Source organism: Triturus cristatus, chromosome 2_1, assembly GCF_964204655.1.
Source record: "Triturus cristatus chromosome 2_1, aTriCri1.1, whole genome shotgun sequence".
Classification (NCBI taxonomy): domain Eukaryota; kingdom Metazoa; phylum Chordata; class Amphibia; order Caudata; family Salamandridae; genus Triturus; species Triturus cristatus.
In genome coordinates this window covers 799,424,854-800,578,286 of record NC_140581.1, presented here as the reverse complement: position 1 = coordinate 800,578,286, position 1,153,433 = coordinate 799,424,854, and the positions used below count along the sequence as shown (strand labels likewise).

The window sequence follows — 1,153,433 nt, the reverse complement described above, 5'->3', positions numbered from 1 at the left end:
TCGTAACAGAACTCTTTGGCAAATCTTGCGAGTGACGAAGGTGGCATTGGTCTTTGTTTGCTCCTTGGAAAAAGTAAAACATTTCCTCACCACTGAAGAAAAACGTTGTTGGTGTGGTGCCTTCTGCAAAACATTTTCTTCAGATTCGGTAAATATTTTAAAGCGGCAACATTTACAGTTTTTGTAAGTTAAACTTATAAAATTTTGTTAGCTGTATGCATTTTATATATCTGTGATTTGTTTCTTGTGGTATTTTGTTGAGAATACCATGTTGGTGTTTTTTTAACAATCTTTCTTATTTTCCAGGTCTGTCGTCGACATCCATTGTCCCCACAGTAGTGTTCCGCCTTGTTGTTTTTTGTTATTGTTGTTACATTTTGTTCATTAGTTTATTGTTCATATATATGTTAATAAAAAAATAAAGTTTGAAAATAGTTTTTCGTTTATATATTTCTTATTTTTGGTTGTTCTCTTAACTGCTGTGTGACTCTTTCTTGTTCTTATTACTGTTATTTGATGGAGTCCACCATGGTGTTAAATTTTGGGGCACTTATCGCTGGAATACTGGTGATATCTGCAGTTTGCACCAGCTTCTGAATAGTGTGTTAGATTTATCTCAACTTTACTTCCGTTAAAGTGCTGATAATGAAATGGAGAGCAGCCGTTCCCGTGCAAAAAGACATGAGGTGCACATTTCCGATTTATTCTAAATACTAAAATCCTGTATTGACTTGCACTGAGGTATTGGCTGCACTTACAGTGTACACACAAAATCTATTAAGAAATCTCATTGTATTTATATTGATTGGGAATAGTGCGTCAGGTGCTGGATCTTGATGAGATACACTGCTCAGTTCGTATATTGTTCTGCACACTAAAAAAATCACATCACAACTTTCACACCATCCTCCTGCATGCACAACAGGCGTGTGCTAGTCTGGGGTTCACAGGTCAGTGCAGGGGTGTGCCTATCCGGCAAGGGGAACGGGGTGTCTCGGACATGTCCGTGTACAGGAAGTACGGTAAGTGTGTCTCTGTGTTCTGGTGTGGCCTGCTACAAGAGCCGCAGCAGTTGATGTTGTAAACTGGCATGCACCACCTCCAAACCGCACTGTGATGGTGTAGTTGGAATGTAGCAGGACATGTGCAAATAGGCATTACAATGGTGTGCCGTACGAGTGCACGAGATACAACAGCGCACCGTACAAAAGTGTGGGGGCTCGTGGGAGGGAGGTGCAGCCGTTTGGCAACATAACACACAGTGAACTCGACCATGTGCCACATGCTGGGCATCTCATCCATGATGACCACGGTCGCAAACATCTCACAACACCAACGACTGCCCTTTGTACACATCCTGTATGAATGCAGTGTGGTTTTCACTTCTATGTTCGTTCAGTGGTGTGATGTTGGTGGGTTGTGTGACTTGTGCTGCTTGTTGGGATGTTTCATTTTGGCCATTGTTACTCTATATGTGTGTTGTACTTAATTGTGCATGTGTGCCATTCTGCCCATCTCCCCCCTCCCCCACTCCTTGCTTCTTCCTCTTCCTATTGCTGTTGTGTCTATAATTTTGTTGCTGCACACATAAATACATGTAAAGAATAAATTAGAATAGTTCCTTGATTCTTTTAGGTTTCAAAACTTCTCTATTGGTTTCTTTTTAATTTTCCATATGAACCGTTTTTTTAATATGCAACAACACATAGAAGTCAGAAGTGCAACGTATTCTATCAACACACTTTCTAGAACATTTTACAACACGTGCAGGTTAAAAGTTCATCAATTTTTTAACGATATTTTTTTGTAACATTTTCTTGAATATTTAACGACACGTGCAGCTTAAAAGTTGACGATTGTTTTAAGTTCGAACAGTGCCTTCCAAATGCAAGTAGCAGGTGTGGTTGATCTGAGCAAATTTTATCCTTTGATACGTACTCCACGTTGAAACTGCTTTTTCTTAACCAATCACAAAGATGCTTTTCCACAAAACTAATGTGCATCCTACTTTTAAAAAAGAATGCTTTTCATGATATCTTCAGAGATAAGTTATAGATAGGAATTAGCATTTAAAAAAACCTTTGAAATTCACTGAAAAAAACCATAGGTTTCATGCACGTTATAGCTAGGAATTGGCATTTAAAAAACCTTTGAAATTCACTGGAAAAACCAAAGGTTTCAGGGGCGTTATAGTTAGGAATTGGCATTTAAAAAACCTTAGAAATTCACTGAAAAAACCATAGGTTTCAGGGGCGTTATAGTTAGCTGGACATTTCCCTCGTACAAAACCCTAGAAATTCCCCTGTTATAGTTAGTTCAGCTAACTATAACTCGCGCCCCCGCAATGCACTGCTGATGACGTCACATATTACATCACTCATGACATGGTCAGTGACATCACTCATGACATCACTGATGACATCTCAAATTACATCACTGATGACATCACTGATGACGTCATCCAGTGACTGTGTGTTTCTGTAAAGTTTAAATATATTTTATATATTTATAGTGAATGAACTCGTGCCCCCGCAATGCACTGCTGATGACGTCACATATTACATCACTCATGACATGGTCAGTGACATCACTGATGACATCACTGATGACATCTGACATCACTGATGACATCTGACATCACTGATGACATCATCCATGTGATAATTTCATGCATCTTCTCACACCCTAATATAACTTTTGATACACCCACTCTAAATTACAGGCTGCCGTTCTCAAAACCATACACACTCCAACATCAATAACTACATACCCACTCACTGATTCTTAGGTCTACACACACATCCACTCAGTCACCTGTACAGTCACTCAAACTTACGGTCACTCAGTACAGGACTATCATATACACTCATACACCTATATAGACACTCACACACCGCCACTCATCCATAGAGGTACTCACACACCTAGTCAGTCATGCAAATAATTAATCACAATCCCATTTACTCACCTATACAGTTATACACACACCAGCTTACTTACTCATACAAATACAAGCACATTCGTACGTTCTTATACAATCACTGATACAAGCACACACTCATCCATACAGCTACTCTCATAATCACACACTCTCACTTATAGCCATGTATATACTCTAACATACATATATACTGCCTTTCACATATGTAGTTACTCACACATGTACCACTGAGATATACATTCACTAACTAACACACCCATACACACACTCACCCACCCATACAGTCCATCACAGATGCACTCTTGAAACCATGCACCCAGTGAATCACCCACTCACACATCTATGCACAGAGTCACACACACCCCACCCACACAAACACTCAGGCACCCATACAGATACTCAGACAACCAATCAATAACTCATATAGACACTCATGTAGCTATTCACAAACCCATGCAGCTGCTTACACACCAACAGACAGACGGATACAGACATTCACACAGTTTAGTCACTAACCCATGCATTCAGTAAGATACGTTTAATCACTCACTTATAGAGTCAGTCACGCACCTACTAAATCATCCATTCAGACACTTATACACCCACTCATTCTTCAATAAGCCTTTCCATATATATATTAAACATATTTAAACTTTACAGAAATACACAGTCACTAGATGATGTCATCAGTGATGTCATCAGTGATGTTATTTGCGATGTCATGAGTGATGTCATCAGTGATGCCACTGACCATGTCATGAGTGATGTAATATGTGACGTCATCAGCAGTGCATTGCGGGGGCGCGAGTTATAGTTAGCTGAACTAAACTATAACAGGGGAATTTCTCTGGTTTTGTACGAGTGAAATGTCCAACTAACTATAACTTTCCCTAAAACCTATGGTTTTTTCAGTGAATTTCTGAGTTTTTTTAAATGCTAATTTCTAACTATAACGTGCCTGAAACCTATGGTTTTTTCAGTGAATTTCAAAGGTTTTTTAAATGCTAGTTTCTAACTATGCCTACAGAGGTAGGACATGTGATGAAAGAAGAAACAACGCGCAGAAAGAAAAAAAGAAATGCAGAAAGAAGCAGAAGAAGTCCACAAAGACGAAGAAAAGTGCAAGAAGAAGAAGAGATGTGCAGAAAGAACCAACAGAGGAGCATAAAGTCCTCCTGCGCCCATAATTTATTCAGACGGGTACTGGTGGTAACTGACTCTGACTAACCAGGCCTAGAGCCAGTGCTATGCTAAAAGACACTTAGAATACAGGGAAAACACCTACATACACTATGGAACACTACGCGATTAGCATGACCTCCTCTGTAAGTCCCTAGTACATAATAGGGCAGGGGAATTAAAACTACCTCTTAAAATGTGCCACGGGGCGCGTTTGCACACTGGTGAAGGGAGGGGGGGGGCCTGAGGATACATGTGTGCAAGCATGCACTGTGGCCATTTTAAGTTGGGGGATAAAGTCCCCTTGAATCCTGAGGGTCCCTGGGGTCCAACTAGCCCACCAGGTACCTCCAGTAATCGCCACAGAGCTGCGTTGCAGAGAGGTGTAAAAAGGGGCATGGCCTGGACCACCTCTCTGCAACGCAGCGCAGTGGCGCTTACTGGAAGCACCTGGTGGGCTAGTTGGCCCCCATGGGCTCTCAGGATTGAAGGGGAATTAATTCCCTAACTTAAAACATGCCACAGGGCATGTTTGCACACGTCACCTCAGGCTCCGCACCCTCCCTTCACCACTGTGCAAACGCACTCTGTGGCACGTTTTGAGTTGGGGGATAAAGTCCCCTTGAATCCTGAGAGTCCCTGAAGTCCAACTATCCCACGAGGTACCTCCAGTAAGTGTCACAGAGCTGCGTTGCAGAAAGGAGTGAAAAGGGGCGTGGCCTCTGAACACCTCTCTGCAACGCAACTCCCTGGCGCATACTGGAGGTACCTGGTGGGTTAGTTGGCCCCCAGGGACCCTCAGTATTCAACTCGCCAGGGAGCGTGTTTGCACAGTGGTGAAGGAAGGGGGCGGGCCTGAGGTGACATGTGTGTAAACATGCCCTGTGGTGTGTTTTAAGTTGGGGAATTAATTCCTCTTCAATACTGAGGGTCCCTGGGGGCCAACTAGCCCTCCAAGTACCTCCAGTATGCGCCAGGGAGCTGCATTGCAGAGAGGTGTTCAGAGGCGATGCCCCTTTTTACACCAATCTGCAACGCAGCTCTGTGGCACTTACTGGAGGTACCTGGTGGGCTAGTTGGCCCCTAGGGACCCTCAGGATTGAAGAGGAATTAATTCCCCAACTTAAAACGCGCCTGTTAGACCTGGCATCTTTGGCATGGTTTCCCCTGACTGTTTGCCTCTACCCCCTGTATTTTTGACGCTGTGCTGGATTTCGTTTTTGCTGGTTTAGATACTTTGGGCACTTTGTCACTGCTGATCAGTGTCAAAGTGCAAGTGCTACCTAGGTAAATTGTTATTGTAATTGGTTATCCATGATTGGCATATTTGTGTTACCAGGAAGTCCCTAGTAAAGTGCATCAAGTGTTCCAGGGCTGGTGATTCAAATGCTACTAGTGGGCCTGCAGCACTGATTGTGCCACCCACATGAGTAGCCCTAAAATGGTGTCTCAGGCCTGCAACTGCGGTGCCTGGGTGCAGTTGCTAACTGCCATGCTGCCCTGACCAGTGTCCACACTGGCCAGGCCTAACCCTTCCCTTTCTATACACATTAGACACCCCTATGGAAGGCCCTAGGTACCCCCTGGGCAGGGTGCAGTGTATGTGAAAGGTAGAGCATGTACTAGTGTGGGTGACATGCTCTGGTAGTGAATTACATCCATTTTCGTTTTTCACTATTGCAAGGCTACCTGTTCTCCATAGGCCAGAATGGGCAGTTTGATTATTACATCTTATAATCCTAAACTGACTCAGGGAACATGGTAGAAATTCGGGTTTAGTATGCCTTAACTCAGAATGATAAAATACATCTTTTAGTGAAGTTGGTATTAACATTTTGTGTTTGAAAATAACACTTTTATAAAGTAGGTATTTTCTTGTCTAACCATCCAAACCTGCCTTTGCTAGGCTGTGTTTTCCTTGTTTGGAGTTTGAGTGACAGGGGCTGGGAAATTCCAGGGGGCTGGGGCATTCCCAGAGACAGGGTGAGCCAGCACAGGGCTGAATAGAGAGATCTACATCTAGACGGGAGGGAGGAGTTGCACCTGGGACCTGATGTCTCTGCCCTGCACTGTGAAAGGAGAGAAGGAATCATGTCAACAAAGTGCTCCAGGGCTGTGCTTTCCCTCCACAATGCTGGCTCCACCTGATGTGGGGCTTCTGATGTTTCTGCCCTGCACTGTGAAAGGAAATAAGGAGTCATGTAAACAGAGTGCTCCAGAACTGGTTTGGACTGGGCAAAGGCCCCTCTGCCCTCAGAGGACAAAGGATTTTGGGGTATAAAAATTGGGACCCTGATCCCAACAATTTAGTAGGGGTGGGCGGAATTTGCGTAATCGCGTTACGCAAATCTCCGCGAAACGGTAAAAAATCTCCGCGAACATGCAGAAATTCCGCGAACACGCGGAATTGCTTGTTCGCGATACTTTTTGCCTGTTCGCGATCGCTGTTTGCGTGCTCGGGGTGAAATATCTCGCGAACACGCATATTGAGAACGCGAACAAGCAAAAAATTTCGCGAACTCGCGGAACGCAGATTTTTGGACAATTTCGCGTTCTCCGCGGAACGCGAAATTACCCAAATTCCGCAAATTCCGCGAACGGAACGAAATTTGCCGCCCAGGCCTACAATTTAGATCATCCTGGAATCAAGAAGGAACCTCTGCCAAGTAGAAAGCTGAAAGACTGAAGAAGAAGGACTGACCTGCTGTAAGGCTGACCTGCAGTTGCTTTGCTGCCAAGGAGAGGGGAAGGACTTTGCTCGGTGCTGTGTCCCCTGGCTTGAATGTAATCACCAAGGGCCTGAGTAGAGCTGGCCTCCTGTTAAGAAGTCCCAGGAACAAAATGACTTCACCCCCAGCTTCCCCCTGAACTCTGCTGTGTGAGTTCTGCCCTTCCTAGAGTGCTTGATCCAATTGTGGGGCCTCTGGAAGTTGTGCCTGCTGTTGGGAAGCTGACCAAGAGAAAAGAAGTAAAAGATCTGCAACTTTTTCACGCACCGATGGCTTAGTGAGAAAATTTCTGTCGCCATGAAGATCGCCGCAGCGCCTGTCGCTGCTGCAACATCAACGCCGCGTTCGTCTTCAGAACGCATCGCCCCCGGAGCGGGAAGATTCCCGTCGCAGAATCTGCCGTCGCTGGTGAGATCGTCGCACCGCTCGTTAGTGGATCGCATTTCGTCGCTGCGAACATCGTCACAGAGCCATCGAAGATTGTCGCATTGGGCCTTTGCGAGTAAAATTCTACCAGAGAAGCTACGCCTTGGAATCCATGCAGATATCGCCTCACTCCCCAAACAGATCGCATCACCAGGTACTGTTGGCTAAAATCAACGCTAATGTGGATTATTTTGTCGCTAAGCTAAGAATTCTTTTGAAACCATATTCTTGATCTGTGTATGTTGGATTTTTGTTGTTTTGGTCTTGTGTAGTTTATATAAAAGTACTTTATTTATCTAAACTGGTGTGGAGTCCATTTGTGTTGTTTTCACTGTGTTACTGTGAGTGTTGGTACAAATACTTTACACATTGCCTTTGATAAGCCTGTCTGCTCGTGCCAAGCTACCAAGGGGGTGAGCAGGGGTTATCTAAAGAGTGAATCCCCTTTACCCTGACTAGAAGCAAGGGTCCCTATTTGGACAGTGGTACCTACCTCTGCCAACTAGAGACCCCAGATCTAACAGCGCCACAGGGCGTGTTTGCACACGTCACCTCAGGCCCCACCCCCTCCCTTCATCACTGTGCAAACGCTCCCTGTGGCACATTTTAAGTTGGGGGATGAAGTCCCCTTGAATCCTGAGGTTCCCTGGGGTCCAAGTATCCCACCAGGTACCTTCAGTAAGTGCCACAGAGCTGCGTTGCAGAGAGGTGTAAAAAGCGGCGTGGCCTCTGAACACCTCTCTGCAGCGCAGCTCCCTGGCGCATACTGGAGGTTCCTGGTGGGCTAGTTGGCCCCCAGGGACCCACAGTATTCAAGGGGAATTAGTTCCCCATCTTACAACGTGCCAAGGGGCGCGTTTGCAGAGTGCTGCAGGGAGGTGGCCGGGCCTCCGACGCGATGCCGGTCTTTTTTTTTTAATTATTTTTTTTAAGAAGGGGGGCTGTTTGGGCCCCTTTCCTTTCCTATTTTATTGGCCCTGGGGACCCCATCCCCCAGGGCCTGACCCCTATTTATTTTTTTATTTTAAGAAATTGGAAGGGGGCCGCATGGCCCCCCTCTCGAGGCCATATTCTGTCCCGGGGACCCCATCCCCCAGGGCATGGCCGTGATTTTTTTAATTTAAATTATTGGAGGAGGGCTGTGTGGCCCCCCTCCTTAGGCCATTTATGGCCCCGAAGACCCCATCCCCTGTGGCCGGCCATTCTGTTTTTTTTCTTTTCTTTTTTTTATAATGGGGGAGTGGGGCCGTGTGGCCCTACTCCCGGGCCACTAATGGCCCTGGGGACCCCATCATCCAGGGCCTGGCCTTTCGCTGGGGACGGTGAGGGGGGTCCCGCCGGCTCCACGCCTCCTGCGGGAGCCGGCATTGCTTTTCCACACGGGGAGCTGCTAAGATGCAGCTCCCCATGTGGAAAACCAATGTGGTTTGGATTTTGAAAGCGGGAGCAGCTTTCCTGCTCTCGCTTTCAAAACCCAAACCAGAGTTTGCAATGACAGGGCGGGAGCCACAAGGCTCCCACCTTGTCATTGTAAACAGCAGTGTCCCGGTGGTGGGCACCCCGGGACACTACAGGAGCTGGCCCTGGGGGGTGTCGGTCCCCAGGGCCATCATTGGCTCCAGGAGGGGGGCTGCTCGGCCCCCCTCCCAATGTTAGCAAAGCTCCGGGGAGGTGGTGGTCCCCGGGGCTCGGGGGTCCGTAACAGACCCCCACATTTTGCATACTTAGTGCCCTGGGGAGGTGGTGGTCCCCAGGGCATGTTGGGGGCTCGGGCCCCCCACACATGTAGTTTTATTTTACTAAAAAGAAGCCCCGGGGTGGCGGTCCCCGGGGCTGTAGGGGGCCTTGGAGGCCCCCCACCCATTTAGAAATCAAGCCCCGGGGGTGGCGGTCCCCAGGGCTGCAGGGGGGGCTGTGTGCACCCAGAAATGTTTTAAGAAAGCCCCGGGGGGTCGCGATCCCCAGGGCTGCGGGGATCCCCCGGCCCCCGCAACTTTATTTTTGAGATGCCCCCGGTACTTGGCCCACCCGGGGGCTAATTAATAACGAAGTGCGGGAGCCTGCGCTTTGTTTTTTAATTTTCGCGGCTAGATCCGCGGATCCACCGCACATCCCGCAATTTTTTTTTTAAATGCTTTTTTTGGTCCTGGGGGTCTTTGTGGGACCCCCTAAGCAGGTCTAGGGGGTCAGGGTGTTTTTACCCTGCCCTCTTTTCTAATTTTGCGCCTTTGTTTTTCACTTTTCTTGTGCCTCAGTTCTACTAAGGCACAAAATGGCTGCCAACACTTCCTGGTTAGAAGTGTTGACAGCCAATCAGAATGCAGCTCGTGATCGGGAGGGTGCGCAGATCCTCCATGCCTCTAAATATCAAAACTTTTTTTTTATTTTCTCGATAACTACTGAACTGATTTACACCATTTTCGCTTTCTGAGCCAAGCAGTACCTTTTTTTCCAAATTAGGGATAAATCCGTTTAGTAGTTTCGGTTGTATCTTTGCATAAAGTTTCCTATGGGAAATTGATTTTTTTACTCTTATTTTTTAAATTTCTCACCAACTACTGAACGGATTTACACCATTTTAAAAAAAAAAGGTCTCTTTCTGAACCAAGGGCTACCTTTCTGCAAAATTTGGTGTAATTCCGTTCAGCAGTTCGGGCTGTAGTCGTGTCTAAAGTTTCCTATGGGAAATAACATGGAGAAAACGCGTTTTGGGACCCCCCTTTTTACTCAGCCCCCACTTGGCGAATCACTCCAAATCTTTCAGGATAGGAGCTGACCGCAGCGAGACCAAAGTTTTGAAAATTTGGTGAAGATTCATCAACCGGCGCCAAAGTTATTGGGAAAAGTAAAAACGCTTTTTGAATAGAAACAAGGTGCTAACTATAACTACCTACTGGCAACCGCCAGTAGGTAATATATATATATATATATATATATATATATATATATATATATATATATATATATATATACACACATATATTATCTACTAGCGGTCGCCAGTAGATAGTTATAGTTAGGACCTATTTTCCATAGGAAATCCGCAACATTCTATTGGGAATATCTTTGGCGCCGGTTGATGAATCTTCGCGAAATTTTCCAAACTTTTGGCCAGCTCCGCTCCTACCCTGAAAGTTTCATGGTGATTCGTTAAGCGGGGGCCGAGAAAAAAGGGGGGTTCCAAAACGCGTTTTCCACATGCAATTTCCCATAGGACCTGTTGTCGCAGCTACAGCCCGAACTGCTGAACGGAATTACACCAAATTTGGCAAGGAGGTAGTCCTCAGTTCAGACTCGTGCCTTTTGCTTAAATGGTGTAAATCCGTTCAGTAGTTCCTGAGAAAATTAGAGTTAAAAGTTAGTGATATCTATGGCCGGGGAGGGTCCGCGGATCCTCCCCGCACCCTCCCCGAACCCTCCCGAGCACGAGCTGAATGCTAATTGGCTGCCAGCACTCTGAATCAGGAAGTGTTGGCAGCCATCCTGTGCCTCGGTAGAACCGAGGCACAAGAAAACACAAAAACAAAGGCGCAAAACGCGACAAGGGGGCAGGGTAGAAACACCCTGACCCCCTAGGCCTGCTCAGGGGGTCCCACAAGGACAATTTTTTTAAATCGGCGAGATTCGCGCACCCAGCGCGAATTTCGGCCGAAAATTTTAAAAAAAGAAGCGCGGGACTCCCGCGCTTGTTTGGTAATTGGCCCCCGGGGGGGCAAATCCCAGGGGCAGAAATAAAAAAGTGTGGGGGGGTCCCAATCCCTCCCACACTGCCCCGGGGACCGCCACCCCCTGGGGCTCAGAGATACTATATGGGGGGCTCACGGCCCCCCCAGCCCCAGGGACCACCACCCCCCAGGGCTTATAGAAAAAGGGTGGGGGGCTTGCAGCCACCCCAGCCCCGGTGTCCGCTGCCCCCCGGGGCTTGAAAGTATTTGCGATGGGGAGGCTCTCAGGCCCCCCCAGCCCCGGGGACTGCCATCCCTGGGGCAACTTGGCGGTGTGGGAGGGGGGCCACGCGGACCCCCTCCTGGAGCCAATGATGGCCCTGGGGACTGCCACCCCCAGGGCCGGCTCCTGCAGTGTCCCGGGGTGCCCACCCCTGGGACACTGCTGTTTGCAATGACACCCTGTCATTGCAAACTGCTTTGCTTCATAGCTGATTGCTTTTCCACATGGGGAGCAGCATGTTAGCTGCTCCCCATGTCGAAAAGCAATGCCGGCAGAAAAGATCGGGATCGGGTCGGAGGCCACGCCCCCTCCTTACACCACTCGGCAAACGCACCCCCTGGCGCGTTTGCAGAGGGGGAACTAATTCCCCTTGAATACTGGGGGTCCCTGAGGGCCAACTAGCCCACCACGAACCTCCAGTATGCGCCAAGGGGCTGCGTTACAGAGAGGTGTAATGAGGCCACACCCCTTTTTACACCTCTCTGCAACGCAGCTCCGTGGCGCTTACTGGAGGTACCTGGTGGCCTAGTTGGCCGCTAGGGGACCTCAGAATTCAAGGGGACTTAATCCCCCAACTTAAAATGCACCACAGGGCGCGTTTGCACAGTGGTGAAGGTAGGGGGCGGGGCCTGAGGTGAGATCTGTGCAAACACGCCCTGTGGCGCGTTTTAAGTTGGGGAATTCATTCCTCTTCAATCGAGAGGTCCCCTAGGGGTCAACTAGCCCACCAGGTACCTCCAGTAAGCACCACGGAGCTGCGTTGCAGAGTGTTTTAAAAAGGGGCGTGGCCTCTGAACACCTCTCTGCAATGCAGCTCCCTGGAGCATACTGGAGGTACCTGGTGGGCAAGTTGGCCGCCAGGGGACCTCAGGATTCAAGGGGACTTAATCCCCCAACTTAAAACACGCCACAGGGCACGTTTGCACAGTGGTGAAGGTAGGGGGCGGGGCCTGAGGTGATATGTGTGCAAACACACCCTGTGGCGTGTTTTAATTTAGGGAATTAATTCCTCTTCAATCCAGAGGTTCCCTAGGGGCCAACTAGCCCACCAGGTACCTCCAGGAAGCGCCACGGAGCTGCGTTGCAGAGTATTGTAAAAAGGGGCATGGCCTCTGAACACTGCTCTGCAACGCAGCTCCCTGACGCATACTGGAGGTACCTGGTGGGCTAGTTGGCCCCCAGGGGACCGCAGGATTGAATAGGAATTAATTCCCCAACTTAAAACGCGCCACAGGGCGTGTTTGCACACGTCACCTCAGGCCCCGCCCCCTTCCTTTACCATTGTACAAATATTCCTCTAAAATCAGCAGAACTACGAATTCCGATTTACTCACCTGTTATCAGGAGAGAACTCAGGGCTGCATCTTTTAGCCCAGCACTGACCCTGAAAAATAATTCTAAGCGTACTGACCAGTAACTTGTATTTCCTTCCATAGGAATCCATTGTGTGGATTTCAGCAGAAAATTTTCTAAGTGTCCATTTTTGAAACGTACAAATATTACTCTAAAATCAGCCGAACTACGAATTCCGATTTACTCACCTGTAATCAGGAGAGAACCCAGTGCTGCATCTTTTAGCCCAGCACTGACCCTGAAAAGTAATTCTAAGCTTACTTACCAGTAACTTGTATTTCCTTCCATAGGAATCCATTGTGTGGTTTTCAGCAGAAAAGTTTCTAAGTGTCCATTTTTGTAACGTACAAATATTCCTCTAAAATCAGCCGAACAACGAATTCAGATTTACTCACCTGTAATCAGGAGAAGACCCAGTGCTGCATCTTTTAGCCCAGCACTGATCCTGAAAAGTAATTCTAAGCGTACTTACCAGTAACTTGTATTTCCTTTCATAGGAATCCATTGTGTGGTTTTCAGCAGAAAATTTTCTAAGTGTCAATTTTGAAATGTACAAATATTCCTCTAAAATCAGCCGAACTACGAATTCCGATCTACTCACCTGTTATCAGGAGAGAACCCAGGGCTGCATCTTTTAGCCCAGCACTGACCCTGAAGAGTAATTCTAAGAGTACTTACCAGTAACTTGTATTTCCTTCCATAGGATCCATTGTGTGGTTTTCACCAGAAAATTTTCAAAGTGTCCATTTTTGAAACGTAGAAATATTCCTCAAAAATCAGCCGAACTACGAATTCCGATTTACTCACCTGTTATCAGGAGAGAACCCAGGGCTGCTTCTTTTAGCCAAGCTGTGACCCGGAAGAGTAATTCTAAGCGTACTTACCAGTAACTTGTATTTCCTTCCATAGGAATCCATTGTGTAGTTTTCACCAGAAAAGTTTCTGTGTCTATTTTCACAAACTAAAAATATTCCTAAAAAATCGTCTGTATGACTTAAACACATTCTTTCAACTGTTTACAAGAGGTTGGCCAGTGCTGGATCCAGGATCCACCACTGAGTAAGAAAAAGTATTGATAACACTACTTACCTGCTAAGTGAATTTTCTGCCATAGGGTAACATTGGTGATTCTATGTGAAAAAATTTCTAAGTGTCAACTTTTAAAATACAATAATATTCCTTAAAAATAACTACTGTAACCAAAGCGCTTTTACTCAACTGTTTACAGGAGATGTCCAAGGACTGAATCTAGGATCCAGTCCTGTGGTTAGAAAAGTAATCCATAAAGTAACTAATTGCATTTCACTAGAAATTCACATTGAGCTCAATGTTGCTTTGTGTTTGAAATTGTGTTGCCCATTTCAACAACTGTAACTACTGTACTTAAAAGTCTGTTGCCTATTTGCCAAGTATTTAAACTAAAGTAATTCATCCTGAGAAAGTATATTTTGTATTGTAATGTATAATGTAATTATAATGTAATTAAAAAATATATATCTAAAAATAAATAGTTAAAAAAATATAGTAAATGAGTATCAAAAAAATCAGTATAAAATTAATACATTAAAAATTGTCATTTACAAAACCTTTGAAATTCACTGAAAAAAAAATAGATTTCAGGCCTGATATAGTTAGGAATAAGCATTTAAAAAACCTGAAAAATTCACTGAAAAAAAACATAGGTTTCAGGGACATTATAGTTAGGAATTAGCATTTAAAAAAATCTTAGAAATTCACTGAAAAAACCATAGGTTTCAGGGATGTTATAGTTAGTTGGACATTTGACTCGCAAAACCAGAGAAATTCTCCTGTTATAGTTGGTTGAGCTAACTATTACTCGCGCCCCCGCAATGCATTGCTGATGACGTCACATATTACATCACTCATGACATGGTCAGTGACATCACTGATGACATCACTGATGACATCATCCAGTGAATGTGTGTTTCTGTAAAGTTTAAATATGTTTCATAAATATATACGTGCCAAGGTGTATTGAAGAATGAATGAGTGTATAAGACTCGGGATGGATGATTAAGTAGGTGTATGACTAACTGTATAAGTGACTAATTAATTGTGTCTTGCTTAATGCATGTGTTAGCGACTGATATAGACATTCACACAGTTTAGGTTGTTAGTTGGTGTGTAAGCAGTTCCATGCTTTGGTTAGCAACTAAATGAGGATCTATATGAGCTATTTATTGCTTGTCTGAGTACCTGTATGAGTACCTGAGTGTCAGCATGGGTGGGTGGGGGGGTGACTCTCTGCATAGATGTGTGAGTGGCTAATTCACTAGGAATCTGTGTTCAAGTCTGTATCTGTGAAGGTCTATATGGCTGAGTGAGTGTGTGTATGAGTGTCTCTGTGAGTGAATGGATGCCTCAGTGGTACATGTGAGTAACTCCATATGTGAAAGGCTGTATATATGAGTGTTGGACTATATAAATGACTATATGTGAAAATGAGTGATTGTGAGAGTGTCTGTATGTATCAGTGTGTCCTTGTATTAGTTATTGTATTAGAGTGTAAGTATGTGTTAGTATATGTTTAAATAAGGGACGTGGTATGTGTATAACTGTACAGGTGAGTAAATGAAAGTGTTATTGATTATTTCCATTACTGACTAGGTGTGTGAATAACTCTAAGAATGAGAGGTAGTGTGTGAGTGTCTGTATAGATATGTGACTGGATATGATAATGCTGTATTGATGGCTGACTGTATGTATGAGTGAGTGTATAGGTGAATGAATGGATGTGTGTAGACCTACAAATTAGAGAGTGGATATGCACTAACTGGTATTGGTGTGTTCACGGTTTCGAAATTTATAGTCTGTATTTTAGACTGGGTGTATCAAGTGTTATATTAGGGTCTGATCAGGTGCATCTGATTTTCACGTGGATTATGTCATCAGTGATGTCATTTGAGATGTCATGAGTGATGTCACTGACCATGTCATGAGTGATGTAATATGGGACGTCATCAGCAGTTCATTGCGGGGGCGCGAGTTGTAGTTAGCTCAACTGACTATAACAGGCGAATTTCTATGGTTTTATATGAGTCAAATGCCCAACTAACTATAACATCCCTGAAACCTATGGTTTTTTCAGTGAATTTCTAAGGTTTTTTAAATGCTAATTTCTAACTATAACGTGCCTGAAACCTATGTTTTTTTCAGTGAATTTCAAAGGATTTTTAAATGCTAATTTCTAACTATAACGTGCCTGAAATCTATAACGTGTAACGTTCATTAAGCCTATTTTTATTCTGTGTTTTTTTAATTATCATCCCATTCTCAACTTGGTGAAAACTGCAAATCTCACCACTCTTCCATCAATACCTTACACCAACAAAATCGCCACAAACAAGAGCCACATCTAACACTAATGAAATGCACAGTAGGTGTTCCCATGCAAAAACCCCCACATAAACACCACTTCCCCATATTTTCAATGACCAGCCAAATCTGCAATGCGATCCAAAAAGCAGGCGATAAGCCGAGTTAGCAGTAACAAATTAACATCAACCTTTAACTGGTGTAAGGAGGCCGACTATCTACTCCGTTATTTCGACCCAACTCACAGCCACATCTAAAGACCAACACATGATACAGCTACTGATCATGCAGCTCCGACACCCAACAACGGCACAACACCCAGCCCCACCACCACCAGAACCTCCCCCCTGAACCACCCCCCCTACTACCACAGAGGCAGCACAAAACAGAACAATGGACCTTCTCAAAACACTATGCCCCTCAGCCACACAATAGCTGAATGTTGGGAGATGAGCAACCAACTATATATGAAGGAGGCAAGTCACCCATCACTGATAAAGCACACAATGCCAAGTGTAATACTCATGTGCTGCAGAGACCTCACTGTGCAAAGCACAAACCTCTACATGTGGAGATATACTATTGATACTTGTAGTGTAGTGAACAGTGGACGCAACCATGTTACCTCAGTCAGTGGGGAAGATCTCGGTCATGTAGCTGTGTTGTCCCCCCTGGAAGCGGAAGCGGAGTGACCTGCTCCAATGTACGCCACTCCCGCATAGGAGTATGAATAAATAGACCAGTGCCTATGTGTGGTTCACTTGTGGGAAGACCAGCGAGTCTGTCAGAACGGCAGCCCTCACCCTGGCACGTGGCAGCCGCAATAACCACGGTCCACCTCGACACAGGGCCCCTGCGTACCCAGCGGCACAGCACCGCAGACTTATGTCTGTACCGACTACTGCCTTCGATCTACACTACAGACAGCACGGCTCACAATTCAGATGTAGGTGCAATTGCAGATATCGCAGTCCAGTTCGCAAGACACGTTGCTCCCAGTGCGGCCCACCCAGACCACGCATCATCGCAGGGTGCGCAAACGCTGTGCGCTTCAGGTACTACTAGCTCACTGCACCATAAGTCATCGCCACGTGGCCTTATCAACGCAGAATTTATTAGACATAACACATTGCTCCCAGTGTGGCCTGCCAGGACCACGTCTCATCGCAGGGTGCGCACACGCTGAGTACTCCAGGTGCCACTAACTGTGCAGCTCAACTCAACACCATGTGGCTGTGCGCCCATCCTGACCACTGCCTCCGCCCTACACTGGAGTTACATTGTTCACAATTCAACATTAGTAGTGATGCAAATTGTGTAAGAGACTATAATGCGTTAAGAAGACCAAATGATCCCAGTCTGTGCAGCTCAAGTCAACGTCACCTGCCTGTGGGCCTTTGCTGACCGCTGCCTCTGGCCGATACTATGGAAGACTGGCGACACGTGGTGCTAACTAACCCTGTTCAACACAAGCCGATCCCACATGTGTAACTGTGTCCTGAGTCCTCAATGTCAGCGACCACAGCACCAGATTGCCTTCGATCACCGAGGGGTATTTCCATATGGAAGACCGGCGACACGTGGTGCCACTGAACATGTACTACGCAAGGTTTGTTTGGGTCACCAACGTATGCACATGGCTGTGGACCCTAGCTCACCGTTACCTCTGCCCTACACTGTGGGCGACCAGCGACAAATGGTACCACTAACCGTCTTCAACACAAGCCGATCCCACATGAGGAACTGTATCCAGAGTTCTGAATGGCAGTGACCCCAACTTGCCAGCGACCACAGCACCAGACTCCCTTCGATTAGTGTGGCGTATTTGCATATCGAAGTCATCAATGTGGAAAGTATTGCCAGCGAAAAGATAACGCAAAAGATACATTTTACACAAACTGTCAATTTCCCTTTCCACGTCCAGTAATTTCCAAAGGAAGAGTGAACAGTTTTATGTCAGCAAGGAGACATACCATCACTCGAAGTTAACCCAAAAATACATATAATTTAAAAAGAACAGAAGCATCGAAGTACAATAATGATTACAATCATCAGGTACTGCCTCTACCTTTAGCACGCTGTTACGAGCGCTTTGCTCGCCCTGTATTTTAACTGTTGTTTTATTGTTTTTTGGCTTTTATTGTCACTCCGTCTTAGCAGGACCTGGGTAAAGATCCCCCCCTCCCTCTTACCGCATGTAATTTGTTTGAAACACCGTCACTTGGCGGGTCCGGGTTCCGTGGGTGGTCCGGGGCTGCTGCTTTAGGCGCCATCTTGCTTTGGGCTTTAATATCTGTTTGCGGGCGCCATCTTGGAGCGTATTGACGCTCGCTCGGCTCAAAGGAACGCCTATTTAAGGCGGACTCGGTATCTGGACTCTGGTCAGGTACTGCCTCTACCTTTAGCACGCTGTTACGAGTGCTTTGCTCGCCCTGTATTTTAACTGTTGTTTTATTGTTTTTTGGCTTTTATTGTCACTCCGTCTTAGCAGGACCTGGGTAAAGATCCCCCCCTCCCTCTTACCGCATGTAATTTGTTTGAAACACCGTCACTTGGCGGGGCCGGGTTCCGTGGGTGGTCCGGGGCTGCTGCTTTAGGCGCCATCTTGCTTTGGGCTTTAATATCTGTTTGCGGGCGCCATCTTGGAGCGTATTGACGCTCGCTCGGCTCAAAGGAACGCCTATTTAAGGCGGACTCGGTATCTGGACTCTGGTCAGGTACTGCCTCTACCTTTAGCACGCTGTTACGAGCGCTTTGCTCGCCCTGTATTTTAACTGTTGTTTTATTGTTTTTTGGCTTTTATTGTCACTCCGTCTTAGCAGGACCTGGGTAAAGATCCCCCCCTCCCTCTTACCGCATGTAATTTGTTTGAAACACCGTCACTTGGCGGGTCCGGGTTCCGTGGGTGGTCCGGGGCTGCTGCTTTAGGCGCCATCTTGCTTTGGGCTTTAATATCTGTTTGCGGGCGCCATCTTGGAGCGTATTGACTCTCGCTCGGCTCAAAGGAACGCCTATTTAAGGCGGACTCGGTATCTGGACTCTGGTCAGGTACTGCCTCTACCTTTAGCACGCTGTTACGAGCGCTTTGCTCGCCCTGTATTTTAACTGTTGTTTTATTGTTTTTTGGCTTTTATTGTCACTCCGTCTTAGCAGGACCTGGGTAAAGATCCCCCCTCCCTCTTACCGCATGTAATTTGTTTGAAACACCGTCACTTGGCGGGTCCGGGTTCCGTGGGTGGTCCGGGGCTGCTGCTTTAGGCGCCATCTTGCTTTGGGCTTTAATATCTGTTTGCGGGCGCCATCTTGGAGCGTATTGACGCTCGCTCGGCTCAAAGGAACGCCTATTTAAGGCGGACTCGGTATCTGGACTCTGGTCAGGTACTGCCTCTACCTTTAGCACGCTGTTACGAGCGCTTTGCTCGCCCTGTATTTTAACTGTTGTTTTATTGTTTTTTGGCTTTTATTGTCACTCCGTCTTAGCAGGACCTGGGTAAAGATCCCCCCCTCCCTCTTACCGCATGTAATTTGTTTGAAACACCGTCACTTGGCGGGTCCGGGTTCCGTGGGTGGTCCGGGGCTGCTGCTTTAGGCGCCATCTTGCTTTGGGCTTTAATATCTGTTTGCGGGCGCCATCTTGGAGCGTATTGACGCTCGCTCGGCTCAAAGGAACGCCTATTTAAAGTCATCCTTTCCCGCGCAGCGGGTACGCGCAGTGGGACGCCGTCGCTTAGCCGGAGTCGTGCCTGAGTCCTGCCCGTCTGCGCCCGTCCACGCTAAGGGCACGCAGGGCGCAGCGGGGTTCTTGAGAATTGGTCTCGGGTTCGGCTCTCGCTACCATGCTGGTGTATTCTGGCGACACTTTGCGGGGTATTGGTCGTTCAATTGTGAGTTGTACCCTTCCCCCTATACACCCACTAGTAGGCCCCTTTCACTGGGCGTGTGGTAGGTGGTCTTTAGATTCCCCTACCCTGAGCGCACACGAATATTCTACGGTTGCCCCCAGTAAGATCCGTGCCGAGCATTCCCTTCGCATCTTCAGCCTGAATGCCAGGTCTCTGGTGCTGCATTATCAGGCCGTGTTTGACCTGATACAGGAAGAGGCTCCGGACATCGTAGCCTCACCGAGACGTGGTTGAAGGATGACGATGTGGCCATTATCAACTTGGCATTTCCCTCTGATTTTTCGGTTTTCACCCTTAACCGATCTACTAGGGGAGGGGGTATTGCGCTGGCCTTGCGACCTGGCCTCACTGGCAGCTGGTCTGGTCTGACCATTCCGGGATGTGAAAGTGCGGTGTTTAAGATCTCGGTCACCCCACATTTTACACTCTCGGGGATGGTGGTTTATCGCCCCCCTGGGAGTGATGTGGCGTTTAGAGCGGCCTTCCCCGACGTGGTTAGTTCCTTGGTGGTAGGTTGTTCTAATTTCTCGATTTTGGGTGACCTCAACTTACATCTTGAGAACCTTACCTCCCCCTCGGTTAGCGGTATTCTTGCCGACCTGGAGGCCCTTCAACTGGTGCAAATGGTTCGTCAGTCTACCCATTCAGGCGGCCACACCTTAGATCCTTTTTTCACCAATTTGGCAGACGCGGTTGTCTCCGCCGTTACACCTCTTGGCTGGACAGACCACTCTTTGGTTACCATCTGCACCCCTTTGCCAGGAATGGTTATTGTTCCCCCGGCAAAGCTGGTTACAAGGCGGCAATGGAGTAAATTACGGCTGGAGGACTTACATCGTGTCCTCGCCGAGGAGCCTTTAGAACCTGCGATGCTGGTTGATTCAGGTTACGAGAAGTTCTGCTCCTGGATCTCCAAGGCGCTTGACGCCCTTATCCCTATTGCCGCTTGTAAAGTCAGCTCCAGGGACTCCAGTCCGTGGTACAATGGTGCCTTACGTACTCTCAAGGGTGGGTGTAGGCGAGCAGAGAGGGCTTGGCGGAAGGCGTACGATAGCGGGAAGAAAGCTTTTTATCTCGCCTCCGTCAAAGCTTACCATCGGGCTGTTTGCCAAGCTCGGGCAGCTTACTACGCTACTGAATTTGGCAACAGCTCCAACCCCTCTAAAACCATCTTTAAAGTGATGAAGGGCCTTTTGGCAAAGTGTGCCTGTATCACGACGACTGGTTCCACCTCTCACTGTGAGGCTCTTGCTCGATTTTTCCTGGAAAAGGTCGAAAACATTTATCGGACGTTCCCTTGTACAGGGCCTCCGGCAGAGCCTCCGATCAACATCTATGGTGGTACCACCTTGCACGTGCTGCCCCCGCTGACATCAGAGGGGTTTGACCTCCTGGCCCTGCAGGTCAAATCAGGGTCCCCCGCTGATCCCCTTACTGCGACTCTTTTTAGAGAGCAGTCGTTTGTGGGACGGGCCGTGGTTCACTCCCTGATTAACATCTCGTTGGAATCAAGCACGGTACCCGCTAGCTGGAAGCGGGCAGTGGTTTCTCCCATCTTGAAGAAGCCGTCCCTGGATCCAGAGAAACCTGAAAACTATAGGCCCATCTCCTTACTTCCGTGGCCGACTAAAGTGTTGGAGGCCCATGTCAACAAAGTTCTTTCTGCCCACCTTATCCATGCTAACATCTTGGATCCCACCCAGAATGGGTTCCGTGCTGGACACAGCACGGAGACCGCCCTCCTCTCCATGGCTGAACATCTTCGCACGGTGATGGATGCGGGACAGACAGCAGCGCTCGTCTTATTGGACTTGAGCGCCGCGTTTGATACTGTTTCGCATCCTATCCTGTTGCATCGCCTGGAGGAGATTGGGCTGGGTGGACCTGCCCTCCAGTGGTTCCGGTCTTTTCTAGACGATCGTTTCTTTAGCGTTGCCGTTCCACCGTTCCAGTCCCAATTCCATCCTTTGAAGCAGGGGGTGCCGCAAGGATCCTCGCTGAGCCCCACGTTGTTTAATCTCTACGTGAGACCGCTGGCTGAGGTCGTCAAGCAATGGGGCATGATTATGGTCTCATATGCTGACGACACTCAGCTAGCGGTTACGATCAGCGGGGATGCCGACCGGGATGCCCCCAGGTTTCAGAGTGGACTTAGGGCGGTGGCGAGCTGGATGAGGAACAACTGTCTCCAGCTCAACGCCAAGAAAACAGAGATCATGATCGTAGGTAAGAGATCGGAGCTATGGGGGGACAGGTGGTGGCCTGTGGAGCTGGGGCCGGCCCCCCTTCCGGTTACGGAATTAAAGAACTTAGGAGTTTGGATGGACCCCTCCCTCAGCTACGTTGGCCACACGAAGAAAATCGCGGCCTGTTGCTTTGGTATCTTACGGTCGCTTCGCCCTGTTTTGAAGTTCTTTGACCATCGCACCAGGCAGCTGATTGTCCAGGCGACAGTGTTATCTCGCCTGGACTATGCCAGCTCTCTTCTGGTAGGGTCCAATGTGGCTGAGGTCACCCGCCTCCAACGTGTTCAGAACTCTGCAGCGAGAGCTATTGTTGGCCTACCCCGTTCTTGTTCTGCCTCCAGCACATTGAGCTCACTGCACTGGCTGCCTATCCGGGCCAGAATTCAGTTCAAAGTGCTGTGCATGGCGTTCAAGATTCTGAGGGGGGTAGGCCCTTCTATTCTTGCGGATCTTTTGTCCTGGTATGTGCCTACTCGGCCCCTGAGATCCTTGGGTCAGGCACTCACTGTGATTCCCCGATTCAGGCTGTGTCGGGCTGGTGGCCGTTCTTTCCGGGTCAGAGCAGCCGAGCTCTGGAACTCCCTTCCTGTAGAGTTGCGCCTGCTAGATGATCTTTTAGTTTTTCGCAAGGCCTTAAAAACCTTTTTGTTTTAATAAATTCTCTTTCCTTTTTTCTGTTGTGTTGCTTGTGGTGTTGCATTTTTACCTGCCGTGCGCCTGGACGCCCCTTTGCTGGGGCAGCAGTGCGCATTACAAATGTATGTAACATAACATAACATAACATAGCATAACATAACATAACATAACATAACAATACGGAGATTTTGAAGATGTGAAATGCAAATATGAACATACAATATGATGCACATAACTCAATTGCTGTTTCTCACTGTCACGTCATATATTACCAACTCTGAGAAGACAGAATTGAAAGAAATTTCACAGGAGAAGACACTTAGGAAAAAAATGTACAGCTTCAGCTTGAAGATACTTTCACATCGAGAAATTAGATCCTACCAATGTTCGGATCGATAGACATCTGCAAGTTTATATTCAAAGTCAACAGGAACCATCTGGATAAGTCATTATAAAATTCAAACTAGGAATGTAGATGTACTACCACTAACCCTGTTCAACACAAGTCGATCCCAGATGTGTAACGGTGTCCTGAGTCCTGAATGGCAGTCACCCCAAGTCTGTGGCAGTGACCACAGCACCACACTCCCTTCGATCACTGAGGCATATTTCGATATGCAAGGACAGCGACACATGGTCCCACTAACCCTCTTTAATGCAAGCCGATCCCACATGTGTAACTGTGTCCTGAATGGCAGTGACCCCAAGTCCTTGGCAGCAACCACAGCAGCAAACTCTCTTTGATCAGTTAGACATATTTCCATATGCAGTGACCCAAAACTTCATGGCAGCGACCACACCACCACACTCCCTTCGATTAGTGAGGAGTATTTTCATATTGAAGGCTGGCGACAAGTGGTGCCACTAAACATGCAGTACGCAGGCCGGTGAGGCCACCAACATATGCACGTGGTTGTGGGCCCTTGCTCACCACTACTTCTGGCCTACACTATGATCAGCAGGCACATTGCTCCCAGTGCGGCCTATCCACACCAAGCATCATCACAGCCTCATACAGTCTCAATACTTCTAGTGCCACTAACTCTCTTTAACAGAAGCCGATCCCACATGTGTAACTGTGTCCTTAGTCCTGAATGGCAGTGACCCCAAGTCTGAGGCAGCAACCACACAACATACTCCCTTTGATTTGTGAGGCATATTTCGATATGCAAGGCCGCCGACACGTAGTCCCACTAACCCCAACTTCGTGGCAGCGACCACAGCACCAGACTCCCTTCAGTCTTATTTGTTGTTCTTTTCTTTAAATAAATTTTTTATATGTAAATCTATACATGTCTAAGACTCTTCTTTGTCCAACCGCACAGGGACACTGCCGGGCCCAAGAAGGTTGTTGGGGGTATGATGGTAATGTGGGAAGAGGGTGCGTTACCTGCTGATGTGGGGAGAGGCAGAGACAAAGGGGTATCTATCACAGAAAGAACTCTGATATGTTTTCACAAATCCCTCGGACAAATGCCAGCTGACTGACTGAATAACAAAATGATTTTTCAATCCTTATGTAGTGTGAGTTATAAAAAGTTCACAACCAGGCTCGCAGAGAGACAGCTGCGGCCCGTCCACTCCACTCACAGACGCAGTATTACGAGCTGTCCGTACCATTGTAGCTATCCCTGCCCTGTTCCGTCGTACGCCACACCACCCAGATTAATTCCCACCATGGCCCCACATACTTACCTGTCGCAGGAGTACTCGCTGTTCCTGTGCCGGTCAGTGGTCTAGTTCTCCACATCTCCCACCTCCCTGAGGGCAGCTTTACCCACACACCACACCCGTCCGACACATGCGTCACAGGCCATGTAACCACGCAAATATAATAGACCGACAATGTCACATCCTTTATTGCCGGTGCTGACTAGATGCCGGATGCTCCACGTGTCTCAACCATAAAGAGTCTTTCAAAACTTGTGCAGAAGGTTACTTGCACCCTAATCTGTATAGCCCTCAGGGACCTACCACCCCCTTGGCGGGACCTTCAGATGCACAGGGTTAGTTCCACCCGAAGCTCATATGGCCATCAGGGGCCTACCACCACATGGCACGAACTTAACTTCCACAGGCTTAGCGGCCCCAAAAGCTGATGTGGTCTCAGGACTCAGCGACATGTGTGAGATCTGCCTGGCCGTGGAGAAGATGATGTGGTCTCCGCCATTCATGACTCAGGACTCTGCGACATCTGTGCGATCCGCCAAGCACCTGATGTGGTCTCCGCCATTCATTATTCAGGACTCAGAGACATATCTGGGATGAGTTTTGATGGGTACATGGAGTGCCCACTGCTGCAAACTCCGGTGGCACCAGGTAATTATTTGCTCATGAATGCGCAGGGGCAGCAGTGTGTCTGTGTCTGTCTGTCTGTCTGTCTGTCTGTCTGTCTGTCTGTCTGTCTGTCTCTCTCTCTCTCTCTCTCTCTTCCTTCTTTTCCTTCTTTTCCTTCTATCTCTCTAACTCTCTCTCTTCCTTCTCCCTTTCTCACTCCCTTTCTTTCCTTCCCTCTCTTTTTCTCTCTGGCTTTTCTTTTCCTTCTCTTTTTCTCTATGTCTCTCTCCTTTGATATGCGCATTACACACGTCCTTATTTTGTGCTTTATTTTCCAGGCTCTGTCGTCCACATCCATGGGCCCCACAGCAGTGTTCCACCTTGTTATTTTGTATTTTTTTTTATAAATGTTGTTTATTACTTTATCGTTGATATATGTTAATAAAAAAATAAAGTTTGAAAAAAAAATTAATAACGTTTCTGGTTGTTTTGTTAACTGCTGTGTAACTCTTTCTTGTTCTTATTACTGTTATTTGATGAAGTCCACCATGGTCTTAAATTTTGGAGGACTTATCGCGGGAATACTGGTGATGTCTGCAGTTTCCACCAACTTCTGAATAGTGTGTTAGATTTATCTCAACTTTACTTCCATTAAAGTACTGATAATGAAATGCAGACTAGCCGTTCCAGTGCAAAAAGACACGAGGTGCACCTTTGCAATTTATTCTAAATACTAAAATCCTGTATTGAATTGCACTGACGAAGTGGCTGCACTCTCAGTGTACACACAAAATCATTTACGAATCCTCATTGTATTTATATTGATTGGGAATCGGGCTTCAGGTGCTGGATCTTGATGAGATACACTGCCCAGTTCGTATATAGTCTTGCCCATGCAAAATATCACATCACAACTTTCACACCAACTGCAATGCGAAACAAATTCCGGCGATAAGCCGCGTTAGCACCAGGAATTTTACACCTGATTTCTGATGGTGTTAAGCAGGACGACTACCTGCACCATGAAAGAGAACACAGCCAAGAGCCACACCAGAACACCCACAGGTGCCATAGAATAAATGAGCATGATACAGGGATACCCATGAGGGCCACATGACTCTTCGGAACAACTCCGGGACCGCCAACGCCACCAAAACCCGCATCTGAGCAAGTGTGTCCCTCTGGTCATTGTGTTATCATGATAGGCACCAGCCCTGCAACATCACAGTGTGCTATCACCTCAGCGTTGGCAGTGAGCCTGGACATGTAGCTGCGCACGCATCCTCCTGCATGCACAACCGGAGTGTGCTGGTCCGGAGTACACAGGTCAGCGCAGGGGTGTGCCTATCCGACAATGGGAAGGGGGTGTCTCGGACATCTCCGTGTACAGGAAGTGTGGTAAGTGTGTCAAACGGCACTGTGATGGTGTAGTTGAAATGCAGCAGCACATGCGCAAATAGGCATTACAATGGTGTGCCGTACTAGTGCACGAGATACAACAGAGCACCGTACAAAAGTGTGGGAGCTCGTGGGAGGGAGGAGCAGCTGTTTGTAACGTAACAGACAGTGAACTCGCCCATGTGCCACGTACTGGGCATCTCGTCCATGATGACCACGGACGCAGACATCCCACAACACCAACGACCGGCCTTTGTACACATCCTCTATGAATGCAGCGTGGTTTTCACTTCAATGCTCGTTCACTGTTGTGATGTTGGCGAGTTGTGTGACTTGTGCTCCTTGTTGGTGTGTTTCATTTTGTCCATTGTTTGTCTGTACTTGTGCTATACTTAATTGTGCATGTATGCCATTCTGCCCATTTCCCCCCGTCCCCCCACTCCCTGCTTCTTCCTCTTCCTGGTGCTGTTCTGTCTATAATTGTGTTGCTCCACACATAAATACATGTAAAGAACAAATTAGAATAGTTCCTTGATTCTTTAAGGTTTCAAAACTTCTCTCTCTTGGTTTCTTTTTAATTTTCCATATAAACAGTTTTTTAAAATATTCAACAACACATAGAAGTCAGAAGTGCAACGTATTCTATCAACACACTTTCTAGAACATTCTACAACACGTGCAGGTTAAAAGTTCATCAATCTTTTTAAACGTAACCATATTTTTTTGCAACATTTTCTCGAAGATTTAACGGCACATGCAGGTTAAAAGTTCACGATTGTTTTAAGTTTGAACAGTGCCTTCCAAATGCAAGTAGCAGGTGTGGTTGAGTTGACAACTTTTATCCTATGACAGGTACTCCACGTTGAAACTGCTTTTTCTTAACCAATCACAAAGATGCTTTTCCACAAAACGAATGTGCACCCTACTTTTAAAAAAGAATGCTTGTTGTCTTCCAATCACGTATCGTTTTGTATGGCAATAAAAAGTAGTTCCCCATCTTTAAACATGTCTCTTATTCTACCAAGGAACTGCATGAGCTACAGACATCTTTCCATACCTTCCAGCCATACCTTCAAAATGCTAGTGTGGATCGTAGGACATAGCTATATTTTCTGGTGCAAGAGGTATGCAGAACAGAGACGTATTGACTTAGACCTAGGTTTACAAAATGTGGACATTAAATGGTTTGCATAGAGAGGATTGAAGTGGCACCAATTGTTGCCTTTGGTTAAAACCTGTTTGCATCTCCAACACCCTGACCTCATGATTGTGCACTGTGGTGGAAACGACCTAGGCACATTGACTGGGGTAGGTTTGGAAATGCTTATGAAGGACACCTTTGGACAATTTATATTACTTTTCCTTCAAACTGTCTTTGTATATTCCAATATATGCCAAAGACATAAGTGGAAATGGTGAAAAAATGTTGTCCTCAGATTGAAAAATCGAGGAAGAAACTCAACAAAGCTGTGTCTGCATACCTCAGAGACCACAAAATGGGGTCCATCTACAACAACAACATACGTTTTGATATGGCTGATATCTACAGAAGTGATGGAGTACACTTCACAGATCACCGAAATCGAGTTTTCCTGAATAACTTGAAGCTGTGCATCCGCACTTATATGTAGCTCCAACTAATCAACACAAGGGTTCTTTTTAGAGCCACCCTATAACTGACAACTTAGGCCCGCTATTTCAGGGCCAGGTAACGGAAACTCTTGGACCCTCGCCAAAATTTATTCTCCACACAGCTGTGGCGCAGCGGCCAGACGATCAGACTTTGCAGCACAGAGCTCTTGCTTTGATCACCACCTCTACTCCCCCATAGGGGTGAGTAGTTTGCGCTTTACAAATACCGTATTGATTTACCTTTGCACTCCCTGTACACCACCACCTAAGCACCATATACAAGTTGGACAAGTGTGGCACAGCGCCCAGAGCACATGACTTCACAGCATAGCAAACACAGGCTCGCGGTTTCATACTCGAGTCCAGCAGCAGCTCAATTTAGCAGCATAACACTCTAGGCAATACCTCACTTAATTTCCGTACCCAGCACTTTCAGACCAGTAGGGGTCAGTAGTTCACCGGCTTTACCCCGAGTCTGTCAGCAGCTCAGCTTACGTCCCCAGCGCCATCAGACCCATAGGATTGAGTTGTTTGCACTTTACAAATACCAAATTGATTTGATACGCGCAAATTTACCTTCGCACTCCCTGTATAACACCCCCTAATCACCATACACAAGTTACAATGTTTGAAACAAAAGTTCCTCCGAGTAGGTATAACTACATACTGACATTACTTGAACAGATGTGGCACAACGGCCATAGCACATGACTTCACAGCATATGACACACTGTTTGGACTCACGCTTTCATCCCCGAGTCCGGCAGCAGCTCAGCCTAGCACCATGAGACTGTACACAATACCTCACATATTTTCCGTACCCCAGGACATTCAGACCAGTACGGGTCAGTAGTTCGTCCTAGTAGGTATAAACACATGCTGACACTACTTCCACAGGTGTAGTGCAGCGGCCACGGCACATGACTTCACAGCATAAGACACACAATTTGGGCTCACGCTTTAATCCACGACTCCCGCACCAGCTCACCTTAGCAGCATCAGACTCTAGGCAATACCTCACTTAATTTCCGTAGCCCAGCACTTTCACACTTCTAGGGGTGAATACTTCGCTTCACACACCGTCTATAGAACAGCCTAAACACCCCACAGAGGTTACAGTGTTCCTTCCCTCCTCTTTCCGACTTTTTTCTCCCTTTTTTCCCCTTACTTGCTTCGATGGAATCAGAAAATGGCAGCCAACACTTCCTAGTTGCAACTGCTCGCAGCGCTCACAACCAATAAGCAGCAAGCTCGTGCTCGTAACCCCTCAGGCAATCAGATGGCAGAATTCCCAAATATCGATATCTGTAAATTTTGATATTTCTTAAAAACTACTGAACGGATTTACACCAAATAAACAAAAGCATGCTTTCTAGACCAATACCCTTCTCCCTGTAAAATTTGGGGCAATTCCATTCACCCGTTCGACCTGTAGACTTGTCTAAAGTTTCCTATGGAATTTAACATGGAGAAAACACGTTTTGGGACCCCCCTTGACGAATCACCCCCATATAGGAGCTAATATGAACAAAGAATTAGTTTGGAAAATTTCATGAAGATTCATCAAATGACGGCAAAGTTATAAGCAAAACAAAAAATGCTCTTCCTAAGGAAACTTGGCCCTAACTATAACTACCTACTGGCGACCGCCAGTAAGTATATATATATATATTCACTGAAAAAACCATAGGTTTCAGGAGCGTTATTGTTAGCTGGACTTTTCACTCGTACAAAACCATTGAAATTCCCCCGTTATAGTTAGTTCAGTTAACTATAACTCGCGCGCCCGCAATGCACTGCTGATGATGTCACATATTACATCACTCATGACATGGTCAGTGACATCACTCATGACATCACTGATGATATCTCAAATGACATCACTGATGACATCACTGATGACATCATCCAGTGAATATGTGTTTTTCTGAAAATTACATGTTTTATATATGTATATCTCAAGGTCGATGGAAGAATAAATGGGTATATAAGTGTCTAAATGGATGATTTGTTTTTGAAAAATTGATTGTATAACTGACTGATTAAGTATACCTTAGTGAATACATGGCTTAGTGAGTAATGTTTAAATATGTAAATATCTGTATCAGTCTCTCACTTTGTGTATAAGTGGCTGCATGGGTTGGTGAGTAGCTACATGAGTGTCTATATAGGTTATTAGTTGGTTTTTTGAGTATCAGTATGAGTGTCTGAGTGTCTGTATGGTTCGGTGGCGGGTATTACATAGTGCATAGGTGCATGAATGAGTGACTCACTGTTTGTATGTGTTGAAGACAGCATGTGTGCAGGACTGTATGGGTGGATGAGTGTGTGCATGGGTGTGTTAGTGAGTGAATGACTGTCTCAATAGTGTCTTTATGAGTAACTACATATGTTTTAAACTGGTATATGTGACTATTGGTGGCTATAAGTGAGTATATGTGAGAGTGAGAGATTCAAAGAGTTCCTGTATGAATAAGTATGTGTTTCTATAAGTGATTGTTTAAAAGACTAAGTATGTGTAAGTTTCTGTAGAAGTAAGTGAGGTGGTGTGTGTATAACTGTATATGCAAGTAAATGGATGTTTGATTCTTTATTAGCATGAGTGACTATGTGTGTGAGTAACTCTATGGATGAGTGGCATTGTGTAACAGGATGTATAGGTGTATGAGTACATATGATGAGTGAGTACATGTGTGAATGACTGTATAGGATTGTTGGTGAATGAGTGGATGTGTATGTTTATCTTAGAATTACTGAATAGGTTGTTGTAACTGGTATTGGTATGTCCATTGTTTTGAAAATGTTAGTTTCTGTTTTTGAATGTGTGTATCAAAGGTTATATTAGGATGATGTCATTAGTGATGTCATCAGTGATGTCATTTGAGATGTCATCAGTGATGTCATGAGTGATGTCACTGACCATGTCATCAGTGATGTAATATGTGATGTCATCAGCAGTGCATTGCGGGCGCGCGAGTTATAGTTAGCTGAACTAACTATAACGGGGGAATTGCAATGGTTTTGTACGAGTGAAAAGTCCAGCTAACTATAACGCCCCTGAAACCTATGGTTTTTTCAGTGAATTTCTAAGGTTTTTTAAATGCTAATTCCTAACTATAACGTGCCTGAAACCTATGTTTTTTTCAGTGAATTTCAAAGGTTTTTTAAATGCTAATTTCTAACAATGCCTACAGAGATAGGACATGTGAAGAAAGAAGAAAAAACGCACAGAAAGAAAAAAAAGAAATGCAGAAAGAAGCAACAGAAGTCCTCAAAGATGAAGAAAAGTGCAGGAAGAAGGATAACGTGCAGAAAGAACAAACAGAAGAGCAGAAAGAAGCCTTGTTGCAAAATCATCCTGTACCCTCAACTTTTTCAGACGGATACTGGTGGTAACTGAGTCTGACTAACCAGTCCTAGAGCCAGTGCTATGTTAAAAGACACTCAGAATACAGTGAAAACACCTAAATACATTAGGGAACACTATGCGTTGGGGTCCCCCTGTGATTAGCATGACCTCCTCTGTAAGCCTCTAGTATATAATTGGGCAGAGGATTAAAACTACCTCTTAAAATGCGCCACAGGACGTGTTTGCACACATCACCTCAGGCCCCGTCCCCTCCCTTCCCCACTGTGTAAACATGCCCTGTGGCCATTTTAAGTTGGGAGTTTAAGTCCCCTTGAATCCTGAGGGTCCCTAGGGTCCAACTAGACCACTAGGTACCTCCAGTAAGCGCCACAGAGCTGCGTTGCAGAGAGATGTAAAAAGGGGCACAGCCTAGACCACCTCTTTGCACGGCAGCGCATTGGCGCTTACTGGAAGCACCTGGTGGGCTAGTTGGCCCCCAGGGTCCCTCAGGATTGAAGGGGAATTATTTCCCCAACTTAAAACGCGCCACTGGGCTTGTTCGCACACGTTAACTTAGGCGCTGTCCCCTCCCTTCACCACTGTGTAAACACACCCTGTGGCCGTTTTTAGTTGGGAGATTAATTTCATTTGAATCCTGAGGGTCCCTAGGGTCCAACTAGCCCACTAGGTACCTCCAGTAAGCGCCACAGAGCTACGTTGCAGAGAGGTGTAAAAAGTGGCACGGCCTGGACCACCTCTCTGCAACGCAGCTCAGTGGCGCTTACTGGAAGCACCTGGTGGGCTAGTTAGCCCCCAGGGGCCCTCAGGATTGAAGTGGAATTATTTCCCTAACTTAAAACGCGCCTTAGGGCGTGTTTGCACACAGCACCTCAGGCCCCGTCCCCTCCCTTCCCCACTGTGTAAACACGCCCTGTGGCCATTTTTTAAGTTGGGAGATTAAGTCCCCTTGAATCCAGTAAGCGCCATTGCAGAGAGGTGTAAAAAGGGACACAGCCTGCACCACCTCTCTGCAACGCAGAGCAGTGGCGATTACTGGAAGCACCTGGTGGGCTAGTTGAAAGGGAATTATTTCCCCAACTTACAACGTGCCACAGTGCGTGTTTGCACACGTCACCTCAGGCCCCGTCCCCTCCCTTCACCACTATGTAAACGCGCCCTGTGGCTGTTCTAAGTTTAGAGATTAAGTCCCCTTGAATCCTAAGGGTCCCTAGGGTCAAACTAGCCCACTAGGTACCTCCAGTAAGCGCCACAGAGCTGCGTTGCATAGAGGTGTAAAAAGGGGCGTGGCCTCAGAACACCTGTGTGCAACACAGCTCCCTGGCGCATACTGAAGATACCGGTTAGGCTAGTTGGCCCTCAGGGACCCTCAGTATTGAAGGGGATTTATTTCCCCAACTTACAACTGGCCAGGGGGTGTGTTTGCAGAGTGCTGCAAAGAGGGGGCGTGGCATCCGGCGCGATGCTGGTCTTTTATTTATTTTATTTTTTAAGAAGGAGGGCTGTGTGGCCCCCCTTCTTTTCTAATTTATTGGCCATGGGGACCCCATCCCCTAGGGCCTGCACCCTAATTTCTTTTGTTGAAAAAAATTAATTTGGCCCTCCCAAGGCCTTAATCGGCCCCGGGGGCCCCAACCACCGGGTCATGGCCTTATTCTTTTTTTAATTCTTTAGGAGGGGGTCTGCATTGCGCCCCTCCTCAGGCCACTTGTGGCACCGGGGACCCCATTTCCCGGGGCCTGCCTTTGTTTTTGTTTTTTTTTTTTTAATATATATTTATAGAAACACCTAGGAAATGCTGGACAAACCGTATGTACCTATCACCATGACGATTTGCGTGATATTCATTAAAAGGCAACTATGCATACACGTGGAATATATTTACACCGCTAGTGAAGCTCTGACATGTCTGACACCCTACCGTGCCTAATCCCGGCACCCACGCCAGTGGGTACTCTCCAAGTAGACACCCTTGTCGTTTATTTATACAAACATGGGTAGCTATTGACGGGCACATTTAATACACATGCACACCAAGCCATTCAAAGGAGATTCGACAAAAATTCGACCAAAACTATGTAAGAAACCCCCCTCACGGTTAATAAAACACACATCCACCATCGGATGTGTAATACTTTTTATTTTACTCTCTGGAAATGAGACGAACCTCACTTGAGAGTCACAGCTTGCTCCTGGCTGAGCCCAATGCTGTGTTACACCCACCAGTGCCCGCCGAGTGCCACACACCTCTGTGTTGTATTCCACCAGCTAGTGCGTATGCTATGACACTCTCTAGCCCATGTGCACTGTAACACCACCCCGTGAATATTTCATGCCACACTTGCCTTCGCACGGGTTATATTGCCCCATCTAACATGCCTTCCTCTATGCCTATGTTATAACGCACAGCGCTATGCCATACATATTACAATCTGGGATCCATATCTTTATCACAGTGCATATGCAACATTACACTCCCCAGCACATATTTTATATTACAACTTTAGAGACTAGTTAGGTTACACAACACTGCCCTGTGCATATTACACTCCAAGGCGCATATCGCATAGCACGCGCTAGTGCCTGTGCTATCTGGTGCTCTCCAATGAATCTGTCATTGCGCACAATGTATTGCATATTATATTTCACGCCCTGGTTCATCTTATATCACACTTTTTGGTGCATAGTTTATACCATACACTATATCTAGTTTTCATTTTCAATCGTGCTCTCAGGACTATGTTCTATATAACACTGCGTCCACCAACCCTTTTCACGGGCATTACATTTTGTGATGGGGGTGGAGGGTCAGGGGGTGTTTCTGCCAAGTGAGCCCGGAGTCACAGTCACAAATGTCCTCTTCTTCCTGAATAAAAGTGAGATTATGCTGCATACTTGTTCATATTTTAAGTAGTTCGCACAGACACACATTTTAAAAACAATAAAGTTCCTAATACCCACCTTCTCTGAACAGTTAGCTTGCTGCCCCATCCACCTCCTCCCTATCCTCTGTTGTCTGAATCCATGGACTAGCCTCCTCCCTCCTGCCATGCATGGTCTGATGTGCTGCCACTGCCCTCCATTTCGCATGATGTACCAGTCCTTCATTGCCCAATTCTATGGCCCATCATTGACCTCCTGCTTAGCCTCTGTGCTTAGCTTGCTGCCCCTATTCTCCTTCCCCCTGCCCTCTGATGTCTTTGTGCATGCCCCTGCTCCATCCTTTTTGCCCACCATGTTCCATGGACCTGCCACTCCTATCTACTCTGAGTGTTCTGTTGAGCTGCCACTCCCCTCCCACGTGCCTTGCATTGTCAGATGACTGTAACCTGTCCCTGCCACCTCCACCCTGCCTGTCCACATGCCATGCCCCTATCCCCTTCCTCCTGTCCTCCATGGTCCATTTTACTGCCACACCCTTCTGCCCTCCCTGGTCTGTTGTGCTGCAACTGCTCCTCCTGCCTGCCCCGCGCGGTCTGTTGTGAGGCCCCCTTCCCCTGAACTCTCTTGTCTGTGCCCAGCTCCTGACCCTCCCTTTTATCCTCCATGGCCCTTTGTGCATGCCCCTGCACCCTCCTTCTTGCCCATCATAGCCATTGTGCTGCCACTAACCCTCCCGCTTGCCATGCATGGTCTTCTGTGCTGCCATGGCTCCTTCCACCTTCCCTGTGTGGTCAGTTAGCTGCCCTTGACCCCCTCCCACCTTCCCTCCATGGTCTGTGTGTATGCCATCATCGTCTCATTGTTGCTCTCCATGGTGTGTCTTGTTTCTAGTGCCCATCCTGCCTGACCTAAATGGTCATCTTGCTGCTCCTGCCCTGCCCCCTTGCCCCCAGCCCTCTGTTTCCATGTGCAGACCCCTATTCCCTCCCTCCTGGCTTGTCTGTTCCATTGTAATGCCCCTGATCCGTCCCTCCTGCCCTTTATGGTCTGTTATGCTGCAGCTTTCTCTCCTGTCTGTCCATTATGGTCAGCTAGCTACCATTGCCTCTTTCCCCTCTGTTCTTTGTTGTCCATGTGCATGGTCCTGTCCCCTTCCTATTGCTTTCTATGGATTGTTGTGCTGCACTCCCGTCCCGCATGCCCTGTGTGGTGTATTGTGCTGCTGCAAACCCTGATGCCTGCCCTGTAGGGTCAGTTTGGTGCACCTCTCCATGTCCCTCCTGTCCTCTGTTATCCGAGTCCTCCTGCCTACCATGATCCAATGTACCATACTTGCGAACATTTTGAACTTGGTAAGAGGGAGCTTTTGAAAAAAAACTGGGGTATTGATTTTCCCCTTTGAGTTACATTGAAAAAGAGGAGATTGTAGACAGGAGACAGATCAAATAAAGCCCATTTGAGCTTAAAAACATTGGACGTTTCCTGGCTGAAACGGGTCTGTTGGAATGTATGGTTGTACTAACACTGCCTCTTCCTTCTGCCCACAATGGTCTATTATATTGCCACAGCCTCTCTTGCCAGTCCTGTATTATTGGTTTGTTTCCCCTGCCCCCGTTTCCACTGCCCTCCATAGTCCATTGTGCTGCCACTGCCCTTCCTGCCTGCCCAGTGTGGTCAAATTGTTGCCTCTGCACTCTCCTACCTGCCTTCAATTTTCAGAGTCCGTGCCCCTGGCCTCTGCCTCTCAACAAGTATCTCAATGAACAACTAGATTGCTATCATTCTATATTTATTACAAAAGTGTGGAACGCCTGACGTCATCTTGATGTAATCAAAACTGTAATACCTAGAGCATTTCCTTTAGAAATTACATATATGAGAGGGTCTTATTTGCATCAAAATTATGGTTAGTGCTCTAAATAACTAAAATGAGGACACATTTTCTGAGTTTTCAAATAGCGACAAAGAACTTTTAAATTATTTGTAATCTTTATGTTTTTTTATCCAGTTGACCACTTGATTAAATGTTGCACCTAGGGGAGAGGATGTGGTGTTACTTCCAGAGCTGCAGACTTTGCAACTGGGGAACCAGGTTGGAGTCTCTGCTTCAGCTCAACATTCTGTCATTCTGGTCAAATCACTTAATCTCCCCAGGTCTACAACCAAAATGAATTTGATCTTGTGTGATGTAACCAATGCTCATGTAAAGCACTCCAATACCTGACAAGTCTGCACTATATAAAACTGCAAATACACAAAAAATAAGTGTTTTGCACACTTCTGTCATTGGGCTACATGTGGGCTACATCTGGGTGATATCAGTGCTGCATTTGGGCTCTTTTGTCTCTGGTGGCCATCTTGGGAGATTTATTTGTTATGAAGTTTACTAATTTCCTCATTTACTGCAGTCTCCTCAGTAGGAAATGCTTTCAGTTTTTTACTTTGATTCCATCAAGAAGGTATTCAGATATGTCACACATTTGCCATAATTTCTGAATGTTAGCACTCTAGTTGCTCATTAGATCACTGTAGTAAAGCTACTGCTCACCACGGACGTCTGCTGCTGGTATTACAAGTGCATGTTTCAGTCTGCATATCAGGATTTGAGAAGTCACTCAAAATGTGCCCTAATTTTTCTTTTTTCAGCACTAATCATAATTTCTATGACAAAATGAACCACCTCATTGTGTTCCTTTTTAAATTAAATGTTTTAAGTGTTACCAGTTTATTCCAATCAAGATGGCTTCAGGTGTGCCATACTTTTGTCATAAGTAAGACTGTTAGCGCTCTAGTTGTTCGTTAGAACACTCTGGGATATTCTATCATTGGGCTATACTTGGGCTACATCTGGGTGATATTTGGGCTACATTTGGGCTCTTTTGTCTCTGGTGGCCATTTTGGGAGACTTATTTGTTATGAAGTTTCCTAATTTCCTCATTTACTACAGTCTCCTCAGTAGGAAATACTTTCAGTTTTTTACTTTGATTCCAACAAGAAGGTATTCAGATGTGTCACACATTTGCCATAAATTCAGAATGTTAGCACTCTAGTTGCTTATTAGATCACTGTAGTAAAGTTACTGCTCACCAGGGAAGTCTGTTGCTGGTATTGAAAGTGCATGTTTCAGTCTGCATGTCAGAGTTTTTTAATGAAAAAGAAGAGGATTTGAGAAGTCACTCAAAATGTGCCCTAATTTTTCTTTCTGCAGCACTAATCATACTTTCTATGGCAAAATGAATCCCCTCATTTTGTTCCTTTTTTAATTACATTTTTTAAGAGTTACCACTTTATTATAATCAAGATGGCTTCAGATGTGCAATATGCTTGTCATAAGTAGGACTGTTAGCGCTCTAGTTGTTCTTTTGAACACTCTGGGAAGCTGCAGTAGAACAAAAAGTAATCAACTGACAGTCTCTGCCCTTGCTGGATGTACATGTTTTACTGAGAATGTCAGACTTCATTCTCACATGACTGAGAAAGATAATGTGAATTTACAGAAAATATGCTCTCAGTTTAGCTTATAGATCACCTTCCAAACGTCTGTGGGAAAAGCATGAGAAAATAGTTTTCTCTCAAACATGATTCATGATATCATAGCAGAAGGCTTTTTCACATGGTAAAATCACCTTAGAACACACCACAATTCCTAAAATGAGTATGGTACCATCAACAAATGATTTATAATGTAACTAAAGTCTTAAAACCTTCTATTAACTGCAATTCTTTTTAATGAGGTGCTATCATGTATATTGGTCCCAAGATGGCTGCCAACACTTCTTGGATGAAGTACTAACAGCCAATCAGATCTCACGATGAGATGTGTGGTTAGGCTCCTCCCAGATATATCTATCTATTTAAGTCTAATTTTCTCAGGAACTACTGAACGGATTTACACCATTTAATCAAAAGGCACGTATCTGAACTGAGGACTACCTCTTTGCCAAATTTGGTGTATTTTCGTTCAGCAGTTCGGGCTGTAGCTGCTTCAACATGTCCTATGGGAAAATGCATGGGGAAAATGCGTTTTGGGACCCCACTTTTTTCTCGGCCCCTGCTTGACGAATCACTGTGAAATTTTAAGGATAGGAGCGGACCGGAGCTGGCCAAAAGTTTGGAAAATTTCGCGAAGATTTGTCAATCGGCGCCAACGTTATTCCAAAGAGAATGTTGCGGATTTCCTATGGAAAATAGGTCCTAACTATAACTACCTGCTGGTGACTGCCAGTAGGTTATATATATATATATATATATATATATATATATATATATATATATATATATATATATATATATATATATATATATATATATATGTTATTTTAAAATGTAATAATCTTAATATAAACATTCTATTATATTTGACACGTTTATTAAAAATAAAATTAATTAAACATAACTTTTAATTATATATACTTATCAAAAACAAAACTGCTACTGTGTTTTTTATTTGTTTCAAGATGTATTTATAAAATAAATTATAACACTTATAATATTTAATTAATTATTAAATATTTATTTTGCAGAGCTAATATTTTGTAACCCCTTATTTTATTAGTTCTGGGTTAAAGAAAATTAGTTTAAATAGTTTTGTAATTATATTTTACATTCAAATATTGTTAATATATATATATATTTTTTATATATTTTTTATTTTAAGAAAACGATATTCCTGGGCTCGTTCACGAGGGAGAGGTGATGAACACAGATCCGTGTCTGGTCATGTGACACTCAAAAGGGGGTACGCGGACGTTTGGCGATGAGGCTATCTGACCACATTGATAAAGAGGATTGGCTAAGCTTAAGTAACAAGAGCCAATAGTTGCCAAAGGATGTTGGAGAAAATAAATCTTGCGATGATTAGTTAAACAACCCCCTTTCTTCTAGTTCTTTTTCTAGAGTTTAACGGCCTAAGTAGCTCACAAAGAAAGCATCCATATATACATATTTTAAGAGTATTGAGGAATGTTCACTTTCGGCCTCACATTAGAGTGCATGTTTTCTGTTTCCGTTTATTTTTCACTTTCTTGTACGATGAAACTGTTCTATTCTTAAAACCCAGCTTTATGGTCTACCAGCAAATAATGATACGGTGCAGCATTGCCATCTAGCGGCTATAAGACTTTCCGCATGGAAATCTAAAATGAGTGAGACATAGTAAAGACAGAGAAATGAGTGACTATAATTTACAAACAACTTAAAATAATAATTACATTTTAAAGTATTTTACCCGCTTATATTTTTAATAATTAACTTTTGAAGCCCATTTGATAGAAATGCTAAGTTAAAAAATGTTTCCTGGCAAACTTGCCAAGATTACTGAAGTATTCGTTTCTGGTAAATCAACTGATAAAATTAGGTACAAGGAATTGAATGAAGTAATATATTTCTAAATATGTGGGTATGGAGACTAGTAAAATATATATTTTTACTTACTTTGTTAAAGATGAAGGTTGTTCATGGTCAAAACATAAGCAAACAATCAGCAACATTGTTACACTACAAATCGTGGAAACAGCTTAATGGAAAATACAAAAGATGGAGGCATGAGTAGAACTACAAAAAAGTACAATTTTATAAACTAGCTTTACATTTTAGTCGTGAACAATTTTGTCACAATTGTTTTCTTACGTTGATTGCATCGTTCGATTTATCAGAGCCAATTCATAACGACTTGGTAAAAACAAGACCCCTCCTAGCACGAGATAGATTATGTTTATGTATTTTTGTGTATATTACATGTATATTACCGAGAACATAGTCATAAAACAACAGAGTGGAATACCGTGTCAAAAGCAAGAACACAGTGAATGAGTGATTGGATGGGTAGCTGGTTTCTGTGAGCGAGTCTTCAATTCTTTCCTAAATTGCAGCAGAGTTGTGGCAGCCATTATGAATGCAGGCATCTTGATCAAGGTCTTCGTTATATGGAGACACATGTCTGTTACCTGGTGCGCCCCCTCCCCTCCTTTACACTTCGTTGCCACCAGTCTGATGTGTCGCAGCTGCTGTGTGCTGAGCACTACTAGATGGTTGCAGCGCTGGTCATGATGATTTTGCAAATGATGAAGCTGGTTTTGAAGATGGTGAGAGCTGGCATGGGGGGGGGCAGTGGAGTTCCATCAGGAAGGGGATGAATTAAATATATTTCTTCAGGCCCTGGATAACGTGCTGAAAATTCATTCGTTAACTGATGATGAGATGAGATGAGATGATGAGAAAATAAATCTGAATATACAGCAGCCTTGTGTCTCCATGGAATTATTCCTAGAAGAAAATAATATGAAATAAATGAACAATCTACTGAAGAATTTGGATGAAAAGTGGCATGTTGTTAGTGGACCCATTCAACATGCGCTTTACCTAAATGGGTTTTGTTATCATTGATAGGCGTTTGGAAATGAACCATAAACACATTAGCACAAAAAGCTTGAATCTATGCCGTGCATGGGTCAGTTCCTTTTAACAAGTTTAGTGATTAGATTGGGTTAATGGTGTACGGAATTGGACCCAACTTTAACCTCCTTAATTATGGACACGTACATGGGAAATGTTGAGAAACAGGAGCCCTTCTCCTTCTTTACAATTGCATGTTACCTGCCTCAAAGGATCATTGCCATTTGATGGTCACCGCCACCACGCGCGTCTTCCAACCAGTGTAGGCCTTTTCAGACCCAGCCTTGCACCTCCTCGAGGTTCCTGTCTCGCCCTCCCTGCACCCATCTATTTCCCCTCTCTTACACGCGTTCTCTCCCTGTCATTCTCACTCTCGCACCTGTTTTCTACTCTCTCACCACTATTGTGCCCTTTTCTCTTTAGGGCCTCTCTTTTGTGTCTTCGGCACTCTTTTACTACTTTCCTGTACCTTTGTGCCCTTCTCACATTAGTGCCTTTTGTGTTTTCTGCTCTCTTGTACCACTTTCCTCCACTTTTGCCCCCATCTATCTATATTGCTTCGTTCTCCTTTTGGCCTCTCTCCACTTCAGTGCAGTTTCTCTTTGTGCCTTTTTCCATTTCATTCGTCTTTCTTTTTGTGCAGGTTCTCTTTTCAGTCTCTTCTGCTTTTGTTCAGTTTTTTCTTTCAGTTCTTTCCCTCGCTTAAGGCCCCCTCAGCCCCCCTACCTCCTCCCCTTCCCACCTCCCCTGCTGCTTACCTGCTTCCTGTGTCACCTTCCTGCCTCTTCTTTGTGCTCCTGGAAGCTACTCCCGCGCACTCTCATGCTCTCCCCTCCCAGGACCCACTTAATGTCTGTTGTTGCAAGAGTGTGCAGCACAAATGCCAATGCCATGCCAAAGGCAAGCCCGTCTGCACCTGTTTATGCCTGGACAGAGTCCAGCGGCATGAACCCTGGTCCGATCAGTCCCCACCTCTACACCACAGCGATCCTCCGCTTGTTCTATGCAGGTCATCGTTCGATGCAGCATCCCACACCACAGTAGGCCCCTCTCACATGCACCCACTGCTGCTTCTCCTGCATCAGTACACCCACACACATCTCCTGTACACCAACATTTCTCTGTCCACTCGGGCAAATGGCTCACAGCAGACCATTCTGCAGCACACATAGAAAGAGGAATATGCCTGCCAGGATTGTTTTTGTGCAGGAAGGTGTCACTTCCTGCACAACAACAATTTTGCATGCAACGCAGTCACCCTTGCAAGGGTGCCTGCGTTGGTACTAGGCAGTCAATAGGGCGCAAGTGCAGGGGAAAGGACAGGAATGCACTGTGTTGCCTTAAATACAGTGCATTCTTGCCCTTTTCTTGTCATGAAGCGCAGCAAGTTGACTTGCTGCACTGCACCTCATGACTTACCCATAAATAGGCTCCTATGTTTCTTTGAAGGTGGCTATGAAGAATTTCAATGGTCAAAGGCCACTTCTCTGAAACCCAACAGTGACTCTTCACTGGCCACAGTGTTGCCACTAATGTCAGAGGCTCCCGTGATTTCTTGAACACATGTCCCCTTTTGGCCTAACTGTTTGCGAGAATTCAGCCTCTAGCATTAACGGGATCTTGTCTGAGATATTGTGAGAGGCTCCAGTCTTTGTGGCCATCTTGGATTGCAACCTTGATTTTCTTGAGTAGTCCTCTGAAGAAGCAGAATTTACTGAAGTTTCTGTTGGCGGTTCAGTATTTCAAGAAAAGCCCAGACCAACAGTGCTTTGTCTGAAGAGTGGAAAGTCCTGTTAGACAAAAGAGGTTAGTCAGTAGTCCAGCTACATAGCAAGCAAATCTACAGGGAAGATAATCTGTCGAGCAGAAGCATAAACAAGATACTTTGCACTTCTGAGATTTTCTTGTGAACAATTTTCGATAGTTTTAAAAAAGACAAAGGCCAAGACTTGATATATACATTATGCATCCAGAGTTTTGAGAGAAGTATGACCACAATTTGAAAGAAAGTGAATTAATTCTAAAAGGAATCATTCCTGGAAAGTTTCAATAGTGAGGAGAATCACAGCTCCTTTAACGAAGACAAATTCAAGTTTGTCAAGAATTTTGAGGTAACCGTCTTTTCTGAAGATACAAGCTAATGGCATCTAAAAGAAAAGTTTAAAATCCGTCAATAAAACTTGTCAAATACTTTTATGTTTTGACGTTCATCTTCTAATCGTGCTCTTTTTTCCTAAAAAGAAATATAGAATAATTAGGGTTACTTTAGAAGCCACAAAAAGTTTTAAAACAGGTGTTTGTGACAGAGATGACAGACAACCCAGAGGTATGAGGGAACAGAGATACAGAGTGAAATTTCGATCTAAAGAGAATACGCAATTTGAATTTTTGTTGTCATTATTTCCAGGATGCCACTCGTTTGGTGCAAGTTGACCATAGGCAACTTGCACCAAATATAGAAGAACTTCCCCTGCTTTGTCTCCCATTCTCCTAAACTGAGCTCATTGCCTCTATGTAATATGCACAATCCAAAGGCAGTGGGCAAAGAAAGGAAGAGTCGAATTCCACTTTGCTCAGGTTAGTGCTTGCACCTCAGATTAGACGTGCTTGGTGACTACTTTGCCCATCCTGGCACTGGCAAAGCTGGCAAGGTGCTGATCATCCTTTGTCCTTGTGTGTAGGTGGATGGAGTAAGATATTGCACTAACAGGTTCCAGGCTGTGCAGCCGCAACTCCGCCTTGTTGGAATGAGGTTGGAGGGAAGAACGCTGGAAGAGTGATGGACGAGTGAAAGACAGGTATCACTTTGGTATGAAAGATGGACAAGTATGAAGAACCACTACTTCCGGGTACAAGAGTGTCTATGGTGGCCAGACCGGCATGGCCTGTAGTGCACCAACCGTACGTGCTGGATTAATCACCACTAAGAAGGCAGTGCATAGAGTCAGAAGACAACATGGGGCAACTCTGCATCGGTTTGAATGGGGATACCAGAAGGAGCATTAATACGAGATTCTAATCCCACTGACAAGCAATGAAAGTAACGGTAGGAAACAAATAAAGCAAACCTTCTGCAAAACGTGCCCTTGAGGGCTACTTAACAGAGAACGCTGTTTGGGTAAAGACGTAGCCTTTATGGTAGCCACTGCTATGACTCGCTGAGCAAGGCACAGTGTAAAGTGTGGAATATCAGCGTGGCTGAAATGAGTTCAGACCTTTCAAATCGCAAACTGAACAAACTTGTTTCAGTAATCAGTAAAAATGGATTTTGTGGCTGGTTCCTCGCCAGCCTGGATGATGTTTGCAATGTCAGGCACTTCGCGGAACGACTGTAGTTAGCACCTCTAAACCTGCACCCCTGTGGCTGCAGCATCTGAAGATCGGGATGAAGGACCCAACCACTCTAGGAGAACAGGTTCAGCCTCAGGAAGAGAGGGCTGCAGGGCAAGCACGAGCTACTAGGCTTAAACACCGGGGTTGAGGTTGTCTGCCTCTGAGGTCCTGGCGTCAATACTGCTATCGCTCTGAAAGGCGGGCCGACTACAACCCCTTCAGTACTTGACTCCGAGCGGTAGTGATGGTGACAATCTCAGGCTTCGAGGAGGGTAGGGTGGGGGTGATCGAACTTCAAGCACTCATCGGTATAGTAGCTGATAGTCTAACCCAGCGCTTGGTTTTCAAGAAGATACTTTTTATGCACACAAGATCTCAATACTATGCATACAGATGTGAGCATGATGCAATTTAGCATCATGGCGCTTAGACTGGTTTAGCGCCTCCCCTGCTACTGATCCCAGTTCTTCCTGCTTTATGATCCTGATGGTTCTCACCCCGGGTTGGGTATTTAGTGTGATGGGGCTCCTGTGCAGATTACCCCATTATCTAGCCTAAGCACAGTCTTAAACAGCTCTCAACCGCGTGTCCCTCACAGTACGTGATCGGAGCTGGCCCATCTTTGGTAGCTGCTCGCGCCTCGGGGGCTGCAGTCTCCTTCCGCCTCCTCAGCAGTCACGTCTGGCACTGGGGCTGTGGATAGGGGTAGCTGCGTAGGAAATAACTGGATTCTCTTCACAGCTGGTGAGGTTGGCTTCCCTGAAGCCCTGTTCAGGCTGCTCAGGTCCGCATCAGTGCAGCCTATCATAGCTAGGCTCGAGCAGACGTGGAGGCCTCTCACAAGCCTCTCAGGTCTAATGTTGGGCCAAGGCCTCAGGCATGCAGCGGTCTTGGTCATGCTGTGACGCAGGCAGGTGCAGTGGCATCCACAATTCAGGCACAGCAGCTCAAGTCACACCACAATCTTTAACAGCTCAGGGAAAGCAGCAATGATCACACTGCACTTCTCGGTTCAGTCAGACTAAGTGATCTTCATGATTACCACCAGGAACTACAAAGGAGAAGGTGACCCTTGACTCTTCTAGGCAGGCCGCTCCCCACGCCGCACAGCACCACCCGTGTGCCCGTGCCCCAGCACAGCTGCCGCTGCTGACTGACTGAGTTCGAGGCCCTCCTCCACCCGCAGGCTACAACCTGTGCCTCATCCCTGGTGGCCAGTGGTAGGCCAAAGATTTGCTCTTGCTCCTTGTATCATGCTTACTTGCTTTGTCTTTTTCATTCCTCCTTCCTCTCGTGCCATAGCTGTGCCCTCTTGCCTTTTGTGCCCTCTTGCCCCGTAATCTGCTGATCTGTGCATTATCTAAATTTTTTATTCCTCGTGCCATTACTGTGCCTTTTGCCTGTTCTTTTTTCCGCCTTTTTGCCTTCTGTACCCTTCGCCGTTCCTCACTCCTGCTTCCCGCCGACCCGTTTCCCCACCGCTGCGCCCCCTGCGGCCCTGCCCCCCGCTCTTCCATTCGCCTGCTCCCACCTCCCAGCTGCTCCTCCCTCCCCTTCTTATGGCGGCCGCTGTGCAGCCGCGCGCAGCGGGCACGCCTCTGGCGTGCCGCTGGCATGCCTAAGGCAAGCCAGTCTGTGCCCGCCCAGCGCCAGAACCCCTGGCCCCCGCGAACGCCACAACGCCCGTCTCTGCTACGACTCCAGCTCTCTCCACGCACTCAATGCCTGACGATCACGCACCTGCTGCCTGGCCACCCCGAAGCGCACCCAAGGACCCTTCTCCTACCGGAAATGCAGCTACACCAGCATCCGGCCCGCCAACCCTCCGACCAGGAAAGAACCCAACAACCTCAGATGCATTCTTCTCAACACCCGCTCCTCACGCAAACACGCCGTTGAACCCTGAGACCTACTCGACTCAACCTCCCTAGACGTCGCCTTCCTGACAGAGACCTGGCTGAACCCCTCCTCGGCACCCGACATCACTATAGCCATCCTGGAAGACTACAAGATCACCCGCAGGGACCGCACCAACTGAGTAGGAGGAGGAGGAATCGCCATCGTCCACAGGAACACTCTCAGAGTCTCGACCAACACCGACGACACCCTCAGCACAGCCGAACACCTGCACTTCCAGATTCACACTGACCCCAACATCACCCTCAGAGGAACCCTCGTCTACAGACCCCCTGGACTCCGGCCACAGTTCAGCGATTCCATCGCTGACGTCGTCAGCACACACGCCCTCGCTTCTATGGACTACATCCTCCTCGGGGACCTGAACTTCCACCTCGAGAACAACAACGACACCAACTCCACCACCCCGATCGACAACCTCGCCAACCTCGGACTGAGACAACTCGTCACAACACCCACCCACTCTGCCGGCCACACGCTTGACCCCATCTTCTCCGCAAGCCCCCACGTCTCCTTCAACCACACCACCGAACTCCACTAGACTGACCATCGCTGCATCCACTTCACCTTCCGGAAACCCAATACGCACCACCGCACCCAACAGATCCCTTGCTGCTGCTGGAGCAAAGTCACCGAAGACCAGCTAACCACCACCCTTGCCCGGCACCCACCCGCCGACCCCGATACCGCCGCCCACAACCTCAGACAGTGGATCGACGACTGTGCCAACACCCTCGCCCCGTTCAAGAAACCCTCCAACAGCCACACCAGCAAGAAAGCCAGTTGGTTCACTGAAGACCTCCAGGCCTCCAAGCAAACCTGCTGAAAGCTAGAGAAGAACTGGAACCGTGAACGAACACCGGACAGCTACGCAGACCACAAGAACGCCACCCGCGGACACCATCACCTCATCAGATCCACCAAAAGGATCTTCTTCAAAGACCGCCTAGACAACAACGCACACAACAGCAAAGAGGTCTTCAACATCGTGAAGGAAATCTCCAACCCCAGCTCCAAAACCAACGACATCCCACCCTCGCAAGACCTGTGAGACTCACTTCTTCCATCGCAAGCTTGCTGACATCCATGACAGCTTCAATGCCACAACTGCCCGGACAACCACGGAGACCCCTGTCCCCAAGACCACCATCCGCACCGACCTCCTGCTCTCTTGGACTATCAAACGACGGCAACACCATCAAAATCATGAATACCATCCACTCCGGATCCCTGTCAGACCCATGCCCACACCACATCTTCAACAAAGCCAGCACTACCATCGCACCCCATCTCCGGAAAGCCATTAACATTTCTTTCAAGACAGCAACCTTCCTGGAGAGCTGGAAGCAGGCCGAGATCAACGCCTTACTCAAGAAACCCAAGGCGGACCCCAAGGACCTCAAGAACTTCTGGCCCATCTCCCTGCTCCCATTCCCGGCGAAGGTCATCGAGAAGACCGTCAACAAACAACTGACCCGCTACCTCGAGGAGAACAGCATTCTGGACCCGTTCCAGTCCGGGCTCCGCAGCAACCACAGCACCGAAACTGCCATAATCGCCACCACCGATGACATCAGGGCCCTGCTAGACAATGGAGAGACCACAGCCCTCATTCTCCTGGACCTGTCAGCCGCCTTCGACATGGTCTGCCACCGCACACTACGCACATGCCTCCACGACGCCGTGATCCAAAACAAGGCCCTGGACTCGACCACCTCCTTCCTCTCCGGCAGAACACAGAGCGTCCGCCTCCCCTCTTCCGCCCCAAAGTGACCGAGATCATCTGCGGCGTACCCCAGGGCTCATCCCACAGCCCAACGCTGTTTAACATCTACATGGCACCGCTCGCCCACGTCGCCCGACTGCATTGCAGCGTTGTGATCGGCTTAAGGGAGCCTGTGTGCTTCGTGCTTCCGTTCTGACCGGAGGAGATGGAGAGAGACAATGGCAGAGATACACAGTTAAAAGGTAAGTGTATTTTTTTCTCTCCCCCCTTACGGCCCCGCCACCCCCGATCCGTGCTAGGCACTGCTGGGTGAATCTTCTGTCTGCATTTTCATAACCGGATTGCATTTCTTTGCGAGGACCTCTTTAGGCTGTGATCCCTCACAGCAAGGTAGTGTCCAGCCAGGAGTACCCACAGGAGAGGCACAAAAAGCACCAGTGTCATCAGCCACAATGAAGAGTCATCAGGAGAGCAAAAAAAGGCTAGCCTCACTTAAGGGGTTTTAGTTACCTTGTGCGCAGAGACTGCAGTCCCAACCTGCACCCCTACCATCTAACAAACAAAAGTGCTACAAGAGGACTAATCAGCAGCTCCTTTCAACATAAGGACTAACAGAATTTTTAACGGAGCCTTGTCATCTTTTTCCCCACTTCAGTATCTAGGTCTCCTCACTCTGGCTTCAGGAATGTCAGCAATATACTTCCATCATGTGGGAAAACATCCATGCACATGGCTCGGCTTGGCGTATTTAGAATGGATCCCACAGGTCTCCATTACTCAGATTCATTCATACACACCATGCATGTACCACAAGGAGTACAGATATAAAACATATACAACATACACTCAGGATGTTAGCGCTAGCATATTGTTTAGTGCATGGAATTAGCACTGTAAGCAAGTGGACCAGTAGGCCTCAACTACAGTGACACAAAAAAAGGTGGGGGTCATAATTAGGGATTCACATACCATGAGACACTGCCACCAATGCTCCATATGTTAAACACATGACAATGGAAGGAGCCCACTGTCTACATAGAACTATTTAGAGAGAAGTTTGTTTCAAATAACTGTGTGGCAGGGCTTTGGCATGATAATAATGAATATTACATAAAACAGGGCTGATTGCATGTAAACACAACTGCCTTTCACATTAGTAAACTTTTGTAATTTGTGCCTAGAAAAGTGAACTAACTGTTTTAACTGTAAAACTAATGAGTGTGTGCTTGACTGTCATGTTTTCAGTTTAAAAACTCAAGGTATTCTGACACCATTTAAGCTAACAAAAACTGAGAAGGAAAACTTTCCCCTTCTCTGATACATGCTTTGTAACTGTAGCTGGAAGAGAAGATGACACAGGAAAGATCTATATTGGAGGGAATAAGGAAAACGTAGCATTAGCTTCTGTGGCTTTCGTATGCTTTTGTACAGTTATTGTTCGCACCTTTTTGCAATAAAACAGGAGCAGAGCATAAGTGACCCTTCCTTGCTCCATAACACATTATTAAGAAGAACGTTATATAAGATACCAGTGCAAGGTGTGTTTAGACATATGGACCGGTTGTTGAGGGGAGAGGCTGAAGGGCTGAATTCCAAATGCTGACCCGATGACAGCACATGGTACTCAGAGAAACTATGCTTAGACTGGCATAGTAAAAACTTAGCAAACAAAAACAGACCTATAAGTGCATGGCTTGCATTTTTGGAAGGGAGCAAAACTAACAATTTAAGGATTTGTGTGCTGACTTATGATCAGGGCTCTTACATTTTCTCTGATCTGTATATTATCTGCTGATTTTAGGATAATTATAATTATTCTGATACACATGCCTTGCAAACAAATACTGGAACATAAAAGTTAATATGAAATAAAATTGTGGGTTATTGGAGTATGAGGTTTAGTCCTTTTTGGGGCTAAGGGAATCTACTGTTTGACCCCAAAAAATATAGGTGTGACTATGCCCTGGCACCCAACATGAGGCCAAGCCCCTGAAGACCGGAGACCACTGTAAATAATATGCACACACTCCCAACCAGACAAGTCCTGAGGTATTTTACGATCCTTCTCAGTGGCAGGAGAGATCTCCCCTTGTCCAATTGAGGTTTTATGAGAGGTTAAAAGATAAAAAGGATCTGTCGCAATAGCAAGAACCAATTTGTGAGCCGGTCTATACAATTGGCATAGAAATGAAGGAGGTAAAATTGGTGACAGTAGATAAACCAGACGTGTGCCCCACCTTTACTGCCCATTCAAGAAAGTACGGGGATTCCCATTGGCTGGAGGCAAATTCACAATGTTGATAAAAAAAGACCCTATATTTACAATTTAATTATTCTATTTATGGATTGAAATAGAAGATGCAGCAGGGCTGATCACAAATTATGCAATAATAGATCCTTCACTATAGGAAAATGGGTTATTAGCTGTGGAGGATGTGATTCTTATCTCAAGCAATAAGTCAAAAATCTGGTCAGGTTCAAATCAATACACAACTTTAATAAAATAATTAAATAAAAACTGTAATCAATCCTTGGTAGCTAAGGCACAGAGTAGACATGTAAAGTATTTTTAAGTACTTAAACAATTGAAAAGTCATAGCGCAGCAGAGTAAAAATCCCAAAACCAACTTAAAGTATAAGAAGAAAAATTATAAAAATTGATTAAAATAAAGGATCCAGAGAAATCTGTTTTTATAATTTTAGAGTATAGGCAAAAAGAAAAAGTAAAGTGTAAATCCGAAGTTAGGGTTCTTGTTTGACCAAGGTGCAATTTCAGGCTGATACACCAAGCAGATCTTTGTGGTGAAAGATTTCTGACTTGCTCTCTGAAATGGAAATCCCCCAGAGAACAAGGTTGCAAGCTATATCCAACAAAGTCCTCTCATATTTAGTTATCCACTGGATGAGATTGTACTGAAGCTTTTAGTTTTGGCAGGAAAAGCAGTGAATGGGAAAAAATCTAAACCTGTGCCTGCCAAAGTCCTCTCTTCTTTCAGACACTTTTTGAGCCTTTGCCAGTTAAGAGTTCTATCATGGGACTTTGCTACAGGTCAGCTGGCCCCTCCAGAAAAAGGGCCTTGTTGTTCACCTGCAGCTACCTTGGGGCATCCAACTGACCCTCATAGTCCAGGTCTCAGTCCTGGGTACAAGTGGAAGCAGGTCCAGCCCATCAGGTCTCCACACAGATCATAGAAGGTCAGGTCCACTTCTGTTATTCCACAGGCCCAAAATGTGTTCTGCTGAGCAGAAGGTGACGTGGCACTTTTGTAGTATTTACAAGCCAGTGGGTAAAGTGACTCACAGATACTCCCTAACCAATGAGAAAAAGGTTTCCATGAGACAATCTTCTCACCTTGCAGCAAATCCTGTTTGCCTTATTGCAAGCTATCCCACAGTACATTATTCTGGGTCAAATCCAACATTACAAAACCATTTTGCCCATGGAGGTGTCTGTATCCCAACCAGGGGCATGTCTAAGGAAATGAGAAGTCAGTCCCCTCCTGCCCAACCAAACCAAACTGGTTCTAGTATTAGCTCCCCCTGGGCTGGTACAAAGTTGTCTGCACTGTATCCTGGAATCAAAGAGTTTCTCTTTACAGAGTCTCTCTACATACTTAACTATGAATCAGCAAGTCTCACCCAAGTCCATGTCAAGTTAATGAAGTTCCTGAACTCCTATCCAACTGTCCATGCTGAGCTGAAATTAGTCACATACCTTACACCCAGGCCTCCCTACCAAAAAGGCCTGCGCAATTGTTTCTGCTGTGGGAAACTTTTTTACATCTCATTAAGGGGGATTCACTGACAAGGACCAGTTGCCAGCAGGCTAATGCCAATTAGCTACTAGAGCTTTAGGCAGGCAAAGAATACCTATTTGAAGTTACTTTTCCAGTACATGTATCAAAAGTTCCACTTCACCATTGAAAGGGATTTAAAATACATAATAAAAACAGTAAATGAGTCACTTTTGCAGCTTATCCCAAACCAAAACATTAGTTTTTCGCATGGGATTAGTTACAGCCCTTTACAGTAAAAATAGTGTTTGAGCCCCAGTCACTGTTAGAACATGCAAAAATAATATTTTTCTTCCACTTTTAAATACTAGGCACCCTACCTCGTGTGCCACAAGGTCTACTTAAGGGTGACATTTAATTATTAAGAGGAAGGTTCCAACCTCTAAAAAGGAGTTCTTTTGAAATGTTTACCTATAGGTTTAAAAGCTGCAGCTGTCAGGCTACATATGTAGGTCTTAAGCCATGTTTTTCCTTGTCAGCCTATTTTATAGCATAATGTGCTGAGTCCACAGGCTAAATTTAACTATCCACACCATTAGTTTAATTTCCTAGCATACGTTCCAAGACCCTTACTGAAAATACATGACAGTTGGAGATTATTCAATTTTACCATGTTTTAGGGGTTGGAGCACATACACTGGGGACTGGGCAACAGTGCCCCAATGTGCAGAGTTCGAAAACAGCAATGCCACAGAAAAAAATGGGGGTGATCATACCAAAAGAGGGACTGTTTTCACTATTTTTATGATCCATATATTTTTATTGAGATGCCTTTAGCTTACATAGAACACATTATCATGTTCTAAGGGAGGATACCACATGTAATGCAGATCCTAAAAACACTACCAGGGCAAAAATAGCCTGCACTAGCCACATATACACCAAACCCAGATATAGATCAACTTCCCAAAGAAGAGACTAGAGACGTGTTGACAGAACTAATAAAACAAAAATTTACAATTAAGACAACTTATGTACTACAGCAGCGCGGCACTGAAGACAGAAGAATCGTTGAGACACCTACTCAACATAAGCAACAGCTATTAAGCCACACATTATAAATGCAATAGTGGGGCATTGCCTCACTAAATTAAATTTAATTGTGTTTTGATTACCTAGGATAACAAATCATCTAGAAGAAAAAGTTGCTCACTGTTGGTAAATATTGTTCTGGTGGATACTCTATCTGCAGATTCCTCACCTTCTGAATCTCACTAGAAGCTAGATTGGATTCAGAGGAAACTTGCAATAACTCTCCTGCACTGGTAGGTGGTGCTGGGTACATCTCGGAGCCAGATTAGACACTTGTGGCGCCACTGGAGCCATATAGCTCCACCCAAGCGCTCAGGGCAATTACTTGTCTATTTTTTCAGAGTCCTCTGAGGCAGAGACAGGAACAGCATCTGATCAATTTGGTTGTGTGGAAAATGGAGGGCTTAAAACTTTGGAAAATGTTTGTTCAAGTTATTGGCGAAGAGGCCTCCCTTAGGGGTACCCCTTAGGGTGAAGATGTCTTGAACCGCCTTTGGGTGGAGACATCACTCATAGTCAGCAAGAAGATGTCAACTCAGGATGTTAGCTCTGATATTCAGAGACCCTGTCAGATGGTTGCTGACCAGACTGATCCCACCCACCCCTTAGTCCCAGAGCTTACCAAATAAGGAGATAAGTCCCCACACTTCCCTGCATGCTGGCATACAGCATCATAGTTATGCTAACTGCCAAATGATATCCCAAATGCCTGGGGAGGAAGGAAAGCTCACAATGATATTAGGTCCAGTACTGCTCCTCTGAACAGAAGGGACTGGAAGGACTCTAGATGTAGCTTGGGCAGGTTGACGGAAGAGCCCAAGTTGATCAGCAGGGATGCTGGGGTATTTTAAGTAGTGCAACACCAGCTGCGGTGAGCCTGCCTTGAGCAGCCAATCATCGAGGTATTGGTACATTGAGTTTGTCAACATTCACAGATGTGTGGCATCCACCATCATCACCTTGGTGAAGACCTGAGGTGCAGATATCAATCCAAACCGAAGACTGTGAACTCGGAGTGGGTGGAACACAATTTGCATGTACCTACAGTAAAATTGCATGTGGGGTATGTGAAAATACATATTCTGCAAGTCAAGGGACATCATCTAGTCTTCTTGTTCCAGGGACAAAAGTACCTGAGCGATGGACAGCCACTTGAATGTTTCTTCAAAAGGTAAAAGTTCAAGAGCCTGAGGTCTAGGACCAGATACAGAGTGCTATCTTTTGGGGAACCAGAAGGTACAGCTTCCCTTCTTCATTTTCTGCTCTGGCACCAAGTGCACTGCAAAGTTTTGCAACGGGGCCGCCACCATCTCCTGCAGAGCCTAAAGGTTATATCTGACTAAAGTTACTGAGGTGCAGGGATCGATGGTTGAGCCTGTTGGAAGGGAAGCAAACAGTGTCTTTCTAGTATCAGTAACACCCACAATTGTAATAGCACTTAAGGCCTGAAGAAATTAAGACAACCTCCGACCATCTAGCTCCATAAGTTTCTTTAAGGGGAAACTAAAGCAATTTTTCCAATGTTGCTGGGGAGGACAGAGGTTTGCTGGGCCTGTCTACACTTAGGCTTGCCACAGCCTTTTGATTGCCTAAGAAATTGGTTAAGCTGTTGGACAGAATGTGGGGCTGGACCTGATGAAAAGGAAGTCCCCTGGAATAGTCTTCAGATACTGCCTGTGAAAGCCAAGGGCTGGAGAGGTCAAGCTTAAATATAGGGCACCTGCTCTTTTGGTCTTAAAACGGTCCATGAAAAGGAATTACGATTAGGAGGGCTTGAGCATTGCCTGAAAAGCCAGTGGAACATAGCCAGGCATGTTTACGTAGTGCAACAGAGGACCTCAGGACCTTGACCACATGTGCAGGCCTGGCCTAAGGTTCTGCAGGGAATCATCCTGATTCTTCCTGGCCATATCTGCAAAGTTGCACTTCGGATGTTCGGGCAGACTTGTGTAGCATTTTCCCCAGCCCTGCAGCATATAAATAGATTATGTCCCACACAGGAGCAGGGGTTGAACTTGCCTTTGTTCTCCAACATTCATTCATGCACTGTACCTTACGTGATACTTCCCAGAACCACACTCTAACACCTCTCTAGCTTATCACATAGGTCCTGTTCAGAGTAGAACCTCCAGTGTCCTAGTGCATACAGCATCAGTATGCTAGATTTCCACCTTTGTTAAATAAAAAGTGGCAGGCATCATTTGACCCTGGCCATGCCTAGAAAGGATCGGAGCACGGTAACATCTAGGGGGGAAGGGGATGGGGGGCAAGTGGATGACATTGCTTGCACCTTATCAGGAGTCATTCCCCCATCAGAGAATATGTGCCCAAAAAACATATATTTGGTTTTGTGAAATTCACATTCGCTGCATTCAGAGACCTGCATCAGCAAGCAACTGGTACACTTGAGTGAGGACTTTGTCGTGCTCTTTCTGGGTTCTCCCAAAGACCAGTATGTCATCACTCTAATTGAAAGCATATGTAACAGGTTGGATTACACTGAGAATAACATCCTGAAATATCTCAGTAGCCAAACATATTCCAAAACTCAATATCTTGTATCTGAACAAACCAATATGAGTGAAAAAGTGGTAATATATCAGCAGTTCTCTTCTAACTCGAGTTGGTGATACCCTTTGTTTAGGTCATGACAGGAAAAGACTTTAGCTCCATTCAGTTTGAAGGATGATGTCTGCTATATGGGGACCAGGGTGCCTCTCCCTCTCAATGGCTGTTTCTCTGGCACATATGTGCATCACTCACTACAATCCTTTTTGGGAACCACTACTATGGGCAAAACCCATGACATGGGGCCTGTGGAACGTTCTATGATGTCATGTTTCAAAACTGTTGCCAACTCTTTCTCTATAGCTTCTTGCAAATGAAAAGCGACTATGGTGCGGCTGGGCAACAGGATGACCATTGTCGTTGATATGAATTTGTACTTTAATTTTCTTGAATTTTCCCAAGCCATGAAACAACTACGGAAATTGGCTTGTGATATCCGGCTGAGCGCACAGGTTGTAGTTGAGGGAATAATAACCCCATATCAGCCGCTGTGGCAAAACTGAGCAAGCATGCACTCAACGAAATGAAAATCCACATTGGAGACATAGTTTTGTCTTCTTCAGCGATGTCGATTTACGTGCATCTGTTTTGCGCTTGTGCTTGTTTTTCGTGGTCCACGTTGAAACATTGTGTGCTGTCCCTGCTTCCATGTCAGCAGCTTGTTCTGCTTGTTCCTTGACACTCGCAGACATCAGCATTTTCTCTGGACTGAGTGTCTCTCTCAATATGCGCTTTCTAAAAGAATCTAAAAGGCAGCCATTGTTGACTCTAAGGCGCATGTCTTCCTTATCGGTAAAGACAAAGAACGTATATGCTTAATAAGTGCATCAAGTCTTTCTAGAAACTCATCTATTGTTTCACAAGACTGTTGTTGTGCTTTGTTAAAAATATACCTTTCATAATCAACATCTAGCATTGGATTGAACTTGGATTCCAGCGCTTCTTTCACCTTTCGGTAAGATGTTGCGTCTGTTGAGTCTGTAAAACTTTCTTTAGCGCTTCTTTCATTCCATCACCTGCAAGATTTTTTAGATATTTGATGATTTTCTTATCATCTTCCTCTTTTAGCACATCTATGAAGTAATCGAATGTTTCAAACCATGCAGTCCACCTGGCACCAATGTTCTTGGATGTGCCGAATGGAGGTGGTGGCTTCAAGAACACGGCTGCATTGTATTTCGCACTCCCTTCTGCTGCCATTGTGTTAGCACGTCATTCAACTGATTTCGCTGTGCAAGGTGGCTCCGACAACTTCTGCATGCATTAGCCGTGTGCAGAAGCATGTGTTGCAGTGTGTTTTAATTGCTTGTGAATGTGAGTACACCGTCTGTTTCTTGAACCTTGTTGGTGTAGTTATTTTCTTGCTTTGTCTAAATAGTTGCTTTATGTTTGGTCGCAGCGTCTCTGCTGCCAGCTTCACAGGCGGTATTGGCAGTTGTTTATAAATATGCACCTTTGGTGGGCTTTCGATTGCTGCTGCAGCCGTGTATGGCATGGAGCAGGGCTTAAACTCCACGTGTGCCGGTCGCAGGCTGCTTTGCAATGATTTAGGACACATGCAGCACGTACAAGCAGTTTGCTGCACAGTTGCAAACTCTCAGAAGGAGCAGTCTTGTTTAGCTTTGGCACGTATTCCCTACTCGTTGCCAGTTGTAGCGTGTTCCCCAGCCCTGGAGCATGCAAATAGATTATGACACACAGAAGCTGCGGTTGAACATGTCTTTATTCTCCAACTTTCATGCACGTACTGCAGTTTACATCATACTTTTCTGAACCACGCCCTAACACCTCCCACACAAATCATGTGGAACCTGTTCAGAGTCGACCTAGAACCACAAGGGTCCTAGTGCGCTCAGCATCAATATGCTACAACTTGGAACCGACAGACCAGCCGCCTCCCACAGCACATGTGTATACCTGACAAAGAACCACGTCACTTGTATTTATCTCAGGGACAGGCTTCTGGCTGAGAATTTCTTTTTGTCCATTTCTTCCAGCTTTTTTGACTTACTATCTGTGCTTGCAATGGGAAATATTCCTTGTTTTGCTTAGTGCAAGAAGAAGGTGCCAGGCCTATAACATTGGCAAGTCATTCTATTAACTGCTGGGACAGACATAGACGTGCTCTATGCTGCTTTGATAGACTCCAAGAGAGATTCATTAAAAGGCAGGAGTGGTTCAGTCACCACCAAAGCCAGTTCAAGATTGTCAGTTAAAATGCTTGATTTGATTTCCACCATTGGAAGTGGCAGTTACAGCACCTCTTCCTCCCCCAGGACTGCTTTAAAAGAAGCAACCTCTGAGTGTGCTGGTCTCAAAGGACATTCCATATCCACGTCCTGGGATGAGACGTTTTAGAGTGCCAAATAGTCTGCAGGGACCAATCAGCAGGTGGAAGCAAATTGACTGCCTCACTGCTATCCTGTTCACGAGGAACTATCTGAGGCAATTGGATTGGATGAAATTCTGATCCTAAAAGGCTGTCCATTGTCAGCTGGTATTCTTTACACCATGCAGGACCAGACTAGATACGTTCTCTGTGCCAGGCCTCTTCTGGTGCCTTCTGAACCCCATTATAATTGATTCAGACTGCAGGGAATGGTCCTGAGCAGGAGTCGGAGGCAATGGCAGAGGTAGGGTCACCTTAGCAAAACCGCAGCATTTCATGTCATGTAGGAATTGTATTGGGTCAGCACCTGGAACTGGAAATTCTAGATCAGCCAGGAAGTATGCCGGAGGTGGCGCTGGGACTGATGTTGCTGATAGACCCATGACCAGAACAGAAGTCGGATCTGGGTCACAGCCAGTGGTGGGGTCACTGGCGTAACGAAAGCTGAGGGGGCTCACCTGCAAGGTACACGGAGGGCCCCAATTCCGGATTTAATCTGGAGCTCTAATGCTCTAGTACTGGGCGGAGGGGGCCCCCTGCAGCTCGGGGGCCCCCCCGCACTGTGGGCAATGCGGGGGCCTGTGTTACGCCCCTGGGTGGGGTCAGTGGAGATTCTTCTTCTAGTGTGATGTCGAAAAGCTCCAGCTTACTGGACTCCACTGTAGGTAGGAGCACGGAAGGGTCCTCTTACCTCTTGAGCAGGAGTCTGCATTCCTTCTTGTGCACTTATGTGCCCTTTTCTTTCTGTGAGGATTTTAAAGAGGGAGAAGAAAGTGAGCTCAAATCCGACTTTGATCACAAAAAGGCAACGAGCCCACTGTTCGTCGTGTGAGCCATGAACGTCTTCCACTATATGATGGCTTTTGTGTTCATTCGGCTACACTTGTCACAACACTGAGTCTTGCTTTAGGCCAAAACACCAATGGAAGACATTTGTCCATGGCAGGAGTGGCAGGGCTTAAATTCTGATTTTTTTAGTGTACGACATTCTAAAGCATTGCAAAATATCAATTATAAGATTTGAAAAATGTGTAGATCCTAAAAAAATAATTGAAAGCAGGTTCGTATCTGCATCCAAGGAGACCCAAAAAAAGGAACTGGCATCAGGACTCGGGGTGGCGCTAAATGTTTCAAGATGGGGCCAGCATCACCTACCGATGCAGGAAAGCTATTGCAAGTTTTTTTGGCTCAAAAGGAGAGGATACTGCAGGTGAAAGTACCTATTAGAAGTGGTGTGTGCTCATTCTACCCTGCAGGGCAAACACTGGATATGAACATGTACCTCCCAGTGTGAGTAGTACTGCATTAACAGCAGTACAAGTCGTAGGGGAGTATATTTAAAGGAAGTATATTTACCCCAGATTGTCTGTTAGGATTATGTCTTTATGGGAAGACACACAATCAGCATAAAGACACACTAACCCTCTTAATACCCGGATTAGAAAATGAAACCCATCAGAAAGAAAAGAAATAGGAGACACAATCATTTCAAGGGGAGAGTGTGGAAATCCAGAGTGTGTTTAGGAAAACGTAAACACAATACTATTCTAGAGATGAAGAACATGAAAGGTATACCTTAAGAGATAGGAGGGGAAATAAGACTGCATAGATATCAATCAACTGATGAGGATTATTCTCATTCTTCGGAGAATCATGGAGATAAGAGACCAGATTCGAGTAAAGGGGCCCATTCTTCCCAAGGACCGAACAAAGGGCAGAGCTATCAGCAGAGGAAAGGGGGAGGCTGGGCATTGGGACCGCCTAAACAACACTTTCAAAAGAAGAAAGTATTCTCTACCAGAAGACCGGATGCCACCCAGAAAAATGGTCCTGTTGAAGAGCAGCAAGTGAACAGAAGCTGTTCTAGACAGTGCGGCAGAAATACCACAATAGCCCACCTGAAGCTCAGTTCCAGCTTGAATCCTGAATGTGGACAAGACAAAGGGCCAGATGCACGACCATTTTTTGCAGTCGCAAACGTGGAATTAGCCCGTATGCGACTACAAAAGTGGTCTGCCCCATGTACAAACCCTATTTTGCGAGTCGGTAACCTATTACTGACTCACAGAATAAGGTTTGCGACTCGCTATTTTGACGGAACGTGCCATGGGCGTCCCTTCCTATTGGCGAGTCGTACTTCAATGTACAATATTTTTGCAACCGCAATTGCAGTCGCAAAACACTCGCAGAAGCTGTGCAAGACATTTGTGAGGGTTCAGGATCTAAAATAAAGCATACACATGCAAGATGCATTAGGGGACTCATCTGCACAAAGTGCAGATTTAAGTGCCCTCCTCAAAGGCTTGTAGAAGCTAATGTTTCAAATAATAGTATCAGACTCTTCATTTTGTGTTCAAGGGTACTCTGTAGATTTAAAAAATTGGGAATGCAATGGTTACAAAAAACAACGAGGGAAGACAATAAGAGCTAAAGAGCTCTGGGCATGGATTGCTGGCTTACAAAGACATCCTCTCTTGGTGGACTTTCAGCAAATGCTGGTCCACAAGACTGAAGGATTGCGCTCTAAAGACAATTCTGCCGCTAATCAAGATGCAAAAGCTGCTGTGCGGATGCGCATAGTAGCAGTTGGTACCCAGTTGCAAACTAAGATCGATCCAAAAGTATTCTCAGCAGTCTAATCATCAGACAAACAAGAAGCCTCGCCTATTGGCTTTCTAGGAGAAGGGCGAATGCTTCCTGGGACAATCCCCAAAAATAAATACAAATATTGGTGGTGGTAGATTCTGGTACACGTTTTTATTTAGGTGTAGCCACCGCACTAAAACAGGGCTTGCTGTATTTCGTTGGTACCAAATGTCAGAGAACTGATGGCAGAAGAATTGAGAAGCCTGTGCCAGTACAAGTAACATGGATGGTGATATTACGACTGGCACTGACAGGAAGTGTCAGGTGTCCATCGAGTCAGTGAAACTGTTATCATATGGTTCATCCCAAACAGCTGACCAGGGTTGCTTCCAAAGTTATCGCGAACTGTTCTATTGACAATAACATCCCAAAAAGTATTAAAAATGTCTCATTTATTACTATTTCTAAATGAAGACAATCAGGTTAGAGCACATCACAAACAAGCACTGAACTGAAAATGCAGTAGCAACACTTTTACCTCCACTGGCATTACGTTTAGAAATTACTGAAAAGTTACAACCTCTAAGCTACAGATAGTCACATGTTTCTGATTTAAATATGTGAGACTTCTACTGTCAATTTATCTACAGAAGAGCCAAATGTATAGGTTTCAAATAACCCTAGCCCAGAATAAAGCATATGGATAGAATTAGACATATTATGGAAGTCTCCCTGTACTTATGTCTGAATAGTTTTGACACTGATCTCATTTCTGATTTGGGTAAGGATGACGGTGTTCTTCGTAAAGATCTGCATGATGACTGTGGTCCATGACCTGAGGATTCCCATCTAATAAGAAGGAAGCTGAGCAAGCAGGAAGGATGAGCAGTCAACTAGTAGTTCGAGGTAACCACACAGCCACCCCACTGCAAGATGGTGTTTATTGGGAGGACTTAGTGAAACAAATCCTGGGTCCAGAAGAGACTGCTCAAGAGCTACACACTTTCTGTTTGAACCCAGAAGACATCTTATCTCCAGGGCCATTTACCGGGGACTGGGATAGGAACACTATAAATAAAAAAAAATTGATTTCAGATCTAAAGTCCCATGCTTCCATGTCTCACACAATGAACAACTACAGACTTATGCAGTTTGGTTTTTACCCATATTTCAGACCAGTTTTGACCCCATCACATTTCTACGAGGACAACTACACAAACCTGGCTCGTCGCTTTCTAGATCAAAGATGAGTTATTCACTTCCATTTCTAGATTAATGTACTGGATAGGGGTACATTTGAATTTAATAGGGGGAATTAGGGTTGGCAAATTCAGGGATCAGACACATTATTTCCTGCATGTTACTTTCCTAGAGATTACATATTTCTAAATGTTGCTATACAACAATACAGGTGTTTTGATTTGTTAGCGTTAGAAAAAGTTATTTTCCTTACCTAACAGTCTTTTTGGCGGATCCTCCACCTACAGATTTTTCACCACTTGAATATTTAAGGCATCAGACTGAATCTGGAAACTTCTGACATAGCCCTCCTGCAATAGTCTGTCGGAAATAAAGTAACAATTGTGTCACTGGAACCAGATTCTGTGTGTGTTTAACCATTGCCTTTCGTAGTGGAGAAGAGATCAGATATCATCCGTTGTAGTAGCACAGTGAAGCATCTAGCTGCATATCCTATTAACAAGCCTATGAATTTCCTTCAAAAAGGGGCGGGGGCTGGTTTGGTGAAGAATTTGCAGGTAGATGGAGTATCAACCAGAAGAAAATAAGTTCCTTACTTGTAACTGTGGTTCTCCATTATAGGTATCTTTCATAGATTCACATGCTTGAATCATTCCCCATCATAGAAGTTCGAGTCCCACGTTATATAGAAAGAAGTAATTCAATAAATCTTCATTGAAGATAATGCAAAAGACATTCATTTAAATAGTTTATAAGTGTCCTTAGAAAAGGAATAAAGTTCAGCCAATACTGAAGAAAGAGGGTTACCGAAGGTAAGTAACTTTTTCTTCTGAGGGTTACTTATATTGTTATTCCTAACTTTGCCAATAGATTTTATATCACTACCCACAACAGGAAGACGATATCAAAAGAATGGAGTATTGGGGATTGGTCAACCCTTCTCACCTCTGACTTCACACAATAGTGCTTGGCAATGGTATGACGGGAAGCATATGTTGCTTTCTGCAGATCGCGAGCATAGGAACACCTCTAGCGAAGGCCGCAATGGAAGATTTCCCCCTGGTGAAATCAGCTCTGTATCCATGTAGCACATAGCTGATCTTGATACATGGCACTACTCAGCAGGATAAGGTCTTTTTCTGGACTGTCTTGTCTTTTTTGCTTTCCATATACCCTGTGAAGAGCTTTCCAATAGGCCTGTTCTCCTTAGCGCTGTCAATATAATAAACAACTGGTATCCAGCTGGTGAAAGCACCCCTCCTCTTTTGTTGGATGAAGGGGGAAATACAAGGGTGGGCAGACTGATTGATTCACCTACATGAATCAGGGTCACCACCTTGAGCATGAAAGTTGCTTTGGCTGTAACAAGATTGTCCATAAAAAAAAAAAAAGTACACCGAAAGTGAAAGCTCAGAGCCGGCAGCTCACTGATGCACCTTGACGGAGTAACAAAACAAGACATGACCCTGTCTCTGCCAGCGGGAGGACAAGGACAGCCAGCAAATCCTCTGACTCAGAAGTAGGGCGAGGTGGAATAGCGCTTGCATGGTATGCGTCTCTTGCTCCCTCTGAAAGTCTAAGGTCAGAGTCTGTCCATTATGCGTCATGTCTGACATCCTAGTACTGCTGGCAGTCATCAGCAAGAATCCCTGTGCACTGATCTTCCCCAAGACGATACTGAGCCTCCACCTTCTTAACTGAGACTTAACTTGGGTCAACAGGAACTCCTAGGAAGGTTTAGATGGTGGGAGTTGAAGTCAGTGTCAGCACTAGAGTAACTGCTATTAGTCCCAGCGTCACAACATGATACAGCGCTAGTAGAGGGACAAATGAATCAAATCAAGGCATGAGAAAGCGCAGTGCCAAAGGTGAACCCACTGGTGAGCCCAAAGGGTGTCTCATATGATTCTGTATGGCCAGATGGCACTCCAGAGGGGACTGCCAACTCCCTAAACATGTCCAAGAGCTTGGAGGAAGAACAGAGAAGGTCACAAGTGGAAGATATTGACCTGGAGCCATGATACCCACTAACTCCCGAGCAAGGAGACAATTGAGAAGGTTGATGTGTAGACTTATCTTTTGACCTCAACCCCCCTCTGGAAGAATCAGATAGAGGGGCACTTGGTGGCGCGCGACCAATTTGGCCGCACTGCGGTGAGGCTCTGGCTGCCCAGCGGCAATATCCTGGAAAATATCCTGCCCTGAATGAATGAAGTGACACGGAACCATACCGAACACTCGCGACTCTCTACGCAACCCATTGCTGCCAAAAATAGCGGAACACGAAGCCCCGCAGCTGTGCTGGAACCCGCCGAACTGGTGACCTGGGATCGCCGATGGGTGCTGCTGGACGCCCTACCGGATTCTACTAGCACCTGAGCCCCCGGTGCCTACGTGGGAACTGGACAGCACCAGAGGCGTGCATCGGCACCCAAGTAAGATTGCGGATTTCACCCGCTTCCCGGCACAACAAATGCGGTGCGGAGGGGTCAGGTGGGAGGCGTTGGGAAGACTAATGCTGCACTGGCCTGCAGCCGCCCCAACAGCCGCGGCCATCTTGGGTACTGCTGTGATGCCCAAAAACAACGGCAGAGCGCGCAGCCTCCAGCGCTAAGATTTGGCTGGGTGGTTGCTGAGCGTTGATGCAGACGGTTCCTGCACAACATGTTCCCAGCATTATCTGAAGACTCTCTCACTTACTGAGGCCACAACAACTAGAAACAGCCATCTGTACAATATAGTGTCTCCTGCTTTGCCATTATATACTTAGCCCATGTAAAGTGGCACCGAGTGCACACGCAGAGTGGGGGTATCCTATACGGAGTTGACCTGCGACGGCTGACACGTGCTAAGGAACTTTCACAATTGTAGCCCAGAGGATGCACATGTGACTTGGTGCCTGCAGAAGAGCATATTGTACCCAAAGCTTGCATGACCACTTTAAGCTAAGCTACAACGTGCACATTCTCTAACAACTGGGTGCTGCCACGCGACTGCATGAAGTGAATCAAATGCAGTGACGAGATCTCTCTGCATTAGAGGACCTTTGTTAAATAACTAATCTGCAGACCTGTTGTCACTCTGGGAGGTTAGATCTCTCTCTGACCCTCCTCTCCGAGACGCACTGAATTAAAAATCACCTAGGCCGGCACGATCAACATCTCGACATGAACACAGAAACTTTGCATTGTACCCACCATGGGGAAAACGGACGGCAAGCAATTAAAACTGCCCTTCGAAGCTCACAAAAATATCACGCGCTCTTGCGCAGATGACCCAGATAATGTTTGCGCAGAGTGTATTCAAGTCCCAGAGACCTCCCGGGAAGATGATGTTAACGCCCTCTTGCTTGCAATGCAACACAGCCTCAAAATGGATTCCATGAACACTCATATGTACTCCATTGTCCATAAATTACACAAGCATGAAGAGAGGATAGCAGAGGCAGAGAAACGCATTTCGGACACGAAGACAACACAACTCGAATGTAAAAGCACATTGCTCAAATGGATAAGGTCCTAAAGGTAATTACCGCCAAACATGAGGACTTAGAAGCCCGCAGTAGGCATAATAATGTACACATTATTGGATTTCCAGAAAGTACCAATACTGGTAAGATGGAGGACTTCGTTGAACACCTACTGCTCGGGACCTTCGGTGCCGAGGCCTTCTCGCAACACTGACCATAGAAAGAGCGCACCGCTCCTTGGGCCCCAGGCCTCCTCCGGGAAGTCACCCGCGCCCGATCATTGGCCGCTTCCTCAATTTTCGGGACCGCGATGTGGCTTTGAAGCTGGCCTGAGAGAAACATCCTCTGAATTTTGAGGGCAATGACTTCACAATCTACCCTGACTTCATTCCCGTAGTACAAGAGGCAAGAAGAAAATTTGTTCCAGGGAAGCTGAAATTACACAAAGCACAAATTGACTATGCACTACTATATCCAGTATGCTTGCGCATTACGCATCAGGCATCAGGGCAAACAACATTTCTTTACTAATGCACAACAGGTGGAGGACTTCCTTACGCGAGTTAAAAGACAGAATTCTCCTCATGCGTCACAAGACACTCCGTCCAGATCGACATCTCCGGCACCGGAATGAGATGAGAGGCTCAAATCTCTCGGATCGGTCATGGGATTGTGCTGTCTGTACTCTTTACCCACTCTTATGGACAATGGGATTGCCAATACATTTCAAGCTTAACTGCCTTTCTGATGAGCACCCAACATGCAATGAGCTTGGACAACATTGATACGATCCTGCATTCAGATAAGTGGATTCGGTGACAGGGAGGCGGAGGGAGAAGAAAAAATATTGTAATGAGTGGGACTATGTTGGGCTACCCTCTTTCCCCACTCCGGACTAAGTCTGGTTTATTCCATCATCTGGTGGGAAGAGAAAACCTTATGTGCCCCCTATTGTACCTCCAAGGGCGTTCTCCACATAACTTGGGACTTCAACAGTTGTAAGAATCGTTATATTGTATGGGAGGCGGGTGGGCGAATAGATACCAGTATGATTGGGTTGCTGTTGTGGGTGGGGGAGGGACTGGAAATGTTATCTCATAGTTTCGTAAGATATAATTAGAGATGGTTAGTTATGTTCATACATGCACAGTGCACTTTAGGCAGTAGAAACTCTACATATTTTGTTAGCACTCATATGATACTTCCCCTGTGCCTCAAGATGCTGAAATTCAGAAAAAAAGAAAAGAAAAAAAGAAAAAGAATCAGATAGCCTTTTGTATTGCTTTTTGTAATTTTTCCCAGTTTCCTAAGGGGACCTTGATGATGGCGAGTAGTGGGAAACGACCCGGATTTTGTTCCTGTCCTCGATCATTGTTTTCTATGATGGCTATTTCTAGCCTGGGCCACACTACTTGATCTCTGTGGGATTCATGTCACATGAAGCTGACTAGTGCCTGGAACCCAGACAACTAACAGTCATCATGTGGATCAGTGGTGAGCATCTGGTCTTCACCTATGGCAGGTTTGAACTCTGACTTCTTTAGTACATACAAGTCCCTAGCTGTACAAAAAGTAGATTTTGGAGAGCAAAAATCACCTCATTTGAAGAGAGAAGCTACAGGCCTGCGCTGAAAGGTGTGGAAAAAATGTAATATTGAGGAAGGAGCTATTTTGCTCCAGTGACATCACTGGAACTCCATGTTTGGTATTGCGATTAATCCAGCGTCACCTATTGGCATGGGTGAGATATGTCTGTTTCAGGATCCTTTCTGGCTCCTCGGATATGCAAGAGGTGAGGAATCTGCAGATAGAAGATAGAAGTATCCAACAAAATTATTAATTCCATTGATGCCTAGACAGGATTATTCACACTTTCTGAGGTAGGGTGGGGAAAAGAATTGACCAGTGAGGAGATGCATGAATTGATTGCTAACCATACATTTAGGAGAGTAACCTCTGAGTAAAAAAAAAAGGTGTATTCGGAATTAATGAATGAATTAATGTTGTTGCCAAAGGATTCACAGGACCACTTGCTAATAAAGTGGATCCTAGTTATGCTAATATTTCTATTAACACCTATAGTATCAGTACAGTATACCAACATTAGGGTACTTATCATTAATTAGACACCATCATGTAAATATGGTTCATTTTAAAATGAATGGGAATATTTTTCTTGAAGGTCCAACACAAAAAAGTGAGGTTTGAAATAGGAGTTCCCTGGCCCTAGTGCAGAAAACTGCTGGTTTTGAAAGAAAGGCAGCGAGAAAAAATAGGGACAGAGACACTGAGAATATTCGAGGGCACGCAAGTTATTAGATGGTGATATAAGAAAATAGAGAGGGAAAATATAGTTACTGAACAAATGATGTTAGACCTGTAAACCTCAGGATGGTCTTCCCCAAACGTTTTGCCTTCACCTTCCTATTTTAGTTTTTGTTGAATCTAAGACTCTGTGCACTTTATCACTTTTAACCAGTGCTAAAGTGCTTCTGCTCTCTCCCTAAAACATGGTAAAATTGGCTTACACCCGATTGGCATATTTAATCTGCAGAGTACATTGTAACTGAAAGGTTGGACATGCACACTTAAGGTTTACATGCCCTGGTAGTGAAAAACTCCTAAATGTGTTCTTCCCTATTGTGAGGCCTACCTCTCCCATAATATCGCTTTGCCTTTTTACCTGTACTAAGTGCTAATGTTTGCTTGGGAACGGGCGAACAATTGTGTTTGGTGTCTGACAAATTGTAATTAAAAATACTCTTTAATGATAAAGTCAGATTTTAAGTTACAACTTTGAAAATGCCACTTTTAGAAAGTTGGCATTTACCTGCCCTAACCATTTGGTGCCTGTAGCCTGTGCCGGGCTCACATGACTGGGTGTAATTGGCAGTTGGACTTTGTTTATTCCCTCCAGACAGCCACAAAGTAGAGGGATTATATGTGGCTGAACGGGCCATCAACTGGCAGGATTGGGGGGGAGGAGCCGGGCACAGCCCAACCTGCAAATGAATAGGCTCTGCTCTGCCCACATTGTAAACCCGGCATTGTTCCTGCAAGCAGCTTGGAGCCAAGGCAGGGGAAGCAGGAAACTTCAAACACTTCAAACGGATTTCTCTAGAAACTTCTCCTACTTCATAAGAGGCACCAGGTAAAATAACCAGACCCTCAGACCCACTCTTCAGTTCACTTTCTGGACCTGTGAAAGAACTCTTAGAGGACTGCTTGCTGCAGTGGCCTACTGTGTACTGCAGTGGACTGCTTTGCTGCAACTTTAAGGACTGCTTTGCTTCATTAAAGCCTGCCTTGAAGCCGCAGAGGCCTACCCTGCTGTTTGAGCCCTGTTCTACAGCTGAATTCAGGACTATCAGAGTGACTCTAAAGGCTAGTTGGCTGGCTTCCTGATTAGAGCCTCAAGGACAGAAAATGCTCCAACCATGTTGAACCTGCACCTAGACCCAACCTGAGTGAGTCCTGAACTTCCAAGTGGTGACCCACCAGTCCTGGACCCTTGGTGATGATGCTAAATGTGCCCAGATAGGCAAAATCTAAATGTTGGGAACATTTTTGGCTAAAAAGTGATCTGAGAGGAGACCGGGACCAACCTGCTCATCCATCCACCAAAGGTGCATCACCGTTTGGCCTGACTTTGTGCACCCCATGCTACATTCTTCTCCACAGCAGCAAAGCCTGTTCAGGGGTCGTTCGGCAAAGGGGTATCAGACCTCGTGGAAGTCTTGCCGGCTACAGCCTCTTCCCACTGGAGATTTTTGACTTCCAAAAAAGAGAACAAGTCTAAGCGCAGATATCTTCACTGCAACTTTGTCCAGCGGCACCCTGATGGCTAGATGTCTGCGGTTGGTGCTTTGATCTTTTAGGTACTAGCTTTTACCTTAAACTTTAAAAGAATTAAAAACTCCTGTTGGCTAATTGGATTTTTGTGGTTTTGGTGTTAAATAATTTATCAAAATGTACTCTATTTTTTAAATTAGTGTGGGATTTTTCGTGTATTGTGTTCTCACTTTGTTACTGTTTGTGTGCTGCATAAATATTATACACAATTTGACACCAGTTGATCTTTTTTTTACATTCTCCTTAGTTTTCCATGGGCTTTCTCCTTTTTTTAAATTCAAGTGTTCTACCTCCCTTTTTATTACTATAGAGATGGAGCTGCTCCACTTCGACAAACTCACCAGGGCAGAGTTCCTTAGGCTCTGCAAAGACAGGTGGCTGAAAGTAAGCAAGAAGGCTACGAAGTTAGATCTCGAGGCAGCCCTCAGAGCCTACGAGGAAGTATAAAGGTTGCAGGCCACTCCAGAAGGAGATGTTGAGGAAGAGTAAGCACACTTGGATTTTAATGGGGAGGAGGACCCAAACTTGGGTCCTGAGCAGAAGGAAAAGCATGAGTCACCCCCAGAGGATGACCGGATTGGGGCAGAAAGGAGTCTGTCTGCCTGAGGTCTGCCCGACAGAGAACGGGGCTTAAACTGCAGTTAGCCAAAGTAAGGTTGTGAACAGAGAACAGAATTGGTGGCAGCATTACCCTAGTGTCCACTGGAGAAAATAGTCCACATCCCAAAATATGTGTTTCCTAACTTTATTGTAGGAGATGGCAGACAACTGATTTTAGGCCTATGAGTTTTCCCTAGAGAGGCACCAGGTCTCTAAGGAATATTGCAGGGCCATCCTCTGGAGGCATATTCCTAATGAAGGATGCCCAGTTAGCCCTAGGGAAAAGGGACAGGATGAAGTATCCTCTGATGAAAGAGGCCCTGACCAGGAAATCTGGGTTCACCCTAGGGAGATATAGGCCAAAGGGACAGCGAGAAGCAGACCTGGGTGGATTGTGTCGATCATTTTTGCAGGGCATTGGATGGTTGGGTGAAGGGCGGTGAAGTAAGTAATACAAGGGGCTGTTCCGTTTGACTGCTAGAGAGCACATGGTCAGTCTTTGTGTTACAGAACTGTACCATCACATAGCGGATAGCAAGCTCTCTGACCTTAGGGAGCTTGCTAAGGAGACAGACCACTGGATCAGCACCAGGCTCCACAAGAAGAAATCTGGGGGACTCCCAAAAGTGTGGTCGGGGTTCCCACCAGAAAGGAGGGGGGGTTACGAAGAGGAGGGATTTCTCTCAAGGCCCCCATAAAGGTTCTCAGAGGAAAGGGTCCCAGTCACAATGTGACCAGAAGATGGGAATTGTTGACAAGAACACTGGTAATTTGTCCTCAAGTGTACTGAGTGTCAAGTGTCATCTGGTGTTATCAGAGGAGGTGATACTGAATACATTCCACCAGGTTGCTTTTAGCAGAAAACCGTTAGAGCATCTACACTGTCGTTCGGATTCCCTTTGAATAAAAGGTTCGCTTAGGGTACCTGTGAGCCCTGCCATGCCCGTGGACTGTTTGCTTGGGAATGACCTGGAGCCTGGAAGGAAGTGTAACTTAGGCCAGTGTATAGCTAGCTGTGCATATTGTGTCCCTCCCACATGGCAACCATATTGGATCATAGCTAACTCCTTCAATAGAGTTGTACCCCCCTGATGTTCCAAAGCTGCTACAGTTTGTGATGACATATTGTGAATGTGTTGGCTTGACTTTCTTTCTGTTTCACCTTCAATTACGGTCACTCCTCTGTAATTGTATGATTGTCCACGCGACTGCTCTAGATCAGTGTTTGATGGCCCTTATGTATCGAACAATTATATAAGACACATGCTTTTCCTATGCTCTAGCTGTATGAATCTTGCATTTACTGAAATGTACTGTATGTTCTTTAGGAAAATTCAATAAATATTTTTTTTTTTCAAAGTGCAACTTAAGCCACATCTGGAAATGGCGGGGTTACCTAAGTGGGTCTGTGTGACCACAAAGTGAATAGCCGCCTAGGAGGGGAGTCAAGGAAGCCTGGAAGAATGGGCCAGGCAGTTGCTATAAAAGAGAAGGGCATGGGAAACTAGACCCTGAAATTTCCATGGTACAGGTGGATGGGGCAATAGAGGAGGTGGCCCAGAGCCTACCAGGGAGGACATTGCCTCCCTTGGAGACCTGCCAGAACTTGCTTGATGGCAATTAGAGGGTTGGCCCACCAAGGAGACGTTTTGTAAGGCACAGAATGAGTGCTCAACCCCAGAGATCATGAGGCATCAAGCTGAAGCCCAGGCAGCTGGTGATACCTCTCGAGATCATCACTTTTGTTGGGAGAATGAGTTCCTGTATATTGAGGCTGGGGCAACACATGTGCTGGTGGTCCCCCAATGCTACAGGCCTTCCTACTGGGTCTTGGGCTCAGTAAAGTCCCCTGGCAGGACATCTGGGGCAGGAAAAGATATTTGCTATGCGTGTCTCCCACTTCTGTTGTCCCAGAATGTGGATAGCCTCAAACACTTTGTGCAGGACCTGTTTCACCTGTCAGGCCAGTGAGAAAATAATGAAGAACAAAAGGCTCCCCTGAATCCCTTACCTGGTAATGGCACCACCTATAAAAGACTGGGTATCAACATTTTTGGACCCTTGGACCCCAAAACTGCCTTAGGCAACAGACTTTTCCTGGATCTGGTGAAGCATGCCACTAGGTACCCAGAGGCAATCCCCCGGAGGTCTGTGGCTGCACCTGCAGTGGCTAGATCCCTGATGGGGATTTTCACTAAAGTAGGGTTCCCTAAAGGAGTGGTGCCTCACAGGATCACTAACTTCATGTCAGCTTATGTGAAGTCCATGTAGCAGGAGAGTGAGGTAAACCTACAAGATCTTCTTTTTCTATCATCCCCAATCCAATGGGCTTGTTGAAAGGTTCAACAAGACCCTAAAAGGCATGATAATGGGCCTGCCTGAGCCCATGAGGCAGACGTGGAACATCCTCTTACCATGCCTACTTTTTGCCTACTTGCAGGTGCCACAGAAGGGCATTGGGTTTAGCCGATTTTAACTACTTTTTAGACACCATGTTAGAGGACATCTCAGTCAGTCTGTCAAGAAGGGGTGAGACACTCATTTGTTGCTGCAGCACTTTTTGCCCTAAGTGGAGTGGGCATGCCTAGACATGGGGCCCTTGCTCGCTGTGCCACTGGATTCAAGCTAACCTTTCTGATGAGCAGTGACATGCCCCAAAACCGGTCCCAGGATGATTGTTTCCAATCCAGGGATGAGCCAACTTGCAGTTCGGGATGGACTGTTCCCATGAGGAGCAAGGTCAAGACTGATTTGCATATGGCTGATACCAAACTGGGGTGGCGTAGTGGACAAAAGAACAATGGATTTAACCCAGATCTCTTGACCGGGGAGAATGTTTGATTTATTTAGCAATCCATCCACCATTTGTTGTCCCAGCACTTTTAAAAAGTTGAAATTTTCCTACCCTAACCTTTTGGTGCCTGCAGCCTGTTCCTGGGTCACATGACTGAATGTAGTTAGCAGTTGGAGTTTGTTAAATCATCCCAGACAGCCACACAATAGAGAGACTAGGTATGTTTGGATGGTCCATCATCTGGTAGGATAGGTTGTGCTCTACCTTTACACAAAGGACTTGCATTCCCTGTCTTGTTCATGCATGCAGCAACTTCTAGAAACTTCCCCTACTTCAAAGGAGGCACCAGGTATAAAAATAAGACCCTCAGACCCACTCTTCAATTCACTTGACTTGACTGCTGTGTACTTCAGAGGAATGCTTTGCTGCCTTAAGCCTGCGTTGAACCCTAAGAAGCCTGCCCTGCTGTTTGAGCCCTGTTCTCCTGCTGAACCCAAGGTGGTGGTGCTAAAAGTGCCCAGATAGCTGAAATCAAAAACTGAACCGAGAGAAGACTGGGACCAACGTGCTCGTCTATCCACCCAAGTTGCATAGCCGGTCGGCCTGAGATTGCGGCAACTTCCATTATGTTCTTCTCTGCAGCAGCAAATACTGTTCAGCTGTACTCTGCCACAGGGGTTTCTGGCCTCATGAAACTCTTGTCTGCTACAGACTCTAGCCTTGTCCCGCTGGAGATTGTTGACTTTCAAAAAAGTGACTTTGTCTGAACAAAGAAATCTTCACTGCTACTTCGTCCAGTGGCTCCCGACAGCAACGCTCCTTTCTCGGACACTGCCTGCAGCCTTGGCCCACTGCACGTCTACCTTAACACTTTGCTTGAAATTTCTTCCAAAGGCAAGCACTGACCGGGCCCAACCACGTTTTGTATACGTCTCGTGTTCCATTGCAGTTAGCCATATTTTTTTACTTTGACCTAGTCTCATACAACTAGATATATTTTAGGTGCTACTTTCACCTTAAACTTTACAAATTCATATCTTCGGCGGTACTAATTGAATTATTTTCACTTTGATAAAATAATTTATACAAATTTACTCTAGTTTTCTAAATTGGTTGGGATTTTCCCTGTGTGGTGTTTTCACTTTGTTACTGTTTGTGTGCTGCATAAATACTTCACACATTGGCTCTAAGTTAAGACTGGCTGCTTTTGTGCTGTGGTTCACCCTGATGGGGATTGTGGCTGTTGCTTGAGCAGGGTTAAGATGCTACACAACCGACAGCCTAATTTCTCACAAATGACATTTGCGTTTAAGATCATAAAGGAAAACTTAGCTATAAACATGAGCAAGAGCAATATAATGCTATATTTTAATTGCAATCTTCTCTACAGGTGTTAAAATGAAACAAAGTGCCTTGGAAGTTAGTTAACGATGACTATTATGAATTAAACAAACATGAAATGTTAAGTAAATGTGACTTAAATTACACTTCTGGCTCTGTACAAGGATTTGAAGTAGCACCATTTACTGTGAAACTAAGAGGTTGATATATGGGTTTGTTACAATACTGATCAATGTTGTACATTTTGAAGCTTGCTTCCTGAAAAAAGGTACAGGAGTGCACAAGATTGGAGAATTCATTTGTCGTTTCTCATGTTCATTATTCCTGAAAAACTGCATTTTCTTTTCATTGTTTGTAAAAAGAACAACCAATTTATCTTAATGCAAAAACTTGTTCTAGTGCACTAGGACCTTTTCTCAAAATAAGCAGATTACCTTTTATGATTCAATATAATAAAACCAGGTTGAATGATGTGTACACTGAAGGAGTCTCCAAGACCAGAAATAGATGAGACCCACAACTAAATGCTGTGAATAGATGTTATATTCACTGTTACAAAGAACAGTGACTGTGCACCTTTGGGCAGACACTAACTAGTCCTTGTATGTAAAAAACAACAACAAATTAGCTAGCATAGTTTCATAATTGAGATAGGACATAATATTAGAATCCGCAAATGAGCATAATACAACATGGGTTTTACTTAGCGCAACATGAATAACACAGCTTTTGCAAACAGCTTATCCTGCAGCTTTTATTGAATGCTCAGAAACTGTTTTTCTTGCTTCAAGCATACCACAGCTAATTTTCCACATTAAAGGAACTAATACATTGAATTAAACATTAGAAATAGCTTCACAAAACTAGGCTGTCCAACATGTTGTTTTGGGGATTTTGAATTGCCACCAATTATGATAGCGAGGGTAGTTGCACTTGCTGTGCTTACTACTGAAAATAATACATGCGCTCAGAAGAATGAATAAGGCGCTCACGATGTAAATTGAGGATCAAATGAAAAAGGGTTAAGGACAACCCACAAGCACAAAAGTACCAGATGAAGTACACCAGAAACGTAAAAGACTGTTGTGTATTAGAGCATTTCTGACTTGAGAGTTCTTGCTCCAAAGAAGTGCATCAGGAATGACACTTGATCCACTTATTTACTGAAGGGTAGCAACAGGAAGAAAATAATGTTCTAAAGCACTGTTCAGTCTATGAAACACCCAGGGAGCATTCCAGTTTCAGTTTTAGAGTCATAGCCAATTACACAACATTTGCAATACACTGCACTATACTAGCGAAATTATAGTTGTCAAACTTTTCAGTCTGGTTAAAAATGGGTCAAATCATCATCAACCATGTGTGGTAGGGCATTTGTGTAATAATTCATGTTAAAAGCTAGACAGGCCTGAATGTATATAAATGTGGCTCAATGAATATTAGAGAATGTGTGTAACACTCCTAGAACCCAGAAAATTGAGCAAACTGCTAGAATGGTAATATTAATGAGTGTCTGCTCGAATGCCTTGTTCTGAGTTTATAAACTCCATATTTTCAGACACCATTCACACTAACAAGACCGAGAAGGAAAATGTTCTACTTCTTTGATACACATGTAACCGTGGTTGCGAGGGAAGATGACCCTGTAGAGGTCCATCGTCAAGGAAAGACAGGGGGGCCGATTCACAGAACTAGCTTGAGACAAAATCCTAAACTTACTATTGGTATTCAAAGAAGGCATTTAGTAGTAGTAAAGTTAGGATTTTGACTTAAGACAGACTTAAGACAGACTTAAGACAAAATCCTAACTTATTTCTGTCCTAAGTCTGTCTTAAGTGAAACTTAAGACAAATTCCTACCTTTACTACTACTAAATGCCTTCTGTGAATACCAAAAGTAGTAAGTTTAGGATTTTGTCTTAAGTTAGTTCTGTGAATCGGGCCCAGAAAAATTAGAATTACATTCTGTACCTGCCAACTGCTTCTGCAAAGATGGATTGTTTGCACTTTTTGTAGTAAAGCAGTAGCCCAGCATAAGTGACCCCTCTTAGCTCCATAAATAACATCATTAGTGATAGTGATTGCTGAATTCTATTCTTACCGTCACTTTATGATGTTCTATTCCTTATTAATAGGCAACTTCCAATGGTGTTCAGCTGCTATCTCAACTGCTATCTCGATTAACAATGAAGTAACATTGAGCAGGTAGCAGTTCTGAGAAACAACATAAATGATAAACACAAGAACTAACCACCATAATTAAAAAGGGTAGAAAACACAGCTGGTTTCTATAAAATCAGTTATGGCTTCTGGTCCAATCTGGCATTGGTACAAACCAAAGTATTTCCATTTTTTCAGGTTTAAACTTCAAAACTTTTCTAACAAAAACAATTTTGTACACAAGTTTCTCGAGGCGTGGCTTGGCCACGCTGTAACTGAGCTCTGACACAACCGGAGCATAACCCCGTATCTGGCCAGTAATCCCTAAGAGTAACTGAATACGAGGCAGCAGAATCCCCCGTGGCATATTCGAGAAGCTGGCGGACCCGTAGTGTCTCCTCTCCGGATAACGCTGCCCCCTGGCTGCCAGCCTCTCTGGCTGGCCGGCCCTAGCACCCACGCTGGGTTGTCAGAGTTACAAGCACCAATATGATGGATATGATGGTGAAACCCAAGGGTCCAGGAGTCCACCAGTCAAACAAGATAGACAGTTATGCAATACCAAAACCCCCTCAATTGGAAGAAGGTGATGGGGCAGAGGAACCATCCTTGGGAGCCATAATGGCAGCCATATGAGATTTAAAGGGCACACTAGAACCAAAAATAGACACAGTGACCTTAGAAGTTACCCTAATCAGAACAGACATGTCAAAGCTGAGAGAGAAAGAGACTGAAATGCAAGATCACCCAATTCCAAGCCACTACAAAAAGTCCCAGGTACAAACGCTAACCCAACGAAACCACGACCATGGTGGCCAAACACGAAGACCAGGAAGGGGGAGCAAGGAGGAACAGATTTCACCCTGCTTGTACAAAGGCAAAGAAGAAGCTTTGAGTCAGTAAAATAACAGGAACTCCGCGAGCGTAATATTAAATACATGATGCTGTTCCCTGCAAAACTCAGAATTATGGAAAATGGTAAATCATGGCACTTCACCTTCCCGGACGAGGTATGGGAGTGGGTGGAGGGGGGCAGGTCCCAGTCGAGGGAACCCAGATCGCAACAAAAGGAGTGGAGAGCATTCAGACCAGGAGCAATCCGGCGAACTAGTGGCAACGGAGCCAGTAACGGATAGTCAGAAAACAACCTATAGACCCAGATGACCTATAGAAGGACTGTTGAAGCACTATAGTGCCATCAACGGTAACATTTTGAGAATGTATGCAATTTATAAGGAGAGAGGGGGACAGCTGTCAGAGAAGCATGGCATAGAAACTTCTCCACCGAACTGCTAATTAAAGGGGTGGGGCGAATTGACTCTCGGGTGTGGCCGAGCACCCCTATTAGGGTTTGAAGTAGGTTATCGGTAGGGTGACAGGCACTCTGCAAGTAGCCCAGTTGGGGTATGTTCTGCCTATTTAGCAGGGCAGCAGGGAGGGGGATTTAAGTTGGGGTAAATTGTTTTGTTATCAGAGTTTTTGCTCACCAGTTAAACGCTCAGGGGTGGATCAAGACACAAACGTCATCCAAATACTACAGAGTCAGAGAGAGCACTGGGAGATGGAGAGGGAAGAGAAGGTGGGCGGAGAACTCAAGACACAATGGTGAATCGTGATACCGCTCAAAAATTGGTAAAGATATGGTCTTGGAATGCCAACGGCCTCAACAATGGGTTAAAACGGGCGACAGTGTTGCACTTCATCAAACGACACTCTCCCGATATTGTCCTGATACAAGAGACCCATCTCATGGGGAACCACTGTAAAGCTCTGAATAGATTTGGCTACACTCTGCTAACACACTCGGGGTACACATCAGGGTCCAGGGGTACCGGTATATGGGGCAAGAAATCCCTCCCCTTCATCCAACTTAAAACATGGACTGACCCTTCAGGTAGATTTAAGTGGCTTTTGGGAGGGGAAGAGACCGAATCTCTGTTCAATACATGCCCCCGGTCTTCAATCAGCTACTCTAGATGTGGTGGGCCCGCTACTATTAGAATTGCTCGAAGGCCGGTGGGTAATTGGGGGTGATTTGAATGACATTGTCTCTGTCGAATTGGATGTCCTGGGGGAACGGCAATGGGAAGACGAACAGGCCTGCTGAAAGAATTCGTCCACAACATGAGTCTCAGTGACATATGGAGACACCAACATCCATATTTTAAGCAATATACATATAGCACCACCTCACATAAAAGTCTCTCTAGGCTAGACTACATACTAACACAGACGCACAGCCTTGGGGAGTTCCATAGAGAAACACACATAGCACAAGGGGTATCAGATTACTCCCCAGTGGAGGTGGTATTGGAGGACCCCCGGAGGGACCAGACCTTACCCCCCAAAGAAAATCGACCCCTGGCATCTCAGAGACCCGAAAATCAAACTAGTCATTAGAAATGGCTCAGTAGCTTCGGCATGGACGCTCTGGGAAGCTTCCAAAGTGGTAATTAGAGGCCAGACTCAGGCACAAATTTGGGCTACAATGAAAGAACAAAAGCTGCAATGTCTCGCCCTGTAGGCTGCCATTTCCAAGCTAGAAACCCGAGTTGTGGTAAAAGAGGAGAAGGACGTAGACCTGAGACACCAATTAGATCTTCGACAGAGAGTTGTGGGATATGGAAGAACATAGGGCCAGGTAAGGGTAACAACACTGACTTTATGAAGTGGGACACAAAGCAAATAGACTTCTACCCTGCTCAGACAAAAGGAGAACTGACCACAACTGGATACCAAGCATAATAGACGATACAGACCGGAGCTATGAAACAGGCAGTCAGGTAGCTGAAGCATTTGCGTACTACGAGTCCCTATACTCCTCCCTGTCCAGGAAGTCAGAGACAGAATGCAGAGTTCCTCCGTGACATTCATCTGCCAATGTTACCTACAGAAGACTGCAATGCTGGTGGAGTACTTGTCGGTGGAGGAAATTAAAGAGGCGACTCAATTGTTGCAAACAGGGAAGGCGGTGGGGTCTAACAGCCTACTGGTAGAGTTATTTAAATGCACACTCGACCAAACAGCGGCCATCTCCTCAACATGCTTACTTAGGCCAAGGAGGAGGGGGTACTCCCTCATGACCAAAGAACGGCAGTGATCGTAACAATACCCAAGGAAGGCAAACCCCGACGAAGTGTGGGTCGTATTGACAATTTCACTATTAAACTACGAGGCCACAGTACGGGCCAAAGCCCTATCAATCTGGCTCCGTAAAGTCATAACTTCCCTCATCCACCCAGATCAAGCAGGGTTTATGCCCCCTAAAAGCACAAGGCTTAATCTGCACCGGCTGTTTGGGGTCCTCCACATAACGTCCGGACAAACAACGGATCCAGTGGCGCTGTTATCATTGGATACCAGAATGGCTTTTGATGGTTTAAAATGAAATTTCCTTTTTGCAGTTCTGAGACGTTTGGGCCTTGGATCCAAATGTATTACATGGGGAAAGCTCCCTTACCATAAACCATTGGCCACGTTGCGAGTCAATGCCATGGTGTCACAAGAATTCGAGCTGCAGGAAGGGACAAGACAAGGTTGTCCACTGTCCCCTCACCTGTTTGCCCTGGCCATGGACCTATTGGCCATATGGGTACGGCAAGACTCCCTGATTTGGGGGTATCCCTGTGGCGGGATGAATGGGAGGAACGCATCTCCTCCTATGCAGACAACGTTCTGCTATATGTCAGAAGACCAAGGCAATCAATAGACAGAATACTGCAGATCTTCTGGATTTACAGAAACTATTATGGTTACCGTATTAACTGTGACAAATCACTGCTATTTCCATTGGTATGGGCCACACCAGCTCTCACCTCCAGATGTAAGGTACCTGTAGAGACATCTTGCTTTAAATACCTGGGCATACACATAACTAGGAGCCCATAAGCATTCTATCGGAAAACACAGTTAGCAAGATTCTCATTAGGCGCCAAATGCTGGTGCTCTCTCCCTTTCACATTAATGGGCCATGCGGCGCTATTCAAGATGATGACACTCCCATGGCTATTATATACAATTCAGAACACACCCTATGAGATGAGATCCTCAAGCTATTTCGAACTGAGGGCACTCCTATGGAATGGGTGCATGCCGCGAATAGCCCTAAGTAAATTACAAAAAATAAGTTTACGAAGGGGGACTGGCTATACCAGATATTAGGGCCTACTACTGGGCTTTTCAGATGGTGTGCATCAATGACTGGTTTTCACTGACATATCAGAACCAGCATACCGAGTAGACAGAGCAGCAATGGGACCTGGGGGTTATCACTCCCCGCTATACAACAAAGCGAAAATCGAGAGGCCTACCACTTCACAGACAAACAGTGTTATGGGCGTGACGGGCAACTACTAAGTTCCTAGGGTGGGAAGGGAAACTAACTGGAATTACCCCATTCTGGTATAGTGACCAACTTGCAGGAGTAGGCCAACTTGGTGACTTCAAAAAGTGGAAGCTGCTGGGCCTATACAGTCTGGGGGACGTCTGGAGAGGACAGGTGTATATCACATTTACAACGCTACAGCAGGAATATGAAATGGGACAAGGGGAGTGGCTCAGATATATCCAATTGGAACATGCCCTAAGACATTATATACGCAAAGGAATTGTCCTGGAGGACGCATCCCCGTTAGAAGACAGACTGCTTACCGACCCTCTGACAGAAAAGGCAATCTCACCAATATACAAAGAAATCCTCAACAACTCCCCCGACCCGCTCATGACACTAAAGACCGCCTGGGAGGGTGACATAGGCTATTTAGATGATGAAGAATGGTCGGAGGCCCTGCAGTGCCCTTGGGAGGTAGTGATCCGAGCCAGATTTTGCTTGATCCTGTTAAAAGTCCTACACAGAGTTTACTACCCCAGGCCGCTGCTACATAGACTGGGCCAGGCAGAGAGTGGGCTTTGCCAGAGAGGCTGCGGATAGGAGGGGGCCTTCCTGCATATGCCCAGAATACAAAGATATTGGACTGAAATAGGGGAAATTATGGCCAGGGTGGTGGGAGCAGGGGTCCCGCTGGAACCCAAATGTTTCCTATTAATGATCTCAGGAGACGAAGAATGGCCTAGATACACAAGACTATTGTTGACACTGGCGGCAGAGGTCATCCAGGGCAACATCACAAAGCACTGGGGAGCAGTCCAACCCCCCTCCCCAAGGTATCAGACTGGAAAATAGTCCTAGATTGGTGTCAACAAGCAGGGCACACTATCAGTCTAAGAGGTACCCCTGGCAATGGGAGAAAGTATGGGGTCCCTGGTGGGCATTCCAAGGTTTGTAGGGAACGGGGTGGGGGGGGGATATTAACTATGTTTTCAGCCAGTACATTGTTCACGGCCCTCTCCCGTAAATAAACATGAGTCAGATATTTGAAATGTACAATGTATCTACCAAGTTGTTAACTGAGCACAAAACAAAAAGAGTTTAAAAAAAAAAAGTGTTATCAGTCTCAAATCTGCCTTCAATGGAATCTCAAGACATCTACTTAAGGAAAAATTCTCTAAATGGTCTATCCCTTTGTTAACATAGAAGGCTATTCAAAGTGTGTGCACTGACGTTGGTCAGAATAAATATTAGAAGGCAGGGTGAGGTACCCTCAAAAATACACAACACAAACCGTCTCAAAGAGGGATGTATATTGGCCCCCACCTTGTTCAACCTTTCCACAACCGGCCCTATATGTGCCCTGAATACAAAAAAAATCAACAAAAAATCGAGGACCCCAAGTTAGCTCACTCCATCTGCCCATATTACAATATGCAGATGATACCCTTCTAATAAGCAAAACTCAGATCAGTCCACAAAGATTACTCGATTAATTGGGATATCATTGTTTCAAAAATAAACTGGAAGTCATTCTGGAAGATTATGAATTTAGGACTGAAAATTTAAAAGCAAGGTGAATGATTTAGCAACAAAAAGGGTTGAATTATATAAATACTTGGGCAAAATGTTTGACCACTAGATCTCATTTTGTTGCAGAGATTCTGCTCATGAACATAACTATGCTTGCGACTATAGAACACTAGTATGTATGGACTGAGTCACCATACCACCTCAGTATCTAAAGAGTCCAACTGGCTATAATACCTAACAGACGAGTTAATTCCCTTTGGTAACGATGTATCTGGTAGAGACACAATCTAGCCGCAGATTCCTTAACTTAGAATTTCCCCAGACGTCAGACTGGATCCAGAAAACTTTCCGCAGCACCACCTCTACGCACCGGGGGCGGCGCCGCATGGCCCCGCCCTGACGTCATCCACGGACGTGACATCAGCGGAGCCATATATGCCCCTCCCGGCACGCTAACGCCAGTTTTCGTTGGAGAAACTTTTCCGCACCACAACACGGAGCCACCACTAAAAACTGTGAGATTATGTGAACTGTGCAAAAAATATGAAAAGCAAAAGAATTCGAATGATAAAAAATAGCACCATAAAGGACAGTGCCAGGCACTGTAGAGTGAAAGTAGTGAAGGGCAGAGCACCGCTCTGAGAATCAACGCTGCACAAGCGAAGGCTAAACCTCCCCCGGCGGTAGAGGATGATGTGAAAAAGCATCATGGCAGATAATAGAAAGTCTGTAACTACAATATATAATCATGAAGGACAACAACTCCGGAACACATGAGCAAGGACAATCTACCACAGGACAGCACCAGAAAGGAACGTGGCATCCCCAGTAATAGACCCATAGACAGAGGCAGAGCCAATAGACTGAAGGGGAGGTAAGAGACCCCAACGCGATTGAGAAGGGGATAGCTGGGGGTGGGGAAACATGTGTAGATCCCACACTGGACAACACAGCTCGTAGGGATGCCAAAGGCACATGACACAGGAGCACACCTCCCAATTAGGAGAATGGGCGGAGCAGCGCAAGCAAAACGGAATGAAGCATTCTGTGTATTAGTGAAGAGAAAGATGCCACCCCGCAGAAAGACCAGCCACCTGGAGGGAGGCGAATGCAGGAAGCCCAACCTCAAAAGGTCTCCGCAGAATGGGGAGGACGGGTGGGCGTTAAGAAATCTGCGGCTAGACTGTGTCTCTACCAGATACATTGTTACCGAAGGGAAGTAACTCGTCCATCCGATAAGGAATCTGCGGCTAGATGTCTCTAACTTAGAATAGATACCAAAGCCATACCCATAGAGGAGGCGGGCCTGTGACTGAACCCACCAAGTTCCCGAGAGAACTTAGCAGTCAGCAAGGTGAGAAAACACAGTGGGGACGGCAAGCCAGCACAGTCATACCCCGCCCATGAAGCTCTGAAAGAGCGGAAAACAATGGGAGGCAAAGGCACCACAAGCCGTTAACCCCTTCGATGCGCGTGACGGAGTGGTCCCGTCACGCGCGTCGGTCGCGCTGTGCGGGTGACGGAACCACTCCATCACGGCCCCGCCCGCGCAAGAACCCTTCAGATCAGCGCGGTAATCCGCGCCGCGCTGAAGGGGTTAAAGAACAGCTCGAAAACACCCATATGTATAGCAGGTTGAGAGAAAGCATGCATAAACCCATTAATGTCGGTGCAGAAGTGAGAGTTCATGGCTTCCTAAAGAAGAGGAATGAGCCTGGGGTCCTCTGGATCCTCAGGATTAGATGTGTGGACTGAAGTAAAACCCAGAGAAATGACTAACTGGTATGAATACTAGCCCAGTATGCACAACAGTGGAAAAAGCGCTGTCGAACCCACACCAGTCAAGATACGTGTGTCAGCATTGGCAGGATGCCGACCCCTGGCCAGGAAGTGCCGGTAGTACCAGAAACACAAGACACTCCAGCACGCAACTGCTCCTTCACAAGACATGTGAGAGGGCGGACGGCAAGAATCATAAGTACCCAAAACAGGACTACAGTAAGAGTGATAGACATGTGGAAGACAGGAACACACATAGCATTCTGTGTGGAAGGAAGAACCACATGAAGCATAGAAAATAAACTCCTGTAGGGTGGCGTGAGCGCTCATAGTTGAAGGTTGCATCAGAAGGTAGGCAACTGGCAAAAAGGGGGGGTATCTTGCAAGCTGGACACCCACAGAAGAGCTCATAGGATGAGCAAATAGGGGTGAAGACCACGGGCACCACAGGAAGAAACGTTGTCTGCGTGACTCTGCTGTGTGAGAGCAGAAACAGATTAAGAAAATATACGTGTAAAACAACGTTTAATCTGATCAAATACTAGAGAACGCGAAAAGTACCAACAGTCATACGGAAGCAGAAGTGGACAGGACCATGTCCAGAGACGCAAGCGACATCAACCATCTGCCCGGGAGAAGCCACGGTCCCACGCTAGACAGATGAGGAGATGGAGCCCAGGCACGATAGTTGAAATAGTGAGGACCGACCCAGTGGCCCAGGGACCAGAGAAATGAGTATCCTGAAGAGAACACTCCCCTTGAGAGTGTTCACGATGCAAAACGATGATAGTACATCATCCGTGAAAGAACAGTTCCTGAAATGAACAGAACAAGGGCCCCTAGAGGCAGTGCTCGGCAAAAGAAAGCAACCATCAGAGGAGCTCTATGATGCGGAAAAAAGGGGGGCCTTGTTAGGGCAGACGAAGCATAGGCTGCCTGGTACGGAACCCATACTGAGGCAAAGAATATACTACAGGCAACTGGAGCCTACTGTAACCAAAAGTGCAATAGAGCGATACTAACGTCAGGATCGCAGAACATCAGAGAAGAGGGACAGCCTGACCCAGAGAAGGATGTCTGTTAGGAAGACTCCATAGGAGCGTACCAAGGCTAAGGTAACCACCGAATAGCCAGCAAGTACCCCACATAGGGTACATTTTAACCCCTGCGCAGGGAGCCCTTGTGTGCAAAGTACACATTCAGAGGGCTGAAATGAAAATAGAACCAGTGTGGGGCCGTTCTGAAGACATACTGGAATGGCGGAACAACTGCCAACATTATCGGGGTACTATGCCTAGAACATCTTTGAAAACCAAAACAACAAGGCAACATGGCCTATGCAGAAGTATAAGGATGTTATAATGGCAAAAAGTTGATATTTATGGTAGTCCCGACGTGAGGCGGGACACCGCTGAATCTGTGTGGCTGTCGAAAAGTTCCACGCCATTGAAAGGTAGATCTCTAAGAGCATCCCGAACATTGTCTGGGAAACGACTGTCGCGCATCAATGCATGGCGGCGCAAAGCTACAGATCGAGGAAGAGCTCTACCCATAGAGTCAGAGGCATCAAGGGAAGAGGTGAGGGAAAACTGCGCCATTCCCCTACCCTCATGAAGAAGACGATGTCATTCTGGCTGTTGTCCTTCAGGAAGAGAAGGCAGAAGGGTCTCGACCAAGTCCCAATGGGCAAAGGAAGCGCGCGGGAACACGCAAGACGTATTCAATGCGCGGATGCTCGCACTGGCAAAAAGATGGCGACCACATGCGTCCAAGCACCTAGACTCCCTGGTGGGAGGAAACAACGGCAAAGCGGAGGAAGCTGCAAGTCAAAAGCCGCCTGAACAACCAGACCCTGAGCCCTAGGGTGATGGGACAGGCACAGTGGATCACCCGGGGCAGGACGGTGTCTGCGAGCAATGGCCCGATCATCAGGGTCACCAATTGAGGGCTTCGCCTACATACCAAGTAGGATGTCAAATAAAAACCCCCAAGGGCTAACAAAGGCTCCACCTCAATAGGCTCCATGTGGAGAAGATCCAGTAAAGGATTAGAAGGCAAGGAAACCACCGGGGGCTGAAAGCGAAGAATAGCTGGCACCCTGTGAATAGCTCCTGCGTAGGCAGCACTAGCATCAGTCGCCATTCTGGGAGGCGAAATCAAACCGTCAGTAGGAGAGGGTTGAAGACTAATCCGCCCGCTAGACAGTAGAAGTGGAGGAGCCTGAGGGAGGTCTGAAGGCCACGCAACACTAGGTACCTGCACCATGGGGCACAGAAACGACCTCACATCCGGTGAGTCCAATGGGACGTCAGCCTTTTGCAAATGAGGAAGCATAGGCACCGGCGTCGACCGACGCCACGTGGGAGTCGCATCAACATCAGAGGACTCCAGAGTATTATCCTCATACAAAGGTGGAAGCGTGAACATTGGTACCAGTGTCGACCGATGCCGAGTGGGAGTCGAATCGACGTCGACGACCCTCAGAGGGGACTCGACCGGGCACCGCCTGACGGCGATTCCACCGCGATAGGCTGAGAGGAACGACGCAGACAGGGCGTCGAGCTCGACGCCGCCTCTGACGTCAGCGCAGTAATCCGCGTAAGGCTGTGCAGTGACCGGGCGGGAGGGCTGGACGGCCGACTGGGAGGGTCCTCTGGGCCGTGTCCCGTAGGCATCGAGTCGACTCCGGAACTGGAGTAGATGCACACAGCAAGCACAGAGGACGAATCCGCCGGCGAGAATCCGACATGAGTGCCTTCCACCTCTTTGGGACCTGAAGGCGCACCAGGGAGAGGGGGTGACCCAAAGAAAGATTGGAGGGCCTTTGAATAAGCCTCCATGTGGGTCCTCGCCCCTCCAACTCCCGGAAAGGGAGGGTATGCAGGAGATGACTGCTGGACGCCCGTGTCTGGCAAGGAGCGAGAGGAATGGGCCCCAGTGTCACGCGTATGGGCAGAAGATCTCCGCGACTTACGCTTGTGCTTACCCGCCTCAGAACGACATCCGCGGGAACGACCTCGGGAACGGGCCTGATCCCAAGAGGGAGAACGTGGACGTGAAGGTGCCGGACCAGACAGCTGTGTGGCCAGCAATTTCATACGACGGTCTGGCAAGGACTTGAATTTCGTGTGTTGACAGGTGTCGCACTCTTTGGAGTCGTGGTGCACTCCAAGGCACCACATACAGACGGCGTGCAGGTCCGTGACAGACATCTGGCGCGCACAGGACTCACACGCCTTAAAGCCTGAAAGCATTGCACACTGTTCTGTCACGCCGAAGCTGTCGAAAAGGCCGAAACAAAACAGGCCAAGGAACCGCTGGTTTTCCAGGAACCACATTAGGACGCGGAAAAGAAAACTGACGTCAGCGTGCCGGGAGGGGCTTATATGGCTCTGCTGACATCATGTCCATGGACGACCTCAGGGAGAAGCCATGCAGCGCCGCCCCCGGCGCTCAGAGGTGCTGCTGTGGAAAGTTTTCCGGATCCAGTCCGACGCCTGGGGATATTCTAAGTTAAGGAATCTGCGGCTAGATGTCTATCAGATTTTCCCTCCTAACCTGTTCCAGAGAGACAAGTGATTTGGAACCCAGAACATAACCCTCTCAGGGATCGCGGTAACAGGACACACTCTTTTGCTCTTTCACTCGTACTTTCCCACAGTAAGATGAAAAATTAGACAACGGAAGTTCACAATGTGTATTTAAACTATTGTGCTCCAAGATGCAATATTAGTGCCACAATCTGAAAACAAACACATATCAATAATGTCATTAGCATGGTTAATAAACCATATAGAATAAAGAGTTCTGTCATATTTTCTGACAGATCTGCCCAAACCCTCCCATACTACTGAAGCTAAGTGGTTATACAATATAGATCTATAGAAGTTTAGTGGTGGACCCCGTACCTTAGCATACATACATGGATGTTCTACATCTTAGCTGATGCAGCACTCTCGTCTCAGGACTTTCGCTCTGTGTGTCCGTTATTTTCCAGACCCCAGACCCCTGTTCCTAGTTATATGACAAAATATGTGCATTCAAAAAAGTAGCTGCATCCTTTTTTTAAGTCTAGGTTCTAGTGTCTGACCAGAGAGAATAACAAGGGGCAATGTTGTTTGACCTTGCCTAAGCTGCTCAGACTAAATCCCAGGAAAAGAATAAAATGAAAAAATATATGGTGGTTTTGTGTGAAAATACAATGTGGCACAAAAGCAAGAGTGATATGTAGTAATGTGTGCAAAACCAAAGCGGTCCACAACATGCATGATTAGGCTAACATAAGGAAAAAGACAATGGGTCATGTGAGAAACACATGACAGTTTCTGGAGCATAATGCCTCCCAGAAAACAGAAGCCAATTGCTTGATTTAAGCATTCTTACATACTCTTACATGATTTTGTTTATGTGGACCGTTGGTCCTCAAACATTACATATATTTGTTAAAATACATCTAAAATTACACATCCTTAAATACATTACAACGCATCTTAAAACACACATTATTATAAAAAACCCCATCAATTATATCAGGATAAGTATTAAAAACTCATTAAAATAAAGAAAGAAAAAATGCCTTAACTCTTTGCATAAATTTCCCAATGGCAACAGCAATATCTAAATGGCTCATTTCAGTCACCAAAATTACTGCCTGTGTCCTATTTTTTATCTTATATTTTATAAATATCGGTCTTAGAAACATAATTTGAATATCAAGAAACTACTGGCAATCCATTAAAATATGTAGCAGGTCACATGAGGAGCCCAAAGTGCAAATAGAACTTCCCGTCTTATCGATCATTCAGCGTTTTACCACTTTGTTTACATAACAAGGGTTCACCCCAATTCTTACCCTTAAAACCTCTCTTCGTAAATGACAATCGGGTAACCTGTCAATGTAGGGGAAGCATTGTTCGTTTTTCCATGAAGCAGTCATAAAATGTACTGAGATTTTGTTCGTAAGGTAGTCTTGGTCCTGTACCTGTGATATTTCTTTCCCCTGTGTCCTAAGTACCTTCTTGTCAATATTAATCATGTAGGTAAAGGGGCACAATTTAACCTTCATCAGGCAACACAGCTTTGTCATGATAGCTCTAGTCTCTCTCGCCCATTTTAATTAGCTATTCTGAACTTCGTTTTTACACCATTGTGATATTTTGGAGTTCTCACCTACTCCTAGGCGTTGTCAGAAACTAAGTAGGGCCATACCGGCAAAAATACTCCATGAGGTCAGTCCCAATTCAAGATTTAAGCATTCGAATCATTATACTCTGAACTACAAGCTTCTTCCTTAGAACCCTTCTTCAAAATAATCAAGAGTTAGAACAAGCTTTAACTTATTATCAGGCTGCCTTATCAAGTGACACTGCTCCATTCTTGAACAGTACAATTGCAAACATTTATAGGAACCTTTTCTGCCACCCATCAATTGCCTCACAAACGTCAGAGTATTCTGAAATTAGTGCAATGAAACCACCTTATAACAAGAAAACGGTTTGTTACATGAATGCATAAAATGAAAAATCTGAATATTAGTACAGCCCCTTAAAAAATAAATGGCGTGACTTGAATGAGATAACTCATTAAAATCTTTGCAATCTGAAGACCTTAAGAATTCCTTTGTCAACCCTACGCAGTCAAAATAAACTGAAAACTGATGCAATATCGATTCGGGGTGGTCTTATCAAAGGACAGTAATTTACTGTGGAAGCTGAAAGACCCTGACCTTGGTTGTAGATTCTATTGATAAAATCGAGAATTAGTTTTACATCTGCTATGTACATGCTCCGATTTTAAATAGGATAGAATTTATTTTGTCACCAAAACTTGATTCTACGCTTAGATGGTTCCAATATTCAGCTGCAGGTTTATTATATTTTCAACCACAATAAAAAATATCAAAAATGGATATTCTACCAGAATACATTTTGATGTATTTGAAATAATATATATATTTCTGTTTTCAGAAAAAGTCTAATTCGTGGGATTTTATTTATGTTAGAACCGGCGGTCTCTAGTTGGCAGAGGTATACACTTCTGACAAATAGGGACCTACCAACTCTAGTCAGGGCAAGGGGATTACACACTCAGATAACCCCTGCTACCCCCTTGGTAGCTTGGCAGAGCAGACAGGCTTATCTCAGAGGCAGTGTGTTAAGCATTTATGACCACATAGAGTAATAAAGTGAATACACTACAAATGGACACAACACAGGAGTTATTATAAAAATAGTATTTTTATATAAGGCTTAGCACAAGACCAAATAACGACAAAAATATACCACAATCTTAATAAATACTCTTTGGAAGGAAAAATAATAGTTCAGGTAAAGTTTCTTCTTAGGAAATAGTTCTTTAGCAACAAAAGTAAGTATTCTTCTGAAACACAGATCTTGGCAACAATGTAACCCCCACAGGAGTCACACGACGTCGAGTTTACGATATTCCCAAGGTTCGGCGTCGACCGCGAGGAGCGCTACGTCGAGCCTGAAGTTGCAACAGAACCCACAAACACAGTACCTTTGGGAATGAAGAAAACGATGATCCACAGTGTCGAGATGTCGGCGTCGAGGTCGGCGTCGATCGTGCCTCGGATTCGGGTCGATCCACAGCGGCGTCGAGAGGTGTCGGGCCGGAGCAGCGCTCACAGCGTCGAGAAGGGCGTCGAGTCGATGCGATCAGCAGCGGCGTCGAGACGGGGTCGCTTAGAGCTGGAGCCGATACTCACTACTCACTGGCATTGATACCGGCGTCAAGACGGGGTCACTGGGAGCTGGAGCCGATACGCACTACTCCTGGCGTCGCTACTGGCGTCGATCGGGCCCGGCGGCCGGCATCGAAGTCTCGGAACACTGGAGCCGTTACTCACGATGTCGAGCTGGATTCGGCGGCGTCGGCGATGTCGAGACTGCAAATTTCCCCTGTGCACTGGAAATAACACTTTCCAGCAACCAGCAATTCAGTAGAGGGTGAAGTCCTTTGGCCCTGTGACTTCAACAGGAGGCTGGCACTCTTCCAGCCCTTGGAGATTTTCTGGCAAGCTTTTGAGAGTACACACCAAGTTCCTCTCTCCTTGTTCCTTGGCAAAAATAAAGAAGCAGCTTCAGGTTCCCCCCAGCAAACAGCACACCGGCAGAAGCGGGAGGCAAGTCCTTGGATCAGCAGGCTTCTTGTCCTTGGTAGAGGTTTCCTTGTCAGAAGTGATCTCAGTTCTTGGTTCGGGGGTCCTTCATACCCCTTTTCTGCTTTGTTCCCTTTGTCCAAGCAGGGAAATTCCCCCCATCCTGGGTTTGTTGTGGGTGTTGCCAGGCAGAGGCACCTGGCCTATTCACTGAGCAGGGCAGGGTCCTCAGCCGCCCAGCAGGAGGCGGAGCCAGTATTATCACTGGCAGGAGCAGGGCTATCAGTCGCCCGGCAGGAGGTGGAGCCAGCATTGTGTCAGGCACGGCAGGCTATCAGGGACTACTCTTCCCCCACTCCAAGTGTAGATGCCTCATTCACCCCACACTGACTCACTCAGACCTCTGGAGCCACCTAGCCCCTGACGAACACACACCAAACCAGCAGAGACCGGTGGAAAGTTGGACAAGAAAATAGCCACTTTCTAAAAGGGCTATTTTCAAACACAGAATTTAAAAACCATCCATCCTAAAGGGTGTGTTATTAAATTCTGAGTTCAGGGATACTAAACTCGACCTGCTACCATGCTCCCTGAGTCAGATAGATTATAATGGCGTTAATAATCAGTCTGCCCATTCTGGCCTATTGGAGGCAGGTAGCCCTTCAATAGTGAAAAACGAAAATGGCTGTAATTCACTATTAGGTCATGCCACACACATCAGGGCATGACCTACCTTTTACCCACAATGCACCCAGCCCTAGGGCCTACCATAGAGGTGTCTGAAATGTGGCAAAGTGAAGGTTTTAGAGACTGGCAAGTAGGTTTCCTTGCCAAGTCGACATGGCAGTCAGCGACTGCACACAGGCTCTGCGATGGCAGGCCTGAGACACATTTTACACGCTGCTTCTGTGGGTGGCACAACCAGTGCTGCAAGCCCACCAGCAGCAGTTAACTTACACGCCCTTGGCACACGCAGTGCACTAGACTAGGGTCTGAACAGTAAGTCAACCAAGCCAATCATGGTAACACCAATCAATGTAACAATTTAACATAGGGAGCACTTGCACTGTGGCACTGATCAGCAGTGGCACAGTGCCCAAAGCAATATTCCAGCAAAAACATCGTAAACAGAGGAGGCAAACGGAAAAAAATGGAAGAGCGACTCATGCCAATGATGCCAGGTCTAACACGTGTCCCCTCCAGCTGAAATGTGGGGAGAACTACCCTTCACCCAGGGAGTCCTCATCACTAAGGCGGAAAAATCTGGACAGACCATCAGCATTGGCGTGATCTGTACCAGGGCGGTGTTCCACCGTAAAGTCCATCCCCTGTAGGGAAATGGACCACCTCAACAGTTTTGGGTTTTCACCCCTCATCTGCATTAACCATCTGAGGGGCCTGTGGTCTGTCTGAACCCGGAAGTGAGTCCCAAACAGGTAGGGTCTTAGCTTCTTCAGCGCCCAGACCACAGCCAATGCCTCACGTTCTATCGCACTCCACCTCTGTTCCCTGGGAAGTAACCTCCGGCTGATGAAGGCTACAGGTAAGTCTCGGCCCTCTTCATTCATCTGTGCTAGAACAGCCCCCACACCATGCTCTGAAGCGTCTGTCTGGACAATGAACTCTTTTGAAAAGTCGGGCGCCTGGAGGAACGGTGCTGTACACATTGCAGTTTTCAGGGTGTCAAAGGCTTTCTGACAGGCGTCAGTCCAGATCACAAGTCTCGGCTGCTTCCTGGAAGTCCGCGAGGTCAAGGGGTGCACAATGTTGCCATACCCCTTGACAAACCTCCTGTAGTAACCCGTGAGACCCAAGAAGGCTCTCACCTGAGTCTGGGTTTTGGGCGGTTCCCAAGCCAGGATGGTATCTATCTTGGGTTGCAGGGGGGCCACTTTGCCGCTCCCTACTTGGTGGCCCAAGTACACCACTGAACCCTGCCCAATCTGGCACTTACTGGCCTTGATTGTGAGGCCTGCTCTGCGCAGGGCCAACAACACTTCCTGGAGGTGGCGCAAGTGTTCCTCCCAGCCGGCGCTGAACACTGCTATGTCGTCCAGGTAGGCGGCACTGAAATCCTCCAGTCCAGCCAATACCTGGTTGACCAACCTCTGGAATGTGGCAGGGGCATTCTTCATCCCAAAGGGCATAACCCGGAACTGGTAGTGCCCATCTGGTGTGGAGAATGCAGACCTCTCTTTTGCCCCATCGGTAAAGGCGATCTGCCAGTACCCAGACATTAGATCAAACGTACTAAGGTACCGGGCAGCCCCCAACCGATCTATGAGCTCATCAGCTCTGGGGATGGGGTGAGCGTCAGTCTTGGTGACCGAATTGAGTCCTCGGTAATCCACACAGAACGGAAGTTCTGGTGAAGCACCAGGCGCTGCAGCCTTTGGGACCAAGACCACTGGGCTGGCCCAAGGACTGCTAGAGGACTCAACCACCCCCAAGGCAAACATCCTGGAGACCTCTTCCTTGATGTATGCTCTGAGCTTGTCAGTCACCCTGTAGGCCTTGTGCCTCACAGGAGTACTGTCCCCGGTGTCCACATCGTGGACACACCACTGAGTGACACCAGGGATTAAGGAGAACAGATCAGGGAATTGTCCCAGCAGATGGCGACAATGTTGCTGCTGCTCAAGGGTCAGTGTGTCAGAGAGGACAACACCATCCACTGACCCATCTTGCTCTTTTGCACACAGGAGGTCAGGAAGAGGCTCACTCTCCTCCTCCATTCCAGCATCTGTGGCTAGGAGCATGCCCACTTCGGACCTTTCTAAGTGGGGCTTTAACCGGTTGACATGCAGGACCCTCAAGGGGTTCCTGGGAGACTTCAAGTCCACCAAGTAGGTGACATCGCTCTTTTTCTCCACAACCTCAAATGGTCCAGTCCACCTGTCCTTGAGCGCACAAGGTTCTACAGGGGCCATGACCCAAACTTTCTGACCAGGTTGAAGCTCAACCAGAGTGGCATTCTGGTCGTACCATCGCTTCATCTCTTCCTGGCTGGCCTCCAGATTTGCCTGAGCAAGATCTCTGAAGCGCCGAGTCTGGTTCCTAAAGGCCAGCATGTAACTGTATACATCCTGGGGAGGTTTCCTGGGAGATTGCTCCCAGCCTTCTTTGACCAGACTCAAAGGTCCTCTTACCGGGTGTCCATACAAAAGTTCAAAGGGACTGAACCCAAGAGACTTTTGTGGCACCTCACGGTAAGCAAACAGCAGGCATGGTAAGAGGACGTCCCATTTACGCCTCATTGGTTCTTCAAGACCCATAATAATTCCTTTTAGGGTCCGGTTGAATCTCTCAACCAGCCAATTACCTTGAGGGTGGTAATGAGTGGTAAACTTGTAGGTTACCCCACACTCCTTCCACAGAGACTTCATATAATTAGAAATGAAGTTGGTGCCCCGGTCTGACACCACCTCTCTGGGGAACCCCATGCGGGAGAAAACACCCATCAGTGCCCGTCCCACCACGGGGGACGTCACTGTGCGGAGAGGGATGGCTTCCGGGTACCGTGTGGCATGGTCCACTAAGACCAGGATAAACCTGTTGCCCATGGCTGTCTTGGGGTCCAGTGGCCCCACAATGTCAATCCCCACTCGCTCAATGGGGGTACTGACTACGGGAAAAGGTTGGAGGGGAGCCTTCTGCTTCCACCCACTTTTCCCACTTGCCTGGCAAGTTTGGCATGTACTACAATGGATGTCTGAATCCTTTCTCATCTGGGGCCAATACAAATGGGTGACACGCCTGTCATAGGTCTTGTCCTGCCCCAGATGTCCAGCTAACGGAACGTCATGAGCCAACCCCAGTAGGAAGGCTCTGAAGCGCTGGGGTACCACCAGCACACGGGCTGACCCAGGCTCAGTAGCCTTAGGCTCGCTATACAGGAGGTCGTTCTCCCAATGAATCCAATGTGATCCTGACTGATCACCTGTCGTTTGGGCTGAGGCCTGCTGCCTCACACCCACAAGAGAAGGGCACACTTTCTGTTCAGCACAAAATTCCTCCCTGGAGGGACCACCATCCTGCTGCCAATGGGTCAGCTCGGGCAGGTTTCCCAGTTCAGCCACTTGTTCCCCTGTAGGTTCCTGGGCATCCCCCTGAGGGTCTGCTCCCTCCTGGACCGTGGGAACGATGGGGGACGGTTTCCCGCGCCCCCTGCCTCTTCTCTTCCTGGTTGGGTCCTGGGCCATACTTTCAGGCTCCGGGACCCCATCAACACCCTTACTAGCTGACATGGACCGGGTGGTCGCACACACCCACTCCGGCAGACCCAAAATTTCCAGATGCGCTTTTCGCTCCACCTTAGCCCAAGGGGAGTCCTCCAAATCATTGCCCAGGAGACAATCAACAGGCATGGCAGGCCTCACAGCAACCTGAAGAGTACCTGAGACCCCCCCCCCACTCAAAAGGAACTTGAGCTACCTCACACTTACTCTGTGAGTTGTCGGCAGCTACAACGGGGTAGAATGCATGAGGGACCACCTGCTCTCTGGACACCAAGTGACACTTGACCGCTGTCACACTTGCTCCGGTGTCTCTGAGAGCTTCCACCCTATGGCCATTAATGGTCACCCACTGCCTATATTTCTTAGTGTTACTAGGCAGAGGGGTTGGAAGGACCATTTCCACGTCTCCTAAAGAGACCAGGGACATTTCTGCGGGACCCCACCCACCGGGGGCACCCATCTCCCTCCCTCCCAGGGCTACATTCACTACCTGACGGGGGGGTGCACGCGGCGGTGCATTCGAATCCTTCATGGGACACTGGGGATCATAATAACGGTGTCCCACCTGCTTACAAACGTAGCAGGTCATTGGGCCCCTGGGAACAGGTTTACCTGTCGGGACCTCTGGCTTCTTTACAGGGGGAGGCTGGGAACCCTTCCCTTGGGGATTACTTTGGGGCCCTTTCTGAAACTCCCTCGGTTTACCCCTGTCCCCCCCACTCTTCTGCTGGGGACCCTGCCCACCTTTGGCTGAGTCTCCCACTGGACCCTTGTGGACCCTGGTACTGACCCAGCGGTCCGCCTCCTCAGCAAGTTTTCTAGGGTTAGATATCTTGCTATCAATAAGGTGCTAGCGTAGCTCTGGAAAACAGTTATTAGACAAGTGCTCCCATGCAAACAAATCATAAAGAGCATCATAACTATCCACCATGCTACCCTTTACCCAACCATCCATGGCTCTGCAAAAGAAGGACATATATTCAACCCACGTAGTACCAGGCAACTTCTTACATTCTCTAAAGGTTTGTCGGTACTTTTCTGGAGTTAAGCCATACCTCAACATTAAAGCATCTTTCATATGAGTATAAGACATCCTATCCTCAGCAGGCATGTCCAACAAGGTATCTCTCCCTTCATTGACAAAGCGACCCCACAACCCCGCTCCCCAATCTTTCTCAGGGACCCGGTGGGCCAACAATGCTAACTCATATGCTTTAAACCACTGACCAATATCCTCATTTCTACTGTAATCTTTTATCACATCTTTGGGAAAATAAAACCTACTTTCTGCAGGCACAGATGGAGTGCTGCCACCAGAGGGATTCAACTCTAAACTCTTAGTTTTAAGCTCCATCTCCCTCACCATCTTCTCACGTTCAAACGCTAATTTCTCTCTTTCAAAATCTAATCTTTTGCTCTCCATTTCAGCTTCCCTTTTGCTTCTTACATTCTCTAATTCCAACTGCCCTCCTAATTTAAGTTTTGCCACCTCTAACTTGTATTCCCTCTCCTTCTCCCTGTCTTCCAACTCTTCAGGAGAAACGCTCTTAGAGGAAACACTGCTGCCGGGAGATGACACGTGCCCATTCATGTCCTCTTCCTCTTCCTCTTCCGGTACCACCCCCGGATCAGAGGGATCTCTGGCCTCTAACCAGGCCTTCAGTGCTTTAAGGAAGTCGTCTCTCACTCTGAGACCTGTGGTAGGAACTTTAAACTGCTTGCAAAATTGCTCTAGCTCCTTTTTCTTGTACTTATTTATCAATTTTTTATCAAATTCCCCCACAACACTCTCAGCAGGTGCAGCAGCTCCGGCATCCTCCATGGTCAAAACTGGCAGTGTTTAAAAAAATAAGCTCCAGGAAAGCGGAGAACAAAAATGGAATATCCTACCAAAACAGATTGTGGCTGCGCTATGGTCTGCTTTCACTATGTAGCGTACACTAATCACTGCACATGAGTCATAAATGCAAAGTTCAATCCTCACCGCTGACCACCAATGTTAGAACCGGCTGTCTCTAGTTGGCAGAGGTATACACTTCTGACAAATAGGGACCTACCAACTCTAGTCAGGGCAAGGGGATTACACACTCAGATAACCCCTGCTACCCCCTTGGTAGCTTGGCAGAGCAGACAGGCTTATCTCAGAGGCAGTGTGTTAAGCATTTATGACCACATAGAGTAATAAAGTGAATACACTACAAATGGACACAACACAGGAGTTATTATAAAAATAGTATTTTTATATAAGGCTTAGCACAAGACCAAATACCGAACAAAAATATACCACAATCTTAATAAATACTCTTTGGAAGGAAAAATAATAGTTCAGGTAAAGTTTCTTCTTAGCAAATAGTTCTTTAGCAACAAAAGTAAGTATTCTTCTGAAACACAGTTCTTGGCAACAATGTAACCCCCACAGGAGTCACACGACGTCGAGTTTACGATATTCCCAAGGTTCGGCGTCGACCACGAGGAGCGCTACGTCGAGCCTGAAGTTGCAACAGAACCCACAAACACAGTACCTTTGGGAATGAAGAAAACGATGATCCACAGTGTCGAGATGTCGGCGTCGAGGTCGGCGTCGATCGTGCCTCGGATTCGGGTCGATCCACAGCGGCGTCGAGAGGTGTCGGGCCGGAGCAGCGCTCACGGCGTCGAGTCGATGCGATCAGCAGCGGCGTCGAGACGGGGTCGCTTAGAGCTGGAGCCGATACTCACTACTCACTGGCGTCGATACCGGCGTCAAGACGGGGTCACTGGGAGCTGGAGCCGATACTCACTACTCCTGGCGACGCTACTGGCGTCGATTGGGCCCGGCGGCCGGCGGCGAAGGCTCGGAACACTGGAGCCGTTACTCACGATGTCGAGCTGGATTCGGCGGCGTCGGCGACGTCGAGACTGCAGATTTCCCCTGTGCACTGGAAATAACACTTTCCAGCAACCAGCAATTCAGTAGAGGGTGAAGTCCTTTGGCCCTGTGACTTCAACAGGAGGCTGGCACTCTTCCAGCCCTTGGAGATTTTCTAGCAAGCTTTTGAGAGTACACACCAAGTTCCTCTCTCCTTGTTCCTTGGCAAAAATAAAGAAGCAGCTTCAGGTTCCCCCCAGCAAACAGCACACTGGCAGAAGGGGGAGGCAAGTCCTTGGATCAGCAGGCTTCTTGTCCTTGGTAGAGGTTTCCTTGTCAGAAGTGATCTCAGTTCTTGGTTCAGGGGTCCTTCTCTTATACCCCTTTTCTGCTTTGTTCCCTTTGTCCAAGCAGGGAAATTCCCCCCATCCTGGGTTTGTTGTGGGTGTTGCCAGGCAGAGGCACCTGGCCTATTCACTGAGCAGGGCAGGGTCCTCAGCTGCCCGGCAGGAGGTGGAGCCAGCATTGTGTCAGGCAGGGCAGGCTGTCAGGGACTACTCTTCCCCCACTCTAAGTGTAGATGCCTCATTCACCCCACACTGACTCACTCAGACCTCTGGAGCCACCCAGCCCCTGACACACACACCAAACCAGCAGAGACCGGTGGAAAGTTAGACAAGAAAATAGCCACTTTCTAAAAGGGCTATTTTCAAACACAGAATTTAAAAACCATCCATCCTAAAGGGTGTGTTATTAAATTCTGTGTTCAGGGATACTAAACTCGACCTGCTACCATGCTCCCTGAGTCAGATAGATTATAATGGAGTTAATAATCAGTCTGCCCATTCTGGCCTATTGGAGGCAGGTAGCCCTTCAATAGTGAAAAACGAAAATGGCTGTAATTCACTATTAGGTCATGCCACACACATCAGGTCATGACCTACCTTTTACCCACAATGCACCCAGCCCTAGGGCCTACCATAGAGGTGTCTGAAATGTGGCAAAGTGAAGGTTTTAGAGACTGGCAAGTAGGTTTCCTTGCCAAGTCGACATGGCAGTCAGGGACTGCACACAGGCTCTGCGATGGCAGGCCTGAGACACATTTTACACGCTGCTTCTGTGGGTGGCACAACCAGTGCTGCAAGCCCACCAGCAGCAGTTAACTTACACGCCCTTGGCACACGCAGTGCACTAGACTAGGGTCTGAACAGTAAGTCAACCAAGCCAATCATGGTAACACCAATCAATGTAACAATTTAACATAGGGAGCACTTGCACTGTGGCACTGATCAGCAGTGGCACAGTGCCCAAAGCAATATTCCAGCAAAAACATCGTAAACAGAGGAGGCAAACGGAAAAAAATGGAGGAGAGACTCATGCCAATGATGCCAGGTCTAACAATTTACTACTGCAAAGATCTTGTAATAATTGAACAATAAATCAAGTTACTTTACTTTAAATTTACTTTAGTAATAAAGGTAATGGTGAAGGAGCAGTCTTTGATACGTGTACCAGTTGGTAATGGATGATGCTGATGGGATGAATTCCATCCAACTGCTAATCTAATGACAGCATAAAATATGCAAGGGAACCATACATGGCAAGACAGTAAAAGCTTAGTAAACTAACAAAGCCACAGAAGTTGGATGACAACATTAGGGTAAGGAACAGACTAACAAGTTAAGGATGTGTGGTTAAATATGATGAGGTCTTATCTATCAATCGCTCTGATCTGTATATTATATGCCAAGCCTTTTATTGTAATGTGATTTACAGACAAATATGATGGTAAAAGACCAACCATTATGTGTGTACTGATTTGGGGTCTGGTATTCCCTTTATTAGAGATACTCAGACACATTTTAATGACTTCTCACACATCATCTGACAAGGAGAAAAATCTAAGCATAAAGGAATGGATTGTAGGCTCCAAATGGTCTTGACAGCAGGACCATTTCCTCAAGGAAGATGGCATCTCTTTTCTATTGTGTTTTTTTTGTGGATTTATCAAGAGAGCGTCCCTTATTGAGGGGGACTTACCTGAAGTAGAAGAGGAATGCTTCGATGTATCCCTTCGGTCCTTACAAACAATTGATTAGCCTCCCACATCCTAAAGTCCTATGGCTGCGTCAGTAAACACGAATTTTGAGCGGTGACATGTATGGCGCAAAGGCAGTACCTACACATGCAACAAGGCAATCTTCTTTCATCATTTGCAACAGGATTATACTATGAATTTGAGGTAGCGATATTTGAGCTAACTGCTGTCAAAAATGGAGGAACTTTACCAGTACAGTGCCAATAAGAGATGTGAGCCAGAGTCGATGAGGCATAGAAAAACAGAACTACAGGCACACTGCCGGTGGACACCACTAATACTATGATCTTGTCCCATCTTAGCATTGCGTTTGAGGCTGCATGTTGTGTCTTGCCAAGAGGATATTGAAAAGGTGAGGAATCTGCAGGATTAAGTAACCATCACAAATATATCAGCTATTACGTGTCCATTAGCCTGGCTTCAGCTCCTGCGGAGTGATGGAGAAAGCACTGGTAAACATAGAAGACAAATGAATGTGTGACAGATGCAGGGCAGTTGGGGCTCTAATTACATTGCACCTATTGGCTACATTGGATCATGAGGATCAACTACTCGTGTTGAATCAGTTAGAGGGGGTTGTAACAATTTTAGGAAAGGCTAATAACTCAATAACATTGTAACTGACAGAGAACATCGGAATGATGAAGGCAATAATACTGTGAATAAAGGACTTCAGCGTGCTGCCAAATGATTTTCTGCTAGCAATAGGGATGGAAATGAGGACTGGGCGATGTCCATTTAGGACTATGTCATATACATTTATTGCTCAACGATTTAGACCATGCGGAGTCTGAATGATGCCAAAGTAAGTTTTGAACTTGCAAACAGATAAGCCAAGAAAACTATCACTTGCTGCTCTCTGTCCTTGGCGTCCCAACCAATTCCTCGAGGAAGGTAAAAACCAGAGTCTCTGGTCCAATTCGAAAGCAATCTACCAATGTTTAAAGATTCTAGAGGATGTTTATGATCATCTTTTTCGGTTGTGAATTTGGTAAAAAACACAGTGTTAGTTGATGGTTATTTGCCATTCACACTTAACCCCTTCAGCGCGGCGCGGATTACAGCGCTGTGCTGAGGGTTCTATTGAGCGGGCGGGGCCATGACAGAGCAGTTCCGTCATGCGCACAGCGCAACCGACGCGCATGATGGAACCGCTCCGTCATGCGCATCGAAGGCGTTAACTAACCAAAATGTATTGGTCCAGGTCATAGAAATTACTCTTTAACATAACGGACTAGCAGATTGCACTTTCTGCTCTCTTTTCATGCCACTTCGTTTTTCAGGGTCTAAAGCAGGTCTCGATATTAAGTAAAAAAGACATTTTGACTGGAAAATCCATTGAGATAAAACTTGTTAGATTAAAAAAAATAATGCAATTGCCACAAACTTCATTATATTCAAAGGAATCATACAAAATTTAGAGAAACGGTAAATGCCTTTCACTGGTAGGTGCAGAGGCCATTATTAAATGTAAACCACATGCACTGTTCGCAAACACCACAAAATCAGAAAATTATTTTTATTTGCCAATTTATTATGAACCATGAAGCTTATCAACTTAAAAACCAACAGCATATTACAAAACGTTGGTTATTTTTGTTCAAGGCATAACATGTCTCAAAATAGATTTCTTGGTAAAAAAAACTTTTCTGTCAATACATAATCCTTTATAAAAAAAAGTTGTATATACCTCTTTCTGTCATGAACCTTGTTACATTAATAAATACAAGATTTACACAGCACCCCGTCAGGAAAATTGATGTTCCTTACAAATATCTACAGATATTTCTTACATAAAAAACACTTAAAGCAGTACTCTGTTATGTTTTTTCTTTTACTGGCCTAGTAGCTCGTCAGCAATATACATAGAAATGACAGATCTTAATAAAATAATCTATATTTTAAATTAACAGGACACTTCCTAAAACAATGAGCTCATAAAAAAAGTATCTTGCTTTTGTTGTTGGCTACGTTAATTTGTTAAAAAAAAATGAAATGCACTGTCTGATATGAAGGATATATATGATTTACTAGAAATGTTTACCAAATAGGAATTAAGGCGGTTGCAAATAGGGAGATACCCTGATTTGTATGGCAGTAAAGAAACCGAAAAATATAGCAAATGGAGATACAGGCCGAGAAACCCGAAGGCAAACTCAATTTGTACCAATGTAACTAGTCACTTAAATTAGGAATGTACATAGTGAATGGAAGTGTGTAGTGATAAATAAGTATTTAGCAAGAGGCCCCAGTTGAACAGAGCAGAACAAGGATGCTCTGAATGCCCTTGTATTGTGCACCACTTCAGGCCAGAATCTGATGCGTGCTGACCTTCATTTGCAGTTGACGTTTTTCATAATTCATTTGATCAGCCAATACACTAGTACATGGTAATACCTAGGCCCTGCATTGAAAGTACTAGGCGCTTTATTTGGGATTGATATCTGTTAATCTTTATTAGGAATAATAGGTTGACCTGAGCAAAGTTCCCTCCCATTCGATCTCTCTCACGACAAATCAACATCTCCCTGTAATTCAGGAGTTCATTAAGAGCATAATCGGAAGGAAGGAAGGTAAACCTCGGTATCTGGAGCCGGTAATCGGACTACAAACAAACTGATCGCGTTGCCTATTGTACCTTGTAAATTGTAACTCTCTCCTTCAGCCGCCGCATTATCAGGTACACAGTGGAACATCAAGGTTTAAGGGTAACAGTTATGAATGTATTTCAAAGAAATACAAGCCTCAAACCTTTACACTGTTTTCATGTACCGACGCGGAAAGAAGACGGAGCTAACAAGAATTTAATAAGCTAGTTACTCCTCCACCTGTGAGCTTTGGTACATTCTGTGGGCTCGGCCACGGGTCTCAGGCCAGCAGACGCTTTGACAGTCCCTCTTTGAAACCATCCAAGTCCTCATACACTGCTGTCCTGCAGCAGTGGCTCTATGTCCTCGTCACTGCTTCGCTCTGGAATGGCAGCGGACGTGTTGCTGGTGCTAGTGCTGTGCTTCCTGGCCGTGTTGCTTTTGGATGAATGTGAGCGGGTGCCATGTTCAGGGATAAATAAGGCCACTAGGAAAGCCAGAAGAACTGAGCATGCCCCGAACAGGAAAGGAGGCCCGGGGATAATAGAGCGCTGCAAGAGAAACAAAAGTTTATTAACAAGGGGGAACAAGCAGGCAGAATCTACAAGTACTTTTCAGGCATAGGCTGCTGATACCATCAGACACATTAGGCCAAAGAATGTTTGTTTGATTATCTGCTATGAGTTTGACCCAACAAAAAACATGGCAACGGCATCAAGAACATACTAACAAAAAACAAAGTTAGAATTCATAATAAATAAATAAAAATACCATACATCAGCAGGTTGCAGCTCTAATTTTTCTCGATTTGCCTCTACCCCATACCATTTTGAAGACTTAAACTCACGTTATGTTTGATGGAGAGCAGAAAGATATAATATCTGACAAGGTGGAATAGGTCTGTAACACCACAGGGTAATCTAAAATAAAAAAATCATGCCTGGTTCCCCAGTGTCTAGAAAGATATGTAAAACTTTTGGTATATTAAAATGTGTAATATTCTAAATAGGATAAAATACCTCTACTGTACATAGTATGGATATTACAAGTGGCCAAAGAGTTTCATGCCCACTCTCTCTGGAATTTCCACAAAGTTTCAAAAACCTGGCTTTTCACTAAAATCTAATTTTATTCTCTCAGTTCCTTCCTCCTTTAGTGCAGAGACAATTGTCCGCGCTCTATAAAAATCTAAGCAAATCGAGGAAAGAGGACGAAGGCAGAGTTCTTGTATTTCGTCTTAGAACTCCGATGTAGCTTTAATATCCGTATAGTGCACAGCAGAAAATATTCTACTCTGTATAATCCGTGCTTCCCCAGCACTCGTCCCACAAACTGTTTAAAATCTTGGTGTCACATCCCACAAACTGTTAAAAATCTTGGAGTCTTTCTACTTTATATGAAAATGGTAGCATCGTCGTAGACATGTGGTGCAAAATTAAACACCCCATAATAGGAAGTAATTTACTACAAAAACATATAAGAAGGTGTTTAATGGATTTGATTACGTTTTTCTGAATCAGAAGCAACATGCAGCGTGATTATTCTTGCCTCATTAACTATATGTAAAAAATAAACATGTTGTTTATGTAAATAAGAGTTAATTTTTAGGTAGCAGGCATTATGACATCACAACTCAACTGTAATTAGTTGTTACAATTGAGAAGATGGGTCATTTCATTATTACAGGTGACTAGCCACTTCAATGCGGTGGACGAACTCTTCACACCCATCACAATAATGCAGCAATGCACTGGACGTGAACAGTATGTCCATCCAGGGGTGAGATGGGGTTAACGCAGATGGGAGGCATGAGGAGTGACTGTTTGTATTAGAAATGTGGGAATGCTGGGTGGTGAGAATTGTGTTTATCCCTGCAGATTCTGGAACTTTGCCTCAATGAAATGAGGAAACTGCATATTCTTTGCCAACGTGTCAGAGTATACCCAGCGGACTCCATTCACGTCACACCCCTCTGGCCTCCCCAGGGATTCTGCTTTTCAGTAATGTCTGGGTTTAGTAGGTTTACCTCAGTGGCGGCCAAGTCTGGGCCTAAACACCGCAGTTACTGACCGCCAAAATGGATCAGTGTTTATGATGAAAAAAAAAATTCTCCACGTTAAGTTTTTGAGCCTATCCTGCCATGGGTCAAAGACCTACCCACACAAGTAAGGTATGTTTTTATTAGGAAAAGTGTGAGCACATAGAATGATAGAACAATTGTTATTATCAACTGCAATGAAATATTGTTAAAAGCTGCAACTCAGTTGCCGGCTATGGGTATCTCCTATTTTTTCACAAACAATATGAATCTGCAACCAGTTGGGTTTAATGGATAAAATGGTACATCACTTTTACTTGTATAAATCGACCAGCAGGGCACAAAATTACTGATGAAAACAAGGTCAACCATGGCTATATTTTTCTACTAATTTCTATTATTCAATTCAACTATTAGTTTCTTTGGGGAAACCATGAGTGGTCTACATATAAGGACCCATTTGCTGAAGCTTTGTGGGTTCTCCAAGGCTTTCACACCCATTTCCAACACAAACTGCAAGTAGGGTAAAAACTATTTAAAAAAATAACAAATATCAACCACTTAACAAAATTGCTTGTTCCTGAAAGCTGGGAAGATGATGATTTTAGCAGAACAAACCTTTCTAGAAAAAACAAAAACCACCCAAAATGTTGCTTTTTTTGGTTATACTTTCAGTTCCCTCCAGGGGAATCCACAAGCCGTAGGGAACTATAGAATCCCCAACAAGTGGGCAAAACAGACACAAATTTGGCCTGGACACCTTCTGAGGAAAAAAAACATATGAAGTACCCCAAACGTTTATATATTTTTTTTAAAAGGCGCAGTAGTTGGTGGGACGGCTGAGGGGGATGAGCAGCCTCAGCAGCTAAGGGGCTAGAGAAGTCACAACTCAACTATAATATATGGGATAAAGTACCTCCTGTTGTACATTATAAGAGCATTGCAGGTCATTGAGAAGTTCCATGACCATATAGAGAAATGAAGCCGAAAGTTATGGAACTCCGAGGTGACTTATCCTTATTATGTGCGGCATAGGGTATATATGTACTCTCTTCTAATACATGGTAATATCACCACCTTTCCCACAAACCACTTAAATCCTTCATACATAGCGCTTTCATATTAAATAGAGCGCATGCTTGCAAACATGAAGAATTTAAATAGAATCTCTAGCGCAAAATGAAACACATAAAAAACTGTTCGATATTTGCTGCAAGAAGATATTAGAATCAGTTTAATACAAGTCAGTTTTCCTTTTTTTTAAAGGCGTAGTTGCAAGGAATGTGATGAAAAATGAAAAAAAGATTCTACCTATTCTATAATTACCTAAGAAGTGCAAAAATTAACATGTTGGCAAAAATATCTCCTTTCTGATTGTCACTGTACAGCTAGAAAGAGAGCAGGAGAAAAGAAAGAAAATGCAGGTTTCTTTTTTGCCCTATATACAACTGCTTTAACTATGCAGTCTGGCCTGACCTGCTTTTTCCCCTCGGTTGCTGGCAGTGGCAGAAGGGCTTGTGACATCAGAACTCTACTGTAATAAGTTATTACAGTTGAGTTCTGACATTGCTTTATAATTGGCAACTGGGTCTATCACAAGTCGCAGATCATAAATATTAGGGAGAAGCCTTTAAACAGGGATCCCGTGTATTATACGGTAGCTAAAGGCAATTTTATTTTATATTGGGATTGTAGGCTTACACGATATTATGCTTTATTATATTATTACATATTTTATATGGGATAAAGTACTCCCTGCTGTACAGCACAAGGTTATTATAAGTCACCGAGGAGTTTTGCAACCAATTAGAGCAACGAGGTAGCAGGCAGAGTTCCTAATAAAGACATGGAACTCGGAGGTGACTTGCGATATCCTTCTACAATATGTCAGGGGTACTTTCTTCCTTATAATACTTTCTTTTACCACCTCTTTTCACACAAATAGCTTAAATCCTTAGTGTGTTGCTTCCTTCATATGAAAGAGTGATGATTGCACATGTAAAGAACTTTAGGTAAAATTCTAGTGAAAAATTAAATGCATCAAGAAGCATTTAGATAATTGTTTTAAAAAGATATTAGGTTCAGTTGAATAAGTTATTACAGTTGAGGGGCTACCACAATGTATTACAGGCGAATAGTTGCGTCACTCGTGGACTGTCATAAGGAAATTAGACACAGGCTTTTATACAGAACTTTACAGGTTCCTGTGTCCTAAATTATATATACACACATTACTATTACAGCGTTAATGATAGCGAATCAGTAGTTTAGGGAAGGTGATCAAAATTAGATTTTTTTTTAAATGTATGCATCTATTTTGAAATGAAATCACGATTTTAAATACGTAGCTATTGTTAAACTACAGTTTGCATTGAAAATATTTTAATATACTAATAATTCTGGTGCTGCTTGATGAAACTACACAAAATTTGGCAATTGGTATGGTCAACTTAGTTTTGTTGAGTAAAGCTTCAGAACAACCCACTGTATCAATTATGTGTTTTTGCACCTATTTTGCATCTGTTAATTTTGCGCTCTATATTTTGCATGTACAATTCCAACCACATAAAAACAAACTGATTGCAAGTACCTGAACAAAACAAATGCATATGAAATGTGCACCTCATTCCTAAACGGTGGTAGTACTAAAATAGAGCAGATACCGTTTGCACTTGTTTTAATGCTACCACCCAAGTCTAATGGCTCTGACTAAATAGTATAAGAAAATATAGTGAAAAGGTTAAAAACAGAAGACGTGGTGAAAAGTTTGAATGTAAATAAATACATATCAGGAAAGAAATGACTATGGCACCAAGATGGCGGACGCGGCAGTGTCCGAGTGAGATGGATTGTAGCCCTCTCCAGGACTCCCCCCCCCCCCCCCTCCCTGTGATAACACGGATGAAATGCGGATCGCCCGGCTTACCTGCTGCCTCCCGCCTGTTTCAGGATGATTGTGTGGTCGCAAGCAGGGCGGCGAAAAAACGGCAAAAGATACTGTCACGGACAAACCCGACTGAAGCGAAGCGGTTCATGAAAACCGTGAATGGAGCTGAATCGGCCGGAGCTGAATCGGCCGGAGCTGCAGCGGCCGGAGCTGCGGCTCAGTTCCTGTTGTCTCTCCGACCGTGTTGTGATCCGGTCCTGCCGCCTCCCGCCTGTGTCAGGATTATCATGAGGTTGTAAGCAGGGTGGTTCGGTGAGGGCGGCGTAAAAAACGGCATAGACACTTTCATGGAAAGAACCCAAAGTTGATAGAAGCAAAGCGAAGCGGCTCGTGAAAACCGTGAGCGGAGTTGAGGCGGCCGGAGCTGCGGCTCAGTTCTGTCCACCTGCTGTCTTTCTGACCGTGTTGTGATCCGGTCTGGAAGAATGGTGGTATGGAGTGAGCGTCTTTGACGGCAAACAAAAACGCTATGGATGGAATAGAGTTCTGACTTACTTGTTGCTTGTTTTGATCTACAGCGTTGAAGGCTGAGCGGAGTGTAGCGGATCGAAGCGGACTGAAGCGAAACGTGAGTGAAACTGGGAGCAGAGACTGGGGGGGCTGCAGGACCGCTGGCAATCTTGCGGCGCCTATTGTTCTCCGTGGTCAGTAGCGTGGGCTGGGGGAAGGGGTTATGTTGTGGCTGGTACAGCTGCTTGATACCTCTCCCCTTAGACGCCGTTTGTTTGCTGGTGTCGGCTTCCTCCGTCTTGGCATTGGCGCTGGCGTTAGTAGGCGCAGCATTGAACTCGAGACTGGTCTCCGGTCCCCTGGAGAAGAGACTAGTTGCACGCTGAGGCGTCTCTGGGCTACGGAAACCCGGGACAGGACTAACGAATCCTTAACTATGAGGCCCAAAAATGTTAATTTCAGTGCTCCTAAAAGACCAAAGATGCTCGCAGCTGCTGCCGCTTCCGTAACCGCGATTATTACTCCAAATGCAGAACAAATACCTCCCAATCAGGATTTGGCTGGTGTACTCTCATCATTACAGGAAAGCTCTCGCTCTACTAGTGAATCCGGCCTCAAAGGGCTATCTGACGCCCTGCCCAATCAGGGGCCGGTGGTGCTGTCTGGATCAGGCTCAAGAATTGCAGTGGCGGGGATTTTTAAGAAAAAGAAGCAGGTCACCAGCACTAATATAAATGGGAGTCAAAGTCAGACCCTGCTGACACCGATGAGCAAGAGCCAGGGCAAGGGAACACCTGTTAGTATGCTAGACACAGCAAAAATGGCAGCAAGTGGCACAGCGGTTCGCCCTACTTCATCCTCGCTTAGCGATCCTACAAATCCTAGGGTAGGAAGTAATGTCGAGCCACTGTTTAATAAGTCCCATGACCTTGCTGGCCTAATGACTGTGGAAATTGGTGATCTGGCTGCTGATAATCATCCCATTATAGCAGAAACCGCCATAGAGGTGGACTCCTGTGGCTCTGGGGCCAAATTCTACTCTATGTCAGATGTTTCAGTTGTGTAAGAAGGGGAAAGTTTGGATCTTGATTAGGCGGATGACAGAAGCGGTACGAGTTCCGTCCCAATCGAGGAGGAGTTGAGTACATCACTACAAGAAGGGGGAGGCACGGTACGAAAGGTGCAAGACTTGCCTCGCCCTGCTGATTTCTTGCTGGGGCAAGTGACAACTAATGATGGATCACCAAGTTTAGACTCTTATACTGACCCCCATTTAGCACGACAAGCCACGCTACAAAGCAACACCACTGTAGACCCAAATTTTATCTTGGAAGAATCTGATAATGCGGTGACACTATCGACAATATATCATGCCATTATGTCACATAGAGAGGAGACAAAGGCTGAGAGTCTCCGGGTTCAGGGGGCAGTACGCAAACTACAAAATACGGTGCGGCGCGTGGCTAAATCTTGCTCGGAGCTATCAGCCAGAATAGGAGAAGCTGAATTTAGAATCTCTTCATTAGAGGATGTGATGGTAGTTCAGAAGGCTGATGTGTCAGCCCCTCAATCAACACATAATGACATAAACTCGAAGCTAATTGACATTGAAAACAGGTCAAGAAGAAATAACCTGCGTGTACTTGGTGTCCCCGAGGGGTTGGAAGGGAATGACATTCAGCAATTTATGATCGAACTATTAATGGAGGCTTTTCCTGATTTAACTAATTGGAAATGGGAGCTTGAGCTGCAGAGGGTTAATAGATTACCCTTTCAGATAAGGGCAGGTTCTAGATGGGTAGCGACTAAGCCTAGGGCACTCTTGATCTGTCTTAATAACTTCTTACTGCGTGAGCATCTATATGACCTAGCTCGCCCCAATCGTAAGCGGAGAGCTAAAGGGTGTGAGTTTTTCATGAGTCCTGACTATTGTCAGACAACAGTACAGCTTAGATGGCATTTGCGCCAATTAATTCCACCTCTGCAAGCGAAAGGGGCACAAGCCTATTTACTAAACCCGGCTAAGCTTAAAGTCATAGTTAAGGATAAAACGTCATTCTTCACCTCTGAGCTAGCTACGAAGGAATTTTTGGGGACACTGTAATGGTCAGTGAGTTTAGCAAAAGTAGTTCTATATTTACGCAGTCAGATAGGGAGGTAGGGGAGCGGGAGGGTGCTTTATCCTCTCTCTCCATCAATAATAGGGACTAGTCAGTCCTTTGGTCCTCTTTGGGTGGGTTCATAGGGGGGTGCGGGGGATAGGGGTTGCAGTGGGGAAGGGGGGTGGGGGGAGGGTATGGGACAAGGAACATGGGCAATATAGCGGCACAACGGTGGGACCAGTAAAGGCTCAAGACATGTTTTGGTTCGGTAAGCTGCTCTTACGAATAACTTTTTTGGGAGAGTCTCTGGAGAAAGCAAGTTTTAAGCATGTTATTATTTGGAGTCGAGATTCAATTGGCCTGACAACCTTGATAAAGCTAGATTTGATTAAAGATGGGTACATTTGCTATCTGTTCATGGAATGTGTGTGGGCTGAATAACAGGAATAAAAGAGAGATGATAGCTCAGATACTTAAAACAATGAGGGTAGAAGTTCTATGTATTCAGGAAACGCATATAGCATGGAATAATAGGGCCTGTCCTAAAGATCTTGGCTTAGAGCTAGTTTGTTGTACTCGACAAGGGTCAAACACAAGGGGTGTTGCAATTTTAAAAAAATATGGATGGGGTGAGTGTAACCGTATTAAGATTGATCAATTCGGTCGGTTGGCCATTATTGAGGTGATGATAGATGGTCTTCTTTTTACTTTGTGCTCGATATATGGGCCTAACGCTGACGACCCTGAAATGTTGAAAGACATCAGTATTGAACTGGCTTTATGGCCCTCCCCTATAATCCTGTGTGGAGACCTCAATTTACATTTGCAAGGAGATGAGAATATTAGTAGCAACATGAAATATAAAGGGAAAAAGACAAAAGGTTTTCAAGGCCACCAAGGGTCTTCTTAATGATTTCGGTTTAGTTGATGTCTGGTGGTTGAAAAGACCTAACGACCCCGGGTACACTTTTTTCTCTGCCCCTCATCAGAAACATGTCCGACTATTTTTTTTTTTTTTTACTTCTTTAGAATTGTTGTCTAATGCTCAGATCAACATCCAACCAAAAATAATATCTGATCATAACCCTATTATTATGGAATTAGAGGTAGACACAATGTTTAGACCTTTTAAAAAAACTTGGACATTTGAGCGACGGTTATTGCTTGACCCTCTTTATCAGGATCAAATGTCTAAATGGATAGTTGAGTTTTTCTAATTTAATCGCGGATCTGCCTCAAATGGTATGATTTGGGATGCCTTTAAGGCTGGGGTGCGGGGGCAGACCCTTAGTTATTTGATTAACAAACAACATAGAATAACGTTAGAACAAGACAAGCAGTTGAATAAACTGAGAGCTCTAGAAGTCCAGTTTATGACGGCCCTTATCACTACTCAGAATTATGAGCAGCTAGCAAAAGATCTGTCCGTTCAGAAAATGAAGGTGCATCAAAATTATGCTACTGCTGTAGCGGCCCAAATTGCAGTTCATCGGTCAGATCTATATGTACCTCTATCACATTATTTCTGGGCTAACAAAACTACAAACGGAACAATGGTAATTTGCACAAAGGTGGAATCATATGAGAGCAACACCAATCCACTTAAGTCCCTCTACGTGAATACCCTGTCCTACTGGAAGGACGTCTATCAGCTAGTAAAATCTCTATGAATTCAGCTGGAAGATCATAGAAGGCAAGTAATAAACTCTCTAGTTCCAAGCTATTGGCAGTGTCCAGATTGGGGTGGAGCAGTTTGCTTTCAAGACATATCTACAGTAGATTCAAATTCAATGGCATCCTGGCCCAGGCGAGTGCAATCAAAAGAACGCAGACCTTCCACAAGTCTTTCAGCTTCAGAATCCTTGATCGCAACGGGCAAGCAAGAATAGCATAATACAATGCAAACATGAATGTATTGAAAACATCTGTGGAAATATCAAAGCATTTCTGAGAGATTCCTCCTTCTGAAGCTCCAGGGAGCAAAGAAGATAGCATTTATTGTTGTGACTGGTAAAAAAACAGCTCAAACAATTTAGACTCGGCTCCTATGAAGTTACTATTTGTGGTTTACAGAACCCAGTTGGTCAGGAGGTTAACACAAGATTCTCTGTACCCAACAGATGAGCAGCAGATTGCCCAATTTTCTGGTCAACCGCCTAATTTCAAATACACACATCTTCCTTGCATTTCTGTAGCAACCCCACACATCTCTGCTTGTTCCGACAGAACATTGCATTTGTGTTGTACATTAGGATCTGGACCTTCACAGTGCACACCAGAGGTAGAAAAAAAGCATTTAGAGCAAATTCTATCACTCAAAGCCAGATGACTGATATGCAGGTTTGAGTCATTCCTGGATCAAAGGCCATTTATTGACCGATTCCACAGATGACCACTTAACCTCTGACGAGATGCATCTGTAGCTAATGACCACTGATGAAGCACAGATCTGAACAGATAACCCACTGCTGTATTGGAGCTACCTGCCCACCACAGCAGAGACTGGGGTACAGGACAATGAAGTGTCACAACATTATTTAGACTTTCAACATACTGATTCCATTGCATCCACAGCACTGCATTAGTCTCATTCAAAGACAAGACAAAGGAATAAGGAAAATTCAAGACACCATATGATCTAACAGATGAAACAAAGACCTAGCAAGCTGATGTCAAGAACATCTGAACTCAGTGACCATTGAAAAGATCTGAATAGACCGGTTCCAATGAGGGAAAGCTCTGAGCTGAAGAGTGTCAATAATTGGCCCTATAAACTGAAGATGCTGACAAGATACGAGAGAAAATATTTTTGCCCTGAGGGAAGTCCCCAAGTATTGCAAAAGCACAATTATATTTGTGTGGTTCTGATGAAGAAATGTCTGAGAATGAGAGCTGAGTTGCCACTCCTCCATAAAAGGGTAAAATAAATTGCCCTAGAGATGCAGAAATGCTATATCGCTGCTGACACGATTACTAAATAAGGCTGTGACTTTGTCAGGTGATTTGCACTTAACATTTTTTTTAAGAGTGCCCACCATGTCTGTTGCAACAGTCAGATATTTCTACATGGCTGACACCTAACAACCCTGAAACAAAGAGTGAGACGCTGTCTTTTGGGACCCTTGGTTCCAAAGTCTCCAAAATAACAGAGTTAGATGTCTGAGGATTCCCCATCGGGATCTTTAGTTTGGTAGCTTCTCCGACTAGTACATCATGAAATATTGTAATATCATCCACTGGAGATTCTCAATTTTGAAACAAGTGACGAGATGTGTATATGAAGTTAGCATGTCAGAATACTGTTCAGTTGAAAGATCAAGCAAAGTGGATCAGTATCATGAGACAGGTGACATGAAGAAATGTTCTCAGGCAAAGTGCAGGGGTTTTCTATTTTCTGGGCTGATCTCTCTTTAGCTGTGGCTGAGAGTGTCTGGTATCTAATTCCTATATTGATTCATGGTACTCCTCCATTTCATTATTCACAACAATATTAATAGAAAGAATAACAAAACAGAAGGCATTACTTAGTCAAAAGACTAGAATTAAATAATGCACATTATAAGCGCATACTTACTGCATCACCAGGATCCTGCATGGCAGTGGTCTTTTCTGTATTCAGGGCCAGAGGTGGGTCATTCAGCTCCACATGGAAGAGGAAGAATACAAATCCGTACAGAGCAGGCCCGAGGCCATTACACAATCCTCGAATTCCTGTAACAATTCCCTGGACAACACCTGTGGGGAAGAAAAAAAACACTCACCAAAACAAGCAAACTTATTGTTTCGGTGTATTACATGGGCAGTGTCTGCAAGTCACACAATCTGTTGAATAACAATAACCAATTATTACAGTAACAAAATTAACTTCTAAGGCCAGTCTTGGGCAGCAATGCATGTTTTTCTGATGCCCTACAGAAGGATGAACCACTTAACTTTATTAATGATGGGCTTTGAAGTATATATTTTATCTGCAGAGATCTGACTTTTCATACCAGCATGGCATAAGAAAGCAATCTATATGTCAAAAAACGTTTTGAGGCAGACTGGAACAGACGTGATGACTCTAGTAGGTATTCGTAGTAACATACCCAACACCTCTCAGTTCTTTAACTATGTTCCACCTTAATGGGGCAGGAACACTCAGGTATCAAAAGTGGTAGCTAAGAACTCGTACAGGAACAACAAACAGTTTCCATTTGAGTGATAATTAACCAGGCCAAGTAACATTTTTCGAATGGATACGATTTCATTTGTAGATACCCTTTTTCTTGAAGGAAGTCCCAATACATTGCAATGAGGGTCCTCTGATTTTTTTGATTTTCTTTTACAGAAAATAGGTAACTAAAATAATACTGCTGATATTCTACTGGATTAGTATATAAATACCAGCAAGATTTTAGAAACTACGCAGAGAAAACCAAGAAATAAATGTGTGATATAAGTTTGTTACAAGTTTCTGTATTTCCTTTAGTTATGACCACTGCATTTGTCATGATTCTAATCTGCTCTGTCCTCCTGCCTGGAATGGAATATGGAATGTATAAGAGTGGACTGTTATAACTTGTCAGGCAGCAGAGTGAAAGGGGCTTTTTTCCCTGGAATAAACTTGGAGTTATCCCTTTCCTGTTTGGGCTTCTTTCTTCTATATGCTGCACTTCACACAATGTTATATGGAATCAGCAGCTAGGCTGTGTGGGAAGCGAGGCCACAGACCTGATCTGAGCTGCAACTGACCTCACATGCCGCTCAAACAGAATGACCCAGAAATAAAATGTGTTTTTATGAAGGGTAACCTTTATTAGCTTTGTTTGAGCAGAGATACTACACCCAGAGAAATATTTGTGTTGCTGCACATAAACAGAAGAAAAACGTACAGGGTAGATTAAAGAGAGAGGGGGGGGGGGAATTATTTTACTCTATTTTACACACAAAACACATATCTGCTTTACTGATAAAACTTGGTAAAGAGAAATTATTTTCTCTTCAGACCATCTAATTTATTCTGTATAGGGAAGTGGGTGCGTACTATACTTTCAGGTAGCCGACTTACAACCAGGTTTTTTCTTAACAATGAAGTAATACCTCTTGTTGAAGTAGCGTTAGGCACACAAAACATTTGATGACCTTTTGATGACACAGTAAGATACACAATACAATCAACAATCGATCTGGAAACAGACTGTTCCGAAGTGGATAAACATGTGCAAACAGGCTCATAATCACAACCAACTTCTTGGACTTTTAAATGTCCTTTGTTTTATCTAGCTAAAACTTTAAGCACTCTCTTAACATCTAATGAAGGAAGAGACCTTTCTGCTGGAGTGGAAGAATTCTGAAAGAATACTGGAAGTGATATGGACTGATTAAAATTCAAGTCCCGCCCACTTTCAGAAGGGAACTTGAATGTGCACTCATGACAACTGTATCCTTCTAGAATATAGTGTAGGATTTACTGCAGCTTAAAGTCTGCATCTCCCTAAATCTGCATGCAGGTGCGATTGCAACCAGGAAAGTGGCATTCCACTAAACATGTGAAAGTAAAGCCTTATGAACTCGCTCAAATGGAGAAACTCATGAGTTATGAGACGACCAAATTAAAGAGAGGGCCTCTTGATGGTTGCAAGAATTTCAAAATCTATTCTAGGAAGTCCTTAATACTGGGACTTTGAAAAAAGAGGCTTGAGAATGGCATTTTCTTTAATCTATGATGGCTGCAAGATGTAGCTTTATGAATTAAAGCTTATTTATTTTTCTGCAGTTGTATATAGCGCAAACTCGATCTGAAGGTATAGTGCGCTAAACATGAGCTACAGTTGCATTACATTCATTTTTAGGCACGGGGAGGTTAAGTGAATTGCCTTGAATCAAAGAATGTTTGATCCTCCCGCTAGGTCCCTCTAGCCGTTAAGCCACATCCTTCATCACAAACCTGGTCAAGTAGAACAAATAAGGCAGTATCACTTCTTCCTGGCATTTCATTGTGTCAATGTTTTACCAAGTGCACCAAATGCAGAACACTTTTCAATTAAAACCGTAAGATGTCACAGTGGATGGGCATTTAACTTCTCAAAGAATATCCCCACTATCTGGGTGAAGACCCAAAAGTCCATATTGGATGCCGCCAGGAGCAAAACTATGAAGCACAATGTTAGTGGACTGGGATGCAATATCTGTCCATTTAACTTGTGACTAATGTCCAGTATGCATGGCAGTCTCCTGAGTGGAAGTTCTGACCGATTAAGAAGATCTGGAAAGCACCAGTCTTGGTATTTATAGGGTGATGAAAATCATTTTGGTCTTGGAATAAGTCTGTTTGACAATGAGTGTGGGAGTCAAGAGAATCAGAGGAAATGCATAAAGAAATTTTCCTGATCAGTTTATCAAATACGCATTTCCCTTTGACCCTGGGTGAGTGAGTACCTGGAGGCAAAGTTAGGCATTTCTTGTTTTCAGCATTTGTGAAGGAATCTAGCTGAAAAAAAAAAAACATTCTAAGAAGATGACTTCTAAAACGTTGTTGTTTAGAACCCTTTTCTTATTCTTCTGAAAACGTCTGCTGGGTGTGGTTGCCTCTGCATTTTGCTCCGAAATATATATAGCAGTAATTTGAAGACTCTTGCGTAAGTGTAATTTCTTAATTGCCGGTACCTCCAGAAGAAAGAACTCTATATCTAGTATTACATCACAGTTGTATTGCCCGTCTGAAGGAGAGAATTTCTCTTAAAAGCTGGGAGAAAAGACTTGAGCGCGAGGTGGACTTCTATACGTCCCAGAAGATATGTTGTGGGCCATCTCTTTCTGGGGTCATGTACCTTGACACAGGAAATGATCCACATGTGCACGGTGTATGGACAGAGAAGAATCCATCATCAATATCTGAGTGGGTACAATCTGGTAGAAAGGGACCTCCTTCAAAGAATGTCTGGATTGCACGACCACTGAAACAGGATTGCTGCCGGAGTGAGATTCACCATATTCTCCAACTTGCCTAAGAATTGGGACCACTGGTCTTTGAGACACTGCAGGATAGTTCTTATGTGAAGAAGGGCACTGGGAACCTGAGATATGCATGGCACATACACACCTTGACTGAGAGGAGGCTTGTCTGGGTGTCGGGAGCACCAGCTTCAGAATTTATTTTCAGGCATTTCAGGTGGAAAGCGGGTAGTCAAAATGAAATGTTCTAGCGCTTTGAGCATCCTGATCCATACAATAGAAGAACTGAACTGGAGTCTGAATAGATCTGGCATGATTGATCTGCAATTCAGAGAGTTGGCAAGCATCTACCCTCAGGTTGTAATAAAGCTGGGATTGTGGAGGAAGAGCTTTTAGCAATCAATCATCTAGATGAAGATCCCATCCACCTCAAATGCACCACCGCCACCACAACTTTATCCCAGACAGGAGGTTTTTCTATTGAAAGTTTTTTACCCACCAGGAATCTTTAAGGTTTTGCGGTAATTGGGATATCACAATAGGCATCCTAAAGGTCCAAAACATCCATTTAGTCTTCTCAGCTGAGTTAAGGCTAAGCCTCGTAGAAGCATAGCATAATAAACTTATCTTTCTTTATCCATATGTTGGTTAACTTGAGGTTAAAACAATCAAAATCCACTGTTCTTTATAGGAAAAGGGAACATTCTACCCATCTAACTTTTGCAACAGAATGCCCACTCTTCATGTAGTCGTTCTTGATGGAAATGATTCACCTTTTTACACACAGGGAGAAACTGCAAATACATTAGAATATGAAAACAAAGTAACTAACCTTGTTGATCAGGCTCAGCATTTCGAGATACAAGAGCACTAACAGCTGGGAAAGTAATGCTCGACATGGAAGCTACCGCTCCTGCCGCCCACATCATCCTATTCAGAAAAAGCAAAAATATTACGTATTCCTTAGTATCCACATGGAAGAATGAACCATGGACATAGTTATAAGAACACTTGAAAATGCACATATTTACAGAACCGTTAAATTGAAACAGCAAGCAACACTCTACACCCCAACAAACACAGCATATGGGTATAAAACTGTTGCATCATTACCTTAGCGGATATTGTTTTTAGACACACTTAACATGATTGTTTCATAGGTCTGAAGAACAAGAAATACAGGTAATATGATATGTACTTACTCAGTTTTAATGTTCAGTTAGGGTAACAGAATCAAACTTTAAAGTTTTGATGAGTTTCCTAGGGTACTTCACACACACCGCTCTCAGTATCTGTCGATACGTCCCAAAGCTGCTCACTTAATTATGTGGAAACTCATTTTTAGGTTTGGCTTTACAGTGATGCTGTCTACAAGACATACTATTACAAATTCTAACAAATATACATAGAGTGGACTGTAGGACCAGAGGAGACTTCTTCTTACTTCCTGCTACTGGCAGTTTGGTGCATCATTCCACCTCCTAGAAAGTGCTTCCACTGGAATACGGGGATACTACTTTTCTTGGAAAATATACACATTCATATGTCGTAAATCAGCAGCATGCTCTTTGCATTTTGGGCAATATGTTTTGAAAGATTACTGATTCAGAGCCCATTTAGAGATGAGTTCTGGAGTATAGTACAACATAAATCTAAACCTAAACTGCTGCAATTTCAAATTCACTGATGTTACCGCAGTTTCTATAGTTTCCAAGGATTCATGTACTTCCTCTTTAGTTATGGTGGTTTCAAAGGTCCAGCTTAGCTTCAGGGCAATCTGTACACCATCATCACTTGCAGTTGTTAAACATATCTGATATAATTTACCAATATGCCCTCGTCCTGAAATCTGGAAAATTGCGGATAACACCTCAGATGGATTAGGCATCTGTGTTATGCCCAAACTCCGAATATAGTAATCCCTTATTTGTACGTACTTAAAAAATGTATTCTGTGAGAGCTCGTATTCTTCCTTCAGAGCAACAAACAACCGGAACCCTTGTCTATCATACAGCTGACCCAACTGTGCAAAGCCCTTGCTTTGCCACCTTCTCCCAGCAGAGTCGTGAAATATATCTGGTAGTATGGGGTTCCCCTATAGAATAGTATATACATGCATCTCTGGTATTGAATATGCTTTACAAATATTGTGCCATATCCTCACAACATCTCTAACTACCTCAAACTGTGTCTAGCCCGCAGGCCTATTGATATGATAACCAAACCGTGCCAATACCTGGTTCCTTTAGTAAACTTTGAATTCTGCCAGCAAAAGCGGCCCAAAAATATAATTTAAAATCTGGAAGCTTAAAGCCGCCTTGTTTATATGGCAGCTTAATATACCAGAGGGCTCTCCTTACACGCCGATAGCTCGAAATAAAACTATCTATAATTCCGTCTAAGTGTTTAAAAAACGACAGCGGCCCCCTTAATGGAATCGTACGATATAGATATAGAAACTTCGGAAGTATACTCATTTTAATAACGTTGCGATTATCTCGTCTACTTGACTACAAACAGACACCTAGATACGTTGCTGTTCTTGTAACCCCCAATGCCGCTGGGACCGTATCATGTTGGTAATTTATAATTGTCTGTGTCTTATTTAGATTTAATTTATAGCCTGAAAAGGACCCAAAACGCTGAGCTTCCAGTGTAATCTCAGCGATAGCGTCTTCTGGTCTGGTGGAAAAGACTGCTATATCATCTAGACACTGGAAAAATGCTGACGCTAGATAACAGATGTTTTATAAAAGGCTCAATGTAAAGAGCAAACAGTAACGGGGATAGGAGACACCCCTGTCGTGTGCCCCTTTGAACCGCAAAAAGGGGTGAGGATAGATAATTAAGCTTGATGGAAGCAGTCAGGTTACAATAGAGATTCTGGACTGCCGAGATAAACCTTTGCGCAAGACCAAATGCGGTCATTGTTGTCCATAGGGATCCCCAAACGGACCGGTCAAAGGCCTTCTCGGCGTCCAGCATCATTATACCAATGTGTTGATTTAATTGACTAGAGACATCGAATGCAGCGATAGCTGTATTGATATGAGCCGCCGTATCTCTGACAGGGACGAAGCCATGTTGTTGCTCCGAGACGAATACATGGATAACCGGAGCCAGCCGAGAGGCTAAAATATTTGAAACAATTTTAGCATCAGCCTTATCAATGATATAGGCCAATAAGAGCCCATCTTATCTGCAGGTTTCCCCTTTTTAGGAAACACTATAATGTTAGTAATATTCCAAGATAGCGGGCCATTTGCTCCTGCATAATTTCATTACACAGCGCAAGAAAAACCGGATCTAACACGTCTTTGAAAATGTTATAAAATTCCAATGGAATTGTATCTGCTCCATCAGCCTTGCCGGTGGGCAGTGCAGTAATCGCTTCCTCGATTTCCACCAGATCAAAATCTCTTTGCAGGGGCTCAGAAAGGAGTGGATACAAAATGGGCAACCCACTCTCCTGGATGTAGTCAATGGCAGACTGCTGGGATAAATGGAGTTGAATTTCCATACAAGTCAGCATAAAATAGCCTAAGCTGTTCCACTATGTCTGCCCATCCAGTATAGTCTCGGCCATCTGTCCCTTGAATTTGCTTAACACAAGATCTAGCCCTAGAGTCAGCTATCTGGTTAGCCAACAACCGTCATTTGTTTATAATGTGTCCAAAGCTGTGCTAAATTTGGATTGATGTTAATCAAGTTCTCTCAAACATGGTTGGTTATGACATTCAGATGACAGAGAAGGAAATAGTATTGGAGATTGTGCAAGAATCAGGGTTGCCTTTTGTTTAATTTGTTTAAATTGTAACTGTTTGTGCTCGTCTGTGCATTGCTCGGGTTTGGATTCAGAATACACGCCCTACTATTAGGGAATTTTGGGCTCCGTTTAGGGAAATTTATGAACTGGAGCTGGCGTTAGCTAAAGCCAGAGGCCCACGATCAATGTTCAAATTTAAACGAGTGTGGTCTGGTGTCCAGTGGGATTGAATTTGTGTGAAATACTCCTAGCCTACTTCATTTGAGACCTCCCCCACCTGGAGTTCTGACAATAACTGTCATTAAACATTTAAATAAGTTATGCACCAAACAGTCAAACATTTCCTACCCGAAGCAAAAAATAATGATTTGAGGGTACGGGGGAGGGATTTGAGTTTGTTGGTGACCTACTTAAGATTAACATGTTCTTACCAACAGATTGAAGGTCAAATAAAGCACTAAATAAATCACTAAGTTAACAAACAGTCAAGACGGGGTTTAAAAATTGTGCATTTAAGCGAAGGTGAGAAAATATACACAACAAATGTATTGCCCCACCTGAAAGTAGATTAGGTAGTAATACAAGCCGGTGTAACCTTGTTCCTTTTTATGACAGTGTGTTTAGTGTGTTCAACGTTCTTCGAGAACAAACAGTAAGAGTATACACTCCAATTAAAGGACAAGTTCTGCATGTCCTATTAGTATGACCCCTTTCTTGATCCTTGAGGGGATGCTAAAAATGCAGGTACCTTCCAAATGCAGCATATATGAACAAGTTACTTACCTTCGGTAACGCTAATCTGGTAGAGACTCGATCTAGCCACAGATTACTTACCTTAAAATTTTCCCCAGGCGTTAGACTGGATCTGGAAATTTTTCTTGAGCGGTACCCCTGCGTGCCAGTAGGTCGCGTTACTTGGCTCTGCGTGGCGTTGTCGTCCACATCAGAAGTGATGTGCGCTATGCCTGTATAGGTGCCATCCCAGCGCCCAGTGAGTTACTTTTCGCGACTTTCCACGCCAGAGGCGCGGGGCTACGAAGCACACTGACCACTGTGTGAAAAACTAGGGTTCTGAAAGGGGAAAACCCTGTCCCTAGAAATCCGTTCACAGAGTGGGGAAGATGGGTGGGTCATTAAAGACTCTGTGGCAAGATAGAGTCTCTAACAGATAAGGCATTACTGAAGGAAAGTAACTTGCTCAGCTGAGAGAGACTTCTAGCTGCAGATTTCTTACCTTATAATAGATACCGAAGCCACAACTCCCTGGAGGTGAGTCTGCGGACCAATTTCAAATGAGAAATCCTGCAGGACCGAAACGTTCAAAATGCCCATCCCTACGGACCTGACTGTCCAGACAGTAGTGTTTGGTAAGCTTGTGAAGGGAAACCCACGTTACTCCTGGCAGATGTCCAGGACTGGAAATCCATGAGCTAACACATTGGTTGAAACTTTAGCTCTGGTGGAATGAGCATGCAAACCTTCGGGGGTTGCTTCTTAGCCAATGTGCAGCAGATTTTAATAAAGAGCACGATCCATCGTCAGATGGTTCTCTTCTGTACAGTCTGTTCTTTCTTCGGTCCAACATTCCCTACGAAGAGTTGGTTGCCCACCAGGAACTCTAATGTGCAGTCAAAGTAGAAAACAATGATCTTTTTGGGTCTGGACTATAAATTCGCTCCTCTTCTTTGAAGGGATGAGGAAGAGCATAAAAGTAGGCAGAGTGATGGTTTGGCCTACATGAAACAGAAGCCCTCGTACAAACCACTAGTTTGTCTGGGTAGATGGTCAGGTAAGGATGCTTGGATGACAAATCCAGAAGCACACTGATCCGGGCAGAAGGTATAGCCACTAGGAAGCCGTCTAGATAATAAGGAGCCTGACAGGACAGTTATGTAAGGGCTCAAACAGAGCGCAAATCAGAAACGTCCGAAGTAGATTAAGGTCCAACTGAGGGAAAATGAAAGGAAATGGGAGAAACACATGTTGAAAACCTTTTAAAAACCTATGTACAAAGGCAATTGGGAAAAGGAAAGGTTGGTCAGGCAACCGTAGAAAAGCAGATAAGGCAGAAGGATATCCCTTAACTGTGCCCGGAGCAGAGCCCTGCAGGACAAGGGAAAGAACAAACAGGAGAATCTGAGAAAGGGGAGCAGAAAGAGGGTCAACTTGTTTCTCTGCACACCATACCACAAACTTGCCACAAAGGTAGGCGTATACCGTCTTGGCAGAGGGAAGTCTGGCTGCTAGAATAACATTGCAGACTTTGGGCGGAAATGTTGAAAGATGTTAATTGTCATCACTCAATCTCCATGCAACAAGGCAGAGCATTGACCGGTTCGGGTGGAGAACTCTCCTGCTGCTACGACAGAAGATCCTCTTGAAGGGGCACCCTGATTCGAGGACCAATGGCTATGCTCAAAAGCTCAGGATACCAGACTCTCATTGCTCAATCCGGCGCTACAAAGATGAGTTGGGCCCAATTGTTCCTAACCTTCTTGAGAACTCTAGAGTGGTATGGGCAGAAAGGCATAAAGGTGGCCTGAGCTTCTCTCAAGACAAAAAGCACCTCCGAGCTGAACTGCTGACATTGCAAATTCTTGTCAGTGCCAAACAAATCTAGCCAAGGCTCTTCCCACTGTTGAAAAAGACACTGCACCACTTCCGGATGGAGAAGCCATTCGTGATCCACGAGGCATCTGCAGCTGAGTTTGTCGGCTCTGGTGTTCAGAGAGCTTGCCAGATGTTGAACCACCAGGGATATGCCCTGCTGTTCCAGCCAGATCCAGAGATGCAGGGCCTCTTGACAAAGGGTCCAGGACCCCACCCCCACCGTTTGTTGCAGTACCACGCAACTGTGGTGTTGTCTGTTAACACCTGCACTAGCCTTCCCTTGATGGAGGGTAGAAAGGCTTTCAATGCCAAACTGATCATTCAGCACTCCAACTGGTTGATATGGAATCCGGATTATGCTGGAGACCCGAGTCCCCTAAACTCCACCTCTCCCAAATTGCCACCAAATCCCAGGAGTGTCGCATCTGTCGCTACTGTCAGATCTGGTTGGGGAAGCGAGAGGGGTCTGCCTCTGGCCCCAACGCGGTTCATTAACCACCACTGCAGATCTTTTGCAGTTCCCTCCGAGATTTGGACCATGTCAGAGAGATCACCCTGATGCTGCACTTACTGGAACTTCAGTTCCCACTGCAGAGCCCGCATATGACAACGGGCATGTGTCACCAGCAGGATGCATGAGGTCCGAGGCCCAGCAGTCTCAGAGTCAGTCTCACCGAAATCCAGGATAGAGGCTGGAACATTGGTATCATAGCCTAAATATATCCTGTACTCGCTATTTGAGAGGACAGGCCGAAACTGCACAGTGCTCAGAACAGCTCCAATGAAAGGGAGTGTCTGAAAGGGAGTGACGTGGGACTTTGGCATGTTGCTAGTGAACCCCAGGGTAAGCAGAAGGTCCGCCATCCTCTGGCGGTGGGAGACAACAGTCTGGGGCGAGCCAGCATTCAACAGCCAGTTGTCGAGATGGGGGAATCTGGCACCCCTGATCTCTGCAGCTGAGCTGCAACCGCAGCCATCACCTTGGTGAATATCCGCGGGACACTGGTGAGGCCAAGGGGGAGCACAGGGAACTGAAAGTGCTTGTGACCCACCTTGAGCCACAGGTAATCCTTGTGGGCAGGCAGAATGGGAATATGGAAATATGTGTCCTGCAAGTCCAACACAACCATCCAGTCTCCTGGGTCCATGCAAGGTAGGACCTGAGCAAGAGTGAGCATTTTGAACTTCTTCTTGAGGAAAAAGTTGAGAGGGCAGGTCGAGGATAAGACAAAGGCATCCATCCTTCTTGGGCACCAGAAAGTAGTGTAAATATCAACCATGACCCACTTCTGGCATTGGCACTGTGTCTATAGCTCCTTTGGCCAAAAGAGCCCTCATTTCCTCGTAGAGAAGGGATAGGTGGTCCTCTGTCAGCCTGTCATAAGTTCGGTGGCATGGAAGGATAGGCAGTCTTGAAGGAGAGGGAACAGCCCCTTCGGACAATTTGCAAAACCGACCTGTTTGATGTTATAGACTGCCAGTGGGGCAGTGTTGGACTTGGCCCTTTTTGTAGGATCATCCCAGGACTTTTTGCCTTCCTCCTTTATTTTTCTGACCTGTTGGTGGTGGTGGTTTTATGAACCTGCACACTTTACCACTGCTGATCAGTGGTAAAGTGCATATGCTCTCCCTGTAAATTGTTATGGATTGGTGTTTCCATGATTGGCTATTTGATTTACTAGTCAGACCCTAGTACAGTGCACATGTGTGCCCAGGGCCTGTAAATCAAATACTGCTAGTGGGCTTGCAGCACTGATTGTGCCACCTACAGAAACAGCCTGTAAAATGTAACTCTGGCCTGCCATTGCATAGCCTGTGGGCAGTCTAATACTGCCATGTCGACTTGGCAAGTGCAAACAAAGAACCTCTTTCTAGACCTATATTTCTTTAGAATTGCATCTTTTAGTGAGGGGGATTTTTAGATTCTGTGTTTGAAAATACCACGTTTAGAAAGTAGGTATTTTCTTGCTTAGCCATCCAGTATGCCTCTGCTAGGTTTGTGTATTGCATGTCGCTTGAGGGGCTGGGGAGGAACAGTGGCTCCAGAGAGCCTGATGAGTCAGGGCTGGGCTGAATAGGCCTGGTCTGCATTTGGAGCGGTGGGTGGAGTAGCACCTGTTATGTTAATAATATTTTTAAAGCGCAGCGGTTACCCGAGGGTGTTCTGGTGCTAATTATTTATTCTGAAGGCAAGAACAGGGAGGGAAAACAGGTTTATTCAGCAAAAGGACAGGTTTTTAAGCCCTTCAGGAAGGCTAAAAGATCAATTTCTTAGGTGAAAAGGGAAGGGCATTCCAGGCCTTAGCCGCACAAACGTCAAATCTTCTGCCACCCCACAGAACTTTTTTTGTGTGCGGCACTGAGACCAACTTGGCACCAAGTGAGCAAAGTGTCCTTTTCGGTGTATACCACTGGAACAGCCATTTTAAAAAGTCTGGACCTGTACATTGAAGAGCTTTGAAAACCACACAGAGCGATTTAAAGCGCACTCGACGCCTTACAGGGAGCCAGGGCAATTTCTTTATTTCCTTGGAGATGGGAAAAAACTTGGATGTGCCAGTGAAGAGTCTAGTGGCTGTATTTTGTAGCAGCTGGAGTTTGTTCATACATTTTTGTTGGATATTCAAATACAGGCTATTGCAATAGTCCTGCCTCGACAATACCAGTGCTGTGACCACTGTTTGCCAGCTATCTGGGGGTAGGAATGGCAATACTTTCCTGACTGTTCTAAGCACATAGGCTGTTGATGCCACTGGGTTTACTTGATCCCCAAAGGCAAGTCTCTCATCGACTATTACTCCCAAATTCTTTACCTTCTTAGAATGTTGCGGGAGAGAGCCCTTCGCGTCAGGCCACCAACTCAGTGTCCAAAAGTTGGTTTCCTTTCCAGACAATAAAACTTCAGTTTTGCCCGAATTGAGCTTTAGACAGTTCTCGGTCATCCATCTCCCAACTGATTCCATACAGGCTTGGAAGTGTTTATCCGTACCCATCTCCTTGCCAGGTATCAGAGACACCACAATTTGGGTGTCATCAGCATACGAAGTGAGACCAAACCCAAATGCTCTAATAAAGGGGCCAAGGATGAAACGTACACATTTAAAAGGGTCGGACTCAGGGAGGACCCCTGTGGGACCCCACAGGGTAATGACAAAGGTTTGTACTGGTAGTCACCCAGAGCAACAATTTGTCCTCTGTCGGATAGAAAAGATCTTAACAGATCCCAGGCTTTGGAATGGATCCCACATTCCTTTAAACGGTCCATCAAGATATCATGATGGCCCGTATCAAAGGCCGCGGACAGATCCAGTAGGATCAGGGCCGCCCTGCCACCCTGATCCACGGCCTCTCTGATCTCCTCTGTGGCCTTAATGAGAGTGGACTCTGTATTATGTTCTCCTCTAAAGCCATACTGGGAGGGATCCAAGGCTTGTGTCGCATCTAAGAAGGCACTAAGTTGTGTGCTCATGAGTTTTTTCAACCAAGGTAGCTGGAAGCGGAAGACGCGAAATCGGGCAAACATTATTAGGGTCCTTGGGGTCCAAGCTCGGCTTCTTTAGAAGAGCATTATAGAGGCCAATTTCCAACATGTCGGGAAGAGCCCTGTTTCAAACATGCCGTTAAAAATAGACGACCATGATGAAGCAATCGGACACGGGACCAATTTGGACACCGCTACTGGGCATGGATCAAAGGGTGATCTTGATTTGACTGCCCTGAGGGGAGTTGGAGGCAAGATGGCGGCTGTGATGTGGGCTGTGTAAGCAGCTCCTTTCCCCGGCTCCGCGTTTTTGGAGAAAAGGAGAAAATATGTCGACGGAGGGTTGAATTCTCGACGAATCTTCCATCTCTAAGATCGAGAGCACTTATGCGAGTACTTATTATATCAAAGGAACTCACCAACCTGCAAAATTCGGAGACAGTGGCGACTTCAGCGGTTTTGGATATCAGCGGCGTGTCCGATCCGGGCGCTCCACTACGGAGATTGCTGATTGCCCGGCTGGTGTTGAACGCTGAACGCAGCTGCAACGGATGCTGCTTGACGCTCTCGATGTGTTCCGGTCCCGCAAACACTTCATTCTGTGGCGTTTCCTAGGATTCGTGGCGGGAAGTCGGCTCTTGGTTCCCCATGGGAGAGAGAGCAGGAGCAGCGCTTTGCAAGGAGGTGGGAGAATGCCGCAGAAAATACAGAAACCGCAAACAAAAGTCCAGACGCGTAGTGTAAAGGTAAAGCCGTCTGTGGGTGAGAGACTGCCTATAGTTAAAAATGCTGTAACTGAACCTTCACTTACAAAAGTACATGAACTTACGGACAGTACTGACGGTGTGGGTTACGTTTCGGGAGATCAGACCAGCATAAGTACATCTATACCTGTACCTCAGTGTTCTTTAAAACAAAACGCTCTACCATTCCATGGTTTTTTTGATAAAAAAATATCTAAGCATACTGCAACAGTATCTTCAACGATTGTTATTACGGAGGCTGCAGTTATGAACAGTAACAATGTTGCCATGGGTGGCGGGACATCTGAGGCCACAGACTCAACAGTAACAAGTTTGAATCCCAGGGCCCGGGACGCTCAGAGTTTTATGGCAGATGAAGGCCAAGTCGATTTGCTGCAGGATATTACGTCCAGTGAGTCCTCTGCTGCCATAAAAGCTAATCACATGGTGGAAAGCTCCAAGACCCAAGAGGTTCTGGAAAACTTTTATTCTCTGTCAGATCACTCATCTGACGAAAGTTTAAGTGAAAGAAAAGATTGGGCGGAGAATACGGAAGAAAACAGTCCTTCGGATGAAGGAGAAGATGACGATGAAGATGAAGAGGCTGGTCAATCTTTTTTAGTCTCACCCATGATAGCATGGCTACCTTGAAGAAACGTAAGAAGAGGAGCGTTCATAATATCGCGTCTAATAAACATAATCTTAAAAACGCTGAGAATACTGTTCCTGTTTCTCTTGTTGAAAAGGGTTTGGATGGTCAGACCGGGGCTGTAAGCACAGAGAGGTCTGCTACCATTCCAGATATGAACTCTTTGATGGAAACACCTCCTGAGATTACCTTGTCGACCATCTATGACACTATGATGGCTCATCGGGCGGAAACTAAATTAGAAAATCTTCGTACTCAGGCTTCCTGTATAAAATTAAAAAACACGGTTCGTCGTGCAATCAAACTTTCCTCTAAAACAGCGGATAGAGTGACAGAAGCTGAGGCCCGCATCTTAGTATTAGAAGAAGAGATGAAATCCCAGAAGCAAGAACTTGAAGTTGTCAAAGGCCTTAAGGATGACCTTTCCTATAAACTGTCAGATCTCGGAAATCAGGCTCGTAGGAATAATTTGCGTTTCCTCGGAATTCCAGAAAAGAAAGAGGGAAACGACGCTAGGCAGTTTGTGATTGGACTTTTAAATGAGGCCTTTCCGGATCTAAAGGAGTGGGACTGGTCAAAAGAGATCCAAAGAGCTCACCGCTTTCCTTTTTCTATTAGAAAGCCACGGCAGGGTGAAGTTGAGTATCCTCGGGCAATCCTGGTCAGCTTTAATAACTTCTTGGCGAGAGAGGACATTTCAACTCTAGCTAGACCAGATAAAAAAGCAACTGCTAAAGGATGTTCTTTCTTTGTACGGCCGGACTTTTGTCAGGCAACTGTGACCCAGCGGTGGCATCTCAGGCAGCTAATTCCAGATTTTCAGAAAAAGGGAGCCATTGTTTATTTGCAGAACCCGGCCAAATTAAAGATTTTGTGGAAAGGCCAAACTAAATTTTTTTTCTCAGAGATCAAGGCCAAAGAATATTTGGGTACTCTCTAATCTAAAGCTCTTTTATCTAATATAAGGGCTTTTATTTGTTTCACTTTGTGAAGACTTATTCTCTTAAGAGAACAGTACTTTTGATGTTTTACCTTTTCCTTTTTTTCTTTTTTTTTTCTTCATTGTTCAATTGACGCGGAGTTCGGTGAACGCAGTGCCTCTTCTAGCAGGAACTGAGAGTTCCTGAGTCTCAGGTGGTGGGGGGGGGGGGGGGGGGGGGAGGGGGTTGGGCCGAAGGTCTTGTATCTGGGGGTGGGGGGGGTTTCGGTGGTGGGTTTTGGGGTGTAAAGCAGCAAGAATGGTTGACCTAGGTATTAGAAATACACAAAAAACTAAATTTTATGAGCAGAAATGTACTAATAATTTTTTGTTAGGAATACAAAATGGGGAGAAAATTAAAATTTGTTCGTTAAACATTAATGGCTTGAATGATTATAGGAAGATCGGGGTCCTACGATATTTGATTCACCTGTTGAATATTCATATTCTTTGTCTTCAAGAGACACATATTTCTTGGGCTAAGAGGGATTTGTTAAAAAGACTGGGTCTTGAGCTTTTAGTTTGTTCTAAACAAATGGGAACTACAAGAGGAATAGCTGTCCTTATAAAAAAAGGGATTGGGAAGTGTAGTAAAACGTTAGGTGACAAATGGGGCAGATGGGGAATTGCGCAGATTTTTATAGATAGGGTAGAAGTGACAGTTTGTTCATTATATGGTCCTAACCTAGACGATAAAGAAATCTTTAATCTCATCAATTATGAATTAGCGAATTGGAATCAACCTTTAATTATATGTGGTGACTTTAACATCAACATCGCAGCGAACTGTAATATAAGAGATATCAGGAATTATCAAGGACGGAAGATTCAATCTTATAGGGCCCTCAGGAACTTAGTTTTGGGGAATGGTCTGATTGATGTTTGGAACAAGCTTAGACCAACAGAACCAGGTTTTACTTATTTTTCTGCACCGCATCGTAAATTTGTTCGCTTAGATTATTTTTTTATTTCTCCTAAGGTTTTTGATGATTTAAGCATAGAGGTTTTACCACAAATTATTTCTGACCATAACCCTATTGTTCTAAAACTTTCAATCCCTTCTTTTGAGCATTACAACAAGAGACAATGGTCATTTCAAAGAAACCTACTGCTAGACCAGGATTACTTATCCCATATGGACGGGATTATTAAAGAATTTTTTGTTAATAATAATGGATCTACATCGATACAGGTAGTTTGGGATACTTTCAAATCGGTTATCAGAGGCGAGACTTTGAGTTTTTCATAACATCGCTTAAAGAAAAAACAAGCTGAATTTATGGCTGCCTTGGATAAAATTACCTCTGCAGAAGTAAACTTAGCTTCCTGTATTGGAAGCGGTATTGGTATTCAAGAAGCTCAGAAATCTGTATCTGTGGAACGTTCGACTGTCTATTCTTTTTTGGCTGAACAGGTAGCGATAAAATATAAGTTATTTAAAAAAGACTGTTATGAACTAAGTGAACAGACGGGTAGGACTTTAGCTCAAAGGCTGAAACAAAAAGCAGCCATCACGGAAATTCTCAAAATAATAGACCAAAATGGCGTAGTTCAGGAGTCTACTGCTGGCATATTAGGGGCATTTCGGGATTTTTACCAATCCTTATACAATAAGTCGAATGATGGTACCAGTATAAGGAATGATGTGTTTAATTATTTTTCAAGTTTAGATAGTCCCTCTTCTCTTACTACTGAACAATGTACAACACTATCTGCCCCTATAACTTGGGAAGAGGTAGAGGAATCGATACTGGGTTTGGCTATTGGCAAAGCGATGGGTCCGGACCATATCCCTCTAGAATTTTACCGTACCTTCCGTAACACTTTGAAACTTGAATTATTAAAAATTTTCCAAGAAGCTTTCTCAGGTAGATCTCCTCCTTCATGGTCATTAGCAACTATAGTTGTATTTAAAAAAAAAAGGTAAAGATGCTCTGGATTTAGGGTCGTATAGACCAATTTCCCTACTAACCTCTGATAGCAAGATTTTTTCCAAGATATTAGCAAACCGACTGAAAGATTTTATGCCTAATTTAGTCACAAAAATTCAACATGGTTTTATTAAAAATAGAGATACAACGGACCATATAAGAAGAATCATTACCCTCCTAGACTGGGCTCAGGCTTCGAGATCCCCGGTCGGTGTGGCACTATTGGACGCTGAAAAGGCATTCGATAGGGTTGACTGGGGATTTCTCTGGTCTGTCCTAGCCTGGAAGGGATTCCCAAGTGGATATATAGCAGCCTTGAAAGCCTTATATACTGACCCTAAGGCAAGCATACGAATTGCTTCGGATATTTCTACAATATTTTCAATAAAGAGGGGGACAAGGCAGGGTTGTCCCTGCTCCCCCCTGCTATTTGCATTATATATAGAACCATATTTACAAAACAGTTTGCGAGATGGCAATATTCCCCCAGTGACGATCCACCAAATTGAGTATAAAATTCTGGCCTATGCCGATGATGTTGCGATAGTGACCTCCGACATTAATCGAGCTTTTCCTAAGATTATAGAAACAGCTACTGAATTTGGATCTTATTCTGGTTATAAATTAAATATTTCAAAAACACAGATTCACTCAGCTGCTGGCGGACCAATTGGTTTGCCATTATCTAAGACGGCTCTGTATTTAGGCGTGATTTTGTCACCTAAAGTAGAAGATATTGTCGGGCTTAATCTTGACCCTGTACTTGTCTCTACGAATAGGTCCCTCGAGAGGTTAGATAATTTACACCTTTCTTTGTATGGTCGTGCTAATGTCGTTAAGATGCTTTTCTTTCCTACATTTCTTTATTTTTTTCGGACTATACCATTACTTTTCCCTTCCAGTTTTTTTATTAAATTAGATAGGATAACGTCTAGATTTTTATGGGGATATAAAAGAGCAAGGAAGTCTTTTATTAGTTGTACTCTACCCCCGCTTCGAGGTGGTTGGGGAATCCCAAACTTTCGTTTATACTATATGGCGATATCACTTAGACTAATGAGCAGTTTAATTTTTGAGGGGATATTTCTGGATGACTTTTTATATCCTTCAATTTACACAATGATTCTTGGTAGTCAAGCACAAAGATGTTTGGTCCGTTTTTTAGAACCAAGTTACTATAAGAAGACAAGGTTTAAAATAATGGAAACGGCCTTCCAACTATGGAAAATATGCAAACGAAGACTCCATTTAGATAGTAACTTTAACTTTTATACGCCCTTACTTGACAACCCATCGCTGCCACCAATATTTTCTGATTATATCATGCAGCGCTGGCAAAATTGTAATATTTGTCAGCTTGGGGATCTTTTTCCAAATGAACAATTTATAACATTTTCTCATCTTCAACAATTGTATAATTTACCTAAAGCAGACTTTTTTAAATACCTTCAAATACGCAGCTTCCTAAATTCAAAAAATTTAGTGAATTCTAACAAAATTAAGAAACATGAGGTACTAGAATGCTGTTTGAAACAAAATAGAATTGGGGTGATATATAAGGCAATGATTAAAGGCTTAGAAGACAATCTTGTATCTTATAATGCAAAATGGCAAAAAGAGATGGGTATTGAAAATATAGACGTATTGGATACCTTAGTACTGTCTGAACAAGTTTTAATTAACGGATCTCTAAAGAGTCAGAGCTTTATGAGTACTTTTGATTTATATTATACTCCTGCCAAGTTATTAAAATGGAAAGGGAATGCTGGAGACAAGTGTAATTGTTGTGGATGTGTAGGTGCAAATTCTATTCACATGTTCTTCTTATGTCCTAAATTATTTCAATTTATGTCTGAAGTTCAAGCGTTTCTAAATCAAATAACGAATATTCCCTTAGTACTGTCTGCTGATCTCATAATACTTGGCATCCAATCTAATCCAGTTCGGCTGTACACACGTGCTGAAGAGGGTTTTCTATTCATATCAATGTCTATCTTCAGATATTGTATCACCTCGCACTGGCTTGATGTTGATCCCCCTTTATTCTCTCAATGGCAAACTAAATTGTTAAATGTGTATCAACTAGAGAATGCTGTGTATCGTTTAAAGGGGACGAAAAAGAGGAATTTTGGCTCTAGACTATGGGCTCCAATCTACGACTGGTTACAATGCTAAAATATAATTTGTAATTAACCTGATTTTCCTGTTATGTTGTATTTAAAAAAAAACTGTCTTAATCAATTAATTGACTATTTATGCTCTTGTATAACCCAATGGACAATACTGTGTTTGGTCAACTCTTACTTGCTGCTGTGAAAATCAATAAAAAAAAAAAAAAAAAAAAAAAAGATTTGACTGCCCTGAGAAGCCCATGAACATTGTCAGGGGATACTGGCATACATTTATCAAACGTAGCAGTGCAAACCCTTGTGGACTTGAGTTTTCCCTTGCCATATTCAACAAGGCAGCACTGGACCCACTAAAAACTACTTTAGTCAGGAAGAACTTAGCGATATCTTCACACAGTTCCTGAAATTATTGAACTTTGGCAGGGCTTGGAGCAGCCAAGCTAGAGACAGTTCTAAATAGTTCTTTTACCGAGTTTTTCGGTAGATCAATACGGGCAACATAGAACTTTTGTTTAGCTGAGAAGAGGAGTTGTTTATATTTCTGCAGGCCGATTTTATAAAGCTTTTTATCTGTTTCTTTATAACCATTCCGCCAACTTCGCTCTAGCCGTTAGCAAATTAGTTTGTGATTATTCAGGTCTTCTGTAAACCATGGGGTTGTGATCCTTTGGGAAAGAGAATTTTTTCAGGGGCTAATTTATCACAGGCTTTCTCCAGCCATTTTGTGTAAACAGTGGTGGCCTCTTCCACTCCCACCGGTACCTGGCCGGCTGTGGAGGTGAGAAGCTCCAGCATAGCAGTACCCTCAATTTTATTCCAGGCTCTGGTTACTATTTGTGTAGCGTTGGTGCAAAGGCCCTCTTCCAATAGGTCTCCCAGTGAATCTAAAAAGGTTTTTCTAGCTCCTGGTGGCCTCACATGCTGCAGACGGGGCAGGCTGAAATGCTGCTCTTATCGAGCTGTGGTAGATCAATGCCAGTCCCCCCCCCCCCCTTCCTGAGAGGCCTATTTAGAGTGTAGCATAAAAATCCTGGTGGGTGGCTATCACTATGTCTGGACCAGAGGAATCATCAGTCCATGCCTCCGTAATAAAAGCCAACTTTATATCCCACTCTTCAATGAGCCTTGCACATTCCATACTATGCTTAACCAATAATGATCTCGCATTAAGCAAAACACATTTAATTACTTGTATATCGTTCCTGGCAGACCCTGTCCTTTTATCCACCATAGCTGAAGTGGGCTGATGTAGTACCTTGGGTAGGGTCATTTTACAGTTAGGACATACCGCTGGACGCGGCGCAGGTAGTGAGTTGAAGGAGAGGCAGATGCATTCCCTACCCTTATCCGCCCCCTTAAGTTCTAACAGGGTTTTTTTAGTATAGGTGCGGATGGGAGGCTTATCTGACCTACAGCAACCAGGGGTCCTGGCACTGAGCACGACCCGATCGCAGAAGAGCGCAAACGGGCTTGCCTTTGGCACGCTGGCGGCGAGCCCTCAGCGCGCGTCTGCTGCACGCTCGTGCCTGCATCTGACTTTAAGTCCAGGTCAGGGAAAAGCCTAGACTGCTGACCTGCATATCCCCAAGATGGCGGCCCTGCCTGGCTCCACGAGTCCGAGTTAGTGTGATCCCCCGCCTTCAGAGCACAGTGAGCAGCAGCAGTTGTATTAAAACAGGTAATTATTAAAACACATCAGTTTAAAATAACGCAGTTTAAAATGCCAGGAGCAAAATGTGCAAGATACGCGGTTGAGCAAAATAACGCTAGAGTGTCTCGATGTTCTCCCGACTCAAACCTCAGGAGAAATAATGCACCTGAATAGGGCTGTGACTGCCTTCCACAATGATTGCTCCACCCCGCTGTGGTGTGTCTGGAGCCAGGGCTCACACAGCAGTGGTTGTGCACTTGCAAAGTGCCCCAAAAAACTGGTTTTGGCTGGGTACAGAACTCTCTGCGTTCAGAGAACAAAGAATTTTGGGTATAAAAAGAGGGACCCAGACCCCAGACTTCTAGATCACTTCTGGGAAATCAAGAGGAGCCTTTGCCAAGGACAAGCTGAGGAGGAATACTGCCCATGTGCTGTTTGCTGTCTGGGGTTGGCTTGCAGTGGCTACTTCCTGCCAAGGAAAGGAGAAAAGGAACTTTGCTGTTTTCTGCGTCCCCTGCTTGAGGAAGATCTCCAAGGGCTTGAAACTAAGCTTGCCTCCTGTTCTGAAGTCTCAGGGACACAACGACTTCACCACCAGCTCCCCTGAACTTCCTTGCTGGGAGTTCTGACCTGCAAAGAGGTGCCTGCTGTTGTTTTGGACCTCTAGAGACTGCTTTAGCTGGGAGCTGGAAGTATCCACGCATCGTCCCGGATCGTCGCATCGCATCTAGGCGCCAAGGTTGTCGCATTGTTGGGGGCCACAGTAAGAAACCGATGCATCACCTCCCCACGCAGTAAGAAACAGACGCATCACCTCCTCTCCGGTAAGGAACCAACGCAACCCCTCCCCTGCGCAGCAGTAAGGAACAGACACATCAACTCCCCCAGAGCAAGGAACCGAGGCATCACCTTCCTGGAGCGTAAGAAACCAAAGCATCACCTTCCCTGTGGCCCGTTTTGTTTGCTTGCGTGATGCATCCCAGATACTTTGTGTGAAAAGTGTCGCATCTGCAATTTGCTTTGAAGTGAACTATTTCTACCATCTGAAACTCATACTTTTATTACTGTATTGTGAATTTTTGTCATTTGGTCTTATTTTTCTAAACTGATGTGGTGTCCATTTGTAGTGTATTCACTGTGTTACTATATGTGTTCACAAATGCTTTACACACTGCCTCTGAGATAAGCATGTCTGCTCATGCCAAGCTACTAAGGGGGTGAGCAGGGATTATTTTAGAAGTGTATCCCCCTTACCCTGACTAGAAGCAAGGGTACCTATTTGGACAAAGGTAACTACCTTTGACAACTAGAGACCCCCATTTCTAACAGGCAGGTGATGGCAAAGTCTGCCGCCTACTGATTGCCCGTGATGGTAAACAGGCTAACTAGGAGGGTTTGGAGACTGAAGCTGCTGGGGGGGATTGAGTGACCTGACCACTGGCCACCTGACCCACAGGCTGGTAGGTACCGCAGCCACGGCCACACAGAGGCTGGAGAGCCTGTGCGCAGTGGTTGCTGGGCGGGTAAGGACACAGTTTTACTCCCCTTCTGTGGCGCCTAAAGTAGCAAAAGAGTGACGAGGGGCAATGGAAAGTCCCAAGGACCTGGCTGTACCCCTGCTGTCCTTAAAGTGCTCCAGCGCAGAATCTGACTCGTCCCCGATTAGACGGGAGCCATCAAAGGGCATGTCCATGAGTGACATCTGTCAAATTGCAGAAAAACCAGTAGTCCTCACCTAGGTGTGGCGACAAAGAGCCACTTGCGGCAAAGCCGTTTTGCCTAGTGAGCCGCTTTTCCTAGTGGGGTCTCTTCAACATCTAAGGACGAACTTAGTTCATCCCTCTCTTCGACAACAGCCTGGGAGATCATTGCCCAGACCTCCTCCGGGACCGTTGGCAGCTCCGGCGCAACTGAATCCCAAAGGGCATGGGAGTAGCGGCGCAAAATGCATTCGGTATTCACTGTCTGCAATGCCAGGCTGGTGGAAGACATTATTTTCTCTTCAATTCCATATCCTGAAGTGGGCTTGGGAATGCGCCAGGATTTACATGTGAAATGGAGGCTTGGATAACGAAGCCCTCCAGGGTAGGGTGTTATGTAAAACATTTGGGGGTCCTGTAGCATCGGGTAGTAGAACGTCCATGCAAAATAGGAGTAAGACGCATGTAGTAGTAATAACTCTAAGGTTTATTCCAGTACAGCTGAGTACATCCAGAGATCAGCAGCTCATCCAGTATAACTGACACTCAGTTAGAATCACACTCATACACTAACATTCCTAATACAGATGTAGGTTCTATTCCTACCCACGAGCCCACTTAAAGTGATACAACATCACTACACATCTCCCTTCTTAATAATACTTTGTATTCACAAAAATACATTTACAAAACTCACTCACACATAGTTACAAAAATCATAACAACACAATTTACAAAAATACACTACTTACAAATAACGAAACCATCAAGTTTCCGGGGAGTAGTGATACACCTACCAAACCTGCTTACCCTACTCCCAGTTGCACAATCCTTGAAAGGCTCTTTACACTGTGCTGCTACATCACCACTTTTACCCAGAACTTGACCATCCTTCAGCACACTCCCTTCCAAGGTTTTCCCACCAATAACATCCCCCTCATCAGAGACAACTTCAGCTGCTCCATTTTGCTCCATCTGAGAACCCAAAGGTTCCGTGGACTGCGTACTCACACCCAGATCTATATCCCCAAGTCTTTCATTACCTTCTCCTACAGACGGGAAAACATCCATCCACCAATATGCCCTTCCTTCCTCTGAAATATTATTTTTTCCTTTACTTTGGTCAAGTGACAAAGCAATACGGCTCATATGATGGACACTACCATCATCAAGTTGCACTGTGTTCCTCATAACTTTTGTAACAGTCTTAGGTTCTGAAAATCTGGGTTGTAATTTGCTAGATTTTCTTGCAATTTTGACCCTTACCCATTGTCCAACCTGAACACACGGTTCTTTTGTACCGTGTTTGTTATCAAAATATGATTTATTCTTCCCTTGTGAAGCCTTCATAGCTTCTTTTACACGTTCAACATCCCAATCATACTTTCTACTCCTCCCAATCCACCCAGGATTAATTTTACAATATGGAAATCTCCCCCGCATTATCCCAAAAGGACTCTCCCCAATAGTGTCATGTGGGGTGATTCTGTATGACCAGACTAACCTGTCCAATTCATCATCCCAATTCTTATTACCTTTCTTCGCCAATTGCAAAACACCTTTCAAAACCCTGTTAACTCTTTCTACCACTGAATTACCTCTAGGGTGATATAAAGCTGTAAACCGTTGCTGAACACCAGTACTCTCCATAAATTTTCTCATCAAATCAGACTTGAATTGAACACCATTGTCTGTAAGGATGCGTGCAGGAAAACCCTCTCTAAGAAAGCATCTTTGTAAGAAACTAATAACTGTTTCAGTGTTCACCTTCATCACCACTTCAACCTCAATCCACCTGGAAAACATGTCCACAAGCACAACTAAGTACTTGGTAACCCCATCTTGCCATTCCACGGGACCCATAATGTCTAAAGCGACTTCCTCCCAAGGCAAATCTGGGCATGACAACGAAGACATTGGGGGATTGAGTGTTCTCTGTGCTTTATCCGAAGATTCACAACTGATGCACTCCCTTACAAACCGTTCAATTTCCAAATCAATTCTTGGCCACCAATATAACGCCTTAATGTTCCTTTTGGTGCGAGAAACGCCAGGGTGACCTTCATGCCCAATCACGATAATTTTGCTTCTCATACCATACGGAGGTATAACTTTTCCTCCTCTACATACAAATTCCCCATCAAGGCTTAATTCGTCGCGCACCTCCCAAAAAGCTCTCAGTGCCACATCCTTTTTGCATTCACTAGACCACCCTTGGATGACTCTATTTCTGACAATTTCCAGCGTTTTGTCATTGTTACACTCCAAGTGCCAATCATCTCTACGCAACCCTGTTGTATCATCAAATACACCAGCGACAGAGAATTCACTCCAAGGATCAAGGTCAATTTCTTTCATAGGTAACGGGAGTCTACTTAAGAAATCTGCAATGATATTCTTTGCACCCGGTACATATTTCACCTCATATACGAAATCTTGGAGTCGCATAGACATCCTTGCGATTCTCGCTGAGGCCCTAGACAAACCCTCTGTCGTCAATAGCTTCATCAACGGTTTATGGTCGGAGCGCAACAAGAATTTCTTACCCCATATGAACTTTCTAAAGTGCTCCATAGCCCAGACACAGGCTAAGGCTTCGCGTTCTATCACAGAGTACTTCTCCTCTGTGGGAGAAAGCGAACGAGACGCAAATGCTATAATTACTTCTTTACCATCATTCCCAACTTGGGACAAAACTCCCCCAAGACCAGTACCGCTAGCATCCGTCGTGACCACAGAAAACGCCTGTGGATCAAAACCCTGCAATGTGGGAGCATGAGCAATTGCTTCTCTAATGGTGACAAAAGCGCTCTGACACGCAGGCGTCCAATCAAATGTAACCTTGTTCTTTAACAAATTTCGCATTTCATATGTTTTCTTTGCGAAATTGTAAACAAATTTGGAATAAAATTCCGCCAACCCAAGAAAAGAACGAAGTTCGTCCTTTGACTTAGGTGGGGGTGCATTGAGAATCGCATCCACCAAACTACATTTGGGCTTTATACCTGCACAACTAATCTCATGGCCTAAATATGTGACTGACTTCTCAGCAAACTTACACTTACTGCCTTCAGCCAGCAACCCATTGTCACGGAGAATGGACAACACCTCCCTTAAAATCATGTCGTGGTGTGCTCTATCCTTCCCCATGATTAAGATGTCATCTTGGAAGACAGCTACTTCTTGTATGTGATTAAAAAGGTTGGTCATGAGCCTCTGAAATACTGCAGCGGCTGATGCCAGCCCGAACGGCATGCGCTTGAATCTGTAACACCCAAAAGGGGTGCAAAAAGTGGTAAGGTGCCTGCTGCTCTTTTCCAAGACGACTTGATGATAGGCTGCTGACAAGTCCAATGTGGAAAACCACTTTGCATTTCTCGTTACAGACAGCATTTCATCAATCCTTGGCAGGGGAAACTGGTCAACTAGTATGTTATCATTTAGATATCTCAAATCAACGCATAAACGGGCTTTACCATTCGATTTGCGTGCTACGACTAAGGGAGAAACCCATTCCGCAGCTTCTACTGTTTCAATGACATTATTTTCCAACATTTTCTGTAATTCTCCTTTCACCTCATCCCTCACAATAAAAGGGATATTCCTAGCTTTGTGGATTTTGGGAATAGCTCCCTCTTTTAAATGGATACGATGGGTAAACCCTTTCAACTTGCCCATGGTACCTGTGAATACCTCTGGAAACTCTTGTACGACCCACTTCTTAGTGTCCTCCCCATCACATGAGACTAAAACTTGTTCCTTGCTATTAGGATTCAGGATGATATGTAACGACTTCTGATCTTTCCATCCCAGCACTGGTGGACCTTCTTTAGCTACATATAGTTTGCCCACTGCTTCTCTCTCTTTGAACCTGAAAACTAACGTTCTAAAACCTAACATGTCTATTCTGTCCCCTGTGAAACTCTCAGCAGAGACATCATTGGGTTCTAACCACTCCCCAATTTTACCCACAAACATGTTGTTCCATACATCTCGTGGGATTATGGTGAATGGAGATCCCGAATCAGCAGCAAGTTGTACTACTATGCCCCCTAAAGAGATCATGCATAACGGCTTGGACGATGAATTACCAGTTATATTCAGTACTACTTTCTTTTTTTGGATGCAATTCACTTGAATATCTGCATCACTAGCAGTCGAAGAACTATCATCCTCCTCTTCTTGAACATATTTCACTTTACTATTCGTGTTCATTTTTTTTTTCCTTCTGCAAACTCTAGAGAAATGACCAACTAGACCGCACTCTAAGCACTTAGCCAATTTTGCCGGACATTTCTCAAAACCTGCAGAGTGAGAATAACTTCCACATCTATAGCAAATCAAACTCCCTGACCTTCTGTTATCCACATAGTCCGTTTTTTTTTTTGTAGATACATCAGATTTACCTTTATCAAACCGTGAGTTGGTGTTATTTCTGTACACCTTTTTCTTATCACTAACTTTACCCACAACCTCAATAGTGGTCGTTTTATCATTCGAAAGCGTGGCTTTCGCACATCTCTCTGAAAGTTCTCCTTTCTTAACTATGGCAACGATGTCCTTGAGACAACTCTCTCCTTCTATCCACAATTTGTCTTGTAAAGACTTATTCTTGGTGTACATTACCACCTGGTCACGGATAAACTCATCATGCAGTTGAGCAAATCTGCACTTGCTCGCTAACTTCCTTAGCGCGGACACATATTCCTCAATAGTCTCTAGTTTGTCTTGTTTCCTGTGGAAAAAAGCATGCCTAGTTACAGCAATACATACAGAAGGGGAAAAATAATCATCCAAATCTAATATGGCCGATTTGAAAACATCTGTATCCCCCTCTGATCTTTCCACCTTAACCTTTTCATTAAAAATCCGTAAGCCTTCGGGACCTAATGAATACAATAGCATCCTTTTCTTCCTTTCCGGAGAGAATGTTCCGCTAATGTCCTCTAAATTCGCAATGTAGTTGATGAAGTACTCTTTCCACACTAACCATGTTACCACTGGATCACCAGGCGTAGGTAAAAATTCTTTTGGTGAATTAATGTGTGGTTTCGCAAACATTCCATCGCCAGACGCGGCATTTCTTGTATCCGAGGATGATGAAGAAGTGTCAGACGGCATTTTTTATTGAAAGGTAAACAAGAAAAACCAGAAAAAAAACAGACTGTAAATTAATGAAGATACAAAAACACGAGTTCCGAACTGTTCCTCTGGTATTTCCAGACAGAAAGTGAACACCACATCCAGTTGTTGCTACTGTACTAAATAGCTCACCACTTCAAGAAACTCCCTGGTGTACTCAGCCAAAACGAAATAAAGAGAAAAAAAATGAGCTGCTTGAATGTCAAACACTATAATTTAACCTTCTTTGTGTTCAAGAGGACTATTTCGTTACTATTTGCCTGAAATTCACATGAATTTGGCCCCACCTGCTCACCTCGAAATGCTAACGAACCAAATCTCCTGTGAAAATGAGTCCTTGATCTGAGCGCACACTGCGTCGTGTCGCGAGGCGTAACTATGGCAACCAAATCGACGGTGTCCTGCGAGTGTTTAGCACGTACGTGATGACGTGCGCCTTGTTGGTACCACGTGACAGTGCGAAGACGAACCAACGTACGTGATGACGTGCGCTTTGCTGGGCCCACGTGACGGTGCGATGACGATCCAACGCGAGGAAATGGACTCGCGGAGCACTCCAACGATAATGCTTACATTCAAATGTGAGTTGACTTCTTGATATTTTCAAAAGTTCAAAATTTGTCGAAATAGTTCACCGCAGAATGCGAGGTGGTGAGGGCCTTAAATCCAGGCAAAACTAAACTCCAGCGTACACTTTCCCAAAACGAGATGCAAGAGACCCAAACAAATGATTGTTCGGTCCGCTTCGTTTATCAGGAACATCCAGTAAATTAAATCCAGGATAAGTCCGATATCAGCGCTTCCTCGATTTCTCTTCGTAGAAGATGCCGTAGTTTACACTCTTAATGCCAAAAGTGTGTTTCTTAAAAAAAATAAGCAGATCCCAGAACGTCGCCAAAATTGTGTAGCATCGGGTAGTAGAACGTCCATGCAAAATAGGAGTAAGACGCATGTAGTAGTAATAACTCTAAGGTTTATTCCAGTACAGCTGAGTACATCCAGAGATCAGCAGCTCATCCAGTATAACTGACACTCAGTTAGAATCACACTCATACACTAACATTCCTAATACAGATGTAGGTTCTATTCCTACCCACGAGCCCACTTAAAGTGATACAACATCACTACAGGTCCCCTGGAGCTGTGCGGTGGTGGCAGGCAATTATTCTGTTCACAGGAGCCCCTGTGTTGGGTTTGGACTCTGTTCTAAGCAGGGCATCAGTTAATAGCTTTGATGAATGGGAGAAGCGATTTGGAAGGGGACACTCCAGGCTGAAGCACTTACGTAAAGACATTAGTCTTGACTGCAACCGAGGGAAGACTAACACCCAGGACCTCTGATGCCATCTGCAGCACTATAGCGAATGAAGCTCCTTCCTCTGTAGCTACGGTAGGGGGGAGAAACCATGCCAGTATCCGAAAAAGTGTCCAGTCCACTTGCTTCACCCAGAGCCTCACACCAGTCCAGATGTCAAAAGACTGGTATTCTTCAGTGTCCAGTGACCCCTCCCATTCTTCTCTGAGACCTAACCCATAGGTATTGGGCTCAGGTTGCGGCGTGGAAGGCATGGCTCCAGTTGCAGCCCAAGTCGGATGACGCTACTCCAGCTCTGTGTCTGAGTTGGGGATATGAATGAGCCCGCTGGTGGGCACCGGGAGCATGGACCTCGGGACCAGAGCAGGTCCACATGGTACGACCAGGGCCAATCAGAATCCATCTGTGGATCTCTGGGGCCTGATTGGCTCTTGAGCTGCCGGCATGGAACCAGAAGGGGCCCCTCCTGAACCCATGGGGCCCTATGGCATGTCGGAGGGAATGGGTTGCCCAAAAATGAGGTGCATAGCCTCATAAAACTCTCTTAACTCTGTAACGTTCGTTCTGGCTCCCGGAAACTAAGGTAGGCGCAGAGCCGGCATAGGCGCTGGCTCAACTGCAGAATCCAGCCTCGAGGGATGTTCCATCGTCTTGTCGGCTGACTGAGGACAGACTTCTTTTTCTTGAGGAGGGACTTACCGAATTGATCTGACGACTTTGAGTGTGACAAACTCCTCAGACTGCGCAACCTCTCTTGAGACCTTTCCTCGACTGGGATCTTGCTCGTCGCACGTCGAGCTGCTAGGAGTTGAGGGATTGCTCCCTTAAGGCCTTCGGGTGCATGGCGCAGCAATCAGAGCAGCCCTCCGGGTCGTGGTTGTGCTCAAGGCACCAGAGGCACAGATGGTGCGGTTCCAACATAGACATTGAGAGGGGACAGGCCCCGCAGGGCTTGAAGCCAACCTCCCTGGATGACATAACCTGGCAAACCAGGAGGAAAAATCTCAAAATGTTGAAAAAAGGTAGTAAAAAATGGACTAAGGGTAGTTCTTTCCAGATGAGCGCTCACTGGCTTGGAAAGAGAAGAACTTACTTCAGCACGCCGAGGTGGGGCCTATATTGGCACAGCACACGTCACTTCCGGTGCAGCACAGGGGTATTACTCTGGAAAAGTTTCCAAATCCATTCAGACGCATGGGGATAATTCTACGGTAAAGAATCTGCAGCTACAAGCCTCTAGACTAGCTTGCTCAAAAAATCTAAGATCGGTCTTTTAGATGAACTGGGTTATCAAATTATGTAGCTGTCATAGCTGCTGGCCAAGTACCTAGCTCTTGCCAGATGTTCCTGGTGTGCATATATGGTGCAAAACCTGGACAACCCTGTATCAGGTGGTACTATTTCTCTTCTTGCCTAAGCAACATATCTGTAGCATGTTACATCAAAGTTCTATGGATACTCCTTTCTGCCATTTTTCCTCAAGAACGGAGCACAACTTATCTTGGTGTACGACGCAAATGATGGGGAATCTGCAGTGATGGAAAATATGGGGCCATTGCCATGAAGGGAACTATTTTAGCAGCTCTTTATCCAAAACTGAAGGACAGAACAGAATTTCTTTTTATTTTTTTATTTAGTTATAAAAAAAAATATTATTAGAAATTTGTTGTCAACACAGCTGTTTGCCTACAACCTGGGGACGGCAGCGAGTATTGTGTTATTGTGTGATTGCTTTGTTGAGGGAACACAGCTCTTTTGCCTACAACCCAACGGGCCAGCAGCAATGTACAACATGTAGATGCCGTTATTCTCCTGTTCCGGTTGTTACACTCTTACAGCTTATGCCATGGTTCTATGTTTCATAAATCTTACTCTAACAACTACCCCCCCTCCCACCCTCCCACCCCACCTGCTCTACCCTGATGTATGCAACGGCACTCTATTTGTCGTATAGTGTATGCGGCCAACACGCCCCATCCATACTTCCCCTTCTCTCTATTACGCTGCTCTTCGAATCAACCTCCTCCTTATCCCCTCTCTTCTAACGTCAGCCCTACTGGTTTGGTGGTGGCCCCTAATGCACGGCGTGATCTACCATTCGCAGCCGCTTTGTTTCTTAGAAGATCTGACCCCCCCCTGCTCCCAGCCAGGATTCAAATGGTTTCCAGATGTCCACCGGCCGGGATCTGATAAGCATTAGCTCCCAGTAAGTAGAAAGCTGGTCTTTACAATAAACTACCACATTCAACCATGCAGCCACTGTAGGGGGGCCCTGTTTCTTCCAGTGGACTGCCACCTGCCTCTTGGCCAGCAATAGCAACATGGCCGTAAGCTTTCTGGAGCTCTTAGGCACTTCGGATACAAAGCCCAACAGTACCGTCAGTGGAGTGGCCCGTATCTGATTATTTGTGATTTGTTTAACACGCTCGATGACGTCCTCCCAGAATCTCGTTATCGGAACGCAGTCCCATGCCAAATGTGAAAAAGTGGCGCTCGGAGCCCCACATCTCCAACATCTTGCATCTGATTGAATGCCCATGCGACGCAGCTGCGAAGGCGTACCATAGAGCCTGTGTAGAAAATTAAAATGTATTAGCCGAAGTCTATAATTAGGTGATAGTTATTTCAGCTGTGAGCAGCAGTATTGCCATGGTTTGTCCATAATGACAAGGTTCAAGTCTCCCTCCCATTCCGCCCTAGATGTGCACGCAATAACCGGCGATTCTTTTTGCGTGATGCTGTAGATACGCGTGATCAGTTTGCGAGGAGATGGATTCGCCAGTACATTTTCTAACGCAGGTAGGGCAGTAGGCGCCTCGGGAAAGGACATATATCGAGCGCAACAGCGGCCCTAAGCTGATAATACAGCAGCGCGTCTGATGCCATGGGTGCACGCGTATTGCACATCTGTTGTAGCGTTATGAATGTGTCATCTGGATGTAGATCGGCACCCTTCTCTAACGCATGTGTCTTGGCCTGTGATGGAATCGCTTTGTCCATTAGGGGAGTGATCAAAGGGTTACCCCCTAGTGGCATAGAGGGAGTGTACAGTTCTCTAAGTTGAGCCTTCTTTGCTATCCCTCTCCAGGCCCACCTCATGGTTTCTACCGTGTCTATTTCTAAGTGTGGTCTTTTGTAGGGCTGATAGAGTGCCGTGTTCAGCGGAACAGAAGCCACTCTGTTAATTTCTATCGCCACGTGTGGTTGGAAGGGCGTTGGGTGCTGCCAGAAATGTAAGTATTGCGCCTGGGCGCTATAGGCATAGAACTCGAAGTCTGGAGCCCCCAGTCCCCCTTGAGTAAATGGTAGTGTCAGTAGCTTCCATGACGCTCTGAGCTGCTTTCCCGCTCACACCAGTTCTAGAATGTGTAATCTTAACTTCCGGAAGAAGTGTGTTTTAAGCGGCATTGGTATGTTTACAAATAGGTATAGAAGTTTGGGTAAGATTACCATTTTTATGATTGCTATCTGACCCATCAACGACAACGATAACTGTTTCCATTTCTTCACTTTGCTTTCAATCCAATCTACCACTGTGCCGTAATTAGCCAGCCATATTTCGTGGAGTGATCTGCTTACCCGTATTCCCAGGTATTTAACTTCCCCGCTCGCCCACTGTATGGGGAATTCCGTGTCCACCTGAGTAGTGTCATCAGTGAGCGAAAATATCACGAATTTAGACCAGTTTACCTGGATTCCTGTAAGCCCACCATAGCGGACTATCTCACGCATCACTTCTACGAAGTTCTCTTTGGGGTTTGTTAGATATATTATCATATCATCTGCTCACATTGAGATTAATAGCCCTCTGGAAGTGAACCCTATGCTTCTGTGCGTATGATGCTGGCGGAGCCTGGCCGCCAATGGCTCTGTTGCAATGGTGAACAGCAGTGGCGACAGTGGACAGCCCTGTCTTGTCCCCCTTGTTATTGCGAAAGGCTCAGATATTTGCCCGTTTATCCTGACTCGTGCCATCGGATTCGTATAAAGCAACTGGATTTGTTTGAGGAACAAAGGGCTAAACCCCATGCGGGCCAGCAGGACAAAGAGAAACCTCCATTCCAAAGAATCGAACACCTTAGTGGCATCCAGCATTGCAGCAATCGCTTGCACATGAGGGGCCAGATAATGCAGAAGTCCGAAAAGCGTTCAAGTTATGGACGGTGGAGCGGCCAGGTATAAAACCAGACTGGTCTGGCAATGCTATCTGCAGCAACATTGGTTGTAGCCTGTTAGCTATGAGTTTGGCGTAGATCTTGGCATCTACATTTATTAATGAAAGTGGGCGGTAGGAATCAGGTGCCGCGGGGTCTTTTTCGGGTTTCAACAGCGCGACTATAGTAGCCTCCCGCAGCGTGGGGGGGGGAGGGGATGCCCAGGACCCGTAATTCACTTTGGGCGGAGCCCTTTTGAATATGGCGCCACTCGCTTAGGTGCTTTGCATGTTAGCAGTCTCCAGCACCTGCATGACCGAAGCACTGTTGTGCACTCTTTATATCAGCATGCAGCAGCAGCGTTGAAGACCTCCCCCAGGCAGGACGATTCTTTCTTATATCGGCGCCTGTTGGACCAGGCCTCGTGGCGTGGTCCTTACCCCCGTGGATTGTGCCCGTTCCCCGCCCCGGCCTTCACGGGCCCCCCTTCCAAACTGCAACGAGACCCCTCATCCCGAGCCGCACGAGGTCGCATACCCCTCGGGGCTCCGCCATCTTGTTGGCATCCACGTGACTCTGTGCGCCAGCCGGCGTGACCCCGCTCAACCCGGCCTCGGCCCCAGCGAAGCCCCGACATCGAGGCACCAAGAACTGGCCAGGGGGTGCCCCATGAACCATTCACCGCCCCCGGCGGAGGACAGTATCGATGAGACCCCCAACTGTCCTCCCATCCCTAGGTGTGATCGCCCTGCAACTCTCTTGGGCCTGGCGCCTCTCCTGCTGGGCGTCTGGCCACCTCCACCCGGCCTCTCCGCCCCCCCGGGCGCAAGGGTCCGGACATCAAAGGGCTCCAGACCTATATCTGGGGCGACCCCGCCACAGATCGGCAGTTGTATCCCGGAGTCGAGAGCCCTGCTGATCGAATCGCGGCCGACCCTACGGAGAAGAACTCTTGCTTGAACTACCACGAGCCCTGCAGACTGCGTCGCGGCTCCTTCTTGTAGAAACCTTGAAGCTCCCCGGAACATCGGGGCCCTGCTGACGCTGTCGCGGCCCAACCTCGCTGAAACCTCCCTCGGAGCCCTGCTGACGACGTCGCGGCTCGACCCCTCCGAGATCCGGAGGTCCTCCAGCTTGAGGATAAGAACTGGGCCCCAGGTACCCTCGTACCAAGCTCCTGCCAAAGACTGTCCCGCTACCCCTACCCTTCCAAAGAGACACTGAGACTTTTGGTGGATCCCTCGATCCCTTTCGTGTAAATATTGATTCCGTAACCTTTAAGTGCTGATAAAGAATTGCTCGTCTTGAGACAACCTCCTTGAGTCCTGTGTGGTGGTGTTACTGTGCTAGTACGTTATAGGGGAAGGATCTCTCAGGAGGCTTCTCTGCAGCGCTCGGCTACTTCGTGCAGTGTGAGGGCCCCCCCCTGGTGGTCTCGCCGACTCCTCGGGGTCCGCCTTCCAACATTTGGTGGCAGCGATGGGATCCGAGCCGAACGCAGTACGTACCAGCCAGTACCCACTAGCTACCCATCCAGTCAAACAGTAATCATGAGCAACCAGGAGAATAACGCGACCATTGAGTTCCAGCTCGAACGGTTGGAGGAATATACGCACAAGGAATTAAAACAGTTCTGCAAGGACAAAGGCATTGCAACCACCGGCCTAGGTACCAAAGAGGAGATGCAGAAAGCCCTGAGGACCTGGCTGGAGGCCGAGGCAGGCCACTCCCAGGAAGAAGGTCCCTTGCCCCTGACTGAGGCCACAACAACCGCACTGACTCCGGCAACCGGAGGGAGAAAGAGCCTAGAAACCGGCCTCTCCGAAGAAGAAATACGAGAGCGGGAGACGGTCCGGAACCACGAACTAGAACTCGCACGACTGCGGCTGGACGGCGAACTCCACCTGGCGGAAAAGAAACTGGCCCTAGAGCAGCTACGGCTTCAAGAGGAGATAGAAGAAAAGAGACGGCACCGAGAGTTGGAGGAAAAAAAACTGACCCTTGAGCACGAGCGAAGTCTCAAAGAGCTCGAAATCAAGGCCAAGAACGGGGGGACCAACACCCCCAGTACTAGAGACACCCTACCGCCTACCGAGGCCAAGGTACATATCCCGAAAGAGGTCGTCAAGGAGTACTATAAGAATGACGACATTCAACAATGGTTCAAGGCCTACGAGGTGGCCATGACCTCTCATCGGGTGCCCCGAAAGGACTGGGGCGCCGGCCTGTGGGGGCGGTTCCTGAGTGAGGGTCGAGACACACTGCTCCAGCTGCCGGAGGAGGTGATGACCTCCTACGACCACATGAAGGAGGCCCTGCTCACCCGCTACGGGCTAACCGCGGAAATTTACCGCCAGCGGTTCAGAGACTGCAAAAAGATCCCGGGTACCACCTGGGTGGAATATGTGGACTTTTTCAGCCGGGCCCTAGAAGGATGGATCAAGGGTAGCAAAGTCACCACCTACGGGCAGCTGGTCGACCTCATCGTGTGGGAACATCTCTCCAACAATTGCTTCGTGGAGCTGAGGCAACACCTCCTCGACAGCAAGATGACCGACCCACGAAAACTCGCCGTCGAGGCCGATCGATGGGTCAACTCCCGAGTCCCCCGGAACTCAATGGGGGAGTACCAGAGGAACCCCTCCGGACCCCCCCGCCAACGCGGTGGAGGGGGAGGGCCGAACAGGAACCGGGACCCCCCCGCCGGGGCCCCCAGGAGCCCCCCTCGAGGGCCACCGAAGCAACACCTCTCCCCGAGCCTAGCCCGAAGGGGGGCGACCCCGGCCAGACCCGGACCACGGCCACCAGTAACATGCTACGGCTGCCAACAAACCGGACACTATGCCAGCGACCCGGTCTGCCCCCTGAACCGAAGAAGCGGGGCCGGCGGGCCCCCGCCCCGACAGCTGGCGGCCGCCGCCCTGGGAGAGGGAGAAGAGGAAGAAGAAACCCTCGACCGAGGGACCACCGAATGGGAGCCGGCAGCCATGTCCCTGGTCTGCCTGGGTAGCCGAGAAATGGTGCCCTGCACCCCCATCCCAAGCAACACCCAGAAGTACAGGCAGCAGGTCACCGTCAATGGACAATGGGCCGAAGCCCTTCGTGACACCGGCGCCAGCGTCACCGCTGTCCGCTGCCACCTGGTGACCCCCGAACAGATCCTACCCAATGTGCTGTGCCCCGTCCGGACGGCCGACAACAGCGAAAGCCTGTGCCAGATGGCCCTGGTCCCCTTCGAGTGGGGAGGGGTGACCGGCCTGCTAAAGGTGACGGTCCGCGACGACGCACCCGTAGACTGCCTCCTGGGGAACGACTTGGAGAGTTCCCCCTGGGCTCAAGTAGAGCGACGAGAGCACCTCCGAATGCTGGGACTATCAGAATGGGCCTGCGCCATCACCCGGTCCATGACTGCCCCGGCCCCACGCTCATCCTTGGCCCCCGGTGCCGCCCAGCCCGAGGGGCTCGCACCACCCCCCGCCGGCGGCGAGGGGGAGGCGGACACCGACCCTGGGCCTAGTGAATCCTCCCCCGAGGAGATTGCTTCCCCGTGCGCCCTACCAGAACTTGCACAATGGCGACACGAGGGGGGCCCCACCCGGGAGCAGTTCCAGCAAGAGCAGCGGTCCTGTCCCTCTCTCGAAGGGGTCCGACAACAAGCGTCCGCACAACTCAACGGGGACCAGACCGGCACCCACTGGGTCTACTGGGCCGAGGGCCTGTTGTACAGTGAGCAAAAAGTGGCAGAACTCGGGGCCAGCCGCGTGTTGGTGGTCCCCCTCCGCTTCCGGGAGTTCCTGCTTAACCTGGCACATGACGTGCCCCTCGCCGGACACTTGGGGCAAGACAAAACTTACAGCCGTCTAGTGACCCACTTCTACTGGCCCCGGATGCGGAGAGACGTGGACCACCACTGCCGGTCCTGCCAGACCTGCCAAGCCAGCGGGAAGACGGGGGGTCGGGTCAAGGCCCCCCTCCAGCCCTTTCCAGCCGTCAGCACCCCGTTCGAACGGGTCGGGATCGACATCGTGGGGCCCCTGGACCCCCAGACCGCCCTGGGCCACCGCTTCATCCTGGTCCTCGTGGACCACGCCACCAGGTACCCGGAGGCGGTCCCGCTAAGAACTATAACGGCCCGTGGTAGGCCGGGCCTTGATGGGGATCTTCTCCCGAGTGGGATTTCCCCGCGAAGTGGTGAGCGACAGGGGCACGAACTTCATTTCCAAATACATGCGGTCCCTGTGGCAGCAGTGCGGGGTCACGTACAAATTCACAACCCCCTATCACCCTCAGGGGAACGGACTGGTTGAGCGGTTCAACAGAACCTTAAAGGGAATGATCCAGGGCCTGGAAGAGCCCCTAAGGCGGAGATGGGATGTCCTGCTGCCGTGCCTCCTGTTTGCCTATCGGGAGGTCCCGCAGAAGTCCCTGGGGTTCAGCCCGTTTGAACTATTGTACGGACATCCGGTCCGCGGACCGCTCAGCCTGGTCAAGGAGGGCTGGGAGACGAAGCTCCAAGGCGCCCCTCCTGACGTCTACCGATACCTCCTGACCCTCCGAAACCAGACCCACAAGTTCCGAGCCATGGCCGAAGCCAACCTCGAGGCCAGCCAGGAGAACATGAAGCGGTGGTACGATCGGAACTCCTCCACCATCGAATTCGAGCCAGGCCAGAGAGTCTGGGTCATGGCCCCGGTTGAACCCGGCGCCCTCCAGGACAAGTGGACCGGGCCCTTCAAGGTGGTGGAGAAGAAAAGCCCCGTCACCTACCTAGTCGACCTGGAGTCCCCCCGGAACCCCCTCCGGGTTCTACATGCTAACAGGCTCAAACCCCACTTTGCCCGGACCGAACTGAGCCTGCTACTGGCGACCGACGAGGGGGGCGAGGACGACTCCGAGCCCCTGCCCGACCTCTTGCAGTCCAACGTCCATGACGGATCCATCAAAGGTGTCCAACTTGCCTCTTCCCTGACCCCGGAACAGCGTGACGACTGTCAACAACTGCTGCAGGACTACGCAGCCCTCTTCTCCCTCACCCCGGGGGTGACCCACTGGTGCGTCCACGACGTCGACACCGGGGAGAGCCCCCCCGTGCGACACCGAGCCTACAGGGTACCCGACCGAGTGCGGGCATGCATCCAGGCCGAAGTAGCAAAGATGCTGGCCCTGGGGGTCATCGAACCCTCCGACAACCCGTGGGCCAGCCCTGTCGTCCTGGTACCAAAGGCCGCAGCCCCCGGCCACCCCCCGGAGTTACGATTCTGCGTAGACTACCGAGCCCTGAATGCAGTGACCAAGACGGACGCCCATCCTATACCCCGGGCCGACGAACTCATCGACCGCTTAGGGGCCGCCCGCTACCTGAGCACGCTGGACCTCACCGCCGGGTACTGGCAGATCCAGCTCACCCCCGGCGCCCGAGAAAGATCCGCCTTTTCTACCCCGGATGGGCATTACCACTTTCGGGTGTTGCCCTTCGGAATGAAGAACGCCCCGGCCACTTTCCAGAGACTGGTAAACAAGGTTTTGGCCGGGCTCGAGGCCTTCAGCGCGGCCTACTTAGATGACATTGCCGTGTACAGCAACCACTGGGCGGAGCACCTCCTTCACCTCAAAGCCGTCCTGGCCGCCCTCCAGCGGGCCGGGCTCACGATCAAGGCCAGCAAATGCCAGATCGGCCAGGGATCAGTGACCTACCTGGGCCATCAAGTGGGAAGCGGGCAGGTGGCCCCTCTCCAGCCAAAAATCGATGCCATCCAGGCCTGGGAACCCCCCACTACCCAGACAGCTGTCCGGGCTTTCCTGGGCCTCACCGGATACTACCGGCGGTTCATCCGGGACTATGGGAGCATTGTTGGCCCCCTCACAGAGCTCACGTCCAAGAAACAGCCCAAGAAGGTGCACTGGACACCCCGCTGCCAAGCAGCCTTCGAAACCCTCAAGACAGCGATGTGCACTGCCCCTGTGCTGCAGGCCCCTGACTACAGTAAGGAGTTCGTGGTGCAGACAGACGCCTCCGAGTATGGGATCGGGGCCGTCCTGTCCCAGGCCGATGAAAAGGGGCTCGACCGACCAGTGGCCTTTATCAGCCGACGGCTACTGCCCCGGGAGCAGCGATGGAGCACCATCGAGCGTGAAGCCTTCGCTGTAGTGTGGGCCCTTAAGAAGCTCCGGCCCTATCTCTTCGGTACCCACTTCCGGGTCCAGACCGACCACCGGCCCCTGCGGTGGTTAATGCAAATGCGGGGCGAGAACCCCAAGCTGCTGCGGTGGTCCATCTCGCTGCAAGGGATGGACTTTGCTGTTGAACACCGGCCCGGCAATGACCACGCCAACGCCAACGCCGACGGCCTGTCCCGCTTCTTCCGCCTTGACGAGGAGAATCCCCAAGGAGATGGGTGACTCTCCATGCCTTCGGCTGGGGGGGGGGGGGGACGCCTGTTGGACCCGGCCTCGTGGCGTGGTCCTTACCCCCGTGGATTGTGCCCGTTCCCCGCCCCGGCCTTCACGGGCCCCCCTTCCAAACTGCACCGAGACCCATCATCCCGAGCCGCACGAGGTCGCATACCCCTCGGGGCTCCGCCATCTTGTTGGCATCCACGTGACTCTGTGCGCCAGCCGGCGCGACCCCGCTCAACCCGGCCTCGGCCCCAGCAAAGCCCCGACATCGAGGCACCAAGAACTGGCCAGGGGGTGCCCCATGAACCATTCACCGCCCCCGGCGGAGGACAGTATCGATGAGACCCCCAACTGTCCTCCCATCCCTAGGTGTGATCGCCCTGCAACTCTCTTGGGCCTGGTGCCTCTCCTGCTGGGCATCTGGCCACCTCCACCCGGCCTCTCCGCCCCCCCGGGCGCAAGGGTCCGGACATCAAAGGGCTCCAGACCTATATCTGGGGCGACCCCTCCACAGATCGGCAGTTGTATCCCGGAGTCGAGAGCCCTGCTGATCGAATCGCGGCCGACCCTACGGAGAAGAACTCTTGCTTGAACTACCACGAGCCCTGCAGACTGCGTCGCGGCTCCTTCTTGTAGAAACCTTGAAGCTCCCCGGATCATCGGGGCCCTGCTGACGCTGTCGCGGCCCAACCTCGCTGAAACCTCCCTCGGAGCCCTGCTGACGACGTCGCGGCTCGAGCTGAGCAGAAACCATCTTGAGAGCCCTGCTGACCTGATCGCGGCTCTCCACGAACTGAACACCAGAGCCCTGCTGACGCCGTCGCGGCTCGACCCCTCCGAGATCCGGAGGTCCTCCAGCTTGAGGATAAGAACTGGGCCCCAGGTACCCTCGTACCAAGCTCCTGCCAAAGACTGTCCCGCTACCCCTACCCTTCCAAAGAGACACTGAGACTTTTGGTGGATCCCTCGATCCCTTTCGTGTAAATATTGATTCCGTAACCTTTAAGTGCTGATAAAGAATTGCACGTCTTGAGACAACCTCCTTGAGTCCTGTGTGGTGGTGTTACTGTGCTAGTACGTTATAGGGGAAGGATCTCTCAGGAGGCTTCTCTGCAGCGCTCGGCTACTTCGTGCAGTGTGAGGGCCCCCCCTTGGTGGTCTCGCCGACTCCTGGGGGTTCGCCTTCCAACAGCGCCGCCAGCACACTCCGATTGCCTCAGGCCATTCAGCAAGGTCCCGACGGTGCAGCAGGCCGCACGCCTCCCACCGCCGCTCGGGGCTCCCATCAGCCGCTCCCGCTTGCAGCGATCTCACCTTGGTGCAGGCGCCGGGTCCGCCAACGGCAGTCCGCGGCCCGATCCAGCTGACTAAAGCGCCGTCAATTATGCACCCTCCTCCGTTGATCGGGACCTCCCCGGGCAGACTGCAATCGAGGCCCCGGCCGCGAGCCCGAAGGCGCCGGAAGGCCGCGCCATCGTCCTCTACGCCTCCCGCTCAATATGGCGGGTTTTCGCTCCTCTGCGCCTCCGATTCACTCACGGGTCAGTCCTCCCATGACAAGCTCTCTCTCCTGGGGCAGTATTAGCGGATATTTTACGGATTAATAGTTCTCAGCCGGCAGAGCCGCTCTAGTGCGCGGCCATGTCGCAGCTCGGCGAAGCCACGCCCCAAGGACAGAACAGATTAAATGGTAAAGTCAGAGGTTTATTTGTGAGTTTGGTTAAGAATTAATAAGTTGGACAAGTGTTTCCACCTACAACCTTCTTTTTATCCGTGCCAGATGCATCACAAGTGTACATGATACCATTAGATTTCCCAGTACCAAATTCCTGGGGTGATGCAATGTCCATAAATGTGCAAACTAATTCTTACAAGGCATGCAATCATGCATGCTTTGTCTGATGTTTAGAATGAGACTGATGAACTCTTTGAAAAAGTGCTTGAACGGATTTACTCAAAATTATAATTTCACTTTGTGTCTTCAGTCAGTCAGACTCGACTGCTAGAAACCGAGCATGTTTAAACACGCGTCTTGGATAGACCCTAGTGCCGTCAACGTTTGGAGCAGTGGAGTTCTCACAATGTCAGGATGCTAAATGATTACAGCGCCTTTCACCGTTTACAATTGGCAAGTCAAACTGTGCCGCCGCTAAAGTCTATCCAAGACGTGTTTCAACGCGCACGGTTTCAAGCAGTCGAGTCTGACTGACTGAAGACACAAAGTGAAATTATAATTTCCAACAATTGGATTAAAGGTCCACACACATTTTTCGGATTGCGTATTTCCTCAGAACTTTTACTTGCAAAATCAACTTTGATACAATCCCAGGATAAAGGGCCCTCTCTCTACATAAGAAGGTTGTTGTTCTGAAGATCGTCTTTTAGATGCATAACGTTAGACAACAGAAACGGCAACCAACATACCCACTTTCTTCGATAATAACTTTTAATGTAATTCTTTGCCTAATGTGCAGGAATAATTTTTTGTCTGCAATAGACATCAGAAAGAGGTATTGTACTTTAGTGATATGTTGATGTTTTTTATTTGGAAAATTGTGAAAGCTGTCACTTTTGTTTCTGTAAAGACTGTATTGTACCCTTGAAATCCATGAATATGATCATACATTTTCTATTTATAAAGAATACATCCGTTTGGTGTAATCAAAGATGGGTAAATCATATACAAACTATTTACATTTATATATGGGAATCCACTTTTTGGGATTCACAAATGTTATTTTTAATTGTTTCTATATAGTTAAGTACATTCCCTTGTAGGTACCTGTACCAGTTAATAAATACTAAATAGCGATGGCACTAAATTGTCCACAGGCAGTGTCGGTTATGATTAACATGCAGCAGATTATAGCACTGGAAATGAACTGGCTTTTGTTAGCAATCTCTTCTCTCTTTCAGTATGTTTACTGAAGATGTTGACAAAGTTCTTCCATCTCTTCCGTCTAGAAGCAGTTGCACTAGCTATCGAAAGAATGAGTGCTGGCATTGTGCCAGAAGGAGGTCGCACTCCTTGTCACTGTTTTCCTGCTATGCCTAGCCACTTGCACTTCTCGTGTGGAAGAGGGTCTGTTGTGGTACCCTGGGTAATGGTCGTATCGACAACCAAGGAAGTGTTATACAGTCTGTTTTAACAGGGCCTTAAAAACAGTCTACTCCTTTTTTAGAGGCTGTGTTTTAAGCATGGGTAAATACTGACAAGATCTTTGTTTTGGACACTGATTCAATGTGTGAGTGATTGTCTTATTACAGAACCATGTTTACACTATACTGCGTAGCTGCCCTCTGGATCATGGCATGATGAGCAAATGTTTCATCCAGAGGAGACGAAATAGGGCTTTGCTGTAAAGGTCCCTCATTGTCTGGCTTTACCATGCCCTTAACAAAACAACAAAAAAAATCTTCACTAGATCATTCAGATCCAAACAACTAGACCTATTTCACTACTACCTTATTTATCCAAACATACTAAGAAAACTATCTCACCAGAAAGAATTTAGACATGGCAAAGTAATAAGCTGGTGGGTTACCTCTACCATAAATAAACTAGGAATGATGGTGAATGAAGGCAATGAAGGAATCCTATTACCCTTGGACCTCTCCACTGCCTTCAACACCTTCAACCATGCTATCCTGCTACATCCCCTTTCCTCCTTACCAACTGGAGGCACTGTTCTAATGTGGATATCAGCTTTTCTCACTAGAAGATCCCAAACAATTTAGCTAAGCCAATATTGTATTGGGGAAAATAAGTTGCTCAGAGGAGTACCGCAGGGAGCTATAATCCCTTCACTGCTATTTAATCTTTGGTTACCCTCCCAAAAGCCTCCCTAATGCACAAATGTAAGGTGGCAACCTACTTTTATGTTGACAACACTCAACTTGTCTATCAACCGCTTGGCAACTTCTCTGAGTCTCCACCAGATTTCCCATAAGTCCTTGAAACAACCCAAAACTGGATGCAGAGAAACTTTCTGAAATGGATTTCATGCAAAACATAAATTCAGTCCATCTATACTAACTTCAATAAATTGAATCAATCACTTTGGCATGATACTTTAGGCCCATGTCTTGAACCAGTATCCTCGGCATAGAATCTTGGAATCACCCTGGACATGAAAAAACTGATGTTCTATTATTCTATTCACAAAAAGTGATTGCAAATGATGTACAGACTTTTGGTGAATGAAATAGTATCTTGCAAACAGGCCTCAGTATTAATAGGTCGGTTCCCAGAACATCCTGCCCAAACAGGCTACGATTTGTGAACTCCCTGTGACTGTCTGCCATTACAGGGATGGTGGCCAGCAAGGGACAGCAGACCATCATCCCTATGGCTGCATTCCAAAAGGGGAAAACTTTTATTTTTTAAGAGCCTGTGTTCACTAAAGGTATCAGTGCTGCTTACGAAAAATAAATCAGGTGTAGTATGCAGTGGTTATATGGACCACTACCTTTTCTCAGCGAAGTCATCAAGCTGATACTGAAAGAGGAAGCCAGCGACCCCATCTCATTTGTGAATCAGCAACCACCCCAACTTGGGGGCTTATAACTCAATGGTTTGCAATTGGGATTTCAGTCATAAACCATAGATACATTCTGTTACAAATTGGAAATAGGAGGGGGATGCCCCTTTCACTACCCAATCCTATTTGTCATTTGGAAAGGGCTTCTGTACATGAAGAAACCCCTTTTGCTGTCCCAAACCTGTGATTGTGGCAATCACAGGGTTTACAACCACAAATGGGCTTTGTAAATGAGACCCTAAGTACTGTTTTGAACCTCAGTTATCTGCTGTAACCAAATCTTGCATTTTTCATTTTAAATAACTGAAAAGTATTTTCCTCTTTTAATCTTTTTCACACAGAATGACAGCTGACAATGCTTTCATTCAGTCTCCGGTAGATAATGGCAATGCTGCCTATCTTGGCCTACTTAAGAAAACTTATACTGTCTTTGTACCCATAGGGGCCCTGCTGAGGGACCCCAAAGTCGGATTCCAACAGCCTTTCTGTGTCGGAAAGGCCAGCACAGAAAGGCTGTAGGAATCAGCCATCGTAATCCCTCGGATGGAAAGAGCCACCCTTGGGATTACTGACCCCTTTCCGAATGGCAGACCACATCATAATGGGTCGGTCGGAAAGGAATCCAAACGGGACATTTCAATGCTGTTGGAACGGCTGCAACCAACAGTCAGAGCCGTTTACAACCACAAACAAATTAACAAAAACGGGTGTAAGATAGTTTTACTAATTAAAAAAAGAGGCAGATCAGTGATATGGTGACACTCCTTCTTGTAAAGAGTTTTATTTACATAGCTCAAACTTTTTACCTGTTGAAACCTGAAAAGTTGCTTTCGGGCTCAAAAGTGTCTACGTATTGCAAAACAAAATAGTAAGGTCTGTCCAACTGTAGCTGTGTGCTTACCAATGCTGGGATCCAAAGCCGTACCAGGCCAGCTGGAGCATTTGAAACCCAAGGCCAAGGAGGACAGTGTTCTTGCTCCCAATCGATCTCATCAGGATACTGAGAAACACAGTCTGCGAACAGCAGGAAAGATGGGAAATCATTTTAAACTGTAAAATCACATCCAGGTACAACTTCAATGACGCACATAACACTTGCTGCATCAAGTTGTTATGTAGGATTCTGAAAACTGACTTGCACACGGCTACGTATCTTTAAACCAAGTTATACATTGAATTTAAGCGAAGACAAACTACTAAGTCAAAGGCATTCATTGGGACCAAACTACAAGTTTAAGTGCTCATGTCCCACCCTGCGTCTTTTTACAACTCGTTCAATTGCATTAAAATGCCCCACATTTTGTCAGTTGTGGACTGCATCCTGTGGAGCAGCTCCTGCTGCAGGATCTAAGATATCTTCGTCCTGGCCTTGATCCCTGTCAATCCATGTCCACCAGTGATCACTGACCACCTCGTTCTGTGGAGTTATCACAGGCATGCCACTGCTTGGCTTGATTTTGTGCCTCACAGCATGGCGTAGTCAAGCCTCCAGATTTGCAGAGATGAGAATAGAAGCCTAATCAAAACAGACATAAATACCACTAATAGATTGCCAATGGAATTCAAACTTCGCTACTTAGCTTGACTGCCTTAAACAGAAATGTCAGTCATAACCTTTCACCATTTAGACACAGGGAATCGGCTGTAGCAACCACCTTGATAGGCATATGTGTCTCTAAAGAGGAAAATCTTTTGAATGCAGTATCAACTCAGGAACATTGGACAACAACAAGGAAAAAACAAGATATTATTTCTTAGACTAAAAAAAAAATCTCCAGTGGAACACAAACTTAATTCCAGGGTCTCTGATATTAACCACCCATTATATATTTGACTATGACCTAGACAAAGATCATTGGCCGCTTTGCAGCTGCTTAACCACTGCTCACCACAGCTTTTTACCTTAATTCCGAAATTTTTGAAATACTGTATTAGCAGCAGAAGAGGAACAGAGATATGCAGGACTGCTTAGGTCTAATAAAATAGGATTTAGCAATGGTTATAATAGCCATTTTGCTCAGGACCATCTACATTACTTAAAACCATTCTTTTAAATATTTGAAAGAGTAATCTAGAGAAAAAAATTCAATAGTGATCACATTTCCCTCCTTCTAATACAAGTGTTTGGCAAGAAATACTGGAAAAGGAAAGGTTTATTAAGCTTACAAATGAATGTACAAATTCGCAAATTAATTTAGTGCACTCACAAACACAGAAGAGCAATTTGGAAGCATTCCTAAAGAAGATGCGGGCCTAGGGATGGTGGACATAGTATCTTGGAATGTATTTAGATTTGTACATAGGTTAGAGTAGATAAATTACAATTTTCAAAATGCAATTCTATTTCATTATTCCATGAGAAGAGTTTCCCTGACTCTAGATGGATTCAGTTATTTTTCTGGCAATATCTGGCCAGATGAGTCACGTCATGGGGGCTTGACCTTTCTAGTTAGCCCCCAGTTAAGCAGTGTGACCTTTAAAGTGGATTTAAAACTAAAATATATAATGGAAGTAAAAGTGAATTTGCAAGACAGTATTAAAGTGCAAAACATTGTTGGGAATTTATATTTTAAGCATGACAGATTCAAAATGGATCCATCAAAGAAATCTGAAAAAGCACTAATAATATTAAAGAACAGTACTTTGGAACACCATTACTATCTAATGGGGATATGAACACTAGAATGCCCGACCAGTATGTGAATAGGACTAATATTAATAAGATGACAGAGGTAAGTGGGATTCATTCTGTAACCTCAAACATATTTATGAAATAGAAGCTTCATCAAAGAAACCCAGTTATATTGTAATGGTTCAGAGCATCTCAACAATGTGTTGGTAATGGTCACACACACGGTGATAGGCCAGCATGGCTCACAATATTTTAGAAGAAATTTATCTTGTCCTATTGGTTACTTCATGATTGATAATTGGGCCTTTGCTAAGTACTGCAAGGAAGATCGTGAACACCTTTTAGAGAACATCACTATTGATAAACATGCAATAATCAAGCAGAAGACAGTTCTGTTTGCTGTAATGAATTATATAGCTCGAAGGGAAAAATAAACTATGTGGGTACGACTGGAATACTGCCCTAGATGAGCTCTGAGTATTTTAATTTAAACAGAGGAAACAAAATACATAATTACCTGCAAAATGTACAAATTATAATAAATAAATAATGTAGTACTGCTTAGTTTTAAACTTGGAACAAATGTCAACTATTTGTTTTACTCACAGAGTTAACTGTACTATACTTAGAAATATATTTTATGAATATTCGGATGGTATGGATGAAATTAAAATATTTTATTATTACAGGCATGCATAAAAATATATAGAACCATTATTAGGGGGAAACAAATAGCTAGAAAGAACACCTGGACTCTGATTGAGAGAATTACAGAAGCTAAAGATATAAAATAATTTTTATGGCAACAGGGGAAAAGACTGAGGAAGAAAACATGGCTATATCACTGTATTGGGAGACGGGAAAATATATTGCTTCACTGTTTGCATCTGCAGACTCAACTGAAATGAACTGCAAGGGTTACTTCTAAGGTATAGATCTTCTCCAAAAATGTAATTTAGATACGTATGTAGCATAATAAACTTGTCCAGTTCTAGCTGAGCCCGTGGTACTGATCAGCTACCCAACATGGTCATTAACATGGGCACACATTTATTTACCCCTTTCTTTATGTAGAGAAATAGGGATTATTTCTCAAACACCGAATGGTTCAATGACCAGGTCAATTTATAAGAGGGGTGATGGAAGTAATACCAGCTCATATCAACTTTTATCTCTGCTTGTTTCTTCAGCAAAACATTTTAGCAAAATGATATATTGCAGGAATTAGAGGAATGGGTGTGTGAATGTGCCCTAATTCCAATTAGCTATATAATGGAAGGAAAATAATGGTCCCAGGTTTATACACTAAGTGTTCCTTGACCTAAATAGCATAAACGTCTATGTTAGACCTGGCACCTTGCTGTGGGTCTCCCTTCCATTTTTTGCTGTTCCCTCATGTGTTTTTGCTGGTTATAGATGCTTTGGGCACTGTGCCACTGCTGTCCAGTGTCACAGTGCAAGTGCTCCCTATGGTAAATTGATGTATGCATTAGTGATTCCATGATTGGTTGGTTTGGTTTACTTGTCAGACCCTAGCACAGCGCACTTAGTGTGCCCAGGGCTTGTAAACCAAATGCTGCTGGTGGGCTTGCAGCACTGGTTGTGCCACCCACAGAAGCAGCCTGTAAAAGTGTGTCTCAGGTCTGCCATTGCAGAACCTGTGTGCAGTCTGGTACTGCCATGTTGACTGGGCATGTGTACCCACTTGCCAGTCCCTAAACCTTCCCTTTTCTGCATATTAGTAACCCCTATGGTAGTCCCAAGGGCAGGGTGCATTGTAAGTATAAGGTATGACATGCCCCGATGTGTGGCATGTCCTAATAGGGAATTACAGCCATTTTCGTTTTTCACTAGTGAAGGCTACCTGCTCTCCATAGGCCAGAATGGGCAGTTTGATTATTACATCTTATGATCCTAACTGACCCAGGGAACATGGTAGAAATTCGACTTTAGTATGCCTGAACTAAGAATGATAAAATACATCTTTTAGGAAAGTTGGTTTTAACATTCTGTGTTTGAAAATACCACTTTTAGAAAGTAGGTATTTTCTTGTCTAACCATCCAAGCCTGCCTCTGCTAGGTTGCGTATTACTTGTCCGGAGATTGAGTGACAGGGGCTGGGGGATTCCAGGAGGCAGGGTGAGTCAGCACAGGGCTGAATAGAGAGATCTGCATGCAGATGGGTTGAATAGGGCTGTGCCTTCCCTCCACAATGCTGGCTCCACCTCCTGTGGTGTGTCTCTACCCTGCACTGTGAAAGGAAAGAAGGAGTCATGTCAACAAAGTGCTCCAGGACTGACCTGAACTGGTTTGGACTAGGCGAAGACCTCTCTGCCTTCAGAGAACAAAGAGAAACTGTATAAAAGGGGGACCAAGAACTATAGATCACTTTTGGCAAATAAGAAGAAACCTTTGCTGAGGAGAGGAACCAGAGAGACTGAGGAGAGACTATCCCTAAACGTGAGGGATTGGCCTGCAGTGGTTGCCTGACTGCCAAAGAGAGGATAAAGGAACTTTGTATGTACTTAATTCAACTTGTGAAGGATCTCCAAGGGCTTGAGAGAGAGCTTGCCTCCTGCAAAAGTCTCAGGGAAAACAGACTTTAACCACCAGTTTCCCAAGAGTTCTTTGGAAGTGCCTGCAGTTGTGTTGGGCTTTCTGAGGGACTGCGTGTCGCAAGGAGCTGGAAGCGCAACTCAAGAAAAAGAAGTGTGTCGCCGCCGCAGCCGTCGCATCACTGAAGAAGGGTGTCGCCGCTGCAGTTGCCGCATCGCAGAAGCGTCTTGCATCACCGAAGCGTGTCGCCACCACAGCCGCTGTCGTCGCATCACTGAAGAAGGGTGTCACCGCTGAAGCCGTCGCATCGCATCGCCGAAGCATCCTGCATCACCGGAGAAGTGTGTCGCCGCCGCATCACTGAAGAAGGGTGTCGCCGCTGCAGCTGTCGCATCGCCGAAGCGTCTTGCATCACTGGAGAAGCGTGTCATAGGGCCTGTCGCGGCTCAGAAGAATCGTTGACTCGCCGCACGGCCGTCGGGCGTGCACGCAGCGTGTCACATCAAGAAGAAGACGCCATCTTTGTTTCATCGCACCGGATCTTCATCGCATCACGGCGCTGAGGGTCGCACCGCCACGGAAGCGCAGTAGGAAACCGACGCATCACCGTTCCTGCATGTAAGGAACATACGCATCACCTTCCCTGCAACACTTTCGTTGTATAGCGTTACGCATCCAAAGATACATTGAACTCAAAGTGTCGCATTTTAACATCTAAAGAGAACTAAGCTCATTCTACCATTTTAAGTACAGTATTGTGGGTTTTTGTAGTTTGTGGTCTTGTGATAAGGCTATATAAAGAATACTTCTTTTTATACTACGTGTGTGGTGTCCATCTGTAGTGTTGTCACTGGGTTACTGTATGTGTTCACAAATGTTTTACTCTGCCTCGGAGATAAGCCTGTCTGCTCGTGCCAAGCTACCAAAGGGGTGAGCAAGTTTTTTTTTTTTTTTTTAGGAGTGTAACCCCTTACCCTGACCAGACGCAAGGGTCCCTATTTGGACAAAGGTACCTACCTCTGCCAACTAGAAACCCCCAAATTTAACAGTCTACAATGGAGAGTAATATATATGTCAGTTGTGCTGACTTTTGTGCTGCTTTTAATACACTGATTGTTTGGTCTTTGAAGAAATCTACAGGGCCTGTGCATTTCAAAAGGCGTCCTGGCCTTGTTAAAATCTTGTACACGGATCCTTGGACCAAGATACAAATAGGTGAAAGAGGCCAGCTCACTGATATTAGTACTGTTAATTGTATGAAACAGGGCTGGGTCTTGAAACCCCTATTTGCTTTGTTTTTTCCAACCACCTTAAGACTTTGGCTGCAGGAGGAGTATTCCAGATGAAAGAAAGAGAATGGCATGGTAATTTTCTTCTGTATGCCGATTATTTACTTATAAACATTACACACCAGCCAGACTGTAGCGCCAGCTAAATATCCTATCTGAAAACTACAATCTGAATAAACATGTTATCAGCACTCATAAACCTCAAATACAACCATTACCCATCAGACACTAAATTATATCTGGTGGTTAAAAGATAGTAGACTGGCTAGGGCAGAGACTTACCAATATTTAAGAATTGTGTTAAAGTTCATGCCGCCACTTAGACTCTGATGAAAGCTTTTGCTCAAATGTTTGTACCTACATTATTAAATGGAACGCAAGCCCTCACCCTAGAAAAGCAAATAGACTTTAAAAGCACGGAAAACAAGAGTCTAATAAAAGGGTTATAAATGTCTCAGGCAGCAGGTTTGTAAGAGCTCAGCAAGGAGATGAGACTCAACTCCAATAATATAGAAACTGAGGCTTTAAAAGTTAAATTTGAAATAGGACTGACCAGAGAAGAAATTAGTTACTTATCTTTAACTTCAGTTCTCCCACACCGATATCTTTTATATATTCACATGCTTGAATTATTGCCAGTCGTCGGGCTGGGAATCCCCTGGTACATTAAAATAGTAGCATACAGTGTTAAATTGCCATATGCCTGAAACAACATTGAACATTTAGTAGCCTATCCACCTCATGTAAAAGCACCTGCACTTTAGTCAATGAGGTGGAAGCTTAAGCTCCCCTGCCCCCCTCCCCTAGAGGCTGCCATAGCTTAAATTTCATAGCACAAGTGTGAAAATATTATAGGATGAGCCTCTGACCAGGCTGATGAAAGGGTCACATGTTAATAAATAAAAGACCATCAAGGAGTAGAGCGCCTCTTGACCCTTGTTAGCTTGTTAGTCGCCTCTCCTCACTATTTTTAATCAAGTAGGGATCCACCTAGAATAAAATTTGCTCTTAGGATTCCCCACTTGTTTTATTTTCACTATTTCAGAACATCTACACGCCCACTAGGTCCCTTACACCCACAGCACCCATACGGCAGGAACAGAAGATCTCTGGCAAAGAGCCCCTTTATGGGTGCCCGTCGGGTATTGCAGCGCCGACCCGACGAGGAGCAGACCCACATGATGAAGCATGACACCTAGCTTGCTGGGTGTGTGAGGGCCTTAGTTCCGAAAGGAGGATTCCTCCTCCTCTTTGGGTGCATGGGACACTACCTGCATGTAGAGGAACTGTGTACCTCTTTTTTGCATATAACTTTGATAGGGCTAGTACGCCGGACCTCTTGAAAAAGCACTTTGTCCTTCTCTCTCTTTTTGTAATAATAAATAAAAGATATCAATGTTTGATAAATGAAGTTACAGGTAAGTAACTAACTTCTTTCCCAACATTGGAACTTTTACACATTCACATGCTTGAATCAGATTAGCAAACAGTATACGCAATACTTAACAAAAGTGGGAAGAAGGCTCATCTTTCCCAAAACAGGCTTCACATGACTGCTTGTCACACTGCTGTATCAGCTTCTGTATCCACATCACTAGGCAGTAGTGCTTTGTGAGTGTGTGATGGCTTTTCCAGGTAGCTGCCCAGCAGATGTCTTACAAGGGCACCCCAGCACAGTGTGCAGCAGTTGATGCCATGCTGCTGGTGGAACATGCCTTCACTCGTTCCTGGAGCCTAGGCATGACAGAAGGGAAAAAAGGCCGAGAGCTAACAAGCTATCCTCAACTTGAATAGGGGATGACCTGGTCTTGGCTGTCCAAAAGACACAACTAGCCTGGAGTACATATGTGCTTTGTATTATCTATGTAAAACCTCAGACATCTACGCAGATCTAATTAATGTAACCATCTTTCCACTGACGTTTATGGATTTTGGAAGACTGAATGGTTAATTCAAATGAAAGTCAGTAGGAACCTTTGATATAAACCTTAGGTTCGTTCTCAAGAATACTTTGTCCGTTGTGGACCTAAGGAGAGGTTCCTAGATGCTGAAAGCATGAATCTCTCCCACTTTCCTATCAGATGTTAAAGGTAGAAAAAGTGCTGTCTTCAGAGAGCCAAATTTCAAATGTGTCTTATGTTTTGGTTCAAAAGGAGGAGCATCAACTGACTGAGGACAGTATTCATTTCCCATGGATCTGGTTGAAATCAAAGTGGTGGAAATGATCTTAAACTGTTATTTGATTCTTTGGGAGAATAGAGATGATGTTGACTGCCCAGTTCTCCTAAATCGGGAAATTGCAGCCAAATGGGCCCTGACTGAAAAGTATTTAAGTGCAGTGTTCACATGATTAAACAAATATGGAAGTATTTGATGAGGTTTTCTCAGTGGATGAAGACCATACACAGAAACATTTCCACTTGGCGTTATAGGTCTTGAAATTAAATGAAAAGTGAGGCTTATATAGCACGTCTGTCACTCCTAATGGAGTCTCCTGGCGCTGTGAATGACAAGGATCAGTTGTGTAGATTGGGACCTAAATTAGGTCCAGGCGGAAGGCATCAGGTTTTCGAAAGATCCATGTCTCTAAAGCCTTTCTAAACTGCCCCTCCTGTTCAATTACTCTGAGTTCCTTTGGCATGCAATTCCAGGCCTTTGCTCCCAGAACCGTGGCTGATTTCCCACCTCTAATTGTTAATTTGAAACCAGGCACTTTGAGCAAGCTTGCAGCGCTAGATCTTAGAGTTCTTGCAGTAGTGCATGGTTTAAATCTTGCTGAAAGATATACCGGGCCCAGGTGGGTTCCAGATCTCGAGCCTGTGCCCAAATATTTCTATATCCTTGTGATAGATCCAAATAACATCCTCTAGTTCGCAAGGTACCAAGCTGTCAAGTTCAGACATTTGGGATCCTCATGGAGAATCTCTATGTGGTGTCTAGAATGAATCCTGGGATGCATTTTTATAGGAATGGCTTAAAAAGCTGATAACTGTAGTAATTTGCTGTACCAATAATGGTGTGGCCACGCCAGAGCACAGAGGATCAGAGTGCAATGATCTATCGTTGCCTTCTTCAACACCCGGGAGTCAGGGAAAACAAAGGAAATGTGTAAGCAAAGATTTTGGACCAAATGATCGAAAGGGATTCAGCTGGATGTCAAAACCTGCTGTCAAAGCACTGGCATTTGCTGTTTTCTGGAGTGGTGAAGAAAACGAATGTGGATTGACACCACTATTAAAATATGTAATCCACCTGGTCCTGATCTAGTACCCATTTGTGACAATCCAACAGTTGTAGATAGAGTGAATCCACCTGATCATTCTGGCAGGCTGGTAGATGTTCCACTGCTATGTCAATTTCATGAAAAAGGCCTAATTCCTCAGCAGATGAGCTTCTTTGGAAAGGGATCAGGAATGTGCTCCTTCTTCTTTGGCTATGTAGAACATAGATGCTGTGTTGTCTGTTCTGACTAGAAGTTAACTGATAGTCTAGGAAGGTTGAGAAATGGTGGAGGGTAGTGCCTTCTTAGTTAGTCCACGTCAGTGGAGAATCAACTTCAAAAACTTAGTTCCAACTGAAGATGATTGTAATGTTTTTATTGCTAGTAGACAATGCAAATATAAATTGCGAAAGAAAAAGCAAATAAGCCGACACGTGTTTCGCCCATGTGGCCCATTGGCCTTGGGCTTTTTCAAGGCTAAAATGGTTTACCGATCACAAAATAAAGATAAGAGAGGTGCAAAATTGGGTGAAAAAAGTGAAGAAGCAAGAGAAAGACAAAATATGGTGGATTTACCAAAAAAGATCAAAAAATGTCAAAGTGAGGGATAGAGAGAGAGAGATGGAGGGAAGAGGAACCCAGGGGTAAAGGGAAGTAAAAAGGAAAACATGTTGGGAAGGAAAGGAGAGAAACGATAGGGGAGAGACGATAGTTCAAAGGGGGAGAGAAGAGATCAAAAGAGCTTATTAGTGGTGACATTTCGTTTTCATATAAAACAGCATATAGCAGATAAATATGTACATAGATGACATGATATCAATACAAATGTGATATTGGGTGTTTTGACACATTACTCTTATGATAGAATCATAACACTAGTAACACTTTCCTAGGCGCAACAATATGAACAGGGCAGAACCAACAATACTATTGTAGTTATATCTAAGATTAGTAGGGTCTTAGGCTGAAAAAGAAAAGAGTAAGTCATAAAAAGAAAAAATGTGTAATAGTTTCAGAAGGCAATTGGTAAGGTGAGATAAACGTCGATGGGCGCATAGCCTGCAGATTCATCAAGAAAAAATATATAATATCACCAGGAAAAAATCAAACATTTAGTGCTGACACCAGAGACGAGAATTAAAGGAAAGGAAGATTTGCAGGCGAAATGAGGGGAAGATTCATAGGGACAATCAAATAAAGCAAGGTATCCCATTAGTTATACAAGTGAAAAAAGAAGAAGAAAGGCTGCTTACCGGTTTTCAGTAAAGAGCAAGGTCTGCCTAAATGGAAGAGCAAATGGTTCAAAGGGTCACTCACAAGATCGAGATTTTAATAGTTGTCTCTATTAAAGATGGGCCAGACGAGGGCTTAGTATTAAGGGCGCAGGGACGCTTTAGAAGCCAGAACATCGTGTTATCCAAAGGCTATGTGAGCGTAAGAAAACAAAGGTGGATAGTCTAGGAAGGAACTGAACGCTTGTAGGCCTAGACGTATGGCCCGAAGTTTTAGCTAACTGATATGAAGTGTCTTCTCCACAGTGACCAAAGGCCTCTGGTTAAAAGTTCCTGCAGAGAGCTCCCATCCATCCATGAAGGCATACGTGATAATGATCATCAAGTACAGGTAGAAAAAAAAAGTCCTACATTCAGATTTGCTGGATGCATGCTCCACATCAATGCTTATTTGAGCCGCCTTGTGATCTTGACTATATCTTCCCAAGATCCTCCAACCTGCCTCCATTGTGAATCTAACTCTTATTGGACTGGTCTCATATGAAGTCTACAAATCGGGACAAGGCCTATACAAGATGCCATTGGATACAACTGGGTCTTGCATTGTCCCACTTTGATGGAGTATCTTGTTGATATAGTCCATGCCAGAATCTGCAACTGTTTTGCCCTTTTCTATGATGTCAAAGCATTTCCCAAATCAGTATCGAGTAATGCACCCAAGAACTAGATTTTTTTCTGGGGTTTTAAGGATGATTGTTCCCTGTTCAACACAAGGCTGAGTATCTGGAAGAGACTAGTGCAAGCAGTCGTAGAACTCCTTGCCTCTTCCTTTGATGGCGCCTTGACAAACCAATCGTCAAAGTATGGGAATATATGATGAAAAGCAACTACTGCAGAAAGACATTCGATAAATATTTGAGGCGTTGACTTGAGGTTCAACTGTAATGCTTTGAATTTGATAATGTTGTCACCCTACCAAGAATCAAAGGTACTTTCTGTGTCTTTGGTGAACTAGACTATAGAAATATGCCTCCAAACAATCCATAAAGCTCAAAATCCCCATACTGCATCATCAGGAGGAAGAGCAATCATTCAGAACAATTGTTTCTTCAGAAATGTGTTTAGTTGACTAAGATCCAGGACTGGTCGCTGTTGACCCCTTCTTCTGAGTAGGAAAACTTAGTTAGCCTGGAGCCATGGCCAGGAAGGCAGGGCACGTGTGACCTTCAAAAGGATGTTTTTAGAAGCTTGTCCCCACTTCTAAGGCACAGCTGTTGGGACTGCGAACAGGCCCGTTATCACCGAGACCATGCTGCTCGCACAGAAAACCAGAGTAAGCCGCCACCAGCCTATCTTTTCAAACTACAGCATTGACCGATTGCGGTGAGACCACCAACGCAAAACTCTAGCCTGCCCTTTGCGCCATGCCGACAGCCTCCAGTGCTTTGCTCTTTGCGGCCATCTCCAGCGGGAACGGGAAGCTTTGCCTACAACCTGAGAAGGTTAACCTTCAGCGGGACTAGCCTGGGACTTCATTCGACCTATGCTCCATCGTGGTCAACCTGAACATTTGACTTTGACCTGGTCCAGCGCGACAAGATAGCAGTGATTAGCACTTTGTGCTTTTAGGCTCTATTTTACACTTTTTTCTTAAAACTTCATAACTCCGGTTTTGGTCTTGTTTTATGAATTAAATTCTGCTCTATTTTCTTACCTGGTGTGGGATCTTTTGACGTATTGTTTTCAGTCTTTTACTGTTTGAAGTTTTGCACAAATACTTAACACATCATCTCTAAGTTACGTCTGACTGCTCTGTGCCAAGCTTCCAGAGGGTGAGCAAAGGTTAATTTGGGGTTTGCTTGGGCCTTATGCGGACTAGGATTGCAGTTACTGCTTGACCAGGGCTTACACCCCAGTTAACTAATAACCCATTTTATTACACATAAGAATGCACTAACGTAACCTCTCCCAGACATGCTCCTAGAATCAAGAGCCCCCAGTTTTTGAGGCCTATTTGGATGAGAAATGAAGATCCACATAGTTTTCAATTATTAAGACCTTAAACTAGAAACCCCACAACATGGATCAGATGGATTATCTGTTGTCATGACAGAGGTAGGGAACAGCTCACATCTCCACAAGAAAGTCATTTATATATGGAATCTGCCCCTCCAAATTCTCTTTAAGTCTCCCTACAGGCTAAAGAGGTGGTCAGATGCCGATTAAAGAGGCACCTGAGTATACAGGCATAGTCCATCTTCACACCCCCAGCGTATCGCTACCCAGATATAATCAAGGCACGGAGGTGCTGACTGGTCCATTAGAGCAACTCCTGATTTTCTTTTACAAGGACCCACGGCGGGATGGAAAATAAGCATACATATTTTTTCAATCAGAGCATTTTTTTGTGGGTTTGGTAATACCTGATAGATCACACTTTAGCAGAAGGCTAAATTAAAAGGAATTTCTCTACACTTGTCTGCAGAGCAGGAGCAAAAGCACTGGTTGATGTACATTTCCCATTCCTTATATCGTTCTTGCAGATTATAAAAGTGAAATATTTTATGTTATTAAAACAAAAGAAAAATAACTTACCTGAGCCAATATAGAAAGAATTCCTATCACAGCTATGAATGCAGCAATAGTAGTAGGATTAAAATTAATGACCTGCAACAAAAAATAATCCAACTTTACTAGATTTAAGATATGCACAGGACAACAAGTTATATTCACCAAAAATAGACTTTAAACATCAAGTTATTGAATCGGAGCATCTGGAGAATAAATGAATCCTTTTTTAACAAGCCATTCACATAATTCATGCTCACAACACTGTCTCAAAACTAATTTGACAATTAATACCACTTATAAACCGGTATAAATATAGGATACTTCTCATTTGTTTTGCAGTCTGTATAATGAGAGATGTTTCATGCAACTGCAATGGAAATTACCATGACATTCAATTTGAATTTGTTTTACATTCTAAATATGAGAAAAGGAGTGTTTGTACCTAGTGCTGTCTTTAAATTGACATCTTTGTCTAGTCCATTTTAATATGTTGATTTGATATTATAAAAAGAGCTCATGTGATATTTTTACAATTCTCCAGGAAGTATATTCAAACATCCAATACATTATTACCGCACAAACAAGAAAATGTTACTTGCCTCAAAGTATTGTTCAAGTCCAGCTTATATAAATTGACATGCCAAATGGGATATTCAGCAACTTATGAGAGTCGTTTTGGGTCACTCAAAACTGCCTTTTTACGGTATAAAGGTTAATTAAACAAGACCACTAAAAGGTCTTTTAACAGTATAGGCATTCATTTTACTATTTTTGTGAGAGGAGGAAACAAATGACAAATACATCATTGTAAGAAGGTCAAGGAACTTTACAGAAATTACACTAATTTAGCCGAGGCTAGGAGAGTATTTGTCACCATCCTTGCCATAAAGCATGCCGCCAGTGTAATAAAACATACTTCTCTGCAACGCTGTTATGTTCCTCATTATGGCAAGTCTTGAATATGTTCTACCAGGTGCGTGGCAAACTTTATTGGCACTGGAATGGAGCATTTAGTACAGCAAAACAATCTGAAAAGCCTGAGTGCATCCCCTTCAAAAGATCCCTTCTAGGTTGTGCACGCATCAGACATGTTTCTACAGAAGACAGAGCCCAGATCCAAGTTTCTTCACTATGTCCTCCAATGAGGTGTATCAGATCAACTTCTCCTCTAAGACAATAGATCAGGGAGACTGTGGGGTAGAGGAAAGCAAATTTCAGTACTAGGTATTTAAGTCATTATTGTCAGCTGCAAGAATCTCTTCTACATGACATGCATGAAGACTGTCAAGTATAATATACTCATAAGCCAAGAGGGCAGACTATGATCAGCTATGGCTATGTATGTTTACCAATCCTAGCAAAGCTGGGCTCCAGATTTTATACTGATGCCCAAATCTTAGTTCTTAAAAGGGAAGGGGAGGACAACGTCTGAAATTCACTGAATTTCCAAGTAGACATAATTGCTGAAATGGTAAAAATTTGCCAAAATTATAAATACTTAAAGGAACAAAAATGAAGGGGCTCAAAAGATATGCACACCAACAATGCTAGCACTAAATTTACAGCCCATTCCAATACTGTAAAAGTAGTGAGTGTTAATCCATTTTCTAAACCTTTAAAAAACCTAGTAATCGCAACTAACTAAACAAAAGCAAAATCAGGCAAAATATTGCAAAGAAATGCAATTAAAGAACCCTTCATCAGATTATTAATAATGTTATTCTTTGATAATGAAATTGTAACTTGAGGATTACGAATAGTTACAGGAGCAACACCTTTAGAAAATTGGAGCGGCACCAAGCTGCTAAAATCCTTCCTCTGCTAGAAAACCTGGTTCTAGTAGAAAGGCCTAATAAAGCTTTCAACAATTTATCAGACAAATTGGATGAAAAAAACTGCCATTCCCCTAACTCAGAAGGATTAATCCCAGTGGAAACTGGAACAGAAGTCTGCAATTAAGAAGCAACACATCCAGATACTAAGGTCACCTGGTCCAAGCATTTGCAATAAGAAGAATAAGTGCCCAGTAATGCAGAGTCATCTGTACCACTCTCTGAAGCAGAATATGGTGAAAAGGTGCAACGGCGAGGAAATGTTGAGACCATCCCCTAATGACTTGACAAAAGAAAACTTTAGAAAATAACACTTGCTGTAATTTCTGTTTCTGCTCATAGTACACAGATGCACATTGGGAATACCTCAACAAAGAAAAAGATGGTCTACTACTCCTAATGAAATTCAATTTGGGATTTCTGCAGGACATTGTGCTGAGGGAATTCACCATCCAAAATCTTTGGCCCTGCATGGTAAACTGCTGATTCTTCTGTATATGAATGAGACTCAAAGTTTAAACGCCTTCTGCACAAACAGGCAGACCCCACACCATGTTCTGTTTGAATAAGCAAGATTTCAGGTGTTGTAAATTAATACTTGAAATTTGATCTTGTGCATCATAGGTAAAACAATTATAGCCAAGTTGATCACGGTCAGTTGCAGCTCATTCATGTGGATCCCCAACATGGTATGATGTCGGTTCACAGGCAAGCCTGCCAAATGAACACCCCACTCCCCCAAACCCAGAAACAATGTGTCTGCCAGTGCTGTTAACTAGTATTGATGAGGTCTGGGGGGGGGGGGATAACCCATGTATGTGGTTGCCTGGTCCAACCACCCCTCAGAGAATTAAGAATCATCTCAGGTACTAACATGAAGTCTTTCAGGTTGCCATCAATTTCGTTTGACTTACTCTTCAGGTACCTCTGAAGTGGACACATCATGAGTGCTCATGATGGAGCTCTCAACAGCCAGTCATTTAAGAAGAGAAAGATGAAGAACAGAACAAGAGAGCACACAATATTACCAAATTACTTCTTATCTTTCTTTGTGATACTAACAGCAATAATGGACTTTTGAAACCTATGCAAATGTGAAAGAAGATCCCCAGGCCTAGACAGATGACATATTTCAAAGATGCACAAGTACTACTGAAAGGCCATATAATGGTTAACGAAATTATAATTATTCAGGAGGAAAAATAAACTTGTCATGAAACTGCACACCTCAACAGCAAACATGTTTTTACCAAGGTTTCTCAAGTACATCCAAGGCCAAATGGGGAAACAACTTAAGGTCAAGCAAACACTTTTTCATAGTCATCCCTCATTGCCCAACAAATGAAAAATATTTATGGGCGAAAGCCGCAGCACAAGTGTTTTCAAACCGGATAACATGGGAATGATTTACAGAAACTCTGCATTTTAGCCTTTGTAAAACAAAAAAAACTTTTAAAAAAAGTGTTTAGAAAAATGTGTGTTAATATACATGTGTGTATATATATATATATATATATATTCACTGAAAAAACCATAGGTTTCACACATGTTATAGTTAGCGGAAATTTTACTGATAAAAAGCCAATGAAATTCCCCCGTTATAGTTAGTGCAGGCAACTATAACTCACGCGACCGCAATCCTCTGCTGATGCTAATACTGTATTTAGACACTTATTTGCCCATGTCTTCTTCCATACATTTTTAGCTATACATATATTACAAATATTTTTTTTTCATAAAGACACATATGTCATCAGCAGAAGATTGCGGTCGCGTGAGTTATAGTTGCCTGCACTAACTATAACGGGGGAATTTCATTGGCTTTTTATCAGTAAAATTTCCGCTAACTATAACATGTGTGAAACCTATGGTTTTTTCAGTGAATTTGCAAGGTTTTTTAAATGCTAATTCCTAACTATAACGTGTGTGAAACCTATGGTTTTTTCAGTGAATTTGTACGGTTTTTTAAATGCTAAGTTACTTTACGCCATTCGTGGCGTGCGCGCCCACTTAACGCAGTTCGTTCCGTGCGCGCACGGTGCGCTTCGCGCACCGTGCACGCACAGTGAGCACCGCGTGCTCACTAGCGTAGCGTGCCCACGTTACGCTAGATGGGCCATGTACGCACGATGCGCTTCGCGCACCGTGCGCACATGGAGGACATATGATGCACTTCGTTTTGAAAGGTACTATTTTAATTTTTCGTATATATTATAAGCCATGCGCAAATGGTGCCCTTCGGGCACCATTTGCACACGGGGTGGAGAGAGTGTGGATAATTTTTTTTTTAATAATTTTTTTGGGGGATATTTTAGTTTATCTCCAGTGTAATAAGCAATGCACAATTGCTGCCCTTCGGGCACCAATTGCACACGGGGAGGAGAAAGTGTGGATAATTTTTTTTTTTTTAAATTATTTACCGTACGCGTACGGTAAGCGTAATCGGCGAAAATAACCGAAAAAATAAAAATTCCGTTTTTGGCCTTGGGGGATCTTTGGGGACTCCCTCAACATGGCTATGTGTGTGGGAGCTGTCTAAACAGCCCCTTTACATGTTTTTGGGCTTTATATTTTAAAAATCACTCTCAGTGCGAGAGAGAAAATGGCGGCCGCCTCTTCATGGTTTCGGCCGATTCGAATGTTTACTAAGATCTAAGAGCCAATCAGAATCGCGCTCGCGCACGCCACCGTACGCGTACGGTAAGCGTACCGTAAGCGCACCGTAAGCTGGCTCAGATATATATATTGATTTAAAGGCTATTTTCTCAGAATCTACTGAACAGATTTACACCAAACCTACAAAAGGCACTTCCTTGACCTGAGGACTACCTCTCTGCCAAATTTCTAGTAATTCTGTTCAGCCGTTCGGGCTGTAGCCCTGTCTAAAGGTCCTATGGAAAAATGCATGGGAAAAACGCGTTTTGGGACCCCCCTTTTATCTCAGCCCCCGCTTGACGAATCCCCCCAAGACTTTCAGGGTAGGAGCGGAGCGTAGCGCCCCACCTATTTTGAAAAATTCGCGAGGATTCGTCGACCGGCGCCAAAGTTATTCAAAATAGAATGTTGCGGATTTCCTATGGAAACGTGGTCCTAACTATAACTACCTACTGGCGACCGCCAGTAGGTAATACACACATACATATACATATATATATACACACACATACATATACATATATATATATATATATATAGCTCCGCTACGGTTTTCAAGCAGAAAGGGCCAGCACTCTCATTGGGATTAAATCCAATTAGGATTTATTTTGTGCAGAAAAATAAACAAAACAGACGCGTTTCAGCCGTAGCTTTCGTCAGTGTCGGCTAGCGTCTCAGAAGCGAAAGTTAATATTGACAAAGTGCAACCAAACAAAGGACGGACTATACATGAAAATTCATCAGCGCCATATTGGAATGTGCAAATCAACATAAATATAATTCATTCATATTTTAAATCATTATATACAGTTCATTACTATCCCATTTCATGATTTAAGTATTTGATATACTAATTGATAATTCCACTAATTCGAAGGAGACCATTATTCTGCTCTACTCTTCTTAATATTCTGTAAAAATTGCACATTTAGTCAACTGTTAACACTATGAGTAATGACTCGAAATTATTTAGCCCTGAATGGGCTTGTATTGTATTATATATATTATTTTTAGTCCTTCAATTTGTGCCAAGATATTAAAGAGTGCTGTTCTAATTAATTATTCTCATAAATGAGTTATCAGCTCCTCTCCAGCATTTAGCCCATTAGGAAACTTGGTCTGGAGTTCAATAATATATCTCAACTCCAGACGTCGTAGCCTCTTCTCTCTGTCTCCACCCCTGATTTCATTGGGGACGCAATCTAGACAGAAAAACTGTAAAAGTGTTCTATTGCTGTTATGGTGACTGGCAAAGTGACAGGCTACAGGATAATTCTCATGCTTATTAGCAATGGCCCTTTGATGTTCAAGCACGCGCATCTTCACTGCATTTACTGTACTGCCCACGTAGCGATAGCTACATGGGCATTCCAGACAGTAAACTACATGTGTCGTGGTGCATGTCATGAATTTAGAAATCTTTTTACATGACCGGCACCCAGGGATCTGATACGTAATGGGTTCTTTTGCTAGAACTGCATGCTTTGCATTTCCCACATGGGAATGAACCATGAAGGTTCCGCAAACCTGCACCTGCTATTGGTTTTGGGAGATGACTCTGTACCAAATAATCTTTAATAGATCTTGATTTTCTGAAAAATATTTTGGGATAATCCGGGAGTTCTCTCCCCACCACGCTATCAGACTTTAAAATCTTCCAATTTTTGCACAGTATTGTTCTTATTTTACTGGCTGCCGATGAATAACTGGTGATCAATCTCAGATTCCCTGTGTCCTCTCCTGATTTACATGTGTGTGTATCTTTAAGTAATGTCTGTCTTTCTTTTCCTTCAACCTTCTCTTTAGCCAACTGCAGAGTTTTCTGTGAATAACCTCTAGATTTAAAGCGTTTGATGCTATCACTGGCAGCTTTCTCATAATATACAGTTTGTGAGCTATTCCTTTTGATTCGGAGTAATTCCCCATAGGGGATACTCTTTATAAGGGTTGCTGGATGGCTACTATGTCCATGTAAGACAGAGTTTCCAGCCGTGATTTTACGATGAACGGCTGTTTGGATGACAGAGCTGACGAAAACCCTTAAATCTAAGAAATTCACTTCGCTAGTACTCATCTCACTAGTGAATTTCAAATTCAATTCATTGTCGTTAAGGGCAGAGATAGATTGTTCAGCTGATGTTGTGGACCCTCTCCAAATAATGAAGAGATCGTCAATATATCTCCGCCAGCAGATCACTCTTGCTATCCACTCATTCTTCTCATCTGCCCAGGCCACCTGCTTCACCCACGTATGCAGTGGGGTCCAGCAGGTTACTATACCCAATTGATACGGAGCCTTGTGCTTTCTGCCAACAGAGGAAGAAATACAGCACTGCCACATCCGTTAACTGACAGAGAAACCTACTAAGGTGATTGAATTTTTAAACATGAATGTGGCAACCGCTATGATATAAACTTACCTGATGAAAGAACTCGGAGTACCAAGATGCACTTGGCAGACACGCCCACTTGGAGAGACTAGAAAATTGTGACTCCGAGCCTTTGCGGAGGTATGCTGCTCCATGTTTCATCCCACACCTGTGATCAAGAGCGCGGGACGCTCGAAACGCGTAAGGACTTCGAATTGGGCAGATGAATTTCAAAGCAGTGATTGATGCAGACAGTGCTGCCTAGCAGAAAGAAATCTACACACAAGACGTGTGGCTCACCAAGTCTGGTGTTCTAGTGTTGATATATAAAATATATATATATATATATATATATATATATATATATATATATATATATATTCATTTTCCGATTTCTCCTTCTGTCTCCCCACGCCCCAGGCAGGCAGGTCGTTCGATGTATATATTACCTACTGGCGGTCGCCAGTAGGTAGTTCTAGTTAGGACCACGTTTCCATAGGAAATCCGCAACATTCTATTTTGAATAACTTTGGCGCCGGTCGACGAATCCTCGCGAATTTTTCAAAATAGGTGGGGCGCTACGCTCCGCTCCTACCCTGAAAGTCTCGGGGGGATTCGTCAAGCGGGGGCTGAGATAAAAGGGGGGTCCCAAAACACGTTTTTCCCATGCATTTTTCCATAGGACCTTTAGACAGGGCTACAGCCCGAACGGCTGAACAGAATTACTAGAAATTTGGCAGAGAGGTAGTCCTCAGGTCAAGGAAGTGCCTTTTGTAGGTTTGGTGTAAATCTGTTCAGTAGATTCTGAGAAAATAGCCTTTAAATCAATATATATATCTGAGCCAGCTTACGGTGCGCTTACGGTACGCTTACCGTACGCGTACGGTGGCGTGCGCGATTCTGATTGGCTCTTAGATCTAAGTAAACATTCAAATCGGCCGAAACCAGGAAGCGACGGCCGCCATTTTCTCTCTCGCACTGAGAGTGATTTTTAAAATATAAAGCCCAAAAACATGTAAAGGGGCTGTTTAGACAGCTCCCACACACATAGCCATGTTGAGGGAGTCCCCAAAGATCCCCCAAGGCCAAAAACGGAATTTTTATTTTTTCGGTAATTTCGCCGATTACGCTTACCGTACGCGTACGGTAAAAAATTATATAAAAAAAATAAATATCCACACTCTCTCCACCCCGTGTGCAATTGGTGCCCTAAGGGCACCAATTGTGCATGGCTTATTTAACCTGAGATACACTAAAATATTTTTAAAAAAAATAATAAAAAAAAAATTATCCACACTCTCTCCACCCCGTGTGCAAATGGTGCCCGAAGGGCACCATTTGTGCATGGCTTATAAAATATACGAAAAATTAAAATATTACCTTTCAAAACGAAGTGCATCATATGTCCTCCATGTGCGCACGGTGCGCGAAGCACATCGTGCGTACATGGCCCATCTAGCGTAACGTGGGCACGCGGTGCGCGTAGCGCACCGCGTGCCCACTGTGCGTGCACGGCACGAACTGCGTAAAGTGGGCGCGCGGTGCGCGAAGCGCACCGCGTGCTCACTGTGCGCGCACGGAACGAACTGCGTTAAGTGGGCGCGCACGCCACGAATGGCGTAAAATAACTTAGCATTTAAAAAACCGTACAAATTCACTGAAAAAACCATAGGTTTCACACACGTTATAGTTAGGAATTAGCATTTAAAAAACCTTGCAAATTCACTGAAAAAATCATAGGTTTCACACATGTTATAGTTAGCGGAAATGTTACTGATAAAAAACCAATGAAATTCCCCCGTTATAGTTAGTGCAGGCAACTATAACTCACGCGACCGCAATCTTCTGCTGATGACATATGTGTCTTTATGAAAAAAAAATATTTGTAATATATGTATAGCTAAAAATGTATGGAAGAAGACATGGGCAAATAAGTGTCTAAATACAGTATTAGCATCAGCAGAGGATTGCGGTCGCGTGAGTTATAGTTGCCTGCACTAACTATAACGGGGGAATTTCATTGGTTTTTTATCAGTAAAATTTCCGCTAACTATAACACGTGTGAAACCTATGGTTTTTTCAGTGAATATATATATATATATATATATATATATATATATTCACTGAAAAACCATTGGTTTCAGGGACGTTATAGTTAGTTGCACATTTCACTCGAACAAAACCATAGAAATTCGGCCGTTATAGTTAGTTGAGCTAACTATAACTCACGACCCCGCAATGCACTGCTGATGACGTCACATATTACATCATTCATGACATGAATTGTTTTATATCACTTTTTGCTTTACTACAATGATCAAATTCATCTTGCAAGTCCAAAGGAACACTGAATGGCAGTCTACACTGCGGCCAGCAGAGCTCACAGTTCGAATTCAATCTGGATTCATTAATTTCAGAGTCCAGTAGGAAACTAACTATAACGTCCCCGAAACCTACACATTTCGACAATGTATTCCATACATATTTCATCTTTTGTTACCTACACTGCGGTCACCAGAGCTCACAATATATATTGAGACATGATTTATTAATTGCAGACAGAATTGTACTCTATGTCCTCGGATTTTGTCAAGAGGAAGTGACAAAATTCCTCGATGTCTGTGCTGACTACTGCCTTCCATCTACATTGCGGACTGCAGGGCTCACAATTCAGATCGAGTCACAATTGCAGATGACGCAGTCCAGTAGGCAAGAGACATGGCTCCCAGTGCGGCCCGCCTGGACCACGCATCATCGCCGCCTGCGCACACTCTGAATGCTTCGAATGCCCTTATCTCAATGCAGCACAACTCATGGACCCTTTATGATACAATCTTTTGTGTATTATTTCACATCTGGTGCCCCTACAGCACAAATCTGTGCCCCTTTATGATTGAATCTCTGTGTCTGATCCAATGATTACTGTTGTACTTGTTGCCAACACCAACCATTCCCGGAGGGCTGGCTTACACTTACCCCATGCGCATCCAGCACAGACGTCACTGGACATGTGACCCTGGTAATAAAAAGGAGTCGAGCACACATGCCCGTACCCAGTTCCACTATCTATCTGTGTCCATGTGTTCATTATGTATGCAACATGCTGCCCCTGGGCCTTACCACATTACATTGCGCTCTGGACAGCGTATGCAACCAACTTACCTTTGACAGTGGGAGAAAACTTTGGTTATGTAACTTTGTCTAGGTCATTGTACAAGTAAGTACATAGAGACTGGATGATTAGAGTACTGCAAGGAGAGTGTATAGTGAATTTATAAGTGCGTGGGGATTGGCGAAGTGATTGTATAAGTACATATGTTGGCGCAGCCTAACTCCGACAACGAGCTTGCCTCTAATTTACTGCCCTCCATGTCCCAAAAACTGAAATTTGGACTTTGCATGGCTCTGTATTGCTACAGCTGCAATACTCCACTGAATGTGCAATAAACATTCACATCCACACAGATGTGTCATGTCCACCATCTTTCTTGTGTGGAACTATGGATCAATGTAAGAGCAGTGATTCACCTTACCTTCCATGTTGGCCATGTTGTGGGACTTGGCTCACAGAGTGACACATTGACGCTTGCGACCCGGGTGACGACAGCACTACAAGAACACGCGCATGCCAGTGTTGCCAGATTTTTTAAGCATTCTCGAGCCTGAAGCTAACCAAAAAGTAGCCCAATATTGCTACTTTAAGGAAGGAGGGGCAGGGACATAGTCAAACAGGCGGTGAATGAATTGGATGTTGCAGCAGGCTGACAAGTAAATATTTGTCTAATAAAGCGCTTTAACATACTAGTTTGCTGGAGCGCTGTATACATATTTTGAATCTACCAACCAGCACAAACCAAAATTTTACCGAAAAACCAGGAAAATTATAGCCCAATAGTGCGCGATCTAGCCCAATCTGGCAACAGTGCCGCATCAGTTGATTCCTCATACAGCTCACGATGGAGCCACACCCATAGCTCCGGAGTCATTCTTCACAGCCTCACACAGGACTGGCATATGCCAGGCCAGCCCACTCTGCTTACGCTTACAGGGGAGGACAACAACGCTACATGGCCCAGATATTCATTGTAGTGATCTGCTGGTCACAGGTCTAGTTGTCACTATGCCACAGCCACTCCCTCACGGCTGGTATACACCCACACCACACCCATTCAGCACAGGCGTCACCAGACATGAGACCCAACCGATAAAAAAGACTGGGCGCACGCGCTCTATGCCATTTTAGAGTTGCTCCCACTGCATGTTATGTTATTTGCTTTTGTAAGGCGCACAGCTAGCCAAGGGTTTCCCAGCGCCACCTGAATGTACCCATGAAGGGTAAATAAGACCTATTGATTGAATAACTAGGTTTTTAAAGTTCCGCGAAAATGAGCAAGACTGGTCTCATTCCTCAGTAATAGAGGGAGAGAATTCCACAAGGTGGGGCCCAAGTATGAAAAAGAGCGACCACCAACCCTGGCCAGTCTATGCCTCGGGACCGAACTGTGATGGCCCGTCCCTGTGGTCCGGACATCTCATGTATCCTTGAGCTATCGAACAGGGGGGCCTACCGCCACGTGCGTGGCCTTACTGGTCACTGAGTTAGTGGCACTGCAAGGACTGAGCGGGTGTGCAACCTGCGATGATGATAGATGCACTAGTATGTCCTCTTCCATGGAAAAATCAAGGCGCAGCACCAAATGTAAGGCTTGTAGGCTTGCGGAGCACGGCAGCATGACGTGGAGTGCGCCCTGTCCGCGAAAAGGTGAGCAGGGATGCCTGGGTGCGCAGCGGTGGGCAAATTCGTCTGGGCGGCGGGAGTGGATGGGGTGCAGCAGCCTGGATGCACAAAGGCGGCACAGCGATTTAGGCGTACGAAGTCATATATAATCTGCCATTACTAATTCTGTACTATGTTTCAGATGTGGGAGCTTGAGGTCTCCACTAGGTCCCGGCATGTGGTTGGAGACACAGTGGTGGCGTAAAGGTGAGCTGTAAGGATTTTGTCCACAGTATGGGCACTCACTGTCCCTCTGCACCTCTTCCTTTCTCTCCTTCACACTCTTTCTCTCTCTCTTCCTCTCACACTATTTCTCTTTCTCTCTCTCTTCCTCTCTCTCACTGTTTCTCTCTCTTCATCTCTCTCACTCTTTCTCGGTCTTCCTCTCACTCTCTTTCTTTTTCTCTCTCTCTATCTCTCTTTCGCTCTCCATTGATGAACGCATGACGCACAATCTTATCTTGCTTTTTATCTAACATGTTGTGATTCAGGAACCAACGTTCTCCCCCCCCCCCCCCCAAACCACCACAGCTGACCGCGTGTAGAACCTGCGATGATGCGTGGCCATCCTGACAACGCCTGAGAAAGTTGCTTAGGCACATGGTGAACCCTCTTACACACGCGCCGGAGGCGGAAGGTGAGCAGAGAAGCTTCTTTCCGCAGCTGCGGGCAGTCACCTCTGGGCAGTGGGAGTGGATAGTGTGCAGCAGCCTGGGCGCACAAGAGCGCACAGACACCTCCGAGCAGTGGGAGTGGATGGGCTGCAGCAGCCTGAATGCTCATTGGCGAAAACAGAGAATTAGGCGTGTGCAGTTGTATGTACTCTGCAATTACTAATTCATTACTATCTTTCAGATGACTAAACTTGAGGGTGCACTATGTCCCGGCACGTGGTTGGAGACACACCGGTGGCACAAAGGTGAGTTGTGAAGATTTTCTCCAGTGTCAACACTCCCTCTCCCATTCTTTCTTTCTCTCTCTTACTCTCTCACTCTCTCTTTCTGTCTTCCACTCTCACTCTTTCTCTGTCTTCCTCTCTCTCTCTTTCTCTCTCTCTGTCTTCCTCTCTCACTCTTTCTCTCTCTCACTCTCTCTCTCTCGGTCTTCCTCTCTCTCACTCTTTCTCTGTCCTCCTCTCTCTCACTCTCTCTCTTTCTCTGTCTTCCTCTCTCTCTCTCTCTCTCTCTCCCTCTCACACACAGTTTCTCTCTTCCTTGTGTCTCTCTTTCTCTCTCTCACTCTTTTTTCTTTCTTTGTCTTCCTCTCTCTCTCTCACTCTTTCCTTGTTTCTCAGTCTCTCCCTCTTTCTCTCTTTTTCTCCTTTGCTGGACGCATGACGCACCATCTTATCTTTTTTTTTGTCTTGCAGGCTGTGATTCACAAATGGTCCAGCGATGACACAACATGGCTGTACATAGTTTTATTTGTTGTTGTTTTGTTTTAATAAAATGTTTTATATGTAAATCCATACATGACTAAGATTCATATTTGTCCACCCTCATCTTCTTATTAATAATTAATATTACCCAAGCTTTTTACATTCCAGATTCCCTAACGTGACTGTCACATTTGTTTGTGGGGGGTGAGGGGGGATGGCGGACAAGGAGCTCCTGCTGGGGATGTCGGAGCAGTGCTGGGTGTCCGACCTGCATGATCGTTGCCTCCATTGCATCTGTTCTCAGAGACTTACGAGCCGGCGGGCTGGCTCGTAGATGAAGAGCTGCTAGCCGACTGGCAGGCTCATAGAGGGAGAACCGCAGCCTGTCAGTTTGCAGAGGGAGAGCTGCGGGCCAGCTCGCAGAGGACACCTGCGGGCCGACTGGTATAGGGAAAGGTGCGGGCCATCCGCTTTCAAAGGGATAGCTGCGGAACAGTGATGTGGGGAGAGGAACCGTGAAGAGCGTATCGCGCAGAGAGAGGCCTGCAATATATTTCCAGTATTGGCGTCACAGATACAACTGCGGGCCCGAGAACTCGCACCCGAAGAGCTGTGAGCCGACAAGGGTTTCGCAGAGGGAGACTTGCGGGCCCAAGAATGCTGTTGGAGGTATGCTGTTGATGGGGGAAAAGGGTGCGTTACCAACTGATGTAGAGAGACGCAGCGTGAAAGAGGTATCTCGCACAGACAGAGCTCCGGTATATTACATTTCCCCCGGGACCTTTCTTTTATATTTTCACTCGATGCAAGGCACAAGATGGCGGCTAACACTTCCTGGTTTGAAGTGTTATCAGCCAATCAGAGAACACTTCCTGGTCTGAAGTGTTAACAGCCAATCAGAGGCAAGCTCGTGCTCGGGAGTTAGGCACCGTCCAGATATATATATCTTTTTTTCCTTTAATATCTCAAAAATTACTGAACGGATTTACATCATTTCAACAAAAGCACGCTTTCTGGACCAAGACCTTTCTCCCTGCCAAATATGGCATAATTTCGTTTAGCAGTTTGACCTTTAGCCTTGTCTAAAGTTTCCTATGGAAAATACATTGAGAAAACATTTTTTCGGACCCCTCTTTTTTATCAGCCGCCCCTTGACCAATCACCCTGTAATATGTCTTTGCAGCTGGATGGCTCCGGTCATGGGTGCAAATATCTCGCAATGAACTTGCTTTCAATCAACAACCAACCTTGTACATCCTCAATAAACCCCTAAACTTTCAAGATAGGAGCTGATCAAATAACTGAAACTTTTTGGAAAATTTAGTAAAGATTCATCAGACGACGCCAAAGTTATAAGCACATGGAGGGCTCCAGGAGGGGGGCCGCGCAACCCCCCCTCCCAACAGGAGTGAAACCCTGGGTCTGCGGGGACCCCAGAGGGCCCCGCAGCCCCAGCGAGCACAAGCTATTATTTTTTAAGAAATGCCCCCGGGACCTAGCCCACCCCGGGGTCTCATTAAAATAAAACACGGGAACCCGCAACCCCAGCGGGAATTGCGCCGATATGTATATATATTTTTTTGTAATGCTTTCTTTGGCCCTTAGGGTCCTTCTGGGACCCCCTGAGCAGGCCTAGGAGGTCAGGGTGTTTCTACCCTGCCCCCTTCTCTTGTTTTATACCTTTGTTTCTCTGTTTTCTGGTGACTCGCTTCTACTGAGTCACAAGATGGCTGCCAAAACTTCCTGGTTTGGAGTGTTGACAGCCAATCACAGTGAAGCTCGTGCACGGAACGTAGGCTCCGCCCAGATATTGAAACTTTTATTTTTCTAATTTATCAGCAACTACTGAACGGATTTACACCATGTAAAAGAAAAGTCGCTTTCTGATCCAAGCACTACATTTTTGCTAAATTTGGGGTAATTCCGTTCAGTAGTTTCGGCTCTAGCCTTGCACAAAGTTTCCTATGGGAAATTGATTTTTTGACTCTTATTCTTTGAATTTCTCAAAAACGACTGAACGGATTTACGCCATTTCAAAAAAAGGTCGCTTTCTGAACCAAGCTCTACCTGTCTGCCAAATTAGGGGTAATTCCGTTCAGCAGTTCAGGCTGTAGCTCGTCGCAAAATTACCTATGATAATAAACATGGGGAAAACGCGTTTTGGGACCTCCTTTTTTCTCAGCCCCCGATTGACGAATCACCTCCAAACTTTCAGGATAGGAGCTGACCTGGATAGACTTTTTATTGGAGAATTTCGCGACGATTCGTCAGACGCCGCCAAAGTTATTAGCAATTCAAAAATGCGTTTCCTATGGAAACTAGGTTGTAACTATAACTACCTACTGGCGACCGCCAGTAAGTAATACACACACACACACACACATAATAATGGTGCAGACGCCACCATAAGTTATTAAAGAGCTTTACATGAGAACCAGTTACATCACACTCCATCATATTCTTTTTTTTTTCTCTCAAAAGGCAGGGGAGATTAAGTCATTTACCCAGAATCACAGGATCTTGAGTCATTGTAGAGACTCAAAAGCTCTGGCCATAACACTGTCTATCTATGCTTCAATCCGGTCTGTAAAGTGTCACGCCCTCTCAACAGTACTCGCTTAAGGTCAGACAACCTTCGTAATCCTGATACACAAAGAAAATAGTGGCACTCCAGAGCAGTTTCCAAGATTTATTCCATCAATATCACAGTAAGAAAAGGGCAGCCAATGTGTTGCGACTTTGCAGTCTGGTTCACAGTCGTGAACAAGGCTGAAGTCGAAACGCATTGGATGGTGTTTTCTAACCGTGATATTGATTAAATAAATCTTGGAATCTACTCTGGAATGCTACTATTGACTGTCTGTATGTCTGTCTGTGTGTCTCTCTCTCTCTCTATATATATATATATATATATATATATATATATATATATATATATATATATATAAATATAAATATATAATATATAATATATATATAGAGATGTATAAGATGTATATAAATAGGGTATAATGCTCTGTAAAAGAAAATCATGTTAGAACAGTTAAGAACACTAAGGATTTTAAATACAGATGAAGCAAACATGAAAACTTTTTTTGGACTTTTATTTTCATTTTACCCACCTGTTTCAAATAGAGAAAAAAACTTGAATACTGGCCAGCCTCCGGCAAGTAGGAAAGGAACACTGTGATACAGATCAGAAGGACTGTTGAATCTTTCCCAACCCTTTTTAAAGACTGATGGATAAATGAAAGAAAGCACCAAAAGTTAGCATATTACTACACGCATAACAAAATAATGTGAACAAAAGCACAGCAAATAAACTTTGTACTGATTCTTGTAATGCTAGTCCCCTCACTCACTTATTGTTCTAAGAGACATCTGCCAGTCTGAAAAGGTAAGTAACAAAGAAACAAGATTGGGCACCTGTAATGTCCCATGTGTGCACATTATTCATTTTGCTTGGTTACCATAGTGCCATGGCACATTTGAGCTCTTTTTTAATTCTTTTCTTCTCATTAATACTCACGCTGCACAGCATGGGCAAAATCACTGGTGATTCCAATATGGAGAAAGTCCATCAAAAAGTGTAAGTTTAACTGGCAAATGGGAAATAATTAATCCATCCTTTTGACCCCCATGCTTCTGGCTTTTTCAATAATCGAAGAAGCATAAATAGTGAAGCAAATCCTGTCAGGATACCCAATGTAGCAGTAACTATATTAAGAAAGCAGCAAGTCACACACATAATCACAGGTTAGTGTTTGGGTCTAGTTCATTTATTTTGCAAGAAGTTATTTTTTTAGATAACTGTACAGACACCACATCCAAAAGTAACAATGGAAGTCACAAAGGAAAGTTCAAAGCAGTGGTTACAAAAGGATAAAATACAATTGTTTACAATACACTAGGTCACAGTGAAAAAAAAGGCGTTTTTTTACTACAGGGCATTTCATTACAGAGCACACTCAGTCTGATTCAGCCGGTGAATCACTATTAAAAAACGGAATCAAGATATGCATGTCATATGCTATATGCATCCCCAAGACCATACAAGATCACATCAGATCAATGAATCAGGATTTATAAAGCGCAGTTAATCACCCATAAGGGTATCCAGATGCTTGCAGACCCTGGAGGCTTATTCTAACAACCAGGTCTTGAGGGCCATTCGGAATTCCTGAAGTGACATGATGGTCCGAAGGTGCATGGGGCGACTGTTCCAGGTTTTTGCTGTGATGTGGGAGAAGAAGCGGCCTCCACTCCTGCTTCGGTACATCCGGAGAGTATGGTCAAGTGAAAGGGAGGCAGAGTGTAGTCTTCTCAATGGCTGGCGGAAGTTCAGGTGGTAGTTAATGTAAGCAGGTCCTTGGTTGTGTAGAGCCGTGTGTGTGTGTGGGTCAGCAGCTTGAACTGGCATCTCTTCTGAACGGGGAGTCGGTGGAGTTTCTAGAGGTGGAGGGTCATATGGGTTTGTCAGCAAGGGCCGAGGATGACTCTGGCTGCAGCGTTCTGTATGGCTTGAAATCTCTGTAGAAGGTGTGCAGCGATTCCTACGTAGATGGCATTACCGTACTCCAGTCAGCAGAAGATGAGGGCTTGTGTCACAGTACGTCTCGTGTGTAGGGGTAGCTACTTGAAGATCTTGCGTAGCATATGCAGAGTAAGGACGCAGGCAGACGAGATGGCGTTGATCTGTGATTTTATGGTGAGCTTGTTGTCAATGTTGATTCTAAGGTTTATGGCATGGTTGAAAGGAGTGGGTGCGGGTCCTAGGTCAGATGGCCACCAGGAGTCGTTCCATGCGTTGCTGCTGTTGCCAACGACCAGTACTTCCATCCTGTCAATGTTCCGCAGCAGATAGTGTTTCTTCATACAGTCGGCAACGTTTGTCATGCATCTGTGGAAGTTGGTTCTGGCGGTGGCAGGGTCGTCAGAGAGTGAGAGGATGAGTTGGGTGTCGTATGCGTAGGAAATAATGTTGAGATCGTGGGATCTGACTTGAAGGCACAAGGAATTAGTTCTAATAACATCCAGTCTCCCACTTCCAAGGACAGCACCCTCTATATGACTCCTTTGGCTAAAGCAGCCTGGTCCTCCTGGTGCTTAATGGACAGATGTTTCTCCAAAAGCTGCTCTGATGTAGGTGGCAGGTGTTGCGGACTGAAAAGGAATGGCAAAGCATAGCCCTATTTGACAAATTGATGAACTCACCTGTAAGATGTAATGCTCTGCCACACTTGAAGTAAGTGTCAGACCTGGATTCGTACCAGATAGGTGTGTACCGCTAAGGGTACACTAAAGAGGTTTTGCCAGAGAGGCGGGGACTGAGAAGTACGTGCCACTGATGGACTGGTGATTGTCGAACTCAAAAGGGCTGGGTGGTCTGTGGTGTGGGTGGCGGGTTCTGATGTTAACGATATACTAGGTCGTTGATATATCCCAGAAAAGGGCAACTGTCGGGGGGGGGGGGGACTGCTGCACTGGTGCCGAAAGTCTAAAGGAGTATGCCATGACTCGTCTCACTATAAAAACAATCCAGGGCCTAGTCTGCCCTGTTGCCATACAGGCAGGAAGTGCTGAAGGGTATGTCAATTAGGGACTCCTGGAAGTCCCAGGAGAAGCCTGTGGATTTCATGCATGAGTAGTGCTGCAGCAACATGCTTGTCAAAATAGCTTTTCCTGGACAACCAGAGGTATCTAGGCCACAGAGGATGACCAATTTGACCGCATTCCAGCCATCCTGAATGGTTTGGGTCAACGAAGCCCGTAGGTCTTCGGGGTCTGCTGGTAAGATCTCACATACCTTGTCCCAGACTGGATGGGAGTAACTTCTTAGAGGGCAGCTGGCACTGAACGACCAATGCAAACATTATCTTCCCAACATCTCCATATATTTGGACTCCGGTCTATGGCAGCATGTAACCTGGCGATTGACAGGAGGGCAAGAACATGTATTGGGTGAAGTACTAAACCTACTGGCATCTTCATCCATGCAGATCCATGTGCTACTTGTCCTCATGATACAGTGGGGCAAAATTTTCCCCGTTACCTCCACTGTCATCACCCTAGGACTAACCTTTGTCAGAGTCCAAGGCAAAACATTGCTGCAGTGTCTGAGCGAGAATGGATGGTATTGAAATAGAGTCGGAGGATTGAGAATTGACTGTACGGCATCAGGAAGCGGCCTTGGCCGAAACGAATTCAGCTTGGAGATGGATACCACAATAGAAATGTATTCACCTCTGGTGGCATCAATGCTGGTGTCGACGTCTAAGAGACTGGAGCAGATTGTGAGACTGGAGCTGAAGTTGGCACAGAGGTCAATGTGGAACCCAAAGAGGGTTCAAGGGGCACAGTCGTCCCCAAAACGCATGCCAGAGAGAACTGCAACTGTGCCAAAGGTGCAAGCGTAGCCTCTCTAAAGTCTTCGACCTGCTGCAAAATCGTCAGAACCGATTCATTGCTGGAACGGGAGTGATAAAAGAAGGCATCCTCGTGCCTTCTCTGGTGATCAAGAGTGGTGGGAAGGGGCTGAGTCCTCTTGAGCATCTTGTTTTTACTTCTTGGACTTATCCTAGGGAATGACCTGTTCTGCTGCACATTGGAAGAACATAGAGTGAAAGAAATCTCTTCAAGGACTGAAGAAAAAGAGAAATTTAGCTCTAGCTCTGTATTTGAAGGCACAGAAAGAAAGAAACTGCTGTAGTGCACATGGGTGGTGCTTATTTGATGCTTCGCTCAATCTGTGGTTAGATAGCATCTATCAGAAATGCATGCACACTTTCTCTACCACTGCATTGCTAGGTCTGCTTGCTCCATCAAGAGAATAGAAATAGGCAAAAAAGTCAACATTAAATCTAAACAGCAAAGAAACATGATGGAGGACCAATTTTCATAAATAGCTAGGAAAGAAAGGGAGATGCCGACTGGCCCAAATTTAATGCAGGAACAAAAGGAATGGATACCACAGACATCACAGTCTTGCCATATCTCAGAGGTGATGTTGTAGAGTGAAGGGTGTAAGCTTCAGCCCGCAGCCCGTTCCCAGGATATTCACAGAGTATGAAAGATCACGTTGGCGGTTGCCATTCTTGGAAATGATGCTCAGCAGCTTCAGAAAGAGGTGGATAGTGAAAGAGAGAGAGTGAAAGGTAAGTTGTATGGACCGGGAAATCAATAAAAATTGGATCTGGTCTAGATGATGTTGGAAAGCACATAGGTCCTCCTCAGGCACAGTTCTTGTGTGATGTTCTACTCCACTTTCTGCAGCAGTAACTTTTTAAATGAGCGATAGCCTTTAAGTTCAGCTGGCACTGGTGAGCCTAGAAGTTTCCTTAGCAGAATCAAAAAAAACACAAGAATCGATCCATGGCTCCTCAAAACTTTTCTTTTCAGCTGGTGGACATATGGGTACATTTTTGGTTTAAGTCTTGCTTTAAATGCCACTCTGACTGTTGAGTTGTTTTTGCCCCTTACTCTCCCATAGGACCATTCCAGATAAATGCAACATTCTGGATTGATTATCTTCTGACAGTTGTACCGCACTAAAGAATATAATTATGAATATTAGACTTTTTCCAACCACGGAAGGGACAGTTTACCAAGACAGAACAGCTGTCGAAACAAACTTTCAGAAGAAAGTTACATATTAGTTACAACCAAATAATTTTTTGAGCATCAAAAGTTATTTTAGTGAAGTGAAAAAACCCAGTGGTTGAGTGATCAGTTGTATTTTTTAAATAAGGTTACCTGTAACTACAGTTTATGGTCGCAAGCACTGATTTCTTTCATAGATTCACATGGTTGAAAAAATCCTCTTTTCAAGCTCAGAGTTCCACAGTGTCCTTTACATCAATTTCAACAGTTTTCCTCTGGATCCAAGTGAACCTGTCACCGCAAGCTCCAGTTTCCCGCATAAAACAAGTTCATGATTTAAAAAAAAATTCTGAAAAAGACTTCCCTAGGTACACCATGGCTACAGCCCTGGATATTAACAGGGATACTGTTCCTACTATTTTGGATAGGTTTAGTGACTGTCTTTGCCTTGATCGTGACTGGACACTATCTCCCAGAACACTCTGCAGTATCAAATGTGAACTTGATGCTGAAACCTCATACGTCATCTCATTGTGAACAAAGAGACCTGTCCTATGTGAACATTACAGCGGTTCTAGTTCCTGACGGAATAGTGTGGAACAGGGTTTCATATGATGTATTTGGTCCCACAGAAGTACCAACGGTATTTAAAGTTTCTTTAAATCATATTATCACCTCAAGTACAATCACGATTGTGATTTTGATATTGTGATTAATATGTTGTCTGACTTAGAAATGTCTGCAGCATTTTCAACAAATGAAAAATTTGCTCACTCTTCTGATTTCAACGATAAGTTATCAACACTATGGTCATCATTTTTTGCACAAAACGAGCGCACCACAATGTTTTCGCATACAACCAATGGGAACATTGCCCAACACCACCGAAAGGTAGTTCAAAAACATTTGTACTAAAGATTGCTTATTTTTCTGTATTTAATACATCATATCCACACGCATTTATTATATGCTTGCACCTTCATCTGCAAAGAAAAGTATGCTTACTAACACAAAACAGATATATTCTGTGTTCTTTATTGCCCAACTGTCTGAACAGGGTTTCGGCTTATGGAAAGACACTACAGACAGTAAAACAGTCTGGAGGACTAAAGAATGGCAGATTCAGGGAACCAAGGCACTATTGAGAGCATGCCTCATACCTCAACAAATGATTTTCCTGAACAACACTGTGCAACACACTTCCTCTCTTGGGTTAGCCAAGATTAAGGACTTGAACACCTCACATTCCCTCGCGTTCACACTTAAAGGATTGGCAAAATTACACAGAAAACGGGGAGGGTACACTAGATGACATGACTCAGGGCATCTCATACAATTCAACAAACTCCAATTGGAAGGGATAGTTAGTTTGGCCTATCGACGCAAACAGATGTCTGTCAAGATACAAGGGTACCGCCAAAGGGTTTAGTATCCATAGGCTTGACTTACGCTATGTACAACGAGAACATACAGAGGTGGTAACATCATACAGTGGTGGGACGTTATGCCTAGATTGGCAAAGAACCTTGACACTGTCCCAGGTGAAACAACACTTGTCCTTACTGTCAAATGATATGGATCTCAAGGATTTTTTACTAGGTTCCCGAAAGCTCATCAGAAACGCTTCTTATATGCCAAATATAATGACATTTGGAAAATAACTCAAAAGGAAGCTGCGGAGAGATTGCGTGAAATTGACAGAGTTAACTTGGAAAAAGCATTGGCTGTGGTTGACAATGGCATGACCACATTAACATCCAGAATTTACACACTGGGCAACATTGTATCTTCTGCTACGGATATAATGAAACAGGATCTGTCCATCTTACAACACGGACAATCACACCTACGTTCTATTGCGTTATTAAGCTAGACGCTACCATCCCTGCACTCTGGCCATGTGCGCTGCAGATATATCAACAGTACGTCTCTGTTCTCTGCATAAAATTTGACTTAAAAGCAGATAACAACGGCACAAAGGGATGCAAAATATACAACACTGCGCATTGAAAAGTTAGACAAATTACCTTTTACTATGGCAGAGTCACCGTACACAGAATGGTTAATTCATGGCTGTTGGAATTGGCCCTTTTTGCAGGGTCATCCTGAACGTTTTGCCTTCCTCCTGTTTTTTTTTCTTCGGACCTGGTGGGGTGGTTTTAGGACTCTGGGCACTTTATCACTGCTGTCTAGCGTTAAAGTGCATGTGCTCTCTATGGTAAACTTGGTAAGATTGGTCTACACCTGTTTGGCGTATTTAATTTACCCATCAGTCCCTTATTAAGTGGTATCTCAAATACCCCGGCCACACACCAAAGTAGCCTTTCAAGCCTGTCTCAGGCCTCTCCCATTGCAGGGCCTGCACGTGCAGTTTACTGCTGCTGTGACGCGGCACTTAAAGTGGGTGCCACGTCTGTGACTCTCCTTTTACTACATATCAGTCACCCCTAAGGTAGGCCCCATCTAGCCCTATGGGCAGGGTGTGGTTTAGGTAAAAGGTAGGACATGTGCCTTAACTGTGTGGCATGTCCTGGTAGTGACTAACAGCCTATTTGGTTTCTCACTACAGTGAGGCTGCCCTCTAATAGGGGTGCATTGGTGTTTCCCTGATATGTGTTTCAGTGGTAATTCCTGACATGAGAGGAGTGGCGTGATCAGGTTTGGTATGTTTGGAATAGTAGTGATAAATGCTGCATAGTGTTGTTGGCAGATTTATTAGCACTATTTTAGAAATGCCACTTTTATAAGTGGGCATTTCTGTGTGCTATGTGTCTTTGTGCCTGCCTGTTGTGTATTGCATGTCTGGTTCTGGATGACAGGGGCTGGGGAGGTTCTAGAGGGGCTGGGATAGTCAGCACTAGGCTGAATAGGCCGATTTGCATTTGGAGTAGTGGGAGGAGTAACACCTGAACCTGAATAGGGCTGTGCCTGCCTTCCACAATGCTGGCTCCGCCCAACTGTGGTGTGTCTGGGGCCAGAGCCTACACTAACAATGGGGACCGTTGTGCACTTGATAAGTGCCCCCCAGAACTGATTTGGACTAGTTCCAAGGCCCTGTGCCAGGGCAGAACAAAGACATTATGACATATAAATATTGGGACTGTTATTCCATGTCAATGGAACTTCTGGAACCTGGGAGAGCTTACTGCGTGGACTGCAGTGTACCAGGATGAACCGCCGCTGGGGGGCTGATCTGCTGCCCTGCTTGGCAGCTGAATGGACTGCTGTTGAGACCCAGTGTGCTGGCCTGCCTGTGCCAGCTCTACCCATGGCAGATTCCTGGATTAAAGTGCTGCCAGCTCCCTGGTTGTGCCTTGAAGTGGGAGACAGGCGGAGTGCTTAATTTTCTTCTTATGCCCTGGACCGGGGCTTGGAACCCTGCAGGATTTCTTCCCCGGTGTGCTTGAGCCCCTGGCGCGGGCTTGTATTGCAGAAGCGCTGGTGAAGTACAGCCTCTCTCCCCTGCAAGCGGAGAGGAAGTGGGTGGAGTGCTGCCTATTTTTCCTTTCTGCCCTGTGGTTCTTGAGGAAGCACTTGCTGGTGCGCCTTCCCCGAGCGAAGTGGGCACTCTTTGATCCTGGGTGCCTGAGGCTGGGAACTCAAGCCGCTGGAGACTTCGCTCTGTGGAAACTGAAGTCAGGCAGCGTATGCCTGGTTGCAGGTGGGGCTCCCGTAAGGAAGGGGCGAGCCCCGGGTGTGTTCTGAGCCTGATGGTGGGCAGGGCGCCATGCTAATCCAGTTTGAACCCAGCCAATGCAAATAAGTCTTGACCCTGCACCCAATGGCAACAGTCCAGCCCAAACTGCCAGGCAAAAGAAAGATGGATTGAATCCAGATCCTTGTGACTGGTGGTGAATGTTTATGGGAACAAGGGAACCCAATTATAGTTGTCGGGGACCTTGGGTATTGGTATGTTGAAAACACAAATGTCCCCGACAGGGAGAATACATAGTAAGTAAGAATATAGACTCTGAATCAGTGCTATATTAAGGCTGTCCAGCCGGACAGGTGTATTTTAAGAATTCTTCAAATTCGAGGCATACAATAAAGTGGGACACAATCCTGCGTCCAACGCAATAAATATAACACAGAAACAAAAACAAAGGCTCAGGCAGGACACAGAGCTTGTATGCTATACAGAAGGTAAAACAAACAAAAATGAATGACAACACTGTTACACAAATAGCAAATGGAGTTGTGTTTGCGATGTAGAGTGAGTCGATGACGTTTTGATCTGGTAAGGGAAATACTGGGATCATCATCAGGACATAGTATTACATGCCTGAGAAGTGAATGCCGTGCGGTGTGCACATGGACAAGTGGACAAATGAATGAGCTTGGATTTCCTTAGAGTATGGGTTCGCCAGGAGCGCAGAACTGAGCGTGATACGATGAAGACATTACAGTTCGTTCAAGATCAAATTAATTAAAGGGAAGAGTAGCTGGACCACGATGGCAAGTCCAGAGTGGGAACCAGCTAGGCTGGAGACAAGGCAGTACAATTACCTTGTTGCTTGGAGGTGTCGTTCGATACATTGTTCAGCATTCAGTCCATCAATTGTTTCTTTTGCATATGTCTTGACGGCAAGCATCTTGCCACAGTACCCAGTTTCAATGTTAAATGGGAAAATTACCTTCACACCTTTTTACTATGCTTTATAGAGCTACCACTTGGGTAGTCCCTTTAACGGGAGGAGAGTGCTGAGGTAGATGGTCAAGTTACTCCATGACCCTCGTAATGTCCGGAAGCTGCTTCCTTGAGTCTCTCCTGCAGGCCATGCTTCAACCTGTCCTTCAGAGTCCTCCTGGACATTGTCTAAAAAAAGGTCTCAGTATTCAGGGTGATGATCCTCTAATAGCTATACAATGTCAAGGTCATAGGGGTCTGACTGGGTTATTTCTTGCCACGGGCAGAACACTTTACAAACTGTGAGGGCATTCTGACTGGAAAATGAAAGATTTCAGCCGGAACACCGGTGAAAACGGTTCCTACACCTACAGGACACTGAATAAGGAGTTATAAACTAGTGTTTCAAAACAAATGTTTTAAAAAAAAAAATTAAAAAGCAGAACTCACTGCTCCAGGATCTTCTTGACAGAAAATGAACTAACTTAACTGTCACCTCTGGTGCCTGATGGGACACTGGAGGAAGGGTGAGGTAGCCTACCTACGACCACAAGCCTGTATTCCCTCAATTTCTTACTTAAAACATATATCAGTATAACGGCATCTTATAATGAATCTGCCTCGACATACACACTTACTGGACAAAATAAGGACGTGCTGTATATTGAGAATATGAAAAACAATTTCTATGCCAATTGGCATTTTAAGGAAGAAAATGTAAATCTCATTAGCTCCATTTTCATGCTTGTAGTGGTTACCTTAATAGGAGCCAATGTTATGTGCATGGAATTCACTTACTATAAGTGTCTCTAAACCAGGACGGTGAGTAACTAAAGAGAAAAAGTCTCTAGTGTTCAAATAGGAAGCATTTCAGATGTCTGGACTGCTTCAGTGAAGCGTTGAACTTTACAGCAGAAGTTCTCAATAAATCAACAAATTATGAACAAAGAAGTTCTCAATAAATCAACAAATTGTGAACAATCATTCAGAGTAAACTCCTTGGATGGAAAATGTATTTTGTCAACAAGAAACATCACTGAGTGGAAGTACAGTAGTGGACACAAGTGGAAGGCAGCACGGATACCTTACTAATAAATGTGAAGTCCCGAGGCAGCTCTGACTCGGGACAGGGTCCCTCTGAGGCACTGTTTTGAAAGAAGAACAATTCTTGTACCTAGTCTTATGCCGAGATAGGTTTATGAGCCTTAGAACGTAGCCTGCAAAAATAACTTTAACTGACTTTCCCTGATACATTGAAGCAGTGTTTATGTGCTGAGACGTCAGTAGGCATGCAGTACTGGCATCAACAGCCCATCCATACCTGACATTTTGCCAACACATTGGGATGTACAGATTAAAATGTTTTCTTAGACCTTAAAGCAAGGCTTGAGGAAAAAACATTCAATAGTGAAAGTGAGCAAACAGCAGATGGTGTGAATTGACAGAAAAAAAAGCTATTTGAATAAATGCCCCCTCCGAATTGAAAAACTGTACAAAAAAGGGCCTTCTTTCATAACTCGGGGGTGGGGTGGTGGTGGGAGGTGGCCCGCGGGGGAAGAACTCTAGTGAAATGGTTGCACTAGGACTGCTGACATCTCCAACTCAGAACTAAGCTCACTGTAGCAACACAAGTTAACAGACTAGAAAAATCTAAGCAGCACCAGTTGTTTTATAACTCGTCTCATTTGATTAAAAGAAATTCCCCAAAACTAAAAGAAAGGAAGATTAAAACGGGTTTTATTTTACTCATTTGTTTTATTTTCATTGTTTAAGGTCCAGTCTGAATGCCAGGTGTTGTTATAAGGATATACATCTAGAGTGGAAGTGAAGTATGGGGGTAGGAGGGAGTAAAATGCACTCTTTGTGTAAACGTTTAAATGGCACAGGAGAGTCATTGCAAGAGTGGTCATTAATGGTCTAAGCACTGCATCTTATGGTATGCAATTCAACAAATATATTTCTGACAAATAGTAATGAATAGGATTCTAAATGATCCTTACCGCAAAGGGGTCTGCTTGCTCCCACGAAATAGGTGCACCCCAAGAAGCAGGTCGTATCTTCTCAGGAAGAGATTCTGGAACTGCAAGCAATATGAAGCAGATGTCCAACAGAGCTACAACGGTTGCCACAAGTACCACCATGCTGTTACCATAGCTTTCAGAAAGATAAGCTCCTATTGCAGGACTAGTTACCAAACTAGCTGCAAACGTTGCAGACACCTTTCAGGAAAAAATAAGTGATTAAAAGTTACAACTAAAATGATTTTTCTCTCCCCAAGACTTCAATTGTAATACATAAAAAAAGAAAATCTACAAAAAGAAATGTAAACATGTAATGTCAGCCTCAATTTACTTTCTGCATAAAGATAAAAGTATATATATATATGTATGTGTGTACACACACACTTATTATTTTTTCACATATTTTAGAAACAATGCATCACATCAAGAAAAACACACATACACGGACACACAGACACACACACAGACACACACACGCAGACACACACGCAGACACACACACACAAAGACAGACACACACACACACACGCGCCATCCATCCATCCATCCAAAGTCGTGTTTATTCTTTTTTCATAGATTATAGAAACAATGCGGACAAGACATAACATCGAAGAAAAATATTGCTCTTTGCACCCCATTAAAGATAGGTATGTCGAGCAAAAGTGGTTGCTAAACGGCTTCGAAAGAGCCCAACACTTCTAAAAGAGGTGCAAACAGTTGTGCCATTGCTAAAATGCTTTACAACTGTAAGTGCCGTAATGTTGTAGGTGGTGGTGCTGTTTTGTTCAATAAGTTGCAAGAGTCAGTATGGCAGCTCCCAGCCTAGCCCTGAGTCACTATCTTCTCTCTACCCTTTATAATTCTTGCTATTTACATTTTTCTTGTTATTCACTCTCCTTTTTTTCATTCACACACCGTAGAATCACTTTTTATTTTATTTATATATTTGTATCACAAACAGGAACACACCAATGCCCGAATTGACAGTGGGACTACTAGGATGGTTTTTTGATGGTCCGCTTTATAGGACATGAATGCTGGGTGCCTTATCAATAGTACATTACTTTGAATATTATATATTATATACATCGGCACAAATGAATAGCTGGGTACATTACCCGTCATTCACAGGCTAATCATGTGTTTAGTGATTTGATTGTAATTTATGAATTTGTAAAAATGACCATCACAAATGGATCGAAACAGGCATGGCACGATTGGAGAACACGTTGCTGCATTCACAATGTACTTTTCCGTTTTTAGTCCTAAGGTGTAGCGAATATGCAACAATGAAATGTTATTGGGTGACCATTTACGTGCACCCAAAAAAAACGGCATTTGCCTTACGCAAAACTTTATCAACACAGAATACCCTCTGTATAACGACCGATTTATTGGGTGTAATTGTAGGAGATTGTATTTCTTATACACATGTATTCGATATACTTGTTTTCCTTTAATTATGAAGAAACTTTGTGCATTGTGATTTTAACTGTTTTTCTAAAAGTGCCGATATATCGATAGTATTTTCTCACTGTCTATAAACCATAACCCCTATTTCTAAGGGTAATTGGGCATAGGTCATTCACTTGACAAAGGCTTCGCCGAAACGCGTCGTACTGTTTGGTTTTTGAGACAATAAATCTTTATTGGACTCGTCCTTTGGTGTGCCGCTGGAAGTTATTCTTTACTCCTGAATGACTACTTCCTTGTGAAAATATATATGTATGTGTGTACACACACACTTATTATTTTTTCACAGATTTTAGAAACAATGCATCACATCAAGAAAAACACACATACACGGACACACAGACACACACACAGAGACACACACACGCAGACACACACACGCAGACGCAAAGACACACACACACAAAGACACAAACAGACACACACTCACACACACACACGCGCCATCCATCCATCCAAAGTCGTGTTTATTCTTTTTTCATAGATTATAGTAACAATGCGGACAAGACATTACATCCAAGAAAAATATTGCTCTTTGCACCCCATTAAAGATAGGTATGTCGAGCAAAAGTGGTTGCTATACGGCTTCGAAAGAGCCCCACACTTCTGAAAGAGGTGCAGACAGTTGTGCCATAGCTAAAATGCTTTACAACTGTAAGTACCGTAATGTAGTAGGTGGTGGTTCTGTTTTGTTCAATAAGGTGCAAGAGTCAGTATGGCAGCTCCCAGGCAATTTTATAATATAGTTTGGTCAACTTTTGTTTGATAAGTAAGAGCAGAGGGCCTCAGACCCAGGATAATGGAGGGAAAGCCTGCCTGGAGAGGGTAGACCAAAATAGTTTTCATAGCAGCAAGCACTTTAGCCCAATATATCCTAATTATCAGACACTCCCACCAAATCTGATTAAGGTACCTCCTTAGTCCTCAGCCCCTCCAGCATAATTTGTTTGTGTGCGGGTGAAATTTTACGTGATTTGATTAGGTACATTTACCAGTCAAACACTACCTGCTAGGTAAATGTCTGCATATATCTCACCAGATAGTGTCCCACAGAAAGTCAGTCATATCTTTCCTAAGAAACGATGCCAGTCATGATTTATATAGATGTAGCTGTGGTGACACAGCTTGTAAATAAATGTTGTATAATGTGGTATTTCAGCCTATGGAATCCATTAGTGTTTGTACACATTTCTCGGACATAGGTTGGTGCAAGACCCTATGTCTCTTGTTATCGTCAACATGGAATTCTTGCTTACAGGCTTCAAAAGACAGAACTTCTTGACTGCTAAAAAGAGCTGATGTATTCAAGTAATCCCCCATTCTCTATTTGTCAAAAGGCCCAGGCCAAAAAGGATTGATTGAAGGGGACAGGAGTGAGGAAGAAGGAAGAACAATATGTCCAGTTTGCTTATAAACTATATCCCACACTTATAAAGTGGTTCTCATAGGAGGGCTTAAGTAGGCATTAGGGGGCCTGTCTACTTTTGGCTTCCACTTGAGTACCCAAATTGCACGCCCAACTATCATCTGATCCATGGGTATCCAGTGTTTATCTGCGGCTCTGAGTGACCAATCGCCTATAACCCCACTTTAGGCTGTCCAGTAATATAATAAGAATTCTGAAAGAGCCAAGCCACCTTCTAGTTTGAGAAGCCTCGACATAGTGAATCCTGATCCCACTCTGAGCTCCAAAAGCAGATAAACTGCAATGTTAAGGTTCTAAGTTCAGAGAAGAATTATTGAGGATACCAATACTGGGAGAGCCTGGAACAGATATAAACATCTGGGGACTACATGCATTTTATTAGTATTAATTCTGCCCGGCCAACACAAGAAAAGTGCAGACCATCTCTTGAAATCCTTGAGTAAAGCCAGCAGTGGTTGTGGATAATTAGCCTTAAATAAATGGGGTGAAAAGTGATATAGTTGCCTAAATATTTTATTTGCCTCTCTGCTGAAAAGAAAAGTTTGAATTTAATTTAGTTACCTCTCCCTGGGGTAATGTCAAATTTAGTATCTCTGATTTACTAATATTTATTTTAAAGTTGGCTACCGCTTTGTCTTCTGACTGTCAGAGTAGCTTTCTTCATATAGGCAGTAGGAGAGGTCAGTAATAGGGAAGCATCATTGGCTAACAATGTTACTGGTTCATTGGTAAAAGGTATGTCTGTTTCTGCTCCAATCTTTGACACAAATGGTTTGATTCTCAATGCAAACATTGAACGTTGAAGAAGTTAGGGTAAAAGAGAACAAATCTTTCTGGGGTATAGTAGCTCATGGCAATGCCATGCTGTTTTCTAACTCGATTATCACCTGCAACCAGAGATATGGGTGGAACATTTTAAGAGGGAATACGCAGCCAAGACGGTCTACAGGTCCAGAGCCACAACAGCAGGGTCTGCCCCACGTGAACAGAAAGTCACTCCACTGGCCTTCGCACTTAAAGATATTCTAGTGGCAATAAAGGTGATTCCCACCCTTAAAAAACCTGGTCCTGACTCTGGCCCTGGGGACCAGTTTTTATCAGAACCTCTTATTTGGGGCACTTACCTTTACCTGCTATTCCGATTTATCTTGGAAGGAGGCCCGTTACCCAGATCTTGGCCGGATGTCTACATTGTGCCGATATTAAAAAAGGGTAACAAAGACGATCCCATCAATTACAGGTCAATCAGCCTAATCGACACCTCATCAGAAGTTATTTTGTCGCCTTACTTTGGTAGAATTGTTGGAGTAGGCCCATGCAAAATGCATACTTTCAGAACTGCAAGCAGGCTTCAGAAATAACATCAGTACAGTACAAATCAAATGTTGAGATTTTGTAGCATCTATTGGAAAACACTAGCTAGGGGTCACCTGTGTATGTTTTTGTTGATTTGAGATAAGCATTTGACTCAATCCTTAGGGTTAAGCCATGGGAGGTCCTGAAGCAGATGAAGGTCCCTGACAATTTTAATTAAATTACACGCTTCGAACAGTGCACGGGTAAGATACAGAAGCAAAGGCGAGCTTTTGTCCCTTGACAAACATTCAGGCCAGTTTGAGCAGATCCTACAGGCTATCCTGGACACAAAAAACACCCTGAAATCCAAAATAGACCCGGTCTGAACTGGTCTACTCTGCACAGATTATTGGCGGCTTGTGGGGAGGGTAGACGACAGTGTCTGTCCTGATTTCGATGCATCACGCGCTGCAGAAGCAACAGTCACAGATCCAGGGGATGAGGGCTGATATCACTTCCTTGTAGCAGAAGGTGGAGGATGCAATAATTTACACTTTGTGGGTTTTTCAGGAGCACTCCAAAGGCCCAAATATGGAACTTTTCTTTGAAAAGTGGTTGATGGATACAGTATTGGGTGGTAGGGTATTGAAATTCTTTTCGATTTAACATATTCACAGCCTGCTGTGGCCCGTGATGGTGAAGTTAATCAACTATGGAGACAGAGATTTGCTTCTCCAACTATTCCAGATAAAAAGGCCACTGGCAGTTTGAGGGCAGCGTCATCACTGCATACCTGGATTTTACAGTGGTGGTGTGGTGGCACTGTAATGACTATACAGCCATGATGGCTCAATTACAGAGGTTAGGAGGGAAGTATACTCTCTTGTTTCTAGCTAAATTTATGGCAATTGATGGGGAATCCACTCTTTTTATTCCAACTCCCGAGGGTGCCTGAACCTGGTGTCACGTCTGACTGTTGGAGCGGCCGGCACGAAGGCTCCGAAGAGTGGCTGACACCACGGTTGAATCAATGACATTCTAGGAGATCGTGGAACAGGCCCTCATTCCAGCAGGTAACTAAGGAATGTGCACAAGTGGTGGAGGAAGTGCAGCAGCAAACTTGCAACCCCTTTAAGGCCCTGTGATCGGATTTAACCTCAGACATCGGCTAGGACACTTGTGGCACTGTTGTTTCAGCCAGTGATGGCCTCCATGGTCAGGCCCCGATACCACAGCTGGCAGATGACCTGCTCTAATGGGACTTTTCCTTTCCTGGGTGGTAAGCCCTGTGTATGACTTTGTGGGCCGGTCAAACTTTTTGTGGTATTTCTTTTTGAGGTGGAGGGGACTGGAAAGGAGGCAGGCACCTGGAGATCAGAGGACCGGGCACGATTGACTGTTGCCTCCCATGCCACATCATGTGAAATAGTTCTCTGATTCACACAAACTTATTTTGTTCATATACTCACTTTATTAGTGGCTGTTGCATGGTTAAAAACAAAAAAGCCACCACAAGTCCAATTTACTTCCTGCACTGTATCAGAGTTGGACATGGCACCACAGCTATAATTTACCCATTCTAAAATACCCCTCAATGAAAATGTATAAAAAACTGACAAAAAGCAAATAAGCGGATTAAAGACATGTCAGAATTTTACCAGTATAAAAAAAGGAGACTATTGGGACACTTTAAAGATGGGAACAGCAAGGACCAAGGCTATTCATCTTAAGACTGAATGTGGGATACGTGCTAAGCTTCAGATAACCCTCAAATTAAAACTCTGCCAGTTATCAGGTAATTAATGGTGAATAAAACTACACAAAATAATGCAACACTGTAGAAATAGCACCCCCGAAAATATTAAGTATGTTTTGATGCCAGAGGCTCTTGAGTTCCCTGTGGGTGGCCTTACATATACAATTCTATGCCAGGACCAGAGGCATGGACTATGCTTTCTTTCTTCGCTTTATAAATCACAGCAGCCCTGTTCAACAGCAACACAAACTATCATTCTATTCAAACATAGAAGGAAGAATAAAACCATCAGCCAATGGGAATACTGAGAGTCCAATATTAGTCATTCTTTTATTATTAAATCCGTTCTTTCTTCGCTGCTCCACAGCTACAAGAGAAGTGCCTCCCTTCTCCAGAGTTTTATACAGTTAAATGCACAGTGTTTTCGAATTGTAAATTACTTGCTTCTTTTTTCCAGACAGTAGGGGGGCCATGGGACCGGTGTTTTACTTACTTGCAGGCCGCTTAGCATGGTGATAGGGTGCTCCCATTAAAGTTTTCACGCACCATAGAGGCGCGCAACAGACTTCCCTGACGGTGCACAATACTCCATTTCAATCAGAGAAGTGTGACTGCACCAAGAGCTTTGCCCCGTGGCACCTGGGGCGAGACGTCCTAGCTGGGGTCTGAATGGGATGCTGTATCAGTCTACATATCAGGGCATGGAATCAGGCAGCATTAAAACAAGTAATTTCACTCTGGCGCCCCAGCAGGGGTATGTATTGGGAACGCAGTAATCAGAACCTGCATATATACCGGAGAGTCATGATGCAAAAGCCCAAGAAATTAAAAGGGCATATTGACCCATGCCTCAGAACCATCACTGGTTCCTCTACTCGCTGTACCCCAGCTCCACATTGCATCCTTAGTCTGTCTGTACAAACCTAATCCAACCTTAGCAGGGTGACAGTGCAACATACAGAGTTCGACTAGATGAAGGAGGAAACAAACACTCCCTATCTTCCATTTGACAATGAATTCTGCGACGCAGTAGACGCGCCAATCCATCATGCCGTCCTCTCTGCAATCGCTCCCCTGAAGTGCAAACTAATGCAACTAGCCCACTGCTACCCAGAGTCACTTATCTTGATGGATCCTCCGTCAGGCCCATGAAATCCCTCGCAGCTGGCAGGGGTTCCCAGATAATAAAAATCTGAAGGGGAGAGGGGGGGGGGGGGGGGGGGGGGGAGTATAACTCCCACGAGAAATCGGCCTGAGGCCCAGGCCCATCTACGATACAGCATCGGTCTTTAGACGCAAGGACACATACCCTCCCCATCAGATATGCTGGATCCAGAAGTCCTGATGTACCCACTTTTCATCAGAATGGTCCTCGTCGAAGAAGGTAGCAGGCAGGTTAAGGAAACCCTTATAGTAGTAATGCCCGCATCTCTCACTCGATGGTAAGGTAGCTCTGACCGCAGAACTAGATGCCAGAATCGCCCCTTTCTTAGGAAAGACCATTTGAGATCCCAAGAAAGGCAGTGACCGCTCATGGAGATCTAGCCAGGATAAACTGTTGGATATTACAGGCCCGCACACAGGAGTGCAAACAGTCTGGTTCTCTCAGTTCTCCTGAAATCTTGTCTGGAGCGGCACAACGCGCAATCCTCTTCTTAGGGAATGCCAACAGTGCCTTGTTCACTGAACGCAGATGATTTCTCCTTATCAAGGTGGACCCCAAGTTGAGAGATCTAGAGTCCTCAGAGGTGGCGTCCATTGCCCAAGGAGGACTGTTCGAGGACCCCTTATTTAAAAAAAAAAATGAGGGAAGTTATTCTCCACCTTTACTTTTCTGGAAAAAGCTCAGGCTTTAATGAAACACATTTTTGCTCCCCAGGTTTCCTTCGGGTCAGCCGTTGTAGAGGGCACACAGCCGGCCGCTTCCTTTCAACAGCCCTTTCTAAAGACCAAGGCCCCAGAGTCAGTCAATGGCAGGACCACTCGAAGTTTAGAGATTTCTAACCCTCCAAAGGATCACACTATCGAGAAGGCAGAGGAGGACCTCGATGAAGCTAGAACTGCACTAGTTATGGTAAGTGTTCTCCCTAACTAAAAGTGGGAGGGTGACTGGCTTAATTTGTACACAATTGGGAACATATCACATCAGACACCTGGTTCCTAAATACAATACGATGCTTCCACATAGAATTCTTTGGGACACATATACAAAGAGAGTTCCCTTGACCCTCTCCTTTTAGAAAGAAGATTCCATCCTGATATCTCGGGAAATGGATGAACTGCTCAATAAAGATGCTATAACTCCTTCTACCCTTCCCACAAAGAGTAATCTCTTCCTGGTGAAAAAAAGTGATGCAGGCCAACACCCTGTCATCAAACTGCGACAGTTCAACGAGTGGCTGGTATATCACCAATTCAAGATGAAGGGAGTTCACTTCCTGAGGGACATTCTAAAGCCATCTGATTGGATGGGCCGTCTAGACTTGAAGGATGCGTATCTCACAATCCCCACCATTGCTCCACATCACAGATTCCTACAGTTCGTGTAGGCAGAACAGCTGTATGAGTTCACCTACTTGTCCTTCGCCTATCGTCCACACCTTGGTGCTTCTCAAGGTGCTACGTCCATCCATGGATACCCTGCCTGACCAAGGGATTTGCTGGATAGTCTACTTGTACAACACCCTCTTACTAGACCAATGTCCGAAGAAACTACAAGAACACCTCCAAACTACCATGCACCTCTTTACATGCCAGAGGTTTGTCATGAATGTGAATAAATCACTTCTGGCCACAGCACAAAGAACGACCTTTCTGGGTTTTGTTCTAGATTTCCTACAAAAACCATGCTGAGCCTATCGGCAGAGAAGATCACAAAGATCAGGCAGTAAATACGCAAGACTATCATAGAAACAGACCTCACTGAGGCAAACAGCTAGAGTGGTAGGACTCATTACTTCGTCCTGTCAGGAAAACTTTCCGGGCCCACTCCACTACAGGGCTCTTCAGCGCATGAAAGCTCACCACTTATACAGGGGTACGACGTATTCGGAAAACGTTCCATTGACCCAGGATGCAAAGAAAGAGCTGAGATGGTGACTCATGCACAAGGAAGTGTGGAAAGGGAGCAGATTCTTCGGTCACAACCCGAACATGGGTTATAGAATCGGACGACAACAGAAGTGGCAGGGGCACCCGTTGCTGCGAGTTATCCACAGCAGAGAAATGATCTGCTGAAGGACAATAGTTATATAACTCTCCTGAACTCCTAGCGGGCTCGTTTGCAGTGATTTTCTGGACCACAAAGAGAGTGCAGTCGAGCGTGTTACAGAAGATGGACAATTTGTCAGTGGTGCCGTGTATATTAACCACCTCAGCGGGACACAATCAGAAGCCCTTTCGGAGATGGCCAAAAGCTTCTGCCACTTCTGCCTAGACAACATCATCTTGGTCATGAGGAACACCTTCTCGGTATGACCCACAAAGTGGAGGTTGGAATTCCAGACACTTCCAGGACATGAGCCTGTGGAAATTGAATCTGACAATCTTCCAAGTTGTACAGAAAAGATGGGGCCTGTTCTCTGTGGATCTATTTGAATCAATGTTGGATCACCAACTGGAGAGTTTCTTCAGCTGGAGGGCGGACCTCCATGAAGAGGTGCCTGGAATGGAGTCTCGAGAGTCTGTACCCAGTTCTCAAATGATCATCAGACAATCAGGTAAGGAGACCGGTTGTGGAATTAGTAGTGATAACACCGAATTGGATGTCTTCCGTTTGGTATCCACTTCCGATATAAGTTTCTTCGATTCTCCATTGCTTCTCCCTCCTAGTTCCGAATCCCATTCTGGACCCCTAGGTAAACCCACATCACCTACTGTTGAGCGGACAGCTATATCTCATGGGGTGGAGGATTACAGAGAACAATGCAATGTATCGGGTCTTTAAAAGTAAGCTCACTGTCTCTTCTCAAAGGCATGGGCAGACAGGACAACTAAGATATGGGTCCGCCTAGTCAAAATGGCTGGGCTGGTGTATCCAGAGGAACATGGATCCCTTGGGATCTAACGCTGTTCAGATCCTGAATTTGTCATCTTTAGCGTCAAAGGGTTTGCTTAGAGATCTGTGAACAACTTTTGGCTGACCATTTAGGCAGGACACCCTCCGATTGAGGGGTCTCTGGTAGGGAACATCCGCAAATAAGAAAACCGATGAAGCATGCACCTGTCCCTTCCTCCTTTAACGAGGTAGTCAGTCCTTTGGGACATGAAAGACATTCTTAATCTCTCCTGGTCATGGAAATGCAATAAATATCATTTTCAGAAAGAACTTTCAGGTAAGTTGGCCATGCTGATGTGTCTCATATCCTGCAGGAGAGTATACGATGTCAAAGCACTGGATATTACAGGTAGGTTGCTCACTCCGGATAGGGTTACATTCCATGAGTCTAGATGTACAGAGGGCAATTCAAGGCTGATTTATTATCCAGCCCTTAATTACCATCCCAAACTATGTGTGGTGAGATGTATTAAAGCATATGAAGATATCACTGAGGAGCTTCGGACCTTTGGAGAATGCCACCCCCTCATTACACTCTAAAAATCATTTTATGCGGTCTCATCCCCTAGTATAGCAAGATGGGTTAGATGGGTGATGCAAGAGGCTGGCATTGACATTTCCTTGTTAGGAGCACATTACTCTAAAGGGCGCCATGGCCTCAAAAGCTTTTGCTCTATGAGTTCAATTGGGGGACATTCTGAACGCTGGAGGGAACTGTAAACTGTTCTAATGGTTATTGTACTATAGGAAAATGTAGTCTCACTTAAGATGTTCTCTATTCCTTCAAAAGGAAGTGAGTTGACCAAACAGGAATAACATGCAGGAAGGACTGGATCTTTGTCGCACAAAGAAAGTGGGGGCATGACTATTGTTGGACTCCCAGTATTCCCACTGGTTGATGGTTTTCTTCTTCCTTCTCCTAAGTTTGATAGGGAAGTATTTTCTGTTGATGTTGGACAAGGCTGCTGTGATAATAAAGTGAAGAAAGAAAGCATAATCCTTATCGCCGCGTCCTTAATAGAATTTAAACTTTCCGTTACGAAAGCCAGGAAATTGTGTATTTTCCTCCTGAGCACCTTGCCTTTCAGCGAGCCACCTCTTTAGATAATAGCACAATTCTGTTTTAATTGTACTCCCTTAGACATACAACTCTTCATATGAGCTGTCCGCCATTTATCAAACCTGTTTCATGGAAAGAGCTATTGTTTTTCAAGTAATTTAATTGCCAACATATGAAGAATACTGCTTGCTATAAAATCCTTACCAGTCCATATGCAGTGCTCCGCTCATGCTCTTGTGTAATGTCAGCTACATATGCGAATATTACAGAGAATGTTACAGAAAATATCCCAGAAACAGAAATCATTGCGAAATACCACCTGAAAAGCAAAAAGACGACATTAAGTACCAAATAGTTATTTGCTAATACTGTAATAACACTCTACAAGGCATACTTGGAAGTGATTGCAAATAGTGTTTTACAGATAAGATTAAGGCAAATCTGGTGATTTGAGTCATGCCACTAAACCTCAGGGCTGAATGGGGGGCTGCACTTTTTGACTGAGTTCGAACTGATGATGGAAAGGACAGTGAAAGTGGGGATCCAAGTGAAGCAAGCTCTTCAAATACAGTAAAATGTTTAACAATTAATACCCCATACTTTGGTCAAGCATCACCAGCAAATGAGGTTCAAGTTGATGATAGTCCTTTAACAATAATTTATGGCTCAAGCAATGGTAACAAGCCTCGGTTATCCACTCCAAATTACGGATATGAATTTTGACATGGAACATATCTCCACACTGTTGAATTAAAATTTAGATATGGTCCAGGAGCAAACTGTTTGAATGATTGGAGAAAACAGTCCAAATCGTGTGTCCTGCTTTTATTTGATGCTCCAAGCCATACCACATCTGGGTCAGTATCACAAACAATTATAAGTGATTGTATTAGCAAAGCAGAATCAAGCAAACTATAATATGATAATGAAAATCAAATACCAGGTCCAAGCATCATTGGCCAATTGCTGCTGTCAATCTTCCTCATTAGAGTTACTCTAACATCCATTGTGACAGCGCTGGGGTAGCAGTCATCCAAGATAGATGAGCAGATTAGAGGATCTGGGGAATATTGCCAAATCAGTTGCTAACTTGAGTAAGATTGCCTGAGGTATTAGTCCTGCAGTATTAGATTTAAGCATGAGTAAAAGCAGAAGAAACAGAGGAAGGCCAACATAAAGTTGCTGTCAATCGTGTTGTAGAAACATTAGCTCTTCACAACTCAGTTATTCAAACTCAGCCTACTGAGCACTGTTTACGTCAGGAGGCTCTAACTTCAATTCCAAGACTGACTGAAGTTTAATTACCCCATGCTTAATCTAGCAATATATATATATATATGATTAGGTGAAGAAAAATAAACTACCTGCATGTATTGAAGATCATTTCTCTGCTGTGTTTGATAGCTCTTAGAATAGCAAGGGAATTACAGCCAAATGAGCAAACATCTTCCCAGTTAAGAAAGAGCAGTGTCATCAGCCGACTCGAGTAGGGCAACAACACTTAGTAATTGTAAGCATATTAATTGTCAACGAAGTAGCAGAGGAACTAGAAAAGGCACTACGTTTTACAAAGGTTAATATTTAAACAGAGGACTACACAGGATAATTCTTAACAAATAGGATAAATAAAACTCTTGACAGATAGGGAACCAGGTGAGGCAAACTATGGAGCCTGCACATGCTGCATTCCAATTTGCAATTGAATCAGAAACTGAAACTAATGAGCCTAACATAAGCAGTCGCATAAGCTTAGTAATAGTAAGAGGCCTTGACCAAGTAACGACTGAAGATTCAAGCAGCCAGCATGATCACATATACTCTTGTTAGATAATGTGGTAAACAGATTGAGTGGTCCATCTGTTTTCATACAAATGACAAACCTACAGTAGTAAGGTAGTTTTTACAAGAGTGAACACTATTGATACCAAGTATTATATTGATAATATCTAAGAACTAAGGAGGCAGACAATCGCCCTTACAAGGATGTGTAGGAAGATGGCTCTGTAGATACTATACCAAAGTGAGGTATAGTGTGCAGAGAGTCCAGTTGAACCCCAAAGGTAGGCAGAGGTAAAGTTAAATAGCACCTCACTCTCTATTTGAGGCAGTGTGGTCGAGCAGTAAGGCAGTATGAGAGGACAGTGTTAAGCATTTGTTGTACACACTCAGTCAGCAAATGAATTCACACACTCAAAGACTGAACTTCAGACCAATTGTTTTTGTATAAAAATAATGTTTTAGTTATTTTATTTTCTGGAACCAAGCAAGCCTGGCACAGGTAAGCAGTAAATACTTTACAGTAGTAATGCAGTTTAAATTGTAATGGTATATGCACTTTGTTTTGAGTCACAGTATTGGTGCAAAGAAATGTAATGCTTTGTAAATACAGTACATAGACTTTAATGGGCGTTTCAGTAAAATACCGGGGATTCATTTTAGATTACTTTACTTACTCAGTGTAGTATACCTGGATATTACACTGGGACTCTTCCTGTAAACAGGTTAGCAAAAGTGTTGTTAAACAGTACAATTTTAGACAATTTCTTTAGGTATTCAAACTCCACACTTAGAAACATTTCCAAGAAAAACAGTCAATGTTATCCTATGGAGGAAAATAGTGTTATCGGTTTTAAGGAAAGTATTTGGTAGTGGGAGATGAGGTTCTGGGGGTAGACTCAGGGGTCCCCCCAGGGTCAAGGATGTACTCTTGTTACACCCTCAGCGGCACTAGGGCGGTTGGGTGCAGAGGCCCAATGTTATCCAATGGGGAATAGGGGGCCTCCGGTTGGTGGCTGCTGACAGGCAGGCCACTTGGTTGTGGGAGAAAAGCTCCTGGACTTTAGCTTTTGTGCTCTATCATCTAGTTTCTTTTTGCATACAGTGATATATGCTGTGAGTGGGGACAGATGAGAAGGCTCCCTACCATTCCAGAACTCTGGCAACAGGACCAGAATAAAAGACGTTTTACTGTACCAGGGAAAAGAAGCAGCCTTGCCACTAAGTTCATTTACCTTCCTTAGGGTTATATGGACCGCTGGTTCAAGGCCAGAGAGTGTGGCCTCCAGAGTAGCGGGGAGAAGCTTAGAAGCCCACTGAAGGTGCTCAGTACCGCATCCAGTGATCAAGACATGGTACGTCCTAATTCTTCTTTCTGTTGACGCACTCCAAAGCCTATTAAGGGATCGGTGCACCATGACTCTGCACGCAAGTCAGTGGGTTACAGTCAGACTTACCAATGCACAGGCATGCAGCCCAAGGACGAGACACAGAGGCTAAGAGGGCCAGCTGCTGTAAACAGCCGATGGCAAGATCTTCATTGCTTAAACCAAACCAAAAGCTACCCAAGACAAGCGAAGTAGAAGGTGGAGACAATTACAGCGTAAAATAATATTAAAAAGGTGGAAAGAATTAGAGCATAAAAATATATGTAAAGGGCACCATTATCTGGTCTCTGTACCCAATAGGGAATTTGCTTAGTGTGTCAGAAACGGATCCTTGACCACATGTTCTGGCATAACAAAGGAACTGGTGATGGACTGAAGAGAATGAAGTGTACAGAATGACGCACATACGTGTGCACGGTTTCAGCAAGCAAAACTATGCATCAAACAGCCTTAGAATCAGATTCCAGTCCCAACACAAGGTGGCAGACATGCTGTGAATGGAAAAGAGGATGTAAAGGTAGGACAGGGTGTTGCTGCTGACACGATACACTATTACGCCTACGAAGCAACTTGATTTACGGTAAACTTTCCAATCAACTACTAACAGAAATGGTGCATCCCATACATTAAAAAGAAACAAAATGGACCTAAGCAAATGCCAAATTTTACGAAATACGCACCGCACAGAGACATTTTTCATTTAGGATTTAATTTCATGCGCATTTATGTGTTGCTACAGGCCAGATATTTGAACCTTTTAAAAGAAAGGCCAAAGTATTACTACTTCTTCTCTACTGCCACACTGTAAAATATTCAATGTGGAATGCCAAGTAAAACAAGAGCTCGGTTTTGTAATGAACAAATTCTTTCCCTTTTATTAGTTTGCTGCTCTGTGTCATACGGAGAGTCTGCCCCGCCTCTTAACTGGTCACAAGACAAATGTGGTCTGCGGGTCTTACCAAGGATTTATGGTCATTAGCGGGATTGGGAAACACGTGAAGAAAACTGTAACGAGAAGAAAGGACTTTCTTCCCCACACGTCGGACAGGGCACCTATCAACGGGGCACTCATGAAAGATAAAAAGCCCTATGGAGAAAAGGAAAAAGACACAGTTGTAATATTTAAACATACACCAAAACAGGAATGCATTTGTCTCATTAGTAGTATAAGGCTGTAATTCTCCGCAGTTGCAGCTTTCATTTTTAAAACTGGGAAAAATAGTGGGACAGACAGAGGTCTAAATTATTAGAAACAGTTCCTGCCACGTTAACTTTGTGGTCTGACGCTTCTTAAAACAGAATTAAAAAATATGTTTTTGGAACCAATAGGACCTACTGTGTAAACTAAATAAAACAAACACTTTAAATAAGACAATAAAAATGTGCATGGTTATTGTAAGAGGGAAGCACAATGTTATAAATGTTGGTCTGGCACATACCCCTTCACTGACAAGTGGAACTCTCGGTTGTCACCTGCTCCTGCGCTCTGTTCCTACAATTGCAAACAGTACGCAGAAGTAGGTTCCAGCTGAGCCGCATATTCATGGCCTGCAGAACGAAAAACTCCATTGGCTTGGTACGTCTTCATCCACCGTCATCAGATATAAAGCTAGCCAATGATTGTGGATTGCTGTTGAGCCGTAGCAAACATTCTAAATGCACTTCTACCTTGTCAAAAATAATGTTCCTGCATACAGTAGTAACAAAAACGTACAGTTTCAAAATATCTTCTAAACTTTCCAAAATAAATGTAGGTTTGTTAAGGTCTTGAATTGTAGGCTTAGTGGGAGCATGCCCTATAACAATTAACTGAATGTATTTGAGCACCGATTATTATATGAATTTAATTTGACCCAGGTTTTCATCCTTCAGTGACACAATTTTCTCTATAAACACTAGACATCCACTGGAATCCAGAGACTGGTTTCAAGTCTTTCCTATCCATAACATTACTGTTTCTCTTTTATTTGGGTCAGTGGTGCTTTCTCACTACTCGTGTACAGTTCCTTTTTTTAAGTCTTGCCAACTCAATGCATTTGCTGTTTCTTGGAAGACCTTCTGCTGTCTTACAGGGGGCGGAGAGGCTGCTCATTGCTTGCCACTGGCTGGTTTCATGTTTCACTTTCATTTGCCGGCTTCTTATTTCTCAGCTTCCATAGTCTTCCTTCCTCTTTGTATGTTGGTCCCTTCACTGGAGCATGAAGGCATTACTTTTTCCTTTGACAGCTTGCTTTCTCTGGCGATTTTTTTTTCTGTTTATGTACGGTACAGCACTGAGTTTTTCAGCTGTCTCCCTTGTGTACTTCTCCCCCATCTATGTTTGTCCCCAATCTGTCTTGACCAGCATTTGCTGTCCTTGTGTTTCACCATTTGCTTACCCAACCCCTCCCGCTCCCTCTAGGTTGTCTGTATGCTTGCCCTCAACACCCCTGCCCACCCTACATTATCTGTGTGCTTGCTCCAGCCCTTTCCCACCCACTCCCTGTTGTCGATGTGCTTCTCCATCCCATCTCACCTGTCCTCTCCCCCATCCATGTTCTTCTCTTCCACCCACCCTCTGTGATGCCTCATCTCCAACCCACTCCCCTGTTTTTGGGGGGGGTGGGGGGGGGGGGAAGCAGGCGAATGGCCTTCGCCAAGACAGAGGGAGAGAGCTCAGGAGGGAAGAACATGGATGGGGGGGGGGGGGGGGGGGGGGGGCAAACAGGCAAAAGGTGATCGGGGAATCACATAGCAAAAAAACGCCAAAACCAATAGCTCTATAGTTTTCATGGGCTAGACTATTGGCTTTGCCAGTTTTTGCTTAACTGAGTTATCAAAATCACTGTATTTGTATCCAGTACGTCACATCACAGAACAACACATTTACTACCATTTCCTACAAAGTGGATGACGTACAGGTCTGAATCATTACAGTCGCTTTTAGTTTCATTGTTGTCAAAAACAGCATGGCATGTATAATAACTTAACACTACAAAGTTGAGCGACATATACAATTTTTTTTTTTTTTAACAATGAAGATCTAGGAGGTAACATCATGACTGACGAATACATGGCCTATTTAAGAGATCAGAGGTGCATCAAAAGGAGAGAAGAAAGGGAACAAGGTTACACAGGGTTAATAAGAAGCCTGGGAAATGACATAACGGCCAGGTGACAAAGACAAGGGTTCATCCCGTCTACGCAGGACTTAGAAAGTACACTTATAAGTCATTAGTAAATCCTTTTGGAGAGCAGATGAAGGAGAAGTAACATTGTCAGAATTCCTTTTTATAGAGTGTTTCAATAATGCTTTAGTGGTGGCATTAAGTGGAAAAAAGTATCTAAAGGACGAATGTTGGCCTACTTGTGATTCAAAGTATGCATCTCCAATGGAAATACAATCAAAACCACAAATGTCAGAAAGCCCCTATGGAAAAATGAAAATGTTTGTTATCAATGCAGCTTCTACCGGACCATAAACGTAGGCCAGCAGTAAAGCTGTTAGTATTTCAGCTGCATGATGAATGCTGATTTACTCTTGCAATCAATTGTGAAAACTTAATTCGCACCCTATGAACCCAATCTACAATAAATATGCAATAGTCCTAGATGATAATGATGATTTGATACACCTTACATGTTTCTCAACACCCGAAGCCAAGGCATACCTTAGGAGCAGGGGAAGTCTACACCTAGGGCGACCCGAAAGTAGCACAGAAAGGATAGTGTACTAAGTGTGGCTTAAGGTTATGCTTTACTTGATGTTCATAGTTTTCGAAAGAATACAAAAAATTTGCAAAGTTAATTTTTTAAGATAATCATGCAGCTGGATGAGTGGGCAGCTGTAAGCCAAAATCTACACAAAGCATTCCATAGATGTAGAAAATATGAGTATGGACTAGACACACAGTTTCTAGTCACACACTGCTAGTAAGTGGTGTCAAAGGATAGAAGCTCTCCAGCTCGGACTTCAAAGACTTGTTTGGCGTGATGGATGAATTAATATGATCATTGAGCCATTTAGTGATATCATGAATGTCTACAACAGTGTTGCCATTGGTAATTCAACTGAAAATATCGTAGTTGAACTCATAAATTATGTCACCAATGAATTCACATGAGATGTCATCAGTGATGTCAGTTGTGCAGTCATAGGAAATATATGATACAGGCACGAGTTATGGATTGCGTAGCACAACCTAAAAAGCAAATTTCAGTGTTTTTTTGGGGGGGGAGGGAGGGTTGCTCAGAATGATATAACTTCACTTTAACTGTTTTCCTTCGAAGAAAAAGAAAGGGAAGGAGAAAGAGAGAGCGAGCGCAAGAGAGTGTGTATGTGTCATAAAAATCAATGGTATAAAATCCTGTAATTCACAGGAGTGATAGGAAATCTGTAAAATAGGTTTCATATTTTGCAGAAGTTATATCATTTAAATGAAATAACGATTTAATCTAATGGGATTCCTGATTTAAGCCTGATTTCATGCCCTGCAGCTAACTTACGTCAAAGCATGAGTGCATGTTAAGATAAAAGCCCAAAACCACTCTGCTGAGTTTAAGTTTACCATAGTTTTGTAAACATTCTAATCATAAAAGGTAAAACAACCCGAATATTCTGATTGCTATAGGAGCACATTGTAGCTCAACTTAGTACTAAACAGCTTCAATAACATGTCCTTTCACCAGATAGAATGAGCTTAAGAGTACAAGGCATGTTTCTCCTAAAATTTCACATATTTATGATATATTTAAGAATCTTTTATTTACCCAAGGGCTATTAAACAGTTCAGTACATTATTTTATCTAATGTTTTAAATAAATATTTCTCAGTTTGAAAAAAAGAGATCTGGTGAAGTGCAAACATTCAGCCTCATAATTTAAGTCACAAGAACCCTGCCATGGGAATAAAGGACCTTATTACACCCATTATATATCTTTTTTTCTCTCTCTCTCTCCGTGAAAATAGATGTGGCACATTAATACATGGTATTCAGAGCAACTGTACTTAGAAATACATTCACACATTTATTACTACAGTGCAAGGATCAAATGTGAGTTTAGAACCAAAGTGCAGCAATATGGATATGACAAAAACACTTTTTACTGCCTTACAGATCGCATGTAACAAATAATTTACACAGGAAAACAACTCTCCTAATAGTCATGACATTCCATCAGCCTTGCCCTCACTCATTTGGTTAAATACCTTTTATTAAAACAGATATGCTGGAAGAACCACCATGTAAGATACCAGATGTGCAGAGTATATTATACTAATTATTACCATTGTTGTTCGACAGGAGGGGCATCATAGTGACTTACTTACTACTTCACCAATTGATTCAGAGACTCCCCACATTCAACAAACCCTAATAAATAGCATGGAACACTCTTCACAACTACAAACATACTTATACACACACATATACACACACGTCTGTGTGTGTGAATATATATATATATATATATATATATATATATATATATATATACACGCAGATTTAAGACTTACGTATATTTATGTTATGGGCATGAAGGCCCCCTTGAAGCACAAATCCTCTGTCTGCTCGTCTGGAGTACATATCTGTGAAACAATGTTCTACCAGAACATTGTTTTGTGTGTGAAAATGATTCAAGCTTATGTAGAATAAAAATGTATGCAAAACATTTACTATTAGGGGCGGTGCTGCAAGGAATGCAGTGAACCAAGAGTTCAGCTTACTGACAAGGTTCCAAAAAAAGCTAGCCAAATGTAACACTTTGAGGCTACCTATAATGCTTCCCAATTACACGCAGAAACCTGAAAACGAGAATGGTTATTTTTTGCTTTCAAAATTAATGTGCATATAAAAACTTTCATCTTGAAAAAAAGTGTTTTCCCAAACTGTTGCACAACGTTAAAGAACATTTCTCTGAGGCATCGTTTAGTAAAATGTGTCAAATGCATGCCAATATTTAACAACAATTGGAGGAGGAACAGTGTAAACTCATTATGGACGACATGAGAATATGTTAGTCCAATTCTTAAAGAAGATACAAAAGTGCATCCGAAGATACACGTCTTTAAATTGGTGCAGATTTAAGACTTTCAGGAATAAATAAAATCAAGTACACCTGTAAACCATACTCTTAGCAGGAGTTTGTGAATAACATCTTCACATAAGCAAATATACATGGTCACAGGTTCAAATTCAGGTGGGTCTACTTCGCCTTTCATTCTTCTGAGGTTGATAACATGAGTACCATTCAGTTGGGTGACACACATCTGCCATTTCAACACCAAAGACCCTAGGGTGAACATGCACTTGAACATTTCATATTATATTGTTAATTGGAAAAACCTACTGAGCAAATGCAAATTCACTTTTTCTACACATGTGCCTTGTAAAGTGTTCTACTCCTGCCCTTGTCAGGAGTAAATTTACAACCTTTTCTACTGAGGGAAGACTCGAGAGGAGTTGGACAATACCGTTCTACATGCAAATTTATGAGTGTGCATTGAATTACTGAATTCCAAACCAGGAACAACAGCTGTCCACCTTCTTCCAACGCCATACGTGGATGTGCAGAAAGGTTGGAAAATCGGAGCCTCGCTTGAATCCAAATCCAGATGTAATGTGAGCATAATCAGAGAGGCTGTTATAGGATTTCTAATATAATTAAAATGATGCGATAATTGGTCATCTCACTTTATGCCACAGAAAGGGACAAGTGTTTTTTTTCTAAGGGGACAAGTAGATTCCTTAAGTATTGCTTGAGCAAGTAGAGGTTTTATAAAATTTCTCAGCTCGGATTAGCCCGGTTTGAGCAAAGGTGCTGAATAATGTTCCAAAGTCCAGTTTTAAAACAAACGCTTGCAAGTATTTACAAGCAAAACTCTGGGTAAACCTTCCAGTATGTCGTGCAGTGGTTTATTTATTTTCACTTAAAAAAAAAGCAATTTCTACACATAATGTGCCCACTATAAGTGATCATACACAACCATACCTCTTGTGTATGACTTTCACACATACATTTAGAAATATGAACGTGTTCTAACGGTCAGAGCTGCTGACTTTGTTTCTGGGGAACCAGGATAGAGTCCTGGCATTGGCTCAACATCCTTTGATTCTGGACACATTTCTTAATCTCCTCTGCTTATAATGAAATTAATCTGACCTTGTGTAATGTAATCTGGTACTAAGGTAAAGTGCTCCAATTCCCTTGGGCCCTATTCGGGCTTCATAAAAAAAACTGCAAAATAATTACATGGGATTCGTTTTCACATAAAAATGAATATGAGGCCTTGACCACACTGTCCTGCAGAAGGGGTTTCTCAAATGTGCCAACATTACTGGTATCAACAGCAAGTTTGTTTAGAAGCCATGCGATTTTACTGAACAGATATCACAGGTCAGCACCTCCTCTCTAAAAAGTGTCCCAGCTCCAGAATCAAGTGCAGTTAATCAGCTGCCTTTTCTATGAGCAAATGAATATCTTGGCCACAGTCTGACATCGTGCAGCGTTGTCACGGTTATCACATTTACAAACAATTGCAATTATTACATAAAAAAATCGCCCTGGCCGTTTTTCCATTAAAGCTAGAGTGGTTGCGAAATTTTGTTGGGAAAACTGGGTCACGGTTCTAAAAATATTTGGGCAGCACTGTTATGGAGCATCTCTCAGTATCCTCGGACATGCCGGATAGATTTCGTGATTCATGCAAGATCTGACATAACGTCAAAAAACAAATTCTGGGATATTTTTTCTAAAAGAAAAAACTGTACACAGATAGTCATAGCTCGGATTGCATGTTCTTAGTGCCGCTTTATGACATAACTGAAATGAAACAAAATCTTCAGTCGCAATAGTGGACTTTCTGCTTCGCGGACAAATGGTTTAGGATCCAGAACAGTTTAAGTGTTTAACTATATTTAATCTCGAAAAAGTTGAAGGGGTCTTCCCAATAGCGTGATTAAGAATGGAAGACTGCCTAAAAACCTCTCTTGATAACTGGGTTAAACAGAGAAAATTATTCACTAAAGGTGTCAATTGTGGATCGAGAAGATCTGCATAAGGAGAGGCACTTTAAAATGTTGCCCCCTTTTTTTGCTGCAAAGAAACATATATTGTAGAAAGATACTGCATGAAAACAGAACTAGAAAACAAGCATTGGCATAGCCAATAGGTCTCGCCTTTGGGACATTATAAGTGTTTACCATGCAACAGTTGATGTTGCACCAAGGATATTGTGCTGCCTAATTAAATACTTATAAGGTCCCAAAGGCGAGACCTATTGGCTATGCCAATGCTTGTTTTAATTACTCTTACATTTTATTTCCATGTGCCTTTTTCCATCACACCTTCATAAACATTCATCTACAAAGGAGTGATACAGTGTCTAAACTTACCAACAGAGGCACTGCTATTCAGCATCAGTGCAGAACCACATCAGCATCACTTCAGCAAAACAACTCAGCATCGCTGCTCACTCCACTACACCTAAGCACCACCACTTTAGTATCACTAAGCATCATAGCTTAAAAACATTGCCAAAGCCAATAGCTCTGGCTGAACACTTATAAGTTCACAAAGGCGAGACTATTGGCTATGCCAATGCTTGTTTATTTTTTACCTGCCCGGTTCGGGTGTCATTTTAAGGTTCGCAATTTATTAAAATGATCTTGAAAGGTGTTGAGTTTGTTATTTGCTGTTTGTGGCGTTGGGTGATGTTTTCTCCCATTCTGCTCGATGTGGTCCCTGGGCACTCTGTGCCACCAAGGGACAATTCTATTACATACAGTATGTGTTTAGGCGGCCATGTACTTTTGAGGCCTGTGCTACAGATTTGGAATTGCTTTTACCTGCTCCTCTTCGTGGATTATTCCTGTATTAGCTACAAGGCACAATGGTTAGGTGCTAGGCTGATGATTCCTGACTTACACTTTGTTGGTTATAGAATATGCCCTCCGTGTCCACATAGGTGCACTCTTCTCTGGGTAAGTATAACTCAGGTGAACAGGAATATATAATCCGCATTGGTAAAACCAATCAGTCTGGTTATTTTAAAGGACAAAGTGCTTGTCCATTGATTGGTGAGTTTGTGTGTCTATTGTGTGTTTGCGTGATTGGGTGAATATGAGAATAAGTCAGTGGTTGGGGCATGAGTGAGTGAGTGGATGGATGAATGAGTAAGTGACATGGCTATGTAACTGCATGCATGAATGTTTGAGTAATGAGAGCAAAGATGAATGGGAGACTAGATGAAAGGGTGAGTACATGACTGGACGCAAAGAAGTTACAGCGATCTTAGAGGCTGAACCTTTGTAATGCAGCAGTGAACTGAGAGGCTACACAGGCCCAATCTGAAATGTCACTGTGTCTGGCCATATTGTCTGTCTGTAGCTCAGTTACTCTACACGAACCATAGACCTCACTGAATACTTAACAGAATTGTTCTAACAAAGTGCCCATCTCTGAATACAACACAGAAGTCTGCCAACAGAATTGGGAGATTACTGAAATATAGTGTAACACAGAACCATATTTACAAAATATGGCCTTCTGCTACTTTCTTCACCTGCAATGGAGCGGAAACAGGCTGCCTAGCATGCACCGTGTAGCAGAGGTGTTTGCATTTTCTTATTCTTATCCCCTTCCAATATAAAATACTATTCCCAAACAACTTTTAAAACATTGGATGTATGCTGTACAGTGAAGCAAACATGCAATTTGGGATCTGCTTGGAGGCATCCATCTATTTCTTCAAATTTGTGCCTGCTTCAAGGTGGCATTTTATAAATGCAAAGCCTGGTCTGACAATTTTAGTAGGTAGAGCTTTGTCTCAAAAAAATCATTAGTGCTTCCGCTGCAAAGCAGCACAAAGCATAGAAATACAGTAATCTAGCAGAAAACAAAGATTTGTGCTGAAAAGTAAATCCTCTTTCAAGACTTTTGCGCCACTTTGGGTCACTGCTTGAGTTTATAGTAATGAAAAGTCTTGATAAATCGCCTGTATGTCTAAAATACATTGAGTAAATGTGTATTATTCACATTTCCAGTAGCACCTTTAAATACCAAAGAGTGTAGCTGCATCTGTAAGCCAGTGATCCATGAACACCCTCTGTCTTATGCCACAAGCTACAGGTTATAAATGTCAAATTGCACAGAGGCTGACATTTGAACTCCTTATTATTAAAATGTATGTCCTAAACTTTTATAGGGCCACTGTTTGCCAGGCTGCATTCTGGTAGGTATGGCTTCTTCAAATAAATTAACCATTTAGTACCAGTTCCCTATGAATTTTACACTGCTGCCCAGTTGTTACATATAACATACAGAAGGGTGCTGAATGAGAAAAAGAAATCACATGGGCTGAACGTGTACATTCAGGTCTTATTTTAAACAATAATACAGTGGTGCAAGAGCACTGAAAGGAAATATCTACATAAATCATTGTTAGAACATTTAATCTTTAGAAACTGTCACTGAGCCATTCCACCACTTTTGTAATAGAACATGGGTCATTCAGTGTCCCAAGAATCCTTTCTCTTCCTTTGGCCATTTTTTCGAAATCGGAGGCAGGACAACTACTTGTGGTTTGACTGTAATGCTATTAAAAGCGCAATTAGGGACAGCGACGTATCAAACAATAGTGGGCGTTTCATTTACAGGGGTTTTAATTGCAGATTTCCATAGTGACATTTTGTAATCAAAATCGACATAGCTTTTTTACAGTCTGCACCACTGAAGAGTAGTTCTTCCTTCTTTTTCTACTTTTATATTCATCGTTTTGGCTTGTAAAAAGATTATTATTAGAACTAGAAGATGTGTACCTATAAACGAGATTTGTAGTAATTGTGTCTAATTATCACAAAGCGGATATTTAAAAAAGCCACTAGGTGGAGATGCGAGCATAGAAACACAAACAAAGCGAATTTTAAAACACCCGTGCATGCAGGGTCTGATGAAAAAGGAAAGAAGCCAGGTTGTGAAAAGGGGGAAAAACATGAAGTTCTTCCATATTAGTCGCACTCGTTGAATAAAGTGGAAAGAGTAGACCGAGCTCATGTAAACGAAGAGGCAAGGAAAACATGTGTAAATGTGAAGCGCAGTGTGGAAAGGAAATATACAGACATAGGGTACGTAAAGCACCATTCTATCTAAACAAGCAGGAAGGCAGCAAGACGGCAGGGAGGAGGCGGGAGCGAGGAGGCAACAGATGGCTTAATGAGCCATGACAAGAGAGGAAAGCCAGATGGCGCCTCTGCTCGTAACCTCGTGCGTAACCGCAAGCTTTAGGCCACAAGCAAAAGCGTGTGGTAGCATTTCTGAAGCCCACTTACTAAAAGTCTCGCCAGAGTAGCGCATGCGCTGGCTCAGACGAGACCTAAAAAGAACGGACATGTGCAACAGACCACTAAATGGCGATAATTTCCAACAAATATTTCCCAGTACGTTAAAATTTCTCACTAACATGGTTTTCGGTTTTTGCCAAATTCATCTATATTCAAACAATTCATGGATGTAAATTAACTCTGGCAACCATTTAGAAAGGCAACTGATATTGAGGTGCCTTTGTAAATTAAGAAACAAATATGACTGTAACGATAACCAGACTGCAGATACCCCAAAACTATTTTGCTGTTTGTTTCTTCTAAATAGTTGCTTAAAATGGTACAGTGGGAATTGTAGGTATAAAGGCTGTGATTTTTACCATAGGCCAGATGTGACATGATAATACATTGTTATATTTCGACTTTTAAAGGATTAAATGCATAAAGAGTACGGGCTACAATTACAATTAAGAAAATAAAACTCGACATCAAAAAGTAGGCCAGAGGTTGAGGACAATGTAGTGGTGAGTCAATGTAGTAGCGGTAAAACATATGAAACTTACCTGTACGATTTACTGAGAGGAATATATATATATATATATCTTTACTATGCCGGACAGAACGCAAACAATCCAACCCATGTATCTTTGTTTTGAAGCACTCGATGCTATCGCACCTCATAAAATCTATCATCATTAAACATTGGAGGATCATCTAGACTGAGCCAGATCTTCAACACTTGTTTCCACCACGCCCCATTTTTACAAATGCAACTATCACATAATTTGAAGTAATTACTTTCGAAAACACAAGAACAACAACAAGTGAAGAGAGTTTACACAGGTATGAAAAATGCAGGAACTGCGTACACTGCAATAAGGTGATGGTTGAAAGCTTGTTTGTAAATCCCACTAAAGGCACGAAAATTAAATTGCAACACTCAAGTATGTGTGATACGTCCAACGTTATATATGCTTTAAAGTGCCCATGTGGAAAAATGTATGTGGGCAAAACAGAAAGAAAAGTTAAAGTGCAAGTGGGTGAAGATAAGAGTAACATCAGAACTCAATCTACAAAATCAACGGTTGCCACCCACTGGAAGGATGCAAGACACAACATTGCACAACTTCAATTCACTATTTTGGAAGCGTTGATACCTAGACAAGGAACTGATCCTCAAAGATCTTTAGCAGGAGCTGAGTTTTTTGGGATAAAAAAACTACAAGCCTTGCAACCCCAAGGGTTGAATGATAGACTTGAATATAATTGCTTCTTGTGACTGTAATTGATGTTCACTGAGCTACTGCAGCATTTGTATTTTGTGAAGTTCATTTTGTTTATTAATTAAATCAATGACATTTTTACTGTTGCGTTGAATATTGCCATCTGAAACTGTTCACTGTATTTCCAGATTAATGAAGATAGATGTGTGGGCTTATCACATGGGGTATAATCACAGTTTTTAAGGCTGTTTTCACAGATTGAGTCTCTCAGTATTTTTGCATAAATAATGTCTGAGTACATTAACAGTTGCTTATAACGTCATCCATATCCTTTTGTCTTTGGATGAGATTAGTTTATAAGCAATGCAACTAGGCACTCGCACTTAATGTGATTCACTAGCAACTTTATTGACAACTGTTCGTTCGGGTTCGCAACCTTAGGGATTGCACACAAGTTAGATTTGTGCCTATTTTAATGACTTGGCATAGCGTGGCTCACTCAAATCACATTGTGTTTGACATCACATAGCATTTTCATATTTTCATTTTTCCACCGTTGATCATTTCAGCTCACTTAGATAAACATAGTACGACATGTTTTGTAGCTTTAAGAAACGATGAGCTACTACGGGTTTAAATGTGCACATCATTTCCGCCTGTCATTCAGTTTCCGCTGTTCGTTTTTTCTAGGGGTGGGCGGAATTTGCGTAGTCGCGCTACGCAAATATCCGCGAAATGGTTAAAAATCTCCGCGAACACGCAGAAATTCCGCGAACACGCGGAATTGCTTGTTCGCGATGCTTTTATCCTGTTCGCGATGCTGTTTGCGAGCTCGGGGGGAAATATCTCGCGAACACGCATTTTGAGATCGCGAGCAAGCAAAAAATTTCGCGAAGCCGCGGAAAGCAGAATTTTGGGCAATTACGCGTTCTCCGTGGAACGCGAAATTCCCCAAATTCCGCGAGCGGAACGGAATTTGCCGTCCAGGCCTAGTGTTTTCACGGTCGGCGGCATTTCGGTAAGCCACAGCCTTGTTATTATTATTTTCCTTTTCGAAGCATGCAATCACATTCAGTTCATTAATTGATGTGCGTATTTACAGACATGATGGGTGACTATTACTGATGCCCTTTTTTAGTGCCATTTTTAAGCAGTGCACTTAAGCGTGGCATACTTACTTGAACATGTAGAAACGGGACGATGGTGTCTCGCACAACTCGTTTTAATAATTCATTACACTTTTTTATCAGTTTTAGCACTGTTTGGCACGTAATTGTATAGCGAGCACTATACGCACTTTGAGGTGGTGTTGTGGACAAGGAAGCAGACACTTCTCTTAGACAGACAAACACGCACGCAAGTGATATACAGTGAAGCGGTGAAGGTGACATTAACTTGGATTTTGTTTGATGTTCAAAACTATGGACTGCTAGTTTAGCCCCCTGCTCCTTTTGACGAAGGGTCTCGTTTTTGACCCGAAATGCATTGGGTTGCTGATCATGTCATGAAGAATTATGCTTGATGAAATATATCATTGTGGAAGTTAACCATGCGCTTATGAAGGAATGACTACGACTAAAAATTCCTTTGGAAACAAGCGAATGATCTTGCATTAAAATGTATTAACTGGATTACAATTTGACATAAATAAGCAATAACAATTCACATTGTTATTGGATTTGTGCTCCCGCCAGTGGGAAAGTTGATCCTCCCACAGACTTGCTTACTATAATCTACCAGTTGCCTCTGAACTAGGCATCAAGCGTGGACGCACATTGTATCACGATTAGCTTGTTTAATTTTGGTTTATTAGACTGTTTAAGTGAGAGTGCACATTGGCAACATTGATTGACCTTCTATAAATTTACCTTCATCAGCTCCACACACAGTACAACCTAATCCCGGATTAATATAATAATTCTTTCGTCCCATTTCAAAGCTACTAATTGTATATCTGAACATAGCTATTGGAATATACTCGTGGTACTGTCTTGCATGCAATGCATTATGGGTAGGGTGGACTTACCATATCTTCTGCAGGGTGCAGTACCATATGTGACCAAAAGAGGTCCCATTGGACCTCTTTTGGCCACATATGATACTGCACCCTGCAATGTGGGTAGGAAAAAACATTAGCATTTATAATGCCAATGACTCAAACTCCAACATATGCAAGACCAATTACATTTCAAAAGCAATAGGTCTCGCATTTGTTAGAGCTGTTGGTGTTAAAAATGACAATGTTTTTTACTTTTGCTTTTTTATACCATTGGCAATAGTGCTATACAAATTTAATAACTCTACTGCAAACAGAAAAACAGAAGTAAATAACATTGTTATTTTCAACGACAACAGCTCTAACGAACAAATGATAAGAAATATTGCATTGCTGATGCTTCTTCTTTCCCTACAGCAGATTTACAGAAATGCTGCGGTACTCCTTATGCAGTTGCTTCAGTCACTTTCACCTCATCAGGAGGTGTGTGGCAGGGTTATCCATGGCACGGTTATTCGGCCTCTGGATGGCGTCTGGAACTCGTGCATCATGTCTTTTGGAACCGGCCTAACTTTCATGGTCAGTGTGCCTGCTCCAATTACTCCTGCTTGGTCATAGAGCAGCACGTGCATCCCTCTAATTACCGGTCCCTGCCACCTGGAGTCTGAACGTCCCAGAGAAAGCAGTCTGTACTGGGCATACTGCTTCGTTATTTGAGTACAGGACACCTACACAACCGACTTTGTGTATAACGGCTGAAGTCCCTTAAGATCCAGCGGGCGTGTGGTGTCCCTAGAGTGTGAACCTCATAACTTGAGCCTGGAGATAGATAGATAGATAGATAGATAGATAGATAGATAGATAGATAGATAGATAGATAGATAGATAGATAGATAGATAGATAGATAGATAGATAGATAGATAGATAGATAGATAGATAGATAGATAGATAGATAGATAGATAGATAGATAGATAGATAGATAGATAGATAGATAGATAGATAGATAGATAGATAGATAGATAGATAGATAGATAGATAGATAGATAGATAGATAGATAGATAGATAGATAGATAGATAGATAGATAGATAGATAGATAGATAGATAGATAGATAGATAGATAGATAGATAGATAGATAGATAGATAGATAGATAGATAGATAGATAGATAGATAGATAGATAGATAGATAGATAGATAGATAGATAGATAGATAGATAGATAGATAGATAGATAGATAGATAGATAGATAGATAGATAGATAGATAGATAGATAGATAGATAGATAGATAGATAGATAGATAGATAGATAGATAGATAGATAGATAGATAGATAGATAGATAGATAGATAGATAGATAGATAGATAGATAGATAGATAGATAGATACAGACACATATAAAAACACACATCACGCACACACACGAAGCCCCAGCCCCATACCCTGCCCTCGCTATGCAAAGGGTGGAGGGCTAGAGGAGTCTTACATGGAAGAGGAGTATATTTCCTACTTCTCGATCACAGATTATTTTTACGAGGCAGCTAATACCTTTATATATAAAGATGTCTGTCGCCATGGCGCACTTTGAGCAGAAACTGTTAAATATGGCACAGAAGTACTTTGAACTCCTCCCCTGGCTCTTTGGTCCCTCAACCGCAGGGGCAGTCTGGCGCAGGACCCTCAAAACCTAATGCAAAACGCGAAAGCAAACAAGGGTAGACCTGCACACCTTTGATAGGCTCAAGAGAGCTTTCCTAACCCATACTACTACACTAGGTGCAGACCAGTCTTCCGCCCCAAATTTTGGGGGTCCTGGCAATACTCACCCAGTCGATGTAGGCTCTACCCCACCCATTCCCACGCTCCCCTGGATGGGGATGACTCGCAAGGGGATTCTGATGGTGACTGCAGGGTGGACAAGACCATGGTGTCCTACATTGATGCACACCTGCCGCACACTACTACACCCCAAGGGCAAGGCGCCTCTACCACAGGGTTTGATTTGCTTGACCTAGAGCATATTTTGTACCCCGCTCCTCGGAGTGGACCCAATCTGAGAAGGTAGCCATATATGTGTCAGGGCAACTGTGAAACACCCTTTATAAAGAGATCCAAAACTGCTTCAGGGCAAAATGTCCCCATCCGTCGATGCACGGCAAAGAGGTGCTTGCACCCGAGATTGACGGATGCCCTCATCTAAGACTGGACGTATGACAGGGGGTACGCCTTTTCTTCCTCCATGATAATGCGAATCTCTGCACAAGTCTGGAGAAAACAGGTGGACCTGGTAGTGGTGACCCCAATATGGAGATCTCAAGTTTAGTATCCAGTTCTGATGAAACTTTCATGGGACTCTCTAATCTCTCTATCCCTTTTTCTGGATCTTCTCAGGAACCAGTCAGAGAAACCTCATCACCCGGTTCTGGAGGGTACATTGCAACTCAAGGTGTGGAGAATTACAGGGAACAATGGAAAGTCCCAGACCTTTTCGAGAAAGCTACGGACCTACTCTCTAGACCCTGGACCGAAGGGACCATCAAATGATAAGTCTCCTGGGTTGAGATGGGGACAGAGTGGGGCACATCTTCAACTTCTTAGCCTCTGTGGCCTCGAAGAGTATGGCGTATAGTTCAATTAATATCTGAAGGGCAGCGATCTCTGTGGGTCATGTTCAACAGGAGGACACCCAGTCAGGGAACATCCTTTGGTTAGGAAACTCCTTAGGGGCCCACGTCTGTCTCTTCCATAAGAACCAAGGTATTCGTCTTGTGGGATATTAATAAGGTACGTAATCTTTTCCTCTCAAGGCCGGGTAATAAGTGCCTCTCCAGGAAAGAACAATTAGCAAAACTGACTACACTGCTATGGTATTTACCACAGACAGGGTTACTTTCCACATATCTAGATGTAATTTTGCATTGTGTACTACCCTTACTTTCAGGATGCACCTAGATTATGAGTGGTGAGATTGTATTAAAGCATACAAAAGTATGACAGAGGAACTACACCCCTTGAGTCAATAGACAGCTTTTTTGTGCCACCCGCAAACCCCACAGGGCAGTCCCATCCCCACGATTGCCAGGTGGGTGACATGGGTTATGTAGGAGGCCAGCATAGACACAAAGATTCTTGGTGCACACTGGGACAGGAGCGATGCCATCTAAGGATATTTACCTCAGTATGCGTTTGGAGGACATCCTCAATGCAGCTAATTAGTCATTGGATTCGACCTAATTTAAACCAGTCACAAATATAGCTACTTTGGTAGTTAATAAGCTTTAAATAAGCATAATCCTCCTCGACCTGATATAGAATGAAAAGTTTCAAATGCCATCGTAACGGAAAGTTTAAATTCTATTAGGGCCTCGGAGGCAAGGATTAGCCCGCCCTCTGGCAAAGAACCACTAGCCCGCACATGGGGAGAGTGGGCAAACAACAAAGGGCGAACTGAAGGACAAATTAAGTATTCATTTTTCCAGAATGCGCTTCATATCATATCTGTGTATTAATGCCTGTTTTTTACGTATATGGTGATGGAGAATGCGTATTACATTTTTCCTTCCAAAAGGGTATATAGAGAATAATTAATCTCCTCTTTCAACAGGAAATGAATCCTCCAAACAAGACTAAGCAAGTGAGTGGCTGACTAGAGTCACATAAGGAGGTGCCTGAACCCGGCTACTGTCGCAGGAAGAAAGAGGAGTCAGAAGCATCAACAGGGGACTTTGAAGGAGATCCCTGTATGCTATGCTAACTGGATGAACTGTTATGTTATTCCCAAGTGTTCATGGGAAATAAAGTTCTATTAACGTTTGTTAGAAATTGGGTTTCTGGTTGGCAGAGGTATGCACGGTGTCCAAGCAGGAACCACAATCCTAGGTGGGGTACGTAAGATACACACTAAAAGTTAAACTGTGTTCACCCTCTGGTAGCTTGGCACAGAGCACTCAGGCTAAACTTAAAAGGCAATGTGTAAAGTATTTTTGAGACACAGACACACACACAGACACACAAACACACACACACAGAGACAGACAAGACACACACAGATTTAGAAAAATAGACAAGAATTTTATAAATAAATTAAGACTACAACGACAAAAATCCAATACATAGAATAAGTTGAGATATGATTTTTTTAAAGAGTAAAAAGAGTTCTTGCACTTAGAAGCAATAAGTGCCAATGAGTATATCTGGCCATGCTACACCAGGGCAAAGTCAACAGTTTAGGCCTACTGCAATGAAGCGCAGGCTGGGCACAATAGCCACGCAGCCCCAGTGTACAGAGTACATTGATCCTGGTTGCAACAGAGAGAACGGTGGGGTGCAAATGTGTTGCACTGATGTCGAGCCCACAGTTGAGGTGATGCGACTTTTTTCCCCATACAGTGATGGTAATGTATCGGTTCCCTAGACAAAGTGCTGAGCTGATATGCGTTGGTTCTGAAAGCAGGCACAAAGTTTGGGGGAAGACCACCCTAAGGCTGACAGGTCCAACAGTTTCTTTGAAATGGCTGCTGGAAAAAAATGTGAAGAAAGAAAGCATAATCCTCACCTCACTGTGCTTAGTAGAATTGAAACTTTGTCACGAAAGTTTGGACATTTTGCATTGTATAAGCACGATAATGGTGAGAAATGCTGTAACACGCGACCTGCCCAGAGAGTAAAATGACTTACATAATTTCACATACATTCAATGGGTTGTGAAATTGTAATACATGGTGAACAGCTTAAGCAATAGACTTAGGCAAATCTTCAAAAATGAATATGTCTAACAGCCCTTCAGGGTGACTGAAGCAAATGTGCCTTGAGGATCCTGATCTGATGGCTTTTACTTTTTCAACATTCTCAGTGTCGTAATTTTAGTGGTAGCTGGAAAAAGAAACTTCTCTTCAGCCAGCTAGGTAAGACAACTACCAAGGACACAAAGAACGCTACTAAAAACTCTAGGTTATAACGTCTATTACTGAAACTGTGGGTTCGGGGTGCCTCCACTTGGATATTCAATTTGGCAGCTCTATTTAGCAAGAAATTTGGAAATGTTCTATAGTCTACTGGCGAAGATTGCAAGAAAGGTGTAGCCGGCAAAACTGGAATCTAAGATGAATAAGAGTCAGAAGAGTGTTGTCTTGATGATGACAGAACGATGGGAGGTGCTCTTTTCCTTTTCTATCCCTTTGGTGTAGATTGTGGAAAAGCATGAGGCTGGAAAGATGACAGAATCAGTAAAGAGAGCTATAGTTACACAGGCATTTTCCTGATGGGTGACACAGACTGTACTGTTCAATACCATGATTGGTCTTGTGGAAAGTTTAAATGTGAATGAGGGGAGCCTCTGCTGGGGTCACCATACTTGGCATCACCGGTGATAAAGAAAATACTGGAGCCTCAAAGGAACGGTATCCAGATGTAGTTTTAGAGATTTCAGAAGCAGATAAATATTTCGACATCAATCTCATTGCCAGTGAGGCCCTCAATATAAATCTGAACAGTCTTGAAGGTATACTCTTAACGAACGAGTTACTTACCTTCGGTAATGATGTATCTGGTAGAGACAGTCTAGCCGCAAATTCCGTAACTTAGAATATCCCCAGGCGTGAGACTAGATCAGGAGAATCTTCAGCAGTACCTCTGCACGCCGGGGGACGGAGTCGCATGGCTCCGTCCGGACGTTGTCCACGGATATGATGTCAATGGAGCCATACAAGTCCCTCCCAACGCGCTGACGTCAGTTTTCTACTGTGAAGCTTTTCTGAGCCACAAGGCGGAGCCACTACCAAAACCATGAGAGTGTGGGGAACAGTGTGCTAAAAAAGATCAACAATCTCTGAAACAACAATGACATGAAATCATAGAATGATGAGAAACATCACCATGTATATCAGTGAAAGAGTACTTTATACTGTAATGGACTGAAGGGGAAGAGCAGAGTACTCGCCCGTAGAAACAGTGTTGCAGAAGCGAAGAGCCATGCCCTCCTATGAGGCAAAACAGCATTGGAGATGAATGACATGGCGAACGATAGGCAGTTTACAATCACAGAATGCAACTGTAATGGACAACAGAACTGGAACAACATGTCTCACTGTAATTGACCACAGTTCTGCAGCAACAGAGAATGTGCAATCATACACCCTATAAATGACCGATTGATTGTAGCACAGTCAAATAGACCCTAAACTAATTGACTGCAACATAGTCAAGGAGACCCCAAGTAATGGTTAAAAAATAGAAGACGGTGGAAGGGAGGGTATAATAACATGATCAACCCCACACTGGAGGAACCAGGGTGGAGGAGCGTGGAAGGACATTGAACCCACCACCCACTTACGAGAATGGGTGGAGAAGCAACAGATAAAACAGCACGAGACATCCTACCCCGGAGGGAGGTGAAACAGACCATTCCGCAGGATGACAAAGGCCACCTGTAAGGAGGCAAGTGGGTAGAATCCACCCTGAAAAAGCCCTAGCAGAGCAGGGGGGATGGCTGGGCGTTAAGGAATCTGCGTCTAGACTGTGTCTCTACCAGATACATCGTTACCGAAGGTAAGCAACTTATTTATCTGATTGAGACATCTACCCGCAGATTCCTTAACTTAGAATAGATATCAAAGATATAACCAATTGGAGGAGGGTCTGCGACTGAAAACCACCACGTTCCAAAGAGAACTCATCTGTCAATAACACTGACAGCAATGCCAGCGTGGCTGACACCAGACCCATTAAGCTCTGTAAGGGAGCATTAACAAGGGGAGGCAAAGGCACCACAATCCGTCAGAGAACGGTAAGAGACCTCTCTCGCCCAGACAGGGAGGAAAGGGAAGCACATAACCAGAATGGCCAGTGCATAATGGAAGAAAGCCCTAAAACCTCTACAAGAAGAAGTTAAACAGAGCACAAGTCCCATGGATCTGCAAGAGACAAAGTCCCATCAAAGGAACAATACAGTATGACAGAGTCAGAGCATACAAACGGAGCATGCACAACAGTGGATGTCAACAATGACATGTGAAGGGACAGATGTCATCATGCAGAAATATACAGAACCAGGACTACCAGGAGATACACGTATGGGGGTGAAAGGGATACACATAAGCAGACAGTGTGGACCGTGAGAACTACACCACACATATGCAAAATCCCAATGAAATGTAGCATCAACAGCATGCATGCGTCAGCAGAAAGAGACGGGCGCATCACCAGGTACTCAACTGGCCAACCGTACCCAGAGGTACAATGGTTAATGGATACTGGCCAGGCCGGGCACACACATAAGGCTCGCTCCCAGGAGAGGGAGGAGGAGATGGGGGGGGGGGTGGTAAGAGAGGGAGAAGGAGATGGGGTGGGGGAGAGAGAGATGGGAAGAGGGAGAGGGAGAGAGAAAGACGGGATCTGGGACAGAAACCCCAGAGACCACAGCCAGGAAAAACCTAGTATGCCTGCCTTCTCGCTGTGTGGATATTCCATGACATATATACATATAGACCTATACATATATATATATATATATTCACTGAAAAAACCATAGGTTTCACACATGTTATAGTTAGCTGTACATTTTACTGATAAAAAACCAATGAAATTCCCCCGTTATAGTTACTGTAGGCAACTATAACTCACGCGACCGTAATCCTCTGCTGATGCTAATACTGTATTTAGACACTTATTTGCCCATGTCTTCTTCCATTAAATTTTAGCTATACATATATTACAAATATTTTTTTTTCATAAAGACACATATGTCATCAGCAGAGGATTACGGTCGCGTGAGTTATAGTTGCCTACAGTAACTATAACGGGGGAATTTCATTGGTTTTTTATCAGTAAAATGTACAGCTAACTATAACATGTGTGAAACCTATGGTTTTTTCAGTGAATTTGCAAGGTTTTTTAAATGCTAATTCCTAACTATAACGTGTGTGAAACCTATGGTTTTTTCAGTGAATTTGTACGGTTTTTTAAATGCTAAGTTACTTTGCGCCATTCGTGGCGTGCGTGCCCACTTAACGCAGTTCGTTCCGTGCGCGCACGGTGCGCGCACATTGAGCACGCGGTGCGCTTCGCGCACCGCGCGCCCACTTTACGCAGTTAGTGCCGTGCACGCACGGTGGGCACGCGGTGCGCTATGCGCACCGCGTGCCCACGTTACGCTAGATGGGCCATGTACACACGATGCGCTTCGCGCACCGTGCGCACATGGAGGACATATTATGCGCTTCCTTGTGATAGGTAATCTGTTGAAATTTTTTGGGGAAATGCTGTGCTCTTATATGCCATGCACAGATGGTGGCCTTCGGCCTCCATTTGCACACGGGGTGGAGAGAGTGTGGATTTTTTAAAAAGCGTACGGTAAGCGTAATCGGCTAAATTTTCGAAAAATAAAAAATTACCGTTTTTTGCCTTGGGGGATCTTTGAAGTCTCAACTAACATGGTTATGTGCATGGGCGCTGTCTAAACAGCCCTTTTATATGTTTTTGGCATTTGTTTATCAGCTCCCCCCTCAGAGTGCGAGAGAGAAAATGGCGGCCGCCGCTTCCTGGTTTCGACCGATTCGAATGTTTACTAAGATCTAAGGGCCAATCAGAATCGCGCTCGCGCACGCGCACGCCACCGTACGGTAAGCGCACCGTAAGCGCACCGTAAGCTGGCTCAGATATATATATTGATTTAAAGGCTATTTTCTCAGAATCTACTGAACAGATTTACACCAAACCTACAAAAGGCACTTCCTTGACCTCAGGACTACCTCTCTGCCAAATTTCAAGTAATTCTGTTCAGCCGTTCGGGCTGTAGCTGTGTCTAAAGGTCCTATGGAAAAATGCATGGGAAAAACGCGTTTTGGGACCCCCCTTTTATCTCAGCCCCCGCTTGACGAATCCCCCCGAGACTTTCAGGGTAGGAGCGGAGCGTAGCGCCCCACCTATTTTGAAAAATCCGCGAGGATTCCTCGACCGGCGCAAAAGTTATTCAAAATAGAATGTTGCGGATTTCCTATGGAAACGTGGTCCTAACTATAACTACCTACTGGCGACCGCCAGTAGGTAATGAAAATATAGTTATTGAAAGACAAGGGGAACTCGAAGAGCACGCCCTACATAATATAGGAGGCCGCACAATTGGCACCAAAGGCACCGATGTGAACCAGAACAGGATATTACACATGTCAGGACACTTCAAAAGCAACATTATCAGCCCTGTCGGGGAAGGAACCCTGGTCTCCCGCGTGACAGGCGGAGATATTGAGCACCACACTAACTATGAACTATGTTAGTATTACACATACATAGAAGTCAGAAAAAATATGATATATATCACGTGACCAAGGCCTGTGACGGGCTGAATCGCGTAATGGCGGCGATGGTGTTTTTTATATTTAAATAAATCATCTGGATTCTTCACCGCATTTTGGGTCGGCTTCCGTTTTTTTGAGGACATTTCTTCAATTCTGAAACGGAGTTTTGTTTTATATATATATATATATATATATATATATATATATATATATATTATATATATACTGCTCCTGCTTGACCGTTGATTGGGAAGCACTCGAACACCACCAAGGCTCCAAGAAAAGCCCTAATTCAAGGTATGGAAACGCTGCACTGCGATCCTTTAACAGTCATTGCGCCACTGCCGACGCGTTTCGATTGCTCTTCTTCAAAGGCGTGTGGTCGAATGAAATGCACAGCCCGGTCACTGTCTTTCCCCTTTCTTTAATAGCACGCCCCTTGATGGGCTACTCTGTATGAGAAGTGCTGAGGATTCTGGGAGTGATATATATATATATATATATATATATATATTTTTTTTCTTTCAAATAGCTCCACGTTGATCCACAAGTTTCAACAAAAGGATACGGCACCACTCCAGAGGTACAGAATAAAGATTATTCATTTATTTAGCACACCCACGGTGCATTACAGGATAAATATATACATACAGATACTGCAGGAATGGCAATAAGTATCCTGAGGAAGAATACTTCCATTGAGAACATCAGCAGGGGCCAGGAACAGCGGTACTTGAGCCCCCGCACGGCAAAGAGAAGAGGGACTAGAGCCCCTGCCTGGAAAGTACATAGGGAAAAAGGGCACAAGGCAATGTGCAGCAGTGACGTGTCTGGCATAGACTCTACTGCCCATAAGCAAAAACCAGACAGGATCTGAGCCACGAGAGAAGACCTAAGCACGTCCCAACACCAGAGAATGAAGAGGAGACAATACCACAAAAATAGAACGCAGCCAAGACAGTGGTGCAAGGCGTACCGCAGGCACACAGTGACTGTGAACATACCCAGTGCGTACTCACATATTGTGTCCGCATAGAACACAGAAAAAAACCACTCAGGAGTGGAAAAGGACAACATGCCCACAAGGGGCCCTTGCTCACGTCTCAGACAGCCAATGTAGGCAAAAAGAGCACCGCAAAAAGATGAAGAACACGCCGAGGTGAGCCAGGTGTGGCACAAACCCAACAATACTCTGGAGCAATCTGCCACCATAGAGGCAGAAGAGTGCCGCAGACCAACTGTAGAACACAACTCATAAGCTCTAGGAGAGAGCTACGCCAATCTTGTGGGTCTCACCGGAGGGGACATCCTACAACAGTAGGAAAAGCGACGAAGTGAGAAGCCTACAGTATGAACTATAGGACAAGCCCCCAGAGGGACAGAGATAACCATCCTAAGAAGACTCCGCGGGAGCCAAAGCTTCCTGTGCAAGGAAGAGCGGCTATACAATAGCCAACGAATACCCCACATAGGGTATTTTTATCCCTGTAAAAAGCCAGGGACACCTCATGAGACTAGCTCGTAGACAGAGGACTCAAAAAGAAATGCAGAAACAGCTGACTAGCTGTACCAAATAAGGACAAAAACGGCTGATTATCCGTACAGTCCGTCCGTGCAATAATGTCTTGAACCTGTAAACGGATACCAGAAAAAACAGTGACAATACTGCAACCAAAGTAAAAGTCCGCAACAAGGACTAAAAACCACAGGATTTATGGGAACCCAGACAATGGACATTGGACCGCTGAGTCAGCATGTCTGTCAAAAAGGGAGACCCCATCAAAGGGCAAATGCTGAAGACGCTCCTGATCATTCGCAGGAAAACAGCCATCGCGCAGCCAGGCATGGTGACGCATAGCAACTGACCTGGCCATAGTCTGACCCACAGAGTCAGTGGTGCCCATGGCTGACCTAATGGAAAACTGTGGCAGTTCACGGCCATCATGAAACAGACGATCCAGGTCAGCCCGAGGGCCTTCCGGTAGAGATGGAAGGAGACGCTCGATCGAGTCCCAAAGAGCAAAAGTAGCCCGTGCAAACACGCACGACATGTTCAACGATCGAAGGGCCGAGCTGGTGGACGCAAAGGCATGGCCGCAACACAAAACTCCAACCAGCGAGACTCCTTAGTGGGAGGAAGTAACGGAGATGGGGAGGAAGGAAGCGAGACAGAGGCTGCCTGGACTACCAGCCCTTGAGCCCTAGGATGGAGGGACAACCAGACAGGGTCATCTGGAGCCGGGAAATGACGATGTACAATAGCATGACCCACACGGTCTCCCAATGAGGGTCTCGCCCAAGTTCCAAGAAGAATGTCTTATAACGACCAACCAAAAGGCAGCAAGGGATCCACCTCCACGTCGCCCATGGTAGATTAGATCCAACAAGGGCTCAGAAGGCAGAGAGACTGAGGGAGGCTACATCTGTAAGATATCCGCAGCTTTGCGAATCGCTCTCGTAAATACTGCACTAGCCTCCATGGCCACTGTAGGTGGCGACAATAAGCAATCTGTAGGGCACGGTTGTAGGCTAACCCGTCCACCAAAAGGCAGTGGCTCTGCAGCCCGAGGACGGCCAAAAGCCTGCCAGTGCCCCATAGTAAACTGCTCTGAAGAGCATCGAAACAATCCTGGGGGTGGTGAACCCTCAGGGGCCTCATCCTCCCCCAACAGAGGAACAGCAGGTGACGGCACCGGCAGCCACCGACATCGAGACGGCGTCGCATCGACGTCGGCGACCACCTACGAGGACTCGTCTGCGTCAGGCCGGCTTCAACTCTGCCTCCACCGAGATGGAAAACTGAGATGAGGAACGGCATCGACTCTGAGTCGAGTTACGGGCTGCAGTCGCATCCGGCGCCAGCGCAGGGAGCCCCACAGGGCTGTGCGGTGGTTCCACAGTAGGGCCAGACATCTGACTGGGATGACCCTCCGGGCCTTGTACCGACGTCACAGCGACACCGGAACCGGTGTAGGGGTACTCGATCGGTGCCGAGGACGAACCCGCCGGCGACTTCCCGATCTGAGCACCCACCCCCTCTGTGGGGCCCAAAGGCACACCAGGGAGAGGAGGTGACCCAAAGATGGCATGTAATGCCCGAGAATAGGCTTCCATCTGGGATCTAGTCACCCCTACACCAGGAAATGGTGGGTAGGTGGCCGGTGTCTGATGAAGACTGGGACCAGCGGGTCCCCGCGTCAAGATTATGGGAGGTCGACTACCTTTGTGACTACTTCCTGTGCTTACCCACGTCAGGTTAGCGACGTCCGCGGGAACGACTGTGACCTGTCCTGAACAGACGCCCCAGCTCAAGATGGAGACCGGCGATGCAAGGACTGCGAATGCGACATCAGGCAGACAGCAACTTCATCCAACGTTCATGCAGGGACTTTGGCTTCAGATGCCGGCAGGCATCGCACTCCTCTGAGTCGTGGTGCTCTCCCAAACACCACATGCAGATCTCATGTGCATCCGTCACCAACATCTGCAGCATACAGTTCTCACATGCTTTGAAGCCGTTAGGCATCGCGCTAAAAGGAGTCGATAAGGCCGGAAAACAAAAACAGGCGAGCGGAACCGCTTCTCCTGGATCCGGGTTGGGACACAGAAAAGAAGGAAACTGACGTGTGCGCGCCGGGACGGACTTATATGGCTCCATTGACCTCATATCCATGGATGACATCAGGATGGAGACATGCGACGCCGTCCCCGGGCGCGCAGAGGCACTGCTGAAGATTCTCTGGATCCAGTCCGATGCCTGGGGATAATAATCTAAGTTAAGGAATTTGGGGCTAGATGTCTCTATCAGATTGGATAAAGATCAAAATTCTCCATGTGAAGGTCAATGGAGACGGCCTTAACGTCACTGGTGGTGACACCGGGCAGCCCATAATCTGAAGGCACCTTTTGTCTCATTGCCAAACTCACTATGTTCGCTTCCAACAGGGAATGTAATGTGTTGGTTCAGAACCATATCTAAACATCGAACAGTGTTGTTGGGTCTGGTTGCGTGCATGCATCAATGGCACTTTTGCCTTTTTCTCACTCGCTGAGAGTTCCTGTGTAAAAAGTGCACAGATGCAGTGCCTCTTTGCCCTGTGCCTCATCTTCCTTTTCTCCTACACCTCTACGGTCCTCCAAAGTTCCCATGAGACAAATCCCTTCTCAATCCTTCAGTGTTCTTTTTGTCTCATTTTATTTTTTTAAATAAACTAAAGTATTTTAGTATTTTTACCAAATGTGTGGAGGGCAGACAGACCATAAACACAGAATGAGGGTGAGAGGCACTCCTGCCAAAAGAGAGACACTTCTCAAATAAAGAAGGCATTTGTGAAGGAAGAGAAATCCCTTCTGAGAGGTGGAAAAAGAAGTGAACATCTTGACAGATGCTTAAAAGTTAAATGGCAGTGGAATATGAAATCTGAGAAGCAAGCCTAAAACAATAGTGTGTGAATGAACAGCCCTAAAGTGTTCTGAGATCCAATCAATAAGAGCCTAAAAAACATGACTGTGAAGCAAACTGAAAGTACAGAGCATACTAGGAGATGAAAACAGAGGCTCCTTAAAGAAGCTGTGTGTGTCTTTATCCTTATGCACTCTTGACCTAGAAGGCACCAGTTGTTTTACATGTTTTCTTCCGTAATGTAAGGGTTTACAGTTTCCTACTGCTGAGGGACACATTTTTCAGCTAGGTGCTGTGATGTAGTCTCTTCTTAAAATTTCTAATTCCAAAGAGAATAATTCAGTAAAGGTGGACCTGCTTTTGATTGTGAACATGACACTTCTGTTTGCAAAAATGAAGTGTTTGCCTCTAGCTGAAGATGTACTCCTACTACATAAATTAACATAAGTATTGCGGAGTCCCCACACAGTGCTGTGAGTCCCCACACAGTGCTGTGAATAACTATCAGTGTGGATCTTATGATGCAGTAAACCATGTTAGATTTGGTCTGAAAAATGTTAATGCGATAGCCCTTCTGTAAAGCAGTAATAGCATAGCCGAAAAAATAGTATCCATGATATTTGCCTGCAGTAGGTCACAAATGCAGATAAAGCCTGCTTGGTCTTAATATGGCTGTTAACAGAGGACGAAGGATTTCTGCGACATCATCTTAAAAGGTGAGCCTTCTCAGATGCTAAAGCATTTGCAGCGGTGATATTTCACCAGTGAGTCTTTTGGCACTAGAAATGCCAGAGGACAAAACGAAATAGGGTAGAAGACCAAAGAAAGCACTTATACCACAGAGGAGTCTTTACCACTGTATAGAAAAATGTAGTGCTACTAACTTGCTCCACAGCTATAGAACAATCGTGCAAAACACTGGTAATAGCAAAAAAGGCTTTTCTACCAGAGGCTCGAAAATGCCATCTTTCCAGCATTGAGGCACTAACCTTGCGTTAATGCTGACAGGACAGCCAGGGGCAAGAATCCCACGGTTGATACTGGTCCGGTGTTCTAAGGAGACCCACGATTTAAGAATGGTCAACAATGAGCTGACCTACCGCTCTCTAATAGCAGGTAAAGACTTTTCTGAACTCAATCCCTTACAAGCAGGCTGACTGGAAAGGTGAACAACTAGGGTCAAATGGTGTTATGAATTACCTGTATATTTTCAACAAATTATGAAGCCAGCCTGTTGCATAGATCCTGTGATGGGGATAAAGTTTGTTGTTACTACAATCATCATTAGGGCACTAACCCCTTTAACACCCTCCTCGCAGATTTGGAAACTTGAGTGATGTCACTGCTAAAGAGACAGGCCTCAGTCTGAGAAAGGAATAGTTTGTATCTATGCTGAGAGGATTAGGCAAGCAAAGCATCCACGGCGTAACAAAGACGCAAAAAGCATTCACCCCGCTGGCCCTCAGCCTCTTGTCTTGACAGTCAGCCTGGTAATGTTGATAAAGGTCGAGGCTAATGACTTTGGGTCGTCCATAACGTTGGGAGTGCTCCACAATCCAACAAATATGGCTACGGCTTCCAGAGAGGTCAGTTTATTCAATGGCTGGATGACATCTGAATTGCCCAAGAAATTGCCTCTTGCAAGTCTCTCCGATACTCGTATGTTAAAGTTCATTTGTCTAGACCAGGGGGAAGACATAGCATGCTCTAAACAAATTAGCAGTGGCAAAGATTAGATTAATGAGATATTACAACCTGTGGGTGCATCAGTTAATTCTTGCCTGAATCCAAAAAGTGGGAAATACAGAGATTCAACAAGATCTTGACCACTCAAAGGTCTTCAGACGGCAGGTTGGAATCCCCTAAAAACATAACGTGAGGTTTCAACAATGAGTTCCCCTGCACCAAATTCACAAAGATATCAGAGCCAATAGTGGGGAGGTGGGTGGAGAGCAGACGAGGACTAAATGAACGCTGCAGGAATGGGAGGTCTAAAGACTAGCCACCGGAAAGTCTTCTAATTAGGCCTCAGTTGTATGTTTTTTTGGAAAGTTTAAAGTGAGATTTAACAATAATCCAAATCTGATCCTCTATGCTTGAGTGCAAATCACAGAGAAGAATGGCATATCTTTCCAGGACAGCTATGGCAACACCTTGATCAGTAACCAAGATTCTGTCAAATGGGAAGATTACATGTGTTTTCCGACAACATGGCATTAAAAAACTTTGGTTTCACATGACTGTCGTTCAATCTTCCGGAGTGTGTGCTCATCTGGAAACCCATTTTCAGGCAGCAAAGAAATGGCACCATCGAGAGCTTGTTTCCACTAACTTAACAGTTGTCAGAATAGCACAATGTAAGCCATGGCAAATGGATAAAGGAAGTCTCTGAACCATAGTTGACCATCCGGAAAGGTCCTGTCTATTCTTCTGGTTTAATAAACTGTGCTCTACCAACACAAAACAGTAGGGATAGTATGCTGGTTGATGAAGCAACTAACGCAACATATCAAGACACTCTGACCGCACCATTATATGTAATGTGGAGCTCTTATCTAGTTCTGCATGGTACCTACACCACATAGTCAGACTAATTGTTTCCTTGCAAAGTGTTCACACTAACAACACAATATGCTCAATGAAAAGTAAAGATAATGAGATAAAGTAACCATACTGACTATTTCAGCTATAGCTAACATATCAACGGAGCACTTAAATGGAAGGGTTTCATATTGATCTATCACACACACCTTACATTCACCAATATCTGTATCTTACACCAATATCTGGTGAATTACAAAATAACTTGCCTTACACTCTATAAAAAATGCATGCCTCTCCCACAGCCTGAATTTGCGGCAGTCTCTACTACAGTGCACTGATCTTGTGACATCTGCAGTAGGAATCTCTACTTTCTTTCACTGATGACATCACAAGATCAGCAGCAACGGGCTTCCATGTGTTGAAGCTACAAAAAATTCAAGTATAATCACGCCCAGGACCGATGGACCACTGAGCATTTGGAACCCAGAGCTAAGGAGAGATGGACACCTCGCCAGAGCCAGAAAGAGGCGGACACCGTGCCAGTCAGGAAGAGGTGGGCAAAAGGCCTAGGAAAAAAAAGAGAAGAAAAGACAAAGGCATTAATTCGGTTATGTGCTAGATCACACAGCAGAAACGGCAAAACTTAAGTTAGTAGTTTCTTACTTACTAAAATGAACCCTGTAATCAGCTCTTATTACCATACCCTATACCACTCCTCCTTGGGGTAGCTCGACAGTGAGAAACGGGGCACGTTGAGCTATTCAAAATTAGATTCTCCTTGCAACTTGCTACACACGCGTCCATAATTCGTGAGATCTAAAAAGGTACAGCTAAAAATACAGTTTAAAAAACGATTGCAACACAATGCCTCAAAAACGGTCTCTAGAAATCAAAAGCAGGTGACAAAATAAAATAAATAAAAAGCCATTAGTGGGGCGGTGGTAAACCAGGATGCTGGCCTTCCGGTCCCAGAAAACGTAAAAAATAGCGCAGTTATATTAATGAAACATAACCTTCTTCGCAAACACCAAGTGCAGGAAGCGTCCAAATTGTTCTGCCCGCAACATCTTTTACTGTAACTCCGTAATGCTGCTATTCTCCAAAGTCATATTTTTACATTATTTTGTGTTATTGCCTTTTGCTAGCTATGACAGGCAGCCAATTTAATGTGCTCAAAGTGAATTGGGCCTTTCCTTTGAAAAAAGAAGAGCAGAGATTCGGGGGCGGGTGGTGGTGGTGAGAAGAAAGAGGGGTGCAGCTGAGGGATAGAGTTGTTTTCCTTTTTTATTATTTAAACACCTATGACGAGGCTACGCTGAAGCAGTTTCTCGTCCAAAATACGAAATCACAAGTAGAATTATATAGAAGACAGGCCCGTTTTGCCTCCTTATTTGTGCTGTGTTTAATAAATTCTTATGAAATACTCCTGGAAAGAAAAATATCCCGATATTCTAAATAGTTGAATCAGACTTGCAGAGAGCAGCCCCGGAATACAATAATGCAACTACTATGGAAATTAAAAACTGGAACATAAGGTTGATATTAAAAAAAATGAATTGCAAACACTAGACCACCAAATATTGCATCTTCAGTCAGTCAGTTGCATCTAATCCTACAGATTAAATATTGATGCACTCATAGCTAAAGGAAAACACAGGGTGTCAAACACATCCGACTAAAGTCACAGGGAAACAACATTGATGTTTTTAGCACTTTAAATGAACTTGTTTATAACGACGGAAAGGAAATCAGAAAACATAAGATGACCGTCACATATGACGCAATGCTATGTGTGGGGGGGGATAAAGGAAATACCTATCCATTAAACTAAATCCCCACATTTCAATATATTCTTTCTACTAACACGTGTACACCTTCAACCAAACTTTATAGGATACACAAACTTCGGCCGTTCTGTACAAAAGTTGCAGCTTTAACAAATCTAAAGCTTACAGGAAAGCAGACTGTCATTTTCAAAGGTTTAACACAATTTTCGTAATGCCACTAAAAGCTTGCCATTTTTCATTTTTAGAAAATAGTTTTAAAAATAAACCAATGGAATATATGTGCTGTCGATATTTTTTTTTGTAACATCAATTTACAAAACAAAGTGGCATATCTTGGGTTGGGTCAACTTTTAATCTTCTAACTTGCTGGGACAAATACACATTGCTTAAAAGAGAATTAAAATTGCTAAAAATACGCCTACCCATTATCATGAATGATTCTTGAATGTGAATAGATATTGAATGTTCGAGAGTAAGTGACATTTACATGTGCATGTTATACAATGCATACATTATGTAAATTCTACATATATATACATATACATACACACAAAATGTTCGTGCCTGCTAAAAAAAAATAATGTTACATTTTTTGCATGTTTACAATATATTGCACAATGAGTATAGAATGGCATAAACTGTCTTAGTTGCATTTTTGAAATTGTCCTTAATAATTTTAACAGTTTACTGTTAATGTTATCCTCAATATGATGCTCCAATGTAGGCTTTAAAAATCTTTAACAGCTAAGGCAATTCTGGGGAACAGTGTTTGGCATTGCAATAGGTCTTCACTGTGTTTACATATTATAACAGTTGATTTTTTCTTCTGCGCGCCCCCAAACAGCAAAATAAATAAATGCCAAAACGCATGGCATTGCATATCAAGACGGCAATCGAATTTTTAAATGCTATTGATCTGTACATTACAAACAATTGAATGGTTTCCATAAAAGACCAACTGCACAAGAAGTACTCTACAGTGACTCACAGCTTCCCACCCCAAAAAGACTAGTTAGCCAATCAAAATGAGCAAAACTAACAAGAGTGTACCTCAAATATTTATTAGAACCATTACATCTGTTAAACAAAATTGCTTCAAAAGAGTAGACCAAAGTTACAACATTGAAGCAAAGAGAAACCATTAACTAGAAGCAGTGATAGGTAAGCCTACTAAACAAGCAGTGGTGGTAAAGGGTGAAGAAATCTGGTAGATGACCAATTGAGAAATTTAACACTGAGGTTTTCCCAGATCAATATTATTTAGGGTCCAGATCTTTTTCTGGGGAACCCAAATGACGATACCATAACTCACTCAAATGAAAACGCTGGAGGTCCACAGCAACCAGTGCCTCAGGTAATAAGTATGTATGTACAGCCCACTTGTCTCTCCACGTATACAAAGTTACAATAAAGAGATCTTATGACACAACAATTAATATCTTAATATACAGATAGATATATGTATAACAGAAACTGAAAGTTAAAAATGTATACTTTAAATAATACTCAACAAGAGATTTGGCAATATAAGAATATAGTAACAAAACCATGAGGCACAGCTTTACAAAATAAATTACGGCTATTAAGTTCTAATGTTTGTGATGCATTAATTTTTCCAAGGTTCCAATGTTCAAAAAGCTCTGAACACCAATGCAGTGACATCTAGATTAAACAAGGTTTGTGAACCACAGCTATTTGTAATTAGGATTCTCTAATAAAGGAAAGATACCACTTTCCCACCAAAACTGCTTACTTTGCAGCAAGTCTGTAGAATTTACTGTTCCCAACACTAATGTTCACAGACTTCTAAAACAACAAAGAAACAACCAAAATTAGGCAAATGTGTTACTCTAGATTAGCACCTGCATTTTTCTAGCCTTGGACATGGGGGGTCAGATAGGATAGAAAAATAAAACTAAACGCACTGAACCTCGACAACTGTTGCCATTCCAGTAGGCAAATCAGGATCAACAAAATGCCATACAAGGCTCTTACTTGGCTAGACAACAAGGTGCTAGATCATAACAAGCAGCAGGGTCAGTTTGGATAAGTAAATAAGAAAAGGCACTGAGAGAGGGCGCATGATCATCTGGCAAAATCAATATAAACAAGCAGTGGCAAAGCCAATAGGTTGTGCACACGGAAGAGCTATTGGCTTTGGCAAGGTTTTGTACAGTCATGTTGTTCAGCAGAGCAACTGCAGTGTGGCTGAAATTTTAATTTAAGCAACTGCCTATTTCAAAGGCATCCATCACAGACCAGAAAATAAAGGCAGATGTGAATTGAACAAAATACAGCAAGGGTGTTGTACAATCCTCTGTACACAGAAATATAAACACTGGCTGACTGCTTTGAGGATTAGCTGATAGAACAAGCGTTTAGAAGAATGCTCGACCGTTCGTCCTCCCCTGCATCAAGCTCAGAGCCGGGGTTGCGCCTGTCTAGCACGGGGTTGGGTGGGCTGGAGAACAGGCTCTCAAAAGCCATGGCTGCTGCAGGCCGACCGCGGTCTGGGGGACACAGATTAGAAAAAACAAATGGAAATGCTCTTTTTTTGGTACCGTCAGAGCTTGGGAAGCAGTGATGTATATATACCATGACATGGTGCAGTACAGGTGGCTCAATTACTTTGAAAGCATCAAGCACTCTAAAATTGCACTGGCAGCCATGTTCGAGGCTCGGTATTGGCTCAAAAACCTATGAAACTGAGTGAATCACCTAATCGCCCGGTGAAAAAATGAATCATGTTAAGTGCTCCAATACCTTCAGGTCCAGTTTGCACTAGACGGGAAACAAGCACTAGGAACAAGGGGGAGTGGGAAGAGCTGCAATGCCTCAAGCACTCCGCAGAAACCTAAAAAAACAGCATAGCAAATTAAATTTTAAAAAAACAGTGCCGCGGAGGTAGGTGGGGCGGGCATGGAGTGACATGGGAGGGGGTTAGAGGGAGGAATGCTGCATTAAAATGCAAAACGCTTTAGGCGCTGAAGCTGAACACAGGCAAACAGTAAGAAGTGCAGAAAACAAAGATAAAAATAGCCCAAAACATGAAGAGATAAACAACCACTGCATAAATATACAGTACATGGTCCCTGCTCTGCTAGAGAAAAAAAAGACAAAGAGGAAGGATACACCAATAGCAAGCAAGCATTTTGGAAGGACAATCCACGTAACAAAATAAAAAGCAATGGGCAGGATGTAAGCCCACAAAGTGCATACAACAGGTTTTAAAGAGCTAGCGCAAGAGCTGTTGAGGCGCGACCTAAGAAAATTTCAATAAATTATGTCATTTTACATGTCAGGAGTGATGTCGTACATGAGGTCATAAGCAGTGCATGATGGGGAAGCATATGAGTTATGGTTAGTTTGGTTAACCATAAGTGAAGAATCCGTGGCTTTAAGGTTTGCAAACATAACAGTACGTCAACTGTGTTTTTTTAGTGGTTTCTTTTTTAAAAAACATAAATGAAGGTCTTGTAAGGAAAGCTAACCATAAATTTACTTTAACCTTTGTGATTTTCTTAGTTACTTTATGGGATTATTTTGATCATATAGAACATCCAACTGCTCAGGACAGTCAAGTTATTTACCTTCAGTAACGCCTTATCTGGTGTGGACATGATCTAGCCGCAGATTCCTTACCTTTGAACTTCCAGGCATCAGGCTAGATCTGGAACATTTTTCTCAGCAGTACCCCTGCAAGTTGGTAGATGGCGTCGGTCGTGTTCGTTGGCATCGTGACACCCGTGTCGTCAATATTACCACCACTCGGGCACGCTAACGTCAGTACTTTTAACGACTTTTCACGCCATAAGTGCGAAGCCATGAAGTGACTGGCCATGGTGTGTTAAAATTTGAACAACTCGGGCCCAGATGGTGAACGTACCCGACACCTAAAACCTTTTCTGCAGTGCGGGGAGGATGGGTGGGTCAGTAAGTAACTTGTCCATCTGATAGAGACATCTAGCTGCAGATTCCTTACCTTTGAACAGATACCCAAGCAATACCAGCCCCGGAGGAGGAGACTGCAGAATGGCTTAGACCAGAAAATCCTGTAAAACAGAGCAACCAAACCGGCCTTCTCTGCAGACCTGAGAATCCAGGCGGTAGTGTCTGGCGAACGTGTGCTGAAGATGCCCATGTGGCAGCTTGGAATATGTCAGAGATGGGAACACCACGCTGGAGGGCCGTGGTGGCCACTTTTGCCCTGGTGGAATGGGCCCTTCATGGGGATCCTTCTTCGCTAAGGCATAACACATTTTTAATATAGAGGATGACCCATTGGGATATAGTCCTCTTCTGGACAGCACAGCCTTTCTTTGCACCCACGTATCCAATAAGGATTTGGTCATCCATACGGAACTCTTTGGTTCAATCAAGGTAGAATGATAACACTCTTTTTGCGTCCAGACAAAGGAGATATTCCTCTTCCTTGGAAGGATGCGGGGGTGCATAGAAGGTGGGAAGAGCAACAGACTGTCCTAGATGGAAGGGTGTAACCACCTTAGGCAGAAAGGATGTCCTAGTCCGGAGTACTAGCTTGTCCGGAAAGGTCATCAGGCAAGGAGGCTGAGAGGAGAGCGCCTGAAGCTCACTCACTCTCCTAGCAGAGATTATGGCCACCAAAAAAGCTGTCTTGATGGTGAGCGACCGCAGAGGACAGGTATGCAGTGACTCAAATGGTGCGCACATCAGGAAAGTGAGCACCAAATTAAGGTCCCACTGAGGCATGATGAAGGGAGAAGGAGGAAACAAATGGGTTAACCCCTTCAAAAACCTCTGCACTAAAGGAGATTTGAACACAGAGGGCTGATCAGGCAGCCGAAGAAAAGAAGAAAGGGCCGAAAGGTAGCCTTTCAAAGTGCCCAGAGTAGAGCTCAGCTGGGCCAAAGAAAGTATAAACAGAAGGACTTGAAATAAGGGAGCAGATAAGGGGTCGATAGACCGGTCTGTACAATATTTGCACAATTTGTTCCATCGGCAGGCGTATATTTGGTGGGGGACGCCTGGCTGCCAAGATAACCTAGAAGACTAGAGAGGTACGGTGTTCCTAGGTGGCAAGTTGACCACCCGGTGAGTACTCAGTTGTGGGGAGGTGGGCAATACCTCCTTTCGGAACTATGACCCTCACACACCCAGCAAGCTAGGTGTCATGCTTCATCATATGGGTCTTCTCCTTGTAGAGCCGGCGCTGCAATGCTCGACGGGCACCCATAAAGGGGCTCTTTATAAGAGATCTTTTGTTCCTTGCCGTATAGGTGCCGTGGGTGTGAGGGGCCTAGTGAGATGTAGATGTGGTGTATAGGTTAAAACAGGTAAGGGAATCCTCTATAATTATTTTTATTCTGGAGAGGTCACAACCTCATTAAAAAAGTAAAAAAGATATAGGAGGGCGACTATTTTGTTTTAATCTGACAAAAATTACGCTCTACCCCTTAGTTGTCAAGATAACCTAACAGACTTCCGGAGGGAGGTCAAAAGCTGTCAACTGTCACCGCTCAATCTCCACGAAAGGAGGCAGAGAGTGGACAGGTTTGTGTGGTGAAACCTCCCCTGCTGCTGTGACAGAAGATTCTACTGAAGAGGCAGCCTGACTGGAGGATCAGTGCTCATGTCTAGAAGCTCGAGATACCAAACTTTCCGTGCCCAGTCCGGAGTCACAAGAATAACTTGTGCCTGGTCGCTCCTGATCCTCTTGAGCACTCTGGGTAAGAGTGGTATGGGCGGAAAGGCTATACACCTGAGCTCCACTCGCAATGAAAAGCATTGCCGAGCGAATGCCTGCTTGGAAACTCCATTGCGCAAAACAGCTGACATTGCGCATTCTTTTTGGAGACAAATAGATCTAACCAAGGCTCTCCGCACCGCTGAAAGAGAGCTTGTGCCACCTCCGGATGGAGATGCCATTTGTGATCTGCAAGGCACCATCGGCTGAGCTTGTCCGCCATGGTGTTCTGAGAACTGGCCAGGTGTTGTACCACCAGGGAATTGCTCTGATGTTCCAGCCAAGTCCAGAGACGCAGGGCCTCTTGACAAAGGGTCCAGGACCCCACTCCACCCAGTTTGTTTCAGTACCACATGGCGGTAGTGTTGTCCGTGAACACCTGTACGAGCCTTCCCTTTACTGATGGCAAAAAGATTTTCAGTGCCAGCCGGATCACCCAAAGCTCCAACAGGTTGATATGGAGACTGGCTTCCGCCGGAGACAAGTGTCCTCTGATCTCCCCTCCCCCAGATGGCCAGCCCATGCCAGAAGGGACACATCCGTCACTACTGTGAGCTCTGAGTGGGGAATGAAGAGGGTTCTGCCCTTGAACCAATCGCGGTTCGTTAGTCACCACTGCAGATCATTCGCATGGCCCCCTGAAATCTGAACCAGGTCGGTGAGATTTCCCCGATGCTGCATCCATTGGAACTTCTGGTCCCACTACAGAGCCCGCATGTGCCACCGTGCATGGGTCACTAGCAGGAGGCTATGAGGCCCAACAGCCTCAGAGTCAGTCAGTCTCACCGGGATCCAAGATAGAGGCTGAAACATCGGTATCATCGGTATCATAGCCTGAACTGCTTAGACTATCAGGAGGATAGGCCTGAAACTGCACTGTGTCCAGAACTGACCCAATGAAAAGGAGCGTCTGAGAGGGAGTCAGGTGTGACTTTGGCACGTTGATAGTGAACCCCAGAGAATAGAGGAGGTTCGCCGTAGCCTAGAGTCAACTGCCTGGGCCGATGCCGCCTTCAACAACCAGTTGTCAAGACAGGGGAAGACTGGAATCCCTGATGTCCGCAGATGGGCTACGACCACCCCCATCACCTTTGTGAACACCCGAGGGGCGCTGGTGAGGCCAAAGGGGAGCACCTCAAGTTGAAAGTGTTTGTGACACACCATGAACCGCAGGTAGCAACTATGGGCCGGTAGGATGGGAAATATAAATAGGCATCCTGCAAGTCCGGCGCTACCATCCAGTCTCCTGGGTTCAAGGCAGAAAGGCCTGAGCAAGAGTGAGCATCTTGAATTTCTACTTCTTGAGGAAGTAATTGAGGGCTCTGAGGTCTAGGATAGGACAAAGGCCTCTGTCCTTCTTTGGGACCAGGAAGTAGCGGGAATAGCAACCACTGCCTACTTCGGGCCTGGGAAACCTCTCTATAGCTCCCTTGGCCAAGAGAGTTGAGACTTCTTCGTGGAGCAAGGCAAGGTGATCCTCCGTCAGCAGAATGTACACGGCAGGCATAGATGGAGGGGTACTCTAGAAGGGGAGGGAGTAGCCCCTTAAGACTATTTGCAACACCCACCTGTCCAATGTAATGTTTGCCAGTGGTGGAGATGCCACCGACAGGCCGAGAGTGATCATGAGGGATAGCCCTAGGAAGGTTTTGCGGTGGCGGAGGGGATGGTGGCCTGGCCCGACTTCTGGTTTCCCGATCCACAAGTCTGGGGTTAACCGCGTCCACAGCCCCGCAGAGGTTGCTGAACTTGCGGGCCCTCTGGCCTGGATAGGGTTGGCGCGGCTGATAGCCCCTTCCATAGCCACGAATGGAGCAAAAATTGGATGAAGCCCTGGGGACGGTAGTGAGGCCCAAAGACTTGGCCTTAGCCTGCGAGTCTTTAAAGCGCTCAAGGGCAGCATCTGCCTTGGCTCTGAAGAGACGGAAGCCATCAAAGGGCTTGTCCATGAAGTTAGACTGGACATTCCCCGAAAAACTAGACTCTCTCAGCCAGGTGTGGTGATGAACTAACACCGTCCTGAAAATCGCTCAAACCAGCGAGTCCGTCGTCTCCAAGTCACATCTGATGGCGAACTTAGCTGCGTCCCTCCCGTCTGATATAGCTTTGGAGAGTAGAGCCTGGTCCTCCTCCGAGACTCTGGGCATCACCTGCGATACCTTATACCATATGGAATGGAAATAATGGCCCAAGAGACATGCAGTGTTCCCCTACCTCAATGCTCGGCTGGCAGAAAAAAAAAATTCTTACTGAAGTTTCCCAGCCTCTTGGATTCCCTGTCTAGTGGTGCGGAAGGGAATGCGCCACGAGAAGTGGAAGCTTGAACCACCAAGCTTTGGGGGGTGGGGTGGGTGGTGAGGAAAAGTGGGTCGCACGGTGCAGAACGATGGCGGCGGGCAATCGTCCTATTCACAGGAGCCCCTGTGCTGGGTTTGGACCATCTCCTCAGAAGGACGTCTGTCAAGGTCTCATTGAAATGCAGTAGGAGTTCCGAACTCAAGACCTCAGACTGCAGGACCTCTGTCAAGACGTTCCTCTTGACCGCCACTGTAGGAAGCTGCAGGTTAAGGTCCACAGCAGCCCTATGCACCACCATGGCAAAATATGCTCCCTCCACTGGAGTCACCCAATTCCTCATACCAGTCCAGATCTTTTTGTTGCAGGATTTCTAAGGGATCCTGCTCCCCCTTCCAATCCTCTTCCTCCATCCCTAACCCTTTAGAATAGGGCAGAGAGGATGGCATGGAGCCGTATGGCTTCGTCGGCACCAGTCTCAGCTTCAGCGGACACCTGACCTGCTCCGATGTCATAGGGAATGAGGATCAGGGAGGCACCGCCGATGGGCGCCGGCAATGCAGAGGACCTCGGTGCCGGACGCAATGCCGGGTGGGAAAGGTCGCTGTGGAAGTGCGGCATGGGAACAACAGGGGCCCCTCCATCTCCAGAGCCAGCGGAGCCCGAAGCCGGGCCTGCATGGTCAGGCCGCTCAAATATGGCGCACATGGCATCATAAATTCTTTCATTTGGGCCGGGGTCACTCCCGGCCCAAGAAAGGAAGGGAAACGCGGAGCCGACTCAGGCTCCTGTTCCGCGGAACGGAGGCTCGAAAGCAGAGGTTCCTCTGCCGCGTCGCAGGACGGGCGGGGTGATGTCGAAGCACACTTCAACTTCTTGTGCTGTTTGTGGTGCCTCTAACTTGACTTCGATGAAGAGGATTCCGATTCACCGGAGCAGTGCTTGAAACTTCCTCTCGACCGAGACCTGGGCCGGGATTGAGACCGACAAGGCGACCTTCGCAGTGCAGGACGCTCAGCTGCAAGAAGCTTTAGGGACTGCTCCCTCAAAGCCTTCGGCACCATGGCCCAGCAATTCGAACGCGACTTGGAGTTGTGGTTGCGCTCCAGGCACCAAAGACAGAGCAAATGGGGGTTTATGACAGACATGGCAAGAGGACAGGTGCCACACAGCTTGAACCCCTAAGTCTTCTTGCTTGACATGATATACCTACACACCAATGAAGTCGACAAAAAGTCTGGGAAAAACTGCAGGGGGTAGCTCACTTCAATGGATTGGCACTGATGGCGCGGAAAGAAAAGAACAGACATTAGCCCGCCGAAGTGGCGGTTATATAGAAAACGCAGACGTCACCATGACGACTAACACGGGTCGACGATGTCATGCAGAGTCGACCGATGTCATGCGGAATCGACTGACAACATCTACTGGCGTGCAGGGGTACTGATGAGAAAAGTCTTCCGGATCCAGCCTGACGCCTAGAAGTTCAAAGGTAAGGAATCTGCAGACAGATGTCTCTATCAGATATCTATCTTACTATTTACAGGCTAACTGACCAAACCTTTGGGCACACTCAATGGGGACTAGGTGCAGACTCTGGCATCAAGCAATACTCTGTGCCCAAACTGCCTCAGGCAGACAAACCTCACAGTGCAGAGATTCTGGTCATGTGCTCCAGCCCTGTGCCAAACCAGATGCAGGCAGCTAAATCCCTGGTGCACACAAGTTTCATTCATTTAATCATTCATTTTATTTTTTAGGTTCTTAAATAAAGCCTTAAAAAGGTTTTGTACCTTTTATCACAATCTTTAACATCTGAAATGTTTATTTTCCAACAGATGATTTTAACTTTTTTGTGCAACTTTTTTGTTTTGTTTTCAATTTCCTGTAATGGAATTGTAAACTTGTAAAATTGTCTTACTTGAGCAGGGGTCACTCTGGCTCCCAGAAAAGGTGGGAGGCTCAGTCCGACCCTTCCAGCACGCTTTCGAGCCCCGGAGGGTCAGAAGAGGCTCCATCAGGTTCTGTGCCGGCCGCTCCAGCCTCGGCTCTAACGAGCCCACGTGGATCTGATAATGGATCTGGACCGGCGTTGGTCGTTCCACAGGGACTTCCCCTGAAGCTGATGGCCCCCACTGGCAGCACCAGCCCCATTTACATCCACAAATCCAACACAAACCCGGAACGGCGTTGTTTAACACCGATTTTGGCACTGACAGGACTCATGCATACTAGGTTGGTGGCCGAGCCTTATTCTGAAGGGCAAGGAAGAATGTGAGGGGTCACTTGACCCTTTAGAATACAAGTTAGAAGGCCATAAAATTGACTGGTGCAAGGAACTCAGGGATGCCAGAGGTCTGGATACATCCCAAAATACTGGTATGATTTCTTCCCATACCGTGGCTACAGAGGAGGTAGCATCTTATTCAATGGTAGGGAAGAGGGCAGCCCAGGCCCTGGATCTCGAGTTGCCCTCAGTGACAGTCTGGACTAACATCTCGACAGAAGTGCTACAACTGGGAGCTTCCTCTACTGAACCCTTGTTCCCTTTTAATGAAGCACTGACAGATGTCCTACTGGGGACCTGGTCCAAGTCCAGCACAAGGGCTCCTTTGAACAGGTCAATTGCCCACCATCTCTGCCCGCACCTGGGGACCCGTAATTACTCACCCAACACTTCACCCCTGTGAGCTTGGTGGTCCAAGCCTCTACATCCCATGGTGCATTCCCTGCCGAATCCCCAGACAGGAAATACCAGAGGCTGGAAAGTTTTGGTAAGAAGATGTTTTTCCACCCACCTTGAACACCGCATGCTTATTTGGCTGCTACTCTCACACTCTGTGGAACATTGCTGACACAGGTACCGGAGGAGGCCCGGGCCGCTCTCTCCCAAGCAGTCACAGACGGGAGAGATGAAGTGATGTTCACCATTAGGTGTGGTTTGGATATGACCGACTCGTTGGGCAGAAGGATTTCGACGACGGGGGCTTTTGGATGTCACAGCTGGCTAAAAACATCTGGCTTTGCAAGGGATGTCCACGCTTCCCTCATGGATATGCCCTTTGATGACAACTGTCTCTTTGGAGATAAAGCAGACTCGGCGCTGGAGCGCTTTAAGGACTCTCGGGCTATGACCAAGTCCTTGTGCCTCTCAGTTGCTCCGCTTCAAACCCAGTCTTCTTATCACTCCTTTTGTGGCTACAGAAGGGGCTTTCCTTCGCACCAGCTTTATTCCAGCCACCACCCCACACAAGCTTCCCAAACTGTGCAAGGCTGAGGACGCGGTTCATTCCAACCCCGTGAGTCAGGTAGCCAAAGGTCTGTCACAACGACCAACCCCCCTGTAGGCGCAGCCTCTAGGCCCTTCTAAATGTGAAAATTAACTGCCATCAGCGCACCGAGGTGGTGCCTTTGTAGGTGACCCAGAACTCACGCCTGGCGCCGATCTACGCACCCTACCAGCACGCAGGGATGCTGCTCGTTCAAAAATCTACCGGATCCAGTCTAATGCCTGGGAAAGTCAAAGGTTAAAAATCTGTGGCTAGAGCTTGCCTCTACCAGATAATGCATTACTTAAGGTAAATAACTTGTCATTTAACAAGAAGCTAAGATGGAACCCACCTATAAGTAACATCTTTAACCACATAATAACGTTCAAGAGAATCTCTTACAGAACAGTGGCATCTTAAGTTTATGAAGGACTATGGCTTGTTTAAAAATTACAGAGCGGCTACATGTAAATGGTGTAGCGGGAACAAAGCTGCAAATTCTACATATAACAAGCACTGCCAAAGCCAATACATTTGATGAACTTTAAAAATAGAGGAAGTGCTTCTTCATTGATAGGCAATGTATGTGTGATTTTTCAAATCTGTGAATAGGTAAATACCAGAGTAAATCCTAAGATAAGCACTCATTTTTCCATCCACGCACTCCCTTATCAATTTCTCACTCACCTATCTATACAACCACAACATTTCCAATTAATGAAGGTGCACTTTCAGATTTAAAAACAAAACCTGGACATTTTTCTGTGCAAAGCGAAATGTACTGGGAAGCTGTTGATGTTTGACACATTGAGGCAACAACTACAAGTCCTCTAAGGAGGTGTTTAGAGGAGAAGTGTGTGGGGGGAGTGGGGTGCTACCATCAGAATATTTGGGGCGATGCAGTGATGGTGTCTAGGATAATGGGAGGCAAAATACCATAATACTACTCCTCTAAATAGCAATGTTCATCAGAACACTCTCCATAACCTGTGTAAAGAGGGGCGTGTTCACTCCTCTCTCCAAACAAGTTTGACAGCACAGAAAACCCCATTGCAGGGTGTGAGCACTATGTGCCAAAAACTAGGATTGCAGCTACATTAATACCTCATGTAGGTGCTCCTGTCACCTCTTTTTCTTTCTGTTTCCTGGATGTTTAGTGAATAAGCAGTGCCAAGGGATATAGGTTTCTGATCTGGAGTAGGGGGGGTTGGGAAAAGTAAGCCTTTCCAAGTAATTAGATGGTCCAACCAGGATGCCAACCTGTGACATGAAATGCAGTTTCAATCCTTTAAGGACATTCAAGAGTCTTGTTGAAATGTTGCTTTTCAAACTAAATGAAACATGTCATAGTCTGTTTCATATAGGTCTAAACTGTTAGTTGTAAAATTAAGAAATTCAGGTGTGCTACCTATATTTTGAACCACTCTCTCTCAACACTAGTGATTTACTTTAAAAATAAAACTAATGATTGCTGAACAGTTTTTAACCTGTGTTTGATGACCTACAAATGCATATGAAACAACTAATTGGGCCAGGCACTTACTTATTGTCATGAATTAGTGTACCAGTGGGGCACTCGCTGTTTAGAAGGATGTGCCAGCATCAGAAAAGTTAGACGTCTGCCTAATAACAGGGACTAAACCAGGGGGGAGGAGTGGGAGGTATTTTCCTATGTACATCACAGAAAGTGTGACAGTGGCATGGATATACCTTCAATGAGAGGAAAGAAAGAAAACAACCACACCCCTAAGAAAGACTGACAAAGTACTGCTAATATGGTGTCAAGCTCCAAGAGCATATCAAATCATGCTGACAGGGGGAGATATATATATATATATATATATATATATATATATATTTCCATCCTGACAGCATACTAACCCTGGGCGTAGTTCGCAAACTGCGTAGTGCACTGTGCAAGATGCTGTACGCACAGATTGCACATTGCGGCCAAGCATCCGGCACTGTGCGATCAGTGCAAACTGCATCTTGCACAGTGCAAGCGGTCGTTTTCTGCCGCTCGAGTAGATTTCTACTCGAGCAGCAGCTTTCTCAACGCGGACTGGTAGTTTCTCATCGCGAGCGGTCGCGAGCTTACGCGACCACTCGCAATGAGAAACCTGACCTCCCCACGTTGAGAAGCTCGCTGGGAGGTTTATTTTCCACGCTCGCTATCGGCAACTTGATGTTGCTGTTCGCGAATGAGGAAAAAGTCTCGCCGGGATGTCATTTTGCTTGCTCACGGTCGCCAACTAGACGTTGAGGACCGCGAGCAAGCAAAAAATGACCACTGCACTATGCTACGCGTGTTTGCACTGTGCTACGTGCAATTCGCATAGTGCGAAGTAGCGCAAACTTCGCGAGCGTAGCGTAGTGCTTTGCCCAGGCTTACAGCATACACAAACAGGCCCAGACTCCATGAGTAATTGGCATAGAAGGTATTTATTACAACATGGACCCAGACGCGTTTCGGCATTTCCCCATAGTGTTATGTAAAATACTAATGACCTGGTCATCTTAGTGTGTCCGTTATGTGTGGATAGTAACTGATGGACATAGACGTTCTCACCCTTCCTGATTCAAGATTGCACACGATCGATATGGTGCTCAGGAAGCGGAACTACCGTTATGGTTGCCATGGGTTCGTATATTCGCATTCATAAAAAGGTAATGTCTCCATAGTCAATATAGGCTCCCCTCCTAATTAAGCTCTCCTGTTTTGGTATCAGTTAGTACTGCGCTTCCTAAAATAGAGAGCGTAAACAAAACGCCATGAGATGCAAAGGCGTAGGAAGTGTAACGGTAAACATGTACAGTTGTACAAGTTGCTGGGTTGGGCCCCAGTAGGCGTACCAACGGGTGTGAAAGGTGTCCTTGCCCCATTAGAGTCCCACAAAATTCAGAGAGTCAAAAGTGTTTAGGGAAAAGTGCAAAATTACAACTAAAATAAAAATAAGAGAGAACCTAACGCTGTGAGGAATGGATCAGTTGCGTGGCATTACAGGCATTGGTTTATAAATGTACATTTAGCGCTTCATCAGAATTCATCCCTTGTGGAGTTTTGGAGTTGAGGAGAATAATATATCTTGACTCCAATCTCCTTAAGGCCAATTGTCTGTTACCTCCCCTCAGGATTTTTGGAACAGTGTTGATGACAAAATAGGAGCCGTCTTGGGCTTTCCCTGTACGGCATGAGTTGATATGCCTAGCAACCGGGTAGGATTGGTCACTGTTAGAGATGGCCATCAGATGCTGCAGAATGCGGACATGCTCAGGGTGGATGGTGCTCCCTACATAGTGTCTGTTGAAAGTGCACTGCAGGACATACACAGCAAAGTCTGTTTTGCAGTCGTAACTACCTCGTATTTCATAGGGTGTTTGTCTGAAAGGCACAAGTACTGTTTTTGTATTGGCTTCATGTCTACACGCTTTGCATCTACTGCATTTAGTAAATCCCTTTGGTGATTGTAACCAGTTAGGTGTTCTGACAATAGTTGGCGCATTACGCACTAATTCCGGGCGCCTGGATTTAGCTCTTCTGAAGCTGATTGAGGGAACTTTTGCGCAGGTGGGGCCCAAAACCGGGTCATTACGTACGGCACCCCAGTGTCTGTATAGTATGATACGCAGTGAAGCATGATAGGCATTAAAACCTGTGATTAATCTAGGAGTGTCTGTTTTAGTTGTCATAGTTTGAGTCTTGCTTTTGTTGTTAAATAGCAGATCTTCTCTCGTCAGTTTTTCACTCCTAGCCCTTGCCTTTACTTGGGTTTCTGTTTTATAATCCCTTCTTTGTAGTCTGTGAAAGAGGTAATCGGTAGATTTTTTTAAGCTCTCCTCCGTGCTACAGTTGCGCTTCATTCTTAAGCACTCTGCATAGGGGATACCCTCCTTTACACTATTGTGATGGAAACTGTTGGCATGCAGGATAGCATTTCCTGCAGTAGGCTTTCTGCATGTTCTGGATTGTAAGCTGTTGTTTTGTACGTATATCTCTAACTCCAGAAACTGTATGCAGTCTGTACCGGTGTGACTAGTGAATGATAAATTCAGGTTGTTATTATTAAGCTCACGTGCAAAAGATTCTGCGCTTTCCTGTGTACCATGCCATAAGACAAATATGTCATCAATATACACACACACACACACTGTGTCTGCCACTGCTACTCCTCCACTGTGCATAAGACTATAAGCCAGCTGAAGAAAAGTGGAACAACAGATCATAGCAGAGAGCAGGCTTACTCCACAGATGGGGATCTCGACTTTGTACGGGTGCAGTTTCCACATTTCCCAAGAAGGTGCTGGCTGATCTGTGACTCAGTATGTGACAGATGCAGCTTATCATCAGCCTCAATGCACCAAAGCCACCACAAACAGTAGTGTGCAGGCAGTCTTCCCAAAAGCGGAGTCATAACTAATGAAGCGAAAGGCCTTCCATTACAAACACTAAACGGCTGTTCTGTAGGCAGAACGCAACTGAGAATGAAACGCTGAATTGGGGTTGACCTATTGCTCAAACAATGATGTCAATTGAGCTTGTAGAGCAGTCACACTATCCTATAAGACGTGAACGCTAGCTCAAACCATTTTAGTATGATTCTTTTTTTTTTCTCAAGAAAACATAACGCTGGTGAGACAGCTAAAACGGTCTCTGGACTTGAACTGAAAAGGCACAGGATCTTCATACATTTAACACTACAAAATGCAGTGAATAGGAGGACAGCATTTCCATTATATCATACACCACTCAAACTACAGCACCTTAAGGGTTTCCTCAAGAAACTAAATTCTTCAAAGGCAACATCATAATTATCATCCTGGGGATCCAGACAGTGATCGTTCATGGAGAAAAGGCTAACGACAACTACAGATCAGCTTACCTTAACACCTTGAATGAGGCCATTCATTAAAAAGGTATGTTGAGGAAAGGTTTCATGTAAAACCTAAAAAAGAAAAAGAAAAATAGGTTAGACTCATGAAAACAGAAATCCTAATGAGTCAGCCTCCATGAACTTGAACACAGCACCTAGCTATGCCTTTATGTCCCCTCTAGTGTCTGATAGAAGAGGATATCAGAAGGAGAATAGTAACTAAAAGGCATGATTCGTATTATGGATTATCAAGCCACTCCAGCATCACTATACCAGCCACGTGCACATACTGTACAATTGAACAAAGAAATGTTGTTGTTGGGACGGTAAAAAGGAACAATCCTCCATATTTTAGGTAAGCCTGGACGAAGCACTACGCTACGCTCGCGTAGTTTGAGAAGTTCGCGCTACTTCGCACTACGCGAACTGCACGTAGCACAGTGCGAACACGCGTAGCGTAGTGTTGCGTAGTGCTGCGGTCAGTTTTTGCTTGCTCGCGGTCCTCAACGTCAAGTTGGCGACCGCGAGCAAGCAAAATGACATCCCGGCGAGACTTTTTCCTTGTTCGCGATCAGCAACTTCAAGTTGGCGATCGCAAGCATGGAAAATAAACCTACCGGCGAGATTCCCAACGCGAGGAGGTCAGGTTTCTCATTGCGAGTGGTCGCGTATGCTCGCGACCGCTCGCGATGAGAAACTACCAGTTCGCGTTGAGAAAGCTGAAGCTCGAGTAAAAATCTACTCGAGCAGCAGAAAACTACAGCTCGCACTGTGCAAGATGCCATTTTCAATGATTGCACAGTGCCGGTTGCTTGTCCGCACTGTGCAATCATTGAAAACGACATCTGGCACAGTGCAAACAAGGTACTACGCAGTTTGCGAAGTGCTACGCGTAGCTCGCGTAGTGCGAACTTCACTTTGCGTAGCTTCGCGAAGTGCTACTTCGCGAACTACGCCGAGGCCTAATTTTAGGTCAACACATTATGAAGTCGAACATAATTAACAAATAAACAGGGCTGCTTGATGCGAGAACAGCCCAGAACACAAAGCAGTGGTTAACCAATGGCGTGCACTCACAGGCTTCTCAGAGAAGTAGGGTGGGGCTGCTAAACTCAGAGCTCAACAAACAGAAAAAAAGATGCTCATTCCAGTGATTACGCTCATCTTTGTAAGAAAGAAAGTACTTTAATCACACAGTTACACTAAATACTACACACTTCAATGAACACACACAAGTCAGCAACTCTGGGATCTAGCTCATGAAGGTGCAAAACCCTACCTCCACCCCTTGTTCCTTCCCAGGCATTCTTCTCGGGTTCTGTCTGTCAGGATAAATCAGGAGGAATGTGAATCAAGCTCAGGAGCACTTTTGGTGGCCTATCGTTAACATTTTTGTTCCCGCTTTATTTTATCCCGTTCTCAAAATAGGCATACTCTCACACGTCCTTTACACTGCGCCACACAGCCACAGTTACTCTTCTGAGCATTCGAACGAGCAACGGAGGATCGGAAAATCCTTGTAAAAGTTCGCCAAAGCCAGTTGTGGGCGACATTCAGCAGTGTGTCTGCCCAGTCTCCCCTTTCGAGGTCACAGCAGAGGGTTCTATGCTGTGTCAGTCTTAATGCTGAGGTCCCACATAGCAGGTGCAGACAACAGGTTTGGTCATCGAGAGCTCTGAAATGTCGCATTCCTGAAGGGTTGCAGTTCTGACTGGACTGAAGGTAGGTGCTGTCAATGGGGTCCTCAACAGTCGTCAGTTGCAGCCCCAGTCCAAGCATAATGTATTCAGCAGATGTAGCTCTGACCGGCATTCTGTGTCACACAATTCCAGCCCGACTGGGACTTGGCAATGACGCAATTATGATGGTGCTATTCATGACAGGTAACAGGAGTGAGTGTCTGGGGGGGCCAACAGGCCCCCAGAGTCCCTCCAGATCGCTTGTGCAGTATCTTTCCTCTTGATCGCCACCCAGCCAACGAGGGTGCCCTAGATCTTGCTTTTTCTTTTCACATTCTCATTTTACATGGCCAGGCAGACTTCTTCATTACTCTCAGCAGGAAGGCAGTTTTCTAGGAACTTCAGGGCAGGTACACAGCTCTTCCAGCTAGAAATCCAAACTTCAGATGATGTTCCCTCACCTTCAGGAGACTGGTAGCCATGTAAACCTTTGCCATGGTTGCACAGCAATCCTTCAGGTACTCTATGGAGTGCTCCCCTCTTTTGACATAAAGGGCTTGGAACTGGAAAAAGGTGGGGTGTTTATGGTACCACTTTTATACACAACATCTAGACAGGGGATGTGACTCCATGAATCCACTGTCTGAAACTATAGAACCGGCTTGGGGTAGTTCTTCTTTCAAGAGTCATTTGTTCTCCAGAAGTCTTTGTGAGTGTGATGCTTCTCACAGGAGGTAGTGATGTGGCTGTCTCCATCCTGGAGCGTGGGTCTCTTGCTTACTTTGCCACTGGATTCAAACTAGCCTGGCTGATGAGGGGTGAAACCCCCAAACCGGTCACAGGATGCTTGTTTCCGGTCCAGGAAGGACCTGGCCTGGCAGATCGATCGGGCTGGACTGTTCCCATGAGGAACAGGATCAAGACTGATTTGCATATGGCTGGGTCCAAACTGGGCTGGCTTAGTGAACAGCAGAACGATGATGGTTTATACCCAGAACTGAGACTGGGGGTGAGAGTCTGAACATTTTTAGCACTCCGTCCATCATCGTATTGTGTTTGCTCCATCAAGAGCACCCATAACAGAGAAACAAAAGCAATGTTAAGTTTCAGCACCAGGTGTCAATAGTCCCAATAAAGGAGTAATCAGGGAAAGACAAAAGGGCAGGCACACCTTGAGACTACCTCGCCTTTCATAACAGAGGATGCAGGACCACATCTCATCCCTACCATCCAATAGAAGGCCATGCTCAGAAAAACTAACTAATCACCAGGTCATTGCTAACTAAAAGATTGTCCAAATTTCCGAAGGCAGCCCGGTAAATAATCCTTATTTCAGTGTCTGGCTCTTCTTCCTCCAGCTACAGGAATGCAAATACACTTCCAATGACTGGGAGCACAATTATCACTGTGCACTGGTACTAGGCCCGTCCAGGGGTATCCAAATCAGATCTTAGTGACCTCCATCACACTCGCTCACACACCATGCATTAGTTACACTTTCTACACATACAAACACGCTTAACATACAATGGGATGTCACAAGGGTTTTTCCATGCATGCAGAAGCAGAACTATACACAGGTGAACCAGTAGACCTCAATCAGAGAGACCCACATAAAAGGTTTTGTCACACTATTACTCCTCTATAGCACAGTATGCTGCCTCCACTGCTCTATGCACTATTGTCATGGCAGGGACAGTAGTGACCTATCAGTACTGATGGCACACATGAGTTGTCCTTGTATGGTACTGGACAGGTTCAGACCCTCTCTAATTAGAGACATGCATATGTCTCTGCACACACATATAGGTTTGTGCAACGACAAGGTGAAATAACAGGTCAGAATACCAGATATAAACACAAAGTTGGGCACTGAGTACAATGTAAAGGACATTCTTGTTCCAACATAGTTATACACAAGTTCAAGAACATCAATATATCAATGATCCAGTTGCAAGATCTCATGCATTAATTCAGATCTTGACATGCCAAACACCCATTTAGACCTACCACCTTTTCCTCTAAGAAAGGCAGAATTCTATAACACAATGCTGTATCTTATAAAAGAATATTCTAGTAGTGGAGGTCAGTCTAAACAGACAACTAAATTTACAAGTCTTCATGAAACTAAAACAGAGCCGCTAAGAAGAAATCACAAAATATATTAAAGAACTAAAGAAAGCAGGTAAACATAGATTTCCACTGCTGTGCAAATAACGTTTTTTACTCGAAAATGTATATTACTCAAAATCTTGCAAACAAAGTTTCCTTCCTTATGAAAACTTGCTCCAAATGGTTACTCAATTTAGTAGTAGTAGTAGTAGTAGTAGTATAAGTAGTAGTGATATATAATAATAGTTGTAGCAGAGCCGGAGTGTATGTCGACATAAAACACAATGCTTTTGATTCCTAAAGTCACTCTTCCTGTAGGTTTATTTGGTGGCCTTCATTAAATTCAGACTTTTTCAGCTTGAAAATCTTCAACCATGCTCCAGTGTATCAATGTGGTGTTAAGAACTCTTTGAAATAGTGTGTCCAAATTCCGCTGAAGACAGACCAAAAAGATGCTTGCCATTTTTTAACCCTCTCATGCCTGCTAAGCAGGCATTGCTTAAACATGATGTGAAAAAGTCTCAAAGGTACAAACTGAATAAGACAAAAGCCTTCAGAGCAATTAAGAATGATACAGACCCAGGCCCAAGAGGTCAAGGTATTTTCAAACAAGGCCTGTCATGATAGGTCATACCTATGTGGAAGCAGATTCTACCACTAATAATACTGCACTTGAATTAATACTAGAGAAATGCAATTTTTGTGTTTAATTTACCCTAACTTTAAGCATTCCTAAATAGGTCTAGAAAACATTAATAAAAATTCATGGTTTGTACTTTGAATCCTGTCTTATGTGAATTTTTCTTTGCGAAATCTCTTGGTTTACATAAAATTGTGTTAGGGCTCTCTTCCGTAAAGAATCCACATAGCACGGATCAATCAACGGGACCTTTTTGATGTGAAAAGAGGCAACAGTTTTTGGTAGCAGAGCATGGTTCCAATAGTTAGACTGTTTTGAAATTAGCTGGTTAATCAAACTTGATGATTACAGTGCGTTAGAAATGGGGGTCTCTAGTTAGCAGATGTTTGCACACTGTCCAAGTAGCAACTTTTATTCTAGTCAGGATAAGGAGATCACACAGCTAAGATAACCCCTGCTCACTCTCTTGGTAGTTTGGCATGAGCAGTCAGGCTTATATCAGAGGCAATGTGCAAAGCATTTGTACAAACACACACAGTAACCCAGTGAAAACGCTACAAAATGACACCACACCAGTTTAGCAAAATAACCAATATTTATCTGAATAAAACAAGACCAAAACGCCAAACATCCAACATACACAAGTATATATATCACTGGTAAAAGGTTCACAACAGGTCAGTTAATGGAAATCTATGTATGCGTCCCTTTTATCATAAAGTACCTGGATGCGTCAAAATCAAAGACTAAAATGGGCACAAGGGAGATGTGGCGCCGGAAAACCAAGCGATGTGTCAATTCCTCACTCTCACGGGAGGCGGAGTCGTTGCCTTACTCCCAGGGGAGGTGATGCGTCAATTCCCTGCTTCAGCACAGGGGAGGTGGAGCATCGATTCCTTACTGTCAAGGGAGGTGGAGCATCGATTCCTTACTGCAAGAGGAGGGGACATGTCGATCTCCGGACACGTGGCCTAGGTTACTTATTGCTGGGCTACGTCAATGAAGAACTTGGCGCACAGGTACGATGTATCGACAATCCAGACGCGCTGGGTCGGTGCGGCGGTGGCGGAACAGGAGTTATGTTGATTTCCCAGCTGCGAAGCAGGTGATGCATCGAATTTTGAGCCACGCAGCCTGTGCAGCGTCGAAGTCAGAGCGGGCACCACAGACTCGGCGACACAGTGCCCTGTTGAACTTTTAGCTGCAAGGCTGGCCCTGCGTCGATTGTTTGGCCGCGACGATGTGTTGGTTTTTCAACTGCACGGCAGTGCTGCATCAGGAAAAACAGGCGCAGAGAGTCGATGCGTGGATTTTCTTGGTTCTGTAGCAGCAAGATCACCTCCAAGGGCCTAGAACTGGAATTGGCACCACTTGGCAGGTCAGAACTTCCAGCAGAGGAGTTAAGGAACGGCAGATGAAGTATTTGATGGCCCTGAGACTTCTTAACAGGAGACAAGCACACACAAGCCCTTGGAGAACCTTGGGATCAGGATGTTGAAACCTACTCCAGTCTTTCTACTGCCCAAGACAGGAGTAGCAAGCAGCAGGTCAAAACAGCAAAGCACATATCAAAGTGATAGTCCCTCAAGGCAGCTTCTCCAGCTATTCTTCTTGGCAGAATGTCCTCTTAATCCAGAAGTTTTCTGATTGTAGGGTGTCAGAGGTCCAATACATTTACCTCTCTCTCACTTTGAAAAAAGCAATCTTCAAAGGAAAGTCTTTGTGGTGCACAGGGCGCTGCCCTTCAATGACCTGGCTCCAAACACACTAAGGTGGAGGGGGTGGGGGAAACAGCTGTGGGTAAAGACAGGCACAACCCTATTAAGGAGTCAGTGACATCTCTTCCCGCCACTGTAGCTCAGGAAGACCCATTAGCCTGGTGAGGGGCCATCAGAATATGATAGGCACAACTCAGCTACCTTTGTGTGACTGTCTAGAGTGAATGCACAAACAGCCTAACTGTCTCCCTCCCTCAGATGTGAATTCCACAAGCAGGCAGAAGCACAGAATGGTAAAGCCAGAAAATGCTCACTTTGTAAAAGTGGCATTTTCAAACACGCAATTTAAAAATCAACTTCACTAAAAGATATATTTTCAAATTGTGAATTCAGGGACCCCATACTCCAACACTTTGTACTACCTTCTAAATACACTGCACCCGGACATAAAGCTAACTTGGGCTTACCTTAGGGATGCCTTACATGTAGTAAATGGGGAGGCTTGGACCGGGCAAGTGTGGCACTTGCAAAGTTGACATGGCAGTTTAAAACTGCACACACGGGTAAAGCAGTGGTAGGTCTGAGACATGGGTACAGGATAACTCATATGGGTGGCACAATCAGTGCTGCAGACTCACTACTAGGATTTTGAAGTAAACGTCCTGGGCACACACAGTGCACTTTACTAGGGTCTTACCAGGAAATCAAATATGAAAATCATGGATAACCAATCACAATTTACACAGGGGGCACTTGCACTTTAACACTGATCAGCAGTAGTAAAGTGCCCAGAGTTCTAAACATAAAATGAAGCACACAGTCAAAACAGGAAGTCAGAAGCAAAAAAGACAGCGGAAAACACACCATAGATGCCAAGTCTAACAGTGCAATTCTGCAACTTGAATTTGCGCCTTCCTAAATATTATTGTTATGAAATCCTTAATATTTTACCAAGTCCCAGTTACAGAGTATTATGATGTGCTGATTCAAACGGGAAGTTGCTGGAACTGCATTTCTTGAGTATGAATAGGGCTTTGTGAAGTGAGTTGTTTTACACATGGCTTGTGGATTGTTATGCGGTGTGACTGAGTTAGAACTGTTTCGTCACAAGATGAATTTAGTCATGTTAATGGTTTTGTGTTTAATGCAGCGCTTGCACATCAATCTCATTGAAGTTGAAATTTGCATTGTATTGTAACTGGTTTATATGAACTGATGAAACTGTTTTGAAAGCTGTTTATTGAAATTTTGTGTTTTAGATGGTTATGGATTTTAGGTTACCAGATTCAAAGTAATCCAAGAATTCAAAATAAAAATATGTAGGTTGTCTGCTGAAGGCAAGCGTCTTCATGTCAAGAATTTAAACGTTAGTGTCCTACAGGTCGTCGATGGTCGAGATGAGTTTGACTTAATCAAAATTGAGATGTTAGTTTCTTTGTGCAAGGAAAATAGACGCACAAACTGAAAGGTAGATTTATTATAATTAATTGCTATTGGATATTTGATTGTGTTGTTTAACCTAAATGGAAAGAAAACGGGTGTAGCTTTGAGACTCTGCAGCTGCTGCATGTGTGGAAGATAAAGTTTCTCCGGAAGGCTCACCTTGTAGAGTATGCACTACAAGGTGTACAAGACGGTGCATATGTTCATGTGTCATAGACGAGGTCTGAACATCAGACATTTACAAAGAATTTTCCAAAGCTTAGAAATGAATATGACAAGTGGAATAAAGAGGCAGAAAGAATTGTGACGATTTAAAAGGTTCTTCTGAATATGTTGTTTGAGATTATCATTCCCAAAGACTTGTGATTAGAGTGCAAGACAGTTGCAAGTTGGCAAGATAAAGAATCTTTAAGGATTTCTGCTCATAATGAATGGTCCATCACCTTTTGTGATGGATAAATATAAATTGGTGATTAAACAATTGAAGACTATAGTGGCACAGAAAGCAACACATCAGTTATAGCGCCGGGACACTCTTGGGAGCAGCCGTGCGCTCTATAAATACCCAGTAACATTAACATTAACAGTTGAAGATTATGAGGGTGACTCAGGAGCCTAAAGAATCAGTCCAGAGGGAGGAGCCTAGCGCGCAACCAAGATGGCCGCATAGGCTTACGGCTCTCGAGGGCCTCCGCAACCTCCCACATCTATCCTGACTAAATCCTGCTAAATTTGACGGGCTTTTGCTGATGCATTTGCGCTGAGGTGCCACCCGTTTTCAGAATTCTGATCGGACGCCGGGAACCCGAATGGTTGCCCTCCGAAGTTTGCGGCCTGCTATTGCCTAGGTCCCGGTCTCGAGTTGGTGAGGTGCCCGGGTACGAAGTGAACAACATCGGCATGCTGGGCTTGACCTGCCCCGTGCCCCGCACTTTCACTTTCGTTTTCAAGTCTGTTTTTTGAGATCGGCTGAGGGACCCTGGTGTTTCAGAGGAGCGCGGACAGCGGAGTGTCTGGCCTGATCTTCGGACTATACACGGACTTCCTGTCTGCGATTGCAGTGTCTGCTTAAATTAGCCAACTGGTCCCTGTCCCTGGCGCTGGCGGGTGCCGGCCTTGGTGGCCTCCGGACGATGGCGGCGAGACTCGAAGGAGACAAGTCGAAACCCAAGTCAACCCGGAGGGGATCCTATGCTCAGGCCAACAACATGGACCGCTATGCGCAGCTAAAGGGATCCCCCGCTGGCCTGCATAAATCGCCTGAGCGGTCTAAAGAGCTTGTGGGCCCAGCGTCAGAATTTACCCTGCAGGACGTCATGGGCGCCATTGAGGAGATGAAGGCTGCTGTGGATCAGCGATTTGATACCCTGGCACATAAGTTGGACGCGGTCCTGATCGATGTGAATTTGGTCAGGGCAGACCTGTCCAAAACAAACGAGCGGGTCGACTCCTTGTCTCAAGCGGCGTCGAGCCTAACTGTGGACGTGGCCGCCCTGCAGACGGAGGTCCGTAGGTTGCGGCTCGCCAGTGACCAGACGGATCGTCGACTTGAGGATTCGGAAAGCAGGGCTAGACGGAACAATGTCCGTATCATCGGAGTGCCGGAAAGATCGGAGGAATCTGCTGCTGATCTTTTTGTGGAGGATCTGGTGATCAATCGTCTCGCGCCCAAGGGATTGAGCAAGTTCTTTGCGGTGGAGCGGGCCCACAGGATTCCGGGTGGTGCGCCCAAAGTGGGTGCTCCTCCGCGGCCTATAATCGCCCGACTTTTTAACTTTCGGGATAGAGATGCTATCCTTCAGGCGTCGAGGGTGGCTGGGCCGCTGAAGTTTGAGAACTCCAATGTCAGCTTTTATCCGGACTTCACGCAAGCGGTCCAGAAACAGCGGCTGGGATTTTTGGGTGTCAAACGGCGCCTGAGGGACATGGAGCTGAAATATGCAATGCTATTCCCGGCGAGGTTGCGGGTTGAGTTCCAGGGTCGTTCCCACTTTTTTGACCGACCGGAGGCGGCTGGTGACTGGTTGGATGCCCTACCGCGGGGACAGGATCGAGACGGTCGGACGGAGGAGAGCGGACGGGATGTGGTGGAGCAGGACTAGAACTTGGTTCCTGGCAATGGACTAGACTGGCATTTTTTGCACCTTGGCTCAATTGCACTCTAATCCGGCATTCCATGCCCTTCAAATGTCTGGGGGTTGTGGGGAGCTTATTGGGGTCTTTTCCTCCTTCTGGGGTTCTTTTGTGGTATATGTTAGGGCGACAGGCACACTGCAAGTTGGGGGGGCTGCTCGGGGTCAAGCAGGGGTGCAGGGAGGGGGGAGTTGTGGTTTTGGGACTGTGGGGGAGGGGGGTTGTTGGGGATGGTTGTTTTTTCGTTTTGCAGGGCAATGTGAAGGTTTTTGCTGATTTCTCCGGGTTGTGCTCTCCGGGATGTGGGTATCATGTGCGGGAGTGGGATGGGGGGTAGGGGATTGCGAATCCTTTCGTGGAATGTGAATGGTCTGGGGGACAGGATCAAGCGCGGGGTAGTGTTGCAGTTCTTGAAGCGGATCTCGCCCGACATCGTTTTCCTGCAGGAGACACATTTGGTTGGGAACTCCTTCCAGGCCCTAAATAGGAGGGGCTATCGCCTTGCCGCTCATTCTGGTTTCGCTTCTGGCTCTAGGGAAGTGGGCATCTTGGTTAGGACCTCCCTCCCATTGGCAGTGGACGAGGTGCTTCACGATGATAGGGGGCGATATGTGGCGCTGGTGGGGAGATGGGAGGGCAGAACCATTTCGCTTGTGGCTGTGTATGTGCCCCCGGGGTTGCAGACGGCTACATTTGCTGACTTGGGGCGTTTGGTCCTGGGGCTCCCTGGGGGGGTTTTGGTGTTGGGTGGAGACTTTAATGCCGTGGTCTCTGGATTGGAGGACCGTCACCTCCCCCAGGGATCTCCCTAGGGCTCAGGCCTGGTTGGGGGTGTTTTTGGACACTTTGGGACTTGTAGATTGCTGGAGATTGATGCACCCGGGACAAGCGCAATATACCTTTCACTCGGGGGCCCATGGGAGTCTCTCGAGACTGGACTATATGCTCATGCCGGCGACCCAAGCTGGAATGATTGGGGAGGTGTGTCATGTAGCCCGAAGTATTTCTGACCATTCCCCTATATGGTTGCAATTGAGGGTTGACCCTGGGACAGAGTGAAGAATGGCACCGATTAGCCCCTGGTATCTTCGTAACCCTAAGATCCGCGCGGAGCTGGTCAAGTCCACTGATCACTACTTCACTGATAATGTGGGGTCGGTGTCGTCGGCCGTCTCCCTATGGGAGGCTTATAAAGTGGTGGTCAGGGGGCAGGCCTTGTCCCTTATCTCTCATACTAAGAGGTGCGAGAGAGCTGAGGTGGTTCGCCTGGAGGCTGAAATAGCTGAAATGGAGGAGGACTTGGAGCGTGGAGTTACTGATGAGAAATTGCATGTTCTCAGCCTCAAGCAGTTAGATTATAGGGCGCTAGTCACGGAAGCTGCTAAAGGGAAGTATAGAGAGCAGCAAGGGCGACTGTATGATGTGGGGGATAAGGCCGGAAAGTTGATTGCCTGGTTGGATAAGAAGGAGAGAGCGAGCAGGGTGGTGCCCGTTGTGGAGAGAATGGATGGAGTGCGTGTGACTGACCCTGTGGAGATTGTTGACTGCTTCGCGGATCACTTCCGCGGGATATACGCTCCGGTTTCTGTGCGTTCGGAGGATTCTCATCTGTTGCTCAGAGACATCGCACTGCCAACCTTATCGGAGGCGGATGCAATATTGATCGAGGCAAAGTTGTCGTCAGATGAGATCGCTTTGGCCATTCGCTCGATCGCGTCTGGTAAGGCGGTGGGTCCTAATGGTCTTCCCATTGAATTATATATGCTGCGTCCTGATAATATAGCGCCGTATCTTCGAGACATGTTTTTGGCGGCACGTGCGGCGGGCTTCCTCCCCCCTGACCAACGCCTCGCCACCATAGTGGTGATACACAAAGAAGGGAAGCCGCGAGACCGCTGCGCCTCCTATAGGCCCATTTCGCTGTTGAACGCAGAACCCAAAATTCTGGCTAAGGTGTTGGCTAACCGACTGGTTCGGGTCGTGGGCGACTTGATTCATCAGGATCAGTCCGGTTTTATACCCCATCGGAATACCGCCCTAAATTTGAGGCGGTTGCACGGTGTGCTTGCTAGAGCCGAATTTATACGGGAGCCGGCCATCTTGGCATCTTTAGATGCTACTATGGCGTTCGACACCTTGGAGTGGCCATATATTTGGGCCGTTTTGGCGAAATTTGGGTTCGGCCCTGAGTTTATTGGTTGGGTAAAATTACTATACGCTGACCCACTGGCTCAGGTGGTGGTGAATGGTAGGGTGTCGGCTCCTTTCGCACTGGGGAGAGGTGCGCGACAGGGATGTCCGCTATCACCCCTTCTCTTTGCGCTTTCTTTGGAGCCTCTCGCCGCCTGGTTGCTTTGGGAGCCGTCGTTGCGAGGCATTAGATGGACGCCGGAGTTCGACGACCGTGTCTCCCTTTACGCGGACGACATCCTTCTGTATCTCACTTCCCCCCGACAGTCACTAATGGTATTGGTGGACGTATTGAATTCCTTTGGCCGCAACTCCGGCCTGGTCATCAACTGGGCCAAATCGTGCGTCTACGTCCTCTCGGGGGACGCCCCCCTCCTGCCGCAAGAATGCCCGGTTCAGATTGCTACCCTGGGGTTCAAATATTTGGGAATCTTTATCTCACTGGATCCCGCGGTCCGCTATGAGCGAAACCTTCTCCCTCCCCTCCAGCGACTGAAGGCCGACGTCGCAAGATGGCGACGACTTCCGCTTTCGCCGCTTGGACGGGCAGCATTGTTTAAAATGATGTCGCTGCCTCGCTTTTTGTACGCTTTGCAAAATACTCTTGATGTCGTGCCGGCCCGCTATTTCCGGGAGGTTGAGGGTCTTCAGCGCCAACTGTTTTGGGACGGGCGGCCGCGGATTGCTCTCGCCAAGTTGACGCTCCCTTGGTACGATGGGGGGGTCGCCCTCCCCGATATTAAATGATACTACTGGGCGTCTCAGTTGGCGGCGGTGAACCACGGGATATATGGTCCTGCCTTAAACCCGGCGTTCGAGATGGATAAATTCCTGCTCCCGGGTGGGGATTATAATAGGGCGCTGTACTCGGTGACCCCGGACACGCGGCTGACGAGACCCACGCGGGTGGCGGTGCGTGTGTGGAACGCGGCGAATGCTGCGATGGGATGGAGGGATCGCTTGACTCGGGCGACGCCGCTGTATGCCTCTGGGCGGTTGGGCTGTTTGTGGAGATCGAAAGGCTTTGAGAAATGGGACATGATTGGTATATGTAAGGTGGGTGATCTTTGGGTGAAGGGAGCTTTCAAAACGTTTGAAATGCTTAAAATGGAATATAAATTAAACGATAGAGAGTGCTTCCGGTATGCTCAAGTCCACCATGCGCTGTGTTCGGTTTTTCCGGACGCTGCTGCCATCCCCGAGTATTCCCCACTGGAGGATAGAGTGTTGGATGGCTACGTGCCCGACAGCACTATTTCTCTGATTTATAAGAAACTCACCAACGATCGTGCGGACTTGCTGCTCCGTCTGAGGGAGGCATGGACGGGCGATGGCTTAGAGCTGGATGATGAGGACTGGGTGTCGGCGGTGGCCTCCCCGAAGGAGGTGGCGATCCCGGCTCGCTTACGGTTTGTTCAGCTGAAGATCCTTCATAGAGTGTATGTCATGGGGCCCGGTTTGCTGCGTATGGGTTATTCGATGGATGGACTGTGTAAGCGTGGATGTGGCCTACCGGGCACCTTTCTTCATATCTTGTGGGAATGTTCGGAGGTTGTGCGATTTTGGAACGATGTCCACACTGTTATGGAGGAGGTCACGCGCGTGGCCCTGTTGCCAGAGGCTAGGAGGTGTTTGTTGAATGTTTGGGAACCGAATGATTGTACTGCGGCACAGACGCAGTGGGTGACCTTGGGGTGCATGGTGGCTAAGCGTAATATTGCGCAGTTATGGGGCTCCCCGAGGCCGCCCACGGTTGAGGTATGGAAGGAGAATATGGACTGGTGTATGTTTAGGGAAAAGACGGTGTATGTGGCGAGAGGTAAGCCAGGGAAATGGAGAAGGGTATGGGGTCCGTGGAATGTATATCGAGGCCGTATCTGCACCCCGCCTTTGCCATTAGAGGTCGATATTGCTTTGACCCCCTAGCCGCGCATCCTGCGGGAGGGTGTGAGGTGTGTTCCACGTTTTGTTTTCCCATTGCCCCCCCTTCACCGCTTCCGGACCAGAATCGCTTTGGACACTTTATGTTATTCCCCGCCCTGGGAAGAGCACGCTGCTATCTCGGACTCTCATTGCCTTGAGTGTGTTTTATATTTAATAAAAAATGAAACTGTTGTTTTACGCTGCTCCTGGCCTATGGCCATGGCCTGTTATAGGTGCTTACGGACTGCCGGGTGCTTTGCCTCTGGTTCATTTGAATGTATGGCGTTACACTGCGGGCCCTCGGGCTCTATAGCGGCCGGCCCTGGTGGTTGTAGGCCCTTGTATGTCTTTTATTGTGTGCTAACGGTTTCTAATAAAAATATATCCAAAAAAAAAAAAAAAAAGAATCAGTCCATGCACATTATGAACGATTACTGCAAATATCTAGACAGTACAGCAGAGTCGATGCCACAAAAGAAGGTGTCAGTGAATTCTTTGAACTTTCATTTTGAATTTGTGTCCAGGAATCAGTTCCAATAATCAGCAGAGTGTAAGATATCTTGAAATGCAAGATCTCTAAATAAGAATTTGAAGTATGGGAAGTATTGTGGTGATTTGTTTTGTGAAAAGGAGAGAACGATTACAGAAGAAAAAGCTTATGGTGGCTAAAATGAAGTATTTTTAGAAAGGTGGCTGGAAAGTTTCACCATTACAAAGAAATGATTTAAATTTACACAAAATAGGGTCAACGTTCCTCAAGGCAAAGGTTGAGGTTTTGTCAAGGATTCAAAGGAGCCTATGGCAAATATCAATATGCTGAAAAATATTACACGTTGCTATTTTGTGGAAAAATTGGGAATTGGAAACGGGAATGTAGGTCTAATCCATATAGATAGCAGAATGAGTTGCAAATGGTTCTTCAAATGGAAAGGAACATAAATAACATGGCACAGAAGGGGTCAGTAGCACAATACCAACTGGTCTCAATGCATTCAGCCCAAACAATGAAGTTTAATATGCATAACATAATGCAGAATTTTCAACAAAATCGTGGTATTCAGCAATTCCAGTCCGTGATGAGAATTATTTTTCCACAAAACGCATCCACACTCTGTTCTTACTGGACTGATTGAAATGCAGGCACAACGACTGTGCCTGAGGAGGGAGGAGGATTGCATGCTTGAGCAGTCCTAGAGGTAGACCAGATTGGTCCATGTGTAGATGGGGAGGTGAATGGCCATCCAGTATTATGTTTGATTGCAGCATGTACTACCCACTACATGGTTAAACCGATAGACTTCCCCCAACCTACCCATCTTGGTAAATGAAGTGTCAGTTGTAGGCATTAGTAACAAGCAGATCACTAATAAGGCGTCAGCAAATGCTTCTGTAAAAGATTGGATGTATAGAAAATGATCACAAGTACATAATTTGTGATGAGTCCAGTTAATTTTTTGGGCCATGACCTTTCGTATAGGATGAATTGCTTAATTTATAGTACACTGAATGGTGTAGCAATCCAGGTGCAGGATGAAGACTTAAACTTCCAGTTAAAATCATGAGAGTAGAGAATGAGTTTGTTTCCAGTTCACACAAAAGTTGACTTCCTTTTTGATGCACAGTGAAAGAGGAGTTTTAGGATTTCAAAGGAAAAGAAAATGGATATATTAAAGTGCAGAGGCCATACAGAACAACGTGAAACCTAATGCAGGGTTTGCTCGTAACATTCAGTATAAGTTTACTCATTAAGCAGAGGAGAGAATGGCACCTGCCCCTATACAATGACTGAGCAAAGCATTTTCAAAGATGTGCTAGAAACTCCTTACAACTGCCCGAACATGGGAATTAATTAATAAAGAAGAGTATAAAGTGGAGAACAGTGCAGGAACTTCCAAAATCTATTTATATCGTTGTCCTATGTTGTCCCAAGGTACTGAATCCTGCTGTCATTTTGTTCCAAATCTCTGCTGACGTGCTCACTATCGTAGACTTAAGTCAATCACTTTTCTTCGTGAGAATTGCTGGTAACTCTTTGCGTTCAGATTTTTTTTTAAGTAATGTTCAGGTGTTGAATTCCACAGGAGTATATGTACAGACTAGCAAATGTCTCTTAAAATTCTGAAGAAAGATCCAGAGAGTCTGCAACTTCACTGTAACCCAGGCCCGGGGCAGCATATTGACAACCTGATGGTCGCATCCAAAACGAAAGAGGATTGCAGGCTTGACTCCATTGCATTACTAAACCACCTTGCAGACATGGGCATAAAGTATCCATCTGTACAAGAAGAGAGGGGGGACCAGGAGCTTGTTGTGGTCCAGTGTCTATGCTCCGTATATCATCTGTATTAATCAAAAGGAGACACTGTTCCAAAATGAGGATAAGGAAATGAGAAAGACTCAAAAAGATTAGAGGAGACTAAAGTCCTAGGCTATTATTGGACCCAGAAATTAGAGGGGGAAGCATAACTTAATTTCTCTTGTTGCCCTCACACGCCCCGAAGGATGTCATGCTTCATCATTGGGCGTTTTGCTCCTCGTCGGGCCGGCGCTGCAATGCCCTACGGGTCCCCCGGAGGGTCACTTTAGCAGAGATCTTTTCAGAGAAAACGCCGTATGGTGCATGTGGGTGTGTGGTCTGGGTCCTAATAAAGACAAGTGGTGATGTGAGTGTGTCAGTGACGTGATAAGTTAAAAATGTCTAAGGGTTGCTAGTAGAGTGAGTTTTTAATATAAGTGGCACCCTTGACACGCTAAAAAACCCGTAGGTTAGGTGTTACCTTAATGGTAATAATGTTCCATCAGGTGACTAAAATGTGGTCGACATGTTTCGCGCCCCAATGGCCCAAAGCGGATCCGTCGCGCTTCCTCAGGACCGACTAAGAGTTGTGAACTGTGAAAGTGGACTGGGGGGTACTACCCACAGTCTATATCCGGGCGTGCAGGTATAAATGACCCTGCTCTCTGTGTCAGAGTAAAGGATGCTCCTGGATAAAGGCCTAGGTAAACACAAAGAAAAGAAAAAGAAAAAGAACATCCTGAATTTTAAAATGTTCATCTGTCCAACAACTAGGCGTGAAATTAGAAAGGAGTACATGATTCCGAGTAACCCAAGGGTGTCTCCTCCACTCGTGGGTGATGGCGTTATGAGGTCTCAACGATAGGCCAACGGGCGCTTCAACCAGGGTTGGAAGCCTGGAATGAAGACCTCCCGTCGCCGATCGGAGTCACCCAATAGTCCACCCATTGAACGTGGTAGGATTAGTGACAGATGTACCAGTCATCACTAGACGTAGGGTTATTGCGATTAATTATCCAATCGTATTTGAGCCAGTCCACCAAACACTACACACCACTCACCTAGAAATGGGGAGAATGATGCTCCATAGATTAGGGGACGAGCGTACACACCTTCATGTGCTATAAAAACAAAAGGAATCTACTTGTGAGTCCTAGCTAGTAAAGAGCCTGCCAGGTCTGAGTCGCCGTTTAATACACGACCCCAGTTCCCCTTAGATCAGCTACTTACAGTTTAGCTCCGGCGTGGCCTTTTATACACCTACCCCAGCCGTCCTCCTATCTGGAAAGGAATTGTAGGCTGCTCAAGGGTCCATTTGTAGTCCCGGGGCGGGCGTTTCAGGGCGGTCCCCATCTCCGGTCCACAATGGGAAACAGGTGTGTATTGGGCGTAGCATTGAATACTGCGCATGTGTGGGAAACAGACAGACAGTCTCCGCGCGTGCGCGTTGGAATGAAGCCTCCGTCTTAAAGTTTATAGAAGACGTCTGTGGCGCGCATGCGCAATGGCGTGTGTTCCCTGTTATCTCAAAGAACTGTTACATAGACAGTGTAAAGTCTAAGTATAGGAAACTAATGAGATCTAATCAAACTCTCTCCCTATGAGACATGTAGTCTAGGTGTGAGGAATCCACTTTATGAACACGTGTGTATTCCCCGAGTGGCTCGTCGTTGGAGAATACATCGTGGGCGCATGTGTGTGTCCAGTCACAGACTGCTAAAATCCCACCTTGTTAAGATGAGGGAGCCATGGGGGCAGAGGAGTCCCAGGTGGGGGGGGTTGTGTGTGTTGATGTTGGTTATTGGGGTTTGGGGTGTAGTGTCTACCAGAAAGAGACTCACCCGGATGCCAAAGATCTGGATCATCCCAATAAGTGACTAATTGCCCGGTTGGCCACAACACTTGATGGAGTTGGGGGTTACGTCTACTGTTTACTACTCACTCTGCAGGACCCGCAGGAACAACAACCGCCAGGCATTAGGGATAGGATCAAGGAAACCGATAACATCATTACATGTGTTACCACCTTTACCCCACATGCGCCCATGATGTATTCTCCAACGACGAGCCACTCGGGGAATACACACGTGTTCATAAAGTGGATTCCTCACACCTAGACTACATGTCTCATAGGGAGAGAGTTTGATTAGATCTCATTAGTTTCCTATACTTAGACTTTACACTGTCTATGTAACAGTTCTTTGAGATAACAGGGAACACACGCCATTGCGCATGCGCGCCACAGACGTCTTCTATAAACTTTAAGACGGAGGCTTCATTCCAACGCGCACGCGCGGAGACTGTCTGTTTCCCACACATGCGCAGTATTCAATGCTACGCCCAATACACACCTGTTTCCCACTGTGGACCGGAGACGGGGACCGCCCTGAAACGCCCGCCCCGGGACTACAAATGGACCCTTGAGCAGTCTACAATTCCTTTCCAGATAGGAGGACGGCTGGGGTAGGTGTATAAGAGGCCACGCCAGAGCTAAACTGTAAGTAGCTGATCTAAGGGGAACTGGGGTCGTGTATTAAACGGCGACTCAGACCTGGCAGGCTCTTTACTAGCTAGGACTCACAAGTAGATTCCTTTTGTTTTTATAGCACATGAAGGTGTGTACGCTCGTCCCCTAATCTATGGAGCATCATTCTCCCCATTTCTAGGTGAGTGGTGTGTAGTGTTTGGTGGACTGGCTCAAATACGATTGGATAATTAATCGCAATAACCCTACGTCTAGTGATGACTGGTACATCTGTCACTAATCCTACCACGTTCAATGGGTGGACTATTGGGTGACTCCGATCGGCGACGGGAGGTCTTCATTCCAGGCTTCCAACCCTGGTTGAAGCGCCCGTTGGCCTATCGTTGAGACCTCATAACGCCATCACCCACGAGTGGAGGAGACACCCTTGGGTTACTTGGAATCATGAACTCCTTTCTAATTTCACGTCTAGTTGTTGGACAGATGAACATTTTAAAATTCAGGATGTTCTTTTTCTTTTCTTTGTGTTTACCTAGGCCTTTATCCAGGAGCATCCTTTACTCTGACACAGAGAGCAGGGTCATTTATACCTGCACGCCCGGATATAGACTGTGGGTAGTACCCCCCAGTCCACTTTCACAACTCTTAGTCGGTCCTGAGGAAGCGCCACGGATCCGTTTTGGGCCATTGGGGCGCGAAACATGTCGACCACATTTTAGTCACCTGATGGAACATTATTACCATTAAGGTAACACCTAACCTACGGGTTTTTTAGCGTGTCAAGGGTGCCACTTATATTAAAAACTGACTCTACTAGCAACCCTTAGACATTTTTAACTTATCACGTCACTGACACACTCACATCACCACTTGTCTTTATTAGGACCCAGACCACACACCCACATGCACCATACGGCGTTTTCTCTGAAAAGATCTCCGCTAAAGTTACCCTCCGGGGGACCCGTCGGGCATTGCAGCGCCGGCCCGACGAGGAGCAAAACGCCCAATGATGAAGCATGACATCCTTCGGGGTGTGTGAGGGCAACAAGAGAAATTAAGTTATGCTTCCCCCTCTAATTTCTGGGTCCAATAATAGCCTAGGACTTTAGTCTCCTCTAATCTTTTTGAGTCTTTCTTATTTCCTTATCCTCATTTTGGAACAGTGTCTCCTTTTGATTAATACATAAAGTATCCATGCCAAAATTGCAGTACTGTCAGAACTAAGTTATTTAGGTCAAAATTGAGAAAAGGGCGGGAGGAAGGAGTCTGCAGAACACACCTTTACAATTCTAAAAATAAATCGACCAACAATTTAAAAGAAAGTGAGGATGTTTTTGGCAATAGTGGACTACTGTAGTCAGTGGATTTAAAACTTTTCCCCATTTCCAAAACCTTCTAAAGGCTTCCTCATAGTGATGCAAGTGATCCAGTTTCCTAGGACAATGAACAAAATGAATGCCATGACTGGGCTGGAGAACCAAAAACAGCCCTGGAAAATGCTAAAACCTGCCTTTCCCCTAATCTCTTCATTTTTTAGCTCTTTGACCTCATCCATCCACTATTTGTCTCGCCTTTTTTCTTCTCTCTCGGTCTTAACTCCCTATTCCACTGCCCTCCCTCCCCGTCGCTTTAAGCTCCTAGACTGTTGCAGTTAATCTCTGGGAGCTGGGAAAAGTGACAACTGCATCAGCAGTGACAGTAGGCTTTCAACACCAGCCTTCAATGTCTCAGACAACAGGGAAAATGCATGATAGAACAGAAGGCCAATCCAGCCCGAAGAATGCCTTCCTACAGCTCAGACAGTCTCTGTTCTGCACCTGCTCTTGCAATGCCTAATTTAAAAAATATTTGTATTTATTCTAGCATGAGAGAATGGTGCTCAGTTCCAGTACTTACTCAGCCACAGGGAGGAGACAAGAGACCTGTGGCATACTTTGCAGCTATATTAGACCCCTGCACTTCCGAGCTTGCTGTTCATTGCTGCTACCTGTTTTTCAATGCAGCAGACTGAAGAGATGACGATTGGTCATAAAATTGTTAGTCCCTCATTAAGTTGTGATTTAGCCGACTTTTACCCAGACTCAGCATCTGACAAACAGGCGCCCAAAGCATAAGCAAACCATCTTTGTTGCTGAAAATATTTCAATCATACTTTGTAATAACCTGAATACCGCTACACTCTTGCTAGTGCCTGATAGGAAGATTGCAATGATGGAGTCAATGACGGTATCAACTTAAAGAATTGTGTACCAAACCAAGACCAGACATTCAAGATGTACCACTTGAACTGGCCGATCTGATTTTGTTTGCAGATGATTTTGTCGGAGAGATCATCAATACATTTTAGGAGCAGCCTATGTAGTTTGCATAGTGACATATTGTGCTGAAACATCTGCAGAAGTAGTGGAATGGCAATTACAAGAGCATGCTGCATAACCGATTGTTGTGTGTTATAAGCTACACAAATAACCAATATGGTTTTAGAGTGGTCCATGACTGTGTCTAGCAATAGTCACAAAGGAGTTTAATATCCTATGGCACTCCAATTATGGGCCAAAATGTTTAGACTTGTTCAATGCACTTAATTTACCTAAGCAAATTTCAGTTGTTAAATGTACAGAACAGAGCACAGGAAATTACATGGTTACACATGGAAAACAAAATGTTGATAGAGATGCGTAATACTGTGCTCCTGTTTCCTATATATTGTTATCAAATGGAGAAATCAATTTTGAATAAGAAAATGTGAATTGTTTCTTGGCTATAACAGAGGAAACATCAGAAGTGTTGAAAACTGTAAAATGTTGTGCAAGACAATGGAAGTAAAAGGGGTTTGCAGCGGGTTGTGCAACAGATGAAAATGGCATTTCAACGTCAACAGATAATAGATTTTTTTTACCAAGTTGTTTTCTTTGAGTCAAATGACTAGATGTTTGCATGGATATTCTCATGATGGACGTGACGCATAGTGTACATTTTCAAAAAATGCTGGTTTAATCATCATTTTAGAACTGCAGCTAAAGAGGCTTGTCAAGGTTGTGTTACTTGTCAACAAATGAATATCGGCAAAAAGACTGCTAGGACTAAACTGTTCTGACTAAGTCATATTGGTCTGTCCGAGGGACAGTATACTAGATTTCAAATTATGCTGAAATGCTTAAGTGCAATGGATTGTGTTATTTTCTGGGGATTGTTTGTCTTTTCTCTAGGGGAGTAGAGGAATATCCAACTAAGAGATGCGATACCCTGATTGTAGCTAAGTTCTTTTGGAGGGATTTGAACCCTAGATTTGGTATGCCGACTACTTTGGAATCAAATGAGAATTTCCTTTAATACTGAGTAAATGAGAATTCTGTAGTCCGCACTGAAAATTGATCAGACATTTCTTTGCAGTTACCTACCAGAAGTATCTTGAATTGTGGAGTGTGCCAATGGTACTCTCAAATCAAAGTTGTATAAATTCTGTAACCCAACATCCCTGAAGTAGATAAACGTCTTGCCTTTGGCTCCAATGAGTATAAGAAGTACCCTCTAATAAAGTGACAGTTCTCTCCTCTCCTGAGATCCTTGGGGGGAGGGGGAGAATAACAAGAGCTCCTGTTTCTTCTTTGCTGCATTTGTAAACATTTGCTGACCTTGTATTGTACTACTACTATGTTTGCCTGGTGTTGTACACTTTATCTCTCAAAAGATGAAGTCGAACAGACCTTCATCAAGTGAGGAGCCATGCCATGACCTGGTACCAAGTGTCTGGGTTGGGTCATGGAGAAGAAGCATGTGAGGAATGGCTGCCTAGATACAAGGTGGCACAGAACCCACTAAGCCATCCTTGTGACGAATACTGCTGTGAAATGTGCAGGATTGCCACAGTGGATCCACTTACACTAAGAGCGAAGACTGCAGTTAAAGAAGTGGTTACATTAACCTCTTATTCACAGTAACAAACTCGAGTTTACCACTTGGATCTGATGGAGCAAGGGTTCATATAAAAAGAAACTTGCTCGTATGCAGTCCTCTTGAATAACTTGTAACATTATAATCAACCTGTTTGTGAGTATTAATTGTGCATTACACTTCACATATTGTATCTAGGGGAAGCTTTTCTATGTGCTCTACTAACAAGTAACCAGAGTGTCTCTAAAATGGCTGCCGAAAATGCAGGAACTCTTCTGCGCATGCGTCTACTACATCTACGTAGTATGACGTCTCCTGTCGCTTGGTGGGAAACCTTTGCAGCTGTGCAATGGCTTTTAACATGGCTGCTAGAAACCCTCGCATTAATGCACATGCTGTGCTGAAACTAACCTATGCAAGTTTTACTAAGCCATTAATGCAAAAGATATATTAAGTAAATGGGGATAGTGCAGAAGTAAGTGGTATACAGTGAATTCATTTAATTTTGTATTCTAACATGTTCTTCTCGGACTATTAATAGCTCGTATTTGGGCCTTGGAGGGTGACCGATGTCCCTGTTCCTTTGCGACAACTACGCATGCGTGTCATCTTCTTGTCCGGAGACCAATGAAATCATTGAATGGCTGCCAAACTCGAAGCCCAGCTAGCACATGGGAAGATCAACTTCTGACCCTACGAGAGGAAGGAGCTGAAACATTGTACTACAGATTTATCGACCCACATATGAAATGCTTGTGGGAATAAAGCTCGGAGGCGAGCTGCGAGGCTCTGTCTCCTTTCGCCTTCTCTCTCGACTTGCGCCTGAGGCCCAACTTCGCTACCACCCCTTTTAAATGAAAATAGAAAAAAAACACCGGCCTCGTGGGTGCTTCTCAATCCCTGCGAAGATCACTGCACTCATCGCTGCGAGGTCGGCCGAGGCAAAGCCGCAACCAGCCGCTGGGCCAGTGCTGCAACCCCGTCCAAACCGCCATGACCAGGACTCTGGGAATCTCCCTGCGAGTAGCGCAGGCCAGCTCTACATGCCCCACAGGTACAGAGACTACTCCGCAGTAAATCAACCCTGTGCTGCCCTAGACCACGGTCTGTGTGGGAGAGACACAAACCATCACCGGTTTATGATTCACCGCATTATTCTACTCCCCCCGCACTAATCTGACAATCCCGGAGTACACATGACCTCTTTTCCTGGCAGCGGAGTGTGAGCATTATGTCCAACGCCCGGTGGAGCTGCTCTGTTCAGCTAATGAGGAGATTGGCCTTGGTTCACCCCCTGACCGTCACCTACCCAGCCGGACCTTGGGCACAGTTCCTCCCCTTCTCCCTGTCTTGCCCACCCCTCGCCTCATTGTCTCACAGTCTGGCCCATCCCTCCCTGTAACGTTCTGTCGTTCTCGGCACACTCACTGTGTGGATAAGGGTCCCAGGATGCCTGACCCCAACATGGCCGACAATGGTGACTCTTTCCCCCTTGCTGAACTTTTACTTACTCAACCCTTCCAGGACTGGGACTGACCTCAAGAGGACGTCTGGAATTCTTTCGGACCATGGCTTCCCCCCGCACTATTCTGACAATCACTGAGTACACTTGACCTCTATCCTGTCAGCGGAGTCTGAGCATTAGGTCCGACGCCCGGTGGAGCTGCTTTGTTCAGTTAATGAGGAGATTGGCCTTGGTCCACCCCCTGGCCGTCACCAGCCCTGCCGGACCTTGGGAACAGTTTTTCCCCTTCTCCCTGTCTCGCCCACCCCTCCCCTCATCGTATTTCTGCCGTTCTGCTTTTTCCTTGTCTCCTTTCTATCTTACTTCCTGACCGATGCCCGTTGGAGCCTCCTTGAGAGCTATTGGGGAGACTGGCTTTGGATTACCTCCCTGGCTGTCACCTGCCCATGCGGTCTTGGGGATGATTTTCCCTCTGTCTCTTATTCCATCTTCCCCCTCGTCCTCTACCTTCTAACTCCCCCTTCCCTCTCTACCTGTCTCTAGTTCTCTCCCGTTAATGTGTCTCATACATTTAATGTAACTTGTACCTGTTATTATTGTTGCTACTTTGTTGACCTTATGTAAAGCGCTCTGATACCTATGGGTCTAGCCAGCGCTATATAAAACTTTTTACATAAATAAATAAAATATATAAAATAAAATAAATAAAGCTTGTGGGTATTAAAATTAAGGGGCGGGGAATTAGACAGTAGAACTAAAGAAAATTATTACACTTGGTATGGTGTGATGTCCACACCCCACTGCTTGGCCCAATCAAATTGAGGGTGCACATAGAATTGAAACATTTGGGGGTGGATCATACACCCAAATTGGTTTAACAGAGGTAAGGTTTTAGATAGTTAGACACACTTGACACTTGATGCCGAGATGCCGATGCTATGCTGAGATGCTGCCAGATTTTGCTGCAATCTGATTGAAGAATCCAACACTAGGGAAAATCGCGGAATAACCGAGGAGGCACATCTAGGAAGGGGGATGAGCCCAAGTCGGAGAGAGTAGCACCAGAGAGGGGTGTAACGCTGGCGTTACACTAGAAGAGTGCACCTTCCCGGTCCTGAACCTGTCCTGAATACTTGATACTCTGATGTCTAGGTCCTCACACCATTCTAGGTAAATATAGCTCTGTGGGGTTATGCTCCGTACTTGCTCTGTTCTTTTTCTCTCCTCAGGTACTGTCATCATAAAGATTCTAGCCAATGTTGATCTTAAGCCAACTGTATTTTCTTTCCTCGTGGAGAATTTTGGTGTATCTGCAAGTATTCTGATTTGACTCACAAAAATTATTAATTCAGATAAACCTTTAAAACTCCTTCTGAGTCTGTGGTTCTTTTTATAAAAGTTAAACGTGTATTATTATTATTTCCTCCCTATTCTAATCTACTACTAGATCTTTCGAATGAGCATTTACTTAGGAGACAGGAATGGTAAGAATACTGGTGTAAAGGTTCTCTTAGGTAAACAAAATTGATGACCAGCGGATATTTGCTAGCTCCTTGAATGAATGAATGCTTATGAGCCCAAAATGAGTTTTGTGAGCATGTATGTATAGAGCTGGTAAACTCCGCTGCATCAGATCTAAGGGAGGGAGAGTGAGGGAGGAAGGAGAATATCAAGGAGCAGAAGTACACAGTACACAACAGCAACCTAACCAAAGTCAGTCAGCATGAGTGCAGATAAAAGTGCGAGTTTCAAAAATCCTTAGAGAAGATCAAGCTGTTCCAATCGAATACTGCACAGATCAAGTGGCAGGCGAAGATGCAGCAGTTGTCATAAGTTGGCCTTAAGATTAGAGTTGGCCCCAAGACGGTTTTACAGAGAGCATGAGAGGGAAATGAAAAGAGGTCAGAAGACCAACAAGAATAACTGTACAGAGCAAAAAGTAGTCAGCACTTGAGGAGACCTAACTGGCTGAGATTGTGCCAGAACATAGAGACACTGACTTGACAAACTATCACTTCATTTTTAAAGAACCACTGTGAACTTGTGAAAAGAAGCTGGAGAAATCAACACCAATACATTTTTGATGGAGAACTGAAGATTTATTTTTGGGGGTTTTGCAACTTTTTAACTTTGTACCTTGCCTTATGAATCCAGTAAGAGACAGAACGTTTTCTTGAACTGAGTGTCTTATTGACATTTTGGAGTTTTGATTTTGTGCCATATTTAGAAGCTTAGACTTTTTATTGTTTAGTCATTTTTTACAGTCCTTTTTGTATACTCTGGAGTTATGTTATACAATAAACTGAGCTATTTTGTTTTGAAGATATGTTTCATAATATTTTTTTAATAACATTCCTAAGCATTCTTGTAAGTATTCACTTTTCAGTTGGATATGCCCCACCTAAATCTGAAATTGAATCCTATATATTGGTACCAATAATTTGAGGGATAAGAAGGGTGATTATAAAGTATCTATTAATGAATATTACTGAATTTAACGAGAATATGTATGCTATCTTGTTGAATGAGTATTTGGCAATAATGAATGTTTCAAACTGTTATGTTTGCATGTACATTCTGGTTTCGGTTTCAGAGGGGGTGACCCACAATCCACTGCTCTTCTCCTATGCCTTGTCCTGCAGGATATCAACACTGATTCTTCGTGATCAAGGTTACCTTAAAAGTAACAATGCAGAAGCAGACATTTCATTAAAAAAACGTAATATAGGAACTTAGGTTCCATTGCAGATAATAGAAGGGTAATTACACCTATTAGCGTATAAGTGGCGAGAAGAAAGTGTGCGAGCTGAGTGATGTTGAAGGCAATTTTATTAGAACATGTAATGAGAGAAGAGTCAAAATTAGTAGAACTTTGGATGAGGCGAGAGGGATTGAGTTGCAGATTGAGGCTGGAGAGAGATTCAAATGTTCAAAGACGCATCTTAGACTTAAAATTGAGCAAGAGTGAAAAGGAGTTGGCTGAGAAATCTGATAGTTTGGAGTCATATGAAATGGTTAGTGAGAGTAAATGTAGCTATAATTGTATGGTTGAGGATGAATTTTTAAAGGGCGAAGAACCTATATATAGAGGGGTTTATTAGGTTTGTGGCAAAATGGCATATTTCAACCTACCACAAAATTAGGTGGGGAGTTGCTGTCTTGCTTTAGTATTTCCTAGAGTGAACCATGTGAATGAAATGAGTGACAATGGTCTTAAAGGAGTGAAACACTCTCTCGGCTAGTGCTTATGGATATGTTTGGTGTGTTGATTTCTCCTTTTGGTATAGCTTTGAATGATATGAAGATTCAGAAGTTGCGGATTTAATAATTGCTTTGAGCATTATGTTCTTATAAAACAGATGAGAGTTGGATATTCTTCTTGTAAAAGAAGGCGGTGTGTTGAAATTGAGGCAATGTTGTGAGTTTGTTCCTCAGAATAGTGGGCTTATGAATCAATACGTCAATAATATTACTAATGTTTTGCATGAGGCAAAGGTTCTTGAACAGAGGTGCATGGGAAATGGTTAGTGTGATCTGAGATGGAATTTTAAAGGTTGGCAAAAGGTTTGGTGATTTGGGTGGTTGTATGTTAAAGATAGTATTAACATCACTAATTATTATCATATTGTTGATAGCAGGTTTAATATTTAATTTAAGGTTCTTCAGAGTAATATTTTGTAGACAAGGGTTTAATTGAAGGTCTAAGAGAAGAAATGACAACTGGTAAGAAAAAGAAAAGGAGTGAATGTGAGATGGAAGACATCAGGGCCAGGCTCTTTGATGAGATGAGTGAAAAAGAATTCACAATGGAAAAAGCAACGTGTAAATTATGAAATTGTTTAGTAGTGTGGCTTTGTAATGATGATCATCATCTGAGGGAGAAGCTGTATAAGAAGATTCCACAACTAATATTGCGCTTTAATGAATTCTATAAAAACATAAATACAGTGTTTTCACTGTGTTTACTACATGGGGGCTTTATGCTTTCCTAAATAGGCCAATACCTGTTTTCAAAACTTGTACTTTAATATGCGTGGGAGGTGCAGTGTCTTATGTTGCCTTTCCCTGCCAGTGCCAATGAGCCTCAAATGTGACAGTCATTAATATAATAACTGTACGAGATTCAGTTAGCTCTATGGTCTTGCTTGCACTAGAACAGTTTCAAAATGTGTTCTTTTCGGTTCATGCAGTTCCGGGAGAGGACTGATTTACAACTGTATACAATTGAAGGCACCTCCTTTGACCACACCGAGGTGTTGTTTACATTTTTGAATGTGCTTCTGTTTTCTGGTGTGAAAAGCTTCAGAAGACAGCACTAATGAGAAGGAAATAAGCAAAACCACTTACTGTGAGCATGGGAGTTGTCAAGAGGCCCCAGGCAAAGAACTCCAGGAAGATGACAACTACTGCATGATACACACTTGGCCGTCCAATTCCTTGCGGCTAAGGAGAGAGTAAAAATGAAAGATGGTAAAAATTAAAACATTCAAAATGACTTTGGTTCTTGAACAATGGATCTTGTCAATAGTATAATGTTTCTGGGACTAAAAGCATACAGAGTTTCGGTGTATAGGGCAACTACTATTAACAAAGTACCTCCAAAAAATATCAATAAAATAGCGGTAAAAAACAAGCTCAAATTTGAAACAATGTATCTAGTTTGCCAAACGTTAAGTGTACTACTAACAGTAAGTGTATCAATTACGGACAAACCGTTCGGAAATAAATGCTATAAAATGTACCTTGTAAACACTAAAGAACTTTGATATTGGCCACTTAGGACTATGGTCACAAACAACCCCTTAATACAACAAACTCTATGCTTCTCTGCTTTATAGTTCGTCAGTATGTGTGTTATGGCGCCAGAAAGAGAAATAAGTGGCCTACTTTCATCGTTTTCAGCGCTTACACCATAAATTGAACATAACTTTTAAAGTAGGTCCCTTCCATACATTTCTGGTTGCTGCGGTATACTTTGCAACCATCCTTGGATAGCATTTTCTATTTTTTATCTTGCTATCATTAATTTAGTTTTAAATTCTTGAACAATGAATTTTGGCTTAAGTATCAGCCTTGGAAATATTTGAGAACCACTTCTCGGCTGTTTAAATGTTACAGGCATTGGTTCATTTATATGGCCTCATGGATTATCAAATCTGTTGCTTTGCATCCTTGTCCACACAGAGGTTGTGGTGTGGTCGCTTTCCCCTCAATTAGTCCCTGAAAATACTTTAGATGAAGGACAGTAAGGAATATTGCAATGGAACTACAGAACCATGTGGGCCGACAACAACAAAAAAATAATTCTGTTCCAAAAATCTGAAACCTTTGTAGTTCAAGGCCATCGATTTGGACTTTTAAACCGTTAAATGCATGAAACAATCAGATTTATTTTAAGATTGAATTTGTGGCTCCAAAATGAATTCTGAAATCGAACAGTACAGACAGAAAAAAATTGTTTACTAAGAATGTGTCCCTCTGTTATTCAATAGGTACAATTATTTTTATACTACCCAAATAACAATTGTAATGCAGCTTTAATTAAACAATACAATAAAAAAGCGTAGCAGATGTAAGGGAAGGGGCAGTTATGCATGTCAGAATAGGATCAGTTTCAGGAGCAATAATTCTCAAAATCAAGCCTTAGGAAAAAACTACTCGTTTTGATGGTTGAGTTTCTTGTCTTCGAAAAAAATGCAGTAACTAGTCCATATGAGACCATGCAAAATTTTAATTGTAAAGTATTCTGCAATATACCAAGCAACATCAATAGGAAGCACAAAGGGGGAATAAGAGAAATGAGAAACACAGGTAGGTTAGGCTACACACCAAAACCTAAGAAAGTGGTCAAAAACTTGGTATTTCTTATTGATGATGCCTTGTCCCTGCGAGAACAAGTAACTAGGGTTCGAGGGATTTGTTTTGGGCTGCTACATTTCCTTCAGAAATTATTCCAATGGACTTCAGTAGTATGGGGAAGAAATAGTCCAGGACTTAATTATGAGCAGGCTGGATTATGGAAATGCAATATGTGTGGGCATGGCTGAGTACTTGTTCACATGGCTACAGACTATTCAGAACACAGTTTCAAACCTTACTTTTAATAAAAGCAATAGGAGCTCAGCATCGCCCTGCCTTAACCATCTTCACTGGCATCAGTCCGCACACAAGCTATTTTCAAATTAATGTGCCATAGCGACAGAGCACTTTACGGAAACGGACCAATGTTATTGCTGAACAGAGTCAATTTTCGCAAACCTGTACAGAACCTTAAGTCAGCCAATAAGGCTGTAATATTTTGCAGAAGAATCAAAAAGTCTTGGATGTGTGCACTTTGAAAACCTTTTGGCTTCCACTCATTAGAACAAGCTCCCCCACAATCTATGTGCTGTATCAGATCTGGTGACATTATGATAGAAATTGATACAGGATTATACCCACTTTAGGTTCACACAAACAACTGGTAATGATAAGGTCTAGCGCCGGGCTATACCTTTGGGGTGGAGTTGTGCGCTCTATAAGTACCTAAAAATGATTGTGCATAAATAAAGCAACTTTTAGGAGACATTGGGTTAACAGTAAGAGTTTCTCACTGAGCTGAAAACCCAAAGCTGAACGTTTCAGGTCAAGAGTTTGAATCCATTGAACGGAGAGAGACGTGTAATGAAGGCTTTCTTCCTTATTGTGAATGCTCGGATAGCACATAACTGGTTTTAAATATCAGGACCAGGCTTGTTTAGCAACTGACTCGGGACTGGGGGAGCACCCAGACACAAAAGAGCGGGAGCAACTTGCATGACCTTACAGAAATTTCGGAAAGCATTACATTTGGTCTGCAAGTAACTGCCTTTTAGGACGAGACGTTGCTCTGCAAGGCATGCTCTATTGACGTATAGAATAGAAGCTCCGCCCATTTTCCACCCATCTTTCCAATTGGCTCCTGTTACTGTCCTTTGCAAATCGCCGCTTTTGATTGATAAATAGGCTTAGTAGTCCCTCCTTGGTACTGCCTTGCCTGCATTTGTAACCTCTCATAAGGACTGGACTTTTTACTTGTGTTGTTAAATGATCTGCTTCATCTAGTCTGTGAGCACTATTTTCTTTAATGACCCGCGACGTGCTTTCCTACAAGGCAGCATGCCGCCCGCTTTTTATATTTTTAATAGTAATGGCTGCAGGTCAGTTTTAACTATAGCGGTCACTCTTATTTATGCATTTAATTTGCAGCGTGGTCCACTTTGACTATAGCCGACGCACTTTCTTATTTATAAAATTTTCCCGCGCGGCCGCTTTAACTTTAGCTGCCGCACTACAGAACCTTTGTTTATTTATTTTTAATTTTTGGGTGAAAGAGACCCATAACTGCGATTTCCCTTTAATGTTGGCAGCGTCCCATCTTTAGACACTGCTCACTGTAACCTAAATACAGCGAGCAGCGTCTAAAGAAAGGGGTGCAGCCACCATTAAAGGGGTCTCGAATTTGCAAGAATTTGAGCTATTGGCATTATAAATAACAATGCCTTTTATATGTGTGTTGGTTTCAAAAACAAGTAAATAAAAGGCATTGTCATTTACAATGCCAATAGCTTAAACTCTCACAAATAGAGACCTATTGCATTGAAAAAGCTTGTAATTCACGGTGCCTCTATAAATGTTTGAATCGTTTTCTTGCAACAGCTTCTCAGTATGAGTGCTCCCAGCTTGATTCAAGTGCTGGACTGAGCCCCTGAGCAGTCACCAGAGAGGCGCTGTGTGCGTCTGCGGGTGCGAAATCAACACATCAAGGGCACGAGTCGGGGGTACACGTGCATGGACGTCCACCCACTTTTTTCACAGGGTGACCGCTGTCCACCCTGCCAAGAATTTGGGCCCCCCTGAATAATGTCCTGAACTCGTCCCGGTGTAATTTCCAAACACCAGGACACTTAGCAGCGCCTGCATGTTGTCTGCTTTCCTTCTGCAACAAGCAATAACGTGCATGCAGTGACAGGGCGGGGCTTTCTTATTTAAGACTCCTGCTGGGCCCATAACAAAAGCCGAATTTGAGGAGTCATCAGGCCTCCTTTTGAGTCTCTTGGCTGGAAGCAGCCAGAAGCCTCACACCTGATGCAAATGAAGCAGATGGGAAACAAAGGCACACACCTTGTTAGCACTTCACACATACTTAAGAGAAGTAGCTATTCACTTTGTTTAGTCCCTGTTTAGGAGAAATGCATGCACTGTAAGAATATCAGATGTGTTGAACTTTCCCAGTATTTACAACAAAACAAATTGCATTTATATAGAGCTTACTTCCCCTGAGGAGGCGTTGAAATAATTTAAGTACCACAATTCTTGTATAGCCCTACTCATTCCAATGCAGGGTGTCAGAGCGCATTATATCAACACGTGCATATTACATGTACAATAAATTATATGTTTGTAAATTAATGTACATGATGTATTACATAAAACTGGGGGATTGGAAGGTGTAGAATTCACATATCATCTTCCATAGCTCACTGTGCTATTATCGTCGTAATGCGCTCAAACATACACATGATAGACCTGCTAAACATATATGTGGCGGCTTTAGCTCTGATGTCACTTCTTGTGATGCCACTCCGCTTAAAGTCGTGGCTTGTGATGCCCCTTTATATGATGTCAATTCCAGTGATGCCATGTGTGATGTCGTGCGCCGTGATGTCACTTGCATACTGCCCAACTAGGTTAGTCCCCCCACTTCTTTCTTTAGGGCTTGTGCCCTGAACACATCCTTTATTTCTCTCTTTCAACTGTTGCCGAGTGTTACTCCGTAACACATCTTAACGATTTTGAAGTTACAGCCACCCATCAAAAACGACTCTCAGCTAGTGGCAGCATGTTTGTGGATATTCACTAGGTTACCAGAAGTGGGTTTCCACCCGGACGCCCCACTCGAGAGTTCGCGAACATGAGCACCCGTCGCCTAAAGCCAGCCCTGAGCACGCGCTCTGTGCATGGCACGCCGATTCATGGCGCAGCAATGTGCATTCACCATGAGAGGTAGCACTGGACAGTGCACCAAAAGCGTGGTAGCTCCTCCGCGTCCTCTTTCATGATGCCTCGGTGCGCTTTTGCTGGTTTTTCTGCTTGTGATTGGCTGACATAGTATTCTGCCTTTTTTGGTCATTCATTAAAAACTACATGCAACTAATATAGAAGAGTATCTTGTGCAGTTCAAACAAAGCATATTATTCACAATTAACGACGAATTGCCTACAACTAAAAGAAAAGCGTTATTTACTACTACCAGGGAGATCTTCGTATTCAGGAAACTTTATTACATCAAATGTTTCAAACAAGCATTTCTATGCAATAGGTCTTGCATTTGCGAAAGTTTGAGCTATTGGCATTGTGAAGGACAATGCCTTTTTTTATGTGTTGGCTGTTAAAACAGATAAATAAAAGGCATTGTCATTTACAATGCCAATAGCTTAAAGTCTCGGAAATGCGCGACCTACTGCATTCCAAATGCTTGTTACTATAGCCTGTCAGCTCTGCTTGCCCTATGACTGCTCTCAGGTTAGAATTTGGTTTTCGAAGTAGTTGGGTACAGGGTCTTGCAGGGATCGTGCGATGGGTTGTAAACCTGGTAAAGGGTGATCCGGGTACTCTAAGATTTTTAATTCAGAAAGAAATATTAGATAATTTAAAAGAGCAGTCATTAATTCTTAAATATTTTAGGACTGCGGTTGACTTGCTGCAACTGGATGAGTCTCTGCTCTTCACCCTATTGTCATATCAATTAAGGGGCACTTTGAAACAGGCCACTTGGGAATTAAGTTTCACAAGGGATAGGGAAGTTCGCATTTTAAAGAGGGGTATCCACCCGGCCATAGACTCCTGCGTGATAAATAAAGTACAGGCTTATATTTCCTGGAACCTGCCCCATGGAGTGCGCCGTTTTGGGCTATTACTGAGGCAGAGTATGCTCCCTTTAAATACTGTACTGTCTAAATGGTATGATTCTTCCCCGATTTATAATGTGTGTAATAATACCATTCAGGATGTTAATCATGTGCTATTTATTTGCCCAGATTTGATATTGTGTCGGCGTAAATGGATCAGACCAATCTGTTTACAATTATCTATTCTCCCGGCCTCTGCATTAATTGATTCTATTTATAAACCACCAAATGAAATGTTTTGTCATAGGATTTAAAAAAATGTAAAGTGTTTTTTAAATTTGTATTAACGCTCATTATATGAAGGGAGCAATTATTAACTTTGGTTTTAACCTGATGTTATACAGTATTGAGGGCATAAAGGATATTTTAATTATTTCCAAGCTCATAAAATATTCAAATGATTTGCATTTTGAGATTTTTAACTGTCGACCTTCGCTTATGATTGTATAAACTATGTTGCACAATTTTTTTTTATATGTTGTTGGCCTTTCAGTTTATGTGGATCTCTTTGGAGTTCCAAGACCATAAATAAATAAACTTGAACTTGTTATTATAGTTTTGCGCACGGAAAGTTGGCAACAGCACTAAACATGACTTGCCTTTTACGCTTTGGCCGATGTTTCACCTTCGACATTTGTCGATCATTTTGTAGAAGAAAGTAAACAAGCCTCGAAAGTACCGGTTCTTCCCTTAGGCGAGGCTACTTAGTTTCAGGAATAAGTGTCCCTTATTGTGCTTCTCTGCTGGTTTCTCTATGCATTAACATCGTAAGCTGCGTACGGAACTGAAAAATGTAAACAGGCAACAGCACTCCTATATTTCTGCAACACGTCTCGTATGTGACGTTCTTGTAACTGGTTTACCCTTCAGCTAGTCTAACACGTGTGGATATCAAAACAAGTTGTAATTGCTATACGTTTCCCAGTCAGTTTGTGGCTATGAAAGTAAGGAGGATAAGTTGATTATAAACAGGCTCTCATCTCTCTCACAGGCTTGCTTCTCTCACAAAACAGAGCACTTGCACGTCCCTTCACACACTAGCAGTTAGTTACACAGTAGCAGAGCACTCGCACCCCCCGGCCCAGATTAGCAGTCACACGTCACACTAATGCACTCTCACATGCGAAGGGAGCAAATAACACGCACACCCATTTGATCACCTTTCGCACAGTCAAAGCATTCGTACTCCTCACAAACTGACAAATAACGCAAAAATTCTAAGTCACCTCATGGACAAGAAGTCATATACTACCTACAGCACTCATACCCTCACAGATAAGCAGTCTCCTTCTACCAGCAGCACTCTAACACACCTCGCACGTTAAGAGACTTGCACTGACTGCAACACTATAAAACCCTTCAGACTGATGGTCACAAACAACAGAGAATACTTAAACATCTCAAGTACTTTTACAAACTAACATTCACAACCTACTCCTCAACACTCTCGCACCTAAAAAATTAGCAGTCCCATGCTGCCTGAATAACTTCCAACCACAAGCTCCGCCAGCACCCGAACCTCAAACCCAGGTGACTAGCACCAATGGCATTTATAACGGATGCACGTCGGCCATCTTGCAACACTTCCGGCCATGCAGGAGTCTTCATGCATGTGTTTGGCAAAAAACACTGGCAAAGTCAATAGCTCTGAAATGTACAAAAAAGTGATGGATGCAATGCTTGAATTATTCTCCGTCACTCTGAAGTACCTGGGCTGCATCCCACAGCATTATTATTTTGCACACCATGCCACCTCAGTTTGGATATAGCCATATGCAATTCAGTCTTGGCCCTGCTCTAACAGTAATAACCCAGCCCAAACTGGTATGTCAGGTTCTCTTCAAACCATAACACAAGCAACCCATGACAGATTTCGCCCAGATTGGGGTTCGTTAGTCGGGTGCAGATTTTTTTACAGTGGAACATTGAGCAAGAGTGCCACATTACCAGAGGCTGATATAAATTCAATCATTCATTAAATCACTTTAGTGTATACTTCAAAGCCAATAGCTCTCTATTTTAGAGCCAAGACCTATTGACTTTGCCAATGTTTTTTTAATTTTTCTAATTACAATCTAGAAAATCCAAGCCTGGAATGAAAGGCTAACAGGCAGGGCAAAAAAAACACAGAGCGTGATGTGTGGCAGAAGAGTCTTGGCTTCAAGCTAAGATGTGAAGCAAAGACATAAATGAAATATCTATTTTAATAATTGGCTCTCTAGGAACTCAGGAAAAATAATCCCGAACCATCTAGCATTCTTCTACTGAACCATCTTGCAGGCTCCGAAGGAAAGACGACGACAAAAGCGGAGCTTATTGGGTCTATACAGACGATTGTTGAGCAGACTAAATCATCATTGGCAAGCCCTGGGGGGAAAGGTAAGTATCCTGAGCAGACCTGTTGAGTCAGGCAACCTGGAGCAGTAAGGAGTAGTATGTCACCTACGTGGCTCTGTTTAAACAATATTCTTGATATGGGTGCACCTAGTGTGGCTCTCGGGCATTTAAATGAGCAGCGATGGTGCCCAGTTTCTCCTAGACATGGTGGATCCCCCTCAAACATCTAGAGTGATTAAATGGGGCATTGTCAAGCGGGAGAAAACAATTGACACTTTTTAAAAACCTCCAGTGGAAGAAATGATCGGCATAATCAAAAAGGCCCCTCAAACGTGGTCATCAAACAAAACGAGAAGGCAAGTGGAACAGATTATCGCTTCCTACTCCTGAATACACAACATTAATAACACAGGAAGTGTAAATAAGGGTGATAAATGAGGGCTGCACCTGACCCAATACACAGGATTGCCTTGAGGAAACAGACAGTTGAATAAGAGTTGAATTCTAGAGTCAAGATCATCCTAGAGAGCTAAATCGCCCCAAATGAAAGGCTGCAGCATAAACAAACATACTGAGGAGTCAGATACCAAGCTGTGGTCATGATGGAGCAGACTGAACTAATTGCAATTCTCCTCCCCATTCACCAAATATTGAACCTCCACGAAGATATAAGGCATATGGACTGAGAAGAGGAGAGAAAATGATGTGGCAACTGAGGAGACAAAATGTGGCATTCAGGCCCCCTTTGACATGGAGATGCGTGAAATCAACAAAGGCTCAATAATGCAGATTAGCATGAAGTCTACACTCTGTAGCACTCAAATGAATAAACTTTTTATGAGGCTTCAACAGTCAATCCAACAAAACTGACCAGACTTGAGCTGCTGCAAAGAGGCACAAAGAATAGAATGGAGAAACTCACTCAACCAGGCCCACAGAGAGAGAGACAACACTCACAAAAAAAAAATCAAATCAGTGATCCTCAGGGTGAAAAACAAAACTGCAAAATATCCTCTAGGCAATACATACACCAGGAGTATTCCAAGAAACTAAAATAGGCACTGTAAGAGTTTATATATCAAGTAATTAGCACATAAATTGCCCCTGTGACTAAGAGAAAAGTAGAGGAACTATAGAAGGAAGTACAAATATCCGAGAAGCGAGTGGCAGGACTGATCATTAAGACTGATCCCACAGAAGTTCCAGCAGAGCACTGCAGAGGTCCATCGAGAAGATGTAACATATTAATATTCGACTTACACAAAGGACATGAGGGCTTCTAAAGTAGATTTTCTGTTAACTTGACTGCTGAAAGAGGTGGAGGTGAAATAACTCTCTCCTGTATTCATGGAAAAGAGAGTGCATGGAACCCATGCAAGGTGCCCCCTCATATCCCCTTCTCACAGGAGGAGCACAACCCATTACATATAAGCCGTTAAAAAGTTCCCGAACTTAGCCTGGCACCTCGAGGGGTTCAGTCAAAGCAGCTTGGGAGAGTATCCATTAGAAAATATATTTTCAGGCAATACACAAGTGGCGCAAACAAATGTGAATGCTTTGGGAACGTCAAGTAGGCATTAACGGCAGCCCAAAATGAGAAATGTAGTCTTGCTCCCTATTAGCTGAAAGTACCTCATAACAATAGAATGTTTTTACTCGAGGCCCCAGGGAAGCCTGAGGAGCATCTGGACATGCAAGATCAATCAGGAGAGCAGAGGAAATCCAAGGAGCAATGAAGAGAATGTAGAGCAGGGGGAAATTATAACTGAGCAAGACCCACACCTATCCCTAAGGAAATACGCTGTTATCCTTCGGCAACCTGAAAGAGGCGACTCTTCATAATCTTAGGAGACTGGAACAAGGTTAGAGAGAAAAGCGAAAACCTTGTTAAAAACTGCAACATTAAGAGAGATTCTGAGATACTGAATATGATCACGTGACCCAGACAACATGGTTCTTGAAATAAGAAAGGAGGGGAAAATTCAGTTCTCAGTAGCTCGTGCCTGAAAAAGAAATGCAGGAAAACAGCCAGTACTATATTATCTCAAGAGTACTAATTGGAGTTCCCGAGTTACATTTTGTAATGAATAGTTCGTAGCCATTAAAACGAATGGGGTGAAAAGCACTACAACATTGAAGCAAGGAGAGTTGGGCCAAGTTGAAGGCGAACAAGTGACTAATACCTCTGAAAAATTACAGTTAGAATCTGGAGGCAAGTAGAAGGGGACAGTGCGAGAGGGAAGAGCAGAGCACCCGCATTAAGATATACGAGATTTTGGACGATCAGAGGTTCTGATGAGCAGAAGGAAACATAGAAATACATGCCAAAGGGCATAATTTGGAGCAAATAACTTAATGTAACAACTTGCAGGTTTAAAAATGTTAAGGAACTGGAAAATGAAACTAAGAATGTGAAAAGACACAAAACAACCTTTTACTGTTACAGGAAATACATATTAGGAGAGACCACAGTAGGATTCTCAGAATGTACATGTATAAACAGTCACTCTTACTGGTCTTCACGAGGAAGATCATAGCAAAAGTGGTATAAGACTCTTCAATAGACAATCATCAAGACATGGACTGCAATGTTGAAGTGTTTCAAGGGAGAGTCAGACACTTCTACTCGAAACACAAGAGGTTCTCCTGTTTCTTGAAAGCGATTTTCACTAAATAATGCATCCCTGTTTGAACAGATTCACAAGGGTAAGATGACTAAAGTATCCCACCAAATTAGGTTTCTTTCAGCGGGATTCAGTGAAACACAGAAACACTTAAAGGGCATTATCCAGGAATAGGGTATATTAGTTCTTCCAGCACCAATCATCTAATTTCGATCAAAGACATATCAGATCTTTTATTGGAGGTTAAATTGTTCTGAATAATACTGGCACAGTATCTTCCACGGGGAATCTTATATCTCTCCCAGTTATTCAGATATTCTTCACTGTGAAAAGTAAACGGCACACGCAAAAGGAACTGAGGGAACTAAATGCCTTTCACCTTAAGTGTCCACATATCTATAAACAATGACAGGCACAAACATTATTTGATAGTAATAATCGGTGAACAGTATTTAATTTAAGTGCAAGGCATGTATAACACTGAGAGGTAAGGCCATCTCACTCGCTACGGTGATACAAATGAGACTTACAGAAATAGCATAGACAGAAGGTGTCCTACTTACTTTGGAGACAAACTATTTCAGAGACCTTTCAGAAAGAACACTAAAATTAAATCTAATTAAAGATTCTGCAGGAAGAACTTCGACCAGGGACTCTTATATCACACACTATTATTCATGCATTCTAGTCTAAGGTGAGTGACAGCTTTGCCTGGCTAGATAAAAGAGTACAGGGGGCAAAACACTTCCAACAACTGCTCATGGGCAAACTTTATCGGGAGCTTTACATAACACGGCAGGACGTTTAGAAGAAAGCTTACAAACTGATAGTTGACTGCTTGAAGAGAAGTGTGTAAGAGAAGACAAGGCACATAGTAGATGATACAAATATTGGAAATAGCACTGTCGCAGCCAAATGTAGCCAATACAACATTTAGGCCTAAACAGACTCCCACTGCCATTCTGCAACAAAATGGACTAACACATCTTGATTGGACTCATCGGCAATCACTTTAACAAACAAGATTAAGAAATAATTTAATTTTCATCTTAAACATAATGAATTCAACATAGAACATTTATATATGAAGATTGGAAAGCATTTACAAACAGGATGAGTAAGTATCCTTTAATTTTACAAAAAGGAAGAGTAGCCTTTATTTCTACCAACCATTCATTTGAAGCAAAGATGCTCTGAAACCAAAAATTATTTTTCCTAAAATCTTACACTCTTTGTTCGAATTGTTAGAATCCTAAATGTATCCTATGTCTACATAGCTTGTTCTACCAGACACTGAAAATTAAACACAACCAGATTTAAATAAAAGCATTAGAACGAACAAACAAAATAAACTAGTAATATAATACGTGGGTGCTCACTTTACAACAAAATAAAGAAAACTATTAGCAGGCCTCTTACATCTTCCCAAATCTTCCATTACAGAGAGATACAGAATAACATCAGCAATGCAATCCCGGTTAGCACACTAGCAATGATCAAATGATAATAATCTCCACAAGAGTTGACATCGCCCGCAGCTCTCGACCATTTTCTGGGTTGCAAAGGAGCGATGTTCAGCCAGACTGCTGTTCTTCAAGAGGCATAGAGAGAGAAATGAAGGCTCCATGAATTCCTCAGGTAAGACACACAGCCAAATCACATCAGAATGTAGGATCTACTTTACACTTTTCTGGAGTATCGTCTGGCTTATAAGAAATATCTCCATAAGCCTAGGATGCATAAAGTGGTCCTCTCCGCTTCTAAGGGCTTACATGCAAACCACAATCAAGTTATGTTATTGAACATAAAGCCTAAATGATACCTAGTTATATTAACGTTTTTCATATAAAGACACAGCAGAATGAGTGTCTCACAAGGGTCCGTAGTTCCACCCTACAACTCATGGAAAATAACATCTATCAAAATGAGATATTACTCTAAATTCTGTCAGATCGTCCTCCGTAGGCTGCAATTATCCAAAACGTCTTCTTGTAAAGAAAGACAAGTGAAAAGTAAACTCCAGAATATGAAAGAGAGAGAAATAGGAGCAATGCACGCTCGGGAGCTTAAAGGTATGCAAAACATCATCAGAGAAAAGGCCTGATGCAGGATGAGCAAGAGCAGGCATATCTAGGTGGGTATGGAGTGCATTTGTATTTGCTATGCAAGCTACCAAAAGGCTGGCATCAAATAAACATGTATTCATTAGCACAATACGGAACAAAGGGCAGTGATAGATTGGCTGGTGTAGGAAAGATGAGCATGTTTCTGCGACTTGCAGGTCTCTGATGTATATGCATGCCCAGTTTCATATCTGTAGTTGCTGATCTTTACTGAGCAGATAAACTTTCAGGCTTCCTTCTTTACTGGTCACCTTATGTACATGTCTGCCACTTAGGGGAGGAATGGCAGGAGCATTTATAGCACTGGGAAGAAGAATCCAAAGAGAGCAGTACCTGACGTTCATGGATTCAGGCCTAGCAAATTAAGACATATGGCTTCACTGGTGCAATATTCATTCTGCGTCAAGTTAGGTCTAGCCTAAACGTTCCTTCTTGCTTTACTGACCTGCTTCAGCTTCAATTTCAACCTCAACAACCTATTTACTTTTTGAATGACTGCTGCCACAATTTCTTAACAGTTTCCTAACAGTTTTCTATTACACAAGGCATCTTCTCAGGAGTTATCAAAACAGGCCAGATCCTCCCACTCATGAGGAAACCTACACTGGACCCCAATGACCTGGCCAACTACTGGTCCATCACTCACCAACCCATCCTTGGCGAGATCATCGTGCCGCCTGTATAAATAACTTTAAGATAACAACAATGCTGACCATCTCCTGCACAACTGCCAAACTATCTTCAGATCACAGAGCAGCACGGACCCCACAATTTTATACATTTTTTTTCAGGTATCGGAGCGCTTTAGATGAGCACCAGTTGCGTTACATGAGGACACTTTATTTTTTTTTGTTTGGCACGGGGAGATTAAGTGATTGACCCAGAATCACAGGATGTGGAGTGTCGTTGCCGAGACTCAAACCAGGTTCCCCAGATTTGAGGTTGACCGCCCTAGCCCTCAGGCTACATCCTCTCCCCATCATTCATAACTCCATCAAGACCACAGATGAAGGTGAGTCCTGTGTCCTGATATAGCTAAACCTCTCACCTGCCTGACAGTCAACCATGGCCTTCACCAATTCTCCTCTTACTCCTACCTTTTCAATTGAAACCAATTTATTTGCAAGGGCACCTCCAGGTCCCAAAAGATCCCCATCACCTTCAGAGTAGCACAGAGTTCTAGTTGGCTCCGGTCATCTTCAAACGCTATAAGAAATGCCCCTTTTGGGATCTACACACAGATAACTGCATCAAAATTACCAATCAGCCAACAATACCAATTCTACTAAAAAGACTCTTCCACTCCACACTACCAACACCTCAAAGACTGCTTGCATCTCACCTAGACCGAATTCCTGTTATTTGGCAAAAATCAAGGAGCAGGAAATAATGTAAATCTGGCTCATTGGGTTGTGTGATGGAACAACGTTTGCCTCAAAAACGCATGCCTGAACCATGTGGTCTCAACCATGACCACGTCTTTACCATGCATTCCTTTACCATGCATTCCTTTACCACGCAATTTGGTGGTAAAGACATGGTTGGTAAAGGGCCATGTGTAATAAAGATCACACACCTGCCCCGGGCCTGAAAACTTTGTCCTTCCTGCGGTTTATTTTATCAATCCCCGCTCTATAAACTACCCGACTCCCTATTCTGAGCTCTAAAACCCAACCTCTAACCCCAAAAAACTACTCCGACCCAGAATCCCGCACTGAGCTCTTAAAACTTCCCCATAGCCTTTAAAACTGCCCCATTATCCCCCCGCCCAGCCTTAAAATTCGGCCCCTAAAAATTACTCTGACCCCAGACCCTTTCCCTGAGCCCAAAAACCAGGCACACCCCCTAAAATCTACCCCACCTCCCTCCGGCTCCAGCCCAACTTACCCAGCCATGTCCTGGTCTGTTCTTCCTGTCGCATCCTTTCGGTTACTCTCCCATCCGCTGAGACAGCTAGAATGCAGACTTCCGTAACCAAGCATATGCGTGGTTAAGCCAAGAATTGTTCAGCTTGTGGGAAACGGCACGCGTGTTTAAGGCCGCATTGTTAAGGCTGTTTCCCGGCTCATTGGCATGCGCCTTGACTACTTTGAACACTAACTTTTTAGATTCACCTTAGAAACCAACCGCACTCTCAAGACACACATTATCAGAAAACAAAAACTGTTTGGTACCAGCTCTCTCTTCTACAGAAAGAGAAGCGGTTTCTTTATGAAAGCAATCTTAGAATTACTGTTGAACTCCACTTACTCTAGCATGTGGATAGTGGTAATGCCCTGCACCTTTGCCTCCCAGACTCCACACCCCACTTAAAGACATCATGCATACAGCAGCACATCTCATCCAGGGACTAAGGAAATATAATCACATCACCCCCATTCTGATGGCAAGTCATTGGTTTCTTCAAAAGCAGCTGTTTCATTTACCATCATGACCACCACAGCCACATAACTAGCCAACAAGCTATTCATCACTGGTGGCTCTCAGCACACCTGCAGCCAGGACACCATCAGAATGGAGATTAAGAAGTGTAAAAACATAGAAAGAAAAAAAAAAATCAAGGCATCAGCCTTTTCAATCCGTGCACTCAAGATCTGAAACAATATCCCTCTATTTATATGGACCACCACAACGCAGCTCCAACATAGGTCTTATCCAAAGGGAACATTTAATATTTACTCGACAGTTACCGGGTGCTCCATCCCTTTGGATTTGAGAGCCCCTTTTCCTTGATTAAATTTAAGGCACACCATGATCTTACCTGACTGTAATTCCATCATCTGCCCATTTCTACTTTTTTGGCCTTTGTGGCAAGACTCCCTCCTCGCCACTTGACTTGGCAACACTCCTAGAATTTCCATACCTTCATGTATTGTAACTGAGTCTACTGATAATGGCACTGTGACCTAATACCCATTTTATAGTTTCATGTTGCTCATTTTCAGTGTTAGCAATTCATCCCATAAATTCCCTATCTGCATAGAATTGCCTGCTGCAGGGACACCTTGGATTTACCGACCCTATATTTTTGCTGGTTGTAGAACTCTTTGCACTTTACCCCTGCTAACTAGTGATAAAGTGCCTGTGCTCCCTCTTTCAACATGCTGAAACTAACATACCCCTGACTGGTATATTTAACTTACATGCAACTCCCTAGTGCATGGCACAATGGGTACCCAAAGCCTGAAAGGTAAATGTTACTAGTGGACTGCAGCATCCATTGTGCCATCCACCCACTACAGTGCAAACATGACTGCTGGTCTACAATTTGTGTCCTGGCTGTTACCAATTTAAACAGCAATTTTGACCTGTCAAAACCTTTCTTTTGAATATTTATACATCACACCTACAGAGGTCACATTGCTCACAAGGCAGTGTGCATAGTATCTGAAAATAGCACATGTAGGAATTTAATGTTGAACATGCCATTTCAGTGAAAAACCCCAAAAGCAAGGCTGGCTGTTCCACAGGATAACACTGTGTTATATGATTATCTTAAATAATGTTAATTTCAGTTATAAAACAGTGAGTAAAGTAAACATCTTTTTTATAGTTATTAATAATTTCAATAGTTATTAAAAATCCGGATTAGTGAAGTTGGATCGTTGATAAATATGAAGGGAAAAGGTAGTTTTAGAAAGTTACTTTTTCTCTGCCTAAATCCTCTGTAAGTCCATATGCATGTGTTCTCCACTTCTGGCAACCAGTAATTAGCACTTAAAGAGTGTGAAAACTGCACCAAGAGTGAAGAACAAAGGTGGGCTTATGGGGAGGTGGGGTTGTTCCCGTGATAGGATGACAAGTGACGTCGGGTCCAGGTACTGGATTAACTTCAAAGAGGCTGCTTCTCGATGTGGATACGGAAAGACCTGATTATTAGAGGGCTAATATGGGCTGAGTAATGGGAGGACCGCATTTCGCTGTATGCCGACGAGATCTTACTACACCTGGCATCGCCGGCGGCCTCCCTGAATAGAGTACTGCACATCTTCATAGTCTTTGGGGAGTTTTCCAGCTATACTATTAACTGGTCTAAATCAGTTCTCTATTTCCTCAGTGGAAAATCGCCTACCTTACCCAGTGAGTTCACGATTGCCGAAGTCACAACAGGATTTAAATACCTGGGGATCCATGGGTCCAAAGACCCGATGATTTTTGACAACCAGAATCTCCTCCCTCTGTTGCAGAGACTCAGGAGCGATGTCTTACATTGGAAGATGCTTCCACTGTCCCTGTTGGGGCGTGCAGCCCTACATAAAATGATGCCCCTTCCACGTTTTCTCTACGCCTTGCAGAACACGCCACACTCAGTGAAACTAGAATATTTCAAATCTATTGACTGCGCTCTGAGAGAACTCCTATGGGAGGGGAAGCAACCCTGGATATCAATTCTTAAGCTCACGAGAGGCTGGTATGATGGGGGTACAGCCCTCCCAGACATAAGAAGATATTGCTGGGCGGCACAACTCACCGCAGTAAACCAATGCACGTACGGCCAGCAGGGCGATCCTGGATTTAATATGGATAGGTGGCTACTTCCTGGCGGAGTTTTTAAGGGCACACTGTATGCTAATTCCTCCAAATTGAAGCGGACTGGGCCAACTGGACATGCCGTTCAGGTTGGAGGGCTGCCACGAGGAGTCTGGGCTGGAAATATACAGTCACACTGGCCATCCCACTCGGGGATGCAGCACAACTAGGCAACCTAAGATTCACTAAAGGCTTTGATCGGTGAGACTTAATAGGTATTTCCGCAGTCGGGGACCTATGGAGGGCGGGGAGGGGTAATTTCCTTTGCCCAAATGAAGGAAAAATAAGAACTAGCTGATACAGAACGATTCAGATACTTACAGATTAGACGTGTGCTACAGGCAGCAATACCTAGGGGAGAGACCCCACCAGAGTCGTCCCCGCTAGAGGACAGGATACTAGATAGACATCTTCCCGAGAAGGCAATTTCGCTAATCTACAAAAAGCTTGTTAACAACATGCCTGAACCCCTCCTCCGTCTCAGAACCAAATGGGATCATGACGTAGTGGGACTGGATGACGAGGAATGGCTTGAGGCTCTCGCCTCTCCTTGGGAAATAGCAATTTCTTCCAGGCTTAGGCTCGTACAGCTTAAGATACTGCATAGAGGGGGGCGTGGTTTGGACGCCGAGCAAGATTGCCGCCTGACCTCGGAGCTCCGCTGCGCCGGACCTTACTTAATTCACGGAGTTCTTCCAGCCGTTTCAGCGCATTTCCGCTGGTTTCAGCGATCGGAACATCGTCTCCTGCCAATGTGACTGCCAGGCTCAACTTTTTTGGTGAAAATGCCCCGTTTTTCGGCACATTCTGTGAGCCCCTCAGCGCGACCGCCATTTTGAGACTAGTGCGACGCTCGCGCGAGGCTGGTATGTGCGTTCTTCTTCTCCTCATGTGAACATTGGTCAATCCTTAATGGCTCTTCCTTTGCTTTTTGCTGCTCCTGCCTCAATGTAAATCGTGCTTCTCTCCATGTTTATACAGAAGCGTCCTAGCCCATTCGTTTCTTTTAAGCGGCAGTTACCTCATGAGTCCTCGGTCAATGCAGTATTTTTTATTAACCGTTGGGGACTCGTCAGGAATAGTTTTTCTCTTTTTACCCTCCACAATTGACCTGGCATTGTTCCTGATGCTCTTTGCTCTGTGGGTTTATGCTGCAGGATGTGTTGGACCACTGCCTACTACTACTATTACGATTGACAGCTCTTGAGGCTAGGTTAAATGGGCTTATTTCTACCTGTCAACTGCTAAATTATCATCTACATGCCCCAGTTGCCCTCAGGTCACCTTGATATTTTTTACAGGAGGATTTCGTCGTCGGTTGGGGCACAATGATATACCGGGAGAATGGTTGCCTCAGGGTGCTGTTTTATTGGTTTTCGCTGGTCTCCACGCTTCTTCATTGAACACTATTGAACATTATTGAACATTTCTGAACATTTTTGGACTATCCTGGATCTCTGGTTTTTGGAACTCGCTGTTCCGGTAGATTTTGCTTTTCCTCATTTTATTTTTTGCACGTTTAGGTCTTTATGGGCAAATGATGTAATCCAAAGTTAGTTTTTGTGCCCTCGAAGGCCTCTCCTCCGCCCTCCTCTTCCTCCCTTCACCAGCGGATCACTCTTCTCCTACAGATCAAATGGCGGCAGCGGCTCCCAACCGTTCCTCTCCACCACAACCTGCTGTAAACAAAGCTTCTCCTGTTACTACATCATCTAAACGCTTGAAGCAGGACTCCCCTCCTCCTGATAAGCCGCCATCTCCTATATCTATGGAGCTATTGCTGGAGGAGATTCGCGCTTTGCGCCCGTTTGTGGAGGAGACCAACACGAAGATGCAGCTTTTTGAAGCAAAATGGGCAACTATGGATACCCGTGTATCCTCCATGGAACAACAGGTTACGGAGATTCATACTAACTCTCAACCCATTTCCTCACTGGAGAAGACTGTCCTCACACTTCAACAACATACTGAGGACTTGGAAAACAGAAATAGGAGGAACAACCTGCGTATTTATGGTCTGCCGGAATCTTTGGAGGGAGATGATCCTGTTGCATTTTTCTCTTCTTTTCTTCTGAAGCTTTTTGACATTCCTGCCACCACTTCTCTAAGCATCCAGAGAGCCCACAGACTTGGCCCCCGCTCTTCGACTTCAACTAAACCACGAGGTGTCATAATCCTTTTTTTGAAGTTTACTGATCTCCTTCTGGTCCTCTCTTCAGCTTGATCTAAACGCCAAGTTTCCTGGATGGGCCAGAGGGTATTTCTATCTCAAGATGTCTCTAATGCTACTGCTGCAAGAAGGAAAGAGTTTTTGAATCTTCGGGCTCCTCTAAGCTCTCTGGGTGCGAGGTATGGTTTATTCCATCCTTGTCTTTTCAAGGTGACTCATCAAAATCATACCTGGACTTTTCAAGACCCTGCTGAACTTAAAAACTTCATTCATATCCAAACTAATGCTGGCATGGATACTTCCAATTCTGCTAATGGCTGATTATTCACTTTCTCTCTTTTCTTCCAGGTTTTCCGAATGATATTCTTGTAATGATATCTGTTTGTCACTTTTGTTGTTGTTCTTAACGGTTTTTGGATTGTGACTTCTTCCTTATGTATCTTGTATCTCTATATTGTTTTGTACAACTGTCTGAATAATGGTTTGCATTATCTTCTCTTCTTACCTAGATTGACTGGTGTATTCCTCTTCATCCCACATGGTGCGTCTTACCTACCTTCCATCCTGGTGCAGCTTGTTCTCCTGGTCTGGGAGGTCATTCTTGTTGAATCCTTCCACTACCCCAATATCTTCTCTTTTCCCCCCGTCAGGTATGTCTCTCTCAGTCGTCCTTTTTGGATATGTACTGTCTTTTCTCATACTTTCTTTCTCTTGCCCTTCCCCTTCTTTCCTTTTTCTTTCGCTCCCCTTGTTATTTATTTTTATCTCTCCTCTATTTGACCTATTGTTTTATCTCTTTTCTTATTCCCTTTCTCTTTCGCTTCCCTTATTATCTATTTATATCTTTTCTCTGCTTGTACTATTACTATATCTTTTTTCTTATTCCCTTTTAACCGTACCTTTTGCTTTTCTTTTTTTTCGTCCTTTCCTCTCATGTATTTATTGGCACTTCTTTCTTATTTCCTGTTGTTATGGCTTTTTTTCTGTGTTCATAATTTTACTGTTTTTGCCTTCAAAGTTATTTCATGGAATGTAAAAGGATTTATTAACCCAATTAAGAGACAGAGAATCCTTTCCCACCTAGCTTCTTATAACCCAGATTTAGTCCTTTTACAGGAGACCCATCTTACTGAAGCTGAATCGCTTAAGTTGAAAAGAGGCTGGGTGGGTACGGTTTTGTTTTCTCCCTCTTCTAATAAAAAAAATGGTGTTGCTATTTTATGTCACAAAAAACTAAAATGTAAGGTTGTCTCCCAAGAGACTGACACTGAAGGTCGATGGGTATTAGTTAAGTTATTAATCAATTCTGTAGCTTTAACTGTTCTTAATGTTTATGGCCCTACTCACCCTGATTGTAATTTTTGGCCTTTAATTACCTCGAAATGTTTTCAGCATAGAGATACCATGTTTATTTTAGGAGGGGGTTGTAATCAGATTGTTGATCCGTTTCTTGATCGCAAATCTTCTGTTCGTTTTACTCCTCACAAATCACACAAACAATTTCTTGACACCATTTCACAGTCGCATCTCATTGATTCATGGAGACTTTTACACCCGGATACCCTTGATTACTCCTTTTTATCTCCTCCTCATGCCTCTCTTTCCCGCCTTGATTATATCTTTCTTTCTCAACCCCTTTCTCAGAACCTCTTATCCTCTTCTATCGAACCCATAGTTATTTCTGACCATGCCCCTATTGTCCCGTCCCTCGATCTTCTTCCTGCACCTCCTAAGTCCTCTCGCTGACGATTTAATAATTCTCTTCTTACGGACCCTCTTTTCTCTTCTTCCTTTCTCTCCTTTGCTAAGGAATTCTTCTTACTTAACTCTGATCCCTCTCTGGCTCCTCATGTTATCTGGGACTCTTTTAAAGCAACCGCACGTGGTTTTGTTATTGATTTCGTTTCTAAAAAAAAGAAGCACTTCCTTAATAAACAGGAAGGCTTGTTGGCTCATATTAAATCTTTAGAGCATAAATTCTATACTTCATCTAACAATTCTGTTTTGCCAGATCTTATACGTGCTAAACTTGATTTTAATAAAACCACTACTTATAATGCCTCTTCAGTTTTGCTTCGGAGTAGTGCTCGTTACTATGGGGGTCGCAATAAGTCGGATAAGCTTTTAGCTAACTATCTTAAAACCCGTAAGGAGCGCACCTCTATAGACTCTTCAGATAACCTACTTCTCCATAAGGAACAGGACATTCTTACCCAATTCCAACTTTTCTATCAGTCCCTTTATACACCCGAATCTCCTCCTTCCGCTTCACCTCTTCAATCCTATTTTGAAACGCTCCCTGCCACCTCCACCTCCAATTTTTCCTGATCTTGAGCATGACCTTTCTATTACTGAACTTGATAGCGCCTTAAGGACTCTTACTAAAGGTAAAGCACCGGGCCCTGACGGCTTCTCTGTTGAATTTTACATGCATTTCTCTGACCTTTTGCTCCCTAAACTTCTATCACTTTTTCAATCCTTCTTTCTTTCCGGTTCTGCGGCTGGCACTTTTCATGAAGCTACGATCTGCCTTATCCCCAAGGAAGGTCGTGACCCTCAACTCTGTAAAAACTACCGTCCGATATCTTTAGTCAACGTGGACTATAAATTAGTTGCCAAACTCCTTGCTCTACGTTTGGACCCGCTTATGCCCCACCTTATTGGTAAGGAACAGTGCGGTTTTGTTAAGGGTAGACTCACTTCGGACAATTTTCGTCTTTTCCTCAATGTTTTAAATAAAGTCGCATATCTTCCCATTCCTCTTGCTGCTATTTCTGTTGATGCTGAGAAAGCATTTGATAGAGTGGATTGGTCCTTTCTGTTTGCTGCTTTGCGCTGGCATGGCTTTGGCTCTAAATTTATCTCCCTTATCTCTTTACTTTATTCGGCCCCCAAACCATCTGTTCTAGTCAACGGTCATATATCCTCGTATTTTCCTCTCCAGCGTGGTGTCCGTCAAGGTTGTCCTTTATCCCCACCTCTTTTTGTTCTCGCCCTTGAGCCATTTCTGACGTCTATTCGGAACAATGCATCTATTTCCGGTTTTCAGTATGGCAAGACACATTTGAAACTCTCTGCATATGCTGATGACATTCTTTTATTTATTTCTGCCCCGAACAATCTATTCCAGCTCTATTAATTGAGTTTGATTCCTTTTCACAGGTCTCTGGATATAAGATCAACTCTGACAAAACTGAGATTCTTCCTCTTACAAAATTCTGTTTCCCCCATCAGTTTTCCTCTACTGGCTTTGCATGGAATTCCTCTAAAATTAAATATCTCGGTATATGGTTTTCTAATTCCATCTCCTCATCCATTCAATTGAATATGTCTATAGCTCTCTCCCGTATTGATAAATTATTATCCTCTTGGAATCCTCTTTATCTTTCGTGGTGGGGTCGGCTTGATTCGATTAAGATGATGATATCCCCTATCCTCATATACATTTTTTCCATGCTTCCCGCACACATTCCGGATATTCACTTTAAACGCATTGACTCCTGTCTTTCTAAATTTCTATGGAAGAATAAAAAGTCCAGGGTTGCTTTAACCACTCTTTGAAAACCGAAATCGAATGGTGGAGTCAATTTCCCAGATTTTCGTCTCTATCATAAAGCTTTCTCTTTACGTCAAGCCTCTTCTCCTTTTGATCCTCTTTGGCTTTCTATTGAACGCTCGCTACTCTCCCTGTTTTCTCTCCTTGAAACCATACATTTCTCTGCCAAGAGTTCGTCCACTTCTCTTCCTTTATTCAGATATACCTCCTCCCTTCTAAATTCTTTGGTCCGTTCTACTCCTATTACTCGTGAATCATTTTTAGAAACCCCTATTTGGTATAATTTGCTTATCCTCCTAAACAATAGACCTATTTATTGGTCTTCTTGGAGAACAAAGGGTCTCGTATGGGTTAAACAGCTCTTTGATGGGTTTCTTCCATGCTCATTTCCTCGGTTTCGTCTCTTATTTCATTGTCCTCAATCTTTCTGGCACAAGTTCACTGTTCTTATGACTCTTATTCTCGACGTTTACTATTCCCTACCTTCGTCGTCATCTCCTATCTCCCAACCTCCTCTCCTTCAAATTTTGCTCACTCTCCCCAAAGCCTCTCTTATTTATAAATTATTCTCGTCCCCTTCTCCGAGCCGCTCTAAATCTAAGTTGGAACGTGCTTGGGAATTAGATCTAGGGTGTGACTGGTCGGTTGCTCTTTGGGATAAAATTTGGTCCAGATCTTTCAAAACTTCCCGCTCTGCCTCCCTGGCTCAATCTTTGTTTTTTCTATACCACAGATTATATCTCTCCCCAGTTTCTATTTCTCGCTTTTCCCCTACTCATGACGCTAATTGTTGGACATGCGGATCCTCTGATGCTGACCTTCTTCACCTTTTCTTTCTCTGCCCTCCTGTTGTTAATCTGTGGGGTGAGGTTTGGTCTTATGTTTCTCGTCTATTCTCTATCTCTGTTCCCTACTCTATTCCTCTTCTTTTCTTAGGCAGCCTTTCTGATTCTTTAGATATCCCCTCAGACTGTTCTGGTCTATTAGACCTTATGCTTGCTCTGGCATTTCAACACATAGCTTTTAACTGGAAATCTCTCAATAATCTATCCATAAAATGCTGGTGGAACTCTCTTTGTCAGCACCATAGGCTTGATGTGCGCTTTGCTGCCTCCTCCACTCCCTCTCTTAATAGAGATTTGTTTTGGTTGCCCCTCACAACATACCTTGATCGCATGGTTTCGAAGCGCACTTCACATTTATCCTCTGAGAATTTCAAACCTCCATGAGTGATTTTTTTGCTCTGTTCTCCTTTTCATATCTCTTATATTGCTTATCTTCCTGCACTCAACTGATAATCTATTTCTGATTTTCTTATCTGTTTGTTCTATTTGCCATTTTTGCTCCCTACCTCTCTTATAATGTCTCCTTTTCTTCCTTTCCTCTGTTCTCTTTCTTCCTCCTTCTTTTTCTTTTTTCTTTCCCTCCCGTCTTACCTCTAAAATCTTAAAAAGTGCTTTTTGTTCTATCTATAAAATGTTTTTTTGGTCTATCTACTAGATGGTATTGGCCTATTGTACCTTTAACTCAGCATTGTTAATATCATTTGTATTGGTCAATGTCTCTTTGTTTTGCTTTTTCATAACTTTATCAATAAAGCATTTCAAACTGAAAAAAAAAAAAAGATACTGCATAGAACATACTTTTCAGGGCCGACACTGGTGAGGATTGTCCATAGGACTGACTCAGATTGTATAAAGAGGTGTGGGCAAGATGGCAAGTTCATACACATGCTCTGGGAATGTCCAGGAATATTGGGCGAGGGTGACGATTTGTATGAAATGGGCGTCACGACCGATTGCAATATAAAATTTGGGGTCCCACTGATTTAAAAACCATCCGTGGGGATGATGATCGCCAAGCAAACATTTTGCAAGGTTGAGGGGGGCACAGGAACTGCCATCCTTGAGACTGTGGGAAAATGATATGGACCATTGTATATTCAATGAAAAGACAGTATATGTATTAAAAGGGCTGCCCCAACAAGTGAACTCAAAAATGGAACAAATGGAACAGTTACAGAGAGATCTGTGAACCGCCTTTGGCTAGACAAAGGCATGATTTAGAGGAGTATGCTCCCATTTAGACAGACGGTGCAATGTTTTACACTTGTTGGTGAATTGTGTACTTAGGGGGAACAGTGTTGATGGATGTACCGCGGACAGGCATGCGTGTACATTGTTTTTACATGTGATACCTTGTTTTTAATGAAAATAAACTAGGTTGCCTCTGTCACAGGCAATTGTTAGTGGACACCTGGGCAGGACCTTTCTTTGCCTTCCCCACCCAACAAGAGTCCAATCACAGTGGACATTTTTGACATTACAATATCATATCCTGCTTCACAGGTCTGGTTGGCTTTACATATAACATTAGGATGCACAAGGAAACAGAATGCTAATTCACATCTATCCACTGTCTGGCTGCTAAAAAAAACACTGCTTTGTGTGTATACACACACACACACACACACCTACCTACCACACCAATGTTTAGTGTAGCTGAAGACTTCTGCCATTTTGTAAATGGCTTAAGTGGGTAGTGTTGGCCTTGGGAAATGTTACCCAATTGGCAAGGATCCGCTCAGCAGTCATTCCCACCCACTAGCTCATGCCAGGTATAAATGTGGAAAGTGCAGGCATCCTCTTCAGAACACTCCTGGACCTGTGGAAGTTCAGCAGAGGACTGAACCTTCTGTCACAGACCTGAGAAGAACCTAGAAAATCGGACATGCTCTCCTTCTTTTACACAGGACAAAGAAGGGGACTCCAAGGGTCCTAAGGCTGACCTCCTGTTTAAGGTACTAGGACACGAGAAGCTACAAGACGCCTTTTCCTGCAGCTGCCCAGTGGCAACTGTATCTGCACTGGACCCTGCTATTTGGCCTCTGCCTCATACCCTGTGAGTCTCTAAGTGCTTAACTTGAGGTTCTGGGGGGCTATAGAACTGTAATCGTGTGCTAGATTGTGACTTAAAGGACTAAAGTCAGATGGTAAAATGCTTGACCAGGATGATGGTATGTGTACATGACCTGTGCTCCATTGCTGCCAGCATCAAATTGAGCCTAGGTCCCAGTCTACGGTGACCATTAACTAGCATTGGCGCTGTCCTTCTTGGCGACATTCCTATTTACAACTTTAAAAAATCATAACTTCTGTTACCCTAATTTGATTTTTGTTATTTTGTTAATTACATTTTACTCCTATTTGTTCTAATTCAGGTTGTGATTTTTATTCTTTTTTATTTTTATTTTATTACTGTTTTGGTACTGCATGAATACTTTACAAATTGCTCTAATTTAAGCCTGTCTACTCTGTGCCATAGGACTACTTTCAGAGCTCGGGCATTCTTGACGGTGTAGCAAGTAAGCAGATGCGTGTCAGGAACATTTGAATAGGATGGTGGCATTCGCCATATCAAGTGAACAGAGTAGTGTAATCAGTGTAAGCTTAAAGCTGTATTTTCGGTAATCAGCAGTCAGTGGCAAGGTACTTGAAATCGCGTTTACAATCTGAAAATACTTTCAGATTATAACCTGCAACACGAGGACACCAACACAGACGACTTTTATACTGTACTCACAGTACTGATGTGAGCCACATATTTATTTAACAACTATCAGGTGGCTGTTTTACAAATTTACCTGCACAACCAGTTTTGGGACATATAACAAGAACACTTCTCGGTACAGTGCAGCATTTGCGCGTTTTCTGACGGCAGGATAGAGAGAAAACAGACCCCGTTGACATTTTAGGACAAAAAATACTTCACACATATAAAGAACCCGGTGATTCGTAGTGTTATAGTAAAAGCAGAACTTGAAAATGGGCATGCGTTCCTTCATGTACTTCTTTTTGGAATAATTTAAAGATGGACAGATATGTGTTACATTCCAAATCTGCAGCAAACATGCTCGCTCGCTAGTTAATCCGTTGCCAGCAGCGAACGAGGGAAATTAACAAATGGCTCAAAGTCTAAAAGAACGTCTGAGATACTAAGAGTTCGCAAGGCTCACAATAACTAGCGTTTTTCTACAATGCTCTATTTATTAGCCACACGCTGACGGTACAGTACACACTCCTCCCGATCTTCCCGTTTGTTCACGGTCAAAATCTCGCCCGAGTGAGGGCCCAACAGCTGACGCAGCTTCAACAAGCAGCAAAGGATTCTAGGTCAAGGCATCCCTATCCTCAGAGACAGCTCCGCATTGCGCTAACAAGAGACATATAATACAAAGGGTTTTCTCCAAGGACTCCTGCAACCAGCCGTGCTCTGAAAAGAAAAGAACTCAATAGCACACAGAGATCCATGGCTCAGTTAGCAAGACTGCAATAAAGAAATGTCTAGCTGCGCACACCCATGCAATGCACTGTAACATAGCATCCTACTTGTTACAAAACCACGTTTATTTAAAACAACTGTCCCTTACTAAGAGGCCGTTCAAAAACAGCCATTCACCTTCCACACCAGTGAGAATGCTTATGTCTGTACTGCAGGAGAATATGACTTTACTTATGAGGTCATCAGCAGGGAACATTGAGCCACAGTGTAGTTTGCACTCTCTGACGTTAGTATAGCATGGCCAGGGAAATACGTGGCTATAAACCCTATGAACCACTAGTTTGGAGACCTACGAGGTTACAGGTACGCCTGCTGATGAGGATGGGGTTTTTTGTAAAGCAAGCATTTACCCAAGTAAGAGCTAGGGATTTAGATGAAACGAATGATGAACAGAAGTTTATGAAGGAAAAAATAAGCTTTTGGAGCTTGGCAAATTCAAAAGGAATTTGTGCTGTTTACGAAAGGCTAGATTAAGGTGGTTCCCGTGATTAGGGACGAGGTAATAAAAAGCACAGCCACCTAATTTAGAGCAACAAGTCCTGGCGCCCACCATTTGTTGGAGCACAGAGCAGTAGATAGATTGAGAATGCTGGTAAGGGAGATTTTGTTTTTGAAGATAACAAGGGTTATAGCCCAATTCCACAGACCGTTTTTTTCTTTTTAAAAACCGAGTCTTTATAAATAGGAAGCCAGTAAAGTATGGCTAAGGAGTGGGGAGACAGGCTGAAGAGGAGACGGGCAGCCGAGTTTTGCACACTTTGGAGTTGGAAGATCAGGTTGTGAGAGAGCCACAAAAAGAGAGGATTACCATATCGAGCTTCAGACAAAGACCAAGTGGGCCACAGTCTCCCTGAGGTGAAGAAAGAGAAATAAGATAGTTTTCCACGGAAGACTAATGAAAAAGCAGTTCGCGCAGTTTTGAGTGATAGGCGCATGATAGAAGGAAGAGTAGAAAACGACACAGTTTATGAACAGTGGAGAAATAGAAGTGGGGCCAATATGGGAGGGCCAGAGATACAAGAGTTGCGAACAATAAGCTCTTCAGTTTTCTCTGATTAAGCGTAAACCGGTTGGTAGTCATCCACTTAGCAACATCTGAGAGACAAAGTTGGAAGTTGCCAATGGTGAACTAGGTATTACCATCCACTCTGAATAACATTTGTATGTCGTCAGTATAGGACGTAAGCTTAAAACCAAATTATTTGATGAGACCAGGGGAAAGACATAGAAGTTGAACACAGCAGAGCTCAATAAAGAGCGCAGCTAGACACCACAGAAAGAAGTTTAGTGTTAGAGCAGGAAACGAGGAAGACGTACAGCTTGAATATAATAAGTTATTAAGGACGAAAGCCAGGCAAGAGCTGGATTCTGTACATCAGACTGGGGGAGTCAAGACAGGATAAGAAAATGAGTGGTCATGTATTTGTATTAAGTAGAACTGCATCTTGGCACAGATTATTTTAAAAGTTTCTGTATTAGGTCTTTCCATCAGCCAGTTTAACTTAAGGTGCAAATCCGCAATAGCTTTGAGAAAAGGCAGTCAAATAGGTTTTTTCTACGCAATTTCTTGAGGATTTAAGCAATATATATATATGTGGTGGAGATATGTTAGCCTGATTAAGAAGGTGCAAGTGGTGATAAAACATGTGCGTGGTACTGAAGTTTGGTAAGATAATGAAGATTTTTGATTGCATTGGATAAAATAGAAGAAAAGATATAGCAAATTGTGGGTGCGCTTAATTTGTACCAGGTTAATAGCAGCAAGGTATAAAGTTGAAATTAATAATGCTATAGGTTTAAAAAAAAAAATGGGTGGTGTAGAAACAATATGTCACATTCTCTTTGCAATAATTAGAAATTGTAACCCATGTAGAAAATGTACTGAATCCCACATAAGCAGCAGAATATAAAGAAATAAAAAATATTGAAACATTAATTCTCCCTCTAAGCTAAGATCCTTCCCCAACAAACTGGAACTAACGGAGGAAAAATGGGTAAGGAATTTGTAAGAAGGTATAAGACTGAGAGGAACAGAAGGACCTATTGATATGATTAGACAGGAATGTCCCCTTCATACTAAAGTGGCAGGTAGCCCTGGCCAAAGTATCTGCTACATGGAAAACTGGTAACCTGATGTTAATTAAGATTGGCCCTCCAAATCAAGCTAATCTAACAGAGGAAACTGTTTTGTGATCTTGAGGAGTGCAACAAAGCATGAAAGCATGCCTTCAAAGCGAGTACAAGACTATCAGTACTGATTCCCACAAGATGGGGCCTCTGTCTAGACTGGCATTGTGGTTGAATACAAATGGACTGGAATGGGGCATGCATCAATTGCCAGTGGCTGAGCTTAATTCAAGCATTCCATTCATCACCTATTTGAGCTTTGAGACAACAGTACACTACATTCTGCATTGAACCACTTGCACACTCTACCTGCAATTTGCTTTTGTTGTACTAATTAATTCAGTTACACTGATTGACTTTATTGTGATTAGGCTTGCAAAAGTCTACGATTCATGCATTATACACATACCCATCTGAATGGTGCTCAAGTTGAACACTTCTAGGTTAAACATTGTTTTTGATATCATGAAATACTCAAGTTCACCTCTGGTATAGAGGGTAGCTGTTGGGAATTGTGATACTGATTGAAGGGGGTGAACCCCTACTCAAGCAGCAACCACACTTATGGTTAGAGTGAAATAGAAGCAAACCCCAAATTAGCCTGTGCTCAACCCTCTGGTAGCTTAGCACACTCTAGTCAAGCTTAACTTAGAGGCAATTGATCAAAGTATGTATGCAGCACTTTAAACAGTAATAAAGTGAGAACACAACACAAGAAAAATCCCACAGCAATTTGGAAAATAGGGGAAAATGTATAAACCATTTGACGCCAAAATGACAAAAACCCAATCAGTAGAACTGAAGATATGCAGTTGCAATTCAATTAGTTTATTTTGGATATAAAATCCATAAAACCACAATAAAAAAAATAAAAATAAAACCACAATAAAAAAAACATCAATCAATACAGTTACCAGTCTGAGCTGGAATGTCAAATAGTGACTATAAATATGATAGTCTAAGACATAATTACACAAAAGTACCCCCACTCAAACATTATAAAGCACAAATGTGCAGTTAAACCTGTGGAGGAAAAAAAAAACAGCTCATTGCTGCTGGTAAGATATCCAGGACAAAAGAGCGCATCATAAAATTGTCAGAGCTCCACTGCACTTCAGACCACTGACTCCATTGGCATTAGGTTTAGATTATTTCTGACTGCAAATTTACAGTGCTATAGTAGTCCAAAGCACAGTCATATAGCACTAGCAGGAGTTCTATGCTCATTAAGTAGGTGGCAGCTGCGATTACGAATAAGCCAGTCTGCATGAACAAATGTGGCCACCGCGACAACAACCACTTCTCCACTATCCGACTGTAAAACTCTTAATGAAATTACATATTGGCTAAAACTCAAGAGCTTCCACACTGGTTTTGGCCATTTCTCACATGGGCAGGAGTAGCAAAAACAACAAGCATTTGCAATGCAATAGGTCTCGCATTTGCCAGAGTTCGAACTATTGGCATTGAAAATGAAAATGCTTTTTATTTATGTGTTGTTTTTCAAAACCGGTAAGTAAAATGGCATTGTTCTTTACTATGCCAATCACTTAAACTCTTGCAAATGTGAGACCTATTGCATTGTAGGATTGGGAATTTCCCAATTAACGTTACTTTAAACATGTAAATAAAACTCATGTCTACGCTAGTTGCTTAAAACTTTTTTTTCTAAAGGATTATATTTTTTCAGCATGGAGTTATTTATTACAGTGATAGTTACTGTTAGGGCACACTCTCGAGAAAACATTTAATCGTTGTTTTGAGCTTCATCTACATATTAAACACGAGCATTTGAAATAAATTATTCCACAGCTATACGTTGCTATGGCATTATAACTTTTTATATATCTATGCGATCTGGTTCAGGCCACAGCACACCAGAAACCAGAAGTTGTTGAAAAAAAAGAAGAAGTGAGCAGAGGCAAGTACGGATGTGGGTTATACAGCACCGACCTCTGCATCTGTTTCACAGCCTCATCTGCTGCCATGAACCCAGAGGAGCACACATTGACATGACTCGTATCTTTGAGAGTCCTGAACTCCCAAAAAAAGACCATATGCAACCCAGAGTAATTCCTAAAGCGGTCACTCAAAAACGGAGTAGTGTTGTGCAAGCTTATCAATAGATTGGTTCCGGGATCGGCAGAAAAGGTAAACAAAAGGCAATGCACAAGTATTTATTCTAACGTGGCCGCAAGGGTTGTATATGGAGGGGGTCGTCAGTCCTGGAGCACCTCGGTCAAACAGAGGTGGACACTGTTCGATGTAGATTAACTTTATCCAGCCAGTTAAGAATTGAGTGGCTAGGTAGGAAACGAGGATGCAAGAGGGAGTCTTCTTAGTGCTGTTTTTTTAAATATTGTAATATAAGAGCGGTCTGGCTAGGCGTTGAACTTATCAGTTTTCTCAATAACAGTACTAGCTAGTTTGCCGATTGTTGTGTTTATCTGTATTCGTGTAAACGCAGCTTCGCCGAACGCCTGACTGAAGACATTTAAAAAAACATAATCATTGACCTTGCGACTGGAGGCGTTGCAGCGATGGAAAACAACAGCTGGTGTTTTCCAGCTTGGGAGGGCTGATCGTTTAAAAATAAATAAAAAAATACAGTTTGGACAATGGAAAGCGTGGCCGACGTGAAGCTGTGTGCGCTGAGTCTGGGAACACAAGAAGAAGAAAAATAGTACCCGAAGGAAGACATGAACATTGTAATTGTAAAAACACAGTACTTAGTCAGTGCTGCATCGGAGGAAACCGGAAATGTAAAAGAGGGACAAAGAAGAACATCTGCCCATTAGCAACCAAGGATTTGTAAAGGACCTGGAGAGAAACAAATGGTAAGCAATGGGCGGAGTCCAATTACCAAAGCATATACAATAGGTCGCTAAGCAACAGCGCAAGCGCTGTTTTGCTCGACCTAAACAGCAATATTGGTGCAGAGTTTCATGCTCTAGTTTACAAGAAGGACACATATTAGAACTGCAAATCTTCTCAAGCCAGTTTATGCAGAAGCTGTTTACAAGCAACATACTGTTGCTCCATTTGAGGTAAACATTGCTTTGTTTGACACCCAGGGATGACATCAAGAAAAGATTCATAAACAGGGATTATTTTAGATGATATGTTTATTTTATAATCTAGAAAAGTGTCTGTCAAACTGCCTGACTAGACTCTCTTCAGTTCCAACACTCATAAATACTCTTTATACATAACTTGGATAAAGGCAACTCAAGGAATCCTCTCACAGCCGTTAGACTTGAGAAGTACCTTTAAGGGTAGTCTATACAGCTCCATCTCCTTTGTGGACCAGAGTCTGTGCCAATATAATAATGGTCAGGGCAATAGACTATAATGGATCGGACAGATACCTACATCTAGAAAATTGAGGAAGACGACGAGTGCTCTGTGGGAGATTCAATAAACTCCCAATGAACCGGTTTTGGACCATGACCAGTTCGTCAGCCTTCACATGTCACCATATCTCTGACTAATATATAGCTGTGTTTTTAACTTTTACATCATAAATCTCCAGAGCAGGTGCTAATGAACTAGCCTGTATTTTCTTCCACATGTTAACCACAGCACCAGCCTCCTGCTGGAGCTTCAAGATGCTCTTAGTGATCTGCGCAGACAGTTTGAGTTTGTTTCTCAGACACCCAAATATACAAACTTCTAAACCTGTTCCAAAGGAACACCCTGTACCAAAATATTCACCCTTATCGCTTTACTAGGGCTGAAAACCATAAACCTAGGTCTTGTTGATGTTTAGTCCCAATCCTGTCACTACAAAAACTTTTTAAGGGGTCTAAAATAACCTGCAGACCGTGCAGAGTTTTAGTTATTAAAATTGTGTCATCTGTAAACCGAAGAGTAGGAATTTTATGAGATCTCGGTTTCCGGGCATCATTACCAGGGATATCTAAGAATTTTATTAGCTCATTAATGTACAATGTGAGCAAGGTCAGTGCCAAGAACCCTGACGGAAGCCCATCTCGATCCGAAAGGTGTCTGGTAGCGCACCTTTGTTTCATATCCTACACATGCGAAATTGGAGACCTGCAATCTTATTAGGAACGCAAGGAGATTATCAGGAACCCCGATTTGCATCAACCCTTACCAGAGTTTTGTTCTGGGAGTGGAGTTGAATGCTGATCTTAAGTCAACAAAAAACACATAAAGGTAGACCCCATCCCGTGTTACAGTTTTTCAATAAATACTGAAAAACTGGAGTATTTGGTCTACTATACTGATGTTTTTCTAAACCTTGCATGCAAATCTGATATAGTTTGCACGAACCCACTCTGACAATTTCCCCAAAACAAGAAAGTAAAATAATTTCTGCGAAGCATCAATTAAGCTAAGGGGGCTGTAATTGTCGGGATTATCTCTACTGTCCTTTTTAAATATCTGGACAACCTTGGTTTCCTGCCAAGATCTAGGCAAAAGACCACCTTCCAGAACTGATCGGAATAACAAATCGAGATAGGGGCCCAAAACAAGAGGTTCCGATGCATACAAGTCCCCAGGGACACAATCAAAGCCAGGGGCTTTCTGTGGAACTATCGCCTTTAAAGCCTCAAGAATATCTTCAAGCAAAAAATCCATTGGATTATCTTTTACGTCAGATGATACAACCCTGAGATTTTAGCTTTGGTTGTGGTAACACAATTAACTGCATACACACGCATAAAATATTCTATCCCCAGCTCTGGTTGCAAATCATAGTGAATACTAGAACAGTATGTCGACTACTATAATCTACTATACCCCAGAACTATTTATCATCTTCTACCCTGACTTGTTCCCCCAAATCACCTACATTCCCAGTTAATTTTTGCCTGGGTCAGGGTGTCTTTGTAATTCTTTATAGCCCAGAATATTTCTACTCTATTTCCAGCTTTAATCACCATAATTAGATTAGCCTTAGCCAGTATGCAATGGCCGGTGAACCAAGAGCATTGTGGGGTTAGTTTACATGCCTTACTTCCTCTCTTAGTTAAACATATCCAAAGTCTGTTGAACAACTCTTCATGGAGATTAAGTATAGACGCAGCATCTTGATCTGTGGCCCCAATGAGTTTCATCACATCCAAAAAGTCTGCAACAAGCCTATAATTTGTTGCCAATACCTTCATATCCCTGAAGACAGAGGCCCATTTTAGAGCCCATTTTTTGTTTGAGAGGCCTAGTTTCCCGGTAACTTAGAAATGGCACGCAAATGATACTGAATCTCAGGCCTATTGATAGTTAGCTTAAGTGTGTTGCGTTCGCTATCAGGACAATCGACAACCACCATGTCAATACAGCTCGTTTGACTGAGCCTCATTAAAGTGTGGGGACCACTGTGATCAGACAGTGGCCTGCTGTTACATGCTCTCAGTCTCACATGCAAGGATAAACTCAGCCGCTGACTCACTACCATGACTACCTTTTAACAGGGTTCAGATGTAACTGGAGAATACCCCAAGTTACATCTTCCTCTTCTGTTAGATTGAATAATAAGGGGACTAGAGGTTCAAATGTTACACTACAATCACCTGCAACAATCACTGGGTAACTAGGTAATAAAGCATCAATAGCCTCCTCAAGGATGAGAAGAGTGCCAGACGACCTATTCAGCCCACTTATCTGGTTATAAACATTGTAGATGTGGGGAGACGGCCTTCCCCTATCAAGAGACAACCCCAAGACAGCCAAAGTGTTTATCTTAAGCCTCTTAATCCTGCAGGCCAGCATGTTCTTTTCTCAAGTGATAAGCCCACCAGCAGGCTGACCTCCACTTTGTTATGTAGATTAAAAGAAGGTTGTAAAACCTGTTCCATATGTAGGCTCTATACACCAGGTTTCCTGCAAAAAACAAATATCAAAATGAATCAATAAAGCCCCCCAGTCCCCATCAGCCACTTTGGATTTTAAGCCAGCCGTGTTTCAGGAACCTAAATTCCACACTTAAAGGTGCATCCTGGGAGGAGTAGGAGTAGTAGGTGGATTTGCTGGGGATGATAATTGTCAACCACCCTTGGTTTGTCTCAGGCACTTATGCTGACAAATGCTCTAGTCAGCTTCATTTACAGTCCGAGGAGCACTGAGCTTTAGACAGATCCTAGTTGTCATGGAGCAAGGAAAGCAAACCTCTGAAGCAATAATGCCATCTGCCAAATCACTGGAGACCAACTTTATCTCGACATAGTCTAGATCACCCTCCGGTGAGGTATATTGTTTCGCCCCAACAATGTCTTGTCAGATAACGGACGGGCATTTCCGAACATTGCGTATCTAGTGAATCATTTTATTGGTCAACTAATTATGGTCTTCTCTTACCCCCTTCTAGCAGCCTAAGAACATGGAGAAGAAAAAGGCACTAAACAAGCAGGAGGAGCACCGATGTCATGATAGGATTGGACATGTACCACTTTCTCTGTCCTTTGCCTAATGCAAGAGCCATGAGTGAAGGTCTCACTTCATGAACGCCCAGGCTCAGATCTCACAAGAGGAGGAATGACAGGAGGGAAATTGTAATGGAACCCACCAACATTACCATAATCCTCCATTTTCTGCTTTAACAGCTGCAGGTAATTAAGTATAAGAGGTTCCGGGATTATACAAGTGGCCGGAAAAGATGGCCATGGATTGGCCTGAGAACATGCTACGGTAGGGTGGGGAGCCAAGCATGCCATACCCACTGATTGAAATCTACCAAGAGGCATTTGTTGAAATAAAGGAATTACTACATGATGTAGCTCCATTAAGGAATTAATCTGCTCTCTCAAGTCTTTAAGTTCAAACTTGAGATCAGCAACTGTCTTTGACAAGGCCTGAATCAGATCTGGCGGAGAACTAGCTTTGTTCTATATGACACCAGGACCACCTAGGGGAGCCGGGGAGCCGGATCACAATCATCAACAGGCTCAGCATTGTCTAAAGGGGCATAACAATTACGACAGGGCACGCTAAATGTATAGGGGAAATGAGTCAACGAAGACTATGGAATGGGCATGATATCTACAGTTACAGTGACAGCGCAGCCATTTCTCAGTCCCTATTATTTGCAAGACTGCATCAGATTAACTTTAAACTTTTTCCACGTGTTTTTAGTGAAACGTTTCGCCAAAGACTTCCCATACTCCTTAACACCAAGAAATGGTGAGGGGGGGGCGAGGAGGGGGTTGAGAATCAGACAGAGATTTGGACAGAGGCTTAGATGTTAGCATTGATTCAACCTCCTCGATCAAAGAGTCAATCTCCGTAGTGGATAGTTTTCTAGGATGCAGAAGTCTTCCTTGATGTTTTCAGCTACTTTCTCTTCTGCATACTTGTATTCACAAACACAAAAGTCAAGCCAGGAGTGCCTACTAGATTAAAACATTCACTAACCAGCCAAGGAATGCATAAAGTTAAATGTTCATATCTTCTGAACCTTCAAATGCCAAGGGGTGGCTTGGCCCAGCCTCCTCCGGGCGAAGACGGTCCTGGTTATCACCTGGGCACAGCTCGGGCAAGTCCCGCACTCCGAGAGCCATCAACACGCCTTATAGCACAAGTACAAATATATGGGGCTTGTGGTCCCATCTGGCCCCCAGGTACCTGCATCGCCATCTCACTCCCACTCTGCGGAAGCCATCAACACTTTTCACAGCGCAAGCAGAATCCACTTCTGGCGCATTGAAAGATGGGGCTTGTGGTTCCTTCTGGCCCCCTGCTGTTTGCACGGCAATCTCCTGCAATTTTAAAGATTTAAGTGAAAACAGCACCCAAAAGCACAAAGTGCCAACTGTGGTTATCTGGTCGCTGCAGACCGGGACAAAGTCACAAGTTCAGGGCAACAGATATGAAGCACAAGGCAGATACAGGAACCAATCTAGACCCGCTGAACAAAGTACTTGAAGTCCGGGTTGCAGAGCGTTGCGAGATCCTGCGTGGAGGATGCTTTGCGCAGAGGTGGTTCCGATGGTCTGTGGCAGGTGATGCAAAGTCCTGCGTCTGAGAGCCATCCCGCAGTGGCGATTCCAGTGAGGCCATCAGTGGGGCTTGGGAACTGAACTCCTGCACAGTCATTGAGGACACCGTCAATAAAGGCTTATGATGTGAAGTCCTGCATTGGGATGCGCCGCACAGCGGTAGTTGTGAGAATCCGTGTGCTACCATGCGATGCGATGCTCTGTGCCAGGAATGCATCGCACAGCAGCGGTTCCAATGCAGGGCTGCGAAGAGATGCGTCCCGTTGTGCTGGTTCTGCCCCAAACACCAAAGCTGGGCTGGCAGAGCATCTTCAGGGCCATTTCCAATGGTCCAAGAATGGAATGGCACCACTTGGAGGGTAGGACTCACAGCAAGTAGAGTCCAGGAGCTTGGATCATTTTTTTTCCTGAGGCTCAGATCAGGAGGCCAGCAAACTAGACCTTCTATTCGCTCTGGTGGTCCTGGGTTCAAGATGAAGATCCAGGATGTACTGCCGAGTAGCAGTCCTTCTTGCAGAGAAGCAATTTAGTCCTTCTGAGTCTTCCACAGGTCCAGAATTATACTGGAGAGTTGGGTCTGAGGTTCAAATATTTAAACCTGGTGCCAGTTATTAAGTAGGAGAAGGTTCTAGAGGTTTCCACCCCATGGGCTGCTTGGAATTTCCTGCCTCCCTGTCCTGGCCCAGCTTGTCTGGAGGCACAAAAGACTAGTGTCAAACCCTTTGTGAGTATGCTCAGGCAGAGACTTTGTGATGAGCAAGTACGGTAGGTGACTGTTCCTCCGCTTATCAAGTCAGAGAAGGTCCATCCTGCCAACACTTTTTTTCACCTTTGTCTCACTGTCTGGGTGCAATACACAGAGACCAACTGTCAGCTACAGCTAGTCACGTGACCCAGGATACAGGCACCAAACAGTTGGCACAAGAAAGTGCTAACTTTCTAAATGTGGCATATTCAGAATTGTGACAAACTAACTTTACCATTATAGAGGAATATTAATTACAATTCTTTAGACACCAAACTTGACATACCCATCTCCTCCAAATTTAAAGTTATAACATATTGAATATAATAAGTTAGTTCAATGTTATCCTATGGGAGAGCTAGGCTTTGCAGTAATTAAAAAATAATTTAAGAGTTTTTCACTACCAGGACAAGTAAAAGCTAATAGTACATGTCCAACTTTTTAAATACACTGCACTCTGTCCTGTGGGATATTTAGGGCCTTCCCTAGGAGAGTCTTGTCTGTACTGAAAAGGAAGGTTTAGGTCTGGCAAAAGGTTTGTTTTGTCTGTTGAAATGGCAGCTTGACAATGCACATACAGGCTGCAATGGCAGGCCTGAGGCATGTTTATAAGGCTACTTAAGTGGGTGACACAATAAGTGCTGCAGAACCAATAGTGGCATTTAATTTACAGGCCCTGATTACATGTAGTACCACTTTACTAATAGTTGAAAGTAAATTAAATGTGCCAATTTTGTGTAAGCCAATGTTACCATGTAAAAAGGAGACAGCACAAGTATTTTAGCCCTTGTTAGAAGTGGTAAAGTGCACAGAATCCTACAGGCAACAAAAACAAAGTCCGCAAAAACAGAGGATGTAAGGCAAAACGTTGGAGGAAAACCAAGCCAAGTATGTCAACTCCAACAGCAGCCATTTTTGATACAATACGTGTTACTGTAACGGCAGTCTGCTAGACTTATGTTGAACTGGAATGAATCTAATGTGCACCCCTAAGCATATCATGTTATGGAGATACTTGCGGTTGGTGCCTGCTGACTCACACTGAAGGGGGCAAAGGTCTTTTTCTAAATCTACACTACGGAGAAAAATGTATTGATATTCTTGATAAAACATGTGCAGTCTCTCATAAATGTTAATCACTCACTTCACTATGAGGGAGTGTTGTGTGACTGTGCTGACGACGCAGAACATGTACCACATGATGTGTCCTTTGCAAAGGGACATTGCATGCAGCATAAAATGGGGGCCCATAGACCTTCTAGCTTCGCTGTATTTTCTGTAGCCACTAGTGCCTACACCTTTGAAACCCTGCACAAGTGTCACTGTTACCTAGATTCCAGATAAAAATATACATTCAGTCGCACACACATTAGGGTAAAAAACTAATTGCAAAAAATAACCTGAATGCCTAAGCAGCTCTGCTCTCAGATGTTTCCAGAAACAGCTTACTCCTGCTCAGGATGCTTTGCAGATATGGGGTTGAATACACATTGCTCTGACCATCTGTCATTTTTCATTTGTGTTAAACAGTGAACATTTTAGAAATAGAAAATACCCCCTTTGGTACAGAAGAGCAATATCATGTGAAAAACATATCCCTTGACCATTTGGTGTCATCTACAGCTGCCCATTGACTTCGTTAAAATGTCAGGACGAGTGGATAGCAATTAGAAACTATACTTACGGATTATGAACACGGCAAATCCCTTGGAGTCTAAAAAAGCTCTGCAGCCCTGATGAGGGCCTTGCCACCACATGTTGTACCACACAAGGCTGGGACCAAGCCTATGAACTGAGGAAGACCTATTACTGTACCATACTGGGATGGATGGGGTTGGAGTTGTACAGCCCCAGTAGATGAGACGGTGTCTGATCCCCTAAGATACAAACAAGACCCTGCTAAGAGAGGCCTGAGTGGAGATCAACATGAGCAAAACTGCCTGCAATAGAACTAAGAGGTCTTGTTGCATAGTTAGTCTTATCCTAACTGAAGAATCAATGGAATACATGTGCATCACCTTAGGGCTAAGGCGCTGTGGAAAAATCAAAGGAATGCACCTTCTCGTTGGCCTGTAATGCTCCTTGATCCATCAATTTATGTCACCCTACTTTCTGAGATTTATCTCTGCCCGCAATGGTGCTTGGACCTCCCTTTTTATGTAATTTTTGCTGCTTTGTTTTTTTACTGTACATTACAAAATATTATTCATGAAAAAGATAGTAGGGCAATAGCAAATGTGAATGCTTTGTGTTAAAGACACAACAGACCTAAAGCTAGAATGAAGCTGGTGAGTTTAATGCATGTCTATTCTTACATAACTCTATAGTGAGAGAAAAATGCAGGTGCATGACCCTCAAAGAACTATTTTAAACAATAGCCTGTTCCCGTTTTTTACATGTATTTTTAAAAATAAATTCACAGTCTGTTCTCTATCTACATCTGCATGCAAAGAAAGGCTAAAGGGTGGGTGGTTCCTCCAAAAGCATAAAAAATGAAGCAGCGTTTAAGCTTCCAGTTTAAGCATCGAGTTCTGTCTGTGTATAATGCATGAGAGCCTGTAACCCATGTAAAAAGACCGCCTCTAATTTCCTTATTACAGTCGAGTTGTGACCTTCTTAGTCACATATTATAAATAACAAAATAGCAGAGCAGCTCAACTGTAAAAAGTTAAAACAGTTGAGTTGCGTTTTCACACCGCCTCTAGTCATGTTGAAAGGCAGGTAATGGAGCATTGTTACAGATGAAGTTTAAACACTGAAAACGAGACCTGGATTTTCGTCCTGTACGTTTTTCTAAAATTGATTTTTATGTCAACATTTTTATACTTTGCATTATAAAGACCATTACAGGACGAATAGCCTTTCACTGCCTGTTTCTACACATTCTGAAAGACAGCAGGTTTTAAATGCGACTCCCATTAAACTGATACTAATAAAAACCAGCGTGGAAAATTAGTTTAAAGTTCACTTTGCTAAACGTCGAGTGTTGAGATCTAACAGACTCCTGCTTGGAACTGTTAAAAGTAAAGGAGAGCTGCAGTATCGGGTTTCACTGGACTGCAGCCATGAAATATCGTTTTAACTCGAGTCTCTGGAATAGAAGAACCTGCCATTTTTTTCTTCAGTGAACCTCGCGCTTTTAAAGAAATGGGGCTCAGGCGTATCAAAGGAATCCGAGTGGCTCCGAGCGAATGTTCATTAATCAGTTGTCTTTTTTTTTCAATCCTCCCTTTATAAATGATCTGTAACACGTGTTTTTTAGGTCATCTGCTAGTAACCAATAGGAAGCGCTGCAAGGCAGGCGAATAGTTATTTTTACTCATGTTCGAATTCCACAAAGCTGAATTCCTCATGTGATTGTCATATACGGCGATCACGCTAGCAAGAGGCAACTTGTATTTGCGTCCTGGAAATATTCGCATAAATGTTAGTTAATTGAGAAATGAAACTGAAAGCCTTCAAGATAACGTTGGACGTAAAATGTGGGGGGAAATAGGACCAGTTAAGCACAATTGTATAGCATCAAAGAAGCAGGTGGCAGATTATGTCAACCAGACCTATCTCATACGCTTTTAGCTATATGCTCCAGATGCCGCAGACCCTCTTTAAAATTACTGTCTACTTTAATGGGTTTTTTTCTTTAGCCTGATACAAAGAACTGGTCACCTAAACATGCATTTTAAAAACACCAAGACCTCGCTTTCGAGCTAGCTGTGATTGTAACCAGAAAGTATAGGTATAAAGAACCCACGGCGTACATTATAAGGCTATTGCAAGGCACCAAGGAGTTCCATGGTCATACAGAGGAACGAGGCTGAAAGTCATGGGACTACGCGGTGACTTGCAATATCCTCTCAACGCGTGTCAGGATGTAGTTTACTCCTTATGACACATGGGCATACCAAAACCCTTTCACTAACTCCCTTAAGTCCTTGGTGTCTTGCCCTTTGATAATAGAGGGTGAGGTTTCATACATGAAGATTAATCCTGAAATCTGTAATGTTAAAGCAAACACACGAAACTGCAGTTAATAATCTGAAGCAGAAATATATTTCAGTTAGGTCACCACACACAAGTTACAAATGAGTTTTGAGTAGTTTGTGCCTACCATGGTTAGGATACGTTACAACAACCCTGGGGGTGTTTGGTAAACCTCAGTTGTTCATTAACCCAGAGATGATTAGTAAATCTGACATAGACTGGGCGGAAGAGGTTTTTAGATTAACTACTCACAAAGCCAGGCTACAAGTAGCTCAATCCAAAGATAGTTACAAGCACTTCATGATGGTGAAATCCAATAATAAAATGGAAAAGTACTTAACCTTAGACATGACTACTCATCATAGAAGGCTGCTAACTTACATCCGTTTAAATACGTTTCCACAGATGCTGATAGGGTGACATAAGCCATTAGACTCCCCTTTTTGCACAAGGGACATGAATTCTGCACTAGACACTTTGCATATAGTTTTTACTTGCCATAACTTGTCAGCCTTACGACGAAGGTAGATTTGCCCCCTTTTTGCTCCTTTGGATTTTTATTAAGTGAGACCAGTCTTACATGACTTGCAACTTCTGGATTCACCGAAAACATGTTGCTTTTGATCTCAGTTTTTGGCAGGGGCGTATTTTGCTAACTTGCAAAATCAACTGTGATAGTAATCTATTTTATAAATGTACTGTTCATGTAATTTAATTAAAATATAATTAGATTAATGGTTTTAGGTGGCCCCCATTATTTTCTACTTACATAGCGGACCCTTAAATGGAGGTTTTTGTTTGTTGGGTTTTATTAGGATGAGCCCCAACGCCCTTTTATACAGTAATTTTAGTAAGACGTTTTTGCTGTATTTATGTAGTTTAAGTAATGCCTTTTTATCTCTACAAAGGTTGCACTTAAAATGTTTGCTGCATCTTAATTTAGATATGTCTGTGAGTGTAATTCTGATACGTGATAAATTGTGGATGTTGTATATTTATGTGTTTTTATGGCCTATTTAGGCAGAATAAAGAACTTATTGATTGATTGAGTTCGAGCAGTATAAGTCCCGAACAGGAAGTAACCGGAACCAACAGTGTAACAAAGGTGTTTTCAGAAACTGAAAACTAATATGGAGGCTGCAGAGACTGTGACATCATTATTGCATGCCTGCAGACAAAGGTATTATATATTCTATGAACACATTCAATTTACTACAGTCAAAGTTTTCCTTGCAGTGCAAGCGGCACATGTCTAGGTAAACTTTCTTCAATCAATTTCAGTCATCCACAAGGTAAAACACATTTCAAATCACATGAATCAGGACCTCGATGGTGAGGGTTGTTCATGCCGGTTCAATAAAGACACCTTTTATTTTCACATAACTGAGCCACACACCATCCCAGTCGTTAAGGTTGATTTTGCTTTTCTGAGATAAGAAACCTCACCAGGGACAATCCTCCTCTTCCAAGACTTTCAATCACCCAGGCCCTGGTTGTACTAGGTTCTACAAGCCTGCATACATTTCTAAACCTGATATTAAGCACCTGGAGTCAGAAAGCTAATACTACCAGAAAAGCACACTGGAAAAAAACGTTATTTCTTCATGATATTAATAAATGAAGCACTGCTCTACTGTGTAGGTGTTGAAAGTGCTTTACAGGTAACTATTTAGATGGCTATTTTGTAGACATGGGGCTTAATAGAAGGCAGCAGAGGGATAGTAAATGGGTGGTGTTAAGCAGAGGTAGAAAAATGGGGAGGGCTTGTGAAGGGAAAAGAGTATTGACTGGACAACAACTGCATCAGAAAACTAAGACATATACAGTTCTTCGGAGGGTAGATGGTAATATTAGTCTCTGAGAAAACTGCAAAAGAGTAAAGTTTAAGTTCTTATAGATTATGTAACTTCTTTCAGTGCCACAATGACTTGCGAAAACCAAAACAAATTCATGCTTTCATTACTGTGCAGCAACCGACCAGAAAGAAAAGTTACTTACCTGTAATAGGAGTTCTCCAGGTTAACATTCATTAAGTCATAAGTGTTGGAAATTACCATCTTTTGCGTAGTATTCTCATGAATTTTTACCTTCACTAACCTATTTTATTTTTCGCTGAATCGGTTTTTGTTAGCATTACTCCTGCTAACTAGTGATAAAGGGCTTCTGCTCTCCCTTCCAAACAAGGCAGAACTGGTATACAACTGATTTGTACATTGAATTTACTTGCAAGTCCCTAGTAAATGGCACTACATGTACCCAGGGCCTTTAAACTAAATGCTACAAGTAGGCTGCAGCACTCATTGTGCCACCCACTAAAGTAGCACTGCAAAATATTCCTAAAAGCTGACACTGCAGCCTGTAGTACAGTTTAAAACTACTGTTTCAACATGGCAAATTAACCCTTTTGCCTGGCCCAACCCTTCCTTGGATTCCACTGACTTTTTGCCTCTACCTCTTGTACTTTTGATGCTATGCTGGGTTTCGTTTTTGCTAGCTTAGATGCTTTGGGCACTTTGCCACTGCTGATCAGTGTCAAAGTTCAAGTGCTTCCTGTATAAATTGTTATTACAATTGGTTCTCCCTGATGGGCAGATTTGATTTTCTGATAAGTCCCTAGTAAAGTGCACTAAGTGTACCAGGGCCTGGAAATCAAATGCTACTAGCGGGCCTCTGCACGGATTGTGCCACCCACATAGGTAGCCCCGAAAAAGTATAGGTTGCCCCGAAAAAGTATTTCAGACCTGCCACTACACTGTCTGTGCGAAGTTTTAAACTGCCATGTAGACCTGGCAAGTGCACCCACTTGCAAGGTTCTAACCTTCCCTTTTCTTACATGTAAGGCGCTTCTATGGTAGGCCCAAGGTACCCCCATGGGCAGGAGGCAGTGTATGTGAAAGGTAGGACATGTACTGGTGTGTGATAGTGAAATACTGCCAATTTCGTTTTCACTATTGAAAGGCTTTCTGCTCCATTGGATAGAATGGGAGATACTTCATAACATCTAACAAGTACAACTGCTCATTGGGACAAGATAGAGAATTAAGTTTAGGCTCTCTAAACTCAGAATTTAATAACACATCTTTTGGTAAAGATAGTTTTTAAATTGTGTGTTTCTAAAAGTGGAATTTTCAAAGTAGGCATTCCCTGTTAAATTAGCCATTCTGTGTGCCTCTGCCTGTTTGTGGATCGACTGTCTGGTTTTGGCGTGACAGGGGCTGGGGATGTGCATTCACTGTAGACAGCCACGGGGGGTAGGGTTTGAGATGTGCCTGGCCCTACCTGGATGACTCGGAGCTGAGCGGAATGGGGCTTGGCTACATTTAGAGCAGAGGGAGGAGATTTCCTTATACCTGAATAGGTCCTGTCTTCCTTGCACAATGCTTTCTCCGCCCCCTGTGGTCAAACTGCACCAGTGAGGACAGAGCTGGTTTAGACTGGGCTCAGAGACCTTTGCACAAAGAGAACAAGGACAAAATGGGGTACAAGTAGTAGACTTCAAACCCCAGAAATTTAGATCGCTTCTGGACTAAAGAGGAACCTTTGCCAAGATGAGGAGCTGTAGAGCAGGGAGGAAACATACTGCCCCTTTGCTGTGTGGAGTTGGACTGCAGTTGCTGTTTCAGCCAGGGAAAGGACAAAGACTGAAGCTTTGCTGTGATTACAACAACAAGAAGAGACAACAGCTGACCAAGTTCAAGCACTTCAATTCTACAGTTTCATCAATCAAAAGATAAGTGCAGCAACATCCGGCATCCGCTGTTGAAAGATGCCACTTTAAACCAAGAGTCCACACAAAAAGGAAGGTGCACTTGATAGAAGTCAACCAGACGACAATTGTATAATCCAAAAGGTTCTTCTTTTTATTTTATCTTGTTTTAAAAAACCGGCACACAGCCAACGTGTTTCGTTCCCCAGTGCCACGGGAACTGCGGCAGGGCTTTCTAAATATATCAGTTTAATGGCTGGCGAGCTGGAATATTTGGTGACCAATCACGCAAGAGGAGGTGTGGACATAGAGTCGATTCACGTGTTCCTACTCTGGGTCAAGAAATGGATTTCGGAACAATCAATCACAAACAATTCGAGCAGTACTTCCTGTATTTCTCAAAGTAATTCTTGGTAAGGTATGTCGAGATGGAAATATGAACGTAACATTTATTCGGGGACATCCAGGTTTACGAGGTCCCGTCTTAAGAACCTTAAAGGATTCGCACAAAAATCCAGTGATATAATGTAGATCCGTATATAAAGAGAGAAATACCCGATTTCAGTTGGATACCAGTGTTGATATCTCAATAGTAATACAAGGCGATATCCAGTTGTAGTCCCAAAATTGGAACAAAAAGTCTCTAAATAAGAAAACCCATGGGTATAAATATGGCCCATTAACAGTATCACAACACAGACGAGCAGCAGCTGGGCAGCATGGTGGCTTACAACGGCATCGGTGTAACTTTGCAGTGAACCTGCTTGAAGAAGAATCTCCAAAGGCCTGTTTGTACTAGCCTCCTGTTCCGAAGTCTTAGGGACACAAATACTTTACCCCCAGCGCTCCTCAACTCTGCTGCTGAGAGTTCTGCCCTGCCAGGAGGTCCCTATTCCAGTTTGGGGCTTATGGAAGTTGTTCCTGCTGTCGAGAGCTGGAAGAAAACTGAAGAGCTGAGAAAATTGACGCATCGCCCTCCTTGCAGCTGTTTTTCCCCGACGCAGCACCGCTGTGTGAGAAGAATCTCCCCGCACTGCTGCTCCGCTGCTGAGACGATGCAGTGCCTGTCGCAGATACAAGATCCGACACATCATGGGATCGCAGCTGAAGAAACAGAGGCAGTGCCGCTTGCCACCTCCACATCGATTTCCACGCATCGCACCTGTATGGCAAGTTTTCCCAATGCATCACCAGCAGACCAGAACTGTCCTGGAGTCAACGCATCACTTCCCCCTACAGTCCGGATTCAACGCATCACTTCTCCTGCATGCAGCAGAACTGTTGCATCGCCTCCCCAAGGACTCAGGAACTGATACATCTCTTGGTTTCTCAGCAATTCCGTTCTCTGCGGCTGTTTGGTCTTGTGAATTTTGACACATCTGAAGGTACTTTGTGAAGAATCACGCATCCAAAGTTTTCTATGGCCAAGTTGCTTGAAACCTCTGGAAAGACATATTCTTATTACATGTATGTTGGATTTCTGTTGCTTTGGTCTTGTTGAGTTTAGATGTGGATACTTTATTTTTCTAAACTGGTGTGGTGTCCATTTGTGGTGTGATCACTGTATTGCTGTGTGTTTGGAGTACAAATAATTAACACATTGCCTTTGGGATGCTGTCTGCACATGCCAAGCTTCCCTGGGGGTGAGCGAGGGCTATCTAAAGTGTGTATCCCCCTTATACTTACTAGAAGCAAGGGTCCATATTTTTACAAAGGTACCTACCTCTGCCAACTAGAGACCCCCAATTTCTAACACTTAGTAAGTGATAACTTAAGCTTGGGAGAAGATATGAAAATTGATCTTCCACTCATTTTTTTTTTTTAACTCTGTTTATTGAAGTTTTCACAGCACAATATACATATTCTGCCGCATTGTGCTGTATAACCAAACAAGAACAAAATGTAACACAGAGGTACATTTCGTGATCAGATTACACAGCATAGCCAAGATAAGGTCCTAATCTGATAATGCAGACCATTCAACCCAAATGATATAGTGACCCAGCCTTACAGACAGTCGAACAGGTTATCCAGTTTCAGTAGTAGTCCGCTTCAATAGGTAGTCTCGTAATGGAGCCCAGATGTCTTTAGGTTTAGACGTTCCAGGCAGTTACTAGGCATACAACTCAAGCTGTTCACGGCAGTACATGAGGTCTTTAAACCATACATCGATTTTCGGAGCGAGTTTACCATTCCAGGTGAACATGATCCGCCTTTTGGCGAGCAGGAGGGCCACCCTTACAAACCTGCCCAAAAAAGTCCCCTCAGCTGCGGAACATAGCCAAGAAGGCACTCCAAGGGTGCACACTGCAAAGTGATCCCCGTCATAGTGTGTATATGTGCAGTCACCCCCTCCCAGTATGTATACACTAGTACACACTGCCACGCAAGGTGGACAAAATGAGCCCCAGACAGTCCACAGCGCCAACAATGATTAGAGTCTCTGAGGCCCATTTTATACAATTTAACCGGGATGTGATACAATTGATGAATACATTTAAAACGGATCATACGGAGATTGCCGTTAGACGCGAGGCGGCCTGTTAATGTGCAAATCTGCTCCCACTCCTTCGGAGAAATCGGAGAATTGAGTATAGCATTCCAGCGCTCCAGACTTTTGTCTGGTTTGCGTATCGTTTCCTCCTGTACCGCCTTGTAATTCTATTGTAATTTAGAATTCTATTTAATGTTAAAGTTGCATTTTAAATTACTGGTCTGAAAATGCCACATTTAGGACGTTCAGTACATGTGGGTTGGGCCTGCTCAATCAGCTAAGTTAGGACACTTGTATATGCTACAATAGTTGAACACCTTTGCTGATTATTTAGTAAGCACTGTTTTTTAAAAAGATGAAGAATTTTATTTAGCTTGACCTTACTTTTGATTTACTCAACCTCTAGTTCCTTCACAAACATTATACATATTCACTTTCCAGAGTGTTATAATTTAAATTATAAGCAACAATTTATTTTTTAACTAAACAACAACAATATACCAGTCAAACAGTTTGTGAATGCTGGAGTGTTGCTATTATACTACACTTATCTAAACCTGATGTTCAATTATTGTAGCACTGTTAGGAAGTTGGCATTTTTCTGCCTAAACTAAATATGCCTTTCTGCCAGTGTCCCAGGGTACATAACTGTTAACCTCTTCTGTGCCCATGACGAGATAGTCTCGTCATGGAGCACGGTCGCGCTGTGCCCATGACGAGACTATCTCGTCATGACCCCACCCACTAATGCAACCCCCGGCACAGGAGGAAGAAAGGGCGTGGCACTGAAGGGGTTAATGGCTCTCCTGTGGTGTTATGTGTATTTCTCCCAGACAGGAGTCAAAATGGCTTTGGGTGTGGGGAGGGTGTTCCTCTTCTGAGCAGGTTGGCCTGCAGGTTCGACTCAGCCATTCCTGAGCTTCAAAGGGCAGGCCGAGAGATATACCTACTTCCTTCCTGGCTACAAGATGCCAGCCCTCTCAATCTCAAATGCAGCCCCACGTTTGGGCATGTAGCCCTTTGGACCCCAAGACAGATTGTAGCCAAACCCAGAGAAAGTTGAAGAACCGTCCAGAACCAGTTATGGTTAGACAAAGGGGGAGACAGACAGACAGACAGACAGACACAATAAATAAAAGTGGCACCCTCAGAACCTCTCATCAGAACACTCCTGAACCTGTGGAAGTTTCAGAAGGACTGCACTGCTGCTTGAAGAAGGCAGACCGGACCTGCTTGCCTTGAGCTCAGAACCCCAAAAGTAACATCAAGAGTAAGCTGGGGGAGGGGTTGGCCTAACGGCCTGGGCAGTCGACCTCGAATCTGGGGATCTGTGATTGAATCTCGGCAATGACGCTGAACAGCCTGTGATTCTGGGCAAATCATTTAATCTCCCCATGCCTAACAAAAAAATAAATGTGTCCTCATGTAACTCAATTGGTGCTATATAAAGCGCTCTGATATCCGATTCCTTCGCGCTATATAAAACTGTAAAAAAAGAAGAGCCTGGTTAGTCTCCTGTTTGAGCTACAGGAAAAAAACAAGCTTACAGAGACCATCCCTGCGACTGCCCAGCTGACCTGTGCCAACTGTACCTGCGAGAACACTGGTGCTGGCATCTGCTTGAGAGAGGGCTGACCCCCCAAGAGGTGGCTCTTAGGTCCCAGTCCCCTGACTGCTGTTAGAGTGTACTGCTTCACCTTCAAAACTGTAAGAACTGGACTCCAGGTAAAAACTCTGGTGTTCTGGGCTCTTTGAGTCGAGCAGAAGAGTCCCCAGTCTCCTTGCAAACGCAAGGAGGCTTTACCGAGGCCATTGTGAGACCTATGTCCGACTGCTGAAGAAACTTTCCTGGACACAGGCCCCTGGACTTCACCACCTGGACCTTTTCGCGTGGACAAGAACTGCCAGTGTTCCTGCCAATGCAAAGTTCCAATTAACAACCAGCTCTTCGCAAAGATGAGGACTACATCGCCGATGAGGAGTCCCGACAGAAGCCTGAAAACTCACCAGCCCGCTATCAACAAGCCCCTCTCTTGATCCAGCTTTTGGCCTGACCCAAACAACCCTGTCTATAAGAGCTTCTCATATGAAATTGGACTAACAATTATAAGGTAAACTTTCCACAGAGGATGGACCTGGTTCCTTCGCGCTCCATCGCGGAGGCTGGAACTTCTGACTTGTACTGTTCCCAGCGTGACCAGATAGCTGTGGCTGGCTCTCTGTGCTTCTAGGCACTATTTTTCCTTAAGACTTTAAAAAGTCATAACTCTGGTTCTACTTACTGGATTTGTCATTTTGGTGGCATTTTATTTATTAAAATATAATCTATTTCTCGAAACTGGTTAAATGGTTTGGAATTTTTCTTGTGTTGTGTTTTTACTTTACTACTGTTCGAGTGCTACATATAAATACTTTACATATTGCTTCCAAGTGGAACCTGACTGCTACCGTGGAAATCTACAGGGGGTTAATAACAGGTTTGTTTCGTGGCTTTTGTCATTCACTCTGACAAGGAATGTTTATTACTTGAGTGGGGCCTATTCCCCTCTCAACTTAACAACCGAATTTCTTACAGTAAGCGTTCAACAGTGCATCACCTATAAGCAGGACTGAAAAACACATTTTAAAAATGTATACAGATATGAACATATTTTCTGTAGAAAAGTCATTCTCTAAAAGAAATTGTTTCTGAAAGACTGTCTAAATGCCACATTGGTCCTTTTAAATTTACTTTTCTTACAAACAAAACACAAAATCGGCCACAATTGAGAAATCAGTCATAAGTTGCAGGGCAGTGACCAGAAAAAACCATTTCACACCTTTAAAAAAAAATAATCGGGTCACAATAGACAGGTAGGTCCAAAGCCTTTAGAGTCTAGAGCACATGCATGCACTATTGTTTTAAGGAATGTGATGGCTCCACGAGTGACAGGTCAGTTTGTTCTAATTATTCCGATAGAAAGGACTCTGGTAGGCACTGTGGCTACTGGACAGGTTAACAGTAAAGACCTAAGCTTCTAGACCTACTTGCAGTCAGATGCTTCTAAACATCACAAGGCAGAGTCTTTGAGGGCTCAAGGGAAGGGCTGCTAAGAGCTTTTCGCAAGGTGGTGTAGTTGCTGCTCTGCTTTCATAAGTGAAAACATGCAAAACTGGGGTGATGGTGCAGTGGCGTGGTATTGCAGAACTCGAGAAATCTACTCACCCACTTGCTATGGTGAGTCAGATTTGATCAAGGCGGGCTATATTGCTCATTCACTTTGTGATTAAACAGAACACCTGCTATTTGATCACCAGCACTGCCATTCTGGTGATCAGACAAATAGCAGGTGTTCCGTTTAATCACAAAGTGAACGAGCAATAAAGATGCCTTTGAAATGTATTGTTTTCATTTTGTCACATTTGCTTTGCATTCAGAGACAGGGGTCAAAAGTCAATTTGTTTACTTACAGTTACTTTTCTTGCTCGGACTGTGAAATTAGAGAATTTTGTAAAGTGAACTGTCTGGCATTAGGGCTGTGCAAAGTGTGTGAAACAAAAAACTATACGATGTAAGGCCTTTTTCCAAACACAACATAAATAGCTAATCTGTGAACTGCAAAAACATTTCATAATATATTTCAGTAGTTACCGAAGCACATTTTTTTACAATAAATCATAACACTTTACTTGTTGTTAAAACCCAATTTCTAAAATGTGTTTATCCGCTATGTAGTTTATCAATAAAACTGTTGGTGGGAAAGTGTGTGGCCATTTCAATGGGAAATGTGCTGTGTGTAAATTACAGTGCACTCCCACATCACGCTTTAGTCATATATTCATTAAAAGTAAGCTTTCAAAAAATGAACTGAGAAACATTCCTTCCTTCGCCCTGATGACAATGTGATTAGTGAACTAAGAGGCAAGTCAGAAGTCATGAGTACCCTATATGCTGGCCAGATTTTTATTATACATGGAGCTAACGTTTAGTCTATTAAATACATTTAAAAAAAAGATTTTTTTGTACAGCAAATATGCAGGACTTACATATTTGAAGGTTCTCTCATATGTGTGGCAAGAGATAGAGGGGTTGAAGCAATAGAAGACCCCACTTGCCAACAATAATGTTGGGCGAGATATAAATATTTTCAATGGTGCAGCGAACCTTGAAGTACAGCCCCTCTCTACTTCAAATGGAAGAAACTTCCCAAGAAAATTAAAAAGCAATGGTTCAGCCCCCAAGATAAGTGGGTGTATTAAGTAAGATGCATTTGAAATTCAGCATACCTTTTTTCATTCCGTTCACAACCACAATATTGACGGTGCATTTGCATGCAGCAAATAATCAGTGTATATGTCAACATTTTCTTTCTTCCGTTGCTCTTTATTACTTTTCTTCTCATGAAAAACACATCAACGAATGAAAGATAAAACCTAGTAGCCAACATATTTCGTCCGCTTAGGACTTCTTCAGGGCTTTGAATTCTACATGAGACTCGCTAGTTCCTTAATATGTGCTGGCATTAGAAAGATCCAAGTTTTATTAATTCATTCAGTGCAAGAATTTGAATATGTTTGTCCCTCTAGAACGATACAATCATGGCGTCTGCTTCCAGTCGTTGGACATGTGCTTTCATATGTGATAATGAAGAAAAAGGCAGCTCCACATAATATTTACATAAGGGCACACAATTTGAGACCGGTTTACAGGTCATTTACATTACAGTTATATTGAGTAGATTATTAAAGTCACTAGACCTGCACATCTAGTAACAGTTTTAAGATTTTTCGAGGCCTGCGTTGGTCAGTTACGAAACATGGTTATGAGAACAAAGGGCCCGATTCACAGAATTAACTTAAGTCAAAATCCTAAACTTACTACTTTTGGTATTCACAGAATGCACTTACTACTTTTGGTATTCACAGAATACACTTACTACTTTTAGTATTCACAGAATGGATTTACGACTACTAACTTTACGTCCGCACTCAGCTTCCGGCCCAGAGGCGGAGCTTCCGGCCCGGAGGTGGGGATTCTGGCCAGTGGCAGAGATTTAGCCATGGCCAAAAGCTCCGCCTCCGGGCCGGAAGCTCCGGCTCCGGCCCGGAAGCTCCGGCTCCGGCCCGGAAGCTCAGGCTCCGGCCCGGAAGCTCAGGCTCCGGCCCGGAAGCTCAGCCTCCGGGCCGGAATTTCCAGCCCGAGTGCGGACGTAAAGTTAGTAGTAGTAAATCCATTCTGTGAATACCAAAAGTAGTAAGTGCATTCTGTGAATACCAAAAGTAGTAGGTGCATTCTGTGAATACCAAAAGTAGTAAGTTGAGGATTTTGTCTTAAGTTAATTCTGTGAATCGGGCCCAAAATGTATTTGTCATACAATTTTCTTATGAGAAACATAAAACTCACAATCTATGTATTCCACAAAGGTATAACCATTCACCCGTGCAATAACCGATTGCATTACTTTATCTATATGAGCTAAACGTTTCATAGATGGGAACGAATTTGCCTGGTTTGTCTTCCCAATTCTATTTCATTGGGTGCTACTGGCAAAAACTAAACAAAATAATTAACGGCAAAACCAGTGAGATTGGCTTTGGTTAGCCTGCAAATCTTTGCAGTTATATGCAATAAGAATGCATAGTTTTACCCATTCGCTGCTAGACAACCCCCACCCCTGTGCTAAGCCTTTTTTTGCCATTTTGGGGTAGTGTGCGCTTAGGACCCTGTAACTTTTTTTCACATAAGGTATTAACATCAAATTTGCGTCCTTTTCTTCTAACATCTTGAGGATTCTAAAGGTAACCAAGGTTTGTGGATAGTCCTGGAGGGGACCAAGATATTAGCCAAAATGCAGCTACTTTTGGGTAATATTTTTTCTGAAAAATTGAGGGAAAAGTGCTGCAGAAGAACGCGTCGGTTTTTCCCCTGCCAAAGGTATCAACAAAGGGTTTGTGGCGCTAAAATCACCATCTTCCGAGCTTTCAGGAACAGGCAGACTTTGTCAGAAACCAAACTTTTCTACACATTTTTGACATTTTACTGGGAAATAGCCTATTTTTCCTATTTATTTTTTGTGCTTTCAACCTCCTTCGAGTTACTAGTAGAAATGGGTGTGAAAGCAATATTGGATCCTGGAAAACTATACATTTCTCAAAAGTAGACACAATTTTGAATTCAGCAAGGGGTCATTTGCCGTTTTCACTTGTAACAACTTCTTAGTATGGCAGATTTTTTAATGCAATGTACAGTTACATTTGCTAGACCTTTCTGGTTGCGGGGATACATAGGACCCGTCAGGTCACCAAGATGCTGAGGCACCCACAGCCAATACAGAGTTGCGTCTACCAATGGTTTTTCATTGTGTACTGGCTATAAAGCCATTCATTTGATAAAACATAAAGAGTGAAAAATAGGTATCAAGGAAACCTATATATTTTCTAAATGGGAACAAAATATACAGTTTAGAAGCAGTGATTATTTGTACATCTCCGAAATTTTGGCTACCCATACTAGCATTTCAATCAGAGGAAATATTTAAAAATAACTTCTTTACACATTGCATTTGAAAGGCAGAAATGCTAGGAAAGTCATTTGATAATAACACTTGTCCTACTATTCTGCGTTCCACCAAGTCTACGGATACAAATGGTACCTCACTTGTGTGGTAGGCCTAGTGCCTGCGACAGGAAACGCAACATGGGCACATTAAACTGTTCTAGCGGAAAATGACCCTTTTTTCGCAATATGCCTAGCTGTGGATTTTGTACCCTAGCTCTGCCGGCAGCTAGGGAAACCAAGCAAACTTGTAACTTTTTAAAACTAGATACCCAGGGTAATCCAGGATGGGGTGAATCGAGTGGCTCTCATCAGGTTCTGTTACCCACAATCCCTTGCAAACCATAAACACTTGTAAAAAAAAAAAAAAAATTCTCACTTTTCTGTGATGTTAAGTTCTGAAATCTGCAGGGAGCCACAAACTGCCACCCACCGAGCATTCCCCCAAGTCTCCCGAAAACATTTGGTACCTCACTTGTGTGGGTAGGCCTAGTGCCAGTGACAGGAGACACCACCAAAACGAACGGTGGAGACTTCAAAATTATCGATCACAAAACTACCTGGTTTAACGAGGGAGTCACCTGAGTTTTTGGTCCCGGACACAGCCGCCATCTAGGGAAGCCTACCAAGCTCAAACATTTCTGAAAACTAGACACCTAGGGGAGTATAGGAATGTGTGGCTTGCATGGATCTCCAACATTTTCTTACCCAGAATCCCCTGCAAACCTCCCTGACAAGCCTATAAACATTTCCCTGAAGCTTAGTGGGCTTTCTGCACCCCCGGGGGGGGGGGGGTGCAGATAAGGGGCTATTGTCCCAATCTACCTCCCAGGAGAGGCAGAAATAGGTTTTGGGGGCGGGGGCATTGTCAGACCCATTCTGGGCAGCCCTCACCCCTACGTATAAAAGACAATACCTGGTGTCTAGTGGGCTTCGTCCCCCCCACCTCCCCGGAGGGGTAGATCAGGAGCTATTGACCCCATCTGCCTCCAAGGGGAAGCAGAAAGCCTGTGGTAATTTGTTTTGGGTGGTGGGGGCATTGGCATGTCCATTTTGGGCAGCCCCACTCCTATGTATAAAAAAGAAAGAACAATCCCTGGTGACCTGTGTGCTTTCTGCCCCCTCCCCCCGGGGCAGATTAGGTGCTCTTGCCCCCATCTGCCTCCCAGGGAGGAGCAAAAAGACTGTTGCATTTTTTTTGGGAGGGGGGGGGGGAGAATCAGAATGCCTATTTTGGGCAGCCCCCCACCTCTATCTGCATAAAACAATCCATGGTGCTTTCTGCCCCCCCCATACTACCTGGGGATCAGATCACAGGGTGAATGCCCTCATCTGCCTCCCAGGAGAGGCAGAAAGACTGAATCAGGACAAAATGTTGGAGGGGGAGCAAAACCTCTTGCCCAAGGGGTCGCTCCCCCCTCCCCGGTACCTAGTGGGTGCCTAGTTTTGCTTGACCATCATTAGGGCCATCTTTTCTGCAAACTCTTAAACTCAGGACAGCTCCACCTGTTATTTCCTAACAGGGCCCCTCTGTGTGTATCACACAGGCTTCTTGCTAGATGCTTCAATTTACCATTTTGAGTAGCTCTAGACTTACAATAGCCTCCTCCATGGTTGCGTGGATCTCACGGATTAATAAGGGTGCAACTGCTGTTACCAGACTTCTCGGATAACACTGTCACAGTTACAGCTTAGTAATTATTTTCAATATTCACTTGATGACACATCTTTTAATATTACAACCTTCATTTTTTCCCATATGTACGAAGTGCTGCAAAGCACCACAGTCTAAGTTGTCACATCAACAAGTCCTTGTTCCCCTACTCTTGCTTGTCATGAGAGGCTGTAAATTGATTTCAAATGCTCCATGTTCTTTACACTGCCTAGCTTCCCGTGGAAGACAAAATGAAACATTCATGGACTTAAGAACAACCTACACTCCACTTAAGATAACTCCTGCTTAAGAGGCCTGTGAGAACACTTCAATTCATCCTGGCATATGAATAGGGATGTGAAGCTTAAAGGATTCCTCACTGACTTATTTCTTTGTCGTTTAAGACATCTGTGTTTTCCACGTGACTTCAACAAAATGCCTACTTCTCGACCTCTCTCACCATGTAGTACGTTTCCTGCCAATATTGTGCAATTAGCAAATCGCTGCTCATCAAGCTTAGGAGCTTTTGCTCTAAAGCCACTGCAGAGCAGTTTATTCAAGAGATTTTTGATAGTGGGGCTTAATCCAGCCCACAAAGGGTGAGAGAGAAATCTGCTTCTGTAATGAAACCTCCAAAACAGCAGCAGCACAAGACCCTCACCCTGCCATTTCTGTTTGACCAAGAGCTACGTGAAGAATCCCCACGGCTCAGGTTAAATCATTGTCTGCTCCAAAACTGCATTACCCATCCATCCCTCCAACTTCATCAAGTAAGTCTGGTACTTCCAAACTAGCTCCTGATGGAATAAGGTGATTAGGCCTGTCACTCCCACTTTCACTCTCTCACAAACTCATCAGTGGGAGAGGAATGATGGCTCTCAATTATGCCCTCTGGTGCATACTTACACTTTATGCTTATTCTGATTGGTGCAAGTTTTTGTCATTATTCTTGCTTTTCCATCCAAAGCTCCATCAAGCCCCAATTCAAGAAGAGGGCTGCAATTTTGCAACTTTTACTGTGGCGTGTTAGCCTAAGCAGCCAACGTAATCCCTTAACAGCACCCATTAACAATTTAATATACAAGATGTGTACCTAACTGTCTTTGGAATATGAAACTCGTCAGTGCATAGACAACATGAAATCTGAAATGCCTGATCCACAAGAAACACCTACAGAGTATTGGCATTGAAATGGATGTACCCCCAGGAGATAAGTCTGCTTCCCTTTTTAAATGCCAATATTGTCTGCAGTTCGTCTTTAAAAATTGAAGAAGCAGACTTTAATGCTAATATGCTAGATAACGATTTGTATTTCCAAGATACCTGTAAGTTGCCTGGTTAATATAGACATATGATCAAGTAGAGATACCCAATATATCTGTATTATATTTCAGAGATTTAAGACAACTTTAAATGTGCCTAACTCTTTCAGATCCAGAATCTGAAGGAAGCTGAAAATGTATAATCGTAGCTGGGAAACCGTGAAAAGCAAGAATGTTTTTAACCAAGGCGTTTAGAGTGACATCAAGTGGACGGTTTGTGAGAAGGTCGAGTTTTCTATGTGACTCAGAACCCCAAGGTTAAAAATATTTGTTATTCGATTTTTACTCATCTATAATTTTAGGTTATGTATGGGCTCCAAAATAGTCTGTCCCTTCTTTGAAATGCTATGCAAGGGCACGGGGTAAATAGGAGGCATACATAACACGACATCTTCTCCCTGTCCCAAATGTTTAAAAAAATAAAATAAAAAAAAAAGCCTGGCCTACTGCCTCCCATTATCACCAAAATCTATGCCTTCACTCCTTTACGATGTAGTAGCAGTCGGGAACAACTTTTGTTTCTCACTGTTGCTTTGTCATAGCAGTAAATAACCAAATTTAGAATCTGGTATTCACATAGCGGCCCTGAGTGTGGCCCATACATAACCTGTAGAATTATAGTAATAGTGAATAACAGAGTTGTTTATTACCCAGAGTTTAGGAGTTACATCAATTCAACACTCACTCAGCACCAAGAGGTGAGAAAAATATACTTGTCCCGCATCTAGAATATAATTTCACGTTATGTATGACCCAACCAAACCATCTGCCTCTGCTTTCTACTGCTACACAGGGGAAAAGGAATAATGGGGGAATCATGCATAATATGGCCCATCCTCGCTCTCCCCAACATTAAAATAAGGCTTTCAAATGAATCAATACAGAACATGATTACCCACAGGAATTGCAGAATTAATTTACAAAGTGCAAAAGTTACTAGCAAACAATGAATCTCATAGCAAGCCCACTATAAGTTAAGAGATTCTTAATACTTTATTTCATGACATATAAGACTTTGATGTAGCCGGTAGAATTTATTTTAGCTTTAAGAGGCTAACTCCATTAAAGTTAGTGTTTATGCTTAACAGAGACAAAACCTAATGTAGGAAGCACCATGAAAAAGATTTTAAACTGCTTTGGTCTCAAACAGATCCGATTGAAGTGCACTGCAAACAGTCACTCTCCGCCGGCTTCTTTCAGTGCAGATGATCACTCTATACTTCATGTTGCACTAAGCTGGACCCTAAACTGTTGAATTCCTCTTGCTCCTTTGCTGCCTTCCAGACAAAACACCTTAGTCTAGCACAAGCTCAGCATACCACCAGAAAACCCAGGCTAAAAATCTACACACCCTTATCGAGACCAGCTAAATTATGCATGCTATTTTTAACTATTCACTAACAGAGGAAACAGCACCTTTTGCAGGAGGGTCAACACAATTTGAATTTTGAATTTAAAATAATTTTTTAGTATGCATGATTAATTAAAACCACTACATGTACGGATAATTCATATAGAAATGGACACAAATTATACAAAATCAACTAATATCAATTTATCTATTAGTGCTGCTATGAAGTAAAAAATACAAAATACAAAATGCACTACAAGTATAACAAGCATTTGCAATGCAATAGGTCTCGCAGTTATACGAGTTTGAGCTATTGGCATTATAAATGACAGTGCCTTTTATTTATGTTTTTAAAAAACCAAACTTAAATAAAAAGCATTGTCATTTACAATGCCAATAGCTCAAACTCCTATACATGCGGGACTTATTGCATTGCAAATGCTTGTTATGCATTGCAAACGTTACCATGTATGGTAAAGGAAGTAGCTTTGTAAGTGCATTACTTTATATCATCTTATATGCTTTTGTGACGTGGCGCTAAAAAGTCCAACTCTTTAGTAGTAGAAAGTGCAAAAGGGGCCATCTTTTCCGTTCGTACTAGTTGTACATGGTTATTCCCTGAACATTCAAATTGTTATGGTCTAAATTGACAGCGCAGCTGTCACCAGATAATTATTAGAGAATCCCCAGGAAGAGGGGCTTTGACTCCGCCTTCATGTTATGACCCACCAGTACATGCTTTGATTGGGCAGAAGTTGTGAGCTTCCACAAAAAAAGTGCTTGCCTTCCACATAGCTGTCCCCATTTTATTTATCCAACTGCCTGAGCTTGTCAGGGGCACACACATGCCACTGTAATGCTTTTAGAGTGTCTTAGATAGCTAGGAAATGAAGTGCATTTTTTTCTTGCAGCAGCATTGATTGGAAGAGGGTAGTCATGAACATACAATAATTTTTAGGTCTACCTTGACAGTACATTCATAAGAGAGCCCAATTGGCATTACTAGCGTTTGTAGAAATTTGCGGAAAATACATGAGCTTGTAACAATGCAGCTACACTACTACTTAACGTACTTCAACCCGCCTTTGTGACTAGGTAACAATTACAATGTGTAGAACCCAGCAAGATCAACGTATTTTTTTAAAAGGATCGTTTGGATACTAAACTAAATTGTAATCAAATCCAACCAAGTTTATTCAGCACTGCAACCAACTCCTGGCATCTTTATTATGGACCCATCATGTTATTATATGAACCTTTTCATACACACTTGCGTGAATTGGGAAGGTAGTATTCTTTCACTCAAGATTTATTTTATATTTGTTTGCAGTTTTATATAGCGCAAACTCTACCTGTAGGTTTTGGAGTGCTTTACACGAGCACCAGTTACATTACTCAAAGACACATTCATGTTTTGGAAGGCACGGGGGTTGTTGTTGCATATTTATATAGCGCGAACTCGACCTGAAAGTATTGGAGCGCTTTACATGAGCACCGGTTATTACACGAGGACACATTCATCTTTTTTGGTAGGCACCGGGAGAATAAGTGATTTTGCCCAGAATCACTGGATGTGAACGCGACCCCGAGGCTCTAACCTTGGTCTTCCAGCTCCAAAGTCGGCAATCTAGCCGTCAGACCACATCCTCTCCACATTTAAACCGAACTACACGATAACTGAACTCAAAGCTAGAAAACAACTACATTGTTATCGTTTATTTTTTTATGGTTGAGCCGACACCAAGACTAGGACTTGGTTCCCCAGTGCCAAAGTCGGCAGCTCTCGCCATTAGGTCACATCCAATCACATTTAACCCGAACTGCGCGATAACTGAATTCAAAGCTAGAAAAATAACTACATTTTTGTCGTTTGACTTTATAACGCCTCCAAAACAAAAGTTACTCAGAACGCGCTGAAGATCCAAATGCATCCAAGCGCTGGGTAATAGTTGCATGATCCCTAATGCCGTGCCCCATAACCAACTGGGTAATGACGGTGGCACCCCACGCGGCTGCAACTGCAAGCAGGGGAATTGGAAAACAAGAAACTCTAAGAAGCACTTAAAACCGCTGAAACGCACCAGAAATGGAAGGGCACTGCCTGAGGACAGACTGCTGATATAAGGTAAAGAGGGCAGGCTGGCACTGCAGCTGGTCTGAATATGATGTAATTAATCTGATCATTCATGACGGTGCATCAGACCATCCTTCCTTTAAGCCAGCCTGCGGCAACTGGACCTTCTGGCTCCTACCCGGGCACTGGCAATCAATAATAATGGCATGAAAATGCATTACACCACTTTGAACTCCAGGCGCTCTCTGACAATCGAGTCTCCACTCCAAGACGATGTTAAAGGCCCCAACTACACTGAAATCATGAAAATGTCACACAGCAATCTCAAACCTTGGTAGCTATGAACACGGTCTGATCTCATCATCAGTTGCGGTCTAATTAGAGTCAGTCTAAGTCAGCAGAGTTTCTCGAGCCGCCCCGCGCTGCATAAGGCACCAGACATTAAGCATCAGAGAGTCAGTGCCGACGAGGTTAAGACAGACTGATCCACACCGTCACTAAGTTACATTATAGGTCACAGCCAGGCGACCTCGGGCTAGCTGTATTTCAAAAACTCCGAAGTTGTTTCCTGTTTTACAGGCTCAGTCAGTCAGCCAGACACAGAGCCCTGGCCGTAACTGCACCAGATCACACAAGCTACAGGCACAGTGCCGCCAGCAGCCACTCGCTCAACTCTGCTAAACTTTACTGACGGGCGCCAATTAATGCATTAGCAAACTGATACTAAAAGTCGTCGACACTCGCGAGGCACATACTTCTTAGCAGCGAGGCAAGACTAGCGGAGCAATTTGGTGAGGCCAGCGCGACTTTCATTATAGTTATAGCTCGGACTAGAACCACCAGCCGGCCGGGGTGACATGAATGGAAATGACTGGCCATTCATGATTCTGGGCGGCTGGTCATGTGTCCTCAGCTCTGAGGGTCTCGGCAGCGCTGGCTGCCTTTTCCCGACGGCCTGCTCAAAATCGTCCCGTTTTTAAAAAAAAATTTAAAAAAAGGAACACACACAAGCAAAACACAGGCAGTGCAGCATGGCCACAACAGAAACTGCAATCTTCGCCTATAATTAACTGGATTCTCTGCAAGTAAGCAGGTGGCGGTGCGTGATGTGCCTAGAATGAGCTGTGAAACAGGCCCGTAATTAAAGAGTAATGTATCGCGTCACACAGGCTCTGCGTGCTAGCACATTGGACCGCAAAACTCTAAAATCATGATACCTGGGCAACGCTGGGCACTTCCTGCCTGGAGGGCCGGCGAAAGGTAGTGCTGACCGGCCTCCAGCAGCCCAACTCACTCGGACTCCGCCCGCAGCATTGAGCAACGGCGGCCGCCGGGCATGCTTGAGGGTCGTGGCTCCGGCTCAGCTACATAGCTGCATATTAACATTTCTATTCCATGCAGGCTTGCAGACTCAACGGTCTTGAAATGGAGATTTCTGGTGAAGGAGTGCGCTTGGGGCGCTGCTGCAGATGTCGCAGTGAGCCTCAGGTGGAAGAACAACCGGCAGCGAGTGGGGGGGGGGGGGTGCTGCGTAAGCTCCCAGAGATGTGCATGGGTGAAGGAGTAATCGACTGGGGATCAACCGCATGGCAGCCGACGAGGCCCAGCGAGTCTGGGACTGCTCCAGCTAAATGTAATTAGAGCGCCCTGGACGCGGGGACTGACCGGCCGCTGCGGCGACCCAACAGCGCTGCAGGAGGGAGCAGATAAGTGTCGGTTTTATGTGACAAAGTACAAATAAGCCTCCTGACAAGAATAACGTCACAATACCTTCTTTGTGTGTTGCATCTTTGTTTGAAAAACGTGTGGGATTTTACATGGCAGTGTGCAATGGCAACATACAAATGAAAGAAACAGAGTTAAACAAGGTGCTTGCGGCAGCCGACGAGCACGGTCGGTCATGACCTGACCTGCCCCAAAGCTCCCCTGCATGCTCGGATTCCATCGCCCCCCCCCTTACCGCAGACAGCCTTCGGATGAAGAAGATATCCAACCGATTGGATTTAAATAACGAAGCAACGTGCAGCTGTAGCACTGCAGTCTCAGAGGACAAGCATTGTCCGCACGCGCGACTCGCGCTTAAAGTTTATAAAAAATAAAAAAAAAGACAAGCCCGGCGGAGCGTGGCGTGCGCGCGCTTGGGGGCGGGGGAGCGGACCCTTTGAAGTGCTCCCAAAAGGCGGATTGCATGGCGGCACGATGCGCGTGATTGTGCGCGTGCTAGCAAGGCAATCCGCTTTTTGGGAGCACTTTTTAAACCCGCTCTCTATAGTCTCGCTTTGCGATCGCTTACGCGATAGCAAGGCGAGACCTAAAAAACGCTAAAAAACACATATAAAAGGACTTTAACATGAAATAATCAGAACATAATTGAACACTTCTGTGCCCCCAGTTTTGTGCCCAACAGCAGGGGCTTCAGCTTCTCAATAAAATCACAAACAGACTAGATAAATCTTTGCCATGTAGGTCAACCTAATTACTGGCAAGGCTTCCTATAGGTCGGCTACTTTTTCCAAGGACAACTGTAAAGTATATAAACAGTTTCAGGCCGGCTATCTCTTTGTTGTCCAGCTCCCAGCTGTCAGATGTCACCTGTTTCAGTCCAAAGATTTTCGGGCCACTGTGGGCGAGCGGTCTATGAGGCTTCTCAAAACTCAGTTTTCATTGATGGGTGTAATTTTAAGCAATGTGACAAATTGAGTGTCTGCACTACACCCTAGTTTCTTTGACACAACACCTAAGGATTTAATCTGCTGAACATTATGATGTTCTAAGGGTTCGGAGCCTCAGTAACGTGTGCCTACATAACAGGAGTCCTAGGTTATTAACCTGTCTGTGCAGAAAGACCTTTCTTTCCTTAAGTAAGGCAGAACGAATGCAGACAATATGAATTACTGTTTCACTTTGACTCCTGCAAAGTCTGCATGTGTTTCGTTCACTAGTTAATCTCCCCGTGCCTAACAGAAAAAAATGAATGTGTCCTCATTTAATGCATCTGGTGCTATATAAAGCGCTCTGATACCCGATTCGGGTCAAGTTCGCGATATATAAAACTCTGTAAAAAAAATTTTTTACAAAAATGGGAAGATCCAAGAACCACACTTCCGTGAACGTGCTCTTCTTGAAATTTGAGAAGTTGCTTCCTAGATAAGCCTGGGGGTTTTATTCAGCATAAGAGTTTATTATCATCCAGGGGTGAGATCACCTGGCCAGTATGGTTTTCTCATCTAGCCATAGCAGAAACTTTTGACCTTTGTTGATGGCTTTTTTAAAAACAGACTATGAAACGTGAGCTTCCAAATATCTTTTGATGCGATGCATCTAGGTTTTCCTTTAAATGAAGCCCATGAGACAATTTATTGCTTGCAGTGTTCATTTTTCTCCAAGATAGCTTGTCTAGGCTATCTTTCTTGGCAGCTTGCAGCGTATGGTATAATACCTGTATCTCTCAGATGTAGTAATGACCTATTTTTTAAGCCTGCCTTTTCCTCCTCAACAATTGTAAAGATCAGCTGTTGCCCAAATTTAACCATTCTCGAAGATGAATAATTACATGGACTCTCTCCAGATTCAAATCTGGTAAAGGACTCAAGTTGGTTCTCGTCAATGTACTGTACTGACAGAGAAGATTTCGGTAGCTAAAGCCCATTAACAAATGTTAAAATAGATAGGGTCATTTTTAGGTCGAGCCTAGCGCAGCGCACATGCGCTGCACTATGGGAGGCTTATTGTGAGCACTCCAACCTTCTCCGTGTGGCTAGGACTTCCCCCCCATGCATTACGTTGGTTGTTGCCTGTGTCATTTATTTTTTGTAGCCTGCAAATGGCTAAAGGCGGGCCCATGCCCCACCTCTTAAGCAAATGTTCACCCCCACAGCGTTTTGCTTGCGGGAGCGAGCAGCGGCGGCAGGGTGGCAGCTGCATTTACATTCCTTACAGCGCATGCGCGCGCACCACTCGCGGGCTAGCAGATGACCCTTTCAGCAGCACCACACGCCGCCACTTAATTAACAGCAGCTGCACCTAAAATGACAATCTTTCTCTTTCGCTTGTTATACTTGCTTTCAGAGGTTTGATATGTTTTTGCGCCCGAACCCCGCCAAGCTCCTCTGTTTGTGGCCACACTGGGTGCCATACCGCAGGCTTACGGCCGGGTCCTTCTTGCGTTAAAGTTAAACAAAATTGTTTTATTCAACTGTGTTTGTCTGGCATCGCTCCCATTTACAAGGACTGCGCCTTCCCTTTGGAAGTCGCCGTAAAGGGACTGCAACACCAGAGATTAGTCACAGATATGCCTCCCGCAAGATGCGCCCGCCTGCATGTCTCGGAGGGGGCCGGACTGTAGAGCGCTTAGAAGCGTTTAGGGTTGAGCCACGAGAGAACTGCACGCGCAGTGACGGGAATTAATAATATTCAGGTGAGTCTGCACCTGACACCCAGGGTTGTTCGAGATGGGGTAAATACGCCACTCTCATAACATTCCTGGTTCCGGCAGGGTTTTTCCGAGTTGCTCTGAGGCACTCTATTGACCTTTAATGAACATCCCGCTCGGTCCTCAATGTGCAAGGTGCACCGAAGCCACTTACTTTCACAGAAATAGCCCACGCCGCAGAAAACACAGCACTTCTTGCGAAGATTACACACGCGGGCCTCACTGAAACACACACAGGTTTTTTCATTGAAAAGCTGTCTAAACACACGTTTTCAATTGAACTATAAGCTATTCCCTTTTATTCTATAGCTTATCGGGTGAAGGGAGGGAGGGGGTCTTGTGCTGCAGCTCAATGTGTTCCCTCCCTACCACTGCCCTCAAATGCTGCCCCTGACAATACATAGAATAATTATAACTATAAATACACTTAAATATATTTCACTGCAAACCGGCAATCATCCTAGTGAGTGTGTCTATAGATCTACAAGTATATGCATACTCCCCCTTGACGAGAGCCCTTTGAAGGTGCCCCCAGCAGTTTAATCTATGGTCCATTTTGGTCCTCAAACACCCCCCCATGGCCCTCCCCACCAAAACATAGCATTGCTAGAGACACTACTGGCCTTGAGGCATTAAGGAGATATCACACAAAACAGCAGATGGCTCAAGCCTAGGGAGATACTAGTCAACGATTCATTATTAAACAATACCTGACCCAGTGTGCACCGAGAACCTTGAGCGCACCTCTCCACTTCAAGCCAGAAATGTAATGTTTTTATCATCCACGCCAGTTATGTAACATTATGCCTCTATTCATTTCATTTGTATAGCGCTTACGGGAAAAAACCGTTGAAGCGCTTTACTAAGTTATGTTAGTGCTTGCAAGTATTATCCAATGACATGTAAAATACTATATGACAATAGTCATCATTTATAGCGGTACCACATTTAATATTTGCAATATTAGGAGCGAATGTAATATTATTCTTATTAATATATTGGTATTCGGGTAAATATTGGAAAGAGCGCCTGCAGTGACCCCCACCCTCCCATTGTTGTTTTTATTCACCCCCACCCTTCCGTCGTTGTTTTCAATCAACCCCACCCTCCCGTTGTTGTTTTCAATCACCCCCACCCTCCCGTCATTTTCAATTTCCTACCACCCTCTCATCGTTGTTCACTGACCTCTCATCTCCCCCAACCACCATCTTATAAGCAAAAAAAACATCAGCAAACTTGGGCAATGTGTTTATTCATTTCTTTATTCAACACTTATTATAAATGTATAACATACTGTACAGCAGCCACACTACTCTACATCATCGCTTAAACACATTGGCAAAGCCAATAGCTTTCACTAAACACTTATAAGGTCCCAAAGGTGAGACCTATTGGCTATGCCAATGCTTGTTAAATGTATGATGAAAGAGTCTTCCCCCTTCTATCATTCTCACGTCCACTCAATAGCTCCTGTAGTGTCTCACGTAGATCCATCATGGTCACACTTGTTGTTTAATGTTTATGCCTTCTGGCATCAATTCTAACCATTCAATATTTTTGATTTGTCTTCAGTACTTACTTAAATTATACCTAGATCGCTCCCCAGGTAAGAAGCTAACCCCTCGAACTGGTGTGTTCAATACTGCAGCCGAATACACTAATGCAGTGTTTCCCAAACTGGGGTCCCTGGTCCCTGACACATTCCCAGGGGGTCCACAGGCAGCAGTTTTAAAAGCACTGCAAAGTTCCTTGTAGAATTAGCAGTTTTCCAGCAGCAATAAAAGTGTCAAGATAACACCAGTGATTAATGTACCTGCTGGAGAGAGATGAGTTTGTCCAGTGGCAGGTTTGACTTATCTAATGTAGCACAGAGGGTTAATATGCCTGCTGCAAAGAACGTGTGCCATGCATTTAAAAAAACAGTATTTTATGTGCATAGGTCAGTGGGTTACTGCTTTTGTCACATACATTATTTTGTTACTCTGCAGCTCATAAGAGACAATCATAATCTAGCACAGTGACCTGTAAACTGTCATCAAGCAACTGCTTACACACTGCATGGTACAAGTTAGTAAAACTTATGTTTTTTCCCAGTCTTTCATTATCCTGATGCTGCTAAAGGGATTTATTTGGGTGGAAATACATTTTTATTGTTAGTCAATGCTAACCACTGTGTTATGTTCTGAATCCTGAGTTTGTGCTTTCCAGACCAAGCGCTCTTTAAAAATGCCTTATGTAACATTTTATCTACACAGATTTACAAGTATGATTCATTGTCTCTATATGTGTTTGATGTAAATTGCACCGACAAACTACAATGGTATGAGAGGTGCTATAAAACAAATGAAATACATGTGACAGATGTGCCATAGAGTAGTGAGAGGCACTGTTGAAGGGTGATATTAAGGGAATCATTGAAGGACCCCAAAGATTGTTGTATCCTGGTGCATAGTAAGGTCATCATTTACTATTCTTCATAAGCTAATACAATTCTATATATAATGATAAATGTGTTTTAGAATGTACCATTGTATTGTAAATTTTCTTGGGGGAGAGCGCCTCCCAAAGCCCCCTTTGTAGTGGTCAGGCTCACTCACTGCACTTGGTGTGCACAGTATGGGGACTGGTCTTAAAACATTTGCCAGGGCTTCTTTGGGTTTCCACTCTGGCCCTGGCAGGAGCATTGTACTGCAAAATAAAACTAACCATTTAAAAGTTAAACACGGAGCTGCAGCACCAACCTTCCCATTAAAATGTTCCGTTTTTTGCAAACTGTTTCAATATAAAATACTAAAATCCTTCGTAATTCGAGTATTTTTGTGTGCACTTGTGTATTTTTTTAAATTACTCTTTTAATGTTTTAAATTTAAATCCTGCAAATTGCTGGGGGTCCCCGGCTTCCAGTGGTGTCTCAATGGGGGTCCTCAGGATTCAAAAGTTTTGCAACCACTGCACTAATGCGCTGAAAACCACAACACAAAGTTTTACAGCAAGACTTATCAAAAGGATCGCCAACTGAGAAACAGTTAAAATTGTTTATCGAGCTGCACACACAAATTGTTGTAATGACTGGAGGACAAACTGCTCCTGCAAAATAACTGTAGTCTGAGTCAGCTTGAGCCAATATTGTAGTGATGCCACAATTCAGCCTAAATCAGGCAGAAGATCAATCCTTGCCAAGACACACCTCTGGAAAAACCTGCAGTTTCCTGACTTGCTGCACAACCTTAGATTTGAAAAAACTTTAAAACCTGGCAGTATAACATGAACACTGCCGTGTAAGCAGTCACGTCTCTAACGCCTAGAGGCGCTTGTTGGTAAAAGCTACTACAGAACAACCAAAATACTCAATCTTATTTGTTACACCTCAGTTTGTGAAGAGAATCTCAGAACGTCTTTATCCTACGCAAGTCCGCTGTGCAGACAGTCTTCTGATAAATTTAAGCAATTGAAATCTATCATCTGCGGTGATCTTTTGCTTTACACATGTAATACGGTACAAAAGTGTGTCCACAGCAATGTCTCCGACGCCTAAAACGTGTCCCTTTCTTTCCTAGATGCACAATATAGACTATTTGGACGGTGTGAACATGCTGATTTACTCATATCGACAACTTTTCTTTCAAAAACGTAAGTTGGAGGTCCACGGCCTGTGCTGCGCCAAGGCTTTGACGTAAATCATCCCCCTCTCCCCTGCACACACCCTGCCCCAAGCACATTCTTTACACGTGATCCCAAGCACATTCCTTACTCAACGTAGAAAACGAAGGCAACTCTCAATAGCGACTGTACTTTTGCACCTAAAAGAGTCAGTCCAAAAGCGGTCATAGATTACAATAAAGGAGAACGTCAAGTATGTGTAAAACAGTGCGAGGATGTGAGCAGAGCAAGGCAAACCATCCTACACGTTTTACGGGAAAAATCGATGTTTCTTTTTTCGTATTGTCATTTCGTAGAATTTAAAGTTTCTATTGGTAGTAAACCCCAGTGACTAATACAAGTGTTGCACATATGTACTGTAAACAGCTAAGCAGTGTATACATTTTCTTCATTTTATCGTTGTATATAGATATTAAATAGCGCATATTTTAAGACCTGGAAACGGTCATGAAAAATAAAAATGAATTACAAACAAAGATATATTTCAGAAAAAGGCGAAGCAAGGGTACAGAAAGTGCCTTTTTTTAAACTAAGAAACACGAACGCCAAGGTGCTTTCGTCACAATTATACTTAAAACGGTAGGACAAGTACAGCCAATTCAATGTAAACGGTAGGTCACAGCACACTACTGAAAATGTGGCAAAGGCGCTTCCTCTAAACTGCAATAGTCAACACTTGGATGCCAACAATAACAGAAAACTGAAGGGATCCTAAAAACGCTGTTCTAAAATAAATCCCTCCAAGTCTCAATCGGGGTGGTTGGGGGGGGGGGGGGGGGCGTAAGAGTCTGTGACTGGGTAGAAGCTGCTGTTTTTATCTATACAACACTGGTGTTGGAAAATCCTTATGCAATTTGGGTACATCGTACACCATCGATAACGTGATGGCTCGTAGACTATTAGATACAGAACAGGTAAATACTGTTTTTAGGAATAACTCAATACCCAGTTTGTCAAATTCATAAAGGGTGGCATGTTGGCTAATCTACTGCCTTCTGCAAATCCAACCTGGAAAAAAAATGTAGATATGACATGCAGTGTTTCCAGCATCTGTGCCTAAGTAATCGTTCATTTTTATCAGTAAAGTTGTTTATTGCTTTCATGACCACATAGCATTAAGCATTGTAAGAAGGGTCTCTCTAAATGTTTGTAGGACACACACACACACACACACACACGCACGCACGCACGCACGCACGCACGCACGCACACACTTAAGAAAAGGAAGAGCATTCAAAAGATAACAAAAAGAAGAACGATGCAGAATGATGGCCAATGTGACAAAGCTGTACGGACATGGAACTTCTAGAAAAAAAAAAGCAATCACATGGCTAATGCTGGAATGGCAGCCAGGGGAGGGTTCCACCTACACACAGCCTATTCTAGCCAAGCACAGCAGCATAGCCTGTCCCCGAATATCCAGGTTTTATGATGCCCTCAAATCTTTGGGTGATGTATGGAGTTAGGGTCATGGGTGGTGAGGAACAGCCTGATGCAGGCTCACGGGCCACAACTGAAGCAGCAGAGCAGAAGTAAGTTTCCAAAAGTACCCCCTCATATCCTGGAGCACTGCTCTGCCACTCCAGGGAGCCCTAAGGTAACACTTGTAGTAGTAGTAGTCTGTAAACAAGGCAATAGTAGTCTATAAACAAGGCTCGGACCCGGACCCCCACACACTGTTCATCAGTGTGGAGGAAAACAGGATGCTAGTCTATAAACAAGGCAGCAACTAGGATGCTAGTATCACCATGCAACTTCTTCCACATGGAGTCCCTAATCTCCTTCACCAGTCCTACAAGGACGCCAATAGCTAACAGCAGCAAGAAGATCGATTCCAAAGCACAGTGCCTACCAAGAAAAAGGATCGCTTTATCTTAAAAAGAAATGTAAGTGTACAAATATAACATTGCTCTAATTCAGGCAAACCTCTTCAGATCGTCATTGTGCCTTAAGATAATCTACAGGAAAATCTTCTCTTTCCGTCCAACCAGCCAAACTTCGGAACTCTCTACCCGCTAAGATCTGTGGCATCTAAGAACATTTCAAGATTGGAAGAGAGATGAAAATCTGGCTGTTTCCAAGCCAGCCACTCCCAATTGCCTATCCCAACACCCTGGGAAATCATAACATTCAAACAGATAATAACCGCTGGGGAATACAATCTTTAGCCAACTTTTTTCAATTTGGGATTATCACCCCGGGTCACCTACTCAGCTTCTGGCATGCCGCTTTGTTAAGAAACCCAGGAGTCTTATATAAGCTTGCAACCAAGATATGCCACAGCATAAACACCCGTCCCTTTTAAGTGCAGATTAGCAGACATGAGATGGAATGACCTCAGAATGGTCTTGTGAGCCAGTGCCCTATCCCAGTCCACCAAAGCTAACCACCATACAGCACCGGGACAAGCAGAATACAAAGTAGGAGTACTATAGAATCGCAGCAAAATACAGTTTGATCTGACTAAACTTCAATCCAATAACACTCTCATTCAATCGCTATTTAGCTCCAGTCCAATACCAAACTGTGAGGACTTTGCCTCCCTTCTTCCCTGAAAAGTCTAACAAGATCGAATCTGATCTAAGGTCTGCCCTGACTGATCTATCATTCCTCCCAGCCTCCCCCTTGCCCCCGCAGCCCCATCTTGCAGCATGTCACCCCCCCAAAAACAGTGCTTATTGGAGTCAATTTTCAACCTTTAACAATACATCCATTCGTATCTACTCTGAAACCCTCAAATCACTTCAACGATCCCCTTCCCTCCAATTTCTTTAAGGAGATGATAAGGTCCCTAGTTCCATTCTGGACCAAGATTGTTAATGTCTACCTACTTCAAGGTGAGATCCTGGACTTCTTAAAGTCCGGTCAGGTTCTGCCCATTCTCAAATAACCTACTGCTGATCCAAACAACCTTAATAACTTTCGACCAATCACAAAAATCCCAAATCTTGCAAAGATCTTTAAGAAATGTGTTCATGCACAACTGTGTAATCACATTGAGGAATTCCAGCTTCTTGATCAATTCTAATTGGGCTTCCGTTAGTGTCACAGCACCAAAACAGCCATCACTCATATAGTCGATGATGCTCTTACAATGCTTGATCAGAACGAATCCTGCCTATTAATCCTACTCGACCTCTCAGCTTTTGACACTGTCAAACATGACAATCTCCTGAGCCTTCTGGAACATGGGATGGGGCTCTCCGGCTCAGTACTAAAATGGTTTGCCTTGTTTCTCCATAACAGAACGCAGATTTAAAATCAATCAAACCCTCTTCAATTCCAGTCCTTGCACTTTTGGGGTTCCCCAGGGGTTCTCTCTCTCATCCACACTCTTCAACCTATTCATTGAACATCTTACTGAAATCCTCAAAGCATCTAACATCCAGTATCACATGTATGTGGATGACAACCAGTTGTACATGAAAATCTCTTCTCCTGATGATATCAAGACACTCAACAGAACCCTGCACAAAATCCAAAACTGGCTAACCTCCAGCCATCTCAAACTAAACACCCTAAAAACTGAATTCCTCCTCATCTCCCCTCCCAAGCAAGGCCGTATCTTGGAGAAATTTATGAAAAATCTATCCGCTCTAAACTGCACACCACATATCAGACTCTACGAGATCTCTGGAAACAGTTCTGGATAAGAACTTGAACATGTAGGATCACATCGGCGCATCTACCATAGGAGCGAACTTCCAATAAAGCATCCTAAGAACATTAAAACTCTATCTTCGCCCCGATGACTTCAAGTCCACTGTGCAAGCATTAGTCATCTCAAGGTTGGAATATGGCAGTGCAACTCTCTATGGTCGACCTAGGTTCAGACTAGACCCTCTTAGGACTTCTTTAAATGCTGTTGCCAGGCTCATCACAGGCTCCAAGAAAAGCAACCAAATCTCTCTGGATTGGAAATCTCTAAATTGGTTACCTTTCGAGACAAGGATACAACTAAAACTTGCCTGTATGAACCATAAAGCCCTTCATTTCAACACTCTGTACCTTGCAAAAAAGCTAGATCTTTCAGGTAGTGTTTGATCCTCCAGGAGCTCCAGTACCCTGTTTAAACCCCCAAAATAATTTAACATTAAAACTTATAATCGGTCCTTCTTCGGGTATTGCCGAGAATCTAGAACTCCCTGACTACATAAACTCGACTGAATCCTTCAACAGTGTCCTTCAAAAAGGAAGAGAAAGCTTTACTGATGAGTACTTTTCTGAATTAGGGGTTTAGCCACGGCCTATTGTCCCATCAGCCTAGGTCTGGCAGGTCCTCCTAGCCCAATGGACTGCTCCACCTCATCTATTGTCACGAAAACTCATTTCGCTGTATTCAATATACATGTTCTTCTGCCTACCTTGTCATGCTCTTCTGCTTACTTATGATATCTTATGTTGTTGCCATACTGATTCCCTCCACGATTATGGAGTTACGTACCTGTATATATTTTGTGGTCATACCACAATTGTCTCCCCTTACATGTGTCCCAATTCTCTGTAAAGTGCTCTGATACCCTCTAGGGTCATGTTCGCCCTATACAAAACTTTTTAAATAAAATAAATAAAAAATATAGCGATAAAGGCAATACAATGCTGGCCAACAGAAGGCTCTAGCTTAGTCTGACACTGTAGGTCCCACTAGCTACATACTCTGGCCTTCACTTATCTGTCAACCAAGCTGATCATATAGAACTGTATTACAGCCCGCATTTTTACCCCTCCCCGATACCTGTTCAGCCTCCTAACATTGGTCAAAATTAATGCAGCAACCAATAAAGAAGCAGGGCAGAAATCTCTCTAACAATACGAAAAAATATCACAATGGGACCTGCCAACCTGACTAACACTGCTGCCATATTTCAAAACATTTGCCACGCTTCTATCCCTCACTCTCCTGTCATTAACCAAACTACTAAACGTTTATGTTTATGTTATGTAAAGCGAATGGCTACCCAAAGGCTTCCCCGTACTGGTGAGTACTGTGCTGAGAGTAGGGCCTCTGTCTGGTACATTAACAGGAAAAGAGCCATGTCTTAAGTTTTTTCCAGAAGGAAATTTCATTCTCCAGTGCTGAGACTGGGTGTAAGATCGTTCCAGAACTTCGGTACTACGTGTACAAACGATCTTTCTCCCCATCTCATCCTTTTTACCCCGGCTGTACTGAGAAAATGCAGATGCGAGGATCTCAAGTGTCTTGATGGAACATAAATGGTTACCAACTCTCTGAGCTTTACTGGGCCCTTGTTATTTATGGCCCTATGAGCAATACAGAGGGATTTAAACTTAATCCTTGCCTCAATTGAGAGCCAATGCAGCCGCTTGAGGGGTTCTCTTGCGGAGACACAGCTAAGAACCTTTAGAAGGAGCCTTGCTGCCGGATTTTGCACAGTCTGAAGTCTCTTTATTACGTATTTGGGTGCGCCCACATAAAGTGAGTTGCCATAATCCAGACGGGAAACTATGAGGGATTGAATGACTGTTTTCCTTACATGCGCTGGGATCAATACCAGTATCTTCCTGAACATTCGGAGTAAAGAGAAACAGATGCCAGACAATTTATTTGCTTGGTGGTCCATTGCTAGCAAATTGTCCAAGCAGATTCCCAAATTTTTTATCACCGGTTTGGGAAGAGGGGGGGGGGGGGCATGTCAACATTGGCCAGCTGATCAGAGGTCTGTGTATGGCCTGGTTTGCAAGTATCATTAATTCTGTCTTATCAACATTCAGCTTTAGGCGGCAGCTTGACATCCAGTGGCGCAGATTATCCAAACAGGGTGCTAAATGTTTATTTCCTGGATTAGGGCCTTCTGTAAGAGAAACAACCAGCTGGGTGACAGCCACACAGGAGACCGCTGACAGTTTAAATTCCTGCACTAAGGTGGCAAGAGCGCACCAATATATAGAACAACACGTGGGGCTGAGAGAAGATCCCTGAGGGATAACGCAAATCGTTGGAAAGCTGTCAGAGAGGAAGTCTTTGTCCATGACTTGGAATGATCTGTTTTCTAGATACGAGGTGAGCCAATCTAATGCTTTGCCCTAGATTGCCACCTCGCAAAGTCTATCTCTTAGGATCTTGTGATCCACTGTGTCGAATGCCGCACTTAAATCCAGTGGTAGGATAGAGGATGAGCCTCCGTTATCCAGTATAGCTTTGACCTCCTCTGTGACCACCAGAAGTGCTGCTTCCGTGCTATGGTGGGTATGGAAACCCATCTGGGTTGGATGAAGAATGTTGTTATTTTCCAGAAAGTTTGCAAATGTCTGATTGACATGTTTTTCTAGTACTTTTCCTAGAAAGGGGAGTAATGAGATGGGCCGTAAATAGGCAAGGATTTCTGAATCTAGCTGAGGTTTTTTCCAATAGTGGCCTCATTACTGCATGCTTCCATTGCTTAGGAACCAAGCCCACCTTTAGTGAGATATTAGGAAGCTCAATGAATGACGGTAATATGACCTCTGCCACTTTGGATAAGGTATGTGGGGAAGCAAGATCTAATGGAGATCTGGATTTGATTGCCTTTATAAGATTATGGATGGTCTCTTTGTCAAGCATAGGGAATTTTGCTAGAATTGGAGGCAGTGGCAGATCCCTGCCCTTAGTTACCTCCCCTAGCACAGGTTCGAGGTTGATCTGAAATTGGTCTTAAATATTGTTCACTTTTTTGTGGAAGAAGGATGCTATATCGTTGCATCTTTCTTTTGTGGCTTCGGAAACTGTGTTACTATCAAGTGCAGTTGATAGGGTTTTAACCACTCTAAATAGTTATTTTGGAGAGTTCAAAGCCTGAGTGATTTTTTCCTCATAGAATTTAGCCTGCGATTTCTTTATTTTGTTGTGTTAGGATCTGATTGAAGCTTTGTATTTTATTGTAAGTGCCTGGTCAAATTCCTTTCTTCAGTTTCTTTCTAATTTCTTGCAATGTTTTTTAATTGCAAAGAGGCCGTCACTGTACCAAGGGGCTTGTTTTGTATGTGTTTTAGGTATGGAGTTGGTTTTGGGAATGCATGCATCTAGTGACTGTGTGATACAACTTTCCCATTGCGGATAATCCTCTTCTAAATTACAAATTTAGGAGTTGTATCTTTCAGGATGGTTTACCCAAAACCTAGGATCTAGCTTCGACCATCTTCTTATGGCTGTCATGATCTGTTGGGAAGTTTAAAAGAGAATAAGACAATGATTGGACCAGGAGACCGGGATTTTTCTAGGAAGAGTAACCAGAGGGTCATTGGAAAAAATGAGGTCTAAAGTCTGCCCTTACTCATGTGTGGGGGTTGATAAGAGTTGGGTTAGTTGTAATGCCTTAAGATCTGCTGTTAGCATTTTGACAGAGGGGTTGCCCTGTATGTTGAAATGCAAGTTAAAGTCGCCCACTATAGTCATGTGTTTTGTTTTGTAAAACTAGGCTGATGTCTGTAGATAAGGACACCTGAGGACGTATGGGTGGGGTAGAGTGTGATTTGGAACTGAAGACTTTCACATTCTAGAAGGAAGAGGGAGGAAGTAACACATATAAAATCAGTTTTTAGAATGATGGCAATTCCATCCCCAACTTTTCCGACCCGATCTAATCTGCGGAGTTAAGTCTTATCGTTCGGCCCAACTTTGTTGTTACATCCCACTCCATGCGGATTTTCTGAGCCTTACACTAGCAGCCATTAAAACCCGCAATGTGGTGCAGTCAATTATGTCATGGTGACTTCTCAACTCTGATACACATATTTGATACCAATTAATACGATCAATGCATCAGCCGAATCCAAGGATGTACCGTAGAGATTTTGCTCACCACTCTCCTTAAACAAATTCTAGCCTGCCATCCCTGAGTGGACTATGACCAATCCATGTGAGGTGACCAAATTTGGACTTGGAGTATTTATCAAGTGTTTTCGTGAAAGCATTGATTTATTACAATCTATACAAAAAGTAGCTCAGGAGAGATGAGACAATGTTAATCAAATGCTTAAGACAATGAAAAGGGGGGAAGAAGATAGGGCAAGTGTGATTAGAGCCATTAGAGATGAAAAAGTGAAAGAGAAAGGAAGACATGGGGTACACACATGAGAAGTAGAGGAAAGAATCCAAGAGTGTAAGAGTTTTGAGGAGATGGATGAAAGAGCGTAACCAAACTAGGAACAGACTTGAAGACCAGATACAAGTTATGACACTTCAGGCAGGTAAAAAGGAGACCTCTAAAACAAGCAGTAACAGCGCATCAGTATAGTGAAAGAAAACACCGACTGCAGAATTGGAAATGTTTAAAGGGAAATGTTGGGGTGTGTAGAATAGGTCACTGAAATTAAGGTTAGAACAACAATGAAGACAAGAGAACATATTTATTTAAAAACAAAGTTGGGCCAAAAGATAAGACTTAAGTCAGCAGCGCCAAGGGTGGAAACAGGTAATGTGTTACGAGCAGTGGTCGAAGTGGGAGAGAAAAAGTAGGGGAACTGTGGGCGGAGAATCAGAGGGTGGGAATAACCCGAGGACTCGATCAGTGGACGGAGTCAGAGGTGTGGCCAGAATGCGGAAAACATCCCAATTTGTTGTATGTGTTTGACATTTTACTGACCAGTTACAGATTATTATGTTATTTAATACAACCAATGGATGCACATGATTAGTTAAAGCTTAATATGAGTTATTGACATTAAAAACATTCACAAAGAGGGATATGTTTTCAATCACAGAATGTCCCACATACGGTTAGCCCCTTCTGTGCCACGCCCTTTCCCCCTCCTGTGCCGGGCGTTACATTAGTGGGTGGGGTTCATGACGAGATAGTCTCGTCATGGGCACAGCGCAACCATGCTCCATGACGAGACTATCTCGTCATGGGCACTTAAGAGGTTAAAAGTGAAAGCACAAGCTGCTTGTCTCCGAGCCATGGCGTTTCTGTCATCAGCACCACTTCTCCCTTTTTTTCCACAAGAGCAGTTCAAACATAAATGGCAAAATATCCTAGTTTGCAAACATTTTCCATATAATTATGGCTTTGACATATTTGACACATAATACATCATCTGCTGCATAATCTGAAATTTTTAACTAATAATTTATTTGTAGCTGAAACGGATCAAAAGCTACTAAAAAAATGTGACATGTTGCTGCAAAGTGGACGGCCCTTTGCAAAGGTTGACTGATCACCTCTCTCACTGCTGCATTTGTATGTTACACTGGTACTAATGAGGCAACATTTTCCCAGAGAGTTAGTATGTGTAAAAATTTCAAAATAATAAAGTATCAGAAAATATATTGCATTACAATGCAGCCTTTTTTTTCCTGCTTAATTTAGTCAACGCTGCGGCATCATTTTGTCCTCCATTGCTGCATAATTCCAATGGCCCCAAAGCAGGCAGCACATGTTAAAAGTGCTTGTGCATGAAGCAGAGAGACTGCGAAGTTCGCTAACTTAGGGGGATACGTACAAGTGAAGTGGCGGAGTGAGGTGTTAGCCGTAATGGCTTAACGCCTCACTACGCCACTTCAGAAACGCAAGGCTGCACCAGATTTACAACAATATGGTGCAGCCTTGCGTTTGCCCCTGTGCTGGTGCTACACTTAGCAGTGTAGCGCCAACGCACGAACCCTTGCACCATAGTGCAAGGGTGTCTGCGTGCAGGGAAGGATTGTTTATGTGTAGGAAGGTGTCCCTTCCTGCACATAAACAATCCTAAAATGCCATTTTGTCACTTTTATTTGTGCTGCTTCATGCAGCACACATGAAAGTCACAAAATGGCATTTTTTTTTTTACAGATTCTTTATGTACAGGAAGGGGGAACCTTCCTGAACATAAACAATCCATAGCATTTTGTTTATTCCATGTGTGCTGCATAAGGTAGCACACATGGAAAAAGCAAAAACGAGGAGAAAAAGTATTTCTCCTCATTTCGCCAAGTTAAGACCAGGTTTTCCCAGGTCTTAAATTTGGCGCTGCCTCCTATGCACGCTGCCCTTGTACATAGGGGGCAGCGTTAAAATCAATGGGTGTTGCGGTGGAACGCCTACTGCAACACCCACTGCCCACCCCTTTCACGTTAACCATTGCGTGAAAGGCGGCCTTATTTACAAGGCAGCGTTAAGCCAAGTTAAGTAGCTTAACGCTGCCTTGTACATAAGGGAAGGCCCCTATCGCCACCACAACGTCGGAAAAAGTTACGTTGTGGTGGCGATATGGGCTTGTACATGCCTCTTAGTTTGGCGTGTATGCAAATCCTGCATTGTCGATCCCTAGTAAGTTGCAGCTACTACTGCTGAAACAAGGCCAATGGAGGTACCAATGGGTGAAGCAGACTGGCCTCAAGGGCAGGGCCAGCTTTAGCGCTGGTGGTGCCCTGTGCAACAATGTTTGTTGGTACCCCTCACTGACCACCTCAGCCACGGATTCCCTCACTACTACCCTTTAACAGTGCCCCTCAAGTTTCCATAACCACGCTCTCTCTCGCATGCATTTAGTTTGATTTACAGAGCCACTGAAACCAGTGTAGGGTGTCAGAGCACTTTACATCACACACATTACACAGAGACAATCAATCATGTGTGTGTAAATCACTGTATAGGAAGTTTTACATAAGGAAAAGGACTACAAGGTGTAGGATTCACATGACAACCATACTAGTAAGCAGTATAGTCTAATAGTGATTGGTCTGGAGAAGAACAAACTGAATTTAAAACGTAATACCAAGGTTGGGGGTTCTCTTTAATAATCAGAATTGATTCATATCCAAATGAACACTTTTTGCAACATTAGGATAATCAAAGACGGGGGGGGGGGAACATAACGCTCTAATTTATACCTTGCAGTTTGCATCCAGCTCTTAGATGGCAGTTAATAGCTCACTGTTCTATGCTATTTTAACTTATAAACTGCAAGTAACAAAAGGATCTCTCTGACAAAAGCAGTAACCCACTGACCTATTAATATTCTGTGCACTTTGTGATCTGAAAGGTACATGTTCTTTGCAGCAGGCACATTAACACTCTGCGCTACCTTTCGATGAGTCAAAACTTCCACTAGTGGAAAACTCTGACCTCTCTCTAGAAGAACATTAATCACCGGAGTTATCATGGCAATTTTATTGTTGCCGAAAATTGCTGGAGGCAAGGAAGGCAGCAGCAAGTGCATTTTAAACCATAATATACTTGCAAACATGATGACCCTACCCAAAGTGAGCACCCGATGCGATCCCACCGCCCTAGAGCCGCCCTGCTGAAAGGTCCTGTCACCCCAGTGACAGAGTCACTGTTGCTCTAGGATGTGCTACTTCGTAGGCCTGTCCGCAATACTGGAGGTGAACTTCAGTATGGATTGTGGTGGACAAGCCTTGAAGGTTAACCCACACTTGCCATCGTTAGGGTCCACCTGCTGGTGCTAAGACACCAGTGCTTCTAAGGTCTTGCGGGCCTTCTAAGGTCTAGCATAGGAATGTGCTCCCTCAGGAGAGTGGTCTGGGGGACTGGTCATGAAGGCTGAACCTGGTTCCTCAGTTCCAAATTCCGCAGCTCTGACCATAGTGCCACATCCTCCCCCCTCACTTAACACCATACTGCCCCACTGAGAGAAACTCGCAATGCCTTCAACTACATCCCGATTGTGCCCCGATATAAACACCTGAATGTGACTCAATTCAAATTACGCACTGGACAAGAGCAATATGCTGCCTGAAAAAAAAGTAACATCCTGGAAAAAGCAAACACTCATAGGGAAGGCACAATTAAGTAAAGCATGTGAAATGTAAACAGGAAAAACATGGTTACCTTAATGCTTTTGTATACTCATTATTCAGAAATCAATTAGTGATTGTGTCTGAAAAGTTAAGGACATGACTACGGGGCCCAGGTGGGACCCGTTTTAATGTCCATTGCTTCTATCCTTACAGAACGTGAGCAGTATGGTTTAAAAAAAACACATCCCTGAACACATTAACCAGAAATTGTAGTACCTCCAGGAATGGTGTACTTCCCCACCTGCGGAAAACAATGTTTTTCAAAGAAAGATGAGAAAACGAAAGCAGCGCTTCACTGGCAAACTCTATGAAGTGGCGCTAATGTGTTTAGGTGTGAAGAAGAAAACCAATCTGGTTATTTTGCGACAACTTCGCCTTGCTTTATTTTTCAGATTTTTAACCTTTTATTTCTCTCCATCCAAAGGCTGCACTTTGGAATAGAAAAATGTAAGAAAAAGATTAGCTTTCCAGCACGTTTTTCTTTTTTGGATCCATTTCACAGGGGAACAAATTAACGAGCAGAGGAAAGAGGGTGAGAACCGTAGCTTGAAGTCACGGTTTTCAGGAAGTGGGGAGGAGCGAGACAGAAAGAGAGGGATTAAGAGACAGCTGACAGCGGCAAAGCAGAAGTGGACACTGTCCTTGACTTCTCTGGGCATGAAGGAAAAGTCAGAGTCCTTTTCCTTCCCTGCTCACCCGCCGAACCTTATCTGTAGGCTCTTTCAGCCGTCCTGGGACACATGTTTTAAAAAAAGAAGTAGGGGTACAGAATCGGTTGAATTTAAGAAGTAGGGGCACGCCGTGCCCTGCCGATCCTGCCCACCTGGTTACGAGATACCAAAAGTGAAACTGAATTATCAATACGTATATAAAGGGTAGGATGGAAAGGAGATAAAAACAGGAGATCGGGGAAGAGAAGGAATTCGGATATTATGAGAAGAGAAACTAAAAAAAAGAACTTAACGGGCAGAACCAGCCCCGAATTATCTAACAGCTATAGTTAGAGAGTGGTCTCCAAAGTACTAAACTGGGGATAGGGCGTTTGTGGGTCGTGCCCTGGGCGCTTGATATTGTACCCCGGAAAGGGAGGAGTGTGTCATGTGGCGGGGGTAGATTCAAGGATGGCGGATAGGAAACCGTATGATACAAGCCACTGGTCCTCTGCTAACGCAAATAATGACTGCGGCTCCGTGCCTCAGCTCTGGAGGATCCATCCCGCAGGATCGCTGTCCAAAGGGACCCTGAACGTAGGCAAAACACAGACAGACAGCAGTAACCCTCAGAAATCGCCACTCGCACAATACACCCCCTCAATACATCTGTGCCAAAACCATCGCCCTCAGTATTCACACCGGTCCCATCCCCTGCACTAACCGCGCCAGCCTCCTTCATGATGATCCTCTTAACCAGCATGATGCGGGCTCCGGGGCTGAACCGCTTCTTGTCGGGGCTCATGCTACCTCCATGTTGCGGGTGGGCCGGGCTGCTGCTGCTGGTGTCGATGGTGGGAGGCGTTGACCCCAATCTGACAGAGGGTGCCGCAGTTTCTACTGCCCTAGGTTCAGGTCCAATGCAGACAGGCACACCGTTCCCCAGTCTCTCTACCTCTCCCCGGCGCAGAGCGGCGGCTCCCGGGGAAGAGGCCGGCAGCGCTCGGGGCCTGGCGGCGGGATCCAGAGTGTTAGCGGCCCGGCCGCGAGCCGCCTTCCGCCCAGCTACCAATCTCCTCCAACACCTGCAGCGTCGAGACACCTACAGCCGCCAAGCACAAACCCCAGCTCCTCTTCGATTCTGACACCGGCCGCTCTGACACACCGCCGGAAGTACGTCACCCCTCGCCCTGACTGACAGCTATCACCCTAGCAACGCTTGCCAAAGACCAGAAGAGGAAGTGGCGAAAAGAGATGGGGAAATAGAAGATGGACAAAAATAGAAACTGTACATTAGCCAGGGAAAGAAGAGATGGTTCAAAATTAACAAATTACCAGCACACGTTAAATTATCAACATTTTGCGATCGTCTTGGAAAATATCCTTTCTTTAAATTTGTTTATTTATGCATTTTTATGTAGCGTGTACTTTACCCAAAGGTGTCAGAGCGCTTTACAAGAGAATTTGGGACTCTGACGAGTGCTCTCGCACCACATAGCATATTGCCAATATCGGCAACACTCACCAGCCCTCATGCAGCAACATACAGGTAACATAAATAATCAGACAAGACAACTTTGTGGTGGAGAAAATTGCTGCAGGTTTATTAGCATACCAATTATGCCAACATGGGTTATTTTACAGGCGATCCAAAGGCAAGCCGCCCCTCGTGGCCTACCACTTGATGGGCCAACTTGCATCGTGGCCTTAGCCAATCGGTGCTTAGCGGTTGTGGTGAGGGGATAACCCCTCCCACTTCCGGTGAACCATCGGTCCACCTCCTTACTTAGGCCCCCCCTACGAGGGACGGAGCGTTCAAGCGACCTCCGGTTGTACAGGTTTCCAACCGCCCGTAGGACAGACGGGGCGATGTCGCACCTCAGGGTCCACCGCAAAGACTTCCTGGGGATATTAGGCCTCAGCACCCTTTGTGCTCCTGAAGAGGGTACACCTGAGTACCTATCTTCCTCTGGATCGCCCTGTAACTCCGCCACAGCCCTGGGTGTGGTGACCGTCGCAGCCAGGCCCCCCCACCAAGGCCGGCATTCCTATTTACATCCTGCTATTTCTAGGGCCTCTCCCCTATCCAGCAAGAACAGGTCCATGCTTATACTGGACAGATGTACCCCATTGTCCTCAAAGCACCATGTGAATTTGGCGTGTAGCACCCATGTCTAATGAAGCCAAATCCCCTCTGCTCAGTGATTTTACGCATAGCGCAGATGAACCTCTAGTGCGCAGGCTCCATCGCCTCCCCCGACCGAGCTCCATGCCCCGGGAGCTGGGGGGTGAATTCAGACCACTAAAGTTCACCTGTCCCCAACTGATTGCTAATAGGCACCTTGTGGTCTTAATCTAGGGTGTATTACTTCACCACATTGACCAGACAATTTCATAGTTCTTTTCGATTGATCCCTGGCGAACATAGTAATGGTGTCACAACAGGTTTGAGTGAATAAGTGTATGGTGCCCGTTATTAGACACTGCACCCTTTTGTGAAGTGACAACTTACGCAGCCTACTCTGCTTGCTGAACTTTCGACTGGTCACAGATGCCCGGTTCCTGCTATCCACCTGTGACCCTTTATACTTACACCAGTAATGGTGTCGGACTACCAGATTCTGTGTCACATGATTCGCTGCAGTCCCTTTGGTGGATCCGCTGGGACCCTTCTGTATCCCTGCAAATGCTGTGTCACGCACTACGGCCCTTTAATGCCCTTGCCCGTCCCTCAAAGACACCTGACAGCCTGATGTCCCCCGCAGCTTTGGTGAAGGGTTTTGGGCGCAGCACACCCAGTCTGTGTGTTTCTAACATTTATCTTCCTAAAGGCGCCAGTTAGTGTGGGTGGCTATCCCTGTCCTGGCAAGGCATGTCAATGGCCATTCTCCCCTTTTGGTGACTATCCTGCCGTGGGATATGTGACATAAACACGGGTGTCCGCGTGTACCTGCCGTGTAAGAGGGGGAACAACATGAACGAATACTTGCCCCTTCTTGAGCAGTGGGAACGGCAAAACAATCCTTCTTCATTCATTGTAGCCAAATATGCTCTGACCCCATCTTCCCCTCAGCTTATTGCACCGCAACCCACAAGTTAGCTGGCAGCTTCCGCAAATGCCTGGCTCCTTGGCTATAGGGCGGGTCTTTTTGTCTGTCCTGGATGGTCTCTAGGATCCATCTCTTTGTGCATGCTTGCAACCCTTAACATTATCACATTAGTTGGACAAGCCCACTGCCTGGCCGCAAGCTTAGCAAACGTTGCCAACGTTGGCGTTATGCCATCTATGGTGTTTAGCTTCCCTTTGCTCCAGGGGAGAGCAGCCCTGTCTGGCGGTGTGTGTACTGAAGGAGATGTGTCCTGGAAGTACCATTGATATAAGTTCAAATGTCACTACTTCGCAGTACTTGGTGTGTTTAATAAAATTAATAACAGGTGCAACCCATCACTCGGCCATTTCTCGCTTACTTAGGCATGTTGGATTGACGGAATTCGGTGAAATATGTAAGCTATCTCCCTTGGCATACCCTCCCTTTCACTCAGGTTTTTCCTCTTTAGGCATGTCACTAATTGTCTCCATCATGCGTTTAAGGCCAGTTTGAGTTCTGCTTAGGCAACATCCCTTCTAACACACCGTGTTGAGTAACTACTCATGTTTATCTCTTTTACAAGTCGTCCCCGTTTGCCTGGCACTCGTTGGACCCAAGGAAGCTTTTAACTAGCACCCTATACAAATGTATATACATGTTGCGCAACTAGGGGAACTATTACCTCCTCACTACGTTCTTTCCGGCATGTAAATACTGCAAAAGGTATCCCTACTTTAGTACCTGAATAACCACTAAATAAATACTGTCTAGGTAAAAGCTTACCAGTGCACCTAGCCAAGGGCCCTCCACTGCGTGTCAACCCCTGTTGTTGAGTTTTCGACTGTTGATTTTGCCTGCCCACATCCTGACCCTTCAAGTAAAACCAGCCAACCAATCGCCTACATGGCCATTAACGTCCCAACATGTGTCCAATGAGATTAAACCAGTTAGAGGCTTTATTGTATCAGCCAGACCCGAAGTGAACCCAGAGCTAAATGGTCTTAGTGGGGTCAGACTGGAGGAGGTATGCGTGGCTAATGCAGGCCCAAAATCTGTGCAAATTGATAATGCATCACCATAGTACTAACGGGCCTGAGTATAAGAAACTGGCGATGCTGTGATACAACTTATGTAAATGTCTTAGCATGGGCCAGAATGTAGGCGGTATATGTGTGGCTTATGCAGGCCCAACTAATCTGCAGGGCTACCCAGCTCGCTCAGGTAATGTGCTGAATATTGCCTGGTATTTAGCCGCAATGTCATTGCCTCCCTATATTTACTACAAAAGGAGCACTACACCTATAACAAGCCCATCAGTTGGCTTAGTCAATGCTTCTTAGTTGCATAAGATAAATAAGCCACAATTATAGCTTTCTTGCATAGCCAACCAAGAGCTAGCCTCCCCATCCATGGCTGCTGTTCGTGAATATCACATACTTCTTATAATTATATATTTGCCAAGCTTCCCTTCTCTTTCTTGATGTCATCCCTATCAAGTAACTTAAGCTTGATTTAAAAAAAATATATATATTTTTTATAATTACCCAAGTCGCCTTCAGTCTTTCTTTGCACTTTGGCATAATAGCCAGTGCAAAGCTGCAGCATACATTTAGGTCCCTGACTGGAACAATAAAAACCCCTGCATTTTTATCGGTAGCATGTATCCACTATGTGCTAGCTCTGCCTTTCATGTGGGCGGCTGGGTCACTGGATCTTTGCATGCCTTCAGGGCTGGACTAAGAATATTTATTTATTTTATTTATTTACAGAGTTTTATATAGCGCAAACTACGACCCGAGACGTCGGGTATCAGAGCGCTTTACATAAGCACCAGTTCCGTTACCTGAGGACCCTACATTTTGTATGGCACGGGGAGATTAAGTGATTTGCCCAGAATTCCAAGATGTTGAGCATCGTTGCCGAGACTACTAATTGTGTGCTAGATTTTAGCCCCAAACAATGTAAGTATTCTATCCTGTCATCCTTGGAGCATCACCTTGGCCTTCGATGACAGAGACCCTCCCCGGAACTTCCCAAGCCCCTTGTAGGCCTGCTGCAGCCAGATGTGCAACTATATGCCTGCACTCACCTCAGGCGGCCACCTCCGTTTGCCCCACACCTTGCTCCTGCCGTGCTGCCAAGCAAAGTAGCATCCCAGCTACAAACCCTGAGCTTGTGCAAGTGGACATACAGACTACACCAGGCCCCTGATGCTGTAAGAGTGGCTTGGGCAACAGGCAATAGAAATTCAATGCATAATAAGTTGATCGATGCCTGTTGGTGTGGTCATCTCTAAAACAGACAGCGCCCTTGTGGCAAGCTGTCAGGGCACCGGTGTTGAAAATCCATGGCGGTGCCACGCACCCAAACCCCCGTCAAGGTTTAACCAGGTAAACTTGCTGCTGGGTATAACATTAGTAGGCTGTGCAATGGAACCTTGGGGGAGGTTGGGTAAACGTCTGCCCTTTTGGTAGCCCAGAAACGAGATGTCCTGGTAGCCCTCTTTGCCTAGGAGACCCTGAAGCACATACCTTCCTTACACCACTAAAGTCTTGGAGCGCTGGCCGTTACTGCACAACAGGAAAGTGCGTATCATTGCGGCTTCGTTGCCAGGGGTGAAACTGTTACCAGCCCTTCCCCCTGCAGTCTTGAATATACTAAAGCAGGGCCAGTAACAGTTGTGTGCATGGAGATGTTTGTTCAGCCTACTGGCTGGCAATGAGTTGCACAGAAACTCCTTTCACCCACGGGCTTGTGACAGCTTGCGTTCGATGGCTAATGACCTGCGCGTGCGGGAAGTATGACCATGGTGACACCAACAATAGCACAATGAGGTGGACACGACCATTGTCAAAGCTCGAGTCCAAGCCAAGCAAACTGCCTGAGGTCATGTGATTTGTCGATGTGCCCTTACTTTGTTGCAGAGCCCTCTGACCTGAAAACACCACGAGAGAATGGATAACCGGAGCAGGCTGGAAATGAGCAAAAGGGGCCTGCGCGACGCGACAGTAACTTAATTATGCATGTTCGTTTCTGTAGCACGAAAAGGCCCCCAAACACGGGCACCAAGCTCATTATGAAAGATAAACCGTTTTAAACGATGAGCCCACATCTTTGCTGACACTAAAATATGTCAAAATTCCCCCAAGACGGGTGCTGACCCAAGCAGATTAAACCTCTTGCCTCACCTGTGAGGATTGCACAGCCAATCTAATCACGCTGTGCTGCCCAGAGAACATGGTTGACAATCTCAGCAATGGCACCCTGCACATTCTTGAAACGCACACCACATCAAATTAATCTGGGATTGGCAGCAAGATGACAGACATAACATCAACACCATATATTATAGCTGATCAAACATTCAACACTAACCGTAGAACAACAGACCCTCCTACTTGTTACTTCACCCTGTCACAGCGGTTATTGGTACTTCGCTCTTAGCAGTGCCGCCTGGTGGCCAGGACACCCCCTGCTGATACACCACCAGCATCTGCTTGAGCAAGGATAAACTTCTTGGCCTACACCACTTGCGACACCATTAGGATTATGGCTAAAGAAGGCATACTGCGACGTGCAGGTCAGGGAACACCAGGAACGAAAGGTGACCCTTAACAGCTATCTACCCCTGTCTCACACCGTGACAAATGTCGTGCAGCAGCACGACCTAACGGCGTCAGGGAAGCGGTGTTGCATTCCACAACCGCCCTCCTAGCCTCAGTGATTACCGTCAACTGTTGGCAACCTCCGTAGAATATGGCTCGATCCTTGAGGCTCTCACTTGGCCCTGTGTTAAAACTTATCAGCTGACATCTTAGCATGGTATAGCGTGTCGCATAGTTATAAGTCTACTGCAAATATATCCATCTATTTCTTTTCCTATAACATTAGACCTAAAACAGAGACCAGAAGAGTACATTCATGGTAAAGTGGCAAAAAACTTTAAAGGTATCTGTGCTTTTACCTTTCCCTCAGTGGATGGTGCCTAATCCTTTCATCAAAACAGTTCATTTTCGAACAATGATCCTCCCTTGCCCAAGAGTGATGTATGCATGGTGCACGTTACTGTCTGTTGGAGGGGCCCCATTCAATGGGAATCATTGATATAAATGTTTAATTTATGGCTTCCGTGCAATATACCCCAGATGTACAGAAATGAGGGCGAATGAGGAAACTGTTCCCCAACCTCCATGTCGTGGTTCGGGATTCAATCATCACAGATTTAGACAAAACCATATTTACATTCACAACACGCAGAGGGGGTTGCCTAAGATAGAAAGCACTGCTCGAAGAAGTGGCCGGACTGGCAACAACTGCTGTAATCGGATACTCCGAGTTATTCACAGTAGATAATCACAGTAGTCCTCGGAATGGGTTCCGACACTATGACTAGCCAGGGCCCTGCAGGCACTTTCCATATAGGTGTTGCATCGTAGCAAAACCACCCGTCGTGACCAGACCTCAGCCCTGGGAATGCCTTCTATGGAAACCACAGAACAGTTCGAGAAACCGAGTCTAGTAACAGTAAAACATGGACTTTACTGTACGAGCGCGCAGTAGAATCATGTTGGGCGTTGCAGCGCCCGCATTGTGCTCAAATGTGACCTAACTACCCAGAACGAGCGCGGAAGCTAGTGGAGGCATTGCACCCGTCCCCACCATGTGCATTTGCAAGGGGGCGCTGGATAATGTACTCCGGAACGGCAGGGGTTGTGCGAGACACAGCCTTTACCAGGGGAGAGAATAGAAAAAACGGGAACGGCCCATGCTCCCAAATAGGCCCCCGCGGGCCGGGGATTGCCGCGCGTTGGCCCCGATGGGGGACCCTGTGGCCACTGGGCAGAGCGTGTAAAAAGTCATTTGCGCTGCTTCACCATCTTTGCCCTCGCACTGGTGCGCTCCCCGCTGCCCCTACCCAACGGCCCCCACCCCAGGCACCACGTGGGGGCCGAGGAGACAACCCACTCGCCCCGCATGGCTAAGCAAGTCGCCCCTAGGCAAGGCAGGAACCCAGACCAACCCCTCGTGGCCCCATCCGAGCCGGCCTGGCCCAATATGAGCGATCCCTGTCGCCACCGGGTAGAGTGGGAACAAAACCACCTGAGCAGAAAAACTGCCGCAGGCCCCTGCGGGCCAAGGTTCGTCGCAGGGAGCCCCAGCACTTACTGTCTTTCAAGCCCGTCCCTAAACAGGCCCCAGGGCAAACCCGCGGATGGATCCCCCTCGCCTGCTCGTCCGGCCTGTTCGACGTCGTAACATGGGTTCCCTAACTGAAGGCCCACTCCCTCACAGCCCCCACATGGGGTGGCCGTGCTGGGGAAGAAAGACCCCCGCACTCCAGGCCATGGCCTCGGCGACTGCCGGGCTGACCTGCATGACTGCTGCCTCCAATCAATACCCCTCTGGCCCTGGCACCCGTTCCACTCTCTAGCCCCTGAGCCCCACCGGTACCGACTAAAGCGGACCTCCTGGGGGCCAGACTGGGAGCAAGTAATTGTGACATGGTCCCTTCCGGGCGCAAACAGGGGGGAGTAATTGGCTAACCTGTGATCTCCGGCAGCAGTTCCCAGCAGGACCTCAATGGCATCAGGGTGAGGGACAAAGAGGTGGCCAGGTGGGCGGGGGAGAAACTTATACCTCTCCTCTTCCCCCACCTCGGCCGGAAGTGACGAGCGGGACCCCGAAGGGGTCTCCAGACACTAGGCTGTCCAGTGTGCCCTCCTGTGGCACTAAAGGGGCCGCCCTCTTATGAGGTCCCTTGCGGAGACGTCGTCGGTCAGCCCACATTCATTTGGTGTAAAAAACAAACAGACGTTTAGTAGTGGTGGCTATATACATGCATGGATAGCTCATGAACACATTGGCACTATTTAAAATATGACACTCTATTGTATCATAAGAAACCTTTTTTTAACGAATCCTTTCAAATATAGTTATAGAGATCACCTTTCCCAAAAAATAGCATGGAGGAAGTTGCACAGATAGAATTAACGAATTCAGGATAGAATTCATCACTGCATATTGATATTAAATACACAGAGACATTCACGGTGGCAGTACTTTATTTTTAATAAATCCAGGACTATTGCCCCACTAGTTCTTCCTTCCCTTTCTTTTGTCTCCTTTTCTTTTAGAAATACTACTGGAACATAGGAAACACAGGTGAGCGCAATAGGCCTCATTTTGCATGAACAGCATGCTGAACAGAGAGCAGGGATACCCAGGAGTAGATATTCCAGCCCTGAAGAAGGCCTCAGACCCGTAAGGGCTCACGTTAAAGGCCGAAACATGTTGGCACTTTAAAGAGGGTATAATTGAACTAATTGAATTAAAAATAAACCCCATTCAGATACGATTTTATCCTATACCCCAGGTACCCCACGAATAAACGCATGGTTTGGGTATACCTGTAGGTATTTTTAATATCACCCGTCTGGTTCCCTGCATGACTAGTCAATATTTTATATAAGAACTCCCATACAATCATTGGTTGAGTCCACCCAGGTAGTACCATCTTACCTGGGTGTGGAAAGACGCCTATGATGAAGCATGTCACGCAAGCGAGTGAAGCGTCTTCTCCAATATCTTTGCATACTCCACCATCCAAAGCGGTTTTGAGGAAGGACGGACTATCTGGCACCCCGTGGACGTACTCCCTTCCCTATTTCTTGACAGTCTGCATATCTGCAAGGGAAAAGCAGACAAACAGCAGTTGCCTTTTGTGATACAATGAGCCTAGGAAGATTGCAACTGATCTGCTTCTCTCACTCTCTATTTTGAAAAATAATTTAGAGGGGCCTCTATAGCTCCGAGAGTCAACTCATAGATTTGAAAAAACCAAGTAGGTTTCTACATTTCAGGCCCCTTCATTTAAGGAACTGGAATGGGGGAGGGATTGGCATTCGGCGAGGACCTAATATCGTCTATCCTGGCACTACCTCCTTTGATCTCTGATACAATCTTGATACAAACCACCCAGAACAATGGTGATTGGGAATCTCTTACTGAACTGAAACAGACCCAGTTAAAAACAATTTTACATGGGGCAATAATGACACAGTATCTTTGGGGGAACATAGCCCCGAATGCACTGATTGTATCAAATGCACCCCGAATTTTTCTAAATGACCCAGAATTTAGACATAGCTGGTCTCTCATAGCATGGAAATGCACAAGAGACTGGCTAGTCTTGATTATACAGACAGCCAAGAGACTCTCCGATGCCTTGTTGATCGAAATTAAAACCATGGAAAATGGTTTAAATACACAAATCACCATCGGCTCTTTCAAGACGAAACTGGAGGAGAATAACAAGATCATCAATGAATAAAAAGAGTACCTCACACAGGCTAAGATTACTAAATTCCAGAAAGACTTAAAACGCTTCAATTATGAAAACACCTTTCCATATTCAAAAGAGGACTATAACCCCACTGATAGAGAGAGATCAGACTTCTCAGATACGGAAAGCACGGGGTCCAGTAAAAACTCAAATGATTCCTCATCTGATGGACAAAATCAGAGAAGGAACAATAAAAAGAGGGGAGGCCGCTCTCGAAGAAATAGGGGAAATTATCAATCAATGGGCCCATACCATCAACAACCATTTGGATGGAGACCCTATGTCCAACCCCCATTTCAACCCCCACAATATGGATACCAATGGCAACCCTCCCAGCCTCCTTTTTTAGGGAGAGGCCATACACGAGGAGGAGGCAACCGGAGAGGCCCAAGAGTGCAATGGCAGTCCAATCAAGAGGAATCAATGATACAGGACGCACGACCGAGTACCAGCAGGAGTCCTCGGGAATAATAAACCTGAGCACGAGGATCCTCTCTCCGTCCCAACTGGCAGTCCTAAACAGAGGATTGGGCTTGGTCCTAACTACAAAGTCAAACGTGTTTGACCTTAGAATTGGACTAGCGGAATTTTCCCGCAGGTTACGACTCTCTGTCTTTTTCTCAAATCGAGAGATGTTACCAGAAGCGGAAGAAGAAAAGAACACGGGCCTAGAGAAAAAGTCCAATTTTATTCCACCGAACCACACAATGCCACTGGCCCAGTTGGCTTTTGAAAACGCAGTGACATTGGAAGTTGACAAACTAAAGAAGATGAAAAAAGAGTCTTCAATAGGGGTGGGCGACAATTTCCGTTCCGCTCGCGGAAATTGCGACAATTCGACATTTTCGCGTTCCGCGCGGAACGCGAAAATGTCGAATTGTCGCAATTTCCGTGAGGGAACAAAAATTGTCGCCTTGAGTCCTTCCTTTCCTGTCACAAAAATTAAACCTCAACAGGAAGCACTTACAGATATAAATAAAGCAGGGGCCCGAGTTGAAGCTCAAATTCAGTAACGCATTAATCAGCACAAAACATTCGGGAGCTAGGTCGAGGCTGGGAAGGTGTGCTTTTCTCCCCATATCTACCGTTAAAAATTACCTGTGATCTTTGGTGGAGCTCTGTGCAGCCATGACTTTCTCAAGCGCAATCCCCTTGTAGTTCCTGACACCAGGAGGTTCTGTCTCCTCGTCTGCTGCTCTGATCGGTCTCTGGCCCTTTATAAACAAGAGGCATGTGAACTGCATGGAAGCCCCGCCCCACACACCAGCGGTGGGCAACGTCTTCCCGCCCTTTCCCCCACTATGATGGACAGCTGACTCGAGGGACCCCAGGGCCGTCGGCGCCGTGGCAAAGTTAGCACTTACTGATTAGCCAGTAGAAAGTACTCGAGTAGAGGTATTGCACAAAACGGTGGCATCTTCTTGGGTAAATATGCAGGGCAGGAATCATTCTGGCACGATGCTCCTGTAACAAAAATGAAACCCCAACTGGAAGCACTAATCTCCGCGATCATGCGAAATATCGCTTGATCGCGGAGATTTTGTGCCGTTTCGCGGTATTTGGCGAAAGGCACTTCCGCTAATTCCGCCCACCCCTAGTCTTCAATAATCTAACAACAACTGAACGCAAAGCCATTGCTGAAATTGACAAAATTAGTGACATTGTAATAAAACCAGCCAACAAAGGGGGTGCAACAGTGGTGATTTCCCTGGATACATACCGTAATGAATGCAGGAGACTACTAGATGACCCCCGCAACTATAAACGCCTACACAAGGACCCAACAGAGGATTTGGTGAAATGTGTACATCATTTGGTGAATGAAGCAAAAGAAGAAGGATGGATTACAACAGCGGAAGCAGGATTTCTGAAAGAAGCAAATCCCAAAACTCCCTACTTCTATACATTGCCAAAAGTGCACAAGAACATCAATCCCCCACCGGGGAGGCCAATTGTATCCGGGATCGGATCAGTATTGGAGCCACTATCAAAGTTTACAGACCACTTCCTCAGACCAATGGTCCAAAGGATGCCGTCATATCTTAAAGATACTCGGGACATTTTGATCAAATTCCAAACATTGTCAATTGATACAACCACTGACATCTTCATCACCCTAGACGTCGAGGCGCAGCATACCTCAGGACATCTCTAGGTGTGATAGAAATACTGTTAAGAAATGAAGCATGGACATTTATCACCCCAATCAGATTCATCATTGACTGTGCCAGATTGGCCTTAACTAAGAACTATTTTGAGTTTTCGGTAGAATACTTTCTACAGACCCACGGAAAATCGATGGGCAGTACTTTTGCCCCAAGTGTGGCCTGCCTCTATGTCCATGATTTTGAATCCAGATTCATCTACAACAACAATAACCCCTACCACACCAAATTGATGGAATGGAGGAGGTTTACAGATGATATCTTTCTCATTTGGAGGGGGTCAGAAACAGAGGCAAATTAGTTCCTCAACTGGCTTAATACAAGAGATCAGTTTCTGAAGTTCACCATGACGGTGAACAGAGACTCTATCACTTTCCTAGATTTGAGAATCTGGCCCGAAAATGGACTATTGAAAACAGGTTTATTACAAACCCACAGACGTAAAAAATATATCAAGATATGATAGCTTCCACCCCAAGACCTTAAAAGACAATTTACCAGTGGAACAGTTTCTTAGACTTCGTTGAAACTGCTCGGACAAAGAAACATATGAAGTCCATGCTAAGAAACTCACTAGTAAATTGGAAGCAAAATCTTACCCCAAGAAACTGGTAAAACAAGCATACAAATGGACAAAGAACAATCCCAGAGGAACATTACTGGAAACGTATCCTAAACCAGAAAATAAAAGACTGATGTGCTTTACCACATACGGCACAGAATCCAACAGAGTCAAGAGGATAATCCTACGGCACTGGAAAACCGTAAACTAGGGACCGCTAAAGATTGAAAAACCCATGTTCGCATTCAAGCAAGGTGGATCCCTACGAGATGCAATGGTACAAACTCGTCCAAAAAGAAAGGCATGAGGAAATCAACAAACAAACACACTGTGGAGCCTCCCTGAAGTAGTGGGTCATTTCCCATGTGGTACCTGTAATATTTGTTGCTTAACGAAGGCTAGCAAGAAGATCGATTTGGGTCTGAAGACGCCTTGGTAACAAAGAACATTTTCCAGTTGCAACAGTAACAACGTTTATATTTTGACCTGCAAATGTCATTTGAAATATGTTGGAATGGCCACTCGCAAAGTAAAGGTACGACTGATCGAACATGGAAGTACTTTCCGATGCGGTAAAATGATCATGAAAATGAAGCGCCACTTCCAAACAGCTGGGCATGATGAGAATGATTTCACATGGACAGTGATAGAAAGGATGCCGAACACATGTAGTGAGAAACAACTTTTGAAACTAGAACAACTGTGGATATATCGTTTGTCCACTTCAGTACATGGGTTAAATGAAGAAATCCCCTGGACAATGTTAACGTAGACAATTTATATTTCCTATTCATTGACCTGGGTAACACAAGGCAAAATGATGATAACCAAAAAAAACTCAAAATCAGGTGTGGCAAGCATATAAACAACAGATGATAACAACAGATATCTGCTTAATACTGAAAGACTATGGTTCCCTATCTGTGTTGACGTGAAACATTGATTTAAAATAGGGAATACAATATATATAATGATCTTTCCCTCACTCATTTTAGCAGGAAAGGGTCTTCAAACAGATCGTATGAAACCAGTTAGTCTAAAAAAAACACAAGGATTTGGTTTTCATCCACAGCTGTACAACTGCATGTCTGGTGTCAATAGTTTGAATAAAAACTTTATTAGTTTCACAGACATATAGAACACAACACTAAGGGAGGTCCGTACTCAAATACAGTTTTTTTTAAAAGACGATTGAAAACAGCTTTATGAAGAAGCGATTTATATACAGTGTGTGAATGTGATTTCACGTAGGAATTCTTTATATACGAATTAGGGAATAAAGAAACTCGCTATGTACGGGGCAAAACATCTGGTAAAAAACCACTTATCCCAGCAGGCAATGCCCTTCCGAGGCACCACAAGGGAATCGTAATGTCTTTTAAGAAAACAACCAATCAAAAGAGGCGCCGGCACGGTGCACGCACACGCGGAATGCGGAAACCAATATGTATTTAAATTCCCGCGCCCCCGTTTTCCGACACTCGGCTGTGGGCAAGGAGAGATACTTAGGTACTCGGGTGGTGACCGATCTTTGACAAAGTAAGTGATCTGTGTGACGGTAAATGTGGCATGATTAGAATATAGAGGAGCGGCAATAGAAACAAGTTTTGGCCGTAGATGGAATAGCACTGATAATATGACACCGTGACAGTACGCATGGATATCGCAAGGCTCTTTTAAAACAGGGTAATATTAATTTAGTTGTGAACAGAATATAAAACAATATAAACCGAATCTTGTGAGCTGTACGTCCTTGACATACAGGTGATTAAATGAGATACAATGTGTCCAAATATTCCCAGCATTTTTAGAATGAGAACAAGTGACACCTGGAACACAATTGCTAGAGTGGAACAATGTAAGGAACCTATAAACTCCTGACATGGCAAACATCGTAGAAAATATAGAAAATATATGTTATGAACAAAACCGATTGGGCATACAGAATACAAATACCATTACTTCACCACACTAAGGGTGGACTTTCGCAACGGAGCCAGGGACCGACCGTCGAAGTTGCGGCGGTCCCACCACGAGTATTAGGATGCGTCTGCAACACTGGCGGGCGCATCCTGGTCGTTTTACATAGCGGGTGGATCTGCTTGCTGCAGACCCGCTCGCAATGTAAAAGGACTGTGCACAGCATTGCCATGCACTACATGGCAGGCACCATGTGGAGCCTGCCACGTAGTGCATTGCAATGATGTGCACACCCCCAAAGCCCGGGGGCCCGCAACGGGCCCCCAACAGCAAGGACCGCATGCCTTTCCACGGCGGCGTTTCCGCCATGGAAATGCAAATCTCCGCCTGAATCATAATATGGATGGCGGTGTCTTGCAGACACCGCCACCCAAATTATGCCCTTTTCCGCCCGGTTGACGAGTCGACCGGCGGAAAAGCGGCGGACAGTCTTTCCGTCTGCTGTGGACCCCTCAGCCATACTAATATGGCAGGGGGTCATTCAAGCATAGATGGCGGGTGGATCGCCCCCGCCGGGCCAGCGGTGGCTACCGCCGGCCCGGTGGGAGCGATCTGACCGCCATCCTAATGGGCCCCCAAATGAGGTGTTGTTCTATTATTATTATTTTATATAATGTGTGACTACAAGACGGCACCACTCTCCACCGACCCGCATGGTGCAAAAGAGCAAACCCCAGTAGGTAAGCCAAATAAATAAATAAAAAGCACATCTGGTAGTTTATCTATTAATGTGCATGCAACAACACTAGAGATTTTGGGACTCTGACGGTGTGCCCTCCCCCCACATAGCATTCATTTGGTGTAAAAAACAATCAGACGTTTAGAAGTGGTGGCTATATACAAGCATGGTTAGCTCATGAACACAATGGCACTATTTTAATTATGACACCCTATAGTATCATAAGAAACCATTTTTTAACAAATCCTTTCAAATATAGTGATAGAGATCACCTTTCCCAAAGAATAGCATGAAGGAAGTTGCACGGATAGAATTAACGAATTCAGGATAGAATTAATCACTGAATATTGATATTAAATACACAGAAACATTCACGGTGGCAGTACTTTATTTTTAATAAATCCAGAGTATTTCCCCACTAGTTCTTCCTTCCCTTTCTTTTGTCTCCTTTTCTTTTAGAAATACTACTGGTACATAGCAAACACAGGAGAGCTCAATAGGCCTCATTTTGCATGAACAGCGTGCTGAACAGAGAGCAGGGATACCCAGGAGTAGATATTCCAGCCCTGAAGAAGAACCCAGACCCGTAAGGGCTCACGTTGAGGGCCAAAACATGTTGGCACTTTAAAGAGGGTATAATTGAACCAATTGAATTCAAAATAAACCCCATTCAGACACGATTTTATCCTATATCCCAGGTAACCCACGAATAAACGCATGGTTTGGGTATACCTGTCGGTATTTTTAATATCACCCATCTGGTTCCCTGCATGACAAGTCAATATTTTATATAAGAACTCTCATAACATCATTGGTTGAGTCCGCCCAGGTAGTACCATCTTACCTGGGTGTGGAAAGACACCTATGATGAAGCATGTCACGATAAGTGAGTGAGGCGTGTTCTCCAATATCTTTGGATACTCCACCGTCCAAAGCGGTTTTGAGGAAGGACGGACTATCTGGGACCCCGTGGACGTACTCTCTTCCTTATTTCTTGACAGTCTGCCTAACCGCAAGGGAAAAACAGACAAACAGCAGTTGCCTTTTGTGATCCAATTAGCCTTGGGGGATCACAACTGATCTGCTTCTCTCGCTCTCTATTGTGAAAAAGAGAAACGCTTTACAAGAGAACCAGTTACATTACATAAGGACATTAGCGTCCATGGATACATGCAAAATTCGAAATAGATACATGCATTTGAATACAAAAAAGTACATATAATCTGCTAATATATATATGTATATATATATATATATATATATACAAATATATAGATATTTGTATTATCTACTGGCGGTCGCCAGTAGGTAGTTATAGTTAGGACCTATTTTCCATAGGAAATCCGCAACATTCTATTCCCAATAAGTCTGGCTCCGGTTGATGAATCCTCGTGACATTTTCCAAACGTTTGGCCAGCTCCGCCCCGCTCCTACCCTGAAAGTTTTGTGGTGATTCGTCAAGCGGGGGCCGAGAAAAAAGGGGGGTCCCAAAACACGTTTTCCCCATGCAATTTCCCATAGGATCTGTTGTCGCAGCTACAGCCCGAACCGCTGAACGGAATGACACCAAATTTGGCAAAGAGGTAGTCCTCAGTTCAGACTCGTGCCTTTTGCATAAATGGTGTGAATCTGTTCGGTAGTTCCTGAGAAAATTAGGGTAAAAAAGTTAGTGATATCTATGGCCGGGGAGGATCCGCGCACCCTACCCGCACCGTAAGCGCACCCTCCCCGAACCGAGCGCGCACCCTCCCGATCACGCGCTGAATGCTAATTGGCTGTCGAGTGTCTGTCTACATTCGAAACCAGGAACTGTTGGCGGCCATTTTCTGCCTCGGTAGAAGCGAGGCTGAAGAAGCATGGGGAATAAGTGTGTAAAACATATAAAGGGGGCAGAGTGGAAATACTCTGACCCTCTAGAGGTGCTTAGGGGGTCCCAGAAGGACCACCTGGGGCCCCCTTTAAAAAAAAAAAAAAAAGAAACGGCGAAATGCGCGCAGGGTGTGCACATCCTAACGCGTTGGGTGCACGGATTCTCTCGCGTTGAGTGCGCGGATCCAAGGGAAAAAAAAATGAAATTTTTGGGAGATAAACTTCAAGCTTAAGCGTTTTGTTCTTGAGTGGCTCTAAAAAGAGCCGTTGTGTTCATTGAGAGTTTTTGGTACTTATAAGTAAGTTTACAGAGTCTAAAGTTGTTGAGGAAGAGTCTGTTTCCTTCATCAGTAAAGTGTACTCCATCTCTCCTATACATCTCTTGCATATGAAAGCGCAGATTGTTATTGTAAATGGACCCCATTCTATAGTCTCGGAGAAAAGCAGAAACAGATTTATTCACATGTTTCCTACCTTTCTCAATTTTTGGACAAAAATGATCGGACCAGTTCCATTTCTGCCTTTGGCATATGTTAGAATGCACAAAGGCAGTTTTGGGGAAAAGTGAAATCAGTTCTGCAAAGGTGTCCTTCATAAGCATTTCCAGACCTACCCCACTCACACAGTGCCTAGGTCATTGCCACCACAGTGCACTATTATGAGGTCAGGGTGTTGGATATGCATGAAGGATTTCACCAATGGCATCAATTGGTGCCACTTTAACCCTCTCTGTCCAATCCATTTAATGTCTACATTTGGCAAATCTAGGTCTTTGTGAATGCCTTTGTTTTCTGCATACCTTTGGCTCCAGAAAATATAGCTGTGTCCCACAATCCACACTCTAAGCATCTTGAAAGGAGGTCTGGATGCACTCTGATGGTCTCTGTAAATGAAATGGCAGTTTGGAAAGTAAGATTTTTCTAAAATGGTAGCTAAGATGCAGTTTTGAAAAAAGACAATAAATTATTGGTTGTTTGACAACCTTCTACACTGAAAGGTAGGGTGCATATTTCTGTTTTTTAAACACATGATTCTTATTGGTTAACAAGAACTGATTGTAAGGAACATTATATATGATAAGCTGATATGTTGAAAAGTCAAGCACACTTGCTGTCTTGATTAGCAACATTGTGTGCTGAACTTGTGACCTGTGTGCTCAGTACAGTGTTCCATGACCTGTTTCTATGGTAACAGGCAGAAGGCAGATTGGGGGAAGGGTTCAAATGTATGTCATTTGGAAGGGGTTGAAATGTTTAACCAATAGAAATGTGTGTTTGGTTTTGAATTTATGTGGGAAGGAATGTGATTTGATGTTTACATGTATATGTATGGAAAATGAGAGGGAAACTTTGCCATTCTTTGGTTTTGCTGACAGGTGCACAGTGCAGAGATTCTGTATAAGAAAATCTGGTGTGTGACTGATATCTGGTGTGTGACTGATATACTTCTTAATCTACAAAACAACTTGAAAGGTGAGTTATTTAATTGTGTGGGAATGTATGTAGACTATTTTGATTTTAATCAGACTAATGTATTTCTCCTGCTGAAGTGCAGGAAGTACTTTTTTTTCTCTACAATCTTATTGACAGTGTGTGTGCATGTAGAAACCATTCTGTGATAAGCATTTGTGTTTTTCATGTGTTTGCAGACAGATAACTGTGCTGTTTTTATATTTTGGTACAATTAGAAATCAGTCATTGTTTATGAATTTGCAAAATGAGTCATGTTTGAACACTAATGTGCTGTACTTTCATATGTAGATTGTGTGCAGTCGCCTTACCCCTTCCACAGTAGTGAATGAGTTTTGGTAAGCTGCTAGGGATAGTGTTGCTTGTCTAGAATCACACTGTGAGTCTGTGTGCATTTGGGAACCACTGTGAAAGAAGCATTTGGTAACATCGTGTATTTGGTAACAGATAACTTGTTGCGTTTTATTATTTGTCACGTCATGATTTCAATGTGTTCTCGCTCCTCTGCCTTCTGCTCTCGCTCCACTATTCCACGTCGGTTTAATATTCTAGAGCGTGGGCTGTGGACGGTGAGCTGAGGGAAGAGAGCGGAGGTGTTTCTCTGTTGTTCCGGAGGTTTAATGGAATAAAGCTTCTTATATTGAATCACGGAGTCTGTTAATCTTTACAATTGGCGACATGGAGAAGTGAAACGGACCTACGCTGTTTACTTTGGATATTTCCTGACATTTCAACTTGAGAAGACTGCTTTTAAACGACCTCCGTCAGCCATCGGTGGGAAGTGATTTCATTTAATTGTCATGCCCACGGAGATGTATTGAATGACGCACAGGTCGTATTTACCAGTTACCTTCTTATCTAAAGCCTAAAAGAATACTGCTTACTCTTTTCCCCTAATTCATTTGTATTTGAATTTAACTGTTAACTCACGAGCGCCTCACCTTCACGCTTCGTCGAGTTCTGGAACACAGCACTGCAGAGTTCGCCTCCGGTGATTCATCTCTATTCTAAAATTGGTGTCAGCTTACGTCTGACACAGATTACAGCTATACGCTATTACGCCTGAGGTCACGCACCGTGACCTTTATGTGCAGCCATTTTAGCAGGCAGCAACGCTAATCTTCGGTGATGCACACACCAGTTGATTGTTAAATTTCACTACCCTGTGATTATGAAGATGCGCGCTTCACATCTTTTATTTATTTCCACAGCTGTTTAACTTGATGTACTGTGATGTGTACACCAAATAATTATTAACTTTCACGCAGTTGTTTCTACTTGATGCACTCGGTGATGTGCACACCAGTTCAAGTGTTTTAATATTCACACTTATCTCTTGCTTTGATGTTCAGTGATGCACACACAAAATTAATGATTTCTTTTTATGCAGTTGTTTTTCTTGCTTGATGCACACGGTGATGTGCACACCAGATTAAGTGCTTTTACGTGCACACTCTTCTCCTACTTCAGATATTCAATCCCTTCAGTCATTTAACTCTTCCTCCATTGCATTGGCATCCTGCGTAGTTTGGCCTTGAGTGAACATTCACAGATAAAAAAAAATAATTTTTTGTGGCTTTGAGTTGCGTTATTCTCCAAGATGACAAGTCAAAGTTATTCTATCCAACCTCCTCAAGCATTCTGGCCAGCGGGATCTGACCCATGTATGAAGTGGCCAGAATGGAAAGCCTATTTTCTTAACTTTATTGACACTATCGATGAAGATGGGAAAATAACACATGAAAGGAAAAATAAACTTTTATTACACTTTCTTGGTCCAGGAGGACTTAAAGCTTATGAAGAAATGACCAAAGCTTTAGGGGGTGGTGATGTCAATGTTTTTGATGCTATTGTAAATGATTTTGACACTTACTTTGCTCCGAAAGTTTGTATTGGCATTGTTAGGTTTCATTTTTTCCGCAGGAAACAAGAAGCAAATGAAACTATAGATCAACATGTTTCAGCTCTAAGAAAACTTGCTGCTGATTGTAAGTTCGATCATTTAGTTGATCAATTCATCAGAGATCAAGTAGTCATGCATAACAAGGACCCTGCTGTACAAGACAGGTTGTGGATAAATGGAGATGCAGAATTAAAAGATATTCTGAGTATATGTCTAGCCGTAGTGCTAAGTTACTTAAACAAGATGCCGCTATCGCTGAAACTTCAGCGGAAGTAGTTGGCAAGATCAAAGCTAAAATTTCAAATTCCAAAACAATTGTTCCATTCAAACATAAAGCTGAGATTAGTAAAAAGAAAGAATTTATTCGTAATAATAATTTTATATGTTATCGTTGTGACAGTCCTTCACATCTAGCATCCAGTAAAACATGTCCTGCCTTAAGGCAACGATGTTCCAATTGTGGCATTGTAGGTCACTTCACCAAAGCTTGTAAGACGAAAGGGAGTAGTAGAAAAATTAAATGTTTGGATGAAGCTGACTGTGACTCTAGGGATGGTGAGGGAAGCATCAAGAAACTTACTATCAATGATTCAAGTGATAGTTCTCACAACTTGAATCCAAAAGAGCATTTTATTTGGAATTTAAATGATTATGACAATAAGACATCGAAAAAACCTTTATGTATTATGTCTATCGGGGGCATTTCTGTACAAATGTATGCGGACTCTGGTTCGCCATATACTATTGTTGATGAGGTGACGTGGAAATCCCTATTTGCTGCACGTTTGGGTGATAAACTCCTAGAATCTGATATTCTGCCGGAAGGATTTTCAGGAGAGAAAATAGATATGGTTGGATACAGATCCTTGGTTTTTAAATTCAAGAATAGACAGACCACTAGCAAATTGTATGTTGCTAAGAAAGGACCTGCAGTCTTGGGTTGGAAGGACCAGGGTAAATTAGATATAATTCTCAACCCTAATAGCCCAGAACCAGTCATGGTGCTTAATGAGGTTGATTTATTTTGTGAAGAAATGTTGAAGAAGTTTCCAAAAGTCTTTAATGGGAACATAGGTAATCTTAATGATTTTGAACATCGAATTGTTTTAAAATCCAATGCTTGCCCTAAAATACATAAAGTCAGACATATTCCGGTTCTTCTTAGGGATGATGTTGAAAATGAACTGAATAAATTAGTTAAGGCCGACATCATAGAACCCATTGAATCTGCCAAATGGATTTCTCCGGTTGTGGTAGCTAGACGTAGTAATGGCAAATTGAGATTATGTATTGATCTTAGGCATTTAAACAAACAATAATATTGTGGTAGATAAATTTCCCCTTCCAAAAATCTCTGAAATGCTGTCCCTGGTGAAGAATGCTGAGTGGTTTTCGTCAATTGACTTGTCTGCTGCGTACCATCAGATTTCCTTGGCTGAAGAAAGTAAACAGTTGACAGCCTTTATCACTCCTTTTGGCTGTTTCCAATATAAAAGACTTCCATTTGGTTTAGCCTCTGCAGCAGCTATTTCCCAGAGGTTGATGTACCACTTATTTGGCCAAATCAAAAACGTCAGGTGTTTTCAAGATGATATTCTTGTTTTTGGTGCAGACAGAAATGAACATGACAAAATTTTGAATGAAGTGCTTTCCATCTTAGAATCTAAAGGGTTAAATGTCAAATCCATCACGTATTTGGGCCATACTCTCAGTAAAGAAGGCATTTCCCCCAAACCTTCTTTGATAGAAGCGATTCGTGATGCACCTAATCCCAAGAACAAGGAAGAAGTCCGATCCTTTTTAGGACTGGTTGAATTTTACTCTAGATTTGTTAGAAATTTTTCATCAAAAATGTTTCACATTAGACAACTTCTCAAGAATAGAGTCAAACTTTTGTGGGACACAGAGGTGCCGATTACGATCCTGGAAAAAAATTCCCCGTACGACTCGTATCCGGTCTTTTTACCGTACGAATCGTACAAGTGCCGTACAAACTGCCAAGTACGATTCGCATGGGAAAAAGTCCATACGAATCGCATTGGGAATAATTCCCCACATGTCCTCGGGTCGGAAAATGTGTCCGACACATCCTCGGACGATTTACCTTACAAATGTGAAAAGTGAAGTCCGACCGCGCAAGTACGATCCATCCCGTGTGTCCGATGTTACAACCGGATGGAAAAAACACCGTCCGCACCGAACTCCCATAGCAACCATGGAGACATGTGCCTGCATACGCGCCCAACACCCACCCCAGCCCCCGTATGTACGCGCCCAACCCCCCCAGGCCTCGTATGTACGAGTCGAACCCCCACCCGTGCATGAACACCCGTGTACGTACGAGTCGAACCCCCACCCGTGTATGTACACCCGTGTATGTACGAGTCGAACCCCCACCCGTGTATGTACACCCGTGTACGTACGAGTCGAACCCCCACCCGTGTATGTACACCCGTGTACGTACGAGTCAAACCCCCACCCGTGTATGTACACCCGTGTACGTACGAGTCGAACCCCCACCCGTGTATGAACACCTGTGTACGTACGAGTCGAACCCCCACCCGTGTATTTACACCCGTGTACGTACGAGTCGAACCCCCACCCGTGTATGTGCACCCGTGTACGTACGAGTCGAACCCCCACCCGTGTATGAACACCCGTGTACGTACGAGTCGAACCCCCACCCGTGTATGTACACCCCCATACGTACGGCCTGTACCCCCACCCGCGTATGTATGGAGCGTACCCCCACCCCAACCGTGTATGTACGGCCCGTAACCTCACCCGCGCATGTATGGAGCGCACCCCCACCCCAACCGTGTATGTACGGCCCGTACCCTCACCCGCGTATGTATGGAGCGTACCCCCACCCCAACCGTGTATGTACGGCCCGTACCCCCACCCGCGTATGTATTGAGCGTACCCCGACCCCAACCGTGTATGTACGGCCCGTACCCCCACCCGCGTATGTATTGAGCGTACCCCAACAGTCTAAGTACGGAGCGCACCCCAGGCCCCAACACCAGCACCTTCACCCAACATCGCGCATGTACGAGTAGTACCAAGCCAGAGACAAGGACAGCACTGTACAACAAAATGGCCGATGTCCACACCGTACACACGCTAAAAACACACGTACACAACCAGGACAAAGCAAAACAACACAAGAAGACTCTATTCGAATCGCACAAAGCCACAAAACATGTCCAGCAAGCACAAATACAACACATTCACTGACCTGCAACTGCCAAACTCCCAAACAGAGGCCCAAAACACAACCACTCCTTATAACACACCCACCCAAAGTTCAAACACAGCCACACCCACCAATGGACCAATAAAAAGGGCCCACAGACACAAACCATGAGCCTTTGCAACAGACTCACTGCTGCCAGACCCCACAGACAACCCACAGCACCATACTTGAACCTTTACTACACCTTACACTTGCACACCTTCACACAACCACCTTCACAAACACCCCCTCATCACATTCACACACACACCTGCACAACCACACCCACACACCCACAACCATCCACACCCACACCCCCCACAACCATCCACACCCCTCACCATGCCCACTAACAAGAATCCAAAGTTCACTAGCCAAGAGTTGGAGGTCCTTGTCGACGAAATCCTCAGAGTCGTGCCACACCTCTTTGGAACATTGGTCAGACAGACCAGCATTTCCGAAAAAACAGCCATGTGGTAGACGATTGTCGATGCTGTGAATGCTGTTGCGTCCACCAGAAGGACCAGGCATGAATGCCAAGCCAGGTGGTACGATCTGCGGAGGAGGGTCCGAGCCAAAATGACCGACGACCACAACCAGGCCAACATCACTGGAGGAGGGCCGCCCCGCAGACGCGTACAATACCATCCCTGGGAGGAGAGGGTGATGGCCATACTGCCGGTGGTGGCAGTGGATGGAGTAGAAGGACTCGGAGAGCCTGGTGAGTACACAAACAACTCACCTCACATGGGGGGAACGTCATCCACAACCAAACTCATAATCATGCACACAACCACCCCAAGCTATCGCATGACTCAACCACACTCCATAAACACGCACTTGCCACTAGCGCCACCATGCACCATGCACCCAGCTGGACAATCCCAAGTCACAGGCCACAGAAAACACCAACACAAGACACAGTAACCCGGATGGCGGGAGTGTGGGCCTCAAAAATCACATAGTGCAACTCAGAAGCAGACAACAATGCCCTCTGCCCATATGGCTTAGGTCACAGCCAGACAAACAGTGTGTCCCCACACAGGAAAGACTTGCCAGCAAATGGCGGACGCCTTGCATTAAGACATGGGGGTGAAGGCACTTTTTGCACATGACAGCAGCTAATGAACAGCCAACACTGTGAAAGAGTGGCAGCACACACCACCACAGCAGCAGCGCAGACACAGACACTACACCCAATGGGTGCCTGGAGATCAGAAACAAACTCACATGAACAAGCCAAGGGCCATTCAAAGATCTGCAAAAAGTGTGTGCCTAGGAAGCTGGGCTGAGGTGAAAGAGGGTGACACACAGAGGGAGGGAGAGGGGGAGAGAGAGGGAGGGAGACACAGGGAGACGGACAGAGGGAGGAGGCTGACACAGGGAGGGAGGGAGAGGGGGACAGAGAGGGAGTGAGAAAGGGAGACACAGGGAGACCAATTCAGCCTTGGGTGGTGTGGGAATGTCTGCTCGTCAGCAGGTGGACTGCGTGCATGTAGACAAGGGTGGCCAGTGCCTGAATCCCCCTCTCTTCTCCATGGCAAAACACTGGGCCATGTCTCAACCTGTGCACGAGCACAACGCCAGCTACCTGCATTATATAAGTGTGTGGAACAACTCCATGTGCCCACGTACAGTGCAACACGGAAGGCGCCAATGCATGGCTCGCCACACCTGCTCACTCCACTGCTGACTGCAGTCACAATTGACGCAGCAAGTAAGACTGTGTCACACATAGGTAAAGTCTCAAAAGCTGTGGCCAAGGGACATACCCATGCACAAGTGCACTGTGAGTGGAATGCAAGACATATCCAAATACCCAGAGGAAATGTGCCAACTTTGAAACGAATGAAATATGGATGTTGCATGGAACAAAAATAACATTGTCTCTCTCACACACAGGTCAACATCGTGGATCACCCCCCAACACTGGGGGGGGAAGACTCACAGGACCCGGCTCTGCGGGATGACGATCCCACCGGCAGTGACGACTCTCACCACTCTGTGGGCGACCCCGACCAACCTGGCCCCTCTGGTGTCCAACCACCTGCAGCACCTGCATCAGGTACAACTGGGCCAACCACCACCCCCACTCCTGCCACATCCCAGGAGACACCCAGGATCCCTGCCCCACCATCACAACGCAGCCAGGCTGACCAGGAGGGACACGGTGTACCGGGCACCCAGGAGGAGGCAGGCGACAACGCTAATGCCACCCCTCAGGGGTCCCGGAGACCCGATGTGCCCACAAGGGCAGGCCAGGTGCAAGTGGGCAGGGGTGGTGGGAGTGGAGGACGGCGGAGGCGCGAGCCTGACCAGTTGGCTGCGGAACCGGTATATTCCCATGTGAGAAACATCCTGGACACATACCGGCAGGACACCACTGGCATGAGCCAGGTTGTGTCCACCCTCAACGAGATGAAGGGGACCCTCGAGGAGATCAAGACCCAGCAGGCCCAGCAACATGCGGAGCAACATGCCTGTCAACTGCGACACCAAGGGCGGATGGAGGACAGACAGGCTGAGCTCGTGACGGTGTTCACGGGAATTCACTGTACACTCCGTCGGATAGCCGACAACATGGGCAACCCTCCCTGTGCCACCAGGCCAAGAACATCACCACCCACAGGGAGGGATCAGGAGGAGGAGGAGACATCCGACGGAGCATCCCAAACATCGTCACGGCCTGCTTCTGAGGGTTCCCGCAGGAGGGCGGGTCGTCCACGGAAAATACCGTGAGGGTCGGCGCAACAGCACCATCTCCCAGGACACCTGGCCTGGCACCTGGCCCACTGGACCAACAGCAGCACATCAGCAAAAGACATTCTCTGCCACATGGACTTGCTGGTCACTGTCTGACCAATGTTGACAAAGACTGTGGCATGGACTCTGATGATTTCCAATGGCAAGGACCCCAACTCCCCCAATGAACTTTGGATTCCACACACCCGGAAAGCCCCTCTTGTCATACCCCCCCCCAACACGTACCCCAACACAAATAAAAAGTTACACGATAAAGAGATGATGCCTACATTTTGCATTATTACCGTACATGTGTCTTGTAAAGTCTAACCATGCCTGAGTTCTCATATGACTTCAACCATCCATACCCTGGGGCCTGAGTCTGGCACAGGACACACATGGGTCACAATGTATTAGGCAAGACAGACATGGAGCACCATACACACCCGTGATGGGCCCAACCAGCTGAGGGCGTGGCCGCACAACCGTGCCGACAGACATATTGAGTACAGCAACAGTCATGCGCAGAGGTCAGGGATCATGTGGAGTGTCCTGGGGGGCACCCAGGTATGTGTGGACAGGTGGCAGAACCATGTCCTGCAAGCTTGAGTCAGGTGGATGCAGAGAATGGTGGACTGGTCAACGTTGGATGCATGGGGATGGCACATGTCACAATACCCACACAGTCATGGACATCATGCACAATACAGAGTCTAATCCCACACAAACAGCTTGCATCTTGCTACTCTACACATAGACACATAGCCACTATCACGGAAAACCATGCCAGACATGCCGTATGCACCGTGGCAACACACCAGCATTGACTGAGAAGAGGCACCTTGGAGGCATAGGGACACCTTTATTAGTCATGTATTCCGGAATGCAGAGGCAACTCGGAATACACATACACAGGTCATGTGGAGTAACATGTGGGTCCAACACTGGAACCCCCCTTCTGCAGCACAAATGCGTAATAGCCATGGAACTGGCACACAAGTGTCGGGTAACAGCTAAACACCCCCTGCTGCTCACGGAGAGGCTGCCATACACCATTGATCCTCTGATGTGGAAGTCCCACACCATGTCAAGCCAATGCAAACCGTATGTGTCCGAGGGCAGTGTTACACACATTGATGCCATCATCACAATCCACTATCCCATCACAGATGACTGTCAACAAGTCTGACCATCTATTCAGGTGTATCCAGCTACATGTAATGTGTCCCATGGTGATGCGACATGTCTGCAGAGGAACCACACATCGACAGTGGCAGTGTGCACACATCGTAAACAACTGCCACACCCAATACACCCCTGATGCATCCCTTACCCTAAGGAGACTTCCAAACTTGTCCGTGCGTGTAACGCTGAGTCAGCACACGATGACGTGTCCATGAGGAATAGCAGTGCCACAACAATGCAACCAGCATACGGCATGCGCAAGTACCTGGGGATGAGAGACACACAAGAAGTCAGCCACAAAAAGCACAGCCACTTGCATGTGCATGTACTCGACACATGTAAGGATGACAACATGCTAGGTCACAATTATGACTGTGGAAATACACTCATCACTGGCACCATCACTCGAGTGACACATCCACACACTCCTCTGACTCACGTGGCATACATGCAGATGGACACACACATCGCAACACATGCCACACGGGGGACCAATGCGTGCACACTCAGACACTGGTACTCACCACTAAGCAAAGAAGTCGCGTATGAGCCGACTCCGGATGTCCTCTTGCGGAACCACATCCTCCACATCACTAGCCCCATTGCCAAGCCCTTCGTCCTCCACGGGTGGATGGTCCTGATCATCTTGATCCAGGATGAGTGGCACAGCTTTCTCAACTGCCATGTTGTGCAGCATGCAGCAGACCATGAAGATTTTGCAGACCTTCGCCGGGGCATATGGGAGGGCGCCGCCGGTCTTGTGTAGGCACCTGAATCGGCTCTTCAGGAGGCCAAATGTCCTCTCTATCACTCGCCTTGTCCGGCCATGGGCGGTGCTGTAGCGGAGCTGGGCCAGCGTGCTGGGTTTGCGGAGAGGTGTGATCAGCCATGGCATGTTGGGATAGCCAGCGTCCCCTACATGGAAACCACATGGACATAAGTAGGACAGGAGAAGCGGTCGTGCTGGAAGTCTACGCAAAATACAGGACAGACAGAGTGTACCCACCAACAACACATGCTCGTTCGTTGCGCAGCTGCGTCATCATTTCAGGCACCCTGCTACGCCTCATGATGTAGGCATCGTGTGCTGATCCTGGAAAACGAGCACAGACATGTGTAATCCCCATGTTGGACAGACACACCACAAGGGCATTGATGGAGGGGTAGTGTTTGCGATTCCTGTAAGCTACCTCCTGTGCCTGTGGTGGTACTAAGTTGTTAAAGAAAAGGGTAAACCCATATAAAGTCACTGGGACCTGGGTAGAGAACAGTATGGAGAAAAGTGGTCCCAGCATACAAATCATTCAAAACAAAACATTTAAAAACAGTTGACCCAAAAACTCAAGGAAATTCGAATGCCATTTAATCACATCGAATATGTTTAAATGTTTAAATGGAGTCCACAATTTGAGCAACAATTTGTTAAAGTAATACACGTGCCCAGAGAAAGGGGTAAGGGAGTGAGTGAATTAGTGTGGGATTTGAGAGGAAGTGAACACAATGATAAATACACTAAATTACAATCAAATTGATCGGCATACTTAAATCACTGCCGCATAATACATACAGATCAAATCATGGTCACAATATCAACAGTTCTAAGGAATGCCATATATAAACAATCACAGTGCATCATGTACTGGTGAAAATATTGGCAACGGTGTTATGTCGACGTTTCGACCCCTTGAGTGTTGTAGGTACTCAATGCGACCTTACGAGATGGGGTCTTCATCAGGACTGGGGTAAAAATGGATGGAGGGTGGGCACCTAAAGAAACAAAAATGAACGGGTGTAAGACTCATCAATCTCTATTCTGAGGGACTGAAATAAATGAATTAAAATTGTACACAGAAGTTACCATGTCTGTCGAAGGACAGGCCTCTAGGACGTCCGAAGATCGTCAAAGAAAGAGGGGTTGAGACTCCTCGGTGGTAACAACAAGGGCGTAGAGAGTGGTGAACACCTAAAATCAAATTAGGTAAATCAAAGCACAGAAAAACGATATTTGTACAAAAAAATCGCTCCAACAGTAAGCGAAAAAATTGGTTTACCGCAGAACACTGTTCTGTCGGATTGAATCCTAAGGTTCTCGGCGATCAGCAATACCGGGACGGTATTCAAAAGTGATTCTGACGGATGAACTGCTGGGAATTAAACACCGCTATTTCGCCGTCGGGGAGTGAATCTAAAAAGAGGTAGGGAGGAGAATAAATAATCGGTTGAAAAAGAAAAGACCCTGCAAATGAATTGTCGAAAAATACGAAAGGGTCACCAGAAATGCTCACATGTTTAAAGCTAATGGGAAATGATTCTGAGAGGTGTTGCGGGAGACATCTATGTCCCATGCATGAATCTGGTAGGATCACGGTGGTAGCAAACTAAGGGGCAATCAATCGAGACAGAGTGTCGGGAAGTAACACGGCACTTGAGGGAAAATGCGGGCAAGTAACACTGGAATGAGTGGCCACACGGGGCAATTCAAGATTTAACGGATAGTTGTCAAAAACCCGGAAGTCAAATAGGAGCTTCAAAAATATGCTTACCCTTGATCTATGCTTCCGCTGCACAAGTGAATAGGGAAGCGCGCCGAGAGCTCGTATTTTTAAGTCGGGAAACGCGATGTCAACACGTGATCTCCATTACCGTGCTGGCGCTAGATGCCGGTTAAAAAACGTAATGAAGAAAAGACTATGGTTAGGTGGTTAACGGAAGGATGGAATCACAGAGTCAATAAAGTCTATAGGTATTGCAGTTCATAAACAAGACAGGAATGTAAACATTCTAGCGCATACTAATGTGCCTGTATATATGATATGACCGTAAGAGTCTAGCACACAACATCGATAACATTGATGGCCCAACAAATCAAACAGTATACGTTATCGTTTGTATAATGTATACATATTAATTAAAACGGCTTAACACTAGAAATCAATTCTCATTAGTGTATATTGGTAAACAATGAATTTACAAGATGTTGACTCCTTGACCTAGGGGGGAGAAGAAAAACAGATATACCATATCCAGATCTAATACATAAAGATTAGATTCGAAGGACCGCTAATTGGGCGTTGCTGCCATCGAGTTCATTAAGCCCATTAGCCACAGTGTCCATCAATGACATCCATTTAGATTCTCTTACATTAAGAATAGCTGACAAATTGCCACCTCTGGGACCCACTTTCACCTTTTCAAGTACCAGCCATTTAAGATCATCCGGCTTGTGATTTTTTGAGACACAATGTTCAACGAGGGGGGCACCTACCACATTACACCGGATTCTGCTGTGGTGTTGCAGAATTCTGGATTTGACCTTCTGTTGTGTCTGTCCAATATAGAGTAAGCCACACGGGCAACTAATACCATAGATTACATTGAGAGAGTTACAATTAGTGAATGAACTAAGAGTAATCGAGTGTCCTCTGTATGTAAAAATCTTTGTTGTGTCAGTGGTTTCGCAGGCCTTACAGTGACCACACTTAAAATGTCCAATTACTGGTGGCAGACTCCAAAGTTCTTGGATGGTCGGTGTTGTTGCCGTTTCCAGGAAGGAGTGGACTACAGAGTCCTTCACGCTTCTAGCTTTCCTGAAAGAATGCATCGGCGGGTTCGGTTGGTCGATGTCATCAGCCACCAATTTCCAATGTCGATTGATCACTTTCTTAATTGCATTGCTCTGTGTGGAGAAAGTGGTGACACAAATCATTCTCTGCAATGCCCCATCTTGTTTGGCCTTGGGCGTTAGGAGGGTTTCTCTGGGATTGAACCATGCCCTCTTGCGTGCTTTCTTGACCAATCTCCTCGGATACCCCCTTACAAGTAGTCGGTTGCTAAGATCCTCAGATTCGACAAGGTAGTCCTCTTTTTTAGTGCAGTTTCTGCGGATCCTCAAAAACTGTCCAAAAGGTAAGTTATCCCTCAGGCCTCGTGGATGGTGGCTATTGTATCTGAGTAAGGAATTGCGTTCAGCAGGTTTCCGATACAGTGTTGTGTGCAATTTGTTGTCCTCACAGTAGATCTTGATGTCCAGGAAAGCAAGTTCTTTGGCATCAGAGTGTATCGTGAACTGAATGTTATCATTACATTGATTGAGCCATTCATGAAAAACCGCCAATTCAATGGCGTCTCCATTCCAAATCAGGAGTATATCGTCAATGTAACGTCTCCATAAATTGATCTTGCCAGAGAATGGATTATTGTTGAAGATGAATAGCCGTTCAAAGTGGTCCTTCTTGGTGATTAATCACCGTACAGAAGATGGCAGAGAGTGAGACTCTTTCATACACAGAGGATTATATTAATCGGTTGTTACAGGACCCTGCTAACCAATTCTTATCTTCAGACACTCCCAGTATTGGCTTCACTCTGAACGATAAAGTGGCACGTTTAGAACGTCTTGAAAAAAAGCTAATACGCACCCGCCTTCATGGTCATTTACTCACTAAATATCTTCAGGCCAATGTAATACCAGTAGGTCTCCAGATGAAGAACGAACCGGCTATTTTTGTTGATATACCCAAATTTAAAGAAGGTTTTAGCTTTGTTGCCAATAACGCCTCACAACACTGGATGGTGTTGGGAGTTGAAACTGCAGCCGAACAGGTACAATCATTGTCCAGAGAAATTGCTTCCCTCAAACAGGAAATTGCTGGTGACTCAACCCTAACTAATGCAAAGGAGGCCTTGGCAAATTTGGCTAAATCTTTAAAAGACTTTGAGCTCACAACTCAGAACAAGAAGTTGGACAAACTTGCAAAGGATATCCGCTTTTATGAGAAAAAGAACACTTATCCCTACTTAAACGAGGATTACTACAAGCAGGATAACCAAGGGAGATTCACTGGTAGGGGCAGAGGCTCCTATAGAGGTAGAAGGAACTTTACCACCTTCTCAGATTCTTCATTCAGCTCTGGAAGTGACAACGAGCAACCATCCACCAGCTCTGACCAGAGCTACCGTGATAACTGGTATCCCCCACAAGGCTACTACCCTTCTTTTTTAGACGAGGGTCAATGGAGACCCCCCAGAGGACGAGGCACCTGGCAGAGGGGCCCGCAGAGAGGTCGCCAACCCAATACAACCAACTGGGAGAGAGGCAGGGCATCTGCAGGGAAACAGGTGCGTTTCCAGACGGAGAACCATGGAGAAATATCAACAAGACGAAAGGTTTACAGGTGGTAGAAAAGGACAACCCAGTGGTGAATATTTCATCGTACACACTGACTGAAGATGAGGAACGCATTCTATCTAAGGGGCTCTCTTTCATACCCACATCTCATCCAAATAACTTTGACACTAGGGTTGAATTACATGCCTTTTTTAGGAAGATCCGCTTGAGATACTTCTTTAAACATTCTGTGTCTGATTTATCACAGTCGGTTACAGGATTAAGGGTCCCCTCCACTTTTGTCCCGCCCACTAATGCAATGACCAGCAAGATCTTGGCATATGAAAACATGGTATTAACCGACGTGACAAAATTACTGGCTACCTACAAACACACCATCTCCAACACCAGTAAATTGGAAAGAACGGCGTTAACCAAATTGAAGAACAACAGAGATATTGTGATTAAGGCTGCTGATAAAGGTGGTGCCATCGTCATCCAGGATACAACGGCATACAAGGATGAGATTTTGAGGCAGCTCCAAGATGGGGTGAGCTACTCCAAATTACGATCCGATCCAACTAAAGAACTGGCAGAGGAAATTTTGCAAGTTACCTCCGAAGCCTATGGGCAAGGCATCCTTAGTAAACTTGAGTTTGACTATCTCAACCAGAAATATCCTCGATTGCCTACCATATACACTCTACCCAAAATTCATAAGGATTTCCACAAACCACCTGGACGCCCCATTGTTTCAGGATGTGGTTCCTTACTGGAACCATTATGTAAGTATGTGGATTTCTTTCTGAAACCACTGGCGGAAAAAACTGAGGCCTATCTAAGGGATACGATGCAGACGATCAACCTGGTTGACCAATTACCCTTTGATCCCAGCAGCCAGCTACTGGTGACCTGTGACATCGTTTCCTTATATACCAGCATTCCCCAGATACCTGCCTTGGAAGTGATGAGTGAAGTTCTTAATACCCGACCATCACCAATGAGAGTTCCAACAGAGTTTATAATCCTACTTTTGACGATTGCTATGCAAAAATAATTTTTTGTCTTTCAAGGAGATCACTACGTTCAGACCAAAGGTGTTGCCATGGGAGCAGCCTTTGCTCCTGATCTAGCAATAATCTACATGGACCACTTTGAACGGCTATTCATCTTCAACAATAATCCATTCTCTGGCAAGATCAATTTATGGAGACGTTACATTGACGATATACTCCTGATTTGGAATGGAGACGCCATTGAATTGGCGGTTTTTCATGAATGGCTCAATCAATGTAATGATAACATTCAGTTTACGATACACTCTGATGCCAAAGAACTTGCTTTCCTGGACATCAAGATCTACTGTGAGGACAACAAATTGCACACAACACTGTATCGGAAACCTGCTGAACGCAATTCCTTACTCAGATACAATAGCCACCATCCACGCGGCCTGAGGGATAACTTACCTTTTGGACAGTTTTTGAGGATCCGCAGAAACTGCACTAAAAAAGAGGACTACCTTGTCGAATCTGAGGATCTTAGCAACCGACTACTTGTAAGGGGGTATCCGAGGAGATTGGTCAAGAAAGCACGCAAGAGGGCATGGTTCAATCCCAGAGAAACCCTCCTAACGCCCAAGGCCAAACAAGATGGGGCATTGCAGAGAATGATTTGTGTCACCACTTTCTCCACACAGAGCAATGCAATTAAGAAAGTGATCAATCGACATTGGAAATTGGTGGCTGATGACATCGACCAACCGAACCCGCCGATGCATTTTTTCAGGAAAGCTAGAAGCGTGAAGGACTATGTAGTCCACTCCTTCCTGGAAACGGCAACAACACCGACCATCCAAGAACTTTGGAGTCTGCCACCAGTAATTGGACATTTTAAGTGTGGTCACTGTAAGGCCTGCGAAACCACTGACACAACAAAGATTTTTACATACAGAGGACACTCGATTACTCTTAGTTCATTCACTAATTGTAACTCTCTCAATGTAATCTATGGTATTAGTTGCCCGTGTGGCTTACTCTATATTGGACAGACACAACAGAAGGTCAAATCCAGAATTCTGCAACACCACAGCAGAATCCGGTGTAATGTGGTAGGTGCCCCCCTCGTTGAACATTGTGTCTCAAAAAATCACAAGCCGGATGATCTTAAATGGCTGGTACTTGAAAAGGTGAAAGTGGGTCCCAGAGGTGGCAATTTGTCAGCTATTCTTAATGTAAGAGAATCTAAATGGATGTAATTGATGGACACTGTGGCTAATGGGCTTAATGAACTCGATGGCAGCAACGCCTAAATAGCGGTCCTTCGAATCTAATCTTTATGTATTAGATCTGGATATGGTATATCTGTTTTTCTTCTCCCCCCTAGGTCAACGAGTCAACATCTTGTAAATTCATTGTTTACCAATATACACTAATGAGAATTGATTTCTAGTGTTAAGCCGTTTTAATTAATATGTATACATTATACAAACGATAACGTATACTGTTTGATTTGTTGGGCCATCAATGTTATCGATGTTGTGTGCTAGACTCTTACGGTCATATCATATATACAGGCACATTAGTATGCGCTAGAATGTTTACATTCCTGTCTTGTTTATGAACTGCAATACCTATAGACTTTATTGACTCTGTGATTCCATCCTTCCGTTAACCACCTAACCATAGTCTTTTCTTCATTACGTTTTTTAACCGGCATCTAGCGCCAGCACGGTAATGGAGATCACGTGTTGACATCGCGTTTCCCGACTTAAAAATACGAGCTCTCGGCGCGCTTCCCTATTCACTTGTGCAGCGGAAGCATAGATCAAGGGTAAGCATATTTTTGAAGCTCCTATTTGACTTCCGGGTTTTTGACAACTATCCGTTAAATCTTGAATTGCCCCGTGTGGCCACTCATTCCAGTGTTACTTGCCCGCATTTTCCCTCAAGTGCCGTGTTACTTCCCGACACTCTGTCTCGATTGATTGCCCCTTAGTTTGCTACCACCGTGATCCTACCGGATTCATGCATGGGACATAGATGTCTCCCGCAACACCTCTCAGAATCATTTCCCATTAGCTTTAAACATGTGAGCATTTCTGGTGACCCTTTCGTATTTTTCGACAATTCATTTGCAGGGTCTTTTCTTTTTCAACCGATTATTTATTCTCCTCCCTACCTCTTTTTAGATTCACTCCCCGACGGCGAAATAGCGGTGTTTAATTCCCAGCAGTTCATCCGTCAGAATCACTTTTGAATACCGTCCCGGTATTGCTGATCGCCGAGAACCTTAGGATTCAATCCGACAGAACAGTGTTCTGCGGTAAACCAATTTTTTCGCTTACTGTTGGAGCGATTTTTTTGTACAAATATCGTTTTTCTGTGCTTTGATTTACCTAATTTGATTTTAGGTGTTCACCACTCTCTACGCCCTTGTTGTTACCACCGAGGAGTCTCAACCCCTCTTTCTTTGACGATCTTCGGACGTCCTAGAGGCCTGTCCTTCGACAGACATGGTAACTTCTGTGTACAATTTTAATTCATTTATTTCAGTCCCTCAGAATAGAGATTGATGAGTCTTACACCCGTTCATTTTTGTTTCTTTAGGTGCCCACCCTCCATCCATTTTTACCCCAGTCCTGATGAAGACCCCATCTCGTAAGGTCGCATTGAGTACCTACAACACTCAAGGGGTCGAAACGTCGACATAACACCGTTGCCAATATTTTCACCAGTACATGATGCACTGTGATTGTTTATATATGGCATTCCTTAGAACTGTTGATATTGTGACCATGATTTGATCTGTATGTATTATGCGGCAGTGATTTAAGTATGCCGATCAATTTGATTGTAATTTAGTGTATTTATCATTGTGTTCACTTCCTCTCAAATCCCACACTAATTCACTCACTCCCTTACCCCTTTCTCTGGGCACGTGTATTACTTTAACAAATTGTTGCTCAAATTGTGGACTCCATTTAAACATTTAAACATATTCGATGTGATTAAATGGCATTCGAATTTCCTTGAGTTTTTGGGTCAACTGTTTTTAAATGTTTTGTTTTGAATGATTTGTATGCTGGGACCACTTTTCTCCATACTGTTCTCTACCCAGGTCCCAGTGACTTTATATGGGTTTACCCTTTTCTTTAACTACTTCAGAGCAGGTGCATACCTGCGAGGTCCTTCTTGGTGATTAATCACCGTACAGAAGATGGCAGAGAGTGAGACTCTTTCATACACAGAGGATTATATTAATCGGTTGTTACAGGACCCTGCTAACCAATTCTTATCTTCAGACACTCCCAATATTGACTTCACTCTGAACGATAAAGTGGCATGTTTAGAACGTCTTGAAAAAAAGCTAATACGCACCCGCCTTCATGGTCATTTACTCACTAAATATCTTCAGGCCAATGTAATACCAGTAGGTCTCCAGATTAAGAACGAACCGGCTATTTTTGTTGATATACCCAAATTTAAAGAAGGTTTTAGCTTTGTTGCCAATAACGCCTCACAACACTGGATGGTGTTGGGAGTTGAAACTGCAGCCGAACAGGTACAATCATTGTCCAGAGAAATTGCTTCCCTCAAACAGGAAATTGCTGGTGACTCAACCCTAACTAATGCAAAGGAGGCCTTGGCAAATTTGGCTAAATCTTTAAAAGACTTTGAGCTCACAACTCAGAACAAGAAGTTGGACAAACTTGCAAAGGATATCCGCTTTTATGAGAAAAAGAACACTTATCCCTACTTAAACGAGGATTACTACAAGCAGGATAACCAAGGGAGATTCACTGGTAGGGGCAGAGGCTCCTATAGAGGTAGAAGGAACTTTACCACCTTCTCAGATTCTTCATTCAGCTCTGGAAGTGACAACGAGCAACCATCCACCAGCTCTGACCAGAGCTACCGTGATAACTGGTATCCCCCACAAGGCTACTACCCTTCTTTTTTAGACGAGGGTCAATGGAGACCCCCCAGAGGACGAGGCACCTGGCAGAGGGGCCCGCAGAGAGGTCGCCAACCTAATACAACCAACTGGGAGAGAGGCAGGGCATCTGCAGGGAAACAGGTGCGTTTCCAGACGGAGAACCATGGAGAAATATCAACAAGACGAAAGGTTTACAGATGGTAGAAAAGGACAACCCAGTGGTGAATATTTCATCGTACACACTGACTGAAGATGAGGAACGCATTCTATCTAAGGGGCTCTCTTTCATACCCACATCTCATCCAAATAACTTTGACACTAGGGTTGAATTACATGCCTTTTTTAGGAAGATCCGCTTGAGATACTTCTTTAAACATTCTGTGTCTGATTTATCACAGTCGGTTACAGGATTAAGGGTCCCCTCCACTTTTGTCCCGCCCACTAATGCAATGACCAGCAAGATCTTGGCATATGAAAACATGGTATTAACCGACGTGACAAAATTACTGGCTACCTACAAACACACCATCTCCAACACCAGTAAATTGGAAAGAACGGCGTTAACCAAATTGAAGAACAACAGAGATATTGTGATTAAGGCTGCTGATAAAGGTGGTGCCATCGTCATCCAGGATACAACGGCATACAAGGATGAGATTTTGAGGCAGCTCCAAGATGGGATCCGATCCAACTAAAGAACTGGCAGAGGAAATTTTGCAAGTTACCTCCGAAGCCTATGGGCAAGGCATCCTTAGTAAACTTGAGTTTGACTATCTCAACCAGAAATATCCTCGATTGCCTACCATATACACTCTACCCAAAATTCATAAGGATTTCCACAAACCACCTGGACGCCCCATTGTTTCAGGATGTGGTTCCTTACTGGAACCATTATGTAAATATGTGGATTTCTTTCTGAAACCACTGGCGGAAAAAACTGAGGCCTATCTAAGGGATACGATGCAGACGATCAACCTGGTCGACCAATTACCCTTTGATCCCAGCAGCCAGCTACTGGTGACCTGTGACATTGTTTCCTTATATACCAGCATTCCCCAGATACCTGCCTTGGAAGTGATGAGTGAAGTTCTTAATACCTGACCATCACCAATGAGAGTTCCAACAGAGTTTATAATCCTACTTTTGACGATTGCTATGCAAAAATAATTTTTTGTCTTTCAAGGAGATCACTACGTTCAGACCAAAGGTGTTGCCATGGGAGCAGCCTTTACTCCTGATCTAGCAATAATCTACATGGACCACTTTGAACGGCTATTCATCTTCAACAATAATCCATTCTCTGGCAAGATCAATTTATGGAGACGTTACATTGACGATATACTCCTGATTTGGTATGGAGACGCCATTGAATTGGCGGTTTTTCATGAATGGCTCAATCAATGTAATGATAACATTCAGTTCACGATACACTCTGATGCCAAAGAACTTGCTTTCCTGGACATCAAGATATACTGTGAGGACAACAAATTGCACACAACACTGTATCGGAAACCTGCTGAATGCAATTCCTTACTCAGATACAATAGCCACCATCCACGCGGCCTGAGGGATAACTTACCTTTTGGACAGTTTTTGAGGATCCGCAGAAACTGCACTAAAAAAGAGGACTACCTTGTCGAATCTGAGGATCTTAGCAACCGACTACTTGTAAGGGGGTATCCGAGGAGATTGGTCAAGAAAGCACGCAAGAGGGCATGGTTCAATCCCAGAGAAACCCTCCTAACGCCCAAGGCCAAACAAGATGGGGCATTGCAGAGAATGATTTGTGTCACCACTTTCTCCACACAGAGCAATGCAATTAAGAAAGTGATCAATCGACATTGGAAATTGGTGGCTGATGACATCGACCAACCGAACCCGCCGATGCATTTTTTCAGGAAAGCTAGAAGCGTGAAGGACTATGTAGTCCACTCCTTCCTGGAAACGGCAACAACACCGACCATCCAAGAACTTTGGAGTCTGCCACCAGTAATTGGACATTTTAAGTGTGGTCACTGTAAGGCCTGCGAAACCACTGACACAACAAAGATTTTTACATACAGAGGACACTCGATTACTCTTAGTTCATTCACTAATTGTAACTCTCTCAATGTAATCTATGGTATTAGTTGCCCGTGTGGCTTACTCTATATTGGACAGACACAACAGAAGGTCAAATCCAGAATTCTGCAACACCACAGCAGAATCCGGTGTAATGTGGTAGGTGCCCCCCTCGTTGAACATTGTGTCTCAAAAAATCACAAGCCGGATGATCTTAAATGGCTGGTACTTGAAAAGGTGAAAGTGGGTCCCAGAGGTGGCAATTTGTCAGCTATTCTTAATGTAAGAGAATCTAAATGGATGTCATTGATGGACACTGTGGCTAATGGGCTTAATGAACTCGATGGCAGCAACGCCCAATTAGCGGTCCTTCGAATCTAATCTTTATGTATTAGATCTGGATATGGTATATCTGTTTTTCTTCTCCCCCCTAGGTCAAGGAGTCAACATCTTGTAAATTCATTGTTCACCAATATACACTAATGAGAATTGATTTCTAGTGTTAAGCCGTTTTAATTAATATGTATACATTATACAAACGATAACGTATACTGTTTGATTTGTTGGGCCATCAATGTTATCGATGTTGTGTGCTAGACTCTTACGGTCATATCATATATACAGGCACATTAGTATGCGCTAGAATGTTTACATTCCTGTCTTGTTTATGAACTGCAATACCTATAGACTTTATTGACTCTGTGATTCCATCCTTCCGTTAACCACCTAACCATAGTCTTTTCTTCATTACGTTTTTTAACCGGCATCTAGCGCCAGCACGGTAACGGAGATCACGTGTTGACCTCGCGTTTCCCGACTTAAAAATACGAGCTCTCGGCGCGCTTCCCTATTCACTTGTGCAGCGGAAGCATAGATCAAGGGTAAGCATATTTTTGAAGCTCCTATTTGACTTCCGGGTTTTTGACAACTATCCGTTAAATCTTGAATTGCCCCGTGTGGCCACTCATTCCAGTGTTACTTGCCCGCATTTTCCCTCAAGTGCCGTGTTACTTCCCGACACTCTGTCTCGATTGATTGCCCCTTAGTTTGCTACCACCGTGATCCTACCGGATTCATGCATGGGACATAGATGTCTCCCACAACACCTCTCAGAATCATTTCCCATTAGCTTTAAACATGTGGGCATTTCTGGTGACCCTTTCGTATTTTTCGACTATTCATTTGCAGGGTCTTTTCTTTTTCAACCGATTATTTATTCTCCTCCCTACCTCTTTTTAGATTCACTCCCCGACGGCGAACTAGCGGTGTTTAATTCCCAGCAGTTCATCCGTCAGAATCACTTTTGAATACCGTCCCGGTATTGCTGATCGCCGAGAACCTTAGGATTCAATCCGACAGAATAGTGTTCTGCGGTAAACCAATTTTTTCGCTTACTGTTGGAGTGATTTTTTTGTACAAATATCGTTTTTCTGTGCTTTGATTTACCTAATTTGATTTTAGGTGTTCACCACTCTCTACGCCCTTGTTGTTACCACCGAGGAGTCTCAACCCCTCTTTGTTTGACGATCTTCGGACGTCCTAGAGGCCTGTCCTTCGACAGACATGATTACTTCTGTGTACAATTTTAATTCATTTATTTCAGTCCCTCAGAATAGAGATTGATGAGTCTTACACCCGTTCATTTTTGTTTCTTTAGGTGCCCACCCTCCATCCATTTTTACCCCAGTCCTGATGAAGACCCCATCTCGTAAGGTCGCATTGAGTACCTACAACACTCAAGGGGTCGAAACGTCGACATAACACCGTTGCCAATATTTTCACCAGTACATGATGCACTGTGATTGTTTATATATGGCATTCCTTAGAACTGTTGATATTGTGACCATGATTTGATCTGTATGTAATATGCGGCAGTGATTTAAGTATGCCGATCAATTTGATTGTAATTTAGTGTATTTATCATTGTGTTCACTTCCTCTCAAATCCCACACTAATTCACTCACTCCCTTACCCCTTTCTCTGGGCACGTGTATTACTTTAACAAATTGTTGCTCAAATTGTGGACTCCATTTAAACATTTAAACATATTCGATGTGATTAAATGGCATTCGAATTTCCTTGAGTTTTTGGGTCAACTGTTTTAAAATGTTTTATTTTGAATGATTTGTATGCTGGGACCACTTTTCTCCATACCGTGGTGGTACCAAAGCCACATGTGTCCGATCTATGGACCCAATGACATGGGGCATCCCTCCCAGGGCATAGAATCCACGCTTGACCCCAGTCAACTGTTCAGGAGTTGGCAAATGGATGAACTCATCCAGGTGAAGCAACATGGCCTCTAAGAAATCATGCAGCACACGGCTGAACATGCTCTGGGACATGCCACCAACATGAGCTATGGTATATTGAAAGGTACCCGTGGCAAGAAAATGTAGGGCTGCCATTACCTTCAGCTTGGGTGTCAGTGCCGTAGGATACCTGTGCAGCGGTTGCAGGTGTGGTGCCAGCCTTGCCGTCAACTCCTCAATCAACGGTTGTGGGAAGCGGTAGCAGCGTATACAGTCATTCTCCCGCATATCAGCCAAGTCCGGAATTGGTCGGGGAACAGGCGGCGCTCTGCAGTAATTTGGAAGTGACAAGGAAGAGTGAGTGCACTACAACAACAATTTATATGCACTGAGCACATGTTAATCTGTCAATACACATATGCCACATAGGGAGTCAGGTATGTGCTACATGCCCTGGACACGTATGGCTGCCAGGTGACACTCCTACCAAGACCCAGCTACACACGGAGATTGTGAACCTCCACATCCCATGGCATGGGACTAGCTGTGTCCCAGTGTAAGTGAACAGCCAGACGCAACACAGGAGTGACATATATCAACACATCAGCAGAAGTAGGATGTCGATTGCAGAGACAGGTAGCAGAACACTAGAGCCACAGGTCACATGACATTACACTAGGACAGCCCACACACCTTGCCATTAAGGTATACATGTCATGACTCACCACACATACATTGAGAGGATGCAGACAGGTCCTTGTTACGCTACTCCGTGTCCCATGCATACATACACACCTTACATCCCATACCACATGTGGCCTGGTGTGCGTAACAGTGTGCCATGGCCATCTACACACAGACACATGTTGGTTGCTGCAACAGCAGATGCTTTTGAGGGAACACCAACATCAAGCTAATGTGAACACACCACACATACATGACATAGACACATCGTGCACCGTGGGTAGTCACATGTCTGGTGTGGTAACGCCTGTAGCGGGCATCAGGGGACACTTGCGTGTGTTGTTGACTGTGCCATGCCAGTGACGCTCATCCCAAGTGTGCAGTACGACATGCACACATGTCAAAGGAGTTAAGGGCATGTCTGGCACATATTGCACCGTCACACATAACATCTGTACACATCTCATCATACATCTATAACATTCACAACTCAGGAGTAATGTGCCACATCACAGCCTTTCACACCTGTGCCCCACACATGTAGTACTGCCCAGACAATGCCTTGATGTCCATCCATGGACAAGTATGTCAGCTCTATTCCTTCCTGTGTGCTGCCTGTCACCACTGTGATGTGTGAAAGGCACCGTACATTCGCTCTGAGGGCCTGTGTACGTTCCCTATCACTATGGGAGTGCTGCCGTAGGCCTACCCATAGTGATAGTGAGCGTACGCGCGTGTGTACGGTCCGTATCACTATGGGTACGCATATGCGAGCACACCCATAGTGATAGTGAGCGTACGCGCGTGTGTACGGTCCGTATCACTATGGGTACGCATACGCGAGCACACCCATAGTGATAGTGAGCGTACGCGCGTTTGTACGGTCCGTATCACTATGGGTACGCATACGCGAGCACACCCATAGTGATACGGACCGTACACACGCGCGTACGCTCACTATCACTATGGGTGTGCTCGCGTATGCGTACCCATAGTGATACGGACCGTACACATGCCTGTACGGGCCGTTGCTATGCATTTGGGGTGCCCTAGGGCCCCGGAACGCACCGTACCTGTGTGTGAATCTCCAAATTACATAGGGGACACATGAGGGACAAGTATAAAGGCCTACATGCATGCTGGTTGTCATGGAGACCAAGTTTAAAGTATGAATTTTTTTCTGCAGGTGCACAGCAAAAGTCGGTTTGAATGAATCTACTTTGTTGCAAAGTGGTTGTGGAGTTGACATCATGCTCAAGAAAAAAACCAATAAAAACCCACTGACTGTGCTAGATTTAAAGGGATTGGAGGAAACATAGGTTGCAAATGTGAGTGACCAATCACTCTGTACTCCTGTGCATGAAACAGGCCAGCAAGGCAGATATAAGGCAGCCAGGTCCCATGAGAGAGCACTTGCCTGCACATCTTTGGATTCTACGACCCAGCTGCTGCTCGTGATTCCCTGGAACCATGTCAAGGTCTGTGGAGAGGGCCCAGCCTTTCACCCTGGAGGAGAACCTGGCATTGCTGGATGTGATCCTCCCACAGTACCCCCTGCTGTATGGGCGACCAGGGTATCAGGTGAGTGCAGAGTCCACTAGCACAGACTGTGTCCCTTTTTTGTGACTGTGACTTCTGGCATTGTGTCCAGGTGTGACACACATGCAATGTACTGTAGGGGGGGTCCCAGGGGGGGGAATGCCTGATATCTCCCAGCCAGAGCATGCTGTGGTGCATGTCTGCCGTCCTCACTTGCATTGTGTTTACTGTGACAATCACTGCATGGTGCATGCCACATTCTGCCTGTCTTATCCTCCTGGGAATGTTGCCTCTACAGTCCTCATGTGATTATGTGGTCAGCCCAGTGTGACAGGTGACTGTACCCACAGATGTGTGTTAGTTCTGTGTACCTGTGCTGAGAGTGTCCACATGATGTGTTCGTACCCTGGACATCGGTGTGTGCGTAAGTCCCCTGTCATGTGGGTGGGTGCATATGTGGAGTGTAGCACCCGGGCTGCATGAGGGATGGATATACCCTGCCCATCTGATGTGAGCAGGGAGCAGTGCTGTGTGTTTGACGTGCAGAGCCAGCCCCACACCAGTGAGCCCCCCCCGTCTAGTGGCACATGTGCAGAGTGAGGTTTGTAGCTGCATTTGGCAATGGCAGGTGAATGTCCTGTGCCTGTGTGTGTCTGTGTACTCTGCTGAGGTAGCGTCAGTGGCCTGTGGTATGTGACTGCTTTGAGGTGCTGCACATAATCCTGGTGTAGCTTGTGATGCACAGTGTGAGCCTGGATCATTGATTGTGTCGTTGCCCTCATTCCACCTGTGTACTTTCAATGGCACGTACTGCTTTTGCCCTTCCCCAGAGGATAATGTCCCTATGACAAAGGTGCAATGCGTTGGCTGCATACTATGCCTGGTTGTAACCAGCAAATTTGTTCTAATATGTGTCTCTGTGACATGTGCCAGGTGTATTGATGTAGTGTCACTTGTTCATCCTCACAGGTAGGCGCCTCTGCCAAGAAGCAGATCTGGATGAACGCCGTCAGTGCCGTGAGGAGGACGGAGGGTTGCAAGCGGCGCCTGGCCCAGGTGAGAAAACGCTGGCAGGATATCCGGTGCTGGACGCGGAGGATCGCACGGGTCCTGCTGGGGGACTCACCTGAGACCCATAAGAACCGTGGGCGCTGCCGTCTGACCCACATCCACAAGCGTGTGCTGGCGGTGGTCTTTCCAGACTTGGACAGGCGCTTACAGGAGAAGCAGCAGCAGGAAGGGGGTAGGTACATGTGTGTTTGTTGTGTGTCACCAGCATTTGTAAGTGTGCAGTTGCATGGATACACTGCCAGGGTTCAACGGTGCTGTGCAGATCCTGTCACCCACAGTATAGCGGTGCTCTCCTGCCTCCCTTCCCCTCCTTGCAATGTGTTCCCTGGTCTGTGTGTAGTCACTCCTTCACAAGATTATCTAGGCTGGCAGTTTATCCACGTGAACAATGCCTGTGGCATCATGTGTGGGGGTGGTGTGTAACAGGTTTTGGGACCTTGCCTGTGCCCTGTCCAGTTCAGTACTTGTGGGTTCCATGTCAGTTGGCACTGATGCTGAGTCCAGACATGGGAGTTAGTCTCTCAAGTGTCATGCCTTACAGCACGCATGTCCTATGTTGTGGCCTGTTACATGATGTGCATGAGTGTGCGATACGCATAGTGCAGGGATGGTGGCGTGAGTTGCAGTCATTCCCATTCAGAACCATGGAGTTGTGTGGCCACTACTGTCCCCTGGGGCATATTTTCCTAGGTGTCATGTGTGTCATCACAAAATGTGGACACTCTCAGTGTCTACAGCATAGGCTGTGCTCTGTGCCATTGTCCCCTGGCACCATGTATATTGACGTAAAATGTAGTACAAGTGTCCACTGTACAGCCTGACCTGATTTTCCTTGTTCATACTCACGGTGGCCAGTGCCTGTGTGTCTTGTTACAATCATCTGATGATGGCCATTTGTACATGATTATTTGGACAGGCGCACCTTGGGTATTTTGTGTCCAATCTTGCATTTTTCCAGCCCATGTGTATTTCACCCAGACTAAGAGAAGTGCTTCCTGTGTCTCAACAAATTGTCTCATGTAGGGGGTGGTTGGTGCGGGCAAAGCCTACATGTCAAAACCTGAAATCTCCTTGCTAGGTCTGGCCAGTGTGTATGGTTTGTCTGGACATACACTCAAGGTGCAGTGAGCCAGTCATGGTGGGCATGTTTTCAGTATTACCTATGCAGCATGTGCCTCAAGTTCATGGATATGGTCCCTGCTCATCCCTATTTTCGGCAACGCTGTGTGGTGCAGATGCAGTGCTGGATTGTCCCCAGAGCCTGGCTCCTCTGTCAAAATCCATTTCATGTCATTTGCTATTGTGTCATGCTCTCCATAGTTTTTCAGTGGCATGGTGGGTCAACCAACTGTGTGTTGCAGGGCCTACATATGTACCTTGTATTGTAGATAGTACTCATCTTTCTTTTCAGGCTATGCACTGTAACCTATGTAGATTGGACTCATGTGACATATGTATACAGGTGTATGATTAATTCCTGTCTCTTCACCTTGCCCACAGCATCGTCGGGGGACACGGATGGAGACATCAGCACAGACCGAGCGGAGGGACCGAGCACCAGTGCCAGCAGTGACATCTTGGCTGGCACATCGAGTGGAACTGAGGCGGAGGGGAGTGAGGCGGAGGACCTGTCCACTGCCACCACAGAATATGAAGCTGACGGGTCCGAGGCTGAGCTCTCCGAGTGGGCGGAGGCTGCACCACCAGCTGACAGCGGCACAACATCTCTCCCCGCCCCCTCCATTGCCATCAGCCACCTCCCACTTGCTCGTGTCCCTTCCCAGCGTGCCCGGTCACCACATGTCTCCTTCCTGCCAGGCACCGCACCCCCTGCCCCAGTCTCCACTGCTGCCGCCAATGCCGAGTCTGTGGACATCCAGCGGCAGTTGCAGGTTGGTCAGGCTGCGATGCTTAATGTCCTCCATGGCCACAGCCAAGTGCTGAACAACATGGAGGCATACTTGGAGGGCATTTTCTCATCGCAGGCTGACCAACGCAACTTGCTGAGGTCCATTGACTCGACACTGACTGCAGCAGTGGGTCTCCTGCAGCGCTTCGTCCAACCCCCTACCCCTGACCCATCCACACTTCCCACTCCCATGCCTGCCCCACGTACACCCAGACGTCAGCATGCACCCACCACAACAGACACAGGCACCACACCAGCAGGGAAGGTCAAACGCACACCTCCTGGCACGCACACACAGGGTGAAGTAGGCACACCCACTGGGTCGGGGGGCAAACGTAAGACACGCAGCCAGAGTGGGAGTCCGCATTCCACAAAATCCACTCCCTCCAAATCCCCTCCCCTCAGCTCTCCTGGTCAAAAGTCGGATACAGGGTCAGTCCTGCCCAGTCTGTCCATCAGCCCCAGTGTGGCACCACCCCGCCAGCGGTGGAGGCAGGACACTGGCAGGGGAGTTGAGTCCCCCCCCTGTCCACACCCTCCCCCAGTGGCGCTGCGACCCATCCCTCCGACCCCCCCCTCCTTGGGGCCTGTGGTTCCTTCGGGTGCAGGGGAGTCACTGGAGGACCTTGCTAAGGTGTGCAGCGCCATCCTGACCCCCGCCTTTGGCGCTGCCCCACCCCCTGTAATGGAGTCCTCCGTCCCTGCACCCACGACGCCTACCCTTCACCCTCATGTCCCTGTGGTGCCTGGTCCTTCCCCCCCACATGATGCCCCCCCCCCCCTCTGGAAGACAAAGGAGTCTGACTGTGCAGGCAAGCTAGGGGACAAGCGTCCCACTGTGTCCCCCACCTGGAGTTGAACTTTGGATTGCCCTATGGGCATTGTACATTTTGAACTTTCAAGGGACAAACAGATTTTTGGATGCTGAATAAAGCTATTTCTTTTTCCTTAGTACCCTACTGTCTATCTGGTATTGCTGTTGGTGGACCTGCTCCATTATTTTGGGTGGTGATAATGTGTTGGGTGTGTGGGAATTGTAGTCTTGTGCTGGTCATAGGGTGGACCCTGGTATCTGTGTGCCATCACAAGCTGTTGGCTACATAACTTTGTTCATGTAAGCAGTTACTGCATGGTGACATCGTCCCAAGGTGTGTTCCTTCCTCTGTGTAACCTGACATCTTCCCTGCAGGGTCATTCCAATATGTGGTGCTGAGCTGTGTCTACATTGGCTGGGTGTGTGACGGACTCGTTAGACTTTGGCCGTGCATGCTGAGCGATGTCTCCACCTGCATCATTCGTGGCATCCTTGGTGGTCACTGTACTTGTGTATGTAGACTGTTGACATGACTTCATGTGGACATGTTTTCTTTTCGGCGCTATGCATGTGTATACTCCCAGCCTCGCACACATGTGGTACATGTACTGCAGGATCTTTGTGCACCTGACTGACATTTGTGGGCATTGGATCTGTGGGTACTCCACCCTTTTCTTTGCAGGGGCACTGCTGTGAGTGTTAGGCACCCACCCCTCCTGTGTCTGGGCACTGCTGGGAGGACTCTGCACACACCCCCCTTATGTCCGGGCACTGCTGGGAGTGTTAGGCACCCACTCCTCCTGTGTCTGGGCACTGCTGTGAGTGATAGGCACCCACCCCTCCTGTGTCTGGGCACTGCTGGGAGGACTCTGCACACACCCCTCTTATGTCCGGGCACTGCTGGGAGTGTTAGGCACCCACCCCTCCTGTGTCTGGGCACTGCTGTGAGTGTTAGGCACCCACCCCTCCTGTGTCTGGGCACTGCTGGGAGGACTCTGCACACACCCCTCTTATGTCTGGGCACTGCTGGGAGTGTTAGGCACCCACCCCTCCTGTGTCTGGGCACTGCTGGGAGGACTCTGCACACACCCCTATTATGTCCGGGCACTGCTGGGAGAACTCTGCACACACCCCTCTTATGTCCGGGCACTGCTGGGAGGACTCTGCACACACCCCTCTTATGTCCGGGCACTGCTGGGAGGACTCTGCACACACCCCTCTTATGTCCGGGCACTGCTGGGAGGACTCTGCACCCAACCCACTTATGTCCGGGCACTGCTGGGAGGACTCTGCACACACCCCTCTTATGTCCGGGCACTGATGGGAGGACTCTGCACCCAACCCTCCTATATCAGGATATGTACGCTTAGAACATACACGGGTGTGGGTTCGCTCCATGCATATGCGGGTGGGGGTACGGTCCGTACGTACACTGTTGGGGGGGTACGCTCCATACATACGGGGGTGGTGTTACGGTCCGTACGTACACTGTTGGGGTGGGGGTATGCTCCATGCATACGCGGGTGGGGGTACGCTCCGTACATACACTGTTGGGGGGATACGCTCCATACATACGGGGGTGGTGTTACGGTCCGTACGTACACTGTTGGGGTTGGGGGTACGCTTCATGCATACGCGGGTGGGGGTATGGTCCGTACGTACACTGTTGGGGGGGGTACGCTCCATACATACGGGGGTGGTGTTACGGTCCGTACGTACACTGTTGGGGTGGGGGGTACGCTCCATTCATACACGGGTGGGGGTATGCTCCGTACATACACTGGTGGGGTGGGGGTACGCTCCATTCATAGTCGGGTGGGGGTACGCTCCGTACGTACACTGTTGGGGTGGGGGTATGCTCCATACATACGGGGGTGGTGTTACGGTCCGTACGTACACTGTTGGGGTGGGGGGTACGCTCCATGCATACGGGGGTGGTGTTACGGTCCGTACGTACACTGTTGTGGTGGGGGTACGCTCCATGCATACGGGGGTGGGGGTACAGTCCGTACGTACACTGTTGGGATGGGGGTACACTCCATGCATACGCGGGTGGGGGTACGGTCCGTACATATCCGTACCCACGCTGTGGAATGCTTGTGCGGGCTGTACCCAGGCCTTTGCCACGTGGGTACGGCCGTCCCGCCATTGTTGGGGTGACGTAGGTGTGGGCGTGGTACGACTCGTACCCACGCTCTTAAGGTGTGGGTACGGGACGTACCTGTATTGTTGTGTTACCGGTTCGCATCGTCAACCACTTCCGTTGTGGCGGACGCTGGCTTTGCTGGACACGCCCCCACCCCCTCGTAGTGACCAGGGCCTGGGGGTCAGGTATGTCCAGGGCATGTGTGCTGTGTGACTTGGGTGGGGGTTTTGTGGCCTGCCCCTGCTCCTGCCCCCCCTTTCTCCCCTCCCTTTGTTGTTCTGACCTTCTGCGGCGTCTGCGTCGGAACCTGTAGAGGAGGTCGACTGCTATGAGGGCCGGGATGACACGTAGGTTCGGGTCCATGTCTGTCCGTCGCGTGCAGGTACTCCTTGTTCGCGTCGTCCTGATTTCCCAGCAGTTTTTGGCTGCCGGAAAATATTCTTCGTGCGGGATGACGTCGGTGCGAATCGTACTTCCTGGTTCGTGAAAGGCAGGCTGCGTGCGTCCCGACGTCACGTCGGCGCTTTCCCGGATCACATTTGTATGTATATTTTCGTCGGTCGGTGTTTTGTACGAATCGTACGGAAATAGTATTTCCGTGCGAATCGTACTTTCATGTTTGTATATTGTTCCGACCGGGTACGCGTCGGACGGAGAATATGCTCCGTCCGACGGTTCGTACCCGGTTTTTACAGGATCGTAATCGGCACCAGAGTGTCAATTGGAATTTGACATCATAAAGCGTGCAATAGTTGAAGCTCCTGCTCTCAAAGGATTTGATGCAGATTTAGAAAATGTTGTCACTGTGGATGCTAGCAACAAAGGTTTAGGTGGTGTTTTGTCCCAGATTAGAGCTGATGGCAAGGAGAATATTGTTGGTTATGCTTCCCGTGCTTTATCTCCTTCTGAGGAAAAATATTCTGTTATCAAAAAAGAGACTCTAGCATGTGCATGGGCAATGGAGCATTTTCGATCTTTTGTGTGGGGTAAATCTTGTATTATACGTTCTGATCATAAACCTTTAGTCAAGTTACTCACAACAGAAGGAATTTTGAATGCCTCAGCTAGAATTGCAAGATTGTCCTTACGTTTACAAGACTATAATTATCTAATTGTGTATGTGCCTGGCAAAAAAAACGTAATTGCCAACTTTTTGTCAAGATTGCCCATTGATATGTATGAATGTGACCCTTCTGATTTGGAAGTTGAGCAAGTCGCTTTGGTTCACAATCAAGGTTTGTCTAATTTTGATGAGAAAGAATGGTCGGATGGTTATAGACTTGATTCCATTTTTCAACAATTATTGGTTTTTATTAATAAGGGGTGGCCTTGCAAAAGCAAACTTCCTGAAATATTAAAAGCCTTTTGGGAAGTCAGACAAGAACTGTCTGTTACTAATGGGTCTGTTTTCAGAGGTGATAAAGTTGTTCCTCCTGACTCCTTGAGAATGAAAATTGTGAAACTTTGTCATGAGGAACACTGTGGCATTGTTAAAACTAAGCAAAGGATCAAGCAATGGTTTTGGTGGCCCGGCATTGATGTCCTAGTTGAGAGAGTGGTACGTGATTGTTTGCCTTGTTGCAATTCTGATAAATCCTTAGTCACTTTGAGGCCTAAGTTAGGAGAGTCTTTTGTTCCCACCAAACCGTGGCACACTGTTGCAATTGATATTATGGGTCCTATTGGTTTGGAAAGGAAGTATGTGATAGCACTCATTGATACCTTCTCAAGGTGGCCTGTTATTAAAGTGGTAAACAAAGTCACTTCTGAAGAAATTCTGAAGTTTCTTGATAGAACCTTTATTAAAGAAGGTTTGCCTGTCCCAATTTTTTCGGATAATGGAGTTCAATTCTTGTCTAATATGACCCAGGAATACTTCAAAAGAGCGGGTATTAAACACAGGACCACGTCTCTTTATAATCCTTCTGGGAATGGTATGATTGAAAGATTCAATAGAGTTTTGAAGAATTCTATTCAAATGGCAGTCCAGAATAATTGTGATTGGGAAGTAGAAATTTTCAAAACCATGTGGATGTATAGAACTACTCCTCATGATTCCTTGGAAGTTTCTCCTTTTGAAGTCATGAGAGGTCGTGGTGTTAGAACTAAATGCAATCCTGAGTGGTTATTGGAAGCTGCTTCCAGCACTGTTCCTGTTGAAGTCATCAGGTCAAGGATTGTTAACAAATGCAACAAGTACCAAGAAAAGTACAACCAGAAACATAATACTAAAGAAATTCATGTTAAGGTTGGTTCTTGGCTCAGAGTCAAGAAACCTTGGAAAACAAGTAAGGGTGAAAGCCAATATTTCAAGCCTTTAAGGGTTATCAAGGTTCTTAAAAATGCTGTACAATTGTCTAATGGTAAGGTTTGGAATCTCAAAAGAGTAGCCATTTTTCGCCCCTCTTCAAGTTGGTCTAGCAAATTTTTCCCTCTTAGATCAACCCACTCGTCTGATCCTCATTCTGAGCGGGACATCATCACAGAGAATAGTACCTTTGCCAATTCTGATGAAAATTGTATTATTGATGATGCTAGTTCTTCTAATGTCAACAATGATGTTACTGTGTGTGCCAGTGGTGTTGATGTTAATTTACCATCTAGTGAAGAACAAGTATTTCCGTCTTGTGGGGAACAAAGCAACATTAATGTAAACCTACCACAATGTGACAAACGCATTTGTCATAAGCCCAAATGGATGTCGGATTACGTTTGTGATGATGTATCTTAGTTCTATTGTTTTGTTTAATAAGGAGGAAGATGTGTTGTATTTTATTATTTGTCACGTCATGATTTCAATGTGTTCTCGCTCCTCTGCCTTCTGCTCTCGCTCCACTATTCCACGTCGGTTTAATATTCTAGAGCGTGGGCTGTGGATGGTGAGCTGAGGGAAGAGAGTGGAGGTGTTTCTCTGTTGTTCCGGAGCTTAATGGAATAAAGCTTCTTATATTGAATCACGGAGTCTGTTTATCTTTACATAACTGTTTTAAAACCTGTCATGTTGTCAAGTTTTAGTAGCATTAGAAGCCAGTCTTTGCTTATGCATTGATAAAATGAGTCAGGCTTTGACACTAAAGTGCAGTACTGAAATATGTAGATTGTGTGCAGTCCCCTTACCCCTTCCATAGTCGTGAATGAGTTTTGGTAAACTCCAAGGGATAGAGGTGCTTGTCTACAACCACACTGTGAGTCTGTGTGCATTTGGGAACCACTGTGAGAGAAGCATTTGGTAACATCGTGTATTTGCTGACAGATAACTGTTTTAAAACCTGTCTTGTTGTCAAGTTTTAATAGCATTAGAAGGCAGTTTTTGCTTATGCTTTGATTAAATGAGTCAGGCTTTGACACAAAAGTGCAGTCCTGAAATATGTAGATTGTGTGCAGTTCCCTTACCACTTCCACAGTAGTGAATGAGTTTTGGTAAACTCCTAGGGATAGTGGTTGTTGTCTAGAATTACACTGTGAGTCTGTGTGCATTTGGGAACCACTGTGAGAGAAGCATTTGGTAACATCGTGTATTTGCTGACAGATAACTGTTTTAAAACCTGTCTTGTTGTCAAGTTTCAGTAGCATTAGAAGGCAGGTTTTGCTTATGCTTTGATTAAATGAGTCAGGCTTTGACTCTAAAGTGCAGTTCTGAAATATGTAGTTTGTGTGCAGTCCCCTTACCTCTTCCACTGTAGTGAATGAGTTTTGGTAAACTCCTAGGGATAGTGGTGCTTGTCTAGAATTACACTGTGAGTGTGTGTGTTTTTGGGAACCACTGTGGGAGAAGCATTTGGTAACATCATGTATTGTCTGACAGATAACTCTTTTAAAACCTGTTATGTTGTCAAGTTTTAGTAGCATTAGAAACCAGTCTTTGCTTATGCATTGATAAAATGAGTCATGTTTTGACACTAATCTGCTGTACTTTAATATGTAGATTGTGTGTAGTCCCCTTACCCCTTCCACAGTAGTGAATGAGTTTTGGTAAGGTGCTAGGGATAGTGTTGCTTGTCTAGAATCACACTGTGAGTCTGTGTGCATTTGGGAACCACTGTGAGAGAAGCATTTGGTAACATTGTGTATTTGTTGACAGATAACTGTTTTAAAACCTGTCTTGTTGTCAAGTTTCAGTAGCATTAGAAGGCAGTTTTTGCTTATGCTTTGATTAAATGAGTCAGGTTTGACACTAAAGTGCAGTTCTGAAATATGTAGTTTGTGTGCAGTCCCCTTACCTCTTCCACTGTAGTGAATGAGTTTTGGTAAACTCCTAGGGATAGTGGTGCTTGTCTAGAATCACACTGTGAGTGTGTGTGCTTTTGGGAACCACTGTGAGAGAAGCATTTGGTAACATCATGTATTTTCTGACAGATAACTCTTTTAAAACCTGTGATGTTGTCAAGTTTTAGTAGCATTGGAAGCCAGTCTTTGCTTATGCGTTGATTAAATGAGTCACGCTTTGACACAAAAGTGCAGTCCTGAAATATATAGATTGTGTGCCGTCCCTTACAACTTCCACAGTAGTGAATGAGTTTTGGTAAACTCCTAGGGATAGTGGTTGTTGTCTAGAATCACACTGTGAGTCTGTGTGCATTTGGGATCCACTGTGAGAGAAGTATTTGGTAACATCGTGTATTTGCTGACAGATAACTGTTTTAAAACCTGTCATGTTGTCAAGTTTCAGTAGCATTAGAAGGCAGGTTTTGCTTATGCTTTGATTAAATGAGTTAGGTTTGACACTAAAGTGCAGTTCTGAAATATGTAGTTTGTGTGCAGTCCCCTTACCCCTTCCAGACTAGTGAATGAGTTTTGTTAAACTCCTAGGATAGTGTTGCTTGCCTAAAATCACACTGTGAGTCTGTGTGCATTTGGGTAAGGATTGTAAGAGAAGCATTGGATGACATCGTGTATTTGATGACAGATAACTGTTTTAAAACGTGTCTTGTTGTCAAGTTTAAGTAGCATTAGAAGCCAGTCTTTGCTTATGCATTGATAAAATGAGTCAGGCTTTGACACTAAAGTGCAGAACTTAAATATGTAGATTGTGTGCAGTACCCTTACCTCTTCTAGACTAGTGAATGAGTTTTGGTAAACTCCTAGGATAGTGTTGCTTGTCTAAAATCACACTGTGAGTCTGTGTGCATTTGGGTAAGGATTGTGAGAGAAGCATTTGGTAACATCGTGTATTTGCTGACAGATAACTGTTTTAAAACCGGTCATGTTGTCAAGTTTTAGTAGCATTAGAAGCCAGTCTTTGCTTATGCATTGATAAAATGAGTCATGTTTTGGCACTAAAGTGCAGTACCATGTACTATTCTCTTCACTGCGCCAGAACTGAAAATTTTAAAGTTTTACCCAGGCACTGTCCTAGGGTGTCTGATGATTTAGTCAGTTTCCAAGTACTCATGTTGTGAACCATGCATTACCACATAGACTGCTTCAAATGTCTATGCAGTATGCATGCAGTCTTCTAACATACTATACACTTGTCTTTCACACCTTCAATTCCCTAGTCAGTATCCATACAGTCGAGCAAACATCCTGTCACTCCCTTTGCACTCCTCTAGTTACCCATTCAGTACCAAGTACTAATCCATTCACTGTGCCAAAGGTCAACCACTTGTAAATTCACCCAGGCACTCTCCTGCTGTACTCTAATCATTCAGTCAGTACCCAAGTACTCATGCAGTGAGCCAGGCCTAAGCACATAGACTGCTTCAAACGCCTATTCACTATGCATGCAGTCCTCTAACAACCTACACAGTTGTTTTTCACACCTTCAACTCCCCAGTCAGTATTCATTCACTTCCAGCAAACACCCTGTCACTCCTTTTGTACTCCTCTAGTGACCCATTCAGCACCATGTACTAATCCATTCACTGTGCCAAAACCCAAACACTTATAAATTCGCCAAGGCACTCTCCTTGCAGTACTCTAATAATTCAGTCAGTGCCCAAGTATTCATGCACTGAGTCAGGCCTTAGCACATGGACTGCTCCAAATGCCTATGCACTATGCATGCAGTCCTCTAACCACCTACATGCTTGTTTTTCATACCTTCAATTCTCCAGTCAGTATATATACACTCCAGCAAACACCGGTCACTCCCCTTGCACTTCTCTAGTGACCCATTCAGTACTATGTACTAATCCATTCACTGCGCCAAAACCCAAACACTTATAAATTCACCCATGCACTCTCCTTGCAGTACTGTAATCATTCAGTCAGTACCCAAGTACTCATTCAGCGACCCAGGTCTTAGCACATGGACTACTTCAAACCCCTATCCACTATGCATGCAGTCTTCTAACCACCTACACACTTGTCTTTCACACCTTCAATTCCCTAGTCAGTATCCGTACAGTCCAGCAAACATCCTGTCACTCCCTTTGCACTCCTCTAGTGACCCATTCAGTACCATGTACTAATCCAATCACTGCGCCAAAAGCCAACCACTAATAAATTCACCCAGGCACTCTCCTTGCTGTACTCTAATCATTAGCACATGGACTGCTTCAAATGCCTATCCAGTATGCATGCAGTCCTCTAACCACCTACACAGTTGTCTTTCACACCTTCAATTCCCCAGTCAGTAAGCATACATTTCTAGCAAACACCCTGTTACTCACCCAGTGTGTCTCCTTATAGTACTGTAATCATTCAGTCAGTTAGTATGTAGTCTTTTAATGAGGTAGGGTTTAGGGCATGAACTGCTTCAAAGTAGTATGCACTATGGATATAGTGTTTTAACCATCATCACACTTGTGATTCAGGGCATAGTTTCTTAGTCAGTTTTTATATAAAATGTGTTTGTACAGTAATGGAATAGTATACATTTGAATGTTATTAATATACATTTATTTGTGATTCTTTTTCACAGATACTGTTTTTCAACGTTAAAATAGAGAAATCATGTCAGAAAAAGAAAAGAACAGAGACAAGAGGATTATTTGAAGAAACATCAACCACAAGTATTGAATGTACAAGATAATGTGGCTAAAAGGAGAAAATCTTCTGGTAAGATCACAAAGCAATTTATTAAAAATGTTTGTAGGAGCAAACAGAATGTAGATAATGCTGGAACTACTGCGAATTCTTCAAGTAAGAAAAAAATTCAAAATAAGAGGAAAAGCTAAAAAGCAAATGATCAGTCAAAGGAGATAAAGTATGGTAAAAGAAGGCAAAATCAGTATAAGGAATTACGCAGAAACATATTTTACAAGAGAGTAGTGTATAATTTGCTCAAAGATGTGAAGAAATATAAAAAGAGAGCTTTATTTTATAAAAAGAAGAAGCATATTGAAAACATTGTGGAAAAGGCTTTTGAAGTAAAAAGGAAACTGTTTATTTTAGTATTAAACAGAATTCGATCACTAGATAAACCAATCCATGTAATGAAGGCCAAAAGTAGGAGGAAAAGTGTTATTAATAAAAAAAAAATTGTGATGTTTTTTTGGGAGAATGGAAACACAGTTCCAGTTCAGAGCCTTTTTTTAATGAAGAGAGTTATTCACTGAGCGAAAAATTATTGTATGCAGTCGACACCACTGGTAGAGGTTATGAGGTTACCGACGGTTGTCCAATTGAGAAAGAGAAAATGGTTGAAAGAAATGCAGAAGAAGTGATAGCTGATGAAGTTTTAGGGAGACGTGCTAAAAATCCTGTGTACACTTGGGATTGCAGTAGTGTTTGCAGTGTACGACAGGAATCTATTGAAAAATTATGTTGTTTTTTACGAACCTATACAAAAAAAGTGTAAAACAAAAGATTAAGCTGTTGCAAGGACTAGACCCTTGCAGAGTGAGAAAACATACTGGTTTGCAAGGTCATTCTCTGGCTTGTCTTTCTAGGAAAGTTTGTCAAAGTGTTTTTCACCATTTCAGAATGCTGGCAGTACATCATTCTCAAATACGGAAGTTAGTGAGAAGGTTGTATTATGCAAAAAGTCCAGCACTAAAGTTCAGTGAGTTGAACAGTGCTCTTTTACGTGGGTCAGTATCAGATGTGAAGCAGGTCTGTGATGATATTGAGTTTTGTTACTTTGGTCCTTAGCAAGAGAGTGAAGAAACTGACACATTGGTAGAACAAACTGTTGAAGACAATGTACAACCCGTAATTACAGAAAAATTTGAGGATGAAATCACAAAGTTTAAGGTAATTTCAGGTGAAAGACAAAAATGTTTCTTGTATTTGTTGTCGGCGAAGTTACTATAAAAATCAGACTAGAGGTGTCAATCTGTATTTAAAAAGTGAAATAGAAGATAATGATAAGTGGATGGAATTTGCAACTTATTTGCTGGTGGAGGATTGTTTTGATTTGGGATGTGAGCAGCGTATTTGCAAATATTGTTATAACAAATTAGATGAGAATAAAATGCCTGCTAGAGCTGTTCATAATAATCGAGAGTTGGTTGCTATTCCTCCAGAGCTGATAGATTTAAATACGTATGAGTCTATTCTCATACAATGTGTTCACCCATTTCAGGCTATTGTTCGTATGGAGCCCAAAACAGGTAAATTACCTCCATCAGAGTTGCAAAGAGGATTGAAAGGAAGAGTTTTGTATTTACCGTTAGATTTAAGGAACAATATATTGAAACTATTGGTGTAGACCATGTAGAAAATGAGCCACTACTCATTCTAGTTAATGGTGTTCCTACTAAGAATAAGAAAATTTGGCAAGAGTTAGTGGATGTTAGAAAAGTGCAAAAGGCATCATTGTATCTGTTAAAAAATAATGAGTACTATAGAAATGTGTTTGTAGGAGAAGAAGAAATAGATTTAGCAGAAGATACTGAAACATTAAGTGTACAAATAGAAAAAGTGGACATGTCCAGATGTGAAGAAATCTATGAACATTACAGTGTACATTCACTTCATTCCAAAGAGGTGATGGGGAATACAATTGAGTTGTTTCAAATGAAAAAAGCAACAGGAAGTCCCTTGAGTGTATGGGAAGAGAGCTTGGAAGCTCGTAGTTTCCCGCAGTTGTTTCCATCAGGAAAAGGTGGACGATATGATGAACGTCCTGTGCAGATTCCTGCATCTGAATTTCGGACAACAAGATTATATGCAGAAGATCCAAGATTTCGACAATGTATCCCTTATATTTTTCATCTTCTGTTTGAAAGTGACTTGTCTGGACTTTCATATGCAGTAAATCACATTTTAAAAACTGGAATGCATCTTCAAAATGTAACTGCAAAGGATTTTATGGATAAAGTGCATCAGAGAGATGATCATTTAGAATCTCAGTTGATTAATCTGATGGCATGTCAGCGTGGGACTAATGAATATTGGTACAGTCGACATGGAGAACTGAAATGTATGCTACGGAACTTGGGAACTCCTACTTGGTTTGTTACACTAAGCTGTGCTGAGTATGCTTGGGATGATTTACTAGAATTTCTTCGAGAGGCAAATTCTAATATAAAAAATATTGAATACAAGACACCTGGAGAATTGTGCTCTTTGGATCCTGTCAATGTATGCAGATATTTCAATCATAGATTTGAGGCTATGATGTCTTTCATCTGCAATAAAAAGAATCCTCCTCTTGGAGAAGTTGTGGATTTCTTTTGGAGAAAGGAGTATCAAGCAAGAGGTGCTCCTCACATACATATGTTGTTATGGATCAAGGACGCCCCCAAATTTGGAACAGATTCAGATGAAACTGTTTTGTCTTTTATTGAAGATTATGCTACATGTGCTCTTCCCAATAGCAGAGAAGATAAAAACTTAAAACAACAAGTCTTACAATTTCAAAGCCACAGGTGTGGAAAATACTGTCGACGAAAGTACAAGTCAAAGGATAAGTTCTATACCAAATGTCATTTTGGATTTCCACGTCTTGTATTATCCAAAGGAAGAGTGAACAGTTTTATGTCAAGTACGCGACATACCATCACAAGAAAGTCTCCGAAAAACACCTACAACTTAAGAAGAAGCGAAAAATCGAAATACATAAATGACTACAATCCAGTTATTTTATCCATGTGGAACGCTAACATGGATATTCAGTATGTTGCGGACAATTCCATTGCTGTTGCTCGATATGTAACGTCTTACATTACTAAATCAGAAAAGATTGAATTGAAAGAAATGTGGGAAGAGATTTCTCACGAGAAGACTCTAAGTAAGAAATTATACAGTTTCAGTTTGAAGATGTTATCTCATCGTGAAATTGGAGCATATGAATGTTCAGATCGGTTATCATCTGCAAGTCTATATTCCAAAAGTAGAAGAATCATTTGGGTGAGTCTAGGTCTTGCAGGAATGCGAAATCGGGTACTGAAATCTGTTCAAGAAATTTAATATTTAGCAGAAAATGAACCAGAAAGTACAGATATTTTGAACACGAATATGTTGGACACATACTACCCAAACAGAAGTCATCATCTTGAGAACATGTGTCTCTATGAAGTGCTGCAAAACTACACTTTTAAACGGAATTCTACAGAGAACATCAACGATGGAAAATATGCAGTTATTGGTTCCGAAGGATGTCTGGTGAAACAAAGGAAAGGAAATTTAATTAATCACAGGAAACTGAGTTGCGACACTGCAGACAAAAGTGAATTTTACTATTTAGCCCTTTTGCAAATGTTCAACCCATGGCGTTCAGAACTGGAATTACTTGGAGATTTTCCCAGCTATGAAGATTCATTTAATGCTTCTAAAGATAGCATACAATGCAGTGCTTTCGCAAATTATGTCAAAATGTTGAATGATGAAATTGATCAAGAAGCTACAATTGCAGCTGAGATTGCTAGAGACAGTTCTCAAGACAGTCAAAGTTCTGGTGCACTGAGTCAAGATCCACTAGGACAACCAATTGTTGAAAATGAAGCAGCAATTGCCATGAATGAGGTGGAAACAGCAATGTATCAAGCTCAAGAAGATGCAATACAGTTAGGAAACTTGGAAGAACAACTAAATGTTGAACAGAAACAAATATATCAGCAAGTGAAAGAGCAGATTGACCATGGATTACTTCATGAAAAGAGAGGGTGCTCATGTATATCATTTCAACCTATCCGAATGTATGTGAATGGTCAAGCTGGAACAGGAAAAAGTTTCTTAATTAAAGAAATTACAAGTTATCTGCAGAAAACAACTGATTCGCATTTGTCTTGTGTTGTCACTGCTCCAACTGGGTTGGCAGCACATAACATTAAAGGAATTACTTTACATCGTTTACTAATGCTGCCAGTAGAGCATGACAACAAATTGGAATACCACAAGCTATCTGGAGAAGCTTGTTGTGAAGTTACAAGAGTCCTGAAGAAAATGAAACTTGGGAACTCCTACTTGGTTTGTTACACTAAGCTGTGCTGAGTATGCTTGGGATGATTTACTAGAATTTCTTCGAGAGGCAAATTCTAATATAAAAAATATTGAATACAAGACACCTGGAGAATTGTGCTCTTTGGATCCTGTCAATGTATGCAGATATTTCAATCATAGATTTGAGGCTATGATGTCTTTCATCTGCAATAAAAAGAATCCTCCTCTTGGAGAAGTTGTGGATTTCTTTTGGAGAAAGGAGTATCAAGCAAGAGGTGCTCCTCACATACATATGTTGTTATGGATCAAGGACGCCCCCAAATTTGGAACAGATTCAGATGAAACTGTTTTGTCTTTTATTGAAGATTATGCTACATGTGCTCTTCCCAATAGCAGAGAAGATAAAAACTTAAAACAACAAGTCTTACAATTTCAAAGCCACAGGTGTGGAAAATACTGTCGACGAAAGTACAAGTCAAAGGATAAGTTCTATACCAAATGTCATTTTGGATTTCCACGTCTTGTATTATCCAAAGGAAGAGTGAACAGTTTTATGTCAAGTACGCGACATACCATCACAAGAAAGTCTCCGAAAAACACCTACAACTTAAGAAGAAGCGAAAAATCGAAATACATAAATGACTACAATCCAGTTATTTTATCCATGTGGAACGCTAACATGGATATTCAGTATGTTGCGGACAATTCCATTGCTGTTGCTCGATATGTAACGTCTTACATTACTAAATCAGAAAAGATTGAATTGAAAGAAATGTGGGAAGAGATTTCTCACGAGAAGACTCTAAGTAAGAAATTATACAGTTTCAGTTTGAAGATGTTATCTCATCGTGAAATTGGAGCATATGAATGTTCAGATCGGTTATCATCTGCAAGTCTATATTCCAAAAGTAGAAGAATCATTTGGGTGAGTCTAGGTCTTGCAGGAATGCGAAATCGGGTACTGAAATCTGTTCAAGAAATTTAATATTTAGCAGAAAATGAACCAGAAAGTACAGATATTTTGAACACGAATATGTTGGACACATACTACCCAAACAGAAGTCATCATCTTGAGAACATGTGTCTCTATGAAGTGCTGCAAAACTACACTTTTAAACGGAATTCTACAGAGAACATCAACGATGGAAAATATGCAGTTATTGGTTCCGAAGGATGTCTGGTGAAACAAAGGAAAGGAAATTTAATTAATCACAGGAAACTGAGTTGCGACACTGCAGACAAAAGTGAATTTTACTATTTAGCCCTTTTGCAAATGTTCAACCCATGGCGTTCAGAACTGGAATTACTTGGAGATTTTCCCAGCTATGAAGATTCATTTAATGCTTCTAAAGATAGCATACAATGCAGTGCTTTCGCAAATTATGTCAAAATGTTGAATGATGAAATTGATCAAGAAGCTACAATTGCAGCTGAGATTGCTAGAGACAGTTCTCAAGACAGTCAAAGTTCTGGTGCACTGAGTCAAGATCCACTAGGACAACCAATTGTTGAAAATGAAGCAGCAATTGCCATGAATGAGGTGGAAACAGCAATGTATCAAGCTCAAGAAGATGCAATACAGTTAGGAAACTTGGAAGAACAACTAAATGTTGAACAGAAACAAATATATCAGCAAGTGAAAGAGCAGATTGACCATGGATTACTTCATGAAAAGAGAGGGTGCTCATGTATATCATTTCAACCTATCCGAATGTATGTGAATGGTCAAGCTGGAACAGGAAAAAGTTTCTTAATTAAAGAAATTACAAGTTATCTGCAGAAAACAACTGATTCGCATTTGTCTTGTGTTGTCACTGCTCCAACTGGGTTGGCAGCACATAACATTAAAGGAATTACTTTACATCGTTTACTAATGCTGCCAGTAGAGCATGACAACAAATTGGAATACCACAAGCTATCTGGAGAAGCTTGTTGTGAAGTTACAAGAGTCCTGAAGAAAATGAAACTTCTCTTTATTGATGAGGTGAGCATGGTCTCAAACTTGATGCTTGCCTTTGTGCATTTAAGAATGCAGCAAATTCTTAAAACAGAGTATGACGTGTTACTTGGAGGAAAACACGTCATAGTTTTTGGAGATCTACTGCAACTGACTCCGGTAAAAGGACAACCGGTATTTAAAACACTAGCCCAGGAAGATACCAGAAAGTCTCTTGGCAGTGTTGGTAATGTAAACATTTGGACTCATTTTGAATACAAAGAACTGACAAGAAATATGCGACAGGCAAATGATGCTGAATATGGAAGTATTCTTCAAGATATAAGAATTGGAATTCTTTCAAAACAAGGCAAACAAGCTTTGGAGAGTCGATTACTTTGCAATGTCTTTCCAAATGAAAATGTACTTCCTGCAAAAGTGTACGTGGAAATTGCTAAAAATAAATCAGTGATTTGCTTAATGCCAACACTGCGCGAGTGTTCCATATTCAACGAAGAACTATTGAAACTGGAAAATGAAGAAATTGTAAAAATGGAAGCCATCGATAAAATACAGCATGAAGGAATCACTATTATTTTGACGGGAAAGTTGAGATCAAAACTGGATTGTTTAGAAAAAAAAATATCTAAACCTGCTGGTTTAGAAAAGACACTATATGCGTGTGTAAACTGTCGGGTAATTTTAAGGCGTAATTTGGATGTAGAGAAAGGTTTAGTTAATGGTGCAATGGGTAAAGTGGTGAATTTTGTGAATTATCAGAAAAAAGAAGGAATTTAATTTTTAAAAATTAAATTTGATCTGATTGATGAAGTTAAAGAAATTGGTCGTTGTTCAGTTCGCTTTTTTGCTTGTTAAAGATTTAAATTTCCGTAGGAAACAATTTCCATTTTTTCTGGCATATGCAGTGACTATTCATAAATCTCAAGGAGTAAGTGTAGACAATGCATTGGTGAACATTGGATCTACCGTATTTAAAGAGGGTATGGCATATGTTGCTTCGTCGCGAGTCAGAACATTATCTGGTTTGTTTTTGATTGATTTTGATGAGACGAAAGTTACTGCAGATGTAAACTGTGTAAAAGAGTATAATAGGTTAAGAAGGGTGTATGCTCCAAATTTAGGTCAATATCCTGTATTTGAAAAGCGTGTGGTTGGTCGAAAAAGAAGGTTTGAGAATATCTGTTCTGAAGGTGTCAAGAAGGGAAAAGAACAAGATAATGCTGTGTTTGCAGGTAAAAAGAAATTGGACACTGTTGAAGAGATTGTTGGTTATCAGTTTGAAAATAGTTCAGGTGTCAACTGCTATGCTAATGTAGTGGTCAATGTTCTTTTTTATCTGGAAGGTTTGCGAGAACAAATTATGCAGAATCGGCAAAAAAGATTTTGTTCTCTGTTGCATTCTGTTTATGAAAAATTGACAACAGATACAAGTAAAATACAATCTGTTTCAGATGTTCGTAGTGTTTTGGATGTGTGTTCTGGTTCTACACAATTTTCACAAAATATCCAACAAGATGCTCAGGAATTTTTAATGTTTATGCTTACCATTTTTGAAAATGAAGGTGTAGAAATAGAAAATATTTAAGGCCTTTCTTACAAATGGGAACATGATTGTGAAAATTGCATGTATACGTGTAGCACCAATGTAGACACTGAGAGATTTTTGTATTTAACATTACCAGACTGTAAATCAGTGTCTTTCAATAAATTAGTTAAAGGTGCAAATCAAAACATGGAGTGTAGCCAATGTAAATCAGAAATGTTATCCACATTATTCTTAACAAAATATGGAAAATACATAATTTTAATGATGCAACGTTGTACAGCTGACGGAAGAAAATTGGATACTTTAATAAAGCAATTTGTAGCAGCACAACTATCAATATCAGGAAGGACTTTTGTAGCAATTGCTATAATTTTCCATGATGGTCCTTCCACCACATCTGGACATTACACTGCCTATCTAAAATGTGACAAAGGCTGGACACTTTGTAATGATTCTCAGTTGGTTTTTAAACAACGTTTGCCTAGGAAATTACAAAATCCCTACCTAATATTTTTAAAGTCAAAGTTTTAGGAAGATAATTCATTCTCTAAGGAATTTATTATTATAATTTAATAGGACTACCATTGGACAATTTACATAATGAAGGAGAGCGAAAATACCATTTGGCCTCAAGGAAAGGTATATTTTTGAATTATGGACTTTTTGATGGTCATTGATTTGGTGAATATTTTAAAGCGGCAATATTTACAGTTTTTATAAGTTAAAGTTAGAAAATGTTGTAAGCCGTAAGCATTTCATATATGTGTGATTTGTATTTTCTGGTATTTTACTGAGAATAGCATGTTGGTTTTTTTTAACAATCTTTCTGATTGTTCTATTTTTTGCCCGCTGTTAAGTGATGAGTACGATTGAAATCACTATTTCTAGTGAAATTCAATATATTCTGAGAACAGCAAAAAAGGCAAACAAATTACTTTGTGGAAATTGAGCTGTGTTGTAAAAAATGTATTATTACATGTTATAATTTTTTTTTTCTTTTCTTTCACAGATCCAAATTTTAAAATAAGCAATTTATATCAATTTAGATTGCAATGAAAATCTGGAAAAAATATATACCATTTTTTATTCCTATTACTGTGAAGGTAAGTTTAACTAAGTCTCAATATGCAGACTGAGGAGGTCTGCAAGAAGCTACAAAGTTGAAACCCGTTTCTAAAAACACTCTGTTTATACCTATGTAGTTTTAAAATCTGACCATAATCAGACATCATGTGACCTGCAAAAAAAGAGATTTGAGGGGTTCATAATATTTCCCATTGTACCTATTGGAGGACCGCAATCATTTCAATCATTCTTCTTTGAGCATCTTTGCAGACAAAACTCTGTGCTTGCCTTCTATCATTCGCAAGCAATTTTAAAACAGAAATACGTCACTTTTTGTAACATAGTTATTGCGCAAGACAGTCTTTCATATTTACAAAGAGAGGAAAAGGCACTCTGTGCACTTTTTCTACTCCATGTAAATACAACGTCATCATACACACCACTTTGCGTTGAAAGACTGTTCTATAAGTGTTGTTGGGCATGATTGCACTGAATACTCATAGAACAAGACACATCTCTAGATTTATTAGAAATCATAAATCTCGATATGTGTGTTAATGCTGCACCATTCTAAAATTGGTGTAGGAAAACACAACAAGGAGAATTATTTTCATTTCTCCACATTTTTACATCTTCAATGCATGCTGAAATGTTCAGCATACATTGAAGGAGAAAAATGCATTTTCTCATTGTTTTTGTGCAGGAAGGTGTGTCTTCCTGCAGAAAAACAAACAGCACATGACACAGATATCCTTGCACTATGGTGCAAGGGTGCCTGTGTCACCACATGGCTGCAGTTTAAGCAGCCGTGCAGCGAGAAGCATAGATTTGCAACATTTTTATGTACAAATGTTGCATCCCTGTGCTTCGGAAGTACTACAGCACACTGCAGTTAAAGAGGTTACTGTGTGATGCTGCAGCACTTCCTCATAGTTCTGCACTTATACATACACCATACGCTACTAATGCATTCATTCAGTTAATTACGTACTACACATACATTCATCTAAACTTTCACACACTAAGAAAGAAATGTAGCTCTTTTTTTAAACCAGGAAAGTTAGTTCTTAGAAGAACTTTTTTTATTCTTCTTTCTTCTTTTATATTTTTTTTGGGTTTTTCAAACAATTGTGTGATTTTTTTGGTTTTTCTGGAAAAAAAACAACAAAGAAAAACAGGAGGAACCAAACAATGAACTTCAGGGAACAAAAAACAAAACAAAAAAAAAACTAGCAATTGTGACTTTCTTGCCGGCGGCAGATCAGATCGATCGACTGCTCACCGTAGCACAAAGTCGCATTGCACTTAGTGCAGAACACTTTTAAAAATTGAAATTGAGGACGATGTCCAAGTTTTGGGCTGATGGATGCACACTTGAAGTGCTCGGCTGCGATGAGGTGGAAGGCGCAGGAGTGTTTCTCATCCGTCGGCACTCTTCTCGTGCAAGATTGTTCGGATGAAGGGTCCTTAGGTGCTTCATCATACTAGCCGTGCCGCACAAGTATTTCTTGCTAGGATCCCCTCGAGACAGCACCCTTTTGCAAATCTTGCACGTGACCAAGGTGCCATTGGTCTTCGTTTGCCCCTCGGGAAAAGTAAAAAATGTCCACACCACTGAAGAAAAACGTGGTGTGCGTGGTGCCTCCTCAAAAATTCATCCTCAGATGTATGAGGAGATGCAGGTGATGCCTGCTGCCCTGAAGCCATTGTTAGGACAAAAAAGTTAGAGCTAAGTGTAGTCTTAGTCCAAAAAATCTTCTTCTCTGCAAAGAGATTCTTCTCCAAAGAAGGTGAAAGAAGAATGATTGAATTGGGTGGGGTCTTTCAATAGTTAGAACAGGAAGTGTAATGAACCAATCAAATCTCTTTTTTTGCATGTCACATGGGATCCACGCACCCTGCGCTTACGCATCACGCACCCAGTGCGCATCCGCGAAATTGAATTAAAAAGAAATATAGGATTAGATGTAAAAATATATTACTTTTAAGACTAGTTTAGAGTTTGTCTTCAATTAATATTCACATAAAATACATATATATGTTTTTTTAAATGTTAAATATTTCGCGGGATCCGCGCACCTACCGCGTCATACACGCAGATGACGAATCGCGGAAACGCGTAAACGTCGTGTTACGTACATCGAACGTGACGTGTATAGGCTGGGAGTCACGTACCGGTCGCATTGCGATTGCGCACTAAACACGTACCCAACGCATACCATGCGCGGATGCTATCGTGTAGAAATCGAGAACAGTGCGCATAGGGTGCGCGGATCCAAAAACATGGGAAAAAATATTTAAAATAAAGTTTTGAACATATAGTTAAAAAAATATCTTTAAAAATATTAATAAAAATATGTTTGAAAAACCCAATAAAAACAAATAATATTTTTTAATTTTGAAAAGATTTAAATAAAAAATAGGTTGAAAAATAGTGTTAAAAAAGAATTTCAAAAAAACATAATTAATGAAATTGACACACTGAATTTGAAAAATATAGAAATCCAATGAAAATCATTAAACATGATATCTTTTGAGATAAGTTATAGATAGGAATTAGCATTAAAAAAACCTTTGAAATTCACTGAAAAAACCATAGGTTTCATGCACGTTATAGTTAGGAATTGGCATTTAAAAAACCTTTGAAATTCACTGAAAAAACCAAAGGTTTCAGGGGCGTTATAGTTAGGAATTGGCATTTAAAAAACCTTAGAAATTCACTGAGAAAACCATAGGTTTCAGGGGTGTTATAGTTAGCTGGACATTTCCCTCGTACAAAACCCGTGAAATTCCCCCGTTATAGTTAGTTCAGCTAACTATAACTCGCGCCCCCGCAATGCACTGCTGATGACGTCACATATTACATCACTCATGACATGGTCAGTGACTTCACTGATGACATCACTGATGACATCTCAAATGAGATCACTGATGACATCACTGATGACGTCATCCATGTGATAAATTAGTGCATCTTCTCACACCCTAATATAACCTTTGATACACCGACTCAAAATTTCAGACGGCCATTTTGAAAACCATAGATACTTCAATACCAATAACTACATACCCACACATTGACTCTTAGGTGTACATACATCTCCACTCACTCACCTGTACAGTCACTCATACTTATAGTCACTCCGTACAGGACAATCATATGCATTTATACACCTATATAGACACTCACACACCGCCAATCATCCATTGAGGTACTGACACACCTAGTCAGTCATGCAAATAATTAATCACAGTCCAATTTACTCACCTATACAGTTAAACACACTCAAGTTCACTTACTCATAACAATACTAACAAATTCTGATGCTCTTATACAATTACTGATACAAGCGCGCACTCATCCATACAGCCACTCCCGCAATCACACACTCTCACATATAGCCAGTTATATACTCTTACACACATATACACTGCCTTTCACATATGTAGTTACTGTACATGTACCACTGAGATATACATTCAATCACTAACACAACCATACACACACTCACCCACCCACACAGTCCATCACATATGCACTCTTAAAACCATGCACCATAGAATCACCCACTCACACATCTATGCACAGAGTCATACACACCCTACCCACACAAACACTCAGGCACCCATACAGTTACTCAGACAATCAATCAATAACCCATATAGATACTCATATAGCTATTCACAAAACCATGCAGCCACTTATACACCAACTGATAGACAGATACAGACATTTACAAAGTTTAGTCACTAGTCTACAGTAAGATACGTTTAATGACTCACTTATATAGTCAGTCACGCACCTACTAAATCATCCATTCACATACTTACACACCCACTCATTCTTCCATAGGCCTTTCCCTATATATATTAAACATATTTAAATTTTACAGAAACACAGACTCACTGGATGACGTCATCAGTGATGTCATCAGTGATCTCATTTGAGATGTCATCAGTGATGTCATGAGTGATGTCACTGACCATGTCATGAGTGATGTAATATGTGACGTCATCAGCAGTGCATTGCGGGGGCGCGAGTTATAGTTAGCTGAACTAACTATAACGGGGGAATTTCACGGGTTTTGTATGAGGGAAATGTCCAGCTAACTATAATGCCCCTGAAACCTATGGTTTTTTCAGTGAATTTCTAAGGTTTTTTAAATGCCAATTCCTAACTATAACACCCCTGAAACCTTTGGTTTTTACAGTGAATATATATATATATATATATAAATATCGAAAAAACACTCCTGCTCCAAACGAAGAGGCACGTACCCAATGTGTGCATGGGAAAAACTTCTTTTATTGTTGTTCAGGTCTCCCACGACCCCCGCATAAAAAGAGACGCGTTTCGCCTGCGCAGCAGGCTTTGTCAATCTAATTGGCGCCATGGGATATTTAAAATATATAGCCCTCCTCCCGCCATCAGGCATGCAATGGACATAGAAAGTGGACTGAGTCATCGGGAAAATAGCTAGTGCAACATACTGATTTTAACATGCAAAGATGCAAAATGCAAATAATTCATTGACAAATATGAAAAGCTGCATATTGCGCAAATGAGCAGGTAATGTTGATTATTAAACTTGATCAAATTCCCGATGTATACATAACAATGTAAATATGTCTCGTTGGCCTGAGGTTTAAACAAGTCATAATGACATGCCGAGGTGCATATACAATAATTAGAAATATGGCGTCAATGCTCTCAAAAAAGTCTGCCGATCACATGCAGAAATAAAATTGCACAAATAAATGAAAACTGCTAGAAATGCAGATGGTGCTGTAACATGACAATGCGTATTGATTCTCCCCTCATTACCTCGTGACTAAACAAAGCAAAGAACTGTCCGGTTAGGTGAATGAAAGCCTTGCGCTGAACATAACTGCATTGCACTGTGTTGTCAGCTGCATGCAAAATATATGTATATATTTTTTTAAATATGTTATTTTTATATATATATATATATATATATATATATATATATATATATATATATATATATATATATATATATATATATATATATATATATATATATTATCTACTGGCGGTCGCCAGTAGATAGTTATAGTTAGGACCGTGTTTCCATAGGAAATCTGAAAACTCTATTTTGAATAACTTTGCCGCCGGTTGACGAATCCTCGCGAATTTTTCAAAATAGGTGGGGCGCTCCGCTCCCCTCCTACCCTGAAAGTCTCGGGGTGATTAGTCAAGCGGGGGCCGAGAAAAAAGGGGGGTCCCAAAACGCGTTTTCCCCATGCATTTTTCCATAGGGACCTTTAGTCCAAGGTACAGCCCGAACTGCTGAACAGAATTACTTGAAATTTGGCAGAGAGGTAGTCCTCAGGTCAGGGATGTGCCTTTTGAATATCTGGACCTTTAGAAAAGAAGGGGGGAACCCATAATAACCCTTTGGTATCTGGGTACTTGAACAAGTATAAAGGAAAAACTAACGCCTAGGGATTAATAATATTTCTACGTTCTGGTGACGAGAAAGATTAATTATCTCCTCCCTTGAGTTATTTTATCCTCAATGTAAACTATGTTATCATTATTCTTAATAGTCATACATGGAAAATCCAACCCAACAATGAGTATATCTTTCCTTAGATCTGTGTCTAAGTATATTTATTGTTTTGTATTTCAACATTAATATATAGAGAGATTAATCTTTCAGACATATATACAAAAACATTTATAATATTTACAATCTTTACTTACAAAAAAATCAGAAATCAATAAACATATACATCTATGAAACCCTATATTTCAATTAGGATGCTTATAGGATTAATCTACTCAAGCATTCCTTTCTAATGAAGATCAAACCTATTCGAGAACTTTTGAGATCTTTTTTAATTATGATCTCTACTTTCATAAAAGTACTCTGCTAACGTGAATCCAAAATAATCAATAATTCAACTGAATGTCTTCCAAATCGTTGTCGACGCGTTTCAGCCACAAAACTCTTAAGGCCTCATCAGGACTAGGGTACATGTATATATAATTTCTTCAAATTTCACCTATAGATACAAATTCAATATTTCTGTATTACTAATTTTATATGTACAATATAATACAAACATATATCATTATTTACACAGTATATACACATCGGAGCATAAGACCGGGTCATATGACCCCAACATTACAAACAGAAATACATTCCAAGAGAATCACTGAAGTGGCGGGCAAAACATATCAAAATTAAGTGTTATAAACATAAACCTAATAGTGCACTAACACCACTGTGTACCGGTTATCTCTGTTACTACAATTGATAGAGGTATATTGTGCATCGGCTTAAATCAATATGTATATACATATCAGGCCTCCCTATCAACTAAAAGGAGTATGGCCTTACAAAGTATAGTATCTCTTACCAAGGCGGGTATTATGGAGCGTACGGCTATTGTGTATAGTCCCGTAGGATCCCTGATCCTCAATTTCATTAATTGGGAATGGTATGGTCATCTAAATATCCAATACACGGAAACTTACTAGAGCCATCTTAACCCTGATACTTAAACCTTGAAAACTTACTAATAGAAGTCGTGCTGCCGAGGTGTCTTGTAAAGTGTTCGTAAAATATTTCTCCAAATCTCCATCCAATGTTGTTTATAACTGCAAAACAAATCAACCGATGCCTAAACATAAACTGCCTCAATCTATTCCCACTATCTACATCAAGGAAACATGGAGGATAAATGGTAGATCCTACCTTGAAAAATCTTCAGTTTTTCACCCGTGAATGCCTTAATTCATTACACGAGAACCGTGAGAAACAACGGAAAACCGCAGACGTCGCCTCTGTCAAAATAACGAGACGGATAATTACACTAAGGACCCACTTTTATAACTCAAACCCCTAATAATGTTACGGGCAATATCTCTAGCGACTCTCACCTTAATGTGCAAGTTCTTATCGTCTAAATCCCTCGCGCTTCCGGCATCAGGAAACACGTGATGCGGAAGCGGGAATATATCCGGATTGAAAGGTAATAGAGCTAAACAACGGACTCTGTTCCTAAATCAATGAAACTCGAAGGCAGACTAATCGCTACATCAGAGTGGCCTGTGGTCGTCATAAATGACCAAATGTTTCTACAAACACAACCAACAATGGTAATATCTGGAGTCAATCTGTTCAGTAGTTCCTGAGAAAATTTCAGTTAAAAGTACATATATATCTATAAGCGCGCACCGTGCGTGCATGGTGCGCGCACGGTGACGTGCGCGAGCGCAATTCTGATTGGTTGTTAGATGTCAGTAAACATTCTAATCGGTCGAAATCAGGAAGTGTCGGCCGCCATTTTGTCTCTCGCAGTCTGAGGCAGTGAAAAACAAAGGTGGAGAACTTGAAAAGGGGGCAGGGTGGACAGTTCCTGACCCCCTAGCCTTTGTCAGGGGGTCACTGAAGGACCCCCAAGGGTGAAAAAAACATTTATTTTTTTGACGTAAAAGCGCGGGGTGCATGCACCGTGCGCGCACACGGCACGCACAACGCATCGTGGGCGCTCAGTGCGTGAAGCGCACCGAGCGCCCACAGCGCGCGCACGGTGCGCGCACGGTGAAAAACCTGAAAAAAAAATATATTAATAAATACATAACTTAGCATTTAAAAAACTGTACAAATTCACTTAAAAAACCATAGGTTTCACACACGTTATAGTTAGGAATTAGCATTTAAAAAACCTTGCAAATTCACTTAAAAAACCATAGGTTTCACACATGTTGTAGGTAGCTGGACATTTCCCTCGTAAAAAACCAATGAAATTCCCCCGTTATAGTTAGTGCAGGCAACTATAACTCACGCGACCGCAATCCTCTGCTGATGACGTCAGATATTACATCACTGTATTTAGACACCTATTTACCCATGTCTTCTTCCATTAATCTTTAGCTATACATATATTACAAATATTTATTTTTCAGAAAGACACATATGTAATCAGTGATGTAATATCTGACGTCATCAGCAGAGGATTGCGGTCGCGTGAGTTATAGTTGCCTGCACTAACTATAACGGGGAATTTCATTGTTTTTTTACGAGGGAAATGTCCAGCTAACTATAACATGTGTGAAACCTTTGGTTTTTTAAGTGAATATATATATATATGCATATATATATATATATATTCAAAAAAGCAGTTCGCGGGTCTCCCTGACGCATTTTCCAGCGGCGGGCTTAAGCGAGGTAGTGATCCTCATTATTACTCCAAATATGGACAATGAAATAAATCACGCTTTATGGAACTGGGCTTAAGACTATATTTTTGTATGCACAGGATATTTGGAGTATATATATGTATATATATATATATATATATATTACCAACTGGCTGTCGCCAGTAGGTAGTTATCGTTAGGACCTATTTTCCATAGGAAATCCGCAACATTCTATTTGGAATAACTTTGGCACCCGTTGACGAATCTTCGTGAAATTTTTAAAACTTTTGGCCAGCTCCGGTCCGCCCCTATCCTGAAAGTCTCGGGATGATTCATGTAGCGGGGGCTGAGAAAAAAGGGGGTCCCAAAACGTGTTTTCCCCATGCAATTTCTCATAGGACCTTTAGTCGCAGCTACAGCCTGAATATATATATATATATATATATATATATATATATATATATATATATATATATATATATTCACCACAGCACTCCCACAAGGGAAGAAGAGGTCGCACTCCAACCAGCTTTCAAACTTCGTTTATTCCTTCAAAGTCGCAGAACCAACAATTTACCAACGCGTTTCGTTATACCAGATAACTTGTTCACGGTTGTTGTTTGCTCAATGCATTCAAAAAAGTGTTCATTTAAATAAAGTGAATTGAAGGAAGTTCGCTGACATCATTTTCCGACATCTTTCACCATTCACCCTGTGACTTATGGGTCATGTAGTCATTACTACATCAGTCAGTTATTTACAAATTGCCTATGCTCTCGGTAACGTATTTTCACGTTTAACAGTTTGATTTAACACCATTTTTGTCCAAGGCTTGCAATCTTTTGCTCCGGTGGAATATATTTAAAGCCTTTTGCATTACGCCATTCGTGTACATTTTAGCCCTCCAGTGGGCATACTCCTTATATTTATCCTTGAATTAATTTACTTATCAGCCCTCTGGTGGGCTAATACATTGTAGTCCATTTGAGTCACGATTGCAGTCTGGACATAATTCTGTATTTACTCAAGAACATTCAATTATTCAAAGATGTATATACAGTTCTTCTGACTGATTTAACCCGAATGGCATCATGGATCTCAAGTTCAAAATATGTCTAGATTCTTTCTGGCGTAGGATTTTCTCCCTGTTTCCACCACGCACATTCAAAGGCACTGATTCGATGCCATAAAATTTCAAGAGTTTCCAGTTGGCATTATGATGGATTTCCATGTGCCTTGCTACTGCATTGTTTTTATCTTTATTCTTTGTAGCTCGTACATGTTCCAAAATTCGCTTCTTGAGCTCACAGATGGTTGAGCCCACATATTTGAGTGGGCAAGGACATTCTATGACATACACTGTGTATTGACTTTTACACGTTATCAAATTTTTGATTTGCCACGTTTTTTTATTGGCCATTGTGACTTCCATTGTGGGTTTAGCGATCTCACAAACTTTACAATTGTGACACTTGACAAAGCCAGTTGTATGTAGCCAAGATTCTTTCAATTTCTTTGTTTTGTAGAAGCTATGTACTAAGCGATCTTTTAGATTCTTTGCTCTTCTGAAAGTAATCACCGGGTGACTTCCCATTTTCTCACCAATTGTTCCATCTAGTTGTAAAATTTTCCAGTTTTTCTTCAAAATATTTGCAATGTCTTTGGATTCTTGGCTATAATCCATAATGCATCTTATAGGTTCCTCAGCAGTGGCATCTTTTTCATCCTTCGGCTTTAAGCATTCCGCTCTGGTTTTGAGATTAGCTCTGCTCCAACATGTGTTTACTGTATTCCTGGCGTATTTTCTTTGTATGAATCTTTTCCTCGTGTTTGCACTGTGTTTTTGCCATTCTTGTTCTTCACTGCAAATTCTTCGCAGGCGCAGGATTTCTCCGTATGGAATGCTGGATATTAATGAAGGTTGGTGAAAACTGGTTGCTTCCAAAGTTGCATTGGTCGCTGTATTTTTGCGATGTAACGTGGTTTCTAAACCATTATTTTGTATGTAAATTTCCGCATCCAGGAAGACGACTCGATCTTTACTCAAGTTGTATGTGAATCTAAGGTTAGATGTGCTGTTGTTCAAAATTGTGAAGTACTCTTCAAATAATTCCTCCTGTCCATTCCATATAATGAGGAGATCGTCTATGAAGCGGATCCAACTTACAATATGGTTTGTGTATTGGAGATTTTTCTGGTTCCATGCCACCTCTTGTTCCCACCAACCCATTACCAGGCATGCATAACTGGGGCTGAAAGAAAACCCCATCGCCGCTCCGTTCTTTTGGCGGTATATACTTTCCCCAAAGGAGAAGATGTTATTTGTTAAGCAGAGTTTCATCATGTCGAGCAACATCTCATTATGTTCTTTGTAGTGGATATTCCTTTCTTGTAGGAAATATTCACAAGCTTTTAAGCTTTTAAGCCCTGCGTGTTATCAATTGTAGTGTATAAGAATTATGTCCAGACTGCAATCGTGACTCAAATGGACTACAATGTATTAGCCCACCAGAGGGCTGATAAGTAAATTAATTCAAGGATAAATATAAGGAGTATGCCCACTGGAGGGCTAAAATGTACACGAATGGCGTAATGCAAAAGGCTTTAAATATATTCCACCGGAGCAAAAGATTGCAAGCCTTGGACAAAAATGGTGTTAAATCAAACTGTTAAACGTGAAAATACGTTACCGAGAGCATAGGCAATTTGTAAATAACTGACTGATGTAGTAATGACTACATGACCCATAAGTCACAGGGTGAATGGTGAAAGATGTCGGGAAATGATGTCAGCGAACTTCCTTCAATTCACTTTATTTAAATGAACACTTTTTTGAATGCATTGAGCAAACAACAACCGTGAACAAGTTATCTGGTATAACGAAACGCGTTGGTAAATTGTTGGTTCTGCGACTTTGAAGGAATAAACGAAGTTTGAAAGCTGGTTGGAGTGCGACCTCTTCTTCCCTTGTGGGAGTGCTGTGGTGAATATTGGCGGTTTGGCTCAACCGCGAGGTAACGCACCCGTCGAGTAGCGCCTGAAGTCGGGTACACCTGAGCCCATTTCGGATTCATATATATATATATATATATATATATAAAAACTAAAACCCATAAAAATCCTTTTTAATCCCAATAACTAAACACCCCTGCCATTGTTAATTTACCCATCCCACCCCAATACCCATACCACTTAAATCTTAAATTACCTTTGGCACCCCAAAATCAACCTTAACCCCAAAACCCACCCTGACCCCTAAAAATACCTCTACACCCCAAAACCCAAACCCACCCTCAACCCTTGAAATGCCCCAGCACCCCAAAACACAGACTCTCCCTGAACCCTAAAAATACCTCTGAACCCTAAAAATACCCCAGCACCCCAAAACCCTAACCCACCTGAACCCTAAAAATACCCCAGCACCCCAAAACCCAAACATGCCCTTTACCCTAAAATTACCCGACCCCTAAAAATACCCCTGCACCCCAAAACCTAAACCCACCCTGCACCCTAAAAATACCCTCTGCACCCCAAAACCCTAACCCACCCTGATCCCTAAAAATACCCCTGCACCCCAAAACCTAAACCCACCCTGCACCCTAAAAATACCCTGTGCACCCCAAAACCCCAACCCACCCTGATCCCTAAAAATACCCCAGCACCCCAAAACCAAAACATGCCCTTAACCCTAAAATTGCCCCTGACCCCTAAAATACCCCTGCACCCCAAAACCTAAACCCACCCTGAACCCTAAGAAATACCCTTTGCACCCGCAAACCTAAACTTACCCTGGACCCTAAAAATACCCCTTCACCCCAAAACCCTAACCCACCCTGAACCCTAAATATACCCCAGCACCCCAAAACCCAAACATGCCCTTAACCCTAAATTTACCCCTCACCCCTAAAAATACCCCTGCACACCAAAATCTAAACCCACCCTAAACCATAAAAATACCCCCTTCACCCCAAACCCAAACACACCCTGAACCCTAAAAATACCCTAGCATCCCAAAACCCAAACCTGCCCTTAACCCTTAAATTACCCCTGGCCCCTAAAAATAGCCCTGGACCCCAAAACCTAAACCCACCCTGAACCCTATAAATACCCCAGCACCCCAAAGCCCAAACATTGCCTTAAGCCTAAAATTACCCCTGGACATATACCCCAAAATCTAAACCCTCCCTGAACCCTTAAAATACCCCGGGCACCCCAAAACCCAAACTCACCCTGAATCCTATAAACACCCCAGCACCCCCAAAACTAAATCCACCCTAAAATTACCCCTGAACCCCAAAACATATACCCCTACACCACAAAACCAAAACCCTATATTTACCTTATACTTACATATAAAAAAATATGATTTTACCATTCATGCATTTACAACGAATTTCGTTGTAAAAGCGTGCATGGTAAAAGCATATAAAATGTAATGCCATGCGTTGTAATGGCATTGCGGAGTAATGGTAGTTGCGTTGCCATGGTATGCGGGTTGATGGTATGCAGGGTAAAAGATTTGTTGTAATGGTTGTTTACCAGGTCCTACTAGCCGGTGCTTTACACCACCACCTGGTTATACTGGCCTCCATCTATGGTCTAAACACTGACTGCCCGGAGTTCTTTGCAGGCATATGGTGACAAATGGCTAGTTTGGGACCAGGTGCAGTGATATGGGGGGGTGACTTTAATGCAGTACTGTTCCCAAATATGGATCACTAAGATGCTCCCCGTCGACCCCATCCCAAAGCAGCTGCACAGTTGCATATGTTAATTAGCAATAATTGCCTTGAAGCTGTTTGGAGATGCATGCATGGGTGCAGTAGGGAGGGCACCTGCTTTACATCGGCACATGGCACGTGGTCGCATATAGATTATTGGTTGACCACCCGTGAAGTTTTCACATGGACCACTGGCATATCACACCTACACCATATACTCTTGGACCACACTCCTGTACTCCTGAAACTTTCCCCACCACTGGCCACTCCGTGGGCATTCACATGAATGCTCTGCAATCCGTACCGCCCTTTTTGACTACTTTTCCACCAATGAAGGCTCAGTTTCTTCCCTATTGATTTTGTAGGAAGCCTTTAAGGCTGCGATCCGGGGCTTGTGCATCATGAAGCAAGCAATCCCAAGGCCATCAGAACATGCCTTACCGTGCTGGAGTGCAAGCTCAGAGCACTTGATCTATAATATTATATCTCTAAGGATACCACTACCATGGCAACCTTCTGCAAAAAAACTCACTGACTATAACAAAGAGGCAGGTCGAGAGTTAAACTACTTGACACGTGAAGCAATGGCACACCGCTATGGTGAGGACGATCTCCCCTGTAGAACTCTCGCTAACATGCTCCGCAGGCTTCGGACTTCAGACTATGTAGAGGAACTACTTGATGATCAACTGGTGCGACAATCTACCTCCACCACTTTGCTACACACAATGATCGCCTTCTACTCTCAGCTCTATCAGGCCACGACATTACCGAGCACGGAGAAGCTCTATAGCTTACATGGATACTATACAATTACTCTGGCTTGACCGCGCCCATCACCTATACTTAGATTCCCGCTTCATGGAGGATGAAGTACTACAGGTCATGCAGAGCTGTTAAGGGGCCTTCAGACCTTATGAGAGGCCTCAAGGTCCCAAACAACAGCTCCTCGAGAAGATTTCAGAGGAAAAGGGGTCACCAGTCATAATACCTGAAGTGGTAGTACCTTCGAACATCCTGATTCCTTAGCAGTACAGATGTGGTCCTCACACCAATGGCCTCGGGTGTTTGGCAGGAAAACCTGCATTATGTCTCACTCACCAATTCCAATCTCTTGCATCCCTTTCCCCTGCACAACCACAATTCCAGAAGCTCACCACGGTTTACCAGATAACAAAACAGAAAAGCATCTACAGCTCACCTTTAGTCTCATCAAGGCTTCATCAAACCCTTCATCAATGTTGCAAAGGCCTGTGGGCCAGCATAATCTCCTGCAGACCCATGTTATTGTGAATAGCTTTGCAGTCAATCCAACCAGAACAGCCAACAACTCATTGAATGTAAGTATTTTCTCAAAGGAACTCTAAATGTCTTGCTCAAAAATCTCCCTAAGCCAAACAGGATTTGAGCTAAGAGATCCTTCTAACCCCTCCCCAATAACAGACTGTTTGCAGTCAAAACTGTACAACAATTGAAAGATCTGCCTCAAAACATATACCTACATTTAAGTAAAATAACCTGCTTTCAGATTTCCAAAACAGATTCGAGTATGGCTGAGGCACAAATCAGCAATGATTTCCACATGGGGTGGCCTTAAAACAACAGTGAATTAAAACTGGAGTACCACCACACCTAATACTTTAACTCTCTACTTGCCTTTGATACTGTTCACCATCACAAGCTTCTACGACACCTCGCAACATCAGAGTGCAGGGTGCGTAAGTGAAGCAGTTTGCATTTTTTTATCAGACAGATCATCATCTCACTGCTCTCTTCATGTCAGCTCCATTAATTCACAACCAATGTACTGTGGTATAACTCCCCTGCTGGGAAAAGACTGTTCAGGGAATTGCAGTCTCTATGTAAGCAAAAGACTAGACAGCACGTGGTTATGAAAAGGTGCGTGGAAGCACCAAATGTAGGATTCATTGAAAGGGCTGTTCGACAAGTCTGTTACAGTCTTCACATGCAGGATAGATGACAGAACATGAGTTTATAACTAAACACAAAAGGGGAAAAGTCTCCAGTATCCAGCCTTCAGTGGGGTGAGCCTTCTTCATCAGGTCAGCACTCCTTTAGTCCTCGTCTTTCCCCACAAGGGGGGCCCGGCGCCCCCAAGATACAAACAGAAAATAACCACTGGTCAGTCCTTTTTATATGGCTACTAATATCGTGCTATCCCTCCACCTGTGCGGGTTATCACTGATGTGTGAGGGAAAAGGGGTTGAGGGAGAATTCCTAGACTGTGCCCTTAGTCATGCAGGATCCCCATTAACCCCCTCCCAGCCAACCTCCTCCAATAGCATAAAAATGGCACTTGCCTGGGGCTACGGTCCTCTGGGACTGCAGCACGGGGTATCACGGCGTCCTGGCTCTCTTGGGGACGTCCGGATACACAAGCATTTGGCGTTGGGGAACCTTCCCTCTTCTGGGTTGGTCCTCCGTCCTCTGGACTCTGCTGGGTATTTTCTGTGTCAGTTTCCTCTGGTTGTCCTCTTCTCACGTCCTTCGCTGCTCCCGCTGTTTGGCTTTCCGATTGGCATTCTGCTCGCTCTTCCTCATGGCCCTCCGTCCTCTTGACTCTTGTAAACGCCCCTCCGTCTCCTCCGTCCTCCTTTTCAGCCCCCTCTTGATTCCTCCGGTGACATCATCACCGGGTCGACAGCTTCCTCTCGACCGCCGACCTCCTCCACTGCCTGCCGAAAGCTGGGCACAACCTTAGAATTCCCGGATGCCCAGGGCACCGGCTGTTCCATATCATATGTACTAAATAGCTTTACCCCGTCTTTAGCATTTAAACTTAGCTCTATATTGCACCCAATCTGTCCCTTCTATCTCATAATTTACTGTTAAGCAAATAATATTCGTCTTGTTGACCTCTGAGGCGGAAGCCGGAGGTGTGTTAGTTATACCCTGTGCCATTTTTAAAAACTGTCATTCTAGACTCTGCATTGTTTTTTAAACTGCACTCACCTTCACTGTAGCGCTCACTTTTGGCGCCTTGCAGGCTCACGGAGTTCCCCCTGACACAGCCGATTGAACGCCGATACAGGGAAACTCCCCTCCACCCGCCATCGACGCTAGAAGGGCAGACACGCCCACTTCGAGGCCACGCCCCCTCGCCGTATATAAACGCTGAGCACTAGCGCGGCTTTAATTCGTCTTGTTGACCTCTGAGGCGGAAGCCGGAGGTGTGTTAGTTATACCCTGTGCCATTTTTAAAAACTGTCATTCTAGACTCTGCATTGTTTTTTAAACTGCACTCACCTTCACTGTAGCGCTCACTTTTGGCGCCTTGCAGGCTCACGGAGTTCCCCCTGACACAGCCGATTGAACGCTGATACAGGGAAACTCCCCTCCACCCGCCATCGACGCTAGAAGGGCAGACACGCCCACTTCGAGGCCACGCCCCCTCGCCGTATATAAACGCTGAGCACTAGCGCGGCTTTAATTCGTCTTGTTGACCTCTGAGGCGGAAGCCGGAGGTGTGTTAGTTATACCCTGTGCCATTTTTAAAAACTGTCATTCTAGACTCTGCATTGTTTTTTAAACTGCACTCACCTTCACTGTAGCGCTCACTTTTGGCGCCTTGCAGGCTCACGGAGTTCCCCCTGACACAGCCGATTGAACGCCGATACAGGGAAACTCCCCTCCACCCGCCATCGACGCTAGAAGGGCAGACACGCCCAGTTCGAGGCCACGCCCCCTCGCCGTATATAAACGCTGAGCACTAGCGCGGCTTTAATTCGTCTTGTTGACCTCTGAGGCGGAAGCCGGAGGTGTGTTAGTTATACCCTGTGCCATTTTTAAAAACTGTCATTCTAGACTCTGCATTGTTTTTTAAACTGCACTCACCTTCACTGTAGCGCTCACTTTTGGCGCCTTGCAGGCTCACGGAGTTCCCCCTGACACAGCCGATTGAACGCCGATACAGTGAAACTCCCCTCCACCCGCCATCGACGCTAGAAGGGCAGACACGCCCACTTCGAGGCCACGCCCCCTCGCCGTATATAAACGCTGAGCACTAGCGCGGCTTTAATTCGTCTTGTTGACCTCTGAGGCGGAAGCCGGAGGTGTGTTAGTTATACCCTGTGCCATTTTTAAAAACTGTCATTCTAGACTCTGCATTGTTTTTTAAACTGCACTCACCTTCACTGTAGCGCTCACTTTTGGCGCCTTGCAGGCTCACGGAGTTCCCCCTGACACAGCCGATTGAACGCTGATACAGGGAAACTCCCCTCCACCCGCCATCGATGCTAGAAGGGCAGACACGCCCACTTCGAGGCCACGCCCACCTCCCTCTTCCTTAAATGTGCCGGCCATACCAGCGCAGCGGACGAGCGCAGCGGGAGCGCCGTTTGCGCGGAAGCCGCGCCAAAGCCAAGCCCGTCTGCGCCCGTCCGCGCACGACCGGGCCCAGGGCCAGAACCCTTGCCTGTAACATCCTACCCTAATGTAAGCTACTCACGTAGAGAACTACTAAGCCTTAGACCCCCCACCCCTTCCTGTGATTACATTCAGGACTTTAATGGACCTTTCACTCGCTGCTCTCTATGCAAGCCAGCCCAGCTCACGCTCCATACAAAACCTATCAAACCCGCCACCCTTAAACTTGCCTCACTGAACTGTCGCTCACTTCCGAAACATGCGACACAGATTACCCATCTCCTAGAAGATCAGGAGATAGATATACTCTTCCTCACGGAAACGTGGCTCGGTCCACACTCTCAATCAGACATGGTTCTAGCAACACCACGGGGCTACTGTATTCAGTCCCTACCCCGCCCTCTAGGTAGAGGTGGCGGTGTAGCCATTATCCACCGAGAACATCTCCTCTGCAAAACCCACGATGCGCAGATTATCGATGCAGAAAGTATGCATTTCGCCTTTAAACTCAACCCAACCAATTCACTAACAGGACTTCTTGTTTACCGCCCTCCCGGCCTCCCAGGTCCCTTCACCTGTTCCCTTCTAGACTTAGTTACAACCCAGGCCCATTCCCTATCAAATTTTATGATAGTCGGGGACTTGAACATCCATCTAGAAGACCCGACAAACTCGGTAGCCAATGATCTGATCCAAGACCTAGCGGCCCTCGACATCCGCCTACTAAACTCCGGAACCACCCACATCAAGGGCCATCTATTGGACCCGGTGTTTACCAGCTCTCCCTCGATGCTAGCGAAGGAGGCCCTTCCCCTCCCTTGGACAGACCACTTCCTTGTCCCCTTCCAATTACCTGGTATCTTCAGGAAACACCGAATACCCCCCACCTACAGTAAGGACAGGACCTGGTCCAGACTCCCCACGGAAGAATGGGCTAAGACCCTTGAAAGCACCACTCCTGCACACGCAGAAGACCCGGACACGGCGGATAGAAGATTCAGGGACTGGATCACCTCCTCCCTAGACTTAGTACTCCCACTTAGAACTAGGGAAGACAAAAACAGTAAACCTGGCTCAGCTCCATGGTATACAGCGGATCTCAGAATACACCGTAAAAATTGTAAAAAAGCCGAACGCCTATGGAGAAAAAACTGGCAACACGCCAACAAAGAGGCCTACCAGTCTGCGGTCAAACTCTATAAAAAGGCCATCAAACTAGCCAAAGCCTCATACTATGATACGAGGATACAAGAAGCATCTAACTCAGCCCGAGAATCCTTTTTAATCGTAAAGGAGCTGACCAAGGTCCCCATCACCTCCCCCTCGAACACCCCTAAAGTTGATAGAAGCAATGAGCTTGCGAACTTCTTCAACGATAAAATCACCCGCATCCTGGTCTCCCTCCCACCCCCCGGACCCCCCAGTCATACGGAAAGCCGTATACTCCTCAACCAGGCTGAAAGTAACCTACGCCCCCCTCTACCAACATTCCGACCAGTCACCCCCCTAGAGGTTGAGCAAACTCTAATGAAAATGAAAAGTGGGTCTCCCTTGGACCCAGCACCAATCAGGTTCCTCAAGACCATTGCTTCAGTAATCATACCCACTGTTACGGATCTCATCAACAGCTCGTTCGCCCACGGAACCGTTCCCGACAGCTGGAAGAGTGCTGTGGTTAAAGCACTCTTAAAAAAACCTCAGCTAGACCCATCGGACCTGTCTAACTACAGACCAATATCTCTACTCCCTGGTATCAGCAAAGTCACTGAGAAACTGGTAAACACCCAATTATCCCAGTTCCTTGAAACCAACCACCTGCTTCGACAATCCCAAACCGGATTTCACCCGGGCCATGGAACAGACACTGCACTCCTCGCAGTCATCGAGGAGGCAAGGGGCATACTGGATTCAGGAGGATCAGTGGCAGTGATCCTCCTGGATCTGAGCGCAGCCTTTGATACGGTCAACCACCGTATCCTTCTGCATAGACTGGCCGATGCAGGACTTACCGGGACAGCAATCAAATGGGTTGAATCCTTCCTTTCAGGGCGCACTTTTCAAGTGTGGGATGACAATCATCACTCATCTACCCTCCCACTCACAAGCGGCGTCCCCCAGGGCTCCTCCCTTAGCCCGACGCTTTTTAACGTCTATATGGCCCCACTCGAGGACGTGGTAACACCATTTAACATAAAAATGGTGAGCTACGCTGACGATACCCAACTAGTCGTCTCCTTGTCCCAGCTGACTGACCATCCAGAAAATTTGACTAACTGCCTCATAGGAATTCATAACTGGATGAATAACTCATCACTAAAACTGAACGGGACAAAGACGGAAGTGATGCTGCTAGGAAAGCAATGGACGACCATCCCTCCAACACTCTGGCCCGATGTGTTCGGAGAAATCCCCCCCCCAAAACGTGAAATCAAGACACTCGGGGTGTGGCTCGAACCACAGCTCACGATGAAAACTCAAGCTACTAAAATCTCTGGCACCTGCTTCGGGCTCATGCGCACGACCCGCAAAATCCTGCCCTTACTGCCACCTACTTCCAGGAAGCTACTCATCCAGGGACTAGTGCTGTCCCGCCTGGACTACAGCAACCTGGTTTATCTGGGAGCCCCCGAGTCCACCATCACGAAACTCCAGCGGACACAGAACGCGGCGGCACGCATGCTCACTAACACCCCTTCCAGAACGTCCGCCAAGCCGGCCCTCAAAGCCCTGCACTGGCTCCCGGTGCGCCAGAGGGTGCAATTCAAAGCGATGTGTACAACACACAAGTTGTTCAACGGATCTGGTCCAGCGATCCTTAGTAAAATGATCACTCCCTACACAGCAACCAGATCCCTACGATCGCAGAATGAGAACCTTGCCAGCACCCCTAGATTCAAAAGAACCCGTACAGAAGGTCGACAATTCTCCGTTCAAGCGGCGAAGGGCTGGAACGCACTCCCCCGCTCCCTCAGACTAGAACCCAACTATCTGGTTTTCCGCAAGAAACTAAAGACTCACCTATTTCCTAAATAAATTCCTTCTGTTGTTCTCCCCTCACACTCGTTCCCCTCTACAGGATTTCAAGTCACATAGCGCGGGGATGCCCTTGGGTCACCAGGCGCTCTAGAAATCGCTAAAATAAATAAAAATAAATAAATAAAGAAACAAATAATACTTAAGTATGAAAACTCATCTGACATTGACTCGTACTCAATTGGACAATATCTCAAAGTAAAATAATTGATGATATCTAACCATAGCAAAATAAACATGTCACAAATTGAAATATCCATGTGCAGTAAATGGATCAAACACAGCCCATCAACAATAGGGCCTGCGCAAGTAGGCTTGCCACCAAACAACTCAGCCTAAGTGAGAAATCTAGGGATAAATACTGACTCCAGCCTGTCACTCAGAATAAAAATGTGTTTGTCTAATACATTTAAACTGCAGTTTGGCACTTCTTTCCCTCGTATTGGCTTTAAAGTTATCTCTGCCTACATTGCTTAAAATGTTTGTCCCGCCCCACTGACTCAAGAGTTTGCCCCCCCCCCCCAAAGTTGGGTCTAGTTGCGCGCCTGTTCATGCATGATCTGCTCTTAGTGTTCCTTTTCTTGTGCATGCTCAAAATGCAGTCAGAGTGCCCTTTTCTGCGCATGAGCATTATGATTGCCACACTTCCGGTATCATTATTTAAGGGGAGAGCAGCAACTTTGTTAGAGCTTATTGATTCCTTGCATTGTAGCAGTTCTAAAGAAGCTTATTTTGGAAACCCTTTTGTCTTTAGAAGAAACCAGAAAAATCTTCCTAGATTTAGGGCGATAATATTCTGTCCGCAAGAGGACGTGGCGGATGAATTGCCAGATATATTCCAGGTGGACTCTGTGGTGGCAAGCCTTGTTTGACATTTGTCTATGGCAGAGGAAAACATACTAGGAGAGCCAGCCAAAAAGAAAGTGGAAGGGCCCTCAAAAAGGTGTATTCTGGTTCTCACCTTGCACTTCACGCTCATCTTTACGGGCCCTATACTGCACATAGACTTTTAACAAACTCCAAGGAAGTTTCTAAAGACTTGCAGGAAGGCTCTTAGTGTAGAAATTGTTAAAAACAAGTTCTGACTATCACAAAGGAGAAAAGTGAGGTTTGGCAATCAGGAAGAGTTTAAGTTTAATTAAACAATAACGACCCGTAAAAGCAGTCACATCTCTTACAGTTGCATGCTGAAATTCAACTTGCATTAGGTACATGGCATTCTTTATACTGTACAGCGTGTGCAATAAAGAGAAGTTCATCCCCCATTGGGCAGGGAATACTGGTACAGTGGGCCATAAATTACGTGTTAGATGCCTGATTTCAACCTGATAGAAGGGACCTTAAATACCAACTGGAGGCAGTGCTTAATTTGAGACAGTTGTTTCCAGTGCTAGGAAAAGGCACTTAATTGCCAGCACCAGCGCTTATTAAGTCTACCACATGGTGGAGCAGTCTGTCTACTTTAGGTATGAGCACAAAAACAGTTGATTATTAATTCAACTTACATATACAATGACTGATACAAACCTCCCAACCCATTCGTATAGCTTTGGACTTGGAATAGTATGAATTGTCACATTTGTAAAAGTGTGATGGTTAGTTGTTGTGTTCACACTGTCATTGGTAGTGCTGGCAAGGGCAACGGATGGTGCAAGCTGTAGTGGTCTCCTGACGAGGGCCCTGGCACTAATTATTTTTTTACAAAGTAAGCACTGACTGGAGCTCATATTCGGAGGTGATCAAGCGGCCGGGTGTGTCGTGTGTGATCTAGGGTGACACTTACTACTAGGCATTGTTTGGGCTTTAGCTGATGAATGCAACTGGCCAGTTGCTCTGGTATCATGTCCTTGAGCCGAATGCAGACCTTCTGCTGAGCTTTTGTTTGTCTTTATGAGTGGGTGCAACTGACTCTTTTCTTAGCCAATACATCCTTGGGCCATATGTGGTTTACTGCTGCAATCTTTCAGGTGTGTTTGAGGCTGTTCCATATCTGGTGTTTCCATCACAGTAAGCCCTAGGGATGGACAGAGGGCAGCAGTTTTATGTTGATATGATAAGGGTAATTCTGAAACTATAACAACTGTTTTATTGTGAATTTGGGTAGCGCAAGCAACAGTTGCTCTGCGTTGTGCTCTACTCCTATAATATTTCCTTTGATGCAGTGAGAGCGTCTGCATTGTCTTATGGTGCCTCAGTCGCCATTTCTTAAAATACTGTAATATAGATTCTGCTTGGAGATCTACTGCATTGAACCTGAAGTTTAGGGGGATTTGACTGTTCGGGTCACATCCGGAAGACAAGCTGCCCAAAATTTGTAAAGAGAACATACTCCTAGTCTTTTTTGGAAGCAGCAGTTAAAATCTTCCTTTAAAACAAGTCTTTCAGACATTTCCATATAAGCCGATAGAACATAAGTATCTATTATATATCAAATATATTCAGGAGGAGGAGATAGAGAAAAAGAGGTGCTGAGGTGAGAGGAGAGAGAATACATTAGGAGGCCAGCCAGCCAGAGTTTGCGTTTGCCAGTAGAGACGCGACACGGTTTAGAGTGCTTGCAAGGATCTTGTTTCTGCAAAGCTAGTATTTGAATATTATGGTGTCCGATTCCGGGATGGAAAAGTCAACGTTGGGGAATTTAAAACAAGAACAGATGGCGCGGCCGAGGAACAGTGCGAGCGAAGCTCGTGCGAAGTATTGCGTCCGCTTCACCTGCCAAGGCAACCCGGAAGCGTGCTGCATCACAAATGTCAACACAAGGTGTGCTTCTTTGTGTACCACCGAGCCATGGCAACAGCTGCCAAGCAAAGCGACCGCTCAGTCAGAGTTTTCTGAGAGCGAAGGGGAAGCCTTTAGGACTGTATTTTAGACTAACTTTTAATTATAGCGTCTGGCTTGTTCCCACACAACATCTGAAGGGACAGACACGAGGGAGCTCTCTGCACGTGAGTACAGCGTGGACACATACTAAGAAAAGCATCGCGTTTATTTGTAGAACAGTAGCACATATTTCAGATGTTTACGTTTTTTCGGTGTGTTCTGTATGTTCTAAATCATAAATAGCTCACTGTTTGACTTCTCTGCTATTGCCTCGGTCGGTACATCTGTATCATTTCCTTTCCAACAGTATACAAAGATCGCACGTTTCTCGGGCAAAATATTGAAGGGGGGACTTGTAATGAGTGGGGGGCGCGTGACAGATTTCTCCCTCATGGTGGCTTTTCTTTGATCTTCTTACAGGAAGGAGATGGCTTTGGCGAGCGGACATTGGACCAAGAAAGAAGTCCTTGGAGAAGCGCCAAGTCCTAGGTACTGTCAGTCGCTTCCACTGTGTGCGGTTATTGTCACTCTGAAAGAGGTGTTCCATCTTTGTATTGACATAAACAAAATCCAAATGACCGACATTTTGTCCTTTAACGCTATGTTGTGATACTCACGAAGTAACCCCTTAACTGCTGGGGCTTTTGACCCCCAGTGCTGAGCCCATTCCTTTGCTATTTGGGATAGTTCAGGCTTATGGCTCCACAACTTTTTTCCTGCTAAGGTATCCATGCCAAATATGTGTCCCTTTTTTTCTAACATCCTGGTGATTCTAAAAGTACCCAGGGTTTGAGGATTCCCCTGGAGGGGGATGGAGAAAATAGAAAAAATCTAGCTACATTTTGAGGTTTGTTAGGAAAAATAGGAAAAAAGTGCTCTGGATAAAAGTGTCTGTTTTTCTTTCTAAAAATGGCATCAATGAACAGTTTACTGTGCTAAAGTCACCATCTTCCCAGCTTTCAGGAACAGGCAGAGTTAAAAAAAAAACAGTTTTGGCATTTTTCACAGCGGTAGCTCATTTTACCTATTTTTGGTGCTCTCAACCTACATTCACTTGTGGTAGAAAACAGTGTGAAACCCATGGGTGATCAGAAAAACTATAGATTTCTGAAAAGTAGACAAAATTCTGAGTTCAGCAAGGGGTCATATGTCGGGCTCAAGGTTTTATCAAAGAAGCTAACTTTTGAAATAAAGAAATACTGAAAATGAGTTGGAAAAAATTGCTATTTGTGGCAACGTTTTCATCTGTGTCCGTGAAAGGAAATGGCCCAAAACAAAACATGGATACATCACATTTTTCCACTCACCTAGGGAACGCTAGCAAACCTGTACAGCTTTGATTGTTACCCAGGGGATTCGAGGGTGGGGTGACTTGCATGGCTCTCACTAGGTTGTGTTACCCAGAATTCCTTGCAAACCTCAAACTTTGACAAAAAACATATTTTCCACACATTTCTGTGAAAGAAAGTTCTGGAATCTGTGGAGACCCACAAATTTCATTTTACCCAGCATTCCCCCAAGTCTCCCGATAAAAATGGTAGCTCATTTGTGTGGGTTGGCCTTGTGCCCGCGATAGGAAACAGCCCAAAACACAACATGGATACATCCTATTTCCCACTCAAAACTGACCCTTATTTTCTAAGTTCTGTAGCTGTGGATTTCGGGCACTAGCTCAGCTGGCACATAGGGAAACCTAGCAAACTTGCACATTTTTTAAAACAGAACAACGAGGGGAGTCGAAGGTGGTGTGCCTTGCGTGGATCCCATGATGTTTTCTTACCCACAATGCTCTGTAAACCTCTAACTTTGCTTGAAATCACACACATTTTTGTGATGGAAACTTCTGGAATCCACAAAATTCCTACCACACAGCGTTACACCACTTGTGCTGATAAAAACACTGAGCCACTTGTGTGACTGGGCCTAGTGCTCATGACAAGAACGGATCAAATCAAGGTCAATGGTAGTCCTTGCGACTGGACTCCCTTTGACTTTGGTTTGAATCATTCTTGTCGTGGGCACTAGGCTCAACCAAACAATTGGTGCAGCGTTGTTTATTGGCACAAGTCAGGTAAGGCTGGGTGGCAGGAATTTTGTGGATTCCTGAAGATACAGGAAGCTTCCATACCAGAAATGTAATACAAATGCATGATTTCAGGCAAATTTGGAGGTCTGCAGGGCACTGTGGGCAGGAAAACCTTGTGAGATTCATGCAAGGCAAACAACCCAGGAATCCCCTGGTTGTCTAATTTTCAAAATGGTCTGTGGTTGGAAAGTTTCCATGGGTTGTGGCCGAGTACGGCCACAAATCCCGCAGCTACACCTATTGCTGATCTCTCCAGGTAGCACTTGAGGGTCTTTTGTGTCAAGGGCTCTCGGCCCACCGACACAAGTGAGGTACTATTATTATCAGGAGACCAGGGGGAATGCTGTGTGGTAGGAAATCTGTGGCTCCTCACAGATTCAAGACGTTTTCCTCATAGAAATGTGAGGAAAATATGTGTTTTTAGGTAAAGTTTGAGTTTTTCAGGTCATCGTGCGTAAGAAAATAGTGTGGGATGCATGCAAAGCACACCACCCTGGACTCCCCCAGTCATCTAGTTTTCACAACTGTCTGTGTCTAGTAGATTTTTCCAGGCTGCAGCCTACCCAAGCCCAAAAAGTACAGCAGTTCAAGGTGGACATATCTAATCCCCCCGGCCGCCCTATCATCTCGGCCATAGGGAGTGCTTTTGAGCACACTTCTAAATTTGTTGATTCCTTTCTATGCCCTCTTGTCAAAGCCCTCCCATCGTTTATTTTAGACACGCGCGACTTTTTACGCAAAGTATATGATGTCCCTTGGGAATCAGACTTTCTATTGTTAACCATAGATGCAACGACTTTGTATACTAGTATTCGCCACAAAGATGGCATAAATGCATGCAAACATTTCTTGGGTACTCGTCCGGCAAAATTTTGGCACCATACACAAATGTTACTCAAAATGATTACCATCTGTCTTGAGAACAATTTCTTTTTGTTTAATGGGGAGCTATACTATCAAATTTGCGGGACGGCGATGGGCACCTGCTTCGCCCCCAGCTATGCGAATTTGCATATGGGCTGGTGGGAGGAGCAGGTGGTCCAGACGCGTTGGCATGCAGAGTGGCAAAACAATGTAATGCATTGGAGTCGTTACATTGACGACCTTTTTATTATTTGGAAAGGTACCATAAAAAGTGCTCAGGACTTTGTCAAAGAATTACAAACTAACGATTTGAACCTGAAACTTACTAGTACAATCAGTGCTTCTGAAGTTAATTTTTTAGATCTTACGGTGTATGTGAGTGACGGTAAATTGCAGACTAAACTGTATCGCAAGCCCACGGATGGGAACACGTTATTACATGCTACGAGTTTCCATCCGGACAAATTAGTTAAGAGCATCCCCTATGGGGAATGTCTCAGAGCTATGCGTAACTGCTGTAGTGAGCAAGATTTTGACAAAGAACTTTCATGCCTGAAATCCCGTTTTCGAGCTAGAGGATATTCAGAAGTATGTCTCAATCAAGCTATCTTAAAAGTCAAAAAGACTAATAGAGAACAAATGCTCTTTAACAGAAACAAAAGTCTCACAACAAGATATTAACCAATGTAGGTTTATCACCACCTATAACAAACAACAAAATGAATTAAGAACCATTTTCAATAGACATTGGCACATCATTCGTAATGATCCCGTGCTTGGCAAACTTGTACAAAGGAGACCCCAATTTACCTTTAGAAAAGCAAGATTCTTGAAACAAGCACTGGTTAGTAATGTGCTACCTAGCAGCACTCAAAAGCAATCATCGGGCTCTTGGTTGAGTAGAAGAGATGGATTTATCAAATGCCTTAAATGTAAGGCGTGTGTGTTTGGAAAAAATACTACCTGTTTTCCAGCAGGCTTTTCTCATAAGTCTACACAACAAATTAAGGGTCAATACTCGTGTAAGACGGACTATGCAGTTTACGTACTACAGTGCCCATGTGGCCTAAAGTATGTGGGCTCTACCATTCTGCCTGTGCACAAGAGAGTGCTACAGCACTTACGTGCCATTAAAAATGGGGATAAATCTTACCCAGTGGCGCGGCATTTTGATAAATACCAAGAATGCTGAGGGTCTTCTCTATTTTGTTATTGATGCTATCCCAGTAAGCAGCCGGGGTGGCAACCGAGAAAAGAAGTTACGCAAACTAGAATCCTGCTATATCATCAGACTAAATACTAAAATCCCACATGGTCTTAATATGGAAGAAGACTTACATACCCATTTATAGGATCCTCTCGCTCTTTATCAATTCGTTTTTTAGGTTTTGTTTTAAATTTTATTTTATTGTTTTGATTTTGTCACTTATTTGGACAATGAGCATTTATATACAGACCGTTGTGCATATATTGTTGCTGTACATTTTGGCCCACTGGGGCAGTACCTGTTTGTTTGTTTGCTTGCTATTTTAGCTTATTTTGCTAAAATTACATTGAGTGTTTTTGATCACTTGATTAACCCATCAATACATCTATTCTGGTCAACCACATAACAATTTGGTTGATCATGACGGGTAAAAGATGAAGACGGCACCATTATGGTGAAATAGACTTCGTCACTCTTTGAGAGCAACAAACTCTACGTTAACGTGTACATGTAAATTGAAGATTAACAAAGTCAATTAATGCTGTTGTATTTTGCAACAACTTTGATGAATTGTGTTTTGTAAATAATGCGGCACTTGTCTTTAATCCATATGCTTATAACGCATGATGCCAAACTACGAGTCTGTTGTCCAGTTTTATCATTGTAGTTCACCATGTGACCTGATCACATTCACAGTTTTAAATAGCCATGAAAACTTTATCAAACTGCTAGTGAACAAGCCTGCAGGTCAGGCGAAATGCGTCTAGCATTTTCAGCTGGCAATAAAGAATTTTGCACAGACACGGCGTCGATTGCTTTTTTGAAGAAGTTTGGTGAATATATATATATATATATTCACTTAAAAAACCATAGGTTTCACACATGTTATAGTTAGCTATACATTTCACTCGTAAAAAACCTATGAAATTCCACGTTATAGTTAGATCAGGTAACTATAACTTGCGCGCCCACAATAAACTGCTGATGACGTCACATAGTACATCACTCATGACATGGTCAGTGACATCACTCATGACATCAATGATGACATCTGAAATTACACATTGTGGATTGCGGTCGCGCAAGTTATAGTTACCTGATCTAACTATAACGTGGAATTTCATTGGTTTTTTACGAGTGAAATGTATAGCTAACTATAACATGTGTGAAACCTATGATTTTTTAAGTGAATTTGCAAGGTTTTGTAAATGATAATTCCTAACTATAACGTGTGTGAAACCTATGGTTTTTTCAGTGAATTTGTACGGTTTTTTAAATGCTAAGTTATGTATTTATTTTAAAAAAAAAATTCTGGTTTTTCACTATGCGCACACCCTGCGCGCACGGTGCGCTTCACGCACCGTGCGCGTGCAGTGGGCCCTCGGTGCGCTACGCGCACTGAGCGCCCACGTTGTGCAGTCCATGCCGTGCGTGCCTCGCCTTTTTTTACGCAGTAACATTTGTTTTTTTCTCCCTTGTGGGTCCATTAATTTATTTAATAAATGTGATTGTTACTTCTTTATTTTTTTTTTATTTTTTTTTGACGTGCGCGTACGGTAAGCTTACCGTACGCGTACCCCGCGATTTTTAAAAAAAAATTATTACATTTATTTTTCGTACTTTTGGGTCCTTCTTGGACCCCCTGACAAACACTAGGGGGTCTGCAACTCTCTTCGTTGCCCCCGTTTCACTTTCCCCACCTTTGTTTCTCAGTGCGAGAGACAGAAAATGGCGGCCGACACTTCCTGATTTCGACCGATTCGAATGTTTACAGTCATGTAACCACCAATCAGAATTGAGCTCGCGCACGGCACCGTACGCGTACGGTAAGCTTACGGTAAGCGCACGGAGCGCGCTTACAGATATATATATTGATTTAAATGCTATTTTCTCAGGACCTACTGAACAGATTTACACCAGACCTACAAAAGGCACATCCTTGACCTGAGGACTACCTCTCTGCCAAATTTCAAGTAATTCTGTTCAGCCGTTCGGGCTGTAGCTGTGTCTAAAGGTCCTATGGAAAAATGCATGGGGAAAACGCGTTTTGAGACCCCCCTTTTTTCTCAGCCCCCGCTTGACGAATCCCCCTGAGACTTTCAGGGTAGGAGCGGAGCGTAGCGCCCCATTAGTTTTGAAAATTTCGCGAGGATTCGTCGACCGGTGCCAAAGTTATTCCAAATAGAATGTTGCGGATTTCCTATGGAAACATGGTCCTAACTATAACTATCTACTGGCGACCGCCAGTAGATAATACATATATATATATAGCAGCACAGTTCCGATAAAGTGAAGGCTGTCTGCCAGGACGGTCCGTTCCAGGGTATTCGGTAGCCCCAAATACAAAACACCACACTTTCAGTTCCAAAAGTATTCACGGACACCAAGGAGATTTGCAGTTTAGAGTTGGTTTATTGAATTGCAAACACAACGCGTTTCAGCTTTCGCCTTGTTCACGCTTACCGCAAAGTTTTTTTGTTAAAGTTAAATACAGTTCATTGTCCACAAAACAAACAACAGACTCATCAAAACTCAATCGTAAATGAATGAGAAAGCGATTGTTAACGTGGCGACGATCTTAGCACTGTACTAATTATAATGCAGTGAATGATAATCAACAGCAAATAACTTTTAAACCTCGAATAAAGGCAAAATAAAAGCAAAATAACATGATTTCAATTTGTACAATAATGCTTAAATATTCGCATACGGTATATGTGCACACTCGTCGAGGCTATGTATGCGCGATGTATAACAGCGAAAATTCGCTGCGCACAATCATAGTAATCGAACAAAAATTCACAAACTTGTGTAAAATACACAAAAAATACACAAAAAGTGTGTCATGATCATGCCCCAGTGGGCAAACATGATAATGTCCGATCTTCATGACTTAGAACATGTGAATGTTAAACGCCGCAAGCCCCTAATTTTGTCCCAGTGGGCATAATGCAAAACTGTACAAAATTATAACAAAATAATATGATTACACATAGCTCAACTGGTCAAGTTCATCAATGGCCACTTTAAAAAATCCTTTTCTCGATACCAATCCCTGAAAGATACAATAAAATCTAATTTTAGTGCAAAGTCTAATTCACAACAGTAACAATGTGTACAACACATAACAGTTTGACTCAATTGTGTAAGTGTACAGACAATTCTTCACTCGAATTTAGCCCTTTAGGAAACATTGTTTCGAAATCAACAATATATCTAGACTCCAATTGTCTAAGGTGGAGCAGTTTGTTACCTACACGTGCATTCTCCATGACAGCATCAATTACCACCATCCTCAGCACTCTTTCATTCTGCTCATGCTGTTCAAAGAAGTGTCGTGCAACAGGATACTGTCTATTGTTATGGCGAATTGCCCTAACATGTTCCAGCACTCTTTTTTTAGCTCGGTGAATTGTGCTGCCAATGTATGCCTTATTGCAGGGACAAGTCAGTGCATAGACGCAGTACATAGTATTGCATGTAAGAGCTTTTTTAATGATAAACTCTTTTTTCATGCTTGAAAACTGTACCACTGTACAATCCACACTATCTCTGCAAGCTTTGCAGTTCTTACAACATCGAAAACCGGCTCGACCGCTACTTTTGAGAATTGTCAATTTAGTAACCACATTAGGACTTAATTCGTCGAGTTACTCCTTTTAAAGGTAACCTGTGGGTGGTTGGTCAAATATTTATGCAGGTTGCTATCGGTCAGCAATACATGCCAATGTTTCTCCAGAACACGGCGCACATCATGCGCCTGTCCTGAATACATGGTAATGAACCGTAGACGTTCTGCTTCTTATACTCGTTGCACAGGATGCAGTAACTCGATACGTGCAACCTCATCCACTTTTTGCATGCTTCTTTGATGGTGCTCTGATGGTAACCCCTATCTCTGAAGCACTGCACCATATTTTCTTTTTCTCTTGCATAGCTGCTCTCAGTGCTACAGTTTCGCTTGGCGCACAGTAATTCCCCATACGGGATACTGCTCACCAATTTGCGTGGATGAGAGCTTGAGGCACTCAAAATGCTGTTACCGGTGGTTTGTTTCCGGAATAAATGTGTATGCATGGATTGATCTTTGATCTCCACGGTAACATCAAGAAACTCAACCGATTTCCTACTAATATGTTCCGTGAAGACCAAATTGAATGAGTTATCATTCAACTCTTTGACAAATGCACCGGCAGAGTCTATATCACCATTCCAAATTAAAAAGATGTCGTCAATATATCGGAGCCACAAGACACAGTTGGAAAATTCCTCCAGCTGAGAGGCCACCTGCTCCTCCCACCAGCCCATGACTAGATTGGCATAACTGGGGGCGAAGCAGGTGCCCATCGCTGTGCCCTGTGACTGCCGATAGACGACATCATCAAATAGAAAAAAATTGTTCGTCAAACAGAAATCAATCATAGCAATGATCATTTCTGAATGATGCAAAAGAGAAATGGAACGGGCCTTTAGGAAATGTTGTACAGCCCTTAAACCCAGCTGATGTTGTATGCTGGTGTACAGACTGCCAACATCAAGGGTGACCAAGGTGTATTCTGGTTCCCAGTGAATCCCATCGATGATGGTAAGAAAATGAGTAGTGTCCTATAAATATGCTGGTAACCCCGCTACAAAGGGTCGTAATTAATGATCAATGTAACGGGACATATTCTCCAACAGAGACCCAATAGAAGAAACTATAGGTCTCCCAGGCGGGTTAACTGGGTCTTTGTGTAGTTTCGGGAGTAAGTATAACACCGGTATCCTAGGGTGAGGGCATCTCAAATAATTGAATTCCTCCCACTCCAGTAACCCCTTCTCCCTCCATTCTACTAGAAGTTCCCCAAATTTCAAATTGGATAGTGTTATGGCCCTTCTATCAGAAATAGAATAACACGTTTGGTCACTCAGTTGTCTATATCCCTCACATAAATAGGCTGATTTGTCCTGAACCACAACATTACCACCCTTATCAGATTGACGGATAACGATGGTATTGTCTGCTTTTAAAAGCTCCAATGCTTTAATATGACCCCAACTCAAGTTTTTATCAGAAGTTGGAATTGTGCCATATCTCATTTTCTTTAAGTCATTTAAAACACCCCTTTATATATATATACACATTTTTGTATAACACTCGATCTAAATCCTAATGTAATTATACATTTTTTGTATAACAAACTACCATACCCATAATGCCTCATTGTCGGTAAAGTGGAGAATTGGTATAAATATTGAAAGTGAAAAGGGTCTTATGTATACTACCGTGACCAAGAACTGCCATAGTTCGAAACGCGTATAGTTCGAAACGCGTAGGTGAAGAGAAAATAAAACTCTAACTTCAACTATTCAGGAAGAGTGCGGCATCTTTGTTCTTTCAAAGCTTGCTTTTGATATACACATATATATATATATATATTTACACACCCACCCACACCCACACCCACACACACACACACACATATATATATATGTGTGTGTGTGTGTGTGTTTTACTTACCTCAAATATACCTACCACTCATGTTAAAGACATCTACGTGATAAAGGAATGCATTGTAAAGGATGCTTGGAGAAGAACCACGTAAGACAGAGATTCAGTCAGGCTCCTGTTCCATTATGGTAACATACAGCCGGCTAAGTTGGCTTTTTCTGATTTATGCATATCAGGCCCCCATACAAATATGGAAAACTCTGTATTTTTAATATAGGGTACCCAGAAAGTTAGGTGTGCACCCTGAATATCAACATTAGAACATCAATATACAGGGCAAAATATTGAAAATATAATAACAGAATAATACGTTTAGATTTTCTATACCTAACGCCACATATATGTACCTTGGTGATACATATATTCAAGGTGCCTGGATGTGGAGTTAGGAATAGTAAATGTACACTTCCCTTTACGCACTTAGATTTTGATTATTTGCTCCTCGATATTCTGTCCTTGATATGCTTGAACTACGATAATCTAGGGGTTGATAGTGAGTAATGCAACCAAAAGTTGGAATATAACAGGACCCAGTGGGTGCTACTGTTACACTGAAGTGCTTCCCTTGCTCTGCTAGCACTCTGAGAGCCATATACACACCAGACACACTTTTTGTATTGTATCACCCAGTGTGTTAGAGAAAAAAAATAATAAGGCCAGATACATTGTTTATATCAACAATTTAAAAAATCCATATCCACTAAAGCATATACACATTAGAAAGCAAGTATCTAAATCTAGAATACAATTGCAAACGCATCATCTCAACAAGAGTTAAATAGCTAGGGTGACACTGGTACTTATACTTAACGCCTCAACCACACATGCTTTCTGTGAAAGACACTAGCTCAGCCAGCAAAACACATTTCCAATGCCCTCAAACACTCCGCACTTCAAAAGTTAACAAACAACAACGGTCCAAAAGAGTAAATGAGCAAAACTGTAATCTAATAAATTGTTTAAGAGAAAAAGAAAATCAAATTCTTCATTAAACATTCAGCAACATCAAAATATGAGTCAACACATAGGGTCTTAATCACAAAAAAGTAGGAATAGAACTTGTCAAGATCTCTCCCTAAACATACTTTTCTTAATTTTTGTTGTTCACCAACATTCCCAAGAGTGTGCTTGGAATGCTGTGAAAGAGAAAAATTATTTGAGTTAGATGTAATAAAAAATATATTTTAAAGTAAATAACATTTTTGAGAAAAACGTAATTAAATGTTGCTGCCCACATATCACACAGAGAAATAGAAGGCGGGTGGTGCCATAGGACTGTATTCTCCCTGCCTCTCTTGTTGCCATGGTGGAATTTTCATGAGTTGTTCAACTGGGTCTGATCAGTCTCTGCTATGGTAAGATCACTTCCTGGATAGGGCAATAGGTATTTATTGACCAGCTTTAATTTGTGGCTTTCCTTCTTTTGTGATCTCGGCCAAAGAGGCACGCCAGAGTTACAATGTGATCCAACAGCTTGGTACTCAAAATCAACCAAGAAAAAGTGTCCAAAAGAGTTGTCACAATAACATAGGAAACATTTAGATATGGTTCCCTTTGAAAATGATGTAATCCCTGTATCCTCTGGGTCAGTTTCAAACCTTAGCAGATGGGATGGTGGGTAGTGATCACTCCACCTTGGTGGGAGCTACATTCTCCTGGACCTTGGTCTCCAGATGCTGAGTAACCCCTTTAAAGCCTTTTAAGGTACTGCATTTGATGATATACCCTGATGCTCGTTGGTGAAACAGGTAGGCAGACAATTTAAGTTAACCCTCTGTCAATGAATCTGGGGTGGTTGTTTGTCTATGGGCTATCAGTGCTGGTGATTTTCTATTGGCTTGTCACTTGAATATAGATATAGTTAGTTCTACTGCCTTGGTTATAACAAATTAAGATGGAAAAAGTTGGGTATAATAACTAGTCCAAGGCAAACTTTACATTATGCTGGCATAATTCACATAATTTAGGAAATTCTGTATTATGCATGTTCCCTAAAATTCCTGGAATTATGCCATTATGCCACCTTGTGGAATTATGTGCCATTCACTGTAAAAACGTACCTGCTCTAAAGATTTACTATAAATGGACGAGAACAAAAAAAACTCGGATGGCTGTTGTTCTCGGTGTTTTTGTTTTTTCTACTTTTTTTTAGAGCATAATGCACCGCTGTGTCAGAAAGTGACATAAGAACACATTCCAAACTAAAATATAGCACAAAATAGCAGGTTTGTATTTTTGTGTAATACATAGTGATTTTGACAAAATCCCACATAATTACATTAAAGCAAGTTAAGCAGACTTTGCACAACACCTACTTATAAGTGATGAATGTTTCATGCTCTCATGATAGTTAAATTGCATTTTAATTTTTTGTAAACTTCAATGGGATACGTTTTAAAATGGGTAAAAATAGCATTCAACGCTGAACAACTAGGTTGGTTTTTATTTCTTTTTAGGCATGGACATGCATTGACAGTGGCAGGAAACATAGCATTTGTCTTTGGAGGCAGTGCTGCACATGGTACCCTGGTAAGTTCTGTGATTTGTTTTCAGATGCATTTGTGCGTGAATAAAATAATATCTTGACCAGAGTGCTCATGTTGCTTGAAAAACATGTTGTAGGATTATATAACTCATATCTTGATTGATCAGAATCTCAAAGTGAACTGAAATTCTGTACAGTGTTTTGTTTGGGTGAGCGCATTTCAAGACGCAAGCCAAGCACAAAATGTTAAAGATCCAGAAACAGGATCTGCTCTGGAGCCGCATTGAGAAAGACCCACTAGTTTATTGGTGTTCTTCATTGCTCAAGGCTTTGGTGTTCCTAAATCACAGTCCTTACTTTATGGACAACCTTCAACCAAAAAATGCAAATATCCATATTAGTCAGATAAAGTTTAAGTACTAAATTTGACGTCATACTGAGAAGTGAAGCAAGAGCAGCTTGAAGGAAGTTCAAAGAAGGTGATAAAACTCTATATGTATATCTAGCCCTGGATACAGATGGCTTGTGAAATGTAGAATAAGACCAAGTACGGATAGAGAGTGGTGTTTGGGTCAGCCCCCTTCATACATTGACTTTCATGTGTTATTCATGGCTTACCATTGCTTGGTCTGTCAGGGCCATGGCAGTTCGTGGATAGTTACATTGTCCCATTTGTGTGCCTTTTAAGTATTTGTGAAGGGACATTAAACAGTCGTTTTTTAGACTATAGATGTGACATGATTTGTAGCTTGTCGCAGAGAGCCACGGTGTTCTTTGATATATTTACTTTGTGACACAATTGTATAGTATTGTGTTGTAAATGCATTTATATAGCACTTACTACCCCTGACGTGGTGTCCGAGCGCTTTTTTGGCGAGTAGCAGGCTACTCCGGAACCCATAAAGCATTAGTGGTGAATTAGTATAGTGAAAATATGAAAGTATTTTGAGTGGTGGATATGTCAGTCAGTTATTTGGATTGAGAAGGATAGTTGAGGGATAGCAGAGGGAAAAAGGTTTACATTTATATAGCGCTTGCTACCCATGGTGGGGTGTTGAAGCACTTTTCCTGCGAGTAGCACGCTACTTCAGAACCCAGAAAGGATTAGTGGTGAATTAGTATAGTGAAAATAGGGGAGTAATGTGAGTGGTGGATATGTTAGTCAGTTATTTGGATTGAGAAGGATAGTGGAGGGATAGAGAAGGGAAAAGAGTTTGCATTAATATAGAGCTTGCTACCCCTTATAGAGGCTTGAAGTGCTTTTTTTTCGGTGAGTAGCACGCTACTCTGCAACCCTTACAGTGTTAGTGGTAAATTAGTATAGTGAAATCTGAAAGTAATTTGAGTGGCGGATATGGCAGTCAGTTATTTGGATTGAGAAGGATAGCGAAAGGGTAGAAGAGGTAAAACGGTTTGCATTTGTATACTGCTTGCTACCCCTGATGAGGTGTTGGAAGTGCTTTTTTTGTGGAATTAACACAGTGAAATCGGAAAAGATTTGAGTGGTGGACAAGTTACATTTGAATTACTGAAATATGTATTTTTTGCTTAAGCATTGCACTGTTTAGATATTTTAGTGTTATAAAAATACAGCACTATTCACCCTTGCACATCCTTTCTGTTTTATTTTGCTATCATGCTAAAATGTGTGATTAACAGCATAGCTGTTTTTTTTGCTCATAAAGTAAAGATGTGCACGCACATAAGAGTTTCTTAAAGATAGACCAAAAATACTCGCACTGTCAAAAGTATGTACTATGTAATATTTTGCTGTGAATTCATTTAAGCTCACTGCTTACATCTTTTAACTCCTTTTCATGACACTCTTCTTTGAAGGCACAGCTTACCTCTGCTAATGGATTCAGTTCAGCAGACTCCTCACATTTACTCTGTTGTTGTCTATGATGTTACTAATAACGAAATTCTCTTTTTAGTACATCTGAGGAAAAAAACACACACACAAGGTGGCCAGCTATTACAAAATGTTGCCCTAAAAAACACTAACCTATAAGCTTTGCTAGGGCTTCCTTAAAAAAGTGATGTTGGTTGGCAGGATGTCTAGTCCTATTGAAATATGATTCAGGTCGAAGATGAATTGGAGGGCATATACAAGGAATCTAAGAGGTGCCTTGAAGGAGGTCAGGTATTATTTAACTAGGAAAGGATATTTCGTATGGGTCTCTTATGACTTCAAACCTCGCTCTGAATTGCTAATCCGTGGATAAGGTTCAGAGGCAGGGAGTGTGTCACTGTTTGGTTTTGACGTCACATCAACTTTACCTCTCCAGCAATTCAGAAAAAAGCTGAAGGCACATCTCTTCAAGGAGCACTATTCCTGAGCCAATAGGTCACATTTGAACTTCCCTCAGTGATTGTATCTTGCTGAGATCAATGTCCCCATTCATTACTCCATTACTCTCCAGCTCCGTTTGCACTTTTCAAATACCAACACATACTTATATAAACACCTCAGGGTTTTGAATGTTGTCATCAAAACCATGAGCTTTGTTCTCTTTGTCAAGCTCCCTCAGCGGAAATTCTTTCTGTCTTACAATATGTACAGGCATCATTCATGTTCTTGTTGCATTATACAACATTCAAAGGGCAATTGTTACCCAGTTGGAGCACCCTGGTGCTTAAAAAAACAGAGGCCAATGGCAGCTTACAGATCACAATTTGTGAAGTTTAAAGTTAAATCAAATTGATTGTATTCAAGAATATCAGTGTTGTGTTTATTTATTTTGTGAGTAGTTTAGACTTGACCTAAATGTAGGGATATTTGCTACCATCAAGTGACATTGACCTTAATTTGAAATGACCAATATTTAGGCGTAGCATCCACCATAAATAAACAATGACCACTGCACAACAATTATGAACATCTTTGTGTTTTTTGGGAATAATATATGCATATGCATTGTTATGTTCATCATCATTATCAAAAAACTTTCTTTGTTTTTCTTTTTTATGAAACCATCAAAGTATTCAAAATCCATACATTTGAATGATCTCGCTAAAATATTCGTTAAAAAAAATAAGGTCCATATAAATAGCATCATAAATCTATAAAAATGGAAGATAAACTAAAAACACAAAGATTTCATTAAGTAGATCCATAGCCAAGTAAAAATGAAAAAGAGTACATTTTAAGGTGCTGCAGACAATTCACCATTTTTCCTGAACACAAACTTCCCAAAATATACTGTGACTCCATGACTGTAGTGACAAAATTTACTGATACACCAAGGCACATAACCATCCTAGTCAGCCTAAGTTACAAACCTCTGGCGCCGAATCCAGAAGTTAAACAGAAAGCGGCTTACCGCAAAGACGATTGGGTCAGACGTTTCGGTCTTCAGGATTCTATGGGCAACCCGATATTGTCTGATTCCTCAATTCAAGCATATTGGCTGTATCCACCTCCTACGGATTGAATGATATTTAATGCAAAAAAACAAAATATGTTTCTCAGATTCTTGTGCTAGGCCACATGTAGGGCATATTTCTGTTGCTAGATCAATGGCCTGGTGGTTAGGAATCATTAAGAATAGGCTGCCCTGCCGAAACCTAACAAACAGGCTTTTTTCTAAATGTGATGAGATCAGATCCACAAAAAGGGTTCAAACTTGGGACAGAGCTAAAAACATAAAAACTGGGTTGTTAGGTGATCGTTAGTTGTTCTCACTGCATAACGTTCTGCTACATATGCCCAGTACTTGGCCCATTACCCTGTCTGGACAATCCCACAAACTCGGCATTTCCACTAATTTACACCAATTGACAATGTCTTTAAAACATGGTAATTTTTTAGCACCACTAATCATTAGGATCTCCCTTGGTGACTCGCTGTAATCATTTAGTTCAGGCCTGGTCCACAACTGTAGCCAGTACATTAAGGGTTTGAGCGAAGCCACATCCCCAAGTAAAAAAATAATGGAATCAGAGGGGTCGCAACTGGTACAGAGACAAGGGATCTGACAAAAACATTTTCACACACCGTCAGGTTGTGGGTATTAGTGTAGCCCCAGATCTCAGAGCCATGAAGAGCAGTGCTTTGGGCTTTGGCACGGTATACCTCCAATGCAGGGGTCAGCGTCCGTATTCGTGACTGTCTCTGGAATCTCAATATTGACTTTGACCTATGGCATAAAGTAAGATAGCTTTTTTCAAGTTGCCGCTCCCATCCGAGTGAGTTGATCAACCTTATCCCCAAGTAGTCAAAGCTTTTTACCATCTCAAGTGATTCAGCAGTGGTCCTATCTACTCCCGATGTTCCCTTTCCCTTCCCAAAAGCCATACATTTTGGTTTTGTAACATTAAGTTCCAGGCCCCTTTGCTTGCAGAAAACCAGAAATGAATCTACTAGGTTTTGTAGGGCTATTGGAGTTGTGGAAATAAGTAAAGACTCATCTGCGAAGAGCAGGACCGGTATTTTCTTGCCGTTCAGAAGGGGGAAGTATTTTTTACAGTCCATGAGCATATTGGCCACTTTGTTGATATACAGGGAAAACAAAGTAGGCGCAAGCATGCACCATGGTGCACCCCACGGTATATTGGGATGTTGCTAGTTAGTTCACCGTGTTTGCCACATCATACCTGCGCATAATTGTCCTCATGCATTCTTGCTATCAAGTTTACCAAATTAGTCGGAACTCCCATACCTAACATGATTCTCCATAGCTTTTTACGGGGGACAAGATCAGACGCAACCCTCAGATCAACAAATGCTATGAATAATTTTTGTTTCTATAACAACACGTACTTCCACGTGTGTTATGCAAACCTGAAGGCCTGATCGCAATTATTTATCTTGGTTCGGAAGCCCGCCTGGTAGGGGGACAAAATCGCATTTTCATCTATCCAGGCTTGCAATTTATCTAAAACTTGCCTCGCAAAAACCTTTTGCAGATTATCGTTCAAACTGATCAGTCTGTAATTTGGCCGAGATTGAAGCATCTTCTTTCTTATATATAGTAATTATCTCAGCCCTTTTCCAAGTTTCTGGGATATCTCCCCCACCTGATATGAAATTTGACAGAAGGTTTATATAGGGAGACCATACCACAGGTTCGGATTTATACAGGTCGCCAAGTATACTTTCTGGTCCAGAAGCCTTTGCTGCTTACAATTTATTAATTGATGATATAGTATCATTAAGACTAAAAACCAGCTCAATGCTAGTAGTAGAAGAAAAATGAGCGTCTGAATTATAAAAATTAGCACCCATAATCTCCGTAGAGCTAATATCCTCATCCCTACCATAAAGCGTGGAGAAGTGGCTAACTCACTCCTCTGGCTGAATTTGGTAACAGGGAGTATTAATACTATCTAAGATTCTGTGTGCGATGATATTCCATTATGTTATGTTATTATGATGGGTTTTTATAAAGCACATGGTTACTTATAGACTTTGCTGGCACTGGAGCTGGAGTGCACAGAGCAGAATGGAACTGAAGTGGTTTAAGGATTAGACTTTCGGAAACAGCCAAGTTTTCATGGGCTGGCTTGATAGTGTAGTTGTCGCCAGACAATTATGTGAGAATATGTTGGGAGTCAGGAGTACATGTTTTGATGCAGCAGAAGTTGTGTGCTTCCACCAAAAAAAGTTCTAGCCCGCATGCAGCTGTGATCATTTTGTTATTTCCTGCTACATGAGGTTGAACTTTCAGGGGCGCACACATGACATTGTAATGCTACAAAAATGTCTTTGTTAATTAAATAATTTATGTTGTTTTTCTCTGGCAGCAGCACAGATGGAAGGAGGACAGTCATTAACCTATATGGATTTTCAGGTCTGGCTTGACAGTGCAACTGTTACCTGACCTTGTAACCTACACCAACATTATTCTACAGTTCTTTGCTTCCACACAAATACATATCTATTCCCATGCTATTTACTTGTAATGCTTCGCATTACCATACATTCCTTTAAAACCAGGCCTGTTGGCATTGCCATTGCTTGTAAGTTCTTGTGACAGGGTAGAACTTTCAGCTGCAATAACGTGTTCCTCATCTTGTTCTTAATTATTCTCTGCATTTTGCTACCTTGCATCATTTTGAGCTCTTTCTTTGCCCCATTAGGGTTTGGTGTTTTTTTCATCATTTGAAAAATCATTAGCACACCGGGCACCAATTCATAAACTTCAGTTCGCTGGAAGAATGTTGATATTTTACTGGTGTCATGCACTTCAGGAATTCATTCACTCCTAACGTATCATAAAGTTCCCCCAGAGGTGGCTAGCCAGGATAATTCCTAGCACAGTGTTTGAACTTGAGCTGCAAATTAACATTGGTAAAAATTGACACACTTGATGCCCACAAGATGTGTATGAATGAAGCCCAATGCAAGAAGAAATATGGACCAAAGGAGTTTTAGTTTTGTCAATTTTCCTCCTCACATTTCTATAATTAGTGAATTGAAGATAACCTCTGGAGACTTTTCCTCTGTTGTTTACTGCTCTTAATTCCAGATGACTCACCCAAAAGCTACAACACACTTTTTATACTTAAACTTTTTATCCCCTTCTACCGTGGGATTTCACTAAATGTTTTTAAAATAAACATATATTCCAGAAAAATTAATTGTTTTATATGAAACAAATTCAAACTTTATATACCAGAAAATCATATATCATTTTAAAACCAATCAATCAATCAAAGACATTTATAGAGCGCGCTACCTACCCGTAGGGTCTCGAGGCGCTATGGGGGGGGGGTGCCGCTACTGCTCGAACAGCCAGGTCTTGAGCTTCTTCCTGAAGGAGAGGTGGTCTTGGGTCAGGCGCAGGTCTGCCGGGAGGGAGTTCCAGGTCTTGGCGGCCAGGTAGGAGAAGGACCTTCCTCCTGTGGTGGCTCTGCGGATGCGTGGGACGGCGGCGAGGGCGTGGATCGGAGGTGGCGTTTGGGAGCGTAGAAGTTGATTCGGTTGTTGAGGTAGCTCGGGCCTTGGTCGTGGAGAGCTCTGTGTGCGTGGGTAAGGAGGCGGAAGGTGATTCTCTTGTTGACCGGGAGCCAGTGCAGGTCTCTTAGGTGTCCGGAGATGTGGCTGTGTCGTGGGATGTCGAGGATGAGTCTGGCTGAGGCGTTCTGGATGCGCTGGAGCCTCTTCTGGATCTTGGCGGTGGTTCCGGCATAGAGTGCGTTGCCGTAGTCCAGTCGGCTGGTGACGAGGGCCTGGGTGGCGGTCTTCCTGGTCTCTGTGGGGATCCACCAGAAGATCTTCCGCAGCATGCGCAGGATGTTGAAGCATGACGAGGAGACGGCGTTGACTTGCTTGGTCATGGAGAGGGAGGAGTCCAAGATGAAACCCAGGTTGCGTGCGTGGTCCGTCGGTTTGGGTGCGGTGCCCAGGGCGGGGGGCCACCAGGAGTCGTCCCAGGCGGAGGGCGAGGAGCCCAGGATGAGGACCTCCGTCTTATCTGAGTTCAGTTTCAGGCGGCTCGTCGTCATCCACTCGGCTACCTCTCTCATCCCCTCGTGCAGGTTGGCTCTGGCGGTGGCGGGTTCGTTGGTCAGGGAGAGGATCAGCTGGGTGTCGTCGGCGTAGGAGATTATGTTGAGGTTGTGTTGGCGTGCGATGGCCGCGAGGGGGCTCATGTAGACGTTGAAGAGAGTCGGGCTCAGTGAGGATCCTTGTGGGACGCCGCAGATGACTTTGGTGGCCTCTGACTTGTATGGTGGTAGGCGGACTCTTTGTGTTCTTCCGTCGAGAAAGGAGACGATCCATTCCAGCGCCTTCTCCTGGATTCCGACGTTGCTGAGGCGCTGCACTAGGGTGCGGTGGCAGACCGTGTCGAAAGCCGGACAGGCCATATACACAGAATAAGTGACATAGAAAATTAAGTGAATTGTGCATCTATCACAACACAACACATTAGATACATACATTATTTCCATGACAAACAAATACATCTGAACATAGCGTGAAGACATAATATTAATCTCAAGATGACCTAGATTTCTATTCCTTCTTATTTGTAAAGGTCAGAGTGGACTAGTGCTTCTGATTGGGCGTTGACGTTTCGACCCTTATATTATTGTGCAATCTGAAAAGCATCAAACTAGGTAGGGTCTTCCTCAGGACAAGAAAATAATAGTCTGTGTATAGCCTTTTGGTTTTTATGGTCCCGGAAGAAATCAAATAGTTGATAGGAGGGCTAATAAATTGCTTCCTCCTAGAGCTCGCGGGTAGCTCCCGTTTCGTTTCAACCTAATCAGGAGCTAACCACAAGCTCTAGGAGGAAACAATGTCGACCTTTTCAGCTGTGATCCCTCAATGCGTCAATTCTTGCTGTGGCAACAGACGCTGTGTCAGTTTCAGCAGCAGTGCAGCGGTGCTGGAAGATTCTTCTTGCACCACGGCGTTGCGTTAGTAAACTGTCGCAAGAACAGCGATGCATCCATTTCCTTGGTGTTGCATTGCTTTCCAGCTCCCGTCACCAGAACCAACCTCCAGAGGCCCCACACAGTCACAGGCACTCCTGGCAGGTCAGAACTGCCAGCAAGGAAGTTCAGGGGAGCTGGTGGTGAAGTCTTTGTGTTCCTGAGACTTCACAATAGGAGGCAAGCTCTACTCAAGCCCTTGGAGACTTTCCTCAATCAGGGGACACAGCACACAGCAAAGTCCTTCTCCTGTCTTTGGCAGAAACAGCAACTGCAGGCCAACCCCAGACACACAGCAAGGGCAGTACTTCTCCTCAGTTTCTCCAGCTCTTCTCCTCAGAAAAGGTTCCTCTTGAATCCAGAAGTAGTCTAAAGTTCAGGGGTTTTGGGTCTGATACTTATACCCCAAAATGTCTTTGTTCTCTTTGTGCAATGGGCTCTGAGCCCAGTTCAAATCAGTTATGGGGGGGCACTCTGCAAGTGCACAACAACATCCATTGTCAGTGTGAGCCTTGGCTCCAGACACTCCACAGGGGGGCGAAACCAGCATTGTGGAAGGCAGGCACAGCCCTATTCAGGTACAGGTGCTACTCCTCCCATCACTCCAAATGCAGATCAGGCCTATTCAATCTAGTGCTGACTCATTCAGGAAAGGCAGGACACACATCAACCCCCCCCCCCCCCCGGTGGCTGTCTGAGAGAATGCACCTCCCTAGCCCCTGTCACTCCAAAACCAGACAGTCAATACACAAACAGGCAGAGACACACAGAATGTTTAAACAGGAAAATGCCTACTTTCTAAAAGCGGCACACACAATTTAAAAACATCTTTAGTAAAAGATGTGTTATTAAATTCTGAATTCAGAGAGCTTAACTTTATTTTTCCATCTTATCCCTATGGGAAGATATGCTTGTAAAATGTTACAAAGCATTCCCCATTCAGTCCTATGGGGCAAGATAGCCTTTCAATAGTGAAAAACGAAATTGGCAGTATTTCACTATCAGGACATGTTACACACATCAGTACATGTCCCACCTTTCACATACACTGCACTCTGCTCAGGAGGGTACCTTGGGCCTACCATAGGGGTGTCCTACATGTAAGAAAAGGGTAGTAGCCCACCCGTGATATCGAACACTCCTGGCTTCAGAACTTGGCCCTACAAACTTAGCAGTTTTTCCGATCTCTATCATCCAAAATTATCCATACTATCATGCCTGACCCCCCAGGCGGAAACCTTAATTGTCTGTACGTACCGCGGTGCCCGTGCAACCTTGGCCAATGCCCGGTGGAGCTGTCCTATGCAGCTATAGAGAAATTTGGCTCTGGCTCACCCCTCGGCCGTCACCTACCCTGCTGAACTTCGGACATTGTTTACCTTGTCCCCCCATTGTGTCTCTTTTTGCCTCCCCTGCCTCCTCCCTCCGTGATTCTTTGTCTGCCTCCCCTTTTCCAGCCTGACCTTTCTGTGTTCCCTGAAGTACTTTATGATATGCTATGCTTTATTCATTCTCATGTAACTATGTTATACTGTTTCCCTTTCTATGTTATGCGACGCTACAGAAACTGATGTAACTATGTAACAATGTTCTGAAACAATGTCCTACCTCATGTAAAGCGCTCTGATACCTCCGGGTCTAGCCAGCGCTATATAAAACTTTTCAAATAAATAAATAAGGTTAGGGCCTGGCAAGTGGGTGCACTTGCCAAGTCACCATGACAGTTAACAACTGCGCACAGACATTGCAGTGGCAGGTCAGAGCTACTCATGTGGGTGGCACAATCAGTGCTGCAGGCCCACTAGTAGTATTTGATTTACCAGCCCTGGTGCACTTAGTGCACTTTACTAGGGACTGACCAGTAAGTCAAATATGCCAATCATGGCTAACCAAACATGTTCATAATTTACGCAGAGAGCATATGCACTTTAGCACTGATTAGCAGTGGTAAAGCGCCCAGAGTCCTAAAACCAGCAACAACAGGTCAGGAAAAAAATAGGAGGAAGAAGCAAATAGTTTGAGGATAAACCTGCAAAAAGGGCCAAGTCCAACACAAGGTCTTTATCAACAATGGATATAATTTAATTCCCCCAAGAGCCCTTTATTAAGGTTGTTACAATAATCTTTTTTCCTGGAATAGAATTCCTTCCGCTATAGAGCTGTTTATTCAGGACCTTGGTAAAGACTAAAACCACCAGTCACAGTGTCCTGGGTTTCTCTTCCTCGCCACCCACAGTAACTCCACCTAGACACTCGGGTAGAGCACTTGCTTGGGGTAAGGGACAAGCCAGCGGGTCACAATCTCCTTCTGCTCTCCTGCCTTTCTTTCCCCACCTGGCTAAATTTTGTGGCTAATATGGTTAGCCAGGGAGGGATTGTTTGGATGCGGCTTCTCTCTTCCAGTTTGGATTGGTCATGGGATGCCTAAGGGAAAGAACCTGTCACTGAGCTGCCTAGGAATTGGTCATTTTGTATCTTCTGCCCTCCTATTCCCCTCCCCTTAAATATGTGACTCTGCCCTATGTCATGAAGAGAACCCTGCTGTGGCAGCGCCCTTCAGGCAAGAGACTGTTGAGCATTTTATGTGATCCCTTCCTCTAAAACAGAGTGCCTGTCCTCTGCATCCATACTGGAAGATGCTGTTTCCTCACCATTACAGTAATGAAAGCCACCCCACCGGTGTGAGTCAGATGTTGTTGTGGTGTCCACCTGATCTTGTAGACATGTGTGAAGTGGCTATACTGCAGCAAGGGATGTTTCACCAGTGCAGCTCCAGTTGTGACGAGAAACATGATGGAACGTGTCAGGTTCCACTGGCTACTGATTTCTCCTGGTCTAAACAATAACTGGCCAGATTGGAGGGCTATGCAGCAGACTCCTTTACAAACAAGACCTTTGCCCTGATGTCACTCTTTGTCTCTCTCTCTCTCTCTATTCCATGGGTAGACGTCTGGATTTGTAGCTGTTTCACAGCATGTATGTTATCATTCTGCCCGAGACACTTGCATGCACTGTTCCTGTGAAGAGGAGCAGGCCACCCACAGACTAGTACATGTATTGGAGCGCTGGTCCATTCAGATGGCTGGAAGGAGTTAGGGCCAAAATGATCAAAAAGATTGTTTGTGAATTTGAAGCACAATTACTTTCTCGGGTTGTTAGTTGGATTGGTCAAAGAGCTGTCAATTTTAGGTTGTTTGGCCCATCCTTGTATGGTCATTGACACCTGTAAATCAGGAAGGTGACCAAACAACACACACCCCTTTGAATGTTGTTGGAAGTCCACCGTGTCAACTTTGGTAGACCTGCACAGACAACATAGGAAGAAAAGGAATCATGATATTGTGCCTTCCTCCCCCTTTGGGTGTCATTATTTTTATAAGCTCAAACTTAACAGTAAACACCTGTGGCATCATATGAAGTGAACAAATATTCCAAGCACCCATGCCCCTTACAGCCGTCTCTACTGATTATACCACAACTGCACTCTTCCAGAATCTGGTAGAGAAAGTGATAGCAGCTGCTCTGGAGTATTACATTTCTATAACAAAGAAGCTATTAGAGTTTTTATGTTCTCTATGGACCTTGAGGGTCTGTAGAGATACATTCCAATCTAGGCTGGACATGACAGGATTGTACAGTGGCAGGTGGACTCTACCAATTCATGGTGCTCCCATTTGGGTGTAATAAAAGTCATCATTTCTTCTCCAAAAATCGTGCTCTGCTGTTGGCATTCCTGTGTGCAAGAGGTATATAGTTTTATCTTTGTATTACTGACCATCCTTTCTTCATCCCGTCATTCTATAATGTCCAGGAAGAAATGTGGATAGTATGCAATCTGCAAAAAGAACAATTGATGGACAGAATGCAGAACAATGTCATACATTCACCTCAGTACAGAGATCTGGGCCTAAATCCATCGCTTTTTTGTTCACCATGCCATTCCACTTTGGACCCAGCCATATGCAAATCAGTCTTGACCCTGCACCCCATTGTGAACAGTCCAGCCCGAACTGCCAGGCCAGGTCCTCCCTGGACTGGAAATAAGCATCCTAGGACCGGTTTCGGGCTTTCAGCCCACATCAGCCAGGATAGCTTGACTCCACTGGCATGGAGAGCACGGGACCCACGTCTGGGCATGCCCGTCCCACTCGGGGTGACAAATGCAAAAAGAACAATTGATGGACAGAATGCAGAACAATGTCATATGTTCACCCCAGTACAGAGATCTGGGCCTAAATCCATCGTTTATTTGCTCACCATGCCATTCCACTTTGGACCCAGCCATATGAAAATCAGTCTTGACCCTGTGCCCCAATGGGAACAGTCCAGCCCGAACTGCCAGGCCAGGTCCTCCCTAGACTGGAAATAAGCATCCTAGGACCGGTTTCGGGCTTTCAGCCCACATCAGCCAGGATAGCTTGACTCCACTGGCATGGAGAGCACGAGACCCACGTCTGGGCATGCCTGTCCCACTCCAGGTGACAAATGCAAAAAGAACAATTGATGGACGGAATGCAGAACAATGTCATACATTCACCCCAGTACAGAGATCTGGGCCTAAATCCATCGTATTTTTTGCTCACCATGCCATTCCACTTTTGACCCAGCCATATGCAAATCAGTCTTGACCCTGCACCCCAATGGGAACAGTCCAGCCCGAAATGCCAGGCCAGGTTCTCCCTGGACTGGAAACAAGCATCCTAGGACCGGTTTCGGGCTTTCAGCCCTCATCAGCCAGGATAGCTTGACTCCAGTGGCATGGAGAGCACGGGTCCCACGTCTGGGCATACCCGTTCCACTCGGGTGACAAATGCAAAAAGAACAATTGATGGACAACATGCAGAACAATGTCATACATTTGCCCCAGTACAGAGATCTGGGCCTAAATCCATAGTATGCAATCTGTCACGCACTCACTGTTAACAGTCCTTGACAGTCTTCTGTGGAACAGTGCTAGGTCCTTCATTGATCGGAGTTCTTCTCTATATATCATTCAGAGCAGAGCCTTCTGGGATTTTGTACATCTTCTTTTGATTAAATGTTGCCCCTATTCTGCATCATCTTGGTTCGTTCCGTGAGTGAATTAGACATTCTACTTTCTTCCTAGATCTATCTTCTATGTTTTCAAGAGGTCCTGGCACTGCTCCCCTCATCCTTTTAGTTTCAAGGGTAATATTGGATTTCCATTTGCATCAGGAGCTTGTCATTCCAGTGTTTCATTCAAGTCCTTAATTTTCTGAAGAGAAGGGGTTTGCATCATCGGTTCGTAATTATTACGTCTGATGTGTCCTCTGGTGTTGGTTCTTTCCTTGACTTAGGTACTGGGAAAAGGAACGTTCCTCTGCCAAGTCGTGCAGATCAGTGCATCTGAATATTGTTCCGTTTAATGAGGAGGTTAAGAGATCCTAGACATTTTGCTAGAGTTACAGCTGTCCTTTGTGTCCAATTCATATGGGAATTCATTGCTTCCTAGGTTTCTTATTACCATAACACTGAGACTTCTATTTAATTTCTTTGATATTCTCAAATTTACTGTATTCTATTTTTGCTAATAAATAATTAGTATTTGGGATTTCCATATTTCTCAATGGGGCCAATTCTCAAAGGCAATCTGAGACAAAAGTTAACTTTACAACTTTTGATATTCACCCAGGTCATTTACGAATTGTATCTTTACGTCCACAGTCAGGCCAGAATCGCTGCACCCATGCCGTACTTTTCGCAACCGGGCAATACTCTCCGGCTGGAGCCGTACTCTCCGACTCAGGCTGGATCAAATCAATCAATGAGCCGGAATACAATTTTTTACGAAAAGAAACATTAGGAATGTGCGATAAATGGTAGAGGAAGTCATGAAAATCAGTTTGGGCAGGGAAAAGGGTGTGGCTGGACACTGCATCATATTCCAGAAAAGTTTGCTTCAGAATGGTTTGCTCCTTTCCATCTTGGTACATGCAGTCCACGTTTTACACTCCCCTCAGTGTGCATGGTACATGCAGTCCACGATTTGCACTCCCCTCAGTGTGTTCACTGAGGGGAGTGCAAATCGTGGACTGCATGTACCATGATGCAAAGGAGCAGACTTTTCTGGGATATAATGTAGTCTCCGGCCATACCCTTTTCCCTGCCAAAACTGTTTTTTAATGACCTCCTCTACCATTTATCACACGTTCCTAATGTTCCTTTTTGTAAAATATTGTATTCCGGCCCATTGATTACACTTCGTCCAGCCAGAGCCGGAGAGTACGGCCCCAGCCAGAGAGTACAGCCCAGGTGCGGAGTTTTCGGCCCGACTGCGGACGTAAAGATACAATTTGTAAATTTCCTCTGTGAATACCAAAAGTTGTAAAGTTAGACTTTTGTCTCAGATTGTCTTTGTAAATCAGGCCCATTGAATGTAAACCAGTACAAAAAACTGTGTGTTCTGCCGAACGTTACCACTTTATAAGGTGATGGAAATGATAAATGATGATGAATTAGATCATTCAAGGCACTGCTGGTTGTATTATATCAACTGATATGTTTTTTTTTAAATTAATTTCTCTCAATTTTTTTCCCACAAGGAGAATGAACTAACACACTTCAACGATTTCTACATGCTGACAAGTGAGCACCTTTTTTATTTACCAAGTTTCCCCGTGATTATACATGAATCGCATTTATTGTACCTTTCACATTACCAAAATATTTTAACAGTGGGATGACTGGCAATTAATTTTCAATACAAACATAAGTGCTATATTGCTATCATCATTTTCTTTTGATGTATTTTTGATGTTGTAAACCAATGGGTCATCTAAAGGTTATATTCTCTTGAAAATTATAGATGGACAGAAATCAGTATCACTGTGCAACAGTATCTGATACCCGAGGAACCATAAAGCCTTGTGCCTTTTCCTGACATTAGCAAGGTACACTCACCATACAGGCTCAGTGTAATTGTGTTTACTACTGCCAGGCCCAGAAAGACCCTCTGAGTTGAATATGAAGAAGCTGACGACTGTTAGGGAGATGTTGGTAGCTGATTCATTGGGTTGGCTGGTAGATGGAGCACAATACAATGAGAAATTAACTTGTAGTGACTTCATCTGAAAGGTGTAATGCCTGTTTGTTTTGTTGCATGTGTCTATCGTTAAACTTTCTCTCTTGTTGTGTTGCGTGTTGCTACTCTGGGCCACCATGCATCAGTACAATTAATATCTAAAATCACTTGCAAAAAGTGTTATTGTATATTACACATTGGTTAGATGGACCTATGCGTGCTATTACCTATGGATAGAGCATCATGAATGGTGATATCTGGAAGAAATGTAGCGGTTCCTGTGATAGGTAGTGCTGCTGGGCGACTGTATGGAGCTCTATCAGTGTACAAACATCATCTGTATGCCAGCGAGACACAGATTACGCCAATTCCTATCATACATACGATTGTGAAGTTATATGTTGTGGTGTGTCATGCACGTACATGCAGTGACATGCAAAGTGTTGTGAGCAGTTCATGCAGTGTTCTGGGGTGTTCGATGAGAATGAGGTTGAGTCAGTATATCAAGTTACTATGTCCTATGTATCAATTTCTTTCTATGTTGACTAAATGTCTGAAAGTGTTGAACAAGGTATTCCATGTCTCACTAGGTCAATGACTTAAGGACCTTCATTCGTACAAAAATACATTGATTCGGCCCAACCGCACCCATGTTTTTGACGTTCAAGCATTTGGACTTGTTCCAGGTTTTCTATACACCCTACCTTCCCTTTTTGTAGACTAGTTGGAAGCATCCAGAGACGTTTTAAGGCAGGGGCATAGTGGGCTCTGGTCCGGGGCCCCCTGATAGAGTGAGCTCTGTTCTGCAGAGAGTCTTGCCCTGATGACCTTGAATATTTTTTCAACCAATTGTTGTAAATAGCGTTTATCTATCATTTATTTTTAATGTGTGAGAGTCTATTACAGACATTTTGCAGACAAAATGTGTTTTTGTTTCATGCAACATCCATATGAAAAGTTTCTTTAAGATCAAAACAGGTCCTCACATATGAGAAGCGGGAGGGTGTCCCAGAGATTATTTGCAGTAATATCAGTGATCTGCTGCTGGGTTACAATATTGATAAGACACGTTAATATCCCTGAATATCAGATGTAAACACATTTAGAATTTGACGAAAGAGGGCATGAAAGAGCTGAAACCAGATAAAAAATCAAAGCTGTTCCGAACAGGGACCCCCAAAAACATGTAGCCCAGGGCCCCAAAAACTCTTTGAAGCATACGCCTTGCTTGTTAGTACGGTTTGTACTGAAATATAAATACAAACAAAACAAATAAAATATGATGAATCTGAACTTTTGCCACAAGAATTTCAGAAGCAATGGAATGGCTGTCAATATCTTTATATTATAGTTAGATGTCTTTGTCAGTGATTGTGAAGGTGGTGTTCATGTTGATATGACAGACGGTAAGTTTTTGTAGGGAGTAATGTGTAATGGCTTAAGCTGGTGGGGTACACTCTTACAGTGTGTTGTAAGTAAGTTAGGTAGGCAGCAGGACACGCCTTCAAGTTACAAGATAGATTTATTAAGATAGCACAGCAGAGCAATACACCTCGCCAGCTGACCAGACCGTCAACTGCCAAGACTGGAAGTTTCACATACCAGTTAGAACACTCATAGGTACTATGGGAGGTTGAGAAGGTAGAATTACAAAGGAGGGACTACTGACACTAAGTAGCCATAATGAAGTAAGCACAAATATACAACACAGTGCTTCTGCTCCTGCTCCTTCTCCTTCTAGTCCTCCTGTTTCCAAGAGCTGTCCCACTCACTCTTTTTTCCTACTCAGGCTGTTTGGTGTGGAGTGGCTGAGATGACGTTTCCTGTAGATACGTTTTTTTTCAAGGTAATACTACCTTGTATAGGTGTGGTCGTATTGTTACCACAAGTTATTAAATGTGACTGTTAATAGTGGTGACTTTTGTTATTTTGCCAATGTGTAACTGACTTCAAATCACATCATGTACTGCATGTTTAAATACTGCAGATGGCATTCTTGCAAATATTTAGGCAAATCTAAAAAAATATACAGCTGTGGTATGTATCTGCGGTTAAACTGAGATTGTATATTCACCACGCTTAAATGAGGGCCATAGTTACGAAAGGGTAATTGGGATATCCATATCTCTGCTATTGAAACTTTCTTCTATCTGCCTCACAAAGTGATGGGATAACTATTTAGAACCTGAATGTAGTCCGTTCCAAATGCTAGAAAGACCATTGCAAAATTGGAATTTATCACATATTTTTTGATCCACCACGCTTGAGAGACTACTGTTAGTTCCCATGTTAATTATAATTTTAATCTTGCACTGCTGACATGCTACACCATCATTTTTATCAACTGAAAATGTGCCAGTGGCATTTTTTGCAATTGGCCAGTGCTAAAAGAACATTTTGTACCAGTCAGTCAGTGCAGCTGTCATTTTGTGCATCATTCGGTAGACGAGGTTTCAACAGTACTGGTATTAATCTTACTGAGAGTGGTGCCAGCTATGCAATTGGGTCGCTGGTGGTAAACTGTGGTGAGGGTACTGAGAATCGAACAAAAAAGAGGGTCCCTGAGTAATCAAATAAGCAGGCAGAGGAGATAGGGGAACAAATACATAAAAAGACTGCCTGAGGGGTTCAGTTGGCGGAGTATCTCACCATACTTACAAGGATGCTTACCAAGTCATCTCGGAGTCCTAGTGTATTGTCTATATTTTCCACAATAAAGTTGATCAGGAATATAGAAAATCATCAATGTCATCATCCAAAGTTTTTAGCAAAAATATAAATTGTTTATTGTTATTGTTACCATATAAATATACAAATATCTATACATATCAACATACTGTAGTAGTAAGCCTCAGCAAGGCCTACCAGTGCAAGGGGTTCGCCCTTCTCTGCACAGAGTGCTCAGACCAATAGGAAGAAGTTGGCACAGAAACTGGAATAGAAAATACAAAGTTTAATAAACCTCATGAGGTGGAACTACATTCACACAGCACCCTTCGGTAATGTATAAAGTAGCACACTGAATCAGAAGGAGCATGGTCCTTTTATACCCACACAGGAGCTCAAAAGAAGGCGGTACAAGTACAGAAGAAGGTTTTAGGTACATATAAGGTCATATAGAAATGCACAGTCGACAAGTAGGAGGAGTTAACAGTTTGCCAATGCTAGTAAACACATCCTGACGGTTACATACTACTAACAGCTGCAAGGACAGCTTCAAACTCAACTGGGCATGTGCGAAGGTGGAAGATGCTAAATATAGTTAGTTTCTAGGCAGATTACAAGAGCAGTCAACACTGAGGGAGGACAGAGCACATGGTGAGCACGTGGCAGCACATGGCAAACAAAATGGCTGCCAGAAATACAAAATGGATTCCACAGAATGGACAAGAAAGCCTCTAAATACAAGATGGCTTCCGCTAATGCTAACCCAATCGCTGCCAATTTACAACAATACAAGGCAATCTAAAAGTCCATACATAACAGAAAAAAGTATACCATACATTTAGGCACCATAGAGTCACCCCAACTGATACTCAGATACGTCACCCCTACCAATCTCACCACATTCATTCAACAGACATACGTCCACAAATCAAAAAACCCACAAACAAGCAAGAGAACAATAATTCAAAGACCAATACTAACAAAATAAAATAGTAAAAAATATATATGACAAAAAGAAAAATAATAATATTCAATTATTTTACATACAAATGTGTAATAAATTGTTTCTTAAAAAATCATTGTTGAAGTCTCAGATATCCTAATAATCAAGTCTTGTTGTCTAGAAATGTGCCGACACGCGTTTCGATGACCTTCTTCAGGGTGCTAGCATAATCTATAGTAGCATACATTTAGGCACCATAGAGTCACCCCAACTGATACTCAGATACGTCACCCCTACCAATCTCACCACATTCATTCAACAGACATACGTCCACAAATCAAAAAACCCACAAACAAGCAAGAGAACAATAATTCAAAGACCAATACTAACAAAATAAAATAGTAAAAAATATATATGACAAAAAGAAAAATAATAATATTCAATTATTTTACATACAAATGTGTAATAAATTGTTTCTTAAAAAATCATTGTTGAAGTCTCAGATATCCTAATAATCAAGTCTTGTTGTCTAGAAATGTGCCGACACGCGTTTCGATGACCTTCTTCAGGGTGCTAGCATAATCTATAGTAGCGTGATAAAGGGTACATCCTGTACAGTATCTAGCTTCTGGCTTTTGGTCCCAAAGGCACTCCGAATACACGGGAGGCTCCCCTATATGTTTATGGATAGGGTGGAACTCTATCCAAAGAGCTATGTCCACCGCTTGAGCAGATATCCTCTATAAGAGAAAGAGCGATCAATCCAGAACCATGGTGCACAGAATGAGGTAGGAGCGGCTACAATACGGCAGCTAATCTTGCGTTGCAGATATACACAAAGGCTGAGTCAGTCTCAATGCCTCTGAGGCGGCAATTAAGTCGTACACCATCTCCCGGGTTTTTGAACAAGAGCGGTGATAGTCTCCTGAGCTGTGGACCGTGGCGTCCACTGCAATCGATTTACTGAGAATATCACGTGCATGATGTGTAAATTGAGACAAGAACCTTTACTAATCTGATACTCCAGTAGTCAGAGATATTGCTAGAAACACAGCAAACATACACTTGAATAAAAACTACAAAAGAAACATAACAAAAATCATACACCTGGGAACTGTTTTTTTTTAACTTCCTTATTTATCATTTTACAGAATTAAAAAGGTAACACCAAAGGTATATACCAGGAGTCTCCAACCTTTTCTATAATAAGTGCTGCTTATGTTCAATGAAAATCATAGCGCGCTACTAATATCATTTGTGTTGTAATAGTGACCACATCAGGCAAAATTACATTAGTGATCACTTCGTCTAAGATTACCAGCAGTGATCACCCCAGTGCATTGAGCGAGGTTGACAGCGGTAATATGAAAAAAGACTTTGTCAATGTGGAATGCTTCTCCATTGGTAAAGCCATAGCTCTTGGTATCACATTAATAATATTTGTAATAAGTATCCGCAATGCCACATGATTTATCACTCAAAAAATCTGGCTTTAAAATACATTTTGGAAATTCAACCATTTTTCACAAAACACTATTGTATGAGTTCTGAAAAATGCACATTTTCATCTCCTCGATTACACATGTTTAATTTTTGTGCACATATAGTCAACTAAGCAAAAGCTTTTAATGTAGTAGGCTGGCCCGCACACACAGAGCTACTTGTTCTTAACTGGAGAGCTACCAGTAGCTAACAAGCTACTCATTGGAGAAGCCTGGTATTTACAAATGCAGCAACACAGCAGTATAATAATCCTGCCGGCTCCAGCATCTCTACTCATAGATGATATACAATACATTTCCTTCAAGAGACCTGAAGACCATTAGCTAACACATGCACTTACCCCTCCTGTAGCGGGCTTGACCCTATCCAGCACTAAGAGTGCATACCCTCCCAAATACCTCCACCACGCTCACGTATCATGGACTATCTCCGGTCATGAATCGCTTAACTGTTTGATCACTTGCCTGTGAAAGGCCATTTTCTGGTTCTGTTTTCAGGAGGTTAATCATTTCCGACCATACTTCCCAGTCTGCCTCAGCTTTCTTGTTCAGCCACAGCTCTCTCATGTGTTGCTCTTCAGCAGTTGCCCACTCTGACATGCCAACTACCCAGACTGAATCCTAGGTGCCCTGGAGGAAAGCCAGCAGCTTTCAACAGCTTCTTTTAGCCAACAGCAACCCTAGTGCTGCAAACCTACCCTTGAGGTTTTGCTGTTGTTTTCCGGTCCTAGGAAGCTTGTTTCCGGTCCAGGGAAGGCATGGCTTGGCAGTTCGGGCTGGACTGTTCCCAAGAGGCACAGGGTCAGACTGATTTGCATATGGCCATGTCTGAACTGGAGTGGCAGAGTGGGCTAAAGAACGGTGATGGATCAAACCCAGATCTGTTGACTGGGTGTGAGTGTTTGATTGGCTCTGATGCTCCGTCCATCACCACCCCCTTTTGTACCGCTTTGTTCGCCATAAGTTGGCAGGGTATGCTCAGATGTGAGTCCCTTGCTCACTTTGCCACTGGATTCAAGCAAGCCTGGCTGAAGACGGCTCAAATGCCAGAAACCGGTCCTAGGAAGCTTGTTTCCGGTCCAGGGAAGGCATGGCTTGGCAGTTCGGGCTGGACTGTTCCCATGAGGCACAGGGTCAGACTGATTTGCATATGGCCATGTCTGAACTGGGGTGGCAGAGTGGGCTAAAGAACGGTGATGGATCAAACCCAGATCTGTTGATTGGGTGTGAGTGTTTGATTGGCTCTGATGCTCCGTCCATCACCACCCCCTTTTGTACCGCTTTGTTCGCCATAAGTTGGCAGGGTATGCTCAGACGTGAGTCCCTTGCTCACTTTGCCACTGGATTCAAGCAAGCCTGGCCGAAGACGGCTGAAATGCCAGAAACCGGTCCTAGGAAGCTTGTTTCCGGTCCAGGGAAGGCATGGCTTGGCAGTTCGGGCTGGACTGTTCCCATGAGGTACAGGGTCAGACTGATTTGCATATGGCCATGTCTGAACTGGGGTGGCAGAGTGGGCTAAAGAACGGTGATGGATCAAACCCAGATCTGTTGACTGGGTGTGAGTGTTTGATTGGCTCTGATGCTCCGTCCATCACCACCCCCTTTTGTACCGCTTTGTTCGCCATAAGTTGGCAGGGTATGCTCAGACGTGAGTCCCTTGCTCACTTTGCCACTGGATTCAAGCAAGCCTGGCTGAAGACGGCTGAAATGCCAGAAACCGGTCCTAGGAAGCTTGTTTCCGGTCCAGGGAAGGCATGGCTTGGCAGTTCGGGCTGGACTGTTCCCATGAGGCACAGGGTCAGACTGATTTGCATATGGCCATGTCTGAACTGGGGTGGCAGAGTGGGCTAAAGAACAGTGATGGATCAAACCCAGATCTGTTGACTGGTTGTGAGTGCTTGATTGGCTCTGATGCTCCGTCCATCACCACCCCCTTTTGTACCGCTTTGTTCGCCATAAGTTGGCAGGGTATGCTCAGATGTGAGTCCCTTGCTCACTTTGCCACTGGATTCAAGCAAGCCTGGCTGAAGACGGCTGAAATGCCAGAAACCGGTCCTAGGAAGCTTGTTTCCGGTCCAGGGAAGGCATGGCTTGGCAGTTCGGGCTGGACTGTTCCCATGAGGTACAGGGTCAGACTGATTTGCATATGGCCATGTCTGAACTGGGGTGGCAGAGTGGGCTAAAGAACGGTGATGGATCAAACCCAGATCTGTTGACTGGGTGTGAGTGTTTGATTGGCTCTGATGCTCCGTCCATCACCACCCCCTTTTGTACCACTTTGTTCGCCATAAGTTGGCAGGGTATGCTCAGACGTGAGTCCCTTGCTCACTTTGCCACTGGATTCAAGCAAGCCTGGCTGAAGACGGCTGAAATGCCGGAAACCGGTCCTAGGAAGCTTGTTTCCGGTCCAGGGAAGGCATGGCTTGGCAGTTCGGGCTGGACTGTTCCCATGAGGCACAGGGTCAGACTGATTTGCATATGGCCATGTCTGAACTGGGGTGGCAGAGTGGGCTAAAGAACGGTGATGGATCAAACCCAGATCTGTTGACTGGGTGTGAGTGTTTGATTGGCTCTGATGCGCCGTCCATCACCACCCCTTTTGTACTGCTTTGTTCGCCATAAGTTGGCAGGGTATGCTCAGACGTAAGTCCCTTGCTCACTTTGCCACTGGATTCGAGCAAGCCTGGCTGAAGTCGGCTGAAATGCCAGAAACCGGTCCTAGGATGCTTGATTCCGGTCCAGGGAAGACATGGCTTAGCAGTTTGGGCTGGACTGTTCCCACGAGGCACAGGGTCAAGACTGATTTGCATATGGCCATGTCTGAACTGGGGTGGCGTGGTGAGCAAAATAACGATGGATTAAACCCAGATCTGTGACTGTGGGTGAATGTTTTGCCAATGTGCAACATTCCGTCCATCATCTTGTGTGTTTTGCTGTTCGCCCTACGTGGGAAGGGTATGCCCAGACGTGGGTCCCGTGCTCACTATGCCACTGGAGTCAAGCTATCCTGGCTGAAGAGTGGTGAAACCCCGAAACCGGTCCTAGGATGCTTGATTCCGGTCCAGGGAAGACATTCCGTCCATCATCTTGTGTGTTTTGCTGTTCGCCCTACGTGGGAAGGGTATGCCCTGACGTGGGTCCCGTGGTCACTATGCCACTGGAGTCAAGCTATCCTGGCTGAAGAGTGGTGAAACCCCGAATCCGGTCCTAGGATGCTTGATTCCGGTCCAGGGAAGACATTCCGTCCATCATCTTGTGTGTTTTGCTGTTAACTTTAGTTAACCATTTCCAAGCAATTATGGAATTTAGAAGCAGGTGTCAGAACTTCCTTTATGATTCATAAGACATAAAATGCACCACAGAGAAGGCCTACTCTAAGTCTAAAAGGGATAGATGGACATTGAGAATGTACAGCACATATTCAGCTACTCCAGCCAGCACATATTGGGAAAACATGAAAACATTTAGAGGTGATGAGGAATGTTTTATTGTTCCCCTATTCTTGGACATTTAGGGATTAAAGGACAACTGGATGAGTTATTGATTGGGGAGCAGAAGTGTTTATTTGTTACCATTCAACGACAGCAGTGGGAAGAAAAATGAATGGACTAAGGTGCAGCTTCAGCTTTCTCATAACATTTGAACACCAGGACAGCGGCCTATCCAAGAACTCCATTCTTCATCTGTGGACTGGAGCTGCATTCTACTGAAATATGTGTTTAAGATGAATTACTTGATTCCTTGATTGACAACGGATAGGTTTAGAGTGAAGTGTTGGTTATGGTTTTTGAGGTTGACACGATTGGAGGAGATTATGGTTAGAGACGCTCTGAGGTGAATATGGAATCGGTGGATTGTAAGCTACGAGATATGACCTGACACCAGCTACTGAAGAAGCCATGTGTTGCTTTCTCTTTCTGACGATAACATTTTCTTGGGTAAGAGATTACAGATCACTTCTTCTGCCGCATTACATTCCTGGACGCGCCCTGAGTTTAGCCCGGGCCCTGCAATGCTGCGTTCCTAGGGTTAAGAAAGTGCACATGGGAAGCTGCTCCTTTCGTCTGTTACCTCCAAAGCTGTGAAACCCCTGCCCCAGGTAGCCAGGCTGGTGTAACCTGATGTTGTTATAATGCACCCTCCCCATGGTTCCTCAGTTCCCTGCTCCTCAGCCAATGTATATGCTATATAATGAAATGTTAATGATTGCCTGAGTTGTAAGAGTGTCAGTTGAAGAGAGTGGGCTCAGCAGTGAGGATGCTGCTCCTGGTGGGGCATTTTACCGTCTAACTTATAACCTGTGACGTAACTACAGCTTCTTCAATAAACCTATAACTTATATTCTACGTGACCTGAAGCCTACTTACAGGAAGGTATCTTGATTGTAACACAGGCATTTCTCAAGTCATAAGTCTTTTAGAAGAGCTTTAAAGACTCTCCTGTTCTGCTAGTTTAATGTATCTCCCAGAGAGATAGATGGGCTCTTTTTCTAATGTTTTTTGTTTTATCAGTTTTTCTTTTGTATTTCTTCCATGTTTTCCCTATTACTGCTTTTTATGGCCAGGTCTCCCCTATTCTCAATGTCATGGAGCCATAGTAGGAAGCAAATGATCAAAATGACAGATTCACTTGGGGTTTTTAGAGTGAATTCTAAAGGGGTTTGTTTGCCTGCTGTGTATACAAAGCTAACTCACGAAAGAGAGGAAAACACCTTCAATAAGAGAGTGCAAGTGTTTTTCGAAAGATAAAGGACGGTAAACCGCATTCTTGCACTGAAAACCACGCCCGTGTGTGCATGTGAATTGAGTGTCACGCACTCGTCACCTTTATTCAGTGATTGACAGAAATGCATGATTTTATGCTTTAAGTGTTAGTAATAATTGATTGCTCTGCTTGTTTGATCTTAAACAGTTACCCCAGGCGATTTGACATGGGAAATGATACCTCAGACTGGACACATTCCGTGTGCGAGAGGAGGGCATAACCTTTGGTAAGTGTGAGCACTTATTAGCAATGGAGACGCTTCCTCAGCCTCGAGCTGCAGTATTTTACTGTGAGGTAGGGGCATGCAGGTGCAACGTGGCATAGGATCAGATATCTTCACGCATTTGAAAACTTCGTTTGCTAAAAATGAAATCGTATGACGCTATCAGGGAGAGTACCCGCGTGAATTGAGACACAAGAAACCAGCCCGCTGCTGGAAACATACATTTCCTCATGCTTAGTTTGAAAGTGAAGATTCTTGGGTCACTGGCATTCAAATTTTTTCGTGTTGCATTGTATAAATTCATACACAGGACTGCAACTTAAAATTCGGCCTTAAATAGGAAAGGAGAAACTCCAGTTGTGGCAGATGCTTTTCGGTTTCTAATTATTTCCAAACCAAAACACATTCCGAAATGGTATGGACATTTTAATGACATGCGCGTATCCCTCTGTTAAAGTAAAAATATATCTCTGTGCCAAGGTAAAACAATTCACTTTGACGCAATGTTTTGCGTCGTTGTCACGAGCAATTACCAGCACTTAGCCAGGGTCGATTTGTTCACATTAACATCCAGGAAGTTTTATTGTTACATTTTCCAATTTGTTCGAGGGGGTATGTTCAGGAAAGGTTATCAATCAGAAGAAATGAGGCTAAAGTTGGAATTCATACTACAAACAGTATTTTCAGCCCATACTACTTTAAGCAGATTGTTTGAAACAGTACACAGGCAACAGGTGTTAAAAAAAATCATTGATCATAAAAGCAATCCTGAAGAAAGTTGCCCATAGAGGTCCTTTGTCTTTATCTCCCCTTCACTACTTATGGTGGGCATCTGCAGACCACACCTGTGCCTTGATGCCCCCAATTGAATTGTGGTTCTCGTATAAGACCAGACCCCTGTCAGTCTGGAAATCATTGAAAAGGGTCTGAAGAGCTGAGGGTGACTTGTGTGGTGACTCCTGTTAGGGCTTGTTAGCGCTAGGAATGAGCTTAGCCCAGAGACAAGGCATCTGAATATCACTGTTCAGGTGCAAATTGTAGATTTTCAGACACTCTATCTGGGACCTTCTACCCATATCCATACTGATTCCGTTTAATGCATACACCGTGAATACAACAAACAAGGAAACCTAAAAATGAGCACAGTCCTTTGCTATTTCTATTATTTCTGCATTCAACATTCCTTTGTTGTCCATGACTTCATCAGTGAAACTATCTTGAACCTGTTTATCATCAAGAGACCTGGTACACAGATATCTTTTCCATAGCATTTCTCTCTTAGTTCCCCATAGTTGCATCCATACTCTTACTGACAGACATTTGAGGTGAGGCAGTGTGGCTATGAATGGCACAAAAACAACATCGCCACATCCCACTTCTAGATATCCCTAGCAACAGCTACACCACATCCCATTTAGTCCCACCAAAGCATTCCAGGTGCTCTTCTGCACACTACTTTCAGAATTCTTCTTCCCCAACCACCTCTAAGTAGCTAGGAACTTAAGCTTCTTGTTATAGGGCAGCTCAATTCATTCCTACAAAGAAACCCTGTGCTTAGGTGACAGCCTTAATTTAAAAGTCTTATCCAAAAGCAGCTCCCAGATCAAATGCCCCTGCCTCTACAGCACCCTCCAATATGGAAGCAAGTCAAGTGCTCCCCCCCCCCCCCCAACGAGTTATATGGTCAAACCACAAAACTTTGTCCCTCTCCATCATGCACCCCTTCCCTAACAAGATCAACAAGTCACAAAACAAACTCTACCACTTCTGATCAAAGAATGTATCGACCATAAAACATTCAAAGGCAAGCTAGCAGACAATCCTTCCCAAGTCAACCTCAACATGCCCTGATCCCTGTGCGACACACTCAGGCCGTCAATCATTCAGAATATCTGCCGTCCCTTTCTGAAAGTCAAAAGCAAACCACAACAGAACCCCTGGATCTTGGTCTCCATCAGTTGGCTCAGGAAATAGTGTTACTAACTGTAGTTGGCTTGGCATCAAACACCCATCTCCAATGCAGCATTTGACTTCAAATAGTCAATAACAACATACCAGAACACTATATTTTACGCAAAAAACACTGCTTCTCAGGAAGAGTTTTGGCAGCCAGTAACAGCCTCTGTAAACTGTTCAAAGTGGTGAGCAATAGCATTGCTCTCCAATACAGTATTGCCACAACCCCTTAGAAACAGTGTGAAATTCCAATCTCCTTTTTCATAGAAAAAGTCCAGAAAATTAGGATAGCCATAGATCTCATATCACAAAGTCATTAAAACAAGGGGTCCTAGGGAAAATGTTTAAAGACCAAACAGATTTTAGTCCCCGAACTTAGCCTCAACAAAAACAAGAAAAACTGTTGGTCTGAAATAATAATGAACTCTAACAACAACTGATCAAACTGAATTAGTTAGGGGAATCCTTATAAAAAGGATAGAATCCCATCACCCACCGGAGTGGCATGCTTCATCATTTGGGATTCCACTGGGTTGCAAACCCTAGTTCATCTGAGCGCTACAACCTTCTCAACTATAGAGGGGAGCTAACAGATGTTTCAGGGAGTCGCATAAGATGGAAACTGCAATAGTCCTTAGATGAGTTGCCTTAGATTTTTGTTTTGGGGTGATGGTTGCAGTGCATTTGACTATAGTGTGTGTGAAGAAAGTGATTTTAAAATTGGCTACCAGGATACTCAAATTTTAATAGGCGCTATCCTAGTGTCAAACCTAAAACCAGTGCGTGTACAGTTTTAAACAAATAACTGTACAAAGTCCACAAGGATGGCAGGTCTACATGTTTCAGCCTGAGGATACTATGATCCTGGCTTTCATCAGGACCTTAAGAAAGAAAACGCTACTGCAAATAGTGTGCTATATGTGCAAAACAGGTAAGATCACAAACAAAAATGGTTGGTTCAATACAACCTGTATACTCCTGTGCGTATAAAGTAGGGTTGACTGTCACAGGAATGTTGGATGCAATCCTAAAAAAGAAAAAAATATAAAAGTCCTCCTAAAAACCGTTCAATATACTGTTGTTGTTAGAGAAACTTAATATAGGCAATGCTATGATGATGTCTGATATTTCGTCAATGTATCATTTACCCACTGGTGTAAATCATCAGCCACATTTTTAAACAAGTTATTGCACTTACCCGGCTTTTTGCAGGTGTGCTCCTCACCTCCCCTGGCATCCGCTCAGGAAGTGAGGCACCGCTCTGTATTAAGGTACAAACATAAAACCACCTTTAAAGTAAAAAATACTCTGAAAACTGGCTACCTTGTGATATTAAAATTCTTGCCATGCAATATGATGATCACAGCCTAATCACAGGGAGCACCTATGTGCAATGTAAAATCATCGAAGTCCCAATCTGGGGCTAAGAAATACTGTTCTTAGTTCACACTCTGTGCTACATGAGAAAACGTCTTCATGCAACCCGGGATGTGTTTTACTGATAAGAAGTATACATCTGGAATCCACTCAGCAGATAAACCAACTAATCATGAGTTGTTACATAGAATAATTTCTTGAAATTATGCATCTTTTTCTTTGTCAAACCCAAGCCGTACAAAACACTATTCGTAGGGTAATGCATAGATCTTAAACTGTGTTCAGTACGATGGGGCCTGCTTCTTGCATTGGATTAGTATGGGGGAATGTCGGGAAAGTCTATTGAGCAGTATTTCCTACGTGCAGAATAGTGCAGTATAGTGTTTAATACCGATGAGGTTGTAATGGTGAATCGTCTCCGGTAGTGCAAGTGGATCTAACATTACATATGCGGAAATGTCACTTTGGGAAAGTGGGCATTTCGATGATAATAGCTCTGTGTGCCTGACTCCAATTCACATCTGGGTGCAGTGGGGACAGCTACATTTGTGTATTCCTGATAGAAGGCCATAAACTAGGGCCTCAAGGGAAACTGCAGACCTCTTACTCTGAGAAGCCTTTCTGGGACGATTACGTGGGGGTGGAATTGCCACCTGCATTCCTAGGGGCAGGGTTTTGGCCTCACTAAATATAGTGATCAAACCTCCCAGGTTAGGATGGTAGACAGGACAAAACGTAGAGAGGGCCTGTGCATTTCAAAGGTGGACTTTTGAACTGATCTTATCTGCAAATGCCATTGTGGGAATAACTACTGGGGCTCTGGCCTCCAAAAGTCGAGGCGCTTTTAGATTTGGAACCATACTATGCTGGTTCGATGCTGGGACATCAACAAGAGGAATCATTAGGTCAAGAGGGACTTCACCTGGATTATCCGCAGACTTGTGGTGGTCTGGAGCTTTTCATGCTCCAGGAAGAAAACTATTACTTGGTGGAAGTTGCCTGGACGTTGCTGGCCTGCAGTTGAGTGCCAACTGTCATGGCCTGGTTCCCTAAGTACTCTCTAGCGGCCAGTTGGTGTCTTGCTGTTTTTTTCTTCAGAGCACCTGGGCAAGACTTCAAAATACCTGGGCACAATGTGAACTCTCTTCAAAATAGGACTCTACACACTTTAGAATACCAAAATAGAACATGAACAAAGCTCAACACTCATTTGCAAAGTAAAAGGGAAATATTTATTGCAGCAAGTTCCCATATATCAAATGGCAATAATATATATGTAAAATAAATGCATGTAATTAATGTATATACACAAGAATAAGTAATTAAAACTTGGAATACTTCACCCTCTGTCTGTTTGGCATCATCCTCGCCAGCACCACTGGACGGAGATCTCAACCGGGTACATAAAGAAGGCCCTGTGTAGTGCGTCTGCTCTGCAGGAGAGTTGTGTCAAAGCACCAAGAGGTTTCCGTCTTTATACTTTTTATTAACATGGAGAGAGACTTCTAGAATTTCCCACTCCCTTCATCTGCGCTGTAGGTGCTGGCTACACTCTGCATCGAGGTCACTCAACAGAGCTAGTCAGACTCCGATGAGAGTTCTCAGGCAGCATTCTTCACATTCTCATTCCTTGGACACTGTACGCATACCACACCTTATGTTGTAGCAACTTATCTCTCTCACTTGGTGAAGTGAGAAACATAAGCAACCTGTGCACACAAGTAACCTGGGTCTGCCTGCATTCATAGCTGAAAGGCATGGTCAGACAGAAACAAGATGAAACTGTGCTCATAAAATGTAGTTGTAGTAAAATTGAGTCAATGGTCAATATATGATCTCTCAATGAATAACTGCTTGTAGCATTACAGTTGGCTGGCCTCCTGTCCACAAGATCCCAGGGACACAAAGGATCTCCCTGTTTCCACGATATCATAAGGGCCACTCAGGGTGTGACGGAAACGGGTGGACGTGATCCTCGATTGGGACAATGAGCGTTCTGACATATACCATCATCACACTGTGCAGAGGAGTGTGCTCTTAAAGATCAGTAGCCAGGTGAGGTGCCAGGACGTGAGGAGTTCAAGGAGTGCAGGGGAAGCTTGCAAAGTCCAAGGGACCTGTGCTTACAACCAAGGGACCTGTGCCAGCTTACACTCCGGAACATGTGGTGTACGAGGGGTTTTGGAGGACCTGAGCTGAGACTGTCCTTGACCTCTAGATCGGGAGGATTACAGTGCCTGACAATGCAGCCTCTGTCCGAGGTTGCTGTCTCTCTCTCCCTGGACCCAAACCACATGGTACTTTGTTGTGGAAAACATCGTGATGGGGCCCGAGGGGATACGTTGTGCCATGCGGGCACCTGTGGCTGGCTGTCAGTAGCAGCGGAAGCTCATGCTACCACCTGAGAGATTTGGAAGCATGCCTGCTTCCTGGGCCCCAACCTTTTGTAAGCGGGGGTATAGCAATCCTGCACTTGTGCAGGTGCCACTGGGCACCTAGAGGTTTAATCCAGATGGAAGAAAATAAGTAACTGCTTCTTTACATTTTAGGTGGTTCCGACAATCTAATCAACGTGACACCAACAGGGCTAACATGTATCATTGGCTTTTGTAGTTGAGTTACTGAGGGGCTGGGTCACAAGGCATAGTCAAAGACCTGTGATTGCATGACCATTGTTACTGGAGGTATGCGATATTGGGGAATGTTGTGTCGGATTAATGCCTCTGAATCACTCTTTGACTATTATTGATTAATCGAATGCAAACTTGCTTCTCCCAAAAATCTTTGCTATCCAATCCCACATGTTCAGGATAATTATAGAGTACATCGGTAAAGATATGGTTGAATGCAGATAACAACACAGGAAAGTGCAAGAGCTTCTTGAATGTCTATTCTCCTGGCCCCATGCAACCTGAAGCTGTAGCCACAGTGCTTTGTCTCCATCATTTGGTACATGTGTCCTAAAAAGTGATAACATAGCAGAACTAAATGATATGGAATATCTTAATTTTTAATAGCACATTCTCATTTATGGTCCTAGAGGATATATGTTTTTTCATGCTGATAGATCAGGATGCAGGTGCTGTTGTTGCTTGTTATCTGTACAGTGAGGAATTATGCAGTGCGTGCACTGGGAGTAAACTTGCCTTGTCAGGTTGAATATATAGATGCATGCATAGCTGGAGCATGAGTGGATACAAAGTGATATCAGTGGGAACAATTTTAGGTCATGTGTGAGGCTATAAGGTGCCTCTTGTAATTGTGTACAAAGATGCTGCAATTAAGAGAGCTAGTGTCTAATAAAATGTAAGTTACATAGAAGCTTCAGCTCATAGCTTAATAAAGTTGTCACATAATTCTAAGTGTAACTTGGATACATCCAGTTAGGATAAATCTTAGAGTTTATGTGGTGTGTGTTCAGTCCCTTGTAGCCAATGGTGAGCTGTAGACCAAAAAGGCAGGGTTCCTGAAACTCCAATCCCACCTTTGGTGTTTAACTGTTCAGAAAGCAGAATGAAATGGACAGTGGCCATAAACGCTAGCTATGTAACAGGCTAATGAGCTTGGCAGCTGTTTCAGCCTTATTCCACCATCCAGGTGAATGAACTGCTTCGTTCCCACACCCTGCTGTTGGATAACATCAGATAGAAGAAGTCTAGGCCCCTTTACCAATATTCATGCTCTATGTTTTTTGAGTGTGACAGGCGTTGGATTTGATGTCTAGGCATGTTATGAAAGGGATTATTAGAGTGGTGAATGTGGCAAGCTTGGTAGATATAAGCATAGCTTGATCTTTCAATCTGTGCACCGGAAAGTTGTTTCATGGTCCCATTTTTATTCCAGTTTAAGTTACAAGAGTCAACTTCCTCCTCTCCCTTCTTTTTTGTCTCTCTGGGTCTTCAACCTCCTATAAGATAATTTTTAGTGATGATGTTTGTTTATAGCTATGAGTTGTACTGACTCATGTCCATGGTTGTATACGCTGCATCAAACCTATTCAAATTAGGAAAGGCAGTCAGCAATCCTAAACTTTACCTAGTTTCTAAGTGGTGTCAGGTCAATGCCCAGAGTGTTATAAGTCTGGTGTTTCCTAGTATTTTAGAGCTACAACACTCTCATAACTGAAATAAATTATAGATAGGTCTGAAGACATCAGGTGATAGAATCTTTGTTTACTCTGTCCATTATGAATGTGATGTAATTAAGGTGGTGGAAGAGCCAGGATTTGATGACACATAAGAAAGCAAAGTAGTATGTTAGCTTCCAAATATGCACTTGGAATGAAACATGCAGCCTTATTAAAAGTAGTGAGAATGCCAAAGTAGCAAAGCAACGTTTTTTGAAGATAAGGCAATCAACTTGCAACTTATTTCAGGGGCTTTGCTTTCCAAGCCTTGATACTCTGAATGTATTCTGCAGAAAGTAAGGGACACTGTTATGGCTCTGTTAATTATGGCTCTTATAGAGAGACTCTATCATTTATTTCAGTTTCTAAATGTCATAACTCACTGCTAAGATGCAGCAATAGTTGATTACAAAACTCATTACTCACTGTTTCTACGTCACAAAGATCTTCTAGGTTAATAAGAAAGTGCTCTCTGTTAGCACAGCTCTGCTTGTCTGCTTTGAATGAAAGCAGAAGGCACAGCCACAGACAGGGAAAAGAAATCAGGGAAGGTGGTGGTAGTTGGTGATGGATTGCATGTAAGGTGTTTTTTTAAAACATTTGGGACAGGGAGAAGAGGTGGTGTTATGTACGGCTCTGCCACTAACCCTCTGCCCCTACGTAGCAGTTGAAAGCACAGGAAAATGATTTTGAAGGACATACATGACAAAACATTTTAAATGGGTAAAAAGGGAATTACGGAGATGTATTTCTCCTCGAGGGTCTAAGTGACATCATAGACAATTCGAGCTTCACTCTCTTTGTGCATTTGATGTCACTCAGAACCCCTTGGTGAAAAACATGCCCATAATTCACTGTTACCCATCTAAAATTCTGTTTATGGGTAATACACTCTTTGAATGAGATCCATCTTTCATGTGAGATGCAGTGTAAGTCTTGCAGTGCTGGTGAGATTTGATGGCATGGAAATCAAATTAATTTAACCATGTTAACCCGTCACTTACAAAGTGGGCACTATGTTCTTCTTCAGGCGACTTAATCTTTGACACAGTTTTAGAATGGAGCATAAATCGAAAATATCTTAACAAACATCTTCACTACCGCTGATTAGTTCAGTCAACGATGACAGTTTAGGAACGGTTTAAAATCTTTATTTCTCGTTAAGAGATTCGTAGATGTTTCCTCAAATGTATTCAATGAGTTAGTCAGATAAATCCATTTGCATACATATGAATTAAAAATGGTATGGTTAAAGTCAAAATAATGCAGCAGATGACAAGCATGTTCCATAAAGTAATTTAGTGCCTATTCTATGTTGATCAGATTAGAATTTTGGAAGCGCCCATGAAGAGTTCTTGAAAAGAGTGAGATCAGTGGAACATTGTAAGAAATCGAACTCCCCATAAAGAACAGTTCAAGAAGACTGAGCCGAGCCTACGTATGTGAACAACAGGTGCGGCGGTAGCTGCACCCATAAAGGCATGAGAAGAGAAATAAATCAGAAAAGGTACCTGCTGAAATGGCCTGCAACAAAAAGCTGTTAGCAGTAGCTTACAGCAATTCTCTCAGTAGTAAGACCAATTCTAAAAGAAAGTCAAAAGAGACTTCGCTCAAAAGAGTGTTCAGCCTAACTAGGAAACATGCACTATTATATAGCACTAAAAACATGTATCAATTCATTTTGGTGTTAGATCATCTTGAGCCAATGAAGAGAAATCATCCATTGGTCTGCAGCTTTTTCCTTCGTTTCCCACGAGAAGCACACAATGTTTACAGGGTACTACTTAAAAGTATTAGTTAGTTACTAGACATTGATGAAAAATTTTCCTTTGGTTCCCATGGGAAATGTTAGCAATGCCTAACTATTAGCTATTCAGTGTTCCACTATTTAATAATGAAATACTTTAAAGACAGAAACATTTGTTTTGCAACGCCCTGGTTAAATTATGGGTTTCATGTCTCTGTGTGAGCATTATTGATTTAATAATGGGCCCCCATCTTGGTTAGCATACTAGTGTTTCTCCCTTATGCTATAAATGTGCACGCTGACGCGACCGAGCAGCGCTGCTTGAATTTGAGCACAGAGCTATGTTATAGCTCCGGGGGGTAGCAGGATTTTTAACAATTGCATATTCTGTTGATTTTACTTACTGGTTTGCTGATCTTCCTTAGCCTTGTATGCTTGGCTGGATCACGCAAGTTAGAACAGGGCTGCTATCTTAGTTAGCGTACTATTGTTTCTTCCTTATGCTATAAATGTGTATGCTGACACAACCGTGCAGCGCTGCTTGAATTTGAGCACAGAGCTGTGCTATAGCTCAGGGGGTAGCAGGATTTCTATTGAATATTCCGTTGTTTTTACTTACAGGTTAGCTTATCTTCCTTAGCCTTGTACGCTTGGCCGGTTCCCGCAAGTCAGAGCGGGCCGCCATCTTAGTTAGCGTACCAGTGTTTCGCCCTTATGCTATAAATGTGCAAGCTGATGCGGCCACGCACCCGATGCACAGAGCGGGTGTGCCCGTGCGTGCCATTGGTGCACCAAAGGCAAGCCCATCTGCTCCCATCTGTGGTCGGAATGCGCCATGTGCCAGAACCCCTGCTCAAATTACGAATTTAACCTATACAAGATAGGCTTTAATGAATATTAGACACATAAGTAAGCAAACTAAGTGTACACTGATGAATACGCAGGTTAACACTACCAAATGATGCTGCTCCACGTGCAACTATATATATATATATCAATCAGATGGATGCCTCAATCCATCACAATAGGGACATTAACTCTCAGCGTTCCGTAAATGATGAATCATTGGTTTCCACACTTACATGCGTGTTACTAAATACTAGGCAATTCCCCAAACACAAATGTGAATTTGCTGAATTTATGGATCATTATAAACCTGATTTAATTTTTCTGACAGAAACTTGAACCAACAGCTCCTCTGAACCAGACCTAACAATTGCTATCCCAGAAGGGTAAGAGCTTTTTCGAGCTGACAGTTTTTCCTCAGTTAGCGGAAGAAGCTATTATGTTTTTATTTTAAATTTAACAACAAGGTAGCTTTTAATGGGGCACTAATTTACCGACCACCTGGTCCAAGGAATAGATTAATTTCCTCTGTACAGACCTTCTTAGAATCCTGTATGGAATTCCCTAACTTTACTGTGTTGGGTGATCTTAATTACCATCTGGAGTCCAAGGATAGCAGAGATTCCAGCAACGAATGATTGTTATGAGAGCTCTGACCTAGGCCAGATTGTCACCGAGCCAAACCACACAGGTAATCATACTTTCTATGGCACTTTTACCAATAATCCTTGGATCTCTTTCAAAAGAGTCCTACCTCTGACATGGACATATCATAGTGCAGTGTTTTTTGAGCTAACCATCCCAGGGGAGACCACCAAAGCACTGCTCAGGGAGAATATGGTCCCAATACGCCCTTGGTGAATGATAAATGCACTTGATTTAGATACAGCCTTACACTCCCATACACCATGCCTAGACACAGACTCTGATTCGGCAGCCCTGAATTTTGCAGGCTGGATGATTTCAGCAGTCACCAAGCTTGCTCCTGAATAATATATACGAAATTGCAGGAATCAACCATCAGCTCCGTGGTATACGGCAGAGCTAAATGATCTAAAAAAGAAGTGTAGGGTGCAATAACGAAGATGGGGAAAAGATTACTCCTTTGAGGAAAAAAATATCTACAAAAGAATTATTGAAAAATATAAAAAGGCAATCGCTTTTTGCAAAATCGCACTTTTTTACCCAAAAAATTAGTTCAGCTAAAAACTCAGCTAGATAAATTTTCAAAACAGTTAGCGCACTTTCAAAATTTGATGAAAGTAAACAGTTCATCCCGGACTTAGCTTTCTGTAATAAACTGGCAGATGTCTTTTACAACAAAGTAAATAATGTATACAAAGAGTTCTCAAACCACCAAAATGATTCTGGTTCAGATGAGCAGGCGTCCCTGGAGCATAATACTGAAACTACACAGGCTTGTCTAGAAAAGTTCAATCAGTTGACGTTTGAAAGAGTAGCGATCCCCATTGGACACTTGTCCGGCATCGGTACTTCACATGGTCCCTATTGCGACCCATCTTGTACCCCTCCTAAATAATATCCTTGACTCAGGGTATTTTCCAGACAGCTGGAAAAAGTCAATAGTATGCCCTATTCTGTGAAAACCCTTGCAGGACCTTACGGAGGTAAAGAATTACCGGCCAATCTCTTGCCTTCCATTCCCATCCAAAGTCCTAGAAAAAGGCTTAAATGAAGACCCGGTACATTTCTTAGAGTCAAATCATAAACTGGTCTCCACACAACACGGCTTTTAACCTCTACACAGCACTAATTACAGCCACTGAGTAGATCCGCATTCTAGCAGATAGTGAAGGAAAAGCAATACTTATTTTGCTAGACCTCTCAGCCGCGTTTGACACGGTGAACCGCAAGTACTCATGCAGTGATTATCTGTAATAGGGATTACAGGCGGGGCATCGAATATATACTAGCAAACAGAGAGCAAACTTTAATGTTGGGAGGACATAAATCACATTCCTTTTTTTTTTTGTTTTTTTCTATTATATACCTGGTACAATCAATAAATATTACATTTTATACTTCAATTTATACAGAGTTCCAACTAAAATCCAACTTTCTTTACAAAGATTCAAAAAAATGTTCAAAAAGAAAAAATAACAAACAGCTGAAGAATTAAGGGGACAAATTCATCATAATGTGAAATATTTCACCATAAACAATTTATAGTCGAGAATCTCTCCAGCTCTTGAGAGGGGCCCAAATGCTAATCCCCATCTTGTTCAGCTTCCTGCCCTTCCTAGTATATAAGGAGGATTCGATGTTATGAATCCCCAGGAGTCTAGCCAGCCACAACTGGAAGGTTGGTGCTACAGTATCCTTCCAGCCTGCCGCTAATAATATCCGGAGAACAGCCACCGATATAAAAACAAAAGCTTGATGCTCCTTACTGAGACCCAGTTTACTATTGACTCCTAATATCATGAGAGTGGGGGATAAATTAATCTTAACATCTAACAGCCCCTCCCAAAACTTCTCTATCTCTCCCTGGATTCCAATTAATTTATCACATTGATGAAACATATGTATAAGGTTGGCGGGCCCTTCCAAACACCTTGGGCATGTATCATCGCCTCTTTTACCCCAATCATATAATTTAGCTGGTGTAAAATACAGATTGAACAATGTTTTGTAATGTTGGGCTCTCAGATTCGTTGAGCGAAACAGTTTCCCAGCTAGTTGCAATGCTTTATCTAAGTCAACTTCAGGGCTTTGTAGTTTCGACATCCAGGAGGACTCAAATTTGTCCAAATCATCTGGTATTGTAGACAATAGAGTTCTGTAAATCATTTTAATTTTAGTTCCACCTCCTAATAAATACTCAATGATATTAATTTTCCCCCCTGGAGATAACCGTGGTCTGATACCTTTCAAGGTTAGATATATCTGTACAAATTTATACCCTTGATTATCCGATATTTCATATTTACGTTGGATATCATCAAAGCTCAACAGATTGTCCCCTACAAATAAATCACCCATTCTTCTAACTCCTTGCTGTAGCCATATTCTTCCCATCCTATCATTACTAAAATGAGGAAAAATACTAGAGTTCCAGAGAGGTGTATAATAATTAATTCTAGGGATTGCCATTATTCTCTGGACTGATTTCCAGACTCCCCACACACTATCTAAATCCTTATATCGTTATTTATTATAATAGCGTCTGTCAGTCTTACGTAAAAGCAACCCCAAGGCTTCACTCCCCAATAATAATTCAAAAATAGACGGCGGATTCATGTTGCCAAAAGGAGTATCCGTCAAATTTGTAGCAGAATCGAATAGTATTGCCATCTGACTAATTAGACAAGCCCATTGATAAAATCTAATGTTAGGGATTGACAATCCTCCCCTTTCATATGGGAGGGACAAATATTTAATAGACCGCCTAATTTTGCCATATTGCCACATAAAGTTACTAAATAGTGCTTCAAGAGATTTTAGCATATCCTCTCCAATCGTGTATGGGATAGAGCGGAAGAGATACAGTACTTTAGGTAGCATTGTCATTTTAAGGACATTAGCTCTTCCTATTAAAGACAGATGTATGGCATCTATTCTTTTTAGATCTGTCGCGATTGATATAATTAGCGGGGTAAAATTGTCTTTGATAATTCTATCAATTGCGGAGCTTATCCTAACCCCCAAATAGACCGCTGAATCTGAATATCTTTGATCAGGCCTATCTATATTATTAGTACATATTATCTGGGTTTTATTTTCGTTAAGCAGGCACCCTGAGCACTGTCCAAATTCCAGCGCTATACCTGTAATAGCGATCAAAGACGCCACTGAATCTGGGGTAATTATGGCCAAATCGTCTGCATAAGCCAGTAGTTTGGTTTCGTACCTGTTACAGACTATTGGCTTAATATCATCACACCTTAGTATTCTACGTACAAGTGGATCGATATACAGGGCAAAGAGGATTGGTGAACATGGCCATGTTCACCAATCCTCTTTGCCCTGTATATCGATCCACTTGTACGTAGAATACTAAGGTGTGATGATATTAGTCCTGCCGTGTTCCACGTGAGATATCAATTTTTTCCGAGCTTTCTCCCATCATCTTAATTCTGGCCTTGGGGTCTGAGTACATGGCTTTGATAGCTTGCACCATTTTAAGGCCAAAGCCCCTTCGATCCAATATCCCCCACAGATACTTCCATGTAACGCGATCAAAAGCCTTTTCTGCATCTAGGAGGATCATGGCCATCCGCCCCCCGTGACAGCCTGCACATCAAACAAAGTAATAGCCCGCCTGATGTGATCTGTTGTTCCTCGACCTGGGATAAATCCATGCTGCCACGGGGAAACCAGACTACCAATGACCCTCCCAAGCCTTTTAGCCAGGACCTTGGCGTAGATCTTAGTGTCCGCATTTATGAGGGATATTGGTCGATAAGACCCAGGATTTTCTTTAGGCTTACCTTTCTTATGGAATACCACAATATTAGGTTCTTTCCAGGACTCTGGGATTACCCCAGAGATAATTATGCCAATAAATAAATCCAGCAGTAGAGGAGCTATTACATCCTGTAAGCATTTATATAGCTCAAGCGGGATACTATCCGGCCCTGCGGCTTTCCCTGTTGATAATTCCTGCAGTGCTTCGACCACTTCCCCTATTGCCAAATCCTTCTCCAACATTACTATATCGTCATTAACTAACTGTGGGCCTATGTCCTCGAACTCTAGACTAGAGATATCTGTTCTACTCACCTCGCTATATAAATTTTGATAGTAATTTTTAAATACCTTAAGAATGTCCTCTGGCTCGGAGTAATCCTGGTCCCCCTCTCGAATATTGGTTATCACATTCCTACTCTGCCCCTGCCTAATCCTAAATGCTAGAAGTTTACCTGCCTGCTCTCCTGTCTCATACATCTTACCCCTGAAGATCTGATATTCCTCCGCAGTTTTTAGAGCTATCCATTTATGTAATTCAGCTTTAATGATTAAAATTTTCTGTTGACTTTCATCGGCCTCCCTCCTATGAATTATATCCATCATATGTACTTCTTCTGCTTCTGTCAAACGAACCACTAATCTCTCATCTCTAATAATTTCACCTCTCAAAGCAGATTTAAAAGTGTCCCAGACCATATTTCTAGATGTACTATATCGGTTCATATAAAAAAAAAATTGAGACCAAATCCTTATATACTCAACAAATTTAGGGTCTGCTAAAAATCTCCTCTCGAAAGTCCAACTCGAATGGCCCTTACTAAAGATGTCTATATCATACTCCATAATTAACGGATTATGATCAGAAATCACTTTTGGTAGTTTTTTCATACCCACTCTATTCAGTTCGGTTGATGAAATAAGAAAATAATCCAATTTAGTATATCTCTTAAAGGGAAATGAGAAATATGTAAATCCTGGTTTGCTCGGTACTTTAGCCCCCCAGACGTCCGATAGCCCATGTGATGTAATTAGGGAACTCAATGCTCGAAATACCTTGGGCTTACGACCCGTATAGCAGACATTATTACCTACATCAGTAAAGTCTGCGGAGATATTAAAATCCCCACAGACCACAACAGGGCCAGGCCAATTCGCCAATTCTATCTCCAGTTGATCAAATAGCTCTGTCTCATCCTGGTTGGAGCCATAAATTGTACATATTGTGAATCCCATCTCGAGTTCCGCCAGTGCCCACCTACCTAAAGCATCTGACTGAAGGCGTCTAGCCCCTCCCATCATTGATTTAGCCAATATTGCCACACCTCTCGTGGTTGATGTCTGTGCGGAGCAAACCAACAAATCAAAGCCTCTTATATTTAACATATGCTTCCTGGCCCAAGGTATATGAGTCTCCTGAAGACAAATTAAGTCTATCTGGTTTGATCCGACAAATTGTCCAAGCCTTTGTCTCTTATTCCAATCATTCAAACCCCCGATATTAACTGAGCAGATCTTAAGCTTCCCCATTAATATTTGCTGAATAAAACAATCTTCTTTGTCTGAATCCAATCATATATTTTACGCTAAGAAACTTACACCATAAAATAAAAAATTTTTAAAAAAACATAGCACCAGGTATTTTCCTTTTTCAATTTTCCCGCCCCCGTTTTCCCCCATCCTGACCTTCCCCCCCCCCAGACTCCCCCAAGGGGCCTCCATCCCTCCCTCCCTGCCCTGACATCGTCCCACCGCCCAATTGAGGCGCTCAGACCTTAGTCTGTGCATATGATGCGCACAGCGCCAGAGGCCCAGGTCCTATAAAGCCCAACATCAAAAATTAACATTTCACCCAAACATACTCAAGTATCCTAAATCCAGAACCGCCAAATATGAAGTACCAAAAGATGCCACACCTTTCCCCCCTACAACCTGACAGTTTTTCTTGTTCCCCCCCACCATAAACTATTCCACTCAGTTAACCAATATTAAATATACCAGAACCCCTTTATTTGTCCAAAGAGTCCAAATATTCCTTAGCTTTTACTTCGGAAGTGAAATACCGCGTGAGCCCCTGGTTAATGACCTTAAGTTGAGCAGGGTTAACAAGATAGGCCTGGAGATTGATTTCCTGAAAAGGTTTTATGAGTTGTCTCAGTCTCCAGCACCTTTCTACCGTTGAATGGCAAAAGTCTGGCCGCACAAAAAATGAGACCCGCCCGCTAGATCTTTTCGCATCTGGCCTGGCTTTATCTGAGATTGTTTGGCGGAGGAGGAAGTTACCGAAAAATACTAATATGGCACGTGGTCTGTCCCCCTCTTTTGCTGGCACACGTAGTTTAAACGGGGTGCGATGCGCTCTTTGAATTTCTGCTGCCCAGTTCCACTCGGATAATTCGGGGAATGCAGCCCTAAAAAGATCAATTATATATGCCCTGGCATCGGACCCCTCCAAACCTTCCTGTACCCCCAGCACCCTCAGGTTATTCCTTCTTTGCCTATTTTCGAAATCTTCCAGCTTCCACTGGATATCTTGAATCTGTGATCCTTGGGCCATCACCAGGGCCGTGGCGCTTGCGGTTTCCGATTCTGTTGCAACAATTCTGTCTTCAAGGTTCGTAACTCTTTCTCCCATATTGAAACAGGTTTTAGTGAGCTTTCTGACGACCCCCTGCATTTTCCTCATTGTTGCCTGACTTTTCCGGGTATCTTGACGTGTTTCCTCCCTATGCGCCAAAATAGCTTGATAAATTGTGTCCAGGGTAGGTGAGGTATCACTAATCCCATTAATCCCATTCGACACTACTGGTGATGTGTCCACTGGTGGGCCAGAAAAAGGGGCATCTGCTGAGTAGTCCCATTTCAAATCTTTCTTCCCCCTACTTTGTGTAGCGTTTTTTATAGAAGATTTTTTTTTTGCAGTCGGGGGGTGATCGACATCGCTATCTGCAGAATCTGATTCCAAGCTACTAGCCCCTGGTGACGTGCTCAGGGCGTCGTCTGACCATTCTGCCCCCTCTGAGACCGAAAAAAAACAGTCGCTGGTTTCCTTGTCTTTCTCACCTCTGAACTTATCTAATGATTCTGTTGATTTAGTCACTTCATTCATCTCCGGAATAGATGACGTAATTTTGCCTCTTTTTTGGCTCTCATAATTCTGTGCCCTTCCTGTTTTACCTTCTTTTTCATTTTTTTTCCCACTGCCATCATCGCCATTATTGCCATCCAAGTACCCTCCTTTGCCTATTTTAGATATTGACTCTACGATCTTTACAGCCTCTAACCCCACTGATCCTTCAGGGGGGGCTGAGGGCAAGTTATCTATTCCAGCAGCAGCAGAGACAGCGCGTTTCTCTTCAAATGCATCTACTCCGGCAGTCTCTCCTCTTCCGATTTCAGCTGAGGTGGTGGGGGGTATCTCTTTCTCAGTCTCCCCCTCATAAACACATGTTAGAATACTGTCGTCTGTGCCAGGGGTATCCTGCACCACCGCCCGAGCATCTGCCCGACTCACCTCCCCATTCTGCCCCCAGGCGCCATCGTTGTCTCCAGCCGCTGTTCCTGCTGCAGCCCCAGCCGCTGCTCCAGCCCGCGTCTCCTTCGTGCGCCGAAAGAGCTCCACCACAGTCGAGCCTGCGGGGCGGCACTTGTTGCTGGCTCCGCCTCCTCGCTTTGATGCCGACGGGTCGGGCGAGAGGATCGACCGCAGGCTGCCGGAAGAGTTCACCGAGGCCGCCGGGTCCGCCGAAGGATCGCCCCGTGCTTTTCGAGCGGCCGCCGCCGCTCTACCAGCAACGGAGCTTGACGCAACTTTGGGAGCCATCGCACAGCTGCCACCCACCTTCTGGAACAGCAGCACGGTAATATACTCTTCTATCGATCGCCTAACCAAGCGCACGATTCTTGAGCAAAATAATAGAAAGAGTTTTTTTCGGGGGTATCGCATGAGGGAATAGGGAGGGAGGGAGGAATTCAATAGTCAAATCGGGTGGTCTTCTCCGTTATTTTTAGTCTCTGAATAGTCGTATAGATGTTGATTCGTAGCCTCAACCCGCCATGGCCTGCTAGCGCTGCTACCGGCCTCCTAGGCGGCCGCCATCTTGCCCCCCTTGTGCTTGATGTCCACGACATAAATCACATTCCTATGCTCTGTCATGTGGGGTGCCCCCAGACATCTTCTTTATCCCCAACCCTGTTCAATATCTTTGCTACCCCACTGGTCAAACTCATCTGTTCACATGGATTCACTGCGAATGATACGCAAATAGTGGTGTCATTATCATCAAAGCCAGATGATGTGGAGAAGAATTTGAATAACTGTGTGGCCCACATCATTAGATGGATGCAGGACAACTGCCTAAAATTAAATACAGAAAAAACTGAGGTACTACTATTTGGTAAAAATACCTCATTTTGGAACGACTCTTGGTGGACAGATGTCGCTGGACTATGTCCATCCCCAGTAAGGAACGTAAAAAGTCTGGGAGTCATGCTAGATGATCAACTAACTTTCACGCACCAGGTTAATCTCATTACATTATCTTGCTTCCATACTCTGAAGATTATAAAAAAGATTTTTTCGTTCATCCAATGGATCTACAGAAAACACTGATCGTAGCTTTGATACCATCAAAGATAGATTACTGCAACACCCTTTACCTGGGAGAAAAAAATTGATTCTGTGGTAGTGAGGTTCTGTAGCGATCCGAACCCGTGAATTCGGTATCGTAGTACTGACACGATTTTGGTACCAATGAACCGCAAATGATCCATTATATACATGACAGTGTTTTCGCTGCGCAACTAGCATGAATTCACTGGAAAATAGGGCATTCTGTCACTAAAGTCATGGCACCCATTTTAGTTACGGCATCCATTTTGTTTCTTGCCCTCACATAGTCAATGAACGGACGATGACCCCGGCAGGATCACCTTGTTAAGGACACGTAAGCTCGAGCCCCGAGAAAGGCTGACGCTACATGACTAGGCAGAATCAAGCTGCCTCCCTTGCCTGAGGCCAGTCCTGCTATACTGGTTCTCGTGTCCGTTGTCCTGACTGAAAGGCCGAAGACGATTGCCCTGCCCGTTTATGATCCATAAACACCTCTTATCCTACATTTCAATCCTTTGCACCTGGCTCTGCTCTTTTCTTTCTGGGCTTTTACAATGGGAAGGTTACGATTTTTATGACGGGGAGGATCAAGTAGAGAATGAAGAACTGACAAGAGAGCCTGATCGAATACCGAAAACCTACAACTAATCATTGTTTGATATTTATTTATTATCTATGTGGGATACCGGGTTGGGCATGATCAATATTCGTGTAATGTTGCCCCAAGACATTTTTCTTGTATTTAAGAAACAACCCACTTAATGCAATTCGAACAGTCTCCTAGATTCTGCCTCTGTGTGGTTCCTATGATTTCTGTGTCCCTGCAGTAAATAAACCTTGGTCTTTGACGCCGCCATCGAGAAGCCCGTGTCTCTGTTTATTTGTGCACCGGGACAGGGGGAACTCAGGGGTCTTCGGGTGTTGTTTCCCTGACACCTCTCGACTCTTAAAAGTCCAGAACCTCAGTAGCTACAGTCACTTCAAAATGCAGCAGCGTGCTTACTGCTTAAAATCCCTAAGTTCTGTCTAGCGTCATAAAGTATTAGGGATTTGCATTGGCTGCTGGTTCAGGTGAGGGTTCAATTTAATTCCTTGTGCATTGTTCACAAGGCCCTCTATGGCATCAGTGCTGCTCATTTTAACAAATTCATCAGATGGTACATCCCTCGACTTAACCTTAGATCATCTACTGCTTACATCCTGTACATCCCTGGGGCACAGATTGTAAAATGGGGGAGGGTTAGAAACTTCTTTCATCTGGCCTGTAAATTATGGAACATGTTACCTTTTACATTGAGGACCCAAAACAATAGACAGATGTTTAGAAAATCCCTAAAAACATGGCTGTTCCTACCCAGGTTCTAAGCCTGTGCCTGCCCTCACTGTACCATCACAATGGCAGTCCCAGCGCTAAGCTGCCATTCATTCATGCGCTTTATACAACTTTTCATTAATTTATATACTATTCACTATTCAGCATTTTAGGAGTATATGAAAGCTAAACTATCTAAATACAACTCTCTATTGTGTGTTTTTTTTCATTGTGTGTTTTTTTCCATTGAGGTCTAAGACAAATTATCAATCCACTTAATAAATTTCAGTCTTGATTTTCCTGCTCTATCAGATTCAGTCTTAAGGGTCCAAATTCAGAAGTAATCTAGCCCCAGAGTTCTGCATCTTTTAAAGGCTGTGCTCGTACGCCTTCAGGGGTGATACATAGGCATAATTTGTTCTGTAAATAATATGTGAAGCGATTGCCTAAACACGTTCTTATGATCCAAATAACCGGAATACCCTAACTGAGTTTATGTGCAGGGTCAAGGAGAGATTAACACCCAGTATTATTCTCAGGCTTTGTATGCTGGTGGCTGGAAGGGTGCTTTGAGGGCTGAAAAGAAAACTTACTTTTTCAAGAATGGTCTTGGCAGTTGTCCCAATGATTGATTCAGCTCCTGGGGAAAGAAGGATTTCTTTTCAGATTCTTGGGTAATGAGAATCAAGGGAAAAATCCTAATATGCTGCAGGATTCTACCATTTCCCGCAAGCACATAGGAAAGCAGAGTTCACGGCATAACATACAGAATGAAAGGGAGAATGACTTAGGGTCATAGATGGCAGACAGTAAAGCCCATGTTTCAGGATACCGACAGTGTCTCTGTATAAGAAATATGTCAAAATGATGACTCATAATTTCCGCATTTTATGCCAAGAAGGCAACACGACAGAATTTTGTTATTTGGTTGTTCATTGGACCTATGACCCCAGTGTTAGCAGAATTATCGGCAACAAGAAAATCTCTGGAAATTCTAGACATGAATGTTAAAAAGGCTAAAAATGCAAACTTACTAAGGAATGGTGAGAACAAATGTTGATAAAAGACAGAAGTAATAGGACCTTGCTTACCGGAAATCTTCATTACCCCGATTAAGATTCCCCTAGTCTCAGTGATTACAGTATGATGAGGCGGTCCCACCTAGCAACAGGCACCCTAACATACTAGTATTTATTCTTATTTTTGGTGAATAAAGGCCCCTCCCACCTTTCTTGATACCTGCTAGTAACAAAACCAGACATAACAACAGAGGGAGGGAGGGGACATGCCTGGCATGAGGAAGACCTTAGTTGCGGTAATGAAGATTACTGGTAAGTAATGTCATAGGTCCTCCTCGTCCCCGTCATTACAGCATGAGGACTTCACAAGCCCAAACAAGTAATAAGATTGACACAAAGACAGCAGGAAACCTAACTGTAACATTCAAGCTTATGACAAAGATGCCTCAATAGCCGAATGAATCATGAAAGCGTGCAACACATTCACCATGCTTGAAGCAACCACCAGGTGGTAGTCCCACAGAAATCCTGGTCAGAAACCCTTGCGGCCTCAGTTCAAGAGCAGAAACAGAGTAGGCAGAGCACCCCTCATCTGGAGCAGGAGTAACCAGGCTCAAGGAAGTATAAGATGAACAAACTGCCCACTGCACCCACCTATTAAGAGAAGAGGTAGCAGCCAAGTAACCTAGAGCAACACCTCCAAAAGAGACAAGACCAGGAGAAAGGCAAAACCTTTAGTGTGCAGAAAATAAATCTGAAAGACAACATCACCAACACCAGAAAAAACCTCCTGTTACAAAAATAACTGTAAAGTTAATGCAGGAGCAAAAACCGAAGCCAACCACAAAACCCTTCCATCAGGCAGAAACAGTAGAGGGAGAGGACACCAGTAAAGCCCCCAACTCCCACAAATTCTGAACTGAAGAAAGGCCAACCGAAAAGCCACCTCAGCAAAGAAACACAGCAATGCAGCCTCAACCAAAGGGCTAAAAAAGGGCAAGAGAAGACCCAAAGGACAGAAGGTAAGACCTAGACTGGAACATTGACCAGAGAAACTGAACGATATAGTCGCAAACTCTGTAACAAATGCCCCACCAAAGGAGAAATCCAAGCCAGAGCAGTACCAGACCCCTAGAAGGTAATACAGCATCCTACTGAGCAGCCAAAGTAGAGTGGGCCAAAGCAACAAAAACTGACAAAATCGGTACCGAAGCCCATGAACTGTACACAACTTCATAAAGGGACCCCAGTCCGTAAGCAAGAGGAAAAAGTAGAATCCCACAGTACTTCCGAACAACGGCTATCAACAGGAAAGAGCACCCTAACGGCCCCAACACTATGCACCTAAGTTTCAAGCCATCAAACAAAGGTATCTGAAATGAGTCAAGGACATCAATGCAAACCAAAGTGGAGACAAGATCACTGGCAACCTGACAAAGAACCCCATGGAAAAACTGGAGCAACAAAGAAAACCAAAAACAATGAGGCCAAAAATGGCGAACAAGAGCAGCAACATCATTTCCACCCAAATCCTCTACCGCAACCACAGGAGGAAGAAGTAGAAGGGAGGTATACAGAAGTCATGAGGGCCAAGGAAACGAAAGAGCAGCCACCTGACCAACCCTGTGAACAGACCAACTCCGAGCAGAACCACAGAAGTAGGGCTGCGTGGAGAGAGGCAAAGAGAATGAGCCAAGAAACCCCAAACGGGAGCCAAAGGACCATGAAAAAGGGGCCTTTACAGAGGATAAAGGGCAAAGGAGGGTAGATTGTGACCCAAATCACCAGCCAAGAACAACCCCTTTGGAAGGAAACAGCACACAGTGCTATAAGATGAGACTCCATACAGGAGCAAGCAGGGATGCCCGATGATCACTCGGGTGCCTGGAGGACCAACCTGGTGATGCAGAGAGCAACTAGCTGCCGGAATTCAGGATGCATCATCAGAATTGCTCCCCCCGTAACTGGGACAGAAACACCGGAACACCTTACAAACTGCAGCCAACTCCTGCCAAATGGACCAATGAGCTCATACCCTCTGAGACCATGGACCACCTGCTTCAAAAGATCCCAGTGTGTCCCCCTAATCCCACAGACCAGCAGCTGTTGGCAAGAGAAATGGAGGAGGAAATTGAAACTGATCCCCCATCAAGGGAACGAGTAATCCCCAACTCGAGTCCCAAAACAGAGCAGGAGAAAATGAACTGAAGAGATAAAACACGCAAGAGCACAAGCCCAGTGGGACAACAGATAATGGGTGAGAGGACAGAAATGGAAACAAGCCCAAGGACAGACCGCAGTGGTGGATGCCCCCAATCCCAGGACACTCATCCATCCTGAGCTGGAGCCGACTGCAGTGACAAGAGAACCCTCAAGAGACCTTGTCGAGCTCCACTCCGAGAAGAAGGCAGAAACCGCCCCTCCTGATTGATGAATAGTGCTGCAAGAAAAGCAACTGCCAAACTAGTGGCCAAATATGCAAGGGTCAGCCAGAAATGCAACTGCAGAAGCAGAGCAAATGATACCTCTACTGCCAACAGAGACCTAAGAAGAGAGGAAACCCATAGCAAACAACTGTCAAGGAAAGGAAATCCAGAAAACCCCCGAAGCCCCAAACACCAATCACTGGAACCAAGACCCCGGTGAAGGTATGAGGAACAGGTGACAGACCGAAGGACTGAGGGCCATAAAGCCCAAGATGGAGTGAAAGGAATCATCAGGCTTGTGGACCAAGAAGAGAATGAAGAAAGCCTCAGCCCCTCCACTGCATGCAGTACTCAGACAACCGCCTTGGTGGTGAGCAGTGGCTCCACCCCTTACAGCACAGCATCTCGTATGTGGAGATCTCCTTATCACTGGGGAGTCTGACACCGACCTATTGGAGGAAGACCAACAAAAAGCGACCAAAAGCCCTTGTAATAGAATGACAACCTCCACTGGTTGGAAACAGGAGGACCTGATCGCAGAAAACCCGAAATCTGGCCCAACTCTGGGAATATCGGTCCAAGCTTGATCCCCGGGACAGTTGATCCTGGTTCGGGGATCCATTAGCAAATGCAGCTCCCAGACCATAAGTCCGCCACGAAAAGGATGTGAAGAGGACAACAATGCCTGAAATCCAGATGTGATATTTGATGGCTCTTAACCAACAAACTTAAAAGCAACCATAGCAACATCAGTCAGCCCATCTCCCCATTACTGCCACCTGATACCAAAACAACTCAGTAGTGGAGGCCTAATGATAATGGGATTGCCCGAAACGAGGGGATCCAATAAGAGGGTACTGAAAACAAGGGATCTGACAACCCTGTCTGAATGGCAACACCCCCAGGTCAGAAGCAACAGGAACGACTGACCCTAGAAATGCAGTTCTGTACGATTCTGGGATAGTCATATCCACAGACTCCCTTGAACCATTATGCGGGAGCTAGGATTCATGCTACAGATCATCCCCAAACTGCATCACAACAGGATCCAAATCAGAACACCTCCTAACCAGGATAATGCGGAGGAAAAAAGTAATTGATGACAAAACAAAGATGACCCTAGGACCCCCTAGGTAATGATCATCAATGTGAACCAGAAGATAACTGTCCCTCAAAAAATATCATAGTCATTGACATCCCTCCAATCTTCAGCCAGGATGTCCTGGAGAATGTCACACTGAGGCAAAACACCCAAACAATGTGAACCAAATCGCAACACCTCGAGAATATGCGTCCTATATTGGCCCTCATGGGAGTCAAACAAAATACATCTACTGCCCCATTATGCTTGGTGGTCTGAGGTTCATTCAAGCAACTTGAACGGCATTAAAAAGAAGATCCAGAAAGCAGATGGTCTATCTCCAGCACCTGCAATGCTTCCATGTAGAAGCAGTCTACCCAGGCGCAAGCGCAGAACCACCAGCAAGGCCCCAGAGGAACAACCCAGGCAGCCGACACACCAAACAGTAAGTGATCTGTGCTAAAAGCACAACTTCCACAGTAACACTCGATTAGAAGCAATAATGTAACGAGACTCTGAAAGCCACCAAAAACGGGATGCTGCCTCCTTCTGCAACCGTGTACACAGAAGAGACAGCCCTGGGGACCAAATGCTGCGGGAGCTACTCAGCACTTGACCAACCCCCCATCCGACCGCTGGTAATGCTATCAGACAGGAACAACAAGCAGGCATGGACGTGGGTAGGACGGGCTTTTATAAAATAAAAATCCAAATAATACTCATGTTTTAGGGTGCCTGTTGGGAGGCGGGACCGCCCTATCATAATATAATGACTGGGACGAGGAGAACCTATGAGGGGGACGTGACAAAGTCATATAATTTCGTATGTTCATAAAGATAGCAATAATTATATGCATAGTGCACTTTCACATGTCAGAAGACACTTAGTGGAAGGTTACAGCTCAGCTCATATGTTCTGCAGTTCAGATTTCCCTATGTCCCTCTTTTATGCGTGTTAATTCTGTTCGCACCAGCCTGCATCGTACATTAAAACAAAATGTTCACAGTTTAAACGTTTCATGGAAACTATGACTTAAGATTATATGACACCATCAAATATTCTTATTCATTTCAGTGTTGTGAAAAGAAAAATGTTTCTATTTGGAGGAAGTGGAAGTCCTGAAGCTGAGGAATGTTTACCAGGGATGTACTGCTTTGATTTAGGTAAGTGGAGGCTATTTCTTAGCAGATAATACAAAAGCCATCACTTCCAGACTCTATGTGGAAAAGGGATCTTGATATTGTTCCTGGCAACAACTTCAGTAGTTTTGAAGGGTGCCATTTTTGTTTTCAAAACACACCAACTTGGTCAACATGAAAAAAGTCACGTCTGCATAGTGTCTTGCTTTAATTAACATTACGTGACTATTCACAGTAGCTAAGTGCATTTGATCAATAAAGGTGAACGTTGGATGTAGTAATAACTCCCCCCCCCCCACAAAAAAACAACAATTGACAAAGCCTTTTCTATCTGGCCCTGGTTGCAAGCCCTTTTGAGCTGTGTGAATGCTTGTTTTGTCATGGTTTTTGTAAAACGTTATCATTGGAAGAGGTGCTTGGCTATCAACAGTCTAAAAAAACATTGGCTAAAGGCAAAATGTTTTGTTTAAAATCTCAATAAGCTTGCATCACTATAGGTGCCCGTGGAACTGAATAGGTCTACTTTGTGTGGATGTGCTCCTTGTGAAAGGGCGGAATTCCATCACTGGCAGTGAGTTTACCAAATGGCTGAAGTGAGCTGACTCATTGCTTCATGCTATGTGCCATACTGGGCAGAAGATAAATGTGAATTGCACAACAACAGAAAAATGGATTAAGAGTCTTAGCTAAAAATGACCGTATACATAAGAATATTTTATTTAATGTTAGTAAAATCTAAAGGCCTTGGTTCACTCCAGATGTAATAAATGGTGTTTACCTTAAAAGTTTGAATTAATTTATTTTAATGACATGGACCTACAGTGTGGAAAAGGGCTATGCTGAATGTTTTTTCTGGCTTTGTAGCATAACCATGTGGCTCTCTAGGTGGATTATCTTCCTTCAGCCTCACCTCACTGTCAAGCCTGGTTCACTCTTCAGCTCCACCAACATGTTTACTGCATGCATGATTAATTGCTCGGCCTATCAAACATGCACAGTTTGATGGGTGTTTTTTAAATCCTGGAATTATGCTCAGAGTGACAGGATAAAGGTGTGATGGGGCTCTGCCGTAATGTCCATATGGCCAAGTTGTTAAGGCTAACTGCACAAGAAATCGGTGGTGTGACTGCGATCATAGGAACTGTGGCTGTCTCTAGTCTGGCAGCCAACGCCATAAATGAGGATGTTGGAGCGGTGTCTCTTAAAGATCCAATCCAGGGCATTGAACTGGTGATGCAGCCCAGTCCTTCATTCTGTGACTACACTGCTGGAGCTCTCTGACACTCCCTTAAAAGTGGAATGTAAGAGCTTAGAAGCAGTGTAGCAGTGGAAACAGTAGCAGAAATAGAGACCTACTTCAGAGTCATGGTTTGAACTGCTGCTAGGAGATTAGTTTTATGGACACCAGACCACTCCAATGCATGCAGAAAACTAACTAGAACCATAGCTGCCAAGCAGCAGAGTGTCACCCTCTGGAACTAAAGAGCAAGCCTTTCTGACAGTTAAGGAGGAAACAATGACTTAACGAATATGGCATTTTAGGACCTTGAATTATGGAGTTGTATCTAAGGAGCCACAATTTTTCAAAAGAAGATAAGGAGTTTAAAGAGAGCAGTAATATGTTGAGTGTCACAAGAAGCTCAGTTGCAATGTGACTTTATCTGAAAGTACATACGTGAGTAGCACTGAACTCACAGAGGCTTCAAAAGCACTGGTAGGAAAAGGTAAGGTGGAAAGATGTTTGCATCATTCGTTATTATCAGCGGCCTAGCAGGATGGAGTGGAAATAAAGCAGACAGTCCTGGCATCAAGTTGTGGATCAATGAGATGGTGGCCTTTCTTTGCCCCCCCTCAGTGAAGGCGATCTGCCAGACATCAAATCAAAGGTACTGACAAATTTGGCAGTGCTCAGCCAATCAATGAGCTCATCAGCTCTGGGGATGGGGTGTGCGTCAGTCCTGGTGATGGAATTGACATCTCAGTAGCCCACGCAGAACCAGAGTTCTGGTTTGGCACCAGGTAGGGCTGCCTTTGGTACCAATACCACAGGGCTGGACCAGAGACTGTTAGAGGGCTAAATAACACCTAACGCTAACATCTTGGATACTTCCTCTTTAATGCTGGCTCTCAGCCTGTCTGACAATCTATAAAATGTGTTCTTTACAGGGACACTGTTTCCTGTGTCATCATCATGGAGGCACAGATGTGTAAGTCCAGGGGTGAGTGAGAACAGTGGGGCGAACTGTCACAGCAACTGGTAACAGTCAACTATCTACTCTGGAGTCAGGGTTGGCAGAGAGAGTGACACCCTGCACTGACTCATCAAATTCCTGTACAGAGAGGAGATCAGGGCGTGGTTCATTCTCCTCTTCCACTCCATCATTTGTCACTAGGAGAATGCTCTCTTCGGACCTCTTGAATTGAGGCTTTAACTTGTTCACATGGAGCACCCTTAGGGGGTTCCTAGGGGTCTGGAGTTCCACCAGGTAGGGGACCTCCCCCTTCCGCTCCTTGCAATCATATGGACTAGTCCAGCAGTCCTGAAGAGCTCTAGCCTCTACTGGTTCCATGGCCCATACCTTTTGGCCAGGTTGAAACTCTACTAGTTTGGCCTTCTGGTTATACCAGAGTTTCATCACCTCTTCGCTGGCCTCGAGATTACTTTTAGCCTTCTTCCAGAAGAGATACATGAGGTTCCAAAGGGCCAGCATGTAGCTGACCACCTTCTGGGGGTGTTCCTGGGAGCTTGCTCCCACCCGTCCTTGACAAGGCTTAGAGGTGCCCTAACAGGGAGTTCAAAGGAGCTGAACCGTACTCCCCTCTGTGGCATCGCCCAATAGGTACATAGAAGGAATGGAAATAGGATGTCCCATGTACGCCTTATGGGCTCAGGAAGGCCCATAATCATGCCCTTTAAGGTGTTATTGAATCTTTCAACCAGACTATTGTTTTGCGTGTGATAGGGTGAGGGAAACTTGTATTTTCCCACTCTTCCCACATGGACTTTATGTATGCTGACATGAAGTTAGTGCCTCTGTCTGACACTACCTTCTTGGAAACCCAACTCGGGTAAAGATCCCCATCAGAGCTCTTGCCATCAAGGACACAGTCACTGTGCTGAGAGGGATGACCTCTGGATAGCGGTTGGTGTGGTCCACAAAGACCAGGACAAACCTGTTGTCTAGGGGTGTCTTGGCGTCCAAATGTCCAATGACATCGATGGCAACCTTTCAAAGGGGGTGACGATGATGGGAAGTGGGATCAGGGGAGCTTTGTGCTTTTTCCCTGATTTTCCAATGGCCTGACAGATGGGACAGGTCCTGCAGAATGTGTCTGAAGCTGTCTTCATTTGGGGCCAATAGAAGTGGAAGACATGCCTGGTGAAGGTCTTGTCTTGCCCCAAATGTCCTGCCAGGGGGATGCCATGAGCCAAATCCAGTAGAAAGGACTGGTAACTCTGGGGGACCACCAGCACACTGGCTTTCCCAGCATCAGGAACCTTAGGCTCACTATAAAAGAGATTGTTCTCCCAGTAGTTCAGGTGATCCCTAAAGGCTTCACCTGCTGTATGGTCTGAGACCTGGCACCTCAGACCCTCAAGAGTGGGACACTCTTTCTGCGCTTGGCAGCAGAATACCTCCCTGGTAGGCCCACCCTCAACCTGCCAAGCTGGTGCGCTTGGGGGCCACCTCCTCAGGGACCCCATTAACTTACAACGCGGGAACTTTAGGGCCCAGTTTCCGACGCGCCTTACCCCTCTCCTTGGCAGCTGTCTCGACCATTGTTCTAGGCTCCAGACTCACTTGATTCCCTTTCCACCTAGCCATGGCTTGTGTGGTTGTGCACATCTACTCAGGCAATCCCATCATCTCCAAGTGAGACGTGAGCTCTACCTCTCTGCAGCAGGTCATTGCCTAACAGACAATCTACAGCATGGGTACTCGTAAACATTTCCCCAGGGGCTAAAGAGTACTGTCTGTGGCATGCCCCAGGGCCAGCAATACGAGGGACGGGGTGATGAAAGGTGGGCGTAGGGGGGGAGAGGCAGATGCATAGTGTAGACAACAAACCAAGCCTTCACTTGACATCTGTCTACCATCAACGCTCTATTCTCATGGACCAAGAATTAAAGTCAAAGCATTAACTTCTAATGTAAAATGTGAGACGGGAAAGAGATACTCATCTGGTGACTGAATTGCAAAATGTGAAACCAGAAAATCTGTTATCAGTCCTGGCTTCTCTAGTTGCCAAACTTGTGTGATCCTAGGTAATTAGTTAATTTCACTTTGCCTCCTATTTCTTCATTACCACATATGAGAGCCCCTTAAAATATACGTGTTCAGGATGTGTGCTGTACAAACCCTTCTCTTCTATTGAATGTTTTATTTAATAAACTATAATGTTGTTTCAATTATTTAATAACCAAGGCTACGCACGAGATGCACCTGAAAAATGACTTGACTCTTGGTTCACTAATGGCATCTCTTTGCAGAAGCTTTTTAACTGGTTTACTGTATAATCCTCCAGCTTGGCCAGCCCAAACTCCATGGCTCCACTTGCAGCCAGCCAGAGACATGATTGTATAGGATGGATCAAAGATGCAAAAGCAGGGAAAAATTACGAAAACTTTGAAGTGGTCTTAGATGTTAATGGGTAGTGTACATTTAGCTATTGTATGGCATTGCACAAACACAAGTCCTATCTTCACCGCTGATCACCATTTTAGAAAGTGGTTCTCTAGTTGCCAGTGGTATGCACCCTGTCTGAGTAGGTACCACGATCCTAGTCAGGGTAAGTCACATCACAATCCTTGTGTTCACCCTCTGGTAGCTTGGCACAGAGCAGGCAGGCTTAACTTAGAAGACAATGTGTAAAGTATTTGTGCAATAACTCATATAACAGCACAGTGAATACACTACAAAAAGACTCCACAAAGAATATTTATTTGAGTGAAATAAGCCCACAATGACAAAAATCCAATCAGTAGAAGTAGAGATATTGAATTTTGAAGAAATAAATTCAGTAAAGCGCTTAGAAGCAAGTAGTGCTAAAATAGTTACTTTAGGTGTCTCTGGAGCAGGGCACAGTCAAAGTTCGGGTCGACCTCATGGAAGTGCAGGCCGGCTACAGGACCCATACATGACTCTGTAAACAAAGTACCTTTCCTGGTCGCAAACAACGAAATGTGTCGATCTTCTCCACGCAGCGAAGGCAATGTGTTGGTTGCGATTCATGCTTGTAGGTCAATGCGTCGCAGTTGAGCCTTGGTGTCAGAACCTCGGATTGGCACTGCATCTTCATCGAACCTCCCATTTAGATCCTGCATATTCGTCGAACCGTGCGGGGCTGTCTCCGTATCAGCACTGCGTCCGTTCCGATCGAAGCAGTGGTGAGAATGCGTTGATTTTGTAGCAAAACAGCTGCAGAATCCACTTCTGAGGCCCACAACTTGGAAGGTCTCTTCAGGCAAGGGTAGGTCTCACAGGAGGCAGAGTCCAGCCATATCAGCAGTCTTTTGTGTCCCTGAGACTTAAGAAAACAGGAAGAAACCCAGCAAGCCCTTGGAGATCAATTAGAGGGAAGACAAAGTCCAGCTCTCCTTCAGCAGAGTCAGGGAGCAGCAGGCAGCAGAGCAACAAGCAGAAAAGCAGTCCTTCCAGAAACGCTGTCCCGTTGAGTCCTTTGAGCAGCACAGCAGTCCTTCTGACAGAGGCTCAGTTCAAGATCCAAAAGTGTCTGATTTGTGTGGGTCAAGGACCCAGTACTCGTTCTCAAAAGTGCCTTTGAAGTGGATTTGACAACGAAGACTGGGCTCTGAAGTGCAAGCAATCCCTTTCAGCCCACACCTGTCTGCCAGGCTAACTCTGTGGGATAAATAAGTGCTTTTTGTGTGGACAGTACACTACCTAGTGAAGTGTAAGTGTCAGCCCCTCCCTTTCCTCCCTGCCCAGGTAGACTCATCAGAATGAAGATGAATGCAGATGAGTGATCAGAATGCAGATGAACCTCATCTTCCTGTGTTTATGGATGTCTAGAGGAAATGCACAAAGTGTAGCTGTCACCCAACCTAGACATGTATTAGAGACAAGCTGTAAGGCATAGAAGAGCTAAGAGCAGATACATGCCCTCTTTCTAAAAGTGGCATTTCTAAAACAGTAATGTTAAATCCAACTTCACCAGTAAAGAGGATGTATCAAGAGCATTCCAAACATATGAAACATTAAAAAAAACTACTCCTCTCTCATCAGGAATTACCGTTTAAAAGTGTATTAAGGAATTCCCATGTTAGCCCATGAGAGGAGTAGGCCTCCCAGCAGTTAAAAACGAAGTAGTCTATTTGTTGCATCCAGGACATGTAAAACATACCTTTTACTTACATAGTAGTCTGCTCTTTAGTTTGACAAGGACCTTCCTAAGGGGTGACTTATATGTAATAAAAGGGGAGTTTAAGGCTTGAAAAGTAATTTTAAATGTAGAGTTGAAATTGCAGAAAACTGCACACCCAAGTCCTGCAATGGCCGGCCTGAGACAGGTTTGAAAGCCCACTTGTGAGGGTGGCACAATCAGTGCAGCAGGCCCACTTGTAGCATTACATTTACAGGCGCTGGGTATATGGTTTACCACTGTACAAGGGACTTACAGGTAAATTAAGTAGTATCCCAAAGTGGTGCAAGTCAATAATAACATGTTTAAGAGTGGGCATGTATCTGCTCTTAGCACTGTTTAGCAGAAGTAAAGTGCTCAGAGCCCTAAAACCAGCAAAAAGAGTACAGTAAACTAGAGAGAGGCAGGCAAAATGTTGGGGAAAGGCCACCCCCCTAAGGCTGTCAGGTCTAACAGTAGTAGGGTTTTTGACTACTGTGTAGTTCAGGGTTTTCGCATACTGTTTTAGTAATGTATTGTTATGTTATGTTATATTGTGCTATGTTACTTATTTTTTGATGATTATGTGTAATATATGTGTAGTTTTGGGAATGTAATGTGTTTTGCAGGAGAGGTTTTCTTGTATAAATTGTAGGTTTCTGTCTGCGAATGTGTCCTATGGGCATTGGGAGTTACCATATTTTTAAGGACATCTCTTTTGGTTTACAGTAGCTTATAATGGTGTAGAGGCAACAAACTTCTTTTTAAAAAAAAAGAAACCACATTGCACAGATAGCTAATTTTGCACATAGAACTGGGGGGAATTGTTTTTTAAAACTCATTGCTGTTTTAGTACGGTTTTTAATCACTTTTGTATTGTGATCCCTACACGCTGGGTAGAAGCAGATTGGGTTGGGGGAACCAATTGGGTTACTGGTGGGCAGAGTCTGTGAGGTTCCGAGCCCTCAAAAGCTGGCGGCCTCGAGGACATGCGGGCTTAGAGGTGACAAACTTATTTTGAAAAAAAGAAACTGCATTGCCCAGATAGCACATTTTGAACATAGAGCTGAGGGGAATTGTGTTTTAAAACTGATTGCTGTTTTACTAGGGTTTTTACTCACTTTTGTTTTGCACTCCCTGCACGCTGAGTAGAAGCAGATTGGTATGGGGAAACTAATCGGGTTACGGGTGGGCTGTCTGTGAGATTTCCGAACCCACAAAGCTGGTGGCATCGAGGACGCGCCTGCTTAGAGGTGGCAAACTTCCTTTGAAAAAAAGAAACTGGGACGGAGTGATTAAGAGTCTGATGGAGGTGATGGGGAGGTTAATACCGAAACCCCCTGCAGCTTGTCTTTCAGGTTTGATGACCCATACAAAGTCATCCAAACATGTATGTTCCTTCATTGACTTGGTGTTTATCTTAGTAAAGAGATGCATCTGCATCACTGTCTTCGAAGGCAGTGATGGTGCCTCTGATTTAAGACTGGTGGATGGACATATTGAAGTAGTCATACACAGAAATTATAGTATTGTCAGATCCTCGGGGATGTAGAGCCAAGGAAGTATGATTCTCTATATGTGATACTTAATGGAGGTGGAGGCCCCTTGAGCTGGTGCCACAGACATAAGGACTAAACATTATAGGTTTTTACTCAACACACCAAATATAATTGGAAGTCACCGATTAATAGGTATACAGTGCCTGTCACTGGAATAACTATTAGGTTGGAACATGTCAGAAGAAATTAATCTGGGTTACAAAACTTAGTGTGAGCAAGACGTATTTGAGTTTGTTATAGGGTAGTTTATTTTTTATCCTGCTGCAGTATATTACCTAGGTGTTATACTCAAAGATGAGTATGGAAGATGATGTATAAAGGTTCTTGGCTCTAGTGAGCTAATGGATGGGGTCATGGCTCCAATAAAGCCCTCCTTGTATTTGCTCATGACTGCACTGTGGCAGTAATGTTGACATATATGTCGATTGAATATACACCTTCTACCCTCAAATATAACATTTAATAAAAACAATATGAATAAAGAGCTCCATTACAACTTGCCTATTAATACTGTATTGTTATTCCCACTCCAAATATCACCAATGCCACGATTATCATTTAAGGATTTAGGCATAATGTAGTATTCTTAGTTGTCCTCTGAAAATGCCCTGAAAAATTTGGAATTACTGCAATAATTATACACCTGATTATTATGGTAATTCTCTGTTTTAGAGCCACTATCGACCTGCAAATGACACCAGCTCTAAAGCTGATTAAATGTCTGTGTAGGCATGGCTAGCGGTAAATGCAGTATTTTGAATGCAACAGGAAACTTTGTATGGAGTAGAATCAGGAATAAATGGCTCTTAATCCCCTTAGTATGAGGACCAATGGTTAGTGGGACATTTTTTAACTCAGTATATGCATATATCTGTTATTTTGGAAAATCTGCATTTCATGCAAGGCAGAGACGCTCCAAATAATTTATTTGAAACACAGTTACAACAGCCATCCAAACTTGCACAATTCGTGTAAGAACCTGTTCCAGAAAGCTTCTGGATGCCATGGCTCATGTTTTTGCATGTTGACAGGAGTTTTGTGTTTGAGCAAGCCATCCAGTGGTTGCCAGAGTAAGAGCACTAAGACGGAGTTAGATGCACCTCTACCCCTTTGAGTGATAGGAGATGTGTTCACATCGTATATGTACTGAGTCTGATTTGAGTCACAGTGCCTCCAGTCGACTGATATGGGCCTGCGGTGGTATGGCTGAATGTGCTAGATGAGAGTATGCTCTAAGTAGTGTTGATATTACTTGGATCATGAGAAGCGGTAAAACAGATTGGATCTAAGTAGTTGGGCTTAGGGATGTTTCTTCTGGAGGGGCCCTAGTCTTGGTGAGGAGCTAACAGGAGACAGATTAAGACCATAAGGGATCTACTGTGGTTCTTATTAGCCAGTAATAGTCTCACCCGAGTCCCCAGCTGACATCTTCCCTGTGCCCTCTTGGTTCTGAAACATCTCTGCAGCCCCAGACAGAGATGGGAATGGAAATAATCAAGAATCCATCAAATGAAAACGGGTCTCCTAGCAAGGCAGTAGGCGATACATGATAGGCTACCTCCATTGTTAGAACTGGCATCTTTTGTTGTGGTTTCCCTTCTTTTTGCTTCTACCTCTTATTTTTGACTGTGTGCTGCATTCTGTTTAGCTGGTTTTAGAACGCTGAACACTTTATCACTGCTGACCAGTGCTTGAGTGCAAGTGCTCCCTGTGTAAAATGTATTGGTGATTGGTTTATACATGATCGGAAGATTTGATTTACTAGTAAGACCCTGGTAAAGTGCACTTGGTGTGCCCAGGGCCTGTACATGTACATCAAGTACAACTAGTGGGCCTGCAGCACTGATTGTACCACCCACATGAGTTGCCATGCAAAAATGCCTTAGACCTGCCACTGCAGTGTCTGTCTGTGCAGTTTTAAACTGCCATTTCGACCTGGCAAGTGCACCCACTTTCCAGGCCCATGCGTTCCATTTTATTACAATTAAGTTACCCCTAAGGTAGGTCCAAAGCCGCCCCATGGGCAGTGTGCAGTGTATTTAAAAGGTAGGACATGTAGTCGTGTGTTTTACATCTCCTAATACTAAAATACTGCTAATTTAGTTTTTTTACTATTACAAGGACTATCTCTCCCATAGGATAACATTGGGATTGCCTTGAAATATCTTGTAAGTGTAATTTCCCATTTTTTAAATTGTGTGCTTGAAAATGGCACTTTGGAGAAAATGGGCATTTTCTTACTTAACCATTTTGTGCTTCTGCCTGTCTGTAGAATCCACGTCTGGGTTAGGATGACAGCTGGGCTCTTGTGCATTTACTCTAGACCTGGCTTCTGCAACGAGCATCTTGTGAGCTACTGGTAGCTCTCCGGCTACCTGGAAGTAGCTCTCCTTACTGTAGCCAACCCTACTAACTGAGAAGCTATTGCTTGACTGAAATAATTTATGTATTTCAAAATTGAGAGTGTGTATTTAAGATGAAAATGTGTTTATTTTCAGAACTCATAAACTGATATTTTAAGGAAATGGCTGAATTTACAAAATATACTTAACGCTGACATCTGAGTTATAAATCATGTGGCATTTAGGAGAAATTTTGTAAATGGTATTACCTTGGTAGTAGAGGCATTGCAGCTATGGCTTACCCATTTACAGGCATTTCATACTGACAAAGCCTTCTTTACATTACTGCTGGCAACCATGCCTGATGCACTGAGGTGATTGCTGGTAGAAAACTGCTAGAAACCTTGCATATGATGGCCACTATTACAATGTTAATAATATTAGGAACTCTCAATGAGCTTCATTGAACATAAGTAGCTCTCATTACAGAAAAGGTTGGAGACCCTATCTAGACTGTCACGCAAAGGGAGCTGAGTTGTGCCTTGCATACCCTACTGGGCCATCACCAGGCTGATAGGCCTTCCTGAGGTAGGGTGGGTGAGGGGTTGTCACTGATACCTGAATAGGGCTACTATGCCTGCCCTCACACAAAGCTGTCTCCACCACCCTATAGTGTGTCTGGAGCCAAGTGTCAGGGAAAGACAGGGTCTTGTGCACTACAAAGACATTCCTTTGAAGTTTGCTAACTTGAAAGGGGTATAAGTATTGGACCTCTGACACTTTTAATCAGAACACTTCTGGACTGGGAACATTCTGTTAGGAAGAAGCTGACACTCTGCACGTTGCTTTGTTCTGCTGGCCTGCTGCTTTCTGCTTCTGTCCTGGGAGGGAAAGGGCTGGACTTTGCTTTCTGAATTCTGTTTCCAAGGTTCTCTAGGGGCTTGTGCGTGCTTGCCTCCTGTTAAGAAGTCTCAGGGTCATCAAAGATTTCACCTGCATCTTGCTAACAGCACCTAGACTTCTCTGCTGGGAGTCCTGATTGCCAAGTGGTGCCAAATCCAGTTCCTGGGCACTTGGAATCATGTGGCTGGTGTTGCATTTCAAGAAAAGAGCACGATCGACGCCATCAGTGATGCCACTGCCTGCACCGGAGCCAAGGGCACTGCTCATGAAGATGACGGTGCACCGCCCCGACTTACACCACAGCCCTGGTGTTGGCAATGACAGCAACTTATCGACACCCACTTCATCATCGAGGCTGCTGCCTGAACCGGAACCAAGGGCACCGCTCCTGAGGAGCATGACACACACCCCCAACTCACACCACAGCCCCAACCTCTCCAATGATAGTGCTTCACACTGACGCCGTACCGCTGCCTGCACCGGAACCGAGGGCACCACTCGTGAAGAACACGGTGCACCACCTCGACTTACACCACAGCCCTGACGCCTGTCGACACCAGTGCCTCAACTGCATCAGTGCGGAGTCAATAACCGATGTAGGTGACCCCCCAAACTCCTCAACACCGCACTGTTGTAAGTAACCAACGACCTGCATCCAATGCAGCGTTACCTCCCCTGTTCAGCAGTAAGGAATCAATGCTGTGCTGGTACCAGCGACACCTCAGATGTCGAGATAGCCCTGGTTGGAACAATTATTTTCCAGGAGCTATATTTTCACAGTAATCTTTCTAAAACTGATATCTTTATTTGTGTATTTTGGATTTTTGTCTTTTTGGTCTTGTTTTGTTCAAATAAATATTGGCTATTGTTCTAAACTGGTGTGCACTCATTCTGTAATTTTTTGACGGTGTTACTGTGTATGTATGTACAAATACTTTACACATTTCCTCTATGATAGGCCTGACTGTTCGTGCCAAGCTACCAAGGGGGTGAGCAGGGGTTATCTTAGCTGTGTGTCTCCCTTACCTTGACTAGAGTGAGGGTCCCAATTTGGACAGGGTGCAAACCACTGCAAATTAGAGGCCCCATTTCTAACAACCATAGGTACATTTTTAAGACATTTGAAGACAATAGTGAAGCAGGCCCACTTAGTGCTCTATTCTTCTATGATGATTGTGAACATGATCTCCAAGGCCAAGGCAGGAGACCGAGGTGTGACAGAATAAAATAACTAAAGGCAGACAGCTTCTTATGAATTAAGTCTTATTTTAAAAGCAGACAGTTTTACCTAATACACACTGAAAGAAATAGGATGTTGTTATGTTACACTTACTTTGTCACTCAACCTGTCTAATTACCACCCTTGAAAATCCCATTACCTTAAATGTGGCTACCAATTAATAATGGGAATGAGCTTCGACATTGCAGCAGTACGCATGTGTTTCCTAATGCAGATAGAGCAAGAATATAAAGTAAGCTGTAATATAATATTTATATAATGTTGAAATGCCAGCCATCAACCTTAATTTGTCACCTTGGGAACAGCATAGAGTTAGTAGAGTTAGCTTCAACTTTAATGTCCAGCGCTCGTACCCTTGCCTTAGATAACAGAATTGCTCTTGAGGGACATGCGGAATGAAAAGGGTTGTAGATGACTTGGGGTTGGTTGTAGCATCAGTTGTGCTCTCTAGGATTCTCATCCATGTGCAGTTAGTTGTGTACTGCTAAATAAATCACATCACCCCTATCCTGATGGGACTTTCTTGGCTTCCCTTGCCTTCCTTCAACATCTTAAAAAAAACACAGCTGCAACATTTACAAAGCCATTATGACCAGCACCCCTGATTATCCCACAGATAAGCTCCCCATCTCTGGGAGTCTTGTTGCACTTGCAGCCAGCACCCAATCAGACTGCAGACTAAGAAGTGTAAAAACAGGGCAGGAGTCCTTTTCCATCTATGCACCCAGGATCTGGAACAACATCTTTGAACCCATCAGGACCCTCCCCAACACTGATCCAATTCAGGAAAGAGTTTAAGACACACCTTTTTAAAGAAGACTACATCACAATGCATTGATAGTCCACAAACCAGCTACCTCTCCTATGACTCACTTGACTTTATGTTCTTTGACATTCTACAGTGCTTCACTCACTTTTGGCTAGGTTTGTGTTTTTAAAATACTGTGTGCATAAACACATACATACAAACAATGAGGCAAAAAGCAACAGGGATAGAAAAATAAGCAGGCACCTGATGCTATCCCACTGCTAAATAGGTGTACTCCCACCTACAGGACCAGCAGGATATGCACGTCCCTGTGACATTGGATGGCATACATACACCGTTCATCCTTATTCTCTTGCTCACCAGCATTTCTTCTAGAAAGGGGTACCTTTAGTTTTTAACCCTGAGTGTCAGAGACAGAGCTGAGAATGAAACGAATCCCTAATGCACAATATACTGACAAATAATGGAAACCTTGTGTACTGGCATACATCCTTTTTGCCTTTATTTGTTCCCTCGTTGTTTCACGCACCTATCTCAGCATGAACTAATGTCCGTTGGTTTTGTTTGTTTGAGGTGGTCTTTAAAGAAGGTAATGATATGGTAGTGGGTTTCCTAAGATAGTGGGCCTTCTAACTGATATCAAGGGACAAGTTATGTGGACAAAGTTTCTTATCTGTAAATCAGAGTTATATGCTCTTGGTGTTTTGATAAACTAAAAAAAATTAAATAATGTTTACATCTCATTTGTATATGTACTTATCTCTTCAGAAAATAATTTCTGCCTAAGTTAGTCACATTGTATTTGGCTCTTACCTTTGTGTTGCTAGGATACAAAGGGCCTAATTACGAGTTTGGCAGTCCATAGGACTGCCAGACTCGTAGTGGAGGTGCGGTGGCGGTCAGTGACTGCTGCACCAGTGTTCCGACTGCCGTATTACAACTACAGCTGTCAGGCCCTATAGGGCCGCCACAACCGCCAGGGATCTCTGATCCCTGGAGGTGGTGTGGCAGTCTGAAGGATACAATATGCTGGCGGTGCCACCGCAGCACCACCAAGCAGGTTACGAGTTTCCTCACTGCCACAGATTTATGGCGGTGAGCCCGCATTGAAACCTGCTGCAGTGAGGAAAATAAAGGCGCCCTACAACACCCCCTGTTTCCTCGTGCCCTGAGAATGCATGCAGGGGGCACATGGTGTGTCCCCCTGTCTGCATGCACCCCCTTTCCTGCACGGTATGGACTGCACAGTCCATGCCGTACAGGAATGGGTTTTGGCGTTCCCATTGCAGTATCTTTTAAATAGGCACTGCTATGGGAATGCCAAAGGACCCCGCCCCCCAAACCATGAGAAAACTCGTAATCTGGTCAGCGGCCGGCAGTGAGGTTTGGCAGTGTGAGAGCAGGGTGGTGGTGTGGCATGCAGCCCCACTCCTGCACCGCCAAAATCATGATCAGACCCTTAGTGTCTTCATCTAGAATGCAACAAACGTGTTTTAATGCACAGCGGGAGGAACGTTTTCATATTAAGCAAGCAATAATATGAGGTATAAGGACGAGTAAACTAATATGCACAGCTTCTTAAATAGAAAGAGATCTGAACCTCAGATGTGAATTTGATTAGTAAACTTGTATAAAAAAAGAAATTTCTTCAGCACTTGATACTTATTTTTGCATTTTCTCTCAATAATAGGTAGCTTAACATGGCAGAAATTAGGCACCAGCGGCATTGCTCCTCGCACCCTCAAACACAGTTCTGCAGTCCTGGGTGAAAATATATTTGTTTTTGGTGGAATTCGACATGGCAAGGTTTTCGATGATCTGTTTATGTTTAATACAGGTACGTACGTCAACAAGCAGTCTTGAAACATGAACATAGAAGGTCTGCCCTTCTTACTGTTAATAAACATAATGTACAGTTGGCCAGTGTTAATGAAGAGACGCATTGAGTAACCTGCCCAAACATTGTCATTCTGCTAGCCTGACTAGGATGATGGTTCAACGGATAATGTTAGGGCCTGCCCTACAGTACACACTACTCAGTGGTTTAGGGTCATCCAGGAAACATCTACTGTTGAAGGATGGAGTCGGATGATATTAGATTATTTTGAGATGTAAGACAAGGGAAGAAGGTGCAGTGCAGAAACATGAATTCACTGCTGAAGAAATCTGATCCGCTAGAGCCAGGGATGAGTCAATCATAAATGAGGAAGTTGCTGTTTAACCCATGGAATGTCTGTTTGACATATGTTTGTGTGGCTGGTTGTTGAGATCATGTCAATCTAAGAAGCCTAACGATCTTCTTGATTGAGAATCAGATTCCAAAGGCTCCTGATCTGAACATCATTATTCAAAACATGACTGAAATGTTGACTTATTTCGAGTCACAAAGAGAGATTTTACAACAGGTAACTATGGGTGAATCACTCTTTACTATGAATGGCTTGACACAATGTTTTTGAAAATTTAGACTTTGTGCTACACAGAGTGAGTATGCTGTGCTCACAACTGTCTGCAACACTTGCTGACACGTTTGCGTGCATGCCATGTTACTACTGCTGGTCAGTGGGAGCAGCATGAAAGAAATGAGTTTGGCCACAGCGCTAACATGCCTGTGGCTTTTGCATTTGTGGTATCCTGCCATAATGTGCCCTTTCTCATGCGGCCTGGCAAGCTTTTCACTTTTGCCTGATAGGTGGCATAGCCAGGTACATTGGTATTGATAACCACATTCCGTGGCAGTGCAGCAGTGGTATGTTGGTCGCATATTGCGGTGCCATGTGACATTGTCTGCTGTGGCCATTACCTACTTATGGGGTTGATATGGACGAGCCTGTCATGTGTCTACACAATGCAGCTTGACGTATTTATTGTGTATTTGCTATTCTTGATGCTACAGCCGTTCTGCATATGAGACATTGGTTAAGTCTACCCTGTTTGCATTTGTGGGGACTCACGTGTGAATTCCTTGTGCGATCCTGCACTGATGACCCCAGCAGTTCATCTATGGTTACAGTGGTGTGGTACAGTGTATACGATATCACATGCCTCATGTATGCAAAGTATTATAGTGTACATACCATGCAGATAATTATCTGTTTTGTGTTGCACCACCATGTGATGTTCATAGCAGAGGCTCTGGACATTCTTGGGTTTGACTAGAGATGATGTTAGCAGTCTTGAGAGAGTTTACAGAGTCTGTACAGAGAGGGGCAACGGTCAGACTCCCACAACCACAGATTGTTGTGTAGTCGCACATTATCAGGCCACCTACATCAGCACCAGGTTGATTGCAAGACACACAATACACAAAAACAAAGTTGTCTAAAATACCATTTAATTCACTAGAGAATTGCAGATGTCAATTTCTCTAGGAACGGATTAAATCAGGAGGAGACAATACTTCCTTCTTGAACCAAATTACAGTTAGTACTAAAAGAAAACTATGGGGCATATTCTCAAGGATCTATCGCCGAGTTATCGGCACTTTATCGCATCCAAAGTCACGATAAATTTATCACCCCCTTCACAAGCTGGTGCAAACAGCCGATATCACCAGTTTACCTGCAATAGCAGCCACAAAAAACATTGCCATAGATGAGCCTGGCAGCTATCGCTAATAAGATGCAGAGAAGGTGTTCCCGAGCAAAAAGCAGTGACAACACCACTCCGCAACGACCAGCCAGATCGGCAATAAGATCTCAAAGCATGCGATAAGGTGTGTTAGCAGCAGGAATCTAACACCAGCTCTGACTTGGTGCAAAGTCGGACGACAACCTGCACCATCAAAGGGAGCCCAGCCAAGAGCCACACCTGAAGAAAAACAGATGCCATGGGGCCACTGACCATGAATCCCAGAGCCCCAAGAGGGCAACAACACCCACTGCCACCACTCCCAGGATCCCCCAACCCGGGGCCCCACTCCGGGCACCCCCCCACCCACCGCCGGACAAAGATATGTCACATCAACGTTACGAAATCATGAACAAAACAATGTGCCTGATGTCGCACAATTACAACCTAACATACATGTGTGGTCAGAAAAATGAGAATCATACATTCATTCTAGAATTTCCAAATAATTCATTTAATTCAGAATAAACACAAAACAACCATTTTGAAGAGTCATGGCGGGTCCTCTCAGGACAATCTGTAAGTCACAGCCTGTAAAACAAAATCCTAGATAAGAAATTGTGTCATGCGCTCATCCAGAGAGAGTGAGCAAAAGAGAGAGAGATAGAGAAAGATAGAGAGATTGAGAGAAAGCGAGGGAGAGGGAGAGAGAGAAAGAGAGAGAAAGAGAGAGAGAGAAAGAGAGAGATTGTACAAGGAGTGCAAGGCCAATCGGGCTCTTGGCCCGTACATGCCAACTGTTGTGTGTGTATCGCTATTGGTGCACACTAAGTCAAAGGCCTGGCATCAATTGCAATGCGAAGGCCACATCACGTTTAAAATATGCAAGCAGCAATCAGACTAACATTAGGTATGAAAGCTCCTTTGTCTCAATACACAAAGCGGAAGGACATCTGAACCCCCGACCTTGGTCTTGAATGCGGCTGGCACTCCCTTCGAGAGATACCATACCAGATCTTGACGACTCCCACACCACGAACTGCACGAATGAAAGACCAACGTGTCCACACCCCACACACACTTGTCCCTGCTTGAGGTACACCTGCATGGGATGCTCTTGACACATAAGTAAAAAAAACAACCCATACGTCCAAACATTGAACACAAATACGACTCATTGCTCTGAGCAGTGGCATATCATCCACATAACTGCCGCCTGTCAGAAGAGTGCCGGTGCTACGAGACCAACAAAGGCAATGACTGGCAGTACCGGGCACATGCACAACCCCTGTCACATGGAACTGTACCATGCACAAATGCTGCATCTGTTGGGATCACTGCCACTGGCAGTGTTGCGCATCAGTTACCGTCTGAGTTTCCGTCTTGCGTACGTCACCTGCGTCCAGCCCTGGTTCCACTGTCGATCATGCACATTCCAGTGGCCCATGGATGTCGGCCTATCCAACACAACGGTAGCTGAACTGGATTTTGACTTGTGTGTGCGTCCCCTGTTGGCCCACGAACAGGAGTGTAACCGTGATACCCGTGCATAGGATGCCTTGATATTTGGCATATGTGCAGGCAGTTGGGCATGGGAGATTGCACAACTCCTCTTGCAGTGACCACATCGAGGCGCTCCCCTATTGGGCTGTGTTGCGGATCGGTGAAACAGAGTGGACGAAGCACAGCTGCCCAGACCAGTTAAATGGATTGGCTTGCCCTCGTGTTCCTTGAACTCTACAACGATGTACTCTTGGAACAGATTGCCCATGAAGCTGTGCTCGCATTCATGGACGAATAATTACGTTCCTGCCACCACAACTGATTGTCACCCACAGCACAGGTCCCCACACCTTGTAGCATCTTGGAGGAATGGTCACATATGCCACCACAACAGTGGACATGTCTGCCTTCGCCTGGACTCAGAATGCATGTGCGTGGACCTACGCGTGTGTACACACACCTGTGCAAAGTGATGCAGTTTCATGGGCGGGGCTGCACAGCGTCGTTTGGCAATGTTCCAAAATCGGAGAAACAGCTGGGGGGGAGGGTACACATATGGCAATGTAGTACGACATGAGACCTTGTAGTCCCCTTTCACCTGCTCACTGTCAGCAGAGCACACAGTCGGCGCAGTCCGGTGGTACAGCACTATGCAGATCCCATGGGCTGTGAGTCGTGTCCCCTGACACGGGGTAATGAGCAGATGCCAAACATCACATGACTCGTCCAGCAAGGCAAGGTGGGCTGAGACCATTGACATCCGTAATGATTTGTGTTCATTTTTGCCAACCTACGTCTTGCACCTCGACATGTCCCTAAGCTGTCTGTGAGTGTCTTAAACATTGGTCTGCATGTTGAGGCCCTTGCCTTGCCCGTACTGACACGCACATGCTAATAAAGTCTACGCAATTTCACTAGTGTACAACTGTGATGAGTGTTGATTATAATGACAAATCGTGTGCCTCCATGAGCATTGTCCGTACACAGGGAGGGATTGAGTGATGCTTGTAAACTGAGGGTGAGTCCCTATTGACAGCTCCACCTTTGTGAGCCAGACATTGTGGTTGGGATAGTTGCTGGCAGACCTTTTCTTTTACGTGTCTCCAGCAATGTGAGTATGGTGTCCAACTTCTTGCCATGTAGATCAAGGTTATCCTGCAAAACCGACTGTGAAAACACAGATGTCTGTGTGTAGGTATGCAAATAGACGTTCTGTTGTCACATGTGATTGGGGACACCACTTCAGGAGTGCTACCGAATTTGACATTTCTACACACAGCCCTATTTAATACATGGACGTGGGGCTACGTTGGGGGGTAACGAGATTGTTGTTCATGTGCCATGAGGCCACAGCTAGTTCACACCTTCACAGTCATCTAATTGGCCATGTGGGTCAGGGTCAAACATGCGCATTGATGACATTTACCAGGGTGTACCTTTTAGTGCAATCAATGTCCCTACATTCATCCATACTTTTATACGTGAGTGAACATAGACATGACACATCTGTGTGATTTGGAATGTTATTATGGGGAGTGTCAGAGCTGGAGCAGTACATGGCCATTTCAAGCCCACATAACATGGTTGCCCAGTGGTGGGCCAACCAGAGTCCTTGGGGGAATGCAAAGTTAATCTGAAGAGGAAGAGTTCAGTCCGCAGCCGGATTGCTGTGTCCTTGGTACCAGAGCAGATATGGCAGGCCATGTCGGGGTCTGGGTGAATGCCACAGAGTGTTTCGGGGGACAGTGGGAGGTGTTGTTCCAGGGCATGATGCATAGGGCTGAACCAGGCAGGGACAGGCCACGTGGCGGGGACGGATGCTACTACCTCCTTCCTCACACAGTCATTACCCTACACATCTTACTCTTCTGAGACTTCTTCTGTGTCTGGTGTGTCAGTTGTGTGTGGTGGTGTTATGGCTGCATCACTGTGTGCCACTGACACATCAGGGTGCGAAGGTGACAGGGCTGCATCACTGTGTGCCAATGACATGTCAGGGGGCGGAGATGTGTGTGTTGAGGTTCCTGCAAAGTCATCTGGTACAGGCTCAGTCGCAGAAATGGCAAGATGAGGATCTGCAAGGCATAGAAGATCCCAGCTACATCTCGCTGGTGTTCAGCCGTGGCAGCCATACTTCCAGGCTGCATCGGCTCCATGGTCTCCATTGTCCTCCGCATCTGTGCCAACTCTGTGCTGTCATCGCTGGAGCCTGTCTGACTAGACAGTTCTTGTATCCGAGTAATGGCCCCAGCGAGGTCAGTCAAGGATTGTTGATGAGCATGGTGGGGACAGTGGGTGTCCATTAGAGACTATAAGTGGTCCCTGATGGGACTCAGACACCCACGTATGGCATCGGGTTTGGCTGCCATGAGGTCGAACCCCACCCGCAGCTGATCAGCCATCTTCTCCTGGCACCCTAACACATGGCATTGGAATTCCATGTGCTGGTCGTGGGGGTCCTGGGAGCTAGCTGAGATGGTGTGTTTCCTGCTGTGTGGTCTGTGCAGGGTGTGGGGTCACCGCGATGCAGCTGGGCTGCCCTGCTCCTGGGGGTGGGTTGCGGAGGCTGTCCATTAGCCGTTGGAGGGTGTCTGAGCAAGTGTGCAGGGTGTCCTCTTCGTCATCACTGTAGAGATGTGTGGTCTGCTCTGCAGGAAGTGTTGATTGTCCCTCTGCAATGTAAAGGGGAGATGCAGGTTAACAGTGTGTTCCATGTATGTTGACGCATTGTAGATGTTTACATTCAGAGTGCACGACAATGTACATTGTGACTGTTTTGGTGAAGCTGGCTGTTTGATGGGAGACAGTGTACATTTTGACTACATGACGGATGTGTGGTTGTACTCGTACATTATCATCTCACAGTGTCGTGCAATGCCAGATGTGATTGGCCAGTTTCTACGCACGAGCGGCACCAGTTGTGTCCTCTGTCCTGTGGTGTAAGGGTTGCACTTTGTACCACATTGTCGTCAATGTTGATGTACTATGATTGCTCTGTGTGTGTGCTGCATTGTTGGCGACTCACACCTGCAGCTCTGATTTAGTGGCCCCTTATCCCTTTGAGTTGGTGTGCCTTTGACTTGTGTGCTTTTCGGGTGCTGGGATGTTTGCGACTTGTGTCATTTGTGCTCTTGGACAAATTTTGTACTCTTGTGCATTGTTTGTCTGCAGATGTGTTTTTGACATCATGGGTTGTAGGTGCACGTGGATGTGTCAGAGTGTGACCTGCTCCTTTACGGATGTGGTCCTCACTCAGCCACCTCAATATTGTCTCGTGCACCATGTCATGTATTGTGACTGCAGCCATGCTATCTGTCATGCAGTGTCACTTGCATTGTCAGTGTTTCACAGAGCCGCTGCTTTTCTGTATTCAGCACATGTGCATGGGTAGGTTGTGGCATTGGTGATGTGGAGGGGGGCCCATTTGTGCACATTGTGGACGGGGTCCTACTTGGTGTTTCTATGTGTGCTGCAGTGTGCCAAGGGTATCAGGGACATGTTCCACACTAATTGTGGGTGTGCAGTGTGCTGCACATTATTGTGCATGTGTGCCATTGTGCCCATCTCCCTCCGTCCCCCCTGTCCCTGGTCGTTACCCTGTTGCTGTTGGGTCAGGTCATATCGAGCTGTGTCCAGACCCCCAACTCCTTGCACCGTCTCCACACTGATGACTGTAGCCACCATTTTCTCCAGCGCATCCAGCTCCTCCTGTGGCACAGGACTCCCATCTCCAGTCGCCTTTGCTGCCTTCCTGTTGGCAGCGAGTTTCAGTTTGGTTTAGCTGTTCACTTCATGCCAGCGCCTCTTGACCTCCTCCATGGACTTCCTCGACACTCCGACTGCATTCACTTTGGTGACGATGGACTGACATTTTTCTGATTGTGTTGCCAATGACGCAGTGGAGGTGACGAACAGTTGTTGGTAGTGTTCTATCACCTCCATGACGATAATCCGGTCGTCCTGCGGACTGAACCCCGTCTTCGTCTTCCTCTTCTCCTTGCCCTACCCCGAATACGAGGTTCCTGGCTGGTCTTCTGTGGGGCTTGTGTGGTTCGAGTTGTCCTCTGCACTCGGTCCGGGTGCATCCATGGTGCTACGCAGTTTGATTTGGTTTTGGTGTGTTTTTTTTTTTGCTTTTATAGTGCATTTTCCTGCATAACGCGTGGCAATTGAAGGCCTGTCGCTGATTTTTGTATCGCGATTTGGGGCATCTCAGGTTTTTTCCAGTTCGTGCTTCGCATTTTTTCGGCGTCTCGTTCATTTTTAGGCGGTCATTTAGCGCGTTATCCTGCTACTATCGCATGGTGCCGCTGGGTTGGGAATAAGACGTTAACAGGGTGTTATTTTGTCACAATAGACTGCGATCTGTAGAGTTGTGTTAAGCAAATTTTGCAATGATTATCACAAGTTCTTGAGAATATGCCCCAAAGTGTGGGGTTCCACAACACAAGTTTACCAAATTAAAGGAGCAATTCACTGATAGTCCTGTTGTCAGTCTACGGCACAGCCGATAGCTACAACTTGGTTGGGGTTTTATCATGTAAGCTAGATGTGTTCTTTACAGAGAAGATGCATGTTTACTAATGTAACGAAAAGTGTGAAAGGGAATAATACAAACTGCTATATTATGCCCCACAACCTCATTTGTCTGGTGCCTGCCTGCCTGCCTGCTTCGAATCATAGTGATTGTTGACTGTTACTATCAGCCATGTGGAATTTCTCCTTATCACCGTCATAAAACCATTTCTTTGGTAGATTCGAGAGTGGTGGACCTAATTGTTCTTCCCCTGTTTTTTACGGGCCTCTACATGTATTGTTTCTCTTCCTTTTACTTGCCTTACACCATGGCCGACCCACAGACAGGAGCAAGGTGAACTTTGGTGACTCTGTAGAGGCAGGAGTCGGACGAACTCTGGCAGGATCCTGAGACAGGACAGGCTTTTGTGGGTTCCTGTATATCCTTTTTTGCAACTCCAGAAAAACTACTGGGTATCCCAAAGCCTTGTAAGTGTGTTGCTCCACTGAAATTGAAGCAAGTGCAGCTATCCTACGCCTTATAATTCACGAGATTCACATTTTCGTGCCGTCTTAAAAGTGGGATGGCCCTAGTTACACTGTTTGCTACTCTCTTCAGTTGGTGCTTTGCTTCCATTGGTAACATTGACGCTGAAAATCTTGCCCGACATCCTACTGCTATGCTGCAAGCCTTTGCAGTTTGTGAACAATCTTGGATGTCAACTGTGGTTACATTAATTTCCCTGAACTGCATGCCTTGACGCTGTGAAACTGCCTAGGATCAGACTGAGGTCCAACTAGGGCAACTACTGCTCTCCTTGTCATCACATAAACTGGTTCCTGTCCTGGGCTTTTAACCATAATCCATTGCTTTCAGGTGTTCTAGTCTAATTAGTTAAATATTGTAAAACCAAGACTACAGTATACAAATTACATTATGTTATCAAATAAAAGGCCAGGACTAAAAACACTGTTCACGGTGAAATGAACTGAGATCAAATTGATACTCCCTGGATTGTGTTCATTGACCCAACACTAAAACCACGAGGTTCCATTGATATGACTTGAAACTTAAGGCGTTTTACTAAGTGGTTTTGGGAATATAATACGCTTTATGGCTTGGTTGCAGATATTATAATTTTGGTTAAGACCTAGTAAATTACCTTCCCTGTAGCCCTATCTTGTGAGAAAATAGGACAAGGGCAGGTATATAATTGTCTACAATATATATTATAATGCTCTGTCTAGTACATACCCTTCATCTCCTAGAGTATGGGTACTAAAATGCACAACAAAACTGATGATAACCTAGGAGTTCCAAGATTGGCACATTTTTGGGCTCCCTCCCAATAGTCTACATTTTCTACTCTATTTAATGATCCAGCATCTCATTTAAAGGCAAGCTGTAATGGGAAACCAAATAAAAATAATGTGGGTTTCCTGACCAACCAGCTCTCGGTTTCCCCCACCTTATCAAGAGGTGGGTAAGCTGCTGAGTTTATTATGGTAAACACAAGGAGATGATGGAGGGAGCGCTGAAACCTTTCAGACACTCACTCCCAGATACAGATCTGGTTTGAATCCATCATTGGTCCTTAGTTCACTTCGCCACTCCAGTTCAGACCTAGCGATGTGATATGCAAATCAGTCTGGACCCTGTGCCTCATGTGAACAGTCCAGCCCGAACTGCCAAGCCAGGTCCACCCTGGACCGGAAACATGCATCCTGGGACCGGATTCAGGTTAACACCCCTTATCAGCCAGGCTAGCTTTAATCCAGTGGCAAAGTGAGCAAGGGACCCACGTCTAGGCATGCCTTGCCAACTTAGGGCGAACAAAGCAAACACAAGGAAATGACGGACGGAGGGCTGAAACTTTTCAGACACTCACCCCCAGTCACAGATCTGGGTTGAATCCATCATCTTTCTTTAGCTCACTTCGCCACCCCAGTTCAGACCCAGCTAAATGCAAATCAATCTTGACTCTGTGCCTCGTGGGAACAGTCCAGCCCGAACTGAGGGGATCTTGCAATAATTAAAGAAAGGCTTAACACAGTTAATCTTAAATGATCATGAGTAAGGTATCTTCAAGCTGCCTGTCATGCTCTTCTTTGAAACAATTATCTTCATTAAGTACAAATATTACTTGCATTGGTTTCCAGACCAAGCATTAGAATACTAGAAGAATTCCTTTAAATTTAGGTTTTGGGAACTGCCTGTGAGTGTGGATGTAAGAGGATAAACACACAGATTATGGGAGTAGGCCATTTGCCTGCATAGAGAAGAAGTAAGTCAGAAGGCATATTCTCCTTTTCAGTACTTACAGAGGATAGTCTCATGAAGGTCTTGCTAAAGTAGAGAGGAGTAAAGAGAGCAAGAGGTGTCATGGAGACAGGACAGCCTGAAAGAAATGATAATCCTGTGTACATTTATGGCTTCAAAATGGCTTCATTTTCACCTGTCAGGAGTTCAGAAAATGATTCCTGAGAGGACTTAGTTCAGAAAAGTCTGCAAAAGTAAACCCCATGCACATGGTGGGAGGAGCAGATGAAGGCATAGTTTGCCCTGAAAGTCTGTGAATGCCTACTGAGAGTTAATCAGTTTTCACAAACTATGATCTGACTCTTTTCCGATCTGGGAATTATCAAAGTTTTACTCCATCCAAGGGTTGGGGGAGGGTGGATCACCTTAAAACTTGAGGGGAATGAAAAGAATGAGATTCTCGGAAGAAATCAATATTTTCACAAAGAAGAAAAGAAAGATTGCACAATTCCATATTGGCTGCATTTCCCCAGTGCAGACCTTTACATTATGTACAATTATGCATTAGTAAAATGGGAGCCTGGGGAACTTCACATGATATTTCTAATGGCGCACCTGAAGATCTGTGCCTGCTCAGCTTTCCAGGGACTCTGAGAATGTTTGTGACATCCCAAAAGTAGTAAATCCGCACCCGGTTGTAGGAATACTTCTTTGGGTGCAGATTTACTGCTTTTCTTTGTGAGTTGGCCACCTAGGGCCAGATTACGATACCGGGCGGTCAGACCACCGGCTGCTATTGCGGCAGTCAGGAGACCGCCAACAAGCATGAGGCGTCCGGCTGCCGTATTTCAATTTGACTGCCGGGCTAGTGGTCAGAAGTTGCCAGTACCAGGTGCGGGAACGTTGAGGCCATAGGAATATGCCAAATCAGATGCCTCTGCTGTGCAGCGCCTTCAGCATGTCAGTGCACTGTGTGCCATGCACCATGTCATGCATGGCACACAGTGCACACATGACAATGCTAAGGTAGGGGGTCACTGCATGTGCCCCCAGGACCATGTTGCTATGGTCCAAATTGCCTGGGGACCACCCTGTTGCCTTTTCAGCAAAGTTTTCATGGCGGGGTGCCTGCCATGAAAAGGTTGCCAGAAACAACAACCGTAAGCACGATGGCGGGGCCTGCATCAGAACCGCCGCCAACCTGGGACACCCTTCTGACCGTCACAGCATCGGGATCAATGATCCTGGCGGAGGCGGCAGTGTTGTGTCTGGAAGCTGTGGCTTCGACCACCAGTATCATAATACGTTGGTCGGACCAAAGAGCTGTCAGTGGTCGGACTGCCACCCACAAGCTGTCGGCGGTCCGACTGATGACATCGAAAATCGGCCCCTAGTCTTTATCTGTGCAAGAAAGGAGGTAGAAAGCACTATACAGCATTTATACTGTGTGTAAAGTATTTTATATGGAATAAATTCCCTTTCAAAATTATTAATCATGTGCACCGATTTTAACATGTTTATGAATTCAAATTTGCTAATATATGCTGTTGTTATATATCAACAAGCAGGTCAACGGTTTTACAACATTTGTTATTTCATTAAGGAATGCTGTTTTTGTAAAACAGAGCGCTTTTAGTGCACATTTCTTACTATAGTTTGGAAAATATGGATACAGAGAAATGCTATTTTATGATTGAGCAATACATATCATACTTTTCTTTCAGTATCTCACAACTGGATTCCTGTCAAAACCACGGGTCCTGCCCCTGATGCCAGGTTAGTAATGAGTTTTAACGTTCATATAGCTTGTCTGATTTTAAGTAATATGTGCTGAGCAACTAGACCCTTCGCTGTTATTTAATTTGATGATCACTCAAAACGACCCCCATCTAGATCCGAGCTTCCATTAAGCACAGGACAGACATTACGGTTTCATCTCTTCTTGTGAAGTGGATTTACTCTGTAATTAAACACAATAAATCCCCCTTATGGGATAGGATGAAATTATGACGCTTACAGAGACCTGAGGGCCAATTTCTCATAATTTGGTATCTCTCAGCCACAGGGTTTTTCAAATGAATGTGTCAGGAACTCATAAATAAAATAAGATAAAAGAGTCAGGGCCAGCTCCACCACACCACAGCCAATGAATAACAGCAACACAAGGCTTACAGAATTACTGACAAGATGGGAGTCAGTGACACACACCAGGACATCCTTGCATCTCCAAGGAATTATATACCAAGTCACTGAAATGAAAACGTGATCATTAGAATCTCAGTAACACCATAGAATGAAACAAATACGACACCTGGTAAAATACAGGAAAATATATACTCTGATATCTCTGTTGCATAGCAGTTGTGCAGTCTCCAGAGACCAAGAACCCTCCTTGGTCCCGCCAGATGATCGCAGTTCCAAAATGTGTGGAGTCAAAGTTTCAATGGATGAAGAATGGGAATGCAACAAACTGGTGTCCAGTTCAAAGAAAATAATGGAAAATAAGCAAGCCGTCAGTGTTCACAAATCTACATAGCAATTCCTACTAGATACCACAGCTAAAGCAATGATTCAAATTCTGGTACAGAAGCCAGCAGAAGGTAGAGTCATCACACAAAAAGAGCATAGAACAGGTAGTGCCAGCAAAACAGCAGAGGCATGACGGAGCATTTATATACAGCCTGCTAACCGAACGTCCTGTGACATCAGAGGGCTTCTATGGCTGATGGGAAATGCAGTTCCTGATGCTGCTGACATAACTTTCTCTAGCATCATATAACAACATTCGGTGATGATCAATGTAATTCCTGAAATGAAGATATAAACATGGTAGTGATGGTGCTCTGGAAGCCTATTCAGGTGATGAATTCCATCACCTCTTCCGCCACACATTCACACATTGAGAGGTCAAGCACAGTGAAAACAGAAATGTTATTAATGGAGCAGTGTTCAATAAAGAGGTATTATTTGATAATGGGGAGTGAAGCAGGTTCATTGAGAGTGCCCCATCCATCAGTAAACATTCCAAGACAGGGTCTTCTTGAAACTCGTCCCCCTGTGACAATGATTCTACAATATTGCCGTTGGGCTGGACAGAAATGTAGCAATTATTCAATCTGAAGGACTGACCAGGCAACTGGTACTTTGCAATCATTCACCGTTATGAATACATTTCTATTTCACCAATACAGATGGAGCACTGATATGAAAGCTCTCTTCATCATGGTCACCTTTTATCAATCTTATAGTTGGATGGAATAAGAACAAGGGCCTTACTCGCTTGTGAGATCTTAATCTCTCAGGCCAACACTGAGGATCCTAAAATATTCTGGCAAATTAGGAAGATCTACGTCTAATGCATAAAGTGAAAGGTCCAACCATTAGGTTCGACAGATGTCTGACACAACATTTAATACACAAAGTGCTGTAACTGCTCACCTCCTTTTCAAATTTCTTGGTTTGGTACTGCATTATTATGATTTATTTTAACATGCCTCAATATCCTAAGAGTGCTTTTAGGAAACTAGTAATCAGGAAAGTCTCTGAAAAAATAGCAGTTTCATTAAATGTTGCCTATGTCATTTTTGGCGTTATCTGTCACATCATTTGTCACATCAACCATGTATCATTCAAGAATCTGTGGAGAAAACATTGAGCATGCATTCAACACAGAACTGATATACTATACAAGTGGTGGGTATCTATCACCGCACTTCTCCACTAGGAGCAATTACTCAGCACAACACAATAGACCTTAGACTGTACAACCCTCCAACGCAGCTCAGACATTATATCAACTAGCTCACACCATCGTATGAAAATTCTTAATATAGAGAATAGTGCACATCTTATTAACTGCATTTAGTGTTGCAGAGCCATATGAATGTGACTTACACGTAAAAGTTGCTGTGTACTTTCCACTAGATTTCAGATAACATTCAACAGAACATGAGACAGTTCACAAGCATACATGGAACACATCTCAGATATTCCATTTAGTATCACCAAACTCAAAAGAGTACCAATCTTACTGCTAAACAGTCACGACCTCCAATTAGTCACGACCTCCAATTGAACACAATAGTCTGAACAACATACAGGCACCCAATATAGTTCTGAGGCACTATATAGTTAACCTCATCGAGTTCTCACAGAACTACACTCCTCACCACATGAACACCAACCAAACACTCCCTGTTCGACTAATTCAATGGGATACTGTTAACCCTAACACAATATTGTGGTCTCTGTTACCTCATACACATACCTCACTTGGTAATGCACATACTACTCATCAGATGGCACATATTCAAATTAGTAAGGATCTCTGGCTGCCCACACACACCCATCAAAGACGACTAACAATTACAGTACACTTACAACCAAACAAACTCAACCAATTCTAACTGCACCACACGAATGATGATTCTACCTAAGAGAATCCAGAATCCAGTCAGTGATTGAATTCTTCAGACCAGGATGAGAAGGCACCCAAACACAATAGTGCTCTAAAATGACAGTGAGGAAAATACAGCATTATACATGTCTGTGTTAATGTAGCATAACATGACATAAGATGTCAGATGTGGCATTGTGTGGGACGTCATGAGCAGAGCATTGGGTGGCCATTACGGTTGGATTTCTCATCATAACTGGTGAATTCTAGCGATATTTAGGTTCTTCATCATGGCCATAATATCCTATCTACTGATGTTTTGGGGCAACTTCAATTTAAATGCTATTCGTTTTTTCTGAGTAAGGAACCAAAACATCCCTGTGACAAAAGTGTATTCAATGATTTTAAAAAAAATATTATATGTTTTGTCTTCTGGCAAAAACAAGAACGCACAGTGCATTACCGCGGTGTGTGGGCAGTAGGATTTGACTGTAGGTTTTGGCCTTGGAAATACCCTGACCTAGTCTCCAGCCATGGCATACACCCAGCTGTGGCCCGAGTCCGCTGGACTGTCACTCTTCCATGCATAGTGTGATATGGCTGCATGTGATCTTCTGCAGCCATGCCCTGCACTCACCCGATGTGACAAGTGAAAACCTATTCCATGAACCATTCTTCGATTTTTGTAGGTGTTTAACACTCTTGTAAAGATTCAACACAGGCAGCCACTGTCGGCAGAGTGTTTGATGGCACAAAATTCATGCTTGAATGTCTTCAATCTAACAAAAGGGACATGCAAGCAATAGAATGTTTATCAAATTCTGTCATCTTCAAAGAAGTTGCGCAGTTCTTATTTGACAGACCATAACAACTTTAATATTATTCCACCAACTGCATTTCCAGGTAGATTTTACCATCTATCTGTGTATGGAAACTATAGATAGTCCAAACAATTTACTGAAGGCTGGTCAAGATTGGGAAATGAATTGAGGACTCTAGACCGAGATGGTTCTGGAAGGTAACTAATGCACCCATACACTGTGTTGCAAAAGAGATCAGTTACATGTGAAGGAGTGGATGACACCTTCATTGACACAAATGGACCATCTTGAGGAAATGATCCACTCTCACCCAGATAACATTATGTTCATGGCATGGGGGCGTTTCTGTAAAGAAGTCCAAAGAGATCCCTGTCCAAATTGCTGTATGGATAGGCACATGGCATAGTAAACCCTTTTGTGTCATGTAGTTACTCATTCATATTGCAGAAGTGTTTACATAGTAATGTGCATCGTGCATGAAAGATGTACATCAGAGATATTGTTGGACGTCATTCAGAGTTTTAAGTTCACTGCAGAGGCCCTTGAGGTGATGCCACCCATCTAATTCCTTTTGTTGTACACGCCCCGTAGATAAGTCAATGTAAACCATCAATGTGCGGTTAGGTCGTGGTTAAACCCCAATCTTTTTCTAAGGGCCTGACATAGTTTTATGCACACGGTCATCAAATTGAGTGGACTCCAAGGTCTGATGAGAATGATCAGCCTCGATCAATTATATTTTTGGTTCTTATTCCCGCAGCAGTGTGTAACTACGAAATTATAATAAGCCGAAGAGACCAATTGTTGTTACTGTTGTACAGATAATGCTTTCACTATTTTTTTAAATTGTTGATTACTATGATCAGTTAGCACTAAGAGAGTGCTCTCTGGCCAACATATATAGCAGATATTTGGTAAAAGCTTGCTTAATGGATAGGCTTTGTGGTATAGGATTCAGCTTCCTTAATAAGTACCGTATTGCCTGTATTTATTGTTGGGACAAAACAACCCTTATTTCAACACCAGATGCATCGGCTTCAACATACAACAAGCCCTCTTTGTTGGAGCACAACAATACCAGAGTGATGGAAAAGGCACCTTCGAGAGGCTGATTACAAGTCAGCTGGGCAGAATTAAATGTACTTTTGCTCCACCTGATTCCAAGTGGGAGAGTGTTTCCACACCAGGCTTTTCCGGCTGTGAGAGAACCAGATCCAATACTTCCAGCCAGAAAACTAGTCTTAGGTTTCGGCTCCAACTGCAGCCAGGCACCAGTCCTTGTATTTATTCTGTCAGAAAACACCTTTTCTGTCCTTTCCCTAATCCCACACCTACCACCTTTACCCACACAGAGGTCCTCGCATGTATTTACCACCTGCTCTGCGCAGGTGCTAAATATATTTGTTAAACCCCACAGAATTGGGAATTCCATTAGCTTTGTGCAGGTAGTAATGTGCAACTCGTAGCTCTGCCCCTTAATGTTCAGAAAGCATGATCTGAATAACAAAGGTGTTTTCTTTCTTGTCTAACCGCTTGGCATGATGAGGTTGTAGAAGTTCTGGATAAAATACGTTTTAAACCAGGTAAAATGCAAGAAAACTTTGCACCTCCTATTCAAATATTGGTGCCTACCAATTTCAATTCAATAATACTTTATTTCGACCTGTTTCGGCCATAAAAGTAGCAGTTAAAACACAATACAAGAAAATACACAATAAGAGCATCATCAGTTAAAAAAGAAATTTTTTTTTACAGCTAACACCCCAGATTAGTCTAGGCACTGTTTCGAATTAAAAAACTCCTTTTTATCCAGAATGCATGGAAATACTTAGAAAGTGCAAACACAATGTAAGCTGCTGTATTAGATTTAAAGACTCTAAGTGCATCTGCATATTTACGAAAACCCAGGTTCCTACATACAGGTATAATCCAATGCTTCCGGGCTCTGCTGTACATGGGGCAGAAGAAAAGGATGTGGCATTCATTCTCTAAATCCGTGCCACAGCCAGGGCATTTGGAAACCCCGGAGCTAGACCACTTGTTTGTGAAGCATGCAAGGGGGAGGCAGCCAAACCTCCATTGGATGTATAACTTTCTGGCCAGTACAGGATAAATTACATTTAAATAGTCCTCAAAGGAGTATACAGATTTAAACTCTAAAAATGAATTTACCATAGCACCGATACGTGAGTTATGCAGCCATGCACTGGTGCATCTAGCTCTATGTGACTAGGTAAGCTGTTTTCCTGAGATCTCACTGCAGGCAATCGTTGGCTGATGCCACAAATCCGCAAGACCCATTAGCGTTAATTCCTGTTTGACATAGGAGAGCCAGGGGATGTGCACAGCTTTGCTCAGATTTAATACTTCCTGCAGTTCAGTTCTATATTGTGTGAGTTCAGGGGTTAGCCATAATCTCCTCCAGAATCTGAGGGGTTTAAGAGACAGTTCCTCCTGGATTGGGAGTAGGCCCAGGTCAAGCCGAAGAGGAATAAGGGGGGTACTCTGCGGGAGCATTAGCAGCTGCCTCAAGAATCTATTCTCCGCTTTAGTTAATTCGGGACTCACAACATACCCCCATAGTCCCCCCCCATACAGGGCCGCTGATCTTGCCCTGGTTTTATACATTTCTAAACCTGGGCTTATGGGCCTATATGATTAGGCATTGTTCATTTTCAAAATTCCACCCGCTGTTTGAGTCAGTTTAAGCTGGGATTTTAAGAGATGAGGCACCCAGGAAAGGTTTTCGCTCAGCGTGACACCTAGATATTGAAAGGTCTGCACTCTCTCAAGCGAAACTGTGTCCAATATAGGAGGGGGTCTGGTGCGTCGTGGGGGATTAAAAATCATGAATTTAGTTTTGTCTACGTTGATTTGTAGACCATGATCAATACAGAATTCATGAAACCCAACCAATGTGCGCTGTATCCCCATGGGTGACTTAGCTAATAAGAGAGTATCGTCGGCGAACATTATTGCCGCGATTTTCTTACCTGCCAGCCTGGGTGCATCGTTGTTTAGGACTGCATCCAGGCGAGAGATCAACCCATTCACGTACAGGCAGAACAAGGTGGGGGCAAGGACACACCCTTGCCTAACTCCCTTGTCTACCGGGAACCTTGCGGACAAAACTCCTCCCCTCGCACACCTGACCTGCGCAAAATTCTGTGTATGCAATCTCACTAATATGTTCAACAGAGCATTAGGTACTCCCAGGTCCCGAAGAACAGCCCACAATTTCCCGCTAGGCACGGTGTCAAATGCTGAACGGAGATCAACGAACACCATATAGAGGCTGCCACCCTCTATAGTGACGGTCTTCCAGTATAGCATAGCTAGGCGGAATAGCTGATCCGTGGTGGATGTTTTACTCCTAAAACCAGCCTGATAGGGTGACAAAATATTATTCTCATTGATCCACTCTTGCAGGCGATCTAAAATAAGTCGCGCAAATATTTTTTGGGGGACATCAATGAGACTGATAGGTCTGTAATTTGCTGGGAGCAGAGGTGACCCCTTTTTGTAGATAGGTATAATTTCTGCTCCCAGCCACGACCCGGGGACTTCTGCGCCTCGCAAGATATTATTAAATAGAGCGCACAGATACGGTGCCCAAATCAGGGGCTGGTCCTTAAACATATCTCCTGGTAGTTTATCTAAACCTGGGGCTTTGCCCCACATCATTTTTCCCAGGGCAATGATAATATCATCGTGGGTGAAGGCCAAGGTCTCAACCTCATCATCTCCAGGTACAAGAGGATAAAAATGCAGAACATCTAAGTCGGAAGATCCTGCATAGAGAGACTTAAAATGGCATTCCCAAACCCCTGGGTCTAGATTTACTTCTAAAGCATTGCGGGGTTCAGCAGTCCCATTATTTAAAATTGCCCAGAATCTCCGCGAATCCTTGCTAGTAAGTGCAGAGGCAAGATCGTGCCAGTGCTCCCAGTCCCAGGCAATTTTTGCCTGTTCCATTACTTCCTTATAGGAGCGTCTGAGGGCGCGAATAGTTAAACTATCCGTACCATCCTTAATTGCGTTTACCAAATTGGTTTTTGACTTCCTGCACGCAGCATTATACCAGGAGGAAGGGCGGGGCACCATAGGTTTATTGGGGGTTACAACTGGATTAAAAATATCGGATAATGTGTCCACCAAGTCCTGATGAAGAGTAAGCATGTTCACAGAGGGAACAGAATGCTCTTCCGCGATCAGGATGTCCCTTGCCTTGGTGAGGAAGGGGAGAATAGTTAAATATAATCTAGGGAGGGCATCCCTCTTATCTTGCAGTTTCGCCCATTTGACACGCCGCCTATTATTAGATAAAACAAAGCCAGGGTCAGATGGCAGTTCGGGTTGTCGCTTTAAAACAAGAGGAGATATCATCTTTAGCGCCAGAGCATTATGATCGCTATCAATCCTGGGCAGTACCTCCAGATCCACGATCTTTGGCCAAAGCCTTGTCTCGACCATAACATAGTCTAGATGAGATTCGTGATCTTTTTTATTGTACGTGCATCTAGACGGAATGTCCGAGGGTTTCCCACCGTTGACCACCCTAACTGAATTGTGAAGGGTAAGAGACGTAATCTGTGTAGCTAGTGGGGACCAAGCCTTAGCAGGAGCAGAGTTGCATGGAGGAATTCCCCAGAACTCATCCTCTTCCAACAGGGCTCCCTCATCCATCCCTGGTAGGGGCTCATAATGGCAGTTGAAATCACCTGCAATTATAAACTGAATCTCCCGATTCAAGGAGTCGAGAAAAGCTGAAAGTTCTCTGATGGTTTGAGATTCCCTAGCCAGTGCTGTGGGGCGGGAATAAACATTGATTAGGGCTAGTTTAAAAGAGGATTGCCATGTCAGTAAGACACATAAAATGTCAACCGAGTTGGTCTCTATTAATTCTGCTTTGCAACCCAGATGGATACCAACCCACGTGGACAGGCCGCCAGACGGCCTCCCAATGCCTCCCCAACGTGCCATGGTATTAAAGGCCACGAACCCCAGTCTGTGGGCTCCCTCCCTAGCCCAAGTCTCTTGAAATAAAATCACATCGTAGGTGTCTACAAAGGAGCCCCATTCAGGGCACTTAAGTTTGGTGCTTATTCCCGCCACGTTCCATGATATTATGGACATGTGCTGGACGTGGCTATTGGGTAGAGATGGAAAGACAGTCGAATGGGGTAGACTCTGCGATGGGTTGTGTTCGATGGGGTCCTCCGGAGCAATGGTGTCATTGGCTAGATTTTCTGTGGGGTGTTGCTCATTGAGACTGCAACCAATACTCTCTAGGGAGTGACCAGAGCTAATCCCTCCTGGGGGAGAAGGTACCTCCCTGCTACAGGGAAGTATGTTGCCTTCATGAATTGACTCAATCTGGTCGGAAGCCTGCGTCCCGTCTAGCGACCATATCAGTCAGTCCACCTGATCTAACTGGCTATATCTGTTGTAAAGGGGGATAAAAGTGCGGGACAAGGTGTGAGCTTCTTGCCTTGGTTGCCCGACACGCCCCCTTCTGGAATGGGGTACGAGGGACCATTCAGTTTCTTGGCTATCTGCAGATTGACTAGGATAGAAGGAAGAAAGAGGGCATGTTGCAATTTTAGTTTCATGGTGGGAAAATCCACCCCTGCAAATGTACTCCACTGTTTTGGGGTCCCTAAAGTTGACTAAGACACAGTCACCTTGTATAGTTTTACGGGTATGCCCTGTCCAGCCCACCCTTCTGACCATAATAATCTCACTGTTGACATGGGGGGGCAAAGGCCTGTGGGTACACAGCCATTGCATCGTCTTATTCTTTAGGGAGATGTGATCTTCTGTGGTGGCTTCACTTATTTCAGGGACACCAGTGAGAACCACCACAAGGGGGCAAGATTCGGGAGGTAAATCAATTGTCAAAAGAGGCCCAAGTACCTCTCCCAGATCTCCCCTTCTTGTCAAACTTCCACTGACACTGCCTTTTGCCACCAGAGCGGATGCTGGAATAATAGGAGCAGAAGGTTGGATGTTAATGGCCCTGGCTTCAGTTTGGAGGGGTGCTGGGTTGACAATATGGGCAGAAGCTGCCTGATCTGTAGTAGGGTGGTTAGACAGTTGCTGAGTGTTTAAATTATTTAAATTGTTTAAGGGTGCAGCTGGGGTTAACCCATCCGGCCTGTTATTGTGGTTGCATTTGCAGGAGCATTGCAATTGTGTATTATTATGGACGTTTCCCTGTGCTCCATTGATAATAATCTCAAGCTGTGCCAGGTGAGTTGTTATCCTATCTAACCTACTAAGAATAGGATCGAGTAGGGTGTGCAACATTGAGTTAAGTTGCAACGATGCTACAACCCCTTCAGTTTGTAGCGGGATGTTGGATGAAGTGCTTGCATCGACCATATCAGTGGGGGGAACTAAGTGCGGGGAGCATAGCTCAAGATCTTCACTTAACCTGATTGGAACTTCGGTGGTTGGATTATCCCGGCGCTTTGAAGTTTTCTTACCCCCAAAATGAATTCTTTTCCCACTAGGAGCTTTAGATTTATTCTTCGAAGGCACTATCAGAGTTTTATCCTTCTTGTTGCGCAGGATAGGGCCTGAGCACGGCGGTGGAGGGGAACTAATTTTCGGTGAAGTTGTTAGTTCATCGCAACTCATGGTGTCACTTTGTGGAGTGTCATCAATAAATTGGGTCAGTGGGAGTGCAGATGATTTGGCGCCTGTACAATTAGGAATACCCTCAATGGCTCGGGGAGTACAAACAGAAGCTATGGGACCCAGAGAAGATCGTCTGGCCTGAGCAAGTTCTTGCGAAACCCTTCGTTCCATAAGGACTATGCCCTGGTCTGTCACTGAGTTATCTCTGATGATGAAGTTATCTAGGGTGCCCGTGAGATTATCATTGCGAGCAGGAATCCTGCCCGTTTTAGAGGCCATTGCGCTAAGCTCGGAATATGGGGGAAACAATTGCGTTGGAACGTTAGAGTACCCGCAGCTATGACAAGCAATGCCTAACACCCACTGTACCCACTAAACTCTAACAACCCGCGAACAGTACAACAGTATGGATGTAAAGCCCAAATCAAACCTGCACCCAAGTCCGTGAATGAAAGGGACGTGGCCCGGTCCGGACTCTTGCGGGCTCGAACGGGCTACAACGGGCCCGCCCTTGGCCCGGGCTTCGCCCGCGCTGCGATCCGCGCTGCGATCCGCGCTGCGGATTCACGTGGACGGGACTAAGTAGTGAGGAGGGCGGGGCTTCAGGAAGAGGAGCAGGTGGTAGAGCCTGCGAGCGGCTCCCGCGCAGCGGGGGCCGCGAGGCGTGGCGTCGGAGTGACCAGCGGGAAGAGGAGCAGGTGAGCTGGATTAACGGAGCGCAATGCTCCCAGGTCCTCGCAGTCCCGTTGTGTTAGGCAGTCCAAGTGCCCCACAAGCAGCGTAGCATCCTGGGCAGAGAGAGCAAAAGGAAGACCCAACCTTTAATACGCCAGCCAAGTTTTTAAATAGTGGTGGTAGGGCCTGCGAGCGGCTCCCGCGCAGCGGGGGCCGCGAGGCGTGGCGTCGGAGTGACCAGCGGGAAGAGGAGCAGGTGAGCTGGATTAACGGAGCGCAATGCTCCCAGGTCCTCGCAGTCCCGTTGTGTTAGGCAGTCCAAGGGCCCCACAAGCAGCGTAGCGTCATAATGTAGTTTTGCTATATGTAAGAACCAGATTGATGTTAAATTGCACTTTCACTAGAATTCCGAAATAGGGCAGATCAAGCTCCTAGCCAGGCCTCTCTGCCCAACGGATGGGCCAGACCGCGGACTCTTCCACGCAGCGCACCCTCCTACCAATTTCTCACTGTAGCTCTTTCTCTGGGGTCCAAGGTCATATCAGCTGGTTAAAGCGCAAAACCCAGCAATTTCGTAGTCCCCGAGATTTTGCACTTCCGCTTCAAAACACAAACCTAAGAGAATTGCAAATAACTGCTCGAAATGCTCTGTTTCAGATGATGTTAATGAAAATATAGTCGAAGCAGACCTGCATGTAAACTTCATTGATTCCCCCGACAAAGATTTTATATCATTGACAAAGAAATGGAATGCAACAGGGGCCTTGCACAAGCCAAAGGGCCTTCCTTGATAGTAGAAAAGTTTGTATCCAGCTGGACCTTTCACCAAGTAACGAAATCGTGTAGCAATTCTTTACAGTAACTTGATTGATTGCGTGATACTCACTTTGTAGTCTGACTCCCTTTTCGTCCACAAAAAAATAGAAGCAAACACACAAAAGACTTAATAACTTGTTTAGAGCTTGGCAGATACTGAACAGCCCCCAATAGTGGCAGATGTTTTGTCTTCCCTATTTAGAGTGCGTAGAAACCCTATGCACTCAGCATAGGTAGGATAGAACTTCCCCCAATATTTGGTAAAGTTCCTGAATCAACCAAAATCTAAGACCCTGAGAATGCCTAACAAACTCGCAGCCTACACTAAGGGTATGAAAGTGGCTTCTGGTCTGTTTTCAGGTACCAGGTCTGTGTATGAGTGGTAGTCTTGTTTGTAGTTCCTGTATGACATCAATTACGAACAACCTTAACAGTCACGAAAGTAATGAAGCAAAATAAATTCAGCAACAAAAACATTTGTTAATGCTCTGAATGCTGTTCCCCTTTGGATTGCAGATACCAATTCGGATTCAAACCACTGTTTGTAATTTATATTGGATTACAGTGTAGGAGTTAATTACAACTGACAAAGGTGTTTAACAACCGATTTGCAGCATATAAATCCTAGCAGAATTCTGGGGGCCAGAACAAGTGATCTGGTATCTAATTTGTGCCTAATTCACCAATCTGAAGAGTTAAACTGTGGTGAAAATTGACTCTTAGACGATGTATACGGTGCCTATTGTCTGCTCTTTTAGCATTAAAAAAGCTGGTTGATGGTGCGGGGCCATGTGTGCATCTTTAAAGACGAGAGCTCTAAACATAAACTACAAGAAAAACCCTAAGAACCCACATAGGAAAGCCACATGAGACCGGATTCAAGTCAAATCATGAAGGTTTATTTAAAATTGTAAAATCATTCCAGAAGGCAAAAAAGCTATATGATTAGTCAATCAATTCAAGATATGCAAAACAAATGTAAGATATCATTGTCAGCGGAACATGAGCCCTAGTCAATAACCTGAACTGAATTTGTGCTAGCACAAAGTAAATAATGAGCATTTCTTCATATGGACTGCTCAGTTCACGACAGGAGAGAACATGAAAACACTCTAAGTACAGATTGATAAAACAGGTTAACGTGGAGTCTGCTCTCCAAGGGGGAGAGAAAGAGACCTGGATCGCATCCCAAATTGAGAGTTTTTATACTTTTTCAGACAAAGAAAAGGTACAGACACCATGGTGAAAGAGAAGATAAATCACATAACCCAATAGTAAAACAAAAAAACACTTCATGTGGTAAAATGTCTTTTGCTCTACATCTAACGACTAAAGTTCTGTTGGGAAACGAGGCAGTATCTGCGAGGCCTGCACAAATAACATGGCCACATTTGTCCTTCACTGGGAACCAAACACCCTATTGTAGCACTGGACTCTCAGAGGGTAGCGTTGCAGAGCAGTCTAAGGCTTACTCAAGGGAGGTGGGGCGGGCTAGTAATCGCCATTTACCAGTACGTAGAAAAAACACTCAATAATTGATTGTCCAGTCTATACTTTTCTATATAAAAAGGAAGAGTATATTTATTACACACACACACTACTCAATACTATACATCATTTACAAATGTACATAAGCTGATGGATATTACTTTGTGACATTGCATAACATTCCCACCACTCCGGGGGGGGGGGGGGTGGTTCTGGTACCACCATTCCCATGTATGCACATCATCTTGCCCCCCAATGCAGTAGGTTGACCATAACCTGGAATGAGGGCCCTGCCTACTGGCACCATCCCAGTGGCGACCCAACCCATTATTTCAACAAGCATTTAAAATGGGCACACCTGCCATATGGTGATACATAACCCTGACTGAGCATCTCATACTGACCATGCAGTAGACACCTCTACATCTTAGTGGCTAACAGTGTGGGTTGTTCTTCACCTAACGCAGTAGCAAGAATACATGTTTAGGCATCAGTTAGAATGACAGTACTTATCCTATCTGATAGCAATTATAATGCATTGCAATTATAGCCTCTAAGAGGCATCACAGTTATAATCACAGAATTAAGCATATGCCAATAGGCACCCTAGCAGGAATGCCTGCCAACTTAACCCACTTTGCTTATGATTGCACAAATCATGTGTGACTTCTAGTCTCAAAAAGGAAACAATATCATGTAAGTGCACCACTGTACAATTTCACCTTTCTCCCTCTAGGGGATTTCCTTTCCATGACCATCCAGGGTTGACCCTGCACCCTTCAGTGCAGTCCCAAGCTTCAGCTTCCAGCTGCAGAACAAAAGTTCCAGCAAACCCTTGAGGTGTTCTTTCTTTTGAGTCCCCCAGTGACTAAGGGTAGGGACTTCCAAATGTCATGCTGGGACAGTCTTTGTGCTCCTGCAGCTCCCCCTGAACCTTTGCTACCACTTAGTGGTGACCCCGACTTCCTCCTGGGGTCACCTCACACAGATAACAAGCCGCTTTTCCTAGCAAGCTGGTCTGGGCCTGCAAGGCATTATGGGGCTCTTCCCTCTTGCCCATGAATAACAGAGCAGCGGCTCCCCTGCTGCTCTGGGAGAACCGCGCTGCCATCATGGGCAACCTCACGCTGTGACATCTCTTTTGTTGGGGGCCCGGTCCCACCCGGACCCTGTACATGGCAAGTAAGGTTGATGGCAGCTCAGGGAGCCCACCGCCGGCTGCTCCTGCTGGCTCTCAGGTGCCCGGTCCCACCCGGGCACCCTGCATTCCCAAAATGTTGGAGAGCCGCTCGGAAAGTCCACCCCTGGCGGCTGCCACTGGCTCCTGGACTGGCCAGCACTCTCGCGTGCTGCAGCAGGAGCTGGCACTTCCATTCTAGTCTGCCCGCTCCTGTGCCTGGACTGGCGGGACCTCGGAAGAGTGCAACGGCATTGGCCGTGGGGAAGTGTGACGGCACTCCCCCCTCCTTCCACCAGCCACCGGGGTCCGGAGTTGGGGTCCTGGGCCCCAGGGGTATACAACACCGGAAGCACGACGGAGCTCCCTGACTTTCACTTCTTTGGGAGCCAGGGTAGGCTCCTGGCACCCCCATAGGCACCTTCACAGGGAGCGTGATGGCGCTCCCCCACTTCTTCTTCGTAGGGGGCCAGGGTAGGCTCCTGTCCCTTTCTTGGGCACCTTCACGGGGAGCGTGACGGCGCTCCCTGACTTTCTCTTCTTCTGGGGGCAGGCCCTGGGTCCTGATTCACCCTGGGGGCACATCTAAGACCGGTGGTGGAGCCCCGGGCGCTTCGTCGTCTGTCCCATTAGAGGTCATGGGTTGAATACCTTCTGGGGGGCATATCTCAGCCCTCAAGGGACAGATCTGCCCCAATTTGGCGTCTTTTTGGCCAGCCCTAGCCATCTGGAGCACTTTTCGCTGCCCTCCTGGCCTCCAAGAGTGTGAACTCATCAGGGAGCTGTCTTCACTGGCTCCCTGCACCAGCCTTTTACCTGGCTCTCCTCCTGGGCCTCTCTTCTCCTTGTGCAGAGGCGCAGGCTTATCCTCATTGGTCCTGGGCTTCCCCACAGGTGCATTCCAGGGTCCTTGGACAGTCAGGGGGTTCCTCCTTCCAACTGCCCATTGCACCAGGCTCCAGTGGCAGTCTTCCACAGCAGACCACACACTAGAGAGAGCTCCTCTTCCTGTGCTAGACCTGTTAAAAGAATTTGGAGGGGGCTGGCAGGAAGGCCCTTCTGCTCTATTCTGCTGCGACTCATCACCTCTCTGCCCTTGCTCCCTCCCTACTGCACAAACCTCTGGGATAGTTCAAAATCACATCGTCCAGGGGTCTCATGCCACATGGTCTCTGAAACTCCCCCTTCCCCTCTTGCTGCCCTCATGGCCGCAGACCTGGTGCTTGGCACCGGGTGACAGCTGCTGATGGATAACTGACAGCTCCACCCTCATTGCTCCCTCTTGGAGAGAAGACCTTCACCCTTGGACTTCCTGCAGTGAAGGGCTAGGCCTCTGATGCCACAGCTTGGGGAGGAAGGTACTTAATCCAACCTGGCAGGGTCACACCCAGCCAGGCTCTGGTTATGAGCTGAGTCAGAGGAATATGACATTTCTAGATGACCCAAAAGCAGTACAGATATGGCTTTGGACTCAGTAGAATACTTCTTTTTACACGACTTACATTATACTTTGGTGCATGCCTGGAATTTGTAGGCTCTAGGTCCCCATCTTCATAGGAGAGTAATGGAGTGGTCCTACAGTGAAACCAGTAAAGCACACTGACTTTCCCTTACATGTATCTTCACATATTATAAAGCCTATTCCATGTGACCACCCAACTCTGCATAATTCCCGCCACACCATTCTATATGCTTGTGCACACGTGTCTACATGTAACCAGTCCGGTGCCTCTTACCCCGTCTGCAGCGCAACAGCCTTCTCTCACAAGGGGTTCACCAGTGCAATCCACATGCAGTCTGTTTCATCATGGGTTCACTGTGGGTGAGTCTCAGCTTATGAGGCTCTCCCACAGTAAAAGCAAAAAAATTATTGGTTCAAAAAGCGAAACATCCGGACGGCTCAGATGTCAGAACGACCTTCTAACAGGGGCTCATCATGATGTTGGGCGGAAAGCCTCCGCTCTACACCGTCTTGGATTCGGGTCTGACCGACTTGCGGTCGGAGGTTCTGACCGCCGGATTACGATGCGACCAAACAATGTCTGGTCAGATTCCCATTGTTTCCTATTGGAGCTTGTGTTATGCACGAGAACAGGCTGTAACACAGGCTCCTGTGGGGAATTGGGGTGTGTGAGGAAAACCCTGCACCCTTTTGCAGGCACCCCATGGTGCCTGCCACACAGTGCAGGGTTTTACAGGGGGATACCTTAGGTACCCCCTTGGCCAGCAACTGTAGGCCGCGAGTCTTGCCAGGGAACCCCAAAAGTCACTTTCCGACAGTGTTTCTGTGTCAGACAGGCCGACGCAGAAAGCGGTTGGAAAGTGACATCGTAATCCCAACGGTAGAAATGCCATCCATAGGGGGTTACAGTGCGGTTCCGACCGACAGGAATACTCCGTGAGTTTGTCAGAAATGAGTCGGAATGACCAACCGGTTTACGTTCCGACCACGAACATCGTAATCGGGTGATCGGACTGTAAACTGATCGAGTTGATCGGAAGGGCTCGAACGCGGAAGCGAAGACTACGACTGAAGCATCCGCTCGTAATGAGCCCCTAAGTCTGCGTTTTGCTCTACAATTGAAAACAAAAGCATTTTCAAAATATAATCAGCACTTCCGTTTGGCCAAAGAAAATGGACTTTAATTGTATACAGCCAAAGGTTTTCCTTCCTACGGGGACATCATGGTCATAAGAGAAAAATTTGGTTGATACAGTGCAAGCAGTACTATAGAGCAAACTGATTTCGCACTTTAAAATAAATTCTGAAAGTCATATCTGAAGCTCTCAGTGCATAGGCAGTGAAAGAGAACAACATGACAGTTTGAAATGCCTGTGATGTACAAGGTTTCAAATAAACAACCGGGCCTACTTATGTCACATTTTTTAATATTGTCATGTTAAAATACAGTGTAAACATTTTAATTGTGTTTAATTAAAGTTAATTTTAAGCACAGAATTATTAATTTTTACATTTGTGCCCACCCTTTAAAGTGCCATCATTTGTTAATACCTATGTTACCGACATTATGCGTTGGAGTTGCAAGCTATATGAAACAGTTTCATTTCTGCCAGTCCATTGGAAGGGGCACGTAAAGAGTTGGATTTGATATCAGTCTGGTGTGTTTCTTTGTACTGTAGGATATGCGGAACCTGTAGTGTTTTCACACCTGACCCAAGTACTCATTCTGTAATTAGTTTGGAAGGACTTGTGTAGACTATATGTGCAAATCTATGAAGATATGTAACAGCATGCATGGAGATTGTCTCTTATGTCTGTTTGGCTGCCAGGACATAATTGAAACTCAATTGCAAATATGAATGCACTATTTTTAAATTATTAGTGAGGGGTCATTGTGAATATGTGCTATCATTAAATGGAATGAAAAAGAGTATGGGAGTCACTTTTAGATTCATATTATGTTAATGTCATCTGAGCAGTGTTGAAGGTTTGGATGGCGCTTGAGGAAAATGTGACGCTACTAGTCCATAATATACATGTATTCTAGGCAAATGGATGTAATGTATTGGACTAGTTTCCTGTTAATTTTGATAAGCTGATATATGATGTGATATTGATGCTGATGGAGGTTATCAATGAAGTTTATATAGTTTACTTTGATCAGTACTAACCAGTGATAACCTCAATTAAATAGCAACAAATAACAGTAGCAAAATTGGAATTTTCAAATCACGTCAAAAAACTAGGGGGCTGATTAGGATGGCGGAGAGACTGTGACTAACAGGCTGTCGGTGGCGGTCTCCCCGCCATACTAAGCAGCTTTTCTGCCCGCTAGATCTTGATGGTGGGCGGTGTGCAGGCAGGAGGAAAGCCCGACCACCACGCATCCAACGGGCTCCTTGAACCTGCCAGTGCTGTGGAGGGCCTCCCAATCCTTAAAATGGTGCCACACCGCTGTAGGGATTAGGATGGTCCCTACCCACCAGCCTTTCCATGGCGGTTCACCCGCCATGGAAAGGCTGGCGTAGATAGACATTGGGGGCCCGTAGTGGGCCTCCCATCCCCGTGGGCCATTTTTTTGGGTGGGGTGGGGCACCATATCCCTGTACCAAGTGACAGGCATGGTGCCTGTCACGTAGTACAGGGATGTGTTACACATCACTTTTTTCCATTGCGGCGGGTGCTTCAGCCAGCAGCACCCGCCGCAATGGAAAACATGTACAATGCGACCGCCACCGTGGCGGTTGCATTGTTATTTGGCCTGTGGGACCCCCGATCTCTGTTACGTCTACCCACCGTCCTAATCAGGCCCTAGGTCTGGGAATACCCATCTTTAGCCCCCAGTTAACTATGGTCCAAGGATTAAGGGGCTACAAGTCAGTTTGGTACCCTCTTCCTCGTTTACTGCTGTGCGCTTAGCTCTGCAAACAAGCTCTCAACCTTTTTTTCTGGGCATTGAAGTTATTACTAAAAATGATGGTTCCCCCACAGTAAACACATACATATTCATGGATGCAAAGCTGCGAAAGATAATGGTTACCTGTGATTGATAGGACATGAGAGGCCTCAGAAGAGGTACATCTCAACAGATCAATGTCTTTCACTGTCAAGCGCCCTCTTATCCCTTTTGAGACTTAGGGCCATATGTAGGTAGCCCAATACCGGTCGGTAACGGCCGATTTTCGGTAAATATACCGTTACCGACCGGTATTTAGGCTTTTGAGATGTAGGGGGATCATTTCTGTATTCGGTAAGTTACCAAATCGGTAAAATTACCGAATCGGTAATTTTACCGATTCGGTAAACACCGAATACAGAAATGAGATGTAGGGGGAGTGTGTGGTGGGTGTGGGGATTCGTTATTTACCACCAACTGAAAGTTGGTGGTAAATGACGAATGTCTCTGTAAATGCATTATTTGGCCCTTAGATGTGTGCAATGTGGCAGACACACATGCCCTCAGGGCATGAATGTGTGCCATATGTGCACACATGCAGGAATCAGGGGTGCAACAGGGTGTCAATGTGACACCCTGCCACCCTTGATTGAGCTCCTCTCATTACCGATTCGGTATTTACCGATTCGATAATGGTAACTGGCTTCCCATTGATTCCTATGGGCCTCCTGGCCCATAGGAATCAATGAGATACAGGTTACCATTAACGAATTGGTAAATACCGATTCTAAAATACCGACACTTACCGAATCGGTATTTTTTTACCTACATTACATTTACCGATTCATAAATACCGAATCGGTAAAATTCGGTATTTAAGAATCGGTAAATGTAATTTACCTACATAAGGCCCTTAGGGTTTGTGGGATTCTCACAAACAAAATGTGCAGTTTTTCCACTGTACGAACATTGTTTGCTCTTTCTTTACTTTACTGTCTCCTCAATGTCCCATGGAGTCATGTACAGTGAAGATCTTCTGCACTACCTGGCCATCATTAGTTTTTCTGCAGTCTGAAGATCCTTTGTACATGCAGATGTAAATGATATCAGTTACCGGTTTTATGGTCCCCATGATTGTCTATTTTACCTGTTAGGTCAATCGGGTCAGTGCAATTGTTAGACCTGATACCCTTGGGTTGCAGTCTCCCAAACATTTTTGTAGCCTTCATCCCTCTTATATGCTGAATTTGTTTTTGTTGGCTTCAGGACTCTGTGCACGTTACCACTGCTAACCAGTGCTGACGTGCTTGTGCTCTCACCTTAAAACATGGTACAGTAAGTTTACACCTAATTTGCACTTTTAATTTACTTGTGAGTCCCAAGTAAATGTTATTACATGCACCCAGGTCCTGTAAATTAAATGCCACCAGTGGGTCTGCAGCACTTATTGTGCCACCCACTAAGGTAGCACTTTAAAACATCTCAGGCCTATCACTGCAACCTAAAGTACAGTTTTGAGTTGGCATATCAACCACCGCTTGGTGGTCGAACTTAAGGGATTTGTCCAGCCAAACACCTAAACTTTTAATCTTTGTTTTAGGGGTTGGAGCAGGGCCAAGACAGTTTGGCCATGCCAGTCCAAGATTAGAGATAGAAGGGTTGGCCAGGACCATTAACTCTGTTTTATCTCCATTAAGCTTAAGATAAGAGTATTCCATCCAATTAGCTACTTTCTCTAGACAGATTACAGGTCATATGTGAAGTTCTGGGAGTGGTTAAGGGCGACCACCAGTTGCGTATTGTCAGCATATGTGACGATGTTTATCCTGAATGGCAGGACAATCTCTGTGAGAGGTCTCATATACACATTAAAAAATGTGGGGCTCAGTGACGAGCCTTGGGGCACTCCGCAGTTGAGCGGCAGAGTCTTGGAGATATTACCTCCTTTGAAAATCTGGAACGTTCTGCCATCTAAGAAAGACTGAAGCCAGGTGGTTACATTTCAAAGGACCATGCCTGCAACACACACAAAGGAACCTGACACTAAGCCTGTCCTTGCTTTTGACCCAATAGGCAATTAGAAACCAAACTTAGGAAGGACAGGGGAACTGGTTAGAACTAGTTAGTAAGTGGGCACAGGGGATACAAGGTTGCACTCTCAGACCCCAAATCAGATCACTCCTGGACCTGTGGGACATTCAGAAGACGGGTTGCCCAGCTGCTAGAAGGACTGCCTTGCTGTCCTGCTATCTCAGGAAGGAAGACTGGACCTACTCCCTTGAACCCAGTCGCACCAGAGTGACTCCAAGGGCTAGTTGGCTAGCCTCCTGTGTGAGCTACAGGGACACAAAAAGATTTCAGAGCCCTCCATGCAACTGCCAAGCTGACCCGACACCATCTGGACCTGCCTGAGCCCTACTTTTGGCCTCTGCCTGGAGTGAGTCCTGATCCCCATAAAGTGCCCACCATGTCCTGGACCCTAGTTTGTCATCAGAGTTTACTTCTTCTGAGGAAAAGGTGAAAAGCCTGTCATTTGGGCTCATCATGACTGTGAATGGGCCAAGACTCTATCACCCACAATGACTTCCAATGCAAAGTTCTGATGAAACCTGCTCTTCGTGCGGACAGCGACCGTCGGTAACAATTGGCAATGCAAAGCCTGCACTTCATGCCGAAAGTGACCATCGATGACAATCCTCCACTGCAAAGATCCAGCGATGACCGGATGTTCGTGTTACAGTGACGACCAGCCAATGCGCTCAACCTACTCTTCACACCAGACTTGAGAAGGTAACTCTTCAGCGGTTCTAACCTGGTTCCTGTATCCAGCATATGCTCCATTGTGGTCGGCTTGAACTTATGACTTTTACCTGGTCTAGCTAGACCAGATAACCTCAAGTGTCTCTTTCTGCTTCTTCGCGCTATTTTCACTAAACCTGTAAAAAGTTCAATATTTCCAGTTCTACTGATTGCATTTTTCTTGTTCTGGTATCATTTTATTTATAACATTTTACTCTATTTTCAGGTCGAGCATTCGAGACCTCTTGTATATACTTTAGTATATACACTTCAGTATATACTTTAGTATATACGTAAATGTGTATGTACTTTGTGGTCTCTGGAGATGAGCCCTAGGACTTGTCTGCTTCCGCTTAGGGACTTTTTTTTCTGTTCAACTGCCTCTATTTAACTGTCTCTATAGAAAACGACCAGCAGAGGTCAGTGAAATACCAGAATTGCTTTCTGCTGAGGGACTTTCTTTTTTAAATTTTTCTGGCAACTGCCTCTATTTAACTTTCTTGATAGATAACGACCAGCAGAGGTTAGTAAAATACCGGAATCACTTTAGCATTCTCTAGATTCCAGTCCATAGAAATTGACTTCCACAAGAACCCGTAGACAATAATATTTTTTTCAAATCTTGTATTTTCAGTGATATGACCACCGAAGGCCCTGCTTTTATATTAAAAACAGAGCTTTGGACTATACCACTTCCCGATAAAAGACAATATTTCTCTCCATGTGTTCCCATACCTGGCGTGTCACGCAGTTTGGTGCTTACTTTCCCTCCATGTTAAAGAACAGTAGATGTTAGACACAGGTTAATTAAGAGACTTTTGTGGTTCACCTTAACAAGGATTGTGGTTATTGTATGAGTGGGGCTTCCACCTTTCTCAACCAATAACCCAATTTCTTACAGAAACTATTAAGGTCTATTATCTGATGTAGGCATCCACGATGTCATCTCTGGTGATTAAAACCCCTTATTCTTCACAACAATCTGCTTCATATATCTATCTCTCAAATCAGTGATATTCTACAGCTGACATGTTGACTGTTTAAGATGAAACAATTTGCTCAATGCAACCTGGAATAATTTACATTTATATGACATAGAATCACAGTGCAGCCAAGGTAATGAATGGACTTTGCACAGCATTCCACCATAAACGAAGATAAAATGAAAACAACTTTGGATTGGTCAACCAAAAACCGGAGGTTTGGCAAAGAAAGCTAAATTGGCACTGTGGCTTCAAAGAATTGGAATGTAGTATATTCAAAGAAGAATCTCTCTGGGTCTGAGTGGATCTGAATGAAACTGCAATATAATATGACTTAAAACTGCAGAAGACTGCATTGTCTGCAGAATTGAAGGGTGAAGTACAGGTAACCTCTACGCAGTGCTTAATTTGAGCTGGTGGTTGTTGGTTGGAGTCACAGGCACTCATTTCTGGAAACTGCCACTTATTTTTCAGAATCATATATTCACAGAAAGCAAGAGAGGGAAAAACAAACAAAAGGGGAGGATAGAGGAAGAGCAAGATGAAAAACTGCCACAAAGGTAGACAGCAGGAACTTGCAAGAGTGGTTAAAGGGGCAGTGTGAGTCTGGTAGTAGATTAAAGAGGCATGAGGTGGATTCAAGTCTACCAGTCTTGGTATTCAGGCTGCCAATATTTAATAAGATCGGTCGCGGGCAAAATCTTGGGTACTAACACTCATTCTCTTACAAATTAAGCATTGTCTCTATGCCTTACCTCAATTGAATGTATGTGTCTGGGTTGGGTTTGCAGTTTTTTTGTACTCCCTTTTCAACATTGTTGATGTTCCACTAGCAGAGAAAAACCTAGGCTAAATTATCTTGTGCATTATCCTCGGAGTCCAAACCTCTACTATCTGTGGCAATTGCAGAAGGTACAGGCTGGTCAATAATTGTGTCCTTCCATTGGCCTATCTGCTCAATATTGAAATAAAGAGCAGCACTAGAAGTCATAATCACCAACACTATACAAATCTCATATCTACCCTTTTGCCAACAGCATCCAGTCTCTAGGTAGAATTGGGGTTAATGAATCCTCCCCTGTTGCATTTCAACCTTTTCTTTGGAAGGTGAATGACTGGATGAGGATGAATTGGTTAAACCTCAATCCTGGGAAGACTGAGGTGCAAATTGTCAACAGAAATGTCATCCGTTGGTCTGAGGCTTTATTGGCTGTGTGAGATAGGCCAGTGTTCCTGTAAGAAATTGGGTAATTAGTTGATAGGGGTGAGAGCTCCACTGCAGTGACAAAGACAATCCTTGTCAGGGAGAACCACAAAGTCACTAAATAAACCCATGCTTAACCCTCTGAAAACTTAGTACTAAAGCAGTCATGTTTAACTTAGAGGCAATGTGTAAAGTTTTTATGCAGCACCCAAACAGTAACAAAGTGAAAACACAACAAATGAAAAATCCCAAACCAAATTAGTCTCAATTTCATAAGCATATAGTTTTTCAAGATATCCTCATTTGTATTGCTCTATAAGAATGGTTTATTAAGTGATATGGCTTGGACCCATGGTAACCAATGTTTCCTTGGGCAAAGTTTTCGCATTGTGTACCTTTCTCCAGCATTGTCAGGGTATTATCACATTACAGGTGGTGTAGTGCTAGGAGGATTGGAGTTCATGTTACACAGGAGGTGGCGACCTGCAGACCCGATTGATGCTTCATTCATTCTAGATCAGGGATTGTAGCCCAGGGTGTCATAGAGAAAAAAGTAGGACTCAAGTCCTCAGAATGTGACACAGGGTCAGTAGATTATGAAATGCTGTGCTTGCTGAAAGAATTTAAATGTGAAAGCGCAGGAAAGTCTAGAAAAATAGATCCCCCACCCAGACAGTGAATGAGGAGGGAAGCAGGGTACTTTTATTCTCTTTCATTTCATTTTCACAACCCACTCCTTTTCACATAGATCCTCTGCAGCAGCCATCTTTCTCTCTTCCTACCCCTGCAACAGAGATGTTATCCCATACAGAATACACTGCTGGGAAAGACTGCTTAGGGTATAGGGAGAGGCTGGATGGGAAGACTGCCACATACATAGCCTCTCATCTTCCCAAATGCTCAAGGGCTTATGAGAGGGGTATTAGTGCTGATGATCATACCCAATACTACTTTACCATGTTGCCAAGCCCTAATAATCTATACAGGATCTTGCAGTGATTATCTCGCCAAGGATGTGAGGCAGTTTTGGCGATATTCGGGCCAAAGCCCCTGCCTGGCTGTCCCCAGAATCTGTGATTGTGTTTGATACCTTAGTCATCCACTTCTCTCCTGGTCTCTAGGGACTACGACAAGCTCTTCAGCCACAGAAGGCTAGAACATAAAGTCTTTCTGAATCCTGATCGAAAGTCACAGATAGACAAATGTTTGCATGGGTTGTTCCTTTGGGTTCGGGGTAGGGGGTTAGAGGTACATGTGTCGGAGAGCTAGGTTGAATAGCCATGATATCCTAATGCAAAAAAGCCCAAACAGGCACACATACCCACCTGCCTAAACTGTATAAATGTTTTACAGCTGCTGGAAGGGTGAAAATAAATGTGGTAGACTCTCCTTTCCATTGGGGGCATGCATCATACTAGGTTCAGAACTGAGCGCTATTCTGTATATAATGTACTGCACACAATGTGCATCTACAGAGGATACTGCACTGGGAGATTCTAATGGGTCTTGTTTTTCACACACTCGGGTTTACCTGGTGTAGGAACTCTGAGCCTGGATTCATTGAGTGCTGAAACCACTGGACTTCCGGTCCAGTGGGATAGTGCAGTGGCACTGCCTGGCCCCCATGCGACCCTGTCTCACAGCAGCAGGGGGCAGGCACAGCTGCCCCAATCAGCCTGACCCCAAAATCCTGTCGTTCATGCCCCCACCTCTGACCCGCATTAGCCGTCATCACTTTGTTGTTACAAGCAGGTCGTAAATCAGATTAGAAAATCCCTGGAATTTAGCAAAACCTGTGTTTTTCGATCTGGTAATTCTGGGTCTCGCAGGTTATTCCACTTCAACGTTTGATGCCTGGAGTCTGGGGATGGGATACCAGCTGGGATGGGATACGATAATATTGGAGCAGACCGCTCCCACATTTGCACACTCCTTTTGTGAATTGCTTGACATTTTGCGTGTGCTCATTTCATAAATCTCACTTTGCGACATTGCCTTACTGTTTTTCACAAGAGCGATCAATTTATCAAAAAAGATATGTACCTTTCTGTGCTTTTAAATGTCCAATTGGATGTGAAACATTTATAACTGCAGCGTTTTGATAACCGTTAAAGAGAAACTGTCCTGCTCCACCTATGTTTATAGTAGCGCATCCACTCTAGGATGGATTTCAGGGTTGGGCCCCAGCTGCCAAGCACAGGATTTCATGCATGTTTATTGTATCATAAACAAAAGAGAGGAAGCGAAGTTCAAGAGGTATCAACATATTACACACTCCTCCATTGGCTCCCGGCCAGATGGGTTGACTTCTTTGCTAAAACTCAGCAGTGTACTTGGCAGGCAAAAGCAAAATTGGTAAAATGTATTCGAAAGTTCTTTAAATATATTTCCACCATGCTTTATTCTAACTGCATCTAGCTTTATTCTAACTGCATTTATTCTCTGCATCTAGCAAAGCTGATGCAGAGAAAATATCTAAAGCAGTCCATGACTGTAACTCCTGTTTAAGGGAGAGTTGAGCGCAAGGGAGGATGGGAAAACAGAAAACACAGGAGACACAAATAAAGAAAGCATTGGTAAAGCCAACAGGTCTCGCCTTTAATATGTGTAAATTGCGTAGTTGTTATTATATTGAATTGTGATGTGATAGTATATGTGTGTGTGTGTGTGTGTTATTGAAGGTTGTGTGAGTGTTAGTTTTAATGGCTGTATGTTTTAAGCTTTAAATCTCCTTGAGTAGTAGTTTGTTTTGTTAATTTAATTATTTGAAGTGTTGGCTAGGTTGTAGTGCACTCTTGTGATAATAGTAAGACGTATTTTTATTTCACTGTACTACGAAGAATGTCATGCATTTTGGCCATTGTTGATGGTGGACTTGAACTGGCATTTTGGCCATTGTTGATGGTGCTTTTGAACTGGCATTTTGGCCATTGTTGCGGGTGCCACTTAAACTGCCACCTAAAGGACCCCTCTCAGCTACTTATAAGATTTGTATGTTTACTAATTAAGGGAGGAAATTGATTTTGTTGTTATGTTGATTGTAGGTTCACTGATAAGGCTGAGTTATAAATCAAGACCTCTTCTCAGTTTGGGTTAAAATGATGCATCAAAGTCTTCCGGGGAAAATGGTTCTATCTCTTGGAAACTTGGCAGATATTTGTTGTATCTGGGCATGTTTTGATGCATTAAATAAATGATACCATCATGATTTGAAAAAATAGATTATTTTGTCTGATCTATAATTAGATTGTCACATCTATTTATAGTGAAATTACAGAGCAGGATATGGAGAGTGGGTGTGGCAAGCATCCACATGGAGCTTGATGGGAAGAAGCATGGGGCAAACAAACACAGAATGGGACGCGGGGGTGGATGTGGCAATCAACAACACAGAGCAGGAAAGGAAGGTGGGTGGGGGTAAAAAACAACATGGAGTAGGCCGGAGGTTGGGTTTTGTCAATTAATAGCACACACAGAGACAGACGAGTGGGTGGGGGTGAACAACAACATTAAGCAGGATGGGATTGTGGGTGGGGACAAAACAACACGGAGCTGGAGAAGCTAAGCAGGACAGGAGGGTGGATGGGGCAAGCAACAGCATGGAGTGGAGCAGCACGGGAGTGTGGGGCAAGCAACAACACCAAGCGGGACAGAAGGGAGCATGGCACCAAGCAACAACACAGAGGGGAGTGGGCCTAGAGAGTGGGGACAAGCACCAACACTGAGAGGAGCAGGATGGGATGGTGGTGGCAAGCAAAAACACAGAGCAGAACAGGAGGGTGTGCGGGGCAAACAATGAAAAGGCAGAAGCACATGGGAGAGAGGGGGGAACATGAGCAGATGTTCATAGCAAAAGCATACGGGTAGCACATAAGGTAGATAAGCCACAGACACATGCAGCTGGCACACGCTGACCAAAGAGAAGTAGGTAAATGAGAGTGACCATGAAGCCAACCAATTATAAGCAGTGGGCGGCCTCTATGCCCAGTATAAGCTAACAAAATATCTTGCAAGCGACAGCTCATGCGCGGTCTCAGGCAAGACATAAAAGTGTTTAGGTTAAATATCAAGACATTAAAGTGTTTAGGTCTCAGTCAAGACATGAACGTCTTTAGTGTTTAAAGCACTAAGGTCACTGGTAACTTGTGGAAGAAAACTACAAGAAGCTCTTGCGCGGTCTCAGTCAAGACATGAAAGTGTTTAGGTTAAATGTCAAGACATTAAAGTGTTTAGGTCTCAGTCAATGTAAAGAACAACAAGTAATCTCAACTGGTTTCATTCAATGTAGACAAGTGAAATGCATGTATACAACATTACAGTTGGGATAAGGAAGACTCTGAATAAGAAAGTTGTAGAGAAAATATATTGTATTGGATGAATCAATTACAGAAGGACATACAACAACTCAGTGAAAAGGAATAATAGAACAGTTGTCACAGCACTGCACGAAAATTCAATGTAACATAAAGACAACCCGAACTTGTACTTGGTGCTTAAAGTGTATGTGACACGAAAACGGCGACGCAAGTGACAAGGTGCGAACAGCAGGGGACGGCGCAAAGTGAAGTGAAAGTGAAAGGTTGAACACTGAATTCAAGGGTTCTAATTCAATTTGTGGCAAATAATAATGATTACATATTCATTTTAGAGAACCATAAGGCCATCAATTGAGCTGAGGTGTCGACGGCGTTTCGATCCGGTTGAATTGGGATCATCATCAGGACTGGGTTGCAAAATTCAAACGGTGCTGGAGAAGGTAAGTAAAGTCCTATTCCGGGAGAGGGCAATTTGTAATAGTAGAAATTTCTGAAGGAAACGAGGATTACTCGTAATCATGGGGGTGGACAAGGCACAGTGTTTGCGCAATTCTAATGAATGGAAGTATCGCAGTCATAGGGGGTCCAGTGTCAAGAATGAACCGGCGTGAAGGGTGCAGGAGGACAATTAAAGGGTCCTTACTTAATTAATGGCGAACACGGCGCCAAGGGCCAGACAGTCTAGTAAATAGAGCGTCCTTCGTTAAGTAATGGCGAATTCAGTGTTCAACCTTTCACTTTCACTTCACTTTGCGCCGTCCCCTGCTGTTCGCACCTTGTCACTTGCGTCGCCGTTTTCGTGTCACATACACTTTAAGCACCAAGTACAAGTTCGGGTTGTCTTTATGTTACATTGAATTTTCGTGCAGTGCTGTTACAACTGTTCTATTATTCCTTTTAACTAAGTTGTTGTATGTCCTTCTGTAATTGATTCATCCAATACAATATATTTTCTCTACAACTTTCTTATTCAGAGTCTTCCTTATCCCAACTGTAATGTTGTATACATGCTTTTCACTTGTCTACATTGAATGAAACCAGTTGAGATTACTTGTTGTTCTTTACATTATTACCCCTGTCTCAACGAGGTTTATGGGTTTATGCTCCTGTTGTTTATTATTAGTAGTCCTGGGCTAAATTTCCGTTCCGCTCGCGGAAATTGCGATAATTTGACATTTTCGCGTTCCGCGGAGAGCGTGAAAATGTCAAAATTTCCGCATTCCGCAGCTTAGCGATAATTTGGTTCTTGCTCGCGCTGTAAAATAATACATTCTCGCGCGCGTGCGATCGCCTTACCTGAATCCCCGCGTTCGCCGACAAGTTTCCCCGATCCGGTCGCGTTCTCCACGAGATGTTGGATTGTTGGTAGCCATTTGCGCTGTCTCGCAACAGTTCGCGCCCGCAGTAACGTCATGCGTCGCGCGATCACGTCTTTCTTCTCGCGATCATGCACCGCGAGAAGAGTGAAAACAAGATAGCCGCACCCGCAAGCAACCGCATGGGTAAGTTGGCGAGCCGCGAACACGCAGAAAATACCGCGAACGGGCGGGAAAAAAACTTCTGCATCTTCGCGATATTTCCGCGTGTTTGTGGAGATTTTAAACATTTTCCCGATAATTTGCGAAAGTCGCTTTCGCAAATTCCGCCCACCCCTAATTATTAGGTCTCAGTCAAGACATGAAAGTGTTTAGTGTTTAAAGCATTAAGGTCACTGGTAACTTGTGGAAGAAAACTACAAGAAGCTAGTTTGGGCTGTAATCAGCAGTGTTACCAGGCATAAAATCCACCCCTTTAACCAAGGGCAATGTCTCACCAGAGGTAATCAGGGGTTTAATATTTATTCATGCAGAAATGCACAGTAAGAACAAGCATGTGCACACATAAATATCATGCTCAAGTGCATGTGCTCATCCCCTTTTTTGTGTTTCTCAATGTGTAAATATTTTTCCACATTTGTGATGTTTCCTTCCCTTTCCCACACTGACTATAGACTTCAGCAGAAGTAAATCTCTGTCCTTGTACAGGGTTGGAAGGTGCCTGCTAAAGGTTTGCAAGACCAAAGCATACCCCTGTGAGAAATTGGGTTGCTGGTTTACTGGGGTGTGAGCCCTGGTCTAGCAAAAGCCACAGTCCTTTGCAGGATGACCACATCCACAAAAAGCCACTAAACTAACCTATGCTGAACACTGGGTAGGTTGGCACAAAAAGCAGTCAGATTTAACTTAGAAGCAATGTGTAAAGTATTTATGCAACACATAAACAGCAATAAAGTGAAAACATAACACAAGAAACATCCCAAACCAATTTAGAAAAATAGAGTACATTTTAATAGATCATTTGACACCAAAACGCCAAAAATCCAATCAGTAGAAGCAGAATTAGGAATTCTTAGTGAAAATAGCACTAAAAGCATAAAGAGCCAACTCGGGATATCTGGTAGCACTGGAATGGATCAAAGCCAGAAGTTCAGGCCGACCGTGATGGAGCACAGGTCGGCTACAGTCTCCAGGTTAGGACCGCTGAAATTTCACATTCTGAAATCAGTGCCAAGAGTCCTGCTCATGATGCAGGGGCTGCAAGGTGCAGGGAAAGCATCAGAGGAGGCTGCTGGTGTAGCTCAAAGAACTAGCCAGGCGTCGTGGACTGGCATTGCTGGAGCTTTGCGTCAGTGATTTCTGCAAGAGGTCAATGCTGTACCATGACAAGGTCAGGCTGACAGAGCTTCGTGTTGATTTGTGGTACGAGCAGCGAGGACTCGGTGTGAACGGCCTCACCGCGATTGTAAACAGCCCAAATGCTTGTTTACAGCTCTCTAAGCCACACCAAGGGTCCAGGACATGAAAAGTACCACTTAGGGGTCAGGAACTTACTACAGCTGGGTCCAGGTGCTGGTGTAGTATGTTGGGTAGCCTTGTATGTCCCCCAGGCTTAGATCAGGAGACCAACAGACTAGCCCTTGGAGTCACTCTGGTAGCCCTGGATTTAAGATTAAGTTGCAGTTCCAGTTCTACTTCCCCAGGCAACAAACAGGGCAGCCAGGCAGAAAAGCAGCAATTTAGTAAGGCAACCGAGGGTCAACAGTCCAGCAGAGTGGCAGTCCTTTCAGCAGCACAGCAATCCTTCCTGGCAGAGTATCCACAAGTCCAGAAGCGTACTGAAGAGTCAGTCTGAAGGTCCTATTTTAATACCCTGTGCCCTTTTTCCAGAAGGTGGTATAAGCTTCTGGAAAGGTTCTTCGAAGTGCATGGATTTTCCTAAGTCCCCTGCTCTGGGTCCAAGCTGGCTGCTGTGACAATATGAAGTTGTTAGGCCATTTGTGTGAAGGCAGAGCACACCCTATTCAGTTGCAAGTAGGGCTGTACTCAGCTCTATCGCCCATCCGGCCAGGAGACTGCCCATTGAGTCACACCTAATCTCTCTATTCTATCATTGTCTGGGAGTAATTCACAAAGTCTGTCAGCTACACATAGTCATGTGACCCAAGCCATTCTGCAGGCACTAAGAGCTAAGGGCAGGCAAATGCCACCTTTCTAAAAGTGACATTTTCAAAATTGTAATGAAAATCAAACTTTACCATTAAAGAAGGTTTATCATTAACATTTCATAGATATCAAACATGATATAACTGCCTGCTCCCAATTAGGCATTACAGCTCATTGAATGTAATACAGAATCCCCAATGTTATCCTATGGGAGGGGAAGACATCACAGGAATGAAAAACAAATGTAGAGGTTTTCACTACCAGAACATGTAAAGCTTTAAAGTACATATCTCACAGTTTCATTACACAGCATCCTGCCCTATCGGCTATATAAGGCTTACCTTAAGAGTAACATATATATAATAAAATGAGAGTTTAAGGCCTGGAAAGGGGGTTTAAACACCAAACCAGCAATGCAGCTTAACACTGCATTCAAACTACAATGTCAGGCCTGGGAAACATTTTAAAGGGCTACTTAAGTGGGTGGCACAATAAGTGCTGCAGGCCCACTAGGAGCATTCAATTTACATGCCCAGTGTGAATGGTATACCACTCCACAAGGTATAAACAAGTGTATAAACCAATCTGAACTTGTTTTAGGGGAGTGGGCACAAGCACTTTAGCACTGGTTAACAAAGGTAAAGTGCACGGAGTCCTAAGGCCAACAAAAGCAAATTCAGCAAAAAGTGGAGGGAAAAAGGCTAAATGTTTTGGGATGACACTGCAGAGAGGGCCAGGTCCAACACCCTGTTGAGCAGATTTACTCATGTGAAAAAGTCTGCAGAACAAGTAGATTGTTAGTGTGTGTGAATCCATTTATGAGTTAAAAACACATTCTATGAACTGGTAGTGTGAATTTGCACACATTTTGTGTATTTTTTATCTGAATTTACACTCATAAGTGCTAGTATTAGCACAATTAAAAGTGACTGAGATGTATAAATAGCTTTGCAAATGTAACTAGGTGCAAGTATTGGAAAAGCCTTAATTTTTATTTTAGTTTTGCAAGCATATTCAATGTACATTAAAAATGGTACAGAAGTAAAAATGCCACAATCTAAAGTTTGCATGCATATGCTTTCAAAAGACAAAAAGAAAAAGACCCATTGTAAAAACATAAAAACATTAAATGAAGCCAAAGAATGGGCCACCAGCATTGGCACCTTAGTGGGCTATTTTTCAGGTGGATGTAAGCAAAATGCTATCACTCACAGTGAAGACAGCCAGTGGCTGAAGGTGGTTGACTTGTTGCTCCTTGCTGTATGCTGAAGTGGGCTAAAAAAAAGTGCGATTGACAAACCCCCGAATGAAGAAGAAAGATAGCTGACTGAAAACATACCTATATACACACAACAGCCATGCAAACTATAACCCGCACACCAATCATAATGCTTATAAACTCACAATATTTATGCAAATAAATGAGAACACCTTAAAGCAAAAGGTAGTTAAACAACAACACATAATTGAAGCAATAAACTATACTACATGCTTAGTCGTGTCTGTCAAAGTGGTAAGAAAAGAGTAATGTGATATGTAATCTCATCTATCAAACTGGCAAGTTGACAACATTGGTGATTTCATCCTTTTCAATAAGGGTGAGATCGTGAGCAATGCATTTGAGGTGGGAATCATGGTTTTCATGGCTGTTGTGCACGTTATGGATTGTGGACCTAACTGTAATTGGCAAAATTCTGTATTTTCGTTTTTTCACTCATAACCATAACTGCACTTTAATATATATGTATAAATATGTATTCACTAAAAAAAGGTTACAGGGACGTTATAGTTAGGCTCACATTTTACTCATACAAAACCAGAGAAATTCTGCAGTTACAGTTGAGCTAACTGTAACTTACACTCCTGCAATGCACTGCTTATGACCTCACATATTACATCACTCATGACATGGTCGGTGACATCTCAAATGACATCACTAATGACGTCACTGATGACCTCATCCACATAAGCACTCACACACCCACTTACACCCTATACAACATCTCATACACCTACTCCCACATAACAACTGACATACCCATTGACAGACCCATACAAACACTCACACACCTACTCACTGATCCAAACAGCCACTCCCACATCAACTCACCCATACAGCCACTAATGTATCAACTAACACAAATATACAGCCGATCATGCACCTTCTCACTGACCAATACATCCCCTTACATATCAAGTCATACAGGCATACAGACACTTACATACCTAGTCATACACCCATACAGCCATTCACACAGCCACACACTCACCCATATAGTTACTCACACACCCAAACACTCACTTACTCCTACATGTACAAAGACATATACTCAATCACCTATACAGTCACTCACACAACCACACACTCACCCATACAGTTACTCACACACCCATCCACTTACTTACTCATACATATACTAACACATATGCTCACTCACCTATACAGTCACTGAGACAAGCACATACTGTCCCATACATTCTCTCTCACACTCACTTACTCGCTCATACAGTCACTCACACACCCATTCACTCATCAGTACAGCCACTCACACACTCACTCACTCACTCACTCACCCATACATCCACTTACATACCTTGTCACTCACCCATACATATATACCTGCTCAGTCACCCATTCATCCACTCATGCACCATCTCATTCACTATTTACAGCCACTTACATACTCATTCACTCACCCATACTCATACACCCACTGACAACCACTCACTCACCCATAAAAGAACTCACACACACACTCATTCATGTATGCAGTCTCTCATTTACCCACCCACTCTTCAATACGCAACTTACACACCCACTCACTCACCCATACAGGCACTCCCACAGCCAATTACCTCTTTATATATGTTTAACACTCAGTAACTTTTAAAAAACACTCAATCACTGGATGATGTCATAAGTGATGTCATCAGTAATGTCATTTGAGATGTCACTGACCATATCATGGTTGATGTAATATGTGAGGTCATAAGCAGTGCATTGTGGGGGCGAAAGGTATAGTTAGCTCAGATAACTATAGCTGCTTAATTTCACCGGTTTTGTACAAGTGAAATCTGGCCCAACTGTGAGGTCCCTGTAACCTTTGTTTTTTTCAGTGAATTTCTAAGGTTTTTTTATTTATATTTTCTAACTATAACGTCTCTGTAACCTTTGGTTTTTTCATTAAATTTCTATGGTTTTTCAAATTCTATTTTCTAACTATAACGACCCTGTAACCTTTGGTTTTTTGAGTAAATTTCGGTGGTGTTTTTAACTAGTAGGCACGTTTGTAGAGTGGTGGAGAAAGGGGGGCCTCCAACCAGCTTTCAGGAATCCCGCTGTATGGGACTTACTGATGGTAGCAGGAGGGCTTCTGGTCCCCAAGGTCCCTCAGCATCCAAAAGGACTTCATCCCCCAACCAGTAGTGTGCCAGGAGGTGTGTTTGGAGAGTGGTGGTGACAGGGGGCGGGGCCTCCAAAGACTTTTCAGCAATCCTGCTCTGTGAGAACTTACTGGAGGTAACAGGGGAGGTAGTTGGCCCCCAAGGACTCTCAGCAGCCAAGGGGAGTTCATCTCCTCACCAGTTGTGCACCAGGAGGCGCGTTTTCAGAGTGGGGGAGAAAGCTGCATGGCCTCTGACAACCTCTCAGCAGTCCAGCTGTGTGGGACTTACTGGTGGTAACAGGAGGAGTAGTTGGCCCCTAAGGACCCTCAAGAGCCAAGTGGACTTAATCCCCAACTAATAGTGCACCAGGAGGCACTTTGCAGAGTGGTGGAGGAAATAGGGCATGGCCTCCAACTACCCTATTAGCAATCCTGCTCTGTGGGACGTACTGGAGGTAGCAGGAGGGGTACGTGGCCCCCAAGGACCCTCAGAAGTAAAGTGGACTTCATCCCCTAACCAGTAGTGTGCCAGGAGGTACAATTGCAGAGTGGTGGAGAAAGGGGGAGTGGTCTCCAAAGACCTGTCAGAAAAGCATCTGTGTTGGGCTTTCTGGCAGTAACAGAAGGGGTTCCTGGTCCACAAGGACCCTCAGCATCCAATGGGACTTCATCCTCCAACCAGTAGTGCACCAGGAGGCATGTTTGCAGAGTGATGGAGAAAGGGAGCAGGGCCCCGATCACCTCTCATCAGTCCCCCTGTGTTGGACTTACTGGAGGTAACAGGAGTGGTTATTGGCCCCCAAGGACCCTCTGCAGCCAAGGAGACTTAATGCACCAACCTTTTGTGTACCAGGAGACACGTTTGCAGAGTGGTGGGGAAAGGGGTCTGGCCTTTAAAAAAATAGGTTTTTTTTTAGGGAAGGGGGGTGATTTCTGCCCTGGGGACCCCATCACTTGTGGCCCAGCCTTTTAATTTTTTTATTTATTTTAATTAAAGGGAGAGGGCTGAGTGGCCTCCCTCCCAGGCCAGTTTCAACTCCTGGGACCCCCTACCCTGGGGCCCGGCCTGTGTTCTGGGTTCTCTGGTCCCACCCAGGGCACCCTGTCACTTTCGTTGGGGACTGCGGGGAGAGCCTGAAGGCCCCATGGTCCCTGCTGGCTCCCCACCTCCTGCGGGAGCTGGAATTGCTTTTGGACATAGGGAGCTGCTGGAAAGGCAGCTCCCTGTGTCTAAAAGCAATTCTGCCCCATTTCCAGCGAGCAAGAGCATATTTAATACCCCCACTTGGTGGAGGTGGAGAATTTGCTGCTGCAAAGCTCCCACCAAGGCACAGCAAACCGCTATGTCCTAGGGGTGTCCCTGGGGTGGGCACCCTGGGACATTGCAGGACACAGCCCTGGGGGTGGCAGTCCCCAGGGCAATTTGTGGGTCCAGAAGGGGGGCACCCCTCCATTCTAATTTGCAGGGCTTGACCCGGGGAGGGGACAGTGCCTGGGGCCGAGAATACCCCCCTTCCAATCAATTTAAAAGAAGTTGGCCCCTGGGAGGTGGTGGGCCCTGGGGTTCCCTGAAGCAGCCAAATACAAATTCATTTTGGCCCCAGGGAGTTGGTGGTCCCCACTGTCAAGGGTATTCTGAGAGGCTGTCCTCATAATAATATATTAGCCCTGGGGAGGTAGTGGTCCCTGGGTCATTAATAAGCCAGAGTAAGGGGACCCATGCACCCGCTCCCTTATTATCAAAATGCCCCTGTGAGCTGGACCACCCGTGGGCTGATAACTAATGAAGCATGGGAGCCGCGCTTAATTTTTCTAAAATCATTTCAGGGGGGGCCGTGGATCCAGCCACATTTTTTTAAAACATTTTTGGGGGGCTCTTTGGGGTCCCTGTGGGGTATTTCTGCCCTGCCCCCTTTTCTTTTTTTAATGCTTTTTCTGGGACTCGGCTCAAGCTGAGTCCCTAAATGGCTTCCAACATTTCCTGGTTTGGAGTGTTGGCAGTCAATCAGACCTCAGCACGAGATCGGAAGGGGTCGCGGATCCTCCACGTCCCTAGATATACAGTTAAAAAATTTATTTAAATAACGTGGCAACTACTGAATAGATTTACACCAATTTACAAAATGGTCAATTTCTGGACCAACAACTACCTTTCTTCCAAATTTGATGTAATTCTGTTCAGCAGTTCAGACTGTAGCCGTGTCTAAAGTTCCTATGGGAATTAACATTGGGAAAACTTGTTTCGGGACCCCCCTTTTTCTCTTCCCCCACTTGACGGATCACCACAAAACTATCAAAACAGCAGCTGAAGCGAGTGGCAAACTAGTTTTGAAAATTTCACGGGGATTGATCAAATGACACAAAAGTTATTGGCAAATAAAAAAACACTCTTCCTATGGAAACTACATCTTAATTATAACTACCTACAGGTGACTGCCAATAGGTAATATATTTAAATTTCCGATTCACAGAATTATGAATTGTGGAGTTTTGCGCTCAAAATGAATTTACTTAGAAATAACAACAACAAAAATAATTTGTGTTTGTGTATGTTTTGTTGTTGGTCTTCTAGCAAATATTTATGATTAACCATAAACACTCCTATTTCTGAGTATGCTTGTATATCCATTTGTCTCAAGAAAAAGAATAAATGCATAAGATTAATGAGAGCGTAGTAGAAGTAAGTTCTTCAGAAGGAAAAAAATCTGTGTAAAAAAAATAAAGTGCAAATTCACTTTTGGGTCACATATCTGCATGTGAAAATACATACACATTTCTTTCTTTATTCTTGTGAGTACCCCAAGTAACAGATGCAAATGTGACTTCCAGAATAGTCAGCAGTGTACTCCACATATATGCAGAAATCTCAGGGGCGTAACACAGTCCCCCGCATTCCCCGCAGTGCGGGGGGGCCCCTGAGCACTGTACTCACGCCGGAGAGATCCGGATTAAATCAGGAGCGGGGCCCCTCTGTGTACCTTGCAGGGGGGTCCCTTCAACTTTCGATACGCCAATGAGATATCTAAGAAGCGATTGGTAAATTATTCTGGCAATTATATGCTAGCAAATTACACAAAGATGTCTCCAGCATCTAAAACATTTTTAGGGTCAATAAAGCATAGCATAATAGAAAGATAATATCCCATCAATCCGATATTTGGAGCATTTATCTGAACAGGAGTTAGTTGATACATACTGAAAGTTTGGTTACAGGAACAAGAGCAGTACTCATTTTATAAAGTTTCAACTGACCATGGAAAATTGAAGGCAACAGTTTTGAGTCATATCATGGTATATGCAGAGCATTATAACAATATAATCTGTTCAAGAATCTCTATATAGTTTTAAGACCTGATATCACTGTAAAGTCCCAATGTGAGACTCCTTACATCGATACACTTTTTTTAAAGCATTTTTATTCAACATAAAGGACTCAAAACCTGCAATCTTGTAATGTATCAAGTCACTTAAGGCACATTATGTCTGCATCGTTCATGCGAACAAAAATCTTAACACCATTATATCAAATACCGAATGGCAAGAAGCTGAATAATTATAGTTACACTGCGCTTATGTGCCTGCTTATTATTAATTTCACTGCTAGTGTTCGAGGATGGTGAACTAGGTCAGCAGATCCTTGATCAGTGTAATAATATTGACATGTGTCCCAGATCCCCCCCTTGACGAACAACGTTTTTAATAAAAGTACAAAAATGGAGCCCAGCTTTTTAAAAATGTACTCATCTTATCTTTCACAAGCACCGTAATGTTTTCCATCACATAAATTTACCTTAATTTAATGCACCATAGATGGGGGAGGGTGGCATTAGATTGCTTCCATGAATGCACTATCCTCAGTTATGCAGCCTAAAGAATGTGAATGATAACTTGATAGGGTCAGAAGATTCAGGGACAAAATCAATAGCCTTTATTAATTTAATTTGGTCAAAAACCTTTCTTAAGAATGACTGAACTAATGTACAAGACCACCAGATATGTGCTATAGTTCCTTTTTCTCTTCAATTTCTCCATGACCCGTCCGGCAACCCATACATTGCCTAATGATGAGTTTGGGTTAGGTACCAACAAAGGATTATTATGTAGCTATTTTCTTTTCGTTGTGTACAAATAAAAGTTTTAGGTGCATGTGTCCAAATGGTAAGCCAGGTGTTTGTTCTCCCCTATTTGTGGATTAAGTTAAATTTCTCAGGTGGCTATATATAAAGGTGTCAGAGTTTGACACACGTTTCTGAGCAACTTGTATGAAATTGATATACCCCTTCTTGTGGACCCAGAGTCCAGAGGAGGTACATCTCTGAGTGCTGATTCTTTCATTGTCTGATGTTGAGTTTATACATCTTCTATCGTTTATCTTCACGTTTGTTGTTTTCCAGGGCTTAGCATGGAACCCTTCTGAAATCTGCTTAAACTGGAACCACATTATTTATCTCCAAAGTAAACAGACTCTGGAGCAGATGATGAATCAAGGTGTAAATGCCTAACTAAGCAGATGTTTATATGGTTGGAAAATCAGACTTCATGTGATCCTGGCAATGACAGTACGTAACGTTTACATACGTAGAGGCCTGTAATTTTAAGTCCACGTTAGAAAGTCAGAAATTCACACTTGTAGGTTTACTCCTGCAGTTTCGTGTACCTTTCAGATAGTCATCGATTTCTCTAGGAATTGTATGAAAACCCCTCAGATTCTGTGATTGTCACTTATTCCCAGGAGTTCTCAAATGCCTAAAGACTTCTGCTAACGGAAATATAGCATTTCTGAATGTGGGAATGAACCACCAATGCGAATTTGTCATTTTCAACGGTTTTTCTGAGTCTTTAAGGGGAATATGGTTTCCTCATGGACAAAAACTTTCCTCCATACCCCCACCAAATTTGGATCCTTTCCCTCCAAACACCTATCCTGGATTCTGATTTACTCTTGTCATTGACAGGAGTAAGTTATCCCATATCCAGAATGTAAATGTGCACGTCAAACGTCTGTGATTACTCACTATATATGTCTGTGGATGTTCACCAGTGTTTGCAGATGTCCACACCCTAGATTTCAAAAACCCACCCTTTAAGTAAACTGACTCATCCTGACAATTTTGCAGTGCTTTCAGAACTTTAATTTTGTGGAAATTCAATTACAAATGCAAATTCGTGTTTTGTGAGCTTATGACATGAATCTGCACTCCTAAATTATACACTTGCACAACCAAGTGTCACCTCGTTGTGCAGATTCTTTTGTGAATAAAGCTCTATATCAGTGTTTATTTTGAGCAAAAGCATTTCATGCTAAATGACGTAGGCAGCGGTACATAAAAACACTGACAGATGGGAGGTTGACTATATTAAATATTTGTTTAATGGTGCAGAGGAGACACCACAGGTGTGAATGGCTAGGAGGCAGGAATGTGAGCTGTGCTCCCATCCCTGAAATCGAATGGGTATTTAAGGGCACACTTGAATCGGATTGGGGGATATCCCCAGAGCTTGTTACAATGAGTAAAAACTATCTTCCAGGTATTCTCAAATTCAAGGATCATGTTCCATGACTTGAGCTCCTTGGCATGGTTTGCTTTTCTGGTCTCGTAATCTTTGACAGTGTATTTTGCCGTAATTGCTTATGGAATTAAATTCTCGTCAAATTGACTGACTTTGAGTTTCTTCACAATTTGTTGGTGGTCGACCATTGATTATCTCTTTGTCTCATGATAGTATAAGACATTATCTACTGTTTTATTGTTGCACACTTATTCATTCCGGCAACTGTGCCTAAATTCTTAATCTGAAGCTTGTTTTGTATTTCCTTATAGCTTCACATATCTCGCTGTCTGGGTAAACAAATTGTCCAAGCCTCCAGGTGTTTTGATTTTAAGCCTCGTTGTGTGGTGGTCCATGTGTACCTCGAATGTACCATGGTTGACAACATATTTTTACCAATTCTTGTCGCTATTGTTTTCCTTGTCAATGCCTTTCTGAGTAAGAAATAAAATACTTGTGAGTCTGATTTAGGTACTCCAAGCAAAAACTGTAATGACGAGTTGTAGGGTTTATCAGCTGTGATGAATGTGTGGCTTAGATTCTTTTTAGGCTCTTCTCAGGTTCCTCTATTTTTAGCATCTGTTGTCTTTGAAACCCAGCCTCAATCCAGTAGTAGATCTGTTATAGAACTCGGGGCCAGATGTATTCACATTGTATTTTGCGAGTCCCTAATAGCAAATTTTACCGATTCGCTATTATGGACTTGCAAAATGCAATGTATGTAGGATTCGCAAATAAAATTGCAAATCCTATGCATTCCTTATTTGCGACTCGCAACTTGTGAGTCACAAATAAGGACTGGCTTCCCATTCATTTCTATGGGTCTAGAGGCCCATAGGAATGAATGGGAATTGCATGTGCAATTTGCGAGTACCCAATAGGTACGTACAAATTGCGCATGCAATTTCAAGGGTGCAAGTGTGCCAAAAGGACACCCTGTTGCACCCCTGAAATATGCATGTGTGCACATGTAGTGCACGTACATGCCCTAAGGGCATGTACGTGCGCCACATGGCACTTAGAAAAATGCAAAAATGTGCAACTTGAAGTTGGTGGTAAATTGCGACTCCTTAAAGCAGGGTCGCAATTTGAAAAGCGCTTCCTGTATTGCATTTAGAGAATCGCAAATAGCGATTCTCTAAATGCATTCGCAAAATAGGTAATCGCAAAAATTGTGATTCCCTATTTTGTGTATGCCTTTGGCATGGTGCATCTCAAAAGGCTTTTTTCCATTCGCAAACGGCCCTATTCTGCAATTCGGCCCATTTGCGAACTGGAAAACGTTTGATACATCAAGCCGTAAAGATCTAGATACCTTTACAGTGGCAATTAACTACGCCTTGTGAAGGTTTATTGATTAATGAAATAGCCCTAACATAATTGAATACACTTTAATCAGGTGGAGTCCCCGCTGCTTAATTATCCTTTTAGCAATTACGCATCTGTTTTTTATGTAAATCCAAGTCTGTCCTGGCTAAACGTTTACTTTTTGTTGAAAATATACACTGCCTCTGATCGTCTGAAGAAATATCCATTGTTGGATCCAGCTAACATTTTCTACTTCAGTTCTGCTTCTCTTTTTGCTTTGCTGGCATGGTTTTTTGGAGATGGGAATTAGCATCCCCTTGATCAAATATTAAAGTTTGTTTAAGTGGGAAGGCAACAATACAATCTAGTGGTATGTGTAAAATATAATATTTTAAGGTGAAAAACCTATAACTCAGTAATCTTAAAAGTACGCCTAAAAAGAACAGAAACAGGCAATGGGCATGATTACCCGGGGGACATTTAAGTATGGGAGGTAATGGGGCATCTGCTTAAAGTCAGTGAATGCCCAATTGCATTGATCAGTTTAGTGTTGGGTGCTGTTTGGGTCTGATGGCATCTGGCTTTGGCTTCAGAAATCCCTTTATGATTGGCTAGCCCCCACAGGATTTTAAATACCACGGCTTTGGAAGGCCCACGGTATCGAAGGTGGTCCCTCAGATGCTTTTTTATGTTGTATGTGTGATTAGCATGAAAGTTACAGTGTTCACAAACAATGTTCAGCACATGCTGGAGAAAGATCCCACTTATTTCAGAAACATTGTCTTGTTTTGTCATAAACAAGCTCACGCTTGGGGTAATTATTTCTGAAAAACAATACTGACCCTGCTGTTGGCTGGTAGGCATGCAGTAGCGTCAGGTGCTTAAGAGCTTTGGGGCTCCACTCATCACATTTGTGGCCTCTATACCTAAGAGTCTCAATCTTCTACCATAAATAAACAAAGTTAGACTGTACATCGTAAATAAGGCTCATGCTTTTCTGCCTTACTGGGAGACAGAGGGACAGGCTATAAGGCACTTCCAGTAGCTGCACTGCTCATGTCTGAGTGTGTGTCTGATGCTGTAGCATAAATAGGTAGTATGTGCATACGTTGCCTCGGATCTCAGGTGTTACCGTTTCCTAGCCTCATCTTTCTGTCAGCCACCGAATACATTAGCCTCGGGTGTTTCATTCTTCAGCCCAGGCTGTAGAAGGCAGAACATCACTCAAGAACAATTTCCACACCCTTTCCCATTTTGTCATAGGTTGGGGTGGCATCAGGAAGCATCATGAGCCCTACCCCAGCCTGTGACAAAAGGGAAAGGGTAATTTAAGAAGAGTGCGAGATTCTGCCAGTGGCGCAGCTAGCGGTTTTGCCGCCCAGGGCGGTCCCGCAGTTTGCTGCCCAGTGACAGCCGTGCGTGTAGGTAAGAGCGGGGAGGGGGTGGGTGCTTGTGAAATGAAGGGGTGAAGTGACTCCCATAGGGCTAGAAGTCACTTTACTTGATGTTAGCAAACAGAAGCATGATTTTAGGAAAGCAGTGAATTCAGCAGAATGTTTATATGTTCTCTATCTTCATTTTCAAGGACTTCTTGCATTTTTTCTGTGATAACATCCTGCCTCCAGCTCATTAGTTTCGTTTAAGTATCAGTTTCTGTCACATGTTTATGCTCTATAGACTTGCACTGAGAGAAAAGAATATAAAAACCATCCAGAAATGCTTGCATTTTAGCATTTAATGCTCAACTGGTTCGGTCTCGCCTGAGCCAGCGGTTTAGCGCTACTCTGGCGAGAGCTATAGAAAGCGGGATTTGGAAGTGCAAACTAGTGCTTTTCAGGCCGCCAACTACAGTGCATGTGCGCCGGACGCGCGCACCATTTGGCAGCCTGCCTGATCACTTTCGCGGCCGCTTTGATGTTCTCAGTGAGCCGCGCGGCCACTGAGAACATCAAAGCGACCGCGAAAGTGATCACCATTTGCCACCCCCTCCCTTATCCCACTTCCTGCTTGTTATATTTACCATTCGTCATCACGAGGCTGTTCAGTAGCCAGCTCCCGCGCGTCTTCTTAGCCATGTGTGTGCTGGTGCAGTCTTCTTGAGTGCCGCGCTGACAATGGCAGGATGCAGCTGCCGGAAAGATCTCGTGGACACCCAGCCACCCATTCAGTGAAATAAAAACGCGCCCAACATGAAGAAACTTAAATCAGTGGTGTGCCACGATTTCTGTACGCGCTTTATGGCAAACACGTGGGTCTGTAAAGGGCACCGGGGGATACAACAGAACGGAGAATCCAGGGGCCCTGATGAATGCAAACAATGTCGACCCACTTAGACTAATGTAGGCGCCGCACATTCTCTCATCAAACCTTTACCCGCCGGCGCCGGTGTACATTTCCCTACTTGAACTTCGCCATAATGCGATACAGATGTGAAATCCACAATGGGGAGCCCACAAGGCAAGCACTGCTCCCGATGCCAGGCACCAAGAAGTACGCGCGGGATGTTTGCGTATTGGGGTGAAATTCGGAAGCGCTAGATGGACACCTGCGTGGACTTTCATTCTTCACACCAAGGCCAATAGCTCTTAATGAACTTCTAAGGACATGCGTCATACTTCCTTTTTCAAAACTCAATAAACAATTACCAAGTAGGGAGGCCCTGCTAGGTTCAAACGTGCTTGGGCACCAACTTCTGTGGGGCACAGGGGATACGCTCCAGAAAAAGTTTAGCAGGGGGCGGGGATTGTGAAAAAGCACCAGAGACAGGATTCGGGGATACCCCAGCAGTGAGGCTTTGCTCTCATCATCTCAAGTCAGAGCATATTCGGTTTCTGCTGCTGGTACACACCGTGACCACAGGAGGGCTGGGGGTTGCAAGTGGTACTAGGATACAAAGCCCCGACCCAGTGGAGTGTAAATGTTCACACGTCAGCTCTGGGATTATATAATCTGTACGTGAAATGTAATCTTCGTGAATTCACCGCATCACTAATTAATATGTGACTGCTTCAGAGAATAAAAGTGGAAAATCGCGAATAAAAATACTTTTTTGAACATTACAGAAGTTGCTAAGCGGCTCACTGCCATGTATGGCACCTTCAGCCAGTTGTGACATTTCTGGCGCCGCACTGTTTCATTTTCTGACAGTTTAAAAAAAAAATTTACAAAGGAGTTGAAATTGCCAGTATGCTAAACGCTGCTGTCTAAAACGTCAGATTGGCCTCAAGGAGCCGCGGATCATGGCATAAAATCACTTGAACTTTTAGATTTTACAGTGTCTTGTCCATTTAAAAAAGTGCTTGATCTGAAAGTGAAACGAAATGTAAACCCTTTAGTCCTATCTTATTCAAATGTACTATTTCAGTAACACATCATGCATGAAAACAAGCATTGATAAGGCCATTTGTTTTGACATTTGAATAGTGCATAGAGAACATGTTTTATCTTTCTTCAATAACAGACAAGATAAGTATAGCAAAAGCAGCAGCACTGCAACCTATTCAAACAACACATATATTGGAACAAGCATTGGCATAGCCAATAGGTCTCGCTTTTGGGACCTTATAAGTAGTTAGTTATGCAGCACAATATCCTTGGTGCAACAACATCAACAGTTGCATGGCTAAACACTTATAAGGTCCCAAAGGCGAGACCTATTGGCTATGCCAATGCTTGTTTTTTGAATGAGAGCAGGGGTGACTTGCACATGAGATCAAATGCAGTGCCATCACTTAGAGTACAATAAAGCCAGTGATTGAAAGGGCAGACCCATTCCCCCATGGGATACGCTATGGTGGGTGGGAGCAAAATGTGAATGGCAGTGCAATAGACCAATAGATGAAGAGGGCTGACCCAAAGCCCCTCTGTGTATCTATATGTATATGTTTGCTTTTTAATTTAGGTTTTTATTTTTATGATCAAGGCTGCTGAAATATATAAAGCAGTCTCTAGATCAGATCTAAAAAGGTGCGCTTTAGAGAAAAAAATCTCTACTAGGTATTCTTTAGTAGTTGTAGTTGAATATCGGAGCAAAATATTCCACTCTGATTGAAGACTGCTGAGCGATAAGTGTAATGGCTAAATATTCTTTACTTTAAGTGTATAGCAAAATTCTCGCAGGTGGTGTGTTACTGCAGGCTGACAACAACCCCATGACCCATTGCTCCTCTGTGCCCTGCACTACTTACTGAGAGCACTAGTAAGAAAGCATAATAAACTGGAAACATCTGGGACAATAAGCATTGGCAAAGCCAATAGTTCTAGGTTTAACATGCTAACACATTCAGCATCATCACATTAGAGTGAGCCACATGGAAGAGACCCAGCAGGACCAAACAGAGGTTCTAAAGTAGTTCCTCATGCAGTTCATTGCAAACATTTGAGTGGCAATGGAAGGATATGCTGGAATGCGAATCAGTTCAAATAATATGGTTTATCGTCTCTCTTTCACAGGGCTGATCCCCGCTCCGGATATTCTCTTGTCTTTCCCGTTTTCCTTGTACTTGGTCAGAATATGTGACAGACCTTGGCCATTGTGTTTGAGAATGAGGAGTAATTATCAAATAAAACATAATCCCAATGTCTTGTCAATAATGAGAGTTTGAGTTAGTTTTAGGGTATTATTTCCATTCATTGCTTAGAAAAATCTCAATTTTTCTGATAGGTTCAATATCGCAATTAGTTAACAGAATTGATAATAAGATATGGTTTGATAAAAATCTTAACATTGAACGAAATCAAGGAGAGAATGCCTATTCTAAGACTGGGGCAAAAAGGTAGCAGAATGAACCTGTAAAGAGTTCCAGTTCGAGACATAAGAGAGATATTGAGCATAAAGCTCAAAAACAGTTAATTAATAACAGCAAACTCTCATATAGAGAGGTTCATGAAACTCAGTAAAGTCTCAAAGCAAAAAGGGCAAAATAATTATTCAGAAGCAATAGCAACTGCAATCAACAATAAGGTTTTAAAAGGTGACAAAATCAGCTTCCTGCTTTCAGCATTAAGCCTTTAGCATTTAGCTTCAGGAGTGGATAAGGAATGGTGTATGAAAAAAGCATAAGGGTAAGCTTATGAGCCAAAGGTGTTTCCGTCTCCCTTCTAAGATACTCTACTCTAGGAACAAGCACTAATATAAACGGATGAAAGAGATGTTGCACTCCATGTTGCATCTTCTACTCTTGTCCAATCAGCTCTCTGTATTCTCCTGAGAACAGGCTTGCTCCTTCCTTTCCCACATACGAGACAATGAACTGCAGACAGTTAACATGAAGTGTGAAAATAAGTTAATTTCTATAGCTACATATGAGTCCTTTTGATTACAAGCCTCTTTTCCCACGAACATGACCATATTTCTAACATTCTAATAAAACAATTGTATGTTAGCTAAATAATGAACTATGTTTATTTATTTATTTGCAGTTTTATATAGAGCAAACATACCCTACAGGATGTCATACCGCTGTACAAATCACAGTCAGGTCCTTGCAAGGGTCAAAACCACATATAAATACGGATAAAAGAACAGATACATTATATCAAAAACGGCTTGGAGGATCCAAGATCCAGAGGAGTCCAAATAACAAAGATTAGGTTGAATGACTAAGATGACAAGTGAATGAATCTATTCATCAGAATCTTTTTTACTTCTTGTAGTGCCAGAGGCCCACCCATATATTGGGACCATGTGATGACCTTTGACTACCATTGTTTTAATTGATTTTATGTGTTTTAATCCACTTTGCATTTGCTTTTTGTGTCTCCTTGTGGCTTCAGAGTGGGAGTGTTTCACAGAGTAGAACAGCCTTGCCAGGAATAGAACACGTGGAATGTGCATTTGAAAGCATGAGAGAAAGATGTAAAATGTACTTCTCTGTCTCGGAGTGTAGTGTTATATGCAGTGGTGCCCAAATGTGCATTATGTTGTACATTGGGAAATTAAGTGTGTGATGCTATAGGCAGTGGTGCACAAATGTGCATTATGTTGTACATTGGGAAGTTTTATGAAGTTTGTACTATTGGCTTTGACATGCCCGCATGCCATCTTGAATTCTGACTCTGTCTAGCTTGAGCTTTGCACACACAAGCCGGCCCCCAGGTTACTCACGTTATTTAGGTTATTCACATTCAAGATTGTTTTCTGTACTTTTGGAGGTGTTTTCTACTTTCTCAAGCTCCACTAAGATAAGGGGCCTGAACGTGTGGGAGCGCAGAAGACTATGTGAGAACTCTTTTGCCTTTGGAATGCTTGTGGGAAATTAGCCAAATCCGGTAAGTTTCCTTGGCGCAGAGGAGGTCTTCTCTGAAACCTCTAGTGCATTGAGATTAAAAAACTGGGGTTTCTTGGCATGGAAAGCGGGATTTTGTTTTGACCTGAAGGGATGGATGCATCTTATTCAGTGTGGCAACTCCCAGCTTGCTGAGTCTCTTGACCCCGGCTGTGAATCCCCCAGTCTGGTGTGGTCTAAGATGAAGTTATTGCAGCCGGTGATGTATTTTCTCTGATTATTGGCATTGTGATGTGTGAGTGTGTCTGTGTGCACACTTAAGTCTCCAGTGGACATAATCATTTGATGTATTCTGTCTATATATCATTCATGCTTTCCTTTGACAGGGGTTATTCTTTCTGTCTGATTACTTGCATTTAACAGTGCTTATTTCTTGCTGTGGATGTCCAGTATTATTATCATTATTATCTGCTTGTATTTTATCACATGCATTTAACAGTTGCATTTGACTTGTAAGTGTGTTATTATTGCTTGCACGTTTACATATATATATCTCTCTATATAAATTTACATATCTTTCATTTGAAGTGTTATTATTACTTTCACACACACATATATATTCACTTAAAAAACCATAGGTTTCACACATGGTATAGTTAGCTGGGCATTTCCCTCGTAAAAAACCAATGAAATTCCCCGTTATAGTTAGTGCAGGCAACTATAACTCACGCGACCGCAATCCGCTGCTGATGACGTCAGATATCACATCACTGTATTTAGACACTTATTTACCCATGTCTTCTTCCATTCATCTTTAGCTATACATATATTTCATTTTTTTTTTTTTTCAGAAAGACACATATGTCATCAGTGATGTAATATCTGACGTCATCAGCAGCGGATTGCGGTTGCGTGAGTTATAGTTGCCTGCACTAACTATAACGGGGAATTTCATTGGTTTTTTACGAGGGAAATGCCCAGCTAACTATAACATGTGTGAAACCTATGGTTTTTTAAGTGAATTTGCAAGGTTTTTTAAATGCTAATTCCTAACTATAACGTGTGTGAAACCTATGGTTTTTTCAGTGAATTTGTACGGTTTTTTAAATGCTAAGTTATGTATTTATTAATATATTTTTTTAAACAAAACTTTTTCTCGGCGCGCGCACGGTGCGCTTCGCGCTTTGTGCGCGCGCAGTGGGCACACGGTGCGATTCGCGCACCGTGCGCCCACTTTACGCAGTTCGTGCCGTGCGCACTCAGTGCGGTTCGCGCACCGTGCGCACACAGTGGGCTCGCGGTGCGCTTCGCGCACCTCGCGCCCACTTTTCGCAGTTAGTGCCGTGCACGCGCGGTGGGCACAGAGCGCATCGCCCCCAAGGGCCAAATAAATTTTTTTTTTTTTTGAAAAATCATGGAGTGTGCGCACGCTGCGCGAACTTCGCAGAATTTCTTCCGTTTGGGTGGTGCGCGCACGGTGCGCGCACTCGGCGATTTTTCGAAAAAAAACTGTCCACCCTGCCCCCTTTTCACGTTCTCCACATTTGTTTTTCACCCCCTCAGAGTGCGAGAGACAAAATGGCGGCCGACACTTCCTGGTTTCGTCCGATTCGAATGTTTACTAAGATCTAACAACCCATCAGAATTGCACGCGTACAGATATATATATTGATTTAAATGCTATTTTCTCTGGAAATACTGAGCAGATTTACACCAAACCTGCAAAAGGCACTTCATGGACCTTATGGCTACCTCTCTGCCAAATTTCCCGTAATTCTGTTCAGCCGTTCGGGCTGCAGCTGCGACTAAAGTCCCTATGGAAAAACCCATGGGGAAAACGCGTTTTGGGACCCCCCCTTTTTCTCGGCCCCCGCTTGACGAATCACCCCGAGACTTTCAGGGTAGGAGCGGAGCGGAGCGCCCCATTAGTTTTGAAAATTTCGCGAGGATTCGTCAATCGGCGCCAAAGTTATTCAAAATAGAATTTTGAGATTTCCTATGGAAACTCGGTCCTAACTATAACTATCTACTGGCGACCGCCAGTAGATAATATATATCTATACATATATATATATATATATATATATATATATATATATATATATATATATATATATATATATAATATATATATATATACATATATATATACACACACACACATTTGCATATTGTTTCATTTGACATCTGGGAAAGTCTTTCTGTTGCACAAATAAAAATCCACGCTTTATTCTGAAAACTGTCTTTTGATGTGCTTCATTTTATGAGAGTGAAACCCCTTGCCAGGTGTTTTCTTGCTTCGCTGTGTGTGTGCCTCTATGTGGAAGTGCTGCATTTCTCTTATTTAGGAGTGCGAAGCAGGACAATTCTTTTTTGAAAAAGGTGAAGGAAGGGTTTGTCCTAGGTTCTGGTGGAAGTGTGTTCCATATTCTAGGGGCTAGATCCGAGAGAGAACAATTGTAAGTCTTTTTTTTAACTTCTGTGGCTCTAGCAATAGGAAGTTAGATCTTCTTGAGGAGTGGCAACCACCGGATAGTTCAAGTTTGTTCACCAGCTAAACAGGTGTGTTGTGGTGAAGGGACTTGTTTGTCATGCAGGCTATCTTCAACTGGATTCTGACTTCAAACAGGAGCCATTTTAGGTGAATGAAGTCAGGTGTAGTATGGTTGAAACTTCTGGTTCCTGTGAAGAGCCTAGCAGCAAAGTTCAGAGTGACTCTTAGAGGAGCTAGCTTTGCTTTGGGTCAACCAGCAAGGATAATGCTGCCATATCCAAACAGGAGATAACGAGGGATTGGACTACTAACTGAAAGTCATCTGGGGCAAGAACGGTTTGATTTTCCTTAATATGTTTAGAAGATAGTTGGTTCCCCTTGTGGTGGCACGGATATGGTCTTGTATATTCAGGTGTTTGTCCAAAGTTATACCATGTGACCTAGTTGAATCGATCAAATGTGGGATGTGGTTTAGTGCAGTGAGTTACTTGAGCTATTCTCCGGGTCAGCCATTGTTGGGTTTTCTGCAGAGTGCACTTGAGCAGTTTTATGTCCTCAGGGGAGGTCCTTTTTAAATACAATTGTGTGTCATCAGCATACAAGTGGTAGTGAATGTTAGAGAGATTCATAAGATCGGTAAGAGTTTCAGTGAACAAGTTGAATAAAGTGGGAGAGAGCATAGATCCTTGGGGAACTTAGATTGTGACTGGTGTGCTGTCAGATAGTGTTTAATTGACCTTAATTCTTTGTGTTCTGTTCTGAAGGAAGGAGGCAAACCATTTTAAGATGTGACCCGATAGCCTCGTCCTCTTCTCGAGAAGGTCAATCATACTTTCACATTTGAATGCATCAAAAGCGGAGGAGAGATCAAGTAATATAAGCAGGCAGGGTTTGGTCTCATCTAGCATTCTCATTGCATCATCAACAATGTGTGTCAGGGCCGTTTCAGTTCTATGCGTTATTCTGAAACCTGATTGATGACAATCATGGAATTGGAATTGATCAATGTGGTTGCAATGTTGCAGGTGTACGTATTTCTCTAAAACCTTTGCTAAAGTTGGGATGTTGGTGATTGGGCAGTAGTTGTTAAGGTCAGACAGGTCTGCATATGATTTCTTTGGAATAAGGATGATCTGAAGCGTCTCTAAGCAGTTGGGAAAAGTGCTCTGAAAGAGAATTGCATTGGCAATCTTTGATCAAAGAGCTAGATGGGAGGGGTTAAACTGTTTGGCATGCTTGGCAGGCAAGTGATCATTTAAGTGGTTCGAGGGTTTAATTGTTGTTAACATTGTGAATAAAGCGGCTTCATCAGGGATTTTGAAGGAGCGCCAAGTAGTATTGTTTTTAGTTGTATAGCTAGAAGAAGGGGTTCTAGCCAGGTGCTTTACCAGTAGGAGACTGTACTGGGTGTGAGTAGAAAGAACCTGTGAGGAGCGATGCAAATAAGATTCAATCCTCTTTGTCTTTTCAATGAAATTGGTGGAGAACTCATCGCCCTTGGCAAGGGACCGGTTTCTACCGAGTGTTGACTAGATTTACACTGTACTTGCTTGATGATTTCGAATAGTTTTTTGGGTCTATTTTTGGCATTGTCTAATTGCTCCCTGAAGTATTCTGCTTTGGAGGTTCAAATGAGTTTGTTGTAGGAGCTTCTTGTCGACCTCAGGTGCTTGAGGTGTGCGAAAGAGGGAGAGCTTCTCCAAGATCTCTCCGCAAGCCTTAATTTGCGTCTTTCCTCCTTGAGGCTACCGTCGAACCAGGGTTTGCAGTGTCAGATCTGAATTATTTTTAGCTGCTTTGGAGCAAAAGTATCAAGTATGTTTGACATAGATTTTGTGCAATAAACAGTGACATCATTCACATTCAGCATGTTTGTGGGAATTTGTAGGATGTTATTGCTATTATAGGTGAAGGCGAATAGATTAATATTTCTCAAGTCTCGGGACCACCGTTTGGTTTTTAGCGGCTGACCCTTTCTAGTCATCTCCTTTTCCAGGATGAGGAAGGAGATTAGGTAGTGGTCTGACCAGTCACAGGGGGTTATGTATTCAAGTTGAATGGCATTGGCTTTTGAGATGATTAGGTCGAGGGTAGAGCCTTTGTCATGAGTTGGGCCATTACAAGACTGGGTAAGGTTGAGGTCTGTGAGGAAGGCCTTGAAGGAGTTCATTAAAGGGTGATTAGAATCATTCCAGTGTATGTTAAAGTCCTCGAGGAAGATAGGGTTGTTGTGCTGATCCGAGTTGAAAGAGATGGTCTCCACTATTTGTTCAATGAAAGGTAGATTGTTTTCTGAGGGGTGGCAAATGGAATGAAGTTTGAATACAATCTTGTCATTGCTCCATATGTTGATGCCTAGGTATTCACAGGAGGTCATTTGCATGGTTTGTGAATGTTTCAGTGGAAGCAAGGTGCGATAAATGAAAGCTAAGCCACCCCCAGCTCTTCCAGCTCTTCCCTATCTATCCAGTCTGATGATGTTATAGTTGGGTGGAACAAGAATGTCCAAGGAGATGGGGTCTCATTCAGCCACATTTCAGTTAATATCAGGAGGTTAAGGTCATGCGTGAGGATGAGATCCGCAATGTCTGCAGCGTGTTTTACAGCCGTTCTGCTATTGAGAAGCATGGATCTGATGCGTGATTTGGTTTCTGAAACTTCAAGATGTGTTATGGGGACTTGTAATAGTTGTAATTATTCAAGATTTAGAAGTTGTGACTAGGTTCTCTAAGAGGTTTGGAGGTGATAGGTTGGATAGTGATTAGCATGGATAACGGATTAATGGAGGTATAGGATAGCAAAAGTGAGTGAATGTCATCATCCGATAGGTGGTCAGTAACTCTCTGAGGTATGGAGATGGGATTGAGATGTGGTTGAGTTTTCCAGGTCAAGTTTGGAGAGTTTCCGAAGGAGGTTGTCCCATGCCAGGTGAAGTTTAGCCATTCAAGTTGGGGCGAGATAAGATTTTTGGTGTGTGGGGTTTCATTATCCCAAGTGGTCAAGTTGAGTTTCATGAACTTCTCGAGCTTCGAGGTGGTTTGAAGAAGATTCTAAAGAATGGTTAAATTAGCTGAAGGTCTTGGCTGATATCAGCAAGTTTGTTCTCTAGTGAAGGGTGGTGGTCAGTGCCTATGGGAGTGGCGTGTGGCATGGGGACAGAGGACGAGATTTTGGTCCGATGATTGAATGAGAAAATTGCTATTGTTGTAAAGAGAGATGGTGACTTCTGCCATGAGGAACAGTGAGGCTGTTATGGAGATTCGAAGGCCATGTGGTGTTTTCCTGGATGTGTTAATCCTGAGCATTGAAGCAAAGGTTCTCCTCGATTGTGCTGTTTTGTTAGTGATGAAAATGTAATCAGCAAACAAAGAACCTTTATTAGATCAAATTTAGACATCAGATCAGTGTTTCAGGGTTTCTTTTCTGTTTAAATTTCTTTTATTGATTTCAACACCAGGAGACAACATACATGTCCAGCAGCAGCAATATATATCGCAATATAGCCCAGAAGGCGGACAATCTCGAAGGCCCCTAAGAACAACTAAACACATAAGGAAGAACAACAAAAAAGAACCCCCTCTCCCCACCACCCTCCTCCAACCCCCAAGCAAAACAACCTAAGGCAAAAGTGTCCTGGGCCCACTATCACAGGATGTCGCAGAGTAAGAAAATCTAAGGAGGGGTGTGGCTGGCCGGCCTTTTAAGAGTGGGTGGATCTGCACGCCGTAGAACCCTCAGATATGTTGGGCAGGTGAGCTCTGTAAACTCCGCAGTTATAAATGTAAGAGGAGGTTCAGGGTTTCTTTTAAGTATTTTATGTTTGATGTTTTTGGCTGAGGTTAGAGGGTATATAATCTTGAGCACATTGCGGCCTTCCAATGATATCAGGCTGTCACTAGGACTTAAGATATTTAACTCCATTGTGGCGACAGATACAGTACTGAAGGACAGAAAATAAACTATTGAAAAGTGCAACAGGTTAAGAGCAAGAGTCCAGTGCTAATGGAATATTCACATTTGAGGTAGTGTATTCAGAGAAGGTTTAGTGGTGAGGACCAGGGAGCTCAAACTATGACTTCAGCAACAGATGTGGGCACAAGATAAGCCATTTGAGTAACACTTAGTTGGAGCAAGATCCTGAGTGATATTAAAAGAAGTTGCCTCTACTATACTTGTTCCATATCAATGCAACAGAAAGGGAAATGAAATTAGCTAGATATAGTTGTATCCAAAACTACTGGAAAGATTTTCCTTAATGCAGTCCAAAAAACAATATATGCACTTCAATATAGTATAGAAATTATTTTGGGCAGAGGAGTTAGGCAGTCAAGGGAAGCAGTAGGATACATTATGTGGGAGCAGAAGGTGAAAATAGAGGGAAAAGTACCAACAAAGGTGTGGACAATAAAACAGTGGCATCAATTCAGACTGAACATTCACAATTAGTGTGGGGAGAGCACCCATACCATTGAAATATAGCTGCTCCATAAGGCTCAATAATAGGTACCTTAGTGATGATGATGAGCCTGGAGTCTTTCAATGATTTCTGTAAACTCGAAATTTCAACAGCAGTAAGAAATTATTTAGCACTACATCTTCCGTTATAATATAAGGAAAAATATGTTAAAAGGTCAGCATCTCTATTCAAACATTACAATCTTATCTGATTATTTTCATAATTCAAACTAAAGATAAACTTTCTCAGCAATCATTTCAAAACATTATTATTATTAATCGTAAACATTTTGCAGAGTTATGCGAAGCTTTTCATTAAAGGCATAGTCATGGAAAGGTCAACTTTTTAAACATGTTATACTTGTTTCAGCAGATCTAGAGAAGCTACTAGCAAAGCAGAGCTGCTTTAGGTGTTTTTGAGGTCTAGTAGAAATGAGTATAACTTTCTAGTACAAATTGCACATTGTTAAATGTCTTTTTGGTTCAATATAAATTGCACATTATTACTGCACATATGATTTAACTATTTTTTTATATTATTTTCATTCAAATAAAATTCTCTGTCAATTACATCTAAACAGCCAGCAGTGTTGTGTGAGGGATGAATACTTTATGGGACTGAGCCAAGACTTGTTTGGCAAATTCTCAAAACCAGTGGCTGAAAGAGGTTGGTTCAATAAAGCCAATGGTTGCAAAAGGCAGAATCAAAACCCACTCTATGCATGCTGTTAGCAGTAGATCTGTTTGACAGATGTGTTGTCAATACCCAAACCTTGATAGAGGAAAGGAACCCAGGGAGATAAAAGGAAAAAAATTGAATAATTACCTAGTTAAACAGCCTAAACTCCCTTAAACTTATATTAGCTGTGAGTCAAATTAGTGTGCCTGTTCACGGTCAGAGTGGAGTGTCAAACCAGCAATCCAGGATCTCCTAGGAGATTTGGGTGCTGGACACATGCAATGTCAGACTGGGAACCAAAAGCAACCCTGACAAAAATGGTCAAATCAGCCTGCTCCCTTCCTTCCGTTTTTCTCTCTCTTTCAATCCATCCATTCTCTGTCCTTCTCTCCTCTCTCTCACTATCACACTCACTCTCTTTTGGGTCACTCTACATCCTTATTCTCTCACCTTTGCTTTCCTTCCCACACCTTTATCTCTCTCTTTCTCTCTCTCTCTCTCTCTCTCTCTCTCTCCCTGTCTCTTCCTCTCGCTCTTTTTCCCACTGTGCCTGCTGCAAAGAAAACCTGCGAGAGACAGAGGAACCAACCAGTGGTGGCCCTCGGACTTCAAGAAAACGGCCTTCAGTGGCTCCAGCCCACCTGAGATATGTCTGGTGCAATAAATAGCCACTCTGGCCCTGGATACAGCATTCACGGTGAAGATCCTGCAAGGTTGAATTTAATGAAGGAAGAGAGGGCCCCAAGAAGGAGGAGTCAAAGTCCATGAATATGACCTAGGTCAGGCTGTAATGTTCTAGGAAGCAATGATCTGAATCAGGAAAGGAACCACTGCACATTATATTGAAAGTGAATTGAAGCCCGAATAGCTCAGATATTCACCAGCATTCAGTCTCAGCACTAGGCACTTCGAATAGTGACAGTTCTGTTGATGACCTCAAAAGCTTTTTTCCATATTCCATACAGCCCGGTAACCATTTTCAAATAGAGATTCTAAACACAGCAGAGCAGGTTAGGTGTATTCCTGGTTTTGCATGTGAGTGAATGCCTGTGTGAACGCTGTCAATGGAAGCTTCGAGCCCAGAGCTCCCCTTCTCTATGGTGCATTCTCCAAGAGCCACATCTGCTGACTAAATATTTCTACATCTACTGTTACAGCATCTCCTGTGCTTGGTTAGCCAAAGACGCCATCTCCAGCAGACTTATTTATTGGGCTGTGATGTCTGCATTAAGCCTGGGTGGAGTTCACATAGTTTTACTCCGCGTAACTGTGCGAAGTGCCAGAAAAAACCCTGCTGCGCTCCCCGGAGTCTGTTAAGTTGTGTGTCTTGCACTGATTTTTAGTGCCAGGAGTTTGTCCCGTGCTGTAAAATCTGCGCAAATGGCACTATGTGTCACGCCAGGGGGCGTCGCTGCTTTCTGCCACTCGAGTAGACATTCTACTTGAGCGGCAGCTTCCTCAACGCGAATGGCAGATTTCTCAATGCGAGCGGTCGTGTGCGGTTGCGACTTGCCGCGACCTTTGCATTGAGAAATCTCTCCAGGAGGAGGTCTAGCGCGTTATTTTTTCTCTCAAGCGCTTGTGAACTTACCGTTGATGCGTAAAGTGGGCAAAACCCCGCAAAATCCACCAGCAGAGCTGAATTATTTGCCGTCCCCTAGTCTGCATAGCTTAACTAGAGGGCCGTTTGTGGAGTTTGGTAAGAAAGTCAATTGTGGAACAGAACATAATGTATTTATTCATGAAACTTATTTTTTATGTTCGTATTTGTTATATGGCGCAAACCTCTTCAAAAGACTGGGTCAAATTAAGTCACTCGACTCATTTTCCTATGATCTAACTGGCTCTCTCTTTTTGATTTCTTCCAGAGTGTCGTGTTTATACCCTTAAATATAACGCTAGCAAAATCACTTTATCTTCAAAGTCAAAAAACCAGCTGCAGTCCGTTGAAGTTTGCACTAACTGCATGTACTGTTGCAACTGTAGATTTGAGTGTCCTGCAAACTTTGCTTTGCAATGTACTGTTAATGAAAAAACATAACCAAAGAACAAAGGGCAACCCCTAATCAAGTAATACGGGTAGAGAAGCAGGGGAAAATTAAACCAAGTAAGAAAACAACAAAGTATACTCTACCCCTATGATTGAAAAATGTACAATGTATCAAATGTTTAAATGCAGACAAAATGACACTCAGATTGGATTAAGGTAATGTGGCATACAAACACATAAAGGCACCCAAAAAAGAATACATAGGTAGAAGGACAGAAAAACAATCAATATAGCAAATATATTTTTTCTTTTATTATTTCATTATAAATATCGCTTTTTTATAATACATAAATAAGTTTAGTTAAATTCTTTACAGAAATAATCACAATAAATAAATCATGTAGTACATTGATACAATAATGAAAATGTTCAACACACACAGTATAAGTCAAAAATTATTACAAAATAAGATACATCACAAAATAAAAGAAAAAACAAAGGAAAAAACAGGTTCCCAATCAGGGGAGAGAAAAGAAATGTTTTTGATCAAACATACATTAGAATTCGAACAGCTCACATTCATACAACATCACAAAAACACATAATTCATTCAACAACAGATCAAAAAACAATTGTAGGCCCAACTCAAAAAGATGGAATGGATGATCCCAGGGTGCTCTGATGGTTAGTCAAGATACATATGGAAACACTTATCTAAGGCACATAGATATAATCAGTAGGAGTGGAGGGGGCCTAAACAACAACGCCGACGTGCGTTTCGGTGAGACAACTCCAAGTCAGGAGTACCACCTTCTTCAGGGCGTGACAAACAACCCCACAGAATGGGACCTGTTAAAATAATGAAAAAACATAAACAGCAAAGAAGATGATGGTGTCTAAATAATAACCCACTGGAAGCGAGTGTCTCTGTGTGAACCGTGGCAAGCATTTGAGAGGTTTACGTGGAACAGGAAACAGGGTCCTCCTTGTACGGGGTTCCACTCTGCCTTCTCTGTCTCCTTGTAAATTGAACACTTCGCTCTGTGCCCTTAAATACGACACGCATAGCAAAGAGTGTGGCTTGCATTGATGGGTTAAGCGTAGCCTAAGGGAGAATAGTTTTTGGTGATGCCCAAAGTCTGGCACATTTGTAAACTAAAAAGGTTATGTTTTTTTGCCTATAATCGCTCTTTTTTGGGCCAGCTTTTCTGCAGGTTCTTCGTGTCAGTTATCCGTGTTTCATCTGGTTTCAATCGCATGGATTTTCGTTTTCTCATTTTAGGGGAATTTGCTGTGTAAACATTATGTAATACTGAAACATTTCCTTGATTTCTGAGTAAAAAAGTATTTGTGTGATGCGGTTCCGTCGAATGTGCCATTTATTCAACTAGCGAGCACTGTAACTGGGTGTAACCGCACAACAACATTTTATTGATCACTAAATCATACCGATATGGAATATTTTGTCTTACAGGTACGGGCATGCAGTTGCTGTAGTCGGGGAACAGATGTACTTGTTTGGAGGTTGTTCTGCAGAAAACACGTACTGCATCACAGTTTATGTTTTAGATACCGGTAAATGTCATTATTACTTATTTTTAATTTGCAAATTTAACACTTAGCACATTGTACTTAACAATAGCTATAACAACCATTTTGTCGATAAAAAAAATATACATTTTATATATGGGCATTTGCAAAATATTTAATGTGAACTGTCTTTAGCATCTGAAATAAGTTACTTAATAATCAAGTTCTATATAAATGTACATTTAAAAGTTTACATTGTTTTTAAAACTCTCTTCTTTCATTAGTATTTACGTTTGGTTTCGTTTCACCACTGCTCCTTTGCCTGTGTATTACATAAACACAGGCTTGGCATTGAAGGAAAGTCACATCAGTAATATTGAACAGAACTTTAAAATATCACCCATCCAGTGACAAACAGGTTACTGCTATAGATAGTGTATGTAGTAGGAGGAAGTTGAAGAAAAAAGGGAAGAAAGCATGGTTGGATTTCCCTGTAATGAATATTTGTGTGTACTTCCCCTTAAATTCATCGATTAGGTCTACACTCTGCTTTCTGTGGAAGGGATGTTGGCATGTCCTTCTCGCAGCCTGTATTTTAAATCTCCATGGACCTATCTTGATCCGGTCTGCATGTGCCTTACCAAGGCCCCCAGCACAGGGTATGGTTGGAAGAGGCAGTGACTCCCAGACCTGCCCTCTGATCTTCAGATTTAGAGGCAGGTAAGGGGTGAATGGCGGTGTCCCGTGGAGGTCTGACTGGGAGGCAGCAGACCTTGTACTCCAATCATGGGCCCGGGGTCTGGAGTGCAAACTGTTTTACAGTGTTTTATTACTTTTGGGAAACTGTAACATATCTCAGAAGTCAGTTGCCTTTGAAAGTCCAAAGTGCTGTGAGAGCCTCTTAAATGTGTATGCATTATTTACCATTCAGAAAAACCCGTAGGTTCGCAAGTAAAACTATTTCCTTCTTTTCTAATTTATCTCAGACAAAAGGCAGAAACAATGAGTATTTGTGTAACGTTTAATGACGATGAAAGATGTGCGCTAAAAAGATAACCCTGGACCCTATTAAAACACATCTGAAAGTCATAAGGAAGCACATGAAGAGGCCTTTTATAGACAACTTGCCCTTTGTATCTGAACTCAAAAATGAATGCAGAAAGTTGTTCAAATTATTTGGACAGCTTTCTGCTGCTGCACGTGACGCTGAACCACAGCAGCACCACAGCAGCGCATGGCAGTTTTTAAACAGTATAAAGTTGTTAAAGTTTTTGTTTTCTACCCTATGTTATGAAATGGCCTTTGTAGAAGATCAGATTGCTGAACTACAGGAGGGAAAGTTCACAGACTTGATGTGAGCCTTGACTGAGCTCCAAAAAGATCAACCCATCAGACCACTAAAACTGGGCTCTGTGAGGAACCCTCGCTTCATCCTTAGTGGATTAGCAGTAACTTCAAGGCCTTAGTCAGAGATATTGCATGTGGCACTTGAGTAATAACTAACAAAAACAATATAGTAAATTATAGAGAAAATAATATTTCCAAACCAAGTTAGTTGAAAGAGACCTAAGCAGTGAGTAAAATGTGGGCAGGTGAGCTGCCTTTTCACCCAAGTTTCTTCCCAGGTAAAAGTTTTATATTCAGACTTTGAAACCTTTCTGGAGGCCAAAACACTTCAATGAGGAAAGGCTGCAAGCTTTTTTCGACCAGTACCACACGTGGTTTGATAGGTGGCGTTAGTGGGCACACTGTAGCCACATTTCATGATAAAAAGCTGAGAGCGGAAAAATAGCTAAGATGAAGTTACTGAAGTTCTGCCTTTTCCAGGGAGGCTTTTGACACCTCCCCATCCCTTGCAGACCACTCTGATGCCTAACTCCCGCCAGGCTTCAAAACTCACATACTGGATTGTCAGACATCATTGGTCCTGGTGTCAGGAAGATACACATCTACCCAACCTGCTTTTGCTTTACCTGTAGCTGGCGCATGGTGATGCCACAGCACCAACAGCGTCAAGTCCCACAAAATCGTGCAGGGTGAGGTTTCTTTCCTTGTTGTTTGTAGCTGCTGCTGGCAAGTAATAGGTCTGCCTCCCTGGAGGCAGAGGGACAAATACATTCAGCCATAATGGTCACTGATCACATGATAACCAACCAAACCATATGGCAGCCAATCACGAGATAGCCAACATAAACAAAATGGCCATTGATCACGTGATGGTCATTCAAACCTCGGTGAGTGAGCCCATCAGCAACAACATGGACAGGCTTGTTCCAAAATAGCTGCTCTCACACGTTGATTCAACTAAATGGCAACATCTAGATTCACTTAGATGGTGAAACCCCCCTGTACCTCTGCTCTGAGCCTTTGCAACAGTTTGCCCTGTTAAACCTGGTTCATGGCTCAGAGCTATATGTCTACGTCTGGAATTCTGATTTTAACCTTTGTGGTATGCCCAGGACCCTGCAAAATACCCTTGCGGACATCTCAACCCCAAAGTATAGAATTTTCCTCTTGAAAGTTATTGTAGTTAAGTGTTAATGTTTTATCATTTGGAAAAGATCTGCAGCTGGGCTGTGGGAAAAAAACCACTTCCTAAACATGATACGCTTTAAGGTACAAGTGGGTAAAGTTTTTCATTCCCTCCTCTGCCCCTATCTGCACTTTGTAAAGCTATGGAAAACCTTTGCACACAGGGAGTAGATTTACCAAAGTGGCAGATATGGTAACTTTAGAATATTATCCAACAAAATTACTAGATAGGGGCAGTATTGAGCATTAATGGCCTCATATTGCGTGCTTTGATCACCAGCTCTTACCGCCAATGTTGGTTAGCACAGCCACACAGAACATACACACAGTGCAGGCATCCTCTGGTCATCATTGATGAAAAGACCAGAGGAGCCTGGAGCTGAAGTCTCACAGTGGGACTGGGTGGAGGGGGTCAGACCTGTTCTGGGCAGCTGTAGGGCACTCATTGGCGAGCTGAGCCAGCTGAGTGATAATGCAGTAATTAGGCCTTGGGTTGGCTGCAGTATAAGGCCCCCTCTGTCTAAGAGCCAGCTTGATGGTGGCAAGAGCATGAACTAAGGTGGTGATAGTAAGTGACATTAGATAGATTCTTGCCAACTGCAGCAAGGGGTGTAAGTGCCAAAAACAGGGATTATATTTTTTGACATTCAATGCCGACAGAGGATTTTCCCAGTAATTAATTTCTCTGGTAATTACCTGGATCAGCTGTTCACCTTGATATACGTCATTTCAATGAAACCACCAACACTATCCACTAAGATCAAACCTAAAAAATTACTTCTCGTGTTTAGCAGAATAGAAAACGTGTACCTGATTTTCATTGCTTATGGCAGAGCATGGAGCTCTGCTTCTCAGCATATTTTGTACGCATCTCAGAGAGGTTTTGATGTAAGTAGGTCACTTACTAGAAGATTTGACATCTTCATTGAAATTGGGGGCTTTATTTGAAATTAGTGAAGCAAACATTCTGCAATATCAAAAAATTTAAAGGCATATTAAATTCACAAGAACATTTGCTGGTGTTTTACGAATACATTAAACATTGTCAAGTCTGACATTTTCAGATGGACTCATTTAGCTTTTTTAGGACTCACATACAGGCAGCTACAACTGTCTGTTGGTGACGCCACGTAGTCAATACAATACTGGAAATAAAAAAACATATGTTACTGAGTGGGCTTTTGGTCAGTCCCCCTTTTTGACTTTCATTGATCGGGTGACCTGACCTTAAAGCCATGGCATTTTGCGGAAAGTTACTATGCCATTTTCCCCCTGTGACTTTTCTGATAGGGAAACACTTTCTGTCTGTAGTCTCCTGTGAGTATGGCAGTTGTTAGATTTGGGGGTCTCTAGTTGGCATAGGTAGGTACCTGTGACAAATAGGGACCCTTGCGTCTAGTCAGGGTAAGGAGCTACACTCCCAAAATAACCCGTGCTCACCCCTTTGGTGGCTTGGCACGAGCAGGCAGGCTTATCTCAGAGGCAGTGTGTAAAGCATTTGTGAACACATACAGTAATACAGTGACAACACTACAAATGGACACCACACAGGTTGTATTATAAAAATAGGTATTTTTATATAGACTTAACACAAGACCAGACGACAAAAATCGACAATACTGTGCTCAAAAATAGTCTCTTAAATGTTATAAAATAGCTAAGCCTTGGCAAAGCACTACGCTATGCTCACGTAGTTTGCGAAGTTTGCGCTACTTCGCACTATGCGAATTGCATGTAGCACAGTGCAAACACGCGTAGCGTAGCGTTGCGTAGTGCAGCGGTCAATTTTTGCTTGCTCGCGGTCCTCAACGTCAAGTTGGCGACCGCGAGCAAGCAAAATGACATCCCGGCGAGACTTTTTCCTCGTTCCCGATCAGCAACATCAAGTTGGCGATCGCGAGCGTGGAAAATAAACCTCCCGGCGAGATTCTCAAAGCGGGGAGGTCAGGTTTCTCATTGCGAGTGGTCGCGTATGCTCGCTACCGCTCGCGATGAGAAACTACCAGTCCGCGTTGAGAAAGCTGCTGCTCGAGTAAAAATCTTCTCGAGCAGCAGAAAACTACAGCTCGCACTGTGCACGATGCGGTTTTCAATGATTGCACAGTGCCGGATGCTTGTCCGCACTGTGCAATCATTAAAAATAGCATCTTGCACAGTGCGAACAGGGTACTACGCAGTTCGTGAAGTGCTACGCATATCTCGCATAGTGGGAAGTGCACTTTGCGTAGCTATGCGTAGCGCTACTTCGCGAACTACGCTCAGGGTTAAAAATAGCTCAGTTCTCTCAAGTTGTAAATGCGACACTTTAGTCTCAATGTACCTTAGATGCGTAGCGCAAAGAAAACAAAAGGGTTGCAGGGAAGGTGATGCGTCGGTTCCTTACACGCAGGAGAGTGGATGCGTCGGTTCCTTACTGCTGCGCAGGGGAGTTGATGCTCGCTTCCTTACTGTGTGGGGAGTTGATGCGTCGGTTTCTTACTACTCTCAGGTGCGATGCGACACGCTGGCATCTCGATGTGATACTCTTCTCCGGGGCGATGCGACAAAATGGCGTCTTGGTTGCGATGCGACAACGTTGGTGTGATGAGACACGCCCGACGGCCGTGCGGTGACTCGATGATCTTTGGAGCCGCGACAGGCCCTGTGACGCGCTTCTCCGGTGATACAACGATGACCTCATGAGGCAACAGCAAAAAATGGAAGGGAGACCCACGCCACTGGTGCCAGGTCTAACACGTGTCCCCTCCAGCTGAAATGTAAGGGAGAACTCCCCTACCTCCGGGGAGTTCTCATCACTAAGGCGGAAAATTCTGGACAGACCATCAGCGTTGGCATGTTCTGTACCAGGGCAGTGCTCCACCGTGAAATCCATCCCCTGTAAGGAAATGGACCACCTCAACAGCTTTGGATTCTCACCCCTCATCTGCTTCAACCATCTGAGGGGGCTGTGGACTGTCTGAACCTGGAAGTGAGTCCCAAACAAGTATGGTCTCAACTTCTTCAGTGCCCAGACCACAGCAAATGATTCACACTCAATTGCACTCCACCTCTGTTCCCATGGAAGTAACCTCCTACTGATGAAGGCTACAGGTTGATCTAGGCCCTCCTCATTAATCTGTGATAGAACAGCCCCCACACCATGCTCTGAAGCGTCTTTTGCACAATAAACTCTTTTGAGAAGTTGGGTGCCAGGAGCACGGGCGCCGTGCACATGGCAGTCTTCAGGGCATCAAAAGCTCTCTGACAGGTGTCAGTCCATATCACTCTCTTGGGCTGCTTCCTGGAAGTCAGCTCTGTCAAGGGTGCAACAATGCTGCCATACCCATTGACAAACCTCCTGTAATACCCGGTGAGTCGTAAAAAGGCTCTCACCTCTGTCTGGGTTTTGGGGGTTCCCAAGCCAGGATGGTTTCAATCTTGGGCTGTAGGGGCGCCACCTGGCCGCTCCCAACCTGGTGTCCCAAGTACACCACGGAACCCTGCCCGATCTGGCACTTGCTCGCCTTGATCGTGAGGCCTGCTCTCCGCAGTGCCATCAACACTTCCCAGAGGTGGCTCAGATGTTCTTCCCAACTGGCGCTGAACACTGCAATGTCATCCAGGTAGGCGGCACTGAACTCTTCCAGCCCAACCAACACCTGGTTGACCAACCTCTGAAAGGTGGCAGGGGCATTCTTCATCCCAAAGGGCATAACCCGGAATTGGTAGTGCCCGTCTGGTATGGAGAATGCTGACCTCTCTCTTGCCCCATCAGTCAAGGCGATCTGCCAGTACCCAGACGTTAAGTCAAACGTGCTGAGGTACCGGGCAGCCCCTAGCAGATCAATGAGCTCATCAGCTCTGGGGATGGCGTGCACGTCGGTCCTGGTGACTGAATTGAGCCCTCGGTAGTCCACACAGAACCGCAGTTCTGGCGTGACACCCGGTGCGGCAGCCTTTGGGACCAGGACCACTGGTCTGGCCCAAGGACTGTTAGAGGACTCAATCACCACTAACGCAAGCATCTTGGAGACCTCCTCCTTGATGCAAGCTCTCACCCTGTTAGTCACCCTGTAAGTTTTGTGCTTGACAGCAGGACTGTCCCCGGTGTCTACATCATGGACGCACCAATCAGTGACACCGGGAATTAGGGAGAACAGGTCAGAAAACTGTCTCAGCAACTGGTGACAGTCATTCTGTTGCTCAGGGGTCATGGTCGCAGAGAGGTTTACTCCATCCACTGACCCATCTTGCTCTGTTGCAGACAGGAGGTGAGGAAGAGGCTCAGTCTCCTCCTCCATTCCAGCATCTGTTGCTAGGAGCATGCCCACTTCGGACCTCTCTAAGTGGGGCTTCAGGTGGTTAACATGCAGGACCTGCAAGGGGTTCCTGGGAGACCGCAAGTCCACCAAGTAGGTAACCGTACTCTTGCACTCCACCACCTCAAATGGTCCGGTCCACTTATCCTGGAGAGCACAGGGTTTATATTTTTACATGGAAAGTGTATCATGCGTTTAAATTCAAGCAAAAAACTCTGACTGGACCAAAGGGAAAAACACATATATTGTTATTGTATTTATATAATTGTTAATGTATGTCTTTTTGGAACTGTTCTTTTGGATTAATTAAAAATGCGATGTATATAAAAATGTATTTATCTTTGTTAAAAAAGAATTAATTAAAAAATAAAAGTTCATATTATTTTTCTTCTTTTTTTTGTTCCCATTAACAATATATGTGTTTTTCCCTTTGGTCCAGTCAGAGTTTTTTGCTTGAATTTAAACGCATGATACACTGTACATGTAAAAATGTAAACGGTAGAGTACGTTTTCTGTATTTAGTCTGATTCCCCCTGATTCTCTACCGCTATCAGTTATCGAGGGGTCCCCCCTTTTTTCATTGAGGCTGAAGCTGTACCAGAGTGGTATTCTGGTCGTACCATCGCTTCATCTCCTCCTGGCTGGCTTCCAGATTCGCCTCAGCGAGTTTTCTGAAACGCCTAGTTTGGTTCCTGAAGGCCAGCATGTAGCTATATACATCCTAGGGAGGTTTCCAGGCTCAGCAACCTTAGTCTCACTATACAGGAGACCATTCTCCCAGTATATCCAATGTGATCCAGACTGATCACCTGCTGCCTGGTTTGCAGCCTGCTGCCGCAAACCTACAAGAGAAGGGCACTTGTTCTGCTCCTCACAGAACTCTTCCCTGAAGGGACCTGCTTCCTGCTGCCAATGGGTCAGCTCAGGCAGGTCTCGCTGTTCAGCAATCTCTTCCTCGGTAGGCTCCAGGGCATCCCCCTCAGGGTCCGCCTCCTCCTGGGCTGTGGGAACCTCAGGGGCCGGTTTCCCACGCCCCCTGCCTCTTCTCTTAAAGGCAGGCACCTCGGCCATTTTCTCAGGCTCCAGGTCCTCTTGAATGCCCTTACTGGCTGCCATAGACTGAGTGGTCACGTAGGCCCACTCACGCAAACCCAACATCTCTAAATGAGCTCTCCGCTCCACCTTAGCCCAAGGGGAGCTCTCCAGATCATTACCTAACAGACATTCAACAGGCATGGCTGGCCTCACAGCTACTTGAAGAGTCCCTGAGACCCCCCCCCCCCCACTCAAAGGGAACCTGTGCCACCTTGCAGTGGCTCTCTGTATTGTCAGCGGCAATAACTGGGTAGAATGCATTTGAGACTACCTGCTCTTCAGATACCAGCCGACAACTGACAGCCGTCACACTGGCTCCGGTGTCTCTAAGAGCTTCCACCCTCTTGCCATTTATGGTCACCCACTGCCTGTATGTAGGAAGGTGGAATCTGACTGCATGGTTGCCCCCACTTTTTTCCTGGCGTTTGAATGGTTTTTGACTAGTCTGGCTGGGATTCAGCTATCCAGGACCCCAGCCTATCTGCTTGCTCCCTTAAACGACTGGTGTGCATATTGGATGCACTAGTGATTGGATACTGTGGTACCTTATGAGCCCCTAATATATGGTACCTTAGGTACCAAGGGCATAGGTACTTCACAGGCCTACCAGGGGCTGAAGCATGTATTATGCCACCCCTGGGAAGCAGACTAAATCGGATACCACAGGCCTGCTACTGCAGCCTGGGTGAGGTAGTGTTAGCACTCCTCATTGAGGTATAGGTTCCTATATCTCCCCTTACACACACGTATAAACCTATCAGTCACACCTAAGGCAGGCCCTATCAATCCTGAGGGCAGGGTGCTTGGTTTACAATGTGAGGGGGTGCCAATGCATAAGCAGGGCCCCTCTGCAGCTAGCAGGGTCTATTCTCTGTGGCTGTTTGTGGATGCGGTTAAACCATATACTCTTAAGTGCATTATAACCTACCGGTAAATGCTAACTTTGGAATGACTGCATCAAAACATGTCGTGTTTGGTGTCAAACAACTTGGAATCATACCCCCACACCAGTAACTGGTGTGGGAGTATGATCCCACCCTTCTAGAGGGGACGACATGTACCCACTGTGGAAACACGGTAGAAATCTGAAAGAGCCCTGGCATCACAAAATGGATGCCACCAGCACAGACACTGAGCTGCCCTCCTGCTGCTGACTGAAACTCGCAGTGGAGGAGGCCCAACAATAGGCATTCTATCACAGGGAGGTGTCACCACCTTCCAGACAGGATTTAGTGTAATGGGGCTGGGTGGGTGCACTCCTAGAGTGCTTTGAAGTCCTGCACTGGGGGAGCAGTAGGCTTCTCTGTGCATATGCCAGCTCAAACCCGTTCAGGGGCTACCTGCCCCTGCTCTGGCGTGAAACTGGACAAAGGGAAGTGGGTGTAACCACCCACTCCCCTGACCCTCCCAGAGGAGTGGTCATAGAGCTAGTCCCTTCCTTCCTTTTAGTATAAGTTAGGGAACCCTTGCCATTACAAGTTAGATATCCCTGGATGACGCTTTACAAGAAGAATCCTGGTCCTTCGACGTTCCACTACCTTTGGAAGATGGAAGAATCTCCCTTGGAGTCAAGGAATGACTCCCCTTCTTGGCAGGCACCAAAAACTTGAATCAACGGTCGCAAACTTTCCCGCTCTCGCTGGAGTTCGAAGTCCCTGCAGCCCTGGAAGTAGATTTCCTGACTTCTTGATGGCCATTGGGAGTCCCCAGCAGAGCTGTGGCGAGTGGACCCCACAAGTGATGAGGAACAGCAATACCCAGGTACCGCACACTATTGTCAAGTGCAACCCTTTCACGACATTCTACGAATCTGTGCTTTGGACCATTTGTGACCCAAGCCTCCAGCAGGCTGTGCACCGAAAATCAGAGGTCTACCCTGTCCCGAGTGACCGTGGGCTCCTGTGAAGCATTTCCTCATGAGGCATCTTCACGATCTCTTGCTGATTGGCTTGTGGGTCCCCTGAAGACTTTCTTATCAAACCAAAGGGCTCCTCTGGTTGCTCCAGGCCTGCCCTCATTCATCCTTGCTGGGTGAGTCCCTCAGACCTTGCTGGTCTGCACCATTAACTTTATTCACTTTTTACAAGACTTGCTGTTGCCAAGACTTGTTGGCTCCAATCCGGTTGCCGACACATCAGTCAGCTGCATACGTTGTGGGACACTTGGAATCCAGCTGCTGGTCATCGTCGATCTCTCCTGGACCTCGTGGGCGAAGAGTCAAAACACCCTTGATCACCTGAAATCACCCGACATCCGTGGGCATCCATCTTCCTGGCCCCGGGTCACTGGCAAGTGACTGTGAACACTGTCCCTTCTGCTTTCAGGTCTTCTTCATCTTGAATCCAGCCTTGGATTCCACCGGACACTTCTCCAGTCTTCGCAAGCAGCAAATCTTCTTTAGCTTCCATAGAAAATAGCGACGCGACCCAACATCAAAAGACACCTATGCACCCGGCTTCCCTGGGTGAGGTAACTCGTGCACTCCGGTGTCCTAGTGTGTGTTGGCCCTCGAATTACTTACCTTGTAAGTGGCTTGCTTGTAGACTTCCTCAAAGTACCCTAAAACTTTAAAAATACAACCGCGACTTGCTCCATTGAAATCAATAGGGAACCCGCAGCTGTGTTCTCACACTGCACGCGTCTCCCGTGGGTCTTTTACTTACCTACCTTGGGTAGATTAGTGAAGCCCCAGCAATTCTACAGGCCCTAGGCCTTGTCCCCTTGCAAGTCGACTTTCCTAAACCTCTTTTTTAGTATATGATCTGGTACGCCCCTAGGGCCCCAGCCATATTTGTGCTTAACTTATTGTGAAACGTTTATATTTGAATGTGTTCCTGGCTTCTAATCTCATAAAGAGATTAGTAGAGTGTATCTAGAAATAAATACATATATATTTGATATATATACCTGTGTGGTGTCCTTTCATTTGGTAATTCAAGAGATTATAAGGTAAAACAAGCTGCTTTACATTCCTCTGAGACTTAGCCTGAAGGCTGCTCTCCACAGCTACCACTAGGATAGCTTTCTTTAAAAGGTTGTCTTAAACCTATCTACCATAAGAGTCGAATTGGACTAGTGCAAGGTGGCCACTATAACTAGTGACCAGCATATGCCAGGCCAACTTCTCACACTGTATTTCTTAGTGTTATCAGGCAGCTGGGTCCTGGGGACCACTTCACTGTCTCCTAAAGAGACAAGGGACATCTCTGCAGGACCCCACCCACCTTGGGCACCCATCTCTTCCCCCAGGGCTACACTAGCCAACTGCCGGGGTGGTGCACCAATGGGTGCTGTCTTCCCATACAAGGGACATCTAGCATCATAAGAACAGTGGCCTACCTTACCACACTTAAAACAGGTCTTGGGCCCCTGGTGAACAGGTTTATCTGTCGGGGCCACTGCCTTTTTTTTAGGGGGAGGCTGGGAACCTTTCCCTTGGTCCCCTTGGGGATTACTTTGGGGCCCTTTCTGGAACTCCCTCTGTTTACCCTTGCCCCCCCACTCTTCTGCTGGGGACCCTGCCCACCTTTGGCAAAGTCTCCCACATGACCCTTCTGGACCCGGGTGCTCACCCAGCGGTCTGCCTCCTCCGCAAACTTCCTAGGGTTAGTTAGCTTGCTATCAATAAGATGCTGGCGTAGCTCTGGAAAACAGTTATTAGACAAGTGCTCCCATCCTAACAAATCATAGAGCGCTTCAAACTTATCCACTTTGCTACCCTTCACCCAACCATCCAATGCTCTGCAAAAGAAAGACACATATTCCACCCAAGTGGTAGACTCCAGTTTTCTGCAATTTCTAAACCTTCGTCTGTATAACTCTGGGGTCAAACCAAACCTGAACATTAGGGCTCCCTTCATGTGGTATAGGACATCTGCTCCTCTGTAGGCAAATCTAACAAAGTGTCCCTCCCATCACTAACAAAGCGGCCCCACAACTCCGCTCCCCAATCCTTCTCAGGGACCCGGTGGGCCAACATTGCAGCTTCATAAGCCCTAAACCATTGACCAATATCCTCATTCTTGTGGAAATCTTTCACTACATCTTTGGGGATGTAAGCTCTTGCTTCTACCTGCACTGGCGGTATGCCACCACCAGAGGGAGGAACCTCTAAACTTTTGGCCTTGAGTTCCAATTCCCTCAATCCTCTCTCATGCTCAAAATGCATCCTCTTTTCCTCTAAGGCTAACTTCTACATTTCTACCTCCATCTCAAACTCTATTTTCTTGCTCTCTCTGTCTTTCTGCCCATTCATTTTGAGCCTAGCCAGCTCCAACGTATGCATCCTCTCCTTTGCTCTGTCCTCCAGCTCTCCTGGGGACAATCCTTTGGAAGAAACACTGCTGCCCGCCCCTGAAGGTGCTTTCCCTCCAGCTAGGCCCACTTGCCTCTCAAGCTGCCCATTTAAATCCCCTGCCTCCACTGTTGGCTCTTCAGGATGCTCAGGGGCATTCCTAGATTCCACCCAGGCCCTCAGCGCCTTTTGGAATTCCTCCTTCTTGGTGAGGCCCTTCACAGAGATTTTAAATTTCTTGCACAAAGCTTTGAGATTAGGCACAGTGTAAGTATCAATTCTCTCTTATTCCAACACAATGTCTACAGATACTATGGATGCTGACTTTCTCATGGTAGCAAAAAGACTGGCAGTTCTCAGGAATCAAAAATAGAAAAGAAGTTCCAAGGAAAATTCTCTCAAAGTATGTGGTTGCGTTATGGTCTGCACTCACTGGTAGTGTACACCAATCACTGTATAAGAATCACAAATGCAAGTCTAAATCCTCACCGCTGACCACCAATGTTAGATTTAAGGGTCTCTAGTTGCCATATGTAGGTACCTGTGACAAATAGGGACCCTTGCGTCTAGTCAGGGTAAGGGGCTACACTCCCAAAATAACCCCTGCTTACCCCCTTGGTAGCTTGGCACGAGCAGGCAGGCTTATCTCAGAGGCAGTGTGTAAAGCATTTGTGAACACATACATTAATACAGTGACAACACTACAAATGAACACCACACAGGTTGTATTATAAAAATAGCTCAGTTCTCTCAAGTTGTAAACGCGACACTTTACTCTCAATGTAATTTAGATGCGTAGCGCAAAGAAAACCAAAAGGTTGCAGGGAAGGTGATGCGTCAGTTCCTTACACGCAGGAGAGTGGATGCGTCGGTTCCTTACTGCTGCGCAGGGGAGTTGGGGCTCGCTTCCTTATTGTGTGGGGAGTTGATGCATCGGTTTCTTACTGCTCTCCGGTGCGATGCAACACGCTGTCTCCTCGATGCAATACTCTTCTCCGGTGCAATGCGTCAAAATGGCGTCTTGGTTGCGATGCGACAACGTTGGTGTGATGCGACACGCCCGACGGCCGTGCGGCTACTCGATGATCTTTGGAGCCGCGACAGGCCCTGCGACGTGCTTTTCCGGTGATGCGACGATGACCTCTGTGGCAGCGTCCCGCTTCTCCGGAGATGCGCAGCGCTTCGGCGATGCGATGATGACAGAGGCAGCGGCGGCTTGCTTCCTCGGTGATGTGATGACAGCAGCTGTGGCGGCGACACGCTTCTCATTGTTGCGTCGCGCTTCCAGCTCCCAGCGACACGCAGTCTTTCAGAAGGCCCAGCACAACAGCAGGCACTTCAATTCCCAGCAAGAGAATTCAGGGGGGAGCTGGTTGGTGAAGTCTTGTATCCTTGAGACTTCAGTTAGGAGGAAAGCTCTAGTTCAAGCCCTTGGAGATTCTTCTTCAAGTTGATAGAAAGCACACTCAGTCCTTTTCTCCTCTCTTTGGCAATGAAGCAACCACTGCAGGCCAACCCCCAAACACACAGCACAGGGGTAGTCTCCTCCTTCAGCTTCCTGGTTGTTCTCCTCAGCAAAGGTTTGTCTTGATTCCCAGAAGTGATCTAAAGTTCTTGGGTCTGGTTCCCAATATTTATACTCCTTTTGCCTTTGTTCTCTGAAGGCAGAGAAGCCTTTGCCTAGTCCAAACCAGTTCTGGTCAGTCCTGGAGCACTTTGTTGACATATCTCCTTCTTTCCTTTCACAGTGCAGGGCAGGGACATCAGACACACCACAGGAGGTGGAGCCAGCATTGTGGAGGGAAGGCCCAGCCCTATTCAGGTCCCAGGTGCAACTCCTCCCTCCCATCTAGATGCAAATCTCTCTATTCACCACTGGGCTGACCCACCCTGTCTCCTGGAATCCCCCAGCCCTGTCACTCAAACTCCAGACAAGGAATACACAAACTAGCAGAGGCAGGTTTGGATGGTTAGACAAGAAAATGCCTACTTTCTAAAAGTGGCATTTTCAAACACAGAATGTTAAAACCAACTTCACTAAAATATGTATTTTATCATTCTGAGTTCAGGCATACTAAACTCGAATTTCTACCATGTTCCCCGAGTCAGTTAGGATTATAAAATGTAATACCCAAACTGCCCATTCTGGCCTATGGAGAACAGGTAGCCTTGCAATAGTGAAAAACGAAAAGGGCTGTAATTCACTATTAGGACATGCCACACACACAGGCTTTGAAATGGCAGACCTTAGACACACTTTACAAGCTGCTCCGGGGGTGGCACAATCAGTGCTGCAAGCTCACCAGCAGCATTGGTTACAAGCCCTGGGCACCCACAGTGCACTGTACTAGGGTCTGACAAGTAAACCAATCAAGCCAATCATGGAGTCACTAATCCATATATCAATTTACCATAGGAAGCACTTGCACTGTGGCACTGAACAGCAGTGGCACAGTGCCCAAATCATCTATAACCAGCAAAAACACATGAGGCAACAGCAACAAATGGAAGGGAGACCCACGCCAATGGTGCCAGGTCTAACAGCAGTCATCTCTGGCCTATAACCCATATAATTCTGCTTTCTCCTTGCTGTCGGTGTACCCCTATTGCAGGGTTAACCCCACTGCTGTCCGTTGCTACCAACCATTGCCCACTTGTTGAATTGCACCACTAGAATCTTAGGGGCTCATTACGATGGCGGGCGGATATCAGTCCGTCCGCCATCATTGCGGTGCTGGGGACTGGGCACCGGTAAGGCGGTGGTTCCGCTAAGCTCAATACGATGTGCCCGCCACTTTGGCGGGCGTATCCAGGGCCCTGAACATTGCTGATGGTCCTGCTGGCTGCTGCACCATTCGCAATGCAAACAATGTCACGTAGTGCATTTCCCTGCACTACGTGGCAGGCACCACGCGGTGCCTGCCACTCTGTGCTTGGAAATGCAGGGGGTACCATGGGTACCCCCCCAGTGCACAACCACCCTTCCCCCACACTGAGGGGGCCCGCAACGGGCCCCCAAACCCAATACCTTTTGGTATTCACAGAAGTTAGGATTTTGTCTTAAATTTGTCTTAAGACAAACTTAAGACAGACTTAAGACAGACTTAAGACAGACTTAAGACAAACTTAAGACAGACTTAAGACAAACTTAAGACAGACTTAAGACAGACTTAAGACAGACTTAAGACAAACTTAAGACAAAATCCCAACTTAAGTCTGTCTTAAGTCTGTTTTAAGTTTGTCTTAAGTCTGTCTTAAGTCTGTCTTAAGTCTGTCTTAAGACAAACTTAAGACAAAATCCTAACTTCTGTGAATACCAAAAGTAGTAAGTTTAGGATTTTGTCTTAAGTTAGTTCTGTGAATCGGGCCCACAGACTTTCATGATCTTCAGGGTGAAAAAGACTGAGGAAGTTCGGGCATTGACCAAGTGGCATAGCAAAAGCCCCTGCTGTGCAGACGGCCCCTGAGCTCCAGGGGGCCACCTCAGCACAGTGCACGGTTGGGGGCTTAGAGCTCCTGACTGGGTCCAGAGCATGGGGGGGGCCCTCCTGGTACTTTGTAGGGGTTCCAAATATATCTCTTTACAATGAATGCGTTACAACGAATTCCATTACAACACGGTCGTTACAACGACTGCGTTGTTACAACGTGAACCATTACATCGCAAGTCGTTTTACAACGACTTACTGTAGGGGGCGTGCTGGACCTAGGAATAGTATAATTTACTATTCCTACTCCAGTTTGTGCAACAGCAGGGAAGATGTTGGATTGTAAATCCAACACCTTCTGCCCCCTACAGCACGTCGTTGTACCAACTTGCGAAGTAATGGTTCGCATAGTAACAACGCGGTCATTGTAACGACCACGTTGTAATGGAATGCGTTGTAGCGCATTTGTTCTAAACGATGTCTCCCTGGGGATCCCTCTCAAGTTTTGTTACTCACTGCATTGGCCTGATCTCCAAGAGCTAAATTGTTGTCACCTAATATTCCTAAATCTCTAACCTTCTTCACTGGAATTGACAGAGATCCCAGTACATGAGGCCTCTAGATAGGTGTCCAGAAGGAAGTGTCATTAATCCAATTATCTATCTGTTTCATACCGCTGTTAAATTTGATTGCTGTGCTGTCTGGGTTGCTGGATACTGAAATCACTCTTTGTCTATTGTCAGCGTAAGAGACGACTGAAAAGCTGAAGGATTTAATGAGCCAGGCCAGTGGGGTGACATACAGGTTGAAAAGGGAAAAGGGAAGGGCTCAAGGAGAGCCCTAAGGGGCACCCTACATGGCAGATGGAGTACATCTGAAACAAATTCACTCATGGCGCCAAATTGTCCCCTCTCAGAAAGAAACGATTCCAAGAGAGTGAGAACAGTTTCCCTGATGGCTAGTTTAGAAAGATGGTCAATCAGTAAATCAAGAGTGATTGCATTGAAGGCCTCTGAAAGATATAATACCATAAGGACGACCTTTCCTCCCTTAACCAGTGTGGCCATTAATTCTTCTGAGGCTTCAATTAGTGCTGATTCGGTACTGTGAACACCTCTGAAACCTCATCATGTGGAGTCCAAAAGATTGTTAGCATCTATGAATGAAGTTAATTGAAGATTTCTTGCCTTTAGAAAATGTTGGCCGTAAAAAAAGGCAAATGGGATATTGGTCTTTAACTACTTGGGTCTTGTGTATTGAGCAGTGGCGGCTCGCCGAGGGAGTGCTGTGGGGTGGTGGGGCAGTGGGGTGGGGGGCTAGTGGACTCGGACATACAATGGACAGAACTCAGAGTAAGGCTGACTCTGAGTGCTGTCTGTCGTATGCCCGAGTCCACTAACCCCCCCACCCTGCCCCTCCCACCGCCCTGCAGCACTCCCTCGGCGAGCCGCCACTGGGATTGAGGCTTGGTTTCTTTAACCGTAGATGAATGAAAGCTTTTTTCCATCCTAAAGGAAAGTTGCCTGTATTGATCATCTCATTAAAGATTTCCACACGATACAAGCCTATGATCTCCAGGGCCAGATGTATATTCTTTGGTGAACACGGGTCCAGAGGAGAGCCTGACTAAATAGATTTAATTAGACCTAATACTTGCTCCATATTAGGCAAGGAAAACTTATTTAATATTTCCAGGCTGGAGGGGAAACCCTTCTCATCCTGAAAATAAGGGGTTAAATATTTGTTAGCCGCAAACATATCGAAAACATGACTCACTTTGGCCAGAAAGAAGCCAGCCAGAGTGTTACAAAAGGCTTGACTACAGTTGTAAAGTCTTGTCTCAGGCAGGTTGGCAACTATTTTTACTGTACTAAAAAGTTATTTAGAAGAGTTTTTTGAATTTTGTATTTTGTTCGTAAAATAGAGGGGTCTTTCCTCTAAGACCAATGCCTTTTCACATGCTGCTAAGCACAAACTGCAATTTTCTAGCATGTTACCGAATCGCACTTTGTGATTAGAAGTTCAGTATTTGGAAGGGGCGTGTTTAGGCTTTTTCTTCCAAATACAGAATCACAGTGGTATGTATAAATGGTTTGCGACTGAATTATGATTGCAAAACATTCATATTTTACTCACACCTCAAAGGAGTTGGTAACCATTTGTAAATGGGAAGTGTTCCAGAATGGACCCCTTTCCCTTTGTGCATATTGAAACAAATATTGTTTAAGAGCTGGCATTGGTCCACTGCCTACACTTTCACAATGAAACTTAAACATTTCACTTTATTTTTTGGAACGCATCCCTGCATTTAAATAATAAAACAACAACAAAAAAAGATTGCTTCATTAAAAAGCAGTCACAGACTCAGTGGTTTGCTAACTCCAGCAGGCCACTATCCCTGTGGCTGCAATTCGTAATGTGTCACAAATGGTGACCTACCTCATGCATATTCATAAGGTAGGTTGATTAGCGACCCAGTAGGCATCAATATTTAATACATGCACATTAGGAATTGCAATTTCCTAAATGAGATTCGGTAAGAATCGCAATTAGGAAAATCGCAATCCATACTTTTTGTACATATGGCCCTTAAGGTTTTATTTAGAATTTGGCAGATGGGATACTTCGTCAAAACGTGGTGGATATCTTGCCCCCTATTACACATGCCATAGGCTACAATGCACTTGTAAAAGACTTGTAGGACATATGCCAAGTTTATGATGGAGTATGCCTTCTGCTGAACTCAAAATAAGGCCCTCAGCCTTTCCAAACGAAATAATATATTTGAAAGGACAATGTTTTGGCTGTGGCAAGAACACGGCCCTCAATACAAATATGTGTATTCTAAAGGATGAGCTGTGAATTTCGATAATAGATGTTTCACAGAAGAGGGCTGCGACAGTGTGATTTTTTTGTGTACGACCATTGCCTGCTGAAGGATTTCCTTTTCCATAGTTGACTGTAGTACTTTTCTTTCTCCAGTAATGGTCTGCATCAGCTGTTTGCGTCAACCCAAAATTGTTTCATTAAACTCAGCTATGTGATTTTACTGTAAATGGTGCTACCCTCCTGTAAAGTCAACCCTAACAATTACAGTATCTTTGCCTCCTATGTCCATATAAGGTGGAATCCTGTCTCTTAAAAAACGAGAAAATGCCATTATTGTGGATAACGTCAGCCCCATGACTCACCTATTACAGGCCAAGATGACAGGGAAAGCTGCTGTAACCCCACTGCAAACTTTGGCCTGATTACGATCTTGGCGGATGGGATGCTCCCTCACAAACGTGACAGATGTCCCATCCACCGTATTACGTGTTCTATAGGATATATTGGACTTGTATTAAGGCGGACGTGGAGTAACCCTGTCCACGAAGATCGTAATCAGGCTCTATGCCTTTCACCCAAGCTGTTAGGCTTCTCACTTAGGGTCGGGCCAGAAACGCCTTACTGGTTTTGTTTCAAAGAAATGCTGAGCTGGGTGGACAGAAAGCACAGCCCCTTATAGTTGGGCTGGGTTTAAGCTTTATTGACAAACCATTTACGCTGTGTAAAATATGCCACTCACTGACCACAGTGGGTATACCTCACTTTCAGAGCACCTCAGGATTCTCCGGTTTACAGTAATAACTGATGCATAGATTTTCCCCTTGTTTAATCTGGGAAAAGTACACGCTGATATGCAGTTCTATGATCCCAATACACAGGTCCTTATCAAAATCAGAATTGCTGTGTCTCAGGGACCCCAAATCAGGGTGGCAGACATGCACACACCTCATTCTTCAGTGTTTTACATTTTGCTATATCTTCGCTTTCTAAAATAGCTGTGCATAATGCTCTAAACGTGGGTGCTTTCATCAACTCTTGCCTGGGCCACTATTATGTGGTAGACCCTTTAAATATTCAATAACTGTTCAAACAAAAACGGGCATGCTTGTAATTTGTGTTTCTTTCAGGTACTTTGATGTGGCAACAATGTGACGTCAAGGGAGAGACACCAACTGGAAGAATACAGCATTCATTCACAGCGCACTATGACAAGGTAAAGGAACCAAGGGGCATATCAACAAGGGCTTTATCTCTGCTTTTTTGGCTTTAAAAGCCAAAAAAGCAGAGATAAAACTAGCGCCCTATCAACAACAAGGTGCTAACATGCAAATTTGCATGTTAGCACCCTTTTACTCTACGCTTCCCCTTGCATCTCTAATGAGATGCAAAGGGGGCGTTCCAGAGTAAAATAATAGGAGAAATGTCGCTAAGCGACATTTCTCCTATTATCAAGAATGTCGCTAACCCTGTTAGAGACAAAAAAAGCAGCGCTAACCGCGGTTAACGCTGCTTTTTTACGTCTGCTAATTTTCAGACTTAGCCATGATATCCTATGGAAGGAGGATATCATGGCTAAGTTTGCCTGTCCCTATCAACAAGGTAACGTGTGATTATCGCTGGGTTTCCAGCGATAATCTCACGTTAGCCTGTTAGCGTGTAGATTTTTATCGCTATTGAGATAAGCGTTGCTAATAGCATGTCGCGATAAAAATTCACGCTAGCCGGCGATAATTATCCTCACGCTAAGAGCGCTGAGCGATAATTATCGCCGGTTGTTGTTGATATGCCCCCTAGACCGTTCACACACAAGCTCTCCCTATGTAACCTCTCCCTGTTGGTAAAATCCCTTTTATCAAACCTGTGGATTAATTTTATTAATCTAGAAAGATCACACAATTTTGTATTCTGTTCAATATGTGTCTGTGCACTTTTGTGGTCTCCTCTCTGACTAGATAACAAAGAATACACTTAAAACTGTTCTCAACTTCTTTCCGTAACCCATTGCCTATTTCTGTTAGTCATCCTTAAGGACTTTTAGTAGCACCTCTCTTGAAGCCTCCTGCTTGTCCTTTGGGATTGAAGTGCTGGGTCTTGTTCTCATCAGAAGCACCAGGAGGCAGCCCGATGACATTGAGATAGGCGTTATCGTGATATCGCAGGCAGACGCATTGCTTGCTTTAATGCTGCTCTTGCACCAGCTCACTCAGAAGCATGTTTGAACCCGGGATGCCGGAAGTGGCTGGCTTTCCTGCTGCATCTATCCCAGTCTTATGAACTCTCCACAGGACCAGAGCTTAGCACGATAGCTGTTGATGAGGTGGTCACTAGTTGGGGTAACAGCACAGTCAGAAAGCAAGTGTGTGAGACAAGACCACAATTATACTCAAACGAGATAAATATTGCACTGTGATCCATGCAGCTCTTGGGGACATCCACGGCTCCAGCAGCACTACCGGTGTGCATTTAGGTATATTTATTCTACTTTAGTAGTGCTGCACGTTCTTTCCTAGATTAAGTACTAGTAGCATTTTTATGCTGCCTTATAATTCTTCAAAGATTCGCCTATGCAGGACCTCTATGACATCTAATGGATACTTAATTTACATTCAGATGGGCCATTTACCATTCCATGATCCCCACACGACTTAAGAAAATTAATCTCTCATTCGTGACATTATAAAGATGTATTTTTAATACGTTCGCATAAGTCAAATAATGTGTGCATATCTGCATCAAGAGAATGTTCCCTTGCTTCACACTGTGATTAAACACAAGTAATACTGTACATGTGTTCCTTTATAGTGTCTACTCTTTAATATCTTCACAGATATTTTGCTGGATATTGTAGTCATAAAAGGACTTTAGATGCCACTCTCATTCATTCCTTTTCCCGCCAGTGATTGTAATTTTTTATCCACATTGTTTCTTCTTGTGATAGCAGTCTATGTCTACCCCACTAACAGTTGCAGTATCCCATCACATCCCATACTTGACAGCACAACTGAACTGTATGTTGACTCTTGTCAAAGAGCGAGATACAGGTGATTTCAGATATTATGTCAGAAATTTTAATTGATATTATCCCCATCTTATTTTAAATGTCTTCTTTTTCTTTTTCTGATGGAAGATGCGCCATCATGTTGGCCACCAGCAGAGAAAGCAATGTTGCAGTGAAGAGCTCACTATTATGATGCTATGAAGGGGACAGGGGCATATTGAACATTTTTCCAATACTGTCGAACTTGATTCCAAATTATGACTAAACAATGGCTAACTAGAAATATTTATTGAAATATTAACATATTAGGAGCTGGTGAGTTACTGGGCATCTTTCACATGTGATATATATGTGAGCATGTGCACCACTGCAAACCTCAAAGAGGAAATAGTAGTTATGGGGTGCTTATCCTCCCAAAAGAGACTAAGTTCAAACCGCAAGCATTTTTAGTCTTCAGTTAGGCTGAAACTGCAACATGAAAAGACTGCCCACATCAATGCAGCATTGGCACCTATTGGAGTAAGCGGACAAAATTATATACAAAAAGACCCTTTAAGGCTGGGGCTGAAATTCAAAAATCCACACAGGCTGACGAATTGTGATTACTGGGAAGGCAAACTGACACATTAAGAAGTCAGGCCCACCACGTGAGGAGAGGCTCAAACATCAGCAAGGAAAATCACTTTGTAAGTATGCATGACCAAGGCAAGTGCAGAAGCAGCTGTAAGCGAGCTAATGAGGATTGGCTGTCCCACTGGTTGGGCCGAAAAGACGTGTGTCACCTGGAAGTTTTGAGAAGAAACAGTTGAGTAGTTTCATGTAATTGCAATTTTTCAGAGAGGGATAGCATATTTGCCAGGCCCACCCCACGTGCCAGACATACATTCAGGGACTAACCATCATAGCCATGATTCAACAGAGGAGCATTCATGAGTCCTATGGTGCTCACACAATAAAGGCATCAGAAGCTCTGATCTTTGCAAATTAAATTTTTGTGTTTGTTTCTGCTTAAGGAGTGCTTAGAATGAACAATAAGGAATGAGGTAATCAAATCGGATGTCCGGACTTGTCCAGCCACCGTAGGTCCTTACATAGTATGGAAACCCAGCTATAAAAGCTGGTTGCGAAACCAAAGCGCCTCAAGGCCAAGTTCAAACAGGACCAGTGGATGGAGTCAAATGCTCTCTCTGCATCTGTGGAGACTATGGCTAGGGGAATTACGACCTTCCTTACTGTGTCGAGCCAATTAAACAACCTCCATAAATTCAGCTGGGTAGACCTGCGAGGCATAAACCCATTTTGATCAGGATGAATGAGAGACGTGATAACTATGTTGAGCCTGCAAGCCAGCATAGCTGCTAGCAGTTTGGTCTCAACATTGAGGAGTGAGATTAGGCGGTAAGATCCACAAACTGTCCTGGGCTTACCGTCTTTATATATTAATGAGATAAGTGCATGACAAAGGTCAGGAGGTAGTCACCTCTACATGCACAAGTCCTCAAACATTCATAATAGGTGCGAACCCACCAGCCCAGCCAGTCTTTTAAACAGATCCATGGGTAGCCCATTGGGCCCTGGTGCCTTCCCACTCTGCATTGCTGTGAGCGCCCTGTCAGCTCCTCGAAAGTGAAGTCAGCCTTTAACAGTTCCACATCATCCTGCAGCAGGGATGGGAGACGTAGTGTAGCCAAGAGGGGTTCGACCTCCTGGTCAGTCACCTGTGAGAATGCAGTGGATAGTGCATGGTAGTGCCCATGGAGTTCTTGGGCTATGTCCCTTCTGTTGTTTGTCGTCTCCCCTGCAGGGGTAATGATTTCTCCTACCCATCTCTCCTCTTCTTGTCTATGACTCAGCCAGGCCAAGAGATGACTTTCCTTATCCCTCATATCACAGAGTTTCCTCCGAGTTGCCAGGTAATGGCCATGGGCCGCTGATTCCACCATATTGTGGTATTCCTCACTGGCATCATGCAGCTGTCAGAGGGCAGCTGCATCAGTCAGCGCAGTAACACTACGCTCTAGGTCTAGGAAACGGTGTTCAAGAGTGAGTAGTCTATCTATTGCGGCTCACTTCTTTATTGCGACCAAGGTTTGCATTGCATCCATAGGACAGTTTTTTATGCTTCCCACACAATGGCGGGGGGGCCTACTGAGTCGTTGTTGTCCTCAAAGTAGGTGTCAGAATCCATTCTGAGGTGCTTGACAGTCTCTGGGTTCTGTAACTCCAGGCATTAAATCTCCAGAACTCCCTTCCATGACAACCACTTTCGCCCATAGTGACCAGAACTGGCAAGTAGTCTAAGATACCCCTGGTGAGATACTTGGCCCCTGTATACCTGGATGATCACCCATGGGTGTGAACAAGTAGTCTAGCCCAGAGAACGTCCCTTAGGCCCCGGAATAGAAGTCTCCACGTATCAACTAATCCCACAGACCATACAAACTGTCATAGTGGGGTATGCTGGGGATCTGTGTTTTATGTTGTCGTTGACCTGTCTAAGTCTGTAGCCATGGAGTCATTAAAGTCCCCACTCAGTATTGGCAATGTGTTGCCCACCTCCAAGAGTATTGGGCCTATTGTGTTTAGGGTATCTCAATGTAGTGGAGGAGGAGTTTAGACGTTAATGAGGGTATTCCCCTATGTGTCTTTATAGCCCTGGATCCCAAGGACGGTCACAGCTGTGTCCGTTTATATTCTGATGACACTGAAAGGATTGGTCTTCTTTACTAGTATGGCCATATGGAAGGATCCCCATGAAAGCCCTGAGTGCCTGAGGGACACATATTGTCCCTGTCAAAGGAATTTGCATTCCATCCCCAGCAAGTGGGTCTCCTGCAGGAAGACAATATCTGGGGCTATGCGTTTAATGTATTGTGCCACCACTTCTCGCTTGATTTTGCTCCCCAATCGTTCACATTCCCTGTGAGGATTTTGAGGCCACTCTACCCAACATCAGCCATGGGCTATAAGCATTTCACAGGTCGTCCTCCAGGAGCCCTCCCTTGCCCCAGTCACCCCCTCCCCCCCTCGTGCACACATCTTATGGTGTATGCGTTCACTCACTGAAAACAATACCCATACCCACAACCTCCCCACGTTTCCTAGCCATGTCAACTATGCTTACCCCCAACTTAAGAAATGTTTGTCGCCCACTCTTCTCAGTTCCCCTAACGATAGGTATAAAGAAACAATGCAACAAGCTATTAGTCCACGAATCTTGTGGGCTTAGGCCCGTTCACCCTGGCCTCAAAAGTCTTGTAATAAGAGTAAAAGGTCTTACAGTGCTCTCTGTGTGGGCCCCAGGTCCCAACTGCCATTACGTGCTGTCCTCATTGACCCAGACCGAGCAACGGCTCAACTAACTGGGGCCCCTTGGCCAGCTCATACCAAACGGTCCTGTGCGCAAGCACCCCCTAAGCCCACCACATTCACCGTCATTGATGTTACCACTATTCCCTCCCACAGGATCAGCTCTGCGTCCGTGTCCAAAAGTCCAGGTCAACATTATCATGCTACAGGCTGCTCCTTGATTCCGTTCACTGCAAATCCCTGTAGGTCGCCATCTCTGCCACCAGCTGTGCCCCTGTTCGGGCTGTTGCTTTGTGGGCTTCCCCAACATCCTGTCTGACGAGCCAACCTCCTGCGTCTCCCTTACCCTTCCACCCGCCACTCGTCCAGTTCTGTTTGAAGGACGCCATGCCACTCCGGCCATTGCCACACCTCCTCTGGTGTCAGAAAGTAGAAGATGATGTTGTCTTTTTCCACACCTACCTTTGTAGGGAAGAGAAGGGCATAACGGAGGTCCAGCTGGTGAAGCTTCGCCTTAACCCAGAGGAATGAGTTTCTCTTTCTCTGGACCAGAATTGTGAAGTCCGGGAACAGGTTCACTTTGTGGCCTTCCACCGTCCATGGGCCGTGTGCCTGGGGTCTGGAGAGTTTGATCTCTGTCTCTGTAGTTCAAGAGCCGTGCGACCAAAGCCCCGGGGACCAGTGAAAAAAGCTGTAGGTGTGCCATCGTAGATGTGTTGAATGAGCCATTGCTCCATGTACGGCTCAGCATATGAGCCCTCTGCATGTTCCGGTAGGCCTATGATGTGAATATTATTTTGCCAGAAACAGCCCTTCACATCCTCCTGGAGCCAGACCTATATATCTTCAATGGCTGGATCCATGCACTCCATCTTCGCCCTGTCCTCCAATTTTCTATGATTCATCCGGAGGCGACCCATATCCACAGCTATCCAGTCGATCTTTGCTTCAAGAGTACCTTTCAGATCAGAGATCGCACCTAGTATTTTGCCAAACTTCTTCCCTTGACCACAAAGGACTGCCTCCAGCAACCAAAGAGTAGGTTCTCCAGGGGCATCTGCACATTTAGGGTGCCTGGGCCAAGGACGCGATGCAAGCCTGTCAGCTCTTCACTTCCCCCCTGGTGAGGTTCCTGCGTTGGCATAGTACTCTTCATTGTATGGGCCCTCACTGGTGAGCAACCCGTATGGTCCATATGGTGCGGTCAGGATCATCCATAGTGACCCTCATCCAGCTGCTGGGGAAGGTCCTCTGGAGACCTGAGGATCGATCTTCAGGAGCGCTGACAGTAGAAGAGGGATTCATCGAGGGTGGAGATCCCAGATCTTCCAGGGCACAGTGTCAATTGGCAAGAGAGCCCTGCAGCTTCCTAGCACACAGTTCAGCCTCCCAGAGCTCAGCCCATCCGTGGTTTCTGACCCTCCTCCTTTCCCCAAGGCTAGAGAGGAGGGGCAAAACAGCTGGGCTCCAGGGCAGAGAAAGCACCTCACCCACCCCATGCTGCCTCACCGCTTGCCTGCAGGGGATGTCCATTGTCCCACTGCACCTGTATCAGCCGCCGGCAGTATCCCCCTCCAAATAAAGGAGCCTGGGCGCCCATGTCCTGGGCAGCAGTCCCAGTGAGCATGGGCATCAGCCCTACATGGGGCACCATCTGTCATAAGGGCTCTCCTTCACTGTTGGTCCTCGGGTGCGAGGTGAAGCGCTGAGCCCCACTCCCAGTCCGATGGATATGGGTGTGCCATTCCAAGGTACAGTGCTCACTCAAGGTGCCATTTCCAGGCCCTCCTGCCATACCCAGGCATCAGGTGTTCTCTCCAATCTCTGAGGACTGTTCCAAAGTCACCCTGGTTGACGATGCACCCCCACATGCTACCAGGAGGACACAGGGGGCCAGATGAAGCAGGATTACTAGGCAGTTGGGGCCATGCCGCAGGAGCTCAGGCAGGCACGTCTGGTTGCTTTGTAGTCGAAGCCACACCCCCCAGAGGGAAACACTTTAACAAATGTTTTACTACAAGTGTTTCCTATATGGGACCCTCACTAGTTTAAGTTAGGGACAATCAAAATACTGCAGACTCAGCGAAAACTGTCCAGCAGGACCATACTCATAGATATAGTGTGGATGCTTGCTGATGATATGAATGGAAACCTCTGTAGTAAGAAATCAGGAAAATAAGTATCTGGGTCCTTACAAAAGCCTGGAACCCTTTGTAGGGCAGTTCTAATGGCTGGAACATGTTGACCCATTCTAAGTCCTATGCACCGCTATAGTTTTTATTCATCCCTTAGGCCTGCCCTCAATAAATCGCAATCACTGTGTTTAGGGCATAGGGACTTTTATGCTCTCTAGGTCCAGGTTCCATAGATACCCATCCTCAAAAGCACTCTCCGCATCAATTTGGAGCCAAAGCACCACTAAAATTTAATTTGGTGATTGCGGCATGGCCAGTGATGAAACGTGTCCCCCCAGAGGGGTGTGTGAGGCCACACCTATCAATATTTAGTGAATGCAACTGGTCCTACATATACTAGGAATACAACATGGATTAGAAGGGCTCCTGGAAGATGGGAAATACCCTTATTTGGTCTCTACGAGGCCAGTCACGTTTCCCTTTGTTTTTCTAATGTCTAGCTAGGGAGGATGCAAACGTGGACAACCCATTTTTCCTCTCGTACCCTGTTCCTACCTCCACCTTAGGAAACCAGGTCCATTTGTTTTGTGAATTTACTTAACTACCTATGAACCAATTCTAATCCACTGGGAGAAGATGTTATGTATCATACATGCCACTAGGTTACTTTTTGTTCTCATACTAGCTTACACACATGCATACACCAGTGACACCAACCGTGCACAGTGCCAATAACAGAGAGCTATTTCCAGTTGGTTGTGAAGTTCAGAGCTGTGGTAAGGATGGGTGCTGTTTCAGTTGTGCTGCCTTTTATTTATATTTATGCTTCTTCATTGTCTTTTAAAGCTCTTGCTTGTGATAGATTCCCACTTTGTATTGCTTTATTCTTCACATAAAAACCCCTCTGGAGCCCTGCCCCAACCCAACATAATTGATTCTATAAACATTCATAAAAACAATATAAAATGTTTACATATCTTGTGAAGCAAAGTTTTATCTAAAAATATGTCTGTTTTTCCATATTTGTTTTTTTCCATTTACTTGCAATGTATTTGTATTTGAACATATGAAGAAAAAGAACATTTATATTACATCTGATTTCTTTCTCCTTGCCCCATACCTTATCATTGAGGAACCCCTAACCCCTCAGCCCCTTCAAAACTCGGGTAAAGCGAATTCCTTTGCGCGCGCTGCATCGCAATTTACGATGCAGCGCGCGCAACGAAATTCGTTTTATTTATTTAAATGTGTACTTACCTCCGTTCATCCATATTCCGGTGTTTACATTTCCCCACCCTGCCCCTCCCCCACCCCGCCTCACTGCCCTACCGAACTCCCTCCACGAGCCGCTACTGGGTGAAATCATGTTCTTTGAACGCATTGCAGAACAGGCACAACCCGTGAAAACTATACAGAAACATAATCCACTTGTAGCTGTTAGCGTAGCCAGGAACGATGAAGTTCTCTGAGAACTTCGGGGAACGGGCCCATGCTTGCATGCCCTGACTGGCGTCAGAGTTTAAGGAAGAATTTCTCGCTTTGTGCGCTAAACTCTGCACAAAGAGAAAGCAGCAGCAAGAAACACAGCAGTACTAAGCATGGACAGCCTCAAAGCATGACCCGCTTCTTTCACCTCACAGCTAGATGTGAGTCCCTTCCTCCTCACAATAAAAGTACATCCCTTACATCTGCTGCTTCACCCTTTTTCCTGTATTTTCTTGTATTTTCCTGATGTTTTGTACGCATTGTTCTTTGGAGCCCTTTGTTTGTGAAGTGTGATCACTGCTTTGTCTGCACCTTCTGAATATGTCACCGTCTTTGGGTAAATGTAGCAAAATTAAAATGGTGTGAATGTTACACAGTATGAAACAACTACCTTCCAGCCTTTTCTACAACACCATTCATTTAGTTTCTGAAAGCCCATTTTCATTGAAAAAGGAAAACACAAACTCTAGAAATATTTATTTCAATTATATATGAATTTTTCAACGTTGCATGGCAGCTCTGAAAAACAATAATAAGCAAACACTGTCCCTACAGGATATCTATCTGTTTGGAGGAAAGCATGAGGCTAACGATGGGAATAAAACACAAAGAAACGACGTAATGAAACTAAGCCTCGGTAAGTACCGCTTTCAGTCTGGAAGCACTTTGTTAACATTCTCTCTGTTTTTTATGTTGGTTTGGGGGACGCCCATTTCATTGTTTTACCTGGAGCAGTTGCGTGTTTGTTTTCCTGCCGCCACTGCCGCCGGAATCACTGGGGGTGAAGCGCTGGTCTCTCTGGTCACGCAAAGAGGAGGGTAGAGACCAGAGACCACAACTTCCACAACCCCAGGCGGCGCGCACACCACCCATGCCAGCAAGCAGCGCCAGGGAGGCGCTTTAAGTAGGAACAGGGCCCCCGCAGTGCAGGGCCAAGGGCGGACCCGTCTGCTCCCGTCCGAGACGGGTAGAGGCTGGGCTGGGCCATACCCCTTGGCTGCAGGTTGCTGGTTCGTCGTTTAACTTATCTGTTGTCACCCTGATATGCAGTTTTCAAGTCACTGTGTTCGTGGATGGAGGTAGACATGTTTCTACAACTAACATTTAACCTCCACTTGGACACATATTATGAGCTCTGGTAACAGTAGGTTGCGACAGGGCGAGGGTCTTCCTGGACTAGTATTGATCACATATCACGAACATTTGCATATAAGGTGTTTTTACTGTGTTTGTGTTTACCGTCTACTGTTTACATTCACTTATTATTTCATTTGTGTTTTGCATTGTAATCATTTTAAGTCACCACAAGTTATGGGGAGGTGTAAGATCCAGAGGGAGCTAGCTGGGGCCAAGGCAGCACCCAGCTTCACCACCACAGTTGTGACTATGGATTATTTTTTGCAGAGGGCAGCTGCTGTTATTGATATGGAGATTGAACTAGTGAACATACGTCTCTCCAGATCACCCCCTAATAGCTCGAATCCACCCCTAGCCGGCCGCAGTGTGCCGCTGGCTGACGTTTTAGTCGAGTCCCCGCCTCCACCTTCACCTACCCGTCTAGGCTCTTATCAGGGGTCACCTGTGGGTTCTCTTATTATTGAAGGGTCACCATCTGTGCACGAAGCACTTTTCCTGGCTCCTTCCCTGGCCCCGCATAGGTCCCTTTCTCCAACAATCACAATTGAAAGAAGACAAAGTATTGTTCGGCTGCAAGGGAAGGATAGTACCAATATACATAATCAGTGGGTTACCCACCCGCTTTTCCACAGGGAGACTACCCAACCCCCTGTTTTGGGGGGTCTTAACCCTGGGGGGAGAACCAAACGCAAACTCCAAACTATAGGGGGTAAAGCAAGAAAACTTAAACCTACCCTGCCACCCAAATCGGCCACCAAGATATTGGCTCCTAAGCCGGTAGTTACAAACATAGACCAGAGGCGTAGCCGGTGACCGGCAGTACAAAGGAGAAAACACAGATTGCATGATAGATCAGGGGACTCAGAAAAACCACGTGTGACATCCATCAGAGAGCTGCGTGAACGAATACCTGGTAATCTCCTCAGCACAATACAAACATGCACATACATGACACTGTTCGGGGATCCATCATCTACAGCTGACATTAAATGACCAAATATCATGGTCCCCCCAATTAACTGGCTTCATTTTAGCTTCTGTATCTATTAGTTATCTAATAGTTGATCGAAAGCTTTTCAATTGCATGAAAGAAAACAACGACTAAACGCAATATATCCATCTATCTAACTAACTATCGATCTATCTATAGGCAAAGTGTAATCTATTATTTGTCAGCAATGTTCTGGATAGGAGGGGAAGTGATTTACAAGAAGCAAGAAGCAAAGCCTCAAGTGTGTCATGAGGACTATTCCCTAACTCAAAATTGGTAGTACATAACATGACTTATTTAGTAGTTATAAACAAATACATTTATAATAAAAATTTAAGAGGAGATAGTGGATTAAATCTGTACAGTGAGATGCAGGCACACTGAATAGGCCTTGTGAGCATCAGCAGAGATAGTATACTCTAAAGACATAGTAGCAAATAATCTCTGAGGAAGAAGAGTGTTCTTTCCACATTAGATGGGTTGCTCTATGGCAATAACATAAAATCTGACATTTGTTCTGTGGTATAAAATGGGAGTGGGGGGAGGGCATACATGCATTAGTATACATTCTCCCCAGAAGCATATTTAATTTAGCCACATTAATTTTCACTGTCATAGCATAGATCTATATATTGTTCCACTAACATAGATGCCCATAGATATATACCCAAATACCCTTTCTCTTTACTTATACACATACATATGTACACATCACAAGCGCAAACGCACATTAATATACTGCTATTGATTGGTATTTAAATGAAATCTGTTGCCTATTGTGAATACGCAACCGTTCTCTTCTGCTCCAGAGTCCAAACTAGTTCTGCTTCAGACTCAACACAAAATGGCTTCAGTTTCTGCTAAATTATATAAACATTCAAAACACAAAATGGAAACCTGGCTCTGTGCTGTCTTAGACTCCTATTACTAATGGAGTAACAAACAGACTACTTTTTTATCTGTGCGAAGTGAATTTTTAATAAACCATTAAATAGTCTTTAGATTGATCGGAAAACGTTTTTTAAATGACTGTAAAAGAACACCATTTCCTCAAATTAACACACAAAACACAACACATATGTAAAACAATTCACAATGACCTACAATCATGGACATAAATGGACATACACACAATAAAAAATTACTTACAACAAATTACAAAAACAGAAACATCATCTGCTCGTTACTCCATTAGTAATAGGAGTCTAAGACAGCACGGAGCCAGGTTTCCGTTTTTTGTTTTGAAATTTGAATAGGCCTAGCTGGCCCCGGTCCTTTGGGCTTAACCCCTACAGTATTTTGAAATTATATAAATAAGCATTTGCAATGCAATAGGTCTTGCATTTACGCGAGTTTAAGCTATTGGCATTGTAAATGACAATGCCTTTTATTTCTGTTTTAAAACCTAAAACACAAATAAAAAGCTTTGTTATTTGCAATGTCAATAGCTCAAACTCGCGTAAATGCGAGACCTATTGCATTGCAAATGCTCGTTTTATAGGACTTGTCTGTGAACTGTCTGCCACTCTGCCACTCACTAAAGATCCTTTCTTCCCCTCTGAAACCCGTTTAGCTCATACCTTACACAGCCTCCTGTACTCCAGCAGCCAGGGTGTCTATGGCAGGGGTTGGCCAGCACTGACAAAGTCAAAAGCTGGTAGCCAGCTAGAGACCTAATGGTTTTGACAGTGCTTGTTTTTAATACAGCATTTTACACCTGGTTTTTGGGTTAAAAATAAGGTTTACATGACCAATGTATCCTGTTACGTGACAAGTAATGTTACTGAACGACAATCTATTACTTTAAGTCTCCAGCCTTACACAAATGAAAATATTTAGCAAATTTCTTTCTATGATAGTGTTTTAGATTCAGTGATAAAACAGACAAGTTCCTTTTTTGTGTTTTGGAACCCCAGTTCCTTTTTTCACAGTGTGCCCTATCGATTTGTTTAACTCTTTCCATATCATTATTTTATTTTTTTATGTATTTGATTGGATTTTAGTAAACATAAATCCTTTTGCCATGGACATTATCATACATTGTGGTATGGTCAGTAGAACAAGAACAGCTACACATACGTTTGAGAAAGCACAGGCATTGTGGGTTCTGCGATGAGCCATGGACAGGACATGAATTCGTAGTGTTATAAATCACAGATGGATTGAATAAGGGAAAAGCAAAAGTAGAGTACCACGTAACCTCCCCTCACTCATCGTCAACCATGTTAGTTCCACGTTCGCCATTCAATCAACATAACGTAATGAAAGTGCGAGCTTTCCCTCCACACCACATGTCACAGGAGTCAACGTACAACAAGGGTAACGGGTAGCAGAAGAACTTAACAGGCTAAGAGATGCCGGTGCGTGTCACAACGCGCATGGCAGGATCAGTGGCGTAACGAAACTCGAGGGAGCCCCCCTGCAAAGAACATGAAGGGGCCCCCTAAGGACTCACTCAGAAGCTCTCAGGCCAGGTTACTATGCTGAGGGGGACCCTGGTGCTCGAGGACCCCCCCCCCCCTTCACTGCGGGGCCTTTGTTACTCCACTTGAAGTAGTACAGCAGGAGTACTCTTTTACAAACTCTGACCCCACATTATGAATCAGCTCTAAAACATCCAACTCCCTATTGGTAGAGGAGACGTTTTTAAGGCATGGAAAAAGTGGGCTCTGGCCCAGGACCCCAGCCTTTAAGGGGGGCGCCTGATAGAACCACCTCTGTTCTGCAGGGTCTTGGCTTGATGGCACTGAATGATTCTTAAACATATTGTTTTAAATACGACTTTCCTTTATTTTAAATGCGGGTGATATGTGTGTCTATAGCAGACATTTTATAGAGAAATGTGTGTTTCATGCAACATCCATAAAATAGTTTCTTTTAGATCAAAACAGGACCTCTCATATGAGAAATGGGAGGGTGTCACAGAGATTATTCGCAGTGATATTTGTGCGCTGCTTCTGTGTTACAACATTGAAAACACAGGTCACTATCCCTGAATATTAGATGTAAACATATTTAGAATTTAGATGAGTGTCTCTGTGCACTGTCAGTGGCTTGGCCAAAGAGGGCATGAAAGAGCTGAAATAGGATCATAAATTCAAAACTGTTCCTCACAGGGGCCCCCAACATATGCTTGGCCTAGGGCCCCCCAAATCCTTAAGATGTCTCTGATTGGTAGGAGTGCAAAGAGGGTAGGGGCGGCTCCTCTGTCGCCCCACTTAATCACACCCAAAGCCCCAGAGATGAAAAATAAAATGGTAATTCATTACCCTTTTATTTTTCATTCCCGTCCCAAACAGAACTTCATGATGGGGCGGGGCCTGCTGAGTGACATCAGCAGGGAGGAGTGTGGGCTGTCTGCACTGTTTAAAGTGTGCATATCTGTTTGGCCGGCCAGCTTGCGATGGCCAACCACACATGCGTGCTTTAAACATCTATAACTCAGCTGTCTGAACAGCTAAATAAGAGCAAGTGCAGGCCTCCAGAGCGGTGTGGTGTGCAGAGAGAGGCTGCTCCCTCTAATCAGGGCACTGCTCTCATGCTGCATGAGAGCAGTGCCAGGATTGGTCAAGGGAGTTGCAGCATACAGTACCTGGAAGCAGAGGTCCGGAGCGGAGGCCGTCACGTTAGTGTTTTTTTAAATAATGTTTTCACACATATTCCCCCCAAATAGATGCCAGCTGCCACTGAAAGAGGGCAAAATACATTTCTATTTGTAAGAATTGTATAAACATATTCCCTGGATATGGTCACTTTATTCCAGTTGTAATTGTTTTGTGCCAATATACACAGGCATGTAAGAGTAAGTACAAGAGTCCTACACGAGTTCTACTCTACATTCTCCAAACTGCAGGTGTTGGTCTGTTTGCCTTGACGTTGCACAAGGACTGAGTTCAAATCCTTACACCTCCTTCACTTAGATTCACCAGACCTTATTTCCAAATCGTTCCATTATGTTCTAGGCCATTATTTGCACTTGGCTGACAATTGTCTGGTAGTAGTTTCTTCCTTCCACAGAGATTGGAAAGTGTGTGGTCTTAGTCTGTGCCTCGAAACTGTGTAACTCTTTGGTCCACACCAATCAGACAACCATGGACCATCTCAGGTCAGGAGATGGTATAAAACCTGGTGTCAAGAGGCCAATATTTGGAAGGCAAACCCTATATAAACATCATTGGATATGTGCTGTAAATAATACAACTCAGTATATAACATAACGTTTATCTGAACAGGACCAGCACTTTTCAGCAAACCCGCCTTAGCTCAAGACAGGCAGTGACAGCACCGCTCAGAAGAGAAGTTCTTAGGGTGCAATGCCAGTCGGTTCATAAAACATTGCATGTTTATTTGTAAAGCACACGTTCACCCACACAGGCATGTTGGCACTGAATAACAGATGTTTGTTGTTACCCAACTCAATAATACTCATTTTATCAACCTCAGAAGGATGAGTGCACCCGCCAGGATTTGAACCTGTGTCTATGAGGTCAAACACAGGCCCCTAGAGTGAATGGATGCATTAGTCTACTAAGCCACCAGACCCGGTTTATGAGCCCGTATCCTGTGCAGGGCTGTGAGGTTGAAATGAAATAGAGGTCTATGTAGAGGTGAGGAAAGTTTGCTTTATACTGGTGAACTTTTATCAAAGTTGTTGCTCTGTGAAGTTTCCCTATTCACTTTTGCCCGTGCAAAGTTTTATTGTAAATTCCCAAATAATTTTAAACGCAATTTGTGTGATAACTGCCTAACTGAACCCAGCCAAGCTAGGAAGGGCACGCTGCATTCCTCTCTGCAAGTTCACCCTTTGCTGAGGAGTTCTTTCTATGCTCAATAATGTATTATTCGGGGAAAGAACACGACTTTGTAAAGAGTGCGCCTGAAGCAGAACTTTTTTGACTCGTCCTGAAAAAGGTTTCAATCGTGACAGAAAGGTGCAAAGTTTTCTATACGCCTTTGCGCAAGTTAAAACAAAAAGCAAGCTTTGCAACCTGCACAGCTCTGGTTAAATGAAGGCCGGTCAACACACAGGCACAAAGAGCTGACGCCACCGAGCCTGCTCCATATTCGAGTCTTGTAAAGAAGAAAGGCCCTTCCTATCCCCGGGTAAGTCACCTGAATGATTAAGTCCCTGCCTCCCATCCTGGCGAGGTTGCATTTTAAACAGTAAAAGGTTTTGTGGCAAAATACACTGAAATTGATCGGCACTCACCTTAGAGGGCCCGTCAACGCACGCGGATCCCTGAAACATTTCCGCCGTGATTGGAGGTAACTGAGTGGCATTAATCAGTGCCTGCAGCTTATTATTAACAGCCCATTGCCAAATAACACAATCCTGACAGGAATAAACACTGAAAAAGAACACACAGGCTCACCTGAGGCCTGGGCAGCCTGCAGCAGCTTCAGAGGCAGGCGCGAGCAGGCAGCCGAAGACAGGGCAAGACTGGCTAGCCAGACAGCAGGGGTCTAGTAATAATTAATTATGGCCGGGCCGGGGCCGGTGCCGCCGCATGGTGACAGTCGGTCTCTTTCTCAGTAGTGACTCTTGGTGGGATGTCTAACCTCGCCTCGTCGCGGCACGCCGACGCGCACTTTAAATTGCGCTTCTGCGCATGACAATGTGTATAGTCGACACCAGCCCCACCCTATGCCCCACACGCACTCGCGGAGACACTTGCGCGCGCGGCGCCCGGCGCGCACCGCGCACCATAATTAATAAAGAGCGGCCTGGCTCAGAGAGGCCCGTCGCGGGTCCGGCGGACATGCGCACCTTTTAATTAATTATAACGCCGGCCGTGCAGTGCTGCGCGGCTGCCGCCCCTAAATAGTGCCGCCTGGGGCGGTCCGCCCCCACCGCCCCCCCCTAGATACGCCCATTAGTCATCACGGCCTTTAAGGATATAATCTCCACCCTCTTGGAAGCTAAATTGAGCCCAATCTTAGACAGGCTGACAGCGATCGAGAAGGGCCTAGCAGGGGGGCATAGCAAGACGTACTTGTAACCCGCGGGGTCACGAGCGAAATCGTAAACCCAAGTATTGCTACTGACCCAGGCTTAGCCATAATTTCTAGCAACACTTATAGGGACCAGCGGTGCATACAAAGTCACACGCCGCACTTAGCCCAAGGGGGGGTGTTAGAATCCGGGGTCTCTGGTTGGTGCAGGTATGCACTTGCGACAAGCAGGGACCCTTTCCTCTAAGTCAGGGCAAAGGATTACTCTTGAAAAATAACCCCTGCTCACCCTCTAGGTAACGTGGCGCGAGCAGTCAGGCTAGATTCCAGAGGGCATGAGGTTAAGCATTTAGGGTGTCCCACAATAACCACCAACCCACCACACAGAGACACATGACTGTATTTATCAAAATAAAGCTCTTTATATAGGTTTCTTCAAGCAGGCTTCAAATACAGTATTCAACTTTTAAATAGGGTTCCAGTTACTTGTATTTCAGAGTTCAGGAGGCCACAGTTCGTTAAAAAGCAAAGTTTGGTGCAAATTTCACTTCTTTGGGGCCCGTGCGCGCCGTAGCGCTGTCCGAACATGCAGTACCGGCGTTGGTACGCGTCGTACGGTGTTGGTACGATTCCTCCTACGCCTCACGCTTCTCGCGTGAGCAGGCATACGGAGGTTTACACAGTACGGGCCGTACAGAGGTTGGTACGCTTCGTACCGGGACGGACGTTCTTCCGGACGCTCCCTTTGATAACCCACGCTTCCCGCGTGAGCCGGCAGACGGGGATGGTGCGTACAGGGGAGTACGGTCCGTACCGGAGATGGTACGCTGCATACCGGGGCGCACAGTACCTTAATTCTTCATGGGGAGTTCGAGGCGGCCTCAGCAGTCATCAGAGGGGCGTCCCGCGTCGCGTTGCAGTCCCGCTTGGTCAGAGGACCACGATGCTTGGTGGGGCGCCTTAGGACTTCCACAGCTCACTCGAGGGGCGAGGAAAGAGGGGCGGCTCGGGGGTGATTTCAGCGTGAGGTGCTGCTACTTCGTCCAGCGATGGCGAACCTTAGCGGCTTCAGTCCTTGCGATGGGCTCTACTGCTCGGGGGCCACAGAGCCTCGGTGCTCAGAGGGAGACAAGCCTGTCTTACGATGTGAGCTCTGGCTCGAGGGGGCAGCAGTTTATTTTGATCAGGCGAGTCAGGGCAGGCCGTCACGGTGCTCACAGCAGCACAGTCAAGCAGGGGTCGCGGTGCTCGGCAGGATGGGGCGCACAGGTTCTTTGGAGTCAAGAGGCAATTCACCGGCAGCAGCTTCCTTTTCCTCTTGGGAGGGGTAGTGCCCACTGTTCCTGGGGCGCAGTTCAGGGGGCAAGTTCACCAGCAAGCCCTTGGAGATTGTTCACAAAGCACAAGTTGATTGCAAAGTCTTTCTCAGTCTTTTCCTCTCCTTCTTGCAGCAAGGCACCCACCACAGGCCAGTCTCTCAGGCTTAGAGACAGTAGTCCTCCATGTAGCTTTCCCAGGTCCTCCTCTTCAGGCAGAGTTTCTTCTTGGCGTAAACAGGATCTGATTTCTTAGGAGCAGGGCTCCTTCTTTTATACACAGTTTCTTTTGTTCTTGGTCGCCAGGGGGCCTGTGCCTGGCTCAGTCCGGTTTTGGAGCACTTTGTTGTGGTGACTCTGCTCTTTCCTTTCAGTGCACAGGGCAGAGACATCAGCCGCTCCGCAGGGGGCAGAGCCAGCATTGTGGTGGCAGAGCACAGGTCTATTCAGAGTCAAGGTGTACTCCTCCGACCCTTCCTGGTGTAATCTCTCTACCCACCACCTGGCAGCCAGCCTGTCTCCTGGAATTCCCCAGCCCTGCCCCTCACTGAAACTAGGCAGAACACACACACACACACAAAGCAAAGGCGGACTGAAATGGCTAAGCAAGTAAATACTAACTTTCTAAAAGTAGTATTTACAAACACAGGATATTAAAATAAACTTTACTAAAAGAAGTATTTTATTATTCTGAGTTCAGGCATACTAATCTTGACTTTCTACCATGCTCTCTGAGTCCGCTGGGATTATAGAGTGTAATAATTCCAGCAGCCCATTCTGGCCTATGGAGAGCAGGTAGCCTATCAATAGTGAAAAACGAAAATGGCTGTAATTCACTATTAGGACATGCCACACACATCAGGGCATGTCCTACCTTATGCCTACAATGCACCCTGCCCTTGGGACTACCATAGGGGTGACTAATATGTAGTTAAGGGAAGGTTTAAGGACTGGCAAGTAGGTGCACTTGCGCAATCAGCATGACAGTACCAGACTGCACGCAGGTTCTGCAATGGCAGACCTTAGACACATTTTACTGTGGGTGGCACAACCAGTGCTGCAAGCCCACCAGCAGCATTTGCATTTACAAGCCCTGGCACTCCTGCTGCACTTTACTAGGGGCTGATAGTAAACCAAATAAGCCAAACATGGACACCAATCAATGTATACACTTTTCATAGGGAGCACTTGCACTGTGGCACTGATTGGTAGTGGCACAGTGTCCTGAGCAGCCAACACCAACAAAACACATGAGGCACATCAGCAAAAAGTGGAAGGGAATCTCACGCCAAGGTGCCAGGTCTAACACGTGTCCCCTCCAGCTGAAATGTGGGGGGAACTACCCTACCCCAGGGAGTTCCTCTTCACTAAGTCGGAAAAACCTGGACAGACCGTCAGCATTGGCGTGATCTGTGCCAGGGCGATGCTCCACCGTAAAGTCCTTACCCTGTAGGGAGATGGACCACCTCAACAGTTTTGGGTTCTCACCCCTCATTTGCATCAACCATCTGAGGGGCCTGTGGTCGGTCTGAACCCGGAAGTGAGACCCAAACAAGTAGGGTCTTAGCTTCTTCAGCGCCCAGACCACAGCAAATGCTTCTCGCTCGATTGCACTCCACCTTTGTTCCCGTGGAAGTAACCTCCTACTAATGAAGGCTACAGGTTGGTCCCAGCCCTCCTCAGTCATCTGCGAGAGAACAGCCCCTACACCATGCTCTGATGCGTCTGTCTGCACTAGGAATTCTTTGGAGAAGTCAGGAGCCAAGAGCACGGGCGCCGTGCACATGGCAGTCTTCAGGGTGTCAAAAGCCTTCTGACAGGTGTCAGTCCAGATCACTTTTCTGGGCTGCTTCTTCGAAGTCAGCTCTGTCAAGGGAGCAACAATGCTGCCATACCCCTTGACAAACCTCCTGTAGTACCCTGTGAGTCCTAAAAAGGCCCTCACCTCTGTCTGGGTCTTTGGGGGCTCCCAATCCAGGATGGTTTCAATCTTGGGTTGGAGGGGCGCCACCTGGCCACTCCCCACCTGGTGTCCCAAGTACACCACGGAACCCTGCCCGATCTGACACTTGCTTGCCTTGATCGTGAGGCCTGTCTTGCGCAGTGCCATCAACACTTCCCAGAGGTGGTGCAGGTGTTCTTTCCATGTGCCACTGAACACTGCGATATCATCCAGGTAGGCGGCGCTGAACTCGGTCAGCCCAGCCAACACCTGGTTGACCAACCTCTGGAAGGTGGCAGGGGCATTCTTCATCCCAAATGGCATAATCCGGAACTGGAAATGCCCATCTGGTGTGGAGAATGCGGACCTCTCTTTGACCCCATCAGTCAAGGCGTCCTGCCAGTACCCAGACGTCAAATCAAACGTGCTGAGGTACCGTGCAGCCCCTAACCGATCGATGAGCTCATCAGCTCTGGGGATGGGGTGCGCGTCAATCTTGGTAACTGAATTGAGTCCTCTGTAGTCCACACAGAACCGGAGTTCGGGTGTGGCACCCTGCGCTGCAACCTTTGGGACCAAGATCACTGGGCTGGCCCAAGGACTGCTGGAGGTCTCAACCACCCCTAGAGCAAGCATCTTTGAGACCTCCTCTTTGATGCAGGCTCTGACCCTGTCAGTCACTCTGTAAGCCTTGTGCTTCACAGGCAAGCTGTCTCCTGTGTCCACCTCATGGACGCACCAATCTGTGACACCAGGAACCAGGGAGAACAGGTCAGGAAACTGCCCCAGCAGCTGGCGGCAGTCATCCTGTTGCTCAGGGGTCAGGGTGGGTGAGAGGTTAACTCCATCCACTGACCCGTCTCGCTCTGAGGCTACCAGGAGGTCAGGAAGAGGCTCGGACTCCTCTTCCGCCCCATCATCTGTGTCCAAGAGCATGCCCACTTCGGACCTCTCTAAGTGGGGCTTTAGTCGATTGACATGTAGGACCATCAAGGGGTTCCTGGGAGACTGCAAGTCCACCAAATAGGTGACAGAACTCTTGCGCTCCACAATCTCAAAGGGTCCGGTCCACTTGTTTTGGAGTGCACAAGGCTCCACAGGGGCCAGGACCCATACCTTTTGTCCAGGTTGAAGCTCAACCAGAGTGGCATTCTGGTCGTACCACCGCTTCATTTCCTCCTGGCTGGCTTCCAGAATTGCCTCAGCAAGTTGCCTGAATCGCCTAGTCTGGTTCCTGAAGGCCAGCATTTAACTATATACATTCTGGGGAGGTTTCCTGGGAGATTGCTCCCAGCCTTCCTTGACCAGACTAAGAGGTCCTCGTACTGGGTGGCCATACAGAAGCTCAAAGGGACTGAACCCTAGAGACTTCTGTGGCACTTCACGGTATGCAAAGAGAAGGCATGGTAAGAGGACGTCCCACTTACGCCTCATGGGTTCCTCAAGACCCATAATCATGCCCTTTAGGGTTCGGTTGAATCTCTCAACCAACCCGTTTCCTTGGGGATGGTAAGGGGTGGTGAACTTGTAGGTTACACCACACTCTTGCCAAAGGGATTTCATATATTTTGATATGAAATTGGTGCCCCTGTCAGACACCACCTCTAGAGGGAATCCCACTCGTGAAAAAATTCCCATCAGTGCCCGTCCCACCACGGGGGCCGTCACTGTCCTCAGAGGGATGGCTTCAGGGTAGCGGGTGGCATGGTCCACCAAGACCAGGATGAACCTGTTGCCCATGTCTTGGGGTCCAGTGGCCCCACAATGTCAATCCCCACTCGCTGGAATGGGGTACTGACCACAGGGAAAGGTTGGAGTGGAGCCTTTTGCTTCCTTCCACTCTTACCACTTGCCTGGCAGGTCCTACAATGAGCATCCGAGCTCTTGTGCATTTGAGGCCAATAAAAGTGGGTGACAAGCCTCTCATAGGTCTTGTCCTGCCCCAAATGCCCTGCTAATGGCACATCGTGAGCCAGCCCCAGTAGGAAGGCTCTGAACTTTTGGGGTACCACCAGCGCATGGGCTGACCCAGGTTCAGCAACCTTAGGCTCTGAGTATAGGAGGTCATTCTCCCAGTAGATGAAATGTGTACCGGACTGATCACCATTGGCCTGGGCTGCAGCCTGCTGCCGCATACACACGAGAGAGGGGCATTCTTTCTGCTCCCTGCAGAATTCCTCCCTGGAGGGGCCTCCTTCTTGTTGCCAATGGGTCAGCTCAGGCAGGTCCCCCAGTTCGGCTATCTGTTCCCCGGTAGGCTCCAGGGCATCCCCCTCAAGGTCAGCTTCCTCCTGGGCCGTGGGAACTTTAGGGGCCGGTTTCCCACGCCTCCTGCGCCCTCTCCCTAAGGCCGGTTCCTGGGCCTCTCCCTCAGGCTCCAGAATCTCTTGACCACCCCTACTGGCTGTCATTGACTGGGTGGTCACGCACGCCCAGTCAGGTAAACCCACCATCCGCAGGTGAGCTGTCTTCTCCACCTTTTCCCAAGGGGAGCTGTTGGAAACAGCCCACTCCCACTCCGCAGGGTGGTGATGGACTCCCCGAACACACTGTGGTAGCTTGGCTCGAGTGGTCAGGAAACAGGCACCGTGCTAAGCATACAATATACCCATACAATAACCATGCGTGCATCCGTTCCAAAAACGACTCTACACCGTAAAAATTATGAAAATATTCTTCTTTATCTTTTTCTCTTAGTTGCTGATTGGAAAAATAAATAGGTCAATCACCATATACAATTTTAAATAGTGCAGGTTAAATAAATATTATCTGAAGATTCAATAAATAGGGGTGATCATAAATACAAGGGACATCAATATCAGTGCAGGTAATACAGGCAATTAAATATTCTGAGGCAATAAATACTGTACCAATAAATATTGTACACCATCAAGTCCTGTGGACCTATAAATATAGTGAAGCAATAAATAGGTAAAAACTCAATAAATACAGTACCCCCAATAAATAATTAAAAGTATACAGCAACACTCATGTAATCAGTTGACATTTCAATTCCTAAGGGCTGATTTGGCCCAGGCACAGCTTGTAGGGTTGTGGAAGGCTTGAGGGGGGGCTACTCCCTGGCTGAGACAAGGCTGAGGCCTAAACTGAGGTAGATCAAAGGGGGGGAATACCAGTGCCCTGGCTGTCTCTCTCCACACCACCTCTCTAGGTTAGTCCCAGTTCACCCCAGGCACAGTCAGGTTGGTTTCAGCACCTCCCTAGCCCCTTAGAGCAGTCTCTCAGGTCTCCACAGGGCCTTAGGCGCCCTCTACTCCACTTACTGCCCTTTTTCTGATGTTCCGACGCCGCTGGAGTCGTGTCGACGCCGTGAGGCGGTTCCGGTTCGGTCTCGGCGGCCTCGGCACAATGTCAGTTCTTTGACGACGCCGGTAGGCGGTTCCGGTCCGATGTCGGCGGCCTCGGTTCAATCTCGACCTCCGATTCGACGGCGTCGGGCAGTCTCTACTCGGTGTCGACTTCGGGCGGCTCCGGTCCGATGGCACTCTCGGCTCCGATGACGTCGGCCGGCCTGGCCTCGATGTCGACTTCCGGCGACTCCGGGGTGCGATCCTCACCCCCGACCTCCGGTGCTCCTCCTCTCAGGTTCCGGGCGACTCCGGAGTGCGATCCTCACTCCCGACCTCCGGTGCTCCTCTACCTCGGTCTCCGACGACTCCGGAGGGCGGACTTCACTCCTCCGATGACGCCGCTCGCTCGACCTCGGTTCACTCCCTCCTCGACCTCTGGTATTCCTCACGACCTCCGTCGGCGCCCTCTCACGACCTCAGGCGGCTCCGGGTACGACGTCTGCTACTTCAGTCAGCGCCGCTTCTCCACCTCGGGCTCCAGGTCTCAGGCTACTCGACGCCGGACTCCAGGGAAACCAGTTTCCAGGTCAGGATCTTGCTGCTTTCTTGGTTCTAAGGCCTGTTCCTGCTGTCCAGGTCCTTAGGATAAGTTTCTTCTGTCTTCTTCCCACACAGGGCTATAGGCTGGGATCCATCAGTAGGGACAAGTATCAAGGGTGGGTTTATGGACCCCACTCCAGGCACAAGTTTCCACCCCTGCTGCTTCACTCCTTCCTCCTTCACTGTTGTGCTCCTCTCTCTTCACCAGTCAGGTGCCAACTGCCAGCTCCAACTGCCAACACTCTGTCTTAACCTCCCAACATTCTAAACCGCCTCCAACGGTCACAGGGTTCTGGAATCTCCTGGAATGTTCTGGAAGGTGCTGGTAGGTTCCAGTGGATGCTGGTGATGTCACAGGTGGCCACCATTTTGTGCTCCAGGCCCTCAGACAGAAGTTTCAGGGGTAGATAAAATGGCTCCCTGAATCTGCAGCAACACGAAAAAGTCTGGTGGTTCCCAAAAAGGAAAAATTCAAACAGGGTTTGAGGCAAAAGTGGGACAAAATAAATAATGATGAGGAGGGACCACCCAAAGGGCTGACAGGTCCAACACGCGTCCCCCCCAGCTGAAAGTGGGGAGAGCTACCCAACCCCTTGGGAGTTCTCATCACTAAGGCGGAAATACCTTGAGAGACCGTCTGCATTGGCGTGGTCCACTCCAGGCCGATGTTCCACCTGAAAGTCCATCCCCTGTAGGGAAATAGACCACCTCAACAACTTGGGATTCTCCCCCTTCATTTGCATCAGCCAACGAAGGGGTCTGTGGTCGGTCTGAACAAGGAAGTGCGAGCCAAACAGGTATGGCCGCAGCTTCTTCAGAGCCCATACCACTGCAAAGGCTTCACGCTCTATTGCACTCCACTTCTGTTCCCTGGGAAGTAGTCTCCGGGATAGGAAGACCACGGGTTGATCCAGACCCTCTTCGTTGAGTTGCGATAACACTGCCCCAATGCCATGTTCTGATGCATCTGTCTGGACAATGAACTTCTTGGAAAAGTCTGGGGCCCTTAAGACCGGGGCCTCGCACATGGCTTTCTTCAATCTCTCAAAGGCTTGCTGACAAGCCTCCGTCCAGACTACCCGTCGAGGTTGTTTCTTGGACGTGAGCTCCGTGAGGGGGGCTACGATGGTACCGTACCCCTTCACGAAGCGGCGATAGTATCCCGTGAGGCCCAAAAATGCTCGGACCTCAGTCTGTGTCTTGGGGGGTTCCCAGGCCATGATGGCCTCGATCTTCGCCTGGAGGGGTTGCACCGTTCCCCTACCCACCAAGTGTCCAAGGTACACTACCGACCCCTGCCTGATCTGGCACTTGCTGGCCTTGATCGTCAATCCAGCTTGTCTCAGGGCCTGGAGAACAGCTTGCAGGTGACGCAAGTGATCCTCCCAGCTGTTACTGAAGACGGCTATGTCATCCAGATAAGCAGCAGAGAAACTCTCCATTCCGGTGAGGATCTGGTTTACCAGGCGCTGGAACGTGGCAGGTGCGTTCTTGAGCCCAAAGGGCATCACACAGAACTGGTAGTGGCCATTGGGCGTGGAGAAGGCTGACTTTTCCCTTGCTCCATCAGTCAAAGAGATCTGACAGTACCCCGAAGTAAGGTCAAAGGTACTTAGATATTGGGCAGCTCCCAGCCGGTCAATCAATTCATCCGCCCTAGGGATCGGATGAGCATCAGTTTTTGTCACTGAATTCAGTCCCCGGTAGTCCACACAGAACCTCAGTTCTGGTTGGGCACCCGGTGGTGCAGCTTTTGGTACTAACACCACCGGACTGGACCAGGGGCTGCTAGAAGGTTCAATCACTCCTAGCTCCAGCATCTTAGTGACTTCACTATGAATGCTGGCCTTCACCTTGTCTGACATCCGGTAGATCTTGGACTTCACAGGTGGGCTGTCTCCTGTGTCCACGTCATGGACGCACAGGTGAGTCCTACCCGGGACAAGGGAGAACAACGAAGAGTACTGCCCCAGGACCTGGCGACAGTCCTCCTGCTGTTCAGGAGTTAGAGATGGGGAGAGAATCACTCCCTCCACCGACCCATCCTTTTCTTGAGACGCAAACAGATCAGGGAGAGGCTCGCTTTCCACGTCCTCTCCTCCGTCAGTCACCATCATCAAGATGACTTCGGGCCTCTCGTGGTGGGGTTTGAGGCGGTTGGCATGCAGCACCCGCAGGGGCTGACGAGGGGTCTTCAGGTCCACCAAGTAGGTAGCCTTACCCTTCCTCTCCAACACCTCAAAGGGTCCTGACCAGCGATCCTGGAGGGCGCTAAGCTCTCCGGGTTCGATCACCCACACCTTCTGGCCAGGCTCCAACTCCACCGGGTGAGCATTGTGGTCATACCACGCCTTCATCACTGCTTGGCTGGCTTCCAAGTTGTCAGAAGCTTGCTTCCACAACTTAGCCATTTGGCTCCGGAAGGCCAGCATGTAGCTCACCACATCCTGGGGAAGCTTTCTGGGAGTTCTTTCCCATCCGTCTCTCACCAGGTTGAGAGGTCCACGTACAGGGTGCCCATACAGAAGCTCGAAGGGGCTGAAGCCCACTCCCTTCTGTGGCACTTCCCTGTAGGAAAAAAGTAGACAGGGTAGGAGGACGTCCCATTTCCTCCGCAGGCTTTCAGGCAGACTTCTGATCATGCCCTTCAAGGTTTTGTTAAACCTCTCCACCAGACCATTTGTCTGGGGGTGGTAAGGAGTTGTGAACCGGTAGGTCACTCCACACTCCTTCCACATCGCCCGCATGTACGCTGACATGAAGTTGGTCCCCCTGTCGGACACAACTTCCTTGGGAAAACCCACTCGGGTAAAGATTCCCATCAGGGCCCTAGCCACAACAGGTGCTGTTATGGTCCTCAGAGGTATTGCCTCTGGGTACCGTGTGGCATGATCCACCAGAACCAGGATAAACCTGTGACCAGCTGTAGTCGGCGGATCTAATGGACCCACAATGTCGATGCCCACCCTTTCAAAGGGGGTGCTAACGACAGGAAGTGGTTCCAGGGGAGCTTTCAGCTTCACCCCTGTTTTCCCACTGGCTTGGCAAGACACACATGTCCGGCAGTAGGTATCGGACGACACTTTCATCTGAGGCCAATAAAAGTGTGGGACAAGACGGGCGAAGGTCTTGTCTTGCCCCAGGTGTCCTGCCAATGGTATCTCGTGAGCCAACTCCAGAAGGAAGGCTCGATAACGTTGAGGAACTACCAAGGCTCGTGACGATCCATGTAGGGGTGCCTTGGGTTCACTGTAGAGGAGGCCATCCTCCCAGTAAACACTGTAGTTCCCTTCAACGTTCCCTGCTGCCTGGGCTTCGGCCTGTCGCCTCAGCCCCTCAAGGGTAGGGCACTCCCTTTGGCCCTGGCAGAATTCCTCCCTGGACGGGCCTCCCTCCACGTGCCACTCGGCCGGGATGGGTAGGTCCTCCAGGTTGGTAACGTCCCCCTCCGCAGACTCCTGGTCCACCACCTCCGGTGGCCTATCCGTCCTACGGGGTGGAGACGCCGAGGCAGGCTCCTCCTGTCCTCGGTTCTTCCCTTGACTGGCAGCTGGCTGGGCCTTTGTTCCAGGCTCCAGCCGAAATGAACTCCCTCTTCGGGTAGTCGCGGACCTTGTGCTAACACAGGCCCAGTCAGGTGTACCCAGCATCTCGGTGTGAGTCCGGTATTCCACCTCCTTCCAAGCGTTGTGCTCCATATCATTCCCCAGCAGACAATCGACTGGCACGGCAGGGCTTACGGCAACTCGAAGTGAACCTGCAACCCCCCCCCATTCAAAGGGAACCTCGGCCACGGGATAGTGACCTGTTCTGCCGTCAGCCATCGCGGCTGGGTGGAGTACATCGGGAATTACCTGCTCTGGAGACACCAGTTGACTACGCACCATAGTCATACTGGCTCCTGTGTCTCTCAGAGCCTCCCCTCTTTGGCCGTTGATGGTGACCCACTGCCCATACTTTGCGGTATTTGCGGGCACCTGGATCTTAGGAACCATCTCCCGTTCTCCCAGGGACACTAAAGTGACACCCGCCCACTCCCTTCCCTTAGTTAAGGGCATCTCCTCCCCGAGCACTGCACTAGCTACTCCGGGGGTCTTTCCTCCAGTGGGAGGGGGTGATCGTTTCTGACACTTCGGATCTCCTTTATAGTGTCCAACGCCACCGCACTCGTAGCAATGGACAACCCTTGGCTGCTGACTCTGGCCAGGATTAGGGTTTCTGGGTGGGTTAGCCTTAGAGGTGAATCCTGTTCCCTTCCCTTGGAAGTTATTTTGGGGGCCTTTGGAGAACTCCTTTTTCTTTTCCCCTCCCTCTTTCTTCTGGGGGGCGCCCTGTCCGGCCTTTTGAGTATCCCCTCCAGTCCCCCTTGTGGACACCCGGGTACTAGCCCAAATGTCCGCCTCCTCAGCAAGCTTCCGGGGACTGGTCAGCTTGCTATCCACCAGGTGTTGCCGCAGTTCAGGGAAACATTTCTCGAGTAGGTGTTCCTTCAGTACTAGGTCAAACAGCTCCTCGTAGTTCCTTACTTCACTGCCCTGAATCCAACCTTCCAGTGCCTTCTTTGCATAGTCCAGGAAGTCCACCCAATTCTGTGTGCCCAGTTTGTGACTACCCCTGAACTTCTGTCTGTACTTTTCAGGTGTTAGTCCAAACTTTCTGATGAGCGCCAGTTTCATGGTGGGGTAGTGGGTCTGCTCATCCTCTTCGAGGGCCAATAAAGCATCCCTACCAGCTGGAGGCATGTACCTATACAATCCTCCTCCCCAATACTTCACTGGAACCCCATGGGCCCTCAACGAGACCTCATAGGCTGCTAGCCACTTGGCGATGTCGTCACCCGCCCCATAGCTAGCTACTATGTCCTTTGGCAGGTAAGGTTTGGATTCCCTGGTGATCTCTTGGGTTTGGCTGCCACCATTAGGAACAGGTTGTGCCCCGATTCTCAAGATCTGAAGATCTATTTCTTTCAGTCGCAATTCATGGGCCATCCTCTGCTCCTCCTTCTCCTTCTCCAGCCTTGCTAAGTCCCATGTGAGCTGTCTTTTCTCCCTCCGGTCTGCTAACTCCACTTCGGATAAGCCCCCACTAGAGACAGTGCTGCCCTTCCTAGAAAGTGTCCTGGGCCCTGCTGACAGGTTCCCCACCTCAGGTTGGTACATCTCAGCCCCCTCGGGGTCAGGCTCTCCATCCCTGTCTTCCTCCTCAGCCTTGCTTTCTCGGCGTGCCTCCCCCCAAGCCCTTAAGCTGGTTTGGAGTGCACCCTTCTTTGCTCCTGGGGGACAGTACACCCCCTCCCGCTGGCAAAACTCCCTGAGTTGGGCCACAGTGTACGTTTCTAGATTTTCTAGTACAAACTCCATCTTGCCCACTCAGGTTAGAGGACAGGTTTTGTGCAGTAACAATGCTGGGGGGTACCTTTAATAATACCTCCTCCCACCACCAGAGTAAATTTGGAAAAAACAAAAACCCACAATTAGGAAGGCCGCTCTTGAGAAAACTCCCGGTGTAGGCCTATGGACTACCCACAGTTATTGTTGAGTATATGTAGGCACAGCTCTATCCCACCACTGAACACCAATTTATGTTGGAAACAGCCCACTCCCACTCCGCAGGGTGGTGATGGACTCCCCGAACACACTGTGGTAGCTTGGCTCGAGTGGTCAGGAAACAGGCACCGTGCTAAGCATACAATATACTAGGCCTGGGCAAAAATTTCGTTCCGTTCGCGGAAATTGCGATAATTTGACATTTTTGCGTTCCGCGGAGAGCGCGAAAATGTCAAAAATTCCGGTTTCCGCAGCTTGGCGATAATTTGTTTCTTGCTCGCGCTGTAAAATGATACATTCTCGCGCGCGCGCGATCGCCTTACCTGAATCCCTGCGTTCGCCGACAAGTTTTCTTGATCCGGTCGCGTTCTCCATGAGATGTTGTATTGTTTTTAGCCATTTGCGCTGTCTCGCGACAGTTCGCGCCCGCAGTGACGTCATGCGTCGCGCGATCACGTCTTTCTTCTCGCGATCATGCACCGCGAGAACAACTCAAAACAAGATGGCCGCGCCCGCAAGCAACCACATGGGTAAGTTGGCGACCCGCAACCATGCAGAAAATCTCGCGAACATGCCGGAAAAAAACTTCCGCATCTTCGCGATATTTCTGCTTGTTTGCGATAATTTTAAACATTCTCGCGATAATTTGCGAAGGTTAATTCCGCAAATTCCGCCCACCCCTACAATATACCCATACAATAACCATGCGTGCATCCGTTCCAAAAACGACTCTACACCGTAAAAATTATGAAAATATTCTTCTTTATCTTTTTCTCTTAGTTGCTGATTGGAAAAATAAATAGGTCAATCACCATATACAATTTTAAATAGTGCAGGTTAAATAAATATTATCTGAAGATTCAATAAATAGGGGTGATCATAAATACAAGGGACATCAATATCAGTGCAGGTAATACAGGCAATTAAATATTCTGAGGCAATAAATACTGTACCAATAAATATTGTACACCATCAAGTCCTGTGGACCTATAAATATAGTGAAGCAATAAATAGGTAAAAACTCAATAAATACAGTACCCCCAATAAATAATTAAAAGTATACAGCAACACTCATGTAATCAGTTGACATTTCAATTCCTAAGGGCTGATTTGGCCCAGGCACAGCTTGTAGGGTTGTGGAAGGCTTGAGGGGGGGCTACTCCCTGGCTGAGACAAGGCTGAGGCCTAAACTGAGGTAGATCAAAGGGGGGGAATACCAGTGCCCTGGCTGTCTCTCTCCACACCACCTCTCTAGGTTAGTCCCAGTTCACCCCAGGCACAGTCAGGTTGGTTTCAGCACCTCCCTAGCCCCTTAGAGCAGTCTCTCAGGTCTCCACAGGGCCTTAGGCGCCCTCTACTCCACTTACTGCCCTTTTTCTGATGTTCCGACGCCGCTGGAGTCGTGTCGACGCCGTGAGGCGGTTCCGGTTCGGTCTCGGCGGCCTCGGCACAATGTCAGTTCTTTGACGACGCCGGTAGGCGGTTCCGGTCCGATGTCGGCGGCCTCGGTTCAATCTCGACCTCCGATTCGACGGCGTCGGGCAGTCTCTACTCGGTGTCGACTTCGGGCGGCTCCGGTCCGATGGCGCTCTCGGCTCCGATGACGTCGGCCGGCCTGGCCTCGATGTCGACTTCCGGCGACTCCGGGGTGCGATCCTCACCCCCGACCTCCGGTGCTCCTCCTCTCAGGTTCCGGGCGACTCCGGAGTGCGATCCTCACTCCCGACCTCCGGTGCTCCTCTACCTCGGTCTCCGACGACTCCGGAGGGCGGACTTCACTCCTCCGATGACGCCGCTCGCTCGACCTCGGTTCACTCCCTCCTCGACCTCTGGTATTCCTCACGACCTCCGTCGGCGCCCTCTCACGACCTCAGGCGGCTCCGGGTACGACGTCTGCTACTTCAGTCAGCGCCGCTTCTCCACCTCGGGCTCCAGGTCTCAGGCTACTCGACGCCGGACTCCAGGGAAACCAGTTTCCAGGTCAGGATCTTGCTGCTTTCTTGGTTCTAAGGCCTGTTCCTGCTGTCCAGGTCCTTAGGATAAGTTTCTTCTGTCTTCTTCCCACACAGGGCTATAGGCTGGGATCCATCAGTAGGGACAAGTATCAAGGGTGGGTTTATGGACCCCACTCCAGGCACAAGTTTCCACCCCTGCTGCTTCACTCCTTCCTCCTTCACTGTTGTGCTCCTCTCTCTTCACCAGTCAGGTGCCAACTGCCAGCTCCAACTGCCAACACTCTGTCTTAACCTCCCAACATTCTAAACCGCCTCCAACGGTCACAGGGTTCTGGAATCTCCTGGAATGTTCTGGAAGGTGCTGGTAGGTTCCAGTGGATGCTGGTGATGTCACAGGTGGCCACCATTTTGTGCTCCAGGCCCTCAGACAGAAGTTTCAGGGGTAGATAAAATGGCTCCCTGAATCTGCAGCAACACGAAAAAGTCTGGTGGTTCCCAAAAAGGAAAAATTCAAACAGGGTTTGAGGCAAAAGTGGGACAAAATAAATAATGATGAGGAGGGACCACCCAAAGGGCTGACAGGTCCAACAGGAGCTCTCCAAATCATGCTTGGGTAGAGCACCAGTGGGTGCTGGTTTCACATACTGGCGACACTTGGGATCACTGCCAAAGTGACCCAGCTCACCACATTTATAACATTGAGGGGGCCCCTTGGGAACAGGCTTAACTGTCGGTGCCCCTGTCTGCTTCGGGGGTGGGGGAGGCTGAGAACCTTTCTGCTGGTTCCCTTGGGTATTACTTTGGGGGCCTTTTGGGAACCCTTTCTGCTGGGGACCCTGCCCACCCTTGGCAAAGTCTCCCACTTGACCATTGTGGACCCTGGTGCTGATCCAGCGGTCCGCCTCTTCAGCAAGCTTCCTAGGGTTAGTCAGCTTGCTATCGATCAGGTGTTGGCGTAGCTCAGGAAAACAATTAAGGGACAAGTGCTCCCATGCAATTAAATCAAAGAGACCTTGGTAATCATTCACTTTGCTACCCTTCACCCAGCCATCCAGTGCTCTGCAGAAAAAGGTTACATACTCCACATAGGTACTCCCAACAATCTTGGTACACCCCCTGAACCTCTGTCTATATAATTCAGGAGTTAGCCCATATCTGGTCATTAAAGCTTCCTTCATGTGGGGGTAAGAGTTATAGACTTCAGAGGGCAAATCTAAGAGTGTGTCCCGCCCCTCACTGAGGAACTGCCCCCACAACCCCGCTCCCCAATCCCCCTCAGGGACCCGGTGGGAAGACATGGCTATCTCATAGGCCTTGAACCATTGCCCTATGTCATCATTCTTAAAATACTCTTTAACTAGATCTTTTGGCATGTACACCCTTGACTCTACCTGCACTGGCGTTGCGCTGCCACCAGAGGGGGGGTTTTCCAAACTTTTGGCTTTCAGCTACAGCTCCCTCATTTTCATTTCGTGCTCCATCTGAATTTTTCTTTCCTCCAGAGCCATCTTCTTGCTTTCTAGCTCCAATTGGCCATTTAATTTCAGCTCTGCCAACTTCATTTCATGATCCCTGGTGGCCTGTCTGTCTGCCAGCTCCTCTGGCGACAGGCCTCTGCCAAAACTATGAACGCTCTCTGCTGGTTCCAGAGGTACAACTCCTTCAGTTGCACCCCTTGATTCAATCCAGGCTTTCAGCGCCTTGTAGAGATCTGATTTGTTCTTGCATCCTGCATGTGGAACCTTGAGCTTCCTGCAGAAGTACTTGAGTTCAGTTTTCTTGTAGCTGTCCAGTTTTGACTCATACCATTCAAGCCCTTCTATTTCAGAGGTTTCAGAGATCGTTTTCTCTATGCTGTTTGGGCCCGGCATGACTCCAAACACAAGGGATCTTCTTTCTTGGCAAGCAAAAATTAAAAGTCTGTGGCTTAAGCTACTGGACTGTCCTCACTGTGCAATGGCTAGTAATCACTGCGCAGACACCACAAATGCAAATCCGTAGATCCTCACCGCTGCCACCAATGTTAGAATCCGGGGTCTCTGGTTGGCGCAGGTATGCACTTGTGACAAGCAGGGACCCTTTCCTCTAAGTCAGGGCAAAGGATTACTCTTGAAAAATAACCACTGCTCACCCTCTAGGTAACGTGGCGCGAGCAGTCAGGCTAGATTCCAGAGGGCATGAGGTTAAGCATTTAGGGTGTCCCACAATAACCACCAACCCACCACACAGAGACACATGACTGTATTTATCAAAATAAAGCTCTTTATATAGGTTTCTTCAAGCAGGCTTCAAATACAGTATTCAACTTTTAAATAGGGTTCCAGTTACTTGTATTTCAGAGTTCAGGAGGCCACAGTTCGTTAAAAAGCAAAGTTTGGTGCAAATTTCACTTCTTTGGGGCCCGTGCGCGCCGTAGCGCTGTCCGTATGTGCCGTACCGGCATTGGTACACGTCGTACGGTGTTGGTACGGTTCCTCCTATGCCTCACGCTTCCCGCGTGAGCAGGCGTACGGAGGTTTACACAGTACAGGCCGTACAGAGGTTGGTACGCTTCGTACCGGGACGGACGTTCTTCCGGACGCTCCCTTTGATGACCCACGCTTCCTGCGTGAGCCGGCAGACGGGGATGGTGCGTACAGGGGAGTACGGGCCGTACCGGAGATGGTACGCTGCGTACCAGGGCGAACAGTACCTTAATTCTTCATGGGGAGTTCGAGGCGGCCTCAGCAGTCATCAGAGGGGCGTCCCGCATCGCGTTGCAGTCCCGCTTGGTCAGAGGACGGCGATGCTTGGTGTGGCGCCTCAGGACTTCCACAGCTCACTCGAGGGGCGAGGAAGGAGGGGCGGCTCAGGGGTGATTTCAGCGCGAGGCGCTGCAACTTCGTCCAGCGATGGCGAACCTTAGCGGCGTCAGTCCTTGCGATGGGCTCTATGGCTCGGGGGCCACGGAGCCTCGGTGCTCAGAGGGAGACAAGCCTGTCTTACGATGCGAGCTCCGGCTCAAGGGGGCAGCAGTTTACTTTGATCAGGCCAGTCAGGGCAGGCCATCACGGTGCTCACAGCAGCACAATCAAGCAGGGGTCGCGGTGCTCGGCAGGATGGGGCGCACATATTCTTTGGAGTCAGAAGGCAATTCACTCGCAGCAGCTTCCTTTTTCTCTTGGGAGGGGTAGCGCCCACTGTTCCTGGGGCGCAGTTCAGGGGGCAAGTTCACCAGCAAGCCCTTGGAGATTGTTCACAAAGCACAAGTTGATTGCAAAGTCTTTCTCTGTCTTTTCCTCTCCTTCTTGCAGCAAGGCACCCACCACAGGCCAGTCTCTCAGGCTTAGAGACAGCAGTCCTCCATGTAGCTTTCCCAGGTCCTCCTCTTCAGGCAGAGTTTCTTCTTGGCGTAAACAGGATCTGATTTCTTAGGAGCAGGGCTCCTTCTTTTATACACAGTTTCTTTTGTTCTTTGTCGCCAGGGGGCCTGTGCCTGGCTCAGTCCGGTTTTGGAGCACTTTGTTGTGGTGACTCTGCTCTTTCCTTTCATTGCACAGGGCAGAGACATCAGCCGCTCCGCAGGGGGCGGAGCCAGCATTGTGGTGGCAGAGCACAGGTCTATTCAGAGTCAAGGTGTACTCCTCCCACCCATCCTGGTGTAATCTCTCTACCCACCACCTGGCAGCCAGCCTGTCTCCTGGAATTCCCCAGCCCTGCCCCTCACTGAAACTAGGCAGCACACACACACACAAAGCAGAGGCGGACTGAAATGGCTAAGCAAGTAAATACTAACTTTCTAAAAGTAGTATTTACAAACACAGGATATTGAAATAAACTTTACTAAAAGAAGTATTTTATTATTCTGAGTTCAGGCATACTAAACTTGACTTTCTACCATGCTCTCTGAGTCCGCTGGGATTATAGAGTGTAATAATTCCAGCAGCCCATTCTGGCCTATGGAGAGCAGGTAGCCTTTCAATAGTGAAAAACGAAAATGGCTGTAATTCACTATTAGGACATGCCGCACACATCAGGGCATGTCCTACCTTATGCCTACAATGCACCCTGCCCTTGGGCCGACCATAGGGGTGACTAATATGTAGTTAAGGGAAGGTTTAAGGACTGGCAAGTAGGTGCACTTGCGCAATCAGCATGACAGTACCAGACTGCACGCAGGTTCTGCAATGGCAGACCTTAGACACATTTTACTAGGCCGCTTCTGTGGGTGGCACAACCAGTGCTGCAAGCCCACCAGCAGCATTTGCATTTACAAGCCCTGGCACTCCTGGTGCACTTTACTAGGGGCTGATAGTAAACCAAATAAGCCAAACATGGACACCAATCAATGTATACACTTTTCATAGGGAGCACTTGCACTGTGGCACTGATTGGCAGTGGCACAGTGCCCTGAGCAGCCAACACCAACACCAACAAAACACATGAGGCACATCAGCAAAAAGTGGAAGGGAAACTCACGCCAAGGTGCCAGGTGTAACACGGGGGAGACGGTCCAAGGGGAGGGCAGACTTTTAGTAGGTCTCCGGCTGCCCCGCCCTCTAGGCGGGAAATACAACCCCCTTCAGGCCGGTTGGAGGACCCCGCGGTGCAACAAGGGGATCTAAGTCAGCGTTTGCCCATTATCCATCTTCCCCCCGAATCTACACCTTATGTAGTGGTTCTGGGGAACGTGCCACCTCTTCCCCCTGGCACAAAAGAGGATTTTAGCCAGCTAATAAAAAGGGACATCACTGGCTATCAAACAATACACCTGCGGGCCTCGGCGTGGAACATAACATCATCATGGTACGTCGAGTGGAATGGATTGGCAACTCGCGGAAACCGGTAGGAGGTGACTGTGTAATCGTAAATTTTAACAGAACCTCTCCAGCGTGTGGTAAATATTTCATTACCGGTACTATTTTTTATGCGGTAAAGTCTAGTAAGAATAACTCAGTAAATATAAGAGGCAGAATCCGTGGTATTAGAGGTTCTAAAAGGCTTTATTCCTCTACAAAGGAATTACAGTTCGAACTGCAGGCTTCAAATTCCATCACCACGAAGGTTCAGGAAGGGAAGGCAATACATTATTGACAAGTAATGGTATTTATATGAAAAGGTTTACATTAAGACAGATGCAAGAGGCGTAACAACTGATAATACAGATAATGACACACATACGTAATGAAAAAAGGCGTATACATAGGCGTAACTAAAAACGTCATTAAACATGATGTCACAAGTGGGTGGATCCATAAGAGAATCCTGCAATGTCAGCAGAAATATTTGGCAGAGATGCGCGCGCAGCCGCATGACGTGTGATTGACGTGCAACTAGAGGGTGAAGGGGACTTGACATTTAGCTCTACATGTGGAGACAGAAGTCTGAGGGGTCATGTCAACCTAATCCCAAATCATATCTAATATCTTATGTTTAAAGAACTGTATTATCCAAAAGGAAAGGTCTCTCGGACGGAGTCTATTCTATACTGACTGTTAGTGCGTGTACAAGCGTCTAAGTGTCTACATGAGATGCGAGGGGGCAGGAATCTTCCATGGTAACAGGGGCTATGAATTACTTGCATGAGGACAGTGAGGCCTGGCCCTTTGCACTGTAGCTGGAAGAATGTTTACCTAAACTACTAGACAGGAATGCATCGGATGAGGAGCGGAGCAGATAATCTTGAAGGTGAAATACAGTTTTTGGCAGGCAACAGGCTGGATCAGGCACCGTTAGCCGCGCAGGGAGTAGGACAAAGTTCATGGATACAGATGCGGGCTCGGACTGGAGCTTTCAGAGGCAGAAGGCAGGAAAAGGCTTGATGGCAGAATTCAGGGCCTACTCGCCTGAATCTGTAAAATGTGGAAAGTGAACCACATAAAGTCGGTGGCCTTTCATACTTAGGAATGGAATATCTGACCCATTCATGGCGGATCTGAAAGAGGACATGTTGACGGTGGACGCACATGTATTTGCGTCTTCATAACTGGAACTGGAGGGAACATACATGTACTTATAGCATGCACATGGAGCCGTTGGGGTCTACGATAGGGGACATAACTGATCACAAAATTCATATTTCCTCATTCCCTCCTTGTCCCCTACGGACCCTCAGGAGATATCGATCTTCATCAATCCATCGATCTGTTCATATAGCATCATTTGTTCTTCTTTCTTCTTCCGGGATCTTGAACGAAAACTTGGATGCGGGATACACGATGTGGCACACAGACCACAAATCGCTGGCCCACATTGTAGACATAAGCAGCAACTGAATAGTATGAGAAAGCCAATACCTAGGAAGGATAGGATCCTCCATCCCCAGGCTGACAACACGCTCCAGAACCAACCGGACCAAGTCCAGGTGCCTGGACTCTGGTGTATCTGGCTTATAATCTTATGAAGGCGAGTTATGGCTTTATATACTGACGGCGAGTTTTCTGGTATGAAAACACAGCAACTTGATCCGATGACCCTACAAGCTCCGCCCCTATCGGCCAGGATGACGTCAAGGACAAGACGATTTTGAAGCACAACAATCCGCATAGCAGACTGCTCTTCTGTTAAATTGCCTAAGGCGGAAGTAGTCTTGTTCACTACTGCTTCAAGGGTTCTAGTTAATCTACGTATCAGCTTACTATTAGTGACTGTACCTATATAGGGAAAGAAACCTTTATTGAAATCTGTGTATTGCTACCATGCCGTTTCAGTGTAATCGACAATCGGGAGATCTCTCTGCTGTCTATTGTGTACTAAATGGGTATTTCTGTGATAGTCAGGAGGGGCTAGGAAAACAGGTGGCAGAAGGAATGCTATGTAACAGGTACCATCCCAATCTAGAGGTAGACGTATATATGCGGTCTGGCCACATATGAAGTAGGAATGACGGGAAGCTCTAAATGTAGACTTGCCTTGATCACTGAATTTTATTACAGTGGTGCATTTACTATGGCCCATGTGTATGGAACCATTCTTTCTTACACATAATTCCCCTTTAACTGGGAATACTGACATAGCGGGCAAGATTGGCGTAGCTTCGGATTCAACATTCAGAATCAGGAGGTTAAGTGTAAAATTACCTAATCCATATACTTCATTTTCTAGATCAGTTCCTGTTCTTTTGGGAAGTCCCTCCTTGTTAGGGTAGCAGACTTTAAGCAAAACTAGGTTCAGGTTTCCCCATACCCAGTTGTCTTGATAAACTACGGACTTTGAATCTAGGGAATTAATTAAACTAAACCATGCTCCACAGGAGCCATTGTGTGTGAACGGATACGGAAAGAGGGGCAAAACTCCCTTATAGTTCTGATAGGGAGGGAGTCGGCCACATATCCAACAATTGGTAGCATTGCTGGTCTGATGGGAATGATGTAACATACTAATAAAAGTGTTGTTGCGCAGCGCAAATCTATAGGACAACTCATGCGGAGGTAATTCGCTAAAAGAATGTTCTGCAGTAACATTGTAAACACGCTTAGAAATAGGGTAATACATATGAAGCAATACACTAGTTATAATGATCAGAAAACTTAGAGAAAACAAAATTAATAATGTTACTGTGCAGTGACTACGAAGTGATTTACAATACGCATGCTTTTTAAGCTGCATCTGTCGATTTCTTTCTCTATTCCGGTCTAGAGGATACATGTCAGAGACAAATTCAACCGATTCACCTTGGAGAGGACTTAAACAATCAAATTGTCTGACTTGCTAGACCTTAGCTTCAGTTTATAAAGTTCGGTTTTTGTTTGTTCAACCAAGGGGAGCTTTGAGTCTGTCTGTGAGGGAATGCAGGGCTGAGTGTTCACGTCGGACGGTAGTCCATAAAATTTCTTGATATGACTCGAGTGCAACCACCCTTTACGTCCCTCAATCTTCACGGCTGTCCTTGTTGTTAGCAGAACGAGTTTAGGCGATTTCCACCTAGGCTCCAGTTGGGTCTTCCGGTCGAAATTCCGCACCAGAACCAGATCACCTGGAACCACGTCATGGGGCTTCACCTCAGTGTTATCGGGAAAAGCTGCAGCTACCTGTGAACGACAAGATTGTAGTGCAGACATCAAGGAAGCCAGGTAATCTGTCAGCATATTACAGTCAACATCAGTGATTTTGCGAGGTATAGGCGTCCCCCACATATTTGGTGGTCTACCGAAGATCACCTCGTACGGGGATAGCCCTGTTCGAGAATGTGCTACCATTCTCATGTAAAAGAGCGCAACTGGTAAGGCTACTATCCAATCGACACCTTTTTCTCTACATATTTTGGACAATCTAATTTTCAGAGTTTGATTATGGCGTTCCACGAGACCTGCTGCCTCGGGATGTCGGACACAGTGGAATTTCCATTGGTAACCTAACAGAAGTGAAACGTGTTTCATCAGTTCGGATGAGAATGGCTGGCCGTTATCTGAGTATACAACACGTGGCAAACCGAATCGTGGGAAGAATTCTCGAACTAGCTGTTTGGCAGTAGTCGGGGCAGTGTAATCTGAAACCGGGTAGGCTTCTGTCCAACGGGAAAGAGCACAAACAACTACGAGAACATATTTGAATCCTCGACATCGTTCCATCTGGATATAATCCATCTGGAGGACTTCAAAAGCATGATCGGGAGGTTGAAATCCACCCTGCTCTACGGGGATGCTTTTACCTGGGTTAAACTGACAACATATCATACAGGTACGTACTTTCTGTTTGGCTGCTGCTCGCAAATGTTTGTTAAACCAAATGTGTTGAATGCTGTCTAGCATAGCTTTTTCTCCTAGGTGCGCTGGACTATGTATTGTGTTAATGATGACTTGAACCATGGAGTCGGGAAGAAACCATATAGATTTTTCCTTCGTCATCCATCCTTGATCCGTTTGGATCCCTCCTAATTCAGTCCATTTCTTTATTTCTTCTGGTGTAGCATGTGTCTGTATGTCAATTACATCTAGGGCGGGATCCTTAACTGTCATGCAATGTGTTGGTATCGGAACTATTGTCTTTTTCGTGTCAGTTGTATGAGTCTGATTCTGAGCAGTCTGTTTAGCTGTTCTGTCAGCTAGGTCATTACCCTGAGAAATGATATCGGTAACTTTTGTATGAGCTTTGCATTTCATGATCGATATTGCAGTAGGTAGATGAATCGCGTCTAATAGAGCTTGAATGAGGGGTCCGTGTTGGATGTGGGCACCGTGAGAAGTTAAATAACCTCTCTCTCGCCACAGTACGCCGAAGTCATGGACGACTCCGAATGCATAACGTGAATCTGTGTATATGTTGACTTTCTTATTTTTGGCTTGAATACAGGCTTGTGTCAGAGCGATGAGCTCTGCTGCTTGAGCTGACAAAGTGTTAATACAATTTGTTTCAATGACTTCAGTGTCTGTTGTGACTGCGTAAGCGGCCACTAACTCTCCTGTACTTGTTCTCATACATGAACCATCTACATACAATGTCAGGTCTGGATCTGATAAAGGGATATCTGTCAAGTCTTGTCTGGGTTTTGTCGTGATAGTAATGACTTCAATACAATCATCTGCTAATGGATCTGTTCCATTTACTGGCAAAAGTGTGGCAGGATTTAACGTATTACAACGTCTGATTTCTATATGTGGCTGAAACAATGTTAATTCATAACCGGTGAGTCTCGCTATAGTCAAGTGTTGTGTTTGTGTGCGGTTCAAGAGAACCTCTACTGCATGTGGTACTTGTACTGTTAATTGATGTCCTAACACTATGGCATCGCTTTGTCTGATTGCTAAAGCTGTTGCTGCCACCGATTTCAGGCACGCAGGAAGAGCCTGAGCTACTGGATCTAATGTACTAGAGAAATAAGCACATGGTTTGTGTGATCCTGCTTGTTCCTGAGTGAGTACTGACAAGGCAGTACCTTCGCGTTCTGTAACAAAGAGTGTAAACTGTTTACTATAACATGGTGTTGCTAAAACAGGTGCTTGGCATAAAGCTTTCTTTAAGCTTTCAAAGGCATGTGTATGTTCTTGAGTCGAAGGGAGGACAGTCGATGTGGCTGCCTCCTGTGTTGTTAACTGGATGAGTGGTTTTGCTAGAAATGCATATTGAGGGATCCACTGCCTACAGTATGAAGTGAGACCTATAAAAGCCCGCACCTCCTTTTGTGTCTTGGGTGGTGATATGTTAGCAATTAACTGGATGCGATCAGGTGTAAGCTGTCTTCCCTCCTTGGACAGCGAGTGCCCAAGGTAAACAACTTGCTGGACACAGAATTGCAGCTTAGAAGGGGACACCTTGTGCCCCTTATCGGCCAGAAATTTTAAAACCGTCAGTGACGCTGTTTCACATTCAGGTTCGCTTCGGGCGGTGATCAGCAGATCATCGACATATTGAAGCAAGGCAGTGTTAACTGGCATGTGGATACTGTCAAGTTCTCGTTTCAGTGCTTGGCTATAGATGCTGGGGCTTTCTGTAAATCCTTGAGGTGCGCGTGTGAATTTAAAACTTCGTCCATTTAAACTGAATCCGAACAAATATTGACTTTCCGGATCTATTGGGACGCTAAAGAAAGCATTCTTGAGATCAATTACAGTGAAGAACGTTGCTTCTGAGTCAATAGCTGTTAGTAATGAAGAGATATCTGGAACCACAGGGTATTGTGGTACAATACATTTATTTAATTCGCGCAGATCAATAACTAATCGATATACTGGTGATGCTTTTGGATCCGTTCTTTTAAGAATCGGAATTATCGGGGAATTACATACATTGGAGTCGGTTTCTACAACCACTCCTTGTGCAATGAGCTCGTCAATGATTTGCAGCAAAGCCACAACAGCATCTGGTGGTAACTTGTATTGTCGCATTCGTGGGAGTATTACTCCTGTTTTTAGTGTGACTCGATATGGTGTAATGTTCATGCAACCAACATCAGTGGGGCCTTGTGCCCATAGATGTGTAGGTAAATTCTGCAGCCGGTGATCCATGTCTCTGGACACGTAGTGACCTTTGAAGTCACGTAAAAATAGTCGTACTCCTTCCGGAGAACAACATATTATGGCTCCTAGAGCTTTCAATGTTTTTATACCTAACAAGTTTTCTGGACATGATTTAGTAAGCAATAAATCTGTAGTTCGTGTCAATGGACCAACCGTAAGTGGAAGGGGTTGCGTTACTTCATTAATGATAGGCTTTCCTGAGAATCCAAGGGAAATATTCTGTGAGCCTGAGAGGGGTGCCCCTGGAACTTCACTGCGTCGTATAGTTGTTCTGCTTGCCCCTGTATCAAGTAAAAACTTTCTGTCTTCCCCTAATAGTTCACTATGTACATAAGGTCCCTCTTGATCTACAGGAACCTCGATAAGGGGTAAGCCAACTTCCCTCTCTAGGCTATTTCATGTGTATCGCTGATAATCGGGATAGTCATTTTGTGCATACTGGTACATCTGTTGCGTTGTTGCCTGTGTGGCAGCAATAGGCTGCGCTTGTGGTGGTGCTACAGTCTGTTGTGGAGCTGCCTGTTGCGGAGCTAGTTGTTGCGGAGCTGACCTAGGTTGTGCATGCTGAGGGATTTGTTGTTGATTCTGATCCTGTCTAGGTGGACGTGGTCTTTCCTGGGTTCTACCTGTGGCGATATTATGTTTCAGAACTGGACAATCGTGTATATAATGACCTTGTTGTTTACAATAGTTACATGTCCCTTTCGCCGGACCTGTGGCATCACCCTTTTTATGACCATCAGCTGGAACTGACTGAGCAACAAGCATTTTCATTTTCGTATCTTTCATACGTCTTTGTTCATGTTCTTGTTCTTCTCTAATTCTATTGTGGTGATATTGTAACATCTGTAACATCTGTGACGGGGTGTTACCTTGCCAGGTACTCTCAAATTTCAATACTCTATTCTTAACTTGCGGCAGGGAATTTTCAACTAATTTTGTCACAAACAGATGTGGATATGACTCGCTACTTGCTTTTATGCCACTATTAATACCAAAACATTTTTCAAATCGGGAATAGAAATCACTAGTGTCTTCATCTTGCTTTTGTTTACAGGCTGAGATTGCACCCCAGTCCTCCTTTTTCGTAGTTAATAAACGTGGCAGTACCTGCACTAGTAATCCTGGTAGTGCTGTAGTCTTTTCCCCGAGCCCTGATCCTGCAGCTCGGGCCTTTTCTTCGTTTTCTAATGCTGTCCAATCTATCTTTTGGTCTCCCACCTCCCATTCTTTTTCTTTGAGTTTCTCGTAAACACCGGCAGGCATTAACACTTTCAATATTTTCATAATGTCGGGGTAGGTATACTCTCCCATGAGTAACATGTCTTTTATCTCACGGTGGAAACCTGCTGGATCTTTGTCATGGCTGGGTACTACTTTCTTCATTTCTAATAATTCAATTTTAGTTATAGGCGTGTACACAAACACGCGTGTAAAGTTATTATCTTCACCTCTGATTGGGTGTACTTCGCGTAACGGATTCTGTCTATCTATGTGATACATTTTTCTTCCCATAGTGGGAATTGGAACGTGTTCTGGGCATTCGAAAATTATATACTGATTTCGAAATTCTAGAATTTCTTTAATCAAATCAGTACCTGACCCTCTCCATTTATTCGTGAGTAATTCGGTCAATATGTCAGGTAAGGGTCCAGGATCGGAGTGTTGGCTTTTATATAATATAAGGAGGTGTTGAATCATGTATATACTAGCTAAACGCTGTTCGTCTGGGGCAAGATTCAGAAACGTGTGCGCTAGTGCATCATCACTGTATTTACTGGGACTGTCAGCCCATTGTACTGCTGACCTGGCTAATTCTTGTTCATCCATGGAATCGAGCATATGGTACCCCCTTCGATCTCAGAGTAATTTATCAGCGGCTTGGAATAGGTGTTCAGGGGACCTTGTATTTAACATAGGGGTTTGAAAATGTCTGTTACATTCTGGACGTATCGGACGTATCGGATCATTCAAGCCTCTAGTATTATTATGGGGTCTTCCTCTACCTACGTAAGCTATCGTTTCTAATTGTTCTGATTCTTGCTCCTCCTCTTCCTCTGATTCAATTCTGTCTGCTTCTCGTCTTTCTTTATGTATTCGTTCTACTTCCTTGCGGATCTTTCGATACATGGCGATTATACACGCCTGTCTATCATGTTTCTCGTCTGATATGTTCTGACCCCATTTGGCAAGTTTTTGCATGGTATCATGATCTGCCCCAGGCCTGTCTTGGTTCCTGATCACGCAGTTTATGAAAAAACGTAGTAGTTGTCTTTGTACATCCACTTTCTGGTATTCCATAGCTTCGTTAATACTTTCTGGGCCTCGCCCTGTTTGGACAAAGTGATATATATTGTCTAGGTGTTCAACCATTCCTGGTATCGTCATTAAATACAATGTAGCTCGTCGTATACGTAGTGATGATAGTAGCAATCTATCCTGTTTACCTGGCACTGGATCGTATCTACAATCCACAAGATGTTCTTTAAACATGTCGGATGTCGCTAGTTGGGGTGTACGTTGGAGTGGTAAATCTCTAAGGGTCTGTTTATTTCGCGGCGGTGTGGCAAACATGTCTGTCGTACCTCCTGTAGCACCATCTGAGGTGCTGGGCAAGAAAGGATTCGTTGGACGTAAGATAGAAATTGTAGTTGCGGGAAAGACAGTAGAAACGGACGGACCTGCGGGAATGGGCGTAGGACTTTGTTGTTGCGGGGATACAGACGGATGATCTTGACGTTGAACACCATCAGCAAGCGGTGTGTGTGGTATGGTATTAGCATACTCGGGAGCTACGTCATCTAAATAGGAGGAAAGGAAAACGTCTTTTGCTGTTTTAGGATGTGCTTTTATCGGGAGTAATGGGGGTGTCAAGTTTTTCGGTATTTCCGGGGTGGCCTGAGGTAACCCTTCGGCCAAAAGAGGATACATACCATTCATAAGGGTATTTCTTTGTCTATCTACTTGTTCTGATTTTACTCGGGTACCTTCCTCAATTAATAGATTTTCTCGGGCTTTATTTGAATTCTCCCTACCTTTCTCTTCCTGTCTGAGCGCTTTTTCTGTACGTCTATATGATTCTTTACGCCATAATTCAATGGCATCTTTCTGTGACTGTCTGGCTTTCTTTTTCCATAATTCTTCTTCTACTCTCATGATGCAATCTGCATCCCAGGTCCCCGCTGCGGGCCATCTCTGACTCTCTGGTAAATCCTTGGTGTAGTCCACCCATAAATCAAGAAATAGTACGGCATCTAGGCCATGCTTATGATACATAAAGTACCCTGGAGTGTCCCTAGGTGGAATGGGAACAGCTTCTTCGAGTACCCCTTTTCTGGTTTTGATCTGTCTTAATTTTGAAAAGAGCGGCATTTTTAGACCTTATTACTTGAGCACACTTAATACAATGAACACAATAATGAACAATCATTCACACCACAATATGTAGAACGTATTAAAACATTTAACATTTAACAGTTTTAACGAACGATGATAACTAATAGAAAACTAGTTACTGACATAATACTAACACTAGATAATACTTAATTATATGCAAGACATACTAGATATACTGCTAAACAGTACAGATACACTGCTGAAACAGTGCAGACCGGATTTGTGTACCCAAACCCGTCCTGACCGGCACAGACTATGTGCACGTTTAAATGCCTCCCCGGCAATGGTACTCACCGGGTAGCTCGGAACGGAAGGCCTCAGAACTGAACTGAAACTGGACCGGACTGGACTCGACTCGACTGGACTCGGAACTTCGGAACCTGGTGGGCCTCTATATAACTCGGATCTTGCTCTCTCAGCTAGGCTCTGGTCGGGATACTTCGCACTTCTCACCGCCTCGTCTGGGTGTTGATCGCAGCCTCAGTCGCCCCCGCTTGGCCGGAGGGAGATACAGGAAATCCTGCAGGTACGCGTTTTTGTCCGTTCAGCTGTGGCAGGAGACCGGGCCTGCAACGCACCTCCGGCGCGTGAGATGAGAAAGTGTCCCTGTTCGGGCGCCAATTTATGTGGTAAATATTTCATTACCGGTACTATTTTTTATGCGGTAAAGTCTAGTAAGAATAACTCAGTAAATATAAGAGGCAGAATCCGTGGTATTAGAGGTTCTAAAAGGCTTTATTCCTCTACAAAGGAATTACAGTTCGAACTGCAGGCTTCAAATTCCATCACCACGAAGGTTCAGGAAGGGAAGGCAATACATTATTGACAAGTAATGGTATTTATATGAAAAGGTTTACATTAAGACAGATGCAAGAGGCGTAACAACTGATAATACAGATAATGACACACATACGTAATGAAAAAAGGCGTATACATAGGCGTAACTAAAAACGTCATTAAACATGATGTCACAAGTGGGTGGATCCATAAGAGAATCCTGCAATGTCAGCAGAAATATTTGGCAGAGATGCGCGCGCAGCCGCATGACGTGTGATTGACGTGCAACTAGAGGGTGAAGGGGACTTGACATTTAGCTCTACATGTGGAGACAGAAGTCTGAGGGGTCATGTCAACCTAATCCCAAATCATATCTAATATCTTATGTTTAAAGAACTGTATTATCCAAAAGGAAAGGTCTCTCGGACGGAGTCTATTCTATACTGACTGTTAGTGCGTGTACAAGCGTCTAAGTGTCTACATGAGATGCGAGGGGGCAGGAATCTTCCATGGTAACAGGGGCTATGAATTACTTGCATGAGGACAGTGAGGCCTGGCCCTTTGCACTGTAGCTGGAAGAATGTTTACCTAAACTACTAGACAGGAATGCATCGGATGAGGAGCGGAGCAGATAATCTTGAAGGTGAAATACAGTTTTTGGCAGGCAACAGGCTGGATCAGGCACCGTTAGCCGCGCAGGGAGTAGGACAAAGTTCATGGATACAGATGCGGGCTCGGACTGGAGCTTTCAGAGGCAGAAGGCAGGAAAAGGCTTGATGGCAGAATTCAGGGCCTACTCGCCTGAATCTGTAAAATGTGGAAAGTGAACCACATAAAGTCGGTGGCCTTTCATACTTAGGAATGGAATATCTGACCCATTCATGGCGGATCTGAAAGAGGACATGTTGACGGTGGACGCACATGTATTTGCGTCTTCATAACTGGAACTGGAGGGAACATACATGTACTTATAGCATGCACATGGAGCCGTTGGGGTCTACGATAGGGGACATAACTGATCACAAAATTCATATTTCCTCAAGCGGAAAGAATTCTGTCTGGTGACTTTCATGTTGGTTCGTTAATTCATGGTTCCACAATTCAAGTACTTCCATTGGTTTTTTTTTACAGAGCTGCTTTCCGAGGGGATAAAACAGAGTATAGCGCTATGGAAATACCCTGAGATAGGCAGTGTGCAAAAACGTTTGTGACTAATGACCAATGGTATCCACAAGCACCATACATGACACATTCAAGAGCTCATTATCAAGCCCCTACCTTGCCTCCTCCTCCAGCACTAACAAACAGATTATATATGCTATCGGGGATGAAGGAATGCGATTGACTGCTTACCCCTACTGAGCCTGTAGTAGAGTCCAAGCTTCAGCAATGGGTTTATTCCTCAATGGTAGCCGAGATAGAGATACAGCAGACGGCTCAGCTCCCAGTTACACAGAAAGAGGTGATAACCCATATCACGGATAGCAATGTCATATCCTGGAACATAGCAGGCTTGGCCAACAAGTTTCAGGACCCCACATGGCAGCAGTTTGTAAGGGAATTTTCTGTCATCCGCCTACAGGAAACATGGCTGGTGGAATGTAGCTTGTTTTTGGAGGGATTTAAAGCTTTTTCGGGCCATGCCTCTCCATCACCTAGTGGTAGAGCTAAGGGTGGTTTGGTTACCTATATCTCCCTGTCAGTTGATTGCCAGGTACAGATCCACCACTTTTTTAGCCAGGCCCTTCAAGCTATCACTCTCAAGAAGGGGAACAATATACTGGGCCTGTTTAATTTTTATAACTCAGCGAATAGTAAGCAGGGGGATTGTAATATCACCCAGCTGGGCCACCACTTAAGGAAGTGTTGTGGACACATTTTGCACTCAATAATGGTGCGAGGAGATTTTAACACTCATCAATGTGGCGACCCAATGCTTACAATAATGTCTGACCTGGGATGCCACAGAATGGGGGTGTTCCATTTTGAGCATTCTATTCAGAGGGACGAATTGAATAAACTGACTAATGAATTTGATTTATTGACATTAATGTCCCTTGTGGCTTCTAACAGTAAAGCAACAATTCCCACGTTTAAAGGGAGAGGCAGTGGGTCTTTTATTGACTATGTTTTAATTTCTTCCACCATTCAGTCAGCATTCAAAGGGTTCATTATCAGGGACAGCGCTTATAGTGACCACAATCCCCTATGTTTCAACCTGAGCATCTATTTTTACCCAGAAAACGTGGGGAGAGGGCACCAGGAATATCAAGACCTACGGACGGTGGGCGTCGCCTCAAATAGTCTCAGATTGACCCAGATGCTTTTTATAGAGAAGTGAGAGATTCATGTGCCGCTGAATTTGCTCTCTGTGTCCTGCCGGATAGTTTACCAAGGGATGTCCTTAGCGCCTTCAATGTCATCTCTCTTAAGGCAGGGGAACTTTTATGTGCATCAGCATGTACAGTATCCAATTCAAACCCAAGACGGTTTGATTCTTCCTGCACTCAGGTGGCACGAAGGCTGAAAGAGGCTCTGAAAGCTGTCCCGAGAAACCAACAACTCATACGCTCTTGTCGCCTAGCATATAAACAGGTTTTAGCTACCCGCAAGGGATCTCTCAAGGAGGCGGCATGGAAGGAGATGCTAGAGTCTAGAACTTTAAGGAACAGTTCAAGATTCTGGGGCATCGTCAGCAGACTCCTGTTTGCTATAGATACAGTCAGTGATATAGCCTCCCACATCACGGAGGAAGAATGGGTGGCCCATTTTCAGTCCATATTTAAGGGGTCTACGGCCCTTTCTGGACAGCCACCTTGGGAAACTAAAACTGATAGCTTGTTCTTTGAGCCGACAGAGGTGGAGGCGGGGATTGCCGATCTAACGTGTAACAAGGCTCACGGCCCGGATGGAATCCTGCCGGACCTTGCTCAATCCGGCAGCCAGGGATGGCTGCCTTGAATCTTGGGCTGTTTCTACCATTGTACCAGTGTTCAAAAAGGGGGATCGCATTAGCAAGTTTTGCTATCAGCCGATCTTCCTCATTGATTCAATAGCAAAGGTGGTGGGAGGTGTGTTATTGCAAAGATTACCCTCTTGGGCCGAGGAGCATAACATCATCTCCGACATCCAATTGGGTTTCGCCCGGGATGGTCAACGGTGGCCCAATGTTTAAACCTCTACCTGATCCTTGGTAAGTACACAATGGCCCACCCAGGTACGATCTACGTGGCATTTATGGACCTTTCGTCCGAGTTTGACTGTGTTAACCGGGTCAAACTGTGGCAGTCCATGAGGGCCATGGGGTTGGAGGCCAATATCGTGGACTTCCTAATAGATCTGCATAGGGAAACAATGGCGAACGTTAGATTTGCCCAGGATCTTCGGGTTTCCATGGACTTTAAAATCGGAAGGGGGTACGCCAGGGCTGCATTTTGGCCCCCTGCATTTTGGCCCCTTTCCTGTTCAATCTGTATATAAACAACCTTGAAGGTGTCTTGGCCGCAACGGGGGCTGATTATCCGCATATAGGGCGATGGGGTCGCCCGGTCCTACTATATGCGAATGATGCGGTCCTTATAGCCAGAACAGCCAGGGGACTCCAATCCTTATTGGATTCCTTTCTGACCTTCATGGGGTCCCGAGATCTGGCAATTTAAAACGCCAAATCTTATATCATGCAGGTAGGGGCTCGGCCCACCAGAAAGTATTCATTTGTGGTGGGCCCCGAGAAGGTTCCCCTGACAACAGTGTTTCAATACCAGGGGGTTTTGTTGGATGACCGCTTAAAGTGGGGGCCCCTTATACAAAAGAAAAAAGGGGAGTTCACATGAATATCCGCCGCTATCTTCAACTTTGCTGCTAAGATGGGCAGGCGCCCAATTGCAGCCATGCTGAAAATATATCAGGCCAAAGGGGTAGCAACTGCCTGTTACGGCAGCAAGATTTGGGGATATACCACCACAGACGCACTGCAGGTGGTTGAGAATAACTTCTTAAAATGCCTGCTGGGCGTGCCAAAATGCCTATCAAACTTGGGAGTCCATGAGGAATTGGGGGTTCCATTCTTACGTGATACACTAGCACTGCATCCTCTGGTGTTTTGGCTTAAGTATTGGTTAAATAAGGAACTAGAGCTCACCCAGCAGATTATAACTGACTGTATGAGCCTTGACCACATGTCTCGAATCCCATGGTTGAAATACATTGGTGGTTGTTTTGCTGTGCCGCCCTGATCTTTATTTAAAACCTTCTGTTATAGTAAAAAAGGATGTGGAACTGGTTAAGAAAGCTTTCATTTGCATCAGGAAGCTTGAAAGAGATGAGCTGGAACTACGAAAACCCAGTGTTCGCAAATTTCTGGCCCTTAAAACCAATCCATCAACTGAGTCATATCTTTTGGGAACAGCGGTTTTTATTGTCCAGGTTCCGCTTTGATCTTTTTCATTTGTTACTTGCCGTTCCAAAAGGGTGCAGCAGAGGACAGGTGTTAGCACCCTGTGGCTGCGACCAAGTGTCCCCTCAGGACTTGTTACACTTTTTGTTCCTCTGCAATTTTTATGATATACCACGGAGACATTTTTTGCTCCCCCTTTTAAATTTTAACCAGGTACGCTCAGCTCGTTTGTATTTGCAGATGCTAAAACCAGACTGTATTTTTTTTATTGTGGGATATTTGAAATCAGTGGTGAGAACAAGGGCTTGTCTTGAATGTTAGCCAAATTAGAGGGTGAAGGTATCCCTTGTTTCAGATTATGAACCATGTGTTCTGTATTGTACAGTATTTATTGATATGAATTGTAAATATCTCTTTTTTAATTATACGTAATCACCTGTTTTTATCTCTTGTTGTAAATTGCAAAATCTCTAAGCAACAGTTTTAATGAGGTGCGGATATGTTGTAACTTTTATGGTTTTTACTGAAAACCGAATAAAATTGTTTTTGATTGATTGATTGATGTTGGTTTGGTGATGCTAGGGACACAATTCAGGACAGCAGTGAATGTGCAACACACACTGGCAGGTCAGGTTTACTAGTCCATCTCCAATCGTAGAATGTTTAGGGAAAGTGTCACTTTTCCCTAAACAAAACAAGAGTCTTATTTGCTATTCTAACTCGAGTCGTAGAATATTTTGGGGAAAGTTAAAAGTATATTAGGAAAGGATGAAAAATTGTAATTTTGCGTTGCTAAAAGCGCTGCCCTGAGGGCGCTGTTCAAGGTAAAATACTAGGAATACCTTAAATGACTTGCTGTGGTGTTGGAACTTGCGCTGAGGATTACAGCATTAGTAGGCATTCTTCACAAAATGATAAAAAATCCAAAAAGTTCAAAAGCAGTCCAATTTTTAGGCATCTTCTTATATTTGGCTCACTAATAGAGAGGGAAACTAAATGCCTGTCAGTCATTATGTGCAATTACTGGAACAGAGGAGGCACCCGTTGCTTCTGTGAGTTTCTGTGAGGGAAAATGGCCACAGAGTACATGGCATTTATAGGTACCGCACTGTATTGAAGCATCTTGAAAAGGCAGCATTGACCATTCCCATAAGTGTTTAAAGAAAGAGCCCCCTGGAGGACCAACCTGGGACCTCGGGGTCAGGGAAGGGCAAGGACAAGAAGAGTAGGAAGAAGCGGTTCAGTCCACAAGAAAACAGGATCCTGATAACGGAAATGGTAGAACATTCTAGCAGACATTCCACCTCCGGCCCCTGAGGTGTCACTGCCAAACAGTGCTGGAGACAGAACACCACCACCCACATGTGAGCCACATGCAACAGCAGAGGATGAAAATACGGATGAATCTGCCTTCGTGGTCAGAAGGCACAGTAACATTCATCTCTGCCATATGGCCTGTTTCTGCTTGGTTCTGCCCTCTGCATCATCACCTTCCACTGTCCCCGATGCACTCTGCGACACTCACCTTGGACCTCGACATGGACTGACATATTCTGTTTGGTCACCAATGACACAGCTATCAGACTGCGGACTGAACTCCTCCTCTTCTGATGTACTTGTCATTCCCTGAAGGACTCTGGCTGGCCCTCCATGGGCCAACAATGTAAAGTGGGTTTGCGTGGCCCTGTACTGCTCCAGCTTTACCACTCCACTGAATGTGCAATAAATACCCATATTCACACAGATATGTCATGTCTATGATCTTTCAAGTGTGGAAGTATGGATGAATGTAGGGTCAGTGATTCCTCCTTACGTCCATGTTGCTCATGTTGTGGGACCTGGGTCACAGGGTGGCACATTGCCGATTGCGGTCTGGGTGGCACCGACACTACAACGGAGACACATGCATTATTTACTTCCTTGTCCAGCCCAGGACGGAACCACGCTCAGTGTCCTGGGGTCATTGTTCACACCCTTACGCTGGACTAGCATACGCCAGGCCAGCCCACTCCACTTACGCTCACAGGGGGGTACGACAATGCTACATGTCCCAGGTCTTCCCTGTAGGGATCTGCTGCTCACAGGTCTAGTTGTCAGCATGCCACAGCCACACCCTCACGGTTGACTTACACCCACACCACACCCATCCAGCACAGCCATCACAGGACATGTGACTCTGCCAATAAAAAGGGCCTGGCACACGTGCTGCACACCATTTCCACTCTCTAACTGGGTGACTCTGTGTGGTTATCATTTATGCATGAGGGCCTAGGGCCCTGCCACCTCACATTGCCCAGTGCCGGGGTTGACATGATAGTGTCCGCACCATGAGACTCAATCATAAAGGGTCCATGGCTTGCGGTGCACAGACTTGGTGGCACCGGATACACTGCAGCAGGCACAGGCACACCACCACTGGATGGTGTGTTTCGGTGCACTGAGGTAGGGGCACCTAAAGTGCTGAGCAGGTGTGCAGCCTGCGATGATGCGCCGTCCTGCGGTCCGGACTGGTAAGGATTAGTGTGAGCCCTGCTGGACCGCAGTGTAGGCCTGAGTCAGCGTGCAGTGCGGGCCTACCACCACGTGGCGTTGCCTCTCAGTTCACAGAGATAGTGGCACCTCAAGAGCTGAGCGGGTGTGAAGCCTGCGATGATGCCGTGTGCACTGATATGATCTCTGCCATTGCGAAATCAAGACCCAGATTCAAGTGTGTGACCTGGTGGCCCGCGGTGCGGGGCTGCATGATGTGGAGGGTGCAATGGTCGCGGGGCCTAGGCTTGGAGCTCCCACCGGCACGTGGTGGACCCTCTCTCTCTCTTTCTCTCTTTCTCTCTCCCTCTCTCTCTCTCTCTCTCTCTTTCTCTCTCCCTCTCTCTCTCTCTCTCTCTTTCTTTCTTTCTCTCTCTCTCTTTTTCTCTCCCTCTCTTTCTCTCTCCCTCTCTCTCCCTCCCTCTCTTTCTCTCTTCATCTCTATCTCTATCTCTCTTTCACTCTCTCTCTCCGTACTTTGATGAGCGCATGACACACCTTCTTATCTAGATTTTTGTCTTGCAGGCTGTGACTTACAGAATGTCCTGAGAAGACCCGTCATGACTCTTCAGAATTGTTGTTTTGGGTTTATTCTGTAATAAACAAATGATTTGGATATTCTAAAATGAATGTATGATTCTCCTTTTTCTGACCACACATGTATGTTAGGTGTTGTGATTGTGCGACTTCAGGCGAATTGTTTAGTTCATGATTTCGTAAAGTTGATCTGCCATATCTTTGTCCAAAGGGTCGGGGTGGGAGGTGCTCGGGGTAGGGCCCCGGAAGGGGGGGGCCCTGGGGTTGGTGGCGGTGGGTGTTGTTGCCCTATTGGGGCTCCGGGCTGCATGTTCAGTTGCTGCAGGGCATCTGTTGTTCTTCATGTGTGGGTCTAGGCTGTGCTCCCTTGTCTGGTGCCGGTTGTCGTCCGACTTTACACCAGGTAAAGAAGGTGTTAAAATCCTGCTGCTAACGCGCCTTATCGCATGTTTTGTGATTTTTTTCACCGATCTGGCTGGTCGTTGAGAATGTTGCGAAGTGGTGTTGTCGCGGCTTTTTGCACGGGAACGCCTACTCTGCATATCATTAGCGTTAGTTGCCGGGGTCATCTGTGGCGATGTTTTTTGCGACTGCTATCGCAGGTAAACTGGTGATATGGGCTGTTAGCACCAGCTTGTGAATGGGGCGATGAATTTATCTCGACTTTGGCTGCGATAAAGGGCTGATAACTCGGCGATAGATCCTTGAGAATATGCCCCTTTGAGTACAATACCATTCAAAAATACTTTGGGACTATCTCAGTTTTACAATACTGAATTAAAGGGGCAAATCAGGGCAAATAAAGTAGAACTCAAACAAGTACAGGATCTCTTCACAGTCAGTACAAAACCCTGAACCGCATTTTAATCCAGCCAGTAGTAAAAGGTCTGGATTTATAGTCCATCCAGCCGCAAGCCTGGAATGTAGCATTTCTTTTCCATTTTACTTGCTGGCTCAAAGTTCATCTCTATGTAACGCTCGGCACGGTACAGTCTATTAGCAGTAGACGATAAGCAACTGTTTGGACACCTATAAAGGGGAAAAGGGAAGGAAAGCCCTTCTGGCCAATGCATGTGTTTCGGAATCCCCTGAATTTGTCTCCTCGGTGGGGTATATGCATACCAAGCTTCTAGGGAAGGGAGTTTAAGTGTTAGCTGAAGCTGTGGGTAAACAATATGTCGAGGGCAGTAAGCACGGTACTGGAAGATTCAAAATTTTAAAAAAATGATTTTGCTGTAAACTTAATCATACTGCCAACATTAGGATTCAGTCAATACAAGAAAGGAGGAACCCCCTAAACCAACATGTATTCAAGTCACTTAGGCTACGTTAACATTTCGTGCCTGCTCTTATGAAAAAACTTTTCAGATTATTTAAAAGTTATTTAAGGATCATCACACACCTTTACCTGCACAAAAAGAAAATATATACACTTGACACCTTTAAACCAAACAATTACCAATTTCACGTAATCTAAAACACAACTATTATAGACAAACAAAGATTATTTATTTCTTGTGCACATATAGTATGTCCAACAAAGACTTAATTATATATTGGTTGTAGTGTATTCAAATTAATATTCAATACAATGGGACAAATGACTCAAAAATCAAATACATGCAATAAGGCAAACAGGATGTACTACAAAGGTGTAAAAGTATGCTCTTTGGAACTCATCAGTAAGGACTGTCCAGGTGTCACCATCACCCATTGGCTAATGAATACTACAAAACTAGAACATCTCTCGCAACTCATCAGCTCACTTTATGGATGTGTGGAAGAACAGAAGAGGACTGAACCTGTTTGAGACCTGATGGGCTGAACCTGCTATCACTTGTACCCAGGACTTATGAATGGACTTCAAGGGTCAGTTGGGTGACCACTTTTGTGGCTACATAGTCACAAAACATTAGAAGAAGCCTTTATTCTGAAGTGGCTAACGGCCCAGCTGGTGGTCTCCGCTGAAGTGAGTCATGACCCGTAATTGCTACTCTCACGGTCCTGAGAGCCTTAGAAGTGCACAGGGGGGCTGCTCCAGAAACTCTGAAAAGATGGGATTTAGAAATTGTTTGAACTTCCAAGACCTCTGGAGTGCCAACAGGGTTTGTATGACACTATATCAAGAAAAGTAATATTGATATGCACAAACATTGTCAAAAATATTTGCATCCAAAATATTCTAACCTTATACGTAAACAGTAACAACAGAAATATGAATATCAACTATATCGCTGAAAAAAAACTAAAATATATCAATATCGAAAACAAAAAAAGGCTAATTTAGTCAATACATTAAAACTAAAGAAACCTTACAAAATCACTGTACTCCTGGGATCGAAGTTTGCAGACTTTATTCTCAGTACCACAGCTCCAACGACGCATTTCGACCTTCACAGTATGCATTGAAATAAACAAGACACTCTGAGACAAATCTTTAAGCTACTAAAACACAATCAAGTTGTCACAATTAGCATACCAATATGTAAATCAATGCCAAAACATTACATGATGTACTGAAAAATGGTGGACCAAGTGGAACGTTCAACTCAAAATAACTCTCCCTCAGTGGATAGTTTACCTATAAGTTCGATCCTATTGGTGACATTGGGAATTGGTAGCCATATGGCACATTTTAGTTCATTTATACACTTGTCTTTAGTGACCTCATTCACCGAATTCAATATAATCCATATCATCATTGGATCAATGTTCGCAAATGATGCTGGGCAGACACCATTACTTTATAGCGATCATGCAGCAACTAAGCAATGTCTTAGTAATCTAATCCAACATTAGTGAGGACCCCATGAAAAAAAACTATTTCATGATTTTTACCATCAACAATGAAGCATGTTTATTGATTTTAGTAATGGCTTGTAAGGCTTGTTACCCAATTAAAAATCCAGTATGATAGTTGGTAATACAGTGGTAACAGTTATTATTCCACACCAATGTAGTGTACTATTAGATTTTACATATACATATATATATATATATATATATAGTATGAAAAAAACTGAAGGTTTCAGGAACGTTATAGTTAGTTGCACATTTCACTCGTATAAAACCAGAGAAATTTGTTATAGTTAGTAGAGCTAACTATAACTCGCGCCCCCGCAATGCACCACTGATGACGTCATATATTACATCATTCATGACATGCTCAGTGACATCACTGATGACATCACTGCTGACATCTCAAATGACATCACTGATGACATCACAGCCCCCCTCCCAGCATTTTCAAAGCCACGGGGAGGTGGTGGTCCCCAGGGCCCAGGGTTCTGCAACGGATCCCTGCATTCAATTGATTAGTGCCCCGGGGAGGTGGTGGTCCACTTGGCAGTGTGGGGGGGCAAGAGCCTTCCCCCACACTTTAATTCTTTTAATTAAGCCCCGGGGAGGTGGCAGTCCCCGGGACTTGGTGGGGCCCGAGAGGCTCCTCACCCTATAATTATAAAGCCCCAGGGAGGTGGCGGTCCCTGCGGCTGCAAGTGGGCCACGTGCCCCGTGCATATATTATAAAGCCCCGGGGAGGTTGCAGTCCCCGGGGCTGCGGCGGCCCCCGTGGGCCCATGCTACACAATTAAGGAATGCCCCCGGGACATGGCTCTCCTGGGGCTTTGAAAAACAAGCGTTGGAGCCCGCGCTTTGGTTTTTTTTCATTTTTGACGGGGTTTGCGCACGCGACCCAGCCGAAAATAAAAAAATATGCTTTTTTGGGCCTGGGGTTCCCTGTGGAACCCCCTAAGCAGGCCTGGGGGGTCAGGGTGTTCCTACCCTGCCCCCCTTTTTTTAATGTAATGTTTTTCTTACCTTTTTTCCCCTCTCACTCGGTCAGAGGCACAAGATGGCTGCCAACATTTCCTGGTTTGAAGGGTTGGCAGTCAATCAGAGCCAAACTCGTGCTCGGGAGAGCTCAGCCAATCAGATCTCACAATTCTCAAATATCGATATCTGTAAATCTTTAAATATCTAAGAAACTACTGAATGGAATTACACTTTTTTTTAAAACAGTGTGCTTTCTGGACCAAGACCTATCGCTCTGCCAAATTTGGTGTAATTCCATTCAGCAGTTCTGGCTGTAGCCGTTTCTAAAGTTTCCTATGGAAATTAACATGGAGAAAACATGTTTTTGTACCTCCCTTTTTTCTCGGCCCGCTCTTGACGAATCACCCCGAAACTTTCAAGACAGGAGCTGACCTGAGTGAACAATTAGTTTTGGAAATTTCTGGAAGGTTCGTCAAACGGCGCCAAAGCTATTAGCAAATCAAAAAATGCTTTTCCTATGGAAACTAGGTTCTAACTATAACTACCGACTACCCACTGGTGACCGCCAGTATGTTATATCTATCTATCTATCTATCTATCTATCTATCTATCTATCTATCTATCTATCTATCTATCTATCTATCTATCTATATATATATATATATATATATATATATATATATATATATATATATATATATATATATATATATATATATATATATATATATGTATATATGTATATTACCTACTGGCAGTCGCCAGTGGGTAGTTATAGTTAGGATCTATTTTCCATAGGAAATTCGCAACATTCTATTCCCAATAACTATTGCGCCGGCTGACGAATCTTCGCGAAATTTTCAAAACTGGTGGGGCGCTCTGGTCCGCTCCTATCCTGAAAGTCTCGGGCTGATTCATCAAGAGGGGGCCGAAAAAAAGGGGGGTCCCAAACCGTGTTTTCCCCATCTAATTTTCCATAGGAACCTTTAGTCGCAGCTACAGCCCGAACTGCTGAACGGAATTACACCGAATTTGGCAAAAAGGTAGCCTTTGGTTCAGAGTGATGCCTTTAAGTTAAATGGTGTAAATCCGTTCAGTAGTTGCTGAGAAAATCAAAAGTAAAATCATATATATATATATGGCCGCGCAGGATCCGCGCACCCTCCCGATATCCAGCTGTATGCTAATTGGCTGTCAACACTCCAAACCACTACCTTTCTGCCAAATTTGGCAAATTTGGCAAATTCAAAGTGTTGGCAGCCATCTTGTTCCTCGGTAGAACCGAGGCACAAGAAAGCAGAAAAAAACGCGAAAAACGCAAAAAGGGTGCAGAGTAGAAACACCCTGACCCCTTAGGCCTGCTTAGGGGGTCCCCAAAACATTTGTTTCTTTTTTTCAAAAATCGGCAAAATCCACGCAGGATGCGCAGATCCTGCCGATAAAAAAAAGAACGAAGCGCCGGCTCCCGCGCTTCGTTGGTAATTAGCCCCCGGGGGGTCAAATCCCAGAGGCAATATTGTTTATGTAAAGGGGGGCCCAGAGGGGCCCCAGCCCCGGAGACCGCCACCCCTGGGCTTCGAAAAGTAATGGGTTGGGGGCTCAAATGCCCCCCTCCAGCCCGGGGACCGCCACCCCCGGGCTTATAAATATATGGGTGGGGGGCTCAAAGGCCCCCCAAAGTCCAGGGGACCGCCACCCCTCGGGGCTTTAAGAAAAGATTGGCGGGGGCTCATGGCCCCCCCCGCAACCCCGGGTACCGCCACCCCCAGGGCTTTAAAAAAAAAATACCCTGTGTGGGGGGGCTAAATCCCCCCACAGGCCCTGGGGACCGCCACCTCCCTGGGCTCTAAATATTTAAATTGGGGGTCCGGGACGGATCCCCAAGCCCCGGGGACCACCACCCCCAGGGCTTTGTAGATTGTGTGAGGGGGGCCACGCGGCCCCCCTCCCGTAGCCTTGTCAGGGCCCTGGGGACCGCCACCCCCCAAGGCCAGCTCCTGCAGTGTCCCGGGGTGCCCACCCCCAGGAAACTGTAGTTTGCTATGGCAGGGTGGGAGCCTCACTTGATTTGAATTTTGAAAGAGAGAGCAGGAAACCCTGCTCTCTCTTTCAAAATTCAAATCAAATTGCTTTTCCAAACGGGGAGCTGCATCTGAGCAGCTCCCCATGTGGAAAAGCAATGCCGGCTCCCGAAGGATGCGGGGAGCCGGCGGGACTGTGGGGGGATTGGGGATCCCCCCATGGTCCCCAACGGAGAGGGCCCGCCCCAGAGGATGGGGTCCCTGGGGCTACAAGTGGCCCGGGAGGGGTGCCGGGCTGCCCCCTCCCCAAAATTAAAAAAAAATAGTTTTTAAAAAAAAAGAACAAAGTCCGGCCCGGGGCCATAAATGGCCTAAAGAGGGGGGGCAAGGCAGCCCCCCTCAAAAAAAATATTAAACAATATGGCCATATCCCGGGGGATGGGGTCCCCGGGGCAGATTTTGGCCTCGGTAAGGGCGCCACGCAGCCCCCTTCCCAGAATTAAAAATAAAATAAAAATGTGGGGACAGGGCCTGGGGAATGGGGTCCCCAGGGTCAAGAATATTTGGAAAAGAAGGGGGGGCCACACAGCCTCCCTTCTTAAAAAAAAAAAAAGCCGGCATCACGCTGGAGGCCCCCCAAAGTCCAGGGGACCGCCACCCCCCAGGGCTTTAAGAAAAGATTGGCGGGGGCTCATGGCCCCCCTGCAACCCCGGGTACCGCCACCACCAGGGCTTTAAAAAAAAATACCCTGTGTGGGGGGGGCTAAATCCCCCCACAGGCCCCGGGGACCGCCACCTCCCTGGGCTCTAAATATTTAAATTGGGGGTCCGGGACGGACCCCCAAGCCCCGGGGACCACCACCCCCAGGGCTTTGTAGATTGTGTGAGGGGGCCACGCGGCCCCCCTCCTGTAGCCTTGTCAGGGCCCTGGGGACCACCACCCCCCAAGGCTAGCTCCTGCAGTGTCCCGGGGTGCCCACCCCCAGGAAACTGTAGTTTGCTATGGCAGGGCGGGAGCCTCACTTGATTTGAATTTTGAAAGAGAGAGCAGGAAAGCCTGCTCTCTCTTTCAAAATTCAAATCAAATTGCTTTTCCAAACGGGGAGCTGCATCTGAGCAGCTCCCCATGTGGAAAAGCAATGCCGGCTACCGAAGGATGCGGGGAGCCGGCGGGACTGCGGGGGGATTGGGGATCCCCCCATGGTCCCCAACGGAGAGGGCCCACCCCAGGGGATGGGGTCCCTGGGGCTACAAGTGGCCCGGGAGGGGTGCCGGGCGGCCCCCTCCCCAAAATTTAAAAAAAATAGTTTTTTTAAAAAAAGAACTAAGTCCGGCCCAGGGCCATAAATGTTCTAAAGAGGGGGGGCAAGGCAGCCCCCCTCAAAAAAAAATATTACGCAATATGGCCATATCCCGGGGGATGGGGTCCCCGGGCAGATTTTGGCCTCGGGAAGGGGGCCACGCAGCCCCCTTCCCAGAATTACAAATAAAATAAAAATGTGGGGACAGGGCCTGGGGGATGGGGTCCTAAGGGTCAAAAATATTTGGAAAAGAAGGGGGGGGGCACACAGCCCCCCTTCTTAAAAAAAAAAAAAGGCTGACATCACGCTGGAGGCCACGCCCCCTCCTTTGAGCACTCTGCAAACGCACCCCCTGGCACGTTTGCAGATGCAGAACGAATTCCCCTTGAATACTGGGGGTCCCTTGGGGCCAACTAGCCCACCAGGAAACCTCCAGTATGCGCCAGGGGGCTGCGTTGCAGAGAGGTGGCGCTTAATGGAGGTAGCTGGTGGGCTAGTTGCACCCCAGGGACCCTCAGTATTCAAGGGGAGTTAATCCCCCAACTTAAAATGCACCACGGGGTGCGTTTGCACAGTGGTGAAGGGAGGGGGCGGGCCTGAGTTGACATGTGTGCAAACACACCCTGTGGCGTGGTTTAAGTTGGGAAATTAATTCCTCTTCAATCCTGAGGGTCCCTGCGGGCCAACTAGCCCACCAGGTACCTCCAGTAAGCGCCACGGAGCTTTGAGATGACATCACTGATGACATCTCAAATGACATCACTGATGACATCAATGGTGACATCATCCTGTGATAGAGTGGCAGACCTCCTCTCACCCTAATATAACCTTTGTTAAACACATTCAAAAATAGAAACTAAAATGTTCAAAAATATGGACATACCAATACCATTTACAAAAACCTATTCAGTAATTCCAAGATCTATATACACATCCACTCATTCACCAACAGTCCTATATAGTCACTCATACATGTACTCACTCTTCATATGTACTCATACACCTATACATCCTGTTACACACCGCCACTCATTCATAGTTACTCACACACATAGTCACTCATGCTAAAAAAAGAATCAAACATCCATTTACTTGCATATACAGTTATACACACACCACTACACTTACTTCTACAGAAACGTACACAAACTTACGCTCTTAAACAATCACTTACAGAAACACATAATTATTTATGCAGGAACTCTTTCAATCTCTCACTCTCACATATACTCACTTATATACACCAATACTCACATATACTAGTTTAAAACATATGTAGTTACTCATAAAAACACTATTGAGAGTCATTCAGTCACTAACACACCCATACACACACAGATCCACCCATACAGTCCTGCACACATGCTGTCTTCAAAACATACAAACAGTGAGTCACTCTTTCATGCATCTATGCGCTAAGTAATACCCCCACCGAACCATACAGACACTCAGACACTCATACTGATACTCAAAAAACCAACTAATAACCCATATAGACACTATTGTAGCTACTCACCAACCCATGCAGCCACTTATACACAAAGTGAGAGACTGATACAGATATTTACATATTTAAACATTACTCGCTAACCCATGTATTCAATAAGATACACTTAATCAGTCAGTTATACAAACAATTTTACAAAAAAAAACATCCATTTAGACACTTATTTACCCATTTATTCTTCCATCGACCTTGAGATATACATATATAAAAAATATTTAATTTGCAGAAAGACACACATTCACTGGATGATGTCATCAGTGATGTCATCAGTGATGTCATTTGAGATGTCATCAGTGATGTCATGAGTGATGTCACTGACCATGTCATGAGTGATGTAATATGTGACATCATCAGCAGTGCATTGCTTGCGCGCGAGTTATAGTTAGCTGAACTAACTATAACGGTGGAATTTCAATGGTTTTGTTCAAGTGAAATGTCCAGTTAACTATAACACCTCTGAAACCTATGTTTTTTTCTGTGAATTTCTAAGGTTTTTTAAATGCTAATTTCTAACTATATCGTGCCTGAAACCAACGACACCCGCCCGCAAGCTGGTCGGCAAAGAAGTGGCTTTGATGGAGAATACATATATATAGATATATATATATATATATATATATATATATATATATATATATATATATATATGTATATACATATATATATATACATATGTATATTTAGGATTCCCAAAGATAGGAACTACCGACTGGCGACCGCCTGTAGGTAATATATTACCTACTGGCGGTTGCCAGTAGGTAGTTATAGTTACAACCTAGTTTCCAAAAGAAAAGCATTTTTTGATTTGCTAATAACTTTGACGTTGTTTGACGAATCTTCCTGAAATTCTCTAAAAAAAAGTCTATCCAGGTCAGCTCTTATCCTGAAAGTTTGGGGGTGATTCGTCAAGTGGGGGCTGAGAAAAAGGGGGTCCCAAAACTCGAATTCTCCATGTTAATTTCCATAGGAAATTTTGCGACGAGGTACAGCCCGAACTGCTGAACGGAATTACCCCAAATGTGGCAAAATGGTAGAGCTTGGTTCAGAAAGCGACCTTTTTTTTAAACGGTGTATATCCGTTCAGTAGTTTTTGAGAAATTAAAAAAATAAGAGTTAAAAAATCAATTTCCCATAGGAATCTCAGTGCAAGGCTACAGCCGAAACTACTGAATAGAATTACCCCAAATTTGGCAGAAAGGTAGTGGTTGGGTCAGAAAGCGACCCTTTTAAAAATGGTGTAAATCCGTTCAGTAGCTACTGAGAAATTAGAAAAATAAAAGTTTAAATATCTGGGGGGAGCCTAAGTCGTGTGCGCGAGCTTCACTGTGATTGGCTGCTAGTAATCCAAACCAGGAAGTGTTGGCAGCCATCTTGTGGCTCGGTAGAAGTGAGTAACCCGAAAAGAGAGAAATAAAGGTATAAAACAAGAGAAGGGGGCAGGGTAGGAAAACCCGGACCCCCTGGGCCTGCTCAGGGGGTCCCAGAAGGATCCCCAGGGCACAACAAATCATTTTTTTAAATACAAAATCGGCAAAAATTTGTGCTGGGGTCATGGGTTCTCGTGTTTCATTTTGATGAGGTCCTTGGGTGGGCTAGGTTCCGGGGGTATTTCTTAAAAAATAATAGCAAGGGCTCGCAGAGGTTGCGGGGGTGCGCTGGGTTCCGCGCAGCCCCGGGGCTTCACTCATGTTGGGAGGGGGGTTGCGTGGCCCCCCTTCTAGAGCCTTCTATGTTCTTGTAACTTTGGCGTCGTTTGATGAATCTTCATGAAATTATCCAAAAAGTTTCTCTTTTTTTGATTGGCTCTTATATTTAAGTTTGGGGGTGAAGGGTGTAGGAGGGGCTGAGAAAAAAGGGGGTCCCAAAACGTGTTTTCTCCATGTAGTTTCGATAGGAAACTTTACTGAAGACTATAGGTGAAAATGATGAACGGAATTACGGCATATTTGGCAGGGAGAAAGGTGATGGTCCAGAAAGTACTCTTTTGTTTAAATGGTGTAAATCTGTTCAGTAGGTTTTGAGAAATATCACATTTTACAGATATCGATATTTGAGAATTTTGACATGTGATTGGCTGAGGGGTTACAAGCACCAGTGTGCGGCTCATTGGCTGTGAACTGTTGAAATCAGGAAGTGTTGGCAGCCATTTTTTGATTTACTCCGTCCACAGTTTTACCTCTGCTAGGCAACACTGGCATCTGTGTGAGATGTACCTTTCACGCTGCCTCTCCTTATATTACTAGGTTGCGACTATGGCTTTAGAAGCCCTTTCGTCGGCTCCCACCTCTCTACGTTTGCAAGCTGGTACGCTGCTGTGAGGCGCAGGTGTCCCTTTGCGAGACTGGGTGCGAATTGTTGATAAGTCACACTATATGAGCATTGAAAAGCCATTTTGTGATTGGGTCCGTCAGCTCGCATCTGTCCGAGGCAACTCTGAAAACAAACCAGAGGTCTGTCTGTGCGAGATACCCCTTTCATCAGCAGGTAACGCACCCTGTTCCTATATTACCAGCATACCCCAACAACCTTATTGGGCCCGCAAGTCTCCCTTTGCGAACCACTGGTGGGCTCGCAGCTGTTCCGGTGGGACTTCTCAGGGCTGCAGTTGTATCTGAGAAGCCAAGACTGGAAATATACCGCAGGTCTCTCTCTGCGAGAAACCCCCTTTACGCTCCCTCTGACCAACATGACCACTTCGCAGCTATGCTTTTAGAAGCCACTGTGTCGGCTCGCAGCTCTCTACCTTTGCGAGCTATGCCGCTGCTATGCCTCTTCGTCTTCGAGCTACTACGCTGCTGTTCCTTTGGGAGCTGACGGCCCGTAGTTCTCCCTCTGCGAATCGAGCCCAGGGGCTGCAGCTGTTCCTCTGCGAGCCTGGGTGCAGACTGTTGATACGTCACACTGTATGAACATTAAAAAACCATTTTGTGATTGAGTCCGTCAGCTCGCATCTGTCTGAGGCAATTCTGAGACCATACCGTAGGTCTGTCTGTGAGAGATATTCCTTTCACGCTGCTTCTCCCCACATCAGCAGGTAACGCACTCTCTTCCCACATCACCAGCATACCCTCAACAACCTTCTTAGGCCATCAAGTCTCCCTCTGCGAAGCAGCTCCTTGTCTGCCATCCCCGTTCACCCCCCACAAAGAAATGTGACAGGAACGTTTTTAAATCTTGAGCCTAACAAATCAGCTGGTGTTGTAGTTTATTAAAAGAGATACTTGTGAGGTTGGACAAATAAGAATCTTAGTCATGTATGGATTTACATATAAAATATTTTAATACAACAAATAAAACTGTGTGTAAAACTTTTTATTAAAACAAAACAACAACAAATAAAACTATGTACAGCGATGACATGTCATCCCTCGACAATTTGTGAATCACAGCCTGCAAGACAAAAAGAAAGATAAGATGGTGCGTCATGCGTCCAGCAAAGGAGAGAGAAAAAGAGGGAAAGAGAGGAAGAGTGAGATTCAAGGAAGATAGAAAGAGAAAAACAGTGTGAGAGAGGAAGATAGAGAAAGAAAGAGTAAGACAGAGATAGAGTGAGAGAGAGATACAAGGAAGAGAGATACAAGGAAGAAAGAAAGAGTGTGAGAGAGAAGAGAGAAAGAGTGAGAGAGAGGAAGAGAGATAGAGGAAGGGAGAAAGAGTGAAACAGTGTGAGAGAGGAAGACTCAGAGAAAGGGTGAGAGAGAGGAAGACAGAGAGAGAAAGAGTGAGAGAGAGGAAGGGAGAGAAAGAGAAAGTGAGAGAAAGAAAGAAAGAAAGAGTGAGATACAAGGAAGAGAGAAAGAGAGAAACAGTGTGGGAGAGAAAAGAGAGAGAAACAGTGTGAGAGAGAGAGAGCAAGTGAGAGAAAGAAAGAATGAGAGAGAGAGGAAGAGACAGAGGGGCATATAATCAACAAAGTGGCGAAGAGAGGCGTTAGCCGTCTTGGCTTAATGCCTCTCTTCGCCACTTCAGAAACGCTAGGCTGCACCATATTACCAAGGATATGGTGCAGGCTAGCGTTTCCCCTTGCGATGGCGATAAGTTTTACAAGTTACCGCCAGCGCAGGTGCCTGCGAGGAGGGAAGGTTTCTTTATGTAGAAGAAGGAGTTTCTTCCTGCACATAAACAAACTGTAAATGCCATTTTGTAACTTACATGTGTGCTGCTTCATGCAGTACACATGTAAGTTACAAATTGGCATTTTCAAAAAGAGGTTTGTTTATGTATAGGAAGGGACACTTCCTATGGGATTTTGCTTTTTCCATGTGTACTGCATAAGGCAGCACACATGCAAAAAGCAAAAACGAGGACAAATGAAGCATTTCTCCTTGTTTCGCTACCTTAAGACCAGGATTTTTCAGGTCTTAAGTTTGGCACTGCCACCTATGATCGCCAAGCTTGATAATAGGTGGCAGCGTCGAAGTGAATGGGTGTTGCGGTGTACGCCGCAACACCCACTGCACGCCACTTTCAGGATAGGTTTATCGTGAAAGGGTCCCTATTACCAAGGCAGCACTAAGACAATTAACGTGATAATAGAGCGATGCACATATTGCAGAGTTATTGGCAGAAAAGTGCCGATAAGGTGGCGATACGGGGCTTGATAATATGCCCCAGAGAGAGAGAGAAAGTGTGAGAGAGAGAAAGAAAGAGATGGAGAGTGAGTGTTGGCACTGGAGAAAATCTTCACAGCTCACCTTTGTGCCATCGGTGTGTGTCCAACGAGGTGCCGAGTCATAGTGTACCCCCAAGTTTAGTGATCTGAAAGATAGTATAGAATTAGTCATTGTAGAGTACATACAACTTCACATGTGTAATTCTCTGTGTCCCCATCCACTCCCACTGCAAGAAGGTGTATGTGCACTCTTTTGCACTCAGGGTGCTGTACCCCTTCCACTCCCACTGCCAAAATGTGACTTCCCGTTCCTGCGCACCCAGACTGTTGTATCCCATCCACTCCCACTGCCCAGAGGTGTTTGCCCGCTCTTGTGCAGCCAGGCTGTTGCACACTATCCACTGCCAGCACCTAGAGGTGACTGCTCGCTGCTGCGGAAAGAAGCCTCTCTGCTCACCTTCCACCACCGGCGTGTGCGTAAGAGGGTCCACCACGTGCCAAAGCAACCTTCTCAAGTCAAAGAATCTTTATTCGGTGATTAAAAAAACACCATAAAAGCACACTCATATTTACATGTTAAAAAGTCATTAAACATTTCAGGGTTCTTTGTACAGTGAATTAACAAAACATAAATACAACAATATAGCCATATTTAACACTTAAAAGTTAAAGTAAAAACATTTCAGTCTTCTCCTCTAGTAAGCCTTAAACGAAGTGCTACCTTGATAAAGTTCATAATACTACACAGTGTTTGGGGTTCCTCAGCTTTCTGTAAGAATACAAGTGCCTCCCTAGCGTGGACCAAATTAGCATTTTTCAAAATATTTACAAGGTATCTGCGTCTGGGCATTGAGTAAAAGGGGCAGAGTAGAACAAAATGAAGGGAGTCTTGCGGAGACCTGTTGTCGCAGCCGCAGGGCCCCTTCTGTTCTATTGATGTAGCAAACCCCGCTGGTGATGCCAACATAAATGGGAGAAGGTTCAATCTGAAACGGCACATCAGGAACCTATCCTGTGCATTGTACATGAGGAACAAGTATGGCTCCATACCTTCCACGCTCTTCACTAGGTGATGGGCCCTCACTGTCTTTTTACACCCTTCTGCCTCATCTCTGCGTAGGTTTTTCCGCTCTAGAAAAATTCTCCCTACATGCAGTTTATTCTGGGCTACAATAGTTACAGGATGAGTAAAGAGGTTCCCAAAACATAGCTCCTCCAGGGTATTCTTCACATAAAGGAGCCAGGGGATGCGCATACACTTGTCCCTTTTTAGGCAGTCCAATAAGATTTCTCTACTAAGTGTCGCGTCAGGATTGTACCAGATTTTTAACCAAGCGATAATAGGCCTCAATTTTATCAAATCTTCTATATATGGTCTCCCTAGCTCCCTATGGGCAATCAAACCAGCAGTACTTTGTGGTACCCTCAAGAGTGATTTCAGATATTTATTTTCTTCACGTTGGATACTAGTGGTATTGACAAAGCCCCATACTTCTGCCCCGTAAATTACCTTGGAGCATGATACTGAGCTGTACAGATTTATCACCTGTTCCGGGGACCATCTTCCTAGCCTCCTGCCATAGCTAGCAATTGCCCCGTTAGATGCAATCATTTTACCACAACGTTCCTCCACCAGGGTATCAAACCGCAGGGCACCATCGAATGTTACACCAAGGTATGGAAACGTTTTGACCTCTTCCACAATGTGGCTCCCTATTTTATATGTAAATTTAGAGGTGGTTTTTTTCCCCGCCAGGAGCACATAGGATTTACTCAGATTTACAGAAAGGTCCAAGGCACTCATGAACCTAACAAAACCATCAATCAGGATTTGTAGGCTCCTTGGTGTCCGTGCGATCAGTACCGCGTCATCTGCATAAAGCAGAACAGGAATATGACGCGACCCAACCCTTGTGCATTCTGCCTTCAGACCCAACAGAAACTGCTCCAAATTATTAATATAAAGGGAAAACAAAAAGGGAGCAAGAATGCAGCCTTGTCGGACTCCACTCTTACAGGAAAAAGAACTAGTCAGCCCCCCCTCCCTATTAAAGCGGACTTTGGCGGTGGTGTCACTGTGCAGTTCCCTCAATATATTAATTAGACCACTCTCTATCCCCATACTAAGCATCATGCCCCACAATTTTTCCCTATTGACGTGATCGAATGCTGCTGCCAGATCCATGAAACCCATGTAAATGGATTCAGCACTAGCCATGGTATACTTGGCAGTCAGCAAATAAAGGTTCAGGCACTGGTCACTAGTGGACCTCCCTGCCCTAAATCCGTATTGAGTGTCCGAGAAGATGTTTTTTTCCTCGGTCCACTCGGACAGTCTATTAAGAATTGCCCTCCCCAAAAGTTTTGCTGACACATCAATCAGGGAGATCGGGCGGTAGCACTTTGGGTCATCCCTGTTGCCCTTTTTGAAAATCGGCACAATTACTGCCGTGGACCAAGACGGGGGCAGGCCACAGATGATAGCAGTATTAATAACCCTTGTCATTAGGGGAGCCCAGAGTTCGATGTTACTCAAAAACAGATCAGGGGGGATTCCATCAGGCCCCGGAGCTTTATTTTTGGTCAGGCCCTCAATCCCTGCAATGATCTCCTTAATGGAGAATTCTGCCAGTGGAGCCTCAGTTGGAATGGCCGGTAGGTCTACAGTAGAACCAGGCTCATGATTGTACAGGCCCCTATAGTGGTTGACCCACTGCTCTGGGAGAATATTGGCCCCTATATCCGGGGTATCTTTTTCCTGGAAAGTTGGGTTATTAATTATTTTCCAAAAGCCTGCTAGGTCCTTTCTTTCCCCCGCTTCTCGTAAATCTGCCCATGCTTCCGCCTGCAAGGCAAGTTTCCTCCTCTTAATTTCCTTTTTATAAATTTCTCTGCACACCTTAACTTTGTGGGGGACCCTTGGTTTAGTTTTAAGGCAGCTTTTCAGCTCCCTCAAAGCTTTAGAGCAGTCTTTGTCGAACCATCGGGGATTCCCGTGGTTCTTAAATGGGACACTAGTCTTTAGCAAACCATCGAGATTAGCGATCTGGTCGAAAGCTTCCATTATCCTCGGTCCGCGGACTTCTGTGTCCAAACAATCATTAATAGCAAGTATGCCTGCGTCCACCAGGCCCTTGTAGAACTTTTCCCCGTCTATTTTAGCCCATTTTAGTCTCCTGCCTTGGTCTGTTGCTCTCTCAGTGAAGGTGCGTTGAACTCTAATACTTAGACCCACCATATACTGCAGCTCCAAAACAAGAGGGTTATGGTCACTAAAGCCACTCCATTCGATCCCTACACTAGTTGTCTTATTAATTAAGGACCTTGAGACCAGAATGTAATCTATGAAGGAAGAGCATCCTCTACCCTTAAATGTGGGGGGGAGTGTGCCATCCTCCTGCATCCCTACCATATTAATGGTGTGTTCAAGGTCATATTTAAACCGTAACATTCTGAAAGCTGAGCCCAACGGCGTATGAGAGAAATGCGGTCCCTTCTCCATAGGGCATCGGGACCAATCTGTGCTTATTTGGACCAGTACCGGGCACAAGTGGCAATTATAATCTCCCATAACCACCAACCCATGTGGCTGCCCATTTTTTTGGCCTGTTATGACCTGGCCCAACCTATTATCTAATTCAGTAACAAGAGAGATGTTAGATCCCGCTATCTCGTTGTTATAAAGGTTTACTGCAACAAATCTAAGACCTTTCCCAGTGAACCTGACTGCCTGAATCCTGTGGGAATTCCAATCAAGGCAAGTGTAACTTCCCGGAAGGCTCAGATCTATATAAATAGCTAAACCTCCCATGGCTCTCCCTGATCTTGATTTTTGAGCAGGAACAAAAAAACACTTATACCCTTGCAGGTGGAAATTATTCTCCTGGGCCCAGGTCTCCTGCAGACAAATTACATGGAATTTTCTGATATAGTCAAGCCACTCTTTGTTATTAAATTTCCCAGCCAGGCCAGCTATATTCCATGAGATGATTTTTAGTGCCTCACCCCCCTGGACCCCTCCTCCCTGTGACCCACCAGGTGATTCTCGCACTTGTTTTCCCAATTCCGGTCCCTGTGCGTCACCTATACATGCAATATCTACAACCCTAGGTTCATCCAGCACATAACTCCGGGCGCAACTTGATGACTTTTGTTTTGCCTCGGGGCTGTGCTTCTCCCACTCAGCATTTGGAACCCCTCTACCCCCTATACCCCATATACCATTATCTCTTTGTCAATCTACCCCCTCAAGACCATCCAGGCAGTGGAACCGATTGAATGTATGGAAGGGTAGCTCTGGGCGGCTAAATAATGGCCTGGGATTGAACTCGTGATGAACACCCCTTCGACCCACCCTTTCCCAGTTGTCATATGAACGGGTCACGTGTACAGGGGCTGGGGTGGGGGGAAAGAAGAAAGACACATGAAGTGTTTGAATTGTTGTTACCTGTGATCTATTCTTTCCCTGGCATATGTGAGCAACTGTTCCAGCATCCCTGAAGCTCACCAATATGCAATCCCCTATGATGGATTTGCGTGTTCTCCCTATCCAAGGCACCCTTCTGACCATTATGATCTCATTGCTTAAGTGTACGGGTAAGGGTCTATTCAAATTTAGCCACTTAATCACCCTACTTTTCATAGCACAGAAATCCTCGGCTTCACCTGCCTCTAGTGGTGGGACGCCCGCCATGACTACCTTAAAGTCATTCGCCTCTGGTGGTAAATTGGGTCTACGTGGCCTGGGGGGAAGCTTCATTAGTGGAGTCGGTGCAACACTATCTGGGGGCTGTACCGGGGGAACAGCATTTGCAGGGGGTATAGGTCCTATGGGGTTAGGTAGCTTATTTGGGGCAGGGTTATTCCTCTGGGTTTGTGGTGGGGCGGCCGCAGTTGCAACCTGTGAGGGAGCAAGATGCATAACACTTTTTGGAGCTGTTGGGGTGGCAATAGGTTTAGGAGCCCTCTCATGAGAATTGGCCGGATTTTTCATACTGCTTAGTGTAGCCTCAAGAATGGTTAGTCTGATTTCCACTTTTTTGATGCTTTCACTAATTGGTAACAAAAGTGACCTAAGCAGGAATTCCAAATTACCCAGCGGAGCAACAGAGAGGGGGGCATTAACAATGTTGCTAGCCGTCTCTTTAGTCAGGACGGGAGCCACACCATCCTGTGCAGCGGGTTTAGAATGTAAGTCAGCCACCGTTGTCACAGTTGATATGGAGGGTTTGGATGACTTCCCAAAATCAGAATGAGGGATCTTTGGTTTGTTTTTAGCCTGGGCACCCCTCGACTTCCTCCTACGTTTGTTTGGTGGGGGCCCAAAAACCCCTTGTGCTACAGCTATTTTAGGTTTGGCTTTCCTAGACTTTGATGCTGGGGGCGGTTGAGAAATTAAGTCAATCGTCCCCCTACTTGGGCTTGTGCTACTCACTGGGGTTGAGCTCATAAGTACCACTGGGGGCGTTTTTGTAACATCCCTAAGCAGGATCGGAACATCTTCATTTAGTGTCAAGTCTTCGCTAGGTGTGGGAGGATAGTCTCCTAGAGGTCTACCTTTCAAATTATCTATAGAGCGTCTCCGCTCAGCTCTGAGCCGGCTTAATGTGTTCTCCTTGTCCCCATCTCCCCCCGCCCGAGGAAAGTAATTCTCTAAGGTCATATTTTTTGTTCCTGCCTGCCTTATGGGGGTACTTTCCTTTACCGGGGACGGCATGGTATCTTAGAGTGTGATGATAGCTATGGGGCAATTTATCAGCTTGTTGTGCTAGGGACTTGATGGCAAACGGCAGAACCAAGAGGGTAGGCCCAGCCCGGCCTACGACGGCCACAGACGGCCCCGCCCTTGTCCCGGGCTTCTCCCGGCGCCCTCCCGCACGCTCCCGCGCAGCGGGATCCCAGTGCAAAAATAAAAGAGAAGGAGGTGGGGCGGGGGGCGTGGCAGTCAGGGAGAGCGACCCAGGTGTTGTGGGTTGACCTCACGCAGGGGCTCCTGGGAGTTGGAGTCCCTGCGGGTCCGCTCGCAGCCCTGTACTTGCCTGCCAAAGCCCAGAGTCCGGTGTCCAAGATCAGAGCCCCTCTATGCTCAAGGCGCCTCTCTCCACACCGCGAAGCGGGACCTGCGAAGCGGGTCCGGCGAGGAGCTGCGGCAGAAGAAAAACACCACAGGTGCAGGGAACAGCCCACGGCGAAGTCCAGGCAAACAAGGTATCCCACGTCGATCAGGAAGGGGGCTGCTTTCAAGTGCTAGGGCGGGGGCGTGGCAGTCAGGGAGAGCGACCCAGGTGTTGTGGGTTGACCTCACGCAGGGGCTCCTGGGAGTTGGAGTCCCTGCGGGTCCGCTCGCAGCCCTGTACTTGCCTGCCAAAGCCCAGAGTCCGGTGTCCAAGATCAGAGCCCCTCTATGCTCAAGGCGCCTCTCTCCACACCGCGAAGTGGGACCCGCGAAGCGGGTCCGGCGAGGAGCTGCGGCAGAAGAAAAACACCACAGGTGCAGGGAACAGCCCACGGCGAAGTCCAGGCAAACAAGGTATCCCACGTCGATCAGGAAGGGGGCTGCTTTCAAGTGCTAGGGCGGGGGTGTGGCAGTCAGGGAGAGCGACCCAGGTGTTGTGGGTTGACCTCACGCAGGGGCTCCTGGGAGTTGGAGTCCCTGCGGGTCCGCTCGCAGCCCTGTACTTGCCTGCCAAAGCCCAGAGTCCGGTGTCCAAGATCAGAGCCCCTCTATGCTCAAGGCGCCTCTCTCCACACCGCGAAGCGGGACCCGCGAAGCGGGTCCGGCGAGGAGCTGCGGCAGAAGAAAAACACCACAGGTGCAGGGAACAGCCCACGGCGAAGTCCAGGCAAACAAGGTATCCCCTTCAAAGCAACCTTCTCAGGCATTGAGGATGGCCAAGCATCATCGCAGGTTCAACAGGCGTTCAGCTCTGGTGGTGTTGAGGGGGGGCGCCAATTCGTGAAACACAGCCTGTTAGATAAAAACGAAGATAAGATTGAGTGTCATGCATCCATCAAAGGGTAGAGGAAGAGAGAGAGTGAAAGAGTGAGAGTGACACTGGAGAAAACCTTTGCAGCTCACCTTTCTGTCACCGGTGTGTCTCCAAGCACGTGCAGGGACATAGTGCACCCTTAAGGTCCACATCTGAAAGATAGTAGAGAATTAGTAAGTGTAGGAAAGTCCATTATGCAGGAATAAAAAGGCAGAACATGTCTTTTAAGCAGCAAGTATAAAGGAAGAATGAGTGAACCCCCGTTAACTTCTACGTCCCAACCGTCTCACATTTAAAACAAAAAATTCCCAAAGCGACGCAAGGCTGCCACAAGCTGTGAGAATAATGTCACCCTCGTGTCTGCATGCTTCGATGCTGATAATACACCTTACCTCCTTATAAAAAAATAGAGAAAGGAAAGGTTGTCAAACTTTGATGGTAAATTTAAGGGTACAAAGTATGAAAAAATGTATAGTCAACTAGTTTGCTACAGATGTCGGAACGACGGATAGTTGACCGACTCTAAAAACTGTCCTGCTATTGAATTTTTTTTATCAAAGTGTAATAAGATGGGGTAAAGCCAGGGTATATACGACTAGGTACGCCTAAATCGCTGTGATGCGTTTTTGTATCCAAGCTGCTGCACCTCATCCACTCCCGTCACACAGAGGTCTCTGCCCGCCGCTGCGCACACAGGCCTCACTGCTCACCTTTTCACGGACAGGGCACCCTCCACATCATGCAGCCCCGCTCTGCAAGCCAGAAGTCTCACAATTGGTGCTGAGTCTTGATATCGCCATGGCAGATGGCATACTCGTGCAACCATCATCATCGCAGGTTGCTCACCCGCTCAGTGCTTGCGGTACCACTAACTCAGTGACTAGTTAGGGCATGCATGTGGCGGTTCGCCCCCCTGGTGCTTGACTCAGACCTACACTGCGGTTGAGCAGGGCACACAATAGATGAGGTGTACGGACCACCGGGACAGGCCATCACTGCACGTTCCACACCCGCTCAGCACTTACAATGCCCTTACCTCAGTGGAGCAAAATTCACAGTTTCGTGGCTGTGTGCCTGTGCTGGCCACAGTGCATCTGCTGCGAGCAACTCTAAAATGGCGTCGAGCACGTGCTCCCGGTCTTTTTATTGGCAGGGTCATGTGTCCTGTGATGCCTGTGCTGGATGGGTGTGGTGTGGGTGTATAGCAGCCATGAGGGAATGGCTGTGGCGTGCTGAGAACTAGACCTGTGACCAGCAGATCACTATAATGAAAATGTGGGCCATGTAGTGTTGTTGTCCTTTTTTGTAAGCGTAAGCGGAGTGGGCTGGCATGGCGTATGCCAGTGCTGCGTGAGACTGTGAAGAACGACTGTGGAGCTATGGGCGTGGCTCCATCGTGAGGTATATGAGGAATTAACTGATGCGGGTGTCCGTGTTGTAGTGCTGCCGTCACCTGGGTCGTAACCGCAAATGTGTCATTCTGTGAGTGAAGTCTCACAACATGGCCAACATGGAAGGTAGGGGGAATCACTGACCCTACATTCATCCATAGTTCCACACATGAAAGATGGTGGACATGACGCATTTCTGTGGATATGAATGTTTATTGCACATTCACTGCAGTGTTGTAGCTGTAGCAATACAGGGCCATGGGAAATTCAGGTTGCAGTTTTTAGGACATGGAGGGCAGCCAATTAGAGCGAAGCTCGTGTTCGGAGCTAGGCTGCACCAACATATGTACTTATGTGGTCTGTCGGCTAGACTGCCAACCTTGGTGGTGGAAACCAGCGTTCGAGCCTTGGGGTCGCGTACACATCCTGTGATTGTAGGCAAATCATTTATTCTCTGCGTGCTTCAATGTGTAATGTAAATACGGTGCTCATGTAAAGCACTCCAATACCTTCGGGTGGAGTTTGCGCTACATAAATATGCAAAAAAAAAAAAAAAAACTCTGCCAATCCCCACGAACTTATAAATTGACTATACACTCTCCTTGCAGTACTCTAATGATCCAGTCTCTACATACGTACTTGTACAATGAGCGAGACAAAGTTACACAAGCGAAGTCAATTGCGACTCAAACAAGAGATGAAACATCTATGGAATACATTCTCGAAACATGGAGGTTTCAGTGACATTATATTTCAAATTGTGAGCTGTGTGTCTGCAGTGTAGAGTGCCATTCAGTGTTCGTTTGGGCTTGCAAGATGAATTTGGTTATTGTACTAAAGCTATAACTGATATGAAACAAGTTCTTGAAGCAAGGATGCTAAAAGGATATTGTGTAAGATTTGAGGGATGTTCTACTTAGTTGCGTACTGCACCTTTAATTAATGAATGAAGAGTCAATTTAATTGTGAGCTCTGATGACCGCAGTGTAGGCAGGAGGCAGTGGTCATCAAGAGCCTACAGGCACGTGGTGTTGAGTACAGGTGCACAGGCATTGGCAATTCAGTGTGTGTGCAGCCAGCGATGATAAGTGGTGCACTGAGTTAGTGGCACGTGAAGGAACCAGCTTGTGTAGAGCCTGCGATGATGCGTGGTGCGATCGGGCTGCACTGGTAGCAATGTCTTTTGCCTACTGAATTCTGCCTTATTAAGTCCACATGGCGATGACTTATGGTGCACTGAGTTAGTGGTACCTCTGGCGCTCAGCATGTGCACACTCTGCGATGATGCGTCATCCGAGGGGGCCGCACTGGTAGCAATGTCTTTTGTCTAATGAATTCTGCCTTATTAAGTCCACCAGGCGCTGACTTGTGGTGCACTGAGTAAGTGATACCATTGGCACTCAACGTGTGCCCACTCTGTTATGATGCATGGTCCGAGGGGGCCGCACTGGGCGCAATGTCTTTTGTCTAATGAATTCTGCCTTATTAAGTCCATATGGTGTTGACTTGTGGTGCACTAAATTAGTGGTACCTCTGGCGCTCAGCGTGTGCACACTCTGCGATGATGCGTGGTCCGTGGGGCGGCACGGGGAGCAATGTGTCTTGGCTACTGGACTGCATCATCTGGAATAGCCACTCCACCAGAATTGTGAGCCCTGCTGTCCGCAGTGTAGGCAGGAGGCAGCGGTCAGCAAAGGCCCAAAGTCATGTGGCGTTGACTTGAGCTGCACAGATTGTGTCTTGCATACTGGACTGCGTCATCTGCAATCAGCACTGCATCTGAATTGTGAGCCTGCTGTGCGCACTGTAGATGGAAGGCAGTAGTCGGCACAGACATAAGTCCGCGGTGCTGTGCCTCTGGGTTTGCTGGGGGCCTGTGTCGAGGAGGCCTGCGTTCATGGTGGCAGCCACATGGCCCGGTGAGGTCCGCCGCTCTGGTAGACGCGTTGGCCTTCCCACAAGTGAACCACGCCCTGAGACCCAGCCTATTTATTCATACTTCTACGCTGGAATGGCGTACGTTGGACCAGCGCACTCCGCTTCAGCTTTGAGGGGGGGACAACACAGCTACATGACCGAGATCTTCCCCACTGCCTGAGGTAACATGGTTGCGTCCACTGTGCACAGCACTACAGTATCAGTAGTATATGTCCACATGGAGAGGTTTGTGCTTTGCATAGTGAGGTCTGTCCAGCACATCACCGCTACACTTGGCATTGTGTGCATATTATTGATAGGTGACTTGTGTCCTTCACACATACTTGGTTCCCACCTCTCCCAACATTCAGCTATTGTGCGGCTGAGTGGCCATGGTGTTTTGAGAAGGTCCATTGTCCTGTTCTGCACTGCCTCGGTGGTAGTCGGAGGCTGTGGTCAGGGAAAAGGTCCTGGGGGTGGTGACAGTGGGTGTTGTGGCCTTCTTGGGTGTCAGAGCTGTATGATCAGAAGCTCTATAACGTGTTGGTCTTTACATGTGGCTCTGAGTTGGGCTCCAATTCACACTGTAGATACTCGTCCTGCTTTACACCAGTTAAAGGCTGATGTTAAATTCTTACTGCTTACTCGGCTGATCGCATGATTTTTGGATCGCATTGCAGATTTGGCTGCTCGTTGAAAATATGGGGAAGTGGTGTTTGCGTGTTTTTTTTGCACGGGAACGCCTACTCTGTATATCATTAATGTTAGTTGTCGCTCTCATTTGTGGCAATTTTTTTGATGGACGGTATCGATGGAAAAGTGGTGAGATTTGCAGTTTTTACCAGGTTGAGAATGGAATGATAATTTTCAAACACAGAAAAAAAGATAGGTTTAATATATTATAATTAGAATTTAGCATTTAAAAAACCATTGAAATTCACTGAAAAAACCATAGGTTTCAGGGACGTTATAGTTAGAAATTAGCATTTAAAAAACCTTAGAAATTCACTGAACAAACCATAGGTTTCAGGGACGTCATAGTTAGTTGGAAATTTCACTCATACAAAACCATAGAAATTCCCCCGTTATAGTTAGTTGAGCTAACTATAACTCGCGCCCCCTCAATGCACTGCTGATGATGTTACATATTACATCATTCATGACATGGTCAGTGACATCACTGATGACATCTCAAATGACATCACTGATTACATCATCCACGTGACAATCTGATGCACATCCGTACACCCTAATATAACCTTCCATTTTCCATGGGACTGAAACCTATTTTTTTCAGTGAATTTTATATATATATATATATATATATATATATATATATATATATATATATATATATATATATATATATATATATATATATATATATATATATATATATATATATTACCTACTGGCGGTCGCCAGTAGGTAGTTATAGTTAGGACCCCTTTTCCATAGGAAATCCGCAACATTCTATTTTGAATAACTTTGGCGCTGGTCGACGAATCCACGCGAATTTCTCAAAATAGGTGGGGCGCTACGCTCCGCTCCTACCCTGAATGTCTCGGGGGGATTCGTCAAGCGGGGGCTGAGATAAAAGGGGGGACCCAAAACGCGTTTTTCCCATGCATTTTTCCATAGGACCTTTAGACAGGGCTACAGCCCGAACGGCTGAACAGAATTACTAGAAATTTGGCAGAGAGGTAGTCCTCAGGTCAAGGAAGTGCCTTTTGTAGGTTTGGTGTAAATCTGTTCAGTAGATTCTGAGAAAATAGCCTTTAAATCAATATATATATCTGAGCCAGCTTACGGTACGCTTACCGTAAGCTTACCGTACGCGTACGGTGGCGTGCGCGAGCGCGATTCTGATTGGCTGTTACATCTAAGTAAACATTCGAATCGGTCGAAACCAGGAAGCGGCGGCCGCCATTTTCTCTCTCGCACTCTGATGGGGGGGCTGTAAACAAAGGCAAAAAACATATAAAGGGGCTGTTTAGACAGCGCCCATGCACATAGCCATGTTAGTTGAGTCCTCAAAGATCCCCCAAGGCCAAAAACGGTAAATATTTTTTTTTTGAAAATTTCGCCGATTACGCTTACTGTACGCGTACGGTGCGCTTACGCTAAAAATTTTAATAAAAAAAAAAAAAAACACTCTCTGTGCATGGCATATTATTGTCATCACTTACAAATTAAATTTAACAGATTACCTATCACAAGGAAGCGCATAATATGTCCTCCAGGTGCGCACGGTGCGTAACGTGGGCACGCGGTGCGCGTAGCGCACTGCGTGCCCACCTTGCGTGTACGGCACTAACTGCGTAAAGTGGGCGCGCAGTGCGCACGGAACGAACTGCGTTAAGTGGGCGTGCACGCCACAAATGGCGTAAAGTAACTTAGCATTTAAAAAACCGTACAAATTCACTGAAAAAACCATAGGTTTCACACACGTTATAGTTAGGAATTAGCATTTAAAAAACCTTGCAAATTCACTGAAAAAAACCATAGGTTTCAGACATGTTATAGTTAGCGGAAATTTTACTGATAAAAAACCAATGAAATTCCCCCGTTATAGTTAGTGCAGGCAACTATAACTCACGCGACCGCAATCTTCTGCTGATGACATATGTGTCTTTATGAAAAAAAAATATTTGTAATATATGTATAGCTAAAAATTTATGGAAGAAGACATGGGCAAATAAGTGTCTAAATACAGTATTAGCATCAGCAGAGGATTGCGGTCGCGTGAGTTATAGTTGCCTGCACTAACTATAACGGGGGAATTTCATTGGTTTTTTATCAGTAAAATTTCCGCTAACTATAACATGTCTGAAACCTATGGTTTTTTCAGTGAATATATATATATATATATATATATATTCACTGAAAAAACCATAGGTTTCAGGGACGGTATAGTTAGAAATTAGCATTTAAAAAAACGTGGCGATTCACTGGTTGTATGGATTAAAAAGTGCATCTGGGAAGGGCTGTGTGGGTGAGTTAGTATGTGTATGGGTGTTTTGGTGAGTGAATAAGTGCCTCACTGGTATATGTGTGAGTAACTACATATGTTTTAAGGCAGTATATGTGAGTGTTGGAGTATATAAATGACTATACGTGAGAGTAAGTTATTTGAAGAGTGGGTGTATAAAAGAGTGTCTGCTTGTATCAGTGATTGTATAAGACAGTAAGTATGTGTTAGTATCTGCATAAATAAGTGATGTGGTGTGTGTATAAATAACACAGTTGGTGTGTATAACTGTAAACATGAGTAAATGCCTATGTGATTGATTCTTTGCATGACTTACTAGGTGTGTGAGTAACTCTATGGATGAGTGGCGGACTGTGACTGTATGTATAGGTGTATGAGTGCATATTATAGTACTGTATTGATGAGTAACTGCATGTATAAGTGAGTGGGTGTGAGTGTAGACCTAGGAAATAGTGGGTGGTATGTAGTATCTGGCATTGTTGTGTGTATGGTTTCAAAAATAGTAGTCTGTATTTTAGAGTGCGTGTATCAAAGTTTATATTAGGCCATCAGTATGTGCATCAGATTATCACGTGGATGATGTCATCAGTGATGTCATCAGTGATGTCATTTGAGATGTCATCAGTGATGTCATCAGTGATGTCACTTACCATGTCATGAGTGATGTAATATGTGACGTCATCATCAGTGCATTGCGGGCGCGCGAGTTATAGTTAGCTCAACTAACTATAACGGGTGAATTTCTCTGGTTTTATATGAGTCAAATGTCCAACTAACTATAACGTTCCAGAAACCTATGGTTTTTTCAGTGAATTTCAAAGGTTTTTTAAATGCTAATTCCTAACTATAATGTCTGTAAAACCTATGGTTTTTTCAGTGAATTTCAAAGGTTTTTTAAATGTCAATTTCATATTTTAATGTTTATAGAACCTATATTTTTTCTATTTTTATTGTAATATTTTGGAACTCTATCCTTTTTTTTTTAATTTGAAAAATTATGTAATTTTTTATATCTTCAAAAGAAAGTATGTATTTTTTTTTTTTTATATAGAAAACTACACTAGACTCCCGTACCGGTAGTGTACCAAGCTCCATCACCATGCGAATCCTATCCGCGATATTACGAAACTCGTTAAGGATGCGCATTTCGTATCCAACGGCTTAGTAGCACTGTGTCCCGCCTAACATCATATATGTATAAGGTCGCGCCAGCTCCTAGTTTGGTATGCGACGGCTGCTTGGTACCAATACGTGTGTTATGTCATCTACGTATAGGGTCGTGCCGGCTGCGCGTTCCGTATGCGACGAGTGCACATTGCCAGGCCCTGTGTTACATCATAGACGTATGGTATTGCGCCGGGTATGCCATTCCCTCATTTATTTTTTTATGTCTCAAAACTATATCCAAATAAGTTTAAAGTGTATATGAGAGCAAGCGATAATCTAAAATATTTTGCACATATATATATTTCTAACTGTAATAAACTTATATTATGGTAAATATATTTGGGGTGTGGCCTCCTTCCGCGCTCGGTGTGCGATTGCCATGTGACCTTAAAAAAAAGCTTTTGATTGGTTCAGAACATTTCCCATTGTAACAGTTGGAGGACCCCACCTGTTTTAGTCATTCTCTCTACAGCGTTTGATGAGACACACCCCTTGTGCTTACAGAGCTTTTTTGAGGTGTACACATATCTTATAGTACACACAACATGCAGCGATCATCTTGATCAATAATTATGCTCTTTACAGTAGCCTTCCACGTGTGATAGCCATGCATCTGAAACGTTACATCAAAAAACAAATGTGTGTTACACAATGCCCCTGGTGTGTGTGTGCATGCATTAATGTGTTGCCTTTCGGCCTGGATATTGGTGGTATGAAGGGGTATCATCAGCCACGGGCAGAGTGCACATCCTAGATCACATGTGACAAACAGTAAAGAGTAATGTGTAGATTTGTGTTGCATTATGCTCTGTTGTCAGGCTTTACCAGTATAGTAGTGTGTCATATGTGAGACTTTCAGATTCACGTTTGACATGCATTTCTTGACTGTAATGAGCGTTATCACTGTGTATGACGTAGCCTCACTGCTGATCCTCCCTCCATCCGAGCACATTCACGTGTGTGCTTCGCGATAGCAACACTTTCAATAATACCGCACACCATTGACATGCGTGTCTGCGCATATCCACAAGCTTGACAATGACATGTGATGTTGTCCATTCAATGTTTTCGGACAGCATCTCATTAGCGATAGTTGCCACATGCTACATTAATGTAAATTGCGGATTGTGCGACATCAAAACTGCAACAGGAACACACACAAAAGTACACTTCCTGGCCAGGCAGGAACTGAACAACGCCCAGGTCCCCGGAATAATTGATCACACCCCTACGCTGGCCTGCCGTACGCAAGCCCAGCCCACTTTGCGTATGTATAAATAGGATAACGACGACGCCACATGTCCCAGTTCTTCCACACTGCTTCAGGTGATATGGCCGCATCCACCTCGCCTATCACAATCCCCAATAAAAAAAAAGGGATCCATGAGGTGTACATCATCCTGGCAATCAAAACTACATCTGAATTGTGAACCCTGCTGGCCGTCGTGTTTGGACACAAACCAATGACAGCAGGTGAGCAGTGGGGCCTGGGTGCACAGGGCTGCAATTGAGCGTGGTGCATCGGGAGGGATGGGTGCATCAGCCTGGGTGCACAGGTGCAAACAAGCGATGTTGCCATGCGTAATGATGTGATCTCCGACTTCATTCTGTCACATCTCTGTCTCATTTTAAGAACCTGCTGGACCGTACTGTAGGCCTGAGCCAGCGGTCAGCACTGCCCTACAGAGACTTGGCGTTGGCTTTTGGGGCACTGTAGTGAGCTGATTACTAAGTGAACATGCACACAGGCTTGCGCCACTGCATTGCACGCGCACATTATGCTTCTAGCATGCGCTCTGTTCCTTTGTATGTGAACGTTGGCATAACATATTATTATTTACCCTTGTCTATTCTTGTGCACTCCAACTCCTCTTTGAACCACGATTACCACTAACAGTTGGTATATCGTACTTCAATAAGGAAGGATGCACTCAACTGGTGTTCTCTCTTAAGCTTGAAATAAACCTTCATTTACCTTAAGACGTTTCCACCATTATATTATTTCTCCCTTTTCAGACACTGAGGGGCATATCATCAAGGGCATTATCACCGCTTTAGCAGCACTTTTTGCCGCTAAAGCGGCGATTATCTTAACGCCCTATCAGCATGGACACGTTAGCGCGTGTTTCCATGCATTTTCACCCTTTTCCTGAACGCCCAGCTATGCATCTCTAATGAGATGCAAAGTGGGCATTCCTCCCCCAAATAACGGGAGAAATGTCGCTAACCGACATTTCTCCTATTATCAAACCTCCCGCTAACTGGCATGGCGATAAGAAAAGTAGCGCTAACCGCGCTTATCGCTACTTTTCTTGCGCCTGCTGACTTATCCATTATATCCAATGGAAGGTGGATATAATGGTTAAGTCTGCTCTCCCCTATCACCAATGTTTCGCCGATCGTTGTGCGATTATCGCTGGATTTCCAGCGATAATCGCACAATACGTAGCTATCGCTGGTATTTCTATCGCTTTTGAGATAAGCGTCGCTGATAGAGCACTATCTCAGCGATAGAAACCAGCGATAGCCGGCGATAATTATCCTAGCGCTAAGTGCGCTTAGCGATAATTATCACTGGTTGTTGGTGATATGCCCCTTAGTTAGTAGCACGAAAAAAGCACGCAGCAGGTGCTCAACCGGTGCTGATGCTCTGGCATTTCTGATGCCTTCCATCGTGGTATCAAGACACTGTCCCAGACCGGAGATCTGCTGTGCCACCCTGAGAGGCACCCCGGAGTCGGAGCTCGCACCGGCACGTCGTTGGACACACTGGTTGTGGCAGGTGAGCAGTGAAGACTCGGTATGCAGGAGCTGCATTTGAGCACAGTGCGGGGGAAGGGCTTGGGGTCCAGCAGCCTGAGTGCACAGGTGCAGGCAAGCGATGTTGCCGTAGATAATATAATCTCTGGCCTCATTCATATCTCTATTTCATTTTAAAGACTTTCTGGACCGCACTGTTTCTCGCGGACCCCAGCATCCCAGACACACGGGTGACGGGAGGTGAACAGTGAGGGCTGGGTGCAGTAGGCCGAAGCTCTGTCTCCTCCTCTCTCTGTTCTTTTGACTCTCCCTCCCCTTCTCCCTTCCACCCACTCGCTCACTGTCCCATTCTCACTTTCTTCCTTTCATTCTGACTAGCTTTCTTTTTCGGTTGGACCTGGCACACATACTTATGTTTCTTTTTTCTCTTGCAGGTTTTGTACGCTGCTTCCGGAGGAGTCCCACCCACTTCTTTCATGTTTTACTGTTGTTCGAATAAAGTTATGTTTCCATTTATTTGTGTTGTTTTAATAAAAGTAATTTTTTTTACCAATAAATAAGTGAGTGCATGGGTCTTCTTTTTCTGACAACACTTGTCTGTAGTTTATTGTGAAAATCGGCAGTTGATAGAAGGTGATGAGGGAAAACATTTGTAATTTTGCGGTGCACCTACCAAATATAAACCAACAGACTATTACATAAATGAAGCCTGGGTAATTCTACAATGGCAAGGGTTCTATGAGTGTATTACTTTATAACACTATGAGTACTGCCCGTTTGATTACAGAACCAATAAGGCACTGCCTAGGACCACCGAGGCTTCAAGGACTGACGAGGCCCACCCTGCATATTTAAGTAAAGCCCCGGAGGTTTGCGATCCCCGGTCTTGAGTTGACCTCGAAGCCCCCTGAACAATTCGTAAACAATACCCGGGGAGGTGTTGATCCCCTAGTCTGCGAAAAGTCTCTGTGCCCTCCTGTGCCTAATTTACATGTGTGATTAAGGTCCCCAGTGCTGCAGAGACCCCGCAATATAACCATAGGATTGTCCCCGGAACATTACCCACCAGTGGGCTCATTTAAATGAACGAGTGAGACCCCGCTTCATTTTTTTTCTCAATTTTTACCATCTGGATCCACTTTATTGAAGCGATACGAGGTTTTTCTCCTCTTGCTTCAACGAGGCAAACAAGAATTTACTATCACAGGGTGGAAGCAATGCTCCCACCCTGAAATAGCAAACATAAATGTCCCACGGATGCACACCCTGGGACATTGTATGACCTGCACCTGGGAGGTGGCACGCCATAGGGCCATGATGCATTGGTTAATGCATAACTACAGAATTAGTATAAACGCATACTAACACTACTTGCACACGTGTAGTACAGAAACCAGAGTGTAGTGAAGAGGCAGAGGAAGCCCAAAATCAAAAAATATAAATCGTACTAGAGGTAGGATCACATAGTTTGATCAGCCGATGACCCTGGGATGAGTAGAAACAGCTTCACCAAGAAAACGGGTCTTCAGCAGAACGCAAGCAAGCTCAAAATCTTGGTGAGTGCTGCCTTCTTTTTACCTTCTCCCACTCATCGCCAAATTTATGTAGTGAAGAGGAAGACAGCAGTGGATCCGATAAGTAGATTTATTGCAGGAAAAGAAGACAGCTTAAACAGCCACCAACAGGACCAGACAGCAAGGCAACCGTCTTCTCCAGCACCGTGTACAAACTCCCCAAGATTCCCCTCATGACAGCCCTACATTCTAACATTACATACTTACATTATAGTAGCATTACATCCTAACATTCTACTATGACTTACATTGGAATACTACACAGAGCACATGACTTTACAGCAATGAGCTCATGGTATCATCCACGAGTCTTGAGACCGGTAGGGGTGAGTAGTTCGCTTCCCACTCCCTGTATTTTATAAACGCAAACTAACACTACTTCCACAGGTATGCTACAGCGCCCATAGCCCATCACTTTACAGCAATGAGCTCACGGTTTAATGCCCGAGTCTTCAGACCAGTAGGGGTGAGTAGTTCGCTTCCCACTCCCTGTATAGTATAAACGCATACTAACACTACTTATACAGTTATACAACAGCGGCCAGTATGCTACAGCGCCCAGAGCCTATCACTTTACAACAATCAGCTCGGTTTGATCCCCGAGTCTTCACACCGGTAGGCATGAGTGCTTTGCTTCCCACTTCTGGTATAGTATAAACGCACGGTAGAGGTCAGTGGTTCGCTTCCCACTCCCTGTATGGTATAAACGCCTACTAACACTACTTCCACAGGTATGCTACAAAGACCAGAGCACATCACTTTATAGCAATGACCTCACGGTTTAGGCTCTCGGTTTCATACCCGAGTGTAGCAGCATTTCATCTCAGTACCATGTCACTCTGAGCAACACCGCACTTTCAGTCCGGTAGAAGTGACTACTTCGCTTCGCACTCGCCCACAGAGGTTACAGTGCTCCTATCCTCCTGTTTCCTACTCCTTTTTGCCCTTTTTCCCCCTTACTCGTTTCAACGGAATCACAAAATGGCTGCCAACACTTCCTAGTTGCAACCGCTCGCACCGCTTGCAGCCAATAAGCATCAAGCTCATGCTCGTAACGCCTCAGCCAATCAGATGGCAGAATTCCCAAATATCGATATCTGCAAATTTCGATATTTCTCCAAAACTACTGAATGGATTTACACCAAATAAACAAAAGCGTGCTTTCTAGACCAAGACCCTTCTCCCTGCCAAATTTGGGGTAATTCCATTCACCCGTTCGACCTGTAGCCTTGTCTAAAGTTTCCTATGTAAATTAACATGGAGAAAACACGTTTTGGGACCCCCTTTTTTTCTCGGCCCTCCCTTGATCCCTTGATGAATCACCCCCACACTTTCAACATAGGAGTTGATATGAACAAAGAATTAGTTTGGAAAATTTCATGAAGATTCATCAAACGACGCCAAAGTTATAAGCAAAACAAAAAATGCTCTTCCTCTGGAAACTTGGTCCTAACTATAACTACCTACTGGCGACAGGTTATGCAAAGTTTCGTGGTGGTTCATTAAGGGTGTGCAAAACAAAAAAGGTAGGCTCCCAAAATTTGTTTTCCAAACATGCATTTTACATAGACTTTTTCGACAGATGTTGTAGCAAAATGGCTGAATGGATTTTCATGCAATTTGGCAGGAATATAGATTAGGGTGTGGAAAGGATCACTTTTGCTATTTCAAATAATTCATTCAATAGGTTTGTACTTATACGGCACTAAGACTTAGTGATATATTGAGCTGCAGTATACTTCGGTAATTTTATGGTATATCGCAGTACAAGCCAATGCCAAGACAGTATACGATTGGCTGATGGCTGCTTTTACAAAAGTAAAAGGCAGCTATGTTGTTTTCACCATCATTTGTCTGTGCCTTGTGTTAGGTTCTTAGATATAGGCAAGTAGTAGGTTTTATTTGTTTTTCCCTACCAATTACCGCTTTACTGAAATTGTCATAGTTTTTTAAAAAGGCACTTGAGTACCGTGGTACTATATAGAAGGTATTGAGACTTAAAAAAGATTGAAAAAATACATAAATATGTATAAAAAACTAAAAATACAATGTACTACACTATATTTCACATATATAGTGTACTAAAGTGTATTTTCAATTTTTTACATATTTAATCTATCTTTTTTTAAAACATTTATGGAATACGGCCACTACACTAAACTCCACTTCACTCTACGACATGGCACTCCACTCTATGCCACTGCACGATATTCTATTCTACTCTATGATGCGTTATGCTCCTCCACTTTATGACACTGTACTCCACTCTATGCCACTCTACTCTGTGACACCCTATTGGACTATACTCCACTGTATTACACTACTTCACTCTATGCCACACCACTCTACACCACTGTATGCCACTCCACTCTCCGATACCCTATGCCACTCCACTCTGACACACTGTACAACACGCAATTCCTCTCTATGTCACTCATCTGTATACCACTCTACCCCACTATACCGCACACCTCTCCAGTGTGCAACACGCCACTTCACTCTTCGACATGTGACTACACTCTATGACTCGACACTCTTTCACTCCACTCCTGACACTTCATGCCACTCCACTCTACGATACACCAGTCCACTCTACACCACTCTACGCCACTCTGCAACACCGTACTCCACTGTATGTCCCTCCACTGTACACCAGTCTAGTCCACTTTTTGACACTTTATGACATGCCACTCCACTCTACATACCCTACTCCACTCTATGACACACCACTCCACTGTACGAAACCCACTACAGTCTACAACACACCAATCCATCATATGAATTTCCAAACCACTATACACTTTGACACCATATGCCGCACGACTCCACTCTGACATGCAACTCCACTCTGCTACGCGCCACTCTATGCCACTGCATGACACTCTACTCCACTGTATGACAATCTATGCTCCTCCACTCTAAGACACTGTATTCCACTCTATCCCTCTCTGTGACACTTTATTCCACTCCATGCCACTCAGCGACACTCTACTCCACTCAACTACACATCTCCCTCTAAGCCACTTTACACCACTTTACTCTCCTCTACTCAATGGCACCCAACTGCATTTCGATTAACTGTACTACACCACTCCACTGTATGCCACACCACTGTATGCCACTCCACTCTAACATACTTCACAACACACCACTCAACTCTATGAAACTCCACTGTACAATACTCTACTCCACTCTATGGCCTTCGACTACATGCCACTCTACTCCACTGTACAACACTGTACGACACAACCCTTCACTCTATGACATGCCACTCCACTCTACGACACTCCACTCAACTGTACACCACTTAACTCTATGCCACTCTGGTGTACTCCACTCCACTTCACACCACTCCACTCTACTCTACACCGTGCCACTCTACCCAATGACATTCTACACCATGACACTCAGTGACACAAAAATGTATGACACACGACACTCCATTGTATGACACTCAACTGTATGACAGTTAATGCTACACCATACCACACTATCATACACCACTCTACTGTAGCATATGCCACTGCATGGTATGACATGGCCCTCCACTCACTAACAATCTACACCAGTGCACTCTGCAACATACCACTCCACTCCACTCTACTTCACTCCACTCCAGTCTGCGACATGCCATTCTACTCTATTGTACTCCATTTTACACACCTCTACACTAAGATACTCAAAGACATGCCCCTCTATGGCACTCCACCCCACTCTGTGCCACGCCAGTCTAATTTACAACATGCCACCGCACTGTACTCCTCTCTAGCACACTCCACTCTACTTGACTCCACTTTACACCACTCCACTCTACACCTCTCCACTATATGCTATGACACTGTACTCCACAACACTGTATGCCACAACCCTCTATGACATAAAACTCTACAACACTCCACTCTACGGCACTCCACATTACGACACTCAAATTGACTCCACTCTATGCCCCTCTACTCTATGACACTCTACTCCACTCAATGCCATTCTACAAAACTGTACTGCAGTCTACAACACCCTGTGAAACTCCCTCTACGCCACTCCATGCCACTTTACTCCACTCGACTATATGACACACTACTCTACTCTCGTCCATTCTATGCAACTATTCCACTCCATGCCAGTCCACTGTTCACCATCCCACTCTAACACATTGTATAAAATGCCACTCTATGGCACACCATTCCACTCTACCCCACAACACACCATTCCACCCTGCGCCTTTCCATTCCTCTATACAACACTCTAGTCCACTCTATGCCCTTGCACTGTAAACAAGTCTACTCCCCTCTATGAGACTGTATGACACACCACTCTATGACACGCCACTTGATTCAACTCTACAATGTGCCACTCCACTCTATGCCATTGCATTATACAACACTGTACTTCACTCTATGGCCCTGCACTCTATGCAAATCTGCTCGACTCTACAACACTGTATGACACAATACTCCGCTCCATTCTGTGACATTTCACTCCACTCCACATTACGACATACCACTCCACTAAACTACATGCCAGTACATTGCACGCCACTCCACTTTACACCCCTCTACTCTAAGACACTGTATGACACGCCTCTCTATTGCAAGCCATTCCATTCTACTCCATGACACACCACTCCATCTAAGTCATTCTACTCTACTCTATGGCACTCTACTGAACTCCACTCTATGCCCCTCTACTCTACAACACTCTACTCCACTATACACCAGTCTACAGCACTATAATCCACGGTAAAACAATCCATGCAACTCCCTCTATGCCACTCTACACAGCTTTACTCCACTGTACTCTATGACACACTGCACATCTCTACTGCACTCTAATCCACCACCCCACTCTAAGCCACTCTACTGTATTCCACTCCACTGTAACACACTGTAAAACACGCCACTCTATGACACGCCACTCCACTGTACCGGCACAAGATGCTACTCTAGTCTTTGCCAGATCTGCTGACTCTGGAGCACGGAGCTCATGGTTCGATCACCTATGGCAACACAGCTCAGCATCATGTGACCATGGGCAAAATCTCCCGGATGGCCGCCAGCTGCTTGAAACCCTTTAGTGGGTGATATGTTTGCGCTTACCATATATAAATTATTATTATTATTACACTCAGATTTTGTGAATAAGCAAAAGGTAGCAAACTTACTCGGAAGTGTAAATTACACCAAAGTGTAAGTTATGTTTGTGAATCAAGAACTTTGTGAATAGCCATAAGTAATGAAGTTACTCAAACATGTAAGTTAAGTTTGTGATTCTAGCTCTAGGAATTGAACAATACATAACACAAATAACAAATGTACTAACAAACTAAAGAAATGCATGAACTCCAAGCATGCAAAGTTACACTCTTTGTTTACAACCAAGGCCTACCTTATTAGACTCAACTGCCACCACCATACTTTTAAAAGTGCCATATTATACAAGAACACCTTTTAACGTCCCTAAAAATTGAATATTTACACTTTATTAATCTTTATTTCTAAATACAATTAAAACACCTTTAAAATACTAATCAGAAAAAATAAATTATTTAAAAGACAAATATTCAGATTGAAAATTTAATAAATAATTTAAAATAAATAAATGTCAGAGCTAAAATAATGTGCATTGTTTTAAATATCCAAACATTTTTCTCTCACCTGTGCACATACTCTAAAACAAGAAAAACTGATAAATATACATAGTAGATCTACATATATAACATCAACCAATTATCTTTGCACAACCAATAGCATAAATATATATTTTATTACAATTACACAATGTCTTAGCTGAAGTCAAAGTATGGAAAAGGATGATCCAAAATACAATCCTCAAAAACAATATTGATAAAAAAGAACCACAAAATGCAAAATAATTCAGACAAAAACTAAACATTCAGTACTAGTCCAATAATCCAGAGAATCCCTCCAAAACATGCAAAGTAAAAAATATATAAATACGCGAAAACTCAAACAAATCAACAAAATAGTAGAAAAAATGTTGGTTAAAAATAGTCAAGTATTTTCCATCGACAAAAATACCCAGGTTAAAAATTCTGAAGTCAACACTTATCTGTAAATTAAAAACATAAACCCATTCAAGCAACATTTACATCACACATATAAAACACACCACAAAAGAACAACTTGCATATTAATTTTTACACTGCCCTACACTGCTAACCTAACAACATACTAAAATAGCATTTACAAATAAAGACCAACCTAACTAACTCTTAACACCTCCTTCTAGCACTAAGCCCTTAATGGCTTATTTATGAGCCCCTGCGTCACTTTTGCGCTGCTGTTGCATCACTTTTTGTGATGCAGCAGTGGCGTAAAATATGGGCCATGTTGCACCCTATTTACAAAGTGAGGCATGTAGGCAGATTCATCACTTTGTAAAGCCCTGCGCCACATTATACCTGCATCAGATATAATGTATGCAAGGTGGGCGTTCCCCCACAAGTATGCATCATAGAAGACTTCTAGGGCGCCAATGTGCCAAAACCTTACGCCTGCCTCATGGCAGGCATATGGGTGATGCAGTGCCATAGGCACAGGCCTACTACATGCATTGCTGGAGTTGCGTCATTCTTACGACACCACTCTAGCATTGCGTGGGTTTCGAGCCGACAGATGCGTCAGGATTTCTGACGCATCTGTCTTTCCTTGCGACATGGAACGACTTACATTAAATATGGCGCATCCATCGTGTCCCAAGGACGGCGCAGAGAAACTGACGCATCGATGCCGATGCGTCAGTTTCTCATAAATGAGGCCCTCAGAAAATAAGTGTAACATTGTCCTACCTTTTCCAGAAATCAGCAATTGAAAATCACAGCCACAAACTGTGCGAACAGCTCAAAAGGACAATGAGAGACTTCAAAACCAAAGAAACTAAAAGAAAAATGGTGGGGAAATGAAAACAAGATAAGGATACTAAGCTAATTTATAAAATAACAGATTAAAAATGTAAAAAAAAATTGTTTACTAAAAAATCTGCAAAGCCATTTATTTTAAATACATTATAAAAGACTGATAAAACTAATACCAATTTTTTGAGTATTTTTAAATCTGTGACAATGTTTAAAAAAATATAATTACAAATTATTACTATACAGTGTGTAAACAATAGTATATCTAAAAGCAAAAATGTATGCTTACTACAAATATCATACTTGTGTTAATTATTAATGAATTTTAAAAAATACTTTTGCTGTTAATAAAAATTGTACAGAAAATTTGTAATCATTATAAAATAATATACAGTAAAAATGGTGATTTTTAAAAGAGATGATTAGAAAAAGTATATAAGACCAAAAATAAAAACGTATCTGTAGCAAAAGATATATTGATAAATAAACATACAATTTATACTGTCAGTTGATGTAGCTTTTTATGGTACAAAGGAAAAATATAAACAAATGGTAAAACTTTATGGATATCACAATTACTATTCCAACTAAAAGCTTATCCACAGTGGAGAAAGTATTGTACTTTGGGGAAGGTATAATTTACTATTCCCACCTCCAACATAACCACATTGGGGAAAGTATTGGACTTCAGGGGGATCAGATATCCTATTAACATTACAAACTTAACTATATTAGAGAAGTGTACCTTGGGGCTTAAAATGTACTATTCCTATTCCAAACATAATCACATTGGGGAATGTGTTGGACTTCTGAGGGAGGAGATGTGTTTTACTATTCCCACTCCAAACCTGACCACATTGTTGGACTTTGGAGGGGTGGGGTGGGTAATCAGATTTTGCACTTTGGGGGGAGGGATGTGGTGATATTTACTACTTCCACTCCAAATTTATGCACAATGAACAAAGTGTTGGATTTGAGGAGGGGGGTGAGTTTTACTATTTCCACTACCATAAAAAAATACATTGGGGGAAATGTTGGACTTAGGGGGGGATAGATATACTACTTCCACTTCAAACTTAACTGTATTGGGGGAACATTTTGGACTTTGGGGGCAGAGGGAACTTACTATTTCCATTCCAAACTTAACCACATTGGGAAATATATTGGTCCTTGAGGGGGTCATATTTACTATGCCCAGCACAAAGTTAACCACATTTAGGAAAAAGTTGGACTTTGAATGTTTGTAATTTACTATGTCCATAAACTTCTAATACACATTCTACTTAAAAGACTTTAGTGGAATCAATTTTACTCATCCAAAAAACTCATTAGTGAAATATGCTAAATTTGGAGCACTGACAAAACAATACTCAAAAAGGTTTAAAAATAATTTAAGAAACCATAAATGCAAATAAAAATAAGTTGTATATATTAAAAAATAAATATATTTAAAAATGTAAAAACATATCAACCAAAACGTACAACTAAAAATGTAATGTATTTTCACAATAATCAATGTAAAAAAATTGCATAACATGTAAATGTGAAATAAAATTTCAAAAACATATTACACAAGTATAATTAATTTGAAACCAAAACAATATATAAATCTGTGAAATCAACGTAATTATCAAGAAAATGTAATAATAATTTTATTTAACAAAATAACAATAAAAAAAAAGTGATTTTAAAAATGCATTAATGAAAACATAGGGCCTGATTATGAGTTTGGCGGTCTCACCGCTGTACTGCCGCAGCGTTTCTGACGGTGGGAATATTTTTTCATATGTGTCAATGCAGGTGTGTATATTTAGACCGCACAAGTGTTAAATGTACACATATGCATGTGATGTGGAAAAATACTGACTACAAGTACCTTCCCATTGCTGGAGTCCAGACCATATGTGCCCAGTCCAGTCAATGGGTAGCTAGTGCAAAAAACTATTTCAGTATCAACAGGATTGTTTTCTTCAGTTTCAAGATGCTGCTGAGAAGGGTGGCCCTGGAGGAAGGGTTTGTGGGAGACTGAAGGGAAAAAAAGGAAATGGGTGAGTATACATCCCCATTACTTCGATTCCACAGACTCGAAGCAGGCGGACTTCTCGTCACGTCGTAGCTCCGTACCAGCCTCTGACAGCTGCTTTCCCCCTACCACCATCGCAGCGGTCGGCGAATGGCTGGTGGCAGTGCTCTGGTGGTCTTTCATTCTGAAACCGCCAACATCGTAATATGTCAGGCGGACCGCCAACAAGGCGGTGGGATTTCTGATGCCGTTTCGACTATGGTTTCCTTACCGGTAAACTCATAATCAGGCCCATAGTCATTACGTTTTTAACTACTTAAACACAATTTAAAAAACAAAAATATCATTTTGAAAATGTGAACATGAAAATAAAAATATTGATTTTAAAATGTATCACTGAATAACAAAATTCGATTGAATATAAACAATATTCATCAATTACAAAATGTGATTTTAAATACAAAGATAACCAACACAACAAGAATTTAAATAGGATAGAAAGAAGTTATGAAAAATATATTTACATTTACTCCTCACCCTAATCCTCTAGAAACCAAACATTCCACTCCCAAAGTTATTCTAAAATACATTTTTTTTAAATACAGCATTGAGTGCAAAAAATATGTTATAACATACAATGATATTTTGGCGACAATATTAAAAAGTATATGTTTCCCTGTTACATCCTGTCTCCCAGTATTTTTGCAATCATGATATTTAAGACCCAAGATTTGTGTCTCACAATATTCTTGGTAGATATATTAGGAGGCGCACACCTATTTGAACCTATATACTAACTGTTCTAATTAATGACAGGGGTGCTGCAGCGTAACGCTTGCTGCCAAGCCAAGCGTTTAAAGTAGAAATGAAAATAGCACAACCAGAGAGGTCATGTATACTACGCACTGTTCCTGAGGGTTGACAACCCTTTGACAATGTACATAAACATGCAAATTCCCTCGTCAAAAAATTAAAGCACAGAATTATAATTCAAACATAGCATTTTAGTAGCATTGACATATTTAAACATATGTAATGATCCAATGTAGATGAACGCATGGTTTATAAAGACATCAGTGGTACAGTCTTAACATAGCATAACAAGTGGCCATTGTGTCATGATCAACACTTGAGGTCACAGTTGAAGGTTTAAAATTCATGCCCGATGCATTTCGGGACTGGCGCGTCCCTTCATCAGGGGCAACCTATGAACTAGAGATATCAAATTTATTGAAACGTATGTGTAAATGTCTAGCAGACACCAAGAAGGCACCTATGTGTAAAGCTTAGGATAACATGTAATTGTGGTTAGCCAGTTAAAGTTGCATGAATATCCAGTGATCAGCAGTAGGGTGAGCTGGAAGGCATATTGGTGAAAGAAGATAGAAGTGAAAAAAACTGTGAAGGCACATGTAATTGAAGAGGAACACAGAATATGGGCTCACCGATCGTGAGGGTGAGGAATCATAACTTTCTCATTGGGAAATGAGTAGAAACTGTGGGAAAAAATAAGCAATAAGCAATCACAGCCACGTCTTATATACTTTCAAGAAAGGGAACTGGCTCAATTAAGTAAACTACAAATGCTCACCGGAACAGTGCGTTGTGTATATGACCTCGCTGGTTGTGCTATTTTCACGATATTCTTGACACAGTATTTTAGTGGCACAGCCACAGTGGGTCCTCATAGCAAATGTGTCCTATTTTGAAGTGGCTTTAAAGGATAAAGCTCCAGATTTGTCCTGCTGGAGGATTTTGAGCTCAATAGAAAAGACCAAGAGCTACATGTATCAACCTATTTTGCATTCGCAAATAGTGCAAATCGCTAAATTTGAAAGTTTGCTAATGCAAAATAGCCTTCAAAGATTTATGGAAGGCTTTGACAGTGCATTATAGGTACTCGCAATTTTTTGCGATGACCTAAAATTGCGACTCCAAATACGGAATCGCAATTTGTGATTTCCTAAGCACATGTACCAAGCATTTCCTAAATGCAAACTGGGCATTTAGGAAATGCAATCTCCATCGACTCCAAGCCAATGGTGACCATGTGTTTCAGGTGGGCCTTAAGCCCCCGGGCACCCATGGTTTTGTATTTCCTAATTTGCGAATACCAGTTAGGGAATCAAACATTAGGTAATGCAAAGCCATTCGCATCTATGGGCCTTTAGGCCCATAGGAACAAATTAAGTAGTATTTCCTAATATCGATTTCCTAATTGCGATTTCAACTCTGTAGGAATCTCTATTAGTAGTAGTTGAACCGCCTAAATCGTGGTGCGACCGTTCGCCATATCAGGAGATTATTCCTGGTAGGCGGTCCTGCGGTGATCTGACAGCAGTGGTCTGTAGGCTCATAGAAGAGCCTACCATGCAGACCACTGCTCTAAGAGTGCCACCTGCACCTTCCTTCACGGTGTGGCATACATGCAACACCGTGCAGGAACTGAGGGTGAAAATTGAGGCAGGCACAACAAATGCCCCCCGCATGCACCCTCAGGCCCAGATGCGTAAGGGACCTCTTTGTTTCTTCTCTGCCACCCTTTTCATGATGGGATCACCTCCATAAAAAGGGTACAGGACAGCCAACTCAAAATATGCTCACATATAATCAGGTTGGCATCTGTCTGAAAATCTGATTTAAATAACTTGAAAATTTTGAGTTCTTGGAGTATAGCATTTTCCTTTTGTTGTAAACATATGGGAATAAATGGGAAGGCTGGTCTACCTTCCACGACAGCACCAGCAGCCATAGAGAGTCTCCATTATTGATCACTTTATGAGTATATATATAAGTATATATATATATATATATATATTGAGTACGAGAGGACATAAAAAGAAACATGTTAACAGTGCTGTAAATCCATCTGCCTTGCCTTTGAGAAAGAAGTGTAATGCTTTGAAACGCGTCAGGCGGCAAGAATCTTGGAATGCATTTGCCGGTTTGGGAGAAATAAAATGTTCTGGAAACTGTATGTTTGTTGAGTGCGTCTTTGCCTCTGAGCAAATTTGATGAAAAAAATATACGCAGTGGCTCCGACCGTGAAGGGCTGCACCACCACGCAACTGCAGTGTGGGGCTGGAGGAGCTGGGAACTTTGCGGTTTCTCATCAGCACAAACAGACTTCATTAAGAAGAACCGGAATACTGCCCAGGGCCCACTGTGGGCTGAATAATGGCATTAAAAATGATGGCATTTACAAGGACCCACTGAGGGGACGATGCTTACTATAAGTACCATGATGCACTGTTAACCTACTGATTATGTATGCGTGTGTGTGTGTGTGTGTGTGTATGTATGTATATGTATATATATATATATATATATATATATATATATATATATATATATATATATATATATATATCCAAAAACAAAGCTGCTCCCAGCATTGAGGCGCCACACACTTCATGTTTGAATATCCTTTATTGGAGCTTTCACAGGGATGGAGCAGCGTGCAGCAAAACTTCTTCTTCAGCCTTTTAATCCATACGCGTTTCGGGAGCCATCTCCCTTGGTCACTGGCACAGGCAATATCGGAGCGCGGCAGCAATGTTCACAGCGCAGCTGCGCTGATTTTAAATGTTTCCGCCCTGTGGGCGTGGGCAGCAGGTGCATGCTGGTACCTGGAGTTCTTTTTTAGTAATGTTGCCGTGAATCTCCGTAATTTATTAAAATTCCACAGTGGGTAGTTAATACTGACACCCCATTCACAGCCCTGAAATTTCCAAGCTCCAACTGGACACGGAGTTCCTGCAACGTCTCTTCCTCTTTTACGTTGCGGACCGGCTCTTCCGCCGCGGGGCACCTCTCGGTCCGAGCAAGACCGATTTATATCCAAAAACAAAGCTGCTCCCAGCATTGAGGCGCCACACACTTCATGTTTGAATATCCTTTATTGGAGCTTTCACAGGGATGGAGCAGCGTGCAGCAAAACTTCTTCTTCAGCCTTTTAATCCATACGCGTTTCGGGAGCCATCTCCCTTGGTCACTGGCACAGGCAATATCGGAGCGCGGCAGCAATGTTCACAGCGCAGCTGCGCTGATTTTAAATGTTTCCGCCCTGTGGGCGTGGGCAGCAGGTGCATGCTGGTACCTGGAGTTCTTTTTTAGTAATGTTGCCGTGAATCTCCGTAATTTATTAAAATTCCACAGTGGGTAGTTAATACTGACACCCCATTCACAGCCCTGAAATTTCCAAGCTCCAACTGGACACGGAGTTCCTGCAACGTCTCTTCCTCTTTTACGTTGCGGACCGGCTCTTCCGCCGCGGGGCACCTCTCGGTCCGAGCAAGACCGATTTATATCCAAAAACAAAGCTGCTCCCAGCATTGAGGCGCCACACACTTCATGTTTGAATATCCTTTATTGGAGCTTTCACAGGGATGGAGCAGCGTGCAGCAAAACTTCTTCTTCAGCCTTTTAATCCATACGCGTTTCGGGAGCCATCTCCCTTGGTCACTGGCACAGGCAATATCGGAGCGCGGCAGCAATGTTCACAGCGCAGCTGCGCTGATTTTAAATGTTTCCGCCCTGTGGGCGTGGGCAGCAGGTGCATGCTGGTACCTGGAGTTCTTTTTTAGTAATGTTGCCGTGAATCTCCGTAATTTATTAAAATTCCACAGTGGGTAGTTAATACTGACACCCCATTCACAGCCCTGAAATTTCCAAGCTCCAACTGGACACGGAGTTCCTGCAACGTCTCTTCCTCTTTTACGTTGCGGACCGGCTCTTCCGCCGCGGGGCACCTCTCGGTCCGAGCAAGACCGATTTATATCCAAAAACAAAGCGGAGATTCACGGCAACATTACTAAACGCGTATGGATTAAAAGGCTGAAGAAGAAGTTTTGCTGCACGCTGCTCCATCCCTGTGAAAGCTCCAATAAAGGATATTCAAACATGAAGTGTGTGGCGCCTCAATGCTGGGAGCAGCTTTGTTTTTGGATATATATATATATATATATGTAAACACAGGACAACATCCGGGTGTAACTTGACAAAGGCTTCGCCGAAACGCGTAGTTCTGTTTGTGTGACACAATAAAGGTATATTGTGTTGTCCTTGGCGTGCCGCTGGATTTATTTCGGAGTTACACCCGGATGTTGTCCTGTGTTTACATATTGAGGCGGAGTTGTGACCGTTGCTGGCACCGGCGTCGCGAGGGAGGAGAGCGGGGATTTCACAGCGAACTCTTGGAAACATATATATATATATATATATATATATATATATTATATATATATATTCACTGAAGAGCCCAAAGGTTACAGGGACGTTATAGTTCGGCTCAGATTTTACACACACAAAACCAGAGAAATTCAGCACTAATAGTTAGTAACTTACACCCCTGCAATGCACTGTTTATGACATCACATATTACATCACTCATGACATGGTCAGTGACATCATTCATGACATCTCAAATAACATCACTGGCAACATCATCCAGCAAAGTAAATATACTTCATAAAGTGCCATTTCAATTTTTTTTTAAATAGGATGATGACACAGGTGGGAGATGCACATTCAATACTAAAACAACAATACATTAATACAAACATATGCTATTGAAATGTCTATGAATGTATCACTGCCTGTGTGTGGGTGTGTGAGTGGCTGTGTGAGTGACTGTGTTTGTATGTGAGTGGCTATGTGAGTGTGTGAGTGACTGTGTTTGTATGTGAGTGGCTGTGTGAGTATGTAAATGGGTGTGGGGCAGCTGTTTTGGTGTGTGAGTAGGTGTGTGAGTGGCTGGGTGGGTGTGTGACTGGTGCTGTGTGTCTGTGAGAGGGTGTGTGAGTGGATGTATGGGTTTGTGAGTGATTGTGTGGATGTGTGAGTGGATCTATGAGTGTGTGTGTGAGTGGGTGTGTGAACTGGTGTGTGAGTGGTTGTGTGGGTCTGTGAGCGGGTGTGTGAGTGGTCTTGTGTGTCTGTGAGTGGGTATGTGGGTACTTGTGTGGGTGTGTGAGTGAGTGTGTGAGTGGGTGTGTGAGTGGCTGCATGGGTCTGTGAGTTGGTATGTGAGTGGTTTTGTGGATCTGTGAGTGGGTGTATAAGTGGCTGCATGGGTGTGTGAGTGGGTTTGTGTGTGGTTGTGTGAGTGTGTAAGTGGGTGTGTAAGTGGTGAGTAGGTGTGTGAGTACTGTGTGAGGGACTGTGTGAGTCTGTGATTGGATGTGTAAGTGGTTTTGTGGGTCTGTGAGAGGATCTGTGATTGGCTGTGTGGGTGTGTAAGTGGTTGTGTGGGTGTGTAAGTGGATATATGAGTGTGTTTGAGTGGGTGTGTGAATATGTGTGTGAGTGACTGAGTGGGTATGTGTGGTCTTGTGGGTCTGTGAGTGTGTGTGAGTGGATGTGTAGATGTGTAAGTGGATGTATGTATCTGTGAGTGGGTGTATGAGGGGTTTTGTGGGTTTGTGGGTAGGTTTATGAGTAGCTGCATGAGTGTGCCAGTGGGTATGTGAGTGGTTGTGTGAGTGTATAAGTGGGTGTGTAGGTCAGTGAGTGGGTGTGTGAGTGGCTGTGTGAGTGACTGTGTGGGTCTAAGAGTAGATGCGTAGGTGGATTTGTGAGTCTGTGAGAGGATCTGTGAGTGATTGTATGGGTGTGTGTGTGGGTTAGGGTGAGTTTTTATGTGGGTGTTTAAGTGGGTATATAAGTGGGTGTATGAGTGGGTGTGTGAATGGGTGTGGGGGTGTGTGTCTGAGTGACTGTGTGGGTGTGTCAGTAGCTGTGTGAGTGACTAATGATATGTTAGTGGGGGTGTGAATGTCTGTGTGGGTGTGTGAGTGACTGTATGGGTGAGTGTGTGGGCATGTGAGTGACTATGTGGGTCTCTGAGTGGGTGTGGGTGGTCTTGTGGGTCTGTGAGTGGTTGTGTGGATGTGTAAGTGAGTGTGTGAGTAGGTGTGTGAGTGGCTGCATGGGTCTGTGAGTAGGTGTGTGAGTGGTTTTGTGGGTGTGTGAGTGGGTGGGTGTATGAGTAGCTGCATGGGTGTGTGAGTGGGTATGTGAGTGGTTGTGTGAGTGCGTAAGTCAGGGTGTAGGTCAGTAAGTCAGTGTGTGAGTGACTCTGGGTCTATGAGTGGATGTGTAAGTGGTTTTGTGGATCTGTGAGAGGATCTGTGAATGATTGTATGGGTGTGTGTGGGGGTCAGGGTGAGTTGTTGTGTGGTATTTAAGTGGGTGTATAAGTGGGTGTTTGGGGGGGAGTGAGTGGTGTGTGAGTGTATGTGTGGGTGTGTGAGTGGGTGTTTGGGTGAGTGTATGAGTGATTAGGGTATGTTAGTGGGTATGTGAATGTCTGGGTAGGTGTGTGAGTGACTGTATGGGTGTGTGAGTAGGTGTGTCAGTAGCTGTGTGTGTCTCTGAGTATGTGTGTAAGTGGCTGTCTGGATGTATACATGCCTGTAAGACTGACTATGGCTGTGTGAGTGGGTGTCTTAGTGGTTCTGTAAATGTGTGTGTGTGTGTTGTGTGTGTGGGTGTGTAAGTGGTTGTGTGGGTCTATGAGTAGCAATGGGATTGGCTGTATACTTGTGTGTGTGAGGGTGTGTGCGAGTGTCTGTGTTGATTTGTCAGTGGATGTATGACTGCTTCTCTAGGTATGTAAGTGGGTGTGTGAGTGAGTGTATGTGTACATAAATCAGTATATGAGTGGCTTCTGGGTCTCTGACTGGGTGTGTGGGGCTGTATGGGTATGTGAGTGATTTTCTGGGTCTCTGACTGAGTGTGTGAGTGGCTGTATGGGTGTGGGAGTAGGTGTGTGAGTGCTTGTAGGGGTATATAAGTGAGCATGTAAGTGTGCAATGGGTGGTTATATTAGAGGGTGTGTAAGTGCCTGTGTGGGTCTGTGACTGGTGTGTGAGTGGCTGTATGGGTCTGTGAGTTGGTGTGTCAGTTGTTTTGCTGTATGGGTATGTGAGTGGATATGTAAATGACTGTGTGGGTCTGTGAGTGGCTGTATGTGTGTTTATGTGGATATGTGAGTTCCTGTGTGGGTCTGTGAGTGGCTCCCTGTGAGTGGATGTATGAGTTATTTTGTGGGTGTGTGAAAGGGTATGTGAGTGACTGTATCGATATGTAAGAGGGTATGTGGGTAGATATAGTGATGTGTGAGTGGTTGTGTAGGGGTGTGAGAGAGTGTGTGAGTAGGTCTGTGAATGGAAGTATTTTTTAAGTGTCTGATGGATCCACAGATCTGCTGCAAATTCCCTTGGCAGATCCGCCACTGAACATTGCAGTGGATCCGCAGACCCTTGCCCACATTTTCTTGCCTATGAGGGGCCCTTCAGAGACTCCTCCATTAGTTCTATGGGTTCAGGATACCTGTATCCTGATCCCTTATATCCTATTTTTATTTGGCCCCAATTAACTCTGTCCCAAATCACAAAACAGCAGGCTCAACTTTTCTCTCAGGTTGCAATCTGTCAATTCACCGCAGTGGGTCCGCGTCTCTAGACATACAGAAATCTTTTTTCTTTAATACATCCAAAACTAGTGAGCAGATTTACATCACATTATAAAAATCACTCTTTTTGGGCCAAGACCTAGCTTTCTGCCAAATTTGGTGTACTTCCATTCAGCGGTTCAGGCTGTAGTTGTGTCTAAAATCCCTATAGGAAATTGTATGGGGAAAACCTGCTTTAGGACTAAGTTTTTTCTTAGATGATTTGCACTTATCTCAATTATGAGTGTTATATCAATGGCTATGCAGTTGACAGGTAGGAGAGTTAAAATGTAAATAGATTTCTGAATGAAGCTTAAATATCTTTAGCAGTCTAGTTGTTTAAGTTATCCCGAGATATGAAGGTTTCAAATAACTGTATTGTAATGTAAATGGGTTAAGCCATTGGCCACTCAAACATTAGTAAACCTATGTTGGTTAAATAAATGTGGAAATATACCCACTGCAACTTCATTTTTTACACTAAACAACAAATAAATATGGATAAATGCAGATAAGATAATCCCCAAAATAAATATAGATACATACAGATGGAAATGGAAATCAAAAAAATACCATAAAATCAGAAGCCCTGCTTGTAATCTCATATTTTAATTCACTCATGAAGTGCAATGGCATAATTGATTACATTTTTGATGACATCTCAGATGTCATAATTGATGACCTCTCATATATCTAAAAACCTTTTTGTTGTTTTGAATCCTACTATGTGCTTTGTGTCTTCCATTACAACTACTGCTGCTAGATTCCAACTACTGACCATCCATAAAATCTGCCCTAATATTTTATCTCCTTAGAATATAAAGATCATTGCTCTAAGAAGTAAGGCATGGTCATTTGAGATCCTGAATGTCTATTTTCCACCAGGTGACTGGACCCTGGTCAAGTCCGACATTCTGCTCCTTAAAGACCAACTTTTGGTGAAAAAATTGGAAGAGGTGTCGAAGCCGATACCCAAAAGGATGTTTCCAGGGCTTACTCACATCAGAACAATTGTATTTTGGTCTGTACTGCTTTGACACGAAAAAGGCACCCCCAAATGCTGAATAAGTCACTAATTGACTAAGACAGCACATGGAACATACCCTTACCATCTAAAGAACATTGTACGAGCACAAAGAACGTTGCATTTACATTCAGAACTCTAGTTTAGGAAGGCATGCGCCCATTGAATGGCTAAACATCATCAGACAACACCCCAAAACCCCCCTTTAGAGCTGGCCATAGGTGAAGTACCATTGACTATATGGCGATAAATATTGAAGCATGGCTGCTTAAAATTTCAATTGGGCACATTGCTGGTGGCATCAGTAACTAAAAGGTGGTCATCAAATTCTGATGAGGGATCAGACTTTTGACTGTGCTCGTTGAGAGTCAGGGAAACACTAACTCATGTTCTACCTCTGTGTCATCATACGATAAGTATATGGAAATATTATATATGTCCACTTTTAATCAAGTCAACCATTAGGAAGTGTAAGAGAGTGTCAGAATAAGTGTGAGATAAAATGACAAAAACATAGTGTTGGCTGCTTCATCCTACATCTATACAGCCTGGAAATCAAGAGCCTGAGCCCACAAAAAACTGTGTTCTTCGAAAGACAACTCTTGAACATAAAGGCTCTGATGGGCTGGCTATCTGAACGATTCTCAAAAAGCTACTAGCCAGAAACCAGCATTGCCTAATGCTCTTATTAAACTCACATCAAGAATCTATCACGAACTTAACAGTTCTGTGGCAGACTTTGGGGGGCTATTGTCTCGAGGATAGAGCACACGCACTTGCACTTTACGACTAGAGTCGTTTAAGCTGCCCCTTAGCATTAATTGGCTTTGAATCAAGCAATTTTTCTCCCATATTGACATTGCAAAACATAATAAGAGTTCTTTCCATTGACACTTTAATGGCGGAAATCGCCTGTACTGGCAACCCAGTGAAACTCAAGGGAAGAACGACAGAGGGATAAATTAAGTACGTACCATACAGTTTTATTTCACAATCTTAACAGCTTTTTAACTACCCTCTTTTTACCCGGACCACACACTTAGAACACCTAAGGGTAGTATATAAGTTTGGGCTATTGCTTAGTTGAAGATTTTTAGTAAAAGATATTGTGAAACTATAACCTGGCTACATGTTCAATTGCAACCGTAATTTTCAAAATGACTGAATCTAATGGACTATCTGTATTTATATCTCACATGATCTTAAGAGTCAATTGTGAATTTTATCATAACCGTTGTGGGTTAATCTGTATTGTTAATTGTTATGGCCGTCATGGCTGAAAACAATACATTTCTTATTTGATTTGGTTTGATTTGCATCTCCTTTCACACTCCCAAAACCCTGGTATCAACAAGCTGGGCAAATGCAACTGTATTTTATTAGGTCACAGCTGCATTAATTGTCTTCACTCCCCTACTATAACTTCCCCAGGCATACCCTTTACTCGCACAATCATCACAAGGCTTGATGTCTAACTGCTAAAAAATAGGGCCCTCTGTTAACTCCTTGCACTAGTTTTCAAAATTCGAATGAACTACCTAACCAAAACCCTTGCCAGTTACATATCCCCACTTGCAACCTGTGCTCAGCAAGCTTGTATCTTCTAGCCACCCCCAAACCTCCCTGCAGACTTCAGGGTTTCAGTAGTTTAACTTGCATGTACCCCAACACTGGAAATGACTCCCTACCGATATGTGTTCTCTCTTCTCTCCCTCCTCCCGGTGTCCTCTTTTAAGGCTGCTCCAAAAATATACTTTCTCAAACTAGAAGGAAAAACCAACTAATCATTCGTGACAATCCCATCTCTCATGCCGCTGTTCCCTCTGCCATGTTGCCATGAAGATATACATAATGTAAGATATATGTATTCACTTATGCTCCCTCTTCCTGAAATGCACCCTCGTCCTCTCTAAATGCACCAAAAGGCAGCTGTAAGGATGGTCCAGGGTCTTAGGAAACCTTTCTTAGACGAATCTTGCATCACTGGCTTTGTAATAAGACGAAGGTGCGGATCAAGCTAATGTATACACATTTAAACGCATTAATACACCTTCAAACGCCTTAATACACATTCAAACGCCTTAATTTGGCCATTCATCAGTACTGTGCGTGTGAAAAAAAGGTCCTTCGTTTCTATCCTCGAATTGTGTGTGGCTGTTAAGAGTCTTCTTTTGATTTCAGCTTTTAAAATGTTGTCCAAAGATGAAACAAATAATCTCGTCCAGGCTGCCAAGCTTCTAATAACCTCAAACGTTACATCCTTCAAGACAAATCTAAAAGCTTCCATCTCCTAAATGCATGGGTCCTTGGTACTCACATTATCAGCATCTGGAGATGATTAGTAGATACATTCGCTGGGCTTTAAAAAAGCTGTCATCCATTCATTCAGAATGATCTTCAACTTGGATGACTGATTGGGTCACCAAATTCATACCTGCCGGGCTGTGTGCATGCCTTTCAAAGGCTCTTTTGCAATAGCGAATGTACTCATTCTAGCGTATATATGTCTTTAATAAGATATATTTTTTCAAAAATCAAAAACCTCTGCTCGTTACCGAATTTCTATGTCACTCCACAGTAGGTAGGGCAGTGTTAACATTGTGGAAGGGCTTAGGACATCTATTCTATCATTGTATTTTATTGTGGATATTTCTGTATCATGGACCTAGCATCAGAAGGCAGTGGGGTGCTGCACACCTCCTATCATACGAGAGGAGGGAAGACAAGCAACCTCTGATGTTTCTTTTGGTGATGTATAAAGCGTATGGCTGCCTCAGGGGGCTTCCCAGTGCAGAGGAGCCTGCCAGAAACATCAGAAGAGAGCTGAACTAAGAACGTGAGAAATACACATGAAAGAATTCATGCGATTAAAAGAGGGAACAGGATGCCACTTAGCAAATAAATGTGATGGGTCAAGTATGCAGAGGAGCAACCCTTAGTGATATGAGCTCGACTCTGGGCCACTACCCACCAACAGATGCACTGAGCGACAGTGGTACCTTTGCACTGATTCAGTGACAGTTCATTTATTCCCATTGCATCTTTTCACCTCCACCTCTACCAGCATCTCTCCTTACCTCCATTTCTGCCCCTATCCTCAATGTCTGTCATTTACTCACAGCCCCGTTGTTATCGTCATACCTAATCTCGCACAGTTCACCTTTCTCATTCGCCCCTGTCCAATATTGCCTTTCTTTTTCCCTCACCTACTTCTATGCCAGTTTCTCGCTCATATCCACTTCTGCCATGATTTTTTTCTCACCACCACCTTTCTCAATCTCACTTTCACTTACTGCTCAATCAAACACTCCTCTGTAGCTGGTTTCCTATGTCTCTTCATGTCTGCCTACCGGCCACATCTCTCTTCCTTTCCCTCTCACACCCACCTCTATAAGTCCCCTAATTTCAGCTATATCAGTTACTCTCACTCTCAACCTTGCTCAATGTTTCAATTAAGCCTCTCTCAGTTATCCTTTCCCTGTAATTTACATTTTCCACGTCCCATGGTCACTACTGTTTCCCAAGCTTTTCCTTTCACCTCCATCTCCACTCGACTCATTCTCAAATCACCTGTTCTCACTGTCATCAGTGTCTCTTTCATTCCTCCAGATATGTTTGTCATTATATTAATTACTCCCTCAACTCAACCTCTCTCATTGTTCCTCCGACTCTCTCAGTTTTCCTTTTAACTGCATAGTTCCCCTTTTCCTTCCATTGTTAGTTCTCATTCTTTTGCCAGCCTTTTTCTCCAATTTCCACCTCACCTCCATTTCTGTTTCTCTCACATACATCGATCACAGGTCCCTACCCACCTCAATAGCTGCTGTTCGGTCAGCTCTCTGTATTCTGCTCTCTCTTTCCACCCATCCCTACCTCTGGTTGGTCCTTCTCTCTCTGTATGCTCGTTTCCTGCTTTCCTTCTTTCCCCTGTAGCTGGTAATACTTTAACTGCATGTTTATTTCTCTAACGTTCTCAGGTCTTTCCTTCCCACTTCTACCATTGTCATTCTCTTGCCTTTTTTCTTCTAATTTCTCTAACCCTTGCCTCTGTCATTCATTCCTTTCTAGCTCTGAGTGTCCCTGCCCCTCTTACAGACAGCTGCTTCCATTTTCCAATGTCTTTTCTACACCCATTTTACCAGTGTTCAGGCACCTTTAAATGCCTATCTTTTTGTATGTGCATATGTTTCGCACCTATCTCCCCAATCCTTGCCTATCTTAATTTCTTTTAATACTGTTTTTGTATTCCTTTGTCTACGTCCTATCAGTCACCACCAATTCCTTCTATTCACGCTTCTGTTCTGTGTTTGTTCGTTCTTTTCATCTGCATTTCTAACCTTATGTTGTTATATTATTTCCTCTCTGTGTCTGCATCATGCTCTCTCTTGGTGTCTATCTCAGACTTTTTATCTTTCTTGATTTTAATTTCTGCCTTTCTTTCTTTCTTTCATTCTGTTTCTTTTTCTTTTTTCGTTTTCATAATTTCTCTTTCTACTGTGTGTTGGCACTATGTTAAACTGTTTGCTTCTCTGATCTGAAACGTACGACGCACTTGCCATGCCCCAGACAATGTATACACCAGTTTTGTAAGTTGAATCCTACATACCTATCACATGGTTTTCCCTTTGTACTTCCACAGTGCTTTAAGTTTGATGTTGTATGTGGTGTGATTTTGATTTTGTTAATGCTATTTTCGATACACGCCAAGCTACAGCATTTGCTTAACTCCAATGATTTTGTCTCTACACGACAAGCTACAGTCTTTGCTTAACTCCAATGATTTTGTGTCTGCCCTATGTTGGGGGTGTGCTTTTTATAGTGTAGATGAGTGTGGGTACTTGTTAGAAATGGGGGTCTCTAGTTGGCAATGGCTGGCCACTGTCCAAGTAGGGACCCTTCTTCCTAAGTCAGAGTAAGAGGGCTACACCCTTTGATAACCCCAGCTCAACCCTGTGGTAACGTAGCACGAGCAGCTAGGCTTATCTCAGAGGCAGTGTGTGAAGCATTTATGACCATACACAGTAACACAGTGATGAACACTACAAAGGGACACCACACAAGTAGTTATAAAAAATAAGTATCTTTATATATAGACTTAACACAAGACCAATAACAGTGAAAAGCCACAATACTAGAAAAATAGGGTTACTCTTAAAATGCTGCAAAAATAGTTCAAGTGTGCAAAGAGGAGTTCAGTTCAAAGCAGTGGTCTCTACGACCCTTTTACTTACAAAGTACCTGGATTCTATAGCAAAACAACAAAAATGTCGCTAAGGAGCTGTAGCGATGATTTTCCTCATGCGAGACCAGCGATGCGTTGAATCCTTGCCGCAAGGGAGGATGATGCGCTGACCTGTGTGCAGGACAAAGCGACAAACTTCTCCACACTAAGCCGTCGATGCGTTGAAATCCATGCCGCAAGGGAGGATCATGCGACGAGCCTGTTGCGTGTGTGACCCTGTTGCGATGAGAAGAAATGGCGCTCCGCGAGGGAGCGACGATCCGGGTGCGATGCGATGAAAATGGCGGATGCCCGGCATCCGCGCTGCGATGTCGTGAAGCGATGATTTCGTTGCGATGATCTTTGGTTAGTGAGCACTTGGAGGCCCACAAACGTGCGATGCGATGATCTTCGGGTTAGTGAGCCTTTGGCAGCCCGCAAACGTGCGATGCGATAATCTTGAGGTCAGCGAGCATTTGGCAGCCCGCAAACATGTGATGCGATGATCTCCGGTAGCGAGCAATCAGCGGCAGCAGCGCGATGATTTTTCGTACGCGCTTCAGCTGCGGCGGCTCGCAAACAGGTGTTAGCGATGATTTTAAGCACTCTCTTCTCTGTAGTAGAACTAGAGGCGCTGGAACTCACAGGAGCCTCACCTGCAGATAGAAATCCTCGCTGGGAGGAAACAGGAGGCTGGTGTTGGAGTCTGATGTGCCTGAGACTCCAGCAGAAGGCTAGCTCTCTTCTAGCCCTTGGGTGATTGCTTTAGCAAGTTGAAATAAAAGTTCTCTTCAAAGTCCTTTTCCTCTTCTTCCAAGTCCAGTGAAAACTACTGCAGGCCAATCCAAGAAACAGCACACAAGCACAAGGACAGTCACCTCCTGCAGATACCTTCAGTTACACGGACAGAGGTTCTTCTTGTTCTCCTGGAGCAATACAAATTGTAGGGGTTTCAGCACAGATATTTATACCCCAAAAGTCTTTGTTCTCAGAAGCTACAAGTCAAAGAACCCAGCCAGAACAAGTTCTGCCCAGTCCTAGAGCACTTTGTTTACCAGGCTGCATCCTTCCTTTCAGAAAGAGGGGTTCTACCATCGGACGCACAGTAGGAGGTGGATCCAGCATTCACCTTGCCAGGCACAGCCCTATTCAGGTCAAGGAGCTACCCCTCCCCATACTCCAATGCAGATCTCTCTATTCAACCCAGGTCTGACTCAGCCTGCCCTGTCCCTCCAAAACCAGACAGCCATTGCACATAACAGCAGAGCACACTGGAAGGATTAGGCAAGAAAATACCTACTTTCTAAAAGTGGTATTTCCAAACACAGAATATAAAAATAAACTTCACTAAAAGATGTATTTTAATATTCTGAGCTCAGGCATACTAAATTCGTTTTTCTACCATGTTCTTTGGGTCAGTTAGGACTATAGAATGTAATAGTCAAACTGCCCATTCTGGCCTATGGAGAACAGGTAGCCTTACAGTCGTGAAAAACGAAATTGGGTGTAATTCACTACCAGGACATGCTAAACAGAGCATGTCCTACCTTACACATACAATGCACCCTACCATAGGGGTGACTAACATGATGCCAAGGGAAGGTTCAGGGCCTGGGTGCACTTCACAGCCATGATGGCAGTTCTGGACTGCACGCAGACTCTGCAGTGGCAGGTCGGGGACACACCTTACAAGCTGCTTCTGTGGGTGGCGCAAACCAGCGCTGCAGGCCCACCAGCAGCATTTGGTTTACCAGCCCTGGGCACACACAGGCCACGCTACTAGGGACTAACAGGTAAACCAAATAAGCCAATCATGGATATACCAATTCACATGTCATATTTACACAGGGAGCATTCACGCTGTGGCACTGAAAGGCAGTGGCACAGCGCCCAGAGCATCTAATACCCAGGGCCATTTCTACCATTAGGCAAGACTAGGCGGCCGCCTAGGGCGACAAAAGGGCTAGGGTGGCAAAAGGGGGATTTTTGTTTAATTTGAACCTACGAAAGTAAAGTTAGGCAGCCGCCTAGTCTTGCCTAATGGTAGAAACCGCCCTGCTTGGGAAACAACACTTTTTAAATAGAACATTTTTCTTTTCTGACATCTCTTTAACTAACGTACGTTTTATTTCCGACGCTCAGCATGTAGTGTTCCTGTAGACCTAGCAATGAATGGGAATAAACAGACTCATTCTCAGGTGGATGGGTGTGCCCCGAACGCATTTTTATGTGCTGTGTCTTCTCTGCAGTAAAGATCGGTATGCTCACTATCACACTTCATGCAAAACCATGAGCATTTCCGTGTTGTTCCGCTTTTCTCTAACTCTCAGTTATTTTGAACTATTCCTTCTTGAAAAAAAATATATTTATCTAATTTCAAGCTGAGCCTGCTCGTCCTGCAACAATTCACTGCGGAGTTTAATGAAAACCTGCTTTGTCTTTCCGTCCCACACCTCCCTTTGTTCAGCCCCTAGACCACCCCTAGACTGCGACCCCAGTGCCCAGCAATGAACACAGCCCCGGGGTCTAGGAATGATGCCAAGCCGCCGGCCGCACCCGGGCCCTTCGGGGCATTGTGTGCTCATTGCAGTACTGTCGCTTTAACCGGCTCCTTTGTTGCTGAAAAAAGCGCAAGAGCGGACTCTGCCAACCAAACTTTGCTCTCTTCTTTCTCTGCTGGGCGGCAGTTCCTGCTTTCAGTTAGACTCTAATATTTTGGATTTCCTTGGCTCCTTTCACGGAGCGCTGGGTTGGGTTTTGTGGTGCTTGGGAAGTCCCGTTGTCGGTGTGAGAACTTTCGATTTTTTTTCCCCAAGGTGCGGCAATAAAATTGAGTTGATCAACTTGGTTTAAAAAGTTATGGAGGAACTTCTCATCAGATCTGCGCAGAGTTCCATCCCGGAGGAGAAGGCGAGCACCTCCACATGCTTGGCTACTCACCTGTTGAAGTTATCACAGCACTAGGTCTGCGCCGGCGCCATTTTTAACCTGTATTCATATTGTTTTTTAACAGCTTGTTACCTTTTTGAAGACATTGCTGGAAGGTTGAGCAGAGTAACTGCGTGGCGATTGCCTCTTATGTAGGTATCACATATAACCTTTACGCAGTTTATTACTGGTAACTGGTTAATGGCTTAACAACTGAATGATTAGAGATTTGCACTTAAATTGGCTTCGTCTTTAACATGCCTTGAACTATTAAAAATGGTTATTGTTCTCTTTCGGAATTCTGGGCTGTAATATTGGCAGCTCAATGAACTTTGTGCCTGTTGTCATAATAAAAGGCTCTTCGTGCCTAACAAAAATGAATGTGTCCTCATGATGTAACGCAACTTGTGCTTGTGTAAAGCGCTCTGATACCCGATACTTTCGGGTCAAGATCGCGCTATATAAAACTCCGTAAAAAAGAAAAAGAACTGAACACTAGCCTAGTGTCATGCATGATACCGTCATCCAGTGGTGACTGTTTAGGCCAACTTCACTGTCCACGCTGGGATTTTTGAGCCACTGCTTACCCTGTTAAAAGTAAGACTACAAATCCCAGAATGCAATGCACAGGTGGCCGCAAACCCGGGATTGGTTGAAGGTGTTCCACAACATGGAACTACTTGTCAACTATGGTTTAATGTGCATTCTGCCTTGCACCGGCTCAAATTCTGGTCAGGATGACTCTCATAGTGGTACCATGCACAAGCTTGTCAATAACTTCTATTCAAAGCGCCAAGAAGCAGTTCGTTCTGTGTTGTATGCCAAACTTATTAACGTCTTGCCATAGTGTCTGATTAGCGCAGATTTGAGCATCATGAACTATAATCTCCCTGACGTGGAAATCTTTTAATTGTTGTAATCTGCCTCTATTAAATGGATACAATGGTAGAATATAACTATTTCAGGTGCCTCAGTGAAAAAAACAAGCATTGGCAAAACCACTAGGTCTGACCTTGGAAGATGGTGCGAGTTACTATTTTTGTTGTTTCTGGTTTTGAAAACGAGGTGCACTTGACGCCTCAGTGGTATTTAAACACAAGGCTCTATTAGGCATCCGTGTACATAGTTCTGTGAGTGTATGGCTACCGTAACGGGCTGGCCTGGGCCTTTCGTTGAGGTCTTTTGCAGGACTGACTGTTGTGATCGTGTTTCCTAATAGTAAATGTTGGACTTGGCCCTTCTGGCAGGTTCACCCCTGAACTTTTTTTGCTTTTTACTGGTGACTTGGTGTGGTGATTTTTTTGGTTTCTGCACACTTTCCCTGTGTCCCAGGGTAAAGTGCGTGCGTGCTCTGAGTGCATGTGGTGAGATAGGCCTGCCCTCCCATAGAAATGCATGGGGAATGTATGTGTCCCTAGTAGTTCCTGATGCGTGGGGTGTGCAGGCCCGAGTTTGGTATGTGCGGACTCGTGGGAGTGAATGATGCGCGATGATGTGTGCGGCGTGCATGTACCTAGTGTGGAAGTGCCACTTCTAGAAGTTGGCACTTCGGTGTGCAGTGTGAAATGTGTGCCTTGTCGCGTGATTGGCTGGTCATGTCATGTGACGGGCTAGGGATTCCCCAGAGTCAGGATGAGTCACCCAGTGGTGAATGGGGAGATCAGCAGCTAGATGGGTGGGAGGAGTACACCTGGGTCCTGAATAGGGCAGGGTTTTCCCCACAATGCTGGCTCCGCCCCCTGTGGTGCGACTGACGACCCTAGCCCTGCCAGTGAATAGAGTGAGGGGCTGAGCACATCAAGGGTGCTCCCCAACCAGCTGCGACTGGTTTTCCCCCTCACCCTGAACCCAGAACAAAGGGGTTGACTGTATAAAAATGGGGCTGTGTCCCCACAGAAGTTGTTCTCTGCCAGGATCTTACCTGAGGGGGGCTGCTGCTGCTGCTGGACCAGAGGACCGCCACCTGGATTACCTCCCTGCCTGGAGGCCCAGTGAGCTGGCTCTGGGTCCAGCCTTGCCCCCCCCACCCCTGCCTTGCTGCCTGCAAGGGAGGACTGTCCTGGACTTTGCTGTTATCCGCTTTAAAGCGCTGGGAGCGCTTTATTTGCACCCCTAAGCGCCTGGAAGCGCTTTTCTTTCTCCTGCGCGCCTGGAAGCGCTCTGGGTTTCACCTCTAGCGCCGGGAGCGCTTTATTTGTGGCCAAGCAGCGCGGCGCTGCAATGATCGGCGAGGGAACCCCGATGTAGGGATTCCCTGCTATTTCCGTCCTCTTCAAAGCGGGTGCCCACCCCGCATTGTGGTGCTTGCGGGAGCCTACCCCGCTTATTGGTAAATTAATATCCCTAGCGGGTGCCCACCCCGCCAGGGACCTTGCCGTAGTGAATTTCACCCCCCTCGCGGGTGCCCACCCCGCGTCACCACGATCTCAACTCACCGCCGCAGCCCAGGAAGTCAGGCAACGCTGACTGGGACGTGGGCGGGACCTGGAAGCAGGAAGCGACGAGAGCTCACCTCGCGCTCCTGCACTGGCCGGAGGAGAGAGGAATCCGGAAGCTCGGAGCCTGGCAGGCTGCGCTCCCCAAGTCCCGGGTCCCAGGAGGGGGCCCGGGCGAAAGGAAGAGCAGCGCTGCCGAGACCGGAGCAGCCGTCCCGGTGAGTGGGGGCCGAGTGGGGAAAGCGCCAACGCTCTAAGTGCGGGACGCCTCGTTACGGGGGCAGCAGTGTGAAAGAGTCCCCCGTGTGGGACTCTAACGGCAGTGGGGGCATTTCTGTCGTGCCTGCCCCAGGCACCAGGGCAGTGCGAGTGTCGGGCGGCCCCGGAAGGCAGCGGGCCGCCCCAACGTGTTCCCGAGCCCCGAGGCTCCAACGAGAGGGGCAATCTTTGTGGAGAGAGCCTGCGAGGCTCGAGGGGGCATTTTCTTTGGTTAAAGAGCCGTGAAGGCTCCAACGTGGGCATGACTGGTCTCGAGTGCGAGTAGCACTACAACACGACGGCTCATTGTTTGTATAGAGCCTGCGAGGCTCAGGGGCATTGCTTGTGTTTGAGCCCAGCGAGGCTCCAAGGGGCCAGTCCTTTGTGTAGAGCCCAGAGGGGCTCAGGGGAAAGTCCGTGGACAGAGCCTGCCAGGCTCCAGTGTTGGCCCCATCCTTGTCCTACAGCTGCCCAGCACTTAGTGGGCAGCTGCAACGTTTAGGTTGTGGCCTCTGTGTGTTGGCTGGCGCAGCTTGCGCAGCCTTGCCCTAACATTTGGACACAGGGCGCCCTTGCCCCTTCACGGCCAGTTGGCCTAGGGACTGCCACAGGTGGTGGCTAATGTGAGTTCTTGCGCAATTGTATTTTCCCTTGTGTTTACGCCTCTGAATGTTATGCATCATGTGTTTATGTGCTTAGACCCCTACAGGTATTGTGATACTTAGGTGGTTGTTTTCTCCTAGTACAGGTGGTGCTAGTGAGGTCCTGATTCCCTGCGCAATATTTTCCTAAGGTGGTTAGGGTTGCGTAGGTGGTACTTACCTGATACCAGTAGTTACTGGTTGTGTGCTACATATGTTATTTTGTACTACAGTATTATTCCTATGTTCTAAAAAGTGCAAATTCCTGACAGTGGTCCAGGTGGCCCTGTCCCCTGTATATATAATCCCTTGTAAATTCTGCCCGTGCCTGTTGGCACATTGTAGAGTGTGTGTCTTTATCTAATGTGTTGTGTATAATACAAAGGCTATTTTTATAGAATACCTTGTGTGGAGTTTCCTTTGTGGTGGGCCTTGGGTGTTGTTGCTGGGTGCGCGCGCAAACGCTTTACACATCGCCTCAGGGATAAGCCTGTCTGCTCGTGCCAAGCTACCAAGGGGGTGAGCAGGGGTTATCTTTGGCGTGTAACTCCCCAGCCCTGACTAGAGTGGTGGTTTCTGCCTGGCTTTGGCGCAAGCCTCAGCCAACCAGAAATCCCATTTCTAACATTGGTGATCAGCGGTGGGATTTGGACTTGCGTTTGCGCTGTACCGCAGCAGCAACTGGCTGCACTACAAAACTCTGCATTTAGATAAATCACATGGTATAGGGATTATTGTTCTAAGTTTGTTTTTAATTGTCATTTCTTTGGAAATGTGTTTTTGTGCACTGTGAGTTAGGTGTCCCTAGCTCGGGAGGGTAGATCATCCCCCTTAGTGCATTGTGTTTTCTGGATTCACCAGAGGGTGGGATCCAGTGGTGGCAGCGTAATAGTGTCCAGTACATTTGTCCCCCGCCCTGCGCCCAGAGTTGGTACCTGTGTCACGTGGTGGTCAGGTTGAGGAATCAGGGGTGGTAGAAACTGCCTTACCAGTCCGAGGGGAGGGTTGTGTGTGTGGATGAATGGTGTGTGGCACTAGGCAAGTGAGTGTGAGTTCTCTGGGTTAGAGAGCTTGCTGAATCTTTTTGTGAATTGTGTGCTCCTGTTAGGCTCAGACCCCTAGGTTCCCTGTGTAATCTTTCACCAGAACGTCCGCCAGAATGGAGCCTGCTTTTGATCTCAGTGATCTAATTTATTACAGTAGGCAGGAGTTGGAAATGTTCTGTAGAGAGAGAGACATAGGGGTGAGAGAGTCAGACACTGTGTACGAACTTAGGAGCCACATGATCCAGTGGGTTAAGAGGCAAAGGGATCTTGAGCGCAGTAGAGAAAGGGCCCGGGCCTCACACCTGGAGGGTGGTGGGTCTGTGGGAAGCCCTGAAAATTCCGAAGAGGAGGAAGAAGATGACAGTACCTGGACGCCCGTAGAGAGTGAGGACCCCATAGGTAGGGCGTCCCTTACTGGGTACAGCGTAGGAGGCAGCGCCTCATCCCTTTCCCTGTCCCCAGAGGAGTGGGAAGATAGGAGGAAAGAAAGGGAGCACCAGCTGGCGTTAGAAAAGCTCAGGTTAGAGCATGCTCAGGCTATGGCGCAGCTGGAGGTCAAGAAGCAACAGCTAGAGACTGAGAGGGTCTTGGCGCAGGAGAGGATAGAGAAGGCTGAGAGGGCATCCACCAGAGGCAAAGTAGCTCTGGGGGGTAGACTGTCCCCTGCGCGCAGTCTTAGTTTTCTGGGCTCCCCAGGGAGGGTTGAGTACAGTTGTAGTAGCCATATAGATTCCACTGCAGGAAATCCCAGTCCCAGTTCCCCCAGTCTGGTACCTGTTCCCCAGGAGGAGGAGTTAAGGTTAAAATTCAGGGGCAGTAGGAAACTGTCTCACCAGTCTTGGGAGGAGTTTGGTGATGGATGTGAGAATGCACTGTTTGCGTGGATAGGAGATCCCACAGGAACTGATTATGATAAACTGTGTGACCTGGTTCTCAAAGAACACCTGCTCAGTTGTTGTGTGCCGGGGTTGCGCCAACACCTGTTGGGGTGTGGATTGTCTGAGCCATTTGAGCTTGGAGATGAAGCAGAGCGCTGGGAAAGTGCTAGAGGTCCTCTAGTGTCATTAGTGAGTGATTCCAACAATAGTGGGTCAGAGATCCTCCAGCCCAGCGTGGTGGAGGAGGCTCAGTGTAGCCCAGCTAGGTCCCAGGATAGCGAGGAGGGTGTAGGGGCTCACTGCCTGGCTCAGTGGAGCAGGAGTGAGGGGGTGACCGAGGGTCCCCAGACGCCCGAAACCCTGCCTCAGGACTTGGATGGTTTCATGAGGGAACACCAAGTTGGGGACCTAGGCTGTCCTGTTAGTCCACTTGAGGAAGATCTCTTAGTGAGTGGAGGACCTGGAGCGCCTGTAAACAGGGCTCCTGTGGTTCTAGTGTCTGGCAGTACTGCTCCGGTAGGGATGGTACAGGAGTCCAGCGTGAGGAGTGATTGGGGGATGAGTTCCCCAGTGGAAGAGCCTGTGGGTCAGGGACTACCCAGTTGGGCTAGGATCCCGTGTAGTGGCCAGGGTGGCACCACTTCTGTTCTGGGGGATCTCCGCGCACTGTCAGGTGGACAGGGGACGGGAGATCAGCGCCAGACAGACAGTCGCTCGACATATGTGTCATTTGATAGCCTCAGGGGGATGGAGTGGAAATCCCCAGAAGTCCTGGAGTGCCAGGCAATTATTCCACCAAAGGTTCTAGGCCGGAGGTTGGAAGGCCAGGTTCGGGATCAGCCTGACCTGAAGGGTGGGACGTCTGTAACCAGCGTCCCGACCAGTTCTTCTTCCAGAGGTACCGCCCCAGTTGGTAGGGAGCAGGGCTCGGGAAGGGGGTGCAGAGGGTGGGAGAGCCCACCTCTGGCCCCGGTACAACCTGAGGGGTTAAACCCTGGGTTGGAATGGCGTTCTAGGTGTACCCCTCGCGGGAGGAGGAGGAACCCTAGGAGAAGAGGTGGGGGGAGGAGAGCCTTCCCTGAGACTCCTGGTCCGCCTGAGGGTGTAGACCCTAGGCTGGAGAACCAGTGGCAGTCTAGTCCTGTCTTGCAGAGAGGAAGAGTGGAGAATGGCCGCTATGTGCCAGGGGTTACTACCCCCCACTCTGTGATTAGGCAAGGACCGGTGGCACCTGGGTGGCCTAGGGCCTGGTCTTGGCCGCGGACAGCTTGGGAGTACCAGTGGGGTAGCCCAGTTGGTCCAGACAGTGGTGTTAGAAAGAATTCCATGGGTTCACCGTGGCGTAGAACCGGAGGGTGTCCATGCAGTTGCGGGCCCGCGTCCGTGTTCTATCGCCCCAAGCAGGGAAGTCCATCATGGTGGTGATTGGTCTGCCCTGCGTTTTGGCTGGAAGGGGGTTGTGTTGGACTTGGCCCTTCTGGCAGGTTCACCCCTGAACTTTTTTTGCTTTTTACTGGTGACTTGGTGTGGTGATTTTTTGGTTTCTGCGCACTTTCCCTGTGTCCCAGGGTAAAGTGCGTGCGTGCTCTGAGTGCATGTGGTGAGATAGGCCAGCCCTCCCATAGGAATGCATGGGGAATGTATGTGTCCCTAGTAGTTCCTGATGCGTGGGGTGTGCAGGCCCGAGTTTGGTATGTGCGGACTCGTGGGAGTGAATGCTGCGCGATGATGTGTGCGGCGTGCATGTACCTAGTGTGGAAGTGCCACTTCTAGAAGTGGGCACTTCGGTGTGCAGTGTGAAATGTGTGCCTTGTCGCGTGATTGGCTGGTCATGTCATGTGACGGGCTAGGGATTCCCCAGAGTCAGGATGAGTCACCCAGTGGTGAATGGGGAGATCAGCAGCTAGATGGGTGGGAGGAGTACACCTGGGTCTTGAATAGGGCAGGGTTTTCCCCACAATGCTGGCTCCGCCCCCTGTGGTGCGACTGATGACCCTAGCCCTGCCAGTGAATAGAGTGAGGGGCTGAGCACATCAAGGGTGCTCCCCAACCAGCTGCGACTGGTTTTCCCCCTCACCCTGAACCCAGAACAAAGGGTTTGACTGTATAAAAATGGGGCTGTGTCCCCACAGAATTTGTTCTCTGCCAGGATCTTACCTGAGGGGGGCTGCTGCTGCTGCTGGACCAGAGGACCGCCACCTGGATTACCTCCCTGCCTGGAGGCCCAGTGAGCTGGCTCTGGGTCCAGCCTTGCCCCCCCCACCCCTGCCTTGCTGCCTGCAAGGGAGGACTGTCCTGGACTTTGCTGTTATCCGCTTTAAAGCGCTGGGAGCGCTTTATTTGCACCCCTAAGCGCCTGGAAGCGCTTTTCTTTCTCCTGCGCGCCTGGAAGCGCTCTGGGTTTCACCTCTAGCGCCGGGAGCGCTTTATTTGCGGCCAAGCAGCGCGGCGCTGCAATGATCGGCGAGGGAACCCCGATGTAGGGATTCCCTGCTATTTCCGTCCTCTTCAAAGCGGGTGCCCACCCCGCATTGTGGTGCTTGCGGGAGCCTACCCCGCTTATTGGTAAATTAATATCCCTAGCGGGTGCCCACCCCGCCAGGGACCTTGCCGTAGTGAATTTCACCCCCCTCGCGGGTGCCCACCCCGCGTCACCACGATCGCAACTCACCGCCGCAGCCCAGGAAGTCAGGCAACGCTGACTGGGACGTGGGCGGGACCTGGAAGCAGGAAGCGACGAGAGCTCACCTCGCGCTCCTGCACTGGCCGGAGGAGAGAGGAATCCGGAAGCTCGGAGCCCGGCAGGCTCCGCTCCCCAAGTCCCGGGTCCCAGGAGGGGGCCCGGGCGAAAGGAAGAGCAGCGCTGCCGAGACCGGAGCAGCCGTCCCGGTGAGTGGGGGCCGAGTGGGGAAAGCGCCAAGGCTCTAAGTGCGGGACGCCTCGTTACGGGGGCAGCAGTGTGAAAGAGTCCCTCGTGTGGGACTCTAACGGCAGTGGGGGCATTTCTGTCGTGCCTGCCCCAGGCACCAGGGCAGTGCGAGTGTCGGGCGGCCCCGGAAGGCAGCGGGCCGCCCCAACGTGTTCCCGAGCCCCGAGGCTCCAACGAGAGGGGCAATCTTTGTGGAGAGAGCCTGCGAGGCTCGAGGGGGCATTTTCTGTGGTTAAAGAGCCGTGAAGGCTCCAACGTGGGCATGACTGGTCTCGAGTGCGAGTAGCACTACAACACGACGGCTCATTGTTTGTATAGAGCCTGCGAGGCTCAGGGGCATTGCTTGTGTTTGAGCCCAGCGAGGCTCCAAGGGGCCAGTCCTTTGTGTAGAGCCCAGAGGGGCACAGGGGAAAGTCCGTGGACAGAGCCTGCCAGGCTCCAGTGTTGGCCCCATCCTTGTCCTACAGCTGCCCAGCACTTAGTGGGCAGCTGCAACGTTTAGGTTGTGGCCTCTGTGTGTTGGCTGGCGCAGCTTGCGCAGCCTTGCCCTAACATTTGGACACAGGGCGCCCTTGCCCCTTCACGGCCAGTTGGCCTAGGGACTGCCACAGGTGGTGGCTAATGTGAGTTCTTGCGCAATTGTATTTTCCCTTGTGTTTACGCCTCTGAATGTTATGCATCATGTGTTTATGTGCTTAGACCCCTACAGGTATTGTGATACTTAGGTGGTTGTTTTCTCCTAGTATAGGTGGTGCTAGTGAGGTCCTGATTCCCTGCGCAATATTTTCCTAAGGTGGTTAGGGTTGCGTAGGTGGTACTTACCTGATACCAGTAGTTACTGGTTGTGTGCTACATATGTTATTTTGTACTACAGTATTATTCCTATGTTCTAAAAAGTGCTAATTCCAGACAGTGGTCCAGGTGGCCCTGTCCCCTGTATTTATAATCCCTTGTAAATTCTGCCCGTGCCTGTTGGCACATTGTAGAGTGTGTGTCTTTATCTAATGTGTTGTGTATAATACAAAGGCTATTTTTATAGAATACCTTGTGTGGAGTTTCCTTTGTGGTGGGCCTTGGGTGTTGTTGCTGGGTGCGCGCGCAAACGCTTTACACATCGCCTCAGGGATAAGCCTGTCTGCTCGTGCCAAGATACCAAGGGGGTGAGCAGGGGTTATCTTTGGCGTGTAACTCCCCAGCCCTGACTAGAGTGGTGGTTTCTGCCTGGCTTTGGCGCAAGCCTCAGCCAACCAGAAATCCCATTTCTAACAGTAAATGAGAGTAACATAGAAGGGTTCGGCAGTAGAGGGTGTGCCTCTCTAGCCTGGATGGCAGGGGTAGAGAGTGGTGGTAGTAAAAGGGAGGGGGCGGCATTTTTCAATTCTCGCCTAGGGCGGCAAAACACCTAGAAACGGCCCTGCTAATACCAGCAAAAACATAGGAGATAACAGCGAAAAATGGAATGGAATGGAGACCCACGCCAATGGTGCCAGGTCTAACACGTGTCCCCTCCAGCTGAAATGTGGGGAGAACTACCCATCCCCTTGGAAGTTCTCATCACTAAGGTGGAAAAATCTGGACAGGCCATCAGCATTGGCGTGTTCTGTACCAGGGCGGTGTTCCACCGTGAAATCCATACCCTGTAGGGAAATGGACCACCTCAACAACGTGGGATTCTCACCCCTCATCTACATCAGCCATCTGAGGTGCCTGTGGTCTGTCTGAACCCGGAAGTGAGTCCCAAACAGGTATGGTCTCAGCTTCTTTAGTGCCCAGACCACAGCAAATGCCTCACGCTCAATTGCACTCCACCTCTGTTCCTGTGGAAGTAACCTCCTACTGATGAAGGCTACAGATTGGTCTAGTCCCTCCTCATTTATCTGTGACAGAACGGCCCCCAACCCATGCTCTGAAGCGTCTGTCTGGACAATAAATTCCTTGGTAAAATTGGGCGCCTGTAGCAATGTTCCCTCTAATTTTTTACCTCCGTGTGCGACAGTGGAGGGTCTCTGTGCGCTGCAACCTTGGCTATGTGCGCCAGGAACCAGACCGCGCGCGTGTGCAGCGCCAAATGTCACTCCAAACGTTTACTTTAAAAAGTGAAAAGATGATGCATTTTTACACATACAGCGCCACGTTAAGGGTCTTAAGGTCGGTTTGCAAATTGGATAAACACTCCATGACATTAATTGGTTACACAGGCAAGTACACTTCAGGTTTAGAAAAGCACAAGACTCCAAGGGGCATATTATCAAGAAAGGCGCTAAAATTATCGCCGCTTTAGCGGCAGGAAACTACCGCTAAAGCGGCGATAATGGGCTTGATAATATGCCCTTGAGAATTCCAATAGAAGCCCATGTTCTGGTGTGAACATGGGCTTCTATTGGAATACTCAAGGGCATAATATCAAGCCCATTATCGCCGCTTTAGCAGCAGTTTCCTGCTGCTAAAGCGACGATAATTTTAACGCCATTCTTGATAATATGCCCCCAACGGTGGTACCATCATAAGATTTTACTAAAGATTCTTAACTGGAGCACTGTTCATTGGGTGGGGAAATGTTGCCCCTTTTGTTACTTGCAGTTTAGAAGTTTGAATCCTAATATAGAACAGTAAGCTATTAACTATCAAAGAGCTGCATTTCCATTCATTGCAATGGCAAAAAACCTGCGACAGACCACCCGAGCGGAAGAGTAATATAGCTTTTGATTGTAAGAACGTAAGGGTGTTTTTGAACAGTTAATAGAAAAATTCAGCCTGAAATTTAAAAATCAGCATCAAGAGGAATAACCTTCAATCATGTTTTACTTGAAGATACGTTTAAACAAAACACAGAACAAGGCACAGTAGGGCTGCCGATTCAAGGGAGTTCTTCAAATATTAAAATAGATGCCTAAATAACAGCCAATCTCTGTACGTCTCAAACCACGAAGTGACTAGCTAGAATTCAAGCTCTGCATTTTTGACCCCATACCTCCTGCTATGCAGTAGGTACCACAAGGGAGAGGGGCTGCAGCTTGCAAAGAGAAGAACAACTTTAAAAACACAGCGTGTACTTCCTGAAAGTACACGCTGGGTTTTTAAACTTGCTCTACTCTTTTGTTTGTAAAGCGCCATGTGGGGAACAGGCCCGGCTCCAGGAATTTTTATTTGGGTGGGCCAAGGGTGCATTTGGGTGGGCCACTGCGGGCTTGATTTGTCGTATATATGTCTAGGCAGGCCTGCTTCCGGCCCCTCCTTTATCTCTTCTTAGTCTTACACGGCCCAGTAAAACGCACTTTTTTCCAAATCTCTTTCTAAATATTATCACTCTCAAAAAGTGCTTTTTCCATGTAATGTTCCTTTATTGGGAAGAGGAGGTTTCTGAGGTGGCAGTATCAGGCAAGTGACACTTCTCAGGCTCCCTCTGTGTGAGCCTTCAGGGAGAATCCCTCTTCATTACTACCTCACCCACAGCACGCCAGGTTATTCTGAACTAGTTGAGCCTGAGTAACCTTACCTGCTGCTAAAGCGCAGGGGTACCCCTAGTGGGTAGCTGCCACGATATACAAGCATCATAAAATAACATATAAAAATGAGTGAATGAGAATCTGAAACAACCCACAATGCAACTGCTGACTTTGCATAATCCATATTTCTCATGTTTTTAATGTGGCCATATGCCACAAAGCCACGTTTATGGTTCATCCCCCTCAAGTAACAAAGGCAGACCAAACCATGCGGTGGATCATCCTCGCTCAAAGAATCTTTACACATTTTCTTCCATACTGCCACCTCTTAGTGCATACATTGTATACAGTGAGTCATCAATTTGAGGTTCACCCATAACAATCATGGTCAACAAATATACAGTACCTGTAAAATAAATTTAGGGTTTTACTTATTCCAAGCTGAAAAATCTCTAAAACCTCAACAATGGCCATATCTTTATGACAAGACCAGTGTTAAAGAGAACAATGTATTTTACGATAAGCAGAATGATTCACACCCAAAAAACTATTTCAGATAGTCTGGGTTCAATTAAATAATATCATTACAAACCTTTGCATGTGGTATGTGAGGAAATCAGAGTGGAGGTGAGAGGAATTACAAAAAACAACTTGGCTCCCCAGGTAGAAGAATTGTAACTTGATGTAGATCATATTTATTTATTTGCTGTGGTGGAAATGGCACTCACTGGCTGCTGAAGTCCTTGGTGAGCAAAGGTAATTTGCTAGAGACTTGAAATAACTCCACAGAATAATATTTATGAGTAATGTGTTTTGTCTTGGAAATTAGACAGGACAGCCAGCCAATATGTCGGACACTTAAACAAATATTTATACGTTTACCTTTTTAAAAGAATAAATAAATAAATGGGTCCCAAATTAGGCTTCACTGCTGTGTTTGCATAATACACTTAGTGCAATACAAATAGTGTTTATAAGAAAATTATCAAAGGGATGTCACATAAGAAAAAACATCTGCCACTTTCTTCTCACAGTGGGAAAATAATGCAGCTATTGGTTGAAAGTTCCAAAAGGGCCCAGACTGCGTGGATTTTAACACCAGAAAATCCCCCCTCATGTCAGATAAAAGTCCCCTTTCTAAGTACAGTAGTTGACCACTGTAAGTTTTGTATCGCACATAATACATAAATACTATTTACCCACAAGTAGCAGAATAACACTATTTAAATTCAAACACACATACATACATATATATATAAAATGCCATAGAAAGTTACACAGGATTAAACAACACACACAGCTAAAAAGATATGTACAGGCTTGATTATCCACTACTCCTCTCTAGTGTGCCTTATCTCACAGCTGACCTTGGGCCCCAGCCCCATATCAGGCACCATAGGACTCCACTTTCATTTTTCCCGGTAAAAACATTAGTAAAATCGCCTACAAACTTAAAACATTGAATATAGCAGTAAATATAATTAGCACGCACTTTAAAGTATGTTCCACAGTAGCCCTTATGACCCGACTGCTAATTAAATAAACAAAAACAGAAAGGCCATGACAGGGCCGGCTTCAGCGCTGATACAAAAGTATTTTTTGGTGCCACACCAATAACCTCTTTCTCTGTAAATACCTTTTCTACCACCTTCCAACAGTGCCCCTCATCCCTCCATGGCCCCCTCTATTGACCTCCTCCTCGGATTCCCTCACTGCCACCCTCCAACAGTACCCCTCATGTTTACTTAGCCCCTCTCTCATATGCATTTCATTTGTTGTATAGCGCTACTCATAGTGTAGTGTGTGTCAGTACTTTACACCACGCACACATTATACAGAGACAATGAATCATACAAGTATGTAAATCAGTCTACAGGGAATGTCACATAAGCCAATGAGGATTACAAGGTGTAGGAATCACATGTCATCCATACTGGTGGGCAGTATATTTTAAGAGGGTTTGGTCTGGGGAAACACAACCTTAGGATTTAAAGAGTATTCCATGGGGGTCAGCTTTACTGATAATAATGTATATCTGCCCGAACATACTCATTTTAGCAACATTAGAATAATGAAAGACTGCGGAAGTTCTAACTATATCACAAAACAAAAAAAGCCAAGTTCTAACTATACCATTCATGTTTGTGAATAAACTTCTTCTCTCCTGCGCTGCATAGAAAAAGAAAAATCCACGCAGCAGAACAGTAGGCAATGGTTACCATTGTCAAAGAAAGGATTTGTCGCCTTTCGCCATGTGAAGATGAAGGGGTGAAACAATAAACAAAGCCAGGTTAACATGTAAATGGTCTTTTAAAGACCTGTTAAGTACTCGGGTGCGGCTGCGATAATCTCTAATGCTGTCTGTGTGCACCCGGGAAGCTGTCTCGTCCCGGGCTGACACACACGAGGGGGGAGTTGGAGCACTTTGAGCCCCATGGCGTTGCGCGCATGCCTTCAAGCCCTCACTGCGAGGGCCAGGGCTCCTGTTTGGCTGGAACCGGGCCTGGTGGGGAAGAGTGTGGGCTTTTATATAAGTATTTATGTTAATCACAGCTCGTGAAGGGGCTGTGATTAACATGAATACTTAAAAGCCCACAATATTCCCCGCAGGTGCAGACAGCCGCAAGCCCCCAACCCCCGCCTTACCTTCACTCCCAGTCCCGATACCGCATCCAGGAAGTGAGTGATTTTCGCGCCGCTCGCTTTTTTAGAGCAGCGGCACAATTCAATTGCTGGATGTCGTGGGTGTGTGCGCGCTGCCCATACGGCAGTGCGCGCTCTCGATAACAGAGGTGCGCGCGCGCACCTTAACGGGAACAGTGGCCTGGAGTACCGGTACTGTACACATGGCAGTCTTGAGGGCATCAAAAGCTTTCTGACAGGTGTCAGTCTAGTTCACAATCTTTGGCTGCTTCTTGGAAGTCAGCTCAGTCAAGGGTGCAACAATGGTGCCATACCCCTTGACAAACCTCCTGTAGTAACCCGTGAGTCCTAAGAAGGCCCTCACCTGGGTCTGGGTCCTTGGGGGTTGCCAAGCCAGGATGGTTTCAATCTTGGGCTGTAGGGGTGCCACCTGGCCACTCCCCACCTGGTGTCCCAAGTACACCACAGAACCCTGCCAAATCTGGCACTTTCTGGCCTTGATTGTGAGGTATGCTCTGCGCAGCGCCATCAACACTTCCCAGAGGTGGCGCAAGTGGTCCTCCCAGGAGGAACTAAACACTGCAATGTCATCCAGGTAGGCGGCACTGAAATCCTCCAGCCCAACCAACACCTGGTTGACCAACCTCTGGAAGGTGGCAGGGGCATTCTTCATCCCAAAGGGCATCACACAGAACTGGTAGTGCCCATCTGGTGTGGAGAATGCTGACCTCTCCTTTGCCTCATCAGTTAAGGCGATCTGCCAGTACCCAAATGTTAGATCAAACGTGCTGAGGTAACGGGCAGCCCCTAACCGATCTATGAGCTCATCAGCTCGGGGGATGGGGTGCGCGTCAGTCTTCGTGACCGAATTGAGACCTCGGTAGTCCACACAGATCCTAAGTTCAGGAGTGTCACCCGGCGCTGCAGCTTTTGGTACCAAGACCACGGGGCTGGACCAGGGGCTGCTAGAGGACTCAATCACCCCGAGGGTAAACATTTTGGAGACCTCCTCCTTAATGTAGGCCCTGACCCGGTCAGTCATTCTGTAAGCCTTGTGCTTGACAGGAGGACTGTCCCCAGTGTCCACTTCATGGATGCACCATTCAGTGACACCAGGCACCAGGGAAAACAAATCAGGGAATTGCCCCAACAGCTGGCGACAATCTCTCTGCTGCTCCGGGGTCAGTGTAGTGGAGAGGACCACACCCTCCACTGACCCATCCTTCTCTCCTGCGCACAGGAGGTCAAGAAGAGGATCGCTCTCCTCCTCCGTTCCAGCATCTGTGGCAAGAAGCATGCCCACTTCAGACCTCTCAAAGTGGGGCTTCAGGCGGTTCACATGCAGGACCCGCAAGGGGTTTCTGTGAGACTTAAAGTCCACCAAGTAGGTAACTGGACTTTTGTGCTCCACCACCTCAAATGGACTGGTCCACTTATCTTGGAGCGCACAAGGCTCCACTGGGGCCAGTACCCAAACCTTCTGACCAGGTTGAAATTCAACCAGAGTGGTGTTCTGGTCGTACCAACGTTTCATTTCCTCCTGGCTGGCTTCCAGATTTGCCTCAGCAATATTTCTGAAACGCCGAGTCTGGTTCCTGAAGGCCAACATGTAGCTAAATACATCTTGGGGAGGTTTCCTGGGAGATTGCTCCCAGCCTTCCTTGACTTGACTCAGAGGTCCTCTTACCGAATGGCCATAGAGCAGTTCAAAGGGACTGAACCCTAAGGACTTCTTTGGCACCTCACGGTAGGCAAACAACAGGCAAGGCAAGAGGACGTCCCACTTACGCCTCAGGGGCTCCTCTAGGCCCATGATCATGCCCTTCAAGGTCCAGTTGAACCTTTCAACCAGACCATTACCTTGGGGGGTGGTAAGGAGTAGTGAACTTATAAGTTACCCCACACTCCTTCCACAGAGACTTCATATACTGGGATTTGAAGTTGGTCTCCCTGTCAGACACCACCTCTCTGGGGAACCCCACACGGGAGAAGATCCCCATCAGTGCACGTCCCACCATGGGGGCTGTCACTGTCCTGAGCGGGATGGCTTCAGGGTACTGGGTGGCATGGTCCACCAAGACCAGTATGTACCTGTTGCCCATGGCTGTCTTGGGGGCCACAGGCCCCACAATGTCAATGCCCACTCGCTCGAATGGGGTACTAACAACTGGAAAGGGCTGGAGTGGGGCCTTGATCTTACCTCCACTCTTCCCACTTGCCTGGCAAGTCTCACAGGTTCTGCAATAAGTATCTGAGCTCTTGCACATCTGGGGCCAATGAAAATGGGTTGCCAGCCTCTCAAAGGTCTTGGTCTGCCCCAGATGTCCTGCCAATGGAATGTTATGAGCTAACCCCAGTAGGAAGGCTCTGAAGCACTCGGGTACCACCAGCACATTGGCTGACCCCGTCTCAGCAGCCTTAGGCTCGCTATACAGGAGACTGTTCTCCCAATAAATCAGATGTGAACCAGACCTGTCACCTGCTGCCTGGGCTGCAGCCTGTCACCGCACACCCTCAAGAGAAGGGCAAACTCTTTGCTGCTCACAAAACTCCTCCCTGGTGGGCCCTCCTTCCTGCTGCCAATGGGTCAGCTCAGGCAGGTCCCCCAGTTTGGCGATCTGTTCCGCGGTAGGCTCTAGGGCATCCCCCTCAGGGTCTGCTCCCTCCTGGACCGTGGGAACCAAGGGGGCCGGCTTCCCATGCCCCGCCCCTTCTCTCTAAGGCATGGACCTGGGCCATACTCTCAGGCTCCAGATCTTTCTCAACACCCTCCTTGGCTGCCATGGACCGAGTGGTAGCACACGCCCACTCAGGCAGACCCAACATTTCCAAGTGAGATCTCCTCCCCACCGTAGCCCACGGGGAGTTCTCTAAATCATTGCCCAACAGACAGTCTACAGGCATGGCGGGCCTCACAGCCACTTGAAGAGTTCCTGAGACCCCCCCCCCACTCAAAGGGAACCTGAGCCACCTCACATTGGCTCTCTGAGTTGTCTGCAGACACTACTGGGTAGAATGCATGGGGAACAACCTGCTCTTTGGACACCAACCGGGAGCTGACAGCAGTTACACTGGCTCCTGTGTCTCTTAGAGCCTCCACTCTATGGCCATTGATGGTCACCCACTGCCTGTACTTTGTAGTGTTATCAGGCAGTGCAGGCTTAGGGACCATTTCAAAGTCTCCTAGTGAGATAAGGGTGAACTCTACGGGATCCCACCCACCTTGGGCACCCATCTCCTTCCCTCCCAGGGCTACACTAGCAAGCTGGCGGGGTGGTGCACGGGGTGGTGCAGGAGCATCCCTTTGGGGACCCTGGGGATCAAAGTATCTGTGGCCTATTTGACCACACTTATAGCAAGTAAGGGGTCCCCTCTGAACAGGCCTACCTGTCGGGGGCACTGGCTTCCTATCTTGGGGAGGCTGGGACACCACTGCTTGGTTCCCTTTGGAATTACTTTGGGGCCCTCTGTGGAACTCCCTTGTTTTACCCCTGTCCCCCCCACTTCTCTGCTGGGGAGCCTGCCCACCTTTGGCGAAGTCTCCCACTGGTCCCTTGTGAACCCGGGTGCTCACCCAGCGGTCCACCTCCTCAGCAAGCTTCCTAGGGTTAGTTAGCTTGCAATCAATCCGGTGCTGGCGTAGCTCAGGAAAACAGTTACTAGATAAATGCTCCCATGCAATCAAATCATAAAGCTGCTCAAAAGTTTCTACTTTGCTACCTTTTACCCAGCGGTCCATTGCTCTGCAAAAAAAAGATACATATTCAACCCACGTGGTACCCTCTAGCTTCTTGCAGGTTCTAAATCTCTGCCCATACATCTCAGGGGTCAAACCATAGCGGGTAATCAAAGCTTCTTTCATGTGGGCATAAAACATCCTACTTTCTGAGGGCAGGTCCAACAAGGTATCCCTCCCCTCACTCACAAAGCGTCCCCACAACCCCGCTCCCCAATCCTTCTCAGGGACCCGGTGGGTCACCATGGCTAATTCATAAGCGGCAAACCATTGCCCAATATCTTCACTTTTATGGAAATCCTTAATAACCTCCTTGGGTATATACACTCTACTCTCAGTATGCACTACTGGTATGCTGCCACCAGAGGGGGAGATTTCTACACTCTTTGCTTTAATCTCCAACTCCCTCAATATTCTCTCATCCTCAAGTTTCACTTTCATAATTTCAAATTCTAACTTCTTGTTCTCTAGGTCCCTCTGACCATCCATTTTAAGCCTAGCCATCTCCATATTATGCCGCCTATCTCTCTCCCTGTCCTCCATCTCTTCTGGAGACAGACCCCTTGAGTGCCCGGGCTGGAAACTGCTTTATCTCCAACCAAATCTACTACTTCATCCTGCTGCTCTCCTGCATTCTCTTCCCCTCCACAGGCTCTCCCATATTCTTAAGGGCATCCCTGGCCTCTAGCCAGGCCTTCAGCGCCTTGTAAAACTCTTCCCTCTTAGTGAGACCTTGGATAGGGACTGTGAAGCGTTTGCAAAAATGCTTGAGCTGCTTGGAAGTGTAAGTGTCTATTTTCTCTTCTTCCCAGGAGAGATCCTCAGAGGCATTGGATCTGGGCTTGCCCATTGTAGCAATAACTAGCAATATCAATCAAAAATAGAATCAAAAAACCTCTCAAACATATGTGGTTATGTTATGGTCTGCACTCACTAGTAGTGTACACTATAATTACTGTATGCGATCATAAATGCAAGCCCAGATCCTCACCGTTGACCACCAATGTTAGAAATGGGGGTCTCTAGTTGGCAATGACTGGCCACTGTCCAAGTAGGGACCCTTCTTCCTAAGTCAGAGTAAGAGGGCTACACCCTTTGATAACCCCTGCTCAACCCTGTGGTAACGTAGCACGAGCAGCTAGGCTTATCTCAGAGGCAGTGTGTGAAGCATTTATGACCATACACAGTAACACAGTGAAGAACACTACAAAGGGACACCACACAAGTAGTTATCAAAAATAAGTATCTTTATATATAGACTTAACACAAGACCAATAACAGTAAAAAGCCACAATACTAGAAAAATAGGGTTACTCTTAAAATGCTGCAAAAATAGTTCAAGTGTGCAAAGAGGAGTTCAGTTCAAAGCAGTGGTCTCTGCGACCCTTTTACTTACAAAGTACCTGTATTCTGTAGCAAAACAACCAAAATGTCGCTAAGGAGCTGTAGCGATGATTTTCCACACGCGAGACCAGCGATGCGTTGAATCCTTGCCGCAAGGGATGATGATGCGCTGATCTGTGTGCAGGACAAAGCGACAAACTTCTCCACGCTAAGCCGTTGATGCGTTGACATCCTTGCCGTAGGGGAGGATGATGCAACGAGCCTGTTGCGTGTGCGATCCTGTTGCGATGAGAAGAAATGGCGCTCCGTGAGGGAGCGACGATCCGGGTGCGATGCGATGAAAATGGTGGATGACCGGCATCCACGCTGCGATGTCGTGAAGTGATGAATTCAATGCGATGATCTTTGGTCAGCGAGCACTTGGAGGCCGCAAACATGCGATGCGATGATCTTCGGGTTAGCGAGCCTTTGGCAGCCAGCAAACGTGCGATGCGATAATCTTGAGGTCAGTGAGCATTTGGCAGCCTGCAAACATGTGATACGATGATCTCCGGTAGCGAGCACTCAGCGGCAGCAGCGCGATGATTTTTCGTGCCCGCTTCAGCTGCGGCGGCTCGCAAACGGGCGTTAGCGACGATTTTCAGCACTCTCTTCTCTGTAGTAGAACTAGAGGCCCTGGAACTCACAGGAGCATCACCTGCAGATAGAAATCCTCGCTGGGTGGAAACTGGAGGCTGGTGGTGAAGTCTGATGTGTGTGAGACTCCAGCAGGAGGCTAGCTCTCTTCTAGCCCTTGGGTGATTGCTTTAGCAAGTTGAACTAAAAGTTCTCTTCAAAGTCCTTTTCCTCTTCTTCCAAGTCCAGTGAAAACTACTGCAGGCTAATCCAAGAAACAGCAGACAAGCGCAAAGACAGTTACCTCCTGCAGATTCCTTCAGTTACACGGACAGATGTTCTTCTTGTTTCCCAGGAGCAATACAAATTGTAGGGGTTTCAGCACAGATATTTATACCCCAAAAGTCTTTGTTCTCAGAAGCTACAAGTCACTGAACCCAGCCAGAACCAGTTCTGCCCAGCCCTGGAGCACTTTGTTTACCAGGCTGCATCCTTCCTTTCAGAAAGAGGGGGTCTGCCATTGGACGCACAGTAGGAGGTGGAGCCAGCATTCACCTTGCCAGGCACAGCCCTATTCAGGTCAAGGAGCTACCCCTCCCCATACTCCAATGCAGATCTCTCTATTCAACCCAGGTCTGACTCAGCCTGCCCTGTCTCTCCAAAACCAAACAGCCAATACACATAACAACAGCGCACACTGGAAGGCTTAGGCAAGAAAATACCTACTTTCTAAAAGTGGTATTTTCAAACACAGAATATAAAAATAAACTTCACTAAAAGATGTATTTTAATATTCTGAGCTCAGGCATACTAAATTAGTTTTTCTACCATGTTCTTTGGGTCAGTTAGGACTATAGAATGTAATAGTCAAACTGCCCATTCTGGCCTATGGAGAACAGGTAGCCTTACAGTAGTGAACAACGAAATTGGGTGTAATTCACTACCAGGACATGCTAAACACATCAGAGCATGTCCTATCTTACACATACAATGCACCCTACCATAGGGGTGACTCACATGATGCCAAGGGAAGGTTCAGGGGCTGGAAAGTGGGTGCACTTCACAGCCATGATGGCAGTTCTGGACTCCATGCAGACTTTGCAGTGGCAGGTCTGAGACACACTTTACAAGCTGCTTCTGTGGGTGGCGCAAACCAGTGCTGCAGGCCCACCAGCAGCATTTGGTTTACCAGTCCTGGGCACACACAGGCCACGCTACTAGGGACTAACAGGTAAACCAAATAAGCCAATCATTGATATACCAATTCACATGTCATATTTACACAGGGAGCATTTGCGCTGTGGCACTGAATGGCAGTGGCACAGCACCCAAAGCATCTAATACCAGCAAAAACAGAGGAGATAACTGCGAAACATGGAAGGAAGACCCACGCCAATGGTGCCAGGTCTAACAGTACTATTATTCACTGTCTTTACGTTACGTTTACAACGTTTACCCTTGTGCAGTGTTGCAGATTCTTCTTCCTGTTGAGGCTCACAGTAGAGAGACATTTGCATAAAACGTGAAACTCCCTTTCTTGTTTTGAAATCAGTTACCTGCACATGGGCGTTGTCGGTCTGTCTGCCATTGAGGAATCCCTTTGAAGAGAGAGCAAAGCTCCTAATTTGCAGTGGCCTCTAAAAGGGTCTCACAGACTAATATGCTGATCCATGAATCAGTCGATCTACCTGTCAATTAATCGATTATTTAGTGATATCTCACACCCTCTAAATATTACATTGTAACACATTACAAAGCTTTGAAGGACAACTAGATTATACACAGCCTGATCATTTAACACAAACTAATTGATCAGAATGGCACAATTATGCAATAACCGGAAGGCTTGTATTTCTTTGTCTGCTTTGTCTGCCCCCAAGGATAGGGGTGGGGTCAACTTTCCTAATTTCCATCAATATCATTCCTCCTTTTTAATTTGTCAAGTTCTGCCCTATCTCTCTTCTTCAGAGGATCCTCCTATTTCGGTATAAATTGGAGGAATCTGTTATTCATCCACTCCCTTTTTCCTCGTTAGCTAGCTTTACTCACCCTCCTCGCTCGTTCAAATCCCCTACCATTCCAAATCTTATATCAACCCTTCATCAGATTCTTTCTAAATCGCGTTCACCACTCCAGCTATTCCTCGATTCCTCTATTTGGCATAATAAGTCCATTAAAATTTTCAATCAAACTATCTTCTGGAAAGATTGGATAATCAAGGGGATTAGACAGGTTAACCACCTAATGCATGGCCAGCAGCTTTTATCTTTTCAGGAAACCCAATCTAAATATGATTTAACTGTTACTTCCCTCTATAAGTTTGACTCTTTGAGATTGACTTTAGCTCAACAGCTTTCTCTTCTTTCTGTGACTTTCTCCTCTTCCACTGACCCCCCCCCCACCTTCATGAGCACTACCTACTCCCCTTTCTGTCCGGGCCTCTCACATATACAAATTTCTCTTTTTTTCTCTCCCCACTTGTCCCAAAACCAATATTGAACTTTTATGGGAAACGGATTTACAACATACTCTTCCTATACACACATGGAATTTCATTTGGGCTCGGATACATCACACTTCATGCAATGCCAGCACCACTCAAACTCTATATTATTTTTATCAGAGATTATTTTTAACCCCATTAGCTGTTTTCAAATTCAGTTCTGACTTATCTCCTAACTGTTGGTCCTGTAAGAACACTCCTGGCACATATATTCACTCCTTCTTTCTCTTCCCCAATATTTCTATTTTTTGGACAAAAATATGCAAGTCAATTACCTCTATTTGAGCATTTTCTAGCCGGTGATAACATTGGAGGAGGTTACGCTGCCACTACCTACCTGCCATCCTACCAACACCGTCTTGGAGCAGGTCAGGTGCCTTGTAGCTGTGGTCGCCCCCGCCGCCATGCTGCTGACATCGCGCTGCCGCGGAGTGGGGCGGACTACACTTCCCAGCCTGCCCAGCGACACCGCCCACTGCCTGGTTCCCGCGCCTGGAGGCGTTTAAAAGAAGGCAGCTCCCACTGGGGAGCGGGGAGCATTTTCTAGCCGGTGATAACATTGGAGGAGGTTACGCTGCCACTACCTACCTGCCATCCTACCAACACCGTCTTGGAGCAGGTCAGGTGCCTTGTAGCTGTGGTCGCCCCCGCCGCCGTGCTGCTGACATCGCGCGACCGCGGAGTGGGGCGGACTACACTTCCCAGCCTGCCCAGCGACACCGCCCACTGCCTGGTTCCCGCGCCTGGAGGCTTTTAAAAGAAGGCAACCCCCTCCGCCTCGTGGACACGCGCGGGCGGCGCCGGGCTGAGCCCGGGCAGAGGGCGGGCCGTCTGTGGCCATCCGGAGGCCGAGGGTGGCCGGGCCGGGCCATCCCTCTTTGCCATGCCATTGGGATACCGCCGCACAGTCATACTATTGGATCAAAGTCTACTGCCCCCTTATAAGCTCCATACGGTTGCGTTAAGCATAACAGAAGGTAAAGTCTCTTCTTTATCATAGCGTGATCCGTATACTGTCATTCGTCAATTTCCATTTTTGGTAACCGTCTCACCTTTCCAAAATGGAAACACGTAAAAGCACAGCGGGCACTTTAGACGCCTATTTATTAAGGGCAGAATCCATAATCATACAGGAAATACAATCAACCGAGAGGAGGCTCTCTTTAGAACCCTCGACAAGACTAAATAGAACTATTGATGTCTTAAATTTATCTTCACAGTCCAAATCACCTACCCCGATGATCACCACTGATTTTTTGCCTAATCCTCTTTCAACTTCATCTGACCGAATCGGACTTCGGTCGAATGTCGGCGCACCACAACCAAAAGGTCCCTTAACACGAGGGAAAGCCAAAACTAAAACGAGTAATGGGAGGGGGACACACAAAAAAGGCCAGCTTCCCAAAGGGGGGAAGACTTTACCACTCCCAGCCACCCGTGATATAGGCATACAAACAGAGGAAATAAATCTATCACCCCACGACCAACTATTTACTCTTGGCGAGACGATCAAGCTATCAGTAGAAAACAGTGTAAAGACACTACAACTAGCCGTCAGCCATGACATTGAAGACAAACTTGGTGAAATGATCTCCCTACTTTCCTCGGTATTTGAAGACAAATTCGCCCAACTCACTAAAACCGTACTCGATGGCATAACCCGACTTAATTCGACAAATACACCGTCGGTAACCAGTCAACCACATGCACAACAAATCCGGAACTTACCACTTTTAACTAACCATTCCAATAACCCCAGTGTAAATATCCCTACTCTTCTTCCCACAACCAGATCGACAAAGATCCAAGTAACAAAGGGAGCTTTAAGACCAAATACTGAATTAGACCCACCCGCGAGCCCCAAAGTAACCCCAAATCACAACAACAGGGCAGATCCCTCAGCTTCTACTATTCCTAATAAAGATCACTTACATTTACCACCAGCTGCCCGGCCATATGTCCTGGTTTTAACAAATGTCCCTTCCTTACAAAAAGACTCTATCGAAACATGGGTCTCGTTAAGGAATAAGGCCACCTACTGGCTTACCAAAAACACTTATTTCCACCCAAGACATATAAACCAGATTCTGATGGTCCGGAGAGTGGGCTGGATTGGTGACTTTCACAAAAAAAGTCCTGGAGACTGTATAGTCATAAACTTTAGGTCACCAGGCATAGTTCGCTCTCTACTCAGAATCAACAAGACAATAACACACGAAAACACTCACATTAACATGGTGTCACGACTATTTCTACTGTAGCGAGCAAATAAGTGCACATAGAGGGAATGGGTGCATTCTTACCCAAAATAGATTTGAACAGCTTATCACACTAGAGGAGGTGGACTGACAGTTAACACCACCGGACAACTCTGTCCCTCCAACTGCGATCCTTCCTCCACCTCTACCAACTGCCTACTTTGAGCTACATTTTGGAAAAAATAAGACCCTCCCTCTTACAACTCACCTAATACCCATTACTCAACAAGGGATCGCATTCAACCCCGAACAGATCAGTACACCTGAAAACACTCTCCCTCCGACAGCCAGACCTCATAGGGAGGGCGATACTAGTACCAGCATGGACCCTATTGCACACAAGCAAAACATTTTTAGGATCAATCCCATACCCAAGAAAATAAACTCGCCTTTAACAATAACATTCTGGAATATATCAGGTCTCCGTACTAAGATCCAAAATGAAGAATGGATTAATTTAATTAAGGAAAAAGAAATCATTGCCCTCCTGGAGACATGGTTAACAACCCCTATACATATAAATGGCTTTAAGACCTTTTTTAGCCCAGCGCTCCCCTCACCATCCGGCAGAGCAAAGGGTGGATTAACCATATATGTCTCAAACTTAATACCAACTCTGGAGGCCCACATCCTCAAAACTGAGCCACAATACCAGATCATACGAGTCACCATAAGTAGAATGCCACCTATCCTAATAGTTAATTTCTACAACAACCTCCCGGATAACAGATTTACAGAGGTTATAAAAGAAATGTGCGCTTTCCTACAAAAACAACTTAAATCTAGTAAAGGAAAGGAACCAATAATAATCTGGGGGGGGGGATTTTAACTTAGCACTATGTAAGAGTACCTTAAATGGTAATTGTGGTTACCTGGACCATCTACAAAATGATACCCCCCATTTTTCACACTCCCATAAGGGGTCTGTTCTGAATGAGACCATGATTCTTTTTCAATTGGCCTTCGTAAATGAACTCACCATCCCCATAACTCCCTTTGCTCCAACTTTTAACGGCAGAGGCCTATCCTCCTGCATTGACTTCATCCTAGTAGGGAATATTTCCCCTAAACTGATCACCGACGTCATCACCCACGATTGCGCATTTAGTGACCACTTCCCATTGGCCGTCAAAATTCAAACCACTGCCCCACAAAAAAACGCCGAAACATTACTCCATGCAGATCTTATCTCCATGCCCCGTCCAAATGGCTATGCATTGAAATGGTCTAAAATTAATCCCATCGCCATTCTAGAAACCATAATTAATGCGGCCCATCCAGCCTTTGAAGTCTGCGTAACGGAGATGTCTACTCCTGCAGAGATTGTGGCTAATTATGAAAAAATAACACTAGAGGTTAAGAACGCACTGACAGTGCACCCTCGGGTGCAAAAAACACCACAGGATAAACTTAAGTTTAGGTGGTTCAACCCAGTATGTTCTAGAGCCCACAAAAATCTCAAGATTGCCCTCAAAAAAACCCCAAGAAACACCCTTGAAATTTCAATAGCGAGGCAAAAATATAACAAGGCAGTAGCATCCAGGAAAAGGGAACTTAAAGAAGAACACTGGACTGCATTACATAATAGCTGCCAGAATAAAGATTCGGTAACCTTCTGGGAGATCGTAAACTCCTCTTTTCTGACTGGACCGAAAGTTAGCGGCACACTCGAAACCACCATCTCTGAACAAGAGTGGGTCACCCATTTCTCAAAAAAAATTCCAAATCCGGCTGGGCAACTTACGCACACTCACTCCTTACCAACGGCCCGAACCAACTCACTAAACATGAACTTTGAGCTCGTAGAGGTAGAACTGGCCCTGAACGCTAGCAGGTCAGGAAAGGCCCCGGGACCTGACGCGGGCCCTATGGACCTATATAAGTCAAACATCGACCTCTGGGCTCCCCTGCTATTAAACGTTCTAGAAGCACTGGGACATGTAGGACTACCAACCTCTTGGTCAGACTCGATCCTAGTCCCCATATTTAAAAAGGGTAATAGGAACAGTCCTGCGTGCTACAGACCTATTTCCTTACTGGATTCTTCTGGAAAAGTAGCAGGTAGAATCCTCTTAGCACACCTACAAAATTGGGCTGAGACAAACAACATCTTGTCTGACCTCCAGTTTGGGTTCAGGGAAGGTAGAGGCACCACAGAACAGGTCCTCAATCTTACCCTTTTGAGAGGGAAGTATGTCCATGCAAAGGGTGGCAGTCTTTACATGGCATACGTTGACCTGTCCGCAGCCTTTGACTGCGTAGACCATACCAAGCTCTGGTCTGTAATGACCCAAATGGGCATTGATACCAATCTGGTCAATTACATCAGAGAAATCTACTCGAATACTACCACTAGAGTAAGATATGGCATCGGGGGACAGCTAACATCATCTTTTGGAATTGAGCGGGGGGTAAGGCAGGGCTGTGTCCTGGCTCCCTTTCTTTTTAACATTTACACCAATGGCCTAGAAGTAGCCCTGTTAAAAGGCAGCCAGGACCAACCACACATTAAACAACGCCCAATTCCCGCCCTCCTATATGCGGACGACGCAGTCATACTCGCCTGCACCCCCCTTGAGCTACAACGGGCTCTGGTCAGATACACAAATTTCATGAAACATTTGGACCTAAACATCAACGCTAAAAAGACCTTCGTGATGGTATCAGGGAAACACTCACGTAAAAAGAAAAATATCTATCTAAACGACACCGAAATAGAGTATACCACCACTTACCCCTACCTAGGAGTCATGATAGATAATAAATCCACTTGGAAAAGCGCCATAGAGAACAGAAATTTACAATTTTTAAAAGCAACAACGGCCCTGAGAGTGTTCACCCGGAGGCTGGGTAAAAGAGCATCCAAGGAAATGTTAGACATCTATAAATCAAAATGCCTCAGCACGGCGACCTACGGGGCCGGGATTTGGGGAAACGCACAAGTCACTTTACTCCAAAAGACAGAGAACTCCTTTTTGAAATTTTTGCTGGGAGTTCAGCTGTCCACTTCAACTTTCAATATTCACAGCGAACTGGGTCTTCCATATATCACAGACGTGATACGCATGCAGCCTATTCTTTTGTGGCATCGCATCTGGTCCACACCAGAATTAAAATTCACTCAGGAACTCATTAATGACTGCTTGAAACTGGAGCACGGATCACTAATCACTTGGCTTGCCTTCGTCAAAAACTTTCTAATGGATTTAGGACTTGAGCACTTTTTTTCAAATCCCCAAAATATTACGTCGATCCCTAGAAAAAGACTGCGAGACATGTGCTTAACCCATCTAACTGATCTGCGCCTGGCTCTTGAACTAAACAAAAACTCTGTACAATTGTCTTTTTCCATACAAACAACTGACCAAATAGAGCCTTATTTGAACTCCACTCTAAGTAACTATGAGAAATTCCTACTCACCAGACTGCGACTGAACATATTCCATCTCTTAATTACTTTCCCTGTGATAAATGACTGGAGCACCCAATTGATGCTGTGTCCTTGTGACGACATTTCCCCCCAAACAACATTGCATGCAATTATGTTCTGTAAATTCTATGCAGAGCCAAGAAAGTTACACCTGATCCCTTTTTTGAAACTTTTGGGCCTAACCCAATGTCGGCCTGCCTTTATGGCCCTTCAAATGCTAGAAATAGAATCATCGGCAAAAAACATGGCAATGTTCTTAAAATTCTGTGTGCGACATAGAACCAACCTTTAAATGGAGATTAGCCCCCCCTCCCTGCTTTTAAACATTTAACTGACAGATGGTTTTCATAAGTCATCCAAACATACCCTACGATGAACTGGGATAGCCCCCCTATGCATCCTAAAATTGCTAGTGGGGGGTTTGTTTGCTCCTTTCCCGCCTTGTATTGTTCAAACACTTTTATTGTATTTTACCATCTTTTAATGATTGTCAAAACATTTCTCTTAACTGCTCTTTTCTTTGCACTTACTGCCATTTAGACAGGCCAAATTAATTCATTTTTTTTCCAAAATGATGCGTGCATAACTGTTAATGTATTTGATATGTAAACGCTTTTATGGTATGTAATTTCCTTACCGAATAAAGTTTTTCAAACCTCTATTTGTTCCACTAATTTTCCCTTTGATGTCCACTCCATATTTTTGGGTAGTAATTCCATCCATTGGTTGGGTGCTCCTAAACTAGACTTATTGGTAGATTTGTGCATTGCTATTGCTTCTCAGGTTATAACTTCTAATTGGAAGGCTGCCTCCAAGGTCTCCTTTTCTGCCTGGTGGAATCTTTTATGTTATCATTACCGGCTTGATAGAGCTTCAGTAACCACCTCGCAGCAACTTATTCGAAAAGAATCCTTCTGGTCTCCTCTCAATAACTATATTTCTTCCTCTGCATTGCATGCCAAGGACAGTAATTATGTTTTTCAACCGCCGTGAGTGCTACGTTTATTCTTTTTTATAATGTTAATTTTTTATAGATAATTTATTGTTAATTGCAATTCTATGTTATTTGTCACTGGAAAGTTTTATTAGATTATTTGTTAAGGTTGCTGATACCTTTTTATCTTTTTTATTTTATCTTCCTTTCTTCCTTTCCTTTTCTTTTTTCCTTTCTCCTATTTTCTTCACTTTCTCTTTCCTCTTCCTTCTCTTTCTCTCTCCCCTTTTTTAATCTTCTAAATTTAAAAGCAAAAATGCTAATTTATCTGGCACTCTTTCATTTAATTTCGTTCTTACCATTGGTATTTTTTCCTGACAATGTATGAGGTATCAGGTCTTTTGTTTTCCATTTATATTCTTTTGCTATCCTCTGTACTTGCATTTTATTCTCTTTATTATAATTTTGTACCCTGTTTTCTTTAACCGAGTCAATAAAGCTTTCTAAACAAAACAAAAGAATGGCACAATTACAGACAAACAATGAGTGAGTGAGTGAGAAGGGGAAATTCTGCTCCTTTCCTCTATGCATGTGGGTTTGATCCTTCCAAGAATCAGAACCGTGAATTAATCAGCGTCAGAATCTGCTTGAGCAGATGATTGCTCACTTTCTTTTGGATTCAGTGGTGGACTAACGTGTACATCCACTGGGTTAAATTACAACATTTGCACCAATAGAATTACAATTTTCAGATTACGTAGATTGTAACGCTGCTGGCATTTGTACCAACATTTGGACCGCCTTGCTGGTGCAAAATGTTCTTTATGCATGTCACTCTGTGTAAATTGACTTTTTGCACTTATCAGGTGGTGCAAATGTCACGGCAAGCATGCTCTGAAAACAGGGCAAGTCGGCAACCAGTATAATAACAGTTGGAAATATGAATAGATAAAAAGCTGCGGAATGTTAAAAGAGCTATTAAGACAAAAATTTAAAATCAAATAAAAGAGTTACCATTGCAGTGAAACCAAGAAAACCTAAAAACTAAACATGAACTAGATGGCATATGCAATGCATCACATCCTAAGATACTGGCCCACTGTTTTATTCCAAGACTGCAATTATTAATAAATGAGTGGGTGACTTCAAGGGCAAGCAGAGACTGATTAGTGTCCTTGGAGAAGTGAGAAGGCCATGGAGGCGCCTGGCTGGAATATACCCCCTCCCTTTTTACTGCAGAGGTAGGCGGTACATTAGAAACAGTGCACACTCAGAGTGTGTGTTACCAGCTGACGTCATGTGTCACCCCACCGTCTTCCTAAGCCTCCAAAGTATCTTACCATATCTGTGCTGTATTGTCCAGTGTTTGGACTATTAAGTTTGTGCCTCTCAGTTTCATAAATACTGTCATAATTGTGACCGTCGACAGGGTTGCCATCTGGCCATTTTTACCAGCATGACCAGTATATTAATTTCCCAGCCGGTTCCAAAACTAGGAAAATCAGTTAAAGCCGGGTGCATGCCATAAAACCATATTTATATGTAGGAAATACTTTAAAATGTGTTCCCGAGCAACTTAAATGATCCCAGGCTGATAATTAAAGTTAATACGACAGAAAGGCCATGTTAAAATCCTAAACAAATGTTTTCGTATAAAGTTCTATCCAAGTTTCATGTCTAGGCCTTCGAAGAATATTAAAATGCGAACCAATGGCAGGCATTTTTCTCTGGGAAAGGTGGTAACTCTGTAGCCCAATCAGTGCAATTTTAAGGCAACACAAGAATTACATCACCAAATACATGCATCAAAGGAACCTCCGCTCTAGATTGGCATCTCGCTCAAAATCTCACCATAGAAGAAAAAAACCATAGGTGGCACATCTTTCTCTGTTCAAGCAGCCAAACTATGGAGCTCACTACCCCCAAACATAAGATCCACAGATAACTATCTTATCTTCAGAAGACTACTCAAGAGTTGGCTCTTTCCTACATAACCACCATACTCAAACACAAATGTACAGCATCTATATACTTATGTATCTATATACTTACTTTACTCCTACTGGGAAAAAACATTGTCTTTTTCCAATGCACTACCCTATATTTCATCCTATACCTCTCTCAATAGATCCTCTACCTCCACTCTCTGACTCATCCCAAACCTCATTTTACTACTTTGATCCAAATAATAACCCTTTCTAGACTCTTCCCTCCTCTATCCCTCCTTGGATCACCCCAAACCTCATTAATAGTATATTTTCCCAATAACCTCATTAATCGTATATTTTCCCAATAAACACTTTCTAGACTCTTTTCTCTTCTATCCCCCATTTTCCTTTTCAAACCAACTAGCAGACTCACATGTCCACTGCAGAAATTAACTCAAATTTCACTATACTAATCCACCACTAATCCTTTTTGGCTTCCAAAGTAGCGTGCGACTTGCAGAAAAGTGTTTCGATGCCTCGTCAAGGGTAGTAAGCACTATATAAATACGATTACAATACAATTATGTTATGTTATGTTATTGTATGGTATGGTATGGAATGGTATGGTATGTTATGTTGTGCTGTGTTGTGTTGTGTCGTGTTGTACTGTACTATGCTATGCTGTACTATGCTATGTTATTTTATGTTATGTAGATTAGTCCTCAGCCCTGGAGATATGCAGCCTCTAATCCGCCTGTAGAAAGTTTTCTTTTTATTGTTGTTAGCCCTCACCGTCAGTTGCCTAAAATAATACATCTGCTTGTGGACAGATTGACATTCAGTCTTAGAATCAGTAAAGCTGATTTGGGGAGTGAACCAACGCAACCAAAAAGGAGGAAAACCAAGGATGTGGTGAGGACTTGGAGTAATGAAGATTGCAGTTAATATTCTGAACATATGTGAATGGGAGTAAAATCACATGCACAGCTCTTGCTGGGTGGGAGGCAGCAGCTGAGGGGATTGAGCCAAAAGCATTTCTGAGATGGGTGTGCAAACTAGTGGTCTTAGGGTTGAATCCCAACAGTTTTAATTCAGACTTTCAAGGTCTACCATTATCATTCACTTGGGTAACAGTGACACAAGTCGCCATAATGCATTTATTAATACTTTTCATCAATCCATTTCCTCTGATTTTATTTATAGCCCTTTAAACCAATCTGGAGTTTACCGTATTAACTTTGCCTTTTGTTATGGACAGCAAAGATGAAATGGAAGATGCCTCTGTATGTTGGGATCCCTCCTGCCTGTAGATGCGGCCACACAGCCTTCGTGCTTCACAGCCACGTAAGTGCTTCACACACGGTAATAATGTGTGGTTCTGTGTGTCCCAGTGCAAGTATAGTACACAGTGCAGGATTTTAGACTCTGCTTCCTAAACCCAACCTGCTGAGCACGAAAGCAACAGTTCCATACGTGATTCTTAGTCCTCTCTGCTGTACTGTTTTACAAAAGCCGAGAGCTGGTTTAAATGTCACAAATAAAGGTATCTAAATGTAAGATCAGCCAATTTCCACTTAATATTTCTCGAAGTTGTCTAAGATAGTGGTTCTTACTTTTTTGCCATCTGTGGACCCCTACTTAATCATTTTTGAAACTTGTGGATCCTCACTGATTCAATATTGTGATCCCCAGCTAAGCATTATTGATGATTTGAACTGCAAAACAATATACAAAAAACATAAGAACAAGCATTCGTAACACAGATTTACAAATGCGAAATATTATATTTAATCCACAATTATACTAAAAAATCTAAATTTTTATTTTAATGGGAAGGTTGGAGCTTTTCTAAATTCAACTGAAGTCACTCATCAACCATGCTATATTCTGTTTGATGCATGTACACTTCTCCCAAAAATCCATCTGAGTATACTAACTTCATTTCCAACCTCCAATTTCTAATTTCTTCACATGTAAAGAACATTTAAAAAGTTATTAATTTTACATTTTGCTTCTTCATCTATATACTGTTTATTAATCTGTTAATATTTTTTAATTTTCTAAGCAGTCACAGACCCCTGCTAAGGATTCTCAGACCCCCAGTGGTCCCCAGGATCACAGGTTAAGAACCACTGATCTAAGATTCTGTCTATCAGCATTGTAAACTGGTTCACATGCATCTGTCGCTTTTCTGATAAAAGGGCAAGATGGTGAAATTCCTATTGGAATACAGCTAAGCCCCTTTGGAAATAGGGTTGATTATTCTCCTGGGCATCTAAGATGTCATTGTTTGGAGATAATTTAGCATAATGCTTCTGCTGATGCCAAGATGTTATTCTCCTGTTGTTGTGGGCCATAGTAGAGTACTGTTGTGCTTTTTTTTCTTTTTTTTCGCTTTTATTAGTCACTTGTTAAGTACAATAAAAATAAGAACATACATAGTAGAAAAAAGAAAATGTACTAAACATAAGATCATACTTAGCATAGAAAGAAAAAAATTAATGTACATACAGCCGTCATAACATATTGACAAAACCCATTAAAAAAAAAAAAGTACAGATGGATACAAACACTCAGTACAGATAACAATTAAATATTAATCCCACTAAAGATTGGACCAAACCCTCCCAAATGTAACCCTCGACCGTAAACCCCTAGCTTTAGCCAATGCCAATTCCATTTCATAGACCCCCTCAGTAATAACCAAAAGTCAGTGATCTTGGGACTAAGTGTATCAATCCATGCACTAGCAATACACAACCGAGCACAAACAATAAAAATTGATACTAAAGATTTCAATAGATTGCCCGGGTCCGCTACTGTGCCCAGCAAGATTTCTTTCTCAGTTAATTTAGTCTCCTTGCCAACTAACTTACTCAGCTCTCGGGCAACCTCATACCAAAATATGATTAGCCTTGAACACGTAACAAACATATGTCAGAGATCCGCGGCATATTCGTTACACTTAGGGCAGTATGACTTCAAAGAAGCTTGGGACATAGCCCATTTAGAAATGACCTTAGAGGTGTAGTACAGCATAAACATAATGAAATGTAGTTGCAGCTTTAAATTAATTGAGGTTACAGCAGAGTTGATTAAAGCCATTGAGTCAAAAACCTCTTCCTTAGTGATATCAATTACAAAAATGCGATTTATTTTAGCTGTAGTCTGTATTCCGTCATCTTCCAATTCAGACATAAAACTCTGATAGACTTTCCCTATGAGGCCTTGAATAAAAAAGTCCCTAACTTGAAAGTATTTCAAAAATGAATTATGGATTACCCCAAACTCATCTTTTAATGAAGAAAATGACCTGAAGCCGTGTTCGTCATAGAGCTGCCCTAGCCGTGTTATACCACACCGTTGTCACATTCTCCCCACTGAATCAGAAAAAATACCAGGAAGCCTCGGATTGCCCCACAAAAATATAAATTCATGCAGATCTGGCACTGCAAAAGCTTTACAGATGTCTAGCCAAATGCGGGAGATATGTCTGATTATCTTGAAACGGACTCTCTTGTAATAGTTCGAATTGGACATATGATGAAGTAAAAACCCCGTATTTAAGCCATAAGCCAGCTGATACGCAAGCCAGGTTTTACCCACATTGGGTTCCAAAAGTAAGCTCTGGATACGGTTGAGAAAGGCTGCCCAAAAATAAGTTATGAAATCAGGAAGTTTAAAACCGCCTTGCTCATATGTCAACTTAATATATTTGAGAGCTCTCCTCACCCTACGATAGCCCCAAATAAAACTTCCAATAACACTGTCAAGCCTGTCAAGCCGCTTAAAAAAAGACATCTGACATCTGAAGTAAAGAAATTTTGGTAAAATATTCATTTTGACTATATTACACCTCCCAATAATAGTCAGTGGCAGCTTATGCCACCTACGCAAATCAGCAGCAACTTTTTTGAGCAATGGTTCATAATTTAGAACCATAAAATCTTCAGTACGACAACTGAGACACACACCTAAGTAAGTAGCGGAAGTAGTGATTCCTAACAAAGGTGAAGCTGATACTGGTACAAATTTAAAATTGACTTTGTCTTATTTAGCCTGAGAGTGCGATCTACCTCAGAGACACATGGAAGTGATGGTGCTGGGGGAAAGGAAGATGGCGGATTGACTCCGCTTCCGAAGGACGTCCTACCGCCCTCTCCTGAAGTCTCCGTCGGCCCGCCGCAATCCCTCCCCTGACAGTCCCGGCATTCAACTAAGGGAAAAGCAGTGAAAGTCGATTTTTGAAACTCCCGGATGGCAGCGTGAATGCAGTGAAAGTTGATTATTGAAACTCCCGGATGGCAGCGTGAATGCAGCATTTTTGAGGGAGTGAAAAGTGGAAAACGTAGGAAGACGGAGGCGGCAGAAAGCACCTACGGCGGTGGTTGTGCTCCCCTGTGTCCGCCTCCTTTCCTTGGAAGCGTTGGATGTGCCGGATAAAGCAAATCAGCTGTGTGGTGTATGGCAGCCGCATAGCGAGGTGGTTCACAGTCAGAGCACCTCTACAAACGCCGTCGCGGCTCCTACTGCTAAAACAACGCTCTTCTGGTGATTCCTGTAGCAGCGGTGCTGGCCAGGTTAAGGTCAGCGATAACCGGGTATGGGAAAGGGCACTCCAGGTCAAGGTGAAGGTGAAGGCGATGGCTCCTCCACGAACGACTCGCCGGGGGTGGGCTGAGATTCAGGCAGAAGGTGGGGGCCTCACGGACGCTGTGGAAAGTGTGGACTGTCAAATTGTTTCAGAAGCCGATGCAGTTGCTAGCAGTGGTACAGTGCCCAGGAGAGCCCCGGTAAGCATTAATGCGTCTGACTCTCTAACGGATCCTCAGGTGGGGAAGCCTATTTTAAAATTTCTACGCTCCGGGAAGGCTACGGCACTGCTCCACTCCTGTGGCTCGGAGACAGCTACCCCCAGTGCCCAAATGGCTGAAGTCTTGAATGCTGCAGTTAACGAGGGTTGGGGGGATACGGAAGACTCTGTTAGTGGTTTAACACCGGCTGCTCCTTCTTTGGAGGCGAGTATGGTGGATTCTGCTCCTGAAGAACTTTTAGCCCCCCTACTCAGCGCTGAGGGTGACACTGTTGGAACTGTACCTGCTATTATAGACTGCACTCCTCACTCCAAGGGGCTGAATAATGAAGACTCTCTGGTTCGCCCAAACAGTAATTTGCAGGGGATTGGCCTGGGCGAGAATGGCAGTAGCCCTACAGGTGATGAGAATGGCAGAAGTAAGGGGGTGACGAACGTGGTCATGGATTTAGAGAATGGTCTGGATTCCTATGTTAATCAATTTTCATCAGGTCAGGATATTATGAATAATAGCATCAGCAATAACAGTGAGGCTGTTGGGGGAAAAGCCCTGAAGGGAAAAGGCCCTAAGCCGGTTCGGTCTGGAAAGGGTGGCAGAGGCCGTGGGAGTGGTGTTGGCACGAAGGTTCAGATTTCAGAGGCACTTGGACAATTTAAAGGGGGAACAAGTTCTACGAAGGTGGGCCTGGGGGTGAGCCCGCTACGGAAATGGGTTTCATCAAAGGGCGAAGTGAGATCAATTGTCTCCAGACTATCAAACCCAGGTACACATGGGTTTACTGCAGTTTTCACTTTGCCGGATGGTCAGCTAGACTCTATGGTTACTACATCAACTAGCACCCCCATGGTCCCGCAACGAACTGAAAATTCTGACACTGCTGTGGCCAGTTTGCAGAACTCGGGCAGCCCACAGATCAGGGTTCCTGGGGCGGGTAATGCTTCTGTTCAAAAGTCATCGCGTGTGGAGCTTTCTCATACTAAGGGATCAGCATCCGCTGTAATTAGTAATCAACCTATAGTGCTTAGGCCCCTATCTCCTCCTATTGCAACACTGTCTACTGAAAAATCTGGACTGGGGTGCAATGATGAGTTGAACCAGTATGTGGGAAGGGTTGGAGAGGGTGACGAGCCATCACTTTCCAGAATTATGCAGGCACTCACTGTTCAGAGAGCAGAAGCGCAAGTCTACTATCAACAGGCAAGGGTGAATAGCAGCCGTGGCCTGTGGAGGGAGTTCCGTGGGGCGGTAAGGCGGAGCGGGGGAGGGGCAGGGTGGGGGCTTCTAAAAACCGGAATATGGATAATTGCAGGTAAGTTAACAATTAAATAAATAAAACGAATTTCGTAGCGCGCGCTGCATCGCAAAATGCGATGCAGAGCGCGCTACGAAATTCATTTTATTTATTTAATTGTTTACTTACCTGCAATTATCCATATTCCGGTTTTTAGAACCCCCCACCCTGCCCCTCCTCCGCCCCGCATTACCGCCCCACGGAACTCCCTCCACGGGCCGCGGCTGGTGGATAGTACTGAAATCAAACAAGCACTGTCTGAGGTTACTGCCAAGGTCTCTCATTTAACAGCCAAGTTTTCTGATCTTCAACATTGGGTGGCAGCCATGGAGGAGGTCAATACTCATACTGTTAAGCTGGCTACTTCACATGAGTCACAGATGGCCTTGATGCAGTATCAAATTGAAGACCTTGAAAATCGGCAGCGACACCATAAGCTGAGGATTTTTAGGATCCTGGAAGGAAGGGAAGGCTCCGATCCTCGTGCATTTATTGTTGATCTTTTTCAGAAGGCCTTCCCTGACTTAGAAGACTGGGACATGGACACACAAGTCCAAAGAGCTCATCGTCTGCTACTAGCCCTCCTTCAAAACACCCAATCTAAAACAAATTTTACTAGGCCTATTCTGGTATTTTTGTGAAATTTTTTGGTTCGTCAGGCTATTTTTTTTAAGGCTTGGCCTACGTCTCCTGTTAAAGTAGACACTATGTCAATTTTTGTTAGGTCCCATTTGTGTAAGTCGACTATGGACAAGCGATGGCAGCTCTGCCAACTTATGGATTCATTTAAGACTGTTTGCTCCCAGGTTATTTTACAGGAGCCTGCTCATTTAAAAGTCATCAAGGATGGCTGTACACATTTTTTTGTTAATGAGCAGGAGGCAAAAAAGGCACTGTTTAAGTGGCAATCCACCCCCAATGCTTGATTGGTACATCATTACGGTATAATGTGTATGGGGGGTTGACAGAAAATGCCATACGGGATTTGACGAAGCTGGTTCTTTTTCTGTTCTATATTGAAGCGTGGGCCTTTCTATTTTGGCCTTTTGTAGTGGGAACTTTTTTCCCTAGGGGGGGTTTTCTTGTTTTTTTTTCTTTCCTTTTGTTCGTCAGGCTGGTATGGATGGAGTGTGGTGTGGTGTGGGGGCTGGGTGGGGATTTTTGGGGGAGTGGCTGGGGCGTCCTTTGCTTGCTGTCAGTTTAGGACAGCCTAAAAATGGGGAGTGATTCCTTTTCCAAGAAACGGGGTGGGGGATGGGAGGAGGGGGGGTTTTGGGGGGAAGGGGGGGTGAATAGCCACATCGTAGTTAAAATAGCTCAGAAAGGGTACAAACAGAGTATTGAGCATAGGCTTCGGGAAAACATTTATTTTAATGTTATGGATAGAGTATGATTAGTTAGTACAAATTTATACAATGTCAAGTGTTAAATTTATGAGTTGGAACGTTTGTGGGCTGAATTTGGCTAGTAAAAGGCGACTGGTAGCTGAAGAACTTAAAGGATTTAAGCCTCATATAGTTGGGCTTGCTAAAAACCCACCTGGCCTATAAAGATAGAACTTATTTTAAACAGGTTGGCTATGACTTGATTTTGTGTACATCGCAGACGGCATCTATACGTGGGGTAGCTTTACTGAAGGATAAATACTCCAAAATAATGGTTCTATGCACACAGGCCGATTCCAGTGGAAGATTGGCAATTGCTCAGCTTTCAATTTTTGGATGTAAGGTGACAGTATACATGGTTTATGGTCCGAATGTTGATTGCCCTGAGGTTATTTCTTACTTAAACTCTGAATTGTTGGAATGGGCTGGGAATCTCATAGTAATGGGAGATTTTAACTGTATTCTTGACAAAACAAATTGATACTACAAATACGTCGGCTAGAGCTAGAATGGTTCAGGTGAGGGCAGCTATACGTGACTTGCTTCATATACAACAGTAATGGGATGCTTGGAGGATACTGTTCCATACAATGCCGAGGTTTACTTTTTTTTTCCCTTCCCCACAAACAGTACTCCAGAATCTACATGATTTTTACTAACTATGCTCTGTTGGCTAATGTCTCAATGGGGGTATGTCCCAAGGTAAATTAGGACCATAATTCTATTATGCTTACTGTACACCTTGGGCCGACTAGGGAAGAACAAGTTAAGGAATTTTCTTTTCCTAGGCACCTTTTAAGCAACCCTGACTTAGTAATCTATATGCAAGAGGATCTGAAGGAATATATAGTAAATAATCTGAATACTACATCCCCTGCAATAGTCTGGGATTGTTTAAAGGCATATGTGAGAGGGGCTACATTTCAGTACATAGTCAAGCAAAATCAACTAGTAGTCAGCTAGAAAATGAACATAAGCTATATATTGATTTAGAGCAACAGCATGCTCGAGCAATTGCTTTGAAGGACACTGGTGAATAGCAAATATATGCACAGATTATTGACATAAGAGCTAAGCTTAGCAGAAGGCAAAAAGACAAAGTTGCTAATAATTTTTTTAAGTTTAGAACAAAACAGTATGAGTATGGAGAGCGGGTGGGACGGGTATTGGCCTACCAACTTGCTGACCAGAGGGCTAAGTCAAAGTCACATATTAAGATTAATGGTGTGGACGGTGTAATTTATACGAAACCCCAAGAAGTAGTAGAACAAATTAGGATCTTCTATGCCCCTTTGTATAAGGAGTCAGTAAGCTTTAATTAACAAATGGCTTTATATTATCTACAAGAGAGTGTATTACCTGCTCTGGATGTGTCTCAAACTGTGGTGCTGGAAAGAAATGCGGACCTCGATGAACTGAATTTAGCAATTGGGGCTTTGCCCTCTGGCAAAGCGGTAGGTGAGGACACTATTCTGCTTGGGTTTTACAAAATATTTAGGGATGTACTGACTCCGGTATTTCTTGAGCTGGTCAATGAGATACTGCATGGAGGGGATGCACCCCCATCGTGGAACAGAACTAATATAATTGTTTTTCAAAAAAAGGGCAAACCGGTGGAGGATATGGGGTCATACAGACCGATATCCCTAATCAATGCGGACGCCAATATTTTTTCAAAGCTCCTCGCTTCCGGCTTAGCCCCATTGATTCACCTAGTGGTTTCAGAAGAAAAGCATGGTTTTGTTCCAGGTAGGGACACGGCAGCACACAAATACAGCCATTGCAGCATTTTATGTTGTTGGCCACTTGGATCAGAGGATTGGGATGCTGATGCTGGATGCCGAGAAGGCTTTCGACCAAGTGGCTTGGGGGTTTTTATGGTGCACAATGCTTTCTTTAGGTCTCGGTCGGAGGTTTGTCTCGGCGGTACAGAGACTTTATCATAATCCAATCGCTGTTATTAAACTTAACGGTTGTGCATCCAGTTCTGTTAGTATTCAGCGGGGAACGCGACAGGGATGTCCGCTTTCCCCTTTATTATTTGCTCTTTACATTGAGCCGTTCATCAGGCATTTGCTCAATAATGTTTTTATTTTGCCAGTGTTCTTCAATGATATGATTTTAAAAGTCACTGTTTATGCAGTTGACATCGCGGTATTCACCACAGGGTCAGAGGAAGCTATAGCGGTGTTAACTCATGCGGCACAACGCTTTGGATCCTTTTCTGGCTATAAGCTCAATCTAAATAAAAGTACTGTTGTGCTACGTCAACATAAACATTTTTTATTACCCTTTCAGCTCACCACAGTATTTTAAGTTGTTGAATCTTCTGCATGCGTTTGTATTTTGACTGCCTTCAGGATTGTGCATTTTTTCCCTCATTGTGCAGTATTTTGATGTTTCCAAGTCTGTCTGCTCTTTAGAAAAACAGAATAAAATCAAAATGCATTAGATTGCTACAAGGATTCTTAGAGTTGCACACTTTCACCAGCTCAGTTACAAAATAATGAAAACAGCCCCATATACATGTACTTGTGGTCACATTTTCTCCGCTACCCTCATCGAGCAGAGGCAACAGTGACATTTTAGTGACAAAATATTTACGGCCGTGTGACACTATGTAAGAGAACACTCTCACTCTCTCCCAAATGACTGAAGTATAAACTAGAACATGATATCTTTCTGTCGATAGTTAAAACTCAACAGTTTAGGTTACATCCCCCAATATGTAGCACACTAAATCTTGAACATACTTGTTTGTGCTACTGATCTGTTTATTACAGAAAAATAACAATATATCCTTTGGTTGGCAAATACTGAGAGAACTCTTACTCATTCACTCACCTAAATCACACACATTCAATCATGGGGATACAGTACCAATAAAAAAAGCATAGTGCCAGTACACAAGAAAAATATTGGAAATGTTATGTATCAATTTATTAAAAGCATATAAAACAATTGTAGCAAATTTAAAAACAGTTATCCATACATAGTATATTTATGTTCAAAATCAAAAAAAATCTCACACTATAAATAAACAAATGAACAAAATCAACAACAAAGACAATTAGACGAGAGTATTAAAAAAAACACTACACTTTGTCATAAAGTGACCATATCCGTATGAGGTAACGTTAGGGCTGGACCCTGATGTACAAAAGACAATCAATATCTAGTGTGGCAGCCCACTGTGCGGTTTATGGTTCTATGGTGTCAACGCATTTCGATGGTATTATCTTGATTTAAACCATCTTTATCAAGACTAAAGATATTACTCTCTGATGATATCTTAAAAAGTAGCTTTACGAAAGTGCAGAAGTCACTTCTATCCTGAAACCCCTTGTTGGAGAATATAAAATGCTTCTCCCAACACCAGAGAATGTTTTAAAAAGACACATTGTATAAGGATCAATACGAAATGCAGATTTGAATAACAGCTAGCCTCACTGTCCTTCATCTGTCGTGGAATCTCCAGCACCAATAGGGGATAACCTCCAATGTTAGTATAATGCTGCCTACTTAGGTCTGAATGATATATCACAGGGTTTCTATCTGCCCTTCATTTGATAGGGTGGCAAATCCTTAAGTATGGCGGTGCCACACCACATCCGTCCGCTGTTGTTTCTCAATAAAGTTTATTACACCGAAAACTGATGATTCCATGAATGTGTGTCCAAGTGTACAGTGCTCATATACTTTCAAGTTATAGGCAATTTATAAACCGATAAATACATAAATTAATGTAGTAATGAACTTGAGAAAAATGTAAACTGTGCTGGTAATGTTTTCAAAATTTCCCAATGCCATGTTCTGTGAAATTTGCTAAATGTTACCTTAGTCCATTTGCATGTTTTTCCTCCCACAGGAGATTACTTTTCACAGAACATTTCTTGCAGACAACAATTCAAACTAATCCAGGCCCCAAAAGCTACAAGAATGGCTTGGGTGCCAGGTATTAGACATTGTAATAAACAACAGTTGCTGTGCTCTACTCTAAATTTGGCAAACAGTGCCACCATGTGGCGGACTGTCATAATTGCCGGAGTTGACGATTAAGTGCCGGCACCCAACACCAGAAACCTACCACTCAAATTAAGCACTGGAAATATGACACTCTCCTCCCCTTTCCCTAGCACTAGCGCTGAAATCACCAACTGTGCGCCAGAGAGACACATTTGTGCCATAGTACAAGGGTGTCTCTGTGAGTCTACCATAGGTTTTGTACTTGAGTGAAACCCTTCCAGTACAAAAGACTATGCATAAGCTGACTTTAACTCTTTCCCCTCTTTGTATTTGTGCTGGAAAGTGCATCCCACATGCAAAGTCGGAAAAGGAAGGAGAAATGAAAGCAAGTCTCCTTCGCTTCGCCTACTTCAAAAGGGCGAAGTTTTCTGATGCTAAACCCTTTCTACTTTATTTAGTAAATATGGTTTAGCATCAGAAACCTTGGGTGGTTGCATGTGAACGCCCAAGTTCCACCCATGGTGCACCCCCTTCGGCGCTCAGTAACCCAAAGCAGTGGCAACCCAGGAACGACACTGCTTAATTATATAGCCACCACACCTTTCAGGGACTCCTCACTTTTTTCATCCCACTTACAGCCCTGGTATGCAGAGCAACAGGGCCAAAAAGACACGCTCTGCACCCACCCATGGTATTCCCTGGTCTCCTTCAAAGGGAGATTGGAGGTGTATCGGGAAAGACACTGACACTGTGGGAAGAGACACCCCAGACTCTTAACGGGGCCTACATCCTGCTTGATAAGTGCAATATAATGAATGCTCAAACAATAGCTCCAAATCTGGGCTCTGAATAAACAAAGGAATAATTTAGGGGACAGTAGAGACGCTGAAAATAAACAAAATGTGAACTATGACCTTAGTAAAAAAAAAAAACCTTATACACTTCTGAAAAAAGCATTACTTCCGCAACTACTCATCAAATAGCAGTATTTCTCTACTATAAACAGACACGCAACAGAACATCAAAATATATTTTTAGATCGAACTACGGCGATATATACACATAACTGACACGGATCGCCTGGTTACAGGGCTTTCAGTGGGATGAAAAACCTGGGGGTTCTCTCAAAGGGCCATGACCGATGAAGTAAAGGGCATGGCTTAAAAACATGTTAACAAAAATCTGTGTTTAGCATAGTATGCCACCCTACTGGTATTTAATTTGTCATTGTATCCCGATATATCAGATACAACCAGTAACATTATACCTGCAACAAGTCAGGACTATTGGCTTTGCCAATGGTTGTTAGTTGCATAAGATAAATAACCAACAACTATGGCTTTGTTGTATATAAAGTATAATATTGAAAATGCTTCCGTTGTGAAAAGATGACTGTGAAAGAACTAAAACCAGTCTATTTGAAATTATATCAGAATCTTTGAGCAGTGATGCTGCTACTGAGATGAGATTTTTTTTTCACCCTGAGGGCGAAAATGGAGACTTGATAGTTGTTAGTTGCATAAGATAAATAAGCAACAACTATGGCTTTGTTGTATGTAATATATAAAACTGAAAATGGTTCTGTTCTGAAATTATGAAACTGTGAAAGGACTAAAACCAACCAATTTGGAATTACATCAAATACTTTGTGCTGCTGTTGAATTTAAAAATGGTGAGTCTCCTGCATGAATCGGGTCTATGGGCACGTATGAAAGGCAGCATATATTTGAATGACAGAAGCCATTGCCTAAATTTACTTAGCTTTTAGCTTTCCAAGACCTGTAGAATGTGTGTATTCACAAATCTAGATTTAATCGGTAGCGCCACTTTGCCAACACCTGGCTATAACTATAATTGCGGCACTTAACAAGACAATTCATTTCTAATCTGCTTGCCTTGGCCCGAAGGTATTATTTTTAGCGGATTTGTTTCTTCCTCCAAGTGACTCTGATTTGTGAGTTTGCATCCAGAGTCTCCCTGTAAGCTGCTTTCGGCTGTGATTCGTCTCGTGAAGGAACAATGTGGTGCATAGTGTAACTGTAAGGCGTTTTACTTTTAGCTGTTGCTGTGTTCCTGATTGAACGTGATGAGCTTATCCAAAACATCACAAGGTGTTTGTTACGTGTAAGTAATTTATGTAGCATTAAAAGCGCGTCAAACCACTGGTGAAGGGGAAAGGAAAGACCCCAAGACAAGCAAGAATGCACTCTGAAGACAGAATGAATGGACGCAAAGAACCTTATGAATAAAATACTCTTTGACAAAATGCTTCGTCCTGTGGGTAGTTGACGTTCGTGTCTGGTTCGCGGGACAGGAAGAAGATGGGATGAGGTAAGGGAGCCAGGCTCTGAATGTGCCTACCCTTGTGGGTTGGTATCCGTGGGTGTGTGGTTTGCTGAACACGAAGTGGGTGGAGGGGAATGGGACTGTAAGGGGGTTAGACAGGTGCTGACGGTGCATTCTGGGTAGTTATCCTTTCGGAGGGGGGTCTAGTTTGCTGAATCAGATGTGCAGTCAAACCTGGGAGAGAGGCAGACATGGGGCAGTAGTGACTGGTATGCTGAACAGGTAAAGAGTGGAATACACCAGTCTCCCTTTCTGTCTTGCAGTGCTCAAGGCCGTAGGTGTGTGATGACTGCACAGGTTTAAATTCTCACACTTTAATTGTGTTGAAAACCAACACGAATTGTAATTTAAGTCCACGAAGCAGCGGTATTCACCTGCAGCTATGGATATTCAAACCTAGGACAGAGATTCCCGTTCTGCTTTGTAAAGACCATCTGGCGGTTGAGCCCTGATGTGGTAAGGAATTCCAAGTCACCTTGATATGTTTCTGGGAACATAGCCAGCACCTGGACCACCAAAAGCAGTGCCTGTTAACTCGGGAAGAACAAACTCGCATAAAAAGCAAATTCAGCCGATGACTAACGCACAATTGGTCACAGAATGTGGCAACAGCGTAATCTACTGTCGCATGCACCTAAATAAATATGCGAAACCTCGCAAGAAATCTAAAAGAAACACATGCATAAAAGATTTTAAGCCCCCTCGAAAATCCCGAAAGATATCTTTACATTTTGTGTCAAACCCCTAAGGATATCTTTACATTTTGTGTCGGTGCATTAACAAGGAGATGTAAGAACAGAGAACCAAAAAAATGGGGGACCAGCAATAACAATGATGGCATTGGCATACACTTACTGCTTTCTGAGGTGAGGAGAGGCGGCAATTGGTGCCACAGGGCAGTGAATCTCAGCTCCGTTTCAGTTGGGCACACACTGCTTAAGCGGCGCTGGGGTGAGTCCGACGTAGATGGGCGAGGATAAGGGCAGGTAGAGAAAGGCAGCAACTTGCGTGCCTTCTTTTAAAAGCCTCACCTGCCGCGACACAAGCCTATGACGTCACAGTGGCAGATGAGGGCGGGAGCCGCAGGTGAGCATGTGAGAAACTAATTGTCTGCGCATGCCCCTTTGACCTTTTCTCGGCAAATGCGGTCCCCGAGGAATCACAACAGCAGTAATGGCGCCAAGTCCTTGACTGTTGTTGTTTTCCATGGGGGCCGCAAGGAGAGGTCTGGCGGGCCGCAAGTGGCCCGTGGGCCGTACTTTGAGTACTGCTGCTCTAGACAGTCACACAAAGTGAGTTGAGGTGTGCCCTGCATATCTTGATGGCCCATCACTAGGCTGAAGGGCCTTCCTGCGCTAGAGTGATGGGAGGAGCTGTCACATACAACTGAATAGGGCTGTGCCTGGCCTCTCACAATGCTGTCTCTACCGTCCTGGAGTGTGCCTGGAGCCAAGACTAGGCAGGACAAGATATGTTGCTCTACAAAGACAATCCCTTGAGGGATGCCTACTTCAACGGCCAAAAGGGCAATACATTTTGGACCTAAAATGCCAGATTTTTAAAACACTTCTGGATCAAGAGGCAATTCTGCCAAGGAAAATGGCTAAAGAGCTATAAGGAGGATTACTTCCCCTTTGCTGTGTGCTGTTTTGCTGGGTTGGCCTGCAGTTTCTGCTTCTGATTTGGAGAGGAAAAGGACTGGACTTTGCTGTGTATCCTGCTTGTGAACTTTCTCCAAAGGCTTGTGTGTGCTTGCCTCCTGTTAAGAAGTCTCAGGGCCATAAAGGACTTCACCTGCAGCTCCCCTGAACTCCACTGCTGCGAGTTCTGACCTGCCAAGTGGTGCTTATTCCATTTCTGGGCCATTTGAGGTTGTTGCTGCAGCAAAAAGCTATGAAAGGCTTCAAAATCTACGCTTCCCCCTTCCAGCAACTGTTTTTCTGACACAGCACCGCCGTGAGGGAAAAGTTTCCACTCAACGCCGCCGTGTGGCGGAAGAAATTGACGCAACAGCCGAAAGAAATGCTGCAGCCCGAGTTCAGTACACCGTTTATCTGAAGTCCGGGACCATCGCACTGACTCTGACGCAGGCCCTGCCATGCGGCTGAAAGAATAAATGCACCGTTGGATGTGGCTGAAGAAATTGACACTGTGCCTGTTTGCCGCTACCGCATCAGCCTCCACTCTTCCAGATTTCCATGCATCGTACCTGTGCGCCAGGTTTTCCACTGTATCACCTGCAGACCAGAACCGTCACAGATTTCGACGCCTCGGTTCCCCTTACAGTCCGGATTCGATACAACACTTTTGCGTGTAACAGGACTGACACATCGCCTCCACAGGGACTCAAGAATCGAAGCATAGGTGTGTTTTCGGACGCTTCCCTTCTCTGCGGCTGTTTTTCCTTATGGATTTTGACGCATCTAAGGGTCTTTGCATAAAATAACAGCATTCAAAGAGTTCTATGGACAGAATTACTTGAAACCTTTGAAAGTCATATTTTGAGTTCTGTATTTTGGATTTTTGCAGTTCTGGTGTTGTTTGGTTTTAGCTACAAATGCAAAAAGAACAATTGATGGACAGAATGCAGAACAATGTCATACATTCACCCCAGTAAAGAGATCTGGGCCTAAATCCGTCGTTTTTTGATCACCATGCCATTCCAGTTTGGACCCAGCCATATGCAAATCAGTCTTGACCTTGCGCCCCAATGGGAACAGTCCAGCCCGAACTGCCAGGCCAGGTCCTCCCTGTACTGGAAACACAGGGTCAAGACTGATTTGCATATAGCTGTGTCTGAACTGGGGTGGCAAAGTGAGCTAAAGAATGATGATGGATTCAACCCAGATCTGTGACTGGGGGTGAGTGTTTGAAAAGCTTCAGCACTCCGTCCATCATCTCCTTGTGTTTGCGTTGTCCGTCCTAGTTGGCAGAGTATGCTCAGACGTGGGTCCCTTGCTCACTTTTCCACTGGATTCAAGCTAGCCTGGCTGAAGAGGGCTCTTAGCCTGAAACCGGTCCCAGGATGCTTGTTTCCGGTCCAGGGAAGACATTGCTTGGCAGTTCGGGCTGGACTGTTCCCATGAGGCACGGGTTCAAGACTGATTTGCTTATAGCTTTGTCTGAACTGGGGTGGCAAAGTGAGCTAAAGAATGATGATGAATTCAACCCAGATCTGTGACTGGGGGTGAGTGTTTGAAAAGTTTCAGCACTCCGTCCATCATCTCCTTGTGTTTGCGTTGTTCACCCTAGTTGGCAGGGTATGCCCAGACGTGGGTCCCTTGCTGACTTTTCCACTGGATTCAAGCTAGCCTGGCTGAAGAGGGCTGTTAGCCTGAAACCGGTCCCAGGATGCTTGTTTCCGGTCCAGGGAAGACATGGCTTGGCAGTTCGGGCTGGACTGTTCCCATGAGGCACAAGTTCAAGACTGATTTGCATATAGCTGTGTCTGAACTGGGGTGGCAAAGTGAGCTAAAGAATGATGATGGATTCAACCCAGATCTGTGACTGGGGGTGAGTGTTTGAAAAGTTTCAGCACTCCGTCCATCATCTCCTTGTGTTTGCGTTGTTCGCCCTAGTTGGCAGGGTATGCCCAGACGTGGGTCCCTTGCTCACTTTTCCACTGAATTCAAGCTAGCCTGGCTGAAGAGGGCTGTTAGCCTGAAACCGGTCCCAGGATGCTTGTTTCCGGTCCAGGGAAGACATGGCTTGGCAGTTCGGGCTGGATGTTCCCATGAGGCACAGGTTCAAGACTGATTTGGGGAAGTTGCCGGTTCCTCCCCTGAGTAAAACAAACATTGTCTTAAAGTTTTTAAAAAGTCTCATCCAGCTTTGTCTGAACTGGGGTGGCAAAGTGAGCTAAAGAATGATGATGGATTCAACCCAGATCTGTGACTGGGGGTGAGTGTTTAAAAAGTGTCAGCACTCTGTCCATCATCTCCTTGTGTTTGGTTTTAGCTAAACATTGTTTATTTTTCTAAACTGGTGTGGTGTCCATTTGTAGTGTTTTCACTGTGTTACTGTGTGTGTTATGTACAAATATTTTACACATTGCCTCGGAAATAGGCCTGACTACTTGTGCCAAGCTACCAGGATATGAGCAGGGGTTATCTTGGGAGTGTAACTCCCTACTTGAACAGGGTGAATACCACTGCCACCCAGAGACCCCCATTTCTAGCATAAACATACTCCTAATTTACGAGTTAGAAGTCTGCATGTCCACTCTTAACATACACTGTATTTCTTAAATGTAGAATCAAGGTCTGTCTATCCAAGTTCAATAAACAGTTGTGGAAAAGACCAATGTTTTTACTGCTTTAGTGATGATGTCAGGGGTGACATGATTTCACAAGTAATATATTGATGTTGCCATTTGTAATGCCATTTGTTACATTCCCCGAGGTCACAAGCAGGTTTTTTTTTTTAAGTTTTGACTCATAGCTTTAAGATCTTTTCCACTGAAGTAGTTAAAAAAATTGATTTTGTTGATATGATGTAGAATATTTGTTTTGTGTTAACGATCATAACTGCCATTTAACAGTTTTTCTGTGGATGTCCCCAACCCCTACATCTTGTAAGACATTTACTTTTGCCATGTTAGGGGCCTTTATTTTAAATAAAAAATCTAAAGCCATATAATTGGTGGAGCAGTGCTAACCTTTTCTTGATGTCCCTCTGGAAACAGCATAAAGCTCCTGAAAGATTATTTTGCATCTGTAGCATTGCTCTCACTCCACGGGGGCACTTCATAAACAGCCTACTTTAGTCAGCAACAAAATAATGCAGAAACTACGGTTGTTACTAGATGTCCCAGGGTAGTCAGCAGAAATGATGTCAGCCCACAGTGACATTTAGTGGCGGGTAGTGTCTTTGAACCCTCTGTGTTTTGCATTTTGAAAGGAGATGCAGAGATGGTTTGCTTTTCCTGATACTATGTATTGGCTCACTGTGTTTTTTGAGGTCTTGCATTAGCCACGCAACCCTGACAGCATCCATCACGAGTGCAGTAGGAGCCAGCATTGCTCTCACCCTGCAGGAGCAGTTTTCTTTTGCTCCCACTGGGTGGGTGCACATTAGTCTTCCCTGCCCGTGCCCACGTGGACAGGGAATCTTCGGTCTCCTGGTAGTCAGGGTCCCCGGTACACCTCAACAAAGCCATCCCTGGTGCAATAGAATGGCTTGAGGAAGGGGCCATGAGCCCCCTCCCCTTTTAATGTTTATGCTCCCTCCTCATTAAATTAAAGATGGCCCAGGGGCTGGGGTCCCCACTGCTTCATAGAGGCTCACAGAGTAGGGCTGAGTGCCCCACATGCCTTAAGCTCCTCAAGGCCTTGCAGAGGCTTGTGAAGGGGACCGTGCACTCTTCTCTCCTTAATTTGATACGGCCACAGGGATGGTGTCCCTGGGGCCTCAGGGAGGCTCGGGGGGTGAAGGCACATGCCCCTCCACTATAGTGGAGTTTATAGCACAGATCCACCATCAATTTACTATAAAATGCTTTTGGCCCCATTTGTCCCCAGTTGGAGCCGTCTGGGACCATCCCACCCACCAGGCATAGGAGGTAGCGTCTGGAGTCCCGGGCCCGGTTCACAAAGGGACTCTGCCCTCATGGCAGAGGCCCTGCAGTTGTGGTCCTGCACTCATGGTGGGGCCTTCAATCTGCTGTTACCCGTTGCGGAGGTCTCGCCATGAGTGTGGATATCCCTGCCACAACTACAGGGCCTCCACCACAAGTGCAGAAGCCCTTTGTGAATCAGCTCCTTTATCTCTGAGTTGTGTGATGCTGTGTTATGTTATGCTATGGTTTAATGCACAGGTACTCATAGTACGGCCCGCGGGCCGCCAGCTGCCCGGCAAGCCTTTCTTGGCAGCCCGCGGACCTTGCAAACATCGTACCGGTGTTTTTGTGTTTTTTTTTAACAGTGTCAGCAAACAGACTCTGCTCTGTGGGGGCCGGGCGATTCTAGTGATAGTGCCCCTGCAGCTCCACTTGGATTAAGAAGAGGTGAAATATAACAAAGCCTCGTTATCATGCAAATGGTCTCTTAAAGACCTGTGAAGTACTCCGGTGGGGCTGTGTGTGTGCCCAGGAAGGGAAGCTGCCTCAAGCTGCCACACAAGGGGGTGGGGGGGGTGGGGTGAGCGGACAAAGAATGACAGAGGACAGCAGGGTGTGAGCGTCGGGTGAGGTGACAGAGGGCAGAGACAACGACAGATAGAGGCAGAGACTGATAGAGACAGGGGCAGACAGAGCTAGATAGAGGCAGAGATGGATAGAGGTAGAGACAGACAGCGATAGAGACAGAGAGAGAGACAAAGATAGAGGCAGGGACACATAGAGGCAGAGACAGACAGAGGCAGAGACAGACAGAGGCAGAGACAGGCAGAGACAGACAGAGATAGAGACAGACAGAGACAGATAGAGGCAGAGACAGGGACTGGGCAGACAGAGGCAGAGACAGACAGAGATGGAAAGGGAGACAGAGGGAGGGAGATAGATAGAGACAGGGGCAGACAGAGCTAGATAGAGGCAGGGACGGACAGGCAGAGACAGCGGCAGAAACAGACAGAGATAGAGACAGACAGAGATAGAGACAGGGACAGACAGAGACAGAGGCAGAGACAGGGACGGGCAGACGGACAGAGACAGACAGAGACGGGAAGGGAGACAGAGGGAGGGAGACAGAGACAGGGACAAACAGAGACAGGGACAAACAGAGACAGGGACAGATAGAGACAGGGACAGACAGAGACGGCTAAAGGCAGAGACGGAAAAAGGCAGAGACAGGGACAGCCAGAGACAGAGAGGCAGAGAGACAGAGCTGGAGAGGGAGACAGAGAGGGAGACGGAGGGAGACAGAGGGAGGGAGACAGAGGGAGTTAGTGGGAGACAGAGGGAGGGAGAGGGAGACAGAGGGAGAGAGAGGGAGAGGGAGACAGAGGGAGGGAGACAGAGAGAGGGAGGGAGACAGAGAGAGGGAGGGAGAGATAGAGAGAGGGAGATGAAGAGAGGGAGATAGAGAGAGAGAGGGAGATAGAGAGAGGGATGGAGACAGAGAGAGGGAGGGAGACAGAGAGGGAAAGAGACAGAGAGAGGGAGGGAGACAGAGAGGGAGGGACAGAGAGAGAGAGAGAGAGAGGGACACAGAGAGAGAGAGAGAGAGAGAGAGAGAGAGAGAGAGAGAGATATGTGTATGCCGGGTCCGGTGGCTCAATCGACGAAGGCGTCCGCTGCAAGGGCCTGTGTTCCACCTCATGGTCACAGTTTGTTTTGTTACTCTAGCCCCGCCCCCTCCCCCAATGACCCCGCCCCCACGTTGCGGCCCTCGGCCACAAACCACACTGTAAATTTGGCCCCCGAGAGAAAGTTTGTGAGTACCCCTGGTCTAATGGGACTACTCAAAAAACAAGTCTTCAGCTTCTTGCAGAATTCAAGAAGTGAGGGGGAGGCCCTTATGTGTAGCGGCAGGTCGTTCCATGCCTTAGGAGTGATGTAGGAGAAGGCTAGACTGCAATATCTTGTTTTCCTTATGCATGAGATTTGGGAAAGTAGGAGTTTCGATGAGAGGAGGTGTCTGGAAGCTTGTGAAAGCAGATGCAATTGTTCAGGTATTGTGTAGTGCCTTGAAAGTGTGAGTGAGGACTGAGGAGTTTGAATTCTGCTTGATTATGAATGGGGAGCCAGTGGAATTCCTTCAAAGGTGATGTGATGGGAGTGCAGTGTGGGAGGTTAAGAGTGATTCTGGCCATCAAGTTCTCAAGGGTCTGCAGAATTCTGGGGAGTTTTTTGTATTGATCCCGGCATAGAGGGAGTTGCGGTAGGCCAGCTTGCTTGCTGATTAGGAGCCATTTGAAAATATTCCACAGCATCTTCAGGGGGTTATGAAAGCATGAAGCGGTGATGCCATTGACTTGGGAGGTCATGTTGAGTCTATACTGATCCGAAGGTTCTTGGCGTGGGTGGTGAGGGTGGGGGTGGGTGTCGGTCCTAGCTCTGTTGGCCACCAGGTGGAATCCCACGGTGATGTGCTCTTCCCAAAGATCACGATTTTGGTCTTGTCGATGTACAGCTTTAGACAGTTGGTATTCGTACAAGTGAGTGATTTCAGTCATGCAGCCATTGAACTTGATCTAGGTACCAGGTATCTTGTCCCTGAGGGAGAGAATGAGTTGTGTATTGTCGGTATAGGAGAGGATTTTGATATTGTGAGAGCGGATGATGTTGGATAGAGGGATCATGAAAGATAGCTGCCGCCACCTCTTTGTTGATGTGGTGGCAGCCAATCAAATCTCATCTTGTGATCTGTTGGCTCCGTGGATCCTCTGCAACGTGAAAGATTTTGGGGAATATTTACAAGAACTTAACACCGCCATAGCGTCAATTGTTTTACGTTAACAAGGCTTTTTTATCGCTGTATTTACAAGTTGCCGCTAACAACAGTTAGCTGCCCTTTTCCAGCAGAAACAGGAATTTTCAAGATCACCACTTCTGTTAGCAGGACCAAATGAAAGCAAGATGCAAGGTAGGTGTTCCCATGAAAAAATTGCTACTAAACACACTTCGCAATATTTACAATGAAATTCCCGTACGTCGATAACCCCCCGAACCTGCCGCTGAGTCCAGTTAGAGGCAGTTTTTTAAGACCAAAAACTAGCTGGTGCAAACACTTGGGTCCACATATAAGATGTTTGGGTGCTGGACAGCACTGCAAGGAATATTGCTGCGCTGCCCTGCGCCAGAACAAAAGGTCAGGAATGCACCCTATCAATAAGATAGGGCGCATTCCTGGGCCTCATTCGTGAAAAGTGTTGCATCCCGCGACAAAAACAGTGTTGCGACACCTTTCACTGTGCACTCCTTTTGACACCATAGAGGCACTGTATTTACTGTACGGCGCTACCTGTCACAATCAATGACAGATATGTCTGGAATGCTGATGTATCTGTCAGTGCTAAAGTCGTGTATTGCTGCAGCTGTGTCTGAGAGATTTCACTGCACCACTTCTATAAGGCTTTGTTGCAGGGGAACGCCCACACTGCATACATCATACCTGACGCAGGTATAATGTGGCACAGGACTTCACAAGTTAAACTGTGGGAAGGGGGTCAGGAATTAGCCCTTCTGTCTTTTTCCCTTACAATGGCGCACAATGGCTGCCATGAGCCGACGCAGGCACCCTTGCGCCATGGTGCAAGGGTGGCTGTGTTGCAGAGTTGAATAGTGTTGTGGCTCCACCTTTTCTCTAGACATCTGCAGGTGCATCTTGACTTGTGGAGTGTGGGAGTGAACCAGTTGGCCTTCTTGGAGTGTTGTTTGCACGTTTTTTTTTTTAGGGTTGGCAGGGTGTCAGTGCAGTTAGAGATCCATCGGTGGAGGTTGCATGCTGCAGTGTTGGTGTCTGCAAGCGTTGGCGGAGTTATGGTGCTGAGTGTGTTGACGCGAAGTTCTACTGTGGCCTTGATCCAGGTGCGACGGGGAGGGGGCAATGATGGCAATGATCGTGGTGGTGTATGGTGGGCGTAGTGAAGGCGTGATGTATACAATGATGGTTGGTCCAGGAGAGTTTGGTGGTGTGGCGAGTTTGGTGGTGTGGCTGTAGTTGAATGTTCCCGCTGGCAGAGAAGACAGGGTTGAGCATGTGTCTGGCTATATGGGTTGGTGCGGTGACTAGCTGCTTGAGTCCGATGTTGGCAAGGTTCTCCAAGAGGCTGGTGGTATTCTGGTCACTGGGGTTGCCCAGGTGGAAGTTGAGTTCTCCGAGTAGGATGTAGTCAGTGGTTGGGAGAGCCGGGGTGTGATGAGGTCTATAATGGCATTGGTGAATGGAGGGGTCATGGGCCAGGGGACCTGTAGATGAGGGTGCCTGCTGAAGCTGGTGTTGGTCTTGGTCCAGATCTGGGAGTAGAGGTGCTCCATGGTTGCCGTTGGATCATTAGAGTGCATGGTTAGTCGGAGTGTGCTTTTGTCTACGATGGCAACGCCTCCTCCTGGGGGGTCGAGGTGGTCCTTGCAGGTGACATTGTAGCCGTCAGAGATGGCGATGTCCAGTCCAGAGTTGAGGTTGGTCCAGGTTTATGTGAAGAGGTGCTGGTGTGTTGATGTGGCAGAAGATGTGTTTTCAGTTTTGGCAGGCGAAGGGTGCAAGGGTATTCTTCGGTAATGCTAGATGGCAGGTGGAGTGGTGTCCAGGGTGCTGGCTTCATAGCTGTGGAGTGTCCGGGGGCAGGGTTCCTTGCACTGGACACGGTCCATGCATGGACAGTGCAGACGGCTTGCCTTTGACATGCATTCGGCACACCAGTGGCACACCCGGCTGCAATTAAATAGTACTGTATGGGACTAGACAGCTGGGAGGCAGGAAATGCAGGAAAGGGCACTGCAGCGGCTGGGCTGTGGGGAATCGCAGTGTCAATGAGGGAGAGGACAGGGAAAAAGGAACTGTACAAAAGCACAGGAAAGACAAAGCCAAACAAAGCAACAGAAAAATACAAAGCCAAAGGTAGAAAGCAACAGAGAAGAGCAGAAAACATCAGAAAAGAGGGACAGGAGGGCAGTCAAGCAGCAGAGCAGTGGCTCTCTACCACTGGGCCACCAACGATGAGGGGCAGGTTGGAGCCTCCTGGGGAGGATTGCCTTGAACACCTGACCTCCGGGTCAGAGGAACCAGCAGCAGCTGATGGGGACAGCAGCAGCAGCTACCAGATGGGGCTGTGCTGTGGTAAGAGCAAGTCCACTAATGGATAGTCCCCCGTATACCAAAGAGCTCACTACCAGGGTGTAAAGAAAGGCACCACCACCCGGTTGCCTCCTCCGATCTAACAGTGGTGACCAGATTCTGTGTTCCCCAGTTGCCTGGCGAGTAACAGCGGATCAAGCTGCATAGCCAAGGGACTGGGCCCGAAACGGTCTCTGTGTCCCTGGCACCCGGTGCCATCAATGGCCGATCTAAGCAACTTGAGCCAGTAAAAGGATTCCCCCCACCAGTCTTGTGCAATTTCCTCTGCAATACGTGTCCTCCGCAGCGCAGGGTTTGCTTAGGGCACCGTGTGCTTCACCCACTTGTGGTAGGCTTAGGCCCAACATGACCCTCAGGCCTCCTCCGCTCCTTGTCCCACCTTCTCCTCACCTGTATAACGACACTGGTGCTCAATCAGCCGCACTCACTCCAAATCTGTGACTCAGCCAGCAGGCGCCTCAGCCAGGTGGAATTTCACAAGCCTGGGTACAGCTGTCGCCGCCGAGTCCGCTGGGGATCCTCCTGATGCAGGTGATGCACCATGGTCACCTTAGGCGTGAGGTTGCAGCGCCTCCACCACACAAGATTGGCACAGCTCAGGGGCCTCACCCGCCACAGCGTTCGGGCAGCGCCACATCCTTTGGCCTGTGGTGCAGAGTGGCGCTGCCCACCATTGGCAATCTCCACTGTGCACCCCGGTATAGTGGTGGCGCCTGTTATGTGATGCAGACCTCTATATGTTGGTGCGGAGGAGTGCCTCTAATGATCACAGCTCCAAGTGACGCCAGGGGGTCTTCTCACACAGGGCAGCAATGTGTCTCCATGTGACCTGCCATGCTTCACCACCAGGTAAGGACACTCACTGATGCCTCACCACCACGGCCCAAAGGCTTGGTCCGGATGCGGCCCGCCCCCACCGTCAGGCCGCAGCAACTTCACAGCATCTCTGCTTCACACTCCAGGTCTCAGACACAAACCCAGCAAGGCCTCCGGGCTCTGGGGACTGTCCACGCTTCCAGACTTCGGCTGGCATGGTGTTGCAGGGGAAGTGCTATGAAAAGTGATGCATCACTGTTTTCTTCCCAGAAATGCGCCTCATTACATTTATGGAGCCCTGAATCTGCATTTCCTCTTCCCTTCGGACTCTGGCTATCATCCTTGCTGTTTGGGGCTTTGGGGGGGTTATTTCCCTGTATTGAACTTGGCCCTGGCTGCTCCATTCTGCATTCCATTGTTTTTATTTTATTTTTATTATTGGTGGTGGACTTATAGGCTATTTTAGCCTCTAGAGGCAAAAAAGGCACATTGGGCTGACTAGCGTGAGGTTTTTTGCCTCTAACTGGCCTTTCTTCACTTTTCTCGCACTAGCGGCAAAAATGTTATCGCCTTCATGCTAGTGTTAGCGGCAATATTTGTCACCACGAGCAGATCCTATCGCTATGTAGCGACATATTGTAAATACATCAGTACCATGGCGATAGTTTTCATGTAAATATACCCCTTTGAGTCTTAATTTCTCAAAAACTCATGAACGGATTTATACCAAATCATAAAAGGTACGCTTTCTGAACCAAGTCTAACTTTCTGCCATATTTGGTGTAATGCGGTTCAGAAGTTTTTGCTGTATCGCTGTTAAATTTTTCCTATGGAAAAATGAATAGGAAAAATGGGTTTTGGGCCCCCCCACTTGATGGATAAACACAAAACATCCCAGGAAGGAGCTGAGGTGGATGAGACTTTTTAAAAACTTTAAGACAATGTTTGTTTTACTCAGGGGAGGAACCGGCAACTTCCCCAAATCTGCTACTATTCAAAATTCATTCACAAACAAGATAAGCTTTGGCAAAGACAAAAGCTTGTTAGGCAACGCCAGACATATTGGTTTTGCCAATGCTAATTTTTAAACTTACAGTTTCCATTCCGTGGGGTAGAGCAGACCCCACAGAGAGTCTGTCTGCCTTACCGATCTGTGAGTAGAGCGGATGGGCAGTCACCGTCTACAGCATGCATCATATTTATGCGTTTTAGGTCAGTAATTACTTAATGAGTGACTAGTGAAGCTCAGTAAATATTCAATATACTTCTGCCATGCTCTGTGCCAGTACACTTTCACCCAAAAAGCCCTTTAAGTAATAGGTGATGCAGGACATTATCTGTGGCCACAAGTACCCATGCTCATTGTTGCTGCTGAACTCAGGGGTGACCTTCCATCATGATCTGTGGTCAGTACCCAATGGAAATAGACTTAAGGCAGCATGCTCTTGCTTTCCAAGAGTTCCCTATGTGAATTTCAGTTGATATCCAGTTTTGAGGCACAGCTATCACTCCCCTGCTGCCTAACTAATCTGCCTATTGTGTTCCAAGATTGAAGTTTGATATACATATTTACATTTTTGAAAGTTTTATGCTACTCGTCATACAAAGCCAAATCAATTAGTTATACAAATTTGGAAGGTTGTAAACTATACCAGTAGTGCTACCAACTGGCAGAACCTGGACAAACCCTTTGATTCTATAGTCAAATTGAGCTATCTATATCTGGGTGAAAAATGCCCTTTTCAAAACCTTTTTGAATTGCAAAACCCTCCCTGGTTGTGGGTTCTGCTCTCCCTGTCTCCATTGAACCCACACATTTCACACCAAGGTTTTCTAGGTGATCTGTTCTTCACAGCCAATCATATTCCAAGCTCAGGATTCAATTTTAGTTTCAACAAAATCCAGTTTAAAACTGCCAAATCAACTGTGAGAAAATGTCCCTATTTGCTTGGTCACCCTCATTTTTTGCTGGATTTTATTTCTGGTTTTTAGACTCTGCACACTGAGGCACTGGTGTCCAGTGCCCAGTGTATGTGCCTCGACCCCTAAAAGTATATGCTGTAGGAACTGCACCCATGGCATGGAAACTTAATTCGAGAACAAAACCAGGAGTGCAGTTCCTCTGGGAGAGGGGAGGGTAAGGGAGGGAGGAGAGCGATTAGTCTCTATAGAATGCCCTCACACACCTAGCAAGGTGTCATGCTTCATCATAGGGCTGTGCTCCTCGTCGGGCCGGCGCTGCAATGCCCGACGGGCTCCCGCAAAGGGGCTCTTTATCGGAGATCTTTTTAGAGACAGCCGTATGGGTGCGTGGGTGTAGGTGCAACAAGTGTAGTGAGTGATAGTGAGGTGGGTTAAAATAGGTATGGTATTGCCAATCAATGAACCATTTTATTCTGGTGGTATACCAGCCTAAGTAAAATCGGTGACCCCCAGAGGGATTATAATGCTCCCCAGGGAAGTAGAAAGGTCGACATGTTTCTTGCTCTATGCCCATACAGGTCGGTGACAATTCATCAGGACCAGGTGAGAATGTGCTCCAAAATATAAACTCTACTACATAATGGGTGATTGATTATAAGTACATCACCAACCATGGAAACTTAATTGTCACCTCTGGTATGCAGCATTTATTTTGCCATCCACAAGTGTGGCAAGGAAACATGGCTTCAGGCCTACCATTGTAGAATGGCTGCTGCAGTGCAACCTGTTAAAATGCCCATTTTGACAGGTAAAAATCTCCCTTTCACATAGGGTAAGTCGCCGCTAATTAGGCGTTGTGGCCCACAAGGTGGGGTGCATGACATTTGAAAGTGGGACGTGTAGAAAATGAATGCTATTATGTCCCTACAGCAACAAGGCCATGGGAGCTTTTTTGTAATATTATGTTTATGCCACTTATATAGCACACAAATACCACTGGTCTCTGGGCATTTACCTAAAAGCTATGATAACTTGTTACTCCCAAGCTTATGTAAATAGGAAAGTTTTCAAACTTTTTCAGAGGGGAAGGAGGGCAGTCTCTTTCCTAAAACTCTCCGGCAATCCATTCCAGACCAGAGGTATCAAGACTGAAAATACCCTGCAGTGTTGGTTTATTAAAGCATGGGCAGGTCAAATGTGTCTCAAACGTTCTTTGATGTAAATTGGCACAGTGTCATACAGTGCCATACGCACATTCCACAAGCCCTTCAACATGGCCCTCTGTTTAACTGGCAAACAATGGGGATATTGCAGCAGCGGAGTGGCATGCGCTCATCTCGGTAGCATAAGTAAAAATCTTGCTGCAATATTCATTGGCACCTGGAGCTTGCCCAGCAACTGCTTAGGAAGGCCAATGTATAGGGCATTTCCATAGTCCAACCGTCACAATGTCATTGCAGACACCACTGTCTGCATAGTTGAAAAGGAAAGAATTGGAACCAGTTTCCTGAGCTGTCTCAAGAGGCCTGTGCCGCTACTGCATACCGCTGCCACTTGCTTGGACATTGACAGTCTACTGTCCAGCTTAATGCCAAGGCTTTTCACTAATGGGATAGTGCACAGGGGGAGCATAGTTTCAGTGGCCAGAAACAGGGATTCTCCCTTCAGGTGATTGCCAGCACTTCAGTCTTGTCTGGATTGATCTTGAAAGGGTTAGCTGTCATCCAGTTCCCAGTGAACCACAAGATGTTCTGCACATTCAACTGCGACTGCGAAGAGCTCTAAATCCACAAGACCAGCTGGGTATCATCTGCATAGTTGAACAGTTGACAGTCCAACTGTACTAATGCTGAAATCGACAACTGTAGATAGATGCTAAACAGCAATGGGAATAACACATATCCCTGAGGGACCCTGCAGGCTAACGCCCTTGCCCTGGAGACATGACCACCCATCTGCTCTGTGAGACTTCACTCAAAAATGGCAAAATCCACAGAAGGGCTGGCACTGTAATCCCACAAGCCACTAACAGTTGTAGGAAAGTGCTTCATTTTGCATGGCTAGCCCCCAATTTCTTCCTGATGCCTGATGTGATTTCGAACTGTAAGTGCACTGGGTCACTGCTAACCAGGTCCCCAGTGCCAGATCTATTTCCCAAAACACTGTAGCATGATTGGTACAACTTTAGCTACCCTATAAGTCCCTAGTAAATGGTACCCCTGGTACCTAGGGCTTGGGTACTGAAGAGTGTCCTCTGGGGCTGCAGCACTGGTTGTGCCACCCCAGGGCCCCCTCACCAAGGGTATGCATTCTGGCTGTGTGTCTTGGTGCATGAAAATACACAGAGTCAACATGGCACACACTCCTGTGTGCCATGGCAAGTGGCAACCACACACTGAATAAGATAGAGGTAAGTTACCCCTAAGGCTTTTAGCCCTAAGGCAAGGTGTACTATAGGCTATGTGTGGGCATATCAGTATGAGCAGATATGCCTCAACAATGTCCAGTCCATTCTGTGAGGTTGTAAGTGAACAGAGAAGCCATAAAGAGTACGTGGGCTGGATACTTGTCAACACAAGCTTCCTAAGTCCATGATGGCTTCACTGATTTCTAAGATGTTTGGTACCTAACTTATTTTCTTAATAAATCCTTACTGATGTCAGTGTTAAACGTATTAATAAATTCACACAGGAGACCCAGTTAGAGGCTCCCCTGAAACTTACCAAACACTAGTGGGGTCTCTGGTCGGTTTTCACCAGCCTGCCACCACCAGACATGTTTCTGACCTCATGGGGTGAGAGCCAGTGCTCTCAGAGGACAGACACAATACCTGCTCTGGGCAGGGGTGTTTCACACCTCCTCCAGGACAGGAGGGACTTCCAGGGCAGGAAGCTTCAAAGGCAATGGCACTTTTGAAATCCAACCCAGGAACTCCCAGATAGTGAGGGAGGCCAAGCCCCCTTTACTGCTCCACATTTTGTGAAAGGAAAGGTGGGAACTTTAGTTAGATGAGTAGGAGGGTCCACCGTCAGCCTGCTCCACTCCTGTGGTGGGTCAGGAAAGGTGAACCCCTCTCCTGAAATTCCACCATCTTGCATTGGTGAGAAAACCTCCAATCAGGTCTGGGTAGTGTCTCTTCCCACGGGAATTGGTCAATAGAGGGTGTAGTCACCCTAAAGGTAGATAGCCCATTAGCTATTACCTGTCTTCCCTTGCAACGCCCCGAACTTCAGTATTTAAGGGGCTCCCTGAGACCTGAACCTCAGATTCATTGGACAAAAGAAGAACACAGCTAAGAAGACCCACTATACGAGAACTGAAGCCCTTCTGCAGAAGAAAAAAGTGCCAAACCCTGCTAGCTGCTCCAAGGACTCGACAATTGCTGCCTGTTGTGTCTTGCTGATCCTGCAAGTACTCCAAGAACTGTGGAGCAACTACAACCTTTGAGAAATCACCAAGAAGCTCCCTTGGAGTGAAGGTATCACTCCCATGCGTACTGAAGGCACCGAACCAGTGAAGTCCGGTTTGTGGACTTGCTGCTCCCTGACAACCGCGACACAGCACCGCCAAGTTTGGAGGCACCAGGATCTACTGGAGCCGTGGTGTACCAATGCCTGGGGTACCGGAACCCCAACAGTAAAAACAAAGAAGAATAGTCAACTCTAGGCTCCCTAAGCACCAGAAGCAAGCTCCCATCAAGGGACATCAAGACACCCAAGACCCACATCCTGAGTGGCTCAGCTGTCCTTAGATCACCATTCCAAGTTTCCTGCTCTTGGCCACGAGGACCCTAAAGACGCACGATGCCTGGCTGACCTGTTCATTCTGCACCCAGCTCCATCGGCCCCAGAACTGACTAACCAGCTCGGCTCCCATGGTCCCCCGGCCCTTGCAACCTCCTCTCTCAAAGGAGACCTAACAGACTTACCTGAAAGTCCACCTGTCCAGTGCCTTTTCAAGAGGCCCCCTTCATCTTTGCGCACCAGTTTCTAAGACCCTCCGCAGTCTGCTGCAGACTGATCCAGGACGCTACTGAACTTCTCCTGCTGAAACTGTGGAGCTGGTCCCGACATCGACCTAAAATGAGAAGGTGAACTTTGTGAAAGCATTGCCGGTTTTTATATGCATTTTTCTCTTTTCCCCCATTGTTTCCTATGGTGCTTAATTGCCCACAACAGTGATATATTTTCAGAACTTTGAAAAACGTAACTCTGATAGTACTTACCTTAGACCTGTGTTTTTGGTTTTAAAAAAATGCATAAAAATCGACTTTATTTTTTACAAATTTGTTTCTGATTTATTCTGAGTGCATGTCTCATTTATTGCCTTTGTGGGTACAACATAATGCTTAGCACTACCCTTTGATAAGCCTAACTGCTTGCCAACACTACCACAAAAAGTGCATTATAATTATCTGCCTTTACCTCTGTGTACCATTTGGAGAATCTCTGGACTCTCTACACAGTGTACTTCTTTTTAGTACATTATATAGAGAGCCAGCTTCCTACACGGTGCAATAGCAGTTGCTGATCGTCCGTATCGAACACTGCCAACACATCTAACAAAATCATCACCGAGTATCTATTCTTATTTGTCGCCAACCTCAGTTCGTCCAGTACAGAGAGTATCACCAACTCTGTACTATGGTGGGCCCAAAAGCCTGATTGGCAACGATGAAGCAATCGCCGATCATCCACAGATTTTGTAAGAATCTTAGTCATGTGCCGTTCCAGAATCTTAGCAGGAAATGAGAGCAGGGATACTGAGAGATAGTTCTTTAAGTTATTTTGGGCCTCCCCTGCCTCCTTCCGCAGAGGGCTTACCATAACTCTCTTGAACCTAGATGGAACTTGGCCGGTCATCAAGGAGTTATTCAGGAGAGACAGAAGCTCGCCCGCCATAACTGGGAAGGAAGCTTTAAACTCCTCCTACGGGCAGGGGACCTCTGACAAGCCAGATTTGATCGCAGCCAGTAAAGAGGACAATGCATCCAAATTTTCATTGGCACAATGACGTTGTTTATAAAAATCAAAATGATTTTTCTATTTTTATGCTATCATGATTGTGTTTTCGTGTGTCCTTGATTGTGCCCTTTTCCCTATTTTATAATTACATACCTGAGATTGCTTTTTGAAATTCATTTGTATTATCCCTGCCTTGGGCAAGCTATCTTGTTGCAGAGGACCCCCTCCTTTTTGAATTCTTCTTTCCTTTTATGATCCTTTAGGAATGTACAAGGAAATGCCGGAGCACGGGGCTGTGCCAAATTTGGCAGCACCACACTCTGACATTTCCAAAATGCAGGGATGCGCCATATTTACAACAATATGGCACATCCCTGTGTTTTCCCTAGTGCAGATGAGAAAATTAGCTGCCTAGCACCAATGCAGGCACCCTTGCACCATAGTGCAAGGGTGCTTGCATTGCAGGTAATGATTGTTTATGTGTAGGAGAGTGTCCCTTCCTCCACATAAACATTCAATAATGGTAATTTGTTACTTCTATGTGTGTAGCATGCATAGAAGTAGCAAATCGTAATTATTTAATGATTGTTTATGAGCAGGAAGGGACACCTCCCTGCACATCAAATATCATTCATGGCGTTTTGCTCTTTCTATGTGTGCTGCTGAACGGGGAGTAATAAAAGTATTTCTCCATGTTTCGCCATTCTAATGCCTGCTCTTGCATGGCGTTCGTTTTTGGCGCTGCCTCAGATTTACAGATCCTTGTAAATCTGGGGCAGCATCAAAAAGCAATTGGTGTTATGGTGGAAAGCCCACAGCAACACCTATTGCACGCCCCTTTCGCGCAGATTCCTGCATGAAAGGATACTATATTTGCAAAGCGGCATTAAGCCACAAAAAGTGGCTTAACACCACTTTGCAAATATGGAGCAGGGCATTGCATCACAGGAATGTTGTTAAAAGGGACGTTCCTGTAGCAAAATGCCCTTGCATGTCCCAGATCCTTTAATAAAACTGATCTGGTTGCAAAGGAGAGAAACCTGTATGAACTGTAAGAAAATCATAGCCACCCTGACATTTCTAAGGACAGCGAACATGGTTATCAGTTGACTATAAGACAATTCTGTTGTGTACAGCTTTTCATTTTCGTTTTCTATGTTACTTACCAATAGCTTTTTATCTTTGGTGGAGCTAATGAGGAGTGCGAGTTTAACGACATCATGGCAATGAAGCTAATCAATCCCTCTGATAGACAGCCAAGTAAGTGATCAATGTTTATGTATTTTATGAAAATAACCTGAGCAGGAACAAATAACCTGAATCTTTGTACTTCTCAAGAAGTCATATTTTGATCTTGCCATTGCAGTAAAGATTTATTAAATTGATAGCTATAGCAAAGAAGTAAGATTCCTAACTTCTCTCTCAATGTAATGTTGGCTGCTGTATTGGAAAAGTTTTGAAAAGAAAATCTCGTAATAAGGCTTCTTTATGCTGTTAACAGAAATATTTATTGATCTTTACGTTATGCCTTAAAGGGGTAGCTTCACCATAAATGTAAATGTAAATGTAGTTGAGCTTATATAGCGCACAGCTACCCGCTGTGGGTTTCCCGGCGCTTGCTTAGGGAACCCGTCCTGGTATTCCCCTGTGAGATAGCAGGGTATCCACAAGGTGAAAGTCAGGCATCCCGCCGCGAGGGGCCGTTGTGGAGATTAAGCAAGCTATTGCCCAGAGTCGCAGAGTGTGAACCCGTGAGTCAAGGAGGCACCTGGGCGAGAATTATCGAGTCCGTGGAATTTTTAGCCCAAGACCTGCCGAGGCGGGGAATTGAACCCTGGTCCAGGACCGATCTCAGCTTCCAGGTCTGCCGCCTCTAACCCCTGAGCCACACTTCTCCGCAAATTCATGTAGGTATTTTCCATAAATGAACATCAAGCAAAGTGAACAGTTGGCCTAAGGCATTGACAGGGAAAACAAAAGTGTTTGCATTTACTTATTATGTATTAGATTTTTTTAAATGTATATGTGGAATTAATTTACATTTTTTCAAGTATTTTTAAAATAAAAAAATGCTATTCAATTAAATAATGATAATATTTGTGTGCATAAGTTTTAAACTTTAAATTCAATTTTTATATATTTTTAAAAGTTGAAAATAAACAAATTTCGTTTGCTATTGAGTTCTATTTTAAGTCCCTGCCTCCATTATTTTCTATTAGAATGTGTTGCAGTACCAGTTGTTGGCCATCTGAGGTACTAGACTTACTCCAAGCCTGAGCTGAAGTACATTTACTACTGTTTTGTGCCTTTTTTCTCTGAATTAACTTTGCACTCGTATATTTGGCTCCATCCTCTGTCTAAGGGGGTGGAGACATGTAAGTCTACACTTTAGAGTAAATTTACACTCGGAAATGGTGAATAGCCAAATGTTGCAAAATTACATCAAAGTTCAAGAATACATCTCACATTTAGTTTTACTAACATGTAAATTTACCTTTGTGATTAGGCCCGCTAAGTATTCAGGGTTATATCTCCAATTGTTGAAGAAGTGCCAGCAATTGCTTCCAGTAGAGAACATTGGTCTATGAAGTAGTCAGCGGCCCCTGAATCTGTAAGAGCATAAATCACCAGAGGTTCTTTAGTAACATTTATTCTGATTGGCTTTAGGTAGTGAGCTTTTCTTATGGCAGATTAAAAAGTCATCATCTCGTTCACCCGGGATTTTCCATTCAAAGGCGAGCTGCTCTGTTTCCCTCCAACACCAGGCAGATATGAACAAAATGTCTTATGCGGTCACTGTACATACATAGGACTGATGTCCTGCGGCTGTCTCTTTCTGGGTGGATTAATTATTTTCCGAGTATGAGCTCTACAGCATCTCAAAGAAAACATTTCTCTGCTTTGCAAGATTGTTGTTTTTTAACTACTGGTAGAGCTAAATCAATCAATGCAGTGGTTGTGATTGGTCTGTTAACCACTTGGGCAAGGGTATCCTTCATCTTCTTATGGAATCCATGGTGGAATACTACAAATGCATCTTCATCCATCCAGGCAGCTTCAGCATTTAAGTTATGCAAATGACTACCATAGGAACCACATCTTGCGAAGACCTGCTGAACCCTATATGTGCAGCTTGGACCACCTGCCATTTTCCAGACTTTAAAATAGTGCCACGGAAGGTGGTGTAACCAAGTGCTGTTATGAAAAATAGGCAGTGCTGCCTACATTAAAGCATCCTTTGATGGACTTTATATGACAAAATAAATTATGCTTTTCCACTATCTAAGGCAAATTGAGAGTGCTGTGCTATGAATTGAAGCATATGTTGGGATAGGAGTGTTTGAAAGGTATTGAGGTCTCCTGTAAAATTTTCAGGCAGGGTCAGCAGTATAGGACTAGAGGACTGCGCTCCATAATGGGTCCCCTGAGTGATTGAGGCATTTCTTATATTGGCCTCCACTAATGTTGTCCCGGACAGTCCTAAATGCGAAAGAGGGGACCTTTTGAGTAACTGTTTCTAACAATCTAATAAATTCTCACTTTGGTTTTGACCCATTTTAAGATCTTCCTGCATCTCTGTAATGCCTTCCACCAATGGCTGGAGAAGATTGGTTTCAGTGTCCATTGTGGGGCTGGTAAAATTTCATGAGCCAGATGGGCATCCTATAAGCAATCCTCCCACATTCTAGAAAACTCCAGTCCTCTCTCCCAATATGAACGAGAGAGCCAGTGTAAAAGGGGCAGCAAATAAGGAAAGGAAACACTGGTTCAGTAGCAAACAAACCGTGCATGCACAGGCTCATTTTATTACAATCAGGAGGAAGCCAACCTCTGGAACTCTAGGTGCTGGGGATATTAATAAGCTGGAGTGAGATGAATGAGGCAGTTAAGACTTTCTAAGTCTGTGGAGTTCCAAAGGGAAAACAACAAAAGTGTGGAATCAAGTCCCAATTCAAACTATAAGGTGACAAAGAAAAACCTTAGCAAAACACCAAGTTGCCAGTTCCTCTGCCACATGTTTTGTTTCACTACTGCTTTTTCAGAAGGGGAAGGCAATGCACTGAAATTTGACAATTGCATTGCCATGTCCTCCTTCTGAGCTGCCATCTACCTGCAACCTCCAGGCTCCAGGGTGCCGCAGAATCATGTGTATACTGATTTTGCCAGGTGAATATTTAAAGCTATACCTTGTAAGTCAGCGTGTGATTGACCTGTCTTTGCACTGTGTATGTGCAAGATCCCCCTCAGATTCCTGACATCTATTGACTTTCATTTTACCATCTTTACTAAGAATGTACTTGGAAGAGGCATGTTGAACAAATACAAGCTACACACATTTCAGACCTTAGCCAACAGAGCAAGACAGATCTTACAGTGTCATATGGCACAGTCACAATAAATAGGTCACAACACATGGGGCAGGAGTATATACACTGTTCTTTTCTTTCTGTGCAAACAAGGAGACCCACAAAGAGGCCAACTCTGGTTGATGAGACAGCAGTGTGTCATGAAAAGATAGAAAGTCAACCAGTATCCCTCATGGTTCATGCATCTCCCATAATGCATGTTACAGCTATAAGGAGAGGGGAAACAATGCCTTTTGGAGGAACAAGTTCTATGGAGAGATGTGATCAACCTTGCAGACTACCTCGATATAGTACATGCACTCACCAACAGCCCAAGACTCTGGATTCCATGGATCAGGAAGTTGGAGTTGAAACCAGAGACTATCTTGATTCTTTGTGTTCACCAAGTGAAATGCGGTGTGGGATGGCCCCTGAGTTAAAATGGAAGGAACTCAGGTCATCGCTACCCGCATTACAACCAATAAAGTGTACTCCCTGCATGTAACATGTAGTCAGACAGCCATGTATAAATGCTGGTCCCCTCTAGGACTGTGAGGATGACTGATTTCTCTCAGCACAAGGGGATGTGCCCAGCCAGTGCAGCGGCCACTGTAAGTGCACCACCACGTAGTAGAGTTCATAATTGGGAGCAGTGAGTCCCCCCTCCAGCAAAGGCCGCTGGAGCACAGATAACACCACTCGGTGTCTGCCCATGCCCTGTTTCAACTCCAGCAAGAGACTTTGGAGTTCCCTAAAGAATCACCTGAGGAGCAAAATAGCATAGGGGATGGGTGTAATATAAGCATTTTAGGCATTGCCACACGACCCAACCGGTATAGAGGCAAGGACAGCCAGAAGGGGATGGATTTGTGAATGAAGCCAAGTGCCTTATCAACATTTCCCTCTTTGAGGTCCTTATTCGCATTATATACCTGGATCCCTAGGTATTTAAACATGTCATAGCACCATTGGAGGTAGAATATTGATACGGTACCCCTGTCCGGTTCCGAGATTCAGGGTAAAGGGAACAAGCAGAACTTGGCCCAATTCACCCTGAGGCCTGACACAGCCCCAAAGCTTTCCAGAAGTAACGTCAGGCCTGGAAGGGAGCCGGTCACATCCCTCAAAAAGACAAGGGCATCGTCCGCATATAGCAAGACTACGCGCCTGGACTCCCCATTGTTGTGCGTAAAGGCATAGTTTACAGGCAAGGGATTCCACGGTTATGGCAAATATTAGCAGAGATAGGGGGCAGTCCTGCCTGGTACCCCTCTGGATCACAAAACTGTCTAAAATCAACTGGCCTGTCCAGACTCTCGCTGTGGGGCAATTATACAGGGTACAAATACAGTCGATGTATCCCAGGCCGAAGCCCATTCTCTACACAGTCACCCATAAGTAATTCCAGCCAAAGGTGTTGAATGTCGAGTGACACTGCATTCTGCCCATGAGACCCAATTGGGATAGCCTGTATGAGATGTAGCAAGCGTCGAACATTCCAGGTATAAACTCTGATTGATCTGCATAAACCAGTGTGTGGATCACAGGGAGCAGACGATTGGCTAGCACTTGCAATCAAGATTTCAAACCAAACCTGTCAACCAGATAACAGGGTTTGTGGCTCCTGAGATCAGATAATATGGACTTCTACATTTTCTACAAGTATGCGTGCATATTGACTAAGGCTTGCTTTTCCTTTAAAAAGAAGAGGTTTTGTTTATAGTTCCATAGAATAGCCACAATCCTGTCACCTGCCAGAAAGAAGTCATACCTCCATTCATGTTGCATTTGACTCAATCGAAATTACATTTTTATTCCTTCTATTGCAGCTTAAATGAAAGGCCCAGATTAAAGTAATTTTAGAAGACCTAAAAAAGGCTTTCCTTCTGTAAGGACAAATTGTTCTCCTTGTGAGCTCAATTTGGTGGTATCGAAATTATTAGGCCTTCCCTCTGACCCTATTCACAAGGTTTTAATGCAGCATCTTTCTTGTATGACTGCTAATCTATAAGCAATTGCTTTAGCTCTCAGAGTTAGTGAAGTTCAAGCCCTCTCAGCAGTTGATCCTTATACAGTTATTCATGCAAAGAGGGTGCTGCTTAGAAGACATCCTTCTTTTCTCATGAAGGTATTATCAGAATTCCATATTACCAGACAATTACTCTTCCAGTTTTCTTTGCCAATCCATCCTCTCCAGGAGAACATTCCTCATAATCTCTGGATGTCTGCAAAGTTCAAACCAAAGGAAATGATGGACAGAGTGTTGAACATTGCAAGCACTCACCCCCAGTTAACTGATCTGGGTTTAATCCATCACCGTTCTTTAGCCCACTCTGCCACCCCAGTTCAGACATGGCCATGTGCAAATCAGTCTGTCCCTGTGCCTCATGGGAACAGTCCAGCCCGAACTGCCAACCAATGTCTTCCCTGGACCGAAAACAAGCTTTCTAGGACCAGTTTCTGGCATTTCAGCCGTCTTCAGCCAGGCTTGCTTGAATCCAGTGGCAAAGTGAGGAAGGAACTCACGTCTGAGCATACCCTGCCAACTTATGGCGAGCAAAGCAAAAACCAAAGGAAATGATGGACGGAGTGTTAAACATTGCAAGCACTCACCCCCAGTCAACTGATCTGGGTTTAATCCATCACCGTTCTTTAGCCCACTCTGCCACCCCAGTTCAGACATGGCCTTATGCAAATCAGTCTGACCCTGTGCCTCATGGGAACAGTGCAGCCCGAACTGCCAACCAATGTCTTCCCTGGACCGAAAACAAGTTTCCTAGGACCGGTTTCTGGCATTTCAGCCGTCTTCAGCCAGGCTTGCTTGAATCCAGTGGCAAAGTGAGCAAGGGACTCACGTCTGAGCATACCCTGCCAACTTATGGCGAACAAAGCAAAAACCAAAGGAAATGATGGACGGAGTGTTAAACATTGCAAGCACTCACCCCCAGTCAACTGATCTGGGTTTAATCCATCACCGTTCTTTAGCCCACTCTGCCACCCCAGTTCAGACATGGCCAAATGCAAATCAGTCTGACCCTGTGCCTCATGGGAACAGTCCAGCCCGAACTGCCAAGCCATGTCTTCCCTGGACCGGAAACAAGCTTCCTAGGACCGGTTTCTGGCATTTCAGCCTTCTTCATCCAGGCTTGCTTGAATCCAGTGGCAAAGTGAGCAAGGGACTCACGTCTGAGCATACCCTGCCAACTTACGGCGAACAAAGCAAAAACCAAAGGAAATGATGGACGGAGTGTTTAACATTGCAAGCACTCACCCCCAGTCAACTGATCTGGGTTTAATCCATCACCGTTCTTTAGCCCACTCTGCCACCCCAGTTCAGACATGGCCATATGCAAATCAGTCTGACCCTGTGCCTCATGGGAACAGTCCAGCCCGAACTGCCAAGCCATGTTTTCCCTGGACCGGAAACAAGCTTCCAAGGACCGGTTTCTGCCATTTCAGCTGTCTTCAGCCAGGCTTGCTTGAATCCAGTGGCAAAGTGAGCAAGTGACTCACGTCTGAGCATACCCTGCCAACTTATGGCGAACAAAGCAAAAACCAAAGGAAATGATGAACGGAGTGTTGAACATTGCAAGCACTCACCCCCAGTCAACTGATCTGGGTTTAATCCATCACCGTTTTTTAGCCCACTCTGCCATCCCAGTTCAGACATGGCCATATGCAAATCAGTCTGACCCTGTGCCTCATGGGAACAGTCCAGCCCGAACTGCCAAGCCATGTCTTCCCTGGACCGGAAACAAGCTTCCTAGGACCGGTTTCTGGCATTTCAGGCGTCTTCACCCAGGCTTGCTTGAATCCAGTGACAACGTGAGCAAGGGACTCACGTCTGAGCATACCCTGCCAACTTATGGCGAACAAAGCAAAAACCATGAGGTAAGTACCTGGCGGTGTTAGAATAGTAAATTGCATGATTTGTAATGGCTTGCATTGTAATAGCATGTGTTGCAATGGAAGTTGCGTTGTAAAAACCACGTTGTAAAAGTATGCATTGTAATAGTTTGTGTTGTAACGTCATACATCCTCAATTTTGTGTGTCTGAAATTATTTTTCTCTTTGTTGATTTTCTCATATTTTGATCTGCAAATAGTATTTATAATTCAGTTTCTTGTGCCTGCTCTACAAACTTAGTTAATAGAAAAAAACAGAGGACTAGGTGCAGTGGCTTTCTAGAGACAAAATGAGTTTTTATGGTTCTGAAAATCTTACAATGTGTGCATGATGTTTCTTCTTTGCTCACATTGCCCTTACTATCCCTTTTGGAAACATTGCCACTGAAAGTGAAGTTGCCTACAAAGTTAACAACTACCATAGCATGAAGTTAAAAAAAAACAGGTAGAATAGGCATATAAAAAAATAACCTGTTCAGGAAAATGAAAATAAACACTTATTAATTAGCTATTCTATTAATACACTACCTTCAGTGTGACCATACAAGTTAATATAACCATATGAGGCATTGGAGTTGGGCTCTGTGTATGCCCCTAGAGGCCTTAATAAATGTAGTATCCTACTTAAATGGAGCCCTGACTGGTACGGATTTTACAATGACATCATTTACAGAAGATTAAAACTAAGTTCATGATTCAATGTTGGATAGGTAAAAGCGGACAGAATTGGTTCCTTAGTGAAGCAAGGTACGGTTCAACATGGCCTTTAGAACCATGGTGTATTCTCTTTCTACAAACAGGGACTACTTACATATGTCTTGTGTGCAGGGGCCATTTTTTAAACCCTACTTAACGAGATAGGTGATGAATGCAGTCCACTGTGAAGTGCACCTGACAAGATAAAAATTGGACAAGCTTTAAAGGACTATATAGACACCAATGAGGGATCAGTGCATTCAAGTGGAATGTCATAGGGCTCGATCAGAGGCTTTTTGATAGGTGATATGACATATACCACATCAATTAAGAAAAAGCCAAGTTGATATGGTGCAGGATCATTTGCTGAATTTGTTGGATAGAATAATCCATCATATACTGAGGTCTAACAAGCTAGAATTTCTCCGATCGGAATCCATCACCTCCATTGACCCTTATTCCAACCCCATTATTTCGATCCATAAAAATACTTTCACTGTCAAGCTTAGATACACCATTACTTGGTCTATTGCATCCGCACTTCGAATTTTAAAGTAAGTAAAGAAGTGGTTTAGAATTGATTTTAAAGACAAATAAATTAAAATAATCAAATTAAATTATGCAAAATATGCCTTTAAAAAAAAAACAGTTTAATAAACCTTTTGCAAGAGTATTGCTCTGAGATTAGCATATTTTAATTAATTTGTATTTAAATATCTCAATATTTTATAATATTGCTGTACTTGCAGATTAAAACATTTTACCTTAAGAGTTAAGAACTGTTATTTTGTTTACATTTACTGCAATTACTATGAATATAATTTTATATTTAGCATTTATTAGGGTTAGTTTTCCCAGTATGAGTATGGTTAGGCTTAGTGACTGTGTTCAAATGATGTGATTAAAATAATGAGGATTTTAATGTGAGAGTTTAAGAATTAGGGAATTAAGTAATGGCAGTATTGTGATTGAAGAAATGAGCTGTTTAATTTTAGGAATGTGATATCGAAGTAATTGTATGTTACTGTGAAGCATTAGAAGCAATTGCATGTACAAGTAATGAGACACATTTTTGTGGGGAAAAATTTAAAGATGATAAGAAAACCCAAATATTTCTCTGTGTTTTAGAAGTTCTCTTCACTAGAATTGGCAGATTACCAAGAACATTGGTAATGGATAGAAAGACCACTCCATGGGCCGAAGACCAGTCTAAAGATGCAGGAAACAACTGTATGTGGAACAAAGAGCTTGTGGGCTCAAACTGACTAATTTGGAACTTAGTTCTCTTTGCGTAATATAATATAGCCTCGTTTGCAGTAGTCCTCCTGAAACTATATAAACATCCAGAAAGATTATTCATGAAAATATTTACGACACAACAAACTCACCACTAGAGATTATTGGGAGACTTAAGATCGCTAGGTAACACCAAGTCATACAGACAAATGTACTGCTGGAGGAGGTCAGATACTTTGACAGAGTTACTGTGATATCATTTCATGTTTCTCCCACTGCAACATGTATAGATTCAGAATGCAGAATGTTGCTCTGAATTCTGTTAAGAACACTGTTGGAAGAATTCTGTAATGTGTTCCACTTGAGTCAGTTGGATCTGACTGTTGGTGGATGAGGTGAATTAAACCCATCTTAAATAATCGTTATTCAAGAGTATTGTTTTGAGTTATTTTGGTGTAAAACACCACATTTATTTGGCGACGAGCAGGCCCTACATCACCTCAACACCAGATGAACTCGAATATTTTTTTTAAAAAAGATCTCCAAAAGAAAAGAGGTATTCCTCCTCCAGGGGCAGTATTTAAAGGAAAAGAGAAGTATATCTTCTCCAGTGGCAGATTAGCAATCAATTGCATCGGCGCAGGTGTCGTGTGAACAGAACTTACGGAACTTACGGTGAGGAGGATAGAGGGTGGAGTGCCTGGTTTGGCGCGTTTGCGTTCCAGCGTTTGCGTGTCAAATCTTCAGTTTGAGAGGATTTCAGGCCATTTTTTGGAACTGTCCTGCGTTCCATTTTGCGTTCCAGTTTGCTCACTGGATGACGTTATGGCCATTGTTTTTCTCTCTTAGACTATTGGATACATGCTACGCGTCATCTCTGACGGTGTTAAAAGCTGAGCTAGAAACTAACTGAGCGTTGTGTGTCATCGCGCATGGTGTTCATAGCGAGGCTGGGATGGAACCAATCAGAGCGTGACAGGTCATGTGATGACTCCATTTCGAAGGATTGGGATCTCCTTCGTTCTCTTATATTACAACGCGAGAATTTACATGGAAAAGAGAACCGCTTCTTTGAGTTCATTTTAATTGTCTGGATTATGTGAGTCTGCAACTACATCGCAACATTTTTACACACATGTGAGGTCTTATTAAATGAACAAATAAAATATTGACATCTTCTGCCAGTATTTTCGGTGACTGGCACACCTTAAACAGCGAATGTGGTGTTTTAAACGGATGAGCTACATCATTTTCAATGATAGAAATTAATCTTATTTCTTGGATCATTTACAATAACTTTACATGAGTGCCCAGTGTTATTAATATAGTCTTTTTTTCTGTAATACAGTTTATTTAAGATTGTAATAAGCTTGGTCTGGTAAGTCTCCATTTAAGGGAAATTTTACGTAGATTTTAAGATGCAAAATGTAACTCAGCCTCCATTTTTCATAACAAGTCCAGGTGAACCTAATGTGAAGTGGCAAAAATGGAAGAACATTTTTATGAACTATCCTAGAGTTTGTGGAACTAATTTGAGTCCAGAACGCAAACATTTGTTATTATTACATTGTCTTGGAGGAGAAGGGCAAGAAGTCGTGGAACATCTTCCTGAACTTACTGCAGCAGAACAAAGGAATCTCAATGAATATGAGATATGCATTCTGCAATTAGATCGTCATTATCTTCCACGTTTAAGTACAATAATGGAAAGGTACCACTTTGGACTTAGAGAACAAAAGAAAGATGAGTCTGTTGAGGAATTTGTTTCAGCTTTGAGAAAACTTGCATCTTCTTGTAAGTTTGGTCCTGCAGTAGAAGAAAGGATTAGAGATCAGTTTGTGTTGAAGTGCGCTCATGACAACATTAGAAAGGAACTTTGGTTAAAGGATGAACCTCCATTGGAAGAAGTTATAACAATTGCAAAACAGGTAGAAAACATGATAAAATGTGTATATGAACATAGTGGAGAGAAGAATAAAGTAACCACAACAGAAACAAAGGTAGAAGAGGTAGTATGTCAAGTACAGAAGAAAAATACGATAGAAAAAGACAAGAAGTCTTCTTCACCTAATAATGCTAGTAGTTTTTCTCATGTAGGAAAACCAACATGTTTTAGATGTGGACGTTTAGGTCATTTGGCTAATTCTTCTTTCTGTCCTGCTTTACGTGTTGTTTGTAACACCTGTGGTCGAAAAGGCCACTTTGCTAAATGTTGTAAGAGTAAAGTTAATAGAAGTGAGCATTTATCTACTAAAAGTCAACCAGAGATGAAAGTCGTTACGTTTCAAATTAATGAAGGAAAAGCAGATCATCCTTCACATATGGTGAACATTGAGGGTGTGTTACTCAATTTCAAATTTGACTCATGTTCCCATTTAACAATGATAGGTGAAGACATTTTTCGTCAACATTTGTCTAACAAAGTCAAACTTGCCAAATGTGATCTTCCTCCTTAAGGATATGGGGGCATTCCTATTAAAATGATAGGTTGCTTTGCAGCAACAATTGAACTGGGTGGAAGAATGATCGCTGGGAAAATTTATGTTGCTAAACATGGTGATTCTCTTTTAGGTTGGCCTCACCAACGATTACTTGGGGTACGACTTAATCCCAATGCCTCTCCACAAGTTCAGGTCCAAGGGTTAAATGATCTCTCTTCTATGTTTGCTGAACAATTTTATGATGTGTTTAAAGACAGTCTTGGCTGTCTCAAAGGTTACAAACATCTTATTAAGCTGAGAGAAGGCGCTGTTCCTGTTGTTGCTAAAGTCACGAGAATACCGTTAAATGAACAAGCCGGTGTTCAAAAAGAAATTGAAAAACTGATAAGTATGGGTGTCATTGAACCTGTGGAAGCCACAGAGTGGTTGGCTCCCATAGTGGTCACTAAGAAAGCCAGCGGGGAGATACGCTTGTGCATTGAATTACGCTCTTTAAATAAAGAAGTACTTGTTGACAAATTTCCTTTACCAAATATTGATGAGATGAGCAGTACACTGGAAGGTGCTAAATACTTCACAACTCTTGATTTAGCGTCAGCCTATCATCAGGTTGAATTAGATGAATCCTCACAAGAGTTAACCGCATTTGTCACTCTTATGAGGACATATAAGTTTAGCAGGATGCCGTTTGGGTTTATTTCGGCTGCTTCAGTGTTCCAGCGTATTATGTCAAGAATTCTTAGAGGACTTAATGGTGTCAAATGCTAGCAAGACGATTTGTTGATTTTTGGTAATTCCATGAAAGAGCATAATGCTCTTGTGTGTGCTGAGTTGCAGCGGCTCAGGAAAGCTGGTTTGATCCCTCTGAAAAGATAAATGTAAATTCGGAGTGGAAGAAGTGAATTATCTGGGTCACAGGATTACTGGGCAAGGAGTCTTTCCCAAGAAGGAATTAGTTGATTCCATAGTCAACATTGCTGAACCAGTCAACAAGGAAGAGCTTCTCTCTTTTCTTGGTATGGTTGAATTTTACAGTAAATTCATTCCTGACTGTGCTAAAAAAAACTTATAATTTGAGGACACTCACGATAAAAAATAATGTATTTCAATGGTCAGTTGAGTGCATGGAAGAATTTGTTTCTATTAAGGAAGAACTGAGAAAAGCACCCTCTCTTCAAGCGTTTGATCTTGGTGATCCCACTTTTATTATGACTGACGCAAGCGAAAAAGGGCTGGGTGCTGTTCTTATTCAAAAGAAGGGTGATATTGATTGTTTGATTGCTTGTGCCTCTAGGTGTCTTAGAGGGTCTGAGCTTACTTACTCAGTCATAGAGAAAGAGTCTTTAGCTATTTTTTGGGCATTAAGGAAAGTTTAAAAATGTGATTTGGTGCACAAAAGTAAATGTGTTGTCTGATCATAAGCCTTTGAAGGAAGTTTTCTCAAAGAAAGGTCTTGATTCTATATCGTCAAGAATTAAAAATGGATCATTTCTTTGCAGGAGTACAATCTTGATGTTGATTATATTCCAGGTGTTGCAAACAAAACTGCTGATTGTTTGTCAAGACAGGTTAATGTGAATGAATGTGTTGAGGATGAGGGGTGTCAGGATGAAGAAATAATCAATGTATGTGAGATTACTGATGGTGCTGTTAGTGAAATTGGAAGTGTGAAATTGAAAAGGATGATGAGGTTAAAAAAGTAATGGAGATGTTGAAGAATGAAAAGAGATTAGAAAAACCTTGGTCTCTTGTTTGTGAAGAACTTTCTGTTGTGGATGGTGCACTTGCTAGGGGCACAAAATCGGTCCCTCCTAAAGGTGTAACAAAGAAATTGCTCAATTGTGCACATAATGGTCATCTTGGTATTGTGAAGACAAAAGAATTGTTAAGATTGCAATTTTGGTGGCCTGGCATGGATCTTGATATCGAAAGAATGGTTCGCGACTGTATGGAGTGTTGTGCGAGTGATACAATTTTGAAGACTAGACAATCACTCATGGTCTGTAGGAATTTGCCTAATCATCCCTGGGATGAGATTTCTATTGACATTGTTGGTCCGTTACATGGTGTGTGTGACACTCCATATCTAATTGTAGTTTTAGATTTATATTCTAGATGGATAGAAGTGGGTGCTGTTAGGGAGATTTCCACTGATTGTATTGTTAAATATTTGATAGATATTTTCAAAAGAGAAAGTTTTCCCAACAGTATTCTTTCAGATAATGGTCCACAATTCTGTTCAAGTGAATTTAAACGTTTTCTCAATAATTGTGACATTGTTCATTAGAGGTGTGCTATTTATCACCCGGAGACAAATGGTGCCATTGAGAGAGTCAATAAGACTCTCAAGGAAAGTATACAACTTGCCAGGGTCAATGGTTTGAGTTGGAAGGATATGCTTCAAGATAGGATCACAGCGTATCGTTTGACTCCTCATTCCACTACTAGTCTCCCTTTGTACTGTTCAGAGGTAGAATTCCTAATTCTATAATGTGCCCTGGATGGATGAAGTTAAATAAAGGCTTTGTTGGTAACAAAATAGGAGAATGGAGGAAAAGAGAAATGAACAAACAAGTTGATAGGAAACTGTATTTTGATTTTAAAAAATGCTCAATTTCTGGATGTGAAAGTAGGTGATCTTGTTAAAATTAAAGTCCCTGTTGGATCTCGTCCTTGGTCTAAATATACCAATGTAAGACCTGTAGTTAAGGTGTTCAAGAACGCTGTTAAAACTAGTGATGGGAGAATTTGGAACAAGAGTCGTATTATGTTATTGAATTCTGACATGTCTAACAAAGTGACACATGAAGAGTATGTTAATTACCATTCCAAGTTACTTAATGCTCTGCCTTCTACTAATAATTCCTCCTGTGTTCCAGGCGCTGTCAGAGAAAGGAGTCAAAGATTACCCAGACTTCCTGTATATATGAAAGACTATGTATAATGTGCTCTCCTAGTGTTCTCATGTATGATGTACTTCATTTGATATTTGTTTATGTATAAGTCATCTTCCTTGGTTATATTTAGGCTTAGTTTTCAATAGACTCCACTTTGTTATTTGTTTTGTTGAGGAGGAAGATGTGTGATATAATTTCATGTTTCCCCCACTGCAACATGTATAGATTCAGAATGCAGAATGTTCCTCTGCATTCTGTTAAGAACACTTTTGGAAGAATTCTGTAATGTGTTCCACATGAGTCAGTTGGATCTGACTGTTGGTGGATGAGGTGAATTAAACCCATCTTAAATAATCGGTATTCAAGAGTATCGTTTTGAGTTATTTTGGTGTAAAACACCACACTTACATTGTCCAATCCTCCTAGAGTTCCTGCTGATCATGGGTAGATTTGGGTTTATCTGGTGGCAGACGTTTATCTGGTATCGCTTGAAAAATGTGTACAGATGAAGTACTGCTAGGTGAATGCCACTTAGAAAATCATGGGGAAATGTGTATGTTTACTGATCGCTTTGCAATTATCGAACTAGGCAGGTTACAAGGGAGGAATGCCAACCATGTATTAAGAGACAATTGAGAATATTCATTCAACTTAATATTGGTGAATGTAAGAACCAAATGGAACACTTCCCTGCACAATGGATTTTAGTAAGCAATTGAACACTTTCTTAGGAATTAAAAATGAAGGAATACTGGAAATAGCTGACATTTACCCAGATTGCCCAGTTACAAATGTTTCACAAATGGCAATGGAAGCTGGAATAAGTTGGGCAGGTTTAAGAGAAAAGAAAGCAGTGCTACAAGTGTTCTGTCACGCATTTGGAAAACGATTGTCGAGTTTGTATTGGGGCCCTGAAAGACCCCTTTCACCCTCGTCGATGTCACAAAGACCCCTTCTGCCTAGCAGAAACATTGACATCCATTTGCTCACTGTACTACTAGACCGAAAAATGGACCGCACCACCATTCTTCCCATGATTGGGGGAGAAGGATAACTCTGCATAATCCCTCTTCTCTTTGGCATTCCCAGCTGGCAGGAAAGTGTTCCCCACACAGAGCCTAAATGTACATTTCTTGTGAGAAGGGGCAATGTCTCAGGCCTTCACAAAAAGATATGACTTTGGGATTTTTTCTTTGCTCAGTCCTGGAAACATGCCGGCTAGCTACCCGGAGGACCTGATATTCCTACCAGACATTCTTTCTAATGGTGCTCCTAATGTTTCTGCAGTATGTACCACATAATTTACCATTTTTTAAAAAGGGATCACTTTTGTGATGATTCCCACTGTTGTGAAAAATCTGATCAACAATTTCGGTCTAAGTTTTTGCTTTTATGTTTTTTCCTTTCAGTCATGAAAGAGATTCTGTCAGAATTTGGCCTCCAAGGAGTGAGCAATGGGTATGTTTCTGTGTTTGAATACTTTTAATAACAATGTGCACCTTGCAATGCGGTAACATATTTGATTTACATGTTTTTACAGATTCTGACATCTGTCCGTGTAAATTCTGTCTGTCACACAAATTTCGTAGTTTTCATTTATATTAAATCTCAAACGCTCTCTACAATCATAAAGTAGGTGCTTCAATCCCATTACTATTTGGTCTGAATATGCAGTTGGAAAACAGTCAATTAAAGCACATTGTAGATATGAACCCCTTTATTGCCTGCTTGACTTTTTGTAATTCAAAGTGCCATCCTTTCAGTATAGGCGTGTGAGACACATACCTCAACAAAAATTAATGGCCATCCATGGCAGGCTCCCACATTATTTTCCCCTAAAATATCCAGTCAGCAAGATGAATGAAAAATGTCTTAGCTAGCATAACGGAAAGTTTTAATTCTAATAAGGACTCAGGGGCGAGGATTAGGCTTAACTTTCCTTGCTTTATTCACCAGCAGCTATTCAAATTTTGTAACAACAACAAACTACATTTCCCATCAGTCCATGGGAATAAAACAAAACATATCCTCCAATCAGAGTAGCGTTAGTCCTTCAACATTCCTCGTAGACTCTCTATCCTCCTCTTTCTTTCTGCGAACACAGCGGACTCACTCAGGAATTACTCCTGTTTATTCACATACGTCCCTGAGAAGACAGATATTTTATGTAAGATAATGAAAAGAGCAAACTAAAATCCAAAGCATAAACCACATCATAGCATATTATGGCAATGTTTAGTGAAGTATAAGGTCAAAACATTTCCATAATACAAAGTGAAAGGTAACCATGATATGCACCAAGACCCACAAGAAATACTGTGGCAATCGGGTGGGTAAATTGAAATCCATTCAAGTAAGAGTGGGCTAATCCTTGCCTCCGAGTCCATAATAGAATTGAAACTTTCTATTACGATAGCTAGGACATTTTTCATTCTATGTCAGGACCGGAGGCAAGGATTAGGCTAGTTTAAAGCTTCTATACCATCAGAGATGCCAGATGCGTAACCGGTTTAAAATAAAATCTTTCAAATGTAGAGTCTGAGGACCAATCACCTGCATTAAGGATGTCCTCTAAACAAGCTCCCAGAGAGAAAGCTTTAGAAGCCATAGACCCCATATTGAGTGAGATCCAAACTTAGATACAGCAATCCTCACTTAATGCAAGGCCCATCTGACCCATCTGGCAACAGTAGGGGAAGAAACAGCTTTGTGAGACTTGGTAAGAACAATAAGTAGTTGACGCTCACCCTGAGGGTGTATATCTTCTGTCATAGATTCGTTAGCTTTCAATGCTCAAACCTCACATAACTTAGGAACATATGGGAAAGCTGAGTAGGATACAATCCTAGAATTACATTTCGTATGTCTAGAAACTTGAAAAGTCACCCCATTTGGAGTGAATACTCTACCTGTCAAGTCCAGTAAACTCACTTCTGACACTCTGCGTCAGAAAACCAAACATAACAAAGTAGCCAGTTTCGCCAACAACTGCTTCCTTGAAAGGTTTTTGTTAGATGGCCAGGATTTAAATAAATGGAAGACTTTATCAATGTCCCACAATTAAGAAATCTGGGTTCCAGAGTAATAGACAAACTAATACCTCAGAGAAGTTTACAGATGAGGGGATGTTCCCCCACTGAATGTCCATTCACAAAAATGTTGCCAGCTGAGATAGCCGATCTAAAGATGTGATCAACCACTAAGCTAAACCCTCCGAAGCCATACCTGCTTGGAAGTTCAAAATACAGACATCATCTGCCCTCACGGGATCCAACTGCCATTGATTACACCAGTGCAGCTATCATGAACAGGCAGAGAGTTATCTCTTATGTGTGGTATCCGCATATGCTCTGGCGAGTAAGGCTGCAGCCTTTGAAGAAATTCCCAGGACTTTCCAGCATTCCCTGTAATCCGTCATGCCATGAGACGGAGAGCATGTGTGAGCACCAGATGAAGAGGATTCCCTTGGGGATCCTTGAGGAGATCCTGAAACAGGTGGAGAGGGTTTTGAAAATCCTCAGAAAGTTCCATCAGACTGGAAACCAAACCTCAGAGCTCCATATCGGAGTGACCAGCACTAAGTCCGCATTCTGTCGCTGCACCTGAATGGACACTCGCATAATCATTGCAAACAGAGGAAAGACGTAGCTCTTCTCTGTGCTCCAGTCATGGAGAAAAGCATTGGTCAATACCGCATCAGGATCTTGTGTTGAACTGCAATACCTCTCCAGCTGGTGATCCAGTCGCAAGGCAAAAAGATTGATCGTGAAGGGACCCCACTTTTTTGAAGGGCCTGGAACACCTTTGGGTGAAGTTTCCAAAGACTGGTGCCCTGACAATGGCGGGAGTACCAATCTGCCACTTGATTGGATTGTCCCGGAAGATGTTCTGCCGAGAGTAATATGTAATTGTTCAGATGATAATTCCACAGGGCTCATGCCAGATCCGACAGAATCCTTGATCTCGTCCCCCTGAGGTGGTTGACGAATTGAAATTCTGCCACATTGTTCATCTTCAGGAGGACACAACAGTGAGCCATGTCCTTGGTACAACACTTCACCAGGTCAGGTTGGGATCCAAAGATAACCCAACCCTTCCATGCCACCATATGGGAGATCCACCATTGCAATTCCTCCTTTGCCTCCTCCGATAGGAGAATGTATTGGGAAAAATTGAGACCTTGGCGTAGATGACATATCTGTAGGCATTGTAATGCTCTGTAGTGTAAAGGGCCTGGCAATATCGCCTGTATTGACAGTGAGAGAAGGCTCACAATGCGCGCTAAATGGTAGATGGAGATCGAATATTTGAACAGATTTTGTCTGAGTTCGTGATTGATTTTGGCCGTTTTGAAAGAGGGAAGACTGAGAGTGGCTGTCACGGAATTCACAGCGAAACCCAGGAATTGAGTGATTTGAGAGGGGATCAAGGATGACTTGTCCTCGTTGATCACAAAACCCAGAGACTCCGACAGGTCGATACACATCTGGAGATGATGGGAGAAACATGTGGGACACTGGTTCATGATTAAAATGTTGTCGCGGTAGACTATTAACTCAACTCTGTGAGCTCTCAGGTGATAGATCACCAGTTTAAGAACCATGGTGAAGCACCCAAGAGTAGAGACCCAAAGGAAGGGAGGTGAACTTGAATACCCGAGATTTTCATTGGTATTGGAGAAATCGTCTGCGTGGAGTAAAAATCAGGATTGTAAGATAAGAATCCTTGAGGTCCAAGCAGACCATCCAAACCTGAGTCTGCAAAAGATCCCTGATGAGAGGGATACCCTCTATCCTGAAGTGGTGATATATCAACCACTTGTTAAATTCCCTCAGGCTGATAACAGGACAATAGCACCCCTCACTCTTCTCTACCCGAAAGATGGTGCTGAGAACACATGGGGGTGAAGAGCGGTGTGGATGATCTCCCCTTTTTCAAAAGTTAGATAATTTCGGCATCCACTAGTGCCGACTGGTCTGGAGAGAAAAACAGGGGTACGGAGTGAACTAGCTGGGTTGAAGAACTAGAAGATTCTTTCTAAAATCCCTGGACGGTTTGTAGTACCCAAGCATCTGAAGTGAGGTTCTGCCAGTTGGGGAGGAAGTCCCTCAACCTGCCACCCAGTCTTATTCTTTTGGAGCCAGATGTACGATCCTTGCACTTAGCGCCTCGCAATTTGCAACACATTGCGAGTTGCAAATTGCGAGGCACTAAATGAAATGTGCAACAGTGTGTTTGCACCATTTTGCGATTCCCAATGGGGTCGCAAATTGCAAGGCTCATTAATATTAATGAGCCTCTCACAATTTGCGAGCCCATTGTGAATGCCAGCCCTCCCAGGGATGGTGGCCAGCTGGGCTCAGCAGATCACCATATCTGGGACTGCTTTTTAATAAGGGTCCACGACATCCAACCGTTGGCCTCTCAGCTGTGGGGTTCCTCAGGGCTCTTCCTTAAGCCCCACACTTTCCAATGCCTATATGGCCCCGCTCGCTGAGATAGTCGTCCCTTATGGTATAAAAATCATTACCTACGCGGACAACACCCAATTGGTGGTGGCACTAAATCACCCTGAAGGTTCCTCCAGCACGCTGGGTCTCTGTTTACAGGAGGTCGCCTACTGGATGAACCACTCCCATCTCAAACTAAACGGAGACAAGACGGAACTTATGTTCTTGGGAAAAAATTCATCACCCCCCTCATCTCTCACCTGGCCACCTTGTCTTGGCCCCATGCCCATTCCTAAGCCACAGATTAAGAGCCTCGGTATGTGGCTGGACAACTCTCTCTGTTTCAGCCATCAAGCCACCAAGCTTTCTGCCACCTGCTTTGGACTAATGCGGATGCTTAGGAAAATTCTCCCCTTGCTGCCTTTCCAAGCTGGGAGAATCATGTTACAGGCTTTGATTCTGTTCCGCTTGGACTACGGGAATGCTCTATATCTAGGTGCCCCCCAGTCCACTCTCCACAAACTCCAAGTGATACAAAACTGTGCGGCGTGCCAACTGCTCCAGATTCCCCGTAGACATACAGCTAGACCCGCCCTGAGGCTCCTCCACTGGCTGCCCATAGCCAGGATTCACTTCAAGGTCTTATGCCTGGCTCACAAAGCTCTGTGGAAATCGGGTCCCCCCATTCTTCAGTCCTTGATTACCCCCTATCAACCCTCCAGAACTCTCCGTTCCAGTTCCGCTTTTCTTGCTACCCCCTTAAAGGTCCGCAGATCTAGATGGGGCGGGCGTTCATTCTCTCTAAATGCCTCCAACCTTTGGAACACCCTACCTCCCACTCTTCGGGGAGAACCAAATTTGCTGACATTCCGGAAATTGCTCAAGACCCATCTTTTCCTCTCAGCACACTAGTTGTAAGCCCCCCGCTCCTGCTCTCCGCTTCGCCAAGCGCTAGGAGGCCTCAGGGTAGCTACGCGCTATACAAATTCAACTTCATTCATTCATTCATTCAATAAAGCAGCTTTTTTATTTTTTAAATGCAGCCCGTTTTCCTTAAAGGAAAATGGGATGCATTTAAAAAGAAAAGTACATCGGCCGGCTCTTGGGAGGCTATGTGAGATCCCGCCTCCACGTAACCTTGATGTTTGCTGCCCCGCCCCGTATCTGGAAACGTGGCTCTGAAGCACTGATGGCGGTTTGTGGTCTCGGCGTTTCTTTGCTTTTGCCGATTGTGGCTGGTGTTTTCCTTTAGTGTTTAAAGCTCGGAGCTTTGGAGTGCTGGGAGCTGGAGCCTGCTGCCTGTCTGGGGATCGTCTGTCAAGGCTGTCGAGGCTTTATCTGAGGCTTCATCTGATGCCTGCAGAGGACGGAGTAACTCGAGTAGCTGGTGTTGCTTCTTCTTTTATCGGTCCAGCTGCTGACGGCCCCATTGTGGGCTATCGCTGTATTACTGGGTTCCATTGGAGGACTGAAGAAGCAGGTAATTTGGTGAATTACAGGCAATTACAGGCAAAGTATCAAAAATTGACTGTGTATAAGGGGGAAAAGAGAAGAAAAAAAGAAACGTCAGTGCCTGACAGTGCCAGACACAAGGATTGATTGAAAGGGAGTAGAGGGGAGTGGAGAGGAGCGGAGAGGAGCGGAGGCTGCTGTTTTTTTTTTCTTTCAACTCCAGAACTCCATAAGGGAAGAAAGGAAGAAAAAAACGTAAAACCATGGGGAGACATAATAGAAATCCTGCTACCCCGTCTCAGCTAGGTTCTAACCCACCCTTGAAATCAAGAACTCGCAATACACAATTGAAAATAAATCAGGGTATTTCAATAGCTGAGCGGGAGCGAGTTCAGAAAAATCGAAGGGGGTCTACCCCCATAGCTGATTGTTCAAGCTCTGGGGCGGAACTTACAGATCAAGGTGAAGCTGAAGGTGAGCAAGGTCGGTCGCAGGGAAAATTAGACAATGTTTCCCAGATTTCGATGATCTCAATTACAACAGTTATAGAAAGCAGCACTGTTGGTACAGTTTCCGCAAGCGTGAGCCATATGAATCAGGGCAAAAGTCATTTAACGGAAAATCAAGAGGACCCGTGTATAGACCCGTGTATAAACCCTTCCAGTCTATCGGCAGGCAAGAACAAGGAGTATTTGATCTTTCAGAAAATTAAACCTTCTCAACCTTTAATACAGTCTCTACCTTCACCGCCGCAACAGTATCCCAAGCTGGACACTCAGAGCGTAAGGACTCCCCAAGTTGATCAATCCCAGCCTCCCTCTACTTTGCTAACCCCTTCTCGTGTACCTCCTCTGCTCTTCGGCCCAATGGGGCATTCCTCCCCTCCCGTTTTACCATTGGAGTTGGATAAACGTCCTAATCAAGTATTTTTGGAACCAACAGGACCCGCGTCAGGACCTGGGACTGGATCAGCAAAATGGTCAACAACAGAATCTGGATTCAGTCTCCAGTGCGATATAAAAAGCATGCTCAATTTAATTCTTGAGGAGATCAGAGAAATGAAAGTTACCCCGGCAACTGAAATTGCAGCATTGCATGCACGATTATCCAAAATTGAAGAGGTGGTGGGGGCTATGCCGATTCGACTACAGGAAGCCGAGTCTCAAATTTCCCAGCTAGAAGATCAGATGACCTCAATTCATCAACAGGTCTCAGAGGATAAAAAATTAAAGAACGCTTTGGAATTGAAATTGGAAGAATTGGAAAATTATGCTCGTCAGACTAATCTTCGCCTGGTTGGTGTTCCGGAGGGATGTGAGGGATCCCAACCAGTTCAATGGGTGCAGGCCTTCATAAAAAATACAGTTCTTCCTGAGTTCACTGGGGGCCTTACGATCACCCGTGCTCATAGAGTTCCAGCTCAGCCCTTCCCTAACTCCAAACTTCCTAGAACTGTGTTAGTGAATTTTTCAGATTATCGTATAAAAGAGCAAATATTGACCAAGGCTATTCAAAAAAAGCAAATTTCTTCATCTGAGGTCTCCCTTTGCCGTATTTTTTCAGATATGAGTGCTTCAGCGGCACAACGCCGAAAGGAGTTTGTTAAACTCCTTTATCTATTCAAGGCACAGGGGGCACAAGCAGCTATCGCCCAGCAGTCGAAACTACGAGTCATGGTCCATGGGAAGATTCACTTGTTCTCAAATCTGGATGAAGCTCATGAGATGCTGCAGCGAATCATGAAGGACAAGTAATAGGAATCAACAGCTTTTCATATTGTTATGAGCTGTCCTTACCGTTTTTCAATGTTTTTTTCTGGATGTTCTTTTTTCTTTTTTTTTTTAAGAGAGCGGCGGGCAGCAAATTACTTTAGGGTGCAATACCAGGGCACCTGTTATGCAGGGCTCCCAGGTGGGGCCAGCGGTGGGTAGGGTGGGCAATTCCCCTACTGCTAAGGGTCACGGGGTTCTTGGGGAGAGTTGGGTTTGGGTTGTGACACAGGGAAAGGGTGGTGGTGTAAAAAAAAATTAATGAGCAGAATAGTTTTTATATAGAAAGTAAGCTAAAAGAGAAAGGGAAAAGCAATAACCAGAATTTTGTTAAACAATATTATTTGAAAATGGGTATGTTTACTGGTGTAATTTTGAATAATAAGCTGAAAAATGGGTACTAATGCTCGTATTATTTCCATTAATGTAAATGGTATTTCGAATAAGAAAAAGTATGGTGGTTTGATAAGATGGTTGGCAGCCTTCTCTCCCCAAATTTTATTTTTGCAAGAGACCCATCTCAAAACTAATCAACCCAAACTGTTTATTCCAAGATATTTTTCTAGGGCCTATTTTGCTTCAGCTCAGGCAGCAATTCGAGGGGTGGCTATCTATCTTGGACAAGGTTTAAATTGTGAAATTATTCAAGTTGATAGAGATCCTTCTGGTCGATGGATCTGGATGCAGGTAAAGATGGAGGGTAATTTGGTGAATTTGGTCAATTATTATGCACCCGTTGTGGATGACTCTGTGGCGCTCAAAAGTATTAATGATAGAGCAAGAAAGGCGCTAGGCCCTATCATTTTAGGAGGAGATTTTAATTGTATTCAGGATCTGCAATTAGATACATCTAACAAGACTAAAAGGCAGATGAAACCTGGGACTAAGAAGTTAATAGATCTTATTAAACAGGATCATCAATTGGTGGATCCTTGGAGAAGGGCTCATGGTGCAGCAAAACAGTTTACTTATTACTCCAGCCAATTTAGGTCAGCTTCCCGTATTGATTTCTTTCTAGTATCACGCTCTCTGAGCTACTCAAATACGGAGATCATGGCTAATTCTTTCTCAGACCATTCTTTAATTAAAATAGAAATTGATTTTGGATTGGGGGCTAGAGAGAAATCCAGGTGGCAGATGGATCGACTTCTCTTAACCAACCAACAGTGGGTAGGGGATATGAAGGAATGGATTGGGGATTTTTCTTAAATTAACAGAGGAACAGCGAATCTTTTTTCAGTTTGGGGGGCGTTTAAAGCAGCAATTAGAGCACAAATGATAGCTTTAATGGCTGCGCAAGTTAGAGAGCGTAAAGCTCATATTGAAGAACTCCAGAAAGCAGTGGAGATGGCTTTGACAAATAAAAGGAGAGGCTGCTCTATCAGGGTTCAGGTAACCGGAGAGGAACTTAACAGGGTCAAACAGGAATTGAGGGAATTTTTCATCATGGAAGAGATATCCAGTACTAAAGCATATCAGCAAAAAGCTTATGAAGAAAGCCAGATGGTAGGGAAATTACTGGCATGGTCAACTAGGGTTAAACAAGAAGCAGCAGTAATTAATGAAGTGTTAATTCCTGGAACCCAGAATCTAGTTTCGGGACAAGATAATATTTCTAAAATTTTTATAGATCATTATAAAGACCTTTACTCAACTGAATACCAGGTAGCTAATCATGCTATACAGTTTTATTTTGAAGATCTAGCTCTCCCTCAACTTTCAACAGGTCAAAAAGAGGCCTTAGTGGCCGACTTTTCGGTAGAAGAAATTTCCAGGGCTTTAACTTCGATGCCTGGAGGTAAGGCTTGCGGGAATGATGGTTTGCCGACCAAAGTTTATAAAGTTTTCTCGGCAGAATTACTTCCTTTTATGCTTGAGCTTTTTCACTTTGTTAGTGCAGGAGGGGAAATTCCAACAGCCTTTAAGGAATCATCAATGGTTAGCTTCGTTAAAAAGGGTAAAAATCCTAGGGAAGTTGGCTCTTATAGGCCAATTAGTCTCCTAAATGTAGATTATAAAATTTTGATGAATATGTGGGCAAATCGATTTACATCTATGGCTCAGTATGCAATTCACAAGGATCAATCAGGCTTTATAGCAGGCAGATCAATGTCTTCAAATACAAGTTTTCTTATTCAAGCAATTGATTATTTTAATACTCATCAAACTCCTGCAATAATAATGATGGTTGACGCCGAAAAGGAATTTGATCTTGTGAATTGGGGAGCACTATTTTATGGTCTTGAAAAATTTGGTTTTCCAGATCGAATAATTACCATGCTTCGGAATATTTATCAAGGAGCCCAGGCCCAGATTTGGATAAATTCTAAATCTATAGGTCTAATAGATATAAAACGTGGGACCCAACAGGGGTGTCCCCTATCGCCTGTTTTGTTTACTTTCTTTATAGAGCCTTTAGCAGTAAAGATTAGGGAGAACTTAGATATAAAAACTCCTATAGGGGGGATGTCCAAAATTAAATTATTTGCAGATGATGTGATACTCTACCTTAAACCGGAAAAGCATAATGTTGATCAAATCTTGAAGGAGTTCGCTCAGTTTGAAGCAATTGGAGGATACAAAATTAACCACAAAAAAACTGAAGTATTGGCACTTAACGTTTGCTGTAATTGTCTTCCGGATATTTTGAAACAACAAGCGTGCTCCCCTGAACCGATCCGTTATTCAGGAATCTATGTATCAAACCGATATGCGGATCTTTATAAGCTAAACTATGAAGCTACATTGAGTAAGATCAAAGATTTATTGGGTAAATGGGGCTTCCTCCCTCTTTCCTTGATAGGACGGGTTGCCCTGATCAAGATGTCAGTACTACCCTTATTAATTTTTCTTTTTTCCAATGTCCCGATTAAAGTTAGCGCAGCATATTTTAGAGAATTGGATAAACTTTCGCCAGTTTATTTGGAATAAAAAAGCTTCAAGAGTATAACTATCAATGTTGCAGCTAGATACATGTTGGGGTGGGTTGGCACTTCCCCATATTCAAACTTATTATGAGGCAGCATTTATGGATATTTTAGTTGGTCTGCTTGATAATAGGGGGTCTTTGGATGTTTTTTTTATGAGGAAAATGGCTGATGCAGCAGGGACTCAGCTTCCGGTGTTTTTAAAAACAGCAAAATTGCCTAAAAAAGTAAGATATAACACGCTACAAGAATTCTCTTCTAGACTTCGGTTGTTTTTTTTGCAAAAAGCAAAATCGACGGGATTTGAATATTTGGGGTAGTCAGAGGCTAGAAGTTTGGGCCTTTTTATTCATAGTAGTCATATTAAACTTTGGGAGTTAAAAGGTTTTAAAGAGTTAGGTCATTTTCTGTTAGGAGGCAGATGCATGACCTGGGAGGAGGTGCAGCCCAGATGTGGCACGCAGAATAGACTCCTTTTTTTTAGTTTCCTTCAGGTTAGATCCTGGATAAATAAATATGCACCCTTAGGTAATACAGGCACCCCTTCAGTTCTTGCGTCCGTGTTCAGAATTAAATTGAGAGGCATAGGGAATTGGTATAGAGTTTTTCAAAATCAAGGGGAGCCTTTGGTTGTTACTAATTTCTTAGAAAAAAAAAATGAATTGGCCTGCAATCTTTCAATTAGAGTATGGCAAGCGATTTCGCAGAATGGCAACAAGCTACTCAGGGCTGCCAACTTTAAAAGGATGGCTTTTCTGTCTCGATGGTCGGCCTATTATACACCACAGGCCCTCCATAAAATTTATCCGGATGTGGAAAATACCTGCTTTCGGTGTCAGCAAGCCGGTGAGGGCGGTTGGCTACATATTGCCTGTACATGTCCTAGTTTGAGGCAGTTTTGGCTGGAATTATGTGCTGGGCTTAGCCGTACTATCGGAACCATTGTTCAACCAGAACCGGAGGCAGCATTATTTAAAACAAAGATCAAATCAGGTGTTAACAAAAGGGGGTGAAATGTTTATATCAATTTCCTTCTTGGTGGCACGTTCATTGATCTTGCAGAGTTGGAAAACAATCAAGACCCCAACTCTTATTGAATGGTATAAAAAAATAAAACGTGTGAGAACCTTTGAAGAAGCATATGCCAAAAGGGTGGGAGCGATTAAGACATTTGAGTTAATCTGGAAACTTTTTGATCAAATGGAAGGACATCTTCAGGGACAATTTGGTGTTGAATAATTATTTGGATTATGTTTATGATCAATAAGAAGGTCCAGGGGTAAGGATAATTTCTGATTTTCTTTTATGAATCATACTCCCGGGTCATCAATGGTATTTTTATTTCCTTTTCCACGAGAATGGGAGTATATATCTGCACTTGCATTTGCACTTTACTTGATCCTCTAAATTACACTGTCAAATGATATTTTTTTGACCTTAACTCTATTGTTTTTGCATTTTTTAGTACTACAGAAGGCTTGCACTTTAGTTTAGCTTCCTTTTTGGAGCACATATTTGTACTAGCACTGGCATTTTGTCTAATTGTTTAAATTATGCTGTTCAATGATATTCTCAGGGTTCTGAGTTTAACTGCATCTGCACTTTAAGTACAAGAGTAGGATGAAGATGATTACTCCTCTACAATTTAAAATGATGTATTAATTATATCATAATATATATCGATGTTAAGGGGTGCTGACTTTAATGTATGTTGTTGTATTCTGCTCAATAAAAACAAAAAAAACAAAAAAAGAAAAGTACAGTTTTTCGTTTCATTTTTTAAGGGGAGTCCACTGCCTGCCCTTAAAAAATTACTTCACATGCATTTGCAAATGCATTACCACCTACTTGAAGTAGGTGGTAATTGTGAGTGTTTTGAGACTCGCTATTTGGAACGGAACACCCCTTCCAAATAGCGAGTGGCAAAACCTATTTAGCGAGTCGCAAAAAAATTGTGACTCGCTAAATAGGCTATGTAGATGGCCCAATATGTTTTTGCATGCGCAAACGGGTTCGCAAACCCGCTTGCGATTGCAAAAACGGGTCGTATATCTGGCCCTTGGAGTTGTATGCACTCACCTTGTGGGGCATTGTGGGAACCATTGAGCCTTCCTCTTGCACCCCGATGCCTGGTGGAGTAGAAGGTACCAAATTTGGCTAAATCCTGCCATTGTCCTCTGCGATAGTCTCCACATCTCAAGGAGGGTTGGTAAGAAGTTAGGTCGGTCGAACAAATCCTGCTAGGACCGGCTCTGGCAAAAACACATGATTCACCGAATAGAAGTCTGATCTTTTTCCAGGGCCCTGAACGTATTCATGAATTTTCCTAATTCTTTAATAAATGGATCCACAAACAGATTCCCTCAGCTATAGGGCCTGCCTCCGAAGTCGAGATTTCCCCTAGCTTGGGATCGATCTTGATTATTAAGGACCTACGCTGCTCTGTGGATATTGCATAATTTGTGTCCTCCAGCAGGATTATGACCCTCTGTGCCGATTTGGATACAGCTCTAGGATCTATCAGGGCCCGGATGCCTTTGCATCCTCTGCCATATCCCAAATCTTGGACAGTAGTCTGGCAACATCCAATAGTTTGTCTTGGCATGATCACCAAGACCGGTCTATACCCTTTTTGGGTTGCCTTACAAACTTTGTCAAGAAGGTCACATCTTGGGGTCAATCTCCAGTGTGAGTGCTATTTTGTCCTCCAAAGCAGGTCTGGGGCATTCAGCATTGAGACAATTTCAGACTTCTTTGTCCAGTCGTTTTCGCAACTGCCCGCAAGGTACGAAGTCACTGTAGGAGCCAGAGACCACTCCGACGAACGCGGGTGCAGGAGGTCATCGGGGTCAAGCATATCGGAATTTATAGAAGGGACGTTTATCCCGAAGTTGTCATACCCCACGGGAGAAGGGCTGCCAGACGGTCTCCAAGGCCGGCCGTAGTCTCTGTCCATATTGATACCTATGTCCTCTGAGTGCTTGCTATCTGGTACTGGAGGGATGGGCTTCCCTGGAGGTATGGGGGCCTGAGGTCCAGCAAGGTCTTTCCTCAATTCGAGGGGTCTGAGGCATTGAGCCTGCAGCTCTTGAATTCTCACCAGTGGTGCCACTACTTGGGACACAGCCTTAAAAATGGAAACGTCCATTAGTTGGCAAAATTGATCATCAATGGGGAAATATTTGACATCTTCTTCCTCAAAGTGATCCCCATATTCCTCCGTTTTGTCAGTGGTAGAAGGTTGGAATGTTTGCAGTGGTTAATTGGTCTGTGGAATCCCAGGTTCCAATACAAATGGCTGAGAAGACCTTGGGATCAGCACTCCCAGTTCTATTAATATGGAACTGAAAACCGCCTGGGTGAGTCCCAATAGCCCAATATATGTCTTACCCGCCGAGTGGGTGTTATGCTTCAAGTGGCAGCTCTCTCACATAAAAAAGACCAGACTTCACCCCGGCAGATTAATCTTCCCCGTATGCACACATGCAGCCAGACGCGCTTCAACGCTGCAGAGATCAGGTGAAAGTGACGCGCTCGCCCCTGGAAGGGGAAGACGCGAGGAGCACATTTGTAGTCTATGCAGGGGCCCCCTAGCTGTCAGATGATCGTGCCACGCGGAGAGCCTGACACACTTCAAAGCGACCACGAAGGAGTGTGAATCATTTCCATGATCACGTGGACAAATAGACTGGGCACAAATAATATGGTGGCAATACCTTTAGAGATGTGTCTACGTGCAGCAAAGGCAAAACAATCATAAAGTAGAGAATAATTAGTGTATGACACAGAGCAAGATAAAGGCACACATATGAGGCTGATGGAGCAGCAAAGAAAGAGGAGGATAGAGCATCTACACGGACTGTTGAAGGACTGATGTTGCTTTGATTGGAGGATTTGTTTTGTTTTACTCCCATTGACTGATGGGAAATGTAGTTTGTTGTTGTTACATAATTTGAATAGCTGCTGGTGAATTAAAAAAGGAAATTTAAGCCTCACCTCCGGTCCTGACATAGAATCTAAATGCTTGACTGGCTACGTCCATTGAGAAACATCTACTGCCGGTCGGAAATGGCCTTCATTAATGAGCTGTTGTCTACAGGATAACATTTATAAAAGGTCTAACAGTATTAATGGCATTTAATGTTTCCAATTATTTCTGATGAGCGTTAGATTGTAACTTATTCCACGTGTCTCTTGAACTCAAGTAAAGGCATCTTGCACAATTACCATACTAAGGAACATGGTACAGTAACTAGTACAATGTTCTGTAATCTGCTGGACTGCCCTGGACTCTGATGGCATATTATGCGCAGTACAGACCGAGTGTAATAGGCATTTGTATTTTGGGATTTTCTGGCCCTACAGAAGAGGCCACAGATGTCTGTTCAGTCCCTTCCATAATACCACAGATGTCTGAGCAGTCTCTTCTGTACTCAGGGCTTAATTTGAAAAAAACATAAATGACAGGGTCCTCGTCAGGAGGCCACTTCCACTTCCACTGCTGATTGCCGTTGTCAGCACTGCCAATTGCAGTCACAACATAACTAATCATCATACTCCTGCAAGTGTTGCAGTTCTGACCGTTCCAGGCCCCAGGAGCTATTAGAATGGCTTTAGTGGCAGGTGTGTGTCATATTTAATGTATATTGAATTAATAACCAACTTTTGTTAGGCTCGTCTGTAAATTAGATAAACAGTACCACCATATGACAGACTGTCATAAGTGCTGGTGTGGACAAGTAAGTGCCAGAGCAGAGCACTGAAACCAGTGGCTCAAATTAAGCACTGTCTGTAATGCCAAAAATGTCTGTGCAGTCTCTTATGTAATACCACAGTTGTTTGTGGAGCCTCTCCTACAAATATCCACTGGACACACATTTATTGCCTGTGTGATGCGAGTTCATTATAAAATATGTGCTCGCTGTCTCTGATTCCATCATATCACCTGACCAGGTTGTTAAGATCCGTAGAACTCAACTTAGTGGTGATCCCACGCTTTAAGAGGACAAGATAGGAAGGAAGGTCTTTCCGCGTATTAGCACCGTCTCTTTGGAAATAATTCCAGATCATTTAGGGACAGTGTCCAATCAAGTTAGCTTTATGAAACAGCTGAAGACTTGGCTGAGAAGCCCTTCTTAGGGCAGCCATGCATGTTATCAATCTTTATCACAAAACATAACGTAACATGTAAGTAGGTGCACCCCATTACAAGTATGTAAATGCCTTTGCCCATGTCCCTGCACACACGTGTGTGCCACACAAGAGTTGTGCACATTTAGTGCCTCTCCCCCTGATTGCCCTCAGGGAGTCTTCACCCCTCCCTCTCCAAGGGAATTCAGGGGTGCCCTATGCAAATAAGGACAGTGTGAGAGGTGCCATTCTGTCAGTATTTTCACCGGGTCATCTTCTCACTGCCTAACCACTTGGGGAGACAGGTAGATGCCACGAAGATGAGGGTAAACTGTGATTGCTCCAACACATGTGGGGACACTCAGGGCGTCTCTCAGGGGAAATGGGCCCATCTGCAAAGAAACGTGGAGCTGTTGAATAATGCGGCTGTGTTTAGAATCTTCGATGTGCAGTTTATGTGCTTGCATGCTGAAATGACTGAGAGCCCATCATTACAAAATTCAAAGTTAATCATCTTTCAATTTTCTTAAAAGTGAGGTTTATTGTAAAATTACTTATGGCAGGGCAAATGTATGTCCCATGAGAATTATACCTTGTGAACCAGGCGGCACTTGCTTTTACATCTAGGAAAGAGCCACTCTTTACAACTGGCGTGTCATTTAACAGGCGAAATACTCACTCCCGTCTGTCATTTATTGAATGAATAGGATACAACTTTAGCAAAAGACACACAATTGATACTGGGGTGAATGTATGACATTGTTCTGCATTCTGTCCATCAACTGTTGTTTTTGCATTTGTCACCCCGAGTGGGAAGGGTATGCCCAGACGTGGGTCCCGTGCTCTCCATGCCACTGGAATCAAGCTATCCTGGCTGAAGAGGGGTGAAACCCCGAAACCGGTCCTAGGATGCTTGTTTCCAGTCCAGGGAGGACCTGGCTTGGCAGTTCGGGCTGGACTGTTCCCATGAGGCACAGGGTCAAGACTGATTTGCATATGGCTGGGTTCAAACTGGAATGGCATGGTGAGCAAAAAAACGATGGATGTAGGCCCAGATCTCTGTACTGGGGTGAATGTATGACATTGTTCTGCATTCTGTCCATCAACTGTTGTTTTTGCATTTGTCACCCCGAGTGGGATGGGTATGCTCAGACGTGAGTCCCGTGCTCTCCTTGCCACTGGAATCAAGCTTTCCTGGCTGAAGAGGGGTGAAACCCTGAAATTGGTCCTAGGATGCTTGTTTCCAGTCCACAGAGGACCTGGCTTGGCAGTTCAGGCTGGACTGTTCCCATGAGGAACAGGGTCAAGACTGATTTGCATATGGCTGGGTTCAAACTGGAATGGCATGGTGAGCAAAAAAACGATGGATGTAGGCCCAGATCTCTGTACTGGGGTGAATGTATGACATTGTTCTGCATTCTGTCCATCAACTGTTGTTTTTGCATTTGTCACCCCGAGTGGGATGGGTATGCTCAGACGTGAGTCCCGTGCTCTCCTTGCCACTGGAATCAAGCTTTCCTGGCTGAAGAGGGGTGAAACCCTGAAATTGGTCCTAGGATGCTTGTTTCCAGTCCACAGAGGACCTGGCTTGGCAGTTCAGGCTGGACTGTTCCCATGAGGAACAGGGTCAAGACTGATTTGCATATGGCTGTATTCAAACTGGAATGGCATGGTGAGCAAAAAAAATGGATTTAGGCCCAGATCTCAGTACTGGGGTGAATGTATGACATTGTTCTGCATTCTGTCCATCAACTGTAGCTTTTGCATAGGATACAACTTTTGGCACAATTCTGAGATCAGACACTCCTTCCTTTACACCAATCAGACAAGCAGCTATTTATTTCCCTAAACCTATGTGGTGTGGTCTGACCAAGTGCAAGGATATTTGCAGCCCTTGGCCGTGCTACATATTTAAGCTCACTACCCCCCGCCAGCAATGATGCCATATTTATTGCTTATAGAAGCAATCTGCCCCCTCCCTTTTTCAGTTGTCATCAAGATTTGGGGGATTGGAGGAGAAAGGGAATGATCCAGTGTCAATTTTTTATTAACTATATCAGCGTTATTATTAGGGGTGGGCGGAATATCTTGTTCCGCCTGTGGAATTGTCCACTCCACATTACTCATGTAACATGGACTTCTGCCCAAATTTCGTCAATTGCTGCGGTGGAATTTTTTCACTTGTGCTGCTCTAGAATGGTAAATTGGCAAGCACAAGTGAGATTTGGCATCCTCTAGCGTGCTTTCCAGTCGCCAGGAGGACATCCGGCAAGATTTTTCTAACTTGGGCGGTCGCAGTGAGAAGTGTGCCCCTAGAGTAGAAAATCTACTTGGGCGGCAGCAAAATCAACTTGAGTAGCTGCTCTCCCTGGCCCACCACGTGGTGACATGAGTGCTGATTTATCAGCGCGGAATCCGTTACTGGCTCTAAATCACAGCTGGTGTAGTGTCCAGAATTCCACAGGATCAAATTCTGCAGGTTCTGCCTACTCCTAGTTATTAACAACAGATTCGCCAGGAAGGGAGCTGCTAAAATGACATATCTCTCCCAACCTCCAACCAGCAGGTCTGCCAGGATCATGAATATGGTTATATGTCGGAACACAGAGTAGAAAATATTGTTGGGCTAAAATATTGTGAAGTAAATATCGAGAACCAAAATATCATGAAGGTACATACAGTTCAGTTCAAAAAGCTTTACTCGGTATGTAAAATACAACCATATAAGCAAAACAAGACACATAAAATACATAACATCCAAAAATATCTTATACACTGAACTTGACAGAAGACAATATGTAAACATTGTTAAAGTGCATAATGCTTCCTTGAACAGTTCAGAATTAAACTTAATTTATCAACGAAACATATTCATTATATTTTTAGCAAAGTGCACGTTCCATGTAAGTATCTAGTATGTGCAGATGTGCAAAAGATGCAAAGCATAGAAACAGAGCCAGAAATACGTTGTTCGGAATTCATTTAAACTACAAAATGCATTAAAAAAGTCTGGGCGATACCTAAATGTGCAAAATACATAACAAGGTTTAACTAATCAACACAGACTATGGACTTCCTTATATTTATGCATTTAAGCACATAGGATGCCACAAAAAAACAGGTATCAGGACTTTCCAGAGTTGTTAAAAACTTCATTGCTGATTTGGTAGAACGTATCTTGTGTTTTAAAAGGATAGGTTTTAGATAAAATTTCCTAAAATGACAATAAAATTTACAGAACAATAAAAAATGACAGCAGCTTTGTTTTGAAATGTTATCACAAGGACACAGCATACTAGATTTGATCTTCATATCCGGGAATGAGACTAAGTGATGCACAATCCCTAGCCTTAAGCGGGTTAGGACAAATCTGTGGGAGTTATAAGTCACAGTCGTGAGATATGTCTGAAAACCTCTACTTAAATCCAAATCAAGGTAAGCAGCAACAGTTGTTAAGTTACTGGACTGGTTCTCTCTAGCAGCATTCTTATGTGCCAGAAACCTCAATTTTATGTCTTTCTTGGGTATTAGTGCAGCTGCTTCAGGGTTCAGACGAATGTTACAATCAAACAGAAGATCAAACCAGTAGTAAATATAACTCAGCCACGGTATCCGAGGCAAATTATCAAGATTCAAACAATCCTTGATGATTGTCTGTGTAAATACTGTCTCAGTTTTAGACCAAATAGAGCGCCAAAGTAACAATGGGCGTAGAGCAGCTAGGTCCATGATAAAGTCGATACCGGCTTCCATATGAGTTAAGATATTGGGAACTGAGGAGGGGGCACATAGCAGTTTCTTCAAAAACTTATTTTCATCATTCTGTAAACTAATAACAGGATGGTGTCCCCATACTCCTGCCCCATATAAGGCAGATGAAATACACCTAGCTTTATAAATGGCCAGTATGTCTTTCATTCTCCTTTGCCCTAATTTGGCCGCGAATCTAAAAATACTACTGGTATTTCTATTCATCTTTAACCTCACATTCTCGTCCTCATTAGTCCATTTCCCATCCTTGGAGAAAGTTATCCCCAAATAACAGAAACTGTTGACCGGTTGTATTTTAACTTTATCAATAAAGAAGGAAGAATTAGATTTCACCCTCTTTCCACAGGTCATAACAAAAGTCTTGGTCTTATTGATAATCAGTTTCCTATCTTTGGTAAATAACACAAATCTATCTATTAGGCGTTGTAGGCCATTCTGTGTTTGTGATAAAAGAACCGCATCATCTGCGTATAATAAAATCGGAGTAACGCTTCCATCAATCACAGGGGCGTCTGAAGGCAATTTACTTAAAATCGAATCAATTTAATTTATAAATAGTGAAAATAAAAACGGAGCCAAGACGCACCCCTGGCGAATACCTCTTGCGACTTTAAAAAAGGGCGTACATTCTCCCATAGGACCATAGCGTACTTTGCATGAAAGTCCGGAGTATAACCGGGCCAGAAAGTATACACACTCTTTAGGGGCGCCTAGATCTAACAGGGTGTCCCATAAGATGTTGTGATCTACAAGATCAAAGGCGCTGCTTAGGTCTGCGAAACAGAGGAACAGATTGCCATCCTTAGCAACAGTGTATTTATGTATAAGGAGGTCTAAATTAACACACTGCTCCAGCGTCCCCAGACCTTTCCTGAATCCGTATTGTGCCTTTGAAATGATCGAATTGTCCTTGGCCCAAGTCTCAAGTCTATTTAGAATTATTCTGCTCATAATTTTTATAGATGCGTCTAGTAGTGAAATGGGACGATAATTACTTGCCTCAGACCTGGAGCCCTTCTTAAAAAGGGGAATGATTATAGACTGGCCCCAGGAAATTGGCATCTGTCCCTCCACTGTTGCATTAAATAACCTGGTCAGAATGGGGGCCCACAAATGAATCTCGGACTTATATAAATCCAGCGGGACCCCATCCGGGCCAGGCGCCTTGCCACCTTTGCTGTTACTTAGACCCTCATAGACCTCATCCAGGCCAATAGCCAGGGGCAATCTTGGCCAGGTAAACTCATTATCCTGATGGGAATCTAAAATTAACCTATCCGGGTTAAAAATGTTTAAAAAATGATGCATCCATGATTTACAGTCAACGTGAGAAGTTATTTCAGGCACTATATCATTTTTTAAAAAAGGACTGTTTATAGTGTGCCAATATAATTTACTATCATTTGTTTCGGCCGCAAAGCTGAGATTATTCCAGGCCTCCTCTTGGAGAGCTTTTTTCCTCTTAATGAGTGATGTTTTATAAACAGCACGACAATTTTTAATTATTATACAGTTTCGAGGTTTAGAGCTCAACGCTTGTTTTAAGGCATGGAGAGCCTGAGTACAGCTTGTATCAAACCAACCGGTCTTGATTTCTTTTTTCCCCTTATATGGTTTTGTGAGTAGATTGTCAATTGTTTCATTAATTGTACACAGGTGGTCAAGTACAACATGTGGATGTACCTCATCGCCAATACAATAATTTACTTCCATGTTGCATTTTCTTAAGACCTCCTCCAATAATTCATGTGGGACAACCGTTGTCCATTTAATCCTAAACCCATTAGGTCTTACTGCCTCGATGTTATTGATACAATTGTTGGCATCCATGTTTTTGTGACCCCAACTATGCATTGATAAAGAGATACTGTTGTGATCACTTAAAATTTGCTCGTTGACATACAAGTTGGAATATGCACAATCGTTAGACAGTAAAATGTGGTCAATATATGAGTTAGCTCCTCTACCAGTAAAAGTTGGACAGTTTTCATTAGTATTATTTTTCGTACAACTTAACATATCCAAGTCAAACTTAGCTAGCATCATATTTAGGGCGGTACCATACGCACAATGTGGGAAATGTAAACAATCGTTTTCCTCCGTATTACCGGATTCCCTTCTTAAACCACATAAGTTACTCGTGGCAAAAGGACAAGGACTTATATTAAAGTCACCCACCCAAAGGACAATCGACTGATGGCCTGAAACGGCCTGTGTCCTCACAATTTCTTTTTCTAGCTGGATCAGAATTTTACCTCTGTCAGCAGTGAATACATTATAATAAAAATGTATCAGCAACAAATCTTTCCCTGTATCAAACTCTAGACGTAATACCTGAGAATAGACATCCACTGAAACACAACTTTTGGTTTTGCAGGAGTTTAGTTTAGTAGATATTAAAATCAAGAGACCACCTTTGGCTCTTCCAGCGGTCGAACTCACTGCATTCAAACTGTGTGCTGAATATCCCTCAATAAAAATAGGTTCCTCGCACTAAGTCTCCTGAAGACATATTATATCATACCCTATATTAATAAAATCCCTCCAGAAAGGGGAATCTAATTTCCTTTTCAAACCTGCAATATTCCACGTAACAACGCGGTAACCTGTATTGGAATCACAGTTTGCCACTGTACAATCGTTTACTCGTTCTACAAGGCAGGGTTCTGAAATTAAAAGGGAGTCTGCGACGGAGGGCAAGGTTACAGTCTTTGTCCGTTTAGTTCCTATGCTCACCATAACAGCATCCACTTTATTAGTTTCAAATTGAGAGGGCGAAAAAGCAGTCGCTGCTATATTGGACTGCTCACTGGTAGCTTGTTTGTCGTTCGACTTCCTGATGTTATTAAACAGTCAGTCGTTTTCCTCCAATGAGGACAAGGCAGAATATCGATTAAAAAGGGGGAGGGTGTAATCCCTCTGCCTGCTAAATGGCTCATTTCCGGGAATATCCCCTCTATTACAATGCATCGGGACTCTCGGTAGCAAGTTAGGAGGGTAACCAACCCACCCTTTAGTTAAACCAGGGTCATAATGCTCATCCTGTTGATGCCGTGGTAGTTGCTGGCAATTCAAATAACTATAAAAATAACCCAGAGGTTTAGCAGAGACTGAATTAACTTGGTTGGGTAAGGAGGCGGCTTTTAGGAGGACAGTTGCCACATGCTGTGGGTATCTAAAATTAACTATAATACAGTCCCCTCTGGTGGTTTTCCTGCCTTCCCCTATCCAGCCAACTCTGCAGGTAGACAAGATATCTTTAGAAAATGCCAGCGGAAAACCACAGTTTTTGTTGAGCCAGGCAAGTGAAATGTTTTTTAGAGAATCGTGAGTTTCCTGCCTGGAATTAAGCATACTGGAGTCGACCTCAGGGACATTAATCAAAACCACTGCGTAAGGTTCGCACTGTGGTGGGAGATTAACGATATGATTTCTCTTGTGATTAGTAAACCCAACATCTCCCTCAGCTACAGGCTTCTGTTCATTCTGTGGGCGTGTGCATGCAGGGAAAGCTGTGCCTGATGAAGTGGCTAAAGGGGAAGAGGAAGGTACTGATGTTGCAGTGGATGGTACATTTACAGGCCGACTTAACTGGCTGCTGCCCCCGGGTTCACAGAGGCTCCCTTACTGTAAATACCAAACGTAGGTCCCAAGGCACTATCTATTGAATTATGAACCCCAAGGGCCGGAGCGGCCGGTTTGGGGGTTATCAAGGAAGAAGGTCGATTTTCATAAGAGGCCAAGAGACCCTTTAAACAGTCTACTTCTGCAGAGACTGAATTTAACTTTACCAGCAAGGGGCTAATTAAGGCCTCCAGTTTTGACTCAATGATAGATACCAGATGTCCTATTGAGGCTGTATGAAGGAAAACCCCCTCAGCTTTATCATTAGTCCCCAGTATATCTTTTAACGAATCTGGTGTAACCACCCTGCTTGGTTGGATTGTACCCTGCTTTTTAGACTTGTGAGACACCACCCTCTTCACTGGTGCTTTCCTGCACGCCCGCACTTTCCTCAGCATAGGAGAAGGAGTTAGGGTGGTTTTGGAACAGGATGCTGTAGTCTGTGGGGGGGAAGAGTCATTTAAGGAGATAGGCTCGTCAATGCTTTCAACATTAACCACATCAGGGGGTACATCGACAATCACCTCTACAGTCTCAATGACAGTATTACCCCTACAACTTTCTAAAATAGATGTTTCAGTATTAAGTGCTAATGTGTCCGCTAAAGGTACTTCAAGGCTTGATCTGCCCAATGAGAGTCTCCGTTCTTTGTTGATCTTATTTACGACTTTTACCAAATAATTATCCATAGTCCTCTTTTCTCCTGTACCAGGTTGGTTAGTAGACTTGGACTTCGACATCATGACGTTAAATACAATAACCTGTAAAACAGGTATATGCGTGGAACTGAACACTTACGAGTCCGTAGATAATCAAAGATCCGTGGCCATGCCCTGCCTCTTCCTGCCCCGGACGGCCACAGACGGCCCGCCCTCTGCCCGGGCTCAGCCCGGCGTCGCCCGCGCGCGTCCCGCGACGCGGAGGCTGCGTCGCTCTTTTGAGCGCCTCGTGGCGCGAACGGGACGTCTGCGGGTCCGGTGGCGCTTGGGCTGCTGGGAAATGTAGTTTTCCTGTTCTTTCCCCACTCTGCTGCCGCTGATGTAGGTGGCGGCGGCGAGGGACTGCAGGACAGCAGAGGTAGGTCACCAACAGGACGCTCCACTGAAGGGTAAATTGCACAAGGAGACCCGCTCCACCGAGGCTGCGTCGCTCTTTTGAGCGCCTCGTGGCGCGAACAAGACGTCCGCGGGTCCGGTGGCGCTTGGGCTGCTGGGAAATGTAGTTTTCCTGTTCTTTCCCCACTCTGCGGCCGCTGATGTAGGTGGCGGCGGCGAGGGACTGCAGGACAGCAGAGGTAGGTCACCAACAGGACGCTCCACTGAAGGGTAAATTGCACAAGGAGAAGTGTGCCCCTAGAGTAGAAAATCTACTTGGGCGGCAGCAAAATCAACTTGAGTAGCTGCTCTCCCTGGCCCACCACGTGGTGACATGAGTGCTGATTTATCAGCGCGGAATCCGTTACTGGCTCTAAATCACAGCTGGTGTAGTGTCCAGAATTCCACAGGATCAAATTGGGGAACAACCTTTACAACGCAACTTTTACAACGCACTACCTTTACAACGCATTTTTTACAATGCATAATCCATTACAACGCATGACATTACAACGCATGACACTACAACGCATCTTTAAAAACTACCTTTACAACGCATTCCATTACAACGCATACTACCATTACAACGCATACCATTACAAAGCATAATATTACACTACACTATCCAACACTTACCCTACTGTTGCACCCCCTGGAGTTAGAATAGTAATTTTTACCCCTATACTATCCAACACTTACCCTACTGTTGCACCCCCTGGAGTTAGAATAGTAATTTTTACCCCTATACTATCCAACACTTACCCTACTGTTGCACCCCCTGGAGTTAGAATAGTAATTTTTACCCCTATACTATCCAACACTTACCCTACTGTTGCACCCCCTGGAGTTAGAATAGTAATTTGTACCCCTATACTATCCAACACTTACCCTACTGTTGCACCCCCTGGAGTTAGAATAGTAATTTTTACCCCTATACTATCCAACACTTACCCTACTGATGCACCCCCTGGAGTTAGAATAGTAATTTTTACCCCTATACTATCCAACACTTACCCCACTGTTGCACCCCCTGGAGTTAGAATAGTAATTTTTACCCCTATACTATCCAACACTTACCCTACTGTTGCACCCCCTGGAGTTAGAATAGTAATTTTTACCCCTATACTATCCAACACTTACCCTACTGTTGCACCCCCTGGAGTTAGAAAAGTAACTTTTACCCCTATACTATCCAACACTTACCCTACTGTTGCACCCCCTGGAGTTAGAATAGTAATTTTTACCCCTATACTATCCAACACTTACCCTACTGTTGCACCCCCTGGAGTTAGAATAGTAATTTTTACCCCTATACTATCCAACACTTACCCTACTGTTGCACCCCCTGGAGTTAGAATAGTAATTTTTACCCCTATACTATCCAACACTTACCCTACTGTTGCACCCCCTGGAGTTAGAATAGTAATTTTTACCCCTATACTATCCAACACTTACCCTACTGTTGCACCCCCTGGAGTTAGAAAAGTAACTTTTACCCCTATACTATCCAACACTTACCCTACTGTTGCACCCCCTGGAGTTAGAATAGTAATTTTTACCCCTATACTATCCAACACTTACCCTACTGTTGCACCCCCTGGAGTTAGAATAGTAATTTTTACCCATATACTATCCATCACTTACCCTACTGTTGCACCCCCTGGAGTTAGAAAAGTAACTTTTACCCCTATACTATCTAATACTTACCTTAAATGCAATTTAATATTATGCGTTGTAATGGTATGCGTTGTAAAGGTAGTATGCGTTGTAATGGAAATGCGTTGTAAAGGTAGTTTTTAAAAATGCGTTGTAGTGTCATGCGTTGTAATGTCATGCGTTGTAATGGATTATGCGTTGTAAAAAATGCGTTGTAAGTGCATGCGTTGTAAAAGTGTGCGTTGTAACGTCATACATCCGATCAAATTCTGCAGGTTCTGCCTACTCCTAGTTATTAACAACAGATTCGCCAGGAAGGGAGCTGCTAAAATGACGTATCTCTCCCAACCTCCAACCAGCAGGTCTGCCAGGATCATGAATATGGTTATATGTCGGAACACAGAGTAGAAAATATTGTTGGGCTAAAATATTGTGAAGTAAATATCGAGAACCAAAATATCATGAAGGTACATACATATAGACAAATATAAATGTACTATTCTTAACTTTCCATATACGTATTTTGGAGATATATGTATCGTCAATGAACATATATGTGATGCTAAGTATATTGAACCTATAGCTATCTACATATATTCTCACCTTCATTATATTTTGGTTCTTGATACTTAGACCTCGATATTTTGTCGCCAAGATATTTTGTACTCTATATTCTCCTTGAAAACCATAACACATGCACACAATGCAGTCTACGTTTTTGAGAGGCAGACAGACTGTATAGTACCACCACTGGAGTACTGTCTGAAGTTCATATTTAGGCAAAAACGTCCTAATCGAGGAAGTTCCAGTTGTGAATAGAAAACACTGTATTACTAGAGAAGAAATATCTGCCCTTCCTACGCAGTAACATAGATGAAACAGTAAATGCCAATACTCCTGTGGTTTGAAACAACCATTTGGAGCACCATTTGCCCCATCTGTTATGAGTAAGTGCTGCTCCATTAGCCATGGGCACACATCTATTTACCAACGGTTTGAAAGCAGCTAGCTTCATGTGCCTGGCTCTAGCGCCTAACACATTAAAAGATGCACCGCTACCACATGTATACAAACATTGTATGCTGAGGAATTGGGCATTCACTCACACGCACAGACACTCACTCGACCAATCACTTCTGCTTACTTTTCAGGGCCTTAATTGCCAAATATCTCAATCCCACCAGTTTCCTTGTTTACTTGTTTACTGCTACAGGTTCAGTTCAATTCCTGTTCTTGGCCATGTGTAGTTTTATTCTTTTTTAGCACATTTTATTGCAGTCACTTGTCCATGAAGCACTGTAGAAGCATTGCTGAGTGATTCAAAGCAATGTGTGCACAGTCTCAGATTCAGCCCCCACACCCTTTCATTATGTAATTTTATTTTTTTACACCTTCACCTCTGAATTTAACTACCATGTGCTTCCACTCCAAAAACAGTGGGACAACAGAGAAAGAAGCAGTGAATCAGAGATAATGATTTTAACATTTGGCTTCATTGCCAATGCACTGAGCCTCTCTCCCAAACACATACTTAGAGGTAAAGAAAGGTGATGTTCTTTTTTCAATGTAATCATTCAAGTGTAAATATCACTGCATAGGAAATAAATCCACTATCTGAACGGAGCTCCCATACCTCAGTTCATAGCCCAGAGGCTAACCCTGGGCATTGTGGGCGTAGCGGGGGTGCGCGGAGTTCCATGGAGTTCCAAACAAACACAGTGAAACTCCGCTCCGCCAAGCCACCCACCTCCACCCCCTCTATTAACAAGCAAGTAAACATTAATTAAGAATACATTTAAAAACACTTACCTCTGTACTGCGGCGTCCCTGGGCTGCCCTCCTCCTCTTCCTCGCCATATCAGTAACCTTGAGAAAACTGCGCATGCTATGCATGATATGGCGAGGAAGAGGAGGAGGGCAGCCCAGGGACGCCGCAGTACAGAGGTAAGTGGTTTTAAATTAATTTTTAATTAATGTGAGTTACTTGTTAGTAGAGGGGGTGGAGGGGGGGCTGGCCAACTCCGCTCCGCTGTGGAGTGTGCGTTCTGCGGAGAAGGCAAATCTCCACACACTCCGTGGCGGAGGGGAGGTCTCTGCCCGGGGTTACCAGAGGCCAGTTGTGGTGAAGCTTGTTATGTCAGTATTGCCTTTAGATGTTTTGGGCCTATTTAGAAGCGCATAAAAGAGTTTGTAAAAAAGCACAACAGAAGTACTACTTTTCTTACTTTAAGATGTCTTTGAGAATAGACCTAAAGTATATAACTCCCTAATATTAAAAGTGCAGTGAATGTGTACAGTGCTTTCTATTAGTACTAATTGTATATGAATGCTCCCTGAATATTCATATTTTAAACCGAATTCAGATGTTTTGAGGCCAAATCACAAATGCATGCAGGAGTACGTCAGATGGTCCTAAAGGAGTAGTTCTTTACATGCTCCAAAATGCCTTTATAAATAACCCCCAATGATGCGATTCTTTCTCCCCTTTGTGTTCTGATGTCCGTGTTGGTAAGCAGTGGTGTACCCAGCAGCTTTCCTTTTGTTAGGTAAATTGATCTTCCTTTGACTAATCTTCCCTTCTGGTGTTGTTATTTCTCCCATGGCTTCAGATTCACACCCACAAAAATTCCCAAAGTAAAATACGAATTAACAGAGTCTCCAATCCCGGCAAGAGTGGACTCCCCGCCTCCAATGCCAGTAAGTTATTACTGTACAATGTTAACTGTAATATGTCTGTTGTGTACGCTTCGGATATAAAGGGGGATACTTACAAGCCCCTTGCGTGACTTTAGCGCTGCAGTTGCGTCACTTTTTTGACACAACAGCGGCACAAACAATGCAGCCTATTTACAACGTGATGCATCTAGGGAGATGCATCACGTTGTAAAGCCCTGTGTCACATTATACCTGCGTCAGGTATAATGTATGCAGGGGGGGCGTTCCCACGCAGGAAGGCCTTGTAAAAGTGACTCAGTGATATCCACAAGATTTCACTGTGCCACTTTTAGGACGCTACTGCGTCAAAACCTTACGCCTGCTTCAAGCAGGCGTAAGTAGTGACGCAGTGTAGTGGGAATAGGCCTCAACACGCATTGCTGGAGTTGCGTCGTGCTTGCGACACAAATCCAGCAATGCGTGACTTTTTCGCCAACAGATGCGTCAGAATTTCTGACGCATCTGTCAATCCTTGCGCCATAGTGCGCCGTATTGTAAATATGGCGCATCTATGGTGGCGCAAGGGTCTTCTAAGGGTGGCGCAGGGAAAGTGACGCATCTGTACAGCGTCACTTTCTTGTAAATCTGCCCCAAAGTCTTCATTTTACAATATTTTCCAGTCATTTTTGTACAGCCAACCTCAGTGCATCTAGTCAATGAAATCACGGATTTTTTTTAAATAAATGGTATTAACGCCAAGATGTACTTTTTCACGTCAATTTGTACTTTGAGCCCTATAATACCCCTTATTTTATTTGTCTTTCACACCTCATATGTAAAAATGGCAGTCAATTCGGGTGTCATTTGGGATAAGGACGTTTTAGAGTTGTATTAGATAAGTGGTGCAGGTTGGTTATTTTAATTGCATAAGTTTAAACAAATGCCAATGTGTACATTGAAAGGCACAGTAAACTCCGACCAATTGCAAATTTATTGTGGCAAAGCTCCTAGCGTTAGACAGAGTACCAGGGGATTAGATTCCAACGTGAACAAAATGGTGCAGTTCGTGTACTCTTTCAGCTAAACATGATGACATCTCTCCGGTTATTCACTATTTGCATTGACTTCCCATGTCTAAGAAAATGACTTTCATGCTCTTTTGATTGATATTTAAGGGGACAATCCACAAAAGTATTTACGAGTACAAGAAGTAGAACTAGAGGGGGACTCTTTTACATACTTTAACATGACTTTCTGAATCGGCCTGGAATGTCCAACTCCCTATTAGTCAGAGTGTAGGGAGGGCACAGTCCTTTCTGTTTATACTAATTGTATAAGAAGAGCCCCAGAATATTCCCATTTTATTCCCATGCTAACAGTTTTGGGCCAATTCACAAAGGCACGTAAGAGCACATAACAGAGTACTACAGGAGTACTAATTCATGTGCTCCAAAATGACTTTGTGGAAAGGTTGCTATGTGTGCATGTAGTTCCTCTGAGAAAACCTTGTTTATGCTCCAAATTGGACAACTTGACACAGAGTTCCAACAATAGGGCTTTTTTTCTATGTCACAAAATCCACATTTCAATAGGACAAGAGAGATTCTCTGTTCTGGTCCCCATGCAATGGAATATGCTTCATCTAAAATATTGTATCTTTTCATAAAATGACATAAATCTTTTTTTCCTAGGCGTGGACCAATTTGTTGCAAATATATAGCCTCCATCAATTGTTGTTTGGTCATTACACATGCCTACTATCTATTTTCAGTGGTATCGTATATAAATAACATAAAATAAAATAAAACGAATACCTATAGGACCCAAGCATATGTGAGGAGGAATGTTGTGAAGCAACTCTTAACATATTGAGTAGCAAGATATATCTACTAAGCTTTTCCGATCTCAAACTGGAATAAAGGACAAACGTTTTTGTGTATGTTACGTATATCAGAAAGATATCAGAAGGCATATTCCTTTCACTTAAAGTATAATATCTCAGGTCAGTGAGCTGTGGGGGGGGTGAAGATCTACCCATAAATGGGGGGGGGGGCAGTTAGCATCATGACCGCCTCGAGTCTGACATTCTGTAGCTGAATTGTGTTTAAAAACCCCAGAAGGATGCTAAGGAGATCAACAACAAAACTCATTGACAGGTAATCTATAAAGTATGGACAGGTGGCTGCTCCAGGGTAAATGAATAAAGTTCCACAGAGTATATTTACATCTCCTCCAGGAGTCAGGGTAGTTTCTATGGTATGATATTTTAGCTTTTGTATAGTACATACATAGGATTATACTCTTGAATATTGAATACAAGAATATTGTAGCACACTAATATTGTGGACCAAATAATGTAAGGTGAGCACAGTGATGAAAGTAAAGATTTACTATTCTTAACTTCACATTTATGTACCTTCAATATATATCTCTTTAAGAGCACAGCATAATGACCCCTATAGGAGAATCTGCCATAATAGTGATCTACTGGGCTATTTCATATGTTTTGGGAACTCCAGAGAAGCATGACCAATGGGAATTATAATCTATGTTATTGTAATATTCTGTGTGTGAAGCTTCCCACCTCTTAAAGAACACCAATCTTAGGGGTCGATTAGGATGGCGGTCAGAAAAGCATTCCGACTGCCGTGGTTGTTAGCGGAAAATTACCGTCCGCAGGTACCGCGTCCAAACCGGCGGTCAGATTAGGATGCACTGCCTGAAACATCCTACCACGGCGGTCGGATTTCACGATACACTGCTGGTAACGTCCAGAAAAGCTGAAAATCCATCCGCGGTGGTCGGAATTGCTGCGGTAAGACCCAAAACCGCTGTTTGCCCAGCAGTCAGGAATGCGTGGAGGTGGATTTTCGCTATCCACAGTAGTGCTTCCGCCGTCCCCGAATGGCCTGATTCTCCACTGCAAAGTGATGGGCTGTTTGAGGCATCGTGATTTGTCTGGCGGTCGTAACCGCATTCCGCACAGCGGTCCCTCTCTATTGGCTCTGTACGGCACCGGTGCGGAAGGAGATTTCTGGTGGATCCCGGAACTCCGCAGCAGACGGGAAATGGGCTAACGCGGACTTGCAAACCCATCCTCGGGAGCCATATAATGAAGTTCTAGATCCTAATCAAGAGAGTTTAGTGTCTTGTTCTCCTAATTTGATATATGGAGACTCTCTCACTTTGCTCTCACTAGCACAGACTAGTGGGGTTCCCACTAAGCGGCGGCCTGGTTCTGGTCCTGATCCTGGCCCTATCATTGTGAGCCCAGGGTCTCCATTAAATGAGGACTTAATCGGGGCTAGTGGAAACGCCGATATCAGAAAGTAGAAGGTCAATAAATCTGCTACCAGTTCTGATGAACATTTGGATACTGCAGAGTCAGGCCGTGGTATTACTAACGGAACTTCTGAGGGCTGGAGGATTCAGAAAGGAAAAACTCATAAACAAGGCAGGTCTGGGAAAGGTGGCAGAGGATGGGGGGGCACGAGTGGGGCAAATACCAAGGCTCATCTAACAGAGACACTGGAGCGGCTGAAAGGGGCAGTTAGTAATACAAAATCAAGTCTAGAGCTGAGCCCCCTTCGGAAATGGGTATCTACAAAGGGGGAAGTTAGATCAATTGTCTCTCGGCTATCTAATTCAGGAATTCCTGCCCCTCCTCCTGTCACAACTAAAACTACTCCGATTTTAAATGATCAATCAGACCCTGTCCCAGCCGTCCTTTCCTCTGACACATCTAAGAGTGAGATAGTTATGGAGTTAGACGGTCAATTTCTTGATAATGTGGCAGTAGTAGATAGTCCTCAGGATGGGTTTCAGATCCGTTCTCGGGAATCGGGTCATGATGCTGATACTACAATAGTAGCCAATGGTCAAATCGCTATTCCTGCTCATTTTTGTTTATCTAGAGACTTACCAGACTCAGGGGCTGCAGGGACCACCGGGGTGGAGAAATGCCTTGAAGAATTCCCTCACGACAAAATCTCTGAGAAGGAGCCATCTCTATCCGGGATTATGCAAGCACTCAAGATCCAGGGATTTGAAGCCCAGCAACACTAACAACAAGTCAGGGCTTATAATGCCGAAATTAAAAAATCACTGGCCGAGGTTACTAGTAAAGTATCTCATCTAACTGTAGAGGTCTCTGATCTTCAAGACAGGGTGGCTGCTGTAGAGGAGGATATTTCTCTTACTATGACACAGGTTGGCATACATGAGTCGCAGTTGACTACTATCCAATTGAAACTAGAAGACCTTGAGAACCGCCAGAGGCGTATGAACTTGGGGATTTTTGGGATCCCGGAAGGTAGCGAAGGGACTGATCCACGAGCATTTATTGTTGGTCTCCTTCAAAAGGCATTTCCAGACTTAGCGGACTGGGATATGGATACTCAAGTCCAAAGAGCACATAGGCTACCACTTTTTCTCCCACGAGACACTCAATCCAAAAGAAATTTTGCAAGGACTATCCTAGTTTTTTTGGGTAATTTCTTGTTAAGGCAGGCCATTTTTTTTAAGGCTCGTCCAACAGCCCCTGTAAAAGTGGGTTCTTTTTCTATATTTGTACGCTCTGACCTCTCAAAACCCACTATGGAAAGGCGGTGGCTTTTACTGCAACTTATGGACCCCCTCAAAGTTATTTGTTCTCAGGTTATATTACAGGAATCTGCCCGTTTGAAAGTCATCAAAGATGGTCATACTCATTTTATTTTCACGGAGCAGGATGCAAGAAAAGCTCTTCATAATTGGCAAACTGTAATAAAGGACTGAGTGATGTTCATTTGTGTTGTATTTGTTGTTATTCTTCCATGACGACGTTTGTATTATTTCTTACTATTCTCTAAGGCTTTAGAGCTGTCTCTCTTCTGTGGATAAATAAACTGTTCTAGGACAGGTTAGGGGGTGGGTGGGAGTGGTGGTCCTCAGCTGGGCGGTGGGCGTGTGGTGTTCTCCTTTTGCTGTCATTCAGGACAGCTCAGTTAAGGGGTTGATTCCTTTCCATGGAAACTGGGTGGGAGTTGTTTTTGGGTGGGGTGGGGGGTGGGAAGAGTCTGCAGGTTGGGTAGGGAGAAGGGGGGGAAAAATGGTCACAATACACTAAGTAAAATATTAAAATATTGGTTGCGAACTCATTTTGTCAGCCTGTCTACAGTTGGATCTAATAATTGTGGAATTAAGACGAACCTATTTTATGTTAAGTAGTAAATTTAAAATCATGAGTTGGATTGTATGTGGTCTGAATCAAGCTAATAAAAGAAGACTTGTCGCGGAGGAGTTGAAGGTTTTCAAACCAGACATGATCGGCCTCGTGGAAACACACGTGGCTTACAAAGATAGAAACTATCTTAATTAGGCTATGATTTAATTATTTGTACATCACAGGCCGTATCTATTCGTGGGGTAGCATTATTGAAAGCTAAGTGCTCTGTGTTTAAAATCTCAAGGACCCTGGCTGACCCCAATGGGAGATGGGTGATAGCTCAGATATCTGTTTCTAATCGTATAATGACAATCTGTACAATATATGGCCCGAATAATGATTCCCCTGATACTTTTACTTTCCTTAGTTCGGAATTATTAAATTGGTCTGGGGACCTTGTAGTGATGGGTGACTTAAACTGCATATTGGATAAGAAAGCCGACACTACAAACACTAAAATTAGGAATAGAATGAGCCGAGTGAGGTTAGCAATTCAAGATTTGCTCTATTTACATCAGTTGGAGGATGCTTGGAGAGTGCTTTATCCTACACAGCCAGGTTTTACCTATTTCTCACATCTGCATAAACATTACTCGCGGATAGATATGATCCTTGTTAAATATAGTATTTTGGAGAACTCCAGTATGGTAGTATGTCCAAAGATCACTTCGGACCATAATCCCATAATGCTTACGTTAGCTTCGGGAAATGATGAGGGTGCTAAGACTAGAGATTTTTCATTTCCAAAACATTTGCTTAATAACTCAGACTATATAGTATTTATGCAAGGTGCCCTAAAGGAATACCTCGTCAATAATTTACACTCTGCATCTCTGGCAATTGTCTGGGATTGCCTGAAGGCATATGTAAGGGGGGCTACACTACAATACATAGTCAAACAAAATCGGTCCTATCTTAATTTGATGGATAGTGACTACATGAAATATATGGAGTTAGAACAGCAACTTGCCCAATCGATTATTCTCAAAGATGCTGAGGAACATCGAATATATTTACAGGTCGTGGATATGAGAGTAAAGCTCGGCAGAAGACTTAAAGAAAAAGTGGGAAACGACTTTATTAAGTTTAAAACTAGACAGTACGAGTACAGTGAACGGGTTGGACGAGTACTGGCCCATCAGTTAGCAGATCAAAAAGCCAAGGCTCTACATAAAAAGAGTTATTGGGCTAAATGGTAATATTTTCTCAAAACCGCAAGAGATAGTGGAACAATTTTGCTTATTTTACACTGAATTATATAGAGAAACAACGAGTTCTAACATACAGTTAGCTACCACTTACAAACAGGAGAGTGATTCGCCTGTTTTGGACTCGTTTCAGATGTCAAGCTTAGAGAGAAATGCTGATCTTGCAGAGCTCAATCTCGCAATCGGAGCATTGCCTACGGGCAAAGCAGTTGGGGAAGATACTTTACCACTAGAATTTTATAAAATATTTAGGGATCTTTTAGTTCCAATTCTGCTCACATTGATTAATGGCATACTTATGGGTGGGGATTCTTCCCCCTCTTGGAATAAAACTAATATTGTTGTATTTCCCAAAAAAGACAAGCCGCCTGACAACCTCGGTTCATATAGACCGATATCTTTAATTAATTCAGATGCTAAAATTTTTTCTAAACTCCTAGCATCCCGTCTTGCACCTTTGATGCATTATCTAGTATCTGAGGAACAACACGGCTTTATTCCTGGTAGGGATACTGTTGCGCATATTAACATGGCTATAGTAGCATTTGACGTCGCAAACCAGTTGAATCAACAGATTGGGATGATTATGTTGGATGCCGAGAAGGCCTTTGACCGGGTGGCCTGGGGCTCCTTGTGGTGCACGATGGGCTCTTTCGGCCTCGGTCGGAGGTTCATCTCGGCTATTCAAAAACTATATTACAAACCTACTGCTACGATTAAGTACAGTGGGCTCGTCTCGTCCGTGTTTAGTATTTCTCGTGGTACACGGCAAGGGTGTCCGCTTTCTCCTTTATTATTTGCATTATATATTGAGCCCTTTATTAAACATCTACTCCATAATTTGTCTATATCACCGGTTATATTTAATGGTATTTCTTTGAAAATTACCGCATATGCGGACGATATTGCTGTTTTTTCCACAACGCCAGTGGAAACTATTTCTGAATTAACTCAAGAAGCGCAGCGTTTTGGGTCTTTCTCTGGATACAAATTGAATTTAAATAAGACGCAGTCTATCCTAAACTATACTTTGACATCTGCCCCATCTTCACTAGGTATTACAACTTCGGCTAGGTATCTGGGGGTCTGTCTAAGTGCCTGCACAAATGATATATTCGATCTAAACTATACACCGCTTTTGAAAAAGGTGAATAATGATCTGCGTAGGTGGCAAAAGCTCCCGCTGACTATTATTGGGAGGTGCAATATAGTAAAGATGAATATACTTCCTAAATTTCTTTATCTTTTTCGCGCCATCCCTTTAAGGATCCCGGTGTTCTTTTTCAAGCGTTTAGACAGCGCTGTCGGAAGTTTTATTTGGAACTATCGGAGAGCAAGACGGGCGCTCAGATACATTAAGCTGTCTTTTAAGCAGGGAGGTTTTAAACTTCCAGACTTCAGAACCTACTTTTGGGCTGCCTTCATTAGCCGAATTCAGTCGTTAGTTAAGGGACCTGATGTGAGGAAACCTTGGTTATCGTACCAGTTGGCATTTGGTTCAAGTACTGGCTTCTTGCTTCAGTCTATGTCAGATCCTAACTATTACAAAAGAGTCCGATTTAAGACTATCCGGCATATTTTTCATATTTGGCAAGATATTTGTAAAAAGTTCAATCTTTCAGATTGGCACGAATATACCTATCTTTGGGGCAATCCTAAGCTTCCCGATATTTTCTCGGATTCAGTTACGCAATTTTGGCAACAACAGGGAATCACTATGTTGGGGCAGCTTTATGATGAAAAGGGTTTCAAGTCTTTTCAGTCATTACTAACAGAATACGGGCTTACGTATAATTCTTTCTTTAAATATTTACAAATTAGGATTTTTTTTAAGCAAGGAAAAGGGCTGCTGGCCCTCCCCCCAACAACAGAAGTTCTTCGTGTAATTTTTAAGAATGGTAATCGTAGCCTCATAGGGAGAGCTTATGGCTGCTTCATGGATGAGCTTGATGATGATATGCTTCAGGTTACAGCTAAATTGAATACTTTGTTTGGTATAGAGGTGACTTCCGATGAGGTCGCAGACTCACTTGTCAGAATTAGTTCATCTGTCACCTCAATTAATTTAAAACTACAACAGCACCGCATCTTATTTATGTTGTATTATACCCCAAAAGTGATTTCTAAATGGACTTCTTCAAGTAATTCTATTAAATCTTACTGCCCTAAGTGTAACGAATTCGCTGCAGATCTACGGCATATGTTTGTCACATGTCCCAAGCTTTCCGATTTTTGGTGTAGGATTGCCCAGGAACTGAGTGCGTTAACTGGTAAAACAACTGTTTTATCAGAGAAGGAAATATTATTGGGGTCATTATCGGATACAGGTAATATCTCTAATTTTTTTGTGTCAATTTTTATGGCATGTGCCCGTTTGACTATCGCTAGAGTATGGATAGAAAAATCCAGCCCCACTATTAGTGAATTTTGGTTGTTATTGAGGGGGATTTATGAAATGGAATTGGCACTGTCAAAAGCTAGGGGATTGAGATCTTTGATTAAATTCGGACGGTTATGGTCCAGTCTCCAGTGGGATTAAAAGTATTTTTGTAATTATTGTTGAAACTTGATATGGTGATGATATGATTTGATATTTATATAAGACACTTATATAAGTTCTTTGTGTTTATATCCATCTGTAGTTATTTATTTAGTGCAATTGTATTTAATGTAATGGAAAAATGTCTCTTTTTTCTTTGTTTTCTCTTTGTTTGTTGAAGACAAAATGATGTGCACCCTTTTTTTCTTTTTTCCCTGTATTTGTGACCAATAAAGTTAAATATGAATATAAAAAAAAAAAAAAAGGGAAATGGGCTATCTTTGCCCATCATATTATGGCAGACGCAAGGACCACCGATGGAGTGCGGCAAAGGACATTTTCTGCCACTGCCAGCACCGCAGATGTGCCTACGACCACCATTCTAATCGACTCCTAAGTGAGGACCTCTTTGGTCACCAGGAGGTCCATCAAACAATACACTTCAAATTATTTTCAGCAGTACTGACCTTATTTATTGAATGAGAATCCAATACCTTTAGTGTGGCAACCCCAGACAAAACCTTGCTAATCCCTACTGTATCAGATGTGGCACAAGAGCTTCTTCAAATTCACTTCAGCCAGGATCCTAATGTTAGAAGTCAAGAGGGATAGACTTTATATCCAGAATAGCAATAGAGTTAAGGTGTCTACCATTGTGAGCAGCATGAAAGAACTTCCCTGACCTTTCCTTACATAGACAAGTCTCCCGGATGTCCATATAGGCCTTGTCAAAATCAATAGGCGGTCTATTATGGCATGGAACTTTATTACTCACAAGACTAGTGACTGTACTTTAGAAAACTCTCATGGCGAGCTGTTCTTCCAGAATCACTTTATAAGAAATTGTGTTATTTTTTGAGAGGGGTGGGAGCCCCACTCGAATAATAAACACAATCCTTGTCAGGGTGAACCATAAAAGTCACTAAATTAACCTGACGCACAAAGCAGTCAGGCTTAACTGAAAGACAATTTGAAGAGTATTGATGCAGAATACAAGCAGTAATAATGTGAAAACACAACACAAGAACAATCCAAAACCAATTTTAAAAAAAATGGAGTACATTGAAAAAAAAAAAATGATACCAAAACAACAAACATCCAATCAGTAGAATCAGAGAAATGCAATTTGAACGTTTTAAGTAGCTATAGTGCTAAAAGCACAAAGTGCAAGTCGCGGTCATCTGGTCGTGCTAAATCAGGGGAAATTCACAACTTCAGCCTGACTGCGAAGGAATGTGGGCTAGATACAGAGACCAAGTTAGTCCCACTGAAAAAGTTACAGTCTCAAAGTCTGGCATGAAGAGGTCTGTTCATGGTCGAGGAAGCTGCAAGGAGCAGGGAGAGTGTCCCAGATGGTTGTCGAAGTTGCCTGAAGAGCAGTTTGTATTCAAAATAACAAGAGCAACCCTTATGTCCTTGTGAACCGGGTAGGTACAGAGTACAAAACAAAGTTCACAAGGAACTCATTTATGAACAATAGTCAATACTGTGTGACTCAAATGATGTCACTCTGAATTAATCACAACCTCATATGACTTTTCTTTACAAAAATCATATCAAATCAATTATACATCATTCTCAACAGTAAGCCCATCCAAAAAAGGCTATTTCCTTTTTGTTATATATAATCCACCTAACCTCAGCCGAGGCAGGTATTACTTTATTGTAAGGTCATTAATATCATAGACTTATTGAATACATTTATACAAATTACACATATATACAATTCATATTTACAGTGACATGTGACCCCACGTGAAACACCACAACCTATTATAAATACTCGTGTATGACGAAGGTGAAAAACAGAAAAAAGGTTATTGGAAATTATATAAGGACAGACTCGATTTTGTTTGTAATTGTTAATGAAGAAACTGTCTCTTTATATGTGTTGCCGACGACGTTTCGACCCACTCTAGATACCGGGTCTCTTCAGGACTGTATTTTCTGGGAACTAAACAAAATAAAACTCTACGTTAGTGACCTTATTGATATAGTAATTAAAGGAATTAGGCCTTTTTAGGTGGGGGCCACGGATGGTCGCTTACCAATAGTTGCGCACTTGCATCCATGAAGGATCCAATGTGTCTTGACGGTGGATAGGTATCTCTTAATCCTATAATCAAAGGAACAGTGTATAATTACACTTACTAAGCTACTGCGTGAATGAGCTCACCCCAGTGATAAGGAGAATTGAACTTACTCTACTTCAATGTTTCAATCCGAGTGGCTCAAGGACTTCTCAATGTTGCTTCCTAGAGATTAATATCTCTTAGAGCGGTAATTCCTGCATCTGGTATGTGTAAATAAGCACATTATTATGTGCATCAATCAATATATTTATTAACAATTTAAATTTAAAAGGACTTACTTAAATATATCTGTGTTCTCGAATAATGGCAGGTATATTCGGTATTTTTCAGTTTAACCGAAGCGTTTCTCACTGAAAAATAAATAATCAATGAGTGGCTATACCGCTCTTAAGTAGTTCTGACCTATTACGTACTTATTACGTTAAAAAACTCATGTTACATGGACTTACATTATAGTAAGTCCATGTAACACGAGTTTTTTAACGTAATAAGTACGTAATAGGTCAGAACTACTTAAGAGCGGTATAGCCACTCATTGATTATTTATTTTTCAGTGAGAAACGCTTCGGTTAAACTGAAAAATACCGAATATACCTGCCATTATTCGAGAACACAGATATATTTAAGTAAGTCCTTTTAAATTTAAATTGTTAATAAATATATTGATTGATGCACATAATAATGTGCTTATTTACACATACCAGATGCAGGAATTACCGCTCTAAGAGATATTAATCTCTAGGAAGCAACATTGAGAAGTCCTTGAGCCACTCGGATTGAAACATTGAAGTAGAGTAAGTTCAATTCTCCTTATCACTGGGGTGAGCACATTCACGCAGTAGCTTAGTAAGTGTAATTATACACTGTTCCTTTGATTATAGGATTAAGAGATACCTATCCACCGTCAAGACACATTGGATCCTTCATGGATGCAAGTGCGCAACTATTGGTAAGCGACCATCCGTGGCCCCCACCTAAAAAGGCCTAATTCCTTTAATTACTATATCAATAAGGTCACTAACGTAGAGTTTTATTTTGTTTAGTCCCCAGAAAATACAGTCCTGAAGAGACCCAGTATCTAGAGTGGGTCGAAACGTCGTCGGCAACACATATAAAGAGACAGTTTCTTCATTAACAATTACAAACAAAATCGAGTCTGTCCTTATATAATTTCCAATAACCTTTTTTCTGTTTTTCACCTTCGTCATACACGAGTATTTATAATAGGTTGTGGTGTTTCACGTGGGGTCACATGTCACTGTAAATATGAATTGTATATATGTGTAATTTGTATAAATGTATTCAATAAGTCTATGATATTAATGACCTTACAATAAAGTAATACCTGCCTCGGCTGAGGTTAGGTGGATTATATATAACAAAAAGGAAATAGCCTTTTTTGGATGGGCTTACTGTTGAGAATGATGTATAATTGATTTGATATGATTTTTGTAAAGAAAAGTCATATGAGGTTGTGATTAATTCAGAGTGACATCATTTGAGTCACACAGTATTGACTATTGTTCATAAATGAGTTCCTTGTGAACTTTGTTTTGTACTCTGAAGAGCAGTTTGGGTAGCATGGGCTGACATTGCTGTAGCACAGAGAGCCAGTCGGACATAATAAACAGTCGTTGTTGAGCCACGATGATGGTCACTGCAGGCTTTCGCTGCTGTAGCTCGAAGTGTAGATCTTGCATTGCTGGTCATCACTGGTGGTCATTGTAGTATGAACAGGCGAGTTCGCCAGTCAGTGTGGGTGGCAAAGCCTCAGTGTGAATGGGCCCATTCAAGATCGACAATGGCACAAAATATCAGGATTTCTCTTTTCTTTGCAGGAGAAGCTCAACTAACTCCGGCAGGTACAGTTGCAGGTCCAGGCAGGTCCAGTGCAGCAGGTTACCTGGGCAGTTTCAGAGAGATCTCTGGAGCTTGTTGTGCCCCTGTAGCTCAGACAGGTCAGCCAACTGACCCTTGAAGTCACTCAGGTTAGCCTGGGATGAAGGGAGCAGGTCCAGTCTTCCTTCTCCGAGAGCTAGGCAGTCTTCAAGCAACAGGGTAGTCCTCTGGTAGCAGCAGGGCAGTTCCTTGGCAAGGGAGTCCTTCTTCTATAATTTCCACAGGTTCAGGAGTGGAGTGTACTGACAAGTTGCTCAGGAGTTCCAATATTTATACATGATGCCAGACTTTAAAGTGGGGGATTCCCTATACTACCCTAACATCTGGTTCTGTAAAGTTCTTCCCTTCCCCTTTCAAGGCTCCAAGAAGTCTGGGGTGATAAAAGACAAATGTCAGTTTCCTTTGTGTGCTGGATGCAAACCCTTTGAAGTGTAAGTGGGGCAAGGCACAGCTCTGCCCCCCCAACATTCCTGGCAGGATGGCCCATCCTGTCCACACCTAGTCCCCTTTTGTGTCTCTGTCTGGAAGGAATACACAAACTCCAAGTGTCAACCATTGACAATCATGTGACCCGGCCACTGCGGAAGACACAAATGGTTAGGAATAAAAAATGAAAACTTTCTAAGAGTTACACTTTCAGATTTGTGACTTAAAATCTGGCTTTACCATTAAAGAGAATTTTAAATTTCAAGTAATTTGAGTGCAAACACCAAATCTCTATTAGCTCCCAATCAAACTTTTTCTCTTTTGAAAGGTAATAAGGTAACCCAGTGTTACTCAATGGAAGAGGTAGGCCTTGCAACGGTGAGAACGACAATAGGAGTTTTTCACTGCTAGAACATGTTAAACCTAAACCCGCATCGTACTTTTTCAAAACATTGAACCCTCTCCTATGAGCCTTTAGGCCCTACCTTAAGGGTGACATATATTTCAAAGAGGTAGGTTTAGGCCTGGCAAAAGGTTTGTTTGCCAGGTCAAAACGGCAGTTTAAAACTGCACAACAGGTTGCAGTGACAGGCCTGAGACATGTTTTAAAAGGCTACTTTAGTGAGTGGCACGATGAGTGCTGAAGGTTCTCTAGCAGCATTTAATTTACAGGTCCTGGGTGCATGTAATACCATCTACTATGGACTTACAAGTAAATTAAATGTGTCAATTAGGTGCAAGCCAATTTTACCATGTTTAAAGGAGAGAGCAGTGGTAAGGCGCACAGAGTCCTAAAGCCCACAAAAACAAATGCAGCAAACAGGAGGTGTGAAGGCATAAGGTTTGGGGGAATACCACGCAAGGATGTCGGGTCTGCATCTCTGCAATGAGGTAAGGTACAAGCACAGAAGTAACAATCTGTTCAATTACATTAGGGGATATGAATTGACTTCTATGAGGGTTAAGACAGAGTTTAGATTTGTGTCGTCATTAATAAAATGCCTCTTACCATCAATTACATAAATTTTAGGATCATCTCACTTTTTATCGTGCAGGTATTTACATAAGTATTCCAGCCTGTTATATTGCCTCACCAGCTATCACTTATTTCTCTAATAGCATCCTCAGAGATCCCATAAACATTTGTGAGGGTTTTTGGTAGGACAGAAATTATGTAATTTTTGTGTTGCTATAATCTGACACTTCACATGGGACAACTGACTTTGCGGGGACCAAAGATTTGTAGACTAGCAATGCCCACCACCTGGGTACCTATCTCGAAACTTTACCAAAACATCTCCTGAAGAGCAATGTACCCCACAAATGTCTGAAGTAATTATGTGGTGGTTGTTCCAAAATTCTGCTCTTAATGATAAATCTATAGGCTTAAACCACCACTACTTATGATCCTGGTCGTGAGAGTGGAGTCTCACTGACAGTTGGAGGAAGGCCTTGGTCAATTTTTAAAGCTGTCTGGCGATCAGCTGAGTGAAAAGTGTACTACCTGGTAGAACCATGGTTATCCCGCCACATATCCATCGACTGCCATTACTCCGTGAGTACCAATAACATGAATCCTTACTTTTTGGGTTTCAGCATCAGACGGATCCATTTGTATGACACAACCACGCTTTCCTTTCCCACACATTCCTTAACAATGCAGCGGAACATCTAATGCGTCAGATGCACGCATTCCATTTACAACGCAAGTCGTTACAACAACTTGCCTTAGGAGGACCCTGGAATTTGGAATTGTATAATTCACTATTCCAACTCCAGTCCCCTTCACAGTAGGGAAAAAGTTGGAAATTAAAGTCCTATGACGCTTTACCTAACACCTGGTGTTGTAATGACTTGCGTTGTAAATGGAATGCATGGTTCAGACGCATTCGTTGTTTCGCCCGCGTTGGAAAGGCAGCGAGTTACTGGGCGTCATGGTATTTGCTGTTTCCCGATGGATCCATGCCTAACTGTAGAGCCAGGTTGTAGCCCTCACCCAAGTTAATTGCACTTGAATCCTATACAGTCATTATATACTCCACCAAATAATTCAATTGATGTGTCTATAACTTACAAATTAGTAATCTCTTTGTTTAAAAGCCCAATTTCCAAATTAGAATATGATGTATAAAAGCAAGAGATCAATTATTAGATGGAGTATATACTTGCAGAGCAGTTCAATGTAATTATTTCAGTTACACCGCTTCTGACATTTATTGAAATTTGGTCTGATGAACAGGGGTGTAGCTTTATCAGTGATATTAGGGGGGGGGGGGGGGGTTAACCTAAGAATTCTAAACAAGCAGCATGGTGTACCCAACTAAAAGCACAGTGAGCAGCCTGGGGTAACATAGGCTGGGCAATGAGAGGGGTAGGTGTAGTGGTCAGTGTAGAGGCTTTATTTAATAGAAATTGGAAAAGAAAGGACATTCTCGGTAACAGTAATATAGACGTAGTGGCATAAGAAACAACACAAGGTGACACAGGACTCACATTATCGATGCATTTGCAAAATGTAGTATACTGTTAGTAAAAATGCTCTGCCTCTACCTAAAGGCCATGACAGCACACTTCTGAGCAAATGCCAACAGTTTTCACTTCACAATTTAAACCCACTAAATTGATTATTTTACTCTGGTCTACTACTGCTATCCAATTTATTGTTCACTGAGACTCAAAATTCCGCAGTCGACAGGCTTGTGTCTTTCTGCACTCATGTTTATATATAATAGTTGCAATTTGTGGTTTTCTCATAGAAAAAGCAGTCTCTTCTTGCATTGATAAACTTCTGCTAAACTTTATTAAACATCAAAGCAATACGGGTCAGATTTGTAAACGAGCTGAGGACTGATTGTAACAGCACAAAGCAGGAGCGAACCTTTCCCAGATGTGTTGTTTGAGGAAGACCGCCTTGACTATGGCCCCATAACATTCCGCTCGATGTAGTCTCTGCAGTTTTAAGTTTGACTTTTGAATTTTAATTTACAAGTGAAATGCTGATTGATTCGTGTACATTCATTTAAACGGTTAGAACTTTTTATCATTAAGCTAATGTCCTGTATTTTATTAAAGTGCTCAAGATTTACTTAACGTTGTTAGGTGCTGCAGAACAGTTAAAACAGCAAAATACCCTGCTACCTGTTTGAGTGAGGAAGTAACACTGTGAGTCAAACCACTGGCCATAGGAGCTGCAAAAAACATGAAGTCTCAAGCGATTACTATGGTGAAAGCGGAACTGTACTGTTTGAACACCAACTGTTTATGGTGGATGTGCTCATAACCGCAAACGAAATGACAATGAAAAGATACCTAAAGTTTATGAGGAGGACTACGCCTGGGCTTCAATGATAAGCGTCCTTTTAAGCCACCAGAACTTTGAATTCTGGGACTTGAAATTCCAGATTTTCCACTATATTTAGAGGAATGAGAACATAATCTGAAAGCCAGGGCTTGTGGAAAATTAGCCAAATGCTAGTCAAGTGGTAGGGGCAACTGTCAGCTACGTGCTATGGAAGAGATTCATGACTATATGACTATAATATGTTTGGGTAACCGGGGTAGTGGGATAACAGTCAGAACTGACAATGACTGAAAACCACACTGCTATTCCTGAGTGTCAAGATCCACTCACCTGCAGGAGCGGCCGGTTCAGGTAAGAACGGTGGGGTGGTGGGGCAGAGCGGGGCAGGACGGGGGGGAAGTTGACAGACGACGGAATAGGGAAAATAAAATAAAAAAATAGATAAATAAACTTACCTTGCGCCCGCCACATGCCGACTCGGCACTCCCGCCCCACTGCCCTCCGCTCTTGTCTGAACCGGGTGTGCATACTCACCTGGGTACCGGGTTCTGCAGAGGCAAAGATTGTCTACCTAATCCAGCTGACAGTCAACCCTCAACACTTGACAGAGTCCGTGAGTAATTACTGGCTCATTCCCCAGGGAAAAAGGAGGATGGAGAGAGAGAGGGTAAAATGTTCAAGAGCGAGGCTTCGTCAAGGATGGCTGTGTCGCTAGATTCCAACTAGACTTCTTCATATGGTAGTCACGCCGCCTTGAAAAGTAGTAGGATTGTCTTTTCTGTGGGAGGATTCGCTTGATGATGCACACAAGGGGAAAAGACAATATTATCAGTACTCTGTGTGTGGCTCAGTACCACTCATTCCCTTTTCGGTTTACCCTCAGTATGTACCCCCAGCATAGACCGATGTATTGCACTCACCCTTGTATTTGGAAACAGTGGAATAGGTCAAATCAAAAATGCCCAAACTCTTTCTTTCATAGTTTTATCCAAGGGTCCTGCAATCCACTGGGAAACACACAAAAATAAGGAAAACAGCCACCTCAGTGCATGGCTCTAAAACAGCAGAAGGAATCACAGTCCATATCACAATACCCTTTGTGATGTACTTATAATCCAACAGGAAAAAGCATAGGTAGAGTGGTAAAGTGCTGGTATAAAAATCTAAAATGAAAAGGACCACAATGTTTATTGTTGCGCAGAAAGAACAAATGTCAGGAGTGACTAGTCTTAAAATCACACAAAAAAAGGAACATTCACAAAAGCCAGAACAGTCTGATTATGGCTAGATTTGCTAGGTTCAATGCACTGACCTGCGAAGCAGCGAAGAAGCCATCAGTCGTCAGGAAGAAGATTCTTCAGGGAAGTCACATGGCTGAAAAGATGTTTCTTTAGAAATCCTTATACAAAAGGAGCAAGGAACTGAATCCCAGGTGGTTCATCAAGGAGCCAGGATGGGACCCAACAATTAGAGAAATGAAAACAATATAGGAAAGGTAAAAAAAAGAAAACCTGCATGGGCTGCAGGTATCACAGTACAAGAGGATATGGGGCAGGTTGCGGGCAAGGGAACAAGACTCCCAGGCAGGAAAAAAACAGACAGAAGTGAGGCGCGGCCTCTGTCCAGCCCTCAAATTGTGTTTTAGCCAAGCGAGGACCCGGAAAAAAAGCATGGTATTTGTTTTCTGCATCTCATGAGCGCCCAAGGTCTCATGAGATCTCAGGCCTCACAATCTATGCGAAAGCTGCAGTTTTTTAGGATGGTGTGCATGAAAGAGCTCAAGCAAATGGGGGCCATGGACATTATGTCCGGCTTTCCTTTCCAACCTATAAGATAGTGTAGCTTCCCCTGTAATCTCTTGGAATCTAGCATGCGATGTACCTTACATTCAGCATGATCTCTAACATAATAAGAGGAGGAGGCACAGGTAGGATAGAGGGGGCATATGATTTTCACAGGGAAGTATAAAACACAGAGTGCTTATGATAGTCATTGAGCAATATCAGTTTCACAGCCACAGAATTAATACGTGTTTCTATTATAAATGGGGCCAGAAAGCATGGTTGAAGCTTTCGTGGCCCTTCCAACAAGAGAATTTTGTGGAAAGCCAGACCCTATCCTCTGCTTCAAACATCGTTTCAGGTCGACAATGCCGATCTGCTTGTTTCTTCATTTGTTCCTTTGCTAGTGCCAAATGTATGTGAACAGTTAGACATGTGTGAGACAGTGACTGCGCATGTAGATCAGAAGTTGGGTTGCTACTGCTACTAGGTAATATTTCTGGTATGATTCTAGGATGTTGCCCTGTGATGCAAAAGAAGGGTGATACCCCAATCGCAGTATGTATGATATAATTATATGCAAGATCAGCCAGAGGCACCGCCTGCTCCCAATTTCTGGTTAGGGTAGACAGTAAACATCTTAAATATTGCACCAGGGATTGGATGGTCCTCTCCATTTGCCCATCTGTCTGCGGCTGATGAGCCAAGGACAGACAGTGTACAATGTGAAGTTTCTTACAGACCCCCCCCCCCCCCTTCAGAATTCAGCTGAAAATTGGGGTCCTCGTCAGAGATAATAAGCAATTTAACTATGTTGTGAAGGAATATGTCAAACAGTTCTAGGACATAGATAGTTTTTTCAAGGGAGATAAAATGGGCCATTTTTAAAAGATGATTCACTGGCACCAGTATTGTGTTATATATCTGGGTCTCGGGGAGGTCAGTGATAAAATCCATACGAAGGGAGTGCCATGGTTCATGTAGGATGCATAATTGTACTAAAAGATCCAGCAGGACGAGTATACTGTGCTTTGTTATGGGTGCAAATGTGAAAACCATGGACAAAGGCCTGCACATTCTTGGATAATGTGTTCCACCAAATTCATCAAGCGCAGAGATCTTTGGTCTTGGCTATTCTAGGATGACCTCCCACAGCTGAAGAATTACTCCATTGCTATGTTTTATCCCTTAAAGCATGTGTTGGTACATACAGCTGGTCATTGTGGTAAAGGCATCCATCCCGGACAGTATTAGCTGTGTTTGATCTCCATCCCTGTGGTTTGATTTACATCCTTGGTGGCTTCCTTTAGTCCATCTAAGAAGTGTGTAGATGTGGAAGCTCCTATTATATTTTCTTAAGGTATAATGGATAAATCCTTCAGTATATCTTGAGCTAGAGAATTGTCTCTGTAGATTCTGGATAGTGCGTCAGCCTTAGCCGGTTTTGCCTCAGCACGGTATGTGATTATGAAATCATATTAATTGAAGAAAAGAACCCACCGCATCTGACGTTGGGTAAGAGCCTTGGCAGAATGAAAGAATTGTAGATTTTTATGATCTGAAATGATCGTTATTATGTGTCTCGCATCCAACAAACAATGTCTCCATTCTTGAAGAGCTGGTATAAAAGCTAACAATTCACGTTCTGAAATAGTATAAATTTGTTCAGCAGGAAGTAACTTCTTTGAGAAATATGTGATTCATACTCCCACCCTACCTCTCGGAACCACAGAGACCAACTGTGGAGAGCCCCAGGGATCCTCCCTCAGCCCCACCCTCTTCTACATCTATATGGCCCCCCTTGCAACCATCATCAGAAAACCACGGGCTCATCATCGTCTCCCATGCTGACAACACCCAGCTTATCCTCTCCCTCACCAACAAACCCAAAATCACCAAACACAACTTCCAAGAAGAGATGAAAGCCGTCACCACCTAGATGAAGAACAGCTGCCTGAAACTCTACTCCAAGAAAACATAAGTCCTCATCCTTGGTGCCACCCCCTCCACATTGGACGACTCCTGGTGGCCCCCGCCCTCGTAAACCCCCAACCCCGAAAATACTAGACTCATCACTTACAATGATCCTCGGCCTGCTTCAACACCGTTCGCATACTCCGAAGGACATTCAGATGGATCCCATCCAAATTCAGAAACACTGTCACGCACGCTCTCATCAGTAGCAGACTGGACTTTGGCAACGCTCTCTACACCGGAATCAACAAGAAACTATTTCACAAACTCCAGGCCATCCAGATGACGCAACCAGACTGATACTACACATTCCCCATCGCAGCCACATCTCCCAACACCGCCGCAATATCCACTGACTCCCAATCGAGAGAAGAATAACCTTCAAACTCCACCCCCACACATACAAAGCCCTCCACAACACCAGACCAACATACCTGTACAACCAACTCTCCTTCCACGCACCCAAAATACACCTCCAATCAGTTGACTTCTCCCTGGCCACTGTTCCATGCATCTACAAGACCAGAACGGGAGGAAAGTCCTTCTCCTACCTCGTAGCCAAGGTCTGAAATGACCTCCATCTCTGGCAAGGTCCCACACTGCTCCAGTTCAGGGAGAACCTCAAGACCTGTCTCTTCGGATGACCCCAACACTCAACGGAGCCGCCCCCCTCCCCTTATCATCCTGAGACCCTTGCGGAAGGCTATTTGCACTCTACCAACCCCTGATTGATTGATTCGATTGCTTTGATTGACTCTTTGAGTGGGCACACTCCCTTCTGCGTATTGTGAGGCATCAGCTTCCACAAAATATGGTTGGGTGGGGTCTGGATGTTGCAACACCGGTGCTGTGGTAAATTTGATCTTCAAAAGCTTAAATGCTTGCTGTGCACTTTCTGTCCCTCATTCAGCAGGGCAGCAGTAGGTGTGATGATATCAGAAAAATGCAGAATGAAGCGTGTCTAAAAGTTGGCAGCCCCTAATGGTATTTTTAAGTACTTAACGCTAGCAGGAGTTGGCTGGGAAAGAATGGGATCCACATTTTTTTATCCATTTATATTCCTTCTGGAGATATAATAAATCCTATGAACTCTATTTGGGCATGATGAAAAAGCTATTTATCCAATTTAGCGAATAAGTTGTTCTTTTGTAATTAGGATAAGGCAGCCTTAACATGGGTTACATGTTCAACAAAGACATAGAAGGTAGTGATGGTTTTACAGGATTGCACATCAATTATAGACAGTAGATTATTTCAGTTTCTCAGTAAATGTTAATAATATCGGTGCCCCTCAAGGTAACCAAATAAAGACACCCCACTACCACAGATGTCACTACACAGGGGTTCCTAAAAGCTCCCGGGCAAAACTTGACAAAACCACTGTACCTCGGCACTCTCCAAATATCTAACAATTGTCATATAGTGTGACACAATTACAATTCACAAACAATGTGATTACTCACAACAAACCAATCCATACAATTAGACTGCTGCACAATATCATTTAATATCAAGTGATAAGATTTCATACAAATGTACACAACCGATAGCCAAGGTGTAATCCAAAACACAAACATAAATTTCTTTACAAAGATTTTGTTATCATTAGTGAGTCCACGGAGGTCAAGATCATACGGCCTCTCTGTTGGCAATGATGAAAACAGCCGACACGTGTTTCATTACAAAATAACTTCTTCAAGGCTGCAAATGGTTTGAACATCAATAAATATATTTAAAATAAAAATAATCTACTCGCACAAAGCAAGTTTAATGTGACCATTACAACATAGACCAACCTATGGTCTGCAGTGAAGCAGAAAGGGAAAGAAAATGAGAAGAGAGCCTTAAATCACTAGGAAGAAAAGACGTGCAATCTAGAAAAGTGTGAAACATAAACCCTATGGAAAAAATAAACCTGTGTGCTCCAAGAGAGCCAGATAAATGTACTTAATACTAATCACCAGGAACATCTGATAGTGCCAAAGTGTGAAGAAAATGAGTGTAGTAATCAGAAACTGGAAAAGATAATGTAGATCCATCCAGTAATGCCAGCAGGCCTGAAATACAGGCCGGGCCACAAATACGTGGTAACCCAAGTTGTAGTCGATGACAAAAAGTGACTATATCTAAATTTTTGTGTGGATGAATGTAGGTCCAAAGAGGTTTGGATTTTCCGAAATGCTAATATCCTATTCTTTAGAAAAACGGAATTAAGAGACCCTAAAAGAAACAAATAAAAGGGTCATAAATGGGAGAACGCAACGTCCTGTGGAAAGGTAATACAGGTTGACCAAAAACGGGTCCTAGTTCGATAGCAAAAGGTACCTTAATTTAGAAATCGTGTTAGTCTCTGGCCAGTCGTGTAAGATAACCCCAGATACGAAGACATTTTAAGGAGGAAAGTGTTCAATATTTGGCTTCCCACCAATGAAGCGGAGCACCTGTAGAAGTCAACATGAAAGAATGACATTTCATTAAAAACCTGAACAAACCAGCCTGTAAACCACACCATACAGTGCTGTGTGGCAACTGCGGCTATAGGATATACTTTTAGTGCAAAAAATAATATATTGGAGTCCTTGTTCTATAAATATGGGACAATGAGAATCGTGTACTTTGAGAAACTAACTGATACCTTTAAAAGTCCCCAAGGTAGGGAGAGTTTCCCAATGGCGAAGTTCGGTTGAGGAAAGGATTCTCCTACCGTAGATGCGTACTTTAGCTATTCTAAGAGAAAAAAATGTAAATTATGTTGGTTAAAGCAACGCATATTTTAACAAGGTCAGTGTAGATGTAAAAATACTACATCTCTAAAACACAAGGATGATAAAGGTCAGAAACTGATCTTTAAGGTGTATAGTGAAAAACCATGACTCACAATAAGCTTTTCTCCCGCTTGAATGTTGCTGCTGTTGTTACCTAGTCAACCAAGAGGTTTCTATAGATGTACCCAGTGCAATATGTGCCCATTCGCATGTAACAAGATCAAGAAATTCAAATACAACACCGCCATCATGTATCAAATCCAACAGTTTATCAACTGTAACTCTAGATTTGTTGTGTACTGTATACGTTGCCAATGTGGACTCATATACATTGAAAGCACAATACGTCCTCTTAAGGAGAGGATTCAAGAGCATATGAGAGCCATACGCAACAACGACACAAGCTATCTCCTAGTAGTTCACTTTAATACCTGCCATCCAAAATTGACCATGGCTAGCATTTGTTTCCATGGCATTGCTCAGATACTTATCGAAGAGCAGGAACACAATGGATTCTGTGCGTCCGTGCTGCAGAGATGGGTCTGAATATTTACAGAGAATTACATATTTTTCCTCACTGATTAGACATATGGAACACGCAATATGTTTAGAGAGAAACACTGGTCCATATAGACACAGAGGGAGGGCCACTTGCTGTGACAACTACTTCCTTATGGTTAAATTATAACGAAGATCACTGAGTACTGGGAAGGTTCATAAGCAATCCAAAGTTACCTATTTTTCATATTGCATGAATGTACAGTTTGACAAAAAATTTAAGAAATGTATTTTAATATGAGCTTTCATTAGTCCATAACCCAGCAATGGCAACGAATCTGCAACATTACGTATCAGTTCACATGTTTCATCAATGGAATCCTCGTATGCCTTTCACTTCGATACATGAAGAGCTCCCTTACATTTTCCTTTTTGCATCTTTCGCATCTTCTTTCTTTCTAAAAATGCCTTATGGCTCTTTTAATGAGAGCAAGACTCACATTGAGACAGCATTAAAACTAATTGCATACAGGTCCGGCCCGTTTGACGTAAAGAATTTGGGAAAATAGGACCATTCAATTATGGCCGCCATGTGTTGTTTACCCGCAAGTTCTTAGCACTTTGACTATTTTCAGGTAGAGACAACATATGGCCACCATTTACCCTTAAGTGCTTAGTTCGTCGACTTTTTCTAACGAGAGACACTATCCAAACTGGCACTACTCCTGGATGGTTGTGCGCCAGTCTTTTTTGGCGCGAATCTCTCCGAATTTCGAAGAATATGAAAATACAACACTATATAAATACTGGATGGCTTGTTACTTGTTCTCTCTACCCACTTGGAGACACAACGCCGGAATACGGCATACACGCCGTTCACAGAGAGGCCTATCATAGCCTGCTTCATCCATTGCGTACAAGTAAGTGTACTACTCTGCAGGGCTAGGTTACAGTTAAACTGCTTTCTCACATACTTGGCAGGAAATGTTTTTGTTTTGCGGGGTAATACAAACTGATGTTACATTGTCATCAATATTCGTAATCTTGGGGTTATCTATCTACTACCCTCACGCTCCTCAACTAGGTTCCAAATGTGTGAATGTGCCATGAGAATCGGCGCAGCTTACTAAGATTGGGTGGTTTACACTAAAACTTTAAGCGATTTGCATGCTTCTGGCTTTATCTTTATGACGATGCCTTTTGGCATTTTTTTAATACAATCTATTAATTTTAAATAAGTTTAACAAGGCACAACAACATCCAATTTTACGGTAGTGCCATTCTAGATAAATGTAATTTATTTGTATACAAGCTGGCATCTAAAATACAGAAGTCAGGTACGAGTCTGATACTACTTAGACATTTTACATAATTTTTTCTGTTTTCATTCACGACCACTAGATGAACGCTACTGCGCCTTCTATCATTTTTCAGCAACATCCAAGCGAGAGAATAGCTTATTGTGAGTCATGGTTTTTCACTATACACCTTAAAGATCAGTTTCTGGCCTTTATCATCCTTGTGTTTTAGAGATGTAGTATTTTCACATCTACACTGACCTTGTTAAAATATGCATTGCTTTAACCAACATAATTTACATTTTTTCTCTTAGAATAGCTGAAGTACGCATCTACGGTATCAGTTAGTTTCTCAAAGTACACAATTCTCAAGGTTCCATATTTATAGAACAAGGACTCTAATATATTATTTTTTGCACTAAAAGTATATCCTATAGCCGCAGTTGCCACACAGCACTGTATGGTGTGCTTTATAGGCTGGTTTGTTCAGGTTTTTAATGAAATGTCATTCTTTCATGTTGACATCTACAGGTGCTCCGCTTCATTTGTGGGAAGCCAAATATTAAACACTTACCTCCTTAAAATTTCTTCCTATCTGGGGTTATCTTACACAACTGGCCAGAGACTAACACGATTTCTAAATTAAGGTACCTTTTGCTATCGAACTAGGACCCGTTTTTGGTTAACCTGTATTACCTTTCCACAGGACGTTGCGTTCTCCCATTTATGACCCTTTTATTTGTTTCTCTTAGGGTCTCTTAATTTCGTTTTTCTAAAGAATAGGATATTAGCATTTCAGAACATCCAAACCTCTTTGGACCTACATTCATCCACACAAAAAGGTAGATATAGTCACTTTTTGACATCAACTACAACTTGGCTTACCACGTATTTGTGGCCCGGCCTGTATTTCAGGCCTGCTGGCATTACTGGATGGATCTACATTATCTTTTCCAGTTTCTGATTACTACACTCATTTTCTTCCCACTTTGGCACTATCGGATGTTCCTGGTGATTGTTATTGAGTACATTTTTTCTGGCTTTCTTGGAGCACACAGGTTTATTTTTTCCGTAGGGTGTATGTTTCACACCTTCCTAGATTGCACGTTTTTTTCTTCCTGGTGATTTAAGGCTCTCTTCTCTTTTTCTTTCCCTTTCTGCTTCACTACAGACCATAGGGTGGTCTATGTTGTAATGGTCCCATTAAACTTGCTTTGTGCGAGTAGATTATTTTTTATTTTAAATATATTTATTGATGTTCAAACCTTTTTCAGCCTTGAAGAAGTTACCTTGTAGCGAAACACGTGTCGGCTGTTTTCATCATTGCCAACAGAGAGGCCGTATGATCTTGACCTCCGTGGACTCACTAATGATAACAAAATCTTTGTAAAGAAATGTATGTTAGTGTTTTGGATTACACCTTGGCTATCGGTTGTGTACATTTGTATGAAACGTTATCGCTTGATATTACATGATATTGTGCAGCAGTCTAAATGTATGGATTGGTTTCCTGTGAGTAATCACATTATTTGTGAATTGTAATTGTATCACACTATATGACAATTGTTAGATATTTGGAGAGTGCCGAGGTACAGTGGTTTTGTCATGGGTTACATGTTGCTGCGTGGTTTGGGAGAAAATTAGGATATCGTCTATATAGACTATTACATAAACATTCAGGAATTCCTGCAGGGCATCAATAATTAAGAATTGGAATGCTGCTCGGACATTACATAGGCCAAATGGCAAAACACAATACTTAAAAAGGCTGTACTTTGTCCATAAGCTGTTTTCCATTTATCCCTCTAACAAACCTAGATCAGGTAGTATGCTCCACAAAGATCCAATTTCGTGAGAATAGTGCCTTTACTCACTTGATCCAGCAACACTGGAATGAGGGGCAATGGATATTTGTTCTTGAGAGTGACTTTGTTACGAGCCCTGGAATCAATACAGACAAGTAGCTCCCCACTCTTCTTTGGTACAAAGAAGAGAGTGAGAAAATCATTGAAGAGGAATCATAGATAAATCCATAGGAAATAAACTCAAAAAGATACTCTTACAGATGACGGGTTTCGGGTTCAGAAAGGACGTAAATCCTGCTGCACAGTAAAACAGCTCCAGGCATGAGATCAGTTCTGCAGTCAAAACTGTGATGTGGAGGTAGAGTCATTAACTTGTCAAATACAACTCTGTATTCTTGGTACTTCTTGAGGAGTTAATCTACTACTGACATGATAGGCATTGCACATATCAGTGGGGTTACCCTATCAGCAGATTCTTGATAGCAATATTGTAAGCAATGCTGTAAAATCCAAGGTTACTGAACTGGCTGCCTAATCAATTTTAGGGTTATGTTTCTGTAAGCACGACACTCGTAGGATAGCACATAAACTGGGAGTATCAATCAAGTCAACACTGAGGTTCTCTGAGTGTGCATCATCACAAATAAGGATCACAGGCCGTGAATGGTAGACGATCTGTGCTGAGGATAATTTGGACCCATCTACAGCACTCACAGGTTCAGGATGTTCATTGTTGAGGAATTATATACCCATGGATTTATTCAAGGCGCTGTCCAGGAAGTTTCTAGTTGCTCCTGAATCCAGCAAGATCAGAAGATATTTACATTGTTGGCTATTTATAACCATAGTAACCATAAGGCTAAAGTGTTTAGGGATGCTGGATACGACATGACCCAAGAAATATGGGGTCTTGAGACAAGAAGAACTAAACATTGTGAGCTCACACGGTGTCCAGTTTGTTTGTTTTTCAGCAATCTTGTGAGTAGCTGCCTCGGTAGACACTTTAGGTTTAACTGGACATTCTCTAGCAAAGTGTCCTCCTTTACCACAGTTCTGTCTCCATCTTTTGTCTTTTTCTTCCTGTGAAAATGGACCATGAACCCCTCCAATCTGCATTGGTTCCACTCTACCCCTGCATGAACTTGGTTTCTTCCTATCACTTTGATGTGCTTGTAAGGAGCTCTGATAGACTTTGCACTATTTTCGACTGTGATGGGGAAACGGAAAAACTATATAATTGTTTGGGGAGAATTGCTCATAGTTGCTGCTAACTTTGTTTAGGAAAAGTTTTTAATTGCTGGAGAAATCTTTTTATTTTAGGGAACGTTTACTCTGCTGCTAATTCCGAGTGGGTATTGCATTTTGGGGTGTGTGAATCGCGCTCGCACTTTACTTTTGCTCGAGACGCATTTCGTCCCTGGCGGCCATTTTGGATTTGCAACGCACTGACGGAGGTCAGCGCTCCACTCGCTGCATGCCGCCCGTTCACTGCCTACACTTAAAAGCCATGGCACAGTCACGCAACAGACACGCGCGACAAAGGCAAGACCCTCTGCGACCGTCTGAGACCGACCAGGACCAGGGGCCACGAGCTATGCCCAAATTGCCTCTCCCCATGCAGACTTGATACACTATTCCCCCAAAGAATTGATCGGATTACGTGGTAAAATGGGTATTGACTGTAATATACTTTGTCCCTCAGAGGAGAACACCGCATGTGCGTGCTGTAAGTGCTGTTTCAGTACTCTGGAGTCGAGTATTCATGGTAATTGTAACATTGATGGTCTTACCTTCCAGCGAAAGTTCGGACACGTTTCAAGTAACAATAAAAGTTATAATTTTTGGAATATTAATTGTTGTTCTCTCCCCAAACATAAGGAAGAGATATTTGATTTTCTGAATAGTGAAAAACCGAATGCAATCTTTTTAACAGACACTTGGCTAAATGCATGTTCAGGACCGGATGTGGCTATTACCGATAACTATGCCATAGTGAGAAAAGATAGAACTCCTAGGAAAGGAGGAGGAATAGCAATAATTTTTAAAATAAGTTATTCCTGTAAATTTGAGGATTTTCCTCTGGCTGACTGTGAAGCTGCGCTTTTCAAACTGACTCTTACAGCTCAGTTTACTTTGTCTGGGGTATTAATCTACCGACCCCCGGGGCCAGCTGGTCCTTGGTGGTCTCTACTCCCTGACCTCATAGCCCCTTTTTTACTTAAAATGGCTAATTTTTCAATCCTGGGTGACTTAAACCTTCATCTGGAAAATGATGAATGTATTGCGAGTAGGACATTGATTCCTGATCTCTCTGCAATGAATTTATCTTTTTGTAATAATGGCCCTACTCATATAGCCAGACATTTTTTGTACCCTATTTTTTCGAATTTGTCTTATATTAATTGCCCTCCAGCACTTCCCCTATGTTGGTCAGATAATTTCGCTGTTAAATTTGAACTTACAATTTTAGTAAACCCGATTCTGCCACCACTTGGCAAACTAGGCCAGTTCAGGAATTGGGGGAAATTGGACATGGAAAAATGTAATTTAACATTGTCTAATAGCGTTCCTCTTTTGGATTTTATATCACCCTCATCACCCTCATCTGTGGAAAGTAGTTACAATTGGATTATTGAGGCAGCTAATGCTTGCCTTCCTTCCTCTATAAAAAAGTTGAATAATCATCGACTACCGGCTCCCTGGTTTACAGAGCCACTAAAAATTGAAAAAAGTAAGTGTAAGGTCATGGAAAGACAGTGGCGGAAGAACTACTCTCCTGAATCCAAATGCACTTATAAAATTGCATTAAAAAGATATCAAACTTTATGCAAAACAGCTGGAGCAGAGTATGTTGCTTCTACTATTTCAAGTGTGCAGAATTGCCCTCGCACCCTGTTCACTATGGTTAAGAAGCTTGCTGCCTCGGGTACGCAACCCTCCTCTCCTGTCCTGGATGAAGGGCAATGTAACACTCTTGCTAACTTCTTCATAAATAAAGTGGAACAAATTCATCAGACATTTCGGTCTTAGATCCCACTGTTGGGGCTGTCCCGCTTACAAATCCAGAAAAATGGGAGCCACTTAATATAACTTCCTTTACAAAAATCTTAGCCAGCATTAAATCGGGCTCTCCGGCTGATCCTCTTCCGGCTTCTGTGCTTCTGCAATTTGAACAGCCATCTTTGAATCTCGTTAGGAAATCACTTAATGCCTCTCTTGCCGAGGCCTTGATGCCGCCAATTTGGAAGCATGCAATGGTCCTACCCTTGTTAAAAAAGGCTAATGCGGATCCCTCCCAGCCTGCCAATTTTAGGCCGATTTCTCTTCTTCCAGTATTTTCTAAAGTCCTGGAAAAACATATAAATTCTCAATTGTCTCTGATTGTTGAATCCTTTAATTTTTTACACCCATCCCAGTCCGGTTTTAGAGCAGGATTCTCAACTGAGACAACCCTTCTTGGTGTAACTGAAATGTTACGTCAACGCCTGGATGCAGGCAATACAGTGGCATTGTTATTGCTAGACCTAAGTGCCGCATTTGATACGGTTTCTCATACCATATTAATTAAGTCTTTACAATCCCTAGGCATCTCGGGATCGGCACTTGGGTGGCTGTCTTCTTTTTTATCTAATCGTGCATTTCAAGTTTTCTCCTCTAGGGCTTCTTCTAAGGTCTATTCCTCGCTGTATGGGGTACCACAAGGTTCGGTTTTAAGCCCGCTTCTCTTTAATATCTATGTACAACCTCTGGCAGTGATTGCGGAAGAAGCGGGACTGTCGCTCTTTTCTTATGCCGATGATACTCAGATCATCTGTACATTATCGGCAGAAAAGAGTTCTGGACCGTCTACCCTGCAAGTGGGCCTGCGCAATATTGCATCCTGGATGCAATCCAAATTGCTCAAACGGAGGTCCTTATTTTTGGAAAAAATGCAGATCTTTGGGGCCCTCAACATTGGCCTGTTGAAATGGGACCTCTACCTGTGCCCTCTTCTCATGTCGGCAATCTCGGCTTCATCATAGACAATAAATTGTCAATGAGACGACACGCAGTAAAAACTGCTGCCACATGTTTTACTATTCTCAAGTGGTTGAGAAAAATAATTTGGATGCTCCCTGCTGTTACCCAAAAGACTGTAGTCCAGGCATTGGTAACTTCACGTCTGGATTATGGAAACATTCTTTATTTGGGCATCAACAGGGATGTAATGAGCAAGCTTCAGACGGTGCAGAATTCTGCAGCACGATTGCTCTGCAGAATTCCTAGAATGTCTTCTGTCTCTAAGGCCGTGAGAGATCTGCATTGGCTCAGGGTGGAAAATCGAACAAAGTTCAAGGCCCTGAGCTATATGTTCAAAATCAAGAATGGCATGGCACCTAAATATTTGCAAAATCTGGTACGCCTTTACCAACCGGTTCGTTCATTGCGCTCCTCTGATCAGGAAGTTTTTGAGATTCCTCGGATCAAGCTTGTAAGAATGGGCGGTCGCTCCTTCTCCTATCTTGGCCCACGTTTGTAGAATTCTCTCCCTCTCTCGATGCATAAGGAATCTTTGAACTTAAACTTTCGTAAACAGCTAAAAGCCTGCCTGTTTAATCAATAACCTGTTTAATCTGTTATGTTTTCTTCTTAGAGTCTCCTTTTTAGCTCTGCGCAGGGAAACCCTTTTTGGGTAGCTGTGCGCATTACAAAAATAAATTAACATAACATAACATAACATGTGGACTCCGAAAATCTAGGACTATGGGTGATGCCAGGAGTAGTGCCTAATGTGAGTTGTTGTTGTATGCAATATACAAGTATGACTTGATCCGGATGTGCTTTTGAGGTGGCAAATACTTAGCTATCTATATGTCTTGGAGCTGTGTTGCATGCAAGACCATGCTGGGAGATGTATCTAATATATCTACTTTCTTTGCTGGGTGATATGAGTATAGCTTGACCTGGACAGGTTGTTCAGGTAGCAAAAGTTTATCTGGGGGAAGCTTGGAGTTGTTTTGTGCAGGATGATGCCAAGAGTTGAGTTTGCAGTGTACCGCTGGTGTGGTGTAGGTTTTCTTACCACTAACGTGGGGTTGTCCTATGGGCGAGAGGCATAAAGAGAGGAAGTGCAATCTCAATGGTCACAAATGCATTGATAAAACATCAGTCATTTGGTACAATCGAGACATCGAGACATAAGCAAACTTGAATTAGATATTAGCCTGATACTGCTTGTCCTTTACATAGTGGTACTCGACATACCCTTCCCATATCAAAATAGGGGCTAGCAAGCTTCCAGGAAGTAAATTTGTGAGAAACAAAAATATATACATACAGAGTCAAGAGATTTGTGTTTACCAGGTCCCAATAGGAGCTGCAAGAGATCACCCTGCTAGGAGAACTGAGTGGAAACTTCCTTCTTTGACTATAGCCATCTCAAACCTAATCTGATTTCAGGAGCTCACTCATCCTAAGGGTAGTCTTTAAAACGTTGTGAATGAAACTGCAGAGAAGATACAGCTAGCTTCAGAGCAAAAAGATAAGTTGCAAACAACATTCAGAAGAGTCTCCCGCACTTTTCAATGCATGCCTCACTTGCAAGCTACGGAGATACTTACATCACTGAATAGATCATTTCTGCTGGTGAACAGAGATGCATGTGAGGTAAAGGCCAGACATTGTGCCTGAATCAATAATTTATGTCATATTGTTTCTCTCTCATAGTGTCATTTCGGATCTGATCCATAAACTCCCTCCATGTGACAGAAGATTGCAAACCAATTTGTGACCACAGCAACTATGATGCTAGCAAATGCGGTAGAGTACAGAGGAGCAGGAACACCAATTAATGACAGCACTTCATAGTGGCATTATGGCACGAAGTGCTCCATTCAAAACTAATCATCCAAACTTTGACTGGATGACTTCTGAACGCTAGAACACTTCTTTAAGTGGGAATGGGGTCCTCATTATTGTACTGAGATTATCAGAGTCCTGGTATAGCACTGCGTGGGCACGGGTAGGGTAAGCCACTGCAGAGATGAAGCAGAAAGCTGGGCGGTGAGGTACTTTGGGTTCTCGAAGGTGATAGATTGGGTCCCAGGCCTGGGAAGTTACCAAAGTAGCCTATTTTTAGTGGAACAGCGATCTTTATAGTGAAGTCTTTTGAAGGCATCAGTCATTTCAGCTGTGATATACAGAGCCCTCGGTGTTGAGGAGTCATCAGTGCTCAAAACAGCGTGGCACACACTAAAAAAGAGAATGTGTGCTCAAGTTGTGTCAATATTTCTCACCCATTTTATGTCATCCTAACTATCTTCATATTTTTTAGGTCGAGCATTCGAGACCTCTTGTATATACTTTAGTATTTACTTATATGTGTAAGTACTTTGTAGGCTCTGGAGATCAGCCCCAGGACTTGCCTGCTTCCGCTTAGGGACTTTTTTTTGTTCAACTGTCTCTATTTAACTGTCTTGATAGAAAACGACCAGTAGAGGTAATACTTTAGTATTTACTTATATGTGTAAGTACTTTGTAGGCTCCAGAGATCAGCCCTAGGACTTGCCTGCTTCCGCTTAGGGACTTTTTTGTTGTTCAACTGTCTCTATTTAATTGTCTTGATAGAAAACGACCAGTAGAGGTCAGTAAAATAACAGAATTGCTTTCTGCTGTTTAACTGACTCTATAAACTGTCTTGATAGAAAACGACTAGTAGAGGTCAGTAAAATTCCAGAATTGCTTTCAGCTGAGGGACTTTCTTTTTTTAAATTTTCTGGCAACTGCCTCTATTTAACGTTCTTGATAGAAAACGATCAGAAGAGGTCACTAAAATACCAGAATCACTTAAGCATTCTCTAAATTCCAGTCCATAGAAATTGTCCTCCACAAGCACACGTAGAGAATAATATTTTTTTCAAATCTTGTATTTACAGTGATATGACCACCGAAGGCCCTGATTTTATATTAAAAACAGAGCTTTGGACTATACAATTTCTCACTGAAAGGCAATATTTCTCTCCATGTGTTCCCATACCTGGTGTGTCACGCAGTTTGGTGCTTACTTTCCCTCCATGTTAAAGAACAGTAGATATTTCAGCACCCAGGCTAATGTGCAGCTTAGCTAAATATATATAAGGTCCCAAAGGCGAGACTGATTGCATTGCAAATGCTTGTTTTTAATCTTATCACATTTCCTCAGTCTCTTAGAACAATTGGAACACGTTGTAATGGAGCGCTCTGCCACAACAAAGTCTTAGGTTCGCACACTGAAATGTCTGACTTACATGTACTACATTCTGCTTAGAAGTCACAAAAGAAGCCTCATTTAGAGCTGCTCTTCATAAAACTGCTGCCTGCCATGTAGCAATGCTAGGCTGTGCTCCACACCTACATGCTATACATAGGAATTGGAGAAAAGAGCCAGTGCAGCGGCTGGGACAAAGAATCAATCTAAAACATGGCTTCCTGGAGCAGTGTGTACCCAAACTCCTGACTCCAGCAGTACCAACGTGAAAATTAGTACACCAGGGGCCAGATTTACCAGTTTCTCACACAGTGCAGTACAGCAGCCGCAAATGCTGCGCAGCATGAGAAGGAGAGAGGAGGAGAGCACCATATTTACAGAAATATGGCCCTTCCTCCCCCCTTCCTAACGGCGGTGCAGAAATGTTTTGCTGTGCGCCAAGGACACACCTTTGCACCATAGTGCAACGGTATCTCAGTGAGTCTAGCATAGGCTTTGTACTAGAATGATTGCCTTCCAGTACATAATACTATGTTTAAAATAACTTTAAACCTTTTCCCACTTTGTATGTGTGCTGTACAGTGCAGCACATATGCAAAGACGGAAACGAAAGGAGAAATAAAAGCATTTCTCCTTAATACAGCCTTTATATAATTTTACAGTGTAAAACAAGTTTTACACTGGAAAGTAAATAGTAAATAGTAAAAAGTAAATAGGTGAAACAAACACGGTGTTAAATGTTAGTAAATAGACCCCAGGTGCTTTGTTTTATTTTGGATCACTCTCAGTATGTAAGTCATGACCTATTTTCTGTCATTCATCCTTCCAGGCATCACAGCTTCGAGATTTCCGTGTCGCGCGGAACCAGGCAATGGAGAAGATCACAAGTGCCTTTGCCTTGCTTGATGCGGAGTTTGAAAAACTGGACAGGTGAGCAATTGTTGTGAAATGTATACCTTGTCCTGGATCATGACATTGGTAACACAGGAGACTGAAGGGGGTTTTGATACGGACCAATGTCACCACTCTCATGGGCACTGAGGCTAAATTAGAATTTGAAGTTTACAAGAAAAATCAAAAACTGTTTGAAATCATCTGTTAACAGACAAATTAGCTATATGGCATGAGCTTAGCTTTTGCTCCTTGATAGAGTAAACATTTTTTAAATGGTGTGCATTACCAAAACAAAGCAAAATTAACTGAAACATTTCAGGGCTGAATTTCAATAGAGAAGTTATTAGTATTTACCAGCACTCCATTTCTGAGTAGGTTGAGAAAGGGCGGGGTGTTTACTGCACCCAGTAAATGGCATTATCCTGGGCTGAGGTATGTATTGAGTGCAGACAATACCTTCTGTTCCAGGTTTTTCACTTGGACCTATAGGTAGAACATGGTTAAGCGTGTTTCCAGGACTTCTGTGCCAGTAAATTGTGAGAAATTTGAACTGCCAATATTCGCCCGGAAAAACGTCGGGTTGTGACAATTATAGCCGAACTAAGAATTATGATCACTGTCCAAACTCCGTATTCTTTTGACAGGGATTGACATTCAATGCTAAACCCTAATCTATGCCGAACCATGGTAAATACCCCAGGTCATTATGGGGCCTTCATCCCTGTCATACAATAGTATTAACTTGTTAGTAATAAATTGTCAAGTCAATTGAACCTTCCTTACCTTCTTTATTGTGTAACAGGCCTGAAATTTGAACTCCATGTTTGAACATCCCTCCAGCATCCAGTGTATCTGCTTAACACTGCCCCTACACTGGTATTGTGAATAACCCTGGGCGAAGTTCGCGAAGTAGCACTAGGCGAAGCTACGCAAAGTGCACATCGCACTACGCGAGCTACGTGTAGCACTTCGCGAACTGCGTAGTACCCTGTTCGCACTGTGCAAGATGCCGTTTTCAATGATTGCACAGTGCGGACAAGCATCCGGCACTGTGCAATCATTGAAAACGGCATCTTGCACAGTGCGAGCTGTAGTTTTCTGCCGCTCGAGTAGATTTTTACTCGAGCGGCAGCTTTCTCAACGCGGACTGGTCGTTTCTCATCGCGAGCGGTCGCGAGCATACGCGACCTCTCGCAATGAGAAACCTGACCTCCTCGCGTTGAGAATCTCGCCGGGATGTTTATTTTCCATCCTCGCGATCGGCAACTTGATGTTGCTGATCGCGAACAAGGAAAAAGTCTTGCCGGGATGTCATTTTGCTTGCTCGCGGTCGCCAACTTGATGTTGAGGACCGCGTGCAAGCAAAAAATGACCGCTGCACTACGCAACGCTACGCTACGCATATTTGCACTGTGCTACATGCAATTCGCGTAGTGCGAAGTAGCGCAAGCTTCGCAAACTACGCGAGCGTAGCGTAGTGCTTTGCTCAGGCTTAATTGGAAGGGTCACCCCATGCTTGCCCTCTTTTTTATTACTCAGGTCAGTAATCAATTCTTCTTATTTAAGATATGGAAAATACATACAGGTTTACTGCTATCTCTATCCCTCCTTCATACAAGATGGAATTTGCAAGCTCATCTTTGTTTGTAGCCAGATTCCAGCTGCCTTGTGTATGATGGAGCATCAGAGAATGGCAATTTTACTTCTGCAGCCTTTTAAGATGAGCCTCAGACAAATGTGGTAATCGAGTACTCATCCTATTAGCTGTACAATTTAAAAGAGTAGGACTGCTTTCTGAGCCCTGTACTTTTGCCATGCACTCTGATTCAGTTAATGCACCTGTGTCCATGTTAGCATACAACCAGGCATGTAACATATGCTACATTAAAATTATATATGAAAGCCATGTCGCACGTCACCCACCCCCCATATGACCGCCTAATAACTATAAATGGGGAGCCGTTCCATGACCAGGTTTAAAAACTAGACCTTCTCTAAGGTACATCTAGTACAGGAGTCTCAAATGGTAGGAGTGAAACTTTACATGAATGTTAAAGGCCAAGTGATGGAATTTAAAATGAAGTCATTTGTGCTTGCAATTTAGAGATACCCTTTGGTTTGAATGCTTGCCGAGGAACATTGATCTTCAGTTATGGGGTAACCCGACTCATATTCAAGTCTATCCTATTAATTTTGCTCTTTAAGAGGTCAGCAGGCAAATTGGATGGCATATATATCAGATAGTAAATTATCTTTATGATCAGCATTTAAAGGGGACCTGAGTCCTTTTGTTCCTTTAGAAAATTAGGAAGCCTCACCTCAAGTTAATTAAGTTAGTAGAAATAAGACAACATCAACAACAAAGAGACTATGCTATATAAAGGCAACTGATCGAACGAAATATGTAACCATCTACAATCACACTTTCAAGAGACCTATGGTGTAATTTTGTCACAGGATGATGCCAATACATAGCAGATAGTACTCACACAGCTATAATCTGGAACTGCTAAGCCACACCTATAATGCCACCATGCTTTCAAAACGTACTATATAGGTACACCTGGCCCATACCAGTCATGAGATAGCAGATCGCAGGTTCATAATGAACAATGAACAACCAGTTAGTAGTGACTGGTACAATTTGAAATGATTCCTAGCAACCTAGGCAGTACCTCCCTACTACAACAAATGTCTTGAGAAAGTGTTTTTTTTACACATATCCTAACAATTGTTTCACAGTATATGACAATCAAATCATAGTACTCTCCTGCACCAATCCAGCACACCATAGAACCTAAAACAGGAAATGGCGCTCAGAAACGTTAAAGGCCCTCTCTGCTTTAAGAGTAGCAGTCACAATTGGAGCCTGGGGATTTACGTTCTGAATGATGAAGAGCAGGAAGCCCTGCCTGGGTCAAACCTGGTTAGGTGTGGGCTAACCAATGTGTGAGAGTAAAAACCTGTTAATTAAATAAGTGAGAATTGTCGATGGTTTATACTAATTAGATATAAACCCGATTCTTGGATTCTTGGAGAAGAGCAAGCAGTGAGCATTGCCATTACCACTGGTGAGGCAGGCTACAGGAGAACTGCTCAACACGTCTGTGGCTGCCATCCCCAGACAGGAGAGGTCAGCACCAAAAGCAACTGCATCCCTGACAGTAAGGGGGCGCCCTGGGTGGAAGCCGCTACAACAGCAGACGAGCCCGCCCGTTGTGTGCAGGAGCCAGCAGAGAAAATGCAGACTGAGGCAAAGCATAGGGTTTGGGACCTGTGAAGAGCACCTGTAGGACATGTGGCACTGGTTTGCAGCCAGCCCCTAGGAGGCAGAGGCAGGCAGTCACACCCTGTGGACAATCTTCAAGCCCACAGTACTCGGGAACAGTGACATGGCAGTGACATGGCAGAAGCCAGTGCGGTGTCCACAGCTGGCTGCAGCACTGTGCCCTCGATTTACTTACAAAACTAAGATAATAATAGCTAGGCAATAGAAAAACTGGTGGATGCAGCCTAAGGAGGCAATGTGCTGTGTGCCAGGGCCCGCTGCTGTCCAAAGTTGCTGGTGTCTCCGTAAAAGAAGGAATATGGAGCCTCGCTCTCCCCACCCAACTCAACCGAAGTACCTGCAGCGGGAGAAGCCTTCCCCCTGCCCCACTCATCATAGCCAGGGCTGAAGCATACAGGCGTTGCAGCCCTTATGGGATTGCTCAGAGTACCATGCCCCCTGGAGGCAGCAGACACAGGCACAGGTGAGAGTCTGTACCAGGACTGCTACACGCCGCTTGGCCTCTGGTGGCTTCCTGCCAACTCTGCAAGGAGATAAAAACATGGTTTCCCTCCCATTGCAACAGCCTTTATTTAATGGCATGTGAGGGGGGGCAAAGCACCACCAGTCAGAAGAGCCACACTGTGGCCAATGCCCACCAAGAGAAGTGAATAAGCAAATAGGATAGAGCGTGAGGTTGAACAAACTCATTCCTGCTGACCAGTCCGGGAGCTCCACTGAGGAGCTCACCAGCACTCACACCCCAAAAGATACTACACTAGCATCTCACCGCTTAACAATGAAACACAAAAATGTTTCAGCCAAGCATCTCACAGAGCAAAGAAGATACATTACCAAAGGAGGATAGTAACAGACTGGTGCCCATCAGCTAAGGCACCTAGGCAAATCAGAGGGACAAAGCCTGCAAAGACACCAAGCCAAGAACAGACTGTTGTCCCAGCCACAAAATGGCCCAAAGACCAGTGCCCTCTGAGATAAAGGAGTCAAGCAGCAAGAGGGAGAAAAGCACTAACTTCACATGACAGCGACGTGGAAACCTCCCAGTTAGGCACCGGGATCACAATGTGCAACCCACCAAGTGCCACTAACTACAGAGACACTACACTGGTTGTCTAAGCCTGCCCAATGCACTCAGCCCCAGGCAGGAGAAGGTCCAAGAAAAACAAGGGTGGCACTAAAGGCGGATAGATGCACACAATTCCGTGACTGGTCCAGACACTGGGATCATATCATATCGCACTCCATGGCACATCGTGTCACACCTCACCAACTATGCCTGATGGCAGTGACAACTCAAAGAGCAAGTTCTGCATAACCTAGAGAAACAAGGCAGAACCACAGCTCCCTCCTGCCATCGAAAGATGGTCCCATAAGAGGGGAAATCATGGAGTAGGAGCTCCAACAAAGACCCGGAAGAGGGAACACACAATGCATAGATAGGTGCCACACAGTACCAGTAAACACAAGGAGAATTAAATCATCAACTACCCTGATCATCATGAAGCCAGAGCCCTGCACTTTAGGCCAGTACCTGGATTACAAAGACAGTTGCCCACTGAAGAGCCCCTGTTGGCCGGTCCTGAAGAATGTGCACACCTCTGCACCCAGAAGGAGATGAGAAGTGAGCACGGAGAAGTTTCAGCAGCATAAATGTAAAGAAGGTGCATGCTGACGCATCAGGAATAGAAGGAAGTGTGACCTGCTGGTCCAAACTAAGAAATCTGATGACTGACAAAGCCAAGGAGGGAAGATCAAGAGTTGCCAGGCCTCAAAGGCAGGCTAGAGAAGACTCAGGCTGCTAACGGACTGCATCCACCCCTAGAAGGAAGCCACAGAGAGGAAACAAAATTGACCTACTGACAGCACAGTGGGAGAACCGAGAGTAAGTGTCAAGTACAGTTGCTCGAGTCTCTATCCAATGCTTTCCAGCATAACCATACAGACACAGTTACCAGCAGCTCACCAACCCAGAGCATCTACGTTGAAGGATGCAGATGCCTCAATCAAGAAAATATGTAAGCACTTGGCCACGATCCTTCCCATTTGGCGGAGACCCAAGAAAGAATGCCTGCAACCATCAAAGCAAGTGATATATCACTGTAGTATACTGCTAACTTACCATCTACTATGAAGCCACAATAAGGCACATGTTTAACTTGCCTTACATCTACCATTTATCTCTAAAGGAATTACAGTGTAGTATGTCTGATACCTGAAAAAATATACTTAATATTGCTAGAAGCGCTTTATGTTTTTTTGATATTTGGTAGGTTTGGAAAATAATGTTAATGTCATCTTTATAAAAAAAAAAAAATCTGGAAAATAATTTTTTTACAGGGTCAACATGACCAACCAAAATAATAGTCTCAACAGCAACCAGGAGGGCAACAAAGGCAAAAAAGATGAAGGCTATCGGGGAAGACACTAGTGAGCCATGACATCGTTAGGATAGATAGCCGTATCCCGCTCTCGCAAAAATGATAGTCTGGCAGAAGAGACTGTATGTTGCTGTACTGCCATTTTACTCTACAATTTGACGGTTCTGCCTCAAAAGATGGATTGGCGCTGAAGTACCTGGAGCAGGAGCTGGTGAAGGAACAGGTGCACCGGTTGTTGGTGGAGGGGTAGATGGAGCAGAAGAAGTAGAAGGTGCTACTGTAAGCACAGACGCAGTGGGTGGTGGTGCAGGTCCTGATTATGCAGAAGTATTTAAAGGTGTTGCAGTAGCTGAAGAAGTAGCTGCTGCCAGTGATCTTGCTTCAGCCTCTTCTATCTCATTATTATGCCTCATTCATGGTGGAATGAATTGCCTGCAGGTGTTTTCTCATTCCCGTGGTACCAAAAGAGTACTGGTTGATGTTCCCATGGAAAATAACTTTGTTGGCTAGGTTTCCATACAATGGATTCCTTTATTTTATTTCTCCACTCCACCTCTTGTTCCTCCTCTTACATCCTCCTCTACAACTCTTCTTCCTCCTGTTGCAGCAGGACATGATCATCGTGTTGAGCCGGTGCAGTTTAGGAACACCTAAAAAATTTCTTCTGAACAGAAGAATTTTACTGCTTTTAAAACCTTCACCTTTGAAGATGTCAATTGAAACGGGGAAAGGGGTATACACTCCCTGTTTCCTACAATTGACACTGCCAATGAGATGCTGTTGACCAAAATCGGAAGTACCACTGTAGTATCTCAATACTATTATGGTACACGTATAGTTCACAAAAACAACTATAGTTTCAATATCAACACATATACAATTAAAAAAAGCCAGCCATGAAACCCTAAATCCATATTTTAAATAAAATATAATTATTTTGTGAAAATATCATTTTTAAAATATACGGAGGTTCCATAGTAAATTTCAGGACGTGCAAATGAAAGCAAAACAATCACGCAGATGACACTAACGTTCATAACGAACTTTGACCTACTCTGAAAGTGCCACAGTACCAAAAAGAAACAAAAGACCAAAATACCATAATAAAATACATTATATTGTTGAAAACATATTTTCGTACAAAAAAATCACATACAAATTCAATGAAAAAAACAAAGGTTTCAGATTAGTTATAGTTAGGAAAACTTCTTTCATCATTTGCATATAAAACCAGCTTAGACTGCACAAACCTTAGAAATTCTAAAGTTATAGCTATAAATTAAAGTTATAATTTGCACCCCACCAAACACGTAGTACACCTCTGTACACAGAATTATCAACTGATTAGGCATTCTACATTAATGATAATACATAGCTTACTCATGCACTGCTTATACCCTTTCATATTACATCACTTATAGCTTGTCAAATTATAGCATTCATAACAACACTCATAACATCGCAAATAACATAATTTATGAGAACACTGTGCATGGTAATAATACGAGTTATAATTAATGTAGTCTGCTTGGCGAGTGGAGAACACTATGAACGGAGGTGTGCGGGTTATACTAAGTTTTGGGCGGTGCGTAAATTGTAACTTTAAGTCATAACTATATCTTTAGAATTTTTGCGCATCATACACTTTAAATATATACATCAGGTATATTATACCCCAGCACGGTTGCATAGCTTTGGCATACGTGACACTGACTGCTGCATGCAATGCGGGCAAGGGAATGGAGATTTTCTGCATTTGGCGTGGGGATGCAGAAAGGTGTATGAGTTTTGGGAAGTGGTGGTGAGGATTTTAAAGACTATGGTGGCTGTGGAGCTCCGTTGCACTCCGAGTGTCTGCTTGCTCTGCTGCATGTCGCATGTCAAGGGAGTGCAGGGGAGATTTGTGAGATTAGCCTTGTTGATGGCTGCGAGAAGCGTGGCGGTTACGTGGGGAGGGAGGCACAGCCCGAAGGAAGAACACTGGTTGCGGGACTTGGTGTATTGTAAGGACAACTTGGAATCATATGCAGAGGAACTACCAGCGATTTCGAGACCAAGAGACATTTGGGAACCATTACGTCTGTTTTTATTGAGTAGAGTGGCTGATGCTGAGTAGTGGGACGCACATTAAAGGTCAGGAAGGTGGTGGTGGGTGGGTGGGGGGTTGGAAGGTAGATTGTGAGACGCTGCATTTCTCCAACTTGATAGGGTGATTTTTGATTAGAATATATGTGAGGAGGTATTTTTTGTTTTGTATATGTTGATAAGAATATACAGAGAAGATGACGTATGGGAGTAATTGTTTGGTTTGTTTATAGTTTTGTTATGTATTTTTTTTTCTGTGGATTGAGTTGTGGGGGTCGTTTTGTAATGTCCTTTATTTGCTTTCTGAATAAAATAAAATAAAATAAAAAAGAGCAAAAAAAAAAAGTTAAAAAAAAATTCTAAATTAAAAAAACAAAAAAAACCTATATCTTTAGAATTACTAAGTTTTGTCTAATTTAAGTTAAAAAAAACATAGAAATTCACTGCAAAAAACAAAGGCTACAGGGACATTATAGTTATGTTGACATTTTACCCACACAAAACCATAGAAGTTCAGCAGTTACAGTTATATTGTTATATATACAGTTCTATCTGAAGAAACTATAACTCGTGACATTAAGTAACTTTAGGCCATGAGTTATAGTTTGTTAACATATGTGTAACATGACAATGTTTATGGTATCGCTGATGACATCTCAAATGACATCACTGATGACATCATCCAATGAGTGTGTTAGTTTGTTTTATAGTTTACATAGTGGCAAGTAACTGCAATATTACTTTTGTACCTAATTTTGTACAGCCTGTGTCCAGTTAATGGGTGTAATTGTTTACAAAATGCAAGTGTTCCTAAAGCATCATAGGTGTGTAGAGGTATTAAACACGTTATAAATCTTTGTATTCAAGAGGAACTCTGTGTGCAGGTGACAGTTGATGACTTGTGTCCAGTACTTTGCACACACATTTTTTTTGGTTCCGAAGAAATAGTTTACAACAGGGCAAATATTCTATGTACTACATACTACGTATTGTAAGCAATTTTGAGTTGTTAGACAGAATCTTCGCAGCGTGACAATTTCTATATAACATAGAAAGAACACTGTGTGCACCAGGGACTAACCAATGTACAGAGGCTTGTTTAGCGTCACAGGATGGGGTATCTGCAATGTTTTCACACCAGTATGAATGCTGAAGAAGGTAGTATGATCTTAAGCACCTTCAGACCTTGGTTATTTTAAGAGAATGGTCTTTCTTTGGACACGTTTTGCACAGAGTGTACACTGTTCTTAGTAGATACTTTTTAACACTCTGTAGTGTATTTCTCATGAGAGTTTCACTGTCTGCAAATAGTGTGGTACAGCGTAAGCCCTCTCTAAAGTGTAAACACTGTTTATAGTACCCACATTTCTACTCATATCAACTGCATTTCTCAATGTAGGTTCGGTGACTGTGAGGGGTTTCATACAGATAAAGGCTGTCCATAGTATGGCATAAGTTTTGGAACACACGTTGAGTATCTTGAGTAACTTGGTTTTCTCTGAACATTTGTATACAGATTGAACACCGTGTGCAGTAAGGGTTTCCCATATATCTGTGGTTAATTGCTAATGTGAACTAGGCTACATGTGTAGTGTATGCTATAGAATCAATGTTGAAATTCAAGAGAGAAAAGGAACCACCTCCCCAAGATTCTATAAATGGGCCTTGAAAATTAGATCCACAAATTCAGCAAACACTCAATAGGAGCAAAACGAACAGGACGATAAATGCGTCAAACAGAAGGTGTCGATATAAAAATAATATTTTATTTATTTTGATTTTTTTATAAACACAAAAAGTAAATTCAAATATTTTTAGTTGATAATTGCATATACATACATTTATTCAGTGTTGAATGATACAGACAACAAAATTACATATCTAAAAAATAGTAAATGTCCCACACAAAACTCAACTCATATACCAAACATTCATTCAACAAACATACTGCAAGCCAATTCCGGTCAATATGGAAGAAATCTTCCAGATATGGTTGTATGGGTGGTAAGTTCATGTATCATCGAGATATCAAATGGGTGATACTATATGAATAAAAAGCCGAAAGTTCAGGCGCCTTTTTTTTTTCGATATAAAAATAATATTTTAGTTATTTTGTCTTTTTTATAAACACAAAAAGTATATTCAAATATTTTTAGTTGATAATTGCATATACATACATTTATTCAGTGTTGAATAATACAGACAACAAAATTACATATCTAAAAAATAGTAAATGTCCCACACAATCAATGTTGAACATAACACAAACTTGCTACACCTAAGTCAGTTGCATCTTTGGTGGCATTAATGATGCTTCATAATATTCTGAGCTATATTGTACTTACTTACAGACCTCTAATGCCATACTCGTTTAGAGAGTAATGTGTGCAAAAGAAGCCTGGCTAATGTAATCAGTGATGTCATCAATGATTTTATTTGAGATGTAATCGAGGATGTCATAAATGATGTCATAGAACATGTCATGAGTGATGTAGTATGTGAGGTCATAAGCAGAGCATGGCGGGGTGCAAGTTATAGTTAGCTCTGCTAAATATAACTGGTAAATACCTATGGATTTATGAGTTCAAAACATTATATTGGCCCTGATATATTCAACTAACTATAACGTCACTTTAACCTTTGCTTTTTTTCAGGGAAGTTCTAAGGGTTTTCTTAAAAATATAAAATAAACTATCATAAAAATTCCTAACTATAATGCCTCTTTAGCCTTTTTTTAGTGTATTTCTAGATTTTATTTCATTAAGCAATATTTTGTTACGATACCTAAAGCCAACCCCCCACCATGCATGGGAGGTAGTGGCCTCTCCACCTACACCTCTCCCCAAGTGTACATAGTAGGGTGTGTGGAGAGAGTGGCCGCTCGGCTGAGATCTCACCCCAGGTTAACAGATGTACATTGTAGGGTTTGAGAAGACACTATCTCTCCACTTAGACCTCTCTCATGGAGGACAGGAGTCCACAGTAGAGTTTGGGGAGGGAGTGGCCTCTCCATTGAGACCTTTTTCCAGAGTGACAGGCGTGCATAGTAGGATGTAAGGAGGGACTGGCCTCTCTACTGAGACTTCTCTATAGGGTGATAGGCATGCGTAGTAGGTTGTGGGAAGGAAGTGTCTTCTTGGCCGAGACCTCTCCCCAGTGCAATGGGTGTGTGTAGTAGCCTGGGGGAGAGACTGGTCTCTCCACTGATACGTCTCTCCATGGTGTTGTGTCCAAATAATTATTCCAAGGGCCACACTTACCACTGGCCCGCAATATTAAGTCAAATAAGGAGCGGTTGGCAACGTGGAAGGTTCAAGCGTTTATTGGCCACCACAGAACTCTATATAGAGGAGCCTCGTCGATCCTCACCCATCAGGTGCGCCGAGGAAGACTGCTGGCTCCTTGACAGTAACACACTTTTATACATTATCAGTTCAGCATACAAAACCTTATATGTGGAAAAGTACCGGTTAGTCCTGGCGCTTCTAATGAGCTAATGCCTATATCCAGTTTCGGTTACACATACAAAGGGTTTACTATCTTTACAGAGAAGGTCGACGGGGTGACTCCCTTCTCGTCCCAGGTCTAGAGGAATTTGCTTGATACTCCCTTTTAGCAGATGTGACCTTGCTTCTCAGCAATTCAGCCTGTCTCCTAACAAATGTATGAAAGGGGAAGCAGATGGTGGGCGGGAGAGACCATGTGATTCCTAAACGAGAGAGCCACAATCCAAGATGGAGGCTGTTCGGTTCTCGGCCCTTTCTGTCGTACTAAGCATAACGGGAATTTCGAACCCTTGAATACACTATAACTAATCATACTATCATTAGATATACTGCGCTAATCATACCATATCAACTTGAACACCTCAGAACGGCCCTTTTAGCGCAGCATAGCTAATGACGGAGTCAGTCTTCAAAAATACCCTCATCGATCTGCATTAATTCATGCATCTCCTTCTGAGCCCGCTGGGTATCTATCCTGGTTTGGTTGGGCTTGGGCCTAGGGATAGATCGGCGAACCTGAGTAGCACAATATGCACAGCAAGCGGGCCCGCACTGGAGACAAAGGCAGCAGGTGAAAATGAACCCTACTACTCCCAAAAGAATCATGAATAATTTCCATCCCCAGGTAGTCACCAGATCCCAAAACCACCCGGACAGGGACCAAGTACCAGTCTCAGTGTGAATTTCAGAAGCTAGCCGTTGCAGTTTCTGGATGGCTAAATGGACGGAAGGGGCGGAGTCAGGTATATATACACAACAGGAACTGCCGATGACTCTACAAGCTCCTCCACGATCGGCCAGGATGACATCTAAAACAAGACGATTTTGAAGGGTCACAATCCGGGTCGCCTGGAGCTCCACCGTGATATTAGTTAATATCCCTGCAGTAGTATTAACCACCCCTTCCACAACTCTGGATAGCCTCCGAATTTCTTTACTAGTGAGGATGGGGCCCCATATGGGCAATACCCCTTTCATAATATCAACAAAGTGTTGAGCCGGAGTGTCAGCCTGGTCAGTGGCATCATTACTAGTGGCTCTAGCTCTCAGACACCGCCGACTTAAGGAATGGGACCTATGATAATCAGAAGGGGCTATGTAAACCGGTGGGTAAAGGAAGGATAAGTAACATCTACCTGCCCATCCTCTGGGTAGCCAAGTGTATGCGTTTTCACCGCACACAAAATAAACATTGGAAGGGGTGAGTGTTGGGGGGCTGCTGAACGTCTGTAATCTATAAGTGTAATTGCATCTGCTATAACCTACAAATAAATGTCCAGTACCCTGCACGCAGAAAGAGGAGGATGTATTTAGCACCGGGACCTGGAATGATTTTGTCATCTGAGACATTTCGCTCCTGAAAATATCTGAAATACTCAGTAAAGTTAAAAGTCACGAAATCCAATACTTCATCCCTCAACCATGTATCATTTTCATGATCAGTGTACACGTTCATACAGGCAGTAGGATCAAGGGTACCATCAGTTCCCTCAGCATTAGGAGTAAAACCCTGGTGTTTCTCTATATAGGCTAGGATTAAGGCATAATCCTTCTCTGAGAACCGACGTTCATCTATAGTGTAGTGTTCATACAGCATGGATAACATTTTGAACCAGGCTTCGCAACTACCTAAATAAGATAAGGGCATTGATATAAACAAATCTTGCTTATGCATTACTGACGGGAGGAGACCACAGACCCAACAATCAGTAACATTTGTGGAACTATGAGTCTGGTGCAGCATCTCAATGAAGGCATTATGTACATACGTCTGTCGGTGCCTTTCCTTATGAGGGGCGAAGGTCTGGAAAGGATGCTCCTTAGGAGTAGACACTATCAAGGTGTGTACAGGATGGCAGAACTCTAGATATATAAACAATCCTAAGCACAATACAAATGATACAATCAATATAGAAATGAAAACAATTTTAACACGCAAACTCCATGAGGAGAACATTGGCAAATGCGGGGGAATGGTACGGGGTACTATGGGACGCCCTTCTTCAGGGACAAAACGAGCAAAAGGGTACATTTCTCACTAAAAGTCCAATATAATCTCGGGAAAAAGGGGTCTATAAACAGTCCGACCTGCCGGAGGGTGCTTCTTTCCTGTGTCCGTATAGAGCCTCACAGGCAGACTCCTATTGTTCAGAAAAACAAAAAGTTAAAAGATAAAAACTTCTCGTGTTGGGGTCACACTTGACGCGACCCGTGTCGAAAAGGAACTCCCCCTGGGCCCCACCAACTGATCTATGTCTCTATCTTCGTTCTGAACAGAGCTTCACTTAAAGTTCCATGCTCTCAACGAGTTCAGTCCAGTGTTCCAATAATCCTCAGGTCTTTTGCTGGAGCCTCCAACTTCACTCACCGAGACTAGGCCTGGGATTCTCTATTTCCGGGGCCGCAGGTGATATCGGTCCCGACCAGGGGTTTCAGGATTAACAAACAAAGTAGGCACAGTGGAGTCAGACGAGGAGCTGGGCTCCCGACCAGATACTTTGCTTTGGGCAATTGAGTGGCCACAAAGAGGGGATTCCAAACTCACAGCACTCTCCCCTCGCCCGTCAACCTCTTTGCGGGTGTCCAGGGAAAGTGACTCTTCAGTACTGGGCTCGTCTTGAGATGGCAGGCCTTCCTCCTGGTTGAGCTGTTCCCTTGGCAATGGGAGGGGAACTCGCTTAAGATGGGAGATATGGATCCAGTGCTGCTTCCCTTCGACTTTCACCGCCGTTCGCGTGGCCAGGAGCACCTGGTATGGCCGGGACCAGCGCGGATCCAAACTCGACTTCCGTTGGTAGTTCCGTACCAAGACCCACTGTCCAGGTTCTACGCCGTGTCCAGGACCCTCCGGCAGGGGCTGCAGTACGGCAGATATCTGTTGATGAATGGAACGAAGATCTTTAGTCAAAGCATACAAATAGTCAGTCAACATAGGATAGTCAATGTCCCTGAAAGATTTGGGCCGGGGCACTCCCCACACGTTGGCAGGTCTGCCAAAAATTACTTCATAAGGGGAGATACCGCTCCGTGAATGGGGAGTAGTTCTCACAGACAACAGGGCCAGGGGCAGGAGATCAGGCCATTTTAATCCTGTCGTGTCCTGGAGTTTAGCCAGTTTCAACTTCAGAATCCCATTATATTTCTCAACCAGACCCGCTGACTGAGGATTTCGGGCTGCGTGAAACTTCTGCTGGATGGACAGACCTTTGCATACATACTTAACTAAGTTAGCATTAAAGTGTGTCCCATTGTCACTCCAAATCACCCGTGGCAACCCATATCGAGGGAAAAACTCTTTTACCAGAGCTTTCGTAGTTGCCAGGGCAGTATTTTCTTTTGTGGGATACGCCTCCACCCATTTACTGAAAGTACAAATCACCACTAGCACGTATTTCAGATTATTAACTCGCTCTAGCTGTATGTAATCCATTTGGAGTACTTCAAAAGGCAGAGTGGGTGGCGCAAAATTACCCGTTAGGACGGGAATACTAACCCCGGGATTATGCTGGAGCCAAATTATGCAATGCTGGACCAAGCTCTTAGCTGTCTTGTGAATATTAACATTATACCAGACAGGATCCAATGTTGCACAGATGCCCTGAACTCCTACATGCGAAGGTCCGTGTGCCATGGATACTACCGCATTTACAAATGCGTTTGGCAGCAACCATCTACACTTTTCTGATGTCATTCCAACACCCATTCTTATCAAGCCTCCCCACCTGTTGCTGCTAATATGTCAGCTCTTCCGGGGCCACTTCCTTTTGTAGCTCTTTCACACTATCTATGGTGTTGTTAAAAACCCCTACTTCTATCATTCTTGTTACTACAAACATGGAAGTGGTGTCAGACTGGGCTGTTTCCTTGGCGATTCTATCCGCAAAGAAATTTCCCCTCCCACATCATCGACTATAACCTTGTGTGCACTGCATTTGACTATGGCCAAGGTCTTAGGCAATGTTAATGCGGCTAGTAATCGTTCAACTAATGGTCCATTCTTTATTTTCTCGCCATGAGATGTCAAGAATCCTCTTTCCGCCCATAACCTCCCGAAGCTATGTGCTACACCGAACGCGTACTGGCTGTAGGTGTAGACATTTAGCCTCAAGCCTTTCCCCAACTCACAGGCCCTGAATAATGCAACCAATTCGGCCGCCTGGGCCGACCGGTATGGTATCCTTGCTGCCTCAACTACCGTTTGCAGGGTAGTGATCGCATAAGCCGCAGCTGTCGTACCATCAGGTAATTTGAAACATGACCCATCAACGTACAATTCTCCTTGGGCATCAGATAGTGGGGTGTCAGTTAGATCTATCCGGCCCTTTGTTTCCTCTTCAGTTCGAAAGATACAGTCATGTATGTCTTGTCCACCGTCTCCCAAAGGGAGGGGTAACAACGTGGCAGGGTTCAAATTAACACATCTTTTGATCATTATATGAGGTGCAAACAGGGTCAATTCGTACCCTGTGAGACGCGCACTAGTTAAGTGCTGCGTCTGTGTCCTGTTCAATAATACGTCCACAGCATGAGGCACCATCACTGTCAGATCCGTATTCAGGACTAGCCCTTCCGATTGTCTGATTGCTATGGCCACTGCCGCTGTAGCCCTCAGACAACTGGGAAGTGCTCTGGCGACATTATCCAAAACCGCCGAGAAATATGCACAAGGCCTTTGCTTACCACCAAAGTCCTGTGTCAACACTGAAAGAGAACAACCGTCCACCTCATGCACGTAGAGCACAAAAGGCTTCCGGTAGTCAGGGGTGCCAAGCACAGGAGCAGAGCAAAGAGCAGTTTTCAGAGCAGAAAAAGCAGTCTGGCATTCGACAGTCCAAGGTAAAGGTTCATGCACATCCTTCGTAGTTAGATACAGGAAAGGTTTAGTCAAGAGGGAATAGTTAGCAATCCATTGGCGACAGTAGGAAGTTATACCAAGCAAAGCGCGGACATCACGTTGCGTGCGAGGAACAGGCATGTTAGTTATGGTTGCAATGCGTTCAGAAGTCAACCGTCTTCCCTCCTTCGACAGGAGATGACCGAGATAGGTCACGTCCGGTCGACAATATTGAAATTTAGAAAGTGACACCTTGTTGCCATGAGTAGCCAAATGCTGTAGCAGGGCAACCGTGGCATCGCGGCAACCATGTTCTTTATCAGAGGCCACAAGGAGGTCATCGACATACTGCAATAGTACATTACCTGACGGCAATTGTAAAGTATCCAACACTCTTTTTAGAGCTTGACTGTAGATACTAGGACTTTCGGTATACCCCTGGGGGGCGCGACAAAACCTAAAGCTGCGGCCTCCCAATGAGAAACCAAAAAAAGTCTACTATCTGGATGAATGGGAATACTAAAGAAAGCATTCTTCAAATCAATCACCGAGAAAAAAGTTGCTGTGGGAGGAATCATGGTTAAAATGGAATCAATATCTGGTACTACAGGATATTGGGGCACCACAATTTTGTTAATCTCTCGCAAATCAATCACAAATCGATAGGTATCAGCATAATCAGGGGACTGGGGTGCGGGAGCTCGTTTAAGAATCGGAAGAATAGGGCTGTTGCAGATATTGGAAGCCATTTCCTCCACCACCCCCGTTTTAATCAAATCAGAAATAATGGCCAGTAAAGCGCGTTCTCCCTCGGGGGCTATTTTGTACTGTGGGATCCTCGGCAATTTGGCATTCTGTTTCAAAGTGATAGACAGCGGGGGAATTTGTAAGAATCCTACATCAGTGCCCCCCAGGGCCCAAAGATCCCTCGGGAGTTTTGCAAGCTCAGGGGGTAGGGGGTCCGTTTTTGAAAAACATTGAATGGAGGGGATAGAGGTATTTCTAATGGTCAGGTAAACTCCATCGGGGGAGCAATAGATACGGGCATGCAGTCTTTTTAATATATCCATACCTAGGAGATTTTCCCCACACTGGGAGGTGAGGAGGAAAGGCGAATCTATCGTTAATGGTCCCAGAGTAAGGGAAAGTGGCTTAGAAATGGGGCTTACCACCGGAGTTCCAGAGAACCCCACAGACACATTATTCTGGCCAGACAGAGCGGCCACCGGGACCAGGGCGCGTGAAACAGAACTGTTCATAGCCCCTGTGTCAACTAAAAACGTACCTGATGCATCCAGTAATTGTGCACGGACATAAGGTCCAGCTTGATCTATCGGGATTGACACATGCCCCTTGCTCCGTCTTTGGCTGTCCTATGCTTGAGAATATCCGGAGCCTTCATCCGTCACACATCCTTCATTATAGTATTGTTTACCTTGGCTTTGATCAAAATAATTCTGACTATTCTCACCTCGGGCTGACTGTTCCTGTCTTGTGTATCCACCTCGGTGCCCACTCATCCTTCCCCGTCCACGACACCTTGAAGCATTATTCTGCTCATACAACAACGGGCACTGGGCTCGCCAATGCCCCTCCTCCTTACAGAAGGCACATTGGTTTATGCCTAAATCTGTTCGTCCAACCGTTTGCGTGGGTCCCGCCCCTCTTGGAACGAAATTCTGCAACCCTCTTCCTCTTCCTCTACCCCTCTCTACTTGCTGCAGTAACACTCGTGTTTTCAAGTCCTTCGACTTCTTTTCTGTCTTATCCTTGCTCTCATTTTCCCGATGCTCATAATACTGGGCCATGCTTAATATTGTGGAAGGCGTGGTGGTCGTCCAGGTGCTCTCAGCGGCCTGTAACCGGGCCGATACCTCAGGTAGCAGATTTGTCACGAATCTATTAACAAATAAACGCACATCCCCTTCCGTGGCCAGATCCTGTCCGCTGAAATCAATGAATACTCCCTCAAACCTCGTGAAAAAATCGGATACACTTTCATCCTTCTTTTGCTTACAAGCCGTCAGTTTATCCCAATCTACTTTCCGGGGTGGGATCAACGAATGCATATAGGTTATTATTTTTTCAGGTAAGATCAGTATCTCAGATCGGGGCTTGTTCCCCGGCTTACGATCTCTATCCCAGTCTCTCAGTTGGTCCCATGTCCCACCAAATTCCGTAACATGGTCCTGGTCATGTACCTGGCGCCAAATATCCACCGGTACCAATAAGGCAAAGAATAATTCAATATCTGCCAGCGTCATCACTGCTGACGAGGCGGCCTCGGTCAGTTCTTTGTAATATGCAGTGGGGTTTTTTCTAGGATCGGGCAACTGGCTTTTCAGGGACAATACCTCACTACGTTTCCAGGGGGTATAGACCCATTGTTCCTGGAACCGGGCGTCCACTCTCGGACGGGTGACGACACCTTGGGCATCCACCACTTCTGCAACCTCAGGATGGTAGATAGGGTGTACTTCTCGCATAGGGAACTGGGAGAATCCGGCGGGAATGGCAGGCTGCAAACGAGTTCTATAAGAAACCAAAGTCTGCACCTTCCCATACACTTCTTCCGGCGTCAATTGAGATTTGTGAATCTGATCATGGATGTCATACAATATAGCCGGAGCTCTCCCTCCTTGGTGTACCTGTTCCCATAAAGAAATAAGACGGTTGGCCATATGTTCCAGGGCATGCTGCTGCATCACCGGTTCATAGTCTCTCATAGTACTCCAAATATCGGAAAGAGTGTAAATAGGATGCCGCATCCATTGGGATGCTTGTGTGGCAATAGTTTCCCTTTCTTCCGTCCCCAAGGCAGAACGAGTGAACAACCTCCTACCCTCCGTTAGACTGGCCGGATGTATTGGAGTAGTTACAGCTGTTACCGGCGTCGTACTGGCGGAGGAGGAGGGCAGAACAGAAGTGGAAGACATTGACCCCGGCGACAGCTGAGGGGTCCCAGCTGCAGCTGCCGTCAATAAATTAGGTAGCATGGCCATAACTTCAGACACAGATGTCGACAATCGGGAGAGGTCCGGCAGGGAGGGGGGAATAGGATTGGCCGGAGGAGCCGAAGCCGAGGCCCCCAGAGACATATTCGGGACTGGGGCCGAGGCCCCTGTCACCTCCGGATACATTCTCTGCGGTACATAAGGGGGCGGTGGCCTGGTGTCTAATAAGTCCTCTATTTCATCTTCCGCATTCGGGCGGATCACATAGCTCTTATCAACCTTTAATCTAAATTCGCGATTCATGCAGTCCAATCCTTTTTCTACTCTGTCTCGATCATAGGCCATAGCCTTCTGAGTTATATTCTGTCCCCCCTTGGCTCTAGCTACTTTCTCTTCCCTCATTCGCCGTTGTTTGGCCTCCTTCTGCCATGCAATTAGAGCGTCGAACATGGCCTGCCTACTTCGCCTAGAAAACAGTTGTTCCTGTAGGAACGCAATTTTCTTCTCATCAAATGAACCCGTCTTGGGCCATCGTAACTCCTCATTACCCTTAGTGTACTTATGCCACAGAGTGCAGAACAATAAGGGAGAGATCCCATGTTTGACATTCATAAAATGGCTAGGACTGCCCTCCGGCGGGGCGGGTTGGCTCTCAGCTAATCTGGAGTCACTTGTTCGTCAGCAGCAGCCAAAACAATTCAGTTTGCTAAAACAAGACATTTTGGTTAGTTTTTAGACACGTACATACAAACAACAATCAACATGAATCATACAATCTGTATCGGAGAACCAAGCCCGTCGACTCTGGTCCACAGTTCAGACACCAAACTGCACGCGGGATTCCCGCCACCCTTCTGGCTCACCGCTAAGACCAGCCCCCAACGAGGACTAGCCCCGTCAGGAGTATGCCTTGTGGCTACCCAGTCTAGGTCGCAGGTCTTTCCACGTGCAATCCGTCTATATTCCTCCGGCGCGCCGTTTTAATCAAATCAATCAAAAGGTACGTACTTCGAATCAAAACACTGTAATGCTAAACCGATCAAGCAAGGCACCACTCTCCGGTGCGCGCCTTCAAATCAATGCACCGCTGTCCAGCGCGAGCTTCAAACAAATGCAGCCAGTGTTCAAATCAAAAATGCATCGTTCTCAACGAATGCTCTCAAATCAATCAAATAGCGCACCGTCTCCAATGCGTGCTTCAACAAAACAATGCACCGTTTACAACGCGTGCTTCAAATCAAATCAATCTATACTCACCGGGTGCACCCAGATACGAATGTTCATTCTCCGCTGCCAACTTCTCCCGACCAAATCAATTCATTTCTGGGTTAAGCCCGTAGGACCCCGGTGAAGGGTGACTAGCAGCAGGGGACGTCCCAAAAAGCCGCGCAGAGTGGAAGAAATCCTCAAGCTCCTCTCCCGCCAACCGGTCAGGACGCCCCAAATCCCACCACCCGAATACGGGGGGGGAAAGACCCTGTCACGGGGTCCCTTCGTGGTCGCCAACTGTTGTGTCCAAATAATTATTCCAAGGGCCACACTTACCACTGGCCCGCAATATTAAGTCAAATAAGGAGCAGTTGGCAACGTGGAAGGTTCAAGCGTTTATTGGCCACCACAGAACTCTATATAGAGGAGCCTCGTCGATCCTCACCCATCAGGTGCGCCGAGGAAAACTGCTGGCTCCTTGACAGTAACACACTTTTATACATTATCAGTTCAGCATACAAAACCTTATATGTGGAAAAGTACCAGTTAGTCCTGGCGCTCCTAATGAGCTCATGCCTATATCCAGTTTCGGTTACACATACAAAGGGTTTACTATCTTTACAAAGAAGGTCGACGGGGTGACTCCCTTCTCGTCCCAGGTCTAGAGGAATTTGCTTGATACTCCTTTTTAGCAGATGTGACCTTGCTTCTCAGCAATTCAGCCTGTCTCCTAACAAATGTATGAAAGGGGAAGCAGATGGTGGGCGGGAGAGACCATGTGATTCCTAAACGAGAGAGCCACAATCCAAGATGGAGGCTGTTCGGTTCTCGGCCCTTTCTGTCGTACTAAGCATAACGGGAATTTCGAACCCTTGAATACACTATAACTAATCATACTATCATTAGATATACTGCGCTAATCATACCATATCAACTTGAACACCTCAATGGTGTAAGTGTACGTAGTAGGATCTGTGGAGGTAGTAGCCTTTCTGCTGAGACACCCACCCCAGGATAACATTTGTGCATAGTAGGGTGTGAGAAGACACTGTCTTTCCACTTAGACCTCTCCCTTAGAGGACAACTGTACACAGTAGGGTATGGTAAGGGAGTGGTGTCTACATTGAGACCTCTCCCCAGGGTGACAGGCATGCATAGCAGGATATAATCAGGGATTGGCCACTCCACTGAGATCTCTCCCTAGGATGACAGGCATGCATAGTAAGGTGATGGGAAGAAGTGGCCTCTCCACTGAGACCTCTCCCCGGTGTGACAATTGTGCTTAGAAAGCTGTGAGAAGAGAATGGGCTCTCTTCTAACACCTTCGTCAAGGGCAACAATTGTACATAGTAGGGTGTGTGGAGGGAGTGGCCTCTCTGCTGAGACCTCACCCAGGGTAACTGATGTGCATAGTAGGGTGTGAGAAGACCTATTTCTTCACTTTGAGCTCTCCCTTGAAGGTCGGTTGCCCACTGTAAGATGTGGTGAGGGACTGGCCTTTCTGCTGAGACCTCATCTCAGGATGACAGGCAGGCGTGATGGGTGATGGGTGTGGGTGGTAGGCTGTGAGAAGAGACTGGGCTCTCTCCCCAGAGCGGCAAGTGTACATAGTAGGATGTGTGGAGGGAATGGCTTCTCTGCTGAGATCTCCCCCCAGGGTAACTGGTGTGCATAGGAGGGTGTGAGAAGACCCTGTCTCTCCACTTAAACCTCTCTCCTGGAGGATGGGTGTGCACAGTAGGGAGTGGTGAGGAAGTAGCCTCTCTGCTGAGACCTCTCATCAGAGTGACATGTGTGCATAGTAAGATGCAAGAAAGGACTTTCCTCTTTACTAAGACCTCTCTGCAGAATGACAGGCATGTGTAGTAGGGTCTGGGGAGGCCTCTCCCAAGTGCGACAGGTGTGCAGAGTAGGCTGTAAGAAGAGACTGGGCTCTCCACTGACACCTCTCCAGGATGTTAAAGAAGTGTACGTAGTAGGGTGTGTGGAGGGAGTGGCCTTTCTGCTGAGACCTTACCCAGGGTAACAGGTGTGCTTGGTAGGATGTTAGAAGACACTATCTCTTACACCTCTCTCTTGAAGGATGGCTGTCCACAGTAGGGTGTGATGAGGGACTGGCCTCTCCGCTAAGACTTCTCCTTAGCGTGACAGGCATGCATAGTAGGATGTAAGTATTTGGATAGATCACCTACCCCGTTCTCATTTTAACGATCCAGCGAGAGTCCCTCAGGAACGTAAATTTTACAAACAATTGACACTTTCTATCATTACAGTATTTATCCCTTACAGTAATTCTCTCAATCTCTAGGGAGACAGGATGGCTTTATCCTGCCTCTTTATGTAGTTTTTTTTACTTAATTCTCAAAACAGCAGACATTTTTCACAATATACAGTAATGGTGGCCCTTTCATTTCTAAACCACCAACAGCCAGTCATTCAAAGCATTCGCTTCCATGGGACTCATGGGAGCCTCTCGCTCCTGCGGATGTGAGATTGCAGTTTAGAAAAAGGGTCCTCCCAACCAATCAGGTGGCTCCATTTTTTAATTTGCTTCTCGCTGGAGTCTTGCTAGACTCTTGAATCCCAACCATCCAGATATAACAATATTTTTTAACATTAATTTCTCAACAGCTACTGAATTGATTTACACCAAAGTACAAAAAGCACAATCTGCCAATCAAAATCTAGTGTCATGCCACATTTGGTGTAATTGTATTCAGCAGTTTTTGCGGTAGTGCTGCCTAAATAAGTCTATGGAAAATGCATGGGGAAATTTGCTTTTGGGACCCCCTTTTTATCTCAGCCCCTGCTTCACAGATCACCGCAAATCTTTCCAGGAAAGGGCTGTGGTGAATTTGCATTTTTTTTTTAAGTTACATGAAGATTCTTCAAAGAGTGCCAAAGTTATGAGCCAAATAAAAAAACCCTTGTCTATGGAAAAACAGACCTAATTATAACTACACAGTGGTGACCATCACTGGGTAGTATATGTATTAAATGGAAAAAACAAAGGTTAAAGTAACACTATAGTTAGATGAGAATTTCAGTAACAGCATAACATTTTAAAGGTACAAAAAACACTGAAATTCACTAGTTATAGTTAGCTCTGGTAACTGTAACTCATGCCCTATGTTAACTCTAACTCACACACCCAGCATGCACAGTTTTCTCATCAATAATTTAATTGCAAATGTTGTAGTGGTATTATCAATGAAGTGATAGAAGTTGTCATGAGTGATGTAATATGTGGGGTAATTAGCAGTGCATGGCAAGGGTGTGAGTTATTGTTACTTTACAGCTAACTATAAGTGATGAATTTCAGTGGATTTATACTTTTAAAATGTTACGTTGTCACTGAAATCCTCACCCAACTATAACATTACTTTAACCTTTGTTTTTTTGTGTGAATTTCTTTGGTTTTTGTAACTTAAAGTAATATTTTGTTATCATATGAAAAGTCAATCCCCCGCAGGCAGCCAACCCCTACTCTGCGCACGCCCTTTGGCTGTGCATTGGGAGAGCTGCAGCCAGGCCCTGTGGGCAGCCCCTCCCCCATAGGCAGCCAACATCACTCCAAGAGTTGGCCACAGAGGGGTTGGCCAGTGGGCCTAGCGCATGGGTTTGGGGGGGGATTGGCCACAGAGCCTGGCCTTTGGTTTGTGTGGTGTAAGGTTGGCCTTTGGGCTCCGGGGACACCATCCCCCGGAGTCAAAACATTTATATTAAGGGGAGGGGGCGTGTAGCCACCCAAATCTTAATAGGCCTTGGGAACCCCATCACCTCTCTAAGTTAAAGGTGGGTATCCCGGTTCCCATCCGGGGCACCCACCAAGCAACACATATTAAGGGGAGTTGTCATGCGGCCACTGTCCTCGAGTCTCATTAGGCCCCTGGGACTGTATCACCTGGGGCCAAAGTGAACTAATAAGGGGAGGAGACCACGTAGCCCCTCTCCTCAAGCCTCCATCCTCCACCCCCCAGGGCCATATGCTATTGAGAACAGGAGCCTTCATAGGCCCCAAGGGCCCTATCCCCTGGGGTTGAAATGCTTAATTAAGAGGGGACGTGTGGCCCCCTCTCCTAGCCTTCTTAAGCCAAGCAGACCCAATCCCCTGTGCTGCAAGAGCAACTGTTTTTTGCATGCACCTCCTGAGCTGGAGCAATATCTGTTCTGTTTCCCTGCCCCAATGTATATCATATATGTGGGTATTTGCAATCAGTATCTGTAACAGCAATTGTGGGTGAGGAACTTACTGAGCTTCAGTCTTACCGTGTGGAGCTACTGAGTGTGCTTTACCCCCACATTCCTTTTATTGTTAATGGTGTTTCATATATATATATGTATACATATATATATTTATATATATATATATATATATTACCTACTGGCGGTCGCCAGTGGGTAGTTATAGTTAGGACCACGTTTCCATAGGAAATCCGCAACATTCTATTTTGAATAACTTTGGCGCCGGTCGACGAATCCTCGCGAATTTTTCAAAATAGGTGGGGCGCTACGCTCCGCTCCTTCCCTGAAAGTCTCGGGGGGATTCGTCAAGCTGGGGCTGAGATAAAAGGGGGGTCCCAAAACGCGTTTTTCCCATGCATTTTTCCATAGGACCTTTAGACACAGCTACAGCCCGAACGGCTGAACAGAATTACTAGAAATTTGGCAGAGAGGTAGTCCTCAGGTCAAGGAAGTGCCTTTTGTAGGTTTGGTGTAAATCTGTTCAGTAGATTCTGAGAAAATAGCCTTTAAATCAATATATATATCTGAGCCAGCTTACGGTGCGCTTACGGTACGCTTACCGTACGCGTACGGTGGCGTGCGCGAGCGCGATTCTGATTGGCTCTTAGATCTTGGTAAACATTCGAATCGGTCGAAACCAGGAAGCGGCGGCCGCCATTTCGTGTGTTTCACTCAGAAAAAAAAGAGTGATAACAAGAAAAGGGGGCAAGGAGGAGAGTTACAGACCCCCTAACATTTGTAAGGGGGTCAAAGAAGGACAGAAAAGTACAAAGAAAACATTTATTGATTTTTAAAAAAATCACGGGGTACGCGTACGGTAAGCGTACGGTAGAAAAAAAAAATAAAAAAAGAAATGAAAATCAGATTTAAGTGTTTAGATATTAGGGGGCTCTAAAAAGAGCCGTTGTGTTTATTAAGTGATTTTTTAGTGGTACCTACAAGTAAGTACCGATGCAGAGTCTAAGGTTCAAGAGGAAGACTCTGTTCCCTTCATCATTGAAGTGTACACCATCTCCTCTATAAATGTCTTGCATGTCATAACGCAAGTTGTTGTGGTAAATGGAACCCATACCATAGTCACGGAGGAAAGCAGAAACAGATTTGTTGACGTGCTTTCTTGCTTTGTCAATCTGCGGACAGAAATGATTGGACCAGTTCCATTTTTGCCTTTGGCATATGTTAGAAAACACAAAGGCAGTTTTAGGGAAAAGTGAAAACAGTTGTGCAAAGGTCTCCTTCATAAGCATTTCCAGACCTACCCCAGTCAAAGTGCCTAGGTCATTGCCACCACAGTGCACTATTATGAGGTCAGGGTGTTGGATGTGCATGAAGGATTTCACCAATGGCATCAATTGGTGCCACTTTAACCCTCTCTGACCAATCCATTTAATGTCTACATTTGGCAAAGCAAGGTCTCTCGCCATATCTGTTTTCTCTGCATACTTTTCACTCCAGAAGACATAGCTGTGCCCTACAAACCACACTGTGAACATCTTCAAAGGAGAACTGGATGCACTCAGGAGGTGTCTTTCAGTAGAATGGCAATATGAAAAGAAAGACAGTTTGGAAATGGAGGCATACATATTTTTTTCAAAAAAAAAGAACTGATTGGCTGTTTCACACCATTCTAGAATAAAAACTAGGCTGTATGTGTAAATTAATAGAAGCATGTTTTGTATTGGTACAGAAAAATGTGTTACCAAAGAACAGTACTATGGATTTGCTGTTAGGTTTGAAAAGTCAAGCACTCTTGCTCTTTGGAATTGAAACATTGTTTGGCGAACTTCTGACCTGACTCCACACAGCAGTGTTCCATGAGCTGTTGCTATGGTAGCAGGCAGAAGTCAAGTTGGGGGAAGGGTACTAGGCAGAAGTCAAGTTGGGGGAAGGGTACTTTTGGAAAAGGGTTGGTTTTCAATCAATAGAAATGTGTGATTACATTTGAAAAAAAGGGGCAAGCACTGAGATTTGAAACTAACATGTATATGTGTGGAAAAAGAGAGGGAAAGTTTGCCATTATCTGGTTCTGCTGAGAGGAGAGAGGTGTAGAGAACAGAGACCCTGGCTCTGATAATCTGCTGTTTGAGTGCCACATTTCTTTCACAACTAACTAATTTTAAAGGTGAGTTTAGAGTCTGAGAGGGGATGTATATGGTAAATTAAGAAATGAATAATAGAAATGCAATTCTTTTTGTTGAAGTTGTGTTTATTATTTTCTGTTTTGGGAGAAATTTAAATGTGAGGAACATGTAAAATAATATGGACTATGTTTTCACAATAAATTAAGGTGTACTGGTATAATAAAAGAATAGTTTAAGGGTTTGAGGTTGGACTCAGTAATGCAAATACATTCAGCATCACTAAGGCTGGTTGCCCTTGCTGGAGTGTAGGCAGACACCCAGGTTACAAATGATGCTGGTCTGAAAAAGCAGTTTGGACATGTGCTTTGTAAAAAATCTGAAAAGTGGATTCATAATGTGTCAGTCTGTAAAAGTGTTTATCACTTGCCAAAAAAAAGAGCAGTAAGTGTGCTTTCAAATTGGCAAAGAAATTTCGTTTTGTGACTAATGTGAAAACATGACTCTGTGTGCAAATAGGAATTACAGGCAGAGATTTATTGCGTATTGCTCTGGTGATTTCACAGTTGCATTAGATGGAAAGGGGGAGACATTTTTTGGTGCAGAAGCAGACTCTTAGCACACAGGTAGCTGCTTACCATGTGGAATCATGCACAGTATTCACAAGCGAGTGGGGTTTGAGGTTTCAGTCAGTAATGCAAATACATTCAGCATCACTAAGGCTGGTTGCCCTTGCTGGAGTGTAGGCAGACACCCAGGTTACAAATGATGCTGGTCTGAAAAAGCAGTTTGGACATGTGCTTTGTAAAAAATCTGAAAAGTGGATTCATAATGTGTCAGTCTGTAAAAGTGTTTATCACTTGCCAAAAAAAAGAGCAGTAAGTGTGCTTTCAAATTGGCAAAGAAATTTCGTTTTGTGACTAATGTGAAAACATGACTCTGTGTGCAAATAGGAATTACAGGCATAGATTTATTGCGTATTGCTCTGGTGATTTCACAGTTGCATTAGATGGAAAGGGGGAGACATTTTTTGGTGCAGAAGCAGACTCTTAGCACACAGGTAGCTGCTTACCATGTGGAATCATGCACAGTATTCACAAGCGAGTGGGGTTTGAGGTTTCAGTCAGTAATGCAAATACATTCAGCATCACTAAGGCTGGTTGCCCTTGCTGGAGTGTAGGCAGACACCCAGGTTACAAATGATGCTGGTCTGAAAAAGCAGTTTGGACATGTGCTTTGTAAAAAATCTGAAAAGTGGATTCATAATGTGTCAGTCTGTAAAAGTGTTTATTACTTGCCAAAAAAAAGAGCAGTAAGTGTGCTTTCAAATTGGCAAAGAAATTTCGTTTTGTGACTAATGTGAAAACATGACTCTGTGTGCAAATAGGAATTACAGGCAGAGATTTATTGCGTATTGCTCTGGTGATTTCACAGTTGCATTAGAAGGAAAGGGGGAGCCTTTTTTTGGTGCAGAAGCTGAATCTTAGCACACAGGTAGCTGCTTACCATGTGGAATCATGCACAGTATTCACAAGCGAGTGGGGTTTGAGGTTTCAGTCAGTAATGCAAATACATTCAGCATCACTAAGGCTGGTTGCCCTTGCTGGAGTGTAGGCAGACACCCAGGTTACAAATGATGCTGGTCTGAAAAAGCAGTTTGGACATGTGCTTTGTAAAAAATCTGAAAAGTGGATTCATAATGTGTCAGTCTGTAAAAGTGTTTATCACTTGCCAAAAAAAAGAGCAGTAAGTGTGCTTTCAAATTGGCAAAGAAATTTCGTTTTGTGACTAATGTGAAAACATGACTCTGTGTGCATATAGGAATTACAGGCAGAGATTTATTGCGTATTGCTCTGGTGATTTCACAGTTGCATTAGATGGAAAGGGGGAGACATTTTTTGGTGCAGAAGCAGACTCTTAGCACACAGGTAGCTGCTTACCATGTGGAATCATGCACAGTATTCACAAGCGAGTGGGGTTTGAGGTTTCAGTCAGTAATGCAAATACATTCAGCATCACTAAGGCTGGTTGCCCTTGCTGGAGTGTAGGCAGACACCCAGGTTACAAATGATGCTGGTCTGAAAAAGCAGTTTGGACATGTGCTTTGTAAAAAATCTGAAAAGTGGATTCATAATGTGTCAGTCTGTAAAAGTGTTTATCACTTGCCAAAAAAAAGAGCAGTAAGTGTGCTTTCAAATTGGCAAAGAAATTTCGTTTTGTGACTAATGTGAAAACATGACTCTGTGTGCAAATAGGAATTACAGGCATAGATTTATTGCGTATTGCTCTGGTGATTTCACAGTTGCATTAGATGGAAAGGGGGAGACATTTTTTGGTGCAGAAGCAGACTCTTAGCACACAGGTAGCTGCTTACCATGTGGAATCATGCACAGTATTCACAAGCGAGTGGGGTTTGAGGTTTCAGTCAGTAATGCAAATACATTCAGCATCACTAAGGCTGGTTGCCCTTGCTGGAGTGTAGGCAGACACCCAGGTTACAAATGATGCTGGTCTGAAAAAGCAGTTTGGACATGTGCTTTGTAAAAAATCTGAAAAGTGGATTCATAATGTGTCAGTCTGTAAAAGTGTTTATTACTTGCCAAAAAAAAGAGCAGTAAGTGTGCTTTCAAATTGGCAAAGAAATTTCGTTTTGTGACTAATGTGAAAACATGACTCTGTGTGCAAATAGGAATTACAGGCAGAGATTTATTGCGTATTGCTCTGGTGATTTCACAGTTGCATTAGAAGGAAAGGGGGAGCCTTTTTTTGGTGCAGAAGCTGAATCTTAGCACACAGGTAGCTGCTTACCATGTGGAATCATGCACAGTATTCACAAGCGAGTGGGGTTTGAGGTTTCAGTCAGTAATGCAAATACATTCAGCATCACTAAGGCTGGTTGCCCTTGCTGGAGTGTAGGCAGACACCCAGGTTACAAATGATGCTGGTCTGAAAAAGCAGTTTGGACATGTGCTTTGTAAAAAATCTGAAAAGTGGATTCATAATGTGTCAGTCTGTAAAAGTGTTTATCACTTGCCAAAAAAAAGAGCAGTAAGTGTGCTTTCAAATTGGCAAAGAAATTTCGTTTTGTGACTAATGTGAAAACATGACTCTGTGTGCAAATAGGAATTACAGGCAGAGATTTATTGCGTATTGCTCTGGTGATTTCACAGTTGCATTAGATGGAAAGGCGGAGACATTTTTTGGTGCAGAAGCAGACTCTTAGCACACAGGTAGCTGCTTACCATGTGGAATCATGCACAGTATTCACAAGCGAGTGGGGTTTGAGGTTTCAGTCAGTAATGCAAATACATTCAGCATCACTAAGGCTGGTTGCCCTTGCTGGAGTGTAGGCAGACACCCAGGTTACAAATGATGCTGGTCTGAAAAAGCAGTTTGGACATGTGCTTTGTAAAAAATCTGAAAAGTGGATTCATAATGTGTCAGTCTGTAAAAGTGTTTATCACTTGCCAAAAAAAAGAGCAGTAAGTGTGCTTTCAAATTGGCAAAGAAATTTCGTTTTGTGACTAATGTGAAAACATGACTCTGTGTGCAAATAGGAATTACAGGCATAGATTTATTGCGTATTGCTCTGGTGATTTCACAGTTGCATTAGATGGAAAGGGGGAGACATTTTTTGGTGCAGAAGCAGACTCTTAGCACACAGGTAGCTGCTTACCATGTGGAATCATGCACAGTATTCACAAGCGAGTGGGGTTTGAGGTTTCAGTCAGTAATGCAAATACATTCAGCATCACTAAGGCTGGTTGCCCTTGCTGGAGTGTAGGCAGACACCCAGGTTACAAATGATGCTGGTCTGAAAAAGCAGTTTGGACATGTGCTTTGTAAAAAATCTGAAAAGTGGATTCATAATGTGTCAGTCTGTAAAAGTGTTTATTACTTGCCAAAAAAAAGAGCAGTAAGTGTGCTTTCAAATTGGCAAAGAAATTTCGTTTTGTGACTAATGTGAAAACATGACTCTGTGCAAATAGGAATTACAGGCAGAGATTTATTGCGTATTGCTCTGGTGATTTCACAGTTGCATTAGAAGGAAAGGGGGAGCCTTTTTTTGGTGCAGAAGCTGACTCTTAGCACACAGGTAGCTGCTTACCATGTGGAATCATGCACAGTATTCACAAGCGAGTGGGGTTTGAGGTTTCAGTCAGTAATGCAAATACATTCAGCATCACTAAGGCTGGTTGCCCTTGCTGGAGTGTAGGCAGACACCCAGGTTACAAATGATGCTGGTCTGAAAAAGCAGTTTGGACATGTGCTTTGTAAAAAATCTGAAAAGTGGATTCATAATGTGTCAGTCTGTAAAAGTGTTTATCACTTGCCAAAAAAAAGAGCAGTAAGTGTGCTTTCAAATTGGCAAAGAAATTTCGTTTTGTGACTAATGTGAAAACATGACTCTGTGTGCAAATAGGAATTACAGGCAGAGATTTATTGCGTATTTCTCTGGTGATTTCACAGTTGCATTAGATGGAAAGGGGGAGACATTTTTTGGTGCAGAAGCAGACTCTTAGCACACAGGTAGCTGCTTACCATGTGGAATCATGCACAGTATTCACAAGCGAGTGGGGTTTGAGGTTTCAGTCAGTAATGCAAATACATTCAGCATCACTAAGGCTGGTTGCCCTTGCTGGAGTGTAGGCAGACACCCAGGTTACAAATGATGCTGGTCTGAAAAAGCAGTTTGGACATGTGCTTTGTAAAAAATCTGAAAAGTGGATTCATAATGTGTCAGTCTGTAAAAGTGTTTATCACTTGCCAAAAAAAAGAGCAGTAAGTGTGCTTTCAAATTGGCAAAGAAATTTCGTTTTGTGACTAATGTGAAAACATGACTCTGTGTGCAAATAGGAATTACAGGCAGAGATTTATTGCGTATTGCTCTGGTGATTTCACAGTTGCATTAGATGGAAAGGGGGAGACATTCTTTGGTGCAGAAGCAGACTCTTAGCACACAGGTAGCTGCTTACTATGTGGAATCATGCACAGTATTCACAAGCGAGTGGGGTTTGAGGTTTCAGTCAGTAATGCAAATACATTCAGCATCACTAAGGCTGGTTGCCCTTGCTGGAGTGTAGGCAGACACCCAGGTTACAAATGATGCTGGTCTGAAAAAGCAGTTTGGACATGTGCTTTGTAAAAAATCTGAAAAGTGGATTCATAATGTGTCAGTCTGTAAAAGTGTTTATTACTTGCCAAAAAAAAGAGCAGTAAGTGTGCTTTCAAATTGGCAAAGAAATTTCGTTTTGTGACTAATGTGAAAACATGACTCTGTGTGCAAATAGGAATTACAGGCAGAGATTTATTGCGTATTGCTCTGGTGATTTCACAGTTGCATTAGAAGGAAAGGGGGAGCCTTTTTTTGGTGCAGAAGCTGACTCTTAGCACACAGGTAGCTGCTTACCATGTGGAATCATGCACAGTATTCACAAGCGAGTGGGGTTTGAGGTTTCAGTCAGTAATGCAAATACATTCAGCATCACTAAGGCTGGTTGCCCTTGCTGGAGTGTAGACAGACACCCAGGTTACAAATGATGCTGGTCTGAAAAAGCAGTTTGGACATGTGCTTTGTAAAAAATCTGAAAAGTGGATTCATAATGTGTCAGTCTGTAAAAGTGTTTATTACTTGCCAAAAAAAAGAGCAGTAAGTGTGCTTTCAAATTGGCAAAGAAATTTCGTTTTGTGACTAATGTGAAAACATGACTCTGTGTCCAAATAGGAATTACAGGCAGAGATTTATTGCGTATTGCTCTGGTGATTTCACAGTTGCATTAGATGGAAAGGGGGAGCCTTTTTTTGGTGCAGAAGCTGACTCTTAGCACACAGGTAGCTGCTTACCATGTGGAATCATGCACAGTATTCACAAGCGAGTGGGGTTTGAGGTTTCAGTCAGTAATGCAAATACATTCAGCATCACTAAGGCTGGTTGCCCTTGCTGGAGTGTAGGCAGACACCCAGGTTACAAATGATGCTGGTCTGAAAAAGCAGTTTGGACATGTGCTTTGTAAAAAATCTGAAAAGTGGATTCATAATGTGTCAGTCTGTAAAAGTGTTTATCACTTGCCAAAAAAAAGAGCAGTAAGTGTGCTTTCAAATTGGCAAAGAAATTTCGTTTTGTGACTAATGTGAAAACATGACTCTGTGTGCAAATAGGAATTACAGGCAGAGATTTATTGCGTATTGCTCTGGAGATTTCACAGTTGCATTAGATGGAAAGGGGGAGCCATTATTTGGTGCAGAAGCAGACTCTTAGCACACAGGTAGCTGCTTACCATGTGGAATCATGCACAGTATTCACAAGCGAGTGGGGTTTGAGGTTTCAGTCAGTAATGCAAATACATTCAGCATCACTAAGGCTGGTTGCCCTTGCTGGAGTGTAGGCAGACACCCAGGTTACAAATGATGCTGGTCTGAAAAAGCAGTTTGGACATGTGCTTTGTAAAAAATCTGAAAAGTGGATTCATAATGTGTCAGTCTGTAAAAGTGTTTATCACTTGCCAAAAAAAAGAGCAGTAAGTGTGCTTTCAAATTGGCAAAGAAATTTCGTTTTGTGACTAATGTTAAAACAAATGTAGTAATATATTTAAATAAAATAAAGGAATTTTTTTTTAGTTTTTTTCAGGTATTGCTGAAGAGCAGTGAACAAAATTTAAGATGCCTACAAAATCCAGAGTAAAAAAAGAGCAGAAAAAAAACCTATATTTGAAGACAACTGGAGGACCTAAGTTAGTTGAAGATGCTCATGTTGGGAAGAAGAAAAAATCTTCTGGTAAGCAAACGAAAGATTTTCTAAGGAACATATTCAAAAAAAGGAAAAATGTACAAAATGTCTGTACTGGAAAGAATGATTTGAATCGAAAAGGACAGGAAAAAATTGAGAATTTAGTTAATGCAAATATACCTTCTGCAACTAAAAAGATAAACTTAAACAGAAAAACAGCGTTTAAAGAGATACGTAGAAAAATGTTTCAGAGGAGAGTTATGTCCAATTTGATAAAGGATGTGAAGAAATATAAGCAAAAGGCAAAGTTTTATAAGAGAAAAAAAGAAATTGAAGCCATTGCAGCAAAGGCATTAGAATTAAAAAGGAAACTATTCATTTTAATTTTGAATAGGATGCGTACATTAGACAAAATGGTTAATGTACTGAAATCACATAGCAAAAGGAAAAGAGTAGTGAACAGAACAAACTTTTGTAAAGTGTTTTTAGGAAAATGGATGCATAGTTCAAGTAGTGAACCTTTTTTTAATGAAGAGAGTTATTTTCAAAGTAATAGTTTGCTGCATGCAGTTGACACCAGAGGTCGTGCTTATGAAGTGAAAAATGGTTGCATAATGGAGAAGGAGATAATGGTTCCAAGAGATGAGGTACAAGTGATGGCGGATGAGGCTATGGGGAGACGTCCTAAAGCCCCAGTGTACACTTGGAATTGTAGTAGTATTTGCACTGTGCGTCAGGAATCTATTGATAAATTTCGTGAGTTTCTAAGAGAATATAGCAAAAAAAGTGTGAAACAGAAGATTAAGGTGCTTCAAAGTCTAGATCCATGCAGAGTGAGAGAGAATACTGGTTTGCAGGGTCATTCTCTGGCTTGTCTATCTAGAAAAGTGTGTAATAGTGTTTTCCATCATTTTAGGATGCTGGCTGTTCATCATACTGAAATGAGAAAGTTTGTGAGACGGTTGTATTTTGCTAAAAGTCCAGCAATAAAGTTAGATGAATTGAATAGGGCTCTGTTCCGTGGAACGGTATCAGATGTAGAGAAGGTTGTTGATGAAATTCAGTTTTGTTACTTTGGTCCTGAACAAAACAGTGCAGAGAAGGACACAGTAAATGAGGAAGAAGTGGAAGAAAATGTAGAACCCTCTGTAAGTAAGACATTTAATGATCACATAACAAAATTTGCAATAATCTCTAATGAAAGACCAAATATAACTTGTATTTGTTGCCGCAGAACTCATTATAGAAAACAAACCAGGTATGTTGATCTCTACAGAAAGAGTGAAAATGAAGATAATTATAAGTGGAAGGATTTTGCCACCTATATATTTCTTGAAAATTGTTTTGAATTGGGTGAAGTTCAGCGTATTTGTAAATACTGTTACAACAAGTTAGAGGAAAATAGAATGCCGACCAGAGCTGTCCATAATAATTTAGAATTGGATGCTATTCCTGCTGAACTTTCTGAATTAAATACATATGAGTCTATACTCATTCAATGTGTTCATCCGTTCCAGACCATAGTACGTATGGAGCCCAAAACTGGTAAATTACCTCCTTCAGATTTACTGAGAGGTTTAAAAGGTAGAGTGGTGTATTTGCCCTTGGATTTGAAAAAAAATATGGAAACTATTGATGCGGATACTTTGGAAACTGAACCATTAATTATTCTGGTTAATGGTGTACCTACAAATAATAAGAAGATTTGGCAGGTGCTGGTAGATGTACGGAAAGTACAAAGAGCAAATTTGTATTTGAAAAGGAATAACAAATGGTATGAATCAATTTATATAGAAGAAGAAGAAGAAGAAGATTTACAAGAAGACACAGAAACATCAACTGGACAAATTGAAAAAGTGGACAAGTCAAAGGAAGAAGAAATTTATGAACATTTTAGCATACATCCTCTTCATTCAAAAGAAGTTATGGGAGACAATCTTGATCTATTTCAGATGAAGAAAGCAAAAGGAACTCCCGTGAGTGTATGGGAGGAGAGCTTGGAAGCTCGATGTTTTCCCCAGCTGTTTCCTAAAGGAAAAGGAGGACGAAACGATGAACGTCCGGAACAGATTCCAGCTTCTGAGTATCGGACTACAAGACTATATGCTGAAGATCCCAGATTTCGACAAAGTATTCCTTATTTGTTCCATCTTTTATTTGAAAGCGACTTGTCTGCACTGTCTTATGCAGTAAATCACATTTTAAAAAGTGGAGTACATTTACAAAATGTGTCTGCTAAGGATTTTATGGAGAAAGTGCAGCACCGAGATGATCATTTGGAAACACAACTGATCAATCTGATGGCTTGTCAGCGTGGGACAAATGAATATTGGTACCGACGCCATGGTGAATTAAAATGCATGTTACGGAATTTAGGAACACCAACATGGTTCCTTACCCTAAGCTGTGCTGAGTACGCTTGGGATGATTTACTGGATTTTCTACGAGAGGCAAATTCAAACATTAAAAACATCGAATACAAAACAGCAGGAGAACTGTGCTCATTGGATCCGGTTAATGTTTGCAGATATTTCAATCATAGATTTGAGGCTATGATGTCCTTCATCTGCAATAAAAAAAATCTACCTCTAGGAGAAGTAGTGGATTTCTTTTGGAGAAAAGAGTACCAGGCAAGAGGTGCTCCTCATATTCATATGCTGTTGTGGATCAAGGATGCCCCAAAGTTTGGAACAGATACTGATGAAGCAGTGTTATCTTACATTGAAGAATATGCAACATGTGCTATACCAAAAAGCACAGAAGAGAAAAAGTTAAAGGAGCAAGTTTTACGTTTCCAAAGTCATCGGTGTGGAAAATACTGTCGACGGAAATACAAGAGCAAAGATAAATACTACACTAAATGTCGATTTGGATTTCCTAGACCTGTTCTTTCAAATGGAAGAGTTAACAGTTTTATGTCAGCTGTGAGACATACTATCACAAGAAAATCACCTAAGAATACCTACAACCTTAAAAGAAAAGAAGAATCAAAAAATATAAATGACTACAACCCAGTGATTTTATCCATGTGGAACGCTAACATGGATATACAGTATGTAGCTGACAATTCCATTGCTGTTGCTCGATATGTAACGTCTTACATTACGAAATCAGAAAAAACAGAATTGAAGGAAATGTGGGAAGAGATTTCTCACGAGAAAACTGTCAGTAAGAAGCTGTACAGTTTCAGTTTGAAGATGTTATCGCATCGAGAAATTGGATCCTACGAATGTTCAGATAGGTTATCTTCTGCAAGTCTCTACTCGAAATCAAGAAGAATAATTTGGGCAAGTTTAGGCCTTGCAGCAATGAGAAATCGGGTACTGAAATCTGTTGGAGAAATTGAATATTTGGCCGAGAATGACCCAGAAAGTACAGATATTTTGAAATCAAACATGTTGGATACATATTACCCAAAGAGAAGTCATCATCTGGAGAACATGTGTCTCTATGAAGTGCTGCAGAACTACATTTATTCACGGAAAGCCGCAGAAGACATCAACAATGGAAAATATAAAGTTATTGGTGAGGAAGGATGTTTGGTGAAGCAAACAAAAGGAAGTTTGATAAATCACCGGAAGCTGAGTTGCGACACTACTGACAAAAAGGAATTTTACTACTTGGCTCTTTTACAGCTGTTTAAACCATGGCGTACAGAGGATGAACTACTGGGAGAATTTCAAAGCTATGAAGATTCATTTAATGCTTGCAAAGACAGCATACAATGCAGAACATTCACAACTTATCTGCAAATGTTAAATGAAGAAATTGAACAGGAAACTACAATTGCAGCAGAAATAGCTAGAGACAGTTCTCAGGAGAGCCAAAGTTCAGGAAGACTCAGTCAAGATCCCCTAGGACAACCAATCGTTGAAAATGAAGCATCAATAGCCATGAATGAAGTGGAAACAGCTATGAATCAAGCTCAAGAAGAATTTATAGACTTACAAAATTTGGAAAGACAACTGAATCAAGAGCAGCAACAAATTTATGAAGAGATCAGAAACAAAATTGATCACGGATTTCTACATGAAAAAAAAGAGTGCTCATGCACATCATTTCATCCAATCAGGATGTATGTAAGCGGACAAGCTGGAACTGGAAAAAGTTTCCTTATAAAAGTCATCAGAAGCTACCTACAGCAAAAAACGGATTCTACTTTGTCTTGTGTGGTTACTGCTCCAACTGGGTTAGCAGCATATAACATAAAAGGAATCACTTTACATCGTTTGCTAATGTTACCAGTGGAGCATGAGAACAAAATACAATACAACAAGCTAACTGGAGAAGCATGCTTGGAAGTTTCAAGAGTATTGAAGAAGATGCAAGTTCTCATTATTGATGAGGTGAGCATGGTATCGAACTTAATGCTTGCCTTTGTGCATTTAAGAATGCAGCAAATTCTGAAGTCAGACTATGACGTGTTATTTGGAGGAAAACACGTCATAGTTTTTGGAGATCTTTTGCAACTTACTCCAGTTAAAGGACAACCAGTGTTTAATACTGTGACACATGAAGACGCGAAGAAGTCATTGGGAAGCATCGGTAATGCAAATATTTGGTCCTTCTTTGAGTACAAGGAACTTACAACTAATATGAGGCAAGCAAACGATGAAGAATATGGAAGTATTCTGAAAGATATCAGGATTGGACTACTCACAGAAGCTGGCAAAAAAGCATTACAGACTCGGCTGCTACATAATTTATTTCCAAAGGAAGAAATAGTTGCAGAGAAGATATACAAGAACATTGCAGAAAACAAAAGTGTCATCTGCTTAATGCCAACTCTACGTGAATGCTCAATATTCAATGAGGAGCTTTTGAAATTGGAAAAGGAAGATATCAGGAAATTGGAAGCAGTGGACAAAATTGAGGATGGAAGAATTACTGTCACATTAACAGGCACACTGAAAAATAAATTGGATTCACCAGAGAAGAAGATTTCCAAAACAGCTGTATTAGAAAAAAATCTATATGTTTGCATGAACTGTAGAGTATTTTTAAGGAGAAATTTGGATGTTGAAAAAGGTTTAGTTAATGGAGCTATGGGAAGAGTTGTGGGTTTTATTAATTATCAGAAAAAAGATGGAATTGAATGTTTAAAAATAAAATTTGATCAGATAGAAGAAGTTAAAGATATTTGTCGTTGTACAGTTCGTTTCATGCTTGTGAAAGACTTATATGTACGTAGGAAGCAGTTTCCGTTTTCTCTAGCATATGCTGTAACTATTCACAAGTCTCAAGGATTGACTGTAGATTGTGCATTTGTGAACATTGGTTCAACTGTGTTCAAAGAAGGTATGGCATATGTTGCTTTGTCACGAGTGAAAACATTATCAGGTTTATTCATGATAGACTTTGATGATTCAAAAGTTAGTGCTGATACAAACTGTGTAAAGGAGTATAATAGATTAAGAAGAAGCTATGCTCCTCATTTAGGTCAGTATCCTGTGTTGGAGAAACGTGTAGTTTCTCGTAAAAGGAGAAATGAGAATATCTGTAATGAAGATGTAGAGAGGAGGAAAAAAAGAGGAGTGATGTAATTGCAAGCAAAAAGAATAAGGAAAATGAAGAACAGGTTGTAGGATGTTATTTTGAAAATAGCTCTGGTGTCAACTGCTACGCTAATGTAGTGCTGAATGTTGCATTTTATCTGGAAAGTTTGCAAGAGCAGATAATAGTAAATCAGGGAAAAAGATTCTGTACTGTGCTGAGTCTCCTTTTTGAAAAGCTGAGTAATGATAAAACTCAAATAGAAAGTGCTACTGAAATTAGAAAAGTTTTAGATGTATGTTCAGGACGAACACAGTTTTCTCAAAATGTACAGCAAGACGCACAGGAATTCTTGATTTATTTTCTTCAGGTACTGGAAGAAGAAGGGGTTAACATTGAAAATTTATTTGGTCTCTCTTATAAATGGGAACATAGTTGTGAAAACTGTTATAATATATGTGGCTCTAATGTTGATTCTGAAAGGTTTATTTATTTAACATTGCCAGAGAGTAAAACAGTCACTTTTGCTAAATTAGTTAAAGATGCTAATCATAGCATGCAATGCAGTGAGTGTAAATCTGACATGTTTTCAACATTAATTTTAAAGGAATACAGACAGTATGTAATTTTAATGATGCAACGATGTAGAGCTGATGGTTCAAAATTGGATACTTTAATAAAGAAGTTTACAGGACAGCAATTATCAATTTCAGGAAAAACTTTTGTAACAGTTGCAATAATTTTCCATGATGGACCTACTGTAACTTCTGGTCATTACACAGTTTATCTTAAATGTGAAAAAGGCTGGACACTGTGTAATGATTCCCAATTGATTTTTAAGCAACGTTTGCCTTTTGATTTAGCAAATTCCTATCTAATCTTCCTGAAACCTAAATTTTAGAGAGATTTGACAACATCTGGAGAAAACAATTTTACCATTTTATTGGATTACCATTTGGAATTTACAAATAAAAAGATTTATCAAATTATCATTTGGCCTAATCGAAAGGTAACCAATTGTAATGTGGAATTTTTCAATTTTTTAAGGAAGCTTTGGAAAACCAAAAATTTAGAAAAAATCGGTAACATCTGCACAATTTAAATTTTGGAATGTTATTGGATTGCCATTGGAAATTTTTTCAAAAAAGATTTTTAAAATTACTATTTGGCCATGTGGAAAAGTAAACAATTCTATTGTGGACTTATTTAATTATTAATTAATCTTTCGGAAACCAAAATGTTACAGAGAAACGGTGACATCTGTACAATTTAAACTTTTGTTTTTTATTGGATTACCATTGGAAATTAAACAAAAAAAGAATTTTAAAATTACTATTTGGCCTAAAGGAAATGGAACCAGATGTATTGTGGAGTTATTTGATATATATTATTGTGATTATACTTCTGAAACAAAAATATCAGACGGTATTTTAAAGAAATAAGTATAGATATTAGATGATATTTTTTTAGAATATTATGCATTTCTTTAAAGTTATGTTTATGAAAAAAGAGATTCTGGGCTTTTTTAAAAACAATCTTTGAGATTGTTAAATTTTTTTTGCCTGCTGTTAAATGATGAATGCAATTGCTTTCACAATTTATAGTGAAATGCAATATTTTCTGAAAACAGCAAAAAAAAGGCAAAAATATTTTTTGAAAAATATGTAAATATGTGTACTGTATTATTAAATGTTTTATTAAATATTAATACTTTTTTCTTTTTTTCACATTGAGATAGAAAATTTTCGAAAACTATACCATTTTAAAAGCAATTAAAAATAAATTAAATGAATAAATCTTTTTTTGAGTGGGTATGGTAAGTCAATAATGTCATGGTCCCTTTTTTCCACTTCTCTACAATCACATTTGCAGTTTTTAATTGTAGTCTCTCAAGGACCTTGTAATGTGATAATTGATTTTTAGTGTTTTAAAAAAAAAATAATAATAATTACGCGTACCGTACGCGTACGGTAAAAAAAAAAAAAAAAAGATTTTTAAAGAATATATAAAAAATAGATGAAAGGTAAGGTTGGCTCTTAAAAGAGCCGTTGTGTTCATGCAGGGACAGAGGAAAGAAAGATTGGGAATATTAGACGGTACGACAAGTGTGCTGATCTATTTTACTGTTCACTAGGGAAACACTGGTCTCCCTATAAGTAATTAGATCGTGACAATGGGCGCACCGTACTTCAACCCTCGCAAACCGAGGGTTAATTTCCAGAGGACCAGAAAAAGGAGATGCTCCCCCCACAGATGAAGGGCTCACCTGACCTGCAGAAGAAGGACTCGGCTCTGCAGATGATGGTCCAGGCTGAGCTGCTGTGGATGTGCTTGGTTGATTTACTGAAGGGTTACCTTCAGTAAGTCGAGCATGTGTCCTTCTGTGTACATCCTTAAGGTGTCTCATCATGGTGTGATTCCCAAAGGAATACTTCCTGTCAGGATTACCTCTTGAAAGTACACGCTTACACAGCTTGCAAGTCACTAAGGGTGCATTTACCTTTTGCTGGCCTTCTGGAAAAGTAAAATAATCCCATACGTAAGAGGTCTTTTGTTTCCTCGCTCTCTGCCTCAAGGTAGTGCTGCTAGCCTCACTCTCAGAAGAGCTCTGCTGTTCTGCCATCGTATCACAAAGACAACCCAGCTCCTTCTCCTAAGGGATCACAAGCAGAAATGAGGGGAATGGGTGTGGTGTAGGAGAGTTCTAGAACTGAAAGTAGTTTCAACCAATCAAAAGCTGTGTTTCATGATCACATGACCTACCGTACGCTTACGGTACGCTTACGGCAAAAGTACGCATGCGCGTAAAAAAGACACGCGCTTGCGCGCATGCGCTTAACAGTCACTCCCCGACACTTCCGCGTAACGTGCGCGTGTAGCGTACACGCGTACGCGTCCCACGCGGAGTACGCGCGGCTACGCAAATTGCGTAACTATACGCAAACAGCGTAGATAAATTACGGACGTTGCGTAAACCGTACGCTTACCGTAAGCTTACGGTACGCGTACTAGAAACATTTTTTTAAAAAAATGTATTGCTAATAAATTTTACATGTTTATTTTATAAAATATATTAAAAAAACATATTATAGAATTTTAAAAAATTAACCATAGTCTTTAAAAAAGGATAGAAAATTAAAATAAAAATATGTAAAAAAAAATAGAAGAAAAAAAAAAAAAATTAGCATTTAAAAAACCTTGCAAATTCACTGAAAAAACCTGGGTTTCACACACGTTATAGTTAGGAATTAGCATTTAAAAAACCTTTGAAATTCACTGAAAAAACCATGGGTTTCACACACGTTATAGTTAGGAATTAGCATTTAAAAAACCTTAGAAATTTAATGAAAAAACCAAAGGTTTCACACATGTTATAGTTAGCTGGACATTTCACTCGTAAAAAACCAATGAAATTCCCCCGTTATAGTTAGTTCAGCTAACTATAACTCGCGCGCCCGCAATGCACTACTGATGACGTCACATATTACATCACTCATGACATGGTCAGTGACATCACTCATGACATCACTGATGACATCTCAAATGACATCACTGATGACATTATCCTTGTGACAGAGTGGTAGACCTCCTCTCACCCTAATATAACCTTTGAAACAAACATTCAAAAATAGACACTAAAATTTTCAAAACAATGGACATACCAATAACAGTTACAACAACCTATTCAGTAATTCTAAGATCCACATACACATCCACTCATCCACCAACAATCCTATACAGTCACTCATACATGTACTCACACATCATATGTACTCATACACCTAAACATCCTGTAACACAATCCCACTCATCCATAGAGTTACTCACACACATAGTCACTCATGCTAATAAAGAATCAAACATCCATTTACTTGCATATCCAGTTATACACACACCAGCACACTTACTTTTACAGAAACTTACACATACTTAGTCTTTTTAACAATCACTTATAGAAACACATACTTATTCATACAGGAACTCTTCCAATCTCTCACTCTCACATATACTCACTTATAAACAACAATAGTCACATATACTAGTTTAAAACATATGTAGTTACTTATGAAGACACTATTGAGACAGTCATTCACTCACTAACACACCCATGCACACACTCATCTACCCATACAGTCCTGCACATATGCTGTCTTCAACACATACAAACAGTGAGTCACTCATTCATGCATCTATGCACTACGTAATACCCCCACCGCACCATGAAGACACTCAGACACTCATACTGATACTCAAAAAACCAACTATTAACCTATATAGACACTCATGTAGCTACTCACTAACCCATGCAGCCACTTATATACAAAGTGAGAGACTGATACAGGTATTTACACATTTAAACATTACTCACTAAGCCATGTATTCAAAAAGATACACTTAATCAGTCAGTTATACAATCAATTTTTCAGAAACAAATCATCAATTTAGACACTTATATACTCATTTATTCTTCCATCAACCTTGAGATATACATATATAAAACATATTTAATTTTCAGAAAAACACACATTCACTGGATGATGTCATCAGTGATGTCATTTGAGATGTCATCAGTGATGTCATGAGTGATGTCACTGACCATGTCATGAGTGATGTAATATGTGACGTCATCAGTAGTGCATTGCGGGCGCGCGAGTTATAGTTAGCTGAACTAACTATAACAGGGGAATTTCATTGGTTTTTTACGAGTGAAATGTCCAGCTAACTATAACATGTGTGAAACCTTTGGTTTTTTCATTAAATTTCCAAGGTTTTTTAAATGCTAATTCCTAACTATAACGTGTGTGAAACCCATGGTTTTTTCAGTGAATTTATATATATATATATATATATATATATATATATATATATATATATATATATACATATATATATATATTCAATGAAAAAACCAAAGGTTTCACCCATGTTATAGTTAGCTGGACATTTCACTTGTAAAAAACCAATGAAATTCCCCCGTTATAGTTAGTTCAGCTAACTATAACTCGCGCGCCCGCAATGCACTGCTGATGACGTCACATATTACATCACTCATGACATGGTCACTGACATCACTCATGACATCACTGATGACATCTCAAATGACATCACTGATGACATCACCGATGACATCATCCTTGTGATAGACTGGCAGACCTCCTCTCACCCTAATACAACTTTTGATACACACATTCAAAAATAGAGACTAAAATTTTCAAAACAATGGACATTCCAATACCAGTTACAACAACCTCTTCAGTAATTCTAAGATCCACATACACATCCACTCATTCACCAACAGTCCTATTCAGTCACTCATACATGTACTCACTCATCATATGTACTCATACACCTATACATCCTGTTACACAATGCCACTCATCCATAGAGTTACTCACACACAAAGTCACTCATGCTAATAAAGAATCAAACATACATATACAGTTATACACACACCACCACACTTACTTCTACGGAAACTTACACATACTTAGTCTTTTAAACAGTCACTTATAGAAACACATACTTATTCATACAGGAACTCTTTCAATCTCTCACTCTCACATATACTTACTTATATACACCAATAGTTACATATACTAGTTTAAAAGATATGTAGTTACTCATAAAGACACTATTGAGACAGTCATTCACTCACTAACACACCCATACACACAGTCATCCACCCATACAGTCCTGCACACATGCTGTCTTCAACACATACAAAGAGTGAATCACTCATTCATGCACCTATGCACTACGTAATACCCCCACCGAACCATGCAGACACTCAGACTGATACTCAAAAAAACAACTAATAACCTATATAGACACCCATGAAGCTACTCACCAACCCATGCAGCCACTTATACACAAAGTGAGAGACTGATACAGATATTTACATATTTAAACATTACTCACTAAGCCATGTATTCACTATGATACACTTAATCAGTCAGTTACACAATCAATTTTTCAAAAACAAATCATCCATTTAGACACTTATATATCCATTTATTTTTCCATCGACCTTGAGATATACATATATAAAACATATTTAATTTTCAGAAATACACACATTCACTTCATGATGTCATCAGTGATGTCATTTGAGATGTCATCAGTGATGTCATGAGTGATGTCAGTGACCATGTCATGAGTGATGTAATATGTGACGTCATCAGCAGTGCATTGCGGGCGCGCGAGTTATAGTTAGCTGAACTAACTATAACGGGGGAATTTCATTGTTTTTTTACGAGTGAAATGTCCAGCTAACTATAACATGTGTGAAACCTTTGGTTTTTTCATTGAATTTCTAAGGTTTTTTAAATGCTAATTCCTAACTATAACGTGTGTGAAACCTTTGGTTTTTTCATTGAATTTCTAAGGTTTTTTAAATGCTAATTCCTAACTATAACGTGTGTGAAACCCATGGTTTTTTCAGTGAATTTGCAAGGTTTCTTAAATGCTAATTCTTATATTTACCTTTTTTTTTTTTTTTTTTGCAATGTTTTTTACATATTTTTATTTTATTTTATATCCTTTTTTGAAAGACTATGGTTAAATTAAAAAAATTCTATAATATATTTTTTATTTTTACCTTTTTTTTAAACTAAACAGGTAAGATTTAGTAGTATAACATAGTGAATCTTTTTTTCCCTTTTTTTTTTTTTTAGTATTTTTTTAACGTGCGCGTACGGTAAGCGCACGTCTTGCTTTTAGTACGTTAGATTTCTACGCTGTTTGCGTTCAGTTACGCAATTTGCGTAGACGTACGTAACGCGCATGCAGCGCGTAACGCGTACGCTGCACGCGCATGTTACGCGGAAGTGAAGGGGCGTGCCTCTTTTGCGCATGCGCGCGTGCGCGTGTCTTTTTTACGCACATGCGTACTTTTACCGTAAGCGCTCCGTAAGCGCACCATAAGCGTAACGTACGCGCACGTTGGGTCATGTGATCAAGAAACAACACTTTTGATTGGTTTTTACTACTTTCAGTTCTAGAACTCTCCTACACCACACCCATTCCCCTCATTTCTGCTTGCGATCCCTTAGGAGAAGGAGCTGAGTTGTATTTGTGATACGATGGCAGAACAGCAGACCTCTTCTGAGAGTGAGGCTAGCAGCACTACCTTGAGGCAGAGAAGGAGGAAACAAAAGAGCTCTTTCATATGGGAGTATTTTTCTTTTCCAGAGGGCAAGAAAAAGGTAAATGCACCCATAGTGACTTGTAAGCTTTGTGACCGTGTACTTTCAAGAGGGAATCCTAACAAGAAGTATTCCTTCGGGAATCACACTATGTTGAGACACCTTCATGATGTACACGGTAGGACATATGCTCGACATACTGAAGGAAACCCTTCAGTAAGTCAACCAAGCACATCCACAGCAGCTCAGCCTGGTCCATCATCTGCAGGGCCGAGTCCATCTTCGGCAGGTCAGCTGAGCCCTTCATCTGTGGGGGGAGCATCTCCTTTTTCTGGTCCTCTGTAAACCAACCATCGGTTTGCGAGGGTTACAATGCGGTGCGCCACTTGTTATGGTCTAATTTGTCATAGGGAGACCAGTGTTGCCCTAGTTAACAATAAAATAGACCAGCACATTTGTCCTACCGACTAATAGTCCCATTCTTTCTTTCCTCTGTCCCTGTACGAACACAACGGCTCTTTTAAGAGCCAACCTTACCTTTCAACTTTTTTAAAAAAAAAATTTAAACTTTTTTTTGATTTTTTTTTTTACCGTACACGTACGCGTAAATTTTTTTTTTTTTTTTTTAAAAACACTAAAAATCAATTATCACATTACAAGGTCCTTGAGAGACTACAATGAAAAACTGAAAATGTGATTGTGGAGAAGTGGAAAAAAGGGACCATGAAATTTCTGACTTACCATACCCACTCAAAAAATTATTTATTAATTAAAATTTAATTTTAATTGCTATAAAAATGGTTCAAGTTTTCGAAAATTTTCTTTCTCAATCTGAAAAAAAAGAAAAAAGTATTAATATTTAATAAAACATTTTATAATACAGTACACATATTTACGTATTTTCCAAAAACATTTTTTTGCCTTTTTTTTGCTGTTTTCAGAATATATTGCATTTCACTATAAATCGTGAAAGCAATTGCATTCATCACTTAACAGCGGGCAAAAAAAAAATAACAATCTCAAAGATTGTTTAAAAAAAGCCCAGAATCTCTTCTCAGTTAAACATAACATTATCGAAATGCAAAATATTATTCATTAAAAATATCATCTAATAACAAAAACTATTTCTAAAAAATACCGTCTGACAATTTTCTTACAGAAGCATAATCTCAAAAATAATATATCTCAAATAAATCCACAATACATCTAGTTTCCTTTCTTTTAGGCCAAATGTTAATTTTTGAAATTATTTTTTGATTAAATTTCCAACGATAATCCAATAAAATTCCAAAATTTAAATTGTACAGATGTTACCGATTCTCTCTAAAATTTTGGTTTCCGAAAGATTAATTAGGATTTAATTAAGTCCACAATACAATTGGATACCTTTCCTTTAGGCCAAATGGTAATTTTAAAAATCTTTTTTGATTAAATTTCCAACGGTAATCCAATAAAATACAAAAATGTAAATTGTACAGATGTTACCGATTCTCTCTAAAATGTTGTTTTCCGAAACATTAATTAAGAATTATATAAGTCCACAATACAATTGGTTACCTTTCCTTTAGGCCAAATGATAATTTTAAAAATCTTTAAATTTGAAAATTCCAATAGTAATCCAATAAAATGGTAAAATTCTTTTGTACAGATCTTGCCAAGTCTCTCTAAAATTTAGGTTTCAGGAAGATTAGATAGGAATTTGCTAAATCAAAAGGCAAACGTTGCTTGAAAATCAATTGGGAATCATTACACAGTGTCCAGCCTTTTTCTAATTTAAGATAAACTGTGTAATGTCCAGAAGTAACAGTAGGTCCTTCATGGAAAATTATTGCAACTGTTACAAGAGTTTTTCCTGAAATTGATAATTGCTGTCCTGTAAACTTCTTTATTAAAGTATCCAATTTTGAACCATCAGCTCTACATCGTTGCATCATTAAAATTACATACTGTCCGTATTCCTTTAAAATTAACGTTGAAAACATGTCAGATTTACACTCACCGCATTCCATGCTATGATTAGCATCTTTAACTAATTTAGCAAAAGTGACTGTTTTACTCTCTGGCAATGTTAAATAAATAAACCTTTCAGAATCAACATTAGAGCCACATGTATGGAAACAGTTTTCACAACTATGTTCCCATTTATAAGAGAGACCAAACATATTTTCAATGGGAACCCCTTCTTCTTCCAGTACCTGAAGAAAATACATCAAGAATTCCTGTGCGTCTTGCTGTACATTTTGAGAAAACTGTGTACATCCTGAACATACATCTAAAAGTTTTCTAATTTCAGTAGCACTTTCTATTTGAGTTTTATCATTACTCAGCTTTTGAAAAAGGAGACTCAACTCAGAACAGAATCTTTTTCTCTGATTTACTATTATCTGCTCTTGCAAACTTTCCAGATAAAATGCAACATTCAGCACTACATTAGTGTAGCAGTTGACACCAGAGCTATTTTCAAAATGACATCCTACAACCTCTTCTTCATTTTCCTTTTTCTTTTTGCTTGCAATTACATCACTCCTCTTTTTTTCCTCCTCTCTACATCCTCATTACAGATATTCTCATTTCTCCTTTTACGAGAAACTACACGTTTCTCTAACACAGGATACTGACCTAAATGAGGAGCATAGGTTCTTCTTAATCTATTGTACTCCTTTACACAATTTGCATCAGCACTAACTTTTGAATCATCAAAGTCTATCATGAATAAACCAGATAATGTTTTCACTCGTGACAAAGCTACATAAGCCATACCTTCTTTGAACACAGTTGAACCAATGTTTACAAATGCACAATCTACAGTCAATCCTTGAGACTTGTGAATAGTTACAGCATATGCTAGAGAAAACGGAAACTGTTTCCTTTGTACATATAAGTCTTTCACAAGCATAACACGAACTGTACAACGACAAATGTCTATAACTTCTTCTATCTTATCAAATTTTATTTTTAAACATTCAATTCCATCTTTTTTCTGATAATTAATAAAACCCACAACTCTTCCCATAGCTCCATTAACTAAACCTTTTTCAACATCCAAATTTCTCCTTAAAAATACTCTACAGTTCATGCAAACATATAGATTTTTTTCTAATCCAGCAGTTTTGGAAATGTTCTTCTCTAGTGAATCCAATTTATTTTTCAGTTTGCCTGTTAATGTGATAGTAATTCTTCCATCCTGAATTTTGTCCACTGCTTCCAATTTCCTGATATCTTCCTTTTCCAATTTCAAAAGCTCCTCATTGAATATTGAGCATTCACGTAGAGTTGGCATTAAGCAGATGACACTTTTCTTTTCTGCAATGTTCTTGTATATCTTCTCTGCAACTATTTCTTCCTTTGGAAATAAATTATGTAGCAACCGACTCTGTAATGCTTTTGTGCCAGCTTCAGTGAGTAGTCCAATTCTGATATCTTTCAGAATACTTCCATATTCTTCATCGTTTGCTTGTCTCATATTAGTAGTAAGTTCCTTGTACTCAAAGAAGGACCAAATATTTGCATTACCGATGCTTCCCAATGACTTCTTTGTGTCTTCATGTGTCACAGTATTAAACACTGGTTGTCCTTTAACTGGAGTAAGCTGTAGAAGATCCCCAAAAACTATGACATGTTTTCCACCAAATAACACGTCATAGTCTGTCCTTAGAGTTAGCTGCATTCTTAAATGCACAAAGGCAAGCATTAAGTTTGATACCATGCTCACCTCATCAATAATGAGAACTTGCATCTTCTTCAATACTCTTGAAACTTCCAAGCATGCTTCTCCAGTTAGCTTGTGGTATTGTATTTTGTTCTCATGCTCCACTGGTAACATTAGCAAATGATGTAAGGTGATTCCTTTTATGTTATATGCTGCTAACCCAGTTGGAGCAGTAACCACACAAGACAAAGTAGAATCCGTTTTTTGCTGTAGGTAGCTTCTGATGACTTTTATTAGGAAACTTTTTCCAGTTCCAGCTTGTCCGCTTACATACATCCTGATTGGATGAAATGATGTGCATGAGCACTCTTTTTTTTCATGTAGTAATCCGTGATCAATTTTGTTTCTGATTTCTTCATAAATTTGTTGCTGCTCTTCATTCAGTTGTCTTTCCAAATTTGGTAAGTCTATAAATTCTTCTTGAGCTTGATTCATAGCCGTTTCCACTTCATTCATGGCTATTGCAGCTTCATTTTCAACGATTGGTTGTCCTAGGGGATCTTGACTGAGTGTTCCTGAACTTTGGCTGTCTTGAGAACTGTCTCTAGCTACTTCAGCTGCAATTGTAGTTTCCTGTTCAATTTCTTCATTTAACATTTGCACATAAGTTGTGAATGTACTGCATTGTATGCTGTCTTTGCAAGCATTAAAGGAATCTTCATAGCTTTGAAATTCTCCCAGTAGTTCATCCTCTGTACGCCATGGTTTAAACAGCTGTAAAAGAGCCAAGTAGTAAAATTCCTTTTTGTCAGTAGTGTCGCAACTCAGCCTCCTGTGATTTATCAAACTTCCTTTTGTTTGCTTCACCAAACATCCTTCCTCACCAATGACTTTATATTTTCCATTGTTGATGTCTTCTGCGGCTTTCCGTGAATAAATGTAGTTCTGCAGCACTTCATAGAGACACATGTTCTCCAGATGATGACTTCTCTTGGGATAATATGTGTCCAACATGTTTGATTTCAAAATATCTGTACTTTCTGGGTCATTCTCGGCCAAATATTCAATTTCTCCAACAGATTTCAGTACCCGATTTCTCATTGCTGCAAGGCCTAAACTTGCCCAAATTATTCTTCTTGATTTCGAGTAAAGACTTGCAGAAGATAACCTATCTGAACATTCGTAGGATCCAATTTCTCGATGCGATAACATCTTTAAACTGAAACTGTACAGCTTCTTACTGACAGTCTTCTCGTGAGAAATCTCTTCCCACATTTCCTTCAATTCAGTTTTTTCTGATTTAGTAATGTAAGACGTTACATATTGAGCAACAGCAATGGAATTGTCAGCTACATACTGTATATCCATGTTAGCATTCCACATGGATAAAATGACTGGGTTGTAGTCATTTATATTTTTTGATTCCTCTTTTCTTTTAAGGTTGTAGGTATTCTTAGGTGATTTTCTTGTAATAGTATGTCTCACAGATGACATAAAACTGTTTACTCTTCCATTTGAAAGAACAGGTCTAGGAAATCCAAATCGACATTTAGTGTAGTATTTATCTTTGCTCTTGTATTTCCGTCGACAGTATTTTCCACACCGATGACTTTGGAAACGTAAAACTTGCTCCTTTAACTTTTTCTCTTCTGTGCTTTTTGGTATAGCACATGTTGCATATTCTTCAATGAAAGATAACACTGCTTCATCAGTATCTGTTCCAAACTTTGGGGCATCCTTGATCCACAACAGCATATGAATATGAGGAGCACCTCTTGCCTGGTACTCTTTTCTCCAAAAGAAATCCTCTACTTCTCCAAGAGGTGGATTTTTTTTATTGCAGATGAAGGACATCATAGCCTCAAATCTATGATTGAAATATCTGCAAACATTAACCGGATCCAATGAGCACAGTTCTCCAGCTGTCTTGTATTCGATGTTTTTAATGTTTGAATTTGCCTCTCGAAGAAAATCCAGTAAATCATCCCAAGCGTACTCAGCACAGCTTAGGGTAAGGAACCATGTTGGTGTTCCTAAATTCCGTAACATGCATTTTAATTCACCATGGCGTCGGTACCAATATTCATTTGTCCCACGCTGACAAGCCATCAGATTGATCAGTTGTGTTTCCAAATGATCATCTCGGTGCTGCACTTTCTCCATAAAATCCTTAGCAGACACATTTTGTAAATGTACTCCACTTTTTAAAATGTGATTTACTGCATAAGACAATGCAGACAAGTCGCTTTCAAATAAAAGATGGAACAAATAAGGAATACTTTGTCGAAATCTGGGATCTTCTGCATATAGTCTTGTAGTTCGATACTCAGAAGCTGGAATCTGTTCTGGACGTTCATCGTATCGTCCTCCTTTTCCTGTAGGAAACAGCTGGGGAAAACATCGAGCTTCCAAGCTCTCCTCCCATACACTCACGGGAGTTCCTTTTGCTTTCTTCATCTGAAACAGATCAATAGTGTCTCCCATAACTTCTTTTGAATGAAGAGGATGTATGCTAAAATGTTCATAAATTTCTTCTTCCTTTGACTTGTTCACTTTTTCAATTTGACCAGTTGGTGTTTCTGTGTCTTCTTGTAAATCTTCTTCTTCTTCTTCTTCTATATAAATTGATTCATACCATTTATTATTTTTTTTCAAATACAAATTTGCTCTTTGTACTTTTCGTACATCCACCAGCTTTTGCCAAATCTTCTTATTCTTTGTAGGTACACCATTAATCAGAATAACTAATGGTTCACTTTCCAAAGTATCTGCATCAATGGTTTCCATATTTTTTTTCAAAGCCAAGGGCAAATACACCACTCTTCCTTTTAAACCTCTCAGTAAATCTGAAGGAGGTAATTTACCAGTTTTGGGCTCCATACGTACTATGGTCTGGAACGGATGAACACATTGAATAAGTATAGACTCCTATGTATTTAATTCAGAAAGTTCGGCAGGAATAGCATCCAATTCTAAATTATTATGTACAGCTCTGGTCGGCATACTATTTTCTTCTAATTTGTTGTAGCAGTATTTACAAATACGCTGATCTTCACCCAATTCAAAACAATTTTCAAGAAATATATATGTGGCAACATCCTTCCACTTATAATTATCTTCATTTTCACTTTTTCTGTAGAGATCAACATACCTGGTTTGTTTTCTATAATGAGTTCTGCGGCAACAAATACAAGTAATATTTGGTCTTTCATTAGAGATTATTGCAAATTTTGTTATGTGATCATTAAATGTCTTACTTACAGAGGGTTCTACATTCTCTTCCACTTCTTCCTCATTTACTGTGTCCTTTTCTGCACTGTCTTGTTCAGGACCAAAGTAACAAAACTGAATTTCATCAATAACCTTCTCTACATCTGATACCGATCCACGGAACAGAGCCCTATTCAATTCATCTAACTTTATTGCTGGACTTTTAGCAAAATACAACCGTCTCACAAACTTTCTCATTTCAGTATGATGAACAGCCAGCATCCTAAAATGATGAAAAACACTTTTACACACTTTTCTAGATAGACAAGCTAGAGAATGACCCTGCAAACCAGTATTCTCTCTCACTCTGCATGGATCTAGACTTTGAAGCACCTTAATCTTCTGTTTTACACTTTTTTTACTATATTCTCTTAGAAACTCACGAAATTTATCAATAGATTCCTGACGCACAATGCAAATACTACTACAATTCCAAGTGTACACTGGGGCTTTAGGACGTCTCCCCATAGCCTCATCCGCCATCACTTGTACCTCATCTCTTGGAACCATTTTCTCCTTCTCCATTATACAACCATTTTTCACTTCATAAGCACGACCTCTGGTGTCAACTGCATGCAGCAAACTATTACTTTGAAAATAACTCTCTTCATTAAAAAAAGGTTCACTACTTGAACTATGCATCCATTCTCCTAAAAACACTTTACAAAAATTTGTTCTTTTCACTTCTCTTTTCCTTTTGGTTTGTGATTTCAGTACATTAACCATTTTATCTAATGTACGCATCCTATTCAAAATTAAAATGAATAGTTTCCTTTTTAATTCTAATGCCTTAGCTGCAATGGCTTCAATTTCTTTTTTTCTCTTATAAAATTTAGCCTTTTGCTTATATTTCTTCACATCCTTTATCAAATTGGACATAACTCTTCTCTGAAACATTTTTCTACGTATCTCTTTAAACGCTGTTTTTCTGTTTGAATTAATCTTTATTGTTTCTGAAGGTATATTTGCATTAACTAAATGCTCAATTTTTTCCTGTTCTTTCCTATTTAAAACATTCTTTCCAGTACAGACATTTTGTACATTTTTCCTTTTTTTGAAGATGTTCTTTAAAAAATCTTTTGTCTGCTTACCAGAAGACTTTCTCTTTTTCCCAACATGAGCATCTCCAGGTAACTTAGGTCCTCCAGTTGTCTTCAAATATAGTTTTTTTTTCTGGTTTTTCCTTAGTCTGGATTTTGTAGGCATCTTAAATTTTGTTCACTGCTCTTCAGCAATACCTGAAAAAAACTAAAAAAAAAATTCTTTATTTTATTTAAATATATTACTACATTTTTTATGATCTTTTCAAATCTTAAAATACTATGTACCCCTTTCCTACAAGTGAAAATCACAATAACACCATCACAAATTAAATATCTAAAAACAATTCCTGTGTACACACAGAGTCATGATTTGATATTAGGCAGAAAACGAAATTTCTTTGCCAATTTGAAAGCACACTTCCTACTGCTTTTTTGACAAGTGATAAGTACTTTTACAATCTGACACATTTCTAATCCACTTTTCAGATTCTCAAAAAAGCACATGTCCAAACAGCTTTTTCAGACCAGCAACATGTGTAACCTGGGTGACTGACTACACTCCAGCAAGGGCAACCAGCCTTAGTGATGCTGAATGTATTTGCATTACTGACTGCAACCTCAAACCCCACTCGGTTGTGAATACTGTGCATGATTCCACAGGATAAGCAGCTGGCTGTGTGCTAAGAGTCTGCTTCTGCATAAAAAAAATAGTTCCCCCTTTCCTACTTATGCAACTGTAAAATTACCAGAGCAATACGCAATAAATCTCTGCCTGTAATTCCTCTTTGCACACAGAGTCATGTTTTCATATTAGTCAGAAAACGAAATTTCTTTGCCAATTTGAAAGCACACTTACTACTCTTTTTTTTGGCAAGTGATAAGTACTTTTACAATCTGACACATTTCTAATCCACTTTTCAGATTCTCAAAAAAGCACATGTCCAAACAGCTTTTTCAGACCAGCAACATGTGTAACCTGGGTGACTGACTACACTCCAGCAAGGGCAACCAGCCTTAGTGATGCTGAATGTATTTGCATTACTAACTGCAACCTCAAACCCCACTCGGTTGTGAATACTGTGCATGATTCCACGGGATAAGCAGCTGGCTGTGTGCTAAGAGTCTGCTTCTGCATAAAAAAAATAGTTCCCCCTTTCCTACTTATGCAACTGTAAAATTACCAGAGCAATACGCAATAAATCTCTGCCTGTAATTCCTCTTTGCACACAGAGTCATGTTTTCATATTAGTCAGAAAACAAAATTTCTTTGCCAATTTGAAAGCACACTTACTACTCTTTTTTTTGGCAAGTGATAAGTACTTTTACAATCTGACACATTTCTAATCCACTTTTCAGATTCTCAAAAAAGCACATGTCCAAACAGCTTTTTCAGACCAGCAACATGTGTAACCTGGGTGACTGACTACACTCCAGCAAGGGCAACCAGCCTTAGTGATGCTGAATGTATTTGCATTACTGACTGCAACCTCAAACCCCACTCGGTTGTGAATACTGTGCATGATTCCACAGGATAAGCAGCTGGCTGTGTGCTAAGAGTCTGCTTCTGCATAAAAAAAATAGTTCCCCCTTTCCTACTTATGCAACTGTAAAATTACCAGAGCAATACGCAATAAATCTCTGCCTGTAATTCCTCTTTGCACACAGAGTCATGTTTTCATATTAGTCAGAAAACAAAATTTCTTTCCCAATTTGAAAGCACACTTACTACTCTTTTTTTTTGGCAAGTGATAAGTACTTTTACAATCTGACACATTTCTAATCCACTTTTCAGATTCTCAAAAAAGCACATGTCCAAACAGCTTTTTCAGACCAACAACATGTGTAACCTGGGTGACTGACTACACTCCAGCAAGGGCAACCAGCCTTAGTGATGCTGAATGTATTTGCATTACTGACTGCAACCTCAAACCCCACTCGGTTGTGAATACTGTGCATGATTCCACAGGATAAGCAGCTGGTTGTGTGCTAAGAGTCTGCTTCTGCATAAAAAAAATAGTTCCCCCTTTCCTACTTATGCAACTTTAAAATTACCAGAGCAATACGCAATAAATCTCTGCCTGTAATTCCTCTTTGCACACAGAGTCATGTTTTCATATTAGTCAGAAAACGAAATTTCTTTGCCAATTTGAAAGCACACTTACTACTCTTTTTTTTGGCAAGTGATAAGTACTTTTACAATCTGACACATTTCTAATCCACTTTTCAGATTCTCAAAAAAGCACATGTCCAAACAGCTTTTTCAGACCAGCAACATGTGTAACCTGGGTGACTGACTACACTCCAGCAAGGGCAACCAGCCTTAGTGATGCTGAATGTATTTGCATTACTGACTGCAACCTCAAACCCCACTCGGTTGTGAATACTGTGCATGATTCCACAGGATAAGCAGCTGGCTGTGTGCTAAGAGTCTGCTTCTGCATAAAAAAAATAGTTCCCCCTTTCCTACTTATGCAACTGTAAAATTACCAGAGTAATACACAATAAATCTCTGCCTGTAATTCCTCTTTGTACACAGAGTCATGTTTTCATATTAGTCAGAAAACGAAATTTCTTTGCCAATTTGAAAGCACACTTACTACTCTTTTTTTTGGCAAGTGATAAGTAGTTTTACAATCTGACACATTTCTAATCCACTTTTCCGATTCTCAAAAAAGCACATGTCCAAACAGCTTTTTCAGACCAGCAACATGTGTAACCTGGGTGACTGACTACACTCCAGCAAGGGCAACCAGCCTTAGTGATGCTGAATGTATTTGCATTACTGACTGCAACCTCAAACCCCACTCGGTTGGCATACTGTGCATGATTCCACAGGATAAGCAGCTGGCTGTGTGCTAAGAGTCTGCTTCTGCATAAAAAAAATAGTTCCCCTTTCCTACTTATGCAACTGTAAAATTACCAGAGCAATACGCAATAAATCTCTGCCTGTAATTCCTCTTTGCACACAGAGTCATGTTTTCATATTAGTCAGAAAACGAAATTTCTTTGCCAATTTGAAAGCACACTTACTACTCTTTTTTTTTGGCAAGTGATAAGTACTTTTACAATCTGACACATTTCTAATCCACTTTTCAGATTCTCAAAAAAGCACATGTCCAAGCAGCTTTTTCAGACCAGCAACATGTGTAACCTGGGTGACTGACTACACTCCAGCAAGGGCAACCAGCCTTAGTGATGCTGAATGTATTTGCATTACTGACTGCAACCTCAAACCCCACTCGGTTGTGAATACTGTGCATGATTCCACAGGATAAGCAGCTGGCTGTGTGCTAAGAGTCTGCTTCTGCAGAAAAATAGCTCCCCCTTTCCATCTAATGCAAATGTAAAATCACCAGAGCAATACCAAACAGCTTTCTGAGACCAGCAACATGTGTAACCTGGGTGACTGACTACACTCCAGCAAGGGCAACCAGCCTTAGTGATGCTGAATGTATTTGCATTACTGACTGGAACCTCAAACCCTAAAAGTATTCCTTATTTATACCAGTACACCTTAATTTATGGTGAAAACATAGTCCATATTATTTTACATGTTCCTCACATTTAAATTTCTCCCAAAACACAAACAGCCTCATGCATCAACCCAAAATCCAGTCGGTAAAATACCGATTCGGTAATAGCTCCCGGTATTAAGGAAAAAATACCCAATCCCAATGCATCAACCCAAAAGCAGAAATCGCTATTTAAGGAATCCTTAAATAGCGATTCTTTAAATAGGGATTCCTTAAATACCGATTCCTTAAATAGCGATTGCATTTAAGGAATCCCAAAGTGAGATTCCTTAAATGCAATGCATCAAAGTTAAAAAATTAGCGATTTCGCTAATAGGGGGAGCAAATTACCATGAAGATGAACTGCATGGTAATTTGCAAAAACTTTGAAAAATGCACTTTTGTGCATTTTTCAAAGTTTCATGTTGCGCACACACATGCCCTTAGAGTGTGCAACATATGTGCACATATCATTTTCAGGGGTGCAACAGGGTGTCCTTTTGACACCCTGGCACCCTTGAAAGTGCTCCCGCTATTAGCGATTCGGTAATACCGAATCGCTAATACAGACTGGCTTTACATTCATTCCTATGGGCCTCCAAGCCCATAGGAATGAATGGGTAGGTATTCCTTATTACCGAATCGGTATTACCGATTCGGTAATAAGGAATATTAAGGAATCGCTATTTGAACAGCGATTCCTACATGCATAGCCTTTTGCTATTCCTTATTAGCAATTCCTTATTTTTCGCTAATAAGGAATCGCAAATTGCATTGTTGATGCATAGGCCCCAATATGATAAACACAACTTCAACAAAAGGTATTCCAATGCTATTATTCATTTCTTAATTTACCATATACATCCCCTCTCAAACTCTTAACTCACCTTTAAAATTAGTTAGTTGTGAAAGAAATGTGGCACTCAAACAGCAGATTATCAGAGCCAGGGTCTCTGTTCTGCACACCTCTCTCCTCTCAGCAGAACCAGATAATGGCAAAGTTTCCCTCTCTTTTTCCACACATATACATGTTAGGTTCAAATCTCAGTGCTTCCCCCTTTTTTTCAAATGTAATCACACATTTCTATTGGTTGAAAACCAACCCTTTTCAAAAAGTACCCTTCCCCCAACTTGACTTCAGCCTAGTACTCTTCCCCCAACTTGACTTCTGCCTGCTACCATAGCAACAGCTCATGGAACACTGCTGTCTACAGTCAGGTCAGAAGTTCACCACACAATGTTTCATTTTCAAGGAGCAAGAGTGCTTGACTTCTCTAACCTAACAGCAAATCCATACTAATGTTCTTTGGTAACACATTTTTCTGTACCAATACAAATCATGCTTCTATAAATTTACACACACAGCCTAGTTTTTAGTGTAGAATGGTATGAAACAGCCAATGAGTTCCTTTTATTTAAAAAAAATATGTATGCCTCCATTTCCAAACTGTCTTTCATTTCTTTTTGCCATTCTTCTGAAAGACACCTCCTGAGTGCATCCAGATCTCCTTTGAAGATGTTCACAGTGTGGATTGTAGGTCACAGCTATGTCTTCTGGAGTGAAAAGTATGCAGAGAAAACAGGTATGGTGAGAGACCTTGCTTTGCCAAAGGTAGACATTAAATGGATTGGTCAGAGAGGGTTAAAGTGGCACCAATTGATGCCATTGGTGAAATTCTTCATGCAAATCCAACACCCTGACCTCATAATAGTGCACTGTGGTGGCAATGACCTAGGCACTTTGACTGGGGTAGGTCTGGAAATGCTTATGAAGGAGACCTTTGCCCAACTGTTTTCACTTTTCCCTAAAACTGCCTTTGTGTTTTCTAACATATGCCAAAGGCAAAAATGGAACTGGTCCAATCATTTTTGTCCACAGATTGACAAAGCAAGAAAGCACGTCAACAAATCTGTTTCTGCTTTCCTCCGTGACTATGGTATGGGTTCCATTTACCACAACAACTTGCGTTACGACATGCAAGACATTTATAGAGGAGATGGTGTACACTTCACTGATGAAGGGAACAGAGTCTTCCTCTTGAACCTTAGACTCTGCATCGGTACTTACTTGTAGGTACCACTAAAAAATCACTTAATAAATACAACGGCTCTTTTTAGAGCCCCCTAATATCTAAACACTTAAATCTGCATTTAATTTCATTTTTTATTTTTTTTTTACCGTACGCGTACGGTGAGCTTACCGTACGCGTACCCCGCGATTTTTTTTAAAATTAATAAATGTTTTTTTTGTACTTTTCTGTCCTTCTTTGACCCCCTTTCAAATGTTAGGGGGTCTGTAACTCTCTTCCTTGCCCCCTTTTCAAGTTATCACCCTTTTTTTTCTGAGTGAAACACACAAAATGGCGGCCGCCGCTTCCTGGTTTCGACCGATTCGAATGTTTACTAAGATCTAACAGCCAATCAGAATCGCGCTCGCGCACGTCACCGTACGCGTACGGTAAGCGCACCGTAAGCGCACCGTAAGCTGGCTCAGATATATATATTGATTTAAAGGCTATTTTCTCAGAATCTACTGAACAGATTTACACCAAACCTACAAAAGGCACTTCCTTGACCTGTAGACTACCTCTCTGCCAAATTTCAAGGAACTCTGTTCAGCCGTTCGGGCTGTAGCTGTGTCTAAAGGTCCTATGGAAAAATGCATGGGAAAAACGCTTTTTGGGACCCCCCTTTTATCTCAGCCCCCGCTTGACGAATCCCCCCGAGACTTTCAGGGTAGGAGCGGAGCGTAGCGCCCCATTAGTTTTGAAAATTTCGCGAGGATTCGTCGACCGGCGCCAAAGTTATTCCAAATAGAATGTTGCGGTTTTCCAATGGAAACAGGGTCCTAACTATAACTACCTACTGGCGACCGCCAGTAGGTAATGTATACATATATATATATATATATTTATACATATATATATATATATATATATATATTATCTACTGGCGGTCGCCAGTAGATAGTTATAGTTAGGACCGTGTTTCCATAGGAAATCCGCGACATTCTATTTGGAATAACTTTGGCGCCGGTTGACGAATCCTCGTGAAATTGTCAAAATAGGTGGGGCGCTCCGCTCCGCTCCTACCCTGAAAGTCTTGGGGGGATTCGTCAAGCGGGGGCCGAGAAAAAAGGGGGGTCCCAAAACGCGTTTTTCCCATGCAATTTTCCATAGGGACCTTTAGTCCAAGGTACAGCCCGAACGGCTGAACAGAATTACTTGAAATTTGGCATAGAGGTAGGCCTCAGCTCAGGGAAGTGCCTTTTGCAGGTCTGGTGTCAATCTGTTCAGTAGTTCCTGAGAAAATCAAAAGTAAAATCATATATATATGTGGGCGGAGCCTAACCACACATCTCATTCTGAGATCTGATTGGCTCTCAGCACTTCATCCAAGAAGTGTTGGCAGCCATCTTGGGACCTATATACATGATAGCACCTCATTAAAAAGCATTGCAGTTAATAGAAGGTTTTAAGACTTTAGTTACATTATAAATCATTTGTTGATGGTACCATACTCATTTTAGGAATTGTGGTATGTTCTAAAGTGATTTCACCATGTGACAAAGCCTTCTGCTGGGATATCATGATTGAGAGAAAAATATTTTCTCATGCTTTTCCCACAGAGGTTTGGAAGGTGATCTATAAGCTAAACTGAGAGCTTATTTTCTGTAAATTCACATTATCTTTCTCAGTCATGTGAGAATGAAGTCTGACATTCTCAGTAAAGCATGTACATCCAACAAGGGCAGAGACTGTCAGTTGATTCCTTTGTGTTCTACTGCAGCTTCCCAGAGTGTTCCAAAGAACAACTAGAGCGCTAACAGTCCTACTTATGATAAACGTATGGCACACCTGAAGCCATCTTGCTTGGATTAAAGTGGTAACTCTTAAAACATTTAATTTAAAAAGGAACAAAATGAGGGGGTTCATTTTTCCATAAAAAGTATGATTAGTGCTGCAGAAAGAAAAATTAGGGCACATTTTGAGTGACTTCTCAAATCCTCTTCTATTTCATTAACAATTTCTGACATGCAGACTGAAACATGCACTTTCAATACCAGCAGCAGTTTTCCCTGGTGAGCAGTAGCTTTACTACAGTGATCTAATGAGCAAAAAGAGTGCTAACATTCTGAATTTATGGCAAATGTGTGACACATCTGAATGCCTTCTTGATGGAATCAAAGTAAAAAACTGAAAGTATTTCCTACTGAGGAGACTGCAGTAAATGAGGAAATTAGGAAACTTCATAAAAAATAAGTCTCCCAAGATGGCCACCAGAGACAAAAGAGCCCAAATGTAGCCCAAATATCACCCAGATGTAGCCCAAGTATAGCCCAATGACAGAATGTCCCAGAGTGTTCTTAAAAACAACTAGAGTGCTTACTGTCTTCATTATGACAAAAGTATGGCACACCTGAAGCCATCTTGATTGGAATAAACTGGTAACACTTAAAACATTTAATTTAAAAAGGAACACAATGAGGGGGTTCATTTTGCCATAGAAATTATGATTAATGCTGAAGAAAGAAAATGAGGGCACATTTTGAGTGGCTTCTCAAATCCTCTTCTATTTCATTAAAAAATTCTGACATGCAGACTGAAACATGCACTTTTAATACCAGGAGCAGACTTCCAAGGTGAACAGTAATTTTACTACAGTGATCTAATGAGCAACTAGAGTGCTAACATTCAGAATTTATGGCAAATGTGTGACATATCTGAATACCTTCATGATGGAATCAGAGTAAAAAACTGAAAGCATTTCCTACTGAGGAGACTGCAGTATATGAGGAAATTAGGAAACTTCATGACAAATAAATCTCCCAAGATGGCCACCGGAGACAAAAGTGCCCAAATGTAGCCCAAAATCACCCAGATGTGCCCAAATATAGCCCAATGACAGAAGTGTGCAAAACACTTATTATTTTGTGTTTTTGCAGTGTTATATAGTGCAGACTTGTCAGGTATTGGAGTGCTTTACATGAGCATTGGTTACATCACACAAGAACAAATTCATTTTGGTTGTAGACATGGGGAGACTAAGTGATTTGACCAGAATCACAGAATGTCGAGCTGAAGCAGAAACTCCAACCTGGTTCCCCAGTTGCAAAGTCTGCAGTTCTGGAAGTAACACCACATCCTCTCCCCTAAGTGCAACATTTAATCAAGTGGTCAACTGGATAAAAAACATAAAGATAACAAATAATTTAAAAGTGCTTTGTCGCTATTTGAAAACTCAGAAAATATGTCCTTATTTTAGTCTTTTAGAGCACTAACCATAATTTTGATGCAAATAAGACCCTCTCATATATGTAATTTCTAAAGGAAATGCTCTAGGTATTACAGTTGTGATTACATAAAGATGACGTCAGGCGTTCCACACTTTTGTAATAAATATAGAATGTTAGCAATCTAGTTGTTCATAAGAATACTGTTGAGAGGCAGAGGCCAGGGGCACGGACTCTGAAAATTGAAGGCAGGTAGGAGGGTGCAAAGGCAACAATTTAACCACACTGAGCAGGCAGGAAGGGCCGTGGCAGCACAACAGACTATGGAGGGCAGTGGAAAGAGGGGCAGGGGCAACAAACCAACAATACAGGACTTGCAAGAGAGGCTGTGGCAATGTAATAGACCATTGTGGGCAGAAGGAAGAGGCAATGGTAGTACAACCATACATGCCAACAGACCCGATTCAGCCAGGAAATGTCCAATGTTTTTAAGCTCAAATGGGCTTTATTTGATCTGTCTCCTGTCTACAATCTCCTCTTTTTCAATGTAACTCAAAGGGGAAAATCAATACCCCAGTTTTTTTTCAAAATCTCCCTCTTACCAAGTTCAAAATGTTCGCAAGTATGGTACATTGGATCATGGAAGGAAATGGGGTAGGGACATGGACTTGGATCACAGAGGACAGGAGGGACATGGAGAGGTGCACCAAACTGACCCTGCAGGGCAGGCATTAGGGTTTGCAGCAGCACAATACACCACAGAGGGCATGCGGGACGGGAGTGCAGCACAACAATCCATAGAAAGCAAGAGGGAGGGGACAGGACCATGCACATGGACAACAGAGAACAGAGGGGTAAGAGGCAATGGTAGCTAGCTGACCATAATGGACAGACAGGAGAGAAAGCTGCAGCATAACAGACCATAAAGGGCAGGAGGGACGGATCAGGGGCATTACAATGGAACAGACAAGCCAGGAGGGAGGGAGTAGGGGTCTGCACATGTAAACAGAGGGCTGGGGGCAAGGGGGCAGGGCAGGAGCAGCAAGATAGTCATGGAGGTCAGGCAGGATGGGCACTAGAAGCAAGACACACCGTGAAGAGCAACAGTGAGACTGTGATGGCATACACACAGACCATGGAGGGAAGGTGGGAGGGGGTCAGGGGCAGCTAACTGACCACACAGGGAAGGTGGGAGGGGCCATGGCAGCACAGAAGACCATGCATGGCAAGTGGGAGGGTTAGTGGCAGCACAATGGCTATGATGGGCAAGAAGGAGGGTGCAGGGGCATGCACAAAGGACGATGGAGGATAGAAGGGAGGGTCAGGACCTGTGCACAGACAAGAAAGTTCAGGGGAAGGGGCCTCACAACAGACCACACGGGGCAGGCAGGAGGAGCAGTTGCAGCACAACAGACCAGGGAGGGCAGAAGGGTGTGGCAGTACAATGGACCATGTAGGACAGGAGGAAGAGGATAGGGGCATGGCATGTGGACAGGCAGGGTGGAGGTGGCAGGGACAGGTTAAAGTCATCTGACAATGCTAGGCAGGTGGGAGGGGAGTGGCAGCTCAACAGAACACTAAGAGTAGATAGGAGTGGCAGGTCCATGGAACATGGTGGGCAAAAAGGATGGAGCAGGGGCATGCACAAAGACATCGGAGGGCAGGGGGAAGGAGAATAGGGGCAGCAAGCTAAGCACAGAGTTTAAGCAGGAGGTCAATGATGGGGCATAGAATTGGGAAATGGAGGGCAGGAGGAGTGGACTGGTACATCATACTAAATTGAGGGCAGTGGCAGCACATCAGACCATGCATGGCAGGAGGGAGGAGGCTAGTCCATGGATTCACACAACAGAGGATAGGGAGGAGGGGGATGGGGCAGCAAGCTAGCTGTTCAGAGAAGGCGGGTATTAGGAACTTTATTGTTTTTAAAACGTGTGTCTGTGCGAACTACTTAAAATATGAACAAGTATGCAGCATAATCTCACTTTTATTTAGGAAGAAGAAGACGTTTGTGACTGTGACTCTGGGCTCACTTGGCAGAAACACCCCCTGACCCTCCACCCCCTATCGCAAAATGTAATGCCCGTGAAAAGGGTAGGTGAACACAGTGTTATATAGAACATAGTCCTGAGAGCACGATTGAAAATGAAAACTAGATATAGTGTATGGTATAAACTATGCACCAAAAAGTGTGATATAAGATGAACCAGGCGTGAAATATAATATGCAATACATTGTGCGCAATGACAGATTCATTGGAGAGCGCGAGATAGCACAGGCACTAGCGCGTGCTATGCGATATGCGCCTTGGAGTGTAATATGCACAGGGCAGTGTTGTGTAACCTAACTAGTCTCTAAAGTTGTAATATAAAATATGTGCTGGGGAGTGTAACGTTGCATAAGCACTGTGACAAAGATATGGATCCCAGATTGTAATATGTATGGCATAGCACTGTGCGTTATAACATAGGCATCGAGGAAGGCACGTTAGATGGGGCAATATAACCCGTGCGAAGACAGGTGTGGCATGACATATTCACGGGGTGGTGTTACAGTGCACATGGGCTAGAGAGTGTCATAGCATATGCACTAGCTTGTGGAATACAACACAGAGGTGTGTGGCACTCGGCAGGTAATGGTGGGTGTAACACAGCATTGGGCTCTGCCAGGAGCGCGCTGTGACTCTCTAGTGATGTCCGTCCCCTTTCCAGAGAGTAAAATAAAAAGTATTACACATCCGGCAGTGGATGTGTGTTTTATTAACCGTGAGGGGGGTTTCTTGCATAGTTTTTTGGTCGAATTTTTGCCGAATCCCCTTTGAATGGTTTGGTGTGCATGTGTATTAAATGTGCCCGTCAATAGCTACCCATGTTTGTATAAATAAACGACAAGGGTGTCTACCGGGATTAGGCACGGTAGGGCATCAGACATGTCAGAGCTTCACTAGTGGTGTAAATACATTCCACGTGGATTCATTGTATGCATAGTCGCCTTTTAATGAATATCACGCAAATCGTCATGGCGATAGGTACATACGGTTTGTCCAGCATGTCCTAGGTGTGTCTATAAATATATATTTTTTAAAAATAATAAAAAACAGTGGCCGGCCCTGGGGATTGGGGTCAAAAAAATATAATTAGGAGTCAGGCCCTGGGGGATGGGGTCATCAGGGCCAATAAATTAGAATAAGAAGGGGAACCACACAGCCCCCCTTCTTAAAAAATTAAAATAAATAAAAGACTGGCATCGTGCCGGAGGCCACACCCCCTGCTTGCAGCACTCTGCAAACGCGCCCCCTGGCGAGTTGTAAGTTGGGGAATTAATTCCTCTTCAATACTGAGGGTCCCTGAGGGCCAACTAGCCCAACAGGCATCTCCAGTATACGCCAGGGAGCTGCGCTGCAGACAGGTGTTGTGAGGCCAAGCCCCTTTTTACACCTCTCTGCAACGCAGCTCTGTGGCGCTTACTGGAGGTACCTAGTGGTCTAGTTTGACCCTAGGGACCCTTAGGATTCAAGGGGACTTAATCTCTCAACTTAGAACAGCCACAGGGCGCGTTTACACAGTGGTGAAGGGAGGGGACTGGGCCTGAGGTGACGTGTGCAAACACGCACTATGGCACGTTTTAAATTGGGGATATAATTTCCCTTCAATACTGAGGGCCCCTGGGGGCTAACTAGCCCACCAAGTGCTTCCAGTAAGCGCCACTGAGCTGCATTGCAGAGAGTTGGTCCAGGCCGTGCCACTTTTTACACCTCTCTGCAGTGCAGCTCTGTGGCACTTACTGGGGTACCTAGTGGGCTAGTTGGACCCTAGGGACCCTCAGGATTCAAATGAACTTAATCTCCCAACTAAAAACGGACACAGGGCGTGTTTACACAGTGGTGAATGGAGGGGACGGGGCCTGAGTTAACGTGTGCAAAAACGCCCTGTGGCCTGTTTTAAGAGGTAGTTTTAATCCCCCTGCCCTATTATATACTAGGGGCTTACAGAGGAGGTCATGCTAATCACAGGGGGACCCCAACGTATAATGTTCCCTAGTGTATGTAGGTGTTTTCACTGTATTCTAAGTGTCTTTTAACATAGCACTGGCTCTAGGACTGGTTAGTCAGACTCAGTTACCACCAGTATCCGTCTGAAAAAGTTGAGGGTACAGGATGATTTTGCAACAAGGATTCTTTCTGCTCCTCTTTTTGTTCTTTCTGCACGTTATCCTTCTTCCTGCACTTTTCTTCGTCTTTGAGGACTTCTGTTGCTTCTTTCTGCACTTCTGTTTTTTTCTTTCTGTGCATTTTTTCTTCTTTCTTCACATGTCCTATCTCTGTAGGCATAGTTAGAAATTAGCATTTAAAAAACCTTTGAAATTCACTGAAAAAACCATAGGTTTCAGGCACGTTATAGTTAGGTATTAGTATTTAAAAAACCTCAGAAATTCACTGAAAAAACCATAGGTTTCAGGGGTGTTATAGTTAGCTGGACTTTTCACTTGTACAAAACAATTGAAATTCCCCCGTTATAGTTAGTTCAGCTAACTATAACTCGCGCGCCCGCAATGCACTGCTGATGACGTCACATATTACATCACTCATGACATGGTCAGTGACATCACTCATGACATCACTGATGACATCTCAAATGACATCACTGATGACATCACTGATGACATCATCCAGTGAATGTGTGTTTTTCTGAAAATTAAATATGTTTTATATATGTATGTCTATAATACTAATACCTAACTATAACGTGCCTGAAACCTATGGTTTTTTCAGTGAATATATATATATATATATATATATATATATATATATATATATATATATATATATATATATATATATATATATATATATATATATATATATAGCTGTGTCTAATTTTCCTACAGAAAATTGCATGGAGAAAACGCATTTAATATTTTCCCTTTTTCTCGGCTCCTGCTTTATGGGTCGCCCCAAAAACTTTCCAAGAAGGAACTGGGGTACATGAACATTTTTGGGAAACTTTTGTGAAGATTTTTCAAACAGTGGCTAAGTTATTATGAAACCAAAAAAATGATTTTCCTATGGAAACATGATCCTAACTACACCTTCCCTTGTGCAGGCTTCCCCATTGAATCCCTTTCCCCCTCTGACTTCCTGTGTGATCCTGGGCAGTGCTGTACTCCTCTTCCTACTTACGTTTTCTACCCAGTCACCAGTCCTTGGCCAAGTCCCTGACTGTGTCTCAGACATAGTCCCAGACAGTCCCTGACAGAATGACCAACCCACATTTCCAGGAGAACTTGTGAGGTTTCTTTGCATTTAGTTAGCTACCATTTTCTCTGTTTGCATTGTTGTCTGTGAGTTTGTTTTGAGTGTGTCATAATGAAAGGTCTAAGAAAGAAAACCACCAGTACTTCAGTTAATTTTGTGCAGGGTAGGTCCCAAGCATCCAACAATGAAAGGCATTTAGTGTCTGTTATGCGTTTTCAGGATGTTACCTCTAGTCCTGAAACACAAAGTCTCCTTATTAGAAATCAACATTTACGTTCTGACTATTATACTTATAGCCTCTCAAACACCTCTTTGCCAGATTTTGACTTAATCTACTGTTCTGATTCAGATTCATTGTCTGTGTCAGCATTGCAAAGGAGAACGATACCTTACTCTGCTTGTTGAACAATAATTCTGATTTTCACATGTCTGCTGGAACTGGTAATAAAATAGCATGTTTAACCATACAACAGACAAAGAAAGAGCAGGTGCATTACATAACCTCTGTTTTCCATTCAAACGATAAAACTCATTCTTGTGGCCCAGTGAAGATCATAGTCCCTGACACTAAAGAGGCAATGTTTGATGCTACATTCAAAGTAAACAATAATCAGTTTAACAAATGAGAGAAAAGACCTATTAGAACACAGGTAGCTAATAGTTAGTTTAAACAAAATCCAAGGTTTAGTTCTGTTGCCTGTTGTGAGGTTGCCAAGCCAACCACTGTCCTTGTGGAGAATGATCTACAGTCTTCACAGGGTATAATTAAATCTAAGATTCTGGAACTACAACAAGAGAACACAACTTTTCAGACCCTGTTAAAACACTATAACCCAAAGTTCAAGTGGGAATCTAAAACCCCTGTACAAGACTACTTTGCTTAATCTATGTCAGTCTCCTTACAAATTACATCTAGGCGCTACACCTGAGATGTGTCCCTCCACTTTTCAGGGACCCTTAATGCCAGGCAAAACACAAAACATCTCTTTTCTTTCTTTTCCTGGTAGTGAGGGCAGTACTATCTCAGAGATAACCCATAGACAGGTCATTGACATACAGACAAAACCTGAACCAGTGCCCCACATAATCCCAGATGTGACAGTATCCTGTGACTCAGACCACACTCTTGATCTAACTGCTTCGACTGAAGCCAACCTCCTCACTGAGAAGGAACAAAATCCTGAACCCCTGTTTGCTCTCTTGCCTTCAAGCACACCACATATTGAAAAGTCAAGAAATGATTGTACTCTATGCTCTGGTGCACCTGTACCACCTTGTAAGAAAATGAAAAGACCTACCATGATCAAGTAATATTTGACCTATTTCCTCTGACTAAAAGATGTGAATTGGCAAATGGTAAAATAAGTCTGATCATTAGTGACTCTAAGATAAGCACTATTCTTAGCCATCTGGAAGAAAGTGCTTCTCTGTATTTTAATGTGCCAAGGACCTATGAATGTGTCACTACCGACAACAGCAAATCTACTGTTCACAAGCTACTACCATTCCCAGAGTTTAAATTGTGGGACCCTTGTGCCACTCCGTCTTCATCTTGTCTTATTACAGAGCCAGATTACTCAGCTTGGCTGCTGCCTGCAGAGCCAGAGTCCTCAGCCGGCCTGCTGCCTGCAGAGCCAGAGTCCTCAGCTGACCTACCTTCTGAACTTCAGCCTACAGCCTGCCTGCCATCTGAGCCCAAAACTCTGGCCTGACTGTCTACTGAGCCTCCAACCAATTTACTTATAGAGCCAGAGCCTCCTAAAAGCCTGTTTATAGAGCCGGCGCCTCCAACCGGCCTGTCTACAGAGCCGGCGCCTCCAACCAGCCTGCCTACCCAGCAAGAGCTTCCAGGTTGTCTGCCTTCAGAACCGGAGCTTTCAGGCGGTCTGCCTTCAGGACCAGAACTTCTAGGCAGTCTGCCTTCAGAACCAGAGCTTCCAGGTGGTCTGCCTTCAGAACCAGAGCTTCCAGGTGGTCTGCCTTCAGAACCAGAGCTTTCAGGCGGTTAGCCTTCAGAACCAGAGCTTCCAGGTGATCTGCCTTTAGAACCAGAACTTCCAGCCTGCCTGCCTTCAGAACCAGAGCTTCCTGCCGGCCTGCCTTCCAACCTTGAGCATCTATTTTGTCTACTTTTTGCCCCTGTGCTACTAGTTTGCCAGCCTTCAGAGGCCTCTGCATGTATACATTCAGAGACTGAACCTCCAGCATCAGAGACAAAACTCTCAACATGTAAGGCTCCAGAGCCTGGGTATCCTGCATGTCTGCTTCCAGAGTCTCCTGCATATGAGTCTTCTTTATGTTTTCCTCCAGGGCCACAGCCTCAGGTCTGCTTCCAGTTACCGTCGTTATCTTCAGCCAGCTTGCCTTTGACCTCTGTTACTCCTGCCAATCCGTTATCTGCCTTTGACCTTACAGTCAATCTGTCCTCATTGCTACTATAGCTTACTATCTGAACTTCAAACACATTTGATTCAGGTTTCTAAGCCCTCATTATTAGATTTGGACTCTTCAGGTTCTGCCTCCAATACTGCTGTTAATTTACAGCCTAATTTTCTACCCTCCAGAGCATCAGTTTTCTTGCAGTCCTCTAGTATCTTGCACTGCATCTCTGCTGGAAATTGAGCAAAGTTCCAGATTCAGGGAGAAAGTTGTTGGAGGGTGTGTACTTTCACAATTCACTGCCTGCGCTCTCATGCCCACCACCAGGGAACCGCATAGTGGGACTAAGTGTTCTAATAAGCCTCTAGGCAATCCCCTGCATGCATATCCTGACTTACAGCCATTTGGACACTATTTGAGAATTCACATCCATTGCCAATCCATGGCGGGTTTTGTGGAAGACAGTCTACTCATGCTGGAAACTTCATTACCCATAATTCCTTGCTCACTGATTCATCTCCACCCCTGCAGGCCAAGGATGGGTGGAGGAATTCAGCTCACCTGTGGCTGGATATTGCTAGCCTGCTCACACCTAATGCATATGATTACTGTGAGCTCTTTTAAGCCCCAGCTCTCTTCTGTCCAGCATTGGTCATTGAATCTGTGTTCCGGTGAGACCGATCCTTGTTGCCTGAGTTTTTGATTTTCCTAATTCCTGAGCTATATTTATTCCTTGTTCCTGAGTTGCAGCTATTCCTTGTTCCTGATTAACACTGCTTTCACTGCTCTCTTGATTCTTGACCTATAAATATCCTTGTTTCTGAATTAGCAAATACCTTTAGTTTTACATTGATTCCTGTTTCTGAGCTAAAGCAATCCTTGTTCCTGAATTAGCACTGTCTTCAGTGCTACCTTGACTCCTGATCCTTAGCTATTCCTTGTTTCCTCTCCTGCATTTCCTTTGTCCCCATTCTTGCTTTTTCTTCATATTCCCTCTGTTTCAATCCCTAGTTTGCTGTCTAGTTTTCTTGTATGTTTGTTACTTGCTTTCTGCCAAGTGTGTCCTTGTTCCTCTTCTTTCCAGTTAGGCACTTCTCCTTGCTAGCTCCTTGTCTATTGTGACTGTGTATTTAGTTCTACACCCTTGCTGTTACTGCAGTGCATGTTCTATGGTAAGCTCACCTGGGGTCATGGATTAAATGACCCAGGAGACATACTATGTTTTTTAATGTTGCTGGGTGGGGGGTGCTGCACTCCCTGCAACCCTTCACAGCAACAAAAAGTTGGTAGCCCCACCAGGAAGAACTAGCCACAAAGGATCTCTGCACTCAAGCTAAAGAGTGTAGAGCTTTAGCTTGGAGTGCTTTTAAAAAATATGGTAAGCTCTCCTAGTGTCACGGATTGCATGAAACAGGAGACTTACTATGTTTTTTTTAAATTAGTGTTTCTAGTGGGGGTGGGGGGGTGCTGTCCTCCCTGCAGCCCTCCACAGAAAAACAAAATCCTTGCAGGGCATTACGGGGTGCTCCTTGCACAGAGTAGTAAATAATAAATGAGGGACTCCTGCTGCTCATTTTTTCTTATTTTTATATACATATACATACATATACTTATACACATATATATGCGCTCTGGTGCCCCCTCGGACACCCACATCTTTTTTTAAGTTGGGGGTCAGAGGGGACCCTGCTGACACCCCAGCCAGCACCCATAATGGGTGTTGGTGGGAGGGGGCCATTAAGTCAAGTTGAGTGCCCTGGTGCCCACCCAGGTCATCCACGATTGGGTGGCCACAGGGGAAGCCCCAAGGCCCCCACGGCCCCTGCTGGCTCCCCGCCAGCACCCTTAGTGGGTGCCGGTGGGAGCCAGCCATTAGTTCTAAGTGGACGCCCTGGTGCCCACCTGAGGCATCCACAATTGTTCAGTCATTGTCAGCCATGGAGGGAGCCCCAAGGCCCCTGTCGGCTCCCCAGCCATCATCCATACTGGGTGCTGGGGAAGCCAGCTCCATTGCTTTGCTCTTGCCCAGGTGGGATCAACTTATTACTGTAATTGCCGCCAGATTGGAGCAAAGTTGTGGTCCCTGCCCGGTAGATTGTGGGCAGGGGATAAAGTTTAGATTCCCTGCCTGTGCTCTCCCAGTCGATGGGTCTCTGGGACACTGCTCTGATCATGCCCCGGAGGATAGAGTGCAACTCCCCAAAAAGAACACGCTAACCCTAGGGGATGGGGTCCCAAACGCATTTCTAAGGCTTGGGGAAGGAGGGCTTTCACCCCACTCCCCATAAACAATAATTCCAGCCCAGGAGTGGGTTCCACATGGCCCTAAAAAGACTTTGGGAGTAGGCCTGCATGCCCCCTGGCAATTAATAAGTATACCCACCCTGGTGTATGCGGTTCCCGGGGCCTCAGGAGATTTGGGGAGGGGGAGTTTTCATACCCCCTCCCATTAATAATTAGATAGGCCCAGGGGATGGGGTCCCCAGGGCATCCCGTTGCTCAGGGAGTGGGAATGCATGCCACCTCCCCAATAAACAAACAGCACCCATCCCCCAAGCAGTGTCCCACCTTGAGTGCCTTATTGTTTAAATGGGTTGGTACTGGTAAACAAATATATTATTTTGGTCCCAGGGAGGTCCCTCTGGGACCCCCACCAGGCCTAAGGGGGCAGGGTATTCATTCCCTGCCCTAATATATTTTTTGCATTCTTTTTCTAGTACGGGGTACTGAGTAGGGGTGGGCAGAAAACTCCGCTTTGCCAACGGAGCGGATAAAGCCAGCCACCCCCGCTCCCAGGCCCGGTCCCTGCTTCTGAAAGCAGCCAGGCTGGGGAGAGCCTCCCCAGGCCCTGGTGGACCCCCGTCCCCAGCACCAGGACCCTCGGCTGGCTTGCAGGACGGGGGGCTCCGGCACCACGGGCCCGCTGGACGGGGCTCGAGGCCCGAGCTCAGCTTCCGAACCCTAGCCAGGCCGGGGAGAGCCTCCCCGGGCCCGATGGACCCCCTTCTCCAGCACCCAGACCCTCGGCTGGTTGCAGGACGAGGGCTCCCACATCCCAGGGCCCGCCGGACGGAGCATGAGTCCTGGGCCTGGTCCCAGCTTCCGAACCCTAGCCAGGCCGGGGAGAGCCTCCCCTGGCCCTGGTGGACCCCCTTCCCCAGCGCCCAGACCCTCGACTGGCTTGCAGGACGTGGGGCTCTCGCACCCCGGGGCCCGCCGGATGGAGCTCGAGCCTCGGGCCTGGTCACAGCTTCCGAACCCTAACTAGGCCAGGGAGAGCCTCCCCTGACCCCGGTGGACCCCCTTCCGCAGCACTCGGACCCTCGGCTGGCTTGCAGGATCGGTGGCTCCCGCACCCCGGGGCCCGCCAGACAGAGCACAAGCCCCGGGCCCGGTCCCAGCTTCTGAACACTAGCCTGCCCGGGTAGAGCCTCCCCGGGCCCCGGTGGACCCCTGTCCTCAGCGCCTCGGCTGGCTTGCGGGACGGGGGGCTCCCGCACCCTGGGACGGAGCTCGAGGCCCGAGCCCAGCTTCCTAACCCTAGCCAGGCCGGTAAGAGCCTCCTCGGGCCCCGGTGGACCCCCAACTGGGGCGACCCACAGGAAAGACCCGGCTCGCGTCCAGAGTCACTGCCGCCCTGGAGGGAGGCGCATCGTCCAGCCGAGTCATGCGCCCATTCACGCCCCAGCCCGACCGACCCAGCCCTTGGAGAAAATCCTTATCCCGAAGTTACGGATCTGACTTGCCGACTTCCCTTACCTACATTGTTCCAACATGCCAGAGGCTGTTCACCTTGTAGACCTGCTGCGGATATGGGTACAGCCCGGCTCAAGATTTACACCATCTCCCCCGGATTTTCAAGGACCAGTGAGAGCTCACTGGACGCCGTCGGAACTGCGACGCTTTCCAAGGCTTGGGCCCTTCTCTCGGGGCAAACCCATTCCAGGGCGATCTACCCTTCACAAAGAAAAGAGAAATCTCCCCGAGACTCCCGCCGGCTTCTCCGGGATCGTTTGCGTTACCGCACTGGACGCCTTGAGGGCGCCCGTCTCCGCCACACCGGGATCGGGGATCTGAACCTGACTCCCTTTCGATCGGCCGAGGGCAACGGAGGCCAACGCCCGTCCCCTCCGAAGAGCGCTCGCCCATCTCTTAGAACCAACTGATCCATGTTCAACTGCCGTTCACATGGAACCCTTCTCCACTTCGGCCTTCAAAGTTCTCATTTGAATATTTGCTACTACCATCAATATCTGCACCTGTGGCGGCTCCACCCGGGTCCTTGCCCCGGGCTTCTGTGCGCACCACAGGGGCCCTCCTACTCATCGCGGCTTAGCCCCCACAGCTCTCAGCGCCGGCGATGGCTGGTTATGCGCCCAACGCTCCAGCGCCATCAATTTTCAGGGCTAGTTGATTCAGTAGGTGAGTTGTTACACACTCCTTAGCGGATTCCGACTTCCATGGCCACCGTTCTGCTGTCTACATCAACCAACACCTTTTCTGGGGTCTGATGAGTGTCGGCATCGGGCACCTTAACCCGGCGTTGAGTTCATCCGCAGCGCCAGTTCTGCTTAAGTGGCCCACTAGGCACTCGCATTCCATGCCCGGCTCCACGCCAGCGAGCTGGGCTTCTTACCCATTTAAAGTTGAGATTGGGTTGAGATTGTTTCGGCCCCAAGACCTCTAATCATTCGCTTTACCAGATAAAACTGGGGGCTCCGAGCACCAGCTATCCTGAGGGAAACTTCGGAGGGAACCAGCTACTAGATGGTTCGATTAGTCTTTCGCCCCTATACCCAGGTCAGACGACCGATTTGTACGTCAGGACCGCTATGGACCTCCACCAGAGTTTCCTCTGGCTTCGCCCTGCCCAGGCATAGTTCACCATCTTTCGGGTTCTATCATGCACGCTCATCCTCCACCTCCCCGATGGAGCGAGCGAGACGGGCCGGTGGTGCGCCTGCCTCTGGAAGCGTGGCGGGATCCCACCTCAGCCGGCTCGCACTGGCCCTCACCTTCATTGCGCCACAGGGTTTCGCTTGGCCCTCTGACTCGTACACGTGTTAGACTCCTTGGTCCGTGTTTCAAGACGGGTCGGGTGGGTATCCAACATTGCTGCAGACCCCTGGCGCCTGGCGCCGGCCTCTCCGCCCAGCGGCGTGACGCGGTTGGGGTGCACTCAGAACAGTCCACCCCAGTCAACAGACGTGCCGGGAGATGGGGGCCCCGTCCCCCCTTCAACTGCTCCAGTGCGTCCCGAGGGGTGGCCGGGAACGGGTGCCCGGGGAGGGTGCCGAGGCAGTCGAATCTCCCTCGGCCCCGCAGACACGGCGAAGCTGCTGCCAGGGGGGCTGTAACACCCTCCACCAGAGCGGAGGGCCACCTGCCACCCTGAAGCCTTCGCAGCCAACCCAGAGCCAGTCACGGCACACCGCCGCGGAGGAAATGCACCCTGCGGTGACCGGGTAGGGCCCGGGTGCCGGTCCCATGGAGGGGATCCGGAACTCCCGGGCCACCGACCTTCCCGCCGTGTTGAATCCTCCAGGCGGACTGCACAGACCCCATCCAGTTCTTTTCAACTTTTCCTTACAGTACTTGTTGGCTATTGGTCTCGTGCCCATATTTAGCCTTAGATGGAGTTTACCACCCGCTTTGGGCTGCATTCCCAAGCAACCCTATTCTGAAAAGACCCGATCCCGGCGCGCCGGGGGCCGCTACCGGCCTAACACCATCCACGGGGTGAGCGGCGATCAGAAGGACTTGGGCCCCCTGAGCGACGCCGGGGAGTCAGTCTTCTGTACGCCACATTTCCCGACACCAGGCGGGGATTCAGCGCTGGGCTCTTCCCTCTTCCCTCTTCACTCGCCGTTCCTGGGGGAAACCTGGTTAATTTCTTTTCCTCCACTTAGTAATATGCTTAAATTCAGCGGGTCGCCACGTCTGATCTGAGGTCGTAGTCAGAAGAAAAATGCCGGAGCATCGGGAGGAGCTGCCGGGGGAGGCCAGGTCCTTGCCGGAGCAGGGGCCTGGTGTCCTGGCAGCGCACTTGCCCTCTTTTCCCGGATCGGATCTGGAGGGGGTTAGCCCTCCCAGGGAAGACGGCCGCGGAGGTGAGCGCCCGAGGCGTGTGCATGCGGGCAGCCGGTGGGACACCACAGACAGCCACTCGTGGCACACAGCCAGGCACCCCGGGACAGGCCAGGGCAGACCAGTCACCAGGCCACTTCTCGGGGGCCAGGCGCACCGGTGGCATACCTCCACAGCAGGGCCCATTGAGGGACCCTGCAACGGGCAATCAGGGGGGGTCTGACCTTGTGGGGGGACAAAGGGAAGCGGAGCTAACCCTGCGATGGACCCAGCCGCGTCCCGGGGAAGTCCTGGGGCGATTTACAATCGAGCGACCATCAGACAGGCGTAGCCCCGGGAGGAAACTGGGGCCGCAAGGTGCATTTGAAGTCTTGATGATCAATGTGTCCTGCAATTCACACTAATTCTCGCAGCTAGCTGCGTTCTTCATCGATGCGCGAGCCGAGTGATCCACCGCCAAGAGTCACAGGCAACGTTCACCTACCTGCGGGCGCAGGAGAGGCGGGAGGCAACGCCATCCGTCCACCGTCTGCGCTGCGAGACGGCCCGGGTGCCCCGTTCAAGGCTCCCCCTCTGGGAGTCAGACTGCACCGTTGGGAGAAAAAAAGGGTTACCAGGCGCTGGGCCCGGGAGTCCCCCCCACCCACACGCCAGCGAGGAAGGGGGCTCCCGGAGCGACAGGAGCAGGCAGCCCCACGGCCACCTGTCCCTCCCAGAGTAACCCAGGAGGGACCGCGCGAGTCTTCAAACCCCTCAGCCCAGCCACACGGGGCTGGGTCGAACCGGGTACCTGGCAACGAGGGAGGGTCGCCCCACCTGCACATCAGCCATCTGTCGCCGGGCGGCCCGTGCCGTGCCCGCAGGCTGGCGAATAGTCCACCCCACCCTCGCCTGGGTTCGAGGCGCTGGTAGGGAAAAGCCAGGTGGCTCCCCATTCTGCACGCCTCCTCTAGAGATGAGCCGGGGTCCCCTCGCAGGCCCTCTGCCCCTTCTCTTCCAGGCCGCCCTGCCACACGAGAACGGCTGCGCCTCTGTCGCCCGGAACCCGGTTGGGCCGGGACTCGGGTATGGGAGGGCCCAGCCGGCAGCAGGGACTTTCGAGGGTGGGGCGGTACCAGCCCAGGGATGCACTGCCATTCGGTTCCCCCTAACCGCGGGGGTCGTGCCGGGCGAGCTTAGGTTCCGTCTCGGGAGGGCTTACCGCTGAGCCCCTCCCAGGGGGCCATCCCCCATCCCGGTCCCTCATGAGTGAGTCGGGCCCTCCCCGGGGGAAGAGGCCCGCCGAAGTCCCGGTCCACACCCAGGCACCCCATGCGGCCGCGGACCGCTCCACCGGCCGGGGGCGCGCCAGGGTTGGGCCGGGCCCTGTGCCTATGGTGCATGCTTGCAGGTGGCAGGCCGATGGCTTTGGGCTGGCGCCATCAGTCGCTCGGGCTCTGATGACCTCACTAAACCATCCGATCGATAGTAACGACGGGCGGTGTGTACAAAGGGCAGGGACTTAATCAACGCGAGCTTATGACCCGCACTTACTGGGAATTCCTCGTTCATGGGAAATAATTGCAATCCCCAATCCCTATCATGAACAGGGTTCAGCGGGTTACCCGCACCTGTCGGCGAAGGGTAGATCTCGTATGGCTGAATGCCACTTGTCCTTCTAAAAAGTTGGACGCTGACTGCTGGGGGTCGCGTAACTAGTTAGCATGGAGGAGTCTCATTCGTTATCGGAATTAACCAGACAAATCGCTCCACCAACTAAGAACGGCCATGCACCACCACCACAGTGTCCGGGGCGGGTGAGGTTTCCCGTGTTGAGTCAAATGAAGCTGCAGGCTCCACTCCTGGTGGTGCCCTTCCGTCAATTCCTTTAAGTTTCAGCTTTGCAACCATACTCGCCCCGGAACCCAAAGACTTTGGTTTGGTTTCCCAGAAACTGCTCGGTGGGTCATGAGAATAACGCTGCCGGATCGATAGCTATGGTTGGAACTACGACGGTATCTGATCGTCTTCGAACCTCCGACTTTCGTTCTTGATTAATGAAAACATTCTTGGCAAATGCTTTCACTTGCGCCGGTCCAAGAATTTCACTTCTAGCGGCACCATACGAATGCCCCCGGCCATCCCTCTTAATCATGGCCCCGGTTCCGAAAACCAACAAAATAGAACCGGAGTCCTATTCCATTATTCCTAGCTGAAGTATTCAGGTGACCGGCCTGCTTTGAGCACTCTAATTTTTTCAAAGTAAACGCTTCGGACCCACAGGACACTCAGTCAAGAGCATCAAGGGGGCGCCGAGAGGCGGACCGCCAGCTCGATCCCAAGATCCAACTACGAGCTTTTTAGCTGCAGCAACTTGAATATACGCTATTGGAGCTGGAATTACCGCAGCTGCTGGCACCAGACTTGCCCTCCAATGGATCCTCGTTAAAGGATTTAAAGTGTACACATTCCAATTTCAGGGCCTCGAAAGAGTCCTGTATTGTTATTTTTCGTCACTACCTCCCCAAGTCGGGAGTGGGTAATTTGCGAGCCTGCGGCCTTCCTTGGATGTGGTAGCCGTTTCTCAGGCTCCCTCTCCGAATTCAAACCCTGATTCCACGTTACCCGTGGTCACCATGGTAGGCACAGAAAGTACCATCGAAAGTTGATAGGGCAGACATCCGAATGTAGGGATGTGCGATCGGCCCGAGGTTATCTAGAGTCACCAAAGCGGCTGGGTGAGCCCGGATTGGTCTTGGTCTGATAAATGCATGCATCCCAGGAGGTCAGCGCTCGTCCGCATGTATTAGCTCTAGAATTACCATAGTTACCCAAGTAACAGATGGAATGATCAAAGGAACCATAACTGATTTAATGAGCCATTCGCAGTTTCACTGTACCGGCCGTGTGTACTTACACGTGAATGGCTTAATCTTTGAGACAAGCATATGCCACTGGCAGGATCAACCAGGTAGCCGCAACTGCTGACGGGGTGGGTTTGGGGGGCCGCGTGCCCATCTCCCCAACCGGGCAACCTTCACGTACCCCTCCCTCTTGGGAGCCTGCTGGGGGAAGGAGCCCACCCGCCTGGGCGGGAGGGCTCGCTGGAGGGGTGGAGAGGTGCGGTCACGGAAGGGAGAGGCAGGCCAAGGCGCAGCCTGAGCGAGACTCAGGGGTGCCGGAGCCTGGCAGCAGCGCCACCCCTCAGAACAGTCGTTCCGAGCTTCTGTGGAAATGTGCTGGGCGGAGAGGGGTGACAACATGGCACACGGGGCCTACGAACCTGCTGCAGCATGGGAGGGCCTAGCGTCACCCGAACCCCTTCCGCATGGGTCAGACCACTGGGGGGCACAAGCTGCCGGGCCACTTGGCCTTCACTCTGCTGGGTAGGGTGAAGGGCCTCCCACCAGGCGGCAGACCCTCGAGTCGGACTGTCCATGCAGGGAGGAAGCTCCTTGCTTGAAACAACAGCCGAGGCTGACCAAGCAGTCCATACCTAAACGGACCGAGAGCGCCCAATCGATCAGAGTATGGCCAGGGCATCCCCTGGCAGGCTGCCCTGCGTGGGGGGATGCCGGCTTCACATACCTGCCTGCTCCCGGGGCGAGCAGGCTCAAAGGAAAGGCTCATCAGGAAGGGGCTGAGAGGCTGGTGCAGACCGGGGCCCCGGGGGCCCCGGGGGGCCCCAGCGGGCGGGTCTGGGTGCTGCCATCCCCTGTCTCAGAATCGCCGGACCTCACGGAGGTCTGACTGAGCAATCTCGGAGAAAAAGGGCGATCGGGAAGGGGCTGAGAGGCAGGTGCATACCCGGGCCCCTGGGGGCCCCGGCGGGTGGGCCCAGGTTCTGCCTTCCCCTGTTTCGGAATAGTCGAACCTAATGGAGGCCTGACTGACCCTCTCCCTAGTAATCCGGAGGAAAATTACCCCCCTTTCTTGTAATCCGTGCACACGAGGTGACAGAGGGGACCCAAGGCGCGAATGTACCCAACCTCCTGGAGCCCTCGCTGGGATCGGGGAGGCAAATGAGCCCTCATCGGGACTTTCAGGCAAGCCCGGCCATCTGGTCACCCCATTGGAATGCATTGCGCGTGACCAGATGGCCGAGGGGATAGGTGTGACCAGATGGCTGAGGGAAAAGGTGCGACCAGATGGCCGGGCTCGAAAGGGAAGCTATCTGGTCACTCTGTGCCCCAACGAATGAGTGAGCAGGGGACCGGAGGCCCAGGGACCCAGCTGGGCCACAGCCATGGAGGCTGCAAGGGGGACCCGACGGGCCCTCTGACCCGGGGACCGCCGACACCTTGACAAGCAGGGCTCCAGGGCTCTGCACCAGGGACCCTTGTCCCATGCAGATGGACACTTGCCAGGCTGCAGGACGGGGGCTCCCATACCCCAGGCCCTGGGGCCGGTCCCTGCTTCTCAACCCAGCCAGGCCTAGGAGATCGGGGAGCTTGCCCGGGCACGAGTGACTACTGTCCCGGGCACACGTACTCTCAGGACGTGCGCTCTTTTCCACACATTTTTTCCATATTCTGCGTAGAGGCCTTATGCCAATTCCTCCTAGCCCAAGTAATGAGTCTTCGAATCCTAAAGTAGCTGCCGCCACATCTTCGTTCATGTGAGTGCAGCCAAACAGATCTTATCTTTACATCTGTTAGCTCTGCAGAGTCTCTGTGGCGTGAGACATGCAAACATTTTGAGCCTTAATTTCTCAAAACCTGATTTACACCAAATCACAAACAGCATGCTTTTTGGACCAAGATCAAGCTTACTGCCAAATTTGGTGTAATTCCATTCTGCCGTTTTTGCTGTAGCTGTGTCTAATTTTCCTACAGAAAATTGCATGGAGAAAACGCATTTAATATTTCCCCTTTTTCTCGGCTCCTTCTTGACGGATCGCCCCAAAAACTTTCCAGGAAGGAACTGGGGCACATGAACTTTTTGGGGAAATTTTTGTGATGATTTGACAAACAGTGGCTAAGTTTTTATGAAACCAAAAAAATTATTTTCCTATGGAAACATGATCCTAACTACACCTACCCAGCCAACCACTAGGTAATATTTATATATCACTAGGTTATATATATATATATATATATATATATATATATATATATATATATAGTACATATATATATATATAGTACATATATATATACATATATACATATATATAACCTACAAGTGGTCTCCAGTATATTTAGGACCTTGTTTCAATAAGAAAAGTGCTTTTTGACTTGCTTATAACTTTGGCACTGTTTGACGAATCTTCACAACATTTTCCAAAAAAAGCACCCTACTCTTTCTGATTGTGCATGGAAAATTTCGGGGTGATCCGTTAAGCAGGTGGGGTAAAAAAATGCATTTCCCAAATACATTCCATTGACATTTTAGACATGACTACAGCCTGAACCGCTGAACGAATTGGCAGAAAGCTAGGTCTTGCTCCAGAAAGCACACTTTTGTGAATTGGTGTAAATCCGATCAGCAGTTTAGAGATATTAAAGGAAAAACAAATTTGGATATCTAGGGACGTGGACCCTTCGTGAATCCTTTGTGGCTGTTTGCCAATCCATACGGCAAAAACATTTTAGAAATCAGAGAATGGTCCTCAGCTTCGAAAATTCTTATATAATGTAGTAGAAAGGGGCAGGATAGGGGTTGCCTGTCTGTGAGGGACCCTAGACGGTAAGAAAATGTTCCCAAATGTTTTTCCTCCCTGCACAACTTTGCGGCTCCACCACAACATGTGCAGCTTCACGGATGCGCTGTGATGCATGGCCACCGGTTTAAATATTGGGGATGGTCCTCTGGTGTGAAATTTGGAGAGAAATGTCATAGAAGGGTTCAGGGTAGTGTTACCCTGACCGCATGGGTGTGTAATATAGGGGTCTGTGAGGGACCCCTGATAGGAAGAAAATACCCCCAAATGAATTTTGTTTTACTTACGAGTAATTGCAAATCCTCGCCGAAGCTCAGCATAGCCCCCATGTTCATCTGTGGCAGATTTGTGAATTTGGGCAAAAAATCAAAAAATATAGACTCACACTCTCACTCAGAGACTAATGCATCCATTCACAAACCCACTCAGACACTTTTATGCCCACTAACAGACCTACTCAGACTCTAAGAAACCCACTCACAGAGCCACCCAGACATTCATGCACCCACTCATAGATCCACTTGGACATTGTCACATCAACTCACAGACCCACTGAGACACTCCCGCACCCAGTCAGATCCACTCATGCACCTACTCACACACCCACTCAGACACTGATGCACCTACTCTCAAGCACACCCAGACACTCTCACATCCACTGACAGAACCAAACAGACACTCACACACCCAATCACAGACCCACAGACACTCATGCACCCACTCACAGACCCACTCAGATACTCCTGCATCCACTCACACACCGACTGAGACACTCATGCACCCAGTCACAGACCCACACTCACACACCCACTCAGAGACCCACTCAGACACTCTCACTCCCAAACCCACTCAGACACTCTCACACCCACTAACAGACCTACACAGACATTCACACACCACTGAAAGACCCACTCAGACACTCTCACACCCATTCACAGACTCATTCAGATACTCATGCACTGCTCACACACACTCACACACCCACTCTCAAACGCACTCATACACTTTAACACCCACTGACAGACCCACACAGACACTCATGCACCCACTCACACACCCACACAGGCACTCAAGCACCCTGTCACAAACCCACTCAGACACTCTTACACCCACTTACAGACCCACTCAGACGCTAATGCACCCACTCAGAGACCCACTGAAACACTCACACACCAAATTATAAAGAATTAATGAATGGCCAACTTATAAAGCACAAAAAAATGCCTGAAGGTGTCAAGGGACTGAAGCGGTTCAACTACCTGGCAGGAACATAAGCCCTCGATAATAAACAAGTACAAGGCAAAAGGCCAGGTCTTCAAGGACACCCACTCACATACCCACTCAAAGGCCTTTCTAAGGCTCAGGGAGGGAGTATATATATATTATATATGTGTATGTGTGTATATAAATATATGTGTATATATATATGTGTGTGTTATGTGTATATATATACATATATGTATATATATGTGTGTGTCTATATCTATATATTATCTACTGGCGGTCGCCAGTAGGTAGTTATAGTTAGGACCTAGTTTCCATAAGAAAAGCGTTTTTTGTTTTCCCAATAACTTTGGCGCCGGAGGACGAATCTTCGTGAAATTGTCAAAACTTGTGGGGCGCTCCGGTCAGCTCCTATCCTGAAAGTTTTGGGGTGATTCAGTGAGCAGGGACCGAGAAAAAAGGGGGTCTCCATGTTATTTTCCATAGGAAACTTTAGACACGAATACAGCCCGAACTGCTGAACGGAATTACACCAAATTTGGCAACAAGGTAGCCCTTGGTTCAGAAAGAGAATGTTTTGTTAAATGGTGTAAATCCGTTCAGTTGTTCCTGAGAAATTAAAAAAATAGAGGTAAAAAATGCATTTCCCATAGGAAACTTTAGACACGGCTACAGCTGGAACTGCTGAACGGAATTACATCAAATTTGGCAAAAAGGTAATGCTTGGTTCAGAAAGCGCCCTTTTTTTTTAAATGGCGTAAAGCCGTTCAATAGTTGCTGAGAAAATCAAAAAATAAAAGTTTCGATAAATAGAGGCATGGAGGATCCGCTCACCCTCCCGATACCACGAGCTTTATTCTAATTGGCTGTCAACACTCCAAACCAGGAAGTGTTGGCAGCCATCTTACCGAGGCACAAGAAAACAGAAAAACAAAAAGTGAAAAATAACAAAAGGGGGCAGGGTAGAAACACCCTCAACCCTTAGACCTGCTCAGGGCCAAAACAAGCATTTTTTTTTAAAGCGGTGAGATTTGCGCTCCCAGCGCGAATTTCGGACGAAAAAAAAAAACGAAGCGCGGTCTCCCATGCTTCGTTATTATGTAGCCCCCAGGTGGGCCAAGTACCGGGGGCATGCAAAATTGAAATTGCGGGGGCCAAGTAGACCCCCGCAGCCCAGGGGACCGCCACCCCCGGGCCTTTTATTAAATATTTGCAGGGGCTCACGGCCCCCCGCAGCCCTGGGGACCAGCATCCCCCAGGGCTTCTTTTTTTTTTAAACTACACCTGTGTGGGGGGGCTCGAGGCCCCCACATGCCACAGGGACCGCCACCTCTCCGGGGCACTAATATTCAAATTTGGTGGTCCGTGACCACCACCTCCCCGGGGCTGTGCATGTGATGGGAAGGGGGCCGTGCGACCCCCCTCCTGGAGTCTGTGATGGCCCTGGGGACCACCACCCCCCAGGGCCAGCTCCTGCAGTGTCCCGGGGTGCCCACCTCCAGGACACTGCTGTTTGCTATGAAAGGTCAGAAGCCTCGCGGCTCCCGCCCTGCCATGGCAAACTGTGGTTTGGATTTTGAAAGCGAGAGCAGGAAACCTGCTCTCACTTTCAAAACCAAACCACATTGCTTTTCCACACGGGGAGCTGCATGTCAGCAGCTCTCCGTGTGGAAAAGCAATGCCGGCTCCCGCAGGACGCGCAGAGCCAGCAGAGACCGTGGGGGCATTGGGGCTCCCCCCACGGTACCCAAAGGAGAGGGCTGGCCCTGGGGGATGGGATACCCGGGGCCAGAAGTGGCCTGGGAGGGGGGCCACGCGGCCCCCCTCCACCAAAAAATAAATAAATAAAAGCGGCACAGCCCCGGGGGATGGGTCCCCGGGGCTAATAATAGAGGCCTCAGGAGGGGGGCCACGCAGCCCCCTCCTAGATTTAAAAATAAAAAAAAAATTATGGCCATGCCCCAGGGGATGGGGTCCCCGGGGCCAAAATTGGCCTCTGGAGGGGGGCCACGCGCCCCCTTCCCGTTTATTTATTTTTTTTTTTTAAAAAGGGGCAAGGCTCTGTGGCGCTTACTAGAGGTACCGGGTGGGCTAGTTGGACCCCAGGGACCCTCAGGATTCAAGGGGACTTAATCCCCCAACATAAAAGAAGCCACAGGGCGCGTTTGCACAGTGGTGAAGGAAGGGGGCGGGGCCTGAGGTGACATGTGTGCAAACATGTCCTGTAGCATGTTTTAAGTTGGAGGATTAAGTCCCCTTGAATCTGAGGGTCCCTGGGGTCCAACTAGCCCACCCGGTACCTCCAGTAAGTGCCACAGAGCTGCGTTGCAGAGAGGTGTAAAAAAGGGCATGACCTCTAAACACCTCTCTGCAACGCAGCCTCCTGGCCCATACTGGAGATACCTGGTGGGCTGGTTGGACCCCAGGGACCCTCAGGATTCAAGGGGACTTAATCCCCCAACTTAAAAGAAGCCACAGGGCGCGTTTGCACAGTGGTGAAGGAAGGGGGCGGGGCCTGAGGTGACATGTGTGCAAACACGCCTAGTGGGACGTTTTAAGTTGGGGAATTAATACCTCTTCAATCCTGAGGGTCCCTGGGGGCCAACTAGCCCACCAGGTACCTCCAGCAAGCGCCACTGCGCCGCGTTGCAGAGAGGTAGCCCAGGCCATGCCCCTTTTTACAGCTCTCTTCAATGCAGCTCTGTGGCGCTTACTGGAGGTACCTGGTGGCCTAGTTGGACCCCAGGGACCCTCAAGATTCAAGGGGACTTATTCCCCCAACTTAAAACGTGCCACAGGGCGTGTTTGAACAGTGGTAAATGGAGGGGGCTGGAACTGAGGTGACATGTGTGCAAACACGACCCGTGGCGAGTTTTAAGTTGGGGAATTAATTCCCCTTCAATCCTGAAGGCCCCTGGGGGCCAGTTAGCCCACCAGGTACCTCCAGTAAGCACCATAGACCTGCTTTGCAGAGAGGTGGTCCAGGCAAAGCTCCTTTTTATGCCTCTCTGCAACGCAGCTCTGTGGCGCTTACTGGAGGTACCTGGTGGGCTAGTTGGACCCCAGGGGCCCTTAGGATTAAAGGGGACTTAATCCCCGACTTAAAACATGTCACTGGCGTGTTTAAACAGTGGTGAAGGGAAGGGGCTGGGCCTGAGGTGACGTATGCAAACACTATAGAAAAAACAACAGCTAAGACTCCCCCTATTACTTTAGTATAGGTAATATATCCAACAATTAGAAAACAAACCTCATTTTGACCACACAAATTATGAGAATTTTTTTCATTTATTTACTATCAAAAAATATAAAAATAAAATATACAGACGTACAATATCTTTTAGTACATAGAGGATACTCTTGATAGAGAGTTAATCACCACTTTTGAGAGAACTCTAGTAAATTATACAACGACTAATATCTCACAGTAGGGAAATATTTACCAAAGCAATATTGAACACACTCAAGCGAGACAGATAAACAAAAAAAAGACAATTAGAATAATGTCACATAGTCATAGACAGAAAATACACAAACAATAAAGTGACCAGACACAATCACAAATAACATAGAAAAATACTATAGTGCAGTAAAGTGACACAATAGGCGCCGACGCGCGTTTCGGAAAAGGACCGAGGTCCAACAAGTCCTTCGTCAGGGCGCAGAGAATCACAATTTGGTATTAAGTCATAGATCCATGTTACACATTTCTTAAGTCATCGATCCAAATAACACATTCCGCTAAAGAACATATCGAAGCCAACTGTGAGATATCAGGATTTGTGGATCATACAATGAAATTATAAAGTAGTCCAGCCGAAGATAGCCAATGGGGTCACAGAAATACAGGTGGAGTAGGTCAGTACAAAGTCGAGGAGACGTTATGAGGGTCCAAAACTTCGTAGTATGTCGTAGAGATAAATGGACCAGTAGGTAAATGGAACTGTACAAAGTATAGAAAAACGGCAAAACTTGATACTACTATGGAAGGATTAAGGTCTACGGAGTATCGGCATTTCCAAAGAGTCGTGTATGCTGATTAAAAAAACTTCAAAAGGACAAGCTAAGACTTGCTTGGTAACACTATAGATAGATCAAAGTCAATGGAGCATTGGAGTTTCCAAATAGTTGTGTAGTTTCTTTACAGAAAAAACCTCAGAGGAACAAAGCTAATGCAGCGGGTACGGAGTCTCGTAAACGCTTCTGTATCCAGAGAAGCGTTTACGAGACTCCGCAATCCACTGCTCATGACGTCACATATTACATCACTCATGACATGGTCAGTGGCATCACTCATGACATCACTGATGACATCATCCTTGTGATAGAGTGGCGGTCGCGCGAGTTATAGTTATCTGAACTAACTATAACGGGGGAATTTCATTGGTTTTTTACGAGTGAAATATCCACCTAACTATAACATGTGTGAAACCTATGGTTTTTTCAGTGAATTTGCAAGGTTTTTTAAATGCTAATTCCTAACTATAACGTGTTTGAAACCTATGGTTTTTTAAGTGAATTTGCAAGGTTTTTTAAATGCTAATTTCTAACTATAACGTGTGTGAAACCTATGTTTTTTTTAGTGAATTTGTAAGGTTTTTTAAATGCTAATTTATGTATGTATTATTATATTTTTTATATATTTATTTTACAATAAACTACCTATGTATATAGTTATAGATTGACTGTATCCTGTAATATGGAATGGCTCAGCTCTTTTTTTTTTTATTTGGATAAAGTTGAACAGCATAGTTAATATCTCCTATAAACTTATAAACAGTTTGAAATATATATATATATTTTTTTAGGGTTTTTCACCATGCACGCACCGTGCGCGCACCCCGCGATTTTTTGAATTTTTTTTTTAAAAAATGTTCACCCTTCAGGGTCCTTCAGGGACCCCCTGACAAAGGCTAGGGGGTCAGGAACTCTCTACCCTGCCCCCTTTTCACGTTCTCCACCTTTCTTTTACACTGCCACACACAAAATGGCATCCGACACTTCCTGATTTTGACCGATTCGAATGTTGACTGACATCTAACCACCAATCAGAATTACGCTTGCGGACATTTGGTGTATATTTATGTACTTTTAACTGCAATTTTCTCAGGAACTACTGAACAGATTGACACCATATATGCAAAAGGCACATGCCTGACCTGAGGACTACCTCTTTGCCAAATTTCAAGTAATTCTGTTCAGCCGTTCGGGCTGTACCTTCGACTAAAGGTCCTATGGGAAAATGCATGGGGAAAACGCGTTTTGGGACCCCCCTTTTTTCTCAGCCCCCACTTGACAAATCACCCCAAGACTTTCAGGGTAGGAGCTGAGCGGAGCGCCCCATTAGTTTTGAAAATTTCACGACGATAAGTCAACCGGCGCCAAAGTTATTCAAAATAGAATTTTAAGATTTCCTATGGGAACTCGGTCCTAACTATAACTATCTACTGGCGACCAGTATATATCTGATGGATGGGTGGGTGAGTGGGCGGATGGATATATAGATAGATATTGAGTTATTAGTCGAGTGGTGTGAGAGTCCCACTCAAATAATGAACACAATTCTTGTCAGTGACAAAAGTCATTATATAAATCTGTGCCTAACCCTCTATTGGCTTTGCTGGAAAGCAGTCAGGCTTTACATAGAGTCAAAGTGTAAAGAATGTATGCAGCACTCAAACAGTAATAAAGTGAATACACAGCACCAGAAAGAACCAGGTCTTATGAATTTTTAACGTTTCAGGTAAAATAGCACCAAGACGTACAAAACGCCAATCGCAGTAATCTGGTCATGCTGGACCAGCTCAAAGTCAGATGTTCAGGCTGACCGAAATGAAGCTCAGGTCAGGTACAGGGATTGTCATTGTGGAAAGTTTACCTTCTACTCAGTCCAGTGCCACACGAGGGGCCTCAGTAGAGCTTCGTGTTGGAGAGGGCCGTATAAAGGTTGATCTTTGCATGAAGAGCAGGTTGACATCAGAGCTTTGCATTGGCAGGAAATGCTGGTGGTCACTTCTGACAGGGAGGAGACCAGAAATTCTGGATTTTCACCTCGAGTCCAGTTTATGCAGTTTTAGAAGGAGAACACTCTGACACCAGCCAAAGGTTCAAGACCTGGGGAGGCACCACTTGGTGTTGTTTCGGCATCCTGCCAGGCCGCCACGTTATTCTTCCTGCAAACCTACCTCACGGCAGCTGGCTCACCGGTACCATCTTCCTCAAATTCAATTCCTCTACTGGGGGAGAGGGGATCGAGGAGGGGGAGCTTGAGAGAACACGTTCAGCGTCTACATATTTTTCATAGTTCTTCTTTTTCCCAGCATACTTTCTCTCTCTCACATATACACTAAGACCAGAGCCACTGGAATTATGCAGTTCTGCAGCCGCTTTGTTTGCTGTAACACGCTGTGTTTTCCTGCATGATTATTCTTTTGCTGCATTTGCCACATAATCTATCATGTGTTGTATAATCTTCAGATTTTAACAAACAATGAGTTTCTAGGTTAATCGGATCACAAGTAAAACGTGGCAATGTGTGTTACTGCATAGTGAATGCCTACTACAAAGGTTAGTGTCATCTTTCAATTGTTATTCCTGTATTTGATTGCCGAACTGGTACTAACAGTCTCTACCCAGACAGAGTTCTCATGTGTGCAAACAAAGAAATAATGAAGTAATACGTTCACAAAATGTGCTGGATTATGCTGCATACTTTGCCTTTTCTTGCCCTATAATTTAGTCAGCCCTGACTCATGTTTTGCTCCTCCCTGTCGTATAATTCCAGTGGTCATGACTGAGACACATGCAAACACAGACACAAAAAATCTCATGACATGCACAGAATATGTGGATGAAAATGAGCACTGGCTGCGTATAATTCGGGGGCAAGGACATAGCAGTGTCTATAGAATTGTGCGTGCACCTTGTAGAATAGTACTCCTTGAATTGCCTATGTGTTTGGCCTATATTGGTATCTCCAATAGCTCATTACTGGGCCTTGAGTTGTCATGGAACTTGGGAGGCAGTGGCATGCTGTAATAAGTGCAACACATGTACAGACTCTGTGGCACTCAGAGATTGAGCAGTTAACAGATGCTTTTGTGGAGCAGCAATTCAGTCACCCTGTGCTAAGGCATGTGTGCAGTGTAGTTTGAATGTGTCTTCTGGAGCATCACGCGTGCTTCACAGTTCAACAGCTTGACGAAAGGCCAGTGTAAACGAAGGCCGCAAAAGTGTCTTTGGAGATGGACATCTCAATGAGAGATGCTTGCCCTTCCTTGTGCAGACTAATATGTCTGATCTATCAATCATATGGCCTTAGGTAGGTCGGTAAAGAATAAAAACTCCAGACAACGTTATGATTGACCATCATAACAAATCTATGGGAGAATGACTGATTATTGCAAGCAGCTCAGTATGTGAATGATATTTACAACAAGCAATGGTTGAGCAGAACCTACTATGGCTAGATCGTGTAAGCTCTTTTGAGACAGTTAGCACGGTCTGTCGACAGACCATACTGTTATCTTCCTTTCGATGACTGCCACAGTTTACACAGTACATGCAATAATTACAAGTCATGAGACATGATTTTGTTTCTCACTGGATACAAATGTGGGTAAGGACCACAACCTGATGGAGTGGTGAAACCTACAAGAAAAGCAAACCACCATGGCATCCTTACCAACAACCTCCTCCTCAAGAGAAGTCCGTGGCCTAAGAGAACCAGGTGCACCTGGGAGATTGTCTAATGCCTGTGTAGCGCAGGACCACTGAACACCATAAAAACACTGGCAGACTAATTTAAAGTGCTGCAGAAATTGGAGTCAGAATGTTTTTGGGCTACTACACAACTTCCGTTTATGCAAATCCTAAGAAATGTGGTAATTCTGCATCAGATGATTTTGTTGTTTGTGGCCTATAGTTTGTACCTCACATGGGATTTGCAATCCATTTGTTTGCTTAGTGACACAGGTTTGAGTTTATCATTATGCCAATACTAGTCTCAGATTCTGTTTCCCGGCTTTGTCGATCTGTCCATGAAGTTCATTATTGAGGCAACATTTACATGGTTCGCAGAGCGGAATTACCTCATGGTACCATGTGGTAGTTTTACTTTGTCTGATTCCAAGTTTTTCCATGCAATTTTACAGCGTGCGGTATTTTACCTGATTTTTATGGGGTGCACGTTTGGCGTGTGGTAAATATGGGTGAGGTACCGCATGCAATAAAATTGTATATGTAAATAAATCCCTGCTATTGCTGGATGTGAAAAAACTAAAAGAAGATAGGTCATTCACCCACAGTCCTCTTCCAGCTCAGAGCAGACAGTAATCTTTGCAAACCATTACTGGAAGGCTCTGACACCACTGAATCCCACAAATTCACCAACGCTGATTATCTTATACCAAACAAACATACTTAATCCAAAACACATTTCCTGAGCACCATAATATAACACTGGAAAGGTTAATGCCCGTTAACCGGCACATCGCAAGTGCGAGGTGTGTCTTGTGTCAGCAGCATCACACATTGAAATGTCAAACAACAAACTGCCATTGGCATTGGCATGGTTGGGTTTTGGTTGCCTCATGGTTAACAATCAGTGGTGGTTTATGTAGAACAGTTAAAACCACTGGTGCATTTGGGACCAAATCCGCGCAACAAACAGCCATGAGCTGGATCTTCTCCTTCACAATCTTTCTGCAAGTATCTGCAGTTCAGACTCACTGACTGTGAACGTTCTCAGGTGCTCAGAGGCCATGATAGAAAGTAGGTAGATTTGCAGGACGGTCAGCTGCTGGAAGCGAAGGACTGTATTAGATCCTAAAGCGGTTTTCAGGAGATGTCCTGACTGAGGCTAGCCTCCAGAAAAGAAGGATGCTTCCTCTAGGTGGCTCAAGTGACTCAGTGGAGTAATCAAATAGCTCGTTTCTACACTGACAGTGAAGGTGGCAAACTAATATTGCGTTTATTCTATCTTTATGTTATTTCCTTGTGATATGTTGTCACTGCACATGAGCGGAATTAACTGCTGTTACTGCTGCCCAGTAAGTCACTGTCTGAAAATATCAGGGGCTGTATCACCGATGCTGCTCATTTTCCTTGTTTTCGCAGGGCGCACCCTTTAAAAGGTGCACCCGGTGCAAAAGAAGGAAAATGCAATGTATTAGGATGAATGCGCTGGCCCCAGGGTAGCCATGAACTCACTCTGCCCTAGGCAAAGTGAATTCATGTGAAAAACGGTGCGCCTGCTTTGAAGACGCTCCATGTTTCATAATACAGGCGGAAGCCCACCAACACTTTGAAGGGGGATTAGAGATCCCCTTGCAGGTTGATACAGCGAGTGACTGCACCTGCCTGCAAGGAGATGTCTTGAGAGGTTCACGGGACCCCTTTTTTCCCTCCAGAGGGCTGACATCAGTGGGCGCAGTAAGAGTGTGCCATCTTTTAGATGACGCACTGTTAGTGCGCCTCCTGACAGCTTCTTTGCCTCTGTGCCCGCATCTATAATATGGCGCGGGCGCAGAGGCAAAGAGATTTCTTCATTTGAGTGAGGCACGCCCAGTGCATTGAGGCAACGCCCTCTGATGATAGTGCTGGTGCTTTATGTGCACCAGTGCTATCGGTATTACAGAAGGGGACGCGCAAGCAACTGCGGCCCCTTCTGTAATACCAAAGTGCCCCAGGGGCACGCAATGAAGGCGCAAACTCCCATTACACCCTCGGGGAACTTCCGTAATATGGCCCCTGGTAATGTAATACCACACTCAGTTTGCTTTTCATCCGTAATCAAGCTGAAGAAGCAGAATAATGAAACTTCAGTCACACTTCTACGATGAATAACCCTGAGTGAGTAGCAATGAAAGGCAGTTTATTCAGAGCACTGTTGATGGTTTAATCAATAAGGTGGAGCTATTTCTCCGTCAGGTTTGACCCACGCACAGGAAATATGGAGGATGGGATAGATGACTGCCAAGTGTATTTCCTGGTGGAATCGTGCTTTTTAGGTCTCGTCTGAGCTAGCGCTTGCGCTGCTCTGTGCGAGATATTTTGTAAGTGGAATTTTCAAAGTGCTACCCACAGTCTTTTGGCTGGCCTAAAGCTTGAGTGCACGATCACATGCACGTGCACAGCTGGCATCTAATGGCTCCTCAGCTCCCACTCCCCCCTTCCTTCTCCATAGCTTTGGCTCCAGCCGCCATCTGCCTTTCTTATCTACCAGCCGTCATGGCTCATTAAGTGCTTTAGCGGCCAATGCTTGTTTATTGTTATCGCGGGCAGCTTCAATTGCACAAGCGCGGTCCGTTTCGGCCGCGCTTGTAACATTGTTACTGGTTTAAAGAGCTTGTTTTTTTCTTCTTTGCATTTCTGCCTGAAACATCCTCTGCTTTTCCTTTTGCTGACCCGACTCTAATGCTTACATGTCATGCCCTGCTTTGTATGTGCGCGCAACGACAACACACTGCCACAAGCATTGGACGCACGGACTGGAAAGAGTGCTACGCTCACTGACTCCGTAAAACTGCACAGCTTAATGCGTTAATTGTAGTGGGTTCTCAGCATGTGGTTTTTGTTCCTTGCCTGTGTTTGTGCTCGCTCTGCTCTGCTATCCTGCAGCCAGCTCGTGATTGCCTCGGCGCTGAAGAGCACTGATGGCTTTCCTGGGTTTACTGCACTTCATAAGGATTGGGAGAGAGACGCATGCACATTGCTTCCTAATGGGCGTTAGCCATTTCCTTAAAGCAGTGCAGCCTAACTTGCTCCACATTTCATTGGATAATTGACAATAACGTTTCAGTGATTAGATTTTGTTCTGTTCATTTTTGGCTTTGTGGCGAACGTGCAACTAGTCTGGAAGATCTCATGTGTACACAGAGAGAGGCCAATTAATGTATGTCTGGAAATCGGGTGATCCTGTATGCACACCAGGAGAAGGGGAGAGCTGACGCCCCGGGGTCTTTTCAGATTCCCAAACTTCATCTAGCAAAAATAATTTCAATCAGTTTTTATTCAGTTCTTTTTGACATAAAAAGGGGCGTGGCTGAAGACCAAAGTAAATTACACCTGAGAAGAATATTAAATGATAGATGGCATGTGTGTACTGCTGGTAGTTCTACACATCGGCGAGGACTGCTTGCTGCTGAGTCAAGCATGGAACAAAGGCCTGTGCCACGTCACTGCGCGTGCCGCGGAGTTATGGAGAGAACCTTCTGCGTTGCTTCTTGTTCTCCTCGCCCTCTTGAGCTCTTGGGCAGTAGGGACAATCCTGTTATCCCGTAACAACAGGAATCCAACGCTAATGCAAGCTCACTGGTTTAACACGTATGTCTGTTTGGGCTTTAACTCTCAAAGTCGAGCAGTCAAGGTTTACTTTTAGGGGATGGTGTGGGACAGAGGCTCAGACACAAAGCACGCGACAACCAGACACAATTAGCTGATAATCCAGTCAGTACTTTTATTTGAGTTAACTTCAATAGCCAAGTCATAAGCAACATCACATAAATTAAACAGTTCCACCCTTAATCCGGGGATACTGGATTTCCCTAAAAGTAATGCCTACCTTTTTGCAGCTCACATTTATCCCATCAAGGGTAGCAAGCGCTATATAAATGCAAACCTGTTTCCCTTTTCTATCCCTCCACTATCCTTCTCAATCCAAATAACTGACTAATATATCCACCACTCAAATTACTTTCATATTTGACTATACTAATTCACCACTAATCCTTTATGGGTTCTGGAGTAGCGTGCTACTTGGCGAAAAATCGCTTTAATGCCTCGTCAGGGGTAGTAAGTGCTATATAAATGCAATTACAATACAATACATAGTGCTTTTTCACTAGTTAGTGCAGCCTAAGCTGTGAATGCCTCATTAGGGCTTTAAAAATGTCAGCATTTGTGCACGTGTTGCATTATGGTTCCAGGGCCATGTGTGAAAAGCTGATCTGTGCAGGACAACGCTGCCGCCGGCAGGTCCCTTTGATAAACCAGGGCTCAGATATGCGTGATGCAGGCCATGCATCACTTGCAGGATTATTGAACTAATGCATCTAAACTCTGGGCTGGAGTGGCCCACACGACCTTGGATGCTGGAGTGGCCCACACGACCTTGGATGCTGGAGTGGCCCACACGACCTTGGATGCTGGAGTGGCCCATACGACCTTGGATGGCAAGAAGGGGGCACTGGCAACATTAGCTTAGCAAGGGCAAGATGCCTCAACTGTGATCCTGCGTCTCAGCACTTTGTGGTTGGCATAAGGCAATCCACCAGGTAGAAGAGCAGTGTATGAAGTCCAGAGCATCAAGGTTGAGCTGACATGGCAGGAAGGTGTGTTGATGACTGTGGGGCAATAAGAGTGGCCATGGAAGGCTAGCGGAATGGTAGTGGTTGGTTCCAACGGCTTCTGAAAGTATTCTTTATTTACCACACCACCCACAGCAGGTTTTTTCTCAGTCCTGGAGTATGCACCCTACTTGTTTATGGGGGACGGCCATGACTCGTGCCTTTGGCTCAATGCTTTCCTCTGTTATGGTGCATACATTAAAAGGTGAACTTGAATATCTGATTCACGGTGCCAGCTCAAATCCAGAAACAATGGCAGTTGGTGTTAGGTCACTGGCAAGCCACATTTAAAGCCAGACCTGAAAAAGTGACCCAATCAATGCTAAAATGCTAAGCACATATATTTGGAAGCCTGTGGCTTGAAAACCAGTATCCCACTCTGGTTACCATGCATCCCATGAGGACCGCTATGTTTGTATATCTGTCCCAGACACTCCTGCAGCCAACGAGTGGCTGTTTCTGAACTCATCTCTTTGCCAGAGATGGAGACAGGATGCAGAGGACGGACAGGCAGCGCAGCTCCTTTTTAGGTCTCGCCTGACCCAGCACATGCGCTGGTCTGGCGAGACTTATTGAGAGGGCTCCAAAAAGTGCTACCAGGCCAGCCTAGAGCTACAGTGCATGTGCGCGGGTGCGCGCGCCGCGCTTTACCGCGATTACTTTCACGTTCGCGGCCGCACGGCCGCTTTGCATAGTCAATAGGTCTCGCTTTTGGGACCTTATAAGTATTTAGTTATGCAACTGTTGCATGGCTAAACACTTATAAGGTCCCAAAGGCGAGACCTATTGGCTATGCCAATGCTTGTTGAATTTCCTTTACATTCTGCTCTCTGGAAGCAAGGGGAATGCTCCAGTGAATCACACTGCCACAGTCAGTACTGCCACAGGCCTAGCAAAAGTTAACATTCTGGCTCACGGACTGTTCATGTTCAGTCAAGATCGTCCTCTATACAGGTGGGCAATTGTCAGATACTTTGTGGCATCTGCAAACAAATTGATACACAATGTTGCATTCTTGAAAAAGCATAAGCAGCTTGATGGTTTTGAGCCACTGTCTTCATAGGTAGATCACTGTGTGCCAACAGTCCAGCATCCTCTACTTCTTTCTTATTTTGTTTGTTTGAAAGTAGCCATCCTTAGATATTTTGTTTCACACAAGTCTTTCAAAGCTTAATTGCATCAACATGTGAAAAATATAACATTATGTTTATCTTTTTTCTTTAAATAATGTTTTTTTGCAGTGAAAAAGCTGAGCTTATTCATGCCAAAATCGCTTTCCAGCAAGAAAAGGAAGCATACAGCAAACAGCACAGATATCAACAACAGGTACTGCGTGAGGCCTGAACTACACTTTAAGTCACAGAAGTGGACTAAGCATTTGGGTTAGATTTACAAGCCCCTTGCGCCACTTTTGCGTCATTTTTAACATGGGGAAAATGACGCAAAGGTGGCGCAAGGGGCTTGTAAATCTGCCCCTTTCTTTGTATATGATGTTTGTTGAATCTCATAGATATCAACAACAGGTACTGCATGAGGCCTGAACTACACTATAAGTCACAGAAGTGGACTAAACATATTCTTTGTATATGATGTTTGTTGAATATAGTCTAGAAAGAAGAACGAGACAAGTAATGTACATACTTTCAATCGTTAAATCTTTGAGGGAACCTCAGCACATCTTTCTTGGAATAGAATATTGTAAGTCTCTTTCCTCCCTTGGCTTCTACGATGCTATGGAGAGAATTATGGCGTGATGGTGTTGGTTATTAAAAGATGAATGCACATAATATATGAGGAGATATGAAGAAGCAGAGAGAGAGTTGCCATATAGTGGGTTATAGCTTGCAGAATGATGGACCAGAACGCTTATCAGGGGAAGAATGAAGGCGACCAGCAGTGTAGTGGTGTTTGGCATTCTGCATGTTCATGGCTGCTGGTTGCAAATGTCAAATAGAGGATGATACTAGGCATAGCCTGCTTGATCATCTGCATACACTAGAGTCTTTCAGGGTTTTCTGTTTTTTAAACACATTTTATCGAGTTTCTCATGAGAACGACAACTAAGAAACTTTGCAACACCTTACAATGTGCTAAACATACCACGAGGTGCAATGCTTTCTGCATAATCCCCACCCACCAACAGCCCAGAGGCCTCCTCAACGTGAAAGGAGGGAAGTCCCAAAATAATACCAGAGGTCATGTCCGTGGTTCGGACCACCATAAGTCTGAACTTCTGTGTGAGGTCGGGATCTACATGCCTCAGGCAGATTAATGGAGATCCCTCTATAGTCAGCCCATCGGTGCCAGATTTTAACCTATTTTTGAGGACATTCCCAGGCTTTGTATCCCAGCCTTTCTATATTCAGCCACCAGTCTAGGCCCTACTCCATTCTGCAATAGGAAGGAGCACAGCATCCTTTCTGCGGCAAGCAATGTTCCTTTTAGCAACAGTCAGATTGAGCCAGAGGAAGGTCCTAAAAGTCCTCCAATATGTATAGAAGGATCAAGCTACAATCTCACCGAATGGGGAGTCACAATACTTTTCACGATCAGCTCAGAATTCAAGTCTAGTATGTTTACTTTGCAGCACACTACCACACAGTGTGAAGGAAGGTACCCTCCAACTCTGCACATCGAAGACAAGAGGGGTAGATGACTTCCCATCACCCAGACTCTGTGATGTGTGAAGTATGTGTGGTGGAGGTATTTCTACTGTATAAGCTGTAGGAAGGACGCAATGGCGGAGCATCTGGGGGATGCCCTAAGCTCTGTACAGTCTTCATCTGCCAAGGCCCAGATGTCTTCCTCCCAGGCTGTAAGCAATATAGCAAACGAGTTGGGCATATGATAAATGAGGGACCAATATACCTGGGTGATTTTATGTGTGTCTAATTCTCCTAGCAGTAATTTAGCCTCAAGGGGGTTATAGTCCGGGAGGGCCTCTAACCGCAATGTGTGGCGTCAAAGCATGGTGCAGCTGGAGGTAGCGGTAGAATTTACTGCGTTGATAAAATTAATCTTTGCCCCCCCCCCCCACCAGTTCTGCAGCATCATCTGTGTCACCAGTGGGAGCGGAAGCCCCGCCCGTTGCATGTACAGTAAGTATGGATCAGGGTGCCCTGGAGCGCCCACTTTTCCAATGCAAATACAGGGTATTGTACCACCATTCATTGATAATTATTAGGTGGGACACTCAGTAATAGGACTCAATGTTCACTGTGGCAATCCCCCCATCATATTTGGATTTAAAACATCTAATGAGGGCTATGTGAGGGGTGCCATGATACCATAGGGAACTTTTTGTCAGTCAAGAAATCTTTATTCGGCCTAAGCAGCCATAAAAGAATGCAAATAAAAATCATTTAAAGGGAACTTTGTAACATGGAATGTACTGTCCTGGAAAAGGTACACGGTAGGGTATATAGGTAGTTTTGGAGGTGATGAAGGAACCAGGGGAGGGAAACCATCTTTAATATAGCTGAGCAGCCCAGGAGGGACAGATGAAGGGCCAACCAAGCTTTGACATCTACCCCAGTGCATCTATAAACGGCCGGATATTTATCTTCAATGCCCGGGAAGTGCCTGGGGCGATGTGAACCCCCAAATATTTAAAGTTATGCGTGGCTATCTGGAAGACGGTGGCCCATTCCAAGTTCTGAGGGTGGGAGGGTGTGCAAGAAGATGGTAGACTTGGTCTTAATGATGGAAAGACCCAAATTCCCACCAAATATTCAAGGGCTTTGGAGCACATGGGGTCCAGAGATCTTAGGCTGAGTCAAAAAGATCAGGGCATCATCAGCGTAATGCATCACCCTATCCACAAGCCCCGTCCCCACTCAAATCCCCAGACTTGTGCATCTATACGAAGTCACTTGGCCAGGGGTTATGTGGCTACCGCAAAAAGCAGTGGGGCAGCAGGCACTTCTGATGCGTGCCTTATCCAATGGGGAAGGGTCTAGAGGTCGCAATGCCCACTCGTACCTGGGCTGCGAGATCTCTCTAAAGGAATTTGATGTATTTTTGAAGCTTGGGTCCAAAACACAGCCGGTGGAGGAGTGTGAATAAGTATCTCCAATCCAGTCAAACACTTTTTCAATATCCACCAGCAGTAGCACAGTTGGGCTAGCCAAGCGGTCAGCAATGGCAAGCACATTATATACTCTACAAATGTTATGCCTGGTGGCCCGCCCAGATATGAAGTCAATCGGATCATGGTGGAGCAGGGAGGGTATAACCCTAAGCAGGCGGGTGGCTAGAGCTTTGGCCAGGATCTTAGCTTCACTATTTAAAAGAGAAATTGGGCAATAGGGGGAGCACTGGTTGGGGGGGTGCTTCCCAGATTTAGGAATCTCCACAATCTCTGCGCAGTGTTTGTCAGATGGAAGTAGACTTGTTCTAGCTGCTTCTTTGAGGACTGGCATGAGAGGGTCCTCAAGCTTGTTCATAAATAATTTAAAGAATTCACTTGGGAACTCATTGGGACCAGGCATCTTACCAGAATGCAGATCACCCAATGCAGGCATTAGTTCCTCAGGATTTGTCGAACATTGCTCTATCAGCTAGCGATAGGGTCTTAAGGGGCAGGTCTGATGCAAACTGAATGAGCTGTGTGTCTTGCAGGTGGGCCAGCGGAGCATACAGGTCTGTGTAAAAATGAGTGAATTGGTGCACCATAGTGTCATCACCAGAGACCCTGGTGCCCTCAAAATCCAACAAATAGAGGATCAGGGAGTGGTGACTAATATTGGAGCAGAGATGGTGTAATAGTTTACTAGCTTTGGTCCCCATTGATAGATCCCGGACTGCAAGGCCAACATACTGCCTTAGCCTCATCGAGGAGGAGGAGTCACAACTGGGATTCAACATGAAGTTTATGACTTAGTAGCCTGGGTCGGGTTGTGGTTGTAGCATGCCTTCAACCCTCAGATTTGTGTCTCTAGATCCTAGACTATTTTCCTTTTTCTGTTTCCTCGCAGTCAGGTACCTAATAATCTCTGCCTGCAGTGTTGGCTTAAGGGCCTTACACAGAAGGCCTTGTGACTACACAAAATGTGGCTTTGGGCCAAGTATGTGTCAAATGCCTGTCCCATCAGGGAAGGGAGGGCTGTATCTTGAAGGGCAATAAACTACAACAGAGGGACCCTGAATATTTCAATATTGTGAGGAAGAAATCAGGGAATAAACTGGAAAACACAACGCAACTTCCTACACCTAGTTATTTCAACATTAGGCACTAAGTCCATATGATAAGGCAAGACCCACAGTCAACGGTGTACAAAACTTAATCACTTCATTTATTTGCTGTTTTTTTCATTTTTTCATTTTTTACGACAACATATACATGTATATTTCAAACTGTATGTAAATACAAAGAATACATATTGCATCACAACAATAAAACACACTTACGACTTATTTTCAACAACCCACCACAGGATGGCATGAATGAAAGACACATGTCCATAATAAAATACAAACAATGAGACAGTGAACATCAAAATAACCAAAAAGACAAAAATGTTAAAAAACAATTATACATAAGACCAGCGCCGACGCACGTTTCGGAGATCCTATATACAGACTCCTTCTTCAGGGCGTATTGAAATGGTCTAGTCAGAAGGTAAAAGTTACTGGACCTAACTTCATGTCCAACATCATGCGGTGAAGATACAAATTCAATATTGACAACCGTTGGTCTGTGGGTACAAAAACCAGAATGAGCATATTTGATTTAATTTTTGTTATTTGTCAGGCTGGGAGCTAATGCCAAGAAGGAAGAATTTCCATTACCCAATGTGCCAATAACACCAAGGAAAAGAAATATGTGAATAAAGAAAAGAGAGTACCAACCACCTAGTTTTAAGAATGTAAATAAATATACACATACTTGATCAAAACTTCAGATGGTCACACCAAATATACGACCACTTCAATTGGTGTATTTTTTTTTTTTTAAAAGAACTGAAAAGAGATCGAAAATAAATATGTGATGATGATGAAACTAAAAAAGCATAATAGACTACAAGTAATGTAGTTTATAGCTTAAAGAAACTTCCAATTTTATAAGTAACTCCTGGAGCGAGGGGGAGAGGCCATTTGGCAATCTTCATTCACAACTGAGTGTCGTTTTCGTAATCTTAGTGACACTGTTTGTATACAACCAGTGTTCCATTGGTAATTATATGTTTTCTATTTCTGGTGCTACTGAGTTACTCCGCATAGACTATCTAAAGGCTATTATCCCAAGCGCGCATTCTTTCTCTCTCCCCCTCGCTCCAGGAGTTACTTATAAAATTGGAAGTTTCTTTAGGCTATAAACTACATTACTTGTAGTCTATTATGCTTTTTTAGTTTCATCATCATCACATATTTATTTTCGATCTCTTTTCAGTTCTTTTCAAAAAAATAATAAATACACCAATTGAAGTGGTCGTATATTTGGTGTGCCCATCTGAAGTTTTGATCAAGTATGTGTATATTTATTTACATTCTTAAAACTAGGTGGTTGGTACTCTCTTTTCTTTATTCACATATTTCTTTTCATTGGTGTTATTGGCACATTGGGTAATGGAAATTCTTCCTTCTTGGCATTAGCTCCCAGCCTGACAAATAACAAAAATTAAATCAAATATGCTCATTCTGGTTTTTGTACCCACAGACCAACGGTTGTCAATATTGAATTTGTATCTTCACCGCATGATGTTGGACATGAAGTTAGGTCCAGTAACTTTTACCTTCTGACTAGACCATTCCAATATGCCCTGAAGAAGGAGTCTGTATATAGGATCTCCGAAACGAGCGTCGGCGCTGGTCTTATGTATAATTGTTTTTTAACATTTTTGTCTATTTGGTTATTTTGATGTTCACTGTCTCATTGTTTGTATTTTATTATGTATATGTGTCTTTCATTCATGCCATCCTGTAGTGAGTTGTTGAAAATAAGTCGTAAGTGTGTTTTATTGTTGTGATGCAATATGTATTCTTTGTATTTACATACAGTTTGAAATTTACATGTATATGTTGTCGTAAAAAATGAAAAAATGAAAAAACCAGCAAATAAATGAAGTGATTAAGTTTTGTACACCGTTGACTGTGGGTCTTGCCTTATCATATGGACTTAGTGCCTAATGTTGAAATAACTAGGTGTAGGAAGTTGCGTTGTGTTTTCCACTGAATCTTGAAGGGACCATGGGGTCAAAGGTCAGCAGAATGATTGCCTGGAGTGGGCCCTGCGCAGGGAGAGGGTTATCAGAGAACAATCCAAAAGCCCTCAAGGAAGGATTTGCGCATCCAGTGCCTTGTGAATTTTAGCCCTCAGGAGGAGGAACTAGTCCAATCAAGAGTAGGCAATATGCACCCCCAAATAGAATGTATAGCCCCTATCCCACTGATGGAACCCCGGCCATACATCTGCTAAGCTCATTGCCTGCAAGAACGAGTGCATTAGGGAGCAACAAGGCATGAGGCCAAACACCTCCATGAACCTGTCAAGGCATTCATGTATCACCCCATTCCAGTCCCTTCTCAGCACCAAGGACCCTACCAGCAGAATGCCAATGAGATTGGGGAGTACCTTGAGGAATGAACTGGTTAGTGGGGCTCCCCAACTAGCTGACCATGCATCTGCCCCACCGGTCAGTTCAGTTGTGCTGCACTACATAGGAATTACCATGACCATAATCCCCCCCCCCACCCAGAGCCCCTTGTAAAGCCTGAATGAAAACAGTGAGCATAACCCTAACAGGTCAAGAAGGGAACTCCCTGTTTCCCAGCAAGTGTGTTTCCTGCAAGAACAGGATGTCGGCATGTAGCATTTTTGCAGCTCAGATGATAGCTGTTCTTTTGATTTTATCTAACAGGCCATTAAAATGCCAGGACATTAGCTGGACCCGATCAAGCCAGGCTGGGTTGTCATCAGCCATCTTGTGTTGGGAATGTGTAGATCATGACAGTATGTGGGACAGTGGCCATCTGGTGTTGTGGGTGCATCCTCCACTTAAAGAAAAACAGAAAACAACAACAGTAACCAACACAATAACCATACACATCCCAACCCACCCACCCTATATTCCTAGAACCTGAAGTATCTTTTGTATGGCAGGTCAGCCACCGGTGCCAATGGGGTGATGGTGCCCCATGCCCCAATGGATCCTACCTCAAATAAACCTAATACTGGTGCCATCTGGCCTGTGCCAAGAGTGCAACCCATGTGGGTGCTAGCAGTCTCACACCGGGGGAGGTACGCTGCTGGTTTTCTCCAGCCAACCACACCGACAAGCCCCAACATAGTCAGAATTCAAGAGGATTGTGTCTATAAGTACTCATAACCAAGCGTCGTCGGAGCAGGAAGCACAATTTACTTGCCTTGCCTCTTGGAGGCAATGGTAGAAGGCTGCCTGAGATGCATTATGGTGTCACCGAATAAGGCAATGGGGCAACATCATTTCAAAATCGCGGGGCACCAATGAGGGCCCAGCTAAGTAATCATGAAGGTCTCCCACCCCATCCGAGATGTCTGGTTTCCTGCACCAGGAGGAAATCGAGTGGTTTCTGTTGCCCCCCATGTTTCTCGTGCGTTGCGGGAAGGGCCCATTGGCCAGCCTCCTAGGAATCAACTTGTCGAGAAGGGGGTGTATGCAGCCAAAGCTGACATCGCTCGGCTGTCCACTAGAAAACCGTCTCCTGAGTCTCGAAAAAGAAGGTTTGAGATTGGAAGATCACTTTAAGTTTAGCAGGGAACAACAGCATTTCTCTAATGTTGAGACTGCTCAGCTTTTCTTTGGCTTCGAGGAATGAGCGACGTTGATCTTGGACCAGCTTGGTGTAATCTGGGAAAATCATTATTTTGTGAGATTGAAACCAAGCAAATCCTCCTAATGGACATGACAGAGAATTGCATCTCTGTCCTTGTAGTTGAGTATACGTGCAATCATAGGTTGGGCGGGAGCCCACGGGCAGTCTGTGGGTTAAAGGTCTATGTGCTCTCTCAATAACAAACCAGGAGTAAAAGGATGAAGCGGGCGTGATAAAGCAAATCCACTGAATCAAGAGCATGTCAGGGGAGGCTTCCTCACAACCTTCTGGGAAACCCATGAAACGAAGATTGTTCCAGCTGGCCCTTCCCTCAGCATCGTTCACCCTTGCTTCCAGACCCGTGGAAAATGAGGATAGGTGTAAGAGTATACTTTCCATCTCAGGCATTGCATTCTCCACAACAGAGACTCTTGCCTCCACGTCCGTGACCCTGTCAACTGCCGAACGCAAATCCTGGCACAGTAGCATGATGTCGTAGCCCTTTGCACCTGTCCGCGCCTCCAGGGTAGTGCATGATTGGTTTATCGCCTCCAGGATGATGTTGATCTCAGAGCTCATGGCGCGAGAGCTGTCTTCACTGTCCACCTCAGCCGATTTCGCCACAGCATGGGTAAATTTGTCAAGTGTGCCTTGCTTGCCCTTTGGTGGGCACCTTATCTTTTGCCATTGTTGAGGCCGCTCGTCCACAATGCATCCAAAAGCCAGCCTTCACTGAAATCAGACCCACCAGTCCCCCATGGAATCTGCACGGCGGACAAGTAGTCCAGATGATTTCTGTGCCGCTGCTGCCCGAAACCGTTAGGAGCCGAACTGGCCTCCTTATTAAAGAGGCCAACCAGCTCTCACAAACAGCCGGAGGATCGAACTCCAAATAGATGGCTGTGAGATGGGCATCCCTCATGACCCTCAGCTGATGGCAAAGGAGAGGAACAGAACAACAGCTGCTGGTGTGAGGGACCCTTCTGCAATAGACAGGCCAGGTTATGAGCCAGGTCCTGCCCCAGAAACCTGACAGCCTCCCACGGAGGACCACTGGGCAGCACAAGAAGCCCAGCCTAGCACCAAAGGAGGCCACTGGTCCGTATTTAAGAAAACAATGTCACGGGGAGGCCACACCTTGAAACTCAATCAGTGGCTGGCAGGCCCCACAATCGTGAACCAGGTGTTGAGGGCACCACTAGGGGGTGCGCCTAGTCATCATTCCGTTGCCTCACTTTGATCCTCCCGTTCTCGTGGCACGCGCTAGTCCGCTTCGCCATCAGCTCAGGATGCTCGGCCCAGGAAAATTAGCACCACTCCCAGATCTAACCTCTCTCATTCTGCAGACATGCCCTGGGGCAAAGCAGATCTAAATTGTGCAGCTCCCCAGCTGTGACCCAGTCGCTCCTGTGGTGCAAGACAACTCCCATCTCTCCAGCCGGCTGACAGGCATACACCCTTCTTGAGGCCATGTGAGCCCAGGACTGTCTCTGCTGCAACCCTCTTCTGCTGCTTCTAGTGTACACTTATTTGGCCTCTGGGCGTCAGGAGCATCAAGGGAACCAAGGGACTCTTCACAGTTACCCTCACGCATCGCAGGGAGAACCAGGCAGGATTAAGCCAGATTGGGGCCATACAGTGCAGAGCAGCTTTAGACTGCGTCCGCAATCTTCAGCGTCTTGGCCATGCCCCCTTTCAGGGTTTTCTGAGATATAGAGAAGGTTTACACTGACATTGCAAGCTCATGATCTGCCTTTGCTTGTTGTGTTAACCAGAGGCAAGGACTAAATTATTCCAAATGAGACTTTTAAGGCTATTTGCCATGACATGTTGTGTTACATCGAGTATTTCATTGTCAGTAGTGGTAGGTCATTTTGTGCAAGCAATTATCCGGTTTCTCAGTGCAGGTTGAAACCATATTGCTGCAACTAAAGTGGGCACGGACAACAACTGCTAGGCTAGCTCCCACAAAAGCATTTGTAAGTTTCAGTAACCTTGATGTTTGGGAGGGCTGTGCTTTTTTCCTCCCCTGAGATACAGAAGTTTCTCTGTTTATTTGGATTACATCATTAACTGAAGGTTTAGTATCTTTTTTTTTCTTTCTTACATTTGCTGAGCTATTCCCTTCTCTAAATTTTTCAGAAATGTCTTAGTACAAAGTGGCATGATCCACAGTTCAGAATTCTATTTATACAGAAGCACCTTAACTACATTTAGATTGAAATTCTGCATTATAAATGCTACATCTCTGAAATAAATGCCTATCAGAAGAAAATAATTGAAGAGATTTAAGAAAGGGATTGGTCAAAAGTTTAAATTCTGAATTCAGTAACGTAAACACAAAACCACAGAAATTGAACACAGAATTTCATACAGAGAGTGTTATAAATTTCAGCTTGATAAACCAGTACTTAAAGAAAGAACACAATCAGTTGTAAGCATAGGGTATGGATCTTTCCCTGATTACCAACAGCACAAAGAAACCTAAATGTACTTTACAACAATATTATACAATTAATTAACAATTATACGAAATGACAGATTGAAAGAAATTTCATACAAATCACCACCCTGTACCGACTAAATGTTTGAATTACCTGCAAAAAAGAAGTTTGGAAAACAATCGGTATTTAGATAACTGGAAAGCTGGTCAGACTGTATCCTTATTTGTGAGAAAGAAGCTGATGATCAATATTGGATTACAAGATAGTTAGACTGGGCAAGACTCAGAAAGAGGAATACCAAACATCAGGATTCTACTCCCGTAGGTTAATCGCAATATTTGTACATTTCTGACTTTTCTGGAAACTGTAATAGTATTCCTTGAAGTATAAGACAGTCAATTATGTATAGGGGTGCTCCTGCTGGTGAAAAACTCTACTTGAGTAAATTCTGTGGAAATGCACGTTTTATCTATTTCTTCAATAGGAAATTATTTTTTCTGTAGATTAACCCTTTACCCTTTACAGTATGCCCCCATAAAATATGGGTTTGTTCGCTTGCCATTCACATGATTAACAATTACAACATTTCACATGCTTAATATTTATTATGCAATAACATTTGCAAGGCTGGCAGTTGTTTCACTATTGTAAATTAGCTTTACTGTTAAAAAAAAATCCTGTAATATGGATTCACAGAATGAGGATGTAGAATTTATAAGCTCAAATATTTTTTGCTCACCACAGAAATGTAGATATCCACATAAGTCATGTGTTTATGATAACTAATACCAGTTTGTACACTGTGCGGTTCAACTTCTTTCCATTCACCTGCCTGTTCACCAAATGTTCAATAATCTTTAATGTTCGACGTAGAAAAAGAAAAACAAACAACATTTACTGGTGTATCGTGGGAAAAAAATCTGTGACAAGTTGGACTTAGGGTTTCAACAGGAAGTAAGTGGGTTTGGTTAGTTTGTATAGCTGTGTAAAGTGGAAAGGGATATAAAAGTTATAATAGCATGAAAATGTATGCAGCGCACACCACCAGACTGGTCAAAATAAACACAATTAAAATTATATTTTTCCACGCTTTGAAGTTAACAATTACCAAACTATTAACAAATCTCAATTAAAAAAACTTTGAATTCCTTATGTTTACCTCACTTCAAAATATTGCAAATATCTACAAAACAGATAGTGAGTGTCCGTCTTCGGTCGATATTGAAATATTTATGCTAACTTATATTTCACTACACACACCACTCTTCAATTATTCAGTCAATAGACCAAACTTCGATCTGGAAACACTCAAAAGTGCAAAATAGAAAATTCCAAACAAGGCTAAGGAAGAGTACTAAATAGACAAATTTAGAAGAAACTAAGCATGGAGTAGCTTCCAGATAATAACAACATTTGCAAAAATGTAAAATTGGCAGAGCTTTTGATATCAAGAGATAAACTTGGTTTCAGAGAATCTGAAAAACCAAAGGATCACAATGATGACATTAACCTAATGCAACCATACTAGGAACCTCTCTAGGTGCAGGGTGATTATTCCTACACAACTGATTATAGGGGACAGAACAGAGTGATCCAAAAGCTCACTCCACCTGAAGGATAACTGGAGAAGTAATCCAAAGTGTATTTATAAGACAAAAGAAGCACATCCCATATTATTTTCCCTGCTATTAGCCATCTAGAATCAAAGACATTGTTGGATCTTTCAGTGTTTGACAATCTTGTAAATCCAAGCCTATCATGCAAACAATGTCGTACTGCACTGCAGGGATGTCCTTTAATTCTGCTCCATCTCTCCCGCCTTGTACTTACTCTGAGGGGGCAAAGAAGCCATTTCTGAGAACACAGAAGGGAAGGGGAATTGTTAAAGACACACATCACTATGTAGCACCCTTACTAAGACCTGATATGGGTTTGTCTCCTGCATTCAAGTCCTGAAGAGATTAAACAGCATTACTATAGGGTCTCCTGAACTGAACTATCTATCTAAACTAACTGATTTAACATTTAAGATTGTGTGTCATTCTGGAAATACATGTTCTTGTGAATATAAATGGTTTACCCTCAATACACAATCTGAAATGTTAGTCTAAAGTCTAGCACTTCCGCTGCATGATTAGATACCTTGAATAATTATATTCATTTTATTTATACTATGTTTAGAAAACCAAAGCAAGTACATTGTTCAAAGTCTTTAGAAGAAATAGGAGATTTTCTCTCTACAGATGAAGAGTAACTTTAGTTCAATAGAATTAGTCATGAAGCAATGCCCCTTTTGAAGAAAAGTCCATAAAAGCACAGATGGCAATGCATCAACATCAATCAGTTCCAATGAAGAAATTCAGCTGATATTAGGAAGAGGATATTTCAGAGATAACCATAGCACAGTTCAGTCTTCAAACTGAGCAAGAGGCAATCAGACAAAAAACTGCCATTGGAAAGTAAGGATCTTCAAGGTGAGCACCTTGATAAACTAGAATTCAAAGGTGGCAGCCACACTCTAGTCCATGTTTGTTCTTGTTTAGGATGTAATTTTCACTTTGTGGATACCATCTTAGTTTGGGAAAATATTTCAGATACTCACCATTTTGGCATCCATCTTTTATTAAACACAGCATTAATACATGGAATCAATATTTTAGATATACATGTTCTGAATGTCTAAATGTAGTAACAATAAATGTTCCTAAAGGTTATGCCTATCTACCTGGACTGGCCCTCATGCATACAATATTGGTGTGCTTGATAAAGAGAAATTGTGAGTCTTGTGTAAGCATTTGTCTGTTAATTAAAAATACTGTTATATAGTCTTTGACTTTAAACCACTGAAGATTCATGCATGCTGCATAGACAGGTTTCAAGCAGTCAAGCCTAGAATGAGCAAATGCAGCCATCATAATACGTTTTAGAGTGCTGTGAATCAAATAAACTTTATTTGAAGTGTCAGTAAAAATTCTTAATAGTTACGTGCTGCAAATATTCTACCATGCCACTCTCCTTTTCTAATACCACAGTTTAGCTTTTTCTTTAAACATGTTTTAGTCGAGCATTTTCATGTACAGCAACAATATAAATCTACGATCTAATGTGCAATAATATCCAATAATAATGACAGCAGTATATATCAGTGGCTGCTGAGTAAAAGCAAAGCTACTTGGAAAATAAAATAACAAAACTTTTGGTCAACTCTTGCAACCGACCTAAGCTTGTGTGTGCTGTGTGAGTATATGGTTTCATGCTTCGAGATGGCCCTTGCAAGGGGGGGGGGGGGGTAAAATACATCTCCTTTGCCAGAGGTGGGCCACCCAAGTTCAGCATTTAGGCTTCTCTCCTAAATGTGCTTCTATGTGTGCTGTGTCCTCTGTGCTGCTGTTACTGCATGTGTGCACCCTATATTCTCCCTACGCCTCTGCTGCTAGAAAGCTGTCTACAACTTTTTGCCATTGGTCTGCCAGTGACTTTTTGTGTATTCCGTTATAATTCTCCAGGCGCATGGCACGCCCTTCTGCCAATGCCCAACTCTCTACCTCTGCCTTCCATCGACTTTGTTGAGGTCCCTCTCACGATTTCCACCACAGTTCATTTGATACTTTGTCTACCAAAGTAACATTTTATTCATGGGTCATTACATCAGACCTCAATATATTTAACACATAAACTACAGTAGCATGGCTTTTGTATCAGTTTGACTATCTTACATTTTGCTACATATTTAATGTTTTGCACACTAAATAATTAGAATAAAAGGCATGTATCATCAATAGATAAACTCACAATGCTGTTAAATTCAATTGTAACTGTGCAATTTAATTTACAACTGTCTGCAGAGCCAATGGACTGTAAACATACCGACTGCAAAACTAAGGAATTAACATCAGTGCAAAGATTAGTCCTTTATTCAAACAGAGGCATTGTATTGAATTGATATTTAAGAGATTTACTAGTCTACATCCAGAAATGTCTTAATATCATTTTGTTTGAGTGTGTAGAGAAACAGTTTAAAATATTGAACTTGTTTTCCATTTTAGGAGCTACTTGAGATGATGGAAAAACACAAGACGCAAAATGAGGCATGGTTAAAAGCCAGAGCAGATGAGAATGACAAGGAAAGAAAGGAAATATGCAAACAGAGAGTAAGTTCATCTATTTTTATATAGCGCTGGCTAGACTCGTAGGTATCAGAGCGCTTTACATAAGGGAGAACAGAGACAGTACACAGGTGACATACGATAGATACATACATCGATGTACAACACTCAAAATGCAGCGGAGCAAGGGAAAGATCACAGTTAAATCTAGCCAAGCAGAGAGTGGGATCGGTAATAAGGCAGACGATAAAAGTTGTTATTTATTTCATGGAAAGAAGTCTGGGGCTAATTCAAAAAGGCATTTTGTAGTGTGTGAAGTAATATTTTAATAACACTACTTCATGTACCACTAAATGCATCCTCTGAGGTGCAGTTGGAGATTTCCACCTACACCTGTCCTGTATCTTGAGCTCAGTTCACAAATAGCCCAATTAATAACATTTTACGCCTCTTCTACTCTTGATTTCCAGGAGTAAGCCAAGAGTGCTACAAAGTAGTAAGTTAGATGTAATTCACTAGCATTATACACTCATCTGCTCCCATAGTTCTATCACCAAAACAGACTCAAATATGCTGGCCAAGCCTTGGATTAAGTCAGGCACCACACACTGCCAATCATAGGTACTGCAAGGGAATCACATACAAATCAATTGTAGCAGGGAATAACACTACTAGCACAAAGTCCAAACCCTAAAAAATCAAATCAAATAAATGGTCATATTACCTTAGCCATTACAGACACTCATATACACTATCTCATGAAAATCAAAATGTACAATAAATGAAATAAAAGTGTGATAACCGATATACATAAAAATGCACTGTTGAACTTGGCCCGCTCTGCACGGTCGGCCCCAGACTTTTTGCCTTCACCCTCCTGTTTTCTGAACCCATTTTTATTGGCTTTCAGCACTCTCTGCACTTTACCACTGCTAATCAGTGTTAAAGTGCTTGTTTTACACCCAATTGGCACATTTAACTTGCCTTTAAGTCCTTCGTAAAGTGGTTCTACATTTACCCAGGGTCTGTAAATTAAATGCTACTAGTGGGCTTGTGTGTATCATAAATGAGAGTGATCCAGTTAAGGACGTTGGGGACTAGGATCAGTTCATAATTTTTCATAAGAAAGTACCTCCAAGACAATCAATCTAATCTTTCCTTAATTGAAGAAACCTGCATATTTTTTCTCCAAATGTCAATAACTTGACTTATTCTTACTTGAGATATTCTTCAATAGTGTACACTAAGATATATCACACCAAAAGGATTAATCTTCAGTTTAAGGTAATAAACAAGGAGTCATGTTTCTCAATTAGTTGCTTTCTTTAACACTTATAAACAAAATAGACATTGTACATATAACGATTTTCACACATTTAGAAAAGTATATGTTTGTGAACACATTAATTAAGAACAATACATATACAGACCAAGAAGAATGCATCTCATTAGTCACTGAACATATAGAAAGAATTAATCATGGAATATATAGGTAGAAACATACAAATTGACATGTCTAGTGTCCTACACTGTCGGGTAGCTGGGGCAGTGTTCAATTTGAACCCTCTTGTGTGCAGTCCAAACGGTACAACTTGGCCCTATTCTAATGGTGGTCAGAGCATAGATATATATACAGATGAGATCATGAATTTCATCACCGGTAATACGCAACTTAATGCGCAGATTATACACTTAATGATAGCTCCTGGCCACGTTCATAAGTGTGCCGATGCATTTCGACCTTCATGTTGGGCCTGTGGTGTGTTTCAAGAAGGTCTTCCTCGGGGTGTAAACTTTGTGGACACATTAAGGTAGCTAGTTCCTGCTGTTTTTCTCAAGGGGTGTGAATATCCATACGTTTTTCATGGCACTGGAATGGTAGTCCTTAGTAGCGTTAAATATGATTGCAGGTTTGTTGGATTGGACATGCAGTTGCGGTATTTCTTTAACGAAATTAAGCATTCGGTTTTAATTGAATAAGAGCAAGCGCTCATGGAGGAAGGTCCCATGCAGCAAGGTCATGCGCACTCTGGATTCACAGTCAGAGCTGGCTCTCTGACTGTGAATCTAGGCTGCACAGGACTTTTCTAACATTTCTACATGGGACCTTTATTCACCAGTGCATACTCTTAATCATTTAGCACTGAGTGTATTATTTTGTTGAAGAAATACCATGACCCATTCACTGGGTAAAACATGTATTACCTTAGTCTCTGGAACCAATTGCAAACAGACTCAATTGGCGCAATTATGTTTAGAATATGAAAGAAAACAAATTCCTTAATATAGAAAATATTGTTTCATAAAAAGTATTTTGCATTCTATGTTTTTTAAATGTCTAAATTTATGATCTTTTTATAATTTGTATCAATTTGGCAAATGTATCTTTCTTGTACTCACTTCATATACTTCTAAGTTGAAGGTCTTACACCTAGTTAGATGCATTTTCTTCAATGAAGAGAACTTCCTACTCAGAATTGGGAATTACAGGAAAGAGGCATCTAGTCAATCCCAGTTGAAAATAACAAATATGTAGATTGTAAATTATAATTTTTTAAACATGACTCATTTTACAACCAAACCTAATCTTCAGACAATCAAACACACACACACACATTGTATGTCTAAAACACAAAACCCATGAGCAGATACACAGTGGCACAACACAAGTGCAGAATTGAAGGGGTTATCTATCACCATCTTGTGGCACAATGGAAAGAGATAAGGGGCTGGGTGTGGACTTTATTTACTTGTTTTCAATAGTAATGTTTGTCTGGTGTGTTTTATTTCCCTCAGGTGATGCCTGGTTCTCTTCTCTTTGGAATTCATACATTTACATAGCATAGACCAAAATCTCTACCTACAGACTGAAGAATAATGTTTGGGTGAGGTACACCTAAAATATTCCCAGAATGCAATTAGTAGTAGCGTTATACTTGCATTTTGAGTTATACTTGTCCTCATCCCCTCAAGCAAAAAGATGGGGTTACAAATTTCTACTACTAGGTTAAATTCTCTCCCAGAATTAGTAAATTGCATCTAGGCAGAGATTTACAGCAAGCTGTGGAGTTCTCCACATGTAGATTTACCTTTGTGATTTGGCCCCAAATGTAAGCCAGGACTACTCCTATAATTCAGAATTAAGCCAGGTGTACTACCAAAGTAAGTCACTTCTAATCATAAGGAAATTATTGTGAATTTGGTCCTCTCTTTCTATGTTTACTAAAGTATTTACTTTGCACGTTTTGAGGGTATATCTTTACATGTATGCAGAAAGGTTGTACATTTTGAAATGGAAGAAATTGTTTATTATAGACCCATGCACTTACAAACCATAAGGTCTGGAATGTGTTCCATTAATGATTCTGCTTTCAATTATAAGATAACAGGATGTACATAACTGGGGCAGGCAATGGCTAAAGATTAAATAAATACAATGGATTCATAGGTATTGGTGCAACATACCAGTGATGTAAGATAAGTAGGAATGGTCTACAGGGTTCACTTCAAGGCAATGGTGTAAAGCAAAACTTTTGCCCCTCCTGCAGAATGTGGTGAGGGGCCCTTGTGTCTCTCCTACCTCTCAGATGTTCCTAGGCTTTGGGCTGAATGGGGGCCCCTGGTAGAATTGGGAACTTCTTGAAGGGTTGGGGCCCCCTCCACTGTAGTTGTTGCAGGGACCTCCAATATAGCCCTGCTACCCTGCTGCAAAGGCAGAAAGTTTGAGTTATTCAAATATCTTTACCTGTCATGCTAATTTAATTGTGAAAGTGAGCGAAAGAATGATGATGGATACAACCCAGATCTGTGACTGAGGATGAGTGTCTGAAACGTTACAGCACTCTGTCCATCATCTTCATGTGTTTGCAAAGTAAATCTACCCCATGCCTCGTTTAAATACATAGAAGACACAAAACATGTAATATATATATATATATATATTCCTCCACCTGCGGTCTTGTTGTTTGCCGCCGCACTCCTAATCGAAGGCCACGTCGTCTTTACGGATCCAACAAGAAACGGGCGTGTACGTTTGCCAATAGTCCTTCAACAACAAAGGATGATGAAGCTCAGTGTGGTTTCTCCCAAAATGTTATCAATGTCAGGCCACCTTCGTATTTTTTTCGTGGTTTCTCCAAATCTTTTATTAATGTCAGGCCACCATTGAACTTGTTTCAGCTACAACCAGCTTTGCTCACCAATACCGCAGCGTCATTACATATAGTCTTTTAACAGTTTTAATTGTGACTTGAAATCCCAAACAGTGAAAACAGACTGGTAGTTCTTAATTCCGTTCACTTGTTTTGGATATTAAAATTCTTTGACAAACAATGACCAAATATTTTTCTCAATCACCTCCAAATTAATTAACTACTCCGTGATTAAACAGATCATTTGATTATACATTCCATTTCATTCCTATAGTACTGCCTTCTCATGATGTATGCACTGGCAACTTTTGCACTCGTCTTTTGCAATACTCTTTAGCAGTTCATTGAAGCAATATTATCGGTTAAAACCAAATGGAACCAATTACTACCATTAAACCCTGGTGGGTGTTACAATCACCTTCTAGTGTCAATGTTTTCATGTGATTGCGCCCAAGTGGGCATATAGGTAAAAGGAGGGATAAGAAAACAAAAGAAAGAATGTGTTCTCTCTTATCTCAGGACATTCCACCAGTCTGATAAAGTGCATCATACTTGTGCTCAGTGCTAAATTAAAATCCTACTTATCTATTTTAAAACCAATTTCCAAGGTACGAGAGGTTTGTTCTAACATTGTATTATGACTGCAGCGTAATTTATAGATGTCAAAGTAAACAATTGGCTACCCAAGCAGACAGCACACAAATAAGAGCCACAAAATTAAGTCCAAATTTCAGTCCTGAATATTTTCTTCTTGTTTTTATTCCAAGTTTGCAAGATAACGTTCCATGATATTCATCTTCTTAACAGAGTGGGTTCAAGTCACATATCTTGCCAACACGTGTTTCGTCCATCCGGCTGTAGCCATGGACTTCATCAGGGCAAAACAAAACAAAAGTTCAAGAGCATCTCAGTTTTTCAAAATTGGGTCAGAAGGCTTCCATTGAGGTCCTAAAATCTTAAACCATGTCCACTCATCTGTCAGAAGCATGTAGTTCCAAAGTCAATACATTAACGGGAAGCCCGTCCGCCGCTTTTCCGCCCAGTCGACAAGTCGACCGGGCGGAAAAGGGTTGAATATGGTGGCGGTGTCTGCTAGACACCGCCATCCATATTACAATTGCAGCGGGAAGCAGACTTTCCGTGGCGGCAATGAGTCATGTGGATTCCAGGATGTTGAGGGGCACATGGGGGGGTACCATACATTTGCATGGACGACGTGGCAGGCACCGCGCAGTGCCCGCCACATTGTTCATGCAAATGCACAATGTGCTGCCATAGCATTGCGGCGGGCGGTGCTGTATGCACCACCCGCCACAATGATGTGGATGGGGTATGCCACCGCCACCATGGCGGTAGCATCCTAATTGCCGGTGAGGGACCACTGCACCACTGGCAGCCGGTCTCAGCACCGCTAGGGTGGCCAGCCTAATAGGCCCCTTAGAGAGGTTGACAGATAGGTCTAAATTTCTCAGAAAAAAATCAAAGGTATTCAAGGAGGTTTGCAGGTCATTGGCCATTCAGGACAGCGTTATCCATGTAAAGTAATACTGGTAAAGGCCAGGAGCCAATAGATGGACAGTCCACTTTGGCCTTTTCCAACCCATTTATGTATAAAGAAAACATAAAAGGGGCGAGAATACATCCCATCACATCCCGTGGCTTGTTTTAAAACTATTCATACATGCAGAGTTGTTTGAGAATATTACTGTGGTGGCAGTTTCAGCATGGAGATCATCTAAAAAAAAAACATGTTAGGGTCCAAATCTAAACTCAAAAGGATCTTCCACGATTACCCCGATCAAACACAGCCAAAAGGTGCAGGAGGGCCAGGTGTATTATTTCAGAATGGTCAATCGTATATTTGATAATCACCAGATAAAGATTTAGACACTGATCTATGGTAGATCTACCTATTTGAAAGCCTTATTGGGAATCAGAAATAATATTATCATCAGCCCAAATTTGCCTTCTTTCCAATAACACCTGCGCTAGGACATAAACAACCAAGTTCAAAAGTGATTTCGGCCTAGAACACTCAGGTTATTCTCTGCTCCCCTTTTTAAAATTTAACTCAGTCACTGATGATGATCAAGAGGGCGGTGGGACTTCCCTTACCGCAGCATTTAAAAATCAGGGTCAATAATGGTGCCCAGAGATCCAAGTATAAAACAAATAAATCAGGCAGTGTGCCATCAGGACCTGGAGCCTTCTGCCTACTGAGACTCTTAATGCCCTGTATGGTTTCTTCCAAAGTAATAACAAGGCTTGATTTCTCCTGCTCTACCATTTCCAACTCAACCGTGACAGTCTGCACAGTACATTTATAAATACCCTTAAAGTGAGTCACCAAATGCTGGGCAGGAATATGATGGCATAGGCTAGGGGCATTCTCCTGGGCAAAACAGTGCTTGTTGATGGTGCACCAGAAAGCTCAGCAATTATTACCCAAACTGACTTGTACCAACTCCTCCCATGCCCTTTCCCTTTATATCCCTTTCCTCTTATTTAATTCCTCCTTATACGTACGCCTTCAAGAGGAAACCTAGGACCTATCCCTCTGTGTTATTTTAAGCACACTTTTTAGATTTTGTAAAGCCCTTGAGCAGCTAGAATCAATAAAAGCATATGGTCAGGGGTAGATAGATCTAAGCAGGTTTCTAATTAATTGGCATAGCAAAGGAGTAGTGTGTTTACCAAATGTTCCGGTACCACCATTTCCCATCTAAGTTGTCTGACCTGGCTGTGTTTCTGAGGAACTATATGTCCCTTAAAGTGCTCTTTAAAGATGTACTTGGCCCCTTCAATGTTAAAATTAACAGATTATGGTCGCTAAATGGTTGACAAGAGATACTAAAATTAACAATCGTAGGAAGTTACAAGGCTGATACAAAAATATAATCAATAAAGGAGGCGCAGTCCCTCCCTATATAAGTTGGAAACCAACTCTTGGAGTGAGATTCTGTCTGCTTATCCATTGTAAATTCAAGGTTAAAATCATTTTATATCATCATTTACTAAGTCTCCTCTTTGGTGTGTTCCAGGTGTAGCCCTGGTGTCAGAAAGCATCTCTGTGGTGCAATCAAAGCCTCATGTGGAATAATGCGTATATGTATGTTAACTTCACAAAAATGTGTATTAAAATCTCCAGCAACAATTAAATTCATCTGCCCCCTCCGATGCTTGACTATTGAGCGGATATACACATTCAGACTATGGGCGCTAGATGTGACCTACAGCCATGTTTTTGCATTATAAAAGTTTAATAAGTAGACTACTAAAGATCCAGCAAATATAATCTTGAGGGCTTGTATAGTAGGAAGTGATATGTAAATAATCATTCCCCCTTTAGCCCTTCCAACCAGTGAATGAATGTCTGGGGTAATTAATGTTTTATAGCTCTCTAAATGAACAGCATTAGTTGTCTCCCATGTGTCTCGTAAACATATCGGTTGGAAACGTTTGTTCAGGTCCGAGAATTTGGAGGAAATCCCTGCTATGTTCCAGTTTATCAAAAGAATATTGTTACTGGTAACATGTGAGGATTCCCTACAAGGATAGATACAATGACTCATTGGGCTATGACAGAGGTGGGTAAATCTCCCATCAATCATAGGAATCCAACTGGCTCAAAGGGGCAAACTTCTTATGAGACACCACATGGGGAGGAGGAGGTTGTAAGCGAGGATGACCTAATCTCTGGGTGTTAACCAAGGACCAGGGCATTGAGCAAACTGATCTGGGTCTGTAGAAAAAAGCCCAGGGGTAGAACCTGAATGTTAAAATTCAATGAGCACCTACAGGAACTTGCTACAGCAAGTACCTCTCTGCCGCATTTGCACGGTTGAAATTGATGACTATGTAATCGCCCCCATTGATTAATTGTCCTTCCCCATCCATCTAACCCTCTGAGCCATGTCAATACAGTAAAAAAAAATGGCTGGACCTAAATTAAAATTTAAAACCAACCAGTGAGTCACTTTGTTTTTCAACTGATTATATGATTCCTGAATGTTACCAGTCAAAGGCAGGACTTTGCCAAGGATTGCGACATAAGGAAGTACTTCGGGGGAAGGTCAATAATGATGCCCCTAGATGAACTAGGCTGCTGGACTTGTCTGTTCGGTGATTGATTAAACATAGGGCCCAGGAGTGCTACCTCAGTAGTCTCTCTGTCAGTAACTCCACTGTGTGAACGACTCAGCAGGATATCGCGTGTGGAAAGTCAGCCTTTGTTTGTTTGTTTGTTTTAGGAATAACCTTATCGCTAAGCATGGATAAAAGCAATCTCTTCTGTATGGTTATGTCTACTAAAGGACCGTTGTCAAATAGTGTTAAGCGTAACTGCGTAACAGCCTGTGGTGATACACCCCTTAAACTCAAGAGGTCTTACTCAGTGTTTTTTCAACGTGATTGAAGGGTACAAAATAGGCCCCTAATTTGAAGTTCTAGCTTTGAATAAAAAATATCCATATAAGACTGTATTTTATTGTCAATAAAGGCCTCCATAGACTTGTTAACATAATTGTCCTATTATTGGGATGGTGAGCCATGACCTCCGGCAAGATCCGTCCCTTCTTTTTTTTCTGCTTCCTTAATGGGGGGAGAGGGTCACCCACATGGTCTGATCCGTTGTCCATCAAGAGTGATCTTTCTGTACCTGAAGATACTGCTGTATTGTCAATCTGGGCCTGGATGGAAATTGTATTTGAAATGGACCGGTCACCCTGTGTCGAGTCTCCCTCTGGAGCCACAGCCTCAGAGCCTACTCCCCCCATCATGGGCCAACTCGTCCTCCGCATTTGTAATTTTCTTCTCCAGTGCACCCATGGTTGATGATAAAAAAGGATAGGATACTTGATTTCTACTGTAGGGGTTTGGAGGCAGCTGGCTCAAAAGCATGGCCATTGGCCTTACGATTCCCCACCTGTTGGCTCTGCTGGGGTAGGGAATAATGACAGAATGCTCAGTTCTTCCCAGAGATATCTTATCTTGCAGGTGGGGCAGACAAGCAGGTGCACTGGACGGTGATCATCCCAATTGTTCAGGCAGGTTGATAATCTCAAAAAACATAGTGAGAAAGAAAAGTCAAAAGAATCCTTACCACAGGCCCACTTCACCTTCAACTTACGGGGTGCAGAGTGCCGTCCTAGAAAGAAAATGACCCCGAGTGGGGGTGCGGTCTCCTCTTGCCCCTGTTGGGCCTGCCGTTTGGGCTGGCTGCGCATGTGTGTGGCCCGCACACATCCCAAGGCACAGGACTCCCAATGTGCTTAAGAGCGCTGGGCAAAGATGTTGGTGATGATGCTGGACTCCGCCTATCCCTGTAGAGTTATGGGACAGGTAGTCCCTCCAAAGTGCAAGATTTTGTTGGGGTATATAACACTGTGTACAACTAGCTTATTTATTTGTGTATTTTGTAAAGCGCACAGCTGCCCCAACGGGGCGTCCCGGCGCTAGAAACTCAGAAAAACAGAGAGCAAAGGATATAGCAAGCCTGATTTAAGAAGAAAAGAGATGTGTCTTCAGGGATTTACGGAATGCTGATTCAGTTTGGCAGGTGCGTAAGGCAAGCGGAAGCTTGTTCCAACACTGAGTGGCACGGACCTCAAAGGTTTTTCCACCTGCTCGCGCTCGTTTGAATCGTGGGGTGTCCAGGAAGAATAGGGAATTGGAACGTAATGTCCTTGAGTTGACATCCGGTCGCAAGGTGTTTTTCAAATGGGCTGACCCATTGCCTTTAGACGCTCGAAAGGCCAGCGTCATGGCTTTGAAAACACATCTTTTGGCAATGGGTAGCCAATGCAGTTTACGGAGGTGAGGGGACATATGGTGTCTAGCGGGGACTTTCTCCGCCAGCCGTGCGGCGGCGTTTTGGACCGTCTGAAGTTTATGACAAAGGCCTGCTGTGATACCAAGATAGAGGGCATTGGCGTAGTCAAGATGGGATGTTATCAATGCCTGGATCACCGTTTTACGGCAGTCCGCTGGTAAGTAATTGATAAGCCGTTTAATGGTCCTGATCTTTGCGAAGCAGGAGGCTGCTACAGTTTGTACCTGGGTGTTAAAACTGAGGTGGCTGTCCCAACGCACTCCTAGGTTTCTAACCGAGTCTTTGGGGATGGGGGCTAGGCTTAAATCGACTGGCCACCATAGGCTGGGATCCAGGGGGGATGGGGAGTTGAAGAACAAAATCTCCGTTTTACCTGCATTGAGTCGGAGGGAGTTGGCATCCATCCAATTAGAAATGTCTCGAAGGCAGGATTTCAGCGGATCGAAAGCAGAGGCGGAAGGGGTATTGAAAGTGAAGAGTAGCTGAATATCATCGGCATAGGAGGTGGATTTAATCCCAGTCTGGGCGATCAGCTTGGCCAAGGGGGTGAAATAAGCTTAGATACTGCTGGATACATAATTGCTATGTCTGTTTCTGAGTGAATGTGCAAGTGCCTTTATTGCTGACTGACTGGGTGTGTGAGTGGCTCTATGTATTTGTAAATAGATATGTGAGTCACAGAATGCGTGGGAGACTGGATGTATAACTGGGCATATGGGTTTGTAAGCGTGCATGTAATCACTGAAACCTCAAAGTACATATCTTACCTTTTAGGCACACAGCACCCTGCCCTATGGCCTTCCTACAGCCTACCTTAGGGATGACTTATATGTAGGGAAAGGGGAGTTTAATGCTTGATAAGGAGTTTTAAATGCCAATACGGCCTGGCAGTGAAACTGCATACACATGCTCTGCAGTAGCGGGCTTGAGACATCCCACTACTATTATTTAAATTACAGACCCCGGGCATAGGTAGAGGGCTGAACTATGGACTCACAAATAAATTAAATATAGCAATTGAGGATAAGTCACTGAAACCATATTTAGGGGACAAGAACATTCCCTTTACCACTCTTTACTGCTAGCAAACGTGTCAGTCTCCTAATTGTAACTGACTGTCTCTGTATGTCACTTGATTTGTTAGTTAATGTTTCATTGTGCAAATGGTTATATAACTGACTGTATACATGCATATATCAGTTACTGTACTACTGGGTGACTACTTGCATCAGTATTTGACTACATATGCACCTGAGTATATCAGTGCCTCCTTCGATATGTGTCTGGCTATGCAAGTAACCTATACACTCTCTTTCACTTTACATGCACTCATAACTCAGGATATACATATACTTTTTAAAAGACTAAAGTTATTAACATATCTGTTAAATCTCTATGCTGCTCTCCAATTTTTAAGTCAGTATCACTTGAAATCTTTTCTGAGGCAAATGGTCAAACCTACAGAACAAGAATAGTACATCACTTTCATTACAATAGAATCAATAATGGCAATCTTTCCCACTATTTTTTCAATGATACTGATGTACTTATCAAAACCTAACCTTTCTTTAATTTTTCAATGGTCAGGTTTTTTTTAACTCTTTCTTAGTCTCTCGTTCAGAAGCCCAATCTGGTAGTGTTTGAGGGTGGATTCTAAAATCTGCTGCGATTCTCACCACGACCCCATGTATCTTCCCGGCGTATTCAACAATTTATACGGGAGTCCGTTTAAGCATTGAACATTGCACTGTTATTACTTTGCGTCTACATTTTACTTTATGAGATAGTACTGAATTAGAGGATAAGAACTCCATAATGATCAATGTGTCTAAACCACTCACTTTTTAAATTTAAAATTACAGTCTCTTTGGGACCCTTCCCCCTACACTATATTAGCTCAGTTTCAATAGCAACCACCTTTGGAACACTCACTTGGACTGGTAGGTCAAAAGTTCCCAATAATTTCTGTTAGCAGCTTATTATCTTCAAATCCAAAAATGGCCGGTGTGGTTGACTATTTTGAAATATAAACCTATCCAAAATAGCATTACTTAAAAAAAGAAAATCCAGGGTCAATCACAGATCTAATTACTTTTTGCTTAAAATCAATAACTAATTTTAATTACCTGTAAATTTACATCATCCAACCAAATGTGTTCTTTATTAAATTAGGTGCTGTCCTCCATTTTAACTGCCTTTCATTTTGAAAACTGTCTCATTCAGCTCCAGCTTTCTTCTGTGTGCTACTCCTCCTTGCCTTTAAAATTCTTAGAGTGTGGATTGTCGGTCATAGCTTTGTTTTGTGGGCCAGAGAGCGTGCTAGAAAGAGTGGCATTGTTGGGGACTTGGGTTTGCCTAATGTGGATATTACTTGGGTTGGCCACAGAGAGTTAAAATGGCATAAATTACCACCTTTGATTGAAAGCATTGCGCATTGCCAACATCCAGACCTCATGATTATGCGCTGCGATGTCAATGGCCTAGGCACACTTACTGCCGTAGGACTGGAAATCCTAATTAAGGCTACCTTTGGTAAATTAATGACACTTTTCCCTCGCACTGCTGTGGTTTTCTCCAACATTTGCTAAATGCAGAAATCGAAGTAGTCAAACATATTCTGTTCACAGACAGACAAAGTCAGGAATCATGTCAATAAAACTTTTTCTGCATTCCTCAGAGACCATAATATGGACTCTATATACCACAACAATTTATGCTTTGACATAGAAGTGATGAAGTTTTATTCACGGAGAAAGACATGGAGTTCATCAACATCCTAAAAGACTGCATCCTGTTGTATGTGTAGTTATCATCTACACACATTAAACACAAACACTCTTCTCGGAGCCACTCCTTTTCCCCAACACTAGTTCATTTTCTTTTTAAATCCCTTTATTAATTTCTTATTTGAATTTGTGAATCTGTTGCAAATCCACAAACCAAAAGCACACATTCAATACACAGCTGCACAAACAGGATTTACAACTTTGTGAGAGACTCGGGCATCTGTCAATGGTTGTTTGACTGGGTGTGTGAGTGCCTGAGTATGTATCTCAGTCAGTATGTGTGTGTCTAAGTGGGTCTATGAGTGGGTGCATGAGTGTCTCACTGAGTCTGTGAATGAGTGTGAGAGTTCCTGACTGGGCCTGTGATTGGATATAAGATTAAATGGGTCTGTGAGTGGGAACTTGAGGGTCTAAATGGGTCTGTGAATGGGTGCTTGAGCATCTGAGTGGGTCTGTGAGTGGGTGTGAGTCTTTAAGTGGGTACGTAAATGGGTGTAAGAGTGTCTGAGTGGGTCTCTGAGTTGGTACATGAGTGTCTCAGTGGCTCTGTAAGTGGGTGTGAGGGTGTCTGAGTATCTGAGTGTGTCTTCCAGGGGGTGTGTCAGTGTCTAAAAGAGTGAGTAAGTAGCTGCATCAGTGTCTCAGTTGTCTGTGAGTGAGTGCATGAGTATCTGACTGGGTATGAGTCAGTGCACAAGTATCTCAGTGGGTCTCTGAGTGGGTGTGAGCATTTATGAGTGAGTCTGTGAATGTCTGCATGAGTGTCTGAGTGGGTCTGTAAGTGGGTGTAAGAGTATCTAAGTAGATTTGTGGCAGGGTGCATGAGTGTCTGAGTGGGTCTGTGACTGATTATGTGAGTGTCTGAGTAGGTGTTTGAGTGAGTGCATGAGTGTCCAAATGGGTCCGTGAGTGGTTGTGAGAGTGTCTGAGTGGGTCTTTGAGTGGGTGTGTGAGTGTCTGTGTGTGTCTCTCAGTGGGTGTGAGAGTGTCTGTCAGCTTGAGAGTGGGTGTGAGAGTGTCTGAGTAGGTCTTTGAGTGTGTGTGTGTCTGTATGGGTCTGTGACTGGGTGTGTGAGTTTCTGAGTAGGTGTTTGAGTGGGTGCATGAGTGTCTGAGTGGGCCTGTAAATGGGTGTGTGAGTGCCCGAGAGGGTGTGTTAGTGGGTATGAGAGTGTCTGAGTGTCTGAGTGGGGGTCTGAGTGGGTGTTTGAGTAGGTGTGTGAGTGGGTATAAGATTGAGTGGGTGTGTGAGTGTTTGAGTGGGTCTCTGAGTGGGTGTATGAGTGTCTGAGTGTGTGTATGAGTGGGTGCATAAGTAACTGAGTGGGTCTGTGAGTAGATGTAAGAGTGTCTGAGTGGGTCTGTGAGTGGGTAGGTGTGTCTGTGCATCTGCCAGTGAGTGTGAGAGTATCTGAGTGGGCTTGGGAGTGGGTGCATGAGTGTGCATGTGTGTCTGAGTGGGTCTGTGAGTAGGTGCATGGGTGTCTGAGTAGGTATGTGAGTGAGTGCATGCATATTTGAGTAGGTATGTGTGTAGGTGCATAAGTGTTTGAATGGGTCTGTGTGGGTGTGAGAGTGTCTGAGTGGGTTAGTGGGTGGGTGTGTGAGTGTCTGTGTGTGTCTGCCAGTGAGTGTGAGAGTGTCTAAGTGAGTGTCTGAGTGAGTTGAGAGTGGGTGCACCAGTGTCTGAGTAGGTGTGTGCATGAGTATGTGAGTGTTTGAGTGGGTCCATGAGTGGGTATGTGAGTGAGTGCATTAGTGTCTGAGTGGATCTGTGAGTAGATGTGAGTGACTGAGCAGGTGAATGAGTGGGTATGTGACTATCTGAGTGGGTCTATGAGTGAGTTTATGAGTGTCTGAGTAGGTGTGTGAAGGGGTGCATGTTTGAGTGGGTCTGTGAGTGTTTGTGAGAGTGTGTAAGTGGGTCTGTGAGTGGGTGTGTGAGTGTCTGTATGGATCAATCTATGGGTGTGTGAGTATCTATGTAGGCATGAGAGTGGGTGAATCAGTGTCTGAGTTGGTGTGTGAGTGGGCGCATGAGTGTCTGAGTAGATCTGTGACTTGGTGCATCAGTGTCTCAGTGGGTCTGTGAGTAGGTGTTGCAGTGTCTCAGTGGGTATATGAGTGGGTGCATGAGGGTCTGGGTAGGTCTGTGAGTGGGTGCATAAGTGTTTGAGTGGGTCTGTGTGTGTGTGTGTGAGTGCCAAAGTAGGTCTGTCAGTGGGTTTGATAATGTCTGAGTAGGTTTGTGAATGGGTGCATTAGTCTCTGAGTGAGCGTCTGATTGTATATTTTTTATTTTTTAGTAGGATTCATGAATCCACCGCAGTTGTACTTGGGGACTGCACTGAGCTTCACAGAGGATTCACAAATTCTCACGAGTGAAAAATTTGTGTTTGGGGACATTTTCTTCACATTAGGGGTCACTTATATGACACCCATGGGGTCAGGATACCCCTATCCTGACCCCTTCTATGACATTTCTCTCCAAATTTCACACCATAGGGCCATTCACCAATATATAAAATGGTGGCATCGCTGCACTTCCACAAAGTTGCGTATGTCACCGCGGATCCACAAAGATGTGCATGTGGATAAAAAAATATTTTGGGGACATATTCATCCCATCAAGTGCCCCTCACCGACTCCTAAATTGCACCCAGAGGATCAAGAAACCTATACACCGACCCCATCCACTACATTATATAAGATTTTTTGCTGCTGGGGACTGTTCTCTGATCTCTAAAATGGTGGCAGCAACTTTCTTCTCAGGTTGTGGGCAGTCAATCATGGCATTGCTTTTGCTGTGTGGATTCGCAAACCACAGCAAAGGATTCATGAATGACCCGCATCCCTAGATATTGACATTTATTTTTCCTTTACTATCTCAAAACTACTATACAGATTTGCACCAAAACACAAAAAGCAGGCTTTCTGAACCAAGATCTAGCGTTCTGCAAAATTTGCTGCAATTCTTTTGTGACTAAAATCTCTAATAGAAATAACATGGGAAACACATGTTATTTGACCCCCCCTTTTCTCTGCCCCCGCTTGACAGATCACCCCTAAATTTTCCATGCACAACTAGAAACAGTAGGGCACCTTTTTTGGCTCGTTTGTGAAGATTCATTAAACAGAGCCAAAGTAATAAGCACGTAAAAAAATGCTTTCCCTATGGAAACTAGGTCCTAACTATAACTAGCTACTGGAGGCCACTAGTAGGTAATATATATATAGATTGCTAAGCGGTCTTCAGTGGCCATGCCCCCTTTCTTCACCACTTTGCAAACGCAGCTCTTGGTGCACTGCTGGTTGGGGGATGAAGTCCACTTTACTCCTAAGGGACCTTGGAGGCCAAGAAGCCCTCCTGGCACTTTCTGTAAGTCCTAGCAGGATTCCTAAGAGCTGGTCGGAAGCCCAGCCCCATTTTTACTCCACTCTGCAAACACAACTACTACTTAAAATACCATGGAAATTCAATGACAAAAACAAATGTTACAGAGATGTTATAGTTAGTAATTAGCCTTAAAAAACCTTAGTTATTCACAAAAAAACAAAGGTTACAGGAACGGTTTAGTTAGGAAATAAATTTTAAAAAACTTCGAAATTCATTGAGAAAAACAAAGGTTACAGGGACATTATAACACTCCTGTAACCTTTGTTTTTTTCAGTGAATATATATCTTGTGGGTTGTATCAACAGATAATGTATGAAATTGAATAAAACCCTAATAGAACAACATTCCAAAATGATTGCCATATTTGCTTTATGTTCACAAGATCTAATGTGCCGTTGTCTATTTTTATGGCAGTTGTCATGATTTCAACACATTCCTCCATAGTTTATATTGTAGAGAATATGTGATTGTATTGACATTGAAGAAGGCATCGTGCCGATACGCGCCTGTCACTGTATGAGTGATGTAATATGTGAGGTCATAAGCAGTGCTTTGCAGGGGTATCAGTTTTAATGAGCTCAGGAAACTGAATTTCACTGGTAATGTACAAGTGGAATCTGAGCCTAATTATAATATCCCTGTAACTTTGTTTTTTTCAGTGACTTTCTATGGGTTTTTTAAAATCTAATTCCTAACTATCACATCCCTGTAACCTTTATATTTCTCAGTGAATTTCCATGTTTTTTTTAAACATTATTTCCTAATTACAACACACCCTGTAACCTTTGGGTTTTTCACTGAATTTCTAAGGTTTTAAAAAAAACTTTCCTAACTCTAACCTGTATACTTTTGAGAGTGGTGTGTGAGTAGTTGTAAGGGTCTGATAGTGGGTGTGTGAATGATTTTGTGGGTGTGGGTGTGTGAGTGCATGTGTGAGTGCCTGTATGGGCCAGTGAGTGTATGTGTGAATAACTGTTTCGATCTGTGAGTGGATGTGAGAGTACCAGAATGGGTGTTTGAGTGGGTGTCTGAGTGTCTGTATAGGTGTATCAGTATCTGTGTGACTGACTGCACCAGAATGGAACATAACCTGCCTCTTTACCCAACAAGAGCTCACAGCTTTGCACAAAATGTCTACTGTTTAATTAGTAAGTGTTACCTCATTGAGTAAATGTCTAGTGCTAGAACTTTAGAGCACTACAGCTGCATAATGGACCACGAGGAAATTTTCTCCAGTGACATTGTGTGCATTTTGGTAATGTGACTGTCCCTCGAGCATCTTCATCCAGAAATCTGTGATTATATGAAACCTCCTATACTGAATACAACAAGACTATAAAGAGGTGAACCCCCACCAAACAAGTGTACTTCAAGTATGTGCTTCATTGTTTGGTGGGATGTCCTCATATTCATCAGCATCAAGAAGGTGTCAATAAAATCAGCAGGAATCACAGTGGGGGTCTGTTTGGTATGGTATGCCTGGTGAAAGGCAGAAAGACCTATGCAATATAATTAAGGTAGATGGGGTGAGGCCAAACAGTCGGAGCTTCAGGTGATTTGAATGCTGGTAGTCATTTAAATAGAGAACCATGGACTCTGCTCTCACCAGGAGAGGCAAAGAAAGAACCCACTCATCACAGTCACTACAGATTGCACTCTGATAGATCATTGATGCATTCACCTTCACTAAAGATTTCACATCATTTTTCAATGTGGAACTGCAGAGAAAACACACTTGCTTTGCCTTCACCAAGCCCAGGAATTTAGGATCATTTGTCCTTTATAGAAGAGAAGCTTCAACTGGGGAACCTGCTATGTTAATATTGTAAGTGCTTCTTGTTGAGGTTTAATTAATCACAGCCAGAATAGCCTGGGCACACAACTTGATGGGGAAGGGGGCAGCATGGCTCCCCTCCCCGGGCCAATTTTGGCACCAGGGGCTCCATCCCTAGGGCACCACCAAAATTCAATGAGGGAGGGTACCCATCCACCAGGGGCAAGCCTCTCTCTCCTGGGTGCCCTGGAGCCAGTCCAGGGCAACCAGCGTACAACGTTGGGGACCACAGAGGGTCCCTGCCTGCTCTCTGCCTCCAGCAGGAGCTGATATTACTCCCAGATGTAGGGAACAGCAAATAATGCTGCTCTCTGCACGTGGGAGCAATTCTGTCATCTGTTTTCCTGCCTGCTTGCCAGCAAGCAGGAAAAAGTATGAAAACTCCGCTTCCAGCAAGAAAGAGCAGTTTTCCTGCTCCCGCTCGCTCGGAGAGGAGTTACTGTTTGCTCTCGTCCATCAAGTAAAAGCAAACTGCTATCACCCAAGGGCGGGCACCTCAGTAGATAGCAGGTGCCTGCCCTGGGGGTGGTGGTCTTATGAGCCAATAATGGCTCCAGGAGGAGGGCCATTTGGCTCCCCTCCTTTTGTAGGCACAGGGCCGGGCCCGGAGAGATGGTAGTCTCCTGGGCTAAAAGTGGCCCAGGAGGGTGCCATGTGGCCCCCCTCCAACTTTTCATTTGCCCATGCCCAGTTGAGGTGGTGGTCCCCGGGCCACATATGACCCGGAACTGGGGCCTTGTGGCCCCAGTCCATTTTTGCCTGGATTTTTGTGCCAAGGGGAGATTGCAGTCTCCGGGCAATTAGGAAATAGGAGAGGAGTCCACGTTGCCCCCCTCTTTTTCAATGCATCAGTCCTGGGGAGGTGGTGGTCACTGTGGACTTTAAAGGCCTAAGGAGGATTGAGCTGGGTGTCCCCTCCAATTATGAAAAGTAACCCGGGGGAGGTGGTGGTCCCTGGGGGGTAAAACTAACTGTATGGAAGTGGGCCCCACCGGCCCCCCTCCCCTCTTCTTTCATAATTTAGCTATGCCCCTGTACCCTGCCCACCTGCAGCAGAAAGAAAGCAGTGGCCGCTTGCGCTGTGCATGGTGCCGTTTTGTGATCATTGCACAGTGCGAACAAGCACCTGGCACTGAAAATCCTTGCGAACTGCATTTATCTAAAGAAACTCTGCCGTTTACGGAGCTCCACGTAGCGAGGCAGAGTTTTTTTGCACTTTGTGGAGTTCCGCGTAGCGTAACTCCACGAACTCCACCCAGGCTTATAAATTTGGTGAATTCTGTCTGGCGGTTTGGGCTTAGTCGTCTCTAAAAACACCTATGGAAACTTAAATGGGAAAGTCATATTTTTTGATGACCCCATTTTTCTCGGCTCCCGCTTTATGGATCTCCCCGTACCTTATCATGATTAGCTAGAATTAGTGGTTCACTTTTTTTGAAAAATTTCATGTAAATTCATCAAACGGCACCAAAGATATAGGCATCCTCCATAGGAAATCTCAAAATTTTATTTTGAATAACTTTGGCGCCGGTTGACGAATCCTCGCGAACTCGTCAAAACTAATGGGGCGCTCCGTTCAGCTCCTACCCTGAAAGTCTCGGGTGATTCGTCAAGCGGGGGCAGAGAAAAAAGGGGGGTCCCAAAACGCGTTTTCCCCATGGATTTTTCCATAGGACATTTAGTCGCAGAAAAAGAAAGCAACACAAGTTGCACCACTCTGAATGTCCAATATAGTATCAAGTAGTCCAAATCCATCAGGTTTCTTTTCAAAGCAATCGTCTTTATTTCAATTTGTCATGTAAACGTCACCCCCGTCAGGCTTACGACAGCTGTCGTAAGCCTGACGGGGGTGACGTTTCCTTTAGATACGGATGCGGAATCGGGCATCACAAATAGCGACACTGCTACTTACACTGCTGTACAGAATTTAAAGAATATCCATGCTGAACGACAAGAACAGACCTAGCTACTTAGCGAACAGTTTATTTTCCTTATATAATTGAAATTAAGACACATTCTCCTTTGAACCCTGAAGAAGTCCCGAGGTGGACGAAACGCGTCGGCTGCTTTGGCTGTTTTTGATGTTTTAATGTATACATGACAAATTGAAATAAAGAAGATTGCTTTGAAAAGAAACCTGATGGATTTGGACTAATTGATACTATATTGGACATTCAGAGTGGTGCAACTTGTGTTGCTTTCTTTACCTTCATTCCAGAATTCGGAACAGCACAGTGTTAGCGGGTGCTTTTCAAGTCTGCACACTCACGGTGAATAAGAATATCACCACTAGATAGGATGGGATAATCCTAAATCCGGTGCTGTCCCAGAGGGATACCACTAGCTTTGCTTTCTTTTGACATTTAGTCGCAGCTACAGCCCGAACGGCTGAACAGAATTACTTGAAATTTGGCAGAGAGGTAGCCATAAGGTCAAGGAAGTGCCTTTTGCAGGTCTGGTGTAAATCTGTTCAGTATTTCCGGAGAAAATAGCATTTAAAAGCATATATATATCTATACGCGCGCAGGGTGCGCGCACCGTGCGACCACCCTAACGTGCGCGAGCGTAATTCTGATTGGTGGTTACATGTTAGTCAACGTTCGAATCGGTCGAAATCAGGCAGTGTCAGCCGCCATTTTGTTTGTTTTCAGTGCGAGAGTGAAAAAGGAAGGTGGCGAACGTGAAAAGGGGGCAGGGTAGAGAGTTCCTGACCCCCTAGCCCTGAAGGACCCCTTCAGATAACTATAACTCGCGCGACCGCCACTCTATCACAAGGATGATGTCATCAGTGATGTCATGAGTGATGCCACTGACCATGTCATGAGTGATGTAATATGTGACATCATGTGCAGTGGATTGTGGGCGCATTAGTTATAGTTATCTGAATTAACTATAACGGGGGACTTTCATTGGTTTTTTACGAGTGAAATATCCACCTAACTATAACATGTGTGAAACCTATGGTTTTTTAAGTGAATTATATATATATATATATATATATATATATATATATATATATATTCCTCCAAATTGCTCCTGCAGCTTTTGAAGAAGCACTCGACAAGCAGGTAAGTGAAACCACTTTATTGCAGAAGATGGAAATGTCTTCTCATCCGTTTCTTTTCGTCTTTCTGCCTACGCGTTTCGGAGTTGTGCACTCCTTCTTCTTGGGCTGGTTGGTGAGAAGCGGAATTAGCAGTCTTAGATGGCTTCCCGTGATTGGTTGCACTTAGTAGTGAGCAAGTCCAATTAAAACTGTAGTAGCTGCAAAGTATGCTGGGGCGTGTAGTTTGCCATCTATCATGCTTTCAACCCCACGTGGGTCCCGCAAGCCACCAATACTTTTAAAAGATTTCAGGGATTAAGTGCGAGTCCTCTGAATATTAAAGCGCTCCAGTGCGCCCCGGATGAAAAGGCACATCCATTAGTGTAATGCCCCTGCTGTGCCGGTTAAAACAGGACACTACCTGCTTTCACGGCCCCTGTTTCATCGGCTCCTGCCCTCCATAGGTGGTGCTCCTTCCACGACCAGAGGCAGCCGTGTAAACATATTCCTCCAAATTGCTCCTGCAGCTTTTGAAGAAGCACTCGACAAGCAGGTAAGTGAAACCACTTTATTGCAGAAGATGGAAATGTCTTCTCATCCGTTTCTTTTCGTCTTTCTGCCTACGCGTTTCGGAGTTGTGCACTCCTTCTTCTTGGGCTGGTTGGTGAGAAGCGGAATTAGCAGTCTTAGATGGCTTCCCGTGATTGGTTGCACTTAGTAGTGAGCAAGTCCAATTAAAACTGTAGTAGCTGCAAAGTATGCTGGGGCGTGTAGTTTGCCATCTATCATGCTTTCAACCCCACGTGGGTCCCGCAAGCCACCAATACTTTTAAAAGATTTCAGGGATTAAGTGCGAGTCCTCTGAATATTAAAGCGCTCCAGTGCGCCCCGGATGAAAAGGCACATCCATTAGTGTAATGCCCCTGCTGTGCCGGTTAAAACAGGACACTACCTGCTTTCACGGCCCCTGTTTCATCGGCTCCTGCCCTCCATAGGTGGTGCTCCTTCCACGACCAGAGGCAGCCGTGTAAACATATTCCTCCAAATTGCTCCTGCAGCTTTTGAAGAAGCACTCGACAAGCAGGTAAGTGAAACCACTTTATTGCAGAAGATGGAAATGTCTTCTCATCCGTTTCTTTTCGTCTTTCTGCCTACGCGTTTCGGAGTTGTGCACTCCTTCTTCTTGGGCTGGTTGGTGAGAAGCGGAATTAGCAGTCTTAGATGGCTTCCCGTGATTGGTTGCACTTAGTAGTGAGCAAGTCCAATTAAAACTGTAGTAGCTGCAAAGTATGCTGGGGCGTGTAGTTTGCCATCTATCATGCTTTCAACCCCACGTGGGTCCCGCAAGCCACCAATACTTTTAAAAGATTTCAGGGATTAAGTGCGAGTCCTCTGAATATTAAAGCGCTCCAGTGCGCCCCGGATGAAAAGGCACATCCATTAGTGTAATGCCCCTGCTGTGCCGGTTAAAACAGGACACTACCTGCTTTCACGGCCCCTGTTTCATCGGCTCCTGCCCTCCATAGGTGGTGCTCCTTCCACGACCAGAGGCAGCCGTGTAAACATATTCCTCCAAATTGCTCCTGCAGCTTTTGAAGAAGCACTCGACAAGCAGGTAAGTGAAACCACTTTATTGCAGAAGATGGAAATGTCTTCTCATCCGTTTCTTTTCGTCTTTCTGCCTACGCGTTTCGGAGTTGTGCACTCCTTCTTCTTGGGCTGGTTGGTGAGAAGCGGAATTAGCAGTCACGGGAAGCCATCTAAGACTGCTAATTCCACTTCTCACCAACCAGCCCAAGAAGAAGGAGTGCACAACTCCGAAACGCGTAGGCAGAAAGACGAAAAGAAACGGATGAGAAGACATTTCCATCTTCTGCAATAAAGTGGTTTCACTTACCTGCTTGTCGAGTGCTTCTTCAAAAGCTGCAGGAGCAATTTGGAGGAATATATATATATATTACCTACTGGCGGTCGCCAGTAGGTAGTTATAGTTAGGACCACGTTTCCATAGGAAAACCTCAACATTCTATTTTGAATAACTTTGGCGCCGGTCGACGAATCCTCGCGAATTTCTCAAAATAGGTGGGGCGCTACGCTCCGCTCCTACCCTGAAAGTCTCGGGGGGATTCGTCAAGCGGGGGCTGAGATAAAAGGGGGGTCCCAAAACTCGTTTTTCCCATGCTTTTTTCCATAGGACCTTTAGAACGAGCTACAGCCCGAACGGCTGAACAGAATTACTAGAAATTTGGCAGAGAGGTAGTCCCTAGGTCAAGGAAGTGCCTTTTGTAGGTTTGGTGTAAATCTGTTCAGTAGATTCTGAGAAAATAGCCTTTAAATCAATATATATATCTGAGCCCGCTTACGGTACGCTTACCGTACGCTTACCGTACGCTTACCGTAAGCTTACGGTGGCGTGCGCGAGCGCGATTCTGATTGGCTCTTAGATCTTAGTAAACATTCGAATCGGCCGAAACCAGGAAGCGGCGTCCGCCATTTTGTCTCTCGCACTGAGTGTTGTTTATCAAACATGATGGCCAAAAACATGTTACGGGGCTGTTTTGACAACTCCCTCCCACATAGTCATGTTGAGGGAGTCCCCAAACATCCCCCAAGAGCAAAAACGGTTTTATTTTTTTTTCGGCAATTTCGCGGGGTACGCTTACCGTACGCTTACCGTACGCTTACCGTAAGCTTACCGTAAGCTTACGGTAAAAAAATAAAAATAAAAAAAACACTATCCACACTTACCCCACCCCCTGTGCTTTTGGTGGCCGCAGGCCACCAAATGTGCAGGGCTTATTAATAGAGAAAAAAAACGTAATTTTGGCAACATGAAATTATAAAATCGAAATAAAAAAAACACTATCCACATTGACCTCACCCCCTGTGCTTTTGGTGGCCGAAGGCCACCAAATGTACAGGGCTTATTAAAGTTGATAAAAACCGTGCACGGAACGAACTGCGTTAAGTGGGCGCGCACGCCACAAATGGCGTAAAGTAACTTAGCATTTAAAAAACCGTACAAATTCACTGAAAAAACCATAGGTTTCACACACGTTATAGTTAGGAAATAGCATTTAAAAAACCTTGCTAATTCACTGAAAAAACCATAGGTTTCACACATGTTATAGTTAGCTGGACATTTTACTGATAAAAAACCAATGAAATTCCCCCGTTATAGTTACTGTAGGCAACTATAACTCACGCGACCGTAATCCTCTGCTGATGACATATGTGTCTTTATGAAAAAAAAATATTTGTAATATATGTATAGCTAAAATTTAATGGAAGAAGATATGGGCAAATAAGTGTCTAAATACAGTATTAGCATCAGCAGAGGATTGCGGTCGCGTGAGTTATAGTTGCCTACAGTAACTATAACGGGGGAATTTCATTGGTTTTTTATCAGTAAAATGTCCAGCTAACTATAACATGTGTGAAACCTATGGTTTTTTCAGTGAATTAGCAAGGTTTTTTAAATGCTATTTCCTAACTATAACGTGTGTGAAACCTATGGTTTTTTCAGTGAATATATATATATATATGAGAAAAGGAGGTTGCCGTTGTATTGAGTCGCACTCCAACTCGGTACGCTGTTCAAGGAAAGAACGGGGTGATGTGTGTCCGCGCAGGGGCCGCCTGCATGAACAGCGTACCGAGTTGGAGTGCGACTCAATACAACGGCAACCTCCTTTTCTCATTTAAAGTGGTCCTGCCTGGGCCACGAGCCGCACCATCACAAGACCCCATGTGAGTCCGTTCCTGCTTATTGGGGCATGGTGTAACACGGAGCAACTTGGAGCTGTTTGGTAAATCAGGCGGGAGCTGTGATAGGACATATTTGAGCTTCTAAGAACTTTTTAATGGACAATTCTGTGGCAGCAACCCACCTGGGTAATATAATGACTACCAGTCCCAGAAACCAGTGCGTGATACTCACCTGTACGCCATGTTGATTCAAATAAAGGGGATGTAACTGTTGGTCCTGCTTGTCATGGCTTTGCCTTAACCACGCCCAATGATGAAGGGCGCAATAGCCCGAAACGCGTCGGCGAGGAAAGAACGGGGTGATGTGTGTCCGCGCAGGGGCCGCCTGCATGAACAGCGTACCGAGTTGGAGTGCGACTCAATACAACGGCAACCTCCTTTTCTCATTTAAAGTGGTCCTGCCTGGGCCACGAGCCGCACCATCACAAGACCCCATGTGAGTCCGTTCCTGCTTATTGGGGCATGGTGTAACACGGAGCAACTTGGAGCTGTTTGGTAAATCAGGCGGGAGCTGTGATAGGACATATTTGAGCTTCTAAGAACTTTTTAATGGACAATTCTGTGGCAGCAACCCACCTGGGTAATATAATGACTACCAGTCCCAGAAACCAGTGCGTGATACTCACCTGTACGCCATGTTGATTCAAATAAAGGGGATGTAACTGTTGGTCCTGCTTGTCATGGCTTTGCCTTAACCACGCCCAATGATGAAGGGCGCAATAGCCCGAAACGCGTCGGCGAGGAAAGAACGGGGTGATGTGTGTCCGCGCAGGGGCCGCCTGCATGAACAGCGTACCGAGTTGGAGTGCGACTCAATACAACGGCAACCTCCTTTTCTCATTTAAAGTGGTCCTGCCTGGGCCACGAGCCGCACCATCACAAGACCCCATGTGAGTCCGTTCCTGCTTATTGGGGCATGGTGTAACACGGAGCAACTTGGAGCTGTGTGGTAAATCAGGCGGGAGCTGTGATAGGACATATTTGAGCTTCTAAGAACTTTTTAATGGACAATTCTGTGGCAGCAACCCACCTGGGTAATATAATGACTACCAGTCCCAGAAACCAGTGCGTGATACTCACCTGTACGCCATGTTGATTCAAATAAAGGGGATGTAACTGTTGGTCCTGCTTGTCATGGCTTTGCCTTAACCACGCCCAATGATGAAGGGCGCAATAGCCCGAAACGCGTCGGCGAAGAAAGAACGGGGTGATGTGTGTCCGCGCAGGGGCCGCCTGCATGAACAGCGTACCGAGTTGGAGTGCGACTCAATACAACGGCAACCTCCTTTTCTCATTTAAAGTGGTCCTGCCTGGGCCACGAGCCGCACCATCACAAGACCCCATGTGAGTCCGTTCCTGCTTATTGGGGCATGGTGTAACACGGAGCAACTTGGAGCTGTTTGGTAAATCAGGCGGGAGCTGTGATAGGACATATTTGAGCTTCTAAGAACTTTTTAATGGACAATTCTGTGGCAGCAACCCACCTGGGTAATATAATGACTACCAGTCCCAGAAACCAGTGCGTGATACTCACCTGTACGCCATGTTGATTCAAATAAAGGGGATGTAACTGTTGGTCCTGCTTGTCATGGCTTTGCCTTAACCACGCCCAATGATGAAGGGCGCAATAGCCCGAAACGCGTCGGCGAGGAAAGAACGGGGTGATGTGTGTCCGCGCAGGGGCCGCCTGCATGAACAGCGTACCGAGTTGGAGTGCGACTCAATACAACGGCAACCTCCTTTTCTCATTTAAAGTGGTCCTGCCTGGGCCACGAGCCGCACCATCACAAGACCCCATGTGAGTCCGTTCCTGCTTATTGGGGCATGGTGTAACACGGAGCAACTTGGAGCTGTTTGGTAAATCAGGCGGGAGCTGTGATAGGACATATTTGAGCTTCTAAGAACTTTTTAATGGACAATTCTGTGGCAGCAACCCACCTGGGTAATATAATGACTACCAGTCCCAGAAACCAGTGCGTGATACTCACCTGTACGCCATGTTGATTCAAATAAAGGGGATGTAACTGTTGGTCCTGCTTGTCATGGCTTTGCCTTAACCACGCCCAATGATGAAGGGCGCAATAGCCCGAAACGCGTCGGCGAGGAAAGAACGGGGTGATGTGTGTCCGCGCAGGGGCCGCCTGCATGAACAGCGTACCGAGTTGGAGTGCGACTCAATACAACGGCAACCTCCTTTTCTCATTTAAAGTGGTCCTGCCTGGGCCACGAGCCGCACCATCACAAGACCCCATGTGAGTCCGTTCCTGCTTATTGGGGCATGGTGTAACACGGAGCAACTTGGAGCTGTTTGGTAAATCAGGCGGGAGCTGTGATAGGACATATTTGAGCTTCTAAGAACTTTTTAATGGACAATTCTGTGGCAGCAACCCACCTGGGTAATATAATGACTACCAGTCCCAGAAACCAGTGCGTGATACTCACCTGTACGCCATGTTGATTCAAATAAAGGGGATGTAACTGTTGGTCCTGCTTGTCATGGCTTTGCCTTAACCACGCCCAATGATGAAGGGCGCAATAGCCCGAAACGCGTCGGCGAGGAAAGAACGGGGTGATGTGTGTCCGCGCAGGGGCCGCCTGCATGAACAGCGTACCGAGTTGGAGTGCGACTCAATACAACGGCAACCTCCTTTTCTCATTTAAAGTGGTCCTGCCTGGGCCACGAGCCGCACCATCACAAGACCCCATGTGAGTCCGTTCCTGCTTATTGGGGCATGGTGTAACACGGAGCAACTTGGAGCTGTTTGGTAAATCAGGCGGGAGCTGTGATAGGACATATTTGAGCTTCTAAGAACTTTTTAATGGACAATTCTGTGGCAGCAACCCACCTGGGTAATATAATGACTACCAGTCCCAGAAACCAGTGCGTGATACTCACCTGTACGCCATGTTGATTCAAATAAAGGGGATGTAACTGTTGGTCCTGCTTGTCATGGCTTTGCCTTAACCACGCCCAATGATGAAGGGCGCAATAGCCCGAAACGCGTCGGCGAAGAAAGAACGGGGTGATGTGTGTCCGCGCAGGGGCCGCCTGCATGAACAGCGTACCGAGTTGGAGTGCGACTCAATACAACGGCAACCTCCTTTTCTCATTTAAAGTGGTCCTGCCTGGGCCACGAGCCGCACCATCACAAGACCCCATGTGAGTCCGTTCCTGCTTATTGGGGCATGGTGTAACACGGAGCAACTTGGAGCTGTTTGGTAAATCAGGCGGGAGCTGTGATAGGACATATTTGAGCTTCTAAGAACTTTTTAATGGACAATTCTGTGGCAGCAACCCACCTGGGTAATATAATGACTACCAGTCCCAGAAACCAGTGCGTGATACTCACCTGTACGCCATGTTGATTCAAATAAAGGGGATGTAACTGTTGGTCCTGCTTGTCATGGCTTTGCCTTAACCACGCCCAATGATGAAGGGCGCAATAGCCCGAAACGCGTCGGCGAGGAAAGAACGGGGTGATGTGTGTCCGCGCAGGGGCCGCCTGCATGAACAGCGTACCGAGTTGGAGTGCGACTCAATACAACGGCAACCTCCTTTTCTCATTTAAAGTGGTCCTGCCTGGGCCACGAGCCGCACCATCACAAGACCCCATGTGAGTCCGTTCCTGCTTATTGGGGCATGGTGTAACACGGAGCAACTTGGAGCTGTTTGGTAAATCAGGCGGGAGCTGTGATAGGACATATTTGAGCTTCTAAGAACTTTTTAATGGACAATTCTGTGGCAGCAACCCACCTGGGTAATATAATGACTACCAGTCCCAGAAACCAGTGCGTGATACTCACCTGTACGCCATGTTGATTCAAATAAAGGGGATGTAACTGTTGGTCCTGCTTGTCATGGCTTTGCCTTAACCACGCCCAATGATGAAGGGCGCAATAGCCCGAAACGCGTCGGCGAGGAAAGAACGGGGTGATGTGTGTCCGCGCAGGGGCCGCCTGCATGAACAGCGTACCGAGTTGGAGTGCGACTCAATACAACGGCAACCTCCTTTTCTCATTTAAAGTGGTCCTGCCTGGGCCACGAGCCGCACCATCACAAGACCCCATGTGAGTCCGTTCCTGCTTATTGGGGCATGGTGTAACACGGAGCAACTTGGAGCTGTTTGGTAAATCAGGCGGGAGCTGTGATAGGACATATTTGAGCTTCTAAGAACTTTTTAATGGACAATTCTGTGGCAGCAACCCACCTGGGTAATATAATGACTACCAGTCCCAGAAACCAGTGCGTGATACTCACCTGTACGCCATGTTGATTCAAATAAAGGGGATGTAACTGTTGGTCCTGCTTGTCATGGCTTTGCCTTAACCACGCCCAATGATGAAGGGCGCAATAGCCCGAAACGCGTCGGCGAGGAAAGAACGGGGTGATGTGTGTCCGCGCAGGGGCCGCCTGCATGAACAGCGTACCGAGTTGGAGTGCGACTCAATACAACGGCAACCTCCTTTTCTCATTTAAAGTGGTCCTGCCTGGGCCACGAGCCGCACCATCACAAGACCCCATGTGAGTCCGTTCCTGCTTATTGGGGCATGGTGTAACACGGAGCAACTTGGAGCTGTTTGGTAAATCAGGCGGGAGCTGTGATAGGACATATTTGAGCTTCTAAGAACTTTTTAATGGACAATTCTGTGGCAGCAACCCACCTGGGTAATATAATGACTACCAGTCCCAGAAACCAGTGCGTGATACTCACCTGTACGCCATGTTGATTCAAATAAAGGGGATGTAACTGTTGGTCCTGCTTGTCATGGCTTTGCCTTAACCACGCCCAATGATGAAGGGCGCAATAGCCCGAAACGCGTCGGCGAGGAAAGAACGGGGTGATGTGTGTCCGCGCAGGGGCCGCCTGCATGAACAGCGTACCGAGTTGGAGTGCGACTCAATACAACGGCAACCTCCTTTTCTCATTTAAAGTGGTCCTGCCTGGGCCACGAGCCGCACCATCACAAGACCCCATGTGAGTCCGTTCCTGCTTATTGGGGCATGGTGTAACACGGAGCAACTTGGAGCTGTTTGGTAAATCAGGCGGGAGCTGTGATAGGACATATTTGAGCTTCTAAGAACTTTTTAATGGACAATTCTGTGGCAGCAACCCACCTGGGTAATATAATGACTACCAGTCCCAGAAACCAGTGCGTGATACTCACCTGTACGCCATGTTGATTCAAATAAAGGGGATGTAACTGTTGGTCCTGCTTGTCATGGCTTTGCCTTAACCACGCCCAATGATGAAGGGCGCAATAGCCCGAAACGCGTCGGCGAGGAAAGAACGGGGTGATGTGTGTCCGCGCAGGGGCCGCCTGCATGAACAGCGTACCGAGTTGGAGTGCGACTCAATACAACGGCAACCTCCTTTTCTCATTTAAAGTGGTCCTGCCTGGGCCACGAGCCGCACCATCACAAGACCCCATGTGAGTCCGTTCCTGCTTATTGGGGCATGGTGTAACACGGAGCAACTTGGAGCTGTTTGGTAAATCAGGCGGGAGCTGTGATAGGACATATTTGAGCTTCTAAGAACTTTTTAATGGACAATTCTGTGGCAGCAACCCACCTGGGTAATATAATGACTACCAGTCCCAGAAACCAGTGCGTGATACTCACCTGTACGCCATGTTGATTCAAATAAAGGGGATGTAACTGTTGGTCCTGCTTGTCATGGCTTTGCCTTAACCACGCCCAATTATGAAGGGCGCAATAGCCCGAAACGCGTCGGCGAGGAAAGAACGGGGTGATGTGTGTCCGCGCAGGGGCCGCCTGCATGAACAGCGTACCGAGTTGGAGTGCGACTCAATACAACGGCAACCTCCTTTTCTCATTTAAAGTGGTCCTGCCTGGGCCACGAGCCGCACCATCACAAGACCCCATGTGAGTCCGTTCCTGCTTATTGGGGCATGGTGTAACACGGAGCAACTTGGAGCTGTTTGGTAAATCAGGCGGGAGCTGTGATAGGACATATTTGAGCTTCTAAGAACTTTTTAATGGACAATTCTGTGGCAGCAACCCACCTGGGTAATATAATGACTACCAGTCCCAGAAACCAGTGCGTGATACTCACCTGTACGCCATGTTGATTCAAATAAAGGGGATGTAACTGTTGGTCCTGCTTGTCATGGCTTTGCCTTAACCACGCCCAATGATGAAGGGCGCAATAGCCCGAAACGCGTCGGCGAGGAAAGAACGGGGTGATGTGTGTCCGCGCAGGGGCCGCCTGCATGAACAGCGTACCGAGTTGGAGTGCGACTCAATACAACGGCAACCTCCTTTTCTCATTTAAAGTGGTCCTGCCTGGGCCACAAGCCGCACCATCACAAGACCCCATGTGAGTCCGTTCCTGCTTATTGGGGCATGGTGTAACACGGAGCAACTTGGAGCTGTTTGGTAAATCAGGCGGGAGCTGTGATAGGACATATTTGAGCTTCTAAGAACTTTTTAATGGACAATTCTGTGGCAGCAACCCACCTGGGTAATATAATGACTACCAGTCCCAGAAACCAGTGCGTGATACTCACCTGTACGCCATGTTGATTCAAATAAAGGGGATGTAACTGTTGGTCCTGCTTGTCATGGCTTTGCCTTAACCACGCCCAATGATGAAGGGCGCAATAGCCCGAAACGCGTCGGCGAGGAAAGAACGGGGTGATGTGTGTCCGCGCAGGGGCCGCCTGCATGAACAGCGTACCGAGTTGGAGTGCGACTCAATACAACGGCAACCTCCTTTTCTCATTTAAAGTGGTCCTGCCTGGGCCACGAGCCGCACCATCACAAGACCCCATGTGAGTCCGTTCCTGCTTATTGGGGCATGGTGTAACACGGAGCAACTTGGAGCTGTTTGGTAAATCAGGCGGGAGCTGTGATAGGACATATTTGAGCTTCTAAGAACTTTTTAATGGACAATTCTGTGGCAGCAACCCACCTGGGTAATATAATGACTACCAGTCCCAGAAACCAGTGCGTGATACTCACCTGTACGCCATGTTGATTCAAATAAAGGGGATGTAACTGTTGGTCCTGCTTGTCATGGCTTTGCCTTAACCACGCCCAATGATGAAGGGCGCAATAGCCCGAAACGCGTCGGCGAGGAAAGAACGGGGTGATGTGTGTCCGCGCAGGGGCCGCCTGCATGAACAGCGTACCGAGTTGGAGTGCGACTCAATACAACGGCAACCTCCTTTTCTCATTTAAAGTGGTCCTGCCTGGGCCACGAGCCGCACCATCACAAGACCCCATGTGAGTCCGTTCCTGCTTATTGGGGCATGGTGTAACACGGAGCAACTTGGAGCTGTTTGGTAAATCAGGGGGGAGCTGTGATAGGACATATTTGAGCTTCTAAGAACTTTTTAATGGACAATTCTGTGGCAGCAACCCACCTGGGTAATATAATGACTACCAGTCCCAGAAACCAGTGCGTGATACTCACCTGTACGCCATGTTGATTCAAATAAAGGGGATGTAACTGTTGGTCCTGCTTGTCATGGCTTTGCCTTAACCACGCCCAATGATGAAGGGCGCAATAGCCCGAAACGCGTCGGCGAGGAAAGAACGGGGTGATGTGTGTCCGCGCAGGGGCCGCCTGCATGAACAGCGTACCGAGTTGGAGTGCGACTCAATACAACGGCAACCTCCTTTTCTCATATATATATATATATATATATATATATATTCACTGAAAAAAACATAGGTTTCAGGGGTGTTATAGTTAGCTGGACATTTCCCTCGTACAAAGCCATTGAAATTCACCTGTTATAGTTAGTTCAGCTAACTATAACTCGCGCCCCCGCAATGCACTGCTGATGACGTCACATATTACATCACTCATGACATGGTCAGTGACATCACTCATGACATCACTGATGACAACTCAAATGACATCACTGATGACATCACTGATGACATCATCCAGTGACTGTGTGTTTCTGTAAATTTTAAATATGTTTTATATATTTATAGTGAAAGGCCTGTGGAAGAATGAGTGGCTGTACAAGTGTGTGAATGGATGATTTTCTAGGTGCGTAACTGACTCTATAAGTGAATCATTAAATGTATCTTACTGCAGACTAGTGACTAAACTGTGTGAATGTCTGTATGTTTCTGTCTGTTGGTGTATAAGTGGCTGCATGCTTTTGTGAATAGCTATATGAGCGTCTATATGGGTTATCGATTGGTTGTCTGAGTATCTGTATGGGTGCCTGAATGTTTGTGTGGGTCGGCTGTGTGTGACTCTGTGCATAGATGTGTGAGTGGGTGATTCTATGGGTGCATGGTTTTAAGAGTGCATCTGTGATGAACTGTATGGTTGAGTGAGTGTATGTATGGGTGTGTTAGGGATTGAATGTATATCTCAGTGGTACATTTGTGACTAACTACATATGTGAAAGGCAGTATATATGCGTGTAAGAGTATATAAGTGGGTATATGTGAGAGTGTGTGATTGTGAGAGTGGCTGTATGGATGAGTGTGTGCTTGTATCCATGATTGTATAAGAGCATAAGAATGTGGTACTATTTTTATGAGTAAGTGAACTTGAGTGTGTATAACTGTATAGGTGAGTAAATGGGAGTGTGATTAATTATTTGCATGACTGACTAGGTGTGACAGTACCTCTATGGATGATTGGTGGTGTGTGAGTGTCTATGTAGGTGTATAAATGTATATGATAGTCGTGTACGGAGTGACTGTACATGTGAATGAGTGGAGGTGTATGTAGACCTAAGAGTTAATAAGTGGGTATGTAGTTATCGGTATTGGAGTATCTATGGTTTTGAGAATGGACGTCTGAAATTTTGAGTTTGTGTATCAACGGTTAAATTAGGGTGTGAGAAGATGCAGTAATTCATCACATGGTTGATATCATCAGTGATGTCATCAGTGATGTCATTTGAGATGTCATCAGTGATGTCACTGCCCATGTCATGAGTGATGTAATATGTGACGTCATCAGCAGTGCATTGCGGGGGTGCGAGTTATAGTTAGCTGAACTAACTATAACAGGGGAATTTCAATGGTTTTGTACGAGTGAAATGTCCAGCTAACTATAACATGTGTGAAACCTATGGTTTTTCCAGTGAATTTGCATGGTTTTTTAAATGCTAATTCCTAACTATAATGTGTGTGAAACCTTTGGTTTTTTCAGTGAATTTGCAAGGTTGTTTAAATGCTAATTCCTAACTATAACGTGTGTAAAACCTATGGTTTTTTAAGTGAATTTGCAAGGTTTTGTAAATGCTAATTTATGAATATATTATTATATTTTTTAAATATTTATTTTACAATAAGCAACCTATGTATATAGTTATAGATTGACTTTATCCTGTAATATGGAATGGCTCAGCTCTTTTTTTTTTTTATTTGGATAAAGTTGAACAGCATAGTTAATATCTTCTATAAACTAATAAACACTCTAAAAAAAATATATTTTTTTTTATAAGGGTTTTTGACCGTGCACGCACGGTGCACACATGCGTACATGCTCCGTGTGCGCATGCGTACGTGCTCCACGTGTGCATGCATACGTCGTGCGTGCTCCGTACGCACGTGCTCCGTACGCGCATGCGCGCATGCTCCGTACGCGCATGCGCATGCGCGCATGCTCCGTACGCGCATGTGCGCGTGCTCCTACGCGCATGCGTGCGTGCTCTGTGCGCGCAACGTGCGTGCAACATGCGCGCACGGCAAGTCATGTGATTTAGAAAGAACACTTTTCATTGGTTTATAGTAGTTTCAGGTCATGTGATTAAGAAACAACACTTTTCATTGGTTTATAGTTGTTTCAGTTCCAGAAACTTCCAACACCACACCCACTCCCCTCATTATTTCTTCTGATTCCCTGGGAGAAGGAGCTGAGCAGCTTTTCCAGTACTCCAGTACTTGAGAATGGCAGAGCAGCAGTCATCTTCTGGGAGTGAGCAGGAGACCCTTGTGAGAGAGAGGAAACAGAGACTTATATGGCAATTTTTTACATTTCCAGAGCGGCAGAAGAAGGTGTATGCTCCAAAAGTCACCTGCACTATTTGTGGTGTTGTCTTATCAAGAGGAGATCCTAAAAAGAAATACTCTTTTAGTATTTTCACTATGATCAGGCACGTTAAAGGAGTACATCCTGTGGCTTTTGCTCGAGCTGCTAGAGACAACCCTCCAGCAGCTCAGCTCAGCCGAGCACATCCGCAGCAGTTCAGCCGAGCACATCCGCAGCAGCTCAGCCGAGCACTTCATCTGCGGTGGCAGCTTCACCTGCTTCTGTTCCTCTGGATATACACCCTCTGTTCAAGAGGGTGCATATACGGTGCAATGCGTGCAATGCTCTTCTCTCTTATGGTGACACCAGCATTCCCCTAATAGAGAGCAAGATACTGCAGCACACATGCGGCACCCCATAATTTTTTTAATTTTTTTGTTCCTCTGTTCCTCAATTAACACAATGGCTCTTTTTAGAGCCACCTAACATCTAAACACTTAAATTTGATTTTTAATTCTATTTTTTTAATGATTTTTTTCCGCCGTGCGCGCACCTCGCGACAGTGCGCGCACGGTGCGCGCACCTCGCAATTTTTTTGAAAAAAAATAAAATGTTTTTTTCACCCTTCGGGGTCCTTCAGGGACCCCCTGACAAAAGCTAGGGGGTCAGGAACTCTGTACCCTGCCCCCTTTTCACGTTCTCCCCCTTTCTTTTTCACTGTCACACACAAAATGGCGGACAACACTTCCTGATTTCGACCGAGTCGAATGTTGACTGACATGTAACCACCAATCACAATTACGCTCGCGCACGTTAAGGTGCGCGCACGGTGCGCACATATAGATATTTATGTTCTTTTAACTGCAATTTTCTCAGGAACTACTGAACAGATTGACACCATATATGCAAAAGGCACATCCCTGACCTGAGGACTACCTCTTTGCCAAATTTCAAGTAATTCTGTTCAGCCGTTCGGGCTGTACCTTCGACTAAAGGCCCTATGGGAAAATGCATGGGGAAAATGTGTTTTGGGACCCCCCTTTTTTTCTCAGCTCCCGCTTGACGAATCACCCCGAGACTTCCAGGGTAGGAGCTGAGCGGAGCGCCCCATTAGTTTTGAAAATTTCGCAAGGATCTGTCAACCGGCGCCAAAGTTATTCAAAATAGAATTTTCAGATTTACTATGGAAACACGGTCCTAACTATAACTATCTACTGGCAACCGCCACGCCAGTAGATAGTTATAGTTAGGACCTATTTTCCATTGGAAATCCACAACATTCTATTCCCAATAAGTCTGGCGCCGGTTGACGAATCTTCACGAAATTTTCTAAACTTTTGGCCAGCTCCGCTCCACTCCTACCCTGAAAGTTTTGTGGTGATTCGTCAAGCAGGGGCCGAGAAAAAAGGGGGGTCCCAAAACGCGTTTTCCCCATGCAATTTCCCATAGGATCTGTTGTCGCAGCTACAGCCCGAACCGCTGAACGGAATTACACCAAATTTGGCAAAAAGGTAGTCCTCAGTTCAGACTCGTGCCTTTTGCATAAATGGTGTGAATCTGCTCAGTAGTTCCTGAGAAAATTAGAGTTAAAAGTACATATATATCTATGGCCGGGGAGGATCTGCGGACCCTACCCGCATCGTAAGGGCACCCTCCCCGAACCGAGCGCGCACCCTCCCGATCGCGCACTGAATGCTAATTGGCTGTCGAGTCTCTGTCTACATTCGAAACCAGGAACTGTTGGCGGCCATTTTCTGCCTCGGTAGAAGCGAGGTTAAAGAAGCAAGGGGAATAAGTGTGTAAAACATATAAAGGGGGCAGAGTGGAAATACTCTGACCCTGTAGAGCTGCTTAGGGGGTCCCAGAAGGACCCCCTGGGGCCCCCTTTTTTAAAAAAAACGGCGGATTGGGCGCACAGCGCGCGCATTCTATCGCGTTTGGTGCACGGATCCTCTCGCGTTGGGTGCGCGGATCCAAGGGAAAAAAAATTGAAAAAAGACAAGAAATCATTGGTTGTATGACAACTTTCTACACTTAAAGGTAGGGTGTATATTTCTGTTTTTTAAAGGCATGATTGTTATTGGTTAACAAAAACTGATTGTAAGGAACATTATATATGATAAGCTGATATGTTGAAAAGTCAAGCACACTTGCTGTCTTGTTTAGCAACATTGTGTGCTGAACTTGTGACCAGTGTGCTCAGTGCAGTGTTCCATGACCTGTTTCTATGGTAACAGGCAGAAGGCAGTTTGGGGGAAGGGTTGAAATGTATTTCATTTGGAAAGGGTTGAAATGTTTAACCAATAGAAATGTGTGTTTGCTTTTGAATTTATGTGTGAAGCATTGTGATTTGATGATTACTGTATATGTGTGGAAAATGAAAGGGAAACTTTTCCATTCTTTGTTTTTGCTGAGAGGTGCACAGTGCAGAGATTCTATAAAAGAAAATCTGGTGTGTGACTGATATACTTCTTAATCTATAAAACAACTTGAAAGGTGAGTTATTTAATTGTGAGGGGATGTATGTAGACTATTTTGATTTTAATCAGACTAATGTATTTCTCCTGCTAAAGTGTAGGGAGTACTTTTTTCTCTACAATCTTATTGACAGTGTGTGTGCATGTAGAAACCATTCTGTGATAAGCATTTGTGTTTTTCATCTGTTTGCAGACAGATAACTGTGCTGTTTTTATATTTTGGTAGAATTAGAAACCAGTCATTGTTTATGAATTTGTGAAATGAGTTATGTTTCTATATTAAAATGTAGTACTCCTTCTAGATGAAGAAATGTGTTTTGGTATAGTGGAAGGGATAGTGTTGTTTGTCTAGAATCACACAGTGAGTATGTGTGCATTTGGGAACCACTGTGAGAGAAGCATTTGGTAACATCATGTATTTGCTGACAGATAATTGTTTTTAAACCTGTCATGTTGTCAAGTTTTAGTAGCATTAGAAGGCAGTTTTTGCTTATGCTTTGATTAAATGAGTCAGGCTTTGACACAAGTGCAGTCCTGAAATATGTAGATTGTGTGCAGTTCCCTTACCACTTCTACTGTAGTTAATGAGTTTTGGTAAACTCCTAGGGATAGTGGTGCTTGTCTAGATTCACACTGTGAGTTTGTGTGCATTTGGGAACCACTGTGAGAGAAGCATTTGGTAACATCGTGTATTTTCTGACAGATAACTGTTTTAAAACCTATCATGTTGTCAAGTTTTAGTAGCATTAGAAGCCAGTCTTTGCTTATGCGTTGATTAAATGAGTTAGGCTTTGACACAAAAGTGCAGTCCTGAAATATGTAGATTGTGGGCAGTTCCCTTACCACTTCCACAGTAGTGAATGATTTTTGTTAAACTCCTAGGGATAGTGGTTGTTGTCTAGAATCACACTGTGAGTCTGTGTGCATTTGGGAACCACTGTGAGAGAAGCATTTGGTAACATCGTGTATTTGGTGACAGACAACTCTTTTAAAACCTGTCATGTTGTCAAGTTTTAGTAGCATTAGAAGCCAGTCTTTGCTTATGCATTGATAAAATGATTCATGCTTTGACACTAATGTGCTGTACTTTAATATGTAGATTGTGTGTAGTCTCCTTACACCTTGCACAGTAGTGAATGAGTTTTGGTAAGCTGCTAGGGATAGTGTTGCTTGTCTAGAATCACACTGTGAGTCTGTGTGCATTTGGGAACCACTGTGAGAGAAGCATTTGGTAACATCGTGTATTTGCTGACAGATAACTCTTTTAAAACCTGTCATGTTGTCAAGTTTTAGTAGCATTAGAAGCCAGTCTTTAGTTATGCGTTGATTAAATGAGTTAGGCTTTGACACAAAAGTGCAGTCCTGAAATATGTAGATTGTGTGCAGTTCCCTTACCACTTCCACAGTAGTGAATGATTTTTGTTAAACTCCTAGGGATAGTGGTTGTTGTCTAGAATCACACTGTGAGTCTGTGTGCATTTGGGAACCACTGTGAGAGAAGCATTTGGTAACATCGTGTATTTGGTGACAGATAACTCTTTTAAAACCTGTCATGTTGTCAAGTTTTAGTAGCAATAAAAGCCAGTCTTTGCTTATGCGTTGATTAAATGAGTTAGGCTTTGACACAAAAATGCAGTCCTGAAATATGTAGATTGTGTGCAGTACCCTTACCTCTTCTAGACTAGTGAATGAGTTTTGGTAAACTGCTAGGGATAGTGTTGCTTGTCTAAAATCACACTGCGAGTCTGTGTACATTTGGGTAAGGATTGTGATAGAAGTGTTTGGTAACATTGTGTATTTGCTGACAGATAACTGTTTTAAAACCGGTCATGTTGTCAAGTTTTAGTAGCATTAGAAGCTAGTCTTTACTTATGCATTGATAATATGAGTCAGGGTTTGACACTAAAGTGCAGTATCATGTACTATTCTCTTCACTGTGCCAGAACTGAAAATTTAAAAGTTTTACCCAGGCACTGTCCTAGCAGTAGTCTGATGATTTAGTCAGTTTCCAAGTACTCCTGTTGTGAACCACACATTACCACATAGACTGCTTCAAATGTCTGTGCAGTATGCATGCAGTCTTCTAACATACTATACACTTGTCTTTCACATCTTCAATTCCCTAGTCAGTATCCATACAGTCCAGCAAACATCCTGTCATTCCCTTTGCACTCCTCTAGTGACCCATTCAGTACCAAGTACTAATCCATTCACTGTGTCAAAAGCCAACCACTTATAAATTCACCCAGGCACTCTCCTTGCTGTACTCTAATCATTCAGTCAGTTAGCATGTAGTATTTTAGTGAGGTAGGCTTTAGGGCATGAACTGCTTCAAAGTAGTATGCACTATGCATGTAGTGTTTTAACCATCGTCACACTTGTGGTTCAGGGCTATAGTTTCTTAGTTAGTTTTTATATAAAATGTGTTTGTACAGTAATGGAATAGTATAAATTTGAAAGTTATTAATATACATTTATTTGTGATTCTTTTTTACAGATACAGAACAGGAGTGTTTCTCATCTGTTTGCACTCTTCTCGTGCAAGATTGTTTGGATGAAGGGTCCTTCGGTGTTTCATCATACTTGCCATGCCGTACGAGTATTTCTTGTTAGGATCCCCTTGCAACAGAACTCTTTTGCATATCTTGCACGTGACCAAGGTGGCATTGGTCTTCGTTTGCCCCTCGGGAAAAGTAAAACATTTCCACACCACTGAAGAAAAATGTTGTGGGCGTGGTGCGTCCTCTAAAAATTCATCCTTAGATTCGGTGAATATTTTAAAGCGACAACATTTACAGTTTTTGTAAGTTAAACTTATAAAATTTTGTTAGCTGTAAGCATTTTGTATATCTGTATTTGTATCTTGTGGTATTTTGTTGAGAATAGCATGTTGGGTTTTTTTTAACAATCTTTTTGATTGTTTTTTTTTTGCCCGCTGTTAAGTGATGAGTACGATTGAAATCACTATTTTTAGTGAAATTTAATATATTCTGAGAACAGCAAAAAAGGCAAACAAATTACTTTATGGAAATTATGCTGTGTTGTAAAAAATTTATTATTACATGTTATCATTTTTTTTTTCTTTTCTTTCACAGATCCAAATTTAAAAATAAGCAATTTATATGAATTTAGATTGCAATGAAAATCTGAAATAAATGTATACCATTTTTTATTGCTATTACGGTGAAGGTAAGTTTAACTAAGTTTCAATATGCAGAATGAGGAGGTCTGCAAGAAGCTACAAAGTTGAAACACATTTCTAAAAATACTCTGTTTATACCTATGTAGTTTTGAAATCTGACCATAATCAGATATCATGTGACCTGCAAAAAAAGAGATTTGAGGGGTTCATGATATTTCCCATTGTACCTATTGAAGGACCACAATCATTTCAATCATTCTTCTTTGAACATCTTTGCAGACAAAACTCTGTGCTTACCTTCTATCATTCGCAAGGAATTTTTAAACTGGAAATATGTCACTTTTTGTAACATAGTTATTGCGCAAGACACTCTTTCATATTTACAAAGAGAGGAAAAGGCACTCTGTGTACGTTTTATACTCCATGTAAATACAACCTCATCATGCACACCAGTTTGCGTTGAAAGGGTGTTCTATAAGTGTTGTTGTGCATGATTGCACTGAATACTCATAGAACAAGACACATGTCTAGATTTGTCAGAAATCATAAAACTCGATTTGTGTGTGAATGCTGCACCATTCTAAAATTGGTGTAGGAAAGCACAACAAGGAGAATTGTTTTCATTTCTCCACATTTTTACATCTTCAATGCATGCTAAAATGCTCAGCATACATTGAAGGAGAAAAATGCCTTTACTGATTGTTTTTGTACAGGAAGGTGTGTCTTCCTGCACAAAAACAAACAGCACATGACACAGATATCCTTGCACTATGGTGCAAGGGTGCCTGTGTCACCACATGGCTGCAGTTTAAGCAGCCGTGCAGAGAGAAGCATAGATTTGCAACATATTTATGTACATATGTTGCATCCCTGTGCTTCGAAACTACTACAGCTCAGTGTAGTTAATGAGGTTACTGTGTGATGCTGCAGCACTTCCTCATAGTTCTGCACTCATACATTCACCATACGCTACTAATGCATTCGTTCAGTCAATTACGTACTACACATACATTCATCTAAACTTTCACAGACAAACAAACAAATATAGCTCTTTTTTTAACCCCTTCGCTGCTAGGCCTTTTCCCCTCCTGTGCTAAGCCTTTTTTGGGCTATTTGGGGTAGTGCGCGCTTAGGCCCCTGTAACATTTTGACCACAGTAGGTATCCACGCCAAATTTGCGTCCTTTTCTTCCAACATCATGCGGATTCTAAAGGTACCCAGGGTTTGTGGATTCTCCTAGAGGGTTCCCAGAAATTAGTCAAAATGCAGCAAAATGTTGTTTTTTTTGTGAAAAATGGGGAAAAGTGGCTGCAAATGAAAGCGTCTGGGTTTTTCTCTGCAAATGATATCAAAAAAGGGTGTGTGGGGCTGAAATCACCATTTCTTCAGCTTTTAGGGAATGACAGATTTTTGTCAGAAATCCAACATTTTTTACACAGTTTTGACATTTTTCTGGGACATACCCTATTTTTGCTATTTTTTGTGCTTTCAACCTCCTTCCAGATAATGGTAGAAATGGGTAGAAATGCAATAATGGATCCTGGAAAGCTATACATTTTTAAAAAGTAGACAAAATTCTGAATTCAGCAAGGGGTCATTTGTGTAGATCCATCAAGGTTTTTTTTATAGAAACTAACAGTTAAATATAGGAAAAATTAAAAATTTGTTGAAAAAAGCAGCCTTTTTAGTCAACGTTTTCACCTGTAACTTCTTCTAATTATAACATCTCTTTGAAAGCAATGTACCGTTGCATCCGGTGGACCTTCCTGGTTGTGGGGATATATAGGACTTGTAGGTTCACCAAGAGCCCAACGAACCCAGAGTAAAAAACTGTGCAGCATTTTGTAATGTTTTTTTTTTTGTTCCGGGTATATAGCAATTATTGTGGGAAAATGTATACATGGAAAAATCGGTATGAAAGACACCTATGTATTTCTGAAATGGGAACAAATTACAGAGTTTAGAAACAGTGCATATTTGCACATTTTCGAAATTGGGAGTACTCATACTTGCATGACAATTATTGGTCATTTTTCAAAATGACTTTTTTTTTACACAATGTCTTTCATTTGGAAGGGAGAAATGCATCAAAAATCAATAGCTAATAACAGTTGCTTTACAAATCTGAACTACCCTAAGTCTCCCGATAAAAATGGTACCTCACTTGTGTGGGTAGGCATAGTGCCCACGACAGGAAGTGGCTCAAAACCTAAGGTGAACACACCACATTTTCACACTGAAAATTTACACTTTTTTTGCGAAGAGTCTAGCTGTAGTTTTTTAACCCTAGCCCTGCCGGCACCTAGGGAAACCTAGCAAACCTATACATTTTTGAAAACTAGACACCCAGGGGAATCCAGGATGGGGTGACTTGACTGCCTCCCACCATGGTCTGTTAACCAGAATCCCTTGCAAACGTAAAAAATTGACAAAAAAAACACATTTTCCCCACATTTCTGTGATGGAAAGTTCTGGAATCTGCGTGGATCCACAAATTTCCACCCACCCCGCGTTCCCCAAAGTCCTATGAGAAAAATGGTACCTCACTTGTGCGGGTCGGCCTAGTGCCCGCGACAGGAAACGGCGCAAATCGCAACGTGGTTTTGCAGTGAAAAATGACCCTTTTTTTGGCAAAGCGACTAGCTGTAGATTTTGAACCCTAGCCCTGCCGGCACCTAGGGAAACCTAGCAAACCTATACATTTTTGAAAACTAGACACCCAGGGGAATCCAGGATGGGGTGACTTGACTGCCTCCCACCATGGTCTGTTACCCAGAATCCCTTGCAAACGTAAAACATTTACAAAAAAAACACACTTTCCCCAAATTTCTGTGATGGAAAGTTCTGGAATTTGCGTGGATCCACAAATTTCCACCCACCCCGCGTTCCCCAAAGTCCTACGAGAAAAATGGTACCTCACTTGTGTGGGTCGGCTTAGTGCCCTCGACAGGAAACGGCACAAAACGCAACCTGGTCACACCTCAATTTTGCGGTGAAAATTGACCCCTTTTTGGCAAAGTGACTAGCTGTAGTTTTTGAACCCTAGCCCTGCCGGCACCTAGGGAAACCAAGCAAACCTATACATTTTTGAAAACTAGACACCCAGGGGAATCCAGGATGGGGTGACTTGACTGCCTCCCACCATGGTCTGTTACCCAGAATCCCTTGCAAACGTAACCAATTGACCAAAAAAACACATTTTCCCCACATTTCTGTGATGGAAAGTTCTGGAATCTGCGTGGATCCACAAATTTCCACCCACCCCGCGTTCCCCAAAGTCCTATGAGAAAAATGGTACCTCACTTGTGCGGGTCGGCCTAGTGCCCGAGACAGGAAACGGCGCAAATCGCAACGTGGTTTTGCAGTGAAAAATGACCCTTTTTTTGGCAAAGTGACTAGCTGTAGATTTTGAACCCTAGCCCTGCCGGCACCTAGGGAAACCTAGCAAACCTATACATTTTTGAAAACTAGACACCCAGGGGAATCCAGGATGGGGTGACTTGACTGCCTCCCACCATGGTCTGTTACCCAGAATCCCTTGCAAACGTAAAAAACTGACAAAAACAACACATTTTCCCCACATTTCTGTGATGGAAAGTTCTGGAATCTGCGTGGATCCACAAATTTCCACCCACCCCGCGTTCCCCAAAGTCCTACGAGAAAAATGGTACCTCACTTGTGCGGGTCGGCCTAGTGCCCTCGACAGGAAACGGCGCAAAACGCAACCTGGTCACACCTCAATTTTGCAGTGAAAATTGACCCCTTTTTGGCAAAGTGACTAGCTGTAGTTTTTGAACCCTAGCCCTGCCGGCACCTAGGGAAACCTAGCAAACCTATACATTTTTGAAAGCTAGACACCCAGGGGAATCCAGGATGGGGTGACTTGACTGCCTCCCACCATGGTCTGTTCCTCAGAATCCCTTGCAAACGTAAAAAATTGACAAAAAAAACACATTTTCCCCACATTTCTGTGATGGAAAGTTCTGGAATCTGCGTGGATCCACAAATTTCCACCCACCCCGCGTTCCCCAAAGTCCTATGAGAAAAATGGTACCTCACTTGTGCGGTTCGGCCTAGTGCCCGCGACAGAAAACGGCGCAAATCGCAACGTGGTTTTGCAGTGAAAAATGACCCTTTTTTTGGCAAAGTGACTAGCTGTAGATTTTGAACCCTAGCCCTGCCGGCACCTAGGGAAACCTAGCAAACCTATACATTTTTGAAAACTAGACGCCCAGGGGAATCCAGGATGGGGTGACTTGACTGCCTCCCACCATGGTCTGTTACCCAGGATCCCTTGCAAACGTAAAAAATTGACAAAAAAAACACATTTTCCCCACATTTCTGTGATGGAAAGTTCTGGAATCTGCGTGGATCCACAAATTTCCACCCACCCCACGTTCCCCAAAGTCCTACGAGAAAAATGGTACCTCACTTGTGCGGGTCGGCCTAGTGCCCTCGACAGGAAACGGCGCAAAACGCAACCTGGTCACACCTCAATTTTGCAGTGAAAATTGACCCCTTTTTGGCAAAGTGACTAGCGATAGTTTTTGAACCCTAGCCCTGCCGGCACCTAGGGAAACCAGTCCACGCACACCGCTAGCCAAGCGCCAGTCCAGGCACACCGCCAGCCAATCGCCAGTCCACGCACACCGCCAGCCAAGTACCAGTCCACGCACACCGCCAGCCAAGCACCATTCCACGCACACCGCCAGCCAAGCTCCAGTCCACGCACACCACCAGCCAAGCTCCAGTCCACGGACACCACCAGCCAAACACCAGTCCGCACACACCACCAGTCCACGCACACCGCCAGCCAAGTACCAGTCCACGCACAACGCCAGCCAAGCACCATTCCACGCACACCGCCAGCCAAGCTCCAGTCCACGCACACCACCAGCCAAGCTCCAGTCCACGGACACCACCAACCAAACACCAGTCTGCACACACCACCAGTCCACGCACACCGCCAGCCAAGTACCAGTCCACGCACACCGCCAGCCAAGCACCATTCCACGCACACCGCCAGCCAAGCTCAAGTCCACGCACACCACCAGCCACGCACCAGTCCACGCACACCACCAGTCCATGCACACCGCCAGTCCACGCACACCGCCAGCCAAGCACCATTCCACGCACACCACCAACCAAGTGCCAGTCCACAGACACCAACAGCCAAGCGCAAGCCTACACACGCCGCCATCACATTTAGGATTTTTTTAGAAAAAAATAAAAACACAAGCAAATTGCAAATAGATACAAATCTTCTAAGAGAAAATCAGCAACTAAATACATTGCACTAACACCAACCTTGAAACAGAATCAAATTATCCAAAGAATACAGACCAGGCAGTTCACTTTACCACTCATGAATGCTCCCAAAAATTCTTTCGCGTGTGGTATGCTCTGAAACAAGCAGGGAGACACAGTGCAGGATGAGAAGGACAGTCGGGGCAGTGCATACGACTCTCCTTCCGCGAACCTCTTCGCCAACAGACTCTACATCTCCTACTGGGAAAATCTTTTGCGGGTGTGGGAGGAATGTGATCTGGAAAGTGGCGTTCTTTCAATCTAGCAACATCCTCCACCACTCCAACTCTAGGAACACTTGCCTGTTCCACTACAACAAGGCTGCCTAATACAGACTCCTGAAACTTAGCAAAAGTCATCTTTGACTCAGGGCAAGAATCCTGGAACACAACAAAAGCATTAAACATTGCCAAGTGGAAATGATGGATAGCCAACTTCTTGTACCAAATGTAAGCCTTACGAAGAGCAGTGTAAGGTTCCAACCTCTGATCTACTCTGTCAACACCATCCATGTGCCTATTATAGTCTAAAATGCACACAGGTTTGCGCGCTTCAGCGACCTGACCCCAAACAGTCACAGGTGCAGTGCTTTCATCATGGATGGTAGTCAGCATGTAGACATCTCTCCTGTCTGTAAACTTCACAGCAAGAAGCTCCTGGCAACGCAACGCACTGCACTGTCCCCGCACAAGCTTTTGACAAACAAGTTCTTTCGGGAAACCTTTACGGTTAGAGCGGATTGTGCCACAAGCAAGAGTGTCCACTTTGGCCAATTCCCTGAACAACCGCACACCAGTGTAGAAGTTATCTACATATAAATGGTGGCCTTTGTTAAAAAATCCTCTTCCAAGTTCCCAAACAATTTTCTCAGTCACTCCAAAAGTGGACGGACAACCAGGGAGGTTAAACCTAGATTCCTTAAAGGTGTACACCCTGAAATTAGAGACATATCCAGTCCTACTGTCACACAGCATATACAGCTTTATTCCATAGCGTGCCCTCTTACTAGGAATGTATTGCATAAAAACCAAGCGGCCCTTGAACAACACCAAAGACTCATCCACTGCAATTTCTTTCCCAGGGGCATAAATCTCAGAAAATCGGTCAACAAAGTGATCAAGGACAGGCCTAATCTTAAAAAGACGGTCACAGTCAGGGTGATCTCGTGGCAACGCTAAACCATTATCAACAAAATGCATCATCCGAAGCAGAAGCAAATACCTGTCACGACTCATGACTGCCGGAAAAATAGACGTTGCCATCAAGGGACTGCTAGACCAATATGAAGACATTGATGGCTTCCTTAGCAAGCCCATCAAAAAAGTTAAACCCAAGAACTTCTTCATCTCTTCAACATTTGTGGGAGTCCACCGGGTAGCTCTAGAGTGTGGCTTAAGACTGGCACTGTTGTCCCTCAAAAACTGTTAGGCATACAAATTAGTCTGCTCAACAATCTCTGCCAAAAACACATCGTCCATAAACAACTGAAATAATTTACCGGCAAAAAGTTTTCAGTATTCACTCTAGACCCTGGAACACCAGTAAACTCTGGCAATGCCGGCTGCACCATGCCAGGGGCAACCCAGAGGTCATCACTTTCAACGGGAAGCCTTGCAGCCCCAGCCTGCAGCCCAGATGCCTCTTGCCGCACTACACCAATGGGAAGCCTTGCAGTCCCAGGCTGCAGCCCAGATGCCTCTTGCCGCACTATCGGCACATCAGTCTCCTCCTCTAACACAGGCACTTCATCCGCACTAAGAGTATCTTCATCATCCGATTACTCCATACGGAGAGAAAACTCACTGCCAGAATCGTCCCCTGCCTCCTATTCCTCAGATGCAGAGTCAGTCTCTGAACCAATATCAGAGGAAGACTCAAACAGCAAACCAACAACCTGCTGAGCAGTAATCCTGCGGCTAGCCATTATACTTACTAAGATTGAAGACTGCACAAACAAGTCAACAACAGCCAACAATGTGCAAACCAAGTAAGTAAAGAAATGTGTACCTTATCACAATGATCAATGTACTCAAAAACTATAGAATTCAATTACAAGAGACCGCTACACTCACCGGAACCTACTTTGCAGTGACACAGCAAAAACCAACGATATCCAACTAGAAAGAAGAAAAAAAATGAAAATTACTCACAAGACAACAAAATACACATCGAGCACAAATGCAAACAGTTTTTGCCAAGGGGTCGCTTCCTCATGCAGAAAAATACATCCCTGGTGTCTAGTGGGCTTTTCTGCCCCCCCCCAGGAGCAGAAACGGACAGAAAGACGACCGATCTGCCCCCACGGGGGGAAGAAAAGTCTTCCCATTATTTATGCCCCAAAGGAAGCGACCCTTGCCCAAGGGGTCGCTTCCTACATAAAGAAAAAGACATCCCTGGTGTCTAGTGGGCATTTCTACCCCCCCCCTGGGGGCAGAAACGGGCAGAAAGACGACCGATCTGTCCCCAGGGGGGGGCAGAAAAGTCTTCTAATTATTTTGGCCGCCTAGGAAGCAACCCTTGCCCAAGGGGTCGCTTCCCAAATAAAACAAAACACATCCCTGGTGTCTAGTGGGCTTTTCTGTCCCGGGCAGAAAGACGACCGATCTGCCCCCAGGGGGGGCAAAAAAGTCTTCTAATTTATTTGCCCGCCTAGGAAGCGACCCTTGCCCAAGGGGTCGCTTCCCAAATAAAACAAAACACATCCCTGGTGTCTAGTGGGCTTTTCTGCCCCCCCCTGGGGGCAGAAACGGGCGGAAAGACGACCGATCTGCCACCAGGGGGGGCAGAAAAGTCTTCTAATTAATTTGCCCGCCTAGGAAGCGACCCTTGCCCAAGGGGTCGCTTCCCAAATAAAACAAAACACATCCTTGGTGTCTAGTGGGGCATCCCTGCTCCACGATCGCGATGCTGTGCGCGATCGTGGAGCAGGAATGCCCTGTATTGAGACATCAGGGGAGAGGAAATACTCTTTCCTCTCCCCCGATGCCTCAATACTAAACAAATAACCCCCGCGGCCCCCACCGGACGAGGGAACATACCTGCTGCTGCCTTGGACGCGCTGGAAGAAATGGATTCCGTGGGAAGCGTGGGGGGGCTCGGGGGTCGCAGCGGAAACTCTTCCGCTGCCATCCCCCTCTGTGGGGGCACGATCGATGCCCCAGGGGGGGAGCGCCAGCGCTTCCCCCAGGGGCTGTGCTCATGACGGAGCGGATCCGTCATGAGCACAGCCCAACCGATGCTCATGACGGAACTGTTCCGTCATGAGCATCGAAGGGGTTAAACCAGGAAAGTTAGTTCTTAGAAGAACTTTTTTTTTCTTCTTTTTGTTTTTTAATTTTTTTGTACTTTTTGGAACAATTTTGTTATTTTTTTGGGGAGGAACAAAACAGTCAACTTCTGCAAAAAAAAAAAATAAACGCAAGTTTAGCACTTGTGGTTTTGCTGCGCTCGGCAGATTAGTTCAATTGACTGCTCGCCGTAACATAGTAGTTTGTTGCATTTAATGCAACTAATTTTTAGTTTTCCAAATTCGTATGTCCAGGTGAGTGCTTGATGGTGATGCTGCAGAAGTGCTTGCCACTGCTGGCTGAGGCTGCTGTCGGAGTCTTCTGCATTCCTGCTTGGCCAGGTTCACGGGATGCAGAGTCTTCAGGTGTTTTAACATACTCGCAGTCCCACAAGAGTATTTTTTTGATGGATCTCCTCTGGAAAGAACGGTTTGACATATTTTACATGTCACTTTAGTTCAATTCGTTTTATTTTGTCCTTCTGGGAAGGTAACAAATTTCCACACCACCGAGGTGTATCTTTCTGTGCGTGGAGGTTCCACAACAAATTCTTCATCGGACGTATGGTCTGATTCTGATGGTGGCTGCTGTGCAGAAGCCATTGTCTTCAGAAAAATTGCAGCTGTGGAAATCTTCCCCAAAAAGTTCCTTCTAGTTCTAAGGTGTGAGATGTTCCTCCAAAGAAGCTCAAAGAAGAATGATTGAAATGGGTGGGGTCTTTCAATAGTTAGAATAGGAAGTGTAATGAACCAATCAAATCTCTTTTTTTGCAGGCCACATGGGATCCGTGCACCCTGCGCTTACGCATCACGCACCCAGCGCGCATCCGCGAAATTCAATTAAAAAGAAATATAGGATTAGATGTAAAAATATATTACTTTTAAGACTAGTTTAGAGTTTGTCTTCAATTAATATTCACATGAAATACATATTAGTTTTTTTAAATGTTAAATATTTTGCCGGATCCGCGCACCCATTGCGTCATACATGCATATGACGCATCGCGGAAGCGCGCATGCGTCGCGTTACGTAAATCGTACGTGTCGTGTATAGGCTTGGAGTCGCGTACCGGTCGCATTGGAAACACGTACCCAACACATACCGGCGCGGATGCTTTCGCGTAGGGATCGAGAACGGTGCGCATAGGGTGCGCGAATCCCAAAAAAACTGGTGAAACAAAAAAATAAAATATAAAGTTTTGAAAATATAGTTTCAAAATAGTTTTAAAAATATAAAAAAATATTTTTTTAAAAATAAATAAAAACAAATAATATTTTTTAATTTTTAAAAGAATTAATTGAAAAAATAAGTAAAAAAATGGTGATAAAATAGTATTTCAAAAAAACAAAATTAATGAAATTGACACACTGAAATTGAAAAATATAGAAATCCAATGAAAATCATTAAACATGATATCTTTAGAGAAGTTATAGATAGGAACTAGCATTTACAAAACCTTTGAAATTCACAGAAAAAACTATAGGTTTCATGCACGTTATAGTTAGGAATTGGCATTTAAAAAAACCTTTGAAATTCACTGAAAAAACCATAGGTTTCAGGGGCGTTATAGTTAGGTTTTGGCATTTAAAAAACCTTAGAAATTCACTGAAAAAACCATAGGTTTTAGGGGCGTTATAGTTAGCTGGACATTTCCCTCGTACAAAACCCTAGAAATTCCCCCGTTATAGTTAGTTCAGCTAACTATAACTCGCGCCCCCGCAATGTACTGCATATGACATCACATATTACATCACTCATGACATGGTCAGTGACATCACTGATGACATCACTGGTGACATCTCAAATGACATCACTGATGACATCATCCAGCGAGTATTTGTTTCTGTACAGTTTTAATATGTTTAATATATATAGGGAAAGGTCTGTTGAAGAATGAGTGGGTGTACAAGTGTGTGAATGGATGATTTTCTAGGTGTGTAACTGACTCTATAAGTGAGTCATTAAATGTATCTTACTGCAGACTAGTGACTAAACTGTGTGAATGTCTGTATGTGTCTGTGTGTAGGTGTATAAGTGGATGCATGGTTTTGTGAATAGCTATATGAGTGTCTATATGGGTTATTGATTGGTTGTCTGAGTATCTCTATGGATGCCTGATGTTTGTGTGGGTAGGGTGTGTGTGACTATGCATAGATGTGTGAGTGGGTGAATCTATGGGTGCATGTTTTAAGAGTGCATCTGTGATGAACTGTATGGTTGGGTGAGTGTATGTATGGGTGTGTTAGGGATTGAATGTATATCTCAGTGGTACATGTGTGACTAACTACACATGTGAAAGGCAGTATATATGTGTGTAAGAGTATATAAGTGGGTATATGTGAGAGTGTGTGATTGTGACAGTGGCTGTATGGATGAGTGTGTGCTTGTATCAATGATTGTATAAGAGCGTAAGAATGTGGTACTATTTTTATGAGTAAGTAAACTTGAGTGTGTTTAACTGTATAGGTGAGTAAATTGGACTATGTTTAATTACTTGCACGACTGACAAGGTGTGTCAGTACCTCAATGGATGATTGGCGGTGTGTGAGTGTCTATATAGGTGTATCAATGCATATGATAGTCTTGTACGGAGTGACTATAAGTATGAGTGACTGTACAGGTGAGTGAGTGGAGGTGTATGTAGACCTAAGAGTTAATGAGTGGGTATGTAGTTATTGGTATTGGAGTATCTATGGGTTTCAAAATGGCCTTCTGAAATTTTGAGTCGGTGTATGAAAGGTTATATTAGGGTGTGAGAAGATGCACTAAAGGCCTAAACCGTCTTTTTATATATTAATAAGTCACCCATAAGCAGGCCTTATTGACCAAAAAGGCAGGACACTGATATTTGAAAGCATGGTATGTAGAAAGTGATGTTGAGCATGTCCTTACAGTAAATTAGCCCCCAAAAGGATTTTCACTGTAGCAAGGCCTGGCCTTTGTCATAGGGAATAATTGGGATACCTTGTTACATTTATTAAATGTTTAAATTCAGATTGGTGGCAGGTGGAAAAATAATTCTTACACTTTTTGGGTTTTCATTTAAAGTCCTCTTTAATGATGAAGTTAGATTTTAAATTATTATTTTAGCAATGCTATTTTTAGAGAGGTTGCTGGCTCTCCCACTGGGAAATGTGCATTAGAGCCAGATAGTCACAATAAGGTCTTCCTGGCAGGATGGCTATTAAGGAGCTGTACCCTGAGCTGGTTACACTTCTGATTTTCCCCAGCACACACAAAGAGACCTGACACCAGCCTTTTGTGTTATTGGCCAGGCTGGAGTCAAACCCAGGGAAGAGGGGAGAACTGCACAGAATGAGTTATAGGGTCAGACAAAGGTGCTGCCTGGGCATAATCTTTGCATATTTATAACATGAAGGAGAGCAATACAGAGGACCTAGACTGCAACAGCGCCAACATCATAGACAGCTGGAAGGACAAGCCCCCTGATGCCCTGATGGACTGAGGACTCTGTCTACAACTGATCCAGGACTAGTGGTCTCTCCAGGCTAGTGATGCTGGACCCCTTAGGCCTCCTGAGGGTCAGCTGGGGAAAGACCTGGACCTAGACTGCAACAGCGCCAACATCATAGACAGCTGGAAGGACAAGCCCCCTGATGCCCTGATGGACTGAGGACTCTGTCTACAACTGATCCAGGACTAGTGGTCTCTCCAGGCTAGTGATGCTGGACCCCTTAGGCCTCCTGAGGGTCAGTTGGGGAATGACCTGGACTTCTGAGTCCCAGCAGGAGGAGGTAACCACCAGAAGCCAGGCAAAGGAAAATGCTGGTGCAGGGAGCCAGTGAAACCAGATCCACATAAGATGTACCCCTTTGGGGTGGGGAGGCTTCTGAAAACTGCTCCAGGTGACTAGAGCTCACCACCAGTGTAGTGTTGTGTGTGTTAGCCATGCCGAAACCCTTTTGGCTCCTGATGGACTCTGTAGAACCGTGACGTAAGTGTTTGAGCATAGTGAACTGAATGTAGGTTTAGAATGTTGAGGTTCGGGTTACACTGGCGTAGTCACTGGCGAGTACCCAGGCTGGGGAGGATAACTGGTGATGAGATAGGTGATAAGTAACCCAAAGATTGACAGTGCTCTCCCAGAGAGTTTGTCATAGTCCAGCAAACTACTTGTGCGCGCCACAGTGCCTCTGAAGAAATGCAGTATCGACATTTGGCTATGTTGAATCAAAGTGCAACTCCAGCCAGTGTAAAGCATTTGAAGATAATGACAACTTCACTGAGAAGTCTACACATTGTTGGCCAAGAACCTGCGTGTAAGGCCGTAAAGAGAGGTACCACATTATTATGCAACCTAAAGCGATATATCATACAGAGTGATAACATTAAAGGGGAATAAAACCAGGGTTTGAAAGATCAGCAAATAGCGACAGCAAATTGCAAAATAATGCTGCAATCAGAAGCACTCCGAGGCAGAGATCAACCAGATGTCACACAGTACAAAGAGACGCCTAAAAGCAAAGTGATTCAAATTCAAGTGCCTAGGGTGGTGTTTACGTTCCATACACAAAGCAACATGTCACCAAAGCTGCCGAGTAGGGCGCAGAACAACTCTATAGGTCTTCAAAGCTTGAAAAGTTGAGATCGTAGATCGGAACTGTTTTTCCAATGGAGACCAAGAAAGAGGCCACGTTTCCCATAATTATCAAATATGACCCAGAGGGCAGCATGTCGCAAGGCCTCAGAGATGGTTTGCATAAACAAGATCACCAAGCAGCATTGGAAAGAACACTACTTTCCACATTAGTAAGTTCCACAAATGGTTATAATGCCTCCGCCTTCTTGAAACAATCACCACCATTCGATACCACCAAAAGCAGAATATTTGCAACAGATGGACTGCTTGGATAGAGACATTGGATGATTTCATTGATGCACTAGAAGGAACAGATAACAAGAAGATTATCAAATATCTTAAGTATCTTGCTGGTAAAGGTGCAAAAGAAGTTAGAAAGAAAATTCTGCAAGCCCACAAAATGATATACCGTCAAATCAAAGATGCCTTGAATCTTAAATTCAATCCAATGCCAAATGTAGATTACAAAAGGTAAATATTTCAGTAGGATGACAAAAGGTTGGTGAAACCATTGACAAATTTGTTGAGTGACTGGATACGCTCATCAAACACTGAGAAAGCTATACGTCTCAACGTTATCGATGGATGCCAGTCAGATTCATTCAGATGATGAGTGCTGAGAGAAACTCTTAGTTTGGAGTGAGTTTTCATGGCTGCCAGACCTGAAGAGCATGTTGATCAACAAGCTGCTGACATAGAGGCCAGAGATGCCCAGAATGAGTCAGTCATGAACATAAAAAGTAAGCAAAAGCACGAGGCAGGTGGGCACAGAGTAATGTCTCCACAGAAAAAGAAGTTGTGTTTCAGGTGTGGATTTTCATTTGCACACGAAGGTAAAGTTCCCATTATTGAACAGATTTACAAAGGCTGTGGGAAGGAGAACCTTTTTTAATGGTTTGCAAGGCGAAGGAAAAAGTAAGTGCGTCAAGGTGTGAAGACAAAATGGCTGCCCGAACGTTCCAGAAGCGAGGTGCAGTGCACACCCATAAGGCCAAGGAACAACCCTAGTTGAGGCAAATCAACACCAAATGAAGTCAATCATCATCTAAATCATCGTTGAAAAGTTCTTCAGTCTTAGTATCAAGTGAAAGTGAAGATGATGGTTGTACAATGTCGATGTTTACCTCAGAAAAACATGCGCATGTTGGACTAGGCAGCACAGAAGAAAAATACAAGTTCATGACAGTCAACATGAAAAAGCACCAAAGTCCTTCAAACATTGTCCAAAGTTTACACTAAAAGTAGATGGTTGCTCAATACCTTTCATTGTCAACAGTGGTGTGTAGATAATCATTATGCCTGAGGAGAAATAAAAAGAACAATCTCTATTGACCTGACTTAGGCCATCGAAAATTGAAAAGTATACATAGGCTGCATTGACGCCATTAAAAACATGACTACTCATCATGAAATAGTAAATCAATTCCCGCAATTGCTTCATGGGTTAGGAAAACTCAAGACTATGAAAGTACAATTTCACATTAATGAGGACGTCGGCCCTGCTACTCAGAAACATCTGTGTTGATATGTGTCAGGCGAACAAGGCAATTGAAAGAGACCGACATCCAGGTCCGCACATTGCCGACATGATAACACAATTTAGTGGCGCAAATGTCATCTCTTGCCTTGATTTGTAAAAGGAATTTATCAGTTGGAGCTCGAGGAGAATTGCAGGTACATTACAAACTTTTCTGCACATATTGGTCTGTTCTGATGTAAAAGACTACGTTTTGGTGTGTCCTCAGCTGCAGAGCTTTTTCAAGATGTCATTCAACATGTCTCGGCGATGCAGTGAGCGCAAGGTAAATAGTTTTCGTTATTTATTTATTTACTTACTTTACGCCTGGGCGTCATATGTCCGACTCCACTACCCCCCCACCCTACCCATCCCCCGCCCCGCAGCACTCCCTCTGCGAGCCGCCACTGCCTGTGGGCCTCAATTTGCATATTTTTCTTGCCTTATGGTGCTCCAGTTTGGGAAAGGGCACCACCAACATTCATAAATATGTGTTTTATGGGCTGCAATTGGGCAGCAGCCCCATTGACTTACTTTTGGAAACTAACCCCATGTCTCCCAGATCAAAGGAAGCATGCATGACCTGAGAAGGCTTTTTCATTATTTGTAAAGCATTTGTAAGGCTGGAAACATTGTTATATAGCCTGTGAATGCAGAAACAAATATTCAGACACATTTTTGATTTTAAATGCTTTACTGACAGTAACCTTGCAATTCTTTATTGATAATAATGATGGCATTTAAATATGGTTATTGATGTCAATGACAGAAGGTGATTTTAACATGTGGTTATTGGGCTTCTATTATGCCGACCCATTAACAAACCAATGGGCTTATGTTCTATTATTGTTGTGATGGCCCCTTAACAAAGCCAATAGGTTTGCCGTATGTACTGATGTGGTGACCCCATGACAACGATAATAGGCCTGCTTTATTTAAAAGGAAACCTCCCTATACTGTGATTTTCTATGTGTTATAGTGGGGGCAACTGTGATTTTGGGGTTCAAGACCCATTTCCAAATGGCACTAAAGGTATTTCTATCTGCCTGGTGTATATATTTGTAAATTAACGCATAGTATTTGGTTGTGTTTGTGTAATAAATGTACTTTTTGAAAGAAAAAGGTCTGAATGGACAATCATTTATTAAGTATTATTATTGCATACCAGTGAATGGTGATTACTACCTCACACTATCTCCCCTGGTTGGGCATTGGACTGCTCTGCGACCCTAGCCTAAGAGTCAAGTGCTACAATGGCGTGCTTGGTTCCCAGAATGGAGATAATTGTGGACCTCTTACTTGTGCATGCCCCACATCTGTCCAACTAATAAACCAATTTCTCACAGGCTAATGGCAATGGAGGGCGGGTCGGCTAGAGAAACCTGGTTAACCCAGTTGGAAGTTTTACTTTCAGACTTAGTCTCTGAAATGGACGTTCAAAATCTTCAGCAGAGTAAAGCAGTAGGCTGTGGCAAATATGGGCTCTTTAAGGAAGGGAAAGCTACTGACTTTTGGCAGGAAAGCTCTGAGCAGGAGAAATTCGGATTTCGTGCCCAAGGAAGGTCCCTCACAACCCCAGAAGCTTTTGGTGCCTTCAACCAGAGAATATTTCTACATTCCTACGTAGTCACTTTTTTGTAGGTTGGATTCCTCCAGAGGGGCAGGGCTGCAGGCTGTAGGATACCTTCTTCACGATGTCCAGGTGAATCAGATTTGCTGTTGCGTAGAAGCTCAGAGGGGGGAACCCTGAATCTTCAGCTCAGCTGCAATTCAGCTTCATCAGATTAGCTTGGCAGGATTATTCCGGTCCACTGAGGCCTCCGGAGCCAAAAGGTTTCTAAGTCACAGGTTTCTCAGAATGTTCGGAGGAGTACACTTTCCCAAGGTTTCAGGAACACAGGAACAACACTTAGGAGGTCAAGACTCACTCCAGCAGAAGCCACCAGCAGGGACCAGGGCACGTCCACTTGGAACTAGTAAGCTGGGCAGTTGCAGGATAGGACTCTTGTAGCTTACTGTGTTCTTGTAACGTGAATAGGAGGTCAGCATTCAGACACTTGGAGGCCACTTCTTTGTCCTGGGTAGAAGAGTGAGCAGGTCCAGTCCTTCAGGGCTCCTGTCAGGTCACAGACACCAGGTCCAGTTCTCTTCTGTTCTTTCTCAGGTCCAGAGGTGTTATGAGAAGGGTACTATGGATGCGACATTCATGTCTGACACCAGCCTGTAAGTGAAGCAAACCCCTAACTCCTCCCTAACTAATAGGGTAAAAGTTCCCAGGGGTTACCCTACCTGTTTTGCAGCACTTCCTGTGTGTCCTACCTCAAACAATCCCATAGTTCCCCTCTCTGCCTAAATCCAAGATGGTGAAACCCTTCTCCCCTTTTGCAGAGCCTGTGTGCCCACCACGGAGATGTGGCCAGGGAAATGAGCAATTACTCCTATGTGGTCACTTCCAACCAGTTCTGGAGGCAGCACCCTCCCCATTGGGATTGGAGCCTGGCTGGCTGAGGAACAAAGAAGAGGCCTATGCAGATGTCACTTGACATCTTCCTGTGACAGAAGAGCCAGCTTTGAAGATAATTAAGGGTCTCATTACGATGGCGGTGGGACCACAATCGTCAGGCCGTTGGTGGCGATCTCATCGCTATCGGACCCTGACTCACCACCCGCCGATGGCGGGTGGATGGCTGGCGGTCAGAGAGACTGGGCTCAAGGAGCCCGTCGGACCATCGGAAGGAACCGCAATCCCTACAGTGGTGGTGGTGCCTCCCAGGCACCACTGTAGGGATTACGATGTCCCTTAGCACCAGCTGTTTCATGGCGGTTTACCCACCATTAAAAGGCAGGTGGAAAGGGACATTGGGGGCCCGTAGTCGGCCCCCTTTCTCCCCAGGCCCTTAGACATGGGACCAGGGGAGCATCTATAGTGCCCCCGTACATATACCCGCACCATGTGGCAGGCACCACATGCTGCCTGCCACATAGTGCAGGGATATGCAAAATGTGTATTTTTTGTACTGCGGTGTGTGCTGCGAGCTGCAGCACATGCCGCAGTGCAAAAAATACACTTTGCGACTACCTTGAAGGCGGTCGCATTGTAATTCCCATGGTGGGACTGCCGACAGCTAGTCGGGCGGTCCCAGTCCCGATATATTATGGCAGTCGGACGAAAGTCTGACCGGCATCATAATGAGGCCCTATGTTCCTAGGCACTGCTCAAATGGTCATCCTACCAGAAGAACAGAAACACCTTCCCACAGCAATGCCATTGGTTCCTGCTCTTTTCACACCTCATTCAGGTCTAAGCACTCAGGGGGCTGAAGCTGGTGGCTAATGCAAATTATCTTCCAGAGGCTTTAGGCAAGGAAAATGTAATGTTCTAAAACTACTGTTCCTTAATATTTATTAGACATCTGATTTCACCAGTGAATTTGGCTTCTAATAAATGTTACAAAGAATTTTAAAAAATGAAATTTCTAGCTGGTTCTTAGCTGGACATAGCATTCTTTAATGTGCCTATGGGACCACCAGCCTTGCTACAGTTAAAATAGCTTTTGGGGCTTTTTCACTGTAAAGACATATTTAACATTAACTTTCTACATGTTCTACTTTTAAATACCATGCTTCTTGTCATATGTGCAGTGCAGCGCACCCTGCCTAGGGGTGAGATTAATATTCAAAAGGAAGGTGTAGACTGTCAAACAGGTTTATTTTGACGGGTAGAATTGTAGTTCAAAAGCTGCTTTAGTCAGGGTACAGTGGTAGGCCTAAAGCCATGTTTTACACTGTTACTGTAGAGGAAGGCACAAGGGCTGCTGCAGTCCACTAGTGACATTTAACTTACAGGCCCTGGGTAAAGTTTTTACCATAGAATAGGGATTTACATGTAAGTTAAATATACCTTTTAGGGGCATACCAATTTCATAATGTCAAAAGGAAGAGCACATTCACTTTAACATTAGTTAGCAGGGGTTAAGCGCACCAATATCTACGGTCAGCAAAAACAGTTATGGGAAGCATCCTGAAGTACACCACACAAAATATGATCATTTCCTACAGTGAAGAACAATGGATATGTGAGGTAATGACTAGGTTTGAATTTAGGCAAGAATCAAAGTTGTAGATAAGGAAATGGGTTAAGTAGAGGATTAGATTTTCAGGTACAACTTGTTACAGAAAAATATATAAATATTTCAAAAGAGAGAAAATTGTTTTGTTGTTAGAAACAAATACTGTTTTCAATGATAAACAAGCATTCACGCTAGAGTACCAACTAGTGGCTGAAGTGAATTAATGAATTAATGGGTTTTCTCCATCACTTTTTCGCATTGCCTTCAGTTAAACACTCCAGTGTGACAGGTATGTCCAGTTGTATGTCTGTGCTTCCTGAGTTGCTGGACTTAAACCGCACCTCATGATGAGGCCTAAAAGGCTGAAAGATGCCTAAGCTTGCTGTGTTCCCATACAGCAAGGGCGTCACCTAGCAGTTATGATTGGACTGTCCCTAGCAGGCCGGGGCCAAGACTTGTTTGCACATAGTTGGTTCCTGCCTGTAGTGGCTCACTGAGCAAAATAGACAATGGTCTGGAATGTATCCCAGATAAATGTCCAGTAGTTAAGATTAATGTAAGCATTCTATCTATCGTTTTGTTATTATGCAATCACTCGCTGGACACTGTGGTGCTGGTCTCATATGTATGGTCTTCTGTGGTACAGTGCCTTTCCGTTACTTTTCCTTTCATTATGTGGTGGGGCCCTTAGCTTCTGCGAGGATGCTATGCAAGCAGCTCTTATGCTGTTTAGGTGGCTGATCGAATTCTCGATTCTATCCGCCATTGGAGTGCCATTTGAAGTTTTCACTTTGCTGCTCTGTATAATAACTAGCTTTCCCTAGTTTTCACCGAGGCCTCTCCTGGCACTTGGTGCCTTTTGCATTACTGACAATAATGCAACAGTAGTTTACAGACTATTTTGAGTGGTTGCCCAATGTTTTGCACGAGTTGATGATGGTTGGATTCAAGTGAGATCTGTCTCTCGAGGTTGAATGGTAGACAAGTGTCTTCTATGTCTGTCTTAAAATTCATTTTGACTAAATAAAAGCAGGGAGTGGGTGGGCTGTATGTGCAGGTACTAGTATTGCATAAGGTGAGAATAAACAATTGATTATGATAAGATTTGGTTGGGATGCGGCTTCCTCTGTGTAGGCTTCCCCAGATCCACCTTGTGAGCGAACAGTGTGCTCGTCAATGGTTTAATAACTTGCATAAACACCCAACTATCACAAGCTTTAGGGGTCACAGACAGGTGAAATTACCCCAGAAAGCCTCCACAACCTAGAAGAATGTCCTAAATAATTACATACATTACCCAAGATGGAAACAATATAAGAGCACAACGAATCTAAAAACAATGCACAGAGCCAATAAAAATGATCTGCAAGTCCATCAATACATAGCAGTAGCATAAAAAGCACAATAATAATACCCTGAATGGGTATTTAACTATGCCTCAACATATCCAAGCATGATTCAGTATGTTATGTTGTAGGAGTAACAGACGCAGGCTGCACAAGTCCAAAGAGCAAAAACTAATCTCTGGATGAAACATGTCAGAACCTCTGGTCTCCATAATCTATGGGCTTGATAATGGCACCACAACCCACATGGTGTCTGCCATTAGAGGTGCACTGGAACCAAATAATGGGATGCAGACTGCCCTTCGTCATATGACTTGCAGCTCGGCATTGTTTTGCAACTGGTTCTTACCGTGAACAGTGGGTATGGCACATAAGCTGGCACAGCTCACATTTTCCAAAATACAGATGCCTTGCTGAATTTAATAATCCACAGCTACAAAGATGCCGCACACGATCAACGTGCAGGTGATCTGTGAGGGAGACCTGTGGTTTACACATTGCTGTGTCAGATTTCTAGATCCCAAACATAAACCCGTGATCTAGAGGAACAGTTGAATACCATACGTCACCGAGACCATCACCTGCTCAGGAAATGGCTACTTAGAGAGTACACCGACATAACCCACCTCCTCAGAATGTCTGTTATGGAATTAAATTTCTATTATTGTGATATCATGTGAAGATACAAATATAAAAAAGCTTATTTGTACATGTTACAAATACTTGGTAAACAGCGTACCATCCCATCAATGAAATGGCTGTGCCCAGTATCATAAATAGAGAAATGCTTTCTTACATTTGAAAATACATTTTTGGGCATTGCTGTTTACTTATAACCGCATGTGTATCCTATGTAGGTGGCTCTGGATAGCTGTGGATACAATGGCTCATGGCCTTCTTCAAAAACTACTGAATGCACTTGAGCAAGCATACAACATGCCAAAGACCAAGACATGCAAAAAAAAATGGGCATGCATTTGGACTTTTAAAGGCATATTTCTGTTGTCTGTACAGCACAAGTGGAACCTTAATAAGCCTCGTAGAGTGTATCGCACAATCATAATTCGGTGTGTGCTGTTCAACATTGCAGAAAAGTAATGCATGTCAGTTTTAGAGGAGGAGGATAAAATACAAGTAACAATGATGAAGAAGGAGAAGAGGGGCATATCTGATATTGACAGCATACCAAAAATACTGGCTGCAGCAACAAAATTGTTGTTAACTATATCCGATCTGACCTGTATAACAATAATAACATTTACTTACACATAACACATATCAAACGATTGTGCAGATTGGAAAATAAGTTGTTAAAAGTGAATACCTCCGGAGATTTGTCAGCGGTCCCTCGAGGCGGCCAAGCTTCTTTGGCAGTCCTCGGTAGCGAGGGTGTATGGCTGGGGGGACAAGAACGGCGCACTGTTGGACCGCCTGGCCACTTACTCCAGGGCGTCGCGCGTCATTCCGGCGATTACGACTCGTCGGGGGTGCTCCAGTCCTCCTCCGTGGCGATGGCAGCGGCATTTGCCCAGTTCTATTCTCAGCTCTACCGAGCGCGTGCGCCGGACCTTTCTCTGGACGCCCTGCTCGCGCCTGGGACCGCCTGCCTGGCCCGGCTTCGGCCGGACGAAATGGAGAGCCTGGAGGCCCCCATCTCCGTCGAAGAAATCGGGGAGGCAATCGGGCGTATGTCAGCGGGGAAGACACCAGGCCCGGACGGCTTTCCTCAGAATTTCTTTGCGGCCTATAGGGACACCCTGGTCCCGCGGCTGAGAGCTCACTATGCGGAGGCGCTTGAGAGGGGTTCCTTCCCCCCGGAGTCTGACCTGGCCACGATTGTGGTTTTGCCCAAATCCACGCCGCCGTCCACCGATAGAGCTGCCTACCGCCCAATTTCGCTCATCAACACCGATGTGAAGCTCTATGCGGCGGTCTTGGCCCAGCGGCTTAGGCCCCTGTTGTCTACCTTGGTCCACCCGGATCAATGTGGCTTCATGCCCGCTCGGGGCACGCGCCACTGTCTGCGCCGTCTCCACGTGGCCTTGGCCCACCGCCATCATCTGACCCCGTACCTCGCTCTACTCCTCGTCGACTTCGAAAAGGCTTTCGATTCGGTGGGGTGGACCTACCTCTTCGACGTCCTGTCCCGCATGGGCTTTGGCCCTCGGTTCGTGGGGATGGTGCGAGTCCTCTATGCCCGGCCCCGTGCCAGAGTATTGGTTAATGGTGCGTTGTCAAGGCCCTTTCAGGTCGGCCGGGGGACGAGGCAGGGTTGCCCACTGTCGCCCCTTCTCTTCGCTCTGGCGATGGAACCTCTGGCCGCCCTGATTAGATCTGACCCCCTCCTTCGGGGGTGGGAATGGCCTGGCCTGGAAGCCGACAAAATCGCCCTCTATGCGGATGATGTCCTACTGTACCTTGGGGACCCAGCACGCTCCGGACCGCGTGCACTATCCATTCTGAGCCGTTTTGGCCGGGCATCGGGTCTCTCCCTCAACCCGCGGAAGTCGATCCTGGTTCCGTTGCACCCCTCCAGGGAATGCTTTGACTGGCAGGAGACCATCCCTCTGCGCCGCTTATCATTTCAGTACCTGGGCATCTGGGTCTCCCTCCTCCCGGAGCTGAGCTGGGCGCTCAACGTCGCCCCCCTGGTCAAGAGAGCCAAGGTCGACCTGGCGCGATGGCAACAGCTGCCCCTTAACCCGCTAGGGAGGGTCGCCCTCTACAAAATGATGATCCTTCCCCGGTTTCTGTACGTATTGCAAAACGCCCCCCTCTCCTTTCCGCGACCGTGGTTCCGCGAACTAGACGGGATGGCGACGAGATTTCTCTGGGGCGAGGGGAGGCGGCGGCTGGCTCTGTCGACGTGCCGCATACCCACCTTTGACGGGGGCCTGGGCATGTCTGATCTTTACCTCTACTACATGGCCACCCGCCTCCTGGTCATTCACGACTGGTTTGGAGGGGGTTGGTCCGACCCGGCCTACAGGGTGGAACTTAACGGCTTGGGTTTCGCCGATATCCAAGATCGCCTGTACGGCGCCCCCATCCCTGCTTCTTGCCCGGACATCACCAGGGCTGTATTCCTGTCCTGGCGAGCGGCGCTCCGCCTCACCCGATGGACGGGACGGTTGACCCGGGTCACCCCCCTGTGGCACGGGACGTGGTTGCGGGAGGTCACAAAGCTGGAAGGCTTCAAATCATGGGACCTCATCGGCATTTCCCAACTGGGGGACGTCTGGCGGGGAGGGCGGATGTGTTCCTTTTCAGAGCTGCAGGCGCGTTTTTCCCTTCACTCCTCTCAATTTTATAGATACCTCCAGCTGCGCCACGCCATACGCACCTACACCCCACTGGACGTCCGGCTGCCAGACCACAGCCCCCCGGAGGCTCAGGTCCTGCTGGGCAACCTGGGGAGGGGGGGCATTTCCAGGATTTACCGCTCCCTCGTCAATTGCACCCCTACATCCCTTGCGGGTCTTAAGGAGCGCTGGGAGGGGTGGGTGGGTCCCCTGGATGAGGCCGACTGGCGGGACGCCCTTATGGCCCCCTGCTTGGTGACGGCCTCCGCTAAGCTGCGACTCATCCAAATTTATTATCTCCATGCGGCATACCTCACACCGGCTCGCCTTCACCGTGCGGGCCTCTCCGGGGACGCGGCCTGCCCCCGATGTGGTTCCGAGCCGGCGGACTTCCTGCATATGGTGTGGTCCTGCCCTGCCCTGGAGGGGTTCTGGAGAGGCATTGAAACCGAGCTTACGGAGGTCCTGGGGTGGGAGGTGCCACACGACCCCCGACACTCGCTGCTGGGCATCACAGATGGCTTAGATGGCACGCGTTCAGAGCAGCTGTTTCTCATGACGGCCTTGATGGTGGCCAAGCGCGACATTGCAGCGGCATGGAAGCAGCCGTTGCCGCCAAGTGTGGCTAAATGGGGAGCTGGGGTGGACTGGTGCGCGGCGCAGGAGCGGACTCTCTATCGGGCACGAGGATGCCCCAAGAAATACCGGAAAGTTTGGGGGAAATGGCTAGGCAATATACTTTAGTAGGGCGGTTCGGGGGGTGGAGGGGGGCTTCTGGGGGCGGGGGGGAACGGGGGGTGCTTCCTAATGTATTGCTGTGTGGTACTGCTTCGGAATACCAGACTGTTTCTGTTGTTGGACCGTTTAAAACAATAAAAACTTGTTTATCAAAAAAAAAGTGAATACCTCCAACACTTCAGTTTCATATCACCTCATCTTACCACCTACCATAACCCCAATTGGCTGGTCTACCTGCGTACTCCTCTGTTATACTGCCCTATTTTCACCCAACACTCCTGAGCCCTGGATGCTTCATCCTACCAACCACGTTAACTTCAGATGAGCTTACAGGGATGCTATATCCTACACCCACCTTACCTTGACAGCCCTGTATATCACCTTGTTCGTTGTTCTTAGTAAGTGTGATTATGGGAGTTTATGCCACTTAGGCTAATCACATCCTCTGCTGTCTTGGGCGGCATGTGGGAGAATTGGAAAGGGGACAAAAACAATGTGTGGAACTGTCCTGAGTGGTAAAGTTTAGCATCTGAGACAGGGTCATCTACTGTCACTCCAGACGTCTGGTCAGGCTGCTGAATGCTTGCCCCCTCTCCACTTGTCCCGCTGCTATCTGTCAGTTGTCATGATCCTCTTCATGGCTCAGTAGATACCCCTTTCCTCCCACTTCTGCTCCACCCAGTGGCAACTCCTCTGTACCATCTTCCTCCTGAGTAATGGAGATGATGTCCTCTAGCTGCATGCATCTTAACACCTCCTCACCAGCCACGATATCCACAGCAAGGGTGGTGGTATCTGCTGCAGTCATAGAAGAGCAGCTGTGGGGTAGTAGCAGTGGCTCACCTGCTACTGGCAGCAGTGGTGGAAGTTGGACTGTTTCTGACAGCTCTGAATCTGGCAGTGTCTGGCCTGCTGGTGGTAGCTGTAGTGATGCAGGTGGCTGGCTTGATGGTAGCAACTGTTGTGGGTTCAAGTGCAGGATCACTGAAGAGACCCTAATTTCCATATGATCCCTCATGATGGGAGTCACCTACAAAGGGATGTGATCATCTGTGTTTTACATCTCCACACATCCAGTATCTTGGCTATCACTCATAACTGTCAACATCTTTGGGACATTACTTTCATACCTCATCAAGGCCATCAAGGTTTCAGCTATGGTTCTGTCATTGTTCAATTCATACTCGTACCAGTCAAACTGTGGTATGCAGTGAACATTTGGTCTTACAGTCAGTTGAAGCCACACTGTATTACTTTTTCTACAGGCCCTCACCACAGATATTCCTGCAGGAGGTACCTGGAGGTGCGTGTGTAGGATATGAGCCCCGTACCAGTGTAATTGGCCAGGACTTTTATTTATGTTAACCTACACAAACACTGTATGTTTACCTTGTGGATGTTAGTGCCCCACACACAAACCCATTATGATGTAATTTATACATGATAGAGCAGTGTAGTAAATCAATTGCACATACGTCTGACTGTGAAGTACCCCCAGCCTCATACCTCCACTGATATCTTCCAGGCCTAAAACCTTTTCCTCTAATGGGCTGAGAGTCATCAGGGTTAGGAGCATTCTCCTTCGGTAAAAACTATGCAGTGCTGCCAGGTATGGTGTTACAGAGACTCCTCTAGGGATTGTGCCAATGCTTTTTAAAGTCATCAATCTTCCAAGTGAAAACCATCAACAGGTTTACCATGTTGCTGATGTTCTGCCCCAACCATGAGCGCATTTTGTGGGAGGTCTTAACTATCAGGTGCTAAAAGAGGTGGGGCTTCGCACTAATGTCCTCTTTGGCCATGATCCTAAGGTCCTGGTTGGCAGATTTGAGTTTGCACTTCCTGGTGGATGCCTTGGTTGTGATCTTTTCAATATGGAGTCAACAAATAATTTCCTTGTGCTCAATGATGGTGCTGGATGTTGTTTTTAGTCTGGCTCCAAAACGACTAGCTATTTGGCTTTGCCAGTTTAGGGTGGGTGAATGCGTCTGCCAGAGTACCCTGGGATGTTCAAGTGGGTGGTTATGTCTTTATGACAATGCTACCAAGTGACAATATTTTTCAGGCTTGATAGGGCTTAAATGTGAGATTCCAAGGAGTTCTCGCGTGTGCAGGGATTTTGCGGGGGATTTTTATACACGAAGCATTAGAAGCATTAGACCATATCATAAAATGCAACCATTTTAGATTATTTGCTTGTAGAAATGCTGTGAGATTTTCACAGTAATTGCACTTTTTAATATGCAGTTTAATTTGACGGTATCCGTATTTTCCAATACGGAAGATTTCTGGATTTTTATCAAAGAATTCATATTGAAGAGTATTACAGAGGTTATATATACATACACAAACAGATAAAACATTTTCTCAGTCGTACCTGTGTTTTTTCAAGTATGATAAGTGTTGTAGGATATGTTACACTCTGTAAAGGATTCTGCTTGGGCTCTTCATAGAAGATTCAAACTATATATAACAAACATTCAATTCAAAATAAATAGGAAAAACAAGATTTTTTTATGGCTAGTGCACTGCAATCATGATGGTTATGAATGTAAGAGGAAGATTTAACTTGAAAGGACTGATGTATTTGATATGGACCTCCCTTTTGGTATTTTCCAGGAGGAGATTCTACGTGAACAAGAAAAGCTCAGAGAGGAACAGCAGAACATTGAAAAGCGCAACCAGCAATTGCTTTTAATTATGCAGCAGTTTAAGGGGATGTGACCCTAGCAGGGTTTGTGAAAGTGGCTTGGTCTAGTCCCTCTGAAAATATAGTTTCTGTTAACACACAAAGGACAAGATGTATCAAAGGGTTTACCCATTCTCTGTCTTTAGGAAAAAATGTTATTACAAGTGTTCTTAACCCCGTGGTCTGAGGGCCCATGGGGGTCTGCAAAGCCTCCTCAGGAGGTCCGCAACTGCTTAGAAAATTAAACAATATTAACAGAGTAATAAAGTTTATATAAATTAAGAAGTGTAAACTTGAAATGTTTAGGAATGCAAGTGCATCAGATAGAATATAGTATGGATGAGCGTCCCTAAATGAATTTAGAAAAGCTCCAACCTTCCATTAAAATCAAAATGTAGATCTAAAAAAATGTGTTTGTGAATCAAAAATATATTACATCAATTTTATATTTATTTGATGAATGCTTGTTTCTCTATTTTTCTGTATTGTTTTGCAGTTCAAATCACCAGAAACACTCAGGCCAGGGTTCCTGGCTTCCGGTAATGATTCATTGGGGGTTCCCGGATTCCAATTATGCTTGAGTGGGAGTCCCCAGTTTCAAATAATGCTTAAGTGGAAATAATGCTGTAGTAAATATTTCATAAAGGGTCAACCTACACACATAAAGCAACAGCTTATGCAATGTGCTAAAGCATTATGGCAGCACTGCAGCTGAAAAGCATTGCACAGGTAACTCTAAGAAGAAAATAAAAGAATCTATTTTACCAAACCATGCTTTATATTGGAAAACAAAACATGTTTGTATCTAAGCAACTCACACCACAATAGAATGAAAAATAAATTAAACAGAATAAAAGAAATAATGTTTTTATTACATGTGATGACATAATAAGGAAAATCTTTATGGAATTTACTATCCCTGTTGCAAAACGAGGAGAGTGGAGTAGTAGTCCAAGCCATGTTAGGGTCAGAAAGTGGTAAAAGAATTAAAACATTATCTAAATGTAGAGTCTGTCAGCAGAAAAAAACGGTGCCAGAGTTTGAACTTAACGCGTTAATCCCTCACTGCAATTAATTTATAGTTTCTTATGCACACCAATGCCTAGGGTGTGCATGCTGGTATTCCTAGTCAGAGGCCTTCATGGCCCTCATTATGAGTTAGTCGAATGGACTAGGTAACGACTCATCCGGGAAACAACCTTTACAACGCAGTCATTACATCGCACTACCTTTACAACACGGTCATTATATTGCAACATTCTTTACATAGCATGTCATTACAACGCAGCCATTACGTCACATGTCACTGCAATGCATGTCACTACAACGCAGGCATCACATCGCAAGTCATTGCAATGCATACCATTACAACACATAGTACCCTTACGCTATCCAACACTTACCTTATTGTTGCACTCACTCGAGTTAGAATAGTAATTTAGTAATTTTTACCACTACACTATCCAACACTTACCCTACTGTTGCACTCGCTGGAGTTAGAATAGTAATTTTTACCCCTACACTACCCAACACTTTCCCTACTGTTGCACTCACTGAAGTTAGAACAGTAATTATTACCCCTACACTATCCAACACTTACCTTAAATGCGGTGTAATGGTATGCGTTGTAATGGCATGCGTTGTAATGGCATGCGATGTAAAAGAATGCGTTGTAAAGGATGTTGTAAAGGATGTTGCGATGTAAAAACTGCTTTGTAAAGGCATGCGTTGTAAATGTATGCGTTGTAACGTCATACATTCGACTCATCCTGATACTGGTAATGCAAATACACCACAGGTCCCTACAATTTCCCCTGTGGACTCTGGATTAAATCTATGGGAGAAAATCTGGCTGCAAATGAGGACTAACCAAGCCACTTGGATGCAGTAAATCCAAGTCTCTGGCTATTACCCACTTCTTCCTTACAGTAACTCTAGGGCTCTAGTGGCCAGAATTACCAGTCCCATTTCCAGAGACCTCATAATAATGCCCTGAAACATATTTCAACATGCAGCAGCCTGAGTGTGTGATAGTGTAGCAAGGAACTGCCTAAGGATAGATATGGTTGTTTGAGAGTTCGGGGAGCCATGATATTCAAGATATTATAAGATTTTTTCATAGACGAATGCTAGCTAGGTTCTGCAAAATGCATGTATTCAATACAACTATAGTTCAATGAGCAGTTTATAGCTAAAACACCAATATATTCTAATTCATAGGAAACCCATGCTATATAAACTGCATCCCATGCATTCAAATTCACAGAAAGTTTGCACTATATGAAATGTATCCAATGCATTCTACTTCATAAAACACTTACACTTTGTAAGTATAGCTCATGAGTTCTCAGGGCATCTACACTATGTAAACTATATACCATGCTGTCTAATTCACAGACCACCTACACTTTGTAAAATGTATCCCATGCATTCTAATTCACAGAACACGGACTTTGTAACTGTACCCCATGCATTCTAATTCACAGAACAACTTTGCATTGTAAAATGTATACCATACATTCTAATTCACAGAACACCTACTCTATGTAAAATATATCCTATACATTCTAATTCACAGAATATGTACACTTCATAAAATGTATCCCATATGTTCTAATTCACAGAATACCTACTCTATTTAAAATGCATCCCATTAATTCTAATTCACGGAACACCTACACTTTGTAAAATGTATCCCACGCATTCCAATACACAGCATTCTGTCCATCTATTGTTTTTTTTTTCATTTGTCCCCTAATTGGGAAAGGTATGCCCAGACATGGGTCCTGTGCTCACCATGCAACTGGAGTCAAGCTTTCCTGGCTGATGAGAGGCGATACCCTGGAACCAGTCCCAGGATGCTTGTTTCTGGTTTAGGGAGAACCTGGTCAGACAGTTCGGGATGGGCTGTTCCCATGGGGAACAGGGTCAAGACTGATTTGCAGATTACTGGGTCCAAGCTGGAATGGCGTGGTGAGCAAAAAAAGATGGATTTAGGCCCAGATCTCTGTATTGGGGTGACATTTTGACATTGTTCAGCGTTCTGTCCATCAATTATTCTTTTTGCATTTTACTACACAGTACATATACAATTTGTAAAATGTATCCCATACATTCTAATTTACAGAACACCTACTCTATGTAAAATGTATTGCATGCATTCTAGTTCATAGAACACCTATACTACTAGCCTGCTCTTCTGCTGGTCCACTCTGTGGGTGTCAGCCTTTTCTGTCTCTTTGTATTTTTGCCTTTTTTCTTGTGCCTTTTTCCCCGTTTGTTGTCTTTTTTCTGTTTGCCTCTGTTATCTTGCCTTTTTCTTGCCTTTTTTCCCGCTGCTGCTGACTCTCGGCCCCTAACCCAGCGTGCTACAGCTCCTGCCTCCCAGCTGCTAACCCTCCCCGACCCCTATTTAATGGCAGCTGCTCTGTGGCAGCCCCCCTGGTGCACCAAAGGCAAGCCCATCTGCGCGCGTCTATGAACCCGACCGCTACCATCGCCTGGGACCTTGGTCCCCTGACTTCCCTCCACTATGACCCCAGCACTCTCCACGCACTCAACCCTGGATGCAACAACAAATGCCAGCTATTGATGCCGAGCAACACCCACTGCCCGATCTCCTGCCGACACAGCCGCCTTACCTTCACACACCTCCCAACCCAGACAGCCATCCCCAACCCACCGGACGCCACCACACTCAAGCCGCTGAGCTGTATCCTCCTCAACGTACGCTCCCTGCACAGACACACCGTAGAAATCTGAGATGTCCTCAAGACACTCACACACTCGACTTCGCCTTCCTCACAGAGACCTGGGCCAACTCCAACTCCACTCCAGACATCACAACCACCATCCCAGACAGATACAAGATCCTGAGGAAAGACCGCCCCAACCACCCAGGAGGAGGCCTCACCATCGCCCACAAGAGCTTCCTCCTCCTAACTACCACCAACTTGGACGACGCCTCGCCCCTCATGGAACACATCCACTTCTAGATCCAGCCCAACCCTAGAACGCCGCTTCACGGAATGCTCGCCTACAGACCTCCCGGACCCCGCTCTCCTTTCACCATCGCAGACTACATCGCTCCCCACGCCCTCGCCTTCACGGACTACATACTGCTCCGAGACCTGAACTTCCACCTAGACAACATCAGCGATCCCAATACCACCACCCTCCTGGAGAACCTCACCAACATAGGACTGAAGCAACTTATCTCCACCCCCACACACACATCAGGACACATACTCGACCCCATCTTCACTGGAGGAAACAGCATTCACTCCAGCCACACCACGCAACCGCTCCGGACAGACAACCACAGAATCCATTTCTCCATCTCGAAACCCACTGCACATGCCTCCCATGCAGAAACTGGAACAAAGTCTCCAAAGAACACCTCACCTCTGCCCTCAGCTGCACTTCTCCACCCACTACGACAGACACCAACCCAGCAGCAAGCAACCTCCACCACTGGATCGCCTACTGCGCCAATACTCTCGCCCCACTCCAGAACACCACCAGACGACACAACATGAAAGCCTCCTGGTTCACCACGGAGCTCCTAGAATACAAGCGCTCTTGCTGATGACTGGAGCAAACATGGAGAAACAGTAAAGCCCCGGAAGCACGCTCCGCCTTTAAGGCTGCCACTGCGGCTCACCACCAACTCATCAAATCAACAAAGCAAAACTTCATCCTCAACAGTATCCTCTCCAACTCCTAAAACTCCAAGGAACTCTTCACCATCATACAAGAATTCACCAGACCCAACAGCGATATTACCGGTGTCCCTCCCTCCTGAGAGCTCTGCAACAAACTTAGCTCCTTTTTCCAGCGCAAGATCAAGATGCTCTATGACAACTTCAACAACAGAGCCCACAGCACCCCCCTCCCCCCAGTGATGCCATCCAACAGGCCCTTCTCACCTGGACCATTCTCACCACGGAAGACACCACAGAGACCATGAAAAGAATCCACTACAGAGCACCTACTGATCCCTGCCCACCGCACATCTTCCACAGGGCTGCCATCGCACCTGAACTATGCCGAACTCTCAACTGCTACCTCGAGACCGTCACATTCCCAGACGACAGGAAATGTGCCAAAGTCAAACCACTCCTCAAGAAGCCCTCCGCAGACCCACCAGATCTAAAAAAATTCAGGCACGTCTCACTACTTCCTTTTGCCGCCAAAGTCCTCAAGAAAACCATCAACACCCAGCTAGCACTCTTCAGAGAAACCAACAACATCCTAGACACCTCTCAATCCAAATTCTGCTGCATCCACAGCACCGAAACCGCCCTCATAGCCGTCATCGATGACATCCACGCCCTCCTCGATCAAGGCTACACAGCAGCCCTCATCCTCCTGGACCTTTCAGCAGCCTTCAACACCATCTCCAACTGCACACTAGCCGACAGACTACACGACGCCGGCATCCAGGGAACAGCCTTAGACTGGATTCGATCCTTCCTCTCATGCAGAACACAAAGAACAAGACTCCCGCCCTTCCTCTCTGAAGCCACAGAGATCAGATGTAGAGTACCCCAAGGACCCTCCCTCAGCCCCACGTTCTTCAACATCTACATGGACACTCTCGCCTCCAACGTCAGAAAACATGAATTCAACATAGTATCTTACGCCAACGACACCCAGCTCATCCTCTCCCTCACTAAGGAACCCGACATCACCAGGCACAGCAACCTGGATGAGCAGCACTCCCTGAAGCTCAACTCTGAGAAAACAGAAGTCCTCATCCTCGGCTCCACCCCCTCCACATGGGACAACACCTAGTGGCCCCCCGCCCTCGGAAACCCACCCACCCATAATACCACACCCGCAACCACAGCATCGTACTAGACTCTTTCCTCACCAAGAACCGCCAGATCAACGCTGTGTCCTCCACTTGCTCCCTTCGCATACTTCGCAAAACCTTCAAATGGTTCACCCTGACGCCAGGAAGACCATCACCTACGCACTCATCACCAGCAGACTGGACTACAGAAACACCCTCTATGCTGGAATCAACATAAACTCCTCAGCAAACTCCAGACCATACAGAACCCCGCAGTCAGACTGATCCTCAACATCATACGACATGACCACATCACCCAACACCTCTGCGAACTCCACTGGATCCCCGTCGAAAGAAGAATAACCTCCAAACTGCTCCCTCACATCTACAAAGTCCTCCATAACTGCGGACCCCATACCAAAACGAACTAATCTCCTTCCACGCCCCCAAGAGAAACCTCCGCTCTGCCAACCAAGCCCTTGCCACAGTCCCCTGCATCCACAGGGCCAGAGCAGGGAGCAGATCCTTCTCCTACCTTGCAGCTAAGACCTGGAATGAACTCTCCTCTCCACATCCATTGAAGCCCTACGCTACACCAGTTCAGAAAGGACCTTAAGATCTGGCTCTTCAAATGACCTATGGAGCTGCGTGCACCGCCTCCTCCTCCCCACCCCAGTGCCTTGAGACCCTCACAGATGAGTAGCGCACTTAAAAACTCCTGATTGATTGATTGATTGATTGATTGATTGATTGATTGATTGATTGATTGATTGATTGATTGAAGTGGATCCCATGCATTCTTACTCTCAGAACACGTACGCTTTGTAAACTGTATCTCACCCACTCTTATTCAGAGAACTCCCCTCACTATGTAAAACATATCCCATGCATTCTAATTCACATAACGCATACACTTTGTAAACTGGATCCCATGAATTCTAATTCGGAGAACACATGCATTTTATAAAATAATCCCATGCATTTAGTTCATGGAACATGTACATTTTGTAAAATGAATCTCATGTATTTGAATAAACAGAACATCTACAATTTGAAAAATGTATCCCATGTATTCTGATTCACAGAACGCCTACTCTATGTAAAATAAATTGCATGCATTCTAGTTCACAGAACACCTACATTTTGAAAAAGGGATCATATGCATTCTAATTCACAGATGACATACACTTTGTAAACTGCATCTCATGCATTCTTATTCACAGAACTTCCCTCAATAGCTCCAATAAATCCTATGCATTCTAATATACAGAGCACATACTCTATGTAAAATGTATCCAATGCATTCTAATTCACAGAACGCATACACTTCGTAAAATGTATCCCATGCATTCCAATTCACAGAACTCCCCACACTAGCTACAATGTATCCTATGCATTCTAATTCAACAAAGCTCCTACTCTATGTAAAATGTATCCCATGCATTCTAAGTCACAGAACACATACAATTTATAAAATGTATCCCGTGCATTCTAATTCACAGAACACATACACTTCGTAAAATGTATCCCATGAATTCTAATTCACAGAACACATACATTTTATAAAATGAATCCCATGCATTTAGTTCACGGAACATATATACATTTTGTAAAATGTATCCCATGTATTCTAATAAACAGAACATCTACAATTTGAAAAATGCATCTCATGCATTCTAATTCACAGAACTCCCATCACAAGCTACAATGTATCCTATGCATTCTATTTCACAGAGCACCTACTCTATGTAAAATGTATCGCATGCATTTAAATTCACAGAACACGTACACTTTGTGTACACTTTATAAAATGTATCCCAAGCATTCTAATTCACAGAACACATACACTTTGTGTACACTTTATAAAATGAATCCATTGCATTGTCATTCACAGAACTCCTACACTTTGTAAAATGTATTCCATGCTTTCTAATTCATGGAACATCTACACTTTGTAAAATGTATCTGTTAGACCTGGCATCTTTGGGTGTAGTTTGCTCTGTCTTGAGCCTATTTCTGAGGTTTTAACTGCTATGTCGGCCTGGCAAATTCACCTACTTGCCAAGCTCAAACCTTCCCTTTTATTACTTATAAGGCACCCCTAAGGTAGGTTCTGGTTATCCCCATGGGCAGGGTGGAGTGTATTCAAAAGGTAGGACATGTGCTGTTGAGTTGTACATGTCCTGTGTCATTAGTTTATCAGTACAGTAGGGCCTATCTCTCCCATAGGTTAGCATTGGAGCTGCTTTGTAAAACTTTACAAGTGTAACTTTCAAATGAGAGCAGATAGAAAATTGAAGTTTTGTGTCTCTGGACTCACCAATTAAAAGCACATCTTTCAGTGAAGTTGATTTTTAAATTGATTCTGTGCCTCTGTCTGTCCCTAGAATACATGTCTGGGTCCGGGTGACAGCTGACCTTTGTGCATTCCCTCTAGACAGTCACACAAAGGGAGCTGAGGTGTGTCCTTCATATCCTGATGGCTCATCACCAGACTGATGATACTTCCTGAGTAATAGAGGTGGGAGGGAATGACACTTGCACCGGAATCTCTCTGTGCCTGTCCCCACACAAAGAGCAGCATACTCCCTGTTGTGTATCTGGAGCCAGCAAGGTCAGGGTCTTATTCACTACAAAGAACTTTCTTTATAGTCTCCTTACTTCAAAGGCTAAAAAGGGTATAAGTACTGGACCTTTGACACCATGTACTCAGAACACTTCTGGACTGAGGACATTCTGCCAGGAAGAGAGCTGTTGTGTTACCAGGAGGAACTACTATTCTGCTGCTTGCTGTGCTATGTTGGCCTCCTGCTTCTTGCCTCGGAGTGAGAGGACTGGACTTTACTCTCTACATCCTGCATCTAAAGGTTCTCCAAGGGCTTGTTTGGGCTTGCCTCCTGTTACTGAAGTCTCAGGGGCAACAAAGACTTCACCTGCATCTTGCTGCTAGCATCTGGGCTCCTCTGCTGTGAGTCCTACTCTTCCAAGTGGTGCCAGACCCAGTCCTGGGCCCTTGGAAGTGAGTATTGGTGCTGCAACCAAGAAATCAATGCATGAACTCCAAAGTGTCATTTCGGAACTGATACAGCCCTGTGAAATCGGCGCATCTCCTCTGTCTACATCAAAGCCATGGTCCCCGCTTGTGGAGTGTGTGACACATCGGCCTCAACTTTCAATGCAGCCTCTAATTTTCTGCAGTGCCTCGGAAGAACTGCCGTTGCACGAATATCTGACATCACATCACTGGCATCAGTGGTGCACCGTCCCGACTCCGGTGCAGTCCCATCTCTGCGTGGCTTCTAATCGATGCATCGCCTTCAGACCAGTGGTTCAACATCAATGCAGTGGAACCAATGCACCACGCACTTGATATAGATGCATCCTTGATGCCACACGGCCTTCAGGAACCGTGGCTTCGACCCAGCAACCGACACATCACCTCTGTTGAGCATTGGATTGTCCCCGAGTGCCAAAGCCTCAGTGACCTTGCACCTCCTCCAGGCAGTCGCGGCTCATGCGGTAAGCAGTGTGGACAGTAGGGCGGGGGTGGGAGGAGGAAGTGACAAATGACAGAATAGGAAAAATAGATAAATGAATAAAACCACTTACCTTGAGCTCACCGCATCACCGAGTTGGTGATGTGGCGAGCGCAAGGCAAGTGGTTTTATTTATTTTATTTTATATTTTCCCCTATTCTGTTGTTTGTCACTCCCACCCTACCCACCCCTGCCCCAACCCTGCCCCACCCCCGCCCCACCCTGCTTACCTGCACGAGCCGCAACTGCCTCCAGGAGCTGATGAATCACCTGCACTGACACCTCAGCTCCTCTGCGCACCACATCATCTACGATTTCCAACGCATCCAAAGTACTATCAGTGTGTCAGCTTGACTCCTGTAACCAGCCCGCACTCCATCGCGGGTGGACTGAACTTTTGGATTTGGCCTGGTCAAGCATGACCAGATAGCCTCAGTGGGTTCTATTGATTTCTAAGCACTGTATTTTGATTTAATCTTGCAAAATTCATATCTTGACTTGTTTATGTTGGATTTTTGTACTTTTGTTCTTACTAGGTCTTACTAAGTGTACTACACTTGCCCCAACTAGATTGGTGGCCACTGCTTGGACAGGGTGCATACCAATGCCTGCTAGAGACTAACAGTATCCCATATATTCGAAATCACAGAACACCTACTCTATGTAGAATGTATTGAATGCATTCGAATTCACAGAACATCTACACGCTGTAACTTGAATTCTAATTCACAGAACACGTTTATTCTGTAAACTGCATCCCAGGTATTCTAATTCAGAGAACTCCCCTCACTATGTAAAAAGTATTCCATATATTCTGATTCACGGAATACCTACTCTATGTAAAAAGTAGCGTGTGCATTCTACTCACAAAACATCTTAACTATGTAAAAAGTAGCGTGTGCATTCTATGTCACAGAACAGCTACACTGTGTAAAATGTATCCCATGCATGAGGCCTCCTAGCGCTCTTCCTACCTCATGAAGGGACAGGACTCGTGCATAATGCAGGAGCTCAAGTTGCTGTCTCAGTTTTCGATGACCTGTTTTTTCTCACTGGAAAGATTTGGAGATAGCACCTTTTGTCATTGGAAGAGAGCTTAGTAAAGATATCAATTCTTAAACAGGAATCTAGGAGGAACATGAGAGGTGGACTAAGTTAACCTTAGTAAAGAGTTAAGATGGTTTAATTTATGTTTGATAATACTGGCTATCTGACTGACTCACTACATTTCGTCTACAGACCCTGCAGGTTGTCTACACCATAAACCATCGCTCTTTTGGCTGCATTGTGCAATGGCTACACCTAAAAACACTAACAAATGTATTGTATTTAGGGAATAGACCGTCTTTTCTTCTAGTAATATGTCCTGCATAGATGGGGGGGGGGGGGGGGCGCGACCACTATGGACCTGGGTGAAAACGATGCATGTCATGTAATAGCAAAGCACTGAAAAGTTAGTGCATTCCCTGAGTAGGCAGCACCTGTTTACAAAGCGATATTGCTTCCATGTCGTCAGCACTCAGCAGCAGCTGACTGCTTCTTCCTGCATGGGTAACTGGAATGATACATCCAACCCTCTGAGATGTAAGCAACACAAGGCTGGAGCAGTGCAAAAACAAACGCAGGACATAAGTATGTTGGCAATAAAACGTGCCCACAAACACACATCATTTATCTGACCTTTTTAGGCACATTTCAACGTATTACAAAAGTAATTTGTTTGAAAATGTCGTAATTCGGCATAACATTCCTTAATAAGCACTGAAAAGTTGTAGATTTTTAGTCGTTCATAGATAACAAGACCCCCACTTAGAAATAGCGATACCTACATCCAATATGAGTTGTTTGACAAATTGAGTGAAAAGTCAGACTGCATACCAAAGGCACTTTTGTGCCATATAATTTGTGCAAAAGTGGCAGAGTAAATTACCACAGATAATTTTAGCCAACCTTCCAGTTTTGTAGCTGACCCAATGTGTTTTGACCTTAATTGTCTTCCAATTGCGTAAATAGTAGTGATCACCGACTTGAAACAAAATACTTTCTCAGTCTCTGATATCTAGAAGTAAAACCTGATAGTGCAGTGAGGTGTGTCATTTGGCTCTAGCATCCTACATTTTTAAGGAGTAGTAGTTCCACTCATAGCTAAGATCTATTGGTGAAAACTTCTTACACCATCCATTAAGTCGTTTTCAGGATATTATACAAGTTCCTGATTTTGGCATTCTGCACTGCAGCCGGCAAGGTCCTTCTCATTCAACACTGCAGCCCTGAACCTGCTTGAACTGAATCCCAACAGCATCCACTTGGAAGTGCCATCTCCAGGCACACCTAGGGGCTCATTTACAAGCCCCTTGCGCTGCCGGCATGTCACTTTTTCCCATATTAAAATTGAAGCCCGGCGGTGCAAGGGGCTTGTAAATAAGCCCCATAGTTCTCAAAGTAAGGGGCATATCATCAACGAGGCGATAAAAAATTATTGCCGCTTTTGCGTCAGTTTTCGGACGAAAAGCGGCGATAATTTTAACGCCCTGTTAGCAAGGACACGCTAACGCATGAATCCATGCTTCTTCGCCCTTTCCCTTAACGCCCAGCTTTGCATCTCTAATGAGATGCAAAGTGGGCGTTCCTCCCCAGAATAACGGGAGAAATGTCGCTAAGCGACATTTCTCCTATTATCAAGCCTCACGCAAAGCAGCATAGCGACAAGAAAAGTAGCGATAACCTCTGTTATTGCTACTTTCCTTACACCTGCTTTGAAACTGACTTAGCCATGATATCCTATGGAAGGTGGATATCATGGCTGAGTATGTGTAGCCCTATCAGCAAGCTATCGCCAAAAGTTGTGCGATTATCGCTGGATTTCCAGCGATAATCGCACAGTTGGCAGCTTGTGCTCTGAATTTTATCGCTTTGGAGATGAGCGTTGCTGATAGCACGCTATCTCCGTGATAAAATTCAGAGTTGGGCGGTGATAATTATCCTCACGCTAAGTGCGCTTAGCGATAATTATTGCCGGGGCCCTTGCTGATATGCCCCAAAATTCTTTGATTGTTGTAAGAATTTACACCATCTATGTTGTTTTCGGGAACTTCCAAACAGAAGATTACCGTGTGGCTAGGTGAGATATGCTGACGGAAGAGAAGCGTGATCCAAATGAAAATTGTAATGAATGATAAATTTGTAGTGGAAAAATAGCATATATATCTTTGTTGTCATTTCATGTTAATTTTACCTTTCACCTGTAGAGCAAGCCTTGTTTTGAGTATGTTTAAACTACAATGTGGTACGTAAGACTTATGTTATATTGCACTGAAAAAACTGCAGATTAACGTATGAAGCGTTATTATTAATAAATCTGAATTATATTTATAGCAATATGTATTTTCTGTAGCAAGGGAAGGGACTGTTGTTAATATTAAAAAGCTCATATCATTTTACACATGGTTCTTGCTAAAATACAGTGGGGCAGATTTACAAGCCCCTTGCGCCTCATTTATGCTGCCGTTGCGTCACTTTTGTGACGCAGCGGCGGCGCAAATCCTGTGGCATGGTGCGGGGTACTTACAACGCGACGCATCTGGGAGATGCGTCACGTTGTAAAGCCCTGCGCCACATGTAGGCGTCCCTGCGCAGGGGGGGGGGGGGGCGTTCCGGCGCAGGAACACCTCCTAAAAGTGGCTGAGTGAAGTCTACAAGATTTCACTCAGTCACTTTTAGGCCCATGCTGCATCAAAACCCTGCGCCTGCCTGAAGCAGGCGTAAGAATTGACGCCACATTAACAAGATAGGGCCCCCCAGAGCATTGCTGGAGCTCCGTCGCGCTTGCGACGCAACTCCAGTAATACGCCACTTTTACGGCACAGATGCGTCACGCGTCTGTGCCGTTTTTGCCCCATGGGGCGCCGCATTATAAATGCGGCGCATCCATGGTGGCGGAGCTGTGGCGCACAATAACTGGCGCATCCCTGCTGATATGCAGGGATGCGCCAGTTATTGTAAATATGCCCCAGTGACTTGACACCCGAGTAACAGTGAAAGACAGCATTTACGAGTATGACATTTTAAAAGGTTTGCTATCTTTGATGTTTTCTGATGAAAGAGGTTCTCTTTGAGATATTACCATCTTCACACTGCCCACAGAGGCCCGGAGACCAGACCGCCCCGCAGCAGGTACAGCTCAGGCCTGGGCAGACTACCTGGGCAGAGGGAGGGCTCAGGTATGAGTAGGACAATGGCGGCTTTCAGGGCTGCTTGGACAGCAGGCTGGATCCTTCGACTCTCCAACCCGGAGGAGCCGCGCATATTTATATTGGCATATATATATTAATGATTTGGTGCTGCAGAGAAAAGCACTCCTTGGTAAAATATTTTTAAATGGCCTATGTTTCTCGTTAGAACTGCCTCTAAAACCTATTGCTCTTAGCAAATATGCTTCAGAATTGCGCACTATAATGAACTGCCTACTAGCATCGTTAATTTATTCATATGTAGGATGAGGCAAGTTTAGGAGTCCTAACTTTAGGACTCCTAAATGAATACCGAAAGTCTTAAAATTAGGATTTTTCTCAGTTTAGGAGTCCTAAAGTTAGGAGTCTTAACTTTACTACTACTAAATTGAGAAAAATCCTAATTTTAAGACTTTCGGTATCCACAGAAGGCATTTAGGAGTCCTAAAGTTAGGAGTCCTATCTATACTACTACTAAACTGAGAAAAATCCTAATTTTAAGACTTTCGGTATTCACAGAAGGCATTTAGGAGTCCTAAAGTTAGGAGTCCTAACTTTACTACTACTAAACTGAGAAAAATCCTAATTTTAAGACTTTCGGTATTCATTTAGGAGTCCTAAAGTTAGGACTCCTAACTTCTGTGAATACCGAAATGAGTAAGTGCCTTCTGTGAATACCAAAATGAGTAAGTGCCTTCTGTGAAATGGTAGTAAGTTTAGGATTTTGTCTTAAGTTAGTTCTGTGAATCTGGCCCACTGCGTTCTGCCGGAGAGGAAGGAGGTGGTCCAGTCCAGGGCCTTGTTACGGATCCCTGCGCCGTGAAGGCGTGTGCGTAGTGTGAGGTGGCAGACGGTGTCGAAGGCGGCGGAGAGGTCAAAGAGGATGAGGGCCACCATCTCGCCGTTGTCCAGCAGGATCCTGATGTCGTCTGTGGCGGCGATGGACACGGTCAAGACTGATTTGCACATGGCTGGGTCTAAACTCGGGTGGCATGGTGAGCTAAAAAACAATGGATTTAACACTAATCTTTTGGCTGGGGTTTAATGTATGATTTATTCAGTATTCCGTACATCATTTGTTTGCCTAGCACTCATTAGAAAAAAGCGCAGAGGATTGATATGCCTGTCGCGAAGAACGTGTACCATGCAGATCACAGAACTGTATTTTATGTGGATAGATCAGTAAGTTACTGCTTTTGTCAGATATCTTTTTTTTACTTTCTGCTCATGTTACAATCCATATATGGCACAGTGACCTCTGAACTGTCATCAAAGAGATACATGCAAACTGCATGATATAAGGTAGAACGCTATGTTTTTGCCAGTCTTCCATTATCCTAATGTTGCTAAAAAGGGTTTGTTTTAGTAGAAATCCATTAGTAAAGACATCCCCAATCACTGTGGTACTTTTCAAATCCTGAGGCACAAATTCACTAACATTTGGAAGCAAAACAACTTCCTGCTCTGTGTCAAATGGAGAGAGTAGGAATGTGCCATATTTACTAAGATATGGGATGATCCTGCTCTCTCTCTGTGCTGGAGCACTGAGTGCTGACTAGCGCCAACCCAGGCACCCTTGCGCCATGGTGCAAGGGTGCCTGTGTTACAGTCAGGATTGTTTTTGTGCAGGAAGGGACACCATAATGCACAAAAACAATCCTCAGGGGTATTTTCCTCTTTTTATGTGTGCTACAGAATGCAGCACATGTAGTAGAAAAGGTGAAATAATGAGAAGAAATAAACATATTTCTGCTTGTTACACCTCTTTTGAGATGGCATAGCATTTTGACTCATTCCCAGGTTTACTATTCTTAGTAGATGTGGAAATGCACCAAGATCCACGGTACACCTTCCCAGTAATTAGTAATGCAAGACCGCAACTTGCCCTGCCTTGTGTTACTCTAGATTTACTAAACCATGCAGAGCCACGCATGGTGACTTTGTGAGCCTTAGTAAATCTGATTTAAGGGCATGGACTGCCTTGCCTAACGCAAGGGCAACACAAATCGTTAATAAATCTGGGACTGAGTTTGTGCTTCTCCAGACCCAACACACTTAAAATATGCTGCCTACTGGTATAGATAACGTGATTCCTAATTCTTTTACGTAACATTTCCTTTAGACTAATTTACACACGTATGATTCATTATCCCTGTATAATGTGTGTGTGATGTTAAGTGCTCTAACACCCTACACTTGTAAGAGTAGCTTCATAAAGCAAATGAAATGTATGAGAGAGGGGCTATGGAAAGATGAGGGGCACTGTTGGTGGGTGGTAGTGAGGGAATCTGTGAAAAGGAGGTCTGGGGGGGGCAAAAAAGTTTGTCGCCCCTGGCGTTGCCAGACCTAAACCCTGCCCTGTTACATAGGGTTCACTATCTACCATACGCTTGACTTCCCTTCTCCTACCTTACCTTTCCTTCACTTAGACACTTTTTTGTGGAGGTCTTGCTTCTTCTTTAGTCACAAACAGACTTACTTGAACTTTGTCAAACGGGTATGCTAAACAAAAAGAAGCCTTATCTATCACATTACACAGTTTCCTGGTCTGAATCAGACGCACAGCAATATGTTGCCTGTGCATGGATGGGGAGAGGAAAAGTAAAGCACAATCATTTAGGGGGGTGGGACAAGGGAAAATAGCTATTAGCATGGTCTAAAAATATAGTAATGGCAACCTATAACATGTGGTTGTAGACATACAAGGGAATCCACATCAGGGTACCAAAACCAATATTGTCAATGCAAAGGCACATACACTTCTCACACTCTATTTGAAGTAATGAGTCAGGCTTATGCATTGATTTAATTGGGAGGATACATAATTAGCCACCCAACTGAGAGGTCCAAGTAAAAAAGGCTTGTACTCCAAGTCTATCAACCAGCTGCCTCCAACTGGCAATTGTGTCATGGTCTGATAGTAGAACCTCTGGTTGAAAGAAGAATCCCTTCCTTTAACCCTCAATACCAGCAGAGTCATTTACTCTGCTGGTGATCAATATACAAAAAATCATGAAGACTACCTACTAGAAGTCAAACATGACTCTTTGGAGAAGCGTGTGCAGAAGCAGGCCTCAGAAACTAATCCACCAAGCTCTACTCAATAAGAACCATAAAGGAAGAACACTGAATCTCAACCCTACTGTCTTGTAATAGGGGAAAATGAGGAAAGGAAAGAGAGAAGCGACATACACAGTGGAGCAGATGGCACATCTCTCATTGGGTCGATTGCATGTCTCAATTTTAAGTTCTCTCCTATTAGTCTGTTAAAGGACCATCACCACCATGATTTCATCTGGTCCGACTTAACTAATGAGACGGATGTAAAATCTATTAAAGAGGTGTAAACTTCAACATAGTACAACCTCAATTCCCTTCCACCTTACCTGATGCTCTGTTGATGAGGTGGATAACGAGCTCAGGAAGCTCCCGGAGACCTTCCCGGAGCTCAAGAGCACTAGGAGACACTGAACAATGGCAGGTGCAATCTAGTCAATTAAGAATACAGATCCAGGTGAAAAGAGATATGTAGTAATATGAATCTCGAAGGTAGGGAAACATGCGGAGAAGGGAGGCACAAAACAACAGTGAAGGAATACGCAAAGTGGTGAACAAACTGAGTGAATGGGAACCATACATCTAAGCAGTTTCAACGCAACTTATTGCTTGAATTACCCAGAAAACAGTCCGTCCATTGACCTGATTGGTTGTCTTCCTCTGCTTGACATAGATGGACTGGCCCCTACATCTCAACCTCAGTTGCTAATGAACCATTCTCCACAGTCTCCTTGACTCTGCATGTTTCCTTTAGCCAATTCCTCTCTGAGTCCTTCCAGGAGTCTTGACACAATCTAGTAATGTGTTAGGCACAAGATACAAACTGAGTCTGCCTGAAATCGTGAAATCAGTAACAGAGCAGGGAGTGCCCATTCAGCTTTACAGCCCCCATTATACTCAGCCAGAACTCACCTTTCTATCTTGTAAAGCTAGTTAACGGCCCTTGAAAGTTTTGAAATCTAAATGTGCATCATTTCAGATGGCAATAAGGGTCTTATTGCTTCGGAATCTGAAGTATAGAGGGTGAGCTCGCATTTTTTTACGTTTCTACATAGCACAACTAGAATGGCAGAGTCGAGGTTCAAGCAAAACATAAATGCTCAGTAGGGGACATAGCTTGACAGACAACAATGGCGGATGCGTGAGCTTTCTGCTCCGCATCGGCTTGTTAATTATCCTGCTTCATCCAGTGCAATCCCAGCCCACGATTGACAGAAAAGAGCACCCAGTGTTTTGGGGAAGCCGTGGTATGCTGGAAGTAATTTTCACGAGCAGGGAGAGCCCGGTAGGCTTGGACTTGAGGAGCTGAAGGTCGGGCCTACCCACCTAAAATGGCAATACCGCGCCTCTGAACAAAGGCGTCGGAGGGGCCTGGGCTGGTACATGATTGTCGTATCCCAAACCCCACAAACACTCAGGAGCCAGGTAAACAATCAAAGCTTCTTTATTCTTTTGGTGTGGTAGGCTGCCCACAAACACGTCTGCCCACGTTCCCTCATCCCCTCACACTGCCCCTTCCCACACCCTTGACCAGATGTGGTGTCCGGTGTCCTTGGGGTCCCCACGGTCCACTGCAGGGTCCTAGTGCCCTGCCCCAGGTCACTACATCTCCCCCTTTTGTCACAACGAGATGACGAGAAAAGTGAAACACAGAGATCTGTAGATAGGTGATAGGTGCAAGTCGCCCTGGGCACTGGTTGGTGCGCTTTCCATCATTATATTTCCTCTATTAGACTTTTTGGCCGTCTGCATGTTCTTCGCGGGCCGGCCTCTGTCTGTTGCTCTTCTGCTGGACCCTCCCCTTTGTCTATTTCTTTCCTGTTGTGCTCCTCTTGTTCTGCTGTTTCCTTGTCTTGGTCTTCTTTTTTCTTCTCCCTCAGGTCTTTGAAGTGTGAGCTGTTTTGTGTTATCCTCTGGTATTCTGACTCTGCTGTGATCATTGGGCCCTTCACTTTAGTTACTGTGAGCGGGTCTTTGGAGAACATGATGTCAGATTTCCTTTGTTGTCGTTGACGCACTACCACGGTATCTCCTTCCTTTAGGTCTGACGAGATGGCGTGCCGCCTGGTGTCTGCATATCTTTTCATTTTTTCTTTCGCCTCTCTGTCTTTTTCTGCAATGCTGATATGGTCTGGTGACATAGGTGCTTCCATTTGCAGTAGCCTCATCCTGCTCGTTCTTCCCAGTTCTAGCTCTGCTGGGCATCTTCCAGTTTAGTTGTGGGGTGTGTTTCTGTAGTCACGTAGTACTTGGCACAGAGCTTGGCTAAGTGATATCTGTGCTTGCTTCGCCCTTTGAACTGCCTTCTTGATGTTCCCCATGAACCTCTCCACCATTCCATTTGCTTGAGGCCACAGCGGAGTTATCTTCCTGTGGTTTATCCCTCGATAGGTCATCAATCTGCAGAATTCTTCTCCTGAGAATGGAGGACCATTGTCTGTTTTGAGTGTTTCTGGTGAACCCCATGCTGCAAATATGTCATCTAGTATCGGCAGTGTTGTTGTTGCCGGTGTCGATGGGACGTGTCGCACTATTGGAAATCGTGAATATTCATCGATGACCACAAGCAGGTAGTTGCCTGTGTCTAGTGGCCCAAAGAAATCAGCTGCTAGTGTCGTCCACACTGCTCTTGGAAGTTCTGACATTTTTAGTGGTTCGTGCCTAACCGGTGGTCCTGTCACTTGACAGAGGTGGCATGTCGTTATGGTGTCTTCTACCATGCGATCTAGGCCAGGGACCCATACTTTCTCTCTTAGCATCTTCTTAGTTGCTACTACGCCTCGGTGTGACTTATGAGCCAGATTTATCAGTTGCCCCCTGAGTGAACTTGGTATCACTATTCGTGTCCCTCTCATCAGTATTCCTGTGTCTGTCTCCGACAGTTCTTCGTGTACCTTCTTTAGAGCTAGCACTTCTTCCTTGCATACTCCTGCTCCCCAGATGCAATTGTTGTTAATATGCCTCCATCTCTGCCTTCTTGTAACCTCCATGGCCATTTGCAGTGTGGCATCTTCCTTGGTCTCTCTTGCTAGCTCCATGAGTGTTATCGGTGCTGGGGTGTTTTGCTTCAGTACGAAGTTGAGGTACTCCTCTGCCATCAATGTCGTTTCGTGGGCCTGTGGTAATGGGTGTCTCGACATGTAGTCTGCCGGGTTCTTTCCCTAGCTTGTGCACAATGGTGAAGTCATAGTCCATTAGCCGTATGCCCCAGCGTTCAATCCTGGGTGGCATTTTGGCTGCCGGGTTGCCATAGATCGTCACTAGCGCCTGGTGATCAGTTATAATGGTGAATGACTCCCCGTAGATAAACATGTGGTAGTGTTCACATGCCCATACCACTGCTAGGCTCTCCTTTTCTGGTTGGGAGTATGCCTTTTCAATGGATCACTGACATAATATCGACTACAAAAATATAGACTTACAAAAATATCGATGCCAAAATATAGAATACCAAAATATCGACTCCCTATCTCCAAACAGGAAAGTAAAAAAATATAGAATCCAAAATATCGTTGTAAATAATATAGTTAGTCAAAATATCGATTTTTTTAAATGTTTTAAAAGTAATGTAAAATTAATGAAATAATACATATAATTAACTGACACATACTTAAAAATACTTAAATAACATTAAAATTAATCAATAATTAATGTAAGTAAAAAAAATAATGAATACATATATATTAACGTAATATTTATTAAAAATATTCAATATTTTCTGCGTAGGATAGCGGGCGGGTAAAATTTACTATTACCACTCCAGTAAGTGCAATAGTAGGGAAAGCGTTGGATATCGGGAGGGTAAAAATTACTATTCCCACTCCAGAGAGTGCAATAATAGGGAAAGCATTGGATAGCGTAGGGGTAAAAATTACTATTCCCACTCCAGAGAGTGCAAAAGTAGGGAAAGCGTTGGATAGCGGGAGGGTAAAATTTACTATTCCCACTCCAGTGAGTGCAACAGTAGGGAAAGCGTTGGATAGCGTAGGGGTAAAAATTACTATTCCCACTCCAGAGAGTGCAACAGTAGGGAAAACATTGGATAGCGTAGGGATAAAAATTACTATTCGCACTCCAGAGAGTGCAACAGTAGGGAAAGCGTTGGATAGCGGGAGTGTCAAATTTACTATTCCCACTCCAGTGAGTGCAACAGTAGGGAAAGCGTTGGATAGCGGTAGGGTAAATATTACTATTCCCACTCCAGAGAATGCAACAGTAGGGAAAGCGTTGGATAGCGGGAGGGTAAAAATTACTATTCCCACTCCAGAGAATGCAACAGTACGGAAAGCGTTGGATAGAGGGAGGGAAATAATTACTATTCCCACTCCAGAGAGTGCAATAATAGGGAAAGTATTGGATAGCGTAGGGGTAAAAATTACTATTCCCACTCCAGAGAGTGCAACAGTAGGGAAAGTGTTGGATAGCGGGAGAGTAAAATGTACTATTCCCACTCCAGTGAGTGCAACAGTAGGGAAAGCGTTGGATAGCGTAGGGGTAAACATTACTATTCCCACTGCAGTGAGTGCAACAGTAGGGAAAGCATTGGATAGCGTAGGGGTAAAAATTACTATTCCCACTCCAGAGAGTGCAACAGTAGGGGAAGCGTTGGATAGCGGTATTTCAAAATTTACTATTCCCACTCTAGTGATTACAACAGTAGAGGAAACGTTAAATGGCGTAGGGGTAAAAATTACTATTCCCACTCCAAAGAGTGCAACAGTAGGGAAAGCGTTGGATAGCGTAGGGATAAAAATTACTATTCCCACTCCAGAGAGTGCAACAGTAGGGAAAGCGTTGGATAGCGGGAGGGAAAATAATAAATTAATATTTTTTTAAAAATTAATTAATTATTAATACCAAAACAAGTATTACAATTAATTACCAATCACACAAGATTTAATAATTGATTATTTATAAATACCAATATATGTTTGTTTAATTAATTACCTATTAATAATTAATTAACAACCAATTGTTTTTCAATAACAAACAATAATAAATGCTAATAATACCAATTAATCATTAATTAATAATATATTGATTAACGATATACACAAATTATTTAAATAATTAATTTTTTACAATTATATTACTTCCCACCATATTCCCCTATAAACACACTACCCGCTACAAATATTAAATGAATACAATTATCATAATTATCAATTAAACAATTAATACAAATTAATTTACAATTAATACAAATTATTTACCAATTAATAATTAATCAACAACCAATTAATTTTCAATACCAATTAATAATTAACTAATAACAATTAAATTACTTCCCACCCTATTCCCCTATAAACCCACAACCCGCTACAGAAGTAAAACGCTAAATTAAATTAAAGATATATTAATTAACAATATACACACATCAATTAAATAATTAATTATTTACAATTATATTACTTCCCACCATATTCTCCTATAAACACACTACCCGCTACAAATATTAAATGAATACAATTAACATAATTATCAATTAAACAATTAATACAAATTAATTACCAATTAATACAAATTATTTACCAATTAATAATTAATCAACAACCAATTAATTTTCAATACCAATTAATAATTAACTAATAACAATTAAATTACTTCCCACCCTATTCCCCTATAAACCCACAACCCGCTACAGAAGTAAAACGTAAAATTAAATTAAAAATAATTAATAATTCCTATAAATTATTATTTAATGTACTATAATTAAATTACTTCCCACCCTACTCCCCTATAAACCCACAACCCGCTACGGAATTAAATTACACAAAAATAAAATAACATAAAATTCATTACTTTAAAAATATTCTAACATACATTACAATATTAATACATACTTTTAACACATATACTAACACTTAAAACACTATAAAAAATGTGATATTTTTAACAACTATATTATGACTGTCGATATTACTTACTTCTATATTATTGCAATCAATATTTCTTACCTGTTTTTCGATATTCTTCACCACTATATTTTGGCAATTCGATATTCTGTCCATTCTATATTTAAAACTCGATATTCTGTCCACTCGATATTTTTTTTCCGATATTATGTCTATTTACCCTTTTCAATGTCTGTTAACCTTGTGCTTGCATACGCGACAATTTTCCATTGTGAATCTCTCCCTGGCAGATGCTGCGCTTGTATCGCTCCTAGTCCTACTGAGCTGGCATCGACAGTCCGTTCAGTGCAGAGCAGGGGGGTCAAAGTAGACCAGATGTTCTACAGTCACCACTGCTTGTCTTATTTCCTCGAATGCCTTGTTGCATTCCTGAGACCAAATGAACTACTGTCCTTGTTTGGTCAGTTCTCGTAGTGGTGTGCTCACTGTGGGGAAGTCCTGTATGTACTGCGCACAGTAGCTGGCGAGTCCCAGAAATGATCTTACTTCTGCAACATCTGTCAGGTGATTTGCGTTCTTCAGTGTTCCAACTTTGCTGGGGTCTGGCCTCATTCCTTGTTTGGAGAAAATGTGTCCGAAGAACACTAGTTCCCTTCTCCCCAGCTTGCATTTTTCTCCATTCAGTGTTAGGCCCGCTCACTCCAGTTGTGTGCACACTTGACACAAAGCTGTGTCATGTTCTTTGTCTGTTTTCCCGAATACCAAAATGTCATCACTATAGTTTAGACTGTTATGTACCGGCCTTATCACTTGCCGTATTGGTTTCCTGGAATATCTCCGCAGCTGATGAGATTCCGAAACTCAGTCGCTTGTATCTAAACAGACCCAGGTGTGTTGAGAATGTCGTGATGTACCTGGACTGGAGGTCTAGTTCTAATTGATGGTACCACTTGCACAGGTCCAGCTTCGAGAATCTGCAGGCCCCGGTTAGGCAGCTGATCATGTAATTTAGGAGTGGTCCTGGGTGACGTTCTCTTGCGATTGCGGTGTTTGGGATCCTCATGTCCACGCAGATGCTGATTTTTGAGGTGTTCTTCTTTGGAACTGCTACAATCGGAGACACCCAAGGCGTTGGCCCTTCGGCAGGTTCAATTATATCTTGTGCCAGTAGGCTTGTTATCTCCTCTTCTACTTGTGGTTGTAGGTGAATTGGTACTTGTCTATGATGTTGGGCCACCGGCTTGATTGCTTCATTGATGTGTAATGTTATCTGTTTTCCCTTCAGTTTACCAAGACCTTTCAGTATGGCTGGGTATTCTTGTAGGATGTTCTCCTTTTCCGACATGTGGTATGTCATTGCTAGCAGCCCCATCACCTGTGCCGTCACATTGCTTAGCAGGCATGGCGCTGGGATGTCATCCTTGAGCACATGTATCTCCTCTTGGTAGGACTTGCCTTTGTACGTTAAAGTTTCTGTAAACTTTCCCATATTTTCTACTGGGCTTTTGGAGCCCCATGTGAACACATCCACGGTCGACGGTGATAGCTGTGGCTTCACTCTCATCTTCTTGTATTCCGACATGCACATGATGTTGCATGTTGCTCCACAGTCAAGCACGAATTTAGCTTGGTGGTCCCCTACTCCAATGTCCACAGTGGCTGTTTTCTTTATTTGTTGCTTCTCCACTAGATGGACGTGCTCTGTCCCCTTTGCTTCTCTGGGTGCATCTGACATTAGATAGTCTCGCCTCCCTCACAGGTGCTGCCGTTTCTTCTGCTTCGTCGGAGGAGCTGCGATTAGCCGTTTCCATGTGTCAGGCATACCTGTTGCTGGTTATCCATGCTCTCATTGTTCTGCCTCTCTCATTTCTAAATTGGCTGGTCATGCACGTGCTTGAAAAGTGATTGTCCCTTTTGCACTTCCTGCACTTCTGGCCCATTGCTGGGCAGGCACGGACGTGCGGGAATTCGAGGCCACATCGGTAACATGTTTGTTCGCCCTTCTTTAGTAGGACCGGTGCCTGGAATTCTTTATTTTTGAAGTTCCCAGTGACGCGATATGCTTGCGCCACTCCCATCTCCATCTGTTTGGCGTGCTCTGGGGCCCTTGCTTCTGTGCGAGCCATCTTCAATATCTTTTCCAGCGTCGTTGGTTCCTTCAGAATGCGTGCTCGGAATTCCACTGATCCTTCGATGATGCGCAGTCTTATTGCTTGCTCATTGTCAAACTTGTCAAACTCGCAGTATGCGACCAGTTTTCTAAGTCTTGTTGCAAAATCGTCTAGGCTCTTTTCTCCTTGCTGGCATGCCGTGTTAAATGTGTATCTTTCAAAATCAACGTTTCTTTGGGAGTCAGATTTCTGTGTGAGACACTGTATCGCTCCCTTGTAATCCACTGTTTGATCAGCAGGGAACATTAATAACAGATCTTCTATTTTGTCCCCTGCGAGATTCAGAAGCAGGTGCAGTTGCTTGTTATCTGGGACGTCTGTGGCACTCATGTAACGCTCAAACTTTCTGATCCATCTCTCCCACCGGATACCTGCTTGCGGCTCCGATAGATTGAATGGTAACGGCCTGCGGAAGACTGCTTGCGTGCTCTGCTTCTCATCATCACTCATTTTCTTTCTTTGGCACTCTTTTACCCCTTTTTAATTCTGTCTTTGTCTCACTGCCTTTGTCACTACTGCCTTTGTTTTCACTTCATCCTTCTTTATTATCACTGTTTTCTTCTTCTTTTCCTTTAACTCTGTCTTTGTCCCTTTGTTTTCACTTCATCCTTCTTTATTATCACTGTTTTCCTCTTCTTTTGTGCCTTTTTTTACTTTCTTTCTGTTTTTTCCTATCTGTTTCAATGGCCGTCTGACTTCAAAATGGCCGCCGCACTGTTCTTTGCTCTGATTGGCTTAGTTTGCCTGACTTCAAAATGGCCACTGTAGTCTCGCGAGGTTTCTTTGTCTCTCTCGCTTTGCCTGACCTCTTAAAATGGCTGCCGCTTGTTTCTTGCTCCTGATTGGCCCGATCTGCCTGTCCTCAAAATGGCCACCACTCTCGCGATAGTTTGTTTGAACAACGCGCGTCTTTCTCCTTTAGTTCTCTTCGGATACTCTCCGGTGCAGATGCTTAATTTGCATGCAGCCTCAGCACTCTTACCGCTTCTTCGTGGCCGTGGTGGGCTCCCACGTCGCTGCTACTTTGGCTGCTCGACTCGGACCAGGGTGGGCTCCTGGCTCTGTTTCGTCTTCTCCACCGACACACTGATCGCCGCGATGTTTTTCCTGTTGGCCAGCGGACCAGTGTGGGCTCCTGGTTCATCGCACTGTTTCCAGGGAACGACGATCCGATCCACTTCTGCTTATGGTCCCGCCTTCGTTCGCCAGTTGTCGTATCCCAAACCCCACAGACACTCAGGAGCCAGGTAAACGATCAAAGCTTCTTTATTCTTTTGGTGTGCTGGGCTGCCCACAAACACGTCTGTCCACGTTCCCTCGTTCCCTCGCACTGCCCCTTCCCACACCCTTGACCGGATGTGGTGTCCGGTGTCCTTGGGGTCGCCACGGTCCACTGCAGGGTCCTAGTGCCCTGCCCCAGGTAACTACATCGATGTTGGACCCGATCGCCCTTGGGGACTCCGGAGACAGTCTGGCCCACACCGTGAGTCCAGTGCCCCCTGAGTAGAGAGACTACATTACCGTACTGAGAGGCCTACAGAGGGATGCGGCCCCTGTGGAATACGTGATTGACATGGTGCAGGGAGGTGAACATGTGGCGTCTCCTGCAGCAGCCCTGGGTGAACCTGCAGTTTGCTGACTCTAGACTCGAGGAAGCCCCCACTGAAGGAGCAGTGTGGGGGAGTATGGATAAGTCGAGCGTGGGACTGACTGGCTCCGATGGGAGAGGGGTGGGTGAAAGCAGCTGCCCCATGGGACAGTGAGCATTTGGAGTCTGAGTTGGGGGCCCGGCAAAGATCCTGGTGTGGCTGGATTTGGCCCCTGCCCCCTACGTGCTTCCTTCTGCAGCCCGAACATGGACACACCACCGCTGGAGAGATGGGGCAGCAGAACTCCGGCTGGTTGGTTGCCCGGCCCTAGCGGAGGCACGGTGAGAGTGGGTGGCCTCCCTTTGGGAAGGCGGACATTCGGGGGCTGAGTCGGGGCCCAGCGGGTGGCAGAGGGGCTCTGTGCAGCTGGACCTGGTTCCCCCCTGCATACCACCCCTATCCTGCACGGGGCTTGGCTCTGCCCTGGACTGCCCATATGAGCTGGCATACATCTGGGGTGAGGTGCTGTTGTCAGGCCGAGTCCATCATTCCTGCAACCTGGGATGGAGGCAATGCCTAGATGTTGTCAGGCCTGTAACGAGAAGAAGGGTAACAGCTGACTTATCCCCTTGAAGTCCAGTTAGTACCTTGCACCCCCGTTGACCTGGAGCAGAGAGCAGTACCTCCGGGTGTCCTGGCTGAGGGCTGATAGGACTTGTGGGAGTGTGGAGCAGAGGTAACTTCCTTGGGGAGCAGCAGATCCTCAGAGCCCTGGTCGGGGTTCAGTGGACAAGGGTCTTTCTTTTCCCCAGCAGGGGTCTTGGGTGGCCTATCCGGTTCAGGCACGGGCCCCTGATAGAGAGCACCAAAGACAAAGATTGACTGACCTGGAGCGGGGTTAGCATCAGAAGCTAGTGGGGTGTTTGCTGTGTGGACAGGGATGGCCCATGAGCATGAGTTAGGCTCCCTGTGGCGAGTGGCGCACTTGCAGGGTTGACACTTTCACTGCTGGAGGAGTAGGAAACTGGGTGTGTGGGGTGATGTAGCAGAAATCTGCTACTTGAACCACTGCTCGGCACCCCCACAGATCCTGGGACACCCCAGAAGGGAGTGACTCACTGATGCAACTGTGTTGGCAGCCAAAACTGGGTTTGCTACTCAGGCAGGGATGGGCAAGACCAGAGCAACGCCGGTGGGAGTCCCCCAAGAACATGAACATGACCGCCGGAGCAGAACCAAGGGAGCCCGGGATCCTCTGTCCCGGAGGACCCAGTACAACAACAGTTGACCAAAATCTTAGGGGCCATCGTTAACACTAAAGCAACATTACATCAGTATATAAGCACTGTGTCGGTAGGGTTGGGGCTTCTCAGAGCAGAAAATCACAAGTTGTCTCAAAGGATGAAAGAAGCAGAGTCCTCGATAGCTGAATTTAATCCTGCACAAAAGGTATTGACACTCTAGGTGGCAGAGCTCTCTAACAGGTTCTGTACACCAGAGCGTAGACTTGAAGATGTGGAAGGCTGTAACTGAAGGAGTGGAGGGCGGAGAAAAGATCGCCTATCTTGAAACTTGGCTCCACACAGTGGTCGCGCCAGTCGGTCTATCATCGTTCTAAACATTTGAAAGAGCTCACTGTGTTCCGGCCCGACCACCGGCTCTGGGCCGCCCCCCACGCCAAGTTGTGACTAAGCTTCTGAACTATGAGGACGGAGACACACTTCTGCATAAATCACGAACCAAAGGCCCCTTTGCGGTAGACAACTGTAAGCTTTCCATATTTCCTGACTATACATTAGAGATCCAAAGGAGACGAGCCTCTTTTCTTGAAGTGAAGAAAGCCCTACGGGAAGGAGGCTTTCAGTACTCTCTAATGTTTCCTTGTGCGCCTCCGCATCGTGTTGGATGGGAAAACTCACTTCTGTGATGACCCCAAAATGGCGTGGGAATGGATCAAACATATAGGTCTGAGGGGCCTCCAGCTGGGCTTGGATTCATCATGGTGCATTGGTATCTGGGACACAGGAAGCGATCCAGGTGTTGACCCAAATGGGGCCCACAAAAGAAGCCAAGCCCATCCCAAACCAAGAGGAAAAGAGCTGCGGCCCTTCAGGCAGTGGCCAAGATTATGCACGATAAAGGAACTCTCTCAGAGGCTGGTTTTCGCTCCATGAAGGGGACTGAAGGGTCAGATTTGGATACCTCCTAGGAGGGTAGTGTCATCCTGCTAACAGTTACACCAAGGACTGCAGAAGACATTATCTGAAGCTGGAACATCTGAATACATTACCGGGGCCCTCCTGTGATGGGCTGCGCCCCACCGTATTATTTCAAAGACTGACTGGGCCGGTTCAAGAATTGGGCCGATGCAGCCCGCTTATGGGACTGTTCCTTCTTAACTTGTCTGCACGCCCCTTTGGCTGGTTTGGGTCTTCTTTGGAAACTGGGCAGCGAGCTGTTGCCAGACTGCTCTTTGATTGGGGGGTGGTTGACTGTGGGAGTTTGTCTTATAGTTTGCCTTGTTTTGTTTGCAGGAATGGAAAGTAATCCATTGTTTGGGGGTGGGTCCAGCAGGCGGAAGCAGTTGGAATTCTGAATTTTGCCATCAGACATGACATCCCATACATTGCAGTTCCTAACGTGAAACATGTTTTCAATGTTTAAAAGACATAACAAGAGGCGGGGTAGACAGGTAGCTCTACTGCAGGAAACTCACTTTCTGTAGAAACTACGAAGAAGGTGGAGGAGGCAGATTTTTGCAACCTGTTATTCATCCTACAACAGGGGTGTGTAAATTTGGATATGGCCGGGGGTCCCTTCTGAATCAATAAGGACCCTAATATGTACAGAAGGTACATATGTGTTACTCACTGGGAAACTGTTTGGCTGGAGTGTTACAATTGGTAGCATAAATGTCCCAACTAAGATCGAGTGTCATTCCTTCATGACCTCTCGGCCCGGCTAGCTGACCTAACAACTGGGGCCTTGATAATGGGGGTGATTTTAATTGCACTGCAAACATTGTGTTAGATCGTTCACATTCCCCTCTCCCTGGGGCCCAGGCCCACTGTAAGATAGTGGGGTTCCGAGTATAGAAAGAGCACTGGGGGCTAGAAGACATTTGGAGGGTGCAGCATGCAGGAGATAGGGAATATTCCTTTTTCTACCCCATGCATCAATTACACACAAGACTAGATGCCCTCCTGTGCCCCCCAGACTTTAGTGGGCCTGCCACTCTACTGTACTTTCTCAGACCACAGCCCATTATTAATGACTTACCAACCCTTAGGGGCGCGACCCCCGATCCCCCTATGGAAACTCAGCCCTGTGATTTGGAAAATGTCCCCTTAAGGGAGTCCCTGGACACCTGTATCAAAACATTTTCTCCATTAATACTCAAACAGCATCCAGTGTGCTGGTGGAATGGGAGGTATTTAAGGTGATAGTTTGGGGAGACTGCCTGGGTCAGTCAGTTGGGCGTGAGGAGAACTCCACAGGGAGTTGGAGGAGTTAGAAGCCCAATTGCGCAGACTGGATAATGTTCAGGGAGCAGATGCCACAGCCTCCATATGCTTGAAGGAAACGTGGACTCTATATAATGATGCAAAAGGTAACAGAAACGTAGTGTGCGCTATATGGGCTGCACCAGTAAATAAGTCCTCAAAATCTGATATAGCAAAAAGGTGCTCACACTTGACTTGACCCCACTGCTAAGCGGTCACATTTCAGAGAAAACTAATTTCTGTTCTAATATCAAAGATAGTATCAAGGATCACACTAATATCTAAAGCAATTCAAATATCAAGTACAATATAATCTTTTAAATCATGACATTAATGAAACATATGTACACAAGAGTCTTGATAGTTCTTGAATTAAGTTATGTTGCTTTTATTTTCACAATTAGAAGAATGAATACATGCATCAGCCCAGCCAAAGCGTTTCGTCCGTAAAAGGACTTCTTCAGGGTTAACATATGATGTTGTATCAATACCAATGGTTATATACTGTAAATAATCTAGGGCAACTTCAATAGAATAAGGTATCAGAACATGTCAGATAGAAATTGAAAATAGTGACACAGATGTGTACAAAAATACAAAATGATTTATTTATTATATATGATGATATACTATGAAAAAACTTTTAAGATGTAAATATAATGAATTAACAAAAACATATAGGGCCGATTCACAGAATTAACTTAAGACAAAATCCTAAACGTACTACTTTTGGTATTCACAGAATGCACTTTCTACTTTTGGTATTCACAGAATGCACTTACTACTTTTGGTATTCACAGAATGGATTTACGACTACTAACTTTATGTCCGCACTCGGGCCGGAAATTCCGGCCCGGAGGCGGAGCTTCAGGCCCGGAGGCGGGGCTTCTGGCCCAGAGGCGGAGATTCCGGGCCGGAGGCGGAGCTTCCGGGCCGGAGGCGGAGCTTCCGGGCCAGAGGTGGAGATTTTGGTCATGGCTAAATCTCCGCCACTGGCCGGAATCCCCACCTCCGGGCCGGAAGCTCCGCCTCCGTCCTGGAAGCCCCGCCTCCGGACCGGAAGCTCCGCCTTCGGGCCGGAATTTCCGGCCCGAGTGCGGACGTAAAGTTAGTAGTCGTGAATCCATTCTGTGAATAACAAAAGTAGTAAGTGCATTCTGTGAATACCAAAAGTAGTAAGTGCATTCTGTGGATACCAAAAGTAGTAAGTTTAGGATTTTGTCTTAAGTTAATTCTGTGAATCGGGCCCTATTTGTGCAGCATACTAAATACAGTCATCCTTCATACATTCATACTTTTAAATTAATTTTCACAATTCACTTTTTTTTATGGAGAAGCAGTAAATTGACAGGCTATATAGATATAGCATAGAAAATTTATATGAACCTAAATTTCGGATGGTTTCCAGATTGGGGGCCCGATTCACAGAATCACAGATTAAGACAAAATCCTAAACTTACTACCATTTTCGTATTCACAGAAGGCACTTACTCATTTTGGTATTCACAGAAGACACTTACTCGTACTTTTGGAAAGACTGAAATAGATATACACATGACTTATATGACTCCCCACCATATCCAGGTTGCATATGGAGGGGAATTAAGTAACTGCCCGAGGTGTAATCATGGAGATGCAGATTTTATACATATGACCTGGGCCTGTACTGTGTTGCATCTGCTTTGGGACAAAGTAATATTAAGGATCAATGAAACACTGGAACGCACGTTGAGCGCCACAGTCGAGGTATGCCTACTGGGACGTTTCCCCCATCCACCAAAGTGTAAGGTGAGGAATACATTTACAGATCTGGCCATGGCTTTAGCCAAAAGGTGGATAGCAATGGCCTGGGATTCTACCAGTGGGCCATGGATAGGCACCTGGAAACAAGACGTAATCAGCTGGGCTGGGGCTGAGGGTAGAGCCTTAATCAGGGAAGAATCAAAGGGAATAAGACACCGTCCCATAGCTGAACAGTGGAAGGAATTCCTGGTTGTCTGGGAACACTCAATGCAGATATATAGTAAAGAAGAGAAGAGTGAGAATGCAGATGAGCTAAAATGAATAATTACAGGCAGATTAGGAACCCCTAGTTATATGACCCCCATAGTACGAATGCACATTACGCATTATGTGTCATATTGGCCTTGACCTTGGTTAAGTAATGGCTAAGACTCTTACGTGTCATATCCTGCTTGCAAAAAAAAACACCCAGGTTTCTCTTCAGGATTACAGTATATACCACCTTCCTACAAAGTTAAGCTTCATGTTCGTTTTTTTATAATAAGTTTTAGATCACTGAATATAGCTGGCATTCCACAATCCCCTTTTAGAGTCGTCATAAGCAACCTTGAAACTGACATGGCTACATACAGCTCATATATCGCACAGTACTGCTACATGACGTATATATAAAATATTTATAGATTCACGCTAAGAGTGAAATGAACACTATAATGGTTTCCCTAAATGAGAATGTGTAATGTAGCTTGTACAGTGATATTAACCTGTCTGCTCTCATGTTTACATGATAAATGCCACTAAAAATATGCTTTAAAAAAACAACAACAAAAAAGAGTGGGGCCTGGCCAGCAGGCGATGAAGATGGCCAATAACTGGGTGAGCTGCGCTAGCTGCCAGCTAACGGACCCAACAAATCTGTCATAATCTGTTGTCTCAGAGGGAACCAGAGACAGAAGGTTATCTGAAGCTGAGGTGGGTACCCTGACACATGAAACAACTCCCAAATGGGGTAGCCGCTCCGAGCAGGAAGAGTGGAGAAAGATCGGCCCCGTGTAACCAGGGGAGTGGCGGAGAACCGGTCTGAGAGCCAAGACACTGGCAAGGTACTGCTGAGGCACCGCACAATTATAGAAGCGACCAGGACATCATGAATCCCAGCGTGGAAGAACCCAGAGTGACCCCTTCCAGTGCGGTCTGCATCGCTGTAAGAAGGAGGAAGTGAATGCTGGAGGCCGACAACGTGAAGACGCTTGTGAGCGCCAGAGTGGTGAGCGAAACAGAGGGCTTGACAGGTCCTCACGAGCGTGGTTGCGGCGGCGCGCCCCACCCCTTGGTCTCCGACCATGGCGAAGCAGAAATTAATCAAGGCGCAGGTGAGACCCTCAGAGGGGATGCTGGTGGTGGGGCCGTCCCGGTGCAGCGGGCGGCCGCGGAGACTGGCGATCGCAGCACTGTCCAGGTGTAGAGAGCACAGCTCCCCGCAGACACCAACATAGTTCAGCCCAGATGGGACCAAGACCGGGACACCTTGCTAGTGGGACAAAAGGGGCGAGGTAAATGGGGAAGTGAGAGGCCTGGCCCTGGTGAGCTTACGGCGGTGCTTAGTGCTATCGAGCCTGACCCTCGCGGACCGGATCTCAGGAAAGCACAGTCGGGGGCCAATGCGGAAGCCTGCTACAGCTTGTACACGGCCGTGATGAGGACACAGCACGAGAGTTTCCCCCCCAAGTAGCTGAGACAGTGAGACTCTTCCCAAGAAGCAAGAGAAACTCTGGAACATACTTGCGGCCTTCTACGAGAACTGATATGAGGGAGAGATTAAGGGCGGTGATCGAAGAAATTGGCACCAGCGCCTCTTGTATCAGCTAAAAGCGCAATATTCTGCAGAACCTGGGCCTATCTGTGGAAAGCTGCCAGTCCAACAGACAACAGTCATGGATCGTACCAAAAATATGGGGCCAGGCCAACCACATTGATAAGTATACAGTTACGATGGGCTGTGAGGAGGGCGCAACGGGACGGGCGCCGCAGACCGTGTTGGACGTTCAGACCCCTGATCCCTCCATAAAAGACATCATGATGGCAATCAGGGAGCTGTAAGGAACCCTAGAAATCAAATTAGACTCTGTCACCGAGGAAGTGAACTTACTCCAAGCAGACCTCTGGAAAATGTCAGAGAAGATGTCCATGGATGAGGCAGGCATAGGGAGACTACAGTCTAAAACTAAACGCCTAGAAGAACAGGTCACAATGCTTACCAAAAACTAATCTACAATCCTTGCCAGGCTCGAGGACCACAAGGTCAGAGCCCGAAGGAACAACATTCGGGTGGTAGGCGTGCCGGAGGGACTGGAGGGACCTTCGATGGACCTCCTCTTGGAAGACCTGATCCTAAACAAACTGAAGCCCAAATGCCTGTCTACCTTCTTCTCAGTAGAACGATCACACCGAGCTCTGGGAACTAGACCTCACCCCGGGGCACCTCCATGCATGATCAGAGCCCAGATACTGAATTTTAGGGACAGAGACGCCATGCTACAGGTGGCGCGCCAGCAGGGTGACTTGCAGTATGTAAATGCCTTCATCCATTTCTTTCCTGATTTCATGCTCCAAGTCCAGCACCAATGACGCACCTTCGATGCGGTCAAAAGGGCCCTCCGTAAACAAAATGTGAAATACATGATGTTATTCCCCGCGAAACGTAAGATCATCGATGGTCGGAAAACTTACTTCTTTAACTCGCCATCAGAGGCAAGTGACAGGCTGGAAGGATAGTGCACCGTTGGGCGAAAAGGGGGCAGAAGTCGAATGCCGCCCATGGAAAAACACACCTCTGAGTGTCGAGAGGCAGAGCAGGTGCCGGCCAGTCCAGTCCAGAGAAACAGAACAGATAACTGACACTGGGGAAATCCCTTGAACAGTGAGACTGACATTTTCCTCTTGGGGGTCTCTGATGGAGGGTGCGGGGAGGTCTAGGGCTAAAACTAAAAAAGAATGGGCCCATTTGAAGCTGAGTGGACACTCATAGAGAGGTGACCCCCGCGGTCCTCTAAGGGGACTCCGACTGGGAGCCAATAGACAGTGTTACTCTAAAGACATGTTTTAAAGGCTTTGGTTGTATTCAACAGCAGAATTATTTAACTACATGCTGGATGCTGGTTCCCTACCCCTCACCAATGCTTGTTCTTGCACAGTTAGGGCGACAGGCACTCTGCGTGTTGGGGAGGCGGGAGGTTTACTACTCACCTAGTAGGGTTGCAGGGAGGGGGAGTTGGGTAAAATGTTCAATTTTATTTGGTGTGATTGTTTGTGTACTCAGGACCGCCACTTTCGAATCACAATGCAGGTGGACACTGGACCATTTCGAGGGAGGGGTGGTTTTACATGTGCGATTTATCTGACCTGGGACCATGGGAGAATTAGCTAACATGTGTGTATGGACCTGGAATGTGAATGGTCTGGGGAACAAAATTAAGTGAACACTTGTCCTCCAGCACATTAAGTGACATTCCCCATATGCTGTACTGATACAAGAGTCTCACCTCAAGGGGAGTTGATGTACGGCCCTGGACCGCTTTGGGTACAGGCTGGTGGCACATTCTGGATATTCAACTGGGGCCAGGGGGGTGGGAATTCTAATCTGCAAAACATTACCCATGGTTGTAAGCAGCCAGCCGATGAAGCTGGCTGCTGTGTCGCAATAGCGGGTAAATGGCAGGGGCTCTCGATAGTGCTGTGCGTGTTCTATATTCCCCCGGGGCCTCAATCTTTCATGTTCCCGAAGATCAGTGCGACTCTAATAGGACTGCCCCTGGGCAACCTCCTAGTGGGTGGCAATGCAAACGCAGTCATGGACCCAGAGCTAGACCGATCCAGTGCGCGGGCGGGCTGGAAGTGGGAGCGAGACCTGTCGGGCTTCGTAATGGGCATGGTGGACCTGTGGCGAGCACAGAACTCATTGACACGACAGTACACATACTAATCTGCGCGCCACTGCTCTTTTTCCAGAATTGATTATTTCTTTACACGGAATGAAAAGGTGGGAGAATTTGCACCTCCAGTACATATGGCAATGGGCATCTCAGATCATTCCCAGGTGTGTGTGTGGTCATTCTGGGTCGGGCCATGAACAGAGCAGCATTCCTGAGGATTGACCCCCGGCATTTGCATGACCCCATGCTTAGAGAGAAAATCCAGGAGAGTTTGGATCTATATTTTAAAGAGAATGTGGGATCGGTAGACTCGCATATAACTATGGCGCAGGCATTAATCGGGGCCAAAAAGAAAGAAGAGGCTCCACAAATCAGGTCATTGGAGCAGGAAATATTTCAGATGAAAGGGGACACGATGATCGGGACAAATGATGACGTACGTCATAGACTAGCACTGCGCCAGCGGGAAATACACGCCTTGGTGGACGGCAAAGCGAGACCGTATGCCCTGGCAACTCATCATCGTTTATGAAATGTGGGTGACAAAGCCTCAAGGCTATTAGCAAGGCTGGAGAAACGAGATAGGGAGCGACCATGGGTGGCCGGGATAAGGGATAAAGCAGGGACACTGCGGACACTGAGTGTTGAAATAGTGGAGGCTTCGCTGCCTACTTTGAGGAGGTCTACGCATCCGTCAGCACTAGATCCGAAGGCGATTGCGAGGAACTATTGAGGGATTTCTTGATGCCCACACTAATGAAGGGAGCATGTGAAGCACTAGACACTGACCTTATGGAGGAAGAACCGGTGGGAGCCCTGGCGTTTCTCAAATCTGGGAAAGCTGCGGGTCCAAATGGACTCCCATTGAGTTGTACAAAAGCCAGGCTTCCATAATAACAGCACCATTATTAAACTTGTCGACAGAGGCACGTGAGAAGGGACAACTGCCGGTTGACCAGCGGGCAGCTACCATTGTGGTAACCTGCAGAGATTATACGGGGTGCTTCACATGACGAGCAATCTCTCTGCCCAACAAACGGCACTGATGGCGCTGGATACATCAATGACGTTTGATAGCATAGAATGGCCCTATTTGTTTATGGTAATTCAAAGATTTGGCATTGGTTTCAACTTCTGCAGCTGGGTGAGGCTGCTTTACTGGGAACCACAGGCCCGAGTGTGATTCAACGGAGTGCTTTCGAGACACTTCCAGCTGTGGAGGGACACTAGCCAGGGCTGTCCCCTGTCCCCATTGATGTTCGCCCTCAAATTGGAGCCACTGGCTCATTAGAATCGGAAAGAGCCAATGACTAGGGGTATAGAGGCACCATGGGGTTGTGAGGAGCGTATTTCACTCTATGCGGATGACATATTTTTTATCTGGCGAGACCGTATCATTCCATGGCAAGAGTACTTCACTTTTTGGAATTGTTTGTGAGCTGCTCGGGATATACCATCAAATGGTCTAAATCAGTGGTTTTCCTGTTATTGGACCCTCCACGAGGATACCGGCGAGGTGCGTGGCCCCAGTTGCGACGGAGGGATTTATGTATCTGGGCATTCATGTCACCCAAGACCGTGAGAGTTTCCTGAAGAGGAATCTCGAACCCCAACTCAGTGCGGATGTGCTCCATTGACATACCCTGCAGCTGTCCCTCATGCCTTGTATAAAATGATGACACTGCTGTGCATACTGTACGTTCTCCAGAACACCCCATGTCCAGTCAACCCATAAGTTTTTAAACACATGGCCCACAAAGCAGAGTCTGACGCGAACCGCTACGCAACGGAGCCCCGGTACGCGACGTACACGCCATGAACCCCATCGTACGTGTCATCCCGGTCCTCCTAGCCTGGTGCACCGGACCCGACGCACACGCCGCCAGGGGCCAGGGGGGGGTCAGGGCCAGAAAACATACCCCATACCCAAAGCAAAACCTATAATATGGAGTCCATACATTACCACCAGGGTCTGGTCACTTGGGGGGGCGTGGCCAGCAACACCTGCGTACCGCAACAGCGGAAGTGGACATGTACGGTGCGTTGCACACGTACCCCTAGCACCAGTAGAACAGTGATACGGACTGTACACACGCAATGAATGCGTGGGTATGGTGCCTTCCACACGTACCCCTACGGCACCAGTAGAACAGTCATACGGACCGTACACACGCAATGAATGCGTGGGTATGGTGCGTTCCACACGTACCCCTACGGCACCAGTAGAACAGTCATACTGAACGTACACACGCAATGAATGCGTGGGTACGGTGCGTTCCACACGTACCCCTAAGGCACCAGTAGAACAGTGATATGGACCGTACACACGCAATGAATGCGTGGGTACGGTGCATTCCACACGTACCCCTACGGCACCAGTAGAACAGTCATACGGACCGTACACACGCAATGAATGCGTGGGTACGGTGCGTTTCACACATACCCCTACGACACCTGTACATTTGGGATACGAGGCGTACACACGCCACGAATGTGGGCTTACTGACTGGCCCTGCATGTTACCTTCATATTGGTGTATGAGTAGGTCCAGGCCAGCAGTGTACTGCTCCAAGGGGGTGGGTGGGTGCAGAGGATTCCCAGCAGTGGCCACACATATAGGGGTGGGTGCAGATAAATACCAGCAGTGTCCAGACATATGGGGGTGGGTGCACAGGACTCCCAGCAGTGGACAGAGACATGGGGGTGGGTGCAGACAACTCCCAGCAGTGGACAGAGACATGGGGGTGGGTGGAGACGACTCCCAGCAGTGGACAGAGACATGGGGGTGGGTGAAGACGACTCCCAGCAGTGGACAGAGACATGGGGGTGGGTGCAGATGAATACCAGCAGTGTCCAGACATATGGGGTGGGTTCAGAGGACTCCCAGCAGTGGCCTGCAATATGAGGGGTGTGTGCAGATGAATACCAGCAGTGTCCAGACATTTGGGGGTGGGTGCACAGGACTCCCAGAAGTGGACAGAGACATGGGGGGTGCAGACGACTCCCAGCAGTGGACAGAGACATGGGGGTGGGTGCAGAGGACTCCCAGCAGTGTTCAGACATATGAGGGTGGGTGCACAGGACTCCCAGCAGTGGACAGAGACATGGGGGTGGGTGCAGACGACTCCCAGCAGTGGACAGAGACATGGGGGTGGGTGCAGAGGACTCCCAGCAGTGGACAGAGACATGGAGGTATGTGCAGATGAATACCAGCAGTGTCCAGACATATGGGGATGGGTGCACAGGACTCCCAGCAGTGGATAGAGATATGGGGGGTGTACATCATTATCAGATGACCACACCTACATGGTGGTATGGACGCATCCCTAACTTTGGACTATGATGATAGTGCTATGACAACACATCACTGACAGCTGGGTCCCACTCCCAGGAGGATGGATGTCTTTCACACACTGCATGACACACCACATGTGGGTGTGAAGACATATAACACATGCATACCCACCCATGGCGGATGCAGCACAATACACACCCTGATATCATGCCACAAGACTGTATAGTCATGTAACTGCCTACAAAACTAAGATAGCCAAAAGGGAACACACACTGTCACGCACATCCCAGGACTGATAGGAATGTCCAGGTGCTGGTCCAACCACCAAGATGTTGTCTCTCATGGAAGGAATAGGGTGGAAGTCCCCTAGATACAATGCCCTCAATTGTCAGTCAGGTGCCCAAATACCCTGCATAACAAGTACCATTTGTGTGGTAGGCCGTGATTACACACATGCATAGTGCTGAAAAGGGGGAATTTGTCCATGAAGGCATTTCGACATACTCAAAACACAAGTACAGTGACTAGCAAGGATGGCACAGACGATTCAGCAGGAGACATCGGTGAGCAGGCATGGCCATTGTTGAAGGGATGCGTCACCAACAAAGGAAATGTTGACACAGGTCAGCACAACAATTGTGCAACTGTTTGAAGGGAAGATGTCAGGTGGCACAGAGGAAGGAACACTCCTTGGGACAATATCTCTAAACAAAATTAACACACACTACCAATGATTCTTTGCAGAGACATTGTGATGGCACACAGATACCATGGTACACCTCATGACCATCATACAAAAACATTTCTCAGAACCCTAACACATTACCAGAACACCAACTCCTGGAGCCTCAGCACCAACATCAAGTACCTGAAATGCAATAGTGTTGAAAGTAAAAATAAAGGCTTTATTCAGCACAAAAAAAGATTTGTAAAAATAAGACTATTTACCGAGGCCAATGGCCAGTCCATAATTCAAGTCCAAGGGGGGACGTAGGGGACCGTGTCTACCCCTAGCTTGCCTGCACAAAGGAACCTCAAGGTTTGTCGACCGGGGGGGGGGCATCATCTGTGGCAGGACCAGGCACCGCAGGGACAGGAGGGGGAAGGGTAGGTGTTGCGGGTGCAGGGGGGGATGTCTCCACCACAGGGGGTGGGGCAGCGCCGAAGGTGGAGGCGAGCTCGGCGCTGCACACCGCTGCCAGTGCCTCCATCCGAACCCCTGCACCTGAGGATTCCCCAGGTTCAACAGAGGGTGTGGTGGGTGAGGGATGGGGTGCAGTGCTCTTGGGGGAGGGGGTCGACATGGTGGGGGACTCAACTGCCATGCCTGGGGAGTTCCTCACCCGCTTGTGGGGTGGTCGCTCAGTGGGGGCGAGGTCCAGCTCACCCATAAAGACCTCCTTGGGTGAGAGTTTGCCAGGGGAGCCAAGGGGAGTGGTTTTGGAGGAACAGGGTTGTGAGGACTGCGGACTGCGACTGTGGCTGCGTGAATGTCGTCTGTCCCCAGACCCAGGCCCCTGTATCTTTCATCTCCCTGAATTTGTGGAGGGCCGTCAGGTCTTGCCTCCCTCCACCTGGGCCAAAATGTCAACTGGGCAGTGAGGTTTGAAGTCTCTAGTGCAGGCCACCTCACCTGCCCTAAGTCCTCTCCTCTTAGTCGGCTGAGGCAGATCGAGCAGATGCCATTTTTGGAGGTTGTGCGGCTCCCCAAGGCGCATCGCCTTTTTACGATGCGGGGGGTGTCACAGGAGCTAATCGGGTGGCTTATCTCTCCTCCCTCCCGTCGTAGATCCAGTGGTACGCACCAGCAGCAGGCCTCAGCCCTCCGCTCCTAACCTGGTTCTGGTGGTGCAGTTAAGAACACAAAATCTCCCCTGCTTCCACGGACGGAATGATTTCACAGTCACACGCATATACACACATCACACGCTGGTGGGGCCCATAACACCAACATTCATTCTCTCAAACTATCCGTGCCTACTGAGGGATCTCAAAATCCCGAACTACAGTTCTTTACTTGGATAGAGGAAATACATCTATTGACTCTTCCTAACAATCCCTCCATCCGGAGGTCGAATAGATCATTTAGTTGATTTTGAATTTGATGGAAAACACTATAACTCTCATATTAATCAATAAAATATTACAAGAAATAATCACCCGACACAGTTCTTCAAATAATGATGTTTCTTTATCTAATTAAATTGCAGGTTAAATCCTAACATTGCCATCTCATCTTTTGTCATATTCACCTATTCTGGCTATTTGTCGTTTCCTAAGTCAGAACCAGTCCTCAGAAAGATCATCAGTATTCTACCGTCCCGTCCTCTTCTGTCAGCATGGAGTGTCTCATAGAGTAGCATCGATCAGGGTGCGTCTCAAGCTCTTGGGGTGGTAACCTCTTTTCTCTCTCTAGACTACTAATATTTATACTAAAATTTACATATAACAGTATCATTTTCTTTATTTCCAGGCCGCTGATTGGCTGAATTCAGCCACGTCCCAATACATTAAGAAACATTCTCCAAATTTCACATACAGATGATGAATAAACTAGGCGCATGGGAAAGGCTGTTCCCAGGTCAGGAAAGTATCAGTCTATTGTGAATTGGTGGCTTTTGATTCCCAGATGGCAACAATTCCTCCATGTTCAGGGACATTGGCATCTCACCCAGAGTATTCTTCATGGACCTGGTTCGATAGTTCATGGAAAGGCCACGACGAAATCAGTGCAGGCCCTTTTCTCCATTGCTCAAATTATGAAATCATGTACTTTAGTGAGGATTCAGTCGGCAGCCATCTTTTAGTAGGCCGAAATAGTCAACTTAAGTAAAAGAAACACAAAATCGTAATTAATACATAGAAATGATTAAAACAGTGTTATCCCCTTACTAATACCCTTATGTGTATGCATTTATCTAGCCATATGCAACATTTATAGGCGTTAATGCTGGTTTATTTAAGCGCAAATCACGTTAACTCTGCTTAAGCAAAACATATGAATTTAATTTGCGTACAAACTTAGTTCACTTATTATTTTAGCCATGCAAATGCATTCCCACGTATATTCTCTTGGTTAATAAGGTTAATTAATTCAATACCACTCCACTCAATTATTCATTAGTATTAATATTATTCATGTTAATATGACATATATAAATGGATTGGGTATACAAAAAATGTCATTTTACCCGCTCCATCAATCCCCCCTTTGGTGATCTTATCACCACAAAAACCCACAAAAATTTCAATTTTTTCCCTTTTACAGAAATTTGAAATGTCTTCTTGCTTAAAATTCTGTTTCCCTTTCGTCTTCTCTTTTTGTTTTGTCATACATACTCTTCTTCCACTCTTCCAATTCTATTTAATTGAGATCTTTTTCTGGTTTCTTTTCCCTCTTTTTGTAAATTTCTCGTTTAACCTTCTTTTTATTTCTTCTATATCTACAACACATATATCCTAATCTAAGTATCAATAATGCGAAAATCACACAGGTTAATGGAAATAATATTTTCCCTATTATAGTACTACCTAATTTACCCAAGAAAGCTTTAATAGCAGCCATTTTATTACTAATCCTAGTCCAGATACTTTCAACCTCCAGTGGTTTGATTTCATCATGCAATTCTGTAATATTCTTTATATATACTTTTAGATCTCTGCTTTCGTCAGGAATGTAAGTGCAACAATGTTGAACTTTCAACATTCCACAGACTCCACCCTCTTTTGCCAATAAAATATCAAGGGCAAGTCGATTTTGCATAATCATAGCACGCATGGCAACCAGCTCAGTGTTTACCAAGAGAAATCCTCCAGCGGTGCTTGTTGGCAAGCGATCCACTAAGGTGGACAATTTCCGAATATTATTTGCATTCAAAGATATTCCCACTGCTGGTATCGAGGCTCCAAAAATATCACCTACAATTTCTAACCAAGTTTCCCTTCTGCTACGCATTAGTAGGTTATTTGGTCCACTATTTTCTACTCTATCCATGTGAAAAATCTTTGGAAAGACCAGGCCAACAGAACATGTGCCATACCAATGGTCGGGCAACCTGTAGTAAGCCTTATTCCGACAAATATAGTACAGTCCAGGAAAAACTGGATCTTCTCCACCTCTAAATCCCCATCCGGATGCAATGAAATATGTATCATGACACTCACTTGTCCCTATATATATATAATCATATTGGGATCTTTCTCTCATGATGCATAATTTGCCTTTCTGGCGTGAGTCTATAGCTATTGTCGGTTTAACTTCACCTGGTGTCTCCTTTTTTCCATCTATTTCCCAAATGTTTTCCTCCTCCTTATGTCCCGCTGCATTCTTGTGTATTTTCAATCTTCTCTCTTCAACCATATCCAAAAATGTTTTCTCCTCTGTTTTCAGACTGCAAGTTAAATTGTTCCTAAAAATGTATTCTAGAGTTAGTCCTTTAGTTTCTATAAAAATGTCCCCTAATACATTAGCATCTTTAGCTGGATTTAATTCTTTATTCATGGGCAATCGTCCAAGAATATTATCTATATTAGACAAATTATACTCTAATTTTCCTACTTGATAAAATATACTAGTTAAGACGCTACATGTTATTCCATAAGTTGCTGGGAGGTGATGGTAAGTCACCCCTTCTGAAACAGATGCAGGTAATTGCATACATACGTAGCAATCCCTTATGTCCATTGTTTTAACATATTCATACAATAATTTTGAAAACACATTGCTAGAAAAATCAGTTATTGACCTATCTTGATGCATATGCTCCGTGCTTGTCCTAACTGGTATTACTTTTTGTGAGCTTTTCACTATGTTAGTCATATTCTCAGTATGTCCTGCTAGTGTATCTAAGGTTACTTTGAAAGAGATCAAAAGAGCGAGTACGCTCCAAAGAAGTATTAATAGTCCTGTACAACAACAACATGCCTTGCACCATCTTCTCATGAAGGTACATCTACTCTTGTTATCATCTATGTTAGCCATCTTGCTAGATTTAACCGTGTCTTTTGACTTAGCCTCTTCTACTCGGTCTCTTGTAGCTTTCCTACAAGAACTAAGACCTTATCAGGTGATCCAAATACTTCAATTTCTTATTCAATCCTGTGTATTCCTATAAGGATCAATTTAAATTACTCAGCTCGGCCTTTCGTCGTTTTTCACTTCCTTCTCGTCATCCACGTGCAGGATTTCCTGACCTTCCGCTTCTTCTCCGATGTCGGATAAGATAACTCTCAGGATTTCCCCTGTTTCTTCTTCCTTTATCAATTTCAGCAAAGTCTCCTCTGGATTTCCTTGACTATCTGCCTCTGCTCTTTGTTCAGGCAGTGCCACATATGTCCATTCAGGTGACTTATACTTCTGGTTTGGTTTTCTTACTCGTTTGTTTGCTTCTGACACTTCTGTCTCTCCCTCTTTCTCTGTATGTTGACTGGTTACTTCATTCACTTGTTCAGCCTCTGAGGGTTTCACTCGTGTCAATCGATATCTCAGTTTTTTAATTTTGTTTGGCCACAGATCACCCTTAGCATTTCTTCTTGGTTTGCCGTTTCTTTCCTCAATCCAAGTTCTTTTTCTCAGAACTCGACCCTCTGGTATTTCAGTTTCACTGTCCTCAGATTCTGTCTCGTTTGACTTTTCTTTTTCAGTAATCTCCTTTTCCACCTCTTCGGTTGGCCCTACTTCTGTGCCTCCTCGGGTCTCCTGCACGCAATCTCCCTGCTGACTACTTGTCTCTTCACCTAGCTGGGTGTTGCAGTTCCCTACACCTCCTCGGGGTTCTTCCGCAATCTGTCCCTCTCTTTCTGTGACTGTCCCTTCTTCTTCTTCCGGTATTTTCTCAGGTGGAACTTCTTCTACTCTCTCATTTGGTGTGAATGTTACTTCTGACTGGACATTCTTTTCTTTTCTTTTCTTCTTTCCGTGTTCACCATTGGCGTTTTGCTCATCTCCAGAATCTGAACTATCTGAAATCTGCAATCTTTTCCTCAAAATTTCTTCTCTGGGGGTCGGAACTAGTCTTGGCTCCATTTCCCCCCTTTCAGGATTTTCTTTTGAGTTTATATTCACATTGCTTGACTCATCACTTGATTCTGATTCGTCAAAGTATTATTTTCCAATGCCGTCTGCTGGATTTGGAACTCTCAAAGTGTGACTTGCATGTATCCAGTTTTTCAGTCCAGCACACTTCACAGCAGTTGTTGTGGTCAAAATGACCTGTCTTGGCCATCCCCACCTTGGAACCAGACAATTTCTTCTTCTGTGGACTTTTATCCTCACCCAGTCCCCTGGGATCAAATCATGGGCTGGTTTCTTTTCAAGTGTGGTGGCATCCGCTCCAGCCTGGTGAAACACAGAATGAACTGCGTCAGCCAGACCTTTACAGTAATCCAAAATCATGTCATCAGTTATAGTCATCAGCTTGTTGAGTGGTACAAACACGTGTCTCATGGCGCGTCCCATGATGATCTCGTGTGGACTCAAACCTGTAGTTCTGTCTGGAGTAGACCTAATGGTCATCAAAACCAGAGGCAAGACATCAGGCCATTTCAAACCTGTGGCTAAACACATTTTCCCTATTCTGTTTTTGATAGTACCATTCATTTGCTCGACCACACCAGAAGCCTCTGGTCGGTAGGCACAATGCAGTTTTTGTTGTACACTCAATGCTTCACAAATCAATTTCATGATCTCATTGTAGAAATGTCCTCCTCTGTCTGATTCTATGGTTATTGGGAACCCGTACCTTGGGATGAATTCCCTCAACAATAGCTTGGCCACTGTGATTCCATCATTTCTTCTGGTTGGGTATGCCTCCACCCACCTAGAGAACAAACAAACTACCACCAAAACATACCTCAGTTTTTTTCTAAGGGGGAATTTCAATGAAATCTACTTGCATTCTGGTGAAAGGTCCTCCCTCCCGGCCTATGGTGCCTAGACTCACCACCATTTTCCTTCCAGGGTTGTACTGCTGACATGTCAGGCATCTCTGACAGAGACTTTCTGCTATCAACCTGAATTTCGGATTGTACCAGGTCTGCTTAAATGCCCTTATCATGGCATCCCTTCCCAGATGTCCTTGGCCATGATACATCCGCGCCATGGTTGACATCATGCTATCAGGCATTACTGGTCTTCCATCCCGATAGACCCACACATGATCCTTTTCCCTGGGTGCACATCCTGCTTTTACCCACTGTCTCATTTCCTCATCCACTGCTTCATTCTGCAACTGCCTCACTTCATCCCATGTTCCCACAACGTTAGTAAACATTACGGAGCAAGAAGACATTTCCTTTTCTTTTGACCGATTGATAGAATATTTGTTTCAGGCACAATACTGAGCCATGTCGTTTGCAAAACGGTTTCCGGTAGTGATGTAATCACTACCTTGTCCATGAGCAGCACATTTTACCACAGCCAGTTCTTTGGGCATTTGTATTGCCTCAAGCAATTTCCCAACCACTTCTGCATTCCTTATGGGAGTTCCACTCGAGGTCAGGAAACCTCTTTGCAGCCATAGTTGGCCGAAGTCGTGGACAACTCCGAAGCCATACTGGCTATCAGTCATCACAGTCACTCTCACATTCCTCCCAATCTTGCATGCCTTCGTTAATGCCACTATTTCTGCTACTTGAGCGGATTTAACTCCTTTCAAGGGCGATGCCTCTATAACTGCTGAAACTGTGCATACTGCATAGGCTGCGCTCAACACTCCTTCATCCGTTCTCAAACAGGATCCATCCACAAAAAAACACATAATCACTTTCTGGCAGTGGTAGATCTCTTATATCAGGACGAGGTTTTGTGCAGTAGTCAAGCACATCTAGACAATCATGATCAACCTCTTCTCTTATCTCCACTCTCTCTGCATCAGGCAAAAGTGTAGCCGGATTCACATTCACACATCTTTCCAGACTCACATTGGTTGCACCTAGAATGAACTTTTCATACTTAGTCAGCCGACTATGTGACATGAACTGTGTTCGACTCCTTGTTAAAAGGATCGCCACACTATGGGGTACAAACACTCTTACTGGATACCCCATCACGATTCCCTCACTCTGCTCTAGGCTTCGGCATGTAGCCGCTACTGCTTTCAGACATCCTGGCAGACCTATCGCCACTGGATCTAACATTGCCGAGAAATATGCCACTGGTCTCCTTTGCCTTCCATGTTTCTGTATTAACACTGAAAATGCGCATCCGTTTCGCTCACTACAGTATAGCTCAAACTCTTTTTCATAATCTGGCATACCCAGCGCAGGGGCTTCACAAAGACTGTTCTTCAACTGTTTAAATGCTGCCAGTTCTTCTTTGTTCAGTTCAAGGGGGTCTTTTACCTCACTTTTTGTCAATTTCACCAATGGTTTGGCAATCAGGGAAAAATTACTTATCCACTGACGACAGTAACCAACCATTCCTAGGAACATTCTCACCTCTCTTTGGGTCATTGGAGCTCTCATTCCTCTAATGATTCTGATCCTGTCTATGGTTACTTTTCTCAGGCCTTTTTTGATAGTATGACCCAAGTATGTCACTTCCTTCTTACAGTATTGCAATTTTGTTGGAGATACCTTCAGTCCTCCATCTGCCAAATGATTTAACAAAGCTATTGTGTCTGTTTCATAGGCCTCACGTGTCTTTGACGCCACCAGTAGGTCGTCAATATATTGGACTATAACTGAACTCTCAGGCATAGTAAGACTTTCCAGGGATTTCTTTAACAACTGATTGAAAATGGAGGGGCTCTCTGTGTACCCCTGTGGGATTCGGCACCATGCCAAAATACGGTTTCCAAACCGAAAGGCAAAAAGCGTCTGGCTGTCATGATGCAACGGAATGGAAAAGAAAGCATGACACAAATCAATTACTGTGTACCATTCTGCATCATGTGGGATCTGATACAAAATTACTGAGGGATTTGGAACAATTGGACAACATGAGACGACAATCTTGTTAATCTTTCTCAAATCTTGCACAATCCTGAATTTCCCACTTGGCTTTTTCAGTCCCATGATAGGCGAATTACATGGACTGCTCATTATCTCCCTCAGCACTCCTTGCTGGATAATTTTCTCAATCAAAGGGGTTACTCCTGCTATTATTTCAGGTGTCAGTCTGTATTGCGGAATGTTTGGGTAAACGGCTCCTTCCTTTACAGCAATTCTCACTGGGTCTACATTCCTCATCAAACCTACATCTTCCCCAGTGAAATCCCAAACTGCTGCTTTCACTGTCTGTTTCAATTCCGGGGGCAATTCATCTGGATTGAATACTGCATAGGTTCCAGCAACCTCACACTCTCGGTTAGCTATGGTCATTTTATACAGAAAATCCTCATCTGGTGTTTCAAAGGCTATTCCGTCTGGTGTACAGAATATGGTGCAATTCATCTTGCACAACAAATCCCTTCCTAGTAAATTCACAGAACTGGTGTCACACACCACAAATCGATGCATGTCTGAAAATTTCCCTATTCTGAACTTTACAGGATCAGTAAGGTACGTTTTAATCTGGGTGTTACACACACCAACTACTTGGATTGTTTCATCCGCAAGAGGAAGATTTTTAACATCTGCTGATCTGACAGTAGATCGTGTAGCTCCAGTGTCTACTAGAAAAGTAATGTTTTCATCATTAACTTTCCTATCCACAAATGGTCCTGTCTGATCTATTTCTAGAGATGCGCCAAGTACGCACCCTGCTTCCTCTTTTCGGCACCGTCAATAAATCTCTTCTGGCTCACTTTCGTCATTTTGCAGCCAATACTGCGACACAGCGCTCGCGCGTTGCGGTTTGTTTACCTGTTCTTCATTGTAGAATCCCGTCTCTTTGCTATACTTCTGTGTGCTCCGGCTCTATGGTAATGGCGGTTTTGGCACCTGATTCTGTAGATTAACAGCCTTCTGCTGTTGCGGCGGTGGGCCACTCCCCTCACACTGCACCTGTGGATTTAATGACGGATTTTCATCATTAGTACCTGGTGGATATTTACACTCGGATTTCCAGTGCCCTAATCTTCCGCAATTGTGACAGGGGAACTTCTTCTTGGCTTCTTCTCTATTACCTTTTCCTTTTCCTAGGCCAAATTTTGATTTAATGCCTGGATTATTAGCTTGTTCTATCAGCTGAGCTTCCTGTCTCTCTGCAACCTTCACTTGAGCCCACATTGCCTTTTCTTTTAGTTTTCGCTGCTTGGCTTCAATCTCATCACTAAAGTATTTAGCATGCCTAAGGATCTCATCTATTTTCTTACTTTGCCAGTCCACGGTGTGCTGCTTAATCATGTCCCCAATCTCGGGACGCAGACCATACACAAATCTGTACACAAAATGACTCAGGTCCTTCTCTCCCATACTGTCATCCCCACTAAACTGTTTGAAAGCCAAAATTAGCCTCTCATAGTATGCGTGGACTGACTCTTTCGCTTCCTGATGTGTTCGATCTATTTTAACCCAGTCTGTTTCTTTTGGAGGCACTTTGTTTTTCAAGCATGCCATGACCTGTTCATATTTCTTCATTACCTCTGGGTCTGGGGCTCCTGTTTTGGGATCTCTCGGGTATTCTTTGGTGGGCCAATCTATGAATATCTTACATTCTGCCCACAAGTCTGCTGGCACTATTATATCAAACAGACTATTCAGATCAATCCACAGCACTTTTGACAATTTCACAAATCTGTCTACCTGTCTGTACCACTCGACCGGCTTTTCCCGTAATCGAGGGAAGTCATTTGTAAATGACAAAATGTCCTGTCTGGTCCATGGGACATGCACATATCCCCCTCCTGGAATCTCTCTCATAGGGAACTCCATCACCACCTTCTCCTTTTCTCTCACAGGGAACGCTGGAAATGTTCTATCTGAGGTGTCATCCCGCTTCCTATACCACCTGCTCCTCCATTTGTCCACATCTCCCCATTTCCTTAATACCGTGATTATGTCCCTAATCTGCCCTATTCGCCCTGCAGCGTTCAGATTCTCTATATCTTTTTCTGTGAAATCTACTCGGTATGGCTTCTGTAAAGCTTTTACCTTGTCCATGTCAATTCCCATTTCACTCGCTATTTCTGCTAGTCTGTCATGTAAATTCTTCGCTCTCCAAGTGACACTTTTGCATAGGAATAGCAGTTCCTCATCTTGGTAATTTTTCAGCTTTTCTGTGGGGATGGTCCCTACAATCAACTCTTCTAACACCATCTGTAATTTCGCCACATCAACGGTATGAGATTCCTTTTCTTTATCCTGCAAATCTTTTAGCCATTCATTCAATTCTTCAGTAGTTATGCTCACTGACTTCTCCACATTCCCTGGTTCTGTCAATCTCTGTGGTTCTAATATTGATCCTCCTACCATTCTGCTTCTCTCAGCAGTATCCGGACAATAAAATGGATTCTTTGACACATGCAATTCCCCTTTACCCATAGTATGTCCCCAGGAATTCTCTTTTGCTCTCATCAGGGGCTGTTCTTCCTGTCTACTGTTCATATACGGGACTGTTAGTCCGTGCTCACTGTCTTTCTGCTTCTCAAAAATAGGCATAACAGGACCTATGGTCACAGGGACTGTAACTGCTTCTAGATTTTTCGTCAATCCTCTTATTTTCTCTGTCAGTTCTAATGTGGTTTTTGATAGTTCTCTAGAATTTTCACTCTCGGCCCTATTTCCCTTCTCTTTAAGTGAATATCTTCTTTTTACTTCTGGGGTCACAACTTCTGTTTTAATGATTCTCAGTGTCTCCCTCACTGGTGTGTCTGTAGTTGGCGTTTCTGGTTCCTGCCTGTACGGAGGTGGGCTTTTGTAAAACATATCATCGAGGACATCATCGTCGGTCTCGTTGGCCCCATACCTCCGGGTTTCTACATGATTTTTCTTTTCTAGGCATATCCTTCCTCCACTTTCTCCTTCTGTTCTAACGGGAAATAATCCTTCAGTCATACTAGCATCTCGCCACCTTCTCATTCGATCACTATGAGTTTCACGATCGTTTGGCCGTCCGAACATATACCGATACCTACTGCCATTTCTCTGTTTCTCTCGCTCATGCATCTTCATCTTCCCACTCTGTCAATGCCTCAAACTGCGTAGGCCTAGGTCGCGGATCTAAGCTCATCATCCTCTCAAGTAAGTTCCTCAATATTGCCAAATTAAAGGACCCATCCTCTGGAAACGCTAGAACTCCGTCTTCCTTTGTATACTTTGCCAAATTGTCTAACTAGATACAAGTATGGTACCCATATTTCACAACCATGAAGGATGCGGGGGTTTTCGCTGGGGGAAGTAACTATCCTTCCCTAGTCACAATCTCTTTGTCTTTCACAAACCAATTCCGCATTTTACTAAATAAAGATCTTTTCTTCTTTTCGGGTGAATGATAATACATTTTCCTTTCTTTCGTGAACCCTTTTGATCTTCCTTGCGACAGTACGATCTTTAGTCCAATAGCAACGCGACTCTTACTCACGCACCAATCCTGGCGCATCTACGTCACTGTTACAATCTCCAATCCTTGCGCGACTCACACTAACACACCAAACCTGGCACGTCTATGTCGCTGTCACAACCTCCAATCCCTGCGCGACTCACACTAACGCACCAATCCTGGAGCATTTACATCACTGACTAGCTATCCAATCCCAGCGCTGTCCTCCTGACGTCAACAGTCGCTGCAGCAGCTCCTGCTCCTGACTCCTGTCTCCAGTCTACCCCTCCTTTACAAAACTACTCGGTAGACTTTGTTTCAATTCTACAATACTTGTTAGTTACAACGTACAAACATCTCCATTGTTTGCTTCGCTAACCACAGAATAGCAAAAGACCTTTCCCACGAGAATCCTGTTTTCCCGAGAGCAGCGCTTACCTCTGCCCTACTACAGAATTATTACGTCCGTTGGCAAAGTAGCGCATCCCTCTACTTCACCCTTCTATCAAGCATCAATTAACTGTTCTCTCCGGAATTAAGACACATAGGTGGAAACGCAATGCTCTTGAGAAATAAAACCAGAGTTCCACAATTAACCCAAATGCCATTTCATTCACGCACTTTCACGCAAAAAATTATAGTACATTTACACAGAATCCTGCCTTTTCCGAGAACAGCGAACAGTCTGTTCTACTACAGAATTATAACATACGTTAACAAAGCAGCGCTTACCTCTACTTTGTCCTTCTAACAAGCTCAGAGAACACCTGCTACCTTTTCAGTGATAAGCGTTATCGGCATACCAATTGGTTTCCTGGTACCTAAGACCAAAATTTCACAGGTAACACTTTGCTATCATTCACGCCTTCCTTCACACAGGAAATCACTAATGGCAACACACAGCGATGCTGCCAAATCGAACCCAGACAATGCGCCATGCAACTTTAATTGTCACACATTTCTCCCGTGTACTTACGGGCAACCACAATCCCGTCTTTCCCTAGAGCAGCACTTACCTCTGCTCTACTACGGAACTTTCATCAATTCCCAACTTCCTACTTCCCAGAAGCCGTACAGACAACATAAAACTCAATACGACCTCAACATATAGTGTTAGTACATATATCAATACCAATCAATAATCGATAAGCAATATACATGCCAAAATCATCAAACCAAAACAATAAAAAGCATCTCTTGCTACCAGTAATATTGGTGCAGTTCAGAACACAAAATCTCCCCTGCTTCCACGGACGGAATGATTTCACAGTCACACGCACATACACACATCACACGCTGGTGGGGCCCATAACACCAACATTCATTTTCTCAAACTATCCGTGCCTACTGAGGGATCTCAAAATCCCGAACTACAGTTCTTTACTTGGATAGAGGAAATACATCTATTGACTCTCCCTAACAATCCCTCCATCCGGAGGTCGAATAGATCATTTAGTTGATTTGGAATTTGATGGAAAACACTTTAACTCTCATATTAATCAATAAAATATTACAAGAAATAATCACCCGACACAGTTCTTCAAATAATGATTTTTCTTTATCTAATTAAATTGCAGGTTAAATCCTAACATTGCCATATCATCTTTTGTCATATTTACCTGTTCTGGCTATTTGTCGTTTCCTAAGTCAGAACCAGTCCTCAGGAAGATCATCAGTATTCTACCGTCCCGTCCTCTTCTGTCAGCATGGAGTGTCGCATAGAGTAGCATCGATCAGGGTGCGTCTCAAGCTCTTGGGGTGGTAACCTCTTTTCTCTCTCTAGACTACTAATATTTATACTAAAATTTACATATAACAGTATCATTTTCTTTATTTCCAGGCCGCTGATTGGCTGAATTCAGCCACGTCCCAATACATTAAGAAACATTCTCCAAATTTCACATACGGATGATGAATAAACTAGGCGCATGGGAAAGGCTGTTCCCAAGTCAGGAAAGTATCAGTCTATTGTGAATTGGTGGCTTTTGGTTCACAGATGGCAACAATTCCTCCATGTTCAGGGACATTGGCTTCTCGCCCAGAGTATTCTTCATGGACCTGGTTCGATTGTTCATGGAAAGGCCACGACGAAATCAGTGCAGGCCCTTTTCTCCATTGCTCAAATTATGAAGTCATGTACTTTAGTGAGGATTCAGTCAGCAGCCATCTTTTAGTAGGCCGAAATAGTCAACTTAAGTAAAAGAAACACAAAATCGTAATTAATACATAGAAATTATTAAAACAGTGTTATTCCCTTACTAATACCCTTATGTGTATTCATTTATCTAGCCATATGCAACATTTAAAGCCGTTAATGCTGGTTTATTTAAGCGCAAATCACGTTAACTCTGCTTAAGCAAAACATATGAATTTAATTTGCGTACAAACTTAGTTCACTTATTATTTTAGCCATGCAAATGCATTCTCACGTATATTCTCTTAGTTAATAAGGTTGATTAATTCAATACCACTCCACTCAATTATTCATTAGTATTAATAATATTCATGTTAATATGACATATATAAATGGATTGGGTATACAAAAAATTTCATTTTACCCGCTCCATCACTGGGCCAGTGTCCCGTTCAGGTTCCCAACACTCACGCCCGATCTCCGGCAAAGCATGTGGGTCACGGGATCCAGGCAGTCAGCTCAGCAGTCCTTCAGGCCCTCAACAAGACACAACCTCTTATTACCCACAGGGAGGGAGGGCCGCGTCTCTACATCTGCAGATCGCTGACACCATTTTGCAATCAGTGGCGACGGGGCAGATGAAGCCTCGTAATAATATCTCTCGTCTTCTCGCCTTGCATCAAAGTGTCTCAATTGATGCAGCAGACTTTCCCCTTCCTGCGCCACCATTTCAATCTTAGGCGTCGCGGGCTAGGGCTGGATTATGACATGAAAGTTGTCGGGCTGGCGCAGAGCTACATGCTCACACGTCACCATTCGTGGCTCCCAAGACACGCCTTCAACCATCTATTGCATGGATACTTAAACTGAAATTTTCAATCCGTATTCACCTAGTTGCGGCAGAATTTTCTTCAGAAATAGGTGTGTTAAACCTTTCTCTGTGACGATTGGCACCATGGCTCTCTAATCGGTAACAGGATGGGTGGAGGACCACTCAACGCTCCTCTCAGTTTTGATCACCTTTAAGCGATCAATTACAAGTAACAACCTCATTACGATGTCAGGCGGAAAGCCTCCTCCCAACAGTTGGATTCCCCTAGACAGGTTTACGAACGGCTCTCGGAGCATTCGTGTCGGTCAGACCCGCATCGTACAGCTCTACAGACTGCGTTTCCAACCGAGCGATTACGAGGTTGGCTTCAAACAGCATGTCCGAGTAGGGCTGACACGAAAAGGCTGTGGGAAAGGGACTAGTAGGGCCCCCTTCATCCTGAGGCCTCCAGTTGGGGGCAGCAAGGGTACCTAAGGGACCACCCTGTAAAACCTTGCACTGTGTCGCAGGCACAATGGGGTGCCAGCGACAGGGTGCAGAGATTTCCGCACCCCCCATTTTCCCCAAAGGAGCCTGTGTTGTCAGGCAGAACACAGGCTCCCATAGGAGTCAATGGGTATCCGACCGAACAGTGTTCAGTCGCATCGTAATCGGTCGGGTGAAACTACCGACCACGAGTCTATCGGTCCCGATTCCGAGATGGTCCCACCAGACATCGGATTGAGGCCTTGGAGCACTCCGTGAACACACCCTGGCTTTTCATCACTAACCCCCCTCGAATTAATATCACACATACTCTGGATTCATCCACTTTCTACGCAAGAGATTACAGGATGCAGGCTCACTCGCTGCATGGTTTTCTAGTAAGTTCCCTGCATTTATATTTTTGGGAAAAATAAATTCCAACCAACCTATGATGTATTGATTCACTGGGACCTAAAAACAAAGAAATTAAAATTATAGGGGCTGATTAGGATGGTGGGCGGGCGTTATCCTTCAACAGGACCACCCAACAGGTGGTCCCAACAGGCATTTTGATGTGACTTCCACCAAGGCGGTCACAATGCCTAAACTTCGCGATGCAGCACCCATCGCAATGCAAAATAGGGACACATGACATATTCCTGCCACATGGTGTAGGGATATGCAGGGGTGGCACCATAGGTGCCCCCCAGTGCCCCTATCAGAGGTCCAGGGGGGCACGCTACAGGCCCTAAAGCCCCTTTCTGCCTGTCTTTTCATGGCGGGTTACCCACCATGAAAATGTGGACGGTACGGTACATTGTAATCCCTATGGCGGTGCCTGGTAAGCACCACCACCATGGTAGGGAATACAACCCTCTCTGCTTCACCGGCAGGCTCAAGGAGCCCGTCGGATGCCGCCAACCATCCACCCACCATTGAAATATGGTGGGTGTATAAGATGGTTCAGATATCGGTGGAACCACCACCGACAGCCAGTCATCATAATTGGCCCCTAAGATATGGACAACACAATCTAAAAACATTGTTGAGAGAGGCTGGCTTAGTATATGGTGCCCACTTTTGTAAGTGTAGCAACCTGCAATAATTCAGACGACACTTATGGTGATTTTATTGGTATTAGATAACCTTGGAAAGCTCTCTAAGTGGTAGCTGTGGAGAGCAGCCTTCAGGCTTAGTCCAAAAGGAGTGTAAAGCAGCCTATTTTACCAGTACTTAATCTTAAGGTATAGGTTAAGTGAAAAAGAATCACAAAGTGTAGTTATAAAAATAGGTATTTTATTACAAACACTCTAACACAATTGTACTATCTCCTACCAGGAGAAAGAAACACAATACGTAGGAAATAGAGCACATAAGTAGCACAAACACACAGTGGTTGCCAAGGGGAGACCAAACCACATACTAAAATAGTGGAATGCGAACCACAACTCAAGTCAAGGAGGGACCCAGAAGACCCAAGGAATCATCCAAGGTAATTACCCAGGAACCCCACGGAGGCCGTGTGCAGAGTGTCAACACCACTGCGCGATCAACATAAGTCAATGGGTAAGCTGCACTTGCAGTTTTAAAGAAAAACAGCCCTTACCAGTGTACCCTGCTTTTCTAATATTGCGTTTTTTTTACAATCCTTTTTAAACCACCAGAGCACTGGATGATATATTTTCATATTATCTAGAAACAAATAGACTGCAAAGTCTCTTAATATGCTGCAATGAATACATTAATTGCACTATAAGATCGAAATATCTGGAGGTCGTGTTTCTTCATAAAGTTTTCAGTATATTACATAATATAGAGTCCAGATCAAAAACGTAAGGAACCTATTTCAGTTTGTTTTTTCATTTCATGGAAAAGGAACATATACGTGACCACAGGTGCGTTTATGAACCACTGTTCATAAAATATAATAAACAGCACCATACCCACACAGACTTTCATTGCATGCTGCGTGTAATGGTGCACTCCAAAACCCTGTGTGCCATATCCCCTAGATTCACCCCTACAGCAGGCCTTATAGACCTTTGGCAGGATGCATTATATCCCATGTGAGAACATATCAGTATGAGCAGATGTGCCCTCAGCGGTCCAGTTCAATTACTAGTAGTACAAGTGAACAGGGATCTGTAGTTGAGTAACACACATTTAAGGTTAATTTTGGTTACAGTTGTGGTTGTATGAGATATGGGGACACGTTTAAGGTTGGATTTAGTAATGGGCCTTAAAATGGGATGATGATGATGTTCCCAACGTGGATGAGTTATGATTGGGTGATTCCCACAGGTATAGTGTGTTTCATGGGTGCGTGGTTGTAGGAGGAAAGAAGGGAGAGGATATCGCTGTTGGATAAGTGACTAGCTACTCACTGGGATCGGAAGGGGAGGTCTAGATTTGGTTTGCAGCTCCATTTGACTTGAGGGGACCTTGTGTCTGCAAGGCTGTTGGCAATAGGGCAATTTAAGGTGGTAGTGTTCTGGTTCCAGTAGTGCTTTTTTTTCCGTACCTTTATGATCCAGTTTAGACGTAATGTGTAGTAGTTTTTGGATATCAGCTCTCAGACATAATTCTGTTTTTAGGTCATTGATTATTGACCAGAGTAGAAATGCTGTCCGGTTCATTAGATGTATGAGAGTTTTTGGGGTGTGAGTAGGGATGTTATTGTTTTTGGTCAGCCTTAGGATATGGGAATGTGTTAATGCCTGTGTAACTGTTCATGGATTGAGATTGGAAGGGGGGGATATGGGAGTTGGAGGAAGTGTGGTGGACCTAATTTAAATCCTGACTCGGGGGAGCACTGTCGTGGAAGGAAAGTGCATTATCTGAAGAGGTGGGAGGTTTACGATTAGTAGGCGTGGCGACCGGCTTCACGATCTCAGATAATTGATTGTGATAGGAGTTGCTGCTGTTACTCCAGTGGTCAGCGCTAATATTAGGTTTGTTTTTTGATTGATTAGGGAAGTTGTTAGGGAGATGTTGGCTTGTGGAGGGGTCATCCCTCTTAGAGGGGATATGATATTCTGTACTGTGGTAGTGTGGTAAATTGGGTTATGGTCATCGTTCTGAAAGGGGGTGAAAGCAGTCTGGGTTTCCGTGGGGTCATGGGGTCATGGGTAGTTGAAAGGGTAGAGGGCAGAGGAAAGTTGTGAAGAAAGAAGGGTTTGGGGATCACTCTGAGGGGGTAGTGGTTGGTCACGGAGGGGCTGGGGGTTATATTATTGCCTATCGTATTTTTAATGTTGGGGAAAAGATGGTCAAAGGGCACCAGGTCTACAGGGCCGGACTGGGAACTGAAAGCAGCCCTGGCAAATTTTTGCAGACTAGCCCCTGGCCGGCGCGTAGCGAGCGAGCGCAGCGACCGAGCCCGATGGCTACTAGGGGGGTTTGCGGGGGTTCTCCCCCAAGAAAATTTTGGAAAATGACAGCCCAAAATGGTGAATTTTACAGCACATTTTTCATTACATATTCAAATTATATCAACTTTCAAAGCACAGTAAATAGTAGCTGATGACCTTAAAGAACATCAGGTTACCCACCCAGTCATATGTGCCCATAGACATTTTTTCAGAGAGCATCAAAAATAGACACAAGTAGTGAATCAGAGAGAAAACAGTAAAAGTGAGACCAGCCCCCACATGGTGTGTAGCGAGCAAGCGCAGTGAGCAACCACTACTAGGGGGAGTGACCAGTCCGGCCCTGTCCACCACCACCACTGCGCAAGGCGCGCGACGCTCGCCCAGTGCCAAGTTACTGTGCCACCCACCACTGTATAGCCGAAGGAATGAGTCAATCTATATGCCTATAATAGAGGCTGAGACACATTGAAGATGTCTAGCTCTTTGAGATAATACTTGCAGGAATGTCATACTTTTGGGAGGAGTCTTGCTACAAACATATTAGCATTCTACTATGTCTCTGATAGGTGCCTTAAACCCCCTCCAGCAACACAATATTTAAGAAAAAGTCTCTAATGCCCTGTGGCAACCTGCCCCCTCATGTGTATATATATTTTTAAAAAGCCCATTGTGACCTGGGGACTCTCCTCCACTGCAGACCTTAAAAGAATGCATCAAACTCAAGGTCTTTGAGGATTCTGAACTCTGACTCTAATCTGTAGAGTGATTCAGTAACTCTTACTATGAGAACAATACAGTGATTTAAATAGACTATATGACATGCACAAAATCAAAAAGGTGAATGTTGCCTCTTTTAAATTGGTAGGCACTAAGACAAAAAGACAATGTGAGGAAAGACCATGCATAAAACACAGAGTAATGGTTTTTGAAGGCAGAGATGTTAATGCTCAGCAGTCTAGCAGACGCGTTTTACAATTCATGTTTTGGAGAGCTGCAATGCATATACAGTACTGCCGGGCCCGGGCTCTGTAAGCTGCCAGAGCAATGAGCCAGCCATGATCTGATGGAGTGACTGAAGAAAATCTAATTTAAACCAAGTGGGTAATTACAGTCACATAATTGGTATTCCCTGCTCCCGATTTGACTGTGGGGGTATTTATCTTTCCCTCTCCGCTTCCATCATAGAACCTAGGTAATTTTCTATGGGCTTGAAAACGTACTGATTGGGAAACTGCTTCACTTAGGTGTAAAAGAAATGAATCCATCCAGTGTTCTGTTGCTCTGTTGTTATATATGCCAATGGTCTTATATATTTTACACTAAAATGATTCTAGCACCGGAGAGGCAATTCATAAATGTAAATTGCAACCCGAGATCCAACACTTTTAAAAACAATTCATAAATGAAAAAAGCAACCTGCGGAAGGAACACATTTAGAAAATAGAAAGCTTTACTTCTTGTTTGTTTTGAGGAATTGTGGAGCCTTGTTGGCGGCATTAACTTTTCTGTCTCCTGCTAATTTACAAGCACATTCATGTATTGTGTGTTGCCTCACTCCACTCGTGATGCTGCAGGCTCGTGATGCCAGTCACGCGCACTTTTAATTGCGCAAAGACGCAATGCGCTTGCGGCATGATGACATCAGCCGCACCCTAAGGCGCGCAGATGTGGCGGACGAGGAGACAGTGCATCATTCTGCGCATTGCGCACAGGCACCTCCTCCTCCTGAAAATGGGGGGTAAACGGAACAAGGCCTTCTAGATAAATTGTCAGAGTCTTTCTTAATCCTTGTTGCTCCCTCCCCTAGTCTTGGTGTCACGTCACACATAATAGCAACGCTTGAAATGGGATACAGAACTGCAGGTTAGTCCGGGTCCCACCCTGACCCAGTGTATCTGCATGCGCCTGAGAAGTGTCTGTACTGTACTCTCCCATTAAATGCATTTACTTTCACCCCTGTAGAGGAGAGCCCTTGGTCTCACTTTAAATTAAAGTAGTGCGGGTACTAGGTAAGGTACCTGACTATACCTGCCCATTTAAAGCATAGCTTTCTTTAGACCTTCGGTTCATGTGCCTTCAGGCTGCTTCCGGTTAGCTGGTCTAGGCCTCCCATACCCGAGACTGACGCTGCCCCCCGGGCCCAGGCCCAGACAGTGCAGTGCTGTGGTAACCTTCTCACAATGAACCGAAGATCGTTCAAATCAGCTCTCCTTGTCCCATCCACATCAAAAAGAAACAGACACGAAGTAAGAACCACAAAGTACCCTGGCCCAGACCTCTAGAATGGTCCTGGCCTATTGATAGGCAATAAGGACACTGCTGTCTCTTCTGGAAAGATTGGAAACCCTTCCCCTCCAGAGATGCATTTGACCCACAGTCGTGTGGTTAGAAACCATGCCTGGATCAGAAACTGAAACCTCTGTTTCCCAAAAACACTTTGAACGATTTTATTTTCTCTGACCTCTAGATCTGGCCTTTGTATTGCTCATCTCAACCAAGTGCTCTGAAGTGACTGCTGCCATACATATTATCACTGTATAAAACGGCTTCACCAAATAACTAAATAAACAACTATCATAATGAAACAACATGCACAATAGATAGCATAGCAACAACCTAAAGAAAACTGGAGGGAAGAATCAAAGATTAAGATGTGAAACAGAGGCCCAGGCTGCAGCCAGATTAACAAAAAATCAGAATGCGCTGCGCAGCATTGAAAGTATGTGCAAGCAAGTTGTGAGAATCAGCCTTAGGTCACCGCCTTCCCAGCAGCAGAATCCTGTGAATGGAACACCTGTGACAGGCCGGGCCCTCCAATGTGATGTCACGAGGTCCGCGTTGGCACCAGCAGCAGAATCCTGTGAATGGAACACCTGTGACAGGCCGGGCCCTCCAATGTGATGTCACGAGGTCCCGCTAAGTTCAGAGGGGAGGCCTTCGCCGCAGCATAGACAAGCAGAGGCCACTGATGGGGAAGAATGTCGAGTAGGATGCGATCGTCTTTGAGGTTCATCGCAGGATAATTTTTGTGACTGAATAGGTTTTTGCTTTTTTTCTGGAAATTCGATTAAAACAGTGTCTCGAGTTCAAGTTGTATTATGAAATGAAAAAAATTGTGGTCACAGTATTTACAAATAGCCGCATCATCCACATGCCGAATATTGCAACGCAACCTCGATTATCTCGCGATGCTGATGATTCTCAGTAGGTATTGTTTTAAAGCAATTTAATAGCACTAATTTTAACCAAAGTGCATGGAAGGGTGAGTCGGCACAGGCGAATCTGGAAACGGGATACATTCCAAGCTCAGCAGCAGGTGCATTTGTCCACTGAGGTATATGTATACCTTGTATTTAATCACTTCTCTGCTTCTGTGATACAGCAGCAGCAGGAGAACTGGCACCTTGGTCGTTTTGTCATTTTTTAGACGCATATTGTTTTTTGCTAAAGGAAAATGTTACCAGCCTACACTTTGAGAGCAGTGCGGATACAGGGTAGCTAGATCTATTGGTTCAGTCGTCGACAGATAGCTAGCCTTCTACCCCCACCACTTCCTTGCAGTGGGCCCCGATCCTTGCCGCTCTTGCCCCGCCAACTCCCCCCACATTCTTTCCTGTTCAGCTTGCCAGGCAGGTGCAGCCAATGAAAAATGTAATTTTAGCACAGTAGTGCTGTGCCGCCCACCACCCATAAATCAGATCTGGCCACCACTGGTCTGCAAACAAACAAATAGCACTCACCTGCGCTGCGGGCGGCAAACAGGGGAGATGAAATTACGGGGTGCTGAATCCGGATCTCTTTCCTGGCTAGTGGCTGGCCTGTCCTGCTGCTTCCCTCTCTGGCCTCTGAATGCCTGCCTCGACCTCGCTCTCTTCAGTCACGCGCACTTCCCAATGCGCATGAGCATCACTGCAGACCCTACCCTAAAAAAACAGCGGCGCGCGGAGGCGGTGACATATGCGCGCTGTGCGCGTCTTTTAACAACAGTACAGACATGGATGGTCAGGTGACAGGAGGTGAGGTCAGGTGGTGGTGGTGACGTAGTGTGCAATACACAGGATGAGCAGGGCCTGGCTGCCGCCTGATCAAATTGAAATCATTTGTTTGAAATCGGTGCGGCACCGCAGCTCACACCAGGCCTCCCAGACAGCCAGGGGCGGCCTTTTTGTGCTTAATCTGTACTGCTGTACCACTGTGTGTTCTGCTGTTGGGGCCGATTTGGACCGACCAGTCCAAATCGGCCGCAACAACAGAACCGGCCCCCTGTCACGAAACCGGGCCCCACCCCATCCAGCCTACCGGGGGATTACCCGGTGCCCGGAGTGACCAGTCCGGCCCTGCAGGTCATGATTAGATGGGATCGAAGACAATAGAAAATGCAATACACATGCACAAAACATGTCAAAAGAAACCAACACAGAAACAAGTTAGCAGTTCAACACTATTGTGGAGTACAGACCACCTGAAAGGACACATCACTGCACGCATCCAGTTAAGTGGCACACAGACACACTCAACCAGCAACAGAGCAGCCCCATCACATTTCAGGCTAACTTAATACATTGACATAACAACCCTGTAAACTCACATTCAGGTGAAGAAGTTGTTGATTAGCTGTGTGCGGACGTCACCCTCTTCATCATCATCATCTCTGGCATCGTGGCCCAGGCCTGAAAGAGGGTGGAATACAACATTGCAAAACACACACAATGGTAAACAGTCAGTACACACCGACAAGCCAGGCACGCTGTTCTGGCATCTGTGACATCAGCGTTGCAATGCGACTACTCATGATGTAGGCATCATGCGCAAAACCGCGGAAACGTGCACACACATGTGTGATACACATGTCTGCAAGACCTACCACCAGAGCATTGATGGAGTGGAAATGTTTCCTGTTCCGGTATGCCTGCTCATGTGCCTGTGGTGGTACCAGGGCCACATGTGTGCCATCAATAGATCCGATGACGTTCGGCATCCTTCCCAGTGTATAAAAAGCATCCTTTATTTCAGTGAGTTGACCTGGGCTAGGAAACTTGATGTACAGGTCAAGGAAATGCAACATCCCCTCCAAGACATCGCGTAGCACACAACTGAACATAGTTTGCGACATACCACCAGCAGTAGCCATAGACTACTGGAAGGTACCAGTAGCAAAGAAGTGCAGGGTTGCCATCACCTTCACCTCTGGGGTCAGTGCTGTACGGTATGTCCGGCCAGGTAGCAGATGTAGCGCCAACTGCTCCGCCAACTCCTCAATCAGTGGCCTGGTGAAGCGGTACCGTCGGATGCAGTCACGTTCCTGCATGGTTTCAAGGTCTGGGAACGGCCTATGGATAGCTGGTGCCCTGCAGTACAGAGATGAACAAAGGAAGGCTGTCTATTCATCCACCCATGTGGCTATGACCAAGTAAAATATCACATGATACATCATGACAATACACAATGTACTGAGGTGTGTGCTGTTGGGCATGGACACATATGTCACCTACATGGCCATCTCCTCACATCTCAACTCTACATGTCTACATAAGTCCCATGTAGTGCAATGGCCAATCATTGGGCTGTGTCACACTACCTATGTACTGTTGTAACGTTACAAACACACACCATAGTGACAAGTGAGGCCTGATGTCTCCCAGGCATCACAGATCTTTGCCTGCAGATACCCAGGGTCCCTGTATTGCCACATAGACACTGGCATGACATGGCATATCATGTACACTCCACAAGACAACCGTGAGTCCCAAAGGTAGTGGCCACTGTTGTCTCTGCAGGCCCTACATGTACGTCTCGTAGACACACACACAACATCAATGTTGATGCACAAACCACATGGATGTGGAGACTGTCTCCCATTGGGCACATTTGATCAGACACATCTGAGACACAACATGCACACAGACTGTGGGTGTACATCAGAATTGGGGCTATGGGTCTCACTGTGACGTAGATACCATCACCCCCAGGACTCAGGGTGTATGTGACATGTCCTAAACATATCCAACCTGAAACTGTGTCCATGACTCATGCCCATAACTGTACCGTTGCACATCACAGTGGTAATGTGCACAACACACAAAGGATTCTGTCCACATGAACACGTGCACAGCCTGGGAGTTGCTGCACAAAAGTGCCACACAACAAACCAAATGTTCCCCCCTTCAAACACACAGGAAATGCAGCCTTACATGCCATGGGACACAGTGTGGCACATGCTGTAGTGTGGTAGGTGTGCACCTGAGTCCCTGGCAAGTAATTGTGTGTGGCAGCCGTCAAAAGGTCACACCAATGAGAACTGACGTGGGTGACTATGCGTACGCATTGCACAGTTCAGGACCGAGCCGTGCGTACGCTTAGCCATTGACTGCAATGAGGACTGACGCGGGTGACTATGCGCACACATTGCACAGTTCAGGACCGAGCCGTGCGTACGCTTAACCATTGACTGCAATGAGGACCGCCGCGGGTCACTATCATGCATACGCGTCGGGCAGGCATGGACCGAGACCGACCTACGCCTTGGCCACTGAATCGTATTGCGTGTGTATTTTCAAACTACGCATTGTACAGTCAGTTGACTGAGCCGTGCGCACCCATTGGCTCTGGACTGTCATGGAGACGGATGTGGATTCAAAACTTGTACGAATCGTGCGCTAGAACTTCAGTTGGATGCCTACAACAATGTTGCAATTCCTAGGGTTTTATGAAGGTGAAGATTTGAATGATGCGGAAGACGTGTACGCGTCGTACATTTCCATTGCTTGGTCAGATTCATAGAATGCAACCGTGTTGGACCTATCACTTGGGACACATGGCACAGATTCTGCCTCTGCAGCACAGATATAAGGCTGGCTGGCCCCCAGGGAGCTCTCTTGCCTGCAATACATGCTACTGGATCACATCCCTGCTACCACTGCTGCTGTCTCTGCATACTCTGGCTACTGCTATGGCACGTACTCTGGAGAGGGCCCCAGCCTTCAATGAGGAGGAGAAACAGGCCCTGCTGGACGGGCTTCTTCCACAGTACAGCAAGATGTATGGGAAACCAGGGGAGCAGGTGAGTGTGCAGTCCACTGCCTTCCTAATTGTGCATGTTGTCTGACCAGCAGTACTAGCAGTGTGTACACCAGTGGCAAACGTACTCACTGAGTACTTTCATCCCCCAAAGTGTGTAGGTACATTTAATTAACAGGTGTTCTGCAGCTAAAGTGCATTTGTGCAAGTTTAAACTTCCCAGGCATTGTTAATATGTCAGACATGCAGGGCATTTGTCCATTTCCATGGGTGCACTACCTGTGTAACTCATTTTCCTTTGTGATGATGACATGTATATCCAACTGTGTGCAGCACAAATATGGGCCATGTGTGTTAATGGACTTTTAACTTTGTCATCCTCACAGGTTGATGCCCACAAGAAGCAGGAGATATGGCTGACCATCGCCCGGGCAGTTCGATCGGTGGGGGTCTACAAGCGCCAGATCCGCAACTGCCAGAAGAGGTGGCAGGACCTTTGGGGCTGGACCCGGAGGATCGCAAGGGTCCAGCTGAAGCTGTCGCCTCCTCACAGGAGGGGCAGACACCGGATCCTGACCCCCCACATGCTCAGGATCCTGGCGGTGGATTCCCGGACCTGGATAGGCAGCTGAAGGCCAGACAGCAGCAAGGAGGGGGTAAGTCCATGCCTAATCTGTGTACTATGTTTGACATGCTATTTGCAGTCTTTTGGCCTGGTCACACTTCCACATTACGTAGGTCTTGTAGTCCAGTACTCATGTCCCTTGTTAGAATCCGGGTTCTCTGGTTGGCACAGGTAGGTACTTGTGACAAGCAGGGAACCTTTCCTCTAGTCAGGGTAAGAGGTTACACTCCTAAAATAACCCCCACTCACCCTCTAGGTAGCTTGGCGCGAGCAGACAAGGCTTATCTCAGAGCGTTATAGGTTAAGCATTTGTGAACACATACAGTAACCAAGTGACAACACTACAGATGGACACCACACAGGTTTTTATAGTAAAAATAAGGATTCTTTATATAGAGTTACCACAAGACCATTAAACGACAAAAATACACAATACTGTTACTTTAGATGGTAGAAGTTTGCTTAGTTCTCTTAAATTCTTAAATGCGACACTTTAAGTCAATGTACCTTAGATGTGACACGCAGGGCAACGAAAGTGCTGCAACGATGCTGATGCGATGAAGTTTTTGGTGCAAAGAAATAGAGACGTGAAGACCTTCCAGATGCGTTACGCTTCTCCGATGTTGCGAGAAGACTCGTCTCGATGCTTCGGCTGCAGCGGCGTCACCCCTTTACGCGATGCGACGACAGCGGCCTTGGCAGCGGCACTCTTCTCCGACGTTTGCGAGACGCTTCCGCTCGATGCGATGCTGCAGCGGCGTCACCCCTTTACGCGATCAGACAACAGCAGCTCCGACGGCGGCACGCTTCTCCGTGGATGCGAGGAGCTTTTCTTGATGCGGTGCAATGCGACAACTACGATGGCTGTGATGGCGACACGCTTCTTCCTCGATGCGAGACTCTTCTCTTGATGCGGTGCAATGCGTCAGCTACGATGGCTGCGATGGCGACACGCTTCTTCGGCGTTGCAAGATACTTCCGGAATGATGCGAGACGCTTCCGCTCGATGCGATGCTGCAGCGGCAACACCCTTTGCGAGATGCGACGACAACAGCTCCGACGGCGGCACGCTTCTCCTTCTTGAGTCACGCTTCCAGCTCCTTGCGACACGCAGTCCCTCAGAAGGCCCAACAACAGCAGCAGGCACTTCCAAAGAACTCTGGGGAGCTGGGGAGTGAAATCCACTGGTCCTGGGACTTCGTTCAGGGGGCAAGCTCAGCACAAGCCCTTGGAGATCTTTTAAGCACAAGTTGAAATAAAGTCTTTGTAGTCTTTCTCCTCTCCTTCCAGCAGCAAGGCAACCACTGCAGGCCAATCCCCCAGGTCAGGGACAGTACTCCTCCTTACAGCTTTCCCAGTTCCTTCTCCTCAGGCAGAGGTTCTTCTTGTCAAGCAGGATCTAATTTCTTGGGAGCAGGGTCCCAATACGTATACCCCTAATTCCTTTGTTCCTCTGGGGTAGAGGGGCCTTTGCCCAGTCCAAACCAGTTCTTGAGCACTTTGTTAACATGACTCTGTCTTTCTATTCAGGGTGCAGGGCAGAGACATCAGCCGCTCCACAGGAGGTGGAGCCAGCATTGTGGTGGCAGAGCACAGCCCTATTCAGAGTCCAGGTGCACTCCTCCCACCCATCTGGATGTCAATCTCTCTATTCACCACCAGGCTACCTAACCCTACCCCTCTGGGTTTCCCCAGCCCTGTCACTCACACAAACCAGACAGGCAGATACACATCATAGCAGAGGTGGGCTGAAAGGGTTAGGCAAGCAAATACCAACTTTCTAAAAGTGGTATTTGCAAACACAGAATATTAAAATAAACTTTACTAAAAGATGTATTTTATTATTCTGAGTTCAGGCATACTAAACTCGATTTTCTACCATGTTCCCTGGGTCTGTTAGGATCATAGGTTGTAACAATTCTAACAGCCCATTCTGGTCTATGGGAACAGGTAGCCTTGCAATAGTGAAAAACGAAAATGGCTGTAATGCACTATTAGGACCTGCCACACACATCAGGGCCTGTCCTACCTTATGCTTACAATGCACCCTGCCCTTGGGCCTACCGTAGGGGTGACTAATATGAAGTTAAGGGAAGGTTTAGGGACTGGGAATTGGGTGCACTTGCCCAGTCAGCATGACAGTACCAGACTGCACGCAGGTTCTGCAATGGCAGACCTTAGATACATTTTACCAGGCCGCTTCTGTGGGTGGCACAACCAGTGCTGCAAGCCCACCAGCAGCATTTGTATTTACAAGCCCTGGGCACTCCTGGTGCACTTTACTGAGGTCTGACAGTAAACCAAATAAGCCAATCATGGAATCCAACCAACATATACATTTTACATAGGGAGAGCATATGCACGTTAGCACTTAACAGCAGTGGTAAAGTGCCCAGAGTCATAGAATAGCCAACAACAGGTCAGAAAAAGTACAGGTGGAAGGCGAAAAGTTTAGGGACCATCCGGCCAAAAGGGCCAGGTCCAACATCCCTCAATTGTATGATGCACCCTCCTCATCTGATACACAGGTGTGGACCCTACAGTCTGTTGCTTGTGTCACTAGGGCACTGTGTCCCTGCAGTCAGCTATGCTTCAGCTTCCGGACAGCATCTGTTACCGTGACTCTGTTGTGTGTTTCATGGGTGGGTCAATTGTTTACCCACTGCCTGAGATCTGACATGTGATCTGTGTGTGCCCTTGATATGTGTTACAATTGCTGGTCTGACTCACCACATGTGGCTGGGGTATTTCAAACAAACCCATGCAGCAGGGGACCTGGGCAGTCATGCCTACTCAAGGGCATTTAGAATTACTCTGTAATCCCACTCCTGCGTATCAATTTACAGGTTGTGCTTAGTGACATGTGCCTTCAGGTGTCTGCCTCTGTGTCATTGTGGTGTGGCTTCCTTTTCCGGACAACTGGGGTGTTCATGAGTTTGAGGGTCAGCAGGACATCTGAGATGTGACTATGAGAGACAAGACCTGTGTGACATATAGGTGTGTTATCACTTGACAGTGCACAATGGTGTATGCAACTGTGAACTTCAGGCAGCTGTGTTTCATGCACAGCAGACTGTGATGTGCTCATGTACAGGGAGTTGTGTTCGCAGAGACTCATATGTCTGTTTCGTATGATGTGGGGTCCTCTGGGTCCGGGATATGTTTTTTTGCAAGGGATGGACAAGTGCACTTGTCAGCTGCAGAGTTTGCTTTACCCATGACCTATGATTGTGACACAGTGCATACTGTTGTTGTCTGGATGCCCTGCCCCTGTGACAGGAGACAGTGATGACTGGCTTTCCAGGCATGCCAGTGCCATGGCATTTAACTTGCTATGAGTGATCCTGCATTGTGTTCAAATGTGCTCCATGCACCCCATTGTGGCATTGACTATCAGGACATGAGAACATCATAGTGTGTGTTGCTGGCATGCATCACAAGCATGTGAAATGAGACTCTGGCTATCCCTTCATCCAGACACCTGTACTGAGTCAGTGGCAAGAGATGTGATGTGTGTATAGTGACATACTCCTACATGTTCACTTGCATGTCCATCAAATGTGTAGGTGGTGCATGTCGGCACATTGGGGTATTAGCATCCAACATGCAACAGATATATGGGTGCAAGTCCAGGAGGGATATGAGTGACATGGTTCATGGTGAGACTGACAATTGGCTTATTCTAAACTGTGTGAGCACTTTGAGCAGTGTTCAGCTGATGATGCCAGGGCTTGCCCTGTGATGTGCTGTACTCACTGTGGTGTGTGCAGTCAGTGCAGGTGACTGATGTTGTTCTCTTTTTTTCTAATTCTATCCAGACACATCAATGGCCACAGGAGGGGACAGCTCTACGGACAAGGAGGAGCCACAGAGCCTGACTGGGACAGAAGGTGAGGAGTTGCAGGGACCCAGTGGCACGAAGGGCGAGTGGAGCCACACCGGGGAGTCGTCAGCACCATTGAACCCAGCTGAGGGCCACAGCAGCTCGGAGGATGACTCCCTTGTGGAGGCAGGTGTCAGCAGCCACCAAACCCCAGCTAGTGAGGCTGTCCCCGCCACCACCCCCACCACCACCATCACTACCCTCCCATCGGCTCCCATCCCAGAGGTCCGTGGAGGCTCCCGTGTTCAAGAGCATGTCTCCTTTGTGCCAGGCACCGCACCCCCCTGCTCCTGCGTCCCCTCTGCCCTGAGTGAGGAGTCTGTGGACTTGCTTCGACAGATCCATGTAGGGCAGACATCAATGCTGAGTGTCCTCCATGCACACACTAGTCTGTTGACACAACTGGTGTCGTTCATGGAGGGCATTTCATTGGGCATGTCTGCCCTACAGAGGACCAATCAGTCCGTGGCCTCCTCCCTGATGGCAGCAGTGTCCCTCCTCCAACAGTCCCACACCCCTCCTACCCCTGCCCACCCACGATTTCTAGCACCCTACCTTTCCCAAGCACACACACATCAGCACATTCACACAAACCCACAGACATGGGCAGCACACAAACACCCAAACCAAGGGCTAGACGTGCACACAAGCAACCTCAGGGGACTGATACCACACTCACAGGGGATGGTTTGTAGACACAGACAGACAGTCATCCACAACCACTCCGCGGTCCTCCGATACCTCTCCCACCCAGGTCCCTTTCCTTGCCTCACTTGCAACCCCATCTCCCCAGAAGCTCTTCCTCTGTGACCTTGGCCTCTTCCCCACTGACCCAGCAGATCCAGCTTACAAGGGGAAGAGGAAGTCCCACACACAGAGGGGAGTGCCCCTCACACCCGGACACCCTCCCCCAGGTGCAGTCAGACTGAGGCCCCAACCCGCAAGTCCCCCCGGAGCCAGAAGAGCAAGACACCACCCCCGCCCCGCAGCTCCACGACAAAGTCTCCGTCCTCCATCCCCCAGGCCACCACTCCACAGGTTCCCCCACCACACCCTGCCCCAGGTTCCCCCACCCACAGATACACCATCCCCAAAATGCTCAGGCCCTCCCCCCACCACTTGCTCTTCCACCCCCACCACCCCCGGTCAGACAGTTTGTGCCACTGATGTGGGGACCGTGTCCCCCCTCTGTCCTGCCGACCTCACCTGAACCCCGTTCCGCTCCCATTGAGTTAGGCACTGCAGTGGAGTCCATGACCACCCCGTCTGACTTTGGCACTGCAGTGGGGACCCAGTCCACTCCATTTGACCTGCCCACTGCTGTTGTGCCGGCACCCACCCCATCTGACTTGTGCCCCACGGTTGTGACTGCACCCACTACTTTAGTCAGCTCCACTGCAGTTGCCAGTGACTCTCCTGCATCCACCACCCCTTCACTGCCTCCTTCTGCTGAGCCCTGATCCTGTCCCCGCAGTGCCTGGCCTGCCCCCATGGATGCCCCTCCAAGGGGATGTCCCCTGTCCTTACCAGTGCAGGCAAGCAACGTGTGACAGTTGTCATTCAAATCACATTGTTGACATTTGGATATGGACTGGCCATTGGCCTATGTTTGGAAAGGACTTTGCATTTAAAAATTGCTGAATAAAGCTTTTTTCTTTATCCTTGTGAATTTGATTTAGCTGTACATTATGTTGATGATGTTTAGCATGACCTTGCAGTTGTAATGCTGGATTTCAAATGTTGAATACTGAGGTGTTGATGTGAGGTACTCCATGTGGTCCATGAGATATGTATCCTTTTCTGGTTGGTATCCATGTCATCCTTTGCAGCTAACTGGGTGGTGTCATGATTAACAATTTGTGAACATCTCTGTAAACATTTAATTTGCATGGTCACATCTGTGGCTTGCACAAATGCACATATGATGTGCTTCCTATTGTCCTACTTGTCTATTTCTTTGACTGTGGGTGCATCTCCACTGGACATGTAGGTGTGGGCATCATTGGTGTAGGAGCAACAGGGTCCTCTATGCAACTTGCTGGACATATGTATTGAGCATGTGCAGATGACTTAAGGGACACTCCCGTACCCAGGCTGTTGTGACCAGAGCCTTCATTGTGTGGTAACTGATGGCTGACTGACCAAGTGTTTTGCTGACATGACTGAGACCTGCTGGGACTATGTTTGACACAGCTGAGCTTCTACAGGAGTTGAGTCCCCTCAAGTAAGTGTGTTGTTCCGTGACATTGCCTGGGCCCATGGTGTGTGTTATGTGGGCATGTGTGTGTGTGTCAACATCCCTTTTCATACATAGGCAGTGTTTCCTTGATATGTTCCTGTTGTTGATGCTTGCTGAGTTGTACTGTGTTCATCCCACATCTTTGCCATGGGCTACCAGTTGTGTGGGTGCATGACACACTACTGTTAATTGGTGTTTCACCATTGGAATTTGTCAGTTCTGAGTGGTGATGATGTGGTCAGACGCAGATGGGACACAGTCAGGGGTCCCCAAGGCACTTCTTTGTTCGCAACAGCATGTAGTTATCCCTAGCTGGTACCTTTCAGTGATTGGGACATGTGTATGTGTGTGTGACTGCTCTCACTCGTCGGGTTCAGGGCTGCAATGTTGGCAGGTGTCAGCATGTGTGCCTTGTGGTTCTCCTTGGCTTCTGCATTGTCCTGGGACTTTGGCAGGTATTCCGAAGGTTACGGGAGCTTTGATGTCATGGCAATGTACCACATACTGTGCAGTATGTTTCATTCACCAGGGTTGTAGACTGTCCTTGTGTGATGAGTCTGTGCACCTTAGTTCCTCCCAACATTACTGTGTTTGTCATTGGTGAATGAGCATTGTCACCTGTCCATGTGGACTTCACAGATGCACATTGGTGCAGTTCAGGGTGTGTGGTGTTGAGTGTGGACTGATGTAAATGTTTACATGGATGGGCCCCTAGCTCCCGTTTGTTCATGGATGACGGGCCATCCTGAGTGGTTTGTGTTTGTGTAGATGTGATGTACGTTTGTGGCACAGGACACATGTCTGGGTTTCACAGTTTGTACATCTACCTTTGTCATCACACTGGAGTTGTCATGCATGCTTGTGTCACCCCAATGTCTGGTCCCTGGGGGGTAGTGCTGTTATGTGTCAGTCTCTTGCTGTGTTAGTTGCTGTTAATTCCAGCTTGTGTCACATGTGTCTGTTGTGCTCCCTCTCATCTCACAATGCCTGATTGCCCACTAAGGGGGGCCCAATGATTGGTTACTTTTGTATGGCACTGTGTCCACATCTGTCTCACTGTGGTTCAGCCCCCCTCATGTGTTGTGTAGTTGCCTGGGGATACTGAGACACACACACACGTTGTGTCAGATGTGCAGTGTGAGGTTGCCTGTTTGTGTTTGTGCATCTGCACCAGTGCATTGGTATTGCTGTTGTGGGCCATTGTCTGGATGTTGTTAACTTGTTTTTGTGATTTTCCCTGCTGTCCCTGTGAGTCATATCACATCATTCTGCACATTCATCCTGGTTGTTAGGTCCCATTGCTGCCATGGAATGGGAGTTTGTGACCTGACACCTACAGTCTACACAGGATGTTTTGATTTGTGTGTCTATTTTCGAGACATGTGTATGCTTTGTGATGGTCACTTCTTCTTATGTGTCATTGTACACTGTATGCAATGTCAGCCCCCATGGGTGGTGCTTGTCTGCACATGGCTGAGAGTATGTTAAGGTTTCACAGCACTGTTAGCCTCACCACATCTCTGTGGGTATGGGACACAACCACTACTTTACCACAAAAGTGTTTTAAGTGTTGGGAGCAGGAATAATACATGCTGTTTAGCATTTGCAGCTTTGCCCATGATGACACTTACCTTTTGGTCACTGTGATGAGGGGGCTTTTAGACCCCATTACCACAATGCTTAAGATTTGCTGCAGTTTGGAACCCCACACTTAACTTGTGTTCTACCCAGTGAGGGGGTGTTAGTGCACATTGACACAGTGCTATAGTGATGCTTGCCTTGTGTAGGCCACACTCAGTTTTTGGTCACACATGTGATGGTAGTTACATTGTATGTTTGAAGTCATAATCACAGTTTTGGGCATTTGTCACAAACTACACATTGTTGTCATGATGTTAGGGCGGATGTATTTTGCTGACATAGCTAATGTTTGTATATGATGGATGTGTGGCGCATCACCCATCCTATGGGTGGGGGTGGCAGTAGTGCTGGGCAACAGGTCCCCTATGGCTGGGGGTGGCAGGAGTGATGGGCAACATAGTCTCTATGAGTGGGGATGGCAGGAGTGCTGGGCAACAGGTCCCCTATGGGTGGGGTGGCAGGAGTGCTGGGCAACAGGTCCCCTATGGGTGGGGGTGGCAGGAGTGATGGGAAACATAAGCCTTATGAGTGGGGGTGGCAGGAGTGATGGGCAACAGGTCCCCTATGGGTGGGGGTGGCAGGAGTGCTGGGCAACATAAGCCCTATGAGTGGGGGTGGCAGTAGTGCTGGACAACAGGTCCCCTATGGGTGGGGGTGGCAGGAGTGATGGGCAACCTAAGCCCTATGCGTGGGGGTGGCAGGAGTGATGGGCAACAGGTTCCCTATGGGTGGGGGTGGCAGGAGTGATGGGCAACATAAGCCCTAAGAGTGGGGGTGACAGTAGTGCTGGGCAACAGGTCCCCTATGGGTGGGGGTGGCAGGAGTGATGGGCAACAGGTCCCCTATGGGTGGGGGTGGCAGGAGTGCTGGGCAACATAGTCACTACGAGTGGGGGTGGCAGAAGTGATGGGCAACAGGTCCCCTATGGGTGGGGGTGGCAGAAGTGATGGGCTTCATAAGCCCTATGAGTGGGGGTGGCAGGAGTGATGGGCAACAGGTCCCCAAAGGTGGGGGTGGCAGGAGTGATGGGCAATAGGTCCCCTGTGGGTGGGGCTGGCAGGAGTGATGGGAAACATAAGCCCTATGAGTGGGGGTGGTAGGAGTGATGGGCAACAGGTCCCCTATGGGTGGGGGTGGCAGGAGTGCTGGGCAACATAGTCACTATGAGTGGGGGTGGCAGGAGTGATGGGAAATAGGTTCCCTATGGATGGGGGTGGCAGGAGTGATGGGCAACATAAGCTCTATGGGTGGGGGTGGCAGGAGTGATGGGCAACATAAGCCCCATGAGTGGGGGTGACAGTAGTGCTGGGCAACAGGTCCCCTATGGGTGGTGGTGGCAAGAGTGATGGGCAACATAAGCCCTATGAGTGGGGGTGGCAGTAGTGCTGGACAACAGGTCCCCTATGGGTGGGGGTGGCAGGAGTGATGGGCAACCTAAGCCCTATGAGTGGGGTTGGCAGGAGTGATGGGCAACAGGTTCCCTATGGGTGGGGGTGGCAGGAGTGATGGGCAACATAAGCCCTATGAGTGGGGGTGGCATAGTGCTGGGCAACAGGTCCCCTATGGGTGGGGGTGGCAGGAGTGATGGGCAACAGGTCCCCTATGGGTAAGGGTGGCAGGAGTGCTGGGCAACATAGTCACTATGAGTGGGGGTGGCAGTAGTGCTGGGCAACAGGTCCCCTATGGGTGGGGGTGGCAGGAGTGATGGGCAAAATAAGCCCTATGAGTGGGGGTGGCAGTAGTGCTGGGCAACAGGTCCCCTTTGGGTTGGGGTGGCAGGAGTGATGGGCAACAGGTCCCCTATGAGTAGGGGTGGCAGGAGTGATGGGCAACATAAGCCCTATCAGTGGGGGTGGCAGTGGTGCTGGGCAACAGGTCCCTATGGGTGGGGGTGGCAGGGGTGATGGGCAACATAAGCCCTATGAGTCGGGGTGGCAGTAGTGCCGGGCAACAGGTCTTCTATGGGTGGGGGTGGCAGGAGTGATGGGCAACAGGTCCCCTATGGGTGGAGGTGGCAGGGGTGATGGGCAACATAAGCCCTATAAGTGGGGTGGCAGGAGTGATGGGCAACAGGTCCCATACGGGTGGAGGTGGCAGGAGTGATGGGCAACATAAGCCCTATGAGTGGGGGTGGCAGTAGTGTTGGGCAACAGGTCCACCTATGGGTGGGGGTGGCAGGAGTGATGGGCAACATAGTCACTATGAGTGGGGGTGGCAGTAGTGCTGGGCAACAGGTCCCCTATGGGTGGGGTTGGCAGGAGTGATGGGCAACATAAGCCCTATTAGTGGGGGTGGAAGTAGTGCTGGGAAACAGGTCCCCTATGGGTGGGGTGGCAGGAGTGCTGGGCAACAGGTCCCCTATGGGTGGGGGTGGCAGGAGTGATGGCCAACATAAGCCCTATGAGTGGGGGTGGCAGGAGTGATGGGCAACAAGTCCCCTATAGGTGGGGGTGGGAGGAGTTATGGGAAACATAAGCCCTATGAGTGGGGGTGACAGTAGTGCTGGGCAACATAAGCCCTATGGGTGGGGGTGGCAGAAGTGATGGGCAACATAGTCACTATGAGTGGGGGTGGCAGTAGTGGTGGGCAACAGATCCCCTATGGGTGGGGGTGGAAGCAGTGATGGGCAACATAAGCCCTATGAGTGGGGGTGGCAGTAGTGCTGGGCAACAGGTTCCCTATGGGTGGGGGTGGCAGGAGTGAGGGGCAAACTAAGCCCTATGAGAGGGGGTGGCAGGAGTGATGGGCAGCAAGTCCCCTATGGGTGGGGGTGGCAGGAATGATGGGCAACATAAGCCCTATGAGTGGGGGTGGCAGTAGTGCTGGGCAACAGGTCCCCTATGGGTTGAGGTGGCAGGAGTGATGGGCAACATAGTCACTATGAGTGGGGGTGGCAGTAGTGCTGGGCAATAGGTCCCCTATGGGTGGGGGTGGCAGGAGTGATGGGCAACATAGTCACTATGAGTGGGGGTGGCCGTAGTGCTGGGCAACAGGTCCCCTATGGGTGGGGGTGGCAGGAGTGATGGGCAACATAAGCCCTATGAGTGGGGTTGGCAGTAGTGCTGGACAACAGGTCCCCTATGAGTGGGGGTGGCAGGAGTGATGGGCAACAGGTCCCCTATTGGTGGGGGTGGCAGGAGTGATGGGCAACATAAGCCCTATGAGTGGAGGTGGCAGGAGTGATGGGCAACAGGTCCCCTATGGGTGGGGATGTCAGGAGTGATGGGCAACATAAGCCCTATGGGTGGGGGTGGTAGTGGTGCTGGCCATGCAACCCCTATGGTGGCCTGTTGCTAGTGGCCAGGATATGGATCCTCTGGGTGTGTGTGACATTTGGCGGGTATGTATCGTTTGTTTGTGTGGTGGGTGTCTGACTTACCGTCTGTGGCGTACGCGTCTGTTCCTGATCCGGTCATAGATGTTCAGTACTGGTATGACCTGCGCGATGGGATTCATGATGTGTTCGTCTCATACCCATTGCAAGCTTGTCCGTCTCGTAGCCGTGGGTTGTATTCTGGCGCGAATCGTACCTAATATACTTCTTTTCCGGATTCTGTGACATGCTGTACGTGGTGACCCGTCCGGCACGTAAGATTTGCGCATCATACTTGTCCGGCCGGAAACTGCTGTGGATACTGCTTCCGGGCGACTCGGTTCTGCGTTCGGAGGTATGGCTCGGACGGAGAATAAAGCTTGAATCACAGCCTACGTGTCGGTCGGATTTTTGTCAGTTTTGCACATCGTACTTCCTCGCCCGGACGGACCGGCTCCGGGTACGAGTCGGTCGCATGGTAAGGCTACGAACAGCTCTCGGAGAGCTGTCTGACCCGGCTCGGAATCGACCCCTTAATAATATATGTGTTAAAATAGTAAACATTCTGTTGTAACATTACTGTAATGTATAATACATTCAACTAACATTTTATACTACATATAAACAATTACATAAACACACAAATATATATGTTTGTATGTTTAAATATAGAAATAACATTACTAAAACAAGATTCACATTACATTAAATATTCTTTTTTTAATTTCCTAATTTAAAATACAGATATTCATAAAACAAAGTACACTAAAATAATAATTATGTTAAAAAAGATTTTTAAAATATATATGTATATACGATTCTAAAATTAAACCAAAAATATTACTACAGAGGGGCCGATTCCGACGGCCAGTCGGACAGCTGTCCGTAGCCTTACCCTGCGACCGACACGTAACCGGAGCCAGTCCGTCCTGTAGAGTAAGTACGATGCGCATAACTGCAAAAAACACGACCGATACGTAGGCTGTGAATCAAGACCCATTCTCCGTCCGAGCCGTAACTCCCAAAGAGGAACCGTGTCGCCCGGAAGCAGTATCCATAGCAGTTTGCGGCAATGCAAGTACGATGCGTACTTCCTACGCGCCAGATGGGTCGTCACGTACGGCACATCACAGCATCCGCGCCACAAATCAATACACGGCTACGAGACGGACCGGCTTGCAGCGGGTACGAGACGGAGCAACCAGCAGCGTGTATGACACGAACACATCATGAATCCCATCGCGCAGGTCATACCAGTACTCTACATACATGACCGGCTCAGGAACCGACGCCGATGGCGCAGGCGATAAGTCAGACACCTACCACATAAGCAAACGACACGTACTCGCAAAATAGCACACACACACAGGGGATCCATATCCTGGCCACTAACAACAGCCCACCATAGGGGTTGCATGGCCAGCACCACTAACACCCCCACCCATAGGGGGCCCGTTGCCCATCACCCCTGCCACACACACCCCTAGTGCTTATGCTGCCCATCACCCCTGCCACCCCCACTCACAGGGCTTATGTTGCCCATCACACCTGCCACACCCACTCACAGGGGACCTTTTGCTCATCGCCCCTGCCACCCCCACTCACAGGGGTCCTGTTGCCCAGCACCCCTGCCACCCCCACTCACAGGGGACCTGTTGCTCATCACTACTGCCACCCCCCACCCCTAGGGACTATGTTGCCCATCGCCCCGCCACCCCCACTCACAGGGGACCTGTTGCTCATCACCCCTGCCACCCCCACTCACAGGGGACCTGTTGCCCAGCACCCCTGCCACCCCCACTCACAGGGGACCTGTTGCCCAGCACCTCTGTCACCCCCGTTCACAGGGGACCTGTTGCCCATCACTACTGCCACCCCCACCCATAGGGACTATGTTGCCCATCACTACTGCGACCCACACCCATAGGGACTATGTTGGCCATAAGACCTGCCACCCCCACTCACAGGGAACCTGTTGCTCATCACTACTGTCACCCCCACCCCTAGGGACTATGTTGCCCATCACCCCTGCCAGCCCCACTCACAGGGGACCTGTTACTCATCACCCCTGCCACCCCCACTCACAGGGGACCTGTTGCTCATCACTACTGCCACCCCACCCCTAGGGCTTATGTTGCCCATCACCCCTGCCACCCCCACTCACAGGGAACCTGTTGCTCATCACCCCTGCCACCCCCAACCATAGGATGGGTGATGCGCAACACATCCAGCATACGCAAACATCAGGTATGTCCGCAAAATACATCCCCCATGGCATCATGACAACAGTGTGTAGTCTGTGACAAATGCCCACAACAGTGATTATGGCTACGAGCATACAATGTAAGTAACAGCACATGTGTGACCAACACATGAGTGTGACATACACAAGGCAAGCATCACCATAGCACTGTGGCAATGTAAAAAGAACACCCCCTCACTGTGTAGAGCAGAAGTTAAGTGGGGGCTCACAAAATGCAGCAGATGTTGAGCATTGTGGTGATGGGGACCAAACCCCCCTCATCACAGTGACCAAAAGGTAAGTGTCATCATGGTCAAAGCTGCAAATGACAAACAGCATGTATGATCCCTGCTCCCAACACATCAAACACTTCTGGGGCAAACTAGTGGTTGTGTCCCATACACACAGAGATGTGGTCAGGCTAACAGTGCTGTGAAAACATAACACTCTCGGCCATGTGCAGACAAGCACCACACATGGGGGCTGACAATGCATACGACGTACAAAGACACAACTGCAGAAGTGACCATCACCAAGCATGCACACATCTCGAAAATAGACACACCAATCAAAACAACATGTGTGGACTGTAGGTGTCAGCTCACACACTCACATTCCATGCCAGCAATGGCACCCAACAACCAGGATGATTGTGCACAATGATGTGAAATGATTCACAGGGACAGCAGGCAAAATCACAGAAACAGCATCCAGACAAAGGGCAACAACAGCAATACCAATACACTGGTGGAGATGCACAAACAGGCAAACTCACACTGCACATCAGACACAATATGTGTGTGTGTGTGTCACAGTATCCCCAGGCAACTACACAACACATGGGGGGGCTGAACCACAGTGACACAGATGTGGACACAGTGCCATACAAAAGTAAACCATCATTGGGACACCCTCAGTGGGCAATCAGGCATTGGGAGATGAGAGGGAGCACAACAGACACATGTGACACAAGCTGGCATCAACACCAACTAACACAGCAAGAGACTGACACACAACACCACTACCCCCAGGGACCAGACAGTGGGGTGACACAAGCATGCATGACACCTCCACTGTGATGACAAAGGCAGATGTCGTACAAACTGGCAAACCCAGACATGTGTCCTGTGCCACAAACGTACATCACACATACACAAACACAAATCACTCAGCATGGCCCCTCATCCATGGACAAATGGGAGCTAGGGGACCATCCATGCAAACATTCACATCAGTCCACCATCAACACCACACACCTGAACTGCAACAATGTGTATCTGTGAAGTCCACATGGACAGGTGACATTGCACATGCACCCATGACAAACACAGGAATGTTGCCAGAAATTAAGGTGCACACACACATCACACAAGGACTGTTTACAAACCAGGGGAATGACAGACACACTGCACAGTATGCGGTACATGGCCATGACCTCAAAGCTCATGTAACCTTCAGAATCCCTGCCACAGTCCCAGGACTATGCAGATGCCAAGGAGGAACACAAGGCACCCATGCTGACACCTGCCAGCATCGCTGCTGTGAACCCGACAAGTGGGAGCAGTCACACACACATACAAATGTCTCAATCACTGAAAACTACCACCTAGGGACAACTACATGATATTGTGAACAAACAAGTGCCTTGAGGAACCCTGACTGTGTCCCATCTGTGTCTGACAACATCATCACCACTCAGAACTGACTAATCACAATGATGATACACCAATTAACAGTAGTGTGTCATGCACCCACACATCTGGTAGCCCATAGGAAAGTAGTGGGATGAACCCAGTACCACTCAGCAAGCATCAACAACAGGAACATATCAAGGGAACCCTGTCTGTGTATGAACAGGGATGTGGACACACTCACATGCACATACAACACACACCATGGGACCAGGCCATGTCACTGGACAACACACTAACTTGAGGGGACACAACTTCTGTGGGAGCCCAGCTGTGCCAAACATATTCACCGCATGTCCCACTCATGTCTGCAGAACACTTGGTCAGTCAGCCATCAGTTACCACACAATGAAGGCTCTGGTCACAACAGCCTGGGTACGGGAGTGTCCCTTAAGTCATCTGCACATGCTCAATACATATGTCCAGCAAGTTGCACAGAGGACCCAGTTGCTCCTATTACAATGATGCACACACCTGTAGGGCCAGTAGTGATGAGCACGAAGTATGTGGAAGTGACAATTTAGACAATGGGAAGCACATCACATGTGCAGGGGTGCAAGCCACAGATGTGACCATGCCAATGAAATGCTCACAGAGAGATGTACACAAATAGATGATCCAGACACACCCAGGTAGCTGCAAAGGATGACATGGATACCCACCAGAATAGGATACATATCTCATGGACCACAGGAAGTACCTCACATCAACACATCAGTATGCAACATTGTAAACCAAGCATTACAGGTGCAAGGGCATGTAAAACAACATCAACATGATGTACAGCTAAATCAAGTTCACAGGGACAAAGAAAAAAGCTTTATTCAGCATATGAAAAGCAAAACGTCTGTTCCAACAAAAGGCCAATGGCCAGTCCATGTCCAAATGGCAAGGAGTGAACTAGACTGGTAAATTCAGTATATGAAATTCTAAACGTCTGTGCAACCAAAAGGCCAATGGCCAGTCCATGTCAAAATGCCAAGGAGTGAACTAGAGTGACAACTGCCACACCTTGCTTGCCTGCACTGCTAAGGACCGGGGTCATCCCCTCGGAGGGGCATACATGGGGGTAGGCCAGGCACCGCAGGGACATCATCAGGGCGCAGCAGAAGGAGGCAGTGAAGAGGTGGGGGATGCAGGCGAGACACTTGCAACTGCAGTGGAGCTGACTGAAGTGGTGGGTGTTGTCACATCTGTGGGGCACAAGTCAGATGGGGTGGGTGCCGGCACAACTCCAGTGGGCAGGTCAGATGGAGTGGATTGGCTCACCACTGCAGTGCCCAAGTCAGACGGGGTGGTCGTGGACTCCAAAGCAGTGCCTACATCCATGGGAGCGGAATGGGGGACAGGTGAGGTCGGCAGGGCGGGGGGGGACACGGTCACCACATCAGTGGCACCGACTGTCTGACCAGGTATGGAGGAGCAAGTGCTAGGGGGGGATGGCCTTAGCATTTTGGGGATGGTGTATCTGTGGGTGGGGGAACCCGGGGCAGGGAGTGGTGGGGGAACCTCTGGAGTGGTGGCCTGGGGGATGGAGGACAGAGACTTTGCATTGGAGCTGCGTGGTGTTGGGGTCTTACTCTTCTGGCGCCGGGTGGACTTGCGGGTGGGCGTCTCGGTCTGCCTGCGCCTGGGGGAGGGTGTCCGGGTGTGAGGGGCACTCCCTTCTGTGTGTGGGGACTTCCTCTTCCCCTTGTAATCAGGATCTGCTGGGTCGGTGGGGAAGAGGCCAAGGTCACAGAGGAAGAGCTTCTGGGGAGATGGGGTTGCAGGTGAGGCAAGGGAAGGGGGCTGGGAGGGAGAGGTCTCGGAGGACTGTGGAGTGGTTGTGGATGACTGTGTATGTGTCAGCAAACCAGCCCCTGTGAGTGTGGAATCAGTCCCCTACGCTTGCTTGTGTGCATGTCTAGCCCTTGGTTTGGGGGTTTCTGTGCTTGGGACAGGTAGGGTGCTAGGAATCGTGGGTGGTGCAGAGGTAGGAGGGGTGTGGGACTGTTGGAGGAGGGACACTGCTGCCATCAGGGAGGAGGCCACGGACTGGTTGGTCCTCTGTAGGGCAGACATGCCCGAGGAAATGCCCTCCATGAATGACACCAGTTGTGTCAACAGACCTGTGTGTGCATGGAGGACCTTCAGCATCGATGTCTGCCCTACATGGATCTGTCTAAGTAAGTCCACAGACTCCTCACTCAGGGCAGCAGGGGACACAGGGGCAGGGGGTGCGGTGCCTGGCACAAAGGAGACATGCTCACGAACACGGGAGCCCACAGGGACCTCTGGGATGGGAGCCGTTGGGAGGGGGGTTGTGGTGGTGGCGGAGACAGCCTCACTAGCTGGTGTTTGGTGGCTGCTGACACCCGCCTCCACAGGGGAGTCATCCTCAGAGCTGCTGTGGCCTTCAGCTGGGGGGGATGGTGCTGACGACTCCTCTGTGTGGCTCAACTCGCCCTCCATGCCACTGGGTCCACCTGACTCCTCTCCGTCTGTCCCTGTAAGGTTCTGTGGCTCCTCCTGGTCCGTGGAGCTGTCCCCTCCTGTGGCTGTGGATGTATCTGGATAGGAATAGGAAGTAACAGAACAACATCAGTCACCTGCACCAACTGCACACACCACAGTGAGTACATCACATCACAGCGCAAGCCCTGGCATCATCAGCTAAACACAGCACAAAGTGCCAACACTGTTTAGGATGAGACAAATGTCATTCTCAACATCAACCATGGCACACATATCCCTCCTTGACTTTCACACATATGTCCGTTGCATGTTGGATGCTAACACATCAATGTGCCAACATGCACCACCCACACATTAGTTGTACATGCAAGTGAACATGTAGGAGTATGTCACAAGACACACAGCACATCTCTTGCGACTGACTCAGTACAGTTGTCCGGAGAAGGGATAGGCAGAGACTCATTTCACATGCTTGGGATGCATGCCAGCAACACACACTATGATGTATTCATATCCTGATGGGCAAGGCCACAATGGGGTGCATGGTGCACACTTGAACACAACGCAGGCTCACTCATAGCAAGTTCAATGCCATGGCACTGGGATGCCCTGAAAGTCAGTCAACACTGTCTCCTGCCACAGGGGCAGGGCATCCAGACAACAACAATATGAACTGATTCACAATCCTAGCTCAGGGGTAAATCTGACTCTGCAGATGACCAGCGCACTTGCCCATCCCATGCAAACAACATATCCAGGACCCAGAAGACCCCACATCATTAAAATCATTCATATGAGTCTCAGCAAACACAAATCCATGTACATTAACACATCACAGTCTGCCATGCATATAACCCAGCTGCATGAGGGACACAGTTGAATACACCATTGTGCGCTGTCAGATGATCACACACCTATATGTCACACAGGTCATGTCTCTCACAGTCACATCGCAGATGTCATACTGACCCTCTGAATCATGGACACCCCAGTTGTACGTAGCAACAAGCAACACCCTAATGACACAGAGGCACAAACCTGAGGGCACATGTCACTAAGCACAACCTGCAATTTCATACACAGGAGTGGGATTACAGAGTGTTTCTGAATGCCCTTGAGGGGGCATGACTGGGCAGGACTAAGTGGAACAGTGTTTTGCCCCGGACAGTAGTCAGGTGGTTAAGCAATTGTGACATACTTGATATACATACTCCTGATGCCCAAAAATTGGAGTCCCCTGCTGCATGGTTTTGTTTTGAATACCCCAGAAACATGTTGCGAGTCAGACCAGCAATTGGTACATATCTCAAGGGGACACACAGTTCACATGTCAGATCTGAGGCATTGTGTAAACAATTGAACCACCCATGAAACACACAACAGAGTCACGGGAACTGATGCTGACTGGTACCTGAAACATAGCTGACTGCAGGGACACAGTGCCCTAGTGACACAAGCAACGGACTGTAGGGGCCACATCTGTGGAACAGATGAGGAGGGTGCATCACACAGATGAGCGACCTGATTTTGGGACTACAAGACCTACGTAATGTGGAAGTGTGACCAGGACAAAAGACTGCTATTTGCATGTCAGACATAGTACACAGATCAGGCATGGACTTACCCCCTTCCTGCTGCTGTCTGACCTTCAGCTGCCTATCCAGGTCCGGGAAGACCACCGCCAGTATCCGGAGCATGTGGGGAGTCAGGGTCCGGTGTCCGCCCCTCCTGCGTGGAGGTGACAGCTTCAGCTGGACTCTAGCTATCCTCCGGGTCAAGCCCCGAAGGTCCTGCCACCTCTTCTGGCAGTTGCGGATGCGGCGCTTGTAGACCCCCACAGAACGAACAGCCCGGGCGATGGTCAGCCAGATCTCCTGCTTCTGGTGGGCATCAACCTGTGAGGATGACAAAGTGAAAAGTACATTAACACACATGCCCCAGAAAGGTGCAGCACACATTTGGATATACATGTCATCATCACAAAGGGAAATAAATACACAGGTAGTGCAACCATGGGGAATGAAAGCTCACATGCATGTCTGACATGTTAACAATGCCTGGATAGTTTACGCTTGCAACAATGCACTTTAGCAGCATGAAAACTATTCTTTACATGTACCTACCCACTTTGGTGGATGAAAGTAGTCAGTGAGAATGTTTGCCACTGGTGTACACACTGCTAGTACTGCTAGTCAGACAACATGCATAATTAGGAAGGCAGTGGACAGCACACTCACCTGCTCCCCTGGTGTCCCATAGAGCTTTCTGTACTCTGGAAGGAGCCCGTCCAGCAGGGCCTGGTTCTCCTCCTCAGTGAAGGCTGGGGCTCTCTCCAGTGTACGTGCCATAGCAGGAGCCAGAGGATGCATAGACAGCAGCAGTGGTAGCAGGGATGTGGTCCAGTAGCATGTAGTGCAGGCAAGTGAGCTCCCTGGGGGCCAGCCAGCCTTATATCTGTGCTGCAGAGGCAGACTCTGTGCCATGTGTCCCAAGTGATAGGTCCAACACGGTTGCATCCTATGAATCTGGCCAATCCATTCAAAAGTACGACTCGTACACGCCTTCCGCATCGTTCAAATCTTCACCTTCACGGAACACTTGAAATTGCAACATTGTTGTAGGCATCCAACTGAATTTCCAGTGCACAACTCATACAAGTTTTGAATCCGCATCCGTCTCCATGACAGTCCTGAGCCAATGGGTGCGCCCGGCTCGTTCAACTGACTGTACAACGCGTATTTTGAATATACACATGCACCCGTCTCCATACGATTCAATGGCCAAGGCATACGCCTGTCTTGGACCATGCCTGTCCGACGCATATGCATGATAGTCACCCGCGTCGGACCTCATTGCATTCAATGACAAGGCGTACGCACGGCTCGGTCATGACCAGTGCAATGCGTATGCATTTTCACCCGCGTCAGACCTCATTGCATTCAATGACAAGGCGTACGCAGGGCTCGGTCATGACCCGTGCAATGCGTACGCATTGTCACCCGCATCAGACCTCATTAGTGTTACTATTAGATGGATGCAATACACATATACTGGCCATGGACATCTGCACACATCTGCCACACTATAGAATTGACCACACAGTGTCCCATGGCATGTGAGGCTGCATTCCCTGGGTGTTTGAGGGGGCCACAGCTTATTTTGTCTGGCACTTTGTGAAGCCACTCCCAGGCTGTTATCTTGTACATGGGGGCAGAGTCCTTTGTGTGTTGTGCACATTAGCACTGTGATGTGCAATTGGACAGTAATGGGCATGAGTGAAGGCCACAGTGTCAGGTTGGATATGTTTAAGACATGTCACATACACCCTGAGTCCTGGGGGTGATGGCATGTACGTCACAGTGAGACCTGTAGCCCCAATACGGATGTGCACCCACAGTCTGTGTGAATGTTGTGTCTCAGATGTGTCTGATCACATGTTACCAATGGTTGACAGTCTCCACATCCATGTGGTATATGCATCAATCTTGATGGGGTGTGTGTCTAAGAGACGTACATGTAGGGCCGGCATGAACAACAGTGGCCACTACCTGTGGGACTTACGATTGCCTTCTGGTGTGTACGTGCTGCGCCATGTCTATTGCTGTGTTGATGTGGCAATACAGGGACCCTGAGTTTCTGCATGGCAAAGATCTGTGATGCCTGGGAGACATGAGTCCTCATTTGTCACTGGGGTGGTTTTTTTTAACACAGCAGCAGCACATAGGTTGGGTGACACAGCCAGATGATTAGCCCATTGCACTACATGGCACTCATGTTGACATGTGGAATTGAGATGTGAGGTGGTGGTCTTGTAGGTGACATATGTGTCCATGCCCAACAGCACACACCTCTACATTGTGCAATGTCATGAACTAGCATGTGATAGTGATCGTGGTCATGGCCACATGGGTGGATGTACTGACAATCTTCCTTTGTGCATCTCTGTACTGCAGGGCACCAGCTGTCCATCGGCCGTTCCCAGACCTTGCAACCATGCAGGAACGCGACAGCATCAGACGGTACCGCTTCACCAGGCCACTGATTGAGGAGTTGGCGGAGCAGTTGGCGCCACATCTGCTACCGGGCCGGACATACCCTACAGCACTGACCCCAGAGGTGAAGGTGATGGCAGCCCTGCACTTCTTTGCTACCGGTACCTTCCAGTACACTGTGGCTCCTGCTGGTGTTATGTCGCAAACGATGTTTAGTCGGTTGCTACGCGATGTCTTGGAGGCGATGTTGCAATTCCTCGACCTGTATATCAAGTTCCCGAGCCAAGATGAACTCCCTGAAATTAAGGATGCCTTTTATACACTGGGGAGGATGCCAAACGTCATTGGATCCATTGAAGGGACACATGTTGCCCTGATACCACCGGAGGCACATGAGCAGGCATACCGGAACGATCAATGCTCTGGTGGTCTGTCTTGCTGACATGTTGATCACACATGTGTGTGCACGGTTCCCTGGTTCGGCGCACGATACCTACATTATGAGGAGTAGTCACATTGCAACGCTGATGTCACAGATGCCAGCTCAGCGTGCCTGGCTTGTCGGTGTGTACTGACTGTTTCTCATTGTGTGTGTTTGTCAGTGTTGTATTCCGCACTCCTACAAAACTCAGCTACTTGTTCATTTTTTTGTGTTTAGGTGACTCTGGATACCCCAACATGCCGTAGTTGCTGACACCCCTCAGGAACCCTGTGACACCAGCCGAGCTGCGCTACAATGAGGCACATGGTCAGAGCAGGAGGGTGATTGAGCGGACATTCGGCCTCCTGAAAAGCCTCTTTCGCTGCCTGGACAAGACCGGAGGGGCCCGCCCATATGAGCCTGCAAAGGTGTGCAAAATAATCCTAGTCTGCTGCATGCTACACAACATGGCGGTGCGGAAGGAGGTGCCTCTCATCCAGGATGACGATGACGACGACCAACGTCCGGCACCTGTGGAGGATCCCGGCCTGGGCCAAGTTGCCAGTGATGATGAAGATGATGGTGACGTCCGCTCCCAGCTCATCAACAACTTCTTCACCTGAATGTGAGTTTCCAGTGTTGTTATGTGAATGTATGGAGGTAGCCTGGAATGTGTTGAGCCAGCTCTGTTGCTGTCTGAGTGTGTCTGTGTGCCACTTGACTGGATGTGTGCTGTGATGTGTCCATTCAGGTGGTGTGTACTCCACAATAGGGTAGTACTGCTAACTAGTGTTTGTATAGGTGTTTTGCAACATGTTTTGTGCATGTGTATTGCATTTCTCTCCTGTTCGTCTGTGCTTTTGACTGTATCTTGTCTGTCCTTCCCAGGGTCCTTTGCCTGTTGTGTGGTCAACACTGACCCCCAACACCCAAAAGCCAACACCAGTGTGGAAGTTGACAATTCCCATCAACTGATGTACCCCACATCCCTGGACTTCCATTCTCCAAAACATTTTGAGCGTGTGTCCACTGTTCCGTAGAATTACCGTGCAACTATTGTGGAATAAACGTGTTGCTGATGTGTAATGAACTTGTGCTACGCTTTGTTATGTGCGTTGTCTGTCTTCCCACATCTGAGTGACATCTGCTTACCTCACCTGTGGACTTGTTACCACTGACTGTGCTTGGTCTTGTGTCTGTGCATGCCAATGTGTGTCAGGTCAACATCATTGTGTGTGATGAGTGACATGGCCATTGTGAGTATGTTTTGTTTTGCTATAGTGGTGTGTCTCCCTCACATGTGTCACATCCCCATGACTCACCTTGTTGCAGTATTTGGCATGCACTGTGTTGTGTAGCAGATCCACTTCGCCCTGAACATGACAAGTTGGAATCACAACAGAGACAAGTATGGTGTACTGGTGAGTTTATTTACAAACATGTGTGAGTGAAGTGCACAGGATGGTGGGTGCTGTACATTGGTTTGGGAATCCAAAGTTCACATTGGAGTTGGAAGTGCTGGTAGATGAAATGTCCAGAGTAAAGTCCACAGTCGTCTGCTACATTGGCCCAACATGAACCCTCCATGTAATGTGGGCGAGTTGTGTGCGATTGGACAAGGTGAACGGGTTGTGCACAAAGAACATTGTCCAGAACAGGTTTGTAGGCCCTGGGGGATGTGCTGGGACATCTGCCTCTCACATGTCTTTCTTCGGGCGACCCCTCTTCTTCAGGGGGGGATCCTCATGTGCAGGGGACTCTCCGCCAGAGTCCTCCTCCC

The 1,153,433-nt window shown here is 44.6% G+C and overlaps 2 protein-coding genes, 1 non-coding gene and 2 pseudogenes across 5 annotated transcripts; 1 reads left to right on the top strand and 4 right to left on the bottom strand.

Annotated features, from left to right (window-relative positions):
* Window positions 1–100,865: 100,865 nt before the first annotated feature.
* On the bottom strand, window positions 100,866–372,502 carry LOC146865902 (solute carrier family 71 member 2-like). The gene is made up of 12 exons (XM_085632831.1): window positions 372,028–372,502; window positions 289,615–289,710; window positions 261,299–261,361; window positions 213,547–213,674; window positions 209,628–209,742; window positions 198,335–198,553; window positions 187,231–187,344; window positions 171,122–171,193; window positions 158,499–158,611; window positions 117,243–117,340; window positions 113,049–113,209; window positions 100,866–102,488 (listed from the first exon to the last, which is right to left on the bottom strand). The coding sequence occupies exons 1-12, from the start codon at window positions 372,106–372,108 to the stop codon at window positions 102,267–102,269; spliced, it is 1,482 nt and encodes a 493-aa protein (XP_085488957.1). The 5' UTR covers window positions 372,109–372,502; the 3' UTR covers window positions 100,866–102,266.
* Window positions 372,503–460,931: 88,429 nt separating this feature from the next.
* Window positions 460,932–1,064,611, top strand: LOC146865898 (kelch domain-containing protein 10-like). 3 transcript variants are annotated; one of them, XM_085640782.1, is made up of 19 exons: window positions 460,932–461,008; window positions 461,440–461,508; window positions 473,124–473,196; window positions 488,098–488,140; window positions 498,600–498,678; window positions 524,681–524,769; window positions 539,612–539,758; window positions 551,494–551,545; window positions 610,490–610,590; window positions 630,149–630,234; window positions 639,504–639,585; window positions 775,077–775,162; window positions 807,232–807,319; window positions 822,990–823,038; window positions 851,063–851,150; window positions 885,956–886,056; window positions 982,844–982,928; window positions 996,886–996,990; window positions 1,064,133–1,064,384. In XM_085640782.1, exons 1-19 carry the CDS (start codon window positions 460,947–460,949, stop codon window positions 1,064,235–1,064,237), a joined length of 1,590 nt encoding a protein of 529 aa, XP_085496908.1. In that variant the 5' UTR covers window positions 460,932–460,946; the 3' UTR covers window positions 1,064,238–1,064,384. The 3 variants fall into 3 exon arrangements, with proteins under 3 accessions (XP_085496908.1, XP_085496906.1, XP_085496907.1); XM_085640780.1 differs by having other exon boundaries at window positions 460,984–461,144; window positions 1,064,133–1,064,611; XM_085640781.1 differs by lacking the exons at window positions 460,932–461,008; window positions 473,124–473,196 and adding an exon at window positions 461,119–461,144.
* LOC146865901 (28S ribosomal RNA) lies at window positions 960,079–962,234 on the bottom strand (annotated as a pseudogene).
* LOC146865900 (5.8S ribosomal RNA) lies at window positions 962,702–962,855 on the bottom strand. Its single transcript, XR_014977493.1, has one exon. It is a non-coding gene; the product is annotated as a 5.8S ribosomal RNA (ribosomal RNA).
* On the bottom strand, window positions 964,289–965,340 carry LOC146865899 (18S ribosomal RNA; annotated as a pseudogene).
* Window positions 1,064,612–1,153,433: the final 88,822 nt, after the last annotated feature.

Excerpts from the sequence above, each read along its gene's own strand:
- LOC146865902 (XM_085632831.1), bottom strand. The coding sequence starts at position 372,108 with ATGAGCCCCGACAAGAAGCGGTTCAGCCCCGGAGCCCGCATCATGCTG. Across the intron at positions 117,341-158,498 it reads GGCTTTGGATCCCAGCATTG|GATGATGTGGGCGGCAGGAG; the intron begins GTAAGCACACAG and ends TTTTCTGAATAG. Across the intron at positions 102,489-113,048 it reads TGCAGGATCCTGGTGATGCA|CGCTCTATTATCCCCGGGCC; the intron begins GTAAGTATGCGC and ends TTTCTCTTGCAG.
- LOC146865898 (XM_085640782.1), top strand. The coding sequence starts at position 460,947 with ATGTCAACACAAGGTGTGCTTCTTTGTGTACCACCGAGCCATGGCAAC. Across the intron at positions 498,679-524,680 it reads AGAGGAGGGCATAACCTTTG|TGTTGTGAAAAGAAAAATGT; the intron begins GTAAGTGTGAGC and ends TATTCATTTCAG. Across the intron at positions 886,057-982,843 it reads GAGTTTGAAAAACTGGACAG|TGAAAAAGCTGAGCTTATTC; the intron begins GTGAGCAATTGT and ends GTTTTTTTGCAG.